At 44.5% G+C, this 1,153,433-nt stretch overlaps 43 protein-coding genes, 7 long non-coding RNA genes and 1 other non-coding gene across 140 annotated transcripts; 17 read left to right on the top strand and 34 right to left on the bottom strand.

Annotated features, from left to right (window-relative positions):
• Positions 1 to 41,072: 41,072 nt before the first annotated feature.
• On the bottom strand, positions 41,073 to 45,086 carry LOC125709598 (homeobox protein engrailed-1-B-like). Its single transcript, XM_048978209.1, has 2 exons — positions 44,263 to 45,086; positions 41,073 to 41,604 (listed from the first exon to the last, which is right to left on the bottom strand). Exons 1-2 carry the CDS (start codon positions 44,771 to 44,773, stop codon positions 41,285 to 41,287), a joined length of 831 nt encoding a protein of 276 aa, XP_048834166.1. The 5' UTR covers positions 44,774 to 45,086; the 3' UTR covers positions 41,073 to 41,284.
• Positions 45,087 to 67,573: 22,487 nt separating this feature from the next.
• Positions 67,574 to 110,858, top strand: LOC125709599 (uncharacterized). Of its 3 annotated transcripts, none has more exons than XR_007382758.1 (3): positions 67,574 to 67,772; positions 67,934 to 68,124; positions 110,593 to 110,858. It is a non-coding gene; the product is annotated as an uncharacterized LOC125709599 (long non-coding RNA). The 3 variants fall into 3 exon arrangements; XR_007382757.1 differs by lacking the exon at positions 110,593 to 110,858 and adding an exon at positions 72,072 to 72,179; XR_007382759.1 differs by lacking the exon at positions 110,593 to 110,858 and adding an exon at positions 69,533 to 69,597.
• A 40,391-nt stretch (positions 110,859 to 151,249) lies between these two features.
• LOC125710172 (inactive dipeptidyl peptidase 10-like) lies at positions 151,250 to 277,747 on the bottom strand. 2 transcript variants are annotated; one of them, XM_048979581.1, is made up of 27 exons: positions 277,283 to 277,747; positions 223,818 to 224,236; positions 208,725 to 208,839; positions 205,982 to 206,077; positions 182,774 to 182,868; positions 180,830 to 180,904; positions 173,319 to 173,371; positions 172,837 to 172,918; positions 167,041 to 167,161; positions 164,592 to 164,746; positions 161,913 to 162,010; positions 161,228 to 161,351; positions 160,830 to 160,868; positions 160,520 to 160,627; positions 160,245 to 160,336; positions 160,019 to 160,066; positions 159,530 to 159,651; positions 157,003 to 157,047; positions 156,266 to 156,364; positions 156,057 to 156,126; positions 155,302 to 155,496; positions 154,783 to 154,837; positions 154,534 to 154,633; positions 153,900 to 153,958; positions 152,666 to 152,738; positions 152,362 to 152,435; positions 151,250 to 152,209 (listed from the first exon to the last, which is right to left on the bottom strand). In XM_048979581.1, exons 2-27 carry the CDS (start codon positions 223,875 to 223,877, stop codon positions 152,075 to 152,077), a joined length of 2,388 nt encoding a protein of 795 aa, XP_048835538.1. In that variant the 5' UTR covers positions 223,878 to 224,236; positions 277,283 to 277,747; the 3' UTR covers positions 151,250 to 152,074. The 2 variants fall into 2 exon arrangements, with proteins under 2 accessions (XP_048835538.1, XP_048835537.1); XM_048979580.1 differs by lacking the exon at positions 223,818 to 224,236.
• A 21,185-nt stretch (positions 277,748 to 298,932) lies between these two features.
• On the bottom strand, positions 298,933 to 304,584 carry LOC125709862 (uncharacterized). Of its 2 annotated transcripts, XR_007382847.1 has the most exons (4): positions 304,271 to 304,584; positions 303,878 to 303,979; positions 301,793 to 301,924; positions 298,933 to 299,613 (listed from the first exon to the last, which is right to left on the bottom strand). It is a non-coding gene; the product is annotated as an uncharacterized LOC125709862 (long non-coding RNA). The 2 variants fall into 2 exon arrangements; XR_007382848.1 differs by lacking the exon at positions 303,878 to 303,979.
• Positions 304,585 to 316,571: 11,987 nt separating this feature from the next.
• On the top strand, positions 316,572 to 330,597 carry LOC125709863 (uncharacterized). The gene is made up of 4 exons (XR_007382849.1): positions 316,572 to 317,833; positions 318,561 to 318,641; positions 318,772 to 318,832; positions 326,573 to 330,597. It is a non-coding gene; the product is annotated as an uncharacterized LOC125709863 (long non-coding RNA).
• A 6,159-nt stretch (positions 330,598 to 336,756) lies between these two features.
• On the bottom strand, positions 336,757 to 348,469 carry LOC125709860 (actin-related protein 3). Its single transcript, XM_048978826.1, has 12 exons — positions 348,247 to 348,469; positions 343,881 to 343,936; positions 342,425 to 342,549; positions 342,120 to 342,230; positions 341,381 to 341,476; positions 340,955 to 341,062; positions 340,718 to 340,861; positions 338,066 to 338,239; positions 337,777 to 337,869; positions 337,539 to 337,664; positions 337,344 to 337,427; positions 336,757 to 336,968 (listed from the first exon to the last, which is right to left on the bottom strand). The coding sequence occupies exons 1-12, from the start codon at positions 348,288 to 348,290 to the stop codon at positions 336,873 to 336,875; spliced, it is 1,257 nt and encodes a 418-aa protein (XP_048834783.1). The 5' UTR covers positions 348,291 to 348,469; the 3' UTR covers positions 336,757 to 336,872.
• A 9,426-nt stretch (positions 348,470 to 357,895) lies between these two features.
• LOC125709859 (G-protein coupled receptor 39-like) lies at positions 357,896 to 389,075 on the top strand. Its single transcript, XM_048978825.1, has 2 exons — positions 357,896 to 358,997; positions 387,864 to 389,075. Exons 1-2 carry the CDS (start codon positions 358,163 to 358,165, stop codon positions 388,331 to 388,333), a joined length of 1,305 nt encoding a protein of 434 aa, XP_048834782.1. The 5' UTR covers positions 357,896 to 358,162; the 3' UTR covers positions 388,334 to 389,075.
• A 466-nt stretch (positions 389,076 to 389,541) lies between these two features.
• Positions 389,542 to 402,577, bottom strand: LOC125709861 (ly6/PLAUR domain-containing protein 1-like). Its single transcript, XM_048978827.1, has 3 exons — positions 401,844 to 402,577; positions 399,510 to 399,644; positions 389,542 to 389,780 (listed from the first exon to the last, which is right to left on the bottom strand). The coding sequence occupies exons 1-3, from the start codon at positions 401,890 to 401,892 to the stop codon at positions 389,548 to 389,550; spliced, it is 417 nt and encodes a 138-aa protein (XP_048834784.1). The 5' UTR covers positions 401,893 to 402,577; the 3' UTR covers positions 389,542 to 389,547.
• A 2,498-nt stretch (positions 402,578 to 405,075) lies between these two features.
• LOC125709858 (nck-associated protein 5-like) lies at positions 405,076 to 526,122 on the bottom strand. Of its 8 annotated transcripts, none has more exons than XM_048978818.1 (20): positions 525,858 to 526,122; positions 520,366 to 520,481; positions 493,793 to 493,870; positions 477,359 to 477,418; positions 466,563 to 466,696; positions 458,093 to 458,183; positions 454,144 to 454,293; positions 450,276 to 450,344; positions 449,437 to 449,475; positions 448,986 to 449,105; positions 437,075 to 437,179; positions 434,358 to 434,534; positions 430,249 to 433,802; positions 429,319 to 429,433; positions 426,513 to 426,582; positions 420,438 to 420,725; positions 418,450 to 418,559; positions 417,130 to 417,250; positions 416,477 to 416,655; positions 405,076 to 407,630 (listed from the first exon to the last, which is right to left on the bottom strand). In XM_048978818.1, exons 2-20 carry the CDS (start codon positions 520,432 to 520,434, stop codon positions 407,370 to 407,372), a joined length of 5,790 nt encoding a protein of 1,929 aa, XP_048834775.1. In that variant the 5' UTR covers positions 520,435 to 520,481; positions 525,858 to 526,122; the 3' UTR covers positions 405,076 to 407,369. The 8 variants fall into 8 exon arrangements, with proteins under 8 accessions (XP_048834775.1, XP_048834774.1, XP_048834772.1 ...); XM_048978817.1 differs by having other exon boundaries at positions 520,366 to 520,484; positions 525,858 to 526,121; XM_048978815.1 differs by lacking the exon at positions 525,858 to 526,122 and adding an exon at positions 520,628 to 521,275 and having other exon boundaries at positions 520,366 to 520,484.
• A 3,219-nt stretch (positions 526,123 to 529,341) lies between these two features.
• On the top strand, positions 529,342 to 533,203 carry LOC125709991 (uncharacterized). The gene is made up of 3 exons (XR_007382897.1): positions 529,342 to 529,552; positions 532,223 to 532,309; positions 533,071 to 533,203. It is a non-coding gene; the product is annotated as an uncharacterized LOC125709991 (long non-coding RNA).
• A 3,921-nt stretch (positions 533,204 to 537,124) lies between these two features.
• lmln (leishmanolysin-like (metallopeptidase M8 family)) lies at positions 537,125 to 547,217 on the top strand. 2 transcript variants are annotated; one of them, XM_048979158.1, is made up of 17 exons: positions 537,125 to 537,390; positions 537,554 to 537,651; positions 537,734 to 537,764; positions 537,964 to 538,046; positions 538,148 to 538,265; positions 539,641 to 539,819; positions 540,084 to 540,189; positions 540,293 to 540,387; positions 540,472 to 540,589; positions 541,049 to 541,156; positions 541,969 to 542,045; positions 542,651 to 542,761; positions 543,024 to 543,156; positions 543,512 to 543,671; positions 543,821 to 543,951; positions 544,684 to 544,894; positions 544,973 to 547,217. In XM_048979158.1, the coding sequence occupies exons 1-17, from the start codon at positions 537,226 to 537,228 to the stop codon at positions 545,071 to 545,073; spliced, it is 2,025 nt and encodes a 674-aa protein (XP_048835115.1). In that variant the 5' UTR covers positions 537,125 to 537,225; the 3' UTR covers positions 545,074 to 547,217. The 2 variants fall into 2 exon arrangements, with proteins under 2 accessions (XP_048835115.1, XP_048835117.1); XM_048979160.1 differs by lacking the exons at positions 544,684 to 544,894; positions 544,973 to 547,217 and adding an exon at positions 544,234 to 544,672.
• A 2,542-nt stretch (positions 547,218 to 549,759) lies between these two features.
• On the bottom strand, positions 549,760 to 551,097 carry LOC125710019 (histone H2B 1/2). Its single transcript, XM_048979170.1, has 2 exons — positions 550,957 to 551,097; positions 549,760 to 550,381 (listed from the first exon to the last, which is right to left on the bottom strand). Exon 2 carries the CDS (start codon positions 550,366 to 550,368, stop codon positions 549,994 to 549,996), a length of 375 nt encoding a protein of 124 aa, XP_048835127.1. The 5' UTR covers positions 550,369 to 550,381; positions 550,957 to 551,097; the 3' UTR covers positions 549,760 to 549,993.
• Positions 551,060 to 551,474, bottom strand: LOC125710023 (histone H4). The gene has a single exon (XM_048979174.1). The coding sequence runs from the start codon at positions 551,433 to 551,435 to the stop codon at positions 551,124 to 551,126; it is 312 nt and encodes a 103-aa protein (XP_048835131.1). The 5' UTR covers positions 551,436 to 551,474; the 3' UTR covers positions 551,060 to 551,123.
• A 510-nt stretch (positions 551,475 to 551,984) lies between these two features.
• LOC125710017 (histone H2A) lies at positions 551,985 to 552,521 on the bottom strand. Its single transcript, XM_048979168.1, has one exon. The coding sequence runs from the start codon at positions 552,473 to 552,475 to the stop codon at positions 552,089 to 552,091; it is 387 nt and encodes a 128-aa protein (XP_048835125.1). The 5' UTR covers positions 552,476 to 552,521; the 3' UTR covers positions 551,985 to 552,088.
• Positions 552,510 to 553,860, bottom strand: LOC125710020 (histone H2B). Its single transcript, XM_048979171.1, has one exon. It carries the CDS (start codon positions 553,836 to 553,838, stop codon positions 553,464 to 553,466), a length of 375 nt encoding a protein of 124 aa, XP_048835128.1. The 5' UTR covers positions 553,839 to 553,860; the 3' UTR covers positions 552,510 to 553,463.
• Positions 553,861 to 555,427: 1,567 nt separating this feature from the next.
• Positions 555,428 to 555,970, bottom strand: LOC125710024 (histone H4). The gene has a single exon (XM_048979175.1). The coding sequence runs from the start codon at positions 555,892 to 555,894 to the stop codon at positions 555,583 to 555,585; it is 312 nt and encodes a 103-aa protein (XP_048835132.1). The 5' UTR covers positions 555,895 to 555,970; the 3' UTR covers positions 555,428 to 555,582.
• Positions 555,971 to 557,487: 1,517 nt separating this feature from the next.
• On the bottom strand, positions 557,488 to 562,695 carry LOC125710361 (uncharacterized). The gene is made up of 5 exons (XM_048979985.1): positions 562,314 to 562,695; positions 560,194 to 560,551; positions 558,819 to 559,103; positions 558,597 to 558,601; positions 557,488 to 557,908 (listed from the first exon to the last, which is right to left on the bottom strand). The coding sequence occupies exons 1-5, from the start codon at positions 562,618 to 562,620 to the stop codon at positions 557,553 to 557,555; spliced, it is 1,311 nt and encodes a 436-aa protein (XP_048835942.1). The 5' UTR covers positions 562,621 to 562,695; the 3' UTR covers positions 557,488 to 557,552.
• On the bottom strand, positions 558,123 to 559,249 carry LOC125710015 (histone H2A). Its single transcript, XM_048979165.1, has 2 exons — positions 558,707 to 559,249; positions 558,123 to 558,601 (listed from the first exon to the last, which is right to left on the bottom strand). Exon 1 carries the CDS (start codon positions 559,199 to 559,201, stop codon positions 558,815 to 558,817), a length of 387 nt encoding a protein of 128 aa, XP_048835122.1. The 5' UTR covers positions 559,202 to 559,249; the 3' UTR covers positions 558,123 to 558,601; positions 558,707 to 558,814.
• On the bottom strand, positions 558,123 to 565,965 carry LOC125710016 (histone H2A). 2 transcript variants are annotated; one of them, XM_048979167.1, is made up of 2 exons: positions 565,433 to 565,965; positions 558,123 to 558,601 (listed from the first exon to the last, which is right to left on the bottom strand). In XM_048979167.1, exon 1 carries the CDS (start codon positions 565,925 to 565,927, stop codon positions 565,541 to 565,543), a length of 387 nt encoding a protein of 128 aa, XP_048835124.1. In that variant the 5' UTR covers positions 565,928 to 565,965; the 3' UTR covers positions 558,123 to 558,601; positions 565,433 to 565,540. The 2 variants fall into 2 exon arrangements, with proteins under 2 accessions (XP_048835124.1, XP_048835123.1); XM_048979166.1 differs by lacking the exon at positions 558,123 to 558,601 and adding an exon at positions 564,849 to 565,327.
• LOC125710018 (histone H2B) lies at positions 559,236 to 560,593 on the bottom strand. Its single transcript, XM_048979169.1, has one exon. The coding sequence runs from the start codon at positions 560,562 to 560,564 to the stop codon at positions 560,190 to 560,192; it is 375 nt and encodes a 124-aa protein (XP_048835126.1). The 5' UTR covers positions 560,565 to 560,593; the 3' UTR covers positions 559,236 to 560,189.
• Positions 564,214 to 564,631, bottom strand: LOC125710021 (histone H4). The gene has a single exon (XM_048979172.1). The coding sequence runs from the start codon at positions 564,588 to 564,590 to the stop codon at positions 564,279 to 564,281; it is 312 nt and encodes a 103-aa protein (XP_048835129.1). The 5' UTR covers positions 564,591 to 564,631; the 3' UTR covers positions 564,214 to 564,278.
• A 428-nt stretch (positions 565,966 to 566,393) lies between the features above and the next one.
• LOC125710014 (histone H2B) lies at positions 566,394 to 567,486 on the bottom strand. The gene has a single exon (XM_048979164.1). The coding sequence runs from the start codon at positions 567,445 to 567,447 to the stop codon at positions 567,073 to 567,075; it is 375 nt and encodes a 124-aa protein (XP_048835121.1). The 5' UTR covers positions 567,448 to 567,486; the 3' UTR covers positions 566,394 to 567,072.
• Positions 567,416 to 568,451, bottom strand: LOC125710022 (histone H4). Its single transcript, XM_048979173.1, has one exon. The coding sequence runs from the start codon at positions 568,426 to 568,428 to the stop codon at positions 568,117 to 568,119; it is 312 nt and encodes a 103-aa protein (XP_048835130.1). The 5' UTR covers positions 568,429 to 568,451; the 3' UTR covers positions 567,416 to 568,116.
• A 3,348-nt stretch (positions 568,452 to 571,799) lies between these two features.
• On the top strand, positions 571,800 to 583,378 carry osbpl11 (oxysterol binding protein-like 11). Of its 2 annotated transcripts, none has more exons than XM_048979157.1 (13): positions 571,800 to 572,199; positions 573,049 to 573,117; positions 573,798 to 573,973; positions 574,521 to 574,600; positions 575,476 to 575,619; positions 575,867 to 576,065; positions 577,409 to 577,551; positions 578,155 to 578,295; positions 578,430 to 578,895; positions 579,666 to 579,852; positions 580,293 to 580,475; positions 580,876 to 581,029; positions 581,692 to 583,378. In XM_048979157.1, exons 1-13 carry the CDS (start codon positions 572,084 to 572,086, stop codon positions 581,746 to 581,748), a joined length of 2,115 nt encoding a protein of 704 aa, XP_048835114.1. In that variant the 5' UTR covers positions 571,800 to 572,083; the 3' UTR covers positions 581,749 to 583,378. The 2 variants fall into 2 exon arrangements, with proteins under 2 accessions (XP_048835114.1, XP_048835113.1); XM_048979156.1 differs by having other exon boundaries at positions 575,431 to 575,619.
• On the bottom strand, positions 583,361 to 592,932 carry tgfbr2l (transforming growth factor beta receptor-like). The gene is made up of 7 exons (XM_048979161.1): positions 592,697 to 592,932; positions 588,762 to 588,912; positions 587,851 to 588,053; positions 586,676 to 587,493; positions 586,236 to 586,377; positions 585,835 to 585,962; positions 583,361 to 585,610 (listed from the first exon to the last, which is right to left on the bottom strand). Exons 1-7 carry the CDS (start codon positions 592,746 to 592,748, stop codon positions 585,374 to 585,376), a joined length of 1,731 nt encoding a protein of 576 aa, XP_048835118.1. The 5' UTR covers positions 592,749 to 592,932; the 3' UTR covers positions 583,361 to 585,373.
• snx4 (sorting nexin 4) lies at positions 590,381 to 607,895 on the top strand. Of its 2 annotated transcripts, none has more exons than XM_048979163.1 (14): positions 590,381 to 590,499; positions 595,021 to 595,145; positions 597,622 to 597,760; positions 598,035 to 598,184; positions 598,610 to 598,657; positions 599,513 to 599,568; positions 599,705 to 599,777; positions 600,971 to 601,032; positions 601,249 to 601,314; positions 601,740 to 601,829; positions 604,116 to 604,215; positions 604,562 to 604,707; positions 605,112 to 605,226; positions 606,053 to 607,895. In XM_048979163.1, exons 2-14 carry the CDS (start codon positions 595,054 to 595,056, stop codon positions 606,098 to 606,100), a joined length of 1,185 nt encoding a protein of 394 aa, XP_048835120.1. In that variant the 5' UTR covers positions 590,381 to 590,499; positions 595,021 to 595,053; the 3' UTR covers positions 606,101 to 607,895. The 2 variants fall into 2 exon arrangements, with proteins under 2 accessions (XP_048835120.1, XP_048835119.1); XM_048979162.1 differs by lacking the exon at positions 590,381 to 590,499 and adding an exon at positions 593,427 to 593,845.
• Positions 607,896 to 609,870: 1,975 nt separating this feature from the next.
• znf148 (zinc finger protein 148) lies at positions 609,871 to 620,034 on the top strand. Its single transcript, XM_048978236.1, has 7 exons — positions 609,871 to 610,328; positions 611,362 to 611,752; positions 612,023 to 612,148; positions 612,976 to 613,099; positions 613,688 to 613,771; positions 614,634 to 614,752; positions 615,182 to 620,034. Exons 2-7 carry the CDS (start codon positions 611,393 to 611,395, stop codon positions 616,736 to 616,738), a joined length of 2,370 nt encoding a protein of 789 aa, XP_048834193.1. The 5' UTR covers positions 609,871 to 610,328; positions 611,362 to 611,392; the 3' UTR covers positions 616,739 to 620,034.
• A 122-nt stretch (positions 620,035 to 620,156) lies between these two features.
• Positions 620,157 to 636,334, top strand: slc12a8 (solute carrier family 12 member 8). 5 transcript variants are annotated; one of them, XM_048978240.1, is made up of 15 exons: positions 620,490 to 621,271; positions 621,406 to 621,493; positions 622,287 to 622,444; positions 622,667 to 622,813; positions 623,454 to 623,645; positions 624,132 to 624,363; positions 630,381 to 630,494; positions 630,718 to 630,805; positions 631,436 to 631,523; positions 632,163 to 632,309; positions 633,372 to 634,029; positions 634,260 to 634,324; positions 634,425 to 634,542; positions 635,459 to 635,519; positions 635,956 to 636,334. In XM_048978240.1, the coding sequence occupies exons 3-15, from the start codon at positions 622,328 to 622,330 to the stop codon at positions 636,119 to 636,121; spliced, it is 2,193 nt and encodes a 730-aa protein (XP_048834197.1). In that variant the 5' UTR covers positions 620,490 to 621,271; positions 621,406 to 621,493; positions 622,287 to 622,327; the 3' UTR covers positions 636,122 to 636,334. The 5 variants fall into 5 exon arrangements, with proteins under 5 accessions (XP_048834196.1, XP_048834197.1, XP_048834194.1 ...); XM_048978237.1 differs by having other exon boundaries at positions 620,494 to 621,271; positions 634,227 to 634,324; XM_048978239.1 differs by lacking the exons at positions 620,490 to 621,271; positions 621,406 to 621,493 and adding an exon at positions 620,157 to 620,463 and having other exon boundaries at positions 634,227 to 634,324.
• Positions 636,335 to 636,699: 365 nt separating this feature from the next.
• On the top strand, positions 636,700 to 650,443 carry heg1 (heart development protein with EGF-like domains 1). Its single transcript, XM_048978235.1, has 13 exons — positions 636,700 to 637,238; positions 642,329 to 643,810; positions 643,899 to 644,012; positions 644,776 to 644,898; positions 645,142 to 645,245; positions 645,543 to 645,598; positions 645,834 to 645,994; positions 647,037 to 647,171; positions 647,623 to 647,665; positions 647,746 to 647,783; positions 648,250 to 648,337; positions 648,641 to 648,818; positions 649,663 to 650,443. The coding sequence occupies exons 1-13, from the start codon at positions 637,001 to 637,003 to the stop codon at positions 649,768 to 649,770; spliced, it is 2,868 nt and encodes a 955-aa protein (XP_048834192.1). The 5' UTR covers positions 636,700 to 637,000; the 3' UTR covers positions 649,771 to 650,443.
• Positions 650,444 to 653,602: 3,159 nt separating this feature from the next.
• LOC125710240 (protein unc-80 homolog) lies at positions 653,603 to 701,413 on the bottom strand. 5 transcript variants are annotated; one of them, XM_048979775.1, is made up of 67 exons: positions 701,343 to 701,413; positions 700,470 to 701,082; positions 699,865 to 699,913; positions 698,485 to 698,641; positions 697,671 to 697,966; positions 697,120 to 697,243; positions 696,754 to 696,818; positions 696,481 to 696,623; positions 693,778 to 694,039; positions 693,272 to 693,406; positions 692,793 to 693,009; positions 691,660 to 691,800; positions 690,703 to 690,971; positions 690,217 to 690,567; positions 688,995 to 689,126; positions 688,401 to 688,560; positions 686,402 to 686,550; positions 684,964 to 685,127; positions 683,771 to 683,860; positions 682,943 to 683,151; positions 682,568 to 682,612; positions 682,232 to 682,338; positions 681,418 to 681,565; positions 679,333 to 679,505; positions 678,588 to 678,800; positions 677,809 to 677,944; positions 677,597 to 677,730; positions 676,347 to 676,524; positions 674,212 to 674,415; positions 673,941 to 674,038; positions 673,504 to 673,689; positions 672,850 to 672,957; positions 672,629 to 672,767; positions 672,316 to 672,497; positions 672,005 to 672,136; positions 671,506 to 671,692; positions 670,771 to 670,902; positions 669,437 to 669,580; positions 668,963 to 669,063; positions 668,321 to 668,407; positions 667,847 to 668,030; positions 667,599 to 667,693; positions 667,326 to 667,415; positions 667,096 to 667,197; positions 666,707 to 666,887; positions 666,085 to 666,350; positions 665,298 to 665,432; positions 664,971 to 665,109; positions 664,367 to 664,463; positions 663,907 to 664,077; positions 663,735 to 663,827; positions 663,326 to 663,544; positions 663,026 to 663,226; positions 662,484 to 662,607; positions 662,267 to 662,392; positions 662,042 to 662,165; positions 661,288 to 661,494; positions 660,803 to 660,987; positions 660,338 to 660,503; positions 659,990 to 660,169; positions 659,506 to 659,653; positions 658,221 to 658,277; positions 657,130 to 657,211; positions 656,490 to 656,601; positions 655,798 to 655,818; positions 655,467 to 655,642; positions 653,603 to 654,202 (listed from the first exon to the last, which is right to left on the bottom strand). In XM_048979775.1, exons 2-67 carry the CDS (start codon positions 700,559 to 700,561, stop codon positions 653,864 to 653,866), a joined length of 10,059 nt encoding a protein of 3,352 aa, XP_048835732.1. In that variant the 5' UTR covers positions 700,562 to 701,082; positions 701,343 to 701,413; the 3' UTR covers positions 653,603 to 653,863. The 5 variants fall into 5 exon arrangements, with proteins under 5 accessions (XP_048835732.1, XP_048835733.1, XP_048835734.1 ...); XM_048979776.1 differs by lacking the exon at positions 682,568 to 682,612; XM_048979777.1 differs by lacking the exon at positions 682,568 to 682,612 and having other exon boundaries at positions 688,413 to 688,560.
• Positions 701,414 to 703,046: 1,633 nt separating this feature from the next.
• map2 (microtubule-associated protein 2) lies at positions 703,047 to 779,665 on the bottom strand. 9 transcript variants are annotated; one of them, XM_048978944.1, is made up of 18 exons: positions 779,612 to 779,665; positions 754,395 to 754,461; positions 745,351 to 745,496; positions 731,526 to 731,753; positions 725,095 to 725,199; positions 724,682 to 724,756; positions 723,255 to 723,470; positions 720,661 to 720,915; positions 716,319 to 719,447; positions 715,860 to 716,060; positions 715,222 to 715,359; positions 714,331 to 714,395; positions 712,749 to 712,893; positions 712,260 to 712,316; positions 710,779 to 711,116; positions 705,930 to 706,011; positions 705,635 to 705,747; positions 703,047 to 704,796 (listed from the first exon to the last, which is right to left on the bottom strand). In XM_048978944.1, the coding sequence occupies exons 4-18, from the start codon at positions 731,728 to 731,730 to the stop codon at positions 704,581 to 704,583; spliced, it is 5,340 nt and encodes a 1,779-aa protein (XP_048834901.1). In that variant the 5' UTR covers positions 731,731 to 731,753; positions 745,351 to 745,496; positions 754,395 to 754,461; positions 779,612 to 779,665; the 3' UTR covers positions 703,047 to 704,580. The 9 variants fall into 9 exon arrangements, with proteins under 9 accessions (XP_048834901.1, XP_048834903.1, XP_048834904.1 ...); XM_048978946.1 differs by having other exon boundaries at positions 714,331 to 714,392; XM_048978947.1 differs by having other exon boundaries at positions 720,661 to 720,912.
• A 5,229-nt stretch (positions 779,666 to 784,894) lies between these two features.
• On the bottom strand, positions 784,895 to 796,186 carry kansl1l (KAT8 regulatory NSL complex subunit 1-like). The gene is made up of 14 exons (XM_048977761.1): positions 795,877 to 796,186; positions 794,943 to 795,629; positions 791,972 to 792,113; positions 791,515 to 791,688; positions 791,256 to 791,362; positions 790,040 to 790,169; positions 789,227 to 789,410; positions 789,003 to 789,146; positions 788,043 to 788,168; positions 787,784 to 787,869; positions 787,038 to 787,162; positions 786,706 to 786,760; positions 786,375 to 786,487; positions 784,895 to 785,619 (listed from the first exon to the last, which is right to left on the bottom strand). The coding sequence occupies exons 2-14, from the start codon at positions 795,476 to 795,478 to the stop codon at positions 785,565 to 785,567; spliced, it is 1,977 nt and encodes a 658-aa protein (XP_048833718.1). The 5' UTR covers positions 795,479 to 795,629; positions 795,877 to 796,186; the 3' UTR covers positions 784,895 to 785,564.
• A 746-nt stretch (positions 796,187 to 796,932) lies between these two features.
• Positions 796,933 to 802,973, bottom strand: LOC125710258 (dnaJ homolog subfamily B member 11-like). The gene is made up of 10 exons (XM_048979809.1): positions 802,804 to 802,973; positions 802,034 to 802,190; positions 801,281 to 801,381; positions 800,697 to 800,826; positions 800,425 to 800,567; positions 800,228 to 800,310; positions 799,746 to 799,803; positions 799,399 to 799,510; positions 799,110 to 799,269; positions 796,933 to 797,976 (listed from the first exon to the last, which is right to left on the bottom strand). The coding sequence occupies exons 1-10, from the start codon at positions 802,875 to 802,877 to the stop codon at positions 797,912 to 797,914; spliced, it is 1,083 nt and encodes a 360-aa protein (XP_048835766.1). The 5' UTR covers positions 802,878 to 802,973; the 3' UTR covers positions 796,933 to 797,911.
• Positions 802,974 to 804,511: 1,538 nt separating this feature from the next.
• LOC125709440 (ras-related protein Rab-5B-like) lies at positions 804,512 to 812,641 on the top strand. 2 transcript variants are annotated; one of them, XM_048977887.1, is made up of 6 exons: positions 804,516 to 804,693; positions 805,986 to 806,236; positions 806,536 to 806,687; positions 806,944 to 807,066; positions 807,549 to 807,642; positions 807,871 to 812,641. In XM_048977887.1, exons 2-6 carry the CDS (start codon positions 806,077 to 806,079, stop codon positions 807,981 to 807,983), a joined length of 642 nt encoding a protein of 213 aa, XP_048833844.1. In that variant the 5' UTR covers positions 804,516 to 804,693; positions 805,986 to 806,076; the 3' UTR covers positions 807,984 to 812,641. The 2 variants fall into 2 exon arrangements, with proteins under 2 accessions (XP_048833845.1, XP_048833844.1); XM_048977888.1 differs by lacking the exons at positions 807,549 to 807,642; positions 807,871 to 812,641 and adding an exon at positions 807,387 to 807,471 and having other exon boundaries at positions 804,512 to 804,693; positions 806,944 to 807,119.
• On the bottom strand, positions 811,770 to 868,967 carry LOC125709420 (uncharacterized). 50 transcript variants are annotated; one of them, XM_048977806.1, is made up of 24 exons: positions 868,791 to 868,965; positions 866,905 to 867,201; positions 866,551 to 866,796; positions 863,647 to 863,943; positions 863,293 to 863,538; positions 856,498 to 856,669; positions 849,557 to 849,681; positions 849,187 to 849,432; positions 848,436 to 848,729; positions 825,412 to 825,657; positions 825,232 to 825,321; positions 823,510 to 823,548; positions 822,814 to 822,852; positions 822,120 to 822,158; positions 821,427 to 821,465; positions 820,735 to 820,773; positions 820,042 to 820,080; positions 819,348 to 819,383; positions 818,656 to 818,693; positions 817,961 to 818,000; positions 817,268 to 817,306; positions 816,574 to 816,609; positions 815,145 to 815,225; positions 811,770 to 814,273 (listed from the first exon to the last, which is right to left on the bottom strand). In XM_048977806.1, exons 1-23 carry the CDS (start codon positions 868,849 to 868,851, stop codon positions 815,167 to 815,169), a joined length of 2,802 nt encoding a protein of 933 aa, XP_048833763.1. In that variant the 5' UTR covers positions 868,852 to 868,965; the 3' UTR covers positions 811,770 to 814,273; positions 815,145 to 815,166. The 50 variants fall into 50 exon arrangements, with proteins under 50 accessions (XP_048833763.1, XP_048833776.1, XP_048833772.1 ...); XM_048977819.1 differs by lacking the exons at positions 849,187 to 849,432; positions 849,557 to 849,681 and adding an exon at positions 856,016 to 856,261 and having other exon boundaries at positions 817,961 to 817,996; positions 818,655 to 818,690; positions 856,373 to 856,669; XM_048977815.1 differs by lacking the exons at positions 849,187 to 849,432; positions 849,557 to 849,681 and adding an exon at positions 856,016 to 856,261 and having other exon boundaries at positions 818,656 to 818,690; positions 856,373 to 856,669.
• Positions 848,141 to 849,433, top strand: LOC125709448 (uncharacterized). Its single transcript, XR_007382699.1, has 2 exons — positions 848,141 to 848,277; positions 849,402 to 849,433. It is a non-coding gene; the product is annotated as an uncharacterized LOC125709448 (long non-coding RNA).
• Positions 868,968 to 870,959: 1,992 nt separating the features above from the next.
• On the top strand, positions 870,960 to 871,705 carry LOC125709446 (uncharacterized). Its single transcript, XR_007382698.1, has 3 exons — positions 870,960 to 871,150; positions 871,258 to 871,323; positions 871,657 to 871,705. It is a non-coding gene; the product is annotated as an uncharacterized LOC125709446 (long non-coding RNA).
• Positions 871,706 to 880,037: 8,332 nt separating this feature from the next.
• On the bottom strand, positions 880,038 to 925,496 carry LOC125709419 (potassium voltage-gated channel subfamily H member 8-like). The gene is made up of 15 exons (XM_048977802.1): positions 925,015 to 925,496; positions 902,410 to 902,643; positions 900,472 to 900,606; positions 900,119 to 900,258; positions 899,282 to 899,537; positions 897,516 to 897,673; positions 896,274 to 896,481; positions 894,662 to 894,994; positions 893,567 to 893,766; positions 892,908 to 893,157; positions 887,188 to 887,402; positions 883,930 to 884,192; positions 882,969 to 883,087; positions 882,573 to 882,625; positions 880,038 to 882,325 (listed from the first exon to the last, which is right to left on the bottom strand). The coding sequence occupies exons 1-15, from the start codon at positions 925,088 to 925,090 to the stop codon at positions 881,837 to 881,839; spliced, it is 3,129 nt and encodes a 1,042-aa protein (XP_048833759.1). The 5' UTR covers positions 925,091 to 925,496; the 3' UTR covers positions 880,038 to 881,836.
• A 6,898-nt stretch (positions 925,497 to 932,394) lies between these two features.
• On the bottom strand, positions 932,395 to 932,498 carry LOC125710370 (U6 spliceosomal RNA). Its single transcript, XR_007382975.1, has one exon. It is a non-coding gene; the product is annotated as a U6 spliceosomal RNA (small nuclear RNA).
• Positions 932,499 to 940,962: 8,464 nt separating this feature from the next.
• On the bottom strand, positions 940,963 to 950,632 carry LOC125709431 (cyclic AMP-responsive element-binding protein 1-like). The gene is made up of 8 exons (XM_048977876.1): positions 950,475 to 950,632; positions 946,861 to 946,973; positions 946,384 to 946,530; positions 945,923 to 946,023; positions 945,528 to 945,667; positions 945,205 to 945,387; positions 944,316 to 944,469; positions 940,963 to 943,662 (listed from the first exon to the last, which is right to left on the bottom strand). Exons 2-8 carry the CDS (start codon positions 946,963 to 946,965, stop codon positions 943,518 to 943,520), a joined length of 975 nt encoding a protein of 324 aa, XP_048833833.1. The 5' UTR covers positions 946,966 to 946,973; positions 950,475 to 950,632; the 3' UTR covers positions 940,963 to 943,517.
• Positions 950,633 to 950,740: 108 nt separating this feature from the next.
• On the top strand, positions 950,741 to 954,885 carry LOC125709445 (uncharacterized). The gene is made up of 2 exons (XR_007382697.1): positions 950,741 to 953,491; positions 953,731 to 954,885. It is a non-coding gene; the product is annotated as an uncharacterized LOC125709445 (long non-coding RNA).
• Positions 954,886 to 967,774: 12,889 nt separating this feature from the next.
• Positions 967,775 to 996,722, bottom strand: LOC125709433 (Krueppel-like factor 7). Its single transcript, XM_048977877.1, has 4 exons — positions 996,232 to 996,722; positions 977,026 to 977,605; positions 974,225 to 974,348; positions 967,775 to 972,280 (listed from the first exon to the last, which is right to left on the bottom strand). Exons 1-4 carry the CDS (start codon positions 996,331 to 996,333, stop codon positions 972,229 to 972,231), a joined length of 858 nt encoding a protein of 285 aa, XP_048833834.1. The 5' UTR covers positions 996,334 to 996,722; the 3' UTR covers positions 967,775 to 972,228.
• Positions 996,723 to 1,055,115: 58,393 nt separating this feature from the next.
• LOC125709424 (uncharacterized) lies at positions 1,055,116 to 1,061,788 on the bottom strand. 4 transcript variants are annotated; one of them, XM_048977864.1, is made up of 10 exons: positions 1,061,385 to 1,061,788; positions 1,060,023 to 1,060,340; positions 1,059,352 to 1,059,609; positions 1,058,959 to 1,059,255; positions 1,058,568 to 1,058,843; positions 1,057,081 to 1,057,203; positions 1,056,480 to 1,056,581; positions 1,056,284 to 1,056,364; positions 1,055,878 to 1,055,924; positions 1,055,116 to 1,055,599 (listed from the first exon to the last, which is right to left on the bottom strand). In XM_048977864.1, the coding sequence occupies exons 1-10, from the start codon at positions 1,061,449 to 1,061,451 to the stop codon at positions 1,055,552 to 1,055,554; spliced, it is 1,617 nt and encodes a 538-aa protein (XP_048833821.1). In that variant the 5' UTR covers positions 1,061,452 to 1,061,788; the 3' UTR covers positions 1,055,116 to 1,055,551. The 4 variants fall into 4 exon arrangements, with proteins under 4 accessions (XP_048833821.1, XP_048833822.1, XP_048833823.1 ...); XM_048977865.1 differs by having other exon boundaries at positions 1,055,878 to 1,055,921; XM_048977866.1 differs by having other exon boundaries at positions 1,057,081 to 1,057,116.
• Positions 1,061,789 to 1,063,237: 1,449 nt separating this feature from the next.
• Positions 1,063,238 to 1,073,376, bottom strand: LOC125709417 (inactive phospholipase C-like protein 1). The gene is made up of 8 exons (XM_048977798.1): positions 1,072,773 to 1,073,376; positions 1,070,493 to 1,071,095; positions 1,067,974 to 1,069,560; positions 1,067,558 to 1,067,899; positions 1,067,258 to 1,067,461; positions 1,066,878 to 1,066,953; positions 1,066,140 to 1,066,249; positions 1,063,238 to 1,064,758 (listed from the first exon to the last, which is right to left on the bottom strand). Exons 1-8 carry the CDS (start codon positions 1,072,941 to 1,072,943, stop codon positions 1,064,633 to 1,064,635), a joined length of 3,219 nt encoding a protein of 1,072 aa, XP_048833755.1. The 5' UTR covers positions 1,072,944 to 1,073,376; the 3' UTR covers positions 1,063,238 to 1,064,632.
• A 3,671-nt stretch (positions 1,073,377 to 1,077,047) lies between these two features.
• LOC125709427 (raftlin-2-like) lies at positions 1,077,048 to 1,088,529 on the top strand. Its single transcript, XM_048977871.1, has 9 exons — positions 1,077,048 to 1,077,725; positions 1,081,931 to 1,082,111; positions 1,082,944 to 1,083,052; positions 1,083,928 to 1,084,111; positions 1,084,248 to 1,084,466; positions 1,084,960 to 1,085,066; positions 1,085,974 to 1,086,077; positions 1,086,153 to 1,086,231; positions 1,087,022 to 1,088,529. Exons 1-9 carry the CDS (start codon positions 1,077,587 to 1,077,589, stop codon positions 1,087,199 to 1,087,201), a joined length of 1,302 nt encoding a protein of 433 aa, XP_048833828.1. The 5' UTR covers positions 1,077,048 to 1,077,586; the 3' UTR covers positions 1,087,202 to 1,088,529.
• A 1,782-nt stretch (positions 1,088,530 to 1,090,311) lies between these two features.
• LOC125709438 (coenzyme Q-binding protein COQ10 homolog B, mitochondrial-like) lies at positions 1,090,312 to 1,095,114 on the bottom strand. Its single transcript, XM_048977883.1, has 6 exons — positions 1,094,982 to 1,095,114; positions 1,094,436 to 1,094,728; positions 1,092,897 to 1,093,049; positions 1,091,929 to 1,092,121; positions 1,091,443 to 1,091,544; positions 1,090,312 to 1,090,995 (listed from the first exon to the last, which is right to left on the bottom strand). The coding sequence occupies exons 2-6, from the start codon at positions 1,094,534 to 1,094,536 to the stop codon at positions 1,090,828 to 1,090,830; spliced, it is 717 nt and encodes a 238-aa protein (XP_048833840.1). The 5' UTR covers positions 1,094,537 to 1,094,728; positions 1,094,982 to 1,095,114; the 3' UTR covers positions 1,090,312 to 1,090,827.
• A 2,057-nt stretch (positions 1,095,115 to 1,097,171) lies between these two features.
• Positions 1,097,172 to 1,105,257, top strand: LOC125709442 (uncharacterized protein C2orf80-like). Of its 4 annotated transcripts, XM_048977889.1 has the most exons (12): positions 1,097,172 to 1,097,311; positions 1,097,505 to 1,097,558; positions 1,099,291 to 1,099,348; positions 1,099,561 to 1,099,587; positions 1,099,921 to 1,100,028; positions 1,100,305 to 1,100,386; positions 1,100,691 to 1,100,773; positions 1,102,016 to 1,102,103; positions 1,102,576 to 1,102,653; positions 1,103,078 to 1,103,165; positions 1,103,603 to 1,103,712; positions 1,104,963 to 1,105,257. In XM_048977889.1, exons 5-12 carry the CDS (start codon positions 1,099,988 to 1,099,990, stop codon positions 1,105,008 to 1,105,010), a joined length of 618 nt encoding a protein of 205 aa, XP_048833846.1. In that variant the 5' UTR covers positions 1,097,172 to 1,097,311; positions 1,097,505 to 1,097,558; positions 1,099,291 to 1,099,348; positions 1,099,561 to 1,099,587; positions 1,099,921 to 1,099,987; the 3' UTR covers positions 1,105,011 to 1,105,257. The 4 variants fall into 4 exon arrangements, with proteins under 4 accessions (XP_048833846.1, XP_048833848.1, XP_048833849.1 ...); XM_048977891.1 differs by lacking the exon at positions 1,099,561 to 1,099,587; XM_048977892.1 differs by lacking the exons at positions 1,097,172 to 1,097,311; positions 1,097,505 to 1,097,558; positions 1,099,291 to 1,099,348 and having other exon boundaries at positions 1,099,421 to 1,099,587; positions 1,099,936 to 1,100,028.
• Positions 1,105,258 to 1,107,569: 2,312 nt separating this feature from the next.
• Positions 1,107,570 to 1,117,425, bottom strand: etnppl (ethanolamine-phosphate phospho-lyase). Its single transcript, XM_048977869.1, has 13 exons — positions 1,117,175 to 1,117,425; positions 1,115,423 to 1,115,541; positions 1,114,648 to 1,114,807; positions 1,113,477 to 1,113,551; positions 1,112,861 to 1,112,954; positions 1,112,530 to 1,112,646; positions 1,110,723 to 1,110,805; positions 1,110,216 to 1,110,441; positions 1,109,973 to 1,110,127; positions 1,109,401 to 1,109,490; positions 1,109,129 to 1,109,259; positions 1,108,837 to 1,108,907; positions 1,107,570 to 1,108,542 (listed from the first exon to the last, which is right to left on the bottom strand). The coding sequence occupies exons 1-13, from the start codon at positions 1,117,228 to 1,117,230 to the stop codon at positions 1,108,471 to 1,108,473; spliced, it is 1,449 nt and encodes a 482-aa protein (XP_048833826.1). The 5' UTR covers positions 1,117,231 to 1,117,425; the 3' UTR covers positions 1,107,570 to 1,108,470.
• Positions 1,117,426 to 1,117,514: 89 nt separating this feature from the next.
• LOC125709439 (charged multivesicular body protein 2b-like) lies at positions 1,117,515 to 1,126,311 on the bottom strand. 3 transcript variants are annotated; one of them, XM_048977885.1, is made up of 7 exons: positions 1,126,087 to 1,126,311; positions 1,123,997 to 1,124,088; positions 1,121,767 to 1,121,961; positions 1,119,772 to 1,119,874; positions 1,119,382 to 1,119,488; positions 1,118,327 to 1,118,466; positions 1,117,515 to 1,118,244 (listed from the first exon to the last, which is right to left on the bottom strand). In XM_048977885.1, exons 1-6 carry the CDS (start codon positions 1,126,118 to 1,126,120, stop codon positions 1,118,353 to 1,118,355), a joined length of 645 nt encoding a protein of 214 aa, XP_048833842.1. In that variant the 5' UTR covers positions 1,126,121 to 1,126,311; the 3' UTR covers positions 1,117,515 to 1,118,244; positions 1,118,327 to 1,118,352. The 3 variants fall into 3 exon arrangements, with proteins under 3 accessions (XP_048833842.1, XP_048833841.1, XP_048833843.1); XM_048977884.1 differs by having other exon boundaries at positions 1,117,515 to 1,118,466; XM_048977886.1 differs by lacking the exon at positions 1,118,327 to 1,118,466.
• A 16,402-nt stretch (positions 1,126,312 to 1,142,713) lies between these two features.
• Positions 1,142,714 to 1,152,769, bottom strand: gtf2f2b (general transcription factor IIF, polypeptide 2b). Its single transcript, XM_048977881.1, has 9 exons — positions 1,152,570 to 1,152,769; positions 1,152,157 to 1,152,230; positions 1,151,989 to 1,152,007; positions 1,151,740 to 1,151,884; positions 1,149,465 to 1,149,500; positions 1,144,446 to 1,144,527; positions 1,144,246 to 1,144,345; positions 1,144,002 to 1,144,145; positions 1,142,714 to 1,143,178 (listed from the first exon to the last, which is right to left on the bottom strand). Exons 1-9 carry the CDS (start codon positions 1,152,633 to 1,152,635, stop codon positions 1,143,059 to 1,143,061), a joined length of 786 nt encoding a protein of 261 aa, XP_048833838.1. The 5' UTR covers positions 1,152,636 to 1,152,769; the 3' UTR covers positions 1,142,714 to 1,143,058.
• On the top strand, positions 1,147,334 to 1,148,673 carry LOC125709444 (BTB/POZ domain-containing protein KCTD4-like; the record flags this gene model as incomplete). The annotated part of the gene is made up of 1 exon (XM_048977894.1): positions 1,147,334 to 1,148,673. A coding segment is annotated over one exon (903 nt), but the record flags the coding sequence as incomplete, so codon positions are not given.
• Positions 1,152,770 to 1,153,433: the final 664 nt, after the last annotated feature.

Genomic DNA, 1,153,433 nt, shown 5'->3' with positions numbered 1-1,153,433 from the left:
TTATTTTCTGACATTCTCAATAAGGACCATGCAGCATCTTAATTAAAGAATAACTATATAACTATACTATATTTAAAGACACTATTTTTTGCATTTGTATGAATTTGCGGTCTACTGGCAAGATTAAAACTCCTGCTTGTTTCTCTTCTGAGCTGCTACTAGTAAACATTCATCTCATCCCCCGTAAGCCCACACACAAGGGCTTGCATGGCCAGGACAGGCACAGCAATAGCGGGGGTTAACCTCTCAATAGTGAAGAGCAGATTTAAAAGATAATCCGACATGCAGATAAATGGAACTTTAACCTTCAGTGAAAGTGTGGGATTAGAGGGAGGCTCTGGTCGTAAAGCGAGCCACGATTCGGGAGAGAGCCGTGGGGTCAAAGGTCACCCCTGAGTGGCTGCTCCAGTGAATACTAAGGATGGAGGTTAAAAGGGACAGAGAGTGCAGGGATCCTCTCACTGGTGAAGTAGCTAGGAAAGGAAGCGCAGATTTATAAACTGGAAGGTCCAATAAACTGATATATGTTGTGCACTCTTGTCGAAGTTCAGACTCCCAGTGCTACTCACACTACACTATACTACTGTGTCACACTGCAGATATAAATCTCACCCATTATACTGAACCCTGCAGGAAAGGCAGAAACACGGCAGAGCCATTAGAGAGCAATTATTATGGCACAAAAGCCAAGGGTTACAGTGTCCATGGAAGGAAATCAGTTATACCGTTGGACTGTGTTATTTTCACGATTAAATATCTTCAATTAAAAACAACCGAAGGCTGAAAAAGGTATAAAAACACACAAAAACACGAGTAGCATTACAATAAAACCAAAATGTAGGTTGCAAGTAATGCGCTATTATAATTTTTTTTTATAATGTTTAGTGGCAAGGAGAAATCTGATTTAGGGATATCTCTAGATTTTAATTTTTTACATTTCATTAAGATATTTAAAAGAATGTAGTTATGATATTCTTAATTGTATTTTTTTTTCAGTGATATAATTAAATCTTCATGCAAATTAACAAATCTCTAATGAATTTCACTGAACATGCTGTTAATTTAAAGATCTTTGAAGATCATGTTTCCGGATATCTGGTAGCGATTTGCATAGCACTCTAAATCATTCACTGGTTACTGGAACTGGATTAGTGTTTGATTGACCCCCCCCCCCCCCCCCAACACACTGGACATTGATTAGAAAGTAATGAAGACAAATGTGACACAATCATCATTTATCGTCAGCAGTTATTCATTGACCCCCCCAGTCAGAATCCTGCATGCTGAGCATCTTGCCCTGCCCGTCCTAAATATAAGGAAATGGAGATTTAAGTGCAGTGGAACTTAAAGGTTTTCTGCTCTTTACTGAGTTACTACTTTGAATCGTCTTGGTATTAGGAAGCGGCTGGCAGAGTCCTACAAACACATGGATGCTGTAGGAGAGACATATCGATGTCCAGAATCTACACTTCCTTCAAATGGTAGATAATCATTTTCACATACCGGGGCATTTTCCCGGTGAGCTGATGGCTTTGTGAGCCAGCAGAATTAACCCCCCGACACACCCTATTCAGTAGAATTCCTTGTTTCATTGTGGGGGGCTTCCAAAATGAGCAAAATTTATGTTGGTAAGATATATGTGGTGATGAGTCTGTCTGGGCAGGAAAACTTCTGGCCTGCTTTTTTATCCCAGTCGATCCTGGCCTGTAACTCCTCTGGAGTTAGAAAACGTCAGTGGCGCTGAAATTCTGACTTGAGGCCCGGTTACTTTCGCATGCCGGCTGACACCTTTTAGCTGTTCATGGCACTTCAGGGATTCATCGATTGCTTGTGTTGGTTTATGGCAGATTTAAGTGTATTTTTATCTGCATACTTACACTGCGTAAAAACTGGCCAAATAATGGCTTCTTCACATACAACCTGAGCCTCTGCACGTGAAGACAGCCGGTGCAGGTGCCTTGCAGGTCAAAGGTCAGAGGTCGCATGCCCGGCAAGAGTTCATGTGGGTTTTAAAAGGGCCCTGTGGCCGAGCCAACTGTCCTGAGCGTGGGGGGTAGGAAATCCCAGAAAGAGCTGCGTGGGATCAGACGGACACCGGCAGCAGTGCAGCTGAAGATGGTGGGGGGGCGTGGGGGGTCTTGGGAATGCTGGGGCAGAAGGTCACTCTGCACAATGTCATTTGTTGATATATGTGAGGGAAGAGACAAGCACCTTGCACACTGCACCTGTACGGAGAGTTTAAATCACCCATGTGGATCTCAGGGTCCACGGAGGAATGTGTGTTTGCTCTTGGTCATGGGCCACGCCGGTGGCCCACACTGAGCGTGCTCAGTCCGAAGCTGAACCCTTTACACAAAGACTCGATCGCTATATCTACTGCCCCTGCTTCCTGCATGCTCTTCTCTTCTTGCTGATTTTTATTATGTTTGCCCAGACTCTGATCTTAATAATGTTTCTCTCTAAATATGCAGAAAAGACGTTAAACACTTTTAGGCATTTTTGTATGTTTACAAACCAATAATATTCAGCCTTCATTTGTCTTTTTTTTTTACATAATTGCTGCATGTAATTTATGCTGTGGATCTGGGGCACCATGGAAATGCCGTCTTGACTCTCATCAGGCCTGCAGTTACGCTTCTTTTCAGAAATTATGAGTGAGTCTCACCACCGCTGCATCGTCTCACTTTTGACCCCAGAGGGGTGAGATTAAATTTCCAGACACTTCGAGTTCCACTGGACACTGATTCACAAAAGATTTACAGAGCATGGACGCCAGCCCACTCCAGCCTCGCTTTGGTCGACCTGCATCGCATAGGCAGCCCTGGACACCTTAAACAGCTGATCCACAGTTTAATTCAGGAAGTGCAGAAGGAAAATTAACACATACACCTGGGTCCAGCGTCTGTACCACACATGTCTCTCAGTGTCATTTTATATGAAAAAAAGGAATATAAAGAAGGAACTGGAAAACCGGAGGAAGAAACTGAGGGATGTAAAACAACCCTTCATGAGGAACCCTCATATACAGAAATGGGAAAATAATAATTAACTGCAATTAAAATGGTAATCGATTGAGACAGCAAAGAGAACAATGTGACATGGGGATAAGACACCGAACAGATTCCAGGAACTGGGCTGGAAGTAACGTAGAGGGGAAGCACAGGAAAGTGTGGGGAGTGATATCAGCAAAAGAGAACGACGTATTCCACTGGGCCCTGGGTCTCATGGAAACTGGATGACAGTCGGTCCAGATCAGCTCCCCCTCCCCCCCCCGTCTGAGCAGATCCTTCAGGTACCAGTTGGGTTTCCTGTGAGAAGGCAGATCAGGCCTTGATTATTAATATGTGGTTGAGTCATAAATGAGGGACATGTGGAAGAGGTTAGAACTCAGTTCCGCGATCAGCTGCCTCTAGATGTTCCTGGGGGTCAGGGTTAGGGTTAGGGTTAGGGTTAGGGTTAGGGTTAGGCTTCGCTTACATCTCCCCCATAAAATTCCCAGGTGTCTTCCCCCTTGCTAGCAAGCGCATGAACATCCAACCACAAAACATCAGAAATCTTACAATGACGCAAAGTTATTCATAATTTGATCGGAGTGAGAAATCTAGATTGTTCACACGTCTGAATGAGGCGAAAGAGCCGGCAGAGGTTATGCACTTCGCAGGCCGACAGCCTTAATGAAGGCAGATGAAAACTCAACAGGCCCCAGAGACGACACAGCCAGAAGGTTACTGCTGATATCACGCGCGCTGAATGCAATTATCAGCTGCAACAAATAATCACGGAGACGATAACAATGAAATTAACATTTCTATTGTCTGAGTGTTATTGTTCTGGCAGTTATTGTGGCTGAGGCCTTAAGCTCCCGTGAATGAGTCACTGTACAAGGACCCGTTTGCCGTGCTGTAGAGATGTACTCATTAAGCGGAGATACAGAGGGCTTCGTTATAAGGGATAGGCACAAAGTGGAAGGGCGGGCTCCTTCCCTCCTTCCCGAAAGAGTGCGCTAATGTGATTTCTGCCAAGTGCAGTCCTAAACCACAGGGATGCAGCACAAGGCAGGCATATTGTCTAAAGGGTGCGAGAGGAAGACCGCGGGGTCTCCAGCGATAAATCTGCGGGTCACAGATATGAATATCACGGCAAATCTCTCAGGCGTGTAGAGTGAGGCTCATGTTGCTTGTTTGTTTGCTGAAATGTCGGTGGAAGTTTGTATTGTTATTGCGCAGTCAGGACCCCACCGGTGGCGACACATTTTCCCCTCTTTTTTTATCTCTGGTCGTTGACTGACACTGGCATGCTTATAGTTGCTGAAGCCCAGACAGAGGCCACTCTGAGGGGAGAGCGTTTGCTTCCAGTGGGGCTCTTCTTGATTACCATGACCGGGTGGGGACAGCCCCCCCGCCAGCCAGATTGTGCGGCCAAGCAATGCCCCTACAAGTTTAGGAAGCAGCAGCGGTGGGGTATTATCCCATAACAATGACCATCGGACAGGGCGAGAGGAGGATCTGGAAGAGCAAACAATGGTTTGGAGGGAGCATGTCGATTTCTGCCCTGTGTCTTTCATTCGGGATGGGCTGTCTAGACACAAACGATCCCCCAAATGTCTTAGGAGAGACCCAGATACCACTCCCACATCTCAAGTGCAAAAGAAACTCCCCTTGTTTGTTTTTATTTGTTGACTCACATCTTTGACTCATAACCTCAGACTTACATCAACGAGCAGAGACTATCAATGAATTCGACAAGTGCTTCTGGGTAACAGTGGTTTTTAGCTACCAAACCGAGGACAGAGCAGTGTTAAATGTAGAGCTATGCCTCCCCCTAAACACTCTGCAGTCGCATATCACACTAGACCACTAGACTCCCACCGCACCCCACTACAAGACATGGCTGGCTTGTGGGTGTCCTGCCTGCAGCCCACCTCAGGTCGGGGGTTTAGACCTTATTTTAGACTCGTTCGTTCCAATAAACCTTTGACCCTCCCTGGGGTGGTAAAACTCCAAATAACTGCAACAGTTGTGCCACCCACTCTGAGTCCATCTACAGAGAAGGTCATGTGAGCGGAGCGGTAACCCAATCACGCTGTCAGCATGAAATGTTGGCGATGTCCAGTAGGTACCGGTACCTAGTGCCAGCCGCCCCATGACTACTGCACTTACGGCTACGTTTTACCTGTGTGCTTACAGCACATATGTTCACAGTCAGCGCTTGTGTTTTTCTGCAGTCTATGGGAAATTAGAGGCTGGCAGTGGCTTCTGGAGAACCAAGAGTTTTAGGTAGTGCTCATGTCATCAGCGGAAGAGCACAACAGAAGACAAGTATGCTTTTAGTTTTTAATGAATAAGACATTGGCTTAAATAGAAGGGTGATGAATTTCTCGATGTTTCCTCCTATGCTGTCAGTAGCCAGGGGGTTGGGGGGGGTGTTGGGGCGACTTGGCTTAGGTGCAAATAATGCGGGATCGTCATAGCGACAACCACATGACTCTGGCATTTCTGCATAATGAGTATGACCGCACTCCAGCAGTCCGCTGGCTCAGACAGCTTCTCCCCTGGACGAAAGATCCCAGCCACCGTGTGCTCTTACGCCCGACGAGCGTCACGTTTTCACGGAATCCACGGGGATCGCGCACGACTCACTCAGCCGAGAAGTGCACACGTGTGCTCGTCTTCACGAGCGCCGCGCGGCGCAGAGTGCCAGGCGCTGGTTCTCGGGGAACCGAAGGTCGTGGCGCTCTGATTAATGATCTACTTGATCAGGGGTGGATATGGCGGCACAGTCCGGCTCATAAGCAGTGCTGGCACACGCCAATCTCCTCTGCTGGCCCAGCTCACCCTCTCATTTATATCGAGCCTCGTCCATGCTGTGCCTTTTCGTCTGAACTGAATAAATTATCCGCTCGTGTTCAACAAGCAGGACGTGGCAATAAATCCGTACCTTAAAGTCAGGGATGTTACGTACGACTATAGCCGGGTGACGGTTCTTTTTGGGCAGTGGGTGAGTTTACATCTTTCGATATGGCTGTCCCTGACATTCCATGTCAAAACATGAATTTGAGAGGATCAACCAAAAGACAACAGAAAGGACAACAGAAAGAAGACAACAGCTGTCCAAAAATAAGCAAGTTGTCTTAGCTCCAAACAAAAAGGATCCTTTGCTACATGCAGCATCAGGAACGTTCTGGAAGGAGTTGCTGCGGCACTAACAGCCATTCGGGGGTCCTTTTGTGTTACCTCCCTCCATCCCGATTTGGGTTTAATAGAACGTGGGGAGGGGCACAGAGCCACCTCATTTGCATAAGAATGTCCTCGGTGAAGCGTGAGGTCACCGAGTCACGACAGACAGCGAGCCCCCCATTCAACACTCATTTCCTCTCCGACAACTGCCTTTGAATCAATCATGTCTGCTCAGGACTCTCCGTGGCCACCTCAGAGTGGTGCCCGGTCACATTTGATTTGCAGTTCTACTCATGCCTCCTGCCCCCCACAGTCCCCCCAAACCCCTGCCTGCTGCCTATAACCGTCCCTCTGTTGCCCCCCCGCCTTATACTTTCACATCATGTGACCTCCGTCACCCATCCATCATGCAATATGAGGCACTTAGAGTGCTGATTGATCTAATTAGCATCCAATTAGCTTGTTACTACTGGATGTAATTACCTTTTATTGAAAGGAGCGGGTGTTGCCGGTCGCTGAAATAAACAGTGGTGACCGTCCCCTTCCCCAGGTCCCTGGCAGCATCTACATACACAACTGCAGGCAGGGGATCTGCAGCAAACCGACTAGCAGGCTGACTTTCCCATCCCTGCGCCGAAATCCCATTTTAATGAACAGCGCATCATTAAAGCACAGAGAGGCAGGAGGTTTAGCAAAAGCACGTGTTTGTTTTAATCCGAGAATTAGCCCGCTCAACGGACAGGGTAACTTCTTCTGGCATGGCGATTTATTAAGACGACAAAGGAAGTGGATTCTCCTTTTCAGCAAGTGAGCTTTGGACAAATTCTCAGATGCATGAAAGCTGGATTAGGGAGATTAGTAAGGGAGGTAACGGCATGGGGATTCGGGCTGGTATGAGAATACGAGAGGGCCTTCTTCTTCGTCCAACCCCCTGCCTGGCGGGCTGACGCTCTCACCTCCAGCATCAGCATCATAGCGCAGATTTAGAGAGCTTCAATCTGCTCTGATCTCCGGAGAGCCTCCTTCCCCACTCCTAGAAAGAGAGCCTCCCTACTTCCTCATCTCAGAAGCGAAGACGGATCACGGCTTTGTCCCGATTCAGACCATTTTTGTCAAAGCGCACGTTTATTGCCGGTGCCCCTGCGTTGAGGAAGCAAGCTGCTCCTTCTCATGTGTACTTATTCTCAGCGCAACCAGCTCCACCCGCCGAGACTCGTTAACGCTGACACAGGTGGACGTTCACTAAAGAACCTTGTTTCATGGACGAGTGGTATTTCCACTCCGAGGACCATCCCCTGCCTCATCGTGAATCCGGTTCCCTGTTCACCGCCTGTGAGCCACTACAAGCAGCACTGGCCTCTGGTTCATAACCAGCACCACAGGAACACTACATCCAGCGCATTTTATTTGTTGTAGTATTTTGCGGATCCCTTCGGACTCCAATGGAGTTCAGACATTAGCACCTGACACGTGGGGTTAACCTCACGGAGGGGGCCTTTGTCAGCCCCAGCCTCCACATCCTATACTTGGGGGGTCATTAATTTCCCACCTGCAAAATAGTCCCTGGGCGCACAATGACTCGCAACATTAGCTAAATAGGCAGAGCAAGAGTCAGTAATGAGATGAGTTAGTGGGACTGTACCTCATTCATCATCCTGTTTACTCCAATAGAAGCCTGCTTTTATCAGGCCCCTTGGTGCTGTTGTCCTCTCAGCGGGCATAAATCGCCTGTCAGGGGAGCTAGAGGGGTTGACGACGCTCTATTAGTGACCATGTTCCAAAATCATTATCGACAAATGAATGACCGCAGACCTGCTCCCCGCCCCGGTCTCTGTTCATCTCCTCCGATCAGGCTCTGCTAATGGATATTAGCTCTTTAGCACAATGGGTCTTCCTGTCCTATCTAGGTGCCGTTTGCTGTCTCTGCCCAATAAACACAATCAAATTATTTGTGCAGCCGATTTCTCTGCTTTCTCCGGGGAGTCAATGATCTGGCAAAAGCCGGGGCGTTATAATTATTTACACGGCTCATCAGTGGGCCTTTCACTGTTTTGGGGGAATTAGCCAGACAAGCAGCAGCTACAATAGGAACATGTATCTTTCTCCTCTAATATGGTTCAAAGAGGCGATCAGAGAATTGCAATAATGGTCCTAATTATTGAAGATACATCTCGGGCTGGATCCATTGGCCCAAAGGCGCACATCTGACACAGAAACCAGACCTGAGGTCCGTCCCCTCGGCGAAACTCTTTCCTTTGTGTTTGCTCGAGGTCAGGAGTGTCACTTCCTGTCCTGGATGCCACAGCCTGTGCAGATGGAGCTTAATGACAGGAATGCCAGTTTCCCATATTGAATAATTACACATGCTGAAGACACATCTTGTCACGCTGCTCCCAAGGGGTCTGGTGACTGCAGAGACGTGAAGAAGCTAAAACTGTGTTTCTGTGTCCCACTATAGTTTTTAGAAACATCGCTAAATGTCTCTGGAAGTTTTATTCACATGCCCGCTGCCCCGGGGGCCATGGGCTCAGGTTAGAACTGTCTGAACATTCACATTTCTGTGGCTCTCTGCGCATGGCTCGGGAGCCGCTACTGTTATTATTAGTCAGTTTTCGCCATTCCAGCTGAATGAGAAGTCCATCTGGTCATATACTTCAACAGGGAAAGAACAAGCCCCGCCCCCGTATCTGCGGGGCACCCAGCGGAGGCGGCTCTCCCAGACACTGGAGATGCCGCTTAAAATATTTAATCACTACGCATATTCTTCACATAAATTAATTAATAAAACATGTTTTTGTTTATTTATAAAACCTGGCAAGAGCAGACAGACCGATGAGGCGGTATAGTTAAAATATCCAGGCACCGTTAACCCAGACAGAGGTACAAATTGAATGCTGGTATATTTCCACTTAGCAGCACCGAAAGGCAAGATAACGCACTTAATACCACACACCAGAAGGAAGCCTGCATGACGCACTTCATACCACACACTGGTGGGACCCAGAAGAAGCCTGCATGGCACAATTAGTACCGCAGACCAGCAGAACCCCTTCAGCATTCCTCGGTGGAGTGCCGGGAAGCTGTGATTAGCTCAGCTCAGCTCCTAGCGGCAGAACAGCGGAACTATGACGAGACACGGAGCCACATGGGAGAGGCAGGACGCGCCGGTGGAAACCTCACCAGCTCATAACGCTGAAGCTCACTCCCCCTTGGTAGTCAGTCACTCGGGGTGCGGAGCTGTTTGGAAAACAGGTTTTCCATTCTCACGCTTTGGTGGAAAGCCAAGAGCACGTTGCCTTTTGACAGCAAACTCACCATGCACCTGTTCCATCCAGCTGGTGCACGTAACCCGTGTCACAGGGATGTGCCCCAGCATGCTGCTTGGTACTGTGTGCCGCCTGTGCGCAAGACAGTTGGAGGAGGCAGGACCGGGGAACGGGGGGGGGGCTGTCCGGCGCAGGCTCCCTGGGATACAGGTGTGTGGGGGTTGATAAAGGCAGGCCGCCTGCTGGCAAGCTCCACGCGCATGCAGACACATGTCATTTGCATCCTGTAATTACAGACGTGCTTTGTGAGCGAAGCCTCGCTGCTCACAGACACAAACCGGGAAGTAAAAAGGAGGGAAAGGTCACTCTGAAGGAACTCGCTAATTAATTATGATGACTCCTTTCCTAAATCGTTACTGGCAGTACAGGGGCTTTGTGTCCCCCTTTCAGCTTTAAGGCAGGCGCTCCGAAACAAAGGGGGTCCCTAGTGTCTTTGTGTCGCGGGATTACGGAGAAACATGGAGACTCCAGGAAAGATAATTTCCCCCCCTTTGTACATTAACAACGGATGCCTTATTGTCAGGCCCTTCAGAGAGGGCCAGCGGGTGAGAAACAGGGATAATTTGCAGTTTTTCTTGGAGCACAGAACTGTGGCCGTAGATACCAAAACAAATACAGAGAACAGTTAGCAGTTTGGCAGAAGAGTTCACAGTCAGATTCACCAAGCCATTGAAATGGGGCACAGTCAGGAATACTTATTTATTTATATAAAAAGGAACACATTCCATGTGGTAATGCCTGTTTAAACGCACAAAGACAACAGAGGTTTTGTCATCAGTTATTACAAGCAGAACTCAATCTCTGCTTTTGTTACTCCAGAGGTTCCCCTTTTAACTGTAAGATTTATAAGCCCCTGACGCCGTACTGTGACACACGCTGGATGTCGTCACAGCGGGCAACAGTACATGAGGCAGGGATGGTTACATTTACTGGGATTGTTTTTCTGGAATGCCGGTGTCGGGTGAAGAAAGGGGCCAACACGAAAGGCCTGAAACGAAAAATAAAGGACCCTTTTTTAGGGTATATAAATGAACAGTTTCCCCAGCTTGCAGAGCTGATGTGTGGTTTTGGGACCGGGGATCCTGATGGTGAAATGAGCACAGAAATATATACTATACACAGGTAACAGGGAACAGGTGGAACTAATCAGTAGCGCAAACTCCTGACACCTGACTCCCCCTTGAGACAAACACGATATAATCGTATCTGTAGCGAATGGTACAAGAAAGGAAATGGAACAAAGGAATTTCAGATGGTTAAGGATTAATCTTATTCTCTCTTCAGCAATACTAAAAAAATTAACAGACTGAAAAATGGATTACAATTTGTAGATATTTTAGAGATATTTATAAAGAAATATATATTTTTAAATCCACCACATTTTTCTTTCTCCCATCATATTTTGGGTGACAGTGAACTACATACCTTCCAGGACCTGAAGTTATTTATTATATAATCTCCCAGGACACTTTACCCTTGTCTTCTCCTCGCAAAGGATCCCAATGGGGATCCTTTAAGCCACAGTTCTTACACCTCACCCAATATATAATTTTTAGTGGTACTGGTGTTAGAAACTTGGCCTGCCTCTCTGCACTTTGAAGGCCTTATACACCATTGTCCGTTACTGTATTGGGGAGACACATTTTATTCATTCAAAAGGTAATAATTCTTGGAGGCAAATTTGAGTTATGCACCTGAAAACCCAGATCACCAGTTATGTCATGGCAGGATGCATGTGACTCTTTAACGAATTCTCCATGCTGTATGCTGTGCTCCCGGGGAACAATGGTGACCTTTCTTCACACGATTTGGGAATGTCTGAGGGTTGGGTCTCTCCCAGAAAGAACTCCTCCACCGTCCATGAAATGGGAGAATAATCAATGCTAGATTCAGTTTTACCTTAAATTGCCTTCTGATATTCGTTGCTATAAGGTCTCCTTCCTCTGCATTGTCATAAAAATATGCACAGATATCGCTGCATGCCAGTTAGTTTGGAAATATCGCCAGGAACACTGATTTTAGTTGATCCTCGTTACCATCAAGGTTGTTGAGTGTTTAGTGCAGGAACATTTTCATATTCTGTTTATCACAAACCACAGGTCTATCATGCTATAATACACAAGAAATAACAATGATAACTCTGAATGTACTGAATAAGTTGGTAAATATAATGCATGGATGGATATTAATATTTTGATTTATATTTAAATTTTTTCTTAATTTGTTTTCTTGAACGTCATTATTGTCATTGAATTAAGTCAAGATTAAGGTCTTGAGTGGTTGCTTACTGACTTCCTGATCTGACTCTCACAGTCGCAGTTGCTGCTTAGTCACTGCTGGCTAAAACCTCAGCATGCTTGCTGTAAGTGATGGGCATTTAAAAAACTAAATAATGCAATAAATCCTTACTCATCTGCTCATTCAGCTCTGGACAATGAACAGTGAGCAGCTTCCAGTTATTATAAAATCTTTGTTTGGGGGATCAGGGTAGATGCCCCTGCATGTACAGAGGCAGTGTAGTGGCGGGGGGCGTTGGGGGTGGGCACAATATAGGGAGGTTATTTTCACATCGACGCTGACACTTGATATCAGTTTTCCACCTTTTTTTTCTGCGTTTGGGAGCTGCTTCTAATTTGCCTGTCGAGCCCAAGTTATAATTTTCTGGGACCAGCTCAAAGCTGCGGTTCACTGCATTTGGTAGCAGCACTGAGGAGCTTGACTGACAGTGTTCAGGTGCGTCAGGATGTGAAATCCTGCAGATTGATGGCGCTGCTTCCCGGCACGGTAGAGAGCAGGAGTGTGTATCTCTGAGTGTATCTCTGTGTAACCCTGGGGGGGGGGGGGTAGCTGTAATGTAGGACGGCGCTCCTGCTGAATTCCAGCTGACCTCAAAGGCATCCACTGAACTCCTATGAACCTTCAATCCACACACGTTTTAGATCAGTATCTGTTCCTCTAGCTTGACCATCTATAGTGCTAATTTGTGTTGGTACTGATTTTCCAGGCTGATATTGGAAGGATTTTCGTGTCCGCAGAGGATTCCGTATTGCAGTATATATTGATTTGCTTTGGAGAGTGATGGTGATGTAACGCCAAAGAGACCCCGGTATTCCGTGCACAAGGTGCACATCATGATTTACTGTGCACTAATTTCCGCCGGCATGTCTGTGAGAATCGCCATGTGTAAATTTGCAATACAAATCCATTTGTTCAGCTGTTCTACGGTAGTTTTTTAAGTAGGTGGTTGTAAATTTCCAGGTTCCGAGTTATCGGGAGTCCATCAATAAATTGCGATGTGCGATACTACTAGTAATTAGTAATTCCAGTTCCAAGGTGTGTGTCAATTAAACAAGTTGTCTGTTGACATCAACAGAGCTGAATTTTGATTGTGACACCTGATTGTCACCCTAATATCACAGATATGACCAGGCATATCACATGTTGCGTATTTTGCCATTTTAACATAATTTTACTCCATAAAAAAGAGATACTCACTGGTTGGTGAATGAGTTTGTATTTTGTTGATTTGCTGGTAAATAGATTTTAAGTGTATTTCCATGTATATATTAAAAAGTAAACATTAAAAAGCTACCTTTGTGCATGTGGCCAGTGGTGGCATCACCTTGAATTCAAGAGGTGTCTCTGCCTGAAGACTGCAAGCTGGGCATCCTGTAGGCCCTTCTAGTGGGACCAGAGGCGAGCCGAGAGCCGTTTCCATGGCGACAGCCACTTCCTCACAGTGAACGGAGCCACGAGGCACAGATGCAGTGCATTACTGTTCCACTCATTTTCATGTTACTACTTTTGTCTTCTGTTTATAGATTCCACGCATGACTATGGACAACATGTCAGTATTGGCAGGAAGAATGACCGTCTAGGTACATAGACATGCGTCATCTGCTACACAAGCCAGTGAAAGATGGCCAGGTCTTGACGTTGCAGTAATGACTGGCCGCAACTGGCCATCTGGCAGACCAGGCATTTCCTTTGGGCCAATGGGATTGTGAGGCAGCAAAATTTGTCATCCCCCATCATCCCCCCCCCACCCACTGCTCAAAAATTGAATCACGGAGGACCCCATTCTGATCATTATTTATCGTGGGGACCCCCCCCCCCCTCAGTCTACAAAATCCAATGTGGGGATGCCCCTGATCAATTTATTGTAGGTAGGTATTTGTGGTGGGCCTGTACGGGCAAAAGTCCAGGTCCGGTTTTTAATCGCAGTGCAGCGCCAGCCGTTATACATGCCACTAGCAAAGGCTCAGATAGCATCTGTATCCCGACACTCAGCTGATTTATGGGCCACTGCACCTACAGGAAGGGTTATCATCTGCAGACGGACGGAAGCTGAAGTCACAGCCGCCCGTGCGGGGGAGAGGAGGGCGTGTGCATCGCCTCAGCCATCCGTCGCTATTTGCTCTAATTGCCACCTTTCTGACAGCTTCAGGGCTCCCCGCAGACCGTCTACGTCACGCCACGGTATAAGCGGACTCTGCCCACTGATGAAATATGTGACCCCACGGCTCAGCAGAGCAGGGCCATCATTACCGTAGCGCCCAGAAGACAGCCATCCTGATGTGACACCAAGGGCGATGCTCAGATAAGGAGTGAAGGATGAGGTTTGGAGTCCCTCCCCAGGCCCCGGTCTCATTCTGACCCCACTCAGGCAAGGCCCGCTAATACGCACTAATACCTGGGTACGTCCATAATGATAGGGGGGTGTGTCATCATTTCGGAAATGAGAGGACGTCCTGAGAGCTCGGCGCTCTTAGCAGGTTCCTGTTGGGTAAATCGGAGGTGAATCGCCGAACAAGTAATGTAGATAATAGCCTTCAAACCCATTTCAGGCTCTCCTCTGAATTCATACATCTGTAGAATAACGTTTGTACTTTAAGATCAATTTTAAACACGATTTGTATCGATTTGCTTTGACATTTGTCAGCAATAGTTGTAAACATTTTTGAGAGTCTTCTATCAATTAGGTGAAATAAAGGTGAATGAATTAATTTCTTCGTCCAACTGCAGATTCGCAGGCCTGTAGTTAAAGCATCCCAGGTGCTGATGGTTAGATAATGGGCAGTTTTAGGAAGACCAGCTGACTGCCACCCATCCAGCAAGTGGCTGACAGCTGTTTACTTGCACATGTTGCTACGCTGAGCACTGCCCAGGCCCTTGAAGTGCCAGCGATCTGTTCGCTGCACTCCCAAGCCTCAGCCAGAAACCCCGATAAAGCTGGAGTACTGCTTTATTTAATCTTTATTTAATCAAAACAGACTTGGCAGGTTTTCATTATGTCAGAAAAAAAATATACATTTCTCTAACGGATTCTGTGGTTTTCCTGGTGCAGGGTTTCAGAAACATTAGTGGGAAAATCTGAGTTGATGTTCTCAGTGGTACTCCAGTGCTGATGACACTGCGGCTTCAGACGCAGATGCCTGTGGAGAACTTAGTCTGAAAATCTGCCAGGTAACAGCTTCCTGTCAAGTGGCTGGGGAGGAAGCCTCGACGAGGCCCACCCCATGTCGACGGGGGCCAGCTGTGCCGTAATGCACACCACTAATCCCCCAAGCTGCACTGGGACACTGACTTATGGTCTGTCTGGACCTGGGCTGTCCCCGCATTGCCTCATCCAGGGAATCGCTCAAAGGGTAAGACCATCCACGAGTTCTAATGGATACAGAGAATAGAGGATTTTGGGAGCTGAATGTTGGAATTATACTGTGAAAACATCCAGTGATAAAACGATTCAGTGCTTCAATAAGATTTCTTTTCCTGTTGTAGTCTCCCCCGTCCAGGTTCACTTGGGAGAGTCCGTTATTTTAAAAAGGAGACTTGGGAATCATCTGAGAAATATGTATTTTTCAAGCGAATGAGGTTGATTTCATCAATTATGATCAACTCCATGGAGTTGAGTGTTTCATCATCTGCGACACGGAAACTGTACCGGATTAAATCCTAAGCTTGTAGCTTTTGATGAAAAGGATAGAGAGAAGTCGAGAGGAGCTGCGAAGAGAGTCGCCGGTGGAGCTTCAGGGGGCCGGGCGGTGATTGAGGTTTTCCGGAAGTGTCCGAGTCATCCTAAGATAAAATCCTAAATCCAGGTCATTCATTTCCCTCATTTCATGATGTGATTTTTCTTCATTTGATATTATATTTTTGGATTTTTAGGCTTATGTTTCATGAATTACAAGCCACTATGAAACAGGCGTAGATAATATAAATAATGTTATGTACATACAGGTAAATAACACGATAAACATAATGTCCACCTGTTCACCTCACAACATGTCTTATGACACAGAGGGAAATGTAGTTTCTTCCCCATTACTTTGTCCAAGGTCACTCTCAAGTACCAAGGTCAGCCATTCAAACGTCCCTTGACTGGTGATTCTGCAGTCGTAAATACATGTGGTTAATTCTATCAGAATAATTTAATTTGACTGCTAAATTTATCAGTATACGTCTGTCAGCCTTCCTTTAAAAACTTTTATTTTGAATTAGCATTTGATGGTCATGCATCGGTCAGATGATCTTGCACCGCTAATGGCCAATGGGAGATTGGCAGCAATGGTAGGTTTGCGGGGAACAGTGGTACAACCTCATACTCTCGGGCCTAACCTTCCTATACACATTCTTTGTGCATTATATCGCGCAACAGCGATTCTGCAGTTGGTATGAGGTGCTGAAATTGATTCTGACCTTTAGCTGCCTCCTAAGTTCAATAAATAGAAATGCCACTGTGATCAAAGGGTGGTAAACTGTTGCTTTTGGCTTCCTTTTCTGTCTTTTGATCTGCGATGGGTGCTAGACTAAATATACACAGTCCTTACACCTCATGCTCATTTTGTGTTACTGCAGTACCCGAGCCTAATGGGTATCTGGTGCCAGGGAAGGACTGATTGCACGCACCACCAATTGGAACCCTGCTATTCACAAAATTGATTGCACATAAACCAACAACGGCAGCCCAGTTTTATATTACACAAGAGGGAGATGTGATTTAATAATTCTCTCTGTGTTCGGCGGCATCAAAGAATGCTCGACAGTAAGGAATCGCATGGATTGTAAACCATATGTGCCAAAGTCGAAAAACAGTTTCATTCCAGCAATTTTTTTTTTTAATAAATGGCAGATGAATTAAAGAAATACATGTTGGAAATCCCTTTAAGAGCCTCATACTGGTTTCAGTGAGCTAGAATGTTACCATTTGCCCGGGCCAATTATTGCATGGAAAGCGTAGCTGAAAGGAGTTATCTGCAGATAGAAGAATCAGAGAACTGTATGTCTTGTTCATGCGATTGCTATGGTTGGCATTAATATTAAATACTGCTGTATCATTACAGAACCAAAATGAAAACTCTCCTAATTTCACTCGTGATGCAGAGTTGCCTGCTGGTAGCTTTAACTCTTATAGTTTGTGAACGTTTTTGACATTACCCACAATGCTCCTTTTCATACAGCATAGGATTTCTGAGAAACCACCCACTGGAAAGCAGAATGGTGTGGGGGGGGGGGGGGGACAGGGCTTGTATTTAATACACATCTCACAGTACAACAATTTGTTTTATTGGACTGATGAGAAGAGGCACAGCGGTATATGAACCAGGCATCAACATTTATATCAAATAGAAATATCTGTCTATAACTTCAGAGGGTCATAATTCTGGAAAGGAATAAGCCGCCCACAGCTCCAGATGTGATAACGGACTTCATGGCTTATTAAAAAGAGGCCCATCGCTGAATGTCCAGTATGAGGCTCTCGTCAGAGTGACTGACGCTAAAGTGAAGGTCAACCAGCAGTTTTACAGACGCTGAGAGCAGGAACGCTTTCTGTTCCTGTGCGATTTGTGTGTCAGACCACAGAAAGAAACGCGACGCTTTATATTTCTGATGGTAATTGATTACTCTGTATCAGATTAAATGTTAATCACTCAGCCAAGTCTTGTTCAATACAGTTGTTAATAACATTATTGGAAAATTGACAGTATTATTGGTGACATCATTAACACTATCACAGTTCAAGTCATGTGATGCTTTAACAGGGGTACAAAAATCAGATCATGATTTCTGGTAAACAGTGTCCCTGAAGAAAGACTTTCTTGACTGGGAGATTATGTCAACCTGTACCAGGACCGCAGCCAATAAGCAAAGGAATGAAGCATGGAACTCAGGGGGACCCGAAATGTCACGCGGACGCGGATAAACGAGATGAAGGCGCCCGCTTGCATCGCGGCCCGCTCACAGGCTCGCCGGAGCTTTAATCCCGGGTAAACCTGCCATGCAGGACACGGAGCGCCAGAGCGTGAATTTCGGAGCGTGGTCTCAGGGAAGGTGCCGCTGGGTGTCTGCAGAGGCCTTCTGTTCAGCGTCCCGTGGCTTCCAGCGTACACCAGATAGCTTGCCGGCCAGAATCTATCCCCGGGGGAGGCGTGCGTGACACAAGCACTAAATGAAGACAAGCGAAAACGTGGCTAAAGGGACAGAGCCATGAATACTGCTAAGCAGTCGCCAACTGCCAGGCATCTCGAGACGCTCTAGCTGGTGACGAGAGATCTCTTCATATTACTGCGAAAAGGATACACGTCACATGATCCTTCCTCATTCCAGCCTATGAGCTTTTCATGTGTGTCTTCAATCACGCTGAGACTCTAATTATATTTTTATTAGGGCTCTGGCTATGACAGTCCCTACACAGCATCTGCCAAAAGCGAGCATTTATATTTTGGGACGAGGAGCAATTCAGTGGAGGATTGAGGCGAGGTTTTGAGGGAATATCTATAGAGGGAATGGAAGTCTAATAACTGACCTGGTAATAACTGATCTTTCTTTTCTCCTTTTTTTTAAAAAAATAAAACACTAAAGATGCATTCTTGCTGTGCCGTTTTCGACTTGGGAATGTGTCACCAAATGGGTATGTGGTGAGGCTGAAAAATATTAACGCTAAAAAATGAGAAACATGTTGTAGGATTGGGCAATAAGATCACGCCAGCCTCCATTTCAGAGTCAGAAGGGGGGGGGGAGTGGCTTTGCACTGATATTACACCAGTAGTGACCCGCAAGATGCACTGCTCTCATTTAGAGCGCCGTTGTCATCTGATTTAAGTTCAGTGTTGCTGGAAATACCCCTTTGAACAGGATCCATATTTTGGAAATATGCATCTTTATTATACGCTGATTAGTTATTATGGTGTTCTGGTGTGCTTTTAAAAGGCGCACCAAGTAACCTTCTGCTCTGACGACAGCAGGGCTCAGGCTACGTGGAAAACGGCCCGCAGATGCAACATCTGAAACGGATGCGATTTGGAGAGAAAAATTCTGGCGAAAACGAAAAAGTACAAAAGTGCACTTTAAATTGGGGAGCATGATTCAAGTTGATCCGCCATCACCTGTTTCCAATCGAATTTCATTAAGTATGTAAACGGCCTAATTCTTGCTGTGCCTCGGATCCATCCGCACGACGATGGCACGCTAACTGCAGTGAGCTGGCCATCTCTTCCTGTCCCTGTCTCCCGCTCTGACACAGAGTCCCAGTGTCCCTGGCTCATGAATATTCATCAGCCGGCACGCCTGGAATATATTTTCGGCCTGTAATAATGGTGGTCAGAAATGCATGCGTTTCAGACTAAAGAAGTGAGTGTCTCACTGGTGAATGAATATTCATAAGAGACTCCCTATAGCACTGGCTATATTTAACAATAACAGCACGGTACATTTTAGACAGGCACCAAATAAGCTCGCACAATAGCTAACGCAGTATTTTGGTGATTTCCTACGCATAGCAGGAAGTGGCTGCTGTTATTAACTGTGGCAAGGTATTTATAATGCATCAAACAAATTATTATTGTATTAATATATTGTATTTCATTATATTATTATTATTGTATTATTGCTATTATTGTAATTATTATTATTAATTGTCCATAGCCACTGGGCCGTGGTGACACCCCATGTCATGGGACACCTTGAATGGGATGCCAGCTTATCACAGAGCACATACGCAAACACAGTCACACACTGTCACATACTGCAGGCATTTCAGAGTCTCCAGTTCACCTAACTGTATATTTTTGTGCTAAAGGAGAAAGCCAGAGGCTTCAGAGCAAAACAAAGAGAACATGTCAACTGGCTGATTGTTGGTAAGTATTTTATATGGGGAGGCATTTTTTGCAAGAATATTTTCTCTGTTAAAGAAAAACGCAGACCAAGCATGCCACGGCTGTTTTGCCAGCAGCTCTGGGCATGACAGCAAGTAAAACCTGTAACGTGGAGGCAGGAAGACAGTAAAAGGTTTATTGGGGAGTGGGGGGGGGCGGGGGGTGGGTCCCTCAATGGGATTCACACCCTGAGCAGAGAAAGGGTCAGGGAAGACAGCAGGGAGGCTGAGAAGGATAAACAGGGTAAGAGCTGACTGAGGCACTGGGACCAGGAGGCAGGAGAGGCAGAGGCGTGGGAGGGATAAGCGAATCACCACGAAGAGCCCTGGTCACCTGACCCTCTTTTCCAAGATGAGCACACACCCTCGCGTCTCACAGCTGGTTTGTGATTTGCATGAATAATTATGAAATTAAAAAATGAGTTGCATTAATCAAATAAAGCTAGCCCATTCGCGGGTGTGCTTGGAGAATGTAACCTCCTTTGTCCAATATTGTACACATGACTAATACGATAAGAATTTTAGAAGACAAGAAGACAAATTTGGTGTAATAGATCTAGTTAATGGGCCTAATGTTCACCGATACTATTTTGGAGAATAGAAATTGACCGCCTAGAAAAACAGTAAATATCAGACATGACACCCTTCCTCCTCCCCACCTTATTCATCTTACAAACATTTTGACATCGTGTGGCTGTGGGGGGAGGGTCTTGATAGCAGCTGGCACAATGCCCCTGGGGAAGCAAGGCTAGCCAGCACCAGGAGTGGCGTGGCCTTCTTACAAAACCAGGGTGAAACAGACGACATGGATGGTTAGAGGTGGAACAGATTAATGACCCTCAAGACAGTAGGAGTGCAGGTGGAATGGAAACGCCTGGGCAAGAACATGCGTCCTGCAACATGCAAAGAGACATGTGATGCAACCCACTCTGCAACAGGAATAGTTCATTTTTAAGCTGCTGCAGAGATTAGAGGGAGGAGCCATATTGGGGTCAAAAGGTCACCGGCAGAAAAGCCAGGACGTGCTCTGCTGGTCTACTACCGTTCCAGCATTTCAACCCAAATCTGTTCGGTGAATATTAGCATTCAGATGAATACTGTGAAAACTTCCAAGCTGCAAGGCGCAACGTGTGGCTGTCGGTTAAGCAAATGATCGAACAAAATAACCAAACAAACAATAAGCACGCTTGCTGACGCATGTCGCACATACAGCTGCAGCCGTTTTGCTACATGATAAGAAGCTGAATGGAGCCTTTTCAGATCCTGAAGCTCAGTAACTCTGGGCAGCTACCCTGAGCTTTAAGATGCCAAGACTTTTTCCACAGAGATTTTCAAGCACATTTTAAATAAGTTCGAGCCCCTTAAGTCACCAAATATCATCTCATATTATACCCCTTTGGTCTGCATCTTCCAAGAGAATAATTTAATGTCGCAGTTTCACCGCGTGTTCGGCATTTATGTGCGTGCATGTGTGTGCGTGTGCCTTTGTGTGTCTTTTGTGTGATACTTGATCACTCCTTTAGCAGACAGTATTGCATGGGACCACAGTTTTTTGCTCCCGCTGGGGAATGCAGGCGTCTGACCATGGAAAAGACACAAAGGGCTTACAGGACATCTGACTGAGTGTCTGTGCAAGGCAGGGAACCCATGAGAAACAGCCCATCCTCACCCAAATTAGCACTGCTGCCATGTTTCATGTGCTACATCAGAACTAGCGGTTTCTGCTACACTTCTCCTGACCTGGCCATCATCTGAGAGGAAACCATGAGTCCACGATGGCGAGACAGGTTGGTTGAATCCATCAAGCCTTCAGAATAATCGAGAGCAGACGCTGGAGTCCAGACGGCTCGCTTTAACAGCTCATTCCTTCAGTGCTCATCTTGAATCTTCATGTTTCCCCCAGACATAAACATCAGGAATCCAGATGCAATCAAACAGGCTCTAATCATTCAGGCGCATCAGGCATGTATCAATACACAAACAACACTAGCCAAACAAAAACTTCTTCTATTTTTGTGTGAAAGGTTGCGTGGTGAAGAAGGACAGTAATTTACCCCACAGTGTCCGCGGTGATGGTCTTCTGCAGGCTGGAAATGTTCATTTTGTTACCTAGAAGACTCAAAGAGATGTGAGCATTTAAAGGAGTATTCACGGCAAAAACTGAAATAAAAGTCAAGGACAGGGAAACTTATTTTGTAAAATGTAAATAGAGTATGAGACCTTCTGAAGGAGGGTGGTCATGTGACTAACCATGTTCTGTCATAACAGTTTACTTTGGTGGGAGCAGAGCGTCTGGAAGGTTCCGTCGAACACTAACACCTTCTTTTTTTTCTTCTTCTTCTTTTTCTCGCATGCTGTTTGGACCCATATGTGTGGGACGTGCCGCTATCTCATGGCTCTGATCCAGGAATCATCTGGTTGTGATCTACTGGGCTGTTCAGTAATTCTTCATAAATGTCACCCTGCAGCCTTGTGCTCATTTCTGTTTTAATCTATTCTGTAAAACATGCAAAACTCATAGGGACGACGTTGTGTCAACTATTTTACGTCCGACCTCACACGGCATTGTTTATCTACCCGGGAAAGCTACACGACAGTAGCTGCTCGTGTTTACGTCTGTGTCTTTGTACACGTAAGTGCGGATGGAGTACGTGTGGGTGAGTGTTTCTGCACGTATGTCAGAATGTACATGCTTGGTTATCAGAAAAGGTGCAGTTCAGAATTCTGCTTAACAGGCTTAAAGCTCCATCTGTACGGATTCTAATTCTTTTCTGACTGTAAGAGCTCAAGAGTTTTGGAGTAAATGCTCAGTCATCAAGAAAAACTATGTTTTTTTTTTTTTGTTTTTTTTTTTGCTGCTAATAAATGGATATTTCCAGTTGTCCTGTGTGATCAGATGGTATTATCCCAAAGCTATACCTAATGAAGAAACGTGATATCCATGTGAGCTGTGCTTGTGAATGCAGGCAAATAGCAGACTTTAGGACAGAAAGCTGACTTGGCGTCATGAGGCGTGGGTTAGCTGTCTGTTATTGCAGGATAGATAGAAAATACCAAAATAATCATGGATAAACATACTGTCAGTGTTAGCAGGTTGTGTTTGTAGACCGTCTTCTGCCACAGCCCTGGCTCATGTAAGCTATCACCACTGAGATCTTTTTCTGTTGCCTAGCAATCAGGCCCTATTTGTCCTGTGTGCAGAAAGATGATACCTAATAAATATACTCGTTTAATTCCTATAAATAATTTTATTAGCTTGCTGGATAATTGAAAAGTACTATATGTAGTTTATCATATACACATTATAGATACATTATTGTGTATTTAATAAAGTGAAGAAGTATATATATACTGTATATATACTGTATATATATATATATATATATATATATATATATATATACACTCAGACATATATATTATATATATATATATATATATATATATATATATATATATATATTTAATATATAATATAAAATATTTTAATATATTTACCGTTACTGACAGTAATATACTGACACTGAAATATATAGAATAACAGGAAAAGAAAACTCCCAGTTGAGCCTAAGCTAACTGAGAACAGAGACTCTACTGTTAGGTCATAAGGTTACTATGGTACATTAATTATGGTAATTATGGTGCATTTTAGACAAATTTCAGCTTTTCCACATCTGACCATATGAAGACATCAAAGAGTTAAGTGTAACGTGCCCCTTTATATCACACTGGCAATTGTTTCCCTGCCCTAGATTCAGGTCATTCCCTTATCGTCTTACCAGACGGCCTGCTGATGGGGTCCCCTGTGTCCCTCACGCTCTCGTTACTGAGGTCCGCCAAGTAGATCATAATTAAGGTCATGGTCAGAATTCTCATTATCCACTTGTAAACTTGTAAACAAACCACCCAAAGCACGTCTAATTCAAGACATACCAGTCTGTTCCAAACACCATAACTCAGATAGCTAGCTAATATTAGCTACTCTCTCTGCTTCTAATAGTTGTTGACTTACAAGTTGTATTGCAGCTCATTAATGGCAAGACCTCAGATGAACTTGGCTACTGATGTAGTCATTTAATGAAAATAACTATGCTACTGATGTGATTTCCTTAATGATACAACCGTGTGTTGGCTGAATTAGCATAATTTTATATTTAGTTTGGCAGAAGTAGTGGTCGAGACTCAATTCCTGGAGAAGGCTGGAGAAAGACACCTTCTCTGAATTCCTTTAATGGAAATATTTATTTGAGTAGAAGCTAGAAATGTAAAAATATAATTAAATATTCACACATTCAAGGATACAAGTGGATTCAAGTCAGTGCAAGAAATACTTATATGCAGAAACGTGTTCATTAATCATCCGTTAATGGTCTTACTTCCACACCACCTGAAGGCACAGTGCATTAGCAGCTTGCTAGAGATTCTGCTGCACTCTCCCTCCATAAAGCTGCCCGTCTCAGAAGGGGCAAACTGAAGCGACTCTGGATGAGCCTGGAGGCTGAGGCCTGGGCCACACCAAGCACCTGAAGAGCTTCCACCATGCTGCCACCATGCTGGCGTGTCAAAGCTGGAGCAGGAATGGAGGTAGGCCTGAAAAAATGAGCCTCCAGGGATGGTCATCTGTCCCAGGCTGGAGAGATTTCACGCTTCCAGCTGTCAGGATGATTAGCACCAACCCAGACAGATGCTACCTGCTGAGAAACTCTCCCATTGGGTTAAACTAATACAGATGCACACACAAGGAACACACACAGGCTGCTTCGAGCACCTCGCACTTTCATCTCCCAATTCACAGTTAACGCAAACACAAGCACACGCAACAAAGAAAGGCTTCCCAGAAAAGACATGTAAAGGACCAGGCAGAAACTGTTCAAATGACCATCACTTCCTTTCTGTCTTGCAAACCAAACAAGGCTGTTTAATAGACTTCACCACAAATTAGCATATAATAGAAACGCCGAATGAATAATCGTCGGGTTTACTATAGTCTCCACTTTATGATGTCACGATCTTATGAACCCAACTTTCTCTAAATTCCCTGCTAAATTCAGGATCTTTCATTCTTACACTGATTCACTTCAGATGCCCTTGACATTAGTATATTGAAAAATGTCCACCATTTCATTGTGTGTTTAATGTCCAAGACTCTCATATCCGACACCCAAACTCAGTAATAATAATAATAATAATTATTATTATTATAATGATGGTGATAATGATGATGATAATGATAAATGTTTCCTAAAGATGAACAAGGCAGCTTTCTGTCTGTGGGATGGTAGATCCAAATTTCACGTCAGAAACAAGGACAGTCTAATACAGAGTGATTTCCCTGCGATTGACTGGGAATACCTTCACAGCATTCCAAACATCTGTGACTCCAGATATGGGCAAGACTCTAACACCAACATGCTTTTATCCTTCTGTGGCTCTCCGGAGGGGGTTAACAAGGTGACGCACTGAGGTGCGGCCATTTCTGATAGGCTTCTTCTGCATCATGTCTGTCCATCGCTGTGCCCCCTCATAGTAATGACCACCATTAGATGTCGTGAAACTGAAGGGCTAAGTCAGTACTGTATTAACGTAGGGCATTAACGTATTGTCAGTACTGTATTAACGTAGGGCATTAACGTATTGTCAGTACTGTATTAACGTAGGGCATTAACGTATTGTCAGTACTGTATTAATGTAGGGCATTAACGTATTGTCAGTACTGTATTAACGTAGGACATTAACGTATTGTCAGTACTGTATTAATGTAGGGCATTAACGTATTGTCAGTACTGTATTAACGTAGGGCATTCATAGCTGCCCTCATCTCTAACTTACCGGAGAACATGCTGTATTCTCTGCCAGTATCAGGCATTGTGAAATTAAGCTGAGAATTACACATGATACAGGCAGTCCCCAGGTTATGAACGAGATCCATTTCCCAAGTCTTTAAGTCAAATTTGCAAGTAAGTCAGAAAAATAATAGTACATTACCTAATAATGACAATAATAATAATACACTAATAACAAAAGTAACTGCATGCAGTACCATACTGTACTTCGAGCCACTACAACCACACAGTGTTTTCAGAAAGTGCAACTACATTTGTTATTATGAACCATTTTATTTAGCCTGAATTTTTTATATAGGCGTAATAGGTTTTATGGCAGTCCGTTCGTAAGTACGCGTTGTCAGTATGTGAGACGTTCTTAACCCAGAAACTGCCTGTAAAAGACTTACATTCCAAATTAAAAGATAACATGCTTTACACAGACATTCCTGTGACCAGTGTGAGGAAAACATAGCCTGTTCGCCTTAGTTCCTCAAAGACTAAACTACACCTCCCTCCACAATATGGTCATAACAGCCTGTCAGGGGGTGTTCACCCCCCAGTGTGGTTTCATAATGTGTGTCCCAGCTTAACAAAGGTAAACATACGGAGTATGAGGTTTATCCATAACAATCATATCAGATTCATTCTTTATTTACATCACTTCTCATGCCATCATGTCCCTCCCAGGTCAAATAAAAATTAGACTCCGCACAACTCATCTGTTTAAGAATGTGACTGCGGAAGTCACAAATACAAAAATGAGAGAAAATGGTTTTAGACATGAAATCATAATTGATTTATGTAGGTGATATATAGGCCTGTTCTTCTTTAACAACTGCCATGTAGGACATGTCTGCCAGTAATGTCTGATTGAAGCTGTACTAAGTTGTGCCAAATGGGCATCTAGTTATGTGTTTTAGATTGTTCTACTTATACTTTATGTGTGCTACAGGAAATATGTATGTAGATAATTTATATATCCGTGTATACATTAATCTCATTCTGTAAAAACCTTCAAGGTCTTTTACAGCTCCTGGAAGAACACGTCTCCGACGGACAACATTAATTTAAACATACTATTTAGTAACTTCTAAAAACGAAAAATAAAGAGCCAGTGAGATGGGAAAACCATGTCAGAGGCTTAGAGTTCATTTAAATCAGGAACAAAACAAAAGGTTAGCTGTTATATAGCAAAAAATGAAATAAATAAATGAAGGAACAGCTATTGTTTCAAGGATTTTGCATCCTCAGGAGTTTGGAAAGCAAACAAATAAATAAATAGACAAACAAATAAATAACAGGAACATTTCTTACGAAGGTGTCATACAGACATTAGAAATTTATGACACGATGATGCATGTATAGCATGTATACATACATAAAAATAGAGATACTCAGAAAATTGCATTTCTACAAACAACAAACGCAAAAAACAATGGTAGGGGCTGGACTGACATTTTGAACAGCTGGACACATTCTGCGTGTGGTACTTTCTGGAAGCAGCAAGCTGGACATCTGCATGTTTTCGTCACACAGAAAAGCCACTTAAGCAGCGAGCGTCGGGGGGGTGGGGGGGTTGTCCTGGTGTTAGCTGGCTGCTCCATATTTGGCCTGATTTATCATGCTTGCAATTTTTTATTCTTTCCTGGAAATAAAAAAAAGGGGGAAATGAAAATGAAAGCTAATTTCTGTTCTCGTCATTGAATTCTGCTTGTGATGTGTGTTCATTTGCTTTTTAATGTATAATAAACATTATGTGCAGGAGTTTTTTAATTAATGCAAACTCTTTGTTGATACCTACTTTTTTGTCAGTACTCGTTATTAAAAAATTTTTTTTTTAATTATCCTTTCTGTATTTACAAAAAACTACTTAGGACTGATTCTTCAAGACCTCACATAGATCTGATTTTGTGTTCAGCTAGCTTCAAAACTTGTCAAGAACCACTTGGGTACGGGAAGAAAAAGTAGAGTCCAGTCTAAATATATTCAGATGAAGCAGGGAAGCCCTCTTCCTTTGACTATTATTACTACAATGTCTGGCATGTCTTCCAGAATGACTTAGCTAGGATGCTACAGCATGTAATGACTCTTACAGTGTCATTTGCTCACTGTGACCCAGTGTTCCACAACAATCTATCATAATTGGTATCAACTCACTGGGCCACCAACCAGTCTTTAAGGTACGTGGGAAGATCTGCGACTACTGCAATCATTCTTTTCCTACATGATTATGGCAAATTACCATTGGTAATATTTTACTTGAGAGGGTACAAATTATATAGTATTAAGCTCTTACATGTGTATTAATTAACCACAAATGAAGTGTTAGTTACATACTGATCTAATTGTCATTCATTATTAATGAATCCTGATGCATCCTTCATCACAAGTAATTATATTTACTATATCTTTTCATTCTGTAAACTTTTGTGAATTACTGAATGCACTATTAAAGGAACTACTGAAGTACCAAGTCATGACTAACATAAGTGAAATACGGATCTCGTGTTATTTCATCATTAGTGAATCATGATGCATCATTTATCTGAAGCATCTACTGTGTTTGCTCATGATGTGTACTTCAGTAGTAACTGAGTTACTACTTAGTATTCATGGCGCCTCAAGTAAAGTGTTATATTATCATTCGTGATATCAGGTGTCACGTTGTGTACTGTCATCAAGATCATGTTGACATTCAACTTTCCTTCTTAAAAAAAACAGAAATCTGAAGGGCTGCGTCCAACAGTTCAGTCTGGGTTTTGAAATGCGCAACCTTAGTGTGCGGGTTTTACGTTATGATTATAGTACGAAGGGACGAAAAACTGAAGTGTCCTTTTCACAGAAAACTGCTGGCTTTCTAGAGAAAGTCTGGCTTTGCTTGAGCTGACTGTACTTTCTTCAGTGTGAAGAGTCTGGCCTTACAAAACAATGTGTACCCTTTCAGTTGAGGTCCCTTGGGACCTGCACATGGAAATGTACGTGGGAATGCATTGTGGAAAGATTAATGGTCATAAAATGACCACAGGGGACATAACCCAGCACATGGACAAAAACACGCAAAACACAAATATTCCATCACGTCAAGCTTAGCAATATAATATAAGCAGAATATACAGAAACAGTGGAGAGTCCCAAGTTGTTGGTTTTAAGGTATTTAACGGGCAACTAGGTGTAGGACTTGTTGTGTTGTCTTCGTCTTATTCTCTTTCTTCTTGCTATGATATATATCTCTGAATTATAATGCTCATTCACTGATATGAATTTTACATGCTGGAGGTACAACACACAGGTCATATAGTCTACATTATTCAAGAGCATAAAAATATATGATATACTATCAATAAATCAACAGAAGTTTTCAGACGTTCTCATCTGTTAAATTTGTGCAACCATTTTAGTTGCTTTTGTTGCCGTTTTTGTATCCCAGAAGACATTGTTGCATCATGGATACGGACCATCACTTGCTCCAGAAAACCTATTGACCCCTCCCACAGCAAGCAGAATGGCTCACCCAGAGATGGACAGACTTTGTTCTTTCTCTTTTCCCAAGATATTTGTCTGACATTATAACAAATGACTTAGCTATCGGGCCATCATGTGCGAACGATTAACTCTCTCTGCTCCTTAGTGCTTACAGAAGTAACCCAGTTACTTCTGACAGTAAAAGGCGTTACAAAGAACGTAAATGCTTTGGTTTTCTTGTTCAGCCCAGACACACTCAAGGCAGCATATTATTATTATTATTATTATCCATCCATCCATTTTACAAACCGCTTATCCTACTGGGTTGCGGGGGGTCCAGAGCCTATCCCGGAAGCAATGGGCACGAGGAAGGGAACAACCCAGGATGGGGGGCCAGCCCATTGCAGTTATTATTATTATTATTATTATTATTATTATTATTATTATCTATACTGCTTAATCATTACACAGTAGTCGATTTAAAGCAGTCCAAAGCACAAGGCAGAGAACACCTAGGACATGATGCCATGGATTACTGTCATTATTATTAAACTGTCCATAGTTACTAACACCATTTTTGCACCTATAATTACAAACCTGAAATTTTGTAAAAGATGGATTAAAATATGCATACATGAACATGGAGAACTGCATAAACCACACTCATCTCTCTCGTTACCTTATTTTCCATCTCTGTGTTCTAGCATTTATGTTGCTGTAGTGGAATTCACAGTGAATACTGGCTGGGTAGCATTAATAACATAGTATATAATTGCACCTTTGCCAGCAATGCAGATACAAACTCTTTTTTTGAGTAGATCTCTTCTGCAAGCTTGGTGCAATTTTGACTTCTCCCTCTGGGTAGTTTGTTTATAATGTCTGTAAACTCTCAGAGCAAATGAACAGGCATTTGTGTTTTCAGAAGGAGACAACTCAAGTCAAGTCCACTCTAGCCATCTTCTTTTTTAAGCCACAGCTGTGTATCTTGCTTGTCCTACTCGGAGTTATATAATTAGATTGCAGCTTTTCAAGGCTGATTGAAAACAGGCCTGTCGAGCTGCATTTCAGAAGCTTTCCTCAAGGTGTCCCCGCTTGCGTGTCGTGCTAACGTCGACCTGTGAACATCGCTTGGCTTGTGACTCATTAAGCAATCCGTTGGTGTGTGGTGGTATATGTGCAAAGAGTCGGATTTGTCTCCTATGTCGGCAGAAAACACAGCGAGGGATTAAGATGGTGAGAAGTTCGAGGAAGTCTGCAATGGAGGAGATGCACCTCCCACACCTTTGCTCTCACAGCTGTCAACCACAGGCTACTTCACAGATTTATTGCAAAAGTCAGCAGAGATCACCTGTGTGTTAAAAATAGTCATTGATCATTTTTGATATCATATTTATAAAAAGGCGTAACATATTATAGCCATGTTTATTATGTGTTATGAATGCTCTGTGAAGCTCTCGCTATAATGCACTATAGATACCATTATAATGCCGATATGCTGAAGTTATCAATAATGTACCAGGATGACTGTTTTAAGTAAAATGTTACCCAATGTCCATATCAGATGTGTTAGATCATGTTTTAATTTCCAGTTTCTCTCTACAGGATTTTGGAGGCAGCCTGCAGTGTGTGTGTGTGTGTGTGTGTGTGTGTGTGTGGGCATTAAATTTATATTACATTTTGGAAGCCAAATGTTCCCCACAATGTAATAAAAACCTGTATTTTTGACTTTGTGGGGACCATTTTTCAGGTCCCCACAAAGATTTGTGAATGCAATCAAAAAAATAAAAATGCCTCATATTTTGTTTGGTTACTTATGGTTAAGGTTAGGGCTGCACAGGAGTTAAGGGTGTCATGTTGGGTTTAGGGTTTTCCCCATACAAATGAATAAAGAGTCCTCACAAAGATATAATTACAAACCTGTGTGTGTGTCTCTGTGTGTGTGTGTGTGTGTGTGTGCGTGTGTGTGTGTGTGTGTGTGTGTGTGTGTGTGTGTTTTCCCCCTTGTTAAAAAGTTTTGGAAACTTACAACATTTGTAGAAGGAACTGAAAATGGAACTAAGAAAAAAGCAGGAACTGTAATATGATCCAAAGGTAAAATGAGTGACTTGAATGGTCTCACTTTTTACTCCATGTACTCTTTTTACTCGGCACCTCCTCTGTTACTCAAAAACATCCCCGATGAGACAGAGAGCTTCCTCAGGGGGCAGCAGCTTATATGACCTTGTTTCATTCCAGAAGGTGGACTCATATTTTTATTCAGTGCTTCCCATTTGACGTGTCGCCCTCCGTGTTCATTCCCACGCTGATTGACCCCCGACAGTAATCACCATCAGGTGCTCTCCCAGATGACACAAAACCCCAGTTTTGTTTTTGCACTGCACTGTGACAGAAATCACAGCACTGAACACGCACTGGAGAGCTCTGCTGAGCGAGAATGTGACTTAAGCAAGCCACAGCTTCGGCAAATAAGCATTAGGGGATACTGTGCTGATTCTGTGAGTGAGATTGATTCATGTTATCAGTTATTTCCCAGATTGTACTATATTCATTTTATGCAGCGATCCTGTGCTTGTCCTACATATTAAGACTGTGGCCACTTCATACGCTGCCCCCACCAAGCCTTTGCCAAGCACTCTGGGGAAACCGGGTTGGGAGGTGGGGTGCAGGGGGCACACTGTTTTAAATAAAACAACTGGCTTGGGCTGAATGCAGTATTTCCACATCTGATTTGCACCCGTAAGTCACGGTGTTGAAAAGCAAGCCCCAGATATCTGTGCATTCATGCTACATAAACCAGGAACTACTCTGAAACATCTTAGACTGTATGATGCGAACTGAATCTCTTTTATAGTTCCGAAAAAGGTCATAGACATGTGGAAATTAATGCTATATATTTTTGTTTGCACAGGACAATGTTCGCTGATTTTCTGCTTTATTGGGTCACTGTCAGAAGAAAAAAAAAAAAAAAAAACGCGCATGTCTCTTGTTTTATTTCAAGCGGTTTTCCCATCCTTGTTATCTTCCGATTTGCTGTTCCACACTCTTCCATGGCAGCTGCAGACCCGGCTGGCTGCGGAATGGATTATGGGTCCTGTCAAAAGGTACGGGCCTGATGCATGTTCTGGCCGCTGAACCACGTCCGGTGGTTTGGGCCGTGCCTGTCGAGGTGTCATGTAAACACAAAGTATAAATCGATTGGCACCGGTGTTAGAAATGGCATGTTGTCAAAAGCATCATCCACAGGAATATCCTGACGCTGACATGAATAACCAGTGTCCCTTCACTGAATAATTTTCAACAGGCCACTATGCCAAAAGGCTTACCGAAGCTGGAATCTGATTGGACACGCTCACTCTGTTGTATTTCCCAGAAATATAAATAGCAGGATTTCAAAGAACGGCTCATCTATGCTTTCCATCCTGGAATAAGAGGTTTCTTAATTAGCAGGTAAATAATTAAACATTTCTAAGTATGGCTCAGGGAGTCTTGTTACTGTGTTTATGTTTATTTTGAATCTGAAAAACGACTTAAACGACATAATTACCGATCATTTACACTTAACGGCATTTTAAGGCTGGCATGCGAACGGGCAGCACTTTTGGAGTGCTGGGCAGCCAGCCTTGTGGCCCGCCTCCCAGAGCCTTCCCACCCGACTCTCTCTCTCTCTCCTGGCCCCTTCTTGCGCTCCTCTCTCCAGGGGTGAAAGGCTATGCCAAGCCCCGCCCCCTGTCCAGCACTCCATCTAGGCCCAGGAAATATTAATGCTATTTTCGGGTCATTTAGCTTCAGTGAGGCTAAAGGCTGATCCTGACTTGCAGCAGAAAAATTTATGAGGAAGGCAAAGCAATCTTTGCTGTAAGAGCCATTATGGAATCCCCATTACAAAGAGAAAGGGCTCCTATATCACTGTGATTACCCCCTGGATAAGCAGTTTGGAAAATAAACGGATGAATGAACTCCTGCATTCCCAAACATACACTTACGCAGGTGCGAACACACAATAACATGGATACATATTTACAAGGACATGTTCCCAGGTGAAAACACAGCACAGACCGCTAATCAACACATACCTGTGACTACAACAACTTCTACTTTCACTGTGGAGAAATGTTTCATTTATACCTATTTTAATGTTTCCCCTATCTTTTGTCCTATTTCATATTTATTTACATGTATGATCTAAAGTGGCTGCATTTAGTAAAATCCACAAAACGTGAACACTAATATACAAACACAGCCAGGTATACCATGGTGCAGAAGTTCTCCGGTCTACTTCAGCTTGTAGCATTTTACTCTGAAACAGCCTTAAGTAGACAAATTTTTTGTCATCTTCTTTTTTCAACTGTGTCCAAAATTAAAGTTAATTTGAAAAGCGATGATAGATAGATAGATAGATAGATAGATAGATAGATAGATAGATAGATAGATAGATAGATAGATAGATAGATAGATAGAAAAAAAACACTTAAAAAACAAATTTAATAAGCTATTTTTTCTTTTAGCTGTAATTTTCACATTTTGAACAAAGGAAATTCCTTTTGTCAACAGTGGTGAGGCAGAATGGAATTTAATTGCATCGCTATTAGTTAAAGATATGAGGAGCCTGAAGGGTTACATACTGGAATTTCCCATAACACATTTATGGTTCTGTGGCAAAGTATCCAGCAGGAAATCAAACTCTGGGCTTAGCTCAACTTCACACTGAGGTACTGTGCCTTCAGCCTTAGGCAAACAATACACTTTGTATACAGGCAGCAAAAATTTACTTCTAGTTTTTAAACAATATACAGCAGGGTATGAATATAAACAGTCACTACCTCTCTTTCCTAGTGTGTGTTGACATGTACATGTGCTAACACATTTTGTTGCCAATTGCTGCATATTTTTAATAGTTAGAATAAACTAAATTGGATAATTGTGAGAATCACAAATGCAGTGTGTACTCAAGTACTCAGTTATTAATGATAATGCCTTTTAGTTATAAGCATGCATATGTTTTCAGATATATTTTTGCTGAAAATTTGGGTTTGGGATAGCAATGAATTATTGCTAAGAAAAGAGAAGTATTGGCACCATTCCAAGTGTTGATCTGAATAATCCTATTGGATTATGTCGTTGTAATGGTATTAGTGCCTGCTTCTTGAGGGGGAGAGATGCTATCCATCATACAATCCTCTTGGTCAACTAATAGGCTCTTTTCTGGCAATTTTCTGTGAGAGGAGGAATTATCAGATGCCTCTGCATACATCCACTGTGTCATTTATACCATTTTCAGTGTTTGTGACTGTTTTCTGGATCCCCCCAACCTTTCCTATGTTGCAAGATGTTCCTCTTCAATAAGTCCTTTGTAGTGAAACCCCGCGGACACAGCGAGGAATTTTACTAACCATAGAGTGACATCAGTTGACTTCCTTATCCCCCACAATGAAGTCAGTGCAGATGTCGTAGTGACGCTCATTTAGTGAAGCTCACTCCACTGGCAGTGAGAGCAGTGACCCGCAGGTACAGCCTGATCCGTCACGCCATCATTTCCAAAACATCATGACGCATGCAAATTTGCAAAATGACCAAGAAACATCTTACCTTGCTTTTCCATCGCAGCTACTGGAAAAAGTCACTGCTGCCATCAACCGCCATGCGTGTTGTTGTGTCTTGCCATTTAACGTAAACATTAAAGTCATCCATTCTTTTCAATTGCAGAGAAACAGCTGCAAAGAATCCAATAACTGCCTGTAGTTTTTGAAAACACACACAGATATTCACAGATATATATATATATATATATATATATATATATATATATATACACACACACAATGAAGCATATGAAAAGATAAAAGCTCTGTGGGCGGTCATGGGACAGGAAGTGGAGGGCTGCTGTTTGTGCACCATACGTGTTAGCACGTGTTAGCACATACATGACCCAGTGTGCACACACATGTACATGTACTTATATGACTGCCTGCACACAGTTGCAGATATATAACAAACGTGTGTATGAGTGTGTTTGTGTGTATGATTGTGTTCGTGCCACCGAAACAAATCAAGCATAACCATAGCGGCTAATTTGCAGTGACTTTCTGAAACAACAAACCAGTGGGAATTTTAATTTGACGCTCAATCTGCAGGTTATTTCCCATTTTGTCTCCCATCAAGCTTAAGAATCCCTTGGCCACCAGATTAGCACACTTCAGCCCCATTTGGGTCATTTTGCTTCCTCCCCTTTGATCAGCGTAGCATGAGTGCAGCAGTCCGCATAAAGACATGCGAAAAGGCGTTTCTCTGCCACCACATCAGGCTGCTGCAGGACCCCCTGCCTATTTAAATTTCTCAAACACAATGAATATGGGGGGCGGGGGGCTTGCACTTCATTTGGAAAAAGCTGCGGATGGCTTCACACCTTCCTTCCAGCCTCACAATATTTACCTGAACGCACCGTTTTTATTATGCAGTAATTTCCTGAGTGGACATTATTGCTTTCATTTGCATGCAAATGAAGGCCGTGGCGTGGCTGGACAGCACGGAGCAGCTGTGCACGACTCAGATTAGTACAGTATACGAAAATTCAACATCAGCACTGGGACAAAATGTTAGGCTGCACGTGAAGCTTCCCGCGTGCGTCGCCGCTGCGTAATTCGCTCCCTTCGCTGACGCTCCATGTTAATTGTTAATGAAAGAATTAATTCATTGTTTACAGGATGCTTCGTGGTCTTTGGGAAAAAAAACAAGGGGTGCGACTAAATTATTATTATTATTATTGTTATTATTATTTGATGTTGTTGTTGTTGTGGAGGTGGTGCGTATTGCGTTTAGCCAAATGGACAAAGTGAAATATCCGAGTTCTCGCTCAGAGTGTATTTTGTACAATTTGCTGTGCACATTGATTGACTTTGTGCAGAAAAGAAGTCTTTTATATGGTCTTGTCGACTATAGGAAACACATAAAAGCCAATACTATGGAAATCGAAAGAGAGAGAATTTTTAAATATTAAAAATACAACATGCACCGTCCTAAGGAATATTTAAAAAGACAAGGCCGCCTTTCTCCTTGGCCTGTTTCTGTGTCCGCATTAGCAATAATTGTCGAGAGAGTGATGATAGATAGATAGATAGATAGATAGATAGATAGATAGATAGATAGATAGATAGATAGATAGATAGATAGATAGATAGATAGATAGATAGAACGTGTGTGTGTGGGGGGGGAATGTATATTTTAAATTCTTAAGAAACAAACGACAGTTTGAATGATAAATAGAGCTAGTTCTTGTATATATTTACGGAGTAAATATGGCTTAAGAGAAACGTTTACTTTGTTCCAGCATTGTTTTCATGATATCGTAATAGTGTAATTGAATTCTGCTTTTGCGCTGCCTGCCTATAACGCTGTTTATATTTCATGTCACATTAGCTTTGCGGTTTGCCATAGGGTGGTATGTAACATTTTATCGGTACTAATTTTGTACCAGTTTTTGTCTCAGCTTGTTTCTTTGTTGTGTTTGCATTCTACTGGCAGCTGGTGAAAGAAACAAAATGTCAGATGGATAAACAAAACCTTTCCGGAAACCAGTGAAATTGGGGACAGATGAATTCTGTACATCCAAACGTAGACAGTAGAGAAACATTGGAGGAAAATCTCCGTCATGGGCGCTGATTCTCTTTGCTCAGGTGCAGCTATCATTTTATTAGTCTATTCGACAGTTTGTGAAAAAGGTCTCGGGTGACAGTAGCTATGATAAGATTGTGCCTTAACCGGTTATACAAAGAGAGTAACAGTTACGCAGAGGCAACAGCGACGATACCGTCACCCTCGGCGTCCTCTCAGACATTTAATTCGGTCTTTTAGCTGGTCTTTCCTAAAATGACGCATTTCGGGCCTTTGCGCATCGTTTTATTTGTCTTTGTGTATTAATATTTCATGCGTGTAGTGTTTATTAAATAAATATATTTAATTGAACAAAATGACTCATGGCAAAATAATTAGAAACAACTAGTATCCCGCGGCAAAACGTGTGGCCCGTGGCTTCTCTGGGCGAACAATAGTTAGAGTTAATTAAAATAAATCTAATTTAAAAACGCATTAGTATTTGTAGAAATAATATACATCACACATAATTAAACTAATCACTGAACTCGAAATTCTGACAGACCACTTGTACCAATTAAAGATTCAAATACGGTGTCAGATTTATCCAGAACGAACAACTCCGTACTTAGGGAACAGAAAAAAAGGTGTTGGTTCAGATTTTTTAAGCAAATTAATTTCAACCAAACTCGAGAGGTAAGGAGAATAACGACTATAATTATAGGAGATAAACAGCATAAAGAATGTTTAACGTTTAATTATCTGACCACTTTTTTGTTGAATACGCTTGCCCCGTTCCTGGAAAACATGCACCTGAAAAGTCTTACGTGAAATATGACGCAACGATTTGAGTTTCTGTTTTCAGCTTTTGAAAACACGCAGTTCAAACGCCATCCGTCGTGGAATCGTGCTCAAAATAATGAGACATTGGCCTAGATGGTACGCTTCAGTAACAACAGTAAAATTCTTAAATGCTTATTCAGACAATAATATGTAGGACTATAATGTGTTCATCAATCAACTAAACTTTTCACAAGCTAATTAATTAGAACTTCATAGAAGATAAGTGAATGTCTTTTTCTCTTTATTGCATTAACACGTAGCTAGGGTAAGTGTAACTGCAGGCTAATTCACCGTATAGGCTTTATTTATCTCTAAAATAAATAATTCCGTACATAAGACATATTACTCTGTTTAAGATGAATATTCTTCAAATTGCAGAGCAAATAATATAATGTTGATTTATACTGGAGTCGCAACAGGTGCATCTTAACACGAAGGATTTCTTGCGTTACTGACAACGCGTTTTAAAAATGAAGACGATTTTACTCAGATTTCAGATTTTACAGTTATCGGCAACTTCTTGTTCTCCTTATTATTCTTGTCTGTCTCGTTCACCAAAACCGTTCACCAATAAACATGTTTACTGGTTTTATTAGATAAAACATCCAAATATATAAACTGCTTTTTAATATTATTTACAACATCTTTTGTCGGCCATATAGCCCACAATGTGAGTCAGACTGACGCCATTCAATGCAGTTTGCCGTTGTTTTTTTTAGTTTTAATGTATAAAACAAAGTGATAATGTATTAAAAATGAAAAAGCTGTTATTTTTGCTGATGTTGTCGATGTGGTAGCATTTGCGGTTTCTCCATGTACGCCTGTTATAGGACTGCATACAAAAGCTGTTTTGTGTCGTCTAACATTTATTTCTTTTTATTTTAATAGAACCACATATTTCCGTCATACGTTTCCCATTTATATTAAATATTTCAAAATACATTTTAAAATATTACTATTTGTTATTTTAAACACTACTAATATTACGAATGGTGCTGCTGCTGCCAATAATAATAATAGTAATAATAATAATTATTATTATTATCATAATTATAATAATTCACACGTGAATATTGATTCAAATCAATTGTTATACATCCAAACAAAAGTTTCCATCACGTGCCTCTGTACGGGCTGTGCGAGAATCGGTGTTTTACCAATAATTAGTTATAGTTTCAGATTAACAACGTACTGGAAGCACATTTTGCGTTTTGCAGAAACTCATATCTTAATTTTGAAAAACACAAATCCAGTCGTATCAATATAATGCGCGAATGCACATAAACGCGTTAAAGCTGTTAAATGCATTCATGAATAAAAGGGAACCCATAATAGGTTGAGTACATTTCCAAGTATACTGAGCTGTGACCAAAAGGTTGCAAGTTCGAATCGCATTAAAAGTTTTCAAGCAAGTAGGCTGGTGCGTCAGCGGGACTGTAAGCCCCACTTATCCCATTGGGGAAAAATGTATCAAATGTAACGCAAAAATATAAGTGTATAATACCCACCTCAGTAAATTAAAAATGCATTTATTTTCTTTTCATTGTAGAAATTATTGTGCTTACCGTATATTTACTATGGTGTACAAACCCCCTGAACATATTTTGCAGATCTATCTTAAAGATATATATTTTTATTATTTTCTATTACAACAAGAATTGATAGCGACGATCAATGAACAAGCGATTGATATGGAAGACATTCCATTATAAAATGAGACTAAAAATTATAGAAATTGTATTCTGATTTGTATTTGTAATTTTGAACAGTTTAGTCCATAAAATTACATATTTTCGTTGCACATAAAAGTATAGGCTAAAAACTGTCTGAGTTATTTTGGCTTGTCGAATTATATCAAATTTTGGAGGAAGGCATAGATAATTGGCTTTGGCGACTGCGTTTAACCTTTAACCCAGAATGTAGATCCCTTTAAAGGTCTGCTTTGATTTCGGGACAGTGACACAAAAGACCATGTTGTCTAACGGGCGATCTTCGGCACGATCACACCAACAAGGCCAATGCGTGTCAGGCCTGGAAGACAAGACTAGGTCAACGGGTTAGGTTTTGAGGGCAAAAACGTGTAATAGATGCTCTATTGCGAAGTTGTAAGCAAATAAACCGTCAAAAGCAGGTTGATGGTGAGACTGGGTGTCGAGAGAGCTTATTGTAATACATTATTTTGTACTCTGTTAATGCCAGGAGTTGTTTACCGACTGGGACAAATCCTTACAGGCTTACGTCAAATTACATTTTACAGTAGCCCAATCATTCATTCATTTTTTCCCTTGTGTGAATAACGTGTTCCATATAACCATGCATGGATTGCTATCCACACTATACATAGAAATGTACAGTTAAGTAATTGTACACTGGATACAGGTTTCAGGCTAGTCGTAATAGATGATCTGGGGAAGTCTGTGGTTTGTTAAAATATAGTTAAAATATTATCTTCATAGATGATATACTTTGTAAAACAACGTATGTTTTATATGTATTACGCGCACACAATGTGTCTTTTATTATTATTATTATTATTATTATTATTATTATGACGTTCAAATCGACTCAAGTTATTTTATTTGAAAACACCGACTCCGAATACTGAATTTGAAGCAATCCTCGAACAATATAAACGTCAACACTCTCTAATGTAAAATAATGTACCCATTTTTACCCATTTACATCTAGAATTGATCTATATCTTAGCTTTACGTTAAGTAATTTGACTCCACAGAACAGTAAATTGTAATATCTAATTTAAAAAAAATTATCTTCAGCATTGATAATACACATCGTGCTCATTGTCATTATCACCATTAGTCTAAGCCAGTTTGATCGCAGTTAACGCGTGATCTTACTGTCATACGCGCGTGAATCCATTTCGCCATATTCAGATGTGGACGCGATGGATTACACTGTTCGTCCGGCCTATAACACAGAAGGGGAGAGCCGGAGTGATGAACGCATGACAACATTTCTAGGCCAAATCTACCCATCCCTGCCACAAATTTTAACGATAACTTCATTTCCCCTTGGAAAGTAAATGCACGTGTATTTTATTAAATAAATAAACGAATATCATAAAATTCATATTAAGAAGCTTTTAAAATAATAATAATAATAAAACACGAGCTGTCGATCTCCAAAAGCACACCCGGAATCAAAACATAACATGGAATTCCTTCGAAGATACTGGAGAAAGAGAAAACTCAATACTATAAAGAGATTCATTTGCTTTTTAAAATGATATCTGAGGGACGCCATTTGATGACCTGGCTCTACAGTCACTCGATAAACTCAAACGAAATCGCAGACAATAAACCGAAATTCCTAACAGCATGACCGATCTCATCTTAAGGTTAATGAACGCGGAAGTGACCCGGCAGACATAGAGGAGAAGCGATTGCAGTACATTCTACAATTTTATTTCGGACTACACCTTCCGAAAATATTAAAACCTTTGGCTTGAAGCGGCGGCTCAGAAACGGAGTTTCGAATTATGACTTTAGTTCTAGCTGAGAAATTGATAATAATAATAATAATAATAATAATAATAATAATAATAATGACAGAAGAATGAGAAGGAGAAAACAGAATTAGGCAGTAGTTGATAACATAACTAAATTAAATGCTTAAAAAAATACCCAGCAAGTGGATACTGACACATACGTTTGGACCTGAAATTAAATATACAACGAAATATTTCTGGCTATATATAGATTTTTTTATTAATGTTCGCAATTTATATAGTTTTGTCCATATGCTATACGACAGACTGAAATTTCAGATTTTAAATAGCACCTGTCCATTTCCCTTCGTATCTTCTTTTTTCACAAAAGTGGAAAAAAGGAAAGAAAAAAAAATGCTCCCGTTAAGTGTCTATGGCACACCGATGGGGCGCTGGGAAGAGGCTCATTCGCTGTCATCCTTGTCTTCCTGGATGGTGGTGGTGGAATGATTGTACAGGCCTTGCGCCATCAGCTGCAGGGCTAGACCGTTCTTATAACCGCTGGCTTTTTTAATTTTTGCCCTCTTATTCTGGAACCAGATTTTGATTTGTGACTCGTTAAGGCTCAGTTCCTGGGCCAGTGACTGTCTTCTTTGCTCCGTGATGTAGCGATTGGCCTGAAACTCGGCTTTAAGTCTCTGCAGCTGTTCCGCTGTGAAAGCGGTTCTGGGTCGCTTGTCTTCCTTGGTGCTTTTCTTCTTTTTTAACTTGCGCGTCCTTGGGCCTACAGTACAAACAACAATAACACGAGGATATAAACACCAGCATCTCTGATAAACATACATATAGGTGAATCTTGTGTCGTTGCTTTCAAGTACACGCAAGCACACAATTTGTTATAGGCCAAATTTTCCATAAAAACGGCCGAATTTCAAGGTATGCGCGAGCGTGCAAGTGTGTTTAAGCTCGTTGGTGTATGATTTAATAATCATCTGGCATGATCAGCAAAAAATATCACTACTCTCCAACTCCCACATCAACAGGACATCTTATGTTTTATGTGCAGATTAACTGCGTTATTGTGACGCGCGCTGTTTTACAAATCATCCTTTGCTGTTCTTAATATTTAAAAAAAATCATGATTTGTATGATTTGAAGTTCAAGGAATAAAACGAAATGTTTACAACACAACAAAACACCGTACTTTGCTTCCCATGTCCAAGTAAGAGCCCAATTCGAATTCCAAAATGATATTAGATTCAATATATTTTACAATTGCACTACGAAAAACTTCTGCTCTATCCGAGATACCCCACAAACCCCTAAGCGTTTGTCCCCGCTTGCTACCCGAAGTCTGTTATTTGGACGCTGCTGTTTCTGTAAAGTGCTCATTATATGATCCACGATCATTTGCATAACCAGAATAATATTTTGTCTGTGATGTGTAACCGCATAGAATTAAACAAAGGATCTCTATTTCATATGCATGACAAAAGAAAAGTCTTCAGCGAATCTTTGATGACTTCAGCTACAATTGTTTGTAAGCGGGTTTTTTTCGGCACAATGAAGACTGGCACTTCTGCAGGTCCCTTTATCCAAATATATTCAGTCTTTTCTTCAATGATTTTGGTAAAATATTACATTTTGCCCACAGTTACACAATTAACGTGGCCTCAAACTTTCCTTTGACTACAAAATACTTTTCCTGTTATGCTTTGTACGAAAAGTTAGCTAGGATTTCACGCATCAAGAGTCCCCTTTTAATAGTATTAATTAAATGTGAAACACAATCATGCTATTTCCTAAAATTAACTATACAATGTATAATCCTCATCCAAGATCATACCGGCGGACATCGTTAGATTTGGAGGCATTGAAAAAAATCTTTCTATTTGAAAGGACGCCAAAATTACTGTTAACATTAATATTAGTATATTTTAAGCTCGCCTATCTATCTATCTATCTATCTATCTATCTATCTATCTATCTATCTATCTATCTATCTATCTATCTATCTATCTACACACAACGGAAAAATACAACTACATTGAAATCATTTACTACTAACAAACCTCCACCTGTATTAAATTAGGGATTATCAAAATATTCGCTAATTTTTATTTTAGTTCAGTATAATTCACAATGATTGCAATTTCTAAGTAATCGACAAAGGCCTTCCTGTTAATAGGCTGCTGCATTATAGAAAACGTAGTCAGAATGAATATAAATAAGCAAACATTTACGAAATAATAGGTAACAATGGGGAAGTTCCAAACTTGGCCTGTATGGTTATTTTTGTTATTTATTCAATTAAGCTGAAATCGAAACAGTGATGTATTAGTCACATTAGATTGATAGCTTCATCAGTAAAGTTTAGCCAATCGATGCTTATCTATCCTATTTGTTTATTTATTTATTGAGTGGGCATTGGGCTGTCAGGTCTTAGCCATCTGTGCAGCTGTCTGAATACCGTTCATTTCCAGAAACGCGAATGGAACAAACTCTTACACGGTGAACATCCCATCCTCATGTTCTCCAGACAGTGTAAAATGGCTACTTTCTGAATGCCATTACACACACGTCGAATGTACGTCATAAAACATTACAAATCGCTTTAACCTCCCATTTTTATTTCATAAATAAAAGCCGAGAGAGCGTCAGTTAATACTTTCAGAGATAGATACGTAGCCTGAAGCTGCCCACGGGTCTCAATATAAACACCCTATTCTGCCTTTAAAATGTAATAAGTTGTATAATAAGCTGTGTAATAAGCTGTATAATAAGATGTAATAAACCCTATCAAAGGGTGATTTTTTTAGATTCTCCTGTGGAAGAGGTTGCACGCTACTAATAGATTTTAATAGGCTACAATTTACTTTTTGTTAGAATATTAATGAATAAATGAGGATAAAATGGCTGATTTATTATTATTATTATTATTATTATTATTATCAATATAATAATAATAATAATAATAATAATAATAATAATAATAATATCAGTAATTATAATAAGGTGTTTAATGGGTCTCACTCATTTCCCCCAAAACCAATATTACCCACTGTGCTCTTAGTTAAATTGTTGCAAGGTAACTGGACTGCCGTAACTGGCAAAAAAAGCGAAATGTACACACAGTCTAAGGTCTCGAAACCTATAATAATGTACACTTCACATACACACACGCGCACACACAGATACATTCTGACTAAAAATCCCTAAAACGGGTAGTAAATTGCGATGTAATTTAGCCACATATTTATTCAAAATGTAATAATTACATGTCTTAAATAAATCATAAAATTATATACATTAAGAATATATATTATATACATGTAGCCATAAATTATTTAACCCATAACAACTCCTGTAGTTTTTTTTTCTTCTCCTTCACTTGGCAATTCGTAAGAAAAAAATAAGGATTTTTAAGAGACTTCTGCCTTACCAGATGACGGTCTGTCCGAATATCTCGTGCAGTAAACCCAGGCAGGCCATAGCAGCGGCTGGGGGTCTGTAACGGGGGCAGTTCTTCCATTATCCGCATTCACAACCATTATTGACGCGGTGTTCTCGCCACATTTTATAGAATTAGATCCATTTCCTTCCCCTCGTGTTGACGAGTTCTGCTTGGAGGGCGGCAAAGACGACAAGGAAGACGACGAAGTGCTGTCATTGCTGCAGTTTGAATCCTGGCACAAAGTGGCGGGGAGGGATGGCCTGATTATCAATGGATTGACGTTTTCTCTGTCCGATGTGTGAGCTCTCTCCCTGCCCGCGAACTCCTTTTTACAACCGAAATCTGGCCGAAGAATGTTATCGATGAAAAAGTTGGTGGTTCTGTGACTTTGCTGCGCCGCTTGGTGAGGTACGGCCGGCGGAGACGGGAGATTCGGGGAAAGAGAGACGCTTTCCCCTTCGCTCGCATCTCGCCCGTTCGGCTCTTTCGGGTCTTCCATGCCTGAGACCAGATCGGCCAAAGCGTCTGCCGCTCGCACCAAATTCCACTTGCTGCTCAGTATTTGTATCCAGTTACAACCAAAGTGTAACCACTTTAAATTAAATTGAAATAATTACAGTTACGCGTGATAAATTGGAGGGCTATGTTCTTAAAATGCCGGCATCTTGTAGGTAGTAGCAGGAGTCCGAAGTGCTATAATATGTCCGTCTGACATCGCATGGCCAGCTCATTTGGAGTGCCTGCCCCCCTTTTATCTATGACAGCTCGATCCCTGCAAACTCTCCTAAAATTGCTCAGCCTCACACACTTTTTTTTTTAAATAAGAACCGGAAACACGTGATCACCACACACGTGCAGTCAGCCAATAAACTGCTGAAACTATTTCCGACTGAAGTGATTGTCCAATCGCATTTCAGGACGCTCCGTAAATATATAAGATTGCTCTTTTATCAAGTACTACGTCTTGTAGTCTTCATCTCTGCATGATGTGTGCTGAGTCCATATAATAATCTTTAAAATTTTGAATTCCCTGCATATTTCAATAGAGATCCACCATCACACTGTGTACTTTCATAGGAAAAAAACCAAGCTGCGTGGTACGTACTTATGATTTATAAAAAAAACCCTAAGAGGTTTGAAGGAGTCAAAGTACGCCGGTTATTCAAGAGTTTTTTTTTGTAAGTTTTTAAGCACACGGTGTTTCACGCGTCGAGCAGATATGCTTGATAATTTTGTCTTTACATCTTTCCTGCTGTCGGATCAGGACAGGTGTTAAGTAGGCCTATGCAATTATAAACATGTTTACATTAACCATTTCGTTTAATAGCTGTAATAATTTTATACTCCTTTTCGGTGTTCGGAAAATCCTTATACAACATCTGCAGTTGTTTAAAAAATCCAGTGGGCCTAAATACTGCCTGCCCACAAGTATAGGAATATTAAAAGATTATTCCAATGAAATTCATCTTTGAAATATTTAATAGTCCATAAATAATTGTGTGCTAGAATTCTTACATTTGTATCACATGTCAAAATAGCTTTCACGTATTCTGTTAACTTGCTTTCACAGCCAGTTAAGTTAATCGACGATTGGTAGCTTATTACACCGCATAACGTATGCGTTTGAAATTCTTTGTTTTTATCAGTTTGTTCGTATACACACTCTTCTCAAAGTGCCGAACGGGACAAAAAAAAATAAAATTGTCAGCAACCGGGAACAAGAGTTGTTTTCATACATATAAATGTGTTTCTTATAAGTTATATGTTTGTAAGGCAAAATTATTACACAAAAAATCTCAAACGTCGAGTGTGTTCACTCATGAGCAGTGTAGGTTGCCTTTAAAGTGCAATAATTGAAATCTTTATCCTCGAACCTAGTTTGGGTACTTAATTAAATTCTAATTAGGACACTATCAATATTCTCTTTAGCCAAGTAGCCTTTGTGAGATGTATTCCTTTTAGGGCGGTAAATGGGGGCTTTCGGTCTTATCTCGTCTGCAAGAGACGCCAAGAGAAGGGCCGCAGAAGATAATTTATAGGTTTTAATTACTCTTCATTCCGCCTGACCAGCTTGGCGTTCATCACGGGAGAGTGAATAAAACCTGGTCAAAGGCACTGTCACTATGCCCTGGCAAGATGCTTAATCAAAGGATACACGGCCATATTAGACGCCGCGAGGACCGCCACGTAATTTCCAAGCTGCTGATAAAACGTGTTGAATAATGCCGCAGTCTTCAGAGACACCATTTACAGGAATGACTTTATTGACGGCTTAACGCTGGTAATTCATTTTACCTTTCATGTATTGGAGTCTGGATTTGTAACAGTAATAGGATGATAAATGCACTCGCGGCCTGTAGCTTTTATTATTGAACATAATAGCCTACACACCAGTTTCTGAATACACCTAAACCATGAAAATCAAGGGAACTATTTTAATTGTGTTATACTGCTAGTGGGATATATAATATTAATTGTCAATATGGGTATTCACTAACTAACTCACTAACGCACATATATATGTACGGTGTATGTATATAGGGGTGTGTGTGTGTATATATATATATATATATATATATATATATATATATATATATATATATATATATATATATATATAGCGAATGCTTTCGTAAGGAAATAAATAGTAGTTCTAGAACAAGATACAACATTCTGAGTAACTACCGAAATACTATTTATAATAATAATAATAATAATTATTATTATTTTTATTATTCTTGCTGTTGTTCCTGTTCTTGCTATTGTTGTTCCGTGAATCCATATATAAGTATAAGGATAAAACACATCATAGTAAGTTATCGTACATTGATTTCTGTAGGCTACTCTGTGTTCTGCAACACTTTCGGTGTGTGTAATAAAATGTATTTTGTTGTTAGCGTGTATAGTGATTAAATCGAATTTGTAAAGAATACAAAACAGTCTTTCGGAGTTCCCGTCTCCTCTGTTTTAATTAAATGGGAATGTTTTCCTTTGTAACCATCATGACGAGCGTGTAAACCTTTAATCGTTTTTGATGTGCAACACATCTAACGCTTTGCTCAAATAAGAGTACATTATTTTGAAATGCAGGAACATTTTGTACATTTTTGGCGGAAGTTATATATATTAGAATATCACAGCTGAATATTACATTGCACTCCTTCGACAATAGTGATGGGGAAATGCGTTTACTCATAATTAGGAGTTTATAATTGCAGTGCATCCCTCGCAAAATATTTATATTTAATTATCTGGGTGTGAACTGTTCCTCTTACATCACGTTGAGGAATTAACGGGCTAATAATTTTGAACAGTAGTAGAATTCTGCCTTCAATACTAAATTGCATTAAAATTCAATTTGTAATAGTGTCCTGGTTAGTTCTTTATTTGCATGTGATATTGCACAGCATTTTTTATCGAAATTCGAGTAGGCTAATTTTGGCTAGGGTGTCTATGCAATTACTTATATTTAAAAACTATTGTACTGATAAACAACAAGTTCTCTCTTTTTTTATCATACAATATATATAGTAATCGAGCAAAGCACACCAACTGCTGCATTAAAAAAATAAACATTTGATAATTTAGAAACTTATTCCTACACAAAGCACATTTTTCAAGGAACGCCGTATAATTTTATTTACATGATTTTGCTTTCGTGATTAATATAAACAATTAAAAAAGTGAGCGGTCACTGATATTTACTCCTCAGTTAGTTCATTTTTGTTGCGTCTGAGTGACGATTTTGGGAACTTGATTGGCTCGATGACACGAGCCACTCTATCAAAGTCAAGTTCGTACCACTTTGAGAGCACGGAAAATTATGATGATTTCCTCCATATATAGGATGAGGGATATACCAACAATAGTTGGGGATCATATTGTTTTGTTCATGCTAAACATTGGTTAATTAGTTTAATTAACACCGGGAAATTAATTATAAGCAGTGTGGCATGTGTTAAACGCGGGAGCAGGTAATCTTACAGTCGTGTGGCACATAAACGCAAGAACATTTGTTCCATACACAGAGGAGATGAAACCGAAACGTTTGTAAAAACAATCTGCGTAGATCAGTTATGGAACGTCGCGTTATATGTTCAGTGTTACGCCGAAGCGAATGTGCAAATTACCTCTTTGTTACGACAGTATATTATGCAAACACCATTATTATTATATAAAAAAATAGTACAATAGAAGCAGAAGAGTATTAGCAGTAATAATAACGGGTGTGCTAATTCATTGCCAAGAGGCCTAATCTCAGTGAATTTCAGTACACTTACTAGTGCACTTCAAAGCGTCGTAAGTACATAGGGGCATGAGAGTGAACGGGCAGTGTATTAAAATTCGGTAAATAAATTCTTTTTAATTTCAAACTGACCGTGGCGTGGAACATATCTTTTTTAGGTGATACGTTTCGATCCTACAACTACATATCAATATTTTACAGTCATTAATGTTACAACGACATTCGGGTGGTATAAATTCCTCTGTGCGCTTGGTCTCCATAGGAATGAGCCGTATCTGGAATGCGAGGTTCGGAGGACATCTTGTGGTCTTTCTCTTCAACATCTCGTATACTATCTTGTTCGCTTGTTTTACTTTTTGATTGCTATTATTATTATTATTATTATTATTATTGGTATTATTGTTGTTCTTGTTTATTTTACCATTGTAAGTAAAGACCATTCAGTTGCCTGACGTGTTGCGATTTTACCAGCAAAACAAATCGATACTTCCGATTTACGATAATCGATGTTGGGGGAAAAAAAGATGTGTTGGATTAAAATGTGCTTTAGCTAAAAATGTGAGAGATATGTATGTTTTATAAGGAGGTTAAGACCCGGACAGACCGGAAAAAACTACAACGACCTCTACGAAAGTTCTGTTTATTAGCGTTTATTAGTAAAGGAAGTTCTGTTATGTATAGATGTGTGCAAAGCGGGTAATAATAATAATAATAATAATAATAATAACTGTATAGTTATCAAGGAGGATTATGTGATTGATTAATTGGTATTTAATTTTTAATTTATGTTAATTTATTATATATTTTCATTTTAGTTCCAGGTGTAATTTAGAAATACTTAATTAGTCCTTTGCATTCAACTTGTTTTTTTTAATAGTTATGAGTTAGTTCTCTTAGCTCTTCTTTTTGATCCAAAGTTATAGAGCGACATTGTTTCCAATCAGACTCGTTTCTTGAGGTTGATAATGCGTATTCATTTTGCTAAACGCTGATAATATTACCCAAAGTGAATTTGTACCTATATGATTCGCAATACCACGAACGTATGCTAACCAATATGACTTTATAATAAAGCACAAAGTCGATAATTAATTATAAAACGAATGTAATAATTAAAAAAAGATACTTAGCTCAATTCGCTCAGTTTTTTCCATACTGACCATGTAAAAATGACTGTCTCAGGGTCTTAACATATGGAATGTTATTAAACATAGAATTCTGAGTTAGAAAACTCTGACGCAACACGAGCCTTATATAAACAAAACATAATGCGTGAGTTTCCCGAAACTTCCCGAGACTTCCCGAGACGAATGCTACGTAGTTCGTAAGTTAGGTCTACGTGTTAAAAGAACCTATACGAACGACGAAGTGCTAAGGAGGCTTCGGGAAACTCACCTAATATCATTATACCATATATTCTGACATCGTGAGATAAATCAAAGTTCTTTGACCCTCCATATTATCACACCGTGAAACGTTGTGTTAAATGTCATAACCCTTTGTTGCATACACGATTTTTGCTTTAAATATCACAGTCTGGGTCTTTCATGCTACTGTTAAAATACATATATTAAGTGAAATAGTAAAGGAATGCATTATTTCAACTTAAAATGTCCGTAAAAGTCCCCCCCCCCTTTAGCTACGCCCCCCTGGAGACCGAAGTCCACCTGCAACAGCACTCCCTCAAACTCCCAGTAGATGTCCTAGTCGTAACTAGACTCAGATAATATTAATCAAATAACAATAAATCAGTTAATTATACAATTAATATTATAATTATTTAATTAATACAATTTAGCTGGCTTTAATTATCCACAATACAAAGCTGTAACTACTTTCAAAACTCCTAGAAAACTGTTAAACGTACTGAGGTCTATCTTTGTCCGTAAAAGTACAGGCTATTTGGGGAATAACTGGGCCTGTATAATAAGTTGGTGAATTTCCTGCAAATTTAGGAGACTTAGAGAGATGCGTGGCATTTGAGTAGAACTTTAATCAGTGTTTTCTGAACGTCTACACGCATTTAAAAGCGATTTTACAAACAATGGCGTCACCATAAAATATCAAACAACCGGGAATTTCATCAGAACTAAGACTTGGGTTTCGATTTCGAGACGATGTTATTATTTCTTACAAAAAATATTTTTAAATAAAATAGCAAAATACTGAAATAATAAAAAGAAGAGCAACACCGCGCACAAACGGATTACATTTAAAATCTAAGTAAACATATTTAACAAATTAATATAAAATATTTCCAATTTGATAAAACTGAATTTCACCTCAATTTTTGATATTAATGTATCGCCGTATGAAAAGCAGTCATGTAATCACCGTAACCAGTGACCGCGAGTTACCTCTCGTTGAATAATAACAATAAAATGAGAAAATGTTTTGAGAAAATAAGCATTAAATATAGGCCACCAGACAACTACATATAGATGACGGAAGCGTAATATGATGTGCCGGGCTACCACTGTCTTCAACTCCGGTCTGGGGCAGATTAATCAACAACAGAGGTGCGAAGTTTAAATTACCCGAGCATCGTATGGTGACGTTTACTCCAGTGTACCCACACACGTCGTGATGCTTTGGGGAACTCAAGGGATCAACAATACAATTCATCAAAAAATCAAATTATAAACTTAATGGTGCATATTATTTAGTTGACTACTAACTGAATACACTGAACATATACAACGTTTTAAATAAAAGTATATATTATGTAGCAGTTTATACGAAATATATAACTAAACTTTGCACCTGAAATATTCTTCCTTAGATACAGTTACTGATTTTTTTTTAATAATGCCCATTATGAAAGCACATAGCAAGGTCAAACGATAATGTACTATTTCCAACTGATTTTTGAGTGTACTAAAAAAAATGAATGCAGATGTTGATGTTGAACGATTTTGCTTTTCAATTTCCCAGAGGGTAAAAAGGAATCACATGAACTTATATGGCTACGTGACCAATCCTGCTGCATCCATGTTAACAATAAATTAAAAGCTTTAGTTTTTCACAATATATAAAACTTTGGAATGCTCGATATTTGTCTATTCCATGAACTGCTTAATTTTTACTTGTCTCACTGGTGCACCAGCAGTTCGGATAGATGTGCACCAAATGGAGACTAAGTAACAAAGCTTTTAGGCTGTCCTTACTGCAATTAAAACAATGTAAATATTTGTCTAGAGCAGGCAGACCTTCCTATTCACTGTAGGAATCAGTGTTTGCCAAAGTATCAAATTGTGATTCAGTAGCTCCCAGGAAGAGGTGTATTCTTAATCTCCTTAGTGGTAGAGAGCACACATGGTATCACTCTGAGAGTGCATGAGTACCCCTTTGCTGTGAGAGTGAGGTGGATGTTCATGGGCTCAGGTTACACATCGCAGTACACAGCACCAATTCCACCGTCTTTTCCAGCTTTGTTCAGTGTGCAGGGCAAGCAGGACTCTAACTTTGTTCTGTTTAAACTGGATACTGACCCCCCAGAAGTGATCACTTTGAAAAATGAGGTGAACGAGTGAAATGCAGTCTGTCAGAGTTCACAAGACCAAATGTGTGCGTTTTTCTTCTTACCCAAATGCTGTTCCTCACATAAAACATCCAAAAAAAAGTAAAAGAAGACTGATGACCCAGACGAAGGGTGTCCTATTCATCACAACCCTCAAGGACTGAAGCGCTGCTGCAGCTTCAGAACAAAACCTTTTGAAGGAAGCAAAGCCTTTTTGAAAGTACAGAGGATATGTTCCTCTCACTGGAAACCTCATGGTTTTGGTAAAAAGTGAAAAAGTGTGATAGTGACAGGATATTACATCACTCCGGCCAACCTTCTAAAGCCAATAAGCCTTCTACACACTCAACGACACAGTGAAGCCAGTAAAAGTATGATGCTCAACAACCTGGAAAGTGGCACATGAAGTAGGATTTAGCTGATGAGAGTAATTCTGAAGGGTAGAAGGAATAGGTCACAAAGACGGACCTGAGTAATAATCATAAGAACATAAGAAATTTACAAATGAGAGGAGGCCATTCGGCCCATCAAGCTTGTTTGGGGAGAACTTAACTAATAGCTCAGAGTTGTTAAAATCTTATCTAGCTCTGACGTAAAGGAACCCAGGATTTTAGCTTGTGCTACACTAGTAGGAAGACTATTCCATGCTCTAACTACACGCTGAGTAAAGAAGTGCTTCCTCAAATTCGTTTTCAAATGTTTCCCCGCTAATTTCCACCTATGGCCACAATTCCTCTTATTTAAAGTTATATTGAAATAGCCATTTTGCTGAACAACATCCAGACCTGTTAGAATCTTATATACCTGGATCATGTCCCCCCTTAGTCTCCTTTGCTCAAGGCTAAACAGATTCAGCTCAGCTAACCTCTCCTCATAAGACATTCCTCTAAGACCAGGAATCATTCTCGTAGCCCTACGTTGCACCTTTTCCAAGGCAGCAATGTCCTTCTTAAGTTATGGTGACCAAACCCGCACATAATATTCTAGGTGGGGTCTTACCAAGGAATTATATAATCGTAGCATCACCTCCCTTGACTTAAATTCCACACACCTAGAGATGTAACCCAACATTAATTGCTTCCCCACACTGGCGAGAGTGGGACATGGAAGCATCAACATACACACCGAGATCTTTGTCGTAATCAGCTACCTTTATTTCAGTGGAACCCATAAAATATCTGTACTTTATATTTCTGCTCCCTGCATGGATTACCTTACATTTATCTATGTCAAATTTCATCTGCCAGGTATCAGCGCAGTCGCTAATTAAATTTAGATCCTGTTTTAGCCTCTGTGCTGCTAGTTTAGTATCTGCTAAACCACCCACCTTGGTGTCATCTGCAAATTTAACCAGTTTACTGTATGTATTGGTGTCAATATCATTAATATAAATCAGGAACAATAGTGGTTCTAAAATTGAACCCTTCGATTAGCAAAATCTCTGAGTAGTACAGCTTCCTGGTTACATCATTCTGTATAGGATACAGAAGTGCTAGATAGCAAGGAGGTGGCATGGAAACCAAATAAAGGGCTCGTGGTAGAGGTTCCAGATACAGGTTCAAGTTTTCCTGCCAGTGCATAGTAAGAGTAACCAGATTCTGCATGACAGCATGAACATCGCCTCGGTGAATGTTTCAACCGTTAGGGTCATTTGGAAACCACAGGACAACGCATTCCAGAGTACATCGCAAAAGACCAAACCCATATCGCTTAGCAGAGATATCTCCCCATGAGATCACCCACCGTGCAGAGACATGATCTAGCATGGTTTATGAGCAGAGATCATTTTCTTCGAGTAAAATAAGACACATTACAACTATTACAGGAGCATATATGAGTAACATTATACAATACATTCACTTCACTGTCAACAATGGGATTGATGGTTTTATCCAGAATGGCAGATTATGCAGTACTTGGTCACTGCATTAACGTTACTTAAAAAGGCACAAACGGGGTTGGATTGCACAGGAACCTAGAGTCTGTTTCTCAATTGTCTGTGTAATCTAAAATGTAATGCATCTTATGTTTATTTAGAAGAAACTATGCCACAACTATGCTAAATTAGCATGCTCTTCAAAGTGCTACCTACGAACATCTGAACTGTACTTTCTAAAAAAAGGACATACGTGAGCAGCCTGATTTCGTCATGCTGAATTATAACGCTCTTCTCAAATGAGGGTTCTGCTGTCATCTGTTTCTGCAGAAACCCACTCTTAGCAAAACAGTTGACAAAAGGCATGTTGTTTGTGAGACTCACAGGCAATTTGAATAACTATGTCTTTGTGGGTCTGTTTTTGGGATGAACCCAGTCCCAGCTGTAGGACTTCAGGGTTTTAAGCAAAGGGGGTTGATATATGTAGATGACAGCATGACTTAATGGAAAACAAAGCTAGTTTTCTTGGGAAAACCTACGCCACTCTGAACAAATCCAAGTGAAGTCTCCGAATTGGAGCTTCAGAGAAAATACGTAATGAAAACTTTCCTTTACAGACCTTGATCCATGAGTCAAACCGTCACACTCGACACGGACAACTTAACCAATCAGCTGTCCAGTAATAGCTGTCAATAGACGCATTCTCCTATGAATAATATCGTGAATAGCAAATTTTCCACAATAGGCAGTAATGAGCTCCATGAGCTACTCGCTTGTGCTTAAAGCACAAAACAATTTGTCATTTCTGCTATTTTTTTTTGTAATTCTTACGTTAACATCCTCTTACATTCTGACACACACTTCTCGCTACATTTTTAAATGTTGCTTATCTTGCATCCTTCCTTCCCGCTAATTCGCCAGCGCTGTCATTTTTACTGTAGACCGGTAGCATCAAATGGAGCTTGTCTTATACAAAGTGAAAATCAGCTATAGGAATGAAGTGTGAGATATTGGGGGGGGGGGGGGGGGGGGGGGGGGTTGACGAGAGGCTGAGGAGGAGCCTGTTCCTCCTGGACTCAGTCAATGTCTAGCTTTAAATTGCGTTGCAGGCAAACAAACTACACAGGAATAGATTATAAATTGGTTCCGGTCTCTTTTTATGGAAAAAGGCTGAGAATATATAATGCACTGTTCTCACTAGGGGCGCTGGAGTTTGTGTGCTTCAGCCTCCCCGAGGAATGCATGAATGCAGAATATCCCGTTACATGGTGCGGTCAGGTTGCATATATTCGTATGATAAGCAATGGAGCTTCCTATTGATTCCAGACCTGCGGAGTACAAAGTGAATTGGGAGGTCGAAGGGTTTTTTTTCCCCCCATTAACAGCATATTCTTAAAAAGATGCGGGTCATGCCGGAATATATTACATTTTTAAAGAGAGCAAAGATGCAGTGGTAAAGAAAGTAAGTGACTGACTGCCCGGGTATGTCTTTCAACTGCAGAAATAAAGGAGTTCCTGGAAATTTAGCATAATAAGAAAATGCAGAGTTTACTGTTAAGATTTACATGCACATATTTCCTCACGTTATTTTTAAATGCTAGCATCGTACAACCAGGGCGAGGAGCTTCAGGATCGTACCCCCTCCCAGTCCCGACTGCACACCGCGCCCTTCCTGTCTCTGTACTGGCAGACATTACGCGCATTCAGCGGCTTTGGCCCCCAGACAGTCACATAATCACTCGGCTTCTTATACTCCGAAGTCCGCAGCTCGTTAAATACATTTAGAAAGTAGCTATAGTGTCATGTTTAAAAGTGGTGATTACGTGTCCTCAAGACACCTGATAGGTCAACCCCATATTTATATAAAGCATTCTGTAAATGAAAATCATAAACACTATTCTATTTAGACCTACGATATCCATATCAAAGGGGTCGCAGAGGCCCATTAAATTCGCCCAGGCAATTCGAACAGCTCATTTATTAGCCACGTGTGTTGAATCATTCAGCTTTAACCACTGATAAAACGAGTTGCTAAATGCTTAGCCGGAGTTCATAAACCAGATCTACAAATGTAGGAGCCGTGTCTCGTGAACGTGAAACACACACTGTCAATAAACTTACATAAAAATGTGTAGATTTTTGGAAATATTCTTAGCAAAACATTATGAGAAACTGAATATAGATGCCGTGAATGGCTCGCCATAGGTACGTGGTTCTGTTGATTAGAGATGATTTAATAATAAAGATTAATATTTTTACTGTAAAATAGTTCCTGCGGTGGGTTGGTCCCTTCCTTGCGCCAGTGGCTCCAGACCTCCGCGACACTAAATAAGACAAGAAATAGAGATAGATACAAGAATTGGATGGATGGTTCTCCCAAAGAATTTAATTTACATAGGTAAAATGCATGTTGAAGTTTAGATATATAGTTTTAAGCATTACATACCCATACATATTCAAAGCCATGTATTAAATACAAAAAAACAAACACAGTGAGAATGAGCAAATGAGAGACTACTATGGAGTTTTAAGGGAAAAAACTCACGTCAATAACTTAAATCGGGCTGTTATTTTGGTGATATATTTACGTATTTATTCAGCTCATCAAGCAACGTTGTACCACCGCCATCTCTTGGCCATTTTAGGTACTGCATTTAATTTACGCATTGCATTCGTTCTACAACCGTTTTGGGAGCTTAATATCTGCTTTACGGGCTTTGCAATCAAAGCATAAAGAGCCCACAGTAAGTGTATCACAGCGCTGTTTCCCAGCAAATTTTACAATAAAACAGGACCACTTCAAGTACCTATTAGAGAAAAAGCGGTACATTGAGGCTGGTGCTCCGCAAGGAAAGGCAGACGCAGAAGCGACATCAACCTTTACGCCAGCTGGGGGAAGCTGCAGTCAACGCCTCTACAAATGCAGGAAATAAACTACGAGCGCCATCATGCGGCAATTCAAATAATTGCCTCAAAGTGTCTTTCTGAGCGGCTTTCTCGGCTCTCTCTGGCATCTCATCTCAACCGATTAACCGCTACTACACATTATATTGCAGATGTAGAAACACTGGCCAGCCTCCTTGTCCTTCCCATCACCCATTCTCTTTGAGAAAATATTGACTTAACATGCTGAACCAGACTATTCTGGCAAAGTGCCCGGTTTACATAAAGATGGTGACCCCGGAGCTGCGCTCATTTGACAATCATCCAGAAAATAACTGGGCTTGTACATCATATTCCCATGATGCCACATCACCCAAACTTGGAAATAAGGGAAATAGTTTGATCTGCTCACAAAGCCGATAGTTGTCCGAGCAAACCTGTCGAATCAAGTTGGTTCATGCACAGGATTCTGGTGTCAGTGTTCTGGAGAAACCTGCGGAATGTCATGGATACCCTGAGGCGATTTGCCATGTTGTGCTAAAGAAACTTGAAGTTTGTGTGAACTGACTTTTCATATTTTTTTCTTATGCATCATCTATTGTACAGTATCTTCTGATTTGTTTTCTGTTGCTATTTTTCATTATGTTCAAGCTGTTATAAAAAGGAAATTTCCCCAGTGTGGGATCAACAAAGTCTTATCTTATCTTATCTTATCTTATCTCATCTCATCTCATCTCATCTCATCTCATCTCATCTCATCTCATCTCATCTTATCGTATCTTATCTTATCTTATCTTATCTTATCTTATCTTATCTTATCTTATCTTATCTTATCTTATCTTATCTTTTCTCATCTCATCTCATCTCATCTCCATAACAATCTCAAACATCACCAAAGCTGAGAGAGTCAGGAAACATTCTATTAGAAATGAAACCACTTTATGTTGGAATAATACTTACATGTGCTAGAGAATTGTGGTACAGTTTGTGGAGTTATACCTATTGTGGAAATGCTTCCAAAGCAGTCTGCAAGAGATGTGGCTCGTACACAACTCCAGGTATAGAGAACTCCGCCGTTTCTCCATTTTGCCTTTTGGCCTATTTTCCAGATTCACATGCATCCAGAAGTCTGTTCTTCGCCAGGAGTCCATCCATCATCAATTGAATTGAAATGAATTGAATTGAATTGAATTGAATTCAATTGAATTGAATTGAATTCAATTGAATTGAATTGAATTCAATTGAATTGAATTGAATTCAATTGAATTGAATTCAATTGAATTGAATTGAATTCAATTGAATTCAATTCATATAGCACTTTTAACAACAGTCACTGTCACAAAGCACTTTACATATAACCGGCCCGCACCCCCAACAAGCAAGCCTGAGGCCACAGTGGCAGTAAGTCCAGCCATCGCCAAATTCACCATGAAGCATTCTGCACTAGGAAGAGGACTCTGTGAATGGAATGTGTAGCTTCCTGCAGAGCTGCACATGGGCTTGGTCTCTGAAAGACATTCAGCAGCTCCACATCAACAGGCCTTGTGTGCTGCTCTTGCTGTCCTCCACCCAGACATGCATGTTTAAGCTATTGTGTTTTCCCACCTACATGCCTAAAACAGTTTAAATAGCCTCGTTACTCCAACATTCTAATAGTGTGTGTTTGCATGTGCCCTTGGATGACATATCCTGTTCAGGGTGTCCCTTGCTTGTTTAACATGACTTTACTAGGATAGGCTCCAGGTTTACCGTGACTTTGCATTAGATAAGCATATATGGAATTAGAAGGGTGGATTGGTTCAAAAATGGCTGGACAACAATGTCCAGCCCACACAATTCCATGGATAGAACTATATGCTGCACCTTAGAAGCTGAACTGGCTGTTTACAGGTCAGAATTCTATAGGTGAAAATGTACAGGACTGTCCACATTCCCTGCATCGCTGAAGTGAGCAGAAGGGTGGCCACACCTTCGCTGTGGATGTACCTCACTATCCGTAACACTTTGCTACTATACATCAGATCCTCCCCATCACTCAATGCCTTCAAATCCAGAGTGAAAATGTTCCTTTTAAGACTAGCTTTTGATTGTGGCTAAACATTTTGCTTGACATTATTTTGATTTATGTTGTTATCTGTGTATTTTGTAGATTGTTCAGTTTGATTGTAATTGTATATAATTATTGGTATTTTATTTTAGCCCCTTTTACTGTTTGACTTTCCTTTAGGGGCGTACGGCACTTTGGGCAACAATTGTTGTTTTCAGGGTGCTTTATAAACCAATGAAATGAAAATAAAATGAGCCTGAAGAAAGCAGGTGGTCATACGGCATTTTCCGAAGGATGCGAGCAACTTTTCATTGTTGCAACTAGATCCGTCAAAGTCATTCTGCAACTTGGGCATTATTGGGATTAAATTCAGAGGTGGAAAGGGCAGGTTCAGGAAGTACAAATCCAGACTGAGATTTTGTTTCAACCATTATGCATAAAGAGTCACAGTCACAGAGGACTCAACTGGTTGGTTGAAACAAAATCGAGGTCTGGATCTGGACCTTTACTTTCTACTTCTGATCAAACGGTTTTCCAAACCCAATATTTGTGCCCTCAGCTGTCTGGGATTGACTCCGGGTTCCCTCTGGACTCTGACCATGATAAACAGTTGGAAGATGGATGGATAGAAATTGTACTCAAAGTGCTTCGTTCAGTGTGTTTTCTCTCAGCTACGCCTTGGGTCATTGGGACACTTTTTCCGTCGTTTTTCATAGGTTTCTTCCAACAGAACCCCTACCTACCATACAGCAATTTTGTCTAGATGCCTTCAGGCAAGGAAATATCACATGACACTACAGGTACCAGAAGGAACACTGAGAGCTCAAGGTGAGCTCTGGGTCTGGGTAATTCAGACAAGTGCCAAGCATTTTTAGCAAGGTGTACAACTTCTCTGTTCCACTTGTCCTCTACAGGATTGCAGGGGTCTTCTGGAGTCTATTCCGGAAACAATGGACACAAGGAGGGGAATAACCCAGGAAAAAAGCTTGACCTTACTCAAAATGAAGAAAAAAGTACTAATTGTCTTGGCCTAGTGTAAATCAACCTAATCAGTATTGTAATGGGGCTAAACCGTTCATGTAAATTAATAAATGAAGTGAAACATTGACGTTTACAGACAATTTGTGTTATATAGGAGTCTGGCCACATGAGGGCGCTAAAGACACCTGTATGAGAAAGTGTTTTTGGAGATGCATGGTTCCAATTTTGTCAGAAGCTCTAAAGCTGACGTTCATAATATACACATTTCATAACATTACTTTTTTATTGGTGAAAACCAGAATACCATTTTTTTTGCTAAAATTCTAAATGTGTAACAACCATAATAAAAAAAGGGAAATAGATGAGCTAATTTGTATAAGTAGACAAATGATTGTGAATTTGCAAAGTACACATGATAGTATTGGCTAAAATTCATAGCTGGTCTTGTTTTTATTTGCATATGCGTGAATTTCAGTGTAAAAGTTCCTCTTGGAGTGACGTCCATCCTCCACGACCACTGATATCATAGTGATCCATTTCAATGACATGCTACGTGGCTCCTCTTCCTTTTCCTCTAATTTAAATTATTTAATTATGTTCTTTCTCTCCAATGCAGAGGAATAAATCATGCTAGGTGAATAGACGTGAATAGAACGTTCCCAGAAATGGATGGAAAGTGCATAGTTTATAGGAGGAGAACATGGTTGCCGAGGTAACAGCGACAGTTATATATTTATTTTTGAAGGCCTTCATTAATTGTGAATGAGCCCATTCTGGGAGTATTTATTGAAGTCCATTGCAAATTATTCCGCTATGTTAATAAGAGGCAGCGTGATGTGTGTTTCTATAACAGGACTGATTTTGTAGCCTACAGCTTTATGTCCTCAGGCGTCATTCAGCCTCTGTAGCGGTGAGAGAAACGTTGCGAAGCTTCCAGAATCATCAGTAATCCGGCCGTACTTGGCCTGTAATGAGATCGTCATCTCTGATTAAAGAACCTTAATAAACAAACTGCATATAAAATTGCCCTTTTGTGTCTTTATTAAGCCATTATTCACCGCCTTTGTTGGGAATCGCATGTGCATCTTCTGAGTGAGTAACTGTTGATGTCTTTGTCAGCATTTAAACATCTCATACCCACCCCTCTCCCCACCCTACCCCACCCCCGTCACAAAAATAATCCCAGAGCTTTTTGGGGTCCAGTCCTTATCACATTTCTGCTTGCAGTTATTATTTCCATGCACAGGTTCCTTTTTTTGAGGTGATGTCACTATGCTTCAGTTGGTTAAAGGTCAAGACTATGATCTGGACGTTCGAGAGAGTTACATTTCTTCTGCTTCTACCATCCTACTGTAGACATTTGTGTTTGTTTAGGATCCTCACCTTGCTGTGTGATGTAGCCCATTGTCCGACAGAATTTCTGGAACAGTACAGAAATGATTGTGCTCTCAGTGTTTCTGAGCCGTCCCCTAACATCACGCTGCCATTCTCCTCAGCTGAGGAAACATCTCTCTTTTTCGGAATGCAGCATTTCAGTGAGAACAAACATGAACACATATGCAGAGAAGTGTGCTTGGTATGTCATGCACGTAAACTGGAGAGTTTGTTTTCTTTGGAAGCTTAATAACTGAATTGTAATTAAATTCTGCCCCATGGTCTTAAAAACATTTTGCTGCCATTGTCACACACAAAAGGAGCAAACACATGCACAGCCATTTTTTTTTTTTTTACAAATGAGCTACATCTATAAACTCACATTAAGTATTTAAGTGACAATAATTTATTTATTATTTGTGTGCTGCTCCCTCGATTGCTGCCTGTGGGGATATTTCGTTAATGAGGCAAATCTCTCACACGGAATCTGATTGTCCGCAGAAGCCTCAGTGATACCGCGAATGAAATGAGCTGTGACCTCTCTGTCAGGAGCGTAGGGAGCAAAGCGACGGTATAGTCACCCAGGCTGCAGTCTTCCATAAGATTCTCATTTTAAGTGGTGAATTTGCTTCGAGTCTGATAAACTGTTCCGGTACTGGAATGGTGAAATACACACGATGGATGGGGATGTAAGAGAATGTGTCAGAATCACAGGCCTCGGTAGACGGTGAATCCTGAACGATGCCTGTCATTGCTGTAAGCAACACATCTTGATCAATAGGCCTCCAGAGCTTGATTATGACATTGTTCTGTCTAAGCAGGCGAGGTGGAAAAATGTACTAGAGGGATGCTGTGAAAATGATATATCAGTAGCTGCCTGTCTGGTATTTATCTGTATGAAAGCTTTTTAAATCTGGCAGATCAAAGGGAGGACAGTGGGGAAGAACAGTCTCTGATGGATTCTGTGGTGTAAAGAACCTGCACATTCACCAATACTTGCAGGTACATGCGGCTCTACACCGGTTCATTTCATTCTACAAAAACACGGAAACAGAATTGCATTAGCTAGCTTAGCTTTACTGAGGTGCTGGACCGTTCCTTGGATAGATCTGTGTTTTGATGTGGTCATAAAGCGGACATAATAGACTTAACATGAGAAAGACCGTGGGCTTATAGTATGGGGAGCCATCCCAAATTGTTTTTCCTGCTCCAGGTCTCGTGCTTGTTTTCTCACTAAAGCTACTTAACCACAACTAGCAGAGCTTTTGAAGCCCTTAACCTTTGAGCCATGTAGTACGAAGAGTTACCTCACATCTTCTGGCAATTTCTGCTAATGGCATAAGCCAGGGGTGGAGCTTAAGCAACTGAGGTAGTTACAATGTGCAAACTCAACATGTCAATGTGATGGTGTTGATGTTGATACCGGGAATCATTTCCAAGGCAGAGACAAGAAACAAAAATTGAGATTCTATTTCCATTAGTCGACGCTGGCTGCACACGAAGTGCGTAGGTCATTGGCGATCGATGAGTCAAGCATTGTGTGAAATGTTTCTGTGAACACTGGGGCGGAACTTAGGAATTTTTTGGTTCTGGCCAGTGGGTCACCATCCAGTGGTTTAGTACTTGCCCTTCATGGAGGTGACTCATCTCAGCAGCTTCGTTTTCATCTCTAGATACTCGCATTAGTAGATGAGTGGCGGCTCAGTGCTGCATCCCTGGGATGTTTGCCAGTTTGGGGTCTTGGTTTGAACCTAACCAAACATCATCAATCTTTGACAGAATCTGATTGCTAAATACAAAATTCATATCTGTAAATACGGATGCATGTCTGAAGGAGATGTGGCCTTTGGCTGTAGTGTGATTCATCACAGCTTTAGAGAACATCCGAACTGTTCAAGCTCTTTTGAAAGTTTATATTAGACATATAACAATGGATCATGGTGGCACGCATCATGGTGTCTGTCTTTGTGTGGTCCTCCAGTCATCGACGTTATATGTTGTGTTTTTTGCACTATAAGTGCCCAGTTATCTAGTTCTTACTTATCTACTCCTTTGCAACACTCATAACATTTGCCTTGCACTGTGCTTATATATTTATCACCATAAATGATCTTATTGGTATACCATTTGAGGATGGCATGGTGGTGCAGTGGTTAGCACTGTTGTCTCACACCTCTGGGACCCGGGTTCGAGTCTCGGCCTGGGTCACATGTATGTGGAGTTTGCATGTTCTCCCCATGTGGTCGTGGGGTTTCCTCCGGTACTCCGGTTTCCCCCACAGTTCAATAACATGCGGCGGCTGATTGGACAAGCTAAAATTGCCCATAAGTGTGCATGTGTGAGTGACTGGTGTGTGAGTGTGCCCTGCGATGGGCTGGCCCCCCATCTTGGGTTGTTTCTTGCCTTTGGACCCCCACGACCCAGTAGGATAAGCAGTTGTCTCACACCTCTGGGACCAGTATTTGCACCCATGTCAGGGCTCCATACATGCAGTTTGCATATTCTCTGTGTGGAGTCATGGGTTCCCCCCCCCAGTACCAAAACATGCTGAGATTTGGCTGTAGTCTGATTCATGCCTATAGCCTTTTGAGATAGGCTCTCTCCCCCATGACCCTGGTTAGGTCAAGCAGTCATACCCAGTGGATGGGCTTAATGTTTAATTCAACTCTGTTTTTTGAACCTTAATTTATATTTGCGTTACCTCGCGGTTGTCAGAATACAAAGTGTAAGATTTTCATTATATACACTAACTGACTGATTACTGTGCATATGAAAATAAACTTGTGAATCTTCACCATGATTTCTTCTGTATAATAGGCGGTTCTTTTGGAGCCGGGGTGCTAACCCTCTGGTCGTGTGGGCTCCCTTCCACGGTTCCGAAACCTTCTGCGATGCCCCACCCAGGATATGGTGGATATACATTTTCTTTTTCTTGAAATATGCAAGCATAAGAAGGAGGATATTTCTTAAGGTAATCATGAGAGCTTTGCGAAGGACATGTAGGAGATTAATTTTTATTGTAGATAAATAACCACAAGGAAAATATTGCAATAAACTGACAATCAGAAAGAGTTTTGAATGTACATCAGAGACTGATTGTGTAGGTACGGGATGTACTAAAATACAATGAAATTCTTACGTGTCTCCTTGTAGCTTGACACTTAAATGATAATGTATTGCCTTTGATAAATTATTGAATAAGATCTGTTATTGATTTCAGTGGTCTGTCTTTTAGAGACACACTGCTCATATCATTTATTGACTCTAAATGGTTGAGATTATACCCTGACCTGTTTAGAGTGAGACATAGTTACCAACATTCCTGGCTGGCTAAACCGTGAAGGATTAGGTCACATTAATAATTCGGTAGGCTTTCAATGTGGCCACTAGATGGCCACGTGTTACCACCTGCGACAGAAGAATGTTTTCAAGACGAAAGTCCTTTATAAACAGGTGCTCTAGATAGACACTGAATCATCAGCACCCTTTCTCTGGCATGTAACAACACAAATATCTGCCACCCATGTTCATTTCGCAACTCTGTGTTACTGCTGGAAGACACCCCTGCCGAAGTAGTAAAATCAACATGTCATCAGTATAAAAATATTTGGAAGCACAGCTGAGGAGAAGCCTATGCCCTGCAACCATATATAAATAATTAAAACCAGGATTATTATTTTATTGCACAGTGGGTATATATGTTTCCCTCCTTTTTCTCCAATCGCTCCTGGTGTCATGACTATTTAATGGCTGTAAATGGCACAGCTACGCCATTCATCCATCGCGATGTTTTCCTGCTCTCCTTCGCTTGTGCTCAGGCTTTGGCTGAAATTTCACTCACGATTGCCGGCCTTTCAGTGGGTCTTTGAGTGTGACCTTTCCACAGCATGGTACTAATAGTGAGGAACGAGTCAGTCTCCACCCTTAGGAAACGAATGTCAGGTTCCATCAGTCCATCCATCCATTTTTTTTGTAACAGCTGGTCCAATTCAGGGTCACAGGGGGTCCTGAGCCTATCCAGGTTGCAGAAGGCAGGGAACAACCCAGGATGCGGCACCGACACATTGCAAGAATCACACATTCATTTGACTTATTTTTAGTTTAAACAGTATCGCCCAACTTATGCTTCATGAACTTCAGCTGGAGTTATTCCGTGTAGGTGCTTTACTGAAAGGTACAACAGCCGGTGCCTCTCAAGATTTAACAGCAACCATTCGGCCCTACTTCCTGGACTTAACCCATACATGACCTACTGCCCCCAGGCTGTATTCAGTCAGGAGATGCTAGATTTCTCACTTAGAATATTTGGGTGAAAGGGCACACTACAGTCTGACGGGTGATTCAATTTTCTATAATGTTAGCATTCCTGGGGGGGCTGGGCAGCCAGTTGACCTTGGACCCCCACAGGTTTTCTTTCTCCCTATTTGGGAGTTTTTTCTTCCTCTCCTCCACTGTCATCTGGCGTTCGTTCGTTCTTTCTTTCTTTCTTTCTTTCTTTCTTTCTTTCTTTCTTTCTTTCTTTCTTTCTTTCTTTCTTTCTTTCTTTCTTTCTTTCTTAGTCTTCACTTTCTCCTTGTTATTGTATTATTTTGTATAAATGATGTAATTATGCACCGCAACACACTCATGGAAAGAGTCCTGGGGTGACTCTGTCGCGAAAGGCGCTATATAAAAAGAAGCTGAGATGAATTGAAGCGGTCAGCTCCTGGTCTCTCATTTAATGAGATGCTGACAGGCCCTCTGCTGATGCCGCTGTTGTGTTTTGAATACCAAGGCAAACGTGCACTGGCCCAGTGGGTTTCTCATGATGTAAATCAGGTAATGGGAAAGTCAAACAGATGAATTAATTCCCACTGGGGGTCTGATCGCTTGATCTCCTTAATCAGTTGCCAGCATGTAACCTTCAGCTAAGCTAAAAGCTGAAGCTTCCAGAGCTCTCGTGATTGTGAACCTGTGATCTAATGTTAGTCACCCGCTGGCTTAAGTACAAATAACCCAATACGCGAGGTAGATTTCTGATGACAGTGATCAATTCCTGACGAGTTTGTTTTTAGTGATCAATGAGCGCCAATATTTAATTAATCGTTCCACTGCTTTTTAACATAAAATTGGCTTCTTAGAAGATGCCCACCTCATCATAATAGAAGAATATCATTAAGACTTGTTTACAGGGGCACTGTAAAGCTGAGGAAATTAAGATAATTCCAAGGGCCCCTGAGTGATCTGGGTGGGGGGCTCAATATGATATGTTTTCATGAGGTCCAAAAGCTGGCCCCCCGCACATTTACATCACTCGCTGTGAATAACAGATGTTGATTGAGAGCAGTTCCGGGAAATGAGCCATCGCTGGCAATTTTGTCTCGTAACCCTAAATATTACACGCACAATGCACAATTTATACATAGCAATTTGAGAGGAAACCAGCAGAGCCTGGAGGTAACCGACAGGACATGGGAAGAGCGTGCAAAGTCCACGCACAGAACAATGGCAGCATCAGTGCTGGCCGCCAAGACAGCAAATCCGTGACGCCCGAACCTCTTAGATACTCACCAGTCTCACCATTCACCACGTCTTTTCAAATCAGCACCACATGGGGGTCGTATCTCAGCGAAACCTTTTTTTTTTGGCGAGGAATCCCCGGCTGAGGCGCTTCTGAGGAACACGTTTGCAGGCCTGCCTCCCTCTGAGACAGATTCCCCAGGCTGCTAGACGGGGACGTGCGGCAGCAGAGTTAATTGAATGCCAATTTACGCTCCTTCTGAAAGGTAGCTGTCAGGCTCTCTGCCTGTAACTATGCACGTCCAATTACGTGGATTAATTAGAGCCTGTGGAGCGGAAGCGGCTGGTGCTACGCGGAATTCGCTCCTTCTGTTGTGCGAAGCCCTCCGCATGGACACGTTCTACCATCATTTTTGTCCTTTCTCATGAATCTGGTCGTATTCTTCTTCAAATCGCCATTGTTCATTTGGACTGTTATACCACCTGCTTCTTAAAATACATCCTTATAATCGTTGGAACCAAAAGTACATTTAAAAGTGTATTACGTTACAGTATGTAATAGGCCTGTAAGAAGACTTCAGCCTATCATCTGAAATCTAATTAAAGAACGTGAGCTTCTGCTTGGCACAGGAATTCCCTTTAAAGGCTGGACCTCTGCGACTGGGCAGTGCATGAATATAAGGTAACAGTGTGGAGACATGGAGAGAGAATTGCAGGAATCTGTGAGAGACACCGTGGAAGGACTTCCCTCCCTCGAAGCCACGAAGGCTTTTCTGAAAATGTGCTTAATGAGTCCAATTAGGCTCAGGTGTGGTAAACTGTGAGCTAATTAAGGTGATCGAGAGCAACTGTGGGGCAAACAAATATGTTTGAACAGTTTAAATGTGCTTATCATGCAAGAGATAAGGTGTTTCCCAGTTAGCTGGCTATAACTGAAAGGAACTACCTGCTGTGAAGATGATTAAAAGCAGAGTCTTGATCTTTTCGTAAGGACTCTCGCTTTCATTTAATTTGCTGGCCTGTGCTGGAGAGGGGGTAGTTCCCAGTCTGGAATATTTCCTGCCACTTGGAGGTAAGGTTTCAGATCCTGGCTGGATAACCAGTCACTGACAATGGACAGATTTATGGAATGCTGATGAAAAACAGACTGTGGAGTGTTTGACTCCATTGTGTCACATGAATTCCTTGTGCCTTGCGTGCTTTAAGCTCTGCTTGTGTGGTTCTGCTACCCAGGAGAAGAAGCTGTGAAGCTGTGAAATGAAGGTGGAAAAGCAGTGGGACTCTGTCTGCCGAACTGAGGGTCAAAGATCAGGGCAAGTTCACGTCAAGAAGGTTCTCCACAGTGGGCCCCAGGATATGTCAGCAAGCGTGTACAAATAAAACTGTTAGTCCATCCAGAAATCCCAGGAGTGCTGCTGAAAGAGGTGAGGGGAAAAAAAAAACGTACCTGTGACATTCTCTGCACCCCCTTGAAAATACCTACAATGCTTTGTGCTCCTTGTGGGTTATTTGCGTCATTCAGAAGTAAGATGGCCGTTTGATCCCTAAATTGACTGCAATTGCTGGTTTAAACAATCACAGCAATCCTTTTGATCATGAAAGTCTGTCCACTGGGTTCACCCCAGTTAATGTGCCTGAGTCGCTGGCCAGAGTGCAATGGAAATCGGATTGCTCCCACGTCCATTATCATGGATCTGCAACTTATACATTTGAACAAAATATCATTTTCTAAACCTGAATACTGACATGCAAAAAAAATTGATTTTTGCTGGTGGTTTTATAACACATGAGAATGTTAATTGCATTATGACAGTGGCACAGGCTGCTGTCTAATCTTACAGGAGAGATGCATCTCTTCGTAGTTTTTAGTGGATGCTGAAGGTGACACCAATATTGGGCTCAGGTGCCTGAACACTCATAGAATTAACACAACCGCATTAATACTCGATTTTATTACTGTGTGTCGAGTACAGTAAGCATAAAAGCCATAATATAAAATTGTGGAATACTGCTGAATTCTTTATTTTTTCTGAAAGCTATTGATTACTTTATGTGAGGGACGGCTTGCTGATTAAATCCCTGTATGGACACCAAGGTCCTGCCTGCTTAACGTTATTAGAATCAGCCTCACTTAAGTTTAAACCAGCTTTGAAGATTAACATCCATGAATCGTTTAATGCTGAGATGGAAGAAAAGCTTTTTGAGAAGGAGAGGGTTCAGAGATTTTTAGGGGTTTTATATTCCAGAAGGTACGGCTCACTGTTCTTTTAGGGCAGCATGACCAACGACACCTAAACCGTAAAAGTCATCAGCTGCGAAAGCACTGCTGGAACAAGCCATCATATTAACAAAAAGCTATAGGGAAGCCAGCTCAGTCACAGACATATAAAAACAACCATAAAACATAACTGTGCCTGTTAAATGATCCACTAGTGCCACATGGATTAAATTCTGTAACAAAATTAACTGGTTCATCTTTGTCCATAAGCTGGGCAGTATAAAATCATGTTCAGATCATTCTGATGCTACATATTTATCTCTGTCAATGAGTTATTGCCTCTATCTGTTATTACAGTTAATCAGAGTATTAAATCATTTGAATTGAATGAGTGAATAAAAAATTAGGAAAGTAGATCTGGAACCAGCCAAGCAGGAAGAATGGGTTTGAACGTGACCCTGACCCTGTCCGTGCAGAATCTGTCTTTCAGGAGAAAGCGACACGAATCAGATAAGCGGACAGTGAAAATGAAACGATAGATATATGGATATACATCCACTTTAACTTATACTGCATTTTATTCATTCCTGTTTACTTCTTGTTTCGTCTTCCAGGGGTGTGGCTACCTTGTTAACTGTCCAATAGGAGGAGAGGTATTCACATTTGGCTGAAGTTATCCAACTAACTGGCAAATTCTGCTACGTACAATATCCACCAAGTCTCTTTGGTTGTACCTTATCCATTTAGAAAAGTTTTCTCTCTTTGCCTCCTTTCTCTTTTTGTACGTTGTGAATCACTTTTTCTTTGATGTGGATGCGCACAGCAGACAGACGGCCCGTGTAGTTGCTAGGTAATAAGGTCAGTCTTCGTATTTCTGCTACCAATCAAATAAAAGCATGGACGTGCGTTTTAGCCATTTTTAAGCATTTATGGACAGAAGATTCGATATGTAAAGATGACCAAGAAGAAAAGAATAACAGTAGAAGGAAACCAAGTGAGGTTTTATTTGAAACTATGAAATTTTAAATTAGACGTACATTTTTACAAAAACACGGGACAATTCGGGTCCAGGGATAGAATATAAATTTTCCGGGACAGTTGCTCAAAAAGAGAACAATCCCAGGAAAACTGGGACAGGTGGCAACCCTAGCTGGGCCCCCTGAATCTGCCAGGGTGTCCATGCATCTCAAATGCCCATGCTGTCTTCTATATGCTACCTGACCATGGATTTTACTACACCGAAACTCTCACTGGTCATCTATCATTTCATTTTATGAATAAAAGTAGACACAGTCTCCATAACCTCTCTGATTTTATACCACCACTGTTTATTCTCTCTTCTGGCAGTATAAAATATGCGGTACAGTCTGTCTTCTGCCAAGTGCCCCACATTAAGTGCCTGTCTATATAAACAGATAAGCAATTCTGAGCAAAACAGAAGGTCTGCCAGACACTTTGTCTGGATTTGGGTGTTTGTCTTTCATGAGGCCTAATCATGGGTTTATTAGCATAATCTCTATAGTTAATTGTATCTGGGTGCTGTAAACAGTACCGTAGAGTGGGATGTGTTCATTGTGCCTTCAGGTTAAGCTAGCAGGTGGACAGAGCATCCCGTACCTATTGTAGATGAGCCAGATTTCCCAGTATCACATTTGGTCCTGCACTGTTACTTCCTGTCCTCACATCCGTTTTGCAAATTATGTTGTAAATAGAGGCGCATTAAATATGGTCAGAGGCCCCTGGGCTATTTCAGTGGTCAGAGGCCCCCCTCCTATTTTCAAGGATGGTGTAGCTGTCAACCGTGGTGGGGGGGTGGCAACAGTAAAAGCTTTCAACTAGGGGGCGTGTTCAGAAAGATATTGTCAGGGACCCCGGGCTGGGAGATAATAAGATTTTAAGATATGGTCAAAATGGGACACGTTCTTCGATATGAGACAATCCCATAAAACTCAGGACTGGCAACAACTCTAGGTTTCAAATTTTATTAAACTAAGTTAGCTGAGGCCTGGGTGGGGGTGGGGGGGGGGGACATGGTGGAGCAGTGGTTAGCACTGTCATCTCATAACTCAGGGGCCGGGGTCCAGTTTTCCACTATGGCTCCACGTGTGTGAATAGTTTGCATGTCCTCGTGTTGTTGTGGGCACCCCCACCACAGTCCAAAAGCATACTGAGGTTAATTGGGATTGCCAGATTGGCCGTGTGTGTGTGTGTGTGTGTGTGTGTGCCCTGTGATGGGCTGGCACTCCATCCTGGGTTGTTCCCCACCATTCACCCATAGCCACTGGGAAAGGCTTTGGTCCCCTTGTGACCCTGAATAGGAGAGGTGGTTTCTGATTGTTGAGGCCCCTTTTTAACAGAAGCCCCTGTGCTTTGGCCCAGGTAAGCCCATGCATGCCCATGCCCCTGGGCTACGGCCTGGTTAAACCTGTGCATTAAAATGCCCTTGGTTCACAGTACGTAACATATCATCTAGTGTAAGTGTAGTATGTGTAGTCAAGTACATTATCTAGTCAATGTGTACATGTTAGTATGTTGTAGGATATTTGTTAGTAAATGTGTAAATGTAGCACCATGGGGCTCAGGGAGATCATATTTCATTCTGGATGTATATATGTATATACTGAATAATATACTAAAACTATACTATAAAAATAGTATACTATATACTACAAAGAGTATAAAAATATACAAAATGATAATATGCTAAATAAAACATAAACAAAAAAAAATAAATATAAAACATTGGTACTTTGCTCTGCCAAATATCACTTTATTGATTCATGTTGAATTAATTTTATCTTGTTCCATGTTAGATGTTGTTAGATATCTCGTAGTAGGTAGGATTTTGTACTTAACGTATTGTAACTTTGCACTGTCCAGTTAATTGTCTGTAGTGTGTAGAGAAGGCATTCAAGAAAGCCTTCCATTGTTCTTTGTACACTGTGTTGTTCTCATGACAGTCAAACGTTGAATCTTGATGGGCTGACAATGAGGAATGTTGAATTTTAAATCATTTCCCGGGTTTCTGCGTTCCTTCTGTGTATGTTTTGTTTTGCTTCTATTTATCCTTTACATTTATGTATTGGAACAGTTTCACTAAAGTCGGCATCCTTCTGCACTATGTAATGGATTACTCTCAAACCCTGTTGCAAGGTTTTGTGCTTCTGACCCGAACTCCATTGATTGTGTAGGAAAAACCCCAAATGAGTTCAACCAAAACCCAAAAATAAAGACGAAAAAAATGGCAGAAGAAAACCAAAGGTGAAGACGATAGGATCAGCAGCTAACTTTAGGTTGATGGTGAACATATAAAGATTGTTTTTTGCTTCCTTGTAACATCATGAAAAACAACGAATCCAATGGTTAAGAAATGTGTAATGGACTGGCAGTAGGCAGAGCTGCCATGGTGGACCTAGAAAGCACCTTCAAAAGGATTCATGCATTTCACAGAGTGTAGTGTATCCTCTGACTCTTTATGGTGATGAAAGCCGGACAGTGAAGAAGTATTCATGCCTGTGAAGTTTGGAGCTGGCATGGACTTCTAACACTGTGGTTCACAAGAAAAGCAAACAAGTGGATTCGTGGTCAGAACAAGCCTGAACGTTCACTTGAATCATAAATGATCGACTTAAATGCACTTTACTTTGGACGTTATGAATAACTTGGACCCAATGCTTTGGAAAAGGACCAAAATGCAAAGAGAAGCTGGAGGGAAAAGAGAAAGAGGGAGACCAGCGATGAAGTACACGGACTCAATCATCACAACATAGGAAGTGGGGAGCCTGAAGATCCAGACAGAACATTCTGAATGAATGCCATCCGTACAGTTGCCAGGAGTCAACATCAATTTCACAGCCTTCTAATAACACGAACTTGCTTATCAGCACTAAACAAATCACTGCATTTCATGTTCCGCCGCAAAGCACAGCTCGTACGTTAACAGCCACAATAAATGTCACAAAATCTTTTCCCTCCATATTACTGCATCTATTGCCATACTCTCGCATTCCCTTTTTGCACTGATACCTTCTTTCCAAACAAGGGACTACAAAGTCGCTGCCTATTTACGTACTTTAAACATCCAGAAAACGGCCAAAGCAGGGACACGTATGAATCAGAGCAATTTACTGCGGTGGATACAAAAAATAATGAGCTGCTGCTTTTGTGTTCACCCAGTACCTCGCCACGTCGTTTGAGTCCGTTTCATTCCTCTGTGTTCAAATCAGTAAAGAACAGCATGGAATCACACGCTAAGAATTCTGGGATCTCGGCATCTAATTAGGCAATAGCCATGTTATCCCCTATATTTGCTTCCAGCTTTTTGGCTTCTAAAGAGAAAGGCTGAAGTATAAAGTGAGCCAGTTTAAACTGGCATCATCATCTGAATGCCTGTTAAGCCGCACAGCACACCTCTCACTTATTAATACTGAAAGTAACATTCATTTATTTTAAATGGTGTTACGTTTCTCCTGGTCTGTGTTTCTAAGAGGTTGAAAGCTTTTATTGTTCACATGGTTTTATGTGAAATTGATAGCTTTAATTAAGATGAATGCATTGGTGTGATTAACTGTCTTGGCAATCTAGCATATTGAACCTTTAACATTTTAGCTATGAATGAATAATTCTCTCTAAATAATGATGACAATTTTGCTGATCACTATGAAGAAGCTCTCTTCTTGCCTACCTCGTCTTGCGCTCCAGCTCTATGAGAGCAAGCTTGGAGGTAAAGGGCAGCCATCTGCAGTGGTGCCTCTGGAGTTGTGGGGGGTTAAGGGCCTCGGTCAGGGGCCTATGGATATGTGACTATTCTGCTATAGCCAGGCTTGAACTAGCAACCTTTGGAACGCTGGCACAGAGGCTTAGCCAACTAAGCCACATGCTGCCCCCAAATACTAAATCAAACGTGGCACAGAACTGAATTCTGTCTACATGCAGCAAACAGTCGTAACTCAACCAGAATCGAACCTCCCCCAGAGCAACTCTAACTTAGTGTATTGTATTTCCCTTAAAAAAATCGCAATATCTTTCTACTCTAAAAAGGCTTGTAGAAAGCATATAATTTTCATAAAAACATGTCAAATGTTAACAATACAAAACTTTTTAGTGTGTTTTATAAAACCACATGGTGGTTTTATTTCTTTTTTTGAGCTTATTTATTATGCGTCCAGGCCATGAGTGAGGAAAGACAGGCTAATCTGAGCCGGTGAAAAAGGATTATGTAAACAAGTGGTACCATTTCGTTACACTAACTGAAAACGCACAACGACACACACTAATTCTAACAAAATATTAAACAACAGCTGTGTCATTTTATTGATGTTTTATAATAAGGAAAACCAGACAATAATGTTACCAGATGTGTTTAAAGTTTTAAATACTGAGACAATGATCAAAATCCATTCTCATACCTATTTAACCTCTGTGAAGCATCACCTCAGAGAAGGTCTGGAAATATTTCTGAATTTGTATGCGTGATGTTTTTTTTTTATAGTTTTTTAATAGTTAGTCTATTTATGGCTGAATGGTTTTCCAGACTAAAGATTTCTCTTTCAGGTTAGCTTTAAATCATTTATTGTGGAATCCAAGGTTGGGAAGCTAATTAAGCCACAAGATTACAGTGTCCACAAGATTGGTATGAAAAGTCTTGGAGATTAGGGGGTTAAATCTAATCAGCTTAGCCTGAAATCAGCAAAAAAAATAATGCAAAACCTCATTGTTGCTGATGGTGAATAAATCCACAGGACAGGGAGACTGGAAGATGGAACAGGGCCATTTCATTAAGACCGACAAGTGGGCAAACCAGGCAAGAAATTGAACAACAATGTAACTCTCTTACTCTAACAATCCAAGCTGTAAAAAGCTAAAAGAGCCAGACCACTGCTTATCTAAGGACATTTTCAAATATAGTCCTTTTCAAACAAACCAAGTTCAATTCTCATAAAATGGACTAGAATGTGGGTCAACAGAAAAATGACTTGGTATTTTTGTGTTCACATTGTGAGTTCATTTAAAAGAGGACTGAACTTGGTTTGTTTGAAAAGGACTATATTTGAAAATGTCTTTCTGGTTCACTTCAGCTCTGATTGGGGGCTCAGTGCCCTTTCTGTTCACACTGCAGTTCCTCTGTAACTCTCAGCCATTTACTGCTTTGGATTATGGGTAGTGTCCCACTGTACAATCATGTGATTTGTCTACGGCAAGCCTGGAGGACTAAAATACAATGGTAAAAGGGAAAGGGAACTTGGAGTGCTTTGTGTTCACAATGCACAGCAACTGCAATGTGGAGTTGATGCAAGCCGAGATGATCTTAGTTATGTTCTGAGATGATCTTAGTTATGTTCATTTCAGAGGGGTCTGAGTTAATTTTGAGTGTTCCCATATGCGCACAAAATCCTGACTGATCGCTCTGAGTTCATTTTTAAGGCTGAAACGGACCATGTGTGAAGACACCCTAAGACTGACAGTGAATTTGCTTTGATACTTCTGAAACAGTACATTACAGGAAGTAGAGTGGCTACACAGCTAACCTCACCACTCCTCAGATACTCCCACAATCTGCCTGTGTTGCAGTAAACAGAGGCTCTCCTTTTAAAAAGATCCTTAGCTATAGAGACAGCATCTCATCCACTTGTGTAATGTGGTCTTTTGTACCGAAGTGATACCCGTGAAGTATTCTGCTGTAGAGCGAGCCAGCAGACACCCTTCGTCGGAGCCCCGCACTTGCCGGTTTACTTCCTGAAATCCTGGCCTGGCTTTACTGGGTTTGATCACCTCTGGCAGAGACCTTTATTGACCTATTATATATCCCTTCAGTGCAGTCAGATGTACAGTTACTGGGGTATTAAGGACGTTTGACAGTGATCATTTATCAACTGGTTATTGACGACATCTTCAGGAGGCCTGTAGAGTGCCAATTGCAGGAGACGGCTCAACGTTTTAGATTACTGCAGCCGGGGGGGTGCCGGCGAAGAGCTTTAGGATGCGGGAGTGATAGACCTGCTGATGAGGAGGCAGCTGGGCCCTGAGGCGAGCGCGTAGATTTAGCCAGAAGGAAGGGACAGCCAGGGAGGCCAGGAGATGAGATAGCTAGCAGCCCAGTGAGCCTCCACAGGGTTTATTTACAGGAGAGCAATCACTGCCACATCATTTATAGACAATAAACGGGAAATGGGGAGCTGTTTATAAAGCACACAAGATGAATGAAAATAATAACACCAACGTCACTGGGGTTTGGGGAATTGAAACACGGCTGACGCCCCTAATACAATCAGTCCTCTTTATTACATCATGAGTTTAAAGGGGCCCTATTATGTTCATTTTCACTATTCATAATTTTATTTGTAGGGTTTACTAGACTAGATTTACATGCTTCAATGTTCCAAAAACACAGTATTTTCCTCATATTGTATATTCACCCTCTGTTTGAAATGCTTTGTTAGAGCTTTAAGTCCCCCTCCCAATGAGCCCAGTGTGCCTTGATTGGTCAGCTTGCCTGATTGGGTAAGCTTGCTCTACACAGTCCTCCTGCCTCTTGCAGTCTGCGGATAGATCCTCACAGGTAAACGACCAATAAGGAAAATAAGGATTGTGTTATGAGGTGACCTCACCATGTAACTGAAGCAAGTGCTAGAATTCCAATGAGGCAGATTGGAGAAAAGTGGTTTCTGTGGTGAGAGTTACTCCCTTTGTCCTGCACCTTGGGCGTTAATGCTTTGCAAACTATTTACATTTACATGCACGTATAGCTACGTAACACGCTACAGGAAAGGGCAAAACTGCAAAAGCATGACAGGTCCCCTTTAAGAGTATGTGGAAAGACCAGAGACTTCAATACAAAATCTGTGACAGCAGAGCCCTTCTGGACCAGGCAGTAATTCATCGGGTGGGAGGCAAACCCACAATGCTGGTGGTTCACAATGTTATTCTCAAACACATATAATCCATCCATCCAGTTTCTACATTCACAGTCCTGTTGATAACCTATAATCAGCTCCTAAAATACAAAGTAGAAACCTCCTTGCTATGATTACTGCAGCTGGGAGGCTGTGTAAAAATGCCAAACCGCCACAAAATCTCATTAAGTTAGTGGTCTTACGGTTTGTGTGACATTCATCCAGTTGCTGGTAACACAGCTCCAGACGACGGCCCAGTCCTGACGGGTCAGCTCCAGACGACGGCCCAGGCCTGATAGTTCAGCTCCAGATGAGGCTGGTTCTTCTGCCCGCGTGGGTGATATGGTGTCCAATCTGGGATCTCTCAAGCCTAAATGAGATTTTCAGAAATACACGCAAATATGAAATGAAGAAAGAGGAGGAGGAAGTCACTATGGGGCAGAGCGGGTCAGAGGCTTCGGCAAAAGTAGCTTCTCCTGGCCCATATTGTGCTCTGTGGGGCAGAGAGGTGTTATGGCTCCCGGTGACAGTGGCTTAAGGAGGATCATCTTGGATGAGAGATTGGCAGCTCCTGCAGATGCCGAGCACAGAAGACAAAGCTTGGGGGCGGTCTCTGCAGGGTGGCTGGCCTTAAAATTAGATTGGTTAGAGTCAAGAAGCTCTGTGGGTGAAACAAACAGCATCATTCTGATGTTCCTGGAGAGAAAGGGGGACCACAGCTTGATCACAGAGTTTATTTTCTGACGGGTTATGGGGCTTGTTGTGCAACTTTTTGAATGTCAACAGAAAGTAGCAGGTGTTTGGGGAGCTGGTGTACAGGGGAGGGGCCTAGAACTGTGGTTTCAAGAGGCTCCCATCTGAAGGAAGCACTGGGGGATGCTCAGGAAACCAGTCCAAGTGCAGCATCAAGCGTCCTGGCACAGTAACACAAACCTGGATGGATTAATATGGATTGATGGATAGTTATAGTGTCATTACCAGTCGTGTCAGTCCATAGGTAGCTTTGTGATAAATGCCAGTAGGAAGGGCTTGCATTTCGTCATGAAGTTTGTCGTGTGAGAATCAAGGGAGTTCCACAGGTCTGGAACACATTTCCTCCGTGTTGGTGTTGTGAGACGATAAGGTGCAGTTCATCATGATTCTGTGTGACTGTCATTCTGTAGGGAACTAATTACTCAGTAGCTATGTCCATGGAAGTGAATGTGTTCATTGTGGAGTAAATGAAGAATAGCTTGTGGTATACTTTTTCTTATTAATTGTGAATCTTTACTTATCTATTTTTTTCTATTGATCTGTTGTTCCACCATCTCAAAAAAACATCTGTTCAGCTCTAGTTGTTAGAAAAAAAAACTATTCAAACAACAATACACCTCTAGGAAATAGAATACATTCAATACATTCATTTTTTAGGAGTAAATAGGAATGTTGTTGTATTGTATGTTTATACTGTTGTATAACTTTAACAATATATACACAGAAACAGAAAATGTGTATCTCTTGCCATCATCTAAACACGGGATTACAATTCAACCGTTTTTTCAGTCTCGGTTTGATTATAAGTCAGTTGATAAATCACTGTGCTATTTTCTCAAGGCCTTCAAAGGTTGAGTTTCCAGTGAAGCACTTTAAGTGTTTCTAATGTGTCTTGTTGCACTTCAACTGTAAATTATCCGCTGCGGCCCCAAGTTGAAATAGCATCCCAAACTACTTTGTAGTGGTCCAGACTTGAGCATCAGTATTCAAGTGAGATACTTACGGAGCCCCTGGGTGGAATTTGGGTTTCCAGAATTATACCATCTGAACGCCATAAAACTTGTAACCAGTCTTGTTGCAAATGAGTCCCCTACTCTAGCCCAAGGACTCAACATAATTACTTTATAAATTAAATTGAGTGAAATAAGGCCATCTAACAAGTGTAATGTCGTTCCTGAGATCTGGAGTGCGGATTCTGAGTAGCCTTGAAGAGCTGAGTGCATGGGGAAGACAGCTATACCATCTATTGATGGGGAGGGGGGAGCAAAAAGCTTGGACTGAACCATTCAGAATATTCTGGAAAAACATTGTAGCCTCTTTGCAGGTATCCTTTAAATTACAGTATATTTCACATGTTATTTCACAAAATGAGCTAAAATTGCAGTATGGTAAGCATATATGTAGGACCTGAAATTTAATTATTATAATAAACTTTATAGTGTCGGTTAAACATCCATAAGCTCACTTAGATCTGAGTATTGTAGAAAAAAGTCAACCACCAAGACTAAAATGTAGCTTCAATGGCTTCTCTGCCTTTCTGCGCTTTGTCTCCGGAGATTATGGCAATGGCTTGAAGATTAATTGGTTGTCCTGCTTTATTTGCCCTGTAGCTGCCCCGGTCCCTTTTACACAAACAGATTTCTGCCAGTAACCACAGGCTCATAAAGCAGTATCATTTAGCAGAAGTGCATTCAGCTTGAAAACCGCAATTTGACTCTGTGGTTTGGTTCCTTCCCATAAGGCTGTACTTCCACCATGATTAGCACGATTTCCCAAAATCCTTGCTTGAAGGATGTTATGAACTGGTCAGCCGTGTCAAAGTGCTTCCCAGTTCTCCTTGCAGAATGGGAAAATTGGTCCCTCGCATTGAACCTGCTCTGCGCAACTTGCAAGGCCGGCCAGCGTATGTTATCACAGACGTCGACCTTTCCAAAGTGAATGTAGCCATAGTCATGGCATATCAGAGTTTCCAACATTTCTGAATTCTGGCTTGGTAGAGCCTTGGGGTATTGTGCATGGAAATGAAAGGATTCTTTTTTGCTACTTTAAACAGAATAATCCACATGCATCCAACTTTACTTTACTTATTGATATGCAAATCATTTATCCATTACAAGTAATGTAAATTAGTGTAAAGCAGTTTTTCCCAATCTGGTCCATGGAGACCCCCAGACACTACATATTTTCGCTCCTTCCCAGCTCCCTAAAAACACGGACTGCTGGGGGGTCCCTGTCAACCAGGATGAGAAACACTGGAGTACAGTCAGTATGAGCAAATGAGAAACGCGTGTCTGATCCTGTACGCCTGTACAAATGGAGATTCCCAAACTCTTCAGTCGGCCATTGAGTGCTTTGCTCTGAACACACTGGTCAGCAGAAATGCTGTTTTTTTTTTTTTTTTGGATAACAGCATTTTCCAAGCAACCACATAAAAAGTTTATGTTGCTTAGAAACAGCACAGTTGCTGCTTAATTTCATGTAAAACAAATTAACGACCTTTCAATCAACTATATAAAGTTAATAGTGGAAAGGAGAAACCATACACATGGATCTAGAGCAGCTCTTTTTAAATATTCTGTTTAGAGGATTATTCGAGATGTATGTGGCCTTACGTGCGTTTTAGTTACTAATGCCTGAAAATAAGAAGCATTAATCATATTGACACATTTTCACGTATAGTATCCCGGTGATGGAGAGCCTCGCAAGGGCTTGGCTAAGAGCTTAAAATAGGCATAAAATTAAAATAAACAAACAAGCAAACAGGTACATACAAAACGTACTTTTTAACCCAAATGAAGCCTTCTATTCTTGACAATTAAGCATAACAAAATATGACTGTGCAGGGATGCTTAGTCTTAAAAGGCGTCGCTTCTGGCCTATAAATCTGTGTTAAGAAGCTGCTTCTGAGCGCTCTAAGGTAATGACACGCATGCCTAACTCATTATCTTCTCCACTATTCATTCTGTGTGTGCAAGCTTTCAACTGAAGCGCTTTCTGTCAAAATAACAAATCAGCCTTCTTGGGGCCATTTGGCACTGACGTTGATTTAGTTACAGCCGTGATTATTTATTGTCCATTTGGAGGTTATAGTCCCCTGTGTTTGTCGGTCGTCGAGGTCACTATAAGGTTTGTATTGATTTTGACTCAACACCACCAAAATAATAACACCATCCACCTCACGCTGCTCTGTACACTGTATTTTATGGTAAATATAAGTGTGAAACAGTTTCTTACATGTCAAGATTTCAAAAAAGCAGATGGCAGGCTGCTGCACATATTTTTAGGTGAAGTGTAAAAATGACAAGGGTTGTGTTGACTTTGGAAGAGAGAGAAGACTCGCTGAGAGAAAAAAAAAAAGTCTTGGCACGTTCTTCAGAGATTCAGCATCACAAAGGTCAAAACAAGGGAGAAAATCATTAAAGAATGCAGACAGATCAGCATTGTGGGAAAGCCGGCTTGTTTGTGACACAGGGATGCTGGGAAATCAGCCCCAGAGCTTAATTATGGGGGGAACCACACGGAAAAAAAAACCAGTGTGAGAATACAGCCTTTGTCATGGACAAACCGTAAGATGCTGTTAGAGGAGGAGAGGGATGGTTGGACCAAACAGCTCCCAGGGCTGGTACGGTGGGCGGACAAACTTCACTTCCAAACCCAGCCATATATAAATTTGAAAAAACAGGGACAAGACTAATGTGAGTGATGTCATCCCATTATGCCAGCTGACTCACTCATCAGGGAATCAGAACAGTCCCCCTGATCTATCGCTGAAGGGAAATATAACTGAAATGAATATCTGTGAAAATGTAATATAGCCAAATGGAAAAATGACCATGGGGCTAAAATTTTCCTTGACTGTGTTCAGTTCTTGCGCTCCAGACAGAAATGCAGTTTAAGTCAGTGATATCAATAGATAAAATTCTTAATTTAGTGTGTCTATTTAAAGCTGTCACCATGGGGGACTTAACCCAAACCACAAATCTTCAATTATGTACCATTACTAGAATAATCATTAAAAGGCAGAACAAATAAATTAAACAGGAATCTCAGCAATAAACAAATTAGCCATCTAAAACGTCTTCCAAGATGAAAACACGTAAGTGTGTTTGGCTGGGCATGAGAGAACAGGGCAGGACTGGTAATGAGGCGACGTTTCTCTGTGCACAGTTCAAACAAATAATTAACGATGGAAAAATATGCCTGAAGTCCCGATGCAGGCTTTGTTATTGTGTGACTTCTTTTCCTCAGAGACTTCGCTTCATGCCATAAAGTCACTGCTTTCGAAAGACGTTCCCACACCGCCGTTACCCTTCCACGGCATCGTTCACATCAATCTACTTGTGCTCCACACTCAGACAGACCTGCTTTACGACTTGGCACTTTAATTGCAGATTAGCCGCTTTTGTACGTTTTCGCACATGCATTCAGTGTTTGGAAGCAGTGTTACATGCTGTATCGCTCTGTGTTATGCCGCAGTAGGGCAGAATGAGGGGAAAACTCTGCTGTTGCGTTTGTGCCTCTCTTATGGATAAATGCAGCACTCAGGTTCTCAGGTGAACACTAACAGTAACAGTGTCTGATAAATGATATGCATCTCAAGCCCGTCCAATGTGCTTGATAACACAGATACCAGAGTGTAGCTCCTTCTCTATACCCCACGTTTCTCGGACCTCCGATGTCCATTTTTTCTCCTCCAGTTGAGGCCTTCTCAGGCAGTCATGTTGCCACTGTCCACCTTTGGTGATACGTCTTTTGCCTGAGATAATCCCAGGCTCGTTGGCCTCACTGTGGCACCGTACCACACGCTGAGTATGTTGGGAAGGACCCCTTTGTATCTGGCCCACTTACTTACTGTGAATGAAACACCAGCAGTAGGACACGCATGATTTTTACTCTGCTCACACGGCTAATGAAACTCGCACATTTACCCATAGTAACATACTTACTTTTTTTGCTTTATGTTGTTTATTTATTTACAGATGCTTTTATCCAAAACAACATGGATTATTTATTTATTTGTTTGTTTATTTGTTTGTTGAGATAGCAGGGTCAGACAATCCCCAGAGCAACTCAAGGGCCCAGCGGTAAAATCCGTTCTACCGATCCTGGGATTTTAACCACAAAACCCAACATTCTAACTCACTGAACCACTGCACCCCTCAGCGAAACCACTGCACCCTCCAGTGAACTCGAAGATAAACCTTTAACCGATGTCTCAGCGTCCCTACAGCAGGCGGCTACACTATATGTACACTCCTCCTTGGAGATGAGTTTCCCTGACAACCAGTTATCAGTATATTCTCTTGCAAATTTCAGCCCTGTACACTGCAGTGGAGGACGGATCAATACGGGATCCAAAAAGACACAAGTATCAATTTGCTATAATTTTTCATGAGATGCACATCAGCCTAATAACCCTACAAGTGCTTGGAAAAAAAAGGTTGAAATCTGAGAGGCTGATTGAATGCATTAGGGGGCTCAAATCATTTTAAACTAGAATCACTTTAAACCAATAGTGATGTAAGTAGATGTGGTTTCTGAATGGGTTCTCCTCTTTTGTTTAGCCCATTTTCATTATTAAAATGAATGATTAATTAATTGCTCTTTGCCTTTGAAAGACGAGGTGGAGGATTCATTAATCCTTATTGATTATTCTGAATAACCACCTCATTATTCCGTTTAGCGGCAGTTTCGCAAATCAGGAAATGAAGGGAAGGCCGTATCTGGTACAAACGTAATTGCTGCACTTTTATTTTGGCTTAATAGGACTGAAAAGTGAGGCATTCGGTTTCACTTCATTTCAATGGTACAGCACATTCAATCAACTTATCAGTCAAAGCTAATTAATGAAGAGCTCAGTCGAAATGAAAACCAACGTGTGCCATGTGACCCTCCTGGACCAAGAAGCCCGGCTTCGCATCTAATAAAAGATCCACACAGCTAATTCTGTGTTATATCACACAGAGTCCCACATGTCTGACAGAGGGGAAAGGAAGAACAAAATTGCTTTGCAGGTTTATAATGTATTACAGCTTTAAGAGTGACGTTATCAGGTGGCCTGTACAGGAGGGTACTGTCAAAGCTCAAGCACCTTTTATTTATGTTTTTAATGCATTTAAATAAAATGTTCATATAAAAATGATAACCTGAATGCTTTCAAAAAGCCATACAGTATGCAATGCTAGAAATAAGACATTTAAAGCAATGTCAGCCATGAGATGGTATCAATGAAAACACACAGAATCCAGAGGCCAGTATGTCGAGAGAGGACGCTAGTGACAGGTAATGTCAGTTTCACACTGAGGCCTCTCATTATGCCATAGAGATACTGTGCATTATTTGGATAAAAGTACTGGAAAACCTGGCCGTTATACCTCCAGGAACTTTTATGACCTCACATTCAACATCCATAGGCATCAACATGGAGTCGGTCTCCCCTTTGCAGCTATAACACCTTCCACTCTTCCGGGAAGGCTTTCTGCAAGAATTTGGAGCGTACGTGTCCGTGGGAATTTTTTGCCTATTCATCCAGAAAAGCATTTGTGAGGTCAGGCACTGATGTTGAATGTGAAGGTTGGGCTTGTAGTCTCTACTCTAGTTCATCCCAAAGGTGTTCAGTGGTTTTGAGGTCAGGGCTCTATGCAGGCCAGTCATGGCCTTCCACACCAAACTCACCCACCCAAGTCTTTATGTACCTTGTTTTGTGTACTGGGGCACAGTCATGCTAAAACGGAAAAGGGCCTTCCTTCCTCAAATTGTTATCACAAAGTTGGAAACACAGAATTGTCCAAAATGTCTTCGTATGCTGAAGCATTAATAGTTCCCTTCACTGGGAACTAAGAGGCCTAGCCCAGTCCCTGAAAAACCATTATTTCTCCTCCAGCAAACATTACAGCTGGCAAAATGTAGTCAGGCAGGTAACGTTCTCCTGGCATCTGCCAAAGCCAGACTCATCCATCAGACTGTCAGACAGAGAAGCATAATTCACCACTCCAGAGAACAGGTTTCCGCTGCTCCAGAGTCCAGTGGCAGTGTGCTTTACACCACTCCATCCCACGCTTGCCTTTGCATTTGGTGATATGAGGCTTGCATGCAGCTGCTCAACCATGGAAGCCCATTCCATGAAGGCCCTGGTGCACAGTTTTTGGGTTGGGGTTAATGCCGGATGATGTTTGGAACTCTGCAGTTACTGAGTCAATTTAGTTGGTGACTAAATGCCTCAGCACTCAGCAACCCAGTTGTGTTACTCTACACGGTCTGCCATTTTGTTTCTGTTGTTCCTAAACGGTTCCCCTTAATAATACTATATTTACTAATCTTGTAGAGAAGAAATTTCACAAACTTAAATGCATAAAATGTATGTTCAGTGCTTGTTTGGAGGGTGCCAAGCATGTTTACAGCAGTCTCTAATGTGATATCTTGCAGTGATTTGGATGTCATGTTTCTCATATGTTTCTTTTTCACTTTGCTCACCACGGGGACCAAAAACTGTTATGTGCCCCAAACCCCTGTGATGTGGAAGAGTCAACGATATTGTACATTATGCTCTATGGCTCTCAATGCTTCCAATCAATCATCTGTTTAGTAGACAGACATTTTTGATTAAAGGGGTCTAATGTCAGAGCCAAATTGCAACCTGTTTTCACTATGCCCACAACTAAAAGACATCTTTCAATCCTGTATGCAAAAATTATTCGCTTATTTTCAATATTTTAATTCAGTGTCATGCACGGCTGGTTTATTCCATTTCATTTTAAAATGTATAAATTTATGGTTTTTAGTTGCTGATGAAATATTTTAGATGCATAAATATTTAGTATTTATATGAATGTCAATATAAGAGACGGCATGACATAACCGATTATTGTTGAAGATGAAACTGATATCTTAATGACGCTGTTTATGAATAATTTGTGATTGCATAAAAATATATGGCTGCTGCTTTTAAAATTATGCTTAGCTAACTCTAATAAATGGGTATTTCATTTTGAAATCTGAATAAATTAAGCACACAAGAAAATCTAAGTGGAGATTAGTACTGGAATATTTTGACAAAGCAAACGTCTTGAAGCAGGTGGCAGTTTCAGGATGGATGTGGAGACAATGAATTTATGTTGATTTTTGGTGGAACACGACCAGCAGTGAGAGATGGAACTAGCCACAGGGGCAGGTAGGCGACGTCACAAGCTTGATGTAGGTGAACTTGTGTGTACAGAATATGGATTGGGATGCTACTATTACTATATAAAATTAAATAATAGGGTCAAAAGTAGAGACTATTGCATTTCAGTCAACAACAATTTCAGTGGTGAGCGAATGGGTAGGGAAGCACACTTGTGATCAAAAGGTTACTTATTCCAATCCCTGACCAGCCAGGTACCACCCCCAAGCACTGCTCCCCGGACGCTGAATTAGCTGTCCACTGCCATGTCACATATGGGTTAAATGCAGCACAGAGGACACAATTTGTCGTTGTGGTGTGTCAACAATGACAATTAGTCACTTTCATGTCTTGCTTGTGAAGCATGCTGAGATAACGGAGCATCATATTATCCAATCTCCCTCTGTGGTTAGGATCCTGGCAGGATGATTCGCCATCGCGATGCTCTTGAGATAAGCCAGCTGTGAGGTCCTCAAGCGACTGCATTAACAGAGCAAATCAGACGTGCAGATTTTCAGTCATACTCACTTATCAGTTGAGGTTCGGTTAAGCAGAGAACAGGCAGCCGTAGAAACGGGAGGTGAATGTAATGGGTGGAATTGCAATCATACAGTCCGGTCATGAAGCATGAGAAGCGACGTTTTTGTTTCTCTGCCTCAGAAAACAGAGGATTTCCGGATCACTCCTTCCATTTTTAAGACGCAGACGTTCCCCGAGGCATCACCGCAAATGCCCAGTATCACATACCTATAAATAGATCGGCGACAGCTTAGGCCTGAACCGCTCTGGAGTATTAAAACTGGCTCGTTTTCAAATGCAGGTTTAAATTAATGATAATTAATAATTAATGAGTAACCTGCTGTTTTCTGAGGCAGATTTTCATGGTTTATGACCAGACTTGTATGATTGCAACATATATTCTTATTTTTGTTATTTTCCTTCTTTAGTTTAAATTCGCTCGGCTTCATTTAAGGTTTGGCACGTAGGACGTTCGGATGCACCGGCTGAGGTTCACCCAAACTCGCAGCCCTGTATTGTCAGTAAGGCAATGACTGTTATGTTATGGAGACTCTGTGCTAGAACCGCAATCAGAGAAAGATGGCGGTGGGGTTAGGGGGAAGCGGAGAATGGGCGGGAAGCGAGTGGAAAAAAGGGGAGAAGGCGGCTAGGCAGTGGAGTAATCCCGGTTTTGGGCAGAGCACCGAAAAGTATTGTTTCGGTTTACCTGGTTGGGTACTAACCCAGTCTATACAGAGGATATTATACCGAGTGATGATATTGGGACCGAGTGTAGTATTTGTGCACTCCGTGTATTGATCGGCGGTTCACAAACGGGCCAGTTTGGCTGGCTGAGCAGTCTCGGACTAAGGAGATCCCCATACCGGATAGTGCTCTGTGTCACCAGTGACAGAAAGTTCCTCGGGCTTCGTGGGAGATCAAGGATGGAGAGAATGCTTGATGGATTACCTTGCCGGGGCCAGCATCAGGCCGAGGAAGAATGGAGGTAACTAGCGGATTTTCCCTTTTTGCTTCGCTCAGGCCTGCCCCATAAGAATGTTTTATCTTGGAATACTCCGGAGTATTTCAGGATGTTTATTGAATGCTGCTATTAAATGTCTGTTGTTTATTTTGCTTAAGCTGTCGTATGTAGGTTACGGTCCTTTGTTTTGTCTGTTGAAACCCATATTGGGAGGGACGTGGATTGAGTCTGTTAACACACTTTTAGCATGTAATGTTATCTATCATCGTTAGTTCGTGTGTGGGTTCATCTCAGATGTGGGTTGGTATAGATGGTGTGACATGTATTAGAGTCCACTGTATTTACGGGATTTGTTAACTGGAGTTATGTATCAGTGCAGCATTAAGGTATTGTGTGTGTTGAGAATATATATTATTACCAGTGATTCCTGTTGATCACTTCGTAACGTGTGGTGCGATTACAAGGCACACGCATTTAATCTTCCTCTGTGAGTCCTTTTTTGAATTATATAATCAAGGTTCAGGATTACTTTATTGTCATCAGCAGCATTATATATGTAAAGAGTGATGAAACAACGTTTCTCCAAGGCCCTGGTGCAACATATAGTACACTTAACATCACATTAACAGGGTCTGCAAGGTAGAAACAGACAGTGAAAAAATAGTGCAGAGATGTAAATTTAGTATGGTTTGTGCAGTTGCACAAGGGCCAAATCAACCAGGGGCTCCATGGGCATCTGTCACGCTCGATCGCGGGCAGAGCGGCGATCGTGCGGGCGAGCAGGCAGAAACGGGCAAACAAGCCGTAATCAGGGCAAACAGGGGTTTATTCAGGGGATTCGGGGCAGGGAACAGAAGACGCCAACTAACATCAATGACAGACACGGGTTAGTATAAATCAGGAACTTAAATACGTTAAACAAGGCAGCAGGAAACAAGACACGACTGGGCACGATCAGGAAATCACACGTGGGTAATTAGGGGGCGTGGCACACACGAGGAGCGGACGGAGTGGGCGTCACAGAACCCCCCCCCAAAGGCGCGCTACACCGGGCGCGCCCAGGAAGGGGGCGACGGACGGGACGAGGCAGAACAGGACCTGAAAGACAAGAGCAAAAAAAAATCAACGGGGAACAGGGAACAAGACGGACAGGCAAAACAGACAAAGAGGCAGGAGCCAGGACAGGACACCACACAAGACAGGAAAGGCCGACAGACAGACCAGGAAGGGAGAAACAGCGGGAACAGGAGGAACAAAAGGACCAGGAGTGAACGAAGGGAACAGAGGAGGACGAGGAGCAGAGACGGGAGGAACAAAGCGAGGGGGAGCAGAGACAGGCGGGACAAAGAAAGGGGAAGCAAACGAAGGAGGGAAGAGAGATATTACCTGGTACATTGGGCGGAGCTTAATTCTCCGCTTCTGAGTCATAAGAGGAAGTGGCTTATCCTTGATTCTGATTGGTCGGGGGTTTATGCCCATATATGGTATCAATACATGCTTATGCCACGTGCTGCCGATAGGGGGCGATATGGTTTTGGGAGACTGCCGTTATGTCCATATATGGTATCAATACATGCTTATGCCACGTGTTGCCGATAGGGTGGTTTGGGAGATTAAACTTTAATAGAATAAAAATACATTACATGTATTTTATTAATGTGATTTTTTGATTACGTTTTTAAGGTATAATAAAACATAGAGCAGGATAATGGCAAGATAGCGCATACACGTTCAGCGGGGGCGTCCGTCCGGCCCCGTGTTGTTAGTAAGCGCCGCGGCGTATTTTAAAAGAAAGCACCCAAATGTTTTAAAAGAAGAAAGCACCAAAATGTTTTAAAAGAAGAAAGACCCAAAAGAAGAAAACCCTTAGTGTTATTTTAAAAGAAAAAGCAGGGTGAATTTTAACAAACATGCCCCGAAAGAAGCAGCAGAAGAGCAAATTTAAACAAGCGAAAACAACAAACAAGCCCGTCGTTTTAAAAGAAGCTATCACTCATTACATTTAACCAACACGAAAGACTTTAGTTATATTTACCAGGTTGAAGAAAGCATGCAAGCGGCAAACTTTTAGAAGAAATAGGACGAAACGCTCCGGAGACCCGCCACATGCGACTATTCTGTTTGAACAACGCGGGGCGGAATGGACAATCGCTAGTCCGGCGTTTGGCGCATGCGCACCCACGCCGCCTCCCCTTTCAAAATGGCGACGCCGGCGGAGCGCCTGTTTTAGCAAATAAAACCCCTATAGCCGTAATGTTTTTAAGGAATGAAGCACTTTTCTGCCAATGTGAATAATAAAGTAAAGCGGTCTGTGCATTTTCGACAGCAATAATCAAAGAATAACGCGGTTAATTCTTGTTTAAGCGAATGCATGCTCTCACTCTTGTGTGGCGCACGCGCGTAGATCCACACAGCATTTCCTTTATTGAGCCAGCTCGTTGCGTGAAGCAGCTGTCAAATGGCGAGCAATTGTCAAATTGTCTCATACAGAAAATGCCAGCCATATGTTTGGGAGCCAACTCGTTGCGTCAAGCAACTGTCAAATGGCGAACAATTGTCGCTGGACCAAGAATTCATGCATCTACCTTTGCAATGCAACTACCTTTTTCTCGGGTCGACAGCACAACACCCCCGGATTGCTTAGCTACATTTAGCTAAATTTATCTACGTACGGTTAATCAAAAGGTGTAACCAGAACTTGAAAAGATGTATGACAACACATGCTGAGCTTTTATTTCAAATAAGCCCCTTTAACCTCATCGTTTTAAGCAATGAAACTCTTTTCGGCTAATGTGTTATTTAAAGTAAAACATCTTAAGCATTTCGACAACAAGAATCAAGGAATAACGCTGGCGATCCTTGTTAAAATAACTCTCTCCATGTCGCGCTTGTGCGTGCAGCCACGATACCCACACACCACTGTCTTTTATTGAAAACAGCTGAGGCAAGTCGTTTTCGGAACTTTAAAGTGTGTATACAATAAGTAAACGTGTGTAAAAGAAGTATAAAATGTGTTATAAAGCGCATAGCCAACGATAATTACTAAAGAATTTAAGCATAATAGCCCAGACTTACCATGGCCTATAGCCGGTAGAAATGGAGCTATCCTACGGCCTACAAGATAAAAGCATATGGCACCAAATTGGAATCGGTAGTCTTTAAAGTAATAAAATACATTATATGAATTTATTAATGCGATATTCTAAATACGTTTTAAGGGGTCATCGGACGCATCGAGCTTTTCTAGCTAGAGAGGAAAGAGAGTCGGGGCAGATTTGAATGGTAAAAGCAGTAGTTGTGTATTATTAACGGTTTATTTTTTAACAAAATGTCCTATTTTATAACGGTAAAAACACAGCAATACCGTTTTTAGGGGGGATTTATGCGTATTGCATGTCTAGACATGTCGATCAGCTAATGTCCGCGGCAGGGGGAAACGGGTCGTAGGCGCGAGAGCTTATGGAGCCGTGAGTGATACGCCTATGAGAAGGAAGCGTCAATTGACAAATTGTTGCAGAGTGCGTGTAACATCTCGTTTAACCGCTGGTCCTGAGTGTGACAAGCAGACAGACAGCATTCACGCCCCGGCAGAATGCACATTACGTCTATTTGTTAATCTGTTTTATTCGTAAATAGTATAAAATAATATATGTCTAATGGAAATAAAAGTCGATGTCTAACACCACAGCTCTGGGACTCTAGCATACCCCCGGGCGCCCCGCTGCGGGCCTGTGGGGCTGGATGAAGGATCTAACTTCAATTGCTTAATCAGCAGGGTAAAGTGCCGTAACTTAAACGGGGGTATGACAAATTAGTATAAAGTTTTAAGCCAATAAGATTTAATTAATAAAATAATTTAGTTGTATTTTGTTAGTTTTATTTTCAATAAAACACACCCAGCGCATTATTAATTTAATAGATGCAGGAACTAGTGCGCGGTATTTAGCTACGTACTTCAAAAACATTTTAAAAACTTTGTTAGACTAATACCTTAGTTATTTTAATAATTTAAGGGATAAAAACATTTGTCGTGTTTGTCAATGTGTTATTTTAAGTAAATGCGTTATTTTCCAACGCCAAAAGCCCTGTCATGTTTTAAGTGAGAAATGATATGGACTAGCAACTCTCTCTGGGGGAGCAACCCCGGTTAGATACTATTAAGCAGCATTTAGTGACATGCATCAAAACACATTTTTAAAAACTTTGAAAGAATAAAGCCTTAGTTATTTTAATAAATATGTTTTTCAGTAAATGTTTATTCACGCGCATGCACACAAACACACACATCCCGGAGGTCGGGGGGCTTTAGAGTTTAACTTTAGGTTGCTGATCGCAATGTGTGACCAAACCCCAAAGCACCCTAACTTAGTCGTTTACTAACTTATCGCGAAAAACAGACAGAAATAGACTTGTAAATTCTAAAGAAAAGACATTAACTGTTTTTTGTTAATGTTTAAAGGTATACAAACTACAGTTGTATCGGAAACGCACACAAAAACACTAAAAGAGTTTGCTCAGTCAAAAAAAAAAAAAAACACCAAACATATATTGTTCACGTTTTTTATTAAAATGTATAAGGATTGTTTTGTTATAGGGAAATTTTTAATTAATATGAGTGTGATATAAGTCATTTAGTCAACAAGATTTGAGGCAGAACCTAAATGGCGGCTTGAAATGACCGACCAGGCAGGTAGAAGTGTGCTTTCCTTATCTCACAAGTCATGGAAGGCTGGGATGGGGGACACATAAGTGGGGGGTAGGAACTGTGGAATCAGGCAAGGGGGCAAGAATTTAGGATATAGTCTTGTTATTTTAAAGAAGGTGTACATGATTATTTAATTACTTTTAATAGGTACCAGTAAGATGCATTTAGCACCATGTTGCAAATACACATTAAAAACTTTAAAGAATAAGGTCATAGTTATTTTAATAAAGACATCCTACAAGGTGCCCACGGCCCTAACTTATATAATCTACAAGCTTGATCCGAGATGCTTGCTGAAGTACAATGCTAAGTTGACATCGGTAACGGAGCTGCAGCCTGTTTGATAGTTAATGAAACATAGTTCAAATTCAACAGTGTCAGCAGTCATCCACGATGCAGGGAGACTACAGATTGACTATAACGACCCGTTTATCCGCTGGCATTATTTAAATTTTTTTGACAGAATAAAGCCTTAGTTATTTTAATAAATATGTTTTTTCAGTAAATGTGTATTCATGCTCATGTGCACAAACACACACACACACACCGATGGTCAGGGGCTTTAGAGTTTAACTTTAGGTCAGTGAAAGTATAGGACCGTGATGTATATTCAGACCCCAAAACATACTAACTTAGTCGTACATGAGTCTTATTGTGAAAAAACCGACAAAATAGACTTGTACACTTTAAAGAAAAGACATTAATGGCTTTTGTTAATGTTTAATTGTATCAAAATTTTAGATGTATTTGTTAAACAGTCAAACAAAAATGTGTTATTTTAAAGTAGTATAAAATATAACCTTAACTTTGGACGCAAGATGAACAATCTACACACACAGACACACACACACACACACACAGCAAAGCCCCAAGCATGCGCACAAGCGCACAACCAAAGGTGGGCTTTTAGAGTTTGCTCGATCAAAAAAAACATCAGACATATATAGTTTACGTTTTTTATTAAAATGTGTAAGGATTGTTTTGTTATAGCGAAATTTTAAATTAGTATGATTGTGATATAAGTCATTTAGTCAACAAGATTTGAGGAAGAACCTAAATAGTGGCTGGAAATGACCGACCAGGCAGACAGAAGTCTGCTTTTCTTATCTCACAAGTCATGGAAGTGTAGGGGGATGTAGGAACTGTGGAATCAGGCAAGGGTGTAAGAATTTAGGATACATTTTTGTTATTTTAAAGAAGATGGCCATGATTATTTAATTATATTTAATAGGAACTAGTAAGTATTTAGCATCATGCATCAAATACACATTTAAAACTTTGAAGAATAAGGTCTTAGTTATTTTAATAAAGACATCCTACAAGGTACCCCACGGCCCCAGCTTATATAGCGTCTACAAGAATGATTTGAGATGCTAGATGGAGTACCATGTTAAGTTGACAATGGTAACTGAGATGCAGCCTGCTTGATAGTTAATGAAACATAGTTCAAATTCAGCAGTGTCAGCAGTCATCCAATATGCCGGGAGACTAGAGAGTGACTATAGTGCCCCATTTAACCGTTGGTCCTTATTTTTAAGAATTTTGACAGAATAAAGCCGTAGTTATTTTAATAAATACGTTTTTTCCAGTACATGGTTGTTCATGCCCCATGTGCACAAACACACACACACACCGGTGGTAAGGGGCTTTAGAGTTTAACTTTAGGTCAGTGAAAGTATAGGACCGTGATGTGTATACAGACCCCAAAGCACCCTAACTTAGTCGTTTACTAACTTATCACGAAAAAACAGACAGAAATAGACTTGTAAATTTTAAAGAAAAGACATTAACTGTTTTTTGTTAATGTTTAAAGGTATACAAACTACAGTTGTATCGGAAACGCACACAAAAACACTAAAAGAGTTTGCTCAGTCAAAAAAAAAAAAAAACACCAAACATATATTGTTCACGTTTTTTATTAAAATGTATAAGGATTGTTTTGTTATAGGGAAATTTTTAATTAATATGAGTGTGATATAAGTCATTTAGTCAACAAGATTTGAGGCAGAACCTAAATGGCGGCTTGAAATGACCGACCAGGCAGGTAGAAGTGTCCTTTCCTTATCTCACAAGTCATGGAAGGGTGGGGGGATGTAGGAACTGTGGAATCAGGCAAGGGGGCAAGAATTTAGGATATAGTCTTGTTATTTTAAAGAATGTGTACATGATTATTTAATTACTTTTAATAGGTACCAGTAAGATGCATTTAGCACCATGTTGCAAATACACATTAAAAACTTTAAAGAATAAGGTCATAGTTTTTTAAATAAAGACATCCTACAAGGTGCCCAAGGCCCCAGCTTATATAATCTACAAGCTTGAGCTGAGATGCTTGCTGGAGTACAATGCTAAGTTGACAACGGTAACGGTGCTGCAGACTGTTTGATAGTTAATGAAACATAGTTCAAATTCAACAGTGTCAGCAGTCATCCACGATGCAGGGAGACTACAGATTGACTATAACGACCCGTTTATCCGCTGGCATTATTTAAATTTTTTTGACAGAATAAAGCCTTAGTTATTTTAATAAATATGTTTTTTCAGTAAATGTGTATTCATGCTCATGTGCACAAACACACACACACACACCGATGGTCAGGGGCTTTAGAGTTTAACTTTAGGTCAGTGAAAGTATAGGACCGTGATGTATATTCAGACCCCAAAACATACTAACTTAGTCGTACATGAGTCTTATTGTGAAAAAACCGACAAAATAGACTTGTACACTTTAAAGAAAAGACATTAATGGCTTTTGTTAATGTTTAATTGTATCAAAATTTTAGATGTATTTGTTAAACAGTCAAACAAAAATGTGTTATTTTAAAGTAGTATAAAATATAACCTTAACTTTGGACGCAAGATGAACAATCTACACACACAGACACACACACACACACACACAGCAAAGCCCCAAGCATGCGCACAAGCGCACAACCAAAGGTGGGCTTTTAGAGTTTGCTCGATCAAAAAAAACATCAGACATATATAGTTTACGTTTTTTATTAAAATGTGTAAGGATTGTTTTGTTATAGCGAAATTTTAAATTAGTATGATTGTGATATAAGTCATTTAGTCAACAAGATTTGAGGAAGAACCTAAATAGTGGCTGGAAATGACCGACCAGGCAGACAGAAGTCTGCTTTTCTTATCTCACAAGTCATGGAAGTGTAGGGGGATGTAGGAACTGTGGAATCAGGCAAGGGTGTAAGAATTTAGGATACATTTTTGTTATTTTAAAGAAGATGGCCATGATTATTTAATTATATTTAATAGGAACTAGTAAGTATTTAGCATCATGCATCAAATACACATTTAAAACTTTGAAGAATAAGGTCTTAGTTATTTTAATAAAGACATCCTACAAGGTACCCCACGGCCCCAGCTTATATAGCGTCTACAAGAATGATTTGAGATGCTAGATGGAGTACCATGTTAAGTTGACAATGGTAACTGAGATGCAGCCTGCTTGATAGTTAATGAAACATAGTTCAAATTCAGCAGTGTCAGCAGTCATCCAATATGCCGGGAGACTAGAGAGTGACTATAGTGCCCCATTTAACCGTTGGTCCTTATTTTTAAGAATTTTGACAGAATAAAGCCGTAGTTATTTTAATAAATACGTTTTTTCCAGTACATGGTTGTTCATGCCCCATGTGCACAAACACACACACACACCGGTGGTAAGGGGCTTTAGAGTTTAACTTTAGGTCAGTGAAAGTATAGGACCGTGATGTGTATTCAGACCCCAAAACATACTAACTTAGTCGTACATGAGTCTTATTGTGAAAAAACGACAAAATAGACTTGTAAATTTTAAAGAAAATACATTAACAGCTTTTGTTAATGATGAAATGTATAAAAGCTTTAGCTGCTTTTCTTAAATGGCCAGAAAAATTGGCTCAACACTATTAGTTTATATGAGGATGGGGTGTTTGCAACAGTCACAATCCTATCAGTCAAGCATAACATGCCAAAGAAACATCTCTTTCATTTATTTCAAAGCAGACACTTTGTGCAAAAGTTGTTTCCTCATTTCCCAAACGGCCACCAGAACTGGATGGTCCTTAAAGACCTTTCATAAGACTTGGAGGCCCTGTCCTGAGGTTTATCAAAGACCAGGTTCTTACACTATAGGAGACTGATGCTGTTTAAGTACTAGACGGGATGACCCCTGCAATGAAATTTGTAACATTTCAAGATGTAGGGGTGCATAGTATCGGATGGTGGAATGTCGAACAGGTTTGTTAGAGGGTTAGAGGAGGCAGAACTATGTTTTGGCTCTGCTCTCTCGATTATCTGAGTTCTGGACAGACATATTCAAGGCCATTGAGCAGGCCATCAGCATAGTTCTATCTCCTCTAACCCTCTAACAAACCTGCTCGACATTCCGCCATCCGATACTATGCACCCCTACATCTTGAAATGTTACAAATTTCATTGCAGGGGTCATCCCGTCTAGTACTTAAACAGCATCAGTCTCCTATAGTGTAAGAACCTGGTCTTTGATAAACCTCAGGACAGGGCCTCCAAGTCTTATGAAAGGTCTTTAAGGACCATCCAGTTCTGGTGGCCGTTTGGGAAATGAGGAAACAACTTTTGCACAAAGTGTCTGCTTTGAAATAAATGAAAGAGATGTTTCTTTGGCATGTTATGCTTGACTGATAGGATTGTGACTGTTGCAAACACCCCATCCTCATATAAACTAATAGTGTTGAGCCAATTTTTCTGGCCATTTAAGAAAAGCAGCTAAAGCTTTTATACATTTCATCATTAACAAAAGCTGTTAATGTATTTTCTTTAAAATTTACAAGTCTATTTTGTCGTTTTTTCACAATAAGACTCATGTACGACTAAGTTAGTATGTTTTGGGGTCTGAATACACATCACGGTCCTATACTTTCACTGACCTAAAGTTAAACTCTAAAGCCCCTTACCACCGGTGTGTGTGTGTGTTTGTGCACATGGGGCATGAACAACCATGTACTGGAAAAAACGTATTTATTAAAATAACTACGGCTTTATTCTGTCAAAATTCTTAAAAATAAGGACCAACGGTTAAATGGGGCACTATAGTCACTCTCTAGTCTCCCGGCATATTGGATGACTGCTGACACTGCTGAATTTGAACTATGTTTCATTAACTATCAAGCAGGCTGCATCTCAGTTACCATTGTCAACTTAACATGGTACTCCATCTAGCATCTCAAATCATTCTTGTAGACGCTATATAAGCTGGGGCCGTGGGGTACCTTGTAGGATGTCTTTATTAAAATAACTAAGACCTTATTCTTCAAAGTTTTAAATGTGTATTTGATGCATGATGCTAAATACTTACTAGTTCCTATTAAATATAATTAAATAATCATGGCCATCTTCTTTAAAATAACAAAAATGTATCCTAAATTCTTACACCCTTGCCTGATTCCACAGTTCCTACATCCCCCTACACTTCCATGACTTGTGAGATAAGAAAAGCAGACTTCTGTCTGCCTGGTCGGTCATTTCCAGCCACTATTTAGGTTCTTCCTCAAATCTTGTTGACTAAATGACTTATATCACAATCATACTAATTTAAAATTTCGCTATAACAAAACAATCCTTACACATTTTAATAAAAAACGTAAACTATATATGTCTGATGTTTTTTTTGATCGAGCAAACTCTAAAAGCCCACCTTTGGTTGTGCGCTTGTGCGCATGCTTGGGGCTTTGCTGTGTGTGTGTGTGTGTGTGTCTGTGTGTGTAGATTGTTCATCTTGCGTCCAAAGTTAAGGTTATATTTTATACTACTTTAAAATAACACATTTTTGTTTGACTGTTTAACAAATACATCTAAAATTTTGATACAATTAAACATTAACAAAAGCCATTAATGTCTTTTCTTTAAAGTGTACAAGTCTATTTTGTCGGTTTTTTCACAATAAGACTCATGTACGACTAAGTTAGTATGTTTTGGGGTCTGAATATACATCACGGTCCTATACTTTCACTGACCTAAAGTTAAACTCTAAAGCCCCTGACCATCGGTGTGTGTGTGTGTGTTTGTGCACATGAGCATGAATACACATTTACTGAAAAAACATATTTATTAAAATAACTAAGGCTTTATTCTGTCAAAAAAATTTAAATAATGCCAGCGGATAAACGGGTCGTTATAGTCAATCTGTAGTCTCCCTGCATCGTGGATGACTGCTGACACTGTTGAATTTGAACTATGTTTCATTAACTATCAAACAGTCTGCAGCACCGTTACCGTTGTCAACTTAGCATTGTACTCCAGCAAGCATCTCAGCTCAAGCTTGTAGATTATATAAGCTGGGGCCTTGGGCACCTTGTAGGATGTCTTTATTTAAAAAACTATGACCTTATTCTTTAAAGTTTTTAATGTGTATTTGCAACATGGTGCTAAATGCATCTTACTGGTACCTATTAAAAGTAATTAAATAATCATGTACACATTCTTTAAAATAACAAGACTATATCCTAAATTCTTGCCCCCTTGCCTGATTCCACAGTTCCTACATCCCCCCACCCTTCCATGACTTGTGAGATAAGGAAAGGACACTTCTACCTGCCTGGTCGGTCATTTCAAGCCGCCATTTAGGTTCTGCCTCAAATCTTGTTGACTAAATGACTTATATCACACTCATATTAATTAAAAATTTCCCTATAACAAAACAATCCTTATACATTTTAATAAAAAACGTGAACAATATATGTTTGGTGTTTTTTTTTTTTTTTGACTGAGCAAACTCTTTTAGTGTTTTTGTGTGCGTTTCCGATACAACTGTAGTTTGTATACCTTTAAACATTAACAAAAAACAGTTAATGTCTTTTCTTTAAAATTTACAAGTCTATTTCTGTCTGTTTTTTCGTGATAAGTTAGTAAACGACTAAGTTAGGGTGCTTTGGGGTCTGTATACACATCACGGTCCTATACTTTCACTGACCTAAAGTTAAACTCTAAAGCCCCTTACCACCGGTGTGTGTGTGTGTTTGTGCACATGGGGCATGAACAACCATGTACTGGAAAAAACGTATTTATTAAAATAACTACGGCTTTATTCTGTCAAAATTCTTAAAAATAAGGACCAACGGTTAAATGGGGCACTATAGTCACTCTCTAGTCTCCCGGCATATTGGATGACTGCTGACACTGCTGAATTTGAACTATGTTTCATTAACTATCAAGCAGGCTGCATCTCAGTTACCATTGTCAACTTAACATGGTACTCCATCTAGCATCTCAAATCATTCTTGTAGACGCTATATAAGCTGGGGCCGTGGGGTACCTTGTAGGATGTCTTTATTAAAATAACTAAGACCTTATTCTTCAAAGTTTTAAATGTGTATTTGATGCATGATGCTAAATACTTACTAGTTCCTATTAAATATAATTAAATAATCATGGCCATCTTCTTTAAAATAACAAAAATGTATCCTAAATTCTTACACCCTTGCCTGATTCCACAGTTCCTACATCCCCCTACACTTCCATGACTTGTGAGATAAGAAAAGCAGACTTCTGTCTGCCTGGTCGGTCATTTCCAGCCACTATTTAGGTTCTTCCTCAAATCTTGTTGACTAAATGACTTATATCACAATCATACTAATTTAAAATTTCGCTATAACAAAACAATCCTTACACATTTTAATAAAAAACGTAAACTATATATGTCTGATGTTTTTTTTGATCGAGCAAACTCTAAAAGCCCACCTTTGGTTGTGCGCTTGTGCGCATGCTTGGGGCTTTGCTGTGTGTGTGTGTGTGTGTGTCTGTGTGTGTAGATTGTTCATCTTGCGTCCAAAGTTAAGGTTATATTTTATACTACTTTAAAATAACACATTTTTGTTTGACTGTTTAACAAATACATCTAAAATTTTGATACAATTAAACATTAACAAAAGCCATTAATGTCTTTTCTTTAAAGTGTACAAGTCTATTTTGTCGGTTTTTTCACAATAAGACTCATGTACGACTAAGTTAGTATGTTTTGGGGTCTGAATATACATCACGGTCCTATACTTTCACTGACCTAAAGTTAAACTCTAAAGCCCCTGACCATCGGTGTGTGTGTGTGTGTTTGTGCACATGAGCATGAATACACATTTACTGAAAAAACATATTTATTAAAATAACTAAGGCTTTATTCTGTCAAAAAAATTTAAATAATGCCAGCGGATAAACGGGTCGTTATAGTCAATCTGTAGTCTCCCTGCATCGTGGATGACTGCTGACACTGTTGAATTTGAACTATGTTTCATTAACTATCAAACAGGCTGCAGCTCCGTTACCGATGTCAACTTAGCATTGTACTTCAGCAAGCATCTCGGATCAAGCTTGTAGATTATATAAGTTAGGGCCGTGGGCACCTTGTAGGATGTCTTTATTAAAATAACTATGACCTTATTCTTTAAAGTTTTTAATGTGTATTTGCAACATGGTGCTAAATGCATCTTACTGGTACCTATTAAAAGTAATTAAATAATCATGTACACCTTCTTTAAAATAACAAGACTATATCCTAAATTCTTGCCCCCTTGCCTGATTCCACAGTTCCTACCCCCCACTTATGTGTCCCCCATCCCAGCCTTCCATGACTTGTGAGATAAGGAAAGCACACTTCTACCTGCCTGGTCGGTCATTTCAAGCCGCCATTTAGGTTCTGCCTCAAATCTTGTTGACTAAATGACTTATATCACACTCATATTAATTAAAAATTTCCCTATAACAAAACAATCCTTATACATTTTAATAAAAAACGTGAACAATATATGTTTGGTGTTTTTTTTTTTTTTTGACTGAGCAAACTCTTTTAGTGTTTTTGTGTGCGTTTCCGATACAACTGTAGTTTGTATACCTTTAAACATTAACAAAAAACAGTTAATGTCTTTTCTTTAGAATTTACAAGTCTATTTCTGTCTGTTTTTCGCGATAAGTTAGTAAACGACTAAGTTAGGGTGCTTTGGGGTTTGGTCACACATTGCGATCAGCAACCTAAAGTTAAACTCTAAAGCCCCCCGACCTCCGGGATGTGTGTGTTTGTGTGCATGCGCGTGAATAAACATTTACTGAAAAACATATTTATTAAAATAACTAAGGCTTTATTCTTTCAAAGTTTTTAAAAATGTGTTTTGATGCATGTCACTAAATGCTGCTTAATAGTATCTAACCGGGGTTGCTCCCCCAGAGAGAGTTGCTAGTCCATATCATTTCTCACTTAAAACATGACAGGGCTTTTGGCGTTGGAAAATAACGCATTTACTTAAAATAACACATTGACAAACACGACAAATGTTTTTATCCCTTAAATTATTAAAATAACTAAGGTATTAGTCTAACAAAGTTTTTAAAATGTTTTTGAAGTACGTAGCTAAATACCGCGCACTAGTTCCTGCATCTATTAAATTAATAATGCGCTGGGTGTGTTTTATTGAAAATAAAACTAACAAAATACAACTAAATTATTTTATTAATTAAATCTTATTGGCTTAAAACTTTATACTAATTTGTCATACCCCCGTTTAAGTTACGGCACTTTACCCTGCTGATTAAGCAATTGAAGTTAGATCCTTCATCCAGCCCCACAGGCCCGCAGCGGGGCGCCCGGGGGTATGCTAGAGTCCCAGAGCTGTGGTGTTAGACATCGACTTTTATTTCCATTAGACATATATTATTTTATACTATTTACGAATAAAACAGATTAACAAATAGACGTAATGTGCATTCTGCCGGGGCGTGAATGCTGTCTGTCTGCTTGTCACACTCAGGACCAGCGGTTAAACGAGATGTTACACGCACTCTGCAACAATTTGTCAATTGACGCTTCCTTCTCATAGGCGTATCACTCACGGCTCCATAAGCTCTCGCGCCTACGACCCGTTTCCCCCTGCCGCGGACATTAGCTGATCGACATGTCTAGACATGCAATACGCATAAATCCCCCCTAAAAACGGTATTGCTGTGTTTTACCGTTATAAAATAGGACATTTTGTTAAAAAATAAACCGTTAATAATACACAACTACTGCTTTTACCATTCAAATCTGCCCCGACTCTCTTTCCTCTCTAGCTAGAAAAGCTCGATGCGTCCGATGACCCCTTAAAACGTATTTAGAATATCGCATTAATAAATTCATATAATGTATTTTATTACTTTAAAGACTACCGATTCCAATTTGGTGCCATATGCTTTTATCTTGTAGGCCGTAGGATAGCTCCATTTCTACCGGCTATAGGCCATGGTAAGTCTGGGCTATTATGCTTAAATTCTTTAGTAATTATCGTTGGCTATGCGCTTTATAACACATTTTATACTTCTTTTACACACGTTTACTTATTGTATACACACTTTAAAGTTCCGAAAACGACTTGCCTCAGCTGTTTTCAATAAAAGACAGTGGTGTGTGGGTATCGTGGCTGCACGCACAAGCGCGACATGGAGAGAGTTATTTTAACAAGGATCGCCAGCGTTATTCCTTGATTCTTGTTGTCGAAATGCTTAAGATGTTTTACTTTAAATAACACATTAGCCGAAAAGAGTTTCATTGCTTAAAACGATGAGGTTAAAGGGGCTTATTTGAAATAAAAGCTCAGCATGTGTTGTCATACATCTTTTCAAGTTCTGGTTACACCTTTTGATTAACCGTACGTAGATAAATTTAGCTAAATGTAGCTAAGCAATCCGGGGGTGTTGTGCTGTCGACCCGAGAAAAAGGTAGTTGCATTGCAAAGGTAGATGCATGAATTCTTGGTCCAGCGACAATTGTTCGCCATTTGACAGTTGCTTGACGCAACGAGTTGGCTCCCAAACATATGGCTGGCATTTTCTGTATGAGACAATTTGACAATTGCTCGCCATTTGACAGCTGCTTCACGCAACGAGCTGGCTCAATAAAGGAAATGCTGTGTGGATCTACGCGCGTGCGCCACACAAGAGTGAGAGCATGCATTCGCTTAAACAAGAATTAACCGCGTTATTCTTTGATTATTGCTGTCGAAAATGCACAGACCGCTTTACTTTATTATTCACATTGGCAGAAAAGTGCTTCATTCCTTAAAAACATTACGGCTATAGGGGTTTTATTTGCTAAAACAGGCGCTCCGCCGGCGTCGCCATTTTGAAAGGGGAGGCGGCGTGGGTGCGCATGCGCCAAACGCCGGACTAGCGATTGTCCATTCCGCCCCGCGTTGTTCAAACAGAATAGTCGCATGTGGCGGGTCTCCGGAGCGTTTCGTCCTATTTCTTCTAAAAGTTTGCCGCTTGCATGCTTTCTTCAACCTGGTAAATATAACTAAAGTCTTTCGTGTTGGTTAAATGTAATGAGTGATAGCTTCTTTTAAAACGACGGGCTTGTTTGTTGTTTTCGCTTGTTTAAATTTGCTCTTCTGCTGCTTCTTTCGGGGCATGTTTGTTAAAATTCACCCTGCTTTTTCTTTTAAAATAACACTAAGGGTTTTCTTCTTTTGGGTCTTTCTTCTTTTAAAACATTTTGGTGCTTTCTTCTTTTAAAACATTTGGGTGCTTTCTTTTAAAATACGCCGCGGCGCTTACTAACAACACGGGGCCGGACGGACGCCCCCGCTGAACGTGTATGCGCTATCTTGCCATTATCCTGCTCTATGTTTTATTATACCTTAAAAACGTAATCAAAAAATCACATTAATAAAATACATGTAATGTATTTTTATTCTATTAAAGTTTAATCTCCCAAACCACCCTATCGGCAACACGTGGCATAAGCATGTATTGATACCATATATGGACATAACGGCAGTCTCCCAAAACCATATCGCCCCTTTCTTCTAAAAGTTTGCCGCTTACATGCTTTCTCCAACCTGGTAAATATAACTAAAGTCTTTCGTGTTGGTTAAATGTAATGAGTGCTCGCTTCTTTTAAAACGACGGGGCTGTATGTTCATAGGTTTCGCTTGCACTTGTTTAAATGTGCTCTTCTGCTGCTTCTTTCGGGCATGTTTGTTTAAATTCACACTGCTTTTCTTTTAAAATAACACTAAGGGTTTTCTTCTTTTCGGGCTTTCTTCTTTAAAACATTTTGGTGCCTTCTTTTAAAATACGCCGCGGCGCTTACTAACAACACGCGGCTACGGGCCGGACGGACGCCCCCGCTGAACGTGTATGCGCTAGCTTGCCTTCATCCTGCTCTATGTTTTATTATTCCTTAAAAACGTAATTTAAAAAAGCACATTAATAAAATACATGTAATGTAATTTTATACATGTAATGTATTTTTATTCTATTAAAGTTTAATCTCCCAAACCACCCTATCGGCAACACGTGGCATAAGCATGTATTGATACCATATATGGACATAACGGCAATCTTCCAAAACCATATCGCCCCCTATCGGCAGCACGTGGCATAAGCATGTATTGATACCATATATGGGCATAAACCCCCGACCAATCAGAATCAAGGATAAGCCACTTCCTCTTATGACTCAGAAGCGGAGAATTAAGCTCCGCCCAATGTACCAGGTAATATCTCTGAGGGACCAGGGCAGGAGAGAAGGGAGAGAAGGCTGGGGAACACAGGGGAGCCCGAGGGAGACCCAGCGGGCGACGGGCGGCAGCCGGAGGGGCTGCAGGCGGCCGGGAGGCCGGAGCCGGAGGGGACCGAGAAGGGGCCGAGGAGACAGGGCGAGGGACCCGCGGAGGGGCCAGGGAGGGAGCAGGAGGGAGCACCGGGGAAGGGGACGAGGGAGCAGGAGGGGCCCACGGCGAAGGTCCGGAGGAGGGGGGAGCCGCAGCAGGCGGCGACGTCCGGTGGAGGGCCGGAGGTAGGGGCCCCGCAGGCAACCGAGGAGCCGCCGTCGGGGAGCCCGCAGGCGACCGACCAGGCACCAGAGGGGGGAGCGAGGCGGGGCGACGAGGCACCGGAGAGGGACCCGCAGGCGACAGCCGACCCGGAGGGCCAGGACCCGCAGGCGCCAACCGAGCCCCAGCGCAGGCGAGGCAGGGCGAGCCAGGGGGCAGGGCGGGCGGGACCCCAGCCCTGCGTCTGTGTCCCCTCCCCTTGCGGGACACAGACAGGCCGACCCTAGGTCGGGGTCGACGTGGCCGGGACGAGGGACAAGGGGTTACAGGAGCGGGGCCAGGGACAGGCAGTAAAGTCATTCGGGGCGCCTCGGGAGCTGCTGCAGGCGGAGGGGGCGCCGGGACAGGAACAGGAGCGCGGTCAGGAACAGGAGCTGGCTGCAGAGGGGGCGCCTGCCCGGGAGCTGCAGGTTGCTGCAGTGGGGGCGCCTGCCCAGGAGCTGCAGCAGGCGGCTGCAGAGGGGGCGCCGGCCCGGGAGCTGCAGCAGGCGGCTGCAGAGGGGGCGCCGGCCCGGGAGCTGCAGCAGGCGGCTGCAGAGGGGGCGCCGGAACAGGAACAGGAGCGCGGTCAGGAACAGGAGCTTGCTGCAGTGGGGGCGCCTGCCCGGGAGCTGCAGCAGGCGAAGGGGGCGCCGGGACAGGAACAGGAGCGCGGTCAGGAACAGGAGCTTGCTGCAGTGGGGGCGCCTGCCCGGGAGCTGCAGCAGGTTGCTGCAGTGGGGGCGCCTGCCCGGGAGCTGCAGCAGGCGAAGGCGGCTGCGCAGGCAGCGAAGGCCGCACGGGATAGGGATCCGCGGGCGAAGGCGGCTGCGCAGGCAGCGGCGACCGCACGGGAGCGGGGTCCGCCGGTAATGGCGGCTGCGCGGGAGCGGGGTCCGCCGGTAATGGCGGCTGCGCGGGAGCGGGGTCCGCCGGCAGCGGTGGCTGCGCGGGGTCCGCCGGCAGCGGCGGCTGCGCGGGAGCGGGGTCCGCCGGCAGCGCCGGCTGCGCGGGAGCGGGGTCCGCCGGCTGCGCGGGAGCGGGGTCCGCCGGCAGCGCCGGCCGTTCCGACGGCGTAGCCGGGACCGGTGCTCTCCGGACAGGAAAAGCTGCCTGGGGAGACAGCTTAGCAGAGCTAGGGACCATCCGGGCGATTGGGGAGACCTCCCGATCCTCCTCCGGGAGGGCCGCCGGGATGAGGGCACATGCCCTCAAGGCGATCGTCGGGGCGATCGCCGGTTCCTTCCGTCTCCTCCTCCGGCTTTTGGTAGCGGCGGGAGGTGGAGCTACGTCCGCCAATGCGGACGGCGGAAGGACTGGTCCCCGCTCGCTGGGAGCGACTGAGCGCTTGGTCCGGAGCTGAGCTATCCGCAGGAGACCCTTGCGCAGCACCTCGGCCAAGCGGGCTTCTAGGTCGAGGGCTAGCTCCCCGAGGGTCTTCTCACACCAGCGGACGAGGCTCCACGCTGGACGATCTTCAGTGATACCGGGTTGGGATCTCCAGTACGCTACCTGTTCTCCGAGGCGGAAGTACTCCTCCTTGGAGATGTATGCAGCCTTGTTGTGGTCTGTCATTCTGTCACGCTCGATCGCGGGCAGAGCGGCGATCGTGCGGGCGAGCAGGCAGAAACGGGCAAACAAGCCGTAATCAGGGCAAACAGGGGTTTATTCAGGGGATTCGGGGCAGGGAACAGAAGACGCCAACTAACATCAATGACAGACACGGGTTAGTATAAATCAGGAACTTAAATACGTTAAACAAGGCAGCAGGAAACAAGACACGACTGGGCACGATCAGGAAATCACACGTGGGTAATTAGGGGGCGTGGCACACACGAGGAGCGGACGGAGCGGGCGTCACAGGCATCATTCCTGATTTTGATGAAAACTTTGGCATTTTGATACTTATAGAGAACACTGCAAATTCCCCAAGTTTTATTGAAAAATTCTGATGCAGTCCAAAGTTATGGCCCTTTCAAATTTGGGTGCCACGCCCCTTTTTTGCACTCGCGAATGGCGCATATCATTTGTAAGGGTTTTCAGGAGACCACATCTTCATTTCAGCTAGAGAGCTGAAAATTGCTCTTCTGGCCTACCTTTCTCCTTCAGAATCTGGCATTAAAATTAAGCTCATGGGAAGCACTTCAAAGTTATGGACCTGCAAAAATCAGTTTTTGGTTCAACCCCAGATACTTTTTTCGGATTTTGACCCCAAGCTGTGGGGTCACCACCACACTTACATCCAATATTCTTCTATATTTTTATTTGAGGAAGATACTGTAAGCAGATGCAAATTCATTCTAAATAACCATTTATTTTTTAATATATTGCCATCTGAAAATGGTCACAGGTAAGAAACCCCCCCATCGGACCCCCTACTTCGGGGGCGTGGTTAACTGTATAGATAGTGATGGGAATGAAACTTATACAGTTGAAAGAAGCATATCTGAACTATAAGATTCTGAAAGAGCAGGGAAAAGTAGGCCAGGAGAGCAATTTTCAGCTCTCTAGCATGCTTAGAAATGAAGATGTGGTCTCCTGAAAACCCTTACAAAACATATGTGCAATTCGCGAGTGCAAAAAAGGGGCGTGGCACCCAAATTTGAAAGGGCCATCTTTGGACTGCATCAGAATTTTTCAGTTAAAGTTGGGGATCTTTCAGTGTTCTCTATAAGGATCAAAATACCTAGTTTTCATCAAAATCAGGTATGATGCCCATGGAACTTTTCTGGACATTGGTTGATTTTGCACAGGCTGACTTACAAGGCAGTTGGCAGGATTTACCCCAACATAAGACACTACAAAGTGCAGTATCAGAGTTAAAAAAGCAATAAAATACAAACAATAACAGACAGCACGATAAATAGACAGCACACAATTCCAATTTGTAACAGTAGAGGGACGTAAACCATAATGGCTGGTATTGTACATAATTATTATATTACACAGTAAGTTGGAATTTATAGTTGTAAAATTAAGTGCTGAAATGGATGCATGATGCGGCAGTAACAGTGGACATTAAGTAAAGTGCAGTTGCAATTTAGAGGTAGTTTGTGTATGCAGTTTAGAGGTATTTAAAGAGAGACAGTCCGGATATTAGTGTGTGGTCAGAGTTCTGATGGCTTGTGGTATGAAGCTGTTGCACAGCCTGGTAGAGGCCGAGCCGAAGCTTCAATACTGTTTTCCGGACGGTAGGAGAGAAAAGAGTCCGTGTAGAGGGTGGGAAGGGTCCTTTATAATGTTTATGGCTCTGTTGTAGTAGCAGGTCTGGAAAATGTCTTTTAGGGGGGATAGGGGCACACCAATAATGATCTCAGCTGCTCTCACTATCCACTGAAGCGTGTTACAGTGCAAGAAGTTACAGTTCCCGTACCACACAGTGATGCAGCTATGGAGCAGGCTTTCGATGGTGCTGGTGTAGAATGTGGTGAGGATCGGTCGGGGGAGGCTTTCTCTCTTTAGCCTCCGCAAGAAGTGCAAACGCTGTCAAGCCCTCTTGAATATGGAGGTGGAGTTGAGTGACACGGAAATGTCATCGGTGAAGTGGACACCTAGGAACTTGGTGTTCTTCACCCTCTGAACAACAGTGCCCTCAATGGTGAAAGGTGGGTGAGCAGTGCTGGATCTTCTGAAATTGATGATCATTTCTTTGGTTTTGTCTACATTTAGAGAGAGGTTGTTGTTCTTACACCGCTGAGCCACTCTTGCCACCTCCTCTGTGTATGCAGAAATGTTGTTGTTCTTGATGAGGTCCACCACAGTCATGTCATCCACAAACTTGATGATCTGGTTTAAGCTAATCTCTGCTGTGCAATCGTGGGTCAGGAGTGTGAAGAGCAGTGGACTGAGAACACAGCCCTGTGGCGCACCTGTGCTCAGGGTGATGTTGGAGTGTTGCTGCCGGTTCTGGCTGACTGTGGATCAAGGGTGGGATTTGGAATGAAAGCTAATTCATGACCTCCTGAGAATGTTGGGAATCCAGAAGTTCTGAACAACACCTTATCACCCCCAGGGGGATCCATAGCCAGAGAGATTAAACAGAACTCTCTTGTCCATGTTGGGAACATTGGATTCCAGGCAGAAGCAGAGATGGAGTCAGATCATCAGTTAACTTGTGCGTGCCTATAAATGCACGTGAAATGAGGCCACTGGCTACTCTCTGCATTTGCTAATGTTTGGCAGGGAAGCCTGATGTGCGCTTTGTAGTGTCCTCTGAGAAAGCAGAGGGGCTACAATACCAGAAATACATCACCAAACTGAGGGCAGATGTATATCAAGCGTATCAGTAAGCTAAGGAAGCTGCTGACAAGAACCATGCACGGAACAAGTGGATGCATGATAGTTTAATGAAGGACCAAGTCCTTGAAAAAGGAGATTGAGTACTTCTGAGGAATCACAGTGTCCCGGGTAAGCACAAGTTACAGAACAAGTGGAGATCCTTACCATATGCTGTGGTTGGGAAAATGAAGAATTTACCAGTGAACCTGGTCAAACCTGAGAGTGGTACTGGAGCAATTAAGACATTTCACTGGAAACAGGTTCCCATTGGATGTTTAGTTAGGATGCCAACAAATATTGAGGAAGCAAATCATTGGGACTAGGGTGTGATGCCTGTCAATGGCATAGCAGTCAGTCGGCAGGTGGAGTAGTCTGGTGATACAAGCTGACATGCCATCTTCATCTGACTCGGAGTTGGAGTCTAATGCCCGTAGGTGTCCAGTATTCTGAGTGGGACAAAATGGGGAAAATGCCTTGCCTTTAGCCGACTCACTTGAGGAAAGGCTTTCATCTTGGTGAGGGTCATGATGTTGCCCTTGTAGGGGGTCAGGGGAAGTCAAATTAGCTGATGATGGTATGAAAAATCCAGAGAGCACTGTGAAGAGGAATATACCCCCATCATCAGCTGCTGCCAAGGCAGTTGATCTAGAAGGTGGAGCCGGCCTACACAATGTGAGTGAAATGGTTCCAGAGGTTGGGTTACCCGACAGGTCTATAAGGTAAAGATGGCCAGTGATGCGATTCACATACAATGAACTTAGAAGACCCTCAGACTGGGAACTGGGCATTCTAAGTTGGATGTGGTGCCTGTGACAGTTACAGATGTTGTCTTGGCAATTCTGTGTGGTGTCATCCTATGGATTTGTGTCCTAGTTGTATATGTGAGGTTAGGATGACAGTCGAGCATCCAGTAGTTAGGATTATAAGTTTGAAGAAGACATCACACTGTTAGAAGGGGGAGAATGTAGCCCATGTTAATATATTTTTAATTTGTTATTTTCCCTGTTTAGTTTAAATTCGCTCGGCTTCATTTATTTTTTTAGCATGTAGATCGTTTGGATGCACCGGCTGAAGTTTACCTAAACTCGTAGCCTTATATTTTCAGTCTGGCAATGATTGTGATGTGATTGGGACTCTGTGCTAGAACCCCAGTCTGAGAGAGATGGGGGCGGGGTTATGAGGGACGCGGGGAACGAGCAGGAAGCGTGTGGGGGAAAAAAAGGGAGAAGAAGGCTGGAGAGGTTTTGGCGGAGCACCGAAAGGAAGTATTGTTTCGTTTTACTTGTTTGGGTAATAACCTAGTCTATACAGAGGATATTATTTTGGGACCGAGAGCGTGGGCTGTGTATCCTGTGTAAAGCACTCTATTGATCAGCAGGTTCGCAAATGGGCCAGTTTGGCTAGCTGCACAGTTCCGGACTTAGGGCATCCCGATAGCGCTTTGTGTTACCAGTGGCACACAAAGTGCCTCAGGCTTCATGGGAGTTCATGGACGAGCCAGAGAACGCTTGATGGATTACCCTGCCGACGCTGGCTTGAGGCCAAGACAGAGTGGAAGTAACCAGCATTTTTTTCCCCCCATTTTTACAGGAAAAACATAACAGTGATAGGCCACGGACACTATCCACGCACTTTGAGTGAAAGGCACTGACAAGAATGAGCTTGAGAAGACTGAAAAATTGACCGCAAGTGAGGGTGATCACAGACAGAAACCATCTGGAAGTGGGCATGTCTGGCCAAAGGTGGCTTTTGGGCATCTCTACAGCTAGCTTCAAAAGTCTGGATTGGATGCGGCACTACAGACTATCTCTGACAATCTGTCTGACTTACAATGACTTGCACATACGACCAAATAAAAAAAATATAAAATAATATATATAAAAATATATGTGTGTGTGTGTGTATTTAAAATTATGATAATATACATAATATATACAGAGCCAGATCGAAATGGTCTTTACACTAAATTAGGGCTGGGATGATTATTCGACGTAATCGACGATGTACGTTATAAAATTTTTTTTTGTGTCGACACGTTATGTAAAACTACGTAAATGTTTTGTGAAGGCAATGCACTAATTGATAAGCTAAACGTATGGTAAGGGGAAGTACCTCGTCCCCTCGGGAGCACGTTAACGCTGTCCTTTTAAGAATCACGCAATAAAACAGTCTGCTAATAACTGAACTTTACTTTCCACCTGATGATCTCTTCGCCACTCGAGAGCTACAGTATTTTATTTATTGGACCTGCGGCATGGTTTTCATTTACAATACAAAGTTATTCCGCTAATAAGCTGGCTAGTGGTTTCACTGCTGGGACCATTACAACTATATCAATTATAGACTGAATTTCGATATAGTTTTGTCTAATATCGCCAGTCCCAGCAGTGCCACACTATTTCCTAAGGCATGCACTGGCCAATCATGTAGCACTTCTCTTATAAATATTAATGAGACATCTCCTACCACCCTGCAAAAAGGAAATTTGTAGCCTCCCCCACCCCCCCGCACACGAGGCAACATGGCTACATCTACCAGCAGAGCTCAGGAGCCTCTGGAGAAACACGTGACAAAAAAAGCTCGCACGTGGTCTTCCAAAGTTTGGGAAAAGTTCAGTCATGACACTTTTTCTGCACCTCTACTGTAGCTGACGTTAATGACGCTGTTTCAGCTGTTTAGTATTTTCTGTTTACGTATTCTGTCATGTAAGAGTGAGACAAATTATTGTATACGATTACTCTTACACACTGTAGCTTAAATCGTTCCTTGCTCACTGAAGTAAACAACTACAAGCTACCTTTTCTAGTGTTTATTAAAAATATGTTTCTCTAGTTATGAAATCATTTCATGTTTTAGCACCTATTTCAACATTAAAGTCAAACTCTGTACTGAAATAATTAAGTAAAAACTACTGCAGTGATTATTAACTTCAGTATAACATAGAAATCCTACTGAATCTCTTAAGATTTGCCTTTTTTGTTAATAATGCTCTAATGTTTAGGAAATGTTTTAATACATTGAAATGTTAATGAGAATTTCACAGGGGGAAGGATGAATTGTATTAAACAACACTTAAATTTATTGATAAGCAATTATTTTCATCATCAGATCAATCAAAAATTATATTAGTCAATCAAAAAAAAAATTGCTAGAGTAATCATTTAAGGAATAATCGTTTGGGACAGCACTACACTAAATTTTTTTGTATTAAAAGATCTATAGTTGTTTCTGGAATCTGAACTGTATGTAAAAATATCAAGATTCAATACAATAGAATTGCATAGCAATGCTTTTTCTTTCGCAGTGAACTTTGTCAGGTGGAAAAGCATTTGGGTCTGATTAACTGTGGAAAAACAAGTTTAGGCTAGACGGTTAACATAAGAAAGAGTGGGATTTTCCCAAAATGCAAAGCTGCATGGTGAAGCTGCAAGATAAAACCTCACTGCGACTTAACCGGAACCCTGAGCTTTAGCCCTCAGCCATGTTGCTTTGAGCTGTGTGCTGTGCAATGAGACTGGTAACATTTTCCCTATAGCTGAGGTAGTGCTGCTGGCTAATCTGCCCAATTTACACGGGACACCATTGCAGGAAATTAGCAGCATGGAAGATAGCCAATCGTAGGCTAATTAGCCATACTTTAATGTAGATGGAGATCTAGAGGCTATACCCAATTATAAAGCAGCATACTATTGGTTAACAGCAGTAGGCAGATATGGACTAAATACCCCGTAAGGCATCTTTAAGCACAAAAAAAAGGCATTTAAAGTACAAGCCCTAATGTGACTCACTGAAATGTCAGAAGGCATTTCACACTCATGCATGAAATACCAGCTGAGACAGAAAGATGATCCAAATCACTCCAGTCTTCTGTGGACAACAAGATGTGAATTGTATTTTAAAGGCATGTATGATCAGTGGAATAACACAAGACTTTCTGTAATGGTCATTAAACTGTCATACTCAAATTAACATAAATTCAAAACTGATGGTGCAAAATGGCTGTGAGACAGACAGGACGTGTTGCTAAAATTGTTATAGAAAAGGCAAAAAAACTCTCCACTGTCTCAGGAAACTGAAATGTTTCTTAAACCGAAAAATAAGGAGTTTTTATATATTATATTTTAATATAAATTTAAATATATTTTATATATTTTAAATATTCTACCCTTTCCATTGAAGCACACATCAGCGTGTGGATTAGCATTGCGGCTCCTTAACAACGGATGCTTGGATACATTGGTGGTAGTAAACATTTCAAGTTATGCCTTTCAGAGTAGTAACAGGTCGTCATGTAGAAGGTCATGAATGTCTGCTGCCTTTCAGCCAGGCAGGGAGCAACACCATCATTGAGGCCGTGGACAATGGGCTGACACGCAAATAAACTGAGTGCGAAAGGTTTGTGGGGGCCACCCGTTAGGGCTAAACTGACATTGGTATTGATTCTATGAACTGGAGCTTGAAATCACACACTGGTTGGGGATTAAGTTTCAATGAGAATAAACTGATGCTTACCCAAAGGGTCTTGGGTTTTATCATGCATTTTCCAGTAGCACAGTCGAGGTAAGGTCCTAAGTCTACACTCGACAGGATTGGATCTAAACATAGGTAGAGATATTGCGTTGCCTGTTAAACAGGCAGACTGAGTGGTCTCGTGAGTTTGTCGAATAATGTGAAAACAATGTCACCATGGATACAGGGAAGGATATCAGATGGGAGCCTTGGGTCTTGTACCGGTGCCGATTGTGTAAAGGTGCTTTGTCATGATTATGGCCTCTGGTGTGGCTGTTACACAGGCCCAGCATTACAGATGACAGCAGGATCAATAAGCTGACAGGCTGTCGCTGGAACGGCTGTGCGCGACTCCCACCCCTGGTGGCTTTGTGACCGGGGGTCATGAGTGATGCCGTCCTCTTTCATTACTAGCGATCATAGAGTAGAAATGGCTCTGATGGGGCCCTAGATCAGAGCTGCAAGGCTCTTCATTAACAGAGCCAGGGAAAGGGTGAGATCCAGCCAGGAGGACGCTTTCCCCATTACAAAGAAGGTCAGATATTTATCACGTTCAGTGCCTGCCCAAGTCCTCCGAGCCTCTGAGGACCCCGGGAATCGAGGGAAAGTACTTAAATTAATGTGATGCAGCAAGATGCTGAAAGAACTGGGTGTTTTTAGAAACAAAAGCATGACTACTTTTTAAAATTAGGTTACATTTTTATTAAATTAGTTGGCATGGCGTATCATTCGGTTGACTACTCTGCCCAGTGTCGGGGGTTTGAATCCCACACCAAACTTTCTTCATATACACTTTGCATTTTCTCCACATGTTGTGCTCCAGTTTCCACCTGCAACCCAAAACATGCAGTTAGGCAAAATGCTGTTTCTAAGTTGCCCACTCTGATAATTAGAAAGCTGTATTTGCATTAATAAACACCACCTGTTAGTCGTCCCACCAACCATTTCCCTGCTGTTTTTTTGGGTAGTGCTTATAGAAGTGCAGATCTCGCATTGCATTTCTGTGTTGTCTTTGTTGTCTTCTGAAGACCTTTGGAATGGTGTGGCCACTGCATCCTTATTTCATGTGCTGAACACATCTGAGGGGTATGCAGGACCCTGACACCTGCATGTGTCTGTACCTGGAAGCTTGTCTGTGGTCTGGTGATTTCCACCGTGTTCAGAGTCCTGACTACGGTTCTATTTTTGACGGACAGAAGGACAGGCTTCCAGGCCGCCTGCTGTCTCTCAGTACATTCTGCTGTTTACAGGTCTTAGCACACTCTGCTTTTTCTATACTGAGATTTTCCATTAATGACATCTGAGCTACATTTGATATCATATTATTTAAAAATGAGGTTTTTAGCAACTTGCATGTTTAAATATAATCTGACAGTGGCATTTAATATGTTGACATGTAGCATTTTTTAGAGCATCCCATGACGTAGATCCTGAGTTTGGCTTCCAGGAAAATGTCAGACCTCCTCCTCTAACCTCCCAGATTTTGACTGCGTGTTGTGTGCTTGTTGATGGCATCTTGAAACCACTTTGGCCTGTTTCTTCCTACAAGACCGATTTTAACATAGTTAATTAAAAGCAAGGTCCCTACCCTCACCTAATTCCTGATCAACCCCCAGCTAGATGCCCGGCCTGACCCTTCTCTGTTGTCTGAAAGCCCTGGTGATTACTGCTCGTTGATATGATATCGCCCAGCCAAAGACATCATTAGATTATGTTTAGTCATGGTTTTGAGTTTGACAGTTGAGAAGGAGATGCATACAAGTATGTGTGGGCATTGATGTTGTGAAATTGAATAAAAAAATGAGCAGAGAAGAATGTGCAGAAACTGCCGAGTCTCATGAGTCACGAGGTGCTTAAATATTTCATGTCGTTTTGAATATTGTATATGCACATGGGCCTCAGCTTCAGTAAGGTCGCATGGAAACAGCTCCTCACAGCTATTGAAGGTTTAGTGCTGCTCAGAGCACAGCTGCCATTGAGCCTGTGATGACAACAGCACAGATGCCACCTCTTAACGAATGTTTGAGCCGTATCTTAAATGAATGAGGCGCCATGCTTCCTTCATGATTGCGTATGCTATACCCAAACCTCAAAGGCACTGTAGCTACTTAAATCCTGATTTTTGTAAAAGAAAATCCAAAATGTTTGGTAAGGGGACGCAAACGTCAATAATGTAAAGAAATTCCATTAATTAACATTGTTATATATTCAGGATTTCTTGCATTCGTGGTTTTGTTTCTTGTCTTATTTTCATTCAGGAGCAGAAACTTTCTGTTTTAAATTTGGGTTCACTGTAGCCCATAACCAGAGACCCAGGGTGAATCTCAATATACGTACTTGACCGTGCTTGTGTTCTCATGTACCCGTTTTACGTCGTCTTCCATTTCCGAAGACCAGTTCCAACACTAATAATAGAAGTACAGAGGACAGTAAAAATCCCCTGATTTTGCTCTGCCCCAAATATCAAGGATGCCTTGGTTGTTTCCTCACGAGACCAATCTCATGACTCATTGCACCCCAAGTTAGTTCTTGGCAGGCAAATTAGGAAAACCGGTCTTGCCAAGCCCACAAGTACGGCATTTGTATTCTTGGTATTGAGATTTGCTCCTTGTCAGATTAATTGTCTCTTAAAATTGTAGTTTTCAATGAGCAAAAGTTTATAGAGTAGGCAGATCTACAGACACATTATAACATAATCTGGTTTTTTCCTCCAGTTATGCTAGATCTGGATCCTCTATTTTCTGCAGTTTTTCTATGCTGTCTGTGTGACCTGAAAATAGGTGTGTGTTTACAGTCTCGTCTGAGCCTGTTGGGTATTCTAACTGCCACCTGTTTGGACAGTACATCTCTGGATCGTGGCCCATTAGGACCCTCTGGGTCCGCCACCTGTCTCCACCTGCGTTTGATCCCCACTCCATGGGAATAACTCAGCCGTAACTTTTATTACAGATTTATCATTTTTAGGGTACCACCTCCAGGAAGAGGAAGCCAGTGACGGTGACAGATTCAGCCATCCGAGTGGCAGCCAGGATAGTTTGTTCACATGATCGGGATGCTTACATGCAGACCTCAGGAGCCTAGCTGGTGTCACCCTGGGGCATGTGGAGATATTTCTGACCAGCTGAGGTGTATCATTATTCACCCGGGAAGCAGCAGCACTGAGTACCTTTGAAATGCAGTGATATTATATAGCAGTGTTTCCCAATCCAATCCTGGCAGGAGCTCAGAGGAAGCAAAAACGTGGACCGGCTGAGGGTCCGCAAGGACTGGATTGAGAAACACTGTGAAATGAAGATTATTTCTGCTTTTTTTGAATATCTGAAGTCCTAAGCATGAGCAACGAGAATCTGTCTAGTGATATTTGCAATGAAGTTGTAAAAAGATACCAGCCAGAAAATGTATATAAAAATATTTCATAAGTGTTAAACATTGAAATGCATTGCAGATGAAGGTGTGTGTGTGTGGTCCGGGTTTACATTGCACTGCGTGGGTCAAATGTCCCCACAATCTGATAACCTGTTATCTGGACATTGTGGGAACCATTTCTGCAGTGCAAAAACTAAAAATGCCAAAAGTCTTAGCATGTTCGTACGGAAATACAGAAATGGCAAACAAGACTCCGCTTTGATTCAAAATAAGCTTGAGAAATAAAGTAAAAGAGAAAAGTCGGTTTTATTGTAAACAGACAAATTCATTTTATGATGATAAAAGCTTCACTCAGAAGGAGTTTTATTGAAAGCTTCACCAGAGAGAATATTACAAAATATCCCCCTGATATGGAGACTGATACAGAGTAATGATGCAGAAATCATGGCGTGAAGGTGCTGGACGGAATGCAAAAACTCAGGAGCCATACATCTGAAGATCTCTGTCTAGAAGTTCTGTAGCAATAGGGGCATATAAATTATTTACCCTTAAGAATATTTACCCAGACCACAGAGATACAATTCTAGTCAAAAAAAAGAACCACAAAGGACATAGTCTAGTATTTGAAAGCTTTCAGATAAAATGCTGCAGTTGTTTGAAAGTGGACGGAAAATCATAATAGGTAATGGGTGAATGATTGGTGACTGACTGGCACCATTAAGATTTGCCCTCAACATGAAAGAGGTCTGTGTAGTATGCCTGCAATTCTAAGAGGATGCAGGAAATCAGCTAAGATCCATTATTATTTATTTGCTTTGATTCAAAGCGAAACAAAAAAAACACCTGGTTTTACAGCTAGATGACTACTGTCATGTACATAGTAACAGGATTTGTGTTTTGTACAACTAGCATTTACGTAGAACACATTTTAAGCAAAATATACTTTAATTCATTCTCACGTACACACACAGCAAAGAATGCCTCTTGCTGATATAACCCTCATCATTAAACAATTTGCTTGATACGTTTTATGCGTTTGTTTGGCTTTCATTCTAAACGTTAAGAACAGCTTCACAGGAACAGGACAGTCTTCTGAATGGCAAAGCTTCTTGTGTGTTTTACAACCATGTTTGTTTCGTTAGGCTAAAATGGTGGAGTCCATTTTCAGTCCACTTTATGTTCTATACAATTATGTGTGTTTGAGTGAAGAAGGAGCTTAAGAAAGGAGCCGTTTGCCACGACTGAGATGCAGAACTTCAGTTATTAAATCTCAAGCAGAAAATCACGAGATCAATATACAGCTAAGCGTCAGACAAAAGCATTCAGAATTCCAGACCTAAGCACCACTTTACCTTATTAAATATTAAACCTGAACCGATTAAGAAAAATGAAATTTAGGTCTCTGAAAGGTCCAGCATCACATTTAAGTCTAAAATTAATAAAGGTCCTTCTAACCCTTATCTTATAATATTATGTTAAAAATAGTTACCTCCATTATGTTTTGGGTCACCAACATAATTGTGTGCATCTATATATATTTTGGAGATCATCTGGAGGTTATCTAAGGTCCCTGAGCCTGAGGAACATCCCTGGATAGTGAAAGCAGTCGGAAAGATTGAGCCAGGGGTCTCAAGCTCTGGATCCTGGGATTGACAAGGAATCGGTGAATCTAACATTGATGCATTGTCTTTGTTCCTACTGATATTTCTTTCCATGGGGAGGGCAGATTGTTATACGGAGACTCATCGACACAGTTGTGAGAAATTATCAGAGGCCAACTTGCAGCCCTTGACTGGCGACTGAAACCTCATTAAGGTCGCTGACCCCTTCCCCGGGGAAGCTGTTGCTCAGGATTGTTTGTGGCTGCTTTGAATTCTGCTGAGCTCTATCTATCCTTACATGCTGTACTCATAGGAAGGATGTTTAGATTCTCTTTAGGGCAGAACCACACAACAGTGGTGCTTTCAGAGCAAGTGATTTTCAAAAAATGCCTAGATTTGTTCCATAACTTTACAAGCTCACCCTATAGCTTCCATTTTCCCCAACTACTCCCAGTACAGTTAACACCAAGTTGATATATTTTAACAGTTTTAATTTTTGTTCCTTAAGACCTTGCAGATCTTTATTCATGCTTAACATCAGTGTTGGACCAGCCGGTTAACGGAATGGGTTCGCAGCAAAAGGCATGATACGTTTGAGGCGTGGCACAATAAAAAGTGTTTATTTGTCCCTCAAAAACCTACTACACAAAGCTACATGGCCCAAAAAGTAGCAGTAACAATCTCCAGCATCATAAAATGGCTGCCAGTTTTATAGTTAGTTTTCCGCTAATAGACAATACCAAAACAAAAAAAAGAGAGAGGAATAAATAACCCAAACAGTGCTTAAAAATAGATAAATAGTCCAAAAAATCACCTACTAAGTTACCCAGTAAATTACACAGCACAATAAGTTAAACAACTCTTCCAAACACCCCTCTTAGTTTTCAATATTGGTCTTTGACAGAACATTTAAGAGAGTCTTCAAGTGTCCTGGGACACTTTTATTCCGAACACCCTACAGCAAGAGCAGGCCAAACAGGTGAATTTCACACTACCATGACTGCACTAATTAGTGCACTTTTAGATCTTTACTCCAACATTAATAAAGCTTCATATCTTGTTAATGTTTGTTAGTTGATGTTACTGTTTCTTTTGTAGAAGGGACCTAGTGACTGCTCCAGCTCCTGCAAGACAGAACCACTCCAGGAAATCCATTTAGCGATCCAGAGCATATGGGCATAAGGCAGGGAATAACTTAGGATGGGGCACAAACCCATCACAGGGCACAAGGCAGGGAACAACCCAGGATGGGGCACCAACCCATCACAGGGCACAAGGCAGGGAACAACCCAGGATGGGGCGCCAACCCATCACAGGGCACAAGGCAGGGAATAACCTAGGATGGGGCACCAACCCATCACAGGGCACAAGGCAGGGAATAACCTAGGATGGGGCACCAACCCATCACAGGGCACAAGGCAGGGAACAACCCAGGATGGGGCACCAACCCATCACAGGGCACAAGGCAGGGAACAACCCAGGATGGGGCACCAACCCAGCACAGGGCACAAGGCAGGGAATAACCTAGGATGGGGCACCAACCCATCACAGGGCACAAGGCAGGGAATAACCCAGGATGGGGCACCAACCCATCACAGGGCACAAGGCAGGGAACAACCCAGGATGGGACACCAACCCATCACAAGGCACAAGGCAGGGAACAACCCAGGATGGGGCACCAACCCATCACAGGGCACAAGGCAGGGAATAACCTAGGATGGGGCACCAACCCATCACAGGGCACAAGGCAGGGAATAACCTAGGATGGGGCACCACCACGTCACAGGGCACAAGGCAGGGAACAACCTAGGATGGGGCGCCAACCCATCACAGGGCACAAGGCAGGGAATAACCCAGGATGGGGCACCAACCCATCACAGGGCACAAGGCAGGGAACAACCTAGGATGGGGCGCCAACCCATCACAGGGCACAAGGCAGGGAACAACCCAGGATGGGGCACCAACCCATCACAGAGCACAAGGCAGGGAACAACCTAGGATGGGGCACCAACCCATCACAGAGCATAAGGCAGGGAACAACCCAGGATGGGGCACCAACCCATCACAGAGCACAAGGCAGGGAAAAACCCAGGATGGGGCACAAGGCAGGGAACAACCCAGGATGGGGCACCAACCCATCACAGAGCACAAGGCAGGGAACAACCCAGGATGGGGCACCAACCCATCACAGGGCACAAGGCAGGGAACAACCCAGGATGGGGCACCAACCCATCACAGAGCACAAGGCAGGGAACAACCTAGGATGGGGCACCAACCCATCACAGGGCACAAGGCAGGGAACAACCCAGGATGGGGCACCAACCCATCACAGGGCACAAGGCAGGGAACAACCCAGGATGGGGCACCAACCCATCACAGGGCACAAGCACACCTATGCGCAATGTAGCAACACGGAGCCATGGTGGAGACTTGAACGCTGGTCCCAGAAGTGTGAGGTAACAGTGCCAACCGCTGCGTCACCATATCACCCTAAAACGAAACATGCTCAATAAAATACATGCAGTCATTTGTGCCCTCCTTATTGCCTGTGTACACCTGCTGAATGTGCAACTAAGCTGTGAAAATTGTCCATGCCAAGGTGAGTAGCAGAGGACCTTCATTGCTATCATCTACATCCCAAGTTATTTGGTGCTTCTTTCTAAGCTTTTCTGGTATAGTCTTACATAGTTCACGAAATACTGGATTTCACTATACATTCCATCAAGATTACATTACCGGCTTCTCTGGTACATACTGCCTAGGAGTAGAACATCTTCTGAATGCACCAAAGCCTCCACACAGTAACATATGGGATGGAATTGTACAAGAAATGCTGGATCTCTCGCTATTCATCCCATACATCTGATTGCAGCCAGCTTGTCTGTTTTACATTCAGATGGCTTAGTATCACTGTTATAGAAACACACCACCCACAGAGATGATGATGCAAAATGATTCAAGTGACATGGTTTCAGGAACAATTTCCCTCCCACTCTCTACATTCATCAGACTGGCAGTTACATCTCCTTTTCAGTCTTCAGCCAACGAAGTCCGCGTGATCATCCAATGCGATTCTTGACTCCCCTCACAGCCGGCCACTATAATGTTCTCTGTAACACATTGTAAAGATGCTAATCATATGTCATGTCTCTGAATGGTGGCAGATGTAGTAGCTCCCAACAGTATCGTTATTACACTAGAAGCTGAGAATTGGCCTCACTAACCCTAGCTTCAGTTGGCTAACTCTAATTTGGGCACATTGGGTTACACAATAGGCTACTGGAAAATATAAAATGTGCTATTAAATTCAGTTAGCCTGTGGTTTCCCATTGTAGAGAGGCCCTGAACAATCATAGAAACGGGTTTAGATGGCTGAGAAAGCTATAGCCTTTGCAACCCTAACCCTAGCTACGGTTAACTAACCATAGTTTTGGAACTTCGCATGATAGAACTGGCCATTGAAAAGTATGAAATATGATATTAAATCAATTTGAACTGTGGTTTTCCATTACAAGAGGGCCCAGAATTATCAAGAAAACGGGTTTTCATGTCAGGAAACACCATAACCTTTCTAACGCTAACCAAGCTACAGTTAGATAACCCTATTTTCAGGACATAGGCTGACATAGACTGAAAAGTAAGAAATATGCTATTTAATTGATTTCAACTATGGTATCTCATTATATTGGGGCCCCTGAGCAATCATAAAAATACTTTTTGATGTCCGAAAAACCATTAATCTTTCTAAACCTAACATGGAAAATTACGATCACACAAGCAGCTGTTTCAAATATGAAGTGTGCTATTAAATTGAGTTAACCTATATTTTCCTATTATATGAGGTCCCAGCATAGGCTTGCTAACCCTAACCCTAATTTGGGGCCTTAAGGTGATACAACAGGCAGCTGGAAAGTATGCTACTAAAGCATGCTAAACTGTGGTTTCCCGTTAAATTGGGGCCCAGAACTATCAGAAAACGGGTTTTAATGGCTGAGAAAGCTAGATCTTTTCAACCCTAACCCTAGCTACAGTTACCTAATTTTGGGACTTAGGATGATAGACCAGGCAATTGCAATGCATGAAATACTACCATATTAAATCAAGCTAAACTGTGGTTTTCCATTAAAGTGGGGCACAGGAGTATAATAGAAACAGGCTTTGACCACTGAGAAAGCTTTAACCTTTCTAACCCTAACCTTTGCTACAGTTGGCCAACCCTAATTTGGGGACTTAGTGTGATACAACAGGCTGTTGGGAAGTATGAAATATGGTGTTGCATCAAGCTATACTGTGGTTTCCTGTTATATGGGGGCCCTGATAAATCATAAACATACATTTTGATGGTTTAGAAAGCTATAATATTTCTGACCCTAACCTTAGCTTCAATTGGCTAATCCTAATTTGGGGACATAGAGCTACACAATAGGCCATTAGTAAGTATGAAATATGCTATTAGAAACCAGCTCATCTATGTCACGATTCCTATCCGGATGCCAGGATCGCGCTTTATTAACCGTCAGTCTCCTGGAGCTCATTTCAGTGTGTCTGTCAATCAACCAGCAAAGCTCATTATTTACATTCAGAGAAATTAAATAAGTAAAAATGCAAATAACCTAACATTAATACACATCACAAGGCATTATTTTGGATTTACATGCATGAAAGTCAAAATTCCCCACAGAATCACCTCTATATTTAAAGCTTCACCAGACATTAAATAACACATCAGAGCATCCAAACATTCAGGTTCAATTCACAACCCTCCAACCACACCATGCTTCATAACATTTCATAGAAAATTAAAGAGGTGAATTTGTGATGCTGTCAAGTTTAATGCTAACAGAAATCAAACTGACCTGCAACATATCAGATTGATTATGTACCCTGACAAAACAATTTCTTCTCGTTTTGGGATTATGCTAAACAGAACATGGTATCATTCAAATAGAGTCCCATGCAAAGAATCACTCTGAATTGTATAAGTTATATTGATTTTGTACTAAGGGCTGTGACTTAGTTCATTTGTAAATGCCTAAGAAGTTCAGAATGATTGCAAATCAAACTACATGTGAAATACCTGACCCTGGCGGTGGGGAGGATTGGAGTCTGTTTGACAGGAGCTTGAGTGATGTAGACTAGGGGACTCCAAGTCCTGGTGGGCCACTAGCTTCACACCCCCTTGTGGAGTTGGAGTGCTGACGTTTCAGGGACCCCCCCATGCCTGCATTCCCACCTGCCTCTCCCTCCTATTTATGTTACTATAGCCATATCTGCCGGAGCTTACATATTGCACTCAGCTAGCTGTTTGCGCTGCCTCTAGTCTCCCCTACTTTGGCTGATGCATTTTTTCCTTCCCCAACCTTTCCTGGGGTGCGCTGCCTGGAGACCCAAAAATTCAAGATATTCTGCCTGCAACACCTGTACTACCTGTGACATCCATCTGGCCTGCCTGTCCTTTTGTTTGTGACATCTTTCCTGCCTGCCCTGCTGTTGTACCACTGTTCATCCTGCCATCAGAAGCAGCACCAGCACCTGCGTGCCATCACCTGCCTTCCCGCATTGAAACTGAAATCTTAACAATTGGACTTGGTAAATTAGGGTTTTACCATCTTGTTCATTTGACTTCCTCTGATGGCCTCTTGAGGATTCTGAATTGAATTGAATTATTGTGTGTCACTCACTGCTGAAAACCAGAAAATATTATGATGGTTTTCTTTCTGTTCTACTGCTGGGCTCAGAGCATGAAGAATACACTCCATACTGTCTGTCACGATGGGGCACGATTGCTGATGATCCACTGTGATGCACTGAACTCCAAAGAACTACAAACAAAAGGGACCATAATGGGTCCAAACCTTGTAGACAATACAAGACCTTAACAAAGGCTAAACTATATACAAGGCAACACGGCCTTGGAACAAAGTATGTAGTCAAGAAGATCCAACAGAAAGTACTTTCAGGTAAAACATGTAATAGCCAACAGAGGAACAGGGTATGGGCAGGCACATATATAAACAGATATCAACATGTAGAGATGTCGGCCATTACCAATTGCTCAAACACTAGGGACCAGGGGCTACAAGGAAAAAGTAGATACAAGGAACAGGCAGGGTAAACCAGGAACTAAGACACAAAGGCAAGGACTAAAACTGGAGAACATGAATACATGGAACATAATTAACATAAGGTACACAAAACTTGGACCAACCAATATCCAAATGTGTACAAACTCACAAGATATGCACAGTTCTCAGCCACACACTCAGCCCATTCAACCATCCAAGCAAGGGCAAACTGGAGCAAAACCGAAGAGAGCGCAAGGAGCTGAACCGAATTACCTGCTAGGCAAATGGACCCGCAGTCATAGACAATGGGAGAATACATAGACTGGAGTAACCACACGGGGAAAGACCAGCAAGACATGCTGGTCAACAGGGGAGAAAAGGACCTTAGAGAAACAAAGGACAAAACAGGACCAGACAGGGATTGATTTTGACACTCTCCTTTCATTGGAATGGTAACCATAGAACTGTATATTGGAATAGAGCCTCCATCGCTGATACACTTGTACCTGTCCTCTTAATTATGTGGATCTGAAGAAAACAGTGTTTTGCTGGGTTGTGCTCAAATCAAAGGAGAGCAACAATTTAGTGTATATTTCATTTTTTCAGGTTGTCACAAATTGTCACTTTGCGTATTCCCTTGATTAAAATGTCAGCTGTGAATAGGGATGGGTAGGTCAGCATCTTATCGTACGGTGGACTGTTTCCTGCAGAACGGACTGTGTAGTTTTCTGTTCCTGTAGGTCTCATAGACGTACTTCCTACAGAGAATATAATTCTTATTTAGTTCCCAGTAACAGCTGCGTGTGTGTTTTTTTCTGTGGCTCCAATTTGTGTTTCAGTCTCACAACCGGGAAACAAATTGGCTTCCTCTCAGATTTGTCACTTAAAAATAACAAAGACCTGAACGCTACCCAAAAATCTCACCTCCAATTTTCTGTTTGGCATCCTGTTATAGCAGCTTGTTAAAAGGCTTCACTGAACCTTCACTCTCCCATCTCATGCAAGCTCAGCAACGCTGGTAGCTTCCATGGAGATGCCACGTTCTGCAAGGCTGGTCTCTTTCACATCCCTGCTTCACAATTGTCCCCGACAGGCGTAACATGAATGTAACCTTTCGATATATATTTTTTGCTCGTATTTATTAATGCATATTTATGCACTGGAGTATTTTAAACCAAGCTATTTACATAGCCAGAGGACTTATCCTGGTTTTGTAGGACTCCTTGAGAAGTTCAACATTTCACCAAACATTAAGTGATGTTAAGTACAGAAAGCAGATAGTCTCAGACTCTATCCCATGAATCTCTGTAATTAATCGCCCCCTTAAGTTGCCCTATCATTTCTCCATGGTAACCCCTGCAAATGCTGCACTATGAGTACTGTGAGGTGGGGTGCGTAGTGGCAGCTGCAGAGACTCGCTGATCTCTCTTTGCCTGTGCCTGTAAATGGCGGATGTGAGGAGCAGAGCATGCTAATATGCTATATAAGAGGATGGAGGGCTTTGCTTGCTAACCCCATTCTATCTGTCTGCATTTATCGCATCGCACCGTGCACCTCTTAAATTCACCCACAAAGTCAAATGAATTAATGATGAGAGCTTGGATCTGAACGAGCCCAGCCCTGAATTATTCAGGGGGCGAAAAGCAGATATTGGCGTTGACACCCCAGCTTTTTTTGTTTCTACGGGGAGGGGGAGGTTGGAGTGGACGTGGAGGAGACGGCACTGTCCTGGGGGGTCCACTTCTCAGAGAGCGCGACCTTGAAGAATCAAAGTACTGCGGATAAACCCATTAAACAGAACCTCGAGGTGTCCAGCTCTGGATGTATTCCAGAGCTCTGCTGCTACCCCATATGTCACTTTCTGCATTGTAACACCCGTAGGTGATCCTGGTCAAAATAACAAGCCAACTAAACACAGGGAGCTGAGCATAACGACATCCACACGAATTACGTACCGCACGATGTATCTGTGCTTCGTTTAATGTGCTTTCCGGCAGCATTATTTAAAAAAAAACATATTTCATACCAAATGCTTCCACATCCCTGCACCCCAGATCCCTGGGGACAAAGGTATTTACCCTAACGATCTCTGAGCATACAAGGACCTTGAATAAATTTTATAACCTTACAGGTTACTGACAGACAAAATTCCTTCAGGCAGAAAATTATTTTCCACAGAGGCTATATTTACAATAGTTTTATTTCAGGAATTCTTAAGACCCTTGTGTAGCTAGATCGAAAGATGCATTACTACGGCTGATTTTTAATGAAACAAACACAGCTCATCAATGCGTTTATTTTTACTTTCTCGCCTTATCATTTTCTGCATGAAGGGCTTGAAGTCCAGGGCCTTACCTTCATATCCTTACACCAAGCCAGCTCTGAGCCAATGAAACCTGCTAGAAAACCTCTGTCAGCCAGGCCTCGAAGGAGGAAGATGAGATGTGAACTAAGAAGGGTTAGGAAGCTGATCTCGCACACCATGGAAAAAGGCTCAGGGCAACGAGAAGAGCTTGAAAACAAACAGGTTGCTTTTTTAAACCATGACACTTTTACCATCCTATTCCTACAAGCAGGTGGTGCCATTTTAGAAATTTCAGCCCTGGTTCCTCCTGACCCCATCAAAGTGTCCTTGAGCAAGACACTAAACCCGAAGTTGCTCCCGGTGTGCAGGTTGGCACATTGCATGGCAGCTTCCGCCATCGGTGCATGAATAGATGTGTGGATGGATGAATGTGAGGCATGAAATGTAAAGCCCATTGAGTACTCGTGAGAGTAGAAAAGAGCAATATAAATGCAGTCAATTTGCCATTTAAATATCTGTACATGGGAGAGTTTGAGTGCAGCATGACTTTGCTAAGTTCAAGTGATGAATGGGCCAGGTGACCAGGTCAATTAATCAATAAATTAGATCAATTTTATTTAATATTTTATTGCAATTCTGTGATGGACTGCCATCCCATCCCAGGGGTATCCCTGCTGTGAGCCCTGTGTGACCCTGACCAGGGTAAGTGATTGGAAGATAGATGGATGGATGGATGGTACTGAGAGTGACATCGGACAGGGAGTGACAATCATTCAGTTCACGCTCAAATAACACGGCCTGGCCCCAGTCCTGAGCCTCCAACTTCCGGAAACTATGACCGTAAACCCATTTGGTTTCTTATGTTTCCGGTCAAAATGCCTTTTGCTTTTGTCAGACCCATCTCCCTGTTCCTTCCCCACATCCCTGCGTCTCACCGTTCTGTTCACCAGCCTGTCCTAAGAAAAATCTTGATATCGCCTTTTCACAAATCTTCCACCAGTGCTGCATAGTGTTTTCACAGAGCCTGAGTGAGGGAGATTAACGACAGCTGAACTACATTGGGGGTGGGGGGTGTACGCCTTGGAAACCAGCACCCCAAGGAATTTTAACACAGCAAATGGTCAGCCTTTTGGAGAGTAACCTGCTTCTCCTCAGTGCCAGTTAGTCCACACCATCAGTATTACTGGTTTCGATACTGTAGGCATACTTTATTTGTCCTGAGCAGAAAACATTGCAGTTATTCAGATCATGTAAAAAGTAATAATATCTACTATGTAACTGTCTGACACACAGGCTTAACAGATGGAGACTGTGATAACCTAAATGAATTTTCACCACAGCCATGGATTTTTAAAGTAAAACACGGTCAAATTAAATTCAAATAAGAACGCAGACTGCATCAAATCTATTCCAGCTGTCACTCGATCAATATTAAGATCATGAAAAACTCATTTTAAATTAAAGTCATGACCTTTGTTACGGATCAATATGAAACTGGGATTAATTCTAATGTCAGTCATATCGGCGTTCTGAAAATAAATTCACGCCTTAAGAAAACACATGGGATGACTAGTTAAATTTCAAAAATTACCCACAAGCCACAACTGCATGTAGATAAAATGATGAATTAAAAAACTTAATTGTATAAAAAAACGTGTGTGCAGTGTTTGCTAACAAAGCTGCTTTTAGGCATCAAAAGCTTCAGTCAACACTAAGCTGAATGTTTAGTAAAATGCATTGATTAGACCTAAAAGCATATGATAACAGCATGTTTCAGGAATTTCAGCAGGTTCCTCTCCAGTGTTCTGGACTTCCTATTTCTTCATTCAGAGCAGTCACATGACTATCAGCCATGCTGCCAAACATAACACTGTCCACCCAATCAAACGTTCAGTTCCCTCTCATTTGGCCAGAGCTCCTTCTGGCAAATTCCAGGGCAGTCTTCTCAGGTCCATTCCGGCTTTCTCATGGCTCATTTTCAGTCATATGCCTGCTCCCTCTCGCTCAGCCACATACAGTAGCTGTGTTCTGAAACATTGCCAAGGACAGACATGCCAACTTGGGGTAGCTCTTTGAAATTTAGGACATTTGCAGTTAGCCAAGTGTATTCAGAGTTTTTAATGGAGGCTTCACCGATTCTGATTATGGCATAGGAATATGCTTACTTTTAACATGTCTTCTGTATTTTGTGGGTGTCTTTTCTGGGTTCTCCTTTTGTAGCCCAAAACATGTGGTTGGGAGAATTGGCATCGCTAGATTGCCCATGTTGTGTGTGTGTGTGTTTCCTGTGATAGACCAACAGTCTGCCCCGGGCACTCGCTTCTCCTGTGCCCTGAATTCTCTGGGATAGGCTCCAGGCCCTCTGTGAACCTCTACTGGATAAGACTCCACTGGCAAAAAAACAGCATTTTTATATCAATAAATAATTCATGTGAAATATACTTATATTCTGATTTCTGGTATCAAGCATGAAATCATTCTAACTGTTCAAACTGAGCACTGAATTTCAGCAGAATTCTGGAATCTTAGGTGAGGGGAAAAAGCCCTGTTTCTCCTGTGCAATCTTTTTCTCAATATGTAATTCCAGCTGAACCTTGAAATTAGCTCTAGGAAACATCAATAAGAGGTTAAGATTAAACCCAGAAACCATGTTTGCCTGGATGTTCAAAGCTAGTACAAGCCAATCACTCAGCATGTAACTCCTTGGAATTACTTTGAACTACTAATCACACTTTTTGCTTGAAAATATAATGAAATGTTACATTATTAATAATTCTGTTGAACTCACATCTAAATATCGATGGCTGCTCTGAGGTCAGAATGCATTTATTTGTTTTTTTATTTTAAACATATATGCTCACACATATCAGGATATGGAATGGCGAACAAAAACCTATAACCATAATTGAATTTATTGGCCATCTCACGACTGTGATCTCCAGGGGAAAAAAAACTTCATTTGGGAATAAAGTGCTAAAAAAGGTCAACAATAGACAAATTCGGCAAAACACTTTTTTTTTACTAAAATGTATATTTTCACACAGGAGCATAGCTAGGAATTCTGCTCCCCCACCCCCCAATATAATGGCATGTTGAGAGGGGGAGGGCTGATTCTGCCAGGGTATCCATAGCCCTCAGACACCCCTGGTTTCAGAAATATGGATGTACTGATAAAGTTAAACATTTTCAAAGAATGAATACAGTCCGGTGGTCAGGAGAATGTCTGGGAATCCAGTCCTCATAGAAGACATGGAATCATACTACACTCTGGGAAACGTTACTGCATTGTCAGCCTTAGTTGGATTGTACCACTAAAGTGTGTTTTTTATTAGTTTTCCAAGAAACACTTATCCAGTGTAGGGATTAGGCAGGACTGGTTCCCACCTCCCGATGCAGGCGGCACCTTGGACATTTAAATCAAAATCATAGGATATCTACATAGGTCCTTGATGTTCTAATCCAATGAAAGCAGACTACACTTCAACATAAGATGATACGCCCACATACATCATGCAGTAAGATGTCTTGTAATTACAAACTTAAAAACTCCAGATTGAAAGTCACTGAATCTTGAACAGCCAAGACCCGGCCAAAGCCCTGAATCTAGAGGGGATCATGCACTCCTAGTCTCCTTCAGTGTCAAATGATGACAGGATAGAGTCAGGAAGGTTTTCATTTCCCATGTAAAAACTCAATAGCTCGGGGGTAGCTGCCTTACATGTATAAGGGCATCAGCGCTGCTGAAGCCTTTACTGGAGCCCAGGATGAAGCAGAGAGGTATGATGTTAAGAGGTTAGCTTTGACCGAGCTTGTCTAACACCATCATTTTTGTTCACACCACAGTATGGCCGGTTATTAAAGACAAAACAGGGAGGTCGACATGGCCGACATTGGCAAGAAGCTAAATTAAGTACCCAAGTCTCTAACTTCCTGATGAAAAGGCCACACTTACAGCGGCGTTTGTGCAGTTCATGTTTCACAAGACGTGACAGGGCAGTGACCCCCCCCCCCCCCCCCCCAGCTGTGGATTCCTCTATCGAGAGCCCCGTCAGTGCGCAGTTCCCGTTAATAGTCAAGGATTCCGTGTGAAGAATGCTAAATGCATGTGCTGATCACCTCTGGGAAGCCTTCCAGGGAGAAAGAAGGCAGCATCACCCCCACAAACTGGGAGCACAACGAGCTGGGAAACGTTACTCCTCATCCTCTCTGTATTACAGATTCTCTGGAGGATGGTAGCTGCCAGTAAGTCCCAGGCCACCTAAGTTGGAAACAGCCTAAGCCCCACTGGGTGTTAGTGTAATTCACATGCTGGACCCTAGTTAATTTCAACAGGAGCTTCATTATAACCCCCCAGTGTTTTTACGCTTTTTGACTGGGATCAGGTCTCCACACTGCATATAACTCACACCTCCAAATAACTGCTAAGACTCTATTGCCAGTGCACTTGTGTTCCGATCTAGATCTGTTCCGTACAGATACAATTAGCGTCTGTGTCCATCTCAGGAAAGCCGAAGAGATTGTAAGTTTATTTAAAATGAATAAAAAGCTGTTTTTAGCAAACACTTCCATCAGAGATCTCTATCTTTTTATGCAAATCTCATTCTCCATGCATATGAAAAGCATCTGTGACCATGGTGTGAAATATATGAGAACGCTAACAGATACATGTTTCCCACGCGAAGGCTCTGTAAGTGCCATAGAGAATTCAGAGGCACGACGGTGATATACTGTCTGTGACACATAAATGGATATTAAAATAAAAAAACAGCTTCTCTACATGCATGATTTCAGTATTTGAATGCATGTGATGATTTGCAGTATGGCCAGGAAAACATCGCACAAGGACAAACCACATTTCACGCTAACGGATGTGCAGAATAGATCTTGCACAGAGAATTGGCGATAAATATGAATATTCTCAGGTACTTGAGGAAATTGCTTATGCAGAGCCCATTTGAAGTGCTGATTAACCTTTAACTAGCAGAAATCCACATGTGATCCTTGAATGAGGGAGATTATTAGCTTTAATTAACAGGCGGGCACATTTAAGATGTTGAGATTAAAATGTATCAGAAGAGCCTTCAGTCTAAAGGCTTATTCGCTGTGAAGGTCGTTCTCGGCACACAAATTGAAAGAAGTGTTGAACCACTTGGAAATATCCCTTTTTCATAATATGAAAAAAGAGCCACCGGGTTTCTGCTGCTGTCGAGTTCCTGCTTATTCTAGATGATAATGAACTGCATTAGCCAAAACACCATGAATTTAATTCTGGAATAATCACAACTAACAGAAAAACAGAAATAAGTTACAACTCAGGTACCCACATTCAGAGAGGCAAAATTGATTTTTTATACATATATAAACCAAGTGCTCCTGTCCAAAACACAGTAATAGACGTAGAGTGATGGTCTGTGTGAGACAACGGGAAATAAACATTTTAATTTATTTTGTATCTTGCATTTTGTTAACAGTGCATTTCAGCTGCACAGTCTGGATGCTCTTCTGATGAAGACCAGTTTTATCACTTTAGCTAAATGTCAATATGGAGACTCTGTCAGCAAATCAACAATTGGGAGTCTTGTTCTCTATTTAGGGTTCAGCAAACCACAACATCCCGAGGAAAATTGAATCTGGAGATAAACTCCAGAGGTTCTTTTTCTTGCAAATCTTGACCAACCATTGGCCAGATGTGCGCATGAAGCTGGGTGAATCACACAAACAGCCCTGTTCCTCAGAGATGCTAAAGCATCACTGGGCTCTGACAGGCAGGACATTCAGGTCTGCATCACCACGGGCACCTCGGGGAGAGGTCGGGCATGGCAATTTCAAAACAGCTGCAGAGAAAATCACCTTCACAGTAATAGCCTTGGCGACAAACCAAAGGTTTATGGCCTTTTAGTAAGACTCCGTGGATTTGAAGCATACAGAACAGCAAGAATGTGATAAAAATATCAATGCTATTGTATGCGTGTTAATGTGACTTCACAGTTATTATTGATGTGCACATTAAAAGATGTGAAACTGCTGAACAGCTTTATTAAACCTGTTTAAGGACGCAAAAACTTGTCAATGTCACAGAGAGTAGCACAGAACTCCTGCACCAAATGTGTTATTCTCCACCCCCCCCCCCCCCCCCCCCCCAGTTTGCCTCTCCTGTATCACTTAGATTGAGGTGGGATTTTGCTGATGTCTGCATTCAGTGAGTTATTTACCCACTTTGGCTAATATGTGACAAATTTGGTAAATGGACAACAAACTTTTGCAGTGAAAAATAATGCATGATAATGAAGGTAACCATTTTGCGTTGAGGTCTGACTTTTATTTAATAATTAATTCAACTCTAGAAAATCCATTTCATATCTCTTTGCTCATCAGTAGTGGAAATATTGCTTTTTTTTACAACTATTTAAATGTTACTTCCATTCATTTTGATGACAATGCCCTATGAATGACTGCTATATAAGATTATTACAATGGTCATGAAACAGGACAATGAAACAAAATGCACACACACACATATAGCACTGAAAAATATAACATATAACCATAAAACTTTGCAATATGCATTATTCTGTATTACATTTTCCTTCAGTGGGCCTTAAGATTTTTGTTCTGTATTTTCTGGAATGACATTAATAGTTTGTGATTATGTTTGATTTTACATGCTAGAGCATAAAAAGATAAAGGTAGAGATTGTATCCTATAGCAAGGTAATAAACATCTTCAAGTATCTTCAGTATCTTATGATATCTTACATCAATGAGTTAGATTCTGAAGGGAGGAGGGATTTCACAATCCTAGAAGAATATGGGAATCTGCAGTCACACAAACGGTATTCATAGCTCCAAAGATGAGAATCCATCAACAATCACACAATCTACACCCACAGCTCCAAAGATGAGAGTCCATCAACAATCACACAAGCTACACCCACAGCTCCAAAGATGAGAGTCCATCAACAATCACAAGCTACACCCACAGCTCCAAAGATGAGAGTCCATCAACACACAATCTACACCCACAGCTCCAAAGATGAGAGTCCATCAACAATCACACAAGCTACACCCACAGCTCCAAAAATGAGAGTCCATCAACAATCACACAAGCTACATCCACAGCTCCAAAGATGATAATACATCTACAATCACATAAACTATGTGCACAGTTCCAAAGATGAGTCAATCATCAAATCACCCAACCTATACCCACAGCTCCAAAGATGAGAATAAATCTACAATCATAAAAACTACATGCACAGTTCCAAAGGCGAGAGTCCATCCACAATCATACAAACTACAGATATAATTCCATTGAGCAAAAAATGCCTTATTTAGTGGAATTTTGAAGCAAGGATTCCATCTATCCATCCATCTACCAGCTGCTTACATGGGAGGGGGTTGTAGAGTATTATGCCAAATGTACTTATATTGGATAACCTTCAGTACATTGCCTAGTTCTGTGCATCAAAATGAGGTCTTCATTACTACTCTGACACGCTTAACTGTTAGTTCAGCAGTATGCTGAAGAATATTCTGGAACACTCACTGAATGAATGAATCAACTGAATAAAGTGTCAAATGTGATGTGTTTACATTGCCGTTGCTATAGCAACACCATATTTGCTTTATTTTCTCTCATGCAAGTAATGTAATGTACAGATGACACGTACACAAAAGCCAGGCATCTCATTTGTATTTCAACTTTTGTATTATCAACTTCAGGGGCGGCATGGTGGTGCAGTGGTTAGCACTGTTACCTCACACCTCTGGGACCCGGGTCCCAGTCTCCGCCTGGGTTGTGTGTGCAGTTTGCATGTTCTCCCCATGTCATTGTAGGGTTTCCTCCGGTTTCCCCTCACAGTCCAAAAAAATTGCTGAGGCTAATTGGCCTTGCTAAATTGCCCGTAGGTGTGCATGTGTGAGTGGATGGTGTGTGAGTGTGCCCTGAGGTGGGCTAGCCCCCCCATCCAGGGTTGTTCCCTGCCTCGTGCCCATTGCTTCCGAGACAGGCTCCTAACCCCCCCCCCCCCCCCCCCCCCAATCCAGTAGGATAAGTGGTTTGGAAAATGGATGGATGGATTATTAACTTCATTTTTTATTTAAAAAATATATTACGTCACACCACTTAATTACTACGTGGATAAACAAACCCAGATCTGTCAGGGTCCAGCAAATAAGGATAAAAGTAAAGCAGAGGTCCAAAGTTAGACTTTACATTCATGGTTTAGTGGGAACAGCTCCTGGCCAATAGTCTGAAGTGTAGTTCCCAACCAGGAAATATTGAAAAGTTACAAGCTGTGTTAAGTGCAGTATGGTTAAAGCTCATTAAAAGATCTCAGTACCATGGGAAACCATCTCCAATGTACAGTCAACCCAGAACACTGAAGGAACATCTAGAGAATGGGAAGAAAGCCCCGAAGTGAGCTCTTGGCACTACGAAGAACTCATACATGTGGAGCGAGTTGGTCTCTGGGTGGAGAGGAGCTCCATCTTTGTGTGAAAGGATTCAGAGCAAACGCTACAAGAGGAGGACACTCCCAGCTGATAACGCAGCCATCTTTCACTGGCCTCCAGTCATCATACACTTTTTAAATCCTGAAACATTCATGTCATTTACATCCAGGCGACCCTGAGTGTGATAAGCTATTACAAGATGGATGGATGAATGAAATTTAATTTGTATGTAATAAACCCCAAGGTGCTGCAAGGCTTTGCTCCTACTCCAAACTAACATGTTCTGCTGAAAAGTCAGCAGCATTTTTCTGATATTTCAGCCTCCCTGCACTCTGCAGCTGCATTTAATCCCAAACTCCTGCATTTACACCCTTCATTTTCCAGGTGATTGGCCCGCGGGAGTGATTTTCTGTGCTCGCCATGTTGTTAAATCGGCTTTTTTCTGTCTCTTTATTCCTGCTGAAAAAAAACTGCAGTAAATTGCTTTTCACCAGTTCACCTGTGAAAATGTAGTCTACTCCTTTTTTTCTTAAACTGACTAATATTTTATTTGCATATCACAGTTCATGTAATGATTTTGAATTTTCACAGTGTATGTAAACAGTGTAATTCGACAAGGTGTGTGACGTGGCATTTTAGAATGTTTACCATGTGTGATGAATATCATTGCACTTTGTCATGCACAGGAGTAGCAGATAATACCCCACAAAAAGGCTGGGAGTGCAGATGAGATCCTGCCGCATCCCAGTTATTGACACACTGCCACCACATCCCCGTGAGAGCATCCGTCATCGACTCGTTTCCAAGAAGGTTAGTGGCATGGAGATCAGGACTGGGAAAGCCATCAAATCACCAATCCTCACATGCTGTCACTTTTGGAAACCAGATTCACAATCTGTATTTATAGTAAAATGAAGTTTTGTACACATGTGTAAGTGCACCTATGAATGCAATGCATAGATAGTACGGGGTAAATGCTATATATGACCAAATATGATAACACTTTACTTGATGGGGCACAAATTGTGTTTACTTGTTCTTTCAGTAGTTCACAACGGTTTACAGAATTAACAGATATAGTAACAAATAAAGTAACTGCTTGAGATAAATGTATCACAGTAATGAAGAATTAACATGAAATCAGTATGTAACTAAGAGTTTGTGGTTAAGTACTACATAAGTAATAGTATAATGGGGCGGCATGATGGTGCAGTGGTTAGCACTATTGCCTCACACGTCTGGGACCCGGGTTCGAGTCTCCGCCTGGGTCACATGTGTGCGGAGTTTGCATGTTCTCCCCATGTCGTCGTGGGGTTTCCTCCGGGTACTCCAGTTTCCCCTCACAGTCCAAAAACATGCTGAGGCTAATTGGAATTGCTAAATTGCCCGTAGGTGTGCATGTGTGAGTGAATGCTGTGTGAGTGTGCCCAGCGATGTGCTGGCCCCCATCCAGGGTTGCTCCCTGCCTCGTGCCCATTGCTTCCGGGATAGGCTCCGGACCCCCCGTGATAAACAGTTTGGAAAATGGATGGATGGGTGGATGGTAATAGTATAATACTACATTATTTGTGTCCCGTTAAGTGTTACCCAACAAATAAGTATAATTTCTTTATAGTGTATTCATAATTTTGCCAATGTTTTTATTTCAAATAATACATTTTTCCACAGGTGCACATTTAGCTACTTCAGGACTGAGGGTTCAACAGCATAGCCCATTCCTACTCTTGGGCTAACAGCTTTTCAAACTAAATTAAGCTCACAGCTCATCAGAGTCATATGGTGAGTAAATGAGAGGGAGGATTATCCATCGGAGGGATGAGTCATGAGGGTGAGTGATGCTGGTTTATTCCACCTGGCCCCTTGTTTTCACATGTCATTTATATGTGTGTCCCCCTCCCACAATAATACCAGACCTGAGCAAGTGTAATTCTGTTTGTAGGCTTTGTTGCCCATGTCAGCAATCTATTCAGTATAATCCCTCCCAAAAAGGAATTCCAGAAACTGGATAGTGACCTGCCCATTTCACTGCTGGGTGAAATTTAGCAATGACCTCACATCTGCTGGTCAGAAGACGCACTGGGCAATCCGGGGGGAGGGGTAAATTCATCAAGACGTGCTCTGGCAGGTTCTGCTGCACTTATTCTACTGGGGGACTAAGTAAATTAGCAAAGCTAAATTGAGTAAATTGACTGTTTGTTTTGAGGGGGATTCTGGGCCGGTCAAATTGGAAGAAGACATCAGATCATCCCATATTAGCACTGGGCTGTGACTAGCATTTATCACTGGGGAACAATGACATAATGTGATTAAATAAATGCTTTTATGTGATAAGAAAAAAAAAACAATCTAGAGAAGATGAGGAAAAATTAAGGTAGAAAACTAAGGTAGAACTCATTTAGAGCTTATTTACCCAGCTAAATAAAGACAACCAGAGAACATGCAATAATATTTTTTTTGTAGGCTTTTGGAAAGAGAGAGAGAGAGAGAGAGAGAGAGAGAGAATCTTGCATATGGATGGAAAGCAGGATGATGTCATGGGGAGACCTGGCACCAAAGGTCAGGTTCAGTAGAAACTTCTTACTCTTCTTGCATAGACAGGGAGAATTAGAGGAGCTGGGCTGACCAGAATGGGGGGGGGAGTGCTTCAGGGCGGAACAGAGAATCAAACCAACAAGATTGCAAGTTTTGGGGCTGATGACAACCCTGAAGTGTAAACGAAGCAGAACATAACAGCGATGCATGCAAATTACTGAGAAAAGAAAACACAGATAAGCCCGGTCATGTGACCACTCTGGTAGAGATGGAAGAAGACCGGAGCCCCTTCCTCCACTCTCAGACAGGGATGTGAGAAGCACCATTCTGCAGCCTGGCAGTCTGAACAGCTTGGCAATACTCTTGAGATCAATTAGAGGCTTCAGTGTTCTGCCTCCTTTTGGATCTGAATTCCTATTTTAGTTTTTTTTTTCTACTTCGAGCTTAGTAGTTACTATATTTGGCAGAATCTGTAAAACATAAATAAATGCAACATAAAACCATGAGCAATATTTCACACAGTTGCCTGTCAAAAATAAACAAATCCACACTGCAAGTTGTATATTAAGCAATATACTTCACCAGAGCAAATCTATTGAGCAACATACACACAGCAGCCACGTTATTAGGTACGCCTAGTTAGTACTGGGTAAGACCCACTTTATTAGGTATAGCTACTGAGAACTGGGTAGAAATTTAATTAGTGGCACCTAGATAGCACCAGGTATGAATCAATTTATTAGGTGCATCTAGCAAGTACTGAAAACTAATTTTATTAGATATACCTGGCTAGTATCACATATGGAAAACTTTATAAGCTACACCTAGTTAATATTGGGTAGGACCCATGTAGGACCCACTTTATTAGGTACATTTAGGTAGTCCCATGTAGGACCTGCTTTATTAGGTACAGCTAGGTAGTCCCATGTAGGACCTGCTTTATTAGGTACATCTAGGTAGTCCCATGTAGGACCTGCTTTATTAGGTACAGCTAGGTAGTCCCATGTAGGACCTGCTTTATTAGGTACATCTAGGTAGTCCCATGTAGGACCCGATTTATTAGGTACAGCTAGGTAGTCCCATGTAGGACCCACTTTATTAGGTAGAGCTAGGTAGTCCCATGTAGGACCTGCTTTATTAGGTACATATTGGTATTCCCAAGTAGGAGCCACTTTATTAGGTACATCTAGGTAGTCCCATGTAGGAACCGTTTTATTAGGTACATCTAGGTAGTCCCATGTAGGAACCGTTTTATTAGGTACATCTAGGTAGTCCCATGTAGGACCCGATTTATTAGGTACATCTAGGTAGTCCCCTGTAGGACCCGATTTATTAGGTACATCTAGGTAGTCCCATGTAGGACCCGATTTATTAGGTACATCTAGGTAGTCCCATGTAGGACCTGCTTTATTAGGTACATCTAGGTAGTCCCATGTAGAACCTGCTTTATTAGGTACAGCTAGGTAGTCCCATGTAGGACCCGATTTATTAGGTACATCTAGGTAGTCCCATGTACTGTAGGACCCGCTTTATTAGGTACATCTAGGTAGTCCCATGTAGGACCCACTTTACACTATATAAACTGTACTGCATGGAATTCCCAGGAGGGTGGCTTTTTCTGAGATGCTGCAACAACATTGTCTAGCAGCAACAATCACACCATGTTCAAAATTGCTTAAACTAGGCATCTTAAGATGCTTAGCTGAATGGTAAGTGAACCTCTTGACCCTGCAGGTTGTATGTATTTACTTGCAGTCACATGATCAATGCTTTTGTAGAAGTGACATAAATTAAAGCTACTAAGTGAGTTCAACATTACAGCACATAGCAGAGAAATTAAGAAATGCAGAGAAGTCCATTTTAGAACAGATAGCTGTGGGAGAAAGAAAGGCAGGACCTACGTGGGCTTGACATTCTCCTCGCACAAGTGATTTCTCAGACCTTTTGGAAACCATAGATTACAATTAATTCTACAGGAGACAGTAGGGTCAGCCAGTTCCTGGAGCAAATGGGTCCAAAGCCTTTCTCAAAGGTCCAATGGTGGGATCATGCTACCGACCCTGGGATTTAAACTGGCAACCTTATGAGTCCCAAACTACAGAGGTACACCCCTCCCAACAAATCAACATTTTTTGTTTAATACTTCTTTGGTCAGTGCATTATTCCACATATGTTATTTTATAGTTTTGTTTTTTTTTATGTCTTCATAATTATGTAAAGAATAGTACAAATAAACATTTTTGCGGGTAGGTGTGTCCAAATTTTTGATTGCTACTGTAGATTGGGGGACTATCCTTATCCCTGAAAGCCCAGACCACATGGAAAGAGTACTGCATTAATGGCAAATACAGAGATATGTAAATAATCAAAGCAGTCCTTCAAACCTCTGGAAAATTCTATTCTATTCTATTCTATTCTATTCTATTCTATTCTATTCTATTCTAGGGTTACAGCCAAGGGCATCGTTCATCTATTTGGTCCATGCATTCAGAATTAGCTTTGCTCAGGAGAATCACAGAACTTTATCTGTGAAACAAAAATCTGTCATACCATCAGTTTACAGAAGAACATATTTCTAGATGGGTTCCAAAAGAATGTCAATTTCTCTGTTAAATGATTTGGACTGATTGCAAGAATTCACAAATGACATAACGCTATACAGGACATCCACTGACCTCTTCAAGACATACAACAGGATCCAGGACATTTCAGCTGGCATGATAAATCTCAGTGTGAGTGAATGAGTAGGGCATATTGTGAAATGGAAGGCTATGTCACTCATGTCAAAGCAATGGGTTGCTATGGGAACTGACACATTTTACTGATGGGGGTACAAGTGGGAGGAGGAGGTCAGTTGCCACTAACACAGGGCAAGTGACATGGAAAAAAAATCTGAAATATGTTTCATAGATAAACATATAGTGCTTGAATTCTTAGCTGGATCAATCATGACCAGGAAAACTCTAATATTGATCAGTTATTTGCACTACTTATTTTGTATGGCGGAGCAACTGATGTTCGGTAAGTGGTCAAGAAGGTTTATTAGGCAACACTCTCAGATTAAAAGGTAGGGTGATTTTTACTTTGCCGCTGATGCAGTTATCTAGGAAAGGAACTAAAATTTAGTGATGCTTTTTATGCTTGGAGAGATGAATCATCGCTGGGGTGGTAGATGGAATATTACAGAGTGACTGCTGAGGAATTTGAACTATTGTTGGTGGGGTCCAGAGCTAAGGGTCAGGGTCATCAATGCCATTCAGATGTTCCTCACTGTACCTTCTATATTCAACCCCATCATAGAATTTGCAGCACCTAGGGGTCAAAGATCTTCAGGTTATTTATATTTTCTTGTTTATGTGATAAATATTTTCTTTGAGCAAAAGTTCATCCTCTCAATAAAAGAATTCATAAGGTCATACATAAACACTGATAGATTCCATTCACTGTGTTCAGGCACAAGCAGGATGACAGACAGCCACAATTCATTGTGGAAACAATCGGCACAGGTGGAGTAACATCAGGACTTAGAGGCATTGCTGTCTTGTGGTAGATGACACAACCTTACACAACCATTGTCTCTCTGCCCTCCCTTCCCACCAGTTCAGGCATGTCCAAATAACTCCACTGCATATATGGGTGTTTTATTACATGTAACAACTGCAAAACAAACGACAGAATCTAGAAATATTATTTGATTAGTAAAAATAACCAGGGTTGTGTTCTTAAATGAGTCCGAGTTAAGACCATATCTCTAACAAATTGAGTCCAAGTCAAGACTGAGTCCAGCAATGGGGGGCAAGTCCTACAAGTGACTGAGTCTAATGGGGGGGGGCAAGTTTGAGATGTGCCCAAGTCCATTTTAAAATTGAGCATCATGCAGAAGTCTTACCCTCGGTCCGTCACCTTAGACCTCACTCAGAAATGAGGATGCAGCCAGTCAGCAAGTCCCTCTTCAACACAGCGGAGGGGCTCCTCACTGAGCTGAGGGATATTCCCTCAGTCAGCTCCACAGGCACACGCATTATCATCTGGAACCTGCAAAGGTGACCCATACATTTGTGGAGACCTCAGCCTTTACATGTGTCCATGCTCTATGGGTCTTAAGTATATTTTGGTCCAGCCAGAGTGGCAAATGGAGAGATGGAGTTCAATCTCAGCACTGAGAGGTATGACATCTTCACTGCCTCATTTAATAATTATTCCTTTCACTGAAGCATCACTATATCCTGCTGAACTCATTTAAAATTGGTTCTGGAACCAAAGAATATGCATACAACAATGCAAAGTAACTAAACATAAAATGTACACACACCTTATGTAACACTATGTATATCTATTATGACTGGGACTTTCCACACTATAACTATGATATTTAAGAATTTTATGCCTTAAATGTGCGTGATAGGGTCTCATTACGATGGGGTCACATGATTTTTACAACTAGCTAGCTAGTAGTTACCACCCGCCAGCACAGCATCATTCATGTTTATTATTATGCTGCAATAACTTAAGTTTCCTAATCTTTAATGTGTTTAGTCAGAAGGTAGTGTGTGACTCAGCGAGTTAGACACCGGTGTCTGAAAAACTGCTGGTTTGATTCCGCTCCCAGCAGATCAATCACAACACCCGTAGGTCCCTGAGGGGTTCCCCTCGGAGAATTGCTGAACATAGTCCGTTGCGTTTAATACAGCTAAGAAAACTCGGATCAAAGGTGTGAATTTCGCACATATGCAATAACTCCCTGTCACATTTAAATGCACTATGTTCTTTGCATTTAAGTATGTTAAAAGTTTTTCAGCTAATAGAGGCTTGGGTGGTCTTAAATGTACAGCGAAAGTAATTTTGGTAAATTATTTTTTGGAAATTTATCAGCGAAATTTATCGTGGAGGATCCACCAGTTAGCAAATTTAATTTCCAAGATTTCAATATAGCATTTCTTCCACAAATACAACAAAAACACAGCAAAGCACAATATAACGTCTGAACTGTACTACGGTATGAAAAATTACGTACCACCAAGCTTAAACTGACCAGTTTCTGCGATGTGTAAAAATAAGAATTTCAGACACATGGATTAATAAAGTACAAAAAATAATTATTATTACTATTATTAGAAGTTGGCTAGCAAGCTGGACAGCTCTCATTAAATTACAATGTAAAACTAATTTGACTTGGCAAGTCATTGACTCTTGACAAACGGAGTTTGCTAGCATTAGCATAGGTACCTGTCTTTACGTTTCCTTTCCAAATGTCGATAGAAATTGAAATTGGAGCCAGCAACCTCAGTTATCAATGCTTTGCAATATATGCATTCCATAGTATGCTTCTTTTTACTACATGTCTTGCACAGAAAATACTAATAGTTTATGTACACAAAAAGGATAATTGTTGACTTGGCAGACGTGATGATGGGTATGAGTGGCTGCGTGCACAATGTTTGAAAAACCTAATGTAAGAAATCTGCATCCAGCATCTAGATAGCAATGTATTGCTGAATAAGGTTCTACACATATACATTGGACTCAGGAAGATTGGTCGAGTCACAAGTGTCCGAGTTCGAGTCAAGACCGGTAAAAATTCAGCCAAGTTCATGACAAGACCGAGTTCATTCATCCAAGATCAAGAACCACCTATTCAGTACAGGGTCAGCCTGAAACCTATACCAGGAAGCACTGGGGTCTGTCACATGGCACAGTGATACACTACTGGCAAGAAAACCTGTGTGCACATGGGATAAACATGTAAACTCCAGAAATACACAGACACACACAGACACACACTCAAGTCGGTCTTCCTATCTAAATGGGGACCGTCCACTCATTTCTTTGGGGAAAAACCCTAATCCCAATCATGACACCCTTAACCTCTACCCAGCCCTAACCTTAACCATAGGTAACCAACCCAAATACAAGACTTTTTACATTTTTACTTTTTTGATTGCATTCACATTTCTTTTTTTCTTTTTTTTTTTATAAAACTGAGGTTATCCAAATGGGGACCTCAAAAGATGTTCCCAAAAGTACACTTTAGGGACAAAGTGTAGTAAATGTGATCCTCAAATGTGATCTATGCAAACCCCAAAAATAAAAAAAAAAATACTTCTTCCATTTAGGTTGCAACTATCTTGCTATAATTTGACTGCCGTCTCTCTCATGACCATTGGAGACTTCTGTAATTAATCAGCATGATTCCCACATTTTCACGCTGAAAGAAAACACTGCACCGCTGGATAAGCTGTCCACTGCGTGTCAGCGTGTGGCAACAGCAGCTGTTCATACGCCGTGATGTTGACACTTTGCGCATGTGGAACGAGTTTAAATGTTACTTCATTGTTTTGCTCACATGCTCAAAATCTCACCTCCTTAAAAAGTGTGTGTGTTTCCTTCAGGGATTCTCCTACAATTCCCCGCTATGATGTAAATGCAGCTTATTATCCCTCCCCCACTGTGTATACTATTCTCCATTCCCTGGGCACCCAGAATGCTGTTCTCACACCTTGGCCCTGTAGTAAACTCATTCTGTAGATAACAGCAATGCAGCTAATGTTGTTTCAGTCCTTTACATTGTTATCTGTTCTTATTTCTTACCACAGTGTACCACAGTGGCAGTGTAGCTCTAGATAAGAGCATTAGCTAAATTAATAAAATGAAAATCACAAGGCAGATGTGCCACAAAGCAAATAATTATTTCACTTGCATATGATCACGCTATATATGACGCATACCTCAATCTGTTTTCTTCTCTGCTGTGAGGCAGGAAGAGTTTAATCAAAAAGGGGGTTTTATTATTCGTTATATGATATATTTTTTTATATATATTTTTTATTAAGAACCGCAAATAATAATGTGCCAAATGTAAAGTGACTCTGAAGCTCAGTGGTTGTTGAATTGGTTCTTGTCTCAGCCATATGTCAGTGTGTAGTGTCCTTCCATGCAGCTTAAGGAGGTTCAGGGTCTTTAGACTCCCGTAGTGGGAGCCTTCATTAAGCTTGCACCCCTCTGTTTTCCCGGACAGGATCCAGGTTCATCAAGATCCTAAACTGGAAATCCAGTTAAGGCTAATGTGTAATTTATGACTATTTTCACTAAACTCTAAAACTCAGGTTTTAGAAATGAATAGAGGGATCTGTACAAGCAATAGCAATTATTTGCACTCCCTCTTCGATTCCATCTAAGTGTCGCTAAAACATAATTACTATATTTTTACAATGTGTCCATATGGAAATATATCCAGAGACAGTAGTTAGTCTTTGACTATTGTGTTTCCTGCAGAAGCGGATATCTACATGAAGCTGCTTAAGATCACTGCGTGAAGCAAGACTGGAAAAAAAAATGCTCTGGCTACAGGCAAATCCCTCATTTTCCATCTAAGGCAAAAGTGATTTTCGGTATATATTGTCTGTTATCAGAAATGAGTGGATTTGATGAATGGACATAGTACATTTCATACAGCATCAGATTTTATCCAGAGCCTCACTTTCAAAAGCGTAGCCTGTTTGCACAGATCTGCCTGCTCTAGATTCCCAAAGGTCTCTCCTGTTTCAGACACATGAAATAACTGGTTCTCCTTGCTTGAACTTCTTTGGCTACGCAGTTAAGCTCCCAGAGATCAGAAAGTGTCAGAAGACAGAGAGAGATGGTGCCGCACAGTGTGTGTCACCCAGTGACACGGCTTTCAATTAGACCAGCTTAGCAAAGACGGCACTGTCAAATGTGTTACATGAAAGATCACGGAAAGGGGACTTTCACAAAGAGTGACAATTCTGACATTAGGCCAGATGAGTTGTAATTCAAGCACTTATCTGAACAATGCTTTCCTAATGCATTCTTTATTAATACAAACGTACCACTTTTTTAAAAAAAAATCTTAATCTTAGTAAGGCAGTTCAACACTTAGTTATGCAATTACAAAAGACATAACACTGCTTAAGAGACTCTTACTAATCAAAAAGGAACATTAATAATCCAAGACCCACATCCTTAATTAAAAGTTATTGCATGTTTAAGTCCATTAAGTTAAATTCATTAAAAGATTGATTATGGTAATGATGTCGATGATGGTTTATAATTATCATTATTATCCAGTAACACTAGCTGATGTATGAACCAATTTGTCAACCAGGCTACCCTTATCACTGTTATCACTGACGTAGAAGTGGACTCAGTAATAAACTTAAACAAATAATCTCCTCTCCCGCTCAAAGGAAAAGAAAAACAAGTTAAATTGCATATTGTGATGTCGGAGTATGCATCCTTCACGCAGTGAACGTAACTGAAAAGCAGAGAAGCACCATTACACGCTGTCATGTGTGTCAAAACATGGATATTTTTGTCAGAGAACATGTGCTCTCCTCACTCTGCTAATTTAAAAGTCAGTTTTCAAACTATCAATACTACACAGTGAAGCTTGACAAGCCGATTTACCTCATTTACTAAACTGAATAGAAACAGCTTCTTGCAAATAATGTATGTTGAGAGTTCGTGGGGAATCAGGTGCTGCACATTTCCCCTCAACGACAAAGAGCACAGCAAGTTAGCTGGGTGTGCAGTGACCTAGCAGAAGAGCTGCTTCTCCCATGTGCATGTAGTGCTGAAGTTAACAGAAGGCAGATGAAATGCTGGCAGGGTGAGGCAGCAGCAACGCTGCCCGCTAAGTCTGCCCCGATTTACAGAGGAATGAGTGATTAAGGCACACGGCACAAAACGGAGGCTTTAACTCTAGTTGTACGGATCTTCTCCCACTTAATGAATTTAAATGAATAATCTTTTCTGCTTTTTCTGCTTCAAAATATTTTTGTGGCATTTCTCCAAGAAGTATTTTATACATAAATTATTTACTTTGATGACTAAATTGTCTGTGTAAGAAACATATTGAGAAATATAAGTGAAACTGCTAAGAGGTATACATTTTGTTCATATTGTTGTATGCTTAGATTAAATACATTGCTGATGTAGTAAAATATTTATTGTGCGACTTAAAGCTGTCAGATTAATGCATTATTCATGTGAATGTGGTAGTTGTTAGGCATATCCATCCATCCATCCATTTTCCAAACCGCTTATCCTACTGGGTCGCGGGGGGTCCGGAGCCTATCCTGGAAGCAATGGGCACGAGGCAGGGAACAACCCAGGATGGGGGGCCAACCCATCGCAGGACACAATCACACACCATTCACCCGCACATGCACTCCTACTGGCAATTTAGTAACTCCAATTAGCCTCAGTATGTTTTTGGACTGTGGGGGGGGAAACCGGAGTACCCGGAGGAAACCCCACGACGACATGGGGGGAACATGCAAACTCCACACACAGGCGAAGACTTGAACCTGGGACCCAGAGGTGAGAGGCAACCGTGCTAACCACTGCACCACCATGCAACCTTTAAAAGTAATATCCTGATATTCTGAAAGTTTGTTTTATAAAATGTAAAATGTTTTTTAACCTAACCACCCCTCCACACACACACACACACACACACACACATGCAGACATGCACACCAGGAGAGTCACTAGAGATTTATGAAAAGGGGGTGCTAAGCCTTGTTAGGGGGGGTTATATTTAAACTAGTTAGTGTACATTTATTTATTATTTTTTTTGGGGGGGGCTAAAAACATTCTAGGGGGGGCTAAAAGCCTAATGAAACTCCTGATGTACACTTTTAAAACTGGTGCACAGTTGCACATCTTGTTTGGTTTACAATCTTTGATTTTACTTGTGATTAATATACATTGTACACATTGCATACATACCTGCAGATTACGGTGAACAAAAAAAAAAAACTTCAAAAAACATCATTTATAATGCTACATTTAACCCAGGGCTATTTTACAATTATTACTGATTATGGAATAAATTGTAACATTTCACTCCATGTGTTTGAGGCTAACCTTTCACTGTCTGATTGTGATACAGAGAAATTCCGTGCTGTTTAACAGAAGACACATGCAGGTAGTTTGATTAGGATTCTATAAAAGAGCTCCGCGGTACAGTCAGAAATGTAAAAAAACGTTACAACCATGCCCGGTGTTCCCTATTTACACAAACCTAGATAGCATGGCATGCTACAGCCCAAATAACTATAAGAACTGTACAGTAAATGCAAAAATCAGCACTGCATACTGCAGTTATCATTATAGAATATTATGTACTGTACATAACTGTATCTGCCATACTTCTATAACAACTGGGGGGTATTTCACGAAGGTAGAATAAGCTACATTTAAGTAGATGAAGATATAGTCCATTTAGCCCAGACTACCTTAAATCCAACAAGTTATCCGGCTAAGCAAGAAATCCTGCTTTGTGAAATACTCCCCTGGCCCCTCAGTAGGTTTGTTTACACCAGCATCACCAGAAACATGTGAGTAATGTCTTGCGCTATGACGTTAGGATGGCTACGCCGTCTCTAGGTGACAGGAATTTTTTAGCTCCATTTTAACCTTATGGGACCACCGTCTGAAATATCCTTATGTGGCGCATGACTATATTTGCAAAATTGGTTATCTGATAAACAGATGCTAAATGCTAATTTCTGGGACTGAAGTAGGTCTTTCTTAAAACATAAAGTGGCGTAAAGCAAACACTCTTAAAGCGAGGGATACCTGTCTCTGCAAAAAGGGAGCCTGACAGAAAAAGTTTGGGAACTATCATGTTAGGTAACGCTTAAGGCACCTAACATTATATTCCCATTAATTCCCTTATAAAGAGAGTGTAAAAACAATCCTGTCCTCCCTTTAATCTCCTGTCTCTTACTACAACTTATATACTTCTGCAAAATAATACTCATTTAGCAAAAATAAAGCTTACTTCTTATGACTCAAACAAGCAAATAACCCCTGAATAACCTGTGTACTCCCACTGAGTGCATAAAAGCATCGTAATAAAGTCTCCTATTATGTTTTTGAACTCCGGGGTTTTTGATTTGGCTTGGCTCAGCCATTTCCACATTGATTTAGAAGTACAAAAATCCACATTTGATAAATGAAATGATTTCCCCCCCCCCGCCCCCCGAGTTAGATTCCCTCTTTTCAAATTACAGCCTTTGTTTCTAAATTACAACCCTTCTTTCTAACCTATACTCATTGTTTTCCAAAATGAATTTTAAAATTCATTTAAATGCTTGCTTCAAAGTGATAATCTTCAAGGGTTTCCTTTCAGATCAGAATTACATTCTTCCCCAAATTAAACTCAGTGTTTACATATTAACAGTTCCAAAAGTACACTACCTGGGTTTGTAATGCCCTGACATTGATGCTTTTTAAAGGGTGTTAAAAGTTACACTTTACCAATAAGCACATTATATCCATATTCAGACAATTTCCCAGTAGGCCAAATGTTGGTTGAAATGTATTGACTCCTAAGTGAATATATGACTGAATCACCAGCCACTAAGTTACTATTGGCGATTTTCCACTTGCGTACAAGATCCGAGAGTTAAAGTGCGGTTCCAGATCGCTCTTTGTTTTCCACTGCAGAACGTTCGGTTTGGTGGGTGGTGGGGGGGTGACGGTGAAATAAAACCGAAGAGACGCTTATTTGCTGTTCACACATTGTACATCAAAGTTTACTACGTGCAGTTATTATTATTAGTATTATTATTATCAATTACTGAATGGTAATTTCCGCTAGCACGTCTGTGAGAATGTCATGTAAGTATCAACCGCTAGCGGAATTAGCATTCGCTTGCGTAAATTTGGATTACGAATCTTCAAGGGTTCTTCAGCTGTTCTATAGTACCTTTTTAAGTAGGAGGTTGGAAATGCTCTTGTTCCGAGTTTCAGGAATGCGCCGGTAAGTCGCCATGTCCGATACTAGTAAAAGAGAATACGTAGAATACGACATACGCTTTTTCCTTCGGACAATCCAAGCGCAGGACTCTGGTATTTCCGTACATTTCAACCAATCAGATGATGGTGACGCAACCAGCTCGGTATGATGACGCTTTCGGCCCTGCTCCCTAGCACAGGTGCTGCTCGCATGCTTCCCCATAGAAACCCGTCAGTTCGCGGTAAGGATCTGGTACGGTTCGCTTCCTGGTGGAAGTGGAAAAGCGCCGTAAGAGGCATATACCATATATACCATCACCATCTTTGCGTTACAAAACATATTTATTGAGATCGAGATCATTCCTTATCTCTTGTGTTTGTAATAAAAATAAAAAATTAAAAGAAACGTTAATTTTTACTTTTAATTCAGAGTGACTCAAGCAAATCGGTCCTATATTAATTTAAAGGAAACGACTATAATCGGCAACATGTACAACAGAGACCGCAAACCCGGGAACAAGACACCAGCAAACAGAGCTGCTAATAAGCCGTACACCAAATAGTTAATCGGTTAATATCTATCCCAGAAAACTAGGCTGAACCGAGCGCTAACCTCGTATGCACAGAAATTAGACGCGACAGCATCCCGCTATGACAGCAGCGGATTCAAGTTAACTAAAGCTTTTGGAAATGCCACTATTGCTATGAGACACGCACTGTCTTCTAACAAGTCTAAATAAGTAAGGGAGATAAATTATTTCCGGTTTGAGGCTTGGTCACATGATCATGCGTAACGCGCTGCTCCTTTGAAAACTCCGAAGGTCTATTTTGGAGTATAAATATAGTAACCATGTCCCTGCACATTAATTGGTTTAAATGGGTCAGTGTTTGCGTGGCAGGAATAAGATGAACTCATTGGGTATACAATATGGTGGCTACTTAGGCAATGGAATGCACTGACAACTAGGTTTATCCCTGCAGTGCTTTTATCACAATATGTGATGACTGCAGACATTGAGAGTGACAGCAGTGAAGACAGCATCTTCTGAGATCTTGTAGAAATCTGTGATTGCTGAGAGTACCACAGCTGGGAGAATGTGATGTGCAGATCATAGCTGTGCACTGTTGTAAATTCATCCTCAGTTCATCTCGGAGATTCAACAAGCTGACGACAGATAAATTTTCGTCTACAGAAATCAGTAGGAATAGCCGGAACGCCAGCTACTACGATAGTTTAATGCCACCATTGCAAAGAGAAAGGCCCTGGGGATTTTTTTTAATGTCTTATAACTAGATTTAAAGTTGTTAGTTACACACAAGTATAAGCAAGTTAAAGAGAGACCTGAAAAACAAAGCATAGCCTCTTTCAGTTCAATAGCTTCATATGTTAGGATACACCAAAAACCACCAGGTCCGAGGTAAATATATCCTCAGGTGACAGGATAGGAGATTCCAGTATGTCATCATTTATTTGATGGCAAATAAGTAATCATGCAGAAGTCATGTGTGAAAAAAATAAGTACATCTGGTAGCAAGTAGAACCTTTCACAGGTTTCAGTGTGTAGTGTTACACTGTAACCAAAATGATTTAAATGTTTTGTCTTTTTGCCCATGTATCTCGGTGAAATGCCACATTTATTCACTCGAAACTTTTCACAGCTCTTTACTTTTATTTTTTTATTTATAACCATTACTAGAAGACAATAACAATGTGTCCCATTCCACACAAACCTCTCTAATAAAGAGCAAAATGAACAATACCAAGCATTACAAAATCGATCCTAAGGAAAAAAAAACAAAAAAAGATTACCGAAACTGAAGGACGTCAGTTTAAAATAGTTCAAATAAATTATTCTCCATAGACAACTATGAGACATATCCAAAAAATATATATGTACACACTCTGTTGTACTGTACAAAATACCGTCCATATTGAGGTGAACAGAACAGGGTTGAGGAGCAATTGCACTTTTTTAAGGGATGTCACAGTAATGCTGAATTTGCTTCGCTGATGTCAAAAAAAGAAGTCAATCTTTTCGCTGTGATTGGTACATGAGAGGGAGGCTGGGAACAGCAGGGACTTCTGGGAATTATACAACTTTTTAAATATATACCACAACAAATAATTACATGGAAAAGCAAGGATAGCTAAAATAAAATAACCATGCATTGTAATTGTGGATGTAGAAACCAGTCATCCCGTGTGTATCTGTATGTGTAGCGGGGGCTGAAGTTATCCTGTGCTTCCAGGTGAAACATCTCTATACTGAAGCTTGAGTCGTGTCTTATTATACGAGGATCCTACAGTGCGAGTTTGGCCATTTTGCTGGCTGCCCTTTCATCGTCCTCCTTTCTCAGACTCTTGCCTCCTCTGTGAGTCTGGCAGCAGCTGTACACATCGTCCAGCATCTTGCGGCTTCAGTAAGTCTCATGGAAATTGGTGATTAAGTCCCGCCCATAGTGCATCCTTGCCATCTATTCGTCTTCCTCTGGTTCTTCTGGTACTAGCAAGACCTCCTCTTTGAGGCACTCTCTGAAGAAGGACACGAGAGACACGTAGAGATGCTGTGTGCTCCTCTGGGACAGGGTGTGGCCCTCGTCTGGGTAGATCTGCCAGGCAGGAATGGGGACAGGGTTGCGTGTCACGGAGTATGATTGCTCGAGTTAAGAAGTCGGTCATGTGAAGGAAAAACTTTGTCACCTTCAAGGGGAAATGAGGTCAAACAGAAACAGCGCTACGGACAACGGATCAATCAACATACCTGGACAGTGTAGTTTGCTCCAACTTTAATCAGGTTTTTAATCAGCTCTGCTGTGTGCTGAAAATGGATGCTGGCTGAAAAAAAAAGTAGTTGTGGACGATAATGAAATAATTCAGCCATGTAATTAAATACTCCACCATGAATACCCCAAAATCTATTTGTCTTCTCACTGTCCCATAATCATTTTGAATTTAACACTTTTTTTCGGTAACTGCTATTTTCATGATTTAAAAGTAATTTAACATGGAATCATGCCCACGCACATTCGCCCGTGTACTTTGTCGCTCCTGACGTCTTTGCTTACCATCAGCGGTACCATGGACCAGCATTAAGTTCTTTTCTCGCAGTCCTTGGACGTTCTGCAGCACACTGGAGAACTGGAAGGTAGCATTTGTTAAACATCAGTGTGTTCAAGGCCGTCTTTCAAAGACTAGGTATCAGACAGGCTTTTTCATTCACGCAGCATTTCCTCAAAGTGACTTGAACAGAGGTCAGGGGGACCTCGCCTCAGATGCCGCTGGTCGGCTTTGATCTTACACCATGTCGAGCTCTCGTGCTGTCTGAGGGCTTCGGGGTCGGCTGGTTTTATGCTGGATTAATTAGAGTCACCAAAAGCTTTAAATAGCATCACCTGCTGTTTACACGTCATATTAATAACTTTGAAAACAAAGTAGATAGCAGTGTATGTTTTAAATTACAACTCAATCCTATAACAGCAATCTCTGGATATCCACTGTGAAAATGATGAAATTAGCGCTCCACATAATTACTGAAAGCTACAAGTAACCTTCAGAGCCATGACTAAGAGTGTTTATAGAGCTTTAAGAGATCACATCAAATGCTTACTTAAGCCAGTCTGCTCTTCTTTTGAGACACTTCCTCACTGACTAGATTAGTTCACATATGTGTGTGTTTTACTGCCCACTTTCATCATTTTAATAAATATTGTTCACTCACTCAGTCTCACACTACAGGCCCCCTATTCTCCTAACCACATGTATTTGGACTGTAGGATGCACCTTCCATTAGAGGATCATGGGTATCCATGAAATTTTATTTGTTTTTTTGTTTGTTTATTTGTTTCTGTTGCCTTCAATTGTATTGACTGCTGTCCGGTTCTGATATCTGTAGCACTTTTCTAAAGGAACTCATTATTCGAAAATAGAAGTGAAAAGGCTATTTTTAATCTCAGAAACACTTCTGTCTAAGTAAAATTGTAATACAAAATTATTTTGTATTAAGATATTTTGTGCTGCTAAAGCGAGTGTAAAAGGTCAGTAAGATTAGCGCTCTTAGTTAACATTATTCAGAGAAGCTTTTAAATGTCAAACGTGATTGCCTGGATCTTTCTTTTGTGTGTCACAGATACCGAGAGCACTGGCATTGCGGCATTAAAAGTCTCGGCACTTGAGGAAAAGCAGTTTCTATCCTTCACATTTACTTTGGTTTTTCTGCCTGGCCCCCGTTACCAAAAAGTGCTCAGCAATGAAAACGATTTAGCACCATTGTGAATGAACGTGAACGGGGTAACAGCCTACCTGGTACCTGTTGTCGTTCTTCGCTGGCATCCCGAGGTATCGTTCAGAAAAGGCTGATGCTGGCGGGGTGAGACACGCATGCGGCAACATGAGCAAGCAGGGCAGGAGGGTGCCCTACCGTGTAGATTTTCATATTATACATCAGTTCTCGTCCTTTTTGCCGTGCAACATTTCTTTCACTTAGAGTTTGGGTTGCTGCTTGTTAATAATTACTGTCGCAATTAATTCAGCGTTTTAGATTGTTTTGAAAATACATCATCGTGTTGCTTATATCTCTTCACCTAATCTATTAAATATTGTGATTCTGGAGACAGGTACACATTAAAAAGGAAATGTGATTATATAATTAGAGCCTAGGAATTGATTATAATGAACAAAAGAATGTACATGTTCCCCTGTGTACTCAGTTTGAGACGGCTGGCTTGGATCTTCAATTTAATGGTGGTTTAAATAGGTTCCATAATCAATTGATTTAATTCATGTCAATTAATTTACTTTGAAAAGCTCATTGGTATGAGACAGTATGTAGTTGCATTAGAGCAGAATATGAATGTCCTGCGCAGACTGGAAAATGTGCTGCATCCTTGTGATGTCATTGTCTTTCAGGCCACCAAAGCAAAGTTTCCAGCCTCACCGTAGAGTTTCCAGTCAGTAACCGGAGACATAGAGGCTGCACATTTGACCAGAGTGTCCGTTGATTTAAGCATCATTAAAGTGATGTATCCTCCATAGTCCTGTGAAGGAGCATAAACATGTCCACATGTTCACTCTCTGGATTTACATCCAGTGAAGGGCGTTCAAAAATATCCTCAAATAGTTTAGTGGGTCATTCAGAAATACAAGAAATAGTCAATGATTTCTAAAGGCAGTACAGCGTACCTACCTTCCCGAATATCCCTATCCGTGTGTGGTCAACGTAAGGGAACTGCAGCATGTACCTTAGATAAAGAGACAGCGAATAACACTGTCGTAAATCACTGATCCTCATGTAAGACTTATTATATAATTCACACATGCGTCCCTCTATCAATCCACAACTACTGATCCAGTAAAGGACTGTGGTGGAAAGACGTTTCCGAAAGCAATGTAACTTGATGACTTTATACATTTACAGAGGGCCATACTTCCCGTTTCTACTGCTTACATTTCCAAAAGTAACAGACATTTTATTCTTATTATATTCTACAGATTCTACACTTCGAAAGATGTTACATTTATGGAGAAATAGCAGTGAAATATTAATGATTTCTGTGTTTTGGCTCTTTAGTGACTCCAGTAGTTGGAAGGTTTACTGATCAATGTCTGAATGCTGAACCACACTGCTTACAGTATCTCCTAACATTTTCAATTACAAATTAATCGATGTGCTCCAGGCCAAAAGCTTGATTATCTGATTACTTACTCCAGAACAGCAATCTGGTCTTGGACCTCCACGGATCCCAGACGCTCGTACACCGCATGCAAAACTCTCTGGCCCTGGAAGCCAGTTCCCCTGCCATCCAGTCGGACCACGATGACATTGTCTGAACTAACCAGAACTGAGTCCCAGTCCAACAGAAACTGGTCACTCACTGATTGACTCCCAGGAGCTCCATCTCTGCAAAAGATGAACTAAAAATATCTTAGCATAGAAGCCCTATGTCTATAAATAATGGCATTATTATCTATTTTTAAGAAAATTAGATAAATTATATCTTATGTTTAGCAGATGCATCTCCTATACACATGAATGGTCGAAGTTGTCGACTTTGCCGGCATGAGATATTCAGTTCAAGGCAATTCTGCACATTTATTTACATGTAACAGCTTTATTACCTTGTAAATAGTCTGTAAGGTTTGCAAACTACCTCAGTGCTTCTGATGTAGTTAATTTTAGGTTTATAATGGAATAATATAGATTTGCCGTCAGATTTCTTGCGCGAGCATAAGGGCCTGAAAGCGTGAGTCACACCAGATGTGCGAGAGTTGGCAACCCTGAAAAGTCAGTGAACAGGGACTAGACTCTGTCTCTGCACACAAGGACTAAAAACTTTATCAACCAAGGGGTGCCTTTTACTGTTTACATCAAGCACTAAATCCACAGTAGCGCTAAATCCAGGAATTAGGGCATGTCCCAAATGCGACAGGGTCTTGTAGGAAAGCCCATCAGATACTCACACGACAAGGAGAAGCCCATACTGGTTCGATTCGGAGAAATCCGGTGGGAAGGAGATTCTTAGTGGCAGTTCTAAATATAACAGTAAATGTAAAGCTGTTAATAATTCTGCTCATAATTATTGGAAACAATAAACCTCACAGAAAGAGCTTTAAAAAATTAGCTGTCTGTTTATCCATCCATCCATCCATCTGTCGTCTCATCTGTTTACCAAAGTGTTCTACATGGAACAGCCTCAGTTGGGTCTGCTGAATCTTCTTGCTTCTCAGGGCTGCTTTGAGAACTGTGTTCTCCTCCAGTGCAAAATAGTCTGTGTGAAGTACAAATGAGGCAATCAGTAAAACAAATAGGCTGATAGTCAATGGCAAAATGACAGACTCCACAGCCAGAGCCTTTAAAAGCCAGTTGACTAAAATCAATCCTTATTGTTTCATTGAGATACTTTTATCAATAAAAGGAGGAAACATGTAACAGTAATTAAATTTGACAATGAGTTTAAAGTTTAAATCAGATATCCAGTTATCATGCAGTGTAAACATAAGATAATTTCCTAGGCCTGTCAATATGAAAGCAACATGACATAACTGCAGTGCTAACAGTGCATAACAACGGGTCGAACTCAACCAATTTGCAGCTCATGTTAATACAGACCAATATGGAGCAAGTTGGAAAGAAACTGAATTACTACAATATAATTCACACAATTTAAAAACGAAATACCTTAACAGATCACAGGCTTTTTCATGTTTAAGTCTTGCCTTCACCTGTTATTTGCATTTAAATGATTCCTAAGTTTTAACTACATGTTTAACATATTTTTTTACACCGATAAACAGAATTACACTTTATGAACTTCCAGAGACACTTGCAGGAAAATGGCAACAAATATTAAATTCTGTATTCTGGTATGAGGTTTGAATCAATGAAGTGCATGGAAAGAAATCTTACCGTTGGTATTTAAAGTGTGCAAGACCACTGATGGTGCCTCAGGACCTGCATGAAGTGAAAGAGAGAAAATGAACACAGATGAATTCACTACATCTACACAGGCCACAACTTTGACATGCTGACACTCTGCAGTAGTCTATGAAGATTAATTTTCTTCCTTTAATGTTGTGCAGTAAGAGATGTCAAGACCCTTTAATAGAGTACCAAGTGATTATGAGCATTAATTATTCACACATTTTCGATTAAAAAATGCTTGGGTTTTACTGCTGAGCCTGACTGCTGACCTGAACTATAAGTGGAATAAAAAGTTCTGCTAACGTTTACCTCACAATCATTACTAAAAATAACTTGTCATTTTTAAAACATGGATATGCTTTGGCTTTTTTTTGGCTGACAGTGGTAGTAGGAATGTGTTTTTGAAGGTCACGACGTTGTCATTAAACTGAAACTAGATATGGACTTTAGGGCAGCATTTTCCTGGATATGTAAAGTATCATCAGCCACCTGTTTTTTACACCCATTACAAAATCATTTTGGCAGTACTTCACATGAAACATAAGGACAACCACAGTGTTGTAGATGACTGATTGATTGACTGATTGATTTATTGATTGATTGGTTGGTTGACTGACTAATTGATTGATTGATTGATTATGCAGTGATTACTAACTTTGCATGAACCTTTCCCAGTATGCTTCCTCACAGTCATTCCCTGAACAATAAGTACGAGGTAAGCTCATAGAAACCAAAGCATGTAACTCAGAAGCTGCAGATATTTCATTTTATCAGGTATACCTGTCTAGTAGTACTGGACAGGGCCCCTTTTGCCTACAGAACAGCCTGAGTTCTTTGAGGCATGAATTCAACAGGAATGTCACTAACTGGGTAGTTAGTCACACCATTCTCTGTAAACTGTACAATCTGTATTAAGTGAAAATCTCTGGAGGGGGGCTGTTTCTGAGATGCTGGGCTAACGACGTCTGGGAACAATCGCCACACCACATTGAAAATCACTTAGACGAAGTGCCTTAGCTGTCCCAAAGCTTATTTGAATGTATGTGAAGCTCGTGACCCCGTCTGTTGTGTGTATTGAGTCACACGATCCTCTGAGTTTAAGGCTGTTGGTGCTAACGAGCTGGTATACCTGACGAACTGGCTGGTCTGCGCATTGAATATTGTATGACTGTGCCCACAGCGTCATGTACTGAAGAACCCTGTCAGCATTTTACATTTTGGTAACAACGGTTACAGCCTCACATTGAGAAAAGATGTCCTCAGAAAAATCCATCAGCGCTTCCCTGTAATCTAATTTCCTTTTCATATTAAAACATGTCAACATACTGTTCAAAAGGTATGTTTATGGTGATGCCAAAAGAAACACACTATTCAGCATGAAGCGCTACAAAGCCAAGATCAAAAAACCGAGTTCATTGGCAGACTTACAAAACCTCTTTACAATGCACTAAATAATGAATGGGGTGCTTAATAAGCACAGACGAATTATGCCGTATCGTCCAGAGAGAGCTTCACACTGCTTTAAACTGACACTCAAATAGAAGGTGATGAGATATTTCAGTCTTTACAAGACACAATTAGGTCTGTTCATCCAGATATTTTTGTGTACATTACTCAGTATGTTTTAAGACAGGAAATGATCAGTTTTCACACATTTTTAAAGCTGTTATCAATTAAATGTGCATTTTATTTATCTCTGTTTTAGAGGCTGAAATCTAGAAAATGGCAGAGTAACAGCTTGGTTACAAAAATGAACAGTATTATATGACACATGAAAAATGGACTTAGTCTGCTTTCCTGATGGATAAGTAAATGCCCTGAAGTATACATGAAATAATAAAAAATCATTTTGATAATATATGACATTTTAAAGTGTTTGAAAACGGCAATTTTATGGGATGGAAATCACTAATGTCTTCCTCTTCAATACACACCAAAGAAATGGATGCTTTTAATCTTGATTTTGTAGTTTATGATTTTGTCCCCCAGCAGTATACTTCACTATACTGTGAGAGTCTGATCAACAGCGTTTATCATGGCATTCAATGTAATGTGATCTAACCAATCAACTTTTGCCACAGGGTCACATGTTCCATGACAAATCAGTTAAGGATGCTTGCTTGAATGTACAGTATATTGTTCGTGATGTAACGCCACCCTTTTTAGCTGCATAACAATAATGGATGGTGAAGGCATGGCCCTGACATCTGTCAAGTCAACATGGCATTAAAGGCTAACTGTCGTCATAAAGAGCTCAATTATGTTTAAGCTAATTTGATTCTTCTGAAAGTGCTGTTGATTATTTATGAAACTCATTTTTGTATCTGCTTTCTTATACTTGATTTGACCATATTTGTCAGTACTGTGAATAGTTAAATAATTAAATATTTAACTTACTTGGAAAAGATATCAGTCATTGGAAACAATGATAAATGAATGATAGAAATACAATCAGTCCTGGAAATGTCACAGAACACAGCCCCGGAACTCCGAAGATCCACCTATACCTCACCTTCACAGTGAAGCAGGACATACTGAAAACCTGGACTGAGCTCAGCACTGAAGTAGGTGCAGCCGGCCTTGTTCAACTCGCACGTTAGGCATCGCCGTGGAAACAGGCCAACCGTCGAGACACTGGGGACAAGGGATAAAAGATGCAACTGAGTGTGAACACATTCATCTTGAAAAGGCAGACAACACTCCATACAAAATTAACAGTTTACATGGACCATCCACCCTTGGGAGAAATCTGTCACAGGCTTTTTATGAGATTCAAACTGAAATATAGAACTCAGTATATATGTATAGGATACAGTTCAGGCATGAACTGATGATAACATTCTGAAAGATTTATAATAAAAAGATGCTTGAATATGCAAAATAATTTAGATGTTCACTCAAATGTACTGGTTAATCTCAGTAATTACTGTTTGTGTATAATATCGACAAGCAAAACATTTTGACAATGGCGCATGTTTCAATGAGGTTTTTGCTAGATCACCTGAACAGCTGTCTGCTTTCTGGGGACTCCTCGGTGCTCAGGAAGTATCTAATTGGGTGAAAGGAGAGACCTTCTTACTTTAGCTTCCAGTATTCACACTCTAACAGAAACACTGCAGTGAAGATCTGCCCACAGAAAGTACACGAGCCCAAATGAAGGACACCCGCAAGGAAGCATACGTCCTTTTACTTTGCAGTCAAGAGAGTAACAGAGAGCGTGAACTCACACGTTCTGGCTGTTTTCATCGTACGCTAAGATTCTGGCCACCTCCCAGTTGCCAGATGTTAAATGTCGAACTTCATTTTGCTCAGCTCTGGACTGGGAGAGGGACAGACAGAAGGTGTAGAAAATATAAATATGATTCTTCCTAGGAACATTGGTGTTGCCAACTATGGAATTGGAGAAATCGACACAGACCCAGCTAGTTTTGCATAAAAGACAGGTAGCACTCTTAATAAGAGTTTATAGCAGGACCAGGACGCCCACCCCACCACATCCCACCTGCGTGGTGAACATGGCGACGTGATGGAACTCTCCTCGTCCACCCTGCTTCACTGGCACTGTCAGGAAAAACCTTCTGCCATCCTTAGAAAAGATGGCTTCCTGGTTCTGCAGGGATACAGTCGCCATAGCGACATAACACCGCATTGCCGTATGTGGATTTCAATCAGTTCAGCCCAGAAACTATGACACTAAGTGACAAGTACCAATTAAAAATTCTAGATTTTAATTAGCGACCTTTTGTGCCGAATTGCATATCCGCAGTATATTTATTAAAAAAAAAAAAACACTACAGAAAAACATGGACTACCTGTTTAGATAGCCAGACGTCTGAGGTCTCCTCGTGTCTCTGAAACAGGAAATCCATGCAGTGCTGTGATGGCCATTTAGTGTCATTGACATACAGTACACAGAGCCAGTACTTTACTACGTTTTTTGGGAATTTTATCACTTACTCCAAGAGCTGAAACCCAAACATGCACAACCATATACAGACACACACATCTTACTTCCAGCTCTTCATTTATAGGGTTGTTGGGCGTACAGGTTTTCTCTTCAACACCCTGATTACTAATTAGAGCACTGATTAGCTGAAGAGGCTTCACACCTGGGTTTGAGCAGCTGAATTAACGGTCATCCCAAAATCCTGCACTGGCCCTTTGCCGATAAGATTGCTCATCACTGACCTAAAGAATAAGGTGGGTTTACCTTGATACAGGCACCGATGGTGGTGTCACACACGGCAAGGACGGAGACATTCTGGGCCCGGTTCAGCCACCTCACAGCCGCTTTGGTGCTGCTGATCCACTTAAACATCACCACATAATGCTCTCTGTGAGGGAGACAGGGGCAGACTGAACTTACTGCTAAGTTTGCTGTTGCTATGCTAGCAAATCACAGAATTTTAGCATGTTCCTTACATGGAACTGAACTCATTGGTGATTCATAAAAAAACTAAGTGGCATGAAACTTAATAAGGCTATTTTCCTAGATGCATTTACTCACACTTTTATTCAAAGTGACTTAGAGTTACGGGAAAGGTTACATTTTATGTGTGTTCTGTGAACCCATGGCCTTTGCATTATTACATGTACTACATGTTGAGCTGCAGCAGCTACGTAATGCCACATGCCTTCCTTCTCCGGCTTTATCTGCATAGCATTAAGTTAATAATAACTTCCAGTCCAATACACACATAGTAAACCGGGTGTGCATGTCTGGTGAACCTGGCAAGCTGTTACATGCTCCCTGGTAAACGTTCACACTATGATGGGTAGGTAGGCGTAAAATTGCCAGTGTCCCAAATTGTGCCACACGGACATTCTCATATCACATTGACCATTTTTATCACCCACAGGGAGGTAATGGTGCTGAGATAAGCACACATTCCCACCTGACTTTCAAGTTCTCGGGGGGCAGGAGCTCTTGGGTGTGCGTGGGTCCATAGAGATTGACGACATACAGCTTCACGGTGGGGTTGGGCTGTCCTGCCTGTTGGCACACAGGTCACACTTTGTGAAACCATGTGGTTGCAGAATCACACATTTTTAACCTATAATCACACCTTGTGCTATTAACATACACAAATAATATCCTATATGCATCACCTCAAAAATGCACAGTATATAAGAAAAACAGTTATACAGTATACAGCTCTGGAAAAAAATAAGAAAACACTCTACAGGCAGAAGGCTAGACTGTGAGGCAGGCTGCTTCCAGGCTCAAAGGTTCTACATTAGCAGTACACAAGAACAAGGTGAAACAGGAGATATTGCAAATAACCAAAAGCCAGCCAGGTAGAGGGCAGAAGTGACTTTCTAATGCCAGAGATGATCATCAACTTATCCAGCAGTGCCTCATAAATCGGAGGTTGACCTCAAGTGACCTTCAAAAAGAGTGGGAGACATTAAGTGCCGGTGTGAAGTGCACTGCTAGGACAGTTAGGACCCGTAAAGCAAGGAAGAAACCCTTCATCAGTGAGAAGCAGGGAAGAGGCAGGCTGAAGTTTGCAAAAAACAAAAAAAAAAGTGTATTTTACACAGATACATTCCTATAAACTGAGAAATAAGTGAAACTAAAAATGTTGCTGTGGTCTCTTATTTTTTTCCAGAGCTGTATAAGAAAAATAGATACTTTCCAGTGAAGGCTACAGAGGGCCTCAGATAGAACACAGCTCCTCATTAAAGATGTGCCACAAAGATGCACTATTCCAGCAGACAGTGTGTGTTTATTTTAATTTAATCTATGTTATACCCCATGTATTCAATCCCTTCACAATCTCTCAAACACAAAAATAACTACTGTGAGATACCTATTAATGATCACCCCCCTAATTCTGAAATGTTGCTTGCACTACAAATATTTAATCAGTAATATCAAATTTGATGTCGATATTGGGTTTACAGAATCGTAATTTCCTCAGAGAAGGTTGCATGGCCTGAATGAATGATTGATCAGTTTATTTCCACCTATGCATTCTGGGCAGGTACATATGTATATATATATATTTATTTTATTTTCTCCAGCAATGAGGTGAAATGGGTTTAAGAATAGTCCAGCTGACTGAGGCACTGGCCAGGCACATATCGGACGCTCATAGCAGACTGAGACTGAGACTGAGACATAGCAGACTGAGACTGTCATTAGGAAGATGTCAGCAGGAACCCCAAAGTGGCACCTAATTTGGCACCGTTCCGTCAAGAGAGGCGGATATAAATGAGCCCAGGACTGTCAGCAGGAGTCGAGGTGGACAGGCGAGGAGGTGAAAGGGAGGAGTATGGAGGAGTGGGCAGGACATGTGAGGGGAAAATGAGAGGAGGCGTCAGAGGGAGAAAAGGTAAAATACCCATTTTACATGCTACACATCTCTTCTAGAATTGTCAGGAGATGGATGACACTGAACATTAAATGAACTAGAATTAGTGTTTTCTAAAGGTAGGGAAAAAATCTGCCTCTTTTAATTAGTGATTACAATGCAGGGCATTAAAAACAGCCAACTATAACAAGCCCAAAAACCTGGAGTACAACATATTTGGCCAAAGATAAGTGTCAAATTCGTTTTTTTTTTTTTTTAACAATTAAAAGCCTCAACAGTCAAACACCAACAGATTTATTTCATTAAATGTCCAATATAATTTTGTGCTGAAGATATCTTACACAAGCTGTTGGCTATAGTGTGACCACTTAAGCAGTTAAACGGTTTTTGCTGATATTAAAGCTTTCTGAGCTTTTGTAAGTGAATATTGTTTGTCTTTTAGCTTTTATCTTGAAGTAGGAGTGAAAAAAGACAATCTGAAATGACGTGATAATCTTATACTTAGGAATCAGTCAGAGCTTCCATCGATATACTGGGCTTTGTGCAGTGTGTATGAGCGGAATCAGAGAGGATGAAGCATAATTAAAACTGCAAACACACCAATGCTTTCAGATGGTTTGGCTAGTAAAAGCCCATAAGCATAAGCTCCCAATAACAGCTTAAAGGAGAGATTTAAAGGAGTCCTCCCCTGGCACCAACACAGGAACACTGTGAGCCAGTAAGAAAAGTAACAGGGTCCTACTGAGCCCTGCTTCAGAAACCAGACAAAATCTTATCCCTCCAAAAGGCAAATGTTTTCATATGTAACCGCAGAATATAAAGGCATACTTACAGGCAAATAGTTTAAGACTGTTTTTTGGTGAATTTTCATTAAGCAATACTTTTGCCGAGTTCCCTAAATTGATGAATGCTGTAGATAGCATGCACGCAATTTCCTTGCTGAAGTGATAAACCTGAATCTTCTGGAAAAAGCGTTAAAGAATTCAGTCAAAGGGTGCTATTTCGATTTCAAGAGGTTCCCAAACAATTTGAAGAGTTTTGTCCGGTGCAGAAATGTACATTTAAGATAATATTTCTTAAGAATGTCCTTCAGTTATCTCAGGATCATTTATATGAGACTGAGAGATTCATCCTTTACTGATACTGGATTCTGCAAGCGCCGCAGTCAATCTGATGCAGCATCTAAAATCCATTACTCTGTTATCTGCCCTCACTAATTCGCAGCAGGGAAAGAACATGGTGTTCACAGTTTCACACCTTGGGGTACGGATACTGTGTCCCTCTGGGATAGGAGCTGCCGGTGAGTCTGGGAAGGGCCATGTTGGGCACCAAGGTGTCATTGATCGTGAGGTACGCCAGCTTTTCTCCATCTGGGGACCACCAGTGAGCTTTGTGAGACTGAAGAATCTCCTCTGAAAACAAAGCAAATGACATCATTATTCCCTGGGGTGACAGGCCTGTAGAAAGACCCCTTTCAGAAATGCTGGTATTACTACACAGTATAACACAATTACTAAAGAAGATGTTCAGAAGGTGTTACTGGTGCAGCAAAAAAAAAAAAGGTACATTCTCCTCAGCACTCATCCTCTCAGGAATCCTGCAGAGCTTTGATGTATCAAAACCACCAGGGAGGACCAACCAGAACCTCAGAACTTATTCTCGCTTTACACTTTTCCAGGCAGAAAGTGTACAGGGATGAACGCGTGCTGTAAAAAAGCCACACTGAGAAAGAGCAAGCTGACACAGCAGCTTAGGATCTGGTGTTTTGGGCTAATGGCTTTAAGTACCAGGGTAACATGGACATGTCCTGCCCCCCCCCGATGCAACGCCTGCATGCAATAGCTTCAGTGGCACATTCAGTTGTATGAGGTGGTAAAATCGTTAGCCAGGTAGTCACTTTGGATGAATGCTTTTGCTAATGAACTGCATCAGCGCATTAGCTTTCGTGTCTAGTGTGCTCTCTGTATAGTGGATTATTAAAGACATTATTCGGTGATGTGGTGATGAGTGTTAGCGCTGCAGAATAGTATAGTGGAAGGATCCGGGGAATTACAGAGGGCCTTGTGTATCGGGACACACCGCACTACCCATAAATAGCAGTTAAACTCTTCTCGATATTCATACAATCAGCTCGTCACCGAGGCCTCATTCTGAGGCCTGAACGTATGTGATAGCCACCATCATAAAGTTAAGTGCAGGGATTCTTCCTCCCTGCAGACACGTTCTCGTTCTGATTTTACAGTCTGGACAGCTTAGGATGCGTGAGGTCCTGTGGTTAAGGGGAGTGTTGATTTCCAGTGCTGCTCGACGTCTCGCGCGGAGGTCACTCTGCTTCCCTGGACCCACTTAACTTCCATCAAAGCACTGGGCCTGAATGCAATGAGGTTCCTCAATGTCAGACAATAAAAAACATGCCTGAAATGAAGTCACACCTACTAAGGGGATAAAATCACAGAACGTCCCATAAATCAGCCACCAGAGCACTGCCAGTGGAAGGGAAGTGAAATTTCTACGAATATAATCGGCATGTGCTGTTCTGCCTTGACGTCACACTTTAAAATTGACGTGTTGTCCTCACTACTGCGCAAAATAACATATTATCCTCATCCAGAATTAATTAGCTAGACTCCCCAAGTTCATCACTCAGGGCGAGGTTCAGTTTTATCACAATGCTGAATAAATCAGATAATTTAACTATAATAATTAGCATTTTATTTTTTTCAGCTTGCTAGAGGGCAAGGTGACCCGCCGTAGAAACCGGAATATTCTTTTCCATATAGATTGATCTTTTTATCTTTAGTGTAGCCACTGTTATATTTGAGATCATATCAACGGCTGAGACCACATCTAAAGGAAAGATCTCATTTGATCTTGTGATCTTTATTCATCGGACATTTTGTACAGACTAAGAAAAAAGAACATGTTTATGGAATGAGCTGAATCTCAAATATACTTTAAATGTAAATCAAATGGCATAATAAGTCTGTTCTGGGAGATATGGGGATTTTAGAGGTTTATGAATTATGAGCATGTTTACATGTTAACAATGTACAACAGATGTGTTTTAATTAAAACTTTAATATTTACACTGTATTTGAATTGTGTTCAAATCTGTATTGTGTGCAACCTGCCACACATCTCTATGGCTTTGAAATTTGGAAGGCCGAACAGAAAATTTGGAAATCAAATAAACAAATATATTTAAAAGGGGTGACTCCATAAAACCATCACTCTGATATAATTATGCTTTTTCATAAAGGGGAATTATTGTGAAACACAATGTAATAAATGTTACAGTGTACAATAAAGTCATTTCTTGATACGTTCAAATTGCATTAGAATCCATTGGTGCAGATAATCATGCCTGGTAATTTAAACTCAGAAAATATTACAGACTTTAATCTCTGCTTCCAAATTACAAGCCAGCATTGGACTTAAAGTCTATGAAGTTCTTCAAAAGACATTCAAGTTCTTTGATTAATTATATAGCCTAAAGGTACAACGGAAGACCCTCCATGTGAAACAGCAGTGATATTTTTAGGTTAAAAACGTGTGTCCCAGTTGCTGGGCTAGTTTCTGCCCATTCACTTAAGAAATATACCTGTAACCTGCAGACACTAAGTAAAAAAGATCATGTTGCCCATGTAGCATGAATTGACGACAGAGAACATCAGCACCTAAGATGGCCTGCCAAAAGGACACCTACCTTCGTAGAGCCAGTCAGCGATCCCATTAAAGATGACCCCTTCTTTACCAGAGGAGGTCAGTCGGAGAGAATTGCTTGCGACGTCTGACTGGTAGTAGATGTTGTTTTCGAAGATGTACATCTGACAAAAGTAAAGGAGGGAAGACAATAATAAAGACAACAACGATGATAACTGTAAGAAAACAGACTGGCACCCTGTGCAGGATCAGGACAGCAACGGTCAGTAAGCCCTGGGAATGAGCCCATGACAGAATGACTGCTTCTGTCAGCTTGTTCGATTTAGACACAGAGAACCTTGAGTTTCCATTCTACCTTACTGAACAAACTAACTTGACCAGCTTCTGATAGTTGACCAGCTTAAGGCATGTTTTCACATGAAAACACATGGTTTAGCTGGTCATACCAGCTTATGGTGGTCATTCTAGCTAGTGTAGCTGCTTATACCAGCATGACCAGCTTGTTAGACAGGCCACACCAGTATGACCAACTGGTGACCCACTCAGCTAGACCATCAAAGAGCATCTTAGACCAGCTAAAGCCAGCTGCCAGAACAAGCTGGTTTTTAGCTGTTTTTGCAGCAGAATCTCTCAATCTGTAATGCATTCTGATGTCAGCATACATCCATCTGACGGTGGTGTCATTACCAGCAACCTTCTGTTTGACAAACATACACACATCACCCAAAGTCCCGATGCAGATTGAACTGTTGGTTCTGAGAATGACACAGGTTTAACATTAAGGGAATCTGGGGCTGTGATGTTATTATTTAAACATGATGATGATCACAAATGTGATATCCATGCATTTATTTGAATGTACAATACATTTCAATATGAGGCGTTAGTCTTATTTTAATTTAAAATTAGGTTTACACACAAAAATATTTGGCACTGTTTTGTTTGCATGTTTTGTTTGCATGTTTAGCTTGTGGAACATTGACTCGATAATTATTCGTTCTGAAAACAAAAGGACTCTCTGCGGCTTCACATGCCATCTGTCTGCCGCGTTGCTCGGTAAGACAGCATCTCCTGCCACGAGTCCATACAGACACATGATTCGGAACTTTTGAGACTGTGAGGAGCGTGATGAGTGGGAGAGAGACAGTGTCTGAGGCTCTCGCGTGCAATAATTCTAATATTACCATCAACCCTGGAACGCTGCGCCATCAGTCGCTGGAGTAACAAGTCCCACAACACAAGCTGTGACGGTATAACACAATTAGCCAGATTACAAACGCAGATTCACCCATTACATGAGACTCATGGAGGCAAACGCTATGGAGAGTTCCACATTAATTTCTCACATAATGCACAGACTTGTAATCACTGTAGATTGGGACACACATTTAAATTTAATGTTCCCATATAATTGAATAGTGCCACATTAAGGTGGTGAAGGTCAGTATCTGTGGAGAGCAGAGCACCGAAGGCTGCAGGAGCTGAGCTCAGTGGACCATGTCGGCTTTAATCCACTGGAGCTGGGCCAATAAATTGCATTTTTATATTTTAACATTGTACAGTAGGTGGCTGCAGGCCATCTTCAGAGTTTGTTCTTCAAAGAGCAGCACACTGTATTGCCCATAGGGTTTGAGTCTGCTGTCCACAATTATCTGATTTCTGCATAAATAACAAACACACCACTGATTTACACTGGTTTACAGTGTAAATATGCATTATGGCTGCTTTATGAAGCTCTTGTCTATAATGCACTTTGAATACCTTCATAATGCAAAACAAAGCATCCTTAATTCTAATACTGTCCATTACAATGCATTATGAGTGCTCTATGGAGCTCTCATCTACAGTATAATGCACTTTGAATACCTTCATAATGCAGTACAAAGCATCCTTAATTCTTATACTGACCATTATAGTGCATCATGAAGGTATCTATAGTGCATTATAGATGACAGCTTCATTGGAGCTCATGAATTATTATAATCAACACCATAATGCCTCATGACTGTCAATAGAAGATGCTGCAATGCAATATTAATTCTTATACCGAACGTTATAAAACGTTATCGATAACAGCTTTAAGTAAAGTGTTACCCGAAGTAATTTGTGCCTCTAACTAATGTAAATATCTGTAAAAAAAAAGATTTTGTGCTCCTTATCCTTCCCCTAAATCCTGCCTGGTATCTCTTACCTCGCTCAGGCTGAGCCATAATCACTGAGGACAGACATTATGGTTCAGCTCAGTTTGAATGGAAGCGGAATTTAATATCAGTGAAACTCTTCCTGAATTAGTTTTTTTCTTTTTACCTGGACAAGAATATTTGTGACATTCCTAATTCTGGGGTCATGAACACAAAACACAAGCACACAGGCATTCTGTTGTGATTTTGAAATCCTGTTCATGTTTTAGGCTCAGAATTGCTGCTCTAGGTCAATTTCACTTGGCATCCATGAGAAATAATGCCTGTTTTGGCACAAAATAGACCTTTACTGTTGTTCTCTTTCAATCTGTCTCTGCTGTTTACTACTCTTATTCACAACACAGTTCTTTCCTACAGAAAATGAACAGTCTCCATGACTCCCAGACCAAACACATATATAGACATAAACATATAGTCTTCAACTGAAATTTTCACGCACGTGTCCAAGCACACACACAAAAACAAGCACAGATTCCCACCAATCTGGCCAAGTAATTGGCTTTTACTTTTGGCAGAACAGTCCCAATTATAAGGTCCCGCACGACGCCCCAAAACCTTTCACTCTCAGAAATGGAAATATGAGGAAAGTCGCTGAGTAACTGATCCACCGGTTTTGCTTGTGAGGGGGAGCCTGAGGCAGAGGTTTCATAATTCAAGGCAGAAAGGAGGAAGCAGTGATAAGCGCATGGCCTATCGACCTCACACAAGGAGAAATACAGATGAGCATTTGATCAGTTTCTGTCATTAGGACAGCGGATCACTTCATATTTCAGGCCTGTTTGTGGGCATACCCGGCTTGTGGGAGTTTTACTCATGCAAAAATGTTCTGAGAACAGCACGAAAAATGACTGGTTTGGAGAGATAACCAATCAGATTGTAGAAGATGTTTGGTCCCACCTCCTCTAGTTGCTTGGACCCACCTCCTCTACATTCTGAGTGGTTATCGTTCCAAACCAGTCATTTATCATTCTGCTCTCAGAACACTTTTGTGTATGCAAAACACCCATGAGTGCATACCAGCCGTTCCACAGGGCTTACAAACATTCGCTCATCACAGCAATTTGTGCACAGGACAACCTGAGCACCTCTGCTATCCTTGTTTTTTGTTGGCACATTATATTTTTAGCTCTTTTCAAATTTGCTTTTGTTTCGCTTACTGATTCTGGCAAATTGTGAAAAGCAATTATCATAAAAAGCAACGGCGATGTGACCTTGAGTGGAGAGTCTGGTATCAGCAACCCTCCCGGATGAAGCAGCCTGAATTGTTCCAGCTCAGTGCTCTCTAAATAATCTCCACATCTGTCATGCCCGCTCGCATCCTAATGGTAATTGTTTTCTGATGGGTGATCATGATTTATCACAATATAAACCATAATAAACATGCTTAATTTTTACTGTGGTTTCCAAGATGCTATAACCTTTGGATTGTCAACAAAAAGCTTCCCTCCAAAATAAATAAGCTGAAACAGAGAAAGATTACAAAAGGGTGTCTAATTATGAATCCACAGATTAAATGGAAGCCATGCATTCAGCTGTCTCCATCAGTCTGCACAAAGATGCATCACCCTTGGCACTCAGAGGATCCCCTGCATTGTGTAATTGACTAGTCAGGCCAAAAGAAATCTCCTTATTAATCACTGGCACATTGATGAATTATTTTAACATTCACACAGGCCATTAACAGCACGTCTGCAGGAAGAGGCTCAATCATCTGGCAAAAACTGGACCGGGTTTATTCCTGTTTTTCTTCCCAGCTCTTACTCGTGAAATGACCAGGCGAGTCAGATATTCAAATGCAATGTCCTAAGGAGATATGCAATCACTTGTATCTGAAATCATGGAATCTCCTCCATCCTCCTCCAAAAATAACCTTCTCCACTGTATTTACTTGAATAAAATACGCTAAAAGGAGCAATAAAAGCTTGTCATCTTGCTCTGTTTTTGAAATGCTTTTTAAATTTCCGCCATCATTTGTGGAGCATGCAGCAGAATAATCATGCCACTTTACTGGCATACTGGTTTCATAATACTCCAGTCAGGCCCACAGTGGGTTTATTCTCCAATACCAGCATTTATGTTTTATTCATTTTATTGCATTTTAATTTATGAAAGTTCTCTGCACTTTAAACAAGGGTAACATGCCCTTTCAGCTAAAGTACCGGCACTACATGAATGCTCTCCAGCAGCTTTGGATGACCCAGACCTCGGGGGCACATATAAATTGCAACCCTTCCCTCTACTGTAACTTGCTTCAGATAAAAGCATCAGATAAATGAATCAATGTAAACGTAAATGTCCGTGGGGCAGCCATGATCCAGACTTAGCAATGTGCAGAAGCAGTATTAATTCTAGACATATAGCACAATGCAATATTCAAACTACAGCTGCATTGTTTGCATTCACCATCAAAACATTCTCCTTATACTCTCAAGATTTTGTACACTTGCACTTTCATCCTTGAAGATATACAGTATTATCTGTTTTACATAAAGTAATTTGCACGAATTATATCATTATATGTGCACGTATACCTATGTTTATGCCATTACATGTGCACCTATACCAATATTTATATCATTATATGTGTGCCCTGGTATACTATAATGAAAATAAAGTTGAATTTAATGGAATTGAATAGTATTTTTGGTGATATTTAAGATTGAAGCCTCCTTTATTCTTTCAGAGCATATCTTTCGGAACATAGCGAAATGATTTTGGTCACTGCTCTCATTCAGTTTGCTGCCTGAGTGATTCTTCATTCAGTTCATTGGCGAGTGAAGCGGTACAGCTTGCCGGGGGCTGCCTGTTACCCCAAGGGCACCTTGGAGGTGCCTCAGAGCAGCACCAACCCCACAGGTACGCCAACCTGTCCCGTGTTCTGGCTACACAGCCAAGTCAGGCAGGATTCAGGGGATGGACTACATGTTAGCATAAAATGGAAGCCAAGAATTAATTCAGAAACTGCCCTCTTTGCCAGTGGGAGAACACCTGAAAAATCCTCCACAGGGCATCTCTCAGGAACACGTTAACCCGTCAAAACTTGCTGGAAGCTACTGGACTCTCAGACACACACTCTGGAGGTTCCAAACTGCACAGAGACTTGGACAAAATATTAACATAATTCTAAAGGATAATTGGAAAGGTCATTAAACCTTAAAGAGCCATAAAGCTGAGGAACATCAGTAATAATCCAGCACAAGCATTTACAGAAATCCAGGACCTGTATTGTGTTCCAGCCATTTTGAGCAATTATATTTTCTTTATAATTTTGTTCATAATTACCCACCATAAAAAGGTTTTTTTGTAATAGACAAAAATATTCTGTGCAATAGCATAATGGGGTTTCCTTATTTAGGAATAATTACAAAAAAAAAAACTCCATTACCCAGCAGTCCTATCAGCACACAGCTCTATTTCCTGCAGTAAGTGCAGTTCTGCAGTGTTATTCTGTGTACCAATCACCAGAGCTGCTGCTGATTTCTCATCTAGCTTTACTGTGGTAAGGCCAGTCTTATTCTTTTATATTAGTCACGGTTACTGTATGTAATTTGGCTGCAGCTCAGTCTGCCCAATTCCACTGGGCGTGCGGCCTGCTCCGTCACGCCTCGATTAAGCAGACACACCGGGCCGCGTCTTACCAACTGCTGGCCTTGGGGTCCCCAGGCAGCGTAGTGCAGGACAGAGTTCTGCACCTCCGGGGGATTCAGCTCCAGCACCTCTCTGTAAAAGCAGAACAAAGATACACATGCTAAGTGCCTCAGACGAATGTACAGAGCGTCTATCAGCAGATCCATGGATCTTATCACACCAGTGGTATCACACAGCTACACAGTAGTACTGTCTCTGAACGGGCATGAGGAATATTGCACGTGCAAATAATAACGTGCAGATAATAACCACATGGAGTGGACGGTAAATATCTGATAGTCCATTTTTTATTACTGACAACTACTGCGAGATTCGAAAAGTGATTAAAAAGGAGAAGTGAAATCCGATTTAATGCCTTGAATAAATGCACATAATCCACCATGTCGTGTTGAAGGTGACTGTGTCACTTCAACAAAAGGCAACATTAAAAGACAATCATTAACTTCCATTTGCTTATGGAGGAGAAACTTACCTGGTGTTTATGTTGTAAATTATATAGGAGGCAGAGAATGAATGTCTGTAGACCTGGGAAGACAAAATAGAAAACACCAGGTTAGCAGCAGATCCGAGCACATCCACAGAGCGCCCGGCCTGCAGAGCAACATACATGATGTTTATCTATAACAACACGTCATGGCAGCTGGAATAAAGTGAAACGAGAGCAAATGCACTTGGACGTCACTAGGAGCCATATGTTTAATCCTACTTGAAAATGGATTAAAGGCCGTGCGAGGAAACCTGTAAGAACCCCCCCACCCCCACCCCCCCCCCCCCCACAGAGTGTGAGCTGCAAAGTCTGAAAGCACAGCTGGAGGTCTGTCCGTGATCTTGTGTGCATACGTGTCTGAATTGCACAGTGGGTTTCAACTGCAGTTTACCCTGGCAGGGGCCCTGCCTGGTGGACACGTCCCGCCACATCCGGGACTGAAATGGCAAGATTTTAATATGAAAAGATCATAGCTGAAAAAGATAACAGGTTCAAATGGGATAAATAGGTATATGTTATCTGAAAGAAAAAGCATTTCAGACAGTCCCTGGGGTAAGAACGTCTGACTTCTGCGCTACACATGGTTAAGAACAGACCACCATGTCGCCTGTTACATTAAAAATTCGGGTTACATACTGTACAATGGTTCATAATAACGAATGCACTCATTCAAGGCTCATGAAAACATTGTGCAGTTTCAGTGGTTCATCAGCTCAAGGTACAGTACTGCGTATGTAGTTACTTTACAAATAACTATTTCATTATTATTATTATTATTATTGTTATTATTATTACTATTACTATTATTATTATTATTATGTACTGCACTATTCTTTTACGACTTAATAAATTTGACCCAAAGACAGACTTATGGAATGGATCTCATTTGCAACCTGGGGGCTGCCTGTATGTTACTTAATGCTTTTGGTTCATATTTGTTTATTCACAAAATAATTAGCTATAATTCTTTAACATTTAAAGCAGGCGGGGGTGTTCAATGGACATACGACATTGACCTTGAGACAGAACACAGATGCCTGTGTTGGGAGGGACTTAGAAGCAGAACTTTGATGGAGCCATTAGCATGACAGATGATCTGTGGTTTCGGGTGTATTTCAAAGGCATTCTGAATCTCTGCAGGTGATTTATACTGCGAATAGGCTACACGGGATCCCATGACCTTGTCATTCCAAAGAGAAAATGTGGACACAATGCTACCAGAGAGAAGGAGTGACAAGAGGAATGTGTGATGTGTTTGGACTAACAAGGATGCAACGCAACATCAGGCCAACAGGGACTCCTTGATGGATAGATGGCCTGGATTAAAACCAGCATTTTTAGTCTAAAAGGCCTCAGTCCCATGCGGTGAATAATGTATAGTCCTGGGAAACTAGGAACCAAGCTGGGGAGAAGGCGGCTACCAACCATGATAGCATGAGATAGATGGCCTATCAATTCACCCGCCACGTCTGCTGAGACTGCCCGCTAGGCAGGTTAATGCAAACCACGAGATTGTCCCGTCTGCTCTCTTTCCTAATTTGTCCTCCATCCTCCTGGTGGATTCAATCAAAACCCAATAAACGCCAAAGTCTGAAAACATCTCTGCACTCAGGACTGTAGTTTGACTCCAGCTCTGGCCAAGATACACATGATGCTACAGTGACTCAGAGAGGACCGCCGTCGGAATTCTGCTAACGCTCGCCCCAAGTCAACGCAGTCCGCCTGATAATATGGAAATGGCGCACTAAAAGAAAGCAGGACGGGAAATCACTACAAGAAACTCTGGATTTTAAAACAAATTAACGGACGAGTGGCAGCTGAGGTCCAGCAGGTGCAGAATCTAGTTTGGGACCAGACGGATGCAGTCTAATTTCCTGCTGTGTAGCCCCGAGCAAAGGCCATTGCTGCTGTGAAGATACGACGGCATGAATGTAAAATGAGATGGTACGCTGTGGTTATGGCTTCTGTCAGCAAAACAACAGCATAACATAGCAAAGCACATCTGCTACCGGGATACTTTCCAAGCACGCGTTCAAACCCTTTCGCAGTGACGCGACAACGTGGAATGAACCCCTGTCCCCATGCAGCGCACGCATTAGTGTGACCACAGTTGAGGAATGTTCCGGTAACGGATCAGTACTTTTACTCATCAGGCACAGCGACCTTCACCCTCCCAGTACAAAAGTGCCAAAATACTCTCTGCATTAATGGCAAGCAGCAATTTACTAACACATAGCTGCACACACAGCAGGGGCCGTATTCTGGTCATAGAGGCTAATCGATGTAAACTACCAGAACACACACAGCTATATCTGAATGGCGATGTAGCTAGACCTTGGTGGCCCTGAAATGGCCCTGAGATGACCCTGAAATAGGGGCTGTAGTGGCTAGCGTAGCGGGTGGGTTTGTCTCCCCTAAGTCACCCTGCTTACAATGGAATTTGGGTTTTAATTCTATAGAATATAACATGACAGCCCTGGTGCCAAATACAGGCTCAAAGCACGTCCCGGAAAGTTCAGTGATTTCATTTCAGGACTTTTCATGGACTTTGTTTTAGAACTTTTCCTCTGCCCTGACCCGTCTGCCCTGCTTGATAAGGGTCTCTCTAGCCTGCCAAACAAGAGCACCTCGATAATTTAAACACTGCAGATTTGCCAGCAGAGTGAAACCAAAGAATGAAAGTTCAGAATTCTTTTTTTACGTAAAGTTCAGACAAAAAAAAAATGCTAAAATGACTTGAAACCGGCGAAGGAAAACTGAAGAGAAGTTTCAAGCAGCGTGTGACTTTTTGCACTTAGATCGATGCCCCCAAGGAGAGCAGTCTTGTCCCACCCCCCTCCCCGATGCTGTGTGGCTGCAGAAATAGTCGTTAGCTCTGGGGCTGGCCTCATTATCCTGGACTACAGACTGCTTTGCTGAGGGTGAGACTCAGTTCAGCCTTAATAGCTTTCAGGACAGAGCGCCACCTCCAAGGATCTCCTCACTTTCGAACATCCTTCTCCTCGAAGACTACAGGTGTGCCTTTACACCTGCTGCTCAGTCCTTATGTTCAAGGACGGACAACCACCACTCTACCCACCGGCGTTTCGGCCGTGACAGAAGTCTCCCAGGCCAGATTCACCCTACCATCTAGAAGGTTCTTTAGGTCTTTGTTATGGTCCCCTGAACTTGCAGCACCGTCATACTAAACTATCCTTAACCAGTCTAACATCTTTTTCCTTCTCACTTTCCACCCAGTGATATTTCACTTCATTTGATTAATTTGACTCCATTTCATTTCTTCCTGTATCCTAAGGAAAATAATCACAGGCTAATGAAAAGATCTGCGGCAGTAAACAGTGTGATTTTAGCCTCCTACTTTTAAAATTTAATTATTTATGTGTGTTTTTAGCATTGTGTTGAATTGCCCTTAGTTTTCCCTCTGCAATCCCTATTAATAGTTGTGTTTTTATTCTGAGAGTTCTTCAACCTGTTTTCTTTGCCCTGTCAACCACGAGCAAGCCGTGCAGAAATTAAATGCTGGTAAAAACAAAAGCCCACAAGAGCGATGCTAATTATTTGTCCCAAAGTATGTAACTCTTGCTTAAGATGGAGAATCATGCCCTTGTATTTTCTTCTAAACCTGCATTAATAAATTCCACTCAGCCAGATATATTTGCTCGGTCTTAAATGATATTTTCAAAGGAGATGTTCCTCCTTTACTTGACCTAGCTAATAATTAATCTCTTTCTCAGCCCATGAATGAATTGAACGTTATGTTTAATAAATCCATCAAGGGGACGGCCGTGGTTTCCCCTTTTAAAGCAACGGCTGTAGGGTCATGCTGTTTTATCACAGAGACGATTAATCTGACCTATTTTTCTTCTAAATGCAAAGTTTTCAGAGCGCTTGATGTCCAGCTGAAATTACATAAGGCAGTTCTCTCAGTCCTTTTGTGCTATTTTTTTAGCTACTAACTTTACATTCACTTGGATCTTTTTTCAACCTTCTCGAAGAGCAGAGAATTGATCCGGGAACTTTTATTCAACCTTCTTAGAGTAAGCATGCAGATCTGATTAGGGACAGGAATTGGTTTGATGGATGGGGGAGATACATAGGATAAAGCCTGGCCGATATTTCGCCAAAGTGGCTCGAGCTTGCTTGCCTTGTATCTCCAAGACAAGCTCCGAGATAGAGATGCATGATTAAGCATTGAGCTGTAGTACCAATATGCTGTCAGGCCTTTGCAGAGGGGCAGAGGACATCAGGACTCGCATCCATTCTGCCTCATCTTGCCTGCCTATCTGACCTGTCCCCAACGTCCCTCTTAGTCACAGTTTCCTCCTTTCTCCTTAATATGAAAATAAGGACACTTCAGACGATGACAATGGGGAGCCTGGAGACTCGTTCCTCTGCAATGCTCAATATAGATTCTTGGGCTACTTTCTTGTTAAAAAGTGCATTTTCTTTGACCCGGTCTGCTGGTTAGCTGTTGATTACTTCAACAGAAGTGGCAGCACAGAACATTTTGATCATGGATGACAGTGAAGTCATTATAGGTCCTGGCTTTCATGTTTCCCCCCCCCAATAACAAGATTAAAAAGAAATAAATAAAATCCATAACCAATTAAGCTAAAACAAGCACATGTCAGTTCACATGTGAGACTTGAACGGCTCATAATCCACGGGGAATTCAAATTCACCCGTCTGTAATTTTACCAGCCTGTTAATCAATAGGCTCAGAGAGCTCAGATCATTTTGAAGACCATCTAACTCAAGCGATGAGCAACTCACTGCAGTCAGCTGAACAAAGCATACATCAAAGTTCAGTATAGTGGCGAAAGGGAAGGGTTAGGCTTCAAAGGATTTCAGAGTATTTGCTGTAATGCTGTGTATCAAATGTAATTTGTTCATATAGAAATTAAGATAGACAGACAGACAGACAGGCAGATGATAGATAGATAGATAGATAGATAGATAGACAGACAGACAGACAGACAGACAGGCAGATGATAGCTAGACAGATAGACAGACAGACATATTTTCTAAGTGCTAAGTACTGCCACAATCACTTGGCCACCAAGCCAAAACCCTAACCATTGCATTTTCATGGCACACCTCCACGCGGCACTCAATATGGCACATTAGAGGAACTGCCTCTGAATTGGGTACTGATGCTGGATAAAAACCCAAACATGGTCATTCAAAAGTTTGGTCTTGAGTAGAATTCAGGAGGCACTGCCTCTCCTTCTTCTCTGCATTATTCAGCATAATTGCAGAGCCATTTTCAGACAAATGTCTCCCTGTCCTCTAAATAAATCTTGCCTTTCAGTCTTTATTTCCATCAATCCATGGCTCCAAACAGGTGAGTAGAAATCAATATTGATGTAGCAACAGCTACAACCCAACGCAGGGCTTCTGTGCTAAATGTGTATCCATCGCTAGCTGGCATCCGCGGTCACAAACGTCGTAAAAATGATAATACCTTCAAGAATCTCATTGAAAGGATGGCATTTCTCTCTGAAACACTCAGCGGAAACTGAGTACAAAAGGCAGGTGTTCTGCTCTATTCTTAGATTGACTGGGGGGTGAATCACTATTTGCTGGACAAACGATAGCAAAGGTCACAGAACACAGTGATGAATCCTGCCTCCCAACCGCGGTCTCGTTCCCCTTTTCTTATCTCGCATCTGAAGGTGCCATTCGTTTCATTTATCCCCAATGATTCAGCCTATCGGGCCTCTCTGTTCATTTGGGCTGCTGTGCCCAGCCACGTGCCTCTGTTTTATTAATGAGTCCAAGCCACAGGCCATGTCTACTGAACAAACTCATCCTGTAATTCATTTACCACCAAATTTTGGAGGCTGAATATAAATTCAGGACAGATGAGCAGTACCTCGACATTTTCCGCATGTTTTTTTTCCTCCCTCTAAGCAGATTGCCTAATAAATAATACAGCGTCTAATAAATGACGCAGCCGCATGCAGAAATCCAGCCCGCAGGGACGGTCATTAATCGCACATCCGGTGCTCTTCTTTTAACCCGCCGTTCATCAGCAGCATGAATGAACTCCTAGGGCGTGACCTTGCGAGTGACGGAGAGGGTTCCCTATTCATGGGCTAATTTCAGAGACGAGGATAATCATGGAGACATAGCAACAGGACAAACACTAAACCTTAGGCTTCATCTATTTCTGAGGGATGCCAGCATCCAAAAACTGAGCTCTTTATTTACGGGCTCATCGTAGCATAATCCTGCCTCCCTGTAACTGTTTAATGTGCTGCACAATTTCTGCCATTGTGTCAACAATGACAATTAATCACTAAATTCTTCGCACTTCGGTTTTATCTCAATGCAATATATAAAATACTACATAATGAATAGAAAATGTGCACATGAACTAGAATGAAAATGCACATACATTGTATTCTGAATTTTTATCTGAGTTTTTACAATTTATGTTATTTAAACTACCTGAAAATACCATCTGGATATAGGATAAAATAGCAACATCTGGATCCGGCTTATAATTTCCATATTTCCATCTGATGAGAAAAACAGAAAAGCAGTTTTCAAATGATCACAGCTTGAATTTACCAAGATCTGGAACATGCAATTTCTGCAGGAACAGAATACCTCATTTCTGCAGGAACAGATTACCTCATTTCTGCAGGAACAGACCTCATTTTCAGAACATGCGACTATTGCTGACAGCAGAATACCTCGTTTCAGAACATGCGATTATTGCAGACAGCATAATACCTCATTTCAGAGCATGCAGTTACTTCAGAGCAGAAAACCTTTTTTCAGAACAAGAATTTTCTGCAGTGAGTAGAATACCGCATTTCAGGATGCGCCGTTTCTGCAGATAATGCTCAAAGTCCACAAAACCTTCAGCAGTAAATCCTTTTATTCCAAGTCTACCCACTGCAACTCTATTCTTCCATTCATGATGCTGCATTGAAATGTATCAGATGTCTGTCTGTAGTAAACACCTGGCTGTTTCCCTCTCTTCCTGTAACAACCCCCCACTCAAACTGGCACGTCCACCCCTGGTCACAGCCCAGATGCCAGCTGCAAACCTGCCCATCGATGACCCACACAGTACCGTAGGGAGAGACCCAGCCCAAAACCCACCTTGTGACACATTTACGTTCCCAGACAGCCCCCCCTCTCCAGTATTACCTCAGCTGTGAAGTGTCAGTGAACTCACTGGCATGAACTGTGTTTCCTTGCAATGCAGTTACCGTCATCGATATTTATTTCTGCATTTATTGTTTTTTAACTTACATTCTAAGCGAAGCAATCTGGGCCAATCATTTTTGTAGGGGAACTGAATCAAAATAAAGTGAATTAAATAAGATGATTGTCATAGAAATATAATGCCCCTTGCTTAAATCGAGTTTGGAATATGAAATAATCTGGTTCAGAAATAAGGATTTCACCATATGAATAGCTATTATAAAATTCTAAAATTCATGTGTGACAGAGTAACCTCATTATAAAAAAGGACTCACCTGCTTAATGTCGTAGGCAAAAAGCACATATTTCATGTCTGGGGATATGGAGTATTTTGCGACTTTGAAAGCAACCTGAAAGATAAGGATACAAGATACTTGTGTGACTGCAAGCATTTATCTTTCAAATATGTTAAAAAGAGAGAAAATAAAACACTTCAGAAAGTTTTCAGTTTGTTACATTTACATGTAACATGAGGGTATTTAGCTAAGAATAAATCTAAATACATGAAGGAACATTATATCTGGTGCGAGAACATCCCTCACACTTGATTTCACTTTTCTGCAGATATCAGAACACTAAAAAATCCACAGTATAGTGATGGGAAAATCCTTCAGTAAACAGATAAGGACACCAGGGATTTTTACCGTAATGCATTTTCGGTTTCATATCATACTCATCATTAGTGTCTTATCCGCTAGCACCAAAAAGAACGATTCCTGGTGTCAGGTCCATAAAATTGTTAGTACATTAATGATCAGCTTATTATTATTAGCCTGTTAATGATCAGTCTGTTTATTATTATAATAATAATAATAATAATTATTATTATTATTATTATTATTAGCCTGAATTGACATGATTCTGTTGCTTTGTTGAATGGATTCCAACCTGTAAAAGGATTCTGAAGAACACTACACACTACACAATGCTTAAATTATTTTTAGCCAGTTTTTAAATGATTGTTCTTCATGGAAATCTTAACAATGCTCCCTGGTTCTGCAGCCTATGCAGCCAATCAGGACGTGGATTGACTAGAGGGAGACCTCAGGGTTACGCTTATTTAACCTGCTGAGAGAGATGAGAGCCTCTTAAGTGCAGCCCTAAGTGATTAATCCATCTGTGGCACCTTCAGCAGTCAGGGATCCTCGTCAACACCGCGCCCAGGTGGGACACCTCTCTTCCTCTCTCCTCTGCTTACTTCATTTTCAGTTCATTCTTTTCTGGGTCTCTCTCACTCTCTCTCCCTCTCTCTCTCCTGTCTTCACCTTCTTTCCCCCCTTGTTCTTTCCTTGACTCCATGTAAGAGAGCGGAATGTATCTCCTCGCCCTCCATCACAATAACCACATTATCGCACGACTAGACTTCTGAAATTCCATGGCTGTGTATATACTTAATATTACTAAGTGGTGTTTAATTTTCCAGGAAGCACTGAATTCTAACGTTTGGTGATTTATACACTGTGGTGTATTAAGGACCCCAGCAGAGCATAGTGTGACAGGCAGGGAACATCTTTAAAATTCACTCTGGGTTAATTAATAAGCTATTCCAGTAAAATCGTGTCCTGCTAACTGTCAGCTGCTCAGTCATTCATTCATCTGACATCTGTCATCATCTGTCTCAGGGTGATGTGTAGGACTTTTCGTCTGTCTGTGTTAGATAAAATTTATGCAGATTTACTCAAATATCCTTGAAATCGAAACATTGACCTATTGACTGTTGAGACATTTTCTGAGTAATTTAGATAAAAAATTCCTCCCCCCATTGTTTAAATCAACTTAATACTAATAAGATTTTTTTGGATGAGGAGTAAGCTTTTAGGTGACCTTTGCAACACTTTTTCCAGCCCTCAAACATCATGTCACACTGAATTAGGATGCATCTGTGCTGTCTGAGATAACTGAATAAAGAACTTAAGAAATTAATTTCAGAGAGTTTCACATGTGCTTATGCAACAAATGGTAGCGGAAATCCTTTCTGTCTAAGTGGCCAGGATTATCACAATGCGAAATCCCAAAGAGTTTGAGTGATTAGACCAAGTACATCCAAAAACATGTTGATTCACTTATCTGCCTGAAACACACCGGATTACCAACGATGAGTTAACGGCGGTCATGGCTGGGGCATCCTAACTGGAGGGTATGCGTGTGTGCGTGTGTGTGTGTGTGTGTGTGTGGGGGGGGGGGGGGCGGGGGGTGTTTATACACTGCAAGTAACTTACAAATGTGCTGTTTCTCAGAAGAACGTCAGTCTCATTTGTGGCCACGTTGAACTTCAGGACGTCACCATCCCGGTTCCTGTACACGACCTCTGATTCTGCAGGATAAACAGAAGCCAGTCGTATGGTCAAGAAATGGTTAACTGGTCTGAGTGCTGTACCATCAACCATCAGAGAAATACTTCAGAACATTCAGAAATTATCAGTGAGGCTATCGAAGAGGCATTGGAGCAATTTAAACTGCATGTGGATTGCAGCTGTGCATTCATTTCCATTTTGACATCTTTGAAAAGGAGATCTCTCCACAGATTATACCAGTTTAATTTTATTTACCTGGCCTCGTGAGGATTTTCATATGCACACAGAACAAAGCAAGCAATTTGTCCTGGCAGTCTAAAGGATGTCAGATTGCCTGGAAAACTTCCTGATTTTTCATCGTCACAGAGCCAAAGCCTCTAGCATATACTGGAGGTTGCATTAGTAGTGATGGATATGTATCTTGTATTATTCAGAAGGGAGCATGCTACTCCACTCCTCATCTCTAATTCTCCGTTTCTCGTAAAGGTAGATGGTGATGTAATCTAAAATGCTTTTAAAGAATGACAGATGTATATTTTGCTTGAGTAGGATGCACAATGTAAGAGAGCGGAAATCAGTTTTTGTTATGTGAGAGGCGGACATTCTGGATGTAAAAGCATGTTTTTATGTTTCGCTTGTATAATACTCGCTTCCCCCAGTGCATCCCTTTCCACTGTGAGTGTGAACGTTTTTCTTTGAAGTAATCGCCCCAAAAATGTGGCCACCCTCTAATATAAAGGTCAGGAGAAAAGGTCAGCGGCATTATTCTGTTTTATCAGCAGCTGGAAAAGGGGTGGCCAGCTTTGCCTGTGTCTATTTGAAGATAACGTGGGGGGAAGATGGCTTTTCATTACTCGCAGAAGGACATTCGGCTGCGAACGCGGACACCCGGCGCCCTGCCTCTGCGACACCTGATAGTCATTAATTAACGAGGCCCTCAGCCTAGCAATAGCCCAGCGGGCTGCGCCGCCATACTCAGGCTCTGCTTCGAGAAGACACCGCAGGCTGCTCGTCCTTCTAGAAGATTCTTCCTCATTATTAGAAGGCCATTTTGCCCATAGTGAGTTGAGCTCATTTGTAGAAATCTAGTGTGGTTTAAGCCCTTTATATTGTTGAATGAGCAGCATTAATTCATCCATCCGTTTATTAAATTAAGGTTTGTTGAGCACACTTAATGTCCTATTAAATAATTTTGGCCAAATTAAGTGCTAAATTCATCCATCCATCCACCCAATTTCAGATCACACATCCTAGTCAGGGTCTTCAGGGGCCAGCATGGGACACAGGACTGGGGATGCCCTGAGGCAAAGCTTTAATGAGAAATGCCTTAATATAACTGATATAAAGAAATGTAATAATATACAACAGTATCAAATATCCTTGACTTACCAAATATAATTCAAAAGTAAAAATTGCTTGTTAGACTTGTTTTTGGAGAATTTTGTCCAAGGTCACAATGCTGGTATTATTAAGTATTACTCTTGGAAACAGCACAGCTCTCATGAGAGACTAGACCAAGCTATCACACCACTGCTTCCTGCTTACTGCCCTCATCTTCCATAAATTACATTCGAAAACAAGACACTGTCCTTATAATGATCTGTATGCTTTTCCTCCAGAAAGTGAGAGAGCCAACTGTGGAGAAAAATCTAAATCTCTGCACTAGTCAGTCAATGAGTGACCACTGAGGTGTTCATTCTGCACCCGGGTGCAGGTCTGGGAACCTCGGTCCAGATAGCAAAGCTCAGAATAGTGGGATTGGCGGGATTTCAGGCCAGAAGCCTATCTGGCTGAACCATACGGCGACTGTGTGGGCAGATTCATGGGAGCATTCATCAATTCCCACCGGGAATTAGAGCCCCTCGCTCTCCTAGCGACCTCCCTTATCTCCAGTGAGCCCCGGTGAACCCATTGCACTTGCTGCCGCACACCAACGGCTCCCGCCATACCGCAGTGTGCAGAAATCCAGCAGCATTTTCAGACTGACAGTTGTGTTCTGAAATACGAACTAAATTTTACCAAGGAGGGATTCTGTATTAGAAGACAAAAATCTTTTTATGTGTTATAAAAAATAAGTACAATGAAAAAAACACATCCTTCTAATAATGACATTCAAATGAAGTCATATTATAATCAAGTTAATATCAAACAATAAAATATGTAATGTAGAATGTTTGATATCTGAACTCATTGTTAAGCTTATTATTTACAAAATAACAATAGCAGGAATACAGACTGGAACTTGGTAAACTTCCATAATCATTATCATCAAAACATCATTAAAATCCATCATCCATTTACTACTATTTTCATATCACATAAACCAAGCAGGCCTCCTTCATATCATATAAACCAAGCAGACATCCTTCATATCACATAAACCAAGCAGACATCCTTCATCTCACATATTAACCAAGCAGACATCCTTCATATCACATATTAACCAAGCAGACATCCTCCATCTCACATAAACCAAGCAGGCATCCTTCATCTCACATAAACCAAGCAGATATCCTTCATCTCACATATATACCAAGCAGACATCCTTCATCTCACATAAACCAAGCAAGCATCCTTCATCTCACATATATACCAAGCAGACATCCTTCATATCATATATACCAAGGAGACATCCTCCATCTCACATAAACCAAGCAGGCATCCTTAATATCATATATACCAAGCAGACATCCTTCATCTCACATAAACCAAGCAGGCATCCTTCATCTCACATATATACCAAGCAGACATCCTTCATCTCACATAAACCAAGCAGGAATCCTTCATCTCACATATTAACCATGCAGACATCCTCCATCTCACATAAACCAAGCAGGCATCCTTCATATCACATATAAACCAAGCAGGCATCCTTCATCTCACATATAATCCAAGCAGGCATCCTTCATCAAACACAGGGGTGGCCAATCTTATCCACAAAGGGCCGGTGTGTATACAGTTTTTCACTGCAACTCCCTAATTAGATTACTAATTAGAGGACTGATTGGCTGAAAAGTCCTCACGACTAGGTTTGAACGGCTAACTTAAAGCTTATCCCAAAAGCCTGCATACACACCGGCCCTTTGCGAATAAGACTGGCCACCCCTGATCTAACATAAACCAAGCAGACATCCTTCATCTCACATAAACCAAGCAGTCATGCTTCATCTCACATAAACCAAGCAGACATCCTTCATATCACATATTAACCATGCAGACATCCTTCATATCACATAAACCAAGCAGACATCCTTCATCTCACATAAACCAAGCAGGCATCCTTCATCTCACATAAACCAAGCAGTCATGCTTCATCTCACATAAACCAAGCAGTCATGCTTCATCTCACATAAACCAAGCAGACATCCTTCATCTCACATAAACCAAGCAGACATCCTTCATCTCACATAAACCAAGCAGTCATGCTTCATCTCACATAAACCAAGCAGACATCCTTCATCTTACATAAAACAAGCAGGCATCCTTCATATCACATATTTAACCATGCAGACATCCTTCATCTAATATAATCCTGAGTTTTTAGTTATCCTTTCCGCAGCATGTTTCTTTTCCTGATCCTTATGTTATGGGAAATATGTTGCTTTGTGAATTCCGACATGTTGCAAAGTAGCAAATAAATGTTAGCGATAAAATTTCCAGCTGGGAGTATTTAAAGGCAAAGCACACTAACTAACCATGTTCTCAAATTGATTTTATTAATGTTTAATAACAGTTTCAATGGGATGCAACAGGCATGGAAAGGTAAATCCCAACGGAAAGCGAGGAGTATTCACAGCAGACCCATGCCCTTTGCTGTGTGCAGGCCAGCCTTTTAGAATCCTGACAGTATTGGATTTCGATAAATCCTGCTGTGTTTGATAAGAGGAAGTCTTTCTCTAAGTTAGTGCTCTCACAGGCTGCAGCATTCATTTTAAAAACACGCCCATAGACATCGTTCAGCGCCCCCAGGCATCTCCACCCCCAGACAATCACCTGTCTGCCAATCATCCCAGAGGTCACAAGCAGCAATGTAACAACCCCCCAGTACAACACTCCACCCCCCCCCCCAAGTATTGACTATATATAGTCATCGTTGTGACAGCTCTTTCCTCTTATGGCCAGCATTACTGATTTTCATATGAATAATTGAAATGTAATCCTTTCACATTTTTAATGGACGGATGGATGGATCTTTAAGTAGACCCATTCTATAAAATCTAGTCACAGAGTCTCACACCTGGGGGAAGAGCTAGTTATACGTGACCCACACAGGTGCAAAGTGAAGGACAGTCCTAAGGGTGTAACATGTCAAATGAGTCAGAAAGGTGGGGTGTCATATTCTTAGCCTCTTGTCACAGTAACGGTCCAGGCTAGGATTCCCCGGTCGCGGTCCTTCCCGGATCTGAGCACGTGCAGGTCATTTTTCCACCTGAGTGATTAAGTGCTTGGTGAAATGTGGGTCACGGCACCCCCAAGAGAGGACAGCAGTTCCTGCGGAGGGATCTGTAAATGACTTACAGAGTCCTCCTTGTTAGACTGAACTTTGAACCACGTGACCAAGAAGTCCTCTCTGTCAATATACCTCATCGACGTGCTCAGAGCAGCTCTGACATGCTGCCACTACCCCTCTGCTGCCACTCTGACGGGCCCCTCTAGATGCCCAGCTGTCACTTGGCCTTCCCGGCTGCCCAGTGCCAGTGAGAACCTCACCCCAGACTCCCGCAGTCACATCTGACTGGTTTTTCACACACGCTTGGATAAAGTCAGGTACTTCCTACACGAAGAACCAAGTATATATTTCCTGCGGCCTCTCCTTTAGCTGCCACTCGATGTGTGTCGGGCATGCAAAATGCAACATATGGGTCATGTTCCAGGCAGAATTTTCCGGAACATTTTGCTCTTGCTGCATAAAAACATTAGTCGAAATTTCCCATCTTGTTCTTCTTTTACCATAACTGCTAAGCATTTGGGAACAATCCTGGACACTGAAACGTAACATTCCTGAAATCCAAAGAATACCACCATCTTTCCATCTAACTGCTTATCCAGTCCAGGGTTACAGTGATTCTAGAGCCTATCCCAAAATGCTCAGTGCACAGGTGAGGGAATGCCCTCCATATGGGTTCTTCTGTTTTTTATTTCTTTTAAAAACCTCTTGGGATTTTTTTTTAACAGAATATTACACAACTTAACCTTCAGATGGTTGGATATTGCAAAGGACACTTTCAGCTTTGGTGGGCAAAGATACAGCAGGTGACCCTTTGCTGTTACATGAGCACAGAGCTTTCAGGTCTGTGCCGCCCAGCCACTGCGACACCGGTCGGCTGCCGTTTATGCACTGAGCTCTTCATTTTACTTAGTGACCTCCCGCCTGCTGCATATCGGAATGGACTAATAGATCACTTATATAACCACAATCTTTCAGCCTCCAGGTTCTTCTAAGTGACGCTTCATTTTCGGATTGACATCACATAATGGCCGGTGGAGCAGAATAATGTGACAGGCGCTGTCAAGGTCTCCGCCGGTTGGTTTACCGCGTTTATTGTGATACATATTGATTCCCTTTGAATGCGCTGAGGATTTCATCAGAACAGGAAAAGGCAGAGTGCCGAACACTTGAAGGAGCGAGGAGGCCCCCGCCCCCCCCAGGAATTGCTGAGCTGTCGAACGCCACACTTCTGTGCCATCACACTTTTTAAGATTTACTTTTAGTGCAAAGCAATGAAGCGATGTTGCTTCAAGCAACAGAGAGTCGCAGCTAAGATGTGTCCCGGAAACAGGATTACACTGCATGCTGCAGCCTTTTTGGGGAGCTCAGGAATGCCGCTAATTTGGTCAATCGTACAGTAATGGCCTTTTCATGAGGTGTGACATCACGTGCTGGTCGTTTTTAAAGAGCTTTTCAATTTTCGTGACATACTGCGGGAAGGGAAGGCAGCACTCAGGAAAGACCATCCGTACTGTGAAATATGACCTTCGCTGGATCTTGTTTTGGAGATAATTTTATTTGGGCAGGAGGCAAAACCAGAGCAGAATAAAAAAAAATGGCCAGAGATACAGAGAGTCAAATCCTGTAGGAGTAGCTGATTTAGTCTGAAAAATACCTCAGGCTGAGACGGAAATGCAGCCCTCACCAGCATGATGACCTGAAGCGAACAACCAAGCACCCAGGGAAGCAGAGTCGGGATCTGAAGACATCTGGCCGTCGACAATCTGTATGCAGGCTGCCTAAGAGAACCTTAGGCTGCAAATGTACAAAGCAGGCAGACAGCCCACCTCGCGGCAGCTCCACCAAGCGAATTGATGCTTTATTTGCCATTTTCACAAGTATGAGCACAGGTACATCACAATCCTTTTTGCATATCCCATCCTGCATATATGTGTGTGTGTGTATATATATATATATATATCACATCTTGTGTATTTGTGTAGATATATGCACGCACACACACACACACACACACACACACACACAGGTTTGTATTCATATCTTTGTGAGGACTCTCCATACACCATTCTCATGCTTCTTAGACAGTCCTGTTTTATTTGTCTGGTCTGGGGGGCTGTGTGAGTAGAATGGGACAGAGGTTTCCTGGGAGTCTCCCCTTATGTTTCCATAGGGCTGTGTGGTAGCACACAGGCCTCTACTCATATCTTTTTGGGGACCATCCATTCATTTCTATGGGCAAATCCCAACAAGGACATCTTTAACCCCAACCCAGCCCTCACCTTAACCATAAGTAACCAAACAAAATACCAAAAAAAAGTCTTTTGGAATTTTTAATATTTTTATTACAGTGACGTATTTTTATCAAATTGAATTTCCCCTTGTGGATACTGAAAAAATGGTCCCCACAACGTCAAAATAGCAGGTTCTTATCACATTATGGGGATATTTGGTCCCCATAACGTAATGTATACATGAAGCCCCCCCCCCCCAAGCGCACACACACACACACACACACACACACACACACACACACAGTTCAAAGCAAAGTCTGGGATGTGAGGACAGGGTCAGGCAGTTTACTCAGCAACCCTAGGGTATTTCAGGACCGAAACATGACTATTCCTCTGTGACTTTAAACCAGCGACCTTCTCTTCTCAGGAATGGAGACCCAACCCCCGCAACCACACACCACGTGTTCATTTCTCATCATCTCTCTTAAATATGTCATGAAAGGAGGTTCAATATTTTTTTGTAAAAAAAATTGTAAAGTTGTATTGATGAGCCCCGCATTAGCGTGAAACACTGTGCTCGCACAGTCCTCTATGAAGTTGACTTTAACAGGTAAAATACACTGACAGACGCTAAAGAGTCCTGGCCGCAGAAAGCAGCTCTCTGCTTCTGCCTGTGGTGCAGGCCTCACTCACACTCACATTATCTGATCAGACAAGGCTGCTATTCAGCTGACAGGCAGACTGATTGCATCATGTGAAAAGGGAAGGAAACAGTGAAATAAAAAGGTATTTATCCCAGGATTTATAAGCACAGTGGGATAATGTAACAGAGGCATGCAACAGAAATTCCACAGGATAAAACCGCTTTATTGTTATTATGGAACAGAGGTTTGTCAAAATGTCTGATGGAAAAGACCCCTCAAATCTATGAAAGTGTCTGAGATCTCAGATGGTGATGATTACATCTCTGGCCGCTAAAAAATTATTGCTTCTGGAAGACTACCCTCATAATTTAATTATTTTTTTGTACAGAGGTAGATATTTCAGGTTGATAAAGTAAAAATTCAGACCAAGATTTTGTTCCAACCAACCAGTTGAGTATAAAGAGTCACAGTCAGTACTCAACTGGTCTGGATATTTACTTTATTGACCTGAACGATCCAACTCTGTTTTTGAGATGTTTCAAGATGCTATGCATTCATTTTAGGAACACAGAGACCACACACTGCAGCAATAACCTACTGCTTCATATAGCTTCTAAGAACTAAGAAGCATGACAGATAGATGTTTCAGATTATCACCTTCCTGGAGCATCCAGTTCTAGCCCAGCTGATGGTATGTGCAAGAACCCTCTGATATCTCTCAGGTCACATGAAGTCCACATGAAGAAAAGGTTCAGCCAAGTAATTATGACAGTATGCAGACAACATTGGCTTTTCCTAAACACCACAAGCTTTTTCTTGACCACCCTTCCATGCCATCTCCCTCTTTTTGCTGACAGACTGCAACACTTCGTCCATCAAGGAAGGGTTGTAGATTATTGTTTTTTCATTTCTTTTGTCTTTTAGCTTGTAGTGATATTTCAGAAAAACAAACTGACAGTGGGGTGAAGCTGCCAACCTCACAGGCCACAGATTCTGCTAGTCAGCATTCCAGCAGAGTGTCTAATTAATTAACCTTCTGTTTGTCTGTTTTGAATAAGTTACTGGAAGGATTGCAGTTGACCAGCGAACCGTGTTTACCTAAATATGTCATTCATGGATTCTGTAAAATCATTCCTTATTATTAAATAAACTTCATGTAAAAGCCTGGGTATGTATGTAAAGGTGAAAGTAAAATTCTAAAGTGCCCGCATGCACAAAATTGGGGGAGGGGGTTGAGTCACTGTGTCACTCCGACATTTGGCCCTTAATGCAGTCATGTGTAAATGATTTACATTAATCTGTTTTTACTTTGCCATTCTTAGCTCTTGGGTAATTAATTTGCCTATAAATAATTGATTAAGCTTAATTACTCTCAATACTAATTTATCCTGATAAGATTCAAAATGAATCAGCTAACGGGTGCATATTTCATTAAGAGAAAGACACCTGTGAAAGTTTTTAAATAAGAATGGCCACATTTATATTAACACGATTGAAAATGACAGTCATCATCCAGCATTTCATTTGCAATTAAAACCAAGTCATCATCAGTCAACAGCTCCATTAAGAAAAAAAAGTAATTAAAAAGGAGCTTTACTGGAACAAATGAAAATGTGCCCTAGGACTGGAGTTCAATGAAAGCATTGGAACAGACATGCATAGCAAACAATCAGTGTAATTTTAGTGGGTGCTGCAGGCGTGAGGTCCCACGTTCCCAAAGCTGATGCTCATCTTGGCCCTCCTACTCATGCCTCTTGCTCATGTGCATTGTAGCTGAACCCAGCTCTTCACCATGCAGGTAGTCTGCCCACAAGACTGATCCTGATCAACAAGATCACCACGTGTGTTTCGCAAGGTTCGGAGAGGACAGGATCGTCTGGTTCAGTGACAAAGATGCAGAGTGGGTGTGATAAAATGAGCCTTTGCTCATATAATAATGGTGAGAACATGCTCTCTAGTAAACAAATAAGTGGCCCAGTAGTACCCTGGGCTCAGACATCTGGTTTGAGGAACAAAGTAGAGCTACAGTATGCTTTGCGAAAGGCACATCTGTCTTCAGATTGTTAATGTTTTGTGACTTTGGTTGATGATTAAATACTCCACTAATCTCAACCTGTTGACATTTCAGTAATTAACATTTATTGTTCCAACAGACTTTTCCTTTGATTGATTTCTGCAAACTATTTTTACACAACATCAGACTTGTTGCATCCCAACAATACAGTAAAATATAAACTGACATTCATGTAAAATATAAAGTGACATGTTTGGTAATGGCCAGGTTCTGCTCAGCTGGCTGGAGTGAGATTTTCAATTCAAGACAAGTCTTCATGTTTGTAACAGTTTTATTACCTTGAAAATAGTCTGTAGGATTTACATTTAAACGCTTTCGATGTAGCTAATTTTAGGTTTATAATGGAATAATACAGGTTTGTTAGAAGTTTTCTTGCATGAGTGTGAGGGTCTGAAAGGATGAGTGTTACACCAGACGCGTGAAAGCTGGCAATCCTATAACTCTTTGAATTAACAGCACCTTCATAATGCATTTTTTAAGTATTCATACAATATTCAGTGCACCTTCATAATACATTCACAAGCAGCATGCAATTACACCTTAACATTGTAACATACTTTAAGAGCTTTATATGATTATAATGTTTGCTATTAATGTATTTAATGTATATATTATAATGTATATATTAATGTATTACAGCTGATAAGGCATGTTAGGATTTTCTTCTATGAATGCATTATAAAGGCATTACGAAGGTGCAGTTAAAGAAAAGTGTTACCTTATATTTGAAGGGCACCATAGCAAATACTGGTCTTTATAGTGTAAATAGGTGATCACTAATACACGTATCTATTGAGGCCCGACAGCCCAGTGGCAACATGGAAACTGCACCATTTAACGGGAAGCTGGATGTATGCTAGACCTGAACGACATTTTCCATTGTGCTGTTAGACACATAGAGATGAAGGGCGCTATCTGGGGGATAGATGCCTGGCGAAGTTACCCCCCAGCTTCACTCGTTTTATTCATTTGTTATTCATTTTTATTTTCTAAAAGACTGTCCATGCAACCCTGCATGACAAATTAGGCACAGAGCTGGTATTTCACCGTGGTGTCACGTGATTCACCTGTGCTCTCAATAGTCAAGTCAGGTCCACTGGTATACAGTGGATGCAGTGGCATTCACCCAGAACGACAGTGCAACATGCAACAGCAGTGACTACAGCATACAACCCAGCAGTGAATGTAGCTCTTTAAGAGCCTGAAATATGGTTATTGTCACAAAGCTAGACAATAATGGGACCAGGTGTCTCATGAAAGAGCCTTCCAGAAAAGAAAGGCAATTTGAAAAGGAAAATTATAAGCTCTTTGGTGAAGCCGGTTCTGGGATACGAAAATAAATTGTGGACAATGTTTTTAAAAAAGAAAGCGAGCTAATTATCTACAGAGCTTCTAGAGAACAAATTTGGAAGAAATGAAAAGGCTGATTGTTGACCCTGGTAGCAGACATTAAGTGCATCATATTGGGGCCCCAGCTCAGGCCAATCCAATTATCTTCCAATTATCTCATACTCAAAGAGGCTGGTTTTACTGAAATGTTGCAGGGCCCTAACCTACTGTACTTGCCTACTCAGGGCCAGCTCTAGCTGTTGGCAGAAGAGGTGGTTGCCTAGGGCCCCTGAATTACCTTTACTATTTTTTTAGTAAGGGGGCCTCCCAAGTAAAGCTTTGCCTAGCCCACCCCCCCCCCCCCCCCCCCCCACTTGCAAAGTATTTTATAAACTGCCATAAACGGTCTATTCCATTATCACCGTAAAAACGGTTAATGAACATTTCAAAACAGCTCTAAATGCGCGGAAAGGTACAAATCTCCCAGGGGGATTTAAAAGACTTAAAAGACAGTCAATCATTAAAGTGGTCAAAGTGCACAGCACCTCCCAGAATGTACAGCTGGATCAGCAGGACAGAACTCACAAAGGCTCTGTTACCAGCATGGACAGCTTCTAATCCATTCATCCATCAGTACACTTATCCAGTACGGAACGCATGAGCTTACAGCTGGTCTGCGGATATATATACCGCAGTTTTCCAGAAATCAACTCCTCTGTAGCTAATACTAGCTTTAAATACTTAACGTTCACATGCATTCTTGCTTGTTCGCCATCAAATGAACGCTGGGGTTAGTGGCACTCTAAGGAAAATCACATTTTAATCACTTCATCCATTGTATGAAACTGCAATCCACCGGTAGCCAAAAAATGAGGGGTGACATACATGCTGACTTTATGCAAGCGTCTGCGTGAAGAGGACTCAATAGCATGGATAATGAAAGTAGTGCAAACAAACACGGCAAATGCTTATTAAAGAGCCTGTGAGTAGCGTGGGTAGTAAAGCGTGCAGACCGTGCTGCTCACACAACGGTGTCAAAAGCCATGTTTTTGACGGCATGTCTGAAATCTGTATCTTGCCTCTCAGAACTTTTAATTGTCCCCCTGGGAAATGTACAGTGGGTGGGGGGTGGGAGACACACAGGAGCCACCTGCATGCTTCACAGACCCACTTTAATTGGGACCTTCGAAATACACAGACTAGCTTTGGGTGTGATGGAAATGAGCTGACGAAACTCCGCCCCTTTAAAGGGACAGGCCACAAATAAAAATGAAACATAAAGTCACTGTGGCTCCTACGGTGAAACACGGCCGTTCAGGGAGACACGTGTTTCAAAGATCTTCTTTTCCCTCGCAGTTCCAATTCTCACAGTTCTTCTGTGACATTAAAATCAATTATAGCTTAACTTTAATTGAATATCTTGAAATATTCCAAAGGCATGTCCTGATTCCTAAATATAGGCTTTTTAATTAGAGTTGAGTTTTGTGTGGATTAGGCAACCAATGTCACTTTCCGTTCTGCTGAAAGGTACCCATCTAATGTATTCCTCATAAAACATGAATGTGCACAAAATTGCAAAAGGTGTAACCATTTTGTACATTTGAAAAGGGCCAGTTAGGTTACCATGGTAACCAAGCCTTGTATGTAAATTATCACACTGTGCCTTATCGAGGCGATCTTTAAATATTCACAAGTACGTGTTTTTTTTTTTTTTTGTTCCACGTCTTGGAAAACCCACAAAGAAAATATTTTACTTATGCAAATAAAAAGACATCATCCATGCACACGACATGGAATTAAATGTTCTTCCGAAAATGTTTGTATAACCAAGAGCTCCAAATTAGAATAATATGCTGAACCTCCTATGAAATAATAAATCATGTTTTTTCTATATTATAAGAAATGAGAACATTTCAAGCCAGTATTTCAGCTCATGAAGCCAGGCGAATTCTGGGACAGTAGAGGTTTCCACAAAGTGAGGAGTGTTTGATGAGCAGAACATGGACTTCTGCACTACAGGTCACCTCCTAACGTGCTCACACACATCAGCTGTCCTGCAGACCCTGAATCTGCTGATGCTGGGCACCTCCCCATTTCAGTTACAGAGAGCTAATGCAGATTAGCAACCGACAAGCAGAAACCACTTGCTAATGTACTCATGCCTATTACCTCCTGCATTGGCAGTGACCCTCAGAAGGACCCCGCCCTTCCAGAAACTTCCCTTTCAGTTTCACATGAAGGCCTTGTACCCCAGAAACCGCTCCCACCCAGCTTTGCATTTTTCATGATCCTGCACTCCATGGCGCTCACTGTTTCGAGTTATGCCAGCTGGGTCCGTTTCTTCTATATTAAAAACATATTTCCATATAAAAATCTGTAATGAATTACATTTGAATTAATAATAAATGGAGTGCAATGAATTATATATGGAGGGGAAGTAAAATGAAACTTCTGGAGGTCCCTGAATAGATTTTATTTTTTTTTTTTACACCATGTAACTAAGCCTTCTGTTGCTAACTAAAGAACTAGAGAACACTTAACCTTCGAGGTTGGCTACTTGATTCTGTAGCCCATGATTATTTCACCAAAACAATGTGCAATATGTGAGGGACATTCAGTACAAAATCAAACCATGTTAAACATAAACACCTTTGTGCCTGTCTTGGTCTTCAAGAATCATGGTGAACTGTGGCTTTTGTTCCGTTATTGCATCATAATGAAAACATGCACTTGCATTAATAAAGAATGGCTATTCATTATCTCAAGTTCACTGTCAAATTTACATGACCACCAACCAATTGTCATTTTACATATTTAATGAACTTATGTATGACTGTATGGACACACCTATCATGCACTGATCACCGGGTAGGTAGTCTATACGGACACACCTACCATCTTGCTGACCACTGGGTAGGCAGTTTGTATGGAACTATCACATGTTGGTCACTGGTAGGAAGTCTGTACAGTATGGACACACCAACCACATTCTGGTCACTGGGTAGGAAGTCTGTACTAACACACCTACCATCTGCTGGTCACTGAGTAGGCAATCTGTACTGACACATCTACCATCTGCAGGTCACTGAGTAGGTAGTCTAATTGGACATACCAACCACATGCTGGTCACTGGTAGGAAATGTGTATGGACACACCTATCATATGCCAGTCACTGGGTAGGCAGTCTGCACACACACACCAATGTGGACTCCATACATTCTCAGGCATGTCCTGATATAATTGAAGGACACTGCCCAATGACGTCCAAAATGAACTTACATTATAGTACGCTAACATTTACAGTACCATTAATATTTGGACACACACGTCTTACCATTTTACTTGTTTACTGAAATATATTCCAATTAAAGTTATACAATGGGCATAGACATAAAGTGCAGACTCTCAGATGTCATTTTCGGGTATCCACGTTCAAACTGGATGAAGGGTTTAGGAGTTTCAGCTCGTTAACATGTGCCACCCTCTTTTTAAAGGGGACAAAAGTAATTGCGCAATTAACTTAAAAGCTATTTCATGGACAGGTGTGGGCAGTTCCTTCGTTCTTTCGTTATCAATTGAGCAGATAAAAAGCCTGGAGTTGATTTGAGGTGTGTTGTTTGCATTTGGAAGATTGGGGTGTGAACATACAACATGCGGTCAAAGGAGCTCAGTATGCAGGTGAAACAGGCCACCCTGAGGCTGCGAAAACAGGAAAAAACAATTTCAGAAATTGCCACAACGTTTGGAGTGACAAAATCCACAGTTTGGTACGTACTGAGAAAGAAAGAAAGCATTGGTGAACTCAGCAACGCAAAAAGGCCTGGACGTCCACGGAAGACAATGGTGGTGGATGGTCGCAAAATCATTTCCATGGTGAAGAGAAGCCCCTTCGTAACAGCCAACCAAGTGAACAACACTCTCCAGGAGGTAGGCGAGTCAATATCCAAGTCTACCATAAAGAGGAGACTGCATGAAAGCAAATACAGAGGGTTCACTGCAAGATGCAAGCCACTCATAAGCCTTAAGAATAGAAAGACTAGACTGGACTTTGCAAAAAAAACATCTAAAAAAAGCCAGCACAGTTCTGGAACAGCATTGTTTGGACAAATGAAACCAAGATCAACCTGTATCAGAATGATGGAAAGGAAAGAGTATGGAGAAGGGCTGGAACAGCTCATGATCCAAAGAACATTGTATCATCTGTAAAACATGGTGGAGGCAGTGTGATGGCCTGGGCGTTCATGGCTGCCAGTGGCACTGGGTCTTTAGTGTCTCTTGATGATGTGACACAGGATGGAAGCAGCCGAATGAATGCTGAGGTGTTCAGAGACATCATGTCTGCTCAAATCCAGCCAAATCCAGCCAAACTGATTGGGCGGCGTTTCATAATACAGATGGACAATGACTGAAAACACACAGCAAAGGCAATCCAGCAAAGAAGTGGATATTAAAGCAAAGAACTGGAATTTTCTTGAATGGTCAAGTCAGTCATCTGATCTCAGCCCCATTGAACATGCATTTCACTTGCTAAAGACTAAACTACAGACAGAAAGACCCTCAAACAAACAGCAACTGAAAGCTGCTGCAGTAACGGCCTGGCAGAGCATTAAAAAGGAGGAGACCCAGTGTCTGCTCATGTCCATGAGTTCATGACTTCAGGCAGTCTTTGCCTGCAAAGAGGTTTCAACTAAGTATTAGAATTCAACATTTTATTTGCAGTTATATTAATTTGTCCAATTACTTATGAGCCCCCAAAAGGAGAGGACTGTGTAGCAAAATTACTTCCCCACATTTCTATGCAATGTTTTTGTTCTACCCACTGAATTAAAGCTGACAGTCTGCACCTCAACTGCACCTGACTTGTTTCTTGTAAAATTTATTGTGGTGATGTACAGAACTTAAAAACTGAAAAAGTCTGTCTCTGTCCGAATATCTATGGTCCTGACTGTAGGTCTTTGTCCTCTTCAAAAGTCACAACATCACATTGTTTCGCAGGAAGACAATTTCATTAGCTTGCCAATGCCATGAAAAACGATGTGATGCTGACACAAAAGGAGGCGGACATAGCGCCGCTTTCTCGCTCCACACCGAGACCAGCCGCGGGCGGCTCTGCCATGAGGGCTGCAGCTCCCACGCAATGTGCATCGACCAGTCGCCATTACTGCCGCAGGGCCCCTAGGCCGAGTCCTGCCAAGCTTGAGCTCTGATCCGATGCATCACTGTCTCCCTGTGTTCTCCACCCCCCCGGCGCAGGCAGGGCACGCCAGTTGATAAATCTGTACCATTAGGGTCTCACTTAATGGGTCTGCGCCAAGAGCCGCCTCGTGCTAAATATAAATATGCTACCGCCGTAGTCAAGACCATTTAACGATGTCTGCCAAGGGCTGCCATCGCTGAACCAAAAAAACAAACAAAAACAATAAATAAAACAGACAGTAAAAGGCAATTAATTCAAATCTAGAACTGAAAATACCACAATAGAGCAAATCCTCCAGCAGCTGGGTGCTGCTGCGCAATCTGTTTGAGCTGGGATTGGAAAATCGATGAGCGATCCATTGTGGTTAAACCCCCCATCCGTGGCCCAGCCCATAGGTGTAATGGGAAGGAGCCCTGAAAGAGCCTTTATCATATGCACATTTGAATATAGCATCAAGCCTCACTGCAGGCTCGCTCTCTGTGTGTAGGAGACATAACACCTCACCATGTCTCCTTGCAATCATATCTCTCCCTGGGCGTAGTAGAGCGCCATCTGTCCCCACATGCCCTGTAATGTATGTACTGTAGACACACAAATCAACACAACATACTGTAATGTCTTTATCATGAAGCGAGATTTGCTGATTAGATAGATGGATTTAAGGTACTCCAGTTAAAATGGGCTTTATCATTGTCCACTCCATTTATCCCAGACTACCTTAAATCTGACACGTTATTTTGTCAACCCAAAAATCCAGCTTTGTAATACAGGCCCCTGGTCTCCTATGCAACCACATCTCTCCTTGGGCACAGGAGTGTCACCTGTCCCAAAACGCGCTTAATGCTTACACAAATCAACACAATGCAACGCCAGTTTTCTGGTGCAATAACATCTGTCTCTGTCACTCTCTATTGTCATATGTCACACCAGTATAGCCATTTTTTTTCCACAGATAATTTACTCCATGAGATATATTGTCGGACCATAAAGTGCATGTTGAGTCTCTTGGCCAGCGGTGGAGTGACAGAAGGAGATGCACGGAGTGAATCAGAGACCTGGGGGATCATTCGAAGTCCACCGTAGTATCGGTGAGCTATTAATTGTTGTGCAATGGATACATCAAATACAGCTTTGCCCCCTGCACTTTGTGTTGTATTAGCTACTGGTAAAAATCCACAAGAGTCAAGTGGAAACACACAGCAGCTAAAACAGTCGCAGGCTAACCTATGTGCCGGCTTTCCAAACTGGGTGATGTTTTTCCAGTACCTCCAAGTGTCTGTGCTGATTAGCCCACTGCCAAGCTCTCTCGGAGATTCCCAGCCCTCCGGTGCCTGTAGATTCTGTTCAGTGAACAGATTGGATTTTCTAGAGGACCTTAAAATAGCATGTTTTGGCACCGAGAAAATCGAGCGTGTAACTGTAATATATACACATAGCGAGTGGCCACTTCATTAGGCAGACCTAGTGGAAAGTGATGAGCAGGTATTTAATAAAGCTCCCCTTCGAGGTGGATTTTTGGCCAATCCAAGTCTTGTGGTATGGAAGAATGTTCTGCCGAAGGAACATATTGGCTTGCACACAGTCCAGAAGGGAATGCTTTTGACGGACACCTCTGCTCCGTGATGTTCAAATCCATCATCCCTCATCCATGGCGTCACGCAGGCTTCCACCAGATGTTGGACCTCACATCACAGTAGGATGAGGCACAGCAGGAGGTGCGAATCATCAAACCAAACGATGTTCCTGTAGTACTCCAGAGTCCAGTGCTAGTAATCCGTAGCCAGAGACGGGCACAAATACATCAAAAGTATCTTGTTACAAATTACAAATATGTGCTCATGGAATGTAACAAAATAAAATACAGAATATTGGAGTGAGAAAAATTAGTTAATTAAAATACAGTAAAAGCAATTTGTAATTTGAAAATACAAAAATATACGTAATTTTGTGACTTACATGTGTTAGTCTTAATTGTGAATTTAAATGACTTTTGTGGCATTAGTAATGTAATGAGAGCCCAACAGACTGCACCTGTGACAGTGGGCTGGGGATGGGGGGGGGCATCACTGCTTTGGTCTCTGTTTCAGACCCATTATGCCCTTAATTTATACCCAGTGTTTCCCACAGAATTAGCGGCAGTGGCTGACAGAGGCACTGGTGTGTGCATGTGCACCAGCAATGGGGCACAACCACCCTTTCTTAAATTAATTAACATGATGTGTGAATTTTCCGCCTTATCTTACAGTAGGGTGCCGAACATGCATATAATACAGGCATATAACATGCAACATCAAGTTTTCCCTTTTACACAGGCTCAGTGGCTATAAAAACGGCTACATTTAATTGATAGAAATTAATTTCGTCCTTAGGAACAGAAGTAGCTGAGTCGTCACTAATGAAGGCTTCCATGTATGAAAAACCACAAGATGACACAGCCTGAGCATGTCTGCTGACATTACCCAGAATGCCACTAGCAGGCTAGCAAGTTAATTCAGAAGTTCTAGAGCACAATACAGCTCTTTGCTAATTGCACTATTTTTAATGAGCAAAATCTGACAGTATATTTTACTACATACTTTACCTAAAGGCAATTTGCACCACGCCCAAAACTAGCTTCTTTTCTGGGATTACTGGTCATGGGAGAACGACGAGCAAGTTGGACACAACAGGAGGTCACAGGATTCATTTGCAACTAGCTAAAGATGGTGACGGGCTGTTTAATTCAGTAAGCCTGTTGATGAAGGTTCTTACAATGACAAAAAACAAACAAAATGACATTTTATGAAGTATTTTAAGTGCTTTAAATGCACGAAACACAATCTCTCAAAGTATTTTGTTACAAATTCCATATTGTTTTTTCTGTCCCACAAAATACAAAGAAAAAAAAAATATTCAAAAGTAAATACACATTTTAAATGCATTTAATTGGTAGACTGCCCATCTCTGTCCATAGCCCACTGTGGCCACACAGTCGAGAGAGGAGTGTCAAGCTCTCACTGTACGTTGGTCTCCCAGCCCGCTGACTGTACCCCTACTCCTTCGTCTGCCTCCCTGATCGACCAGTTGCTTCCAGCTGCAGGAATGGAGTTATCTGCATTTTGTTCTGGGTGGTAGGCCTCTCTCCATACAGTCCTGGCTCTGCTGCGCGTGAAGACCTCGGCGGGGCGGTGCTTTCCGAAACGCTCGCTGCCATTCTCCGTTCAAAGCTGCTTAAATCTGTCACTGTTCTCCCTCTGAACTGCACACGTACCGAATCCCGCGACGTTTCTGCACCTCTGAGTACCGACTTCTGAAATGAGCCAGTATTCCAGAGAAAGGGTAGCAGAATCACTATATTCAGCGCACTGAGAATGTACGTGTGCAGGTGTAACTCTCAATACATACACAGCTAAATCATAAAAGGCTCTAATAAAGTATCGTTTTCTAGCCATTTTATAAATACAATGCTTTTGGTTAACGAGCTCCCTGCGGTAAAATTATGGGATTTAAAAATAGCACGATTAGACGTATACGTGTGGTCCATTGACCTTATGGATGCTCTGAGTGTGATCCACACTGTAGCAATCTTACCCATGATACAAAATGATTATTCACACCTGGTAGCTCACTTCCAGGAAGAGAAATTCTGCAACTGAGTCTGGCTTCCTCCGTCACCTTGCGGTATTTTATAACATGGCGGCAGGATGCATAAAGCCACCAGGGAGCAAAAATAGGGGCAGGATAGGTAGTTATCCTTAGTGCCGCCTCTTGGCTGTCCACATTTCTCATCAATAACCACTGATGGCGCCAAACAGGGTGCTCGTTTCCACGCTAAGAACCCCAATTGTGTCCCAGATGCCAGCAGGACCCGAGAACCTGGGCCTAGAATGCTGCATTTCTGAAAGCTTGCCTGCTGCGCAAAGAATGCCTCGACCAAAATGGGTTTCTCCAGTGTGAAAGCCAATCACAAAGCATGACGTAATGCCCGGGGCCTATTTGTGGAAATGTGGGAAGGTACCATATTACTGTGAACACTATCCAAGCAGAGAATGACCGCCTGATTGCAGGTCAATAGAGAACAGAACTGTCACTGCTGAAATAAGCCCAGAAATAAGCCCAGAGATGGATAACAAACCTTTGTTAACAAGCATAAACATTTCAGAGTAAAGGCATATTACGAGACCAATGAAGTATTTGTAGCTCAGGTAGTCGACAGAATGAGGGGAGAAATGAAATCTGGATACATACTAGCGACCCACATACCCCTGTAAAAAATAGCTTGAAACAAAGTTGGTAGCTTATGTTAATTTATTCATGCTTGTTTGTTTTTCACTTTATTGCATTATTAAACTCTGTACTTTATTACTGTGACAAGGCACATTGAGACTGACAGGTAAAATATGTGAAATTAGTTTAATGAAAATTTTAATGAGAGAATTCCCATCAGAACCTCCAAACAGAGGGAGGAAAATAATGAATAAATATATATATATTTGCGGTGCATATGGAGTACAGCAACTCATTAAGGTCGAATCTCATGAGCGCAGCATTCTGTAGCACGTGGGGGTGAGAGGTGCTAAGCCGGTCACCTTAACTCGAGCGTGGGGCGAGAGGTGCATGGAAGAGGAGCAGGAGGAGGAGTAGGAGGAGCAGGAGGAGGAGTAGGAGGCCTCAGGCACGGGAATGCAAATGAGAGGCCCTGGAAACCGGCCACGCTCGGGCAATTATAACAGACAAGAGGAGAGGCGCTTTAATGGATCGACCCATATGTTAATGCTGCCATCGTGCCTGGAGTTGTTTGCATAATTACAGTCAGTAAATCAACAGCCCTGATCTGCATCGCTGCTGAGTGAGCTGCAGTTAGTGGGCAGTGACACCAGCCCTTAGCTCTTAGTGCATCTTAGTGCATCGATCCCACCATCATCAAAAACACAATAATAATAATATTCATCATATTTATTGTTATTATTGTTTAAGGGGAGCGGCATGGTGGTGCAGTGGTTAGCACTGTTGCCTCACACCTCTGGGACCCGGGTTCGAGTCTCCGCCTGGGTCACATGTGTGTGGAGTTTGCATGTTCTCCCCATGTCGTCGTGGGGTTTCCTCCGGGTACTCCGGTTTCCCCCCACAGTCCAAAAACATGCTGAGGCTAATTGGACTTGCTAAATTGCCCGTAGGTGTGCATGTGAGAGTGAATGGTGTGTGAGTGTGCCCTGCGATGGGCTGGCCCCCCATCCTGGGTTGTTCCCTGCCTCGTGCCCATTGCTTCCGGGATAGGCTCCGGACCCCCCGCAACCCAGCAGGATAAGTGGTTTGGAAAATGGATGGATGGATGGATGGATGTATGGCTCAGTGGGCTAAACCGGTGTGCCTATGATCAAATAGCTTCCGGTTGAAGCCCAGCCTTGGCACATGAAGCGAAAGTGATTAGTTGTCATTGTTGACACACCACAGTGCGCAACAACAAAAAGTTCCCTGCACATTTGACCCATATGTGATACTGTAACATAGCAGGGGCAGCTAATTCAGCGCCCAGGGAGCAGTGCTTGGGGGCGGTACCTTGCTCGGGGTACATCAGTGGTACTTTGATGGTTGGGGATTCGAACCTTTCCATTACAAGTGTGCTCCCCTAAACATTAGGCCTTGAGTAAGGCTCTTAAGCCCCCTGGGCACCACAACAGGCAGCTACCCTTCACAGCCAGCTTACTCTCACCTACAGAGAGCAAGTTGGGGGAGGTGTAAAGAGAATTTCCCCACGGGGATCAATAAAGTATCAATTATTAAATAATAATGCAAGAAGGATCCCAAATGTCCACGTGATCTAGGCTGAGAAGCACATACTGTAAGCCCAACTCCATGATATTATACAGCTGTGCTGCAGGATCAAGACTGGCCTAAGACTCCAACCAAACACAATTCTGCATTAAACTCCCATTTTCCGGTAATGCCTGTTTGTCTCTCTCCCGCCGCTTCCCTAATACTCCCTTTGGGTGTATTACCTCTGCCCCTTCTGGGATTCTAAATACTCCTATCAGTTCACAGATTGCTATCAATGTGAAAGTTCTGGCCCGCGGCCACTCGGTGAATGCCAACCCGATCAGATCCAGGATCGTTTTAGGTGGTCTACTTAGGAGCAGAGCAGCTCTAAAGGGCTAAGTGTCCTTCTTCAGCGGCGGTGATTCGAGCTGAGACAGCTCTCCGGATGAGCTTGTAGCGATGACCTTGGCTTGACTTGCTTGGAGTCCTTTGTGTGAGCCCGTACCAAAATCCATTCTATATAGTACATTAGTTCCTAACTGATAACCCCCATTATTTTTGGTATAACAAACACTGACAGTCCTATATTAGACTCAGCATTTGTATACAGATGAGTAATCACCCCCCCCCCCAAAATTCCTTTTTACTTCAGTTAATGACACTAGTAATGACAGGGTAACGTATTAACCATGTGGGTTACCGATATAGTACTCATCAGACAAAACAATCACCTGAATGTCATCCTCCAAGAAGGAGGAAAAGAGTTCTGGCTGATATCAAACCCACCCCCCCGCAGGAGGCCCTTGCAATCAATGTGTGATAATGAAGCTGCTTTCTCTGCGTCCATAAGTGCGCACACCCGAACACACCAAAATGAGCAATACGCCTAATCCTAACTGCCCACACCTATGTACAAGCAATTAAAAAAATCAGTTTACTGCTGAGTTAAACACATTTATGCTGCCTGCGAGCTGCGACTTTAGAATCTCTCCAAAGATCAATACGGTGATGTATTTATAAGGCGATAGAGAGACAGACTTCACTATGACTGCGTTCACGCTTTATGGCAGTAGCGGTTTTTTGTGGTTTCTTTCTTAGAGAATCTTCTCTTCTCATGATGATATACGAACCGTACAAAGAATGCACCTCCCCCCCCCCCCCGCCCCCAAGTGGGGCTAAAATATTTTATCATCTCTCCACAGAGGAAATAATTATCTTGCCAAATGTTTTGACTGTTTCTTTATATAAAAATAGAGCTGGAGTTGCATAGCTAATTAGATTCCAAATGAAGGCACAAGACCACAAACAAGGAGCATTCCGGCATAATCCATCCCGTTCTTCATCTTACTGAGGTCATTTCGGAGCTGAAGTGGAAACTTCACTCGCCGCTTAGAACTAACTAACCGGCCACCCTGAATGTTAAATGTTCTGTTTCCACACGGCACAAAGAAGCGGAGACTAAAGACACTCACCGCTCATCCATGTGGCCTCGGGGTCATGTGGCACAAAGTGGGGCTTGAAAAGGTCGTCCACGGTCAGCTTGGTGTCGCTGCCCCCAGACGAGTCGGCTGTGAGGAGAGGAACGTCACGCTAAGTCACCCTCCACGGCGAGATGACGACAGCAACTCTCAAACGCAATCATGCGCAAGTAGAAATACTTCACTGACAGGCCGCCTGATAATGGACACGCTGCTCCTGGCTCCCCACAGTACCCTAGAGACAAGCACTTAACGGGAATTGTTTGATAAAATTGTTTTGCTTTTGGTTCTCTTGGCGAGCGACGCTAATACTTATATACTTTATAGCAATTGTCAGGACTATGGGTTTGTAGTTTATTTTCTTTTTTATTTATTGCTGTTGTTTCCAAGCACAAATTCCCTACAACTCCTGATAATGCTGAAGGCTGCCGAGGTGGCGGCTAAATTTATTAGGACATGCTGTCTGGGCGCCTCCCGGCCTTATCCACAAAACCTTCAGTGTGTGGCGACACGGGGGGGGGGAACAGGACTCCCCTGAAAGCAGCCGTCCTGCCAAAGGGGCGCAGACCACCGCAGAATGGCCAGCGTAGTCCGTCTGACTCAGAGACGCATTCAGGCTGTTCTTCATTTACGATTAAATGGAGCCGGGGATGAAAGATACACAGGAAGAGCTGGATTCAGAGGAATGCAATGATCTCTGCAAACTGCCGTCGTCGTTAAAGGCGGAGGAGCAGGACGCTTGCCGATCGAAGTCGCAAAATCTTATATAATAAATCGGTGTGCCACAGCGTGAGATTAACTCCAGGGCTGAACTATGGATTTTCCACATTCATTCAATGGGGAAAGCAAATAAAAAAACAAAAACAGTCCATAATAATGCAAAGCAGATAAATCTGTGATTTCATATTTCGATTCATGCAGTTTGTCATATTTGGTTAGTTTTTATAGGGATGCCTAGCTTAGACACCAGGGACATTTTCTATTGGCCCGTAGGAGAGGACACACGTGCATCTGAGATATAATATATATTTAAAGTTTTACTCCACTGTCAAGGAAAAATACAAAATGCTAAGACGTGCAGTTGTTACAGTGTGCTGGTGTCAGCCCCTCTGACAGACTGTCACGATCTTACTTGCATTTCCGGTGGGACACTGCAGGCCGCTGGCTATCTGTCACTCCCTTTCCACCAGATCTAGTCCCCAGTTCTCCTGTAATGACCCCACTTCTTTATCTTCTTTCATGTACATCAGTGCCCCGTGTCTATGAGACCATGTGCCTGCCTTTGTTTACGTCACGCTTGTGCTCTCTGCCTAGGCTCGCCGTGTCACGTTTCTGCCGCCGGCTCGCCGAGGGACAGGCCTCCAGATGTCAGCCCTTTCAATCCGTGACGTCAAGCATCTTTGCGGAGGACGGCTGACGGTGCCACTCGGCGTGACCTGGAAACGGTCCTGATTTCACTCTCTGAACAGAAATAAAACAGCTTCCGAAGCAGACCAGCTCGTCTGGAATGAGACACCCAGCGGGAAGCTACAGTTCTGGAGGCCATAACAGACAAAACCCCCCCTGTGACACGATATATACAGCCATTGTTTTTGTTTGTATTTCATTATGCAAATGTATCTATTTATGTATTTATTTATTTAAAATTTTACCCTATTTTTTATTTTATTGGCTTATATCTTCTGTCAAAAGAGAGGACCATATGCCAGGCAAAATTTAAGGCTGCGTTCTTCCACATTTGACACAATGAATCGTCACCTTTCAGGGAATCTGAAGGGAGCCAGTGCATTTTTTGACATTTTTTGCTAAAAAGGCACTTTCCTTCATTCCTTTCTCCTTCCTTGCACAGCTGTTATAACCATGTATTACAGGTGTAAATCCCCTGAGGCAATTCAGGTCAAAATCCCCTCCCATGGGTACAACAGGAGATTCCCATATGAGAGCCCAGGGCCATGTTTGTAACACTTTAGTTAAAGCAGTCATGTATAATGCATTATGGAATTCTTCCTTATGCATAATAATGCATTCATAAATTATTATAGAGATGGCTATAACTATTTATAAAAATGCATGGTACATTATAGCCATTTTTATGCATTATGAATACTCTATGAGGGTCTCATCTATAATACACTATAAATACCTTAATGCAGTACAAAGTATCCTTAATTCTTATACCAGCCATTATAATGCATGAAAATGCATTATGAAGGTATTTATAATGCATTATGATGAGTGCTTAAAGGAAAGTGTCACCGCCATGTTTTCCCATATATATCCCACATTGTTAAGCACGGAGCACAGCAACCTGCATCTTAACGGTTTGTAATGTAGCGGGACTGAGCTGTAGCAGGACTGACCTCATAAGGATTGGGGTGAGGTCTCCTCAACATGAACCCTTACTTTTCATAAGTATTATGTTAGTTACCTCACCACTTTGTAATTAAAATGCTGAAATGCAGGAGTCTTTCCCTCAAATACCAGGATTGGTCCCTCCGACTTAGAATCACCAATCGGTTTTTGGGCTAAGGAAGGATTATGTGGAACTGGACTAAACTGGACTAGAGAAAACCACAGACTATAGAAGAATATCCAAACTTGGCATAAATGAATCTGGGACCCATTTTGGACCCATAAACCTCATGAAGGTATAAGAGAACAATCTTACAACCCAGAAAATGAATATTTCATAACTTGTAGGTTAACTGGTGGACGGGTGCAGTGACCTGAAGCGTACCTGGAGTGAGCAGGATGACGGACATGGTGATCAGGGAACAGACCACCAGGATGACCAACAGAGCAATGGCGATGCCCTTCCAGTTCCTCTGGGGGGGACTTCCGGTGCTCAGGTCCTGCGGGCACACGGATAACCATGAGTGAACATCGGGGTCTTCTCAACCTGCAAGCTCCACCTCATGTGTACCAACCCGAGAAAAGCCGGTTGAGTGGAGCACTTTTGGCAAAATGAGCAGCCAACCTTAGCAGGAAGCCTGGTACCCCCATTGCACAGTCGCTAGTTTGCAGAAACATCACAGTACTGCACATTTCTAATATATGCTCACTTTTTTTTTCTGCCAGCAGATTTGCATGAAGTTAAGCTTCCTTCTCGCTCAGTGCAGGGAATGGTTTGGGGATTTCACTGACTTGCCTGCAGATGCTGGATAGATGAATATGTTTCATGAGGGCCCGAAAGGATACGAACAGACGTGAGTAGATGGGATGCGGGCCAGACCCCCCATACCCTCATCCTGGGTGCGGCCTATCGATCACTTTCAGGCAGCCGAACGCGAGGGAGTTCATGGACATGGCTGCATAGCAAATGAGCTTTTGCGTTTCCTTCAGCAGACAAGAAGATTCCACAGCAACGCGGATATATTCACGGAAGCGGCGTATAAACTTCGAAGGCCTTCCCTGACATTACCCAGCATGAGCAGCCCAGCAAAACAGCCACACACTACTGCTCTACCTGATGAACTGACCGTTTATTCAAGCATTTCTGGGAAAAGCAGATCTGCAGCCATCTGCAGAAGTAGGAAGCCCAGGATTTCCTTAATGAGACGGTATCAAAGTTCTCACCGTCAGTCCTTCAACACCGCGGAATATTCCGGGCCTAATTTACTTGGGTGTTGTTTGGGAACATCTGAAATTCACAGAGAATTGCAGGGCGATAGAAGAGTTCATCAAGTGAAGGTGTGAAGATGAAATTAGGCTGTCCAAACACAGGGGCAGTCCTGATGACGCATGAAACATTGTTATACGACCAACACACCTCCTCTGGGTCCATACAGCATTGTCTTAGGCAGCCAAAGAAAATGATTAAGGCTCTACATTTGGGTAGTAAGTATATATTTGCATGAAAAACAAAAACAGAAGTTAGGGTTAGAACATACATAAATATAGTAATTACTGTTATAGGACAAGAATTTCATCCGTTCTCCAAAAAGTTATTGATATATTGCCGCACAAACACTCTAACAGTTCCCAAACCTTTTCTTAGGGGTACTTCAGCCATTCCAAGTATTTATTAAATTTCACCACCAGCTCAGCTAATTAATTAGTTTAATTATTCAGTGAGATATTGATTAGCTAAACAAGGTGAGGTAGTGGTCGAGTAAAAACAAACAAAAAAAAAAGATATGTTTGGAGTGCTGCAATCACTGGGGCGACTTTCGGAGAGACTTTGAAATGGCCGAGCTGAACATATTTTGACAGACAAAATTTCATAGTTTTACACAAACTTCAAGATAATCTAAAGTTTTCTTTCACTGCACAATACAGCAACTTCTTAGAAGTAACTGTTGTCCTGCGTTACCTGGGATAGGTTCTTACTAGAAAATGTGGTTAGAATATGGATGGATGGATGGACAGATCGATGCCAAGAACCATTAAGCACATGAGGTTATCCACACTGCACCATGGAATTCTGGGAAGAGAGGTCTTTCTGAAGTGTATACAAACTGGACCCAGTCTTCATAAGCATAACATGACCATAACATGTAGACTGGAAACATGAACGAACTTCATGTTGCTTGCAGCTAACATCCACCCTCCCACAGAGACCTCTCTCGCGACAGGTGTGAGAACCCAAGTTACCAGTCAGCACAGCTGAATAGTCTGTTGGACAGAGAAAGTCTTAAAGCTTTTTATCACCTGAGTTGGCCCCCGTACAGTCGTTCACTATCCTTCCTGTTTTGGATGTTGGAAACAGCAAAGGTTGCAAATACCTCAAGAGGAAAACAAGCTGTCATCATAATTTTGGCAAGACAACATAATAAGCCAGACCCCTCTTTGACTGTTCTGTGGTCAATAAACAAAATTATCTAATAAATTGATGGAGTATATTTAACATACCAGCAAATAACTTGTTTATTTTTTTTTCAGAGAAGATGATGTACAGCCTTGTGCCTTCATACATGACTGGGGGACAGTTTATTCATGAACAACAAGTCAAAAACAAGATCCAAAACGATACATTTAAAAAGCGATAACATCAATTCAACCTAGACCCGTCAGAAGAAGGGACAGGAAGAGAAATACAAAGATCAGACAGACTCCAGGCATCCGGCGGAGGGCTGAAACTGAGCACAGTTTGCGTGGAGCGGCTGCGATTTTCTTCCAGCAAAATGGGTAAATGAAACAACTGCCGAAATGCGCATTTCCACGCCAGCGCGTCTGAGGAGGAAAGCACCGGGGGGTTTTATCAGTCTCACGGGACTGCAGGAATGCAGGGATAAAGGCAGCGGCAGCTAGAGCCTAATGAAGACAAAGGGACACGGGGCCGCGCAGAGATACAGCTGATCGGCCTATGGGAGAGGGTGGGGTGGGGGGGGGAGAGGGGGGGTTACCTCCCATCATCACCAGCAATGGGTGACAGATCACTGGCCCCTGATTACATTCCCCTCCTCAGAGGGTGGGGCGGCCCCACTCAGTCGAGTATGCCTCCCCCCTTTCCGACCCCCCCTTGCGCCCCACCACCACGGGCATGGCTGTAATCCAGATGGCCTGGCAGCATACAGCTGTGGCCAGATGTGTCTGTACACAGCTCATAGGTGTCCTCCTCAGTAGGCCTGCAGTTGTTCTTGGCATCTTCATGCAATTATTCTCCTCGATCTACATGCATATTATCAACTACAATAGCAGCATGTGTCACGTACATGAGACACATTGTGCAATGTTTAGGAAATGCATTATAGCGGCGGGGCCGGCACAAATGTACAAGCTTACATCGTAAGAGAATACAGTCAGTCCCCAGGTTATGAACGGCATACAAGTCCACCTTAAAGTCAGAAAACTAACAATACAGCACATAACAATAATAATGACAATCAGTGTTGAACATTTTAAGGCCCAGAAGCTACAAATCCAGACCAAGATTTTGTTTCTACCAACCGGCTGAGCATAAAGAGTCACAGTCACAGAGGACTCAGCTGGTTGGTTGGAACAAAATCTTAGTCTGGATTTCTAGCTTCTGGAACTGAAATACCTAACACTGATGATGATAATAATAATATAGTAGTAATAAAACGTAACTACACGTGGTACTGTACTGTACCTCGAGCCGACAAAACGCTGAAGCTGGATGTTTTAACCTGGGGACTGCCTGCCTACATTACTCATCCCCACGGGGAAATTCTCTTGTCGTTTATCCCATAGGTAATAGATGAGCACAAGCTTGGGGTCACAGCTTAGGGTCAGCCAGCATCAGAGCAATTGGGGGTTAAGGGCCTTACTCTGGGGCCCAACGTCAACATCAGACTGCCAGCCCTGGGATTTGAACCGGCGACCTTCCGATCACAGAGTCCTGACCCACTGATCCACACACCACTTATAATCATGTATTAAAATACTGGACCGTACACTGATGGATTTTAGGCTGATATACGTCATTTCAGGTACCGACCCTAGTTAAAATTTTTGATAACTATGTAAAGCACGTATGACATGTTCTGTGTTTTTCACACCAAATTTTGCAGACGTCAGCATGACGGCTGCTCCCAGCTCTCCCATTATCTCCTCTCTGCCGACAGCCGACTGGGGAGAGGCAGGAACAGTGACAGGGTCTCCAATTGGAGCGCCGCTCCTCCCCGGATCATGAATCCGAGCCATTGTAAACAAGTGTAATGAGTGAATCTGGGGATGTCTCCCGACTCCTTAGCGATCGCACGCTCTTATTCTTTTCTCACAGACGGCTGGAATCGCAAGGCTGAGAAGCTAAATGCTCCCGAATGGCTGAAAGCTGCCGCCTGCTGTTAAATCGCCCAGAGTTGGGAAGTTTTTGGCACCGTTGCTGTGATTTATTTTCATTATGGATCGACGGATAGAACAATTGGTTTAAGACAGTGTTTCCCGATCCGGTCCTCGAGGACCCACAGTCGGTCCACGTTTTTGCTCCCTCTAAGCTCACTGTCAGACAGTCCACATTTTTGCTCCCGGGAGCTGGGAGGAAGCAAAAATGTGTCTGTGGGTCCCCGAGGAGTAGACTGCGGAATGCTGGCTTAAGAAATAAAACAAGAGAAGGCTCAGGAGCCCAGCCTCCACGACGTCGGTGTAAATTAACAGTAAAAGGTGCTTGAACCCAAAGGCTGACAAGATTAAAAATGCCTTAAGATGTATTATTTGTAAAGGTCCTGGTGAAGGCTCTGGTAGTCTAGCTGGTGCTGATGCTGTGCACTTTCCTTAGATTTGCAGCTGGATTCACCCAAAGCCGTGTGCCAGGGCGCTCAGCAGCTACACCTTCTGCTCTAACCATCAGGCCAGGCGATAACGCTAAGAAGCATTTAATCCTCAGCAAGGACCTTAAGCTGAATAATTCATGGCTGCTGTGACTCCTCGGGGGCCTGTATTCGGCTCCAGCGGCCACCTTGTTCATGTAGCGGAGGGCCATGTTCTCCCCCACGCCTCTGTACCTGCCGCGCTGGGTCGAGAAGCAGAGGACTCAACGGCCTGCCCTCAGCTGCGGAGCTGCAGCCTTTACGAGCTGCCTGCCCCCCTCCATGGGGGCTCTTAATGCAACAGATGTGAACACAGTCCACACCCCTGGAAGCCTGGGGGGTGGACGTGCCATTCCTGACTCAGGTGTCCCTGGGAGTAGGGTGCTCAAGTGGATTAGGGATCTGTGCCTATCTGTAAAAGGTCATGGGTTTAAATCCCACAGCTGGCAGAGTAGCCAGATCACCGCTGGGTCCTTGAGCAAGGTCCTCAACTCCAACTGTGCCGGGGACACTGCTGACCCCGATAACTGCCTCAAAGATGAATTATAAGCTTACAGTGCATGAACCACTGTGTCTAAGTACATTGCCCTGGTTAAGGGAGACTGATTAGTAATTATCACAATAAAGTGCTAATATGGGCCGCCCTTTACATTGAAAAAGAATGTAAAGTAGAAGCCATTCATTTCGCAAGCCAGTGATAGCTGCCATCACTCTCTCTGATTACATTTAACTGATTAATTACGGCTCAAATTTGCAAAGGGTGATTATGCTGCCTCATTTTAGGAGATAAGAGGGCGTCTGCTTCCATTTGGAGTCTTCCAGGCGTGTTCAGGGAATCAGACACGGAAAAGCTTGCAAACACTGCGATGTTTGTACGTTGTGTAAGACAGCTGTGTGTAATTTCCATTAACTGAGACATACAACTAGGAATCGTCAAGCAGGATGCATCTATTTCATGTCTCTAATTAATAGAGGTATGGATCGTTTACGTTTTATATATTTAGCAGACACGTCACAAAGTGACGTACAATTGAGGCAAATTGCACATTTCAAACATATGTGCAGTCAGGGAGTCAACTAGGCATAAGTGAACCTAGGCTGAGCTTCCAGGGAATGCCCAGGTACAAATGTAAGCAGGACTGGAGCAGGAGCTACACAGCTTCTAACAAAGCAAGGGCCTAATAAGACTATTCAAGTATCAGAAGTGCAACATAAGAACATTCATGGAACGTAGAGGCATCAGGCTCCGACGGATTTGTCACCCTCACCCCTATTCATCATCACCCGCTCTGATTCAACACGGTCACTGGCTGCCGACACAGTTCAGATCCTCTCTGGTTAATCATGTAACCTGCACATTCTTATTTGTCACAGAATGATAATTGTGAGTTTCCAGCAGGTGTATAGGAGGCCACCTGCTTGTCAGGGTTTTCACATCAAAAAACGGGCTTAGGCTTATCACAGGTCTATGCACAGGCCCAGACTCAGCACAGGTACTGGCCCAAACACAGGCATAGGCTCAGCACAGGTCCAGGCACAGGCCCAGACTCAGCAGAGGCATAGGCCCAGGTCCAGGCACAGGCCCAAACCCAGCAGAGGCATAGGCCCAGGTCCAGGCACAGGCACAAACCTAGACCCAGCAAGGCACTGGCCTAACCATAAGCATAGGCTCAGCACAGGTCCAGGCACAGGCACAAGCCCAGACCCAACATAGGCATAAGCTCAGGTCCAGGCACAGACACAGACCCAGCATAGTCCTACTCGCTTACAGCATTGAGGGGACATGCATCGTGCACAGCCTCAGTCCATAACTGACAACCTAAGGTGTGTCCTTGAACATTGACAGTAATAATAAATAACTAAATCCTTTCAGGTAAGCTTTTCCTTCTACTCAGGAACTGTCCTTACTCTGTCAGTGAATCACCAGAACAATGTGGCCATAAATGAGGCCTTCATCCACCGGATCGGTCTTTGAGTGTCACTGCATCAGAGTCTGCCTCCCTCTGAGCCAGACCGACTGAGGAGGTCTTGTGCTTCACCCAGGATTGTGGGGGGAAGATTGGCCTGAACGGCACCGACGATTCGTCAACAAGTGGTCATGCGAGGCACGATGAACAGGAGTAGGGCAAGCATCAGCCTATCCCTAGCCTTGGCCTCGCAATGTTGAAATTACATATCAGCTACTTATCAATAGGATATTACTGAATACATTACTATATTACATGATTTAATCAATGTGTGATTAATTATCACGTTTCGTAAAACAAGAAATCACTCTGCTAACATCAGCATCAACCCTACAGATGGACAAATAATATTCTACCAGGAGTTCATTGCCGAAAGGCCACAATAAGGAGAAAGGATGGTGTGAATCATGAACATACGGTTAGGTGTCATTCCTGACCTGATATAAAAACACAATAGTAGAAGTTTCAGTCTTCAGAGATTGTCACTGCTATGGCAGGATTCTGCTGGTTGAAGGACAGGCTACCCTGTCTCACCTTGGTCTAAGGACATGTGTCAATGTGTTACTCCAATAAATACGCCTAAGTGCTACTGTATGCATTTCAGATTGTTAACTTCATTTTAGAGCAATTTTATGAATTAAGAGCGATTTTATGACCTTCCTCACATCAGTGTTTATTCAGAACTGGCTTTGAGGGGGTTGGGAAATGAATAGGCGGACATAAATAGTTGAATATCATGATGGTGCCTCTTCATCCAGGAAAACACAGCCAGAAGTGCACTGAGTCTCACAACAAGGGACTATATTGCATGGCGATGCCGTAGCAGAATCCATCTCGCACAGTCGGCATTTATCGAACCTTGTCAATGAACAAGCAGAACCTCCAACCCCTGAAGAGGACAGAGGCAGACCGGTTTTATATATGAAAGCCAACATTAATGCACTTGATTGATCTAATTGAATTCTTCAGAATAATGGAGCATGTTGTTGATGCTTGAGTTAAACACTCAACTGCTTGATGTAAAACGAACACTGCCAGCAATAGTTGGAGATGTTCCGCTGTCACTTAAAATTATGACAAATGAAACTAGTCAGTTCCTGGGGGCTCCAGACCCCACTCAGCAGCAATACAATGACCGCACACAGTGAGTACAGTTCACGCCAGCATCATAAAACGGCGGTAAATGGGTCATTTGTGAAGACAGCGGAAATCGTATTAAGTTTTAAGTTCCATCTTTCTTAAAAATCCTAAGCCAAGTCCCTTAGGGCCTATGGAGCTGATATTCACAGCCTTGAAGGGCGCTCTGCTAATATAAGTGGATCACATGACCCAGGAAAACAGCCACCAAACAGGCCTCAAGCCAGGGGGGACTGCAAACGGACAACAGGGTGCTTGTGCTGCACGATCTCAAAGTACGTCAAAGACTCATCTGTCTAGTAAGACAGGAAAACACGAAAAATGTTAAGCAATGGAACACAGTCCAATCAGTCACATTTACCAGAAACTCTTCCTGCAGATGACAGCCATAATTAGAACTGAATTATCTTCACCCTAAGGTTAACCCTGCAAGTGCTGGCATTTCAACTGGAGTGAAAGCTTTTCTTACATTTTTTTTTAGATACTTTATTGATCCCCTGTAGGGAAATTATCTTTACGCCTCCCTCAACTTGCTCTTTGTGGAGTAAGTTGACCGCGAAGGGCTGCCACCCATAGTGGCGCCCAGGGAGCTGGGGGTTAAGGGTCTTGCTCAAGGACCCACAGACGTGCTGAGGCTGGGTTCGAACCTGCAACCTTCTGATTACAAGGACACAGGCTTAGCCCACTGAGCCACACGCTGCCCCCAAGTAAGAAAGTACATCATATCAGACCCCCCAATGCAGACCAATCCGGTTATTCTCCTAATTTTTTAGGGACCCTGTCACTCGTCTTCCTCCCCCCCCCCCCACCCCCACCCCCACCCCCCCCAGACTTGTTTAATGTGCCATTAAAACATGGGCCCACTATACAGTTAGTGTACAGCCACCCCCTCTGTCACCAGTGTAACTCAGGGCTCAGAGACAGCACCGGAATTGCAAGCGTAGCGTTCCGATAATCATCTTGTGCTTGGCGTTGATACAAAACAACTTTAACAGCTGATAAACCGTATTGACAATACCGGGTTTGTTAAAACAATATTAAATAACTGTAATAACATGCAAACGCAAAAGAAAATTTGGGATTAAAGGTTTAAAGCAGATTTAAGAGGAGTGCTTTGGAACAATCCACAGCATTGGGAGCTGAGCCGTCCCCGTAACCCTTAAACAATGCACATGCTTATCGTCGCTGCCGCGGAGTACAGCTGCGTCTGCGGCCGACCCCTTTCAGAGCTACTCTAGGAATAACCCCGTCAAGGCCGTTCTGATTTAAATTAACAGCGGCGGCAAAACCATTCTCTTCACTTTAAAATATACAGAGAGCAATCAAAGCCTTTCAGCGGCCGCTTTCGGGAATGAAAAGGCGTACAATCAGAAACCCAAACAAACAGCTCAGCTGCCGGGTGCTTGGTCTTCCCAGAATGCCGGACGGAAAGCTGGAAGTGTGGGAAGCAGAGATGAACGCCTCCCAGGACAGGTTTTCACAGCATCTCAATACTTACTTTAGATTTATTACCACAGCCGTCATAGTCAGCGCAAGTCATTAGACACAAGCAGAGTAGCAGAGAGCTTACCAACACTCCTAGGGGCTTGACAAACACAGCATCGCGCTACTGACCTGAAGGTCAGGGGTTCACATCCTCTATAAGTTATAGCCTCTACCATAACTTGCTTTGGATGAAAGTGTTAAACAAATGAGGTTATCAAAGAACTAACCCTAAATAAGTACTAGATTTTAGGCTCTAATTAGGCAGCCAACTTCTGCTGCATCTTTGAGCGCTTATCCACCACACAAGTACTGTACTTTCGGTACTTTCGCTTTTCCATTGACTTCTGCTCGAGTACCAGTACCGAAAGTGCCAAACCAGCTGGGATACTTCGTTTTATATGATCCCAGCTATGTTGGTTTATGTAATGATCACTAGTAATGATTTCCATACTGATAAAGGATTGACCTCAGTGAGGTGGGGGGAGCAAAGGGAACGGGGTACTCTTTAAGATTTTAATAAAAGGATGATGCATTTCATAATCTCTGTGACATAGAAAAAAAATTACAGCAGTGCCAGAGAGGGCGCTCCTCCGCCCCTATCAGCCCCGAAGTGCACTGCAAACTAGCAGATGAAACCCATCCATTTCTTCAGCTAAGAGTCTTGAGTGGAAGCTTGAGGAATATAAACATAAGAAGTCAGGAGTCTGTGATGATTCATGTCTCAGTGCATTTCTGGCATCTGAGTATCTCTGAGTGTGCGCTTTGACCGAAGACATTCCTAATACCCCATATCATGTTTTTTAAGTACACATTCCTGTTTAACCCTCACGCCCCTGTATACTGCACATCACCGGTGCTTCCTGTAGCTCCCGCATCCACATTCTCCTGTACTACCTGCTATCATCTCAATATTCTCATGAAAACCAAATCACCGAAGAGACCCAGTCGGTTAGAAATCCCCCCACTAAGGCAGGCCAGCCGGCCGGCTGTTGCTGGAGTCTCCGGGGATGGTGACGATATTACCGCACCCTACAAATCCTCCCTCCTACATCTATTCCCGCTGAACTCTTTCAGCCTAGTGCTGCTTTCCCCAGTCTCCCAAAATCAGGATGACTGGCTTTTTTCCGGATTCAGTGTTTTTATTGTCATCTTTTGATAAACTACCCAGAAAAAAAAGTGTTTACAATTACAGTATCGACTGACTGATTAGAAAACCATTTTGCAAAGCTGTGAACAACATAATTACATTAGTCCAATTTACATATTGAAATGACTTCTCCAGACAACACTAAAGACTGAATGCTTAGCTAATTTGTTGCAGACAGATGCGGTAGGGTCAAATGTATTCATTCACTAACATGTCAACATCCCGGACAACAAAATATTATATAATCCCCCATGATTTCACATCTTTTCAAAGAGTCTCGGCTTGTCAGAAATAACCCAATGAGGCGAGAACTCCCCCTGCAGACGTGTGTCTGTGTTACCTTCGAGTCACGCCACGATGCTCAGGGATAAATAAGCCGTTCCTTGCCGAGCGGAAAAGCGTGAAGTGCCTCTAAAGGTCTCTGGTGTCCTTGTTCCTTCCTTGTCACTTGCACTCGCTATGAGGGGACATGCGCCGGGACTCTCCATTCGTCCCCTGAGCCCTGCAGCTCGGAAAGCAATTAAACGTGACGGGCCTCCCCTCAGCAGCCATTTCTGAACTCCTTGTCCCGAGCGTGATTGCAATACGTTCGCTTTCACTTCTGATTAAAGCCGGACTTCGGCCGTGTTAAAGCCGGCCGACCGCAGATCGCGCCGGTCAGCGATGCCCACCAGCATCTCTGTCCCGTCAGGGAAGTCAGTAACGATTAGCGCGATGTTATGGAGCAGCAGCGGGACATGTGACTTAATTCCCACCTGTCGCCAGTGCAGAGAAGCAGGCCGGGGGTAAAATGGGCCATCAAAAGCATGCACTGTCTGGGTATAGTGTCCCAAAAGTGCAAGAAATAAAATTAGAATACTAAAAAAGGAAGGAAACCAGAAAAAAACAACCCAAAACAGGAAATAGCATTTCAGAGTATGAAGGACAATTTACAATGAACGGTCTGCTATTTCGTTTCTGGCCTTTCCATTTGTCCCTGGAATGATATTTTGCTTTTGAATCTGTCTGTTGTATTCTGTCCCTAAGCACCACCTTCGGCGGGCCATTAAGGAGCCAATCATACTCACCCGAGGCCCCCGTCACCTCGCTAACATGACATCACTGTCACAGTGTGAGACGGGATGGAAATGGGCACACAAACCCAATCGCCACACATTTGCTCATCTGCTTTAAGGTCCATTAGAAAGTTGTCTTCAATCCCGTAAATTTAGGTAATACTTTTGGCACAAAGAATAATATAAAATGTATTCCAAACACAGAAGAGGGGTCCATTCGTTTCACGTATGTCAGGATATGTTCTCTCGTCATCTTAATCTGTCCACCTTTATCAATCTGCTTTATCCAACCTACATACCCTGCTTTATTGCTATTTACAGTATTTACATTAACAGAAAAACATAAGTATTTCAGGAATGTTATAATACAATATCCAGTTTGTACAGTTGCCTTTGTTATTGTTTTTGCTGATGAATGATTTTTGGTTTTTGTGTTGGATTGTATTTATTGTAAAACATCCATTGCTACGAGAAATACACTTGTTGTTGTTGTTGTTGTTGTTAATTTATGAAGACTGTTACGTGCTTGATTATTACTTAGTGTGGTTTCTAATTCATATCATAGGACCACTTCTGAGACTTCAGCTGACAAGATTCATAGCCACTCCGGGTCAGCATCTGCCTGCTGCCCCAGTTTTTGCATGATGACAACAAGATTAGGTTAAAAACAGCAGTGGACCGGCATCTGTCTCCATATTAGAAGTCCGTACTGCGTCAAACATAACACAGAACTGACCAAACAGACTCTATACGTGGGAACATTCGGAGAGTGTCGGTGCCAAAACACAAACAAGTACGCTCTACATAGAAACCGTAAAAAATACAAACATTACCATTTTCTCTGATAAGGGATGAGCATATGTCACAAAATGATTAGCGCATTAGTCTTTCCATCTGAAGTGGAAATCGGCAGCTTCGAGTCCAAGATGCGCTGCGCTTTTATGTACAATCTAAATTATTTATGAAAATATCAGCGGATTCATCTGACGTGGCGTTGTAAACCGTCGAAAGATTAAAGGCGCCGTTTGTATATCTCCATCTTTATGTGCCCGAGCACTTCAAAGACTGTAAGCATGCAAGAAAACAATTAGAGCCTGATGTTTAAAAAGCCACCATCAAACACCATTAAAGAGCAGCAAAGGGACCTTCTCGAAGCTGGAGAAATGCCGCCTGTCAAACGGGGTCCTCACGGCCCACCCTGAGCTGCTGTTCGGATACTGCTAATCTCTTAATTAATAAGGCTTGTTCGAGATACTATTTAAATGCAAATCACATTACGGGAAACGTTAGTGAAGGACTTTCTGTAAGAGGGTTAAAAACATGTATTACTCGGATCACTAACTGAATATTCTCTGCTGCATAATCAATTTAGTAAAGATGCTGATTTACCCATAATGCCTTTGGGTAGCGCAACTGGGATACCTATGGTCAATAACAATTGGTGAATCTAAATACCAAGAACACAAAAACCGTACCTGTGGTTTTGGCAAGACCGGTTTTAGCTAATTTGCATTCCAAGAACAAACTTGAGGCGCAATCAATCATGGGATTGGTCCTGTTCAGTGAGGATGCAACTGATGTATCCTTAATATCAGGAGTGGTGCAAGAACGACAGCAGGGAGCTTTACTGCCCTCTGTACTTGTGTTCTTAGCATCGGAACTGGTCTTCGGCAATGCAAGATGATGTAAAATGGGTACACGAGACCACAAGTACTGTCAAGTACGCATATTGAGATTCACCCAATGACATGGATTCATTTACCCAAAGTCTTGCTTGGGTTGGTGTTCATCTGACATGAGCAGAAGATTCCGCAGTGTAAAGCCAGCCCGTGAATGTGTCATCTGCACCAGGACATCTCCTCTCACAGATTATTGACTCCTCTGCGTCACAGCAGGAATGGTTAGAGTAACATGGAGCATAGTGAAACTGAACCCTGACTTAAAGCCCCTGGAGATACCAGCAAGTTCTCCCTCTTCAACTTTGACTGCAGTGGTAATGATATCCAACCCTATCGATGCACATATAAGGACACAGAGCAGGGCGATATGCTTAGTGTTTACTAGGGAGCCAAATGCAGGCCCGTCCAGCTTCAGGTCGACGCAGAAGAGGAGGAGGCAGGCTATGCTTTTGTGTTGCCGATGCCATATGACCAATTCAGCACCGAGCAGCCAGTAGTTCCCTACCTTCATTATATACTCATAGGAGCAATTTTCTATATTATTTTTCATAACAATGACAGACACTACAGAGCTGTCAAATCCTCATGTGAGCTTCCACAGGAGCTAATGTCAGTTTGCCCAAGAACAGCATTACAGCCATTTCATGCTTAGTTATGCTCTCGATTTACACTCCCATGAAAGAGTTCTGCTTTCCGGGCTTCAACTTCCCCTTTGACCTCCAACCATTAATCAATCAAATCAGACCAGATGTGAATATGTTATGTCAAGAGGGAACTAACCTCAAAGACTCATGTTCTCTATATACACAAACGGCACATTCCCTCGCCAAGATGGGTTCAGTGATGTAAAACGGCTATGCTTCAGGGACCCAGATCTTGACATTTGAGGAGATGATGCTGTTTCTAAGCGGAATGTGCTCGGAGAAGTACGGCGCTGAGCTTTAAGCAGCAGCCCGGGTTTTCGGCGGCTTTCCAGCGGCAAACCCCTGGATCTGCAAACCGGTGCCCATTAGAAGCAAACGCACGCAGCCGGACCACTGCATTTGCAAAGCATGCGTGTTTACTTTAAGGTGTGCCTAAAACTGAATGAAAAATATTTCTGAAATAGACCTGCACAGCGAAATCAAGCCTAAATGTCGAGGCCATTCGGTTTCATTTAAACTCGTTAATCAAGAGTGTCCGATGTGACCACATCGCTGGTAAATATAGTGCGCCATGCATTACTAAAGCCCATATTTAAAAGGGAAGCCGTGGCGTCTCTGAACACTGCATTTCTTCATTTGCATCCGATTTAGTTTTTTTCCTTCAAGTTACCTGATATACAACATGTGCATAACATAAACAGAACATCACAGAGAAGTATGACCAATCCTGGCATCCATACAATTAAACCGGAATAGAAACAACTGGGGAAAAAACACTACATGACAAGCATTGAATTGCAATACTTTCCACTCAGTCTAAATGGTTTCTGTCCACCGAAAGCTCTAATTATGCAGCGATCCGACAGCTGAAAAGCTTTTTTTTTTAGACTAATTGATATCACACGAATGGCGTTAGCCGTCCTGTCATTTACCCCGCAATGTCCAGAAAACGCAGCTTAAACGAAGCGGCTCGCGAGCTCAAGAACCAACTAGCTAACACACACATAACACCTCACTAATATATGCATTTATTGTTATTATCGCTAATGCAAAGTGCGTGTGGGTGCTTGTGTGTGTATAAATATAATGATACAAAGAAGCCTTTGAAGTGCGCCCAGGCGCCGGCTCTCCGCTCCCCGATGACCGGGGGTTTGTGTTAAGAAATGCGGTTGCGGGTCACGTATCCGAGCGGCTCACGGTGATTTTACTCATTTGCTGTGATATAAAAGTCATGCATAACATGCATAAGTATACCGCTGTCCCTTTGGTCCTGGAAGACCAAAAATCCCCACAGTAGAATGTCTAAAATAAACGAATAAAAGATGCAGGCTAAACAAGATGATTTATACAAAATAAATAACATACTTAAAGAAACCGAAAGGAATCAGGTAATCGATGGAAGATGAGCGGATTTAACCGGGTGAAAGCAGGTAAAGTGTAAATGACTACAGTCATTATTCCCGAGCCCAAGTTGACAGGCAGCCGGCGTCCGCTCCAGCGGTTACCTCGTCCGGCTGAGGCTGCTGGGTCCCTCTCTGAACCGCTTTCTCGCTTGCCGCCGTCATGCTGAAGCCTGGGGGATGATTGCCACTTTCCGGGGATAGTCCGTCCTAAACCGTACGCTGATGCATCCGGGTGCCGCTCGGTACGGGATCTATCGGGATCGTCAAGGTGCTGGTGATGGACGTGCCGCGATCCGCTCCGTAAGCATCCGCAGAGGAACCTGAAGGTTGTGCTGGGTCACATCCCACGAAGACCGAGACGGGACAAGTCCTCAGATGACGCCCGAAACGTGCCGGTGTCTCCCGTGATGTGCGAGGCGGAGGAGAGGCAGGATTCCGAGCGGCGAGCTGCTCAGCGATGCGCACATCTGGGGCAGCGTCAAATGGTCAGATCCTGCTTTCCTGCCTGTAAGCTGGAGACCCTGAGTCCCAAAGACACGGGGGGAGGAGCGGCGGGGCTCTGGGGATCACACACAGGATGTAACGGGTTCTTATCATCCTTCATATTAAGTACTATAAGGCTGCCGTTATATATTCCTTTAAATTATATTAAGTCCTTTTAATCTGTACATTTCAACTGACCCATTAAAAAAGCATTGTAAAAGTGTTCGTGGAAAGACGCACTAACTGTAAAAATTATATAATACTTATTTCTGATGAGCAGAAATTATCTTTGACTCCACCAGCCAGTCCTTGTACCTCCTGCTCTTATTTTCATGTGAGATGCACCTTGAGAATGGCATAACAGTTAGTCTCAATGGTCAAATGTACTATGGATATCAAATTCTTGACAAAAGCCACAAATGAAATACAGATTGCCTGTTTTTCATTCCTCTCCAGCTATCACTGGCAGTCAACAGCAGGGTAATATGAGTTGGACAAATGGGACACAGACCATCCAGGCTCCTGTCCCTGAGAAGCCCAGTTTGAGGTCTGGACATCATTAGCTGAAACGGAAAGGCGAGCTCAGGCCCAGCCGGCAGGAAAGGAAGTCCAGTTACTATGAATTCTGGGATTGTTGTTATCAGCAACATCCCTGAGATGATCTCCCAGTAGCAGCCAAAGCCAGACCCAGCTCAGATATATTGTGCACTGTATCTCGATTCCAGTGGTCCATAAGGAGGCTGAAGGGTGATTTTAGAGAAGAATTTGTAAAGGGCTCGTGTAAGATCTTTCAATGGAATGTTGAAGTAAAATAGCCACCAAGAAACCACACTAAAACTCTGTAAGGTACAGCAGATACTTAAAAATTACCAGAATTTTTTAAGGAAAACATCACAAAAGAGGACGGTGAAAAGTACAGCATGGTCCTAGGATCCTTACAAAAATCTGGTTTGATAGGATCCTGTATTACAAATTCAGGTGTAACTAGGACAGTAGCAGCAAGAAGGTCTTTGTACAGTCACATTCAAGGAATAAGAAATATATACACAAATATACAGTGCTTCATCTCTCACTGTGAGTGTGTGTGTGTGTGTGTATGTCATTCATACAGTGGTAATTCAAAACTGCAAGGTTTTTATTTTCTAGATGCTATTTAAATATCAATACAAATTTTAAAAGCTGTCTTTTAAAACCATGAGACCTGAACAGTCGCTTGCTGGGTAACGTGAACAAGCACAAACATATTTTCACATGCAGGCTAAGATTGAATTGAACCGAGATACCTGCAGACTAGGTCATAACTCTGGCAAGGGGTGTACGCTGCAGGAATGGAAGCATGATCAGGACGGTGTGCGTGAATAGCATGTTCATGCATGCTTAATAAATCATAGAGAAATCTCCAACAAAGATTCGACACTTTCTGGGCCGGAAATTCCAGACAAAACTCTGCCAAATTCCCCTCATTTCCCCTCATGTTTTGCCTTCGATGATATGGCTGAACTTCTTATTAGCAAAATATGACGAGTGTGTTAGCTGGGGACTCGCCGTAAATATCTATGATTTAGATATATGTCCCGTGGAAGGCGAGCTGATGGGTTAGGACTGGAGGAAGGCATTGTGGGATTGCTGTCCATGATTTAGGTCTTAGGCATGAATAAAATGGTTTGTACGTGTTTTGCTGAGAATGCAGGATGGTTCGGTTCTCTGATGCCCTCTAGGTTTAGCCGCAGGGGGCTGGGTCACAGATACGGCAAGTGGGCCGGTGGCAGGGCTGCACGATATCAGATCTCGATATAATCACCATTGTACAGCGCATGGGTAATAATCAGACGGGTCAGGGTTAGGGTGAAACGTTTTTCTGGACACCAGCTTTTCAGTACTGTATGGCCGTTTACTTACGCCCAGAATTTGGTAATCAGATTAGTAGTTTACCTAAAATATTAGTAATCTGTATAAATTCGGCGTATCCTTATGTTTAATAAATGTGTCGGACTTTAAACTGCAAAAAGTACCGCCACACCACCGACGTCCTTTTCCCTTATTTATCCATAAGGTCTCCTCTTTTAAAAGAAGTCGTGGCTGCTGAGCTGCTCCTTTCTTCACCTCCACTTGTGCATATCGCTTCCATGGCTTACCAAAATAGTAGCATCCACTAACTGAATTTAATAAACATAAGGATGTGCCGAATTTATACAGATTAATAACTCGTGGGTGTCACAATTGCACAATTACTGAATTGCTTACCAGATTTTCGGAGGTCAACCAGGGCAGGGTGCACTGAGGGGGGTTAAGGTCACGTGATAGTCATGGGATGGGGTAACTAAGGGGGTAACCAAGGGAACTAAGTATAAGTGATGTGCCTCGAGGTAGCAACCAACTGTAATTAACATACCTCTCAAAGTATTAACCAATCATAGTTAATGAGGGGGCGGCATGGTGGTGCAGTGGTTAGCACTGTTGCCTGACACCTCTGGGACCCGGGTTCGAGTCTCCACCTAGGTTACGCGTGTGTGGAGTTTTTATGTTCTCCTCATGTCGTCGTGGGGTTTCCTCCGGGTACTCTGGTTTCCCCCCACAGTCCAAAGACATGCTGAGGCTAATTGGAGTTGCCAAATTGCCCGTAGGTGTGCATGTGTGAGTGAATGGTGTGTGAGTGTGCCCTGCGATGGGCTGGCCCACTGTTCCCTGCCTCGTGCCCATTGCTTCTCGGATAGGCTCCAGACCCCCCGCGACCCAGTAGGATTAGCGGTTTGAAAAATGGATGGATGGATAGTTAATGAGCTTTTTGAAGAAGCATCAAAATATCAATATGCTTTATAGGGGAACTTGAATTGGGTTTATACAGTATACTGCTGTTTCTTTGCTTACGCCACCATGACATACCACTTTGTCGCTTTTTGCTTCTTTTCTGGCAACCTAAAGTTGAAGTGTTTGAAAATAATTCAAGAAGTATTTCTATAAGGGACAAGGGTCAGTCAATTAGTAATGTCGATCCTAAATAGTTTGTCTTGCACAGTCCATGTCGTGCTGGAGCTGGAGTCCTGCTAGGGAGCCCTGAGAATGGTGGCAGATAGGTACCTGGACAGGGAACCTGCACCTGCACAGGGGGAAGGTGCAGAATCCACACACACAGAACCAGGGCTGCATTGGTTACCTGGCACACTGGGCATTTTCCTGGTAGCCCAGTGCAGGGTGGCATCATTCTTCGTGGGTGGACATCAAACTCCAGGGGCCTGTACTATGAAGCGGGGCTACTGGCTTATCATGGTAACTTGTCGGATTTAATGTAGTCTGCGCAAAATGTAAGTGAACGAGTATGAAGTCCATTTAAGCCGTGGTGCCTTAAATCCAACAAGTTACCCCGATAAGCCAGTAACCCCGCTTTGTAGTAAAGGCCACTGGGCTGACATTTAATCCCAGTCCAGACTTGCACAGGACCTTAGTAGGATTTGAACCCGCAACACCTCAGAGGGACATACAGTAAATACCCTGGCAATACCCTTGAAAACGTAGAAGTATAGATTAAATTGGATGGTGGTGGTGGTGGGGGGGGGGGGGGGGGGAGCCCAGAATTTCTGTCTACACCCCTGACAACACTACCCACTGAGCCACCCTTAAATATATAATTACTAGAGATAATCAATGATTCTCTTTCTGTTTTTAATTAATTTTCACTTACTCAGTGATTACCTGTTTAGAGCCACTAATTAGCTAAAGAACAATCCATAAAGACAAAATAAATAAGTGAATATATTTGCTCTTGTTAAATTTGCATGTGACCAAATTAAGGCAGTGCATTTTATTAGTGCCGACACGTGTTACAGGCCTGCCGGCGAGTACAGTCGCACCAAATGTCCTGAAGTGACACTTTTTTTCCCACCAGTGTGAATTGTGCAGCACATTCATTAATATCTCAATCAAGCCTAATTACTGTGCCGTGGTGACCCGGGGCAGGCGGTGTGCATGCGGCACTGCGTGCTGCCCCTAATGGCCTGTTTCTTGGGGAATTAGAGACCCCTATTGTTCACGGGTAGCCAGCCCAACCTCCCGTTTCCTGGAACCTGAGCCAGCAGGCTGGCGTAATGCAGTTCGGACGCAGGGAAGGTTTGATTGGATCGTGCTGCAGATTGAGCTTCTCCCTCACTGGTCTCAAATTACTTCCTAATGTCGCATTTGTTCTCAGCAAACGCTATCTTAATGAAGTGTCTCTAATCCTCCCATACCAGGGCATTATGGGTAGGATGTGAAACCAACAGCATAGAAGCTTTGCAGACAGGGTTAGAAACCAGTAACCGCTAGAATGGAAATTGTCACAGTCATTTAAAAGCAATTATAACAATTTCAGTAAGCTATAATTCAAATAATCTCTTTTAATGCCTATTGGATGGATTTATTTAAGTCATTTTTGGATAAAAGGATTTGCCAAATGAATAACTGCAAATATAAACGTAACAATTTCCCACTGTATCATGTTAAAAGAAGTAAAAAAAGTTTTCAAGCTGTAAAGATTTCATTTATGTATGTATCTAAACTGCTTTGAAATCAGCATAATCTTCATTAATATAATCTGACTTCTTGTTTAACAAAATAACCAATTTTGTCAGTCTGGAGTATCATCAGTAACTTAAAATTCGCATGGAGTCACTGTGATATCCTGTCGGGTTCAAATTTGGCAGGAAATGCACACTATCAATACTAAATCAGTCTTTTTTCATGATTACACCCTTACACCCTTTCATTAAAGACGATGCCAAGTTTCAAAGCTGTCCAATGGTAAATAACTGATGATGGAGAAACACTTTTTAGTCAAAATCAATACACGTCAAATCCAGAGAAAATCCCCCACAGTAATTTCTCACAGTGGTTCCAACCTGCTCCTACAGGGGATCCTCAGACAATCCACATTTATGCTCCCTCTCAGCTCCTGGTGCAAAAAGGTGTTACTGCCTGGGGGTCCACAATGAGTTGAGAAACACTGATTTCTCCCCCGTCCCCCGGTCTGCTGCATCCCAATTGGTTCACTGCTGTAGTATTTGCTTGATATGGGAGGACAGCTGTCTGAACTACATTAAGCACACAGAGAGGTTCAAGGTCCAGCCATGTTGTAGTGGGGTCGGCCACCTAAGGCCCAATTGGACACCTGCATGGCAAAGGACACGACTCCATGGTCACTCCGTCATGCGGTGACGAGGAGGACAGGTGACACTCGCTTAACCTCAGACCCTTTGGGGCTTTAGTAACTCCCCCGAAATGAGGGTTAGCGTAAATTATAATCCAACTGACACAACAACATCTGTGCCGATTGGCTGATGGGGACAGAATGCTGGACATACACACTTCAGGAAGACAGTTGCCAGTTGAGTTCAGCCTCTCAGGGGCTGTCATTACAAGACGGCTTCCTTCCCACTACAGGCAGCTCACTGGAGCGTGTCTCGCGGATTACCCTCGACGACGCCTGATGAATTGTGATTCCTCGTGAATCGGAAAAGATCACGATTACATGAGGTTGTACTATAAAACCTCCACCATCTCCCTTCAAAAGAAAGCAAGAGATGGGACAAAGCTTCGTGTTTCTGGAGAGCAGGCCGGCTTAGCCCATCCCTGCGCCGAATGCTTATTGCTCTACAGGAATTAAGCTGTATTTTAGCTATCATGAGCTTCACCGGTGATTTGCTGTGAGCATTCCTCTCCTCCTGTGGAAGCAGCCCAGCCTCCCATTACCCTGTTAAACCTCCTATCCTTTCTGGGCTATTTTATGGCAGACTTTTAAGAAGCCATAATTTCACCCCAAGATGCACTGATGTACACTTAAAATGTACACAGCATGCAGGTATTTCCCTTGGATGCCATAAACTGTTGAGCCAGAACTTATTATTAGTCTTATACTATAGAAAACCAATTTTGCTTTTTGTCTTTTATAGACCCCATTATAAGAAATCCATCCTAACAAGAAGCTAAACATGAATATTTGCAACTTCTTCTATAATGAGGCTGATTTCCCTACAAGTTATGAACAGGTAAGTACACACACGTTTTAGTTCATACATGCAGATACCCACATTGAGTAATGTGATTTATCTAAAAAGATTATCCATCCATCCATCCATCCATTTTGCTGTCAACACACTGGATAAGACCACTAGCAGTAACATCACAGGTCATTCATACACACCTAGATAAGGATGCAGGTGGGGGCTGCTGTTCAGAGTTGGCAGATTAACTGAGCTACAAGTAATGCTGTGGAAGGATCATCACAGTGACACTGGTAACGTTCCAGGTAAAAGCCTCAGGTTTCCATCATGGTGATGTGTGTGGACAGGCGATGTGTGTGGATAGGTGATGTGTGTGGACAGGCGAAGCGTGTGGACGGGCGATGTGTGTGGATAGGTGATGTGTGTGGATAGGTGATGTGTGTGGATAGGTGATATGTGTGGACCGGCGGGGCGAGTGGACAGGCGATGTGTGTGGATATGTGATGCGTGTGGACAGGCGATGCGTGTGGACAGGTCATGAGTGTGGACAGGCGATGTGTGGGGACAGGTGATGCGTGTGGACAGGTCATGAGTGTGGACAGGTGATGCGTGCGGACAGGTCATGAGTGTGGACAGGTGATGCGTGTGGACAGGTCATGAGTGTGGACAGGTGATGCGTGCGGACAGGTCATGAGTGTGGACAGGTGATACGTGTGGACAGGCGATGCGTGTGGACAAGTGATGTGTGTGGACAGGCGATGCGTGCGGACAGGTCATAAGTGTGGACAGGTGATGTGTGTGGACAGGTGATGTGTGTGGACAAGTGATGTGTGTGGACAGGCGATGCATGCGGACAGGTCATGAGTGTGGACAGGTGATGTGTGTGGACAGGTGATGTGTGTGGACAGGTGATGTGTGTGGACAGGCGATACATGTGAGCAGGTGATTTGTGTGTGTTTTCAACAAATTCTATTATTATTGTTGTTTTTATTAACAAGAACAACAACAACAATAATAACAACATGGGATCATGAAGTTCCTACATATGTTGATATATCAAGAGTATATAAGCAATAGCACACTGGTTTATAATAATAATTTATTATTAGGTCTGCCGTTACTTCTCATTGGTGAAAAAAGGCTACATGTGATTAGCTGGATAATCATTCCTGGCCAATGAGCCGTGTGAGGGACCTGTCGATGTGACCCAAAAAGCCAATAGTACAGCAATATTCAAATCTGCAGGGAAAGTCAAGGTACAGTACATTTAAGAAAGCATGCAGAATCCATTACAGTGAATTATAAAGGATGTAGCATGAGTAGTTATTCAATTTATTTGTGTTGTCCTACTTCCAATCCCATTTAAACGTAGCACTATTGTAATTATCCTCAGTGAGCCAGACTCCATCAGGTGAGAGCAGGTTTGGGTATAAAATTTAATTACTTTCATAAAATAAATAAAATGTAAAAGTTTATATCTAAAACAAAAATGGTGTTGCATAAATGGTCTTTCGTCACAAAGTAAAATTAGCACTCGTATTAATTTAATATTGAGTTAAATAATACGATTTTTTAATCTATGAAAAAGCAGCACAAAGGTTTGTCTGCATACATAGCGGGACGATTAGCATTTGGGGTCATTTCTGTGAATGAGGTATTGATTAGTCAAAGATGGTCTGCTTGTTAAAAAATACATGGGTGTATTGAATGGTTGGTGCGAATACTGAGCTGTTTCACTGAATTTGGATAACAGGTTTTGACTGACAAATTACTCCAGCACCATGGAAATTAAACCCCACAACACATTAAAGCACAGGATGCTCAAAGCATATTCTGTGAATAACCATCTTTATTGCCAGACTCATAGATTCAGCCCAAAAATACCACCTGGGGGCAGCGAAGGAGTTAAAGGGTCCTGCTGAAAGTCCCTCTTACACTCAAAGGCCAACTCACTATTTCAAGTCTCCACGGTCAGCTCGCACTGCATCTATCAGAGCACCAATCAGGATCCGGGCAGCATGTGACATCACGTAATTCTGTCCAATCACAGCACACCAGGAGTCAACAATGAATGGGGTATGTGGTAACGGCCCAAGCAGAGACATGGCGGTGGGTAGGCTGGGAGGGAGGGGCATTGGGCAGCCCCCGGCATGGACGTAGCGGAGGAGCCCGAGTGAGTGCACAGGGGGCGACGGATGGTATGTCCCTTTTCAGAAAGAAAGCCGTGGTAAATCTTTTAATAAAAAGCCTAGAGAAAAATCATGTGTCTTTTTAAAAAAAAAATCCACGAGAGTGCATAATTAAGAAGCGGTTCACGTTACGCGTTAAACAACCAAACTAATTTAACATTTGACCAAGTCCAATGAATAATAAAAAAAAACAAAACAGCCACAGCTCACTGATACCGGGGTGTGTAATTAAGAAATTACTTGACAGCTCACAAAGCTTTTATTTCAAAGCAACAACCAGTAATTTTATATTAGCAGCAGACATCCTAGACCAAAATGAGATGTATTTCCCTGTCAAAAAGTAAACCTGCAGAATGATTTAAATGCGTTCAGTCGGTACCCTGCATGTTAAAATGTGAGTGATATCAGGCCGTGAAAAGCTTTTACTGTATTTGACATGGGACAAAGCATGCTTACATTTACGTTTATGGCATTTGGCAGTGCGCTAATGCAATCTGTTTAATTCACCAGCTAGGCTACTTCCTAAAAATGTGGTTTGGCTATTTATCACAGTAATACATGAATTCCCCAGTGCCTGGAGCATAAATTTGGCAGAAGAGAAATCACTGGAAACAGGAGCCATGAGAGAGGACTGGGTGGAGTCCTGCCTACTGACACCCCACCCTGTCAAACTTTGAGGGTGGTCATCCTGGAAAGGGCAGACCTGTAGGCAGACAAGCATCACAGGAGACCTTCAGAGCTTACGGATATTATATCTGATCCAGTAACACTATTTGATGGGGCACAAATAATATAGTACTGAGCTCTTACTTATGTATTAGTTAACGACAAACTAAGACTTAGGTACACACTGCTCACATGTTCATTCATTAAGCTAAATCGTGATGCATAATTTATCTGTTAATTCTGTAAACCTTTGTGAACTACTGAAGGACATACGGAAGGAACAAATAATGAATAACAAGTGAAACGCTGATCTCATGTTTGTTCATCATTAATGAATCGTGGCACATCTTTTATTTGAAGTATCAGCAATATTGGTACATGATTTGTCCATGATTTATACTTCAATAGCAACTGAGTATGTACTAAGAATTTGTGTCCCCTCAAGTAAAGTTTTACCTGCTATCCTTCTTCAGGAGTTCAAAAAACAGCGTGTATACAAATAGTAAATATATTACACATGTGTGTCCAGATTAATCAGCCGAAGGCATAAAACCTGATGTGCACATTAACTCAAATCGATAAAGGAAATGCTTTCAATAATAACAAATAATAATCATGACCATATGTTGAATGTACATGCCATAGCATATTGATTATTGTCTGTTGTTCTTTCTCATTGATGAAACAGACGAACATCACAAGAGACATCCAGAGCCTCCCTCCTCCAGCACTGCCCGCAGCTCACTCAGCCTTCAGCTCCTGACCTCCCACAGGAGGTGGACAGACCGCGCCAAAAGGCCTCCCCAGGCTGTGACCGATCCAGGGTAACCAGCCTCCCAAACTGCGGCTACAGAGATTCTGTCTGAAAACTACTCTGCGGCCCTGTGTCACATGGACTCTCAGGCTCGAACCCCGTCTTACACTTCTTCCTGGTCTATTTCCCCAGAAGTAACAGAGTACCCTCCCTCTGCTCTACCCAAGTCCAAGTCACAAGGCATTCCAACCCTAAGGATCCTACAGAAGGCCTTTGTGTGTGTCCCTCATCAGAAGGGGGCGCCCTATCACAAACGCTTTCGTTTTCCCTGCGGATCTCCTTAGAGCCATGGGAACGACACCCTCTGTCCCATAGCCGATGCTGGACTGTTGGCTGACAGACCCCCTACTGTAGCAAATTAACAACCCACCTAAAATCCATCACTAAAGCTTTTTCCAAGAGGCTCACCGTAGCTTGACGACAGGATCCTGGCCCTGAAAGTTACTCCCACCTGTATCTCCCATGAGAGCAAGATGGAATTTGTGAAAAACTGCCCAATTTCCCCACAGGGGTGAACAAGTGCCGCTGTCTTATTCTTTCGCTTTAGGCCTTTACTTGACCAGGAGATTGTTTCATCGCTGGAGTCCAGCCCACCTACAGCGAACTCTAGCTCTACTTTTTACCACTTCAGCAGGCCGCCGGCCTACATGTGGGCCTGACTGCATTTCCGACATGGCACTGGGCAGAAGTTTAGTACATGGGGTTGCTCTTAGGCTGTGGGCAAGTATCTCCAAATCGATGATGCAACCGAAGGTGTCCCCCACCTGGACTCCAGCCCAGCAGGATTTCAGAACTTGTTACCCAAGATCCAAATGCATCTTTCCCCTGCAAAGGGGAGCCCCAGGTCTGGCTCTGTGCATCAGGGTCCTCTCCCGCTGTCCCAGACAGATCGATTCCTCATCCCAGGAGATGATTGTGTCGGCAGAGAACCGGAGCAAGTCAGAGAGATGTGAATCCCAAATAGTAAGATGACACGGCAGTGATCAGTTTCATCTCGTCTTTTCCTCTATCTTTTTGTCTCTCTACCTTCATTATATCCCCCATCTTTAGGGAGGCCTTGTCCCATGACTCAGTTTGGCAGTATAGGAATCTTTTACGCTTATGAAACAGCATTAATGGCACTGTGTAATGTGACAAGAATATAGGGCAGTTGACTGGCTGATTTCCCTAAAATGATAAATAAATGATAAATCCTTTATTTGCCATTTGCACATGCACGAGTACTTTGGAATTATTCTCTCCACCTGTCCCATCTTGCTGTCCATAGCTTGGGGTCACAGTGCAGGGTCAGCCAATGCACGGCAGCCTTGGAGCTGGGGGTTAAAAGCTCTGCTCAGGGGCCCATGGAGATGGTCTGCCAAGGGCAGGGCTCGAACCAGCAATCTTCTGAACATGCTGAACATGGGCACACAGCCAGTCACTGCCCCATTTACCATACTCATAACACCACTGGATAAGTCTAAAATTAATTTATTGGAGTTCTTCCTGCTAGACTCGGTTTTGCAGCTATCTAGTGCTGAGCATAGCTATAAACCACACCGATAAAGCTAAAAATAGCACCATCTCACAGCGTATAATCATTCACTGATGAGTAACCAAACAGGTGTGCTTCTTCGGACATATGGAAAGGGGCCTTCCATAAAACACCCCCATCAGAAGGGAGCGCCTTAAAATTTAATGCATCTGTCACAGGCCACCCCTCCCATCGTTAAAAACACGACACCATGAAGGTGTCAGACACTCTGCAGGAAACAATCTGGCATCGATTTATGTATTTAAAAAGCCGTTCTAAACACTTAAGTTGCCTTTTAAGACTCTCAGTATAAATGACTTTCAGTGCAGGCCATACTTACAATACTGTTTTACCACACAACATTTTAACACTTTTTTAATCACTTCAATTTTGTGATATAAAAATCTCAAGTAGAGATATAATATTAAATAAAGATAAAGATTTGATATACAGCATAACATAAAGTGTGTGTATGTGTGTGTGCGCGTGTGCATGTGTGTGTGTGTGTGTGCCTGTGTGTGAGTGTGTGTGTGTGTGCGCATGTGCGTGTTATGTCTATATTACGTTGTGGGAACTAAATGTCCCCACAATGTGATAACAACCTGTTACATTACATTATGTAAAAATCTGTGACAGCAATCAAAAAACTAGAAATTCCAAAAGGTATTTTGTTTGGTTACTTATGGTTGGGGCTGGGAAGGGATTGAGGCTTTTACCTATAACATGAAAGCATATGTGTAATAACCTATAACTGTAGCGACATTATCTAATTTTTAGATAAACAATTCTACCAATACGATTAGTATTATTGATGAAAATACAGTTCAACCTCCACGAATGTCACCTATAGCAGATGATCAAGAAAAATAAACTGTACATTAGGTTTGACCCAGTATTACAATACAATGGGCAAACCAAGCCTGGCAAAGTCACACTTAGCTGAAATTTTGGTTTGTCTTCATTATATATTATTTAATCTCCTAAATCATGATTTGCCCTCATGCCTTTTTTATTATCAAACGCGTTGCTCTCTCACATGGCTAATATCCTCTGTCTTGGTTTCTTACCTTACTTGCCCACATGTGGTCAGTTTTCACGCTGAAGCCAGCCACCCGTGAGAGAGACACTCATCTCCTTGCCCCCGTAACTCCCACCTGGTCACGTGGCTCCTCCATGCTTCTGTTGGGTGCCCTCACTGTGGGTTATTGCTCTTTTCGCACTGATTACCGACTGAAAAAAGCTTCAGAGCCTGGTACCCAGCTGGTAGACATTCAGTAATAATGCTCTCTCCGTCCTCTTCTGTTTGCCAGCAGCGATGCTCTCAGACTGCAGCTCCTCACATTTAAGTTTTAAAAACAACGTCTGCTCAAAATAAGTCAGCCATATTATGGACTAAGAACATTTTACATAGTCTGGATCATAAATTTGAAACTGATTGAAGAAATTCAGCTTATATCATTTTCGTTTTGGGGAGCGGAGGAAGACCTTTTAGGGGGGGTGGGCTCTGTCACCTGCACTGAAGGAGCTCCTGATGTTTTTAGTCCAGCAGGCAGCGTATAAGCAGTGAGGCGTAATCAGCGTCAGCCGACCCTCCTTAATAAAGATGGTCAAACCAGGTTCCTTACGGGTTACACGCTATGATGGTTTTCACAGAAACTAAGCTCTCGGTCCTCATAAATGTAGTAATTATTTGATGTATTATCAAGTGTAAATCAGGCATTAATTAAACCATATAGCAGGACCTACGGGGCTCCAGGCTAGGCTTGCAGTTCGTGTTGTGAATGTGAAAGGCCCCAATGAGGTCTGTCTGCCACTGACTCACACGCCCTAAGCTGGTGATAGTGGTGTTGGCTGAAACGTTTCCTGGGGTGAATTAATAATAAACGTTAATAATTGATGTCTACATATTTCACAGCCTATTCCAGTGCTGTAATAAACGTAACATCTGCCGGTTCTCAAATGGCTGCATTACCATTTGTTTCTTAATTTGCATAGAAATTCCGAATCCAGCCTAAAAGTCAGAACTTTCCGTCTTACACAGCAGGCGGGCAGCCATCTAACAAGTAGCGATTTACTAAATAGTGACCTCTATTTGACATCAAAAATACTGCACCCACTTAGAAAAATTAATGAAAAGGTAATCAAAATATTATCTCAATCATTTCCGGTATGCTGAGTATCGCGCCGGAGTATCGCGGCTGGAGCAGTGCCCCGAGCGCCTCCCTCGTGGTCAGGAGGCCCTCCCTGTTACCAGCCGGAACGGTGCCGTCTGACGGCTGCTCCGTGACATCGACGCCGCAGGGCCCCTTGCAGCGGAGACGTGCGCTCATCAGGAGTGTCTGCCCTCCCTAACGAGCCCTACAGAGAGCAGGGGGGGGGTACGACGGCTCAGACGAGCGTACACATTCCCGACAGGGACCGAGGAAACAGCCTCCTATTTCACAACAGATTTACAAATTGAAATGATGCTTTATTTGCCATTTGTACAAGAACATTGGAATGCTTCTTCTCGCATTTCCCACCTTGCTCTTCTTTGAGAGAACACACATATATAAATACACTTATTAAAAATATACGCACTGTTAAGAGAGAAGCTTAGGGTTTTTGCACAAGGTTGGGCCATTTGTCTAGCATCCCTAGAGCATTTCAGGGCATCAAGGGCCTTGCTTCAAGGGCCCAGCAGAGATGAGGGATTAGAACCGGCAATCTTCTGATCACAACCACAGAGATTTAACCCAATGAGCAGCACAGCAACCACCCCGCCCATTTCTCCCGGCTATCACCAGGGAGTCCTGAAAGCTGATTAGCCCTTGTTTTAAAATACGTTGCAGCTCAGCAGATATCAGACGCATTACTGAACACGTGACATAGATGACAATAGCATTAGCATGACCGATGTTCACCTGAGCACCTTCTTCTGTTTGCTGCCACTGTCTGTGAACACAACGGACACCGAAAAGCACAGCTAATGCATATATACAGTATTCACCACTTAGCACCAATTATCTTCTAGTGTTTCTAGTCAGGTTCTAATGAGTGGTGGAGTCACTTACCAGCATGAGAAATGGCTGTTCTATAGCTTTCACGAAGCAGCAACCCCGGAGACGCTCGTTTCGAACCCGGCATCATTAAAAGCAACATTAACCGAGGAAAAAATATTAATAACACTCTGAGGTCCACTGTCTCCTATGCTTCTTGCTGCTATGACTATTATCATGATGGTCTTTGCAAGGAGGTGTGTGTTTATCTAATTAAAATCTGCACTCGCTCATTGACACTACTCAGTGCCGCTCGGCTGAGTGAGACTCAGCCCCGTCCTTCCGCAAGATTAAGCTAAATTGAAGGACATGCTCTCCCTTCAGCAGTGACAGCCTTCACCGAGTTGTACGTGTAATGAGGCAGGCCGACAGTCCTGGGAGTTCAGTACAACATTCATGTTCACCCACGTGTCCGTGTCCCTCTTACACACGTGTGCTTCGCCGTCTGTACAATATATAGAGCAGGGGTCTCCAACTCCGGCCCTGGAGAGTTACTATCCAGTAGGTTTTCTATCCTACCTGGGTTCTGATGAGCCACACCTGTTCCTGGTATTTGCCTGAGAACAGGTGTGGCTCATCAGCAGCCAGGTAGGATAGAAAACCTACTGGATAGTAGCTCTCCAGGACCGGAGTTGGAGACCCCTGATAGAGAGAATGTCCCGTTGAGATCCTTGGGGTCATGTCTAGTTGTGATTAATTGATATATGAATAGGATGCACAAGGACGAGGAATTGTCCTCTCATGTATCTGGGGTGAATCTTAAATCGATTTCTGCTACAAAAATATCCAGTTGCGTAAAGTTTAATATCGGAAGCTGTTTTAGACCTACGTCTGCTAAGCGACTGAAACGAAGAAGTGCTATTCATGTAAGCAGATCTCTAGAAGTACCTGCCTATGTGTTATGGGTTTGCAGGAAGGGACGCAGTTACTCACTTCTGGGAAAGCTTTGCGATGCGTTATCTCACGTTGCCAGTGCTTTGTAGATATGGCACATCGGGACTATAAAAAGGGATATTATCAACTCGCATTGTTACTGATACCATATTCTTTATTAATAGATGTCTTTTGCATCATGGGGTTCTTTGATACTGTTCTGACCAGCCTGCAAGGCAACAAAAATCTGTCAGTTATGAAACATCTGAGAATTTCATACTTCTACATCATACTTGTAGTTCAAGTAGTTCAAACGAAATATGGCAGCTCCTACAATGTAAAAAATGGTGTGTGTCTCTTCACAGGGCTTTTTTAATGTATTATAGTAGAAGGTATTGGCACAGGGTTGGGTTTGAGTGATCCTCTGTACTTTTAAGGCTGTCCATAAGCAGTCATCTACCCAGCTGGCCCTGATTGGGCCCGTATTGGACTAACGGATTGGAGGGATTTAGATATGGCCAGCCAGATGTACTAGTTTTCAATTCTGCTGGTTTTTCTTAGTTGCAGTTTGTTAATTGCAGAGTTTTTATACTTGGCACTTAAGCACTTATATATAATTAGAGTGTTTGCTCCTGAAATCGATAAACTAAAAATGCATGCACGCTTCATTTTGTTTGGTTACTTATGATTAAGCTTAGGGCTGGGTGGGGGATAAAGTTCTTATATTAGGGTTAGAGATTTCCCCATAGAAATGAATGGAGAGTCCCCACAAATATATAATTACACCTCTCTCTCTCTCTCTCTCTCTCTCTCCCTCCCTCCCTCCCTGTAGTCCAGGTATATGTCCAAATGTCCCCAGAATGTGATAAAACTGTTATTTTTTATTTTTTTCGGTCCCCACAAACGAATTTTATAAGAATCTGTGACTGCAACAAAAAAACTAAAGATGCCAAAAGTCTTGTATTTAGTTTGGTTACTTATGGTTAAGGTTAGGGCTGGGTAGGGGTTAAATGAATGGATGGTCACCACAAGGACATGAATACAAAAATGTGTGCGTGTGTGTGTGTGTGTGTGTGTGTGTGTGGTACCTGCAGGCATGTCTTTGCATTACAAACCGTAAATGACAGCTAACAGGTATTAGCAGTGTGTAGACGGCCAGGTCACACCTGAAGGGGGAGCTTTTTCATGCGGCTAAAGCAGCAGAGCAGTGTTCAGCTCTGTTTCCCCAGTGACAGCTGTGACAAACGGTTGGGCAGAATGGCAGACGGCACTCTCTGTCCCCCTGACCGTCAGCATTAGCCTCGTTTATCAGCCATGTCATTATTTTCATTTATGATGTCCTTCTTTGGCTCTGCTGATAGTGCAGTGACGTTAAGTCACTCATGGGAGCTTTACTTACATAAAAATGTTCTGAGGGCAGGAGGAGAAATTATTGGTTCAGAGAGGTAACCACTCAGACTGGATGGGAGGTGGGTCCAAGCAACTAAAGGAGGTAGGACCAAGATATCTGATTGGTTGGTCTGGCTTCCTCTAGCTGTAGATTCACACTGACTGACAGCTCTGAAACATTTACCGGTCAAATCATAGCAAGCCAGTAGCTTTCTATGGAAATGATTTTCATTGACTAAGGAGGACGTGGCTATTTGTTGGCAGAGAGGGCGTGTTTCCGAGAGGGCAGACCACACTGACATCGCTGGCTCTAGTCTTTTTCAGTACACCAGTGCACTTTGTTAAACATACCCTTTCGCTACTAAATCAATACTCATTGTCTTAAACGTGAGCATCAGCTCACAAATTATGACACTTGTTGCCCAAAGACTGAATCAATGTTTTATTGAGTGTTCGTTAGCTATGTCCTCATAGAAGGGAAGAGAAATTTCACCTCAGAGCAGAAGTCTCCCGTTAGGAAAGGAGTTGATTGCCATAGGTATTATGGGGTCAGCCACTGAATGGAACAGGTCATCTTTTTTAATAGATGCAGGGAGTAAAAATGGCTTTTTGGTCTTTGCCCAGATGCACTGTAAACATGCAGTCTCTATTGCCCTCACACATGTTGCGTATTTGTCTTTATCAGTTATCTAGTCTGCATTAGGCTGCATTATGGCTCTTTTTACCTGACTGTCTTCAGATTTACAGAATCACATTTCAGACTGCGAACTCTTACAGAGTACACTATCCCGGCTCCTTGTACAGACGTGGTTTATTTGCAGAATTTAACGGCAGAAATGTTTTGCCATGTGAAAATGTGTGGAAGTAAAATAGCAATTTAGTTAAAGAAAAGGTATGGCTAAAGTTCAGCTGTGTAATTATAAGTGCGCGCGTAATGCACGCAACCGGTGCCAGTTTGCTCTGCAGATACACATGCTGTTTGGTGTGAGTAAGGAAAAACTATCTACATTTCAAACACACTTCCTGTGTCTGCAGACAAAGCGAGCCGATCTCAGAACCGCAGGCATTTTGCCTCCTTTCACTCTGCCCTGTATTCAGTCGGTTTAGTGCCCTGCGTCCCCTGAGCTCTCCTAGCCTTCCACAAAACAGTGACAAGTACTGACGTGTACTATACAATCGATCCACAGCTCTAAAAGAATTTTAGATATACCCACTGGAGGAATTCTTTTTTTTTTCAAATAATGGAAAGAGTTTTTTTAAACATGTCTTTGCGAAGTGCTTGTGCTCTGCCCTAACATAGTTTTTATAAACAAAATTTAAGATCACAATAAATAGCACGTCTTATATTCCGATTTTCGTAAAGTGTGCATCTGAACTGATTGGTATTGCAGATTCATAATAAGCGTTGTGCTTTTCTACAGAAATGATGACTGTAAAATGCAGTCGGCCACGTCTCACCGTGCGACGGGACTCACATCAATAAGGATGAACCTCCTGCGATGTCTGAGGCGTGAATATTAAAGTGTCTTGAGAACAGGTCTCTTCTCTGCATGCATTCAGACCTGGGTAATACCTTGAAATAGGACAGCCTATATTACCAGCCGAGCTTCAATCAGGGCTGCCTCGCTGTATAATAAAGGCCTAATGTAAACCCACTTTGTGAGCCCTGAGACACCAACCATTATCGTTTTGGATTGAATTAGAGTCTGTGAGATGTGAGACCTTCTTATTAATCTCCTATAAGGAGATCTAAATAAAGAACAGGGCTGTGGGTTCAGTTACACAGTGAGTTTCAGCTAATGAATCACACAGACTGTTTTCAATATTTAAAAAAAACTCCTTCACATGTGCATTATTTACAACGTGTAATTAAACACCCTTAAATAACTGCACAGATAATATTATCTTGACAGCTTCAGGATCTCTGAAGGAACATGCAGTTGAATAGAAGTGTAGAACATGTCAGATATACTGCAGAGGTGTGACCATAACCATCTAATTAGGGGTCATTCTGACAGAGGGATCCATTCGGGCGAATTTGGGTGTTACTCAGGGCTGCTTTGTTCAGAATATCAACCTTGGGTTTCCGGCATCATATTGAAGGAGAAAAAGTGAAAATAAAGCAGGTTGCGAAGAAATAATTGTGTCAGCCTTCGCACAGCAGATCTGTGATTATTCATAAATATCAGGCCCAAATCTGCGCTTTACACATTGTATCATTTTGTGTAACGTTTCTTTACACTGTTGGTCAATAACGTTGGGCTGTCAGCAATGAAAACATTTCAAGCCTGGATTGTCAAAGCAGTAGGTACAGGTCTATCCTCAAGAGAGACGGACCAAACTGTTCCTTAAAAAAGAAAATCAAAGTATGTCAATACACTGTACCCAGCTGTACCCACTGTACACTGGTATCTGGTTATTAGGTCGCACAGAGCTAGTGGTGGTAGGGCTCTCCTCTAAACAATGCGCCAGGTGGTGATGGGGTTAGAGCTCTGTCCATCACCAATGACGGAATCACACATCAAGCACTAAAATGTCCATCTGCTCATGAGGGCCAGACAGGAAGAATAAGACCATAAGAATGTTGTCCTGCTTCTGTGCACTGAAGGGCTTGTGGGAATGACGGCACCTTCCTACAAAAGCCCTGTGGTAAATCGGAGCTGTTCAGGTGAATCGGGCGCTTTAATAACACGGTAAGCCGAGACCTTGGCCCGGTGGCTGTTTAGAGTGATTAAACATTAAGCCGCACAGGTCTGATCTGTGTGTGAAACGCTGTGGCCGAGACCTGATCTTCAAAGCGGCAGCGAGGATGGGCTGTCCTGGAGCAGAAGGGAGCGTGCAGTCAGTTCAGCTCTGTATCAAGGATTTGATGACAAGGGGTCTGTCTGAGTGGCCAATCATATTACAGCATCCCTGCTCTCTACCTGCCCAACAAGCTGTGGCAGAGATTGCAAAAGAGGTGAATATGAGCATTTTGTTTCACAGAGAGTAGCTGTATAACCGTGATACTAAACTGAAGGGATGTGAAAGGTCGATATTTTGATATATGCTTGAATCCAGCATCACCAGCATAACCTCCAGCTGGGTTAGGGTTAGGTTTAGGCTTTGTCAGTCGAGTTAGGGTTAGGGTTTGCCAGTTGAGTTTTCACAAACCGCAAGCATAGATTTGACTCCTACATTCTGAACCTTCCCTGCAAAATTCCTTGGTGAGTTTTCCACAGACCTTCGTGAACTTCTTCTTTTATCTCCTAGTTTCAACTTTTTTAGGTGAATTTATCCAGATACTGATTTCCTTTATATACAGTATATATGTAGCCAATAACAGACATCTCCCAGACTTCATAACCCAAATCAAGGTCTGCTTTCTGATTTTTTGCAGTGAAACAGATTATTTTCATAGACAGATGTGTGCCCCTTGTTGGCGTGACAGACCCTGCAGAGACAAGTACCAATCACTCCAAGGCATTTGTACACGAATTCCAGGAAAATCTGCGCAGCCAAAGTGATTTCACACCTGAGGGACAGGCATCCGAGAGATCATCACTACTGACTTTTTTGGGGTTTTAAGCTGTTTATACACTTATGTACAAGGCACAAAGTCCAATGTAATTCACTTTCACTGTGATATTCTGTTTGCTTCACTCCAGCAGATTTCAAACATCTAAATCCGATTCTAGCGCCTGCTATTTCCTGTCACGCAATCTAAGGCATTATTCCACCACAATGAACTGCTGAGAAACACACTCACAATAACAAAGGCCTTATGGAAAATACTATTGACTGAACAGAATTGCTCTCATTGCCAAAAGTTGCTGCTTCAAAATACTTGTCATAAAACGGAAAGCAATAGAAGATTCCAGAATGTGCTACCTCAAGATCATGCACCAAACCACTTCACCGGATAAGACACTGCTGTCCAGTAGCTCTTATTGAACACTGTACTCTACTATGCTTGAGCTCTGTGATATTTAACAGGCCCACAATCTGTTTGATTCACACGACACACATGGAATTATGAGACCTTTAACTAACATCGTTTGCTTGCACAAAAGTTTCTTCTACTCATAAGAAGCTATAACATCAATAATGGTTCTTGCTGTTACAATACTATGCTCAGGGGTGTTGCTAAAGATTTTGGGCCCCATGAAAGCATATTATGTTGGGGCCCCCCAGTCCAGACCAATCTAGTTATTTTCCAGATTTTTGGCTAGTAACTTAATTTGTAAGAAAACACCCCCAAGACTGGTCTATTGTCTTAACTTACACTGGTGCAGCTTGTAGTCAAAATGGCTGGTTCACAGTTTAATCTGCTCACTGGCTACAGAGTTATAACTAGGTTAGTGTATTTTTCAATTGCAATCCCCTTTTCAAGCCATGACTTTTTTTTTGCATCTTCTGTTCCCAAAATTTTAGCGTGAAATTTGTTCTTCAGAAGTTCAGACATGCTCCCCCTCCCCTGCTCAAAATCCTCAAGGTTGAGGCGGCTGCTTATAAGCTGCCCATGCATTGTGTAGGAGGGAGACAGCCTCACGTGGTTCTCCTCCCGTGACACATGCTCAGCAGTGCTGTGATTCAGATTAAGTGGGGATGTCTGCTCATCCCACTGTTCCCCGTCCAGCTCAGTGACGCCCCCCAAATCTGTTTACCCTGCTGAATAAAACAGCGTGACCAGTTTATGATGGTTATTCTAGCTGATTTGGCTGGTCATACCAGCATGACCAGCTTGGTAGACAGGCCACACCAACCGGGCCAATAGGTGACACAAAGATAAACCATCAAAGAGCAACATGAACTGGAACATGACCATCTACGACTATCCTAGCCCAGCTAAAACCAGTTTTTGCTTGGTAAAAGGGTAGCATTTGATTAAATCTTTCTACAGTACTATTCTTTTTGGTGTGGTTAACCAAAGCTGTTATGGACGCAAAGTCTTTATGGACATTTCAGTGCTCATTCTCTCAATATATACTTTCCTGTGGAAAATCTTCTTCTGCATGTGCTCTCCAGTGCCAAGTGGTTCTCAGCTATTTGCAGCTCCGACTCTGTACCTTTTTCAGAAATCTGGGATCGTTCCACTTCATGTCCGTTTAGCTTAATGACATGTTTTAATTAGTTACGACTCATAAAGTAGGAATAGAGGGCAGCCAGGCTATAACAAGGCCCATGTGACATATTAGAGCCAATCACCTGGCAGATCTTTTGGCAAAGATTTCCATATGTGAATGCCGGTTGCTGCTGTCATCGGTGATCACACGTGTGTATTCTGTGGACACCCAAAGGGGATCCCACTACTGAGGGCCTGGGGCCCCGTCCAGCTGTCCACCAGACCATAAATATGCCCCCAGCTGACTGATCTCCACAAATTTTACAAATCAATCTTGCACCTGTATGATGAAGATTGAGTTGTAGTGTGAATGATTAATGAAATTCCACTCGACCAGATGAGTCACGTTCTCTGGCTGGGGAGACCATGACCAAGTGAGACACTGAAAGATCAGGATCATTAAAATATTTCTGTTAATCAAGAAATCAGTCAACAGGTACCCAAGGTAACGTCAGGCCACCCAATAAGCCTCAGGGCGAAACACATGACTGGCTCAGATTTCCAATTTACGCACCTGCCCTGTGACCTTGTTCCAGGTCACAGCTGAGGAACAGTTACTCTCCTTGACCATACCTGCCAGCATGCCCCAGGACAGTGTTTCTCAACCTGGTCCTCCGGAACCCCCAGGTAGACCACGTTGGACTGGGAGCTAGCTAGGAGGGAGCAAAAACGTGGACCGTCTCGGGGTCCACGGGGATTTGGCTGAGAAACACTGCCCTAGGATATGGCTTAGCAGAGAGCAAAAAGTAGGATGGACGCACCCTGCTGCCCTGTTCAATCAAATGAACAATCAATGTAAATAAACACAGGTTCAAGTGTCTGGACCAAACACTCACATGAAAGCATGACATGCAAGTGAGACAGATTTACCAGAATATATGTGGGTATAAAATACAATGCAAGTACAGTATCTTAACATAGCAATGTACTTCAAACGAACTCAACGGAATCGATGTGCAGGGCCCCCCTGGCAACTTTCTTCACTTGTTCTGATCCCACCCACTGTCCACGATCTGCTACACGAAATATGCAGCCTATCATGTCACGAGTACTATACAATGTTCCCAATGTAAAAGCGAAAGGCTTTTCAATGATGGGTGCCTTTGAAGGAAGACTTGCTCAACTTGCGTGAAGTTATCCGCTTTTATATGACAGGCCAGGTTAAGATTTAAAAGACAACCTGCAATCCATGGCTATAAACTGCCAATAAGCATGCATTGCTTTATAGTCTGTATGTGGGTCTTCTGCATGAGAAACATTCTGTGTCTTATACAGAATAAGAGAGTGTTGTTTTAAGTATGCGACAGATTGCACTGCGATTTTCTACGTTTGCATGCTACTTAACATTCACTTAAAATACACTCAATATTATTTGCTAACAAATACGTTTACAGTATGTTCACCATTTGAGTGCCTTTATTAACATGAAAATGTCATATATTTAATTCATCAAAGTAACGTCCTCTAGCAGTTATAACAGCAGTGAAAATCTGAGATATTCTTTCTACAAGGGACATTAAATGCTGCTCTATTTCGTGGGATGAAACAGTTACGTAACTAGTTCATTTAAAGTTAAAGGACAGCCGAGAATTTGACTATTCTATCACCACACAACCAGTTAATAGGATGTCAGACGTACTCTTCCATGTTATAAAAGAACCTTGTTATATTTTCAATATTTTCATTAACAGTTGTTCACTCAACTTTATTATTAAATTAACAAGAATTAAAAATCGGCAGTTTATGAAATAAATGGAAAAGGGATAAAACCTATGATGTGCAAAAACTTTTGACTGATAATGTACATTGTTGGACTGGCAGTGTACAGTATCTTTGCCCCTAAACCTAGGATTGACTGACGTGCTTCCTGCGCACTCAACCCAGTAATGAGCGTCTTCCTTCGATGTTGTGTGATGGAAGTTGGAAGGTCATGGACACGCAGAGAGAAGAACGCTGAAAAACAAACTAAACCACGGACCGCAGATCATGGTTTTTCACGAACATGCAGCTGTGCTCATTTCATCCTCTGCACCGGCTGTTATCTGCATAATTACCTTCGGCACGTCACCTGCATGCGCATACATCTGCCACGCGCCCAATCTGCGCATCTGCTGCCCTCCTGCTCCTCCACCTTCCTTTACGGCATCAAGAATTAAAGCCTCAACCCTGTTAATTTAGCTTTTCCAAATGAAGCGAGGGGAAGAGAGACACCTATACGCGCTTATCGGCTGGCCCCTGCTGGGAATGCAATGAAACACCTGGCATCCGAGTGTCCAGTGGTAATTATTATTTTACATTTCAGCAATACATCTGTAGGTAGGAGTTTCACAACAGGCCATTAGTCTGCAAAACAGAAGATAAATCTATTACCAAAAAGGTCCTATTGGGAATGCCGACATTTTTTTACGTACCAGAAAAACACACACACACACACACACACACACACACACACACACACACATATACAAATTGGAAGCTATGTAAACCTTTGTCTCTGAAACCCTGGCCTGGATGGATGGATGGATGGAACTTTGCCCATGAAAATACATTTGGCTGGAATGGTGAAAGATCTGAATCACACACATTAGAGTGGTCAGCATCACTTTGCTATGAGACGTCTCAGGGGCAGCGTAAACCCCACACTTTCCGGCATCGATGGATAAATGACACTAACCAGCAGGGCCCGCCGACTCTCTGCCCTGGGACTGCTGCCCCCACACCTCCATATGAATGGACCATCAGGGCAGTTTTCTTAAGGATGTTGCTACCCCCTGCTACAAATCGCCCCACCCTGCTACAAATCGCCCTGCCCTGCTACAAATCGCCCCACCCTGCTACAAATCGCCCCACCCTGCTACAAATCGCCCCACCCTGCTACAAATCGCCCCACCCTGCTACAAATCGCCCTGCCCTGCTACAAATCGCCCCACCCTGCTACAAATCGCCCCGCCCTGCTACAAATCGCCCCGCCCTGCTACAAATCGCCCCGCCCTGCTACAAATCGCCCTGCCCTGCTACAAATCGCCCTGCCCTGCTACAAATCGCCCTGCCCTGCTACAAATCGCCCTGCCCTGCTACAAATCGCCCTGCCCTGCTACAAATCGCCCTGCCCTGCTCAAACAGCAGGTGGCTCTTTCCTGAAAGGTGTCTTTTTTTGAAATATGGGTAGGAATCACAAGAAATACATGAGACAAGTCAGGAAAAGCTAAATACCAGCTGTGTTTTAAAAAGACATCTGGTTTTAAATGATTCCTGCCATCTGTTTATTGTTTTATAATATGTTGTGGGGGAGGGATTGTATACTGCAGTAGGTTGAAGTCTGATATGAGCATCTTTAATAACCTCCACAGATGGTCCCTCTTTGCCCTTATGTCTTTTGACCCACACTGTCTATAATGCCATATACAGGTCTGATAAACACCTGTAGCCTTCCGTTCTCCACACACCTCCACCCGATAAGTCCTGCTGAAGACCAGCTACAGGTATGAGCTTCTCGCTCAGCGTTCTGAGACGGGTCTTCTGAAACGGCAGGACTGGACACTTACACGTGAGGAGAGAGCTTCCCCAAGCAGTTAGATGCATCGCTTAAATGGGTCTGATACGCAGATATCAGCGGCTAAGTCTCTAATTTGAAGTGCCAGCGAGGGAGAGGTAATCAGCGTCAGCCTCTGCAACTTGGAAAGGTCTAAGCGATGAATCAGCCAGCACTCATCCTCTCCGGCAGCCATAAAAAAAGCGCTCTATGATATCTGAGGAATTTATGATCCTTCTGAGCTTTAGGGGTCAAACCGGTACTTAATCAATAAGATGATTATTGATCTGCGGTAAGTGAAAACCTTTATTAAAAAAAAAAAAAACCCTGGAGCTACTTACAGAATAACCAGCAGGAAGAGGCCTTCACTGCTAACGCTAAAGCAGACCATCGGAAGGTCAGCATCTGCAGTGTCGCTCACTGCTAACGCTAAAGCAGGCCTTTGTAGGGTCAGAATCTGCAGCGCTATTCACTGATAATGCTAAAGCAGGCCTTCGTAGGGTCAGAATCTACAGCGTTGTTCGCTGCTAATGCTAAAGCAGACCATCAGAGGGTCAGCATCCACAGTGCCATTCACTGCTAACACCAAAGCAGGCCTTTGGAGGGTCAGCATCCACAGTGCCATTCACTGCTAACGCCAAAGCAGGCCTTTGGAGGGTCAGCATCTGCAGCGCCGTTCACTTCTAACGCTAAAGCAGGCCTTTGGAGGGTCAGCATCCACAGAGCTGATCACTGCTAACGCTAATGCAGGCCTTCGGAGGGTCAGCATCTGCAGAGCCGATCACTCCTAACGCTAAAGCAGACCTACAGAGGGTCAGCATCTGCAGAGCCGATCACTCCTAAACCTAAAGCAGGCCTTCAGAGGGTCAGCATCTGCAGTGCCGTTCACTGCTAACGCTAAAGCAGTCATCTGCACTGATGTAAGCGCATCGCCACATGCCACAACAAAGGCTGAATTAGCAGGTGACAGCGTCTCAGGTGAGACACGGGACCCCCCCCCCCCCCCCCAGCATGCAGAGCTAGTGTTTAGCGGGGGAATTCAGAGAAGCCCCCCCTCCTCCCAGTGTGACTCCCGGAGTTTATCTAACGATCTGCTAAGCTACAAACAAAAGAGTCCCGGCGCCCACGCTGAGCGCGGTGGGGGACAGGGCCTCCATATCCACACGTCCGTGGAAGCATGCAGTGAATTCCCACTGAATTCCGTAGCGGCTCCGGGACATGGGCGGGAAGATAATGAGTGCCAGGCGGAGCGGCTGACCGGGAGCGGACGAGCGCGCCGCAAATCAATCTCGCACACCTGACACGAGACAAATTGCCATATATTATTCATGTCTCATTATCTCTCGCTTCCCCGATAACAATATCACCTTCACGCGGAGCAGGAATGGATGGCAGCCATCAAACGCCGCTGATAGCCATGTTTGTTTTGCCTGACAGACTTCCTGTCTCTCCCAGGCCTCCGCTCCTCGTGGGAGGGGAAGGGAGGACGGACGAGATAGCGAGAGGAGCAGGACACGTCCTCCCATAGAGTGGGCCTCGTGTGACGGAGGAAACACAGAAGGCTGCACTGTCCACGTTGATTCCTCACGTGAAAGTGCCTGATAGGACTCTGCTTTTGAGGAGAGGTTGCAAAGCAGGCAGTTGTACTGAACCCTAAAACGGATACAGCTTAGCGGATCGTTAGCTGAACGCAACAGCATAGTTTACAGAGAATTCATTCAAATGTTTATGCCCTGTCTCATTGTTACTTTGGGGAGGCCAACGGCTGAGGGGAGAAAAAGGAGTGAAAGGGATTAATTATCACTGCTGACACACCACAGCGCACAACAACTAAATATGTCCTCTGTATTTAACCCATACGTGACATAGCAGGGGGTGGCTAATTCAGTGGTCAGGGCACAGTGCTTGCGGGTGGTACTTCGCTGGTCGGAGATTCGACCCAGCAACCTTTCAATCATAAGAGCACTTCTGTAACCATCAGGCCATCATTTCTCACCATCAAGAGGGTCATCCAGGTGACCATCACTGATTGGACGTTCTTCTTCCCTAGCTTCCCTATCCTGGCACTCTATGTTTGCTTTTCCCATCACCCTGGAACTGGACCACCTTTGGCGTCTGCTCTCAATGTCCTGCCACTGGAGAATCTGCCTCCCCCTTCCCCAAAAAACAGTAAAGTTACATTTGTCAGTTCAATTGGCTATTTGCCCTGTTTCCGGTCTGTTCCTGGTGCAAAAAAAACCTACGGGCGCGATCGAGCGGTACTGCAGGTATTGGCCTGTGGACGGGGTGCTGCTCCACCCTTAGCCCTGCGTAGGACTGATACCCATGCACCTCCCGACAGGCTGTTCTCCTTTCAGGTGCTGGTGGGGGCTGCTCAGACCCCAGAGCAGCTCTCTGGTGTATCTGAACACACGACGGCATACTACTGCCCCCTACTCGTCATCAGGGCACATCGGCAAAATCTGTTCACGTGGCACTGTGTTTCCATGTCCCAGGAGCCGGGGCTGGTGCCCTCAAGCTGTTCCAGAAAGTTCTGCAGAACCCCGGCTTGCATACATAGATAAACAAAGATATGGAAAGACATAATCAGATTGACTTCCAACACAAATGCAGCATATGTGCTTTCCGTCCTTCCCCAAGCTGTCAGTGGTACAGGAGCGCACAGCTCAGATTTCGTGTTTTTCATAAGCAGTGAAGTTATTTCCCTTGGGGGTTACTCTGCATCTGTACGCAGGCCTGGTGTTCAGCCCCCCCCCCCCCCCCACCCCACCCCACTGAGAATAAAACAGAACCAATAAAATGCTCCTTTGCAGCATAAGGCCTAAATCTGCCACACCGAGTTTCATTTTGAGCTTTGAGGGCTGTGTAGGCAAATGAAATTTGAAATTCCTGGCTAGTATTTCACAGGAAGCAAAAACTTTGTCTAAGGGAACATTTACCTTTATTGCGATTTTAGAGACAGGGCTGTGCAGAGCAACAGGAGGCTGTCGCTAAGCATGCATTTATTCACAAACACACAGGTTTTACTACTAAAGTATATATACATTAATTCTCGTTTATAGAAACATGGATGTCTGACAATATCTCAAAGGAAATGTGTTGCACGCACAACTTACATAAAACATACACACAATTTTCAAGGTACAGTAAAATATATTCTGTGAGGTATAATTGTCTTTGGATAAATGCTGAAACGGCAGCACAGGGTTAACAGAATGCATCTGCCTTTACTGTGGCTTAAGTCACTGATCAGTCCCTCCCTGCATTAGATACGCATAAAGCAGATGTTCCAAAACAAGATTGAGAGCCTTTATTTGCATTTTATGTACATCAGTACATAAGAATTCTTATTTGAACTACACAGTCGGTAACATATAACATCCAACAGCATAAGGCAGCACAAAACAAGATAAAGGCACTCAGATACATCAAAGTACGTATATGGCTTAGGTACTGCAGAGGTATGTATTTATTAAATATATATAAAGGAAATTGCTGTGGCGGAAGATGAATAAATTATGAATATTTCATATGGAAAATATACAAGATAAATGAAAGCAAGTGCTGACAATGGATATATGGCAGAATAAAGCTCAGAGTTCAAAATGTCGCTTTGTCCGCTGATTGTCCAACGCCAAGCTGTGGAACTGCGGAAGGACGGATCCGCAGGACCTGCTCCGAAGCAAAATCCTGATGCCAAACGGCACAGAAAAGCAGAGACACCTTTAATCTCCTGTAATTTCACAGGCCTACGTGAGCAGAACAGGCTACGCTGGACACAGACACCTGAGATGCTGGGGGCTTCCGTCTCCACGACAGCGTGCGGCTGGAGTGAGGATGGGGGGGGGGGCGGGGGGGGTTAGCAACAGGAGCCGGAAACATGAGATGTCAGCATCTGACCAAATGTGCCACTGGATTAAAAACACGCTTCTGAGCGCTGAGCGTAATCTCCTGCCTGATACAGCGGAGGTTACGCTCCCAGACAACTTCCTGCTTAGTACTTGATTAGTTTTAAAAATTGCCTTCCATTTTCAGAGAACAGGTGATAATTGCTTTGGGTCACAAGTGATAATTGGAATCCTTCCCACACTGGAATAGCAACCTATTAAAAAGAATTATTCAGATCATGCTACAGCTGGGTGTTCCTGGCATGCCTGACCTTATATCCTGCTCTTTAATTATAATCCACATCCACAAACTCCTATATGACACCATAAATCTACATACAGAGATTCAGAATGTGGAGATATTCGGACTGCATTAATAATAGCTTGCAGCCAAAGCAGCCTAAAATTCGCAGTGATAGCAGCAAACTGCTATTTCCACTCGCACTTGGTAATAATCCTCTATAGCGATGCAGCTTTCACTTCCTCCGGCAGTCGTATATGTTTTTGCTTCCAGTCCAAAGCTTGAATGTGTCTGATGTTGTTGGGGCTAAAGTCTCTTATTCATGGGGCTCAGTTTAGGAGAGGCAGAGGCAGAAAGTTCAGGTCCAGAAAGCACAAATCCAGAACAAGGTTTTGTTTCAACCAACCAGTTGAGTATAAAGAGTCACAGACACAGGGTACTCAACTGATTGGTTGAAACCAATACTTGTTCTGGATTTGTACAAACTGTGTATTACATAAACATGTTCCATATTAAGGAAAAGCAGCACACTCTAGCTAGCAAGTTACGATCATCCAACTCCACTCGCTAGCCAGCATTAACATTATACTGTACATTACCTGAAAGCAATCACATCCCACTGGCACCACGAAAAGAAAGAAAGTCAAAGTCGGGAAAGTTAGCTAATGCTGAATGGTTTCTTCACCCGGTTTCTTCACCTGATGAGGATGCACCAAACTTAGAAAATACAGGTAGCGGGGACATAAATGGTGAGAAAATGCAAGAAAGTAACACAAAGTGATGGACAAAGTACACAAATCCATTACTTACTGGAGTGCCTGGTGGAAAGTGAAAGTATAGACACTCCTGGTCAAATATTACTCCAACACAAGTGGAAGCTGTTCTGTCAAATTTTTAATTGAGTTAAATTACTGGATTTTAAAAGTACTTAAGTATTCAAAATGATATTTTCTTTTTAATGTCAGCGCATTGTTGTATTGCTGCCACAATGCATTTACAGAACCTAATGACTCAAACAACTCGCTGAATGCACTGACCTGTTGAATAAAAAGCTTCTGGAATATGATACAATGACAATAGAAACACATTTGAATTAACAAAAAGAACAGCCATTGTCGTTTACATTTTTTTTTATTTAAGACCCTCCACCCCCGCAAAACAGCATGGAAATGTTCTGACTCAGCTCTGGCAGAGTGTGTGCGTGTGTGTGTGTACGTGTGTGCATGTGTGTGACCCTAGGATACCTTACATCAGGGGTAGGGAACCTGATCCATGGAGAGCCGATGCGGGTTTTTGGGATGACCTCTCAGTCAGCCAATAATAAAGCAGCGATTCTCAACTCCAGTCCTTGGAATCCACTGTTATTGGCTGATTGAGAAGCCACACTGGCTCTGCATGGATCAGGTTCCCTACCCCTGCCTTACATTGTGGGGACCAAATGTCTCCAAAGCACGATTAAAAACATAATTATTTTCACGTTGTGGGGACCAATTTTCCAGTCCCCATGAGGATAACCTCAGTTTTATAAAAAATAGTTACTTATGGTTAAGGTTGTGTAGGTGTTAAGCTCATCATTTTTGGATTTTGGTTTTTCCCATAGATATGAATGGAGAGTCCCCACAAAGTTATGAGTACAGGTCTGTGTGTGTGTGTGTGTGTGTGTGTGTGTGTGTGTGTGTGTGTGTCTATGTCTGTATGTGTGTTCATGCACACATCAGGCAAGCAGTGGAATTGCTGTAGATGCAACTTCCTCAGAAAATAAATAGATAAAACCACCACCCCAGGTGCACCTCTAGCTTTATAACTGCCCAGCAGCAACTTGACTGGCAGCATAGGAGTAGTTTACTATGATTGTTTTTTCTCCTGTGTAGGGATATAACGATACACTCAACTCGCGATGCGATACGATTCACGATTCTGAGTCACGGTACGACTTTCTTACAATTTTTTTTTAGCAGAATGAGCTGCAGACAAATTTGTTCAAAAATATTCCTTTATCTTTCTAACGTGTGCAAATTGTGTCCTCTTCTTAACAATGCAACTGAAATTGAATAAAAAACTATTTTTAAAAAATCCCAAATCAAAATAAGTAAATTAAAAAAACTCTTCAAATAAATAAACTAAGGCTTGCATGTGCAGTTTTTAGCGTGGTTTGCCCTTTTACTAATCTTCGCTCTGGCGGTGGTAAATTGAGCTCACTGTGGTGCCGATGGACATGCTGAAGCATGTTCGTTGTGCTATTTGTGTATGTTATCAGTCTTTTACAATGTTTGCACGCAGTTTTTGTCTTGCCTGTGGTTTTCTCGCCGTTTTCGTTTGTGATTACCGGAAAGCTAACATGCTGCCACACCGACGATATAACATCAGGTGATGCATCCATCCATCCATTTTCTGAAACCGCTTAATCCCAACTGGAGGGGGGGGGGTGGTAGCGGAGCCTATCACGGGAACAATGGGCGCAGACGGGACCCAACCGCAGGCAGTCGCCTACACACCGCAGGGAGCACACACTCACACTCACACACACTCACACTCACACAACTACAGGGCCAATTTAGACTCACCAATCAACCTATCCTGCACATTTTTGGACTGTGGGAGGAAACCGGAGCCCCCGGCGAAAACGGGGAAAGCGTACGAACTCCACACAGAACGGACCCGGGACCAAACCCAGAACCTTCTAGCTGTGAGGCAGCAGCACTAACCACTGCACCGCTTGCCGTCCTCAATCTAAAATTCACTCAGTGTGAATACGCAGTGACATCTGACGTCGAACTGACGTCTTGAAATCAAATGTAATATTACACCAGTTTTTTCTGTTAAAGTACCGTGCGATTCATTTTCCACATCAGTCAGCTTAAATCGTCATACATTTACATCGCTTTTTAACCAATTTGCGATTCATCCTGACATGCCTACTCCTGTGACAAACAACGTATGGCCTATCATATTTTAGAAAAGAAAATTTGTCCTCAAACTTCAAAGCTGTGCTTCAGAGTAATGAGTAATGTGAACCTTCACAGAAATGTAGAAGTCAAAAGTACAATATTTGTCTTTCAAATGTAGTAGAGTAAACGTTTCCAAAAAGATTATACTCAAATAAATACTTATGTACAGTACTCAAGTATGTGCAGTACTCAAGTACATGTAAGTAAATGTACTTTGTTGCTGTCTGCCCCTGGTAACACATAAAGCCATTTGCTGCTAAGCTCCATCAGGGAAACTGGCAAGTAGATAAGGCACCTGAGAACAGTGGAAAACAAAAGCAGACAGGCACCTGGAAAATGAGACCGCCCTTCTTTCTCTATGTGCAACTGTTCGTGATGCCAAACAAAACAGATTCCCCCAGCATTTCGAGCCGTGAACCTCTGACAGCTGTATCTCCAGGACATCCACGTGAGAGCAGCTGAAAGGTTCTCCCTACCCTTGCCATGTGATCAATAATAAAACATCTGGCCATTCTGAACCCAGATGGATAAATATTGGATGACAGTGTCTGAAGACTGTGCTTTGAACTCTGGCCTGTAAGGAGAGTGAAAGGCCCACTTTGTGAAATCCTGATTAAGTATCACGACAGGCTTTCTCCTTTGAAATGCTGTTAAAAGATCTCTAATTAATCTCAAATATTCAGTGCTTATGAATGCATTGCTTGCAATACATCAAATGCAATCATGGCTCAAGCACTGTCATGTCAATCAGAAATGACAAAAAGAAGACATCAATCTAGCATCATCCTGCGTCATGAACTATGGGCTGAATCATACACTGCTTGTGAAAAACAGCTAGTGTTCATATTCTCTGATTATGAACACTAGCTGTTTTTCACAAGCAGTGTATGATTGGTGTTTCAGGTTCATTGGCAGTCAGGAACCCAGAGAAGAATCTATGTTACAGGGATCGTGTCTTTCCTGGGGGGGCCTTAACAGGGGATGTTACTGAACAGGACATCAATGGGCTGCCTGCTGGTCAGGCAGGCTTTCTAGTCAGAATTAAGCTGCAAAATGGCCAATGTGTCACATTGCTTAGAGAACAAGGCCCCACCAAAGCGAAAATAGCAAATAATAAAATCCATGTCATTATTAAAACACTGACTTTCTGCCTTATTTCAGCTGCAAAAAAATGCAATTTGAATTTATTGTGATATTTTATTTAGCAGATATTTCCAGAGAAACTCAAAAGCGATGCAAATAGCTAAAAGGGAAGTAACCTTAAGCGACTTCGGCAAACACAGGGCCATAATTCTGCAGTCCAGCCCACAGTGTCATGCCCTTTATTTCAGCATCAAAGAAGCTGGTCGCCCCAGCACCAGCTCAAAGGCTATAAGACTATTATGGAATGTGTGTCATTTCTATAAAGAAATGTTATGCACTGTGAATGTTTCCTATATGCTATTACTGTCATCTTTATAAACACGTCTAGATTAATTATGCTGCCTGTAATCTTACCTATACCTCTTAAACCTCATTTGTGAAAAAGCAGTCTTTTTCCCCCCAGAAGAATATTTATGTGAAAAATTGGCCCTTTTGTCTTACATAACACCTCTTGCAGAAACCCAGTGTTTTGTGTTTTTAGTGCAACACTTACACCTAGTGGTCATTTAACAGAACACAACATAAGACCATGTCCCTCCCAGCAAACAATTGGCCACCGGGTCATGTTGGTGACTGGCGCTCAGTCATCAAAATAATGTGGTTCATGAATTTCAGCTCTGGGAGACAAAAGCCTTTTACAGACTGAATGCAAGCAAAACGACAAAACCGCCAGGACACAATGCCAATGTTATGCCAAAATTTGCCTCGATTTCAACAAAGGTCACCATTTCTTTGGGAAAGAGGGGAAGGGGTAAAGAATGGAAATGTGAATTATTCTTTTTACAGGAGGAAAAAAATGCATTTAATAGTGATGCATTTAAAATCTTTCATAAAAAGGAAAATAAGCTTTTTTGTACTGTTTGACAGTCTTAAGGAGCAATTTAAGTTGATGTACAGTAGCACACCCATCCTCCGTATGACTCACTTCCTGCAGACACCAAGGTCGATGTACCTGCAGTCTTTGTGTTAAAGCTAAGAGCAGGTAAAGGCAGATTCCCAGTAGGCGAGATAGCACAGTCACCACTAGCACCCTGGACCTGACCCAGACATAGATGAACTACGCAGCTGTGTGGCGACCTATCAGCACAAGGGGGTCCAGACACATGGGCAAAATGGATACATATTTAGAACAAATAGAGGATGCATGTATCAAATTTCTTACAAAGCTCGACCACTTGAAAGGTTATTGGCAAGTTCTTCAATACACCGTTATGCTGTTTGGGTTACGCAATGCACCGGCCACCTTCGAGCGTCTCATAAATGCTGTCCTTGGTGATGTGCCTAATTGTTCTATTATCTGGATGATGTAGTTGTGTATTCAGATTCTTGGAACCATCAAATGGAATTAATTGATTTAGCTTTCTCTTGATTGTGTGCCTCTATTTACAGTATAGGGCAGCATGGTGGCACAGTGGTTAGCGCTCTTTCCCCCTAGTACTCCAGTTTCCCTCCACAGTCCAAAAAACATGCTGAGGTTAACTGGAGTTACCAAATTGCCCATAGCTGTGCATGTGTGAGTGAATGGTGTGTGAGTGTACTTTCTAACCAACATGGTTCAGGGCAATTATATTGAGCCACCACCTTTCTCCAAGTCTGACCCCCACCACTTAACACCCTCTTAACATCAGAGCGGAGCAAATGGAAAGGGATTCCAGCTACAAGTTCCTGGGAAGCCACATCAGTGATGACCTCACATGGACAACCAACTCCCCCGCTTTGGTCAAGAAGGCTCAGCATCAGCTACACTTCTTATGGACACTTAGAAAGACTAACCTGGCTGGGGAGCTGCTTGTGTCCTTCTACCGCTGCTCTGTTGAGAGTATCTTGACATACAATATTACAGCTTGATATTTCAACTGCATAGCGGCAGACAAATGAGCAATACTGAGAGTCATCAACACAACCCAAAAGATCATTGGACTTCCTCTGCCCTCACCGGAGGACATCTTCAGGACACACTGCCTCCGCAGAGTGAGCAACATAAAGAGAGACCCAACTCACCCCAGCCATCACCTCTTCTCCCTGCTACTGCCAGGGAGGTGCTACAAGGCCTTAAAGACCTGCAAGAGCCTTCTCCCCCAAGAGCCATCACTGAACTGAACTCCAGTCAAACTAAAACTAACAATACTCTCTCAGTTCAATAACAATGCAATACTATGAAAACTGTGCAATACAAAGAAAAAACTGCGTAATGCGGAATAATTATGATTACTGTGCTACTTGACAAAACAATGCACATCTATTTTTATTTACACAGGATGTTCTTTTCTTTTAAATGTGTGTTTTTTTTTTTTCTGATGTTGACAAGATATATGCACATCCTAGGCACTGCTGTTTTGCAAATTTCGTTGTGCAAGAAATGTGGTTCTATTCTATTCTACCCATCCACCCATCCATTTTCCAAACCGCTTATCCTACTGGGTCGCGGGGGGTCTGGAGCCTATCCTGGAAGCAATGGGCACGAGGCAGAGAACAACCCAGGATGGGGGGCCAGCCCATCTCAGGGCACACTCACACACCATTCACTCTCACATGCACACCTATGGGCAATTTAGCAAGTCCAATTACCCTCAGCATGTTTTTGGACTGTGGGGGGAAACCGGAGTACCCGGAAGAAACCCCACGACCACCTGGGGAGAACATGCAAACTCCGCACACATGTGACCCAGGCGGAGACTCGAACCCGGCTCCCAGAGGTGTGAGGCAACAGTGCTAACCACCGCACCACCATGCCGCCCCCTATTCTATTCTATTCTAATTTAATTTAAAAAATAAAACCATATATATCTCATTAAGATGTTTATGCACAGGCAGAAACATGACTAGCTATAGCTACAGCCAAAATAGGCAGTTGACTGCCCCATGCATAAGTGAAATGATCATCAGTTTTCTTGGTATGGGCACCTCCCACGTAAAGCTTTGCTTAAGGCCCCCGAAATGGAATATTCAGTGCTGCTAGCACCATGCTAAACACCACACTGATATTTCACATTTATTGGCAAGTCAGTCACACTGCTTTTCATATGGTGGACCCAGGTACCCAGGTACTTCGATGGGGTTCAGAAGTAAGAATGGGAGCCGCCTCTGGCTTTGGGTAATTTGTGGCAAACACAAGATGGCCTGGGAGAGTGTCGGCTGCTCTTTTAAGCAGGTTTTTTTTTCCAGAGTCACCATTACTGTCAAAGAGATGCCTGCCGACAGACGGGGAATTAAATAGGAGCGACGAGGCTCCGCAGCCGTGAGGCTCGAGGCTCCGACTCCTGCTCCTCTATTAAGGCTGTTGTCACGTTGGGCCCAAAGCTGTTTTCCGGCAACGTTGGCTGTCAAAGCCCTTATGCTGAGCTTCTGAGAGCGAATCAGGAGGGGAGACGACGGGAGGTGCCTGGATTATAACATCACGGCTGGAGCTGTGTGCATCCCTCTCAGGAGAATCCTGGCTAAATCCCTGATCAAACTCAAGAGGATCTTTTACTAGGTAAAAGCTTCTTGTGCATCAGCAATGGGTTAAATTTGAGAAATGTTTGCCAAGCGTGTCTCAGGAAATCCCTCTGACCTCTTCCTGAGTAGCAGTGATGGGCAAATGAAGCTTCATGAACCATTTGCTATATTTTTTGACCCCACTAGATGGTGCTCTTAGTTTGCTTTAGGGCATGCTTTGAGCCCTTTTACAAACGAAGGACACCATCTACTGGGATCAGAGAGCACAGCAAATGGTTCCTGAAGCTTCATTTGCCCATCACTACGGAAAAGTTTCAATCTTTGTGGCCTGAATAGAGACACTTACCAAACATTCCTTATTTCACCACAGTTGGGGTGGAGGCCCCAGGACCAGCGTTATTAAAAAAAAAATCTTCACAAACGAAACTGCATTCTGCTCCACTCTGGCCGAATCCAGCTGTATTAATCGCTTCCATAAATGGCAGCACATTAACCGATAACCAGCAATGATAGCATCTAGTTCAATGCTAAGCTGTTTATTCAGCTTGCCTCGAGCGATGCCATGGCACGGATGCTCAGAGCAAAATCGTTTGAGTGGCGTCCTTGACGAGCGCACAAATCAACCTAACACATCAATATTTCAGTGTTCACAATGTTGTGTGTCTGCAATGGCGCTTCTAAAACACAGACTGCTGGTCGTTCGAGAGAATTAAACGGCCAAACCAAAGCTGTTTGCTTTGGGGAGGGTCCAGTCAAAGCGTGCGACATTTATCTTTAGCCACTGACTTCCACGTGGCTTAAAAACAGAGATGTGAGGCCTATATCTAAGCAGATGTGTACTGTATGAGTAAGGGCTGTGAGATGCATTCAAGGCCAAGCGGGGAGTCTGAACTGTGAAATCAGACACTTAAAAGGGTCAAAATGAAGTTGGAAATAAACCTTCTTCGAATTTCATATGTCATTCATCACAAAAGCAGCCCCTTTGTTCTGCAGAAACACCCCCATATGCTGGAGAGGCATCTCCACTCTAAGTGAAACGCCCAAGGTGGTTGAATGTTTGTACTTAATCAAGCTTTGTTGTCTTTTAAAAAAGGCCATCATTATCCTCACCTGGAAATGGAAGTGATGTGCACCTTAGTGGGTTACAGGGCGGGGTCCCTCTGCTCCTATGACAGGCAAAGTAATCACCGGCAGATTTAGGTATGGGCCAACTGGGCAGCCCATACAGAAAATTTTGGTTGGTTTTCAATCACTCATTTGCACGTCACGTCAATGACATCATGCCACCGTGTGAGGCTATTAACCTTGTTGGAATGGGCACCCTGATTCTAGCTTGTGAGCCAAGGCAGGCTACCACTAACAAGTACGAGAAGTGGAGGTGGGTGCCACTGGAATCCCGAGGTGGGCGGAGCGGGGGGGGAGCGGGGGGGAATCTATCAAATAGCGCAGCGCTGACTTTGAACAGCATTAATGGAAATGGTGAAATCAGTTTAGATTGTTATCATTTATTTATATCATTCCAAACATTTTACTAAAAATGAGAGGGTGTGCGAAATAGAGGTTTCCCCAGGCCAGCATATGCACTAGAACCACCACTGAGAGCAATCATATCACTGTTAGGCCCTTCGGCAAGGCCCTGAAGTCCTCCTGTCCAAAGGATGCTGACTGAGCCATTCCTCACTTTGGACAAAAATATCTGCTAAATATGCAAATGTCACGTTTTTCTGGTTTTCAGTGCTGCTCCTTATTAATTTTTTGGCGTCCTAATCATCAGTTGTAGGAAGCTGACGACTCACAAACACATAAATATGCATAGTACTCATGAAAACAGGATTCTGTAGGATTAGCAGTACAGTTAATGTGAAAGTGCCCTATCTTAGCGCGACTCCTTTTCAAGCTTTAATTGATCTAATCACGTCTTGTCACAGCATTAACGTCCAATGTGATCTAGGAGGCGAGTTGCTGAATGGTTAATTTGTTTCATATTCCTTATCGGCAGTGCCCTCTTCGGAATCGTGCCACGACACATCTTAACGAGCTCACCGGAACCTGCATCCCTGCTGGTTCGGGATTAGGTTAAGATCACCTGTCTGCTGAATGTCTAGAAAGGGATTTAGCAGCATGCTTTAGAGGAACTAGTACCGTTAGAGTACTGTGGAATTCTTCACAACGACCTTGAAAGGAAATTACGTTTGACACAGGAGGTGGCATGAAAACTAGGGAGCGTGTCCCATAACGAGCCTCGTTAGTCCTGGAAAACCAACACCAAGCATTACATGCATGGTGGATCTACATTAAACTGATCTGGACCGAGATGATTCACCCTGTATCCCATCTGGAGGTTGGTGTCAGTTGAGTGAGTGGGCTTGTATAGCGTGACGTCTGTATACTCTGCTTGTCCTGCAACCGCTATAATGTTGCAGGGCAGAGCTGTCTGCTTATCAATGGCTTCTTAATGTGACACAGTGGCTTAATGGTCAGCAGTCATTAGCATGACATTGTGCTTAATCTCATTAGCAATTGCAATTAGTCCTGTGTTGGTTGAGAAGAGATTCCACGCATGCCGGGATTGGGCTGAGGGGGTACCTTAATGAAGCCGTACATAAAAAGATATACATCATCACAGCTGTGATACTGATAAACAACACAGCTGTGGTACATTAATTTTTTATGCAAGCTTCCCACACAAACAAGGAGCCCATTGCTGTCGACCCCAGCGAATGACTGGATTTCAGTGTCAGACAGTAATAACACTTCGTCTGCAATAAATGGGTGCGAATACATTTGGGATGGAGAGACCATCCCCACCTTTTTCGCAGAGCAGCACGTTGTTTCTCCTCGATATGAAGAGGCCGATCAATATTAATGTCACAAGTGGAGGAGTTAAGCTAAGCTACTCCGTCAGTAGTTGATTACTCTGTGGGGATGAATGACACGCTGAGCACAAACTACACCAAGAGGCTCTTCTTTCACGCCAAACAATGCTGCTCGCCATAACGGCTGATTTTGCCCCCAACCGAGGGACGTTCACAGATTTCTGTAACGATTTAGCGAGTCTGCAGTTTAAAAGCATCACTTTTATGATCAACTTAGGCAACGTTCACCTCTGGTGAGCGCCATCCGTCACTGGTGCGGACGTTATTCGCTAATCCCGATCCTAGTGCTAGTTAAGAAACCATTAGCGTGTTTAATCCACGGCGATTTGGGCATCGGTGCCAAATCCCTCGTTTCAAGTGTGATTTTAACATTTCAACAAGACCATGGGTCAATGCATTATTAATCACTGAAGTGCGTTACTCTGCACTCAATAAAGCTTCTTTTTCAGGCTCTCTTGATAGAATTATTCACATCCATCCTTTCAAGCACAAGTACATGTTTATGCATAAGCCACTGGAAGGTATCAGTGTCATTCCATCCAGGATGTGCCCTGATTTTTTACATGTGCATCCTGGCTCAAGGCTCATCACACCCTGGGAAAACATATAGCCAAATATGTATATGTTCTCCATAGTTGCATTGTCTGATCACAGATTCTCGTCTGGTGTCCAGCGAACGACAGCAGAACGTGGCGCACAGGAGCCCTGAAAGTTCATATCAGAGGCACTCTTAGCGAAAAGCTAACAGACGTGACGCAGATTGGACTTCAGGACCCTGGACAGAGGGCTCTGCTCCGGATGGGCGCACAGCAAACGGCAAATGGCTACGCGAGATTAAGGGGGATTCTTATCGACACCCGGGCCCGCTTTGGGAAGCTATGCTCAGCAGAAGCAAACTCTGATGACAGGAAAGGAAAGCAGAAATGTTCCAGGCATTACTGCAGGTGTTCTGTCTCCCAGCACCTCACACGGCAAATCCATCTGTACAGGGTAGATAGATCGTTGTAAAGGACTGATCTGGGGAACCCTTAGGTCTGCACTAGGACAGAACCCATAAAATTATACAGCGGAAGTACAAACCTATTTCTAGATAAGGAAGCAGACATCATGCACCATCGATGAACTATTGTTAGACATTTGCTCTATTTTCATGTTGCACCGCATCAATGGGATCTCAGCGAACCTTCGCAATTATCTCTGCCATAATTTGCCCGTGGGTTTGCCATAACTCGTAGTAACTTTCATAGTGGGCATTTTTCACCATGAGTGTGTGCCCCCACTGATTTCATGACACAAAAAGGTACCTAATATGACAGCGAAGATAGAAATAGGTGCACAAACTCTCTGTCCCACACACACACTGGAGCCAGACAGAAACCAAGTGCGGTACTACAATGGAGCTGAAACATGTACAGGATAAAAATGTACTATGTGGACCTGATAGCAGAACCTCACTGGCACCTCTTGGTATCTGCAGCAGCCCCTCAAAAGAGCACAGACACGATTATTATGGGGTTAATCTGCACGGCTTTTAAAAGGCTTACTGTCCAACTGGACCGGTTTGACCCTTTGGGTTCTTACACAGCAGGGGCACTGAGGACGTTTAGGCCGCAGAAAAGCCTGGACAACTATTAACACCACAATTTAGATTAACCCATCATTTTCTTTTTAATCATCAGTTCTTTTTTTGGTCGGTAAAGAGTAAAGCAGACATGTAGTCTGTGTATAGCTGTGTACGACCTACATGGTGCCAGCCTCCTGTTATCCAGAGAGGGCAACAGTAAAAAGGCCCAATTCATCTTCACAATCATGGTAAAGAGAGCAATTCTGAGGGCAGAACAGTTGAATTGCCTAAGAAACAGACGTGCGAGTGTCTATCTTGGAAGGCGACTAAAAAATGGTTTCAGTCCTTATTTGTTCTGTTAATCAATGCCTGTTAAATATGATTGGCTACGTCTCAAGAGCCACTCAGCCTGTCTGCGCCAATGGAGGATACAGCAGTGGAGTGGTATTCGGCCTGGGTGACCATGACAACTATTCACCTGCCGCCCCCCCACAGATTTACGTGTTGCATGACACTTCTGTAGATTTCTGGTTTTCATTCTAAAGCTCTTTAATGTTGTAGAAATTATTTATTGGATGTGTTATGACTTATCATGCTATGACAGGATCATGGCGAACACGGTCTTTCACTTATGGTCCAGGAGGAGGAACACATTCACGTTCCAGTATGCAGTAAGTAACCCCGTTAAATGGATTAGACCACAATAGGAAAAGCAACTTCTCTACCTTCCGTGCAGGTAATTTCCACAGTGACTCTAACCATGATTGGAGCCTTTTGAAGTATTTCTATGAAAACACGCCAGAGTATTTGACATATCCCTCATTCTGGAGGGCAGCAGCTCTTCCGGAACAACATCTTGAGCACGATGAAAGATGAATCCGTGTGGTCCTGTTGTCCCGATCTGCTCCAGTTCCTACTTCTCACTCCAAAAGGCAGCGGGACTCCACCTGGGGACCACCCAAGTGTAGATGTGAAGACATCTTTCACTCCACTGTCAAATACAATGAACCCGCTCAAACAGGGTCGACTTGTGAGGACATGGCTAATTCCTGTGTGCGAATGATTCCGATGCAGTACACCAGTGTTTCCCAGCCCGGTCCTAGACCCGCAAACGGTCCACATTTTTGATCCCTCCAAAGCTCCCTAACCTGCTATAAGGTCAAAACGTCACCCAGAAGCTTTCAGTTTAGGAACCGATGACTGTAAATCTGTAAATCTGAAAACTGTAATCACAACATGGCAACCTTAACCCCTACCCAGCCCTAACCTTAACCATAAGTAAGCAAACAAAATATGATACTTCAGGCATTTTTAGTTTTTTGATTGCATTCAGAGATCTTTGCAGGGACCTGAAAAATGGTCCCCACAATGTCAAAATAACAGGTTTTTATCACATTGTGGGGCAACCCTAACCCACACACATTGCAGCGACATCAGCACTCTGGACACCACTAAGAACATGTTGCTCTAGCTCTGTGAGCTGGATGGATCAATCCGACATTTTTTTCATTCTTTCTCCATCAACAGAATTAACATTTCATTGAAAAGTACAAGTAATTCTCACAGTTTCTTTTTTATGTCTTAACTTATTTATTAGCTTGTCAATTCACTTTCTTTTAAGTGTATATAAACACCAGGCTGTTTTTTCTCTAAGTTTTATTTAGTAATGAATCCTTTCCTTTACTGTCTTGCCATCTTCTCTGATAAATTGGTCATAATACAAAGTTTAACAGACGTGCAGTGATATTATTAATGCACACTGTCATCCGGTACTGTCATCATTAAGTGACACTGTCATTGTTATATTAAAGGAATTGCAGTGAACCTGTAGTAAACTGAACATGGTCACAGAGCAACGATGAGCACATATGCTACAGAACCCCAGCAGAGCACCCCAGTACAGAACTCTGGTGCAGAACCCTGGCACAGCACCCAGGTACAGAACCCCAGTACAGAACCCTGGCACTGCGCCCCAGCACAGAACTCTGGTGCAGATCCCTGCTATAGCATACTGGCACAGAACCCCAGTATGGAACCCAGGCACAGCACCCTGGTACAGCAGCCTAGTACAGAACCCTGACACAGAACCCTGACACAACACCCTGGTACAAAACCCTACCACAGCACCCCAGCACAGAACCCTGACACATCATCCTGGTACAGCCCCTAGGCCCAGCCCTGTTGCACACCCCCTTCTTCTGTGTAAAACACTTAGGGTAATGTGTAAAAAATGGGTGACTGGCTTGTTTATGCAGAAATTAAATCTGAGTCAATTGTATGCATGTATTTAAAACTGGAACTTAAGCAAAAGCCTGTTGTGTGCAAATGAAAAATATCAGATTTGATTACAAGTGAAGTGTGAATGTGCTGGACAGTTCCCCGCAGTTATATATTACACTGCCCTTTTTTCAGTTTTGCTGGTGAGGAGAAGAACAAATTTACATAAAAGACGTCTAATGAAAAAAGGAGCACATAGAAATAGCCTTTCACACACACACAGTATTGGAGAAACCTGAAGGAAGCCATAACGGAGATAAGCATCCCTTCAGCACACAGCACATAACACTGGGCATCACGCTGAGGGTCCAGTTTGCTGAAGGTTACCATCACGCATGTACCATCATGGCCTCAGCACCACTGCCCACACCACTCAGCACAGCGTGATTGAAGTGGGTTCTCTCTACATCTTCAGCAGGAAGGGAAGGCGAAGGCAAGGCATGCTGGGATGCTTAAATATGTCCTCCGCATCAAAGTTGCCTCGGCAGCTAAAGACTCAGTCGACTCTTGTGATCCTCTGGCTCCCTCTCTGCTGTTTGTTTACTGCACGGTTTCCGCCTCCTTCGGGGCATTCGGTGCACAGAGCGATTCAAAGGGCTTTCACGATGACAGACAGCGCTAGCCTGGGGTTGGGGGGGGGGGGGGGGGCAGCAGTAGGAGGGAAAAAAGCCAATTGATTTGCAGAGAGAGTGCTTCTGGCAGCCAGAGCTGGCTTGCATATCAACAGCAGGCCATGCAGATAGAGTGTTACTTCAGCAGCGAGTACAATGTGTTTGGAAACCTAAGCATAGTCATCATCTTCGCAACCCCTGCGGGGTTAAGGGAAACGCCTACGGTCTTTCGGCATAAGCTGGGCTCTTAGACCAGGCGGCAAATTCAATCAGGCCGTGCGTCAGGAACAGGCATCTTGTGTTTTCTGCTGTTCAAGGACATTTTATATCTTCAGCGACCACAGCCAAGAGCGAGACCGGTGACGATGGTCGAAAGTGATCAAAACCGAAGTACGTGTCACTCGGCACAGAACAGCCGAAGATTAAATCGCAAACCTTTGAAACAAACGCACGATTGGTGCCTACAAGTGGGTCTAAACCAATCAACGGCAAGACATTTAACAGTCTGATTAACCTGTTTTTATCAGAAAAAAACACTAGCGCACAAATGCCTAAAGTAAGGATTATACCCTTTGTACCGCTCAAGCTTTAAATGACATTAATGACCGTCTCATTTTGAAGTAGAAAAACCGGGTCAATAATCCAAATGGCATCTCACCTGCCCATTCACCTGACATTCTCTTAAAGGCATAACCTTTCTATAAAGTATTGCATTTTACAGATTTCTGACAGCCTGCCAAGCTAACGGCAAACCCAGAGTAATGTTCACCCTCCTCCTCCTCTGTCAGGTGGAAGAAGTGAGCGGAGGCTGAATGCATGCGCATGGTGGATGTCAGACCACGGTTCTCCGGCAGTCCATCTATCCCCTGTATGCAAATGACGATTCAGATGAGGGAGAGAGAAGTAAATTTTACTTTAAAGGGAGAAAATCCATAAATGTTAAATGTGACTGGCAGTACCTCTGATGGCACTTCAGCGATAAGGACTGTCTTTATGCACTGCCGGGTTCCAGTAAGTACATAAATCAGCAGCACACAAACCTGACTCTTCTCCAAGGTCACCATGCATGAAAAGGTCATTACTGAATGATTGATGTATATGTGTTTAAAGAAGCACCTTCTCTAACTGGCTCAGCTTTGTCGGGTAACTGTGCTCAAAAGCGAGGAACGAATAGGGAAAGTACAGTTTTAGCCGCGGCTACTTCATACCTCCTTGTCAATCCGCCCTCGTGGGCCAGGTGAGGTTGTCTGAAGACCCGACCCCACGCATGACATAAAGGCCCCTCGCCCCGTTGTCAGGGGTGACAAAATGTACACGGTTTATTTACGTGTTCACCTACGATGGGATGGGAAAGTGAACGGTGTACATTTCAGCGTGGTTAATAATTTACATCTGAGCTGTGAGGTGTGGCGACTCTCACCGCTTTCAAGTATCAAAACCATCAGACGCCAATAGGAATCATAACGCAAAGATGCTGTGTGTCACTTTGCAGGAAGGTCACTGCTGGGATCAAGTAAACACACACACACACACACACACACACACACACACCTGAACCCTAACCAATATATCTCCAGACCCTAATGTCTAACCCTGCCTTCTCTCGATATCATCTCAGCTGTACTGTCCGAACCAACAAGCGCTGAAACCATATTCAGTAAGCAGGACATCTTGCTGCCCCCATGCTAATCACACTGGGGAAATGCTGAAATTCCCTGTATATTTACGCCCTGACTGATGAAGAATCCTCATTGCAGCTGGACCTCTATATTCCCTCTATAAGTCCGTTTTGCCTTCTGCTTTCCATCGGCAGTAGAAAACAGCAGCTGAAACGCCAGGAAACTCGCAGCACCTTCTCGCTCAGGCATTTACTATTATCAGCCATAGCAACGGCGACTTCAGGCTGGCCAAATAGGAGCCTTTTCTCATCATAATTACAGGCCTTGCTTGTCCTAGGGGTTGCTGGAGCAGAAATATTTCACAGCTAGTTGATCTGCACCATCATTATACTATGTCAAGTGTTCTCCTTCGCGACATTTTGTTTTCTTCTCTGCCCCCTTTCATTCCAGCCCTGCTGCAGCAAACGGCCCCTGGTGGTCGTCCTCCACCCGGACATGGGGCAGTGATCTGTGGTTTCATTTCCCCACCATATAACCGAGCGCGTGGGCATCACGCATGAACACCAAGCATCTCTCTCCTGCCCGATCAACTCCCACAGTGCGTCTCAATTTCTTAATATAATCATCTCTATTTAATCCCTATACAACATCCATCAAATATAACTGCTTACATTACAACATCTGTCACACGGACAGCCAGATAAAGGGCGATTAATTATTAATAAACCAGAGAAATATTTCTTGACTATGCACATCAATGTTCCGCGCTTTTTCCGGTGACATTCTTTAGTGTTTTGACAACAGCTGACTCAGTATTTTTCTATTTAGATTATTTGCAGAATGAGAACATGAGGATAGACTGCAACATTGTAACTAAATCTCAACTCCAATTACATATCATTGGGGGGGGGGATCATCCCAAGCTGAAGTGTGTGACAGATATTAAAGAGCTCAGACAATCAACACTTTGATAACATTAGGCAGCTTACAGGCTTCCAAGGAGACCAGCCTGAGCCGTAGGTGCATCACAGTCCCAAGAGCTGCAAACTGACTTTATGTGTGAAGGGGTGCAGGGGTACAAAATGATGCCAGTATGTGCCAAACCTGCTCACTGCTGACTGGATCAACGGAGGGAAGCCTTGGCCACAATTCAAAGCTCACTAACTGGGAGAGCTGGACACTTAATGGGACAGGGCTCTCAACAAATAACCAGAGAGCTGGATCAGCACCTTTGGGACCCAGTCCCACCCAACAGTGTACACTGTGAGCTACACGAAGCTGGGATTTCTGGCAGTGCCTCTACTGAAAAACAACTTGAACCCAAAGTCATTGTATAAATATGCACTATATGGCATAAGAAGTAAGAAATGCTTAACCTGGGCCTGGAGCAAAGGGAATAACAGAGATAAGGCCTGATGAGCAGGGGTGTAGCTAGAAGGTCTGACAAAAGTCACCCCCCCATAGTACATTTAACCTAATTTGAGGGCACAGTATTTTATAGAAATCCCACCCCCCCTTCCAGGGTATCCATGCCCATCCGACACGCTCTGCAGTGATGAGTCACTTTGCACATCAGGATGGGAGAAAGTCAAAAGGTGCCTTCAACCCACATTGTGAGGATCTCTTCTAGCATGAGCAGCCATCCCGTGGAAGGCGCCAGGTCTGATGTTTGCTCTGCATAACGACCAAGGAATATGCATGGATAAGTAAATATGTATCTTTAATGAATATTATAACTTGACTGGGGAAGTGGCGAGTCTACATGGCCACGCCCTGATGTGTGTGTTTGTGTACGTGTGTAAACGCTTCGTTTTCCTTCCTAGGATATTCTTCAGATCACTGACACTGTCTGCATGGACGTGTTCTGGATTATTCACTGTTGCAAATAATGCAGAATGACAAAGCAACGCGAATATGAGCAGCCAAGTGAAACCTTGGAAGTCTCCGGTGTTCAGCACACGTAGCTCATGGGAGTTTTCTTTACAGAAAAATGTTCTGAGGGCAGGATGAAATATGATTGGTTCAGGGAGATAACCAATCAGATTGTAGAGGAGGTGGTTCCAACCAACTAGAGGAGACGATACAAGAAATCTAATTGGTTTTCTCTGTTAATCAATCATTTTTCATTCAGTCCTAAGAACATTTTTGTGTAAATAAAACACCCCCGAGTGTATCTGCACTCAGGCTCATCTCCCTCCCCCCGACGTATGGCCGAACCCCCGAACCCCATCAAAGGCAACACAATCTACCCGGCGCCGGAATTGCATGAAGACTTGGGCGTCTATCACCACTGGATCAAGGCTAACAAACTGTTTAAAGCTCTCTAACACATTTTGTACATGAATCCATCTGCATGTCATTTGGGTAATGTGAGAAAAGGTATTTACCTAAACACGGTACAAAATTACCTAGAATCCCTTGCCTGCATCACTGACAGCTTCCTGTACTGTGGTTGGGTACCTGATATCTTTCCCCTGGCCACAAATTCGACACGCTGCATCATTTCATTACCGGTATCGTGCACTATCTGTGAATGCCCTCCATTTGGGCTTCATGATATATTCATACACGAGTCAACACTCCATCACCCAAAGCCAAGGAGCAACCAGCATTAATGCCAAGAGCATTTAGAAGCTGCAGCCAGGTCTGTAAAGCTTTTATTAAAATGCAGAATGAAAATTAATAACTGAGAAAATTATATGATTTGAGTAGGGCTCACCATTTACAGTTCATTACTGTCGTCTCGTGGACATTTAAATTAGCACTACATCTAGGGACATGCCTGCTTCTCTCAATAAATTTAATTTATTTGCATATTTCCTTGCTTATTTATCACTTTTGGAATTGTACATGCAAATCTCATCCAAAACGTAAATCTTGTGTAAGTTGTGCAGTTAGTTACTCTGCAGTGTAACTGAAATGCTAGAAAAGGTTTTTCCTGGAGGCGTCAGCAGTCAATCGCCTCTCCTGTGCTCACACTGCAATGTCTTTCGAAGGTTGAGTGATTAGTGTTTCAGAAATGGAACCCAAACAGCCTCTCCTGAAAGGGTCGTAATCATGCACCGTTAATTTCTCAACGGCCGGCTACCCCCCCCCCTCCCTCCCCCGCCGCTGATGCTCTGCATTTGAAATGCACTCTCCACTGCCCCCCTTCAGGCACCGAAACAAAATGAACAACAAAAGCACAAAAATCACATAACGATGTGTTTTATGTCCAGACGTTAATACCATCTGTAATGGTATATGAATGTGCGGGCATATCCCCATCTCACACCCTGTGCTGCCTGGAATAAGCTCCACCCCCTCCCCCGCTCCCCCCCCCTTGACTATGACCAAGATTAGAAGCTGGAACCACTAGAACTATTGTTCCCCAGCTAGTGGTTAACTTGTTGGTGAAACAGATTGATCCTACTCTCAGTCCATCACTCAGAATTCTGCTGATCTACATAATTATTTTTTTAAAGGTGTTTTGCCCTCCTGGTGCTGCATTAAGAAAAAAAAACCATCGCAGCGGAAATCAATAAAGTCTTATCAGCTGATCAGACATTAGCCAATCCTGAAACTGCTTTATCTGAGCTGCCTTCCAATACCACTTCTTTAAATGGTTAAAGGGACTGTGAAAATCCTACATGCGTGGCGCCGGCAATGACCTGGTCGCTCTGCTCCTTTTCGCACTGCTCAGCTGCAGCCAGTGGGAGCCTCAGATAAGAGATTCTCCTGCACCAACGCTAAGTGATTCCCAGCCCCCCCCCACCCCCCCCCCCACCCTCCGCTGAGCCGTCGCGGCTTTGCGGGGACTGCAAGACACGCCGCTCTTATCAGAAGACATCAGGCGCACGGAAGAGTCTAGCATTCGGAAGGGTCTCCTGTTATCGGTTACGTTCATCACCAGAGGCGCGTGGACGGATCCCTTACATCCGGAGGGCTGATGGGCCAGCTGAAGACAAAGTCATAACCCAGCCCAGATGAATTGGATTTTCTTTTGGCGAGACTGTCTTGATTACTGTCAGAAGTCAGTTCAATTTAAGGGGATACAGCACATGATTAAGACTCCAAGAAGACAGAAGGGCAGACATGGAAGATAATCTACTGTAAGACGTGGAAGTGGTGCAGAAGTAATCCCGATAAGAACTATCAGCATTTCCTGCTGCCAGCTGTCTGAAACAGATATTACAGAAACACACAGGGCTACCATTTCATTCCGACCAGGGACCCTGAATCACTGAGATGAGCCTGGCTGAGCTATTCTGAAATATCAGGTCAATGCCAGGGGGTGATAAATGCCTGTATTGCACAGATGCATGTGCACATGTGATTACAAGCAGGGTTAAAAAGTCGGGAAAGTCTGAATAAAGGCGGAGCAGGGGGTCCCATCCACGAGTTCAGCACCAGCACTCACATGAAAAAAGAAACATTGTTTACATTTATTTATTTATCAGACTCTTTTATCCAAAGCGATGCGCAATTTAGGAAGCAGGGTCTGTCAGTCCCCGGAGAACCTGGAGGTTCAGGACATTGCTCATCGCTCTGCTGATCACGGAACCTGAACCGACTGCCTTCCGATCACAGACACAAGTCCTGACCCAAGAAGCCAGACACCCTCCCACCATCATGTCATCATTGTAAACAATCTGTGATTAAAAGCCCAGCAGCTCTGCCATGGGGGTCTTCTAAAGAAATTATATATGGACTTTTCACTAGTTTAGGGTCATGGCAGATACATAGAAGCCTAAGGGCTAAAACCGCTCATAGGTTTGGTCAATTCAAAATATGCACAAGGTTTAATGGATCCTGCTTCCTGTCTACAAATAATTTACACCAAGGACCTCGCTGGAATGTGGCAAAGCTGTGTAATAGGGTCATTAGATTAAGTAGCAAGATGCATTTCAGTATTGCAGCTATAAATCCCAGCCGAATCTTAAATCTTGTATAATGAAGTGAAGTTAGTTATACTGCAGAGATTACAATTAATAATGGCATGTAAGCTATAGTCAACAAAAGTGTGGATTGTTACTACCAGGCTTTTGCTGGGGACTGCCCTCTAGTGGACAGGTGAATTCCTCAAATCTGGAAACTTATGGACAGCACTCATTGTTGACATACACCTATAAAAAAATGCACACAGTTCAATTTACTTTCGTCCATCTATAATTAGTTTAATATGGAGTAAATGCTGCACTTATATCTGGTTATGAGGCATTTTTTTGGAATTTGGTGTCTAAACTGAATCCAGGTATTGTGGGATTTATCTATCTGGGTAAACTGATTATTCAGAAGGTGTCCAAAGGCTTTCAAAGCCCATTGGCAACAGTGAAGGGTAATGAAAATGCTGATAACAAAATGTCAATAAAAATATGTCTTACGTTTTAAGGTTGAATGTCTCAGCAATGCAAAGTACTGTGAAGCAGAAACACTGGCCTCTGCCTTGCCACCATCTCCAGGAGAAGAAGCAACACAGCGCGACGGTCTCTTATTCATGGCTGGAATGATCCCTCCCCAGAATAGGCTGAGATGCTGGAGCATCTGTTTAGAAAATGCACGGCACCCCCACACAGTATGAACACATAATAAATATTGGCTCCCTTCAACTTTACCTAAGGCAGAAAAATTAACAATCTGATTAATCAGCGGTGTTCGGGATTAATTTTCTGCACCACAGATATTCCGTGAATGATGTTGCCGTTATCCAGATTATTGCCGAAGAACCGTATTTTAAAAAGGACTCGGCTCTAGAAACCAAAACCGTATACATGTGTATGGGGAAGTGAATCATATGCAAATGATGTGAATGTTTGCAGAAACAAGCACATGTAGAAAACTACCCGGATACACAAATATATCAAATATGATTTCAAAATGGGTCAGGTGCGACCCTTCTGTAATACAAGAGCGACAAAAGCCACCAATCGAAAAGTAACCAAACTGATGAAGATCGTGTGATTTCTTTAGATTTCAAAAATGCATTTAAAACAAAATAATACATCAAATAGACAAAGCAAAACAAGGAAATCCAAGGCTTTGCGTACGTATATAAAACTAGCTGAGTGTAAATAAGATTATGAGCTCCATGTAAGCAGAATACTGGCACCACACACTGGACATTTATTATGCAACGCAGCAGCAAACAAGCAGGGAATTTTTCAGAAACACCTGCAAAAGTCTACAAGGGTGCATGCAGATAAATTTCCAAGGTGGGAAACTGATCCTTCAGATCACAAGCATGTGCAAATCTGCATCACAATGCTCACAATGGTAGGAAAGATGGATCCAAACTCCGGTGAAATTCAGGTGCCTCGGATCGAGGCAGTCTCATCCAGCAGCGACTTTCCCACATAGAACAGGGCGTACGGATCTGATCAAATCACATCAAAAACGTTTCATTGCATGCCAGGCAGGCTTGCGACAGTAATGATGCCCAGTCGTCAACGGTTACTAAAGGAAGACAGGTTTGCAGGTATAAATGTCTTCAGTCTCAAGCAAAGGTGACTTATCAAAGTGCAAAAAGTCCTCAGCGAGACAGGAAAGGTCAACCCAGCAGACTGTATTGATATTAGCGCTTATTCAAAATGACAAGAGCACAAATGGACACCAGCTTAGGTCCAAATTAGATCAAGGGAGAAGCTGCCTACAAGTGAAGAGGAAGCACCAATGGAAGATTCATTCAGTTCAAGAAAAAAAAAAAGTCAGCACTAGATAAAATCAGTCCAAAATTCAATTATTCAACTTGGAAAGGAAGAGAATGTCCCAGTTTGTAAATGGCGTTCATTGCTCTGTTCTCTTCTAAAACCGACGATCAACACAGAGGAAATGACACGTAGCTCCATACAGTCAACCACAACACCTATATCAGCAACATCTCTCAACATCAGAAAGAAACAAACAAATAAATGTAGGACATAGTGAAAAGTAACTGTCATTTTTTGCGATTTGCTTTTAAACAGGTGTCATACATCCACGGCATTAATAATACAGAAAATAACGCTGCTTGAGGACTCAGAGATTTCTAAGCTTGCAGTTCTCACTAAAATGCAGGCAAGTTTTAAAAGGCATCTCATATATATATATATATAGGACCCTGTCTTTATTTCTTAAAAGCAAACGAAACGGACTGTGGTATTTCATGACATTGTATACAATTGGAATGAAATGGCTTTTGCGAAATAACCCTACGTGTTAAAATAGTTAAATGATAATGATAATAATTAGTGTTGTTATTTTTTCCGCAGCAAAGCACATTTCCCGTTCGTAAAAAATGAAATAATCGGATAAAGCTGTGAAGTTGGGCAGCGTTTCAGTGATAGACGGAGACAGATACGGGTAAGTTAATGCGGCGAACTTAAGGAGAAACGCCGCAATAAGCAGATTTTCAAAAGCCAGAGCAATCTCCTACCTTGATGGCCTTGGAGGACTGGCATTTCACCTGATGCGAAACGCTGGCTGTTTGATTCATCTTCTGCGCGGTGTGGTAGCCTCGGTCGCTTAAGCGCTGGAGATGATCTCAGCGACTACCCGGAGCGGCGTCCCGGCTCCCCTTCAGGTCCCGAATCACTCCGATCGCTTTCAGTCGGATGTGGAGCAAAGTGAGGCAAGTTCAGGGCTCTGCTGAGATGGCAGTAGATCCTCAGCCGGGGAGGGAGGTGAGCGGTGTCTTTGTGCTGAAGGAGCCCCGTCCGGTGCCACCCCCGCGCAACATGCGCTGCTGCAGTGTCTGCACGCAATTAGGAGACATGCAGAGATGCGCTTTAGCGCGTCTCCGCTTATTACGGCGAGAAACTATGCAGGATGGACAGGGAGAGCTGTAATGCAACGCCGACAACCCATAAAATGTAATACACATATAACACGGCTGTTCATGTACAGTTTAAATTCTAGACTGAGGAGATGATACAGCGGGTGTGTGCTGGGTATCGCATGGCGCCGTGGGAGGTGTTTATTACACATATATAGTTTGCATTTTCCGTCCGTGCCCATGCATGCCTGCGTGATGTCTTTGGGGCGTTGTGATTCCCTGGTGTGTGTCCATGTGTGGTGTGAAGTTGCACCCTGCCTTGTGCCCTCTGTTTGCTAGGACAGACTCCAGGCTCACCCCAACTGTATTGGAAAAACCGGCATGGAAGATGGATGGATGGATGGAAATCAGAGATTCTCTTACTGATCAATAGAATGCCCCCCACAGGACTCACTGTAATAATCTGTCTGAAGAGTCTATGTAGTAGTTTCTGTCAGCTACCAATGATTTTTAAGTGACTGGAGGGACAGTAACCAAATGAGTCACCTCTCTGCTATGCGGACAGCCCATCCGGGGTGACACAAAAGGACTCCTCTCTATGGCCATCTTTTCATATGTGATAAAGTGCCCCACCCACAGCAGGGGGCTGGTTGAAAATAGGCCTCATTTACACCTCCCAAGATGCTGCGATTTTCAGCCTCCGTGAACGCTTTGGCGGGTCCCTGATGGCCACAGCTCTGCCACGCCAGCTTCCGGCTGCTCGTTACTTTACTCCCACGGCTGAAGGCTGTGGAACTACCACCGCTTCTGAAAATCACCGACTGCCGTCCTCTCGGCTGGGATCAAATGAGCTAGCCTTCCGATTCAGAGCAATGAAATAAACATTAGCGGGTACTGTCTTCCATGCTACTTTGGTGGACAGCAAACTGGTAAATCAATACGAAAATGACTGAAAAATAGGCTGGAGAACATCGGTGGAAACGTACTTAAAAATCTGGCATACTGAGTATGGTCTGGATAAGAGGGCTATATGATGAAGGAGCCCGATGAATGATAGTAATGCACTGGCCCCACTTTCCTTATCCTGCTTTTCTGCTCTCATTAAATGCTTAATTTCACTGTAAGTGATTCTTGGCAAATACATGAGGCCAGCAGCTTCTCAGTCCATCTCTCATCTCTGAAAGAATCATTCAGCCCCCCTCCCCCCTCCCCCCCCCCCAGACGTGTGGAAGGCCAGCAGGGCCTGACGGAGTAGGACTGGCCTGGTTCTCCTTCATGACGGTTACTCTGGATGTCATGTGTTCCATAGGTAAGTCATTTCACTGCCACGGCTCCTGCTGCCTCTGCATGTTGATCACAGCTGCGGACGTAAATCAAAGGTGTTCGGGCTGAATCCTTGTTGAAGCTCCGCTGTTGTACTCTCAAGTAACCAGAGCTGCAGTAACGAGCCCGACAAATGGCTGAAACTGTAAGTACCTTCATATGGAAGCTTCTTATGATTAATGACGATAATTGAATCCTGTACAATATGATCAGTATTGGGGAAGTTACTCACAAAACAAATCCATTCTCCATGGAAAGTCCAGGTCCAGAAAGTACAAATCCAGACCAAGATTTTGTTTCAAGCAACCAGTGGAGCATAAAGAACCACAGAGTACGCAGCTGGTTGGTTGAAACAAAACCTTGGTCTGGATTTTTACTTTCTGGACCGGGACTTTCCATCTCTGTCTATAATGGATTTGTTTTGTGAGTAACACTTACAATACAGAGTCAATTCTCAGTGTCAGTCTTCAGAGATTTTTATATTGGACTGCTTTTTGAGAGATATTAAATCTAAACATAATTTAACTATGCCTTTTGAAATAAGAAGTAAGTCCACAATGAAGTGATTCTCATAAGGGGATCTGCAACACCTTGAAGCCTTAAGGAGGTTGTTAAGACCCAGAAGATCACGCCATATGAATCTGACAGATTGCTGACTTGTTACCTTTCACAAGGATGTAAATATAGTAACAGAGGTTTGGAACGCAAACACCTTTCCGTCCTGCATAAATTCTCTGTTCATTATTCTACTCAAAGGACCAGCATGAGGAATCGGGCTGTGCATAAGGCTCCTTGCCCCTATAGCCCCTGTGAAATTACCCGTATCTGGAATTAGATACATTAAAATCCAATTTAAAATAATTCTGCATTGTGATACGCAGTGTATCCATATGCAATGCACTGAACTCTCCAAAATCCTGGTGCGGGATGCGGACTGCCATATTCAGAAATAAGGCCTCTTAAAACATAAGTGTCGTTTGTGAGAATATGTGTGAAATTGTGCAACGTGGCCCATGATGAAGTCGACAGGGCTGAGGGAAGGTGCTGAAAGCAGGACCAGGGAATGTAAGGGAGGGCTCCCCCACAATCTGCCCCAGGGGCTTTTCCAGGCCGAAAACGCTTAAGACTTCAGAGGATTAGATCATCCACACAGCCCAGGAAAGTCTATCTCAGGTCTGTTAGGCTGGCGCTAATAGATTGCACTCAATCAATTGTTTTCAATTGCCTTTGAAAGTAAATATATTGCTCTCGGACTCCTGGCAGCTCATCAGCTTCCGTTCCAGTTTGATGGTGATGTCTGTGATGCTTAGGTTTCAATTAAAACTTTGTGTATCCCTTGCGTGCTCCTACTTCCATAAGCAAGTCCCTGTTAACCCCATGCGGCGTCCATTATATGGTGATATAACATTTTATTTAAATAATCTTGTGACCTAAAGTTTTAAAGTTCAAGTGCCCAGAAGGCATTCTGCTGTTGCTGAGAAGCATCCCTGCCTGTATGATTTAGAGTTGCCTCCTGTTTCAGCAGGGTGACTCAGTGGGTCTGCTCGTACTCCCAGGCACTGTGGACTCCTCCTACAGTCGTGGATCATGCAGTTAGATGCTCTGGAGTCTCCAAATTGCCTGTAGTGTGTTATTGTCTATCCTCTCTAGATTGCACTCCTGCCTTGTGTCCCGCATTCCCAGGTATAGAATCCAGGCTTCCTGTACTGGATAAGTGTTCATTAAGGATGGACCACGTCATAAACACTCCCCAGAAGCTGACCACGACTTAATTGCTTTTATTTGTTAACCTGGAATTTCATGACCTGTGTTGAAATGCATCTTTTCTTATAGGTATAATGTCCCTCTCCGTGGCTCGAGAGCCCTGCAAAGTTTATTTTTTTATATAGTGCCTTTCACGATGGAGTCACCCCATGGCACTTACAGTAACATGGGTGTGTTGGGATACATTCTTGCATCATTTCTAAGTAATAATTCAAAGACATGGAATAAGGAAGACAGAGAAAAGAAAGAATGAATGAAAGTCAGATCACAACTGAGGAGAGAAACCAAAAACTCCCAAGTATGGAGAAAGAAAAATCTTTGGCGGGTCCAAGGTCAACTGGCTACATGGTCACATTATTGAAAAATAAGACATATCTTGACAAATAATGTTTTATGACCTTACTTTTCTTGATTAAGAGAAGCAGTACATCCGCAAAACACTAAATACAAAGAGACCTTCAGTAGTAAAATAGCAGATTGAGGTAGAAATTCAACAAGCCCATCTTAAATGAAGATGACCTCGAGACCTACAGTATGGTGCTTTTCCACTAGCATACAGGAACCAGGCGGTACCCAAGCCGTACTGTGAAGATACACTGGTTACAAAGCGGTTCCAGCTTGTTTCAGTGTTTCACGGCAGAAGGGTCGGCTCAGTAAAGACCTTGCTGGGTTTGGAGAGCGACTGTGACATAAAAATGAAGAGATGCTTGTTTACTCTTCATACAGTGCACGTCATGGTTTACTATGTGCTAATTTCCACTAGTACATCTGTGAGAATCGCCATGTTATGTTAGCATCAAACACTAGCGGAATTAGCATTAGCTTATGTAAATTTTCATTATGAATGCAATCCATGCAGCTGTTCACTAGGGTATTTTTGAGGAGGAGGTTAGAAATTTTCAAGTTCCACGTTATCGGGAATGTATCGATACATCGCGATACACGATACTACTAATAATGAATAATTCTGGTTCTTTCTTGTCTCCATGCATTTTGACTAATGGAAATTGCGCCACCAGACTGTGGTCTCACACCTCCGTGCGAGTGAGTTATCACACCCTGCCAGAACGAATGCGACGCAGCCAGGTCGGGCTAGTCACGCTTTGGTAAACGGGGCCATATCGACGTGGTTGCGGGTTGGGTACGGCTTACATAATTTGCAATGGAAAACAATCTCTTCGCGTTCCAGCTCAGGTGCGGCTCAGTTCTTGATGGCAGTGGAAAAGCAGTGCTAGCCTGATTAGGTGGGAAAATGCAGATGAGAGTTTCCTCAGTGGGCACTCTGGGTTTATTTAGACAGGTGTGATAACTCTCTCGCACGGATGTGTGAAACCACAGCCTGGTGGCATGTGGGCCACCACAGCACCCCACCACGCATCGACCATCGATCAATCTGAAGCGATCATTACAGTCACCTGTGCAGCAGGGACCCTCTCTGCCAGCGTGAGAGTGCAGCTGTCCCACATGCCTAATGACAAAATCGCGAACTCTGCCATATTATGCTCAAAAGGTTTGCACTGCGGGATTAAAAGTGTTTCATAATTTGCAAACAGCCGTGGTCCCACAAGGTGACAGGGAACTGTACAATGAAATACAGGGACTGTTGTACCTGGACGTATCAAAATAAGCAACAGCACCTCTGCTTATGACAGTCTCAGCTTCCTGTGAAAGCATGTGACATGTGACATGTGACTTCAGGGCTCTGCAGTCAGAAGCTGACCTAAGACAGGCACACTGACAAGGTCCAGCAAGGTCTGCCTCTTTTTTCTGCTAGTTTCTGTTTATATTTTTTTTACAGATGTGACTTATATTGTTCAGTGACGTATTTTCTAAGATATTTATTGCCCTACAGCAATTAATATTACTGGGCTTTTAATGATACTCTTATTTGACACATCCGGAGAACCGTCACACTGTTCTACAGAAAGAAAAAGAAAATAATTGAAGGTTTACAAATAACAGAGAGCTACTTAACTGGTCGAAACTGATTGCTCTATAACATGCTGTCTGCAAAAGAAGACTACATATTTTCAGAAATGTGTGGGTTTTAATTGAGTGAAATCTGCATCTCTAATGCTGGCCCTGTACCAAGCACAGCTGTGAGAGATTTACTTCTTTAAATAAATGAATCAGTCAGTACAGCAGGTCAGAATGACAGATTACTTCTTATGACTGAGACCAGTGCATGCATTTCATACAGCTACATTCAAAATTATTTATTTTGTAAATTATCAACATTGCCTGCTTAAGGTAAACAACAACAAAATATTGCGGTCACTGAAAATATCCAACTTCAAAGTTAAAGAATGAAATCTTATTATATGCCAACATAGGCAGAGTGCCGGCTCTGAAGCCAGGGATCTGTGCCAGCCGCCAGAAGGTTGTCGGTTTCAATCCCATGAATGCCAGGAGTGATTCTATTCCGTTGGGCCCTTGAGCAAGGGCCTTAACCTGCAATTGCTCTGTTCTGGGTATGATGCTATTCTGCAAAAGGGTCCTCCAAGTTTCAAAAGGAAATTTGTGGGTTGGTGGCAGGATTGGCACTTCAGCCAAAGGGAAAAAAGAACTCACACCGTTCCATTCAAGCTAGTGTGGTGCTGAGGTCTCATTATAGTGGTTACGGTAATGTACCATTATAGTGGTTACGGTAATGTACCAGTATCAGTTTGTGCTCCTTACCTCGTACGTCCATAATTTTGCCTATTTGTTTTTAAAATTTTTGTTTTGGGTGTTATTTTAGATAAGTGGTTATGGAAAATGGATGGATATTATTACAGAAATTTTGCATATTCTTTCAATAAATAATATACAATATTCAAAAGATTAACATGGATATATGGATTTTCTTTCTTAAAATTTTAACATGGGTATTTCAATTTCTTTTTTATAGGAATGCGGTTTTGTAAATAATTTACAGGAATGAAGTCCATTAATGCGCGAAAAAGGCTCTGGCACAAACTCCCAAATTTCTGTAATCAGACACCTTGAGCGTGCAGGAAGGAGGAGAGAGTGGGTGTTGGTACTAAAATAGCAAGGCCCTCTCTAACTGGCATGAGGTAGACAAACAACAGAAGAAATAACAGACTCGCAGCCCACTGGGTGATGTTTGCTAAATACAAATGCAGTCAGGCAATGCACTTCTCATTAGCCTGATACATGCTAGTACCCGTTTGCTCTACAGAATGTTCCAGAAAGACCACCGGCTGCAAGCACTCTGTTTTAGTAAGGGGCCGTGCATTAAATACACCATTGTTCATGGACATTTGAATAAATGGCTTTAAACCCCTGGTGTGCCGGAGCATTCGGTTGAAATATGAGACAGCAGATCAGTGTGAGTGCAGTAACCTTGAGGAATCCACTGTTCCAGCTGCATTCTGTTAATCCCCCCAGGGTAGAAGGGCACCCGATCCACAGAGTATCCCTGCTTTGTAAACCATTTTGATGTTTTCTCACAGCCTATGCGGAACGTACCTCTGTAGCAAGGTCTGAATATTTTCACATCAGTGTATTTTTACATAAGCTCACCATTTCCTCACCAAGAAAGACAGGGATAAAATTATATACAAAAGGGGAACAACATGCGCAGGACTGAGCTGACATATTTATGATTAACTTTTTGTGTCACTTTGTGTCACTCCGGGTGCCTAAAAAGTTTTGCAAAGAGAACCTGGGATTTTATTTAGGTCCTGGCTGGCATATCAAAATGACAAGAATGCTGTAGTAATTAATAAGATGTGCCATAACCGATATTCATTCATTATGGCTATTTATGGGGATATTAGTGAAAGCAGTGAAAAAAAAGTATTTAATGTTTTTGTGTATTAAATACATTGAAGGCAGTTGTCTGAGTAAGAACATCTGAACAGAATTTTACAGTAAAACAGGCAACGTGTACAGCGCTGAGCTACGTCAATGGCTTGGCAGAGAAGCCAAATGAACAGCAATGAAATTACCTTGGTGGTTTGTTCACCAGGACCACGCTGATTGGCCAAGAGCAGGAACTGCACCCGGGGATGGTGTGCAAACCGTTTGATCTTATTTACTGTTATTTACTATCTAAGATTTAGAAAAGTGGATTGAAGGGAATTGATTCTTTCGCAGATTGCTTTTATGGTTTATAACACAAACAGATAAAGGGTGAGATCAATGACAGACTGACAAATTGGAGAGAGACCCTCCGGTTCCACACCGGTTAAAATCTGTGTTCTGAAAGTATCAAAGGTTGGCAAGTTAAGGTGGCGTTGGATGGGCTGTGGAAAGCCATCTTGAGCCCAGAAATGATCTAGTGGCAAACCATCCGATGGAGCTCCTGCCTGGATCTGTGAAGTTGAACATTTCTTTTTTACACCCTAAAACAGAAACAGCTTGTTCCGAAGAAATGCTGAAAGACAGTCCGTTTTATCTATATTTCTAGGAGTAATACATTGAGAGGGATGCATGCCGGTATAGAAACTAGACATGTTAAGCTTATATTTTCATTAATATTAAGGGAATATCAGTAGAGGTACAGCATAAAATCACAGGGCCGCATTAAAAAACAGAAAGGAGGGTGTACGGTCCGGGGTAGCAGCCTGTAACAGGGAACTGTCACAGACAGGCGGCTCAGAGACTAAACAGGTGGTTGGTGTTTTTTTTTTTTACCGAGGAAAGGGATTCTGAGGTTGTAAGCAGGGGAAGGTGTGATCCAGGGACGACAGAAGGCCTGATTGTGATTTTCAGCCCTTCAGCCTTTTCATTGTGTATAGATTGGAAAGGATGGAGGAGAGGATTCTGGGTAAGCAATACTAGGGTTTGAACGTGATCTAGACCTCAAATGAAGGCAGGTAGCATTCTGCGTAAGCTGCAGCCGTCTCATGGCGCAGGCAGGCCACTTACTCAAGTCCGCTGATGTGCTTAATTGGTCTAATGACTTTATTCCTTGAGGTGTTTTGATCTGAATGGCTCTTCTGTTAGGTTTTTGCAGTGTTTTGTAGCGTGATGCACTCTTGCTTTCATGTTAATTTGCACTTGTCACTGGCACCACATTAGAAGCTCAGCCTAGCAGTACCTAAGTGGACTCCTTGACAGCTGTATGCTGGTGATATAGTATCTGTCTCATTTGTACATCACACTGGACAAAATCATCCGGCAAATAAACAAACGTAAATGCAAACTTTTTTTTTTCCAGTATACTTACAGTGCCAAATAATATTTCAACAGTTTTTCAAATGTTCTTGCTTCCTGTTTAAGATGCATTAAATTTCTACCTTTATCTGGAAAGTGATAAGAAGCAGGAAATCATAAAAATAGCATTTGCCTTGAAGACAATACAGCACTACGAAAACAATCCTGTATTCTGACCTGAAAACCATAAAATGTTGTCTGTGGCTGGGCGTTCATCAATCAGCCTTTTGGATAATGCCGACAGTCACGGTGGACTGAGTAACATAAGTAGGGGTTCTCCTAGAGATTTTGGACCTCATAAAAGCATACCAGATTGGGCCCCCAACCCAGTCTAACGTAATTACATTTCAAATTTTTCGGGGCTCCTGTCACTCAGGGGCCCTTGGAATCATAAGAGGTCTCCAGCAAGAGTATCACAAATACACACACAGACACACACACACACACACACTTTAGCATACATAGAACTGCAGACTGCTTAAGACGGCCCTCTGAGAAACAGTGTTGAAGTAGTCGGTATTACAGAGTGCTCTCAAAAGTTGCATCAGTCTGAGGCCCTGTTTTGAGGAACACAAGCTGCTACAGAGTCAATCTAATCAACTTTACACTGTCCTGTGCTGCTTATTGTGGTATGACTCTCCAGAGAAAACAGTGTAAGAGAATTCAGATAAGGCAGGAGGGCCCTATGTCGCTCCGAAGGATGCAGAAAACGCCAGTTACCTAGATGAGAAAAACACCTTGATCAATAATACGGCACTCTGGCCCATTTACAGTACACCTTCACTGTGAATCCATGATTTATTTTTTAAAAATGGAAATGATTTCATTTGAAATAACTGCACATAGAAGTGGTGCAGGGGCTCCGTGGGTAGTACCCATGTCTCCCAGTCTGTTAAGTGGATTCAGCCCCCTGGCTGAGTGTGTGCAGTTTGCATGTTTATGCGGTTCTCCTCCAAGTACACTGGGTCTTCTGCCCAGCCCAAAACGGCATAAGCACGGCAACCTCTAAACAAATACATTCTGATAACTAGAAGCACTTGGTGGATTAATCCACTTACAGTGAACCATGTGTGTATGGAGAAGAGCAGGATTTGCCACTAGAATTCAAATGAATTATTCTGAACATGCTATTGACATAAGTGATCTCTTTTGCTGTTCAAGTTAACAATGTCCAAGAGACTGCTATTGACCTAATGTGACTCCCTTTTAAGCGTGATTTGTAGGTTACCTGGACATTCATGTGTGATTATGTGAAGTGTGTCCCACTGTCTATGCAGAGAAATCGAGGTAAACCTGGAGAGGACAGGGAAAGTGTGCCTGAAAGAGGTTGTGAGAGACAGGCAGTTATGGAAACAGACAGCAGGCTTGCATGGCATGTGAAACTCAGCAGCCTTCCACAGCACAACCCTGACATCATGACTGTCCCATCAAATTAGGCTCTGGGCTGCACAGGGTGGGCTCAGGGCTGTGGATTTGATTCTCAGCATCAGCTACATGGTTGTGTGGAGTTTGCATGCTCTCCCCATGTTTGTGTGGAGTTTGCGTGCTCTCCCCGTGTTTGTGTGGAGTTTGTATGTTCTCCCCATGTTTGTGTGGAGTTTGCATGCTCTCCCCGTGTTTGTGTGGAGTTTGCGTGCTCTCCCCATGTTTGTGTGGAGTTTGCGTGCTCTCCTCGTGTTTGTGTGGAGTGTGCGTGCTCTCCCCGTGTTTGTGTGGAGTGTGCGTGCTCTCCCCGTGTTTGTGTGGAGTTTGTGTGCTCTCCCCATGTTTGTGTGGAGTTTGTGTGCTCTCCCCATGTTTGTGTGGAGTTTGCGTGCTCTCCTCGTGTTTGTGTGGAGTGTGCGTGCTCTCCCCGTGTTTGTGTGGAGTTTGCGTGCTCTCCCCGTGTTTTTGTGGAGTTTGCGTGCTCTCCCCGTGTTTTTGTGGAGTTTGCGTGCTCTCCCCGTGTTTGTGTGGAGTTTGTGTGCTCTCCCCATGTTTGTGTGGAGTTTGCGTGCTCTCCTCGTGTTTGTGTGGAGTGTGCGTGCTCTCCCCGTGTTTGTGTGGAGTTTGTGTGCTCTCCCCATGTTTGTGTGGAGTTTGTGTGCTCTCCCCATGTTTGTGTGGAGTTTGCGTGCTCTCCTCGTGTTTGTGTGGAGTGTGCGTGCTCTCCCCGTGTTTGTGTGGAGTTTACGTGCTCTCCCCGTGTTTTTGTGGAGTTTGCGTGCTCTCCCCGTGTTTTTGTGGAGTTTGCGTGCTCTCCCCGTGTTTGTGTGGAGTTTGTGTGCTCTCCCCATGTTTGTGTGGAGTTTGCGTGCTCTCCCCATGTTTGTGTGGAGTTTGCGTGCTCTCCCCATGTTTGTGTGGAGTTTGCATGCTCTCCCTGTGTTTGTGTGGAGTTTGCATGCTCTCCCCGTGTTTGTGTGGAGTTTACATGCTCTCCCCATGTTTGTGTGGAGTTTGTGTGCTCTCCCCATGTTTGTGTGGAGTTTGCGTGCTCTCCTCGTGTTTGTGTGGAGTGTGCGTGCTCTCCCCGTGTTTGTGTGGAGTTTGCGTGCTCTCCCCGTGTTTTTGTGGAGTTTGCGTGCTCTCCCCGTGTTTTTGTGGAGTTTGCGTGCTCTCCCTGTGTTTGTGTGGAGTTTGTGTGCTCTCCCCATGTTTGTGTGGAGTTTGCGTGCTCTCCCCATGTTTGTGTGGAGTTTGCGTGCTCTCCCCATGTTTGTGTGGAGTTTGCGTGCTCTCCCTGTGTTTGTGTGGAGTTTGCATGCTCTCCCCGTGTTTGTGTGGAGTTTACATGCTCTCCCCATGTTTGTGTGGAGTTTACGTGCTCTCCCTGTGTTTGTGTGGAGTTTGCGTGCTCTCCCCGTGTTTGTGTGGAGTTTGCGGGCTCTCCCTGTGTTTGTGTGGAGTTTGCGTGCTCTCCCCGTGTTTGTGTGGAGTTTGCGTGCTCTCCCCATGTTTGTGTGGAGTTTGCGTGCTCTCCCCATGTTTGTGTGGAGTTTGCGTGCTCTCCCTGTGTTTGTGTGGAGTTTGCATGCTCTCCCCGTGTTTGTGTGGAGTTTACATGCTCTCCCCATGTTTGTGTGGAGTTTACGTGCTCTCCCTGTGTTTGTGTGGAGTTTGCGTGCTCTCCCCGTGTTTGTGTGGAGTTTGCGGGCTCTCCCTGTGTTTGTGTGGAGTTTGCGTGCTCTCCCCGTGTTTGTGTGGAGTTTGCGTGCTCTCCCCGTGTTTGTGTGGAGTTTGCGTGCTCTCCCCGTGTTTGTGTGGAGTTTGCATGCTCTCCTCGTGTTTGTGTGGGATTCAACCATGTAATTCAGTTTCCTCTTGAAGCCCAAAAACAAACTGTCAGCTATCTGTCTTGATTTAGATGAAGGGTAAGTACAAAAATCTTCACATTGGCCTGCTGTCTATTAAGAAAAAAATGCATTTCACCTGGCTAGTAGCAAAAATTCTTAGGTACCACCGCTGTGTGTGATGCTTTGTCACTGAGTGTGTGCCGTACCATGGAGTGGCATCCTGTCCAGAGTGTCCCCTGTGTTTCCTGGGATAAGCTCCAACCTCAATGTGACCCTGTACTGGGTAAGTGGCTATGGAAGATGGATGGATGGATAAATCAATAGACCCTGAGTATTTTAAGACAAGCCTGAAAAACCAGTGCACATAAATTTAAATGATAAGCCTCAAAAGACGCATAAAGGCCTGCCATCACCACAGAATGCGAATGAATGTGTCAGGGCACATGTTACTTTGAATAATGCTCTTTTAATGTCATATAAATTGGGGAAATTATAAGAAATTATGCCTGCTATGTTATTTCCAAAAGCTGTTTATTGTGCATGCAAAGCAGAGTGTGAACAGTTTAGGGCTGTATGAAATGAACAGCAGGCCGGCACCGCAAACATGGCTTGTGAGGGAGAACAGGCCTCCGTCAGACTGTTAAAAGGCCTCGACACCAACACAATCTTTTTTTGTGTGTGGTATGTTGCCTTGGTTACTATCTGTGGATGGAATGGTTATCGAATCTGGATAAGAACTGCGTCAGGGTCAGACTCCACATCTTTATGCTTTGCTTATAAACTGTATGAAGAATGCAAAATATTCAGCAATTTCTGTCCCTTTTACACAATTCTGTTCACATACATCAGCTTCTGTACACAAATTTATGTGCAGTACTACACATTCTATTTATTGCCTTCAGACAACAGTCTGTGCTCATGATTATTAATTTGCTTAGCAGATGTGTGGAAACTACAGTATTTGCAGTCCATTGGGCATGCTTGTGTTTTGTCCCTTCAAAGATCGTAATTAATGAACTGTTTTGCAGTGATTGAGCTGCTGATTAAATGAATTCCATGATTTAACCACCTTAAATGGAACATATTACTCCGGAGCTATAATTACTCTATTGCATTAAACTTAATTTGTTAATTGTTATTAGAAAATTGTTAACGTGCAAAGTTCCCTTTAATGGAAGGAAAAAAAAACTTTAATAAATTATTACAAATCAATTACTTATGAATGAGTTCTTCAAGAGCTAAAAATGACTGTTATTCCATCTTCTCCTTTAAGGAATGCAGTGATTATTCTTTTAAATGGCTTATTTATACATGAGAAATCATGAAGGTTTCATCCCTTCTCTGCATCAGGTGGTTGCTGAGAGACTGCATTCAGTGACAAGCTAACTGCTGTCTTGTCACACGGCTAACAATGGTTGCAAAAGGAAAAATACTTTGCTACTGTGCTTTCCTCCCACGGGCCAGAAATATGCAGTTAGGCCAACTGGTGTCTTTTAACGTGCGACTGTGCGTGAGCGTGCGCCCTGCAATGCGCTGGCATCCTGTCCAGGGAGTCTCCCTGCGCTTTCTGGGACAGGATCCAGGCTGGCCGTGACCCTGCGTCAAATAAGTGGTTGTAGGAAATGTTTGGATGGACAGATGGATTAGGCCAGAACAAACTTCACCGTCTGTTTGGACAGAGACTGGTAAAGTGGCTTAAAATTTAGACTGTGTGGTCTACAGTCCTTAGTATTACTGTATATACCTAAGTAACTGTACAGCCTTAAAAAATTGAGACCACAGCACATTTTTTTCCATTCAATGTATGGCTGTGCATCTGTGAATAATATATTCTTTTTTTTTTTTGCAAACTGCAGCCTGGTTCTTCCCTGTTTCTCATTATTGAAGGGCTTCTTCCTTGCTTTATGGGCCTTCAGTCTTGCTTCTAGGAGGCTGATACACACTGTCCTAACATTGGGCTTCACACCTGCACTTAATGTTTCCTGTTCTTTTTGAAGGTCACTTGATGTCATTCTACGATTCATGAGAAACTGCTGGATAAGTTAACGGTCATCCCTAACGTTAAAAAGCATTAAAAAAAAAAAAATCGCCAATTACATGGCTGGTTTCTTCTGTACTGCTGTCTTAGAAATTTTGAACCTGGAGACAACCTGCTGCTCTGCGTAGCCTTCTGCAAACAGAACCAGGATAAAACCCATATTTAAAAATGCAGATTTGCTAAAGAATATAGAGGGGTCTCAGTTTTTTCCATGGCTGTGTATATCCTTTACGAAGTGAATTTGCAGCACCTTTCACATGAATAAAAGTCTTGGAACCAGATCGCAAAAAAAAATATTTTAATTTAAGCAGTACCTCCCAATCTCAGTGCCGTTTGTGATTTTGCCTCTGTGGAGTCTTGTGTTTTTGCTGTTTGTTCTTTAACAGAATTAGCAGGCCCTGCTGTGAGATTTCCTACCTCTACGGTAAAAGAATCATTTTAATTAGACTGCCCATTGACCTTGTGTTTTATTTAATGTGTCCGGCGCAGTCTCTGCCCTAGTCTGGGGTCTTTATTGTAACGGAAAAAACAAGTCTTGACCTGGTGCTTGTTCCTCTGGCCTTATTTAACCTTGTCTGCAGCACCGTGGAAAAATAACTGCATCGCTTGTAGGCTCAGGGGCTGGTTCACATGATGCCGCTGCTGACCTGCTGAGGCACGGAGACAAACAGGAGCATTCTGAAACACATTCATTACAGAGACACCTAGACTCATTAAGCTTCCAAGATGAATTGCTTCAATAAGCGAAGCTTCCCACCACGTGGGCTTCATTTAGGCTGGGACAGGCGTATTAAGATATAGCAGCAAATATGTCGTCGTAAGTTAATTAATGCCTTTGCATTGCTGACAGGGAATTAGACGGAGCACCTAGTGAACTTCAGAAGGTGGAGCTTTGCAAAGAACCCGCGATACTTATTAAGAAGGAATAATGCAATGCATCCTTTTGCAGAGATGAATGAATGATTGATTCTGCTGGAAAAGGAGCTTTTGTGACCGCAACAGAAGTGCTTCAGTTAAATGGACTGAGGCAATTTATGCAACAAAGAGACTTGCGTGTGTTTGATTCGCAGAGTTAAGTTTTCCGTCCTGGAGAGCGACCGGTGTGCCTCCGTATGATGAATAATCGATGCGATAATCACTTTCAGTACGGCGCCGAGGTTAAACGTGATTTCTCTAGAGGATCCCTAAATGACGTTAGTCCAGACGACATGCAGGCTGCTTCTCCTTATTCTGTCATCACTTCTCCTCCAAGCTTACTCTGTAATCTTTTCCACTGGCATGAACACGGAGTTGCCCTGGAGGGGAAACCTGTTAGCAAAAGTGAAACACGTCTCATAATTGGGAGACCAGCGTCTGCTGCGGACGGTTGGTAACCCCGGCTCTTTATGCCTCACTTCTTACACTCGGTGGCTTTAGATTTTGTTGCTGGCTCACGCAAAAAGACACTCCTTCAGTAGTGTCTAGGAGAACAGTTACTGAAGCCTGAGGATAGATTGCATCACTCTTACTGTCTGCAGCAGCCTGGTGTTTAAGACGACAGACGCCTACCGAGTATCACACGCTCACAGATAATCCTTAATCTGAGCAATGTGTGTTTGCCGGATGATTACGCACATATATCAAACAAGCATCACTATCTTGATAAAACACCAGACATCACTGCTCATAAGCCTTGGAAACACATTGTTTAATATGAAATCTAAGATGTGTGTCATTTTACTATTCCTCCTCATGTTTGCGGCTGGGCTGCCGAAAATACGCTCTGCTCTTCAAACATTTCAAGCATTCTTAATTAGTAGGGAATTTGATATTGCAAAAGAGAAGAAAGAATGGTTAGCCTGAGAAGGGGGACGCCTTTAGAGCAGAATTTCAGCCTCGGTATATGAGAGGAGGCAGTGAAATGGTGCAAGGCGTGACCAGGTCCCATCAGGTCCCCGTCGCTGCTTATCTGGATGTGTCGGAATGTAAGAACGGACAGAACCGGCGGGTGTATGTTGAAAGAGAAGCTTTGCTGCATTCTGTCTATCTGTGGGAAAAACAGAATTATGTCCACTACAGGTGCGTCTCAATCCCATGGTCCGTTGTGGGGTCAAACGGATAATCCGGCATCATTCTGGGCAACTGCTTTAGAGGCCCGGCTAACAAGCAGAACGGCGCCATCTGTATCCTCTGCTTTGCAATTTGCCAATTAGCTTCAGAAAATATGCTAACAAATCTGCCACATTCTCTTTTTAATATGTAATTATGTTCACAGCTTCCATTGACAGCGAAACAAAACTTTGGTATGCGACTATGTTTAAAGATAACAGTTGTATAATAGAAATATAATAGAATATAAGGTAATATAATAGAATTGTTAGGCCGATGTACAGAATAAAACAGATATCTGAATGTGTATATAAATATATAAGCAGAATGTTCCTGAGATTCTTGCGTACTGCTCTCCACTTGAATAAGAATGCCAGATTGTATGAACCGAGGTGTTTGTGTTGAGGAAAGTCCTGTTTGTTAGAGATGTATAAAGATGATTGAGAGACTTTGCATTTGAGTCTTTGCCTATTTGTGGTGACATACTGTGATAGTGTTCATTTTAGACAAATTAAACGTAGCAATTCTTAAAATATGCTATATATCTGGAGTGTAGGTTAAACCAACTTTTCCTTTAAAGATCCATCCACATCCATCCATCCATCCATATTCCAATGGCTTGTTCAGCACAGTGTTATGGTTTCTCCTGTATTATATAAAATAATTCTTGAAGTCGACATGTGTTTCTGTAGAGGTTTTTATTATTTTGTAAGATAAAACATTAATTGTAACATTTTGCTGGATATTTTTTTAATGAAACACATGTTATTTGGTTTGATTCTCTCCATATTTTGTAGTAGTATGATCACTCGTATAATCTTTTGTGAAGCCTGTATAATTTGCATACCTGTAGGTCCTGTTGTTGATTTTGAAAGAAGGTTCTCAAATTGACTAATTCAAATGTCATACTAAGTTTTGGTTTTGCACAACTGTTGTAATGGTAACTTTTCCGCATAGCTTTGTGTGTGTGTGGGTGTGTGTGTATATTATATATATATATATGCAAATGTGAATGATACTGTAATTTTTCTCTTGGAATCTTTTTAGCCAATTATTATATGATTATTCTAATAATGCCTTTTCCATTTTTACTAAATTTAATATCATATTTTGTTATTTTAACATAGCAAAATAACATTAGAATTATTAGAGGTTAATGCCATTAATTTATATAAGGCAAAACACAGCTAATTAAATGGACCTGCAGCAAGGTTTGACATATCATCAGCATAATTGCTCTTCAGAAGTGTGTTGGTAGAATATACCCGTCTTTATATTGTGTTTGATGGGTTTGTGTAACAAATTGTTTTTTTTCAGTTTCAGACAGGAAACAATGAACAATATGTCTCACAGTTTCTACTGGATTGACATTTAACAAACATGATTCAGTTTCTATTTTATTCCATGTCGGACTGTAAGGTTAACTGTTGAATAACAGTAATACTCCACACAAAAGTGTAACACCGACAGCACACCTCCATCACAACTGTGTTATTGACAGTAATACTCCATTCAGAATGTAGTATTAACAGCACAACCCCATCCAAACTACGGTATTGAAAGTCATACTCCATCCAGACTATAGCATTAACAGTAATACCCTATTCAAAGTGTTATTGACAGTAATTCTCCATCCAGATTGTAGCACTAACAGTAATACCCTGTTCAAACTGTGATATTGATAGCAATACTCCTTCCAGACTGTAGTATTAACAGTAAAACCTTATCTATACTGTGGTATTAATAGTAATACTCTACAGTACCTAGACTGTAGTATTAACAGTGCTACCCTAACCAAACTGTGGTATTGATAGTAATACTCCTAATAATCTTTGCTTCACCATCAGTCCTGTTCATATGTTTCGCTAGAGCTTCAGGAATTACAAGAAGAATTAAACGATTAATCATACAAGGGGTTGTGTGGACCTGTGTTTTCTCCAATCATCTCTAGGCCTGCTCATTCCGCTGTCAGGATCCTGCAGGATGCCACCATGAATTATTTAAGCATCGCACGGGCATCGCACGAGAGGCAGCCTTTTCCCTTCGTGGTGCTAAAAAATGCATTAAAACCACAACAGTTTTATCTGTCAGGCCATCCTGGGCTTGGACAACCACATAATCAAAGAGGAGGCCTCCTGTCGGCTGATGCGCTACGCTGAAGTACAGAGGCGGCGTCTCGCTGTAAACTGTCAAACGGGAGGAACACTCACATGCCTTTATACGGCTTATTGCATCTGGGGCAGAACCAGGTAAAACAGATAAAACTGTTGTGGTTTGTTAGTGCTACAATCTGGGCTAAATATCCCCACAATGCGATACGAACCTGCAAGTTTCGACGTTGCGGAGACCATTATTTAAGTCCCCACAATAAAACTCTGTGACTGCAATCAAATAACTAAAAATACCAAAAGTCTTGTATTTTGCTTGGATACTCATGGTTCAGGTTACAGCTGGCTTATGGTTTTCAGAGTTGGGATTAAGGTTTTGTCCATAGAAAAGATAGGAGTACAAACATGTGTGCGTGACTTCATAAAACCAAAGTTTATGGAGAACTTTGTGTTTAAAAAAATGAATGGATAAAATTTAATAGTGGTGAAATATTTCAGTGTCAATAATCTATGACACCAGGGCAGAGCCTGGACACGCTGGAGAGATTATATCCCTGAGCTGGCCTGGGAACACCTTGGGATTCCCCCGAAGGAGCTGGAGGAGGTGGCTGGGGAGAGGGAGGTCTGGGCATCTCTGCTCAGACTGCTGCTCGTGACCCAGAACGGGATGGATGGATGGATGGATGGATGCTTCCTTCACTGCAAATGTTTTTTGTATACCTTTGTTTTTGGGTCAGTGGGCTGGATAATGTCAAAGAGAGAGCCAGCAAGAGGTGTGCTAGTGCATCTTCAGGTGGGGGGATGCGTTAGGCTCTAATCACTGTACAGCTGCCCTGTGACACTGACGGGCCGGATGGCCGCCCATGGGGAATGGCTGCATTATTGGGTTTCTGCTATTTTGGATGGAGGATGATTATGAAGACAATTCAGTGGGATATCATTAGCATTCACGGCTCAGTAAGTGTTCAGATGGCTATGCTAGTGCACAATATATGAATCCTTCAGCACTTTATATGGTTTTGCATGCTACTAAATTCCTTGTTTTATATATGTGTCTCATACTTTCTTTTCCTGGCCTCTTGATCACTGCTTCTTTACCGCAGCGTCTAGCATAACTCAGGGCTTCGGCTAATTTAAATAACATGCATTAAATATGTTCTCATGAACAGATCAAAGGCAGACTTCATATGGCCGCGAGAACAGCCCGATTTAAGTCTCACAGCATCCGCACTACAGTCATGAGAATTGCCTTCCTGAACATACATGCTCTTCATCTCAGTCTGTGGGTCATTCTGCCTGCTGGCACATTTTATAGCTCTTTCTGCTTCTGGGGGCCTGTTTAATGTAACAAAGTTCCTCCTACTTATCTTGCCTTAACAGTGATAAACACTTCAGAAAATTGCCTGCATTATTTCTGCCAAAAGATGTAACATATGAGAATAATACATCAACTCACTCCTAAAGAAAGACATCGCCAAAAAAAGAATGGCCATTTTATTTGGAGAGAAATATCCGGCGGTGTTTTTTTTATCTGTTGATAAGGGCTTATTCATTTGTGTACATCCATCTTCTCTACCCACTTGTCCTACTCAGGGTCATGGAGGGTCCAGAGCCTATGAGTGCAAAGTAGGGAACAACCCAGGATGGGGCACCAATCCATCACAGGACACACTCACACAGGCAATTTGGAAACTCCAATTAACCTCAGCATGTTTTTGGATGGGGGGAGCGGGGGGGACCAGATTACCTGAAGGAAACGCCCCAACAACTAAGGGAGAACATGCAAACTGCAGACACAGGCAGCCATGGTGGAGACTTAAACGCTGGTCCCAGAGGGGTGAGGCAGCACTGCTAACCACTGCGCCACCAAGCTGCCTCTCATTTATTTGCATGTTTTTCTTAAATTTTTTTTTTAGATAAATCTACAGTGCAGCGCCATTAGGGTGTGGGTACGTCCTCCTCATGGAGCTGGTTTCATAGACACCCTTTGTTTCGAAGAAGGTGTGGATTCCCAGAGTCTCCACAGTTAAGGACAGTGTGGTGTGGTCCACGTCAGCACCCTCTGCGGCAGCTTCCGCTCTCGCCTCTCATCCTCTGCATGTGGGGAAACGGCACAGAAGCAGCAGATGATGGTTCACACCTGCGGTCCCTCAGGGGTCTCAGGGGCCGCCGAGGGAGACCGAGCTCCGTTTGCTCGACCAAGACAATCGGCTTACGTTTACCGCCGCCAAGACGGCTGCCAGTGCCAACCGGGCCAGCTTTCGGCGTCCAGGCCTCACCCGTCCAAGCTGCTAATCAGCCCCAAATCAGCCACACTTCAGGTATGGAATAAAAGGCTACCTGAGAACATAGCCACTTCCACAGCACTCTGATTTCCCCGGGGCCACAACAGGCAAAGTCAAAAATGTGATCTGCGTGCGTTTATTAAAAAAAAAAAAAAAAAAAAAAAGTCTTTTAGGCAATTAAAATGAGCCAGTAAGGTTTAGATTTAAATGATGCAATGCTCTTTGGGAATATCCCTTGTCTGTATAATGAGAAGAGAGAAAGAGGATTAAAAACACCTTTCATTTGAAGTATGACTACGAAAAATGACTGAATTCGAGATCCACCAGCGTAATGTCCTGGATACATTTCACAAGTTTGGTAACAAATTTAAGGCCAGTTTCTTTGTTTTCAAGAGCCTGTTACACAAGTTAGATATTTCGCATGTGCTATACGGCGGGAGAGTCTCTCTGTGCGGGCTCCGCGCTCGGAACACTTATGTAACGTACTGGTCCTTCACACATTCTTCAGATCTCTGGCCCTGAACAGAGTAACTCTCCAGGGGCTGGATTAGTTTAATGACTGTATTTCTCAGAACCGGCACACGTAAGTTTACTTGGCTCTGAACATGCCATCTGTCCACATTCTTCTCAAAAAGATTCTACAAGCAGCATGTGTGACGAGGACCCTAGAGAAACACGAGCGAAACTCCAGACCAAAGTGCCGTGTGCTCTGGCTGAAGGCCACACGCTCCTGGCTTGGGGCATTGTGTGTTCGTAGGTGTTGTGTACGGGCAGTTGGACTGTGGACCGCTATGCATTGTTTGTCACTTGGGACAAAAGAGGCTGCTAAATAAATAAATGCGAAGCACTATAGCGAAGGCTGCACTGAAGCTGAGCTGTGAAGTGCTGTGTGTTACATTTAGTCAAGCAGAGGACCTGTGGGTGTTGTGCTGGAAGGCGACTTGAAATGGGAGCGATCTTCCACCAGGTATGTAACTTACCGTAGGTGACAGACGAAAGCCGGCTGCATTTATCAGCAATCTGTGGGAGTTCAATGCTGGCAAACTGAATATGGAAAATGTCGTGTTTTAGCCTTGAGTGAAGGCAACTCTCTGCTCTCCTTAGTGATTTCATACAATTATGGGATGTCAAGTGGCTATACCAAAAGATGAGCAACAAAATTGGCTTGCATGTTGTGTCACTGCAAGAAGGTTTCAAGAAATCTGAAATGCAATTTTAATGCTCATTTTTATTCTACACTAAACTAGAAACAAAGTCACTCTATAGGTTATTGCCACAAAACAATATATAAACACAGCAATGTTATTTTATATTAAACAAGAAGAGCTTTTATGTTTTTTTTATTATTATTAATACCCATCTATCTTACAACCACTTCGGGGGGGATCCTAGTTGAATCCTAGGCAGAATAGGCAACAAGACAGGGTGACACCCTGGACAGGATACCTGACATTACTGTTAATATGTTAAATGACATTGTCTTATGCTAATGTGATAGCAAAAAGTGAAAAATCTTTTGCTTTCCAATGCAAAGCGTTTAAGGCGGCAACCCTATCTGACAGGGTGCCCGATATCATGCTGGTGTTACTTTTCATTATCTGACAGGTAAAAGGTTAACTGGTGATTGAATCCTTTCTTGGGTCCCGGCAGACGGCATTAATGACAAACAGCGGAGAGATGCAGATTGCATTAGCGGACTTGTTCGGTTTCAGCTGGTGACATTTCGTCCGCGGAGATTGAGCAAGAGCGGGAGCAGGCTGCTGAGTGGGCGTGAGCGTGGGGAGATGGTACAGGAAGTACAGCAGATTGGCTTGGGAGGAGGCCCAACGAGGCCGCGACCAGCAGATATTTACGAAAAGGGTTGGCTGCCGACTCGCTTCAGTGATGCTCCGGAATGTGCATTGGTGTCTGTCTTCCAAAAACCGACCATGCAGCAAAGGGTCACGCCCTGGAAGCAGAGACCAAAAGGCTGTGGAGCCATTGGCCTGGGATGCCAGTCTATGGCACACGCACACATATTGACACACTACAGGCGGCTCAGAGACACCAATTCCCCAAACCATATGGTGGAGATGCGGGGAGAACACGCACACACACAGATTCGGGGGCGGGATTCCACCGGCCCTCCTGGGGCTGTGAGGCAGCAGCTCTACCCAGGGAGCCACACGTGTAATATTTATCTTCAGCGGGTCTCGGAAAATGTCCTCTTAATAATGAAATGCAGCTCATGGGAGTTTTATTTACACAAAAATGTTCTGAGGGTAGAAGGAAAAATGACTGGTTGAGAGAGATAACCAATCAGATTGTAGAGGAAATGAGTCCAAGCAGCTAGAGGAGGCAGAACCAACCAAGATGTCTTGGTCCCACCTCCCCTAGTTCATTGGATCCACCTCCACTAAAATACCATTAGTTCTCTCTCATTTTTCCTTCTGCCCTCAGAACATTTTTGTGCAAGTAAAACCCCCACGAGCTGAAATGCACGGCACTCAGTAAATAATATGAGCATAACTAGAAAAGAAAGACTTACTGAGATATTCTTGTGTCTCTCTTACCCAATTGCAACTGCTTTCATTTTCTGCATTTGGTGAAACACTAGAAATGAAATGCAGATAAATCCAAGCTTAAATGATAACATAAATTTGTTCTATCTGTGTTTCAGAATACTTGTTTTGGGTTGTTTGGTAATAGATAGTTAAATTTGCAGTCCTGTTTGTCACACATACATACAATACAGGGGTTCCCTGTATTGTGGAAGGTCCACAGCATTTTTTTTGGGTGGGGGGAGTGTGTATGGGGTGTGGGGGATACTGTATATATCACATTTGTATTTTTTGAGGCTGCTAGTTGGTGACCTCTAACATACAGTTTCTAGTTGATGGACAGGGAATCACCAGTGTGATAAGTGGTGTCATGTTTGCCAGGCGTTTACTGTCATCATCATATATTCATGTGACAAAGGAAGGCATGACCTCCAGCTAACATATGACTAATCAATGGAAATCAGCCTACTTCTCTATATTCTGTGACAATACTCTGTGATTGTATTATTCATGTTACAGTTTAGATCATGGACGATTTACGAAACGCCCCAGAGCTCTGTTGAAATGAGGCTTTGTGGGTGTTTCTTAGCTCAATGGGCTCTTTCCTACTCGCCTGTGGTTGTTTTGACATATTGATAAAACTCTGTTATTACTGCTGAGCATGATGACTAAAGTGTTAATTTAAGGTGCTGGAGTTCAAAGCGCGGAGTAATTGATCTGAGATCGGTGTGTGGCATTTCATTGTCAAATCGTTATGATTTGCGATTAGATAAGTACAAAAATGAGGTTTTATTGAGAAGCAGTAAAAAGCAGATAGCAAATATTAATCTTATCTGTATAACCCTGCAAAGTGGGATATTCTGCTTGCCAACAATATCCAAGCAGAGTAGCAGGCCTGAAGAAGAACAGCACGTATATAAACATATAATATATAAAACATAAACACATCTATATTTTACAATCATTCATTCTGTATTTCCTGGCTTCACCTTATATTCTGGATTACCTCATGTATAATTTTGCACACAAGCATAATTTAAATTCATATCTATAATTTATTTATAGTCTATTTATAATTTATTGCATTTACTGTGTTTGTAAAGTCGGATTTAATGTGATATATAAAGGGGGAATTGCTATTAATACAAGTACAGAGACAGAATTTCCTCAGTGAATATCTAGCTTGATTATGGTGTGACTGTGGGGAAGGGGGGGGGGGGGGGGTGTGGGAGGCATATTCATTCCCTCTTGAGAGAGTGTCGATTGTACCAAACCGCCCACAATCCTCAGGCCTGCCATCCAGACATCCACAAAGTAATTATCCCCCGGTCACTGAATTGAATAACGCCGTGCATCTCCTTAAAAATGTACACTTGTTTAAACTTCCGGAAAAGTCCGCCTTGATGTGATTTTCCTCGTCTCCTTCAGTCTGTTTCTAAGACAAACCCTGCCTTCATGTTCATCATGCATTCACAATCAAGGCCATATCTCTCTACAGCTCCCGTGTCCAATGCACTAGCGCCATCGGCACACTATCCTTCTCCAGGCCCCTTCCTGGAAAGCCCTGCCGTTTCCCCACCTCCTTACCTGGTCTCCCTGCCAGCTGTTCTCTCCGCTCTGGCATCCATCACAGCGGGCGAAGGCTCACGCCGCCAAGCTAGGAGGACAGGAGCAGGAAAGCGGGTGGTTTTGCTCCATCTCCTTCTCACCGTGACCATCCTGGAGGGGAGGAACAAATGGTTTTTGCCAGATGCGTCACAGATGAAGACCCAAATGGATGCAAACGAGCCCCGGGCGATTTATTGTGCTTCGATCTTTTAACAACCGCACTCTCAGTTTGAGAATTCCAACAGTCCGGAGCCAGAGTGTTTCCCAAAACCTTCGTAGTGTTATGATAATTATAACTTAATGGAAAACTGAAGTTACATGAAAACACCGGAAAAGGTATAAATGATAATATAAAATAAACATAAATATAAAATAAACATAATATGTACGCGTGCGATGGACAAAATAAAGCATCATTAGCTGTAAGGAGAGCATCCTTGGCTAAGAAGCCAAGAAGCAAAACAAACACCCCCAGAATTATCAGGGCGTCAAAAATTAAACCTCCAGCAAACGTTGTTTCCCCAAAACCGCCCTTGTTTACCTGCAACACAGATGCCTGTTTACATCTACAATTAGACAAACACGGAGAGCAAATTAATTTCAAATTGATACGCCGATTACAATGTTTTACAGGCACAATATCAGGATAACAGAGGAAATTACTGCGCAATGTTTACGGGGCTCTGAAACAGCTGAGAGCACGAGAGAGGCGGACGACCACAGCGTGAGGAACGTCACAATAGCAGAACCCCCACGCATGCTGCGGTATCCAATCTGCGGCACCATCACGCTTCCACGGTTCTGGCCCGGAACCAGAAAGCCTGGTACTGCTACAGAGGGCTTCAGTGCTTCTCTAGAGGAGGTTCCATGCTGACTGAAGTGCTGCCTGCATTCCTCCTTATAGGACGTCACAGATCACAGGCCTAAATGAACCTTTTTTCCAGTCAGTATCTCCTTTATGGCTCATTTATTGCTAGAAAAATTTCTTCCCACACAAATGATGACTTAAACTGGACAATTTAAAATATAAGGTACTAAATTTTTTATGTTATGTATAAAACTGTGGTCGTTTTTTTACTGTAGGCTTACCTTCAGTAATGAACCAACTAGGCACAATAATAGTATTTTAACTGTATGAAAATGTATGTGATATATTATGAGCTAAAAATCAGCGAGTATTCAACTCAGATATCAATCAGGGAGAATTATGGCCAAAACATATGTTGTTGTGCTTAAAATGTGTATAAAAATACATGTTTCAGGGCTTTTCTTATCTTCATTTACTCTTAACATTAAAGTGATTCATTACTGATTAGTAATAGAAGCAGAAACACATGAATATACTGATCCCCAGTATATTTTTCCCATCTGCCCATAACTATGGGAGAAGGTCGGGCTGAGCAAAGCAAATATTCATTCTCCCTAAATTGAGGCAGAGAAGCACCTATGACACTATGGGACACATTAAGTTTAATTCATTATTGCTTTCCCCAACTTTCAGGCTTAAGCTGAATATATTGAAAGTAAAACTTTGAACAAACCGCAAGCTGGGAGGTTCCTACCAATATGGCGGGTTTACATAAGCTACAGAGTTTACATTTACATCTGTTCATTTGGCTAAAGCTGTTGTCCGAAGTGAGCACAAGTTAAGGCAGATGTACCACGAGGAGTCAACTGTCGACGAGCCAACTTATGAACGCATGGTGCATTCGGAGCTGCCAGTGATTGACCAGTAACAAGTGCGACTGACCACTGGAGCAAGAGATGCACATTGTTAGAGCCCAACACGAGAGAGGCGAGTCACATAAAACAGCATGCGGACTAGTTTCCTGTACAAGACAAGTGAAAAATTCAAGAAAATAGCATGCAGCACTGTCAAGCGAGACTGCAACCGAGAAATAGTCAGCAAGAACACAAACAGAAGGACGGGGGGAGGGGGTGCAGACAGGAGATGAGTTTTGGGAGGTTTTTTGAAGGACGATTCCCTGGGATGTTTTGAGGGAGGGTGCCCACTTAAAGCCTCCTTCATTATGTAAAACAATTATCTTTATAGTATGTTCGTACATTTACTGGCTGTTGAGATTCCGATCACTTTGCAGTTATCTTCAAACTTGCTAGGCGAAGACAGTCATTTCAGCGGCAGTACTTTGGACAGTGAAGGCTGTTCTGGGGAAAAAAAAAAAAACCCACAAACGGAGCCCTGTCTTCCACCAACATCCTCAGACATACTGCAAACTCCAGCAAACTCCTAACTGGCTATTCTTGCAAAGGTAGAGAGAGGAGCACAGCATTACTCATCAGCTCTGACAGCCAAATGATCCGAATCCACGCTCGCTTAACTCCGCCTGTCTGATCCGCCATGGCCCCCACCCGTCTGGGGACGCTACACCGCCGGGCGCGGCTGAACCTTGAAATTTACTTTAGAAGACTATAAGAGTTACTTTCTGCTGTACTTACTTTTTGCTGCACTTCAGGACGGTGATGCTACAGGAACGCTGACGGTGTAAATTGTCTGTTAAAAGCACCGTCGTGTAACAGAGAAAGTCTCATATTTAATAACATAATACTTTATGGCCATAAGGAGAGAACGCCTGGTCGTTTAATGTCCATTTCAGTCAGCCTGCCACTTCACAGTAGAGGCCAAAATGCAGCCGTTTAATTACGCTCCAATGTACTTGTCATCATTCTTGTGCCTATGCAGGAAAATACACATAATAATGATACATAATGTTCTGGGAGCAGGTTGCATTTGTCATACCCACGCTCTTGCTCTGCTGTTACGGAGTATGAGCTGGGGCCTCGTGTTTACCTTTCCTGTGTCCCTCATTAAAGTCTCCATGGTTACCTTACCCCTTTTTAGTTAATTGGTTAATTACCCTGCTTGTCGCATTCCACATTCCTGTGCACCTTATCTATGTTTTAGCTCCTCATGTCATTATCCTCATGTTATTCACCGGTGTTGCTGCCCATTCAGCACGTAGCTTCCCACACACTCGTTACTCAGCATTTTCACCGTCTCCCTGGTGTCTGTAGTCCCCGCCTCCAGGTGCGGCACGCTCAGCCAATCCCGTTCAGCGGTTCCATCCTCCACACTGGCCCAGCAGCTGGGTCAGTGTGTATGGCGGCCAATGGATTTTAGTTGTATGGTGAAAAAAATGTAATGGGGAAACGACCCATTTTTTGTTTCTGATTGTGATAAGATTGAAAAATGAAAAAAAAAAAAAAAATGGCCAGATATCTGATTTTCTTTAGTTTGATTATAAACGAAAATAAAATATCTGTATAGGTCCGTGTAAATTATGGCGAATGGATTTTTGTTGCATAGTGGAAAAACCAAAATCGGGAAACGACCCATTTTTTGTTTTTGATGATAAGATCGGAAAATGAATAGATGGCCAGTTATCTGATTTTCTTCAGTATAATTATAAACAAAAATCGGACAATAAAATATCTGTATAGATGTGGGGTCCGTTGACAGATTTGATGTGACCGGGAAATTCTTCCCGCATACCTGTAGTTTGCTGTCTAATGGGGAGCTGGACAATATTCCTTAGCACGAGTACAGAGATTTTATTGTTGATAAACAGAAACGGAGGACCTTGTGCTGATATCACATTGGCGTTACAGTATGCACTCACTTTGAGACGAGACGTGCGCTTCCAGGGAGGAATGAGCAGAGGTCATGTGCTGAGCCTTGGAAGGACCAGCTAAACCGAAAACTAACTTTTAGTTTTCCGATTTTTGTTTTTCCACTGTACAATGAAAATTCATTGGCCGTCACACACGGACCCACCTGCCTGTTGGCCTTGGCCACCCTGTCCAGCGTGCCACTCCCCGGTCCCCCGATCCCGGTAACCGCCGCTGCTCCATCCTCAGGCCGGCTAATCGACGTTCCGCCACCCGCATGCTGCCGTTTCCTCTCCTCTTTGGACTGTCGGTTTCTGGCTGTTCACAGCAAGGCCCAGTGGGTTGTTTTTCCTCTCTCTATGTTTTCGTTATTTTTGTTATTAATAAACCCTCATGACGTTGTGATCCCACACCTGCATGCTCCTTGCCTTTTATGTCACCATGTTACGGCACTGACTGAAATTACTAAAGAGGTACTAAAGAATTTTGAACTGATTTCCATTCAGGTTACCTTCTGTATAACAATACAGGCATTAACACCTACATCCCAGGGATGTAAGATCGATTTTGGTCATTGAAGGGGACCAATAATAAAAATGCAATTTGCACCACAGACATAGACATAGTCCTGAATTTGCTGAGTTCGACGTGTCCCTGGGTCAACAAGGGAGGGGCCTGTGTGTCACTTCTTTGACCAATATCAGTCTTCATTGCATGACATCACCACATTAATTAAGACCAGTGTTTTCTGTTAAGCGGCAAAGTGCTCAGATATGTAAAGTACAATGCTTGTTTTATGGTGTATGGCTTTTGTTAAGGGCCATATCATAGATACAAAGCATAGGTACGTGCTTAAATCCTTGAATGTAAACATGAGATAAAATGGACCAATGTGGTGATGTCATACAACGAAGACACTGATTGGTTAAAGAAGTGAAACACAAACCCCACCCTTGTTGACCGAGGGACACATAGACATGGTTTCATGGTATTTAAAAACGTAATCTACAGGTTTTTTTTCCCCCACCATGGATGCAGATGCGTCTTGCGGTGGACATGTTGTCCGTGTGCAGACAGCTCGGTTATCCTACGGAGGTGGGGAGCACAACTTAATATGCAAAGGTCTATCGTTGATTCCAATTACTAATATTCAATAGCTAGTGAGCATCCAGTGAGGGAACCAGCATTAAAAGCACAGATAACATCGTGATAGATGGTTGTAATTAAACCCACGACTAATTCATTCCGTATTGGACTAAGGATTCCATCATTAAAAATGGCCTTTCAGCATGATGCTGAGGACCATGGAACAACTGCTGGACAGTCGTGATGTATGTAGTCCGTGTTAAATTTTAACCATTTTTATTCTGCTACAAAAAACTACATATATGCACATATTTCCGTAGTAGTAAAAGCTATTGTGGTCATAAGGTATGGTGAGTAGGTATGGTGAGTAGGTATGGTGAGTAGGTTGCATAGCCTCTGCTTTCACAGTCACCTCACCTTCTTTCCGATTTTTAAGTATTTGCTTGGAGAGTCAGACGTCTCGTCTGGTGCTGGAGGCATTAATCAGGCGCTAATTAAAACGTATCATCTGAAACCAGCAGGACGCTCGCCTTAGATCCCCAAGCTCACAGGCCTGCAGTCGATTCCTGTCTGCTGAGTTTGCGCCGATTTCCGGCGTCTCCCATTTACCGCTCACTCATCTACAACGTGTGCAGCAAATTGTCAGGCGCCGAGCAGCGACCCCATGACGTTTGGGTTGACGTGGGTTTTTAGCGCTGTGAAGACACCCCTCTGCCTTGCCTTCACGTTGGTCTGGTGCGTCTCCAACATGCAAAGCCTAGAGACCGTATCCACGACGCAAAACAGCTGTTCCGGAAATCAAAAGTGTCGCCGATCAATGAGGCTCACAGTCCTTCTGTTCTGCTTTTCTGCTTCACATGTGCTGCCTTCAGGAACATCCATAGCCGATTTAGGCTGCCCTTAACCGATTAGTCAGGAAACAGCTAGCCAGCCATTCAGTTTTGTGTGTGGCGTGAAGTTGGTTGTCGTGGTAACATTGGAGGCGACGTGATATTCGCAAGCTGTGGGGATACTTTGTGCGAATGACTAAAAATGGCAGTGATACAATGCCTGATGCTATATGTGAACGTCTGAGCCTAACTGGTGTTTCCTGCGCCTTTAAATACCTGCCTGCAATCATGACTGGGATGTTATTTCACAGGTATGGATGTTCCAGAAGGTGTCTGCAATATAAAAGGCGGTCCTTGCAGTCTCCTGCCTAAAATGAGAAACTGTAAGATTTGGTACAGTACGAGTTAACTCCTTTTTGAAACTCGGTATGAGTCATTTGCTTGCTCAAATCTAGATCTATTGGGGATAATTTTTCTGTAATATTTACAGAGGAAGAGAGATATTTGCCCAAACATCATGTAGGATACTGAAAGGAGAGACTCATGTGGGTTTATATATATCTATATACTGTATCTATGTCAACACTCTTCCAGTTACTGGTGTCTCCATTGCCGGTGGCTTCCCAGTTCGTATCATATTAAAAATTCCAGCTTTTAGAACCACAAAACCAAACACTGATAGGATATGAATGAAAAGGCACAGAATGGCAAAAGTATAATACTACAATTCAGCTGAAAACACGCAGCTCCGAAAAAGATTTGTCACATGGTGGATGTTAATTAAATGGCTATTGAACACCAGGGTCCACCTGCAGTCGCTAAAGCAGAGAATAGACAGACAGACAGACAGACATATTAAATAATCCCAGAGGAAATTCAAATTTTTATAGTAGCTCCATACCACAGTGCTCTAAACATAAACGGTAGACAAAAACACACAGAAAATACTATAAGGACATATATTAAAATTAAAACGGAGCTACTGCCTATTCTAAAAGTGCTCTATAAATGGGTAAAAGTAAAAGTAAATAAATAAAGGAAGACCAACCCAGCACTGCCCGCCTCCCTGCCGTACCTTTTATGGCAATGTACGCTGCCCCACCCTGCCTTTCTCACCCCTGTATGTCACCCCACCCTGCCTCTCCCAGCCCTGTATGCTGTCCTGCTGCCTCTTCTGGCCCCACACGCCGCCACACCCTGCCTCTGCCAGCCCCGCATGCCTCCCCACAGCCTCTGCCAGCCTCACACGCCTCCCCTCTGCCTCTGCCAGCCTCACACGCCTCCCCTCTGCCTCTGCCAGCCTCACACGCCACCCCACCTGCCTCTGCCGGCTCCGTACGCCTCCTCGCCCGTCTCTCCCGGCCTCACATAGCGCCCTGCCACTCTTCCCCACCCTGTGTGCCGCCCCACCCTGCTTTTCCCGGCCCAAGCTGGCCTATGTGTGCTGTCTGCCGTAGGACACAGAGCTTATGAATCCTGATGTGTGGGTCTCATATGAAGCGATTATGGAAAGGCTCAGTGTGAAATTATCCCCTCTATAAATTCACAAAGCGAGTGCTTCAGGCATCCTGGCACAATGAGAGGCTTCCTCATCTATGCCTGAAATATATTACAATCAAGAAGTGGTTGACTATATGTGACTGTGTGTGAGTTTATATAGTGTTCCTGCAGAGTTTGGACTGGAAGGGATTTTTAATTGTATTCAAATATCTAGATTTTTTTTCTCAGATTTTGTTTAACCCACAGCACTGAGGCTCCAATCACAGCTTTTATAAGGGAGGGGTGAGGATAGATCTGCATCACTCAGAGTTTTCATGCAGATGTGGGATGGAGGCGTACGTGGCTCAATCATAGCTGGTAGCAATATGTGAGAGATAAAGGGCTTTTTAAGCCTTAGCGAACCCTGCGAGACTCTCATCTGCGCCCCCTACAGGTACGAATATCAGCCATACATGCTGAGCCGCCAAGGAAACAGGGCACTAAATCAAACAAGTTAAAATGAATTTCAGTATGAAGCAAAAAACAGCAAACCTGGCATATAACACAACACAACGCGTAACAACATTGTGATGATTATCACAATCAACTATAACATCATTCATTTAATATCATGGACAGATCAATGGCTGCATTTCATTGAAGAAAGTCCAGGAAAACAGAAAACAGGTATAAACGATATCATACGTAGGAAAATAATCCTGATGTGTGGTTGCAGGTTCATAATTCCCAGGTGTAGGAGAAAACGTTACAGAAGCAGTTTTATTCGGGCAGCAATTCCACTTAGGAATAAGTTATAAGTTATTGTTATTTATATTGTGAGGATTTTATCATTTTATTTTTCAATTTATTTATTCATTTATTTTTTTACTGAGTACTGTTTTTACCGTTTATTGTTAGGGACTGTGGTACAATGAGTGATGTGTGATATGTGACTTTTGTGTTCCTCCTGTTTCGGTTTGTGTGTGGACTCTGGACTGCAAACAAAATTTAACGTCGGGCACCAATAAAGTAACTTTATTGGAGACTCATTACCGTAACAAGTTTCAATGCTTAGTACAGACATATTTGCTTAAAAATTAATTGTTCTACACTTATTCTGAATATTAATGATGAAAATCAACATATAAAACGGCAGTATTACTATTGCCAGTATTTTTCTTTTTCTTGAGACTTGGGAATAAAAAAATGTATGCAAATGTATGTGCTAAAATGTGCTTGAGACGGAATGAACATGCATGAAGATTTATTGCTATGGAGCTGGACTTGTGGTTAAGATTGATGCATATTATTGGGCTGGTAAATAATCATGTCTACAGGGGAAACGCAACGGAAGTTTGATGAAATTATAATCAGCCATTTCCATAAAAAATTCTATTATGTAGTAATCTCCAAAAAACCATATCCATGCGTCTCAGATGGTACAGTAGGCGCAAACTCCATCAAGAAGGACAAAACCAATCTAAGATGAATTATCAGACTTCAGCAATAGCCAGTTTCAGACACCGTAATTGGTTCCAGCTTGATCTAAGTCAAGAGAAATTAAATCATTAGTGTTTTGACTTGCTTATTAAATGTGGGTGGTTCGTCAAAGAGGAATATAACACATTACAGAGTTGGAAGTAATTAGAAAAAATATTTAAAAAAACACAACAAAATTATGTATATTTGCATTTTCTTCGTAACAGAGAGTAAATGTCACAGGGATAAATAAATGACAGAAAGTCTGAGCTATCAGCTCCAATCGCAGGCACTGAACTAATGTCATAAGGATAGATCACTGCGAGGGTATCTTTACCATCAATACCAGTCACTGACACAGAGTAACAGTGTCGTGAGGATAGAGTCACTGACAGGAAGCCTGAGCCATCAACACAAATCACAGACGTGGAATTAACGTCATAAGGGTAGATCACTGACAGGCAGTCTGTGCTGTCAGCACCAATCACAGGCAGGGCGTCGATGCCATCGGCAGTTTGTTATGAAGTAAACTGTCTCGCATGAATAACCAGGTGTAGATGTGCAGAAACGTATGGGTTGGGGCATAGGTGCTGCCATTTAAGTCTTAGATCAGAAAACATCCACCCAGCTGTATACTCACAGTCTTCATTAGCATTCTTTGCCATTTCACTGGGATTCAGGACATGCGTCACAGTGAGAACAGCAAGTATGAAGCAGCAGAAGGTAAGTTGGGCCTTACTCACTGTAAGTGAGCTGTGTGAGAAGGGATGTCACTCAGACATAAAAGTCCTACACTGGAAATGCACGAAGGAGGAATGTGGCTTTAAAGTGCACATTTCGGTGGAAGAAAATTGACATCGTGCCTGCATGTGGATGCGTGCTGATCTGCTTGCTTTTCCATGTCAACACTGGTGCTGCTGTCTGGAGTTCAGGCCATTAAGGGAGCACTTCTGCTTCCACAGACCGCCCCGTTGATGTGCTGCAGAAATGAGCTGACTAAATAATTATGGTGGGGGCCGAGATGATTTAAAGCTCATTAATCTACCCGTGATGTGTGGTTTGAAGCACCAAGACAATTTCAGCTCAAAGCCTTCCTGTAACAGAGCAGACATTTACTCTCTGGTTAGGTCATGCCCCCCCCCCCGACATCAACGACCCCTTGCTAAAGAGGTGCTTCGTCATAATAACAGCAGCTCAATTTTTTACGCCGTTTTCACCCTTTAGCTGATGCTTCGTATCGGCCGCTCCTCCTCCGCTGATTTTATATGTAAACAATATCCGTTCTCTCTGGGTATTTACTCAGATGGTGCAAATGAATTGAGATGAACTGAGTTGCAGAATGCAATCTCGCCCCTAATGGACTGGAGTAGGCTTTGGAGGACAGGAAGGTGTAGCGCCGAGATAAAAAGCAGGATGATGCCAGCCACTGATGAAGCTCATTCTTCACACTTCATTTTAAATGCAGAAAAAAAAGAACCAATTTCGGCGCTTGCTAACAACAGCCTGCTCAGAAAAGACCCACATATTTACCTGTTTGCACAGAAGCCTTATTAGACATACTAAACTGCAGTCAAGTCTTTTCCTCGGATTTCTTGTTTTCGTTTTTATTACAGTGATGTTATCCAAGCTGACATTCAGAGTACAATTACCCCAGTGCTCCCCATTACTGGCATGTAGATGAATGCCGCTGGTCAACACCCCTCCACGCCTAATGAAGAACTTCCTGCGCGATACTGAAACGTATGCTGAATATCGCGAAGACAGACGGACGTCAATAATTCAACTCCGAGCATTTCCAGAGTCTCAGCTGATGAAATGAATCATCTCGGAGGGCGGGGCCTCGTGATACCCGCACCTGTGACATCGAGCCCCAGATGCTGACTGGGTGCAGAGGTATCCTGCGCAAAAAAAGCACTGCATCTCTGCATTTAATTACCGGAGGAGGGATGCAAACCCATGCTGATTTGACTACAGTGATGGTTTAGCACAGCCTTGCCGGGCGATGATGAGATGGTTCCTGATGTTTTCAGAACAGGAGTCTCCCCTTACATGGTGACTATGGGAGCGTTTCGGTCCACAGCGGTGATTAGAGCCGTGTGACTTGACAGCTGGGGGGGGGGGGGGGGTTATTTATGATACTGTCCAATTTTAGGGCCAGAGAGGACTGGGGTTATGTCTGATGTGACACAAAAGATCACATATAATAACAACATCGAAACTACAGCGTCTTAGATCAGCCAAAACAAAACAGAACAGACACGAACACAGACCCTGTTGGCAGCCAGTGGTAGGTGAAGATGATAAATATGACTAGCCCTGGTCAGACTCTCCTTCCGGAGGCATCCACTGTGACATGATGTGGGAGGCCTGGTCCGCATGTGCGTCACATTGTGGAGTCTTATGTTACGGGGCTGAAATGGGAGTGGTTAGAGACCAAAGCAGGTTTACAGCTTAGAGATAATGAAGGGGTATTCTTCTCTTTGCTTGTTGATTTCTAACCACGCTAAGATATTGCTAACAAAACAGAAAACGCTCTGCATGGAGGTCCCTCTTTACAGAATTCCTGTAACACTCCTCATAACATCGCTTTTCATCGTCGCTTTCGCTTGGAATGCATCCCCCACCCATGAGGTCTCACATCGTTGTTTTTTTAATCGCTGTTATTTCGTGAGCCTGTGATGCCCGTGGCTGCCAGCACACACCGCCGTCCCGTTATTGCCCTAAGGACTCATAAAAGTGGTCTAAAGGCTCAGTATCCTTTAAAGAGCACTCGCTATACGCCGAAAGGCCATCGCCTTGGGATTTGTTGTTGATGAGATCAGAAGGCAAAGCGAAGCCTTCTCATGAGCAGGGGATGGTGAGAGAGGATCCGCTTAATGAGCTGCGAGGACTTTCAATCTTTCATTAGCCCTACTAACTAGCAAAGCCATGGCAGCAAATATTAGGTTATATTTTTTAAAGCGATGAATGAGAGTCAGAAGTAATATGCTACGTATTGATGTACTGTGTTTATAGCGTGCCTTTTCACATTAAATAGCTCACTGCCTCATTGGGAAGGGAGATTCACTGAAGTGGTCATTTGGTCTTGGGCTAGATGTTCATGATGGTATTTAATCTCTCTTTCTGCTACTATCTGCTCCGTCCGCACACACCCTAGATGAAAGCATGACACCTCCTGTAGCCGCAGCCCGCCGGTGCCAAACAGGGGCCGCGAGCAAACAAAAATCCAGAATCTACACAAATGCGCTGCGGTTACATTCTCGTGCTTGAGTGCTGTGGATGGTTCTCAGATGTTAATCATTGATAAATGTATCACAGGTTCCCTACTGTGTCAATGTTTGTCACTGATAAGATGCTCGTACCCATAGATCCTACCCGATTCCACATGAAGGGACAGCATCCATGTGTGAGGCTGATTCAAACCCGTGATGCAGCCATCTGCATTAAAATCCCACTCCAGTCCCCTCTAAATCGATCACTCCACCACAATGGCTAACCCCAACGACATTATTTATAAATTTAAAGAAGGAATGTCAAGGCCTTTGAACATGGAATATTTTGCAGTTTCATTTTTAAAAATGTGTTTTCTTCACCTCCCTCTGGAAAATCATTGTTTTGAAAAGTTATTTCGATAAATGAGTATTTGTCCTGTACGCAGTACCTGTGTAGTGCAGAAGTTTCTAATAAACTTAAAGAGTCAGTACAGAATCACTGCTGGTTATATTGATTATACCAATGAAACACTAGTGTATGCAACTTATTGGCACACCAATCCAATAAACCAATTGGGCCCTATACAGCATTATTTTACTGCTGACAGAATCATATTATAAATAGGGCAGATAGACCAACAGGAAATACTGAAATGAGAAAACCACACAGATAGTGCCATTACACTGATAATCTGGCACATGACAGGACGAGCTCTCGGGCACTGCAAATTTTTTCCAAAAAATCTTCCAAAAAACTCCAAGATATCTTGTGATGATAATTAAATCCAGTGCACATTACCAGCCAAAATACATAAACTACTATTAATTAAAAATGACTCTGTAACTTAGCTTTTGGCTTCAGGAAATAACAAAATAATGAGGGTAGTATGTTTGTGCCAAAACGACCAGAATCAATCTTTAATCAAGAGGCACAAATTACTACAATTTTGCATTTTGATGTTCCAGCTGTTGTCGCAACATAAATTCCACGAACCTGTGCTCCAGTGCTACTCCAATGCAGTTTAGCAGGCTTGAGCAGTCCTGAGAGAAATATATATTTGTTACTGTAGCAGCAGCAGGAACAATTATCAAGCTTCCCCTGATTGCACAGACCGCTTTCAATATGCATGAGATAACTTTCCTCTAATAGACAGCATATTTAACTTTTCCATTTCCTTTACAAAAAGCTTGCCAGAGACCTCTAACCATTGCACAACATTGAAGAACTGAACATAGGACAAATAGAGTAAAAAATCCTATTTAAAAACAATTAGAGGATATCATTAGCTGCAAGCTGTAAATTCATATGCAGAGAAACCATCTCGAAGGACTGAGTGCTTCTGCAGAGTCTGTAATGGGAACATTTCAATAATCCTATTACATTTTGCACTTTATTCGTGCATCTGAAACATCCCAGAGTCAATTTCCAGAGCACAAAAAATACACACTTTAGGTAAGCTGCTGGCTGTGCATGTGTGTGTGTGTGCGTGCGTGTGTGTGTGTGTGTGTGCGTGTGTGTGTGTGTGTGTGTGTGCGTGTGTGTGTGTGTGCGTGTGTGTGTGCGTGTGTGTGTGCACCCTCATCTACACGACCCTGAATTGACAGAGAAGTTAATGAAAATGCGGAGATAGAGTGATGGAGTGCTGAATAGGGATCATGATGAATCAGATCACAGGTCATCATAGAGATGTTAAGCATAAGCAAACCTCCAAACAGACCTGGAGAAGTGACCCTGACCACTGCTGAGTGCTTATGGGATATACCTGCGTGCAGGTGTTTATTATAATACCTACGTGCGAAGCCGTCGACTGCTATGGCCCCATCTTCCAATATTTGCTTGTATGAAAGTTTAATTTAAGCAGAGATTTAGGGATGTGTGGCTCTTCCATTGCTGGGTTCTGTTCACACTGAATCTGGCACCAGATATTTTTAGGGGTGCTGCGTATTTTAGTCCTCCCGGAAGGTGTCAGTCTCAGAGCTTTTCTCCGTAGTACCAGACGGAAGGAGGAGGCCAACCAGGGAGGGAACGGATTTGACAGGACAGTCAGCATGCTGGAAAAAAGAATCCGGGAAACGAGGAGCGACAGCACGCAGTGAGGATGAATGATGAGTATTACTGGCTGTAAACCACAGGAGTCTGGATGCTGCCCACAGCTAAAGATAGGCTGGGATGAGATGAGGCCCCGGCTGAAGGCGCAGTCTGGGTGCCCATTCCTTGGGGGAATCCTCCTGCCTTACCGATTATTAACCTGAGCAGGTTGGCCGTTTACCTGTCACCAAGCTACTGTCACCAGTCAGACTCTGTTCAGCTAAATTTGGACCAGATAGTATTTTTTCCAATCTATTCCAGTCATTTTTGCCATTATTTCATGAGTCCATAAGTGAAAACGAAATGAATGTTAAACGTAACCACTTTGAGAATATGAATGTATTACATGAATCTATTGTGATGCACACCAATACACTGTGAAATTACGCCATAGTGACTATTATAGACGACATAAAAAACTACTGGGATAATATTTTATAGTTGCTTTCATCTGTGCATATTGCAGAAAAGGCTTTCTGAGACTTTCTGGATATTCCTGTATTTGTTGTTTGCCCCTAACTGGGAATTTGTTTACTATAAACCGACCACAGAACCCTCAAAAATAATAAGTGATGCTTGGCAGGATCTATCTAGCACGGCAGAGTAACCCTCCATCTCTTATTCCTCAAATACCATGTTTTAGCGGTACGCCAACTCCATTTAGCGGACAATCCCCTTAAACCCTCCTGGGTTTAAAGCAGGATTTCTCCTGTTAACTGGGTTAACTTAAGCTAGAAGTCATCATTGTCCAATATGAGTTTCAATAAGGAGCATTCCTCTTTTACAATGATGGCCTCTAGCTTAAGTTAACCCAGTTAATTGGAGTAATCCTACATTGGGGAACACCCCCCCCCCCCTTCCGGTTGCCTTTTGCTGTGCCCGAGCACAATCGCCCCCGCCTCTCCACTCCCCCCACTGGTCTGCGCTCACATTGCACTTAACAATCCTGGCAACAGTTTTTGTGTTGAAAACATCGTCAAACTAGCATCTGTACCTACAGATTATTATGCTACGCTGTGTTTACACTGGGTCAAATGGGCACAGTACGGATCAGCTAGTGTGAGAACATCCTGAGGTCTCCTTAAAATGACACAGCCCTACTGAAATGTGAACGAGAAGCACGTCAGCAACAGGTGTGCCCCCTGATTGGGTAATCATTTCTACATAAGTATCCAAGCTTTTGCCTTTAAGATGTGAACAAATTTCACACTGCTGTGGAATCCATGTTGGACATAAGTTAGTCAGTTAGGAGGTTAGTCAGTTATGGTCATCAGCCATGGATTAGAGGCAGAACAGGCCTCAGGATGGCTGCCAGTTTGCAATATGAAAGCATATCATATTAGGCCCCCAACCCAGAACAATCAAAATATGCTCCAGGTTTTTTTAGAGCCACAATCGTACAAATTTCTCCTCCTTTTTGGTGCTGCTGTCCCAGGCATTTGTAGAAGCTTTGAAACTCTGAATGGAGGAGATGATACCTGTGATGCAAAATCCCCCAGTTCAAATCCCTGGGTCAGCAGACTGATTTTGCCATTGGGCCCCTGAGCGAGGCCCTTAACCCACAATTACTCTAGCTGCCATTCCCTTCTCTGATTCCCACATATTAGCCCACATATTTTCTCACTTTGACAAACCCCCTTTCCTCAGTTGTCACATTCCTCCTCTTCCCCTTTTCACATTGGGACAAATGAGTGACATTCACAAGCTTGTCCATCCCAATAGGGGATGTTGCCCATCCGCAAATGAATCAAAAAACTCAAATATAACCATCAATAAAGTCAGAGGGCTGGTCTTGGGCACCAAATGAATCAGCATGCTAAAATGTACTCCTAAATAAATTCAGACCTGAATCAGAGAGCTAAACCCCTTCACCTCTGCAAAAAAATGCCTTAAAAGACTGACTCATATAATCTTTGAAATTTCACGGAACACAAACACAAGTACACAATGCAAGCATGGCTGCTAATTAACTACTCTGAGTGTTGCTTGATATTGTAATGAGTGGGTAAAAGGGCAGAGACGGTGGAGGAAAATGTCATCTCCTAGGCAAAGTCATTAGGAGCATTCGGAGCTGCGGTTAGCATTCCACTAGAAGATGTGTAATTGAACCAGTCATGTGAGCAATGTCTCTGACTCATGTTTACTTGTTTGCAAACTGGCCACTGAAACACACCCATGGGTTTGGAAGCATGAGTACTGAAGAAGAGAAGTTATGCAGGTAGGAAACACAAATCTACTAAAAAACCATACTAAGTGCATTCAATCTTTTGAATAAATATCTTGGCAAATTACTTCTGGAAGCAGCTGCAGAGAAGGTCATCCTGGGCTGGAGTCTGTCAACACTGCGGTGCGCGCTGGTTCTGCTTGGGAAACAGGTCCAGCTCCGTTTTGGCTGGTTTGGGGATTGATAAAAGGCAGCAGTATTTGGTAACACTTTCTTTAAGGCCGTGTTTGTAGTAATTTATGAACACATTCATAATGCATTATAATGCATTCATAAAACAATATAAACATGGCTATAAATATGAATAAAAAGGCATAACACATTATAGCTATGTTTATTATGCATTACAACTGCCTTATCAAGCTCTCATCTATAATGAGAATATTAATATTTATAGTCATATTTAGAACGCTTTATGAATGCATTATTATTTGTTATGAATGTATTTATAAATTACTAAAAATATGACCTTAAGTAAAATGTTGCCCAATTTTTAAGTCTGCTACAGATTTTTCTTTCAAATTCTAGGCAGAAAATAGCCGTCTGAGACTATAAATAACACTCACTGCTAACAAACAACTGAAATCTGTAAAATTATTTTAAAGTGCCCCTTACACTGAGTTTCACTGCAGACAGTGACATGATCCTGCCTCCCTGGATTGGCAGATGACTGTCACCGTGGCGATTGCTGTAAATAGGCTGAGTGTTTCTTTATTGTCAGATCTGGTTAATATCAGACGAGAGCCACATCAGAAGGCTGCATGAGGCCCATCCGAACCTCACCGTAGCAACGTCACAAACGGTAGGCTGAGTTCTCTGTACCCCATATCCAAGAAAACAAACTAGGCTTCACAGTCATGGCAAACATTCGTGTTATTTACCGGGAGAAGAGCAGCACCATTTTTGATCGACGCCCGGGGTATGATTCACAGGAAGGAAGAGGCCCCTGTTCGTGTTTCTAGTTCCCGAGCGATGTCACTAACAGGCTAACAGGTACGATGACACATCCTGCCTTGAAGTTTAGCCTGATCCAGCAGGAGTGAGATTATGATTACCGTTAAAAATGCTTTTTACAATGCTTCCAATCTTCATTGCCTCGCACAGGAGCTGCTTAGCAGAAGAGATTACTTTAAGCGACTTTTAAATTTTAATATTTCTTAATACTTTTATCTATTTATACAGCTAAGTGTTTTACTGCAACAATTTAAACATTTTTTTTTAAATGACTATGTGAAGAATGACTGTTTGACATTAGGGCTTTGGTAAGCAAGGCCTTGTATTGCTGTTTTTTAGTCTGAATAAATGATTTTCTCGTTTAATTAATATTTGTTTGCTTTTCAGTTTAGCTGATGTATCTGCTGCACATGTGCCAGTGACCTTTTAATGTCATTTCCTAATGACTATCGTAAATAACGCATTTACTTCAAACAGGGAATCTGAGAAAGGGGAATGCAGCCGTCCTTGGGGAATGTTTATGTGCTTCCATTGGAATCACCGGCATTTTTACTGGAAACTGAGATCAGCACTTTCCATCACAATAAATTCAGGGCTGCTGCCATATTATTGGCAATATAATCGCGGGTGATAAACTTATCCTCAAGAAGGATCTTTCGCTACGGAAAACCCACAAACGGGAGGATGTTCAGCTTAACGCGGGCGTTTCTGCCCTGCGTATCTCCCGCAGCCGCCACAATCGCAAGCCGCCCCCGGATCTCGCCGTCATAACACCCTCTGTGTCATAACACGCTTTTCACTTTCACTTGAACGTCTTGCCGCTCTCAGCTCACTCACATGCATATTAAAAAAATAATAATAAACTACTCCTTCCAACTCTGGGGAGGGTGGCATAACCCGTGGATAAACATGTGCTTTATTAAAGCCCAGCATGGAGAGATGAAGAGGTGCACAGCGTCACCAGATGCAGAATTGACAAATATTTGTTGTTTACCTGCACCAGCTGCCGGTTTATGAAATATTTTGTGGGTCCCGGGGATGATGAAAGCCATACAATGGAGACCTTGTAAATGAGAGAGAGAGAAGGGCGTAGGCTTGTAATCCTCAGAACAGCATGAAAAATTTTTGGAATAAAAAGCACCTCCTTCATTTGCCTGGCTAAGTACCAAAAAAACCTTTAGACCCCTACTATTTTAGGCACCTTTTTTATATTTAGGGGGTAGAAAAGCCCAAATTTGATTAAACAATGACATTTGACAAAGTCATATATGAACAAAGATCTACAGATCCAGAGGACAGATAATTTACCTTCATCATTATCGGGCTGCAGTTGTAGGGACCAAACAGCCGCGAATCAAAGAGCATGGCACTGCCCTGGAGACTAGTTATGCAGATATGAAGACTTGAAACGGAGAAGTTGTAAGGAATTAATTCTGCACCGGGGGGGGGGGGGAACGCCGTCGCCTTGGCTGGCCTCAAGCAAGAGCTGTGATGTCAAGGGCCTGGTTGATTCATCTTCAAAACACCACCTCGTGGTCGGGCTTCTGCAGTGATGGGCTTCCCCGGTGATGGGCGTCCCCGGTGATGGGCGTCCCCGGTGATGGGTTTCCCCAGAGAGGCAGGTGCTGAGCCTTTTTCACGCGGGCAGCCCTCCTTTCCACAGCCCTGAGTGGTGTTTTGTTGACTGTATCCTGGTGAAGGACAATCCCAATGGATCACCCTTCTGCTAGACAAATCCAGCGATAATCGTTGTTTCCTAATACGTAATCATGATTTCATGGCTTTTTACATAGTCGTTGAACCTTGAACCTGTTCCTGTAAAGGGAAAGTCAGTTACAGCAGTCATGCCCCCTGAATCGCTGCCTTTCACATATTTACGTTTACATCTATTTTCTTAGCGGACATTTTTTTCCCGAAATGACACACAAGTAAGGCAATGAGCATGTCTCAAACATGCAGCTATTGGGGAGCTGACTAGGCGCAAGTGCAGCTATGTTGAGCTTCTGATGAAGATCCAGGTGTAAGTAGCACAGTGTATAGCAATACACATGGTACTTTTGCAACTAACATCTGCCTCCTGTATTTCACTGATGGTCACAGCTGACAATGACCAACTTTGTTGGCTTGTCGTCTTCAGTTACCTTATTATTATCTGCATAATGCCTCATTAGGTTTTGTGTACGAAATATAAAAAATGAAGTAGCATTCTGTCCTCAAATGGGTCATAAATTGTGTTAGTACCTGGTGGGTGTAATACAATTTTAGCAGGGGCAGCTAAGAGTTTCTTGCTAATGAAGAGAATATGCAAATTGGGAAACTGCCTCATATTTATTTTGGACCACAGGTTTGTCTACTAGCCTGTCTGGCCAAGAAAATTTACAAACTTCATAAAGTTGAGTCTCTGCAGCCAGATGGCATCAAACGCAAAGTGAATTCAGTGTTGGAAGACTCTGGAACTGCCTGATTATTGTGAAGTGACATTTAATTAGGAGGCTTCAATCGTAGTCGTCAGCGGACAGGGTCAAGGGAAGCGGTGAAGCGACCAAAACCGAAGGAGGAATCCAAAGACATAAGTCAAAATGGGGAATCCAGATAATCATGAGGACAAGTGATACTGTATACAGGGATCGTAAATCCATGGAAAATGCTCTGTAAGGCTCAGAGAATCAAAACGTTGTACTGAGCTCAGTGCGACGCAGCTGTAATGCGACGCAGCTGTAATGCGACGCAGCTGTCCAGCATTCCAGTGATGTTGATTGTTGGAGGTGTAGGGATTCGGGTGGGCGTGGACAGGGTCCATCTGATGCAGACTTGACATTTATACAATATACTACAGTATATAGTCATACTTAACTTTTGTAAAAACGTTTAGATTCTGAGCTTAATTAATGATTCCCTTTAAAAATGGTAAATCCTTTCTTTGATATTTGCACATTGGAATTCTTTTCTCTGCCTACCTAGCTTGGTTGAGGGGGGGGGGGGGTGATTCACAGCATTGGGTTATCCAACATATGGTACCCCTGAAGGTGGGGGGGGGGGGGGTTTACAGCCTTGGCCAAGGGCCCATGGATTTGTGACTGTTCCATCAAGGTTGGGGCTCAAATTAGTGACCTTCTGCTCATGGGTAGATGGGATGGCTTAACCTGCTGAGCCACTACCATCCCTTATAGGCTCTCTGATATTTCTGTAGCACAAAACATCCATCCATCCATTGACTGATTACTTATTCTGTTAGTACAGTAGCTTGCATGAATTATTGCCTTTATATTTACCCAGTATCCCCAGGGACTCTGACATGGATCTGCTTAGCTCTGTTAGCTTCCTGCTGTCCAGCCTAACAGCCGCGTTTCATATCTCCCATTTATATTGCCATTGAACGGGTAAAATGAACCTTATAATCTGATAATGTCGCAAATATATGCTGGTAGTAATTCCAGGTAGGGAATGTACAGCACCAATCGTGCTTATTAGACCATCAACTGCGTGGGGGACGTGGAGACCCCAAACTCCCCAGAGGTGACCTAAAACACCGACACGGTTCTTAATGGTCACAGCCGGTGGTTCTAATGCAATAATGGAAAGCAGGGGCACTGGGGTCGACGTCTTGACGGGGTTGCTGGTGCCGAGAAACGCCTTTTGCCCCATAATGAAGCCGTTTGGTCTGAATCTGCAATTCTGGTCATTATTTTCTCTGTCCACTTAACGCCTTCATATCAACATAAATTAACTGGCCTTTATGGGTCACAAAGTTCAGGATCCTTTCCATTCTTATGAATAACTACTATTTTAGCCAAGATACTCATAGATGACGGAATTGAAAATTCCTTCAAAATGTAGGTAATTGCTTTGAAGATATGGTCCCCTATTACTGTATGTCCTGGTGCCTTCCCAGGTCGTAAAGAAGGACCATGCCTCTCAATTTCATTCTGGGAGAACGGTTCCCATTTGGACTGCTTTATTTTCACAGCAACCAATAAGAAAGGGATGTCAGCCGACCCATTTGAAGGTGATGTTTGGAGCTTCTGTTTTTAGTGGCCATTCTTATCCTTCATTATACAGACATAGTCCCCTGTAGGAACTATTTTGCCCAGTGTATCACTCTGTAGACAAAATTACTTTTTCCTATCAAACAGTAACATAGACGTCTATGACTCAGTCTGTGTTTTCTCAGCATTACACTCATAATGTTTTTCAGGTCTTCCAGTTTTTCTCTGGAAATGTAGCAGCATTTTTCCTACCCAACTATACACACACACACACACACACACACACACACACATATAGCAGATGAATAGCTCAGGAAAGCTTGTGTTCCCTGCGTCCAGTGTTGCTGTCCCAGTCATTCCCTTCCCGGTAGCCTCACTGTACAGTGTACTCAGTGTGGGTCACTCAGGCAAGTACTTAATGAATCTTCCATCTAACAGATCGGATCGATTGAGCCTCCGTGTGCAAGCGTACTCTGCATGCCGGCAATGGCTGGATACAGGAACTGCCTCTTACTAGCTGCCATTACCACGTGACTAAACCCAAACACCAGTTGGCTTTGTGATGTGACAAGAAGTGAGATCTAAGGCCACATTGTATAATTTCAAGAAATGTCAATTATGTCAAATTCAATAAATGCACGGGTCACTGTCTTGGCTAGTGGGGTGAACTTTGATGAAGGGTAACTTCCACATCATGCATGACATTAATTCAACTTTATGCATGACCTTAGTCTGCAGTATGACCACTTCTCACTGAAGAGGCAACTTCTTACCATAATTAGCTGTTGTTAGTATTGGGGTAGGGGGACGGGGGCTGGAGTTAGTCACAAAAGTAATCTGTTACAGACAGAGGTGGAAAGTTCAGGTCCAGTAAGTACAAATCCAGACCATGGTTTCATTTTAACCGACCAGTTGATTATATAAAGTCACAGTCACAGAGCACTCAGCTGGTTGGTTGAAATGAAACCTTGGTCTGGATTTGTACTTTCTGCATCCTCTGTATTGGATTACTTTTGACTAACTTCCCCAACACTGCCCATGGTGTCACCTCAGGTTCTGCTGCTCTCTTCTGTCTCTGTGCCCTGTACCATGTCTCACTTCCCAGTCGGGGATGTTGGAGGGGCATGAATAACCTGTCAGATTCAGGGGGGCCAACACTTTACAGGGGCCCTTCAATACATAAAATTATGTAATGCAAGGGGTTGGGGGGGGGGGATGTAAGATACTTATTCTGTCTTAATGGTGTTGTAATGTACCACAACACACCCATGTAGAGCACATTGGGGTGACTGTCATGAAAGGAAATATATATAAATAACTTAAAAATAAATTGAATTTTGTCAGGGGTCCAGAATGTCTCCCCTGCCCCCCATGACTCTCTTCCCCTTTTTTCAGCACATCGTTAACCATGTTTACATCTCAATCACCAGCAGTCATGCAGGTTTTGTCATTTTCTAAGACTGATGGCGAATCATGGGCACAAACAGCTGGCGTCAGCTGGCGAATCCCCTCCTACTCAGGTGAAGAGAGAGCGCACAGAAACTCCTCTGCTTGCTCTACCATAGAAGCCTCATAGGAACTCTGGAGTACTGCTTTTTTTATATAGAATAAAAGGAATGTGAAATTGAGCCACCAGCTCCCTGCTCCCTCCTCACCTCCGCGGTCCTTGAAGGAGACATTTTGAAATGCAGAGACATTTTGTATCCTTGCTCCTGGATCGTTCGCTTGATCTTTGCAGGATCCATCTCCGCAGTCATGCAGATGCATCCACGTTCACAAGCGTCCCCCCCCCCCCCATCTCAAAGATGCTCCCACGTTCTGACACTGTTTAATCTCTTCATCCTCCACGTTCTATCTGAAAGCAGCTAGTATTTCTTTCAGTTCCTAGTCAGTCTTATGCCACATGTAGCTCAAGATGCAAACACCCAGGTGTTTTCGCCGCTCCCGTTGCCTCCTCCCGAACTCCGTCATTGTTTACCATGGTGTCAGCAGTTTGACATGTCAGAGGCCTTCTAATCGCTGCAAGTTTGATGTCTTTTCATTTTGAATTTTTCCCTCTGTCCTGTCGGCGATGACTGGAATCCATCTCCGTCGTGCATTTTCCTCCTTTTCTAATCGAGTACTTCTGTCCTCCTCTTGGTTCTGGGTCTGTGAGTTCTGCCTAATGCAATCATCTACCAACCTTCACTTCATCATTAAAAGTGACATTCACTTTTACAGGAGTTCATCGTTTAATATCACCAGAGCAGTAACTGTAAATTAGCATGGCGGATGAAGAGGTTGAAGGAAATTCATCACAGAAAGAGAGCTGCCACACCCTTATTTCGTGGTTTGCCTGACAAATGCACCAGTCGTTTCTTAAGACCTGAAAATGTTACTCTAAGACAGAGGTAGGCCATGGACTTTCTGGGGAGGGGAGAAGTCAGGTGACAAGCCCCTTTTAACCTGCACTCAACACCATGGGTTATGTAAAAATCTTCGTTCCTTGGTAGAGAGCTGGGAGAGAGCAAAAACGTGGACTGCCTGGGAGTCCCTGAGGACCGTGTGGAGAAACATTGGCCTAGCTGGTCTCCCTCTGGTTCCATCTGCCTTCTGACTTCCATGTTGTGTTCCTACCTCCATCCCCTCATATCACGTTGAGCTGTTTGCCGTCTCTGCTGAGGAAAATCCTACATTCACACTTGAGCACGTTTTGAGCTTCTTAGCACACCGAATTAAATTTATGCATGCCTTTTTGCTAGCATTTAACCAAATGTTTGGCTTATTGCCCAGCTCACAAACCGCCCATTCCTCCATGGGAAATGAGTCAAATCTGAGACTGGTAAGGGCACAGATGCCTGTACAATGCAGTATCCTTGCACCCCACATGGAGTGACATAAATTTCACTGATGGGTTTCCCGCTTCTTAGAGCCACATGCTTGCTGCAGTTGCTAAGCAAAATCACAAGATGCTCCAGGGTGGGCCAAACAAACAGTGTCATCCCCACCATGAAGGCAGCCCAGATCCAATGTACAGCAGAAGCAACAGAATTAGCGTGAAAGCAAATTGCATCAAATCCAGGACACCACACTCCAGACTGCAAATTGATGCGGAAAGGAGATAAACATGGTCTGAAGTGAAAAATAATTGGCAGTGCTTAATGGGAGGATATGTCTGGACAACAGAAAGAGTTAGGAAGGTTACGGCAGCTGGGGTGGAGTGAGGGTGCTAAAGGACCTTATGCTAATAAAACAATTGAAACACAACAGCTGTAGAAGTCCGAGTGCATGGTTGAGAGTGACCCTTAGCTGGCAAAGCTTGTTTATGCCAAACTTACTTTAGGATCATCAAGCTGAATTTCATTGTACCTCATTGTGTCCATTGTGTATGTTCTCCTATGTATCCAGCCTGTCATATCTTACATAAAGGTAAGTAGAAAAAAAAATTAGCATGAAAAAAGACAAATATCTGTATGCAGATGTCGCATGGTGTATTTTACGAACAAACCCACTGACCTATGGTGGCTGTGGAGTCGCGTGCAAGATGACCCGTGTTAATTTTACACTCAAAGCAGAATTGTAACAAAGACCCCTTTTGTTGGGTGCCTGGCTTATATCCATGCAGAAGTCATTCTGATTTATTATTTCAGCTAAGAGGGAAATTCTGCCCAAAAAGAATTCATCTTTGTGTTCATCGCTGTATGCCACCTGAGGACCAGTTATCACCTTTTTCGGCGGAGGGTCATGCGTTTCCTGAAATATGAATATCATGATGCTTATGTGAAAAGTAACGGACATCCCTGTTCCACTCCAGAGTCCTCTGTGCAGAATCCCCCCAGATCTGCTGGAGTTCGAGGTGATGATGGTCAGAAGCTGACTGGAACTGTGAAATTGCCAACAACACAGGCTCCACAAATCACACCGCCGGGTTCCTACCATAGCAGCGGAAACTGACAAATTCTAACAGATAAGACTTGAGATATGAGAGAACAAATGGTTACTGCACAATACCAAACATCTGCAGACGGTCTCACAGGCATGAGAGCTCTTACATAAGCGATAGTGAAAGACAGACAAATGTGACCTATGATTTAATGCCTGATTATTAATCAGGCAAAACTCTTGTGTATAGTAGGTGAGTCTGAAACACTTATATTTCCCTTTCCTATTGTAACAAAAACTGTCAATTGAAATAAAAAAAAATGCATAAAATCGGACATTTAGGCATTTGGGGGAGCGGGTGTTTTAATAAATGGCATTGTCAGGATAGCTGACTGGCCTCGTCAGTCTTTTTCTGTTAAAACGGGATTCGTGGTCAGCATTATCAAAGCTGTTCAGGTATGTTTTACTATGAAATTTATACTGGACATTCCAATCAACGATGTGTATCTTTGTTACTGAAGAATGCAGAAATAAATAGGAATAAGAGTGTGATCCTGTTACCTGCAGACAAAGTGTTTCTCTAAGAGAGGGGGGTATGGAATTTCCCCTTTAGGGGATTATAAAGGTTCTATGCTATGCTATGCTATGCTATGCTATGCTATGCTGTCCTGTCCTGTCCTGTCCTGTCCTCCCTACATGTGTAAAAGCTGGTAATGCAGGAATGTGGAGACTTGTACTGAGGCTTTCCTGCAATAAAAAAAGCTAGCTGATGTTTTTTTTATTATTATTTTTAATTAGGTGTTTTCGAGAAGGAAGAAAATATATATTATTTTGTTATTCTATGACCAGAGCCTGTGGCTAAATTATGCTCTCTCCCTCCAGAGGCTAACAGACAACTTTAAAATCAGGCATTCTCAGTTGAAACAAATTGGCGGAGTTTTATTTATTTGTGCGGTTTTAACCATATTATACCATGTTCTTGGGTAAAGGGCTAATTTGCGATTTAGTGGAGTCACAGATGTTCTTAGACACTCTTGTATCTCTGTTTCTTGGGCTCCCTTGGCAAACTGATGTGTTTTTTAAGACACATGGCATTAATATATTATCGAAGATGGCAAACTCCTCAACAAAGAACCTTCTCACCTCCAGTTCTTCTGTGTCTTATTTCCAGTCATTACGCAACACTGGCATCACAAGCCCAGCTGTCAGGCACAATGCCCGTCTGGTATTTTTTAACATTTATTCTTATGACTTCAGTGCCCATTTCCATGTACATTGTTGATATCTCCCTGAAAGACTGTAATCTTTTTGCCAACCTTGGCCTAATTACAGTCACTCGTCTGAACTGTGCTTTTTCGAATCACACCTGCAGCCGATATTCGGAAAGACGGCCTGCTGGAAAGCATGCCAACGAAACTACACTCACTGCTCAATATGCTTAAAATGAAAACAGCTGAATTATATAATCAAATGATACTTCAGATGCTAGCGGTTAAAAAAAATTAAGCAAGAGCTCATCTGGAGGTCTACCGAAGCTTCTCACAGCCTCGGCCCAGGTCCTACAGCCCCAGCTGTAGGCCATCAAAGCCCAGTGGCTAAACAGGGAGCACCAATCGTTGGACATACAGTGCAGCCATCTGGGTTGTGCACCCACAGAGAGGACAGAGACTGAATGATCAGTTCCCAGCCAAAAGCACAATTAAAAATGCTAAATATTACATTGTATTTCTTTAGAGATAATCATCAAAGAATAATGTTATTCTTGCAAATAGCTTAGTATTACCCAGACACAAACAACTAAATGAGTTCTCTCATTGTGTTTGTATAATATGTGACCATCTTCGACTTGCAATTAGTGTACATGCCATTGCAAATGAATTTGTTTGTTTGTCTGCTAGATGCAGGTCACCTAGAGAGCTGAAAACTTCACCCCTGCTGTAGGGACTAGTCTGCACCGGGCGGCTTCATCTCACCCTGAATTAATTATGAACCTGACAGTCCATAATGATTTATGATGCTAAGAATAAATGTACACGTTTAATCGAAATGAAAGAAAAACAGTAATGCTGAAGGACAAGGAATGATTAAGAGAGAAAAATTAGGATTTTTACACAGAAGAAGTCCTCCGGAGCAGTGGTTCTTAACTGGGGGGAGGGGGGCACATCTCACTAGGGGCTTCAGTAAGGACCAAGAGAGGCCACGCGAGATTCACGTGAAAAGTGCAGAGAAACGACGACATTGCTAAAGCTAGGGGTGGCCAGTAGCCTAAATTGAATTTTTACTGCATATCGATATTTTTTCAAAATGAGATATAGGATCACACATACCGTTTATGTTGAGATACTTTAACTGTGTGAAATTAAGGCCTTATTAATGATTTTTAGTAGAAACCAATAGCATTCCTTCCTGGTTGTAAAGAGCATGATGTTGCACGGAATCCCAGAATTCACAGCTAGATTCAGCTGGCGGCTTCCCATGAGGAAGCTGACGGAGGGGAAAGGCGAGGAATCATTGTCACTCGGTTCATTTTGTTTAAAAATGCCAAAAATATTGTCATTTGCAATATTTGATTTATTTAGTTGAAGGCTAATACCTTAAAATGAGGGTGTTTTTAGTTTTCAAACATGTTTAATGGTTGTCAAGTTTCAGATTTTGCAGCTATTTTCCAAAAGGGTTATGGATTTAGTTTTTTTATTCATAACACTCACCTTCCTTTTTGAGAGCAATGCCACAAACCGAGGAGGGAGAAAAAAGCCTCAGTGGATATAATGGTGTGAAACCTTGTTTGTCATGTTCAGAAGAACAAAGAATTATACTGTTTGGCAGTGTAACCAAATTAAATTATCCATCCATCCATCTTCTGTAACCGCTTATCCTATTTAGGGTCGGAGGGGGTCCAGAGCCTATGGGCGCGAAGCAGGGAACAATACAGGATGGGGCACCAATCCATCGCAGCCAAATTAAATTGGCAATTTTTGTCAACATTGCAGAACGCATACAAGAGAAACAATATGTGTAGGGGGGACCCCAATGTTTTTCTGGACACAGGGGGTCATCGGATAAAAAAGGGTGGGGAACCATTACTCGTTAAGTTAAGCAATGAGACTGAATACGCAACATAACTTAATGCCACACTGAGATGAGGCCTGCCTAGGGAGAACATCGCCACCCTTTTCTGACAGTAAGCCCTGGTTACTATTATGAAAAGGTATCATAGTATCATTCTTCCATTGGAAGTGGAAAACATAACAATCACACATAACCTTAATGAATGAATGGTGTAATGAAAAGTTGATCCATACAGAGCACCTTTAGGGCAAGGTTGCTCAATTATTTTCCCCTGAGATCCAAATTTCATCAGAGGCACAAATTTCCCGACCCAGTGGCGAGGCAGAGTGTTAATTGCACGGTTGGGATGACTTTGTGTTTCGGTCCTGATATGAACAGGGAGTCTGCAGTGTAAGAACTCCTGCTGTTGGACCTTGTTTACCATACGCATTTCCAGGTAAAACTCAGCCAGCGACAAGGGCCGTGAAGACGCAGATCACAAAAGAGCGAAGCAGACGGAGAGAAAGAGGAACCGTCGTCACACAAGGTCAGCAGATGAACAGGCAGTAATTAAAAGACACGAAGACAGCTGATGCACGGAGACTCAGACAGAAACAAGGATAATACGACTGGCAACTGAGGAAAGCAGCCAGAAGATTACGCAGGAAGCTGCCCTCGCACTCCTCTTTCTATAGCCAAGTGGAGATGCACACAGGCCTAAGGTGAAGAGGCCTGCCAGAGAGTGAATACAGCAGCGTGAGCTAAGTGGGCACCATTCTCTAACAGCTATGAAGTTACATACCTATTTTGAAGGGAGTTTCCAGATAGTCTCAGGGAAGTTTCCAGATAACCTCAGGGAAGTTTCCATAACTTTGAAACCAGATGATTTTGTGCTCTGCTCAGCTGGCTGCCTTTCCTTTATTCATCTTCTGCAATGTCTATTTTATCCGTACACTTTTTATTTCAATCAGAGAACAAAGACAATAGTGGAAACTACGTATACTGCGATTATAGCGATCAACCCCTTACATTGGATCAAAAAACTTTGGACTCATTTGGACTCAAGAATCATTCGTGTGTCACGCCCCGCATCCTTTCCCCTCTTGTTCGCTCCCTTGTGTGGCTCTAATGAGCCACAGCAGTTGCTTGTTTAATGTTTCCTCTCGTTACAGCCCCAGTGTGGATCACCACAGGTGCCTCACGTCTGTTCCCTTGTCAGTGATGAATATAGTGCCTCCCTGTCTCAAGCTCCCCAGTCCAGTCATTGATGTTGCTGCCTGAATGTGCTTCCCAGCATGTCCCAGGCCCATGATCCTCCCTGCCCTGTTTGTTGTTTCATTTGGTAAAGCCCCTTTTGATTTTCCTCACGCCTGCCTCCGCTTTCATCCTCACCTGCAACGTGACATCTTGTACAAATACTGTTTAAATAATTTGCTTATGGTAATCAAATCGTCCGCTTACAGTGTTCATTTTGGGTATTTTTAAACGTGAGAACATACGGAAATAATTAAAACTGCAATTTTTTCTTTTACTTTTCTTTGATTGTCCTACATTGCCTTGCAGGAATCCGTCTGCTCCTGGCTAGCTACCTGAGGCTAATTCTGTGTGCACAGAAAAGTCATTTTCTCTCAAAGACAAATATAGACTCATCAAAGCATATGAAAAACTGTCAAAAACAAGTCAATGAGATATAGTAGTGAAACTACAATAAGTAGTTTGAATTATACACAGTTCGGTAATTTAATTTGTACAATACTGTGATTTGAAAAGCATTTTAATTAGCTGTACTGTATTTTTAAATCGATAAAATCAAGTGAATAGTGATGCTGTCCGTTTTATTACCTTATATTTGTGTAATAACTATACACATGTGAATTAGATGGTAATCTGCCTGAAAAAGGAAGAAAAATGAAAAACAAATTGAAAAAAAAAGATCATTTGCTTACAGTGATCAGTTTCACCCAGACAGATCTGATCATTATAAGCAGATTCTATTGTAAATAGAAGAGGTGCTTTATTCATGATGGTTGGGAAAGTGGGCAGTGTTCACACATCCCCACGTGCTCTCCATGAGAGACGAAGACACACATGTATACGGAGGTCAGTAGAGCCTCAAGCTACCATCATTCTTCACACAATGTGCTGCAGGGCTGCAGAGCCACTACTACAGCTATCATAGGAACGTCCGCATGCTCAAGCTGTCTATTGTGACTAATGGAGATGCGCATGAATGTTGAAGACGCTACAAAGGTCTCCCCTGTCGCCTCTGCTGACGAGCACTGATACACTTCTGTGAGTGCTGGCCTACGAAGACCTTCATCTCTCCCAAAGCCGTGGATCTCTCGCTACCACTGTCTTCATGGCATCTGAAAGGGCTCATGAAGCATTGCGGGATTTATTGAGTCTCCATGTACTTGTGTAAATTTACACTGCTGCAAACCAATATCTCACAGCATTTACAGTCTCTGTAGCCCACGGCCCCTTCGAGTTCCTGTTTACTCTGACACACTTTGCCTTGCCTACTGATGAGATGTGCGGCATTTGATCTAAACGCTGAGGGCTGACTCTAAAGCTTCGGACGGATCCCAGCGTGGCACGAACCCTGGAAAGCGGAGTGCCAAACCTCCACCTTTGCATAAATGAGATTCAGTGCCTTGACAGGCATTTCAGGACACAGCTCACGCTCCATTCGGCCTTCCTAAAATGACGCCACTCAGTAGTTTCCAAGAACGCAGCCAGTTTCGGTAGCTGAAATGGCAGCTGGGAGGTCAGTCCATGAGCTGTAGAATGCAGTGCAGCTCATCCACAGACCTTGAAATGTAATTGGCTTTGGGAAGAAATCATTGATAGATTAAACATGTAGATTATGCTCATATTTAGAGTGGGATTCAGTCAAGAAAGCTGCTTTTCACTGGTAAAGCCTTCTGCTCATTTCTTTAACTGATACACCTGAGAGTAAATCAAGTATTCAAGTACTTAAGCATTCAGCATTAGAGGTTACCAAGGTCGCTGAAATGTAATTTCCAACATACTGAGATTCTGAAGCTGTAACGACTGAAATTGTTCAAGGTTCTGAATTAGCAATGGATCTTCTCAAACAGAAGTAAGAGGTGCGCCAGCCGCAAGCAGCAGAATCTGTGATGTGGACTTCACTTGTCCTCTTAAAGCATCGCTCATTTGATTGACGATCGTGACAAGCGCCCACATTGCACAGCTCCTCCTGTAATCGTGGCCGACGCGTTCATGGCTTCCTTGGTTACTGTGGATCACAGATATTTATCTGAGGAAAGTCTCACTCTCCCAGTGAAGGCAGCTTCTCTCAGTCGACCTTCAGCATTTCATTGGAGTGTTTGTGATGATGCGGATGGTCAACTTTATTTCCCATAAAAAGGCCGGCTTTTCTTTGGTGCCACAATAAGCAAATACAATCAGCTGAACTAGTTTTACACACGATGCTGTATTTTTAACAGAATAACAGATAAAATGTAGTTGTATTTTAATATTTCAGCATGAATAAATATTAAAAAAAACACATTAGCAAAGCTGATATAATTGATTCAGCTAATAAATGTCACAAGACATTTAATTAGATAAGATAGCTAATAGGAACAGGAAAAGGCAAAGTCGATAATGGGAAAATTAAACAAATTTAGTCATTTCTTGGTTGACCAGCTCAATGATCAGTGACTGGTCTCCAAACAGAGCCCTAGTGGCTTATGTCAGACAAATCCCTCTCATCCATCTCTCGTCCAATCAATCAATAACTCTGATTAGTTTTTTTTTTTTCTCCCTCTCTCTCTATCCCCCGTCTTCTCCTTTTTTTCCCTCTCTCTCTCACTCTCCTTCTCTTGAGGAAATAAATAAAAATAAATTAATAAATATAAATAAAGCAGTTCTCCGCAGAGAGGGGTGGTGGAGGAGGGAATATAAAAATCCTGTTCAGGAGGCTCGACCGTGCTGCAATAAATGCTCCACTTGATGGAAGGCAATGCTAATGTGATTCAGGGGCGTAACCAGGTCTTTTACACGTCATTTTCCTGGGGTGGCAATTGCGTACATACTAATGAAAAAAAAACGACACTTATTGACATGTAACAATAAGAATACACAGGTGGCCAAGCTTGATGTTGGGGCGGCACTGCCCACCCCAGCCTCCTTTAGCCCCGCCCCTAAAGGGTTTGCCAATGTGAGCCCCGGAACCCTGACTTTCACCCCAGGAGTGTGTGCCGTTTCTATGCTGGTACACTGGGTTTCATCGGGCCCCAAACAAGGCTCATCAGGTCTGTGAGGCAGGGCAGTGAGTCTCCGAAACCTTCCCACCGCCATGTCGGCAAATCCCGTTTATGTTTACGGTGCACGGATAATTATGTTTGTCACGTGAAGAATTATTAATTATTCAGTGTAAATAAAGGGGGCAACAGATGACAGCGCTAGCTGGTGCTCCTGCAGGCAACCCGTCTCCTGAAGAGAGGGTGTCATCGTGTCTGCGACCGTGGAACACAGCAGAAGCTTGTCTGCATGCGCCTGAGGCTGTAAGAGGGAATATCTGAGGCTTCCTTCAGGACACACATGAGAAGAGCCTTCAGAAGTGTGGTTTCTGCAAACTCTTATTCGGTTTTATTTAGCAGAGAATATCAAATGGTAACATGAAGAGACGTCTACTTAATATTCAATGTTGGGATAAAAAGGGTTACTCAAATATAGGGCAACAGTCCAACTCAATGTACAACGTGGAGCAAATCATGTTTGACTCGAGGTGTACGAGTGCTGAAAGGCATTCTGAATTCATGAAGGAGCAACGCAATGAAGCTTCCAAAAAGCTGGTGCCACAGCAGATTTTCGAGAAGGTGCGACCGCATTCGTGCCACGTCCTGATCCGGCCCAAACAGTGATGTTTGCACCAGCAAAACCACTAAAGTGCACACTTTGGTGTGGAAGAGTCATCCCGGATTCTGGGAATCCAGAGATCCCACCTCATCCTTCACACACTAATAGGTGATTTTCAGCAGAACTCATTGCCGTGGTACTTTCTAAGGCAATGAAAAGTAAAGTTGTAAATTAGCCCTTTATACTGCTTATGGGCTTGTCAGACAGGCGGCTTTAAGCCAGTCTGATCAGCTAACACGCAGAGAAAGCAAAAGATCATTCAGGAACATTCACAGGCTGAAGTGAGGCCATTAAACTCCCTGCAAGATGCAGAAAGGATCACATTGCAGTTCCTGTCTGGAAACAAGAGGGAAGATTAATTTCCTTGTCAAATCCTCCTGCCTAAATTAAATTAGTCATCATACTGTTTCAAATTCTTCACAGGTTGAACCTTGTTTTTTTTATTCGCGTTTAATTTTGCTTTGCTTCAGGACAAACCGACGTATAGACAACGCGAGATTGATAATTTGCAGAAGTACTTAGCATGTGACATGTTCAATTGGAGTACATAAGCAGCCTATAAGACCATTTTCTGCTCCCTGACTGATGAATCCGAGTGAACGAATCTTCGAGAAAAAACACCAGGTGGAATCACACTATTAAAATATTAACACATTTCCTGTACGCTCATCTCAGATGTGCTTCCTGACAGTTTACAGTTCCACACATAATTTGCAATTACGCCGACAAGAGCACAAGGCTATTGTCCTGTGAAGAGGACAATATTATAGTTATAACTAGTTATAAATACTAGTTTCACATATTGCGGTTAATGTCTGCTTTTAAATCAACCAAGTCTATCCTTCTGAACTGAACACCCCTCGTTAGAACTCCAAGACCCTTGATGCCCAGCTCCAGGGACACAGCTGGTCCTGTGCTGTGACCCCAAACCAGCTCTCACCTCTGTGTCTGTATGTCTCCTGGAGAGCAGGCGCAAGCAAAACGACGACCCTCAAGGAGATGAATAAAGTTTCACTAACTAATTACAAGGTTTAGAAAAATTAGGATGAGTTCAGAGTTTTGTCTGTCTGCATAAAAGCTTTTCAATGCTCTGACACTCGCACGCTTGAAATGACAAAACGCAACAGGGTCCAGGGGCAGGTTTAGTGTGCGACGCGCTTAAAGTCGAGGATAAAAGCAGACGCACAGGCTGGGGAGCAAAGTTGAACAAATTTAATCTCTTCTCGGAATGGCAGCATACAGGTGGATGTTTTCAAGATGTTCCTCACTCTGCATTTAGATGGCCGGAGCTGTTCTTTTTCACACAAGAGGGACAAAAAGCATTTCTGGCCTGGCGAGGATTTAATCGCTGACACACGGTCCAATCGGAATGACAACGGGGCTCTTCAAACGACTGATATTTAATGCCAACCTGAAGAGGAAGATGAAGCATCAAGAAGCGAAGTAACCGAATGCCTTCGTTAGAACATTCTGCGGAATTAATTACAGAACTCAGTTCTCTTAAACATTTGCCTCTTAATGTTTAAATTTTATCATTATCATCGGTATCTTTTTTTTTTGCTTAGTATCAAGTCTGCAGCAAAACAAGAGAGGACTACTAGCAGATTTAAAAAATAAAGAAAAGAGGCCAAGTCGAAGCAGTCAGCCCCATGAGTATGTTAACGATGCAGAACACGTACTGGAGCCCTTAACGAGTGGTCTTAATGGGGGGGGGGGGGGGGGGGGATGAAATTCAAATACAGGAAGAAAAAGCACATCTATTCAGGAATTACAACCATATTACTGTTGGTCACATCTTAGGTCTCCAGACATCCCCAGGTTTATGTATAAAAACGTCGTATGAAATATAAAATTCTCATCCTGCAGACAGAACAGTGCACTTGGGGGAGTGGCGGGGGGGGGGGGGGGGGAGGCAGAGCAGATGCGCAAATATATTTGAACCCTGTACGGATCTGGATGTACAAAATTATAAAAAGAAAAGAGAACAGCACATTTTTTCCATTTACCAAACACTGTACTTTAGAAATTGACCATTATCACTTTTTTTTTTCCACCCAAATGTATCTCTGCAGAAGTGAAGAATAAACATCTAGTTTTGGCTTAGAAACCATTTTCCGCACCGGAGAGAACTTCTGCTACAATTTCCCAGCCTGATTCGCATTAGGTTCTGTTCTGATTTAGAAACCTTACGGTCCTTGATGTGTATTTTGGGGCTTGAGGCTCGTCCCTAGCAACAGAGAACCTGAAGCATGAGAGGACCCTCCAGCAGCCGTCTCCAGGCGAGCCCCGCAAGCCGTTTAGGACATCACTCCGAACACAGGGTTGTGACGGCAGATGCTAGGCCCCACCTCCTCGTAGTCCTTCTTGGTGTGGCACACCTGGTAAAACTCCGGCTGGCCAGGAAAGCAAGAGTCACCACCTGTATGTCGCGCTTATCTTTCCACAGATTTCTTCAGTTAAGTCATTAATTGCGACTCACAACCCTCAAGGGCCGAGTACCGCTGATTTTCCAGCTCTCCTTTACCTATGAGCCCGGAATGAAGCCTCTAGCCAATCAGAATCAGAAACTATTAAACTACCTAGGAGAACTAAAAACACAGCCTGTATTTCAGAGCTGAATAGCCCTGCATTAAAGTAGAATCAAACTACAAGCTTAATTAAAAACGTGCAGGTCATCAGTAGACTTTCACAAAACCAAAAGTCTTAAAGTGAGTTATTTATACTGTCGAAATCACACTGTGGGGCCACAAACTCAGGCTGAAACTTACAGTAGAAGCCAACATGGATCCTCCAAACCACACAGCGTATCTCTGCATGTGGTGAGTGATGACTTGGACATCAATAGGCTTGGGCTGCAAACAAAAGCACAGAAAGACACGGGCTTGAGCGAGAGACAGCACAGCTCCAACTGGATGCCAGCTGCAGAGTCTCTACCGCCATCATCAGGCTGGACAGCACCCTACCTTCAGCTTTCCGCCACTGAGCTCCTCGCTCATCTTCAGTCGGGCGTCCACCGTCCTCTTCAGATCCCTCTGCAGACGGCGGCCGAAGTCCCTGAACATAGTGGAGCCTCCAGAAAGGACGACGTTCTGCGAGACACGGCGACAGCAAGCTGAGCTACGTGCACGACGCTTCATACGAAGACCTTCCAAATCGGCACCCGCGTTCCCGCCAGCTATCTCGGGATGAGGGGCGATTTACCTTGTACAGAGGGCGCCTGACGTCAATGGGGCAGTTCTGGATCACCTCATCAACGACCTCCGATATGGGCTGAGTGAAGTCAGGGTTGGCAAACTGCAAGAAATTCATGGAGAGGCTGGATGAAACCCAAGGATTCACCCATCTGGGTTCCCTTTTATCATCTATAGGCATGCTGGGCCCAGCTACAGGATCTAGACTTCCAAGTACTGTGCCTCTATCACCGAAAACAACACAGACATCTTTCCGCATAAGCATGACTGTCCAAAGCCCATCCGCCACAGCTGGGTACCTCTGGATGGAAGAAGATCTCCGGCCCCAGGAAACGCTCATAGCCCACGTCGATGGTGAATTCCTTCTTGCTGATGGCGTTGAGCCCTGTGTACTGCTTGATCCACTTGGACCCATCCGTGTCATACTTGTTGAATTCTTTCACTAAATCTGGGCAGACGTAGCTGAAGCGCTCCTGCGATTAAAAGCAAAACCAGGAGACTTACCATCAGCAATAGTTTACAATTCCTTGTGCTACGTCCTGCTATGTGTATGCCATGGGACCGACACGATAGGCGTAACATGAAATCTAAACGGCGTCTTAAAGTGACTAGAGAGTTTGACATGACAAATTAGTTTAAGAGAATCGACATTAAATTGTTTGTTGTCATGCATTTCTCTTCAACTTTGTTGCTATGCAAAATAATTTGCCTGTCATACGTATGACTGCTAAACAGAATGCAAAACCTGGAACTCAACAGTAACTGACGCCGCAACGCTGACCTCTGCTGGTCAGTCGAAGAAATACAAAAAACAAAAAAACAAAAAAAAAAAAAAAAAACAAATTGTACTTTTTCTCCCCAGACGCTTCATGACTTTCCCTTTACAAAAGGGTCATTGCCATCAGTTGAAAATTACACCACGTGGATTTCCAAATTTGCGTCAATCCCAACACCCAGTCCCATATGAGATTTATTTAAACTGACGATGCGAATTACAACAGCTGCATACTCAGGGGGATTAGACCTCATAAACCCCCTAAACCGTGCCGTTGGCAGGATTCGATCCTATAAACCCCCTGACCGTGTCAAACCTAAATTTCAACCAAGCCCGGGGCTTCCCTGTTAGAACACAGCCCCATCAAAGGCCATACATTCTGGCTTAACAGCTTTTTCTCTGAGGCACCAAGGCAAAACAGGGCCAATCCAGCATGTAACCATGGTAATTCAGCCTTAATACACCACCTCCTACCAGCCTCGCGAAGTTCAACAACCAAGGGAAGCATCGTATAAGACAGGCAGCTGAATGTATCGCACAACAAAGCCTAACACCAGCAAAGGCTTCAGTGTTGCGGATTCAAAAAGCCTGAGAAATGAGTCTCGTTTGACAACACGCTTCCAGAAACCTGCTTCCCCATCAGCAGCGGTTCCTCGACGCCCCGATGCATCCCTTCAGATATCTTGCCTGCGGCTCAAGCGAAGCGAGTCATGACCTCGTTCCCACCGTCCACCCTAACACAAGGCAGGCCTGCGAACTCAGGACAGGCCTCGTCTCAGCAAAGCCGGGCACGTTCCTCACTCCGGAGCCTTTCCGTTGATCTGCACTGGCCAAACCAATGCCCCCCCCCCCCAGCCTCTTCATTCTCTAGCCGTATCAAGGCCTGGCCAGCAGCATTACATTTCCTTATTAATAGTATATTACGAGAGCCAGAGCTGACCTTGTGGTACTAAGAGAATAAAAATATTTAAGTGCTATACGTCTACAATCACCATCTGAGATTTTACAAGCATAATTTGCTGCCCCCTTACTAAAAAACACATTAACGACCCAATTAAGACATAACACAATGTTAATGGAAACAAAAGCGGCTGAGTAGCGTGTTTCTGAAAGCCAAGGGTGGCTCGGCCTTTAGTCCCCCGTGAAGAGCGTAAATGACGTCGCTCCAGGAGACGCCACTGCGTCGACGTTGGGGGTCAAACATTAAATGGGCGTGAAGTCGGGTGCGTCTGAAACATCTCGCTAGATGAATGTGGATGGCAGGAAAAGGAGAGAGGCAATACACACTCCACTGTGCAAAAGTCTTAGCAAGTCAGAAGAAACGTAAAGCTTTTTATCTGGGTCGTAAGTGCACGTTCACTCAGAACAAAAAACATAATTTAATATTAGAACATGTGCAGATTAAGAATAACAATAAAAACTTGTAAGAATCTCTCTTGCTGGACGGCGAGATGAACATGGCTTCAGTTCCCAAACCTCTCCTCAGGGGCACCCCAGCCATTCCGAGTATTTGTTAAATTTAACCACCAGCTCTCTTAACTTAGATTAAAAAAAAGTCAATGACACATTGATTAGCTATAGGTGGTGCGCTAGTGGTCGAGTCTAATAATACAAGGGTGTACTACATAGTTCCTGAAAAAAATGGGGTGATTTTAGCAGAAGTTTTGAAGTTTTATATGTTAATAATTAATAACCGCCTTCAGGTACAGCTGCCTTCGTGGTCACATGGTGGCGAACGACTCACCAAAACTGGCACTATGGTAGAGATTCAACCCCACTGATACACAACTCATGATTCCACCACACACAGTCTTTTCTGAGGAGGATGCAAGTCAAGTCTAACTCGGGGAGCGATTAGCCAGCCTGATTGGGGAATCTGGTCACGGCACTGGGATTAACACCGGTGCCATTCAGGTAGAAAACAGAATTCGGATCACCTGTTTGACATCTGATCCACAGCATGTAACCCTGAACTGTACTAGGTCCCAATTACTGTACCAGAGGAACTGGAGCAATAGCACCCCCTTGTGGTGCATGGATAATACACCCGCAAAAGATTACACACATGAAGAATATGATTAAGCACTAAGCCCAACTCTGAGCAGGCATTATGGCTGCAGACAGGTATAGATACCACAGGCAGATAGGATTCCACATTCCAGAGAGGCTGGTGTACCTTTACGGCTTTTGCAGTCTCCAGCGACTGCTCCGGGGGAATCCCCACCTCCCTCTCCCTCAGGAGCTGCTGGGTAAAGTAGGTGATGTCACGGCCCGCGATGGGAATGTGCTTTATACAGCTGCCAATCACATAGCCCTCCGCCTGGATGGATGGAAAAAACACACACAAGGACAGGTTAGCGACTGCTGTCGGGGGAGGGGCATGGTGTTTTGGGTGGGGGACATTGCTACTCACCACAGGTATGACGTGGGTGACACCATCACCGCTATCTATGACCGTCCCAGTCAGCGTGCGCTCCCCCACCTGCCTGGAGGTCCAGGAGGCTGCCAGGGCGAGGACCGCCTGAAAAGGAAACAGCATTGTCTCTGACCATGATTGGCTGTTTAAGCTGTCAGTCAAGTAGCCAGAGTGCCTGACCACGAAGCAGGCCAGAGAGTCTGACCGTGATTGGCTGTTTAAGCTGTCAGTTAAAGAGGCCAGAGCATCTGAATGGGAAAAATCGCACTCACCTCACTCACACTGCCCCACATTTACAGCCTCACACTGAGGGCCGGGCAGTACAGAGTGCCACACAAATGTCTGACACACGCATTTCTAATTACGGCTTTAAACATGGCTGCCAGATCACCCAGCGGGGCCCACTGACAGGCAGACACGTACCTGCACTGCGATGTACAGACCCGGCACGTTGAAAGACTCGAACATGATCTCGGCCGTGTACTCCCGGTTTTCTGGGGTGTTCAGGGGAGGCTCGGTCTGCAGGGGAGGGCAGGAACAGAGGATTATCACGGGTCAGGCTGGGGAGCACAGCACAAGCTTCAGGCTGAGTTAGAGGGCCCGTTCTGCTAAGGGAGGAGATCTCGGTATTCAGACCTGCTCACATGGCACACAGTGGCTCACAGCAGGAACTGAAGCAGGCTGGGTGGGGCAATGCAGACTGGCTCACTAGGGGGGAGCCCATGACACTAAGCAGACTAAGCAGAAGTAGGTACTACAAATATATAAGTTAAGTGCATGAATAAGCATAAATGGAATATGTGGCCTCATTAGTAATATTTCATAATAATTAACTGAGCAGAGAAATTATGCCTTCTCCAGTGTCTGCTTCAGTTTTCGATACTATTGTTTTAAGCTGCACTAAATCTCATTAACATGTAAAACCCAATCGCAATGAAAGAGCCTAATTTAAATGAGCAAGCAGCTTTTATTATGGATACAGAACAACCAAATACGTCTGCCGAACTCCCACCGGAGTCATCTGAAGTATTAAATATGATGCGAGTTCGATTCGCATGAGAAAGAATCCCTTACACTTCAGGTTAAATGTAAACGCTGTGTCCTCTGATTGCAATCTAAAACAAAGACCTATCTCCACCCCCATAGGCCTGCCCCTCCATACCAACAGGAAGTAATGGTCCTCCGGTTCAGCGCGCAGGTACTTGAAGATGACCTGCTCCATGAACCTTTCCATGAGGTCCCAGTCCTCCACGATGCCATGGCGAATGGGCCACTGTGGACACAAGGCACAGCGACAGACACCGTTGTGCTTAGTTTGTAGGAACGGCTTCCTAGAAGCTCCTTTTAAAAAGCACTAATAAGCTCTGCACAGGAAGCCTGTTCGGTTTCCCAGTCACTCTCAGACCCCACTCTCATACGGGGCCCTGGACCGTACCAGCATCCTCTAGGGGCGGGGGGGGGCAGTACCTTCGTTGCATAAGTGGGCTTGTCAATGGCCTCATCCCCGATGAAGAAGTCCAGGTCGTCCACTCCCTTCATCATCCTCCTCTGGGCCTGGTCCCCCACCTTGGCCGTCTCTTTGATGGCGATGCCTGAAAATCGCGAACAGGAGTGTCACACGGCTGCGGGGACAGCGACTCCTCTGTCTCCCTCTTACAACGGGCTGGGATGCCTGCATTTTATCCATCATCAGCAGGTCTGCACTCAGCCCATCCTCTGACGTGGCTACTTGCAGACCAGCGCGCTAATATCTAACTGTCGAGACACGACAGCGCTGCAATAGCCCAAAGAGTGCAAACCGCTTAATTTATTTATATTCAAAGGCTCGATGCCTTTGTTCATCTGCATAGTCATTATTCATACAGAGCAGAAACACTGCCCAGTCATGTTCGTTTAGCCTCCTTCACTAAAGCAGCCTTTGCTGTAACAGGAGATTAAACATTAACACAGACTCCTCTCTGTCTCTCGATATTCCATCCCTGGGTGAACCAAGACTGAAGCACACAAAAATATTAATTTATCCATGTTTGTTCTGGGTTCCAAAACAATGGTTTTATTATGGGAGGCAGGCAGGAAGTGACAGCAGGACAGAGGGAGAAATGGGGGGGGGGGGGGGGGGGGGGGGTACTGGCATGGCCAGGAGACAAGGTCCCCTCACGCTGAGCAGGGCTGATTTATTCCTGATTTAAAAAGCTCTCAGTCAGCGTTAAGGACTTCCTGTATTTCCATAAGGACATCTGTGTGTTTGAGATCACCGTGGAAACTGGCCATCAGTGAGCACGACAAGGACACACAGAGTACATAAATGAGCATGAAAATACAGAGAAATTAGTCAGAGGGTTCTGCCGCAAAAGGAGCCTTTTATCGCAACGTTTTCGAAGCATGGTCTTTACTTAGCTTAACGGCAAGTTCTTTTAAACAGGCTCACTGAACATGAATTATTTTCTATCATCTAAAAAATGTTTGTGACACACTACTGCCAAATGGGATGAGGGTAGCACATTCGAAAACTTGTTCACAGACGAACGAATGTTCACAGATGTTTGTCAGCTGAATTTATTTTGCCGATAAACCGATGACCAGCAAACGGACTCGTGTTTGGTCAACTGGACTGACAGGTTGTCGGCAGGCTATGGGAATATGAAGCACACCACACGCACAGACCAACTGGACTCTGCTACTGATGTTGTCAAGAATTTACACAGAAATGAAAGGGCCAGCCGAACTTCCGCACTTTCCCCCGGGGGGGGGGGGGGGGGGCACCCCTGCACATACTCATCTGGATAACAAAACCGGTTTAGATCTTACAGTCCAGGCTTATCCTTCTTCTTCCGGTGTACAGGAAACAAAACAAAACCCTCAGCAAAGCCCCACTTATAAATTATTAACAAACTTGTAAAAACCCTAAGAGAGAAATACTCACATGATGGAACAATGAACTGAGGCTCTGTGTTACCAGCATATCCGAGTTTCGTGTATCTGAAAAAGAACAAGAGAGCATTCAGATATTGATGCAGGCGCAGCATCACCATGACGACCACCACCATGACCACCACCACAATGACCACCACCATGACGACCTGGGACAGCTGACCTTCATCAGCATTCAGCGAGGTGGCAAAACAGGCAAGGAACTCGAGACGATGGCACACCATGAACATCACACCAGTTCACCATTACATAGGCCCCGCCCTCACACAGTATGGGGGGGGGGGAACACTCTTCGCCCTCCACACGCCCGCCACGCTGTCCGACTGTACATCTGAAGAGAAATCGGTAGATTATCATACCAGGATCATATACCGGGTCTCTGCAAAATTTCCACGGCTTCCCAGCAGTTATGCAAGTATCTTTTCAATCATTGCTGCAAATTTTTATAAAACCCGCGGCTTGGTGGTCTGAACTCCAGCGAGACGGCCAGGCGCAGAGGAAGCAGGAATCACCACAGAACGTAAGATGACCCCGCGGAAATGGGCTGATTCAGCAAAAAAAAAAAAAAAAAAGTACTCAAAACAGCCTGATCTGCAGTGAGACAGAACGGGGAGGCCTAGGATTTATACAGAAGCACAAAGGGAATCATCGAAAAATCTGCCGCCTTACCGACACGATTCTGTACAAGGGGAAAACTGCATTTACATCCATCCAGACGTGTCTGTCTACCACATGTTACCCAGCTGTGACCTCAAACTCACGATCATGAATATGAATCACCGCAGAGAGTTCGGGAAAACGTGAACCTCTCAGTTGCTAAGATTTCCATTCGACCAGAATATAACGCAAAGTGCACCTGTATGCTCAGGTCAGGCGTAGGTTGGGGGGGCGGGAACAAGGGGGTGGTGAAGCCACAGAGGGGAAGACAGTGGGAGCGGCGATAGGAAGGGGAGAGCCAGGCTGTAACGTGGAGTTAAGCGTCTGCGAGCCCTTAGGACAGCCCAGCTCAAGCAGGAGTAAGGCCGCATTCCAGAGTAAATACCAGCCAGTCGCTCGGCTGACCTGCTCCGACAAGCCTGTAGCTGCACAGCACCGCGATCCGGCACCACGGGGAGGCGAGCGTCCGATCCACAGCCTTCCTGCTAGACCCAAGGAGAAACCTTCACGAACACTGTTACCATCCCATGACAGACGTGACCCCTCCTCCTTCAACCCCGGTTTGACTGACAGGTAAACAGCCAATCAGATTTCATAAAACCCAGGTACAATGCAAACAAACTGGGCGGGGCAGGTGTGTTAAGAGTCCTGTCAGATAAGCATTTATTCACGGAAATGACGGTGCTACGTGGGTGTGAACCATAACAACATGAGTTCAACTATTACAGGAACAAAGTAACCGTCAAGAAATACTTTTGGAACAAGTTGATATAGTCTAACATCACTTAAGTTTTTTGTAAATTATAAACCCATTTTTAGAGATTCCGTTTATATCTTTCATTTTTGAACATTTGAACTGTAAGACACACATGCACCGGCCACATAGCTAAATCAAACTGCAGGGAGACATAGCAGAGCCATTAGTCACTTTCCGTAACATCCACAATTCTGCCCGACAACTAGATGACCATGGTCTTACGGTCGGACATGTCCAGTCACAGTGGCAGCCAGTAAACTGAGATGTATTTGTTTGTACAAAACTGCTCCGCAGAGTAAAAGGAACTTGGCCATTGGGAAAGGCCACGTTAAATACGTTCCTCTTTTCCACGAGCCGAATGAGGCTTTGTGAGCAAACCCCTCCTATGTGCTAAGAGACATACATTTCAGCCTACCCGTAGTGAACACAGCGAGATGGGCAACCTGAAGACCTGCAAAATTTAGTGAGTCATGGTGAGATGGCAAATGGATCTAAAAACCATGAGATTTGGCACCAAAACTGTAACACAGGAGGGCCCGGTGGAAAACGGTGGTTATGGAATGGCTGACAAGGTGACAAGCTTCGAGCTCTGAAGACCTAACCTCCAGAAATGCAGAAGAAATCCACTTCAACGCATAAAATTAGATTCTGCTGACAAAATAGGGGAACTAGACTCAAGGGCCAATTACAACAGAGTTAGCTTGTTAACTTTAATAGGCATTCTTCATTTATATATAAAAAGTCACACTTGAACTGTAAAGACGACTCCATACACTGGCCCCATAGCTAAACAGCAGGAAAAGTTAGCCAGGGGAGGAGTCCACCTTGAAATACAGTCAGGCTGCTGGAAGATTTATAATTATTCAAAGGTGACTGTAGCCCAGAAACACAAGACAACATAAGTATTTGTTAATGTTTCATGTTACACCGCACTGCTATAACAGCTGTTATAATCAGAGATTTTCGGCATCTACCTCGCTCCCCCCCGAAAAAAATGGTAGATGCTTCTCCCCACCCTGCTTGCAGTTTTTCTGCAGGTTGCCACTGGCACAGTTGCAGCCACACTGCATCACCTTCAGCATCCTGCCAAAGCAGCCATTTGGACATATGAGACACAATTTCTTCTGTTATTTTCAGTCCTTCGCTGGCAAGTGCCACGTCCATTCCGTCCTAAAACGTTCTTGCTTTTAAAAGCAGGATTTCCATTTGGGTCACATTTCAGACGTTTTCTCATGCCTTATGACTCACGCCTGTGGTCAGCGGCGGAGCAGTGAAGGGCTCAGGTCTGCTGCCGACCTGCTCCGGCGATGCACACAGTTCAAAACAGCAAGCACACCATGGGCCTCCTGCAAGAGGGCCACTAGAGATTTTGGGCCCCATGAAAGTATCACAGACCTATCCAATTACGTCCCAACATTTTTAGGGCCCTATTCACTCAGGGGCCCTTGGAATTAACACCCCCCTCCCCCCCTTTCAGGGACCCCCAGACTGTTGAATGCCCATTCATCATCTTGGTTGCTGTTCCAATACTTCATACCAGCACAAGACCCAACAAGTAGCTTACCCATATACATGCAAATACACTGTTCTTACGCTTTCATGCACATCGACCCATTTGGCAAAGAGAACTGACCTTTGGATAAGATTTCAGGGCAGCAGGCAGTATCTGCACATGTGAGATGTTTCGATGAGATGTCAAGGGGCTACCATGAGAGACACTGATCAGTGCAGCGCCTCCTCTGAGGAGCGCACACCCCCCGCTGTGTCTGGCACAGAGAAGTACGCTCCAGAATTTGCTACATGTGGATAAGCATAGCCCCATACAGGCAAATCAAACATAACCAGATTTCCACCTGTATGATGGAAACGTGCTTTAACTATCCTAAAAACACATCTAAATATGTCAAAGAAATATGTCACTCTTTAAACAGTCATGATGAAGCGGTAAGAGAGGCAAGCTTCTGTTATCCGAGATGATCTCACCTGACCAGGGTTGCTGACTTTGGTCAGTTGGCTGGCGTGAGATTTTCAATCTGAGACAAATCTGCACACACATTTAAGCATATTTATATGTAACAGTTGTATTACCTTGCATTTAGTCTGCAGGGTTTGCAAATTACCCCAGCGCTTCCCAATGTAGCTAATTTTAGGTTCATAATGGAATAATATAGATTTGCTGGAAGACCTTTTGCTTGAATGTGTGTTATGCCAGATGCGTGAGAGCTGGCAGTCTTGCAAAGTGCACATTAAAAAACCTAACGGCAACGTAATAACAGGGTACATTCAACCCTAAGATAATTTAGTATCTCATCAATTCACTTTTTCCAATAACCAGCAGAAACGCAAATTAGAGCAAATGAAAGGAGCTGGGCATCTTTCCGGGACTCACTCCGGACACCCCGTCCGGGTTTCCGCGATGGACGGACGCGATCGGTGCACTGATGGTGCCGATGATGATGCCGGAGATGGTGGTCATGATGGTGACGGATGGTGAGACACCGAGGGCCTCCGACCAGAGACGGTAAATATGAGGCCGAGGCCGAAGCTGGAGCTCCCCACCCCCGCTCGCTCTGGAGGCCGGCCGCCTTGTAAGCGTCTATCAGCCGCAAAGATGGCCTGCTTCCTCCATCATGCACACCGGAGAAAGGGAAAGAAATGAAGCGGCCGACAGGAAGGAGCCCCGGCCGTGCAGTGGGGCCGCCGGCCGCTTAGACACGCTCCCTTTCAGCAAATAACCCGGTCCGGAGATGGTGCCTTGCCCGTTTCATCGGCCAGGCCGGGACCGGTATTTCAAGGCGAATGAACGAGAGAAAGAAGGAAAGAAAGAAAGAGAAGCGGACAGGCTGCAGTTCTGCACGTCCGCTCGGAATCCACACCCTGCCTTTCGCGGCGGAACCGGCTCCGGATCCCACACGCAGCGGTGCGCAGCTTCGGGGCGCCTTACCCGGTGCCGCAGTCCACCACGCAAGCCGGCAATCGTCCTGCCATCTCCGGGGATCAGACGGCAACGCGAACGGCGAAAAGGACGGCAAGAACGACGGTGCGAGCCGAGCAGCCAGAGGCGGAACCGCCGATGCGCCGTCAAGCCGAGCTTCCTCCTTCCGCAATGCGAGCCTCTGAGCGCAGGGAGTGGCAAGATGGCTGACGCCGGAGGACGCGCAGGCGGCGGCGGGACCGAGGACGCGTCAGCCGCGACGGGGCGGGGGCGGATCAGCTCGGCATGGAGGGCGGGATCGGGGGAGGGGACAGAGAGGGAGGGCCGGGGACGAGTCAGCTACGGCGTGGCGGAGGCAGCGCTGCCCAGGACGAAGGAAGGGAAGAAGGTTCATCCCACCCGGGGTCCCTCATGCAGCATCGCCAGGAGCCAGCTTTAGTTTGGGTTCCGCCGATTTACACACATCAAATGCCGAAATAAATGTATAAAATTGCAATGGAAAATGAGCCACATGACCATATATAGACGACAGTGTGCGGAGGTGCTGAGACAGAGCGGGCAGGAGGAGGCCCTCGAGCTGGGAGGGGCCCCCGAGGGAAGCCAATTAAATACTACATTGCAACGGAAAGTTTGTCTTATTTGTGTAATCTGTTTTCGCAAAAAGTGAAAATGAATGTCTTGTGTTTATTAAATTATCTTTGTTTATATTATTATTTTAAACTTAACAGTAATTTTTTTTACCATTACTCACGGAGGGGGAGGTGGAGGGCCCCATGGAGTTTGTTTACTTAGGGCCCCCAGAGTCCCTAAAATCGCATCTGCCAGTGTGCAAAACCAAGAATAGACACCAGTCTACAAAAGCCTGACTTCTTTTGGACTCCATATATAGGGTGTGATCAGTGCATTCCTCATATATGTAAATCTGTGTGTATTTGCAGGAAACTGAGATCACTAGCATGATGTACGGCCCACTTCCTGTTCCTGTTCCTTCTTGGTCACAGGCCGCTTGTTCTTAAAGCCGCGCAGCAGAGCTGTTCTCTCCACTTCCTGTTTAACCTGCATCTCTGTAGTTTCAGGGTTATTCACAGTGAATAGAACAGAGCAGTGTCTTTATTGTCATGCAGTTGCACCTCTGGAAATTCCTGGTGCACCTTGGTGTCTGTAGTGAGCAAAGAAAAATAAGATAAAAACTACACTATACAGAATAAATACGGTACACAGCCGAGGATGTGTGTTATTTAAATATAATACAGAATTGGACTACAGGACACAATGCAGTAGGAATCATCTAACCACTTTAATAAAACCGTAACGCGGAATACACAACATAAATCAAGTGTTCAGTAAATAACAGATCAAGAATGGAAAACTGCACTGTAAATGTAGATGTAATGAACGTCAAAGTTCTTCCACTGAGCCTTGATAATGAATATGTCACAGTCGATAAGATTTGTTTGAGCCACATTCATACTTTTGATGAGTTGGGGAACAAATCTATATGCGAGAGCTCACTCCAGGAAATAATGCGCCTTTGATTTGCTACTAATTTTGGTGCAAACCAACCACTTAATTACACAGTCAGATGATTAGTATTTAACTTAATATAATCAGGTTGTGGTAATCGTAAAGCTGCTAATTAAGAACTTAGATGTCAAATTCAGGCCATTTAATTTGTGTATTAATGTGTTATTGTGAATCCATCTTATCCATAGCAGGATCGGGGGGTGGAGCCTGTCCCAGGCAGTACAAGACATAACAACGACAACATTATTATTATTTTTGTTGTTGGTGTTATGTTGTTGTTGTTGCTGTCCAGGGTTGGGGGCTCAAATCTCATCTCTGCTCCAGACCTATAGTGTGAAAACGCAGCTCAAATTTGCTGTTAAATATTTATCATTCCACGTAAAGTCAAAAAACAATCTTGCTATAATATTGATATAAATGGAGACGGTGTGTGACTCAGCAGGTTAGGACACTGTGCCTGTGGAAGAAAGGTCATTTGTTCAAATCCCCCGATCAGCAGAGTAATTTCACTGGGTCCCTAAGTAAGGCCCTTGAGCCTAATCGCTCCAGTTACTGTGTGACCCAGCTTTCTCAATTGTGTTTTTGTTGACTCGTGTTTGTGAATAATTAGACTGATTAACATATTAAGTTGACACCAGTCATCATGTTTCCGTCTTTGCATTAGTGGCTTATCTCTCATTTCTAATTGATAGCTCCAGTGTTAACAGTGATGGAAATTGTGACATTGTACAAAATTCTGAGGAGGACGACTTTTGTACGAAATGAGTAATAATGAAGTATCACTTCCTCCTCACTTACTGTACTTAGAGGAACATCTTGACTGGGTTTAATGTTATCTGTCACCATGAGCTGAAAGGGCAGTGTGTCGTTAAGGTAACTGTATAAACACTGCAAACATAGAGGTCACTGCAGTTCCCTTAGAAGTTGTTGTTCTGACGAGGTGTGATGAACACGGTAGCTAGGTTAATTGGGCACGTGAGTAGACCACAATTACTGTGAACTCTGAGCCTGAATTATTTTAACATGTTTAAGATAGAAAAACACTTCCAGTTAAGAGTTTCTTAGTTAAATTTTTTTTTTGGTGGGGGGGGTGCTGAGGATTTAATGGAATAAAGTCCTGTGATGCAATGGTGTAAACTGGGGATTTGGCAACTGTACTATAACTGATATTACGTGTGTATTGTACGGTATGTGCAGAATTGACTTATTTGGTCAATTCCCCTGTTTTCCATTAGAGGGTGCTATTGACCTTTTATTGGCTCTCTCAGTTACCAGAATAGGTTACTTTCGGTTTCTTTTCTTCCAGGGAGTATATAAATCGAACCTCACGTCTGTTTGTCTCTGTGTGTGTATCAAATGGGAATTATAAAGGGTCTTTGCCATAAAGGTGCCTGAAAATCCATAGTCTCACAACAAGGGATGTTTAGCTGTTTTCATGTGCCCAGCGTGAGGTGAAAAAAAGGGAAAAGACACAGAATATTGGCCGCAACTCGCACAGAAAAGCTTTCCGATCATGTCAGGTGAGGCCAAGGTAAAGTGAATAACATTCAAACAGGATCAATACTGGGGAAGGAAAGGCCAGACTTCCCTTTGTGTGTGTTTCGCTTATAAACGGTAGCCGTAACTACTCACCCTGTTGCTTATTTAGTGTTGTCATTTTTACACATTTTAGCTGCTCACACAGCTGGATGTGATTTAACAGTATGAGAGCAGGACTGGCACACTTCAGCCTGAGAGTCAGCAAGTTTGGAAAACCCTGCTGATTTTTAAATTATTATTATTATTATTATTATTATTATTATTATTATTATTATTATTATTATTATTATTATTATTATTATTATTTGACCCTTGTTGTGTCTTGTGGCCTCTTAAAATATCAGTTTTATTTTCTTCCTGAATTAAGCCTTCAGCTTCCCCTTAAGAGTTGAGGGGATGAACTCGGCAGTGGTCTCATGGCAACACAGAGGCTGATAAGGCCCCTTGATGGGTTTACTTACTGTATATAAATACCTTGGGCGTCCGGCACGCCAAGAAGAAGACCGCTTTTAGACCCTCGTTTTTTCCGGTGAAAGGTTTTGGTCGGGGGTGCGTAGCCGGTGCATCCGTCTCTCAGGAACGCACCATAAAAGCCCTGCCGATTAGCAAAGATATGATCATAGAACCATGCAATCACTACACATGTTCCAACATACCAAAGTTGAAGCAACTTTTGGAGAATTTATTGCACTTGGATATGTTAGGAGTGCAGAAAATCATAGGTCTGGCTCTACATGAAGCAGCTGGTTTTATCAGTGATGATATGGACATGCATGGAAGGGGACATCAACTCACTGAAGTCGCTTGATTGCTCTCATTGCAGAACATGGGTGTGGTGGTGAAGGACATAAATATTTTGGTTTGAGTTTTCCATCCGCTATGGATAAATTGGGCTGTTTGCAGGTGGTGCTAAAGGAGTGACTCACTGCAGATTTCAAACACTAATCTCTGTTTATGCTGCATACTTCGGGACGGCATTTAAGACATTCATCCATCCATCAATTCATGTATCTAATCTATCTTGTCTAATTGTTGTGTGTTTCTTACGGTATCTGCCATACCCAGACCTCAAACTCCACCTGGAACCTTAAGCAGTGACTGTCTTGTGTGCATTTCTTTCCCATTCTTCACCAATATGCCAAAAGGTCTCTCTCTCTCTCTCTCTCTCTGTCTCTCTCTCTCTCTCTCTCTCTCTCTCTCTCTCTCTCTCTCTCTCTCTCTCTCTCTCTCCCCTCTCTATTATTCTCGACTGTCTGGACCCGTCTTTGTTCCCGGACCTGAAAAATAAATAAAAGGCCATTCACTGCAGATTCCCTGTAGCATGTGGTTCCTTTTTCTGGACACAGAAAATGAATCTTCTCTGCCTGTCTCATGGGCCCCTGTGCTCCTGCGCCTTATTGTTTCCTCTGCCTTTCTAAGAAGCTTCCCGGGAGCAGGAGAGGAGCCGGAGGTGATGGGGAATTTCCACCATCGCGGCAGCCGCGGTGTGCAGCACGTCGCCCCCTTATGGCGAGTGCCCTCAAACTTTCTTTGAACTGCAGACAGTTTTTTTTTCTGTAATTCGCACTAAATGGCTCTTTGGTTTTCATCTCTTCCTTTTCTGTTTTAATTCATTTTTTTTTATTAAATAAAAAAAAATGAATATTTGGTTTTGCGCCTGTTTCTAACATGCTGGAGTTTCTTTTTCGATTAAAACAGCTCAACTGCCCTTTTTCATCCAACACACACCAGCCCCAGGCTTCCTCGTGCTGTGGATCGCAGGCCGTGGACCCCAGCTACTGCTACGAAGGGGTCACTTTGGCTAGCTTCTCGGCATATTGCTCTATCGGGGGTGGGGGCTGATTTATGTACATTTTTAATAATCTTCAAATGGATTTTGTTTCTAAATAGCTTAAGCAGGCATTCAGCTGCTTTCTCTTCGGGACACTGGTAGTGACTTTCCAACTACAGGATTCCTACTGGCTGTGAATCATGCCCCCCCACCCCAAACCCCTTCTGGGGCCACTGATGCTATCATTGATTTACCTCCCACAGGGAGCCACCGGCAGCCACATGGAATGCTGCTGATACTGAAGATGCATGAGTTATGGCGGCCGAGCACCGCGTTTTCCCAGCAGGCAGGGTCATCTCTCAAACCCAGAGTCGCATTCCACACCGAGCGCCCGGACCGCAGCCTCCAGACGTTTACTTGAGGTCACTTCTACCCAGGAGCATCCTTTACGCAGACTGGATGAGGAACTTCCTAATGGAAACGCAGCCTCCCAGCTCCTCTCTTGATGGAGGACAGAGGACTTTAACTACGGCGTTCAGTATCTTTATCGTCTTCATTACTAAGTACTGATAGAATCTCCATACATCAATCCGTCCAGTTTCTATGCCTGCTTATCCTGTGCAGGGCTCCGGAGCCTGTCCCAGAAGCACCAACCCATCGCTAATTACACAATTTGACATTTTAATTAATTACTCAGGCTTGGTAGCAGTGTTACTCTTCACCCTGCACGTGTGCAGTTTGCATGTCCTCCCCGTGCCACACAGCTTTCCTTCCACGGTGCAGAAACACGCATTTAAACCAATCAGAGTCTCTAAACTGCCTGTCGTGTTCATATGTATCCCGCGCTGGGAGGGTGCCCACCTACTCCATGTCAGGGGGGACACTAAGAGCCACTTCAGGTTTGACAAATTAAAACGGAGAGGCTTCTGTGCTCGGCTAATTAGTTCAGTTCGTCTCGTGATTTTACTGGCTTTTTTCCTTGGTTGAGAGACTCATCCAGCCGTTTCACATTAACATTAGTGACACATGCATGATTATAGAATACTGACCAATCAACATACAGCAAGAACTCAGTATTAAGGTGAAATTCTGGTCTTCGTGATTGAAATGGTAGTTTACAAACCCTGTCTTGCCCCATCCTGGTGCCCTATGCTTCTCCCCAAATTCCTGCTCAGGATAAGCATTTGTGATTGGAAAAGATAATCCTGGAAGAAAGATAAAATGAGATTTATTAATCCTACGAAGGGAAATTAAAAAAAAATCCTGCTCGCCCAGTGCTCAATTCTAGCTCTGCACCCTCACGACTCTGCCTCTCTGGTCTCACGGCTGTGATCTGCAGCGTGAGCAGCTGTTCTGCAGTGTACACAATGCAGCCGCGCTCACCGTAATTTTCTACCGTAGCCCCGAATAGTCCGAACGTGAATAAAAGTGTGGAAAAACAGCTTTAAAAGCCCAGCAGCCGTTACAGTTGATTTAGTAGGGGATAGTGAACCGTTTATACCATGGAACCCCCCCCCCCCAGTTTATATCCTTCCATGATCGTCTGTGATCTAAAACGGGTTTTTAGTCAAGTTTGCTGACTTGGTTCCCCTCAGAACATTTGAAAAGGGGCACTCAGGATTCAGAAGGGAGTCACTTTCAATTGTTCATGTAAAAGGGGCAGGTGCTCATACCCCCCCCCCCCCCCCCACGTCCCTGTTCAGTGATGTAATGCACACCCAGGTGATAAGGAATCCGATGCTAAATGGAATCTCTCGGTCTCGACGTGCTGTAGGTGGTTTCAGCTCCCATTTGAGCTTCTGCATCAGGATGGAGGCTCTGTCTGAGTCAAAATAATGCTGAAATAAAAGTGCATGTTTGTTGAATGTCTGTAAGAAGTTCATTTACATTTCCACCGCTCTTTGATTTGCAGGAAAGCAAAACATTAAATTTTTTTAAAAATTACAATTTATAGCTAAACATCTGTTGAACATCTTTAACTGTAAATATTTAAGAAATGATAATGTGGATGAATTTAATTGTTAGATAAGACTCATCGTTTGAACATTTTGGATTGTTATTCGCAGTCTCACAGGATTTGTTGTTGAGATTCTGTTTTACTTTCGTATTTGCACTATTTTTCATTCAGTATATTACAAATAAAATCATCTGCTTTTCCTAAAATTACTGCCACTTCCAGTGGTGCTAGAATCCTAATCCTTCCAGCTGATATAATTACTAATCTTTTTTTCTTATTATTCTTTATTTTCTGTTCCTCTCCATCATGCCATGTTAAATTATATTTTTTCCTGACCATAAATCAGAACTTTACCGCAATTTTTTCACGTATTATTTTCATAACCAGACAGAGCAGCCCTGTGACCCTGACCAGCACAGGCAGTAATAAGATGGCTGGTGATTGGTTGGTTAGATAAAACAGTGGACAATGTATTTCAAAGCTACTGTATATTATCTGTCCTGAGAGAGATGCCAAGTTTGATTGTGTTGAATACCAAAGCACTACAGCTATATAATATATAACTGCACGTAATGCTATATGTAACAGCAAGTCCTCATCTTTGGAGACTTATTTTTATATGAGGTTGAAGCCATTTAAACGCTTCAGTTTTGGATATAAAGGGGATGTTGGACAGACTTACATGGCTAGTTTCCAGACTGTTTTGATATTGTGGAATAAGGTACTTTGGGTGGGGATGATCCAGAACAGAGTGGCCGGACAGCTGAGTGTTTGCAGATTTAGCAGCTAAACAGCGTGGACGTCTCTGGCGAGATCTGTCGCTGACGGATATGGGGGTGTAAGTCATCCAGGAAGTCCAGACCAAATATGGGACTGTGGCATTGGCAGGGTTATGGCGAAGCGGCCGAAGAAGTGAGAAAAGAGGGAATGAGGTGAGGAGCAGAATAAAACATGGGGAGCGAAAATGGGACAGGGTAGTGTTTCCCCAGACAGTCCACATTTTTGCAGTCTTCCAGCTCATAAAACACCCACAACCAGGCATTCGGCGTTCTTGATTGGATGAGAGGGAGCAAAAATGCCAGACAGTCAATATTTTTGCTCTTTCCCAGCTGCCCCTAAATGTGGAGGTCTGGGGGGGGGGGGGCCGAGGACCAGGCAGGGAATCACTGGCTTAGGCGACACTACAGAGTAGAAACGATAATGCAAGGAAAGGCAAAACTAACATGAAAAGAACAGCATATGTAATGCTAGTCTATGTTCACCTCAAAAGATCAGGTCCGTAACCCCCGATATATGCATTAAAATATTGCTACAGCTAAAGTGTTGAAGTTGCCCACATACCTGGTGTCCCACCACCCAACGTTAATGGAGCAGCTTGGCTGACTTTCCATGGCACTCCTAGAAGGTTTGTAACAGGGTGTGCCTCGTACAGACTCTTTTTGGGCAATTTGGTTGTATGTTTTTTCAGTCTCCACAGTGACAAATTCCAGACTCATATCATGTTGTTTTGTTTGCTACGTTTTGCTAATCTTTACTCTTACTCAACATAATAATCCCTTCACTGACTTTCTGCAACACATGAACTTAACATCCCGACTTGCAGACCGTGCTGTTTGTTATTACTGTATTATCATTTACCTTTTGATAAGACCACAGATGTAGCACATAAATCTGATTGAATTAAATGGCCGCAGGCAGAAATTACGCAGCCGTTCGGCCTGTTGGAAAGATACATGACGTTTCTGTTTAAACATACCTTTCCTGTTTGTTTTAGGAGTACTTGGCTACCTCCAAATGTTATGAGGTCATTATTAGTGGCAGACTTATTTCAGAATTCACTGGTCACCATGGAAATGCATAGACTTGCTCCTCATATCAGTATCCAGTCAGCTTAAAAGCAGCATCCTCTCTGGAAGATTTGCCACATGCTCATTTCCTGTGATATTGTCCCCATAGAAAAGCTATTTTTCAGTGAATAAAACATGTCAGACGTCGTTGGCATGACGATATGAACAGGATAAACACATAAGACATTTCAACCCCTGACATGTACGAACAGTGATTTGGCATTCAACAAAACTCCTACGCCGATTCAATTATTACTTACCTATTGTAATATAAGTAATGTAAATAAACAATTAATTGATACTTTATTGATCCCTTGTATGGAAATTATCTTTACGTCTCCCTCAACTTGCTCTTTGTGGAGTAAGTTGACCGCGAAGGGCTGCCACCCGTAGCAGCGCCCAGGGAGCTGGGGGTTAAGGGTCTTGCTCAAGGACCCACAGATGTGCTGAGGCTGGGTTCAAACCACTGCCACTGAGCCACACGCTGCCCCCAATTACACAATGGCTTCACATTCTTCTTGCTGTTATTATTAGAAAACTACAAATACTTGCCATTGCCGTTTTGTATTGCACATACAATTATAGATGTTGAATACCTGTTATCCATGAAGCTTATGAAATATGTTATTATATATACATTTTATGTACCCTATAGACACATATGTTTGGGTCACCATCGAGTGGCATTATACATAGCTAATATGCCTGGAGGCTCAAAGTAACCATTATTAACTTTACAGGAAATCTGTGAAATCAAAGTGACCTATGATACATCTCAGCCCCAGGTTTAACCACTGCTTTGTATAAATTTATATTTTTTATGAGACTCATGAATGTTTCATCTTGGGAAATTCCTCCAAAACGAAAAGTCCAGATACCACTGATAACAACTGGAATGATGAGTTCCCTTCTTTTTACGAGCGTGGGCTTAATTTTTAACTTCCTCTCCCCTTGCAGCTGTCATAAAGTACATCTGCTCCTTGCCGCGTGTTTGAAATAGCCCAGACACTCAGGGAATCTCGTCTAGCTTGTCGTGACAAGTACTAAAAAGCACGGCGTTGACGGCAAATCACATGACCGGCTCGCCCACTGAGGCTGAGCGTTCCCACAGCCTGTGCTGGCGAGAGGAGGAGGAGGAGGAGGAAGCTTTGGCTGTCTCCTTACCACTTCAGGAACCTCTACAGCCAGGAAGTCCTCCAGCAGCCCATGCGCAAGACCAATCACAGGGTTCACCGTAGAAACTTCTAAGAAGGTAAACAAACAGCAGGGGTAGGTCTGGAGTAACTCATGGCGTCAGAACACAATGCTGCAATGGAGCTGAAGCTGAAGCACTGGCAAGAACTGGAGTATGAAACACCCATAAAGATCTTCCTGACCATTCTGTATACCACCATTTTGGTACTGGGCATCGTGGGAAACAGCATCACCATCAAAGTGACACAGGTGCTGCTGAGGAAGGGCTACTTGCAGAAGAATGTCACCGACCACATGGTGAGCCTGGCCTGCTCGGACCTCCTCGTGTTACTCATTGGCATGCCTGTGGAGCTGTACAGCGCCACCTGGTTTCCCTTGTCGTCCACCTCTGGGAAGATCTCCTGCAAGGTTTACAAGTTCCTCTTTGAGGCATGCAGCTACTCCACCATCCTGAATGTAGCCACTCTCAGCTTCGAGAGGTACGTGGCCATCTGCCACCCTCTGAAGTACCAGTCGCTCTCCAGCGCCAGAACTGTGAAGCTCATCATTTTCGTCTGGGTCACCTCAGTGCTGGTGGCCCTTCCCTTGCTGTATGCCATGGGAACGGAAAGAGTCGAGAACATTCTGGATCTGAACAAACAGCTTTACCAATGGGGATCCGCAGTAAACAATAGTGCAACGCGGAACATGACCTTTTGCACAAACCTCAACTCCATGTGGACGATGTATAGGAGCAGCGTTTTTATAGCATTCATTGTGTATATTGTTGTCCTGGTCAGTGTAGGCTTCATGTGCAGAAGTATGATCACTGTGCTGTCAGGTGCAAAGAGGATTTCAAGCAAAGCAGACGACAAACGGGTGGAAGCCCTGCCTAAGCACGAGAGCTCCCAGGCCAGAGAAGCCCGAAAGCAAAGCATAATATTTCTAGGTAAGCTTGCCAACTGTTGTTACTTCGTGTGTTTTTGTGGGTTTCGTGAATACAGCAGGTCTAAGAAAATGTTTAATGCTATTATTCCTGGTAGCAAGTAGATATTTAAACATTATACAATACTATCTAATTTAACTTTAGATCCTATTCAAATTTCTTCAGTTTTCCAAAAAGTTACTGATATCTTGTTGGATAGTTAGATGAACGTGGCTTCAGTTCTCAAACTTCTCCTCAGGGGCACCTCAGCCATTCCATGCGTTGGTTAAATTTCACCACAGGCTCAATTAATTAATTAGCTTAATTAGTTAAATAACTCAATCAGGTATCGATTAGCCATACAAGGTGCCATTAGTGGTCGGGTTATGAAATACATTGGTGCATTGGCTGGTAAGTGCAGATTCTGGAGTGACTTTAGGAGAGGTTTTGAAATGGCGACACACTTTTACAGACATAATATCATGGTCGTACACCAACACGAAGATCATTTAGACATCATTTTCTTTGACTGCCTAAGACTTTTGCACAGTACTGTACATGCTACTGCAACCGATAACTTTGGGTTGTTTGATTAAGAGAGGATTTGTTTTGTATGAATATTTTTGTGCTATCGGACTGTGGCTCGATGGGTCTCCAGGGGTGGTGTTTTTAATCCTGCCCCCCCCCCCCCCCCAGTGTTTGTGGATTTTGCATATCCTGCCCGTGCTGGGCAGCTTTCCCCCGATATTGCGGTCTTAGGTGGAATGGTATCTCTAAAGCTCAGGTGTGTCGTGTAGACATTGACGAGTTGCAGGTAATTTGTATGTATAGTGTATAGCTTGCCAGTGTCTTAAGAGGTTTGAAACTGCGTAACAAATTCCGTTATTATTCAAAGGCTTTTCTGAGGAGCTAAATCCTCACTAAGTTTTGTTGCTAATTTTCCCAGAGGAGGAGATCAAAATTAACCGAGATTCTGCAGAAAACTTTGAGCAAAACAGATTGAAAACATTTTGACAGCAGTTTATATAGCAGCGGTGAGGAGCTCGAGCTGTTCCTGGCATGACACCGTCTCAGACGACTTGCTTCTCTAAGAAAGACGGAGCGGGACCCTGGGGAGTATCTGCTGTTATGGGTGATCCTTACGAAGAGCTTTTAGAGTGCTGTTTTTAAAAGTGTTCCTCCCCTCTTTGCTGTTTTGACAGCTTCTCCATAACTACCACAGGGTACGGCTGTCATTTTTGACACTGCGATTTTCACTTTATCCCTGGATTTGGCCCTAGTCTAACATTTCTGTATATCGAACTATAGCATCCTTCTTAGAGCCCTTTAATGCTGCATATGTCAGCTGCTTCCACCTGCTGTCAGCAGAAATACCTGCAAGGTAATGTTACCAGCCCTCGCAGGTAAACACATATGCGACATGTTGTTACTGGCCACATGCAACAAGTGCATTGGAAGGCTTACTTGTTGAGAGATACCCGACGCTAACAGAGCCGCTAACAGCATGCTAAGAAAGATACAGACAAACGATACACTCACAGTAGTGCATGAAGAATTGCTCAATAACAATACTGTGTTGTGGAGGGAGAACCAGAGGTCCCTGCAAAGAATAACAGGCTTCAGATGCTTGTCGATGCAAAGCATGGTCTACTCAGGAGAAGTTCAACTCTTAAACATGCAGGAATTCCATACAAATAGACAAATGCAAATAATGCAAGACTTATGAATTTTCTTTTTGGTTTTTATGAATCTTTTCCATAAGCATGGTTTACTTGATTTAGAATGTTTAGAGGGAATTTTTAAAAAGTCTTATTGCGTATTTACAGAAAAAAAATATACACTTTGTTCCAATAACATAGATCTCAGTCTATTTATAACAAAACCTCTTGTTTTGGCTGTCAATGAGCTCCCTAGACTATGTGAGACAGTACATCTAACATCTCTGTCTAAAGGCGTGTGTGTTGGTAGGTTTTTTAATGAACTTGGAGACGTGTACGGCTTGCTGGATTAGCAGAGCTATTCAGCGTCGCACATCTGCAGAATTCATCCCTCATTTAGAGAACAGGAGTTTGGTCAACAGCTTATGACAGATGCCTTAAACGACAGCAAGCCCAGCATCCAGAACTGCACAAAGCAGGTGGCTCTCCCAGATTTACAATACATCGTTTACTCCAAATGACTGCATTTAAGATCGTCTTGATGTGTAAAAGGATTCGGCTTTACTTGTGCCCTTATGCATGTATTTTTAATTGTATCTGTAAATGTCTCCTTCTTTGGTAATACTCGGAAACCTTTACTCAAAGCTGCTTACAGTTTCACCTCCGTCCTGGAACTACTCGTGGTGAGAATTGTACTTACAAGTACATAAGGACCCACACAGGAATTAGACCTCCAAATTCTAATACTATTTACCACCACACTGGCTGCAAACTGCGATGCGACGTACAAACACAAAAGGCCTGCCGTCCATACATCGCGACGGCCCAGGCCTGCGTTTATCGTCCCAGCCGGCACTCGTCGCCCGCGCGGTCCTGCCGCGCACCTTGCAAGAACTACCCCGAATGTTCCATTTTCCTTGTCTTCAAGCATTCAACTTTTATGCTTGTGATGGCTGAATCCATCCACCACATGGTTGGTCATCCTCTTCCTCTCCATTCTGACAGTACCACTTTTTACATTACATTTATTATATGCTTACTGTATGTTACCCTCTGTTAATTCGGTAAGCGTAAATGCGTCGTGCGTTTTATTCATTTTTACACTGTTTTTTTATTTTCTAAATTACTGCAGCATTCACATTTTTGCAATCATATGTGAGGCCATGAATATTCACATTACATACTGTAGGACCGCATTTTAGTAAACTAGTAATTAAGTATTTAAAGAGGAGCAGTAAAACGATGGATCTTCTATCCTGTGTTGGAACATGACACCTAATAGCTGCTTGGATCTTGGATCCACCATTGGAGGGCAGACTGGTATTTTTACATCAGTGGCCATTTCAGAAATCATTTTATCACTCTCGTTGTGCCGTAGGTATCATTTTGGTCTCTTAAAATAGATTTTAGAGGATTGCAAGGAACTCATTTCATTTTTATAGAAAATACTGCAGTTGGTGGGTTACACTTAAAAACAAAAAAAAATCTAGGTGCTATAAAAATGCCAATCAAGAATGAATTTATTCATACAGCTGAACATAGCAAGCATTATGCCATCTGATATATACATTCATTTTATTTTGAGTATATCATGAAGAGCTAATGAGTTTCTGGCCAGTAATTTGCTTGCGTGATTCACCTTCCATTATTGGTTCCGGCTAATTAAACGGAAAGACACTCCTGCCCCTTCAGTAGTTGCTTTTTAGGTACTTTTTAGGTAGGACTCACACTCGCTTCCAGTAATACTTCAAGGGTAGACAACTGCATTCAGAAAAGCCTTTCTGCACACCACTGCTGTATCGAGCTTGTTATTTTTCCCCTTGTGGTCTAGCTTTAATAAGTCTGACCATTCTCCTCTGACCTCTCATTAACGGGGTGTTTTCACCCACAGAACTACCGCTGACTGTAAGGCTTTTTTTTCTCCTCATTGCAGCATTCTCTGTAAACCCTAGACGCTGTTCTGTGTGAACCTCCTAAGACGTCTCCGAGACTCTGGAAGTAGGGTAACTGGCACCTCGTTCACAATCACTTAGAACAGGAATCTCAGCCACTCAAATGCCAAACAACATGCATAACAAACCTGCTCGGCCCATCTGCATGCATGGATTCCGTTTACATTAGCAGGCCATTTTCATTAACAAGAAAATATACCAGGCACCTGGCCATGGAGCAAAATACGAAACGTTTCGCTCCAGATCATCCAGGTAGTAAAATTACAAGTCTGCACCCCCCCTTCGAAATTTCCTTCAGCCCCCAGCTGGAAAAATCAACTGAGGGGTTGCGTTGCCAGACCCCCTCATAATTTTTATTCAGTCTATAGGCCCAAGTTATAAGCAGTGAACCGGTCACTGAGTGTATAATCCATCTATATAAACAGTATAGAGTCATGGGGAGGGAAGTTCGGGGGGCCCTGGATGCAGGGGAACAACATGGACAGAATGTCATACACTCAAATACACACTACATACAATTTAAAGACGCCAGTTCACCTAACTACGTGTTTGGACTGCAAGAGGAAACGGCTTTAATAATAGTTTGATAAAAGGCAATATGCAGTTCCTTAAGGTTGTGTGGCTTCAGACCTTTGCAGAGGGTCAGTGGGTCAGTCAGCAGGTGTAGGTAGGTGTGGATGGGGGGGTGAAGGAGTCCCCCCCCCCCCCCCCCAAGTCAAGGCCACGGCGGATGCAGACTGAAACGCCAATCGCAACTAGTGGAGCTGCAATCATTGGCCAAAAGAATCAGCTGAGTCATGCTGCTGACGTTTACATCAAGGTTTTGTGTAGACTGATAGGAGCCATCTGTGAAGAACTGCTTCATTGTGTTAACCAGGACTTAGTCACAGATGACATCATGCACAAGTGTCGACTCATTCATCCATTTTTACACATTTGTATCTGTCATTCACCAGCATGTTTAACCTGACGCAACAAATGGCACATCAGCCGTGTAGAGCTGAAGTCATGCGGGGTGAATCTCCCCTGTATTTATATGAAATAACAGAAAGAGGTTTTTCAGTGATATGGTGACTAATATGAGATTTTTATAAGCTAAGCAACTACTTACAGGAAGGCTTCAAAGATCTGTTATATGAACGTCAACTAAGCAAAGTTGTAGTTCACATGAATTCACTTTGACTCCCAGTGTGATAAATCATGCTTAAAATTAATTGATCTACTTTAGAGGTCTATTTTGTTCACTCTAAGTAATTTACAACGTTCAGCAAATACTCAGAAGGACAAGGCTTCGCTGATCAACCTTTAGGTGAATTATGCTGAATTCGCTTTTAGGGAATACTGCTGAAAAGTTTCTTCAGAACGTGTCTTAAGTTTTAAGTTGAGTCTGTATTTCCCATTTGCTTTCAATGCAAACGAGTTATGATGCACAATGACCTAAAGGAAAAGAAGTAGAAGATGTTTTTCTCATCCATGATATTGAACTACAATTGATAGCTATTGATAGCTACACTAGCCAGACACAAGGACAAACATAGTATTCCATCAAAAAATATAGGAATATTAGGCATGAAGGTGATTCCTTTTGCATTATCGTAACTCCAAGCTCCCAGAGACGGAACTACCCAGATTCCTCACCAACTGGAGTCGATTTTACCATCAGTCTATCGTACGTAAAAAATAGTGAATGTTGCATGGAAGTTAATTTAGGTTTGAGGTGGTTTTGTGACTTGCTAAGCTTTGTTTGGATTACAGCATCCGCAAAGGCCCGGGCTAATTTACTGAAAACACCTTACCCAGTGCCATGTGTGATTTGTGACCTTTTCTTATAATTCAAGACACGGCAGCTTGTGAGATAAACCTTTCCAGCACCATTCCTTGCAATAGTTCTTATTACTTATCACATTTTAACCCATGATGAGAATGTGTGGTTATTATAATTGTACTTGGTTATCAGTCCTGTGTCTAACATTATGTGGTGAATTTGTCTGTGGAGCAGGACTTAATCTCTGGACAGAGATTCTCTTGTCTGACAGAAGAAATTGACGTTTGGATCATGGAGATGTTCCACAAGTGCTCTGTACAACCAGGTCCTTTCCATGGATTTGTCTTCACCTCTGGTGTAGCTTTTCATGCTGTCCATGACTGATGATCATCTTCAAGTAGTTTGAAAGTCATGAGGAGGGAATTTATCTTCCATCTGTAGGAGTCAGAAGTTTATAGCTGCCTGTGCACTGAAATATCGTTTAAATTCTGACACTTCCTGTTGACTTATGACACATCGTTGGAATGCGTAGGCTGGTCTGGAATCAGCTGTAGGCAGGGGCGTAAAAGGTTGTTTTTTTCTAGCGGAACTTAGCCTGGTGAGTGAATCCCTGTGAATTATAATGAAGCTGGATTGTTGGACTGCACAACTCTGTCAGAGAATGAGACAAGTGTGTATGGTACAGTACATATGGCTGGCACTGACTTGTTTAAAAAACAATGTAAAAATATAAACGGTCATGTTATGTCTCTGCCTGGCTGAAAGAAAATCAAAAAGAATGCAGTAAAGTTTGTGTAACGTTCTGTAGATGGAGAGGATATACAGATCACAGATGTGAGAAGCTCTTCATGTCAGAGGTCACCAGTCAGATGGCTCTTGACCTGCTAATGTTGGCATGAGCATCACGCTAACTTACAATCTCTGTTTAGTGGTTGAGTCCGTGGATTTAACAAGAACTGGTCATCCGTCAATGTTGTTCTCCAAACATCCAATCGTACCTCACACTAGCCAAGTCTAGCACTTTTAAGTCCCTACTATATCTGCAACCTGCCAGCAGAGATGGGTAGTTCAGGTACAGAAAGTAAAAATCCAGACCAAGATTCTGTCTGCACCAAACGGTTGAGTCTGTGACTGTGACTCTTCATACTCCACTGGTAGGTTGAAACAAAATCTTGGTCTGTGATGTTTACTTTCCGCAAATGGACTATATATCTCTGCTCGTCAGGCTGTTTGTCATTTCCTGTAAATCAATCTGTTATCATCATCTGTTCATCAATCACCAATCGACTTCAAATATGACACGTTGTCGCAGTTAAAATGTCACAAAACGCTTGGCAGTAAATTCATCATTAAACTGAATACACGAATTGCTAATGCAGGAGCCCAATAGTGATTCTGTGAGCCCCTGTGAGGAAGGTGGATGAGTAAGAGTGAGATTATAAATGCCTGTTTCTGTTATATTGCAGGAATCCACTTCTGCTATTCAGCCCAGCCCTCACGCTATCCCTGGGTCAACTGCTCCGTACTTCTGCTTCTGAATATTCAGGCATTATTCCTTATTGGTCAAGCTCGCCCGGTATCCCCATGAGTCCCTGTGTCTTCGTCGTCACGACTGAGTCTGCTCAGATCTGGTTGACTGCCTGTTCTTTGACCCTTTTCTGTTCACTGGTTCTCAGCTCGGATTTTGCTCAGTAGCCTGTCTTTTGCCGTCTGGTTTCCGGGTTGCTTTTCCGGCCAGGTTCCGACCCCAGCTCTCAGGACCTTGACGTTCTCGCTCTGAGCTCACAGGTCCAGAGCATGACATTTTCAGCTCGGTGAGCAAACTCGGGGGAGTACGGCGGCAGTGGGGTTCAGCCTCAGCGGTCGGCGCTGCTCTGGTGAGAGCTCTGAGTCCCGTCTCTGAACGGTGAGCTGGTGGCAAAATGCCCCCAGAGTGGGCGTTAGGAGAAAAGGAGACTTCGAATGATTAGATAACTGTGGACGTGAACATTCGCCTGATTCCTTGACTTATATAATATTCTAGTAACCAAAATAAACATCAGAGAAATCAAAGGAAATCCACAAAACCTTTCTGTTTTGAATCTCTACTTCTCCAGTGGGTTTCTCTGCAGCCATTGAAGCCCAGAAGGACAAATTCATTTCTCCAACACAAATGTCATTTTTATTTCACCCTCACCGTACTGTATATTCTCATGAAAATACCTAGAGATGAAGAGCATGCTAGTTGTTCACGCTGCAGGATTTACTAGCCCGCTAACCGTGCGCAGTGTTAGATGCTCTTCCATCAGGGACTTCAGGTTTACGTCGGGACTTTATTGTGATTCCGCCTCAGCAGATCTCAGCGCCCTGAGTAGAAGTTCACATATCACAGCGTGGCTGTCAAACCAGCGTGATTCTCCCAGGCTTGTCGAATTTGTCTCTTCACACTGATGACACTGGCATTTCAAAGGTGAGCTTTACCCAGTTCAAACTAGGGTAATCGATTCCGAAATAAACTCCGCTCCAACAACAAACCCACAACAAAAAAATGTAATAGACACTACTTTACAAAGACCGTATCATAAAGGACTGTCTTCACTGATTGTTCATTAAAGTGCTTTTATCCCTATTCATTATTATTGCTGCTGAAGCTTCTGTTTGGAATGGAGATGTTGCTGTAAACCCTTGGACAGAAAATTAATTTAACTCATTTGAAAGCATTGGATCCTCTGAGACAAAATGACTGCTATTTTCTCTTTGAGCCGAAACTCACAAAGAGCATCTTTGGAAAAAGAGCAGGACTGCAGACATTGTTAATAGGAAGCAGCATTTTGATACTGATGTCCTTTATGGAAATTAGAGACAAAAATTGAATAAATATAAAACTTTATATGTTCTAAATTTTTCCTATTTGGTTAATGTGTAACATAATTATATAGGATAAATTGTGGGTGGGATGGTGACCCAGTGGTGCAGTGGTTAGCATTGTTGTCTCATACCACTGGGACATAAGGGCGGCCCGGTGTGCAGTGGTTAGCATTGTTGTCTCATACCTCTGGGACATAAGGGCGGCCCGGTGTGCAGTGGTTAGCATTGTTGTCTCATACCTCTGGGACATAAGGGCGGCCCGGTGTGCAGTGGTTAGCATTGTTGTCTCATACCTCTGGGACATAAGGGCGGCCCGGTGTGCAGTGGTTAGCATTGTTGCCTCATACCTCTGGGACATAAGGGCGGCCCGGTGTGCAGTGGTTAGCATTGTTGTCTCATACCTCTGGGACATAAGGGTGGCCCGGTGTGCAGTGGCTAACACTGCTACGTTATACGTGTGGGACTGGGGTTTGAGTCCCCGCCATTGCCCTCTGTGTGCGTGTAATTTGCATGTTCTCCCCGTGTCATCGTGGAATTTCATCTAGCTACTCTGGTTTCCCTCCGTCCAAAACATGCCAAGGCAAATTGGAGTTAAACTGCCCATATGTGTGAATGGTGTGTGTATGTCTGTCCATCCTGGGGTGGGTCTGTACCCCATACTGGGTCGTTCCCTGCCTTGGGCCCATAGCTTCAGGGATAGGCTACAGACCCGCACAAGCCTAAATAGGACAAGTGGGCACAGACAACAGATGGACAGATAGTATAGCTTGGTTATGTCCATTATGAATGCAAGGCAAGACAAATAGGTTTATACAGCACCATGGGTAATTCAAAGTGCTTTACAGAAGGTTAAAACATATATATGTTAAGAAAATTTAACTGGACATAAAATTAAGCCTCAGTAGGACAAAACACAAATCACGTTAAGGTCAGCTGCAAGCTTTTAGAAATGTATAGAAATTAAGTAAACAGAACAACCGACCAAACACATTTTTAAAAGTTATGATTGCAACACAATTAGCCATAAGCTCAGTTACATAAAAAGGTCCCAAGCCTGGTTTTAAAAATGGCTACAGTCGGAGCATGTTTAAGATCATGGATAAGATCCTCCACACTCAGTGTGTACTCAGATGTACTCAGTTATTTAAACAAATGGTTATTTGACAGTTTCATATGATTTGCAATAGAAAGCCCACATTATTCTTCTCATAGATGTGCTGTAAGGTACTGCGCTCAGCAGGAGGACTGACACATAACAGTAGCGGAACCTTCTGGTAACTGTGCGGAGATGCATTCCACCGAGAGGCTGATTATTCTGAATTTGTGTACACTTCTGCTCTTTGTGTTTGCCTGCGGGCTCTCAGCAGCCAGCCGAACCTGCTGTCCCCCCCATCTCAGGCTGACACTCTTCATAAATAGCAGATACAGATGCCAGGGGATTAAAATAACCCGCTTCTGCCAGCCAGCATTTCAGCAGGAGGACGCAGGAAGCGTGCGCACTGTATTCCAGCCTGACGATCCTGAATGATGCACTTTGACCTTCAGCCTTTGGGCAAAACTGTTCACTTTATGTTTCTTTCATATTTTTAAGGCTCGTGCACAAGCTCGTATGCTTCTAAGTACTCTTTGTAATAATTCACATTCAGAAAATTACAAATCTACTTTATATATGCTCAACATATACACTGCAGCCAGCAGATGGCGATATACAGTCAGGTGCAGCTCAGCCGTGTTCAATTGGGGACCAAAGACCACAGAGTGATTCGTATATTTACGCCAAACACATCTTGCATTTAAATATGTATCAAAGACACATATGAAGATACATGTTAACAGTAAAAATGATGTTCTCTTGTTTGCGCCATGCTTAAAATACCAAGACAACACAACAACAACAACAGTTGGCGTCAACTTGGTCAAGGAAGCAGAGGGTGGAGGGAATCCCGCCACGTCCTCCGGTGCTGCTGGCTCTCGTGAGACATGTCCAGATCTAGTTGATGGCCTAAAAGCTTGGTGCCAGATGCCCCACAGTGAGCCAGATGGAGGAGGAGAAGGACGACTCTTTGGTTCTAAACTTCTTTCTGATGATTTGAATAATACAAGAGATCAGTTGTATGGGGGAACTTTCATTTATGCACAATCTCCTCAGAAATACTTTTGAAAAGTGTGCCATTTTGTTCCGTTTATGGTTCCAGAAGGTTGCACCCGTAGGTGGTGCTGTTATCTCAGACCTTAGGGGCCTCGGTTGAATTATGGATGGATGCATTTCAGAATTCATTAATCCAGGAATGCATTTCATGCAAATCACCTTCTAAATTACAGCTTTAATTGCCGATATATTTGTAAAATCTGTTACACTAATAAATTCACTTTGCACTGCAACCTCTTTTATGAGTTCAAATTTATTCAAAACACATCGGAAAAGTATGAAGTTAATTGGGTTGGAATTGTGTATTTTTCCCCCATTCTGATAAGAGCATTGTCTTCATTGAAATTTGGCATTTTTGCATAGGATGTTTATTCTGCTGTGGAAAACAGAGCCATATAGAGCTTGATATCCACATGTGAATCTGAAAGTAAAAGAACGTCAACTGCAAAAATAATAATAGTATTAATATGTAGATGCAAAGCTGTCCTGCAGTGGACTGGTGTACCCCAGCTGGTTACCCCGTGCTGTCTGGGACTGGTTCCAGTTCTCCTTGATCTTGACCAGGATGGAGATGCATGAAAGAGTGCATAGATAGATGGATGGAAGGAACTAGTTCCTAATAAAACACACCCACAATTCTGGAATCCGTCCCTCTCTCCTGCACACAGGAGGAGGGTGAACTGGCTTTATGCATCACCAAAAGGCTGCACAATGACATTTACAGACCAACTGGGAGTCAATTAGTTGTGCTCATTGAGATCACCAATGTCAAGTTAAATAACACAGAACAGGTTCTTTTAAAGCTTAAAGTGAATTATCAAAAAAGCTAATTAAACTCGTCAAAATGGAGGACTTCACTGGGGAACACTGAATTTAAATTAATCCTGCATTGTACCAATTGATCCGTCAATCAATTTGTTATCCATAAACAAACATCCAAGTTTTAATTCAATGTTGGAAATGAGTTTTTTTCTATGCATTTAATAATTTAAAACCAGAGGGAAATATTTAAGAATGAAGAAGAACCATATCATGTTATTTAATTCATTGTCCATTTACACAGTACTGAAAAAGTACAGCTTGGAACTTGTCATGTCTCCCAAAGATCATTGAGAATTACCATGGGAGATGACATATAAGGTGAATTTAAATAGACCTTTACTTATCCAGAGTCATGAATAATAGATTTGAATAGATAATAATCCGTTGTTTATGGTGGTCTGTGCTGTGGAAGGCAGCGTCCGCTTTGACGTGATTCGAGAGGTTCTTATGGGAGTGAGAAGGCTACAGCTGTCAGTCTAATTACGCACGGCTGGCTCAGTAGGTCACAAACAACATTCATTATCTGATGCTTAAGGGCTGGAGTACTGGGTAGGGAAAAGAAGTGCCATTCTGCAAGATAACAATCAGCACATCAGTCTGCAGGGTGCAAGCCAGCCTGACATTAGTCTGCATGGTGCAGTCCAGCCTGACGTTAGTCTGTGTAGTAGAGTAACCCTGACACTATACAGCATGGTGCAATCTAAGCCTGAAATTAGTCTTTGCAGGATAATAAGCCTGACATTAGCCTGCATGGTGCAGTCTAAGCCTGACATTAATCTGTGTAGTATAGTAACCCTGACACTATACTGCACGGTGCAGTCCAGCCTGATGTTAGTCTGTGTAGGTTAGTAACCTTTACATTAGTCTGCATGGTGCAGTCCAGCCTGACGTTAGTCTGTGTAGTAGAGTAACCCTGACACTATACTGCACGGTGCAGTCCAGCCTGATGTTAGTCTGTGTAGGTTAGTAACCTTTACATTAGTCTGCATGGTGCAATCTAAGCCTGAAATTAGTCTTTGCAGGATAATAAGCCTGACATTAGCCTGCATGGTGCAGTCTAAGCCTGACATTAGTCTTTGCAGGATAATAAGCCTGACATTAGCCTGCATGGTGCAGTCTAAGCCTGACATTAATCTGTGTAGTATAGTAACCCTGACACTATACTGCACGGTGCAGTCCAGCCTGATGTTAGTCTGTGTAGGTTAGTAACCTTTACATTAGTCTGCATGGTGCAGTCCAGCCTGATGTTAGTCTGTGTAGTATAGTAACCTTTACATTAGTCAGCATGGTGCAGTCTAAGCCTGACGTTAGTCTGTGTAGGTTAGTAACCTTTACATTAGTCTGCATGGTGCAGTCCAGCCTGATGTTAGTCTGTGTAGTATAGTAACCGTTACATTAGTCATCATGGTGCAGTCTAAGCCTGACATTAGTCTGTTTAGTATAGTAACCTTTACATTAGTCAGCATGGTGCAGTCTAAGCCTGACGTTAGTCTGTGTAGTATAGTAACCCTGACATTAGTCTTCATGGTGCAGTCTAAGCCTGACGTTAGTCTGTGTAGTATAGTAACCCTGACATTAGTCTTCATGGTGCAGTCCAGTCTGACTTTGGTTTGATATTAGACTGCTTATTATGAAGCATACATGTCAGGCATTAAAAGTACAAGTGCAAGAATTAAAGAAAACAAACAGCTAATGTTAAATGATTCTGGAATATGATTTAATACGTTATGTGTTTCTTGTGTTCTGTGTTTCCTAGATTAAACGATCACTGCAGCAGAGAGATGAGGCTGACTGCTTTCATTTGCATTAACATTTCTCTCATGAGAGATGATCTCTGAAACTATCACAGAAGGCTTCAGTGGATCTAAAAGACAGATCTCTGCAGGGTATTCGGCAAGTCATTCATTTCATCCCAGACTCTCGGTATCTCAGAATCTTAAAATTAGGTTACACTAAGGTCTCTTCTTTTCATTGTTCTTCTCCCCATTTAATATACATATCAGCCCAAAATCTCGTTTATTATGTGACCAACTCATGTTTAATTTAATCTTTACAATAGCAGTTTAAGGAATAATAATAAAATTCATACCGTAAATGCACTTTACTCAGGCGATACCTAAAATATCTGCTGTTTCTATGGGAACTTCGGAGTAACTTCTTAGACGTGGTAATGTTACTTGTATCTGTCACACACATCCCAGCAAAAACCATATTATCAGAGTGACAGGTCCATTTATGTTCCTAAGCTCATACATTTTCTAGTGCCATACGGACCACAGGAAATAAACCCTGACGAAGGTATCTGTGGTTCCCAAATGATTGCTGTCCTTTGAGTCCGAATGAACCACTAACTTTGGGAGTAGCTGAAGTGCGCTGAAGTGAATTCAGGGACAGCTTGATTAATGGCCCCCTTGTTTAAAATGAAGCAGTCAAGTAATGATATATTACGCAAGTTCAACACTGATTTTTTTAAGGACTGTTTACTTTTTGAAGGGGTGGATTTCAGATCCATTCTGATTATCCAGTACACAGAATATGGAACCATATCAAATATAATAATGGACATCTTTTGCACTGTGATCTTCTATTGAAGATTAAGGCACGCTGAGGCACACTTTCACCCGAGTTCTTCCACAGACGCAGTTAGGGTGGGACTTCGCTAAACACTTTCTACTGGATATCCCACAATCCACTGGAGGTAACTGTCAAGCATTCAGTAGCCTTACATGCCTTTCTGTAATCAACTGACTGCATGTTTTGCTACATCTGCCTCTCTAATTAAACAGTTAAAGTCATCTCCTATACATATACCGCGCTATATTTATCGTTTTCTAAGAGGTGACACTGTTCTAGGTCAGTATCAGGGGTCTGTAAAGTGCTTGTTTCAAGGTCTGGCCTGAGTGTGTGTTTGTGTGGCCGTTGATATATGACCTTGAGGGCACATGTGATAAAAATATATTTTCTGATCGGGATTGGCAATTTTTTCGGTGCCCACAAAGGGAAACTCAAATTTATAAAAATCCATGAATGCAAATAAAAAAAACAAACATGCGAAAAGTCTTGCACTCTCTCTCTCTCTCATTTCTCTCTCTTTCTATTACTTTCTGGTGACCAAATGGCAACGTGATAAAAATCTTATTTTGTGTCCATTTTCCAGGTCCCCACAAAAATCTGTGACCGCAATCAAAAAACAAAAAAATGCCAAAAGTCTCGTATTTTGTTTGGTTACTCACGGTTAAGGTTACGGCTGGGTAGCGGTTAAGGTTGTCATTGTTGGGATTAGAGTTTTCCCCATAGAAATGAATGGACAGTGCCCACAAAGATGTGAATACAAACATGTATGTGTGCGCAGACCTCAATGCTGACTGAATGAAGCAGCCATTGGTCCTCCAGTCACTGTCGCCCTACGGGATCATTATTAGGCTCTGAGCTATCGTCTCCATTTAATCAGTGTAACATTGCTTCTCATTGCACGTGTCCTGTCTGGGAAACATTACTGTGATGAATACAGACCCCTTATCATCTCCATTCCTGTGTGTGATCTATTCACTGTCAGCTCGCTTCTTATTAATGTGATTTTTGGCTCAGAGATATAGATTCATCTGTCCCCGTCCCCTAGAACTCAGCCAAATCTATCAAAAATCTAATTTTGCAAGTTTTTTTTTTCTTTTTGTTTTATTGCCTGTATGACCCTTGTCTGATAAGGAGAGACAATTTGTCAACAAAATGTTTTAAGGAGTTAAAATGGGACATTTTAATTAACACAGTATTTTAGATCACTTTGACAGCTTAGTTTAGGGATGTTCAATTGTAAAGTTTCCTCCTCACGATAAACAAAATGCAATTAATGTCAGTACAAGCTGCAGACACCTTGATAAAACACTGTATATAAGCTGTGGGGGAGCCAATTGCACAGGGACACACCTGTTTATTTTTACTTTCTTGCTTATTTTGTTGTGGGTACAGGTTTCGGAGGCAATCGCTGATTGTCATGAAAGACCTTTAATGTTATGACTATGATTTATTAGCAATGAAACTTAAATAACCCCTGTCCTGTTTAAACCAATTGGGCATGAATACAACATTAAATTTTCTTGTTATAACACAAACTGAAAACGGAAACCTCTCTCTAAATAGGAGAATGGGGGGGGGGGTTCTTTTTTTTATCCAACCTCTTTGTGTTTTATATAACATTTATCATTGTTGAACCGTTTGAACATCTCCGTTGATTCCTTGATTTATGTTTAATTGTTAACTGCTAGATGATGATGAATTTGTTCATTTACTCCTCAGGTCTGTTAATGTAACATTCCCCCCTATTTGGCTGTTTCTGAACCTTACACTGTAAAATTAGTGAATCTGTGAATTTGTGTAGCACAATAATGAATTATCCATGACCTGCTTAATGTTTAAGGGCTAAGGGCTCGTGCATTATAAAAATCAATCAAAATGGACAGAAAGAATGAAAATGCCAATAGATGGAATCTAACACACACACACACACACACACACCGGGCTGTGTAGAGGTACTGAACAGAGCGCTTTGAGGCACTGGAAATTGGAGGACTCACTGAAAATTCACATGAACTTGCACAGATGGTACCAAAATCAAACCTCCCTGGGGATGTGGTGCAATAGTATCTCCTGCTGGGTCATTCTTCTAAGTAATGTAGTAAATAATGATAATATGCAGTGCAAATGTGTGTGATTTTCCATCGTGGCAAAAACTGAGTAGGACATTTACTCAGGCGATTCAAGTGCAATAATCAAGACCATTAGTGACACAAGGCCCGGATTTCTTCATGGGGCAGGGGAAGGGGATAACACTGCTTGGGGTTTAAGGTTAGCTGCACCGCTGAGGGTAATCAGTCTAAATAAATCCACACTTGTTTGTTACGAAATTGTTCGGAAAATGAAATTACTTGTGACGACTAAGGCCTTCCTCCAGCTGAAGGCAGCTGCTCCACGCGCTTTCTGTCTGCCGATTTCTCTTAAGCAACGGATTCATTATGCTCACTCACTGGATTAATTGCATTTCTCCAGACATAAATAATGTCTTCTGAATCACATTCCAAGAAAAGAGAAACCGCACATTTACGGCCCATTACGCTGAGGAACAAAATGACAGGCTAGTTCCAAGATTCATAAAGAAAGCAAGGATTTATCCGGCAAAATCCATAGCCTATATCACGCTTTCGTAGGTCACTTTTTTTTCATTAAAAGGAAAAAAAGAAGAAAAAAAAAAAACATCAATTAGCAGCATGGCTGAACAGGTCTGAAGGAGGAGAGATGAAAACGTCAGAAGAACATGAAGACTTTATTCCCTAAAGCTCTATAAGCAATCCTGACAGCAGACGAACTGTGATGTTTCCTCACGCAGGCAGATATATAATGGCTGGCTGTGAATATTTCTGTGCCACAAGTGCCGTAAGCAACAACAGAAACACATCTGTGAAACACAGGCTTATGGGACCGTTGTACTTCATGCAGACATGTTGATTTTACCCAACAGATCCCATCATCAGTCTGCTAGTTTTTGTTTACCAGTTAGTCGGTCAGGGCCATGGTAGCACACTATCAGCTAAGGCAGTATTTTTTTGAGATGCGTATATAGCCAGACAGGAGATGTTGTTTATGCGTGATGAATCTGGATTCTGGAAGCTAGGATTTTGGGTGATACCTGTTTGATTTGGAGTTGCAACCCATGGACAGAGTTAGGGGGTGAGATTTAGTCGGATGCTAATATCTCATAGGTTTGTGGCTTATTATTTTCATTATTGACTGGATAGTTTAGGGGACCCCTCCCCCCCATCACAAAAATCTTTGCTGGAATCTTTGCAAAGAACATTAGCTGAAAGAATGAAAGCATAATGATGCCTGTTTTAAGGGATATACCCACTGAGTTTCCCCTAGTACCCTCCGACTGTCAAAAACAAGCCCCAACACACGACAGCCTTTCAGAGTTTATGGCTAAATCTTCTGTTCTGTGGGAGGACATGACTGCACATGTCTCTCTGCTTACATGTTTATATTTTCATAAACGATTTTATCAACTCGTTGGACAAGCGGACGGAACTGAAACGTGTAAGCAAGAAGAACGTGTAAACATCTACTCAAAATGCTCCTCTAATTATGTGAAGTAGAATGAGCATGGTAATGACAATCTTCTGATAGTCTTAATTAGTTCAGCTGATGCATCTTTAATCAGATCCTTGTGGACCTTGTCTCATCTGCTAATCTGTTAAAAACAAGGCATCTACCCTGCATGCTTTCTTCACACAAAATTAATAATTCTGTCATCACAGCTAGCACACTCATACAGTAAACAACTTTAGCACCAAGTAAATCAACTGAAATGTGCCGGAACACAAAATGGCTGGAATTGGCACAGATCATTAGGCATTTTTAATGACTCCTGCGAGTTTGTCTTATTATTTTGAATATTTTTTCTGTGTATCTGAAACCCAGGAGATCTGTGGTTTCACAAATCGTCTTTGATCTGGAATATCTGCAATCAACCCTAAGTATTTGCCCATTTTAACTTGACAGTTCTTCTGCCTCTTGCTTTGGAGGGTAGATGACTGGTCACAAGAGGGACACTGTATCTTTTAGAACAGAGGTGGGCAATCTTATCCAGAAAGGGCCGTTGGGAATGAGGGTTTTCACTTCAACTCCCTAATTAGATTACTAATTAGAGGACTGATTGGGTGAAGAGTCCTCACACCTGGGTTTGAACAGCTGACCCAAAGGTTAGCCCAAAAACCCGCATACACACTGGTGCTTTGCAGATAAGATTGCAAACCCATGTTTTAGAAGGTCCTTATTGGTCCTGAAGTATTCTGGTATAGAGAAATGCCTAAGGCAGCCCAGGACATGAGAAGCCACGATGGTGACCAAAAGTCTGCTGCGTGACCTGCTGCCTCACGTGTGTCACAGTGTCAGCCGTGTGTCACCATCCTCTGCACGATGATTTCATTTAGCCACGATCCCTTTCCTAATATGGTTGTTGTTCTGGTTTCACACCAGGTATCAAAACACAGTAAAAGCTTTTAACATCGTAATAGAAAATACTCCTACACAAAGAACCCCATATAAAGGAGTTACAAGAAACAGTGAATGCTGTAAAGAAGATTTTATTGACCTTACAGTTCCAGTAATCCCATTCAGAAAGCTCATCAAACATCTGTTACTCCAGTTTTTCCAACCACCATACTGCTGTGATTGTTTTTCTTGTCACTTGTATGTCTGAAAGACAAGCAATCAGCTTGTTGTGGAGTTCTGACCTTTGCTAGCAGGGGTTTGACTAATCTGCTGTGAGTCACGCGTTGTCCACGATATCCCATAAAACTGAAACCTGCCCGCTCTCGTACCACCCACCCAATCACCCTGCTCATCTCGACACAGCCAGCTGCATCAGGGTGTGCGGAAAGACGGCCTCGCTCCCGGATACGCGGCGAAAGGATTCATTACGCCACAGGATTCCGATTCAGATGAGAAACACGAGTCCCATAAGTCAGCGTGACACGCAAGGGTGATGGATTCACCGCATCTGGCTGCCACAATCTGAAAACCGGCCTCATCGCATTTGGCATCAAAAAGCCGCATCCCCATAAATTTGCAGATGAAAGTGTCCTTATTGGAATTGTCCATGGTCCCTCCCACCCCCAGCCTTTCGCACACACTCATGGGGACTATGGGAAAAAATACACTGAAATTTTCTTTGTGCCGAATCAATTGAGCTTTGAACAGTAGCTGCTGTTGGCAGGGTATAAATAAGGGAGAGATCAGCGGGCCTTCATTCCCCACATACAGGAGATCACTTATAACATTAGACAGACGGACAATAGACCTTTCCTTTCATTATTTTATCTCTGTCATATGTATTAATATGAAGGGCTCTAAATGTGTCACTGCACTATTTTCCTGCATAAGGGTGGTCTGATTAATGGGCCTTCAAGGGGAGCGAAAAGATTTATGACCACCTACACTGCAGAGAACAGGCCCGTTGGCTGGTGGATTAGCCATCGTTAAATATTTTTGCTTAACAGGAAATACGGCTTGCACAGCCTGCCAGGTAGGGCCGCGACCTCACACAGCTGGGGCAAGGGGCTTGGCTTCTGCCACAGCCTATGAATGTACAGAGTTTGCATGGGTTTCCTTCAGGTCCCCCAATTTTGCCCCTTAGTCTTGGACAGTGGGTGACTCCGGACTGGCATCACATTTATTGGAAAAGCATTTATTAGATTAGATTAGATTAGATTAGATTAGATTACAGTAGGTTAGATTAGATTCAACTTTATTGTCATTACACATGTATAAATACAGGGCAACTAAATACAGTTTAGCATCTAATCAGAAGTGCAGTGAGTAGCGAGTGCAATATATGCAGTGTGTGTAATTCGTACAGTTAGGAGAGTATGTACACAGGTGGGAATAGTTATGTACAGATTATGTACAAATAAGTTAAGTGAGCAGATAAGGGCAGTGTAATTGATGGGGATACATTAGCATTAGTAATATACAGATATTCTATATTGCTATACAGAAGATTATTGTCATATGTACAGTAGAAAAATGCATTTCTCTGTGCAATGAAATTCTTACTTTGGCATCAACACAAAACGCTGAGGTAGAATATAATAGAAGAAATAGAAAATAAATACTTTGAAGTATAAGGTCTGACTATGCCCTCTGACGCACTGGCATCCCTGAGCCTTGTGCCCCATACTAACCTGCTATGGGTTCCAGGCTCCCAGCACCACATTGGCGATTCTATGAATAACATGATTCGAGATGCTGATGATATTGTCCTCATGTTCTCACTCCTCCATTTGCAGGGTGTTAGCATCTAAATATATACAGTGTGATAAACACCTCTGAGCCAAACCAGCACTGAGTCAGAATGGTCTCACTCTGACATTAAACTGTATTGCTGGGTTTTAACTCCATTGTCTATTTTAACGCAGTTGTACCTTAGTGCATTATGAAATAACTAATTAACGGATTTGATTAATCTACCAAAGAATATTAAGGACCGTTTTATTCAACAATCCAACAGCCACAGTTTGGTCTGCCCGCTAAGATGTTATTTATGCTGTCCCTGTGTACACGATTTATTCGTGATGGCCTACATAGTTTTGTATTTAATAAAATGTGCTTGCTAGCCTCACGGATGCTCTCCCTCTGTGATATGATGACATCTGAACTCTCTGGACAAGGATTTGAGATACACTTCTGTGCTCATTGCAAATAAAGGCCAGGATTATTTTATGATAAACTTCCAATTTCCTTGCTTTACCATGTTGGCTGCAAACCATCACTGAGAAGTAACACAGATATGGTTAATGTTAAAACGAGCGCCCAGCTCTCCACGAGATTCGCATTCCCCATAAACCTCCATTCCTCTCATATGTGACCCACCAGCACAAAACTGTACACTTGGGTCAAAAATTAGAAATTAGGATTATGGTATTAAATAAAAGAGCACAAAAAATCCTCAAAAAATATCTAAAAATACGGCTATGCGACTTCCGTACGGTTTCGTGCTGGAGGGTCACATATCTTCACTCACTAAGATCGCAGATGATCCAGAGGTTAACACCCAAGTCCAGATCTTCCTGATCTACACAAACTCTACATGGAATATACAGAATGGATTATCCTTCAGTACGAATCACATTATCTCATGTAGGTTCTTATTGAATTGCCTATGCCGTGCCTTCAAAATTTAAATACATAAATCATCAAAATTATGGCCATTTCACACACCACATAGATAAGTAAATCATTTTGAAAAGGAAGGGGATTCTGGGAAATGTCAGCCCTCTAGTGTCAGGAAAACGTTTTAGGTCACATTGTGGGCAAGGTAGGAAAAAAATAATAAAATCTACAGCCGTTTCACACAGAACCATCCTGGTTTTACAATACAGACATAATATATGTGTATTTTATTCTATTTAAAAATACGGTTTTAAATTACTTTTCCATTTCATTGGAGCACGTAAAAAGTACCAATATTGCATTGTAAAGATTTTTACCAGGTGCCAAACATGAAAAGCGCATCTTCATAAGTGCTTCTGAATATATGGGGAAAATAAGAGATACATTATATGAAAAGTTCAGTAACATATCTTTGATAATTTCTTTATGTAAATTATGTGTCAGCAGGATAGACAGATTTTTTTTTCCCAGTCAAAGGTCCAACATGTATTACCACTGGATCTCACACAGCTGTGGGAATTAGTAGTATTTATTTTGATTCTTTTTTTAAAAGGTAAGTCTGCGGGATTAACCGGCACAATGACAGATTGCTGGTCTCCGGCTTCTCTTTGGAGAGATATTTCAACTGAAGCTGCTCAGTTTGATATAGAGGGTCAGGCTGTCCTTTAGCTGAAATTCCTTTGTCTTTGTCCCTTTTGTCAGGTGCTTAAAATTCCAGCACATCCCCACAGAAAAACACTTGAGGGAGAGACTAGGACTGATTACAAGAAAGAATAAAACAGCGTTTGGCGAGGGAGTTCAATCACTCCCCACTCAGTATTCCCCCTTTCCCACGATGTTTTTATTCATAGGCTGCCGGCCTCTCTCGCCTGTCTGCACTGGGTCACGGGAAACCAGTAGCTGCAATCTCCCAATTTGCGATCGGAGGCTATGAATGCATGCACATTATACCTGCGGTGAATGGCAGCCTCGGTGCACCTTCAGGATAAGAGCAGCCCGAACGGTGCTCCTCATCGGCTCATAGCGCACGTGTGTGCGTGATTAATGACGCCTCCTCTGGGGTGCGCATTGAGCTGAGCCGCGTACCTTAAGCGCTGGGTGTTGCTGCGGCCAGGTGCGCCGCGATCGGCCGGGGGTGGGAGATCGGATGCACGTCCCAAGCAGCGTCGGTGTATTCTAATGAGCAGCGCTAACGATGGCTTATTCAGATGGCTCCGGAGCTCGATTCCTGAGCTGACTTTGCAATGCGTGGCCGACGGCGGCTCCTCGGCTCTCCAGGCGGGTCGCGCCATATGCTCTCCATCGCTCCCTTATGGGTAAAACATGCTTCGACTGCGGGAGAACTCGGCCACCTTTCGGTGAACCACTAGCCTCCAATAACACTTAGCTTGCGTGTTAATTAAGATGGAGCAGTAATTCGCTTAGTCACTGTTGCATCATTATTCAGCAGCTTGGATTAACTTAAAGACGTCAAAGTAATTATGAGTTAGTCAAATAATTAATTTACCACAGCCATGTTCAATTCGTTTATTTATGAAAGGACATTTAATTACTAATGTATTCTAACAGCTGTTGCCATGTCCGGTGGTATTCATACAGATAATTCAGCACTTGACACATAAGCCATCCAAGTTGCGTTAAAATTGCGTGCGCGTGTGTTTCTTTTGCAGGACCAATGCAGACTTTTGTCTGCAGGTTTTAACATCAAGTGGTTCAACTAATTCTTTCAATGCATCTTTTACATAATATCTTTCTATCCCGACTGCTCATCTGCCAGAATTATTAAATAAATGCCAGCAAAAAAAATAAAAAATTCACAAAGGAGCCTTTATGACCAATTGTGCATCCCACAGTCTAGGTCCGGTCCTGTTCCATGTGCTACTGTGCCATTGCAGCTTTGAGGTTTATCTCAACTTGTTTGGGAAAAAAAAATAGAAGTTTCCCTTATATGGAGGTGATGTAGGAGGTGATGTCAGGTACAACAGTTGGCAAATTCCCCGGTGTTACAGCTCTTAGGGATGCATTACAGCTCATCTCATTACATTAATGTCTCATTGAGGAATGTTCGCCTTACACAGTATTTAACTTGTGGTAACGTCGAGGAGAGCTGATTAGCACTGGTGAGAGGTTAGGGGATGGGGCAGAACCCTCAGATCTTCTCTGATTTAGCCTGATGCTAAATGCAGCGCCGTTTCAGAGGAGGAAGGAGGTTGTTATTGAACATCTTATGCTGGCTTTTAGCAGGGGAGCCTTTTCTGTTTATTTTTACTCATCCGGGGGAGAAGCAGCTCGGTGTATAACTGAGTGCTCTACCAGGACTGGGCATAAATCATATATCATCTCTGTTTCTCGCTATATTCTTTTTTATGGGAGGTGGATTGCAGTCCACCGTAAGCCCATTCACACATGGATTATCTGGGGTTGTATGATACATTTGCCATAGTATTTACGGCACAATGGATTTTTTGTTAATCTCGACACACCAATCAATAGCAATGTGAACAGGACGTCAATAAGAGCTGCACAGCCGAACAGATTTTAAAATGAGAACAAGGCCCGCAATTCTACTCCAAATCCCTTGGAGTGACCATTAAGCCTCCTAAATACAAAGTTACTTTAAAGTGTTAGGTAATTCAGTGTTACTTGTGGTTTATGAGTACCTGGCTGTCTTTCTGGGGACGTTTCAAGGACACATGCAAGAACTGCACACACAGACACACAAAAAAAAAACTTTTAACAACTATTGAGTCTTGCTGCTCATATTCAGTCACATTCCCAAAAAAGCCACTTTTCCGGAGCTGATTGTCAGTAGATTAATAAATTATTGTGACAACCACTGGAGTAGATTATGGGCTGTCAAACGGAAACGTTTCCTTTTGTGAAGTCATTAGCCAGAGCATGACAGTCGCCTTTGTTCCAGCCGTCAGATATCCCAAAGAATGTTCCGGGTTTTTATGTTATTTTTTTTTTTTCTGCTTCAGTACTTGTCACGGTGATTCTTTGATTATCATCTCAGGAGTAATTAATTTCTTCAAAGCGGCGCGATGTCTTATATCAGGTACACTCCTTTTTGTTTGCCTCCTGACACGAGATGTCTGTGCGCTACTTTCTTGGGCCGTAGCTCGCGGACCTTCATGCACTCCGAGAGACTCCCGTCCCTCAAAAGATGCCCTTTAATCAGTCCTCTCTTGTACGGGGTCACCTGACGCGCTGGAAGTGCTGTTTGGGCTCCAGCATTTCCACTGCAGCCTTTCACAGTGTTTCAGTCAATGTTCTAAACCATCCATGTAATATTTAAGCCCTTCATTCAGACTGTATCCTCACCCATCTGGGAGAACAGTGGACGGTATGTGTAACATTTTGGGAGACTTTTGACCCGGCGTCTCACACAGTGTCATCGTACTGAATGTGTGATGTGGTGTCACCTGAACATGTCGATAGAGGCTTGCTTGTGCTCAGTAGCAGTAATAGAGGGATTCAGGGTAGCACTCCATGTTTGGCACAGCACTGAGGGCCCACACATGAAAAAGCACCCCCCCCACTCCCGCCGGCCCTGTGCGCTTCTAGCCTGCTCTATCTGTTCCTCCCCCTCCTTGTCAATGTCTTTTTTCGCTTCTGTCTGGGCAGACGGGAAATCTGTGCATCCCCACACACAACAGCCACCCTGTCGGGATGATTAAAGGCTGCTGAGTCCCTCGTGTTTCCATAGCCATGGAGTGGTCAGTCAGGCTCTTCTGCAGTCAGGCATAGATTCTTCAGTTCACTGATATATATATATATATATATATATATATATATTCTTTTTTTTTGAACAGCGATTTTGCAGGCAACTGAGTGCTATGCAAGAGCAGAAAACAATAACAAACAAAAAAAGCACAGAGCACAAGCCCCCTGAACACAGTAACGGGAAGAACAGCAGTAAATAAGCCTGGAGGAAGGTTATTTGGGTCTCATATCATGTTCAATACCATGCAAAGAACATGCTGAGGTCCAAGCAGGTCTTGCGATTGCTCTCACACTGCTTCCTATATATCAAAAGAGGTCACCTTCCATCTGAGGGGAGCCTGTTATCCAGCATCCCTTAAGAATGCGAAATACTGTCAAGTCCTGCAGCACCAGAAGGTCTAATACTGACAAGGAGAAAAAGCTTCTTCAGAATTACATGGATAGGGAATCTTACCCATTACAGTATGAGTAGTATATCATTCCACTGTGTGGCTCTGCAACCCTTTTAAGTAATCTGCAATCCCTGGCAGTTTGCCTGCCAAGCACAGCCAACATGGGACTGCACTACATCCTACAGCTCAGGTATAGGCGTCCATAATTTAGCTCTTCCTTCAACACCATCATCCCAGGTGTGCTACTACCCAAACTAGACCAACTTAAACAATCAGCTTTATCGCTCAGTAGCTGACTAAAAGGAAACCATATATTCTGCTGGGTCATCACTCCTCAAACCCCCTCTTCATCAGTACTCACTAAAACCCAGGGCTCCAACCCAAGGTAGCTGAGGGTTGAGTGTGGTTAGAGAGTCATGCAAAACACTGAATTAATATGGCAACTATAACATTATTGAATAAAACATGAACCAAAACATACCTTTGAATTTCTAAAATAATATATGAAATCAACCCCCAGCTCCATCTTAAAGCTAAATCAAGACTAACCAGACCAACGGACTAGTCCTGGTTATTTGGTGTGTTGATGGGTGGTAGTCCTTCTACAGGACATAGGGTGTTCTCTCTGCTGCCCTCTGGTGGCCATCCTGATTATTCCCTGGTATGGCAATATCAACGTCAGAGCTCACCTCTCCACATACAATAACGTCTGCATCTCAATGATCCACCAGTGAAGCTTCTGAAAAGAACATATGACACCACCCTGGCAGGTCTCATCTTCACTGACATCCAGTCAGTCTACAGGAAAGGAGATAAACCATCCTGTTTCCTGGCTTAGCCAGAATATAACTTAATGCAACTTAACCTGCCCAACCCTAGTCAATGTGTTTAGCCAATAAAAGTAATTCTGATCCACTATTTGCTGTCAAAGCCCAGGTATAATCTTGTAGGTCCTTTATAAGTCATCTGGCTCTTTTTAAAGTTGGCTCTGCGCTTAACTGACAGTCAGTAATGATGTGTTAAACAAATAGCAGCTGTTGTTGCCCTGTACACAGACTGAAAGTATCATAGAACTGTTCTATATAATAATAACTAAATGATTAATAAGCACCACAGGCCAGTATCAAAGCCAAAGAGCCATAAAAATGGAGTTTTGTTAAGCATCACTACATTCTGAGGCTAGTTTCTCTGCAGGGTGAAACCAGATTGATTTTTAAGAAGTTTTGAAATTGGTTATAGCTGCAGAGTATTTGAATGAAGATTAGGTCAGTTGTAATGCCATCCATGTTGCTATTGTTATGGAGTCAGCCACATAGGGACATGGGAGGACGTCCTCTGGATGCTACTGCTAGCTGGCTGGGTGTTACTGACTCGTTGTCAGTGTTAGCGTAACAGGTCGCTTTGATGCACTACACTTAGAGCATCAGCTTGCATCAAATTCATACTATTTGAAGTTTTAGCTGTGATTCCGCAACATGACGGCATTCGGATTCCAGAGGCGAACTGAATTCGAATGTGACTTATTAATATACAGCTCTGTGCAAAAGTATTAGGAAGTCAAAGAATATTATGTTCTTCATGTTGGTGTAAAACTATGATATTATGTCTGTCAAAGGGTGTCAGCTGAACCATTTTAGAGTCTTTCCTAAAAGTATTTGCAGTAATCATCCAATACACCCATGTATTTTTTATTCAACCACAAACACACCCTGTATGGCTAATCAAAACCTCATCAAGTTATTTAACTAATTAATTAATTGAGCTGGTAGTGAAATTTAATGAATACACAGCTTGGCTGAGGTCACCCTGAGGAGAGGTTTGGGAACTGAAGCCACGTTCATCTCGCCATCCAACAAGATATCAGTAACTTTTTGGAAAACTGAAGAAATTCTCTCTAGTTTTTATTGTGTCACTATTCATTTGCATATATTCTAACATTATATTGTATTTCTTTGAGCAAATATACAGTTACTGCCCAGATAAATAGCCTTAAACATTTTTTTGACTGCCTAAGACTTTTGCATAGTACTGTAGTCTTGGCATTTTTATGAAGTTTTGGCTAACTTTTCTGGGAAGCAGGATAACAGCATGCGTCCTTATGGAAGGTTAGCCGTCAATGGCAGGAAACATTGCAGCTCTCAGCTAACATGGACTGTGCCTCTGGACTGCTCCCTTGAATCAATGCCTTGTGTCTTTATACACACACACACGACGTACTAAACAGGTCGGCCTGCCCTTGACTTTCTCCCTATAATCACCTCTGAAGGCCGTGTTTAAGGAGCTATAATGTAAAATCGACACTCTGCTGCAGCTGCTCGCAAAAAGTTCGATAAAAGAGCAACACTGAAGTCCAATAAAAGCAAGGCCACGCATCAGCAGAAGGTCTCACCGGCGCGGAGAGTGTCACTCGCCGTGTCACGTGATCTTGCGGCTTATGGAGAACACAAGAACGCTGTCATTCCAGAACCAGAAAGTGGGAGGCATGACCTCCTACAAAGTCACTGCGTCAGATGTTTCATATCATTGGGGTGTTTTTGAATCAAAGGAAATAGCCAAGAAATAGTCACAACAACCTGGGGAAAAGAGTGAAACAACCTGGGCTAACAGAAGCTAAAAGAGAAAGTCTAGAATTCATTGATAAGTTGATACATTCACTTGATAAATATTCCCATTCATCCCATCTGAAATATGGCATTTTGGAGCTTATACAAAGCCCAAATATACATGTCCTTAGCCATAACCCATCATGTTATATTTCTTACATATTTATGATGGAGAAAACACAACATTCAGTCCGTTTTGAGCAGTTATGCAATGCTTACCTCAAGTAGCACAAGATGATTCAAGCTGTATGGGAAAACAGAAGCTTGCTCGGTATTTTTTACCGATCAGGTACTAGAGGACCAGTGGATACTTGCACCGCTACAGGGATGTATGTTATTCCAGAAAGTAGACCACAATAGGATGTAATGCATTACAGGAAGTAGACCACAATAGGATGTAAAGCATTACAGAAAGTAGACTACAATGGGATGTAAGTCAGTTATGGAAGTAGACCCCAATGGGATACAAGTCATTACAAGAAGTAGACCACAATGTGATGTAAGCCAGTCGAGGAATTGGACCACTGTGGGATTTAAGTCGTTACAAGAAGTAGACCACTATGGGATGTAAGTCATTACAGGAATATTTCACCCTCAGTTTAAAAAATAAAACAAAATAAATTAAGTTACATAATTTTCTTGAAGGAAATGCCAAACACCAAGCAACAGTATGATAATTACATGTTTTTATTTATTCTCTTAAATAGATTCTGTGAGATTGTTTCAGTTATGCATATAATGAATCACAATCAAATGGATTGAAATAAATTTCAATCATTCAAAGACATTTGAAAAATAAACCAGAAGGCCCCAGTTATTCCTTGATGGCATCCTTTTATGTAACACGTATTGGCATGTTCACTTAGATAATAACTTATCAGAAGAGACATCACGCTGCATGTCTGTTTCTCAGAACATATTTAACACTTAAAACCGCTAAATGTTTAACTTGAGTTTCAACACAAAAGCCACGGCACACCACGCAGGATAATCGAAATACGAACAAAGGACAGCCTGCAGAATTGAACCATACCAGTTCTTTCTGTACCAAAATTAAGTTGTACAATCTGAGAAATGATAGCAAGCCATTTGCAGAAGCTCTAAAAATAGGACACACTCAGACTGAAGGAGTCCTCATTTGAAGACCATCGTTTAAACGTTAATCCCACCCACTCCACCTCCCATTTTCATTTTCTAGGCTAATTCACGAATCCCAGCCCCTTTCCTTTCTCCTTCTCCCCCTTTCTGTCACTCAGGCTTAATCGTGGGAAGTCTGGCCTGCTGTTGGATGCCCAATCAGATCCGTCGGCTGATGTTAGCAGCCAAGCCCAAAGCGGACTGGACGGCGACCTACCTGAGGGCCTACGTCGTCCTGCACCCCATCGCCGATACGTTTTTCTACTTCAGCTCAGTTATCAACCCCTTCCTGTACAACTTCTCGTCGCGGCAGTTTCGGCAGGTGTTTATGCAGGTGCTACGGTGCAATCTGACCATCGAGCACATCAACAGGAGGAACCTGACGAGACCGAATATGCACTCGGCACGCCGCTTACTGAGATCGCTCCGGCACTCACTACCGGCCCGCGGGAGGGACAAGGCCAGCGGGACCTCTGCCACACTAAACCCAGCCCATTCTCTGGAGAGGTCTCAGGAACCTAGTCCAGAGGAGTCTGTGGAGCTCAGTGCCACCCAACACAGCAACGCAACCTCCAAGACTGACATCTGAGTGTGGAATCTTTATGGTGGCCCGGATTAGATATCTTTGTATATGTATTGTATATATCACACATGGTATAGAAGTAATGATGAAAATGTTTGATCTGCTCTGAAGGCAGAGCAGTGTGCGAGAACCTTCTCTATCATTGTCTAAAATTACCAAACGTCTTAGGAAGTGCAGATGGTGGCTGTAAGCACATTAGTCTGCTGACCCCTGAAAAGAGCAGTCATCCTGAAGCTTCTCAGCTCTTTCTATCAGGTAAAGCCAGATCTGTAATGACAGATCTGGCCATAAACCAGCCAGCCTCCTGGAAGCCATTCTAGATCTTGCTCTTTAAGATTTTTTGAAGTGGAAAGGAATGCATTGCAGAAATGTTACAATACCGCATGGACATTATAGCTGCATTATAAAATTATTCAAACTTCTTGTCTTTATGTAAAAATTAATGCATTTTCTGTGTTTTGTATTAATTGGTGAAAAACTAATAGTTACAATAGTAAGGTTTACAAAAAGTCAGTGTGATATGAGAGATTAAGCATCAAATCTCCTTTCCAAAGGTGATCCCCTGCCACAATCCTCCTCTCCCATCCCATCAGCATAAATACGGGAGTCTCATGTCAGCATTATCTGCAACAGAGTGTTATTCGCCTGAAAGCTCATGGAACTGAGTGCAACTGGATGTAATTTATGTATTTCATCAAATGTGCCTGGATGTTTTGTTTTTTGCAATAAAAATAATCTTTTTTATTAATATGTGCACTTTTAACTGGGTATTCCCTGGCAAATCTCACTACTATGGACAGCAAATCCTTCACTGGATTTTTTTTCCCCCAAATAAATCTATTGTGGAGAGGAGTCTGATGCTCGTCTTGAAAACAAAATGAGCAAGGCGGCAGCACTGCATGTCAGGACAGCGAGTCCTCAAGAGCAGAGCGCCGCCTCAGTCAGGCGACCGTAACGCTTACAGACAGGTCCTTTTATAGAAAGCGCCGTCTCTCGCATGCTCACAAGTGACCCGCCGTGTAATCATCTCAGGAAGCTTTATGAACGGATGGTGTTTCTGCACACAGGAGAACATCGACACTCCTTTAGGTTAAAGAAATGAAGGCGAAAACAAGCGAACACAGCCGACATCCAATTCTCCAAACGCAGCGTCTAGAAAAAGCAGTTGTGCACCGAGTCCTGCTTTAGGGCGGGGTGGGGGGGGGGGGGGGGGAGGGGGCTTACGTCAACAGAAAGGGCAGTAAAAATAAGGCTGCATGGAGGGCAATGCTCCCCCCAGCAGGGGGCGCTGCTGCTGGGATGGGCCGCTTCTTCTGCCGGGGTCCATTGCACAGCGGTGTGTTGCAGCAGCTGATGCAGACCGAGTGCAGCTTCCCTGTGCAGAACTGCTGGTAGCCCGAGGAGGCGATGAGGCAGGCCCCGGATGAAGCGCAGGACTTGCGGTAATGAATACCTGCAGGGACACAGGAAGCCTGTCAGTGGCAGTTAGGTCACGGCTGGCTGGCTCCAGCACTCCGTCCACCAGCCTGATTCACAGACTTCAATTAGCATCTCATTTAAAGCCAATGTGTCCCGGTCACGCGGGCTGGAGAGCGGCTGCAAGCCGGCTGCGCACCCTGCAGTGTTGGATAGCTGCTGCACACCCCCCCCCACCCCACCTCTGTGAGGCCTTTAATTAACAGTCTAATTAAGTCGACTTTTTACCCAGAAAACCACTGACTGTTACGCTCATAGGACCTGTCCAGGACCCTAGGCAATCGCCCGCTGCCCCGTCCTGCGCCCGGCCACACACTGCACTGGGCCCAGTTAGTGAATTCCTATATGATGCTTCGCAACGCCAAGTTATTACTGTCCAAAGAATTGGGCAATTAAAATGACCCACCAGCCTCTGGGCAGTGGAGAATTGCTTCTTATACAGCATAACACCAAGCGTCATCATCAGCATTGCAATTAATCTGCAGGAGACTTAGTTCTGAAAAGAAAGTCAATAACCTTTTTTTAAAAAAAAAAATATATATATTTTAATCAGTTGTTTTTCTTGATAGTTGGTATTATTTTACTAATAAACAAATCGGTCAATCTTTCGGTAAAATATCCTTAGACAACGATATTAATTTAAACAAATAAGCATACATGTACCACCAGATAAAAATAAGGGGTCTGAGGACAGATATGCAACATTTAACAGAATATGTTTCATTATTATACTTTAGACCATTGTGTTAAAATTGGTCTGAACCATCTTTTGCAGTCATTTTTATTTGGTAAAAGTTCTGAGCTACCCAGGCTTCAACAAATTTTGCAGACCTCTGTGAAGTCGTGATAAAATCTCGTCATTTAAGCACTAAACTTATATGGAGGTTTTATGTTATTTTATAAAAAAAAAAAAAGAAATGATGAGGAATTTTAATTGTGCGACTCCTGCTATTCCCACCATAGACACCACTGCAGATGCATTTGCTAAAATTGAATCCGCTGCTTTATACTTTCACAGGCAGAGATTTAATCAGTGGTATTATCAAGTATCAAGTGATGCAAGTTCGGTGCCGTCTGCACTGAACGAGCTAGAAGTCCTTATGGGAAATAGTTCTTGATGGGAAGGCAGCTTCACACAACTTTTTAACAGCAGAGCTGTAATGCACAAATTCGTCAATTTAATTGAATATGAAAGACAAACAGAAAATCTAAAAAGAAAGAAATAGGGCTTTTTAGGCACAGATTTGAAATCGTGGTGCAGGAAGGTCATTCTCAGCTGTCATGCATCGTGAAGTGTGCTAATACAAGACAATGGCTGTGTGTGCCTTGCAGAGTCGAGCAGGAACATCCGGAGCAAGCCGGCAATTATTGCTTCAGATGACTGCAATTTGGCCTGACAGTGGTAACAATCCCTCTGTCTGCTAATTCTCCGGGTGATACAACCTCTTTTTTTGCAATGTGCTTTAAGATTTTAACTGAAAGCGTCATCCTCATGCTTCTTCAGCCGAACTGGGACGTCTCTCCTTTTCATATTTTTGAGGTCTTAATATATATGCTAATATATGTAAAAATGACAACAATGACTAAAAACTGATGAATCTCCGTAAATGGGCATAACAGAAAGAAAATTAAGATAATTAAACTATTTTTAAAGTTTCCTGGAGGAAAATGTAAAGAATGTACTAATGCCATTGTAAAAATGTTTATTTTAAAAATTAACCGTCAGTCAACAGTGATGGAAAAATGATTGTCGGATGACATGGTTTTATCAACTTTGTCGGGCAATTAAGTTGAGGGTGTCAGTTTCCTGAAGAATATGCAACTAAACCAATGTTAGCACATGCATTAAAAATGCATGTCGGCAGTTTCTAGATCCCCTCGGGGAGTTTCGGGCTCCCCTTTTCCTTTTTTTGCAGTTTAGAAATATATGAGGCATCACCATACAAAGCTTCCAGTATTTAAAGTGTGAGCCAACTTTTACACGCCTCAAACCTATAAAATGGGCACCAGGTCTTTAGCTGATGTCCTTGGTATGCAAGAAGTTAGAGCAGCGATATGACAGTGTCAGGCTTCAGGGCCAGACATACCATCCATCATTGTTACCTGAGACAACTGCATCTGATTCTTAATACCAAAATGCATTCATCATGTGCAAATAAACATAAACAACCAAATAGCACCATCCTTCTCTCTACACATCAGGCTGAGAAGCTCTGGACTTTACATCTTTACATTTTCATCTTTGAAAGCAACATTTTAATATAGAAAATACTAACATATTAAACTGACAAAAGGCTTTTTCATTGTGTACATTAGCAAAGTCACTTTAATTTCAATATGCTTTATTTTGTTTTGCTTTATGTAACATTACATAAGCACCTTTTTTTTTAATTACTGGTGTAAATTTACATGAAAAATACTTAGCACAAATCCTGCACAGGCCTTGTGACCACCGGCCCGTGAACGAAACGAACCAAGCAAACAAACCGGGAGATCTCCAAAGATCCTGTTAACGGGAGCGAAGTGCCCATTACCGTTCCAGGCAGGATGGTGAAGAATAAGAAACCCAGAAAAGCAGAAGGGATTCACCAGTGGCTGGTTTCTCTAATGAATTTGAAAGCAGTGCATTTGTTTTCTTACTCTGCCTGCTCTTATCCTTTCTAAACATTGTTCTGTCACAGGCTATAACGCTGAAGAACACGCAGTCACCTCCAACTCCTGCACGGTCCTCATGCGTCTTTGTAAAATGTTACTTAACAAAGCCTTATTAATTGACAAAGGTCATGCTTGCAGTCAGACTATAGGTTGGTCTCTGATGCAGCTGAAGTCACTCCTTATTTTAATTTTATAATTAGTTGTGTGGGTAGTATGGTGGTGCAGGCTTCAGCATTGTTGGCTCCAATACCATTGGGGAGAATTTGATATTGGAAGGGATACAATTTAATAATTTAAAGGCAAAGGTCCATTTATAGAGGGGATGAATTAAGGCAAATTAATTATTGGGGATTGTTACCATCCTGCATCGTCCCAATACAGAGGGATTGTTACCATCCTGCATCGTCCCACGGATCCTATGCCTCCTGGTTGCCTCCCACCACTGGGAACAGGGTTTGAGTCTCCACCCCAGCTCTACATGTGTGAAGTTAGCATGTTCTCCCCATATCATGGTGGGGTTTCCTCTACAGCCCAAAAACCTGCTACGGTGAACTGGAGTTGCCAACTTGTCTATGTGTGTAAATTATGTGCGTGCCCTACCATTGGTCTGTGTCCTGTCCTGGGTAGGGTGACCACTTAATCCATGTTAGGGGGAACAGTTTGAGCAGAATTTGCAAACTCCCATTTCAATCATTTCAATTAAAATTGACCTGTATTGAGTTCTTACTGTGTGCTGATTGGTCAGCATCCTATAATCATGCATGTGTCACTAATGTTAAGGGGAAACAGCTGAATCAGTCTTTCAATCAAGGAAATGAATCAGTAAAAGTACAAGACGAACTGGACAATTTAGCCGAGCACAGGAGCCTTTCAGTTTTAAAGTAGAATGTAAAACGTGAAGCAGCTCACAGTGTCCTCCCTGACGTGGATTGGGTGGTCACCCTACTCCTGGGTTATTCCCTGCCTTGTGCCTGTAGCTTCCAGCATAGGCTCTGGATCCCTACGACCTACCATAGGACAAGTGAGTACAATGGTTCGATTTCCATGTGCAATCTCTCTTAGGGGAGAGGGATTTCCATCTCTATCCCTCCGACTGCAGGAGAAATATCTATCCATAATTAAATAAGTGTTATGAAGTCTGTATGACAGGGGGGGCTTGGCCTTTTAAAGCTAGCTTTCTTACATTACCACAGTTTTACATTAAGTAGGCTTTTCATCTATTTAAAAATAATAACAAAAAAAAAATCTACCACTATATCGTTCAAGCAGCCACTGTATTCATTACAGTCACATGTGAGTCTTAGCGGATCGGTCTATGGATTCGGGGAAGACATTAAAACACAATCCAGCAGTTTTCATTTTCATCTGTATGGGGGCAAAATGCACAGCATTCAGCTAATTGCATCGCTATCATTTACATACGTATTATCCAATGATTTTATTACTTACTCTGCAACAAGCACAACCAGCCTTTAAATTAGTATATAGGGTACCATAATTAATTACTTACTAGAATTGCTTTACTGGCCAATTTTTACATGAATATTTCAGCTGTTCTATGTGCAAATACACAATACAAACATACGTTCTTAAACACGATTAACAGAAAAAGAAAACTTCCCTGTAAATAAAAACTGCGGATCATCTAAGAGTGATGCACATAACATTAGCTTTGGTCACATTCCAAAGAATGAGACAAATTAAATCCTCGCAACAAGAAGAGAAAATAGATAAAACTAGCAAAGCCTTCTTCTTAGTATCCTTAACTAATTTCCATAACTAAACCATAATTTCGCTTTGCCAGGCTATTTCAGGGACACCAATTATTTGAGGGTACTCTAAATTGAATACACTGCAAAAAATAAAAATAAATTCTAATGCATTTACAGGATGTCCATATTAACATTGGAATAACACTCCAATTCAAATTATTATTCTGAGGGAAAAACCGAAGATTTTGCAGCACATTAAAAAGCAATTAAAGTTAAATTCAGTTATTTAAGCATAATTACGGCCCATAATTAAGTAGAACTCCACTTGAGTTTGATTTCTGAGTGTGATTTACTTATGGTAATTGCAAACTTAGCAAAATGCTCAAATTCAAATGACAGGAAATGCAATTATACACAACTCTTCCATCTGAAGACTCAACCTGGGAATAAACCGTAAATATGATATTCTAGTGGGTGGAGTTTCGCAGTCCTAAGCAGCCAATAATACAGTCACGTGTGCAAACATCTGCATCGGGAACAGTGTCTGTTCAGACGTAATGTGCAAACACTGGGCTGCTTGCACACAGCTCAACGTATCGTTTGTACACTCTCATTTTCTGCCTGAATACATTGTAGAGATGAAAACCCCGATAAATATCAGGAGGACGCAAAGTGTGGGGCTACGCCAGGCTTTAGAGGGTTATGGTTCTAATCTGATATGCCTAGTTAGCTCAGGCATTAAGAAGGGACAGGAAGGCGATTAGTGAAAGGCACACTGATTTATTTTACTGTCTGCTGTTCTTTAATTTAGCTCTCCAGATCTGTGGTAAAGAGATGCCTGTAGGATTTAGCACCATGATTAATCAAGGTCCATTCACGTTCCCGCTTTATTTCTGTGAGACATGAAGATTTAAGCGTCATAGCTCAAGTCCTGTGAAATCCAATCAGGAAGATGAGCTTCTGCTTTGCCAAATAACATAAAGTCATGAGAAATAAAATCTTAGTTACCTGTCATACGTTATATGCAGTTTAGAAGAGTGCAGTTAGAACTGGGAACCAGAGTAAAACAGTAATGAGTGATATATAAATACCTATATGACTGAGTCTAAGTAGTATTTAAAAAGTATGGTAGTAAATATGGTGATGTTTCCTATGAAATGTCGGCATGATTAGCTACATTTTCAGTAAGGTGCACACATGCGCAGACCTGCTATCTCCTGAAACCAAAGGCAATACCCTGGAAGTCTAAGACTGACCTCCAGTTGTAATGCCCTGTCCAGTTAGAATCACAGCGGTCTGGAGCTTATTTAGTGTACGCCCTCGATTTCTCTCTCTCTCTCTCTCTCTCTCTCTCTGACACACACACACACACACACACACAAACACACACACTAGGGGTAATCCAGAGTCTGGCTTACAGCAGATACGGCATAACAACAATAAAGACCGAGAGGGCACCCTAATTTTCATACATGGGACAGTCCAGTATTCATCAGTGTGCATTTCTGAATGTGTCAGTCCTCTTAACCCTGAGGATGTGCCCACAGTAAACCTCCTGTCTGGAAACACTGAAGCTCAGCTGACTCTCATCCCCGTGGCAACCTGTCCTCCGCCTCCCTCGGTACTCAGGCTGGCATAACACCTTTCTTAGCTTGAGCCGATCTGTACCGACCCACTCCAGACTCTCACTTGTGTCCACAGTGAAATCCAGCCAAGTTCTGTGTGGTTCTGCTGAAAGACCATATGGCAATGCAACAAATAATAAGTTGATGCAGTGAATATTTACATAACTGCATGCTGAAAAGAGAAATAACATATCCGAGCTGAGCTGAATGGCCGAGATCATCCTCATGAAGCTTCTTCATCAGTATCACCAGTAAAGGGGTCGACTCCACAACGGCCGGATGTATCACATCAGAGCAGGACACGCGTGTCGCAAATGGAATATGTGTCTGCTGGCCTTGATTAATTATATTTGTGACATTTTGGAGCACGACGTCCTCGGGGGGGGTTTAAATGAGCCCTCCCCCCATCCCATTCACAAATGCCTTTTAGCGAGTTACAGCGATTTAATATCTAATATACTTTAAAATGTTTGCATATTGTTCTTTTAATACGGGACTCACTGAAAAGCTTAGGTAATGTTCTCCTTGTTCCATTTCTGAATTTCGTGAGCCACCAATCAGCTCTGTCTCTTCCTGATGTCATGTGTGTTGTCATTTGGGCACTTAATAGTCTAAACCTGGTTCTGGGTGTCCCAGGAGCTCATGAGCAATGGTTAATTCTGTCACTGGGATCACTGGGATAACCTGGAGTCCCAAAGACTCTTGCAGATCCACCCCCACGGATTGAGTACAAGAGTAGTAGTCATGGTAGGTGAAGTCTGCAGCCTCAAATTGTTCTTGACCTATACTGTACGGAAATTTGTGTTTGTGGCACAACATCAAGTACTCAGACACATCATCATCCTCTGTGATAAGCAGATCTGAGAGAAGAAATCAAATAGAAGTGGTTCATAAAACAAAAGTCCACTGGCTCTGACAGCATAATACATAAAAGGTGTGTGTGCAGCAGAGGAAATGTGTAATAACGGACGAGGAGAGCAAAGCTGCTTATTAAACACTTGTGAAACACTCAATCTGAGCTGCTCCAGTAAACATGAAATCCATGTGAATGAGTAAATATAGGAAACGCTTTGATATGCACTGCCACAGTGAAAAAAGGGCCTGCACAAAAGAGAGAAAATCTATTTAAAGTTCAAATGCTATGTTATGAAATATTTATCTGTTCATTACATCCTGGATCCTGCGTAAGCTGCTGCTGAAATGGATGGATGGATTGATAGATTCACTCATTAATAATTAATACACAGATTTAAATAAACTAGAGAAATATGTTTTCTGCAATATGAATAAGAAATCAAAATAACCTTGACCAGGACAGATGGATGGATGGATGGATAAAAATGGCTCATATTTACATATGCCAAAATATTCTGAGAGTATAATGAATAATGATTGTTTCAAAGAGATAACCAATCAGATTATAAAGGAGGTGGGTCCAAGCAACTAGAGGAGGCAGGACCCGGACATACTTGGTTATCTCTCTGAACCAATCATTTTTCATTCTGCCCTCAGAACATTTTTTGTGGCCCGTGAGCATAAAAATGAGTCTGTGTAATCCTTACTATGACTGAAGTCTCCCCCAATGAAGCATCTCATCTTAATAACATAATGGAGGTTCAGAAAACTCGGGAATCAGTTTACACTAAACAGTAAACGGCAAAAGATGAATGTGATGGACCTGCAGCTGGACTGAGAGCACAATCCCCTGGGTGAGAGGTTGTGCTGAAGCAGGACCATCCTAATGCATTTATGCTGTAATCTTCCAGTTTAAGCACACAGTCCACAAGGACTCTCCTGCGGTGTCTCTGGGAAACTGCCCCCACTCAAGCGCCGAAAGTCATTTTCCTGTACGGTGATTTCTATCTTCCGTGACAGAAGTGTTAACACTAGCGGTGATTTGTGGGTGGGGGACATTTGTCAACATTACATAACAGGGGCATATTTAATGGAGTCGGGGGCCCCAGCCTCATCTAACACTACAATCTGGCTGATTGATACACAGTCCCTGGAACTGTGTCCGTGGTTGATTTCCACAGATAGGTAATCACATCAGAGCCATTGTCCTTGCTCAAGTGAGACAACAGTTTGTCCAGAAAAGAACAGCACATACATATCCAGAGCGCAGAGAATCACTCATGACCACTGGAGTTCTTCACTGACACCCTATCCTTGAACCGCTATTATTTAATACATTCCTTATATCTGCAATAAGTCAGAAGATGCTTACAACCAATAAAATGCCTGCACACTGACAGGCAAATTCATGCTGCAAGGACTGCCTGATTAACTCTGCCACACAAAAACTGCATCCTATAGTTACCAGGATGAAATGCGCTGCCACGGGTCACGGGAAGCGGGAAGCGAAGTGTTTAGCATTTCGCCGGGCTGAGGAAACTTCTCACGTAGGCTTGGGTGGTATTACGGTAATACTGGTTATTTTGCGGTACGGTACTAAACAATTAGCCCCAACAAAAATAGACTGGGGGGGGGGGGGGTAAATTATCATGGGGGAGCCCCCGCCGCAAATTTTATCGCCGACATTTCAAAATACCGGCTTAGTGTTACATTTGACAATGGCAACAAAATACCGTATACTGTGGAATTACGTCAGAAAATTTAAACCAACCAAGTCTCGTGCCAGGTTGAGTCTAGGGCGCAGATGGTAACCATGCAGTCGCTCTCCGCTTTGATTAGGACACCGACGTGCAGAGCTGAGCTCATTAAAAATGCAAGAAAACAACCTGAGGCAAAACCGCGGGTCTTTTGTATTTCGCGTCAAGAAGTGTGTTAGCGATGTCACGAGGGAAGACGACGCATAATCGCTTATAACGCAAGACGCCTTTTGAAACTGGTGTCACCCTGGCTTCTGACGGATAACTTCGCTGTCACTGAGCAGCGCCGTATGTGGCAGGAAATCTACTTCAGCGAAAGTATCTGTGCTGGGATCAGGACACAAACCTAGAGAGACATGCCTTCAAAAAAGGCGGTATCTCGGTGCTTAAAAATGAAGTGGTTGGACAGAGCTGCCTGCTATGAGATTGTTATCAAAAACAAAGTGGCTATTACCTGAGTCAAGAGGGCTGATTTCAGGTCTGCGCTTTCTCTTTCTGTGGAACGAAGTAGATTACTTTCCTGTCTTTTCTGGCCAGTGATTTTCAGGCCATTTACAAAACCAGCTGAAGCCAGTTAAATTTCACAGTGAGAAACACTGAGCTTCTTGCTTGCACTGACTGCACTGAATGAACACCTTTTGATTAAACATAACTAACCTGGTCAGACTGACTGTTTAATCTGCCTCACTTTCTTTATGTCTAGCTGTCTATCTATTTTAAACTCGCTGTTTACTGAAGCTAATTAGTCACTGAATTAAAATTAAACTCCCATTTCCCAGTGTTTTTTTTAAATAAATAGTAAGTGCAAAGCCTTTCACATAAGAGCGTAATTTCAGAACAGAATTTTTCATTTCACCGGTTTTCCTTCATGATAAGCCATGACATTTAAAAGTTTAGTATTTTTAGATAAATGAAGAACAGAAATGGCAGTTTTTTTTATAACAGGGTAAGGGCCAGGAACAGTCCTAAGAAACCAGAGACCCAGCTTAGCTTATATGTTAATATATAGCAAATAATATAAAATGCACTGAGCTTAAGCTCAGACCCTACTTCGTATCAGATGGGAGCCCCCTGGTGGCTCCCACCAGCATAGCTGACCTACCATCCTCCTTCACCAGCACCTCCTTCTGGCACATGTCTTGCACGTTGACTGTGCAGTTGACGATGAACTCGGGCGTGGAGCAGTCGTTGTGCTTCACTTCCTCACACTGGTAGCACTGGATTTGCAAAGCGATGCCTGGGGGAGGGCGAGAAAGGTCAGTCTCACATGCAGCCCTGCAGGGCTGTGCCGCAGAAGTCCCCCTCCCCAGCAGACTGCAGGCCAAAAGCTTAGCCGGGTTACAGATGTAAAAATGGGCTGCTTCAGGGTTTTCTGGTTACACTGTTACCTTATCTAACTTAACCTGAATTGTTTGGCAAAGTCTCTACACATAGTGTACCACTTGGAATGGAATAGTGAGATTTGATTCAGGCCTGCAGGGAAAATCCCTTTTTGCCTACCCCATCTTGCTCTCCCTGACACACTGAAGAATAAGCTGGGGGGGGGTCACAGCACAGGGTCAGCTAGCATCCAGTGCCCCTGGAGCTGGGGGTTAAGGGCCATACTCTGGGGCCCAACAGCAACATCAGTCTGCAGGCCCTGGGATTCAATTCAACAACCTTCTGACCACATGCACCTAACTCCTAACTCCCTGAGCCAAACACAGTGAGCTGGTTATAACACCACTGCTCTTAATAGTCCTACAGTACTTAGCAGTACACCTGAACGGCATTGCAGCTGTGTTCAGCTGTTTGGGAAACAAAGACGTTAACTAAAGCTCATCCGTTTTCCCTGCTAGCACATGGTCGTTTAATCAAGGCATGCTGGGCCCGCAAGCAAGATGCGGCCGGTGAAATTTCCAAAAAAAAGAGACAAAGAGCAGTGATGCTCCGTTGTGAGGCTGGCAGGACAGGGATGCTCTAATGCGATTTTAAAAATCACTAAATAATTACGCCTTACAGGACTGTAAAAGCATATCCTAGTAACACGGCCCACACGCATACACAGCCCCCCTCCCTGGAGGAGTTGTGTGGCGCACACAACTCTCCCACACACACAAATACTCTTACTTTACCGTTTCACTAAAAGAAGACCCATCCAAGCCATATTGTGTGTACCTCCATGTATGTTTGTGTGAGTGTGGACCCACACATGCACACGTGTGTGAGCACATCTCCTCTGCTTGTCACATTCCCCACATCCCCTGTGACCCTTTGGAGTGTCACACCACCAGCTGGGAATGACCAGGAAGGGGCATTGCCCAGAGGCAGCCAACAGCCACACGAGTGACTGCCTCTGCTCGTGACAAAAATTAATTTGCCTTCGACATGTAAAGTCCAGGCATTCTTCCATCGTCACGTGCTTTTGACAGAATTCATGAGGATTACACCTGGAGAGAACGGCCATTTCACCTGAGTAACTGGTTGTTACTGTTTGTTAATGAAAGAAACATACGATTCTTTTTCACAGAAGCAAATCTTCTTACGCAAGTAATTATTCTTTCTTGTTAAAAAAAAAAAGAAGAGGAAGCCAGCAGGTGGCATAGTGGTTAAGGATTCATAATAACCCCCTCAGGGTACAATGAATCTTCAGGAAACATTATGGATGAGTAGTTAACACGGATTCCACTGATGGGATGTTCGGCCGTATATATGACTTACACTGTAAAGCAATTTAGCTAAGAGCAAAACAGTAGTCTTTCGTTTATCACCCTGATTTGAACATATTTATTGGAATGTCATTTACATTAAAAATAAACCAACATTAAATGAAAGTATCAGTTCCAATGAATGAATTTGACTTACTGAAAGATAAATTACAGGAGACGGTTACGGAAAAGCAAAATATGATTAATTAACATTCAGTTCACTCAGAAAATATTGGCAGAAACTTAACTGGTCATAAAATAATAATTCACTTTTAAGACTGGATGTACATTCTGTGCACTTGGCGTGAATGAATAACGACAGATAACTGAGTTATGGTGAAAATATGAGCCGTTGCATGCCGTTTTGCCTGTCTTTGTCCTGGGGGATGTGAGCTGAGCTTCGGGACCGCGGGTTACGTGTTGCATCGCATCACAAATAACTTTATCCAGCCATATCGCTGCTTCAAAGACACTTATTTCGTTCATGCTTTATATAAATAATTTACTGCGGAATGTAAGATTACTCTGCGAAGCTTTATTTTCGTTGCACATTCTTCTGTCAAGACAATCATCAATAACACCAGCAAATAGTAATTAGGAAAGTTCGCCTGTTTAGAGATAAACGTCGCGGTGAGCATTAAACATCTTCGTTTTAAAAGGAGCACAACATGAAAAACAAGAAAGTCACCGGCCGAAATTGTAAAGGTGGGTAAAAAGCAAAGCGAATACGGAAGGATTGCGAGACCTACCTGTTTTCAGCAGAAATCCTAAAAAAGTTGTACAGATAAAAAGCCGCATCCTTTTCCAGGGGCCGCTCGTGGAGGAAACATCCGAGCCGGATACGTGCGGGAGCGGACCGAGGCGGCGATGTGAGCGCAGCGCGCCGGACTGCGCTCCGTTATAAGTCCCGCAGCCGCCCAGTTCGTCACCATCGGAGGCAAAGCGGAGAGGCAGGGGCTTAAAAGCCGGCCCATGTGACCGCGGCGATCAGCCCCTAAAAGACACACCGCCTCCTAAATGAACGCCACCTTAGATCAGACACCTGGGATGCGCTCCGCCGGGGCGGGTGCGGGCTTTTCCTGCAGGATACTGATGATGAGCACAGCGTGCGGGTGGTGGCGCATTTCGTGCAGCTTTTACCGCCTCACCACCTGTATTACAGGATGAGCTGATTTAGGATGGAGAACAACGCTGAGCTCAGAATGATCCGGTGGAACGCCGTGGAACTTACAGACCCGAAGCTGGTCTTCATACACCTGAGCAGCAGTCCTTTATATGTCATTTATATATTCGTGTTTAATACAGTCCTGCTTTCTTCCGAATCCCACCCCGGTACCGCATTATCCGCGCCGAATGACGCTTGACAGGTTCCTCATTCCTCTCATTTTGTGCCCTAATGGGTGACCGCTCTTGACATTTATTAAAATATTCATAAAACTCATTTTTTTTCTCAAAATGTTACAAATTCGAAGGACATTTTGACGACGCGTGTGAATTATGCTTACGGTCTCTAGTACAACCGCACTATTAGGCAAGAACAATAATGGAGAATATTTTAAATGATCAGCATCTGTAAAGCATCCGGCTTAAATGTAAGGCTGCGCCTAAAGTATGCCGTAATTGATACATAGGTAATATACATTATTTTACTTTATTTTACGGGAGGTTATAAATCATTTGGCGCTGTCGCTCAAGCTGCATTTAGGTAATGATGAGACCTTTGGAGACCTCCTGTGTGCAAACTGGGGGAGCAGAAGCCAAATCGGAGACCTTTAAACACAACATGCTTTGATTACTGATAACTCGGTCTGACCTGGCACACCCTCGAGTCGGGCAGGAACGCGGGATGGAGCACATATAGCCTAATCAAGTAAATAAATACATTCCATAGTTTCTGGGCGAAGATTCCAGCAAGATGTGTACTTGCTGCCTGAGTTAAATTTTATTCACGGCTGCGTTAGGAAAACAGTAGCACACAGCCAGCATATTATGCAGGCTAATACTCAGCTCATAAACTTGATCAGCTCTGAGGCACAGTTTGTATAACAGAAAAACAATTAGGAGACATCCCAAAATGAAAAGAAACGTGTAGGGCCAGATTTGATTATGCAAATAAAATATTGAATATGTTGCAAGGGGATAGACATTGCATACATGTATAGGCCTTCAGGTCCGTGTGAAAAACAAAGAATGAATTCACTTATCTATTTTAGTTTTTTTTTGGCAACACGATGAATGAGTAAATTGCCACTTTGGGAGAATATTTTGAGCATTTGAACAGAAATTGTTGCCCTTTGATGCAGTCATAGTGCCCGTGCATTTTGTGCTTGTCTTGTACAGCGTTCAGTGTGTCATCCTGACTTCGAGTCACGCCGGTTGTAGGACTCGTTACTGAAACAACATGAGAAACGGGTGCAAATGAAATATTTAACGCAGGGCGTATCTGCCACGCTTTAGCTTGATAATCTTACTGTTTCCTTGGTGAATTATCTGCATGGAAAGGGCACGGAGGGTCCAAGCAGCACTCTGAGAGTCAGTCACCAATGAACTGTTTGACTTCCGATTACCCTGTACCATGTTATCATTTTGTGGAAAATTCACCAGCTACAGATGATTTTAATGCGCTAGAGAAACTTGCAGCTACAGAAGCCTCTGATCTTTTAGGCTCACGGGCTCAGCTTGTGCCGAGGAAATTAGCCTCTTGTATGGATGTCTGTGTGTTAAACAAAAATGTTAAATAACAAAGTACGTTGCCTTCTTAATTTAATGTAGCTGCGTGTGTAGGTTAAGCAGACTGCAGGGAAATCAGTGTTGTTTTTGTGTAATAAAAGGTAGGTCGTGCTTCTTGCAGTCACTTATTTTCCATTATTTGTGCAAACAGAACACAGAATCAATGTATGACAGCTTATTGAAAAGAATCGTCAAGGTCTAATTGATTTTCCAGGTTAACAACAATTAACGCCTGCAAACACCCCCCCTACACCCCCACCCCAACCACCCATGGAATTCCAGGGAATATAGTGACATGTACAGTTTGTTAGTGACCAGTTAGTACTAATGATTACATTTAAGTGTGTTTGTTGCTACCAAGAACAGCAGCTGTAAGTGTGCAGAATGGAATAAGAGGTGACACATGTCTGATGGGGACCAAGTTAATGTGACAGCCGCGGTGACAGACTGCCCTGGGCCTTGTGCTAAAAAGCACTGGGTCTCTGACAGGAACGGGCATCACACCCCATGCACATGAGCTGCTGCGGTCAGAAAATGTGGAGATCGATGCAAGTCGTCCAAGTCTTGCCTGAGCAGAATTAAGGAACAAAGCTGCTCGGTGAGTCTCTGAGCTTCCAGACCACATGTGGGACATGCGGCCAGTCCGTGAGTCACACACGAAACACACTAACAATAACGAACAAGTACGGAGATTCAGCAGGGGGAGAAAAAAAAAAAAAGTGATTTCAGTCTGTCACCATTAATCAGGCTGTGTTTGGGAGGCTTGCTCTGTCACCTATGTGAACAGCTGGATGGGGCCTATGTTTCAGCCAAGTGAGGACCCGTCTTTGACCCCTCCCAAATAACACGCTGATGTCACTGCCCTTCAGTCGTTTCCAATTTTCCACTGGTATCCGTACATGACAATAGCATATTCCGAAAATGTACAGGGCTACATAATAGAAATATGTTAATGAATGTAAACCCATTAAATGAAAAGGCCCACCACGCAGCACGGATGAGATCCGACTCCATAACTCATTAACAGCGAGGACCGGCGATGTTAGAGCAGACAGGGAAAGAGCAGGAGGAGGAGGAGGAGGAGGAGGAGGAGAGGAGCAGAGGTGCCAGAGGAGTCAGTGGCCAAGACTGGGGGAGCGCATGCAATTATCGCCCGGAGAACATCTCAGAAGGAGAAGAGCCTGGAAAGTCACACCTCTTACATAGGAATCAGTGATGAACATTTGTACGTTCCTCAAACATAGATGGCGGAACATTTCATTTATATTTTAATGAACATCATTCCTGTATGATACAACTAAAAGAAACTTATAAAATATATTATATATACACACATTTACATATATCTTGCTTGAACTGTGCAATTAATAGTCTGGCCAGAAGATTTATACTAAATATGAATATTTATGATGTCTACTCCAGTGGGTGCAAACACCCAAAGGGAATGGGAAGTCAAAAGGGAATATTTTAAAATAAATTATTATAGAAATAAGACAGATGTTCAGCAAACATTCACATAGTAAAGACCCACAAATATACCTGCGATACGTTCTAGCCAGGAACAATCATACCATGGTACACACACACACACACACAGACCAGTACTCGTATATTTATGGGGACCCTCTATTCAAATCTATGGGCAAAACCCTAATCGCAACTGACACCCTGACCCCTACCCAGCCCTGCCAACATAAGTAACCAAACATTTTTAGTTTTCTTTGCATTTTTGATTACAGTTAAATCTTTTCTATAAAATTGAATTTCTTCTTGTGGGGACCGAACAAAAAATATTTAAAAAAAAATTTTCTTGATTGTAGTCACTGATTTTCATAAAAATTTAGTTGAATGGACCAGAAAAATATCCCACAATGTCAAAATAACAGGTTTTTGTCACAATTTGGGGGCATTTGGTCCCCACAATGTTAATTTATGCATACCCACACGTGTACCCACACAAACACACACACACACACACACATGCATGCACACGCACAGACAGACAGATACCCACACAGCAAGCATATGAACCCAGCCAGAAAGCAGAGCTAAGTTGGGTGTTTTGAAACTTAAAAACAGAAATAATTTTATTTGTATTATTACAGAAAATATAGAGCGAGTCTAATGTAACAGCCAGAATTGCACAAATCATTGGTGAAATAACACTGCCCATATGGGATCCTCTGAAGAAGTAAACATTAAGGGAGAATAAGAAATAATACAATTACACTTCTATACAGCCTCATATACAAAAGTGGTTATAAATACATGACATCTAGAAAAATATGCTTAGCCTAAGAAATAGACTCTCTCCATACGTACGAACAATCTGACAGACGCGGGCTGCACCTTTGAGTAGCACCAGGCTCGATTGGCCAGATGTTCCATTTTTGGCATGACATTCTTCAAGGCCAAATACACCAGATATAGGCAGGGAGACAGCAGATTTTACAGGAGGACAGCAAAGCATTTTTGTCTTAAAATATCTACACCCTCACATAGAAAACAATCATTAAAAAAAACAACATTAAATAAGAAGCAGGTAACGTTAGCCTGCTTCTCTACCCAGAGCCCCCCGTGCACAGGAAGAAGAACATGGTAACTGCACCATCGCTGCCAAGAAGCACGTCGGCTGCTTAATCCCTGAGCTACAGCCTTGGGCTCGATCTCTCCAGAGAATGCTGTGTCCAAACTTCCCGCAGTGTGACCTAACTGACATGTAATTATGCTGTAATGACGCAGTAAGCAACTCGTGTGCAAGAACAATAAGGAACGGAAAACCAAGAGCTAACAACTGAAGGACGCGGAAGCTTTTGGTTGGCACAGTTTGACATAATTCACAGGTCGTAACTGCTCAGTAGTTATTGGACGCTGTCTTATGAATTTATGGTCCTACGGGTCACTTAGCATAAAGTGTTAGCATTAGCGCCGTTTTTGCTGGTCGTGAAAGTCTGCTCATATCGGCAGGTCATTCCATACTGAGACTGCATTGCAAAAAAAAAAGCAATTTATGTGTAAACAGATGCTCGGAGGGGTCTATAGACAGGTGTGAGAGCTCACAGACCGACGCTCTTTTTCCCAGCGTCACTCAGATAACCGCTGTGGCATCGCTACAAATTCCGGAAGTGGCACCCGAACACACCAATTACTGTGATTTATTCCTGTAATTATCATGATATTGAAAGAGAAGAGATATGTCCCGCCTTATTACAGGCTCATTTGTAAACGCGAATGACAGCACCAGCTGATAATGTCTATTGCTTTGTGTTTTCTTGTTATTGTTGTTACGAATATGTTTCCACTTTGAATTCCTAAGAAACTATGTACAGTGTTCGTCACAGTGCAATGACAGGCAGTCACTCTGTATTTACTCTGATGAGGCCAGGTCCGTGACGGTTCCACGTTGAACCATCCCGGTTCTCTGTCTGTGAGCCATGCTCATCATTTGTCCTCAAACATCTTCAGATCTCCTGTGGTTACCAGTGGTCCCGTCTACCCTGATTTTGTAAGTGGTGCGCATCACGGCGCCAGCTCCCGGACCAGCCCTACACATCAGCGGAGGACTGACTGGCACAGGACGAGAAGCTATCATACAGCGAGTCGCTCAGCGAGCCTAAGATTCCCCCAACAGCCTTGTCAGAGCGGCCATCCATTCTGCCGGGCCTGGGTCCGTCTCCACCGGCACCGTGCTCTCTGTGCCGGAATGCCTTGCCGCTGCTGTTCCTCTCGTTGAGGGATTCCAAGCGGGAAGCGATGACGCCAGGCCTTGGGTCCCCATCCACCACCTCACTCGGCTGGCTCGTCCTCTGGATTGGAAGGAGCACAAAGTACAATGGAGCTCAGACCATATTTTAACTATTCTTCTCAACTCAACTCAACTCAAGAGAGCCTTGGGACCTCATCCGTCACCTCACTTGGTTGGTTCGTCCTCTGGATTGGAAGGAGCACAAAGTACAATGGAACTCAGACCATATTTTAACCATTCTTCTCAACTCAACTCAACTCAACTCAAGAGAGCCTTGGGTCCTCGTCCGTCACCTCACTTGGTTGGCTCGCCTTCTTTATTGGAAGGAGCACTAAGTACAACGCAAATCAGACCACATTCTAACCATTCATCTCCACTGAACTCAAGTGGGCTTTATTGTCAGAACATCCATACACAGGTTTAAAGTGGCACAAGAGAATGTTCCCCCAGGACCATGGTGTGACTTCTGTATGCCTGACAGCAAACCTTTATGTGAAAATGAGTTCAAAGAGAAATATAATTGTTATTCAGTGTCATTCTCCATAGTTTAATAATATTTTTGTCATGTTTGCAGCCCGGTATTCCCCAAAGGGAAGTCAAACAGACCTGGTGCATGCGGCCATGTTGACATTACATTTGAAATGAAAAGCAGGACGAGCTAATTAGAGGTAGGCAACTGCTGTTATTCATCTAAAACATCAAGCAATTTACCACATGCTCTAATCACTGAGCCTTAATTAACGAGAATTACTAACAATTAAAAAGCAGACTGGAAAACAGAAATTCTGTGGACAAAAGGGTGTTGGGAATTTTCAGAACTAACAACTGGTCTTTTTCTGTCCACGATTATGTGTGAAAGCGGACAACAACAAATCAGTTTCCATCTTACATCTCAGACACGACTTAATTCAGGTTTGCCTGCAGGCTCTCCAAAGCTTCTCCTATGGATCAGTTTCATGCTGTTCTTCGAAGGCTCTGACCTATACGTAGATATACCGAAGGAGGGATCACTCAAGAAGCAGCCCACTGGCTGACTCCTCTGATCGGCTTGTGGAAGTGGCGTAACCTCAGTGCACAGACCGCACACACAGAGGTAAAGGAAGCCCTGCAGTTCACGAGCAGCTACATGGAGCCCTATTATGGCACCAGAAATGGAGCAGAGTGACCCCTGAAGCCCAACGAAGGCCGAGGCTGTGACAGAAGCCGTGCCGAGATAAGTTTTTAATCGCAGTTGGTCCGTCATCTTAAGAAAAACAGAGCAGAAAAGAGCCAAAGACACACGCTACTCAGAAAGCTGGTGACCCCTTTGAATGGCGACACGCACGAAACGGCAAACAATCTCATCAGGAGAAGCTAAATTGTCCTCAATTATCCTCTCCACTCGGAACACCGGACTGTATGGCGGTAGCCGCATGGATCCCAATATGCTGGCTGCAATTAAGTACTGGGTCTATTGCATGACTTTCACAAGTCACTGCCATCGTTAGAAAACAATTAATCTCCTATAATCAGGCTTGGAATGGATCTAAGTATCCTGGAATCAGCTGGTTAGAAAGGCCATTACAATCCAGAACATAGGGCCCCAGTGGTGGGGTCCAGAGCAGACTATATCTCAGTGTGTGCCATGAGTGATGACCCGCTCCTGGTGAGCCATGACATTGAAGAAGAGAAGGGGTTGCATTAGCCCAGTATGGACTGGGCATCACTGAGCATCTCTGGTGAGGCATGGTGAGGTGACTGACACTACTGCTAAATCTTATTGTTGATCCTGATGAGTCTCAGTAATCCTCTAGTGCCGTTACGTATATCTTCGTACATTGTGTCGATTTCGGTCCCAGTATCGATGCCCTTTCACATGCAGGAAAATGACACAATGATAGGAGAGCTCATAACTTTAAATCCCTGGAATGATTGCTATTCAAAGAGAAATCACATCTTTGGGATTCCACAATATCCCTTTTAACCATGGCTAATTGGCTAAGTTAAAAGACCAAGACCGAGCTAAAAATAAAACCCAATTCTGACATTGTTGAGACTCCCTAATGGTTTGGTTCAGAACACCGTAAAGAGGACAGGCTTTCTGCACTGTGCTCCTTTCTTCACGAGGACACATTCCCGTCAAGGGGGCTGCTGTGTGTGTGCATGGCCATACACGAGCTGGGAAAGGGGGGGCTTTTTCATCCACGTTCATCATGATGCCGCTTCGGAAAGAGCCAACAGCAGCAACAACCCCACAGTCAGGCCAACTCCCAGCAATCTCTATTATAGATCAAAAACCGAGGGGGGGGGGGGCACAGACATCTCAGGTCTGAGGATGATAGGAATGATGAATGGTGGGGCCAGCTCGGGCCGAGCGACTGATGGGAGCCACTAAAGCTTTGGAGAAGTGCCCCCCCCTTCCGCTCTGGGAGTGTTTGTGAGACGTTATTAAGAGCATCTCCACTGCGTCACCGTGTGTCCCAGTCTGCCTGGCAGGACAAGATATTGGGATGGGGGCCTGTTATGTGCTGGATACCCATGGATGAAAGACCAGGTCCTACTTCCTCTGTAACCCCTCGAAACATTAGGCTTGATTTGACCACTGAAAGTGAGCTATCAAATATATCTGAGCAATGGTAGGCTCTGATTGCATTTACTATTTTCCATAGTAACAACATTTTGTTCATTATTTGCCCACTTCAGATAATGATTTCTTTTCATATTTTTCGAGTGTCTATGTGCCTAAGCCTAGGTGGGTCCAACACCCCTGATTGGTTAGACCTGCCTCCTCTAGTTGCTTGGATCCACCTCCTCTACAGTCTGATTGGTTCTCTGTCTGAACCAATCATTTCTCATTCTTCCCTCAAAATTTTTTGTGTGCAACTCCCATGAGCTAACCCTAACCACCCTCTTTATGTCCTGGGGAACACCTGCAAGCCACGCAGCCAGGACACCCTGTTCTGATGGAGAACATGGGAAATGTTGCAGTGAAGAAGTGGGGGCTGGGTAGGTAGCTGGATGCTGCATCAGCATCTGCTGGTACCTGACAGAGGGCTGAGAGATCAGCCCCCTCTTCAGCCAGCCCATGTCAGGCGTCCCGTGCAGCAGGATCCCGGCAGGAGGCCCGTAGGCACGAGTGCTGGAGTCTGGGGAATGTGTGCGGCTGGGGGGGGATGTGTGTGGCTGGGGGGGGGGGGGGTAGGCTGAGGGGGGTGTCAGACGCTGGACAGAACTGACTGATATGGGAGTGGTGACAAAAAAAAAATGACTTTAATACATACAGAATTAAGAGCATTAACTTAAATGGTATGTTTGTATTTCAAAGCCTAAACATTATTGCAGACATTGCTTATACTCGAAGGTCGTTCGTTTTTGTTTTGCAGAGCTGGCATACATAAGGCGCCATTAGAGAGGGTTAAGCGACGTCCTCTACTTGGTGAATGTCGGCCGGCCCATTGGCTTGTTGTGATGTGTTCTGCTGATCAGCAGAGGAGGTGGAAATGGCAGACAGGCAGTAATAACTGACAGAGCACTAGGCTCGGGATAAACTTCAGGACTTCGGCTCTCAGTGTAAAATCCTCCCCCCCCCCGCCTGGAAAGGTGACTCTCCGTCAGGAACGCTTGGGGCTGGAAGCCGGTTTGTCGGGGCTCTGTGTGCCCAGGACGGCTGTGGCCCCAGAGCCCTGTGGGGAGCCTAATCAGAAGGCAGGCACTGGTCCTCTCATTACTGAGCCCACTGCACCTCTTTGCACCCCACGCCATCCACGGCTCAGTCCCTCGCATTAAGGTGGATGCACAGCCTGCACCTCGCTGCCCGCCGCCCATCGCACAATTACCCCGTGTTCGACAGGCTTAGCGAGGACCTGGAAATAACTAAAGCTGCAGTCAAAGCGAACCTTTGATCCACAGCCTGCAAGGACTCTCACTGCTCTCAGGCCCTTAATGTTGTCTAACGGTCAAATATGATGAATTCTTCATCCTACGCAGCTTGTTTGGCTTTTCGGTTGCTCTTTTTGGATGGAGCGCTCCAACTGTAGTGTGCTGGGTGAAGTGAAGCTGGCACTAAGCCATTTTATGGTGCCCAAACCTGGCCTGTTTGTTCAGAAAACTTAACTACTAGTAGGCATTTCCCCACATATATAAAAGGGCAAAGTAATTCAACACAATTAGAATTCTCTCCTGCAGAAACTGGCTGGCACTCACTGCAAGTTGTGCTTAAAAAAAGGGAATATTTGGCAAGAACAACAAGTTTCTCTTTACTTTGGGCTGAAATACATGGCTATAATATACGAAGCTGCCAAGACAACTAGTCTGAATTGTTTTCATAAGGCTTTGGCCCTTCGAGGCTGCAGAACAGCTCCTGTGTACCTCGGTGTAGATAGTTGCTGGGACTCTACCGCAGCGATATGACACCACTCTTCAATGCAAATGTCCATCATTTGGTGTTCTGATGATGGTGCAAAATACTACCTAAGGTGCAGCTTCAGATTGCCTTAAAGTACATCTCTGGGTTGAGGTCTGCTGCCAGGAACAGTCCAGGCACACATTTTGCACGTTTTCACACTCATCAAATTAGTGCGTGACCACTAATGCCCAGTGAACAGAGGAATCCGAGGACAGCAGGACAGAAACGTGATCACTAAAAACAATTTTGTATATACTGACATTTATCTTTCCCTCTAGTGGGTTGAGAGGACATGAAGCATTCTGGGAAAATGCAACCCACTCCATACGGCTCTGCTAGCACCCTTCACAAACACTCCAGTCTGTGGGTTCCTGTGGAGTCTGTCATACATGCACTCTTTCGATAAAAGATTACCCATGTGACCTTTATCCCCCAATGCTCTGAGGACCACTGTCCACTTTGCACCACTTGACTCACAAAAAAGTGCATTTTTGGGTGATTATGCATCTGGGGTATATTGTCTCTCTCTGTAAGGCTCCCAATGGACAATACCAGTTCTGAGATGCTTGGTCGTCATTCCTAGTATCTAGATCTGCCACACAAAAAAAAGTCCTCCACAACTGACTTAAGCCAATGATGTCTGCCCCTCAGACTTCCATCCCAACGATGACTCCACCAGCTTCGCAAAACAGCCACCAGTTTAACAGATTCAATCAACAAAGGCCCTTCCCGGCATGTGGCAACCAACAATCGCTTCTCAAAATCACTGATATCAACTCACAGCCATGCAAGGCAAGAACTGTGCAATTTCTATGCATCAGCTTAAACACAGGAAAAGCACCTGGTTGGAAACACCTGCTTTCAATTTACTTCAATATACTTTTCATCAACTCTGTTTCATTTATATTGCTAATTATTGTAGCGCGATCAGAGGAAAAGCCAGGTATTACGCAGCAAGTGTGTACATGGCGCCAGCTGCGGGCTGAGCTGGTCTATCACAAAATGTGACCCGTGCTGGCAAAATGAGTCGGAATGAGGAAATTTATTTTTAGATTCTCCTTTTTAAAACCTTCAAAATGATGTATGGTTTGTTGGAATCGGACAAAAAATGGCCCAGTTACATCCGTTAGAAGTTGTTTACATAAACAGGGCTTTATAAAATCGAGTTCTATTGGTTCAGAGTGATGTCATTGGAAATTCTATGCAAATGTTTAGAAAGTAGGCGAGCCTCGCTTCACAGTGATACCAAACAATCGGTGGGGGGATTCCCCGTCATGCCGCGAGTGAGTGGAGAAAAACACGGATTTTCTAAGAAAATTTAAGATAAAGGACTAATGTCTGAAGACAAAGCCCGTACAAAAATTATGATGGTTCAAGGTATTTATTTGCTATTTTGATTATTGGGATCGATAGACGATGACTTAATGGACTCATTTTTGGGAAAATCTCAATTTCGACAAAAATGAACTCTCTGACATTTTTGACTCTAGCTCATAATTAGCCTGTGTGCATTCCGACTCATTGTGCCAGCACGGGTCACAAATGTAGATAAACTTGGAGAGTATATCTTTCGACATAATGGAGGCCTGCTCTGTGCTTTATATCGGCTGCATGGTGACACACTGGCGATACGCATTTTATAAAGACGCCTGCCAATAATCCGGGGGCAATGAAAACACATGGTCTTATGTCGTATTAACATGCCTGTAAGGTGTCGACCATTGACTGCCAGTGACCTCCTAGCAAATCCTTCTGCCGGCTTATAAAACACCTGCCAATGCCAAGCTAATGCGCTCGATGCTGTAGAAGGCCTAACCCCTGACTTGTAGTTAGCAATGCTAACAACGATTTCTACTGTTGAAAGTCTTGTCACTAATCATTGGGTGTTTGGGGGGGGGGGGGGTGTTGGTCATGCACCTTGTTTCTGCCTCTGCAGCTGAAAGGAAGGGAGGGGGGGGGGGTGGAAGAGGAAATCTATTATAATTCCAGCTCCAGTAAAGGTCAAGCGATGCATTCAGAATCTGGGTCTACGAGCTGCAGGAATTCCTACCACGGGAACGTCACCTTTCCTTGGAGACTCAAGTGCTCCAGCTTAGAACCTGACAGAAATCTTCTCCAATAAATGAGCTTTTAGGATGGTGTTACTTAGAGAGCTGCGGAAACCAACATCATCAGTCCCTCCGAATCATACTGAAGATCCTGGGATCTAAGGCCAGCCTTCCTTATAGGTGACCGATGATTCTCAGTGACCAAAACATTTCAATAAAACTGGTTGCGCTCCATGACGTTACACTTATTTACATTAATATTTCACTTCTTTTCTTGTGAAACCGACGCGAGCTGGCTGGTGCGCAGCCAGACACGCTGTGCTACTGAAAGGTTTTAAATATAAATTAATTCACTAAATTTGTTTTTGCCCTGGGGGGTGGGGGTGCACAGCAGCATCTCGCCTAGTATGCCAGAACACTCAGGGCCGGCCCGGATTGTGTCCCAAGATGGGTGGAAACCTCCTCAGATAAGTTAAATCGAGCTATACTTCATTTCAAAAGTACCTGGACGGAGACTGAACATTTGGAGAACTTTCTCTCCCTACCTGAACGTTAATGTACTGTTCTCACTCAATCCTCGATGTACATCAACAAATATAATTGCATTAGTGTTACTACCTTTTAATTAACAAAATTTTACATTATGTAAAATCCATCACACGGGTAAATCAGTCATGATGATTCATTTTACACTGTTTCACTGCACCAGATGTTTGTGGGTTTTATGTCTTGAAGGGGAAATTTAGCAAAGAAGCAAAGTTTATGTTGCTCGTTATCAGACAATATGGGACACTGCAATGTTATTTTATGGAGAGGGAATTAGTCAGACACAAAGTGAGACATTTATCATTTGTTTAAAGAGAGCGTAAAGATATTATAAATCCCCAGCTGGTAGTGTGCTGCTTGCTGTCTTCTGTTTAACTGTGCTTGGATGTAGGCACAGTGCCAGGCGTGTATGTTGGTGGCTGGATTGGGAAGGGGGGGGGGGGGGGCGGCTAGGTGTGCCTGAGCATCTGCCCCTTTTTGGCCAAACTATTAAAAGTGGCTTCATTTAAAGGTAGTGAGTGCCCCTTTAATGTATGTGTCAAAGACTCGGAGCTGCAGTATCTGCACAGCCCAGCACAGCGTGTTCCTCTGTGAGCGAGGTCATGCCAATACCGCGGTGACGCACTGCTGTACCGGGTCTGCTCATGTTTACTTTGGGCAGAACGCATTTCTGCCTTTTAGCGCAATTAAAATAAGAGAATGGAGAAGGATAATGAGACCTTTAAGATGTCGACGTTCACGGTAAAATGCAGCTCTTCGCCTCTCGCAAATCACCTCAGTACGGCTGGAAAGGTCAGTCCGTCCTTATTTATAATGGTGTGTTCTCCTTTTATAATTATTATCATTGTTTTATTTTCTAAATTTGTCATTGGGGTATTAAGAAAAGTCCGGAACTCCACTGATGGCTTGAGACAGCTGAATTAAGGAGTGTGGGAGTAGCCACAGTACTGCCCGTCCTTATTTTGCAGCATGGTGAAATACTGCAGCCCGCAGACGAAATGTGTGTGTCCTGATGGGGGCTGCGATTTGTGCAGGTCTCTGTGTCCCCAAGGCGCTTAAAAACCTTGGTGGGAGGGTGTCGAACAGAGCTCAGAGAAAGGTGTGTATCAGCTTAGTGAAAGGGTGTAGGACAGAGCTCAGAAAAAGGGTATAGAACAGAACTCATAGAAAGGGTGTGTATCAGCTTAGTGAAAGGGTGTAGGACAGAGCTCAGAAAAAGGGTATAGAACAGAGCTCAGAGAAAGGGTGTGTATCAGCTTAGTGAATGGGTGTAGGACTGAGCTCAGAGAAAAGGTATAGAACAGAGCTTAGAGATAGGGTGTGTATCAGCTTAGTCAAAGGGTGTAGGACGGAGCGCAGAGAAAGGGTGTGTATCAGCTTAGTGAAAGGGTGTAGGACAGAGCTCAGAAAAAGGGTATAGAACAGAGCTCAGAGAAAGGGTGTGTATCAGCTTAGTGAATGGGTGTAGGACTGAGCTCAGAGAAAAGGTATAGAACAGAGCTTAGAGATAGGGTGTGTATCAGCTTAGTGAAAGGATGTAGGACAGAGAAAGGGCATGGAACAGAGTTCAGAGGGACACTGAAGCGTATGGATGTAGGGAAGTACACAATCTGACCACTCCACTACTTACCTTCCTGAAACAGGCTCCTGGTGTATGATTAAATGTATTATTATTTACTGAACTGCAACCTTTTAAACGCACTCAACGTAATTTTAGCTAAAACCTACAAAAACAACAGTGATGGACTTCAGGGTAACGCAGGTTAACACCGGAGAAAACGCATCATTCGCTGCACTTTCATTATTTTCCAAGAATGAACGAGTTGCACAGCAGAAGACAAGAGTTACTCAGAAGCCCCTGAGCTATTAAAGCTTCTGTAGTGGGAGAGCTTCCCGTGCAAAGCTGGAGGCAGGGATGCAGGCACTTACAGCAGCACAGTGACCGGTGTCCATCTCTGGTCTGTCGTCTTTGCTCAGGAAGCCGTATGGAGAGACCCCCGCGTGCCTGTCGTCGCCGTACCGGACGAGCAACTCCTGTCGGTAGTAGTCCATGATGGACCAGTGAACACCCACTTTCTCTTGGGCTCTCACTTCCTGGTCCCCATCGGCTGTGGAGAGTGACGCACATCGGTGTGTCTCTCGTTTTCTGGCCAGGCTGCCGGAGCCGGCGGCAGATTGCCGGGCCTCTGTGCCCATCTCCGATACATACCGCCATAACAGAGGCCCATACACATTATCGCTGCGAGAAGGGGCTGGTGTCTCCACACAGCCAATCACATTCCAGTGTAATTTATCATCATCTAACAGGCGATCGTGAGAGAACAGGAATGTTCTGATAATAATAACGCGCCGTCGGATAATTAGAGGCGGCCAAGCCTTCCCGTGAGGGATGTTGGGATGCACAGAGGGATCAGCCAGTCCCTTGGTGCTCCCGTCATACTGGAAGCATTCAGCACCACACGCCCAGGAGTCCGGATGCTATGAAGAAGCCTGTTTATCTGGCACTGAATCAGAAAGAACTAACAAGGGCTGGAAATGGAGGGAAACGAAGGAACAAACAGAAATAAATGAGGTGAACCAACCTTGGGTGAGATTCTTGGTTTTACTGTGTGGAAGTCGGCACCTCAAATCCATGTCAATTTCTGGGTCGTCCTCGGGCTCGCTGCTGCTGCCGGAGTACAGGCAGACCCGCAGCGCCTTGTCCTGGAGAGGCGGCAAGGCCGCGGTTACCGCCATGCATTAACGCGAGGCTCCTCGCTCGCCGACGACGGGACCACCTTCACCCTCGGATGCGCGTCAGTCGAATGCGCGCTCGCGGCTGCCTGTCCGACGGCGGCAAGATGTACGATCCCCTGTCAGCGCGACTCGCTCCTCGGCACGGCTCTGCTCCGATAAGCCCAACGCAATCTCACCATTATCTAAATAATATTCAGAGGAAGCCCAAACAATTTTAAGGCCATCCATTTCAATGAGTAATCCGCAAAATAAACAGCACGGGGAAAAACTGCGCCTCCTTATAGTTGCCATGTTTTCATTCTCTTCACAAATTCTACTTAGCAGATATTCATCTGGGAAGAGTTCAGTGAAGTACAGCCTTCCCCCCAGCTAATAAATACCCATGACTGCCACCAGGAAAACAACGCCGCCCAATGCTTAAACCAAACTTTTTATTTGTATATTAGTGAGTATTTCATTGTCTGTCTGTTATTGAGTTTTCAAAAACACTACCAATGGAACACAGTGAATTTTAAGCAAATATGAACTGAACAGCTATATGTAGAATAAGGAGTTGCCTTGGGCCCCCGGATTACCTGTGTTGTGGAGGACATGAAATAATCATCAGTTTTCTTAGTAGGGGGGCCTCCCCCTAAAGCTTTGCCTAGGTAAAATGTACACTGTATGGACAAAAGCATTAGGACACACTTCTCAGTCACTGAATCCGGATGTTTCATTCACACCCATTGCCGCAGGTGTATAAAATCAAGCACCCAGCCATGCAGTCAGGTTTGCAAACATTTGTAAACGAATGGGTTGTAGTGAGGAGCTCAGTGAATTGAAATGTGGTCCATCGTAAAATGGAGACTGTGAGCCAGGCCTTCATGTCCAACATCAGTGCCTTACTTCATAAATACTCTTCTGGATGAATGGACAAAAATTCCCACAGACACACTCTAAGATCCTGTGGAGAGCCTTCCCAGAAGAGTGGCAGCTGTTATAGCTGCAAAAGGGGGACCGGCTCCATATTGATGCCTATGGATTTAGAATGGGATGTCATAGAAGTTCCTGCGGGTGTAATGGCCAGGTGTCCCAATACTTTTGCCCATATACTGTGGATCCGGCTCTGCCTCCAGCCCTATGCTGAGGTGAAGGAAGCGGTGGTGCTGGGAGTGAGCAGTCCTTACCGTGGAGACATTGTGGTCCAGCCTGGTGCCCCTCGCATCGGTGCACTTGCTATGGTCTTCCGGGCCTGGGTTGTACACAGTCTGGTTCAGCCGCTTAGGAAGCACAGCGCCTGGGTGCATCACAGTCACGCAGATTGAGTCCGAACACTCAGTGAAAAGTGCATCGCAGTGAAACCCAAGCAAAATTACATGCTCGGCTGGCCGGGCGCTCATTACAGGACACAAAGCATCAGTATATGAACGAATAAATGTGCTGTTCCTGCCTGAGCTCACTGAGAGACCTCTGAGATGTAGCTCTCCGAGAGACCTCAGTAGGAGACTGTGTTAATTAATGATCATTTCCTATTACTAATATGTGTCTTTGTGGCTAATCCCGTTTAAAGAATAACTGATAAAAAGTGTGTTTTAATTTATAGTTGTGAATATCAATAATATCTAATTTGTTGTATTTTGTTTTGTCTTATACTCTTCATAGTCTTTTTTCCTTGTTTGTTTATTACTTTGTGACAACCTTTGTCAGCCATACTTGAATACATGTTGCAGTGAAATTTGCAGTGAGATCAGTGGATTGGTCTTAAACATGAACTCGATCGTAATCCGGCAATGTTATACATGAAGCTCAGATCTGGGTTTGTGATTAGAGATTAAACAGAGGTCTTGCTGCTAAGAATCGCTTTGTCGAACTGCAATGCTTCCAGTATGAGTCCTTCATCGAGTTATCGTTCTCCAACCTCTGTCTTTAATTGCAGTGAGGAGAGGACGACCTCCCTAACTCACTCTCTGTTTTATGCCCAATATTATACGTGTTGTGTCCGCGTGAACACATAATACGTTTATCTAAATGAATAAACCCCTTCAGCATAATGTTCTACAGATGGGCAGCTACTATCCAATTAATTAAGTAAACCGCTCCTAATTAAAACCGAAGACCACGTCTTGGTGGGGTGGGGGTCTTCGGTAGACGGGGATGATGTGCTGACTCTGTGTCTATGAATCTACAGTTCGGTCTGAAACAAACCCATCACTCAACACTTCACTGTTCAACGGCTTCTTTCAGGTGCCATCTTTCATAGAGATAGGTACGATGCAGAGAGCGTAAAATCGCAGATCGCTAACTGGCTCCCATTTTGTCAAGTCAAGTAGGTCTTTAATGTTCATTCTTAACCACTCACAGTTGAATACAGTGCACAGGTAAAAATAAAACGGTGTTTCTGACGGTCCGAGGTGCTGCATAAATTAACACAAGACTAATGTAAGACTTACACGTAACAACCTAGCGACACAGAGTGCGTAGTGGGCAAACATTGTTGGAGAGTTCAAAAATACAGGACAATTGACACCGACAAGTACAAACAGCACAGTAAACGTCGTGCGTGTTGTGAATGCAGCAAGTCAAATTCTACTTGGGGGACTGAGTAGGTTCCTCTTTGAGGTACTTTCTGTCAGCTATCCTCACGTCTCACACAAGACTGCACAGACCAATGGAAGCTAGTGAGATAAAGCCTGATGTTTTCCCTTTGACATCCCTCACGCTTGACTCAGCATTATTTTGCTGATGGTAATTCACTCAAGCCCAATCAATTCAAGACACAGAATCACAAGCATGTGCATTTCACACAGCAAAATCTCATTACGATCTCCAGAAACAGTTACAATTGTGTGTGACACGCTTCTTTCGAACTAGGAAAACTGCATTCCAGATACTTCACTGATCGGACAGAACCTGATTAAAGTTCCACACGAAGTACGTGGCTGGAAACTTTCAATGAAAATGTACGTCAGCCTCTTCTGTACCAGAAGGTAGGATCAGGACTTGTGAGCTCACAGGCTGAATAATTCACCCCTCGAAGGAGCTGGTTATTTTTACACTGTTTAAAATGTAGCAGATAGGGGCCATGGTGCCTGAGTCAGGCTCCGGGCCGACCAAGGTGCGAACAGGAAGACTGCGCTGGAAGCCGCAGCAGAGCAGCAGAATAATACCAGCTTACCTGGGGATTCAGTGCTGGGGGTCCAGCTCACAGGGTCCGTCATACTGCTGCCAGATACGCTGGGGGACGACACAGAGTGATTGAGGCAGGTCCCAGGGCAGGAAGGCACTTTGGATTTAGGCAGCGCGGGAAGAGGAAGGTCCTGGGTGGGCTCAGTGGGATCGGCTGATGCCCTCCTGGGGCAGAATTCTGTTTTTGGAAGATGCCGCCCCGGCACCCGAGCGACGGATTCAGGAAGGGGGAAGGTTCCAATTCCGCTGTCCAAAGTTCGCATCTGACAGCTGGAGCCTGTGGTGCAGGAGAAGCGTGTGATGGAGGAGGTGGAGGAGGAGGAGGAGGGATCCGTGGGAGTCACAGGCAGGGAGAGGGGTTGTGGGAATACGTGATATCGTATAAAGGTTCGAATAACGGAGCAGAACCAAGGAAGAACAAGAGAGTTACTTCTCCTGTAACCTCATTTGTGTTATAGTGACTTTAAATAAGACTGTGTCCTTGTGAAGTCATTTAATGGCATTGAGGTATTTATGTGACTGTACGAAAACCAAAGACTCAATAAACTGGCCTGATTTGTATCTCGTGGTCGTTCCTGGCGAGTCCCTCTCTGCATAATGTCTGCACAAATACATCCCGAATCTAATTCACACAAACTCTGTCCGCTGCATTACAGTGAATGTCAATTTATTCCGGATTTTCTATTGCCTCCTACATTAATATTATGCCATGCAACAGAGAATTTACACTCACAAAATGACAGTGTGTAGTAATGCAGGGACGTTTATGCAACAGATGGTTATTTTATTTTTTGTAATTTGACTCTTTCACAGGGTCCTCCCCCGAACGTGACAGATGGATTGTTGTTCACTGTGATCCAATTACAAGTATCTGTGAAGGATTCTGGCTTCCAGTTCCACACTAATTGCCATGAAGAGCACAGAATTTAATACGGAAAAAGTTCTGCGTGCAGTGACACTTTTCACCATGAAACAATAACAGACTGAACAGGGGTCATTAGACAAATAACACAATAGACAAATGTGCTAGTGTGCAAAAAATCAGAAGGAACCTAAGTCCAAAACTTACATGTATTTTCAACTTAGTGAAATATTTTATTTATGGATTTGTGAATATTAGACTGCGGTAGGAACTTTCCATCCATCCATCCATCCATCCATCCATCCATCCATCCATCCACCTTTTCCTTATCAGGATGCCAAAGTAGTAGGTGCTTTATGCAGATATATTTTTATCAGTACATTTCATACAGCTATGATAATGTGTTTCAGGACCTCTCCAGGTACTGCAGGTTTCTTGGAAGATTTTTATGTAGGTATGTATTGCAAACAAAGTCTTCTCTACCCATTCCTACCTCACCCAGGCTTGGGAAACCTAGGCGCATGTTCATATTTGTACCAAGAAGAATGGTGTCTGACCAGAACGCGCATGGTCACAAACGGCAGTGTGCCACAAACATATTAACAGGAAAGTTATGGACAAGGAGGTGTGGCATAAGCACAGCAGATATCTGTAGTTAATACTTTAGTATGAGTGGATGTGATTACTAGAACCAATTAGGTTTACCCAGTGAGGGCGGGTTTTACCTCGTCTCCCCCCATCCACACTCCTACGCTGGAGATACGTTACTAGAGGAACCTGGAGGTGCACAAGCGACAGATGGTGAATTTAGCTCATATCAAAATGCCTCATGGCTCCTATGTTCTCCAGATAAATATAGATTGATTAGTCTTACGCCGGGTAAATTAGGATGATACGTCTTTGGCCATAAATCACGCATTAAGGCATATTGCCGGCTGGATGTGGGCTAGGGCTACGTAGCGTTTCCATGTGACCTTTCCGCTTCCTCCCCCCGATGCGCACGCTGTCCCACAGCACTTTTTCCTTACCGACGGCTTCCATAAAGACCCGCTTCGGTGGGCTGTGGCCTTACGGGGACGGAGCCACACCGAGGAGAGAAAAAGGCGATTTGACAGGAAGAAGAATGTCTCAACTTAGACTGGCATCAAAGTATTTATTTTTTTACATGACATCCTTAAGTTGGATCCCCGTCAGGATCACATACTAATTCCAAAAAGAGCATAAAACACCACAGGGACAACCTACGGTGCCTGGAAAATTAGGGATAAGTGGGGGGAGGTACCTGAGCACCTGCCCCTTTAACTCGAATGGTAGAACGTGCCCCCTTTCCGGTATCTGCGCGCTCCTTCTCAATCACGAATGCAGCAAAAACCACAAATTTAACCGAGGGGGAACCCTTCGCCTCAGCACGGCCCTGACAAAAACCCACATTTGGACGAACCTTTAGAAGAGATGGGAGCCCACGACCAACCGAGCTAGTTGGTTCGCCACACCCTGTCTCTGAACAGCCTGCATGACAGGGGCTGACACACCCCCACCCCCCCTGGGGGTGCTGGCGAGAGGCTACATCAGAGTCCGATTGGAAATTGATTTCCACACAAAGCTGCCACGTTCACCATAGATTTGTATCCCCGCGTCTTTGGAATGAGGACCCTGAAGCTAGCCAGACGGGTGCCCGACTAGCTCTAGCAGGTGGGGGGCTGGACGCCGTGTGGATGGGGGCTTGGTTATGGCTGCAGGACGCCCCCATTATTCAGGGGGAAAATATAGCGGCAATTTAATGGGGAGAGATTTGGGGAGCAGGTTAAAAACACTGTGACCAGACAGGTCATGAGATTCATAGCTGACATCTTGCTCAATGTGTGTGTTAAATTAAATTGAACACGAATTAAATTAAATTGCACAAATATGCTTGTTTCATGCAACCCTGTTGTGACCCTCTATCCACAAACGTATCGATGACCATAACTCCAACCCTGACCATTAGCTTGAATTATGAACAATAAAATGAGAAGGACTTAGAATAGGGCAAGCGCCTCGCATGCCGTAGGGCAGCTTGGATGGGCGTGATATCAGCAGTCACAGCGGGGACCACAGCCACATAAAACTGGGCACGAGGCTAGCGATCGGAAGCTAAATCAAGGCACCGCTAAAATCTTTATGAGATACTTAATTCATACTCAAAAGCGCTGGGAAATGGCATCAAGGTAATTAAAATACGGCTCTAATCAGGAATTTTATTTCTGGCTCCGGTTCAGCCTATGTGGCGACATGTTAAATTGAGGTAATTTTACACATTTCAGAAACACGGCCTAAAATACACGTGCGAGACCTAACAGCGAGGGTGCGGTGAGAAAGAGCTTCATTTCGGGAAGCCGAGGACTCTGGATAATAGGAAAGGACAGCCCGCCTTCACTGCTTGAAGGTAGGTCTTTCTGGAAGGGCTTAAGAATCAAACCTTCTGCTACTATCTGCCAGTGTTAAGGGCCCCTCAACTCAACAGCGTCTCTCCTGAAGGTGCTTTAATTACTGGAGCTTCAGTCTGTCTTCTTGGAGATGGTGAGTGAAGGTGAAAGCACATGTCCACAATGTCCCTTAACCTTTGGCCATGGCCTGGTAGGCCTCCCTGAGGTACAGATGACCTAGAACCCCAATCCTGACCTTGAATCCATATAATGCAGAAGAAAGAACTGAAAGCCCTGTTAAGGATCTGTTTTGTGGCCTTACAGGAAGGTCTGAATCAGGGTTCCGCAATTACGTTCCTGTAGGGCCATTTTGCTGATTTCCCTGCTCAGTCACACCTTATGCAGTACATAAGCTCATTGCTGGGAACTGTATTGTAGACTGGCCCTCCTAGGACCGAAATTGGGAAACCCTGGTCTATATTTTTCACACAAAAGTACAAATCTTAGTAGCCTAGTCTGGAAAGCAGGATAATGTGCAGTTAGGATAGATGGTCATCCATCAATAAGCGGTACTTCTCCATGCACCTGAATTTAGGGAAGTTCCTACACCAGAAGGCAGCCTGGACGCTGATACTGGGTGCATGGGGGCAACTGGTTTTCCTGGGTTTGTTTCATCTAAGTGTAACTTTATCATGTCACGTCTGAAGAGGAACAACACACCCATACTGTTTCATGTCCACTGAAAATGGAGAATTCATTATATATAATATACACACACATATACACACACACACTCAAATTTCTTGATACACTAGAGTATTTAGATCTTGTGTGTTTATTATCCTGATGAACTTTGGATGATGCTACATCATAAATCATACAAGACATTTTCATTATTATTTATTTAGTAGATGGTTTTATCTATTTTGAGAAAGCACAAGATTAAGGGCCTTCCTCAATGACCCAACGTGGAAATCATTCTGCCAACCCCGGGATTTGAACCAGTAACCTACCCCTTTCAGGTACACCATATTAACCTGCTGAGCCACAGCGAAAATTGCCAGGACTCGGCACCTCTGACAGCTCACCCCCACACTGTGTAAGGTGGGTGTGCGATGTGCTGCGAATTTCTTGTCGCTTTCTGTGGCCCGCCGGAGACGGCATAGAGCGCCACACTAGGAAGCAACAGAGCCCACATTTGCTCGCGAGTTCGCAGACGGTTCGCTGGTGAGTAGCTGCGGAGGAGTCGCTGTGTGCCTGGCATTGGCAGGTCTCCGCTCAGATGGACGGCCTTCACTCCCCAAGCGGCACATCACCGGTCGCGTCTCGCCGAACGGTGGACCATGTTTACAGTGATCTTCAGAAACATCAATACTTTTGCTACCCTTTTCGCTGGCATTTTCCGTGGCCTGCTTTGTACGCTCATTATAAGTTCTATTATCTCATGCAGGCCACTCCATGAACTGTGTGCATTTGTGCATCAATTTGTGTGCATATGCAAATATGCATTTTATTCCCGAGAGCTCGACGATCATTCCCACCTGCACCATCTGCTTTTGATATGTTTCTGATTATGTGTGGGAACCATTAAGCCAATTTTCTATATCAGAAAGACCTCTGCATTAACACATTAACATTTAGTTATTTAGATTTTCTTTATCCTAAGAGATAACTATCCAAACCATATGGTACTTGTTGAAACGACAAGAGCTTCAGATCCTCTCTACCACACAGTTTGTTGTTTATTTTTTTTTCTGAAAATATAACTTGATACCGGAGAATCCCAGCCCTCTGTGGTAAAAGCCTCACCAAAGAACCAACTCAACCAAGACATGCCAGAGTCCCACTTTCCCCACTAGTGGGCAAAAATATCCTGGACCACATATGTGCAGAAACAGCTACAACCGTGAGTCAGAAGGTCCGGATTCCCAGCATTACTGAGTCTGGATGAGTGCTGTCTTCTAAATTATGAGGGAAATCTGATCAATTTAATCGAAAGAGGCATGCAAACTCCTCTTGGATGATGATCGTGTTTAAATGAAAGAACTTCTTGGCTGAGGCCCCTAATTGGCCAGCTCTCCATATAAGCAGAGATAATTCCTTAATAACTGTTTAATGACAGAATGTGTGGGTGCACTCGTGTCGCCAAACTAGCTCTTCAGCTAAGCGCTATTGGAGGAGGGGGGGGGCGTGTCCTCGGCAGGCAAAGACGGGCCGTTCTGCCTCTCCTTGCTTCGGGTTGAACCCGCGCACTTTCCTCCTTCATCTGGCACCATGGCTGACATCCTAGAAACCCATCTGCCAGCGTAGTAATGCTGCCACTAGACCTCTTGCTCTTTGGACCTGCCTGACACCTTATTTTTTCCCTTCGTTTTCTACTGACAAATCTTCTTATTGATTCGGACAACAAGCCTGACAGTGGGATATTCTGGCAGGTCCTGCCGCTGCACGTTAATTAGGCACTAATTGCAATTGTTGATGCAGGAAAAAAAAAAGGATTCTAGATCATTAGCATTTATATTCCAGAGAATGTTTGCAGGGTACGTGTGTATGTGTCCGTCCACATACGCAATAAACTGAGCCGCTTAAAGTATTTTGACTTTGAACATGCTTACCCAGTGGCTATAATGCTTCTATCTAAGTCCATAGCATTTCCAGGAAAACCAGGGCAAAGGCAAAGGAACAACCGATCAGGATGCCAGTGCTTGCCAGGAAATAACGGGCTGTAAATAATGAGTAGGTGCCCATCTTAGACAGTGTAGGGCGGCGGGAAGCCTATCGACAGGGGAGTCCTTACCGGGAAGGTGGTCCTGGCACGGTGACTCAGAAGCAGGGTCCTCATCACGGCCAGCCTTGAGCATGATCTTCTGTGGGAGAAGCGGCCAGATCCAGGTTAATGTTTCACCCTGGGATTCTGCTTTCATATCAAGCTAACTAGCACTATACCATCATAGTTTCATATGTGGGTAGCAAAGAGGTTTAGGGACCAATCTGTGACCAATATGTTTAATATTAAAGGCCCAGGCAGAGACTTTTAAAGGGATATCTCACATTTAACTGTGGACACCCACACAGCAATAAAAAGGAATCCCTAAGCTGGGTGTGAAACAAGGGGAAAGGTAAGGAGGAGAAACATATTTCATAGTTACGAAAATGGGTTGTGTTTAAATAGTCTGTAAACTAATAAGAAAACTCCAGTCGTAAGAGAATCAATGCGAAGGATTATCATAGGTGAGCAGCCTCATGTTTCACACTCAGGTCCCTCTCTAAAAAGCGAGCACAGAGTAATAATGGCTGAAATTGCAGGCAGAGCGCTGGCCTTTACCTTGATGGATTTTATTTAATTCTTTTAAAACCGACCAGGAGCAGAAGCCCAAACAGAGAGAGAGAACGAAAGAGAGAGAAAGAAAGAGAGAGAAAGAAGGCCACTCGACTCGCCATGACTCCCGCCCCGGGGAATTACGATGGAGAGCCACGCAGTCGATGCTCTCCACCGCTTATTATAATCTGAGACAAACATTTAGGACATTTCGATAATTACCCAGGCATTAGAAATGGCTGTTTCAAGGTAGAGCAAACAGGCAGTGATCCAGCTGACCTTTACAGCCTTCAGAATCACTGCAACTCCAGTAAGCGTGTGGCCAGGGTTCTGGGCTTGGGGGTGGGGGTGGGGGGGCGTTCATTCTGCTTTAACAACCACAGGTTTATTTCAACAAGCTGGTCATTCAGCAACGTCCTCAAAATCTAATTTACCGACCCTAATATTTAGCACTTTTTATCTTTTCAGAAAAACCAGGAGCAGCAGGAACAGGAAGCACAAGAGCATCACCGCTGGACCTTCTGCGAATCATCTGTTTGACACAGGAAATGTGTCCAGTTCTTTCTATTTCTCTGTTTTTCTTGTCTCTTTTAAGGGGGTTTCCGCCAAATATAGTTTTTAGCCAAGGTGAAGCCATAACATGCACACACATTATTAAATCATTATGAAATATGGGACACTAAACAAAGTATTGATAAACTGAGTGTAATATAAATGCAAAAAAAAAAAGCTATATTTTATGTCAGATTTTGATGAACTCTACTTATATGGTAATGTACACAATAATAATAATAATCATCATCATCCATTTTTCTGATGCTGAACTCAAAGTTAGCACCTCCCATTTTTCCAATTTGTCCAATCACGCTTGATTTCACCTGAGAAATGTGTGGGCAGACTGAAGCGCTGCTTTGCTGACTGTCCCCTTAGCATTATGATAAATTATACAGGCACATTGGTATGGTGGGCCTTGGAATAAATGCCTTTTTATCAAGCAGGAAATTGCACTGAATTGAAGGTACGCCTTTAAAACATTTAGCTGCGAGCGGGTACAGTACAGACAGCTAGGATGGTATTAAACGGCACTTTTGTTAAATTGAGTATCTCTGATAAGACCCGTCGCTTCCGTATCAAAACTCGCCATCAGCCGGGCTAGATTTCCCACGTACGGCAGTCACGGCCATTCAAAAAAGAAAACTCACTTTTTCTCTCGGCTTTTCCATCTTTCCTGCCTCCATTATCTGTCTTCATCATTCTGCTCGGCCCACATTTATCCCTGCCTCGCTGCCCTTGCATGGCTGTTCTCAAATTATATGCGTGCCTGCATCAGTTATCCAAGAATCCAGACCATGAATTGGAGATGTGTGTGTGTGTGTGTGTGTGTGTGTGTCTGGGGGGGGGCTATTACTGATGGATTTGTTTATTTTCCCACAATATGCACGCTTAAGTAATTGTAAACACAGCATACAGTAAGCTGCAGACACTCCCTGGCTTCACATGCGAGGCATCCACATGTAAAATGGTCATGAGGATGGATGGACAGGAACACATCCGCAGCCATCATGTCAAGCAGCTTCACCTCATCCCTGACATTACACACTCCAGCAGCTCCTACGCTTCATACAGTACATTACCATCCATCTATCCATCTATCCACTTTCTATACCCGCTTATCCTAAGCTACAGGAAACTACTGGCACAAGGGAAGTATTGAAAAGAACTACAGTACTGTGCAAAAGTCTTAGGCAGTCAAAGAAAATGTTTAAATAATCTTCCTGTTGGTGCTACACTATGAAATTGTGATGTCAAAATGTGCCAGTTTGACCATTTCAAAATCTTGCCTAAAGTCACCCCAGTATTTGCAGAAACCTTGCAACACGCCCATTTATTTTCTGACTTGAACACTACCCCACATTGTTTGGCTAATCAATACCCCATTGAGTAATTTAACTAATTTATTTATTTAATTCATTCATTCATTCATTGAGCAAGCTGATGGTCAAAATGAACGAATACATAGAATAGCTGAGGTGCCCCTGAGGAGAGGTTTGAGCATTGAAGCGGTGTTCATCTAGACACCGAGCAAGATATCAGTAACTTTTTGGAGAACATTTTCTTTGAATGTCTAAGACTTTTGCAAAGCACTGTATGTTCCAGAAAAGTTCAAACATGTTTCTACAGAAGTTAAACTAAGTTCACAGCATAAACACAAAAACAAATAGTGATTTAGAAAGTCCTTCACAAGGAATTGTGGGGGTTCACTGAAGGCCACCGTCTCCCTTACCGTGCCGTCGGCGGCCATCTCCAGATCCTTCTTCATTTCGCTGTTCTTCACGGCAGCGCCCTGGGTGATGATGACAGGGAGGCCGGCACCATGGGAACCACTCGTGGCAACATTCCTGCAGGAAATACAATTTGATTGGTCCAGCAGAGCCACATTCATATAAAATACGCGGGTAGAACGAGATTGTGCTGATAAATGACGTCGTAAGCCCTCCGTCCTGAGTCTGCTCCCTTAGCAATGACGCCTGAAAAAATCCACTTTGTAAGTCTGTCTCTGCACTTCGCCGATGATGAATGTCTCTAACTAGTAGCTCCTAACTCAATAAGATCTGTTGGTTACAATTTAAGGTAGTGTATCTATTTATTGAAGAACAGGTAATGATAGATTTTCTTCTCTGAGACAGCCCAGGGCTGTCTACATAGGGCATGCATCAAGCCTCCCAGCTGCACAGCTGAGCGCTGGAGCGCTCCAGCTGAAGGTGTCTCTATTATAGTGTTTCCCAACCCAGTCCTTGGGGAACCCTGAACAGTCCATATTTTTGCTCCCACCTAGCTCCCAGCCAATCAAGAACATTGAATACCTGGTGCAGGTGCGCTGGGAGCTGAGAGGAAGCAAAAATATGGACTGTCCGGAGACCCCCGAGGACTGGGTTAGGAAACACTGCTCTATTGCAAACCGCAGGATCCATCAGCATTTAGCGGCTGGACGACGTGCAAAAATGCAGTCGATACTTTAAGAGGGTGGTAAAATTCTTTTATATACTGCACTGAATAACAATATCCACCAGACATCAGAAATCCTTAATGCACAAAGATTATTGTGTGTCAGGGGTACAGCGAGATGCTTTTATGAACCTGCATATGATGCATGTGAACCCAATACCTTATTTGTGTGATGCGTAGAGCCCAAAAAATCACATGGAATACTTACCCATTCAGCAGCTCCATCCTGAAGTGATCTGCTGCAGTGTGGGCAGGAGGACGCTGGATCTGACTGATCAGCTGTCCTATCGGAACATGATGGTCCATTACAGGGCCTATTTCATCGTCGTTCTCAGCATTATATTCCTGACTATCTCTGCACCAGGTCTCGTTTTTTCTCTTATCCTTCTTTTTCTCCGATTTAGCCTGCCTGCTTCCCAGCACCGAGCCCAGCTTCAGCTCTTTTTTCTCCGCCTTTTCTTTGGGAACCTCGGCCTTTTTGCCACCCAGAGCTGGCAATTTACTGCGGCGGAAGCCAAACCAGTTAGCCAGAGACGAGCTGCTCTTCTGCTTGCTCTCAGGAGCCTGGGCCTTGTCTTGCCCCTGACCTTTCTGCACGTTCTCCACGATACCCATCATGACCTTCTCCTCTATGGTGCTGGCCAACGGACTTGTGCATTTCTCGGGCTCTTCCTGCCCTGTGCTGATAGGAGACGGCCTCTTCCCACTCTTCACCATGTGAGGTTTGCTGGGACTCAGCAACTTGCTGCTGCACCCTTCTGCCTTCGAGTCCGGGCCGTGGCCCGAAGAGGAAGCTGACTCAAACTGAGGCTGGGAAGACACTTTTCCGGATTGCTTGGAGGATTTATGGCCAAACTTGTTTGTGGGAGATAATCCACAGACTTCTTTCTGGGGAAGTGACACATTACCCTCGGCTTTGGAAACGTCCTCCTTTGGGTTAGACAGAGAGGTCTTTCTTCCTGAGACACCAGGGGGAGTGCAGGAGCTGCTCATGGCCCGATGGGAGTCCGGCCGGGTGTTAAGATGCTGGTGAGAGCCCTCCACTGCTCCGCTGGAAGCTTTCAGTTGGACACCAAGTGTCGATGGGCCCTGCCTGGTCAAGGAGTTGCCCCTCTCACCAGTATTTGTTATGATGTGGGTCCTCACCTTCTCAGCCCCCTCAGGGATGGTCATGCAGGGCTTTTCCATGTAATTAGTGCTGAAGCTCTGGCTTCGTGCTTTTGCCCCGTTCATTCCTAATGCGGGCTTTAAATGCGGCTTGGTCGTAACTGAAACGGAGCGCTTGAAGAGGCGACCCTCACTGGGGAAGGCCAGGCTGCTATCGGCTGATGCTCGGGCGAACATGCCCCTGTCCGCAGAGCCACCATGCCCCCCATCGCTCATCTCCACCTGCGGCTTTCCGGCTACGGTACTCTGCGGTGATCCACATGGCTTTGAGGCACCCCCATTGCTGTCGGCCACTTGCTCCTTCTCTTGCTTTCCTGGCACTGTGGAGCTTTTGCTCAGCAGAGAGGGCGACTTCACCAAAGCTTTTAAGCCGATAGGTAAGCGGGTTTTTGATGCTTTCTCCGCAGAGCCCTGGGTTTTGTTTTCTGATCCCGAGTAGCTCAATGGCGTCTTAGGAGCCTCTGCCGAAAGTCCACCCTGCTCCGTCAGGCATGGCTGGTGGCCTTCTAAAGATAAAGGCAAGCTGCTGGACGCCTTATATAACAAGGGATGGCCATTTTCGAGAGGCAGACTCTTCTTTACATTAAACAGACCCTGCAGCGAATCTTTTGGGGAGGTAAGCAAGGAGGTCGGAAAATTCTTTAAACCTTTAGGTACAGGTTCACTATGGTCTGGTGTGTAACCTGATGCTATAGAGTGGGATGGTTTTGGGGGGACCCACTTTGGGGACACTTTTGTGGGGGTCTGACATAAAGTAGAGGTCTTTGCTAAGGATTGGTTATCCACCAGCTTCTGAGGTGTCACCTCCATGAGGCTCAAGTCATGGTCTGTAGCGCCTTGACCTCTGTGAGATCCCGGATGTTGTATATTAGGTGCAGATGGTGGAGGCTGCGGGTGTTTCTGGAGACCTGTAGGAGGTCCCCTCACAGTGCTTGGTGCAGGAGGTTGAGCCGCCAGCTTAAGTGCTTGATGAGAGTTGTCATAGTTTGGTCGGATCAGTAACGATGTGGAGCGACCAGGAGGGGTTGGAGGGGAAGGGGACCTGAGCTCAGTTTGTGCACTATCACAGTGCTGATCTCGGGTAGGCAGTTCCCCAATGTCATCGTTCTCCAGTTGCTTCCTGGGTGGAGGTGGAGAGCTTGGGACTGGCAAGAACATACCTTTACCAGAATCATTCCTGGATGGGAGCTTAGAGCTCATCTGAGTTCCCTTTGCGCTCTGAACCTGACTGCCCCCAGTCGACTTAACAAATCTCGACAGCTTTACCGGGGGTGATACAGGTGACCTGTCTTTTGCAGCAGGACCAGGGTTGCTGCCGTTGTTGCTTATCTCAGTATTGGCTCCCTTTCCAAACTTCTGTGGTGAACCCTTCCCTCGCCCGGGGATTTTAGTGAGGTTAGTCTTGGGGGTGGAGGCGCCTTGCATAGCTGAAGCAGGGTGGACTTTGTTGCTCTGGTTGTATGGAGGCTTTATCAGCTTCTGTTGCTGAGCAGCAAACTTCTGCTGGTGCTCAGAAGGGCTGCCAGTGCTCTGGCCCTGAAAAGTGGCAGCTGTACCTGCTGTACTGGGAGCCTGTTGCACCGGCACATCTGAAGACTCTAAGACAGTGTAATTCTTTGCAGGGCCTCCTGAGAGACCGTCAGGGCTGGCATGAGACATCAGCCTGGGACTCTCGGTAGTCGGCACATTTTGTAGGCCATCTTCAGGAAGATCACTGCAAGTCATGGCCACAGTGGGCTGTACACTCAGCTGGATGGGCTCTCCATCCTCGGCATCAAATATCACCGCAACGCGCTCCTCTGCCTGTAAGTCATTAGTTCTATTTGGAAGCATAATCTGGCTGAGAGGGCGGCGCTGGACCTGGTCTGTAGGCAGTTTGTTCAACTCTGCGGAAAGCCTCTTGGGGTACCTTTCAAGCCGTTCTGCTGGACAGCTAACAGCGAGATGATTGTCAGTGCTCTCCACCATGGAGTCGAATTCATTCGTGTCTGAGAGGTGGTGGCAGCAGCTGACCTCCGTGGAACCAGGTTTGTTGTCCGACAGAGATGGATCGTGGATAGTCTTACCAGAGAGGATTCCACTGGTGAAGGTTGTGAGTTTCTCGGCAGGCTGCTTAGATTTCTGACCAGGGGGGGTCTTATCATCCCCTAGTTCATGATCCTGCCCTCCATCCCAGCTGCACAGGCTGTCGGACACACTGTGCGTCAGCTTCTTAGAGAAGACCCATGAGTCTTTGCTCAGGTGGGCAGGTGCGCGAGGAGACTCATCATCGGCGTCATCGGAATCATAAGCGAATGTCTTGCTCCTCACTGCAAGCATACCAATCCGTCCAGTGACAGAAGGCTTAGGCATGCTTTGGGCACCGTACTTGACTCCCAGAGAGTAGATACCCTCGTTGGAGTTCATGCAGTCTTTGTATCCCGGCTTAGAGAACAAGGAGCCTGGTTCCTTAGGCAGTCGCTTCTGGAGCCTCTTTAGCCCTGCAAGGATATGGCACTCCTTTCTCTGAGTAGGGGGCTGCTCCTCAGGAGAGTTGCAGATGTTCCCAGGTGCCGAGGAGCCCAGGTTCATCCTCTTCTCCCATGTCAGAGATGACTGTAAGGGTGACAGAACCAGACGCAAGACAATCACTCATTGCCCAGTGAAGGGGAACTGCAAGGCTGTGCTGACCATGCTGAAGTACCTGCAAGCTTCACATAGCTGTTAGTGCTCTCAAGGGAGCTGAGGTGCCAAACTATTCAGCACTGGTTCCAACACGTAATATTTACTGCAGAACAGGCTGATGATTGAGATAATTACTTTGCCAGCCTCAATCTGCAATTAAATATTTTAGGCCTTTTCATACTTAGCAGAAGAGAACATTTGAGCTGATGTAAAGGGAGCTAAAGCTAAAAAATGTCTTACTGAAATTAAACGGCTTCTGTAATTAAAGGAAACCGAATTTTCTGCATTATGTACGGCTGCAGTTCGAGCTATCAGGGATCCCAGAGACGCGTATCCTGTCTAAACTGCTCCCACACAAGCCCAACGGCACAAAAGCAAATTCAGCTTTTACTCCAGCAGGAGGACTTTGGTGAAGAACCACCTGAGGAGTGACAGAGTAGCGGGGGCAAGAAGTCAAGGGTGCCGGAATGGAGCGCGGCCTCCTACCAGCTTGCCGTCGTTCCAGGTGTAGGAGCCGCTGGAGTACTCGCTGCAGACGCTGGACAGGGAAATCTCACTGCTGCTGCAGCTGCTGCGCGGGTAGGCCGCAGCCAACGGCGCCGTCAGGCTTAGCTGACTACGCCACCTCACGGGAAGTCCCGCCCTCCCGCTCGGCTGGGCCTCCTGGGGAGGTTCACGGAGAGAAAGACCTGCTGGAGCCACTCAGGTCAAATGGGAGACATTTGCTACTGCAGTGTAGTCATGCTAGTTTGTAAGACCTTCTCTTATGAGGAGAACATGGCTCTGTGGAGATTTAAAACTGAATAGCTGCTACAAGCAATCCTCCAGCATAGTGAAGAGAGGTCTAGCAGAGTACTGACTTTAAACATTTATCCCAGCGGGAGTAGAGCATTACAGAGATTTTTAAAACACTGAGTAGAAGTACTCTAGGGTGGGTTACAGATCTACAGATCCACACACAATAATCACTCAGGTGTTGCAGATCTATACACACATAGTAATCTCTCAGGTGTTCCATATCTACACACACTCAGTCAGAGTAATCAGTCCTGCGTGGGAGGAATAAGCAAACAGACTCTCAGCAGCACTCGCTACAGCTCATCCTGAGGCCACCTGGGCCCAGTCCCACACAGCACTGGCTCCGGCTCCGTAATGAGGGCCTGTTTTTGTGCAGGCGGGTGACGCGACTCGTGGGTACCAGCCATGGAGGCCCTTTGAAGAGATAAACGTCTGCTGTTGGGCCTTCTCCCGGGTTAACTGCTACATGCATAAGCTGCTTTTGTCCTCTGTATTGTCATGATTATTACTGCTACTGCTGCTATCACGTCTAAGTCTTAGTGCATCAAAATGGCCATGGTCCGTGTCTGAGAAACAGACGAGTAAAATGTGTCTGGGGTGTTATAATCGGAAAATGATTAATGCGCAGACTAATCTTTTTGTTAATAATTCAAGAGCTTTGCTATGGTAACCGGGAAACGGAAGAGGAATCTAATCACTATGCGGCCCTTTCGTGGTTATCAAAAATATTTCACAAAAAACAAGGGAGGGGGATGGGAGAAAGGAAAGGAGAGAGGGACGGGGCAGCGACGGGGATAGGGAAGGAGAGAGGGAAGGGGACAGGGAAGGTGACAGGGAAGAGGATAGGGAAGGAGAGAGGGAAGGGGACAGAGGAAGGTGACAGGGAAGAGGATAGGGAAGGAGAGAGGGAAGGGGACAGAGGAAGGTGACAGGGAAGGAGAGAGGGAAGGTGACAGGGAAAGTGACAGGGATAGGGAACTAGAAAGGAAAGGATACAGGTAACAGGCACTTGAATAATACCTTTATAATGCAACCATAGAACACAAAGGGCACCTTCATAATGCATTCATAGAACATTCATAAGCAGCATAAGTAAACCATAACATTCTAACATGTAACAACATCTAACCTATCAGTTATAATATGCATTAATAACAAGCATAATATGATAATAACAAATATTAGAATTGTAAAGTCATATAATGTTTAGTATTAATGTATATTAAAACTGCTAATGTATGTTGGGATATTATGGTATATTTACAAGCTGCTTATGAATGTTCTGTGAATGCATTATGAAGGTGCAGTTAATGAAAAGAATTGCCAAATAATTTGTATTTTTTCTGGATAAATTTGGAGGAGGGGGGGATATGGGGTGTCGGATGACAGTGTTCACGATAACAACCCATGAGCTCTGTGGGTAATGCAGACGCAGGCATTTACCGCCCCCGCTCTGCAAGAGGCCCTCACGAATGTGCTCAATTTTAACCTCATTTACGCACTGAAGTGTGCAAAAAAATCACCCGAATGGAGTACCATTCATTCGGCGGCTAATTAAATTCTTCAGACCCCGTAGTTAGATGGTGGCACTACCTAAAGGAGGCAAAATAACCTGAGCTTAGCGCTAAACAGCACTGTACATCGACGCCGTGACCCCACGGCCCTGCACCTCCCCCCCAGGTAACGCGGACGGACCGAGGTGGGGCAGAGTGAGGTAGGGGCCCTTACGTTGTGCCCCCAGCCCTTTATTACGTAAATTACCCCCGAACGCAGTACGCTCAGCGACTGTGGCCTGGAGAAGCAGCCCGGGTGACTTTCAAAAAGCAGGAACACTCTAATAGAGACCCGTCTGTGAGCTCAGAGAGAGATTACGCTGAATGCAAGCGCTGGCCTTTTTCTGCTCACTGGTCACTTGATCGCACAAATGAAATGTGCATTTTCTAAGCGACCAGAAGACTCGTCTGGAAGGACTGCATACAAGAGAAGAATATCAAGTGATCTGCAGGCCTGTGTCCCCGCTTAGGCCCGCAAAGTATATTTCCCTGGCCATGGACATATGTGCAGCCTGATGCATCCTCACAAAATGCTGTACATATTTGTTACTACCCTGAAATGCTTAGTGAATGTTCTCGATCGCCTCACATTTGCATGACGTTTATCGGGGTAATGCAGGGGACTTTCAGTTCCTTTCAGGTCCTTGCGATCAAGGTCATATTCATACAATCCCTTTATGATATGTTACAAAGATGTCAGGCTAAGTAATATTGCCTTTGTCCGTCCCGCCTCTGGAGGACAAGCCGTATTGAAGGAGAAGTCTGACGTCGACCCATTTTGGTGATCAGCGAAACCACGTGGCGCCTGTCCCCGTGCGGCACTCAGACGAGGACCCCATGATTTGTGCTCACGTGTGGAGGAGACTCAGCGTGGCGGGATAGTGGAACACCCCGGTTCCTATCGCTGTCCAGTAGCAGGTCCCCGGAAGACAGACCCAAGATCTTGGAGTGCAGCTTCTGAAAGAGATAAACATATGCCTACTTGAACAGAATACACATTCTGCATGCTGTCAGGGGAGAGAGCAGGGGACTCTCAAAACAAAGTATTACCACAGTATCAACTCCTAAGTGCGTCATACACTAATAGACAGACTTGTTTGTTTCTCTATTTTCTAAGTAGCAAATGAAGCTGAAAATGATCCAATTATCCCATCATCTTGGCTATTTCATTTCACTGCTGCCACCGACATGTTTTCATATCTTGCAAATGGTTCAAGGTGCAGTTTTGCGGTCACCCCCCTCAGATGTAAGTGTCGCTGGCTCCTAAACGGGAGGACCACGCTAAGCAGGCCTGATTCCAGCCACTAGCTCCCCGTACAGCCGCAACTCAAAGTCACTAATGTCATCTGTTAGGAATAATTAATGTGAATGGGAAATAATTGCGGCGGGGAGCTGGGGATTTCTCAGATTCCTTTTTTCATTAAAATTCAGCCGCTATTTGAAGATCCGCCCCGTCTCCCATTCTCCCCGCGCTCGGGAACGTCGCTACACTGAATATATTTCCACGTATTAATCTGCAGGCTAATTACCCTGCCTTTCCGCGAGTCGTCCTCTCAGCCCTTCTTAACAAATAGCAGGAGATAAAACATTTGATTTATCACACAATTCGCCACCAAGGGCATCGTTACTGTAGGTTTGGGAAATGCATTTTCCTGCTTTCACATCCCGTACACTCCAACAGATCTTTAAAATATACTTGTTCAAGCTTTGTCTGTTTAAATGCATTTTCCCGCTGCATGCAGGGTAAAGATTATCTCCCCTCGATAACAGACTTTTTCATGTGACCAAAAAAAGCAAATATAAAGTAGCCATCGACGGGGACATGAAATTCACATAAACCTTCCCAATGAAACATTCAATGCTTTGCGTGTTTACATGCAAATGCTGCAGCCTACGACGACCTTTAACCCCCCAGTCACATGACTCTGCAAATATCTCCCTGGAAAATACCCATAAACCCCAGGAGCCGGAAGATTTCTGCAGAGTGCTGCAGATTTACCTACGTGCCGTTCAAGGTATCATTAGCGTACCAAAAGCCATCAAACCGTTGTGAGCGTGTTTAATGGAGTGAGCGGCAATTACTTTTGACAAAAAGGCAGAGTTATGTTATTGTCCTTATTATCAGCAGATTTTGAGGATTTACTAAGAATATAAAACGCCTCCTGAATGAGTTACATCAGGCTTTTCCAATGATCATCACATCTGTCCACCTGCTGGGACGAAACAAAGCATGGTAATACCTATACGGCTTTCTGTCGGAAACACGCAGCTGATCATATTTAGAGGGCTAAACATCCACAAAACTACAGTAGCTGTTCTGCCATGAGACCTCTAGATGTGTAATGTGTGTGATCTTGACCTTGTGACCTTGAGGAGAACAAGCCAAGTGAACAGGCTGAAGCCACAAGCTGAAGATGAGGTGACGAGGAGGACGATGAAGGTTTCTCTGAAAGCATTATCAGCATCCGTAATCCACTTGGACCGCTGAAACTCGACACACGCATATGCATGCATACACACCTGGGTAATGTTCATGAACACAGAGGCAAACTCCTGCCCACACAAATACAGCCGGTCTGGCAGTTAAACACAACATGAGGCAGGCGATTTCAAGAGCGACCACGATCTTTCTGGAAGTTGTCATTCCACAATAAAAGCAAACAACAGGCATGAGTCACGGGTACCCCACTGCCCGCTGCTCGCTGCCCGCCCCGGCACAGAGCAGGCAAACATCCTCTCCACACATTCCCACGAAAGCGCCAAACGGATAATGGCACCTACACAAACAAGGCCCTTCACATGCTCTCGAATATTAATATCAAACTGTCTGTGAAAGCTTATTCAAGACTCATTATATCACGAACTGCAATGCATTCACTGAGAAATGCAGAGTAACTGTGTATCTTCTCCGGCTTACAAATAATTGTTAATTTAGTAAAAGCCAAGGATCCTATTAATCCAACCACCGCTGGGCTCTGTGTCGAGCTGAATTTCGAATGCCTGAAGCTGAAGAACATCAACCACTCGGCCTGCGGACGTGCTCTCCGACGCGTGCCAGCTGAGAAATGCACAAGCCCACACCTCCACTGTAGAACTGTGGATGCTTTAAATCAAGATTCGCTGTTGGGTCTCTCTCATAGTCGCAGCACTTTGATACTGGCGCTGATGTTCTCATGTAGGAATTAGCGAAACATACTTCTGTGCGTCTTCGAAAGGCAAGTTCACACGTTCTTGTCGAATCACAGAAGACCAGACGGATCATAAGTGAGTGTCAGCATGAAATACGGAAAGTTCAAATGAAGGTGAATCCCGCAGGCATGACAAAGAACAAAACCGGAAATAAAACTTATTTATTTAGGATGGGAACCCGGTCTTAAGAAAATAAGCAGAGCAGTCTCAAAGTCCCACTTAATCGCTGGGTAACTCTGAAAACATCACGGGTGACTCGGAGAGTGGCACCAAAGCAACAACCATTATTATGATTATTAACGGGGGCTTCTATCCGAATCGCAATTTGATGGGGTTCGGTGCCTTTCTGATGCAGCTCAGTTTACACACAAATGGAGGCGAGCGGCAGCTCAGTAGGGCGGCCTGAAGCCTCTCAGCTGTGACTCAAAGCTCAGGGGGCGGAAGAGAGTGAGGGAGGGGGCAGCGGTGTCCAAGGCGGCCCCTAGAGACGCACAATGCACCAGTTGGGCTTCTGCGGGGGGAGGAAGGCAACTGCAAGGGAGAAAAGAAGGGGAACTCGACAGACGGACAAGTGACACAGGAAAGAATGATCATGAGACTGCAGAGAGAGAGGGTGTGTTGGGTGAGCGCCCCCCTGTGGTCTGCACCTGCTAATACAGGCTGGACAGTCAGATGACGTCTTCCATAAATACTCCAAATGATGATTACCTCTCTGAAAAATGTGCTAATTTTTAATGAAGTACATTATTAGGGCTAAATGTATAAATCTGTTTATTTCTCAATAGGAATGTTCTCAGTATATCTTACTCTACATACCAGCATTGCCTCTTCCCCAACCCGGCTTGTTGGTTTGCCTTTCTCCTCAATACCATTAATGTCACTGCAGATTAAGTAAGGCCAGCAGTGGTCTCGCCCCCGGAACATGCACACGGGCAACTCAGCCAGGCGAAGCTCGTACTGCTCCAAGCTAAAGAGTAAATTTAGGTTTCAGCTGGCTGTAAACGAAGATCGCTTTCTAATTACTGCGTTATCGCAGCCTCCCTCAGAAGCTTCCAGGACTCAAAAAAACTGAACAACAGCGGACCAGGATTTTACCGTCGGGGAGGGGGGTGCATGCAGTGCTGGATTAAGTCCGACTTCACATGATAAGTTGTACTCTATAGGACTGACCAGCTCTGGCCGCATCCCAAGAAGTAATGAGAAAGAGTCACTGGGTATGAGGTGCAGGTCACCTAACTGTCTCATCCTATATGGACAATGCCCCCCCCCCCTCGCACCCCACATCCTTAGTAACAGATAGAACAGCTACCACCGCCCTCAGAGAGGTGAAGGTAAGGATGGGCTCTCTGATCCACAAAGGGCCAGTTTGTATGCGGGTTTTTGGGATAAGCTTTAGGTCAGCTGTTCAAACCCAGGTGGGAGGCCTCTTCAGCCAATCAGTCCTCTATTTAACAATCTAATTAAGGAGTTGCGGTGAAAACCCGCACAACCAACAGCACTTTCTGGATAAGACTGGCCGCCCCTGGGTTAGGTTCAATACTGCCCTTAGAGAGGTTACGTCATTGACAGAAACGCTGACCGATGCTCTCGTCACACGTGGAGGCCACGTATGAATTCATTTGTTAGACAGGTCCTAGCTGCTGTGGACTCGTGCCGTGAGAGACCCACTTTCCCAGATTCAGATAGAAAGGACCAAGAAACCGGTGGTCCAACGGTTCAACAGGCAGCACTATTACTATTATTATTATTATTATTATTATTATTATTATTAAAATGTTGAGGACAGAAGGAACTTGTTCAGATAGACAACCAATCAGATTGTAGAGGTGGTGGGTCCAAGAAACTAGAGGAGGCGGGACCAACCAATCAAATGGCTGGGTCCCACCTCCGCTAGTTGTTTGGATCGATCATTGTTCCAGAACATTTTTATGTAAGTAAGACTCCCACAAGCATTTGGATAACTGTAAATGGGGATTATGTACTGTGTCATCTGGCTATTAAAGAATCCCTGACTCTGCAATCATAAACCTTAATGAAGTTTTCAGGCCATTTATGTACCATTAATTTACCGAAGCCAAGCTGGACTTCTGTAAATAATGAAAATGCTATGCGATTTTTTTTTCTGAGAGAAAAAGAAATAATTACACCCCAGACAGATTCCCATAAAGGATTCACATATGAGTCTGGCACTTAAAATACATCCTGACACCGTTAACATAAACTGCTGTTTTCTTCCCTAAGTGAGGCCAGATGATGCTCCACCTGTATGACCTTTCAGTCTGATAGTACAGGAGCAATGAAATCCCATGATATTCTAGGTTTGAGAGATGGCATGTAGGTTGGACAGACTCTTTCATTAAAATCTTTGCCATTAACGAGTTTAACAGTGGACTTGGCTCCTGTGCTCTCTTTCAGCTACCTTACAAACGTAAGTTCTCTGTGCAATGTATGTCCATTAAAAACAAAAAGGAAGTGTCAATCTCTGAGGAAAAGCTCCTGGAAATAAGGACGAGTCTCTCCACTGTCACTTGTAGGGTTCACACAGGACGGATGGTGTCTCATCTGAAAGGAGAATACGCAGGGAAACTCATGAAGAACATACTCCTCAATGCTGCTAATCCAATTTTCTCCTTGTCTTACCTGAGAATACTTTGGATTGAACTCTGATTTATAACAAAAAAGAGTTTCCAGAACCGGGGTTGTGATTTTGATGCCGGAGTAGATGGGAGGTTTAAAATTGTAGTGTAAAATGCTTGGCACCCTATGACACCCAGGACAGAGAGAGTCACACAGAATGGTTTTGGGATGCTGCCATAATTGCTGAAAAAGATCCACCAAGGTGTGGAGCACTGCAACGTCCCCCACGCTCCCTCATGTGCAAACCGACAACCAGCGACACTGAAGGCATCTAAACTGCACTCAGCTGCATTTCATTGGGCAAGGCGGCTTTCTAAGAAATTCCAGAAGGTTCCCATGAGGTTTTTCCCGCAGTAGGGATGGTATGAAAGTGCTAAAGTCTATAATGACCTGGAAGCTTCAGCCAGCTGGCACTGACCCAGTTCGTGGCCTTACAGTTATGGCAGAAAATCCCAAATTGTTCCTTCAGCACCCTGTCTCAAGTGCATTCTGGCAAAACTTTCTGAAGGTGAGGATGCATGGTAGAAACATTTAATCCCATTGGGGAGCATCAACGTAGCTAAATGGCTAACATGTGCAATGTGGAATCGTCAGGCAACAATAATACTCTAATGCTTGAGACTCCTAATTAACAATTAATGCTGAAACACATTTTTAAAACAGTGAAACGGTTATGTTGCTCACATAACTTGGGTTTATGGGTGTCACATGGCTTTTTAAAAATATCATTCCAAGTTAATTGCTTCCATCCTAAAGCACATCTCTACTCAAAATGTGGTTCTCCAGCATCTCGCCCGGACATCCCGACTCTCCCGGACGTTCCGGGGGGGTCACCCATAAACTGACAATCCCTGACACCCACGAAAAATGCTCAATGTGCCAGAAATCTGTTGCTCCTCTATTTAGCAGTGGTACATTTAGCCGGCAAGGAGTTCTGTCGCCACAACCCCACCCCCGAAGTCCACAAATTTTACCACCACCCTCTAGTCCCGGTCGGTAAATTTAAGTGCCAGCACCCCCAGTTGACAGATCTTGCTGTCAGCGCTCCGCCCCTGGCCAGCACTCAGCTTCGGTGGTTTACAATTTTTAATACCACCATTATACCATGGTATACGGTATTTTGACATTTTTTTAAATAAGCAATGCTATTCGGGCACTTCCTGCTTTCCCTGGGGGAAGGTTGGGGCAGCGAAATTACCATTAATACCACGGTATACAGTATTACTGTAATTCCACCCTAGCCTCGCCAACCCCCCAACCTAGTTCTCCCTCATGTGCCTCTCCAAAATCAATATACCTTAGGTGGGATGCGCCTATATATAAATATTAGGTGGGGGGGAGGGGGGGGGGGGGGGGCACAGAACAGAACAGCGCAGCTGGCAGGAGAAGGAATGCAGAAATGCGGAGCTGCATGTATTGCTGGGCAGCATCCCTCTCCAGTCGCAGCGTTGCAATCGCCCGTCGCAGATTGCGAACGTCCTTGATGACAATTAGCTTGATTAGCGAGGCGGCCGCGATGTGAAAGTCCTGACAGAACGTGGGGCCTATTTAGAGATCTGAAGACACTCAGTAAGGTAATTAATGCTTTTACAGTAACACGGTATGGCCATACTGTCAAAATCAGACATTGAAGTAATTATACTAGGATGGCATGTTATATTCAGCTTCTATATAATCAAACTGCTTTTTCGATAATGAACATATACCGGTTCTGATGATGGTTATAGCGGCGGGGGTGTAATACACACCTAAGCTACAGTCTCACACTGATTATCTGCTCCAGTTAATACTTCTCTGCCATTCCCAGGGCCCTGGATCTCTCCCGATCTCTACAGAGGCCCAATCCTTGAAATTGGAATATTGTCAGAATCATTAATCTTGAAAGCACAGTTATGGGCTCTCAGTAAAATTAATGACAGTGTGAGAAACACACTTCTGCAACCACTGTTTCTGTCGTGGCTTCAGGGAATAAAGGGGGCAGAAAGGGGCTTCTGGCCAATCGTTTGCTCCGACGCCTCGCTGGTATCGATCATTTTCTAATTGTTTAATGGTGGGGCGGATGAAGTTATAGCATGAAACGACACATTAAATCTCTGGCGTGTCGATATTAAATTAAAGCTCACTTTCTCTCGTCGTGATCTGCTCACTCTTCTTCACGTAGGGCAGGATGGCAGAGACACATTTTCACGAGATCTCACACCGGAAAAGCGGCACTGTGTGGGGGGGTTCCTACGCACGTCCAGGAGAGCGGCGATCCGAGATCGTAACTCGAGAGTGTAATGACAGCTCTTACACGCATTGTTACCCTGGGTAATAGTTTAAAATGTGATAAAATCCCATGAGGAGACTTCTTGTTGCCTTCATTATACAGGCTATATTTTATTTGGACAGATAAAAAGTAAACACGCATTAATAATCAATTTCTCTTGTGTGGCCGTTACTTCTGACTTGTCAGCGTGACACAACAATCTGTCGCTGAAATCCATACATGGTCATTCCTCAGAGGAGTCACGACGGATGGCTTCCAGGACCTGCGTCCACCATGCCCCACCATGTCTGTAACACCGCTAATCTGGCAACCCAGGAGAGACTCCACCCACTCCAGGAAACTAAGGGGGGGGAGGTGATTATATGGAGGGCTGTCCCCTACTTTGGTCAAACCTAGCCTACCATAAATCAAAGCAGACACTGTATATTGTAGAAGACACCAGGTAGAGACCACACATCATGCAGTATACTGTGCATCACAACAGATCCTATACATCACAGAGCACACCACGCATCACGACAGATCCTATACATCACAGAGCACACCACGCATCACGACAGATCCTATACATCACAGAGCACACCACACATCACGACAGATCCTATACATCACAGAGCACACCACGCATCACGACAGATCCCACACATCGCGGAGCACACCACGCATCACGACAGATCCTATACATCACAGAGCACACCACGCATCACGACAGATCCCATACATCACAGAGCACACCACGCATCACGACAGATCCCACACATCGCGGAGCACACCACGCATCACGACAGATCCTATACATCACAGAGCACACCACGCATCACGACAGATCCCACACATCGCGGAGCACACCACGCATCACGACAGATCCTATACATCACAGAGCACACCACGCATCACGACAGATCCTATACATCACAGAGCACACCACGCATCACGACAGATCCCACACATCGCGGAGCACACCACGCATCACGACAGATCCTATACATCACAGAGCACACCACGCATCACGACAGATCCCATACATCACAGAGCACACCACGCATCACGACAGATCCCACACATCGCGGAGCACACCACGCATCACGACAGATCCTATACATCACAGAGCACACCACGCATCACGACAGATCCCACACATCGCGGAGCACACCACGCATCACGACAGATCCTATACATCACAGAGCACACCACGCATCACGACAGATCCTATACATCACAGAGCACACCACGCATCACGACAGATCCTATACATCACAGAGCACACCACACATCACGACAGATCCTATACATCACAGAGCACACCACGCATCACGACAGATCCCACACATCGCGGAGCACACCACGCATCACGACAGATCCTATACATCACAGAGCACACCACGCATCACGACAGATCCCATACATCACAGAGCACACCACGCATCACGACAGATCCCACACATCGCGGAGCACACCACGCATCACGACAGATCCTATACATCACAGAGCACACCACGCATCACGACAGATCCCACACATCGCGGAGCACACCACGCATCACGACAGATCCTATACATCACAGAGCACACCACGCATCACGACAGATCCTATACATCACAGAGCACACCACGCATCACGACAGATCCCACACATCGCGGAGCACACCACGCATCACGACAGATCCTATACATCACAGAGCACACCACGCATCACGACAGATCCCATACATCACAGAGCACACCACGCATCACGACAGATCCCACACATCGCGGAGCACACCACGCATCACGACAGATCCTATACATCACAGAGCACACCACGCATCACGACAGATCCCACACATCGCGGAGCACACCACGCATCACGACAGATCCTATACATCACAGAGCACACCACGCATCACGACAGATCCCATACATCACAGAGCACACCACGCATCACGACAGATCCCACACATCGCGGAGCACACCACGCATCACGACAGATCCTATACATCACAGAGCACACCACGCATCACGACAGATCCCACACATCGCGGAGCACACCACGCATCACGACAGATCCTATACATCACAGAGCACACCACGCATCACGACAGATCCCATACATCACAGAGCACACCACGCATCACGACAGATCCCACACATCGCGGAGCACACCACGCATCACGACAGATCCTATACATCACAGAGCACACCACGCATCACGACAGATCCCACACATCGCGGAGCACACCACGCATCACGACAGATCCTATACATCACAGAGCACACCACGCATCACGACAGATCCTATACATCACAGAGCACACCACGCATCACGACAGATCCCACACATCGCGGAGCACACCACGCATCACGACAGATCCTATACATCACAGAGCACACCACGCATCACGACAGATCCCATACATCACAGAGCACACCACGCATCACGACAGATCCCACACATCGCGGAGCACACCACGCATCACGACAGATCCTATACATCACAGAGCACACCACGCATCACGACAGATCCCACACATCGCGGAGCACACCACGCATCACGACAGATCCTATACATCACAGAGCACACCACGCATCACGACAGATCCCATACATCACAGAGCACACCACGCATCACGACAGATCCCACACATCGCGGAGCACACCACGCATCACGACAGATCCTATACATCACAGAGCACACCACGCATCACGACAGATCCCACACATCGCGGAGCACACCACGCATCACGACAGATCCTATACATCACAGAGCACACCACGCATCACGACAGATCCCATACATCACAGAGCACACCACGCATCACGACAGATCCCATACATCACAGAGCACACCACGCATCACGACAGATCCCATACATCACAGAGCACACCACGCATCACGAGAGATCCCACACATCGCGGAACACACCACGCATCACGACAGATCCCACAAATCACGGAGGATTACCACGCATCATGACAGATCCCGGGCATCACGGAGGATGCCAAGAATCAGAGCAGACATCAAGCACCGTGGCAGACACCACGCATTGCCACAAAAGCATGCATCACGTTTCCCATGCATCTTCCCGTTTTGTGGCAGTGACGCCGAGCCACCCTCACATCGTGTTATAACAGTCGTGCTAAAGCCGGCTGATTTCTGTGCTTAGGAAAGTTCTCCGTTCCTGGCACCACAGGGCCGCTGCTTGTAACCGTAGTAACCGAGCCACTCTGTGTCTTCGGGGGAGATCAGAAACGGCGGCGAATGTAAGCCGTGGCTTTCTGGTGTCATGGTGCCAAGGCCTGGACCACCGTCAAAGGGAAGGGGGCCATCGTAGGCAGAGTGCCAAGAGATGGGGGGGGGGCTGTCACATCCCTGCCCCTCTGGTACCTCATCAACCACATACCACATGTCACAGCGAGAACCAGGGTACACAGATTCTAAAAATCACATGGCCTTAAACAGAGGTGACGTACACTATATTGGCAAAAGTATTGGGATACACCTCTTAATCATTGAATTCATGAGTTTCATTCAGACCCATTGCCACAGGTGTATGAAATCAAGCACTTAGCCATGCAGTCAGGGTTATAAAGATTTCTGAAAGAAAGGGTCGTTCTGAAGAGCTCAGTGAATTCAAGCACTGTAGTGTCGTAGAATGTCGCCTTTTCAATAAGTGAATTTGTGAAATTTCTTCCCTGCTGGATTTCCCACAGTCAACTGCAAGTGGTATTATTGCAAAGTGAAAGCATCTAGAAACAACAGAAGCTCAGCCACAAAGTGGCAGAACATGTACAGGAACAGAGTGGGGTAGTGAAAAAGGCCTAAAAGTCGTCAACGCTCAGACTCAATAGAGTTGCAAACATCCTCTGGCACTAACCCCAGCACAGGAACTGGGCGGCATCGTTGGACTCTGGAGCGGTGACAACGTGTTTTGAGGAGTGACAAAATCATACAGTCCGATGGACGATTCTGGGTCTGGCAGGTGCCGGGAGAACGCTACCTCCCTGACTGCATTGTGCCAGCTGTAAAGTTTGGAGGAGGGATGATGGTGTGGGGTAGTTTTTCCCGATGTTGGGCTAAATCGCTTAGTGCCACTGAAGGGATCTCTTAATGCTTCATACCATGACATTTTGGACAATTCTATGTTTCCAACTTTGTGGGGACAGTTTGGGGAAGGTCCTTTTTTGTTCCAGCATGACTGTGCCCCAGTAAACAAAGCTAGGTCCACGAAGTCATGGCTGGATGAGTTTGATGTGGAAGAACTTGACTGGCCTGCACAGAGCCCTGACCTCAACCCCATCAAATGTGTGCAGACACACTCCATAAACTTTCGGAAGGTCTTCCCAGAAGAATGGCAGCTGTTATAGCATCAACTCCACACTGATGCCTCTGGATTTAGAATGTGATGTCGTAAAATTTCCTGTAGGTGTAATGGTCAGGTGTCCCAATGCTTTTGTCCCTGTAGTGTACACAGGAGCTAACAGCTAATTACTCAACCCTTAACTGGTGTGGGGCTTAATAACTGGACAGAATCTATGGGTTTTTAGAGCAGCACTCTCTGAATCAGGCACCCGGAATCGTTACAGAAACTCAGGGTCCCATTTAGGAGATTAAAACATCCTGAGAGACAGTGGGAACGGTGCCTGTACCTGAGTCAGGGCATTGGTGGTGGTGGGGGTGGAGGGCAGGTACCTGGAGGAGCAGATCGGAGGCAGGGCGCAGCCGCTGCTGGAAGAGGGTGTTGAGGGTGCGGTTCTGCTGCTCCAGGTCAAACACCCGTGTTCGCAGCTGCAGGCACTCTTCCCTGAGGTCCTGGAAGCCGAGAGGAACGGGGTCAGAAATATGGGGTTCTTAAAGGCATGGTCGTCAATAATAAAAAGTATGGTGTCATAAAATAAAAGTCTGGTGAGAGATATTAAAGGCATTGCTTGAGATTTTAAAGGCATGGTCATCGACGATAAAGTATAGTGTCATATAATAAAAGTATGGTGTGAGATATTAATGGCATGGTCACAAGCCAATGGCACATTTAATAAATGTGTGTAATCATAATGAAACCACACAGAGGCTTTGCTTTGCAAACCACATGGTTTAAACAAATCTCATGCTAAGAGGAGGAAATGAGTTGATTCCAGAAACAGACCTTCTGAGTGAGGAGGGCTTGCACAACCTGATTGGCTACCTACAAAAATAAAAATAATAGTATTTATAATTTGCGCCACATAGAGTTCCACTGTACAAGATGAAGCAAAGACACAAGAACACCCATCCATCCATCCATCCATCCATCCATTTTCCAAACCGTTTATCCTACTGGGTCGCAGGGGGTCCGGAGCCTATCCCGGAAGCAATGGGCACGAGGAAGGGAACAACCCAGGATGGGGGGCCAGCCCATCGCAGGGCACACTCACACACCATTCACTCTCACATGCACACCTACAGGCAATGTAGCAAGTCCTTTGGACTGTGGGGGGAAAGAACATGCAACATGTGGGGGGAGAACATGCAAACTCCACACACGTGGACACTGTGACCCAGGCGGAGACTCGAACCCGGGTCCCAGAGGTGTGAGGCAGCAGTGATAACCACTGCACCACCATGCCGCCCCCACACAAGAACACAAAACAGTAAAATGGTAGGAAATAGTGCTTGATCTAATCTATGTCCCATGGCCTATAAATGTTATCTGGGCCGATCTATGGAGAATGTGGCCCCCGGACAGTCCCACAGGGGGATTCCCGAGGCCACCCCACATATCTTTGCAACATATCATTGTTTTTGATCTATTATCGAAAACGTGTGATGGGTGGGGCAAATCGCCTTTAAAAGCACCATTCAGAGCTGTGGACCCATGATGCCTTCTGCAGGTATATGCCTGGACGGCTGACACAGTGGCCCCCGTTTGGTTAAATCCCTCACCAGGGACCCCAAAGTCCACGGCCGATTTTGAGTTCCAGTGTAACCCCACCTGCGGGGTCTCACCTCATCCAAGCAGCGCTCGTACTGCTTCCGCTGGTTCTCATTCTCCAGGGACAGGGCGGAGTTCTCTGCCTGCAGGGGAATAAAATGTGCATTTTCTCATTTTTTAAGTGCACATATAGAGTGACTGCTCAGAATAAAAAGGAGTGTCACACTAAAAATCTGCCTCAGCTTAATAAGAAGGTGGGGGTGGGGGGGTAAGAGATTGCTGCAGATCCTTCAGTGCCGTAGATATGGTCTGCTTCCTCAGGGAACGGCCCGCGTCTCACCGACACGCTGTTATACAAGAGACACGCAGGTCTGTCATGGACGGACAGGAACACAGTATGTATGCTGGCAGCAGTCGATGGCATTTCTCTCCTGTGCCTATCAACAGGCATTTTTCTTTATGGCTTTGTTGTGTTTAAACTGCTCTGCTCATGTCAATACTTTGGTCTTTGGTTTTTGTGACTGATGCTTACATGCCATGCTCTACTCTTTAACCTAATAGCCAGCCTGTTCTCTTAAAGCTCTGCCCAGCTCCTTACCCTAGTGCACCGCCCAGCCTCTTCCCTTTGTGCTCCGCCTAGCCTGGTCCCCTGGAGCTCCGTCCAGCCCCTTCCCCTAGTGCTCCGTCCAGCCCCTTCCCCTAGTGCTCCGTCCAGCCCCTTCCCCTAGTGCTCCGCCCAGCCTCATCCCCTAATGGTCCACGCAGCCCCTTCCTCAAGTGCTCCACCCAGCCTGCTGCCCTAGATCTCTGCCCAGCCTGCTCCCCTAGGGCTCTGCCCAGGCTGCTCCCCTAGAGCTCCGCCGAGCCCCTTCCCCTAGTGCTCTGCCCAGCCTCTTCCCCTAGTGCTCCGCCCAGCCCTTTCCCCTAATGGTCCACGCAGCCCCTTCCTCAAGTGCTCCACCCAGCCTGCTCCCCTAGGGCTCTGCCCAGCCCCTTCCCCTAGGGCTCTGCCCAGGCTGCTCCCCTAGAGCTCCGCCGAGCCCCTTCCCCTAGTGCTCCGCCCAGCCCTTTCCCCTAATGGTCCACGCAGCCCCTTCCTCAAGTGCTCCACCCAGCCTGCTGCCCTAGATCTCTGCCCAGCCCGCTCCCCTAGAGCTCCGCCCAGCCCCTTCCCCTAGTGCTCTGCTCAGCTTGCTCCCCCAGTGTTCCGCCGAAGCCCCTTCCTCTAGTGCTCCACCAAGCCAGGCCCTCTAGTGCTCCACCCAGCCTGCTCCCCTAGTGCTCTGCCCAGCTTGGTCCCTCTGCAGCAGGAACCCCTTTTTCTGGCCTCATTATTTTTACGCTGGGCTGGTCTCGGTGATGGGCAGACGCCAGAGTCGATACTCAGTGCTTCTGCTAGATGTGCGAGGCAGAATTCCTGAACTGTGGCGGATAGAGGTGTCTGGGGAAAGCAGACGAGCGACGAAAAGGAAAGGAAGGACCGTCCTTTATCGCCGCTCAATGAGGCACTCATGTACGAGGGGCCAAGATGATTCAGCTCCTACACAAGCCATTGGAATGTAGGATGAATCCAGGTCTCAGTCCAGAACCGCCTTTCTTAAAACATCATTAAAAAGTCAAAGCCACTCCTGTACTGTATAGGCAGTGTAAACTTTCTTGAGCAGGTATCTGTTTTGGTAAGTATATCAGCAGTCGTTCTGAAGATGAGACCTATTAAGTGACCTGTAATTATGTGTGACAGCGTGCCTGGCCAGTTCCTGGCTGGTTCCTTCACAAACTCTCCTGAATAATTTCACCGTTCACTTCATCATCTACGTCCGACTAACAAATCAATTACCGACGGAGATCCAGGCTGAAGCCGGTGAGGATAAAAGCCGATCCTGTCAATGTGGGCTGGCTGATTTCACCTGACCTGCACAGGGGCTCAAATGCTATGGGCACATAACAGGTTTGCAAAAGATGCATGTGGACCGAGATGGAGTATGCTTTGATTTTGCAGAAAGCCACCTGCGACAGGACATTAATGACTACAGCACCGGATTATGATGCATGGAGCCATGAGTCATACAGAACCTGCAGTGAACCATCCCGCCTTTGAATGACATGCCTGCCTTGGCTGGTAGCCACAGACATCAGGACTGATGCATCCAAATCTCACACATGCTCTTTCTTGTTCTCCAAAAATATCCACTCCATTATGTACCATTGTCCACGGCTTTCTTTTAGGGATAATTAACATGCTTTTTCATAAAGCAGAAGGCTTTCTTCAACATTCTACAATAAACTATCCATGAAGAATCAGCCAGAAAAGAATCCACTGAGATTTTAGACTTTTTATGGTAATGGAAATCATGTACTAGATTTAATAAAGTTAATCAAGTGTACCTAGAGGTGAAGATCATTCTCCACGGTGAAGCAGGCAGCTGATTCCATATTAACCAAGTGAACTGTGGAGGGAAACACTGAGATGAGGAGCCAAAATGAGGGTTTGAATCAGCCAAAAAGCTGTTCCTTGGCTTTGTAGTTTGAATCAGGCAATGAGCCTTTCCTTGGGCTTGTGGTTGGAATCAGTCAGTCAATCCACTTTTCCTTGGGTATGTGGTTTGAATCAGCCAGTAAATCCACTTTTCCTTGGGTATGTGGTTTGAATCAGCCAATCAGCCATTCCTTGCATTTGCATTGCCCTTTTTTGGGTTCAGATCTGCTGGCCGGCAGGTTTAGACTGCAGAGGTTTGCAAACGCATAGCCCTACTCCGGTCTGCAGCATCATCCAGAGGGATCGGGGCGGCCATAAGTTTGAGCTAAGCGTTCATCACTTGGCTAAGACGCATCTCCGCATGACCACTGAATCACGCTCTCCACAAGAAGCCTGCCTGATGTGCCTTAGGAGCCTCTATGAAGACAGTGCTTCATTGATGAGAAAAGACGGACTTGGGCTGCAGATAACCTGTGGCGTTCACTTTGATGCACTCTAGCATGAAGGCTTAGAAGAATATGTCTGTGTAATGAGTTATGGGATGCCGCACCATCAGATAACATTGACTACAGAGAAAAGTCATAACCTATAACTAGCAGCGTCGCGCTGTAATTACTTCTGGCTGGAGTTTAGGTTAATGTCTTGTCATGTGTCTTGGGACTCTGCTATGGATCAATGGCAAACCAGCAGACAGCCTGATGAGGTGTGACCCCCTCCCCCCCCCCCGAGCAGTTTGCTTTCATCCACTTGAACGTGACGATTTCTCACCAAAAATTCACCGGAAGATTCTCTTCTCGTTAATTGTTTGGCTTTCATTGCATTTTCAGTTTGGGTGAGAAAACTGCAAGCACCTTATCATTTTCACCCATTAACAGTGTAGTATTATACACTTTATGCTGTTTGTTTATGGTTCCTGGAGCATCCTGAGGATGTCACGGCAAAGAGATCAGGACAGGAGCGCACAGCTCGAGCCACAAGGCCACCTGGGGTCGCTCGGTATCATCGCGGCCCATTGAAAGACGCATGCTCTTCCAGTTGTCCTGTTTTAAAGTGTTGCAGTTGCATTAGCTCGCGCTAAGTAATTGATATTTGACTAGCCAGAAACCTTTCCGTAATTGGTTTTGAACCTCTAATTGATTTAAGCTGGAGTTAATGTTGTCCAAGACCTGAGCAAATGGTGTCTACATCAAGACTGAATCAGCAATAATAACTTTTGCTGTGTTACTGACATGGAGATAATTTATTTGCCTGTGTGGCTGAGATTTGAGTCATGGGGGAATGGCATGGTCCCCCGAAGTGCAGGACTGTGTCTCTAGATGATGACATCGCGGGTCTTTAAGACCGTGCTCTTCTGTGACACTGGAGGAAAGCGGGGGGATTGGATATGCTGTCCAGACAACATGCAGGGAGACAGACAGACAGGCAGGCAGAAAGAGAGCAAGGAGAAGAGATGGTTGCTTGGTTACCTCCAGGACCTGTAGGCGCTCCAGGAGAAGCCTGGTCTGCTCGCAGCTCTCATCTGCGGCATTAGTATCTCCATGCATGTTAGGCACCTCTGTTGGTCGGGCCTCTTCCAAGCTCTCCTTCTGCTTCTGAGTTTCCTCCGACAGTTTCTCCTGGGAACGTGGGGAGGGCAACAGATTCAATACTACGCAAAATGTGGAATGCTCACTGTCGCCCCCTAGCGGAAGGCACTGTCGGATGATGTGACCTTGACAATCCATCCACACCACAGGAGGTTCTCAGAGAACGAAAGAGGTTTAAGAGTTTCTGGGATAGTTTAAAAAATGCGGTTTATAAACTGATTTGCGGTTTCATTGAACCAAAAGCGCAGACCCACTGAGGCTAATCAAGATCTCAAAACACCACAGCCGATGGCAAGCGATCTGCGAGGCTACGTGGCGATCAGCAGACAGCGGCTCCCTGCTGCTGGCGGTTACGGGCTGCAGGCAAGCAGCAGGCCTGTCGTTCATCGTCGCCACATTCGCCAGCCGGTACCGACAACACGCTCAAAAGGCAGAACGCGTTCATGCCTACTTGTCACAGAATGAGCAGACGGACACGGACGCTGCTCAAAAGGTAGCAAATTGCCAGAAGCTCACCGCGGTTGCCATGCAGATGCTAAGTATAGCCGGTACATGGGTGGGGATTAAAGCCATTTAAAGCAAGCGGCAAGACAAAGCCACAGAAGCCAGAAGGTGCAGATTCAATGTGCAATTTGGAAAGGTGCTCTATCTGACATATGCCCGACATGATCATTTGTACAGGTGATACCACAGTTGAGATGAAAACTACAATTAAGGACAATTTGGAAAATACAGCAATTACAGCCAATCAGATTGTCTTCTGAGGGGTCAAAGGTTACGGTACATCGTGCAGGTCCATATGGCCACCATATCAGGACAGCTGGCAGATAGGACACTTAGGAGATGAACAGGACAAGGACAGGCTGGGACACTGGCAGAGCTGGACCACAGACAGGAGCTGGGGGATCTCCCGGCCCAGTTTGGAGGCTCCATCACCACGAGGTTTCCCCTGTATGCAGGCAGATGGCTGGCCGTCAACTCTGATGATGGCCTTCATAGTAACGCGTCTCCCCCAACCAGCAACGATGATGGATGAGCTGAACCTCATAGAACCGCATCAGGCACAATGAAGGAAGCCTCTCTTGATACTAGACGTCATATGATTCGCCTTAAAGTGGAAAGGCAATGCCTTCCTCCACAACTTAGACGCCACGGGTCATTTACAGCATCCTGTGCTAAGGGCCGACCATCTCGGGAGGGACGGTCCAGAGCTATTCGTACTAATTAGCTCCAACTGCCACTCGCTCTCCACAAAGTGTTCAAACTGCAGTGCTTTTGTTTGTCCCCTGTAACACGGATACGAGTTTGGTGCCAAATCCAAGAGCGCTAATCTCCTTCTGTGCAGTTATTTCCCCTGTTCAGCCAAAGCATCTCTGCCTGAGAAGGGGGGGGGGGACTCTGTATGTCACCCCGGCCCTGTCTCACAGCTCCGAGGGACTAAGGTGGAGGAAGAGAGACCGAGAGACAGAGGGGGAGGGACAAAGGAGAGACAGAGAGAGAAAGACAAAGATGCGGAAACTGGGAAACACAGAGAGAGGCAGAATAAACAGAGAGAGGGGAAGAAAGAGAAAGACTGAAGGAAGAGACTGAGAGCAAGGCGGGGAAAGAAAGACGAGGGAAAGACAGAGAGACAGAAGGAGGGAGAGAGAAGAGGGGGAGAGAGACAGAGAAAGAGAGAAAAAAGAAGGCAGAGAAAGATAGACACAGGGAGAGAGAAAAAGAGAGGCAGAGACAGAGAGAGAGAGAGAGAGAGATGCACTGCACCACAGTGGTCTCTAGGGCAAAGAAACAGAAAAGATTGCCGACATACTTCAGTCACCAGGAGACACAGCAGCCATGTACGGAGACATGCGGCCTCGTGTGTATGCGGTGTGTGGCTTCTGCCTGAGCCCCGCATGTCAAACACACCTCATGCATGGCGCCTGCGTGTGTGTGGGATTGCTGACGTGCCAGTGCCCCCGTGTGCGTGGATCGGTGCCGTCATAGAACACCGTCCCCCCCCCCCCCCCCCCGCCCGCCCCCAGCTGAACTCAGCTCACCAAAATCCACTCAAGCTGATTAATGCCCAGGCATTTTCTTGCCTGAAAGCCGTCATTTCAGTAATTATGGCTATCAGCCGGTGCACCACCCACGTGCGTGTGTGCCCACGGTGACACTCGTGGACTGCAGTTATATCCAGGGGCTGTTTTAAAAGGCTCTGTGATATTTCTGCTAATCAAATATGCATTAGGAATTCGCTGCATTAATTTCTATGTACAGAAATATAGCCCATTATAGATGTGAACAAGCAACATTTCTCCCAGTACCTGCGCTGGCGAGTATAACGGTAAACTCAGGATTAATTCACTGCCCGATAGAGGTATTCCTCAGTACAGCCTGGAAATGCATTATGCAGTTATGCACGGCTGAGGGGTTTATAAAGGGCCTGTCAGCAGGCCACACAGAAACAGTGACACCTTATCCATCTGAGTGACCTCAGTGGGGACGCCTGGCGTAACTCAGAACATGCAAAAGCTGCAAAGTGCAGCTCGTCGCGAGGCTCAGGCACACGGCGGCAGCGAATGAGCCTGCCCTTCATCATTAGCTTAATTAACCTATATTCTGCTTCTTCATCAGACTCGGTAGGTGACTAACAGCAGACTTTTGTTTATTTTACTTAATAACGGTGCCTCTGTTGGCCCGTGTGTCAAGGCAAGCACTACATGCACACTCACACCCACCGTCTCTAGCAAAAATAAAACAAAAACACTCTTTGGGGGGATGTGGCAGACAGTGTTACCATAGAAACCAGTGCCGCTGTTTGCATTTGGGTTGAGAGTAAAATAGCGGCTTCAATTAGTTTGATGGTAGACTAGATAACAGACTCTCAGGTCATATTTTAAGTCTGTATCATTAACCGCGTAGTGAACAGCGGGTCACGGGGTCTTAAACAGATCCACACCTCTGGCTGCCTCTGTGCTCGTTGCTATTCTTACATTGAATCAACTGGTTGATTCATCCATCCATCCATCCATTTTCTGAACCTGCTTGTCCTATTCAGGGTTGTGGGGGGGGTCCAAAGCCTAGAGGTACATGGCAGAGAACAACCCAAGATGGGGTACCAGCCCATCAGAGAACACTCACACGTGCACACCTATGGGCAATTTGGGGGGGCTGGAGAACCGGGATAAAACCCCACAACGACATGGGGAGAACATGCAAACTCCGCACACAGAGCCATGCTGGAGACTCGAACCCCTGTTCCAGAGGTGTGAGGCAGCAGTGTTAACCACTGCACCACCGCGTTCTCTGGTGTATGCTGGCCTTCATTTTAAGGTTCCAGTCCTGGGTGCTGAAAACCAGTTAGACTTAAGCCGTTCTCTACTCCTTGCGACTGTTCGTATTGAAAATCATCTCATCTGGAGTTTTGGGCAGAAATCAGGCTAATATACATCCTCCAGTCCTCAGGGGTGATAATTCTGCATTTCTCCTGGACACATACGCAGTACTAAAAGTGAGATTCCGCTCCAGAGGAGCAGGGCGGATTGGGGGCTGGACTCATCAATAGGAGGTGAGAGTTATGGACCCCAGGAGAGAATAACGGTGAAGAAAACCATAAACCTCAACTGATCACGGACATCAGTGCGACCAACTAATTGGCTCAAAATCACGGTTCACAGCAGATTCTGCAGAGAGAATGAACAACACAGAAAACCCTGTCTGATCCCTTAAAGAAAATAGGTACTTTATATTCCTGAGGGTATTGCTGGAAAATAGCACCTATAAACTTAGGTGGCAGTCATGAGTAATGCAGCAGGAAAGGCCCTTCGTAACAGAGAGGCCCTCTTACCTTGTAGGCCTTGATGATGTCCACAGTGTCCACCGCCCTGTGATCCAGCACTCCCTGGCTCTGCAGCAGTGTCCTCACTGTTTCTTCCATCCTACAGACACATGGGAAAACAGCCAGGGGAGACAAAGCGAACATTAATTCAACCCCCCAGACCGGGCTTTTACTCATAACCCCAAAAGACCTAATTTTGCATCAATTTCACAGAGACTTTATTCAAAGCTCACGTAGATTTTTTTTTTTGTGGGGGGGGGGGAGGAGGAGGCCCAGAATCGAATAAGCGAGACACCGCATTTCTGATGCCTTTATTTGGACTGACTTCACCGCGGCAACTCGGCACAGTCAGGATGAAAAAATACCTTTTTTTAATTAGCGTCGGCTTTAAACGGGGGCAAAATTTCAATTAATTTTGACCGTGTTTCTTCTGTGATTTATGTAGTGGAACCTTGCAAATAGGATTGTCAGGGACAATTACTCCCAAATAATCTCATTTTGATGGTGCGCTGAGCCTCAATTCTAAAACATTTCTGAGGCTGTTTACCACTGAAATTGCCTGAAATGAAAAATGGGAGACTATTTACAGTAAGCAGAAATGGCATGCTTTTCACTTTCTGGAACAATGCTTTTTTTTTTTTTTTAAGACATACTTCCTTCCATTACTGTAAGATATGCACATAAAAATAATGATGATTGATTTGAAGAGCACTTTAAAAACGCAAAGAACTGAAACTGGCTTGCAGGAATGACAAAACCCCTCTAACACTTACCATTTAAATCTCTAATGCACGTGTGTCCTGCATATTAACATTTTACACACAGAATCTCTACAGTACAGATAAACACTGATGTGTTCGTAGAGTCAGCACAGAAAATAACATTTGTTATGAGTGTGACGGTAAACAAACTGTAGTTAAGCACCTTTAAGCTCCGCCTTCGACTAGCTGTCATCCTGGTTTTCAAATCCCTGCTGCACACCTACGCTGGGCGTTCCTCAAACTCCAACCCCCCCCAAAAGTCATTAAAGCCCCACCCACAGAAACACCCACATTCAGTTACCTGCGTGAGATAATTCGCATGCACACCACTGCCCCGAAAGCACAGCAGCCTGCTCTTGTGTCGTAATTAAGGCCCCACCACACAGGCCACCCCAATACAACCTCCCACTGCCACAAGATGCATTCCCCACACTGCCCTCTCCCATCTCTGTCTCTGAGTACCTGAGGACAAGGGGGTCTTCAATGTTACGAGCGACCCCAGCGTTCCAATGGTCATAACCGGGATGGTACCACCGAGCTATCCTGGGTCAGACATGGAGGTCCATGTCTACCCCCGGACTGTGCTGGGTCAGACATGGAGGTCCCCCCGGACTGTGCTGGGTCAGACATGGAGGTCCCCCCGGACTGTGCTGGGTCAGACATGGCGATCCCCCCGGACTGTGCTGGGTCAGGCATGGCGATCCCCCCGGACTGTGCTGGGTCAGACATGGCGATCCCCCCGGACTGTGCTGGGTCAGACATGGCGATCCCCCCGGACTGTGCTGGGTCAGACATGAACCCTGGTGGGGTCACTGAGCCTCACCCCAAACTCTGCTGGGCTCACAGGACCTTGTCCCAAATCCTCATGACATCACTGGGCCTCTCCCCAAACCCTGCCAGGGTCACCGGGCCTCGCCCCAAACCCTGCTTCTTGTGCAGTAGGCGGCTGGACTTCTCTCTGTAACATGCTCCTTTTGAGAAGCGCTTCCATTATGCGATGAGCATAATCGTTAATCCAACAGGAAGCTGTGACTAAGGGGAAGGCAGCGCGTCCCAAACATCTGTACTTTTCCCTTTTCTCTTGGGAACGATTCGTTCCCTGCCTGACAAAGCTATATTTTTTTCCATTTCTTTTTTTTTTTAAGTGAAAGACTAAAAGAAGAAACTCAACCCACAGGCTGCTTGCAGGAAGCGTCTGTCAGCTCATCCGTAACAAACGCTTTCTCGGAGGTGACCTTACCCGTACCAAGAAGCCACTGTAAAGTGTATGAATCGGAAGTGACACGCATACAGTAGTACGCAACGCTAATCGCATTAGTAAGACGTCGCCTATGCGGGACTTGAGGCGCAACAGAGCACGTTTAAACCTTAACGGGGGCCCAACCTTCATACGGCGCCAAACTGGCTGAAGACGAGGGAAGAGCCCTGACTGACATGTGCCAGACCGCAGCTGGCAGGCACAGCGGGTACCTTGTGGTCCCCCTCGGCAGAGAGCGTGCCCCCTGCCTGGCTCAGCCCCCCACATAATGGCCCCGGCCGCCATCTCGCTCAGTCAGGGGCCACATTACCATTAAGTTACCCTCCCAACAGGGCCATACAAATCAATTTTAGCGGTATGGCTGTTAAAAATCAGAAGACCCCAGGAACAGAGAGCAGGACAATCGGCCGCGTGAGGTAGGTCCATGGGTTAGTCGTGCCAAAGGAATTACCGCCACCCGACGGAGCCGCTCCATCCGGCTTATCTGCGACCCGCTCACAAATACACTACAGTGATTCAGCACGTTCAGAGGTCCATTATACCGGAATTTTCCTTAAAAACTAACCCACTTGCTCTAAAAGCACACAATTACCCTGCCCACTAATAGCTAAAGCATGGAGTAAGCCCTTCATCCTCTTAAGGGGTTTAGTCTGGGTCTCTGCAGCCCAGGATACGCACGGTATGGCTGGGCCAGTGGGTTCCAGGAGGTCTGGATGCATGTGTCCCATACGCTATTAGGTGGGGGGGGGCATTATAAAAGCTGCACAGTCTCTGAATTACAGCCTCCCAAACCAAACGCCTCCCCCACCTCCAAAGCATCCGCAGCTCGACTTTAAACAGAGCAACCTCACAGAAGCCGCTCTGTTTTTCTCCGAGGCGTGCCTGCGATTTCCACCTGCGGCTCGCCAGACCGGCCAAGGCTGAATGTAATTAAGTGATGCTAAGCCAATTCCGCTTCGGCTCGCCGAAATCCACGGGGATCTGAAGCTGGAGCAAACGCTACAGGAACAATGCGTGCCCGCCTCGTGGAGATCCTACGCCGCATCATGCTGTTCCGACACATTGCACAATAACTACACCCCCGTGTCCCACCTCCCAGGCTGGGCCCAGCTTGCACGCCTCCGGGGACGGGCTACGCTCCCCATGAGACACTGCCGTGGGGGCTGCGTGTTAATGTCACGCAGTTATGTGGGCAAAAGGCCCCTTTGCTCATCGGCTCTGAAGATAAACTCAGCAGGTCAGGCCTCTATACCTGCATTCAGAAGCTTACTGGTTCAAATCCCATCCCTGGCAGAATAGTCCCATGTCCACTGGGCCTCAACCTCCAAAAATGAGATAGGGGCACCCAATAAATGGTCTGACCCTCTGTGTGTGTGTGTGTGTGTGTGTGTGGGGTTGCATAGATCATATTTGGGGACATAAGTGTGGTAAATCCCAAAACGTCCTTACCTTTGGTGACATATTTCAGATCCCCATTTGGATAACCTCAATTTTATAAAAATCTGTGAATCCAAAAGTCTTATATTTTGTTTGGTTAGTTATGGTTAAGGTTACGGCTGGGTGGGGGTTAAGGGTGTTGTGATTGGGATTAGGGTTTTTCCCATAGAAATGACCGGAAGGTCCCCATTTAGACGAGTGTGTTTCAAAAGGAGGGTAAGATGGGATATGAGAAGAGAAGCAAAATTACAAAATAAAGTAGCATTATTATCATTAAGTTGAGCCCACGCTCTTGAAGAGCTTTTTCCCAGAATTCCTGCAGTAACTTCCCAAGCACATTATTCAGCCCCTGTCCCCAAACAGCAGACACAGCAGATCCATACTTCACCCCCCAGTGTCACCGTGGCGGATGCCACAGCCGTCAATGGCTCACGGCTCACTCCGTGGACGGCCTCCTTCGGAAAGGTCGTTTAATTTAGACCCCGTTAGGACTCCCAAAGGTGGCAGCAAACAAGTCTGCTTAATCTGCTCAGCAGTCTGCACTCAAAACGGGCCCCGGGGGGAGGGGCTCTTAATTACCATCAGAGTCACTTAGTACCCCGACAACAGGAGTTACAATGATGACTATTTAGGATTAATGAACAAATGACAGACGATGCCCTCTTTACAAGAAAAACAGACTCATTTCCTCTGTAAATGTATTTTTTAAATGACGTCTTGCGTCAGAAACTTTTTTGAATTTGCGGCAATCGAAAAAGACATTACAACTAGACATTTCAGCTCCAACATTACAGCACAGGACCTCTGAGGTTTAGGCTGTGACTTCGCAGTTGCCAAATCCAACAGGGATCCCCGCATCATTTCCGGGTCGGCTTAATCAGAGACGCCCTCAACGATCGGCACCTTTGGGCCAAACCCAACCATGCGGACCCCAAATGAAACATAAACACGCATCGTCAAGGTGTCCAACTTCAACGGGACTTTTCCTGATCTAATGGATGTTTATGGCTACTGGCAAGCGTGGCGGTGCTAATTACTGACCTTCAGCTACCTGACAGTTAAATATTCAGAGATGCAAAGGGCACCGGGCTGCCGCCTTCTGACTAATAATAAGGCTGGGAAATGTGAGCAGAGCAGGAGGTTCACGGGAACGAGGTGGAGAGCACAGGCAACAGCCCCCGGCCGCCCGGAAGCCAGGCGGTACCCGAGCACGAGGGACTGGCCCACTCCACAGGACACGGAGGGAGATTTGAGGGCCCCGGTAGCTGATAAACAGACTCCGCAGCTGACAGTGAGGCACTGGCCCAATTATAGCGCTTTGGCTGGGGGGGGTGTGAAGTGCTGGCACAGAGGGAGGGAGCCAAGGGGTGTGTTTCACTCAGCTGGGACAGGAGCATGTCGGCCAAGACGGACGGACGGGAGTTGTCTCCGGTGGGGGGGGGGGGGGGGGGATGGCATTGCTACAAGGTTTGTGAAAATCAGGAATTTGAAAATGCTGCACAGTTCGACCGACATATACACGAGTTTCCATTTCTGTGCAGGTATCTCCTGCATTAAATGCGATGCACCAAAAAAAAAAAAATAATAAAATACCTCATCTTCATCGCCAGCACAGGCCAGTTCATATTCCTCATAAGCTATTTCACAAACAGTGTGTCTTTTAGCAAGGAGTCTGCAAATCTGTCAGTAACACAATCCACTTCTCCGTCAGATGGAGAAGGATAGCCAGTAATAACCCCCTTTAAGTGTAAAATTGGAGAAAAAAATCCAAAATAAATTTCCCCTGGATCCAGTTGTCAGTGCCACATGGATCCCAGCAGGGGGCAGAATTAGGGTAAAATGCTGCTTGGCTCTGCACAGGCTGACAGCTTCCCGCCCATCTTCAGCGTGACATGGCTGCCCTGCAGACGAATCCTGAAGCAGCAGCAAGTCACACAGCCCTCGGCCCATTTGGTGGGAATGAGCGAGGTTCACACTGGGACGCGTCTGGCGCGAAGGCGAAGGCAGGCATGCCCGGCCTCTGCGGGCAGCTGGGGTGCAGTGAGGCTGCACTGCTGCTCCTCATGCAGCCCCACCCTCAGGGAATCTTGGGGGGCTTTCCACGGACTCGATTCCAGAAGCATCCGACGAGCTCGGCTTACGTCACCTCCGACAGGATTGCTCAAGACCACTTAGATCGTGCTTAATTAGACACTCGTTATCTCTCTGGAGGAAGCCATTCTCATTACTCGCCCAGAAGCTTGACACCGTACACAGCACATAGCCAGCACTAGACTGGATTTAAAGCTGAAATGAAACAATTAATGAATACAATTCAATTAATAGAATTCCCCATCCCCCGTCCAGGAAACCTGGCATGGAAGATGGATGGATTTAGTATACTAAACCTTTAGGAATTATAAGGCTGCTGTGTCCCCCCCCCACCCCCCCACGGAGCATCCATGTTAAGAAGACGAAGTCTACCGCACGCAGAATGGCAGGTATTCTAGATCCGCACAGTCACACTGGACCCCCCCTGGAGGAGGAGAGCATCATCCTGGCCCATCTGCAGGAACGTGCACGCGGCATCCGTCATGCAGACCAGCGGGCCTCTCACCCTCACGTCACCCGCGAAGTCGAGTGAGCTTTCACAGACACCGTCTCCCTGGGAACCAAATGCCTAAACACTTTTCTTCCTTTTTACAAAGCCTGTACTGCATGCAAGTTGGACACAGAAAGGCAGTAGTGCTATCTGACTGCTCGGAGAGCTTATTAATTAGACAGCAATGGTGGGTAAGCATGCCGTTCAGGTCCTGTTGACGGAAAAGAACTACGTGTTTGGATCTACTAGCAGAATGACTGAGTGCATATGGGCCAAGCTTCAGTAAGGCGATGTCCTGATCATTTTTAATTGACACACATACTTCAGGCAGTTTAGTCTCCCGTCCACTAAATGCCATTTGGACTGTGAGAGGAAATCTGAGTACTCAAACAAAACCAGTACAAAGAGTACTCATAAAGTACTCGTTTTATGGGCATTATACTGCACAAAATAAGATACGCTCAAGTTAGCCAAAAGCCGAAAACATTCAAAAGTTCAGGACAGATGATTGATCAATAAAGGGAAACACCTCTTCTTGCAATCTAATATATTCAAGTATATATGTGATTTCAAATACGTATTTCAAAGTGAACTTCTCACTTTAACATCAGATGAGTGAATCCAAGGCATTAACAGAGCAGAATATTACAAATGTGTCAACTTAAGCAAACCTATTAACAGGGACAGTCAGCAAACATGCTGGGAGTAGGTGACTTACACTCAGGAATCTAATAAAAGTACAAAAGGCTAATGATACAGTTAGAGCAGAAAGAATTATCACAGCTCCCTATATTTCCTATATCACTGAGATTTCATGTAAACAGAGGTGGAGATTTCAGGTCCAGAGAGTACAAATCCAGACCAAGATTTTGTTTCAACCAACTAGTTGAGTATAAAGAGTCACAGCCACAGAGTACTCAACTGGTTGGTTGAAATAAAATCCTGGTTTGGATTTATACTCTCTGGCCTGAAATCTCCAGCTCTGCATATAGACACACACATTGGCCAGCGGCAGATGGATTCGGCACTAAAAACACCTCTGACAATAAGCCATGAAAAAAAAAAAATGATGACCAACAGACAAAATAGTATCGAGACTAATAGTTTAGCTCTATTACTGCTACAGGGAAAGTTATTGTGCTGTATTTGACCACCTGAGTCAGCGATGCCTTTATACAGCAATGCAGCCAGATAGTCGTTAGTATTAATGAAGCACTGAACTTTCAACGCCTTCTAAGGGTGGACTAGACCCTTAGAGTGGAGATGTGAAAACAGATTCTCGACCTGTGAATGTGTAACAAGCTGTTATAGTGAGTGCAGCTCCTGAGGTAAATGGTGCAGAAGAATCTGAGATAAGGAGACACCAACAAGCAAACAACACGTGTGTATCCATCTGAGGCGCCGCATATGTAAGCCACAGGCGACAGGTGTCGCTCGGTACCGCTAATTACTCTACCCCATCTTGAGAAATCACATGGACGTGAAGAGTTCTCAAAAACACCGGGAGAAAATTAAAACTTTTTAAGGCGTCCGTAATTACTAATCTTTCAGGAAGAATGAAAGTGCTCTGTGGATGATTGTCACAGTCAGCGTCCGGAATTGCTATCTTTTAATTACACGTCAGCCACAAAGCGGCCGTGACTTTTCAGCTGACTTGGATATTGTCCTACTTAATGTCACACCTCGCTGAGCAGAACGGAAATTAAGGAGGAATCTTAATTTCAGAGTTGGACGGCTGCTTGGCGCGCCGAAGACACCTTTACGGGGGACGTACAGTCTCGCATGCGGCGCGAGCGGGATGGTGCTAAAAAGTGACAGGGAGACATTCCGCATTGTACACTGGACTGACATATTGAGAGACTAGAATGGTATTTAACACAGAGACTCACACGTAGGGCCTTTAGGGCGCCTGGCTACATGCTATTAACGAGGCATCATAGACCACCAAGCAAGAAAACACTGGCTAACGTTAAGCACGGTTCTTACAGTGAAAGGCACGTTCATGTTAACTGGCATGTCAGTCTGCATGGATGAGCTGGTAACACAGGTCAGATCCTGCAGGAGTCCATCACCCATGGTCAAAGTGTCAGAGGTTCCCAGAGTGACCTCAGTGAGCCGCAGAAGGTCGAGAAAATAATGGAGCTCTGGAGATATAATGTTGTGTTTGTTTGTTTGCCCCTTCCCATGACAGTACAGACCGAAAAACCTGTGGACTTAGACTGAACCCCCTACGTGTTCAGTCACATTGACGGCAAACTACATACACTCATTCCAAACCAATGAGTCAGTAATGTGCAAATAATAGATGGTGGGGGGCTTCTTGGGCATGTGACCCCCTCGTGGTGGCCAGTACCCTGTGCATGTGACCCCCCCACCCTCTTGCGGAGGCCGGTGCCCTATGCGTGCTACAGACCCGCCCCCAAAGTGGGTGTGGCCTCCTACCTGGAGAAGTGCTGCTGTAGCGCCTCCATCTGTGCTCGGCCCAGCTCTGACTCTTGCGTCGCCTCACGCAGACGCTTCTCAGTCTCCCGTCGCTGCCGTCTCTCTTCCTCCAGCTCATGGATCAGCTTCTCTCGCTGTGGGGGGAGGGCGTGGGGGTAGGTGAGTCAGCCGAGAAACCACGCACAACCAGGCTCTTTGACCCCAAGGCAACAGAACCCAACAATAGCACAATTCCACAGTCCTTGGGTACCTCACTGATGGACAGATAGATGGATGAACGTCACCTACCCGGTGCTATAGTGTGCAAGTGCTCAGTGTCAAAACCGGACTGGGCCTCACCATCACGTCTCAACTTTACTACTTATAACAGGATCAAGAGGGCTGAAGACAGTCACCTGATATCCATGACATCACTTCCTTTCACTACAGAAATAAGGGGGTGTTTTTCTATGCCGATGTTTTTTCCCCAGCTCATTTAGCCACACCCCCCCTCTCAGATATTGCATATAAACATTTAAGGTAAGGGGTCGTCACATCAGGGTCTGATGAAATGCACAATAATACTGAAAAAAAAAAAAACTAAATAAATTAACAAACCAGGCTAAACACCAGCTAAAATTTCACAGTGATCGAGACCTCTGCTTTCTTCAGATCCGCTAACCTGAACAGAAAACTCAGCTACGTGTGTCAAAAATGATTTAGCTAAGATCCTTACGGACAGATTAAGCATATTTAGGGTTAAGCCTATTGAGAGCTTCCAGAAATGAGGTGAAGAATTCTACACAAACAACCAGTTCGCAACAAGGCTTGCAGAGACATCAGGCTCACATTCAAGATCTAATTGGCACCTATTAGCACATTAGTGCTGTGCTTTGTGCTGTCGCAACAGAGCTAATGGTTGTGACCCAATGAAGCTCACGTGTGGAGGTTAAACGGCTGTGTGTCTGTGTGGGACCCCCCCCCCACACGTGTTGGATTTACATGACTGTCCGTCTCTGTGCGTCACCCTGCTCCAGCCTCTTTCACTGAGACCCTCAATAACTCAGCCGTGGAGTCTAATCCTTCTCATTTGCCGAGATCCTTCACATTATTTTTCCAGCAACTCTACGGGTGAGTGCTGGAATTGTCCCGGGAGGCCGCGGATCCGAGCCCATTTACATATGGCGGACCTTGAAGCGTGATTCATCACAGAAATCGCGGCGACGTGAGAACCACCGGCCTGAGAGAGAAGATTAAGCGATCCCAGACACGTGGAACCGCGCACAGTAAACAGACAATGAGGAAGTGCAGCGCGATAACGTTCCGCGCATCTTTAATTCGTCCCGAGGAATCCCAGAACTGCCGGTGTCAGGAGACCAGGAAGAAGGCACATAGTTTTGGGCACAGACTCTCAGGGAGGAACACGCCATCATCCAGGTGGACTAATGAAGCAATATTTCATCAGCTATCGTCGCGGGCCGTGCGGCTCCCGGCCACGTTCGCTGTCGCTCCGCAGATAAGGGCGGAGACAGTGATGGATGGAGGTGGGGGGAACGAGGCTGTGGAACAGCAGCACCCCTGAAATGCAGAGTCACTGGACTGTGGCCACTCTCCTCAGGTCAGACAGAATCCACCTCTACTGGGAGAAAGCCTGTCACCTTAAACGTAGGCGTGCCAATAATCCTGGAACCTGTTCCCCGGTGTCACTCAAAAAGACAAAAACACACACAGACCTCTACTCATATCTTTGTGGGGTCCGTCCATTCATTTCTATGGGCAAATCTAATCTAAGTATGACAACCTTAATCCCTACTCAGCCCTAGCCTTAACCATAAGTGACCAAACAAAATACAGGACTTTTGATATTTTTAGTTTTTTGATTGCAGTCATAGATTTTTATAAAATTGAATTTCCCCTTGTGGGGACCAAAAAAAATGGTCCCAACAGTGTTAAAATAAAAGGACCAAATGTCCCCACAATGTAATGTATATCTGACACACACACACACACACACACACACACACACACACACACACACACACACACAACATTTTTGCTCATCCTTACAAAAGGTATCGACAGCTGTCTGGAAATCTATCAAAATACTAAGGCATTCTGTAGCAAATAAACTCTGATTAGCATTACAGGATGACCCTGACCTTGAACAGAGCCCCCATCATGGGTGTTTCACAACCACAGAAAGACCCCCACTCGCGCTCCTGTTAGCAGCCTCAGCTCGAGGGTGTCCACGTGAACTACTGGGGGGGGGGGGGGCACCACAGTTGCCAAACCCCTCTTAACTATTTCATTAGTAGCTGTCAACAGATTCCCCATTCTGGCATTTGGATTCCCAGATATTTCCAGGTCTCGGGTAGGAATTAACGAGCTACGGCGGCAGAGCATGCTAGCTAATTAGGCCTTCGGGGATTACGCCATGACGGCAGGTCCATTCTGATGCTCGTTCTGTAATGGGCGAGTCGTAAATTGCGATTAGTATGTAGGCCCCAAATCACATCCAACTCGATGCTCCGGACCCTGAACTTCAAATAAATAAATAAATACATTTGTTTTCCTCCAAGCAAGGGGCCCCCGTCAGGCCGTACGGCACAGGGATGGTGAACCCGGGGCCGCCTTCCTCTCAGACTCATGCGGGATCGCTGCATGAGCGCTCATTGCATGATGCAGAGAGCGCCACCTCATGGCCATTAGCGATGACACATTTTGGTAGGCTATTGCAGGGTAGGCTGATGTGACCAGTGTCATTTCAACTACATGAATCACAGGGGGCTATTTTTCCCCAAAAAGACATTCAGGCTGGTTATAGCCAGAGGTAGGTAGTTCAAGTCCAGAGAATAAAAGTCCAGACCAAAATTTTATTTCAACCAACCAGTTGGTGTCACTGTCACAGAGTTGCACAAAACAAAAGATTTAAAACAAAATCTTGGTCTGGATTTTTACTTTCTGGGCATAAATTACCCACCTCTGCTTAAAACTGTCCTGACACCTCATTTTGATGGATGGATTCAGAGAGTTTTCCGGAATCCTCCGTGGTTATCAGGTGATACTAGATATCTAAGCCAGGTAACCAAGCAGCCAGCCCACTAGTTAAAGCGGCGTTTAATCCAGGCCGGGCCACTCTGAGTAAGAGCAGGCAAGAGCTCCCTCACATCAACGGGGAAGTTTCCCATGTAATACTGAGCAGGTTGTAATAACGTGTCAGTATAACAGCCATAGTCTGTTTATCTGCGTGTCAATCATTCCCTAACTGCTCGGTAAATAATTATATTTCAGCACCTTATCCAGCTAATCCTTATTCCGGCTGTTTAATCATAATTAAAAATAATCCATTAAGTCCCCTGACAATCGAGCAGTAAAAGAAATAATCCCTCACATGTACGCCCGCGAGTACAGTACATTAATGTGGCAGACAGAACACGGATTCCTGGTTTAAAGGAAAAGGAGAAACAGGAGTAAAGCTTTGCAGAGACGTCGCAAAGTCATTCCACTGCGTCCCTGGATACTTGCATTTCGGTTTGGGGGGAAAAAATAAATAATCTACTTCGGGATAGAAAGAGCTTCTGATAAATCAGCTTAAAAATATTGCAGCAGGTTGTGATCTAAACGTGGTCATCTGCCAAGCCTTTTCTTCACGCGTAGATGTGTGGTCACCCGAAAACGCACCAGCAGGGTGCGCTAAAGGGAACACGAGTAGAGGGCTGGCGATTTACACAATCTCTGACCTCGACCTGCTCAGGGAAAGCTAAGGAAATCACCCGCCATGACCAAACACAAGCGAAACATCAAAATCCGCAGGCCGAAGGGGGTAAATACAAAGTACACTGGAGAACAAATCATCTTATTTGATAAATTAAATCAGGTCCTCCATCACATACAGAATAACAGCAATCATTAACTTCATCATCATTACCACTAATGGTGCATTAGCAGATATTTTCTGTTCTGTATGACACTGAGAGCACAGTGTAAATTTCCATGTGTTTAATATATTTATGAATGACTAGAATTGCAGTCACCTGCAATGTACAATTCCTCAATGCATCGCGACATAAAGAGTTGTACTTGTAATACGGGAAGCATTTAGTCACAGAGCCAATACTGCCCCCTAGTGGAACACAGAGGGGTCACGGTGGATTCGAAAGGCACGTCCGATGAGGCTGGAGCAGAAACGCCGCGTGTCTATGCGTGAAGCGAATGCTGACCGGCCGCACCTGTAAACGAGCTCAGAAACAGCTGGGCCGGAGAGCGAGAGCATCACATGCGTGTGCACACACCAGCGCATGGTCATGGAAATCGCGATGGGGAGGCAGCTGTTTAATGGGATCCGCAGAACACAGGCTGGGTACTGGTACAGTGTGCTGGGAGATGAACCCGGGCTTTACTGACCCAGCTGAGGTACGAACCAGCAGAAGGGATGTAAACCACCCAGCGAAGGCAGAAAACCGGCCGCCTCCCTCCCGGAGGTCGGTGCAGGCTGCCAGCGACCGTGCGTCCTGGCTCAGGCCCTTACCGCCTTCCACGGAGACAGACCGCGACCGCCGGGGGGAGCAACAACCCCCCACCCCACCCCGCCCCCGCCAGCAAGCCCAAGGCAAGGAAAACATCTGGGTTTACGGAGCCCAGCAGCCTGGGACAGGAGGGGCTAGTCAGCGGGGAGTGTTTATGCGGGCGGATAAGCACGGGAAGGGCACCTAAACACACAGAGGCATGTTTACACACACGCAAAGACAAACACTGTCACACACAGCACGGGTCTGTACACTGTTTAACTATGTAGTCATCTATTTCTAATTTCTGAGCAATGGAGAAATAAGAAATAAATACAACAGAAATGCAATAAATTAAAGCAAAAAAAATATAAATTTGCATTGGAATAAGTGGGTATGGAAAATGATGGATGGATGGATGGATGGATGGATGGATTAAACACAAGGATATAATTGCGTTCGTAAATTCGATCCATCTTCTCATCCCTTATGTTGGTCGGGGGTTATAGGAGAGGCCGGGATTCTATCCTGGGCATTTTATATCAAAAGTACACCCTGAATGGAACACCAGTCCATCGCAGCGACACCGATTACCCACACTGCAAGCCTGTGGCGGGAAATCGGGGCACCTGGATCGAACGAGCAAACCGTATGCACCAAGTGGAGGTGCCGGCCGGCGGCTCACCGCTGAGCCGCCGCACTGCTCAGCACACCTACAGCACCGGCATAGTCCCCACTCACCAGCCACACGCACTTCCCCCTTACCGCCTGCAGATGGCAACCTGCTCCCAAATACAGCAGACTCGCAAATGCACAGCTGACATAGAAACGCACTCGAGTGTGAAATGCAGATATTCCAGCACTCGGGCCAAAATGGAATAATACTGATAGGGGAAAGCGGATACGGCGCTTAGGAGAGCATGAAAGGAGCAGAGCGGGGTGTAGGGTTACAGAGCAGAGGTAGGGGAGAGCGTGGTTTCCTGGGACTCCTCATCGTGCCCCGTGTGACTACGGGCCATGCGGACATGGTGACTGATGCGTCCTTCAAGCTGCCATTGTCTCACGCCATCATTGTTAGGGGACCGTGGTGTCAGGCGTACTCCTCCTTAATGACCCAGTACAGCAGCGTCGTTTAGGGACCATCATCATCATCATCATCATCATTCCCATCGTTCTCTGTCACGCGTGCTGAGTGACATTCGGATCCTGAGCTCAGGCCCCCGGAGGACGGCGCCAGCCCGCAGGGGGCGCTAAATTGATTAGCGGCTGCATCCCCCCCGACCGGCCTGCTCGTTCACACTGTTATGCATCGCTGAGGATGGAGTGCAGGTGTGTGTGTGTGTGTGTCGGGGGGAGGGAGGGGGTCAGTAGGAGAATCATCTCCCATGGGGGGCAATGGAAACCCAGCCATCCGGTACAGCTGTGAAGCCGGAGATCATGGCAAGACATTCCCCCCCCCCCCCCAGCGATCTGGGGAACGCAGAGTAGAGAATAACCTTCTAGTGGGCACTGGGATTCAGTGACCGGGGAGACACTGGCTTCTTATCTAGCCCCGACTGTGCTGGGGGGGGGGGGGGGGGGGGGGTCACAGTACCATCGGCCAAGGGCCAAGGCGAGTGCTGGGAGACAGGCTTCCTGATTATGTACACCCCCCGATGCTGCGAGATGATCAAATAAGAATGTGGTGGGTCCCCCTTCCAGGGACAAGACTACTTTTCCCAAATCATTCTCCCTGTTACCATGATCCCCCACCCGCGAGTATATTCTTATAGAGAAGGGAGAGGCGAGCTGCAGCCATGTCAATGAGGCACAGGAAGTACAGCCTGGCTGCGATGTGCATGGGCCTGCATCCTCCACCCTTAACACAGCAGTCATGTGACGAGGGCTGAAACACGCCTGTACGGGCGCATCCATGGCTCAGTGACACACACGATGGTTGTGACACTGCAGTCTCCCTGCCTTTAGGTGGCGCTCCAGGGGTCCCTGTGTCTTGCTTCTCAAGCCGACGACCTGAGGTTAAGAGAGCCTGATTAACAGAGCTTGCTGCGATGCCCCCTAGCTGAACAGCAGGGCTCCAGCATCAGGGCTGACAGCCGTAAATCTGCGTAATGCCAATGTGTCAGCGGCCCGTCCGCGGCCACTGAGGTTGAGTGGCCCATTTGTCAATGTCTGGAATTGGCTAACCCTCCCAATCCCAAATCCCCCCCACCCCCCGTCGATCACACAGAGGGCAGGCCCTGTCCGCCATTCACGCCGAGCTGTCAGTAAACGTCAGCCTCTCAGGGCTCTGGTTGGGCCCGATAAGGCCGGGGCCTGAGGACACCCCCCTCCCCATCCCGTCGCAGCTGTCAGAGCGTGCTCACAGCAGGCAGGTCTGGGCATGCTCAGATGCAGCAGCCCGTTCTGCCTGCAGTGGGCTAGTTCATCCGGTCGTCCTTTCACATCAGTCACACTTTCAGTTTTTCTCTCCTGAACGTGATCGCAGATGAACTTCCTTCTGTAAAACACGGAGCAGCTTATCCACATGGCTTAAGCATGTACCTCTGTGATTATTAGATAGAAATATTCCCCCTGGCCCGCTGAAAGGGACATGTTGAGAAATCATTGTCTTCTTCTTCTTCATGTTCCAGCTGAATAAGCGATGATGTTACACAATGTGATGGACAAGTTTACATGCCCATGGGCTCTCACTAGGATAAGGAAGCTGCAGATGCATGGATGGCTGGATGGATAGACGGATGATTTATTCAGCATACTACGTCACACATCTTCCAGGGACTACTTTTTTCATGGAGGTGACCACCTCCCGATCGGTGCTGTCATCCTGCGCAAGATCCGTGCGCCTGACACCCTGCTCCCCGCTCCGAACGCCTCTTTACTGACAAACCTGCGTACGGCAACCATATGCAAACAGGAAGCACAGTATCCTGCCAGACGGCCGCTTCCAAGCGTGTTTATGAATATGCGGCTGCACAGGGGCTCACATTCAGCCACTCTGGGCTGCAGGCTCCTGCGGCTTTCAGGCTGGGTAGTCCGGCCCTAGCTGGGGGGGGGGGGGGGTGTGGGGCTGGGCTGATCTCTATCCCCGGCCCCCAGTTCCAGGCTGTATGGAGACACTGCTCACTTGTTTAAGATGTAAAAAATGCGCTCCAGACCTCCCAGGAAAACAGTGAACGGTGTGGAAAACCATAGCAGAGAGGACCAGGCCGTTAATGGATAGCTGAGGCTGCACTGTACATTTTTATTAGAGATATTTATTTTTGCAAACTAAAATGTGGCTTTTCTGCCATCCAGACCACAGAAGCATCCCTGTGAGATTCATCTGGACAAGGTCACATGACACACAGATGCACAGCACTGCCCATCGAGCAGTCACACCATGGACACCATGTACAAAGGGATAGCGATGACTGGATTCATGGTTACTCACTGACAGAGGGTCAAGCAGACATTGTTTTAGGACAACGGCGATTCCGACAATTAGTGCGAAAAAGCTTTATAACTGCAGACACAGATCTCTGGTTGTCTGTGCAGACGACACTTTGGCCGTGCGAACCTCTGTGTCCATCTTCAGAGGATGTCACATCAGTGAAAATGCCATGAGGTAGGATTATGGAACAGGACAGCAGGCAAAAGAGGATGTGAGAAATAACAGGCAGGATATACACCCACTCCTCGTTTAGCGACCACTCAAAAAGAAAAAACATCTTGTAACACTATTTCCCACATTTATCACCAATTTTTGTATGCATGATAATGACGTACGCTGGATTGAGGGGGGTCTTTGTCAGAAAGGATAAAAGGATTCGAGCGTGGAAGGCTGGAGAGAAGTCGTAAGCACAAGCATGGTCACAGCGAGGGTACCGGGATTTTCACTTAGTGAGCATTTCACTTAATGACCTGGTCATTGGAACGGAGCTCGGTCGTTAAACAGGGAGTGGTTGAACACAACTGTGATTGGTCAGAAACAAATGTGGCCCAATCACAGGAAGATGGGGGACAAAGTGTGACACGAGCCCTTCAAAGGGAACGGCACGTACCCCCGGTTTAAAAGACCATCTGCCGGTGGGGTCTGGGCAGCGCCGTGTCCCCTGGGGACGCACGGCCCTCACCGGGATGGGGGGCCCATCATCCGCCCGTGAGGAGCCAGGCAGGATGGCGGAAACAGCAGACTCTGGCTGGCTGGTTCCAGGGCGGCTGGCTGAGCCGCTCACAACAGGAGCCCGCTTTCGAAGTCCCCGGCTACAAGGCCGGCACTCATATATCTTGGCTGTAGAATCTCCGCTCTGTGGAGTAGCCCCCCCACCCCTCGGGAAAGGAGGGGGGCAGCTTTGTCACTTTGCAGCGTGTACTGATGCTAGGATAGAGTCTGCCTACTGCACCTCAAAAGGACCGCCGGCGTGACAGTGACCCACTAGCTTTAAGTGGGCATATATATCAATTTTTTTTATAAATTTTTGTTAATTCTGTTTCTTAATTCTTTTGCTGTTATTTCCTGCTTTATTTCTAATACATGTCACATTCATCGCATACAGTGTTTTCCAAGCAGTTACGTCTAAAAAGTGCCACTGAACACCAACAGGGTGCATATTTAAGTATTATGAGGATAAATTCCGTTATGGTTGAACGGGGCTTTTAGAGAGAAACAAAGGGATATGAATATGAATGAATATGAATATGAAAGAGGGCACTGAGCTGTGTGCTGGGGAGCAGACGATCCACATCCTGACTGAAGCTCCGGCACGAGAGAGCAGCGCCGGCAGCAGGGCCGCCGCTCAAAGAGCGCCTCCTGGAGGCAGCACAAGGCGCTGCTCTAGATTCCGGAACCCGCTCAACTAAAATGGCGCTCATCTCTTCCCTCTGGCCGTATCACTCCCCCACTGAGCTCCGCCTTCTCCCCCTCTGAGAGAGAAGCCCTCCCTGCATGAACACGCCTTAGGATAAGCGCGACCCCCCCCCCCCACCCCCATCCAGCAGGTGCCTCGATGAAAGTGCTTCACCTCTTACAGTCGATCGTGAACGCAGCCCGGCTGGGGAGAGCAATAGAAGCCGCTTCTCCGGGCAAACACAAACCCCGTTCCCTGGGAGTCTCCATTTGGGGCACGACTGATACCCGGAAGCCCAGAATGAGGCTGATAATTACCATTTTTATATGTCCTACTGTCGACATTTGGAATTCAGAGTGATGTTGAGGGCTTACAGCTTGATTTCACAGCTGTACGGTTTTCCAGCAGCTGCTCGCAAACCTGCAAAGACTCTCTTTCTCGATTTACGTTCTCCTGAAGGCATCCTCATCCATGCGGCACATTCCCACAGCTCATGCGACATCCGTCCCCCGGTCCTCCTCATACATCCTGCAACCCCATTTATTCCACAATAAACCGGACACATTAATCACATCTGCAGCTCAGAGTTGACCTCTGCTACCATGCATCGCCTGCAGCCAAAAAGCTTGTTGTCAACTCCTTTGTCCAGCAGGAGGCCCTGCGGTCTCCCCCAGCAGAGGACGAGCAGGTATGAGGCCTTCCTCCTCTGTAGTCTTCTCAAGTCATGTATAACCTCTCTGTAACGTTCCTGTAACATCCCTATAACCTCTCTGTAACGTTCCTGTAACATCCCTATAACCTCTCAGTAAGGTTCCTGTAACATCCCTATAACCTCTCAGTAAGGTTCCTGTAACATCCCTTTAACCTCTCAGTAAGGTTCCTTTAATGTCTCCGTAACATTGCTGTAACCTCTTCATAAGGTCTCTAATGTTCCTGTACAATCTCCATAAATGGCCATGTAACCTCTCGGTAATGTCCCTATAACATCTCTGTAACATCTCCATATAACATCCATGTACCCTCTGAAACATCTCTGTAATGTTCCTGTAATATCTCAGTAACATGTATCCTGTAACATCTCCATAAACGAACTTGTAACCTCTCTGCAACGTCTTTGTAATGTTCGTATAACATAACGTCCTAGTAACATCCCTGAAACATCTCCTTAACATCTCCAAATAATGCCTTTGGTACCCTCTGAAACGTCTCTAACATCCCTGCACTGTGGCTGAAGCTGAATCCAGGTCACACAGAAGAAAAGGAGGATTCCCCAAAGATGCAGCTTCATGAAGAGGAAGCGTCGCTCGCAGATGAATCCCCCTTTGTCATTTAGCGTGAATGAACAGACGCTGACTCTGCTCTCTGTTAATTAGGCTGACAGGGGAGCACAGAGCAGTACTCGGCTGTCGTCTTAGTGATGCACGGTGGGAATGAAGTGCAGAGCTCTCTCTCCCCCCAGTCCCCAGGTCAGAAAGCACAAACATACCATTGTGGCCCGGCTCCGACTCCGCGCAACTTCCCTCTGGAGGCGTGCCACGGCCAGCTTCTCCCTGCGTGGGGGAAAGACGGACGGGAGACGATCAGAGGGATGGGAGGCGGGGGGGGGGGGGGGGGGGGGGGCGGCAGAGCGGGTCGCTCTTCATGGACTGGGGAGATAAAGAGCAGCAGACAGCTTCACCCTGAGTACAGGAGCGCTGTGGAGAACATCCAGAAGGACCGAGCCTGGAGGGCGGACCGTATCAGAGCAAACACGCACACACACACACACACACACACACACACACACACACACAGCACAGAGACGCACATGTTAATGCAATGAAAACACCGTAAAAAAAATATAATAATAAAATAACGGAAGGCTTGTTATATCAGAGCAGAAGTGTCCATCAGAAAAGTCCATCAGAAAGAAAATTCAATCTCATGTATCAGGATGGAACTTCATTCATTCAATATCCATCTCAATATATTCACTACCTGCCAGCCGAGAAGGCCTTCGAGTAATATGAAAAAGCCTATTTGCCAGCACTCTGAGGTTCGGGAAATATCAGTCAGCATTTATTAAACGTGTCATATCACTTGATAGATAACGCTCGCACTCCCAGGAAATCAAAGAGATTCTGGACACGGAGGCAGATGGGTGCCAAGGCTTTTGCGCCCAAATTATATACCCTTAAGACATCAGGCATTAGTGTGAAGTGCACAGTATTGCACATCTATCATTTGCAAAGCCACCTGATATCAAACTAGCCTCTACGTCGCCTCCTAAGTCCCCCTCATAAATGCCCCATTTATTGCTCTGAATCAAAAACAGCCCTTCCAGTCCCCCATAACTGCCTCAAGGCTACAACACTCCTTGTCCAAACTCCAGCAACTGCCCCAAATCTATCATAGCCCCCTCATGCCCCCATAACTGCCTCAAGACCAGAATAATCCTCGTCCATGCCCCAGTAACTGCCCCAAATCTATCACAGCTCCCTCCATGCCCCTGTCACTGCCTGAAGGCTACAATACCCCTAATCATGCCCCGAGAACTGCCCCAGATCCATATCAACCCGCCCCATGCCCCTGAAACAGCCCCCAAGCTACTATAGCCCATTCCACCACCACCCCACCCCCCCTCCAGTGGGCCTGCAATCAAGCCTAGTGCACAAATACACGCCTCTGTCACTATGAACGGGTTTTCGCTGCTGGTTATTCCTGTTGGATCGGAGCACTTCCATTTCTTACGAGCCTCGTTCCCTCCGGATTCCACGGGCTGGACCCGCATCTCAAAGAACCTATAGAAGGAGACGTGGCGGAGGATGAAAAATGAGAGGGGAGCCGTAATTTAATGCGAGGACGAATACTGCTGCCAAGAATGACATGCTGTATAAAGCGCGATTACTGTAATTGGGATGGATTTTAGCGGCAGTCAAAACAGCCCCAGCACAGCTTGCTTAATGCGGGTACTAGAGTCCCCCTCTGGCCCGGAGCGGATGGGGGCGACAGCTGAGCACAGCGTTCAGGTCTGTGCACTGAGCACCACTAAACATCTGCAAGCTGATTTACTGACTGCGCCATCCATTCTGTACTCCACTCTGACTGGCAAATTCATATATAAACATATTTTAAGGCTCGTCCATCATGTTTCCTAAAGTCACATTCAATCAGCAGCAGAGGCCTATCCGAGTAACACCCGGCACTTCATTACACACACCCGAAACTCTGGAAAAAGCAATAAAATTATGACACAAATGCACCAGACAGAAAACGCTGTCACATTCAATAAATGACCTCATCCGACACCTCTTTACACATAACCCAGATTTCTTATCTAGCTAAAAATAGAAAAAAAATATGAATAATGACTCTCACCTAAAGCAATCTTTAGTCTATGCTTGGATGTCTCACTTACATACATGCAAAATCCAGTTAAAACGTACCTGGTTATAACCGGTTTGAACAACTCGTAGTTTCGAGCTGCTCAGTGACATAAGAGCGGGACACCTCCTGCGGTGACGGTGGCATCTCTAACAGGGATACTGCCCCCACCCCCGCCTACCTGGTCGTAAAAGCTCTCCAGTGCTGCAGCCGTCAAACCGCTGCATGATTAGAGATGCAAACGTCATGCATTTCAAAAGCATCCATACGGCAACGTCCCGCAAAACCACAAGACAGGACTCGGTCTGCTCAAATGTCTTCTGAGCCACGAGCGCTTTGCCCATTTTCTCCGTGGGCTGTGATCAGCAGATCTCCCACTGAGAGCTGTGATGAAATCTACTGCTGTGATGATGGTGGCAGCTGGCGGTCAGGGCCGAAGGTCGCGGCTGATGGTCAGAGCCAATGGAAAAATCTGTCGGTCCAAGCAGATCATTATAGCTGATGGTCAGGGCAAACGGCTCCAGCTGCTAGTTAGTGCTGATGAGAGGTGATGGCCAGTGTTGAATGTCAGTGTTGATAATCGGCGCTTATTTGGGATTGACCAAGACGGGGGGGGGATTCCTAGGAGCATAACTCACACAGCTGGAGCTTGACAAGGTCATTTGTCAGCTTTATTATTATGAAACCTCACCTGGTTTATGCACCTCTGGAACCTGGAGCTTTAATAACATTACCCTGTCGATCTACATCACGAAGAGGAAGTTTCCGGGTAAAAACAGAGGGAGAGAAGCATGCAGAGGTGTTAATCCTGGAGCAGGGTCCCTGCCAAGAGGAGCTGGGGGCACGGGCCTCATCAGATGTCACAGCGTCCCCTTCACAAAACAATCCCAGTTGTTATTATGCCGTCTTGGGGGTCTGGGTCCATTTCAGTTTCACCATATCCCACTTGTCTGCCCCCTTCTGGTGGCCCGCGGGATCACCAGGACCAGCCTGACAGACTGAATTTAGTGTGTGAAACCTTCACCTCCGATGAACTGTGTTTACACTCGATTACTCTGGAGCCCCTATGAGTGACGGGCGGTCTCCTGCATATTTACTGCTTGAATGGACTAAATTTACAGTTCAAAACTGGGATGTCGCTAATCAACTAATTGGTGTGGGAAACCAACAGCATACAAGAAAAATAGTGCGGTGGAGGCAAGTCTGTTTTTCTTTTTTTGGCCAGCAGGCAGTTCTCCACACGTAAAATATGACACCCAGCTGGACGATGGGTGATGTCACACTGGGAAACAGTGGGTGACAGCACACGTGTGACTCCGCCCACCTATGAGCACTGTCCGCTCAGCTCACATGACACCACCCACCAGTAAGCACTGTCCGCTCAGCACATGTGACTCCACCCACCTATGAGCACTGTCCGCTCAGCTCACATGACACCACCCACCAGTAAGCACTGTCCGCTCAGCACATGTGACTCCACCCACCTATGAGCACTGTCCACTCAGAACAAGTGACTCCACCCACCTATGAACACTGTCCGCTCAGCTCACATGACACCACCCACCAGTAAGCACTGTACACTCAGAACAAGTGACTCCACCCACCTATGAACACTGTCCGCTCAGCTCACATGACACCACCCACCAGTAAGCACTGTCCGCTCAGCACATGTGACTCCACCCACCTATGAGCACTGTCCGCTCAGCTCACATGACACCACCCACCAGTAAGCACTGTCCGCTCAGCACATGTGACTCCACCCACCTATGAGCACTGTCCGCTCAGCACATGTGACTCCACCCACCTATGAACACTGTCCGCTCAGCTCACATGACACCACCCACCAGTAAGCACTGTACACTCAGAACAAGTGACTCCACCCACCGAGAAATACGGTACAGTCGTGCTGCATTCGATTTTCTCAGTGAAATCATATACTCCAAGGTGCGTGACGTCACATCTGACCAGTCTCCCGTTCAAGCTACACATCTCCGAACAAACATGGCTGCCTCCATGAACACACTTGTTGTTGTTGTTGTGGTCTGAGCATGAAAAGCTCATGGAGAGATTTATTAGTTCACAGATTTATAAATAGAGAAGGAGTGAAACTGCTGTTGACTGCGCCATGTTGAAATGACAACATAAGGGAATCTCGAATCTCGTATAGCAAACATCAGCACAGGTGACTCTCCACCAATGAGCACTGTCCACTCGGCACATGTGACTCCACCCACCAGTGAGCACTGTCCACTTGGCACATGTGACTCCGCTCCCTAGAAAGCATCGTAAAATCTTTGTTGATTCAGAGCCTAGCTCTGATCACCAAACTCATCACATATGACAAACAGATACTCTATAGCAAAAGGCAGACACCGCAGATCACCCATATTGCACTAAAAGGCAGGGATTCTGCATGAAGGACAAACAGTCCTCATCGACCAGAGGGCAGCTGGACATGCCCGGTGTCTCGCATGTGGGCCACGTCGTGTTCTTCATTCACTCAGCCATGCCACAAACCACATCCGAAATCACTCCAATTCCCTGTTGTGCAAGTCCTCTCATGGATCCAAGATTTCCTTCCATGGCTCGGGCAAGGAACTGAGCAGGGAGCAGCGCGAGTTTGGCTCCTGCCCGTCTCCCAGGTCGAGCTACACAAGCCCCACTGCAGAAAGGGGTACCGAGGCAAGCAGCGTGCCACGCTGGGCTCACGGGGCGTGCAGCTGGACGTCCCGTCCGGACCAGCGGGAACCTCCCACCAGCTGGCGGCAGCACGTGTGCAGTACAGACCCAGAAGGACACTCGTGCAAATCCACAGATGCACCAGCTGCAAATGTCGGCCACATTCCGAGCGCATGCACTCATATTGACATTAGTGCGGCATGACACACTTTCTTGAACTGTCTGAAATTAACAGGCTTTGCCAAATCTTATCCGTCAAATCCATTTTTATTCCTGGAGACGCACAGGAAGGGCTCGACGCTAAGATTCCATTTAGGATATGAACCATCCGGGATCAGCCCAGAATGCTCTAATTATGAGGAGGACAGCACCGGGACGGCGCTATTGGGTAGGAAGATTCCCTTATCGCATGTAGCAGCTCCTCCCTTCCAGCATCTGAGAGTGAAATTAAGATGCATATCAAGCAGAATTGTTTCAGTACTCCTGCAGCTGCCTTCAGTTTCTCAGTTTTGTTTTTTTAAGTTCTCCTAACGGCTCGTTTGAGGAGGAGGCCGGCAGCTGGACGGCCTCCCTGCTTCGCCGCGTCGCTCCTGAGCGCGGTGTTGGTGGCGAGTAAACACTCGGTCTCCGGCATTTTGGACGCCGTCCCAGTCAGAGGCAGGCAATGACTCACCAGTCAGACATGGAAATTGGACATGCTCCTTGCCGTGTCTCCCCCCACATAATTGTTGCAGATGTAATTTATGATTTCAATCTCAAAAACACATAAAATAAACACATACCGCTAGATGAAGACACTTTCTGGTTGGTTGGAGGACACTTGGAAATGAACGTGGCCAGTCTTTATTAAACGAGGTGCGGTTTTCAGCAAAAATCTCCGCAAAATGTATCCGCATGCTTAGCTTATACACTAATCTATAACCCCACACCCCACCCCGCCCCACTGCAGATGCCCCACAGCAAAGCGCCACTAGGCGCCCCACACGAGACTCTTGACATTTCATTCGTTTCATTCCACTGCTGTAATAAATCACTCATATTTCACAGAGCTGCACGTACAAAACAACAGGACCCTGCTGCTCCCTCCTCGCGCTTCGCCTGGAGTGTTTTCAGCAGATATGCAGAGTGTGAACTGGCATACATTCAATCGAGCGATGCGGGCTCTGTCAAACCAACACACACACAGAAACACACACACACAAAATCACACAGTATGTGCGTCTAAGAGCACCATGCAGCTTGTAGGTGCACGATACACGTCAGGTTTCCAGTGACCGCACGACAAATACCATCATAGCACAGATACCGGCGGTCGGACTTTCTGGGGCAGGAAGCTGCACCTTCCCAGTACAGAGAGCAGGCTGGGGCTCCATCAGCGCACAGCTGGAGGGCGACGTGTTTACATGACGGAACCATCAGCTTGGGTTTTGGGAAACTCAAGCAGGTTTGCTCGCAGCAGGCCGATCGTGTTTAACTGCCGCGGGTTTCATAAATATCCCCATTTATAGGGATCTGAAACATGTCTCCTAAAAAGTGCACTATCGAGTCCATAATTTAACAAGCATCCAGTCCACTCCATTAGTAGATTTCATAAACCTACCGCATCTGATGCTTCAATAGGAACTCAGGCCGCTAGACTTGCAAAACGCTTTTCAGATGCTCTAATGTCACGAAGCCTGCAGAGCCGCCAGGAATGCATGTAGGTTCCAGCCCAAAGCGACGCGACATGCCCCATGTTCTGGCTCGCCGGGTCACCCCATGAATGTCACCGCAAAGACGAAACGCTTCCTCGGTGACTGTCCACGCCGCCAAGAGGACAGGGATCTCTGGAGGACAGATCTCTGATCTCAGATTTGGAATTTGGTCAGTCGAAAGCCCCGAGTCGTCCTCAGCATGCCTGAGCACAAATCCTATGTCCAATCGGCGCACGACGCCACTGACACACCATGGGCTAAAGGGTAGCCCCCGTGACATCACACAACGGCCAACCGTGTCTACACATCGCACGTCTGTACGAAAGCGGAAACCCGAGAGCGGAGCAGGCATAACCGGGCAGGATCTCCCTTTTGGACCCCATCAGCAGGCAAAGTAATGAGCCAGAGTGTCCATGTACGTGAAAGTGATTCATTACAGGCCTCATTTATACCCCGCGCTGCAGTGCACTAAGTGCTCTATAAACTGTGTTTTACACTTTGAGAGGCTTGGCCCAGAAACCGCTTTCAGGCCTAATCCCCAAATAAATAGCAGCCAAGTTCTGATTTTCTCCTTCTGGGCTCCTGACCGGCACTGGGCTGCAAAGCCAGGGCCTTCCGGGGGGGTTGGGGTCTCCTATATTTTGGGGTGAGTCCAAACATCAGTGTGAAGGCGTTTGACCCAAAAGGGTGAGCAAACAGGGCTGGTAAACAGGGAACAATTTATCGGTATGTCTGACAGTCCATCAGCAGGCTGGAGCGGCAAAGTGAGCAGGACTGGGGAGCACCTCTGGGGGCGGGAGGCTCCCTCGCCATGCTGTGTCATGTGCATCCACACCGCTTCTGTCACTCCAGGACCAAACAATACGGCGCACCCCCCTCCAGGAGGCAGGGACTTTGGACTGCGGTCACACATTACAGCTCAGTCTGGGTGAAAAGGACAGGCCTGCAGTGCAAACCAGTCCTGTGGACTGGGCGATCTGGGACCAGCTGGCTCCCAAACAAAACATGACAGGGGTGTGGGGGCTGTGTGGGGATGGATGGAACGGGCTACAGAAAGCAGAGGGGCCCCTGGTCAGCACAAAGGGGAAGACGCCACAAGACAGCCGCAGCATCCGACAGCCAGGGAGGAAGGCAGGAGGACAGAGAGACAGAAAAAAAAAGACAGGCAGAGACAGCCAGACAGGGAAGCATACAGGCAGACAGACAGGCAGGAGTGAAGGCAGGCAGGAAGGCAGGAGGGCAGAGAGGCAGGAAGGAGCACAGGCAGACAGGAAGGACAACAGACAGACAGACAGACAGGTAGGAAGGCAGAAAGATAGACAGACAAGAAGGCAGGTGGGCAGGCAGGCAGGAAGACAGACAGACCAGCAGAAATCTAGGTGGACAGGCAGACAGCAAGGCAGGCAGACAGACCGTCCAAAGGACTGACAAGCAGACAGGCAAGGAGATTGGCTACCTATCAGATAGAGAGGAAGGTAGGCCAACTAGCAGGCAGACAGACAGCCAATAGGCAGGCAGGGAGGAAAAAAAGGCAGGCAGATAGGAAGGCAAACAGGCAGACAGGCAGGTGGGCAGATAGGAAGGCAGGCAGGGAGGAAAAGAAGGCAGACAGATAGGAAGGCAAACAGGCAGACAGGCAGGCAGGCGGGCAGATAGGAAGGCAGGCAGGGAGGAAAAGAAGGCAGACAGATAGGAAGGCAAACAGGCAGACAGGCAGGCAGGTGGGCAGATAGGAAGGCAGGCAGGGAGGAAAAGGAGGCAGACAGACAGATCGGAAGGCAGGCAGACAAGCGGTTTCTTCTGGTCCCCATCAAACCAGGGCTTATCAACCTGTTATCAATCAGCATTAGGCTGATTACTGCCACAGGGACTCAGCCCTTCTCAGTTGCTAATAGCAACAGGGACCAGATCGTTTCTTGCTCCGTTTTTACTGGGAACATATCGAGGTTTGGGCAGGATTATCCTAGGAGCCGCATGGACAGTTGCTTGCGTGTCATGCGTTTTAAGTCTAGAACGCTTAAACACCAGGCTGCATGCTGCCCCTGACCCCCGCCCCCAACCACCCAGAGGGCTACAGCAAGTTAAAACAAGCAGAGGTCACTCCTTTAACTTTGCAGAAAGTCCTGGGAGGAACCCTGAGGGAGCAGCCGTTCTGCTGTTAAAGCAGGGACACACGCGCGCCGCGGCGCGCGCACACACACACACACACACACACACACACACACACACACACACACACACACACACACACACACACACACACACACACAGGCACCCCTGCAGCACATGTGGCAGGCAAGCACCGCTGTGCAGCCCTCCCCCGGAGATGCGTACTCACCCGGAGCGCGCTGGCACATCCTGACTCCGGGCTGCGGATGACACACAGGTGATCCTGTGGCCGCGGTCTCAATGGCGGCCCACTCCCCTGACCCGGGAAGAAGTTTACATCCAGAGCGTGCCCCCCCCCACCCTGCCTGCCTGCTGCACGGACACCTTCACACCGCGCCGTCCCTCAGCCGGTCTGTCACTGACAGCCTCTCGCTCCCTCTCCTCCTCTTCCCTCTCACTCTCTCTCTCTCTCTCTCTCTCACACACACACACACACACACTCACACTCTCGCTCTCCTCTGCCCAAGCCTCTGGGACATGTAACATGTGTTCTGGGAGAGAGAGCGCTCAGCTTTGAAGGTGGAACTACCCTTCAGGGAGGGGAGGATAGGGGGGCGGGGAGAGAACAAGGCGCTACGGATAGGATGCTCCTGTGGGGGCCTATTCAGATAGAGAGAGAGAGAGAGGGAGAGAGGGAGGGAGAGACAGTAGAGCAGGAAGGGCCGGGCAGCCATCGAGCCCATCTGCCACAATCGCCATCAGTCTCAGCTGAATAGCCCTGACAAACCGGAGCTGGCAGAGGGTGGGGGACGTATTGTGTCCCCATAAAGAGAGCCCCTGTGAAAGAGGGTGGCAACCGGAGGGGTGAGGGGGGAATTAAAAGGCTCCAGGAAACAGCAGCCCCAGTTAAAGCGTGAGGGGGGGGGGGGCACTTCCCCAGGCTTGCGCAGCCTCAGCCTCTTCCTTGAACATCGACGCCGCTAGTAATGAACTAAATGAACAATTAGGTGATCAGAGGGACCATGTGCAGTGTCGCATGGGGAGGGGGGTAGGACTGGGGCTGCCCCGCCTGCCTAATTTGGGGACAAAAGAGGCTTGCAGTCACACGTGCAAACCGAGGGGGGGGTAATTGGGAGACGGTCTACCTGCACTGTGAACTTTAGCGTGAATGTCGTGACTCGCTCAGTAACGGAGCAGGTAGTCCAGTCACACTGGAGGATGGACAGTGGCCTGGAGAGAAGGGTCACTATGTCACATCTCACGCCAGGGTCCCGCGCACCCCACGCCCCGATCTGGATTGGGGGGGGGGGGGTGATCACATTCCACAGAGGTCGGGGGCGGGGGGAGCACTGCCGGTGAGGGGCTGTAGATATGGGGGCATCGGGAGCAGCTGACGGTGGTAATCTCTGAGAATAATTAGCCAGACGCCCCAGGGCCAGTCGGGCCTGCACTCTGTCACCGTCACTGCCGATGACTCAACGTAAAGGCGGTATTTATAGCGGCGGGTGGGGATGTGTTACCGGGGACAGCGCAGATCAGAATCGCTCATTTCAGATGAAGACATCATAGTTTTTTTAATTCTTACTAGTCATCCAAATCAACTTAACGTTGAAACATTTCCAAATCTGCCCATCTGTATCCACTGCTCCAGTACAGGGGGAGGTTTATCCATATGAGCCACACAGGTTGGTCAGAGTGAGCGTGACATGCCCCCCCACACCCCCCAATACCCATCACCGTCTAAGCTGCCACCACTCGCACTGGGAACAGTCGTGAGGCACGTGTCACACAGCGCGGCACCCAAATACACTCGTGAACGAAACTCTAATGGCATAAACGGAGCCCAAAACGTCCAGAGGGCCCGGCACTCTGGCGCTGAAATGGGCCATTTTCCCTGCACCTCTCTGCGCTTCGGCAAACAGCAGAAAGCCAGTCGGCGTGACTTTGGCGGCATGTTAAACACCAGCATGGCCTTACAGGCGGCCTTCAGATCTCTATCTTTAAAAGCGCTCGTGGTTTTCCACTCGTCGTTACCGACTTCTCAGAATAACCACAGAAGGTTCGACATCCGGCACCCCAGAGGATGCCTACACTATGGCACTATGATGCCAGACTGGTCACGACGGAGTTAAATCGCTCCCAGTCCATCGGCGAAACAAACGCTGCTCAATTCTCGGCAATCCAGAGGTTCTAGCTCGGGTTTTGCGGAGGAGGCGTGTGGGGGACAAAAGTCCCATGTGTGAGGGAAGGAGACAGGCTCGTCCTAAGCCTCTGAATGCTCACCTATCCCATGGAGAACCCAAGCACCAATGGGGCACTCTGGACAAGACCGATAAGCTCCATGTTCCACTCCTGCTCTGAGTCCCCTCAGTTGCTCTTGACCTTGTGCACGTTACTGGTGAAAGGATATTGGTGTGATGCACAGCGGCACTAGGACCAGGCGCCTCTCGGTGGCGACCTTCGCGAGGTGTCTATAAAAAGCTTCATTACCTCTTTTGATTAACCTCCGTTTCTGGAGGCCCTGTCAGCCACTAACCCACATCCCGGGGGGGGGACGACCCCCGTGAATCAGGGCCGGCTGAAGAGCGCTCCATTACCGCGCTGATAGCGGCAACAACGGGCCTCGATTAATGCTCTGCTTATCGCGCTGAAGTGCCCCTGACGCATGGGGAAGGCCAAGCCGCCAACTGCACACTCGGGGGGGGGGGGGGGGGGGCTAAACTTCATTCAGGATCCAGTGAGGCTGGTCTCTCTGGTTAAACATGTCACACTCGTTGGGAAAATACCTGGGTCTTTGGTGAAGCACCCTACTGTCTCATCAAAAGCCATCAACCCTGTTTAGCTGCTGAAGCTCAACAAATAGAGTATTGTGCTAACAACAAAGGTTGTGGGTTCAAATCCCAGGGAGTAGATCTACATTGTGACCCTTCCCACTAGCGCAAGTCGTCGTGGATAAAAGCCTCAAGTAAATGTAAAACCCTGCCAGCCTGAAGCAAACACAGAACACCCCAAGGTTTTTAGTCAATCATGCTGGTTAAAGGACCCCAAAACTGCTAAAGACGTACAGGGGAAATTTGATTAAGCAGTGGGGGGGGGTTTCTGATTAACATCTGTAAGCACTCTCGGGTGCAACCGAAGGAAAGCATGGGCTCCCCAAAGACATTCTGAACTTCCCACTTACAGAGAAATAAAATGGGAATGAGAGCACAGTTGCCCCAAACTCACTGGGACGCCTGTAACATTTACGAGGAATCTGTTCACGTTGTAAAAGCGGAATCCCGCTGAGGAAGCCCACGGCGGGCGTGGAATAGCGCGCACACTGTCCAGCTCGAACAGTGACCGTTTATTATAGAGCCCCTCCCTGCACCACCCGCATCCCGGCCCTAATTCAATCTGCCTGATCTGCTGACTGCGGTCCTATTCTATCCATTTACCAATCTATCCATTCATCCGTTTTACCATGAAAATACATTCCTCTCCAAGGACAAGACGCCAATTTCTGGTAAAGTGCAGGAGATCCGCTAACTCTATGCCATTCCCGTAGATGGTCATTAGTTCTGGCAGTTGAGAGGACACCAGGAGACCAAAAATCAGGAATATTGCGGGATAAATGCTGCATGCGGACAAACCCACAGTCATCCGCGCCACAGGATTACAATAATAACGTGAAGAAAAATGCAGCCGCAATCCTACAAACCGCAGGCTCTTATTCTTAATGAAATATTTACAGTAACCAAGGCTTAACTGCAATTCACGTGACGGCCATTACAAGTCATTCGACCGCTTGAGGAATCCGGAGGAATTCCAGTGATCCCCGCATCTGCCGGCCATGGGGAGGTGCCCTTCCAGGAAAAAAAAATACCTTAAATATTTATACGTGTCCCCGAGGTCTGAAGCACGGCTTAAGCAAACGAATGTGAGAAGCACCGTCAATTTACGGATGCAGCCCGGACTAAGCAGATTACACGCTATTCAGGCATGGCAGATGAGAGCAGATCTGTGTAACCAGCGCACAGTGAGCTGAGAGTCTTCAGCTACGTCTTCAGCTGGATGGGTCTGCCTCATTATTAGACACATAAAGCAGCATTTCAGGTGTATAGGTGCGACCTGCGAACCCTGTGACCAGAAAGATGCTCGTAGAAAATTTTGATTTGAGGAGGCCAGTTATATTCACGGGGGTTGGACACGGCTGTCCTGCCACTCCTGACATCGGCCCCTGGTGATTGGCTGCATGGTCAGCAAGGTGACAGGGCGGAGTGTGGCCATTCAGGAGGATTCACGGAGGGTGTCACTAGCACACACACCTCCATACCCAAAAATGCACACGGGCTCAACTCCTAAACACCTCAAATCACAGCACCTACAGGGTCCCTCCCTTTATTTATATAAGTAATGTTCGGAAAGGCACTGCTTGTACAAAGAACAGCCCAATACCTTAAAATAAAAAACCTTTCTAAAGAGCCTTTAATAGCAACATAATTCATTTAGGATTTCTGTGGCATAAATATTTATTCAAAGGCACATGGGGAACTGATTTTTAATCAATGGATCATGCCCAGCCTCGCTCTCTCTCTCTCTCTCTCTCTCTCTCCAGTGCACACAAACACACCATTGAAGCGTATCAGGCCTCTGTGGAGCTTAGCATTATCAAATTATAGAATTAGGCCGGTCAACTTATCCTATTAAAGCTGTAAAAAGCATGGCCCCCTCCCTAGCAAAGGGCCAGGCCCTCAGGCCAGCAGCACAGCCCCTCGGCCCAGGTGTCTACTGAGAGAGCCTTTTCTGTGGTAGGATCGAGCCCCCCAGCCCAGCAGCACACAGGCATCTTTGAGGCCACAAGGACCCCGCCGCTGCATCCAGGAGCCGCAGCCTGACTGCATTCTCCACCCTCTGGAGCTGCCGGCGGGCGACAGGGCTGCCCTTAATCAAAGAGCCGCTTTGTTCTCTGAGATACAGGGGATTTCTGACACTGAACGTGACATCCACTGAACAGCAGGGACGGACGGATGCTCACCCACGCGAGAGAAGAGCAAGTCAGGCTCACGATCAGCTGGGCGAGGAATCTAACCCCACCTGTCACCCAGGGAGGGGCACCCAGACAGCTCCCACACACACTCATGACGCCTGTCAGTGGGTCCTCTTCGTCTTCTAAGCTGCCACCACCTCAGACGGCCTTCGGGTGTGCCTCAGACACAGCACTTTGTCAGAGTAATGAAGCACTCTACACTAATGGCTGTGCCGCACCATCAAAGCAGCATCGAGATCGCCGTCTCCCATGAGCCTTTGTTCCCATGTCCCTCAAAGGATCCTGAGGGCACGCCAGAGGCGGGGCCGAACGGCAGGAGGACGCCAACGCACCAACGCTGCCTTTGATTGGCCCTGTTGCCCGCAGATCCTCCCGCGGGCATGACATACCAGCTCTGAATCTCTCTGCTTCGGTATAAATATAAGCTGAGACTTTTTCAGGATTCCCTTACAGCCCCCAGTCGAGGCCATCTTACCCGCACTCAACAGATCATCAGCCGGACCCAAACATCCGGTCTGCAATCGCGTCTCGAGACCAGATCCCCCCCAGTGATCATCACCGTTGATCCTCCATCTTCAAGATGCTTTATTGAATCACCGTGCTACTCACCGGCACCCTTAAGACTCCCAAGCGTACCAGCTGATTTCTGGTTTTTACCAATGCATGGTGAATGTCCACAGGTAACAGTAAATGATTGTAGAGCCCCCCCCCCCCCCCCCACGAGCTGAAGGGCTTTGCAGTTACGTGGCAAATCACAGTACACTTTAAAAAGCACTGATTTATCGATTGACTTTGACAGGATTCGGGAAGGTTCACGCTTAAGCACTTCAAAGATTCTGCAATCAAAGGAGGTAAATCTAAAATCAGCGCGAACCCCTGTCCATATGCCCCCCCCCACCCACCCACCACCGCCAGCTGCTACTCACACAGAGCACAGCAGCCTACTGCGTAAATCACCCCCGATAATCATCACACTGTGCCGTCTCACAAACGTCAGCCCTGTCTTCCGTCTCCTGGACAGGTTACAACTGTGCTCTTAAATACTTAGCGTTGATCGAGCTGTTGATTACCCAAAGCATCCTGTTCAAAACATTTTAATCTAAACACAACGGCTGAGATCGTTTTTTTTTTTTTGTAGTTTTTTTTAGCCATGGCAGCCGACATTTGTGTACTCGAGGAATATCGCTAGCAGGAGAAAGTCTCTTTGGTGTAGGAAACACACCAGGCAAACTTCCTCTGAAATACTGCTCAGGCAGTTACCTCAGAGGTGGATGCGGAGCTCGAAGGTAGAGAAACGTCAGGGGGATTTTTTTACGTGTGCAGTTCAGAGGGCGAACAGTGACAGATTTAAGCAGCTTTGAATGGAGAAAGGCAGCTTCAGAGAGCATCGCCCCGCCAACATTTTCACATGTGGCAGAGCTGTGGCTGCATGAAGAGGGGTGTTCCACCCAAAAGAGAATAATCAGTGTAGGCATCTACCCCGCTAGCCTGAGAGAATAATCCCTAAGAGTGTAGGCATCTACCCCGCTAGCCTGAGAGAATAATCCCTAAGAGTGTAGGCATCTACCCCGCTAGCCTGAGAGAATAATCCCTAAGAGTGTAGGCATCTACCCCGCTAGCCTGAGAGAATAATCCCTAACAGTGTAGGCATCAACCCCGCTTGCCTGAGAGAATAATCCCTAACAGTGTAGGCATCCACCCCGCTAGCCTAAGAGAATAATCCCTAACAGTGTAGGCATCTACCCCGCTAGCCTAAGAGAATAATCCCTAACAGTGTAGGCATCCACCCCGCTAGCCTGAGAGAATAATCCCTAAGAGTGTAGGCATCCACCCCGCTAGCCTGAGAGAATAATCCCTAAGAGTGTAGGCATCCACCCCGCTAGCCTGAGAGAATAATCCCTAACAGTGTAGGCATCCACCCCGCTAGCCTAAGAGAATAATCCCTAACAGTGTAGGCATCTACCCCGCTAGCCTAAGAGAATAATCCCTAACAGTGTAGGCATCAACCCCGCTAGCCTGAGAGAATAATCCCTAACAGTGTAGGCATCCACCCCGCTAGCCTGAGAGAATAATCCCTAAGAGTGTAGGCATCCACCCCGCTAGCCTGAGAGAATAATCCCTAACAGTGTAGGCATCCACCCCGCTAGCCTAAGAGAATAATCCCTAACAGTGTAGGCATCTACCCCGCTAGCCTAAGAGAATAATCCCTAACAGTGTAGGCATCTACCCCGCTAGCCTGAGAGAATAATCCCTAAGAGTTTAGGCATCTACCCCGCTAGCCTGAGAGAATAATCCCTAAGAGTGTAGGCATCTACCTCGCTAGCCTGAGAGAATAATCCCTAACAGTGTAGGCATCTACCCCGCTTGCCTGAGAGAATAATCCCTAAGAGTGTAGGCATCTACCTCGCTAGCCTGAGAGAATAATCCCTAACAGTGTAGGCATCTACCCCGCTTGCCTGAGAGAATAATCCCTAAGAGTGTAGGCATCTACCCCGCTAGCCTGAGAGAATAATCCCTAACAGTGTAGGCATCTACCTCGCTAGCCTGAGAGAATAATCCCTAAGAGTGTAGGCATCTACCCCGCTAGCCTGAGAGAATAATCCCTGTGTACTAAGTATCTATCACCCTGGTTGGACAAAATAATCAATAATCCCTTATAGTTAAATATCCACCCCCCATTGCACGAGAGAATAATCCCCAACTGTTAAGTAGCCATCATTTAAGCATCTATCCCTCCATCCCAGAGAGAATAACGGCTACCTATCACGCAGAGCCTTCTATAACAAAGGCCGTCCAGTCAATAAAAATTACAAACCAGAACAAACGAATTAGTCAGGCGCCTGGTGAGTGTAAATCCAGCACAGGAGTTCTGCTCAAGCCTACAGCTGCAGGCCACCTTACAGAAGGCCTCGTCTGCATGACCGTGCAACCAGCCACATGATAAGAAGCAGCTCCATGACCTCATCGTGACACGTCTGCTTCTGTAAAACTGCGCATGGATCGGCGCGGACCGGAGACGCACAGAGAACGTGCCGAGAGAGATCACCACTTGCCTTCTGACATTCCTGCGTTCTTCTTCCAACTGTTTGACGAGCCCCTCGATACATTTATGGAAGTCCATATATTCCTGCGGAGAAGAAGAAGCAGAGGACGGTCACTGGGTGCGTCTCTCGAGGAAAGCACAGCTCCGAACTTCATCCTTCTGACATCAATCACAGCATGGAGTAGATCCAACAAACAAGGCTTCACATTTCGGAACAAAAGTACATTAGAGATGAAATACCATACAGCATGACGTATGGTAACTCACTGCCGCTTGGCAGGATTCTGATCTTCTGCTAAAGAAATGTACAATAGACAGCAGGCTGTTTGTACTTAACACACATAAAATGCATGAACAGGCAGCTTAACATCTTTCCTTGTTCTTCAAGAAGAAACTTCTTTCTTAGACCTGCAGAGGTAACCTGTGTCTCATAAGTCATGTTTCAGGACTGCTTGTTAATATTTGCAGCTATGGAAATCTGATGTAGATATAACCCCCACCCCCTGCTGCATACTAACAGCCAAACGTGTGAACAGACTGTGACGATGGCCAGCCTTTCCATGCCTTTCAGTGTCCAAGGCTGCCGCCTAATATTTTGTACTTTTAGAAACCGTGCAGAATTCCCGTGTTCTGAAATATACACAGGAAACAATGTTAAATCATTATGCATGTCAGGTGCTCTTCCCCACTGGCCTTACAGAGTCCACAGAGCATTTTCCCAGGTGTGAGGAATGTCTAAAGTATGGAAAGGATGTGATTAATTGCTCAGAAGTAGCTTCATCTGGAAACAGGCAGAGTAACCACAAGGGAATTCTGGGTAGTGTCATGACCCACCGCGAGTGGCCAGCTGTTCTCAGCATAGGGGACCCCCAGCTTCTCACAGCATTACAGCATGGTTTTCCCACACCCAGGCTGGAAGCAATTCACAGCATCGGATGCGACATTTACTCTGTCAAATTAATAATTTGCTCCTTAATTACACGCCTCCACAAATAATTTAAAAATGCATTATTTATTTATTAAAGTGTGGCTGGGGAAAAGACCTAACATCCTGAAACAGCTGTTTCAGACAGTCTGAAAGCTCTAAGGAGACACACTCCGCAAGTCACATATTAAGGTTTTATTCTTCTTTAAGTAAGCTTGAAAGATTTCAATTAACTTCACGCTCAGTTTACTGGAGACAATGTTAATCTGCTTGCTTCCCCCCCCCCCCGTTTGTTTATTGCAGTCTGGCAACACTACCTTTAAAGAGACCGGACCTTAAATACCATTTTAGGGGGACGGTGGAACTGCGGACCATGCATGTAGCCATTAAATGCAGTAAAATCACAGGTCAAAATCTGTTTGCTCTCCACCAGGCACGAAGCCATGTAGTAAAACTGAAGAAATTATTGCCGCCCCCCCACCCCCCCCCCAAAAAAAAAGAAAATGAAAAATATTCGGCAACATCTACTGAGGATATCGTCAAAATTTACTGCATGGAAAAATCAGCCGAGATGGACATATCTGAGGGGACATGTGGAACCCCCAACTAAATTTATTTTTGTCTACAGGGCTGCTGGGGACACTACACCAGCGGAAGGCGTTTTCTGGCCCCAATAGGGTAGCGAGTCTCTCTCAAAGCGGTGGCACCAAAAGCACCTACAACATGAATATAATGACTTCTGGCTACATCATGCAGGAGAAACAAACAGTAATAAAACAGGACCGAAACTCCGCCCAGAACCTGCTGTTTGAAGCCCTTGCTGTTGTCTGGGTTATAATTACCTGTCACACATCAGTGCAGGCTCAAACTCATCTGGAAAGCCCTGTCATTCATTCATCTTTCATGGTACCTTAACCATTAACATAGACCTTGTAAAAAAAAAACCAAGGTGGGTAAGAGAAACAAAGGTTCCCTCTGTTTAGGTCTGTAGGCTTTGGCACCACGATCAGGAGCCCCTGAGGGTTCTTGGTGTCTGGGGAACTGCAGCACTGACACACGGCAATCAGGGTGGGGAGGGGGGGGGGGCGGCGGGGTAGCAGAAGTGATGGACGCAAGAGACAAAAGATTAGTCTGTTATCCTTGCAATGCAGAGCCTGTCCTTCAGATGCATTTGACACAAAGCTTTCCATCACAAGTGTCTACATCTCAAGCTGATTTTCAGTGCTTCACTGCTGTACTTTTGAAAGCCATCTTCAGTAATTTAAATGACACAATAATAAACATTCAAAATAAACTTGTTATACAAACCCAAAAAATACCCAAAAACAGACTTTCCTCTCATTCTCGTGCTCCTTTGGCAGTGAGGATTACGAGGCGGGATGATGTAGCAATGCGACACTCACTCTACCAACAGAAAAACTGCATTACACTGCGATTTTACACAAAGCATGAAACAGCCGTGTCTCTATGGGCACCAGTGCGCACGTGGTGGCCGAATAGATCAAGGCTTTACATCGTTAGCGGGAATTAGACAGACTCTCTGCTTATGGCTTTCTCCTCTCCACTTTGCTGCCAAATGCCATCTGACCATGGGGGGATGGAGGGGGGGGTTCCTGACTTCCAACCGAGATGCCAATCAGAGCCACCCGCTAGGTGCCTATTAAGGTCAGGGCATGAAGCCAAATCTCAGTTCCCTGTACGCGGAGCCAACTGTAATCTACACGTCAAGCCAGCGCAACCAAAAAACAAACTGCAAGGATTTGTGCCTTTGTCTCGCTGAGCTCCGCTCTCCAGGACGTCCTCAGAGAACTCTTCAGACAAAGGAGCACTAAAGCCCTGTGAGGGATCTCTTCAGATCCCCGAGGACCGTCTGTGCCGCGTGAAATCCGCTAAACAAGCGGCGTCAGGAAGCCTTCGCCGAAGGCGGAACTAAAATGACTGACAGTCAGGAAGCCTTCGCCGAATTACTGTCCCCGCGACTGCAACGTTTAGGGAGAACCTACAATCCGAAAGGGGACGTTTCTTAGGAGAAATGCAGCTTGTCTGCAGAGCAGTGCTGGACAGAGTCAGTGGAGGCTCCTTCAAAGGAGAGCCCCGTCCTCACGGCCAAGGGGGGATGGCGTAAGCGCTGGGGAATGCGAGGAGGCGGGCCGCCGGCAATAAAGCGTAATGAAGGGTACTTACAGGGCAGATTTAGGGACTAACTCTGCGGTGTTATGCAAAGCACGCCACTAAGCGCTATATCACACTCCTGCGGGAGAACCACTTCTGACATTTTTACAGTGTGTGCAGAAGACGTGATCCATCCGCAGAGACCCTCAACACTCCGGGGACGACGCCCTCCACTGCCCCGCCATGCCGCGACCCCCGAAGTCCGAGAGGGGCAGTTGGGGCTTTGGGTTTGCGGGCTGACGGGCGAGTGCATGTCTGGGCTACGTGATTCATTAATTTACATAGCAGCCAGTTCATCTCGTGGTTTGGAGGCAAGTCGGGTCATTTGTCACGAAGCTAAGTGAAGGAAGGGTGTTTACGACATTCGTAGGAGGAGATCACGTGTATCTAGGAATCCCCATTTCTGTTTATCTGTCCACTCGGACACCAGCGCCTACGAATGGCTACAAGCCGGCGTGTGGGTTACAGAGTTTACATACTAGATGCTGAGTGCTTTCAGACGCGTCTAGCCAGCACTATGGGGAGCCAGATAGGGCGGAGGCTGCACCAACTCCCTGAACAGAGCAAGTAGGGCCTCCTACCTATTCATTACATCAACTAACCCGCCCACTCGCCAATCACCGCTGCGCCCTCTGGAGATCTACACATGACTACTCAGGCACACAGCAGCTGCATGACTGTGTACCACCATGCATTACACAAACACACAGACACACAAGCATGTAAGCCATGCAGACACACAGGCAGCACAAACAAGGCAGATACAGACAGCTCTGAGAAAACACACACACACACACCGAAACACAGACGACATTCCACAAGGACTGCACAGGCACAGAGACAGCACAGATACACATCAAACAGACAAACACAGGCGGCATAAACAATGCACACACTGACAGCTCAGAAACATAAATAAAACAAACGCACAGGAAGCACCAACACATATAGATACATATCACACACCCACAGACACACACAGAGGTTTGTGGGGACTCTCCATTCACTCTAATCCCAACATGACAAACTTACCCCCTACCCAGCCCTAATCTTAACCATAAGTAACCAAACAAAATATGAAACTTTTGGCATTTTTTGTTTATTGATTGCATTCACAGATCTTTGTGGGGACCTGAAAATGGTCCCCACAATGTCAAAATAATAGGTTTTTATTACATTGTGGGGGACATTTGGTCCCCACAATGTTATATAGATATAATCCACACACACACAGAACACAGATGCACACACATTATCCACACATCGTCTTAAAATGACCCCATTTTCTGTGTTCCTGAAGCTGCCCCCCTACCCTTCCAGCAAGCACATGCCTGCCGGTCCCTAGAGCACGTGTTCCTCTCTCACAGGGGGGGCTCAGCAGAGTCGGATTTGGCCAGCTTGCCGGTTTCCACGCGCACTGCCTCCCGTATATTATCAGGTCCGGGGGGGGCGGGGGGGGGGGGGGGGGGGCGGGGGCAACACCTCGCCTGCCTGCCAGCGCAACGACGCAGAGCCCGTAACTCAGAACGTCGCTGTAACGACACACCAGCAAATTCATTTTAACAGGCGAGCTGCACATATATCCACGCAGGCCGGCGTCTGGGCTCCGTGTGACACGAGGCACTGGAACCTCCACCAAATCCAGCACTTGGGGGGGGGGGGGGGGGGGGAATGGCGGAGGTCAGTCGGAGGTCACCCTGAAACTCGGCCTCCGCAGGACGGCAGAGAGCTCCAGCCTGTTTCATTACGCTGGCGGCCTCCCTCCTGGCTTTGGCACAGAGTTAGCTGCCGAAGTGCTGTATTATTTACATACTTCTGCCCACACACACCCGACATCCGTCTCTCCGTCTCTCCATAATCTGTGATGCCTGATTTTATATTATTTTTAATTGCACAGACTTGTGCACGATTCACATTTTCTGCCTCTGGGAGAAATTAAACCATGTTTCTTTACATGTTGTATTCCCTGTCATGTAGACTAGCATCTGCAGAATCACAAGGCTTGGGATGCCTTGCATGGGAGGTCAGAGCATCACAGATGTCAGTGTGACAGACTGCAGTAAAAGAAAAAAAATAAACTGAACTAAAATGACTGACAGACACAAACTTAGGGACAGAAACTGTAGGCTGTAACGCTTACGGTTGGAAAACGGCACTTCTGTTTGTGATCTGTAAATTGTTCTCCATAGGCATTGTATTTATTAATTTTATTAGCTGAACAAAGAGGTGGTTATCACAGGGACAGAGCCCCCCCGGCAGGCCGGGGAAAACGCCCCGTAAGGGAGAAAATGGCGTGTCGCTGGGAACCGCCAGCACGTCCTCGCAGTGATTAATTCGGCTGTTTTATCGGGACGCCTCTCCCGCATAGGACTGATGACCTTCCGCTCGGCCCCATTTGTCAAAGCGGACGAGGGTCTGGGACCCCCCGCACGGCTCACACGTCACCCGCGTTCACCCCCCCTTTTCAGCACAAATGAGGCGCGGTTGCTGTAGCGACCCCCCCCCCTTCATTGTTCTGCGTATGATCCAGCACTTGAAGGAGCTCAAAGCATGACCCAGCACAACGGCGTGAAAGTACATCATGGCGGGCGGGACCTTCTCATCACGGTCTCACCCCTGAGCGAAGCACGTGGACACCAGGGCTGACCATCAACCTACAAACCCCCTGAGCAAATAGCATTACCAAGGGACCCAGACAACTTGGAGATTTCTACCCTTATATCCATTGGGGTGGCTGGGGAGTGAATAAGCCCCAATTTCTGGGTAGACATAGTTTAGAGAGACAGCGCCCCCCCCCCCCGCCCCCCCAGGGCCTCTGATCCTCACAGTTAGGGTCCCTCAAAATGCTAGCCCACTCCTGTCTGACCACAGTATTGCCCGGACCACAGAGGGGGCGCCAGAATCTCTCCGCCTCTGCTTTACAAGCTGCTCCGTTTTCTGTGTCACGCATATAAAATATCAGAGTTTTCCCCCATTAAAAAGTAATGAGAGTGAGCTGATGCCGCCCCCCCCCCCCCCCCCCCCGCAGCAGCCCATCGACGATGTGGGGCTGCTTTCCAAAGCAAATCTGCTGTTTAATGGGAAAAATATTCAGCACAATCTGAAACGTGAAGGAGAAATGACACCGGCAATATTTCAAAAGGCGAAGCAGCAGGCGAGAGTGTAGCTCTTAAAAAGCCACGCTGCTCTTTAAAAGTTCTGGAGGGGGGGGGGGCAGACAGTCCACATTTTTGCCCCCTCCCAGCACACCTGAACCAAACAATCAAGCAATAAAGAACACTGTACAGGTGTGCTGGGAGGGGGTAAAAAATGTGGACTGTCTGGGGGTGCCCCAGGACTGGGTTGACAAATGCCCACCACACCCTGGGACGAAGGCCCCTGGGCTTTCACACATTCCTCTGGGGGTGTCACTGCAGAAACAAACGGACACAGGTGTCCCCCATTTCCCCAGCGTACTTGATCAGGGCATGCAGAGAGTGAGTAAAAATGCGGATCCCTCCTGACACTAAGCCGAATCTTCCCGCTGCCCTCCTGGGCGTCCCAGCAGCCTGATCCACGCCGTCTGCACTGGGGGCCAGGCCCCAACTCGTCTTCTCCCGGGAGTCTCACTCAGATGGGCTCCAGCAGCCAGGGGAAAAACAGCTTGAGAGAAGGAGAGGCGGCACCAAACGGCACTCATATGCCACGATCAGCCCATTTTCATTCTTCATCTCACTGCTGTCTAGTAAAAAGCAAGGCGTCTTAGGAAAATAAAGCATATGAGAGCTGCACGTTCATGGGGCACTGAAACAGAGGCCCCCCTCCCCCGTCCTTTATTTATTTCCACTAATATTCGGGCATTTCAGGCCCAAAACAAGCAAGTCAGATGAAACGGTCCGACTCCGGTTTCGCTAGGCCGGGGGGCGGGAGGGGCAGGTGGATTATGGGCCGCGGGGGACTAATCGCAGATCAGGTGTGTTTGGCTTGCTGGGGCGACAGAAATAAAACCAGCCTGGGGAGACGAAGACGGATTTCACTGAGCAGAGGGGAACTCTGTTCGAACGCAAGGGCGCGGGAAGGGGGGTGTTTGAGAGAGCGCCGCCCTTCTGGGCTACATGGATGGGGTGTGATGGTGGCGGCAGAGCCCTGCCTGATCTCCCGAACCCCCCCACATCCCCCAGAAAGGAGCTCTGTTTCACGGTGCTGCCTCGAACCCAGGATAGTGCTCAGGGGGGCCTGCAGAGCTACAGATGGGAGCCGCTACACATCCAGCAAGTCACACTGTTACAAAACACCCCAGTAGCTGATGGCGTCTCCAGGGTTACCACAAGAACCCCCCAGTACACCCCGCCCACCCCCCATTGTGAAGGTTTTTCTTTGTTCCAATCTATACTTCATCGCGACTAGTCCCTATTTGAGGGCCGGCGCTTTAAAGATAATCCTGACCTTAAGACAGACCTCTTGGGTTACGTTATCTGGGCTTCTTTGTCCACTAGGAATGGTCATCTTTGCTCGGGCGTAAAGAGATCTGGCGCGCTAATGTAGCGTAATCCTCCATCCATCCAAACAACCATCCATCTTCTGAGCAATAATCCTGGTCAGGTTCATGGGAGGCTCACACCAGCACACAGAGATGGAGAGTTCAGGTCCAGAAAGTAAAAATCCAGATCAGGATTTTTTTCAGCCAACCGGCACTCTATGAACGTGACTCTTTATAGACAACTGGTTGGTTGAAACAAAATCTTGATCTGGATTTGTACTTTCTGAACCAGAACTGAACATTCCACCTCTGCCAGCACATTGTGTTATGTTATGGATAAATACGACTGCTTACAACCCAGACTGACGTCCCCAAGGTCATACTAATGTAGAGTGCTCTGCTGAAGTTTCCACCTGCCCAGCAGGAGTGAAACGACTCCCAGGTTTCAGCTTGGAGGTATCACTACCTCGTTGTCCTCCTGACAAGTTTATGGCTCCTGCCAACGTGGTTTATTATTTGTCTCGCAGCAGTCAGTCCAGCTTCAGTTTTTTTCAGGTTTAGTTCGCTTCTCAAGGGTTCACTACTTCAACGGTTTAGGCGCCGGTCAATTTGAGACGGAGATGGTAAGTTTGGGGTCACCTCCCCTCATTTCATTTCCGGAATGTTCATGACTTCCGCTGGGGGTCAGTGGTGGAGATTTTCGACGTCTGTCTTTCAGGGAGCATCTGGAGACGGCACTTTCATAAACACATCTGTGTGACTCCACAATACTCCACAATACTCCACAATAATTAAAGTCAAGCCGTTAGCTCCACAATAATTAAAGTCAAGCCGTTAGCTGGATCACAGATCAATTCTGTGACGTTCACATCTATTTCAAAAGATTTACACATCTCCAAAGTTTCTCCTGTCCTACATAAGGATCAAACAGCCGAATGGCCCATGCAGACACAGTCCACGGGTGCGCTCGCCTTCCTGGACTGTCCTGAATCCTGCGGGTAAATTCCTCAGGACAGTTTCGGGGGTCAACATAGAATGTTTAGGGGGAACTTTACAAAGTGCTTTACTGACAACACACTGGTCAGTACTGGGATTTTAGAGAGAATGAGTAAGACCAGGTGTCGGCAACCTGACACTCTTTTACCACAAGGCTGCGGTTCTTCTCGTAGATAGAAGAATTCACATTTTCATGTCATAACATAGTATGATAATACTTTCGTAAAGATAAATCACTTATTTATAGATTAATATAATTTTTCGTTTCAGTATTTCTTATATATATGGGAAAGTATATGTGTGTTAAGTATATGTCTGTCGCACGCATCTGTTACGTCTTAACTGCATAATTTACATCTTCCTCAAAGTCATTTGCTAAAACGAGATCACCTCACTGGTTAAATGGTACGTGTTCCGGAGCTTTCTTAAGAACCTGAGATTGGATGTACGCTTCAACGTTTATTGGGATTCCTAATTCTTTCATATAGTTTTTGTAGTAAATCGTCACCATACCTTCCCAGGTCTTCGTAAAAATTATTATATTTCCTCTGATTTACATATCATAGGCAGCTGAGTGGTGAGCACAGTTTGCACTGCTCAGTCAGCAGAGTTACAGTACTGAAGTGGAGAGGGAAGAGCAGACGACTACAGAGCCAAACGAAAGGAGGGATGAGAGTGAAGACGATCGCTACAGAACTAAATCAATGTTGTATTGTTAGTCACCTAAGCGCTGTTACGCGTTCGAGTGATTTAAACCTGAGAGTAGAGTTACAGTTTTTTTATAATAGTTTTTGTAAGTACTTGCAGTATTATTTTTGTGCTAAATGCATATATACACATATCACATTAAAAAACTGTATCTCAAACCCCCTTCTTTACCCACTGTGGTTCTTTGTAAATCTTGGATCAGAAATTTGGGAGAAAATGGCTCGTTGCTTTAAAAAGGTCGCTGACCTCGGAGTTAGACTTATCACTGCATATCCTCTGCAGAGACAGCAAGACGTAAACAAATGCATGCCTCCTATTGGTCACCCCACCCACCATGAAAAAGAAAAAGAAAGAAAAATCGCTAAAAACGGAATGCTGAGTCTGTGGTCGAGCTGGTAGCGAGATGTTTTCGCCTTCAGAGATGGAAGGATGGGATAGAAAACACACCAGCAAAACAAATGATCACGCTAGAGAGAGAGAGAGAGAGATCACGGTGCGGCTGAGTGCCCGAGTCGGGGGCGGGGGGATGGAATTCCGGGCTGTAGGCAGGATACGTTAATCCTGACCTTAATAGCACGTTTAAGCACACAGCCAGCCGTGGGCGTTTAAACAGAGGCCGTTTCCCCCAGCAAAATTACGAGCTTTTAGTGCCCAGACAGTTTTCCATCTGCCATTCAGTTACGGAAAAACCATACAGAAGAACACGGCATCAAGAGCCAAAAAGCCCCGCCGGGGTGCTGAGGCCCCCGGAGAAGCCAGTCACGCGGGGGAGTGGAACCGTGTCCACACGCATGGATCGCCCCCCCTCCAGTATTACCCTCCTACTAGACCCAGTGGACCACAAGCCCCAGGCAGGACCCACTTTGGGGTCCTACACCAAATGGTCCCTTTACCTCACAATAAAGGTGTGTGAGCATAAAAACGCTCAACCCAACCCCACTGTGGTCATTCCACTCATGGCCTATAGGGGGCGTGACCAGCCAGTAACGGTCCACCAGGAAAGGTTCACTCTATAACGCCCATTTGAAAGACAGCTCGGAAAGGATCTCACGTATAAGCCCCCCGTCTCTCATTTAACTAAGCAGATGAAATCGGAAACCCTCTGGGAAAGAATTAATTAGGCTTGAGGTCAACCGTATTTTGTCTAAAAAACAAACTATTAACTATAATTTGGCCGTTTTGGCAACACATGTGAAACAAGACATTTTAAAATGCCTGTTTAGTCTGTATACTTAGACACTCAGCGTTGAGTTACTCATAAAGCATGTGTCACCATTAAAGTGATGCCGTCCCACTGCCCCCCCACCGCAGCGGGATCCAGTTACAACGTTTGAAACAGGTTTGCATGTGGGGGAGGCCACTTTAATCACAGTCCTGGCCAGACGGCTATTTTTAGCCAGCACATCTTCTGGGGCTCCCAGATGTTTCACGTTGCAGGAATTTGACGTAACTTCTGGATGTGATTAGAAGCCAGACGGGCTGACATCATGAAGCAGGGCTTCTGCTCTCGGCCTGGAAACTGGGGGCGGAGCCTCACTGATCCCAGTCCAGACAGTTGGCTCACAGCTGGAGCTCAGTCACGGTGATTGATGACCGAACGCAAGCATCTTAGGAGCAAGATGAACTTCATTCCCGTGGAAATGTTCTGTCCTTCTGGCTTGTTCCCATCTCCGTCACCATAACTTCAACTCTGCCTGCACCAACAACCACCTCCGCTGAGAAGAAAAGACCAAGACCGGCCATCACAGACCGCCATCCCCGCTCTCCGGGCTGCTTTCTGGGGCTATAAACCCTTTTAATTGCTGCCATTTTTCCTGTGTCACATGACGTGCAAAACGGTCTGTCAAACATATTCTGTGAAACGGCACTTATTTCTTCGATTAATGGCTCTGTTCATCTCCAGGTGTGACACCAATAAAGTTCGTTCAAAATTTATTACCGTGCGCTGCAGTAAAACCCAGGTACGACGTACATGCGACAGGTTCCTTTGTAACCCCCAGCTTCAATTCCAGAAGCGCAAACTCAGCGGCAACGTGGGAAATTTATAACCTCCGGGCATAGAGCTTCCTGTGCCCCAGTTGGCTGTTTACTCTGAAAATAGCAATAATGCATTATCATCATTATTGTTTGTTGACACAACGAGTCCATATTATCAGCTGACGGGCAGTGTGCGACTGGTTCATATCTGAAAGGTCCCTAGAAGCTTGCCGGCTGGCCTGGGGGGGGGGGGGGGGGGGGGCGGACTGGGCGAATCTGGAATGCAGAGACTCCTTGTGGCCGCCGCTTTGCAAGCACGAGGGTCACTGTGCCGGGGGACGGGCCCAGCTGCAGGGAGGGGTGTCGAACTTTGGACCAGAGGCCGTGTCACCGGGCGAGCATGCGAGTAATGCGAGGCATCTGCTCACCATGGCGATCAGCCAAGGACCCAGCTGCGCTCAGCCAGGCAGCAACCTGCACTGCCCATGCATGAAATGCAGCGAACATATAAGCCAGAGTGTAATTTAATGCGACGAAGTGTATTTACAATTGATTATAAAACACATAATTAAAATAATTCATTGGCAGTCTAGCGATCGCTTATTTTTATTGCAAAGAGAAAGGAAACATATTCGGTTACAGGAACACTGTACAGTACAGAGTCAAGCTGAGGGGAGAAAAGGACAGAAATGCTATAAATACATAGAGACGGGGAGGATGGAGCTTAGCCAGGAGGAAGCCCTACACTCCAATAAACAGATCAGTAATAAACCCAGAAAGGCGGCACCATCTATCAGACATAAAAGCTACAGCAGGCTGGGCTCTATGTAAAACACTGCTATTCTAGAAGATTCCTCCACAGCACTGCAGTGGCTCACATCTGGAAACCAGGTCACTGGGACATACTGGGTTAAGAGGGAATTCTGGTCAAAAGGATTCATTTGATAGGAGTAGAGATACATCAGCGTGCCTGGGACGCTCCGGGGCCGGATGGAGAGGCCGGCGCGGCGGAGAACGGCCGGGCACAGCTTTGCCAGACCCCCCCCCGCACCCCCGTAAGCCCCCACTGAAAGGAGGGGAGGCCTGAGAGGAGTGTCTGAAGAGCTGCCAGTGCACTGTGGATTAGTCTGGGATCAGTGACTGGGGAGAGACGGGGAGGAGGGGGGGCAGAGATCTGATTAACTGGCCTTAAACAGCTCATGCCGGTGAATATTTATACGTCACGTGCCAAATCGGCGAGGGTGCGGGTGCAGATGAGGGTTTCCTTTCGGATCAGCCGAGTCGGTCTGCAAGTCGGTCGAGAGGGATCAGGGAGATTTGGAGTTCTGAGTAAATGCTGCAGCACGAGTTTCGTGAAAGTGATTACTACAACGTCACGGATGCAGGATCTCAAACGTGATGCCGGCCTCAGCGGGCGTCGCCCTGCCATCCCCACTGGCCACTACAAATTCGGTGTCTGGACTTCCCCCGCTCCCCAACCCATGCAGCTCTCTCTCTCTCTCTCTCCCCATCCTCGCACATTCATTAAATCTTACTTCAGCTCCTCCTTCCATGGGCTGATCTCGAAGTTCACACCATCCATCTCCGGATTTTAAGGCCAAAACAAAAAGGATCGTAAAAATCAAACCCAGCCCACAGCGACTCCTGCGACTGAGGGACAGCGGAGAGGGACATTTAACGGGCCGCAGGGACGTCTCGGAGGAGCACTTTCCTTGCAGAGGTTAGTTTGGCACCTTCAGCATAAAGGACGTTAGAGACCTTCCCCAGCTATCGAATGGATCCTTTACAAGTCCATCAAGTGATGCCCCCCCCTAGCCAAAGCACCACATAAACCAGCCCCTTCCTGTATCTTGCATTCGTCTCTGCATCGGTTCTACAGGATGACTCACTGCTATCTCACACGACCTGTTCAGTGACTGAACGTTGCGCGTTGTTTTTCCAGCTGGTGTCACCCTCCGCCAAACCCAACTCCCCAGCCTTGCTCAGTCGCAGCCGGTGTGGGCGTGTGACCGCGCCCAAACCCCCCCCCCCCCCCTTTTCCCCCACATATTCCTCTAAAACCTGGACTGCGAGGCCCTTTAAAGGCACTTCTGCAAGTGCAGCTCAGGCCGCGATATCACTGCCAAAGAATACAGGCAGCAGATGAAAAGCGGGCGGGAGAGAGAGGGCAGCTGGATATAGGGACTGTGACCTGAGTCACGGAGTCACTCCGAGTCGTCCTTCGCCGGACGGCATGGTGAGCGTTAAGAGTGCAGGTATCACAGGCCCTGGCAGTACTTCAAAAGGGCCCTTAGATATAGAAAATGATTCATTTTATTGGGTGGAGGGGCCAGGAATTTCCTTACAACCTTGCAGGTAACACAGCGGACATGAAGAGGGCACCGTCCATCACAGCAGAAGGATGTGGTGTCACTCCCGGGGTATGGAGTGAACTAGTGAAGCCCCTATCGAGACTCCCTTTACATCAAGTGTCCTTCCTAATAAGGACTGAGGATGCCCCTACCCTGTTTGAGGGGGGGGACTCAGTAGCTAGATCATGTGTCAGCGCTGAGGGACTGCGTTTCCCCAGAGGGCTGTGGGACTTGTCGATGGCTTCTGACATCACTTCAGTCCCCTTAAGTAATAATCTCCTCTCCAGCTAATCAGCTGCCTTCACAGCTGCTCCGGTGTCAGTTCAGAGCGACGTACTCAACAGTAATCCCAGTTCACTCCCACAGACCCACACCCCACCAGTGTCTCCCAGTCCGGTCCTCGGGAACCTGCAGACAGTCCATGTTTTTTACTCTCTCTCTCAGCTCCCGGTTGGGAGCTAAAACACGTACCGACTGTGGGGCATTCCGACAGGCTGACCTCTGCGGTGACTCTGGGCTGCCACAAGGTTGGATGTCCCCATAGCAGGCGTTTGTGACGTTAGGGCCACTCAGTGCAGCAGTGCAGGTTCAAAGCCAAGCCCCCCACCTCCGCTGTGAGCTTCATTACGAATCAGATCAAGGCACGAGCCAAACACACTCTCCTCACGCCCCCCCCCTCCCCCCATCAGGCTGCTGCTGTTCTGGCAGACAGAGCCAACAACGGTAAAGAGCAAAACAAGAAGCAGAATTAGACAGGACCCACGATGTGCATGCCACCCAGCGAAGCGTGCTCACGAGTGGAGGATGCACCAGCCCCGGTGAGCAGAGCCCTGCACTAGGCCTGGATGCCATGCAGGATGTGAAGCCAATACTGAGCATTCATCTCTGTCAGCTTACTAAACCATTCTATGTTTACTGTTTAACTGAGAGCCAGGGGTTACTTCCTCAAAGATGAAAGACCACACATTGTAAGTCTGACCCCGATTCCCCACAATATGAAGCCATGCAAAACGAACTGGCACGTCTCCATTCGCTATAAAACGCAAATGAAACGTATTACAATGCAAGCAGAAGTAGCGACGGTGCCACATCCAGGCCACGAACGCGTGAACATTCCAAAGTCCGTCAGCCAGGAAGGGCAGAAATTCGGCCAGGGCTACCTGCCGTGTCTCGTGAGCAGGTTAGCGAGGGCAACTCTGCTCATTCGCCGCTAAAAGCTTTGTGTCATTTTTCCCCCTCAAGGAAACACTTCAGAAACACCGCGGAGAACCTGTTTCATTAGCCTGATGTAACGACTTTAAGCATTAACACAGACGGCGTAATAATATTTATAACAGGCCGAGAAAGGCTGATATGGCGTGATATAGCACCGCATCGCGACATTCCATCTTATTTCCCATCAATTATCCTAGGCTATGGCACACACTCCGGTGGGAATTGATCTCCAATATCCCCCCCATTGTCCTCAGCCACATATTGGAACGGGGGGGGGGGGGGGGGTTTGGGAAAGGGGGAGGATGTGTAGAGAGAAAGAGAGAGAGAGAGAGAGAACAAGGCAGACTGTGGGGTTAGCATTAGCATTCGCTAAAAGGTTTTCCCCACTCAGGGTCGAGACTCTCTCAGAGGCCACCCTTAGCCAGACACCATAGCCTCATATTTTTAGCAGGGAGCAACAGCCGATAAGCAGGTTCAAGAACAAGGTCTGGGTTGGAATGAGCCCCCCCCCCCCCCCCCCCAAACAGGACGGCAGCCCTGGGAAAACGTAGTCGTATCTCTGCATCAGGCACGGAGGTCAAAGCCCACTGCTCCAGCATGACTGCCAGCGAGGAATGTCTCCGCAAGTCTCATTCCCAGGAAAGGGAGCACTGAGATTCACGGGAATCCGGATATTTCAGGCCAGCGTGAGGCATCCCAAAGATCCGCTAGGTGACCGTGAAGCTGCGCAGATCTCACTTTGCTGGGCTTACAGCTTCACTCCCAACCTCTGGGTCACCAACCTCTCTCTCAGGGCTGGCTGGTACGCTACCTCCGCCCCGTTCCACAAAGCACCTCCTGCGACCTCTTGCCACCCCCTGCCCCAACTCCCCCCTCCCCTCCGGTGCTGACCAGCTGCTGGCCCAGACGCAGCCCAGGGCTGGGACCATCGACTGCTGACCACCGCCACCCACACAATGGTCATCAGAGCCCCTTCTGCACAGAAGCCATCGACGAACGTTACCCAGCATCGACAGCCTAGACAATAGGCAGGGTCAAAGGCTCTCATGCCCCCCATGCTCTGCTGAAAGGTGCCTGGTGCTGTTTAAAGCACACTTCTGTCCAGCTGTAAGGGCCTCGAGGAGATCATGGAGCGGCAGGAGACCAACATCACATGTGACAGACTAATGAACGGTGTCCAGGTCATGCACCGCACAGCAGGTCCTGAAGAGGACGCTCATCAACTGATAACAGCCCCTATGGGCTCTCTGAGCCCCACCCACTGGACGGTGTTCCAATATGTATGTTGGAAGAGAATAATCGCGCGGGCCTTTAGGTGTGAAAATGAAACAGAGGTACGTGTGAAACTGGGATGGTTGCAGTGGCTTACAATACAGTACTTTTAAAAACGGCAGCTGTGGTGCAGGACCCAGGGGACCGATCCGGGGAGGGAAACGGCATCGGTATCATCCGCAAAACCACATCCGACAACAAGGAGGGTGCTGCATCCGGCCCGAGAAAAGATACCCAGGTGGTACTGTGCTATTCCGACCATGGCAGGGTTAGGAAGATGGGGAACATGACAGTCCACTTCCTGTCACATCACTGGCTGCGAAGAGATCGTCTGCAGGATGAATGACCAAACAGGCTGCCCTAGGGGACACGAGACGTCCGATGGCCAGATGAAGACCAGAGGATGAATCTCTCTCTTTTCCGTTGCTGTTTGATCGTAAACTCCCAAAAACAACAGCCCCCGGGTACTGGTGACCCCACAGGCTGAGGGGAAAACCAGCACATGTTTCTGGGTGACGGGGGGTTACATCTGTTACATTGAGCACATGATCAACAAGAAAAACACACACACACACAGCCAGGCACTATTGAGGAGTAGCAGTAATTTAGGCACTGAAGTGACCCCCCCCACAATGGTAGGAGCCACTGGGGCCGGCAAGGCAGCTGCAGGACCAGTCAGGCCTCAGACGGGGCTCCAAGCACGGAGCCGCGGGCTGCAGGCGCCCCACTGGTTTGGGGACAAAGCCGGAGCACCAGCAGCCCGTCAGAGCCAGCGGCCGCTATTCAGCACCACGTGGAAGGCAGAAAATCACCGGCCCGCACCACGGGGGCCCCGGTGGCCTGCAGGGCCCGGGGCCATTTAAGGGGATCCCACGCAGGTGATCTTTTGTCCGTCGGAAAGCGTACGCCCCAGGCTGAGGGGCGTCCTCTGCGGCAGGTTGAGGAGGACCAAGTGACCCCCCCCCCCCCATGTCCGAACGGCCTAAAAGCTCCAAGAACGTTAATGAGGCCGCTGGGACCAGCAGACAGTGAAGGCGAGCCGGGAAGGAGGCAGATTCCCCGATTTATCTTTCAAAACAGCTCACGCATAATAACCTTCCTATTTAATATGTAATCATTAAAGGTCCTGCCAAAGCCATTTGTCACTGTACAGAGTCTTCGGAGCATTTAAAGGGATGATTTTAAGGGACGGCCTTTTCATCTGCAGACTATGAAATTCAGGGATTTGTCTTGTGTTAAGAGTTCAATATTGCAGAAAAAGGGTGGAGGGGGACGCAGAAGTCTCTCTGTTCTGATCAGAAAAGCAGGATGAAGGTGCAGGGCCCCATCAAGGGGGTTCCCAGCCCATCAGGGGACACGGCCCCAATATGCCAGACATGGGGAGCGGAAACTGGCCTGGGCATCATGGGAAAGACCAGTGCGTGGGTGAGGAGTCTGGATGCGCCCTGGCATGCCAGCGTCTGCCACCAGCCAGGCTGCCTAGAGGAGCAGGTTTGTGTGACTGCGCAGAGTTACGTCTAACTCCCCGTAACCACAGTAACCAGCTGGAAACACCAGGGCCTGACAGGAAATGACCCTCATACAGGCAACAATCAGCATGTGTAAGAAAACAGCAGTGCCGTCACTGAAGGTGCAGGACAGCCGGCTGGATTCGTCTATGCAGAACCAACTCGTTCTCCCAGTCTGACGTACCAGTCTGGTCAAACAAACACAGACTAAGGCTGCATGATAAAAATTTAAATCATAATTTTTTTTTTTTTTTACTCAATCGAAATTGCAATTGTCTCATGATTCTTGATATCTTTCATTACTTATTACTGCCACTATTAGCATTACATATAGTCTTTATGAAGACGAAACAATCAATCAATCTCATTTCAGTAATGAAATTCAATCAGTTACCCCAACTGTGCAGAACAGAAGGGGCACACAGCTGGCTGTTAACCAACCTACTTCCAACTGCAGAAAAATACTAAACAAACATAAACCTCATCTGCTCTTTATTAGAACTCCCGCTTTCCTGCCCGTCTTCCTGTCACATGGCCTAACGCAGTCCTGTCATCTGTTGACACTGAGCTTAAGTCAGGAAATGGGAGTGTCTGGTTTGATGCAATGGATCTCCCCGCTAATGCAAACACTGCAGAATTGGTGTTGTGTAAGAATGAGATGTGATTTAAAAATGATTATTCCTGCAGCCTTAATACACACACACACACACACACACACACACACACACCCAGTTCAATTCTGGCTTTTCTCCCTCCAGTCACCCAGAATGATTGTATGATTGTTCCCACCACCCCCATCACTGTCCCCTGACAGATGTACAGGCACCGTCTCCTTAGTCAGTCCCTAATCTGCACATCCAATCCTGTTACCCCCCACCCCCAACCAGGCTTCGCGATCTGCTTTAACAGTTCCACCACGCTTCCAATCAATCCCCACCCCTGCGTAAATACCCGGAGGAGAGCAGAATCAGGATCAGCCTTCATCTCGCACACCGTAATGGCGCCCCACAGAGGACAGGCCAGGCATGGGCTGGGCGATGTTACACCCTGTATGTAGCTGCTGGCTAATAGTCCACTAGATGCACCTGTAGATGTATCTAGTGGACTATCAGGCCACGTCTGCATCGCACACAGACTGTCACTTGCAGGAGCGATAAAGCCGCCAGCCGCGGCCGACAGTATGGTCCCGCAAACCGGAAACGCTAAAGAGGCCTCTCATTAGCGATTAGCATGCTGCTGGTAGCTGTGTGACTGCATGGCCAAGACCCCAAGGCTCCTGTCTGTTATACAACATAAAATGCCCCCGACTACCTTGGCTACAGCGCCATAGCATCACTGCAAGCCTGGGGAGGGGTGTGCACTCATGAATACACGTGACCGTCGTCGCTGCCCGTGACCCAGAAGCTCGTGACTCTGAGCAGACCGGACTGCGGTCGTCCGCATCTGTTTCTGAGCCTCCCTGAGGCTGAAGCAAGCACCTGACACACAGACTCATGTCTGACAGCAGATCAAACAACAGCAAACAGCATGGCGGATGTCTCAGAACAACTCCTTCCTTCGCTGCTGCAAAACACATATGATCAAGGGGAGAGGGACGAGAAGGCAAAGAGAGGAGAGCCATTTCCCCCAGAATCAGGAAGGCTCAAATGGTTTGTTTATTATCTGGGGGGGGGGGTGCATCCTGAGTGCATTTGGGAATCTCACAATTTTTTCTCCCCTCAGTTTCTTGGAGCAGCCTGTGTTAGGTCAAACGGACGTGGTCTTGGGGGCCTGGGTGCAACGGGCACCGTTACAGACGCCCCAGCTGTAGACTCACCAAAGCAGCCCCCCCCCTTCCGCCGTGTTAAACATCTACCCCCAGAAGGAATCAGAAGACGTTCAGGGCTGCCTTATGGATGAAATGCTGTAACAAGATTTAAAAATTTAAAATGGACCAGTAGCAAGGCGGCATGCTTATATACAATTGAGCTGGTATTAAAGTCAAGTTAAATCTAAGTCTTATTATATTATATACCAGACCATGTATATATTTATCATTTATTTATTTTTATTTTTAAATCAATGGCCGGAATTTTTTCAGATGAAAGGCAAAAAAAAAAAAAAAAAAAAAAAAAAAAAAAAACAAGCATTCTGAATGCTGCTGGTTTCCTCTGTGTACAGGGCCATCAAAATTAAACGGCAGTTTAAGCTTCTTCCGCTTCCCAATTCAATCCGAGCTAAGAAAGCAGAGGCTCGTAAACATGGAGCGACAATTTTACAGTCTCTGCGGTGGAACATATAAACTGCTCAGCCTCAGAAAAAGGACAAACCTTTGCATTTCTCTCAGAATTCTGCATGACTGACTACATTTCAGTTTAGACTGTAAGTTTCCCCAGCAAAGCCAAATATTCTGGTTCATTTCGTTAGCAGTAGTAAATCAAATTTAATCGTGTCAAATTTAAACATCTGAACTCCAAGGTTAACTGTGGATTAGCAGGGAAAATGGCAAACCGTCTCCGCCCTACTATTTATTTCTGTGGCAGCCCACTCATCTTCATCGATCTGTAGTACAAACCTCCCACACTGACCCCCCCTGGCAGCCCGTCCCTACCTGACACTAAATACCAATCACAAGAAATATTTTTCTTCACAAATCATTGACTTGTGGTTTCTCTGGCTGCTAGGAAGCTGGAACTCTGTTACGGGGCTCATTTCCGTACCTTGGTACGCATGTGTATATAATGGATATAATCTGGAATCCGTTTCAAACTTGCTGGATGGTTTTTAAGATTCGAAGTTTCGTTATATTACAAAGCACAATACAATTCTTAATTGAATGCCTTCACTGCTACAGTTTATAGGACAATTAACAGGACAGTGCATTGTCACAGCAGAATGAATTATAAGTACAAAACACTAACTACAAGCAACATATAATACAACACGAGATGGTAAATGCGGCAAAACAAAGTAGCACGGCGGGTAGAATATGGAGTGCCACAGCAGTATTACAGAATTAGCAATTACAAAAAATATTAAATAAGAATAATAATTATTTGTATTATATTATTTTAAGAATAATAAAAGTATTATTAAATGGTGCTGTAAAGAAAGCTAGTGAAAAACATTTCAGGCCACAGCTCCTGCTACGTTCCATTTACCTCGGAGGTCGGAACTGGGAATGACATCACACAGACGATTATCGACATTCCAGTACAGCAAGTCCTATTTCAAAAACCAAGATTTCTTGCTTAGCCGGATAACTTGCCAGATTTAATTTACTCCAGATGAAATGGTCTTTATCTTCGTTCACTTGTATTTAGGCTAGACTACCTTCAATCCGATGAGTTATCCAGCTAAACAAGAAATCTTGGTTTTTGAAACAGGCCCCAGTTCTAGACAGGTTCACTGTTAGCCAATATCAGCGGATAACAATACATTATGCGGTATTTTTGTGCACAAAAACTCCATAGCAACATGTCCACAGACAGCGGCTGGACAGTACTGTGCGTACGACCATTTTACTGAGCTACAACTAACAGTGCTAACAAACCGAACATAACTACAGCTTCCACTTCTGTTGATAAATGGTGCGAGCATCTTGAATTCGGAGGCTGGGGTTTGTGTAGATTCTTCCGATTTTCCGAGTCAGTACTCCGACTTCAAGGGCCGTTCCAATACAAATTTCCGACGAGGGGAACTCGGAATTTCCGAGTTACAACTTCAAATGGAACGCAGCATTCACACAAACAAGTAAGACCAGAAATGAGGGAGCCATATTTCGCCAAACCCAGAAACATTTGTGAAAGGAGTCCAATCCTTTGTTACCCTGCAATAGGAGTACTTGGTATACACAGGAGGAAAATGTGGCATGCTTGTTTACACACCTACATTTCACACGCGGGAGACCGAGGGACAATGAGCAGCAGAGTTACAGTCGTATCACATTCAGGCTCCTTCTAATGAGCCCCTCCAACGCTGACGCAAACGTAACTTTAGATATTAAGGAACGGAGCCAGACGTTTTCAAGTTTATATCCCTGAAGCGAAACTGCTGTTATGAATGATTTCAAGGCAAAGAAGTGAACCGACAGAAGTTTGCACAAGTTATTGTACTTTCAAAACACCAGCATGCAAAAGACGTCATATCCCATGATGCACTGCCCGCGACTCTCCCCGCACTGGGACTTTGACACACCTTGAGCCGTCACAGAAGGGGTGTGACGATGGTGTGACATGGCACCCAGGAGACCATGGCTCCGCCCCCCCCCGCCGGTGCTACCATTCGTCTGGACATCTGGCTTTTTTACTAGGAGACTCAGGTATGGCCACTCCCCAGCAACAGGGGGGGGGGGGGGGGGGGGGTTTAAGATGCAGTCGCACGGGGCATCTCACGCCCGACGCCAAGACATCTCCGCTTCATTACCCCTCAAACTCAGCGCGGTGAGCTTTCGGGTGCAAGTCATACCACACCACGTTTCATTGGTCCTCCAGCACAGTCAGATTGCACGGTGAAGCCAATGAAAACACGGGGGGCCACAGAGGCCAATAACAGCACAGGGGAGGGGAAAGAAAATACACGCGCTGAATGCTTCCTAAGCTCGGCGCACAGATGCCCTTGTGACAGGAGCTCGGTGCCAGACCATGTTTATTCAGCACCGCCGACAACAGGATGGGGGCGCTGAACTCCTGCTCTCGAGCACTTGAACCCGAACCACCCCGTAGAAGGTTTTCCACACTCCGCTTTTCATTGCTCACACCCCCCATGGGAGCGCGCGTCTGAACAAACAGGATTGCCGCCGGGGGGTGTCAGAGTGGGGGTGTGAGACTCTTCATTCCGCAGATAAAGAATCACAAGTGTGATTATGCGCCGTTCGAAGATGATGGATTTGACAGGGCTCTCCGCCACGCTTCCAGTGAGGCTGCCTGGGAAGAGCGGCTCTCATTCTCACGCCGACGTCACACCCTGAACAAGCATCTGCCTGTCTGGGAGAGAGTCACCCGAACCACAGAACAGGGAACAGCCACAACACGGCAGGGGTTTCCACAGCAGAACTTTCCGTGGGAACCGTCTCGGTCACAGCATCCGAGACCACGTCCCTATGACCACATCCCTGTGACCACATCCCTGTAACTGCTTCCCTGTGACTGTCTTCGTAACAACTTCTGTATGACCATGTCCCTGTAACAGTGCCTCTGTGACCGCATTTCTGTGACCGCGTCCCTGTAACCCCATTTCTGTGACCGCGTCCCTGTAACCACATCCCTGTAACCCCATTTCTGTGACCGTGTCCCTGTAACAGCATCCCTGTTACTATGTCCCTGTACCCGCATTTCTGTGACTGTGTCCCTGTAACCATGTCCCTGTAACCCCATTTCTGTGACCACTTCCCTGTAACAGCATCCCTGTTACTATGTCCCTGTAACCCCATTTCTGTGACCACTTCCCTGTAACTACGTCCCAGAACCCCATTTCTGTGACCGCTTCCCTGTAACCACGTCCCTGTAATCCCATTTCTGTGACCGAGTCCTTGTAACAGCGTCTCCTTGACCGTGCCCCTATAACCGTGTCCTGTCTGACGGTGTACATCTAAACGTCTTTTGACAAATTCCCAGCCGCTGCACACCCAGCCAGTCCAAAACAAGGCCAAACTATTCCAAAAATGCTGATTTATGTTTTTCAGAAAACGCCAGTGGCCCTGGGCCTCCCCAGCCCTGTGTGAGCAAAGCCGAGAAAAACAGCGTCCTTCCCCGGGCGGACCACATCCTGCACGCCACGGCCGGCCCCGGGCACGGGCGCTGGCCCTAAAAAACCTCCCAGGGCGCCTGCCAGGCACGACGTCCCACAGCGCACCCAAGGATACATACAGGCCAGCGGATTGCGGATGCAGGAGGCACAGGGAGGGGCCTGCCGGCGGCACCTGTACCATAAAAACATCATCGTGGATTAACTCTAACACGAGTCAGGTGAGAAACCTCAGGCAACACAGTAAGCAATGGAGAACTGTGAGTGTTTCTCAATCCAGTCCTGGGGGACCCACAGACAGCCAATCAAGGACATTGTATTCCTGGTACAGGTGTGCTGGAACACAGGTGAACACAAATGCGCCGGACACAGGGCGCCGGACACAGGGCGGAGCTGTGTTTACGCCCGTAACGCACATTACCCTGTAGGTGCCTGACCAACTCTAAACTTGTCATAAAATGCCGAACATCCACTCCTCCTCTAATTACTTCATGGTAATGTGGAGCCAGGAGCCTGGAATCTATCCCAGAAAGCACAGGGCACAAGGTTAGAGTTCACCCTGGATGGGATGTCAGTGCACTGCACTACGCAATCATACACCACGAGCTTTTTCAGAAACACCAATTCAGCAAACTGGAAAGAAATCGGAGCACAGTACAGTGAAGGGGAGAACGCACAAAACGGACACAAACCTCCCAGCCATGCACTACCCACTGAGCCACCCCTAAAATTAACCGCTGGGTACATGGCGAGCGAGGTCAAAGTGAGTTCATGCGGCGGAGGGGGGGGGGCTGTGATGTCACATGGCTGGCCGGGCCGCTCGCAACATCACGTCGAAGACCCTCCCCCTTTGCTGCATCAATGGACCTAGCATTCGATTCTCTGTCGCATAAAGGAGCATCGCCGATACTCAAGTTACAGTTAAACCCAGTCACATCCACATCTCTAATCATAAAAATATCCATCATCGTATTTAAAACAGACTCCACCAAAATGTGATGTTTTCAATCTGACTCGTTTAATTTTCCAGCACTAGAGGCAGGCAGGTATATTCCAACAAAGCCAGTGAGACGTTGTCCCAGCGTAAATCTAATCTAAGCTTCAGGAGGGAGAGAGAGAGAGAGATCAGGGCGTGTTTTAACCCAAATGAAAATCGTAAAAATGCCTAGTGGGTTCTGGTACTGATATGAACAAACCAAAGTGTGACAGTTTAACGCTCCGTAAAATTAAAAAACAAATAAGCAAAGTATGCATGCCAGAATAATAAGGGGCTTTGGTCGGGCCACAGTGTGTGTTATTATAAAAAATGATAAACAGCACTCTGTTAAAGATGAAGATTAATTTGTCGTCTAAATCAAAGGCACGGGGAGCCTCAAGCAGCGGATCGATACGGGATAATGTGAGATGCAGACGCAGCCAGTGAGATGTAGAAATGACTGGATGCCGCCTGTTTCTGTCCCTCCGCTGGCAGCGGGAGTCTCCGTGTGACATGGTTACAGCTGCTGGGCCCGAGCGTCCCGGAGACAGGGACCGCCACATCGAACCGGAACCAGGCGGTTCATGTTGGATCCTCGCTGGATCTTACGGAGGTGTCTCCATGCATTGGACGGCAAGATGGCATTTTCTCTGCGGAGCCTTGTTCTGCTGTCCTGGTGGCTCCTGCGGATTTATTTCCTCATTATGAATCCAAAGTAAGCCCCCACCCCCCGCCCCATACTGTAAAGAGGTTTAGCAGAGAGCCCATGAATACAATGGGATAACTGTCAGTCAAGCTTCCCGTGGTCATATGACTAATCAGAGTCTAAGAGAGAGAAGCAGCCTGTCCTAGGAGCTGAGTGCGTTTCATGCCGGGGGGGGGTATCAGAAGGGGGCTGATGCAAGAACAGCGGGGGGGATTGGATTCCATCCCGCGGGGCCTCTGTTCCCTGTGTCCTTCGCGGTGCTGCCCCCTCTAGGTGAAAATCTCACAGCGATGTCATGGTGTCTTTATTACTTCATTAGAGCAGCTGTAGCTGTAGACGGATGGGATAAGCAGGGTGATGCCACGCGGGGATCACTTCACCCCAAAGGCGAGCAACTCGGGCCGAAAACAAACATCGGAGCCGCGTTTAAAGATACGCACGAAGATTCCTCCTTTCTGCTGATGTTTTTTGGGGGGAAATGCTGTATATTTGCCCAGAACGTAAATAATATTAGAAATCATCACGTGCCTCTGGAAACCGCACAGGACGGCGATGTCGCGTCAGGGTGCCGCGCGCTCCCAACAGCCCCAGCTACGTCTCCGTGGGCGACCACGATTCCGAGCGGACAAGCGTCAAAACCACAGGTTCGTTTCTCATCTCCCGTGCTGCAAGTCAGACATTAGTTCCTTCCAGTTCAGAGCACTGCACGAGTGCCAGTGATTAACCAAGGGTCAGAAGACTTGTTGTTGTACTGGCCTATTAATTAGTGATTAGTTAGGGCAAAGTTTAAAAAACATATGTAAACTGGATGAGACGTCAATAAAATCTTCTGAAAACTAGACAAGCCGGACAGGGCAGTCGTGATTCACGCCTTTCTTGTGGGTCAGATGCGTATGCATGTATAACGCACGCTACATACACACACACAATAACTACCGGTAAACATGACTCAGTATACAAGGATGGCATTAATATAGGGTTTACGATTGTACCCTGGGGTGGTGCAGTGCTTGGTACGGTCGCCTCACACCTCTCGGACCTTGGTTTGCATCTCCTCCCGTGTTCCATATATATGGAGTTTGCAAGTTTCCCTGTAAGGTCCAGGGTCCCCCCCCGCAGCGCTAAAACATGTGGCGCTTAATCGGAGTTGCCAAATTGCCCGTCGTTGCGCGTGTGCGAGTGAATGGTGCGCGAGTGTGCCCTGCCATGGGTTGGTGCCGCATCCTGGGTTGTTCCCTGCCTTGTACCCATAGTCTACAGAAGATGGGTCGACGGACGGGTTATACTCTGACCTGATAGACTAACACCCAACCATCACCTTACCGATAATCAGCACTAATGTGGGGAAAAAAATCTAAGATGAAACAGCATATTTATACCTTTATACCTCTTACACACGTATCCTAATAAGACCAGCATCCACAGGGCTTGTAGTGAACGGCGCTGTTGCACATACAGGGATCAGATGAGCGACCTGCAGGATGGAAACTGCCCCCTGAATCAACACTGAATGGTAATTATGGACGCAAACCCAGCCTTGTAAGCAAACAGCAGCGATAAGCCCGGCGGGTTACACATCCGCTCTCTTACCGCCAGGCAGCTGTCCAGGGAGAGCCTCTTCAGTAGCTCCGGCTTCTCCAGGTACCGGCTCGGGGTCATGTCTGGCGGCGGCCGACCTCTCCACGGACCTCCGGTGCTTCCAGCCACTACTGAACCAAACAGGGGAGGTGAGAGATCACAGCGTCAGTCCTGCTGGCTTTACGCTCTGCCCGCACGTGAGGGTGCCGCGAGTCAGCGTGCGGTAAAGCCTCCCAGAGGCCGCAAGCTACACCCCTCCTGTCCTCCTACTCACTCCTGATGACCTTTGAGTTTGGAGCTGGAGTCTGATCCGCCTCCTCCACCTGCCTGAGGGCCGCTAAGATCCTGGACTCGAGGATCTTAAGGGAAGCGATGTTTTCAATCATTTCACTCTCTCTCCCCCTAACCTCTCACCCCAGTAACCTCACTCTGTGTTTTTCTGATCTCTGCCCAAGTGGTCAGGAAGCCACAGAGAGCCAGCCAATGGGAATCCCGCAGGAAGACACACACTATTCGTCTCCTGTGCTCCTCCTTTACGAGCCGCGGCTACCGCCCTGCCCGTTCGCCTCCCTGAAAGGAAGAGCGCAGAGGTCAGAGGGCAGAGGTCAGGCGAAAGTTAGGCGTGCCCTGGGGTATTCCAGTATACGAGGGCCAGACGTGTGTGTGGGGTCATCAGAAGCGGCCAGAAAGCCTACATCTGTTTCTCCTCCGCCGTGACCCGAGGAGCTCAAGCATGAACGAGGAGACACATGCCTTTCTCACCGCTTCAAAGCCACCCGCCTGATGTCTGATAATCCCGCATTGTTTGCCTTCTCACCAATCGCCATACGAACACCTTCTGTTTCAAATCACAGTAACAGTCTTTCCTCTTGAATTCATCCTGCTTCACAGAGGAAGTCGGGCATCTAAATGTCATGGTAACCCCACACAACCCTCCCCCCCCCCCCCCCGACATCCACACACTCCAGCCAAACCCAAAAGCTTTAGAAAAATGCCCAGTTCAACCCTCTGTTGAGCCCCGCATCCTGGAAACACAATGCCAACAAAGTGCCCATCGCTGCTGAGCATCTGTGGGGGCACCAAGCGTGGCCCCTCCTTTATTATGAGCTCTTGGGAGGCCCCCCGATCGTAACGCCCCCTGTCATAACAGGTTTATGCAGATTACGCGGCTCCTGTACGCCTGCTGACTCTGACGCGGCCCCCCCAGCACCACCATCTGGACCGGCCTCATGCTGAGCCGCGGTGCAACGGCGTGCATCATCACGCGGAACAGTGCACGTGTCTCAAGGAACCCGCTTAGGTGCCTGCCGGTCCAACTGCAGCGTGGTCGCAGGAGAATCTTCGGACCTTCCCGTGACTCCCTATGTGTACGAGGAAGCACACGACCAGATCAGAACGGGTTCAAATCCCAGCCAAGGCTCAGGATCTGTACACTATTCACCCACCAGAACAGAAACGGGATTTTAATAAGACATGCTAGCCTTATACATCACCCTGTCCTTCATTCTGACCTGCCAGAGCCCCCATCATACACACCCAAAGGCCACCTCTCTAAAGGGGAACCAGGCAGGGTCATGTGAGACAGGGGGCAGGAAGATGGCCACTCCCTGGCTCCTGCCGCTACAGGATAATAACCGTGTGTGACAAGGTCTCAGCACGCATGCAGAGAATTAGCATGCGACCACGAGACACACACTGCATGTCTGCATGCGTCCGAGCAGCGCTAATCACAGGCTTGACATTTGCCGATGATGTCATTTCCCCCGAAGGAATTTCGAGAGGCAGAAGGCCCGTTGCGTAAGGCGGTGAGCGCGTGTCCGGGAGGGGCGGCTCGGCCCAGCTCTGCGGTCAGGACACCGCCGCAACTGCTCCTTCCCGTAGATCGGTTACAACCGGCACGGCTGCTTTCCCAGCAGACGTCTTCCCGATCAGTCGCACCCACCCCGAGCGTGAGAGATCACCATCTCCACGGAGTAATGTTCACAGGACTCTAACCCAAAGTTCAGAGCCAAGCTTACTCAACACCTCATAACACCCTCCCTCGGTGGTGTTTAGACTCAGTTTAACTTTCTTTTTTATCTCCTCCAAAGCCACTAAAACAGCAGCAAACTGATGCTTAAAAAAAGCCAGACTTTTACGCAATAGACATGCGTACCCTAAATACACCGGAACATTCCACCACACATAATGCCTGCCCATGTACAGACCCCTAATGAACACGCCATCGCACCACATGGCCAAACTACGGATTATACCTGAATTTTAAAACTAAAACAGAAGACTTTGCTGCATGCTGGAATAACATGGAACCTTTATACCTTAATCTCAGATTTGCTTAATGTACTTACATTTATTCATTTAGCAGATGTTTTTACCCAAAGTGATGAAGTATTGAGACAGCAGGGTCAGTCGGTCCCTGGGGCAATTGGGGTTAAGGGCCTTGAACAAAAGCCCAACTGTGAAATCACTCTGTCGACATTGGGATTTGAACCGGCGACCTTCAGATCCAGAGCACAGCATCCTAACACGTGTGTGTGAGATTATCACACAGGCCGTGACCTCGACCATCGCCACTGAGGAATGTCCGTAACAATAATGCAAACTGGGCCCCCAGGATTGGAGGGAACTGTGAGGCTCAGTCTATGTACTATCCACACTCCAGGAGAGACACAGACAGTGCACAGCGAAGCTTAACAAACCCGGCTGCACGTCGATTAGCCAAACAAAAAGCGGAAGGAGCCCGCAGAGGTACAGAGGACATCACTCGCGATTCCGTCTTTGATCGACACGCTACCTCGTCGGCATCATGAGAGCCACTGTGCACTTTGGTCTAATGCAGCTTCAGTCTGCATGAGAGAAGATGAATGAGGCCACTCTTGGCCCACGCGTAATGAATCAGCGGGGGGGGGGGGGGGGGGGGGGAATACAGGCCAATGCTATTCGGGGTCCATTCAGAAACGGGTGTAGCAGTGTGAAGCTGCTATTGGGGGAAACACCTCAACATACAGTACGGTGAGGAGTCCACAGAGGGCGCCATTGAAGGAGGGGATTCTGAGCTACACAGCAAGTATGAACCAGTGTAGAAGCGGAGGATGATCCTGGAAACCCACTGGGGGGGTGGGGGGGTGCGCTGCACATACGGCATGTATTATAACACGATGCCAGGCCCAAATTCAGCAGCAGCAAACGCAGGCCCACTTTCTCAAAGCTTTACGTGACCTTGAGTGCTGAAGCTGGACTCCCATCTGTCAGCTACACAAGTCCCCAAAAACTCAAGACGAGGGGACAGAGCTGGACAGGCCCCCGCCAGACCCCCAGAGGCCAGCCGGCCGCCGCCGGACCCCCGGGGGACCTGCAGCGGCTTGCTGGCACTCGAGCAGGAGACCAGGTGCAGGAAAACGGCGGCGTTTCTGCCGAGAGAGGTTTGTAATAACAAACGGCTTCCCTGATGAGCCTAAAGCCTCTCAACGAGGGGAGACACCCATGTGAAAACAGAGACCCATGCCAAGTCACACTCAGATTCCTGCCTTTATATCTGGGTCCAGAGAGGAAAGTCCTTATTTTGGCAAATGCTTTGTTTCCACATTATCATTCCTTTCAGGGTGAATCTGGCATAAATCTGCTCATTTGTATCACTCATGCAGACCAAGAAGCCTCAGTTTCCGTACTCACCCCACCCTCCCCTAATGAAATATCAACCAATAACTTTTGAGTAGCCCTCCGCCAGAACACAATGTCTCGGCAGGGAGTCGATAACCCATCGCTTTTATTACGGAGAAGGACGCCCTCATCTCACAGCCTGGAAACGCGGACAGGCACCTCCCCGTAACTCCGAAAGCATCAGCCCAAAGCAGCCAAGAGAAGCACCTCGGAAAGGTCAGCTTCTAAAGGCAAACTGGGGAACAAAAAAATGGCAAGGAAATGAGCAAAAGGCCTTCGGGCCTTTGAAGCTGGCTGTGTACAAACAGGAGGCACGGCCGGTCGGGTGTGGAGGAACAAACAAGGGCCTCTTTGTGGGGTGGGGGGGGGGGGGGGGGGCGCTCGCTCACGCCAGACAGTCGTGATAGGAGAGCAGTAACAAAATTAGTGTCCAGTTAAAGATCCCCCGTTGATGAAATTAATAATATTTTATTCCCACGACATCAGAGTGTCACCAACTTTGTTCAGCTGTCCAGCGTGAGATTTTCAATTGGAGAAAAGTTTGCACGCACACAAGCACACACACGCGCGCGCATTTACATGTAGGCAGCAGTTGTATCACCTTGTATCACAGTCCGTAGGGTTCGCAAACTACCTCGATGCTTTTCATGCAGCTAATTTTAGGCTCATAATGGAATAATATACATTTGCCGTAAGATTTCTCGCGTGACAGTCTGAATGCGTGAGAGCTGGCAGGCCCGATCACGGGGGACAGAGGGAGCGTCGGGAATAAGCGGCGCCTTCAGACGGACCCCCGCCGATCACGGTACCGTGACAGGCACGTTTCCATTATATCTGAATGCCGCGATTGTTCGCACTGTCACCAAAGCTTCAAATCAGCACCAGACTAATCAAAAGCTTTACATGCAACTGCAGAGTCAGCCCCTTAAAACGCCTCTTCATTTACTCATTACTTTTCAAGAGAGAAGTTGCACTTTTCTTTGTTTTCTGGATGCTTAAATTACGCTCGTCACTTTCTCCCCCCAAACTATTTACTTAATATTAAGTGACACAAACAAACAGAAAGGCAGACAAATGAACAGCAGCCGAGACGCTTGGAAACTCCCACGGTTTAACCCTGAAGTCATGCAGAAGTCCGCACCCCGGATATACAGCCGACTCATCCCGATATACAGCCTAAAAGCCCGAGGGAAGAGACTCTCCCGACCCGCTGTATCCGCGACAGGTACCGGACCTGTAGACAGCCAGGCAGCCCGATACCGTCCCATAGGAAAGGCTGGTTTCCTGCAGCGATCCCACCCCAAACACTGCAGCCTGAGAAACCACGCCGCATCCTGACCCACACGCAGTTGGTTTCCTGCCCTGGGAGACTCAGAGCCCAGCCGGTCCTGCTCAACACAATGCCCCGTGCGAAAAAAGCCGGAGACCGGGCGGCTTAGAGGAGAAAGTCCGTCTCCGATTGTCTGCGTGTTATAAAGTCTCAATGTGATGCCCATCGAAACTAAGTGCAGAAATCAGAGGCTTTTCTTTGCGAAGTGACCGACAGCAAGGGCTTCGCTTAAATCGCACGAAAACTTGAGCTGAAGCCGTAGAAAACGCGCAAAGAGAGTTTAACTTTACAACACTGCAGCTCGGTCTGCGGCCGGCGGCGCAGCTGCCCCTGCCCCTTTCCCGGGAATGCGGCTCTTTAAAAGCCCGCAAAAGCGAGATCGGCTCCACTGGCCGCGTCCGGACAGCGCGACTAGCCGCTTACTGCGGGACGGAGAGTCCCACGCCGCTGTCAGAGCCCCGCTACACACCGCGTACATCTCCCGGAGTGCCACCGAAGCGACATGGCGGATTACCTCTCCTCTCTGTCGCTGCGGCTCCTCAATGCTAGAAAGCGGCGCAGCCCCTTTTCCTGGGTCCGCCTGCAGCCGTGGCAGAAGCTGCGCGGAGCGGCATATCGGAGAGGAGCCCGACCCAGCAGCTTTTAAAGGAGGCGGGTGACTGCCAGCTTCCTCTGGAGATGACAGAATGCCATCAGGCAGCCTTTTCCCAAAGCTCCCAGAGCCAAACCCTGTCAGCGTTACTCGGATTTATCACAGTCACAGCAACAATTAGATTCAAACTGGTTTTGCCCCGAAGTAATTTTTCCTCTTTCCTTCTTAGAAATATACCCAGACGTTGCCAATTTGTTGACAAACTTGAAGAAGTCACAGTTTCCCAGAAATGTTGTGAAATTAAAGCCAAATATCAGTCGCATGTCGAACCAGCTTATTTAATAAATTACTATAATTAATTGAGAACTCGGGGGAAAGACACTTTCAAGCATAAGGTGAGGTTAGGAGTTGGAGAACTTCGCAGAATCGCTCATTTGTGATGACAGAAATGGCAAGAAACGTATCAAAAAGTGATTATGCAAGAGTGTGCTTCTGGACGGCGCTGTAGGAGAACAGGCACGTAAAGATAACAGGGACCACTGCACGCAATCTTCCGAGATAATCGGAGGTCTGCGTCCAGCATCCACGTGTGTTTCCTCCCACACCAGCAATGATTACACTGAATCGGCAGAATGCTGGGCAGATCAGTTTCTGCATTTCAAAATAATCATAAAAAAACAATAAGAAAACGAACATAAGTATTAGTCATGAAATATCAGCACACTAGAGAATGACCGCTTAGAGCAGTAAGGGTGAGTGTCACGCCAAAGGGAGTGAAATAAACGAGTGAATGAAATAAAGGGAGTGTTTGTGTGAGACTGAACGGCGTGGCTCGCGCTGCATTCCTCGGCTGCCTGCTTGTTTGTTTGTTCGCTGTTTTTTCCCCCCCATAACAACAGCCAAAGCTGACAAGGCAATAATCCATCTAATACACAAGCTGAGGCAGAATTCTAGAGGACTCCTTTTCCAGAACAGAGCGCTGACCGCTCAGAGCCAAAGGTCACGCCCCCGGGGAGACGTAAGGAAACGAGAGCGGCGTAGACGGGAGCAATTAATTTCAGATCTGGCCGGGAGACTGCAGCCCCCCCCCCCCCCCCCCAATGCCAGTTTGACCAGAATACAGCAACAGGCACCAGCCGGCAGCGTAGGGTGACGTCGACCTTCCGTTCTGTGTCCAAACAGTCACCGTGGGTTCAGGCTAATGCGCCAAGCCTAGACATGTGTTATGTCACTTATGTGCTTCTTATGTGCTTGAGCGCAGTCCATCAATGCACTGACACACACTGCACCCACACACAGTGCAGTGCAAAAGTCTGGCACAGTCAAAGAAAATGATGTTTAAATGATCTCCGTGCTGGTGTCAAACTATGATATTTTGTGTGCCAGCTCAGCCATTTCAAAACTTCTCCTAAAGTCACCCCAATATTTGCAGCAGTTGTGCAATATTCCAGTGTATTTTATGACTCATTCACTACCATTCCTTGTTTGGCTAATCAATACCTCACTGAGTTATTTAAACTAATTAATTTAACTGGTGGTGAAATTTAAGTTATTCCATGTTTTTGTACTGGCTGAGGTTTGGGAACCAAAGTGGTGTTCATCTAGCCATCCAACAAGATATCAGTAACATTTTGCAGATATCCTTCTTTGTTTTTATTTTGTTACTGTTAATTTTCATATGATCAAACGTTGTGTTTTTGTTTTTCCTGAGCACATATACTTACCATCCAGATAAATAGCTTTATAACTTTTTAAGACTGTTACACAGTACTGCACAAAACACATGGAGACAGATCGCTTTCTACGAGCAGGACACCAAGGTGTGCAGTACCACATCCTCTTTAGGTGCCATGTAAAGTTTAGGTGCTATGTAGTTAATTCAAAGTAAATTATCTTTACGTTGCACGTTAAATTACCCTGACACAGAGTGTTAAGACGGGTGTGAACAAACAAGAATTAGAGATGTTTTAATTAAGGAGCTGCATTTGAAAAGCCAAACCCGTCGCAGGTCCTCCTAGCAAATACCCTGCCAGCCCCTGGCAGGGAAACGGGAGTCACACTGGCTGCAGGAATGTAATTAACAAAAAAAACCACCTTAAAATGGATTCTGTCGTCCTCGTGAGCACATGCTTCAAGGGTTATGGAATGAGTAAGAAGCATCACGGTCAGTTTTATTCCCGAAAGATGAAGGTTTAACCTATATAGTGTCAGGTTTGAATCAACTCAAGTGTGTCTGATCCCTGCACCATAACATTAGAATGTTTTATGTCCCTCGCTGTCATAGGTGGAATTCCTGCTGACTGAATGTAAACGTGACGATGAGCCTGTGTAAAACCACACTGTTAGCGTGTGTCGAGTGCAGAGCGGCATGTAACCCACTGAGTCAAATATATATATATATATATCAGGTCAATAAAGTAAATAAAAGGGCAGTTTTGCTTGGACGATGAGCGTGGAGTCAGGCTTCTTTCATCGGGAGGAGAAAACTCAGTCTCGTCCGGGACTGGTAGGAAAAGCACAGCGTCGAAATGCACCAAAAACAACAGCAGCGTACAATCCTGCCGTCTCAATGCTGCTATTACGGTCAGCAGGAGCGCCTCAGAGGCGGACGGCGGCCCAGAGCTCCCAGGGAAAAACGCAGGAAAAAGAAAAGCGACTTGGTTTCCCGGACAGAGAATTGGCCCGGCAGCAAGAGGACGTCGCGGGGCCTGATGGAGTGACCGTCTCGCTTACCGTAGTTTCCCATAAGCCATAAACATGAAGTTCTTCAAGCGATAAATAGCTCCTGAATGCTCTGTGAAGCCCACGTCTCCTCCAAGCCTCTCCTTTCCTTACAGATCTATAGAAGCCAGCTGTATATCGAAGCCAGACAGCGGTCACATGACTGCCAGCAAGGGGACCCTGCAACAGTTTAAATATAACCTGCGTGCAGCTTTATTACTCATAAAACCACGCTTTGGGCCAGATGCCACTCGATATTTAAATCTTCTCCATAAAACACCGTTTAAAAGGCTGCAGAGGAGCCCTCGAGGGTGTAATGCCGGGTGAGGGAAGGCAGAGAGGCAGCGGCAGGGTGATTAACGCGCTTAACGGCACACAGCGCTCACGCCCGGCCTCTTGGCGACGCTCTCGCCGCCTCGGGAATCAGGGCGCTTCTTGTGCGCAGAGACCCCGTGAATGAGAGGTCTGTTTGGCCAGGCCGCGGTAGGGCAGAGGAGCCCCCGCAGCATCAGCCCTTTCATGGCGTCGCTGAGATATGGAAACGGCATCAACAATGGGGGGTGGGGGGGGGGGGGCGGGTGCGCAGGGGTCTTGCTGACAGCGTGCTTCTGCGACCGCCATGGAAACAAACAAACTTCCGTCGCAAGAGAACAAAAACAGGCCTGTGCTGTGGGACTGCCGATGACCGCAGACACACGCTGCATAATCGCGGGCCGATTTCGCCAGGCAAGGGCGTTTAAATCCCTCATAACAAATCATCAACATTATTAAATAAACTGAAAAGAAAGTAATACAACCGCCTTGTGTGCGCCTTGGCAAACACTGCGCGGCTTTAGGAAGAGGGGAGGGGTGTGCTTTCTGCGGGAACAGGGCTGGAACAGAAAAGGCATTTCAAGGTATGTAAGAAACCCACCCCTCCCTAACCGAACCCTAACCCTAACCCTCATGTGACCAAGCCTCATACCTCAAGTAACAGAAATCCCATAAAAAAAATCTAAGTAATGCACTTAAAAAACTGTGAGGAGATCAACCAACAACTAATACAAGCTAAATGTTGGAATTTCTGGACAGAAACGAACAATAATGACATTCCAATGTGGTCTAAGCTTTAAATCTATGACTGTGTATCTTTGTTTATTTAATAAATAGTTTTTGTATGACTGATGAAGGCAGAGAAGCTAAATTGTTTTAACAAACTCTTTTATAAGTTCTCCTTCAGAATTACTGCCCCAATACCAGGTGTGATGTAAGATCTTGTGCTTCCAGTTAGCTCCATGAAAACGTCATGGCAAATTGTGTGGATGTTGGGCTCCGCTTGTTTCGTCCCAGAGATCGCTCTTTCCACTTGAGATTCCCAGGAGATAGCGGAGCATTTGTGCATTTCTGACCCCTTGCCTCATTTACTTTGTGGAACAGAAAACGTTTGAAAGCTTCGCCCATGTTTCAAAGACAGCGTGGAATGCGGAGTAATTACGAGTGTCATCGACGATCCCAGCAGGCATCGAGGAATGTCCCTATTAACAGCAGAAACCCAGGCAGGCCGGAACTGGGATCAGTGCCCTGAGACCAGCGGTCCGAGAACAAGGCAGGAAAATTAGGGAAACACTAAAATGAGGGAAATATTCATCAGGCCAGTCAGAGTAATTAGATTAACCGGCTAGCATTTTTGGTGGAAACATTACTGTACATCTAGATAAGAGGAGAATTAAACAATTTCATCCAGTAAAATGTTAGTGATTCCATAACAACGTAATTATACAGAGACAGGAGATAAACATACAGCTGTCTGGAGCCTGCAGCAATCAGACAGTTACGCCCAAAACTGCCTTTGTGCCGTTTATCAAGGACAATAAGAAATCAGAAAATCCATGGCTCAGATACACCTCTCATATTCTCTGTCTAAACGTCTGTCATCACAAGAAATTTTAACTGTTCTAAATTAATGGTAAATAGATTGACTACTCAGTGCTGCCCAGGGGGGAAAAACAGCTGAGAAACTAACATGTCACTCAAATCCAGCAAATCTGCAGGGCTGAACTGGATCCGCTTTGTCAGTCTGAAATGTGAGAGGCACGCTCTCAGACCAGGAGAGGTCAGCACCACGAATTCGAACGTTCCCGAGAACGGGAAAATAAGAAAACGTTTCATAACATTCCTGAGCCTGAAGAGACTTTGGCTCGTAGATTTGGTTTCCAAATAACGACTTTAATAGTGACTCAGGTTGGGTGTGAAGCGGAACAGGGAGCGATTCGATGCTCTGGAGATACCTGCTCTCTGCAACTGTCACACTGCACATTTCACCTCAGCAAAGACAGCCTGTTTCAGAAGTGACTGAAACATCATTAAATAACATAAAGCAGCACGTTTTCCGTGGAGACCGAGTTAATCTCTCACGTGAAGCTGAGCCAGACAGGATCTGTCATGTCACAGTCATGACAGGCTCATGGTCGGTCTTAATCTCTAAACCACCCTGAGCTGTATTTATTAGTCTGGATAATCCGATGGTGGTCACCTCCTCCCTAGCTATAGATCGGTAACCAAGACAAAATGTCTTTTTTAAAGCTTTAGGCAGAATCCTGGCAAGAAAAAATTAAATGCTTAGGATGCATACATATCCTTGCAGCAGCTTAAACTCATCGTAGCTGCTAGCTGCGTGGCCCCAGAAACCGCGGGGGCCACGTTTTAAAATGAGGCCGGGGGCCACCTCTCATCGATCAGCATGTTGTGGATGATGAGTCTCTCTTTCCGCTCATGAAAATTCGCTTCTTTAAGGGAAGCCTTTGTCACCGGCTGACGCCGACTCAGAAAATGGTTTGGTTGGGTTGGGTTGGGATGGGAGAGTGGGCTCAGGAACCAACGCACAGGTGTCCAACTCCATCCTCCCTAGCCCCCCCGGGCCCCCAGCCCCTGTGCAGATTCTCAGCTTGAGCCCAGGATAAAAGCAGGTCGAGTACGCGTCGAAGTGTCCTGTCAACGTTTCTATACGGTGCCATGGCTAGGCACCCTGCCAGCCGCCTCCCCGTGACAAACCAGAATTCTGCACCCCCCCCCCCCCAAGAGGGGGTACGGGGAGTGCCCCTCCTCACCTCTTCACCCCTGCCTTTAGAGAGGCAGTACAAAAGGAACTGGGCCATAATACGAGAGCAGCCCCTAAGAGGGGGCCATGAATGGTCCGGGGTTATTGTGCCGAAGCTGGGGGGGTCGGTCCCAGTCTGCGGCTTGTGCCACTGGCAGCTAAGCTGAAGAGGATGCATTTTAATAAGATTAGTGTTGGGGGTGGGGAAGGAGGACTGTTTGGCTATCGTTTACATGAGGGGGACAAGGACTGAGGCGGCCAAGGGGACAGAGAAACACAGAGTGGCCCGTGGTGGGGGTTCCGCTTCCGGGATGTCTTTTTCCGTGTCAGATTAGCGGACAGGTCCTACTTCTCTCTGAGGCTACCCTGTCAAGCTCCAATTAGCGCATATAGGAGGCTAGAAACTGCCAGTAACATAAGCAAAAGTAAATAAGTTCCGATTCGGCACGCGTTTTTCATTAAACCATTTCTGCTATTGTCTCACATTCAGGCACGACATGCTCCAGCGGCACATCTCTCAGCAATGTGGCCCCGATTCCACAGGGCAGGTCACTGAAAGCAGGATGGACACTCCCTGGTAGGGGGGGGGGGTGCCACTACACACTACATCAGTGCTTAATGATCTAGGAGTGACTGAAAAAGGTACAAATAAAGCATGCCAGAACCTGGAAGGTCATGCTCATGGGTAGGAATGTGGTTTAGCCTCTAGGGGAAATGGAGGAAAATCAGGAGAAACAGATGAAGCAAATTACCTAGTTGAATAAAAAATACAGCAAAATTGCATGTGGTATGCAATTATTTTTAAAGGAACTTTGTAATTCCTTGTATATAATTAATAATGTTCGTTAATACTGAAACAAGGACTGTGCAAATGTATGTAGGTCATGCACATATTAGGTAAAAATGTAAGTAATCCTGTTTCGGTCATGATTGACTTGCAAATGCTTCGAGTCAAAAAATGATTCCAGGCCATTAAAACCACCAAAAGCAAATCCTGAGACAGAGATTTTTTCCTCGCAAATTTTATTATACTGAGGGCAAACACTATACTTTATTGTTCTGGCAAGCAAGCAACATGTAAGCAGCACTTTGAAGACTCGTGATATTTATGTTCTGTTGTACTATTAGATATAGCGGGATGCAATGGTGACACCTATGGGCTATTATAGGCACTACAACGACAGTAGGCCTTACGTAATGCAACAGTTACAAGGAAAATGAAACAAGCAAAGGCATGTAAACTACATGTTTTCTGAATGCAGCTTTACTATTATTTGTTGCCACATGTCCACGGTTCTTCCTGTTGTGTCATGGACCTTGGCCCTGACACCCACGCAGCTTTCATGAGACTTCCAGCGTTGATGACTGTTAACCAGAAGATGGAGAAGGATGACAGACGGAGACTCACCTGTCTTTGTCTCGACTTGCACGCTCCCATGGGAAAGCGGCCAGACCCCCTCCTCAGCGCCACCAGACACAGTGTCCCCACCCTTTGAAGTCCCGCTTTCTTGGATCCCTGGTCCTCTTTCAGTCATCTGAGAGGAGCTCTTGTTTTGCACCAGCAGGCTGAGAAGTGATGCGACTGAGCCGACACTGTGGTGACTGAGCTCCCCTCTACTGGGATCATGAAAGGCGCCCATCCAGTGGAGCTCCACGGAATCTCTGTTCTTCCTGCATAACCGGGGAGACAATCGGGGATAGTCTGTGTTTGATCTTTAATCCCATGACAAGACGCGGAAATCCTCATCGCTACGGGCCGAATAACTCAAAAGGCAAAGTAATTTCAAAGTTTTAATTGTTCTAACTGGATATGGAAAAGTAGGGATGAGGTTTCTGTATTTATTACATTTGATTTGCTTTTGATCTAACATGGCGTTGGAAAGTTTTTTGACCCGAAATATCTAAATAAATAAGTAAAGCTTTTATAGTTTGGGCCAAGCAAATACACAAATCAACATTCATATGAAGAAGATACAGCACCCATTGGCTAGGGTGAGCCACCTGCTTTATACAGCTCGGGGGAAAAATTATACCACGGCTAAATTTCAAGATTTACTAATTTCCTGATGTATGGGTGTGCGCCTGCGTTATATATACATTTTTTTTTTTGCAAACCCCAACCTGGCTCATCCCTGCTTCTCACAGATGAAGAGCTTCTTCTTCCTGGCTTTATGGGTCACTAAGGGCTTCCATGACCCCTAACTGTCCTAACTGTACATTTCACACCACTTAACATTTCCCATTCTTTTTGACGGTCACTTGAAGTCACCCTCTAATTTATGATCCTTGAAGGTCATCTAAAGTCACTTCTGCCCCCTACCTGACTGATTTTTGGTTGTTCCCAGTGTCTCCTGCTTCACTTTGTTCTTTGTGTACGTGTTTGTGTTCTTTGTGCTGTCTTAGAAACTTTGAGCCTGGAAGCAGCCTGCCTCGCAGTGCAGCCTACCTGAGCTACCTGGTAAATCCCTGTTTTTTGCCTCATGGCTTTCACAGGGAAATCAGGAACAACGTGTCTAACAGCTTGCTCTAAATCACCATTTTTCAATCTGACAGTTATCCCATACATATCACTACGTCCTACCAAACACAGATAGGCACCAGTATGAACACACTAAAGCAAATTAACATGAAACGCAGTTCAGCGAATGCAGTTAACCACATATCCAATACAGAGTCATTAACCATTTCAAGAACCAGAAGGCAGGGAACACCCTGAACAAGGTGCCAGTCATTCACAGGTCACGCTCACTCTGCAGGCAAGTCAGAGGCACCGATTCAGCGAAAACATAACAAACTCCACACAGAGAGAGCTCAGGCAGGAATGCACCAACCTGGAAGTGTGAGGCTTCAACGCTACCCATACCTAACCTGTTGACCTCCGACACACAGACAGATAGACAGACACATAGATACTTTATAAATCCCTTTTGCAGAGTTAAAAATAAATTATTTTCAATAAGAAAGTAGGGTGGATGGCTCCCTGTCCTGGGTTATTCCCTGCCTCCAGATTCCCACGACAATGCAAGCAAAAGCAGCTATGGATGGATTGATGGATGGATGGATGTATGGATGTAACAGGAATCATTTCTCCTACAGAAAGCAAGGGAAAGGGAGAGAAGCAAATTGTCTCAAGCCTTTACTTTCATCTGGAATAATTTTGTGACCTGTATTTGATGACCATAATGGCTATGCATACACAGAATATTATTCAATATATGCACAGTATTAATAAATAGTATTATTACACACAGTAGTATTTAATACACTTAAGAGACAGGAATCAGGACAGGAAACAAACCCACAGTCCTGAAGGTTTACTATGTTCCAAGTATTTTAATCATCATATGTACACAGTGTCATGTTGGTGTGAGGCCACCAGACCACCTTACCGCCAGCAGAATTAAATTTCTGACATTATATACTTAGCAATAATTTTGCCAACGTCACCAAGACCACAAGAAGAAAAGTATCTTCGAAAAGTATCTTCATAACCGCTGGAGCGCAGATCTTATTTCTCATATCAGAACCCAGAGCGCCCCCTTCAGCCACCAATGCAATATTACAAATACAACTACAATAACTAGGTTGTAACCATGCATGGACGGCTGTCAATGCGTTCTTTTTTTTTTAAATCCATAACCTGTTACTCTACCACGTGTTAATTCTGATACTCCAATGGGGGAACAGTAACAGCAAATATTTTAATACAGAGCTCTATTATTGGCAAACTAGATGGAAAAAAAGAAATAGGAAACCACTTCATCAAATTCATTGCCAAAGTATCCTAATGTATACTTTAAAAATGAAGATTTGGATAGCTGGATGACTGGTAGGGACTGGGTATGCACTGACTGGGTACATTTTTATGGAAATTAATAAGTGATGACTTCTTACAATTTATTATTGTACGGTGTGATGGTTTTGGTTTATCTCGATATGCTAGAAAATTACATTGTAAACTGTGGGCTAGTAATTTTTTTTTTTAACTGAACTAGCCCAGTTGGCTAATAGTAATACATAATAATAATAATAGATAATAATAATAAATTAAGTTCCAGCCCTGGAGACATCCAAGTCTAACATAATGCCAGAAACAGGTAGAACAGACAGTATCCTAGAGCCGCCAGATTTCCCGAGTTGAGAAGGAACCTGAAACAACAGAGCTAGCCATGCTTAACATACTTAAACATACGCTCATATAAAATAGTGCATATTTAACATATGAAATAAAGGAATATAATGACACTACTGGTTTGATATTAAAACTCATATAAAAATTCATTTTTAAATTTATTCTCAAAAAAGTCCATGTCAGCAATCATTCCAATTAAATCAACATTCTGCCATTTGAACAAGATTATCAAATGCATTAACCAAAAGAAAAATGCAAAATATATGAAAAGTCATCTACATAAATCATTTAGTTTGTCATTTTCTTCAGAAGCCTTTTGCATGCAAATGATGAACCTCATGGAAACTCACGTCACAGAAAGGTACAAAAAAAGACGGAAAGTAGCCAATGATGTTTCAGACCGGGTCGCTCATTAATGAGACAGTTGTTAAGGAAGTTACGTCAGGTCCAAACAATGTTCGGGAGCACTTCATTTCCTGTTAGCTACTTCCGGCATTTTTGTACTAAAATAAAAGTCAATAAAGACCCGTGAGAATGTTTTTTCTTCGTTTCAAAAAACGGAACTTTTATTATTACAAAATCCTTTGTCCCGAACCTTAGTAAGTGTTTGTCCACGATGATCCCCTTCTATGCTCTCCATGTTTCCTAAGAATGGCTACAGGCTCAATATGGCTCTGTACTGTAGTGCTGGATGGATTTTTAAAATAAAGATGACCTTCCTGAGTTCCTCATGACATAGTTGCCCGGGAATCAACTTTCTATCGCCATTTATCTTAATTTACGTCAAATTTAACTAACCGTATAGCCCAAGCTCTGCAAGAGTCATTATTATCTTACCGCTTACTGATGAGGAAAAGTGTTTTATTTATATAGCACCTTTGTAGAACAAAGGTCCTCAAGTGCTTCACAAGAAATAAAACAAGAATATTCCAAGGTCTGTCTGTACATAAAAGTTTTTAAATGCCGTTTAAAAGAGTCCACACTGTTAACTGCTCTAATGTCCATGGGCAGACTGTTCCAAAGTACAACAAACACCAGCTGAGTATGCCTGCAGAGTAACTCAAATCAGATATTTACAGCCGTTTTCATTCCCCACTCAGCATCAGTATTTATATTCCGCACAATAAGCATTTTAAACCGATGCTACCCCGAAAATGAGTGTATCTGTCAGCTTGTGTGCGGTGTGGCAGTCTTTAGCCAGTATGACTCTTAATTTGAAAACCGAAGCGGCAATTACTCCCTGTTTCCGGTTACGGCGACGGGTGTCACTCTTGGGAATAATCATGAATGGCGCTGGTCTGCGACTGTGAAGGCGAGCCTAGTCCTCCGCAGCGGGGTGGAAGGACAGCTATGCACTGTGTATGTGGTGCCCGGGCCCCGGCTGCGCGCACTCCAGCACGATGGCACCTTGGCTGAGTCTTTGCCGGGGGTTGCTTGTCTCTTTACGGCCGCTGTGCGCGCTGTCCCTGCTGGTACTACTTGTACACTGCCACATATGCAAGCACGCCGTCCCTCGTCCGTCGGAGGTTAGGACTCAAGATCGCAGGGTCCGAGGGTGGCTTTCTTTTTATAGGTTTTCCCGGGGGATCTGTCTTATTGCAATACCTCTTTGTCTGTAGCAAAGTAATATGGCGATTTCATAGAAGTTCGCAGAAGTGATTTAATGCCTATTTAATGTCATTTTCACAGGTTGTTCACCAAGTGTACTTGAAGCCTGGGAGGATAACCAAGAGAAGTATTGACCGGCAGTTAGTAATTAAGATCGTCTATGATGACAGCGTGGAAGAGTAAGTGCATGTTGTCGTACTTCTTTGGTCCCCAGATCTCTTTGCCAGAAGTCACACTTATCATTTATTTTTATTTTTTTAGGCTGGGTCTAGAGAAGAGGAGGCTCGTTAAGGTATGAGAACATGTGTGAGGGGAAAATCTCACTTTCATGGTTCCGGAATACAGGCTCCAAGACCTATGGAAATCTAATTTTTGGTTGGACTCAGTCTTGGATCAGAACTTACATCTCTTATCCCTGGATGTAACTGTGAACGCGAGCCTGAGTGAATGTCACATCCCTTGCTCATGGTTTTTACTCTGTATTTTGACAGGATAAACTGTTTCCCCAAGCCATTGACTATCTACAGAAGGTGTTTCAAGTGCGCAGGAGAGCTGGACCAGTGCTCCTGAGCAGGTCCTCCTACTTTCCTTGATTTGCTGACAGTTACAGCTCTGTGTTTCCATTGGCCGTTGAGAAACATCCCTCTAAAGCTCTCCCTGTGGTCTTCTGTGAAGACAATGCTCAACCAGTCAGTACCTGCGGAAGAAGGATGACCCTCACCGCTACTGCCAGGGGTCGTGTGCCGAGAGAACGAGGTGTGGACCCGTCATTGTTCCTGAACATCATTTACAGGTCAGCTTCCATCCCGGCTCCTCCCTTTCACTGTGAATTTCTGGAAGGTACATGCACTACATGTCTACATTTTTAAGCGAGATCTCAAAAGCTAACTAAGTGCTGGGCCGCTACAGCCGTCCAGGAAGCTGATACTTCTGGATGATTCAGATTCTGATGTATGTACTCGGTCGTATAATTCCAGATTGTTTGATGACATTGGAAAATGTTTTTGTTGGTATTATTAGACATTAGCCAACCAATAAGTGTTTCATGCTAATTGACACCTGATTGATATAGATGCAAACCTATAAGATTACATAAATGAATTATCCAAATGTATTATTATGACAATGTCCATCCATCCATCCGTCCTCTAGCCACTTGTCCTGGGCAGGGACAGGTGAGTGCTGTCCTGTAAACTTAGACAGTCTCATTAAGTATTTTTTTAGGGTCTCTTGCAGATTACATCAGTGTGCAAGTCGTTACAACATGCCGATTGTTCTCTGCAATGTACCTGATACTTTAATATATTGATGGACAGAGAATTACTAAATTTACATTATGTACGTATTTTAGAAAATCTGCTGTAGCATTCGTAGATGTGCATGGACACGTATTATGTCTGAATATCTCTGTGTATTTGACCTGAGAATGAAACGTTTGGTAATGATGCTAATGACCTTCGCCTAAAGCAGCACTGTGCAGCTCACGGTCCTCCAGGTCCAAGCAACGCTGGTTTTCCAGTCTTCTTTCACCCGTGAGCCAGGTGTGAAGTCTCTGGCCAATCAGAATCAGTAATTATTAAACTAGCTACCTGGGAGAACTGAAAACACGGCCTGGATTTGGAATCGAGGGTCAGATTTGAAGAGCCCTGACCTAAAGAGTGAAGTTGTGTGCACTGCTTAGCTTTTTACACATATCCACGGTCTTCTCCCTGTCTTGTCTGTTAGAAAGATAAATGGTCTTATGATTTGTTACTCAGAGAGCAATCTTTCAATTTCATTCATTCTGAGTAATGTTTTAAATGTTTTGTAATTCTAAAATAATTAAAACTTACTTTTATTATTAAACTAAATAGTTCAGTTAATGATTATTAACGATGAGCAGTTGAACAAGTGAGTGTGACTAATGTGAAATTAAATTAATTGATATTAATTTCTATTTAGGACAGATATCAAGATAATGAGATGTATGTCACTGTAGCACGTTCCCCGTGACAGGCCTTAGCTACTCTTTACATAAGCATTCAGAAACACTGCTTTGAAGCATATTTAACCGTGCACTGTCACACCATATGTGCTGCATCTGGATGGGACTCGTGGACTCTTATTGTTCCTGTGCCGTAAAGGTCCTTCTTTGCTACAGACATGCTGATAGTGCGTGCGCTCCACAGCAATGCAAGGTGTGCAGCGAGAGTGGCAAGCAGTGCGGCTCAGTGGGGCCCCCCGATGGCGAGGGGGTAGAAGGGACTGACTTTGTGCTCTACGTCAGCGGGCTCACCACAGAGCGCTGCGGGCAAGAGAACATCGTCGCCTATGCCGCCTACTGCCAACTGGAATCCGAGCTCGACAGGTAGGGGGTGGAGGGCGTCGGGTGAGGGGGGTGTCACTCTATGACAAGGCAGGGATGCGGTGAGCATTGCCAGGATTACAGCAGTGTGGGTGCTTCTGAAAAGTCTATCGTTGGTTTCTTGCTATAGATGATGTTGATGTCGCGTCATGTTTCACAGAGGAAATGGAGGTTCCTTCAATCTCATAATTATTTATTACCGTGAAGTCGGCGTTTGGAATCTGCCGCTCCTTGACTCACTTGTGGCTCCACCCCTTGTGCCCGCAGGCCAATCGCTGGGTATGCCAACCTGTGCCCGGCCATGATTCCCGTGCATCCTCAGGAGTTCGCTGCCATGCTCTCCACCGTGAAGCATGAGATCATCCACGCCCTGGTACTCGCTGTCTTTAATTCCTACTGTTCTACTTGGCTGCATCAGAATTCAGAAGTTCTCCGCCGCGAGGCACTCTAACCGGTCAATGTGACGCCCTACGTAGGGATTCTCTGCGGGACTCTTTGCGTTTTACCACGACGATAATGGGAAACCCCTGACCCAGCGATACGCGAGTGGCTTGCCACCCTTCAGCGAGAGGTGAGGGCACCGTTGCTCAGGGCTTCCTGGACCCCTTGTGTCACAGCTTGTTCAGGATCTCTGCCTGCCCCCCACCCTTTGTAGCTTGGGCCTGTACCAGTGGAGCGACAAGGTCGTGCAGAAAGCCAGGCGGTTGTGGGACATTCGTGGGAACAACACTGTGTCACGCGAGGTCCATCTTCTGGTCACCCCGAGAGTGGTGGTAAGAGTTAGAGGTGTCTAGAGAGGCTTCCTGGGATACTGGTTTATTTTCCTGTGTCTCTTTGTCTGTGAATGTATGTCACGATGTAACTGCGATTATATGACTTATGCGCAATAATCACCAGACCTTTTAGGTGATGGATGAAACATTTGTTCGGACACCAGCTTTTCAGTACTATATGGGCTTTTAATTACACCCACAATTTGGTAAGCAGATTAGGGCGCCTAATATATTAATGAGATGTGTATTGGACCGCCCAAAAGTTCTAATAAAATTCCTTATGTTTAATAATTGCGTCAGACTTTAAACTGCAAAAAGTTTCACCACACCGCTAATGTCTTTTTACTTTGTTTAGCTCCTCTTTTAAAAAGATGTCGTGCCTGTTGAGCTGTCCCTTTCTCCACTGTGCTCATCGCTTCCATGATTTAGCGCCTGCTCACGGAACGCTTGTGCTTTCAGAGGGAGGCCAGGAGGCATTTTGACTGTCCCTTTCTGGAGGGCATGGAGCTGGAGAATCAAGGGGGGCTGGGCACCGAGCTCAATCACTGGGAGAAGAGACTGCTGGAGGTATGTGCTGAGCCCCCCACCCCCAGGCCGTGGGGCCTAAAAAGGCCTCATGTCTTCATTATCCAACTTTCTGTCATGGAATGAATATGCTACAGTCTTCACATGTGCCTCTTAAAGTAGGAGCACATTGTTAACCAACAATGAAGGGTGGTGTTCTATTTAGTAAGGCTGTAACAATGAATCGATTGTTAACGTCACGATAAGACATTATCAGCTCAATTAACAAATACCAGTTCATGTACCCGAACCATGACAATACACAAAAAAAACTCTCACACAAAGTCTAAAGACTCACCTTAATAGAGAGTAAAGACCAATATACTACATTTAATCTAGTTTATAACACTTTAGTTCCTATGTTTCCAGCGAATAAGCTGTACATGTCCAGAAATAGTTTTTTTGTTGTTAAAACACAAATACAAGATGGGATGTTTCTTGTCCTGATATTTTTTTGTGCTTTTGAGACCAATATAGTTAAAAAAAAATTCTATCATTAAAATGAAAAATTAAACATTTATTGTTAAATCTTTTTGAATTCAAATAAATTCCATTAAAATCAGTGTTGTGTTGCTGAATCAAATCATATCTCATTTCAAGTATTTCCAGATATGGAATTTCTGCTTTGCAGAATGGAATTTGAATCGAATTGTGGCAAAGCTTGACATTTACACCCTTACTAATCATGTGCCATCAAGTCACCGTTGACCTGAGTATAGGAGACTGTCTGGCCAGAAACTGGTTTCAGATGTTCTGCAGGCGGCGTGTTTAGATTCGGTGTAAGACTCAGCACCTTCTGTCCTACTTTCTTGCAGAACGAGGCAATGACAGGATCCCACGCACAGAATCGCGTGTTTTCCAGAATGACTCTGGCGATAATGGAGGACACCGGGTGAGCGAGGGAAAGGAGAATGTGCCTTGAGCTGGTGCCATCACACATACAGCACTGTGCTAAAGTCTTAGGCAGCCAAAGGAAATTCTGTTTAAAGTTATTTATCTGGGTAATAAGTGTATATCTGCTCAGAAATAAAGAAAACATTTTTAATATGGATATTTTGGATGGTAACTGTTGGGCCTGGGGTGACTTGAGAGGTTTTGCAATGGCTATTCTGACACACATCTACAGGCATAGTCGTAATTTTACGCCAACATAACCGTAACTTAAACATGATTTCCACTGCCTGCCTATGACTTTTCTTTTTTGGGGGTTAGTTCCAGTCATAATAATTCTCTAAGTAGTCCTTTATATGCTTGGAATGTGAGGGATCCCATCATTTAAAAATTATATAAATGTTGCCAACTGCCTTGCATCAGTAGCCTCCAGGTTACGCTCCAGACCCTTCATGACCCTGAATAAGATAATTGATGTTGGTTGATGGATGGATGGATGGATGGATGATTGGAAGTTGCCAATCAAAATCAGGCCTCTGCGGGGCTGAGGTCACTGTTGTGACCCATGTGAAAGCCTTCCAACAGGCCATGCCTTTCTCCTCCCAGGTGGTACCGAGCCAATTACAGCCTGGCAGAGAGGCTGGACTGGGGGCGAGGCATGGGCTGTGACTTTGTAACAAAGAGCTGCAAGTTCTGGATCGACCAGCAGAGGCAGAAGTGAGTCATACAGTGAGAGCCGGTGCTCTCCTCTGAATTTTGGTTGAGTTTATACCTGGGATCTAGCATAGAAATGAGTCACTCACATAGTGCTTGAGGTGGAGGTTTCCATGGAATCAAAGTGGTTCAAAGTGGTTACTGGATGGTAATTGGAGTGTTTGTCTGCGGTGTTTTCACTGGCTACAGATGCACAACGTTCGTTACTCTAACTAAGTGGTGTTGAGACTGACAGAGCCGCATTCCCCCCCTTCTCCCCGGACAGGAGGCAGGCCCCCACCCCGTACTGCGACAGGGTGAGAAGCACGCCCCTACAGCTCACCTGCCGACAGGACCAGCGGGCCGTCGCCGTTTGCAACCTGCAGAAGTACGAGCACCAGCTCCCCCCGGAGTACCAGGTGTGCATCTGCGGTACAGGGGCCAGTGCAGTGACGCGTGACGGTGTCTTCTGGGGGTGGGGGGGGGGTGTCTAAGGGGCAGAGCTCATATGGCTGGGTTCCCAAGCTCAGTAAGCAAGAATTGGCCTTGCCTGCTCAGTACACTGAAATAATGGCCCTCACCAGGAAATGCAGTTTGGGGATGGATGGATGGATGGATGGATGGATGGATGGATGGATGGATGGATGGATGGACAAAATACAGAGGCATCAGGGGGGCCGTCTGCTGCCCCTCCCCCCATCTTGCCCTGCCCCTCCTGGCCGTCCTCTCTGTCTGGCTCCCAGTAACCGGCGTTTATCCGCCGTGTCTTTGCAGTACTTCGACGACATCCCCGGCGTGCCCTCAGAGGACCTGCCCCGCTACGGTGGCGCGGTGGAGATCGCCGATTACTGCCCCTTCAGGCAGGAGTTCAGCTGGCACCTCAGCGGGCAGTACCAGCGCAGCTCAGACTGCCGGGTCCTGGAGAACCAGCCTGGTGAGATTTCCCAGTCGAACCGTGTGACCAACATTTAACACTTGGGGCTACTTGTGCGTCTCTCCCCCAGCTTAGCGCAGATCCCCCATCCCCCGCTCCCCCCATCTGTTTTTTACCCTGACTTTCCCACCCCCCCCCCCCCCCCACAGTGTCTTGGGCGAACTACGCCGCTGAGGAATACGGCCCCGATTCCGTGTGCCTGTCCCAGAGGTCGGCATTCGTCATGGAGCAATGCAGCCGCCGCCTGACCTACCCTGACTGGGGCAGCGGCTGCTACAAGGTGAGGCGGCGGGGAGGGCGGAGCCCGTGCTGAGGCAGCCCGCATGGCCTCCGTGTCATCACACTGTCAGTCTGTAGGTTCTAAGCGGCGCTGTGTGGCTCTCCTGGGCTAGGACCCATGATCGGAAGGTCGCTGGTTCAAATCCCATAGTCAGTATACTGATTTCCCCATTGGACCTTTGACCCTTAACCTCAATGGCCTCAGGAACAAGCTGACATCAGCTTGCTCTGTTATACGTCACTGGGGATATAAGCCCCTGATAAATACATGTAACTGATGTAGGTGGGGCTAGAGGAGGTCCGGCCAGTCGTACAAATCGATTGCATGAGGTGACAGTCCGTGAGGCGAGTCCCTCCGTCTGCATGGCGTCCGCCAGAAGGACAGGGAAGATGGCACCTCCGCCGACAGACGTACAGCAGTTACGGGTCAGGATAATTCCAGGACGGCGTTTCCTGGTAGCGGGCGAGGCTAGAGCGTCCACGCCGCATTATGGCTGAATGACAGCTGAGTCTGACTCCCGTCTTTTACGTGTGTCTTTTGGTTCACCGCATTTGATTAGTCTTTTATGTCCCCCTATTGGGCTAGTTTGCGAGATCCCTTTTCTTCCTTTCTGTCCGGACTCCCTGTATCATGAAGGGTAATTCCCATCCTCGTGCCGAGTCTCCCTCTGGAGGATGCCTTTAACCAGACTTTTCTCCTTGTGCCGCCCCCCCCCCCCCCCCCCCCCCCCAGACCTCCTGCTCTCTCCAGGGACTTGCCGTGTGGGTCCAGGGTACCCCATTCCACTGTGTCCAAACAGGTCAGCTGCTGAATGTCAGTGTACGCGGTGCTGAATGGGTTTACACCGGGGTGCTGGTCTGCCCCTCCTGCTCCGACTTCTGCAGCTCCTGCCCGCTCCCACACGAGCTCCCGCCTCTCAACACCTCCCGCAGCATCCCCATCGGTAAGCTCTGCCCCCCTCACACGCCGCCCCCTCACATTTTTGGGCTGTCCCTACACTGAAGTATCCTTCCGACCCTAGATCCCTGTTCGAGTTCTCCCAGCTTGGTCGTCACCCTGTGGCTGCTTCTGGTCAAGCTCATCCCCCTGTTCTCTGGATTCCTCCTGTGCATGTGGATCTGAGTCCGTGGGTGGCGGGGGTTGCGGTCGGGGAGGGGGTTTAATAGCCAGCCCACCGTGAGAGGAAACGCAAAGCCATGACGCAACCTTTTTTACACAGAGGATAAGTGCCAGTACCTGTGCAGACAAAACAAGAAGCCATACCTCAGGAGGGCAGCAGGGGGCGCTAAAGAGTTCGGTGCTGTACGTCGCCCTTTTTTTTTTTTAATCGTTAGATGAGCATTTTGCATGCTTTCGGGGTCCTTTATAAGGAGGAGGCCTGCTGAAGAACAAATGTGATATTTATACATATGAGCTGTAGTCATGTGATGTGGTTCCGTTAGTGTGAAATTAAAATGCTTGATGTATGTGGAAATATTTAATTTATTGAAGGATTATATGCTTTAGAAATATATTTTATAGCAGAAGGCATTGCTTTTTAAGCTTAGGAAAATTAAGCCTGTAGTATAAAATGTATAATTTAACTTATTTCTCTTATTTAACAAATCAGGAAAAAAAATATTAAGTAGCATTAAGCCTTGTTTTGTTTTGGCAAAACCTTGTATGCCATGTCTGGTTTTTATAGGAGAAGTAAATATTAATTTACTAGCAGTGTAATATAACTTTGAAACCCTTAACACTGGCTTTAAAAAATGTTCAGGTAGCTCTACAGGGGACACGGCTTGCTTTGAGGACCAGACGGCTGTCCTGTCAGCTTTAATTCATGTCTCAGTAGAGGCTGTGCGTGTTCGCATTTGTTATGAACTGATGCTGGCTAAGGCAGAGCACCCCAGTCTTGGTCCTGCTGACAGACGTTGTTCTCCACAGTTGAAGTCTCAGTCGTGCTTGATTGAAGGATGGTGTAAATTGAAGGATGGATAACATTTGTAAGATGTATTTGTTTTGCATCACTTTGCAGCTAAAGGTATTTCACAGCTAATGTCTGTTTAGTTTAATGACAGAAAAATCTCTAAAGGGTAAAGTGGAGATATTTGTTTCTCTTTCGCTCTGTAGCTTCTGGAAGAAACTGTTCCCTGCCCGAAACTTACATTTTGAATGTGTATCTAGTAATTTGGAAAACTGTTATGTGTTTCATTATCGAAACTGGGAACATATTCTGAGTACAGTCATAGTTGTCACTGAGGAGGAAAACATCTACTTGTTTTTCATTTTTACAGTTTCCAGCACAGTTGCGTTGAACGTGTGTATTCTGCTCCTTTTGAAAGGCAGAGTGCGTGCTCCCGTTCAGTAAACCGGAGCACGTTTTTGAGACTCGCGCCTCCTCCTGGAATTACTGGTCTGTAGCGCCAACGCGGTTTACATAATAAAACATTATGCACAGCGTGTACACAGACGGGTGTGCCAGTAGCAACATCAGATGGCATTCTGTGTATTTGACAATGCAGAAGAAATGTGACTAATATCACCATTGTACTGTATTTACTGTCATTTTAGAATTTCTAATGTATTTCTCAAAGTCTGTGTTGAAAAATATAAATCCTTTTCCATGAGGGGTGGGGGGTCATTAACACTGTTACTACACACCAATACCAAGCTTTGATTTACAGGGTTGACCCTGCAGTTTATTTTCTCTCAATTGCAGACTAAGGCAGACCAGGTGATCAGTGATGTTGGGTCTACTGGCTGATTTTTCTGTGATCCACGGTGATCAGTAATCTAACTGTTTGAGTTTAGGTGACGCCATCTAATGGAAATACCTGCCCACAAGTAAACTAACGACAATAGGTCACCAGTAACTTAAAACCAGTAGTCTATGTTGTGAGGGATTACTATGTGCCTTACTCTTCAGTTTCCTGACACACGTCTGATATATTTTGAAATATTTACATGAATAATGACTTTTGCCCACAGAAGAATTTAACTCAGGCCAGAGGACAGCAGAAGTGCCAAGGAACTGTCCAAATTTACAAAATGTGTAATTTGTCAGGGTATGAACTAGGGGGAAAAAAATGAAAGCGCTTCATTTCTCAAGTGTTATGTGCTCAGTGTGTTAACAAGCTCGCTAATCCAAGGGTCCATTTTTGCGGCAGAAGCAGTAGTCAATTATTGGCACGTAGACTCTTCCCAGCTGTACGAAAAGGTGTCAGAAATGCCTTACAATCTGACTGACCCTTTGACATGCATTAAATATGAACCTCATTTGCAAAGGTCTTATTGTCGCTCATTTCAGAATTTTAATTATTTGACGTTAAATTATTATTATATCTGCTGTTATGCCCTCTCTCTTTCAATCAGTTACAGACTGTTGACTGCAGTGGTTTAACCCTGAAAGAGGTAGTTTAATGAATAACCTGTATATCACCACTGATGTAGCCAGACGTTAAATCTTTCAGCCTTTCTTAGACCTCCTGGTAGCAAGCTTGACCTCAATATAAAAACCATGAGACAACACACTTAAATCATCATAGTTTGTTTATTTTTATTATGTTAGGTACCAGTGAATGTCTTCAACCCTGATTTACTTAAATTTTCCCAGAAATCCATAACAAAAGAATTCTGTGAAACTAATCGGTAGTAAAATGGATATCAAGTGTGACCATGTATGTGCAGTTTAGTTTTAGGTGTGTTGGGTGGTGTTCTTGACTGACTGTATATCTCTGGAAAGAAAAATTGAGACCACTCTATATTTTTATACAAATCTGCAATTTTAAATCCTGGCTTTGCTTGCTTCCAGACTCAGTGTTTCTAAGACAGCAGTACACAAGAACAAAGTAAATCAGGAGACACTGGCAATGACCAGAAGCTAGTCTGGTAGAGAGACTGTCAACTGCGGCAGTGCCGCATAAATGGGAGGATGAACTCAGGTGACCTTCAAAAAGAGTAGGAAACGTTAAGTGGTATGAGGTGCGCTGCTAGGACAGTTAGGTCTCCTAGAAGCAAGGAATAAGCTCTTCATCAATGATAAGCAGGGAAGAGCCAGGCTGGAGTTTATAAATAAATGTGTATTTTACACAGACACATACTCCTTAAATTGAGAAATGAGTGAAACTGATCATTTCCCGTGGTCTCAATTTTTTCCAGAGCTGTACACAAATGACCTGTGACACTGTTTTCTGTTCAGCATGGTTGACAAAATATTTCAAAGCAACAGCTGTTGCGTTCTGTTGCTAAAATTACACTCACGACGGCGGTGGTTTGCAGCAGGGACTGTTCAGTGGGATTCGAAATCATAAATGTGGCTGAATGGGACATAGGAAGGAGAGATCTTCAACCACAGTGCCTCTATGTACCATTCCTATGGCGGTAAAGGACACCACGCAAGCATGTTTTGACTGTGACTGTCAGCAATGAATAACCCTCACGCTGTACTTTTACTCCAAGAAACAGCAGCCCTGTCTCCTCTAACTTAAAAGGCATCAGTAAATGGTACGATAATCTACTATAGCACTGAACAAACCAGCACCTTTTATATGTGCTAATTCAACATTAAGACTGTGCTGCTGAATCGCAAAATTGTTCTTGCTCAGTTTCCTAAGCGTTCATAATGTAGCAGAATTCCCTTCAACAAAATACATGTGAAAGATAGAAGCTGAGTATTTTATTTGTGGCTACTGCATAATTTTAAAGCTTTTAGCCAGCCATATGAATAATGTACCTTCTCATCATTTAAACTGAGCCTTCTATCCTTTTCAAGACATCTGAAGGGCTTCTGCAGAGGAAGAGTGTTTCATAGCAATTTTCCTGCACAGAAATGACACACCATCTGCTATTTTTTTAACCTAATGCAAAAGACCAAAGCACGAAAAAGACTGTAAGGTTTTTATGCTTTCTTCCCCAAAGCATCAGAATTAACCTCCATCAGTCAGTATTTTTTGTGCTTATTATTCTTGGATACACAATACGAATGTGATGTTATGCTTTCTCTGTCATTGTTTAAGGACACGTGTGATTAGATGTTTGGTTACTTTGTAGACAATTTGTCTATTTAGAAAGGCAGTTAATTGCAAAATGGTTTATAATTATCATTTCGTTTAAATGGATATTTCAATTGCTGTTGTCACAGATTCGGAATGTTTGTTAGTATTGATCTTATTCGATTCAAGGGATCCGTCTTATTTCGTTAATGTGAAATGTCATTAAATGTATTTATGCAGTACATTTTATGCCGCTTAAAAAACGGAGCAGCCCGTCCCAGTTACGAAAACCATTTAACTGAGGCATTAGCTGTGTGGTGCACAGCTATTCTTGCTTCTTAATCGTGATCTTATTTTCAGCTTTCGAAGGCCAGTTTACGTTCTCAAATACACTAGGAAGCAGTCCTTTTCAAAAGCAGCCAAAACACATTGGCGTTTTTCAGCTTGACAATTTAGTTTCATGTCTCGAGTAATGAATGTATTAAACCGATTTCGGAATTTGATTTAGTTAGGTACTTTATTCGCTTTTATTAAAAGCAAACTATTGTAACCTGTATATTTGCTTTTTTCCTCACCCATTTCATGTGTCGTTCATTTTCATACCTGTCCATAACGTCGACGAAGTTGCGTACAACTGCATAGATTCTGGTCTATTGGGAATATGCTAATCAAATTCCAGTGGATTCCTAAATTACTAATGATGCCCGCCAGTAAATAACGCCGTAGTTTCTAAAGCAGGTTTAAAGCTCGCGCCAAAACTCATCTTACCTGATTGGGCCAGAGGTCACCAACCCGAACTGTGTCTTACAATGCGTGCATGGATCTTAGCAACTCATTCTCTTTCACGGGTTTATTACAAAACACACATTGAAGAGAAAACACAACCTATAATCATTCCTTATCACATTTTAGACTTAAGATTCCTAACCAAAACGGGATTTGGAAGGATAACAATATTTAGTTACCATTGACTAGAAACCAAAAGGAAAACAAATTGCCCATTTTCCATCAGAATAAGTGGGTGGCTCTTAAAAGAGCCGTTGGTTGTTGAGCTCTCCAGCAGAGCACTTTACTTGGAGCTGGTGTACTTGGTCACAGCCTTGGTGCCCTCAGAAACGGCGTGCTTGGCCAGCTCACCAGGGAGCAGAAGGCGCACGGCAGTCTGGATCTCCCTGGAGGTGATGGTTGACCTCTTGTTGTAGTGGGCAAGACGGGAAGCCTCTCCGGCGATGCGCTCGAAGATGTCGTTCACGAAAGAGTTCATGATGCCCATAGCCTTGGACGAAATACCGGTGTCGGGATGGACCTGCTTCAGCACCTTGTACACGTAGATGGCATAGCTCTCCTTCCTGGTCCTCTTACGCTTCTTGCCTCCCTTTCCAGCGGTCTTAGTGACCGCTTTCTTGGAGCCCTTCTTCGGCGCGGATTTCGCTGGTTCAGGCATATTCCGTCAAATACTACAAAGACGAATAACAGGCTTTGTTTCCACACCTTCCTTATATATGGACGGCATGCAAACATGGTGTCAGACTGATGCATGATTTCATTGGATCCTTAAAGCCCGCCTAGTGAATATTGAAATTCTATTGGTCAAACCAAATTTCACAGGAACCAAAGACGTTAATTCTTCTTTCTTCAATAAAACAACCATTAATCAAATTTGTTTAAGGAGCACAATGTTTAGTTTAGTGAATATTCACATTATGCTTGCATATTACATTCAGTGTGATAGAATCACTTTCAATGTTAAAGAAAACTTCATCCGAATCGACATGCTAAATCACGATACCTTTTAATTTCTGAACTGGTGGATATTAAATGTGGAATTATAAAAACTATAAAACAATTTACCTTTAATGTTTCTTGAAATAGAACTTCAAATTACAACTAGGCCAGCTTTTTTTCCCCCCAAGTCCCGGACGGAAATTCATGGTGAATACTAATTCATTGTACGGAATATCGTTTACACTTCCGGGTTATTAGTAATGCTTCTGAAACTGAATATTACTTGGCAGTATACAAAGAAAAATACCTTGAGGCATATACAGCTGCCAGACTATTAAAAGTTCGACCCCCTATATGGCGCACAAAGACAGACATGAAATGAAGCTAGAAAAGAAAATGGCCGTCGGCTCTTTGTATGCAAAATTGGTGGCTCTTATAAGAGCCTTTGAATTTAATTTGAGGAAGCAGGAACGTTTAGCCGCCGAACCCGTACAGGGTGCGACCCTGACGCTTCAGAGCATACACCACGTCCATGGCGGTCACAGTCTTCCTCTTGGCGTGCTCGGTGTAGGTCACAGCATCACGGATGACGTTCTCCAGGAACACCTTCAGCACGCCACGAGTCTCCTCGTAAATCAGACCAGAGATACGCTTGACACCACCACGGCGAGCCAAACGGCGGATAGCGGGCTTGGTAATACCCTGGATGTTGTCGCGAAGAACTTTACGGTGGCGCTTAGCACCTCCTTTCCCAAGTCCCTTCCCTCCCTTTCCTCGTCCAGACATTCTATCACAATTGTTTTCTTTACAGAAAATAATAAACACTTCCTTCTCAGAGCTTAGTTATGCGCGCCAAACCGACCTGATTGAGACCTAGGTTTCGGAAAAAGGCGGGGTCTCCTGTATTGAGTGAGACAACGTTGCGATTTCAGGCGCTATAATACGTATTCCGCTTTGGAAAATAAAAACTATTTTTTGTTAACTTTAACATCACCTCAAGCCATAAATATAACAACTAAATTTTAAGTAACGACATATGAAACGGGGCTGCTTACTAAAAATGATTTAACAATTTAGCATATACAACTTATAAATACTGCGTAAATTTCTGCCAAATTAGAGGTGATAACATCATCAGCCTCAATCTATTTTCTCGAATCTGAATTAATGGACAGATGGGCACAATTTAACCTATCTGGAAAATTGTTGTTTTAAATGATTTCAACAAGGATGTATTTCTGGGGGGGAATATTCTTGGGGCTTGAACTCAACTTCCAACGATTTATGCTAATTATTATATATATTTCCGTCCAACATTTAATACAACCTACTGCTTCTTCCACTCAGTACACAGAAATTCAGGAGTTAGGTGCTCTTTTGCAGTAAAGTGGGTGGCTCTTAAAAGAGCCTTTGTTTTATCAGCAACCGTAACCACTACTTTACTTTCCCTTGACGGCCTTCTCGGTCTTCTTCGGCAGCAGCACGGCCTGGATGTTAGGCAACACGCCGCCCTGAGCGATAGTGACACCGCCCAAAAGCTTGTTCAGCTCTTCGTCGTTACGTACAGCCAGCTGCAAGTGACGAGGAATTATGCGAGTCTTCTTGTTGTCCCGAGCAGCGTTGCCAGCCAGCTCGAGAATTTCGGCCGTCAGATACTCGAGCACGGCAGCCAGATACACTGGAGCTCCGGCGCCAACACGCTCAGCATAATTGCCTTTCCGCAGAAGCCTGTGTACACGGCCAACAGGGAACTGCAGTCCAGCTCTCGATGAACGAGTCTTGGCCTTAGCCCTAGTCTTGCCACCGGTTTTTCCTCTGCCGCTCATGATTCGTTGTGTATCACAAAATGTCGTATACGTGTTCCTTGTGTAGGTCTATGACTTTATTGAGATAGTGCCTTACGCTCATTGGATATCATGCCACAGAGCTCTTAGCCAATCAACGTGAAGAACTGCATGACCCTATCAATAACAAAGTCTAATTATTCATTAGTGGACTGTTTCGTTTATTGTGTATATACATATATATATATATATAATTACTTATATAGTGAATACATTTTCGTTCATTTTAAAACACGCATAACCAAATACCGCTATTACATGAACACATTCGACTTCTCATGGTATAATATTCCTAAAAATTGTATCGACACCACATAAAAGGTTTGTCTCATATAATGAATAGCTTCAAATGTACACATCTACCAGACGCTTTGTCCAATGCGACGCACAGAAGTGAGGCAAATGTCACACTGCAAACATTCATGCCGTCAAGGAGTCAGCTAAGCATAACTAGGGTGAGCTTAAAGTTAATGTCCAGGTACAGGCATTAACTGTCTTGGGGCAGGAGCTACCCAACAGCTACACAAGACTTAACACTATTCAAGGACCAGTAAGTGCAACATTGGATCATTAACATTTTGCTAGACCATGTTAAAATACACCGCTTTGGGGGTCCCTGAATCTAGAACGGTATACATTTGTACGCGTTGCAACAGACTGCGAAAATCGTTTAGTATGCAGTACAAGCGAAGCATACTGCATATTAAATATTAAGAACCCGTGGCATTCATACAACTACTTCGTAATTAAAATATTCCAGAACCCAAAAACTGCCGTCTGGAACGGACTCCATTGGAACTTAGCTTTTATAACTTGAGTAATTTAATTGAAAAGATGAGCCCTATAATCCCTTAGTGAGCTTGTGAACAAGCGCATATGTTCATATTCGAGTAGTCGGGATTTGCCTTTTTCGAGAGAGTGGGTGGCTCTTAAAAGAGCCGTTGGTTGTTGAGCTCTCCAGCAGAGCACTTTACTTGGAGCTGGTGTACTTGGTCACAGCCTTGGTGCCCTCAGAAACGGCGTGCTTGGCCAGCTCACCAGGGAGCAGAAGGCGCACGGCAGTCTGGATCTCCCTGGAGGTGATGGTTGACCTCTTGTTGTAGTGGGCAAGACGGGAAGCCTCTCCGGCGATGCGCTCGAAGATGTCGTTCACGAAGGAGTTCATGATGCCCATAGCCTTGGAAGAAATACCGGTGTCGGGATGGACCTGCTTCAGCACCTTGTACACGTAGATAGCATAGCTCTCCTTCCTTGACCTCTTACGCTTCTTGCCTCCCTTTCCAGCGGTCTTAGTGACCGCTTTCTTGGAGCCCTTCTTGGGTGCGGACTTCGCTGGTTCAGGCATTTTCCTAAAATATCACAAACACGAGTAGAAGTGTGCTTGTCCCGCGTACTCCTTATATAGGAACGATTTGCAAATATGGTGTTAGGGGTAGTATAATTTCATTGGGTGATCATAGCCCGCCAAATTGGCATTGAAATTCTATTGGTCCAAATTGCTCCAACCTGGCAAGACATTCTCTGAACAAAAGATCAGCCACTGCGGACCTTTTGTGACGGGTATAGACGTTTTCAATTCAAAAGGAATATACAAAAATAGAAGAGGTAATAGAGAATCCGGTGTATGCCATGTTTCTAGATTTGCATTTAGTTCCAAATTATGTCAAATGCTATTTCACGCTATAATTTGTTACCGATATATTAGTTGATTTAAATTAGTTAATTTCCCTCGCGTTGCATAACCATGTTCCAGTGTAACCCTACTTAATCACAATTAAAAGTTACCTATCGTCTCTCCCTCATACACAGTGTTGCTATATTAGGCGGATTCCCGCCCAATTTGGCTTCTTTTGATTTCCTTTGGCGGGTAAGTCGCTCTGGCTAAGGGCGTCTGCCAAATCCTGTAAATGTAAATGGGTAAAATTTGACTTGAGCAGGTAGTTAAATTTTGGGCTGCTTATAGCGTATATCGGGTGGGTTTTATTTTTTATATAAAAAAAAACAATTGGGGAGAAATGTTTCACTATAAATCTGTGGATATTCTCATTAGTCTCCTGGATCTCGTAGAATGAAGTTAGGACAGTGATAAATTGACAATTATACACTATGCCAAAGTGGGGAAAGTACAAGAAGCAGTACCGAAAGGAATGGGGAAAATGTGAATCGCCCCTGTCACCAATGATGGGTGTAAGGCACGTTGTAGATATTTTAATATTGAAATCAAAGCTCTACTCAATGACTTAAAAGCGCATGCAGTCACAAAGAAATATGTGTCTCCCTACATCAGTGTTGCCAACTCTCACGGAAGAGATCTTACGGCAAATCTATATCGTTGCATTATAAACCTAAAATTAGCTACATCAAAAGCGTTGGGGCAGTTTGCAAATATAGTATACAAAATCCTTGTAAATCTGTGTCGCAGAATAGACTCGAATTTTAAATCTCACGCCAGCCAGTGGACTAAACCTGGCAACCCTGCTACATACATAGTGTAAAGATGTCACAATTAAAGACAACCAAAAACGGAAAGAACAAAGCCGCAATCTACGTTGTCAATCATATATTATTTAATGTAGTAGACGATATGTCTAATTAGAAAACGAGGTAGGTGCATTTAAAATGCTTACTTAATGCTTAGTTGTTTTGGCAGTTTTTTGTAGAAGTGGCCGGGGTCTTAGACGTGATTGGTCTTAAAATACTCAGTTCGGCACAACAACACACCACATACTATCACAACTTCCCGTTACATGCACATTCCAGGAAGACAGCAAGGAAATGTACACCAGATGTTGGTTTGAAATCCAGCAAAAAGTCCGTAGTGAATTTAGTAGTATCAAGTCACATATCTATGGAACTGCACCATTGGTTCATTACATTTCATTCTGGAACCATGTAAACCAGTACAGCGGGATAAAAAGCTCCTTCACACGCAAAAGCGATTCATCTAAAAAGTTATCGGGTTTATTTGTAAAATATCAGTCAATCGTTGCATTTCATTTATGACAGACAACGGGACAAAAGGCTCTTTAGAGATGAATTGGGCGGCTCTTAAAAGAGCCTTTGGATTTAATTTGAGAAAGCAGGCACGTTTAGCCGCCGAATCCGTACAGGGTGCGACCCTGACGCTTCAGCGCATACACCACGTCCATTGCGGTCACAGTCTTCCTCTTGGCGTGCTCGGTGTAGGTCACAGCATCGCGGATGACGTTCTCCAGGAACACCTTCAGCACGCCACGAGTCTCCTCGTAAATTAGACCCGAAATACGCTTGACGCCGCCACGGCGAGCCAAACGGCGGATAGCGGGCTTGGTAATACCCTGGATGTTGTCGCGAAGGACTTTACGGTGGCGCTTAGCGCCTCCTTTGCCAAGTCCTTTGCCACCCTTTCCTCGTCCAGACATCGCACAGTTTTTACTTCGTTTTCAGTATCTCACACAGAAAAACCAATTTCAAGGCACTGAGAAAGTGGTATTATATATAATATATATACACATATATATATCTGTTTGCAAACGACCTGATTGAAACCCACCGTTTCCGAGAATGGTGGACCGCCTCCTTTTAGTTGTGAGTAAGTTGTATCCATTCACTTTCTGAGCACTTTTTAAACAGGAAATGTAATTTTAGCCACTTGTTTGTGAATTGAAACATGTATAAGTGTATCTGACGAATACAAACATACTGATTTAAATACATATAATCTATTGTATTAAGTCAATGTTACATTTAAGGGATATTCCATTACGTGGATTATTCTTCTCGATTCAGATATATCGCCGACAGCATATTAGTCTACATTTTCCAGTCTGTCACCTACAGTAACTGGCATCTGTGTATTAAAGAATAGTGATTTAAACCATTGTCGTATTTTATTTGGTTGTAATGTATGAATAAACCATGTCTTTTGGAGCAATGCGTTTACACTAAACATTTATTGTATTTCTCTTTCATAATCTTGATTTCTAAAAACATCACAGCATAGTAAATTAATTAACGTTGATTGGATCGGTAGATCATCCCAGTAGCTTGCCACACACATTCAACCTGCTGTAAACTTTTCGATATGACGGCTGTGTCGTCCATCTAATCCAACCTGGTATTTACGTGGATCCATAGATATTTCTATGACTTCACCACCTCCATGTCCTCTACACAGGCGTCATATTTGTTGGATTCATTAATTGTACTGGCCTTGTCTGTTTCCCACCTCTAACTGATTACTGTGCTGCACACAAGCAGTAATTTTCTTCATTCAGCTAAAGGGTCACTTTGACTTGTCAATGAACCCTTACTGTTGCACTTAGTTCATTTTAATAGTTGCCTTATGTACAAAGTCAAACACGTTGGACGAACAAAATAAAATTCTACCTAAGAAAGGTTCAATTTTATTCCATGTCCATGGTCCCCCCAAAAATGGAGAAACAACAACCCCGAGGCACAAAATCTCAGACAACTTACATCATATTCCCCCACAATCGAGTGAACTACTATAAACAAAAATATAAAACAAGTTCCCAATATAACACAGAAAGACTACGTAACAGTGAATGTCTGACATCCTCTTAACTGGTTGCGTGTTCATGGCAGTCAAATTTAAGGCTCTCCTTTAAATGCACCCATTAACCATTTAATCGCGTCCTAGTGTTCCTTGTAAAAAGGATAGAAATAGAAATTGAGGTGAGTAACAAGCAAAACTAGTCAGTGTGCAGAAACTTTTGACTGGTACTGCGAATAATGCTTATTCAACTGGTCCCCGTGCTGATTATTATTGCGAAAGATTTCAGTATTAGTTTTACACCTGATTTATCTACTCCAGAAAGATTGACCTCTAAACACTTAGTTTTCGCCCATTAAATGCTTCTAGAAACAAAATAAAGAAAAATACAGATAATAAACGTCGCCTGTGAAAATAGTTCGCAACAATAAGACATTTTGCTTGAGGCTGCGCGTTCTAAACAAGCACCATAGACATCAGCATAATGGGGCAAAAGCTCTTTAGAGATGAATTGGGCGGCTCTTAAAAGAGCCTTTGGATTTAATTTGATTAAGCAAAAAATGTTTAGCCGCCGAACCCGTACAGGGTGCGACCCTGACGCTTCAGAGCATACACCACGTCCATGGCGGTCACAGTCTTCCTCTTGGCGTGCTCGGTGTAGGTCACAGCATCGCGGATGACGTTCTCCAGGAACACCTTCAGCACGCCACGAGTCTCCTCGTAAATAAGGCCAGAGATACGCTTGACACCACCACGGCGAGCCAAACGGCGGATAGCGGGCTTGGTAATACCCTGGATGTTGTCGCGAAGAACTTTACGGTGACGCTTAGCGCCCCCTTTGCCAAGTCCTTTACCACCTTTTCCTCGTCCAGACATTTTACTACACTTGCTCTCGTCACAAAAAAAGAATATGGCATATCCTTCTCAAAACCGGGTTATGTGCACCAAAACGACCTGATTGAGACCTCAGCTTCGGGAAAAAGGCGGGGTTCCCTGTATCGAGCCACTCGATACTGCAATTTCTAACTCTTATACATACTCGAGTTTGTAAATGAAAACAGCCTTTTTTCGGCATTTTTTCCCTCACCCCACGTAACGAATGTAATAAACATGAATTTGAAGCAACCACCGGTGTAATTGGAAAATACAAAAAAGAAATTCATGAGTTTATTGTATACGATTTATACATTTTACTGCATAAACTAGGTTTTCCTCTGTAAGTAAAAAACACCAAGATTCTTCATTTATCATATGGTACAACATGTAGTGAAATATACCCTGATTCGGTCCAGAGACACTAATAAGGTCTAGCAGGTTAAGTAAGAAAAGGCTAAGACTAAAGTACTGAAAATATAATTGTAATGTTATTGGGATATAAGAAATATCTGTACAATTTGCAATATACTATACCTTTGCCGTAACGTGCAGTATACTAGTTGCTATTGACGCAAATGTACATTATTAAGTGTTAAAAAGCTATGGCGATATGTCCTGATCAACCACTCTTTTTGCCATAATACTCCTGAAGTTTGCCTGATGTAAGCAAATCGAACACGCAGTTACTAGGGTGACATGGGTCTCTGACAATCCTCATTACTCTTCCTTTACTCCATCTGTAAAGCAGCGGATCGAAATGAGGTTCAGCAACACAGGAACTTACACAACTTTCAACGATTTATGCCAATATAATCTATTCCCGTCCAATATTTAATACAAACCATTTCTTCCACTCAGTACACAGAAATTCAGGAGTTAGGTGCTCTTTTGCAGTAAAGTGGGTGGCTCTTAAAAGAGCCTTTGTTTTATCAGCAACCGTAACCACTACTTTACTTTCCCTTGACGGCCTTCTCGGTCTTCTTCGGCAGCAGCACGGCCTGGATGTTAGGCAACACGCCGCCCTGAGCGATAGTGACACCGCCCAAAAGCTTGTTCAGCTCTTCGTCGTTACGTACAGCCAGCTGCAAGTGACGAGGAATTATGCGAGTCTTCTTGTTGTCCCGAGCAGCGTTGCCAGCCAGCTCGAGAATTTCGGCCGTCAGATACTCGAGCACGGCAGCCAGATACACTGGAGCTCCGGCGCCAACACGCTCAGCATAATTGCCTTTCCGCAGAAGCCTGTGTACACGGCCAACAGGGAACTGCAGTCCAGCTCTCGATGAACGAGTCTTGGCCTTAGCCCTAGTCTTGCCACCGGTTTTTCCTCTGCCGCTCATGATTCGTTGTGTATCACAAAATGTCGTATACGTGTTCCTTGTGTAGGTCTATGACTTTATTGAGATAGTGCCTTACGCTCATTGGATATCATGCCACAGAGCTCTTAGCCAATCAACGTGAAGAACTGCATGACCCTATCAATAACAAAGTCTAATTATTCATTAGTGGACTGTTTCGTTTATTGTGTATATACATATATATATATATATAATTACTTATATAGTGAATACATTTTCGTTCATTTTAAAACACGCATAACCAAATACCGCTATTACATGAACACATTCGACTTCTCATGGTATAATATTCCTAAAAATTGTATCGACACCACATAAAAGGTTTGTCTCATATAATGAATAGCTTCAAATGTACACATCTACCAGACGCTTTGTCCAATGCGACGCACAGAAGTGAGGCAAATGTCACACTGCAAACATTCATGCCGTCAAGGAGTCAGCTAAGCATAACTAGGGTGAGCTTAAAGTTAATGTCCAGGTACAGGCATTAACTGTCTTGGGGCAGGAGCTACCCAACAGCTACACAAGACTTAACACTATTCAAGGACCAGTAAGTGCAACATTGGATCATTAACATTTTGCTAGACCATGTTAAAATACACCGCTTTGGGGGTCCCTGAATCTAGAACGGTATACATTTGTACGCGTTGCAACAGACTGCGAAAATCGTTTAGTATGCAGTACAAGCGAAGCATACTGCATATTAAATATTAAGAACCCGTGGCATTCATACAACTACTTCGTAATTAAAATATTCCAGAACCCAAAAACTGCCGTCTGGAACGGACTCCATTGGAACTTAGCTTTTATAACTTGAGTAATTTAATTGAAAAGATGAGCCCTATAATCCCTTAGTGAGCTTGTGAACAAGCGCATATGTTCATATTCGAGTAGTCGGGATTTGCCTTTTTCGAGAGAGTGGGTGGCTCTTAAAAGAGCCGTTGGTTGTTGAGCTCTCCAGCAGAGCACTTTACTTGGAGCTGGTGTACTTGGTCACAGCCTTGGTGCCCTCAGAAACGGCGTGCTTGGCCAGCTCACCAGGGAGCAGAAGGCGCACGGCAGTCTGGATCTCCCTGGAGGTGATGGTTGACCTCTTGTTGTAGTGGGCAAGACGGGAAGCCTCTCCGGCGATGCGCTCGAAGATGTCGTTCACGAAGGAGTTCATGATGCCCATAGCCTTGGAAGAAATACCGGTGTCGGGATGGACCTGCTTCAGCACCTTGTACACGTAGATAGCATAGCTCTCCTTCCTTGACCTCTTACGCTTCTTGCCTCCCTTTCCAGCGGTCTTAGTGACCGCTTTCTTGGAGCCCTTCTTGGGTGCGGACTTCGCTGGTTCAGGCATTTTCCTAAAATATCACAAACACGAGTAGAAGTGTGCTTGTCCCGCGTACTCCTTATATAGGAACGATTTGCAAATATGGTGTTAGGGGTAGTATAATTTCATTGGGTGATCATAGCCCGCCAAATTGGCATTGAAATTCTATTGGTCCAAATTGCTCCAACCTGGCAAGACATTCTCTGAACAAAAGATCAGCCACTGCGGACCTTTTGTGACGGGTATAGACGTTTTCAATTCAAAAGGAATATACAAAAATAGAAGAGGTAATAGAGAATCCGGTGTATGCCATGTTTCTAGATTTGCATTTAGTTCCAAATTATGTCAAATGCTATTTCACGCTATAATTTGTTACCGATATATTAGTTGATTTAAATTAGTTAATTTCCCTCGCGTTGCATAACCATGTTCCAGTGTAACCCTACTTAATCACAATTAAAAGTTACCTATCGTCTCTCCCTCATACACAGTGTTGCTATATTAGGCGGATTCCCGCCCAATTTGGCTTCTTTTGATTTCCTTTGGCGGGTAAGTCGCTCTGGCTAAGGGCGTCTGCCAAATCCTGTAAATGTAAATGGGTAAAATTTGACTTGAGCAGGTAGTTAAATTTTGGGCTGCTTATAGCGTATATCGGGTGGGTTTTATTTTTTATATAAAAAAAAACAATTGGGGAGAAATGTTTCACTATAAATCTGTGGATATTCTCATTAGTCTCCTGGATCTCGTAGAATGAAGTTAGGACAGTGATAAATTGACAATTATACACTATGCCAAAGTGGGGAAAGTACAAGAAGCAGTACCGAAAGGAATGGGGAAAATGTGAATCGCCCCTGTCACCAATGATGGGTGTAAGGCACGTTGTAGATATTTTAATATTGAAATCAAAGCTCTACTCAATGACTTAAAAGCGCATGCAGTCACAAAGAAATATGTGTCTCCCTACATCAGTGTTGCCAACTCTCACGGAAGAGATCTTACGGCAAATCTATATCGTTGCATTATAAACCTAAAATTAGCTACATCAAAAGCGTTGGGGCAGTTTGCAAATATAGTATACAAAATCCTTGTAAATCTGTGTCGCAGAATAGACTCGAATTTTAAATCTCACGCCAGCCAGTGGACTAAACCTGGCAACCCTGCTACATACATAGTGTAAAGATGTCACAATTAAAGACAACCAAAAACGGAAAGAACAAAGCCGCAATCTACGTTGTCAATCATATATTATTTAATGTAGTAGACGATATGTCTAATTAGAAAACGAGGTAGGTGCATTTAAAATGCTTACTTAATGCTTAGTTGTTTTGGCAGTTTTTTGTAGAAGTGGCCGGGGTCTTAGACGTGATTGGTCTTAAAATACTCAGTTCGGCACAACAACACACCACATACTATCACAACTTCCCGTTACATGCACATTCCAGGAAGACAGCAAGGAAATGTACACCAGATGTTGGTTTGAAATCCAGCAAAAAGTCCGTAGTGAATTTAGTAGTATCAAGTCACATATCTATGGAACTGCACCATTGGTTCATTACATTTCATTCTGGAACCATGTAAACCAGTACAGCGGGATAAAAAGCTCCTTCACACGCAAAAGCGATTCATCTAAAAAGTTATCGGGTTTATTTGTAAAATATCAGTCAATCGTTGCATTTCATTTATGACAGACAACGGGACAAAAGGCTCTTTAGAGATGAATTGGGCGGCTCTTAAAAGAGCCTTTGGATTTAATTTGAGAAAGCAGGCACGTTTAGCCGCCGAATCCGTACAGGGTGCGACCCTGACGCTTCAGCGCATACACCACGTCCATTGCGGTCACAGTCTTCCTCTTGGCGTGCTCGGTGTAGGTCACAGCATCGCGGATGACGTTCTCCAGGAACACCTTCAGCACGCCACGAGTCTCCTCGTAAATTAGACCCGAAATACGCTTGACGCCGCCACGGCGAGCCAAACGGCGGATAGCGGGCTTGGTAATACCCTGGATGTTGTCGCGAAGGACTTTACGGTGGCGCTTAGCGCCTCCTTTGCCAAGTCCTTTGCCACCCTTTCCTCGTCCAGACATCGCACAGTTTTTACTTCGTTTTCAGTATCTCACACAGAAAAACCAATTTCAAGGCACTGAGAAAGTGGTATTATATATAATATATATACACATATATATATCTGTTTGCAAACGACCTGATTGAAACCCACCGTTTCCGAGAATGGTGGACCGCCTCCTTTTAGTTGTGAGTAAGTTGTATCCATTCACTTTCTGAGCACTTTTTAAACAGGAAATGTAATTTTAGCCACTTGTTTGTGAATTGAAACATGTATAAGTGTATCTGACGAATACAAACATACTGATTTAAATACATATAATCTATTGTATTAAGTCAATGTTACATTTAAGGGATATTCCATTACGTGGATTATTCTTCTCGATTCAGATATATCGCCGACAGCATATTAGTCTACATTTTCCAGTCTGTCACCTACAGTAACTGGCATCTGTGTATTAAAGAATAGTGATTTAAACCATTGTCGTATTTTATTTGGTTGTAATGTATGAATAAACCATGTCTTTTGGAGCAATGCGTTTACACTAAACATTTATTGTATTTCTCTTTCATAATCTTGATTTCTAAAAACATCACAGCATAGTAAATTAATTAACGTTGATTGGATCGGTAGATCATCCCAGTAGCTTGCCACACACATTCAACCTGCTGTAAACTTTTCGATATGACGGCTGTGTCGTCCATCTAATCCAACCTGGTATTTACGTGGATCCATAGATATTTCTATGACTTCACCACCTCCATGTCCTCTACACAGGCGTCATATTTGTTGGATTCATTAATTGTACTGGCCTTGTCTGTTTCCCACCTCTAACTGATTACTGTGCTGCACACAAGCAGTAATTTTCTTCATTCAGCTAAAGGGTCACTTTGACTTGTCAATGAACCCTTACTGTTGCACTTAGTTCATTTTAATAGTTGCCTTATGTACAAAGTCAAACACGTTGGACGAACAAAATAAAATTCTACCTAAGAAAGGTTCAATTTTATTCCATGTCCATGGTCCCCCCAAAAATGGAGAAACAACAACCCCGAGGCACAAAATCTCAGACAACTTACATCATATTCCCCCACAATCGAGTGAACTACTATAAACAAAAATATAAAACAAGTTCCCAATATAACACAGAAAGACTACGTAACAGTGAATGTCTGACATCCTCTTAACTGGTTGCGTGTTCATGGCAGTCAAATTTAAGGCTCTCCTTTAAATGCACCCATTAACCATTTAATCGCGTCCTAGTGTTCCTTGTAAAAAGGATAGAAATAGAAATTGAGGTGAGTAACAAGCAAAACTAGTCAGTGTGCAGAAACTTTTGACTGGTACTGCGAATAATGCTTATTCAACTGGTCCCCGTGCTGATTATTATTGCGAAAGATTTCAGTATTAGTTTTACACCTGATTTATCTACTCCAGAAAGATTGACCTCTAAACACTTAGTTTTCGCCCATTAAATGCTTCTAGAAACAAAATAAAGAAAAATACAGATAATAAACGTCGCCTGTGAAAATAGTTCGCAACAATAAGACATTTTGCTTGAGGCTGCGCGTTCTAAACAAGCACCATAGACATCAGCATAATGGGGCAAAAGCTCTTTAGAGATGAATTGGGCGGCTCTTAAAAGAGCCTTTGGATTTAATTTGATTAAGCAAAAAATGTTTAGCCGCCGAACCCGTACAGGGTGCGACCCTGACGCTTCAGAGCATACACCACGTCCATGGCGGTCACAGTCTTCCTCTTGGCGTGCTCGGTGTAGGTCACAGCATCGCGGATGACGTTCTCCAGGAACACCTTCAGCACGCCACGAGTCTCCTCGTAAATAAGGCCAGAGATACGCTTGACACCACCACGGCGAGCCAAACGGCGGATAGCGGGCTTGGTAATACCCTGGATGTTGTCGCGAAGAACTTTACGGTGACGCTTAGCGCCCCCTTTGCCAAGTCCTTTACCACCTTTTCCTCGTCCAGACATTTTACTACACTTGCTCTCGTCACAAAAAAAGAATATGGCATATCCTTCTCAAAACCGGGTTATGTGCACCAAAACGACCTGATTGAGACCTCAGCTTCGGGAAAAAGGCGGGGTTCCCTGTATCGAGCCACTCGATACTGCAATTTCTAACTCTTATACATACTCGAGTTTGTAAATGAAAACAGCCTTTTTTCGGCATTTTTTCCCTCACCCCACGTAACGAATGTAATAAACATGAATTTGAAGCAACCACCGGTGTAATTGGAAAATACAAAAAAGAAATTCATGAGTTTATTGTATACGATTTATACATTTTACTGCATAAACTAGGTTTTCCTCTGTAAGTAAAAAACACCAAGATTCTTCATTTATCATATGGTACAACATGTAGTGAAATATACCCTGATTCGGTCCAGAGACACTAATAAGGTCTAGCAGGTTAAGTAAGAAAAGGCTAAGACTAAAGTACTGAAAATATAATTGTAATGTTATTGGGATATAAGAAATATCTGTACAATTTGCAATATACTATACCTTTGCCGTAACGTGCAGTATACTAGTTGCTATTGACGCAAATGTACATTATTAAGTGTTAAAAAGCTATGGCGATATGTCCTGATCAACCACTCTTTTTGCCATAATACTCCTGAAGTTTGCCTGATGTAAGCAAATCGAACACGCAGTTACTAGGGTGACATGGGTCTCTGACAATCCTCATTACTCTTCCTTTACTCCATCTGTAAAGCAGCGGATCGAAATGAGGTTCAGCAACACAGGAACTTACACAACTTTCAACGATTTATGCCAATATAATCTATTCCCGTCCAATATTTAATACAAACCATTTCTTCCACTCAGTACACAGAAATTCAGGAGTTAGGTGCTCTTTTGCAGTAAAGTGGGTGGCTCTTAAAAGAGCCTTTGTTTTATCAGCAACCGTAACCACTACTTTACTTTCCCTTGACGGCCTTCTCGGTCTTCTTCGGCAGCAGCACGGCCTGGATGTTAGGCAACACGCCGCCCTGAGCGATAGTGACACCGCCCAAAAGCTTGTTCAGCTCTTCGTCGTTACGTACAGCCAGCTGCAAGTGACGAGGAATTATGCGAGTCTTCTTGTTGTCCCGAGCAGCGTTGCCAGCCAGCTCGAGAATTTCGGCCGTCAGATACTCGAGCACGGCAGCCAGATACACTGGAGCTCCGGCGCCAACACGCTCAGCATAATTGCCTTTCCGCAGAAGCCTGTGTACACGGCCAACAGGGAACTGCAGTCCAGCTCTCGATGAACGAGTCTTGGCCTTAGCCCTAGTCTTGCCACCGGTTTTTCCTCTGCCGCTCATGATTCGTTGTGTATCACAAAATGTCGTATACGTGTTCCTTGTGCAAGTCTACGACTTTATTGAGATAGTGCCTTACGCTCATTGGATATCATGCCACAGAGCTCTTAGCCAATCAACGCGAAGAACTGCGCGATCCTACCAATGATAGCTAATTGTTCATTAATGAACTGTTTCGTTTATTTTAAAATAACCAAAATACTGCTACTACAAGATACAGAAAACATCCGATTTTGTTCCGAATTAAGAGTTACATTTAATAGATTTTACATTGTATATAACCTTACTGAAATACATCAAAGGTTGATTTCCGGGAAAAGAAAACGAGTATCTACTTTATGGGCCTTACAGGATGATTTTAAAATCAAAGATAAAGATGCTTTACTGACATTGTAAACATGAGATTTAGTTCATAACGTGCCAGCAGATGCATAGTAAAACTTACAATTAAATAGAATCCGAGAATAAAATGTATATACACACATACACGTATATTTATTTAAATAAAATACATAAAAATAAAAGGCGCTGGTAAATTGGCGCGTGACCATTTCAGAGAGGTAGTTTGACAAGTGGTTTAAATACATATAAATACGTATTTTGCACATCTTAAGGTATTGCATCAGAATGGTCGAGATCAGTGCCGAGAGTTCAGAAGTGATGGGTGGGGGGTAAAAACCGTTCCTCTGCCGGGTTGTGCGAGTATACAGGGTTCTATTGCGTCTACCAGATTGCAGAAGTGTAAGAAAGTAATTTCATTTATGTTAAATTTATCTTTGCATAGGAATAGCTTCTTATGGAAGCTTTGCGTTTTCGTGATAAATTTCAAGCCGCATTTCAGCATGATGTTGAAGTAGAAGACTTCATTTCGGTTTCGTTTGTGCTGCTCTGTGGAGAGGTACACACAAACCACAATATACTGCAGCAGTTTTTCGGAAGACTACAATTCCGTAAGCACAAACGAATGTTTCAATTAAAAAATGACAAAGACGTGGCATCCCTACATTAAGAGAATTAGCTCGTACATTTAGTTGCAGCAGAGAGACTAAGATATGCATTAAAAGCACAATGTGGAGAATCTGTCTATTTCGAGAGAGTGGGTGGCTCTTAAAAGAGCCGTTGATTGTGGAGGTCTCCAGCAGAGCGCTTTACTTGGAGCTGGTGTACTTGGTCACAGCCTTGGTGCCTTCAGACACGGCGTGCTTGGCCAGCTCACCAGGGAGCAGGAGGCGCACGGCAGTCTGGATCTCCCTGGAGGTGATGGTTGACCTCTTGTTGTAGTGGGCAAGACGGGAAGCCTCTCCGGCGATGCGCTCGAAGATGTCGTTCACGAAAGAGTTCATGATGCCCATAGCCTTGGAAGAAATACCGGTGTCTGGGTGGACCTGCTTCAATACCTTGTACACATAGATAGCGTAGCTCTCCTTCCTTGACCTCTTACGCTTCTTGCCTCCCTTGCCTGCCGTCTTAGTAACGGCCTTCTTTGAGCCCTTCTTTGGGGCTGACTTCGCTGGCTCAGGCATGTTCAGAATACTATCGCAAAAACAAGTAATCTGTAGTTTGTCCCAAGTCCCCCTCATATACGGACGGTTTGCAAATTGAGTGTTAGAGGTAGGAATATTTTCATTGGATGTTCATAGCCCGCCTAATTGCCATTCAAATCCCATTGGTCCAATCCTGCTACGGCTTTAAAACATTATCTGAACAAAAGATCTGTGAATGCGGAAATTTTCTGACTGATGCATACGTTTTCATTCAAGATGAATACATAGGATTCTTTGTAATACACATTCCCATACAAATAAAATGTCTACGTGTATTACTTTTATTATAAAATACGTTTGGTTTTTCGCTATTGGTTCTTCGTATAATTAATAGTTAACAGATAGTGCACCAAGGGCATACAATTGGATAATGAAATATGTTATCTTCCGAACTTAAACACATGGACGATTTTTGTGAAGCATTGCCAGTATCCCTCAACTCCAAATAAAGGAAAAATACATATGTCACTGCCACTGTATAATACACCAATACCAAGTTGTAATTACACTACATATCCTTTCACAAACGAAAGGAATGAGAATCATTTTTGAACGGTTTATGACAGACACGAGACAAAAGCTCTTTAGAGATGAATTGGGCGGCTCTTAAAAGAGCCTTTGGATTTAATTTGATTAAGCAAAAAATGTTTAGCCGCCGAACCCGTACAGGGTGCGACCCTGACGCTTCAGAGCATACACCACGTCCATGGCGGTCACAGTCTTCCTCTTGGCGTGCTCGGTGTAGGTCACAGCATCGCGGATGACGTTCTCCAGGAACACCTTCAGCACGCCACGAGTCTCCTCGTAAATCAGACCAGAGATACGCTTGACACCACCACGGCGAGCCAAACGGCGAATAGCGGGCTTAGTAATACCCTGGATGTTGTCGCGAAGAACTTTACGGTGACGCTTAGCGCCCCCTTTGCCAAGTCCTTTACCGCCTTTTCCTCGTCCAGACATCGTAAGCTATCACTTCTGCAGAAAGCTCTAGCATCTAGCTGCTATGATTAACAGTTATACAATTGCAGACGACCTAACTGAAACCCGTTACTGTCAAAAATGGCGGGCCATTTCCCTCAATTCAAGTGTCTACACTTACGCTTACGCTACCTATTTTACGCACTGTACGTATTTTCATTTGAAAATAAAAGCTGGCATTCTGGCTAGTAGTTTTACTGTGTATTAATTCAATGTACGGATATTCCACTGTTTTTGTTATTTCTGTCCAGGGGACGTGTATCTCCCAGTTTTTTATTTGTCTTCTTTCACCCAACCTTCCCCCCTTAATATACCTTTGTATATCGATGTACTGTAATATACCTTATTACAGTGCCAGCTAATAGGTTCACCACACATTACACGCACAACATAGTTACTAAGTGATTCTTTAATATTGTCTTTACTAATTATTAATTACAATTTGAATTCATAAAAAAAAATTATATATCTGGATTATATATATATCACATTATTAGTGGCATATCTTGTATTTGTCTCAGTGAATGTGCTTTCTTGACATGAGTTTGCCTTAGTACAAGTCAAGTCAGTCAGGTTTGTTGTCACTCCAGCCAAATACACAGTACATAGTGTAACATAACATGCATGTTCCTCCAGGACCATAGCGCAACACGAACAAAAACAGCAACAACACAAGACTGCACAAGTGCTGGCAAGACAGACCTATACAGAGTCAAGGAGAGGAAAGTGAGAGAGAGAGAGAGAGAGCAATATAAACACAAATAATATAATATGCATAACATACAGTGCAGATGACAAAAGCAGTAACCGTACTAGTTTGAAAACAGTATTGTGACAGATGCTGTATTTAAGTAGCAGAAGTGTGCAAAAATGCAAGATTGAGGTACATAACAATACATAATTGTGTAAACAATAGCAGCAGGACAGAGAATGTGTGGTATATAATAGATAAAGGGGACGTGCAGTGTGTGTGTGTGCAGTTTATGATTCAGGTCTGATCCAGCAGTCTGGTGGTCTAAGGGAAGAATCTGTTTCCCACCCTGGCAGTGCACATATTGGGACACCACATACATGGACCACAATGCAGAACTTAAAAGGTTTAATTCATTTTCATTGTCGTGTGAATAGAGAGCAATAAAATTCTCATGTGCATTTCTCAAACAAGCACTATTAAATCAAAGACAATCTTGAATTACATTTTCAGTTAAATTTGCATGTCCGTGGTGTGTAGGGAAGAACGTGCGTGTTCATGTAGATCGGTGTAAGCGCACCCTTCTACTTCCTGAAATGAAGTCCGTAATGTTGGAAGAGTGACATGGGGAGAAACAAAGCCAGCTCTACCCCCACCAAGAAAAAGGATGGTCATTTCCCTTCCTCTGCAACCAAGGGTGGAATTTGGGGGGGGGGGGGTGGGGCTTTTAGTAAAAACAACAACAAAACAGACAGAGCAAATGCCCACCGCAAACCATTTATATGACAATTTTTGATAAAATGCGGTAATTTATAAAAATATATCTTAAATTTAGCCAATCAATCCACCAGAACGATCCCCTCTTCCAGATCAGCAAGTTCTACCAACAGCACTCCCAGCCCACAATGATTGGTCAGTTTACCTCTGGCACCCCATGCTTTGATTGGTATATTATTAACGTTCTATCATTTTTAATTCCCTCTGGTGTATCTTTCGACTCCAAAAACTTGTTCAAATTTTTACTTATAGAGCACTTTTAAACAACAGGAGTTGAACCCAAAGTGCTGTACAGACAATATACCAATATGAAACAACACAAAAAACAAAAAAACAAGACAACATAAGAGGAATTTAAAAGACAATAAAAGAAACAACCGAATGAACAAAAACAATGATTTAAAAACAGTGACAATTGGTAATCAAACAACACTCAACCTGAATTCTAATAAATTTCCCTGTTCTGTCCAGCTGTGATGCAAGTAATGAAAATGGTCTTTGTGGTGCATCTGTAGAAGCTGGTGAGAACTGGTTTTTGTTTTGATTCATGAGGAAGTGAAGGCGGTGGGAGCCCAAGTGAAATGGTCAGCAAATATAGGTGATGGTGATTTCCAATAATATAAGGCTGCTGACCGGGGCGGCATGGTGGTGCAGTGGTTAGCACTGTTGCCTCACACCTCTGGAACCCGGGTTCGAGTCTCCACCCGGGTCACTTGCGTGCGGAGCTTGCATGTTCTCCCCATGTCGTCGTGCGGTTTCCTCCGGGTACTCCGGTTTCCCCCCGCAGTCCAAAAACATGCTGAGGCTAATTGGACTTGCTAAATTGCCCGTAGGAATGCATGTGAGAGTGAATGGTGTGTGAGTGTGCCTTGCAATGGGCTGGCCCCGCATCCTGGGTTGTTCCCTGCCTCATGCCCATTGCTTCAGGGATGGGCTCTGGACCCCCCGCAACCCAGTAGGATAAGCGGTTTGAAAAATTGATAGATGGATAAGGCTGCTGACCATCTCTACAGAATCCTCTCGCATGTAGATCGGTGTAAGCGCACCCTTCTACTTCCTGAAATGAATGGTGATCTATACCTATATTGATGATTAGGGAGTCAGTGCTTCCATTGTCTCTACCCTCCCTTCTGTAACTAAGTGTTTCCCAACCTAATCCTCGGAAACTGTCAGACAGTGCACATTTTTGCTCGCTCCCAGTTCCCAAAATCAGGTATTCAATGATTATCTTTGGATGGGAACTGGGATGGAGCAAAAATATGGACTATCTGCAGATCCCTGAGGACTGGGTAACACTGCAGTAGACTGCAATTACTGATCAGGCCTCTGATGGTGGTGTCATCACTGATGCTGATGATGGAGTTGGAGCTCTGTTTAGCTATACAGTCACTGAAAAACAAGATGCAGCACATTACCCTGTCCTGCTCCAGGCATGAGGATTATAGTGTAAGAGATATCCTGCACATGCTGCTATCATGTCAGTGAAAAAGTCCAGAATCCAGCTGTGGACAGAGGTGCTTTATGAGTTCAGTGATTAGAACAGATGGGACACCAGTGTTAACACTTAAAGCAGTGTTTCTCAAACCAGTCATCGGGGACCCAGAGATGGTCCACATTTTTTCTCCGTCCCTGGGACTTGGGAGGGAGCAAAAACGTGGACCGTCTGGGAGTCCCCCAACTAACACTGAACTACATGTAACTTCGCGGTGTCCACTTCTCAAATAATTGGTACCTGCGAAAAAGACCAAAACCGCGAGGCAACATTCAAATGACTCAGCAAACACTTCCGCTTCCGGTCTCTTACGACAGAATGGCGGATACGCCCACGGATGACGTGTGCGCTAACCAAGCCGTTTCAAACGAGCAGAGTGTGTCACATGACTTAGTTTAGCGCTTCCGCTTCCGGTCACGTCCATGGGAGCGACGGTAGACAGCCATAAACATCGTGAATTCATCTGGTAGTTATATGGGCTTGTCTTCTGGAACATGGAGCTGTACGCCGCAGGCGCTTTAGGTTTAGAACGGCATGATTCGCTATAGTTAAGGTTATTCAGAGTAAAGCCGTCGCTGGGTACGGACTGCGGGTCCGCTAGCGAAGCTTTGAAGTGTCCGTCATTTGCTGTATATCTGCACATAAATCAGTGGAGAAGCCAAGTCCTTCGCGTAGCGATGCAGGGAGAAAGCACCACTGTCCGAGTGTCGGAGGCTGAGGGGAAGGTGGAGGCGCACACGCAGAGCCGGACGTCAGGCTCCGGGAGAGCAACTTCCCGAACCTGGCAGTACAGGTACGGTGCACATGCATCTTAACTTCTGCTGCTCCATGTTAGTCCTCCTCGGCTCGGCGCTGGCTTCTCTAGGGCAGGACTTATAAATGACTGACAACTTTACAGACTGACTCTTTATCAATATGATGGATCTGTTATTTATTGCTATGTTCTGCAAACACCTGGATCCGCATTACTGGTTCATAAAGGCCCTTCCCTGGTATATTCAAGCGTTGAGTTTGATGAAGCTTTCTCTGTTCGTTGAAGATTTGATCCTTCTGATTTTCCTTGCGTCTAAATTAGAAAGTGCATATGGTCTGCTCCATAACACGGTTTTTTGGGGTGAAATTTAGATTTTTTTTCCTCGAATAAAAACGAGACAGTCAGATTTTCATTACCGGTTGCTTTCTCTAAGCGGACTCCATTGACATTATTTTGTCTTCAGTACTCCGTAATCATCATATTAAAGTGAAATCACTTTAATTTAACGAGCGCGACTGTATTAGCAAACGGTGAGCTTATGCTAAATTTTCATTCATTCATTGATTTGATTCATTTCATACCTTAACATTTTAGACCATTTCAACCACTTTTAGACCAGTCAGTTATGCGTTGCTTTTAAGTCTGGGACTTGTGATGTAAAAGGAGATTAACTAATAACATCACCAGCACACTCCACTGATTACACGCTTTGCTTTTAATCACTATTCAGTCATCACGCGTAGTTTAGCTGGAGCAGAAACCAACTGTGATTGTTATTCAAAGACTTAAAATGAGAACATAGCCAGTGTTTATTTTATGTGCCCATAAGGAAGATATTTGTGTGAATTTGTCCCTGTACGGATTTCTTGGTTTCACTCTCCAATGCAGTGATCACATGGAAAACATCGATGGTTACCTGATGAAGTACACCAACCTGGTGACTGGATGGCAGTATCGGTGAGTTTCTCCCCATGTCTGTGCCCAGTGTGTGTCTGCAGTGAGGGGAGCCTCCTATCGTTATCAGCTGACAATCTCTGCACTTGTTGACAGACCCATGGCTTAGTGTAAATGTCTGGTGAGTGCTGTGAAGTTCTTATGACCAGTATAACTGAAATATAGTGAAATTGCTGCAATTTTCCTGCCCTGGGGACCTGTGGTATTGTGGTGATGTAGGTGATTAAGCAAGCTGGTCCATGCAGTTTGAGTCAGGTGTCTTTTGCATCATTTGTACTAAAGAACATGAGCTGAACAGCACAGAGTGTGTGTGTGGGGTAAGGGGATTTGCATAGTTCACATTTGGGGACTATAATGTCCTCAAAGTTCGGTAAAACCTGAAACTTCCTTATGTTTGGGGACATTTTTCAGGTGGACAACCGCAATTTTATAAAAAATATCTGTCTACAAACAAAAAATTAAGTCGTATTTTGGTTGGTTACTTATGGTTAAGGTTAGGGCTGGGTAGGGTTTAAGGGTGTCGTGATTGAGCTTAGTGTTTTTCCCATGTTAATGAATGGAATGTTCCCATTTAGATAAGTACACCAAGGTGTGTGTGTGTGTGTGAGTGAGAGAGAGAGAGAGAGAGAGAGACAGACAGACATCTGATGCAGCTGTGTATGCGATTCCATTCAAACATGCAGGTTCTTCGTGCTGAACAATGAGGCGGGGGTGCTGGAGTACTTTGTGAATGAGCAGTCCCGGCCCCAGAAGCCCCGTGGGACGCTCGCCCTGGCGGGGGCCGTCATCTCCCCCAGCGACGAGGATTCGCACACCTTCACTGTCAACGCTATCAGTGGAGAGCAGTACAAGCTGAGAGGTGCTGGTGCCCCCCCCCCCCCCTTGGCTGCTAAGAGACCTGTCAGCTTGCCCGTTATGTTAACTATAAAGAAGCACTGAGAGCTTCTTAGCCGTCGGTGAGGTGGTGGTGGTGGTGGGGTGGAATTTTTTGAGCGATTACAGCAAAAAGTACTGGCTAATTTGGCTGCAGAGCATCTGGCATGTGCAGGTGCAGCACAGAAATAGAAATGACAAAACAAATAAGGAGAAAAAGCAGAAAAAACAGTGATGGGGGGAGGTTATGCTTTGACGCGTCGCCTGAATACACATTTTCTGGAAACTGCAGATTCGGTAAAACACAAAGCCCTTGGCTTTTATTTTAAGGGCAAACTAGCATGCCTTTAATTTGACCTGTTAAGTAACTTCAGTCCTGACTTTTTTATAATTATTTGGTTCTATGCTTTATTGTACGGTGTCCTTGGGTTGGGTTTTTTTTTTTTTTGGAAGAGTGGTGTCTGAGTGCCTTGTGTAAAGTGGCCCTCTAGGGCACAGGTAGGGTACTGCTGACCGGCTGCCCTCCCCCACAGCCACCGACGCTAAGGAGCGGCAGCATTGGGTGAGCCGGCTGCAGATCTGTACGCAACACCACACGGAGGCCATGGGGAAGGTGAGCACACCGCACGCTGTGCCTCTGACACCCACTGCGAGCTCGGAGCCGCTGTCAGCTGATCTGTGACGCCAGTTCCTCCGTATCGCGGAGGAACGGCCCATGAATCCGCTTTTAGTGCGGGTGAGGCATGCTAGTGGCTCTTGGGATCGGTGCTCTTTAACAAATGGTGACTCGGAGCGGGAGAGTTTTATGCTTCTCTTGGACAGGGTGGTGCATTCAGATGCACCTTCACACAGTAATGTGACCTGCGATGGCCCGAGTCCAGGCGCCTCTTAAGTGGCCCTGCTTAATAACACGCAGCGTAATGGCTGCACACCTCAGCAGGGCACAGATATTCCTGATCAGGCCTGCGCTCTCCCGCGTATCTTCGCACTCCCTAAGCGCAGGCCTGTCCCCTTTACAGTCCGTGGCCATATGGGCCTCTGTGCAGCGTAGCCATGCTGCTGTAACCTGGCAGCTCGCACTGCTTTCTGAAGGAGGCCCTTCTCCTCCAGCTCCGCTGCTGCTTCCCATCTCTTCTGTAATGTTTTTTTTGACGTGTGTGTTAATGGGTATTTTGTCACTGTGTGTGTGTTCGGCACCTCCTGGCCTGTGTATGTTCCTATCCATGTTACACTCCTGCGTGTGTGTGTGTGTGTGTGTGTGTGTGTGTGTGTGTGTGTGTGTGTGTGTGTGTGTGTGTGTGTGTGTGTGTGTGTGTGTGTGTGTGTGTGTGTGTGTGTGTGTGTGTGTGTGCGTGCATGGTCCCCCCCCACTTTGTGCGTTAATGTCTGTGTGTGCATGCCCCCCACCCCCCCCCCCCCCCATGTTTGTGCATGCCGATGTAGAACAATGCTTCTCTAAAGGCACGTAGCTTCTCCATGGCCTCCCAGGGCAGCGCCAACTCGCCCCTGTCCCAGCGCAGGTCGACGCAAAACGCTGCCGCCTTTCTGAACATCTCCCAGCTCAGCAGGGCCTCCTCCCTGTGCTCCAGCAGGAGGTCCCTGCTGCCCGACCACCTGGTGGACGCCCGTGAGGTAGGCTCTGTTTTGTGATTTATGATGGTGGGATATGATTAATACTCCCCAATTCAGAAAGAACAAGCAGCAGTCTTTAAAAATAACTCTGTGAAGAAGGGCCCCTTTAACTTTGCTCGTACACCCCGGCCTCCCCCAAGTCTAACTCCAACTCCCCTGGAGTTGGAAGCCTGGTAGAGAGCCAGGGGGCACCATCCTTTTCATCCATGCACCGCTGGGCCCCGGTGGCTTGTCTTCCCCTGCGCAGATGATGACCCAGGCACAGGGCCAGCACAAGGACCTAATCCAGACCATCGAGGGCCTGCCTGCAGCACCCGGCCTGTCCCCGCTGGACCAGGACCTGCTCATGCTGAAGGCCACGTCCATGGCCACCATGAACTGCCTCAACGACTGTTTCCACATCCTGCAGCTGCAGCAGGTCGCCCGACAGAGGCGACCCCCGGGCGGTGAGCGCACCCCCCCCCCCCCACACACACACACACACACACACACACACACACACACACACTCTCCATTCAAACTCCCCGGTCGCCTGTTTCCGCTGAGCTAACCCTGTTTACCATGTGTGCCTTCCCTTAAATTAAAGTTTAAGCAGCCCGTCGTTCCTGAAATTCAAGCTCGGGCGTCAGCTACTGCAAATCCGTAACGGCACTTTTCTTATCCGGCGCCGCTTTGATCTGGTACCAGACGCAGCTTATGATCGATGACCCCCACACCCCTCGTAAAATGACTTAAACCCCCTTACGGAGGCCCAGAGTCCCCACCTCCTCTCCAGATACCTTGACTAGATGCCAGCGTCAGGCCACTGTGAAGGCCATATGTACCAGGGAGGCTGTTTTGTTTTTTTTTTTTCTTTGGGGAATCTAACTGGTCACTAAAGTGACGACTGAAACCTTACGCCGAGTGAGGGTCCTGAATGGGGTCGGTCTACTTTGATTGTGGCTTTCATGGGTTAAAGGCCAGGCCATGCCAGGAACAAAACCTCTAACATCATCAGAGTCTGGTCCATTTTTGGAATTTCATACTATATTTACTCTTGATAGTAAATAATTATCAGCATTTTCCAGGGTGTATGGCTCCTCATTACGCCGCTTGGAGCAAAGCAATGGAACAATGGTGCATAATTGATGAGGAAACGTATCCACGTTCATAGGCTGGACACTGTAACCGGAGTTGATGTTGGGGGGCACTGGGCACAGTGGCAGACGCCTCTGAACTGTGCACCCGTCTGAGCTCCTCGGATTCTGCTCTTACCCTTGTCTGGTGTCGTTTCCATGGTTATTTGCTTTGCCATTCACACCCGGAGTATGACTATGTGCTAGTTCCTGCTTTATAATGCCCTAGCCTATAGTTAGGGTTTGTTACATAAAACAAGGTTTTGTTTAATTTGGTGTCTCGCAGAATCCTGTTACACATCATTCATGTTTCATCAGCACAGAGTGTGACGGAACATGTGGACCATCCACCAATCAGAGTACTGCGTTGTGCCGTGGGTGGAGACTCTGTGCTGCTGTGTTTGTATATGTGTTTGTATTGTTTTTTTTTCTTTTTTTTTTTGTTCTTTGCGGCTGCAGACTAAGGCAGACGAAGTCGATATGCTCGGTGGGCGGGGCCTGTCTAATCCAGGCCCCTCCCCTCAGTGGCTCAGGTTTTGGCCGTGTGCTTTCCGTCTGTCACTGACACCGCGCTCATCTCCTCCTCCTCCTCTTCCTTGCATCGTTACCTCTCTGAGGAGCACCGGGGCCCCAGAGCATGAGCGATTCTGAGCCCGACACCCTGTGTGTGGCAGGTCCCACCATTGAGTGGCTGGAGCCCAAGCTGCCGGATCTCCTGAAGAATGGTACCAGTCTGCCCAGTTTGGCGGCCGCCGACGGCAAGACAGATGGCGGGCCGCTGGAGCGCGTCACCGCAGAGTCCCAGGACTGCGTCGGGGTAGGACTATACATCGTACAGCTGTCGCTCAGAACTTTTTAAGGGGTTTATGGGTTCTGTAAAGGCGATAATGATTGATGACCTCCATGCAGTAGGAGCAATAGTAAATGGCGCTCTGATTAATATGATTGCATTAGTGGTGCAGCTTAAACCCATGGTATTGGTCTAGTTGTGATCTAAAGGTCAAGGTTTAATCGCAAAATAATCCGGAATCCCCTCTTGAATGTTTTAGTCGAGACTCTTGTGCAAGCTGTGTCATCTTTACTGAAGTATGACACCTCCTTAAATGGCCATTGGAAACGAGCCGTCTCCACATCGTAATTAATTTATATGCAGTCTTTTCCTGTTCCGATTTCTTTTCGAATGAACGAGGTTATACTTCAAGTTGTAGAGCTCAGTGTCTTGGACAATCAAGGGTATAAGAACATGTGATGCTGTTTTACCTGAGGTTCCGCCAAGGTAGGACAGGGTGCTTCCTTAATATGCTGTGTAACCACACAGGTGGGCTTGTTCTAGAAGAGCATATTACCTGAAGTCCAGGAGTGGCTTTCATCATGCAGCGAGGTGACGGGGGATAGTAACGAGCACCTCTTCTCCTGGCAGGCTTTGGAGGACATAAACCCTGAGGATGAGGTGGAGGACACCTTCACAGATCAGGAGGATGACCTGGGGGCAGTCGAGGAGGAGCGCAGTGTCATTCTGCACCTGCTATCTCAGCTCAAGCTGGGCATGGACCTCACCCGGGTAGGCCCTGTTCCATTGCCGTTTCAAATTCCTATTGGCGATGCTGTTGGTTGCCACCGTTCAGCCGGTAGTAATGGTCGGTTTAGCATGTAGATCTTCCTGCACCGTTGCTGATGCGCCTTGTTTTCATACAGGTGGTCCTGCCCACCTTCATTCTGGAGAAGCGTTCCCTCCTGGAGATGTATGCTGACTTCTTGTCCCACCCGGAGCTGTTCTTGGCCATCACGGACGGCAGCACCCCCGAGGACCGCATGTTGCGCTTCATCAAGTATTACCTCACCTCCTTCCATGAGGCCAGGAAGGGTGCCATCGCCAAGAAACCTTACAACCCCATCATCGGCGAGACCTTCCACTGCTCCTGGCGGCTGCCCTGCTCCCAGTCCAGCAGCACCAGCACCTCCCGTGTCGGCCTTCAGGGCGGAGTTCCCGAGTCTTCAGACTTCTACCAAGTGCAATTTGTGGCGGAGCAAGTGTCCCACCATCCACCCATCTCTGGCTTTTATGCAGAGTGCCCCGAGAAGAGGATGGCTGTCAACGCCCATGTCTGGACCAAGAGCAAGTTCATGGGCATGTCCATCGGGGTCTCCATGGTGGGGGAAGGTAGGCAGACTCTTCTATTTCCTTAGTAGTTTGTACTGCTGTGCTTTTGAGATGATAGTGTTTTGGGTCATAGACCCCGGGTGTCAGTGCTGCATCTGAAGAGAGTCAACAATTTGGCTTAGACCATGTTCTGCAAAATCTAAAGGGAGCGCTAAATCTGTGAGAGAGAGTTCAACTGTTTAACTCAACCACCCTTTGCGCGTAACTCCGGTTATCAATTGACCTTTGAGTTCCTGGTTCTATGCAAATAGAGACAGCAAGGTAGAGTGAGCAGCCTTTGAGCTGAATCGTGTGAATGAGTTTCTTTGGGGTCTCGGGACTCTGCAGACATCAGTGCGAGTTATTCTGGGTTTCATGCAGGCCTAGAATGTATGGGGATGCACTTATTTCTGTAACGTGTAGATGATAGAGGGAGGCAATGGCAACAGTCCGTGGTCTGAGGCCAGACGCCATGTCACCCTTAAATGCCTTTGTTCAGTGAGTGACTTCAGTGCAGATACTGGGCCATAGTGTTGGGCGAAACCTCAGGAGTCCTGATAGTCTGTGGTAATGGTGATCTTAGACCTGCATAACGGGTAAAGCCAGGCTTTTGCCATGTTCTGCTTTTCAGCAGTTTTAAAAGGTCCCAACAACTAATATCACCCTCAATCGATTTATAAGAAAAGAAAATGTGGAGTTGCATCAGACATAATCCTGCAGATTTTCGGATTCCCTGTGAGCGCATGGCATGTCGTGTCCCCTGAGACACCCTGATCTGTGCGCACACACAGGCTGCCTGTACCTCCTTGATTACGACGAGGAGTACACCTTCACGCTTCCCTCGGCCTACGCCCGCTCCATCCTCACCGTGCCCTGGGTGGAGCTGGGCGGGAAGGTGAACGTCAGCTGCGTCAAGACGGGCTACTCGGCGGCCATCACCTTCCAGACCAAACCCTTTTACGGAGGGAAGCTTCACAGGTAACCGCAAAGACGGAGCGGATTCCTCAGTGGCTCCGGTTTTCCTCCTCCTCCCCGCCACGTTTGCGGTCCTTACACCATAGTCTGCGGAGCACATAACGGTGCCGAATGTGAGAGGAGTGCGTTTAGTTCTGCATTTGCCTGTTTATCTTTCTGTGGTTACCGGTACCCAGAATTCCCTCTCCTTGCAGTGGCCTGATATTAGGTCTGGGAAAAAAAGGCTGGGCTCTAGCCAGCAGGGGAGGGGCGAATGCTCTAATCAGCCTTTCACCAAGATTGTCGACCTGAAAGGACGATCATCTGTGATCGGAACCGTGCAGGCTTCAGAATGTACTGGCCCGCAGCCGAGACCCAGTGAACCCAGTAAACGGAGATGGGAGCAAGTGAGCCACCTCCGACCCTCCCATGACGTCTTATCTGCCTTGCCGCTCCGCCTTCAGGGTCACCGCCGAGGTGAAACACGGCCCCAGCAATGCGGTGGTGTGCCGCGTGCAGGGCGAGTGGAACGGCACGCTGGAGTTCAGCCACGTTAACGGCGACACGCACACAGTGGATGTCACCAAGCTGCCCGTGACCCGGAAGTGGGTTCGACCCATCGAGCAGCAGGGACCCTTTGAGTCCAGGTAAGGGGGCAGCCTGTAGCTGGGGGGTTCCCAGGTAGATGAGTTGTTTAATTCAGGAGCAGTGGGTTTCTCCTGTATCCTAGGGCACTCTGAGCCAAAAACTTACTGACCTTCATATGCATGTATGTCTCTCTTGTGTGAAATCCTCATATTCCCACAAGGATGAGTAAAGTCATATTCTATCCTATTCTATTGTATTCTATTCTATTCTATTCTTCTTTGAACACTAGATGTGTTGCTTCTCGCACGCCCCAGTGAAATTCATGCATCAGTTCAGTGTTTCGAGGAAGCGATCATTCCCGGCCACTGATCTACTGTACAGCTGTGAACCATACAGGCGGTCTCCCTGGCAACAGGCACGGTCGGACAGTCTGAAACGGACGCATGTGGCTCCTTGCAGGCGCCTGTGGCAGCACGTGACGGAGGCGCTGCGTCTCAAAGACATCGAAAAGGCAACGGAGCACAAGCGCCTCCTAGAGGAAAGGCAGAGGAGCGAGGAGAGATGTCGGGTGGAGACGCAGACTGCATGGAGGACGAGGTATTTTCACAGTGAGGTAAGCTCCTGTTTCTAAGTGTGTCTAAATGGCCGCATGTATTAAAATATCCGCCTTATGGTATTTTTGTGCTATGATGCTAATGTACAGTACCAGTCAGATGTCGGAACCCACTTGCTTTTAATGCATCTCTCTCTATTTTAGCTATGTTTGCCTCTGGCTTTGAGGCTATGAAGTAATGCATGTCTAACATTGGCACGATGAAGGGCTGTGCTCAGCATCTTAACATTTTCTCACATTTTAGATTATTCAAAATAGCCCCCTTTTAGCTTCGTTGACAGCGCTGCAGCCTCTTTGCATTCTTTCAAACAGCTTCCAGATGTAGCTGCCTGGAAAGCTTCTCCTACAGTCCTGAAGGAGTCTCCACAGGTTCTGTGTACATATTGACTGCCTTGCTCTTACTCTTTGATCCAACACATCCCAAATCGGGTGTACAAAGGTTTAGATCGGGGGATTGTGGGGACCAGGTCATCTGTCACAGCACTCCATCTCTTTCCTTGTTCACAAGATAACACAGTACTTGTGTAACGTCAGTGTTTGCTTAGGGCCATTACCTTGTTGAAGAACAAATGATTTTCATTAGGTGTGGACGTACCTTTGACTGGCACTGTATTGTACATGCACAGTACCAACACCGCCTCATCCCGTTCTGCTCCCTGCAGGGCGAAGGCTGGGTGTATCACAATCCGCTATGGAGATCCGTCGGCACAGACCTCTGAGGAACAGCGGGTCCGCCACTCCCTCCGTGCCCCGAGATTCAGCCGATAGCCGCAAGTGGTTCTTTCTGTTTTTTCGATGGTTATGGCAAACCTCCTCTGTTCGCGAAATATGCTAGCAGCTCGCGCCTTGAGCGGAGAGAGACGGGCACGTGTGCGTCACCTCTCGGAGCATTTAGGCGGCCTGGAAAGATGCATATTTTGTAACGTTTGATTGATACTTTTTGTAAAAATAGCGTTTTAATGGTCTACGGATCGTATGTGTACTCTTGTAAATATAGATTCTCCACTGATGCTGCCTTACCACAGACGGATGCTGGCAGCAGAGCATTTGATCAGGTCTGGCTTGGATCGGGGATCTGGACAAGGTGTTATGTTATCAGGGAGCCTGAGCACATGATGCCGTACCTTTAGAAGTCCAGGCCTGCAGTGCAATTGTACCTCGCCTCCACCCCAGTTCCTAGAACCTTTTAACTATACAACACAGGAGCTTAATTACCTTCATGGAAACACTGCCTGAGCGTTTCTGTAGGAGTCCAGGCGCAGGCTGGATGTGGCCAATATCTGTTACATCCACAAAATTCGTTGGTTTTCTCATGGTAGCAATAATATCCATGTCAACCCGACAGGCTCTCCTCAGAGAGTGGCCCATTCTTCTGAACATTAAATGGTGATTGTAGGCTGTGGCATCGTCACTGGTTTCTGATGTAGAGAGCTATGACGAATCATTTGATTCTCATGTTTATCTGATGGTGGGGTGGGGTGGGAAAGGGTGGGGTGGGGAGGTGTCTTCTGTATCTTGTTTGATTTACCGTTTGTGACCATTCCAAGGACAAATTAGTTTTGAGGGATTGTTAGGAACACGTCAAGTCTTCTGAGAAACTCTGTAGCTTGAGAAACCTGCCAGCTGATTCGTATTTGAGTGACTTAACTGGGATTTGACTCAATTGCGTCGTTTTTTTTTTTTTTTTTGTCCATCAGTCAGACATGTAGGAATCGGAAAGGTTGACAGGCTGAACTGTAGGACATGCAGCTCAATGGGAGGTTATGGCCATAGTTCTTTCCTCTGTTCAAGCCCCATCTCTTCACTAAATTCCCGCTTCTCCTGTACAGTAAGAATATCCACCGGTGTGGACAGGAGAGAATCAGTGCTCAGCCTCTCAACCCAGCAGTCAAATTCTTATTCCCCAACCGATAGTCAATTCTGCACATGTGTGTTTGCTCTAAATCCATAAGCTTTTTCCTCTTCAGTGTGGTGCCTTAAGCTACGTTGTTCTTTTGGATGCGTCTTCCATTTCACCCACATCTTCAAGCCGTCTCAAGTACCAGTCATCGCTGTGAATGGCTTATATGCACATATTGTATCCTGATGGTTTACTTGATCCCTGAAAAGACGGCCCGGTTGTCTGCTCTGCGATCCGTTGAATCCAGTGGGGCCGAGGGAACCCTCTCAGGGTGATGAAGATGGCTGTCCACAGGAGGCCCCCGGGGGCCACATGAGCTACATTGTGGATGGATTCTGTACACATTGCTGACCTGTGAAATGCACTGACATGCAATTTAATGGCAACTCCTTGTAGACGTAGATAAGTGTGTTAATGAATGAATAAATAACTACTAATCAATTTGTTTATTTCAGAGTTGTGTCTCAGTATTTTAACACACATTTAACACCATGATAAATGCATTGAGGTGCAGAACATCTTTTAACTGTGATATTCACTGAAAAAGGTTGATTCAGAATCATAACCACTGAACATGCATGACTCCGGGCAACTCGGTAAAATTTTTCATCTGGCATTATTAACATAAATTAAAACCCCGACAGGTTTCACATCTTTGTTTTTCTGAGTAATCCTTCTATAGGATCTCTTACGTGCTTGTGAGCAGATGCTCATATAGGACAATTATATGCCTTTAAATATGCAAAGATGGTGCAGGTCACATCTATAGTGTGATTCGCCACGACCTGAATTTGAATGTGTTAACTTAGATTTCATTACCTGAATAACAGAACCTGATGAAATACCTTTACCTGAACTTAAATTCAGATTTCAGATTCTTTAATTCATTTACTGAACTTGGAATTTTGTTGCATGTGTGGTTATAAAAATTCTAGTTTGGGTTGGGCATTGCTGGCTTAATGGTTAGAAAAGTGCACTTGTGATGGAAAGGTTGCTGGTTTGAATCCCAGCGAGGTACCCTGAGCAAGGTACCGCCCCCAAGCACTGCTCCCCGGGCGCTGAATTAGCTGCCCCCTGCTATGTCACATTGTCACATATGGGTTAAATGCAGAGGACACTTTTCGTCGTTGTGCGCTGTTGTGCGTCAACAATGACAATTGATCACTAAATTAAAATTAATTCAAATTCAGCTCTTTAAAGATCGGATTGTAAGACTCAGGTTGTCAATTTCAGGTTCAGAAAACATCTAAACTTAAAGAGCAAAAGAACCAATTAAGTACAATCATGGTCAATCACAAAATAGGTCACCAGATGAATTTTACAACCTGAACTTGAATTTTTATGCTCGGGTAATAAATTCATTTTCAGTATTTTTAATTCAGATTCGGGTTCTGGTATTCAGGTAGTGATATGCAAGTTAAGTTTAACACATTCAAATTTGGCTAAATAAATTCTTTTTATTTTGTGACCATATGGTCTTTTTACTTTGGTATAACGAACAAATTACACCAACTGATAAATTTAGCTTGACTGTTTAAAACAGTGTTTGGTGGGTAAGTGCTAATTACAGCATTTTGTAATAAACTTACTTTCATGCTTATTATGGATTTCATACATTTACTTTCATATGGAAGAAATAAGGTAAATATAGCTTTAAAATCTTTCATATCATTGTGGAGATTCTTGTACTAAGTACTTGCACTCTCTTAATGATGGGTTTAATCGCATGAAAATGTATACAGTGTCACACCACACACAGCCAGGGATCTCTGGGAAGCGTTTGCATCTTTTTGCAATTATTTCCGGCAGTTATGGCTTCCTAAATGAAGACACATGTGTTTTAAACACATGCTGGGATTTCAGTTTAACCAGATAATCTTTAAACTTCTAAGCAGTGCAGAAATGAAATGACTGCCTGCAAATTCTCAAAACCAAAAGGCTTCACTAGAATATAAAGTGATCATATATACATTTTTTTTTTTAAATAAAGTCACCACCCCAGGTATTTCAGCTGCCTTGCCATCAGTGGGTGGGATTTTTTTCCTCTTTAAATCTGGTACGATCACACTGAATCAGTTCCTTGTTTCTAGGAGACCAGCACTGGTTGGGTGCACAAAACCACCCAGATCTAGACCACGTGCTCAGAGGAAGACCATAACAATTCACAGTGCTGGCAGTGTTTCTAGAAAATATTTGCTAACTGTTGAGACGGTACAGTGAAAATGAATATATGACAGACTTTTGAGAAGCATCATCAATTTCCTGTTTACTTCTCGTTGATCTTCTCAGCATATAACCCTCCTTTGTAGAAGAAAGATCTTAGGTGCCTTCAGGAGGATCGATTGCAGGGTAATGTGGATCTTGGATGGAGACCAGCTCCTTAAACAGTCCTTAGCCTGAATTTCAGTCTGTCAGACAGCTCCCTCAGCTGCCTGGATAATGCCTCACACCTCTGTGACCGCTGTGGGGGGGTCCGTGATGGAGGAAGTGGATGGTGTGACACGGCCCAGGCTTTCAAAGCAAGAGGCAGGTGGAGGCTGTTGGTTGTTGTTGAGCAGGTCCTGGCCACCATCCTCTTCGCCCATAGTGTTAAAGCGCTCCACCACACACTGGGCAGTAAGCCGGGCCTCGGGATCGTGGTCCCAGCATTCAACGATGGTAGAACATAAAAGCTTCATCCCCTACAGAGAAGGTCAGGAGATGGTCAGGTCTACAGTGGTGGCAGTCATGGAACTTTTAAATACAGTACAATTACAGAATATTTGGTCTTGCTTTGAATTTTATACATCTGTGGTACAAAAGTTGAAAAGACGGTAATTATTTGGTCATGTTTATTTATAAATCCATTCTATGAAACATTTACAACTTTGCCGCGGGACAGAGACCAGCTTCACAGGGTATGTACCTGGTGTGTGGTCCAGTTGGCAGGGATATCTGGCCGACCTCTGTCACGTAATACAAGGTCCCTCATGCTCTCCACGCATGGCTGCTCACATACTTTGGACCTGAATGGCGGCTCATAGCTCTTCACCTCTGCAAAACACAACAGCAGGTGACTCGTGACTGAGAAGGCTGCCGTGGAAATCGGGGACGCTGGCATAACGCTGAAGGCAGCCCCGCAATGTTCTCTTGATGAACTCCTGCAAACGCTGCTGCGGACAGAGGTGGCTAGTTCAGGATCCAGAAAGTAAAAATCCACACCAAGGTTTTGTTACTTATTACTTTCTGGACCAGAACTGTCCACTTCAGCGGATGGACCCCTCAGTTAATTACAAAATAAGAAAATTGACCAAAAAAACACCTTACCTCCAATTGCATCACAGCGAGAGACCATTTCCCAGAGTACCAAGGCCAAGGAGTAGACATCTATCTGTTTGAAGGCCTCCAGATCCTCGAGGTTCACCCTGGACTCCAAAACTTCTGGAGCCATGTAGCGTGCTGTCCCCACCTGGTGGTCAAGGAGAGAACAACAACAGGCTGATATAGGGTAGCATATGGCAGGGTTATTCAAACCAAGGTCCTCAAGGGCTGAGAGCACTGCACTACTTTTCTAGCCTTCCTTTATCTGTGAGCCAGGTGTGAAGCCTCTGGCCAGTCAAAATCAGGAATTATTAAACTCTCCGGGGGAACTGAAATAATGAGTGAACAGCATCAAACATCTATTAAGTCTTTGGATGATTAGCCACAAACTCGTATTGATGCATGCGATGTAACAGTGTGTGGGGGGGGAAGCCTACACCGAATACCTGGCCACTGTTGGCGACGTCGTCCACAGTGAGCAGGAGATCAAGCCTGAGCGCCAGCCCAAAGTCGCACAGCGCACACTCCTGCTGATTTTTCACCACGATGTTGCTGGTCTTCAGGTCCCGGTGAGCCACTGGCACTTTGGGGGAGCCGCAGGGCGTGGTGTCACTGTGCAGATGAGCCAGGCCCCGAGCCACAGATCCAGCCATGGCGTGCAGCTCCGCCCAGCTTAGCACGTGGCCCACCAAGAAGTCCTGCAGGTTGCCCAAGTCGTGGTAGGCTGTGATGAGCCAGTACTCTCTGTGAGGAGAGCATGGGCCACCCCTCCTCTCCTCTGCTGTCAGGAACTGCACCACGTTCTCGTGCTTCAGGTCGGGGTCAGAGAAAATGGCCCGCTCATTCTGCCAGGAGTTGTACTCCTCTGCCGGGAAGATTTTGACAGCCACCATCTCATACTGGCTCCTCGCGCTGTGGGTGAGTCGAGCCCGCCACACCTCCGCGAATCGCCCCTTGCCTACCATCTCCTCAAGTGTGATCGGCAGAAGCTCCACACTCACATCCGGACCATCAGCGTCACCTGGTGAGGAATCCCCAATCACAGCCGACAGCTTGCCCGGGGGTCTTCCCCTGCTCCGACCCTCAGGGGGGTCCAGAGACTGGTAGCGGGTCTGTTTGGGGGCCCAATCTTTGGGCTGCTTGGCTGACTGCCGTGTGCGGTAGAAGTAGAAGGTCATGGTGGCGATTATGGCCACCAGGAGTGGTGGAAGCAGGCTGATCACCACCACTGGTATGACATCCTTACTCTGGAGCTTCAAGAGGCCTAAGGAGCCAAAGACGTACATGTGAGAGCACGAAGCAGAACTCCACAAAACCAGCTGTTCAGAACCTAAACAAATGTGGGTCAGCGTTCACTGCCTGCAGGCACTTCTAGAGCTTGATAGGTATAGTATCAGATTTGCTTTTGATGGACCTCAAACATCTTGGTAATTTCACATCTTTCACAGACAAGAGAAAAGTAATGCAGGGTCTGTCCTTCATCTGACTTTCATATCTGAATAAGTGGCACCACATATCAGTAACGTATATCTAGGTTGGAGACACAGTTGGATCAAGGCTAATGGAATTCCGCCTGTGTCTCCGATGCACTGTGGTGACTGTGTTCAGGAGGGGCGATTACCGTTGGATCCCTTATCAAATATCAGCTTGTCGTTACACTCCTGCTCACTGGTGCAGCCACAGATGTATGTGCTGCCCTCTTCTGATGGCTGGGGCACCATCACACACTGGGTGGTGGAGTAGTTGGAGATCAGGACGCGCTCGATGGGCGTCTGGGGGTGGTGGCACAATGTCCGCACGCTGACGCTGACATTGTCCTGTTTCCTGGTAGACCCATCGCCCCCCCCCACCCCCCAAAGACAGAGGCACACTTTTAACCTTAGTCACGAGTAAATGACACACGTTTGAAAAGGGTCACCACAAACTGAACGAAAGGTGTTCACCATGCCAAGGAAGCTGTCTATTGCACCATCAAGGTTAAGACTAAACACTGGGAGGAGGAATATGTGTCTGTATCATTTGTCATTCAGGCAAATCTTATCATTTTAAGGGGGGCTCAATAAAGGAGGTGTAGACCTGCAGTCACATCCGTGCTGTGAGCAGTAGGAGGGGCGTAACAACACTATAATACCATGCTCCCTAGGGCATAACTTTGGGGGTTAGGGTTAGGAACATTGGGGGCCTGAAGTCTCCAGAGACTTTGTGATTATTTCGGTGGGGAGGTTGTATTGGCCCATTTTCATTATTGGGGGCGTTGCAACCCATCCCCCCCCCCCCCCCCGTAATTCATGCCTATGAGGGAACCTGTAAATAAAATCACCTTCATCTCTCAGATATTCCACTGTCGATAGCATAATATTTTTTCATACATAGAGTATTACACCCGATGAAATATTACAGGATAAGCCTTGTTCAGTCATTCACCCCTATCTTCCATCTATTAGCATTGCTATGTTCTTATTGGCATTTAAATGGTGTGGAATGGAAATGGTGCTTTTAAGGGTCTGGTGAAGGGTAAGTCTTCAGACGTACCACACAGCCACACAGATTTCCTCAGACAGCTCACAGAAGGAGCTGAAGGAGCAGTTGCTAGAGCACACGGTGCCCTCGCACTCCGGGCTGGAGTAGTCGCACCATTTGCATAAGTTGGTCTTTATGTTGCTGAACGCCAGCACGCGAAAACCTGAGGGACAAGGACACAGATTGTGGTTCTCAAACAGGGCAGATGGGTGTTTGCTCACCAGCGTGCAGCTGAATAAATGATAAAACAAATACAAATAATCAAACCTGCGTGCTTGACTTGACTGTCTGGCACTCTTGCCTTGAATCATCATCGCAAACAACTCATGCTGTGATTAATATGCAGAGGCGTAGGGACAGGACATGCAGGGACTGGGGCTCCGGAGGGCGCACGATTACACAGTACATTGCAACAACTTTATTTGTATATTCTGTTTTTCACAGTAAAATAAAAAGGAATTTTGTTTATTAAATATGATGATATTATTAAATTACACTTCAAAGTAAAATAAAGGTAATACATTTTACCATGCTGGGGGAGGTGGAGATAGACGGCCCCATGGAGTTTTTTTGCATAGGGCCCCCAGTCTCAAGTGTAGGTATGGATGTATGTTACATGTTGACATTGCAACAATGTTGTTAGGGTGTGTGTGTGTGTGTGTGTGTGTGTGTATGTGTGTGTGTATGTGTGTGTGTATGTGTGTGTAGTCCAGGTATGCAATACATTGTGAGGACCAAATGTGTGTGACAGAGAGGGAGAGAGCAAGATCTAGAGTGATAGAGAGAGAGACAGAGAGAGACAGACAGACAGACAGAGCAATTTTCTCCAGCCTTTTAATATCCAGTTTCCTTAAAAAATAAAAATGTAACATAACTTTGTTCATGAGAAATACAACGATTCAAAGCTGCATAAACAATAAACGGAATACTGTGCACATATTTCTGAAAAGCTTCCAACTGCTAACCAATGCCAGCCATGAAAACGCACCCATGGGAATAACAGTGAAAGCGGAGGGGTAAATTAAAGGCAGGATAAGCGGAAAAGATCCCCCTCCACTTTGAAGTAATGAAGATCAGCAGTGACTGACCGCTCCAAGATTAAATGAGAGCCAGAAGGGCTGAGCAGAGCCAAGTCTTGAGCTGCGCCCCTCCCCTCCTCTCTGGGGTAGTACTGCGAGTGGAGGCATGCGGGCGACCATAGCGTGTGAAAGATATCTGTTTGTCAGCCCGGATGAATATAAACGTACATACATACAATTTTATGGAAATTCAGTGTAGTCAGTGAGCCTTTTTTAGTTTCTTCTGGGAATGGACTGTTATATATAGAGCAACAATGTGTATTATGCATATCAGCGGCGTTGCAGGGTCTTAAGACATCAGACCGAATCTGTCCGAGGGTCGTCATATTAAGTTCTCTCTCTCTCTCTCTCTCTCTCTCTCTCTCTCTCTCTCTCTCTCTCCCTCCCTCCGCAGTTATGATAAGCGTTACACGGGTTTTGGGAAACACAGCCCTGGAATAGGACAGTTGTGACTTGTGAAATTTTGAAAGATGAGAGCGCGGTTGTTACAACATCTAAGCTAAATAAATCGGTCGAGGGTCGTGATCTCGTTAGAGCTTTTATTGCTACAGCGCGTTCAGGGCGGGTCAGAGTCACACTGGATGCCCATTAAAAGCTGAATAAATAGACATAAACGAGATGGCCATGCTTTGAAGAGGCGTCCCTCATCTCCACTGTCACTGATATTGCAGGTAGTTAATTGACGTTTTATAGTCTTGCTTGATGCAGATTTGCTCGGTCGGGAAAGTGCAAACTGCCAGAAAGATAGAATAGGCCATTTAATGTAGACAGCATACTGTAGAAAATTGTTGCGCATTCGATTACTCATTCAGAAAAAAACCGAGAGGGGTGAACAATACTTTTGTTGTTACATTTGTTACAGACTATTCTATCTCCCATGGCAAAAAATAACCTATTATGTAGTCTACTTGAATCATTCTTTGTTACAATCTAGGCGGTCACCCTCCAGCATCGTAGCCATGCAGCAGATAAAACCCTTTGGAATCCGAAAAATGCAAAAGGTCGCTGTTTCAGTCGCTTATTTTCATATTGTGCTAAATTATTAATAGCTGACATTGTATAGGTTAGCATTTAACCATTATATTACAGGCTGTGGGAAACGCGGTTACCACAAAGAAAGTAAATACTAGGCCTATATATTATTACAAATGTGTTTGGGTAATATTTATTATTAAAAAAACAAATACATTTGACTCTGTCTAGCTGTTTAGTTTTAGAATGTCAACCATGTCCTTCTAAATGTTATTTCAGAAAACCACAGCTCATTTGAGAGGAAAAGATTTATTAACTCGAAAAGAAACCGATTAAAATGCATCGCAATGGTAATCTTCAATTTCCATTGCTCCTATCGTATTTTACAACAATCGCGATCAGATTCACTATTCATTGGGGCCTTGGCTGACACGGGTAGGGAGCCCCTAAGTGTGTCACTGGAGACATTTTTGGAGCCGAAAGAGAAACGAGAGGTAATTATTCACAACAGACCATCAATAATATTCTAATCAAAGCGCGGGATGCCAGCGGTGAAACTGATCAGAGAGGGGACGGAAATGCTGTCTGTGGGGGCGGGTATCGCGCCGGAGGATCGATCAGTCAAATTTATCTATTCCCACTTTAGCTAAAGTTACTCTTGAAGTTTTGCGTACGTTCGTTTAATTGTGTTAAGCCGACATCTGTTCACAAGTTGTCTACAACTGTAGCGGGATAGTATCAAAGGCACGGGAGATTTAATGTTTATATTGTATATTTGAGCCAATTTCTTCTTGTTGCTGTGCGTCAGTGAGCAATCGGTAGATTCCAGTGGTTAAAGAAAGCTGGGTAGCGCTAAGTCTCAAAGTAGAATAGTCCATTAGAGCTGAGACAGGGGCAACTTTGTATATCTTGAACACCGTTGCTAAAAATGTAAATAACATACATGTTGCTATAATTTAAGTGATCATATTATGGAATATCCTTAAATGTAACTCTGGAAATTCTGTCTTCATGGGGCCCCTAGTTTTCAGGGGGACCAGCAACTGCCTACCCTTGCCTTATGGAGTCCGCTCCTGGCCGCAACTACTACGCGAGAAATAATTAGCCTATATGGCAAACAAACAAGTTGCCGTCGGGTACATGCATTTTAATATTTTTAATCTTATTGCTGTTTACAAAACACTAATTTAGGCTATAAACAATAATTTCAAGAGTGAAAGCTTTGAGGTTTTTTGTCTATAATAATGCTGTTTATTCTAGTGTTCTCTACGTCTCTCTTAAATTAAATATCTCGAACTTTTGTATGCATAGCCAATTCATACATAAATGCAAACATACATATATACATGGGGTGATACTGAAGTGTTATTTTGTCAAAAACATAATATATTCATCTTTTCAAAAACTGCAAAAGAGGTCATTGCTTGATAATTTAATTTCTTCATTAAACGAATTAATTTTATAAATTCTGTTACATGGAAAAAAAATAAATGATAAACAGACGTGTTATGCTATACAAATAATAATTCAGAGTAACTCGTAAGGCTACAACATCGCGTGTGAATGTTTCCGTCAGTGGCATATCTCTAACGTACAGTAAGTGCTGCACAGCGAAACATCCCAAGAAAACAAGAGATAACAGAAATAAATTCTTCGCATTTTGTCTAGGTTATCGTGTAACTGGGGCAGAAATCATTTATAGTGAAACGTTTGGATTTGCCACAAAATAAATGGAAAACAGCGGATCGCGTATTTTCGAGATACATATCTATGACAACGTTTTTAAAGTTTTGCGTAAATTCAAGTGCAATGCTTATGGCTCTTCAGCAAGCAGCTAGTGGAAACAATGGCCCCTTAAAAAGTGGAGACGGGATTAGGAAGCGATGAAATACTCACAGAAAAATACTAGCAGAACGGATGTTACCGAGGAGAAAGTCCGGCACCCCATATTCAGGTTATAAAAAGCGGCACACCGATGCGTCCAAAGTTAGTCTGCTGTTAATAATTTTATCTGCTTCCGAATGTGTGTTCAGGAGGCAAGTAGGCTACACACGACTTAAAGTTATATTTGATGGAAAAGGGGCTGTTTGGACTTCGGGGTTTTTGGTTTCGTGTAGGCGGATCCAGATGTTTTCAATCCTGCTGTGAAACAGGGGCCGCCCAGGAAACTTGCGCTACTTTCGTACTCACTGCCGAGTACAACTTTTATTTTTATTTACAGAACACTTTCTGTAAATTTTTAAACATTTTCCACGATGAAACATTTCAAAATTTGCTTCCTTGTGCATTTCTTCATTGATATCCCACAGGATGAAATTATATTTTCTTCTCAATTACAAAAACCAAACACCAGAACAGTTTTTAAAGCAATGGATTGTCATTACACTCTTCAAACGTTCTTCAAATACACTGTGAAACTAATATCAACCTAATCAAATTATCAATAAGTGCATTCAGTTGCGGCTGGTTAAAATTATTAAAGGTGGGGCAGGATACCGGTGCCCAGAGAAATAGTAATTCTTTCATTAGAATAAAAAAATCAACATATTAATAAGTAATGAAAATTATCATTAGAGGACTCGCAAAATAAGTGATCTCATACTCTCGTGTGGTGTACATTGTATTTGCAATTCTATGTGGGGCACGCAACTAAATAAAATAAGAATCATGGGTAGTCAGGAATGACGTCCCGTGTTAAACATTTTGGCCTCTGCAGCCTCCTACGCTATTGGCATCGCCAGGAAAGGCAGTAGTCTAATTGAACTGAGAGCAAAAAGGGAAAACTGAGCTAAAGCTGCATGCGAAGGGAGTCCGATCTGGAAGAGGAGAGAGAAGTCGAGCTGAAGCTGGAGTGAATCTAGAGGCTGCACTGAAACTGACGAGACGGACTCCGCCGACGTTGCGCTGCAGACGAGCGGACGGACTCCGCTGACGTTCCGCGGAATCACGTGACTCGTCGGACGCTAGGCTACGATGGCGGACTCCGGCGGCCCAGAGACAGCTCAGCTTTCCAGCAATGACTCAAAAGGCGAAGTGGGCGACGTGGTAATGTGTCCGCACGCGTACATATTCGGAAAGCTCCGGACTTTGGGCAGAAAATCGTGTTGCTGCACGTTAGATGAGCCGCAGGTCGGGACAGGCCGCCCCTGTCCACGGCGTTGCGTGAATGGGTTATGCCGCGCCCGCACTACTCTTTTCGGTTTCTGGTGTCATTTTCACAGCTGAAGGGTAGTTTATCTCCCGACAATTTCCATAATCATTCGTCTAATCGTTTGTGGTACAGGTGTGAATCACCTTAACGCCAAACCAACTTTTCCGGCGTCGTCTCCGTCGCATTATTATCGTCATTTTCACCATTAGTTCCCACATCACTATCATATTCGCACACAGGTCCTATCGGTTTATGTACACCTCAGTAATTATATAATGAAGTACAATAATTTATATAGTGAATAATTAGGAAAACTCATTTGACCATCTATTTGCATGTCTTGCAATTCATTTATTCGGCAGTGAATTGTGAACAACCAGATCTTCTGGACTGATAAGCTGCCTATCTGATCCCCAGTGCAGTGTTTTACTAGATACTTTCAGTTTAAAATCAGTGCATCCGTTTTGTTAGATATATTTTAAGCGTAGGTTGTTCGTAAAATTATGTGCCGTTTAGGTTGTTTTCATAGTGTAGTGTTTAGTTTTATCCTATTGTGCTTTGCATTGCGGTGGATGAATTGTGTTTATATTGCAGGGTTGCCAACTCTCACGCATCTGCGTGACAGTCAAGCTTTCCGACTCACGCTCACAAATCCTACAGCAAATCTATGTTATTCCATTGTAAACCTAAAATCAGCTACATCAAGCGTTGGGGTAGTTTTGCAAACCCTTCAGACTAGTTACAAACATGTAAATGAGTGTGCATGTGTGTGCAGAGTTGTCTTGAATCGAAAATTTCATGGCAGCCTTGGTATTATGTTTCTTAAGCATATAGACACAATTAATATTCCAAGCACAACCCACAGATAAATTAAACCATATTACTGAACACTTACGTCTACTTTCCAAGGACAATTGTAAACAAATGTAGTCAGTGAATACGGTCCTGTAATACAACTCATAAATATTATGTGAATGTCCAGGTCTGTTGTGCATGTTGAAATTGCTTTGGTGGTTTCGGGTCACTCTGGCCAATTGAGAGCTTTCCGATTGAACTATCAACCTCCCAGATCCCTGAAGAAGCCAGAAGCCTGTTGAGGAAGATGGAGATAAGTGTGGCCGAAGTGGAGAAAAGAACAGGGAAGAATGCAGTGAACATGCTGGAGACTTATACGGTGTACCTGATTGAAACAAGGTAAAGCTCCCCCTGGTGGTGTGGAGTCCTTCAAAATGCCATGGGAGCCTGTGCAGTGTTTTACTGATCTCTTGCGTTACCAAATCTTTTAGCCAGTAAGGGTGGGACTTTACTCAGGGTTCCAAACACACTGAAGTGCTATAGCTACCTCATCTGTTCACCCAGGTGTTTTTTTTAATAATCAAGTGTTACCATTGGAATTCCTTTCATTTTTGGGGGTGCCGTTTGGGGCCCTAAATCCTGCCTCCACGTTGTGGGTGCATGTGAGTATGTCACAGAAGTACGAGGTGTTTCATGCTCCTTTCAAGGTTTTTCATTAAGATTTTATGTTATGATTTGTAAGCCCTGCCACAGAACTGCTTTCAGATACCTGTCTTGGTATGCAGATATATGTACGGTGCACTTCTTGTGTAGTTCTCAGTTCAGCTAAGCTCTGTCACACTCACTCCTCCAATTGTGTGTCATGCCTTCCCAAATCCAGCAGTAATCTGGCAAGGTGAACGTGACCTGCAGCTGACATGCTGTGATTGTGGTGCCTGATGCTGGACACTCATCAGGAAGTTCCTTATACATCAGAAGATGCACTTAGTTTCATAATCAGAAGATCCCATCATGTTTGCACAACAGTTTAGCCCTGCCCTGTTAACTTGTGGAGAGTGATTGCTTTGATGTTCTAGCCGTGCTTAATATCCAGGTTCCTTTTGGTTTAAGCCAGTTTCTCAACCCAGTCCTCTGGAAGTTCCAGACAAGCCACATTTTTTTCTTTCCTAGCTCTCAATACACCTGTTCCAGGTATTCGGTGTTTTTGATTGACTGGGAGCTGGGAGGGAGAACTGTCTAGAGGTCCCTGAGGGAATAGGTTGGCAAAAATTGGTTTAAGCTGCGTATCTTGATGGGTATTTCAGTCAGAATTTCTGTAAGTTGTTTTTAGCGTCCATCGGTATGTTATCAGCCAGGGCAAATGATGATCTGCTATTCTCAGTATCCATCTTGGGGGGGTAATGGACAGTGTCCCTGTGTTCTTTTCTCTACTCCTCCAGTTTTATTCTACAGCTCCAGTCTTTTGTTAGCTGCGTAGGCCCCATATTGCTGGACTCAAAAGAAAACACATGTTTTCTATTTTTTTATTTCCTTTCTTTCTCGGAGTTGGGAACAGTTATTACATGCACACATGCAAGTCTGGTCTTCGTTTACAGTGGGCCTGCAGGAGGGGAGAGCCGTCCGCACGGTTCGAGTCCAGAAAGCCCCCCCCAGCAGGATCGCAGTGCCGACGATTAGCACAGGGATTCCGTGGAGGACTTGTGACTCGCCAGGTGCTGAATGCATACTTCGGCAAATCAAGCGCAGCAGCCGTTCAAGTCTTTTGTTTGAGGCGATAGTGGAATGGAGAGCAGTGGAAAAAATGCGACACTGGTCATGCTCAGAATGGCTACATTCTCAGAATTGGAAGCATTTACGTTTTTTTTGGCATCTCTATCCCGCGATTTTCAGAGTCCCTGCTTAAGTTTTATCGTGTTTTGTTAAATAAAATGTTTACTTTGATATTTTTGGCCTGCATAACCTGTGGCTTTAGGATATATTTTTTTAATTCGTATTATGGCATCAGTTGCAGTACACCTCACTCATTCACCTGTACAGAATGAGCGTGTGACTTAGGCGTGGTCCTCTTTGGATTGTGTTACTGTAACAGACTTCAATGCAGTCATGCTTTGTTTTGTAAGTAAAGACGTCTTTAAATAGAAATTCACTTGCGCAAATGGGTGCAGAGGCATTTGTGTGGTTGCTTAAGCAATGTGATTGTGGTTAATCAAACTACACTCGTTTCCTAAATATGCTGTTGATAGTTTCAGTGTGTTTTGAAATGGATTAATGAAGACAGTGGTAGGCATTGGTTAATTAATACAAGATGGGAACCGGAAATTTCAGTGCCTATCCAAATCAAATGGATTCATAGACTTCCAAGGAATGCCCTAGGTTTGTGAATGGGTGTGTTATTAACTGTAAATAATATGGCTGTTATTTTATTAAGGGAAAATTTTCAGTCCTTTTTATTTTGTTCAGTTTGAATTCATTTTGGAATCCTTGGTTACAACAGATGGTTAGTTATTTAGGTGATGAAATATTGCCTTGGGATATCTGTAGCATACGAGCTGAACTTGTCATGCATTGTTCTCCGTCGTCTTCTGGCTTTCTTGCGTTCGTTCTTTCTGTCTTCCCCTTTTCCCAATTTCATGCTTTTTTCAGTATAAATGATGAACTAATGAACTCTCGTACACCTGTGTCACGTGCCTTTGGTGGGGGGACTAGTGAAAGGTGCTCTATAAAGATAAACTGAATTGAATCATGACTCTTACGCAATATACCGGCCTGGTCTGCTTTGCCATTTCTGCTTCTTCCGCTGTTGATTTTTCTTACGTCAACTTTTACACGGCGATGAAAGAAAACATGTGTCTCCCTAATCCTCTGCTTGTGACAGGCGGGTCGATTCTTCGGCCGAAAACCAGAACTTCTCCCCAGACTCCTTGTGGAGGCGCTACAGTGAATTTGAGCTTCTGAGGAACTATTTATTGGTCACCTATCCATTTGTGATCGTGCCGCCGCTGCCGGAGAAGAGGGTAGGTACAAAGTTCAGCCTAAATTGGGCTGCATGACTTGCATCCTTATCAGCCTTTATTAAAATTAATCTTCTAAGTAAAGTATGTGTGCTGGCTTGTTTTTATGGGCAGTGTCTATGGAGAGAACAATTATTATTCTCATGTGTGAACTGAGACATTGTGGTAACTTTGTGATTAAGTGAGATGCTCAAAGGTTAGTTTGTTTCTCTGACTTGACCCTGATGTGTAATTGGCGTCAGTATTTCGGCTTCTTTTCTCTCTTATTTCCCTGCAGGCAGAGTTTGTTTGGCATAAGTTATCTGCTGATAACATGGATCCAGACTTTGTGGAAAGGAGGAGAATTGGCCTGGAGAACTTCCTTCTCCGTGTGGCCTCCCACCCGATCCTGTCCAACGACAAAATCTTCTACGATTTCCTCACAGAGGTATTGGCCTGTGATCAAGTGATCAAGCTGCCATTTGCTTTGCATCTGAATATATACGTCAGAAGATCGATCCCAGCTTGCGCTGCAGTTTGTTACTGTGACCGTTGCCGCCTGTGGTTTCCAGGATAGGGCTGTCGCTGCCAGAATCATTCCGATGGCGCAGGCCGGCTAAATTAACATCATCTGTATTCTTTAACAGTGCTGTTTTGCATCTTTTTCTCTTGTGTATGTATATAAAAAGTGTTTTTTTTCTCATCCATTTGAATTGGAAAAAGGAGGCCAGCCATTGTTGGTTATATGCTAATAAAAGACTGCCATTTGAAATGTTTTGTGTTAGCTGCATTGTTGCATGTTGCTTATGATTGATATTTTACCTAGAATGCCCTTTTTGAATAAAAATAAAACTCTTTTTGTCTTCCGCACAGGAAAATGGATGGAAGGAAGCAGTAATGGAGACTGGCTTCCAGCCAAAGGTACAACAGCCTTGTGGTTCCATCCCATAATTTTCCCTCACTGGCAGCGCACTGGGGAAGCCCTTCCTTTTCCTGCTAACACTAACTGAGGTGCAGAATGTCACCGTGCCCTTGCTTGCACCTCTGGGAAGTCTCATGTCCTCCCTTCTCCTGTCTTTTGGATTTTTTTCCCATCCATCTTCCAGTTATTTATTCTGGTGAGCAGGGACCTGGAGCCTGTCCCCTGCAGCACAGGGCTGGAGTACACACAGACGCACACACACATAGTTTATATACTCCTGTCATTGTGGGGACTATGATAACCCTAACCCTGACGCAGCTCTAACCTTAACCGTAAGCAAGCAAACAAAATACAAGACTTTTGGCTATTTTAGTTTTTTGACTGCATTTACAGTTTATGTAGTTTTTTATATATATATATATTTATATAAAAATATAATATATATATATATTGTAAAAAAATATAAAATTTAGGTTAATATTGAGGGGACTTATGAAATGTCCCCACAAGCTACAAAGTTTTACTACATTGTGAGGACATTTGGTCCTTAATTGCTTTGATGGGTGGGGTCTATACAATTTAACTGAACTGAAGCCCACGTCTTGTGGTGAGCTCGCTCCATGTACGTAAGAGCGAGATCCATTTCTTCTGGTTATTACATTGACTTCAGTGTGTGTAAACAGTTGTGAGTTTGTATCTAGTCCCAAGAAAACTTCCATTTTCTTGTGTAAATAATTCATTGTTAAGTCTAAATGTTTACTCTTCCTCCTTACAAAATGCACAAGGGCACTTTGAAACCACATTTTGGTTTTGAATATTGTTGATATATGGAATTTTTATTTCTTGCTCTACAGGCTGATTCAAGACTGAAGGCCCTAAACGCTACATTCAGAGTAAAGAACCCTGACAAGTAAGTCACAGTTATAATTCCCCTCGGGGCCCATATCCTCTGCCAACTCTTACGGCCTCACTCAGAGTTGTGCTCGCCATTGGACTGGCACGCTTAAGCACACTTTTCTGTGAACACACTCCTCTGTGACTTACAGGCGGTTCACCGAGCTGAAACACTACAGCGATGAGCTGCAGTCGGTCACATCTCAGCTGCTGCGGGTTCGAGCCGTGAGTAAATCGACTGGTGTGTCCAGTCAGTGCACTTGCGTTCATTCTGCTTTGTCGTGACGTAGTGTGAGTTAAGGCTCCCAAACCGCCTTTCTTACTGTAGCATTAGGGTTTTCTCTGAGTGAGTAACCATCAGGACCAGAAACATAGATGGTTTGGCATCCTGCATGCCTGTAAAAGAATTCTGTGCACAGTACAGTTTATAAAATTTACACAAATGTGGTTTTAGGTAAATCTTGTAAAAGTGAAATTGAGGAGTATTAAATGCACTCAGTGACGAATCTCTGTCTTGGCAGATATATGAAATGTGATTGAAAAATGTTTTTTTTTTTTTTTTTTTTTTTTTTTTTTTTTTTTTGTTTTGAGCCCTGGAAAAAAACAATCTATCGAGGCCTTAAATGCAGCTAAGCACAGCGTCTGTGTTTTACGTTAACACCTCTTGTAGCTGTATGATAGTGGTTAGATGCTATAGCATATTATCAGTTAGTGCTAAAGTGGTTAGTTATACTTACTAGGGTAACACTATGAACTTTGCTTTTGAAGTATCACATTAGAAAATATTATGAGATCATCACTTTACAGTTAGCGCCCCCTTCAGGTTATATTCGGCACGTGCACAATCAAATAAATGCATCCTCGAAGGTGTTACACAAAGCAAGATTTCTCACTTACCTTGGTTAACTTAAGCTAGAAGTCATGATTGTCCGATTAGGAATGTTCCTTACTGAAATTCTTATTGAACAACCATGACTTCTAGTGTAAGTTAACCCATCTAACAGAGATCTTGCTTTGTGGAACGCCCCCCCCCCTGCATCGCAGAACACCCCCCTTTTTTATGCATTTATCTTTGTTCTTGTATGAAATTGGGCTGCAAAAAAAGTTAAAAACCATTATTGAATTTAATTCTCTAAGCCTGCTATAAGCACTAACTAGGGGGCGCCAAACAGTAAAGGTTTCTTGTACCTAGAAGATTACAATTGATTTGTACTTAAAAAGAAAATGACAAAAATATAATTTTTATGCGTGAAAATGCAATGTAAAGACAGCTAAATATTTCTTACACTCCTATTTTTATTACAAATGATTCATCCAGTCTGTAATTAAGACACAAGCATCTGTTATATATAGTTTTGTGCCCAAGTGTAATGAATGTTTTTCATATTAAGGTGGTAATATGTATGTATGTTCTGCAGAGAGTAGCAGACCGTTTGTATGGAGTCTACAAGGTCCATGGGAACTACGGTAGGGTGTTCAGGTGAGCTGGGGGCTCCTGTGCAGTGATACACTGCATATCATTGTTAGACTGGCTGCAGTCATGTCACTGCGATATGACTAGCATGTGATCTGCTGACCGTAGCTACAGTGAGGTTTCCCCAATAGCAAAGGCAGCATCACCTGCTTACTTTACCAGCCTGCCTCCATGTGGATGTCAGGCTTTATCGCGCTGCTTTATGCTCCCTGTGCTGTGCAGTGAGTGGAGCGCCATAGAAAGGGAGATGGGCGACGGACTGCAGAGCGCCGGTCATCACATGGACGCGTGAGTGAACCCTCTCGGCAATGTGACCCTTTACCAGCCATTAGGCGAGAGGAGTCGTCGAATGCTGTCCAATATTTACAGCAGCTGCTGCTGCCAAACTCCGCTCTGGAGATGACAGTCTGTAAACTTATTTTTCTTATTTCATTCATTTCTCTGCCCCACACCAAGGCGTGAGAGCGCCACGCCTTTAGGCACTTTGACGCCATATTTACTGTTAAGACACCATGTTGGCTTTTGACACGACTATCCATTTATTCTCGTGTCACTAGTGTGAACCGTGCAGATTCTGTCAGGGGACTTTAATTGCCAGACTTGTTGAACAGTTTCTCAGCGAAACATTAGCGTTGTTGATGACTCACTGTTCCGGAGGGACAGGAATTAGCAGGATGTGTGACCGGATCCTGCCACCTGTCTCTTGTGTGCAGTTACGCTGCCTCGATTGACGATATCCTGGAGGAGGAGGAGAACTATGCAGACCAACTGAAGGAGTATCTGTTCTACGCAGAAGCTCTGAAGTGAGTCTGAAGGCAGCCGGTGAACTCTAGAAGACTGGCGCAGAGCCAAATGCTCTTAAATTAACATGCCTTGCCATACCGCATATACATATTTTATACAGTCGAAAGTCTGGACACACCTGTTTTTAAGGCATTTATCTCCTTCAGCTATGCTGTTCGCCTTAGGTAACCATAATGTAGTGACACATATCTCAACATCTCAAAATTTTCTTAAATTTTTAAACTCTTCAGAATAGCCCCCTTTTGCTTTGACAATCCTGAAGAAGTTTCCACAAGTCCTGTGCACTAGCTGACTGCGTTGCTCTTACTCTTTGGTCTAATTCGCCCAAAACCAGCTAGGTAGGGTTTAGGTCAGGGGATTGTGTTGGGGCAGGTCATCTGTCTCAGCTTTCATCTCTTTCCATGTTAATAAGACAATACAGTACTTGTATAACCTCAATGTTTACTTAGGTTTGTTATCTTGTTAAAAACAACTTTTTTTTTCCAGTAGGTGTGTCCAGATTTTTTCTTGGTGTTGTATATCATCATCATCTTCATCATCAATAAATAGTCAGACTCGGTAAACATGACACGAAATGTGACACATTTTAAAATTAATAGAGAGCAATTTTCTATCTGCTCTGTAATTGCTATGTTAAAAGATTCACTTGCTAAATGTTGTCTACTCCTACTGCCAGAAGTCCATGTCCAGCCTTTTAAAAAGAACTTGCCCTGTTTGTCAGAGATTCATGATCCCTGGGGACTTTCACAGCAAGTTTCATGCTCAGCTGTCTCTGCAAGATGTATTACCTTTAAGTCTGTGCATTGATGTTTACATGTTAGAATTCATGTGTGTCACATGCAGTGCTCACAGAAAGTCTTGGGACGCTTGCTTAATCCTGTAAAAGTGTTGCAAATTTATTGATATCATAACAGACGTCAATTGACAAGCAATGTTTGACATATCTGCACATATCTTCAGCACAGACATTTTCTTTTATTCATCCATCCATCCATCCATCCATCATCTGCGGCTTATCTGGGGTCGGGTTGCAGGGGCAGCAGTCTAAGCCAGGATGTCCAGATCTCTCTCTCACCAGCTGCCAAGGGAACACTATGGTGTTTCCGGGCCAACCGAGAAAGATAATCTCTCCAGTGTGTCCTGAGGCTGCTCCGGGGTCTCCTCCCAGTTGGGCATGCCCGAAACGCCTCCCCAGGGAGGAATCCAGAAGGCATCCTACATAGATGCCACCTCAACTGCCTCCTTTCGATGCAGAGGAACAGTGGCTCTGCTTGTCTGACCTCCTCACTGAGCCTCTCTGAGGCTGAATCCAGACATCCTATGGAGGAAACTCATTTCTGCTGCTTGTAACAGTCATCTCGATCTTTCGGTCACTGCCCAAAACTCGGGAGGTCAGGGTAGGAATGTCGATTGACTGGTAAATTGAAAGCTTTGCCTTCTGGCTCGGCTCTCTTCACCACAACAGAATTTCCAACGTTGCAGCAGTCCACCTGTCGACTTCCTTCTTCCCTCGCTCATGAACCAGACCCTGAGATACTTAAATTCCTCCACTTGAGGCAGCAATGTATGACCCAACAGGAGAGGGCAATCCACCTTTTTCCACTCAAGAACCATGTCCTCAGACTTTGAGATGCTGATCCTCATCCCCACTGCTTCTCACGCAGCTGCAAACTGCCCCAGGGCCTGCTTCCGATCACAGCCCAATGGCACCAACAGGACCACACCATCTGCAAAAATTAAGACGAGATCCTGAGCCCACCAAACCGGATCCCCTCCACTCCTTAGCTAAGCCTAGTAATTCTGTCCATAAGAGTTATGAACAGAATCGGTGACAAGGGGCAGCCCTGGCGGAGTTCAACACCAATAATGATTTTTGCTACAAACCCAATAAATTTGCAATATTTTACTGAATTAAGCAACAAGCATCCCAGGACTTTCTGTGAGCACTGTATGTCAATAGAATAAATTGCAGCATGGTTAGTTTAACTGCAGACTGATTGGATAATGATGTTTCCCTGTGTAAAATAAAATTGTCAGCATCTACAGTCATTTTAAAACAGATTTAAATGTTTCTTAAAAACCCAATCTGAGGGAAAAGCCAGGGTGACTAGACTGTACATTAACGTCGAATTATTTTCATAAAATGATTTATGTTCTTAGAGCTTCGTAACGTATATACTACAGTAGTTAATTCAGTAGTTATCTTAATTAAGGCTGTTTTGTTTGGGATTCTTGGTACTTGAGTGGTCATTGACACACACTTTCTCTCGCCCTCCCTCTCTCAGGGCTGTGTGCAGGAAACATGAGCTGTTGCAGTACGAGCTTGAGACGGCCGCCCAGGACCTGATGTCCAAGAAGCAGCAGCGTGAGGAGCTGGTCAGCGGGGTGAGATGTCATCTTCACTCCAGCTGCTGACTGCAGAGGGCTTCCAGATTCACAGAAACAGGGGGAGCTGGTTATATACCTGGGGTTGTGACTAGAGGGCGTTCCTCGGACATTGTGAGAGATGCTCCCAGGGGACACAGCAGGTTTAATTTCGAGGTTGATGTGGGGAAGCTCAACGCATCAGGTCTCGCACTGCGGAGGACATTAATTACATAATCAGTCTCTGGGAAAGAGAATATAAAGGACACCTATCTTCACCAACTTGGACAAATGTTAGGGTCAGTTATTTAACCAAGGTTAAAGCAAGAATGTGGGATAACCTCAGCGTGATGTTTCTGGCTGGCAGACCGTACGGACCTTCTCCTTAAAAGGGATGACCAGCAAGCTGTTCGGTCAGGAGACGCCCGAGCAGCGGGAAGCCAAGATGAGGGTGCTGGAGGAGCAGATCCAAGAGGGCGAGGAGCTGGTTCAAGAGAAGAAGACGGAATGCGAGTAAGATGGCGCTTCCCTTTCACACCGGCATGTCTGCCTGTCCACTCAAGTTGCCTACGCTGTAAGCACGATACATTCAGGCTGCGCCCCTAGGTGGCCAGTTAGTGTATTGCAGAGCACTTTCATGCCTGAAAAAAATTCTGCTGCTCTATAGCTCCTTCAACCTACTGCAAAGCCATAATGTAGTATTGCTAACTCGCATCACCTCTAAGCGTGTTGACACAAGCCAGCACAACACATGAAAAATGAAATGATCCTTTATTTGCCTTTTGCTCGAGTGACAAAGGAGACACACAGGCACATGTGCGGGTGAGACCAAGCTTGGGGGTCTCAGTCAGGTTTCTTTTATGCTTTCCTGTGTATTCAGGGCACGTGCTGCCTATCCGTATTCTGTCCCTATACAGTGAGTACGTGAGGAATGCCTGGTCAGACATGGAACGGTTCAAAGTACAGAAAGACCGGGATTTGAGGGAAGCAATGATCAGCTATGCGGTCATGCAGATCAGCTTGTGTAAAAAGGTGGGTTACGATGGTGTAGCAGGTGTGATGTGTCATGTTTTAGGCTGATTAGAAAGTGTGATTGCCAATGTGTCACCTTAAAAGGAACCTATTATGCTCTTAATTTCATTTTTGGGGTCTACTAGAATAGACTTGTATGCTTCAGTGTTCAAAAACCTAATTTTTCTCATACCGTACATCCTCTATTCATCCTCTGTCTAAAACGTTCTGTTAGAGCTCTAAGCCCCACCTTCGATGAGCCCAGTGTGCTCTGATAGGTCAGCTTGCCTGATTGGTAGGCTTTCCCTACACGGTCTGCCCCAGTCTTGCAGTCTGCAGACAGATCCTTGCAGGGAGGCGACCAATAAGGAATATGTTACAAGGTGACCTCACCATGTCACTGAAGTCAGGGCTTGTATTCCAACAACGCGTTTCAGGCATATTGGAGAAAAGTGATTTCTGTGGTCAGGGATACTCCCATCGGCATGTACCTTGGGCCTTAACACTTTGCAGACCATTCACATGCACATATAGCTATGTAACAAACTAAAAGAAGGGGAAAATCCGGAACAGCATAATGGGGACTCTTTAAAGCTGAATCTGTCTTTTAGTCATAGTAGTCAATAAATAGTATGTTTTAGGCAAAAATGAGAATTTAGACAGTGGGTTTTAATATTTAATATTTAGTGATTTTGTTTTTTTTTTTTTCTTTGAATTTGCGGTTTTTGTCTTATTTTCCCAAATAAACAAACATGATGATGCACTTTTTGAAGACCATTCTGATTGTATGTAAATGGTCAGGGCCTCTCTGCTGGTGTGAATGGTGCTTATGCTCCCTCTCTTACAGGGAATTCAGGTGTGGACTAACGCTAAGGAATGCTTTAGCAAAATGTGAAGTTCTGAGCCAAGCCAGGCCGGCAGCTCGCGGAGAGGTGTGGGAGCCACCCACCCCCTCCTGACAGCTTTAGAAGCATGTCTGCCTGAAAAGTTGCGGCACAAGATGATTCTTTTTTTACTGACTTATAGCACATGTTTAGGCAATGGCAGAATTTTTTAAATCACTAATAATCTCTTCACATAATACGTAAAGATTTTTCAATTTTTGTTGCTGATTGTTTATTCATGCTTTACTTTTTATGTTCATGAACTTGAAATGAAAATGTGTCTGTCCTTTTTGAAAAATATATATATTCTTTTCATTTTCAGTAAAATAGGTTGTTACCCTGCTCATCTGGTGCATATGCAGATCTTCAGCTCGGTGTATCAATAACAAGGACAGGATTGTTAAACGATCACTTTGAGTGCTACTTATGTAGAATCTGAAAATCTGCATCCCAGAAACAAATACATAAGGTGGTGAACTAGAACTGTCAATTTTTTTTCTGGAATATTCCAAGAAAAAACCTGACTTGCCTAAGATGAATGATGACTGCTTTGTTGTTAACATTCAGAAATATATCTCTGGAATTGTGGATTTATATTCTCCAGGTGGCTGACCAAAGACTAATTATTGCATCAACAATTTATTGTATATCTTGCATTCTTTGAATTTTTTGTTATTGACAACCGACTATGAAGGACATAGATTTTTTTTATTTGTATTTTTCTTGCTGTGTGGATCACATATGTCACCTGACCCAAAAACCTTGGCACCTGATACTATTTTTCATACCTATGTAAGCATGTTTTCTCTGATCACATTTTGAATGAGGTGACCCACATCGGAAAGGATTCTGTATTTCTGGGGAAATCGTTTGTAGTCACACAAATGCTGAAATTAAAAGGGATTCCACTGAAATGTGAAAAAAGTACACGGTCTTCTGTTTCTATGGTTCTACATGTCAGGACATGCCAAAAGAAAGAAATCACTCGGTTCTAGAGTTAAGCAAATCTAACCTCAGGATAGCAGGTTCCAGTACATCATTTATTTAATGAAAAATTAGCCACCGTGCTGAAGCCAAGTGTGGAAAGAGTAAGTGCATCCCATGATCCAGTAGCCAAGAGTAGATATAGTTCAGGATCCACTAGATGACAGAGAACCCTGGTCCTCTGCCTGCAATACAAGCCAAATCATTACTCCTCCAGCACCACGCTTGGTAGTTGGTATGAGGTGCTGGAGTGGAGGCTCTTTGATTTTTGCCAAACATGGCATTGTGCATTATGACCAAACATCACTTTCTCCAAAGGACACTTCCAGAAATATTCTGGTGTATCTAGAAGAACTGCCAAGACACTGTGTTGTGATGCCATATTCTTTTTGGAGAGAGAGGCGGTTCACTGACTGACTTCGCATGGAACCCGTATTATTCAGTCATCTCATGATTTTTCTGACTGTAGATTCAAGGCCTTTAACATTTAACACGTTTACTGAGGTCTGTAGAAGCCTTCATTTAGGTCTGCCTGCTATTTAATTTAATTCCCCAGGAGACAGTATGCCTGTACTTAGTTTTATTGTGAGATAGTTTCTGCATTCTGGATTTTTGTTGAGTAAATATTCCTTGAAATCTGCTACTCATTGAAGGCTACATTTGTGTAACTTTAGAAGTTCTTGCGGACCAGATTTATGCCCTGATATGTGAAACCATGAAGTTGAACGAGGGTGTACCCTCATTTTTTTTTATCACAATATGAACATACATCAAATATTGTACTTTGTTTATTCAAGTAATAAAATGGGTGGTTTGTGTTTATTCCTGGCTGGAAATGGATTACAGCACTTGGAACTGACCATTCCTCACAATAACAACCTGGATTATTCCTGACCTTCTTTCCACCTTGGTCCCAGGCACTCAGTACAACCTCAGCATTAGGACCCAAAAAACGGAGAGGGGTGTAATATTTACATTTCGTTTTAGGTTTGAAGCCCCAAATGATGTACGCTCCATAAAACAATCCCAATTTGATACTCACCTTGGGTGGAAAATGAACTACATTTTTTTTTTGTGACTTTCCTTTTTCATGGTGTTTCCATTCTAGAAATGATGGTTTATCCCAAATCCACTTGAAGGCTTCCTGTTTCATGTTTACATTTTTGATTCGGGAAGAGGTATGCCAGAGACTAACAGCAGCTTTCAGCTGCCTTCTTGTCAAATACGACCATCGTGACAATTGAAGTTATGACTTAAGGGAAACCATGTAGTAAGAATGACAGTCATTCTTTCCTTACCCCAGTTTATTATGCAATATTATAATAACTGATTTCAAACCCTTTTTTTGTTTCATAACTATTGCCAAAGCATAAATAAACGCGCAATTAAGCAAACTTTGGGAAAAAATGTGGTGGCTAACTACAGGTCATCTGGTGGTCAGTAAAGTAAAACATTAATAAAAATAACCAAACAGATTAAACGAGTGATTTAACCTCATAGATTTTCTATGCTCAACCCTTAACATAGTCACTCAGTGTCAGTAGATGATTACAGGCTTTGGGGTGGGGGGTAGGAGGTGGGGTGAACCCCTTGCTTTTTTATATTGGATATGTATCATTTTATATTTTTTTATTTATATTTTTATTAATTCATTTTTAACCCAAAATATGTGGTGGTGGGGTGTCACACTAGCTGTATGTGTGTAAGGGGGCTATGTCAATAATTACTGATGGCAAATAAACTGATTACAAGTGCTCCTGTGTCTTTTCCAAATCTTACCTACATCAGCAGCACAATCACAAACATTATTTGATTCATCACCTGTTTTTAATGGTCGTATCTTAGAGCAGGGTTATGAGATGCTATAGCTATTGTGAGCTTGTCCAGGAAATCTGGAGAACAAGGAAAGGTTCATCAGCAGAGGTGAGTAATTCAGGTCCAGAGAGCAAAAGACCAGACCACGATTGCATTTCAATCAACCAGTTGAGTCAGTCACAGAGTATTCTACTGGTTGGTTGAGAAGAATTCTTGGGCTGATCTTTTACTCTTTGGACATGAACTACCCACCTCTGCTCTGCAGTCCGGTCCAAATGAACTTTTCACGTTAAGACACTAAAAGCAAGTTCAGCTGCCATAACGAACAGCTCACAGGGTTACCACAGCTTATCTTGAAATACTTTAAATATATTGTCACCGCAGCAGTTCAACAGCAGCTTATGGCTTCGGATGCATTTTCTTCAGGTTCATTTATCACCCTTATATTACAGCAGCAGATTCCCATCCAAGTACTGGCCAGATTCAGCCTGACGTGCCCTCAGAGATGAGCCTTAATTAATCACTTTCAGGAGGTTATGATCATATGGATATTTCTTTTTTTTCCTGCAGAGCAAAAAGTCCAAATACGGTAAAGCGATGTGACTAGGAAACAGCTCCCTCGTCTGACTTTCGGAGTGCAGTGCAACTGCAACAACAGTGTTTACTTCGGAAAATAGCATTTTTTTTCACTCGTCTTTTCTACTCATTGACACCGTGAATCTCTTTTCTGAGTATTACATCATGCAACGAACCCTGTGATGAAAACGTGTGTAATTCCATTTGATAAACTTTCCAACAGTTCTCCATTTGATTTAAACTTTTCCCACGCTGGCTTTAAAATTTCTTCATGAGTCAGAGAGCGGTATAGTTGGCTTTAACCACCGGGTTAATCGTGTATATATTATTAACTATTAATTAAACACAGGGGTTGTCTGTTAACTAAGTGCATGTTATGTTCGAAGTACTTTGGTCAGTTTTGGGTGCGATCGAGAATGTTTTCATTCTAAACGGCAAAGTTTTGGTATTTTCTTGGCGATGGACGCGCACTATGGAAACTATAGTTTAGTCGTCCGTCTTCCCCGCACGATCTCAGCCTTGCAGACGCGCCGCCCCCGATGTAAACAACAGCAGGCGCCAAAGGCGACGGACAACCGGATCTGGCAGTGACTCTAGCCGCATTTGACACCGGACAGAGCAGGGTTAACCAAACAGGCGTCAGGCTGGGCACAGAGCGCCGCGAACGACCGCGCCGCGCCGGGGGCAGAGGGGCAGGGCGACGCGCCTGGCGCACGCCGCCCCCGGAGCGCTACCGTCCCACAATGCACCGCACAGGGGGCTCCGGAGCTGGAAGGCTGCCTCTGTCAGTGGGGCTGTTCGGCGCACAAACGTTCACCCCTCGGATCATGTCTGCCAGCCGGCGCCACTAACGCAGCACAGCGGGTATGTAGCGACACAGCGAGGCCTCCGCCCGCGCAAAGACAGTCCGTGTCCCCGACCGCACTTCGACCCGCTCTGCGTCGCATCTCCTCGGCCGGGCCTCTTCCGTATCAGCGAGTCCGATTGCTACTAGGGGGGCGTTATGTCACCGTGGAAATAGCGAGCGCTTGGATGCCCACGGCCGGCCGCCCGGAGTCGATCTCACCGCGGAACCGATTGTTTTAAACAGCGAGCCAGCACTCGGCTATTCGTAGGTAGCGGATCGGAAGTTTAATGAGAATCGGGCCCTGCCGAAGGATGCGGCCTCTCGGGTACCAGTGGCCGGCCTGCTCGCTATATCTTCGCGGAATACACGGGGCTCCCAGTTTGGCCGGTTATTCCGAAGACGGCGCTTCATTTTCCAAGTTACTACACATTTGGCCAAAACAAGTAACGCTGTATATGCCGATTTGTGCTTCCAAAAAGCCCCGGTACCCAGCAGGCTGCGCCGGGACCGTCAGCGGCTTTTGTGCTCCTCGATCCCAGCCGGGGTCTTCAGGAGCACAAGCATTAAAAAACATGCTAAATTAAATTAGTCGAGTGTAGGTGCGTTAACAAAATGTAATCTGAAGTCATAATGATCAGTTTCGTTGGTTATTTATCTAAGTAAAGGAGTGTAGTAATTACACGCAGCTCCTTTGGTTTTCAGTGCAGGACTGTTTAGGAATCCTACTCCGCGTGCTACGGGTGCAGGGTTTCATGTGGCATGGATGGGGATGCTTGCAGGAATGACAGAATTTCAGCTGCATGAGCCAGACGCATTCGACTAAGTTTTGTACATTTAAGTCGTAAACTGGCTTGATGTGGGGGGCGCTGTGCAAGTGTCAGGGCTGAGTAGGTTCATCCGAGTGGTAGTTGTCAGTACGGAAAGGTGGAAAGTGTAGTTTTTGAGGTCCTACAGGCTTCAGGACTCTTAGTGGGAATCTACTGTGCCCAATATGGGTGTCTGTGGTGTGCGACAGGTGTCAAACTTATTAATATTTGATTTCTTCCCAAGGTCCTGACGTTCTTGTGTCCCAGCACTGAGCATGAATCTCGAGAAGCTGCAGGGGGTGCTGCTGAAGGGCAGTGGGGCAGTGAACCTGCACCCACCCTCCAGAGTCCTGGGGTCACCGGGGGTCAATGGGAGGCAAGCGGTTCGAGAGGGAAGACCCGGGGGGGCGATGGTGGAGGTGCCACTAGGTGAGCGGGCCTTGACTCACCACACCTTACTGCCTGAGGAAGACGATGAGGAGGATGAGCTGGGGGGTGCTCCACTTCCCACCCATGACCTTATCCCACATGATGAGTTGATGGTGCATGAGGAGACGGTGAAAAATGATGCAGAGGAGGATCCAGAACTTTCCCAACGGCTTTCCCACAGGCTTCCGTACACCCTCCACCTGCCTGTGAGTCAAGAGCAGCGTGAATCGTCATATCACTGTGTAGATGTATAGCACTGCTGCTCCTAGCAACTATAAAAAGGATATAGACAAACAAAGCTGCTTTGTCCAGTCAGCTAGTTTTCCTTTCGTAGACATTTACTTGCTGTAGAAGTCATTTTCTTGTCATTTTAAAAGTGAATTGAGGGCTCACGTTTACTTGGATACAAGTATAGCATCTTGAGCTGTGGACTCTGCCGTTTGCCTTCCGGCTCACCATGTCCTGCTGTGCCACAGGTGAACATCAAACAGGAAGTGAACGTGCCCGATGCAGCTGCACACCCAAAGAAAGAGAAGAGGCAGATGAGAGACCTCGGCGATGCTCCTAAGAAGAAGAAAAGGAAACACAGATCTCCCACTAAGGTAATCTAGAAGGCCTTGTGCCTCTACTGTGCCACAGTGTTGAGTGTTTGCTGGCAGATTCAGTCTAGTTTTGCTATTTCACACTGACACAAAAGACTTTTTTTTGTGGGGTCATAGTGCTACATTTAGCAAAGTGTTAGTGCATAAAGATTTCCTGTATAAGACGGGGCAGAACGTCGGACAGAGTACTGCGATGGGCAACGCATGGTCTGGTTTAATGTGTTTACAGTATGCAACAGTATTTTAAGCAAAAGGTCGTAGGGTGAGTCAGCGACTGGAAAGACAGTGATACTGGGGTGACCACTCTCTGTCATACATGGTCAGCTGGCTGGTGTGTCATTTTCAATTCGAGACAAGTCTGCGCATTCCTTTACATGTATGTTGCAGTTTTATTACCTTGTTAAATAGTCTCTAGTGTTTGAAAACTGCCCCAGTAGCTGATTTTAGGTTTATGATGGAATAATATAGATTTGCCGTAAGATTTCTTGCGCGAGAGTCAGAAAGCACGAGTGGCACGCCAGATGCGTGGGAGATGACAAACCGGTGGGTCGGTGGTGACCTGGAGGACAGCTCGGCCTTTTTCACGTCCCTCTGGTTGAGAAGGTGCTGTTTTGCCTTCATGAGCTGAGAAGATGTTTCTGCTCTGAGTGATAGGAAGCAGCTTACCCTCTTAGCTACAGTCCCACCAGTGCTTTCCCGAAGACGGTACTCAGATCATTTATCTCTGTGGATCAGATGTAAATATAAATTAGTTGTGTAATTTTTGCAGCAATCAGTCTAATACACATGGCATTGTTTGTCTTGCTTGCATGTGTGTCACCTGCTAGATCCTTACCATTAACGAGGATGGCTCACTGGGTCTTCAGAGCCCCAAGTCTCACGTGTGCGAACACTGCAACGCTGCCTTCAGGACCAACTACCATTTACAGCGTCATTTCTTCATCCATACGGGTGAGGCTGAGCCTGGAGGTGGGCTCCAGCAGGAGGCAGTGTGACGCACCTGCACCTCAGAGCTGGTGTGGAGGCTGATTTTTCTTTTTTTCGCTAGGAATTCCTTACTGCTAACAGGCACATATTCACCAGATCCACTCAAATGTGTTGTAACTGCAGTCGAGTGGGTTTCTATTGTCATTCCATCCACATACAAGTGGCACAAAACAACATAACCCCAGACAGCAAGTGACAAGGGGAGGGTTTCCAAATAGTTTAAAAAGCACAAAAAAAAAAAACACTGGACAATGCAAGAGAAAGGGCAGCTGTACTCAATACTGTATATAATTATGACCAGTTATGTAATCAACGGGAATGGTGTAGCAGCATAGAGCAGCATAATGAATATAACGGTGTCCGCGAACTGACAATATAAATAGCAAAGAGGGAGGTGTGAGTAATTTTTTAAAAATTGTTTTTAGTGTAATATTGTTTTTGCACCTCCACGTAGTTGTTTGGGCTTTGTGTTTCTCGTACTGTCTGCTGTGCTGCTTCAGTAGGTTTTCGGCAGAGTCTGTGACGCCACCTCCATCTCTCTCTGCACTTTAGGCGAGAAGCCATTTCAGTGCAGCCAGTGTGACATGCGTTTCATCCAGAAGTACCTGCTGCAGAGACATGAGAAGATCCATACAGGTGCATACCTATTGGATGGCCACGGGAGTTGTAACTGTTTCACTGAGAACATTTTTCTGTCAGTACGGTCTCTTATCACGCCTCGTCTTCATAAAGATGTATATTTTTGGGTAGTTCTGCTGTTGAAATTAGTCTTCAGTGTTTCTTTGTATAAACGGAATAAATGAGAATGCATTTCATGCATGTTTTGTGTGCTTTTAAAAATGCAGTAATTGTGGCTAATCGTTTTGTTTATATGTGTTGTCAGTTATGGCTTATGAATTTACTGGCATTTTAGAGCAAAGCTGGCAAAGTAGTGAAATCGTAATGCAGTTGCATGGAGTGTTTAGTAAGACATACTTTCATTTTGTGTTCAAATTCCTGGTCCATCGTGTACAGTAGTGATGGCCAAAGGAGGCTCCATGAACCATTTGCTGTATTTTCTGACCCCACTAGATGGCGCTCTCTGTTCAAAAAAGGACTCAAAGCATGCACCAAAGCAAACCAAGGACACCATCTAGTGGGGTTAAGAAATACAGCACATGGTTCAACAAGCTTTATTTGGCCATCACTAGTGTACAGAGGACACCATTATGCCACCACCAGAGGGGGTGATTTCGGACAATGGGGGAATTTCTGATGTATCAGGTTGTTGTAGCAACTCTGGGAGAAGGTGGAGTGGAGAAATTGGGTTAGCCTTCTGAGGCCATGCAGAAATTGTCTTAAAGTAAGCTAGTGTTGGCTGCTGGGCTAGCGGTCCATGGTGTTTTCTTTCTGGAGATGGCCAAATGACATTATTCATAAGAGGTGACAGAACGTTCTACACCCAAAGTAAACGATGAAGGCAGAATTTCTGGTTCACCTGAGACATTTACTTTTGCAGGTGAGAAGCCCTTTCGCTGTGATGAGTGTGGGATGAGATTCATCCAGAAGTACCACATGGAAAGGCACAAGAGAACCCACAGTGGGGAGAAGCCCTATCAGTGCAACTACTGCCACCAGGTAAGGAGCAATACCCTTAGTCCTGCGGGAAGACAGGAGAACTCGTATCTTATGATGCCATTATTGTTAACACCATTTCTTCATAACTCCAGATATGACTAGAGTGAAAGAATAGGGCTGGTAATGTTAGGGAGGATTTCTCTCTCACCCTCGGTAAAGCATTTACCTTGGCTGCATCCAAACATGCAATGCTATTAATGTAGCTGCTTCTAATTCGTCATGCAATAATCAGCTGGTTTTGTGCATTTGAGTTCCTAATATTACTATGAAGCATCTGTAGCAACAAGGCTCATTCACCCATCTACTCATTAGTGCTGAAAACTAGTTTCTTGTATCCTATGTAAATATTAAATGAATATCAGTGTTGAGGACAAGTGGCATCTGATACTATGAGAAGCCACATATGCATTAGACCATGTTTCTATATAGTTCTTCTCCAGGACTGACCGGGTTCTGAAGCACAAGCGAATGTGTCATGAGAACAGAGAGAGAAAGGCCAGCAAGGCTGCCAAGGATGGCCTGGCAGGTAATCAGGAAGACCTGGGCTTCACCTTCCCTTCGAAGGAGAGTTCCCTGCCAAAAAGGAAGCGGCAGAAGTCCAGCGAGAAACCCCGAGTTCAGACGCCAGCAGCCGAGGACAAGAATGAATCCAGGCAAGGCAGGGCCGAATGCCTGCCGCTGTACGCCATGACTTCCAAGGTGAAGGATGAGTACATGGTGGCAGAGTATTCTGTGGAGCTCCCCCACCAGCCGCTAGATAGCCGGCAGTCAGGGGAGTCCTCAGAAGAGATTAACCCCCCAAAACTTGTTTTGAAGAAAGTCACCGGCAAAAGGAACCAGAAGCAGCCAGAGATGCAGCCGCAGGATCTTTCTCCCTTGTCGTCTTTTGAGGACGGCAAAGTCACCAGATACACCTTTGAGCTTGTGGACAAACAAGGACTTCTGGACACTGAGTGTAACACGGACCTCGACCCTGTCGACACGCTTCCAGGGGAGCCGAGCAAGCCTGCTGCAAGCAGTACCAACTATGACGATGCCATGCAGTTCTTGAAAAAGAAAAGGTACTTACAAGCGGCCACGGCCAACAATAGCCGAGATTATGCATTAAACGTTGGGAGCATCGCGTCACAGCCATCGGTCACCCAGGCAGCTGTTGCCAGTGTCATGGATAGCAACGTTCCCGCCACTATTCTGGACACCCAGACCTTGAATGTGGAAATGAAGCCTAGCAACGATAAGAATGTCCTCCCAGATGAGGTCCTTCAAACACTTCTGGATCACTACTCAAATAAGACCAATGGCCAGCAGGAAATATCATTCAGCACAGCAGACACAGAAGTGACCTCCAGCATATCTATCAACTCCTCGGATGTATCTCAGGGGAGTCAGGCAGAAGCTATAAGCACGACCCCCCAGGCACCCCCTGTGGAGAAGGCCAGCATGCTCCAGGAGTACTCAAAGTTTCTCCAGCAAGCACTGGAAAGAACCAGCCAGAATGACACATATTTGAACAATCCAAGTCTCCCTTTTGTGACTGAAGGTCAGAGTCTGTCAAGTCAACCTTTGTTTTCCACTCTTGATAAATTCAGCTCCACCAGCCGGTTTCGCTTAGGGATGAACTCTCCCCTGAGATCCTCGGAGAAATCTCATTTTGGCCTTCTGGTTGGAGATTCCCAACACTCTTTTTCATTTTCAGGAGACGAAACCAACCCTTCCACTGTCTCCCCAACGGAGGACTTTCTTGAGCAAGTGACCTCGAAAAAGGCAGACGCGTTCCCAATGGGCACCTATGAGCAGAACTTCAGATCGCAATTCCCAAGCTCGCGAGCTACAGTCTCTGCCCAGTTCAGCTCTGCCAACGGTCAAGTGAATGTGCGTGGACATGGGAGTACGGACTTCCCGGAATTTCCTCTGGTTAGCGTAACCGAAACTAGGACTGCGCTGACTTCATCTCCTGATGACACGAGCAGTCAAACGTTTGGCTGAAGAGAAACAACGTTCCCCTCTTTTGAAAGGCACTTTATATCCTTTGTATTCTGCCAATCTGTACTGCACTGTAAAGGCTGTTCTCCTTATGATGAATCCATTGCAGTTTATGGAGATGGATTTGTACATTAGTGTGTGCAGAAACACACACAGAATATACATACAACTATATGTGTGTGAGTACAATACAAAACCTATATATACTTCCATGTTACAGTCTTTAAAATGATAAACTGATAATGTTTAGACTTTTATAGTTCAGCACCTTATGAAATTCAAAGAAAATAACATTTTCCTAGAGAATGTGATGTATAATAATTACATTAGGTCGTAAAGCGGTGTTGCAAACAGGTCAGAGTTGGCTATAGAATACAATATGGTCTTACCTCATGATCGGGGGCGATATGAGGGCATATTGAGACACTCTGTCCTGTGAAAATCTTACCACCATCAATTTTTCATTTATTTTTAAATATTGGGGAATAGGTCTTTTTCTTACCACTTTAATCCACACTTAAGTTTTCATGTTTTTGTTTTTGAGAGCGCTTAATATTCATCTTGAGTCTAATGAAAGGACCTCATTGTACAATAATGAGTTAAGATAGGTTCACACACAGTGCTTCACTCCTGTAAAGAAGGCAACGCAGGGATGAATGCAATTATTTTACTTGCAATGGGAGCGGCATCTACAATGCTCACTTTCTGTCATTAAACAGGTTGCCTTTTGTCAAGGTTATGGATTTGTTATCAGTTCATTTTAAAGAAACTTAATTTTTGTTTTTGCAGATTAGGTTTTTAAACCTACATTTACTGTTTATTTTTAATCATTTGCCAATTGAAGGGGTTGCATTGATTCGGTTTTTATCGAGAGAACCCCTTTGCAAGTAACAGAATGGAGTAATTAGGAACTGAAATCCAAATCATAACCTGAAAATGATTTTGCTGTATTTGCACATTGAACTGAGCACTCGGATTCTAAAAGTTTGGTGTTTGAGGATGGGAGCGTTTGTGAATATTTACTATAAGCGATCATATTTTAGAAGCGATGCCAAACGCCTTTTTGAGTTTGGTAGTTTGGAAAAAGGGACTGGAATCTTGTAAATCTTGTGGTGTGATATAGTGAGATATACGAGTGTAGTAGGAAGTCAAAATCTCCAGCATACCTATAAAATAACAGGTTCCCTCCAGTATCTCTCAATCCTACTTATTGTACTTAAATCCATTTCCTTTTTCAGATAGTGTACATAGGATGATAATACCTATATAGTGACAGTAAAATGAAATATCGACTGGATAAGAACCTGCATAAATAAGTTTAAACATTGGTATTTGACTTGCCAGATGAAAGTGCATTCAAGTATTTATATTAATTCTTTTAAAAATATATTTTGTTGTATTAATCTCCCATTGGTGCCTTTGCCTACATACATAATATATATAGTCATGCATCTCTTGCGTGTTGTGAAGGAGACTCTACAGAGTGAGGGAAGATGAACCCAAAAGCTCCGACACACTTTCAGATTAATTTGGCAAGTAGCATCAGGCAAATGTCTCTATTGTAGTTTCTGTCGTAATTAGAATTCAGCTTATGAGTGTTTCACGTGGCAGATTGATAATCGGAAAAGCACTTTGTGAGTTGTTCAGTATGTTGGAATATGATTAAAATGGAGTGAAATTTTCTTTGCTTAAAGCTGAGATTAAAGCATCATTTAAATTAAATTGTGGCAAAAACAAATGCCACATTTTGGCTATAATTTTTTTTTGATTTAATCCTAAAATGATTTTTCCTGATCCAGTGTCTGTATAGGTTATACATATTATGTGTATAATTTAATGATTTTTATTGCTTTTTGGTATTGTTTCAGTTATATAAAGAATATAAAGAGTATATATATTGCAAATTTAGAGAAACTGTAACCCCAATATCAGTCCCAGTAAAATTATTATTATGAAAATGCAGTTATTGGGTATTTGAACTACTTTGTCATTTGTTGCTTAAATGCACATTTATCCTGTCCTGTTTTGCTCTGAATTATAAATGCTGCTGTCTTCCGCGGCTTTTTATTATTAATTTGTCAAAGACTGTGGCAGTTTAAATTCCAAAAGTCTTATGTCAGCATTTGAACAACTACTGGAATAAGCTCTGATGCGTCTGTTTGTAGTTTTACTTATGTAAATCTGTATTTTTAGTTAAGGCGTAAATCTCTCCAGACAATCAAGGATGAGCACTTGTCTCGTTTCACCTGTTCTTCCTTATCCTTCCAATACATTCCTCTTATTTTATAGACTGATGAGTATTTTGGTGTAAAGCTGTGCCAGTTGTAAATAAGGTATATTTTGAATTGTGTAACTTTCGTTTCTGTAAAGCAGACATACAGCTTGGCATTTTCAGCATATTTTCAGTTTCTGGGCAGGAATGTTTGATAAGTTCAGTAGATGCTTTGCAAGAAGACACTTCAAATTAAATTTCACTGATTTTTTTTTTTCTCTATAGGCCAAAAATCACAATAAAACGTTTGCAATATTTTGGGGACTATTTGAGGGTTTTTTTTTCCTTGGTAAAGGTTCCCAAAGTATTCTATATGCGGCGTACTACATGATTTTAGTATGTCATCATCAAATGATGTGTATTCAGGACACCAGTAATTGAACAATGACAAAATCTGAGAGAAAATAATGTTTTGAATGAGGACACATTTGCATATACAGTTGGAGATGGTGCATTTAGCGTTGTTGATCAAATTGCTTTGGGCAAGCGATGCATGTACTCCATAATCAGTTTCAGTACATATATTTTCATGTAACAATTTTCTGTATTTGATGCATTTCAGTAGAAACAGATATGGAAAGATGCTGTGTAAAGCTTTGTGAAAATCAGACTGCATATTGTTTTGATTGTGTGTGTTCACTTCTCCTTAAATACCTGTGATTTATAATTTGCTAATTTCTACATGTGAGTTTCATGTATGACTAAAGTTAGAGCTAATGGTACAGAAATCGTTTTTATGAGAGTTTTAAGCAATCTTAACATCTGAGTGTTATTTAAATTCTTTAAGAAAGAAAATGCATTTCTAAGGGCTATGGAGAAATCTGAGTAGATTTAAGACGAATCTTTTTTTTCCTGCTTTTTTTTGTGTTCTCTGCATCTTTGAGGCACACCTAATGTGGGAATCACAGCTCTATACATTTTGTTGGTGATGTCTTTTAATATGAACAGGATGACTGCAGGTGTCCATTTAAGTTTGAAGCTGTAGCCAAATTAGATGTACTTCAATAAAATACTATCAATATGAAAACTGCGGGGTATTTTCACTGCAGAGATGTTTTGTGTCAGATAGATGACAAGAAGCATGATAATCCGGTACGTGCACAGAAACTGAGACAACTGTCCTCTATGGCTGGCGTCTCCATATCACTTAAACCAGGGGTGTAAAATCTTATCCGCAAAGGGCCAGTTTGTATGCAGGTTTTTGGGGTAACCTTTAGGTCAGCTGTTCAAACCCAGGTGTGAGGACTCTTCAGCCAATCAGTCCTCTAATTAGTATTCTAATTAGGGAGTTGCAGCGAAAACCCGCATACACAGGGGCCCTATATGGATAAGATTGGACACCCCTAACTTAAACCTTATAGATAGACACAAATGAATTACTAATTAAAAGACCAGCCTGAGTCTTCAACAACCAAGAAAGGAGGTCACAAGCCTGAGGAGCCTAAGAGACTGGAAGGTAGCCAGATGGACCTCAGATTGAATGAAAGAGCGAAAATGTAAAATTATACAAGGACAAATTAAATCGGTGTAGGGTTTAACTAGAATGCTTATCTCAATACGCATTTCTATACGTAGTTAATAACCCCTCCGATGCGGGATACTAACCTTACAAAATACAGTGATACTAGCTCTCAGTATAGTACCAATTCACACGAACAAGTTGCTTTTAAATTGTGAGAGATTCATTAAGATATAGAGATTACTTCCTGTAAAGCGGATACGCGTGACAAAAAGCTACAGGCTTGCGCTGTAGTTCTGTACGCACCTGGCGGATCCTGGTTTATAGGTGGGTCCTGGTGACGCCCTCACACGCCAAAGCGCATGCGCACTAACAGGCTGCCGCGGGGAATCCTCGCTAGGCGTGCGAATGAATGATCGCGTAAATGACATTAAACTTAAGATGAGCGCTGGCGCCTCATTGTCAGTCTTAGTTTTTAAAGATGCACATCGCCAACATTTCGATATTATGGTAATCGCAGTAGCGCACTAAACTGAGCTTACTTCCCGTAAACAAGAGTACGGCTTCTACTTTGGAAATGCGCCAATATAAACCCGTCCAGTTTGACGGCTGCTCGGAGCAAATATTTACATACTGACGTACTTAATGTAACACGTAGCAGAGGCTTTCAGACGCCTTGTAAAAACTTCAGGTCTGGAACTACAGTTTTACATTAAGCAGAAATGCACGGTGTCCCATAACTTATTTGTGATAAATGAGAAGGACACAGATGTCTTACCGTTATGGTGCATTTTGAACGAACAAGGTACGTGTCGGATAAGTTTTAGGTCATTCGATTGTTAGTCTTTTTAGTTGAAAGTCTTTCCCGGATGTTACTTCTTATTGCTTTTATAAATAAAGGTTTTATGTATTATTATTTACATAACACGCATATTGCAGTATGTTATAGGATTTAAACACCAAGATGCACCTGCTCCCCGAGGCGCCTCATCTCTGGATATATAATTGACACACGTTCCTTGAATAGGTATGAAGGACGGGATTTGTAATGGTAGACTGTATTAAAAAAATCTTTTGTGGAGGAAATACTCATGATTTCGCTTCCTAATACTGATTAGTTCGGAATATTGTGTTCCCTTTATAATCCCCATGGGGGAAGTTTAAATTTCGCTATTTTTTCCGGGGCACCTGAGCGTCGACGGGAGACTCTACTGACGACAAACTTCACCGGCTGTAAACGGAGCTTTTAAATAGGCCTACATGGTTTAATTAAATTCTTAAAATGTGCTTCAGTTTTTTAGGGCGATTTTGGGAGTTAAATAAATGGGGATGATGAATAAAGCTTTTAATAAATGGTGTTCGTAATGTTTTGTACTGAAATACCAATATTGTAAAGAGCTGCAAGATTTTTGACCTCGTAGATATTTCAGCAGCTTACTTCGGTTGTAAAACATGACAGCCTGGGACCAAATATATTTATTTTGGAAGTGTTTTTTCGTGCTTCGGCATTCAAAGGTAGTCTAACTGTACGATCGTCACATTTAGTTTCAGTTCAGAAATAACCCTTTGATGTTCATTCTCATCTTATAATAATGAACGTGTGTGTGTGTGTGTGTATATATATATATATATATATATATATATATATATATATATATATTTTTTTTTTTTTTTTACTAATGCTGACCTTGCTTGGTGTTGTCGGAATAAAAATTCCAATAAGCATCTCTACTGCGGAAAAGCAAATTTGAAATAATAAGGAAGTCACTGCTACAGTGTATGAACAATGACTGGAGAGAAGCACTGTTGTTTTCTTTCAGGGGTTTGATTTCAGGAAAACTGTGACTGCACTTGTGTGGTCATGGAGCCACCACCCTGTAGCAGATCGAGCATGGAGGATGGGCCGGTCCCACTGAGGCCTCCACTCACTGGCCGGGACAGTGGACATGTCCAGGACCTCTTCCATGAGGACGCTCAGGTCAGGTTTCCCATGTGACCAAAGGTCATGCAGCATCTTCACTGCTTCCTGCTATTTTCTGTGAGATCTAGTCTTTCTGTGTGTCGTTGTTAGTGTTGCTTTGTATGGTTCTGAGAACCAAGCCTGTCTAGTGTGCTGGAGACACCTTGAATTGAAACAGGGGCAGTATGGTGCTTTGCAGGTTCCTCTCCAGTAAAGAGGGCATGTTTTATGCCTTCCCAGGGATCTCAGAGCCAAACCCAGCCCTGGTGGAAAGTGAAGCTCTTTGTCTGGGAGCCCGTGCTTTTCGGAACCTGGGATGGGGTCTTCACCACCTGCATGATCAACATTTTCGGCGTGGTGCTGTTTCTCCGCACCGGTTGGCTGGTGGCAAGTGTCATAGCAGTGTACCTTCTGAGCAGGGTCCCGCGCTGTCCCATCAGCACAGTACTGTAGTCTGTCCTGATCCTGATAGCTCCTTCCATTTTGTGTCTTTATTTCGTCTGGTGGTTGGGAGTAGCAATGATGATGGAATTTGTCAGAGATAGACATTCTGTTAGAAGAAGCATAAATGTGTAGACTGACCTGGGTTTTCATGGTTCTGGACAAGGTTCTGTGCTGGTTTCTGCTCATTTTTTTGTGGTTCCTAATCTTTAAGAACTTCACCTGGACTTCAAACCATTGTGTATCCTTGTAATCTTCTTTGACGTCATTAATAGCAGGGTAGCATTGTCCCAGTTGGGGTTAGACAGGTGTCTAGGGCTCAGTCATCATGACACATCCCTTGTGCAGCCTGATTTCTGCCTTCCAGACTTCGGGCCATGTTATGCCGTTAGCTACTGCTAAGGGGATGTGGAGCATGCATGCTTTTGCATCTGCTGGTGGACAGTGCACACACTAGGCAGCAATCACGCCTCCGTTTAACAGGCTGCCTGAGTTTGTCTGTCTATTTTAGTTTATAAACCGTACAAACCAGAAGTTACCAAACACACATTTGCGCTTTTAAAATGCATTCTTTTGGTGTTGTCAGGGAAACACAGGAGTGTGTCTGGGCATGCTGCTGGTGTCGCTGGTGGTACTGGTGGCCCTGGTGACAGTCATGTCGGGCATCGGGGTGTGCGAGAGGTGCAGCGTGGGGGAAGGAGGGGTGTACTCCATGATCTCCACTGTCCTGGGGGGCCGAATAGGGGGCTCGGTGGGGCTCCTCTACATCTTTGGCCAGGTAATAATGAATATGAAACCAGATTAATCATTGTATATACCAAAAGTAGGGGGTGCCATCCTCAGTATTTATCCAGGTCAGGGAACCCAGGGATTTTGTTAAATCCCCCTCCCCAATCCAAAAAGTTGGCAACCTCTACCCTAAACCATGTGTGTTTATTCAAAAATTTGGTGCCACTTTACAATAAGGATACCCATATAAAGGGTTTATGAATGGCTTATAATCTGGTTATTAATTAGGTTGTAAAACTTTGTAAATTATTAATAGACAATTTTAAACAAATTATAACACAGTTTTCTTTTTATCAATGCATTACTACATTTACAAGGGGCAAAAGGGAGCCTCATTATAAAGTGGTACTAAAGACTTTACAAAACAGGTGGTAAACAGATAACTTCTTTGTTTCCTGTTAATGATGAATGTATGACTTGATTCTTTTTTATATATATAATTACCTTCTTTATGTGTGTGGTTCCCATCTCGCAGTGTGTGGCAGGGGCTATGTACATCACAGGGTTCTCTGAGTCCATTGCCCAGATCCTGGGCCTCACCAGCACGTGGGTGGTCCGCGGGATGTCTGTGGTGGTGCTGCTCGGCCTGCTGGGAATCAACCTGGCCGGTGTCAAGTGGATTGTCCGGCTCCAGCTGCTGCTGCTGGCCATCCTGGCTGTGTCCACCCTGGACTTTGTCATTGGATCCTTCTCTCATCTCGACCCAGGTGCGCAGTGCCGGCCACATGTCAGCAGGAAACGGGTCTGGACCGAAGGCAGTGAATACTGGGGAAAACTGTAAAGGAGGACCATAGGGTGTCCCTCTTTTTGCCTGATCCATTTGCCGTGGGGCGTCCCTCACTTTGCCTGATCCATTTGCCCTGGGGCGTCCCTCACTTTGCCTGATCCATTTGCCCTGGGGCGTCCCTCACTTTGCCTGATCCATTTGCCCTGGGGCGTCCCTCACTTTGCCTGATCCATTTGCCCTGGGGCGTCCCTCACTTTGCCTGATCCATTTGCCCTGGGGCGTCCCTCACTTTGCCTGATCCATTTGCCCTGGGGCGTCCCTCACTTTGCCTGATCCATTTGCCCTGGGGCGTCCCTCACTTTGCCTGATCCATTTGCCCTGGGGCGTCCCTCACTTTGCCTGATCCATTTGCCCTGGAGCGTCCCTCACTTTGCATGATCCATTTGCCTTGCACTTGGTTCCTATACCTATAAATAGTAACCCTTCTGGGTCCTTATCTGCACCCTATACCCTTTGTTTTTGGCCTAGATGTCTTGGTTGCATTTGCAAGAATCTCATTTCTCTTGTGTATTAATTTAGTAAATAAGCATTATTTGTTGTGTTTAATGAATATGTGTTTTTCCCTTTATTAACCATTAATGGTAGTAAGAGTGTATGAGGCAAAGCTGGAATGATGTCACCTTTAGGGCCGTCCCTTACAAAGCTTGGTGTGATTCGTTCAGGGACTACTCAGGGCCTGATTTCCTCCCAGCTTATCAAAGACCCCAATTTCTTAGTGGGTCTGCTGTAATGAGCTATGGAGGCTATGATGCCCCAGTTCTTAAGGAGTCTAGTCGTGACTGTAGTCATTCAGTGTTGTCCTCTTTCATCAGACCTCATGTACATTTACCGCAGGCCCTTGGCACAACATTTTGGCATTTTTCTGAATTATCTTACGGAGCAGGAGTGAGACTGATGGTAACTAGGAGCTTTGGTTCCTCTTCAGCTGTCTGTGAACTTGATAGTAACTGAACTGAGATTAAGAGGTGACCAGAGTATAGTAAGCAGGACCAAGTTATAAGGTCGAAGACCGTGTGTGTGTGTGTGTGTGTGTGTGTGTGTGTGTGTGTCTGGCCTTGTAGCCAGCAGAGGTCACTGTAGGACCTCTATGCTCTCATGACATCCAATACTGATTTTAAAGTAAAGGGGAACATGTTTACACAGCAAAGAGGTGTTTGCATCCTTTGTTTATTTTGGGTTTGTAAGCTGACAGAATAGGCGTTTTGTGACTCCCACCCATTTCTATTACTGTCATCGCAGGGAAGCTCTTTTATAGAGTTCTTAGAGCCTTGTCGTGTTTTGTGACCGGAAAGCTGGGATTGCTTTAAGTTGTAACACGCTGTACATTAATGTTTTTTGAAATATGTGTTTTAAGGGTTTATGACCTTATATATATATATATATATATTATATATATATATATATATATATATTATATATATATATATATATATATATATATATATATATATATATATATATATATATATATATATATATATATATATATATATACACACACAAACACATTTTATGGTGATAGAATTCTGAGAAATGCTGGTACTGTTTTCATAACACCCAGATAAGTGAAACTATGTTTGCATTAGTAGTGTAGAAACGAAGATGTCAGTGGGGTGAAGTGTGGAGGCTTGAAGGTCTGTTTGTAGGGCAGGGCTGTCATTCTCTGCCTGCTGATCAGTGGGAAGTCGATCCCACTACTTCCTGTGTTTCCTGATGATCAACTTCCTGCCGGGAGTCAAAGCAAAGAATTCTGTAAGCATCGTTTCCTCTAAAAGAAAGGTTGGGCGGGGGGGGGGTGAGGGTTTCAAAGTATCACAGGATCGTTAGGTACTGAATTCTATTTTAAATGTGATGTATTATTTTTGATCTAAAACTGCAGCAACTATCAATCTTTTTCTCTTTTCCATTATGGCCTTGCAGATCCAAGCTGAGAATTAAAAAAAATAAAAAATTCAGACTTCCAAGACTTTTCCAGTGATGCGTTGCCGAGATGGGGGTGACATCACTCTTGGAGCGCTGCCAACCAGTCTCGGCATCTAGCCCTGGCCTGTCGCACGCGGATTGGTAATTAGACTACACCGGGAGCAGGAGTCACAATGCAGATGGCTTCTCGGCCTGATAACACGGTTATTCTATGGACCTAAAGCCGGCACCTCACCTCCTTGAGCTGCCGCATGTCCTGCTCAGTCACCACACTGCACTGGTGTCTTTCTCTAACAGCAAAGAAGCTGAGCTGAATCCTGGGAAAGCGGGTGGGATCTTAATCCCATCTCCGGTCGTCGCCATTATTATGATCTTTTAGCTCATTTCTCCTGAAAAGCCTGTTCTGGTTCGATTCTGCCTGTCTTCCAAAACACTTAGTACAGCTGATTCAAGCAATTTTATCAGAAAGAATATACATCTGAGGGTAAATGGCCAGTTCTCACTGTTACTACTTTATAGGTGATTTATAACTCAAAATACTTTGAACTGTAGCACAGAGCTTGCAGGCACCGGTAATAATCTATATGCTGCTACTTGGGAGATTGCGAATGTGGTATTTCTGTTCTTATGTGGTGGACTTTTGGTCTAAGTGGGTTGATTCTCATTTTCCTTTGTTCTGTGCTGTTCTGGCTGCTGCTGCAGCGAATTGTCACTTCAGTGTTACAGTAATATGTGTAGAAGTCCTCATACTTGGGCTACATTTTCTGGAACTGTGGAAAGTGCAGTTCTTCGGGAATGCCCCCCCACCCACCCCCGCCTCGGCTAGTCTCACCACCTCCTCAGCAGCGCTGCTACTTTCCTTCCTGTGACACTCAGTTTTCAAAGTGCATTTCAAAGGCCTTTTAAAATGTGGCTGTTTGCCGCCCCACTGTTGTCATAAATCGCCTCACCCTGACTGGATGTCCAATCAGAACGGCTTGCGGTCTGGGCCCTGGATGTCAGCTGCCTCATCAAGCTAAGTGTGAAACTCAAAAAGCTCCAAAATGCTGCTCAGTTGTCCTACAAATAGCCCATTCTTTGATTGCTTGCACATGGGCCTTGACGATTTGTTCGCCGTGCAGATAGTTTGATAGGCTACATCCAAAGAGAAAGGCAGTAAGAGGCCTGTTTGACATTATACTTTGGTTAAATAAGTCTAATTGCAGTCATGGATGTGATGTTTGCATTGGAAAAATGTGACCAGTCCAACTCCAGACCAAGATTTCATTTCTACCAACCAGGTAAGCATAAAGGGTCACAGTCACAGAGTACTCAGCTGCTTGGTAGAAACAAAATCTTGGTCTGAATTTGTAGCTTCTGGACCTGAAATGCCTAACACTGAAAGTTAGGTTATCAAACAGCACACTGGCCACATTTTTCCAATGCGAACATCACATCCTCTCTCACACGGTCTGAACCTTTCCACATCAAATTACGGGAAAGTACCTTGTATTCGATGTCACACAACCACTAGTCTGCTCGTCATAGTGAAACGCTGTCCTTAATACCACAAAATGGTCGAAATAGTTAATCGTATAAAGGAGAAAGCAAAACAGTAAGGGACAGTTTGTGAAGGAAGCTATTGGAAGATACCACAGTGTTGCAGAAGGGCTGAACGGTGAGAGGTTCACTAGCTGATCTCGGTCTGTCAGTGGAGTATCGGTGGAGTATCAGCGGAGTATCGGTTGAGTATCAGCGGTGGAAGGTGCTTGAGCCGCAGGCTGGCTGCATGGGTTCTGTTTGTGGCTCACGTGAAGTTTTTCATATGAGCTCATTCCTGGTGACTGTGCTGAAGGCGGAGAGAGAACCCAGGGCCTCGCCCAGCAGCATGCAGTCAGGAAGCTGTTGGTGGGGGAGGTTTTTGGGAAGCTGGGGGGGGGGCTATGACAACAGCGCCTTGGAACAGAGCAGCAGGCTGGGCTTCAGATGGGTGGTGACTTCCTTTTGGATAAACATGCTGTTAATCTGGAGGAATGCATTCTCTCCCATCGCAAGATAAGCCAGGAGAGACGCTTTGTGAGCATACTCCCTGAAACCTTCAGACGTGAGCCTCCAAATGCTCCCCAGCGGGAGCTGTTTGGTCTCTTACTGGTTGCACCCCCCCATCACATGTGGGTTCTGGAATGGGCCGGCCCTCTCTGGCCATCGGTGCCTGCTTGTATGTACCATGTTTACAATGCTGAGGGGCGCCTGGTGGTGGTGGTGTTGCTTTATCTGTCTGATTATTATGATTTATTTTTAGGTTTTTTTTTCTTTCTTTCTTAAATATATGCCATCCTTGGTGGTGCAGTGGTTAGCATTGTTGCCTCATACTTCTGGGACCTGGGTTCGAGACTCTGCCAGGGTTCCATCTTTGTGGAGTTTGAATGATACCCCCATGTCGTTGTGGGGTTTTCTCTGGCCACTCCAGTTTCCTCCTGCAGTCCAAAAACATGTCGAGGCTAATTGGGGTTGCCAGATTCTGTGTGTGTTAATGGTGTGTGCCTTGCAATGGGTTGGCGCCCCATCCTGGGTTGTTCCCTGCCTTGCGCCGGTAGCCTTTGGGACAGGGTCCGGTCCCCCTGTGATCCTGGTTTCAGAAGATGCATGGACAAGCTGTCCCATTTTTTACCCACTTACAATGCGTGAAGCCTTCCTGGAACTGATGTGTGTCTTATGGGAATCTTCTCCTCTCTATTCTCTGAAGTACCTTTCTTGCAATATCCACAGTAACTAATTTGTCTGGATGTGTCACTGGGGAAAAACCAAATGGAAAATGCTGAGGTTCATTTTTCAAAGCACGTCTTTACCTCTATCCAGTCAAATCTACACTGCAAAATTTAATCCTTTCAATGTGGAAAAAGTTATATTCTCTTTTTTGTACAAGCACCTGTTCCCAGTTGATCTCGCTCAGTCCATCCCACTGAAGTAGTCTTGCATGTGTACATGCCTTGGACAGAGAGGTCATGACGCTAGTGTTTGCATAGGGACCTTAAATCGAAACTGACCAGAAGCAGATGCTGCGCATAGTGTTGGTTGACCATGTGGCCCCAGAATGCACCAGGCGTGCAGCACAGAGGGCAGAAGTGGGCATTTCAGGTCCAGAAAGTAAAACTCCAGACCGAGATTTTGTTGCAACCAAACAGTTGAGTGCTCTCTGACTGTGACACTTTGTACTCCACTGGTCGGCTGAAACGAAAGAGATGAGGGAGGTCTCCAGGAAATGTTAAAACATATGAAAATAATTCAGGCCTGGCTTTCACTGAGAAGGGCCAAGGGTGTGTTCATGTCCTTTCTCTGTATTAATGCTTGTAGAGCTGTGGTCTGGCGTTTATGATGTTATTTTAAATCTCATATTCGAGAGCTGCAGAAACCTAACGTCAGGCATTAAATGCCTGCTGGGTGGCTGGGTGGTGTGCCTCTTCTCCCAGAGCACCGTTTGGACATTTCTCAGAAAAGGTAGGGTAAGCTCTGCCACTTTGTTTTAACGGTGTCTGCTGAATCATGACGGCAGATCTTTCATTCACTGAAAAAATATTTGCTGGCCGTAATTTATATGTCACAGAAAAATACTTTAATTTTCTTTACCATCTTTGAAGCTGACAGAAATATGCCTCTTAAATAATTGTTCTGTTCTTTTTTTGTCAAGTTAAGGTTTGTGATTAACAGTGTTGAGGAAGTTGCAAAAGAAATCAATTAAAGACAGAGGTGGAAAGTTCAGGTCCAGAAAGCACAAAACTAGACCAAGGTTTTGTTCCAGTCAACATATTGAGTATGAGTCAGTCACAGAGTACTCAACTGGTTAGTTGGACCTGAACTTTACACCTTTGTCTGGATTACTTTGGTGAGTAACTTCCTCAGCACTGGTTGTTAATAATAGTTTCTGAATGATTGTCTTGGTTATAAATATGAATGGGTAGTATGATATATTTAGTTTTTTCCTGGAATGTCAGACTAGCTTTTGCTTTGGGTCAGCGTGTCCTCCTGCATTCCCAGATCATGGCTTTGTCGGATACTCAGAGGCTTTGCTCCAGGGGAACGCGCTGCCCGACTACACGCCCGGGGAGACTTTCTTCACAGTCTTTGGTGTCTTCTTTCCTGCTGCCACCGGTGAGCACTCCTCCTCTCAGCATTTCAGATCGATTTTGAAACCAACACCGTGGTTTCAGAGGGACTCCACAGTGGCCTGAGGTGAGGTAACTCACTCCAGGTTACCGGTGTTTGCACATATCGTGCTGATTTTGTGGTAATGTCAAACAAGTTCCTAAAGAAACTTTACATCGAGGTCTCATGCAATCTCGTGGTCTCCTTCTTACCTCTCTGTGTGCTATAGGTGTGATGGCCGGTTTCAATATGAGCTCGGACCTCCAGAGACCTGAGCAGAACATCCCACTGGGAACGCTGGCAGCAGTCTGCACCTCGTGGGTCTAACTGACTGGATCAAGGCTTTTGGATGCTTAACCATAATAACCATGACCTTCAGAGAAATGAAGTACAGATGGTCCTCACTTTACAGTGGTTCAGTTCACGATATTTCAAATTTACAATGGTGCGATTAGTGATGCACATTCAGTAGTCATCAAACTTTGAAGTTCAATCTATTCCCTGGCTAGCAATATGCCGTACGATACTTACGATACGTACGATACGATACTGCCGGGAATTTTCAGCATCCATCCAGGCGAGCTTCCAGTCTCTGCAGCGATCGCGAGCGTAAATCTTATACAGTGTTTGACAACGTCATCTTTTTTTTTCCTGTTTAACCAAAAACTTCTACTCACTCATTTAATTCAATTACTTGTATTTAGTCACAGTAATTATTTACTCAGTGACGGTAATTCATCTACTTATCATTCATATTTGACTTGACATATTTTCCACTTGTGATTGGTTCATCGAAACATAACCCCATTGTATGCTGAGGGCCACCTGTATTCCTGCATTTCGTGAACAAATTAAGTTGAAGAGATGCCTTCACTTCTTCCGCCCTGTCACGAATGCAGCACGGCCATTTCATGTTTCTCCCATCTTCTTTTCATGGTGCCCTGCAGGTGGTTCTTTTACCTCGTCTTTGTGTTTCTTCTGGGAGCAATTTGTACCAGAGATGCTCTGCGATATGATTTCTTAATCGCCGAGAAGGTAAAATCAGTGTTTCCCTCCCCCCCCCCCCCCCCCCCAGTGAGCTTGTTTGCAAAACCTTGACCTACAAAAATTAAGTGAAGCCTAGATCTGGTACTATCTGCATGGTCAATCAGACGAGTTACTCAAAGACTGTAATGGTCTAAAGGGGTTTCGCCGGTTACTTGAGCTTGTTCCATTGAAACTGCCAGTAATCTGGTTGCACTCTCAAAGCCAGCCCTAGAGCAGTATTCAGTAGGAAGAAGCAACCATCATGATGTGTATATAACCCCATTCATTTAACTTGGATTTGGGTGCATCTGACCAGTCAGATTCGAAACCTGCCAATTGGCGAACTGGCTTCCAGGTGCTTGTTAATCTGTCTCGACACAATTTCTTTTTTCTACAAAAATGATGCAGCCAGTTCTGACTTTTTAAAGTGAATTACTGTTGTGATGTGCAGTGAAATCCCTATTATGTGGGTCCTTGGGCAAAGAAAACAGACTCTATACAGCTTTTGTGTGGAGGTCTTGGCCGTAAGGGTGGACCTATATAGCAGTACTTGTCCTGTAATGTGTGTCTATTTCAGCTGGAGGGTTATGGGTAGAGGGACTGCAGGCTTGTCTAAATGCAATGTTCTCCTTCCTTCATCTTTGCCAGGTCTCCTTGGTTGGCTTCCTTTTTCTCCTGGGCCTTTACATCTCCTCGCTGGCTTCCTGCATGGGTGGCCTGTACGGGGCTCCCAGGATTCTTCAGTGCATCGCCCAAGAGAGAGTCATCCCCTCCCTCAGCTTCCTAGGAAAAGGGGTGGGCAGATTTGGTCTTCTGCTGATCTGCAGAGAAGCATGCTTGTAAAAATCAGTCTGGTCTTTTCTCTCATGGGAGTTTTATTTAAGATTTCAGAGGAGGTGGGTCCAAGCAACTTGAGGAGGTGGGACCAACCAATCAAATTTCTTTGGCCCACCTCCTTCATAATCTGATTGGTTATCTCTCTGAACCAATTATTTTTCATTCTGCCCTCAGAACACTTTTGTGTAAGTAAAACTCCCACAAGCAGTCTTGAGTTTATCACCTTAGGTACTAGTTTAGTGTATGTGCTCACTGTGAGGGTCTGTTGCCAATCAGGACAGTGTAATGTGTCCTGTGAAAGCTGCACTTTCCTGGGCATACATGCATCCATCCCTTTATCTGCCAGCCTGCGACACTAATACTCTACACTACTGAAAGAGTGCAAACATTTCTATTTTATACTGCAGATCATATAATTCGTGTGCTTAAGTGAAAGCAGTGAAATCGTGAAGGGGACAGTGTGCCATTCTAATGGTGACATAACTGGCAGGATGGTCCAGTGCAGCCAGTGACAATGGGGCCCTTCAGTCTGTACATATCCCTGCTGCCTGCCCCCTTACACACAAGGGTACTGGACAGAGACGTCTCCGGCTGATCCGAGGCCTTGAACAAAAGCAGGAAGGTCTGTTCGGTCAGAATCAGGTTGGGAGGAGCTGATGTGGGATGTCCGTAGAGCTTCCCAGCATCGAGTCAAGCATCCTGTTGAAAAACAACAAAAGGCTTGTTTCTTAGTTGAAGCCTCATGACGGAAGCGATTATCGCAGAGAGGATATCTGACTTAAATCATACCTGGTAGTATATCTGTCATGGAAGACTCCGATGATCTGGTATATTACATTCATCCCTCTTTCCTGATCGTTTATCGATCGCTTGGTCATGATGAGCCCATAGCCTGTCCGAGGAAGCACAGTGCAAGAGTCACCCAGGATAGGATGTCATTTCATCGTAAGATGCTCACCCACAATGGGGAATTTAGAGATAGCAGTTCACCTACCCTTAAGTATGCCTCTGTCTTAACAGAAAGGACCCAACAAGACTCCAGTGGCGGCCATTTGTCTAACCAGTCTACTCACCATGGCTTTCATCTTCGTTGGCCAAGTGAACATTTTGGCCCCTATTGTCACTATCAACTTCATGCTGACGTACAGCATCATTGACTACTCCTACTTCTGTGTTGCCATGAGCTTTGACCTCCAGGCTAAGGAAATTAAGTATCTTCCCAAGCAGCTGTCCACTCATGGTCCCAGAAGAGCCCTCCTGGGTGCCAGCCCCTCTGGATATGGAACTGCCCTACCAAACCAGAGCAATGGGACGTTGTTGGAGTTCACAAAAGACATGGACCAGATATTACAACCCCAGAAATCAGAAGTGGAGAAAATGTGCACCACAGGTGGAAGGCCTAGCACCCCTGGTAGACAAGCCCTGATGGAAAGTTTTGGGTTAGAATTGGGGAGGAACGTGCCCTCAGATATGGGAGAACTTGGATCCTCAGGGATGGAATATAGCCAGGAGTTAGGAGAGCCAGATAAGCTTGAAGAGAGCTTACAGAAGGAAGCAACTGGCACACAAGAATCCCAGTTGGGAGTCGAGGAACCCCATGATGATAGACAGGCCGAAACTTGTCCTTGGGGAACCACAGATATCAGCTGTAATCCAAAAGCACTTCTGGACAGCACAGGTATCCGCCAAAGCTAGTTTTTCAGATTTAACTCTTGCTTCATAGATTTCAACCATTTTGAGATTAATTCTTTGATATTAGAATATATATATATATATAATGAAAATATTTAATTATTTCTGGTTTGATGGTTTTTTTAAATGATTCTATGGTATACCTGCATAGAGATATAATACCTTCTACATAATGTCTAACAGATTCAGCTTCTAAACAAACGTGTCTTGGACCAGGAATTCAACGAATGCCAAAGTCATTTTACTCAAGATTTTTTAACCGCTGGATTGCATTAGCTGGTGTAAGTTGAACCTTTTTTTTTCATGTAAATATCCATTCTCCGTTTTGGTGATATTTCATTGTGGAAGCTACAGTAACAAACAAAGCTCTTCTCTTTCCAGGCGTGCTGCTCTGTCCTGATCATGTTTGTCATACAGTGGGTCTACGCCCTGATGAATATACTCGTTGCTCTTCTCCTCTTCTTTTATATTGGAAAATCAAGCCCTGGTCTCCCGTTAGGTAAACACAAACCAAACATTGTTCTCCAAATTAAAATGCAATGTGAGATTTTCACTCCAATGTAACATATTAGAAATGGTGGGTCTACTCCCTCGTTCTTCTGGCATGAACCAGAACTTTCGTGATGCTGTCGGAATTCAGCCCTTGACTAGAATCACAACAATGGCAAAGATATGATCAGGGTTTTTTGTTATGCTGATGATTAAGGGGAAATGCAGCCTTCAATTCATACTTGATATCTGTAATCGCTTGTTTTGTCATTAATGCTACGTACAGCAACACATCTTCCAGTTTTAGGTCGATGTAAGCACGCTGTATGTTACTTGTAGATTTGTGTTTTGGCTGAGTTTGTTCCCTTGGGATTTGCTCGATCTGCGTGAAATCTTAGTCAGTGTTTGTGCGAAGCTGAACTTCCCTTAACAGGGTGATAGAATGCTGTGTCACTGCAGTCTGCAGTTCAGGTTCAGGACAAGTGTTTGGGAGCAAGCTGATGGATTGGGATTTTTGACTGGTGATATTTTAGCATCTCACTATAAGCTGTACAGCTGCAAGTGGTTTACTTCATTAGCTGCAGTCTGCTGGTCAGCCATAGTGCTCATAGTCATATGCTTTACAGTGCAGTTTCTCAACTGGGTCAAAAGTGGGTCGCGGGATCCTTTGCAGTGGGTCACGGAGAGTGTGGTTAAAAAAAAATAAATAAATAAAAAATACCACCAGCACCCAAGCCTTGGTCGACAAATTCTACTGCCAGCACCCCCTGGGTTGGCCAATTACCTCTCTCATTCATTTTGTGGGCTGGGACTTCGTGACCAAAGAGGAATGTTGGTCCTGAGGCTAAACTAGCTGAGAATCACTGCATTAGGGTGCTTGTTGTTTTTTGCCTGTGCAGGCTGATTGCTTCTGGTTTTGCTTACAGGAACGTCTGCACGGTTCAGCTTGGTCAAATGGATTCGGGCGACTCTGAAGAACGTCGGCAGGTGTGTCTGCAGCAGTCTGAAGCCGTGAATTCTCCCCTCCATCTGTAATATCGAGCGATACGCTTCTCTAAGCACGCCAGTGTGAGGGAAAGCTGTAACTGATGTAACCAGCATAAAACTGCAACTGAGTTTTTTTTTTTTTTATTAAAAAAACATTTTTTATACACCGACAAAGATCTGGACTTAGTGACACATTGAACTGTAGGCATGTATGGATGGTTCAGTGTTGAGTTTTGGGAGGAAATTCTGCTGTTGTAAAATGTGATCATCCAACCAGTAGCTGTCCAGCATTCTGCTGCGTGATCCATAGTGTGTATTTATAATAATAATAAAAACTGACAGCATGTAGCTGAGGCACAGCCCAAAGTCTAAGGTGTATGAATGGACGGGTCATTTCTACCTTGGTCCTAACCATACGTATATGCGCTGTTTTCAGGGGAGAGTGCACCCCCGAGGACCGCATCGTATTGACTCCCTCTTTCTCGATGGTTGGCATGGAGACCCAGCAGCTGACCGAGGACAACGCTGACTTCGCGTCGCGCGGCAGATACCACCACTCCTCCTACGTTAGTGCAGATGGGCTCACGCGCCATCTGCAGTGAGCCCCTCAAGGACCGTCTGCTATTCTGTCTGTGCGAATGCTATGATTTTGACTTAAAATTGTGCACATACTGGCTGTTTGGCATCTGAATTATGAATCAAATAATGATTTGTGTAAAAAATAGAGTCAAAGAACTAGAATTTAAGGGTATATAAGCCAACACCAATTATGGATTTATAACACCCGCTGCTAATAAATCTTTCTTTGCCCCCTTGCTGACCCGTTTATTGGACAAGGACATTTCCTTAAAATGAAATACCCTACTTTGCGATTTTCATGCAGCCTAGGCATGCGTATTTTGCATTCGTCATAATCCTTATTCAACTGGCCCGTTTTGAAACTTGCATATTTCAACAAAGGTCTTTCGGTTTGTCCTGTTACAGAAACGACGCGGCATATTTAGCCTACTACAAAAATTGTTAGCTTGCACTTTTACGTTAAACGCAGGCATCGGTAAAGTTTTGAAGCTGGGCGAAATTAATTAACGAGACCCATTTGTTTCACAGGCGCCTTCTCGGGGCGTCGGTCCTGCCCTGAGATGATATTTCTGAGTCTGCCTCCGCATCTACGGGGAACAATAGCCGTGTGGCTCGGGCAGCGGGGGGATACGCCGCGCCGAGGCGGAATAGGGTGGTGTCCACAGTCTCGGAGGCCGTGGGAGGAGTCCCGCATTTCGGATGTGCTGCTATGTGCTCCTGTTTGTGTCGGATAGCGCTTCTTCCCCAGATCAGAGCCTCGTCGCCTCCGATGGAGCTGGGCATGCCTGCGATGCTTTTTTACATGAACGGCTGTTAAAGCAAACGCTTTCAGATGGTGGCCCTGAGCGGTCTGCGGTTTTATTTATTTGGGTTGAAATCGCCGCCGCCTATTCCTGCCCAGCATGATGGAAACCTGCTTTCTCGGAGGCATCAGCCGTCTAGTGGTGCTTCTGGCTCTTTTGGAAACTCCGTGTGCTGGATCGTATACCGCAAGCACCGGCTCCGGCCACGCTGAGTGGACGGCCGCCTCGTCGCTGGCGGAGTTTGTGAGTTTCGGGACGGGTGGTACTGAGGGGCGACGTTCGGACCCCGTCCCCGTCCTGCCGAAGGAGCGGGAACCGCGCACAGACACCAACACGGGTAAGGGATCTCTACGGGCAGGGTATGTGGTCCTGCTGCGACTGGCGGACTGTGTGATGTAAACCATAACGGGGCTTGTTACTTAGTTTCAGAGATAGTAAACTGCTTTTAACAAATAATCCGTCGTGTAAGAGGTACACCTCCCTCTGTAGCAATGATGGAAGTATCTATTTTTTAAATGCCTTTTGACCTGCCCTGACCTATCGTAACACATGCGACACGAGCTTCATCTAATGTTACAAAAATGTTACAAAATTAAAAATGAATACATAATTAATTAATAATAATAAAATAAATGCCATGCTGCCTGCAATAATGAAACAAAAAGTGAAGTTGATCTATCCAGCGTTAACTTTAACCTGGTAAACTGACGTTCTCCAGTTGTGTGTGTGTGTGTGTGTGTGTGCGCGCGCGCATGTGTGTGCATATATATATTGTAACTTCTACATCTTAAATTTAAAACCTGATAACTGCTGATTGCCCCCAAAAATAGATCTCATATCTTCATATAGGTCTAATTTTGATGACATTTACAATATGAATTAATACATGGTGGTGTTGTCCATAAGCCATTATTGAGTCTTAAAACCCTACTATAGTTAAAGCACATATTCAGACTGTACTCATGGTGAGTAAACAGTATCAGCTTTAAGTCTGTAACTACAGCCTGGCATTTTTGTAATGAGTCTCTTGTGCTAACTGCCATTGTTTTTGGAAATCAAGTCTGCCTCAGATTGTCTGGGAACTTAAATATCCCGGAGGAGCTGGATAACAGGTAGTTAGTGGTTCTGCTCGGCAGTTAGTGTTAGCAGTTAGTGGCAGGTTTATCTCAGGCCTCTTCGGGAGCCTGAGGGTTTCCTGCTCCCTCTAGCCAGATCACAGGGAGGAGTCCTGCATGCAGCCCAGTGTCAGACAGTTAGCACTCCTCATGTACAATAACCTGCAATGTGTTTCAGAAAAGTTCTTTTCTTGCCCGCTGCTGGTTTCAATCTTCAGAACATGAGGTGGCATTAAATATTATTATTATTATTATTATTGACAACAACAACAACAATAATACAAATAAAGAAGAAATATTTTTTGTGTCCTAGTTTAACTCTGGGAAGTGAATTTAATTCTTATTTTTACTTACTTTCTCATGGGGATTTCATGTTCATTTTGTTTGTATTTATTAGTTTATTTATTTATTTATTTATTTTAAAATGCTTTAATACTTATCATTTCTTCCATTATCAGTATACAGCATTAAGTGGGTCAGGTATTTCTTGGGTTGATGTTTCATGTTTATCGGTATCAGTCTGAACATCTCATACACTCCTCCATGACAGCATTTCAGCTGTGTCTGTTTTACCTCCACAGTTGGTAGAAGACTCTTTGGAGTTTCCCTCCCTTTGCGTTCCAAACGTACCGTAGGGCTTCAGTGCCCGATATGACAAGCAGACAGACAGGCTGCAGGACTGGCTGTGAAAACATGAAGGCAAAATGAAAACGGTTTATAGCAAGTGCTAACAGAAGTAAAAAAGTATTTATATCGGAAGAGAGGTGGAGGGGAGTAAGTTTAAAAACACACACACAGTGTCGCTTTGGCCGGGGGGGCGGCGTCTTGGCGTGGGGGAGCACCTTACTCTGTGTCTGATTACAGAGCCCGAGTGCAGTGAGAGGCCAGTACCAGGAGCCAGTGGCCTGTGCTTCCTCTGCGCTGCAGCTGCCCCGCCCAGCAGCCGGGATGTCATGTGGGGTCTCGTAACGGTTAGCGAGAAGGGGATGCCAGTTCGCTGTGGATCCCTAATGACGGTCCTGCAGAAAGAGTGAAGGAGTGGTGCCTGTATATAACGCAAATTAGTCACAGTACTTTTGGGGCAGTAAAAGGAGCAGACAGTCAGAAAGATGACTAGCTTGGTTTCTATAATATCATATAGACCCATTCTTCTCCGGAAGGATGCGCAGGCTTAAAGGGGAACAGATCCCGGCTCTCTTTAAGCCTGTATTTATTGTTACCTAACTGGCCCCAAAGTTACATCTTCCCTCCAAAACGGGAATGGGGTGAAGCATAAAAAATGCTACATTTCCTGGATTGAAGTATGCTTGTGCATTTCACCGAGACAGCAGGCCATGGTCACAGCCTTGAGGAACAAGCTGCTTCACGGTCTTCTTGTCACCTTGTGGTTCGCGTCGGTCCAACGGTGTGGGAAGCTGCAGTCAGCTGGCCCGGCGCAGTGCTGGAGTGCCGCCCAGTCGTGGGAAGGGCCATGTAAGGGGATGGAAACCTATCAGACCAAAACACATTCCCTGAGTCCCGGAGCACTATTGTCTCACACAATGGGTGTGCCACCGCGGGGTTTTTAGACAGGGGAGGAAAGTGCTCGGTTAAGATTGTTGTCACCAGTTCGTGACCCGTGTGTTTGAAAGGGCGGTTCTGCAGGAAAACAGTCGTGAAGGAAACAACCCCAGCCGGGAGTAACAGCGCCTTGAGATCCAGACCCAGATGGCGGACCGGACCAGACTGGGGACAGGGACGGCATGAAGGATCTGGCTGGAACATTCTGGAACAGTTGAGCTGTGCAGACTGCCAGCACATGTGACCATAAAAACCTGACATTCCAAACATGTCAGCAACATTCACTGTCAGAACAAAGCTTACGGCCCGGCTACAGATTTCTTACCCCAATGGTACAAAAAGTTTCCTCAAGGTCCATTTCTGTACCTTAAAAAGTAAAGGTAGTAAAGAGTAAAAGGTATATTTAGCCAGAGCTTGGGTACGATTGGCAGCCCCAGTGACAAGTAACTACATCCTCAAAGGAGCAAATTGCTGCTTCTTTCTGACAGGATAGTCCTCCATCCCTCACTGCACCCCAGGACCCCCGGTGTAGGGGGTGGGAGGGGGTTGGTTTATGTTAGTGATGCACCGATAAGGAAATTTCTCACCGATACTGATACCTGATTGTTTGGTTTGAGAGGTTCTACTTTAATAAGTTTAAAGAGAAACTCCAGCCAAATAAATAAAAGAATAAATTAAATTTCAAAAATATAAAAAAAGTATTTATTTTTTGGTAAGAGAATTTCATCTCTGGCTTGCAACAACAGTCCCAGAGCACTGTATTTTATAACTGTATACATCTTATATATTTATAACATATATGTTTGTAACATTTATAGCAAAAAAGGGCCAATCAGGAACTGTGATAAACCCCATAATTTCCTTATAGACAGTCTTTCGATTCTGCTATGAAACACTTGTGTTACTGGCAGACTAGTGTTATTTGGCTGTACTGCAGCCTTCTTTACTGGAACGGATATGTTCATCTTCGCCTTAAGGTAAGCAATCAAATTTGTTGTGGCGAAACGTATATCAGTAGGTCCTCCTCGTGAAATTTAAGCAGAGCAATGTTTGCCAAAAGCATTGCTAACATCCTTTTCACTAACATTAAAATAACTCCACACAGCATACATCTTTCTAACAGTTTAGTACGTGGGCGTGCAAAGCATTATGGGTCACCATTTTAAAAGAAATTATCGGCAATAAATATACACTTGCATGGGCACGTCACCTGTTTATATAGTGTGTGTCCAGCCATGAATCTCACCTGTGAACATCTGGCTGTTTTGGGGGGTTCAGGACAACCATGTCCAGCCTTGACATTCAGTCTGAATTTAGCCTTTTTCCTGCCTTATCTTCTGGACCAAACTTTGACCCTCATAGCTCTCAACACTGCGCTCCTAAAATAAGAGTGTAGCTCCGCCCACAGTGGTACAGTCACAGTACCAACAAGGCTGCATTTGTTGTTTGTGTAGCATGAGATAGACATAGTGTCAGCCCCCCCCCACCCACACACAGAATTTCATTATGAGCATTGTAGCTTTTTGCCCACTGTTAAAAAAAAAATAAAAATGACCAAATGTATATTTGGTTGAAATTAGTTTTTGTGTACAGTCTCAGCACTTGATAAGATTTGGCTCAAAGGTCTCATTTTTGGAAAGTATCAGTTAACGCAAATGTACAGCCATAGAAAACATTAGCGACCCCAGCACATATATATTTTTGAAACTGTACCCTGGGTCTTCTCTGTTTCTCATTGATGAAGGGCTTCTTCCTTGCTGTATGGGACTTCAGTCGTGCTTCTAGGAGCCCGATACCAACTGCTCTAGCAGTGAACTTCACACCACTTAATGTTTCCCATTCTTTTGGAAGGTCATTTGACGTCATCCTACGATTCTTAAGAAACCGCCGGATAAGTTGACGGTCATCTATGGCGTTAGAATGTCGCTCTTCCTGGCTGGTTTCTGGTCATTCCCAGTGTCTCCTGCTTCACCCTGTTCTTAAGTACTGTTTGAACCTGGAAGCAACCTGCTGCTCAGCGTAGCCATCTGTCATCTGAACCAGTATTACACCAGGATTTAAAAATGCAGATTTGTTTACAGAAATAGACTGGTCTCTTAATTATTACTGCGGCTGTATATTTGACCATTCTTGACAAAATCCATGGAATCGGTCTAGTGCCCTGTATTGTGTTGTTGCCTCTGAATGAACTGGCATTTGTTCTGTGGCGATTTTTTGAACGTGGCCTTTTGCGAGGTCAGCCTTAGGAAGGAAACCCTAATTCCCTCAGCTCTGGGTCGCCTCCATATTTAGGGTTCAGGCTTTTGTTAGCTTAGACAAACTTGACTGCCAGTTGCTCCCCACCCATGATCTGCACTTCCGCAGTTGGTTATGGTCTGGGGCGGGGATTTGGGGGGGGGGGTTGTCAGGTGCCAGCTGCCCTCTAGTGACAGATATTGGGTACTGTAAACTATTGAAACTGAGTAAATAGATACTGTGATACTGTGAAATAGATACATTTACTGTGCCAGTGCTGAAACAGAGAATGGCAAAGTGTGTATGTATGTATGTATGTGTATATATATATATATATATGTATTTTTGTATTGTATGAGTTTAAACACAGGCTGTAAAAGCCTAAATATTTTCCTTTGCACAGGATACTCAGTATAATCATGTTTTTCATTGTGCCCAAAGTGATGACGCTTCCCACACGACTCCTGATCTCTCCTGATTCCTACAAACTGACCAGTACTGTCCTCTTTGTTTTCAGTCCCCAAACACAACATGCCCGGCAGTGTTACCATGGATACAGAAGGCTGGGAGTCTCACTCGCAGACCGCCAGTACCTACATATTCTCTGCAATTAGCCGAGCCGGAGAGAGGACTCTCCTGTCCGTGATCACCGACAGCACGTCTGCTTACACCCAGGAATCCAACTCCTCAGAGGCCTCCTCTCAGACCTTTTCCCAGACATATCAAACATCCACCAGGACCATCTCCCAGACATCTGTCCGAGGGTCACACACCACCTCCCAGCAATCCTCCCAAACTTCTCAGAGGACTCAGCAATCCTCCCAAACTTCTCAGAGGACTCAGCAATCCTCCCAAACTTCTCAGAGGACTCAGCAATCCCCTCACCAGACTTCCTCTGACACCTCCTCCCCAACTTTTTTCCAGCCCTCTTCCCAGAATTCCTCCCAGTCCTTCCCTGGGGAATTGAGCACTGCTAGCCAAGACTTGACAGATGTGATTCCCTCTTCTGAGTCTGGCCAGTTGGACACTGCAGTATACAGCCATCACACCATGGCAGGTACACCTCTGAATGGGACAGGGCAGATGGATCCCTCGCAGGTATCTTTGGACACCATCGGTCCCCTAAATTCTACGCTGCCTATGTCTGATGATGGCACAGAGAACGCAAATGTGACCCAGTTTAACCAGCCGTCCAAAAGTGGGATAACTCGCACCGAATCCAGTCTTGCCGTCTCCTCTATGCCTCCGGATCTGTCCACAGAGGACAGCATAACCAACACGTCTCATCTAGAGAACCAGAGGTCGGGCACTTTACCCGCAGAGACGGACATCACTACGGAGCCGTTCACCGGAGATCTCAACACGGACGGCAACAAAGAAACGGCAACCATTCATAATACTACAGGTAATGTGGCTTCAACAGAAGCGCCCCCTGTGGTTAAAGGCATGAATACGACTGCGGATCGTTCACTGACAAAAGTTATGTCCAGTCAGCGCCCCCATACCACAGAGCCAGTGCAGTCGGAAAAGACCACAGGGGCACCACCTGGCACTGAGTCAATGGTGACGCACACGTCACAGTTAGGTGAAGGAACCACCTACAGGTCAACCCCGCCTGGTCCTGTCTCCCTCCCCCCAACACAGAGTGCGCCAAGCACCACAGCACAGGCCCGGACTCTGCCCACCACTCATGCCACCGTACCAACAACCGAGGTGTCTCAGACCAGGGGCTCCACCCTTCAAGACCACCCTCCTTCCAGGACGGGAGGAACATCATCTCAGACCTCTGAGGGTCCTGCCGCCACCTCCAGACTGGACGGCAGCACTGTCCCGTCTAGAGGAATGACCCAGCCTAGCCAAGCCACTACACTGATGTACAGGCACACAGACCCCGTGAGGCCGACCACGGCTCACGCCTCAAGGGGCTTTGAAGAGAGGACAACGACCGAAGGCCAGATAACTACTGCAAAAACGCCCAAGAAATTGAGTGAGCCACCAGGTACGACTTTAGCGCTTGGTTATGAGTGTTAATTCATCCACACAGGATAAATATCGACACTTGTTTGTATTCTTGCCATCTGTTCTAGGCTCCCCCTGTTACGGGAATGTGTGTTTGAACGGAGGGACATGTGTTCTAGACCTAGGGGGCAGACCCCAGTGTGAGTGTCTCTCAGCATGGACGGGCCAGGACTGCAGTCAGGGTGAGCCCCCTCCAAACACACAGACACACACACGTAGGGTATACCTGTCCTTATGGGGCCCGCTCATTCACTTCTATGGGAAAAATGCTAACGCTAACTATGACAACCTTAACCCCCACCCTGCCCTAACCATAACCATAAGTAACCAAACAAAATACAACAGTTTTTGCATTTTTAACTTTTTCATAGCAGTCACCAATTTTAATAAAATAGAGTTTTTGCCTTATGGGGACCATGAAACCGGTCCCCATAAGGGAAAAAACTGATATTTATCACGTTATGGGGACATAAGGATAGGTATACCCGCTCTCTCTCACACACACACACACACACACACTTCATTCCTGTGACATACCAATCACTCCTGATTCCAGTGTGTTGCTGTTTTACCAGGTTGTGTTATAGATATTGTTGGTAGTACTACTCAAAGAGTCACAAGACATTCCCTTTATACATGTAACTCTCTATACTGTCATGGCAGTTGAATTGAATCAAATTGAATTGAATTGAATTGAATTGAACTGAACTGTTCTGATCTTAATTAAATTCTATTTCATTTCATTGACCCTGTGGAGTAACTACCCAGTGCCTCCTGATGGTGAAAATGAGGAAATATTGTGCACTGTCAGCCCTAACCTGTTCCTCTCACTGGTTCCATGCTTAGGATCTTGATTTTTATGCAGATATTTGATCTATAAAAAGCTTCTCTCCCCTTCTGCGTGTTCTCTCTCCTGACCTCCCCCTGCCGCGTGTTCCGGCCCAGACGTGGACGAGTGTGTGACTGGGCGCTGTCCCTCGGGCTCCGAGTGCGTAAACACGCGAGGGTCCTTCAGCTGCGAGTGCCCCCTGGGTTTCGACCTTGAGAACAGCCGGACCTGTACCCGGGGTGAGACAGCGCACCCTGCTGGACAGGAGGGATCATTACATTAGTATTTGAGTGGATGCAGTGCACTGTGGAGATAAACTTCTGAAAGTCTGGAATTACTCTGCAGCGTGATCTTCTGTATTGTCTGTATTGTCAATTGATGTCACGGATGCAGTGATGCAGTGTGCTTGAACTGTGTGGAATCGCAGTGTGTACAGGCTGCCCCCTACTGTCAGACTCAGGGTTTTTTACTCTTCTCTACAGCCAAGACCTTCCTGGGTACTTTCAGTTTCTCAAACGTGAACTTCAACAGCAGCCACCCCAGCAGTGCTGGACTTCATGAAATCCAGAGAGAGATCCTGCTGCTGGTGAGATTTTTGATGTGCTCTGTGCTCCTGCGGGGATTTGTGTGTGTGCGTGTTTGTGTGTGTGTGTGTGTGTGTGTGTGTGTGTGTGTGTGTGAGCATGTGTCTATTAAAAATAATCAGGTAAAGTAGTTTGGAGATGAAAACACCCTTTACTGGCTGGTCCTGAATTATACAGAGTTTATGGGTGTCATCACGATTGGCTGTTTTTAAACCTTTCATTTTGAATTGTGTTATTGTGTGGCTTCCGGATGGTTCTTTGTTGATGAACGTTCATTTGAAAAGTATGTGCCTTTTCAGCTCAATTCTTCACTGGCCACTCTGAAGGGCTACGGCCGATCCGCACTCAGGAAAAAGTAAGAGCGCCTATCCCGTCAGTTCCACCCTTTTTCATGAGCTGCTGTTAGGCAGTCGGCTCTGTCTGTTTAACCTCCTGCAGCCTCTTGTGTCGTCATTATAGCTACATGAATGTGTGAACGTCATGTGTGGGCAAAAGACTGTGGCAGAAAATCTTCTGGGAGACTCTTCTGAGAGCTTAGGCCTGCTCAGGTCCTTTGTGGCGCTAAGTGAGAGTGTCCCTGCATCCTCCAGCGGCACGCAGCAAATGCACATCGCTGTCGTCAGCATGTTCTCCATGGCGGCAACGGCGACGCGCCCGGATGTGCTCACCGCCATCCGGACTTTCCTGGGCAACTGCAGCCGGGGGACGGCCCACTGCGGCCGGCTGCTGGGCGCCAGAGTCTCCTACAGAGGTACAGTGTGTCTGTCAGATATACATTAAAAGCGTGTTATTTTGATATTGTGGGGACCATTTTTTGGGGAAATTCAATTTAATAAAAATCTGTAACTGCAATCAAAAAACTAAAAATGGCAGAACACTAATGATTATGCTACTTATGGTTAAGGTTAGGGCTGGGTAGGGGGGTAGGGGTCATTGTTGGGATTAGGGTTTTACCCATACAAATTAATAGACGGTCCCCACAAACACATGAGTACAGGACTGTGTATGTATGTATGTGTGTGTGTGTGTGTGTGTGTGTGTGTGACTGTGTCTGTTTCTGTGTCCCAGGGCTGTTATCATTAACGAAAACTAACATTATGAAAAAATATTTTCGTAAACTGAATTAATGTGACAGAAATAACAAAAATCTACAGTTGAACAAGAACTGTAAATACGCCTTCCTTAACTACCTTAAACAAAATAAAAGTGTTAAATGTGTCCCATCACAGTTTTTAAGTACTATTTGGCTAAAGTAATGATTTGTTTATCTTTTATTGCCACTAATAACACCTGGAATATGTTTTCTCCATTTGAGGATATTGCTAATGTGTATGTGCAGTGTACACTGTATATTCATGAAGGATTCTCTAAAGATTAACCTCATAAAAATGTCTACAGAAACAAAATTACTAAAACTTAAGGTGAAATTGTAAAACTCAGAAAACTAAATAGAAATATATCTTTAACATAAAAACTAACAAAAACATATCAAACCATACCAACTAAAACTAATCTGGATTTCAAATGAAAATTAAAAATTATATATAAAATAAATACTTAATCGAACAGCTCAAAGTTAATGACATTGGTGTGTTTCATGATGATAGTGTCGCCTCCCCCCCCCCCCCCCCGTGACTCTGCACCCACTTCTGACCTACCTGATCACCTGATCAGTCACCTGATCACTATCACTTGACCTGCCAGTAGAATGTGATTCCCGCAGAGTCGTGCCTTCATTGTGGGTTCGAGGGTAGGTGGTGCTCCAGCTCACCACTCTCTGTCGCCCTCTGCAGACCAGTCTCTGTGCCAGGCGCAGGCGGTGCAGTGTGACATGGATCGGACCGAATGTGAGGACACCAGTGGCGTCGCTGTCTGCCAGTGCCGCGATGGATACTTCAAGCACAGCAGAGATGACCTGTCCTGCCGAGGTGGGCTGGCTGTAGGGGGCGTAGTGCTTAAGAGCTGCCTGTCTGCTGCTTTGAACAGCATTTCTGTGCCTCTCAGGGTCATGAGGCCTGTTTTAGTATCCTAAAACTGATATTAGGCTGATAAACATGAGCCAAGTAACTGTAACTATTTGTCTGTTTATTTCCAAAAAGGTTTCAGTAAAAAAAGCATTCCTCAGAACCAGCAGATTTAGTTTTTTTTTATTATTTTGAAATTCTTTTTCTTTTTAAGATTTAAGATGCTGCTATATTTAAACAAAATATGAAATGTATCATTTTGTAGATTTTATAGTTTAACAGCAGTCTGACGTGCTACACTGCTTGTAGAACAAGACGTTTCTTATTTACTTAAATCCATCATCATCTTCATTATGGATTTCTTGGATGAAGAATGGAAATTTAATTCTTCCCCCCAACTCTTTCATATTTGCAGAATGTGGTGACGGTTTTAAACTGGAAAATGGCACCTGTGTTCCGTAAGTTTTCTCTAAACGCTTCAGAGTCACAACAGAAACTTCATTTCCATGTCTCACCTGCTGTTCTGCTGATGTTCCAGGTGCATGTTTGGATTTGGGGGATTCAACTGCGAAAACTGTGAGTAGGGGCCCAAACGCACAGCTGGGGCTGGGGGCTGTGCTGATTGTCGATAACGTTTAAGCATGGCATTGATACTTTTGATATATGTAAAATAATGAGTAACACTTTCCATCAACTGCACCTTCATAATGCCTTTATAATGCATGCATAATCATGGTGAGTATACCCTTATATCCTAACATTTTAATATACATTAATAACAAACGTTATATGATTATGTTTGTTATTATAATGTTTGTTATTAATGTCTATTAAAGCTGTTAAGGTACAGTAGGATGTTAAGATATACTTACATGCTGCTTATGAATGTTCTATGAATGCATTATGTAGGTGCAGTTAACGTAAAGCATTACAAGATATCCTCCTGGCGGGTAACACAGCAGCATTGGGACTAACACCTGGAGCTCTGAACGATGCTCGCTGCTGGGTTAGCATGACGCTAAAGTGGTCCCTCCTTTTTCAGTTTACAAGCTGATTGCGGTGGTGGTGTCCCCAGCTGGTGGGGGCGTGCTGCTCATCTTGGTCATCGCTCTCATCGTGACCTGCTGCAGGTAAATGCCCACACTGAGTAATATAATAATTTAGCACAGGGAGCTCAGTACAGCTGCGCTTTACACTGGTACCAGCTGACATTGTCCGGTCAGGCTGGTATCTCAACTCATAATTTACCCCCTTTTACTGTATTAGACATTATTAAACACGAAGGCCAAGTGAATTCCTGAATCCATCTCATCCATCCATCCATCAAACCATACAGACATTTTTTTCCATTCATCTGTCTTTAATGCACTTGTTATTCATGGAACCTGGTGAAACGGACAGTAAGCAGTCTGTGTGGTTTTTGTGGTCTTCAGGAAGGACAAAAACGACATCAATAAGATCATTTTCAAGAGTGGGGACCTGCAGATGTGCTCCTACCCCGAGTACCCGAAAGGCAACCGGGTGTCCGTGGAGTGGGGCAGGGAAGCCATCGAGATGCAGGAGAACGGGAGCACGAAGAACCTCCTGCAGATGACTGACATTTACTACACCGTATGTACCCTGGCCTCCCTTGTCACCACCGCCATCTGTTTGTCTGGCTGGGGGGGACTGGGGCTGCATTTCTGTTCTGCATCAGTAAACATGCAGCCATGATGACCCCCCCCACCCCCAGCACATCTCTGTGGGTTTATATGGCTCCTCTTCCTTTACGCATTTGAGCCAGATATGTTACCCTGACAAAATGCAACTTAAATTCATTCATTGTGCATTTCACTCTGTATGTTGCCTGTGTGTAACCCGTATGTTACATGTGTTATGTTGTGTTATTCTGTGCGTTATGCACTATCTACGCTGCGTGCTATAGTATGTCACTCATGTTACACGGTCATTTTTGTGTTACCTGTTACATTGTGTCACTCTGCATGTTATACTGTCATTTTTGTGTTACCTGTTACATTGTGTCACTCTGCATGTTATACTGTCATTTTTGTGTTACCTGTTACATTGTGTCACTCTGCATGTTGCACTGTCATTTTTGTGTTACCTGTTGTTCACTCTGCATGTTACACTGCATCACCGTGTGTTGTTCCTAATGTTATGTTTGTTAAGCAGGGACACTTTTGCCACCATTACCTATGGGAGAATCTTTACAGCTCAGGGACAGTAGCTATGGGACAGCTGGTATAGTGGTCGAAGCCTCACACTTGCAACCAAGTCCAAGTTATTGGTTCACGTCCCTGGATGGGATCTGCTCTTGTAGCCTAAAGACAGTAACTTAGCAACAGTAGATTTTATGAGTAAATCAGTTTACGGGTAAGAGTGGCCATCGCTAAAGACGCCTGTTGATGGCTGTTTTGGAGTGTAACATGCGTCTGGATGTGTGTGTCTCTCACAGGCTCCCCTGAGGCACCCAGAGTGGCCTTCCCGCCAGTCCTGCATTTACCCGGCGCAGTGGAACCCCTCCTTCATCAGCGACGACACACGCAGGCGGGACTACTTCTGAAAGGGCCGGGGCAACGATCAGACCACTACGAACGTCGTGAACCTGAGGGCCAGGCATAAACGTTCCCATGGTGCGGCAGCCTGCGTTTGTGAAGAAGTGGATTTTTGAAAGGAGGAGTCATTTTGCGTAGCAGAGCGTAGCTGGACCTAGCAGGGCGGTCGTGAACGGCCACTGTGAGTTGCCGTGGTAACACAAGCCATGTGATCAAGCCCTTTGAAAGGTGTACTGCCCTTTAATGTCCCTCTAGTGCGTAGCAGCCGGAATGGACCATGTATCTGGAGTAAATATTTTATCCAATATACTTCCTAAGCTACATGGTGAGTGGTTGTCCACGGCCGCCCACGCCCGGGGGGGCTCCTAATTGCTGCTTCCGGTGAACGTCACTCACTCCTCTCTGTGTCTCTTGCTCATTCTGATCCTGAAGGAGCAGGCCCTCCCCTCCTTCTCGGGTTACGCCTGTTGTAACCGCATGGCAGTCTCTGTGCCTGCATATCGCACTATAAGGAACATATTTCTAAGGTGTATTATATTTGTACCTGGTCATATATTTTAGTTGGAGAGACTTTTTATAATTATTTTGCTCTTTGAAATATGAATTGTCTTATTTCTGGCGTTGTAGTCAGACCTGCATATTTAGACAATTAAAATGAAAACGCTGTTTGTTGCCGCTGAATGATTCAAGTTGCTCTTTCTGAAAAGAAGCATATACGCTGTTATATTCACTGAAGGGGTGCTTCGTGGAGGTTGAAGCCCAGAATTATTGGTTTGAGACTCGAAGACGTGTCTCAGATGTCCTAAGAACAGCGCTCCCGGTGGTAAGAAATGTAATTTTCACTCACAACCCTCTTTTCCATCAATTTATATGTTTTGTAGGTCAGTGAAGTGGGGTTGCCCAGTGGTTAGCACTTTTTTGCTTCTGGGACCAGGGTTTGAACTTCCCACATGGCTCCGTGGGTGTGGAGTTCGCATGTTCTCCCCATGTCATGGAGTTTCCACAGGGGTACTGTGGTCCCCCCTAAAGCCCCCACAGTCCACACCCATAGGTGTGCATGTGTGACTGAATGGCGTGTGACGGGTTGGCGCCCCATCTTGGGTTCTTCCCTGCCTTGGGGGGGCTCAACCTTCAGTAGGACAAGTGGTTTCAGAAAATGGTTATAGGTCAATAAAGTTCTGCCTCAGTGCTGTTAACCAGGAGCAGGGAAACCAGAGAATTCACAGCTGTTAAATCAGCCATTAGGTTTTTAATAAAGTCACTACCTTTCAAAAAAACAAGATTAAAAAACATTTATTTCAATATATCTTTAGATATAATTTGTTTTATATATTTTAACATGTATATGACATAGATATATAGGATATATAGATCTTTATTAAATACTCAGCACATAGAAATGGGGACAGAGTATAGCCATAAACTTTATCTAAATGATTTACAGATGGGCACCAAGACCGAACCAGATTACAAAGGAGCATGATTTATGTATGTTTACATACACACACACTGCTCTTTTGTATTAAATGTCATTTAGAAAATGGACCCAAATCAAGCTATTTTAGGTCTGTAGTCTCCTGGGTCCACTCTGGGTTCATGGTCTGGCCAACCCTGCGAGAAAAATGTAATACATTCACAGATGAACTAGATAACACCATAACAGACGAAACATCTCACAAGAATATGGTATAATCAGCACTTCTGAGGTAAAAATCAGTTCTGATTGCCTGGCAGAGAGATGGCTGTTTCCTTTTCAATTTCCCATTTTTCAAAACAATTCACGCTTGGAGCAAAATAGCACATATTTCTCCTTCCATGGAAATGCTAAGAAGAGAAGCACACCAAAACGCTGACACGTTCCACAGTACCTTGACAACGGAGCTTCACGTCGCATTAAAATTCTACGATGCGTCGGGGCCGCGATTTCAGCAGCAAACACTGACACAGACACCCCTAGAAAATGGTAACACTCAAAGCGAAAAGGCTGCTGAAGATGAGAGAGCAGAAGTGATCACAAAAACTGGTCACAGTGCAGTGGTATAGCATTAAGGCCTGCTTTACAGAGACCATTCTGCAATGACGACATCCAAGAAAAGCATCGCTTGAGTTCAATCTAAATATGTTACCTTTTTAATATGGATACAAATATACCAATAAGAGCACAACATCAAACTAAGGCAGGAATATACAATTAAAACCATCTGCTATCGGCCAAAATGCCACAAACTCAGCACAGAAGCAGCAGGTATGTATGCCTTTAAAAATCAACCTGCTCTCTCAGTGGGACCAAGGACAAGTATGATTTTGGCGTGACATGGACTACACGGAAGGTGACAGTGACCCCAGGGTAGATTGTTAAGTTGGTATTTTCCCACTGTTGCAGTTTAAGGCTTTGTGGGGTAGAGAGGTAAGACGGTGACTGAGGAGGATGAGGTGCAGTACAAAATACCCCCAGTAAACGGACGGGGCTTTGAATTGGGAATACGTGGTCAGCAGCATCAACTGACACGTTCATCCAGCTTTAGAAATAAGCAGATTCTTGGTGTATGTCCCTGACACCGAAAGAGGAAATCGCAGTTAACCAGGACAATATCACACATGGAGGATGAAGAGAGAAAAATCATTTTTCATATGATGATTTTTCATAGAGGAGAGAGGACTGCATTCAAGTTGTTAATTATACTTAATGACAAGAAGGGTGGGAGTTTCTCAGGGATACTGAGGCCAGCTACCCTGGCAGCTCAAACACCCAACCTCACAGTTCCTGGGATACGACTCCTGTAACTACGAAGTCTCCCATAGCAATGATGGTTAGCATAGCTACAAGATCTCTCACAGCTATGAAGTCTCTATTAGGTACAACAGATCCCATACCTACAATGTCTCCCATAGCTACGAAGTCTCCCGTAGCTATGTCGCTGTCATAACTACAGAGTTTTCGATAGCTATGACACTTCCCATACCTGCAACGTCTCCCATAGCTACGACAGTTCCCATAGCTACAACAGTTCCCATAGCTACAATGTCTCCCATAGTTATGAGGTCTCCCATAGCTACGAAGTCTCCCATATAGCTTTGTCGGCTCTCATAGTTATGTCAGTTCCCATTCCTACAAAGTCTCCTATAGCTAAGACAGGTCCCATAGCTACAACTGCTGGGTTTCAGCACCCAGTCACAGTGGTCAGCCATCTTTCTGCGCTGCTCCCCTGATGTCCTTCAAGTTTAAACATGGGAAAAAAACCCGATTCCCACCATTTCATTCTCATTGCACATAGACATTATCTCAGTATAATATTATTACCGACAAATTATTAATTACTTTTATAAATTAGCTATGATTTATCTTTATGCATATGGGTGTGTTCATTCATTATATGGTAAAGAAAATATCACGATTATATAGATATTCCATCTATTACAATATATAAACATTCATCTTTCTGAAGACCTGAAAATAACTAATATACTATATTCCTCTGAAATATCATTTCAAAACAACAGAGCGGTAAAGCTCATCAACTAGATTATTATAGCGTAGTTCGGTATTTGGTCAATACAAACTAGAGAGAGTTAACCCAGTAACCACCTTACTCAAAAGCAAAGCGCTTGTGCGTTCAAACATTCCATCCTGCAGTACTGCGGGTCCTCCAGCAGGGCCGAGGTACTGAGCTGCCCTTCAAAACTGAACACTTACAGCTATCAGTTTATTGCAGTTATTCAACATTGTGCTGTGCTGCGCCCTCACCGATAACTGTCAGCATTGCACAAGAAAGTTTTTAAGCTGCAACCAAACTACATCAGTTAAATGGCCAGCACCCCCCCCCCCCCCCACCCCCGGGTGCTTGCAGGAACGATTAATCTAGCCGGTCATACTTGGTAAAAATGGATCGTCATGGAGAACTACAAACATTTACCCTGGCATATGTTTTAAACATAAACCCGAGGACAAGTGATCATCACCATGAGGCTGGAGGGTGCAGCCCTGCCGGGAGACACCATACACCCGAGTTCTGAAAGGCGGCTTTGGCAGTTGGGGTGCATGACCGAGGGAGGGACAGGACGAAGGTGAAGGTCACAGCGAGGGGCAGCGCTAAGGGGGACTCAGACATGCGACTCATCCAGATCCAAGTCCACGGGGGACAGTGGCTGGGGAGACCTCCGAGGGGACAGTAAGGGGGCCAGGAGCGGGTTCTCGGTACCGTTGTCCTCGCTGATGTGCAGGACCGTGTCCGAGTGCTGTAGTAGCACCGAGGTCTCTTCGTCCTCAGGACTCTCGGGGACCAGGTCGGTGGGCAGTGGGCGGGCTGGCGTCTCCAGGAAAGGGAGCGGAGGAAGGAAGGGGGAGGAGGAGGGTGGCGTGGGGGTGGACCGAGGGGAGGGGGACAGGGTGCCCCAGAGTGCTCTCGGCTCCTTCTCCCTGTTGTCAGGCGTGGCAGAGAGCTGGAACGAAGAAAGAGAGAAATCATATTTGAACTGAATCAGACATGCCATTCGCTTTGCACCTTGTATGTTGTTTGCACTTTATGTACATTGTCTGTCTGTTAATAAGATGTCTTTTACATTGTATTTAATCTGTACTGTTTTGTTCTATTGTATTGTAATGTACCGGAGAGACACCTTCAAACTGCCAGAAACAAATTCCTTAAGTGATCCCCACACACACTTGGCCTATAAACATAACACAACTCTAATATTGATACTCGGGGAGCTCTTCAGCATGCTGACACTCCACCTGGATGACCAGGTAAATAGCAAAACCCCATCCATCCTCTCGCCACTCCTCCTGGTCAGGGTGGCCGGGACCTTGTCCCATGCAGCACCAAACATAACAACAACAACAAATGTATTTTTGTATAGCGCATTATAAAAGCATTACATCGTCTCAAAGCGCTTTACAGCATCCGCACCCAAAGCCCCCAGTGAATAAGCCAAAGGCGACAGTGGCAAGGAAAAACTCCCAAGAAGGAAGAAACCCTGGGAGGGACCAAACTCAAAGGGGGAGCCCATCCTCCAGGGGCCGGCAGGGAGAATCAAATTGGAGAGATGGCTAAGTGCTGAGTCATACTGTCCATATCATAAAATTTGTCCTACAGCTGAGACATACACTGGAGGCGGGAATCGAACCCCTGTGCCCCAGGGGTGTGAGCCAGAGAAAGTTACAAAGTTATACATATTCTACAGATGCACCCATTGTCCTCTATCTACTGATAGCGTTTTACATCTAACTGACCAATCAAAGATGTTTTATGAAGTTATCTATTTAACTAGCATTTATGTTTGCATTTATGTTTGACATTAGTATTCATGATTGAGAATTTTAACAATTTAACATTGATAGATAGCTATCCAACGTCACTGTTAATTGGGAATATAAAGTGAGATTAATTTTTTTTGTTGACACTGACATATTTGCCTGGCTGAGAATAATCCACATTAGTCCATTTCTAAAATTAACCCATTCACTGAAGGCTTTGTAAAGACAAGTACTAAGGGTGCCACATTATGTTATGTCAGGTTGTTTTTGTAAAAGAGTTTCTGAGAAAATTAGATTTTTCACACCCGTGAAATAATGGATTCTTGGAAATGCACGTTTCTCATTGGACAACAACGACTGCATTGGACAGCAATGATCTCATTGGACAGCAATGGTACATTGTGAAAGAGGCAGCAATGTGGGTGTTTCTCTAAGGCTACCCGCACCTACCGGGCCTCGGGCAGGGCTGTGTGAGTCTGCAGTGATGGGTGCCAAGGAGGATCCCGCAGGGGAGGGCACATTCAGCTTCTTGCCCTCACCCGGACCCTCGTCACCTGCTGCTGACGTCACAGTGACGTTGGGCTGGGTCTCCGTGAAGGTCACTGACCTCTTCTGTTCAGTTTGTGCTGAGGGGAGATGGAGCAGCAGCCGCATTTAAAATAGCGCCCCCTAGTGCGACGTATGCCTGACCACAAACCACACTGCCACTGAGACTAGGGTTATGCAAGACAGACATGCAGAGCGCCAACTCAGGAGGCAAGAGGAAGGACAGGGGTCTCACCTTCACAGTCCAATAAAGTTTCTTTTTGAAAACGAGACACAAACAGAACAGAGTGACACAGTCAGTGATTGAGGCCTGTGGTGACCGGGCTCTTCTCAGAGCAGACGCACATATATAGTACATATATACTGCACATGTATGGCACACATAGGATACAGACATACACAGCTGCTTGTGGGCGAGGGGCTGTTTTCAGTACAGGCCTGTTCATGTTAGCATAGCATAACGGCATTTCACACAGCACAGGAACAGGAAGTTAACCAGAGAGATACATTGTAAATGAATCATTATTCACATGGCTCAGCAGTCCCCATGCTTCCCAGAGATCAGATTACATTATAATGAAATAATATTTTAAATATTAGGAAATCCCTGATACATGGATTCAGGGCCAGTAACGGGGAAAACTGCTCATAACTGGGAACCCATGACGCGACAATATTAAATACTAAACATTTAGTTTATGTTTCAATAATAATTAATGTGATTAGTCATATCACTGAATTGCTATATAATTCAAGGAATCATGTATCGACACCAAGCCAATTGCAGTTCACGTACAACAATTACAGGGTTTATTTTTTTTTCATTAAATTGGCCATAGAAAAAATATGTTCTTTTTTTTTTAATTTGATACCTTCTGACCACCCCCCCCCCCCACACACACACACACACACACACACACACGCTACCCAGAGGCTTGTTTTTGGGCTGGATGCTTCTCCGCGTGGTGGACAGTCGAGCTCCTGGCCGACCCCGTGGCTCATTCTGGATCTTCTGCATGGACAGCAGGGGGCGCCGCAGCTGAAGGGAATAAGCAAGGAAACTTGTGTCATTCGCTCTTTTGCCTGACCTCTGACTGTCAGGTCCGCCATGCAGCTTGAACCGTGGCTCTGCAATGCATATTAAATGGCTCGTACTAAATCTCAGTTCAGTGCACATACAATACTTAGTCCTTTTGTTAGCCTGTCTTGCAGTTAGAAAAATTAAATGACCATATTAGCTGCTAATGACCAGTTCTATGTGGACGGGTTGTTACAAACCAAATCACTTGACACATGACTGCAGGTGAAACACTAGTGTGCAAATCTCACAATAGCAGCAACGAACAGTACAACTGGAAGTATAGAAGACAGCAAATATACAACATAGTAATAATAAATAATGTGCAACTTTAGAGAAAAGAAAATACAATAAATGTAATGGGCAGCGATACAGCATTTCTCTGTGCCTAGGCTAACATTATAAGATGGTTCTGCCTGTCCAGGTTATTACTGTAATATTACTGTAATATGTGTCTTGGAGTCTGCTTGGCACCAGTCCCCAATTCACCTGTCTCAGGCCTCTTTTACGGCCTAGTGGCGGCTGAATGAGCAGGTTCTGCTGGCCTGGCTCGCTCTGCACACTGGCCACCCTTCAGACCCAGCCCAGCCGCCAAGGTCACATGGAGAGACACACAGAGAGACATACAGGCTGCCATCAGAACAGAGTACGCTGCAAGAGCGCCGAGAGCTGCACAAGAACCCCTCCCAGCAATATCAAACTGGTGCAGGGAGAACAACAGCCAATTCACTATGCCCTTCATGGACACAGAAACTACAGCGAGACATGGACCAGCCATAGAGCCATGGTCTACCATGTTGGACATCAAAATCAGCAGGGGATTGTGGGAAATGGAGGGGCAACTTGGAGCGGTATCACAGGCTTGTGCAGAGGGGGAGTGCTAGGGGGGTCTGAGCCACCTACTTGATTTGCCCAAGCTATTAAAAGAGTGTGTCATTAAAGGTACTCAGTGCCCCATTAATGAATGTGTCAAAAGCTTTGAGCACCTGCCCCTCAAAAAGACACTGTACAGTGCTGACTGAGCACTGGTTGGACCATGAGGGTTGGGGTCACTGACATAAGTCAGAAATAGCATAAGGTACAGTGTAAGGCTCTCAATTGCCACATTGAGGGTTTCCTCCTCATAAAGACCAGCCACAACCACTCAAGAAGACACCTGGAAATGTTGCCCATCCACGACCCACTTCCCCAGACTGCCTCCTGTAATTTTTTTTAGTAGCAAAAGCCTGGACACATGTATGAACACTATGGCGGCATGAGGTTGACCGTGATGACACATGAGGCACACAGGGAGAGGCGCCACGTGGACGGGCCTCCCCAGGAGAGCTGCCGCTCGCAAAGATTTAGAGACAGTGGATGGTTTGAGATGGGGTCAGTCTGGTGCTCAGGGGAGAGAGAGAGAGAGAGAGAGAGAGAGAGAGAGAGACGTCACACTCGACCCACAACAAAGAAGAGGGAGCAGAAGGACCACGGCAAGCAGCTTGGCTGAATGCGATGAGCGAGAAAGAGTAGTAAAAGGTGGCCGCCCAGGCCGAGCTACGGCACACACATAAAAGAGACACAGGGCTGAGACACTGTACCTAGACAGGTTACCCTCTTCCAGCATCCCTTGGGACTCATCTAGCACATTGGGTTCGCTGCAGAGGGGGCACGGAAAAGGGTTTAGCAAGACAGGAAGCGCCCCTGGTGAAGCGCGAGCCATTCAGCCCTGGTGGAGCCCCTTGGTCAACCGACAGCACGCGAACACAAAGGGCGCCCTCTGCTGTTCACCTACGGAATTAACTGCTACTCAACCACTCTCAACCAATAGCCTGCAACAAATCCCAGAGCTCTCAGATGCTCAGACTTCATTCTCTGACAGGCCTGAGGCTCGAAAGAGCTGGGAAGAACAAGCAGCAGTGACGTGACTCCAAACTGAAATCGAGTTGAATGGGCATGCTGAAAGGTACAGGAATATTCCAACCAGGAGGACACAGTCCACCTACTCAGGAGAAAATCACATGCGGTGCTCAAGTCAGGAGATGAAAGCAGAAATTACTGACAGCAGGACCAGGCATCCTCGATGTTGTCTGAATGTTAAATGGCTGTATCGATCAGAGGTGGAACGCATGGCAATGGGGGCCAAACTGATGGATGGAGATCAAAGGTAAGTGAGTAATTACATCAGGTTCTATGATGCGTGAGATGGTACTGTCCTTGACCGGACTGTTAGTGACGTCATTTCATTTATTGCCACCCGGCTCACTATGACATCTGCAAAGGAACACCATTAAACAGCTGCTGAAAACCGAAACACATGAAAATGGAACAGGTTCCTGCTCGGAGGAACTGGACTCTGTGTTTTGAGGGTTTGGCTTGGTTTACATGAATAATTTCCTCATATGTGGAGTACAGGAAATGTAGGACACATACAGTAAACCTCGATTTACAAGTGGTGGTATTAAAACATATTCACATTCATTTAAAATGTACATATAGAACAATAATATATACGTACTGTAACACTTACGCAGGATACCAAATAGAAAGGTTATTCAAGTTAGTACTGCATGGTTTCAGGCAGTGAGGACCAAACGAAGCTTCATGAACCATTTTCGGTATTCATCGACCCAACTAGATGGTGTTTTTAATTTGCTTTGGGGCATGCATTGAGTCATTTTCTGAATAGAGAGCACCATCTAGTGGTGTCAGAACATACAGCAAATGGTTCATGAAGCTTCATTTGGCCATCACTAGTTTCAGGCTTGGCAGATACTGTACAGTGTTGTGAATTTCCTCCGGTAGCACAGAGACTGTAACGCTGTTGCTGTGACGCGGTTTTTGGAGACCCATGTGGGGCCTGGCAAAATGACAGAACGCGCGTACCTGTGACTGGGGAGCATGGCGCTCATGCCAGGTTCTGGCTGGGGGGTGGAAACGCCGGGGGCGTGGCTGGAGAAGCGACGCTGCGTGATGACGTGGGGCAAGAAGGCCTCGTGGTCACTCACCACGCTGGGAATGCTCACCGAGTCGTCTGGGGCACATGGAGCACAGGCGGGAACAGACAAGGGGCAGAGGAGATGGTGGTGGTGGTGGTGGGGGGGAGGGATGGAGGGAGTAATCGCAGCATGAGCAAGAGCAGGGAGATCACAGAAGGGGGACAGAGCCAGGAACATGTGGGTGGATAATAGGGATCATGTGGCGGAGAAAGAGGAGACAAAACAAGGTCTATGAGTCAGTACTTGTGTGCTGTAAGAACCTTCATCTTATGTGGCATATTGCATGATTATTCCATTGGTAACAGGCATGCCAGAGAAAGGGGATCTGTAAGTCAGTGCACGGTGGCAGAACGTGCAGACGGGGCCCTGACTTTCTTCCTCGTCCTCGTCCGTGCGGCTCAGCGTGTCCTGCGATGGCTGCCGCGATGGCTGGCTGTCCTGCTCCCACACCGTCCCCGTGCCCGTGTTGGAGCGCGACATGGTGGCCAGGCTCAGCCGGTAGGCAGACGTCGAAGTCCCCACTGTGCTTATGGAGGTCTTCCCCTGATAAGCTGTGAGGAGAGAGGGGCGGGGAGATGATGGTGGGTCACATGACAAAAGAACAGCCAATCAAGATGCGCCAAGGTGTTCCCAGAAGTACTTAGACTTAGTCTATACGCTTCATGGGTCTTAATGAATTGCTGCACTCAAAGGAGCACGTGGCTGTGCAGCCTTCTCACCAGAGCCACTGTGCACCGCCTCCTTCAGGATTTTCAGCTCGTTGTTGAACTCGGCAAACAACGAGCTCTTGCAGAGCGGCCGGGGGATGAAGCGGCGCTCTAGCTGGTCGGCAATGTGATGCCGGGCCGTGATCTCTTCCTGGGACTCGGCCGGCTGGGTTAGCAGCTGGAGGCATGGGGGGAAAGCACATTTACCCACAATGCATGGGTTTGAGTGAGGGGGACATCACTCACTATGTGCTGGTCCTTTTTTTTCTATCAGTCTAAGGATTCATTTTTCATATAAGTTCTTTAGCTATTCCTGCTATAGCAAATTTTTTCATTTGTTTGTTTATTTGTGATTCAGGTGAAATGGGACATTCTGAAGACTAAAACTGTTTAAAAAGGCATAAACAGAACAAACACTTGTTAACTGGCCAGTCAGGTCATTAATGGGTGGGTATGGGAACCAGCATGGGTCCAAACCTTGCACTGGATAAAGGGGCGGAGCAGCACGAAGATGGGGATGCGCGTGCGCACGATGAAGTCGATGAAGTCCCAGAAGGCCAGGCCGCCGACCTTGCGCAGGGCCATCTCCTTCACCTGCAGGCTGAGCCGGTACCACTGGTTTCCCAGCTGGCGCTCGAAGCACACCAGCACCACCTTCAGGGCTGGCAGAGAAGAGGCGGTTACAGTGGCCGTCAGTGCTGCCGGTTCGAGACCCAAAGGCTTGATCCTACCCTCAAGAAAGTTACTTAAGCTAATGATTTATGATGTCGTAAAGACCCAATGTGTAGCATTAACACCAGATGAAGTGCGAGGCACTTTCTGTGTTTACGTTCAGTACCTGCTTAAGCCCTTGGCTATAATGAAATGAAATTCCATGACCTCACGGCCATTGAAGTTGAACCCCAGTTAGTGATGTTGGTGATTAATACTGCACAGCACCCCCCGCCCCCCCCCAGCAGTACCCAGGTACGCAGCCTGGCTGGTGGACTCGGCCAGCCCCTCCCGGCGCATGTCCTTCCCCGTGTCGCCCGGTGTGGAGCAGTGGGCAGGTGAGCTGTCCAGCATGAAGTTCTTGCTGCGTGATGTGCTGTTGATACGGGGGGGCAGCAGGATGTTGATGACCGTTTGCAGGAGCAGGAAAACCTCTGGCTGCTCCAGGTGGGGGCTGTCTGCAGGTATGATATGGGGGTCACACATGACCATAATCGCAGTAATATGCACACAAAGGCTAACACTTGCTAATAAGCCCATATGCTAACACTCGCTAATTTGTTCATAAAGGCTGATACTAGCTAATATTCACTAACACATGCAGAAAGTCTAACGCCTGCTAACATGTACATACATTAATACTCACTAACATGCGCACAAAGACTAATACTCACTAATACTCACTAATATATAGACAAAGGCTAACATTCACTAATACCTATCAATATATGGACAAACGTTAGCATTCAGTAATACTTACCAACTGCGTACAAAGGCACGCTAGCTAATACTTACTAACATACAAAGGCTAATACTCGCTAATACTAACATGTGCACAAAGGTTAACACTCGGTAATACTTACTAACATGTGCATAAAGGCTCACAGACATGCTAATACTTGCTAACACACATGCACATTAACAGACACACACACTAACAGAGAAACACTTTGCTTCCTCATTGTCACATATCAGGAATGCTGGAGACCTGGATTCATGCCTGACCTTTGCTTCCTGACCCCACGGTCAGCACAAATGGAATTAATAGGTTAAGTAGCATCCCTTCTCGCCTCTCCTGATTGGTGAAGGGCGAAATCACGTGACTGAGGGGATAGTCATCTTTCAGAGCCTGTGATAAAAAAAGTCACAATATTTTGCTATCCTGCTGTTCTTCCTTTAGCTCACAGAGGTTGTGGCGGGATATCATTTCACTGCCTCCTGCCAGCCTACCTGAATCTGCAGGGCCACCAGGCGCACCACGGCAGTGCTGAAGGGGAGCGGTGGTGACAAATAGGGGCTCAGGTGAAGCAGCGGCAGCCCGTCGGCCACACTGGAAGGACCCACGACCCCCATCACCTAAAGCACACGCAAAGAGAGGGGCAGCGTAAGCCCAGATTCCTGCAGGAAGCCGGGCAGACGAGGCCAGGGCGAGCTGAGGGATCCTCACGAGATTGACGCAGACGTTGATGAGGGAGCGCAGGTGGGGCAGGAAGGAGATGATGGGCTGCCGTTGCAGGGTGAGGCAGATACCCTCGATGAGGCTGCTGGCTGCCTCCCACTCCACCTGTCTCCTGGGGAAAGGAGCCACGCACACGCTAATTTTCGCTACTGTGCTAACACATGCTAACGTCCTTAGCCAGGCATAGGGTGTCACACACCTAACACACACATGCTAACATTCACTAACTTGCTAACACGTGCTAATATCCGTAGCCACACACATAATAATCCACAGCCACACATGGGAGAACACACACAAGCTAACACGTGCTAACACGCTAACACGTAATATCCATAGCCACACATGGGAGGGTACACATACACACTCACTAAAATTTGCTAATATGCTAACACATGTAATATCCACGGCCACACACAGGAAGGCAAACACACACATTCACACAGTAAAATTTGCTAACATGCTAACATCCATAGCTATGCGTGAAACGGCACATATCCACGCACACACACGCGGCCCAGCACGCTCACCGGAGTGTGGGCATCTTGTGGATCTTGTTGAACATGCGGTCCAGCCTCTTGAGAATGAGGATGAGGGCTGGCCTCACTGCCTCGGCGGCCCAGTCGGTGATGGGCAGCATCTCTGTCATGTAGCGCTTCAGACCGCGGCTCTCCATGGTCAGCGTGTCATACGGGGCCAGCTTCAGCAGTGAGTGCGCGATCTCAGCAAGCCTGGTGCCAGCGGGGACACGTCCCGAGAGGACTGAACATCCCTGCGAACTTTCGGCCCTCGCTGAGCGCCCCCCTTGTGATGTCAGCGCGACGTCTCACCTCATGTGGGACTTGATGTCCAGCAGCTCCAGCGCCGTGACGCGCGGCTCGCCGGCCACGTTCTGCAGGATCTTCAGCCGAGGGCCGCAGTGCTTGTAGAACTCGGTGCAGATGTTGAGGAGCGACTCGCGTGGACGGCGGAACTCCTCGCGGGCCATGCGCTCGTCCAGCTCCTCACGGGGCATGCCCTGGCCCTCCTCCAGGAGGTGCAGATTATCTCTAAGGCCACCATGAGCGTCACTGAACGTCATTTCGCACACACGAAACTAGCTTGTGAATTTTCAGAGTGCAGTACAGCACATACGATTATAATGACATCATCCCTGTATCAGACAGACACGATCTCCAACCACCCCCCCCCCACCCCATACTTAGCCACTCATAACATCACGCCTTAATCTGTCCTCACCGGGTGTTGGCGCCCCCAGACATGGTGTGGTTGGCTGTGGTCGCTCCCTTGTGGCCCTGGTCACAGCGACTCATCTGGGGGGCTGTCATGGGCCTGATGGGGGCCACAGTGAAACAGGTGAGCGTGTGTGTGTCTAGAGCGTGTGTGCATGTGCGGGGGCAGGCCTTCTGACCGCGTGAGGGCCTCCACGCTGTACAGCAGGGCCTGCAGCGAGGTTGCCAGGGCCGCGATGGCTGCTATCTCATCGCGGGCCGCCGAAGCTGACTCCAGGGCTATGGTGCTGCTCTTCAGCTTCTGTAGGAAGCAGGGCACCAGAGCTTCCAGAACCATCAGCATCTGCAGACTGGCAGGGGTTTGGCGTGAGCTCAGGGTTTGTTAATGTCATGAACACTCACACACGGTGGAAAACGCTCACCATTCCGCCCACACCCACACGCAAACGTACTTAGACGTCCTGCAGAGCAGCGCCTCACAGGCTCAGTTCCACCTCCATAATGTTCCTTAGTTGCCGAGGTGAGAATATAATCCAAAAAAGACTTAGGCTTTCGGCCATCTCAACAGCCGGATGTTTCAGAAACGCCCTGTTTTGCTTTTGGTCGTCCTACGGCCATCTGTCGCATCACGTGACTTACCTGCGGAAGGACTCGGGGGCGTACGCCACGACAGTCACGCACAGCTTGATGGACTCGCTGATGGAGAAAGCCAGGTCTTCATTACCATAGCAGAAGTCTGAAGAGATGAGAGAGAACATAGCAAGCAACACAATAATTAGCAATTATTCCTTCTATGTAGAGTTTATGCTTAATAAATAGCGTTAATACTTCATATATAGACTTTAGACTTTATTTTATGCCCTGAGTCACTCTTGCCCCAGGGGACTGAAAGTATTGTGGCCTCATTTGGATTTTTGCTTTCATGCTGTTACATGCTGTCCCCTTTAGATTTCAGAAGTGATGTCTAGAGATTGAACCTTTTCCATCATAGTTATGTTACACACAGTCTAAGAGTCCTGGGGCCTGTATCAGAAAGTTGGATTTCTTGCTTACTCAGACTTCATCTTCATTTACTTACATTTAGCCCTTGTTCCCTATGGCTAACAAGTTATCTACCTAACCAACAAATCTGGCTTCGTGATACAGGCCCCAGGTCTTGTTCAGTTTGTGGTAGTCTTGTCTGTGTGACATGAGCGTTAGGGTGAAAGGTCATATGGTGTCCGACGGTGTGCCGTAAATGTACCCAGAGATCGGAGGGGCTTCTCAGCCTTGACGAGCTCTAAGGCATCCAGTGTGTCCGGGGTCTCTCCCTCTAGGGACACCAGCAGGTCGAAGAGGCACTGTGCAGAGACACCTTTGGACAGGCCTGTGCTGGTGCTGGTCTGGAGGAGGGGCATGCAGTTATCAGGGTGAGGATAAGCAAGAAGACAAGGCCCAGAGGAGTGCACAGTCCCGAGGCAGCCTGCCTGTGCTCACACCCACCCGAGGCAGCCTGCCTGTGCTCACACCCACCCGAGGCAGCCTGCCTGTGCTCACACCCACCCGAGGCATGAGGTGACAGGCCTCTCACCGTAAACTCCAGCAAGGGGGCCACACTGGCAAACAGCTGCAGGATGAAGGGCTTGCGGTGCAACACGTAGAACTGACGGAAACAGAACTCCATACCCTGCCGCAGCAGTGGGTTGCTCTCGTAGTCGGCATAAGCCTGAAACGGCAGGTAGAGGGGTCGACTGGTCATAAGAGACAAGAGCCACAGCGCCCCCTAGCCCAAGTAGCCTGTCACTTATGCTGCTCTGTGACTGTGTTCATGGTTAGGGCGGCCGATTGAAAGATATTTTGAAGATAAAAAAGAATATAAGTATAATTTACTGAACTGTAAGTTTAACCAGGAGCATCACTAGAGATTTACAAGAAGGGAGACTAAACCATTATTAGTGGCATCTGATTTTAATGGAAATTAATTAATGGGGTACTATTTAAAATAATTAATGTATAATTATTTGGTTTATGAACATTTTAGGTAGTCTAAAACCCTGAGTTTAACCCTCCGAAAAGCACTTTGAATATGTGTCCACTTTGCATCTCTGTTAAGCCAGACATTGTGTCCCCCGTGTCCAGTGAGGCACGATTAAGGGACACCCGTTTTGATCCTCTGTTTCCCTTCGGCTAATACACCACATGGGATACACAGCTGTGCTGGGGTCAGATCCCTTTAGCTGAAGGTGCACTGGGGGCACCACTGGGAACAGACACCAGTTTAATACTGAATCTGTTGTGTGATCTGGTTTGCGTATTCAGTTGGATCGTATAATACAGCACAGAGAGGTTTATCAGAACACCTGCCAGACGACACTCACCTGTAGCATGGTGGGCAGGATCCACTGGTAGCCACTGAGTGAGAAGAGGTGGTTGAAGTGCACAGCTGTGTTGATGGCAGTGGCAGTGTACTGCCTGAGGAGGGCGCTGTCCTCTGGGTGAAGCAGAAGGGCCCCATTGAGTACATTGAGGAAGAGCATGATCTCGTCTCCCCAGGGGTACTCACTGGGCATTCCCAGGAACATCTCCTCCAGCAGTTTAATCCACAAGACCTTGTGAAGGGTGTCCAGGCCAAACAACTCCTTACCTGGAGACACACAGGTACAACGGGCGTGTTATTTTGTGGAAATTCAAAGTGAAATGTATTTATGAAGGACATTTAAAAACAACTGTTGATGAAAGTACTGTGCAAGATCAGCAGAAAAGAAAGAAAGAAAGAAAGAAAGAAAGAAAGAAAGAAAAAGAAAGAAAGGGAATTGAAAAGGGGATACAAGGAAAGATAGATTCATCACATAAACACCAATATAGAAACATAAGTGGTTAGGAGTTTTGAAATATCCCTCATTCTCTAATTTAGAAATTAGAAACTAGAAGTTAGAATGAGAGACACGTCAATTCTGGCCTCATGTGTCCTGTTAAATGCAGATAGTCTGGGGGGCACACCCTGAGACTCGCTGAAGAGGGAGAACTCGGCGTCGATGGCGGTGCGAGGGAAGGAGGGCAGCCGGAGGAGGTCCTCCTGCAGCAGGGAGACGTGGGACTGCTTGTGCGCGGCCGGCATGCGCTGTGTGAGGGCGATGAGGAAGAGCACGCGGCCAACCTCCTCCAGCTTCCGGGAGAACACCTGGGGAGACGCCAAGTGGGCTCAGAGGTCACGTGGCATGGCAGCCAAAAGGGGGAAATGGGGGACTGCTGTGGTTATAAGACAACATCTGACAGCTAGTACCTAACAACCTGATCGTCTCTGAATTTGCTTCAACATGTCACGACCATGACTGAGTAAGCTGTTGTATAGACAGATGGATGGATGGAGAACTCCATCTCTTCCCCACCTGCTTCTGAATGAGTTCTTGGCCCTTCTCTGGCAGCATATGGACCAGGTTCAGCTGGGGAGACACGGACCTGCGGAACGGGTAGATGTCTCTCACGTAGGTCTGCAGAGGGAACAGTGAACCTGTTAGTAAAGGGGCAGCCTCCATCAGGTTGGGGTTCAAGTACACTTCATGCTTTTGCTCCAAGGGAAATCCATCCCATTACAGCATCGTGAAGAGCAGCAGCCAACCTTGGAGTAGTGTATGAGGTTCCAGCGTTTGTCCATGAGGAAATAGTGTGCAGAACGGGCCTCAGGAATATTGAAGAACTCCAGGCACTCCTGTGGGATGTACGCTCCCGTTAGTCCATTAAGATTAACTGACTGGAGTCCAATTCTGACCAAAGGATAACTCTGTCTTATTATATTTTAGATATATTAGTCTCTATTCAGCTCTTTATAACCGTCTCACTAGCGTCACCTACTCCTCCCGGCCACAAGGGGCGCCATGTCACACATGCTCACCTTCAGTACTGCCTCAAACTGCGTGTCCTCATGCACAGGCAGCTGGGTAGGGATGTCGCATTCATTCTGCCCATGCACCACCAAGGTCTTCGTTCCTGTGCACACAGCATGCAAGACAGCATCAGTACCCGGCCTACACGGTATCAATGACCCACTGAAGGTGATGACACTTGCCGTCACCACCCCCCCCACCTGCTACGGCTTACGGTTTATGATGTCACTGCTTTCACGGGCTACCTAGAGAGTACCTGGCATGGAGGCAGTGACCAGCAGCTTGACCTCACATTGCTCCTTCTTCATGGTCTGCTTCAGGTCTTTAAAGAAGAGGCCCTCCACATATCCCACCACCTCCCATAGGAAGGTCAGCGTGGCAGAGATGGCATCCATTCCCCACTCACACGGCGTCCGTACGAAATACATGATCAGGCCCACCTGAGGTCCAGAAATGAGGGAAGGTGGAGAACCAGGCTCACTCTCAATATCACTGCAGGACAAATGTGGCTATAGGCACTCTCCATGTCTGTGTTTCACAATCCGGTCCTCGGGAAAACCCAGACAGTCCACGTTTTTGGTCCATCCCTACCATGAGCTGGGAGGAAGTATAAACATGGACTGTCTGGAGGTCCCCGAGGACCGGGTTGAGAAACACAGCTCTACAGCACTCCCAGACAAACATAGCTGTAGAAAAAGGAGCTCGGAGTCTACAAGGGGCACCATCTTACCAAGTAGTTGAAGAGGATGTGTGAGGTCTGAGCAGGTAGGTCGCCAATGTTCAGCAGCAACTTCCTCAGCATATACATCAGCTCATCCTGAAGTGACAGAAGGACAGGATGAGCCTTAAGGGGTATCTCATGACCGCCTGTCAAAGCTGGTTACTTTCACAGTGTCGTGTTAACATGTACTGCCATTATTCCATGACAGCCTCACAAATTAAGTGTTTGTACATCCTCTAGAAAAGTAGTTCTGAAGTCAGCAGGAAATGCTAAAACGCAGACTGCTGAATGTACTAGGTCTACGTTCATCCTGCATAAATCTTTCTATAGAAACAGCAAGGCTCAGAAGAATTACTAGTGATGGCTAAATGAAGTTTTATGAACCATGTTCTGTATTTTTTGACCGCACCGAATTGGTTTGCTTTGGGGCATGAACTGAGCCTTTTTTGAACGGAGAGCACCATCTAGTGGTGTGAGAAAATACAGCAATTGGTTCATGTAGCTTACTTCATGACTTACTTAAGTGCTTAAGAAAAAGTTATTAAAGTGCCAGGCCCATCTGGTTAGCATCTGCTAACAAGTGAATGGTGCTCAGAAGTGAAAGTGCTGCAGAGGCTGGTAATATATCAGGCATCATGTGCCAGGTCCCACCTGTCTGTTGCTGACCGTCAGTTTCTCCAGGAAATGCCTGAGCACCAAGGCCGGGTCCTCAATCAGGCAGTTCCACAGAACCTGCTGGGCCACCGCACTCACTTGGTCACACAGGGGGAGCCCGAGGAGGGGGCGGGGTCAATCAGAGGATAACCATAGCCATCCCTAAAACAACTGAGCTCTAGGGGCGATACCTCAACAATGACCCATGATGTGGCTGGAAATTCTGACCAAAATGCACCTCTTCCCACCCAATTTTATATGTAAATATATACAATCAAGGGCCCCTGTAAAGTGCTGCGCCCCCCGAATCTGCCAGGGTATCCATATTTCTACTGAGCCCTTGGCCATTACTACAGAGCCAGACATTTTACTCAGGGCGTGTATTTGGGATATTGGCCAACATACTCCTGGTGATGTGACTTTTCACTATGACAGGAAGCAGTTCCCTGTCCTGCGGGCACCGCGCCCTACCTGCCACGCCATCCTCCCGCACTTCGCCGTCTTCCATCAGGTGCACGATGGGCAGCACGGCGGCACAAATGCACGCTGGGAACACGGCCTGCGGGGGCTGGAGCACGTGGTGTGTGGGCGTGTGTTCCGTGGTATTCTCCTCATCTGCCGGGGGCAGAAGCAGGAGCCGGCTATTTAGTCACTGGTTCCAGAACTTTCTAACACAAACACAACTACCAAAGGGAAGGCAGCATCTAAACATGCACATCAACTTTCTATGCCACAGATGCAGGGTGGCAAAGTGGCTTAGTGAGTAGGGTATCACTATAGACTCACACCTCCATGGCAGGGTATTTACATACTGACCCTGATCTATGGGTATATGAGTTTGCACATTCCTCCAATGTTCTCCCTCACTTAACAGATGCCAGCTGGCATCATTAAATTGGCTATAGACTGGTACCCCATCCAGAATGTCTTATGCCCTTTATACTGTGTCCCTGTACTGGAGAAATGATTAGAAGATGGATGGCTAGCTTAGGCAGATGTTTGGAGAAGGGCCTGACTGCAGAACATTGGACGACCACTAGCAGGACCTCCACTGTGGGGTTGGAAATCACATGACCTCCACATCTGACCCGGAGATGACACTGCTGAAAAGAGCTAAGTAGGCTGAACACATAGATAGATAGCACCTACCTAATTTCCTTTAAAATTATGAAGATGGATATTTATCAAAATACGTTCTGCATAAAGCTGAGAGTTTCACACCGAAATAGCAAATGTAAAATAGACTATTAATGTCCGTTCCCAGAGTTGCACTAATATCACTGAAATTGCACTTGTGTCAAATATCCAGCTCTGTTGTGGTGGTCATGTGATTTGAGGCCTCCTAGTGGAGGTACTGGCTCTCTATCAAAAGTTTGCATGACATCATGACCAGGCCAGGAGTGGAGGTCATGTGATTTCTGGCCCCAGCAGTGGAGGTCTCCCAAGTGGAGGTCGCCTAGTGTTTTGCAGCCAAATCCTCCTGGATGCATGTAGTATGCTACAGCCTATTGTGCTTTCATATAAGCTATACATAAACATCAACTATACATAATAATAAAACTATACGTATTTGTGAAAGATCGCTGTTGTGTGTTGGCAGGGGTTATTCTAGGATTTTTTAAGGTGGGGGACAACCTTTTCATTAGCCAGTGATGTGTTTTTAGTTGAGTGACAGGGTAGGGGGCACTCGAGGAGCCAATCAGCTTTAAACTGAGGCTTGTGCCCCTGTGCCCCCGCCCCTGTATACTCCCCAGTGTGTCTGAGAGCCGGCTTGCACACTCTAAGCCCAGTGGCCCCTTGCTGACCTTCGGCACTGACGATGGAGCGCACCGACCAGGTGGAGCCCCTGCGGAAGGAGTAGTTGCGGTGGGAGTTGCTGGAGGCGCAGGAGGGGCTCACTGACAGGCGGCGGGACGCCAGGTTCACCACTTCTTCTGCTGACGAGGAAGAAGGGGCACCTGGTCAGGTGCTGATGGGGCCGCGGGCCCCCACTTTGCTGGCCTGTCACATGTTCTCTGCTGCTTGACGTCACACACTGTGAACATCTCATTGCATGCTGATTATTTTCGCCCTGTCCATATGTTTAGAGTTTGATAAAGCCATCACTGTACCCTGGATCCTATACCCATTGAGGATCCCGTGAGCTACGACCCCCTTGACACAGATTAAGATAAACTTTCTTCTTGAAGCCACACCATCTCTGTATCATTTGATAAAACTTCCATAAGCGTATCTTCAACACTCAATTATATAATTTTCTGAGAATATTTTGACTAAACTTACCTGGTTTTCTGTGCCAGTGAAGTGTCGGAGTCCTAACCCTAACGCTGTCTTAATCTTATTTATTATCCTTTTACGTGATTTTGTTTTGCTTTGTTTAATGCATTTCCTTTTGAGCAGAGTCGCGGAAGCAGTTGGGACAGCATTTCAATGCGCAGATGCATAGTGTGTGTTTGTGCACGTCGCAAATAAAACTCGAGCTTGAAGATGAATGCTTCTGCGCAAGAGAGGCAGAGCCTGTGGGACGGCAAAACCTTCACCTTCCTCCTCCTGCTCTGGAGGCGGACTGCAGGTGGGCTCGTAGCAAGCCTCCTGCGTGATGGCGATGGCAGTGATGATGCTGGCCTCCCGGCCCAGACGTCGCTTCTCCTCCTCCTGTTGCAGGTTCTTCAGAATGTGTTCCGCCCGCTGGTGGGACCGGGACACTGCACGCGCTGAAAAGGACTTCTGCACGGCCGGGGGGAGGGATGGTGCATTAACAGATGATCTGGGATACGATAAGCTGGACCAAGTCAACAACACGTCTGAACAGTGGAGACACAGCAGATTGTTGTAGCCAGATAGGAGGACATTGTGTTTCATGCATGATTAAGCTGGGCTGTGAATTTTATAGACTGTTGTATCCTTAGTGTGGATTTTGAGGCACTGAACTCCTCATACCCTCTGCAACATCCGCTCCCAGTTCATCCCCTCAAAGGTCCTCCCAAACCCACAGATCCTATTCGTACAGTCAGACTGTTGACATTAGTAGGCACTTACAGACTGGTCCTCATTGATTGGGTCCTGGACACTGCCTGCATTCTGAGGGACCCAGGGGGGGTCAAATATGGGCACACAGGGCATGCCCAGGATTGGGGAGGGTAGGGTGAAGTTGATGCTTGGAGGTGGTATCTGCAGATACATGCAAACATAGATATCAACGTGGAGATCCACGTCCTTCACACAGTGAAAGGTCCATTTACTCATGAGATCATGGGTTTCGGGTTAGGATTCCACCGCTGACTTAACCATGAGTAGCAGCACTGTCTTACTTAAGCACAGCTGAGGAGGCACACTGCTTTGAAGATCACCTTGAAGATCTGTTGGGCTCCCTCCTCCATGCGGGGCCACACCTGGTACCGGAACCGCCACAGGGTGTAGAACTTCAGCACCGAGTTTATGCGCTGCCCTGCCTCCTGGTGGTTGAACTCCGCCATCATCATGTCGGTGACTGTGTCGGGCACCTTCACCGCACACAGCAGGAACATGGCGGCTGGGAGAGAAAAAGACAGAGAGACAGGCGCACTGACTTTTAATGAATCTTGTGAGTGGAATCAGCACAAACCCGAAGAGCATGAAGCTTTACGATGCAGTGACAAAGACCGTCCTGTAGGAGGTGCTCACCGGCTGCTGCAGCCATGTGCTCATCCACACTGAGCAGCAGCTCCCAGGCCGCTGGCTGCACGTCCCCATACATCTCCTCCGTCAGAATGGGGGCCGCCTTGATTAGCAGGGACAAGGGTGCAGGCGACAGGCTCATCACCTGTGTCGGGGGAAGGGTGTTGGGTTAGGGCTATGTTTAGGGTTAGACTGTCAGAGAGGGCTGGATAGGTGAGTGAGGAAACCTGGTTGCGGATGTACTTGAGCATGCCCGTGTCCTTCTTCCCCTCCGCGTTGCTGTCAGTGGGCTGTTTCTTCATGGAAGGTGTCCGGAGGCAGGATTTGTCTGAGCACTGGAGTCACACAGGGGGTCTTTGTGAGAGTCACAATCCCGGTCCACCCACCTCGTTTCCCTCAGAGCCAGTCCCAGCACAAATAACACATAAAAAAGCATGTATCTTTTCACAGTGTGAAAAAAGCTGATACAGAAATACAGACTAAATGCAATGCAGGGCATTTAATCAGAAGATCAGTTTGATGTCACATCCATAACACATATAGAATGCTAAGCATTTGTAGCATGTTAGTGAATATATGCATTTGAAAATATATGCAAATTTACTCATTCATACTAAATTGTGGAGGCACTTTGCAAATATGAGCTTAAATGTCACATCCATAATGCTGGAACTGCCTACAAGAAAAGGAGCCATTTTTGGGCACAGGGTCATGCGATGCTTGATCGCCCGATACATTTTTCTGTATGAACTTATACACACTGTCTACGGTAGAGGGATAGTTGCTATGGTAACAGCACCGTGCACGTGCACACGTATGCATCCTAAGAACCTGGCGCCTGGGTGAGTGCTCGGTGCCCAGGACATCCCCGGTGCCCCCACCTCCTTGGCCTTCTTGGCACGGGGGCCAGTGCTAGCAGCAGGGCCGTCCACCGCCTCTCCATAGAGCAGCTTGATGGCGCGCACCAGACGGGCGCACGAGCGGCTGTGGTACTGATAGCAGCGGGGGTGGCAGAAGTCCACGTGGGTACAGATGAAGCTCTGCTGGTTGCACAACAGGATCATGATCTGCGGAATGGGCACAGGAGGCTGTGTGGTAGGGCATTATGGATAGACGGTAGGCTATGAGCCTAATGCCAGAATGTATGTCATTTATTATAGGTGTCACGGGCTAATGGTATCTGAATGCATTTGAGCCCGAAGAGCCGACATCCCAGAACAGAACCTTCAGTACCTTCGAGAGTGCAAAGCTGGGCCCTTCGCTGATAACATTTGCCTATGCTCAGAAATAAGCCCCTCCCTGAAGAAGTGTCACCTACGTGGAGCCAGGACATGTTGCGGTGGTAGTTCTCCTCAGTCCCACCAGTGCTGAGTCCCTCTGGTTCTATGCTGGGTTCACTGGTGCTCCAGGGACTTCCTGTGGAAGCACACACGTGTCTGTTCAGCCACATGCCTCCTAACGTCAGGGAAAACTCAGCTACCAACATTAGCAATGATGTCACTGGGTCTGCTGGTACTAGCCCATTACTCACTGCTGGGTAACAGGAATCAATTGGAGTATCTCAAGGACAGCAAGTTACTGCTACTTACCAATGTCTGTGACCGTGTCCCTGCTCTGGGACAGCAGGCCCTCCTCGTTTTCCGACTCCGAATCCTGCCGGGACAGCTTGGTGCTCTTCAGGCTGCCGGCCCGGCGGATGGAGGACAGGGAGCCGCCCTTCTTCACCCGAAAGCTACGGGCACCCTTGATCTGCAGCAGGCGGGAGCCCCCGATGCGGATCTTCCTGATTGGAGCTGTGGTGTGCAGGGACCAGAGCAGCCACAAGCGAGCATATTAACGCATCTCAGAGGTCAAGGTGCATCAGAGCTCGGTAGAAATATGGCAACCGTCTTCGCTAATGCACCCAACCTACTCTGGCTATGAGAAGTGTACATGGGGAACACAATCCTGCAGCGGGTCCCACATCAGGAAGTTGACCATGACTGTATTCAGAAAGTTCATTATATAGTGAATCAGCAAATTCGTAGTATTGTTCAAATTGCCAACTGTATATTTCATTCACTATATATGCACTATAAAATTTCCACGAGTCACATCAAAATATAGCGAACAGAAGCTGTACCCTACATCGGGAGCTGTACCTACATCGGGAGCTGTACCTGCATCGGGAGCTGTACCCTACATTGGGAGCTGTACCTACACCGGGAGCTGTATCCTACACCGGGAGCTATACCCTACATCGGGAGCTGTACCCCACATCGGGAGCTGTACCTACATCGGGAGCTGTACCTACATCGGGAGCTGTACCCTGCATCGGGAGCTGTACCCTACATCGGGAGCTATACCCTACATCGGGAGCTATACCCTACATTGGGAGCTGTACCTACATCGGGACCTGTACCTACATCGGGAGCTATACCCTACATCGGGACCTGTACCTACATCGGGAGCTGTATCCTACATCGGGAGCTATACCCTACATCGGGAGCTATACCCTACATTGGGAGCTGTACCTACATCGGGACCTGTACCTACATCGGGAGCTATACCCTACATCGGGACCTGTACCTACATCCGGAGCTATACCCTACATCGGGAGCTATATCCTACATTGGGAGCTGTACCCTACATTGGGACCTGTACCTACATCGGGAGCTATACCCTACATCGGGAGCTATACCCTACATTGGGAGCTGTACCTACATCGGGACCTGTACCTACATCGGGAGCTATACCCTACATCGGGACCTGTACCTACATCCGGAGCTATACCCTACATCGGGAGCTATATCCTACATTGGGAGCTGTACCCTACATTGGGAGCTGTACCTACATCGGGACCTGTACCTACATCGGGAGCTGTACCCTACATCGGGAGCTATACCCTACATTGGGAGCTGTACCTACATCGGGACCTGTACCTACATCGGGAGCTGTACCCTACATCGGGAGCTATACCCTACATCGGGAGCTATACCCTACATTGGGAGCTGTACCCTACATCGGGAGCTATACCCTACATCGGGAGCTATACCCTACATTGGGAGCTGTACCTACATCGAGACCTGTACCTACATTGGGAGCTGTACCCTACATCGGGAGCTGTACCTACATCGGGATCTGTACCCTACATCGGGATTTGTACCCTACATTGGGAGCTGTACCCTACATCGGGATCTGTACCCTACATTGGGAGCTGTACCCTACATCGGGAGCTGTACCCTACCTAGACCATTGTGCACTGCAGGCTGTCACGTAAATGTTGGAACCATATTTGAGAAACTTTGCTCGGTCTGAACAGTAACTGCTAGCCATTGTTAAGTAGCGTGCTTATGAAATACTTGGACATGAGTTATAACCACAGTGGCGAGACTACCGCTGTTTAAAAATAAAATGCCATTTTAATGTATTTGAATAGTATGTTGAAGATTAGTACATAATACAGTCTGCATCATGCTTGCATAGGTGAGTACATTACAATAAACATTACAGATAATTATGCAGCAGCATAACATTCCCCTAGTGACTGAAACGGATCAAACCCTGACCGCCCTTGTACCCTAGTCAGTGTTTTATACAGTGAACACTATAAAGTGAGTGAGTGGATAAGCTGACATTCCAAACTCAGCCCATAGTCATCTAGGTCTAATGTGACAGTGCATCATGCAGTGAGTTAGTGTCAGTACACTGAACGTGACCATACGGGTTCGACCTGTAACCTAACCTAGGGGCTCCTGGTTCTTCTTGTCATCACAGGCTGTGTCAGACTTGAGCGTGTGGCTGCTGCTGTTCAGCGAGTCATGGCTGTCCTCGTCATCCAGGATCCCCGCAAAACTGATCTTCCTCTCGTAGCGGTGCCGGCCCAGCTCCGGGTCCAGGCGCAGGCGACAGCTCTCCAGGTCCTGCAGGACGAGTCAGAATAATGGCAGGTGAGAGACGTCACAGCCGTCAGTGTGCGGAGCAAAAAGACACAGGCAGAGAATGAGAAGGTCAACGGACTGAAATGGCAAAAGCGGCCTGTGAGGACAGGAGCCCGGAGGGACACTGAGAAGTGGGAAGGCAGCGCCATGATGGGCATTCAACCTGAACGCTTACAGTGTTCAGTCCTACTGACCAATGGTTCTCAAACTAAGATGCCCTCTAGTGGTAGGATAATTTTAATGTCACCCCCCAAACCACTAGTCAAGAACTTGTACTGTTGTCAGGAGTGCTTTAATTCACAGGCGTACCTGGGCTGATGCTCAGGGGCCTGTGCTAACCGGGGCCTGTGCTAACCGGGGCCTGTGCTAACCGGGGTCTGTGCTAACCGGGGCCTGTGCTAACCGGGGTCTGTGCTAACCGGGGCCTGTGCTAACCAGGGCCTGTGCTAACCGGGGCCTGTGCTAACCAGGGCCTCAGCTGTCCTGTGATGGCTGCTCTACCAGCCACACAACGTTAAAGCTTAGGCCCTCATCTATAAAGGGGCTGCTTATAAAGTCGCTAATATTTTTATATGTAAATATTAAACGTAAAAGTTAAACATAAATGCTAAATGTAAATATAAATATAAATGTTAACCCTAAATGTTAAATGCTGCACTATGGAGCGGAATTCCTGCCACTTTCGTGCCGTTTGTTGTGCACTTTTTGTAAATGTTTGTAATAAAAACATCTTTTCCTTTAAAAACTTCGCTGCACCTTCGAGCCTGGCCTTATTGGTCCCTCACACACAAACATTTGAATCCCCCCCCCATCAAGGTCGACAACTTTGTTTCAGAACTATTGATATAGATTAGGGGTGGCCAATCTTATTCAGATAGGGCCAATTTCACTGGGTTTCTCACACCTGTTCTCACACCAGGGTTTGAACAGCTGACCTAAAGGTTATCCCAAAAACCTGCATACAAACTGGCCCTTTGTGGATAAGATAGCCCATCCCTGCTATAGACTTTTTATAACTATTGAAGAATGTTTTCAGTCCAGACAAGTCACTGACCACTAGGGGCTCAGCGCGGGGCCGTGGGAGACAGGGGAAAGTCTCCCTCAGAAAGGTTGTGACCTCCAGTAGCAGCTGACAGGCGGCCATCTTCAGGGCAAACGGGCAGCAGCATTTAGTCGGGTTGACCGTGTCTGCAGGACAAGACCATTAGTGTCGCGGTGCTGTAGACCACCAGAGCCGATGTAAGAGGTCAGAGACACCGGGCTCACTGTCATCTAAGAAGTCCTCCTCCTCATCCTCCTTTCGCATGCGCCGTTTACTCTCCTCGTCGTAGATGAAGCCCAGGATGTTGGCGGGACTCTCACTGTCTGAGTGGCAGAGCTCGCTCAGGCGGGTACCGATTGCCTAGGAGAGGGGCACCAAAATACATACACACATACGCATCAAGGGGGTTTCTAAGATCCATCCCATCCATCCATTTTCCAAACCGCTTATCCTATTGGGTCGCGGGGGGTCCAGAGCCTATCCGGGAAGCAATGGGCACGAGGCAGGGAACAACCCAGGATGGGGGGCCAGCCCATCGCAGGGCACACTCACACACCATTAATTCTCACATGCACACCTACGGGCAATTTAACTCCAATTAGCCTCAGCATGTCTTTGGACTGTACCCTGAGTACCTGGAGGAAACCCCACGACGACATGAGGAGAACATGCAAACTCCGCACACATGTGACCCAGACGGAGACTCGAACCCGGGTCCCAGAGGTGTGAGGCAACAATGCTAACCACTGCACCACCATGCCACCCCGGTTTCTAAGATAAAGCACAAAAAATAACTCAGGACATAAGAGTGTAGCACCCCAGACCCTGTACTGTATAATGGTTGGGGGATATTTACTGAGGAAAGCCGGTTCTGTCTTGAACAAAAAACCTTAGCACTCACAACTAGTGAGATTCTGGTCACATGACCAGGCCTGGCACCCCTGGGAGCTGCGTGCAGACCACCATAGGGCAGCAGTGAGAGCGTAAGCACTGGCTGACTCACATCGGCCCACTGGCAGAAGTACTTGGCCGCATTCCACTGAAGCTTCTGGTTTCTCTTGTTGCCCACCACCGGGGAGCGGCCCCGAGAGAGGCCTCGCTTGGTGATGTTCACATGATGGCCTTTCATCCACTCCGGCCAGTTGCCGCGGTTGCAGCGATGGACGAAACGGGCACATTCAAGGAAGAGGGAGGCCCGTGCCACCACAGGAGCTTCCTGTACAACACAGGAGAACTTCCTGTCAAGGCAGAAAGACGCTCACATCCCCACCCAGGGCCACATGAGCGTTCATGGGAGTTCTACTTATATAAAAATGTTCTGAGGGGAAAAGGAAACATGACTGGTTCAGAGGGATAACCAATCAGATTGTTGAGGAGGCGGGTCCGTGGAACTATAGGAGGCGGAACTAAGCAATCAGATGTCTTGGAAATCAATCAGATGTCTTGGAAATCAATCAGATGTCATGGAAGCTGCATCAACCAAAATCTTCCACTTTAATTCAGACGTTTACCAGGTTCACATGAGGTACAAAGTACAAAGAAATACTTGGAAAGCCTTAGAAATGGATAATATTGTAACACATTCTTTTGGATTTTATAATCAATTAAAAACCCTTCACACAAATAGGCAATAACGTGCTTCATCATGGGAATTTTAATCCTGCATGTGATCTCTGACTAAATCTGCCAAGTCACAGACACGGCCGCAGGACTGATGGGGGAGCTGCAGAGTCATGTAGGCCCCTCACCAGGTCCAGGGCAGCTGCCAGGATGGAGGCGTCTGGGATGGTGCCTGGCTCACAGCAGTTCAGCAGGAACTGGAAGCGCTTCATGCCCTGCCGGATGGCGCCCAGGTTCACCACGTTCTTGTTCTTCATAACATCCTGACTGGCAGCCAGCCGCTCCTGGAAGCCATGACACCCTGGCAGAAAGTCACGGAAAAGAGTATCTCCTCACTGCCCGGCTGTGGCCACTGCAAGCCTGCGAGAGGAGAGCATCTCCAGAGCCCCTGCTTCTGACGCCATGGGTGTGGAGCTCTGCAAAGTCAGTGTCATTGGGGCTAATGATGAAACATGCACTCTTGTGGGAGTTTTACTTACACAAAAATGTTCTGAGGGCAGAAGAAAGAATGATTTGTTCAGAGAGATAACCAATCAGATTGTAGAGGAGGTGGGTCCAAGCAGCTAGAAGAGGCGGGACCAAGATATCTGATTGGTTTGTCCTGCTTCCTCTAGTTCCTTGGACCCACCTTCTCTACAATCTGATTGGCTGTCTCTCTGAACCATTCAGCGTGTGGCTCAGTGGTCGAAGCCTGTGTGCTTGTACTGAGAAGGTCGCTTAGCACATCTGCAGGTCCTTGAGCAAGGCCGTTAACCCCCAGCTCCCTGGGTGCCCCAACAGGTGGCTGCCCTTTGCAAAAAGCTTACACTACAAAGATTTGAGTGAAGTGTAAAGACAATTTTCCCACAGGGGTCGATAAAGCATCTATTATTATTTTTCCTTTTGCAGATTTTTGTATAAGTAAAACTCACATAAGCAACAAGTGCTGTGTGCTGGTGCCCGTTATAGACTGGTGTACATCCATCCACCCATCCATCCCATAACCGATTAACCCGGGGGGAGGTGAGCTGGAGCTTATACCAGGGAACACAGGGCACAAGGCTACAGTTGACCCTAGAATGGATGCCAGTCAAAAGTGCCTATGGCTAGTTATCAAAAATGCAATAAACTATTTAAAATTGAAGATTAAAGAGGTATAGAGCAACTCTGCACTCTTTGGTTTAGGGTTATTAAGACAAATTTACAACCAGCAGAAGACCAGGACCCTTCACACTGACAAAATGCCTTCACACAACTGGGACGTCGACAGAGACAACAGGATTCGACAGCTGAGTCTCAGATTAAGACATTCAGTTACTACAGCAGGGGGCCTGATCTCCTACTGGTCCACCTTCAGCACCTACTGTACGGACGTAGCGGGGCTCATCTTCATCTTTCCACAAAGAAGCAAATCTCAAGAACTCGAGGCAAAACAGCCAAGAAAGACACAGATGTGGAGCAGAAACAGATACGAAAACGGCCAAGAAAAAAGCACGAGTGAACACAAAGACAATCACACGCCGAAATAAATGGGAGCATCCAGACACGAGACGCATGAAATCTCAGGAGGGGTGAGGGACAAGTAAAAAGACAGACAGCAATACCACTAATAGCCACAGATGCGACCAGATGCGTTCCATAAACTTCTGCATTCTAACCCCCCACCCCAAGATGGAAATGCGGTAAAATGCCCCAGACCCATTAATCCGTCTGGTGCAGAATCCGTGTCTTTATGTAATTGCGCACTCTAACTACTTAATGTCAAAGATCATATATGAGACGGGATATTCAAGAGCAGTGTCTTTAATTTCCTTTAATGATTCTAATGGTTGTCTATAGCACCAGGACCTGCCTTGTAAGATAAACACTGGCAAAACTGAAAGGCTGAATGCAATACATCTAGCTTTGAGAGACTTATTATAATAAAAATAATCTATTTTGGTCGGGGTCACAGGCAGCCGGCCCAGATCAGGACGGGAGCCAGTGAGCAGCTGAGCCAGAAGCAGGCTGGGGAGAGTCTCTGACAAGGATGAATTTGTGCAGACAGACCTCAAATCATGAGTGAACTTCTCATAAGGCGCTGGCACGCCCCCTGCTGGATGCAGCGAGCAGCGACGGTCACAGACACAGAGCTTTGCATGGACGATGGCTGGAGAGTCACGACGGGACTGAGCATGGACACGCACAGACAGAGCGGGCGGACGGGGTGGGGGGCGTGCCCCCAGGGGGTCTACCATCTTTTTCTTCGGGGTGGTGGAGCTTGGACGGGTTCCGCCGGCCAGACCGCCATTTACCGAGCCGCTTGAAGAAGTTCTCCTCCTCGTCCCGGCTGTACTCCACCGCACTGCCTTCTGACAGCTTCACCGCACTGGTGAACTTCACCTGTAGGGGGCGACAGAGGTCACTCACACCATGGGTTCCACTGAGGTATTGAAACTGTGAGACGTGTCCCCTGGTGAAGCATGCAGGAATTGCCGGGGGGGGGGGGGGGGGGGCACAGGTGAGTGGAAAAAAAAACAAACAGAATTTTGTGGGCGGGGTTTGAAATTTCAAGAATTGTGCTACCTTCAGAAATATTAAAAATAACACATTATATGCCTCTGCACATTATCTGATGCTAACAAATTAAAATAATTTAAATAAAGGCGCCATGTATTGAATGCATCAACTACTAATAATGTGACGAAAAGTAACGGTGGGAAAGTTGCTCCGTTAATGCTTACATACTTGGAGGAACCGGCGAGAAACTTCTAGCCGGTAGAAGCATTAAAAGAAAATGTGATGGCAAAGCAAAACCTAAAACAAGCAGAAGCAGAAAATATGACGATGCATATTACTTTGTGTGTCTGCGTATGGGTGGGGGGACAGGACAAATATATGGGTCCTAGGGGGGCCCCATCGAAGAAAAGTTTGAATACCGCTGCACTAAAGAAATGTGTCTATAGCACAAGCCACCATGTTCTTCTGCTTGTAGTTAATAACTCATAAGTCTGACTTCCACATCTGCAGTTCCTGCTTTGAATCGATGCCACACTGAGGCCGCCTGACCTTGGAGCTCTGCCGGATGAAGGAGAGCCTGTCCACAGAGCTGATGTCCAGCAAGTCCTCCACGCCGTCCGTCAGGCCCGACAGAGACGAGCGCTTGAGCCAGTTTCCTGCACAGAGACGGCGGTGAGAGGAGAGGGGATGGAGCGCATGGATGTCTGGCAGGGCGGACACCGAGCTGGACGCACGCACATAAGCTTTGGCACGCGGAACTGCACGTGACCACGAGCACGCACGGACACGCAGAGGCGCCATCGAAACACTCCGACGTACACGCACACACGCGCCGAGGCAGAGCGTACGCACACAGACGAACAGTCAGGCCACAAACGCACATACGTAACACAGAGAGGGTGAGTGGGAGGCGGACAGTCCTGTGGCATGCTGGGTACAGAAGGAAAACAAGACAGAAAGATACACAAGAGATAAATTTCACGCTTCCTCCTGATAAAGGGCTGGCTGCTCCAACACTATAAGATCAAAACATGGATGTGTCTCTGAAAGAAGACTCCAGAAGAGGGTGACATTACCGTCCACAGGCCCGGCTCCGCAATCATAACTTCCTTCATTTCAACAGATTTATTAGCGTGTTTGAGTTCTGAGCTGGACAATCTGCACATACTACAGCTACTGGACAACATGCGAAATCCTGAGATGGGTGTAATCAGTAACTGCATTACACCCCTCCGCCCACAAGGGGGCGCCCCTACGCACCGATGGGCAGCTTGAGCTTCTTGCGCAGCGAGATGCGGCGAGAGCGTGAGCGTGAGCGCCGGTCTGTGGTGGTGCCCGAGTGGGCTGTCGTGCACTCCGAGGTGTCCTGCTCCGACTGGCTGCTGGTGTCGCTAGCCGCGCTCTGCGACTTGAACATCTTCCTCCAGAAGTCCTTTCGACCCAGCAATGCTCCGGGAATCTGTTCCTCGCTGACACACACGGGATCGGGGTAAAGATTGGGCCAAGATGGGTAGAGCAGTGTTTCTCAAACCAGACCTTGGGGATCCCCAGACAATCCGTGTGTTTGCTCCCTCTCAGGTCTCAGGGGATTGAGAGAGAGCAAAAGGATGGTCCATCAGGAGGGTCTCAGCGACTGGTTTGGGAAACACTGGGCTAGAGCAGATCACCAGGTCTAAGGCACGTGATGAAAGGAACTACGAGCCTGTGGACAGCAGCCTCTGCAGAAAAGCACAGGGAATTCACATACAGCACTGTGTCCCAATGCGGTCCTTGGGGACCCATAGCCGGTCCACATTTTTGCTCCCTCTGTGCTCCCTGCTAGACAGTTCACGTTTTTGCTCCCTTCCAGCTCCCTACCAAAAATGTGAACTGTCTGTGGGTCCCCGAGGACCAGGTTGAGAAACACTGGTGTACAGGATGCAGAGCGTTCAGGTGAGTGCACTTATCTCCACAGCGTGATTTCTGCTGATGATCTAAATCAGCACAGCTCTTAAAAGAACACTGGCACCCAGACTCGACAGCAGGACGCGTGAGCCTCTTAGGGGGTGCTCAGCTCAGTGACCACGGTGCAGGGCGGGGTACACTCACTGCTCGGGGGTCTGGGGGGGTCTGCTAGAGATCAGACTGCGGCACTCGTCGGCTGTAGTGGAGGGCTGTCCCTTCTCCCCTGGTTCGGACCTAGGCATGCACACGCAGAAGCACACGCACACACGCAGAAGCATACACACACACATACACACGCACACAGAAGCACACACACACACACACACACAGTCAACAAGGCTAACAGATCATAATTCCTGCAGAAGCTGCCACTCCATCACCAGCCTTATCTAACTAACCCATATAGCGCTACCTAATAAAACTGACCTGTCTCATTTGCCTTAGTCGTTCCTCTGCAGAACAATACCCTGCTTCTCATAAGACTGACCCAGAGCGACAGACACCCGACTCCCCAACCGAAAGCGTCACTGGGCTCGAAGCCAGAAGACTTTCGGTAGTACTGTGTCACCGCTGACCCAATTAACCGAGCCACAGGATGCCACTTATGCTCTCTTGTAGAGCCACACGGCTCGGGGCAGACTCCTGACGGGGACACGGACTGCGGCTGCATGGGCAGGTGGTCTCTACGGTTTCACCTCCAGACGTCACAGACACAAGGGTCCAGCTGTGTTACTTTTAAGGTGTGTGAATCACTTACATAGAGAGTTCTGTGCAAAGATGGACGATGAGGTGTAATAAGGAAATGATGAGGATGTTATGGGAGTGTAATAAAGGTATAATGACTGCGTGAAGTAGGAGTAATAAGGGAGTAATGAGGGTGCAATGCGGGAGTAATGTTGGTATGATGCCGGTGTAATGACGAAGTGATGGGATGTAATTAGGTTGTGATGGGAGTGTAAAGTAGGTGCAATGAGAGAGTATCGAAGGAGTAATGAGGGTGCAAGGTGGGAGATGGTGTAATCTAGGTGTAAAGAGGGAGTAATGAGGGTGAGAGGAGATGAATGTAGGTGTAATGAAGGTGTGATGAGGGTGTGATGGAACTGTAATGTAAGTGTAATGTCAATGTAATGAGGGTGTGATGAGGGTGTGATGGGAGTGTAATGTCAATGTAACGAGGGTGTAATGAGAGTATGATGGCAGTGTAATGTAGGTGTAATGTCAGCGTAATGAGGGTGCGATTGCAATGTAATTAGGGTTGTAATGAGAGTGTGATGGGAGTGTGATGTAGTTGTAATGTCAATGGTATGTAGGTGTAATGAAAGTGTAATGAAGTACACCTTCTGGTCCCAGTCTGCTTGGGCTCCTCCTTTTCCTCCGGCTTCTTTGTTGTGGTGAGCTTCTCCGCGCTGTCCAGGAGCGCGCTCAGTGCTACTCGCCGGAACACATTCCCATGGGACTCCTTGATGAACTGGACCAGCTGACGAATGTCACAGTACAGGCCCTGTGTGTGACGGGTGTGTGTAGAGACATAAACATGGAGAGAAGACAAAGAAAAATGATTTTCTCTGCTTTTCACCAAATATAAAAGCATCTGAAGTGCAATAAGTGGAAGAACGTGTCCACAGGCATCACAGCTACGACCCGCTACACAGTGAGAACCAAAGTAGAGGTATGGAGTGGCAGGTGACGACGGACAGCTTGCTGATATGACAGTAATGGCATTCCAGGGATGCTGGAAATCTCCCAACTCCCACCAACTTACAAAAGAAAAGTCCCCCCCCTCCCCATTGGTCAAAAAACGCTGAAGACCATGGGGCTTGAATCACTCAACATATTTCCGCATGCCAAGAGTATATATAGTACATATACATTCACCCATTCATCCATCATGCAACAGCATATTCAGTATAGACACCATGGTGGTATTGCAAAAGGTATATTTCTATAATAATACTGGTGAACTGGATTAACATCTGAACAGTGAAGAAGCAGAAAGACCCAGACAGAAGACAGGATATTCTGGTGAACCAATGTCTATATGGGGAGCAGGAGTCAACATGGACTTGACAGCGCCTGATAATAGTAACTAGGCTAAACGTACTGGACGTAAGTGACACTATCGTCACTGTGGACACTGGGTCAGTGCTGAAGGCACAAGCTTGTACTTAGCCATGAAACTGCAGCAGAACTCGTGATTTCAGCTGTATCGTTTCTCTTCTGTAATAAAAGAATAGTATCTTTCAAAATGTCTTGGCTCATAAACAGATTATTAGAGTATTATAGAGGACACAATCATGGATTAATCAACATTACGCAGCCTTAGATCCACACACTTAACCCAAGGGCCTCTGCATCACCCTTTATACACCCTCGGGCCATTGCTGTACTCTACCACACCCTTTATACACCCTCAGTCCCCTTGCTGTACTCTACCACACCCTTTATACACCCTCAGTCCCCTTGCTGTACTCTACCACACCCTTTATATGCCCTTGGGCCCTTTGCTGTACTCTACCACACCCTTTAAATGCCTCGGGCTCCTTGTTGTACTTTGACTGGAGTTCAGCTGCTCATTTATTGCCTCTGTTCCTGTGTGAGTGAACACGTGTATTGAAGAGTATCCTGGTCTTGAGTGGTGTTTCACAATTGATCAGGTCAGGGTCTCTCTAATCTCAAAAAAACACATCTAAGGGTTATCTTGAGAAGATGCAAGATCTGGGTGAGCCGGATTGTGCCGGGATGGGTGTCCATTTGCTGATGGCTGTGAAATCTCACCAGATTCTCTGGGCTGTGCAGCTCGTGGGTGGTGGAAGCACAGCGTGTTATCAGGGACTTGAACATGCAGCCCACGACCACCGTCTCCATGCTCTGTGCTACAGACTTGCTGTCCCCTGTAGTAAAATTGTTTCCAAAGCCGGCTTTGTCTGGGGGCAAAGAGAGAGGACAAACCACTAAATACATTGACAGGGGTGTTTTCAGGTCAGACCCACACATTACATGATGCAGGGGAACCCAAATCCCACGACTCAAGCGCAGGTGAGAAGCAAATGAAGAGAGTCTGCGGTCTAAATTATGTATATATATCCTACTAAAGTACATAACCTGCTCCAAAGATTAAAGTTCTCAAAATGGGGTAAGACCTTTAAATATAGTTGTTAGGTATTTCATTTCAGATGGATGGCGATGTTTTTTTCTGGGTCAAATCTAGAGTGTGCAAACGAGGACATTCCCTAGACTGTGGGCACCAGAAGGGACATGATGCCTGTGGAAGCCTTTTTAGCTTTGGACAGTAATGTATCTACCCAGGATTATTTTTCCACCTTCCAGGACCTCTCACCTGCACTGATGGACTCTGCAGTAGAGTAGATTTGGGCACAGTTGGTGTCAGACCAGCACAGACAAACCCACTGAGAGAGAACATGGAGCCACAAACCAAACAGACTCTCGTCTCTGCCTCTGTTTCACAGGCACACAGACAGACTCCTCTACGGGCCTCTGTGGTTCTTTATCATCCGCAGATCTCATCCGCAGTAGAACTATCCCATCACTGGAAGAGAAGGTACTAAAGCCAGTTGCTCCCTGTCTATTTAACCTTATTGTCAAGGTCACTGTTGCCAGTGGCAATTGCATAGCTGTAAGAATGAAGTGGCCATAGCGATTTTGCCTGGAAACATCTTTAATCCTTCTGGTGCAGAGGGGTATGGCTGGAAGGGCGATGGATGACAGGCTCGATCGATGAAGGATCCAACTGGAAGTCCAACACAGAGCTGAGGTGTGCACGATAGCTGGAATCTCACATGGGAGTGGTGGAACATTTGTGCACTAGCTGCAGAATATACAGAACTTGCCTACGCACGACAATGCATCTTGTTCCACTAGGGGATGCAAATGTAGACCGGTTCCCTGTTGCACTGTCAGTTTGGTTCCCCTTGGGGTAAAAATCCACCATACTGCTCTTCAGGATCAATTCTATGTTCTGACTCTTAGTGGGGCTCAGCCCTCAGTAAGGTTGCAACTTTCAATCTAAAGAAATGCAGGATGCCAACTTTTCAGGGGCACTAAGACAAAAAAAATACGGTGGGTGGTGGCTGATGCCCTCATAAATAGGATCTAGAACCACTTAAGCTTAGTTTTATCCTCCGCAGTCTGCCCAGTATTACACTACTCACTGTCTGTGTTTATTATGTGACCAAAGCATGGACATGTAAATTGCCATTTTATATCAGAATGTAAATCACAGACCAGAGTGCATCATGGAGGACGCCAGTTCTCCAGCCAGTGGGGCTGAAGACCAGTTACAGATGTAACTGGGTCTGCTGGGCTCTGCCACTAACATCCCAAATGACTTTTGGAAACTCATGATAAGCAGCCACATATTACAAAAAACTACGTTCAGTGCCAGCTCAGCCTCTACACCCAGCAACGTTTTTGATGTCAACTACTGGCTATATCCATCCATCCATCCATCCATCCATCCATCCATCCATCCATCCATCCATCCATCCATCCATCCATCCATCCATCCATCTTGTATATTTGCATATCCAGCACAGAATCAACAATTAAATTCTTTCATTATAAATTCTTTGGAATATAAAGTGCCTTGTTTCAGTATGTTTTTAAGACATTTCTTTTTCAGAATTTTTTTTCTGCTAAACTAAAACACCGAGTCTCGCATTGCTTAAAATATTCCATTATGGAGTTACTCATGTGAAGTATTGTCTCTAAAACAGCAGTCGCATGTTCAGCAGCGCTACACGTCGGTATGACGTACACGTCCCCTTACTGTCTGTGATGGGCTCCATGCAGAAGCCCAGCAGAGCATGTAGGAAGTCCACCACATTGTTGAGAGAGTCCTTGGTGACGTATTCCCTCATGGTCTGCCGGAACTGCATCTTGTCCAACTTGTAGAGCCGGGTTAGACAGCTCTGGGCCTGAAACGGTTGCAAGAGTTGTTACTAGTGAAAGGAGAGAGTTTTCAAAGCGGCTAACCATGAATGAATGTAGTATAAAGATTACATCTCTACCACATCCATAGTATATCATCTATACTCCACACTCAGAACACATCATATATACTCCATTTTGCATATTCCACAGCCACAACACATCATGTATACTCTGTCATCTATAACCTACAGCCACTAATATTCCACAGCCACACTCATACTATGTAACTCCACCAACTATACTGTGTACCCAAAGTAGATCATGTATCATCTATACTCCAAACCAGCACATCATGCATACTCCATACCTACTGTACAGTGGATTACTTAAACCACATCATCTATACTCCACAGTCATACCACATCATCAATACCCTACAGCTACACTCCACTGCCATCCTCCACACTCAGCATCTCGCCTGCATCCTCAGCCGGTCTCCTGAGAGCCCCCGATGGCCTTCGCCGCAGCCGTATGCGCAGCCCAGAGACTTCACAATCTTGATGAGCATGGTGAGGGCCAGCCGGTGCGTGCTCAGTGGGGGGGCACCCTCCTGAAAGTACGGGGGGAGGTGAAAACTCTTACTCTGGTAGAAATTTGAGCCCAGAGGTACAATATGCTCTGTCAATCTGATGATGCTGGTGTACAGGCAGTTGTCAGGTTATCAATGAGATCCGTTCCCCAAGTCTGTCTTTAAGTCGAATTTGGAGGTTAGCTGGAAAAATAACAATACAGTACATAATAATAATGATAATAATTATACAGTAATATTAATTATACAGTAACAATAAAAGTAACTACATATGGTGCTGTATCGTACCGTGAGCTGATAAACCGCTGAAGCCGTGCAATGTTTTCACGAGCATTACAAAGTTATGCGTGTGTTCCTTAATATGATCCATTGTATTTAACCCAAATGTTTAATTTAATAGCCTTTATGGCAGTCTGTTCCTAAGTATGAGTTGTCCATAAATCAGACTTTCTTAACTCAGGACCTGCCTATGTTCAATTCAACTTGAAACCTCGCAGAGAAGATCCTGATGGTAAAGTGGCCTGATCGACAGAAATAATAAAAAAAAAAACAAACATATTTTTTAGTCTTTAAAGCTTGTATAAAACATCCATCTTCCAGCTGCCTGTCCAATACAGGGTCATGTGACGGGGGCTGGGTGGAGAGGTGAAGCCATTTCAGACAGCAAAGGGTGGAAGGCAGGAGAACACCCTGGATGGATAGCCAGTTCATACCAAGCAGTTGCTAGACATTGAAATCAATACTAAAATCGTTTGTATTAAAAGGTGCTTTGATTTTCAGATCAGATTACATCGCCCAGGGAGAGAACATACACCACATAAATAAAACGTGGCAAGACAATAGATGTTGAACAGAAACATTAAGGCTGTCATCTTTACTGATAGGGGCTCTTTGTTTTTAATGCACACACGCTAGGATCCTTATCAGTCCCTCGTCATTCTCGCAGCTGTTTCAGCACACTTTGCCAGGAGAGATCGTCCATTGCGTGTGCAGCTGTGTTTGACACAGCCTGATCATGCGCATGATAGCTGTGGCTATTTTTGGGGCCACTGACATCTGATTAACGGGGCTCCATACTGCAGATTTAATGAGGGCTGAAGGAACCACCCACCTTGCTCTCTTTCTCTTTGTTGTTCTTAGCCTCATCTTCACTGCCTCCCCCACCTCCCCCACCTCCTCCACCACCTCCTCCGCTTCCGCCGCCGTCTCCGCCCCCGCCACCCCCCGCAGGTGCACCCGCGGCGGCCCCGGGCACGCCCCACGGGGAGGTGGTGGCGGTTTGGCCGACGGTCTCCTTGGTGCGCGTCTCATGATTCTCCTTGTCTTCCATGTGGCTGGACCTGCTCCTGGCGTTGGGGACCACACCCAGCTGGAGCAGGCATTCGATGATGTTGAGGGCCACGTCGCAGATGCGTGAGCTGATATCGTGGGCCAGCACCGCATAGAGCGCGTGCATCACGGCCTGCAAGAAGGACCAAACCAAGGAGACAGGCTAGTTTTGAGATAAGGTGCTAACATGTTAGGTTTGTACCCAATACCACACAGATCACAGATGACCACTAAGATTTGAGACTGTCCTTGCTGGGGTCTCACTCACGGTCAGGTCCAGCATGCCGTTCTTCAGGATGAAGTTGTTTGTGCCGTCGATGTTGTCGCCCTCCTCCAGGCAGGAATAGTTGATGCAGGAGTCAGTCAGACTGCGGGGAAGGTTGGCACACGCCAGAGGTTCACTGACCAGCTCGGCCGCTGGTACCGGGTTGCACAACTTCTTCACATGCTCCGTGAAGAAGTCGGCATAGCCCACGTTGAAGGAGGCCACCGTGGTGTTGAACGTTGCCATGGTGATGGTGGAGATCTGGGAACGCACTGGAGGATGGAGGAGATGTGGATTGAGGGGCTGTCAACCAATAGGCCTGTAAGGTCCTGATATGTCAGCCTGAGCTCGGCCTAAGCCCATGGCATTCAGGCTTGACCTGATCCGAGCCCGAATATTATCCGGAGCCTGAGACCGACTTAAATCCGACGCCAACCTTTACAATGTGATGTTGTGTAGGTTCATGCACATGCAATAAACACATGGGCGCCTTGTCATACATTCAAATGCAATGTTTCAAAAGCCTGAATGCGCGAAAAATTCTGAAAAAAGTCTGGCTTGAATTAGTTGTTGAGCTTGGGTGCCCTTGGGCTCCGTCGGGCCCGTTTGGGCCCCATTGGGCCCCATTGGGCTTGAAGGCGTATAATAGTCTGCAGCGTCCTGCTGAGCTGCCTTTAGCCTGACTTATCAATCCATCAACTGCTTTAAAGGTTTCAGTGGATGGAAAAGTCCCAGAGCTGTACTCCAGCCTTGATCTCACAGCCTGAACTTCCACATCCAGCTCAGCCTTGATAGGTCTGTTTAAATGGTTGGTATATATTGGGGCCATAGAAACCCAACAAAATCAGGCAGCTTCAGATGCTAACAGAAAATATTCAGAGGTTATAAGAACTGCCATCTTGCTCAACAGTGCTCCAGTTTATGCAGAGAGCTGCCTCTCTCGTCAGGGTGCCCCCTTACCTTCCTTGACGGTGTTGTCGCTGTGGCTGTTGGAATGGTCAGGCAAGTCCCTCAGCAGAGTGTGGTGAGAGTGCGAGTGCTTGGCGCCCAAGCTGTCCATGTCTCCAGCCGTATCCGTGCTGCCCCGCCTTGTGAATTTCCCTGGAGTGCACGAGTAGATACAGGGACCATTCAGGACACCGTTCCAGGCCCAGAGGCTGTAATCATAACTGGTAGGCAAAGGATCCAAAAGTAAACCAGTTCATAATACATTGACCCATCCATCCTATAACCTCTTATACTATTTAAGGGTGCCGGGGGGGGGATGTGGGGGTGGAGCCTATCACAGACTGCATAAGACTGAGGAAGTACTTCTCAACTCAGTCCTCTGGGATCCCCAGACAGTCTGCATTTTTGCTCCTTCTCAGCTCCCAACTAATGAAGAACACCTAATATCTGTTCTCGATTGCCATGGAGCTGGGAAGAAGGCTTCCGAGGACTGGTTTGTGAAACACTGGATGGAGGTACACCTTGGATAGGTTGCTAGTCCACCACAGGAAACACATGCATGCACACACAATCATACATTATGGGTAATTTATAGGTGCTTTGAACAACGGGAGAAAACCAGAATGAAATCCCAGCAACAAGGGAAGTACACGTAAACTCCACACGCACACAGAAAGTGCGGGATTCAAACGCCCCAAACATGAGGAAACAGAGCTACCCACTGAACCACTGGGGTCTGAATCCCTTCTCTCGAAGCGAACGCACGTAAACCTACCAACCTTGAGAAAGTTTATTTGAATTTGGCATGTCTCTATATGCCCATCAGGCCGAAGCGGAGCTGCAATGGTCCCACGGTGCCACTTGCACAAAGGACTGACCTACTTTTCACGCTGACTCACCGAGTTATCTAACAGGTACCAAGGCAACCGGAGACAAACAAGGCAAAGCCAGCTGGCTGATTAGAAAAACCCACCCCTCCCCTTTTAATAAGTTCCTAAGCCTCAGAGCCACAGTGAGAGGTAAGCATAGGTCTTTTATTTTGATTTGACTTTTAAGTGAATGAGCTTTCAGGCACACAGGCTTCCTTACCCCCAAGAGCCAATGGGGCTTAACCATTACACCTTATTGCTGGTACTTGACCATACCCATTATGGTAGCCTGCCAGCCGCTCCGGTCCAGGCCCCTACGATCATCCCCCAGGCCTGAGAAGCTGCCGAAGGAGAACGTGCTGCGTGTGGGTGAGACATCCAGGTGGTCCTCGTGCAAGAGGAAGGGCACGCCCATACGGCGCTGCCGCTTCTTGCCCGTGTGGTGGAAAGGGATGGAGCCCTTGCGTTCCCGGTCCTCACGCCGATTCTTAAACTGGGGGAGGGAAGGAGATTGAGCTGACCTTTGGTAGGCACCTCAGGAGACAGGCCTGGCTTTAAACTGAGGATGAAGATCAGCTACTCAATGCAACGAGCACCAAGCACAACAGAGTAGGGAGAGCCGGCATGGATCAGTGAAACAGTGCTTCTTCTCCAGGCAAGAAAGCAAGAAGGTCTGCTCAATGATCTTTCCAGGTTCCATGAGCTCCAGGACTAATCTCCAGGTGGAACTGTGTGAGAAGGTGCCACGTCCATACCTTCTTGAAGATGTTCATGCCCAGGTCAGAGGCGAGGTCAGGGATGGCCTGTCTCCGGAGGTTGGTCATGGACACTTTGGAGAAGGTTTCAGAGCTCAAAGATTTCTCCTCTTCATTGCACTTCTGGGTCATGTCCTGGGTGGGGGGGTGGGGGTGGGGGGGGGGGGGAGGGGGGGCAGAGGAGGAGTCGGTATCCCACACCCAAAATTTACCATTTTTTCTCAGATTCTTATTCCTTCTTCGGGCACTTTCTTTGACCTCTGACATATTTTATACATCTTCATGGTCTTTGTTTCTTATTGTAATACCAAATACGAAGGAGTTTCAGCTGCAGTTTCATGTATGAAAAGTTTTTTATTATTGTCGTTGTTACTGTTCTTTAAAACTGCCTACAATAACCACTGGAAACGTTTAACGACTGACCAGTGACTGGGTGGATTCAGAAAGAATGGGGGGGGGGGCTGTAGAAGCCCCATGTCACCCTGCCCTCCCATTGCTCTCGTTACCTGTGTCTTGTGGGTGTTGACCAGGGAGGGGGCAGCGGCCACCATGGAGCTGCTACGTGGGCGGGGCAGGGGCGTGGCATGCAGTTCGGCCGGCCTCTCCGGCTTCTCCTCCAGGATCTGCCGGAGACGCTGCAGGTAGAAGGTAAGGGCCCAGTGCACGCCCTCCTCTGTCCAGTGAGGCTGAAGCAGACAGCGAAGCACGGCCACGTCGAAGTAGGTGGCGTAACGGGACCGCTGCATCATGGGAAGGCCACCGTGGGACCTGTGGGCCGATGCATGAAGCTGCTTTGAGCCGGTCTCCTATCCTGAACTTGATTATTGCCATGATGTTGTTCCTTATCCAACAGTCTCAGAACTAGATACATATGGGGGGACTTGCACAACAAGTTTATTGTCAATGTGAAAACACGGAAAATTGTGCCATATGGACACTGATTAAGCTGAATCGCACAAAACAAAGCAGATTTTGAAATCCACTCTCTGTCATTGATGCTTGTCATCAACGACAAAAAGTCCAATTCACATACCAGTACTTCTGAAGTAACTTAGCGATCCCCGTCCGTTTCAAGTATGCTTACAATATTATGAAATATGATGGCAACATTATTTCTGGCAATTTATCGAGCTGAAATATGTGCATCACTGTGAAGGTCCTCACAGTTAATAATATAATAACGTTTCTGGAAGAGAAACATGAAGGCAGCTCAGACGGAATGGGAATTAGAGCTGTACTGTGCACAGACCAGACCGGCCAGAACATGCTTGGAGATTCTGTTGCAGGATCTGCGGCATTGCCAGAGACTGCAAGACAGTGCCGTGGTGCAGGAATGAAGGTCACGCTGTCAGACCGCGGCCGTGTTCAGCATATCTGAGCCGAGTGCCTGATGCCTCTGCACTTCAGATGGAGAGGAGGCTGCATGCTGTGAAACACGCGCTCCGCCCCCACTCCAGTGTACGTGTCTGCGCATTTTGAATGATGTCAGGTGTCCCGCTGTAGCCAGGTTGCCGTGGCGACCACATCAGCGTCATCGGCTTGCCAGTGATGACGGCTTCAGATCTGCAGTGCTGTGCTGTCAGTGTGTGCTGCATTAATCAGGGACGCAAGTAAAGCCAGTCTGTCTTACACAGCATCACCTTACCCTGCCTGTCTGTCTGCCACGCATAGCCCCTTCTTATCCTGTCTGTCTGCCTCAAACAGCCCCACCTTACCCTGCCTGTCTGTCTGCCTCACAGTTTCACTTGACCCTGCCTGTCTGTCTGCCTCACACAGCCTCACTTTACCCCGCTAATCTGTATACCTCACACAGTTTCACCTTACCTTGTCTATCTGCTTCACACAGCCTCACCTTACCCTGCCCGTCTGTCTTCCTCCCTAATCAGCTCTACAGAACTGTTGTTCTGCACCAACAATAAGAAAAATCTAGGCCTTAATAATAAAGGAAAAAGAAGGGCATCATATTAAAAGACAGATGAGGGCCATAATTCTAGTCCATGTAGTCATTCCGCTCCTTGGAGCTGCATTAATATTTCAGCTCCTTTCCAACCCTCTCCCACATCTTCGGTGTGATTACATTTGACTCCTGCTCCTCCAAAGTCATTAACAAATTCAGCCTGTCTGAAGAGACCTGCTGTCCCCTGGGTCCCGGGACTTCCATGGAAGAAGCCCTTTAGCAGAAAGAAGCAGTCGGCCTCCCCTGTCACGCCACTAATGAGCAGTTTTTCTGTGCTCGTCTCCTTCCTCTGATTGGTGGTAAACCGAGGTGCAGATATGGGATTGGAAGTGAAGGAGGGGCTTAGTCATGATGACGTTACGGTATTGGTTCCCACTCTGAGCTTATTAGGATTCGTTTTTCTGTGGACCCCAGAGACGCCCCGATTTACTGCAAGCAGGCCAGAATGAATGGCTCGGTGACTTTGAACTGGTTCCGTTTCTGTTCTAGTCTCATCCCTACTTCCGAACACGGCGGCGACGCAGCAAGCTGCAGACGTGACCTTCAACTTTACCGTGACACAGCAGAGGCAAGGAACGCAAGACTTTACAAGACGAGACTGGGCGTCAGACATCTCGAACTGCCGCCTGACAGGATTAGGAAGTGGAATCAGCGCAGTTCATCTGCCATCACAAATAAATGGATTTGAGAAAAGGCTTATTGAAGGCCCTCGAGGCAGAACTGCCACAAGCTCCCGTCGTACCATGTGCTTTTTATACTTAATCTGCGACAAAAACGCATGTGGTACTTTACCATACTTGCAAGTCCGGTCATAAATGATGCAATAACTGCAGAGAGCAGGAGCCAAACGTTAAGCTCTGTTATATTCCTGCTCCGCTAAGCTCTCGATGCCGAAAGTGAGCATAAAAACAAACCCGATTACTTCCGTGCGATTATCTCGCCGGTAAAACCGGTGTGGGTCCCGTTATCAGCGCCTGGGGTGTGCCGGGTCGCACCCGGGAGTACGGAGGCCAATGTCACCAGCAAGCTGAACATGCACAGGCTCCTCCACCCTCACCTGTGCGGCACACACAGCCAAACACCAAGAAACCAGGGGCTTGGAGGTAGCCTGGGTCCTCGTCTTACTAAGGAATCAATTTGAAATGAAAGACCTGCCACACATACGATCTAATGAACAAGCAGCTTAGATGGAGACCAGTCTTCTACTCGGCACGCCCGGTTAGTGCGCTTATTTCAGTGCTCATCGACATACTTCTTCTGCGCCAGCCCCCTGTCTCGAGGAAGCTGCTGCGAAGGCCCGCCTCCTTCCACAGAATTTCCACGTCGACAGCTCTGCCTGCCCGTCAGCACAGGGGAGAAATCCGATTGGGTGGTTTCACACACCACCTGGAAACCCTGAGAAAAACAAAAGAGTTAATCAGTGATAACTAAAAATGCCTTTCGAAAACCCTCCCTGAGCCCGTCCCCTTGAGAAAGCATCCCAGAGGAGATGGGTGATGGACACATAAGGCAGGGAGGCACGTACCATTGGACCAGGGTTGCTGGGACCACCGGGGCTGCACTGGTTATTGGGTGGCGAGTTCCTTTTGGCTGCAGGGGGTGAACACAACAGGCTGAAAGACGGCTGGTGTCCACGATGGCAGGGCGCTTAAGCACTGACACACGGGCGGGTTTTAAGAGGGTTTCACACGCCTGTGTTCACTCGCCTCAACACCTTTCAGCTCCCCAGTGCACATTTCACCCAACCGTGAGCCCCACATGTACCGGTCTCTAATTAAAATCACACACAGGTTCCTGCATACACAGTCACGGCCCAACAGAACAATCTACAGCTCAGGGACAGAACGGCGGGGGACGTCCCCAGCCATGTTTGAATCCCGGGGCGGCCCACCTGTCACTATGTTCCTCACGGGCTTGATGAGGGCGGAGAAGGCCGGCACGTCAGGCTGCCGGTGTTCCCACATGGCCTGCCAGATCACCAGCCCGCTGGTCAGCCGGAAGGTCAGGTCCGACTCCTGCGGGACACACCGTGGGGCCGTAAGGCACCCGAATGAGTTCATGGCACAAACAGGCTGGCACTGCAACTCCACCTCCCTGAATGTGACGAGGCCATATCTGCATCCTCTGGCATACGGCAGAGAATTTCACGCCCAGACCCCATATTTTGGGAGCCCTCCTGTGGACACCGTGTGGGCAACTGATCTAAAGGAATTCCTGTCACTCTTTGATGATTTATTTGGGTAATGTTTAAGGTGGCTGGAGGTAGCTAGTACCATGCATAAAATAATTCTCCCAGGCATCACCATTTTATATGGGAATCTGACACTGCCAGTTAGTGGGAGAAGTGGGAGCCAGATCGATTTCTCCACCACGAGACCATTCAGCCCCATCCACACAGATCAATACCAGGCGGTCCCCAGGGATGGGACGGGGGGCGGGGACCTTGATGCGGTTGACGAGCGGCGCGAAGAGGAAGACGAAGAGCTCCACGGTGGCCATGCTCTTATGGAAGAGCTTGGCGCGGGCATGCTCGTCCTCGTCCAGCGAGCCGCTGCAGTGGGGACCTCCTCCCGGGGAGCCCTGGTTCCCCAGCGGCTGCAGGAACGCACTGCTTCCACTGCCCGACCAGCCATGACCCAAGCCTGCCTCCTGGTGGCACTCCTGGGCAGCCTCCAGCAGCATCCAGTGCAGGGTGTGCAGCAGCTTGGTCTCCGCCACACCCAGCTTGTCCTGGTGACCTGGGGGTGGGCGGGTGGGTCAAGGGGCAGAGGTTAAGGGTCAGAGGTCACGACACGGGCTTAAAATTAATCAGTTTTGGGGCAGGTCTGCTAGGCTAACCTAATAATATCTTTAATCTACTGCTGCCCTCTGGAAGAAAAAGCCATTTCACAAGCGTGAGGCCATAAGCCATCCTGACAACCCAAAAGAATAACAAGAGGCACAGCTCACTGGGAGCGGAATCAGTGCCTTCCTGGTGAGCTCCTTACCACAAAGGAGAGGCAGTTCTCGGGCAGAGCAATCATGATCATACAACAATGAGCACTTTTTACATCTAACGTAGAATTACCTTCAAGATGAAGAGAAAATAGATCTATAGGGAAGACAAATCTATAAACCGACTGAGAAAAAAAATATATACACGCCTTCAAATGCAGTGTTATTTAAAGGATGACAGTAGGAAGCGGTCAGTGTGACATATTTTGCTGCAGCAGCACTAGATAAGGTCCGCCATGGGGGGGGGGGGTCGGCTCCGTACCCAGCTTATTCCTGTTGGAGAGCAGGATGGCAGTGCAGTGGAGAACGTGAGGCAGCGCGGCCTGGACCAGTTCCCAGCGGGAGATGCTCTGGATGGCCTCGGACAAGGCCGGCGAAAGTCCGTGCAGTTTGTTTTCCACCAGGACACGTTCAAAGGACTGGGGGCGGGGGGGGGGGGGGGGGGGATTTGGAGTCAACGAGAGGTCAGGGGGACGGGGTGATCTGAAAACGGCCTGGCAGAAGATCTACTGCAATGGGCAGTTTCCGTGATGAAATACGGCAGGTATGTGTCAAGCCACATCGCTAGTAACATGAATAGGAGGAAGTACTCTGACATGTACACTCAGTGGCCATTTAGGGCCGGACCCAAGGCTGTTGCTATGGAGTCAACATTGGGGGGGACCAAGGCTATAATTATAATATATATTGGGGGGGGGCATTGTAAGCACATCTGAATATTGGGGGGGGAACGTGTCCCCTTCAATATATATTATAATAGCAGCCTTGGCTGGGTTGGACCAAGATGCGACTCGAGAATGTTGATGGCGGAACATGTGAAGAATCCCAGGAGGCTGTTTCTAAGATAATGGAACAGCCGCGTCTGTCACCGAGAATCACAGTGTTTAAAATCGCTTTGGTGCACTAAAGCTTAGGCGCACAGGAACTGAGCCTCTTGACCCAGTCTGATAGCTTTATAGATGGAGTCTCCGCCCCGTGATTCATTCTTTGGAGGATCAGGCTGTTTGCATTAACAGGCAGGTGTGCTTAATAAAATGGCCTCTGAGGGTACATTTGCGTCCTCAATGACATAATCTTAGCGTCTGTCATTTTAATCAATGTACTGACACTGTAGCAGTTATTATGAGGGAGCTGCTCATTATTCAGATCTCACTGCATCACTGTCACTAAAACTGGCTCCTGTTACTGGTCCTGTTGGCAAATGTCCATTTCCAGTTTTCTTTAATACATCTCATTCTTGTGATTTATAGTACAAACACTGGCATAAATTATAATCCAAACCAGGCAATACAACCCCCCCCCCCAAAATAAATAAATAAATAAATAAAATAAACCCAACCCAAAGTTATGCCCTTAAACCCACCTATGCTAACTAGAACCATGTCAGGACCACTGGCTGGGAAGATTAACTTCGCTGTGCATTTCAGATCAGTGTTCAATAGCACTAAAAACATTAAATAATAATTCAAAATGAGAATACACCCAGGAAAATAAGTTAAATCTTCTCGAAATCAGCTTCGAAACACGCACGTACATCGTAAGAGATAACTCCGTTATTCCCCGTTCCTGGTTCAGGTATTCAGGTAGAACGTTGGGACGGGGGGTTTTAGTGATACGGACGAGCTTTAAAGCATTCACTTACCACACAGGAGGCTTCATACTGCTTGCCTAATTTCGGCCGCAGAAACGCGCTGCAAACAGGAGAACAAACACTGTCATTTCGTGCAAAACCGATGTGACTGACATTTTTCTAAATGCCCACCGACTCTTGCCTGGATATTTCGTGCAGAACGCCTAGGAAATCCTCTGTCCTACGCCTGACGGAAGTTCATTTTTCTCAAGGACAAAAAAACACCAGTAAAAGTGTGTTTAATCCCGCCGGATCCCGGCGTTCTTTTTTTGGGATTCTTGTTTGCATTTTAATGCATTAATCCACTGACAGCACATGTCTTCCAACGCCAAATAACATATCTGTTAAATCAGACCATTTAAATCAATCGTAATATTTATTTCCATTTTCAATATGTATGAATATATCACCGAGGCACAAGATGACATCTCCGTCATGATGTGCGAAACCCACGGAGCTGATATTCGGCCAATACTGGCACCGGCCGAGCGCTTTTTACTCCGCTTTACCGGAATAAAATCTTCTCTCGGAGGTGAGCGCAGGTCCGGCTGGCCGATGCCGAACACGCAGCAGCCACTTCTCTCCAGACACCTGTTATCAGCCGCGTCCATACCAACCTCGTCTGCCTCCACAGGAAGGTCTGGATCGGCAAAGGGATGCCTCTACTGCTCTCCTGCTCCTGGTCGTCCAAGCTCTTCCTCTTAACCATCGTGGCCCGGTTCGGCTCCCCTCGGCTCAGGACCGCCGGTCCAGGTGATGCCCGGGCTGCGGAAAATGGCTGCAGACACGGAGCGGCTTCGGCGGCGGCGGATCCCCAGCTTCAGCACCTCCCTCCGCGAACAGCGCCAGAGCCACCGGCTTAAAGACGCAGTACGGCAGCTGCCCTCTCCCGTCACTCAGCCTCGCAGGGAATGGGGGGAAACGTCGGGCTGCAGGCCCTTCATTAAGCCGTAAATACCCTTCAACAGGTGCCTTTTTGCCCGTTTTTCCTATTTGGAAAAGCTGTCGGCAAAACCTATTATAAACGCTTCGCGATTTGACGTTAAAGTCAGCTTTACCGACTTCTTAAGGTACTATATCATCCACATTAAAAAAAACTTGCCTTTTCGCTGCCTATCCATCTTCTATGAGTGCCATAGTTATGTGTCAACAGCCTCCAATCATCAATGTGTGACGGTCTCCCATAGTCTCATGTGAAATTGTGTTCTCCACAGATTCTTTTGACTATTCCTATAAATTGTTATTAAACGGGAAAAGACGAGAAAGATCACATCAATTATATTTTCCCTTTGTTTTGGTTTGATTACTTAATGTGAATTTATGTATAGATACAAAATGGATTGATTTTTAAAAGTGTTTAGAACAGCTTGACTGAACATCCACACAAACAGCAAATTAGCTGCACAGACTGTGAGCAGTGCATGAGAACTACTCTCATCAACTGAGTGTGCCCTGCAGCACCACACAAAACTCCCCCCCCCCACCAAGACCTGCAGCAGCTTCAGGTTCTTCTGAAATCCACAGGAAAGCAGAATGCTTGAGAAGAAGCTGAACAGCACGACAAGATACTGCTGAGGCAGGCTGGCTCCTGGCTTCTGCGAGGAGGAGCAGGGGCCGGGGGACAAACGGCAGCGGGGTGGATTCGGTTGCTCGTCACGTTCTCACGAAGCAAAGGAGAGGTGTGAAGTATCTTGGCGAGCACCAGGGTGGGGGCAGGGCCAGCTCAACTCCACTCAGTCACGCCCTGCGTGCTCAGTGGAAGGCGGAGCTCCTGAGGCGAGGGTGGAGGCTTATCAAGACCCTACTCAGACATCTCATTACGCATATCACAGCCACTTCCATTGTCGGTCATCGTTATTCTCAGTCTAAGCACTGCATTACTGCAGGCCGTTAATCCATAATCAAGGAACGACCTGCAAGGAATGTGCCTTCAGAAATAGTGTTATTTAAAGGACCTGAATTAATAAGAATCATCTCTTTTCCTCGTTAAGCTTTTGCGGTATTCGCCTTCAGATCAAAAGCCGCTTCTATAATGAACGATCGTGGCCTGCCCCGAGTGCTCCAGCGTGTCACAAGCGAGAAATACATTGGGCCTGCTCCTACTAGCGTATGAAACGTTAGTGATTTTAGTGCTTAAGTCAACTGCTAACCAAGCAATAAGTGAGACGAACACAGGACTACAGTAACAATGGGACTATTTTTGTCTTTATTTTCTTCTATGTAGGTTGATGGAAAACGACAACGGAGAAGAAATTGTGAATGCGGGGGTATTTCGGCCTGATCACTCATACCTTCAAGATCTTCAAAACACAGCTAACTGCTCTCTCTCTTCTTATGTGCAGAATCTGTAAATGCAGAAGGCTGCTTCTGTGTAACATTTACTGCTGTCACGCACATGTCCAGGCGCTATAGGCTTCGCCATCCTGTATGGATGTAGGACAGCAGTGCTGGCCAAAGCGTATCCGTCTGAACAGACTCCCTGTGGGCGGGGCTGATCTGCATGGCTGCAGGGACACCTAATGAGCATGTGGTGGCGTACGAGGCTGATAATTGCGTGTTTTGCTGCAGAATGAAGGAAAGCTGAAGGAAAACCACAGACTCCTTCTTCATTCAGCAATCTCTGGAAACCACGCACAGATTTACCGCACTGCATTGTGGGATGGTGAGCTTCGCAATCTCACACAATGCATGTCTTTCCTGGTGAACTTATGGGTATGCACACGTGTGTGTGTGTGTGTGTATGTGTGTGGACATGTGTGTGTGCAAGTGCATGCGTGTGCTTTTGTTTCTGGATGTGTTTGTTAAACCAGGTTTCATGTGTGGTATAAAAATCACATCACATGGTAACACACACACACACGCACACATATACAGACCTGTACTCATGTCTTTGTGGGGACCATCCATTCATTTCTATGGGCAAAACCCTAATCCCAACAATTACAACCTTAACCCTACCCAGCCCTAACCTTAACAAAAATAACCGAACAAAATTCAAGGCATTTTTAGTTGTTCGATTGCAGTCACACATTTTTTTATAACAAAAATATTGTCCCCACAATGTCCACATAACAGGATTCTATGACATTTGGTCCCTACAATGTAATAAAAATCCATGCCCACACACACACAACTCAGGCCATCATTCTGCATCACAAAAACATCTGGCACTAAAAAGAAAAGTGGGTCAGTGCTTTGGATTGTTCCAGAAAGTATATCATGCTGATGTTTTGTCTTTATTGTGGTTATTTTTAAAAGCACATGTTATCAGAGTGGTCTCAACAGGGGAAAGAGCGCACATCTACATGAACGCTTAAATACATTTACAGGGGGTAGGCAGGAGAACACTGTAGCAGACCGTACATTGGGAATTCCCAAATACCACAGATGGTGACAGGAAAATATACCGTAACACTTTATCAAACAGATGCAAGGTGAGCGTGACTTATTTTTTTGTTTGCTTTTTTAATGTTCCTTTTTTATTTTTAACCCTAAATATATACACAAAACAAATCTAGCAATCTAATGTCACTGGAATAGACACAAGTATGGAGCAGGTTTGTTGTCCAGAACAGCTGCTCCCTAAACTGAACAGTAATAGAATATAAATAATAACTTTAACTTCAACACACCTTCTGAGATGACTGCAAACTCTGCCATCTCAGCTGTACTTTCAGTCCACTTTGACTGCTCTCGTGACACTTTGCGTTCGGCCGCGAAGGTCTGAACGCTCCGTGGTTGACTAATTACTCAGAACCCTTCAGTGTCCAGCCACCTGACCCGTGAGCAGCGAGGCTCTGCCAGTAATCGCAGGAAATCTGTAACTTACACCAGGTTAACTCACAGTGGACAAGGCCAGCAACTCCCAGCGGGCTCACGGAATCTGTCGGCAGATCCGTTGGGACCGTTCGGACACGCACCGGTGGTTATTTACAGAACGCTGCCGCCTCGGGAGGCAGACTGAAGATCCCAGGTGCTCTCGAAATCATCAGAAGTCATCAACAAGTCTAACATAATCACTAATGTCTACAAAACACAAAGTCTTCATCGCGCCCGATGATTTAGGAAATAACTTAGTAAAATCCTTCGTTCTGTTTAGAAAATAACCTCTTTTGCACTATAATTGACACATGCGCATCATAACATAATCTAAGTCCTGCAATAATGCAATTGAACAGGAATTTGAGGTGTTCTCCCATATTTTTAACTGCGGCAATGTTGCTGACAAGAAGCCTGGTATATTTATACATATATCTGTATATATAGGATAGATAGACGATGTCAGATGAGTGTGACTTCATAGGAAAGGCGGCTGGCGATGCGTGTTTGTAGCTGTTGTCCATGCACAGACAGAGCAGAGCAACGAGTGCTGCACGGGACCGCAGCATCGCGTCGGGACAGTCATGACGCAAGGGTTGGGGGGGGGGGGGGGGGGGGGTGGGGACCGAGGCCAGCCACCCAGCTCCTAATTCTGACCCAAACTTTTCCGGGCCGACAGCCAAAAACTGACCGTGGATCAGTGTTTGGGGATGCAGTACCTACCTATACCACAAAAAGTCAAACTAAGGAGAGAAAATAAGAAAAAAACGACGCACAATGCATCTCCCGATGTAACCGAAACCCAAAGGATCGCCCTCCCTCTCCCACACAACAAGGCCAGCCGGCTACTGCGGGAAAGGGTGTCACTGGGTGGGCGGGGTTTTTGTAGCAAGGGGCGGAGCCTGGTGCTCACAAGCCCTGTTTGGCCAGTGCGGCGGTGACGTCCTCTGCCAGCGTGGCCAGCTGCGGTGACTCCATCAGGTTGATGCTGCCGGAGGAGGACATGTGGCTATGGCGGTGGGGGGAGATGCCCCCGGAGTGGCCCGGCGACTGCGTCACGATCTCGGCACCATGGTCCACACGGGCCTTCGCCGAGTCGCGGAACGTCAGCTTGTGGCTCTCGATCTGAGGGCAGACAGGAGACGCGTTAGCGTTTTCCCATGTGCCGCTGAGATGCAGCCCTGTCCCACCATGACCTCTGCACCGCCCCACGCCAGATCCACTTCCCTTAATCCACTTCACATCCCCATTTACTTTTTATGAATGGTACGATCCTGTCAATACAGCTCCATTCCCAGACCCCATAAACCCTGAAAGGTACAATCCCTCCCCAGCAAAGAGTCCCCTGATCCCATGTACTTCTACTGAAGCTCATGGAATCATTCGTCTTACATGCTGCCTCTTTTATTGCAAAGAAATACATCACATTTAGGGTAAAATGGGGTTTTGAGCCAAAACAGCTTAGATGTCCTTCATTTATATTTTTTTAACATTTTTATTTATTTAGGAAATGCTTTTATCCAATGTGACGTACATTTTTAGGACTGCAGGGTCAGACGATTTAGGGATTAAGAGCCTTGCTCAAGGGTCCAACAGTGACATCATTCTGGCGACCTTGGGATTTTAACCGTGCACCATTCAGCGAAAGCGAAATCAGCTTCATAAAACAGTAAGATCTTTCTGCATTATTTAAATTCTTGCGTCACACGTCCAGGGTTGGGAGTTTGAATCCTGCACCAGTCAGGCAGAAATATCTGACTGGTATTTAAAAATTACCCAGAAAGTATGACTGAGGGTGCATGCATATGTACCTTCCAATAGACTGACATGCCAATTAGTTTGTACCCCAGCGTTGTACCCTAGGCTCCCTGGTATAGGATCCTGGCAACCCTAAGCAATGTAAGCCAGTTTAACTAATATCACAGCAGTTTGTCATCTGAACTGCCTCCACGATTTCACTCACCATCACATTCCCTCCGCCGGGGATGTGGTGAGCGTTTTCCAAAGAACCAACCTTGGCCTGGGCCTTGTCTTTGAAGTCGAGCTTCACGCTCTCGATGCGCACATTACCCCCACCTGAGACACAGTCAGGGAGACGGGGTGAGAGGAAACACTTCTTCACAGGAAGAACACACTGTACCTCCTCTGCCGGTCTGTTAATCAGATACTAGATTTAAATATCACTATAGATAAAATCTTCCAGGCCAGCAGGTGCAGCTGCAGGCCATAATCACAGCTAAGGCAGTTGCGGTGGTTACCTGGGCGATGGCGGATGTTGTCCAGGGAGCCACACTTGGAGGTCACATGACTCAGGTCGATCTTCTTGGTTTGAATCTGGATCTGTGAACAGCAAATTGTGCTTTATGATGCTATCGTGGGGTGCACTGCTGCTGGAGTGATCAGGGATGGAGAACCTCCATCAGGTGGCCCTTCCTCAACTATCTTCAAAGAATGTAGGTCAGGTGCAGAGATTTTTGGGGCAATTAGGCATGTTCATAAATCCAGACGTTGGGGCCCCGGGCAGAGAGCCACGCTTAACATGGATGAGGCTAAAGCTTCCTGGTAGAACTAGACTGTGGAAACAGATAATGCAGCAAAACCTAACACCAGCTAACCTATCTGACCTGAAAGCAACAAAGCACGAGTAAGAAAAGGTAGCGAGCCAATGTGAGGCCTGATTCTCAATCATGGAAGAAAGCTGAGCTATGATTGGTTTGCGGATGCTTGTGGACCTGGTACAGAACATCAAGTGGGTCTGGGATCAGGCCAAAGAGCAGAAAATGACAAACTCCCTGCAGAACCCCTTAAAATCCAATGCTTTTGGCCAGTTGCGCCACCTATCATCAGATTTGAAGGACTTCACAGCACAGCGGGTAAGCTGAGGCAGATTCATCAACACAGCACCTGACATGTGACACCCCCATCCCCCGTCTGTCCTGACCGCCAAGGCCCGGATCCTACTAGACGTCAGGTTAGCTATGGAGAAGCAGCCCTCTCACAGTGGAGTCACTTTTCAGCCACACGTTCTGAGTTATGTACAGCGGTGAGTAAGCGGTGCGATTTACCAAGAGACGTGCAAATTAACCACAGTCAAATCGTAATGCACAGGGACCGGGGTAATTGCATAAAATGATTATGCAACCGAGAGAGATGCAGCTCGTTAATTTGAACGTCGCCAAGGCCCAGGTTACTGAGGCGGCAGGCATGGCAGAGGGACAAGGTGCTTTCAGGATGAGATGAGGAGAGCAGCAAGGTCACTGCCAAGTGAGCTGCATTACAGAGTGCATGTGGGGTTAATGTTCAAAGACAAGAGAAAGGGCCTCCACACCCAGGATTAACCATATGGGCATTTGGGCAGGTGCCCAGGGGCACCTTGTCCTCAGGGTGCACCAAGCTGAGCTACATCCCAGTCACAAATGTCTCTTAACAAGTTAATTCAATTTAATATTTTATATATTTAATATGATTGCATATTGTTCTTCTGCAATGGGCTGGCCCCCCATCCTGGGTTGTTCCCAGCCTCGTGCCCATTGCTTCCGAGATAGGCTCCGGACCCCCCGCGACCCAGTAGGATAAGCGGTTTGGAAAATGGATTTATCCTGGCGTGACAGTGTGCACATTCCTGGCCGGGCGCCCTTGACACTCTCGATCCGGCCCTGTCTATCCAGAGCAGATACTTTCGCATACAAGTTATGTTAGATATGCTGAACGTTCGGGACTGTTTCATCAGTTGAGAAAATCAATGAAAACCAGTCAATGTATGTTAATGTTACCATATTACACATATAACGCGGTGCATATGAAACGTTTGGTTCGTTAACAGCAGATCTGCTGCGTGCTATGTTTGAAAAAACTGATTAGCAGATAAGACAGTACATGCAGTTAAAAAAAGTACATAAAAACAACATTACGAGAATACAAAATACCAGAGTTGTCACAGATGTAACATTTGCCACTTTGTTGATCCCCATTAGGAAACGCTTCTCACGCCTCCCCCAACTTGCTATGCAGTACTCTGGGAGCTGAGGGGGGCTAAAGGACCTTGCTCAAGGACCCACAGATGTACCAAGGCAGGGCTTGAACCAGCAACCATCTGATTACAGGTAGAGAGGCTCAGCCCACTGAGCCACACAAGGAAAAGGTGCACCTGTGTGATGTCAGTGATGTACTTGGGAATGGTGGGGGGGGGGCACAGGCTGACCTCCCCTGGGGGCAGAAAACCTACAACATTACATATTTGAAATTCTACATTTAAAATCCTGCACAGCTCTTTGCTTGACGAAACACACGACATGGTGACTCATATATCTTGCACGGTGACGCCCCCGTAGAAATGAACACATAGCATATTCCTGATCAAATCAAAACGATGTGTCAAAAGCCGGTGCAGCAGAACCAGCAGGATCCCTTAAGATCAGTCGGCCTGTTTATTTACAGCCGTCTGGATGATGCTCCCTGCGGGCAAACATGCAAAACAGCTGTCCTGCCTGTTCCCCTTTTAACTTAAAGTGGATCAACGAGCAGTTAGATAGACGGGCGAATCAACATCCCTCACAGTCACAGGTGGAAGCAATGGGAGGTGTGTTCTCACAGCATAATTTCACATCACAGACAGTGAACATGCTTAAACAGTTAGGACAGTTAGGACTTTGTAGTCTTAGGAGACAGTTAAACTGCTGGCAGTGGGACGACAGTTAACCAGCAGCGAGGAGAGAGCTGATCTTCTAAAGAGCTACTGATGGTAAAAAAAAAGTGGGAAGTCTGAAGATAGATTTCCGTCTTCAGCCGGGCTCGGCTTTGCTCCAGATTGTTTTGTGGGGGCTGAAAACTGTAGGACTGAGCAATTAAAATAGCTTTTCCAACCCTGCTGGATTCATATCACTTGCAGAAGCAGACCGAGGAGAACCGGTGGAGCTCTAGTCCCTGGGGATGGAGTTCGCTTCTCTCTTGCTTATGCCAAGTCACTGACAGGCACTAACTGTTTAGATGCTACCAAATAAAGACCACGGATGCCACATGGACAGAATTCATCATCTGATGGGGAAACCATTTATATGATACCTAGAAAAACGATCTCTTTAACCACCTGCGCTGTGGATTCAAAGCAGGAGATATATATGTAGTATATGTAGGTATGTCTGTGTGTGTGTGTGTTTTTGTGGTCCAGGTATACATTACATTTTGGGAACCAAATGTCCCCACAATGTGATTAAAAACCTGTTATTTTTACGTTGTGGGGACTAATTTTTTCGATCCCCCCAAGGGGAAATTAAATTTTATAAAAATGTGTCATGGCAATCCAAAAACTAAACATGCCAAAAATCTTACATTTTGTTTGGTTACTTATGGTTAAGGTTAGGGCTGGGTAGCGGTTAAGGTTGTCATGTTGGGATTAGGGTTTTGCCCAAAGTAATGAATGGACGGTCCCCACAAAGATATGAGTATAGGTCTGTGTGTGTGTGTGTGTGTTTTTCCTTTTGTGTTTATTTCTGTCTTCAAATTAACTGGGTGATTAGTGCCCTATTTTAAAAATGATTAAACCGACATGAATTTAGTAAAACTTTGTTTGTTAATAGAGCAAGACGCAGCATTGGACCTCATGGAATAGTATTTTACTGAAATTGAGATCTACTATTTTTTCTGCGTGCCACTTTTTATTTTTTGGGTGCTACAAACTTATTTGAAAACCACATGTGCTACTTGGAGAAACAGCTTAGTACTGAGTCCAGGGCGTGAAGAAAAAATCGTTGCTGCCTCCAGATGCATGTGTTTGTCACTGATCGACAGATTTGTGGAAAGGTCACCCTTCACAGCGAACTGAGCCTGCAGGACCCAGCGGTATAAATCATCCAGGTGTTTTTTAATTGGTGGGCACTGGCTACTACAGCCTGATCCAAAGCCAGATCTACTTAATGTCCCACGTCCACCCGAGTTACCTCAGCTGCACAGATCGTGAAGCTCTGTCACACACCGCAGTGGCTTGATACCACAAACTCAGCCGCTCGAAGTAGCCCAACAGCTACATGCTAAGTAAATAACTAATTATTTATTGAAAAATCAGATCAGTACTAGGAACTAGTAGAAATATATACTGAATGGACTGTATTGGATCTAGGTACCAAAATAATGCGGATCAGGACGCCCTTACAGATTATGTGTGTGTAGGCTTGGTAAGGGTCAGAGCACACAGCTCTTTTCACCTCCAACCTGCACCACTGGCAGAGACAGACAATGTCCTGTTTTGGACAAGCGAAGCACAAGAGGAACAGTTACAGAAAACTTTATCTCTGGCTCTGTGTTCTGACTATATGGGAGTGAAGCACAGGTAAAATACGATACTGCTACGGTTGCATGTTCCCATTTAAAATATTGCCAGGAGCAAATAAAGTATTTAAAAGGCACTCTGGGGAATTGGGTGGGTAGTATTGTGAGAAAGGCACAGTTGTTGTGAGCCCGGCTGCAGAGAGTAAATCAGTCTGCTGACCCGTTAGCCTCATTTAACGCGGATCCCTGTCCCAGCATGCATCAGTGCAGCCAAGCCATCATGTGAGTCATAGTGGGTAGAGCTGGGATCACGGCTCGTCTCCAGCTGACCCGAGAGATAAAATGAGAAGCTTTGGGTAAGGGGCACGGGGGGGACATGGGATGGCACAAAGGGGACAAGGGGGGAGGGGGGCAGGGGGCACTTTGGGCTGGAGGATGAGGTGAAACGAAGGCTGGGAAGGGCAGGGCTGAGGTGCAGTGGGAGTAAGTTACAGGAAGAGAAGCATTCAGGACAGACGTCATACCAGACATCCTGCTCTTATGTAAAAATGTAGGACAGAGGAATAGAAACAGGAGTCACCACTAAAAGATATGATATACAAGGGGAACAGGGGGGTAACCTTGTCCAGGTAAGGTCCCTGAGCCCCCCAGAGACTAAAGGCCATGATGTGGGGGGTCAGACTGATCAACCAGGCTATATGTCAGCTCACATCCATTTGATTCCTGTCAATGATAGTGGCAGACCAGCTAACTAGCTTATGTGTCATACTGTATAGTCGAGAAAGGTTCAATGAAGGTAAGTGTGAGAGGCCCGCCCGGCCTGCTGGTGGCGCTGGTCCTCACCTGGCCTCCCTTGGGCTGGTATTTGATGTTGTCGATGGAGCCGATCTTGGACTTGACATTCCGGAGGTCCGGCATGGGCTGGTTGAGAACGCGCAGCTGCTTTGGCGTCGTGGCAGGTGACTTGGGAGGCGTACGCACAATAGCCACCTTCTTCTCCTGGGAGAGCAGGCTTAGGGACTTGGGCGTTCCCGGTGTGCGCGGGTAGCTTGGCGTCCCGGGGGTGCCAGGGGTGCGGCAGGAGTAGCTGGGGGGCGTACCGGGGGTGACGGCGGTGGAGCCGGGGGTGTGAGGCGTGGAGGTGCCGCTACGTGCCGAGCGAGAGCGTGCTGATTCTATGCCTGAGGAGCATCACAGAGGAACCACGCGTTAATGTCAACTCTGGCCCAACAGCGCCACCAAACAGGGTGAATTAAACCCCTATATGGTGACCTTTCTGAACATGACCCAAGCAATTTCATCTTTCTATAATCCAAGCCTATATTAATACAGAACAGCTGAGAAGATACAAGATCCAGAACCTCTTCTGACAGGCCCACCGAGCACAACAAACCTCTAACAAATGGCAGACTGCAAAGACAAGTGCACCTCTACAGCAGACCTCCATATATCCAGGAACTGGCTTACACTGTCATGCTCACTGGCGCCCCCTAAGGAACTACCAGCCACATGTGCCAGGCTGGCCATCTAGTACAGCAACTGTAAAGTCCCAGACCGCAAGTCCCTCCAGTGAATAAAAAGAACCGTAAAGGAGATCGCAGGAACCTCACTATCGACCCTCATGGAGCTACAGTGGAAATAAACTGCCTCTTTCAGGGTCACCTACAGAGTTCAGAGACTTTATTAATTCAGCAAAAATAATATAAATTCATTGGTTTTATGACACAAATCATTACTTTATTAATTTCTTTATAGAAAAATATATATCACATTAGAAACAACCGGCAGTTTTAGGTCATTTCAAGTAGTAATAAACTGAAACCTAAGTTACAGGTCAAGAAGAGCTGATCTGAGGTAAAAGGTTAATTGACAAACAGTCTCACTGGGGGCTTTTTAACTAGTAACACCTTTGCAGTAACATAAAACACCAAAGATATGTGTTTAGTGCCCCTTTGGGAGCCAGCAGGTACAATTGTAATTACAGTAAAACCTCGGATTGCGGGCATAATTCGTTCCGGAAACATGCTTGTAATCCAAATCGCTCGTATATCAAAGGGAATTTTCCCATTAGAAATAATGGAAATTCAGATGATTCGTTCCACATGCCAAAAATATTCATAAAAAAATAATTAATACAAAATATAAAGTAAAAATACATAAAACAAATGAACCTGTACTTTATCTTTGAAAAGAATCGCGGATGGTGTGAGGGAGACAAGAGAGGAGAAGAGGAGCGAAAAAAATTACCCCAAAAGCGATTTTGTTTCACGTCTGTAAAATGAAAAAACTTGATGCAGTGACTGAGTGGAACAGAGGCCTCCTACCTGTCATACTGGGCACACGCCCAGTCCTCTGCTCTGCTCGGCCTTCCGGGCGGAACGCTAGGGGAGAGGGAGAAGACCGGGATGACAGGGAGAGAAGAGTTTACTTCTGATTTCTCTTTCAGATCATTTCTGAACCTGAATAAAGACACAGAGGTCATATATAAGCTGGACTAGCATGATGCTGTGGAATGAATGAAATGTAAAAGATATTCTGAGCAATGTAAACAGCACACAGTAAGTAAGCAATAAATTCTCATACTATTCCTGGGCACACAGCCCTCTTCTGGATTAATTTCTGGGACACACGGGTGTAGCAGGCAGCTCCCTGCCCCAGGACAATGCTAACAACCCCCTGGCACCAACGCACAGGCCTCCTGGGAGCTCCTGAGCCCCTCGGGGTTCAATCAACCCAATGAATCTCCAGGCTGTGGAACTTTCCAGAAAGTAATATTGACTTGTGCTGGAGGTCGGGCAGTGGGCGGGGCTCACAGGTGGGCCGGCGCGGCGCCGTGGAGCCGGAGCTGGTGATGGAGGTGGAACTCTCGTCGTGCTCGGCCGGGAGGGGGCGGCGGGTCAGGATGGAGGCGGGTCTGGGCAGGGAGGAGCGCTTCTCGGGGCTTCGCGAGCTGCCGTCCTGTGGCACACACACATTAGCGGCGCATGTTAGCATCTGAGCCGCACGGAATTACAGAAAGCACGCCAGGATCATGTTAAAAACACGCTAAAAATGCAGACAGGAAGGGAACAAAATAAAACAGACCAAAATGGGAATGTAGCAGTTTGGGGAGTAAAATCGCAGCTAGGAGCATAAGGCAGCAGCGATCATGGTAGATAGAGGCACAGGAGATTAAAGGGTTAAAGAACGAGAGTGCGTTAAAAACATCTTCTGACACGCCCACGGGTACGGGCCCAGCATTTACACCCTGGGGGTCTCTGCGCGGGCTACATCTGCAAGCCGCCTCTCTCTCTGAAACGGCTGTGGGCCGAGTGGGTGGGCGGCTCGGCCAGGAAGGACTATCAGGCTCTATTCTACTCCCGGGGGCTCCAAGTAATTATAAAGCAGGGACGCTGTGGAGGACAGGAAGGGTCTTTAATTGAGAGCCACGGGTACAGTTAGGCAGTTCTCTGTGACCGACCGTGTCTCTGCTCGCCCTGGATCGAAGGCTTGAAACTCCGTGGAGAAAATGAGGAGAGACAAAGGGCAGTGACTGGAGGGAAGATGAAAGCGCAGAGAACATGATGCCGATGTCAGCAACGGTGAAGCCAGAGTGAGACACAGACCGGCACAGATTGTATGGGTCTGTCTGACGCTGCTTCTTTTCTAATGGCATATGCAGCCGTCTAAGACGCAGGCAGCATTGTCCCTTGATTTAAGCATCATCAAAGACTATTTTGGGACTGGAGAGAGTCGGAATGGGAATTCCTCTGAGGCATTACAGATGGCAGCTGCTGGAAGACAGTGTCACTCAAGGCAGCAAAATGGCAGCATGTTTGTGAGGCAGGGGACAGGACCGTGTCTCTCTGAACCCACAGCAAATCCACTCCTCTCCTCTTTCAGGGTCACCTACAGAGTCCATAGCTATGCCTGCTGCCTCTTTAAGGGTCACCTATAGAGTCCATAGCTATGCCTACTGCCTCTTTCAGTGTCACCTGCAGAGTCCATAGCTATGCCTGCTACCTCTTTCAGGGTCACCTACAGAGTCCATAGCTATGCCTGCTGCCTCTTTCAGTGTCACCTACAGAGTCCATAGCTATGCCTGCTACCTCTTTCTCCCTCAGCTCATTTTCCTGGGAAACTGACCGGATGTTCTCTTGTGCTCAATCCCCCATCAACCCAGTGGGATTTAATGGATTTAACTCTTTTAAAAAGCAATCACACTTGAAAACCTTTTTAAAATCCCTCTTTTCATGTTTAGTGCAAATGTCCCCATAAACTGACCCCGAGGTCATAACAAATGCCTGGAAGGGGGAGGAGTTTGTGGCTGGGATTGGGGCGGGGTTATGGGTGGGATGGGATGTATAGTGGGCAGGGTTATGGGTGGGGCCATGGGAGGGAGCAGAGGGTACTCACAGAGGTACGGTCCCGGGATAGCCGCGTCATGCTGTGTGACTGCCTGGTCTCAGTGAAGGGTGCTGCTGGGAAGTGAAAGAGATAGAAAGAGGCACTGTGATGGTTAGAGAGCGGCCAGACTAGGACGGGTTAAACCAGCTGTGAGACACACACTCACAGCGCCAGATATTCGGAGACACCCACACTCGCCCTGAAAAGGCTTCGCTACCATCTCATGCCAGCCGCACTGCCCAGACTCAGACACACTTTCAGAAACCCTGCGGTCGTCCACAGTTTGGCTTATCACCAAAAGCAAGGGTGAGACGGGATTTGTTTTTGCAGCTCCTTGGCTGGGACGACACATAGACTCACGTGGTACCTTCACAGTCCATTTGTCTTTAGCTGGTACTGTCTGTGGCAGCATGGCCTGAGGCAAAAGGGGACAGGAGTCCGCCAGCGAGCCCCGAGAGGCCCACACGGCTCAGCGGCCAGAGCCGTCGGCTCACAGAACCTCCGTCGGGCATTTCGACGATGGCCAAAATGGGACGCACAGCTTCATTCTCACGGACACAGCACTCGAGCGCCCCCAACAGAGGCATGAGAGTCACGCAAACATGATGCTTCCCAGTAACCAAACCACGACGGAAGCGAGAAGCGGAGATGAGCGTAGCCATGAAGTGACGGTGAAACGACAGGCCACAGACGCGGATCCACAGGTTGCGTCGCAGCACGTTAACGGAGGAAAATAAGGATGCTGAATGGGAAGGACAACTCAGCTGTGCCAAAACAAAAACAATACAAAGTCAAGGACGATGGCAATGACAAATTAAATCGAAGGCAGGTGCCGTTCTAGTGATGAGGCGGATGTCCACGTCTGCCAGCCATATTGCGGTAGGACCCCGGAGTGGTCACCTGGAGCTCTCCGGCCAGCACAGGCATGGTGCTGGGCAGGCCTAGGTTGCCTCACCGCCGGCTTTAACACAGTCCTCCGGGAGGGAGAGTAGCTCTGTGTGTCTGGTTTTTTAGTAAAATCAGGCTTCTTAATCACAGCTAAAACAAGGAGAGACATAGTCACAGACAGCAGGGAAGAGATGGGTTATAGTCAGAGGAAACCCAATCTAACCCTCAACAAAACCTCAAGTGTGTTCGAAGCTGAACATCATTATGACCACATCAGCATTACACTTGAGTATAACAACATGCCTGTGTTGTGAGGGCATTTCTGACAATTCATCTCACACACCTTACAATGTAGTACATGATTTCTCTTCCAGTATTCAAAAAGTAGGTTCCATTATTACCAACTGAGTAAATAAAGTAGGGTTACAAGATTTTTTTTTCCGGTATTAGAATACATTAAAACAAGCTCAGGATGACTTGACGCAATTTTTTCCAAGAATCAAAATGTGTTAAAACAAGTTTAAAATTATTTAACATGAACTTAGCAAGCTTGGGGCGAATAGAAAGTTTAGGAAGAATAAAAAGAAAGAACAATAAAAAATGAAAGAGAGTCAAAACATGTGAGAAGTGCCATAAAAGACCGCAGGAACCTTTCTTCTTCTTCAGGTCATCCCTGGGGAAGAAGACGGGCTCTTTCCGGCCTGGTTTGCGCTCCGGGGTGGAGACGCGCCCCTTCATTCTGCCCGCGACTCTCTCCTTTGGCCGCTTCTCCACAGCCGCTTTCTTGATAGGACTCTTCGGCGTCTTGGGGAGGGGCTCCACCTTTTCTGTGGCCATGCTTTGGTCGTAATCTACGGTGCAGGGAGCAGAGAGAGCAGGCTGAGGCACCGGGCCACTCAGGCCAAAGGGGCAGAACAGCACAACTCCACAAAGAGCTCATTTCTACATTCCCTAAGCACTCCTGCACACACACTTTCTGTCTGGATAATGCTCAATCATTACTTAATCCTAAACACTCAATTACTGAATAATTATTTTACTGTACTGAAAGTGATTACAATGCAATAATGTAGCAGTAAAATACAGTGAAAAGTACAGTTGCATCTCACCTTGAGAATCCACCCAGGCACTGTCTGTGTCTAAAATAGAGTCATCAATGGTTGTCTCATCCTTATAGTCATCATAAGACTCAGTTACGCCTTCGCTGTCTGGGACCACCTCCTTCACAGGTGCAGCTGGAACCTCCGGGGCCTCAGGTATATCAGAAACCTCCTCCAAGCTGGCTGCCTCCATTTCCACTTCCAGTGCCATTTCAACTGACTCCTCCTCCTCCTCCTCTTCCTCATCTTGGTTGATACGTGGTTGGTCATCCTCAACTGGGGCAGAGAAGCGGACACTGTGGCCTGGCTCCTCCCCTTTATCAATAGTCTGCACCACAGTGATAAAGTCATCCTCAACAGTGACCACAGACTCAATGATGGCTTGAGGTTCAACTAGCTCCTTAGCCTTAGCTTTAGCATCCTCTGGGACCACTTCTTTCTCCACTGCTTTCTCCTCTTCAGGCTGTTGTTCCTCCTTCTCTTTTGCTTCCTTAATGACTTCATCCGGCTCTTCAGCTAGCTCTACATCCACATCCTCCAGTTCTTTCAGTTCTCCTTTATCAGTTGCAATAACTGGAGTAGGCTCTTCTGGTTCTTCAGAAACCTCAGAGGGTTCTGTCACTGAAACCTCTGCTTTGGCTGGGAGGGAAGCAGCTATATCTTCTGCCTGCTTTGGTTTCTCTGGTGCAATAACATCTTTCATTTCTGCAGTGCTCTCCAAAGAATCCACAGGTAATGGTACCCAGCTATCTACCTTTGCAGTAGTTTCTGATTCTGGTCGCGTGGGCTTTTCTTTTTCACACACCTCTACCTTCTCATCTTCTGTGGCACTCTCCATGGAAGACGTAGGTGATGGTTTTATGGGTCTTGCAAGTCTAGCCTTTCCAACACCTGTAAGCTGGTAGACATCCTCTGCATCCACCTCCTCATATGCCTCTTGGTGTACTAAGTCTGGCTTCTCCTTGACTTTCTCCCGAAGTTCCTGAAGCTCCCGCTCCTCCTCTACACTCAAAGGCCTATTCTCCGTTTCCAGTTTATGAATTTTCCTTTCATAGTCTGCGATTTGAGCCTCTGTATCTAAGGCAAATTTTGTCGCCATGTCAGGATCAGGCTCTGATTCATCAAGAGTCACTTTCACTGTTGGTGTTGCCAAAGGTTTAGGTGCCTCACCAGGCTGAAGAACCTGGAAGAACCCCTCTGGTGGTACAGGCGATGCTTCTCTTGAGAGTTCCAACTCTTCTACCTCAGGAATGATTTGGTCTTTGATGTCACCTGTAAGCCCAGTAGTTACGTTTAAATCCTTGGCTTTTTCATCAAATAATTCAGCAGGTTTGATTGCTGGTTCTGCCTTGGCATCTTTTGCTGAAACTCCTTCAGCTGTGACAACTTTCTCTCCATCCAAGTCTTCCTTTTTAAACTCTTTAACATCTCCATCTTCTGAACTGTCCACAGCCTGCTTTAGAGTGTCATTAATTCCACTTACTTCTGATTCAGCTTTCGGTACATGAGCATCTTCACTGACACCTGCATGCCCCGTATCCCTCTCTTCTGATGCCATAGTGGTAAAGATTTGAGGAGGCGAATCCATGGGACTGTGAACATCTGCAGGTGAGGGCATTGGTCCAGAATACTCATTAAAAACACAATAGCCCAGCTCCTCTAACTGGCTTTCGCTTCTTGCTGTCTTCTGACTCTGGTCTACTAAACCTAATTGGGCCAGAGAGTCTCCCATCAGCCCTGGAACATCAGCAGGGACAGACTTTCTTCTCATCATCTCTGGGTCAACACTCTCAGACGTTAGTCTTGACCTGGCTCCTGCCAAATCTAGCATTTCTGGCAGGTCAGGGGCCATCACAGTCCCATTTTTGTAGTAAAACTTCATAGGTACAGGAGATTCGGGAGACTCCGCCTGCGGGCTCGCCTTTGTGATGGGTGTGGCTGCAGGTGGGGATGAGATGGGACTGGTGACAGAGGCAGCGGTTTCCAGAATTAGAGGTGGGAAAACCGGTTGCTTCTCAACAGAAGGAGTTGTAACTGGAAGGTAGTCTGCAGACTCATCAAGACTTCCACTTGTGTAGGACATGATGTCTGTGGCTAAGGGGGAGAAGTTCCTTGGCCGTCCTTGACCCCCACTTGGATCCACGGATGCAATAGGGATGTTCAAAGAGTAACTCCTCTGCTCCAGTGACAATTTACCTGGTGAAAGCCTGCACTCATCCTTCTTCTCCACAGCAGGAAGAGCTTGTGGCTCCTCTACATGGCTCCTGTAAGCATCCTCTGACGGCTTAACAAGTGTACTGTAGCTTACTTCATCTACAGAAGGAGCCACTGGTATCTTCTCAGAAATCTTCTCACTAGCATCAATTAGTTCATAGTAGCCTTCTCCATTGCCTCTGACATCATCTTCTTTAAGAGCAGAAGTCTCAAAATAAGCTGACATGCCAGACTTGTCAGTGTCAAAGCTCTCTAGATGCAGACCCAAAGCTTCCGAGGGTGCACCAAAATCTGGGTGCTGTATCGGTTCCTCTTTTGCAGGGGTTGCTTTTGCGTAAGTAGATGTATCCTCTCTACTTTCACTAAATGGTGTAATAAGCTGGTCTTTTTCAAATATACTCTCCGGCTTAACACCTAAATGAGGGTCTGATAGCCAAGCTTCATTAACATCCTTACTCTTACTAAAGGTTTCCATTGCCTGGTCTGACTTCTCCTCTAATTTAATCTTCTTTTCGCCAATCATATCCTCAGGCTTATCACTCATTGCCATTTTCCGTATATCCTGATCAGCCGACCTGTCCAAGAGGCTATTAGATTCAAGCACTTCGACCGAAGGCTGCTTCTCCGCAGTGGTCCTGGGTAAAGTTATTTCTTCAGCTCCTTTCTTGGGGATCTCTCCAAACAGTTGGTCAGCAGGCTTCTGTGATACCTGGTCCAACTGCAGGAAGGATGGTTCAGTTGTATCTTTAGGGTAACCCTGACCATTTGACGGGACAAGACCTTCTTCATGGGTGTCCGACGGGGTGAACATCAGGTCATGTTGTAGACCTCGAACTTCTGAGTGTTCCACCAATTCTGGGAAGCCAAGGTCCAAAGGGCTGGTCTCCTCACTTCCCATTGGTCTCCCAAATTCCATCTTCAGGGCTGTAAGCAAATCTAAAGTAGTCTTGCTGCTCTGCATCATGGTGTATTTGCTGTGAATGCAATTCCCACAGCAATCGCCCCAGAACACACACAAACAGAGCACCGCACTACTGGACTTCCCATAGACAGAAATGCTTGCAGTCGCTGGAGAGGTACAGCCAGGGCAGAGAGAGCATAGAGCAGCCCAGTGCTTCCAGGGACAGTGCCACAGCTAACGGCATGCAGAGCCATGGCGGTGGATGGAGGAGAGAAGCATTATTGACATGGAATAATCAACCATGCGCAGGTGAGCGAACAATCACCGTGGATGAAGATCATGCTGTTACCATGTATTTATTTTTTTTGGAAAATGCAGACACACAGACCAATGAAATGATGCTTGTTATGGCCTTCCTGTGTGGCGAATGTATCCTTGTGTTCAGCATCGAACACCGATGTGCTCAAATTATGGCCTAGATCTTTCTAAAAATGGCCACAAACAGTGTACTGACGGAATTCCAAACGAAATGTGGAGGAAATAAAAAAAAATCTAACAGCAATGAGAAGCTTTGGCAAAAATCACTAGGAAGTAAATCATAAATCGGTACATTTTCTGAATATTAAAAATACACTTTAATTGCAGCAATATACATTAGAGGTGGCAGAACTCAACGGATGCTAGTTACAAAAAAAGAAACACATGAGATGGCAGCAAGATGAAAGACGCGAAAGCAAATGGTTTGGTCACTGAGAAGCACAGTTTCAGAGACTTTCCACCAGAATACCATCACGCTGGAGGTTTGGCATCACATCCATGCACACAGGAAGATGTGTGATTTACAGCATGTATAAATCAGTAGCTTTCATTGCAAATGTACGAAGCGCAAAGCAATGGGTTATAACCAAAGGCGGGTCTGGAGACGACGATCAAACAGTCACGACACAGCGCAGCATCGACAGCACGTCGCACTGCCAGGGCCACCAACGCAGCAGCCGTGAGACATGGACACGACACGTGAGCAAACCTCACAAATTGCGGAGACAACTGAACTGTGGCTCTCAGCATATTCATAAGGAGCACTCTGGAGTTGCCATGGAAGCATGTTCACCTTCAAGCCTGTGTTGCCTTGCAGCTTTAGCAAAATGCACCGTTATTCCCCATCGCCCAAACACTGGCTACGCTGGCTATGGAGAGCTAAGCAGCAAACATGCAGTCTGGGGTGGGGGAACACACCTTCCTGGGGGTACTGTTCCAACCCTCCCTCAACAGCTCTCCCGGTGAAGGTTCCTGTAGGCACACTAGCTGCCTCGGCCTGCGGACAGGGCAGAGCCGGGGGCTCGCTTATGACCTCTGCCTGCTCTAAGCCCTGAGCCGCAGGCCCCTGCTCAGGCTCTTCCCCACTGCTTAGCTGCTCTTGCTCCTCAAGAGCTGCCGCTGCAAACTCCTCTTCCTCGTCAGCTGCGGTAAGAGCCTCTAGTGTCTCGTCTTCTTCAACATGGGGAAGAAGTGTAAACATCAAGACTACAGACAACACAGACTTGGATCACGTGGACAGGAAATAAACAGAAGCTTTAAACTCTTAGCAGTTAGAGGTCTAGCGTTCTCAATGTGTACGTTTATCCTTAACAATGGAACTTATGTTGAGAAATATACAAAACAACATTAGCAGCCCTGATACATGGCAATGACTTGTGTGCCACTTCTTCAGAGATCTTAAGAGATTTTGCACTAAAGATGTCATTACTTGAGTATAGGCACTATAGCATTAAAATCGATAAAATCAAGCACACAAGAGCTAAAAATATCACAGCGTCACTAACAACACCGTGAACCAGGGCAAAGCTTCTGCCATTGGAGAGTGGGGTCTGAAGGGCTCCGTCTTCACCCCCGTTCATCTAAAAAGGAGAGGGGCAGACGCCAGGCGAGTGCGTGTTAAGGTATCTTTTACCAATCAGTAGTGATGGTAATGGTTACTGTTATACCACTGTTACCAGTATGCAGAGTTCATACAAGGCATAGTTCAGTTTGCCAGAGCTAACACCGAAAGACAGAGGAGGGAATAACTGAGTAGGTAAAATGGAAATGTAAATGAATGGCAAGATGAAAGATAAAGAACTGCTGGAACCCACACCTTCGCCGGAGTCTTGTGACTCTGCATCTAAAGAGGGTAGGCTGCTGCTTCCTCGCGTCTAACAGCACCTGACTGACGCCCTTCCAGGCGGACGTGTGCCTTTCTGCCAGGTCAGGGGACGACGTTGTGGCTCTCTCTCTCTCTGAACTCGGTCACTGTTGTCTCCAAACTCAGGTTTTCAGTGTCCAAATGCAGCATAGAGTAAGTCACCGCTCTATAAACCTATTCTGCCTCAAAATGCTGCGTAATTCTGAGTGGAAAAGCATAATTTGAGTTGATTAGCAGTGTTTGTTTTACACAGCTGCTCCGCTCTGCTTACAATCAAAGGGTCCAGATACAATTTAGAGGTTACAGCTGAGTCTACAACTCACAAATCACTCCGCAGACTGCAAGCGAGTCTACAAGTCACAGTTGACTCTGTAGGTTTGCAGGTCATTCCACACGCTACAGGTGACTCCTCAGGTCACACCCGAACGAACAAGTCACGGATTTGTGATAATGTTAGTGCCAGGGTAAATTTGCTAGACTTTCCCACAGGACTCTTGTGCTGTGGAGCCGCGGGTGAAACAGTGGAGAAGGCTGGTGTACATTCGCAGAGGGGATGGCTTGAGTTTGGTCACCGCGCTGCCCGAGGCTTTTGCTAGGTCATATCATGAAGGATCGGGCTGCTTGTTAGCGGAATGTCTGACACGGACAGTCATTCCCTCATTGCAGGGTGTAGCAAACAAAGCTGACATTCACCCAGATTTAGGGAGCTTTATACAGGTATAGGGCGGATGGTGAGGAGAGGTGGGCAGGTCTACAGGGGTGGGAGTGGCTATGGGGGGGCGGGTATACTGAGTGGCTGTTGAGTGGGCGGGCCTACAGGGATGGAAGTGGCCATTGGATGGGCGGGTCTACAGGGGTGGGAGGGGGTACTGGATAGGCGGGTCTACAGGGTCAACACCACAAAGGAAAATCTGAAACCAGACATCACAGAGGCAGACTACAGGAACGCAGGAGCCAGACGCCACAAAGCTCATAAAATTCATCGCAAGGTCAACGCAATCGGCCAGCGTGAGGCAGACGCGTGTGTGTAAGCACGCCGCCCCGGGTTTCACCCCTGTCAGCGGGAGATCGCTGTCAGTAAGCACTCCTTAGCAGGATGCACAAGTGCCCATGCAGCAACACGTGGAAGGGTATGCGTATTCATGTGTGCATGGGCTCTCCATGCAGGGACAAGAATCTGCAAGCAGAACACGGGCAGCTGAATCTGTGTGAAAACTCCTTGTGCATCTACCACTAGAGGGAAAGGCTTATAAATTCAGCATAGTGTTATTGAGGAGCGGGGGGCTACAACTGTGCGGGCACCTATGAGGAATGAGCTCTAAGTGCAGAGCAGAAATGAACACAAGTAAAAAGCAGTTAGGTGATGAGGGTGTGCATCTGTGCAGTGGGGGGGGGGGGGTGCGGGCAGCGCCATCCGCAGACAGCGCCGTCTTCATCGACACGATGACATCATCACACGGGACTGGATGCGCGGACAGTCAAACAAAGCGGTGCGCATGACACAGAGATCGAGGACAGGGAGGACAGGAGCAAGCGGCAGGGGGGCGGGAGAGAGAGTAGAGGGAGGCAGAGGAGACGGACGAGTGGAACAGAAAAGAGCAGGGGGGGCAGGAGGAGGGACAGAGGAGAGGAACCATGCGTGGTTCACCTTCGATCTGCCTAAACGCGGCCACTTGCCCCGAAGGGCGAGAGCCATAGCGTGTCCACTCAGGGCTGAACAAGGGGTGCTCATAGTATTCCTCATCAGAGTGGTAGGGGTCATCGTCGGGCACAGACACCGAGATGGAGGGGGCGAGGAACTTGCACCGCTCCCGAGAATTTTGGAAGCGTTGGAGAGGGCCTGCCTTCTCCTCATCCCCTACATCTACAAACAGACACAAGGGAGAAAACTGCAGGGAAAACCGGACAGAGAGAGACAGGAAAGAAAGACGAGCAGGCGCTCAGGCGGCCGGGTGACCAGACGACCAGAAGACCAGATGACCAGGCACACGGACACCCAAACACGGGGACACATGATCACCAGAGAGCCGGCGATTGAAAGGGCCACGCCCAGACTGCTTTGCGTCTCCTTATGTCATGTGATCAGAAAACATGCGCGTGAAACAGCTCTGAGGGAGCATCAGAAACATCTCAGGTATCATTAAATTTCTAGATCCAGAACATCGACGGATCTGCGCATGACCTTCTTTCTGCCACCTGGTTCTGGTGATTATGTTATTACTGGACACAGACAGAGGTCAGAACGGTCAAGAGAACTTGAGGGAACAACGAAATCAATGTATAAAATAAGGCAAAGTAGGCACTGGGCTACCACAAGAATAACATGGAGAGAAATACCAGGAGACATGCAAAACAAGGAATGGAAAATAAAAACGGCATCGTGTGAAAGACAAGAGGGACTACGGAAGTTGACGTGCTGCGGGGGGTTTGCGAGGATAAGGGGCGGGGGGGGGGGGGGGGTATGGGGAGAGAGGGGGACAATGACGTCATGCAGGCGCCATAGCCAACACTGAGAGACCTGAGACCTGAATTTGGTCCCTGGACCTGAAGGGCTTTTTTTTTTTTTATTTTATTTTGAGGGAGGAGGTGAATTGGGGGGTGGGGGAAGGGCGAGGAGCCCAGCACTGCGGAATGAGGAAGGAGAGCACGACTTTTTCACAGTCGTGCTGGGTTGAGGAAGAGGAGGAAGTTGATACAATCACAGAGACAGAATATTAACCCGAGGACAGCTAATGGACCTCATGACCCAGGGCCACCCGAAACATCCCAGGATGCACTTGTTTCCATCTCCTCTCCAGAGATCCTCTTTCCCTCTCGAGTGGGATGGGTGTTTTTTTAGAAAGCGAGGGTAGCCAGGAGAGGTGGGTGTGGCCCTGTCGTCATGCTCTGGGCTGAATTAAAGCCCGGATCATGTAAGTCTGTCACTTCGCCTGATTCTGACCTTCCCGTTGCTACAGCGCATCGCGACAGCTTCACATGGTTTCTGTTGTTACCGTCACGCTTACATACACTCTCGCTCTTTCTCCCACTTTTGTTACTGGCTGGATAAACCTTGGCACGCCCTCACACTCCTACCTTGCTCCAGAGGTCCGAACTGCTCTGCGGCCGGCGAGGGCGGAGGAGACGGTGGCAGGTTCGCTGAATCTTCGACTGAGGGACAGGAAAGTTTAATCTGTTTAATCCTCTGGGCCTCTCTGACAGATAAACATTAAGGACATAGTTTTGTAGAACTGAGTCATTCCGGCATGGAAACATCACATAACACATAGAGGAAATAAATTAGGACTGTAGATAAGCATTTTCTACGCTTTGTGAATGCTTTGAATAACATAAAATCTGTCACTCGCCGCCGAAGTACAATCCCAAATAGGCACAATGGAGTGGCTTGCATCTGGCTGGCCCATCGAGGAGAGGCGCAGAGAGGGGAAGGCCCCCGCTCAGCACCGTAACCACGGTGACTCCCCCTCCCTGGGGCCACGGGGCCCTACCTGAGGGCAGCCTCCTGGCAGGATCCTGGTGAGGCTCCTGTTCGCCTTTCAGTACGGCCACAGCCTCGGCCGTCACCTCCTGTACGATGCGCGCCGACACTTGCTCTGCGTGACACAGAAACACACAGAAAACCAGCTCAACCTTGGGGGGGGGGGGGGGGGCACGAGCTCCACAGTGACCTGGATCGCATAGCATAAGGGTAGCATAGTGTATAAGTCTTCAAAGTAATTAAAAAGTAATTAAAATTCCAAAGAGAACATCCTGCTATAGTACGATGAATATTATAGCGCCAGCAGGTTACCTTCGCTGTGTAAGGAACAGAAATACTTTTATTAATAATACTTGTATTAATAATCCATCCATTTTCCAAACTGCTTATCGTACTGGGTCGCGGGGGGTCCGGAGCCTATCCTGGAAGCAATGGGCACAAAGCAGGGAACAACTCAGGACGGGGGGCCAGCCCATCGCAGGGCACACTCACACACCATTCACTCACACATGCACACCTATGGGCAATTTAGTAACTCCAGTTAGCCTCAGTATGTTTTTGGACTGTGGGGGGAAACCGGAGGAAACCCCACGACGACATGGGGAGAACAAGCAAACATGCACACACATGTGACCCAGGCGGAGACTCGAACCCGGGTCCCAGAGGTGTGAGGCGACAGTGCTAACCACTGCACCACCATGCCGCCCCTGTATTAATAATATTAACAATTAATAATACTTTTATTAATATTAATCATTAATGATACTTTTATGAATAATATTAATCATTAATAATACTTCTATTATTTTAATCATAACAATCCCAGGCACACACACAGTCACACAGCAGAATGCCCAAAGCAGACTGACATAAATGCTACTAGTATCAGCTTATAACCGCACTATGCCTCAGTTCATGGCCTCCGTTCTGTTTATTAAAGAGGAAATTTCAGCAAACAGGCCCCAGACACCGAGGCAGGCACTTAAATGTAATTTAAGAGAGAATAGCGCATGTATTATAAATTTAGCGATGTCAGGTCTGAATTCGATTTTGTAATATTCCCTCCCCCGCCCGCGCGGAGAAGGACGTTCATTCCGGAGGAGGTGAAGCGGAGGTTAGAAGCCTTTCACTGTCTGAGTTGCGCTGTAATTAACTCAGCCATTATGCCCATCTACATAAACCGTAACGGCACCTTGCATTCATCTGGAACTTCGATGAGTAAAACATCACGATTAACAGCCTGCGCGCCCTGCTGCTCGGCCGCTGATTATCTGGAAGCGGGCAGAGGCAGCGCGGCCCCCGGAGCCGGGATCCAAACGCTGCTAACGTACGCTCCCGCCTCCAGCGAAACGATAAATGCTTCCTGGGCCTTTTTAGAAGAAGCTTCCCAGGATCATTTTAAATGATAAATAAACAAAACCCAGGATTTAAAAAAAGAAAATAAAGCCAGTTCTCTTCTCCTGTCTCCCTGCTGCCCAGCTCCCGCGGGGAGGAAACAGGTTGGAACAAAATACATCGGCGATGGCTGGAACATTGGCAGCATCGTGTCTGAGGGGATCTCCATGGCAACGGCAGCTCCAGGAGGCTAGGCTAGGGGAAACGTACCCGACACACCCGGTTACCGAGGAGACGGCAGAAAGGCATGCGGGAACCATTCCGATTAACACTGAAATCCACTGACCCTGCAGCCCACAGAGGCAGAGGATGCACTTAAGAAACGGCACTGAGATTCTTTAACATCATACTCAACATAACTGTCTTGCAGCCTTTATAGCTTCACTACTTCAGTGATTTTCCATATCCGCAGGTGTTTGTCACTGAAAGCCTTCATGCCCCCACAAACCACAGAGGTCAGGTGCTCCATAAAGACATTTTAACCATCTCTTAAACCATAAAAGCCATTTATGCCACCCCTTATGTTAAAGGACGGTTAGGAAAATTCATCTTTCCCGTTTTCCACAACTCTCCAGCAGATGTCCTCAAACGCTCCCTCAAATCCCCACATAACCTTCCACGACCCCGGCGCCCACTGGAGCCTCCCGAATCGCCCGGAGCCCCGCTCACCCTCCCGGGCCGCCGCTGGACACCGCCTTTCCCTCCGCCTTTCCCTCCACGTCTGGATCTACTCAGCCAGCCATGACTGGCCGTCACGTCACCTGGAGCTTGGGGCCAGGCGCGGCTCTGAGCACTGGCCTTTGTCATCCACGGGGAGGCGGACCGTTAGGCCCCTCCCAACCGCCCCCCACCCACCCCACCACTCAGTCTACTGCGAATGTGCCTCGCCTGCAAATGAGCCCCCGCCAGACTCCGTCGGCAGCCAGGGCGCATAATCGAGCCTATCAGGAGGGCCGGCTGGCCGCCCAATGAGACAGCACTTTCCCTCAGATACCCCCCAGCATTGTTCTAACAGGGGACAGACATGGGGACAGACATTACTCTCACAGGGGACAGACATGGGGATGGGCCAGAGACTCATGCACACATGCACATTTAATTACATATGTGTCCACACACACGCACCTGACATACAGGCAATAATGCAATGCAAACACACAAACACAGGCTGACGCTACACAAGACAGAGACTCCTAAGGGCCAAGGACCCCCACAAGAAATACCAAAATAACCCCACCGCTGTGACTGGTCAGTGCCCCTGTCCCATCGCTCATGCAGACTGTGTGAACCCCCCCCCTACCTCCACCGCTTCCTTTGTTCCTCGATTTCCCTCCGCGTGAGACGTCGATTCTCGCAGATCCAGACTGGAATGCCGCGCCCACACGGTGCCACGCTCAGCTAGAGCCCGGCTCCTCGGCACGGGACTGCCACGCCCACGCCGCACACACTCAGACACGCGCGCAAGCAAGCGAGCGCCGGGCAGAGCCAGCCCACCGTCACCCCATGCCAGGACCCCTCTGCGTGCAAGCAAATCTGTTGCCCCGGCAACAAGGACTCGTCCTCCTCAGCTCGCCGAGATCGCAGTGCGCCCCCAGCTGGCCCACGCTGCCCGGTCCCGCTGTGGCACACGGGCACAGTCAACATCCCACGGCAGCAGCTTTGCATCACTACCAGCTTCCCAGACATCCATCCATTTTCTATATTCAGGCTGACAGCCATCAGCCAATCATGCGTCTTTGATCTGATGAAGGGAACCAGAGCACCTAGAGAAAGACGCTCATGAACACGGGCAGAGTATGAGGACACGACCTCGTCAGCGTCACCTGGATCCACGCCGGCAGCAAACCCACAGGTACCACCTTGGGATGACATTCTGTCCTTGACGGCTAAAGCCTATAGCCAAGCGTGGGGGGCGGGTGGGCAGCAGGTGAATATGAAAAACCTCTAAGCCCCCATCTCCATTGGCTGGGCTCAGGATCCTTACAGAGGGCAGGCATCGTTTAAATTACCAGGTTGAGGGGGTGGAAATTGTCTTCAAAGCCAGTGTCTGCCAGCAGTGAACACAAATACGGCAGGAGACATCTGGAGCAGGCTGCAAATTTAAGACAATGGGGAGATCTTTAAATAAAGGGGAAGCGGAGCACAGCCACGCAGTGCCCAAGCCTGGGGGGCGCTCAGACACGCCCTCCATTTAAGCGGGGGTGGCTGTGATTTAGCTGCAACACGAACCCCTTAGTCAGCCTGTGTCTTCCAGCATCTGCATGTGACCTGCGGGGCTATTTAACATGACGGGATTCTCCATGAAGTCGTGGTGATCTCTGTGTCCGATCCCTGCCGCGGCCTGGGGCCGAGTGATGTTGCCATGGATACAAGAAAGCAGCATACATGGCATTGGTGGTTCTGGGAAGCTACTGATGCAACGAGCCGGTGAACTGCGTGTGCGCAACACCAACATCGCCGGTAGTTACAGACTGGACGACACACGCGGCATGCAGTCCATAGCCTCATTCTTTGGTGGCAATCATTACCAGCATTTTCTGGCAGTTACAGGCAACAAAAGACGATAGATGTTTCTTAATATGTGCACTGGACTGTACTTGTGTTCTCATTTACCCGTTTCACGTCGTCTTCCATTTCCGAAGACCGGTTCCGATACAAAGAAGAGAAGTACAGAGGACAGCAAAAATCCCCGGATGTTGGTCTTGTTCCACCCTAAATATCAGGGATGCATCAGTTGCATCCTCACTGAACGAGACCAATCCCACGAGTCACTGCACCCCAAGGTCTTTAGCTAGAAAGACCGCTCTGACAAAGGCCACAAATACGGTCTTTGCGCTCTTGGTATTAAGAAACACCCCTACAATAACCCAGCCATAGTGCCGGCACTGTGAGGGCCTTTATCTTGTTTTGTGCTGTGCAATCCTGTTGGATGTCATATGTTACAGTCTCTATATTTTGCATAAAAATTCCTGCGTACTGATGTACAAAAGGCAAATAAAGAATCTTAATCATATAAAATCAGACCTACAAGAACACATGTTGGCACTGTAATTCAGGATAACATATGTGCAGCGTGACATGTGGCACAGCAGGCCAGTGGGGACCAAGGAGACAACCTCCCGGGAAGAGCCGGCAGCCAGGCAAGCCAAGAATCAGGAATAGGAAAAGGGATTCAGCACACAGGGCTGTGTAGGAGCTGCTGCCATGGCAACACACTGACGGGAAGCTGCTGCTGTATGGCCGGGGGAGGGGGAGCACTGGGCCTTAATTACCACCGCAATCACGAAGCCAAGATGGGGTCAAACCCCACCCCTCCCCCACACAAGCCATCTCAGGACTTGCAAGGCGGCACACACTCACATATGTAAACAAAGGGGTCGGGGGAAGGGGGCTGAGGCTGGGCGCAGAGCCTTCTGATGATCCACAGCTCCTCAGCACGCCACTCTCCTGCAGGGTCATCGTCGCATGCCAGCCATGAACAAGGGCTGTCATCTTGGGGCTCGCAGTGTGTGGGTGTTACGCTAATGAGCATTTTTGCCAGTGCTGCCAATTATTAATTAACTCTCATCTAAACCAATCCCGTCAAATCCCGTTAAAAAATCTCACAACACCAGCTTCGATCCTTCGAAAGATCTCATGATCTACATTTATGAAACTCTGATTGTGTTACATTAATACCTGTAATTACTGGTTTCTGGTTGAATCGCTGCCAAAACAAACAGCCAAATGAATAGTAAGTCAGATATATTTAGAGTCAAATTAAATTTCGGCTGTCTACGGTACATCAGAAAACACTTTGTTACTGGACTTTATTTTATATTATCTTGGGAAAGGAACTGCTTTTTGACGAGGGATGATAATCGGGAGAATTCCTCCCACATCTGCCTCATTTACGACTCAATTCCGTCCCATTCCCAGTAACCAGGTATGTTTACTACGCCCAGGGTGCACATGCTGAATTCCTTTTTATTTCCGTTCCTCTCCATCCCTTCTCAGTCCCCGTAAACTCCAAAAATAGAGCAAGCTTGCCGCCAAAGCAAGTTAAAAATTTACTACACGAAGGTCGCATGGTCATCAGAATGTTCTTTTTGCTTCTTCGTCATACGCTGATATGTCAGAAAAGTGTCTTCACAGATGCAGCTCTGCAGTGCCTCCTATTAACATGCACACTGCCTTAATGAACACTGGAGGGCAGCAGTGTGCCAAGTGCAGCTGGGACAATCTCCAGCAAAGGGGAATCCAGTGCTGCCAGTGAATTGTTCTCCTGGACGACATAGAGGGACGCAGACACACAGCCATCAGGAGACCTGTAAGACTAACAGGGTTATACTGTAAAACCCAGGTACTACAGATGAAAACTATCCTTTTGGCTAACTCTGGCATATTTGCAGTAATGTTGTTAATAGATATCTTTATCGCCATTGTAATTAAAATTGAATTTCTTTGGCACTTCCTACACGGCAGCATAATAAATGCACTGTGGCTGTCAAATGAACCAAGAAACAACGAAATGCTATGTCAACAGACGGTGTCACCTTTAAGAAAGTTCCCGGGTCGGAGTCAAACTGCGAATAACCGAAAAGGGCAACTAAATCTAAGCTGATTAGCACAGCTGGATAAAACCACGGGAATCTGAGTTTTTGAGGGCCGCTTAGGATAGAAAGGCGTATCTTCGACAGACAGATCATGCATCAATGTAGAGATTTATGTATCACACGGGAAGCAGCTAAGTTACGTGAAAAGCGTGCATCCTGCTGTCAGACATAAAGAGCGTGCATCCTGCTGTCAGACATAAAGAGCGTGCATCCTGCTGTCAGACATAAAGAGCGTGCATCCTGTTGTGGTTGCCCCTCCTACTGGCACACGGGCTGTGCGACATGGCCAATATGAAACTGACTGCACTACCGGAGTCTACCAGAGAGGGCGGGCTACATTTCTCGGGCTCCTCCTCAGATACAACACAACTATTATGCGTGGTCACCAATGAGAGCACGAGTCCGCAGAGCACACAGGGTGGCCTTGGCCTTCTGTGCATGTTGTCCTTACCCGCGGTCACCATATGTCCGCCTGACAGGTCTCCGTTGAAGCCATTCTCCCGGGCGCTGGAGTAGGGGGCGGCAGCTGCACCAGGCTGGAATGACCTGTAGGAAGAGTAATCGTTGTCGTCGTGGCCGGCAGCTAATCCCTGCTCCGCGGTCCCCGGGGGCCCCCACTGTGGGCTGCTGTCTTTGGGCTGCCGACTGTCTGCCATGGAGACAAGAAGGGCTGTCCTTCCTGTAGAGACAGACAGTAGAAAAAGAGCGGGTCACAATATAGATGAAGCTCAAAGCATTCCAATCATCGGTAGACACTGACAGAAGCTCAACACTTCTCAGTCACTGGTACACATTGTGAGGAGCTCAACACTTCCCAGTCACTAGTACACATTGTGAGGAGCTCAACACTTCCCAGTCATTGGTGGACATTGAGAGGAGCTCAACACTTCCCAGTCATTGGTGGACATTGAGAGGAGCTCAACACTTCCCAGTCATTGGTGGACATTGGGAGGAGCTCAACACTTCCCAGTCATTGGTGGACATTGGGAGGAGCTCAACACTTCCCAGTCATGGTGACATGGTGACTGGAGGATGGAATGGGGTTATTTCATCAGGACCCTTGAGATACTTCAGGCAGGAAGACTGAGCAGTGTCCAAAGTTACTGCTTTGTTCTCTAAACCTAACAACCAATCACGCAGCTGCCTGCTCTGACGTAGCTCTCCTTATACGCGATACAATCGCTAAGAGGGAGTAGAGGGCCTTATTCCCTGACCTCATGCCTCCCCTAAAATATCCACCCCCCCCCATGTTTCACAACAATGTACTCATTAGATGTGCAAAGCAGTGAAGCAAAAAACATTTTAATGAAGAGCATGTTTATGCCGAAGGCCAGTCAGTATAAAGAAAATTGGCCACGTGTCCTGCGTTAAATCACTCAGACAGCACTGGGTGACACACCCAAAGAGACACACATAGCCCATACCCACCCCAGACCACCTCAGGGTATCAAAACCTCGTCTGCCCAGGTGAGGCCACTTTAGGCATTACCACCCCACATGTCCAGATCTCCCCATCAGGTTCTCCACTTTCCTTGGGTGTCCTACAGTGGTCTGATTTCCACTCCAGAGTATCTGCTACCTCATTTCCTGTTTCACGAGAGGTACTGGTCATCAAATCCACAACCGCATAAACTGAACTACCGAACATGGGTGGTTATATGTGTTAATGTCCACTGCAGAACACGAGAACCTACCTGACAGCCCACAGCCAGGAGGTGATGGGCTACTTCATCTGTGAAGCATAAGCACATCTTCACAGAGGCTTACAAACTGAAAGCTCCCCACCCGGACGTCCCTGCTGGAGGCCTGGACATCCATCATCAGCCAGACCCCTGAGCTGATCTCAGACAGGCCTGACTGAGTATCATAAACACCCCCACACTGGAAGTCCTGCTCCCCTGTCATATCACATCACTGTTATAGTCATCTTCCATAACTGCTGATTCAGTACTGGGTCTGTGCCAGTATGTACTGTAACAAGGCAGAGGAACCTGGACAGCATACATATTCTATACATAGAACCGGGGGGGGGGGGGGGGGGTAGAAGCTACATACATTCAGCTGCCCTGTACTCACATCTACACACAGATAAACTCAACACACACACCTCTTGTGAAGTATGACAGGCTTGATCTGTAAAAATCTGCTATGCTGTGTGTTTTTCATGCTTAAAGGAGAACACTGCTGAGAAACACATGTCTCCAAGCACCACACTGGGTTTTTCCAGCATAAATTACAACTAAGGAAGTTCTTCAGTGTCTACCCGTATTATCAGATCGTGCCTGTCGGATTGGGTGAAAAAGAAGGGACTGGGCGGGGCCTGCTTCTGATTGACAGCGACATGCAAAGAGGGCAGGGTGACTATTGTTGTTATTTATTCATTTTGGTGGGAGGGGAGGGGTTTTTTTCATGCCTCTCTGCTTAGGGCAGTGACTGCAATGCGTAATGGAGTGTGTGGAGAGACAATCTGTTCCCTTTATCGGGATGATCTGCCCTGGACGTAAAATCCAATCTCGAGGCAGCAGACAATTTTCGCCATGGGGCGGCGAGCGGCGGCCTGTCTGCTCTGAACTGACCTCATGTCCACATCATTGGCACGTGGCAGCAGAAAGATTGGCGCTTAAACCAGAGGTTCGGAGACTTTTTCTTAAATGTAGTACACTGTCTATGTGCCACAGTGGCAGAGCACACAGGCTAGACCAGCGGCATTTATACTGTGGAATACGCCCCCCCCCCCCTCCGGTGGGGCTTAAAGGAATTGCAGGGGGGGGGGGGACAGAGAACTATGGGTTGGGGGGGGGGGGGCAGACCTATTTCAAAATTGCAACCTTTATATGCATTATATGCCTGTACACATTATATGATGCTGATAAAATAAACAACAATTAGTGTGTGTATGGTGGGGATCAGGACAAATATATCAGCCCTGGGGGGCCCTGTCAGAAAAAGTTTTTATACTGCTGGGCTAAGCTGATATTCTCCTCAGTGAAGCCTGCTTTTCCCTGAACTCCTTAAAATACACAGCCCCCCCACAACAATACAGCTGTAAGCAGGTTGAATTCAGACAAGGTCCCAGTAAGCACCATCTCCAGCTTCCTCAAACAGGACGAGCACATGATTCCCTCACTGTAAGAAAGCCCAGCAGGAGGCGTACTTCCTGGGGCAATGGGAGAAGGTTTCCAAACATATTCTGGTGGAGCTCTGAAGAGGCACTATGGAAAGCGGGCGATGGTCTCCACGACGGTCCAGTGCGGCACTGCATCCGCTCACTGCACGTGCTCCCCGCACACCGCGAACCCTTCTGCCAAGAAGGTAATTAGCTGCAAGCTGTCCTTCACTGAACATCTATACAACTGCAGGACAAGCGGACGAGCGGTAACAGTCGCGGGCCGCCCCTCCCAGCCAGGTCACCAATTGTTCTGGAAACACTACCTCTGAGGAACAGAACAGCTGAAACCTGAACAGCTCCTTCCCCAGGGCCTCCTGACTTCTCAACAAACCCTCCATGCAACCACACACTTTACTACATCACCACCACTATCAGGCTTGATAATGTAATAATCATTATTATAAAATCTGAACTGTAACATAAATTGCCTGACTCATTACTTCACTGAAATTCCATCACCCGCTGCCTATTTACGTGTCTTATTTACAGTATACAGAGGAACATGCATGATATATGAGGTGGACACACTGACCTCTGCTGGGGAAAATGTGCACTGGCATAAATGTCCCTTCTCACCTTGTAACAGTTCTTTCATCAGCGGGTTGTGGAGGGGCAGGAGACAGTAGGAGGGCCGGGAGCATGGTGCTGTCAGTTCGGGATACTGGAATCATGTTCTCACAACCCTGCCCTGACGTCACACATTAGATGACTCCAGACCGAATGACTCCAATACCAAATTTCTTTCCCATTTCTAATTTCGAAGCCAAACTCATAGAATCAAAACTACTGAAACAAATTACCATGACCTTCTAGATAACATTTTTAATAAGAATTAAGATAAAATAGAGTCAAATACACAAATAGGCTCTAAAGTGGGTATTTAAGTGTGAACACCTGAATTCCCTGCAGGCACCAATTTCATGTTGAGCTGTAATTCAGTGCTGTAACACGCATAGGAGGATCAGCCCAAGGCATGAGTCAAGCAGCGTAAACTGCACTGTTTCACTAAATGTGTTACTCCCTGGGTCGTGAAGACCAGAACCAATCTACCTGAAAGCAGTGAACGTAACTCTGACCTTTATGAGATTAACAAGCAGAACTATGCTCCGGATTCCGAATGGCGAAATCCAGTAAGGTGTTAGCAAACAGAGAAGAACATCTAGCAGCTTCATATAGAGAGTCTGCCGGCCTAGATATTCGACTTTTTCTCCACCAGGGTGTTTGGTATTTTACGGCTGACCTGACCTCAACACAAAGAGCCACTGGTCTATGCTCCAAGTCCAAGATTCATCTCAGTGGATCTCCGGGTAAATGACAGCAGGCTGATTTGAATATGATTCACAGAGGCAGATTTCCACAGGGGATGGAGTCACATGTTTAATGGCTCTCCTGGTTCATAAGCACTCCTCTCCGCTCAACTACTTCTAAGGCCTAGTTGACATGGCAACGGATCCATACCGCTGGTTGCTGCTGCGTAGGGACACATGCATGAGACAGGCTAGGTTTTCAACGCTTCTGCTTGCGTGAATCTGCTTCCAAACGCTATGTGCTAACTGTGACAGGGATTCAGTTTAGCTTGTGAGGCACGCATGGCTCAGATTCAAGATCGATGGTGGCTCATTTAGGAGATTACATCGCACTCGATTCATCGTTGGGTAATCTGATTCGGGAAATTCAGCCTCAGATGCAAGTTCTGTAAAGAGCAGCATATCGACAAGACATCCTTGAGCAATGCGCATCAATAAAAATCATACGGAGCTTTAAACGAGCTTTCAAGAGGGCCTGAGTGTAAGGCTTGAACAGGGCTTTGCACTGGACCCGGATTTGCCGCGACTCATGTTGAACTCATGTTGCCATAAACGTAAGCCTGGACTCACTAACTGGTGAGCTTTGCTGCTAGTCACATTTCTGCAAACACTGAGCCGGGCTGACATCCACACATCCCACTATGCTTAGCCAGCAGTCTCGGGAATGGCAAGCATGAGGAGCAGATCCGGCAGGCAGGCAGCCACGTGTCCTGACACAGTCCATGTCCTCCAAAAGAGACCACCCCATCCCCAGAAGGGACAGCTGGCCCCTATTCATTCCGCTTCTGCCTTCCAGACACGACACAAAGGCTGTGCCTCATCTCACTTGACATGAAAGGCAGACAAACCAACCTTAAGGAACGTAAATCAGGGTGGCAAACTCTTCTAGTGGAAAAAAAACTGCACGTTTAAAGTTATGCCTTTGGTGAACCCAGCCGTCTACAGTCACCACTTATAACCATTAGCTGCAAGTAGAGTTACTCCTCTGAAAGTCACCAGTCTGTTACTTGCTATCTCACTAGAGGGGCCATGCAGAGCTTGAGCAGCCAAAGCTCTGCTGTCATTCACAAGAACCTGCAGCTCCAGGGCCTACAAGCCTGGACAACGTTCCATTACAGAACCTTCCATACGGAGCACCATCCTCCAGGCTTGGGCTGTCCAGGGGTGCAGGTTCTCCTTTAACAGCTCCCCAAGCTAGCCTTTCTGTGGGCTCCTCTCCATTTGGGTTAATTATCACGCTTCCCTGAGTCCATGGAGGAGGTGGTGTGGGATTGTGCACTGGAGCCCGCCAGCACCCAGTGACTCGTACCAGTGAGGGACTCATTAAGCCTATGTGTGTACTTGTATATTTAATAACTGAGTGTTGGTGGAATTAAATGAAGTGCCGATTGCACCATGAATAAAGACCTGGTGCAAATACTCCACTTGTAGGAGGAGTTCCCCAAAATGCTGAAGGCCCACTGTGCCCCAGTCCTCCTGTAAACTATTATATAAGGTCCACTGATGCGGAGGCTAGCGTCCTTGCCCTAATTCTGTGTTCCAGTTCATCCCAAAGACACACTTTACTTAGGTCTAGGTTTGGGCTCTGTACAGGCCCCTGTAATGGTTCAGTTGCTGCGTTTCTGTAAAGCCATGTGGCTAATATACATCCATCCATCCATTTTCCAAACCGCTTATCCTACTGGGTCGCGGGGGGTCCGGAGCCTATCCCGGAAGCAATGGGCATGAGGCAGGGAACAATCCAGGATGGGGGGCCAGCCCATCGCAGGGCACACTCACACACCATTCACTCTCACATGCACACCTACGGGCAATTTAGCAACTCCAATTAGCCTCAGCATGTTTTGGGACTGTGGGGGGAAACCGGAGTACCCGGAGGAATCATGCAAACATGCGGAGAACATGCAAACTCCGCACACATGTGACCCAGGCGGAGACTCGAACCCGGGTCCCTGAGGTGTGAGGCAACAGTGTTAACCACTGCACCACCATGCCGCCCCGGCTAATATACAGTACCAGTCAACCCACATGTGGACATACCCACTTTTAACACATTTGTCTCCATGTTATTCACCAAATAGTAAAAGGCCTCAAGGGAATTAAATAATTCATATCCAATATTGCAACAACCAACAGAAGTATTCAACTTCAGAATAGCCCTTTTCGCTTCGTTGACAGCACTGCAGACTCTTTGCATTCTTTCAACCAGCTTACAGATGTAGCCGCCTGGAAAGCTTCTCCTACAGTCCTGAAGGAGTCTCCACAAGGTCTGTGCACAAGTTGACTGCCTTGCTCTTACTCTTTGATCCAACTCATCCCAAACCAGCTCAATAGGGTATTAGTGGGCTGTGGGATTGCGGGAGCCAGGTCATCTGTCACAGCACTCCATCTGTTTCCTTGTTAAAATAAGCGATTTTCAGTAGGTGTGCCCAGACCTTTACTGGTACTATACATCTGAGTGGTTTAATACAGTCAGATCCCTTCTTCCCACTCAGATGGCTTCCTAATGACCTCCATGTCTTCTACTTGCTATCAGACACTTGAAGCATCCACTGCATGCTCAGATGCTCTACACACTACAAAGTGCTTATAAAACTGAAGCTACCATCTGTTGGTTGCTCAACACAGATGCATGGGATTGGCTGTTTGGCCTAAATGTGTGGTGGCATTTACCATGCTGAGGGTGCAACCGGCCATCAGCTTGCTCTCCAAGCTCACAGCCAAGGAGGATCAGCTTCCTGAACACTGCTAAGGTTCAGCAGATTGCCCTCCGTGTCACCATTCACCTCACTGTCATGTCAGGGGCCCTCAGGTGAATAACACCTGACCAGGTTAGAGGTCTTTTTATGTCACAAGGTGAATGGATGAATCTTCTGTGGAGATATCAGTTGGCATCCTTTCGCCAACGTTATTCCACCGAGACATCAAACTGCCATTCTGCTGAATCCCTGAGTAGGAACGCACACGATCCAGGATAATACCTTTTCTGTGACGTGCTCTACCTTCTGTCTCTACTGCCCTCTAATAAAGTGTTACGTAAAAGTATTATTCAGTCATTTACATGATAGGCTTAAAAAGTCTTTATATTAGCAATAGAACAATCTGGTGCTTGATCCTTCCAAATGGCAAAAATCCTGGTCAGCATGGCGTCGGGTATTCTGTAAGCCTGGTTTCATGTGTAATATGACACAGGGCAAAATGTGGGGGCGGGGGGGGGGGGGGTCCACTGTATGTTGCTCCATCTCTCCTTCAGTCCCGCTAGAACTGGGTCAGGCAGAACGCCACACTCCTGTGAAGAGCCAAGTCGCATTTTTTCCGCTGAGTCAGCCAAAACAACCAGTCGCGCTTCCTATTTACCACGGTGATTGGATTTTCTTTGCCTGCTGTTACTATCAAACCCTTCAGGAAACCCCCAATTGTCCGAGTGCTCCACATGTTGGCTAACCCATGCAGAAAGCCTGATGCAGTCATTGCTGCACAAAAAATGGCAGGAAATGCAAAAACTGCACCGCACCAGAAAGCCTGTCTAGTAATCGATGCCAAAGATCCCTTTTCTGGTTGATTTTAAGTGGCCAGTGGATGTCAGAATGCCAGCATTCATTTATCTACGTTTGCAATGACTTAAATGTTAAATACAGTATGGATGCACATCCTTTTACTTGGTATATTGGCTATCTATCCAGACAAAAGCGATGTGGGAGGGGCCATTACAAGTGCTTCTCCATCACTGTCCTCCAGAAGTCACATCAACATCGGCAGAGAAGCCCTACAGCACCCAGGGAAGCAGTAAGGGTTCAGGTGGACAGTCTTTGGAAGTTCATGCAATGCTCAACCTTGCTTACACTTGAGAAAAGTAAAGTTGCCATCTCCAAATGTCCCAGAGTGAAGAGCAGATGTCAATAATAGGGGTTGAGACCCTTCTGTTGTCTGAAGTTGACTTCATGTAAACATTTCACTGACCAGTAAAATGGGGGGGGGGTTGATATCAGAATGAACAGTGGGAGCGATTTTCTAAGTTTAACTGTTTCTGTTTCTTCAGATGTGATCTGTGAGGGCTCATCAAAAAATAAACACACAGGTTTTTAGGTTGAAAACACATAGTTAACACACAGCATTCGGGGGCTCGGTGGGGTATGGGGTGGGGTTCTGTGACGGGGGTGAGAACTCTGGAAATGACAGGAATAATAAAGCACATCTCTAATACACCGGAGGAAAAGGGGATGGAGCATTTACGTCTGACATCCCTGTGACATTCAGGCCACAGTGGTGCACCATGGGAGGTCAGCCTGGGAAAGGTACATTTCATTCCGTACACATTCATTCCCACATCCCAAAGCTCAAAATTCACTTCAGCCAGGCTTTCAAACAATCCCAACGCTAAGACTAGCCTTAATGGGGGCAGACGCTAAGTTAGAGCACGCCGACGATAGATTTGGGCTTCGTACAAAGACTGAGACGGAAACAAAGGTAGGGCATGCTAATGTTAGCCTTCCTCTTCAGACAAAGACTGGAGTAGATACAGAGGAAAGCCGCGCTAATGGAAGTCTTTGTCTGTACATACAGACTGGGCCAGAAACGAAGGTAAGTCGTGCCAACACTACCTTTGCTCTTCTAACAAAGACTGATTTAGAAACAAAGGTAAACACTAACCTTAACCCAAAGCCTGATACATGGATAATGAATATTAAGACATAAATCTTAAAGACAGCGTTACAACAAGTATGTGAGAAGTGCAAGATAATGGTACCCTGTGCTTTTATGGCAGGTACGACGACAGCACTTAACAATGCAAAATTATTCTTTCCATTAGACTGGCACAGCAGTGCTAACTGGCTAACTGGTGCACACCTTGCGTCCTGTGCTGGCCATCACATGCTCCAGGCTGCCCCGCCATCCCCGGGAATGAAGAAATAACAACGTGAGCTGCCGCTTTGCCTTACCGATACCTCTGGCAGGAGACTGGACAGCACTGCGTGGCATAAGGTACAGCCAGATACTTCGACCAAACGCATAGAGGAGCTACTGAGGACTATGACCGTGGAACAAAAATTTAAATATCTTCAGTCAGGGCTGTAGGAACCAAAAGGGATGAGGGGGATGTAATCCATCGACATTTCATTTGGATTCATCATCCCCCACAATAAATAAAGCTTTGCAGTTAAATTATTAATTTATCACCCCATATTAAAGTCTCTCCTACGCTGTTGCCTTCGATCCACTCTGGACAACATCACAGGGAAAAAGCAGTTATCCCATGAAGCAATACAGCCTGGACAGGATGCTAGTCCGTAACAGAGAACGAACCATGGATCTGAGCCCCTAACTTACAGTGATACAGTAAAATTGAAAATAAGTGTAGCCAAATTCTCGGTAGGTGTGAATGTGTGACTGAACAGCATCGTGTGCCCTGCGTTGGGTTGGAGCCCCATCCTGGGATATTCCCCTTCCTTGCGGCCATAGTTTTCAGACTGGGCTCCGGACCCCCGTGATCCTGCATGGGACTAGTGGAAACAGAAAAAGAATGGATGGGTGTAATTCTGTAATGCGACACTGCAATGCAACACTGCTTATCCAAAAAGTTTCGATTTTTCGCAGTTGTGTAGAATACCTGCAGCAACAGGAAAGATAGTTCAGGTCCCCGTGACCCCAATCTGCCGCCTTAATAATTCAGTCAACATGTCCTGGGGCTTCCAGTTGGCTGACACCTGACCCCCCCGCCCCCACCCCCCCCTCACTGTAATTGTTTATTCCAGTGTCAGAGGAGCCCCAACACCCTGCATCTCCTAACAATAAAACAGAGACAGCAGGCCTGATATCCGAGGCTGTCACCGGTAACCTTCAGGTCACTGCGCAGGAGCGGGGGCCAAAAGCACAGCTCCTCTTCTAGATTTCTGATGCCCAGCAGGGCCAGAGGTCAACTTTCCCTGGGGAGACCACAACCACGGCGTTTTACAACTTTAATGAGAGGTGGGACAGACATAAAAAACATCGACTGTCTGACATTAGTAAAAGATCTTTCGTTCCTGATTTGTACAGGAAGTCAGAAGAGAACAGAATTTAAGCATCTACATTAACATAAACTCATTCATCAGAAATGACCTGCAGGTTAAGAGAGGAACATCTAGAGCTGATTTAAATGACAATGTTCGTAAGAATCAATCAGGAAGGAGACTGACCTTAAGTTAAAAAGTGACGAAAACAGCAGTACTACTAAAAGTTTGGTAAAACTGAGCTGTGGAAGCATCATCTATCAGCTTATAATCTTAGCTACATGTTATTGATTCATTGATTGAGTCCATCCATTTTCCAAACTGCTTATCCTACTGGGTCACGGGGGGGTCCGGATCCTATCCCAGAAGCAATGGGCACAAGGCAGGGAACAACCCAGGATGGGGGGCCAGCCCATTGCAGGGGACACTCACACACCATTCACTCACACATGCACACCTACGGGCAATTTAGCAAGTCCAATTAGCCTCAGCATGTCTTTGGACTGTGGGGGGAAACCAGAGTACCCAGAGGAAACCCCACGACGACATGGGGAGAACATGCAAACTCCACACGCATGTGACCCAGGCAGAGACTCGAACCCGGGTCCCAGAGGCGTGAGGCAACAGTGCTAACCACTGCACCACCATGCCGCCCCCATTGATTAATTCATTCAACTTAAAAGGAAAAGCATGCCTGTATTGTATAATAAAATATTTTTAGAAGCGGTGGACGTCACAGGATGGAATCATGGACTGTTGGGATATACCCTTTATCTCCAATAATTCCTTACTGCTCAGTATACACTGTGATGTAATAATTAATCCAGCTAATGGAGAGTCTATCACTGGGATGGGTGGAAAATTAGCACAAGCTAGAACAGTGTTTCCCAATCCGGTCCTGGGGGACCCACAGACAGAGCAAAAATGTGGACTGTCTGACAGGGAGCTGGGTGGAAGCAAAAACGTGGACCGGCTGAGGGTCCCCAAGGACCGGGCTGGGAAACACTGAGCTAGAAGATGAGAAAATGCTCACTGTGACGAGTTTGGGAGGATTTCCCATCATTGCCATCCTGACCCAAGCACAGCAGCTTACCAACAACCACAAAGCTCCAGCTGAAGCCCTTTCCCCAGGGGTTCACCTGCCCTGGAGGAGAACCCACCAGCAGCAGCACCTCGGTGCTGACCCACATTGTAGAGCTTCTACCCACTTCCTACATGCAGACCAAGGTCATTCCTCCCAGAATGATCAGTATGTAAGGAACACATTGCATATTCTGTAACAGCTATAGTATATCTTACAGTGGCATATAAAGTGAAATGATACACACACACACACGCACACACACACACACACGCACACACACGTCTATATTCCTACCTTTATGATGACCCTAATCCCAATAACCTTAATCCCTACCCAGCCCTAACCTTAACTATAAGTAACCAATCAAAATACAAGACTTTTGGTATTTTTAGATTTTTTATAAAATTGAGTTTCCCTTCACCGTAAGAGTGGTCCCCACGATGTGAAAATAGCAGGTTTTGACCACATTGTGGGTCCCCACATTTGGTTCCCACAATGTATTTCTGACCCACACACACACACACACACACACACACACACACACACACACACACACCCACACACACACACACACACACACACACACACACACCCACACACACACACACACACACACACACCCACACACACACACACACCCACACACACCCACACACACACACACACACACACACACACACACCCACACACACACACACACCCACACACACACACACACACACACACACACACACCCACACACACACACCCACACACACACACCCACACACACACACACACACACTGGTCTAACCCTAACTGCTCCCACCCACAGAAAACTCAGGACCCAAGACTTTCGCTCACTAGTTCACTCGTTCTAGTAATGTGACAATAAAAGTGATTTGACATTATTTGATTTGATTATGGTTGCCGTGGCTCTGAAATAGCGACTTGCAGAAGGGCACTGCTGTGAAATGTAAGCTGTGAGACGCAGCTCAAGTACTGCGACACGAAGCTGCACCCTACAAGCCAGTGAGTGCAGCCTTTCTGACAGGGAGCAAGGACTTTCCCAAAAGGGGACAATGGGAACAGCCATTGACGCTGCCTGGTTAGTCTCCCTGACCAGGAATGGGGCACGACTCTGGTCGCATGTAAGAGTTTGGAGGTGAAGTCAAAGGTCTGCATCATAATCAAGTGCAATGCAACCATACATAACTTCCGAAAAATCTGAAACAGAGCAGCTGGAGAAATCGCTCTGCCACATACTGTATATATGTGGGGACGTATGGAAGCTGCATTTCAGAGAGATTTACTTCATGAGTAATAATAGCAGAGGGCCGAGGCCGACGCCAAGCTGCTCGCTTTAATTCATACGGAACTCTGGCTTTCATGTTTGACTCAACTTCTGCTCCAGCAGTAGCTCCATCCCCCCCCCCACCCCCACACCCACATAACCAGTGATTCTCACTCGTTCCAGTCGAAAGGCTCCGCCCTGCTACCGCACGGGGTACACCCCCCCGGAGGAGGCCACACCAGCCCCCCCCCCCTCCCCTGCCGTGCGCATCAGCGTACCTGCTGGCCATTTGATTCCACTGAACCGTCTGTTTTTAGCTTTATGATTAGCAGCCAACGCTTTGAGGCTTGGATCTCTGCACAGTCTGCTGCCCCCCCCCCCCCCCCCCAACACACTCTCCTGCTTCCAAAAAGCCACCATCAGCAGGCCAGTCCGTCTGAGGAAAGGGGGGACTCAGCCTGTCCTGGGGCTCTCTGACTCATGGTACTGTGACATGGGGGTGCCCTGCTGTCCTTACTCCTGCCCAGAGCTGAAATGAACTGATGGGGGTGGGGGGGTTGCTGTGAATAGAGATGGGGTGGGTCCCGCGTTTGCCAAAGACCCAAGTATGAACTGCAGGCCACGGTGACTCAGCTCCTTGGGCATTTCACCATCACTGTCTCCCTGTATGTGCCACTGTACAGTGCAAAGGTCACACGGGCCAATTAGTAGCCTGCTGCAGTGGATGAACCTCATGTCACTCTTAAGGAAAGCTGGATGGCCGTCGCATACCTGGCCCAGTCCTACACGGACGCTGAGCCAGTCAGCATCTAACAAGTACAGCTTTCAGCCACTACGGCCGTCAGCAAACCGGTTATCTTTCAAGAATTGTAGTCAGGTTCGCTGATCTGCCCTGGAGTGGTGACATCACAACCAAGAGGACTCGTGTTACCTTGTAAAGTGTGAAGTTTGTTGAGATGAGGAATATATTGCTGGCTTGTACAGTTATAAAATGACCAGTTTTGAGCAGTCAAAACCGAATGGTAGCACAGTTGAGTGGTGTTAGCTGGCCACCATGTTTTTATAGGAATAAAGGGCTTTTGTCTATCTGCCATGTAAAATGGCTAAACACTAAATCAGCAGTTTATTACTGAACCGCCATTGGACCGGACTGCTTTGGAAAAGATGTATCAGTGAAGTGGGAACATGCAAATGCTTTTACAAAGTTTTCGACTATATAGCAAAATAATTGGTTAAAAAAATGCCTCATTACCAAATCTTGAAATCCCAAGAGACTTCCGGTGTCAAGCTGGCCCACGTTACCGAGCGAGACAAACATTTTAGGTCTACAAAGCTGCATTTAAAAGCATCGTTTTTAAACAAAATAAATTAAACAAACCAGATCTATAAAAGAATCGATACGCTATTCACCCACATGTGCAATTAATCTTAAGGCTGACTCCCCAGCACGTACACTATTCAGATCTGCAGACAGGGTCACTGGGCGCGTAGCGTCACCTGACGTGGGCGGGGCTCCTGGTGCTTAGCAGTGAGTCCTGATACTTCTGGAGGATTCCGGGCACAGAGGTGAACGAGCTGAAGATAGCCTCCAATTCACACCTGTAAGAGAGCAAGCAAGAGAGGCAACTGTGACGATCATGCTCTCACATCCACCATAGGCAGGTTTCAGCCTTAGTCAGTAAAGCAGAAATCATTCTGGACCTGTGGTTCTATGTATTTTACAGTAGGAATGCTGCTGCATCATGCTAGCCCACTGCTTGTGGGAGTTTTGCTTACACAAAAATGTTCCAGATGATGGCTGACCAAAAAATGATTGGTTCAAAGAGATAACCAATCAGACTGCAGACATCAGATTGGTCGGTTCCACCTCCTCTAGTTGCTGGGGCCCACCTCTGATTGGTGAACCCTCTGAACCAGTCATTTGTCGTTCTGCCCTTTGAACATTTTTGTGTAAGTAAAACTTCCATGAGCCGCTCTATCTGCAAGTCTGAATTATACAAATCATTCAAATCCACATCATGCACAGAGCATGCTGACACAGACCATGCCAACTCCTCCACGAGTCGTTAAGGAAACATTTATCTGCATGGGCTGCACTTCAGATCATGACTTGAGCGAACGTGGCAGACAGAACTTGTTGTGCGACCCTAAAATGCCACCATCAATAGGTCAGCCAACATCTCACTCTGCAGGAGGCTGGACATGGGATCACACAGCAACTGCAGGTCAGTCCTTACACACCCAGAGGTTTGCTCCACAATCAGTGTAGTTACAGCAGTACCATCTACTAACGCGGAGATCTACAGCCATACCAATGCACGTATGGCTAAAGCTCCGTCAGAACAGAGGCTCTGGTAATATCTGGCTACCACAGGAATTAGGATCAGCGTTGAAGTGTCACTGTGACCGCAGGCAGAAGGCAAACATCCACTCAGAGGTGGTGATACACGGACCCAACTGGAAACATACACAGCCACTACAGATAAAACAACAACATAAAACATGCAGTTAGCTCATGATTTCCTTTGTATTTTCAATGCAAAATTTAGTATGAAATTTTCATCGTCAAATTTTGTATGAAACCATTTGTTTCTGGAAACAAAATCCTTTCCTGGTCTTGACAGATCCCCCTGCCATGATGATGGGACTAAAAAAGATCTGTGGTCCTTCTTTCCAGCAGTTAGAGGCCACAGCGGGAACAGTAAGCAGAGATGCACGGTACAATTATCAAATCGCTATTAGCCGATGTTCAATAAAAATCATGGCATCGCCATTGGTCCAATGCGATAGCGGACCCAGATATCATAGCGTGGATGGGCCGGCAGAAAATCAGATAGTCCAGTTCAGCAATTCTCTTGGCGACAAAACACACTACAGACTCAAGCACGAATTTTTAACAGCTTTTTAATGACCCATGGCATTATTAAGACCAAATGAAAAGAGAGGAAGAAAAATCAATTTTCTTCTCAATAGCACACAAGCAGTTTTCCTCTGATTGATCTAACCATGCACACACATACCTGTAAGACACAATCGTTTTATTGTACTGTATCAATTGCTTCGAATACTGAATGGGCCTGAGTTTCATTTGGTTGGGCCCAGGTCCGCCTGTGCTGCCGCAGAAGGTCTGATGTGTCAGTCATGGTTGTTATTACTGCCCGGGAAAATTAGCTATTTTTCATAATAAAGCTGGTCAACCCATTAAGTGAAATAGGCAGCCGCCTGGGACACCAACTTCTGAGGGGGCACCGACTTAGGAACATCACTAACAATCAGCCCAAGCATCCCAGCTGGCCTAGGACACCACATGGCTGTCAACGGGCCCTGATTGGAGGACGAGGGATTTTATTGACTTACTCACCACTTAGAAACCTGGCTACAGTTTCCCAAATCAATGCTGCTTCACTGATTGTTTCACGGCTCATGTTACATGATGTGGCTGCTACACACATCGATAATGTCTTAAAAAAGTAATCAGCAACAGGTTCACTGCAAGTTTGTGCAGCTCAGAGGTTAGTTGGTTATCGGTTTCGGCAATATTAGGCAAAATTTTGTCAGTTATCGGTATCAGTCAAAACATTTGGCAGGAGAGAAAACAAAAAGCTAATTTGTACATTTATACACTGTGAGAATGAGGCACAAAGGAATCTGGCCAACCCTGATCATCTGAACCCTGCTAGATAATGGTGGCCACGCCCCCCCTTCTCAGTGTTAACATCCTGTAATGAAGCACATAGGTCTCCTGTGTCCTGTTTAGTGGCAGGTGCAATTTGTTGAGTGAAATCTGATGAAATGCAGTCAGTTAAAATGCCTTCTGACACAAACTAAGAGCCCAGTGACACACAGCTACTGCTGAGAGTCATGTAACACACAGCTCCTACCGACAGCCCCGTAACACACAGCTCTTACTGAGAGCCCCATAACACACAGCTCCTACTGAGAGCCCCGTAACACACAGCTCCTACTGAGAGCCCCGTAACACACAGCTCCTACTGACAGCCCCGTAACACACAGCTCCTACTGACAGCCTCGTAACACACAGCTCCTACTGAGAGCCCCGTAATACGCAGCTCCTACTGAGAGCCCCGTAACACGCAGCTCCTACTGACAGCCCCGTAACACACAGCTCCTACTGAGAGCCCCGTAACACACAGCTCCTACTGAGAGCCCCATAACACACAGCTCCTACTGAGAGCCCCGTAATACGCAGCTCCTACTGAGAGCCCCATAACACACAGTTAATGCTGAGAGCCCTGTAACACACAGCTCCTACCCAAAGCCCTGTAACACACAGCTCCTACTGACAACCCCGTAACACACAGCTCCTACCCAAAGCCCTGTAACACACAGCTCCTACTGAGAACCCTGTAACACACATCTACTGCTGAGAGCCCTGTAACACACATCTACTGCTGAGAGCCCCGTAACACACATCTACTGCTGAGAGCTCCGTAACACAAAGCTCCTACTGAGAGCGCTGTAACACACAGCTCATTAAGAGAGTGGCATGACTGCTCTCTAACACAGTTTGGAAATGTAGCAGAACCAGGTGAAAAGTGGAAGCATGCTAACATGCTAAATTCACGTAGGAATTTTCATAGGAAAAACTGTTCAGAAACAATAATTGGTTATAAAACATATTTCAACTGGTGCAAATACATATTCTGTGTGATAGCATTTTCTACATGGAAAACATGGCTTAGTGCGAAGCAGACTCAGGGTGATGGTGCTTGTGCACTCAAACCGCAGCCGGATTCTTCCAGACATTAATGGCGAGACAAGACAGGCAGCCAGAGGCAGACCCCCTCGCCCCCACTTCTGTAAGACAAAAGGTCACCCCAGCGAGGGGGCAGCCATCACTTTTCAGAACAGAGCAGACGCACAAATCTGGCAGGCCTGCAGGCGCCCGCTCGCCAAGAGAGCTCAGCCAAGATTATCTGAGAGAGTCAGCAATGCATTTGGCTACTGACTTACATACATTACCTGTGCAAAAGTCTTAGGCAGTCATAGGACATGTTTGAAGCTATTTATCTGGGTACTAAGTGTATATTTTCTGAGACCAAAAAAACACCATTTAGTAACACAACATATGCAAATTATGAGTAAAACAACAAAATCTAACAGGAATGTCTTACGTTCCCCAACGTCTCAGGGGCACCCCAGCCATTCCATGTCTTTGTTAAATTTCACCACCAGCTCACCTAATTCATTAATGAAACTAGTTTTAAAAATTCCCTCAGACATTGATTACCCATATGAGCTAGTAGTCGAGTCAAAAATTACATGGCTGTGCTGGATGGTGCAAATACTGGCGTGACCTTAGGAGAGATTTTGAAATGATTAAGGGCCAACATAGTTTGACAGACATAATATCATAGTTCTATACCAACAAGAAGATTTAAACAATTTTCTGTGACCGTCTAAGACTTCTACACAGTACTGTACATAAATATCAGCTTTATTCTTAATAGAGGGTACATCTCCTGTAGCTTCCAAAGACCTCCCCACCTTGGACGTTGAGATGGTGAAGGACAGTTATGGATCCCTAACACCACTTCATTCGCACCAAACGTCCCTTCACTCCCACTTTCAGTGGGACCAGTATTCCGGCCCCTCCCAGGCCATTCCAACATAGTGCTACACGCCACCTGAGATGGGGGCAGCTGCCAATGCTGTCCATACAAGAACCCCAGGGGCCGGTAATTTATAAATTTTTTTATAGAGGAAGTTCGCTTGAAGGTACTGGACAGGAGCACATCCATAATTCAGCCCCCTACCCCTGTGGAGTCGCCCTAATCTCCCAGCAGGCCTGTAAGCTCATGTTTAATGCACCAGAGAGGTAGGTATGGTCTCACATACATTCAGCTTCCAAAACTCAATGACTGGACATGTTTGGCAGCAGGGACAAGCCATATTGATGACATTGCTGAGCCCCCAATTGCCCCCCCCTCCCCCCCCCCACACACACACACACACATACATTATGCCAGAACCTCACACCGACAAACCTTCTGTAGGGGTGGGGCGTGCAAATATGGACTGTTTTACTGGCTTGTGGTCATTACACAGTCGGAATGGATTTTGCTTAAAACCTTGAGTAAAGATCCAAAACTTAGAAGAGACCACAAGCCTCTCTCCAGAACACTCTGCTACATTTATATATAGACCTTCCTAATGTAGGTCCTACAGATTAAATGACTCTGCTGTAGAGCTTCTATTTCCCTACACATGATCACTGAGCCATTGATTTAGTCGTCAAGGTTCGGAGAAGAATGCATTTAAAACTGAAGTTCCCCAGAGAGGATAATTCAATCTTCAGCTTACATTGGAATTTCTGAGGAACCCTGGTCTACAGCTCTGCCAAACAGGTCAGACTCTGGACCGGAAATGCTTTTAATGATCTTTGCTCAAGACAGCATTCAGACAGACCAATTCAGTCATTCATGTCAGCAATTACTCTAAGGATAAAATTCCATATCCTGGCATGTAAGTTGATATTGGCAGGTAAAAAACAGAACATTCAGGTTAGGATTAATAACCCAGAATTTATTTTGATACCAAAGAAAGACATAAAAATATAAAATCATTATTTTAAATATTTTTTTAGATATGGCTACTGGGGTACCCCATGACCTAATGAGTGGGGGGCCAGGCGTATATTTCCACACCGTGGTTATAAATCTCCAGCTATTTTGGCACCTAGTTTAATGGGGGTTATGTAGGATTCCATGAAAATAGAACTCCAGACAACTCTAGAAAACAGAAATTGACCAATGAGGGTGAAATTGACTGATATTTTTGGTCAACCTATTGAAACATTTCTTTGAAAGAAATAATGACAAGCAGGACTTTATAAAACGGGCAAACCAACGTATTTACATCCAGAAAAATCTGTCTGGCTCCTGGCATTTCAGTACTATATGGCCATTTATGTAAGCCACAAATCGATAAGTAGATTAGCAATATGCCTAAAATATTACAGAGAGGGGTATTGCGATGCCCAAAAGTTAGAAATCTTGCCAGCAGATCGATCTTCTGTTTTCCACAGAATAAAAAACGATGTGACGTTACTCTGCCAATAAGCCCTGGCAGGTTTCACCACCGGCACTGGCAATATTAGACAGAGTCAATCAAAAATTCTAATGTTGAAATAATGAGACGCAAAAAAGGTATTTATTAATGTAACTGAGGTACAAAGAAAATAATAATTTTTGCTCATTTTTAAGTTTAAGCTCATTCACTGGGGCATGGAAATAAGTCCTTCAAGGGATCAGAAAGCCCTGATGCAGGCGCAGAACTCGAGCTAGAAGGTTGCTGTCCAAATATTTCATTGAGTTCCTCAAGGCCAGACGCTTATCTGAGTGAAAGCGAGGAAAACAGAAGTGATTAAACAGAGAGCTGAATAGCGCCCCCTGGAGGCTGTAGAGGCATTGCGGGGAAACACCAGCAGGGTAGAAGGACCCAGTCTGACAACAGAAGGTCCCTGTAACTGGCTGAGGGGAAAGTCAGTGAAGAGGGAAGTAGGGACCAAAGACCATATAGCCCCCCCAGCCCCCCCCTAGACACACACTGCCCAAACTATGAAGATGCTTTGGGGCACAATAGACTCAAATCCAGGGGACATGTACCCTGCTCCCACGTCTGAAGGGCATGCACACCTCCACCCATTATCTCTCCTCCTACACTTTTTTCTAAATGTAAGACGTAAGAGCACTAGTGACTCTCTGTAGAGTCCTATTAGTTACACAAAAGCAGCTAAACAGCGAACCGGTCGGACAGAACACTAATTGCGCCAGGAGATGGGAGGCACATGGGAGAAGGAGAGAGAGCGAATACTGGGAAGTAACTCATGGTGTCACGAGTGACCGGCTGTCCTACCACTGTAGACATGCCAAACGAGATCCCCAACCCAAACCAAACCCTAATTCCAGCACTAACCATGAACTGGATTTTAATCCCGATTAGTTGGTTTAATTGGTAACACTTTACTTAAAGCTGTCATCTATTATGCATTATAAATACTGTCATAATGCATTTTAATTGTTGGTCTATGAATTAATAAAGCATTATAGCATCTTCTACAGTATTTACAGTTATAAGGCATTATAGCATTGATTATAATACTTCATAATACGAATTAAGGATGCTTTGTACTGCATTATGAAGGTATCTATAGTGCATTATAGATGAGAGCTTCTAAGGCAGTCATAATGCATAATAAACATGGCTATAATGTGTTGCGCCTTTTTATAAATATTTATAGCCATGTTTATAATGTGTTATGAATGTGCTCCTAGATTCTTATAGATATGGCATTCATAGAAAGTGTTACCATGTAATCCCTACCAGGAGAGTTCAAATTCCCAGCACCAACGAAATGTTTTTACTTGAATTAAACTCACTGTTTAAATCAAACACTTTGATGTGTTCAACAGCCAATTTGTTGAATAATTATAATTATTCCAGTTCACACATTATTTTGTAGTAATATACCGCAATGGCATTAATAACACCATTGCAGGCCAGCAACTGTAAAACGCCTTGACTGATAATGATACGTGTGCCGGTAATCCAGCATTTTTAAAATGTAAGGCAGCATACAGAAAAGACATGAACCTCCAAAGGAGGCAATCCTGTGGTCACAGCGTCAGACTGCATTGTTTCACACTCATGATGCACCTGCCTTGGTGTTGGTGTTGAATCACCTCCCCTCATTCTCTGCATGGTTTTGTACTCGAGATCCCATTAGCTTGGGTAACGCCGTCCAAACCCGTTACCTTCTGCATCACAAAACAAACCTAGTTCTTCGATGTCAGCAGGGAACCAGGAGGAAGCATCGCTGAAGGGCCATCAGCCTGTGATGCGATGCTTATAGCCTTGGGTTGGCACGTCGATAGTTACCATGGAGTCCCCAGCTGTCTATGAACAGCATGGTGGTGGTCTGCCTCCACACAGCCCTGCCCCCTTTGGCCCCTCCGTGACCGGGGTATACGATGGTTCCCACCGACCGCTGTCCATTCCAGCTGGCCACGCAAGCGAGAAATACCGAGATGTTTATCAGGTCACGAAATCCCTACAGCACTGCATCAGTCACAATACTACACTTTATATTTTTCACATCAGGGTGACTCACACACTGTCTTTTTTATATGAGGAGACATTTACAGGAAGTTCAGCCCCACAGTTCATGTAAGGGTACAACAATTGCCCCTTTGTGGGATGGTGGCTTGGTAGCTGTTTGGTAACCAGACAAGTGCCCTGCCTTTTTCCTGCCTTAACCACTGTTCCCATTTTGAGCTGAGCATCATTCACCCCCTTCAACGCCAGGCACAGGGACACAAGCCGTGAGAATGGGCGGCGTCCTTAGGGAATCTGAAATAACAAGCCCGGTTCCCTTTGTCCCAGTCTCCCGATTTGCTGTACCTGTACCATGGGCTTTCCTGCATACCACTGGTCCTTTTCCACCGCCTAACACGGGAAACACAGAACCGACATTTTAAGCTTCTGCCCAGAGGGGTGGTGTGGAAGCGGTGTGAGGCACAGTGCCAGACAGCTGCCAGAGCGAAGGTCTAATCATGTCAACAGGGAGATGGGCTGGTCTGGTATTGAACGCAACCATTTCCTCCCCTAATAAAAGGCCTACTTGTAAATTAAAAGGCTTTCAGCCGAGATCTGACTGGCATTTAGCACAATACCGTGACCCATATGCACGGCTGTCTCGAGGTTCGGGGAGGGCAAGCAGCCCGGGTGGAGAGGAGCTCGCTGAAGGATCTGCATGGAGACACATCCCAGGACAGCCCACCCCCCCACCCCTTTCTAACACCTCCACCACAGCTCAGCACAGGGATGGTGTCAGACTCGACAGAATCACAGTTATGCAGCCCGGCAAAATCACAGCTGAAGCTGGGCAACTGACTCTTCCAGAAAATTGGGGGGAAGCAGACAGAGAGACACGCCCACAGACACAAGCCGTCTCTGAGGTTCCTGTGCAGCTGTGATGGCTGGCGAACAGTTATGCCAGCTGAATAATCAATGCTGTCTAGACACTCCCTGAAAACCCCCTAGTACGGATGCCGGAGGGCTGCGGAAGCCCCATCAGGCACGTCAAAGACGCCCCCAGGAGACCTCAGGACCCCAAGTGAGAGGCATCAATCAACCGATTACCTGCCAAAGCCTGGCAGGGCACAGCCAGCTAAGCTTTCTGCTTCGTGTCTCTCGGTGACAGCCCTTCATGAACAAAGACGCGCACATTCACACACACAGGACAGGACCGCCAGTGGCAGGAGAGGGGTGGCATGTGCCACAGCTGATCCAGTAAGCCAGTAGCCAAAGCTCCACCACAATGGCAACAGAGATAAATAGGCAAGAGGGAGAAAGGCTGGGGGGATGGTGTGAAAAGAAAAAAAAAAAAACAGAAATAAGCTAGCGAGGCAGGAAAGAGGCAGCAGATCCACAGCCAGAGCAGACGGAAGGCAGAGAGGCCGGCGGGAGCCCTACCTGGAGATGGGGGGCACGGGAGCTGAGAGAGAATCCGCTTAGAAACAGGGAGAATTGGTCCAGACACCTGCAACGAGAGAGAGAGAGAGAGAGAGAGAGAGGGCGGGTGAGGACAAGGAAACGAACGGCTGTCATCTGCAGAGGTCTGGTGGGAGTGGCAAGGGGGGGGGGGGGGGAGGGGGGCTGCTTCAGTGAAGGCGCTCAGTCATGGCAGACAGTGGCACTGCCATCGAGCGAGGCGGCACCTTCAGACCCCAGCGTCTGGTGCAGCCCAGGGAGGGGGAGGGGCTCTGTGTGCCTGTGCGCGCGCACACACACACACACACACACACACACACACACACACACACACACACACACACCCACACACCCACACACACACACACACACACACACACACACACACACACACACGAGGGGGCAATATAATAATGAGGGAGGCAACAGAAGAAACCCTCTAGGACAGAATTCAATGAAAGAGAGAGAGAGACGGTGCAGGTCGAGCGAGGAGGAATCGGCGTAGGGAAATTTCTAGAAGCCGGAGGCCCAACTGCTGTACAGTTTTCTAGGAAAAATCGGGGGTAGATGACATGCTCTCTTTTTCTTTGTCCTTCTGACTCCCTCGGCCCTTTCAGGAGCAGTGAGGGGCGGCAGGATTACCGGGTTTGGGCCACGTGACACCAGCTGACGGGGACAAGCCAGGACTTCCCACTGCCCCCCAGACCTGCACCACGCCTCCAGTAACACCTTCCACTAAACCTTGTATGTTGTATGGGTGAGACTCCGACCCAATATGCGAGTTTGCAACAACAGCTGTCAGTGGGGGGGGGGGCTTTCTCACGCCGCCTTTCTCAGCATATTAGCATGCAGGAGCACCACTGAGCAGCACTGCGGAGAACTGCTGACACTGACCTTCTTCACTCCCTGTGCGGTGGGAGGCGCCGCTCCACCTCGTACAACATGGCAGTGAGACAACCAGAAATCCACCACAGAACCGGGGTTTCACTAAGAACGGAACGTAATACTAACAAAGAGCCTGAGGCTCGCGAAGAAGATTGAGGCCCAGGAAGGAGCTTGAGGCTCACAAAGGGGTTCGAGATCAGCAAGGAGCTTCAAGATCAGCAAGGAACTGCATGCTTATGAATGAACTTCATGCTTATGAATGAGCTTCAGGGTTATGAATGAGCTTCATGCTTATAAAAGAGCTTCAAGATCAGAAAGGAACTTCAGGCTTATGAAGGAGCTTCATGCTCATGAAGGAACCTGGGGCTCACAAATCCCTGGAAAACTACTCTGAATGTACCTTTAATCTCCCTGCAGTCCTTCTGCTACCATCAACTTCACATGCCTCAAGTATATGGTCAACTAACAGCAAGATTTCAGTCAGATTTTGCTTAGAAGAAACCCGATGACAGCTGTGACCCTGTCAGGCCTCTGGTGCATCATTTTGCCAAATAATTACTGGAAGTAGAGGTTCAACCAAATGAACAAATACCTTACAGTAGGAGCTTCAGAAAGGGTAATAGTTGACTATACAGCTCGTCGTCTACATGGTGATTCTTTATGGATTACCATTGAACCTAAATCAAACAATGCTGCTCACTTTTGAAGGAATCGCTGTCACATTAAAATTCTAACAGCCGCTTCTACAATCTGAACATTCTGCAGACTGCGCATTTCTTCCAGTCTTCCATCTTTAATAGCTGCTCACCCAATGCAGCTTCAGTAAACTTGATGTTTTCCACGGGATGTCACACATTAGTGTCCTGTTTCGGCTTTATCGTAGTGAGGCAAGGAAGCCTGGGTTGACGTTCTGGGGTCATTCTTGCACAACGAGCACCACCGCTCCACATTTTTACTGATTTGTCATTTATTTCTCAGGTGTAGAGGAGCACTGCTGTGATTATTAATCAAATCATGACATGGCTGTGCACCATGGCGAAGAGCAGGCTAGCCTGTGTCTCCATGGACACCGCTTCCCGGTTTTCCGAGCGTAGGTGTGCGCGTGCGTAGGCTGCCGTGAGTGACTGTAAATGTATGAGAGCGTGGGTGAACGCATGTGGGAGAACTGACTCACGCGGTCAGAACAGGTCGGAGCGGAAGTGAACCCGAGTGGAGATGTCACAGCCGAAGGGGCTTCGGTCCGGTGGCCGTGCCGCTAAATAAGACGCGGAAGAATCCAGAACGAAAGCATGAAAACTGAGGAATTATCATTCCAGCAAGTCGCCGATCGGGGCTTCACGGAAAGGTCATGATACACAACGGATCACGTAGACCCACAGCAGGTCGCACACTGAACCTGGCCCTCTCTGGACGGGAAATGCTGATTAGTGCAGGTCAGTAGTAGTCCAAGGGGGTGGGAGGGGCCTGTGTGACACAGGGGAAGGAGTCATCTCTGATTCGCTGGGCGGTCCCTTCAGCTCCGCCTGCGTTAAAGAAACTAGCCTGCTAATCTTTCTGCTCCCGCCTCACAGCAGGTCCACGCCCTGCAAACGCAGCCCACATCCTTACAGCAAACGCACGGACGTAGCCTGTAATTTACCACCACCTACTGCCATTTCACCATGTTTTAAATCCAGAAGCCCCTAGAAAATTAGCAGCGGCTGAATGCATTAGGTGACGCATTACATCAGCCGTAGAAGGAAAATCGTTTCATAATTATTATGTGCCGCAAAATGTCAGCATAGATAGAGACAAAAAAAGCTTGTGTTCTCAGAATGCACCGTCCCCTATAATTCAGAACGTGTGTTCAACTGCAAGCACACTGCATGTGTAGTACACTGCTAGGCAATCAAAGATTAAGACATGAAATGTGCATTTACACCTTGGTAATTCATTGTACCACTTCACTCCATATGGACTGTTCTATTTTTAAGTTTCGAAACCCCCAGAACTGATGTATTAAGATGAATGGATGGAAACACTAAGACATTCACAGAATGTTGCAGATCTTCAAGCCTAAACTGCAGATTACATTAACTGCCTTAAAAGCTGCTAAAACGAATTTATCTTTTAGTTTTTCATTTTTGTTAGACTGTTGTTGGCAGTATGTGAACCCAGGTGTGGGTGTGTCTTTGTGCCCCTGGTCCCGCCCACTATTGCAACCCATCGCTCTCCATTCTGATAGGCCGGTTTATATTTCATCATTTTCTTTATAAGACCTGCCTAGAAAATGAGGAGGGGGGCATTACTTTACAGTGCTACAGAAATATCTTAGACAGTCAAAGAAAATGTATAATGATGCATAAATGCTGTTCATCTTGGTGAGATTAGGCCTCTCAAAGTATCAGCTGAGCCATTCTAACACCTCTCCTGAAGTGACCTCAGCATTTGCGGCAATCATCCAACACACCCATGTATTTTTTATCTTACCCGTCAGCACACCTTGTTTGGCTAACCAATACCTCAATTTAACTAATTAAGTTCACTGATTAAGAGAGCTGGTGGTGAAATTTAATGAATACACAGATTGGCTGAGGTGCCCCTGAGGAGAGGTTTGGGAACTGAAGCCACGTTCATCTAGCCATTAAACAAGATATTAGTAACTTTTTAACTTGTTACTTTTTATTGTGTTAATGGTAATTAGGGACCAGGCACTGTAGGTGCAAGGCACCCACTATAATTTGCATATGTTCTTATGTTAAATTGTGTTTTTTCTCCTAAGCAAATATACACTTACTGCCAAGATAAATAGCTTTAAACATTTCCTTTGACTTTTGCACAGTGCTGTATGTTATAATAAAAAATCTCATTATATAATCTCACCTACATTTAAACCGTTCCATCGCCCAATGACATTTCGTGAGAGGGGAGTGGCACGGCCTATCATTTTCAAGGGTGTGAAACTGCCTGAGGACAGCAATTAGAGGATGACACATGGGACAGTGTGCACACTGCTCTGTCCTGTACACTAAGCAAAGGACAGACCTTCAGACCCTGTCAGGAGGTGTCCTGCTTCTCCAGGTCTTTCCTGTAGGGCACAGAACACCCTGTTAAAAAGGGCCCATGCCCATCTAGAAATCAAGCTGAAAACATCAGACGCTGACAGTCAAGAATCCATTCACTGGAGGGGGTGATCCAGGAAAATGGGGATTGCATATATACTATTAATCACTTTAGATTCGTGATTTCTAGCCCCCAGTGATGCCTAGCTTTCCCCAGGGAAACAGCACAGTAAACAAAATAAAGAAAACCTGTGCACAGATTCTTCACATTGTAACATAGGCCCCAGACAATCTCCTCTGGGTGCAATTAGGTCTTGCCTAAACTGTCTATCCAAGTACACCAAAACTGCCGGGGAGAAATTGGATAAGATTTATTGGTTAAGACATCGATAATCAAGGAGCCTCACAGCACCTAGCTGGGTTAATGACTAGAGAGAATATAGCTATTAATCAAAATTGAAGGTTTGTTGCCTTGCTGGATGTCAGTGATTTTGGAATGGCTTGATTGTATTTGAACCTGCTTTGAATAAGAGACTCAGTTCATATTGGTGTAGACCATACTCTTCGCCATGTTGTTGTTTACACTTTGGCCTATCTAGATGACATCATTTTGTAGTGCAGGGATTAGCTGTGATATTTCTGGTACTTGAGGGATCTCCTCACAGACAGCCCTGCAGACAGCAGAGTATGTTTTGAGGTTCTTCCTGGATCGCTGACAGATTTGAGCTCAATAAAATAGCAGTGATCACCTCCAAGCTACAAAACAACTGGTTCTTCCCAATATTGATTTTTTTTTATTTTACATGTTTGCCATTCCAGCAGTGTTTCTCCTTATTAGTTGCCATTACTCCTGAAAAAACAATTCCTTACCCAACCCACTTTGCTCCGGTTCCTGCCCCCATCCAAACCAGGGTCAGGTTCACTAAAACTGCTAAATCACACCATTTGTTCTTTCTTGTCCTTACAACATACATATAGATGGTGGGATTCCACAAAATTTTGTCCTAATCATAATTTCAAAGAGAGGGGAAAAAAATGCAAGTTACATTACTAAAATGTTACTTTACTAAATTTCATGTAAATTTACATTTGATAACTTCATATTTTTAATTCAAAAATCATAAAACTGGGGAGCAGAATTTGTGACGTAAGACAAATCGAGAGCTTCACTGCAAAACGACACGTGGCACAATAATTGTTTTATCTTGATGATTTTGTTTTGATAAGCGCTGGAAGCTAAAATCATAACTGAAAATTTGATTAATCCGCAGTCCTATAGTCTGAGAGAAATGCGACTTGACCAGTGACCAGTCTGAGAATTTGAGGTGTGAAGTTCTCTCCAGAGCGTCTGTCTGTGGCATCCTCTGACTTAGTACCAGTTACTGTTACTTAGGCTACTTTCACACTGCAGGACGAATGCGGCCCAAATCCGATTTTTTTTCGCTCACATGTGACTCAGATCGCATTTTTTCATGACGATGTGAACAGCACAAAGTCACATGGGATCCGATTTTTTTCAATTCCGACTTGGGCCACTTCAGTATGTGGCCATAAATGGGATGCAGGTCTGATTTTTTGCAATGCGACCTCAGTCTGAACAGCGGACTCGGAATTCATGCGGCTTTGTCACTCTCGATCGACGTTCGTCACAATTCTGCGCAGGCGGAGGTCACCATATGTCTCGGTCAGAGTGCCAAACATGGAGGAGAGTGCAGAAGCTGGCCAGTGGTGGGACAGTGAGGTGCTGGATTTAATAAGTATTTTAGGAGATAAATCTGTTCAGGCAAAACTGGAAGGCTCATATCGTAACCGGGCAGTTTTCGAATCAATAAAGTGTCGTCTTAGCGCATGCGCTTCATTATGTCTTTGTTGTTTTGTGCGGATGTGGGCCAGTTCAGTACGGTGAACCGGTCACACTGAAATCTGATATTACCCACATTAAAAATAGTAATGTGAACAGGCAGACAAAAAATCTGATCTGAGCAGAAAATCAGAATTGAGCATTAAGGCCTGCAGTGTGAACGTAGGCCTTTGTTTTCTGTGACTAATCAAGCTGCAGCGAGCATCGAGGTTCCTCGCATGAGAACCTTCTCCCTTCTGCATTAAGCAGAAAGATTTCCTTCTCAAAATCGCATTCCTCCGTTAGATCGCATGGTCTCCGTGCTATCTAACAGGACCAGCTCGATATGAGGATTTCGCTCACATCTTCATCAGTCACAAAACATATCAAGACCAATGTGAACCTCTACAGCGCAGTTAATTATAATATATAGCTATTCAGCAAAAGCAAACTAGAGGAAATTTTGAGTCATGTGGAACTGTCAAACAGGCCTGACCTGGGAACAGTAAATATTTTATGACCTGGGAATCCATGGGTATTACTCCAGCCCCCCCACACAGAACAGCGGTAAAAGTACGGTAATGAAGTCCCAGTCTGACAAGCATCGATCCACCCCAATGCAGTCCTCCGCTCAGATCTATGGCCTCAAGATTGAGCCCGGTGGGCATTTCATCTTTGTGGGGGAGGAAGACTTGAGTTGCTGCATTTAACAGGTGCGAATGGATATGCAGGCTCATGTATTGCAGTGTAAACAAACGACGTAATCCTCATTAAATCATGCTCACTGGCAGAATGTGACCAGGAGTCACTGCGCACAGGGAGCCCAAACAGCATTACAGCCGATTTTGACAAATCCTTCAGTGTTGCCCTACTCAGCAACTGCAGGAGGCGCTGCTCCGACTGCACCTGACTAAAACCTAAAACGCCAAGAAAAGAAGTTCAGATGCCGAATCTTACAATCTTACAACCTACAAAAAAACTACAAACTACAAAAAAAAACCTCATTCCTTATTCCGTCTTTGCCTCAGTCAGATGTAAGGTATTACATAATTCATGGTTCAGCATAAACCTCGGTTTTGGGTTCATAGCTCTGTGCAATTTCGGTACAGTGGGGAAAACAGTACATGTTTTGAAATTATTTATTATTAAACAGAAACACAACAAAAACAATAATGTCCATATCACTACGTGCTTCAGGTGTCTAATTAATTACAGCTGTAAACCAAAGGCAATGCGTCTGAATAACAAAAGCTAAGAGGAACTTATTTGCACATCGTAAAAATAAATATGTAAATAAAGTTTTAAAAAAATACATAGCATCATAACAATGATAATGAACTACATTCCATTTAAATGTCCTGTTCTCTACTACAGAACACGATTGCATATCTGTACCGATAAACACCCCTGCAGCCATAATTATTTTACTGCCGAGTTTGAATTCCCTGGCAACAGCGCCTTACATGCCACAGGGAGACGAACTTGCAGAAGCGGTTTTTGCCTCGCTGCGGTCGTACAAACACTCCGATGATGTCGTCTCAAATGAGTATGAGAACATATCCGAGTTTGATATAACAGAGCCGACAGACGGCCTTGGTCTCATCACTCTCTCCAAGTGCTGCTTCAGGTCCATTTTACTGGGAAACTGAAATGTTTACAAACAACCAATAATGACTGATCAACATTATCCATAACCAACTCACTGCCACACTCACCATAACGTTTTCCATGTTGAACATATACTTGTGAATTTACGTTATGTCAATAAATGTGTACTGAACCAAAAATGTTGTAGCAAACAGCATATAATGGATACAAATACCGTTACAGCTCTAATATCTACCAATAAGCGAATATACTGACAATCACATATACATATCTAGAGAGGCGTGCTAATATAATGATCGTGTTGCCCACAATGCGTTCATTGAATTAAAGCAGGAGGCTGGCATTGTGAGGTTTAGTGATGGAGGCGGTTCGGCGTTGAGACTTCAGTCCTGCGGAGACTCGGCTTGTGTATTAGAAGGACAATGGTAGCGACCTGTTCATTAACTGACATGCTTAATCATTATCTGTGTTCAGTCATCAGTGCAGAGAGGTGAGGTGACTAATAACTGAGAGACGCATTAAGGTTCGGGATAATTCAGATAGATTAGGACTTAATTAAAAAAGGAGACATGCCCGAATCAGCAGTGGGTACAATAAGGGGACAAGCAGAGGAGAGGGGGGGGTGTTGTGGTGAGCAGCAGACATTAATGGGTATGAGAAGAGGGACAGGGACCTACACGTAGCGGCCCAAAATCCAGGAAGAGGAGGATGTTTGCCCAGTATAAGGAGAAAATGCACCTCGTCACATTCGAAAACTTGCCACATTGCACACTAATACAAAGGAACCAGCAACCAGTTCAAAACAGGCTGATACACTTTCCATTTAATGTTGCACATTAACTGCAGGGAGGGTCATACCCAATAGAATGAAGCGTTCACCAAACAGAAAATACTCTTTCTGCAACAGTGGGACACAGTGGGAAGTGTCTGGTTCATTGGATATCTACACCGTGGGGGTGTGGACAGGGGGCTTGATCATTTAACTATTTCATGAACCTTCTTGGTGGATGTCAAACTTCTCGGAAACCCTCATCCCGGATCTACTGCATGGCTCTGATCAGACTCTGTCCTTCACTGTCGAGCTGCTCTACAACATCAGGCCAACCAGGCTTTGGCTTCCCCTCACGGAAATACCAACTATTTGGCTGGTTTGACTTTTTCGTTATAAACATTAACATCGCAGTTCATCCACCCACCTATCAATGCATCCATTATTTTACGGCTGATGCAGTTACCGGTGCAGCGGCGGCTGCGAAGCTAGGAATCTCTGCCGGCACATGCAAGGTTGCCGGTTCAAATCCTGTGAATGCCAGGAGTGATTCCATTTTACTGGGCCCTTGAGCAAGGTCCTTAACCTGAAATTGCTCCATCCTGGGTAAGCAGGTCCTCCAGCTTACAGGGAAAATTTGGGGTTGCTGGCAGCATTGGCACTCCAGCCACTGGGAAAAAAACCTCACGCTGTCCCGTTCCATTCCATTCAAACTAGTGTAGTGCTAAGGCATCACCTACCCACATGGCTGCCCTTAGGTTTTCATTCCTGAGATGGTTCATTGTGTGGTGGGTGTGGCAGTGTGTTATATCAGTGTGTGCTCCTTACCTCTCTCCCTCCAGCATAGGGGCCTGGGTTACCACTGCAGTGTGATCAGGCAGTCTGTATTTCCTGATAAAGAGTACGGACCCAGAGCCATAGGAACGAATGAGTGCTAAGGAGGGCCTATATACCTCAACTGTGACCCTGTAAGGTCCTCTAAGTTTCAGAAGGGAGTGCCCTCTTCATTCCCACAGCAGACTTAATAACAGTACACTGACTCCACCAATCTGCTACCATATGGGGGAGAGGCAGCTGAACTTTCCAGGAACTTCCTGCCGGGGGGTATATGTACAAATCCATCTGGGAGGCTCAGAGCGCTGGGGGATTCTGGAGTTTACAAGGAGTCGACGTCTGTCCATCTCACCAAACCTAGAGTCACTATCATTCCTGTATCCATCGGGGCAGGCTAAGGCCGTCCACGACGCATTCGCCCCCCCCCCCCCCCGGGGGGGGGCTTTCCTGGGACACAGCTGGAGAATCCCTCCAGCCTCTCCCCCACACCCCTGCCTCATCCTCGCTCCCATCATGAAAAGCACAGGAAATTCCTGACATGGAAAATATGTTTCCCACGGGTCAGTTTCGAAGTGGAGAGCCTGTGTGTGAGAGAGAGGAGGCCAGACGGAGGTCTGTGAGAACAAGAAGCGACTATCTGTCAGCAGCTACTAAACCGCCACTTTGCACCCAGGAGGCTGACTGTGTGTGTGGAGGGTCCCCACAAAGATACCTAATCTGTGTGTCTATGTGGATTAGGTTTATATTACATTATGAGAAACAGAAGTGCCCCACAATGTAGTAAAAACCTGTGGGGACCATTTTTCAGGTCCCCACAAAGATCTGTGAATGTAATAAAAAAACTAAAAATGCCAAAAGTCGTGTATTTTGTATGGTTACATGTGGTTAAGGTTAGGGTTGGGTAGGGGTTAGGGTCGTCATGTTGGAATTAGAGTTTTCCCTATAGAAATGAATGGAGAGTCCCCAGAAAGATATAATTACAAACCAGTGTGTGTGTGTGTGTGTGTGTGTGTGTGTGTGTGTGTGTGTGGGACATTTGTTCGATCCCCACAAGGGGAAACTTGATTTCCAAAAATCTGTGAACGCAATAAAAAACGAAAACAGCCTAAAGTCTTGTATTTTATTTGGTTTCTCTGGTTAGGGTTAGGGCTGAGTAGGGTTAGGGTTAGGGCTGAGTAGGGTTAGGGTTAGGCTGAGTAGGGGTTACAGTTGTCAGGGTTGGGTTATGCCCATAGAAATGTATGCAAAGTCCCAACAAAGATATAGATACGTAACCTGTGTGTGTGCGTGCGTGTGTGTGAGCGTGGGCGTGTGTCTGTGAGCCCATCATGCCAGGGAGCCATGCCGCCATGCCCGAACACGCTACCCACGTCTCCTACCACATCACAGGGCCGTAAAGCCCCAGACCTGATATCATACCCATAACAACGAAAGGAGCACGGATCCAGTGCTGCCGGCGTCCCTGTTTACCCAAAGCATGAAAAAGTGCCCAGATCAAACAAGGAGTTACGGCTGAAAGATTTTTAACTGAAAGCGAGGACGTCCAGTGCCTGGGGAACAAAGGACCATCTGGTCTGGGAGGAAGAGATAAGCTCCCCAGGTGGGAGCAGTACCTGTATGCAGGGACTTGCCAGAAAGTTGCCCCCTCCTGTGCAGCCTCCCCCAACTGCACCACCTTCAGAAGGTCCTGAGACTGGCTCACACAACCCATTTGTTTCTGCCATAACTCTTCACATCACCCGTGCATCTACAAGGCTGAGCTTCCGTAAGTGAAGACGACTTGTTAGTTTCTGTGACTGAAATTTAATAAAAGCTAACCTCTGTCTCCAACAGTAACATTGGAAGAATGTTAGAACATGAAACAGGCGATTAGTACAACCAAAGGGCCACAGTCAACACAGTGGAGTCCTAACATGAGAGAACGTGAGAAGGTCTTGATTCTTCATGCTCTATCACTGATGGCCTCATGCCCTTCATAAAAGCACCATGTGGAGAAAGTGAAACAATCTGAACAGTTACATCATGTGACCGATTGACTTGGGGTCAGTAAGACACATCCTACACTATTGTGTGGATTTCTCGTCCCACAACTTAAGCGGGAATCTCCAGAACTCTCTCAGTCCATGGTATATGTTTTCAAGACGATTTCTGTGAACTTAGTGAGTTTTGGAAATTTAACAAAAGTTCTTCCTTGGATTACTTGAGGACTGAGTGAGCTTTGGTTGCCAATACTGTAGCACATGAGGAGGAAACCTGACTGTTGGTCATCTCAAAAAAAAATGGACTGAGTTATGGAAATTTTCTCTTCAGTTGTGAGAGTGAACTGTGAACCTCCAGATTGTAACCCCCGCCTCCCCCCCCCCCCCCCCCCCCCCCCACCCACCCACCACCAACAACAAAAGTGTTATACTATCTATTTGCAGCCACACAGAGAAAAACAACCCCCCACACGAGGGGCAGGCTTCTCCGCGGACACTGACGCTCCTCACTACTTAATGACTGGCTTTGGGTCACCTCCACTGCCCCCCAGCCCCCACAGTAGCGGGAGGGAGCTAGTATGTTGGGCTTGGGGGGCGGGACAAATATTAAAGACGGGCAAATATTAAACGTCACATCCATTCAAAGCTCTAAAGTTGGAACCCTGGCTGGTCCGTCCCTAATCCCAGTTCCCGGACAGCCATTAACATACGACAGAGGACCTATACAAGGTCCCTGGCTCTGGTACCCAGCACAGCAGTGGTGCAGAGGGTCTGTAGAGACGGGATGGTGTAGCTGGGGGCCAGCGGATTACATAACGGCGAGCTCTACATAAGTGAGGAGCGCTGTGCGTTGCCACCCACGTCTGTGCTGTTCCTCGGCGTTAGCGTAGCCGATGAACCACTTCCCTGAATTATCACAGTATCTCCCTGATACTGTTATTCTGACCGCTTGCCATTGCCAGCCGCTTTTAGCCTGGCCTTAACGGTTTATATTCTCTACCTGAACTCTGACCTCCTTACAGCGCGAGACGCGCATCCGCCAGGAATTATAGATGCGTCGGCTTCCGATGGCAGCGCAGTAAGATTGATGGAGCAGACACTGGTCCATGTGCGCACATTTAAAGAGCCCACTGGTTAGTGGCTTTGCAAACAACAAGCATTAAGAGAAGCAGAGTGAATAAATACTAATTATGCTGTAAATTCACCATCATCAGTTTTTGCAGTGAGTCATCTGTGATTCAGTAAGACAACAGAGATCAAATTACGAATGTTAAAAACAAGGTCAGATGGTTTAGGGGGGCAGAGACAAAACCAGCCCAACCCCCCCCCCCCCCCAAAAAAAGGCAGAAATCAAAATTGTCCAACTGTTAATGCTCCATCACAGACAACTGTCAATTAATCCAACAACAAATCAAAAGCAGTTTGTTTGTTGCAACAGAACCTGGATATATTTTTAATAGAATGAGACCCGAAAACAGAAAGATTCCGGAATGCCAGTCACATGCAGGGGGCGGCCAACTCTGATTGGCCCTCTTCACCATTTCTGCAACACTCTTTCTTCGCCCTCTGCGTACCAGTCTTCAGAAGTCCTTCCCTGTTGCTCTGTTTGCTGTATGGCAGCCAAGTGTGGACGCTGTGGGAAGATTCAGAAGCTCCTCGCTCCAGACATTCACGCAGTGCAGAAGCGGGGATTTTCTCTCACGTCTGCATGTGACATTCTGCAGGTGTGTTCCAGGGCTGGTCCAACGTGTCACCGAGCCACACTGCCGCGGCACACGTCACAGCTATGTGCACTGCTACTATGCTCTACACATCAGACCACGAAGCCTATAACTTTGTATCAACAAACAGTGATTAGACAAAAAGGCCCACGGAAATACAGAGGTCAAAACCTCTGAAGATTCCGTAGAAACTGGAGAAGTTACTAATTAAGAGTAAAGATGGCTGCCGTAAGGCTCGCTGCAGAAGCCGCGCAGGCTGGAGAACATTTCTGAATAAAGGAGTTCTTGGAAAGCTTGGGAGATGCCAGTGAAGTCCCTTGGTGTTAAGCAGCTTCAGTAAAGCAGAATCCCTCCCGCGCTGCTCTAAAGGCTCAGCACTGCTGAAACGAAGCAGAGTATCATCGGAAAGAGGACCTCCCGCTCCACTCACAACGCACAGAAGAACAGCTTCCGCCCATCCTCTGCAGAACCCTCCGTGTCACTCAGGATGTTCGAATCACAACACCACGGCATTCCAGCTTCAGCCGAGCCTTCAGAAAACGTTCCCCTTGAGCCAGGAGGACACCCCCGGTCGAATGAAAAGCATGAATAAACAACGTATTTTGGCTTCACATTCAAGCATTGTCTCTCTCAGGCGCGCTCCCCGTGAACTCCTGTTACAGAGAGCGGCTGTTCCCTTATGCCATAAAGCAAACGGCCGTTGAAGTCGTACACGTCCCAGAAGAGAGCCGACGGCAGCTTCCCCGACAAAATCTCAAACACCAAAGAGGAAGCATTCATGACAACACAAACCCCCAGCTGGACCGTAACGTACACTGGAGCATCCACAGCTGACTGAGAGGAGTAACACTTTTAATCACATGCAATTTACAACTTCAGTTACTGAATCGGTTTTGCTCAACACCTATGCTCTAATTTACATCCATTAATATAACAAAATCATAATCAAAATCAGCCACGAAAGACTTACAGGTAAAAGGAGACTGGCCAGGCTAATTAAAGTTGATAGGAAGACGTCAAGTGCAAAAATGACAGCTCAGTACAGTAGCTGTTCTCTTCTTTGAAAGCGCAATTGAAGTGGCTGTGGATGCAAATCGAGGTGCTGCCTGGTGCTAGCTGAGAGTACTTAATAAAGCGGACACTTTGTGTATAATAATGAAACAACAACAGCAGAAACAACAACAGCAAACATGTTGCTAGGGGGAGAATTCTGCTTTTGGGCAGGTAGATGATTACTGACCTAAAACAGCAGAAGCCTTGCCTCTAGACAGCCATTTTACTCCTGTCTCCAAAAGGATGTGTCCTTCTGAAATTACCGTATTTTATCTAAGCATGCTACAGAGAGGAGACCAGACACAAGATCTACTACCTCACACACCTCTGCGCTAATTAAACACCACCCTAAGGACCGACGCGCAGGTGCCGTTAGCTTCAAAAGTGTTTATGTGTAACTAGGCATGGATGAAGCACATCTCAGCACCGTGACCGACCCATATGGCACGACAAACTCCCGCCTCACCGGTAAGGGCTGCGGCTGGGCGACCGAGAAGCGGAGATGCTCATCTGGAGAGCTGTGGGAAGCCTGTCATGAAGGTGCACAGACTCTGTTTCCATGGCCACATCCACAGAGCTTGTCTCCATGGTGATAAGAAGCATTTATCGGCAAGGCATGCTAGCAAAAACTGATAAATAATGACAAAAGATGGCATCATAAGGGAAAAGGGTGGAGGTTTTCAATGGCCAAGAATGAGTGGCAGGCGGAGGACATTGGGGACAAGCCTGCTGTCATGTGCATTTTATCCTCATACACCCATCAAGGCACCACCAACCACCTGGTACCATTACGTTGTTTTCCAGTACCCCTCACAGTCCATAACCCTTCGCATTAGCAACCAGACAACAAGTCTGGACACACCTAAGTATTGTATTACCTTGTGAACAAGGACAGATACAGACTGCTGTGACTGATGACCCGCCCCCCACGATAACCCAACTAAACCCTATAGAGCAGGTTTACGATGAGTTGGATCGAAGCGTAAGAGCAGGACAGCCAACTTGTGCCCAGACCTTGTAGAAACTCCTTCAGGACTAGGAGAAGTAGGAGAAGGATTCCAGGTGGGTACATCTGGAAGCTGTTTGAAAGAATACAAAGAGTCTGCAGTGCTGTTATTGACTATTTGATGAGTCTAAAATGTGAGAAAATTTTGAGATGTTGAGCACTTCACTTGGTCGTTGCAGTACTTGGCATGTATTACTTCATTTCCTTGAAGCCTTTTACTATAAGGTGAATAAGATAGTTAAAACAGAGAAAAATGCATTAAAAGCAGGCGTGTCCAAACTTTTGACTGGTACCGTACGTCATGAGAGTGCATTCCGAGGTTCTGGCTAGACATTCCTGGTGTCACTGAAGACCTGTGAGTTTCTCCTAAGCAACTGCTGCAACCGTGACAGAGAGATCATCAGGCTGAAGGATTCATTCACCATTTTCTTTTGAAGTCCACATCCTGTCTTGCTGCCGCAGCAAAAAGGGAATATTCGAGTTAATATGGTCCCAGGCTATGCTGCAGTGTGACCCCTTAACTGCGTCTGTTACACCTGCTAAATAGTTTAGAAAAGGCCAAATTAGATTCAGACTTTGAGTCAGCAGAACACATTTACGGTTCACTTCCTTAAAAGAAAATGGTTTATTTTAAAGATGAACTTGTGCTACACCCTTACTAAATTAGCATTTGTAGAAGAATGGAATGTCTTAATTATTGTCAGGAACATTTCTGCCTCGACCCAATTCTGCTCTGCCAAGCCGGACAATTTCCTTGGCTCTGCAGAGTGTCATTGTAATCCACGGAGACACTGTTTGTCCATGATTGGTGGATTGCAAGTTGCTATGGAGACCATACAATTACACACTGGAGAAAATGAACTCGGGGGGGGGGGGGGGGGGGACTGTCGTGGGCCCTGATGTGTTTCAATCAGAAAGCAATAGATGAAAAAGATATATGACGACACACACACCCACAATTAATGTACCCCCCCCCCCCCTCCCCATCAGCAATCCGTCCGAGCCAACCTGAGAGTTTTGAAGTAAATGTGTGTTTCCTAGGCAACCTCCAGCATGCATGGCAACATGTGCCCTAATGGGAATCTGAAAATGCACAGGGACAAAAATGAATCAAAAATTCATCTATCTTAGCTTGCTTCCACACAATCCAACTGAAGATGGCCCAACAATTAAAAAAAGGAGCCTGAAAACACAGTTAAAAAGAAAACACCTACAGATAAAGTAAGAAAAAGCCATTTTAGGCTTGTGCATGGTCACAGTCATAACCAGGAGGGACCAGGAGAGGCCAACCAGCAGGAAAGACTGACGCATCCCCCACAAAGCCTCCCACCCCAGGTGCAACAGAGGGAGAACAAGAAAGAGGTCAGCCCCCCCCCCCCCCCCCCCCCCGGGTGTAGAACGGGTGAGAGGGGCCCTCAAGAAGCCAACCTCGTGTGCAGATGGCTTACGATTAGCATGTGAATGGCAAACACTGATGAGAGAGAACTTGATCGGGGGCCTCTATGGGAGCAGTTAGGAGCTGCCTGGTCCGTCCTCCCAGAGCCTTCTCACAAAGGCGGGGGGCCGCATGGCCCAGAGGGGGCAGGAGAACATATCTGCAGGGCTCGCGGTAGCGATACCAGCTCGAAGGGGTCTATGCTTATACAACACTAGTGGCTGCTCACTACGATCAGCAAAAAGCTCTACAAACAGCCCGCTATTAAAAGTGACGGGAAGCAAAATAAGGTTTTACCCCGTGTGAGTACATGCTCCATAATCAGGTTGAGCGAACGCGCTTATGATATTCACTGCGGACAAACTTGCCAGCCGAGAGCAATGATCCACCGTCGACAGAATTTCATTCTGGGAGAAAAGCGAATGACAATAATGCTCAGGAAGTACGGTATGAAACAAACATCTCCAGGGCTGTGATGGAACAGAAATCCCTAGACAAGAGTCTCTAGGACAAAGATCTGTCACCTTTGTCTGAGCATCCAGCTATTAAAAACATGCATTCAGGTGAAGCATTAAGACCATGATAAATGCTCACATAAATATGAATACACAGAAACCGCACATCGTTAGCTGGAAGTAGGCAGAGTAATTACACAGGTCTAGATAAGGGTGAACCCGATGTTACCATAGCAATTGGTCACTGGTCCCCTGCTTACAGATGCCTCAGGTAATGAAACCCAGGTCACTCTGCCTGGATGGATCGCCTTCTTAAGCAGAGAGAATGGATGGCATGTGCAGGGAGAGTCACTCCAGTGGAGAGCTCCATGGAGCTGTGCGGTGGGGCTCGCTGAGGCTTTTCTGATTAGTTTCTGGCCCCTTCCCTGTCAGTTCCTATAGCAGATCTCCAGCCTCACCCTGCTTCTGCTCCATACACATTCAGATATTAGCCAGATGCGCTGTAGGTTTGTTTCATAACCTGCCAGGGGGCTTTGGTTATATGGAAGCTGTGGATTCTTTTTGATGGAGATTTCAGTGCCATGGAAACCAGAGAGAGAGAGAGAGAGAGAGAGAGAGAGAGAGAGAGAGAGAGAGAGAGAGAAGTCTATGCTAGTTTACCTGCATTAAGTCTTCATGATGGGTCTCTGAAAAGCGAGTTTATATTCCAAGAAGAGCAACCGAATATACTGGAAACAGACGTGTAGCTCAGCCACTGACTGATCCTGCCTAACTGAAGAGAAGGAACACTTGGAATTTGGACACTCAAAATTATTGTAGATGAGGTAATTTGGAGAAAACACAAATGGGAGACAAATGGGAGACGTCCAGAACGATGCAAAGGACTACTGGTTTTAGGTGATAATGGGCCAACAATATTATCTTTGTTTAACTTTATTTATTTAACAGGTGATGAGGAGGCTTATCTACTTATTGATGGGTTATTGACTGTCGCGCGGAGTATCTAACATAGCAAAAAAAAGTCTGTCATCGTCTAACACAGGGTTTCCCAACCCAGTCCTCGGGAGCCCCAGACAGTCCACGTTTTCGTGGGAGCTGAGAGGGAGCATAGATCTGGACTGTCTGGGGCTCCCCAAGGACTGGGCTGGGAAACCCTGGTTTAACACGTTTACCTTCTGAGGTAGAGTAAAAACAGCAGGCAAAAAAGTGCTTCCCCAATCAAATCAAAGCACATCGAGACTCTTGAATGCTTTCTGGCTGACCAGCTCCATGCATGTCTGGCTACCAAATTCAGCCACGGAACTGTGTCAGCATCTACATCCAACCCGAGCAAGAGCCAGATGTGAAATTTTTACTGGGCTGTGCAATTAAAATGGAAGAAAACAGATGAAGCTTTATGTTCAAATCTATGAAAATTCTTGCTCACAAATCTTTCCTTTAATTAATAATACATACGAGCTAAACATGAAAAATGCACTAGTTCTATTGATTTCTATGTGTATTTCCAAATAAAGGGAAAAGTCAATCAATGTTGTAACTTTCCTGTGACACGAAAAGGATCATTAAAAATAGCCCCTGCTGACATGGTGAAGCATGGTGAAAATAATTGCCCAGACCTGATCTAGATGATGCTCAAGGTTCAAAGTATGTTTTTTTCTCATGTGTACTCTGTACAATGACATTCTTACTTACAATGCCAGAAAAGTACAGAAAAGTACAGGACAAATAAAAAAAGAAAATGTAACACAAAATAAGTACAGCTGGCAAAAACAAGCAACAGAAATGGACACAACCACAGAGGAAATAAGCACGTATGCAGGGAACAAAGTGACTGGCGGGATCTGCGGTGACATTAGCATTTGTTGTTGAGCCTGACTACATGTTCGACAAGGCTTGGCCCTCGTACATAGCACATCATCTCCGGGAATTCTGTGCCTGTTACTTTATCAGATGTAGCTGTTTCAAATCCTTTCCAACAGTTTGGCATGACAATGCCCTCAAACGGACGTGTGCAACAGAACCCTTGTTTGGGAACATTCTCCCATTTGTACGCCACTTCAGACAAAAGTGTTTGCCCAATAAAGCAAACGTAAGTATAAACGAGGGCGAGCACCTGTATCTCGAGGTCCGATTGCATATCATCATGGACCCTCCTCCGGAAGGGAGGAGGGGGCAAAGAGGCCCATGTGATGTTCAGCTCCTGAGTCGAACGGGAGCCGTGTAGCGCTAATGATCGGGATGCTCTTTACCACCCTCTGCGGCGCTGTATTGTCTCTTTGTCGAGCAGCTGCTGTAGCAAGAGATTACGCAAGGGATGAGAATAGACTCCGCGGTGCACCTGTAAAAATCAGTTAGCGCCACTGCCGGCGTTCAGACCCAACGTCGCGCGAAGCTGCTGACACGGTAACTGAAGCGTTAGCCACAGTTTGCTAGGATTTTATCTTTTATCTGTTGTCCAGTCTATTGTGTATATAAAGCTTCCCTTATAGATCACACACAGAAGCTGGCAGCAGTCAACGTTTGGCCCTCGCACACAGACCGTCTTCTGATGGAAACCGAAAATCTTTTTGAATCCCTTCCAACAGTTCGACACGACACTGAAAGTCCTGAAACTGAGACGTGTGACAGATCATCCCATCATCCTCCGAAGTCACAGAGACAGCTGTTTGCATAACGAGCCGATGCAGTTCAATTGAGAATCGGACCTTTTACCGACATTGTGCAACGAAATGAAAGTGAGGTCCTTTGGGCTGGGGTCCATGCGCTGGAGATGTACAGATAAGTGACCTGGAGGCTGCTGTACTGATCAGGTTAGTCTGCTTAGGGTGAGCAGCGTCTCAGAGCAGCCCCAACGAAAAAAGAAAAAAAAACCGTGTCCACAAAGTGCTGATTTCCTGTGAGGTCCCGCTGACTGTCCGCGCCAGATGTTAGCGGCATCTCAAAATGCCCCCGGGGGCAAATAAAACACTAAACTTCCTGCCTGCGCAGTTTAACTGTAACAGCCGCGGTCATTCGTCACTCTTCTACCGGAGCACGACTTCAGGGGTGGTACCGCCTGAGAGGAGAGCGAGGCCCACTTGGTGTCAGAGCAGAGCCCAGTGCAGAAGCACCGTTGTCCAGTGACTCCTGTGAAAAAGGACCAAGCGCCTATTAATGTTCGGTGCTCACATCTGGAAACTGTGAGCACACACACTCTGCTTCCCTGGGGATGCCTCTCTGCTTCCTATGCATGGCTAATAGGGGCTACAGGCTCCAAGCAAAGGCCTGGCTAATGGATTAAAGGTCTGGCTGAAAATCAAGCTTGGGCTGGAAGCCATTATCACAGCCGGCGCTTACAATGGCCTGGGTGCCAAGCCAAATGACCTATCACCTCCAGTCCTGGGAGCCTTCACACTGCCATGCTTTCACCACAACGGACATCAGAACCTCACTCCGTGGGCGGGGGGGGGGGGGCGGCACTGGTGAGCCTCGTTGTCATGCCTCACACTTGCAATGCACTGGCGGACCGGCATCAGTCATCCTTACCTGGCAGATTCACTCATCCCTGCTCATACGACCCGCAGAAGAACCATAATGCAAAGCAAAGCTAAGAACTTTGATGCCTATTTCAGAACGTCATTGAAGCACATCTGACAGGCCCGAGACCACACCCACCACCTAGTTATGCCCTGTGGTTAACCGGGTAAAGTGTCATCATCGCACACCTGCCCTGGAGGGTCGGCTGGACATCGGCCTTCTCCCGTACTGCTGCTTCACGCTGAACTTCTGCAAGCCCAGCAAGCTTACGGTCTTGGTCACAAAGCCCTTGGCAGTGGACCTGCAACCTGACTCATGGTAGGATTACTCTCACAAAAGCACCAGGCGTTTTACATCGCTCACTTAAAGTAAGTGATACCAAGAGGGGAATGTAATTAATCATCTGCCGCTGCAGCCATAAACCTACACGGCGAATTTGTCTTTAATCAGTAAAACACAGATATTGCTGAGCTTCACTTATTTGTATCGACTTCACTCCGCCTGCATTGTCCAAATCCTCAACACCCTCATGTACTAGGCTGCCATGTGCCGCCCAATTTCATGCAGAGATTCGGCTCGGAAGGAGCAGGTCACCTTGAGAATGGAGACAGCTAATGGACAGCCACGATACTGGCAGTCCCTGGGTTAAAAACATCCGACTTACAAACAGCTTGTACTTACGAACAGTCATAAAGCCTGTTATAGTACAAAATCAGCTTAGATACAACGGTTCGTAATAATGAAGGTACGCACCACTTTGTGACACCTCAAAACACTGCACAGCTTCAGCAGTTCATCCGCTCAAGGTACAGTACAGTATGTACTTATCTTTATTATTACTGTATAATTATAGCTATGTACTCCATTACTATTTTTCTGACTTACCTACAAATTCGACTTAACGACACACTTAGGGATCAGATTTCTTTCGTAACCTGGGGACGGCCTGTCATTTACGAAGTGCACCCACATTTACATGGCTCCAAAGAGTTGCTCCGATACTGGGCTAACCCTATAACAGGCTATATTCCCAGTCACCTTTCCCCACAGTCAGCACTCCCCCCAGTTCATCCCTCCTGCAGGAATCTGACCACTACACCATACTGGTGCACGTGCAAAATGAAAGGGGGGCTTATTTGACTCCGGAGATACTGTAAGATAACACTGTTACTCATCATCACGTCATATTTCTGACAAGCCTCTCAGCAGAGCGTCTTTCCAACGGTTTAGCGAGTCTGACATCTCAGGGAAAGTCTCAACATGAACATTCACTAAGGGCCTGAAATGCCTGGATGCATTTTCATGACAAGAAAAGCAGGTGACCCTGAAGCTCAGACAAGTGCTGTCGCTTTGAAATTCACCGCCTCGCATTCACATCCACACACCTGCGCACCACACCTATAAAATTCTCAAAACAGTGTCAGGCAATTAGAGAGCATTTAGTTTCACTTACTATGGCAGCTAGGATCCACTGTTATCAGTCACCATTATTCACTACTCATTCATGTGACTGGCTTGTGCTTTTACCCAATAAAATGTACTCAAACCTCAGAATAAGGTAAAGTAATACAGGCAGATTTCTTAGGTAAATTCAGGCGAACCAAAATGTCTCCAAGAAGAGAAACACCCACAGTGGGACTCAAACCTGTCCTTTTTTGTTCATGAGTCAATCGTGAATGAATAAGAGACTCAACTGGCTAGGATATGGAGAGACCTCATCCATTAAGTTACAATGCATTAAGGGAATGACACATGAGATGTGAATGGCTGCATGCTAATCAGGCCGAGGTTAAGTGGGACGCGGAGAAGACTTTGATGCAACCTTGGAGAGGTGGTTCTGACGCCCCGCTCTGCTTCCTCCGAGCGCATTTCAATGTGGGGGAAATCTGCAGCTCACTGTACCCTATAACACGCTTGTGATAACAGCCCCGCAGCAGCACCGCATGCCCTGACTCTCCTCTATACTGATCCGGCTCAAAGGCCCGCGGAAAGCTACAAGTCCAGGAAAACGGACCCATTTCCACGCAAAGGCACATATGAGTTTTTCTCAGGGCCCATCAGAGGACACGTCACCAGAGAATGAGGTAGGATGATTCAGACTGTGCTGATGTATGAAAGGTGGATTATATAGAAATGTGTGGGAGGCAGCCTAGCGTTCGATAAACTGGACCTTAGTCAGAAAGTATGGCCGCGGTGTTGAACCCGTAAGCGACGTATATTTTGTAAAATCAAAGGCCATAAAATGCTTTGTTGTAAGAATGTATAAAAGTCTAGATCTGTGAGACAAACTGCTCACTCTAGAAAGTTCTAGAAAGTCTCAGAAATAGGAGTACCACCTCCTGAATCCCTTAATGGAATTCAATGCTGCCACCTGCTCAGACAGGAAAACAAGCACCGAAGAAGCAGCCCCAGGTGAGAACCTGCCTGTTTAAAGGACGGGGGGGGGATAGCTGTTCTAAAAATTTTGACCGAAGAACACTTAGAAGGTCTGACTCAGCAGGAGCACATTCTATACCACCCCAGAATGGATCACACATCTACATAGGCATGTGTGAATCTATAAGATAAGACAGACTTTATTGATCCCATGGGAAAATTCATGCTGCTTTTACGCACAAGAATTTCCCCCAGCGTTCAATAAAATTTATCTTATCTTAGGGACTGAGAGCTCAACTCACACAGATGGACGGCAGCGGTCACGTAGACAGAGGCACATACACACAAACACGCCCTCACACACGGCTGGCTATTACCATTCACGTTTATTCACCATCTCGCCCCCCAGCACAAAGAAATGCTTGCACACCAGCCCTCCAGAAATCAAGGGAGTTTTGGTGGCGTGAGCTTGCTGGCTGTGGGTGACAGAGGTGAGCGAAGAAACCTTCATGTCAGGGGGGGGGGGGCAACCCGCCCCCTTACCCCAACAGCCAAAGTCTCCTGTGATCTTGTGACTGTGATCGATTCCAGATTCTTGCCCCGATAATTACAACGACCTGAGGCCATGCTGACGTAAGGATACCCACCCCACCGCCAACAGGCTCCAGGGGTGCGATACAAGCTTCTGCATTTCGCCTAATGCACTTTGCCGACCCCTGTTTGGCTGCTCTGCCTGACCATGGGAGCTGCTCCTTCTCACAAGCTGCGGCGAACGCACTGGCTTACATGTCAGCTTATTCCAGGAGGGGGAACGTTTGCTGGCAGTGTTTGTCGCTGCTGCGGCGCCTGGGCTACGTCTGCCAGATGTTCGCAGATCGTTCCGTAGCTTCGAATGCCCTGAAAAAAGTAGGGCTGCAGATGGGCAGGAACGAAAAGGCGAATGCAGGCCGAAATGATTTCTGGGATGTTCTTGTTCTCCGACAAGGCGTGAGCGGAACCCAAAGGAGGTTCTTAACCACAAATCCAGTCTGTTTACAGTTGCCACTCATCCTATCTCTTCTGCTTATTGTTCATTTTTCACCTTAGATCCAGACCTGTTTGCTGTTTTCACCCTTACCTGTTCATTGTGACTATAAATCAATGTTATCTGTGTATCAGTGACAGGTTGATAACACAAGAAAAAAATCAGGTATCTAGTACTATTCTGCTACGATCATTAATTACAAGTAATACTGCAGTACTTCTAATATTATTAATCAGAAGTAGCAATACTGTTATTTATGCAATATTCTACAAATGTTCTCAGAATCAGCACATTGGAGTGTTCTCAGAAGAGACATTTTTAGGAAAATGAAGGTTCGAATTACTATTTTTTTTTTCAGATGGAGTTTTCAGAGAAAAGCAAACTAGTTGTACCTAGATTTTATACCAAGATACACAGAGGCATCATAACGTAAACCCATTACTAAGCGGTAGTAAGAAGTTCAAGATTTTGCATAGTGAGACACCGTCAACAAAATGGGTCAGACTTTTAAAGATTTCCGCAAAACTGAAAAATTCTGCCACGGCGAATGGCTGGTTTTTATTATTATAATAATTTTTCGTAAGATTTCTCTTTTACCAAATGAGATCTAAACGCCCAGCTTATGCTCAAAAAGCAGCTCTTACGGCTACAGCCTGGTGCCAGACACTGCCTGTATCTTTAAAGGTTCTGTCACGGCCTCGGTACCGGATCATATGCTTTAAGGCGAAAGCTTCAACATCAGTATGAACGTGATCGACCAGCAGAAATCCCTGCCTTACCGGGGGATCTCACCGGGTTCCGGTACGCAGGTAGCTCATGAATAAGCTGCATTGTGCTTCATACGACGCCGATCTGGATGAGCCGGGACGCGCAAAGCCGCAGCCCGAGGCTTAAAGACAGAACGCAATGCAGGGTTCGGTGCCGGTCTTAAAGTGCCGGCACCCGGAGGTCCATTTCAGTAACGCTTTAACACACACTGGCTGAAAGACCGACGTGGGCTTTCTGGGCGATCGATTGCCGGGGTGCCCCGGGATTTCACTCACCAACCATCTTTAATCTCCTTTTTCTATTTAAAGATTAAGCAGGACTACATTGGTGAGATAAACACATTAGGGAGCGCTTCTCCGCAGGACAGCGCTGGTGTCGTGGGGGGAGGGGGGCTGCAGGGACGCGGCCAGCCTGCGTTTCAGCACCACGTCTGCTGGACCTGCGCTCCGAGCCTCCGACTGCACCGCGCCGGTGAGAGATAGACAAAGCTGGACTGCACCTTTCCACATCACACACACATACAAGCACAATGCACAATAAATACACACACACACACCAGACACATCACACAATCCAGACCGGTCTATATGCAATCCTATTAACGCAATAAAGCACATTCTGGCACATGTTGCTCTAAGCCATGTTAAGGGCTGTTTTCAGCAGTAATGCAGGCAGCCCATGCCTAGTACAGAGGATGGATCACTAAACCTATTTCTTCCGTGTGATGAAGCTGCCAACAGCACACAATGCGAGAGCATCTTTTCATTCTCGCTGCGCTTATCTACACGTTACAAATGAACAAGCGTGACATTTCAATGATCCGCTGCACAGTCAGTCACTGTGGATTAAATGCGTATTTTCCTTTTAGCGGAATAACTTCATCTCCTACCTGGTCGACGCCGCCGGTCCGTCTGAGAGCCCAGTCCCGGAGTGAAGCGCCAAGCTGGAGCATAAGGAACGCCTTGGCCCCTCCCTCCACCGTTAGCTGCCGTAAATATACTAATACAGGGACATAGGTCCTAGGCTTCACCTGTAGAAAAACAGTAGAAAAAGCTTCTCCGGTCTTTAACCAGAAAACAGAAAAACAAATATCCGCTAATACTTACTGGTTAATATAACGGCTACAACATTCATATAAAGGTTACAATAGTTAGTGTTGTGTGATATTTCTCTTTATAATCTAACCTTTGGCGACAACATGGAAATTTCCAGAACAGATTTAGGCTACACACCACATTCACGAGTGAACTGCTATTCAGGGTGATACTGCAGAGACTATTTACCAATGCAAAGGTCGGTAAAATAAATTGAACATTGATTCAGTGACTCCTCAACAGAATTAAGGATATTTTGTAGCACAAATAAGCCAAATTAATTATACCATTTGACCGAAAAACCTACTCAACTCAGATTCCGTCCCTGGGCCCAGGAATGAACCCTTATTCCCTGGCCCCACACAGCATGAAATGATGAATCTTTGAGTCTTCATCCCGAATTCGCCCCCGCCACGTGCCTTGCTCTGCGTGTGAACAGCTCTAGTGCATCTGAAGTTACATATTTTTACCCCCAGCTCTGTGTGTGCGTGTAGGTTCTCGCTGAGTTCCCACCCGCAGTCCCAAAACACGTGTACATACTGCATGTATCGATTCCTGTAATGTGTACAGGAAAAACACCAGAGTTACTGTGGTGCTGCTCCGGTATCTAGAAAACGCAACTTCAAAGCCCACCATCATATAAGCATGGTGAAGAAACAATAATAGCAATTTGCAGGGCGTGGTGCCATTACTCGGGGGATCCTGTTAAGAAACATTCTTGTAAAGAGTTACACTGAGGTTACCACTCAACTGAAGGACGTCACTCAGGAAAACAGCAAATACTGATCTCAGACATCAATACTGACTTTCACTAGAAGCTGAAAGAAGTACCTACATTGGTGCATGATGATGTGGGAGGTCAGTTAGCCATTTGCAGCATAGCTGCTTGTGTCAGCATCACACCATATTGTCTGATGTCTTAATTTTTCTACAGCGCCCCCTTGACGCTAACTGCAAATGAACATTGAAGTATGAGTGCTCCTAGGCAGGCTCCCTTCTCGGGCACTCCTGAATAAGACAACAGAGAGGCAGTCTGACAAGTGGTGCATGTGTGGCTTTCAAGTTGGTTGGAACTTAACTTCCAGTATGTCGCCTGCAAATCCCAAGTTTTGACCGGAAAACTTCAAGATGTCAAGAAGAATGGGGGAGGTGCTGCTCCACTTCACACGTGAAGAGGCACTAGTGTTGCCATGGCTGCAACGCCTGCATAGGCATTTGGGATGGTGTAATGGCGGTTGCATAGCCACTGGTCCAGATCATATTGGCAATTGCTCATACCTTCATCACTCCCCAGGCACTGGGCTACCAGTGACAGCTTAATGTTGATGTTTACAGTCACCTGCTCCAACTCACATGGGAAGCAGTCGGCACAGCAGCCGACTCTCTGCTGAAACAGAGAGACACCCGATGTGCATTTTCAGTATAGTATGGTACTGCTTTCTAATCATGAGCCTGTTTTAGAATACGTATCTGTATCTATGTAGACCACATTAGTCAGTCTGTTGAGTCTACAGCAAAGGGCAGACTTGTTTACAAAAGGGCTGTAAAAAGGCCAGGCAGCCTGACAGAGTCTGTGGGGAATGAGACGTATGCGGGGTGGATTCGGAAAGTCACGTGACCAAACGAGGGAATGACGGCAGGCAACACCAAGGTGCCGTCTACAAGGGAGTTTACACATTTTAGGATGCTCAAATTTCACCCAGGGGGAGTTTAAATGCGACACCGCTCTTCCCCTGCCACCATTTAAGCATTAATCTGCTGCAAATCCCCAAGGAGCCCCTCCTGCAGGTCTTGCAGCATGACGAGCAAGCCTGCCAGTTGGAGACATACTCTCATATTTTGGCCTTACTGTGCATTTTGTCACTTGCGTTCAGTCTCAGCACAGGGAAACACCACAGCCTCAATGGGACGTCAAAGGCCTCTAGTGTCCATCCAAGCTCTGCTGGGCCGTGCCACACTCTAGGATTGGGCCCAAGCCTTTCCAGCTGCTAGATCAGCACTAACTGGCAGCCAGTGGTATCCGGCTTTCTCCAGGGGTCAGAGCTGACCTAGAGCATGACCACCAGAGCCCAGGAACAAACACTGATACTGTGTAAAACATCAACAGCATGAAAAAATACTCCCTGACACATGCCTCTATCTTCAATGCACGTTCATGCTGACATAAGCATATGCAAGATTGCCTGTTTCTAAGCAGGCACGTTTCTGGATATACTTTTCCTCCATCATTCTTAATAAAAATAAACACCGCTGTTCCACAATCCATCAATAAGAAAAAGGTCTCTGTTCTCTATGATGCATGCATCTCGATCATTATTTCGCAAAAGGTTGAGATTATTCACGGACCTAATTAAATGTCATTGTGGCTCATCAAACAGTCCACCTAAATGATGGTGAGCAGCAGGCTCTTGTCTTGCTCAGTCCAAGGACAAGCATGACAAACAGGGAGCCGTTGACAAAGAGCCTAAGAGAGCGGCGGCCATCTTGTAGGGGAGACTGTGATTTGAATTGTGGAACAGGCCGAGTCCTGAGGAGAACCGTACTATGCAAACATAAACAAAACAAAAATAGATACTCTGAAAAGGGAAGTTTATGGGGCCGACTGTACAAGGCTTCAGTGTTTTTAAAGGTTGCTGTAGGTGCCTTAATGGTTAAAGCACTGGCCTAGTCTCCATGTAGTAGCTGCACATGTTGCCCTCAAACAGGAAACCTTCTCAGAATCCATCCATCCATTTTCCAAACTGCTTATCCTACTGGGTCGCGGGGGGTCCGGAGCCTATCCCAGAAACAATGGGCACGAGGCAGGGAACAACCCAGGATGGGGTTGCAGGGCAGGGCACACTCACACACCATTCACTCACACATGCATATGTGTATATGGGCAATTTAGCAACTCCAATTAGCCTTAGCATGTTTTTGGACTGTGGGGGGAAACCGGAGGAAATCCCCTGATGACATGGGGAGAACATGCAAACTCCACACACATCTGACCCAGGCGGAGACTCGAACGCGGGTCCCAGAGGTGTGAGGCAACAGTGTAACCACTGCACCACCATGCCGCCCCCCTTCTCAGAATTTCCCAGTAAATGTGGAGCGACATGAAGTGCATTTTAAGCAAGTGGCAATAAAAAAAAAAAACAAGTGATGACCACAAACGGGGACCCTCTGATTGTGTTTAACGTGAAACAAATGTAACACAAATGTCAAGATACAGGTTAACAGCTGAATAAAAGCTGAACACGGTGATTGACCCAACATCATTAAAGGAACATGAGGTGCATGTGGACATCAAGGGTGATTTTTTTCATTTTCTTTTGGATGAATATATGAGGTATAAAATTGACTTAATATTAGAAACTCTATTGACATGCAGCTATTACACAACAGTGTCACCCTCTGATTACATCTGGTACTACAACAGGGTAGTGCATCTAACCTCCAGTACACTTATATCCACAAATACAGCCATCATGTTACTGCTGTTTGAGAGTAAAATGTAGCCATTAAGAATGACATAAGCCATGTATCTATGACACATTTCTATGATTATTTTAAATATGAAACACCATGTACGCTTCATGGCCTGAAATGATTCATACAGAGGGAACTGCTGTAAATTATAAAAGTAGTGCAAATAATGTAACACATAAAATATGATATAATGTATATGTACCTTATGGTGTGGCCTCAAACCTGCAGGACCACGAGTTTGACAGGCATCTCCTGCTCTGTTCCTCTCATGCTTGTGCAGGCTTGTCGCAAAATGGCCTGACATCTCTTGCTGGCTACCTCCCTGCCTTGTGCCCCTCGTATTGTTGTCCCTGAGCTAATTTTTAAAGACATGTAATAAAGTTGCAGAACACATCCATACACATATTGCAGAGACAGACAGACAGAGACGAATTAAACTTGGTTTTATTTGTGCATTTCACATGCGCATGTTGATTTTGAGTTATATATCCGGTCCTCGCGTTGCTGGAAAATCTTGGTTTCACAAAGGCAAGCAAATTAGTGGTTATAAAGTTCTTTGTGGGATTCGTGTCACGGAGCCCCAGTACAACTGGCAGCCAAACAGCCCAGAAGCCGCAGAGACCCACCTCTATATTGTGTTTTATATTTATACCACAGCCGTCTGACTTCGTGGGCTGCTCTCCGTAATGCTGTCCTTGTGCTGCTTGCTAGTGTGGAGGTGGCACTTGTAATCTTTCTGCCTATCGCGCTAACAGTGCTTAGTCGCTGATTTAACCGTTTATGGATTTTTGTACCCAGCACCTGCTTTAAGTAGGTCAACCACCCTCTGCCTCTTTCTGATACATTGATCACTTTCCCCTTATTGATGGATCACAAAATGATTTTCCATGTGTGTTACTTCATGTATCCCAGGGAAGCAATATGTAAAACCTGGACTTATTTTGACATATTCCTGTTAAGGTAAATGCACAGCCACTCGGTATCATGTTAGTATCCAACCAGAGTCAGTCACTAAAGAATCTGTCTGTCAAAGGAGTGTAGAGGTACTCAGTAAGAACCGAGAATGCAGGGCGAGCTGGTACATCACGGCTGTGAAACACCAGGCTGCTTGCTGGTCTTCAGCTCTTACTGTGCTGCATGCTGGGAAAACGTCCAAAACAGGGCACGCTGTCACTGCACCCAGAGCGGCCAGCCTCCATTCGGGCTCAGGACCTCCTCTTCCTCTTGCATCTCCCAGAAGTACCACCTGACAGCAAAGTCACTGTGCACGGCACATATTGTGCATGCTGGGTAACAGGTTAGATAATAGGTTACATAACAACGTATTAATCTGCATTGAATAAGCTAACAAGCCCCAGGCAAAAAGACACAAGGGCAAAGGAAGACACAAACAAAACAAATAGCAGATTCGCGGAAATCTCACACATAAACACGTAATGAAGCATGCTTACACATGCTATGTCCACTCCTGAAGAATTATTTATTGCATGGTTGTAAATTAGGAGGGATGGGATGGGATGGGATGGGATGGGATGGAATGGGATGGAATGGGATGGAATGGGATGGAATGGGATGGGACACAACAGGATAGGATAGGATAGGATAGGACAGGATAGGATACGATAGGATAGGATAATATATCCATATGAAGGACCTCAACCAAAGACCTGAATTAAAGGAAGCACACTTCACTAAGACATGTGATTTTGTTCTGATTGTCAGGCTCCACAAGGCTCAAAACGCTTAACAAACATACTTAAAAGCATTTGTAGCTCACACACATACAGCCATGATAGCAACGTGCTGCAGATGCTGCTGACCCATAACCCAAAACAGCATGTATCCCTTCACACCGCCCCGGCCATGAGTTCTCTGTAATCAGGGTCAACTTGCTGAAAATACACGCCAACTGAACCACCTACGTTAGACACAACACAGTTGAAGGAACACCACAGGTGTTTTTATAAAAGTGTTTAATGTTCAGATTGTGGATCAAAGCTTTAAAAGCTAGAAACTGTCCAAAATATAAAACAATTGTATAAAGTCTCGTCCGGCCATTAAAATTCATGCATCCAGTTTTGGCCGTGTGGTATCTCAGCATTACTCTCTGCAAATTGTGATGTCTACTTAGGCATCCTACAGGGGGAAGTCATGGCTGCTCACCCTGAATTAGCAACCATTCTGCCAGGAGGGAACTCGCCTGCCCCCCCCCCCCCCCCCCCCCCCCAATACCATCATGGGCGGCGGTGAAGCTGAAGCCGTCTGCTGTCCTCCTCATCATCTGTCTGACTGCGCAGACGGCTCACTCTGGGCCTTTCCGCTCCAGGCAGGACTGTCCCCACACGTCGGCCGTCATGCAGAAGGAACAGCAGGTAAACAAAAACAAAGGCAGGGGCTTCAGGACTCCACTGCGCCCCCTAGAGGGGCCACCAGGTCAGCAGCTCCACAGAGGACCAAAGGGCCAGATCTATGACTCACTCATATGGATTTACTGCCTGCAGTCACCTAAACTCCAAAATGTCCGGAGCAACAAAATATTACAATAACACCAATATGTGCGAAAGAGTATTTTTTCATCGAGTTTTAGGAAAACATTTTCAAAATAATGGTGGACTTTCTGATTGCAAACAATGGTGCAGAATGACTGTCAGTCATCAGTCCCCAGCCGCCACTGAGAATACAGGACAAGCAGACAGATAATAACTTTGTTTTATAGACAATGACAGCAGGGACTGAGAATAAGTAAACAAAGTGTGTATAACTATGAGCAGGAAGTGCTGGTTCCTGCCAGAGACAATGAAAATCCTCTTTAATTCGCACTCCTCTTAGGGACAAATAAAACAGCTTGCGAATGAAGCGATGCTGAAATTCTTCACACGGAGCCCAGAGCGGGGGCGTGACGGAGGGTTTGGAAAACTCTCCTACTGCCATTATGTACAAATAACATAAAGGTTTTATTTTTGTACTGAGCATATTGAGAACCCGATTTGGGGACTTGGGCAGGACCAGACTCATTTTCACTAAGTGGCCCGTAGCAGTGAGAACAGCTCCGCATCTCGTACCGATCGCAGCCGCCGCTCTGCCCACCTGTCAGTCCGCCTCCGGCCCCGGCCGCACTTCCAGCCGTACCAGCGGAGCCTCTCTGCGGCCTCGTAAGGCAGATGTCTGCAGGCGAAGACCTTGTCTGAGACCGCCTCCAGCTGGGAAAGGCAGCAAGAGACACCAGAACTGAAACGTGTCATAAACACATTTGTCATGACAGACTGACTGTATTAAAAGCATTAGATACAGCAGACCTGTGTTCTGTCACTATTGTCTTCTTAATCATCCACCTGCTTAAAAACTCTGGATGGCTGCCCCTTTACAGAGACAGGTCATCATAACATCTGCCCAGCAGAGAAAACAGCTACAGCCTTACCTCTACAGGGGCTTCTTCTCCAGCATCTAGAGGCCCGATCTCAATGACACGCCAGCTGTTCGAGGCAGAGGTGCGGAAATTACTGAACGGACCAGGATTATGGGTTAGACATTAGGCCCCATTTAAGTAATAATAAACCAACCTGCTGACACGTAGATCATTGACAAGTATGCAAAAAAATGATCTGCAGATCCTTAGAAACTGTGACAACATATAATCGGTATGTGTCCAAACAAGGCTTCTGTGTTGAAGTGCCGCAATAACACTAATATCTGGGATTGTGACCTTTACAAATGGGTGTCTATCCCTATGGTGGCCACAGGTGTGAGTACCTGGGTGTGATGATATGCTTCTGCTGCAATTCCTTCCTCTTGGTTGCGGTTGCCAGGGAAATGGGAATGATGACATCATCGATGTCAATAGAGAGCCCTCCACGTTGGCCCAAGCCTCCCCACCTCTGCGTCACAAAGTTAAATGGTAAATATAAAGTAACAGTGAAAAGTCTGGACTTGCCAAGCCGCCTGCAAAGGAGAGTGATAGTGTCACATCATGTGACCTGGCCGCCTGACCAGAGCGTGAAGGAAAAGCGGCCAGCGAGTGCTCAGCATTTGGGAGACCTGATTCAGGCCAGCTGGAAAAGCATCCCAGGAGGCCACTACATGTACCCGGCACAGAGGAGACAGTAGGGTCAGTCAGTCCCTGGAGCGATCGGGGTTACGGGCCTTGCTCAAGGGCCCAATGATGGCATCACTCTACTGACCATGGGATTTGCACCAGCAACCTTCTGAGTTCCAACCCATGGAGCTGTCCCCCAACAGATTATAATTTTTTTTGGTCAGTCCATAATTCCATATGTTATTTTATGATCTTGTTGTCTTTATAATTATTGTAAAATGTATTGAATATTTCAAATAGTAGGGTACCAAACTTCTGACTGTTACTGTACCTGCGCTTTCATGCAGTTAATGACCCCTAACCTCAGAGCACTGAATCACAGAAACAGAGTAAGAGCTGTAATTAGCCCTGGTAATCAAAGCAGATGTTTTCAGGCTCTGTGCCAAAAGGCTAAGCAACCCACCTGCTGTGTCAGGGTGCCCTGGGGGACCATGACCCCCTCAGGGCTGTCCTCCGTGCCCGTGGAAGGGTTACTGAAGTGGTCTGCATCTGTGGGCATGCACCACACGGAAAGCACACGCAGGTCAGACCCTGTGCCCTATTAGCATCAATGTCTTCGGGTTCCTTTGGTTGGATTCTAACCTCTGTGAATAACTTAAGAACTAAGAGTATTGATAAACACCACATGCAAGGATATCCATCATCTTACTCCACCCTCTTACATGATTGGCAGCCTCTTTCCCTGCCCTCTGAGCTCCTGTTTGAGTGAATCCGCTTCCTCCGCCCTCGTCGGGTGAAAGGAGACCCCTCTCTGTGGAACGTCTGACGCTTCGGATTGGAGCTGAACACTAGGGAATGCAAGACACAGGGGATTCCACTATGCAAAGCCAAGGCCGCACCTTATCATAAATGCAGTCATTTAAGCACTTCTCCTACAGGCTAGGCAGGTTCTACCTTTCTGAGACACATATTCCAGAGTGAAGGAGACGCGACTGGACGCTAAGAACAGCCCTCGGCACCAGCTGGAGATCAGACCACACCACACAGAGACAATGCGGCCTGCTCTCACAGCTAGAACAGAGTGTCCGGCCCAGATAAGCCAGGACAATACTAGAGTCATCAAACATCTTCATATCTCTGGCTGCAAAGCAGTAATCAGATCCAGATACAAGAACATGCTGGCAGAATTTGCGTCAGTCTCGGTTCCTCCATTGCCTCTGTCTTAAAGGGGAACTGGGGCAACTGGAGGCAATGATATGGATATATACAGTATAATAATAATAATAATAATAATAATAATAATAAGCTTTGTGCATGGAGAAGCAAAGCATAAGGCAGCTCTTTTTAATGAAGCCTACTGTATACAGCAGGTTTACAGTATACAGCAGTCAGGATGGAGATCACAGTCTCAATGCTGTAGGCTGCAGGTTTCTGGTTCCATCTGGTTCCAGTCCCAGAGACGCCGCTGCTGAAGAAACCTTGACCAGAACCGAAGGTTTGAGCAGCATTGAAAGAACCCGGCCATGACCACATAATCTCACTGTTAGCTAAGCTGGGCCTTCGAGCTGGAAGTGTGGCAAGGTACTATTCATGAATGTTTTTCGCGAAGCAATCTGGGTGACAGCAATGCGAAGACAGCTGAACTTCACCAACCCACAGGTCAACCTGTTGAAGATCCTTACCAAGCATAGGTGGGGTCCTAAATACAGCATCCCTAGATGGAGGCAGAAAACATGGGCTTGACCTCTCTATCCGAACCAGTGCTGGCTGTTGGACCCTAGCATCTCTACAGAAAGCACTTTGGAGGTAGAGGGAAAGTGGAGTCTCTGTAGATGAGACAGAATATTTCAGGATATAAAAATGAAACAGGACACCGGAACACCTGAACCTGAGAAAGTATGTTTACCTGATGAGAGGGACAGCACTGGGTGAGGCCTCATTAGCTCCGCCCACTTTATCTCATCCACTCCCACGGGGGCCTCTCTGGAGCAATGGGGCTCTGTGCTCACAGCTATTGGACAGCAGAATTCACAGAGCGGGCAAGCGAGGCTGGGCTCCTGTGCAGGCAGTAAGGACATCGACAGTCTGGGCTGCATTTTCCCCACCAGCAGAGGGCACCAATGAATACCAGAGATGAGAGTGACTGTAACAATTTAAATTAAATTAGCATTTCCACTACTGTTAGTCTGCAGTAAATCTGTGTATATAATTATTTTAAATGAAATCAGCGTCTCTAACCATTTCACAGCAGAAAAAGATACCATCTCCAGGGATTACTTATCTAATAGTGAGAATTCACACAAATACACACCTAAGATTGAAATTCTGCCCTTTCATCCAGATAGAGTTGTATGTTTCAGACAGGACTCATGATACTGCAGGTTACCACCCTCAAACAATCGCCCCACAACAGCCTGACAGTTTTAAATATCACAAAACACTAAATGCAGCTCCTTAGACTTAGCACAGACAAGGAAGCATCTATCTGTGAAGGACTCGTTGTTTTAAGCTAAAGGTTTGCCTGCTTTCCCCACTTCTGGTGCTGGGCAATGAATCAAGAGAAGCATTTTGCAAGGCTAAGCCAAACAAAGCCATAAAAATGTGAGGCTTCGTTTGCCATGTGGGGACGACCTGCGATGATTCCCCTTTTCCAGCTCGGGCCACAGCTAACCACAGACAGCAGATTTGGATGCTCCTCTTACTCCGGTCCAGTTCTTACCTGCTGCATGCCTGGACATCGGGAGTCAAAAGTGAAGAGGCGGCGCTTATGGTAGGTGAGGAGGGGGCGTGTACGAGCTGATTGGCTGGACTTCCTGCAACGACTCTGGCGCGTCGTAAGATGAACTTGTCTGAAAAAGGGAGAGACAGTCCAGTAGGACACATCAGGAAAACAGCAGCCACAGGCAAGCTCATGCAGGATAAATACAGGCTCCTCCCACAACCTCTTCCTGGAAGACAGACAAGAAAAATATCCAATGATCATTTTTGTATTAAAAGGCCCTAAATTTAATATAAAACAAATATAACTAAAACACAAATCTTACTACTGCCTTTACTTTTGTCTGGACGGTAAAGACTGGGTCATCATTTATCTTAGCAGCCCCAAACCAGGTAACATCAATGATCAAAGTGCAAGGAGTTTCTAGATTATAACTAACTGGTGGCTTAGTGTTCAATTCATTAGCTGCTAACTGGGTTAATTTACTTTTCACATTACCTAAACATTAACTAAATTTCAACAAAAGGAGTCATGTTTGCATGGAGAGTCATATGGTGTAGAGTCCATCAGCAACCTATTGTGTCACTGTCACGCACATGACGTCACCTGAAATACCATCTACAGCAGACGTGAGGAAGCCCTACTCAGTTAAAACTAAATTTATGTCCTACTTTAATTAGCAGTTTTGATGTTCATCTTTTGTACATTACACTCAAGGCTGCCCAAGTCTTTTCAGGGCCCTAAGCCACACTTGATTAACTTAGTCGTCATCTGTCATCTTCCTTCCCATTCTGACAGGCTGGTCAGATGGACAGAGGCCCCTGGAGGCTATGTTCTCTGCTCAGGGAAACACTGACGTCGCAATACACACCTAACATCAGCAGGAGAACACTGTAAACAACACATACACCACCTCACCCTCATCCTTCATTGCTGCTAATCCAGTAAATTTGGCCTAAAAATGTTTCTGGACAATGGGAGGAACACAGAAAAGCCGGATGAAGCTTATACAGACATGGGGAGAACAGGGGAACTCCACACACATGCAGAGTGGAGGCAGGATTTCAGCGTGAACATTGTGTTGTTTTAAGATAAACGACGCATTATATTAATGATTATGTACTGAGCTAACTTGCGCTGCTGAATAGCTCTGTGGTAATTGGGCTATAGGTTTTCAGTAATGAAGGACAGTAAGATCAGAGGACGTTGCTCCTACTTGCTCCTGTCGGTCCCCTTGCTGGGGAGGGTGGGCTCCGGCACGGTCAGGGGGGCTGAGCACAGGGGCTCCCTCAGTCTGCTCACAATCTGTGCCAACTGGGCGCTCTGAAAGGTACACCAGTATCACGTTACGGCCCGTTGGCTGCCCAGGTTACTACTGCAGTTTACAGACCGGCCCTCTGATGACCTCTGACCCCTGAACAGCCATTCATCATGCTTTACATAAAACGTCCAGCTGTGTGTCTGTGAAGCCTCACCTGCCTCTCGATGTTCCTCAGGAGGCGCGTGGGGCTGCTGGGCTCTGCCTCCGGATCGGAGGCGGAGTCATTAGAGCAGCAGGGATGAGCAGAGGAGGGTCCCGTCTGCAAGGAGCATGCCTGTTGGCCCATGTTGCCTGCTGAGGACCATGGCCCTGCCAGGACCACCCGCCCCTGGGAGACACACACACCAGGAAACTTCCTCAGCAGCTACAACGAGGAAGTGCCATGGGAGGAAAGCCCCTTTCAATCATTACACACTGCACAGCGTCCAAGTCTGACGACATCATACATAGAAAGGTGATACTTTAACTCTAGGAAGCAGATTAAGAACCATGTTTATGGAAGTTATTTTTCACTAGAAATGGAGAGAAAGTATCCATGCGAGTAGACTAATGGCTATAGCAGCAGAACCGTGATGAATCTGCCTAAAGTTGGCATTGTTCTGGGCTCCCACCTTGTTGGAGACGATCCTCCTGTGAAAGTTATCGAGCATCTGGATCTGGGCTCCCAGTTCTGCCAGTCGCACCTGCAACCAGGCCCAACGGCTGCCGATCTCAGCGCGCTTGTTCTGCCAGCGCCACTCCCGCCCGCCGCGGCTGTCAGCATGGAGGGACTCCATCAGAGCGCCCCCTATAGCCAGTACCCATCCCTACACTCACATCATGAACACACTGTAGCAGGTCATTCCTAGCCCAAACCCCACCCGACATGACAACTAAAATACCGCTGGTTAACTAACCATATACAGGTCATAATTCGGTCTGATGAAATCATGACATAATGCAAAGTGGAAAACGAGCATCCAAATCACTGCTATTCCATTTCCAACAATCTGTTACAGCTACAGAGAGGATGCTGGGATTAGCTTACTGTCCTGCTTAGCAGCTAAAATACCCACTTTTACATCAAAGAAGAAGTCACACATTTTTCTGTGGAACAGTGAGGTTCTGCTTTCAGCCCCATTGCTGTGGATCGCTGTGTCAGCTGCTGTTTCCGGTCAGGTTGTCCTCCCAGCTCCACACTGCGTACAGTAAGGTGCCCAAGGAAGCTGTTTCTGGTTGGCCCCCCATCCTTTGGCTTGTTCCCTGCCGTGCAGCTGTAGCGTCCAGGATTGACTCCGAACCCCCCGTGATCTTGAATAGGACGAGCAGTTTCAGAACGTGGATGGACGGATGGATGGATGGATGGGTGGGTGGGAGCGGTTTCCTTTCCCAGACAAAAGGCTGGTGAGCTCGCAGAGTGATTAAGCCCCAGTCCCTGAAGGAGGAGGGCTGTGGGGTGTGTGACTCTGTAGTTTCCTCCCGCCCACTGGGCCAGCCGTTACGTCCAGGGAAATCCCTTAATCCCGGAGCCGGGGAAAGCCCCTGGACCCCTTCGGCCCTCCACAGCCATCTGAACTGGGACCAGACCCAGATTATCCCTGCCAGCTAAGGACCGCAATGAGCATAAACCTCTCCGTGCCAGATACGCGGTGCGACCAGAAGAACGAGGACCCAGACAGACCGCAGAGAGAAAGAACCGGTATCCCCAAGATGAATGGAGCCCCTCTAGCTTCCTCTAAGCATATTGTACAGGAAAGTGTCTCTGTGCAGCTACCACTCAGACACATGTAAAGGGACAAAGTTTATTTATTAATAAATAGTGGACAGTATCGGTTACCATCTGCTCCCAGTTTCATGCACCAGTTAGCATAGCATTGGGTTACAACCTCAGCAAAGCGAGACTGTCCCCATGCCAGAGCCTACTGAGCGCGTTAGAGACTAAGGGAGAGGACCATGGGAAGGGGGCTGAAGGATCGGCCCAAAGCCTTGTGAGCAACCAGGACAACAGGGCTAATGTCTTAGGAGCCAGGGAGCCTCACAGCACAATCTTAATGGCGGAAAAGCCCAACATGAAACCAAGAAAAAGAGCAGAAGAAACAGCCATCAAACCAGCAGTCGGACAGGCTTACAGCACATCACTGTGGTCCGCAAATTCCCCTCACATTCCTGACTTACACCGGGGCCCCGTTTTACTGTAAATACTAAACGTCAACCATATCGACAGAAAGTGAAGAAAGAAAACCCAGAGACAAATGAGGAAACATATCCGCCACCACTAAATGCGGAGCCTGCAAATGCTGACCCAACAAAGACGTCAGGCTTCAGTGAACAACCCGACTGCAACGCTCTCTGTGTGATGATTATCACACCAAGAAGTGTAAGATGCTTGTGAAGGCGTGACACACAATACCTAAGCTTTTAGAGAACAGAGGAGGGGGCTTTTCTTGCATTTTTGCTCTCTGCTGTCTCGCAGGAGCGCGTGGACGTGCTCTTGGAGGCATCCAGAATTATTTGCCGTTTGCCAGCATTTGAAACTCTCTCATCACCAGAACGGTAACCATGTCAAATTTATCGTTCCTATTTCTAAATTACTGGAAGTTTGATTCTGAAAGGGGAGGGGAATAATGTCCTCCAGGGTATATCAAGCTGTTTCTTCTAACCCTGCCCTGTTTCTCTCAAGGACGAGACCTTGTGGGGGTGAGGAGACTTTAGCCATATTGTCCTTGATTTGGTGCTTATCTGCTGGTGCGATTGGAGAGACTCCAAAGATACCCACCCACTCCAAATCAAACATGACTGCTGCTCTTGATGAAAGCTCTGCGCTCGCATTGTCTCTTTCAGCTGTGCAGGTCACTTCGGATTCAGGCTTCTATCAGCCGTGGCTCTATGCCTCCTACTTGAGTGGTCCTTCAGATCAAGAAAAGCTCTGAGTGCTAGGAAGTTGGGGCCGCCAAGCGAGATGGGACGTGCACGTAGCGCTCTCGATGGCAATCAGAAGACAAGAATGTTAAGCAGCTGTGAAGAGGTGACAAGGCTCGAGACAAACCGATGCTGCCACGCAATTGGACAAAGCCAAACCCGGCAGAGTATAACCAAATGACTCTGTGTGTTTCTAAACATCTCTGCAGTGCTTCACGTTCCCAGTGCAGCACTGCATGCTCTGATGTTTGAACCCTGCGCTTTCAGTTTAAATAAGGGATGCGTTTCATTGGCTCACACAATGCCCGCCTACAACAGGAATGTAAACTTCTGCTGTCTGAGTGTAACTGTAGAAAATCTAAGGCACTATGTCATATAAACAGTGGCATGTTAGAGCAAGGTGTCTGCCAAGCCAGTGAATATGAATGTATGAGTGCCGTGTTTGCGTGACGATGCTTTTAGAGTCAGTGTATTAAACCATTACACCCATATGGACACAGAGCCAGTGTCCATATGGTGCATCGAAAGTGAGAAATAACAGATTACACAGAGCTCGACCAAACCAACGTGTTCTTCAGAAAAACAACACTGGGGTTTCTACCATTTATGCACTTCACAGGATGCTGTGATCGACAAGTGGACCACACCTACAGGAAGAAGCTCCTCTATCGGTCCGCTACTCACACTTGCGCCCCCTGTGGTCCTGGTGTGACATCGCGGTCAGGCTCCTCATCTGAGCTGCTCTCTGTGGCATCAGAGTCAAGCTGAGCCTCTTTCATGACCACCTGAATACGGCTGGCAAGGCGCTGGATGTCCCTCGAGGCATCCTGGCCCTGACGAGCATGTGTGAGACCAGCTTCTGCAATCCCAGGGAAGCTCGACTCCTGTGGTAGAGGACCAGGGGATGCTGGGAGTGCGTCCTTCTCAAGACACCGCTCCCTCAGGGTGTCCAGCTGGCGGACGAAGTGCTGGATGGTGTGCTCCCCCAGGAGAGTCCTGACGCGGCGCTGCATGAGCGTGGCCCGCCTGACCAGGCTCCAGTGCTGGGAAACACAGTGAACTCTTCGATCCCACACCTGCTGCTCTGTACGCAGGCCGCTGGGCTGAAGCTGGGACAGCTTCTCTTTCGCAGCTGGGGCTGTAGCTCCAGACCTATGCAGCCAGCTCCTCTTCTCCCCAGAGGGCTTAAGCGTGAAGGACTCTGGCAAAGCTGGCGACATTACTAAAGGCCCTCGCGGTCAGAGTCATGTAAGGTAGAAAGGATCCCCCGGCTGCAATTTAGAAATAGCTCTAAAAGTCGGCACAAGATCTTCTGTGCAAGGAGGACTTGCTGAGATCTTCGGTGAACTCGGAAGCAAGGAGAAAAAGTCTCTACGGGTGAAAGAACATTCAAATACAAGCAGCTTGTCAGAAGTGGTAAGCTATTCAGTTAAATGGGTTAAAAAAAGGTTAAGAAAATTGCTTATAACATTCAGAAACTAGTGGGCTAATTCATAAAAATCAGGCACAGAAGCAACACTGCCATTTAACAGTAAGTAGCACGCTTTTGTAATACACTGTCTAATTAATGTCTATTAAAAAAAGGCTTGTCTGTTGCAGGAGACCTTCCCTCACTTACATTCATCACAGCTCCATTTGCGTCCTGGTACCCAGACTGTCCGACAGACCCGCTTGCGCGTCTTTTCTCCCAGACGTAACCTGCCTGGGCGGGTCTATGCAAATCACCGCGATGGCGTCAGCCAATAGGAAGGGCGCCAGGAGCCCTAGTATGAAATTTCACCTACGTTGCCTTTCCGAACAGCGTTTTCATTTTAACTTTTATACAGTCTACTAATATACACGTGTTTAAATATACCGCTCGAACAGATCCCCATGAAACTCCTGGTTTAGTTGATTTTTTCTATATCCAATTATTGAGGTAGTTTTGCTCCCTCTGCCGGAGACCCCCGTGCTCTTCAAGAATATACGTGTACGACTTGAATGCAGCTCGTGAAGACAATCAACCTGTAGTGTTTTGCGAAAGGAAATTCCGTCTGTTTCAGGATCCCCCGTAAACGCTAAAATGGGACCATGTCTGATGGACCATGTCCATAGTTGTGGTCATCAAGCGACTACAGGAACCAGGAAACTGTAAAAGCACATCATATTTTCACCTAATCATACTTTGTAATTTTTCAGTTTTCTTTCTTTGGATTTACAAACTGATACAGGAGAAATAGATCCCCAAGTTACAGACTTGCTAGTTCGGTAGGGTTTATTAAGTGTGGGGAATTGGGGATCTATTTCTAAAATGTCTTCAGGCGGATTAAGTCACGTGTGCCGTTTACACCGATTCTTAAAGCTAAACTCAAGACAACCGTTATGCGCTGCTGCCATCTACTGGTCTTGTTTTGGTAACTGCAGATTTTCATCTTCTGTTTAATAACGGTTGTTTTATTAAGATGTAGTATTGCATGCCATTAAAATGGTAGCAATAAAAACACCCCCACCTAAAGGACAAACATGGCTTGTCTGGAAAACGCTTAGCTTTTATAGATTAAAGGTTGGTTAAACACTAAAACGGAAAAGTATGAAGTGAGGTTAGCAGACAGTCAATTTGATCTAAAATGTAATTGAATCTGATCCTGCTGATCATTGCGATTCAAAAACACATCAATGGAGCGAGTTAATAACAATTTACTGTTACCGGCCAGTAAATAAATACAAATTGGTTAAATTATTTAGCATCCAATAAAACCATCTTAAGCAATAAATGGCTCGGCAAGACAAAACACCAATATGTATGCAAAAAAACGCGCCAGGGACAACATTGTCCGTCAACAAGCACCACATTTAAATACTTAGAATTCAGCAGAAATCTATTGTGCTTTTGCATGAATGTGTGTGTTGATGTGTTGCCACTTTGCCAAAGTCATCCTGTAAGGGGAGTGTAGGCCAGTGGACGGCTTACATTGCATGCGTGTGGAAGGGATCACAGATACCATAACAAACTAAAATCCCACTGAGCACTGGGCAGTACAGCTAAGGGTGGGCACTGTTACGCAAAGCCCAGCACTGCAAAGACAGGCAGGGAAACGTGCTCAGAGACCCAGGCAGTAAGAAATACCTTTTAATCCGCTTATGATCTTTAATATTTCCTGTCTGCTGGTACGTTTTACACAGGTGGTCAGAGATGGCACGTACAAACGGCGTACTTCCCTGGTGGCGATCATCAGGCACAAGCATACTTTGTTGTTGGAATAAACTAAAAAATTTAAATGGGAGACATTTCAAGTGACCCACACAGGTCACAGGGCGCTAGTGCAGGACACCCATGCTCATTTAAAATGCAACCTTGTCTGTTTGTACCAGTGGAATCGGCATAACTGACAGCTCATAGGTCCAATCTCTTCCGACTGAAGCCAAGGGGTATGTGTCAAAGAAAAACAATTAAAAACATGAAATAAAAATCTAACGGTGATCCTTACCAAAAACAATCATGACAGAGGCACTGGTACTATTAAAAAAACTGAACAAGAGGCGCACATTATTAAAAATGAAGAGAGAACATACAAATCCAGCCATCCTGAGTACAGTCTTAAAAATAAATAGATCCACGCATGGAGACTGGCTCCCGCATTTGCGTGAGGGAACAGTTCGGGGGAGATGGGTCTTCAGTACCCCTGCAATCCGTTATACACCCTCTGTACTGAAGCTTGCCTCAGCAGCTGCCGTATACCTGAAAGGTCACAAAAGGTCACAAGGTTACAACATTAACTCTGCACGCTTCACTCTGGGGGGGAGTTTAATCCTATTTTAATGCATGCTGCTCGATTACACCGTCAACTTAGGCTGAGCAAAAACCAGCACATCCCACTATCTTAGGACAGCCCAGGAGTCTGAACTCACGCCCCTAGCACGGTTTCCAAATGCAGTTTCAGTCAGGGCAATTGTAAATTTGTTCTCCTAACAATTTTGTGACGGGCTGGTCAGGATAGGCTCTGGACTCCCGGCGACCCAGAAGGATAAGCGGTTGGAAAATGGAGGGATGGATGTTTGATATTGTTATAGCGCTAAAATATCCATTAATAATAAAACAAACCATAAAGTAACATATTAGGAATTTTCTACAAATGTTCCTCGACTAAACACAAATTCATTCTACTTTTTAAATATGTTCTACTTTATTGCTTAACTTCTTCAAATTAAGAGATCGATCCCTCTGACTAAACAGCTGCATCTTATTTTCACAACATAACAGAATTTCAAGCAGATGGGTAAACAGAAAGGGCAGAAAATTAACTCAAGATGATTGCACATACCGTCTGATATTCAGGGTCATTTTCATTACAAATGGTATCTGCTTTTTCAAAACCCAGTTGTAACCATTATATGAACAATACTGTCCATGATATACCACTGGGAAGGCAGACAAACAATCTAAATCTAGCGAGTTCAGTCCTTAGGGACCCACAGATAGTCCTCATTTTTTGCAACAACGTGGACTGTTTGACAGGGAGCTAGGAGGGAGCAAAAACATGGACCGGCTGTGGGTCCCCAAGGACTGGATTGGGAAACACTGATTATTAAGTGGGGTACTAGATTTCACCAAACGTCAATATGCCTTGTGCATATGATATTAACAGCACAAGTCATTAGATGACACACCCATCTTGTTCAGAGGAGTGGAGTTTGCTGATAACAGTCAGAATAAGGCACTGTCTGTTAAATGGATTTAATATAATATATATTAATATAAGGCTCAATAGACATGCATAAATGAGAATGTTTGTTTGAATGGGCGGCATGGTGGCATTCGGGAGGGCATCCAACTGCCCCCCTCCCACCTGTACCCCCGCCCACTTCCCTCACCTGCTTTCTGCTGCTCGTCAAACTGCTCCCGGGGGAACTCCACGTCAAAGGTGACAATCAGGGAACCACGGATGTTGTTGTTGTCGAAGTTGGGCAGACCTTCGCCTTTCTTCCATAGCTTGGCACCAGGTTTGGTGATCCTGTCCCTCGCAATGTGAACCTGTCACAAAAGCATTAACACCGTCCATGTCACAGGCGAGGGGGGCCGGGAGGCGGGGGCAGGTAAACATGTACACATACGCTTCTCAGCCTGGTAGGAGTGTATATGAGAGTCCGTATGAATACGTACCTTATGTCCGTCTAAGTGAGCGATATCCATCTCAAAGCCCATCAGTGCCTCCACCAGGGAGATTGTGACGTTAGTGTAAAGGTCATCTCCTCGCCTTTCAAACACCGGGTGCCTGTTGGTACATCCGGTCAGACATTACTCTCAGCATACCTTCGCTGGTACCACTGACGCCCCCCATTCCAGCACTACGGAGAACCAAACTACGGTCCTGTGTAGGGGAACGCGTGTCCACTTTCATAAAGCTAGAGAGGACTTGAGCGTTATCTAGTTCAATGCCTCGTAGTTGTTAAAGTTTAGATGCCCGTTTCAGTAGGGCCAGAACATCTCAGAGAACAGTGCACTCTTACTTCATCACTTTAATGCGAAAGCGGAGGTCTCCTGGTTCGCCATCGATGTGCGGTTCACCTGATGGAGGAGAGGAAAGAAGATAGAGAAACTCAGTCTGATATGTGTGTCAAGCCAGGGCTGAGTGATCATCACTGTATTAATAAACCTGGGACACTGACTGAGCTCAAAGTGTAAATACATGAATATCTCTGACATTCAGACTAAGTGCGTCCCACAGATGCGTGTTTTGATTATACAAGGCAAGTTAATAATTTGTTTACAGATCTAAGGTCTACTGATGTGCTTTGGATTCCGGGCAGCACTTTTCTCACTCATTACATCCCTCCATCCATCTGTCCGTCACCAGTACAGGATCTCAGTGCCGCCATTACATTGTCACGAAGGCAAAAGTCTATTCTGCGTAATAAACACACTGAAGCCGGATATCCCGAAAGCTCCAGGCCCACCTGCCGCATTCCCACGCGAATCCTTCGCTCCTTACCTTCTCCAATAAAGGGGTATTCCATATCATCCCGCACACCTTGCTCAATCTCCACCTCCAATGTTCTTTCCTCATTTACCATCCTGTGTTGAGAGAGAGAGACTCTCAAAAGTCATATTCTCATATTTATAGAACTGACATTCCACTGACATAGAACTGGCACGACAGAGCGAGACAAGGACACTGTGGAAGCTCACTTCACATTGGGACACTCATCGCAGACGACTTCCTGGGTCATCTGGAAGCGTCCAGGTCCCAGCTGAGTGGTTCTCGTCTCCTGTCTACAGTTGCATTTCCTCTTCCCTGGTGCCTCTTTGGCTACAGGCTTGTTACGCACAACCTGAGCAGGAAAAATGGAGGAAGAGGAGGAAACGAATCAGTGCTGAAGGCTCTTATAATGGTGAAATACGTAAGGGGATGACGACTCCAGCGGAATCATCTTCCATGCAGGCACACACGTGAGACTCACTTCCACAAAGTTGCCTGAGTAGACTTCTTCAAGCGTCACCTCAAGGTCCAGCACAATGTCATTTCCTCGGGGGACGTTCCGGTCCTGCTGCCGCTGATTTTCACCAAAAAACCCAAAGTCACCAAAGAAGCTGCGACATGCAAAGAGGAAATACAATTTAAGTACGAGTTTCACACTGCTAGCGAAGTAAGGATCACAGATCTCACACTCATCAAATCAGACGTGTGTTCAGAAATGCTGCTATAAAACTGAGACCAACACAAAAATAAAATCAGCAAAAGACATAAATATACATACATTTGTTATATTGAATGTTTTATTCTGAATAGTTTCATAATAAAAGGAAATTATAAAGAAAATTTTGACTAAAACACAGAGTTCAGTATCTATCCTATCCACAGCTCTGCAGCAGGCTTTCCAAACCCGGTCATCAGGGATCCCCAGCTGGTCCACGTTTTTGCTACCTCCCAGCTCCCCATGGACTGCCGAATGGTCCTCAAGGACCGGGTTGGAAAACCAAAACCATCTGTGTATGTACAATTTTATCATCTCCTTCCCCATCTAGCTTCCATACGACTGCTCACCTGGAGAAGATATCTCCGTGCGAGCTGTGATGATGACCCTCCTTCAAACCTTCTTCTCCATAGGCATCGTACTGCTTCCTTTTCTCTTCGTCCGTGAGAACCTGATATCACAAACCATTTTAATGCCGATGTTCACTGATCAGTAAATTTTGGTTGAGTAGAAACATTTGTAACACACTCCCACGTAAGTTTTCGCCAAATAAATTTCTAGGGTGGGTTAAATGTGTTATTTCCTGGACTTAAATTCTTGAAGTTGCAGCTATTCCACCACTCAAAGAGGAGAGCGTGCAATTAAATCCCGCCCCACTTATTCCCGATCCACTTCGCATTTTCACACAGCCACGTTCTGGGTTCAACTATCACCCTGAATGCAAGACCCAATAGAAAGCGGCCACACATTTCTCCCCACCAATCGAAACGCCGAAACGTTGTGCGGCGCCATTAAGTCACGCCTCTTGGTAGTGTAGACCGAGTCATGCTGAACCACAGTGTTTTAGCCTAGAGGTTCATTCATAAATACAACTAACTGTAACGGTTAAGTATTAAATAACATTACGTCTTTAAAATACGAAAAAGTTCATATTTGTATAAACACCACGATTACTTGAGTGGTTAGTCGGCTACGTAGATTAAAACCCCTGTACGCATGATTAGACATTCTATGATGTTAAGCTGATTTCAAATGGAAAACTAGCATTTGTGAGCTAGTATTCACACGCGCACGCAAAGCGATTGCATTTCGGACATAAGCACCTCATAAGCCGCCCCTAGGTCCGCAAACTTGTCCTGAGCCGAAGGGTCATCCCTGTTTCTGTCCGGGTGAAGCTGCAAAGCTAGTTTCCTGTAGGCCTTCTTGATATCCTTAACTGATGCTGACTTCTTCACACCCAGGATTTTGTAGAAATCACGCCTAGGAACAATTATGAACTTCATTAATTGTGACAGCGACCATGAGCTAATAAAATATCCACTCTGAGTGCCTATAAGCGCTAAAGCGACGTATTGAGCGTAGTCTAATTTTAAATAAATCCAAGGTGACAGGCTCAGCCTATGGGTATGTACCATTGAAAAATACAAACTGGAGTAGCTGCTCCCTGTTACTATTTTTAAGGAAGGAGTCCCCGTCTCTGCTCCATCTAAAAGGAAAGGATTATTACACACAGAGGAGAAACCGGTGTAAGCGCTAGGTGATGGGGTCATCTAATGTAACGGCGTATTATTAACCGCAAACAAGCATATTTAAATTAGAAAATCACGCAGGGGAATAGATGCGGGCTGCAGGTGCTGTCATTGTTACTGTGTGAAAATAACAACGAAGTCTGCTTATGAGAAGCGGAAAACATCAGCACTGAAAGCATTTTACCACGTACACTCTGAGGATATCTAGCATGCAGAATATAAAATGTTATATTCAGAAATATTTCCCACCGGCCCCAGCAGCCCGTGCAGCGTGCAGACCAATCAGAGTACAACATGTGTACCGGCAAGAGACGCGGATCACCACCGGCTATGCGGTTACTCACCCCGCGAAGGCTGTCGCCGTGAAATAAAGCAGTAAGCAGCATAAGCAACGCAGATTCACAGCCCCGACAGCCATAGCAGTGGGTATTGTTTCGTTAAGCCCAACCGAGATACCCGGCTCCTGTGTCAGAACGGTGTTTCCTGCTTTCACACGCAGTCTTACCGCTTCCGCCGGCGGACCCGCCTCCGATGGCTCTCCCCCCACCCCAGTCAGAACAATTGTTATATTTTTATTTCATGTAGTGTGTGTGGTGTAGGGTCTGTTTTACGACAAGGTTGATTATAATTTTCAATATTTAAACCTACGGAAAAAAGTCTTTTTTATTTTTATGATTCCATAACTTTATGGGTTTCAGATATCTATGGTTTAGGCTGGCATATAATTACGTGAAAAGCTAGTAAAAGCCAAATTTTGCTCTGTAACAAAAAGTAGCATTTTCATTTTATCAGCATATCGCAATAAAGAATACAAAGTGGCCCTCGTCCTGCTTGGCCGAGCCAGCAGGGAATTTGGCTGGATCAGAGACCCATGGGCTATTTGAGCTGTCAGATGGAAGGTGATGCGGCGACAGTACAATGTGTCACCTGGGGAAGGTGATGGCAGTATTCGAGCTTCACGACAGCGCGCAGCGATTGTGACGTAATTTTCGTCATAGGGGCTGGCCTTGGACACCAGACAGCAGCCACGCGCGAGGCCACAGCCCAGGTAAGTCTGTGCATTAAAGTGCCCCAGAGGATAGGAAAATGTTGTAAAAAAGAAAAAACAAAAACAATTAATCTGGTAGCAGAATTAATAAATCAAGAAAAACTGAAGAGTCGGTTCTTGACCTCATTCTGCTTGATACTATAGAAAAAAGAAATAAAAACACAGCACCACAAACTCCACACGCAGCACGAGAAGGAGGAAACAGAACAACTCCCTGAGCAACCATATTTGCACATTCAAAATGTCATTGCTACATCAATGCAATAATTACAATGCAGAAATTACACAAATGTCTAATGCACACTGTTCATTCATTCCCCCAAACTATAGCGAAATAGACATCAGCTGTCAGCTGATTTCGGTAACTCTGTTACGCTCCACCTTGTACTTACACTCTTTATCTTTATCTATCTCTCTCTCTCTCTCTCTCTCTCTCAATCTTACCCACATCGCCATGCCGGCAGCTTCATGATCCAGCTATATGATAAGATATCTGACTAAAGGCATATTTTTGGACAGTGAGAGGAAAACTAAAGAATCCAGAAGACACCAATGCAAACATGGAATGGGAACAAAATAAATAACTTTGGAGGGGAATAGCCCGATTGTGGCAACTCCATATTTTATATGCTATGACAAGTGGTTCTTCGACATGTAAATAGCATTACAAAATCAGTGTAACAGCAGGGAGACGCTGAGTGCAGTTTACATATTCTTCCACATTTAGTTAAACTGGAATTCTCTATTACAGAGCATATTGTATAAGTAATAAAATAAATGTTTTCTGTTGTTTCCTAGCATGTGAATCACAGTCGGTACTTTTAACCTTTCGTAGACAGTGCATCATTGTCATCTAGAGTAAAACAGGAATATGAAAATATGGAATAAGTCACTTCAGTCTGCTGTCATACTGCCAGCTTTATTCATTCATTGGTTAAACAAATGCAGAATCGCACGTCACACGTGTGAATGCATTTCAAAGCCCTGCGGCCAGCGGTTCAAACCCATGGTGCGCTTAGTGCGCATGTGCGGAAGAGCAGACAGCGCTCGGGAGTCCAGTGCCGAGAGCTGCCGGCTGCTGGGAGGCAGTGATCGTGTGTGCGACCGTCCGACCGTTCGTCTGTCCTTCGGCAAAGGTCTTCGCTCATCTCCTCGTCCTGGCGTTAAAGAAGCTGTTTTAGTTCAGGTACGTTGATGCGCCAGTTCGGACGCGTCGGATTTGTGACTTCACCATTGCATTCCTACAATCAGTAAAGCTGCACTAAGGCGTTCGTCTGCTTTGAATGTGAAATTCATATTGTTCGTTATTTTTATAGTTTTCATTCTCTTAATAGTCAGATACTGACACATACTGAGACGGACACACGCGGACTCCCTGAAATACCCTCACTCTGCTGCTGTCATTGCAGACTTTTGCATGGTATATTTCCGCGCTGCAGGATACCCACGGGTGTGTTGCGCTTTATCTGTAAGGTTTCAAAGTCCCGTCCTTCTGCAGCCGCGTTGTCCTTTCGTGATTCTGGAGGTTGTGAATTTCTAACTGATTTTGTTCTGCTTTAACTTTCCTGCTAATATAAACACAGCAAAGACTCAGAGAACCTTGAAAAACATGTTTTGGCTGTGAGATTTCAGTGTGAAAACAGACCATAATTCCTAATTAGGACCCATACTGAAATGTTGTGAAGATAGCAGAATATGTTCCTCCTGCATGGTGTTCATCATAATGTTGTCTTGGTGTCCCCGTGTACCCTTGCATGTTGTGTAATAAACGGAAGTGTCAGAGTTGGGCAGAGTGTGTCCATATATTGCAGAAAAGACCTGGGACATTGACTTCCTCTACAAAGAGAAGTGTACTAATCAGGAAGTGCATGCTGCTTACTGAATATGCTTTTCTTTCAGTGCCTTGAAGGACAGGCCACAGGTTATTCCAGTTTTAGGACAATGGTTGTCATTTGAAAATAATCATCCATCCATCCATTTTCCAAACCGCTTATGCTACTGGGTTGCGGGGAGTCCAGAGCCTATCTGGGAAGCAATGGGCACGAGGCAGAGAACAACCCAGGATGTGGGGCCAGCCCATCGCAGGGCACACTCACACACCATTCACTCACACATGCACACCTATGGGCAATTTAGTAACTCCAATTAACCTCAGCATGCTTTTGGACTGTGGGGGGAAACCGGAGTACCTGGAGGAAACCCCACGACGACATGGGAAGAACATGCAAACTCCACACACATGTGATCCAGGTGGAGACTCAAACCCGGGTCTGAAAATAATCAATGATGGTAATAATAATAATGATGCAGTAATGACATGTGATGTCTGAGCTACATCCTGGAATGTTTTGTGAAACATCACTTGTTATTTTGTCCCTTTGCAGTAAGCTGTGTGTTTCAGGAGCCCTTCTTGGACCTGCTGCCTGGAGCTCTACTCCTTTTGGCAAGATCAGTAACATGCTAACATTGTCGTTTCAGACGCAGAGAGTGACAGCAGGACAGAGGTGGAGTCACACAGTCAAAAGAGCAGGCTGGCCACAGACCCCCCTCTTCTGAGGAACCCCTCCTAATGGCCAGCGGAGGAAGTACTGAAGATGACCCCCCACAGCAGACGAAGATCTGCCAGTTCAAGTTGGTGCTGCTGGGAGACATGGCAGTGGGCAAGTCCAGCCTGGTTTTGCGCTTCGTGAAGGGCCATTTTGACGAGTTCCAAGAGACCACCATCGGAGGTGAGCACACAGGAGAACACTCTGGATAACCATCGAAATCTGAGGTTTAAGTAGGCAGGAGGAGGTTAGCATTAAAACCTGATTTCTCAGCAAAACTTCAGAATGTTGAGTTTAACCGTGAAAGACCATGAAGTATCATGTTCCCGCAACAGTGCCAAATGCAAGCTTGAGAAAAGCATACATTCACAGGATCAGGATTCCATATTTCTTGATGACTAATGTGTGCTGGGAACTTCAAAAGCAAATCAGCCCTCACCTGCTGTGATGATATTTCCCAACCTCCCTTTTCTTGGTCCTAGCTGCATTTCTGGCACAGTCAGTGTGTCTAGATGACACAACCATCAAGTTCGAGATCTGGGACACTGCAGGGCAGGAGCGCTATCACAGTCTGGCTCCCATGTATTACCGAGGTGCTCAGGCCGCCATCGTGGTGTTCGACATCACCAAGCCGGTAGGCTGACTGTGTCACAGGCAGAAGTTAATAGTTCAGGTGTAGAGAGTAAAAGTCCAGACCAAGTTTTTGCTTCAACCAACCATTTGAATATGAAGAGTGACAGAGTATTGAACTGGCTGGTTGAAACAAAATTTTGGACTGGACTTTTACTCTCTGGACCTGAACTACCCATTTCTGGTCACAGGACCTTCAGAAATACTCCAACCCCCCCCCCCTCAAGTGAGTGTGTTCAGAGAGATTCCTCTCCGTTTAGGAGACATTTGAGCGTGCCAAGGCTTGGGTGAAGGAGCTCCAAAGGCAGGCCAACCCCAGCATCGTTATCGCCCTGGCAGGGAACAAAGCTGACCTGGCTGATCGGCGCATGGTGGAGTACGAGGTGCTCAGACAGCCTGGGCCTTCGCGGGGTCCGACACTCGGTGCCCAGAAAGAGTACGGTTCGGGGTGGGGGTAGACTCTTCTACTGGAAGCTCATTCCTATTCTGTCCCATTCCCCAGACCCAGAAATTCCAAATGATGGGGATAAATTTACATTTTCCTTAAAAATACTGAAATTCAGTATGTGTCCTAAAACATACTTACATGTATATAGTAACATATAAAGTAAAGCTTTGGATTTTAACAATATGCAAAATGTGTACAAAATCCATTTATGGTGATCGTAATAATGGCATTACAGCATGTGTTTTTGATTTTCAGTTTTGCGGTACGTGCTCAGAAGCATGTGTTTCAGTATCAGGATTTGTCCCGGATCATGAGTATTAGATGATCAAACTTGACAGCAGCGCTGACATGGAGCCTGAGATGGTGTGTGATGTAAGATGGCCTTACCCCCATCTCTTCACCTTTCCGCTGTGACAGGAGGGTCAGGCCTACTCGGAAGATGCTGGCCTTCTGTTCTTGGAGACTTCCGCAAAGACCGCCATGAATGTCAATGAGCTGTTCCTGGCTATTGGTAAGCCCCGCCCCCATATGGGTGCTCAGTGGTACAGCCCATGTCATTAATTCCAGGAATGTTTTACCAAAAGCCTTATGGGCCCCATATCATTTAAGTAAAGTTTGCTGATTCCGCACCTGATCATTCTTCATTCAACCTTTGCGCCTGTGTTCGGCTTGTTTATAATGTTCTGTATGTGTGGTCGCAACACAGCAGGCTTATTTAAAACCAGTAATCTGTCTCCAGCCAAGAAGATGCCAAAGATGGACACCCAGAACCCCACGCATGCTGCTTGGCACAGGGGGGTGAACCTTCAGGAGCCGAATGGCCAGCCTTTTTGGGGCTGCTGTGCTAGCTAATGGGGCTGTACTGCAGGGCACTGCTCCAGGCCCCAAGCCTGCTGCAGCCTGAGGGAACGATCCCGAGCGGCTGGGAATGCCGTCTTTGGGAAGCATCTCTAGGAAGTGGTGGAAATTCCAAAGGACAATAAGAAAATAAAATGTCCTGCTATTTTGTGTATTATCTAGCACCATTGAGAGGTGAGGGACAAAATGACGCTTTGTGAACCATTTGCTGTATGTTTTGACCCCACTAGATGGTGCTCTTGGTTTGCTTGGGAGCATGCTTTGGGAGCATGCTTTGCGTTTAGCGCCATCTAGTAGTGGGGACAAAAAATACAGCAAGTGTTTCATAAAGCATCATTTTCTTCCTTCACTAGTTTTTAGTATGTACATTTAAGTAACAGCCTTTTTTTAAAATACGAAGCACTGCTGATGAGTGACAGAGGTGGAGGGAATGTTGTTTAGTTTTAGTCCAGGCGATGGAGTACAAGGAGAAGGCATCAAGGTGGCTCAAACTCTGGTTAGTTTAAAGTCTAAATGGTTGCTCCCACTATATGAAGGACCCGACAGGACTACCCCATTTCTTGCATCAGACACAGAGTCAAGCTAGAAACACTTAAAATACCTGTTTGTGAGTTTCCTGATCTCTTCCACCTCTTCTACTAGTTGATGAGGTGGAAGCCTGACCCCCCATGCAGAACATAGCTACAGCATTCCTGGAGGACCGCACACTTTTTTTTTGTCGGCCTCCAGTGCTGGTTCTGACCCTGTCTTTTCCAAGTCATGGTTATGTGTGTCCAGGCGGACCTACATGCTTCTGTGGATCAGCTTCTACGCATCTTCTCCTTTTGGAATGTTAATTTACAGTGACATTATATATGATACTGTGTGAATATTATAACATTATTATGATAATACTAATATAATAAGCAATATTGAATAAAGCAGGGAATTGTATTGTTCTATATTTAAGGTGAAAGGGTTGAGTAACATGCATTTTATCCACCGATCCAGTCAACCTAATCAATAGCCGACAGATACGTTCCCACAGGGAGCTGAGCTGTGGGTTTCGAAGGCTGGCTGGGGAGTACAGTCTGGTGACACCTATAAACAGCAGCTGAGATCACCTTCAATCTCACCTAGAAATCTGTTGTGCTTCAGCACTTTTCGGCATGTTTGTCATACAACCTTGAGCAGGATGAGAGGATGGTTGAGAAGGGCAATAGGTGCAGAGAGTATAGTGGTGCGAATTGTGAGGTTCTCTCTTTGTATGAGGAAGCTCAAAGCATGTAAGCAGTTGAGTTTTTTTTTGGGGGGGGCTGCTTTGGTAATGTCCATTTTGGCACAATCCACAAAGGACAATGCAGGGATATTTGATGCACTAAATCCAAACTTTACCCCTCAACAGAAGGTGCCGCTTCATAGATAAATATTTCATTGTATATCTGGGTGGTAGGAGGGTTCGGAGGGGCATGACACTCCCGCATGTTGGACGGACCTTTGTGAATACATGAAGGAAAGTAAAAATATGGGGACAGAAAGAACTTGTTTTGGTCACTCTGAACCTTAAGCCAGGAATTTGACACCATCTCACACCAAGGCACCATGATGCAGCTAAAACTTAGACCTGAAAAAGGTTTACCATACGATGGCTATTTGACGGACTTTTTATCAGGCTGCTTTCTTCATTGTTCTATGAGCTACTGGGCAACAGCTAGAAAAATACCTTAATATATTATTAACTGTATTTTTGACAATGTATGGCCAGTGATTAATTGTGCATCTCTGTAGTGAGTATAGGGTGACCACGAGCATGACTAAAAAGGAACACACTTGTGTTCAAAAAGGAGGACACCTGCGTCCAAAAAGGAGGACTATGGATGAAAAAGGAGGACACCTGCGTCCAAAAAGGAGGACTATGGATGAAAAAGGAGGACACCTGCGTCCAAAAAGGAGGACTATGGATGAAAAAGGAGGACACCTGTGTCCAAAAGAGAGGAATAAGGCTCACGAAGAGTGTATCACAACAATTATCTTGCTATCTCTAAAGAATGGCATTAACAATATTTGAAAGCATGGCTGTTCTCGGCTTGTATAGTATGTGTTTTTCGTGCGATTAGGGGTTGGAGAGAGCAGCACTAGTTGTTGACGAGGAGGTAGGTAGGGGGAGGGAAAAAGGGGCTAAAAGGAGACACCCAACAGCAGTCTGGGTAGAGGGTGAGAAAACCGGATTGTCCAGAAATCCGGGCAAGTGGTCATGCTAAGTGAGCATCATCTTGCTTCTGCTAAACCCCTGATTTATAACACACAATACCAGCATTGAGCCATGTAGTACATGGCATGGCCAGAAGGTGGCACCAATGACCAGCCTAGTCCTCAAATAGTGTGCATCCATTCTCCCAATCATGTATCTAGGTTTGCTTTTGCTACTTTCATAATCCTGAGGCTGGTAAAACTGAATATGGTGGGGGCACCGCACAGCACTATGAAACAACTCTGGCAGCCGCTCACCCACACAGATGGCCACCATGAAGATCTCCAGGTTCGCGATTCTTAAGGAAAAAGGGGTGCAATAAGCAGGGTTCCTACACACTTTCCATTTTAAAATTCGATACACAGTTACTCAAAGTCGACATGTGAAAATCAAAATAAGATTCCAGTTTTTAAGAACACTGTGTGCTGAAGAAGTTGCTGATCCCAAGAGATGATTTGTGAATGATCCTTCACTTGATATGAACATGGCATTCTGGATAGGGGCATTTTCTGCACACCCACTGCATTCAACACTATCAGCTCAGTAGTCAACAAGACTACAGAAAGGGCTCTTCACACACCAGATAGAAACCTCCACCATATTTCCTGGCCTGTAACGATGCAGCAAGATGACCAGAGGGAGCATCCACATCAAGACCTAAACTGGAAAGCCCATGTACTGCCGGTGCAGTGCGGACAGCGAGATGTGCTTCCAAACCAGAAAATGCAGCCTGAGCCCCGCGAGAGACAAACAGAGAAGGCGGGAAGGGGACCGTGCCGGGGACCATTTAAAGATATATTTAACGGTCTGCCTTCATTATACTTCTTTCACCTTATATTTGCATTTATGTCAGTATCAGTTCCTGTCCTTCCCTGGTCCATGTGAACAGCAGTTGAACATGGGTGAGTTGGTCATTGTGGCTGTTTGCCCTGTGTTAACGGTGTTCAGTGGTTACCCCATAGTTACTGTGTATTAGTTCCTGTGTCATTAGCGTTTGACCCCTTGCTTGGTACCCACGAGTTCCTAGTTTTAGTTTTAGTTGTCCTTGTGGTTAGTTTGTTACTTCATGTTTGTCCTGTTTAGTTTTGAGCCCTTGCAGGAAACCTTTCCTTTCCTGTACTCTATGTTCTATTTGTTAATACACCCCTTTTTCTGAGAGTCGTTACTTGGATCGTCCCTCCTTCGTGATGCCCTGCCATGACACATTTAACTGCTTACCTTCTTATCCAATCAAATTATATGAGCTAATGTATCAACAAATAAACACTACCCATTTGAACAGCTTCAGAAATGTGTACCACATGTGTACAAGACAGGACTGAACAAGGCAATTTTATTGTTTTAAGGATAAGAAATGTGATTTCACGCCCCTGGTGGAATGTTATGGATATACAGTGGAATAGCATTAAACTTGAAAAACCCAGTGTCAAGGCTTTTCTTCATACTCCAAATAGCACTATCTGCAACCTTCTATCATACCCTGTCCCTGTTCAAAGACTCAAAGACTCAGTATCAAAGGCCCATTCTCATTTACACACACAAGGCATGTGTCAACCTGAAACAAACTTTATTTATTTGTTTATTTGTTAGTGCCATACATGGCATAGAGACGGTCAGAGGCCCCTGGGCTATTTGAGTTGCCCCCTATTTTCTTTGATGATGTAGCTCGTTAGTGATGGTGACAGTGCTACAGGTTGCATCAAATCCAGAAAAAAAAACAAAAATAACAAAAAATAGGAAATAACAAAAAATTAGGTAACATTTTACTTGAGGACAAATAATATCGTATGAACTATTAATCTTTTAGTTATGTATTAATTAACCACAAAGTCTTAGTTGCATAAAGATCTCATGTTTGTTCATCATTAATGAATTGTGATGCATCTATTATCTCAAGCACTATATTTGGCATAATATCTGTTAAATTGTGAGCTACTGAAGGGGCTAATGATGGAACAAATAATGATTAAGAAAGGTGAAATACTGATCTCATGTTCGATCCTCAGTAATGAATCATGATGTATCTTTTATCTGAAGTACAGTCAAACCTCGGATTGCGAGTAACTTAGTTTGCAAGTGTTTTGCAAGACGAGCAAAATTTTAAAATTAATTTTACCTTGATAAATGAGCGAGGGCTTGCAATACGAGTATTACGTATACGCTTTACCTGCCTAGCATCACGTGATCACAACTGAGCCGATGGTTCTTCTCTTTCTCGCTGTGGGATTGTGGGTAATCGTCTCCCATGTTCGGTCTCAATCAGCGTGCTTCACTCGTGTAGTCAAAATTTAGTAGAAAAGCACCACCCGAATAAGGGTGTAGCAGTGCGAGCGATGAATCTGTTTAACGAAAATGCAATGTCCACATTTCCGCGAAATGGAAAAGGAGGCAAAAGCGGCTGTCAGTAGATGAGTTTTTTTTTGTGACGTTAACAAGGAACCTAAGTGAGCCAACAGATCGCAGTGATTCCGTTAGTTATACTGAATATTATCCTACAAATTAACCCTCCTCTTCTCCTCTCCCTCACACCATCCACTATTCTTTTCAAAGGTATATTGCAGGTTAATTTGTGTTATGTATTTTTACTTTATATTTTGTATTAATCGTTAGTTTTTTATTAATATTTTTGGGTTGTGGAACGAATCATGAGTCTCCATTATTTCTAATGGGAAAATTTGCTGTGATATACTAGTGCTTTAGATTACGAGCACGTTTCTGGAACGAAATATGCTCGCAATGCGAGGTTTTACAGTAGTTACTTTATTTGTTGCTAACTGTTAATGAGCTGTTAATGCTGTAAACCTTTGTGAACTACTAATGAGCTACGAAGGAACAAGTGCCCCCTCAAGTAAAATGCTACCAAAAATAAACAAAGGATAATATTAGCTAGGAAAACTGTTAAGACTGTTAAAGTGCAGTTTTTTTTTAACTGACTAAAAAAGCGCATAAAACGAGTGTATAAAAATAACATTTTGGTATTTATTTAACTCGTATCAGAATGTAACTTCCTCTTACAGATAAGTCCAATATAATACCCAAAAGAAACCCATGATTTATAATTTATACAGCTAAAATCCAGACCAAGATTTGTTTCAACCAACCAATTCAGCATAAAGAATCACAGTAAGAGAGAACTCAGCTGGTAGGTTGAAACAAAATCTGGGACTGGATTATTACATTCTGGACCTGAATTATCCACCTCTGCTAAGCACCATGGTAACATTGCAGTTTAGTTCCAGTGAAATCAGGGTGAGGAAATTAATAATTGGCACCTCTCAGGAACCACATACTGAGTAACATCAACATTCATGTAAACTTTGGAAGTTAAAAGGAACTCAACCTCAATTTGATTCTGTAATACATTTTTCTTGAATTTTCGCAAAGTACAAAAAACAAATTCCCCTAATAATAAATATTTAAAATGAATGAACAATATTTAAAAATGTACGGCTGTGGAAAATGTTTTTGTTTCACTCATTTCTCGGTTTATGTGTGTACTTCTGTGAATAATATTATATTATTATATTAATATATATTTTTCTGCAAACTGCAGCCTGGTTCTTCCCTGTTTCTCATTATTGAAGGGCTTCTTCCTTGCTTTATGGGCCTTCAGTCTTGCTTCTAGGAGCCTGATACACACTGTCCTAACAGTGCGCTTCACACCTGCACTAAATGTTTCCTGTTCCTTTTGAAAGTCACTTGCTGTCATTCTACGATTCATGAGGAACTGCTGGATAAGTTAACGGTCATCTCTGGCATTAGAATGTCACTTCCGTCCTTGACCTGGCTGGTTTCTGGTCGTTCCCAGTTACTCCTGCTTCACCTTATTCTTGTGCACTGCTGTCTTACAAATTTTGAACCTCAACGCATCCTGCAGCTCAGCTTAGTCTTCTGCCAGCAAAAACCACGATTAAACCATGATTTAAAAATGCAGATTTGTTTAAAAATATAGAGTGGTCTCAGTTATTTCAACAGCTGTAAATTGTCTCACAATTTACATTTTGACCAGTTTTTGGTTATCCCTTATGTGTCCTCATCTGCGGCTTGGTCACACCTGCAGAGAAACAATGAGAGATCACTGTTTGCTATTTTTCACCATTATGGATTCATGTTTGTCCTTCTCTGCCTTTTTCATGGTGTCTCCTCACCATAACTACTCCCCTTTGTGGTCCATGTTTAGTTTTCATGTCAAACCTTTGCATGACTGGTTCAGTTGTTCCTTGAGTGTCTGTATTAGTCACTGTAGATTCTTTCATATAGGTACTATCTGACACCCTGTTACATGCCGCAGAACTTTAATAACCTGCATGGACCCACAGTGATGTGCATTGCTAAAAGGATATTGGCAAGAACCTGGTCTCATCTGTGTTACGAGATGTTCCTGGTGTTTGGAATAAGCGTTTCCCAAGTTTTTTAATCTTGTGATTTATTTATTTATTTATTTATTTTTTTTTAACTTTTTCATGTCTAATATGTTCTGCTACAAGGGGGAAGCAACAATTCCACTTCCACTCAACAATAGTCATTAAAGTATAACAAAATGATCTGAAAATGTTGCTAATAAACTGAACAATTACAGAATATTTATGAAGTTATTTCAGTTATGACAATGTAGAATAGTACATATAAAACAGTCTATATGAAACAGTCAATACTGCCCCCTATATGTTTGGTGGTATTACATCTCATGTGTAATGTTGTTTCCTCAGGAGCTGCACAAAGGACGTGCAGAATGACTGCAGGATACGCCTGGCAGCCATGATGCGTAAGCGAATGCACTGTGAGCGTCGAGTATAAATGGACCTTTAGGCTCTTAAACTGCTGGAAGGACACTGTCAGGACTCCCCTCTGATCCTCACTCGTATGTGGCTTTGGACAAAAGTGTCTGTTAAATAAAAGTGCAGTGGGTCTGCGGTGATGCTTACCTGTATGTCAGAGTGACTCACACTAAGGTCCCATCTGCATCTCAACATGCTCTCCATTATTGTCTTCAAATTTAACAGTATCTGAAACATTAAAATATTCTGATAAACTTCGGTTTTGCTTGACAAACATTCCTTGTCTGCTACAATGAAAAAATGGCTCTAGCTATATTTTCTGAACACAAAACCCCACAAAGAAACAGGACAGTTGCAAAGCAGTAGAAAATCTCTATAAGTTCAAAATTAAAACAAGTTTGTAAAAATTTGGTAACTCTGATTCCAAAGACTGCAGACACAATAGCCAGCCATTATAACAGACAGACTTAAGAGCACAGAACTCCAAACCAGCCTTATTAATAGCCATCAAAAACTTAAAAACTAATAAGTTACTCTCCGAATTCTATAAACTTATTTCAGTCCAATGCAACAATACACCATACAACTGAAAAAAGGAATGGATCTGGCATCTTAAAATAATGATATCAGGATACAACTCTGTACAATCACCTTTTCAGTTGGTAAAAGTACAAATTTACAAGTAATTCCGTATGAGGTAAATTACGGAGTACACCAAAGCAAGCAGAAAATGTACCAGATTTAAAACCTAAAGCTCACACATTCAATGTACAGAAAACACCAAAACTGACCTTCATGCCTGCATGGCCTTATTCCACTCAGCTTTTCCGGAAAGCAGCCACTGACCACTTATTATTTTACATGAACTGCAGCCGTCTACCATTCCATCACTCTGCAAAACTGGTGACCTCACAGCCATGAATCTTCCTTCCCCAAATACTCGGTGCACATAACCAAAGCACCGACAACATTTAACAATATCCTTCAGTCCAACAGTACACTATTGTAATACTAATAACAAGGGTCCGGTCAACAGCTGTGGTCAACCATTATAAACAGTGGTGTGAATAACCATGGAAACTAAATCATACCAGCTAGGACCCTTTATTTATGTACTTTTATATATTAAAATGTTCAACTAAAACATGTTGAAGTCATGTTATATTTCCCAGACAAATACTAACAGTAGTTGTACAGGAATGAAAAAACAGGTCATATACCCTGATAACGGAAACTTGTTTGAAAGCTCATCATCATCATCATCATCATCATCATCATCATCATCATCATCATCATCTAAACAGTTTAATCAGAATCCATAAAACGGGTAGAACTGATAAGAATATATAAAAACAACAGGTATTCAGCACCGGTCGTGCTTGGGCCCGTAACAAGCATGAAAAACAAACAGCTAAACTATATAAATGAAATGTAAAAAACAAACGATAAAAGAAAAACTTAGATAAAATGAGGGAGTGCAAATCAGGACAAGCAAAGCCAGGAACATACAGCTTCTGCACATTTCCCAGAAACATTTACTATTCTTCACTATTCCGGCGTAAAGAGATTGTGTTACCTTCTGTGTTTTCTGGTCTCTCATTCATCAGACGGTCTGCAGAGAGAAGTAAACAGCATGACCCAAAAGCTTTTGGTTTCAGCCATCAGTCACCATGATGTACAATTGATTAAATAAAATTACTTTTCCAGTTTCATGTGTCCATATACTTATATATTTAACCTGTTAGTAAATCACAATTGTTATTGTGTATCTCCCTATTTGCAAAAGTCATTGGTGCCGATTTACAGGTCCCACAGTGAACAGGTACCCCACCCCACCCACAGGCTCCGCATGACCTATGTCCCATGTATGCCCCCTTCAGTCAGCGAACCAATACTGCATGGAGTTCCCTCTACCACACGAGAAGGGTCACTCCAGACTGATCATGGTGCAGCATGATGGCGGAAGGACGATTCATGTAGAAGCTCCAATAAATCAGGGTTTATTTAACAAACACAAATTGTGAATCAGAAAGTAAAGCAATGATGATACTAAAGGCAGGGAGAAACACAGGACAACTTCAGTAATTTAACAGGGAATGACTATCAGGAATGGAACTAGCCTCTACTAGCCAGAAGCTAGTACATACTACACACTAGCTTTATGTTCTGTTAACGTTCTTTTGTTGCAAAGCCAGGAACATACAGCTTGTGCACATTTCCCAGAAACATTTACTATTCTTCACTATTCCGGCGTAAAGAGATTGTGTTACCTTCTGTGTTGTCTGGTCTCTCATTCATCAGACGGACTGCTGAGAGAAGTAAACAGCATGACCCAAAAGCTTTTGGTTTCAGCCTCAGTCACCATGATGTACAATTGTTTAAATAAAATTACTTTTCCAGTTTCATGTGTCTATATACTTATATATTTAACCTGTTAGTAAATCACAATTGTTATTGTGTATCTCAGTATTTGCAAAAGTCATTGGTGCCGATTTACAGGTCCCACAGTGAACAGGTACCCCACCCCACCCACAGGCTCCGCATGACCTATGTCCCATGTATGCCCCCTTCAGTCAGCGAACCAATACTGCATGGAGTTCCCTCTACCACACGAGAAGGGTCACTCCAGACTGATCATGGTGCGGCATGATGGCGGAAGGACGATTCATGTAGAAGCTCCAATAAATCAGGGTTTATTTAACAAACACAAATTGTGAATCAGAAAGTAAAGCAATGATGATACTAAAGGCAGGGAGAAACACAGGAAGACTTCAGTAATTTAACAGGGAATGACTATCAGGAATGGAACTAGCCTCTACTAGCCAGAAGCTAGTACATACTACACACTAGCTTTATGTTCTGTTAACGTTCTTTTGTTGCAAAGCCAGGAACATACAGCTTGTGCACATTTCCCAGAAACATTTACTATTCTTCACTATTCCGGCGTAAAGAGATTGTGTTACCTTCTGTGTTTTCTGGTCTCTCACTCATCAGACGGTCTGCAGAGAGAAGTAAACAGCATGACCCAAAAGCTTTTGGTTTCAGCCATCAGTCACCATGATGTACAATTGATTAAATAAAATTACTTTTCCAGTTTCATGTGTCCATATACTTATATATTTAACCTGTTAGTAAATCACAATTGTTATTGTGTATCTCCCTATTTGCAAAAGTCATTGGTGCCGATTTACAGGTCCCACAGTGAACAGGTACCCCACCCCACCCACAGGCCCCTCATGACCTATGTCCCATCTATGCCCCCTTCAGTCAGCGAACCAATACTGCATGGAGTTCCCTCTACCACACGAGAAGGGTCACTCCAGACTGATCATGGTGCGGCATGATGGCGGAAGGACGATTCATGTAGAAGCTCCAATAAATCAGGGTTTATTTAACAAACACAAATTGTGAATCAGAAAGTAAAGCAATGATGATACTAAAGGCAGGGAGAAACACAGGACAACTTCAGTAATTTAACAGGGAATGACTATCAGGAATAGAACTAGCCTCTACTAGCCAGAAGCTAGTACATACTACACACTAGCTTTATGTTCTGTTAACGTTCTTTTGTTGCAAAGCCAGGAACATACAGCTTGTGCACATTTCCCAGAAACATTTACTATTCTTCACTATTCCGGCGTAAAGAGATTGTGTTACCTTCTGTGTTTTCTGGTCTCTCACTCATCAGACGGTCTGCTGAGAGAAGTAAACAGCAAGACCCAAAAGCTTTTGGTTTCAGCCTCAGTCACCATGATGTACAATTGTTTAAATAAAATTACTTTTCCAGTTTCATGTGTCTATATACTTATATATTTAACCTGTTAGTAAATCACAATTGTTATTGTGTATCTCAGTATTTGCAAAAGTCATTGGTGCCGATTTACAGGTCCCACAGTGAACAGGTACCCCACCCCACCCACAGGCTCCGCATGACCTATGTCCCATGTATGCCCCCTTCAGTCAGCGAACCAATACTGCATGGAGTTCCCTCTACCACACGAGAAGGGTCACTCCAGACTGATCATGGTGCGGCATGATGGCGGAAGGACGATTCATGTAGAAGCTCCAATAAATCAGGGTTTATTTAACAAACACAAATTGTGAATCAGAAAGTAAAGCAATGATGATACTAAAGGCAGGGAGAAACACAGGAAGACTTCAGTAATTTAACAGGGAATGACTATCAGGAATGGAACTAGCCTCTACTAGCCAGAAGCTAGTACATACTACACACTAGCTTTATGTTCTGTTAACGTTCTTTTGTTGCAAAGCCAGGAACATACAGCTTGTGCACATTTCCCAGAAACATTTACTATTCTTCACTATTCCGGCGTAAAGAGATTGTGTTACCTTCTGTGTTTTCTGGTCTCTCACTCATCAGACGGTCTGCAGAGAGAAGTAAACAGCATGACCCAAAAGCTTTTGGTTTCAGCCATCAGTCACCATGATGTACAATTGATTAAATAAAATTACTTTTCCAGTTTCATGTGTCCATATACTTATATATTTAACCTGTTAGTAAATCACAATTGTTATTGTGTATCTCCCTATTTGCAAAAGTCATTGGTGCCGATTTACAGGTCCCACAGTGAACAGGTACCCCACCCCACCCACAGGCCCCTCATGACCTATGTCCCATCTATGCCCCCTTCAGTCAGCGAACCAATACTGCATGGAGTTCCCTCTACCACACGAGAAGGGTCACTCCAGACTGATCATGGTGCGGCATGATGGCGGAAGGACGATTCATGTAGAAGCTCCAATAAATCAGGGTTTATTTAACAAACACAAATTGTGAATCAGAAAGTAAAGCAATGATGATACTAAAGGCAGGGAGAAACACAGGACAACTTCAGTAATTTAACAGGGAATGACTATCAGGAATAGAACTAGCCTCTACTAGCCAGAAGCTAGTACATACTACACACTAGCTTTATGTTCTGTTAACGTTCTTTTGTTGCAAAGCCAGGAACATACAGCTTGTGCACATTTCCCAGAAACATTTACTATTCTTCACTATTCCGGCGTAAAGAGATTGTGTTACCTTCTGTGTTTTCTGGTCTCTCACTCATCAGACGGTCTGCTGAGAGAAGTAAACAGCAAGACCCAAAAGCTTTTGGTTTCAGCCTCAGTCACCATGATGTACAATTGTTTAAATAAAATTACTTTTCCAGTTTCATGTGTCTATATACTTATATATTTAACCTGTTAGTAAATCACAATTGTTATTGTGTATCTCAGTATTTGCAAAAGTCATTGGTGCCGATTTACAGGTCCCACAGTGAACAGGTACCCCACCCCACCCACAGGCTCCGCATGACCTATGTCCCATGTATGCCCCCTTCAGTCAGCGAACCAATACTGCATGGAGTTCCCTCTACCACACGAGAAGGGTCACTCCAGACTGATCATGGTGCGGCATGATGGCGGAAGGACGATTCATGTAGAAGCTCCAATAAATCAGGGTTTATTTAACAAACACAAATTGTGAATCAGAAAGTAAAGCAATGATGATACTAAAGGCAGGGAGAAACACAGGACAACTTCAGTAATTTAACAGGGAATGACTATCAGGAATGGAACTAGCCTCTACTAGCCAGAAGCTAGTACATACTACATACTAGCTTCATGTTCTGTTAACGTTCTTTTGTTGCAAAGCCAGGAACATACAGCTTGTGCACATTTCCCAGAAACATTTACTATTCTTCACTATTCCGGCGTAAAGAGATTGTGTTACCTTCTGTGTTGTCTGGTCTCTCACTCATCAGACGGTCTGCTGAGAGAAGTAAACAGCAAGACCCAAAAGCTTTTGGTTTCAGCCTCAGTCACCATGATGTACAATTGTTTAAATAAAATTACTTTTCCAGTTTCATGTGTCTATATACTTATATATTTAACCTGTTAGTAAATCACAATTGTTATTGTGTATCTCAGTATTTGCAAAAGTCATTGGTGCCGATTTACAGGTCCCACAGTGAACAGGTACCCCACCCCACCCACAGGCTCCGCATGACCTATGTCCCATCTATGCCCCCTTCAGTCAGCGAACCAATACTGCATGGAGTTCCCTCTACCACACGAGAAGGGTCACTCCAGACTGATCATGGTGCGGCATGATGGCGGAAGGCGATTCATGTAGAAGCTCCAATAAATCAGGGTTTATTTAACAAACACAAATTGTGAATCAGAAAGTAAAGCAATGATGATACTAAAGGCAGGGAGACACACAGGACGACTTCAGTAATTTAACAGGGAATGACTATCAGGAATGGAACTAGCCTCTACTAGCCAGAAGCTAGTACATAATACATACTAGCTTTATGTTCTGTTAACGTTCTTTTGTTGCAAAGCCAGGAACATAGTGCTTGTGCACATTTCCCAGAAACATTTACTATTCTTCACTATTCTGGCGTAAAGAGATTGTGTTACCTTCTGTGTTGTCTGGTCTCTCACTCATCAGACGGTCTGCTGAGAGAAGTAAACAGCAAGACCCAAAAGCTTTTGGTTTCAGCCTCAGTCACCATGATGTACAATTGTTTAAATAAAATTACTTTTCCAGTTTCATGTGTCTATATACTTATATATTTAACCTGTTAGTAAATCGCAATTATTATTGTGTATCTCCGTATTTGCAAAAGTCATTGGTGCCGATTTACAGGTCCCACAGTGAACAGGTACCCCACCCCACCCACAGGCTCCGCATGACCTATGTCCCATCTATGCCCCCTTCAGTCTGCAAACCAATACTGCATGGAGTTCCCTCTACCACACGAGAAGGGTCACTCCAGACTGATCATGGTGCGGCATGATGGCGGAAGGACGATTCATGTAGAAGCTCCAATAAATCAGGGTTTATTTAACAAACACAAATTGTGAATCAGAAAGTAAAGCAATGATGATACTAAAGGCAGGGAGAAACACAGGACAACTTCAGTAATTTAACAGGGAATGACTATCAGGAATGGAACTAGCCTCTACTAGCCAGAAGCTAGTACATACTACACACTAGCTTTATGTTCTGTTAACGTTCTTTTGTTGCAAAGCCAGGAACATACAGCTTGTGCACATTTCCCAGAAACATTTACTATTCTTCACTATTCCGGCGTAAAGAGATTGTGTTACCTTCTGTGTTGTCTGGTCTCTCATTCATCAGACGGACTGCTGAGAGAAGTAAACAGCATGACCCAAAAGCTTTTGGTTTCAGCCATCAGTCAGCATGATGTTCAATGGTTTAAATAAAATTACTTTTCCAGTTTCATGTGTCCATATACTTATATATTTAACCTGTTAGTAAATCACAATTGTTATTGTGTATCTCCCTATTTGCAAAAGTCATTGGTGCTGATTTACAGGTCCCACAGTGAACAGGTACCCCACCCCACCCACAGGCTCCTCATGACCTATGTCCCATCTATGCCCCCTTCAGTCAGCGAACCAATACTGCATGGAGTTCCCTCTACCACACGAGAAGTGTCACTCCAGACTGATCATGGTGCGGCATGATGGCAGAAGGACGATTCATGTAGAAGCTCCAATAAATCAGGGTTTATTTAACAAACACAAATTGCGAATCAGAAAGTAAAGCAATGATGATACTAAAGGCAGGGAGAAACACAGGAAGACTTCAGTAATTTAACAGGGAATGACTATCAGGAATGGAACTAGCCTCTACTAGCCAGAAGCTAGTACATACTACATACTAGCTTTATGTTCTGTTAATGTCCTTTTGTTGCAAAGCCAGGAACATACAGCTTGTGCACATTTCACAGAAACATTTACTATTCTTCACTATTCCGGCGTAAAGAGATTGTGTTACCTTCTGTGTTGTCTGGTCTCTCATTCATCAGACGGACTGCTGAGAGAAGTAAACAGCATGACCCAAAAGCTTTTGGTTTCAGCCATCAGTCAGCATGATGTTCAATTGTTTAAATAAAATTACTTTTCCAGTTTCATGTGTCCATATACTTATATATTTAACCTGTTAGTAAATCACAATTGTTATTGTGTATCTCCCTATTTGCAAAAGTCATTGGTGCTGATTTACAGGTCCCACAGTGAACAGGTACCCCACCCCACCCACAGGCTCCTCATGACCTATGTCCCATCTATGCCCCCTTCAGTCTGCGAACCAATACTGCATGGAGTTCCCTCTACCACACGAGAAGGGTCACTCCAGACTGATCATGGTGCGGCATGATGGCGGAAGGACGATTCATGTAGAAGCTCCAATAAATCAGGGTTTATTTAACAAACACAAATTGTGAATCAGAAAGTAAAGCAATGATGATACTAAAGGCAGGGAGAAACACAGGAAGACTTCAGTAATTTAACAGGGAATGACTATCAGGAATGGAACTAGCCTCTACTAGCCAGAAGCTAGTACATACTACATACTAGCTTTATGTTCTGTTAATGTTCTTTTGTTGCAAAGCCAGGAACATACAGCTTGTGCACATTTCCCAGAAACATTTACTATTCTTCACTATTCCGGCGTAAAAAGAGATTGTGTTACCTTCTGTGTTGTCTGGTCTCTCATTCATCAGATGGACTGCTGAGAGAAGTAAACAGCATGACCCAAAAGCTTTTGGTTTCAGCCTTCAGTCACCATGATGTACAGTTGTTTAAATAAAATTACTTTTCCAGTTTCATGTGTCTATATACTTATACATTTAACCTGTTAGTAAATCACAATTGTTATTGTGTATTATGTTTATTACAACTCAATTAAAGAGAAAATGATGATAAAATGTTTTTGCATTCTGTGTGGTGATTAGTTGGTGGAAGAATTCAGGAGTTTGAGATTCAGGAGCATCTTTAAGTGAATTTGCGTTTGGTTTCTGGTGCTCCTAGGCCCTGCTGTCAGCTTTTGTTTCGTCAATTGAAAGTGCTGCCCTCAGCTGTGAGCACTTAGCGAGGTACATCATCAATACGTCAGCTGTGCTCAAGAATCACTGTCGGCATCAGGCCTGTGAGAAGCACTTGTTGCGTGAAGATCCTTCTTGTATATAGACCAGCAAGTCTACCTACACAAGCCCACCGAGTGAGGATACAAGATGATGTTTTCACATACATTGGTAGCACGTCTTCCTCTCCCATTGCTTGTCTGATACGCGTTTTGAGTATATCCCTTTGGTTAACTCTCGGCGCTTCTCTTGCCATTGACACAGGGGGACACGCAACCCTCATAACCTCTGTTCCTGCTACTTCTGCCCTCATCTCCCTTAACGTCGGAGAGTGGAACTATCAGTCTGCTGTGAACAAGGCTGACGTAATTCCTGCCCTTGCTACAAATTTAGCACTTCACATCCTACCTGGAGAACTCCACCACTCCAGCTGCACTATCTGCACACTTCTTTCTCTCTCGGGGCTAGGTTGGGTCAGGCTGGGCTCGCTCTCTTCTCCTTGTAGCTACTTTTCATTTGAATACTACGCTCTTACCACCATCAACCCTGCCAAACTGCATACTGTTATTTATTGCCTACTAGGAAACTTCACTGAAGAAATGGATATGCTTCTGTCAACCCTCCCTGGTGACAGCTTGCCACTTGTCTTCCTCGGGCCCTTGATAGACCACAAGTTACTACCTTCCTCACCCTCCTGTCCTCATTTGGCCTGATTTGCTTCTGCATTCCTGGACACAAATTGGACTTCACCCTGACCCAGAAGTGTGACCCCTTTACACATTTCTGACCACTTTGTTCAGTTCACCTTGTCCCTTCCTACCCAGTCTTCAGTTCTCCAGTTAGGTTTCCCTAGGGGTTAACCATAGATAACCAGCTGTACTTTGCTGAGCACACTGCATAACAGTATGCAGACACTGCAAACTAGTTCCTACACAACATGCATTATTCTTCTTGCGAATACAAATATAACAGAAAGTTTGCACTAATGAGAAAAAAATACAATTTGTGTCATTGAAGCTGTTCTATAAACAAATTAAAAATAAAAATCCATTTACACCTACAAAAAGTTACCAATGGGGAAAAAAAATCATAAATGTATTTTAATAAACTGTAAAAAGTATATAAATTTTGCAAAGGATCACATTCCTTCCAAAGTTAAAAAAAAAAAAAAACATGACTTTTCTGAAAGTCATGGTTATTGTTGTAAGACACTCTATCGATAATAACCATTACGTACGTACATTTCGCCTACTGCTATGGACCAGGACATGAATTCAGTTAGTTTAAAACCATATCCACCAGTATGTTTGAATACAAATTAATGATCTTACCTTTTTTCTTGTAGCATAAAACAATTACACAACATACAGCTGCTACAAAAATTGCTGAAACAACACATAGGATGATTCGACCACGGCCACCTATGGAACAAATACAATTTTACTTTAGTACACACACACACCATATAGTACAATAAAACGAAAATATAAGAGTATTTCTGAGTGACTGACCTGGAAATAAATCCGATTCCTTGACAGGGTCACTCTCCGCCGAACTCACAGGGTTACTGATCACACACGTGTAGATTTTATCCAGCTTATCACTCTTCTGAACATGGAGTGTTGTGTTATCATCTGCTACCATCTTATTGTTCTCCTTCCAGGAGTACTTGGTATATGTGGTGTTCTCTCCCTCACAGACCAAAGTACACTGGTTATTGTCACAGGTTTTCCGGACACTGGGTTTGGACACTGGTTCTGTAGATCGGTGTAAAGACACCATTAAATGAAAAAAAAGCAAAACTCATTACTGAAACATGGATAAGTATACAGAATAAAACTGACCTAAAATAAATATCTTACTTACCAAGTACAATAACTAAAAAAAATGACTGAGCTGCAATTCCATTTATTTCAGGAGATAAATCCAGTTTTTCATTCAGCGTTAACTGCATAATTGTAAGCTCCCCAGTTGCAGAATTCAGTCGACACCTTAGTTCAGCAGAATTACATGTGGCATAATAATCAATCCCTGAAACTTTATCCCACTCTGCTGCCTTGTTCAGGCCGTTTTTCCATGTGATGCTGGTGATGGGCTGGACCACAGTGGGCTTCAGTGTAACTTCTCCTCCTACTCTTCCAAAGACTTCTTTGTCCTCCCTCCCTGTTTGAGTAGCAAACACATCATACAAGACGTTTACGCAAATGAAACAAGTATTCATATAAGGATCAAGTCAAAGCGTATCAAGCAGTACTCCGAGTGCCACAAAAAAATCTAATTTTAAAGTGAATATGTGAGGTAATGCTGGTCTGTCTCTCCACAACATTGGCAGGATTGGTCCTCTCCCCTCGGCTCCACCATACGCGCACATGACGGTCATCCATGGTAATGCAGAATGAGATTCATCACTGAGCATGGTAAGATGTCACTCGTCATCAGTCCATGCCTCCGGGTTACGGCGCCATTCAAAACGAAACCGTCTCTGTGCTGGTGTTAACGGCAGCCTACACATGGGACAGTGAACCTGTAGTCTGTCTGATGCCAGTCATTGAGACGCGTTGCGGAGTGACATAGGGTGTTGTAGAGTCCAATACCTGTGTCTGGATGGCAGGCGCAGAAATCATGGGGTTCTGTAATGCTTGTGGCACAATATCATGAGTCTGGTGACTAAACGTGCCAGCAAATCTAATCATTTACATACCCATCGCTGGTCTGCACGTTTACCAAATTATATTCAAATCGGAACATTACTTCTGGGTGCTTAATTTTTTTTTTACTGAGTGTAAGACTTATGCCCCCCGGTTTTCTTCCATCCATCCATCCATTTTCCAAACCGCTTATCCTATTGGGTCGCGGGGGGTCCGGAGCCTATCCCGGAATCAATGGGCACGAGGCAGGGAACAACCCAGGATGGGGGGCCAGCCCATCGCAGGGCACACTCACACACCATTCACTCACACATGCACACCTATGGGCAATTCAGCAACTCCAATTAGCCTCAGCATGTTTTTGGACTGTGGGGGGAAACCGGAGTACCCGGAGGAAACCCCACGACGACACGGGGAGAACATGCAAACTCCGCACACATGTGACCCAGGCGGAGACTCGAACCCGGGTCCCAGAGGTGTGAGGCAACAGTGCTAACCACTGCACCACCATGCCGCCCCCCGGTTTTCTTCATTGTTCCTTATTTTCTGACTACGAATTGTCGGGGGGGGGTCTGTATGAAGCGGAACAAACGTAACGCTACAGCCGAATACAGCAACTGGCGTTTCAAGGCGTGGCTGGAAATAGCATCTAGATAAATAAAAACGGCACTTTGGATATTCAGCGGACACATTGTAGTGTTAATCTACACACATTGTAGTGTTCATCGGTAATTTAAGTTATTACATCCATTCTTGATTAATTAGTCACAATATACGGAAATATACTTCCGGAAGTAACAGGCAAGGTCACTTGGTTCGAGTTTTTTAAGTACAGATTATACACATTATGGTATGAATCAGTAAATTAATATTTAATATGAATCGAAATTCAGTTAACAAAAATGAACAGAATCGGTAAACCGGATTTATTCCACTGTAAAACAGAAATATGGCACATAGCAACAGCATATTTCCCGTCTTATACTGTAGGTAATAACGAACTTACCCTCACAAAGATCTCCGATACAGCATACAAGAGCAGTTAAAGCGAGAGCCCGGAAATCCATTGTTTTTTTACTGTTCATAAATATATCTATCACTATGATATGATAATATATTTATCGCTATGAATACCTGATAATACCCAGGCTACATTTCATTCCGAACAGAAACTGAAAATGAATGACCTACAATTCTATGACGTAATTCCGGTGGCGGGTGCATTGGGGGACAATATATAGTGTTGCCAATTTAGCGATCTAGCACTAGAGACTTTTCAGACCCCTTCAGAGACATTTCTTTTTTTCTCAAAAAGCGCCTAGCGTCATTTTTCACAAACCTTAGCTGAACTGCCCTGTTACTACGCCCGGCCCCGCCCCGCTGATTATTCTGACAGTCAGCCGTGAAAAATGTATGATCTGCGCATGTGCAAACCAACTGACCATTCAGAAACCTCTCTTATTTGTTCTCACCCAATCACAAAGCAAGTGACCTTTCAGACAACGGATTTCCTATGTTGAAGCGGAATATTAACACAGATCTTTCTAGAAGCCATACAAGCAGATCTGCGCTTTGGTACACAAGCTGGCTCTTTCACCTTAAATCTGCATTATTTTGATAGCTCCGGGTGGGTTTTATTTCTTTCTTAAGAAAAACACTTCTACCATTTATTGTCTAGGTTTAAGGGTTGGAGTATTTCTTATTTCTTTTTAATCTTCTGTTTTTCATCCTTTTGATACTTATTCCTCCTTCCTCTGCCTAAGGACTATTTTCTTAAGGGTTCGGATTTTTTTTCTCTCGTTCTCCAAGTGCTAACCTCAGCCAGGGCAGTTCTCTCCTTCCTTGATCAGTGTGGCCTCAAGAAGGAGAACCTGCTGGGCGTTGGCACAGACAATGCATCAGTGATGACAGGACCATACCATGGTGTTTGCAGAATTCTTAAAGAAGAAATAAAACATTTTGTTCTTATCTGTTGTGTATGTCACTCTTTACAAATAGCAGTCAGCTGTGCCTCAAAAACCACACTGCATACTGTAGTAGTGTAGAGTTTCTGGTCAGGAAAACATACAATTGGTGCTCCATTTTGCCTAAAAGAAAGGAAGTGTACAGGGCACTACATGAAACCATTAAAATGTAGGGAGAGGATATTAGAAAGAACCAGAGTCTATGCCACACGCTGGCTTTCAGGAGAGCTGCTGTATCAATCACTATCAATCAGTGGGAGGAATTGAAATTACATTTCAGCCTGACCATGACAAGCCAACACTGTTACATGGCAGATGTTTTACACTCAATGTACGCTGACCCACAGAACCCCCTGTACCTTACTTACCTGAAGTCAATCCTTGGTCAGGTACAGAGCAGGGTCAAGGCCTCTGAGTGGGAACAAACAGACCTGCTCAAGCTCCTGGACTGTCTGATTAGACTCATAAGAGCTGTCTACAGCAGGGTCCTTCATCCTATGGCCACAATCGACATGGCGAAAGACCCAATAGATAAGCACATCTCACCTAAGCCATATCTTGGCTATGCCTTTGAGGCCAAGGGAGCCCAGCTTAACATCCCCCCTGAGGATGAGGACTGTGTGCAATGGAGATGCATTAGTTACCCCATTGCCATTGCCAATGAACTTGGGCCAAGGCTCCCAGACAGCATGGAAGTTCTCCAAAACACGTCCCCGTTATAATGCTTACAGTGTTTATACTGTCGTGCCGGAGTTGCACAAAGCAGTTTGAATTTGCAACTTGCATACTGCACATCTGTAATATCTGTCTAGATCTGTTTCATACTTTAAACGTTACATTTTTTTAGAAATCCTATTATTCTCTATATCTTGACTATACTTGTATTCTTGGGTTTTTCTTAAAATTATTTAAAGAGTTAAGCTCTGTACCTGTACTGTATAACTATGCACGAGACAATTAAAGAATCTTGAATCTGTTCAGTGTAGGTGAGACTTTAAAATAAAATAAGAGCCTGGATGACATGGCTAAGCTAATTATCCTTTTAGGATGCTGTCTAACAACTGACCTCATCATCAGTCAGTGGAGGTCTGTTCTCATTCAGTGATGGGAGAAGCCAACACCATTGGATACTGGGCTGGGGTAAAAAGGTATAGGGATGCAGCAGGCATAATCCCATTTGAAGAGTTGGCGTCCACAGCAGTTGCAGTTCCTTCTCTCCCTCACTCAAATGCAGCAGTAGAAAGACTGTTCAGCAAACTAAGAAATCGCATGTCTCTTCAAACACTGAGCTCCATTCTATACAGCAGGTATTTGTTTAAGGCTGGCTAGAGAAGCATGATGTGAGCATAGATTCCCAGATAAGGTGCTCCATCTCTTTGGCACTTCTGTTGCCTTTTCCTTCAGATCAAATACTTGCCCAGGTCCCAGTAATTTGTCACCCAGCCCTGCTCCAGAGGGGGAAAGTACTGAGAGTGTTGATCTGGAGGGTGTGGAGCTCTGTCTAAGGGCACTCAATGATCGAGATTAGAAACCAGAGCAAATAACCAATTGTAGTTTTGTTCTTTTTTTGTAAATATGGCCATAGTTCATGTGTATGACCATTAAAATAAGACCTAAAATAAAGTGGCAGCAAAAACCTGACATAGAGCATGCAATTTCCTATTGATTTATTAACAGTTAATAATATTTTTAAATATATAATATAAATATATATATATAAATATGTAAAAGCTAAATATATTTAGCTTTTTTTATCCATTTTATTTTTGTTTTTTTTTTATTTTTTATAAATTTGCTGGTCAGTGGTTATTGTTGACACATCACAGCACAATGACGAAATGTATCTTCTGCATTTAACCCATCTATGACACAGCAGGGGGCAGCTAATTCAGCACCCGGGGAGCAGTGCTTGGGGGTGGTACCTTGCTCAGGGTACCTCAGTGGTGCCTTGCTGCTTGGGAATTTGAACCAGCAATCTTTCAAGTACAAGTGGAATTACATGGTATATACATGAGTTCGCCACATATGCTGTATGGTTCTTTTTTCAGGACATTCTGGGCTACTCAGATATGTCATAATTTGATGTGTGAATGTTGACCCAGTCTTAAGATCATCCATCTTATGAGGAAAAAAACTACTAGCGCCTGTTGAAATTTCTCAATATTTAGTCTCATGCACTATAAAAGTTTACAGGCACTACAAACATAATCTTATAAATGTTGAGATTAGACTCTCTGTGACGTGGGAATGCAGGGGTTCCATTGGGGACCATTCTATGGCTCAGCATTATGAAGGAATATGTGGTTAGTGCCAGGAAATTTTATTATTGTTTTCAGGATAAGGAAGATGATGATATGATTGCACGCCCCTCTGGTGGAATGTTACGGATATACAGTGGAATAGCATTAAACCTAAAAAACCCAGTGCTAAGGCGTTTCTTCATACTCCAAATAGCACATCTGCCAACTTCTATCATACCCTGTTTAAAGACACAATATGTTCTCCTATTGTCATTTACATACACCAGCCATGTGTCAACCTCAAACATTAAACTTCATATGTTAGTGCCATACATGGTCAGAGACGGTCAGTTACTGAGTAACTCAGGAACCACATACTGAGTAACTATAACATCAACCATCATGTAAACTTTGGAAGTTAAAAGGCCCTCGAACTCAATTTGATTCTGTGAAAATTTAAGAAAACTGAACTACAAAGAACAAAAAACAAGGATTCCCCTAATAATAAACATAAGAAATAAATGAACAATATTTACAAATTTACATTGTCTTGCAATTTACATTTTGACCACTGTTTGGTAAATTCATTTGCTTTCGTTTTTGGTTATCCCTTATGTGTCCTCATCTGCGGCTTGGTCACACCTGCAGAGAAACAATGAGAGATCACTGTTTGCTATTTTTCACCATTATGGATTCATGTTTGTCCTTCTCTGCCTTTTTCATGGTGTCTCCTCACCATAACTACTCCCCTTTGTGGTCCATGTTTAGTTTTCATGTCAAACCTTTGCATGACTGGTTCAGTTGTTCCTTGAGTGTCTGTATTACTCACTGTAGATTCTTTCATATACTGTAGGTACTATCTGACACCCTGTTACATGCCGCAGAACTTTAATAACCTGCATGGACCCACAGAGATGTGCATTGCTAAAAGGATATTGGCAGGAGCCTGGTCTCATCTGTGTTACGAGATGTTCCTGGTGTTTGGAATAAGCGTTTTGATCTGTTTTATGTTTTTTAATCTTGTGACTTTTTCATGACTAATATGTTCTGCTACAAGGGGGTAGTGTGGCTCAGCAGGTCAGAACTCTGTGCTTGTGATCAGACGGTTACTGGTTCAAATCCCATGATCAGAATGTCCATGTTGGGCCCATAACCCCAAATACTGAGAATAGTTTACGGTAAATTTTCCAACTGTACATCACTTTGGATAAAAAAATTCTGTTAAATAAATAAATTTAAATTAAGTTCCATTTCAACTTCATAAATATGGAATTTCAGGTGAATACAAAAGAATAAACAGAGAGGTGTGACTCTGTGATCGGTAGGTCACTGTTTCAAATCCCATAGCTGGCAGAGTGATTAAAAGTTATGTCCAGCAGGGGGCAGTAAGAGAAAATATCATGGTCAGGAAAGAGACAATTCCTCTTCCGCTCGACATTCACCCTTAAAGCATAAAAATATGATGTGAAAATGGTAAACTGAAGAACTACAGTATAGTTATGAAGAAGTTCTTTATCTCAATTGTGACAATGTAGAATAGTACATATTAAACAGTCTATATGAAACAGCCAATACTGCCCCCTATATGTTTGGTGGTATTACATCTCATGTGTAATGTTGTTTCCTCAGGAGCTGCACAAAGGACGTGCAGAATGACTGCAGGATACGCCTGGCAGCCATGATGCGTAAGCGAATGCACTGCGAGCGTCGAGTATAAATGGACCTTTAGGCTCTTAAACTGCTCGAGGGACACTGTCAGGACTCCCCTCTGATCCTCACTCGTATGTGGCTTTGGACAAAAGTGTCTGTTAAATAAAAGTGCAGTGGGTCTGCGGTGATGCTTACCTGTATGTCAGAGTGACTCACACTAAGGTCCAAACTCCATCTCAACATGCTCTCCATTATTGTCTTCAAATTTACCAGTATCTGAAACATTAAATACTCTGATAAACTTCGGTTTTGCTTGACAAACATCCCTTGTCTGCTACAATGAAAAAATGGCTCTAGCTATATTTTCTGAACACAAAAACCCCCAAAGAAACAGGACAGTTGCAAAGCAGTAGAAAATCTCTATAAGATCAAAATTAAAACAAGTTTGTAAAAACTTTGTAACTCTGATTCCAAAGACTGCAGACACAATAGCCAGCCATTATAACAGACAGACTTAAGAGCACAGAACTCCAAACCAGCCTTATTAATAGCCATCAAAAACTTAAAAACTAATAAGTTACTCTCCGAATTCTATAAACTTATTTCAGTCCAATGCAACAATACACCATACAACTGAAAAAGGGAACGGATCTGGCATCTTAAAATAATGATATTAGGATACAACTCTGTAGAATCACCTTTTCAGTTAGTAAAAGTACAAATTTACAAGTAATTCCGTATGAGGTAAATTACGGAGTACACCAAAGCAAGCAGAAAATGTACCAGATTTAAAACCTAAAGCTCACACATTCAATGTACAGAAAACACCAAAACTGACCTTCATGCCTGCATGGCCTTATTCCACTCAGCTTTTCCGGAAAGCAGCCACTGACCCCTTATCATTTCACATAAACTGCAGCCGTCTACCATTCCATCACTCTGCAAAACTGGTGACCTCACAGCCATGAATCTTCCTTCCCCAAATACTCGGTGCACATAATCAAAGCACCGACAACATTTAACAATATCCTTCAGTCCAACAGTACACTATTGTAATACTAATAACAAGGGTCCGGTCAACAGCTGTGATCAACCATTATAAACAGTGGTGTGAATAACCATGGAAACTAAATCATACCAGCTAGGACCCTTTATTTATGTACTTTTATATATTAAAATGTTCAACTAAAACATGTTGAAGTCATGTTATATTTCCCAGACAAATACTAACAGTAGTTGTACAGGAATGAAAAAACAGGTCATATACCCTGATAACGGAAACTTGTTTGAAAGCTCATCATCATCATCATCATCATCATCTAAACAGTTTAATCAGAATCCATAAAAAGGGTAGAACTGATAAGAATATATAAAAACAATAGGGATTCAGCACCGGTCGTGCTTGGGCCCGTAACAAGCATGAAAAACAAGCAGCTAAACTATATAAATGAAATTTAAAAAACAAACGATAAAAGAAAAACTTAGATAAAATGAGGGAGTGCAAATCAGGACAAGCAAAGCCAGGAACATACAGCTTTGCACATTTCCCAGAAACATTTACTATTCTTCACTATTCCGGCGTAATAAAATTCTGTTAAATAAATAAATTTAAATTAAGTTCCATTTCAACTTCATAAATATGGAATTTCAGGTGAATACAAAAGAATAAACAGAGAGGTGTGACTCTGTGATCGGTAGGTCACTGTTTCAAATCCCATAGCTGGCAGAGTGATTAAAAGTTATGTCCAGCAGGGGGCAGTAAGAAAATATCATGGTCAGGAAAGAGACAATCCCTCTTCCGCTCGACATTCACCCTTAAAGCATAAAAATATAATGTGAAAATGGTAAACTGAAGAACTACAGGATAGTTATGAAGAAGTTCTTTATCTCAATTGTGACAATGTAGAATAGTACATATTAAACAGTCTATATGAAACAGCCAATACTGCCCCCTATATGTTTGGTGGTATTACATCTCATGTGTAATGTTGTTTCCTCAGGAGCTGCACAAAGGACGTGCAGAATGACTGCAGGATACGCCTGGCAGCCATGATGCGTAAGCGAATGCACTGCGAGCGTCGAGTATAAATGGACCTTTAGGCTCTTAAACTGCTCGAGGGACACTGTCAGGAATCCCCTCTGATCCTCACTCGTATGTGGCTTTGGACAAAAGTGTCTGTTAAATAAAAGTGCAGTGGGTCTGCGGTGATGCTTACCTGTATGTCAGAGTGACTCACACTAAGGTCCAAACTCCATCTCAACATGCTCTCCATTATTGTCTTCAAATTTACCAGTATCTGAAACATTAAAATACTCTGATAAACTTCGGTTTTGCTTGACAAACATCCCTTGTCTGCTACAATGAAAAAATGGCTCTAGCTATATTTTCTGAACACAAAAACCCCCAAAGAAACAGGACAGTTGCAAAGCAGTAGAAAATCTCTATAAGATCAAAATTAAAACAAGTTTGTAAAAACTTTGTAACTCTGATTCCAAAGACTGCAGACACAATAGCCAGCCATTATAACAGACAGACTTAAGAGCACAGAACTCCAAACCAGCCTTATTAATAGCCATCAAAAACTTAAAAACTAATAAGTTACTCTCCGAATTCTATAAACTTATTTCAGTCCAATGCAACAATACACCATACAACTGAAAAAGGGAACGGATCTGGCATCTTAAAATAATGATATTAGGATACAACTCTGTACAATCACCTTTTCAGTTAGTAAAAATACAAATTTACAAGTAATTCCGTATGAGGTAAATTACGGAGTACACCAAAGCAAGCAGAAAATGTACCAGATTTAAAACCTAAAGCTCACACATTCAATGTACAGAAAACACCAAAACTGACCTTCATGCCTGCATGGCCTTATTCCACTCAGCTTTTCCGGAAAGCAGCCACTGACCACTTATTATTTTACATGAACTGCAGCCGTCTACCACTCCATCACTCTGCAAAACTGGTGACCCCACAGCCATGAATCTTCCTTCCCCAAATACTCGGTGCACATAACCAAAGCACCAACAGCATTTAACAATATCCTTCAGTCCAACAGTACACTATTATAATACTAATAACAAGGGTCCAGTCGACAGCTGTGATCAACCATTATAAACAGTGGTGTGAATAACCATGGAAACTAAATCATACCAGCTAGGACCCTTTATTTATGTACTTTTATATATTAAAATGTTCAACTAAAACATGTTGAAGTCATGTTATATTTCCCAGACAAATACTAACAGTAGTTGTACAGGAATGAAAAAACAGGTCATATACCCTGATAACGGAAACTTGTTTGAAAGCTCATCATCATCATCATCATCATCATCTAAACAGTTTAATCAGAATCCATAAAAAGGGTAGAACTGATAAGAATATATAAAAACAATAGGGAACAAGTAACAAGCATGAAAAACAAACAGCTAAACTATATAAATGAAATTTAAAAAACAAACGATAAAAGAAAAACTTAGATAAAATGAGGGAGTGCAAATCAGGACAAGCAAAGCCAGGAACATACAGCTTGTGCACATTTCCCAGAAACATTTACTATTCTTCACTATTCCGGCGTAAAGAGATTGTGTTACCTTCTGTGTTTTCTGGTCTCTCATTCATCGGATGGTCTGCAGAGAGAAGTAAACAGCATGACCCAAAAGCTTTTGGTTTCAGCCATCAGTCACCATGATGTACAATTGTTTAAATAAAATGACTTTTCCAATCTCATGTGTCCATATACTTATATATTTAACCTGTTAATGAGGTACATCATCAATACGTCAGCTGTGCTCAAGCATCACTGTCGGCATCAGGCCTGTGAGAAGCACTTGTTGCGTGAAGATCCTTCTTGTATATAGACCAGCAAGTCTACCTGCACAAGCCCACCGAGTGAGGATACAAGATGATGTTTTCACATACATTGGTAGCACGTCTTCCTCTCCCATTGCTTGTCTGATACGCGTTTTGAGTATATCCCTTTGGTTAACTCTTGGCGCTTCTCTTGCCATTGACACAGGGGGACACGCAACCCTCATAACCTCTGTTCCTGCCACTTCTGCCCTCATCTCCCTTAACGTCGGAGAGTGGAACTATCAGTCTGCTGTGAACAAGGCTGACGTAATTCCTGCCCTTGCTACACATTTAGCACTTCACATCCTACCTGGAGAACTCCACCACTCCAGATGCACCATCTGCACACTACTTTCTCTCTCGGGGCTAGGTTGGGTCAGGCTGGGCTCGCTCTCTCCTCCTTGTAGCTACTTTTCATTTGAATACTACGCTCTTACCACCATCAACCCTGCCAAACTGCATACTGTTATTTATTGCCTACTAGGAAACTTCACTGAAGAAATGGATATGCTTCAGTCAACCCTCCCTGGTGACAGCTTGCCACTTGTCTTCCTCGGGCCCTTGATAGACCACAAGTTACTACCTTCCTCACCCTCCTGTCCTCATTTGGCCTGATTTGCTTCTGCATTCCTGGACACAAATTGGACCTCACCCTGACCCAGAAGTGTGACCCCTTTACACATTTCTGACCACTTTGTTCAGTTCACCTTGTCCCTTCCTACCCAGTCTTCAGTTCTCCAGTTAGGTTTCCCTAGGGGTTAACCATAGATAACCAGCTGTACTTTGCTGAGCACACTGCATAACAGTATGCAGACACTGCAAACTAGTTCCTACACAACATGCATTATTCTTCTTGCGAATACAAATATAACAGAAAGTTTGCACTAATGAGAAAAAAATACAATTTGTGTCATTGAAGCTTTTCTATAAACAAATTAAAAATAAAAATCCATTTACTGTACACCTGCAAAAAGTTACCGATAGGGGAAAAAAATCATAAATGTATTTTAATAAACTGTAAAAAGTATATGAATTTTGCAAATGATCACATTCCTTCCAAAGTTAAAAAAAAAAAAAAAAAACATGACTTTTCTGAAAGTCATGGTTATTGTTGTAAGACACTCTATCGATAATAACCATTACGTACGTACATTTCGCCTACTGCTATGGACCAGGACATGAATTCAGTTTAGTTTAAAACCATATCCACCAGTATGTTTTAATTCAAATGAATTATCTTACCTTTTTTCTTGCAGTATAAAACAATTACACCACATACAGCTGCTACACAAATTCCTGAAACAACAGCTAGGATCAATCGACCACGGCCACCTATGGAACAAATACAATTTTACTTTAGTACACACACACACACACCATATAGTACATCCATCCATCCATCCATCCATTTTCCAAACCGCTTATCCTATTGGGTCGCGGGGGGTCCGGAGCCTATCCCGGAAGCAATGGGCACGAGGCTGGGCCATATAGTACAATAAAACGAAAATATAAGAATATTTCTGTGTGACTGACCTGGAAATAAATCCGATTCCTTGACAGGGTCACTCTCCGCCGAACTCACAGGGTTACTGATCACACACGTGTAGATTTTATCCAGCTTATCACTCTTCTGAACAGGGAGTGTTATGGTATCATCTGCTGTGGTCTCATTGTTCTCCTTCCAGGAGTACTTGGTATATGTGGTGCTCTCTCCCTCACAGACCAAAGTACACTGGTTATTCTCACAGGTTTGCCTGACACTGGGTTTGGACACTGGTTCTGTAGATCGGTGTAAAGACACCATTAAATGAAAAAAAAAAAGCAAAACTCATTACTGAAACATGGATAAGTATACAGAATAAAACTGACCTAAAATAAATATCTTACTTACCAAGTACAATAACTGAAAAAAATGACTGAGCTGCAATTCCATTTATTTCAGGAGATAAATCCAGTTTTTCATTCAGCGTTAACTGCATAATTGTAAGCTCCCCAGTTGCAGTATTCAGTCGACACCTTAGTTCAGAAGAATTGCATCTGGTATAATAATCAGTGTTTGAATTTCTGTCCCACTCTGCTGCCTTGTTCAGGCCGTTTTTCCATGTGATGTTGGTGATGGGCTGGACCACAGTGGGTTTCAGTGTAACTTCTCCTCCTACTCTTCCAAAGACTTCTTTGTCCTCCCTCCCTGTTTGAGTAGCAAACACATCATACAAGATGTTTACGCAAATGAAACAAGTCTTCATATAAGGATCAAGTCAAAGCGTATCAAGCAGCACTCCGAGTGCCAGAGAAAATCTAATTTTATAGTGAATATGTGAGGTAATGCTGGTCTGTCTCTCCACAACATTGGCAGGATTGGTCCTCTCCCCTTGGCTCTACCATACGCGCACATGACGGTCATCCATGGTAATGCAGAATGAGATTCATCACTGAGCATGGTAAGATGTCACTCGTCATCAGTCCATGCCTCTGGGTTACGGCACCATTCCAAACGAAACCGTCTCTGTGCTGGTGTTAACGGCAGCCTACACACGGGACAGTGAACCTGTAATCTGTCTGATGCCAGTCATTGAGACGCGTTGCGGAGTGACATAGGGTGTTGTAGAGTCCAATACCTGTGTCTGGATGGCAGGCGCAGAAATCATGGGGTTCTGTAATGCTTGTGGCACAATATCATGAGTCTGGTGACTAAACGTGCCAGCAAATCTAATCATTTACATACCCATCGCTGGTCTGCACGTTTACCGAATTATATTCAAATCGGAACATTACTTCTGGGTGCTTCATTTTTTTTTACTGAGTGCAAGACTTATGCCCCCCGATTTTCTTCATTGTTCCTTATTTTCTGACTACGAATTGTCGGGGGGGGGGGGGGGTCTGTATGAAGCGGAACAAACGTAACGCTACCCTTATCCTGTTTATTCTGAATATCCAGCCACCGCGTATCCTACGCATGGGATCACATAGGCGTTTCACATACAGGCAGGCCTATTTCATTCTCTAACAGCGTTTATCTACTGTCTTAATTACAAAAAGGTTTTCCTTGGTAATTCACGCATAATTAGATACTAACATAACGTCTTCAGACTGACGAATACAGCAACTGGCGTTTCAAGGCGTGGCTGGAAATAGCATCTAGATAAATAAAAACGGCACTTTGGATATTCAGCGGACACATTGTAGTGTTAATTCATCGGTAATTTAAGTTATTACATCCATTCCTGATTAATTAGTCACAATATACGGAAATATACTTCCGGAAGTAACAGGCAAGGTCACTTGGTTCGAGTTTTTTAAGTACAGATTATACACATTATGGTATGAATCATCCATCCATCCATCCATTTTCCAAACCGCTTATCCTATTGGGTCGCGGGGGGTCCGGAGCCTATCCCGGAAGCAATGGGCACGAGGCTGGGAACAACCCAGGATGGGGGGCCAGCCCATCGCAGGGCACACTCACACACCATGCACTCACACATCCACACATACGGGCAATTCAGCAAGTCCAATTAGCCCCAGCATGTAAGCTGTGGGGGGAAACCGGAGTACCCCCGGAGGAAACCCCATGACCACATGGGGAGAACATGCAAACTCCACACACGGTTTGCGGAGATTCGAACCTGGGTCTCAGAGGTGTGAGGCAACAGTGCTAACCACTGCACCACCATGCCGCCCTGGTATGAATCAGTAAATCAATATTTAATATGAATCGAAATTCAGTTAACAAAAATGAACAGAATCGGTAAACCGGATTTATTCCACTGTAAAATAGAAATATGGCACATAGCAACAGCATATTTGCCGTCTTATACTGTAGGTAATAACGAACTTACCATCGCAAAGATATCCGATACAGCATACAAGAGCAGTTAAAACGAGAGCCCGGAAATCCATTGTTTTTTTACTGTTCATAAATATATCTATCACTATGATATGATAATATATTTATCGCTATGAATACCTGATAATACCCAGGCTACATTTCATTCCGAACAGAAACTGAAAATGAATGACCTACAATTCTATGACGTAATTCCGGGGGCGGGTGCATTGGGGGACAATATATAGTGTTGCCAATTTAGCGATCTAGAACTAGAGACTTTTCAGACCCCTTCAGAGACGTTTCTTTTTTTCTCAAAAAGCGCATAGCGTCATTTTTCACAAACCTTAGCTGAACTGCCCTGTTACTACGCCCGGCCACGCTTATTATTCTGACAGTCAGCCGTGAAAAATGCATGATCTGCGCATGTGCAAAACAACTGACCATTCAGAAACCTCTCTTGTTCGTTCTCACCCAATCACAAAGCACGTGACCTTTCAGACAACGGATTTCCTATGTTGAAGCGGAATATTAACACATAACTTTCTAGAAGCCATACAAGCAGGTCTGCGCTTTGGTACACAAGCTGGCTCTTTCACCTTAAATCTGCATTATTTTGATAGCTCCGGGTGGGTTTTATTTCTTTCTTAAGAAAAACACTTCTACCATTTATTGTCTAGGTTTAAGGGTTGGAGTATTTATTATTTCTTTTTAATCTTGTTTTTCATCCTTTTGATACTTATTCCTCCTTCCTCTGCCTAAGGACTGTTTTCTTAAGGGTTAGGATTTTTTTCTCTCGTTCTCCAAGTGCTAACACCGGCCAGGGCAGTTCTCTCCTTCCTTTATCAGTGTGGCCTCAAGAAGGAGAACCTGCTGGGCGTTGGCACAGACAATGCATCAGTGATGACAGGACCATACCATGGTGTTTGCAGAATTCTTAAAGAAGAAATAAAACATTTTGTTCTTATCTGTTGTGTATGTCACTCCTTACAAATAGCAGTCAGCTGTGTCTCAAAAACCACACTGCATAGTAGTGTAGAGTTTCTGGTCAGGAAAACATACAATTGGTGCTCCATTTTGCCTAAAAGAAAGGAAGTGTACAGGGCACTACATGAAACCATTAAAATGTGGGGAGAGGATATTAGAAAGAACCAGAGTCTATGCCACACGCTGGCTTTCAGGAGAGCTGCTGTATCAATCACTATCAATCAGTGGGAGGAGTTGAAATTACATTTCAGCCTGACCATGACATGCCAACACTGTTACATGGCAGATGTATTACACTCAATGTACGCTGACCCACAGAACCCCCTGTACCTTACTTACCTGAAGTCAATCCTTGGTCAGGTACAGAGCAGGGTCAAGGCCTCTGAGTGGGAACAAACAGACCTGCTCAAGCTCCTGGACTGTCTGATTAGACTCATAAGAGCTGTGTCTACAGCAGGGTCCTTCATCCTATGGCCACAATCGACATGGCGAAAGACCCAATAGATAAGCACATCCCACCTAAGCCATATCTTGGCTATGCATGTGAGGCCAAGGGAGCCCAGCTTAACATCTCCCCTGAGGATGAGGACTGTGTGCAATGGAGATGCATTAGTTACCCCATTGCCATTGCCAATGAACTTGGGCCAAGACTCCCAGACAGCATGGAAGTTCTCCAAAACACGTCCCCGTTATAATGCTTACAGTGTTTATACTGTTGTGCCGGAGTTGCACAAAGCAGTTTGAATTTGCAACTTGCATACTGCACATCTGTAATATCTGTCTAGATCTGTTTCATACTTTAAACGTTAAATTTTTTTAGAAATTCTATTATTCTCTATATCTTAACTCTATTTGTATTCTTGGGTTTTTCTTTAAATTATTTAAAGAGTTAAGCTCTGTACCTGTACTGTATAACTATGCATGAGACAATTAAAGAATCTTGAATCTGTTCAGTGTAGGTGAGACTTTCAAATAAAATAAGAGCCTGGATGACATGGCTAAGCTAATTATCCTTTTAGGATGCTGTCTAACAACTGACCTCATCATCAGTCAGTGGAGGTCTGTTCACATTCAGAGATGGGAGGAAACAGCCAACACCATTGGATACTGGGCTGGGGTAAAAAGGTATAGGGATGCAGCAGGCATAATCCCATTTGAAGAGTTGGCGTCCGCAGCAGTTGCAGTTCCTTCTCTCCCTCACTCAAATGCAGCAGTAGAAAGACTGTTCAGCAAACTAATAAATCGCATGTCTCTTCAAACACTGAGCTCCATTCTATACAGCAGGTATTTGTTTAAGGCTGGCTAGAGAAGCATGATGTGAGCATAGATTCCCAGATAAGGTGCTCCATCTCTTTGGCACTTCTGCTGCCTATTCCTTCAGATCAAATACTTGCCCAGGTCCCAGTACTTCGTCACCCAGCCCTGCTCCAGAGGGGGAAAGTACTGAGAGTGTTGATCTGGAGGGTGTGGAGCTCTGTCTAAGGACACTCAATGATCGAGATTAGAAACCAGAGCAAATAACCAATTGTAGTTTTGTTCTTTTTTGTAAATATGGCCATAGTTCATGTGTATGACCATTAAAATAAGACCTAAAATAAAGTGGCAGCAAAAACCTGACCTAGAGCATGCAATTTCCTATTGATTTATTATTAACAGTTAAAAAAAATTTTAGCTTCTTTTTATTCATTTTATTTTCGGTTTCTTAAATTTTTTTTTTGTTTGCTGGTCAGTGGTTATTGTTGACACACCACAGCACAACGACGAAATGTATCTTCTGCATTTAACCCATCTGTGACATAGCAGGGGGCAGCTAATTCAGCGCCCGGGGAGCAGTGCTTGGGGGTGGTACCTTGCTCAGGGTACCTCAGTGGTGCCTTGCTGCTTGGGGATTTGAACCAGCAATCTTTCAAGTACAAGTGGAATTACATGGTATATACATGAGTTCGCCACATATGCTGCATGGTTCTGTTTTCAGGACATTCTGGGCTACTCAGATATGTCATAATTTGATGTGTGAATGCTGACCCAGTCTTAAGATCATCCATCTTATGAGGAAAAAAACTACTAGCGCCTGTTGAAATTTCTCAATATTTAGTCTCATGCACTATAAAAGTTTACAGGCACTACAAACATAATCTTATAAATGTTGAGATTAGACTCTCTGTGATGTGGGAATGCAGGGGTTCCATTGGGGACCATTCTATGGCTCAGCATCACATCCAGAAAAAAACAAAAAATAATAAAAAATAGGTAATAAGAAAAAATTGGGTAACATTTTACTTGAGGACAAATAATATCGTATGAACTATTAACGTCTCAGTTATGTATTAATTAACCACAAAGTCTTAGTTGCATAAAGATCTCATGTTTGTTCATCATTAATGAATTGTGATGCATCTATTATCTCAAGCAGTTACTATATTTGTTACTAACTGTTAATGACCTGTTAATTCTGTAAACCTTTGTGAACTACTGATGAATTATGAAGGAACAAGTATCTCCTCAAGTAAAATGTTACCAAAAATGAACAAATAAGGATAAAATTAGCAGGCAAAACTGTTAAAACTGTTAAAAAGAGTAAAGTGCAGTTTTTTAAATTGACAAAAAAACAAAAAAAGCATAAAACAAGTAAATAAACATCAGAGTTGAAGAAATACAAAAATGTTATTAAAATGTAACTTCATCTTACAGATAAGTCCAATGTAATACCCAGAAGAAAATTGCATCCATCCATTTTCCGAACTGCTTATCCTACTGGGTCGCAGGGGGTCCGGAGCCTATCCCAGAAATAATGGGCACGAGGCAGGGAACAACCCAGGATGGGGGGCCAGCCCATTGCAGGGCACACTCACACACCATTCACTGACACATACACACCTATGGGAAATTTAGTAACTGCAATTAGCCTCAGCATGTTTTTGGACTGTGAGGAGGAAACCGGAGTACCGGGAGGAAACCCCACGATGACATGGGGAGAACATGCAAACTCCACACATATGGAACCCTGGTGGACACTCGAACCCGGGTCCCAGAGGTGTGAGGCAACACTGCTAACCACTGCACCACCATGCCGCCCCATGAAGAAACCCATGATTTATAATTTATACAGCTAAAATCCAGACCAAGATTTGTTTCAACCAACCAATTCAACATAAAGAATCACAGTAAGAGAGAACTCAGATGGTAGGTTGAAACAAAATCTGGGACAGGATTATTACATTCTGGACCTGAATTATCCATCAGTGCTAAGAACTGTGGTAAAATTGCAGTTTATTTCCAGTGAAATCTGGGTGGGGAATTTAATGACGCCTCGTAGCCGCCACATACTGAGTAACTCAGAAACCACATACTGAGTAACTATAACATCAACCATCATGTAAACTTTGGAAGTTAAAAGGCCCTCAAACTCAATTTGATTCTGCGAAAATTTAAGAAAAATGCATTACAAAGTACAAAAAACAAGGATTCCCCTAATAATAAACATAAGAAATAAATGAATAATATGAATGATAAATATTTACAACTTTATACTGTCTCACAATTTACATTCTGACCACTGTTTGGTAAATTCATTTGCTTTCGTTTTTGGTTATCCGTTATATGTCCTCATCTGCCGCTTGGTCACACCTGCAGAGAAACAATGAGAGATCACTGTTTGCTATTTTTCACCATTATGGATTCATGTTTGTCCTTCTCTGCCTTTTTCATGGTGTCTCCTCACCATAACTACTCCCCTTTGTGGTCCATGTTTAGTTTTCATGTCAAACCTTTGCATGACTGGTTCAGTTTCTCCTTGAGTGTCTGTATTACTCACTGTAGATTCTTTCATATACTGTAGGTACTATCTGACACCCTGTTACATGCCGCAGAACTTTAATAACCTGCATGGACCCACAGTGATGTGCATTGCTAAAAGGATACTGGCAGGAGCCTGGTCTCATCTGTGTTACGAGATGTTCCTGGTGTTTGGAATAAGCATTTTGCATTGTTTTATGTTTTTTAATCTTATGATTTTTTTTTTTTACTTTTTCATGACTAATATGTTCTGCTACAAGGGGGTAGTGTGGCTCAGCAGGTCAGTGCTTGTGACCAGAAGGTTACTGGTTCAAATCCCATGGTCAGAATGTCCATGTTGGGCCCTTGAGAAAGTCCCATAACCCCAAATACTGAGAATAGTTGACCCTAAATTTTCCAACTGTACATATCTTTGGATAAAAAAAATTATGTTAAATAAATAAATTTAAATGGAGAACCATTTCAACTTCATAAATATGGAATTTCAGGTGAGTACAAAAGAATAAACAGAGAGGTGTGGCTCTGTGATAGGTAGGTCACTGTTTCAAATCCCATAGTTGGCAGAGTGATGTGACATTAGGGTCAGTTTATACTCGGCGTTTACAGCATGTACACTTATGTGTTGCTTCACATACTTACGTTAGTAGTTTACGTCAATCTGGATGATTAAACGTTATGTCCACCAGGGGGCAGTGTGAGAAATTATGTTCAGCAAAGCAACAATTCCACTTCCACTCAACAATAGTCATTAAAGTATAACAATATGATCTGAAAATGTTGCTAATAAACTGAACAATTACAGAATATTTATGAAGTTATTTCAGTTATGACAATGTAGAATAGTACATATTAAACAGTCTATATGAAACAGTCAATACTGCCCCCTATATGTTTGGTGGTATTACATCTCATGTGTAATGTTGTTTCCTCAGGAGCTGCACAAAGGACGTGCAGAATGACTGCAGGATACGCCTGGCAGCCATGATGCGTAAGCGAATGCACTGTGAGCGTCGAGTATAAATGGACCTTTAGGCTCTTAAACTGCTCGAGGGACACTGTCAGGACTCCCCTCTGATCCTCACTCGTATGTGGCTTTGGACAAAAGTGTCTGTTAAATAAAACTGCAGTGGGTCTGCGGTGATGTTTACCTGTATGTCAGAGATCCCACCTACATCTTAGAATGCTCTCTATTGGTCTTCCATAAAACACAGGAAGACTTCAATAACTTAACAGGGAATAACTATCAGGAAGCTAGTACATACTACATACTCGCTTTATGTGTTCTGTTAATATTCTTTTGTTGCACATATGGTCACTGAATAGTCTTATTTGATTCTTGCTTTGATAGAAGTTGTTGTGTAGCTCCTGTTCCAATACTGCTTACACTTGTACTTCGGAATTAATTTCCTCCAGAAAATCAACTTCACTGTTTCATTTAAGTTGACAGCAACACATGGTATGTCATTGCAGGGCTTTAGATAATTTAGATAGGGCTTTTTGTCCCTACATGCACATTATTTCCAGCCACAATTTCATGAACAGATTAGTAGTAGCCTAAACATTTTTACAAACACATATTCAGTGAAGACTCTAATGTAACATGCAGACAACTTTATGAGTATGAGTATCTAGCAGCTACAAGGACAAAAGATATTAAAAAGCTCTCCATTCTACTGTTAATTTAATGAACATGAATTGACTGCACTTAGGGTGGTTTTTCCTGCTCTAGCTGTCCGGCCATCATCCAGAATAGCGCCTGTGCGTTTCCTCCTCCTCATGCACAGCGTTAATGCCGGTGTGGTATGCCACCACACTTTGCCCAACGTAAAACCACCTTTTTGTTTTGTGACAATGTGAAATACTCCCATACTTACGCAGTGATATTAAAGGAAAATATTTGTTTTAATGAATTGAAACATGATAGAAACCCTAAAGGTAATTTTATTAAAATAATTTTTAAAAGCAATGCATTGATTTAAAATATTGATGCATTTTCTAAATTATAGAGAAAAGTACAAGTACACCTTTTTAAGGGTTAGTGTGTCCAAAGTTTTGACTGGTACTCTAAGCAGAGTCACTGTGCTCATGTGACCATGTGTTTTCTGTAACTGTCCTTTCCTTCTGTTCCTGCCACATAGTACTGCTGCTGAAAATTTTGGGAAATATGCCTCAAAATGAAATCCCTTGTAGAACTTCATACAGTATTTAATTTATTTATGACGCAATAACAAGATCCATCCAATACTTATCACATGCATACGGTCAAATTTCATCTGCTTTCACCTTTCCTATTCCTGCCACTAAGGGGTGCCGTTTCAGTTTTACTGCGATTTGTCTCAAAGTTCGATCATTCCCCGTTCATGACCGGCAGAATGTGTCTGCAAAGTTTGCAAAAGTATGGCAAATAAGTTTTTGCGTTAATGGGATTAAGTTTCCGAAACTGCCCTTTTAAGATATCACTATGAGGCGCTGCTTCGATTTTGGGGCGATCCGTCTCAAAATTTGATCAGTTCCAGTTCGTGTGCCAGTAAAATTTTTAAAATATCTGTGAAAGACTTTCAGTTATCGTGTTAATAGGAAGACGTCTGCAGACACAGCAAACTAGTCCCTACTCAACATGCATTTCTCTTCCTGCGATTGCAAATATAACAGGACGTTTGCACTAATGAGAGCAAAGTGCGATTCGTGTCATTGTGAAAGCTTTTCTATAAACAAATTAAAAATAAAAATCCATTTTCACCTACAAAAAGTTACCAATGGGGGAAAAAAATCATAAATGTATTTTAATGAACTGTAAAAAGTATATTAATTTTGTAAAGGATGACATTCCTTAAAAAGTAAAAAAAAAAAAACTTTTCTGAAAGTCATGGTTACTGTTGTAAGACACCTCTATCGATAATAGCCATTACGTACGTACATTTCGCCTACTGCTATGGACCAGGACATGAATTCAGTTAGTTTAAAACCATATCCACTAGTATGTTTGAATACAAATTAATGATCTTACCTTTTTTCTTGTAGCATAAAACAATTACATAACATACAGCTGCTACATAAATTGCTGAAACAACACCTAGGATCATTCGACCACGGCCACCTATGGAACAAATACAATTTTACTTTAGTACACACACACACACACACTATATAGTACAATAAAACGAAAATATAAGAGTATTTCTGAGTGAATGACCTGAAAATAAATCCACTTCCATGACAGGGTCACTCTCCGCCGAACTCACAGGGTTACTGATCACACACGTGTAGATTTTATCCAGCTTATCACTCTTCTGAACAGGGAGTGTTGTGTTATCATCTGCTGTGGTCTTATTGTTCTCCTTCCAGGAGTACTTGGTATATGTGGTGCTCTCTCCCTCACAGACCAAAGTACACTGGTTATTGTCACAGGTTTTCCGGACACTGGGTTTGGACACTGGTTCTGTAGATCGGTGTAAAGAAACAATTAAATGAAAATTCTAAAAACACCAAGATAAGCAAAACTCATTAGTGAAACATAGACAAGTATACAGAATAAAACTGACCTCTAGAATAATAGTCTTACCTACCCAGTATTATCACTGAAAAACAGGATATAGGTGCATTTCCATTTATTGCAGCAGTGAAATTCAGTGTTTCAGCCAACTTTAAAATGTTAATGTGAAACCCCCCAGTTGTAGAATTTAGTTGACACCTCTGTCCAACTTTACATATGGTATAAAAAACAGTTCCATTCACTGAGTTCCACTCTGCTGCCTTGTCCAGGCCGTTTTTCCATGTGATGCTGGTGATGAGCTTCTCCACCTTAGGAATCAGTGTAACTTCTCCTCGTACTATTCCAAAGACCTCTTTCACCTCCATCACTGCATGGGTAGCAAAAACATCATACAAGATTTTTGTTCAAATGAAATAAGTCTTCAGGAAAGGATCAAGTCAAAGTGTTTCTTTAGAGGAACTGCAGTCTGCAGATTTCATGCCATGGTGCATTGTTGCAATGCATATATTTGAAACTCAAAATATCGTTCCATTGTGCATTGTTACATTTCTATGGAAAAGCCTCTGATTTCATGAACTCTGGCATCATCACATACCAGGCATTGCATTTTGGGTAGAGGGAATCTTCTTTGAGATAAATCTTTAATAATAAAAATATTATAAATGCTATTGTTATTATTCCAAGTACTATTTCCCCCCGCTTACTTTCATTTCTCTCCATTTTTGGTCTGAAAATAAAACATCATTGCACTATATTGCTCTCCTTCCCTGACATATTTTTCTGATCACTCACATACCATGACAGAATATTTCTGTGTGACTGACCTGGAAATAAATCCGATTCCTTAACAGGGTCACTCTCCTCCGAACTCACAGGGTTACTGATCACACACGTGTAGATTTTATCCAGCTTATCACTCTTCTGAATATGGAGTGTTGTATTATCATCTGCTGTGGTCTTATTGTTCTCCTTCCAGGAGTACTTGGTATATGTGGTGCTCTCTCCCTCACAGACCAAAGTACACTGGTTATTCTCACAGGTTTGCCTGACACTGGGTTTGGACACTGGTTCTGTAGATCAATGTAAAGACACAATTAAATAAAAATGCTAAAACACCAAGATAAGCAATACTCATTACTGAAACATGGATAAGTATACAGAATAAAACTGACCTAAAATAATAATCTTACTTACCAATTGCAATCACTGTAAAAATTGACTGAGCTGCCATTCCATTTATCTCAGCAGAGAAATCCAGTGTTTCATTCAGCTTTAAATGCATAATTGTAAGCTCCCCAGTTGTAGTATTCAGTCGACACCTTGGTCCAGCAGACTTACATATGGTATAATAATCAGTGTTTGAATTTCTGTCCCACTCTGCTGCCTTGTTCAGGCCGTTTTTCCATGTGATGCTGGTGATGAGCTTCTCCAACTTAGGAATCAGTGTAACTTCTCCTCCTACTCTTCCAAAGAACTCTTTCACCTCCCTCCCTGCAGCAGTAACAAAGACATCAGAGAGCCACAGAAAAACAGATTTTTTTTTATTGAATTTTTCCGCGTATCCTACGCAGGGGATCACATAGGCGTTTCACATATAGGCAGGCCTATTTCATTCTCTAACAGCGTTTATCTACTGTCTTAGTTACAAAAAGGTTTTCCTTGGTAATTCGCGCATAATTACATATTAACATAACGTCTTTAGACTGACGAATACAGCAACTGGCGTTTCAAGGCGTGGCTGGAAATAGCATCTAGATAAATAAAAACGGCACTTTGGATATTCAGCGGACACATTGTAGTGTTAATTCATCGGTAATTTAAGTTATTACATCCATTCCTGATTAATTAGTCACAATATTATACTTCCGGAAATAACGGGCGAGGCCACTTAGTTCGAGTTTTTTTAAGTACAGATTATACACATTATGGTATGAATCAGTAAATCAATATTTAAGATGAATCAATATTCAGTTAACAAAACAGAACAGAATCAGTAAGCTAAACCGGATGTATTCCACTGTAACATAGAAATATGACACATAGCAACAGGATATTTGCCGTCTTATACTGTAGGTAATAACGAACTTACCATCACAAAGATCTCCGACACAGCATACAAGGGCAGTTAAAATGAGAGTCCGGAAATCCATGATCTTTTTATTTACTATATATACCACCGTGAATACCTGATAATATCAGGACTTCACGCGTTTCCTTCGGAACGGAAACTGAAACGAAACAGAAAATAGAGATCGCACAATAAATTCAGTTAGAAGTGGAGGGGAGCAATATATGACATACGGTCGTGCGATATAAAAAGAGACCATGCAAGACAAGACACGGCGTGAAAATGAGGAATGCGCTGGTATAAAACTAGGAAACCAGTAAAGACACTTTGCGTTGCGCTTCCTGTCGGTGCAAAATAGGACCCAAAACTACAAAATTATTTGGACACGCCCATAAATATTAGTTGCGCTTTCCGCTTTGGGTTAGATCGTTAAAACAGATCCCGTGCATAGTCTGTATAGTACAATACAAGATTAAGTTAACACAATAAATATGTACTAAATAGGAAATTTGTTGAGAGTTTAAATTGGTAAATGGTAAAAAGAGGCAATGTACAAAATGTTTTAACCCCCTGAACGTTCTTCTATCCCTTTTTGGTTTATTACATGGTATGTACATGCACAACGACGAAATGTGTCCTCTGCATTTAACCCATCTGTGACATAGCAGGGGGCAGCTAATTCAGCGCCAGGGGAGCAGTGCTTGGTCAGTGCTGGGTCTGTTTTCAGGACATTCTGGGCTACTCAGATATGTCATAATTTGATGTGTGAATGCTGACCCAGTCTTAAGATCATCTATCTTATGAGGAAAAAAACTACTAGCGCCTGTTGAAATTTTTCAATATTTAGTCTCATGCACTATAAAAGTTTACATGCACTACAAACATAATCTTATAAATGTTGAGATTAGACTCTGTGACGTGGGAATGCAGGGGTTCCATTGGGGACCATTCTATGGCTCAGCATTATGAAGGAATACGTGGTTAGTGCCAGGAAATTTTATTATTGTTTTCAGGATGAGAAAGAGGGGCGGCACGGTGGTGCAGTGGTTAGCACTGTAAGGGGCGGCACGGTGGTGCAGTGGTTAGCACTGTTGCCTCACACCTCTGGGTCCCAGGTTCCAGTCTCCGCCTGGGTCACATGTGTGTGGAGTTTGCATGTTCTCCCCATATCGTCATGGGGTTTTCTCTGTGAACTCTAGTTTCCCCCCACAGTCCAAAAATATGCTGAGGCTAATTGGACTTGTTAAATTGGAGTGCGTGTGTGAGTGTGCCCTGCAGGAGGAGGGCAAGGTGTAGGTGGCAGCGGTGGAAGAGGGGACACTTCAAGCAGAACCAGATACAGGAGATCTGCATTAGGCTTTTTCCTCCTCTCAGCATCAGCCACAGGTGGAGAAACAGCAGCAGTCGGATCGGCCCCCCTTTCCTCTCTGCTAACCATTACACGACTTTCCTTATCAGTCAGCTGCTCTCTAGGTTTCCTGGCTCTCATCAGGGCCACAGACTTCCACCGAAAATAATATTCTGGCCTGTACATCCCCCTACTACAACAACCATTCCCTCTCCTTTCCAATAATGTTTCACAACATTCTAGTTCCAGTATGTTTAGAGTGCCCTCCTTTGGCCATCTACCCCTAGTCTGACGATTCCAATTTCTACAAGCCTTCTTTAGTCTCAGGCCAGTCACCCGTTCCATAATCTGCCATGGGGATGGTTTCCCCTTATCCCCATTTTTTTTACATTTCTTCATTATCTCCCCCTCGAGCTCTGAGTCCCTTTCAGGGGGGTGCGAATATTTGCAAGTTAGCTGCTGTCTGTACAAAGCAGACAGCTGCTGGGTGACCACTAAAATAAACAAGACACCTTGTTACTGGGTGACGAAAGAATCATAAAGGAACCAAGTGTAATTCCAAACATTTGGTGTTATTAAAGCACAATTACCAAGCTTATCCCAGCACATCTCAGATCCAACACATGATTCCCCAGACACATTTGTGCTATATCAGTCCACAGGGCTATTCCATTATTCCATTTACTGTTAGCACCTGCATGCAACAGTGTGGAGCAAAATCAACCCCATGAATCGTTTTATCTCACTGAGGATACTGCACGTGGGAGACCCCACACCCTTTACCGCATTCTCCAAAAACCACAAAGCCTTTACACTCCCGTGGGACCAAGAGTGGACCAAACCCCGAACAGTCCTTCAGCCTGGTGTCAGGTGTCTACGACAGCGCCTGTCTCAGGCTGTCCCTGTCCACACAGGACACGCCACACAGTGCACACACCACTCTGCCCTCTGCCCCTGATGCATCAAGCCTTCACCATCATGTCTGGCCCCCGTGGGTGACGGCTTCCCTGCTGTCTGACGGCTTCCCTGCTGTCTGACGGCTTCCCTGCTGTCAGACGGCTTCCCTGCTGTCAGACGGCTTCCCTGCTGTCTGACGGCTTCCCTGCTGTCTGACGGCTTCCCTGCTGTCAGACGGCTTCCCTGCTGTCTGACGGCTTCCCTACTGTCTTGTGCCCCGTCGCACAATATAGAGTGGCGCCACCAAAACCACGGACTTTCCCAAGGTCTGGTGCATCCACCTAACCCACGTAATAGGTCACTCAGGTCTCCACTCGGACCGCACCCTTTCCCTGTCACAGGTGGGTGAGCGCTCTCCCATTAAACCTGAAAAACCCAGTGCCAAGGCTTTTCTTGATTCTCCAAATAGCACATCTGCCAACTTCTATCATACCCTGTTTAAAGACACAATATGTTCCCCCATTCTCATTTACATACACCAGCCATGCGTCAACCTCAAACGTTAAACTTCATATGTTGGTGCCATACATGGTCAGAGACGGTCAGAGGCCCCTGGGCTATTTGAGTTTCCCCCAATTTTCTTTGATGATGCATCTCCATAGTGACGGTGACAGTGCTACAGGTTGCATCACATCTGCGGAAAAAACAGCAAATAAAAAATTGAAAATGATAAGATAAAGACTGTTAAGGTCTTAGTTTGTGAACCCTGCTACGAAGCGGAGTGATACTGTCACACCACAGTAGAAATTGTTTTGGAGGAGTTTGACCAGCGACTGAAGGAAAAGCGTCCAATGAGAGCTCAGCTTATATGTGGGACCTTCTTCAGGACAATTGGAAAAGCATCCCAGGAGGCCACTTCCTGAAACTAGTGTAGAGGAGAAAGTAAGTCAGTCCCTGGAGCAACTGGGGTAAAGGGTCTTGCTGAAGGGCCCAATGATGGCATCACTCCACCGGCCACGGGATTTGAACCAGCAGTATTCTGAGTCCAAACCCACAGAGCTGTCACTTTATAAAATAATTTATTGGTCAGTGCATAATTACCTAAATGTTATTTTTTAGTTTTGATGTCTTATTATTTAGGGCTGTCACTAACGACTATTTTTCTATATTTTTATCTATTGAGTTTTTTATCCATTGGTTGATTAACCTAAACGATTCATTTTTTCCAGAAAATCTACTTGACTGTTTAATTTAAATTGACATCAACAAACTGAATGTCATTGCAGAGCTTCTCATAGTTTAGATATGGCTTGTTGCCACTATACACATATTATTTCTGCCCACAATTCAATAAACAGATAAGTAGTAGCCTAAACATATTAGTGAGGTATGTACTGTGATGGCCAAAAGTTAATAATCTGTATAAATCCGGCGTTGTCTTGAAAAAACACTGACAAAACAAAGGACCACGGGGGGGTCAAAAGTAAATGGGGATAAACAAAGACTAATTACAAACGGGGCTTGTAAGCAGAACATGCATCAAACACCAAACATTAACAATCACAATCAGCAGAACATTCAACAAACCACTAGTGAACGAAACAGAGGCAGGGACTTAAATACAGAGGGGTACAAAGGGGCAGGTGCGATTAATGAGGTTTGGGAAAACTAATTAACTCAAAAGGAACTGAACGGGGAACCCAAGAACTAACCAAGAAAACAGGAAATACAGAATCTAACACTGGGGAATAACAGACAGGACACAAAGAATTCAAGCAAAACCAAATACAAATCAGAAGACACAGGAAAACACATACAATGAAACACTAGGGAACAAAATACAAAAATGGAGACAGTGGGATTCAAACACACGACAGAAGGGATCTGTAAGGAGCTGCATGCTCGACACGTTTAGCCATGCGGCTGACAGGAAACAGTGAAAACACAAAGACTGACAGGAGGGACAGGATGGCCAGCGCTGCCTGCTGGCCAAACAGGGAAGGGACACACAAGACTGACAACAGGAGCTGACCCTGACAGGCGCATCCTCATGCTTAATAAATTCGGGTAGCGGAGCGCACCACATGTGGCACATGCAATAAGCACCGGATCAATGACAGATCAGCAGCCACAACGTCTTTGAAATGAGGAGACACTCTGGTTAAACAAGGTAAAAGATGTTGGTGGTACTTTTTGCAGATTAAAGTTCGACACGTTTTTTTTGTAAGTATGGATTTTATTTTGAGTTCACTTCACGAATTATTTTCAAATGTTTAGTGTCCGATTTCATTTCAGTTTTATTTTACAATAAGAACACTGGTTCCAATAAGTTCAACATGCACATACTTGTACACTGGCACCATCAGTCAACGAAGAATAAACCCAGATTTTACTTCAAACATTTTTACAAAGACTTATTCGATGAAGATTCTAACATAGCAGACAGGCAACTTTATGGCTTTAATAATGAGTATCTAGCAGCTACAAGGACAAAAGATATTAAAAAGCTCTCTGTTCTAATGATAATTTAATGAACATGAATTGACTGCACCTTTTTGTTTTGTGATAATGTGAAGTGCTCCCATTATTACGCAGTGATATTAAAGGAAAATATTTGTTATAATGAACTGAAACATGATAGAAACCCTAAAGGTAATTTTATTAAAAGAATTTACAAAAAGCAATGCGTTCATTTCAAATATTGATGCTGACGCATTCTCTAAAATGTAGAAAAAAGCACAAGTAAATCTTTCTATGGGTAAGTCAAAGGCTTTTTCAGTAATAAGAAGACGTCTACAAAGACACGAAACTAGTCCCCACAACCATATGTATTTTGCTTCCTGGGAATAGAAATTTAACAGGACGTTCACACTAACGGGTGAAAAGTGCGATTCGTGTCATTGTGAAAGCTTTGCAAAACAAATCATAAATGTATTTCAATATACTGCAATAAACAGATTAATTATGCAAATGATCACATTCTTTCCATAGTAAAAAAAAAAAAAACTTTTCTGAAAGTCATGGTTACTGTTGTAAGACACCAGTAAGAACAACAATGTCTATCATTATACACATACATTTGGCCTACTGCTACATCCCAGGATATGAATTTAGTTTAGTTTAAAATAAATTATGTTTTAAAACAAATTAATGATCTTACCTTTTTTCTTGTAGCATAAAACAATTACAAAACATACAGCTGCTACACAAATTGCTGAAACAACACCTATGATGATTCGACCATGGCCACCTATGGAACAAATACAATTTTGCTTTAGTACATACACACACCATATAGTACAATAAAACGAAAATATAAGAGTATTTCTGAGTGAATGACCTGAAAATAAATCCGATTCCTTGACAGGGTCACTCTCCGCCGAACTCACAGGGTTACTGATCACACACGTGTAGATTTTATCCAGCTTATCACTCTTCTGAACATGGAGTGTTGTGGTATTATCTGCTACCATCTTATTGTTCTCCTTCCAGGAGTACTTGGTATATGTGGTGCTCTCTCCCTCACAGACCAAAGTACACTGGTTATTCTCACAGGTTTTCCGGACACTGGGTTTGGACACTGGTTCTGTAGATCGGTGTAAAGACACCATTAAATGAAAAAAAAAAGCAAAACTCATTACTGAAACATGGATAAGTATACAGAATAAAACTGACCTAAAATAAATATCTTACTTACCAAGTACAATAACTGAAAAAAATGACTGAGCTGCAATTCCATTTATTTCAGGAGATAAATCCAGTTCTTCATTCAGCGTTAACTGCATAATTGTAAGCTCCCCAGTTGCAGTATTCAGTCGACACCTTGGTCCAGCAGACTTACATCTGGTATAATAATCAGTGTTTGAATTTCTGTCCCACTCTGCTGCCTTGTTCAGGCCGTTTTTCCATGTGATGCTGGTGATGAGCTTCTCCACCTTAGGAATCAGTGTAACTTCTCCTCCTACTCTTCCGAAGACCTCTTTCACTTCCCTCCCTGCAGCAGTAGCAAAGACATCAGAGAGCCACAGAAAATCAGATTTGTAATTGAATATGTCAAAGCTCTTAAGTTTAAGGTAATAAATAACACCGCTACAGACATACACATTTAGGGATATTGACTTCAGGTAGGTGGAAATTCAAAAAGGTTCTGACATTATCCCCATAATATGCTACCGTATAGAAACAATTTTCAGTTATATCTGGTGATATTTTGTTCTTTTGCCAAAAAATCCTACCCATACTTTTGAATGGACATTAGTCTAAGGATTTATGCTATCAAAATGACTGTCCTATACTTTAAATGGAGGTAGCAGTTTTTTAAACATAGTTTAATGCCGTCAGGAGCTGCTACCTTTACTGTTCAGTGGGGTACCAGTAAATATATATATGTACAGGAATTGCACCATACGACCACCCACCCTCAACGTGACCCCTAACAAACTCCGTCAAGGTCTGGTAATGCTGTCTAATGCGCCTATGAGGCATCCTTTGTGTTTGGTGACTAGACGTGCCAGCTCCATGCAAATCGAATCATTTACACACCCATCGCTGGTCTGCACGCGTACCAATTACATCCAAATCGGAACATTACTTTTGGGTGCTTAATTTTTTTGTCACTGAGTATAATTAATTGCCTTTGTGACTTAAAGACCTAAATTGTTCTACATTGTTCATTATTTTCTGACTTTTTTGACTACGACAGTCTAACTTTGTGTGCTGATTCACTATAGCCTACGTACTGTATCACAGGCTTTAACTATTAATAAAGTATAAAACATGATGGTGTGTGTGTGTGTGTGTGTGTGTGTGTGTGTGTGTGTGTGTGTGTGTGGCTGGCTGGGTGGGGTTCTGTATGAAGCGGAACAAAAATAACGCTACCGTTATCCTGTTTATTCTAAATATCCAGCCACGGCGTATCCTACGCAGGGGATCACATAGGCGTTTCACATATAGGCAGGCCTATTTCATTCTGTCTTAATTTCAAAAAGGTTTTCCTTGGTAATTTACGCATAATTAGATACTAACATAACGTCTTCAGACTGACGAAAACAGCAACTGGCGTTTCAAGGCGTGGCTGGAAATAGCATCTAGATAAATAAAAACGGCACTTTGGATATTCAGCGGACACATTGTAGTGTTAATTCATCGGTAATTTAAGTTATTACATCCATTCCTGCTTCCTGAAATAACGAACGAGGTAACTTAGTTCGAGTGATTTTAAGTACATATTATACACATTACGGTACGAATCAATAAATCAATAGTTAATAAAAATGAGCAGAACTGGCAAGCTAAATGACACATACCAACAGGATATTTTATATATTTAAATAGTTTTAGGCGGCAATAAACTTACCATCACAAAGATCTCCGACACAGCATACAAAGGCAGTTAAAACGAGAGCCCATGAATCCATGATCTGTTTATTTACTACATATACCACCGTGAATACCTGATAATATCAGGACTTCACGCGTTTCCTTCGAAACAGAAACTAAACAGAAAACAGAGAACGTACTATAAATTCCGTCAGAATTGCGGAGGAGCAATATATAACATACAGTCGTGCGATATAAAAAGAGACACTGCAAGACAAGCCACGGCGTGAAAATGAAGAATACGCTGGTATAAAACTAGGAAACCAGTAAAGACTTTGCGTTGCGCTTCCTGCCGGTGCAAAATAGGACCCAAAACTACAAAATTATTTGGACACGCCCATAAATATTAGTTGCGCTTTACGCTTTGGGTTAGATCGTCAAAACAGATCCCGTGCATAGTCCGTATAGTGCAATACAAGATTAAGTTAACATAATAAATACATAATGAATAGGAAATTTGTTGAGGGTTTAAATTGGTAAATGGTAAAAAGAGGCAAGTAATTTCAAGGTGTCTACAAAAAGTTTTAAGCCTCTGAACTCTATCCATTTTTGAGCTTTTTTCTATCCCTTTTAGGCTTATTACACGGTATATACATGAGTTAGTCACATATGCTGCATGGTTCTGTTTTCAGGACATTCTGGGCTACTCAGATATGTCATGATCTGATGTGTGAATGCTGACCCAGTTTCAAGATCATCCTTCTTATGAGGAATAAAATTACCAGCGCCTGTTGAAATTTCTCAATATTTAGTCTCATGCACTATAAACATTTACAAGCACTACAAATATAATCTTATAAATGTTGAGATTAGACTCTCTGTGATGTGGGAATGCAGGGGTTCCATTGGGGACCATTCTATGGCTCAGCATTATGAAGGAATACGTGGTTAGTGCCAGGAAATTTTATTATTGTTTTCAGGATAAGGAAGATGATGATGTGATTGCACGCCCCCTGGTGGAATGTTATGGATATACAGTGGAATAGCATTAAACCTGAAAAACCCAGTGGAGTTTCTTCATACTTCAAATAGCACATCTGCCAACTTCTATCATATCCTGTTCAAAGGCTCAATATGTTCTCCCATTCTCATTTACATACACCAGCCATGTGTCAACCTCAAACATTAAACTTCATATGTTAGTGCCATACATGGTCAGAGACGGTCAGAGGCCCTTGGGCTATTAGAGTTGCCCCCTATTTTCTTTGATGATGCAGCTCCATAGTGACGATGACAGTGCAACAGGTTGCATCACATCCAGAAAAAACAAAAAATAATAAAAAATAGGAAATGGTAAGAAGAAAATGAGGTAACATTTTACTTGAGGGGTACAAATAATATCATATGAACTATTAACGTCTCAGTTATGTATTAATTAACAACAAAGTCTTAGTTACATAAAGATGTCATGTTTGTTCATCATTAATGAATTGTGATGCATCTATTATCTCAAGCAGTTACTATATTTGTTACTAACTGTTAATTAGCCGTTAATTCTGTAAACCTTTGTGAACTACTGACGAACTATAAAGGAACAAGTATCTCCTCAAGTAAAATGTTACCAAAAATGAACAAATAAGGATAATATCACAGTAGCAGGCAAAACTGTTAATACTGTTAAAAAGAGTAACGTGCAGTTTCTTAAATTGACTAAAAATTAAAAAAAGCATAAAATAAGTACAAAAACCTAACATTTTTGTATTTCTTCAACTCTTATCGAAAAGTAACTTCATCTTACAGATAAGTCCAATATGATACCCAGAAGAAACCCATCCATCCATCCATTTTCCAAACCGCTTATCCTATTAGGTCGCGGGGGGTCTGGAGCCTATCCCGGAAGCAATAGGCATGAGGCATGGAACAACCCAGAATGGGGGGCCAGCCCATCGCACGGCACACTCACACATGCACACCTATGGGCAATTTAGTAACTCCAATCAGCCTCAGCATGTTTTTGGACTGTGGGGGGTACTCCGGGGGGGAAACCGGAGTACCCGGAGAAAACCCCATGACGACATGGGGAGAACATGCAAACTCCACAGACTTGTGACCCAGGTGGAGACTCGAACCGGGGTCCCATAGGTGTGAGGCAACAGTGCTAACCACTGCACCACCATGTCACCCCATGAAGAAACCCATGATTTATAATTTATACAGCTAAAATCCAGACCAAGATTTGTTTCAACCAACCAATTCAGCATAAAGAATCACAGTAAGAGAGAACTCAGCTGGTAGGTTGAAACAAAATCTGGGACTGGATTATTACATTCTGGACCTGAATTATCCACCTCTGCTAAGCACCATGGTAACATTGCAGTTTAGTTCCAGTGAAATCAGGGTAGGGAATTTTATAACTGACGCCTCGTAGGCGCAACATACTGAGTAACTATAACATCAACCATCATGTAAACTTTGGAAGTTAAAAGGCCCTCAAACTCAATTTGATTCTGCGAAAATTTAAGAAAAATGCATTACAAAGTACAAAAAACAAGGATTCCCCTAATAATAAACATAAGAAATAAATGAACAATATTTACAAATTTACATTGTCTTGCAATTTACATTCTGACCACTGTTTGGTAAATTCATTTGCTTTCGTTTTTGGTTATCCCTTATGTGTCCTCATCTGCCGCTTGGTCACACCTGCAGAGAAACAATGAGAGATCACTGTTTGCTATTTTTCACCATTATGGATTCATGTTTGTCCTTCTCTGCCTTTTTCATGGTGTCTCCTCACCATAACTACTCCCCTTTGTGGTCCATGTTTAGTTTTCATGTCAAACCTTTGCATGACTGGTTCAGTTGTTCCTTGAGTGTCTGTATTACTCACTGTAGATTCTTTCATATAGGTACTATCTGACACCCTGCTACATGCCGCAGAGCTTTAATAACCTGCATGGACCCACAGAGATGTGCATTGCTAAAAGGATATTGGCAGGAACCTGGTCTCATCTGTGTTATGAGATGTTCCTGGTGTTTGGAATAAGTGTTTCACATGTTTTTTAATCTTGTGATTTTTTTTTTACTTTTTCATGACTAATATGTTCTGCTACAAGGGGGTAGTGTGGCTCAGCAGGTCAGAACTCTGTGCTTGTGATCAGAAGGTTACTGGTTCAAATCCCATGGTCAGAATGTCCATGTTGGGCCCATAACCCCAAATACTGAGAATAGTTGACACTAAATTTTCCAACTGTACATCACTTTGGATAAAAAAATTATGTTAAATAAATAAATTTAAATTAAGTTCCATTTCAACTTCGTAAATATGGAATTTCAGATGAATACAAAAGAATAAACAGAGAGGTGTGGCTGTGTGATCGGTAGGTCACTGTTTCAAATCCCATAGCTGGCAGAGTGATTAAAAGTTATGTCCAGCAGGGGGCAGTAAGAGAAATCATCATGGTCAGGAAAGAGACAATTCCTCTTCCGCTCGACATTCACCCTTATAGCATAAAAATATGATGTGAAAATGGTAAACTGAAGAACTACAGTATAGTTATGAAGAAGTTCTTTATCTCAATTGTGACAATGTAGAATAGTACATATTAAACAGTCTATATGAAACAGTCAATACTGCCCCCTATATGTTTGGTGGTATTACATCTCATGTGTAATGTTGTTTCACATATTCAGTGAAGACTCTAATGTAACAGGCAGACAACTTTATGGCTTTAATAATGAGTGTATTTAGCAGTTACAAGGACAAAAGATATTAAAAAGCTCTCTGTTCTAATGATAATTTAATGAACATGAATTGACTGCACTTAGGGTGGTTTTTCCTGCTCTAGCTGTCCGGCCGTCATCCAGAATAGCGCCTGTGCGTTTCCTCCTCCTCATGCACAGCGTTAATGCCGCTGTGGTATGCCATCACACTTTGCCCAACGTAAAACCACCTTTTTGTTTTGTGACAATGTGAAATACTCCCATACTTACGCAGTGATATTAAAGGAAAATATTTGTTTTAATGAATTGAAACATGATAGAAACCCTAAAGGTAATTTTATTAAAATAATTTTTAAAAGCAATGCATTGATTTAAAATATTGATGCATTTTCTAAATTATAGAGAAAAGTACAAGTACACCTTTTTAAGGGTTAGTGTGTCCAAAGTTTTGACTGGTACTCTAAGCAGAGTCACTGTGCTCATGTGACCATGTGATTTCTGTAACTATCCTTTCCTTCTGTTCCTGCCACATAGTACTGCTGCTTAATATTTTGGGAAATATGCCTCAAAATGAAATCCCTTGTAGAACTTCATACAGTATATAATTTATTTATGACGCAATAACAAGATCCATCCAATACTTATCACATGCATACGGTCAAATTTCATCTGCTTTCACCTTTCCTATTCCTGCCACTAAGGGGTGCCGTTTCAGTTTTACTGCGATTTGTCTCAAAGTTCGATCATTCCCCGTTCATGACCGGCAGAATGTGTCTGCAAAGTTTGCAAAAGTATGGCAAATAAGTTTTTGCGTTAATGGGATCAAGTTTCCGAAACTGCCCCTTTAAGATATCACTATGAGGCGCTGCTTCGATTTTTGGGCGATCCGTCTCAAAATTTGATCAGTTCCAGTTCATGTGCCAGTAAAATTTTAAAAAGATCTGTCAAAGACTTTCAGTTATCGTGTTAATAGGAAGACGTCTGCAGACACAGCAAACTAGTCCCTACACAACATGCATTTTTCTTCCTGCGATTGCAAATATAACAGGAAGTTTGCACTAATTAGAGAAAAGTGCGATTCGTGCCATTGTGAAAGCTTTTCTATAAACAAATTAAAAATAAAAATCCATTTACACCAGAAAAAGTTACCAATGGGGGAAAAAAGTCATAAATGTATTTTAATGAACTGTAAAAAGTATATTAATTTTGCAAATGATGACATTCCTTAAAAAGTTAAAAAAAACAACTTTTCTGAAAGTCATGGTTATTGTAGTAAGACACCTCTATCGATAATAACCATTACGTACGTACATTTCGCCTACTGCTATGGACCAGGACATGAATTCAGTTTAGTTTAAAACCATATCCACCAGTATGTTTTAATTCAAATTAATGATCTTATCTTTTTTCTTGCAGCATAAAATTGCTACACAGCTGCTACACAAATTTCTGAAAAAACACCTTGGATCATTCGACCACGGCCACCTATGGAACAAATACAATTTTACTTTAGTACATACACACACCATATAGTACAATAAAACTAAAATATAAGAGTATTTCTGAGTGACTGACCTGGAAATAAATCCGATTCCTTGACAGGGTCACTCTCCTCCGAACTCACAGGGTTACTGATCACACACGTGTAGATTTTATCCAGCTTATCACTCTTCTGAACATGGAGTGTTGTGGTATCATCTGCTACCATCTCATTGTTCTCCTTCCAGGAGTACTTGGTATATGTGGTGCTCTCTCCCTCACAGACCAAAGTACACTGGTTATTGTCACAGGTTTGCCTGACACTGGGTTTGGACACTGGTTCTGTAGATCGGTGTAAAGACACCATTAAATGAAAAAAAGCAAAACTCATTACTGAAACATGGATAAGTATACAGAATAAAACTGACCTAAAATAAATATCTTACTTACCAAGTACAATAACTGAAAAAAATGACTGAGCTGCAATTTCATTTATTTCAGGAGATAAATCCAGTTCTTCATTCAGCGTTAACTGCATAATTGTAAGCTCCCCAGTTGTAGTATTCAGTCGACACCTTGGTCCAGCAGACTTACATCTGGTATAATAATCAATGTTTGAATTTCTGTCCCACTCTGCTGCCTTGTTCAGGCCGTTTTTCCATGTGATGCTGGTGATGAGCTTCTCCACCTTAGGAATCAGTGTAACTTCTCCTCCTACTCTTCCAAAGACCTCTTTCACTTCCCTCCCTGCAGCAGTAGCAAAGACATCAGAGAGCCACAGAAAATCAGATTTGTAATTGAATATGTCAAAGCTCTTAAGTTTAAGGTAATAAATAACACCGCTACAGACATACACATTTAGGGATATTGACTTCAGGTAGGTGGAAATTCAAAAAAGTTCTGACATTATCCCCATAATATGCTACCTTATAGAAACAATTTTCAGTTATATCTGGTGATATTTTGTTCTTTTGCCAAAAAATCCTACCCATACTTTTGAATGGACATTAGTCTAAGGATTTATGCTATCAAAATGACTGTCCTATACTTTAAAAGGAGGTAGCAGTTTTTTAAACATAGTTTAATGCCGTCAGGAGCTGCTACCTTTACTGTTCAGTGGGGTACCAGTAAATATATATATGTACAGGAATTGCACCATACGACCACCCACCCTCAACGTGACCCCTAACAAACTCCGTCAAGGTCTGGTAATGCTGTCTAATGCGCCTATGAGGCATCCTTTGTGTTTGGTGAGTAGACGTGCCAGCTCCATGCAAATCGAATCATTTACACACCCATCGCTGGTCTGTACGCGTACCAATTACATCCAAATCGGAACATTACTTTTGGGTGCTTCATTTTTTTTGTCACTGAGTATAATTAATTGCCTTTGTGACTTAAAGACCTAAATTGTTCTACATTGTTCTACATTGCACTACATTTGTCTAATTCAAATCCCATAGCTGGCAGAGTGATTAAAAGTTATGTCCAGCAGGGGGCAGTAAGAGAAATCATCATGGTCAGGAAAGAGACAATTCCTCTTCCGCTCGACATTCACCCTTATAGCATAAAAATATGATGTGAAAATGGTAAACTGAAGAACTACAGTATAGTTATGAAGAAGTTCTTTATCTCAATTGTGACAATGTAGAATAGTACATATTAAACAGTCTATATGAAACAGTCAATACTGCCCCCTATATGTTTGGTGGTATTACATCTCATGTGTAATGTTGTTTCACATATTCAGTGAAGACTCTAATGTAACAGGCAGACAACTTTATGGCTTTAATAATGAGTGTATTTAGCAGTTACAAGGACAAAAGATATTAAAAAGCTCTCTGTTCTAATGATAATTTAATGAACATGAATTGACTGCACTTAGGGTGGTTTTTCCTGCTCTAGCTGTCCGGCCATCATCCAGAATAGCGCCTGTGCGTTTCCTCCTCCTCATGCACAGCGTTAATGCCGCTGTGGTATGCCATCACACTTTGCCCAACGTAAAACCACCTTTTTGTTTTGTGACAATGTGAAATACTCCCATACTTACGCAGTGATATTAAAGGAAAATATTTGTTTTAATGAATTGAAACATGATAGAAACCCTAAAGGTAATTTTATTAAAATAATTTTTAAAAGCAATGCATTCATTTAAAATATTGATGCATTTTCTAAATTATAGAGAAAAGTACAAGTACACCTTTTTAAGGGTTAGTGTGTCCAAAGTTTTGACTGGTACTCTAAGCAGAGTCACTGTGCTCATGTGACCATGTGATTTCTGTAACTGTCCTTTCCTTCTGTTCCTGCCACATAGTACTGCTGCTTAATATTTTGGGAAATATGCCTCAAAATGAAATCCCTTGTAGAACTTCATACAGTATATAATTTATTTATGACGCAATAACAAGATCCATCCAATACTTATCACATGCATACGGTCAAATTTCATCTGCTTTCACCTTTCCTATTCCTGCCACTAAGGGGTGCCGTTTCAGTTTTACTGCGATTTGTCTCAAAGTTCGATCATTCCCCGTTAATGACCGGCAGAATGTGTCTGCAAAGTTTGCAAAAGTATGGCAAATAAGTTTTTGCGTTAATGGGATCAAGTTTCCGAAACTGCCCTTTTAAGATATCACTATGAGGCGCTGCTTCGATTTTGGGGCGATCCGTCTCAAAATTTGATCAGTTCCAGTTCGTGTGCCAGTAAAATTTTAAAAAGATCTGTCAAAGACTTTCAATTATCGTGTTAATAGGAAGACGTCTGCAGACACAGCAAACTAGTCCCTACACAACATGCATTTTTCTTCCTGCGATTGCAAATATAACAGGAAGTTTGCACTAATTAGAGAAAAGTGCGATTCGTGCCATTGTGAAAGCTTTTCTATAAACAAATTAAAAATAAAAATCCATTTACACCAGAAAAAGTTACCAATGGGGGAAAAAAATCATAAATGTATTTTAATGAACTGTAAAAAGTATATTAATTTTGCAAATGATGACATTCCTTAAAAAGTTAAAAAAACAACTTTTCTGAAAGTCATGGTTATTGTAGTAAGACACCTCTATCGATAATAACCATTACGTACGTACATTTCGCCTACTGCTATGGACCAGGACATGAATTCAGTTTAGTTTAAAACCATATCCACCAGTATGTTTTAATTCAAATTAATGATCTTATCTTTTTTCTTGCAGCATAAAATTGCTACACAGCTGCTACACAAATTTCTGAAAAAACACCTTGGATCATTCGACCACGGCCACCTATGGAACAAATACAATTTTACTTTAGTACATACACACACCATATAGTACAATAAAACTAAAATATAAGAGTATTTCTGAGTGACTGACCTGGAAATAAATCCGATTCCTTGACAGAGTCACTCTCCTCCGAACTCACAGGGTTACTGATCACACACGTGTAGATTTTATCCAGCTTATCACTCTTCTGAACATGGAGTGTTGTGGTATCATCTGCTACCATCTCATTGTTCTCCTTCCAGGAGTACTTGGTATATGTGGTGCTCTCTCCCTCACAGACCAAAGTACACTGGTTATTGTCACAGGTTTGCCTGACACTGGGTTTGGACACTGGTTCTGTAGATCGGTGTAAAGACACCATTAAATGAAAAAAAGCAAAACTCATTACTGAAACATGGATAAGTATACAGAATAAAACTGACCTAAAATAAATATCTTACTTACCAAGTACAATAACTGAAAAAAATGACTGAGCTGCAATTTCATTTATTTCAGGAGATAAATCCAGTTCTTCATTCAGCGTTAACTGCATAATTGTAAGCTCCCCAGTTGTAGTATTCAGTCGACACCTTGGTCCAGCAGACTTACATCTGGTATAATAATCAATGTTTGAATTTCTGTCCCACTCTGCTGCCTTGTTCAGGCCGTTTTTCCATGTGATGCTGGTGATGGGCTGGACCACAGTGGGCTTCAGTGTAACTTCTCCTCCTACTCTTCCAAAGACTTCTTTGTCCTCCCTCCCTGTTTGAGTAGCAAACACATCATACAAGATGTTTACGCAAATGAAACAAGTCTTCAGGAAAGGATCAAGTCAAAGCGTATCAAGCAGTACTCCGAGTACCACAAAAAATCTAATTTTAAAGTGAATATGTGAAAGCTCTTAAGTTTAAGCTAATAAATAACACCGCTACAGACATCTCTACTCTGCCTTGCTTTATAGGACTTCAGTCCTGCTTCTAGGACCCTGACATGAGAGGTCTTAGCAGTGCACTTCACACTCCCTAATGTTTCCCATTCCTTTCAAAAGTCATTTGAGGTCATCCTACGATTCATGAAAAACTGTTGAATAAGTTAACAATTATCTCTGGCATAAGAAAGTAACTTCTGTCCTTTACCTGGCTGGTTTCTGGTCATTCCCAGTATCTCCTGCTTCACCTTATTCTTCTGTCCTGGAACTGCAGGCAAGCTACCCACACATAGTATAAGTGTATGAATGCTAGCTATAGATAAATTTTGATCCTGCAAGCAACCTGCTGCTCAGCATAGCCTTCTGCCGTCAGAACCAGTATTAAGGTAGTGGTGGCTTAATGGTAAGGGAAGTGCACTCATAATTACAAGTTTGAATCCCCGACCAGCAAAGCACCACTGAGGTACCCTAAGCAAGGAACTGCCCCTAAGCACTGCTCCCTGGGCACTGAATTAGCTGCCCCTCTACAGTATGTCTCACATGGGGGAGGACACATTTTGTTGAGGTGTGTCAACAATGATGACTAATCACTAAATTAAACCAGGACTTAAAATACAGGTTTGTTTAAAAACAGAGCGGTCTCTTAATTTTTCCCAGAGTCGTATATGTGAAAACTTCTCTCTTTTATTTAAAGATGTGTTGTATGTATTTCATAGTGCCTGTAGCTCTAAATATTAGCAATAATATCTTATAAATTTCCTTATCACTCTGGCAAAATTTCATATACATTAAAATATTGCAATAGAAAACCTACAGGGGTTTGAACAATTTGTAAGACAGCAGTACACAAGAATAAGGTGAAGCAGGAGACAATGGAAACAACCGGAAACCAGCCAGGTAAAAGGCAGGAGTGACTTTCTAATGTCAGAGATGAACGTTAACTTATCCAGCAGTTTCTCATGAATTGTAGGGTGACATCAAGTGACCTTCCAAAGGAACAGGAAACATTACAGTAAGTGCACTGCTAGGACAGTTAGTATTAGGCTCCTAGAAGCAAGACTGAGGTCCTATTAAGCAAGGTCAAAACACACACACACACACACACACACAAATATATATATAAAGTATATAAAGTAAGTGAAAGAAAAACATTTGCTGTGGTCTCAATTTTTTTCCAGAGCCGTACACTTCCAGAAGTAATGGGCGAGGTCACTTAGCTCTAGTTTTTTTTAAATACAGATTATACACATTACAGTGTGGATCAATAAATCAATATTTACTGGTGAATCAATATTCAATAATGAATAATGAACAGAACCAGTAAGCTAAACCGGATTTACTCCCAAGACATATGACACATACCAACATGTTACCTGAATGAACGAACAGAATATTCTGTCGTTTTAGGTAATGATGAACTTACCGTCACAAAAATTTCCGATACAACACATAATGGCAGTTAAAATGAGAGCCCGGAAAACCATTATTCTTTTACTGCTCGTCCCCTGAATTGTAACGCTGAGGCGTCTCAGAACTGGCGGCGGATGACAAGAAAACGGCAGAGAGAGAACAACTTTTAGACACTGAATAAGCACCGGTGTTATGCCGAAAAAGGCATCCCTGCCGTAGAATGCATGCCTGTCTCGGGAGCGCGCACCGCTGAAAACAGCGAAACGAAAGCTCTTTTTTGTAATGCGTAAAAATGATCGTTCCTGTTTTACTTAAACTCATAAAACGCACGTAACACATTACATGACGTTGTATTTTGTTAAAATACAGATATATAACACAAAACAAATAAAATAGATCGCTGATCTGAAAACGCTTTGTTACTTAATGGGCTGTCACTGTTAATATCGATTCAAAAGTTCAAAACAGCAGACATTAACGTGGCAATATAAATCTTGTTACATTATAAGTGTGTATCAGATGCACAGCAACACTGTTTTTTCACGAAAAAAAAATTGTTACTCAATCTTTTTAAAATGTCTGGGTCTTGTTTTAATTAATGGCTAAAATAGTGTTGCACCATGTAGCTCAGATGACACTGACCTGTCTCTAAATTGTATTAGTTAGACGTGCATGGGGTTAGTGCAAATATAATGATGAAGTTGGTGAGGGGATATACTTTTTTCTGTGGGGGGGCAGCGTGTGGCTTGATTGGCTAAGCCTGTATCCATGTAATCAGAAGGTCACTAGTTCAAACGCAGCCTCAGCATGTCTGCAGGTTCTTCAGCAAGGCTCTTAGCCCTCAGCTTTCTGGGTGTCCCACCAGATGGCTGCCCTTTGCAAACAACTTACTCTATAAATAGGGAGGTGTAAAGACAATTTCTCCATGAGTGTCAATGAATTACCTATTATTATTATTATTATTGTTGTTGTTGTTGTTGTTATATACTTGATGATGGGAGCTAACCAAATCCAAAATCCAGGTGCTTGCCGAAAAAGGCATCCCCCCCGTTAAAACTGGCTGTACTGTAGCTATGCAGCTGAAATTTGCACAGGTAACTTAAAACTCTCTCAAATACAAAGTCCCAAAGGCACTTGATGATGGGAGCTGCACAAGTGCAAAATCCAAGGGGATGCCTTTTTCGGCAAGCACCTGCCGGAAAAGGCACCCCCCTGTTAAAACTGGCTGTACTGCAGCTATGCAGCTGAAATTTGCACAGGTAACTTAAAACTCTCTCAAATACAAAGTCCCAAAGGCACTTGATGATGGGAGCTGCACAAGTGCAAAATCCAAGGGGATGCCTTTTTCGGCAAGCACCTGCCGGAAAAGGCACCCCCCTGTTAAAAATGGATCTACTGCACCTACGCTGCTGAAACTTGCACAGGTAACTTAACACTCTCTCAAATACAAAGTCCCAAAGGCACTTGATGATGGGAGCTGCACAAGTGCAAAATCCAAGGGGATGCCTTTTTCGGCAAGCACCTGCCGGAAAAGGCACCCCCCTGTTAAAACTGGCTGTACTGCAGCTATGCAGCTGAAATTTGCACAGGTAACTTAAAACTCTCTCAAATACAAAGTCCCAAAGGCACTTGATGATGGGAGCTGCACAAGTGCAAAATCCAAGGGGATGCCTTTTTCGGCAAGCACCTGCCGGAAAAGGCACCCCCCTGTTAAAAATGGATCTACTGCACCTACGCTGCTGAAACTTGCACAGGTAACTTAACACTCTCTCAAATACAAAGTCCCAAAGGCACTTGATGATGGGAGCTGCAGAAATGCAAAATCCAAGGGGATGCTTTTTTCGGCCTGCACCTGCCGGAAAAGGCATCCCCCTGTTAAAACTGTTACGTAACAGCTCAGATCTCCACGATGCTTGGGCAGGCAAAGATGTGCATGTACTGTTGTCCAAAATTGGACCATACAAGATATTCTACTGGGACATAAAGAAGACTGGTCCTCACCAGCAGCTTGAGAGCGAGGTATGTCTTTACATTTTTTCTATGTATAAAATTATTCACATTTTGGGTATAAATTGTTCTTATCTACATCGGTCAATGAATGATTATTATTATTATTATTATTATTATTGTTATTAATAATAATAATAATAATAATAATAATAGTGATAGTAATAATAAACAAAATAAATTACAGAATCTGGTAATGATCAATTCTTTATGCATTCATAATAATATTCTATGTTATTTTAGGTAATTAATGCTTTCTTAAGGTTGCTGGTCATTGAGAACAATAAGGTCAACATGAGTAAGGCAGTCATGATTGACTCTTATGAAATGACAGCAATCTGGATGGGGAGGACATCCAAAGTTAAAGTAAGTATAATATTGTTAAATGTAATCCCTGTTTTATACTCAATTCTATTCAGATGTTACAATGTAAAATATTTCAAATATTTTAAATGTAATCAATATCTTTTCAGATGAGTCCAATGGATTTCCAAACAGTTTTGGGCATTGTTAATGTGCATTACCACTGGATGCTGATGGTAAGGCTTGAAGTATAATGTCAAGCATGTGAATGTAATTGGAATTGAAATAAGCCTTTTACCCTAGATAACTTTAAGTATGACAAGTACATGTGAAAGAAGGTCTTAGGAAGAGTAAAACACTATCAAATATTGCTATACATACTGCATGTGTCACATAAAACATTTAGAGTCTCTGACAAACATCAGGGTTTTTGACCCTTTTGTAAAATAAAACAATCACCCAGGTTTCTCTATAGATCATTTTGATCCTGCATATTCTGAGTGGAATGTTAGCATTTCAAACTGCTCAACCCCAAACATACAATGCACATCTTATGGCTGACATTGCAGGTGATCTCTCCGCATGAGAAAAAGTGTGTTTTTCTGGACCCAATGGGAGAGACTTCAGGAAATATAAAGAGATGCTCAGAAGCAACAAGGTAAATTCAGCCGTGACTATAACAATAACACCAGATAGGTGTTATTTTGTAAACAAAGGTTTTTTGTAACAATCTTTTAATTCTGAAGGGCATTCATGCGGAAAAAGGGTGTAATGTGTCCAGATGGCCCTGCAGTGCTCTGCCACATGAACGTCAGCGAGACGGTTCATCATGTGGCATTCTTACTTTAAAAGTAAGTGTACAAGGGACTTCTGTTGTGTTATCAGCATTAACATCAGTGAAATTAAATAGAAATAGTAAATGACCGTTAACTCTTTTAAAAGTTTGAAGGTAGTTTTTAAAGTATCATATGATATATAAAACAAGATTTACATTTTGTTTATCGTGAGGGTAACATTTATAGTGTATTTTTAATGCTCCATTATCCTGATGAAATGCTCACAATGCCCTTAAGTTTGCTGAGTGCATCTTGAAGGGAGTGCCAATCAATATCCTGACCACAGAGGAGGCTGTGAACCAGATGAGGTGGGATGTTGCAATGAAACTTCTTGAAGAATTAGGTATGCTAGACTTAGTGATGTTCTGAAATGTGTGTATTCGGTGGTGATGTTGATATTACCATGCACAAATTTTCTTCTGAAATGCATATTGTTAATGTTTATGTATGTATTATCTTCACAGACAATCTCAGCAACCTGTGTCATTATTGTGGGTTGGATGAAAATGAAGACCCAAATTGGGTAATTTCTACAGTATAATGACAATCAGATGTTGATTGACATTGTAACAGCTGCTCATTGTCAAGTCGTCAATATAATAATACAAAATTTAATAATATATTATATTTTGTATAATAATAATACAAAATTTAGTTATGTTTTTAGGTACTCGGTAAGGATGAATAATGCGAAATATGTAATCTGAACATCTTGATAATGTCCATAGACTTAAGGTTTAGTTTTTTTTGAGGATGGAAAGGGGCAGGTTGAGGTGTATGATGCATGCACCCCCTGTATTGTAGTGCCTACTGAGAACCTACATCATTACTTTCATATAGTGGGCCTAATATGTGAACTAAAGCTTCCTATACGTAAATTCTAATTACCCAGATGGATAAAGATGATTTATTTGTGCCAGACTAGCAATGTAATGTTTAGTGTATTACATTAGTTATAAAGGAGATAGCTGCTGTAAAACAAAATATGGCACTCAGCAGTAGAAGTGGTGATTTAAGGGCATTGGTGACCTTTTAGTTAGGGACGTGTGCTTGTGACTGGAAGGTTTCAGGTTCAAATCCCAAGTCAGAAAAGTACCACCAATATATCCTGAGCATGCTACTATACCCACACACTGCTCCCCAGGCACTAAATAATAGCTGCAAGCTACTATGTTATGATGTCACATATGGGCTGAACATGTAGGGCACATTGTTGTGTGCTGTGCCGTGTCATCAATGATAATCACTTCACTTTATTTTTTCAGATCTGCTGTGATAATTGTGGGAGATGGTACCACCATGAGTGCGTACAGAGGCCGCCACTGCACAAGAACTACCTGTGCCCTGCATGTAAATAAATGTTCAGTTCTTGCTTTTTTTTGTTAATTGTTGTTTGCATTTATTTTTTTATGTTCTTGTTCATTTAATTTGGAAAAATTCGTTATTTATTGATTAATTATTCATTCTTGTTCTTTTAATTTGGAGCAATTTCTTATTTATTAGTCTATTTGTTCATGTTCTTGCAATTTTATTTTGTACAAATAATAATAATTTATTATTATTCATTATTATTATTGTTATTCAAATTATTGTATTAATATTTTGTTTGGAACTATTTATCAATGTTATTTATTTAATTAATTTTTTTATTGTTTGCGAAATTTGAATAATTTGAGTATTGTTTTTGTCTTGTAATTTTTAAACAAAATTAAACTTTTCTACTTCTTCACCATATACTGCCCTCAAAACCACATAACTTCTTTTAAACATAAAATACGATGTTATTAGCATGATTACTAAGCCAACAATGTTATGGCAAACTGTAATACAGAGAAAGGTGTCCTATCATCATTTTAATCCTACTGTAAAATTACTCCATTTAGATTTCATTGTGATTGTGAACAAAATGTAATACAATGTAAGACTAAAATGGACTGTAGTTACGAGTACATATACAATTACAGTATGCTTTATTTTGATCCGTTTATTTTACCTGTGCATGTATCACATGTGTAGTTACAGTACAGCCAGATTAACCAGAAGATGCCTTTTCTGGAAGCCAGGGTCCAAAAAAGTTTTACATTTCTGTTACTCCCTTTATCAAGTGCTTTGTATAAGATGTAGTTACAGCATGGCATGATATAGGGCAGTGCACAGCACACCTTAGAAACAACAAGGGGACTTAATTATAATAGAAACTCAAAAGGAAAAAGTAACAAGGACAATGATGGGTCAAAACAAAGGCAGGCAGGTGAAACAAGAGCCAAACTAAACGCAAAGAAAGACTATGGAAACAAAGCCAAGAAATGCAAGTCGAAAAAGGCATCCCCTTGGATTTTGCATTTCTGCAGCTCCCATCATCAAGTGCCTTTGGGACTTTGTATTTGAGAGAGTGTTAAGTTACCTGTGCAAGGTTCAGCAGCGTAGCTGCAGTATAGCCAGTTTAAAGGGGGGATGCCTTTTCCGGCAGGTGCTTGCCGAAAAAGGCATCCCCTTGGATTTTGGACTTCTGCAGCTCCCATCACCAAGTGCCTTTGTATTTTAGAGAGTGTTAAGTTACCTGTGCAAGGTTTAGCAGTGTAGGTGCAGTACAGCCAGTTTTAACAGGGGGATGCCTTTTCCGGCAGGTGCTTGCCGAAAAAAGCATCCCCTTGGATTTTGGACTTCTGCAGCTCCCATCACCAAGTGCCTTTGGGACTTTGTATTTTAGAGAGTTTTAAGTTACCTGTGCAAGTTTCAGCAGTGTAGGTGCAATACAGCCAGTTTTAACAGGGGGATGCCTTTTCCAGCAGGTGGTTGCCGAAAAAGGCATCCCCTTGGATTTTGGATTTGTGTAGCTCCCATCATCAAGTACATGACAACAACAACAACAACAACAATAATAATAATAATAATAATAATAATAATAGATAATTCATTGACACTCATGGAGAAATTGTCTTTACACCTCCCTATTTATAGAGTAAGTTGTTTACAAAAAGCAGCCATCTGGTGGGACAAACAGAAAGCTGAGGGTTAAGAGCCTTGCTGAAGAACCTGCAGCCAATCAAGCCACCCCTGCAGAAAAAGTTCATCAAGAACCAACTTCATCATTATATTTGCACTAACCCCATGCACGTCTAACTAATACAATTTAGAGACAGGTCAGTGTCATCTGAGCTACATGGTGCAACACTATTTTAGCCATTAATTAAAACAAGACCCAGACATTTTAAAAAGATTGAGTAACAATTTTTTTTTCGTGAAAAAACAGTGTTGCTGTGCATCTGATACACACTTATAATGTAACAAGCTTTATATTGCCACGTTAATGTCTGCTGTTTTGAACTTTTGAATCGATATCAACAGTGACAGCCCATTAAGTAACAAAGCGTTTTCAGATCAGCGATCTATTTTATTTGTTTTGTGTTATATATCTGTATTTTAACAAAATACAACGTCATGTGATGTGTTACGTGCGTTTTATGAGTTTAAGTAAACAGGAACGATCATTTTTACGCATTACAAAAACGAGCTTTCGTTTCGCTGTTTTCAGCGGTGCGCGCTCCCGAGACAGGCATGCATTCTACGACAGGGATGCCTTTTTCGGCATAACACCGGAAGCAACTACAACGTAAAAACACAGACGTGTCAGACGCCGGACAGGAAGGCACACATACGGAGGGTAATTTATACACGGCTAAAGATACGCGAGGATCAGGGAGGTTTCACGTAAGAGACCCTTCCATATACAAACATGCACTCCACAATTGGAAGTGCATCAAATATTTATAATTATACACGCAAGGGGCTATTTATAATGTATCAGCATGCTCAACGCATCTCACCGGCGCTGCTATAAGTATATATACTTTATGTCTTTGGTTCGAAACGGAAACTGAAAATGAGGGAACATAGTAAATCTCAAAACCAGATTGGAAAAACAAAATACATCGGCGTTTTTCGGTTTTGAAATCAGAATGGAAAAGCTGTAAAATCACGTTTTTTGTGATATTTACGGTAAATCCAGGGGATGCCGGTGTTATGCCATAAACTGTATAAACTAAGCATTATTTTAATTTACCATTTAGAGTGCAAGTCATAAGTTTGGAAACACGTACTTGTAGAAAGGTACTATTCTATACATCCATCCATCCATCCATCCATTTTCCAAACCGCTTATCCTATTGGGTCGCGGGGGGTCCGGAGCCTATCCCGGAAGCAATGGGCACGAGGCAGGGAACAACCCAGGATGGGGGGCCAGCCCATCGCAGGGCACACTCACACACCATTCACTCACACATGCACACCTACGGGCAATTCAGCAACTCCAATTAGCCTCAGCATGTTTTTGGACTGTGGGGGGAAACCGGAGTACCCGTCGACCCACGACGACACAGGGAGAACATGCAAACTCCACACACATGTGACCCAGGCGGAGACTCGAACCCGGGTCCCAGAGGTGTGAGGCGACAGTGCTAACCACTGCACCACCATGCCGCCCCTATTCTATACATTTTAGGATAATTATAAAAACATCGAAACTATAAAATATCATATTCCTGCAGTAAACAGCGCATCTACCACATGACAAAACACCTCGGGATCCCGGTGTTCTGACCAGTTGAACTACCTATCAAGACGTGCTATCGAGCCTTTCTGCGCATGTGCAGTTCCACCGTTTTGGTATTAGGGTTAGGTTTTAGGGATTAGGGTAAGGGTTTAGGTTTTTTGGGGGGGTTAGGGCTTAGGGCTATTGATTAGCACTACGGTAGCCTAACTCGACAAAGTAGCTCAACTCGACAGAACATTGGCCATGATGTCCAGCAACTTCGGGGGAAGGGGGGGAATCCCGCAAAGTTTCAGGATGTCCCACAGGGCAACTCGATCAACTGGGTCAAAGATTTTATGAAGATCTTCAAAGGCTGCAAAAACGATACTTTCACTTCATGAGAACATTCAGTAGCTGGATGCGGCTAGTGGTGGGTTCTTAGGTGTAAAAGCAGACTGCTAAGTTTCTCTGTTTTGCCCACTCGCTCGCGTTTGGCGTAACACGCTTTCTGACACTCATGTAATAAATCTTACGGCATATCTATAGTATTCCATTATAAAAGTAAAACTAGCTGCATCAAAAGCGAAAACATGCAGCCTATATTTACTAGTTAATAATACAGTACATACATGTAAATGTTGTGCAGACATGTCTCGAACTGAAAATATCAGGTCAGCCAGATGACCGAAGTTGGTGACATTGATTATCGTTATAGTATCCCATGATGTCTGTGTGTATCATCGCCACCATGCTTTGCGATACTGCATGTGGATGTACGGTTTCCCCAGGGACATGGAGAGGAGCAAAAACGGTCAGCAGGAAAAATCTCACTCTAACTAAAGATTACAACAACAAAAAATGTGAGGTAATCATATTCTGGATTTATCCATTATACATTGAATTTATACATTTTCACAAAGACCACACCATTGGGAAGCGCACGTGATGTTTGGTTTATTAGAAATAAGGAACAGACGAAAGCTTGCAAAATCTAAAGGAGTTGAGACGTTTTTTGTTAACTGTTTATTACTGTTGAGATGTTTCAGATGTGTCGTCTAAATAGATATCAATAGCGATATAATCACAAAAATAGCTCTTCTTTATGTAACTTCAGCTCGTCCTCATTTCACCACCTCCGCCCACCACTCCACGATCACAATGCTCCAGCATTATATTTGGCTGATATTTAACTCCCGCCACCCTGCAAAAAAAAATACGCGTTTAGAATCTAAACCTTTTCTCTAATTCTATAATGCTGAATGAAACGGTTTTAAGAGCATGGAATTTTCAATTAATAGGCTGTTTGTTTTTAATGTCATGTGTTGCTAACTTTATCCAGAATCCTAGTCTAATTTTTTATCTGTCAGTGTTCCCTAAATCCCCCCCCCCCAATAAACCAAAACCAGGTAATACAATCCCCCCTCCCCCAATAATCATTTTTCTCCTGCAATGGGTGGAGACCTCACATCCCCTCCCCACAATGTTCCAGCCAGCCAAAGTCACGTCGTTGATTACAGTGAACGTAGTTGCCGTGACTCTCTCTACATGGCTCTGTGTATACATATTTTTGATAACTTATTGGAAATAATTATTGTGGGGGCAAATTTTACCGCCAAGATTTTAAAATACCTTAAAAACACCGAATTGTATAACAGTATGAAAAAACGGTAGGCCTACCACCCAAAGCTGAACTGAACCTGTTCATCAGTTGCCCCAGTCTCCCCTAAAACCTTTAAAAGCGCTGTTCAGCATTTGTATTACTGGGATGCTGAACACTGACTAGCTGTCCCTCTCTGGAGACCAAGGTCTTTTATGTGTAAGAAAGAGATTTTCTGATGCGGGATTAATATACAACAAAGTACAGCACTGATAATTATAAGACATTAGATTGCTAGCTGGATAGCTGTCAGATTACGATGTAAAGCAAATTTTGGTTGGACATTCGACATTACTAGCATTAGCCTACGTACCTGTCTGTTTCCTTTCCGAATGTCGATACGAATCAGAAACTGTACCCGCCATTTTTGTTTGTTTTTTTTGCATTATTTGTGTTTCTCTTTACTGGATGTCTTGCACAGAAATTCTTTACGGTTTGTGTATGCAAAATGGATAATTGCTGACTTGGCAGACATGATGAGGGGCATGACTGGGTGCGTGCACAATGTTCGAAAAACACTGAAGCTAGTATAAGAAATCTGGGGGTGGGGGGTTAGGGTTGGGGTGCGAACACTGCATAGAGACTGCAGGCATGCTGCGGACCCAGGAAGTCACCCAGGAAGTCATGAGTGTTCAATTCTGAGAAAGCAGTCCCAACCTGACTTATGACGGTTTATGACAGTGTAGTTGCAGGCACACATGCTTTTGCGCTACGTCGGTCTCATTTGCTACGTGCTAATTGTGTCTCAACATAGTAGGTAAGGCAAGGCTTAAGCACTGGTACTGTCTACAGCCTATTTCTAAGAACAGAGACAGTACTTGGATAATTATTGCACTCTGCTGCTTAAGTTAAAGAAAATAAAAAAATCAAACCACATACTGGAGTAGTGTAATGAGTCAGGGTTGTGAGTTTGACCCAGCCCCCAGTTCTAAATGTGAATTTGCCTGTTCTCTCCATATTTGGAAAGGATTTCTGCGACAATCTAAAAACAGACAGTTGAACTAGTATCCCTGAATCGCTGTTGGGAAGATGTTTGATCTGCAATAAACTGGCATCCCAAGCAGGGCGTCTCCTGCCTTGTGTCCTCTTCTTCCTGAAAATGGTTCTAGACTCACCATGACCCTGTGGATTTCATCCTTCCCTCTCTTGCTGGGACACCTGAGCGTGAACCTTCAGTTGGCTTCCATGCTCCACAGCTCCAACATCTGCACTGAGGCTGGTGGCTGTGACAGGTAATCTGAAGGAGAAAGACATTGTGGGGGGGTACAGGGAGAGATGGAAAACAAGAAGCACGTATCTTGGGAGTAAATATTAAGAAGTTTGTTAAAAAGAAGAAGTTGAAACACTAAAATTAACCTAGAAAAACAAACCCAGAGTTGAGGTAAACAAGCTCTTGTCCTGGTTCTGCCTGGTTCCGTTCCTGCAACCACTCCAGTCTCTTTACCCCCACGGAGGCAGCTGGAGTCTTGCCTTCTTGTGCATAAAGCAGCTATGAAGTGCAGTGATGCTAACTAGCTAATAGCTAGCAGTTCCACACAAGGTGCTGGCATGTCTGTGCTCACCGAGGCTGAACGAGGTCACACCGTCTCAGACGGCACATTCACTCTGCCCAAGCCTGTGTGTATGCTGAGAACGGCTTCCTCTGGTGCTTGACATACCTGTTGTTCTACCAGGGCTGTAGCATGACCAAGGCAGGGATGCCGCTACAGATTTTGGGTCCCATGTCATGTTGGCCCCCCAACCCAGACCATTCCAATTATGTTCCAAAATTTTAAAGGCCCCTGCTAAGTTAAACTTTCAAATAAAGATGTAAACGTCGGAGGACTTATTAGCTGATTAGGATCCGGATGCTTCACCACATTTGTTGAGTGGATGCCAGACCCAGGTAGACTGTGCTTTCCGCATAACAGAACACAGAAAGCTGTATTCATATAAAACGCATTTTATTTCTTGTAACCATTGCTGATAAAATGTCATAAATCCCCCCCCTATCCCAGGCATTAATGCCACATTCATCATGCAGTTGACTGTATCATGCAGATGATCACCTCCTACCCCACACACAGAAGATACCAAACCCCAAAGTCCACGTTAAGACTCCAAGATAATATCATTAGTTCTTCAGTTGTTCAGCTGAGGTAAAGCACTGGTCTTTGGACACCAGCACTGGGGAAATCGGTTAACTAACGCGTAGGAAGTGTGACGACATCTACGATGATGTGACAGGTACCTCTGACCATGCAATACTTCACTGCAATAAACCTGAATTTCAGGCACGAAACAGGCGAATGGACGGTCTTAAAGAGTGAAAAAGCACCAAAGGCTATTGGTCTGAGCCTCAGCCCCCACAGGGCTGATAGGAGTCATATCAAAACTTGAGTGATAGGGTAGATTATGATGTAAAACGAATTTTGGTTGGACATTCGACTTTACTAGCATTAGCCTATGTACCTGTCTCTGTTTCCTTTCCAAACGTCGAGCTGTACCGGCCATTTTTAATTACGTTTTGCACTTGTTGTGCAGTGTGTCCGCAGTGTGCGTCTTCTCACTGGATGTCTTGCCCCATTCCAGTGTAGTAACAAGAGCGTCTGCCAGCTTTGAAAGCCTCCCCACAAACATCAGTCAGCTTTATCGTTAAATAAGTTGTTACTCTTAACCATGTTTTGTAATAAATGCTGATGGAACCCAAATGATGGAGGTATCTATATATTTGTTGAGACTCTCCATTCATTTTTATCGGCATAATCCTAATCCCAACTATGAAAGCCATAACCCCTCCCCAGTCCTAACCTTAACCATAAGTAACCAAACAAAATACCAGACTTTCAGCATTTTTAGTTTTTTGATGGCAGTCATAGATTTTTATAAAATTGAGTTTCCCCTTGTTGGGACCAAAGCATGCCCCCATAGCATCAAAATAAAAGACTTTTATGACATTGTGGGGACATATTTGGATGGCCGGAGGAAAACCATGAGACCAAAGGGAGAATTTCACATACATGCTTTGCACATTCAAATCCACAAGCCTCTGGGTGTAAGGTGCACCATACCCTGAAATGTTTCCTCTCCTCCTGACCAAAAATGCATCATTTTGCTTCAAGGCTTGGCAAACTGCTCTGCTCTTCCACACTTATCATCATGCTGTGATTTTCAGCTGCCTCCCTCATCTGAACACAACTCGGAAGGACATATGACTATTGTTGGTGGCTGTGTCACATTTCTCTGAGAGATGTCATCGGTGGAAAGGCAGGTTAGTCCAGGTGCAGCTGACCAATGAGAAAAGGAGAATCACTCTCCAGAGCACCTGGAGACATAATCGAGGACAATGCCGTGCTACCCCAGGCCCCCACTGACGTGACTACTTGTGTAACTCTCCTGTCTCTCACACCTGTGGGCCCTCACTGTCGATCAGTAAAATATGTTCGCTTAATGGTCCTTGCAGCCTAGTCTCTGCGGACTGGAGGCCGGGGCTTAGCTGAGGCCAGGAGATGAGCGAGTCCAAGGGAGATTCTGGGATGTGAGTGGAGGGGCAGGAGCAAGGAGGTGGCATGCGAGGTGGGCGCAGGATCAGGGATGTGGGAGAGGAGCAGGAGGAGCTGGTCCCGAGCCTTTGGTTTCCCGGGGAGGTGCTGAGAGATGGGGGTGCAGAGCAGTGAGTGGCAGGGGGGGAAGGCACTTGCTGGGTGGAAGATAGAGACAGCAGGACCCTGCAGTGAGCGCCTCTCTCAGGGGTAAGGGAAGCACACATGGAGGGAGAGGAACAGAGTGGTGGGGGGAGGGGGGGGGGAGGAGCAGGTGCTTTGGGAGGTGGGTAACCACTGATCTTCTGGTGGATGGGGGAGCCTGGTTGTTGGGGTGGAGGGAGCTGAGGAGAGCTTGGTGGATGCTGCCCCTGGTGAGGAGGTGGCGTGAGGTAGACATCCAGAGTAGCCCGAGGGAGGTGTCTCTGGTGGAGGAGTGGCCTTGGGTTGAGACGGTGAGAGTACGAGGCAGCCCGACGGCCCTCCTGCCCCAGAGTCACTATGGTCCAGCGGGGATCGAGGGGGAGGGGCCCAGGGCGGGGCCTGCTTGGGACTGCAGGAGGCTGGAGGCTGTGTGGCCGTGAGGGCTGAGAGAAGCGGATGGGAGCCCAGGAGGATCAGGGGCTGAAGCAGACGTGTCATTTCCTGCAGTTCCTGGCTGAGCTGGGACACCTGCTGGGACAGGCTTCCGATCTGTAAAGGGGCAGGACAGAGATGCGGCAGGTCACATGACAAACCTCCCATTGACTGCAGCAGTCATCATAACAGTAATTATTTGCTTATAACAACCATGCATTGTTTACAGCGTTAAAGCTCCTTCATGCTGTCTGCCTGTCAGCCTGTACTACTCGGACTGAACAGGGTCCTGATTTTTACTCCCTCACGGCTTCTGTTGTTCTGCGTTCGGCGGGGCAGCCGCATAACCGGCCCGATCACCCACCTCCTGGCTCAGTCTGGTCAGACTCTGCCTGGTTTCCACATGCTCCCGGTTCCCTGAACACACAAACACACAGGGGAGGTTGGAAAGTGGCGGACCGGCTTTTTGTAGATAGATGCTTATCGTCCCGCGGAGCCCGAGAGACCCAGCCTGAGTGCGTGTGGAAGTGAAAACACGAGACAAAGAGGCTGACAGGAGGAGGCGGCGCAGAACAGTTGGAGCGAGGTGGGCGTGATCTCTATTATAGTCTGCAGCCATTATGTCATCCGTTCCGCAATCTCTCCAAGTCTTCTGGCATGTCGACACAGAACATGTACTGCTTTCAAAAAAGTAAATTAAAAATGGAGTGAATGATCAAGGGACATGACTTTGTGCTCCTAGTGCAATCGCTGTAGTTACCAGGGCAGGTGGGGTTGCCCAGGTCCGCAGACAGAGGGCTGCTGATAGTCATACTGGGGCTGAACTCAAACTTATGTGCCGAACTGGCGCTGCTCTCTGTCTCGATGCCGTCCACAAACCTGCAAGAGGGACGGAGAGTCGGACCACTTCAGGACTTATGTCACATTTTCATTTGCATCATGTTCAGGAATGAAGCATGGTCACATCAACATGAATGCATTTGTTATTAATGCCGTCACGTACGTATAGTGGAGACCAACACTATGTCTGTGCTTAAGGAATCTGCTGGTTGCTTTGTAGTTATTTTAGTGTTGCGCTGCTTTTCCGCATCTCACCAGCGGCAAGTAAAATACTGCCCATGTAACTCTCAGTAAACATCGTGGAGACCAGCGTGGGGGTATATTGTGTATATTTTCCGCGAAGCTGAAGGCTGGAGTCAGAACTTTACCACTAGATGGCAGTGTAGCATGAACAATAACATTCCATCTACCAGAACAATTTTCACAGTTATCGTTACAGCTCTGGGTTCGTGTCGGTCAATCAAATACACATTAACCTTTCGGTTCTGTTCACCCTACAGACAGAATAACCAAAATTTTTACTTCTGTAGCAAATAACTGCTCAGCCTCGCTTCATCCTTTCACTATGCAGAATGACCAAAAATAAATATTTCTCATTATCTTCATAATTCTTTATTGACCCCTGTGGATCCTGCTCACCTATAAACTGCTCATTCTTTCTAATCTCCTGATACAATCACAGCAGAGCAGAATGCCCCCTATGTATCCTGGGGGGGGGGGGGGTCAGGTGAGTTCTCCTTAGTCAACTGTCCAAGATAACAGGAATGTTTCTGTCGATATATCTGGTGCATCTCCTGGGGCAAACGTCCTGGGCTTTGCTGAGAGTCTGCCTTCTGAAGCGCCCCCTGATGGAATGCTTGGTGTGGAGTGAGGTGTCCTACCTGGGGCTGAGCTCAGAGGGAGCGCCGCTATAGTTCAGCAGGGGGATCTGCAGGCTGGCAGGCCGGGTGCGGTCAGCTAGCTGCTGGAAGGGCCGCGTGGGCGCCAGCGGCGAGCGGAAGGTCGAGCACGTCGACCGGCTGGGCCGTGCGGAGGAACGGGACGCCCGGGGCGTTGGTGAGGGGTACTGCTCTTCATCACCCTCCTCATCCTCCATGATGGAAGGCAGCTTCTTTATCAGGCCGCCGTTACTCTCCCTCTCCATCTAAAAGAGACGGACAGCAAAGACAGGTGAAGGACACCAGCTCAAGCTGAGCCAAAGGCCTCTTTTCATAGTCCGTTTCTGAAGGGTCAGAGCGTTGAAAAATATCATCCATCCTTCCATCCATCCTGCTGCAGCTCACCAAGTACAGGGTCACCATATAAAAAGTTCAGCATTTCCCAAATTTCTAAATCCATGTTTTAGGAAATGATCACAACAGGATGCGAGCTCGCTTAAGCAGAGCCAGTGCTCAGCATACTGGGCTAAACTGCTTGGGGTCGCCCAAGGTGAATGGGCCCCGCCTTCCTTTCTTCTGCTGCCAGGATCTGCACTATCCACTGCACCACCCACTGCACCATCCACTGCACCACCCACTGAGCCACCTCTCTTCTCATGCCATGCTCTTCTCCTACATCTATAGCTCCCTCTGTAAAACCCATTATGGCTTTTGCTTGGTGAAATATTTAGCAAAAGGGTCTGAAACAGGATTCCCCTGTACGAAGTCTGTACAATGTCCTCCTTTGCAGGGCTGTGCATTTACGTTTTGAAGGACAGGTGCTCAGTGGTTAAAAAGGTGCACTCAGTACCTTTAAAGCTCACGCTAAACTTCACATTGTATAGTTTGGGCCAAACCCACTCCCTCCCCTTATGTCATCCCCTCACCCCCCTGTCCTGCCTCCCTCCTTCTTCTCTGCTCCCATAGTCTGGGGTCACTCAGCATAGGGATACAGACAGATGCATGCATATGTGTGTGTGTGTGTGTGTGTGTGTGTGTGTGTTAGTTAAATAAACCTTGGTTTTATACAAATCTGTGAATGCAATCAGAAGACTAAAGCAGCTAATAGTCTGGTATTTTATTTGGTTACTTATAGTTAATGCTCTCATGGGTCAGATTATGTCCATAGAAACAAATGGAGAGCCCTGAAAAAGATAAAGGTACCTAATCTGTGTGTGTGTGTGTGTGTGTGTGTGTGTATTATGTTTATATTATACTGCGGGAACAAAACCGGAAAAACAACAGAACAAACATCAGTGTTTTTTGGTTTTTCTTTTTTAAAATCCGAACGGGATAAAGGAAAAACAGGAAAAGAAAAAGACAAGCCTCAAAATGGGAGAACTTTAAAATTGTGTTTTTTTGTCTCATGTTTGGGATATTCACCTGTTATTTTGACTTTGTGGGGACCATATTTCAAGTCCCCATGAAGATCTGTGAATGCAATCAACTAAAAATGCTGAAAGTCTCGTATTTTGTTTGATTCCTTATGGTTAAGTTTAGGGCTGGGTAGGGTTAGGGTCGTCATGTTGGGTTTAGGGTTTTCCCCATAGAAATGAATGGAGAGTCCCCACAAAGATATAATTACAAACCGGAGTGTGTGTGTGTGTGTGTGTGTGTGTGTGTTTGTGTGCAATGTTTTCCTTCCTGCAGACTCGTGCAGCCCTGTTGGCTCAGGGCTGCACAAACTCTCCCCCTCTGCCCACTGACTTTATTTGCTTCCTCTCTTCCTGCACTACAGACTGAAATCAATAAGGAACCAGCAGACCAATCGATAGAGACGCTCGATGGCGTTTAAATGAATCAGCCATGTGAGTACAGTAGGGCTGCACCTTCTGGGTCAGCCCTTTGGTATGCGAAGCACATCATATCTGGGAACGATCTCTCGTCTGTTCACGTCCCCAGGTTTGCCTGAATGCCTCGTTTAAATTCGCAGTTAAGTGTTTTCAGCCACTTGTTGTCCAGACGTCTGTGCCCATGGCAGAGGCGCACACACGCTGCACACAAAAAGGCATGCACACACGCAGCACACAAAACAGCATGCACACACGCTGCACACAAAAAGGCATGCACACACGCAGCACACAAAACAGCATGCACACACGCTGCACACAAAAAGGCATGCACACACACAGCACACAAAACAGCATGCACACACGCTGCACACAAAAAGGCATGCACACACGCAGCACACAAAACAGCATGCACACACGCTGCACACAAAACGGCATGCACACACGCAGCACACAAAAAGGCATGCACGCACAGCACACAAAACGGCATGCATGCACGCTGCACACAAAACGGCATGCACACACGCAGCACACAAAAAGGCATGCACGCATGCTGCACACAAAACGGCATGCACACACGCTGCACACAAAAAGGCATGCACACACGCAGCACACAAAACAGCATGCACACACGCTGCACACAAAAAGGCATGCACACACACAGCACACAAAACAGCATGCACACACGCTGCACACAAAAAGGCATGCACACACGCAGCACACAAAACAGCATGCACACACGCTGCACACAAAACGGCATGCACACACGCAGCACACAAAAAGGCATGCACGCACAGCACACAAAACGGCATGCATGCACGCTGCACACAAAACGGCATGCACACACGCAGCACACAAAAAGGCATGCACGCATGCTGCACACAAAACGGCATGCACGCACGCTGCACACAAAACGGTATGCACACATGCAGTAATATATACATACTCCCCCCAAGCACACATACACACAGGTACATTCTCCTGTCAAACAGGGCGGCTGCAAATACTGACTGGAATAAGCAAACACACACACACACACACGCACACACACACACACGCACACACACACACCACCTGGCATGAGAGGACAGGAATAGAAGCAGCAGGTGCTGCGCTGCTAAAAATAGCAGCAGGGAACACCAGAGCAGAGCCTGTTGCTGAACAGTGATCTGAGAGCATTGTGTGCGCGACTCTGTGCATGTATGTGTGCACGTGTGCGTGCGTATGCTCATGGTTAGGAGTGTATATGGATTTATAATGCAGGAAAAGTCACGTTTTAATCTCCTCTTAACTAAAGCAGATAGAGCTGGACCCGGTGAGAGTCACATGTGATCTATTCAGGAACACAGCATACCACAGTGAGGACAGTGCGCACTCACACACACACACTCACAAACACACGCGGGCAGGCGGGCGGGTGGGCTTGACTTACATCAGCCATGTGGCCCTCGCGCAGGTTGTAGGTGAGGTCGTGCTGGATCTCCCTGACAAACTTCTGAGCGTATTCAGGATACAGGCGCAGCACCTCTCGCAGGCCTCTCAGGCTGATGTACTGCAGGTCACAGTAGGTGAGCGCCTTCACGTTGGCGTTGGTCTTTATCACCTGCTCCTTGGTCAGGAAGTCCGATCCGATCAGGTCACCCTTCCCTGCAGAGACAGGCCGTCCGGCCAGGATACAGAGTCACACACGGAACGACTTTGGAGTAGGCACTAGGACGAGAAGCAGCCATACGGTTGTGTGTGTACATCCAGTGCGAGTTACAGTAGTAATGCCTGAACCACACCAAGACAGGGAATTATGGGAAATTGAGTGGCATGGAAAATTGCCAGTTTCATTCCCATTTATCAGTCCTGTGCTTCCTAACAGAGCTTACATCCCTCTCCCTGCTTTACCCATAACCCCCCTCACTCTCCCTGTTTTACTCATGACCCCTTCGCTCTCTCTGCTTTGCCCATAACCCTCTCAGTTATACTTATCCAGCAATATACTTTTTCTGCACTTAAACTGCTGTTACTTAGCCTTAAATTGGCACATTTGCTCTAATTAGCATAATACATAAAACAGCTACACTGTAGTGACTATCTCAAATGAATGTGTCTAGCAAATGGCAATTTAGGCCATCTAAATCAGTTATTAAAGTTTTTTAACATGACTATGATATTTCCACCGCCATGTATAATAATCTAATGTAAATAACCATCAGACTTGATGCCTCTCCGTGAGGGAGACTGACCAAGGTTATGTAAATAACCATCAGAGTCGATGCCTCTCTGTGAGGGAAGCTGACCTCGGTCATGTAAATAACCATCAGAGTCGATGCCTCTCTGTGAGGGAGGCTGACTGTGGTCATGTAAATAACCATCAGAGTCGATGCCTCTCTGTGAGGGAGGCTGACCGTGGTCATGTAAATAACCATCAGAGTCGATGCCTCTCTGTGAGGGAGGCTGACCGTGGTCATGTAAATAACCATCAGAGTCGATGCCTCTCTGTGAGGGAGGCTGACCTCGGTCATGTAAATAACCATCAGAGTCGATGCCTCTCTGTGAGGGAGGCTGACCGTGGTCATGTAAATAACCATCAGAGTCGATGCCTCTCTGTGAGGGAGGCTGACCTCGGTCATGTAAATAACCATCAGAGTCGATGCCTCTCTGTGAGGGAGGCTGACCTCGGTCATGTAAATAACCATCAGAGTTGAAGCCTCTCTGTGAGGGAGGTTGCCCATAGTCATGTAAATAACCATCAGAGTCGATGCCTCTCTGTGAGGGAGGCTGACCTCGGTCATGTAAATAACCATCAGAGTCGATGCCTCTCTGTGAGGGAGGCTGACCTCGGTCATGTAAATAACTATCAGAGTCAATGCCTCTCTCTGAGGGACGATGACTGCGGTAATGTAAATGACCATCAGAGTCAATGCCTCTCTGTGAGGGAGGTTGACCATAGTCATGTAAATAACCATCAGAGTCGATGCCTCTCTGTGAGGGAGGCTGACCTCGGTCATGTAAATAACCATCAGAGTCAATGCCTCTCTGTGAGGGAGGCTGACCTCGGTCATGTAAATAACCATCAGAGTCAATGCCTCTCTCTGAGGGACGATGACTGCGGTAATGTAAATGACCATCAGAGTCGATGCCTCTCTATCTTTGAGGATAGGGGGTCTTGCCACATTCAAAGCTTTCAGAAGATGAGGGATATAAACAACTCATTTAAATTCCCCACCAAAAACAGTGTCATTGCCACCCGCCATGGTCAAGCTAGCTGCCGGAGGAGCAGACTGGGGCCTCTAATTTCAACTTCGAGCTCTGTTATCTAACCAGGCATCTAATTAAGCAAAAGGGATCTGTGAGTGACACACGAAAGGGCTTTTCTCTCCATACCCAGCAGAACGTACAATCTCACCCCCTTATGACTCATTTACATATCAGATTTCTCTATACTTAACCAGCACATCTGGACTATGGAGCTCACACACAGTGTGACAGGTATCTTTTCATTCTAGCCTGTAGTCAGTACCAAACCCCCCCTGTGTTTTTTTCTCCCAGGTGTCCCACTCTGAGACTGATGGTTCTGCACAATCTTTCCCCCCCCCCCCCCCCCCCACCCAAAATGTGAAGCTGCCATCCACAGTTAAGGTCTGTGAGTGTGTGTGTTTGACAGATGGGGCTTGTCTGAGCCCTGAATGGTTGTGTTTTCATGTCTTCCTAAATGCACCTTGCGATTGTCTCTCCCTGACAGCCGCAGAGTGGACGAGGTGAGGCTGCCCTCTCTATCTGTCTCTCAGTGTGATCTGCGGGCCACGGGGATTTAAAAATGCTGATGAACTGCTGTCAGCCAAGGAGCAGATGCAGACCTTCGTGGGGAGTACTCAGCTTAGCGTACCATACATGCTACGCAGTGAGGAGTTGGCAATCAAACCCCGTCTACTGCAGCAGTGGGGGGTGGGTTGGTGTCTTCCTCCACTTGTGAGCCACAGGATTTTCCCAGACACAAACTTCATAAAATGAATCGGAGGCAGATGATGACCAGCACTGAGATGTGTAAAATAAGGAGACACTCTCAGATCTGCCATCACCTTGAGGTTTCGGCCCAGCCTGTCGGAGTCTGAGTAGAGGTGATGTGGGTCTCCTCAGGGTTCCTCACACATCAGGTAAGTCAGTGGCCCTGATTGCCCCTTAGACAGTTAACTGTGTGAGGATGGGCTTGCTGTCCAGGGCGTTAACCATGTCCTGAAGAATAACTGTGACTCTGACTGGATGAGTGGGTTACGAAAATGGATGGAAATGGTTCAGTCACTTAAACTGAGTAGTTGATGATAAGCAAACGTTAGATCACAATTCCAGTCTCCAATAGCACATTACCCTCACGAGACTGGCGTATATTCTGGAGGCTTCATTACTGTATATCTATGTTATCTTTTGTCATTCTATGGTTCTTGCGCTGTGTTATTCTGTGGTGCTGTAGCAGTGGGCTTCTGTGGTTTTGTGCCCATGTGTCACTCTGTGATTCTGTAGCTGTGCCATTCCATGGTCCTGTAACTGGGTCACTCTGCGGTTCTGCAGCTGTGCCACTCCATGGTTCTGTAACTGGGTCACTCTGTGGTTCTGTAGCTGTGTCATTCCATGTTTCTGTAACTGGGTCACTCTGCGGTTCTGCAGCTGTGCCATTCCATGGTTCTGTAACTGGGTCACTCTGCAGTTCTGCAGCTGTGCCATTCCATGGTTCTGTAACTGGGTCACTCTGCGGTTCTGCAGCTGTGCCATTCCATGGTTCTGTAACTGGGTCACTCTGCGATTCTGCAGCTGTGTCATTCCATGGTTCTGTAGCTGGGTCACTCTGCGGTTCTGTAGCTGTGTCATTCCATGGTTCTGTAGCTGGGTCACTCTGCGGTTCTGTAGCTGTGTCATTCCATGGTTCTGTAGCTGGGTCACTCTGTGGTTCTGCAGCTGTGTCATTCCATGGTTCTGTAGCTGGGTCACTCTGTGGTTCTGTAGCTGTGTCATTCCATGGTTCTGCAGCTGGGTCACTCTGTGGTTCTGTAGCTGTGTCATTCCATGGTTCTGCAGCTGTGTCATTCCATGGTTCTATAGCTGGGTCAATCTGCGATTCTGTGGCTGTGTCACTCTGTAGTTCTGTAGTTTTTGTGCCCATCTGTCATTATGTGGTTTTGTACCCCGTGTTACTCTGTGGTTCTATAGCTCTGTCATTCTATAGTTGTATAGCTGTGTGGTTCAATGGTGTGGTGCCATTATGTTATTCTTCGCAGTCGGAATCCATTATCTGCTCTGTTGTAGGGACCCTTCACCCTCCTGGCCAGGCCTGACTAAATCCCAGCTGTGGGGTCTTATGGAGCTCAGAACAGGTGTCGACATGGGTCACACTCACTCAGCTCGTGTTCTAATGGCACATGACAGCGCCCACTAATCGTGACTGAGTGCTGCTGCACTCATACATGCGACAGGTAAGTGTCAGTGAGTAGACATCGAGTATTCTCATAGGATGGAAGCATCTGATGTTGACTCAATCATTGCATTTTTGGCTGCCTCTCTCCACCAGACAGACGGCAGCAAGGCCTTGTATTTTGAGCAGAATTTTTCCACCAGATGGAGTATGGAAACAAACTTAACATTTCTACATAGAAAATATCAGCATATTTACAGAATTTAAAGGGCACTCGCTTATCACCAAGAAACAGCTCTAGTTTGTATTTGTATTGAAAGCCTGTGGATAGGGAAACTAGTCCATCCATCCATCCATCCATCCACTTTTCATTACTGCTAATCCAGGACAAGGTTTCAGTGAGCCTATCCCCGGAAACTTAGGGTACAAGACATGGGACACACTGGAGGAGATGCCAGTCTATCACAGGGGAAGGTGGAGATGCAGACAGTGGCCAAAATCTTACAGGAAGTTTGATGAAGCTGCCAGCTAACAAACATGATCAATAGGGAAAGCAATGAAACCTCCCAGTTTTAATACTGAACCCTAAGGTTCAACGTGTCCCAGTTCTGGGGTCTTTGAAAAGTGTTTTTTTTGGATAACGAGAGAAGAATATGTTGCCTAATGATACCAAATGAGAGAATCATAAGCCTGAACAATGGCAGTTAAAGCAGTTCATGCTGAAAGTCGTTCTTGATTAAAACCTAATGGAGAGTCTAAACTGAATTAAAATCATACTTTAGACACCTCTACTCTAACATCGCCCGATTCCTTCAGCTGCACAAAGATAAACCAGTCAGCACCACAGAGAGTTAAGCGGTAATGCAGTTCTCATCATCTTATAAGGTACACAGCCCAACTTTTTCTGTAACAAACTGCACTTGTAAAACGGGTAAAAAATATACAGTTACAGAGTATCCATAAAAAAAGAAGATCCCATCTGGTTTTCCTGTTACACTGACTCAGAATTAAATTTACTAGTTTCAATCCAATTTTGTGATATTGTTGCCATGGTAAAATGACCACAAAGCCCACCGATATCCCTCCCCTCAGCAAAACTGGCTGCTTGAAACGCAAAGACCTAGATAAATAACACTAATGATGTTGGACGCCGCTCAGCAGCCCAAAGTTGTGGGTTGATGCTCTGAACTTAAGGCTTACAGACAGATTTGGAGTTGAACGCTCACTCTTGAAAAAAGTCAATCTCATTTGCAGCGGTATAAAGAGGTTAAGGGGTATCTTGCTTAAATCCTGAGCTCTGCATTCAGATCGGTGCTGACCAGTGTCATAATGAGGATCGACAATCCTTCTTGGAGCACGTCAGAGTCGATAGCTTCCGTTCAAGCTGAATATAACACTGCAGTATCACTGTGACATCGCGTGACCTTAAGCCAATGGCGTAAAAAAAACAAAAAAAACAAATCGATACGCGGGATTCACTGAGAGCTTCTGTGTTTGAACTGAGCTACCACTGAAAGGCAAGGGTCATGTCAGTCAGTGGTGCTGTGCATGAGTGTGCCGCTGTGTGGGTGGAAGAGTGAGAGAGAAGCATCCCCTGCTGAGATGAGATAAGGGAGAGCATGTGTCGGTGCTTCTCTACAATAGGTGGTTCTGAGGATGACAGAGGCCTGTTGGCTGCTTGCTAGGTCTGGGTTGTCGGCTGGTGTGTGTATACATGCTCGAGGTCGAGTATGCATGCGTGAACAGCAGCACCCTACCCAGAATTGCTAGCACAGTGTTGTCCTTCAGCACCTCCATAGAGCCGGAGCAGACGAAGTAGATTGCCTGCAGGGCGTCGCCCTGGCGGATGAGGAACTCCCCGGGGGCGCAGAAGGATGTCTTGATGATGAGGGACAAGGAACGCAGGCACCCCCTGCTGGCCGACTCAAACAGCGGCAGCTGCAGGAGCTCCTTGTTGAGGTGCATGGCGATGTCGGCGCGCAGCTCATCTGGAAAGTCCTTCAGCAGCTGGGCGATGGAACGAGGCCATTTTTTTTGTCAATATTTATTTATAAAATCATCTGTAAATGCATGCACTGTGTGCAGCCCGTGCTGATTTGACACAGTAAAACAGGCAGAATGAGGTTGAGAAGGTGAGGAGGAGGAGGAGGACTGATAGGGAGAATCAAAACAGAAGATCAGAGATGAAGAGAGTAAAGGGAGAGTAAGATGAGGTGAGGACAGGGCTCAAGGAGAAAATTTTGGCAGTGAGGCTGATAGCGGAGACGCTGGATACACAGAAACACAGGTAGTGGGGAAGAAGGAGCAGCCTAAGAGTCCGACAGCGCTAATGAAACTGCGTTCAGTTGGTGCATTGTGGGTACAGATGCACAGGCATCGTGGGTGGGATTCACTGATGTACGGTGGGCACACGCACCTCGTTGACATCGATGCCGTTGTTGACGGACCAGGTGGTCTGGAAGCACTCCAGCATGCGCTGCTCCAGGGCCTTGGGCAGCCGGTGCACGCGGATGAAGTCCTTCAGGTCCTTGGTGCGCGTGTGGTAGAGCGAGCGGCGTGAGTACATGCGCTGGATGATGGCCGTCACGTTGCCAAAGACCACAGCGTGCATCAGCGCTGCGCAGACAGTACGAGGGACCATGAACCAACAGCACAGCACGTTCCACTATGAGTAAGTAAAGAACATACATTTTACCGAGTGCTTTTACCTGGTGTGAAAAAAAACCAAAATCTGTGAGGTCCCTGGAAGTAGCACCAGGTGAGCCCGTTCCCTGACCTCATTGCCCCAGGAATGCACAACCATAAGCAGCTGCGCTGTGAGAATTGAGCGATACACACAAATGCGCACGCGGTCACAGAATGAGCAGCGGCGAAGGGCTGTGACAGCCAGCTCGAAAGGATTAAAGGAGAAGAGAGCATGAGCCAGAAAGCAAGGTGAATGGGGGGGGCTCTGTTTTCCCTAATAATTAATGTCTGATTATGTAACATGAGTACATGGATCACTGTTACCATGACTCCCCCAAAGCAGAACTTCCTGCCTCACTCTCTGCCAACTTCTGGCGCTCAGAGGAAGCTCCTGATTAGCTGCTAGGTTCCACCACCGGACCTGACTGGACATGTGACTCCCCATCACCAGCTGCCCATTGGTGCAGCCACCTCTGTCTTTATGTTGCCATACGACACTGTCCCTTGTGTACGAGTTTTGTCAACAAGGCGCTGCTCTAGTAACCATGAGCAAGGTACATGGATCGCTGCATGGCTTCTGTAAATATGCCGCTGTACTGTTTGCCAGATAAATAATGCATAATAGTTCTGAGCTATCAAAGCAGGTAGATCTTTCTGCATATTGGCAAGGACACAGAGTTTCAGGAGTGTGTAGCACTGTGCCTGGCTGCCAAGGGACAGTGTCTGCCACAGCTCGGCCCCACAGACTCACTGCTGAATGCTGAAGCGGATGGACAGCAGCCAGGAGTCATTTCTTAAAGGGACGGCGAGCCCTAGGCGCACTCACCCCCAATGAGCATGGTACAGATGGAGAAGATCTTTTCGGAGTCGGTGTTGGCCGAGACGTTCCCGAAACCCACGCTGGTCAGACTGCTGAGCGCGAAGTAGAGCGACGTGACGTAGGAGCTGCGAACAGAGGGACCACCTTCTAGCTCCGCCCCCGATTCATTCCATTGGCTTGCACCGGGAACCGCCCTCCTCTCCGACTCAGTCCCTGACGAATTCCACTGACTGCTGTTAGGTGGGAGTCCGTCTGTGTGGTGGGTGACTCCCAAAAGTGAGGTCAGAGGGGATATGAAGTAAGGCGTGCCCAGGCGCTTGGCGAGCTCGTGCAGCCAACCTAGAAGGAGGCCAAAATGATCCCACTGACAGCCCGGACTTCAACATGTACCAGTATCCAAGAAGCATGTTTACATTTCGTAACTTTTCTAAATTTTAGGCAGGGTGTTCAATATTTTTAGGGAATAAGAAACTTCTATCAATATTTGCTGGATGAATAGGAGGAGCTTCTACGTGTCAGCTGGGAGTGTATACCCCCCCCCCCCCCCTCTACAGGCTCCCATGACAGAGTTTGGACGTCATGGTGTCTGCTGTCTGCTGTGCTGGACGCCCCCATCCTCTTCCCGAAGCTGGTTCAAACTCTGTACCGCAGCACGGAGGTGAACAGCTCCCTCAGGCTGTCTTTGAAGTGCACTTCACATACACACCACAAAGTCACCGGGAGCGATGGGGCTAGCGAGCCCCAGGAGGTGAGCCAGACAGTGCTAGGGAAAGAGTAAGAGGAGTGAGTGTGTGTGTGTGTGTGCGTGTGTGTGCGTGTGTGTGTGTGTGTGTGGGGGGGGGGGGGGGGTTAGCTAGCAGCCACAGGTAGGCATGACAGAACCCTCACAGTCCACTTAACACCATTATCACCTACAAAACAGCCCCACAGATGAAGAGTTCCGCTCACAGAGCCTCATAATGTGCAGATTTATTCATTATTAAAGGATCATTTCCTGGTCATGGTTCAACAGCTTTAATGTCAGCTGAGCCGCTGCCTTGACATTTTCCCTCAAACTTATTAAGCCCTCTCTTCCAGCGTTGGGGGGCCGGCCATCGATATCGTAATGAGTCACACCCGTGTTGCTGACGGGTCCCGTGGCTGTAAGCTAGTGACAGGACAAGGAGAGAGTGCCATTGGTGTAGCGGAGGTCACATGGCCTGAGTGAGCCTATCAAATCAGAGGCTGCCTCAAAGTTTGATAACGTAATAGGGCACCAGGAGCAACGTGGCTGTGAGGATACAGTTTGGCTACCAAGAGTCATGGGCAAGGAGGTATAAAACTATGAATGTTGCCATGATGGCTGCTGAATGATTTGACTTTCAGATGTGACAGTAAGCAGAATGATTTTTCTTGGCAATGTTCCGCCGGCCTCTCACTGCTGCGTATGGCAGGTGCATTAGCATAATGTGCCAGACTGGGTCTCGCATTTGTGATGTTGATGCAACATTGCATTGCTGTGTATTGCAGACACCATTTATGCTGATATGAATGAAGATGAGCCCCTACGTGATCCTCAAGCCCCTGTGAGCAGATCTAAGGGTATGGTACTTCAGGTCAAAGCATGGAGAGCCCTCACCGATGTCCCAGGTCCCCGGGCTGCTGCTCTCGATCTCTCGGCGGCCAATGAAGTACCAGACGCAGGCCATCCAGTGGGCGAGCAGGGCGAACATGGACATGAGCAATGTCAGCACTACCGCGCTATACTGGGAGTATCGCTCCAGCTTCTGCAGCAAGCGCAGCAGCCGCAACAGCCGCACTGTCTTCAGGAGGTGGACGCCAAAGTACTGCGTGGAAGAGAAGTCGGAAGGTGAAACACCAGAGTGTGGAATATGGATTCATTTGAACTTCAGAATAAGTCCTTTCCATTGCAGACCACATTTACACCAGATCATGTGCTAACAGGCTCTTGTTTTCTCCGGCTCTGCCAGATGCTGGTAGTAACCAGTCCACTGTCTTGGTCCTTCAGTGTCTTTCACTGTATTTCGTTAACATGTCTCTGACTTGCTTCTGTGGTTAATTTCAACACATTACCAGAGAGTGAAGCTAATGGACTTTAAAACCTGCAGCAGTTATCTGGAAAAAGTCAATAAGATTCTGAGAATGAGACCCAATGTTGAGCAGTAGCCACAAAGGATTCGATATGACGTATTTTCATTTACATTGACTATTCAATTCATGCTAGAGAAATGTCGCATGTTCTAGGGCCTCGATATGAGAAATTTGGGGTTTATTTCCAGACATCCCTCCGTATTTCATTCTGCAGTGTTGTTCCTTTTGTCATTTCTATATGCCGTCAATCCACCTAATTAATCAGCACCTAAACAGGATTAGCTAATGCTTCATGCATTCGGGGACCCAAGCTGGTGTATAACTTGATGTTAGTGTATACCCCGATGTTAGTGTATACCCCAATGTTAGTGTATAATCCGATATTAGTGTATAATCCGATGTTAGTGTATACCCTGATGTTAGTGTATACCTCGATGTTAGTGTATACCCCGATGTTAGTGTATACCCCGATGTTAGTGTATAATCCGATGTTAATGTATACCCTGATGTTAGTGTATACCTCGATGTTAGTGTATACCCCGATGTTAGTGTATACCCCGATGTTAGTGTATAATCCGATGTTAGTGTATACCCCGATGTTAGTGTATAATCCGATGTTAGTGTATACCCTGATGTTAGTGTATACCTCGATGTTAGTGTATACCCCGATGTTAGTGTATACCCCGATGTTAGTGTATACCCCAATGTTACTGTATACCCCATGTTTCACCCCAATAGCCATGCCCACACACCGGAAGGAGAGTCTCACCACACTGACGTTGAAGGCATATAGCAGGTCAAAGGGCAGCGCAGCAATCATGTCCACAAACAGCCAGGTGGTGGCATAGTGCCCACAGATGGAACGTGCATCATATACCACCTGGCCCGTTGAGCTGACGTAGGTGGTACGGAAGTTCAGGACAATGTCTGTGAAAAACACACTGGCTGTGTAACACTACATTGTCGATGACCATCCATCCATCCATCCATCCATCCATCCATCCATCCATCCATCCATCCATCTTCCTATGTAGTGACAAGGGAACATGTTAATGAGCTTAATCAGCCTGTGCACCTCATAGACTTCCAGCGTGGTATGGTGTGCAATTAAAAAAGCAAATCATGTACTTAAGCATTAAGCATGTGCTTTTTTTGTAACCCCTGCAAGTAAGAGCACTTGGGAGATGAATAGATGGATGTGTGGATTACATTTTACAGTCTTACTCAACAAAATTTCTGCTGGTTCAATCCGCTCCACTTTTAAACAGAAATACAAAGAAATAAATCATTTAAAACACTGTGTACTGTTCAATACAGAATGATATGTAAATACAGAAACCATTAAGTTAATGATTTCATTTATCATTAACTTAAATCATTGATAAACATCTTATCAGAAATCTAATTATCAGAAATTTCCTGTTTGTTTAGCCTGATGGGCAGCACAGTGACTATAGCAATTAGATGTAGCTGTAAATTAAAGTAACAGGTACATGAAAAATAGAGTAAGAATAAATTTGAAGTCTGAAAAATTAGACTGAATCAGGTCCTGTTAAACACCTAAGTACCAGAAAGTGCACAGACCCTAGTACTACACCTGACCCTGTGCAGAACCCAGGGACGGATTATGGGTTGTGTGGGCCCCTGGGCAAAACATTCGTGAGCCCCCACCACCACCACCAGCACCACCACCACAACCACCACAATTCAAGGGCCCTTGGCAGCCAAACGCCCTCCCTATAGGGTCAGGGGCCCTTGTAGGCAGAGGATCAAAGAATGTAGGCCCTCTAAAATAGACAAACGAAAATACATTGTTGATAAGCGTTGCAAATTGTTTTGGGCTAGGGGCCCCATGGGCCCCCTGCACCCCAAGGGCCCCTGGGCAGTGGGCCCGCTGGCCCGGTCCGTAATCTGTCCCTGGCAGAACCTAGAACTAGACTTGACCCTGTGCAGAACGTAGAACTAGACCTGAGCCTGTGCAGAACCTAGAACTAGACCTGACCCTATGCAGAACCTGGAACTAAACCTGACCCTTTGCAGAACCTAGAACTAGACCTGACCCTGTGCAGAACCTAGAACTAGACCTGAGCCTGTGCAGAACCTAGAACTAGACCTGACCCTGTGCAGAACCTGGAACTAAACCGGACCCTTTGCAGACCCTAGAACTAGACCTGACCCTCTGCAGAACCTAGAACTATTCATTCTTTGATGATGTGCGTAATGGATTTAAGTGCATGTCGCTATTTAAACTGAGCAGTGAGGTGTTTAAGACAATAAGCTGCCTGGCTGATTTAAACTGACCTCTCAAATTAGGTGGCTGGTACAGGTCACTGTACAGCTGTGACAAGGAACTAAAAGGTTATCCCTACTAGTCAAGGGGTGAGATACATACATGGCAGTCGAGGTTATATCCTTAGTTAAATGGGGCAATTTATACAATGCCCCCAGTCAACATTCAGTGACTTACAGACCTCTGTCTACACCCAGGTACACTTGGGTTTAATTGGCTCGTGTGCCCGCTTATAGTACCCTTACCCAGCATGAAAAGGATTTCCACCAGGATGTCACTGACGCTGGGTGGGCTGCGGGAGGCAGGGATTCCCTCGTTCCGCCCTCCAACAGCTGTGAAACAGACGTTGTAGGGAACAGTGACGGCCACATAGAACGTGGCCAGCAGGATCAGCCAATCCCAGCCCGCCTTGAAGGTGCCGTAGTGTAGCAGGATGAAACGAGATTTCTGGATGTCGGCTACTTTGTACTCTGGGAGGGCCGGTTTCTCACCAAACATGTTCTGGGCGGACAGATGCAACCAAAAGGTCAACCAAATATACCCCTGTACATATACCAAATGTCTGTCGACTAAAGCAAGCCATTTTCTGTTTCATGTAAAACAAGAAAACATCTTAGATAGGACTTGACCTGGGTTAACTCCATGCAAACCTATCAGAGCCTTTTTTGCAGTCTTAATGACATAAAAGTATTGCCAGGTTATTCGTCAGTAAATCATACCAGATAGCCCTGATCCCAGGGATTTACACTTGGCAGCACGGCGATTGGTTCCACAATCTTAAATATGGGGGCTGCCTGCACATTTGAATATCAGTGTTCAAGGCAGTCATCAGCTGTGGTATCTAGAGTCACAGCTAATAACTCTCAATTTATGAGCTGAAATGTATCAGTACTGTCTCGGAGCTGCCATTTATAATTCATTACAGTGATCTATGAGTCCACAAAGATTATAGTCTTTACAGTGAGTATAAAAAAGCACTCAGTAACAGAGGTGAGAAAGCTGGGGCTGTGTCATCACACAGAGGGTAACAAAGCTCAGGGCCTGCAACAGCCTCGGATGCCTCCCATAGACGGGAACCTCACATTGTTGATCTTTAGCTTGCCCTTGTCCTGCTTCTGCAGGTGGCCCGACAGGTGGTACAGCACGGCCCGGCTGCGGCGGCGATTGGCGTTGAAGCCCGAGGGACGAGTGACGCGGTGGACGTTCAGTCCTGTCTCCTCATCTAGGGACACACAGGTTGTCATGAGCGGTGAGGCTGGAATCGATGCATGAAGTGTTGCTGCAGTTCCCCCCCCCCCTCCCCAAAACAGAGTCTTGCCAGTTTCTGTCACCATGCATTACAAGGTCTCAGTTACCCTCCCCACTTACTTCAACCCCCCTTCTTCCCACGTTCCCATCACCTTGGCCTTTGATTGGTCGTCATCCCTTCACTCACCTATGTCTGGGCCTGGTTCTGATTCCTGGTCCTTCTTGTTATCAGTGATGTCCTTGTGGGACACCAGAAATAGCACTACTTCCCCCTTCTCGTTCTTGATAGGGACAATGTCCAGGAGACACCAGAACTGTGTACCTGCCACACCAACGGAAAGGCAAGGCAGAAGCTTCTAGGACACACCAATCTTACGGCTACTATCACATGAAGCCTTCAGGGTGGAGCAGAGTGGCTCATCATACTGTTCCAGGACACAGGAAACCCATTAAGCATGAGGAATAAACACTGAGATGCTTCTGAGTGTCTCTGGGCCACGGTAGCACTTTATCGTCATGAATGTGCAGGAACGTGTGACTGTGTGCTTCTGTGCATTTGTGGAGCATAAGTATGAGTATATACTGTACATGTGGTAATACTGTATCAGTATGCTTGTTTTAGCCAGTGTGACTCACCAGTGTGTTTAACAAATCTCTTGCTTTTTCTAAATCCCCATTTGTGGGGGATCTATCCTTAACCTATTAATCAAACACAATAAAAGCAGATTTTCCCACCCAACTACACAGTAGCTTGCAAATTGGTGCACTCGGTAGTGCTGTAGTACTCTGCAGCTACTGAAAACCTGGACGCAGAAGAGTCTGTAGATTGTCAGGCGTTTTGCGGAAGACTCAGTAGTGTATAAATGCTATTTCCTCTTTACAAAAAATTTGTTGTGCCTTTATTGACACGACCTTATTACCAAGATCACAGTTTGGACTGGCCTACTATTATCGAAAGGGGCCCGTGTTCACTGAAATACCAAAGGTAATTTGCTCCTGAATTTTTACTCTGGGGGCTTGGCAGGTGTGGACTAGATTAAAATTACGGACTGCTGCTTCAATTACGTTATGTCCGCAGGTAAAACGAGTCCCATACAAACAGAGCTTAAATCTCCTATGAGACACATAGACACTGGTTGAGAGCAAAGTTTTTGGTCATAACGCAAGACCAGTCATTTATCCAGCACTTCTGGAGCAGTTTTCAGGGTTAAGGGTCTTGCTCACGAGCCCAACAGAGATAAGATCAGTCTCTCTGCCTCTTTCAGTCTCTCTGCCTCTTTCAGTCTCTCTGCCTCTATCAGTCTCTCTGCCTCTTTCAGTCTCTCTGCCTCTATCAGTCTCTCTTCCTCTATCAGTCTCTATGTTCACGGGACAATAAAGCCTGGAACTTGAAAAGAGGCAAAAGCCCCTTGTGCCTTGGTGCCGTTATCTGTCCTTCATTGAGAGTGTCACAAGCTCACAGGAACGTGAGCAACCTGCAGGTTTCAGAGTCCAGTGCAAAAGTTGGACCGTCTCTCTCCCCGGGGTACCTCCTCCAAACTGATTATTCTCTTCGAAACCACAGGGATCACTGCTTGTTCTGCAGGCCATTGTATCCCAGCACAATGGGATACAATGGAGACTTCACTGAGAATGGAGTCACCCAGCAGCCGGCTGGTTCACTCTCATGCATCCTCACATGCATTCTAATGTATGTTAATTAGTGTCAGTCACATGACCTGGACCATCTTCCCTGTTCAACAGGTAAGGCATCTTTCCCTGAGCTTTACTCCGAGTCACAGGACCACGGTACGGTCATATTTAAGCATGACATCAGCAATCCAATTACAAGGCCATTTGAGTTTGCCCAGATTGTTACTGCTGCCGGCAACAGAATATATGAATTTAATTTACTGTGTAATAACGTGTGTTCTGCTGGTCTCTCTATTTAATGTGCCTTCACAGCGATGGAGTTGAATTGATAATATACATCCACGACTTTGACTCATTCCTTGGAATTGCCTCAGGTTCCCATAGTCATACAAATAGCAAATAAAAATAATCTTATTTTTTCCTTCCATGTCTTTCTCTCCTTCCATTAACCGCACACAAGTGCCCCAGTGGCGTCCTGCTCGGACTGTCTCACCTCCCTTCTTGTACAGCACCAATTCCGTCTTGAACTCTCGCCGCTCATCCAGCGCCCCCTTGATCTGCGTCGTCAGCCGCTCGCTGGTCTCAGGCCCGTACAGGAAGTGGCAGGCGCAGGTCTTCTGCATGAGCTCGGCGCGGGCATAGCCGGTGAGGTCGCAGAACCCGTCGGAGCAGTACACAATGGGATAGAGAGACTGGACCTGGGCATTCCCCAGCACAAAGTTACTGTCTGTTACAGGAAGAGAGAGAGGCCGAGATCAGGACATACACCATTAACAGTATAAAACAGACATCACAACGACAAGCATGGAAACCATGTCAGTGGCTAAGATAACCCAAAATATACATTTCTAAATCAGTTTTGACCATTTCTTTCCTCAGGTACTGATTCTGCAGTGACATTTGTCCATTTTCTGAAACTGCTAGCCCTGTTCAGGGACAGAAGCAGGCCAGAGCCTATCCCAGAAGCTATGGGTGCAAGGCTGGATGGGGGGCCAACCCATTGCAAGACATACTCATACCCCACTCAGTCACGCATATGGGCCATCTGGTAACTCCAATTAGCCTCAGCATGACTTTGGATTGGGGGGGTGAGGAAGCAGAGCACTCGGAGGAAACCCCACGTTGAGATGAGGAGAACATTTAAACTGTAAACCCTGGGGGAGACTTGCTCCCCTAGTCTTAGAGGTGCTACCTACTCAACCACCCGCCAAAGACACTCATCCATCATATTTCACATGGTTATTTTCCACACCAGCTACCAGCTTATTTGATGATCAGCTTACATGCATTTACTCGCAGAGTAGAATACCAGCTGAGAATGAAGGCATTTCAGTGGTACTCAGCCAGGGGGAGATAGGCGATGGCTTTTTAATGGAGCGACTGCATGGCCAGCAGTCAACACAGAAACTGAATAGTGATTATAATGTGTGATGGGAATTCCCAGGTCGGCTCTGTGTTTTTCATATCGTGATGAAAAGTTGTGGGATGCCAGTGTGTAGATAAACATGATCTGCTACAATGTAAATGCAGGTTAACCTCTCCAGCTCATTTTGCTGCTCTTTCCATGGCACCGTGGGGGACGTGTCCTGTGGGGAAAGTGGCCATGAATGAAACACCTTAAAATGAGCCAATGGAAAGGCTGCTACTAAAGAACCGTCGACTTGCTTGTCAATTTCTTACATAGTCAGCCAGTGTGACAGCGATAAAAAGCAGCAAAGCTCCCACTAAAACCCTAACTGCGTGTATCGTATGCACAATAAATATAATTCCTATATTGACTAAAATTCCTGACCTCCGGCTAACCTTTCACATCCGTTTCAGATTTTCCGTAAATATGTCTGTGAGATTATGGAAACAAAAAACAAAGGGATTCCATTGTGCTGGAACGAATTATGCAAGACGTATAGTTGTAGTCGGCTGTGTTTAGACTTTTACAGACAAATAAAAAAAAGAACTACAGTGATATAAACTTCATAATAACCATCCAATGTGCAGCCCTTGATGTACCTGATATCTCAGGAACTGCAGAGCATGAGGCAGGAGACACCCGGCACAGGGCGCAAACCGATGACAGAATCTTATTAATGAATAACTGCATCGTTATTAATCCATGTGTGATTCTTCCCGAAGCTATTTGGGTAAAATGTCTCACTCACTGGTACCAGTGCACTTTCCCAGCTGGAATTTACAGCAACACTCAGAGAGTCACACATTCAGGACCGTCAGCCCAGGCCATTCTTCTCTGCAGTTATTTTAGAGATGCGAGATGTGATTTTCAGTGCACGGCCATTGTGAAATAAATCTCTCCGAGCCGGGCCCAGCTCGCATGCATTTTACTGCATATCCGACCTGAGACGCTGTTTCCTCTGATCATGCATATCAATATTAATAACAACACTCTTTGCAAATGTATTCTTTTGAAAATTCTTCCGTTTTGCGCCCCCCCCCCCCCCCCCCCCCCCTCAATGAGACCACAAACACCCTGGGGCGCGGAGATCATAAACAACAGCTATTATGCGATCTATCGTCACAATACAGGGACTGAGCTCTAGAACGTATAAACTCATTAATAACAGTATGAAAGGTCATACTGTGCACTTTCATCCTTACAGTATGAAAGGTCACAGACCACGCCCACCCACCCACCCACATCGCCAGGTCTTCTGCCTGTCAGCTCCTTCCTCTTTAGCTGCTGAACCTCCGAGCGCTGAGAGCTGACAGAGCCGGGGAGGCTGACCGTGAGTAACGGAGCCGAGGTGATGGCGATTCTCCTAACGCGAGGTCATAGAACTAAACAGTGTTGGCTAATCAAGAAACAGGAACCAAGACATAGCATGCTTCCGAAATTCACATACTTCCTTGCTATGTAGTAGGCAAAATATAGTATGTAGAGTAAGCAGTATGTCTGAATCCTTAGTACTGATGAGACTGTAGAGAAACGGTACCTGGATGACATTCTGCAAAATTCCAAAGTGTGCGTCCCGTGAACGCTATACTATCCCACAAGGCCGCTGAAGCTGCAACCTGCAATGAAAAATGCTGCTCGCTCGGGTATTTTTTGTTAAGATGGCGTAGGAAATGCTGTCTCTTTTAGTTGATTCAAATATGTTTTTTTTTTTATTGATAGTTTTTAGCGGTTGTGATGTTGCGTGGGGTCAAGCTGTAGGTCAGGTGATATGCAAAATGACGACTGCAATACATCCGACTGCATACATACAGTACTGGTTACGTGAAAGGTCAATACATACCATGTAAGTGTACTGGTTTGGATGGACTTGTGTGTGACATACTGTACCATAGCATCACGCTGAAGCCCCATACCAAAATGGAAATGTGAGATAACGTCATTATTGGAACAACACACTGTAAAAGAAACACACTTGCATGACTGAATTTTCAGTGCTTAATAGTAGCTAAAAGAGATGTTCCTCAATGCCACGTCAAAAAAGGTGTAAATTATACTGTACAACTACATATCCAGATAAACTTTGCACCTTCAGTTAGCTACTTTTGGTCAGCTGACCTGAGTGTCTTCATGTTACTCGATTTGCAGATTAGGTTTGGACACAGGAGCAGAAAATACTCTGCCATGGAGAGCAATGCCAGAACATGTGCGGTTTTGCAGTTTAATTCACACGCCATCGTTCACATGTACTCTTGACTGACTTGCCGTGTGCCTCTGGTACAGACCTGAACTGTGAGACTTGGGATTGTGTGTATGATCCTTTCACAGTGCATAATGCATACCAAGCCATGCATTCATATACAGCATAATATATACACTGTCAATTAGAGAAAATATATATAGCCAAATATATATAAGACACATATTCCTTTGGCAACGTGTTATATATAAGTGCATCTGTGTGTCTGGCTCTACTCAATATATTTCTTGGTGTTTAACCATGAAATGTGGATACTTCTGTCGTATTTGGAAGAAAACCAAGCTGACTCACATAGAAGGTTATATTTAGTTAATGTGAAACTCAAACTAATGTTTAAAATGTGACACATCCCAGCCCCCTGAATGTGGTCCATAAAATTCCTAGCTTTCCATTAATTTGAATCATTTAAACCAGGGTGGGCAATCTTATCCGGAAAAAGGGTTGGTGTGCGTGCATGTTTTCTGGGGTAACCTTTATGTCAGCTCTTCAAACCCAGGTGTGAGGACTCTTCAGCCAAATCGGTGCTCTAATTAGTAATATAATTAGGGAGTCGCAGCAAAAACCTGCACACACAGTGGCCCTTTCTGGGTCAGACTGGCCACCCCAATTTAAACACATCCTTGTGCACTTTATCACTTTTTCATCTTCTCACCCAAAACACTGAGGTACTTATCCCAGTCTTTAGCTACACATGTGAGCTCATGCATGTTAGCGACGGCAGAGCTGCTTAAGGCAGGCGTCCGGATGAAAGCGGCGTGCACATGAAGCCTACATTTATTTACTTCTCCTGCCCTTTTCGCTTTTCATCTTCACAGGGAACGAGATCTCTCTGTTCTCTGCTATGGGCAAGTTGCTATGGTAATGTTTAAAGATGGCTGCCCCCTTTCATGTTTCTCCTTACTGAGCTTTATTTCATAGCTCATCAAATTTTCATCAACCAAATATGTCATCATAGACCCCTGAAAATGTTCACTCTTGCATCTTGGTTTCCGTTATTAATTATTTATTCATTATCTTTTAGTACATCCTGTACGTAATACATGTGACAGTCTTAATCTAATATATGCTTTATTTTCTTTTTGTTGTATACATTCCCCTTGGTTATGTACTATTTGCTATTTTCACACGTGAGCCAAAGTGCAGCGTATCGCACATGGAGGAGCTGAAGCCATGAGATGGACAGCAGGCCTTAAAAGCAGCCTCCAAATGCACTTCATTCACGAAGAGAGCTCGCAGAAGCTGAAGATATCTCAAGGTAAGTCTCTTTCTCAAAGGGGCCGCTTAGCTTTCAGGACCCAACAATGGCTGCCATCTCAGGCCTGGAAAGCTACAGGGAAGTGCATGGGCTTTACTCCGTCGCAGTCACAGAGTACACAACTGGTTGGTTGAAACAAAATCCCGGTCTGGACTTTTACACTCTAGACCTGAATTTCCCAACTCTACCATGTACTGCTTTTCACAGCAGCCTTCAGAATATGCCACAGGGTCCCGACCAACAGCGTCTGTGATTTACCCCCTGCAATCTGCATTCCTCTGCATCCTGTGCATCACATACATTTAGGGTGACCACCCAATCCACGTCAGGGAGGACACTGTGTGCTGCTTCATGTTTTACAAACTTCATTTAAACTGAAAGGCTCCTGTGCTCGGCTAAATAGTTATTAATGTGCTTTGACTGGTTTGTTTCCTTGATTGAAAGACTCATCAAGCTGTTTCACATTAACATTAGGGGCACATGCATGATTATAGGAGATTGACCAATCAGCGCGCAGCAAGAACTTGGCCCTTAAGTAAAATTACAGTGCTTTTAATGGTAATTTACAAATCCTGTCCTAACTCAAAGTGTCCTTCCTGGCATGGATTAGGTTATAACCTGCATACATTAGCTCACAGGCATTCTTGCAGAATGTATTTGGCATGTTTCAAGTTGCTGGAAAACCTGCAGAGCAGACAGTGCAACCCAGACTGAAGTCTCTCCCCCAGGCCAGTGCAGGTACTAGCAGGAGTGCTGCTGCAACACAGTGTTTCTCAGCCAAGTCCTCTGGGACACTCAGACTGTCCACATTTTGCTCCATTCCAGCTCCCAGCCAACCAGGAACACTGAATTACCTGGTACAGGTGTGTTGGGAGCTGGGATGGAGCAAAAAAAGTGGATTATCTGGGGGTCCTTGAGCACTGGGTTAAGACACACTGCTCTGGAGAACTATTATCAACCAACCTTCTGCTGAGGCCCTTGATACCCAGGTCAAGAAGGTTAATATGACCAAGGTAACTGAAGCTATGTTCATCCTCAAATCCCTTCATATTGGACAGTCGGGTGCGTGACACTGCAGGACACCTTAATGGGGCCTGACTGAAGACTGATGAAGTGGCCAAGTATCCCAGTCAGCATTCCATGAAGCAGTCTCAGTGTTACTCACCGACCAACAAGGCTTGGTAGCTCTCTATGGGGCTGGCAACCAGGTCTTACCACAACAATTACCATGCTGAGATTGACCAGAAGCCTCCACAACAGGAAATTTGACGACCAGAATTCAGAGAAGCCACTTATTCCTCCACAGAGCACCAGATGAAATTGTTGGCTGTTTTGAATTTCAGCCTCATTTGCTCTAGCTGAGCGCAGCTGAGCAAGTCTAAGGTCGGCTAAAAAATAAAACACACAGACTATTAATTACTTGCTCGTCAAATGGCAAATGATACCTGCTGAAGCATGAATTGCAGGCCTATATTCTACATATGTCACAAAGGGCCAGTAATGAATGTGTGGTGCCCAGTGTCCCATATGCTAATACGCTGACCTTCACATGGGTCCATAAAGGCAGAAAGGTGTGACTTAACCTATCAGTGAAAGACCAGTTTAGCTACCATTCTCGTCAAGTAAAGACTCTGGAGGTAAAGAGCATTGTGGGACTGGGAATGTGAAGCATTATCCTTCTCTCTCTCTCTCTCTCTCTCTCTCTCTCTCTCACACACACACACACACACACACACAGAGGTTTGTATTCATATCTTTATGGGGACTCTCATGGCCTTTACCCCTACCCAGCCCTAACCCTAACCATAAGTTACCAAACAAAATACGAGACATTTTTCCTTTTTTGATTGCATTCACAGACCTTTGTGGGGACCTGAAAGATGGGCCCCAGAACGTCAAAAAAAAAACAAGGTGTTCATCACATTGTGTGGTACATAATATATAAATAAAACGTGACATAAATTGAGAAGCCTGTGGGTCCCTAATTAGTAGCCATTAAGAAAAAAACATGCGGCAATTACTCATTTGAAAGAAGCCATAGAGCAATTAGATACTGTACAAAACAAAAAAAAAGCTGAGCGGGACACAAATAGATTCCAAGGACTGTGCTGTTGACAGGATTGTGGTGATACTAATCACAGCGGAGTTTAAGGGGGGGCGGGGGGGGGGGCTGCTACATCCCTCAGAGCTCCCCCACCCTCTCTATGCTGGTGCCTTCTCCAGCCCCTGGAGATGGATCGTGTCACACTTCCCCCACAATGGGCAACTGTAGTGTAGGAATCTGTTTTTGTCATGTTAACTGTTAAGCTGATGGGCGGAGTCACAGATCAGTCTCCCGCCGTTAGAGGAGGACGATACGCAGGACAATGTGGCCCTGATTCTACAGGAGATGCAACCAGGTCATTTACAACAGTGGAGAATGAAAGTCAGGACTTGGGACTGCAACTCCAACACCAAAGCCATAATAATAATGGTAATAATAGCAAAGATGATTAGGAGAGTGAACTTTGTGCCGGCTAAACACACAGCAAGCCCACGGCACTCATTTCCATACAAATACCCACAAATCCAGCTGCTGTCTTGCTCCCCATGGATTTCAGTACGAGAGGGTGTCTCTGTCCCTCTTATTTACTGTCAGCAGTTTCTGCCTGGGATATATCAGGTTACGTTGCTTGGCAACAGGAGCATACGGTGTGTTCCTGTGTTGCTATGGAGACAAAGGCTTTGGAGGAGTTTCGGGTTGTTGTTGGTACGTTCAGCGCAAGAGCTGTGAGAAGACAGATCAATATATTATGCCATGAAATTGTGTGAAATCTCTAATTTGAGGTACTGAAGATGCTGCCAGCTGACAGAGAACAGCGCTTCTTCAACCTCATCGGGCAGCTGAGGAGTGGTGATGTGTAGCAGATGTCTCTTTACCTTCAATGACTTCCTAACTAGTGGAGCACTTTTAGTAATAAGGACGTAATCAGGATGAATAAAGTGCAGATTTCACCAGAAACCTACGGACCTTAATAAATAAATGACCTATATATATATATATATATATATATATATATATATATATTATCTAAACACTGAGCAAGGTGTCCAAACCAAATTACTTGAACTTTACGTGTAACACATATAAAGAATGGCAGGCTCTAAAAGACTGCCCCGGATGAGAGTCTCAACTAATCTAAGGAAGATCATCTCTGTGTTGATGTCTGAACCTCTGGCCTCACACAGGAAGCTTGCATAAGCTGTATAGCCCAGACCCACAGCTCTGGGGAGACTGGTTGGGGTTGGGTGCAGTATGTTGCAGCTGCTTATCTGAGTCATTTATAGTCCTCTCCCAGTTAAACCATTATTTTAGCTGGGATCCATAAAAGCTCCGCCAAAGAGTCTGAGAGCCTGATAACACTCTGCCTGCAACAGAGCTGCCCTCTCTACTGTTACTGGGGTCTCACGTCCGAGGCCTCACCTGCAGGACATCCTTAGTCTTCCTGTGTTTAGGGATTCCTTTCTATTTCAGTTCTTTCTTCATAGTGATCTGCCCTGACGGTTAAAAGATGGCAGCTGTCTATGTTGGTCACACACTGTGAGCCGATGCTCCCCCGATAGTTTCGTGCGACTGATATAGATGTTGGTAACATCGCAAATTCCCAGAGCAGAACAAGATTTTTTTCCCCACGTACCTCCAGTACAAAAGGTTGCATGATGACCTCTCGGTCTGCTGATACACGAATCTCCTTTCGCAGCTATTTTTTACTTCACTTTTCATGGCAATAGAGCCTAAAAGTTTGGTTAAGAATAAACGGCCAAATTGTCATTTCATTCACATTTCTTCAACTCGGTGCCAAAGAAACGTCATTAATGAGAGACGTCGCTGGCATCTTATAGCAGCCGGTGACGCGGGAGTGATGACTTGTGTGCACCGTTTGTCATATCGCTTATTCAAGATAGAGTATTGCAGATGTCACCCCTTTGAGCAGTGATCCTGATGATGCATGAGCCTCTGGGTCTAACTAGGTGGCGGCGCAATTTCAGATGGTTACACTTTAAAGCCCTTAGTCTTTTATCCGGCGCTTTATCAGCTGAACTGCAGCTGGCCTGAAAAAGAGTCACACCGTTATACTGAACTTCTCGGAAAATTGCTCTCATCCGTCAGGGACAGAGGGAAGGCAAACAAATGTGTTTGTAATAAAACGTGAACTTTGCTGGCAGCAATAAAGGAGCAGCAATGAGAAACTCACGCGAACGGGCCTTCCGGAAATCGATGTGACGTTTTGCAGTTGTGTCATTTGTAGGAAACAAAACTGTTAGCAGCCTTAAAACTCACTTGCGGTCTGTGCTATAGGCGAAAGGGGCCAAATAAACAGCGGCTACACATTTTATATTGCATGATGAACGTACTGCATGCGCATGTTATTCTTTCAACACTGAAACCAAAATATTTATACTATATGCAACACCAGTAAGATGAAGTTTCTCAGGAGTACAGCTATGAATGAGAACAGAATGTTTTAAATCCAAAGAACTGTTGCTATTCCATTCATAACAGCGGGAAGGGCTTTCCATTGCACCTAAAATCATTAGAGACGATGGCCTGCACCTTGCCCTGATACACTGACAGACTATCGGATCACTTCAGATCTGCCTGTATTCAGGACGGATACTCAGTTTCCCTCAGGCTGTTTTCAGTGCTTCAAGCGATGCGTAGCTTCAGCTCAGATGGAGATCTACACAGCATGGCCATAGCGGCAAGGCTAAGCAGGTACAAAGGGACATTAAAATCAAATAAACCATGCAAGAATCACACAGCACCGAAGCAACTCGCACCAAGTGTGTCTGTTTGTGTTTCAATTCATTGTCTGTCTCTGCCTATCCCAGACGATTGGTGACAATGTTATGTTTACAGTTGGAATAAATGGATTGGAATCTCAAAACAAGTAATTGCTTAGTTTCTGAAACTAGAAGGAACTAGACTAGACTGAGCTGAAGTCTTAGAAGCCACAAGGTACTAAAGAAAAACTGATATACTTAAAATATTCAGCTAAATAAATATTTGATCAGTGACTCACTGATGATTTGAATATTATATGTGATCATTTATTGATAATATTTAAGAAACAAGTCGGTAGACTTAAAGGCCCTCTGAGCCTTTTTTGTGGTGAGATGTTTGAAGGTTGAATGTTACATGTTAAAGGGACCCACTGTGGATACAGGGCCATATGGAAACTGTCTGTCGGATGTGTCCGAGGTACATCTATATAGAGAACGTTAAAGTTTCAGCGCCAAGGACTTTTCATGGACACAATGGGGAATTCAAATACCAACGGGAGGGAACGTCAGCCTGAAACTGACAGCATCTACCTGAAAGAGACAACCCTCCGATTCTGCACACTTATTATCGAGAAGGAAGACCTGAGGGGACCGTGTGGGCGGTACCAGGGGTGAGAGAGACGGAGGGAAGGGAACGGGAGTAATGGAACAGGAACCGACACAGAAGATGGGGGAGTGTGGCCTCCAGGAAAAGGAGTGTAAAACCTCCAAGATTTTTGTTTTGCGGAGTCTTAAAAAAGGAATTGACTGAGTTCTGCCTGTAGCCTCTGGGATATGTGCCGGAAACCTCCGTGACCCTGAATAGGTCAAACAGTCACAGACAATGGATGGATGGATGGATGGGTGAGATTCAGGAAGTGGGCAACAAACACAAAGGCAAAGTCACGGTCTACTCATCATCTGGCCTCTTCCTGACCCCAGGGCCCAGTGCTGTACTAGAACCAGCAGGTCTGAAATGCATCCAAAACAAAGGCTGCAACTCACTGACTCATTTGCCGTTCTTATCTCTAAACCGTCTACCTGTCTACTGGATCCCATGGCTACAAAGCAGATGAAGCAGCTACTGCTTAATAGGAAAACTCATGACAGACAACATGCTTAAATCATTATTTATGGAGATTCTATGTTTTCCTCACATTGCATACGTTTTTTTTTTCCCATTGCAAAACATGAGGTGAAGCCAGGGCTGCTTAAGTCTGCTCCTATGTTGAAGCTAAGCTGGTTCTAATACTGAGATGCTACTGAGGGGCATGGTTTTCTGCATCAGGTGTATCAAACTAGGGCTGCGACTAAGCTCTCTAGGATGGCGGATCTCTAGGAGCAGCGTTAGGCAGCCCTGACTTACACAAACTGGCCGTCATAAACTGCCCATAGCGGGTGACTTCCTTAAGATGGACTGGCAACACATCTAGGATCTCCCATCTTGTGCACTATGCTGTCTACAACAGGCTCTTGGCCTCTCATGACCTTGCAATGGATTAGTGGTCAGGAGATAGATTAACCGGACATGTTACCATTTCTATTCAGGCACCAATAATAGAGAATCCTAAACTGGGCCTATGTCTAGCTATAGGCCTCTGGAATATCTCAATGCAGAATAATGTCAGAAGCTGTGTGTCGTCTCATAATGAAAGCATGATACCTGCTGAAGCACGAATTGCAGGTGCCAGTCAGGATTCAGGTGCCATAGTCCTCAAACTACACTTGGCAATAAATGACTTCTCTCCGCAGACTTCCTCTGCCCGTTCCTGTGTTTCGGCCCACTTTTCACATCGTAAATCCACACATCCTCCTCGACAGACTAGAAAATCTCGTTGGTCTCAGCGAGCAGGTGCTTTTTTAATTTGGTTCCTTCCTATCCAACATACTGTGACCATCGTCAACATACTGTACCTAGCAGTCAGCTATGAAGCATCACACGGATCACTGCTGGCTGACTGCTCCTCTCCCTGTGCTTCCCCTTGGCGATCTGATTCACAAACATGATGTAATTAACTTAAGATAAACATCAGTAGAACCGAAAGGACGTTAAGTGACCCCACGTTACTCAGACATGCTTTCAGAAACCTGGACAGCCTCTGGGTCCACTCAGACACCTGAGATGAATCCAACTGTTGAGGGGCCAACAGTTGACATTAATAATATATCTAAAGCATATAAAATGAATTAGCCTCGTGCCCATTGCTTCCGGGATAGGCTGCGGACCCCCCGCGAGCCAGTAGGATAAGCGGTTAGGAAAATGGATGGATGGATGGACAAAATGAATTACATATAAATCAATCATGAGAAGGTCAATATCAGAGATGGTACCAATATGATACAATACACCAGGAGAGCAGTTTGACTACAGTCAGCTGACTTAGATCGCGACATTCGACCATTTTAAACAGAAGAATTTGCCACACATTTAAACAAAGTATCCGAGGCGTAAGAAATCATTTTCCCACTTCCTGTGTGGGCTTTAATTTTGCGGAAAAAAAAAACAAAACAAAACAAAGGAGAGCAGCATGTTGTTCATGCAACTAGGAAAAACGATTTATCATTTTAAATGGGAAACTGGGTACAACACGAAATCATCTCTCCATTTCTATAACTGCAACCCCTCCAAACCGGAATGGAGCCTGCTGCAGTCGGCCGGGGGGGGGGAGGGGGGTGGGCTGGAAAAGTAGAGTCACCTGTCTGGTGTCAGAACATGGCTGTAGCCCCGGTAATGATACAGAAACCCACTCATTGCCAAGTTCTGTGCCAGAATGAGTGCATCCCTCTGAGTGCTGTCTGCTGAACGCACCACATTACCGTGCTATTTCGGGGCTTTTCAAACAAAAATCGCATCATGAGATTTTAAGCTGAGGGCTCAGTACACACTCATAATGTGACTCACAGTGCCCCTCTGTGTGTTAGCACTGTGCGGGGTGGTGTCCTGCCTGATGTACATGCGCGTGCATTTCAGTGTGTGTCCGTGCGTAAATCCTCGGCCGTCGGCAGTATGCATTTCCATAGCTGTATGTTAAATTCATGTTTGGGAGTGTTTGCATGACTGAGCGTCTGAGAGAATGCCGAAATACACTCAGCGGCCACTTCATAAAGCACACCTGCTTGTTAATGCAAACAGTCTGCTTCTCCAAACAGGAAATCACAGAGCCAAAATGCAATATATGCAGCTATCAGACTGGGTCAAGAGGCTCAGTTACTGTGCGGTTAAGCTTTAGCGACACCAAAGCGATTTTAAACGCGGTGTGATTATTGGTGCCAGACGCGGCTGTTCCTGCGTCTCAGAAAGAGCCTCCTGGGATTTTTCACACGCTACTGTGTCTCGAGTTTACAGAGAATGGTGTGATAAATATTCAGTCAATGGCTTTTCTGTCGCCAAAAACACCTTGTTAATGAGAGCGGGCAGAGGAGAATGGCCAGCCATTAAATTTAACAGGAAGGGCAGAAGGGCAAAAAAATACCAGCTCAGTACATTCGCGGTGTGCAGAATGGATTCTGACCTCGAAGCAGTTCTGGAGGTAAAAGTAGGACCTACCCGGGACTAGCTAGGTGTAGCTAATCAAGTGGACAGAGTGCATATGTTCAAGAAATTTAACAAGACCCATTTACCGGGTCAGCTTCACAGCCTGACTTATTTGGAAAAGGTAACTGACTGACCGCACCCAGCTATAACAACTACACACAGGTGGTTATATAGTGTTATCTTCTAGTAGACCTGTTTAAATGATTTTTTATTTTCCATTTGCATGAGTTTCAGTTCAGATGCAGAGTGCTTCTTTTCACATACCCCATCTTTCTCTCCTACACATATATACACACAGTTGAGAGCAAAGCTAGGGGTCCGAGCACAGGGTCAGGCTGTTTATTAAGCGCCGCTTGAGCATTTCAGAGAGTTAAGGGCCTTGCTGAAAGAGGTGACTATTCTGCTGAGGTTTGAACCAACAACCTTCCTGTTATAGGCACAGAAGCTTAACCTTGCTGAGCCACACACTGCCCCCAACCCAGGGACCTGAGGAGAAAGCATCACCCCCCCCTCCCTGCCCCCCGTTTCCCCATGTTCCATTAGTCCTTACACTCCATCCATGCCCTGAGGCTCTGCAGATGTGTCCCTCAAGTTGACACTGCCTGGCAGTCAGGCTTCACCTGAGCTTTTGAGAGCTGAATGGAATTCCGAAAGCCAGGGTGATCCACACTGCTCCAGCCATAGAGCCAAGGTCCAGGGTTGGGCCCCCCGAGCAGGAGCAGTGCCTGGTCCCTGGAGGGTGGGGTGTGGCAGTGGACAAAAATACGCATCGTTGCCGTTCTCCTGGAACACGCTGCACCCACAGAGATCACCCACCCACAGGAATCGGCAAGCTCCATTTACAGACAGGATTAGACACCTATTATAGAGACAGACACAAGAGCAAGGTGGATTGCAATCTGCAGTGTGACACATCTCCTCCTCTCTTCCTCTTCTCTGTTAATCAAACGCAGTGTGTTTTTTTTAAGGCTTACTCTTAGACTTCATTTTTAAAATTAAATCCATTAGCTTTTCATGTACTTATCATTGAGAGGACGTTTTGACAAATGACGGGACAAGTGAGTATGGAAAATGGATGAATGGAGTTCAAACCATGCAAAAATGTGATCTGCCCCTGAGCCGTCAGTGAGGAAACACTCTGCCAGGCTTAGACTGACTTACTTGTAGCATGTGAAGCCTCCTCATATTATTATCAGCTTTGGAAAAAGTATTTCCTGCACGCAGATTTGCAGACGTACGGCTCACCTATATATTCAGCTGATTTTGTAGGTTCTTTGCTGTGCCCTGGTTATATTATTAAAAACAGGCTTGTTCAGTGAGAGGAAGCATAAGCGTGAGGAAAAGCAGGTGGCAATAAATGGCGTAAAACAAGCAGGATAGCGATGTGCACAGGGCTGTCTGTCGTTCCCCTTGCTGATCATGTTCTCCAGCAAACTCCTCCCCCCCTCCAAGCAACCAACCCATGTGCACCTACAGGTCCGACGGATTCACTCATCAGTCACCCTGGGAATGAGATGCCCAGGACCTTGTCCATTAGCTATCTCCCCCAACCCCCAGCCCCCCATAATCAAAGCATACTCTTCTACCTCTTCTGAAGCTGCCTACGGTGGAGGCTGCCATGAACCATTTCCTCGGGAGAGGGCTGTGATGTCATCGCGACGGCGCTGAGGTGCAGTGCATGGAAACGGCCGAACCATCGTCCCAGATGCATCTCCTGAGGGGCATGTGATTCATCTGCAGCGGGCGGCTGAGACTCAGCGCAGAGCCGACTGTAACGCGATGTGTGAGGAGGCCGCGATGCTCAGACGGAAAAGGCCGTGTCCAATGAAACGTCAACGCTCTTCTCTTTCCTCCGTGGGATGGTGCCCGTCGGTGTCAGGGACATGCTCCCAGATCCCAGATCTTACTTTTACATTTAGACATCAATCCAAAAGCATCACGAGTGCCTCTTTTCAAAAATCAGCTGCCAGCTGTGTGATGCACCAGTGAAAAGATGTGCCTTCTGACCCAGAAGAGAAGAATGCGTCCTGTCAGATGTGACATCCGGTGTTGGATGCTTTCCATTGTCCTCAAGATGGGTGAAGGGGGCCGACACATGACTGCTACCTTTGCAGTGGTGCTGAGCTGCAGCCTAGATCGGTGTTTCCCAACCTAGGGAACCAAAGAGGCTCCATGTTTTTGCTCCCTCCCAATTCCCTGCCAGAATGTCCACATTTTTGCTTCCTCCAAGCTTCCGGGAGCAAAAACATGGACTCTCCGTGGGTGTCCGAGAAGCGGATTGGGAAACACTGACCTAGACCACCGAGCGGTCTCTGTCAACTATGGGGCCTGACTGGATTTACTTGGTGCTTCACTTACAACCAGTGACCAGGAATCAGTCATTTTCTGTAGCAGAACATTTACGAACGAATAGAATATTCATGTAAAATATCTATAAAAAAGGCAAAGTATAAAATGTGTTAATGGAACAACTGCAGTGCAGAACCACGTCATTTTATATTCACTTTCTAATAGAGAGTGTTACTAAGCTCTGATGTGCAACACCCAAAAATTTATATTTTCATTCTTAATTTTAATAGTTGCTGTGAAATTCAAAATCACTGAACAAGCACTGTGATAAGCGATTTTACTACCGGTTTGTATCACAGAGGTTTAAAGCTGTGCGTGCTGGAAAATGATGCTGAGCGGGATTATACTGCTCACATTCAACACAGTTGCCCTCCCCATCAGACCAGAGACACACAATCCTAGCGCATGCTGTCCATTGCCATGGCGATTCGCAAAGAACTTCTATTGTAGGTTTAAGCGATGTCAGCGAGAAGTAAGTATAGGAGCCTTACAAATGTCGCACGTATAAATCTGTTTGCTTTGTCGCCACATTTTAAATAAACTGCATGATTGACTGTAATGTAAGATTCTGTTTGAAGAAAGTACATGACCAATCTAAGTTATGCTTCATCCCTGTTGTGAGCATAGCTTCATAAGCATGGATCCAATGATGTGGGTATTAAAGTTGTCTAATTTACCGTGCATGTCATCCAAAGTGACATTAAAAAAAATGTATATCTGCACCCATTTGTAGTGAAGAAGCGAGACTGCAGAGGCCAAACAGGTTCTGTTAATGGCCTGTAGAGTGAAATATCGAAATATTAAATGTGCTGTTGCAGAGATCAGTAAGCCAGTTGTTTGCACATTTTAGCTATTTGCTTTCATGCTCCACTCCACTGTGCAGTTCCTCTTTAATGATCTGCCAAAGGCCTCTGGGGTAGCGGGGCTTAGGCTACCTACAGGTTTAATGTCATGTGGAGTCCGGATCAATTTTCATGAGCCGTATGATACAGCTGGCTGTTATATAACAGTATTTCATAAACCAATAAAATCATTGGACCTGTTGGTCAAGCAGCTGACTCAAATTTTCTCAGAAAAACAGACACATAGACTACAATTATCATCAGAATGCCCCCAAATTATTATTATTATTATTATTATTATTATTATTATTATTTTCTTTTTAATAATTGATCAATGTTGCTGTGTTGAGATTTAATCTGTGAAAGTTCCGCTTCTGCTTGTATAAGCCTACTTACACTTTAGTGTCAATCCTCTTCACAAGGAGACAGTCAGCCGGCAGCACGGCCAGTCAGAGTCACAAGCCAGTGTCATCACACACACACACACACACACATATGGTGCCAGTCTGCAAATCTAGTTTGCGGGCCTTTGCAACAGTAATTGAAAGTGAAGTTCGGTTAAATGTCACGCTGCCATTTAAACACGTGCCACGCGGCCATGGAGAAATGTCTACACACGGGCAAAGAAGCCTAAACCCAGATGTCATCACCTTCCTGAGTAGCCTCTCAGGAGATAAACCTGCATTAGTAAACAAGATTCAGGGCTCAGGCAGGACTGACACATGAGTAACACCATTCTGACCCCCTCCTGTGGGGGGGAGAGTACCGTCTCAGACTTTTATTGGATTTCATGGTTATCTACAAGGCCTACATTGGGCTGGGGTATACATACTGCCACCTAGTGGCACAAATACACACTTCCAAGCCAGAAGCAGAACATGCACACAGTCTTCTTATAGTAAGCAGAATTGCTCGAAGCATCCTTGATGCACACAAGCCTCCTCTCCCCTCCATCAAGCACCACACCATAAAGACAACTTAAGGATAAATTGCTCAACAGCCTATAGGATTGAGAGAAACATTCACGTCAGGGGGCTGGGGAATCCCAGAGCCCCCCAATCTGAACGTCTAAGTGCCCCTTTTCGAATGACCAATGATCACACAAACTCAAATGAGAAAATGTAGCGGTCAGCCATACGCATGCCGCTCTGTTTGAAAAAAAAATCTCTGCACGTCACTAGTTCCCGTCATTAATTTCTGAGTGACAATTTGCTGTCATGTTGGCCTGGCAGTTACAGCCAGCCTTGGCCTCAGATCCCTGCACAAACAGGGCGGCTGGGGCGTGCGAAACCGCACTCCTCGTCACTCAAAGGTACCGGGCGTCTCATGTGGACTGACGGAGAGATGGGAAGGTCAGCCCCTGGGATTAGTATTTGAACAATATTATAGTAAATATTAGTTAAATGAAGACTGGGTGTAATATTTACTTACAATCTGTGGGAAATTACGCCCCAGTCTTGCTGCCATGGACAAATACGCATATAGAGTTATAATTCATACATGTTATAACTCTTGTACTTCATCCGGCATTAGTAAGTGAACTTTTTCTGTCTCATACTTCCCTGGCACCTCGACAGCAGCACAGCAGAATCACTGGGAACTGGCAGCAGTGGCAGAACAAAAAAAGAAAACCCTTAAGTGTGAGAAAACAGCGTAGCTCTGAGCTCTTTGAGGTCTCCCCGCTTTTGGGTTCCGTAACATAAAAACGCGGCACCGACGATCTGCCGTCTGTGTGTTCGTTCTGCCGGCGACTTGATGTTCTGTTGGACTGCCGTGTGCAATTACCGTGAGCGACGGCAGCGGTGCCTGAGGTTTATAGACAGCTCGGCACTAAAACCCGGAACAGGGGGACCATCCTACCCAGAGAGAGTAACAGAGACAGCAGAGCGAAACCTGGGGGACAGAGACACAGGACTGTTTGTTCACCGAGCCTCTGGAGCCCCGAGCCGATTAAGTGTGCGATTCCCCCATGTCCACTTCTAAACCGGAGCTGTTTACACACTCGAACTTTCCGTCTTCCTCAGGATGAACCCATTCCATCCCCCGTGTTCCTGCACTCCAGACTGGCCCCACTCTCTGCTCGTTACCGTCATATTAACCTCTGCTTGCTCAGCTCCACAATGAGCCTGGATACCGGTGGCTCCCGTGTCAGCAGACAGCTCTGCTCATCCGACTTGTTGCATCTACTCCATCTACCGCTTTCATTTTTCCTCTAATGAGGTTTTGCTCTCTTTGCCCGGCACACTTGAGGCTCCGGGTGAATTTTACATGCATCGACCCCCCAGTCCCAACCCTGCCTTAGCTGCCTCAGCAGGTGGCTAGGACAGGATCTGGAATAAGCCTGTCACACAGAAGGAAAATGACGGCCTTTAAAAGCCACGTCACAGATACCGGCCAAGAGAAGCCTCTGTGATTTGACACCTGCCTTTTCATACCCGAAATGCTGCTGTGTATTTAATCTTCTTCAAAGTGTCTGTAAACTGCTGTAATGTATCTCTAAGCGCACAATGTCCCATTTCGTTTCTAAGACATTCCGGTTAAATGGGACCCATAAGAGCACAGAGACTCACCGTTAATCGAGCAGCAGGGAAAGGCAGACCCTGTTTTGTATTTATTTCAGGCTCCCCCACCTCCCTGAGATCCACCATCCTCTCCTTGAAACTGAGCTTGTGATTCAAAAACCATAAAAATACTTATTACATCATACACACTACAGAATGGAACATCCTCCTTTTAAACACACATTGGCAATCGGTATTGTATTTGATGATATTTTTGGCTTATTCTGGTTTACTTGATATACTGTGGCCTTGAGATTGATAGGTGGTTCAAATCCCTGACCAGACAAGTACCACTGAGGTACCCTGAGCAAGGTACCACCCCCAAGCACTGCTCCCCGGGGGCTGAATTAGCTGCCCCCTGCTATGTCACAGATGGGTTAAATGCAGAGGACACATTTCGTCGTTGTGCTGTGATGTGTCAACAATGACAATTAATCATTTTCACTTTACTAAACAGGCTGTTACTCGATGTACTAAACAGGTTGCTGTACTGCAGAGGTTGCGATACTGTACAGGTAACACAGCCGCTGGGTCAAGGGACTCGGGGGGGAGGCCAGGCATGGTGGAGTAACAAAGATAGAAATAAATGGGAGCACAGGGGATCAAAACGGGAGGACAGGCACAAGGAGCAAGACTGTGAGGATGCGACAAAAGAGAACTTATAAACATAGACTAATGCAGGGCAACAAGTACCAGGTGTGGCCCATCAGGGGCCACGTGAAGGAGGAGACCGGAGGGTCGGGCAGACATAGCAGACGTAGCAGACGTAGCAGACAGGACGTGAGAACAGGTTGCTGGACACAAAACGGCAAGCAGAGCATGCTGTTTGAACATTGATTATATCACCGTTAGCCATTACAAAAAGAAAGGTCCGTTTCCGGCAGCTGAGAAATGACTGACTTGTCTGCTGGGTCCGATTTCTACCACCAGAGACGCGCAGATACAGCTTTAAGGAAAGCAGCTGACACCGGAAAACTCCATTCAACACTGTGAACCTGCAAGTTTGTGTCTAGCTTTAAGGAGAAAGTGAATCGCATCAAGGATCCTGTAAAGCAGGTTAGTAAAGCTGAGCAGCGTGACACTGAATCGAGGGGCAGCCGGGTCCAGCTCCACATTCCACATATAACACAGAACGCTTGCCAGTGCTTTAAAAGTGACCATATTCATTTGCATCGAAAACTTGAGTTTATATAATTATCACCTAGTATAAAAACAGCACATTTAGAAGCAGCCTGCAGGGACCCCTGCCTCCACCCCCCCACCTGTGGACAGAAGGTCACACTGCTCCAAAGCTCTCATTTTAAGATCAACTGGACCACCACCCTTATAGCAAGGGGCTCCACATGCTGTGGAGAGCATCAAACGAACTCCAGAAACACTAAATTCATGACTGATGGGGCAACCAGTCCTGTGTCAGCTTCAGCTAAAAGCGGCTGCCAGGCAACTAATAAAAATAAACCAGCTTCCGAAAACCTCCGCAAGCACCGAGGTAATTCTGTTGTGTTCGTTCCGCCAAGCGAAGAGGACAGAGTGGCTTCGGCGTGATAACATTGAACAGAGGTGGAGATGATCCTTACACCCCGAGCCGCCATAGGACCCGGCTGCTCCCCCGTTCTCCGTCCCCCATATCTGGGGACTGATTCAGCAGAGGTGACGAACATCCAGCCTCGTGGCTGGAAAATGCAACGAACAATAAACAGGCAGGGAAGCGGGGAAACAGAAATGGATCACATCAGATCAAAGCACTTCAAATGGGACGACAGCACCGGCTGACAGCCTCCGCCGAAGCAGAACAAAGACGAGTGGCTGGGAAAAGAGGAGTCCCACAAGGCAGGAGTCCATTGGGTTGAAATTCTGGTCCAAAACGCATTCATCCTGTGCATTTATGATGTCAGCTTCTGCACTGCATGTTACACCAAAAATGGACAAGATTTCTAACAGCATAATTCCAACTTGACGCCTGAAACTGGACTTATGTGCTTGGAATGGGGGTAAATTGTTCCCGATACAACCACCTACCTGTGAATAGACAGATAAACGAATTAATAAAAATCTACACGATAAGTTTCTTTACTGAGCGCCAGTTACTTTTTCTGCACTGAATAAGCGAACGTGCGGGAGGCGGGGCTAAAGCTTGTTCACATCAAAGGAAGTTAATTATAATGATTGAGCATAATTTTAGTCATGGTATGTAATTATTGCAGTTTTTGCTTCAGATGGCATGTTAATGTGACAAAGGGATAAAGATGATGGTGCTGAAATCGGATCAAGCAGGTGTCTCGGCCGAAGTCACGTCTGTGGGGGGCCACTGCGCTGATTCACTCCCCTCGGCGATGCACTGAGCTCCGCTGCTCCGCTCCTGTGCACTGCGGCTGGGTCACAGCATGGGGTTTACACTCTGGCTAATGTGCAGCGGTGGGATTGCAGAGGGATTGAATCAGGAGCCATTCGTGTGAGCTGCCGTGCCGGTGCGAGGATGCAGACAGCTGACGCGGCATTAAACACTTTTCTAAATTGCTGTGTTTCTGCAACAGCAGGGCAAGACTTCAGTGTTGCGTTTCGGTGAAAATGTTCGATGCATTCCCGCATAATAAAAGAATAAATAAGTAACTAAAGGTAATTTTGCCATGTTCTTTAGAACACAATTTTCTCCGTTATTAGAAAAGGACCAGATAGCGGACAGGGGACGCTTAGCATGAAAATGCAGAAATATTTGAGCCTATTAATTGTAACCATTTATTTTGCTTTTCACAATGGCGGACGCCCACCTTCAGTCTTGGACTGACATAGGTAGTATTGTATATATGGCATGGAAATATACAAAGGTTCAAGTATATATTCATAAGCCCCGTCAATTAAGGAGATTAAGGACACTTGAAACGATCGCTCTTTAGTATATCAATGATTTCTCAGGCGGATCTTAAGCGTAATAAGCACATTATATGGCCCTGTTCTAATAACCAGAATGTTTACGCTTAAGTAAAGCATTTCAGTCTTTAAGGTTAACACCCAGACGTTAAAGGGTTAAAACTCCTGCCGCGAGTGGGACGCTTGACAGCATGCGTATTGCCAGGAAAAGGACATTTTAAAAAGAAAAAAGACAAGCACAGCTGATATATTACAGTGTTTGTGAGTCAGAGACACAACTTAACATTAAGATGCAAACACTGCCCCGTGATGCCTTTTTTCCAGCTGTCATTGACTGCAGTGAAACTGGCTGTAATCCGTAGGACCGAGTCGATTTCAGTGCGCTTTAACTGCCAGAGAAATTGCTTAAAACTCATCTGACTCCAGACACGGTCCATCTACGTCTTTAGTAACACGGCAATCTGTGCACTCGCATTTACCAGACTATGTACAGATCTGTATCTGAAAACATTAAAATCTATAGAAAAACTTCTATGCATGATACCTAAACAGGCCTGTAACATTTTGCAAAGAGTAAAGGAAATGTGTCAGAAGTCTCAACCGCATCAGTTAGCTAGAATGTCTTTGCGGTTTAATTCAATTTATTATTACATTTTTATATAGCGCCTTTCACAACTTAGTCACCTCAACGCACACGGTCGTGTTGTGGTACATTACAATTTGATTTACGGGGCAATCTGTTATCAGGAAACCAGCTGCAGGTCCTTATCCATGTATATTTACAGCTGGCCATAGCTATTCGTTGGGGGGGGCACTCTGCTGACAGAGGAGCCCTGAAGCGGTACCGCCCAGAGTAGCAACAATGCCTTCTTAAAAAGTCGTTTGAAATTACTTTTATCGTCTGTCCATTAATAAAAAATACTGTATAAGAATTGTCGATACTTAAAACTATAAAATATATTTTTTTAAAAATCACGTTATGTATGATAATAATGAAGCAATTTACGTTTGCACATAGGTATTTCAAGAATACTGCTGTCTTCCTAACCTAAGCGGCATCACCAAATATAAACCGGATTAACTGTCACTGCGCCAGGAGAATGTTACCGAAACTCGGCAGACAAGAGCTGCAGGTTTACCTGCTCCATCACATGCAAATTCATCTACCTGAGCGAAGGCTACAAAAGGGGTTTAATATGCTTGTATCGCTGGTTACTTACGGGTGCCATCGAAGCGGGTGGCTATGGTGTCGAGGAAGGTATTCTGTGGGGCTAGCAGACCTCTCATGACCGGCATCCTGGTCCGAGTGGAGGGCGTTCTCCTGGCTCGGCGCCCCGAACCTGTCGCCTCAGACTCGGACCCGAATCCGGGCAAGAACCGAGAGGTGCCAGGCGCGCCTCCGAGCCCCTGGAGGAGCGCGCTGATCCGAGACACTCGGGGCTCCACTTTGAGGCCGGAGTTATCACCACATCCTTCAAAGGGAACCTTGAAAGTCGGGTCTAAGACCCACAACTTAGCCTCGACTTCAGTCGAGGGATCGTTAGCGTAACCTGAGTGTGTTTTTAATGTCAACCGTGCACTTTATTTCCTTGCATATGAAAGTTATTCTGGAAGCGCTGGTGCTCGCGTCTCTGGTGCTGATGCTGCTGTCTCCAGTAGCGATGTTCTCCTGGAGGGCAGTTCAGCGCGCTCCCCTTCTCGCTCTCCTCCTCACTGCCTCGCTCTCCCTTTCTCTCTCTCCTCCTCCTCCTCCTCCTCCTCACTCCCCCCTTCCCTCTCGTTGTCTGTGACTCGTGTCGCCTAGTTTCTTCTGCTACCCCCAGCCGACGTCGTGTCACATTCCCGCGGGCGTGGATAGATGGCTTACACTGCATGCATCAGTATTGTTACCCTGTGCCAGTGTGCATTAGACATAAAGTTCACTGTCACCGCTATGGCGCATTCCTGAGCTGCGCATGAAGCGGTCTTAACAGCTTTATGGGATTTAATATGAACACCATTTTAGTTTGAGGCATATCATGAATGTAAAATTATACACTCATTTTTAACGAGCATACCACGGAAGTGCACAGTAATATTTAATAGAAGAATAATATCGTATCCTTTCACTAATAGACCAGTCCATTGAGCTCTGCTCTCGGCCACAGCCACGCCTTACAAACATCTACAACCGTAACTCTAACCAAACCAAACCACAGTTAAAACCAGCAAAAATACCCCCCTTCAGTGACCCCAAATTTTCGGTTCCTTGCTTTTACTACCCACAATCATTCCATCCCTTATGGAGACCCCCCAAGGCCAGCAACTACTATGAACCGTTTACAATAAGACTATAACGTATTCCCAATATAATATTTAGTAACTAATATTCCTGTACTGGGTAATCGGAAGACGGACGAATGGGTAAAAGACAGAATTTTGAACTTTCACATGTTTAAGTGATAAACAAATTATTTAGATTGCTTCATTGCACAATTCTGTTGCATAATAGATTTTATTAGATAATCGAGTCACTCACTGCTATAGTTTCTAGTTTGATTATAAATACAATCACGGTTATATGGTTCTATCCACTTGATGTGCATTGATGCACATGCTATAATTAAATCGATAAATTTATGGGACTCAAGAGGTCTTTTTGCAAATTGTCTGCTTCATATGTGATGCATTAAATTAGGCTATATCAAATTGCATTTGTGTGAATCACTTTAGTGATTCGGGAGGCTTTAATTGCTTCAAGATTTTCGTACGTCAAGGCGAACTTATGTATTTGCTAATGAAATAAAAGCGAGATGCAGCCGTAAACGTACGAAACGGACCACAAGTTGCGATCTCCCTTCAGCACCGCCAGTTCGTATAGTTTAAAATGGGAGTCAGTCCATTTAATGAAAAAATGGCCTATCTTATACTATTACGTACCTCGTCGTGGGTAGTACGCGAAATACGTAATATGTACGGATCAGCCCTAGTTGGGATAGCTGTGAAGAGCTGAGACATCAGTGCTAACTTTAGGCTTGGCGCTCGTGACATAGTATCAGGACTTTTTCTGTTATTCTTGTTTACATCTCATTAAGTACAGCAAACATTTAATTTAAAATATAAACTACAAATTAACCTGAACCATTGTTTTGAATATGTCATTAATAATACAAAACTTTAATTAGTTTTTCATTTCTTGTGTTGAACCATTAAACTCCAAACATAAATCAATTTAAAACTGTTTGGTCGAGATAATTCTGAAGATACCCCTGGCGTGAAAGGCAACAAAATCTGTGTTTTCCTTTCAGACATCCAGTCCATCGCAGGGCACGCGCTCTCACGGGAACAAACTACACATAATGTAGAGACAACAGTTACTCTGATGAATGTCTTGATGATACCCAGGGGAAATCCGCGGTGAGAACGTGCAAACTCCACGCGCACGCTGTAGATACAGGCTGCAGTGCCACCCACTGGGCCGCGCTGCCACCCTTTTCTTCACGCCTGCGAGATAAAGGAGGGGTGTTGGCAACTCCTTCTCCTTGACTGGTTAATTAACCATCTTCAACTAGCAGACTGGCCCTCCACGCCTACTTGAAATGGTTTTGGTCCTTAGAGAAGAGCGACAAGCTTGAGAAGATTCAGCTGGAGTAAAACTGCTTACCTTACAAGTCCCAAATCATGAACTCCCAGAAGCATAATTTCTTTAATTACATGGTCTACGGTGGTATGACAGGATCTCAAATCCAAACACATCGTGTGTACGAGAGTTAATTAATGGAAAATATGGTAATGAGAAGTAGAGTTACATAATTTGACCAGCTTCATTCACTGTGGTAGGTTGTTATTTTGCTTTTTGAACTAAACAGTGCAATTACTTGAATCTAGGTTAATATATGCCGTCTATCTCGATTTAAAGTGATGCAAGTATTACACTTTAATATTCCATCCATCCATTTATCCTACTGGGTCGCGGGGGGGTCCGGAGCCTATCACTTTAATATTGTTTACTATTAAATATTAGTAGCTGTGTTGGTGCCGAAATAAACATGCATTTTAATGGAATAACCCCATTTGAAAGGAATTTATGTTGTAAAATTAATTCGAATCCTTGAAATCTGGTTTTAGAACTGACCCATTCAATCTATACTAACTAAATACTAACAGGCATATCAGATTTTCAAATGTTATTCTTGATAAAAAAATTCAAAGATATCTAAGAAGACTCGGTGGTGAAAATGCAAGGTGGCCAAATGACAATGGTGATTTGGGAGCGACTTAAGGAGAAGCTTATCTGTTCATTTCTGGAGATCTACCTGCACAGGGGAGAGCTGATCACAAAAGCGCTTATAACTTGCGGATTTGCCGCAGTTGCACGTGCACCGGGTCACTGCTGCAATAAAAAAAAAATCTGTTTTGAACCTCTAGACTGTGATCACTCGTCAGAACGCAAAAGGCAGGTCCTTCAAAGATAATGTGGTTCGTAACCAGCTGCGAACTGGTACCTTGAGTGCAGATCTTTCTTCCTCAACGCCGACATTATATAGCCTGAAGGATCCCAATTGAAAAGAAATACAAAAGGAGTAAAATATCAAATTGGAGCCACTTGAAAGGCAAATTCCCAGTTTGCTTTTTATTTCCAGTCCGCCCCTATTCATAACTCTAAAGATATGAAAGAAAACAACAAATTGCAGACTAAGGACATAACATGCAGGTACCTTTGAAGTTATACCAGGCAATGAGGGACCCCAGCGGTAAACACTCATTCACATTCGATCTGAAGTAGTCTTAGCTCAAGGACCCCGATGAAAACAGTTGAGTTCCCATACACTACCCTCATAGCCTCCATCTTTGCCTGGACACAGGGTCATCCCAATTGGACAGAGTTGGACAAGCATTCAGAGCTGCATATATAGACATAGTACAAAGCTGCATCAAAGGCCTACCCAGGTGAACGAGGCAATCTGCAGTTCCCATGGTTTTTTTCTGAAAGGCGGTTTTTTTTTCCGCTTGTGTAGTAATCTTTAGCAATTATGTAGTTTTGCCGCTAGGGGCCACCAGAGGACAAATTTCGTTTAGCCAAATAAGTGAACTAAATATATTACATGTTGTCGATGTGCACGAAGTCAGAAACCTACTTATAGGACACATATATAATAATTATTTATAATATGTAATATTTGAGCTAATACCATTCATGAGTTTATACTTCTAAAAATCATGTAGATAGATTCACACCTGTTATCACATATCTGTGTAAATATTTAGATGAACTTTGCTGAGATTGCAAAATTGCCAGCCCCTGGAGGATGGGCTCTCCCTTTGAGTCTGGTTCCTCCCAAGGTTTCTTCCTACTAGGGAGTTTTTCCTTGCCACTGTCGCCTCTGGCTTGCTCACTGGGGCCTTTGGGTGGAGGGACTGTAAAGCGCTTTGAGGCAACGTAATGTTGTGAAAATGAGCTATATAAATAAAACTTAGAAGTGAATAAAATAACTGAAAATGATTTGTAACAGATTACAATATCATTTTAATCATGTTTAGCTACCAGCTCCACTCAATCCAACCTTCATCTCTATCTCTCTGTCTTTATTTGTATCCAGTGTTTGATGGTTATTATCTGAAAAGCATCGAGTTCCTTGACAGGCAGCCCAGTCAGAGCAAGCTGTGATCTTGCCCACGCACATGCACACATGCACACATGCAGATCACGAATGCAGGCGTGACAGTGAAAAAATAACCACTGGTATCATTATCCATCCATCCATCTATCCAAACTTAAACTTTTTTGAGTGTGTTTACAGTGTGCAAGTATGCTCCCTGTAGACCCAACTGTACTCAGCCAACCCCACTCAGAGTGCGTTTTCAGTGTATGTGTATGTGTGTGTATGTGTGTGTGTGTATACTCCCCATAGACTCATCAGCAGCCCCCTCTCTGCACTCACTTTCCAGAATAAGTTGTGATCCAACCAGCAGAGTATTAGTGATGTGTATCACGAGGTGTGGGCTGCTAAGGTTCCTGGGTTTGGAAGTGAGGGCCCTCACTATGGATCAAGCCTTTTAGCACTGTGGTTATTGTCTCTCAGTAATTGGATTTCTCCATGGAGAAGAGGATCTCACTTGGTGCTATGAGGCCGGGACAGACAGCTGAAAGGTTGAATCATTAGTGCTGGATGGACTCGGCATCGACTGTGTCGGACTGTCATATTTGTCTGGACTGCCATGTTTGTTTGGAAACCTGTTTGTTTGGAAACCTGTTTGTTTGCACCATGTTTTTCCCCTCTGCAATACTCTGCTGTTTGAACCATGTTTATATGATCAGAGTTATATGAATTATAAGACAGTCTGCACAATGACATTCGGCAAACAGACATCAGAACTTGCTTTCCTCATTTCTTATTTATCTGAGCAGAAAGCTACTCCTGCCTTAATGACTACAGACATTTGAGGATCCTACCTCTAACTGTCTTTCTTTTTGTCTTCAATCATTTTAGATGTCACTTTACTTTGGCTTTAAAATCTATGCATCTTCCATAGCCACTTCTCTCAACTTCACTTTGTAGCCTTTGTATTTGTACAAAGGCTACATATTTCTGAATTCATATTCATATTCTTTTTAAGAAAGAATTTTAAAAAGTTTTTCAGTTCCTGATTAATACCTTCGCAAACCATGGCTTCTGCTCTTTGCTCAAGACTAAAATGTGCTTCTTACCATTTCCGCGACTTCCTGTTGATAAAAACATGCACCTATCAAACACCGTGAATGGCAGAAGCTTTCTTTCTAAGTAAGTCCTTCTGCAAACACCTCATATCAGTAGCTTCTGAGAGAGTTCCCATGGTAACCTGAGCATCGTAAAAACAGAACGGCAGAGGTAGTGGCCCTTTATACTGGGAGAAACTGAGGACAGATAAAAGCATCTCGGGCCTTAACTACAAAGTAGTGCATGTGTGGGATGGCTTCATGGGAGTGTGTGAGAACACTTACACAGCATTTTATCAGTTATGCAGTTCAGACATGGCTGGTAAGACATTTCTTTGGGTGGCATTAACAGTCACGTTCTCAGTCAGATTGCTGGTTTCCCGTGAGTCCTAGAACATTGATGAAGACATTTTTTTAGAGAGGTCTCTGTTAAACCTGAACTAAAAATGACTCCTTAATCATCCATTTTGCAAATCACTTATCCTACTGGGTAGCAGGGGGTCCGGAGCCTATCCCAGCAGCAATGGGCACGAGGCAGGGAACAACCCAGGAGGGGGGGGGCAGCCCATCGCAGGGCACACTCACACACCTTTCACACACACATACACTCCTACGGGCAATTTAGCAACTCCAATTAGCTTCAGCAGGTTTTGGGACTGTGAGAGGAAACCGGAGGAAACCCCACAACGACATGGGGAGAACATGCAAACCCCGCACACATGTGTCCCAGGCGGAGACTCGAACCCGGGTCCCAGAGGTGTGAGGCAACAGTGCTAACCACTGCACCACCATGCCGCTCCTTAATCAACAAAACATTATTGTATTTTCCATTAATATATTCAGTACTGTGCACAAGTCCAAGTCAAAGAAAATGGTTAAAGCTATATATCTGGATAGCAAGTGTATATTTGCTCAGACAAAACCCAATTAAACACTGGTGCATTTGCAAATTAACAGGAACACAATAAAAAATAAGAATTTCTTCTGTTCTTCAAAAAGTCACTGATATCTGGTTGGATGGCTAGATGAACGTGGCTTCAGATCCCAAACCTCTCCTCAGGGGCACCACAGCCAAGCTGTGTATTCGCTACATTTCACCACCAGCTGAATGAATGAATTAATTAGTTAAATAATTCAATGAGGTTTGATTAGCCAAACAAGATGGGGGCAATGGCCAAGTCAAAAAACACATGGGTGTATTGGAGGGTTGCTGCAGATACTGGGGTAATTCTTGGAAAGGTATTTTAATGAATAAGCTGACATAGACAGAATAATAGTTTACACCAACATGAAGGTCATTGAAATATCACTTCTTTTGACTGTCTAAGGCTTCTGCACAGTCCGTATTTTTTTTAGAAACTTCGTGATAAGTGTCTGTTATTGGGCCAATTGGCAGTACGGTATCTTGCTTTTGATTTATTTAATTGAGTTTTAATTATGGTCATGATATGTTCTTGTAATCATAGTATATAATCTATCAGCTAGTGATTTTGAGCCTAAATTACCTTACATATAAAATTTGATCTATATCACAGGGTGCAATGCGACTATATATATTTACTTTTCTATGAGAATGTGTTCTGCAAACCTAAGTTATGGGTAATTATCTGCAATGGACATGTTTATCAGTCCGGCATATTTCTTTGTTAATGCCAACACAAACAGGGTTAGGCACATGCTGTTTTTGTAAATAGAAAAAGCTTCAGGACGCTAACAGAGACTAACAAAGAGTTTATCTGCAGAAGAACAGTCTCCAGCCAATAACAAGAGGTAAGCCATGCCCCCCCCCCCCCCCCCCCCCCCCCCAAGAAAGTGCGGTGAGATGGCCGGCGGACCACTGGAGTTAGGGGCCTTCTTCAAGACACAATGAAATCACCCAAGCGAGGTTGGAACTAAACCTGCTATCTTCTGCTCACAAAACCTTAAAAATTCGGAACGGTTCATGATTTTGTATATCATCCTCACATAGGGGCCATGCTAATATTGTCTGTATCACTTCAATGTTTAGTATATGTGATGCGCTACTACAGTGTTTTCCAATCCGGTCCTCAGGGACCCACAGCCGGTCCATGTTTTTGCTCCCTCCCAGCTCCCTACCAGACAGTCCATATTTTTGCTCCCAGGAGCTGGGAGGGAGCACTAACATGGACTGTCTGTGGGTCCCCGAGGACCGGATTGGGAAACTCTGCTCTAGTAGGTAACAAGGCTCAGCTGTGATGCCACACCTCCTCAGCGCCAGACAGCAGGTTTCCTTTCCCAGGGTGGCTATCGCATCCGAGAAGAGCCAAGGCTTGTGTAGGATCTACTACATCCTCGAAGGGCCTGGGAGTAGAAGAATCCAAAAACAACGGAAAGAGTAGAAAACAACAGTTTGCTTCTAAAGGAACAAAGACTTTTTCATTTCCCCAGTAAGAACTATTTTCGTTTTTGCTCTCACCTTTTCACCTTTTCGAGGCACAGAACCTGCAAAACTCACCGGTTCAAAGGCCTGAACACTAACTTTCTAAACAATGAGCAAGCATTTCTGGTGCAGATTAGCATTCTGTGACGTTCACATCTCGTCCACTATAGGCCACATACAAGATAGCACCCAATGGTCTGCAGCTCCAACCCATACAGAAGTAGAAAGTTCAGGTCCAGAAAGTACAAATCCAGACCAAGGTTTTGTATCAACTAACCAGTTGAATATAAAGCATCACAGTCACAGAGGACTCAGCTGGTTGGCTGAAACAAAACCTTGGTCTGGATTTGTACTTTCTGGATCTAACTTTTCCACCTCTGAACTCATTTCACCAACATCCAACAATAGCAGCCCAGAACGAAGCTGCTTTCAGTCCATTAGCTTCCTACTTCATTAGAAAGTGATGAAATGCTGGAATATCCTGGGTCACAAAGCCACAGAGACTCTGTTAAATGATCTGTGTCTCTTTCTGTGGAAACCTTTACAGTAAGTGAAAAAATGTAATAAAACTCTGTGGCCCTCTGAGGCTGCGGTGGGATGGCGGGTCTTTCCCAGTGTACCCTGCTTGCTGTAGTGAGCCTGTGTTTATCTGTGGTGGGAGATGCAGAGGCAGTTTGTAAGAATAGTCATTATTCAGCTAATTGCACTGAAAGAAGCAGAAAACCAAGCCAGTGACCTAAGATTCGACAGGATTAGCATGCAGCATGCACTCATAATCCACTGCAATGATATTAGTCTGTTTGCTTAAATGAAAAGGCACTTCAACAAAGCATTAATTCAAGGGTGTGTACACTTTTTATATCAGTGGATCTCAACCTGTTTTGCACCGTGACCCAGTCTTTACCATGCCAGCTCAGTCGCAACCCTATATCTAGTATAGGTTTAAATGAACTCTATGATGAAGCATGCAGTGCACTTTACGCCAAGCAATGCCTATAGCATAAATTCCTTGAGAGGAAAAACGTAAAGGAGCATGTTGTGATTTGGACAGGACCCGCCTGGGCTCAGGCGAGAAATACATTTCTAATCCTTGCGCATGGTTTCACAATCCGTACCGACCCGGTTAACATTTTCTTCCCAGGCTGTTGGACAAACCTCGTGTCCCTTGAAACTTCCATTTACTGCGCGACTGATTGTCCAGTTGTAACCCGTCAAATAGAGTAAAGACAATTTTGAGCTTACAGTTACAGTTTGGCAGGTGTGCGGATTTGTTAAACTAAAAACTAAAATAAGCACAAATAGTGAACGGATTGCAAACCCATGCGCACGAATTGCTAATCCGTGGGAACGGACTACAAAACCGTGATCTCGGTTTGCGAAACGATGGGAACGGATTACGAATTTATTTCTCGCCTGAACCCAGACGGGCTCCATAGATTTGTATGTATTTGCTGATTTATTGTGTTTGGGCGAGAACACGTTTTGTGGCTGTGGTCTGCTGACACGCTCGTGTGTGTGTGTACAGTGTACAATGGGCGACCTCACTCCCAACCATCTGTTGATGATGACTGTCACGTAATCAGTGGGAGAAGAACAATCCAAATGCGACCTGGTTGTAAATAACCCCCTCGCAGGATTGTTTATTGCAAGAAATGGGTATGGTAGCATACATAGACTAAACAGAGCTTGCGGGCTTGAAGCTAAGGAAGCACATAATGATGTATCTCTCTTCTCTACTGTAAGTTGCCTCTGAAAAAAGATGAATAAATAAATGTTTTGCAAAATGGAGGGTGAGAAAATATTTTTTTTTGTTTTATAGTAGGCCTGGTGTTTTAGGTGTATCGAGGGCTTCTGCTCGGGTTAGATCTGTATTTTTGGTGCAAAATGAGCGTATTGTTTGAAACATGAGAGATGGGAAAAGTGGGAGCTTGCAATTCCTGATCGATTACAACGCGGAGGGTTTTGAACGTTTCAGCTTGATAGGTTGACAGCACTATAGTTTGGTAAAATATCATGCTTTTTGTAGGTATGCAGTGTTTGTTACTCAAACGCAAACGGAGTGACCCAGCTCTGTAATGGAATATCCAGAGGTCTCACCTTCTACTTGGTTATTAATTGCGAAACAAACATTAGAATTCATACAAAACGAATTGGTCAGAATTCTCCAGCCGAAAGTTAATTGGGTTGAATAGGATCTGTTTACCAAAGGGTTTCCAAAGTCCTGTGATTTAAGTGAGGCCATGTTGGCCTTCCCTGGGTCAGGTTCTGCATGATTAACCACTGAGACATCGTGCTACATATGCGTATGTTACATGGTGATGCTATTTACTCTTTCCAGCACATGCTTCACAACAGTATGCTGATTATTTTCTCAGGCCTGCTCATGCATTTGTGAAAATTACTGCCCCCTCCCCCACTGTGATTCTGACCACCCCCCCCCCCACCCTGCCTGTTCTTACTCTGGAAAACAAGAAAAATATAAGCATATGGCAGCCAGCTTAATTTATCAAGAAGGGGAATTTTAACTTTAAGAGGATCTAATAATTCTCTTGTTTAATTAAAACAATTCTCCTGTGACCTTGACCAGGATACACAGATTGATGATGGATGGATGGATGGATGGATGGATGGATGGATGGTGTGACCATGCCAGAAGTCACTATCAGAGTTGCCTAGCTACAACACCAGGTCACTCGAGCACACTTGCAAACAGGCAACATAGGAAAGTGTGTTAAAACTGAATAATTCCACGATGTCCAAGCAGAACCCTCCATGACAACACAAACAGGAGCTGATCAGACACACTTTGAACCTTTTGGAAATCAAAGTGCTCTGACTGGCACCACTGGCAAAACACAACAAAACTGAACTGATTTAATTAAACAAAATGTTCAAGACTCATGTACTCCGGCTGAAATTTTTTAGAATTAGAATTATATGTTCCTTTACATAGGTACCATCTGTAGTGGATATTGGGTCTAAAGCAGTTGCCACCCAAATTGGGTCTAAAACCAGTTGCCTGCTGGGAATTGATTAAAATGTTTTCATTTTGATTTCATTCCACACATGTCCTGTGATTATCATCTACTGACGGGAGATCCCGTGGCAGGGCTCCACCTTACAGTCAAAGCACATTTAACAGTTTTCATGATGATTCCCTGGTGTACGTCTGGCCTGCTTGAAGTGTTGGTGGGGGGTGGGGGGGGGGGGGTGGTAGCTATGGGGGCTGGAGTGTGCCACGGCCTCTTTGCGGCTGAATCAGTAATGAGCCCCCATAGCATGTGGTGTTTCCATGTCTCTGAAAAAGATTATGTGGACTCGATGACCCACTGAGCCACCCCTGACTAAGCCAGCACCTGGCGTGAATCATTTTGGTTTTAGTGGCCATTGCTTTCGGTGTCAGGCTTTGAAAGGTGACCCCTCCTTTGCAGGCAGAGTGCACATGATAAAAATGTCGCCTGCTCACTAGCTCCCGATTCCGCAAGCATGGCTGAGATTTGGGCAGCCAGGCCAGAGAAGCACCGAAGGTAAGGTGCTCCCCATGTTCTTTGTTGCATGGACATTTTGAATTTGAACTGAAAATACATCCTGATGCCTAATCCAGTTAGTGATGTGAATTTAAAATGAAAACACATCCTGGTGCCTAATCCAGTTAGTGATGTGAATTTAAAATGAAAACACATCCTGGTGCCTAATCCAGTTAGTGATGTGAATTTAAAATGAAAACACATCCTGCTGCCTAATCCAGTTAGTGATGTGAATTTAAAATGAAAACACATCCTGCTGCCTAATCCAGTTAGTGATGTGAATTTAAAATGAAAACACATCCTGGTGCCTAATCCAGTTAGTGATGTGAATTTAAAATGAAAACACATCCTGGTGCCTAATCCAGTTAGTGATGTGAATTTAAAATGAAAACACATCCTGGTGCCTAATCCAGTTAGTGATGTGAATTTAAAGCGAAAACACATCCTGGTGCCTAATCCAGTTAGTGATGTGAATTTAAAATGAAAACACATCCTGGTGCCTAATCCAGTTAGTGATGTGAAATGCACTTTTAGCCACAGTTTGAAATTAAACCACGGCGTTCATGTCTCAGCCATGATTTTACCATAATAATGTTTAATTACTGCTAATTCATTTATGCTATGCCAGTTTGTTAAATAGCCTGTTACTCAGTATAAGGATGGAGAGGCAGTGCTGCTTCCAGGATTTCAAAGCCGTGAGCCGTTAGGTGTCCCAGGCCTCTCTCTCACTGCTGTGTCACCTACTGCGTCCTTTGCTGCCCTGGTGTGGTTGACAGGGATGGTCATTTGAACAGCGGCGACCGCGGGATGCCAGTCAGCTCTGTGGCCGGTGATTTTATTGCCGTCCTGCATAACATTTACACTTACGCATTTAGCAGACGTGACATACAAGTGAGACAAATGGCACATTACAGGCATACAGCAATGTGCAAAAGTCTTAGGCAGTCAAAGGAAATGTTTACAGTTATTTATCTGGGTAATAAGTACGTATTTGCTCAGAAATAAAAACGATTTGACATCAGAACATATGCAAAGTCGAGATGAAGACAATAAAAACAACCAATTTTCTTGTTCTCCAAAAAGTTACTGATATCATGTTGGATGGCTAGATGAACAGCGCTTCAGTTCCCAAACCTCTCATCAAGGGGCACCTCAGCCATTCCATGTATTAATTAAATTTCACCACCAGTTCATTTAATTAAGTTAATTAGCTAACAACTCAATGAGGTATTGATTAGCCATATGAGGTGTGTCAAAAAATACATGTATGTGCTGGACGGGGTGACTGCGTGACTTTAGGAAAGGTTTTGAAATGGCTACGGTGACACACTTTAACAGACATATCATAGTTTCACACAAATATAAAGATCATTTAAACATTGTCTTTGACTGCCTAAGACTCCTCTTGGCCTGTTTCCAGCCTTATTTTTGAGGCCTGTGTCACAGGGCGGTTGCCAGTCCTTCAAAGCTGGGCTCCGGTGTGTTTAAGAGAGATTCAAAAGGCAGCCAACATAAAAAATACGTCTAAATCAGTAGCGAAGAAGCAACATACAGAGAATCTGAAATCTAATGCTGATTGTGTCATATTTCGGCCAATCAAAAATGGAGCTTCTGTGTAGAAGGCAGTGACCACATTGTCTCCGGAATATCACGCTGTGTGACAAACGTACCATTCTTTCACCTGCAGAACTCACTGCGTCGCCGGGCCGCACACAAAGTCAGACAGACACAGATACGCACAGGCGAGTGCTCTAGTATTACTGCGTTGGTTTGCACACATATGGGAACCTGCTGACTCTCTGCCCGATCGGCAAAAGCTGTAACCTGTGACCAGCTGCAGGGTCTTTGGCTAGAGTACTGTAGCATCTGTGTTTAAGGGCTAGGGGCTCTTTAAGACAGGGCAGCGTCAGTGCTACTGAGGACCAGTGAAGGCCTGCTAGAAGATCCTTTAGTCCATAAGGACAGGAGGAGCTCCATCAAGGCCATGAACATATGTATGTATAAGTTAATATGTAATAATATGCATGGGCCATTTCATACAGGATTTTTTGCAAGCCGGCTGAAAACATCCCTTTTCTGGACTTTTCAGATTCAGAGTTAATCATTTAGCTCTCAAAGTGACATTGACGTCATCTGATCTACGATTTGAGAGGTCAAATCTGCCTGGGTCTTCAACTCTGCTTGTTTGGTGGTTTCTTGAGAAATCATTGGTCAGAAAGGTTAAGGAGATGGATTCCGAAGATGTTCAATTCCGTAGTCGGGTTGTATACCTCCTCACAAACCTTTCTCACACTATGATCTATTTTGGTAGACTGATCGCTGCAGTTTTAACCTGAAATGCCATCCCTTATTTCCTAAAGATGACCTTTTTTTGAATGTGGATAAATATTTGAATATAATGTTTGGATGTTAATTTTTATACCTAGTGTTTGGACCTTATTTATGTAAGTTGCAGATTTTAAGGTTCCCTCCCATGCTACAGGAGGCCTGAGGCATATGGCTGGACACTACAAATTATTGAGAAGCGGTTTGGAAATTTACATCCGCTGGTTGGGCTCAAGTTCTAAAAAGACCTGAATTTTGACGACCAGCTGAGAAGTTTTGTTGCTTCGGTGAGCAATAATCCGTAACAGTGATCGTTTTCCTGGATACATTCTGCCCTCTTGTGGCTCATTGTCATACCTTCAACATCCACAAAGCTAGTACCATTTTGCAGTTTTTGGCAAACGGCATTGCGCTCGTGACCATTTGAGCTGACAGTGTTCATTTCACTGACCCCGTTGCTGCACTCAGCAGATCTTGTCATTCTGACAATGGATCATAATTAGCACAGCAGGAGGACACGTATACCCAGGTCTCAGCCTGTGAGCAGAGACGCGAAAGCGGCTACACCTTCAGCAGGTCTTGTTTGACTGGGGCGACCATATATTGCTTAGGATGCAAAGAGAGGCGCCAAAGCAACACAAATACGCACACAGAAAGTATCCTGACCGTAAAAAGCAAATGTCAACATGAAACAAGGCGAAATCCTGGACGTTTCAGGCATTTTTTAGTCCCAAGAAAAGAGGACGAGTCCAGGAAAAAGATGCAGTCAGCCTATGTTAAACCTGTGGAAATCATACTATGAGAAATAAGCTTAAAGTGAGTCTGAATTAATCCAAAGTACAGAATGACCAATCTATACAGTATGTCAAGCTGTCTAAGATGGATATGCTTGGACAGCAGCTCCAACTGGACAAACCAGACCGCTGCAGTCTTTTGACTTTCCCCACCAGCTTGAGGTTGGGTGTTTTCTTGGCCCGGCCAGTCCCTAATAGCCTTTTCAATCATATACTTCTATTATGTTGTGTGTATGGTCTCAGTTGGATCTCATAATATTTATGGATCAGGCGTCACTGGGAAGTTTGTTTGTGCTCCTTTAAGTAATACGCTTGGAGTTCGTCAGTACATTACAAACTCCAGAGGTGGAAAGTTCAGGTTCAGCCAGTACAAATCAAAGACCAAAATTTTGTTTCAACCATCCAGCCGAGTACTGAGACTGACTCTTTATACTCAACTGGTTTCTGAACCTGAACTTTCCACCTCTGAAACTGTTCTCTTTTTTTTTAAAAAAAAAAAACAAATCAATAAAAATATATCAAAATGTTAAGAGCTCAGATTTAAGATTTTACTGATGGCGATTTCTGGTGGAATGGTGGTTTAGATAAACAGGGCTTCTCCACCACTCATAGGTTCTCTGGTTTCCAAGGAAACCGCGTTGAGGCAGCAGCAGGGGGACGGTGGATCCTGCAATGAATCCCACCTCCCCCCAAAATCGTTGTTAAATTTAATATCAGGATGTTTTTTTTTTTTTTTTTTTATGGTGGTAACAGGCAAAAAAAAGGGTGACTTTGAAAGCGACTTTACTGTGGCTTTACATAAATGTTTATAAAAGGTCGGTAAGATTGGCATCAAATAGGCTCTTAATTACAGTGCTGTTGCATTACACAGGACCAATAATATATACAGGGTCTCTGTCAACATTTAGAGCAGAAGGGAGCCGCCGTGGGTCTTCAGGGGTCTCAGATGCTCACTCAGATGCCTGGAATCCAGGTCCCCCTAGAGGTTTACTGTCCCACACTTATCAGCTAACTACACCATTACGGATGTATCACATTTGTCTTAGGGTGTCCTTGCTTCCACCCATCCGTCTCACTAACTGGCAACTTGGTTGGAATATTGGATATTAAAATGTAAAAAGCACTGCAGCGATTTTGCGAAATGCATAAGTATTCAGAAGTGCATAGGTACACCAATTACTGCATGGAGCTTAGGCAGAAATAGTCTGTGAATGTAGCAGAGAGTGAGACTCCCGAATACCAGTGCATACAAGGTGTGGAAGAGGTACACTGAGACAAAAACAGCATTACAGAGAAGGTTAAGGGGTCTTTTCCCTACAGGTTTGGGGGTTTAACACACTGCAATGCTGGTTTCCTCACGATATAGTGCACACTACATTCCGGAGGGGAAGACTGGTAGAGTGTAATAAACATCAGTGTTAAAAGAAAACAATCGTAACAGGATATCTCATTTCAGTTGTGTTTTCAAAGTTTTCCAACAGGGGAAGTAAAATATCTTTTAGAATATTACAAATTTCTTTGTAAAACAAGTATGCATCAGAAACATCCGTTCAATCTTGAGGAAAACAATAAAACGGATTTTTGGGCAGATACAGATAGAAGCTGTGCATTAAAACAGGCCAAACTGACGGAAGGAAAACACATCACATGCCTCTTTCTGAAACCGGAGTAAGAAAGCCGTCCCGTCACAGGAGGGCTGAGAAAATTCCGACGTTTCAGATTTTGTAAGGAGGTATGCATGTCGGAGCAGGCCGAGCAAAGTAGGAATATTGAGCCTCGCCGTCGTTCTGCGATTTGGAACGGCGATGCCAAACAGCCTGTTCTGACTGCAAGCTGCCCCATTCCCCTCACAAAGACAGACACATGGACAGCTGCACACCGTAACAATCATTTACATATAAAAATAAAGACGGCTAAATAATACAGCATAAACTCTTCATAGCCTACATTACAAATAGTGACCTTTCCACTTTACACTCATCATCCCATTTGGCCGGCAGGTCATCCTCATACCACCATACAGGGCGAATGTGGGACATCGGAGCTACTATTTAAAAGCTGATTACACCCCCCTCCAGAAAAGTGAGATGGATCTGAACTTTGACATTCTGCAGACACAGAGGAATCAACTGTAATCAGGGTCCTACCCAGTGCAAAAAAACACACCCTTATTATTACATGCAGCGGCTCTCTGTCTGGGAATCTTAAATGCGAACAGAATCAAATGGCAAATAAAAGTGGCCAAATTACTAGTAAATGCATGACTTGCTAAGCAAAATGAAAACACAATATTACAATTCAATATGTGGAATATCTCAACACACAGTAACATGTACATAACTAAACACACTACGTCCGATATGCTGGCTATGAAGTAGGAGCCCAAGATTAGCACAGATAGAGCAGTATCTCAGTCTGTTCCTCTGGGACTGTCTGGACTCTCTGGCAGGGAGCTGGAAAGGAGCAAACATGTGGACTGTCTGGAGGCCCCCAAAGACCGGGCTGGGAAACAAGTCAGAAAGATGTTGAATTCTCATTTCTGCTCTAAATGACCAATTAAAATGACCCAAAATTTGCAAGGCATGCTGCCACAGTGACCCTCATCAGGAGTAGCTGGATGCATGGACATTTTAATCATGTAACATACATAAATCTGAACCCGCATTCTCAGAAGTGTGCTGTGACAGTGCTACCCACCATGCTGCCCAACTCAGAACACATTTTAGTTATATCAAGTAAATTAAAATATGTACGGTTATGACCTAAAGACATACAATATAAACAAAAATAAAAAAAAAATACAAAAATACACTACTGTGGAAAAATATGAACTGGGAACCTCAGCCCTATGTAATCATATCACAATAAAAATTAATGATAAAATACAGCACTCATGAATGAACACAATGTATCTTGCCCCCCCCCCCCTCCCCAAAAGCCCCCACACTGCACATTGGGGATGCACAGAAATGCTTCAGGCCAGAAAACAAAAGCAATTTATACTTTAACATTACTAAATGAAGAAACCATGAAGATCAAAAGGCTCGATATTGTTCTCCTATGAGGGCACGTTTTCTATGACAATTATCTGAGATGAGCGATGGTTTGTAGACATTGCTGGTTCTGGTACAGGAAACCAGTTTACAGACCTCACCTCGGCACCGCCTTGTGGGTGTCTGCTGTGACTCTATGGATTCACAAAGCCGGGGGGGGGAGGCACTGAGTCTAACAGCTGATATCGATCCCATGTGAGGTTCCCTTCTGGCTTGTAATGCTAAAGTTTGATTGAAAACTTCTGCGATGAACGTGCCACACGGAAGGAGGAGCAGCCATAGAAATAGACTATAAGCAGATTCCTCATGCTCTTCCTAATGGTCCTTGTCAGTCTTTACCGGGCCCTACGACTAGGGTTAACCTGATTGGGACAAAATGCCAGTATTCAGATACCTACACACCTCAACTGCTGACATCATCGTACTTTGTTTTTGATCTCCATGGTTACCAGCTATTTAAAAAATACTTAAAAGGTAAAATGGGAAACAGGCCGAAATTTTAGTACAAATATCTGTAGCAATCTGCCGAACACCTTCCGAACAACAGCGTCCGAACGGCCGGCTGACACACAGCCAGCAGACAGAAGTACAGCTGTCCTTCCCCGGATGCCACTGCGGTGTCCAGCTCTGACAGTCTGCCTGAGTACACACACCAGCCAACTGTAAATGGGTGAGCACAGGGGTACAGACTTCTCCCCAGGGAAAAGCTCTGCACATCTGCCAGCCACTATCCCGCTCGGCGACGACTACGGGTGCTCACTCGGGATTCAAGGTGCCCCTTTTAAGGTTGTGATCCACAAAAGCAGAAAGGGACAAGGTAGCTTAGAGTTACAGTTACCTCCTATGGTTGGCCTCTTGCATCGGGGGCTCATAGCTTTAAAAACATAGAAAATAAACAAATGTTCATGCCCAGGGGGGGCTAAGTCTCTGTAACGGTGGGACGAGGACTACTCTGACTTATGGCAGTACAGGTCTTTAAGCGCTTTCAGCTCCTCGATGAGGGTCTTGTTCTGGTTCTCCAACACCGCCACGCGATTCTCCAAGCATTTGACATACTCCTTCTTCTTCCTGCGGCACTCCCGGGCAGCCTCCCTGCGACACGGTCGGAAAGGAGCGTTAACGTCGGCCTTTTCCAACAGGGCAGGTCAGACTGGCCTCACAGGCAAAACATTCCTATGGGTGAGCGATGGGGTGTACGCACTGCCGAACCTTCCCCAGGACACTGGGATCAGTATGTCGGTCAATCTACACCAGGTCCTCTAAACTTTTTACACTTCATCTGCAAAGCACCAGTACGCATCATTCCTTAAACTCTCACTGTACAGTGGCAAATCCTGGGGATGTCAGAGAGCCGGGATTATTTTCCACTTTTATACTCCCATGATTGAATAATACAGATGGTGGCATGGTAGAAAGGGAAAAGGCCCTTTATTAGACATTTTTAGAAATATACCGCAGGAAATTGATCTTCTTTGGATGTCAGACAAATAGCCAAGGCTTATTTTCAAACAGGAAGCACTGAGATGGTTATTAAAATGCTTAGTGTAAATATATGTGTAAATGTGTGAAAGAGTCATAGATGGAGAAAGGCGTAAAGGAACATGAAGACGTACCAGCAGAGAATCGCGGAGGGGAAAATCTGACTGGCCAACTGTAAACAAGCATCGGTCTGTAGGTCTTAATGGAGCGCAGGGGATGTTTCAGTATTTACATCACAGAGTGGCCGAGGCGTGTCACTGCCTTACCTGTTCTTCATGAGACGCACTTCCCTCTTGCGAGTTGCCTCTTCAGCGCCACCCTGGGCGGGGATGGCAGGTGACGTGGCCATGACCACCCCGGGAGCGATGGTGTTGGTGGGGGCCGTGCGGATCTGATACGCCTGGACGTCCCCGGAGGCAGCTGCCATTGCAGATGCAGGAGGTACATTTAGAGGCGAAAGACAAGCTCATCCAATCCATTTCAGTTTAACACATGGATGCAGAGGGACCCCGTATCGGCGGTTTCTGTCATCCGCGGTTTACCGCGCTCTGAAAATAAAACTGAGTAATTTCCACAAATAAACGATTTGCGAGTCTCAAGCCAAATGAGGAAAGGCTGTAACACGGTGAGATGCACCAGGATGAGTTTATCACGACCCTTTGTCACCATTCCCACGCTTCCCTGCAAAACTCTCATGCAAGGCTGCCTCTCCTGTCTTCACTGCTCGCATTTGCTGCTGCGTAATCGCAGTGCATGTTACAAAAACGTATAAGAAGCTCTGTTGTCCCTCGACACAACATTTTTTCATTGCTCCATCGTCCTTTGAGGATTAAGCTAAATTATCAGTCCCTTTCATTCGAGAGAGAGTGAAGTACTGTACAACGTACTTTATTATTACTGTATTTAATGTTGGTAATATCTTACTGGGCGCAATTTATCAATTGACCTTTGAACTTATGTATGACCATTATCTGCAGTTTCGGCCACCAGTGGTATGTCTTGGATCGTTATCTGTGGCTATGGGGAACTGCTGTATATGAATGCGGCCACATTAATATAAATTAACAAAGGTGCAAAACCAGCATCTAAGAACAAGGCCCCCGGTTCTGCAGTTTAATCTGTAGATTAAAGAGGACCCTTTCCACCCACACTCACCCTGAACCACCACCTGGTTGCTGGGCACCAGGATCTGCTGGCCATCTGTGGTCTGTGCGTACTGCAGGATGGTGGTTCCCGGCTGGGCGGCGGCCGCATTGGTCATGGTGAGAGTCTGCAGGCCCTGCACGCCGTCTGTGCCATTGTTAGCCAGCTGGATGGCCCCGCCCTGCGTGATGGCGACTGCGACAAAATAGACACCATGTGAGCCAGCAGCGGGAAGATGGTCTGGAGAGTAAGTACAGCACTGAAACCACCGCAGTTAGACACAGCAGGTCCACGCTGCCCTAAGCATGCGAACGGGGGGGGAGCAGGGCACGTACTGTACTGGCCGCTGCTGGTCTGGTAGATGGGCGTCGGCACGGTGACCGTGGTGATGGCAGGTGCCGAGTCTTCCTCCAACTTCTCCTCCTCTATCCGCGGGACCCCCGGTGCGTCGGATGACAGGTCGTTGAGGATCTTTCTGTGGGAGGGCAAGTGCACCAGAACTGGTTACCATGGCAACAGAGCAGTGCCAGGAATTTCCAATTGCAGATATCTCATACAGAGGACACCAAGCTCAACGCTGCCCCCTACTGGTCCATCAATGCAACTGCCAACATGGTTTTTCCACGCAACCGCCCATCCAAGGAGAAACCAAGCTCAAACAAGATGTTACCGCCCTAGATAGCAGCTTGTCGTACACTCAGAGATGACCTTGAGAGCGCTGGGGTCGTACCTATAAGAGGGGCGTCTGGACAGGATCTCCCTGCGCTTCTGTGAGTCTGTCACGCTATCCACCGACTCTTGGGAGTCCTCGCTCTCCGCAATGGTGGAGATCTGAAAGTCAGGCAAGATACCACCGCTGCTGAATTTGCAAGGACATCACCGTCATGAACACAGGACGACTGCAGCGTACAAAGAAACACACATCAGAGCCACACCCATCCATCATAAGCATGCATGTAGTACAGCATCACAGTGAGCACGGGCAGTACTGTTTGTCTCAGTCCGCTTGAAATATTTCTCTAAAATCATTTAGTCCTGTATTTTCACACACATTCTGTACCCCAGGCTGGGCAAACTTTACAGGAATGGGTGCCAGGTCCAAATTTTATATTTAAGTATAAAATAGAAAATAAAGCGCAAAGAATTATACAACACAATTCCATACAGCGGGACTAGTCAGGACGCACTCACCTGCACAGCCTGGACCTGGGGCGACTGGATGACGGACGGCTGGGCAGCCTGAATGACCCCGTGCACCTGGACCGTCTGCCCATTTGGCAGCTGCACCAGGGTGACCGTGGGGCCACTGGCCGTTCCATGACCAGCTGCCATGGACACCTGTCCAGACAGAGGGACAGTCACATGCACAGCTGAAGGCCAGCAGGGGCGAATCCAGCCGTCTCCTGGCCAGAAACAGCAGCTCTGGGCCCATTTCCCAAGTGCATTACAAGACCCGCTCAACATTTGCTCACTTATTTATTATGAACTGGAGGACATAAGAAGTTAAAGGTTTCAAACTGCTCATCTGTGGTGGCGACCCGTGCTGCCCTGCTTTTGGACTTCAGACAATTTCCATGGCTGTCCTGCTGCAAGCCCCCCCCCCCCCTTTCATTAGATCCAGTACAGCCAGTAGGACAGCGAGGGTGGTGTCTGCCTGCCAGGGCTTACCTGTGCCAGTGTGGCGATCTGGGCCTGGGCTATCTGCTGGTTCTCTGTCTCAGACAGTGGAGCTTCGCCACCCTGCTGAGTGTCTGTGGCCGATTCCATGGTCATTTAGTTAGCTGAGGATATAGAGGGGAGAAGCTGTGGAAGATGCTCAGCACAGAGCAAACTGGTGCCGAAGAAGCAAACGCAGCAACGAGGGGCCCAACTACGTCAAAAAAACGGTACCAGTCCTTCATGGCGGCAGCATTCAAACACCAACAAGCAGATACTAAACTTATTAACTGCACTTCAGTTATTTTGCACTGGGCTGAAATAATGAGCCTTTGAATCACGGGCAAGAGAAAAAAAATGTATGAAATCGGGAAAAGCAAACAAAAATAAAACACGAACATACATGAATAGCAGTGACGTCCCGACCCAATATCAAAGATCGGAATCAGGACCGATCCAGGTATCATTCAGTCGATGGGTATCGGCTACCAAAGCCCAATCTTTGTAATCTCCCCCACCCGTCCAATTTACGTCAGCCGCGCAGATTGTAAGGCTCCATCACGTGCTGCGTTAAGCTTGAGGAACGCGGCTCGAAACTACAAACTATCGAGACGACGCAAGCCGTGTGAAAATTCGTGAAACTGGAAACTCTAAGTAACCCAACAGCTACCTGCAACGCCATCGTTTCGAACAGAGGTCGCAGAAGGACGTCGTTTAATACAACGAATCTAATTAGAACTTGCTGCAATATCGTAAGGAAGAATACTGGGAAATCAGGAGGCTTACTCAGAATTTACCAATTTACTCAGAATTTACCAGAGCCTACTGTATGTGTTCACTGTGAGCGGCTCCTGAACCTGTTCCCTCTGCTAATAAAATCACAAGCACAAAGCAGTGGCCTCACTCCACTTTTTCTTGTGCCTGATTTCAGACCAGGACGTAACAGTGCATATATTTAAATATAAATTAAAAGACTGGATCGGGACTTAGAATCAACATATACAAATACTGAATATGCCGGGGGAAACAGAACAGTGGATCAGGACAACCATATTGAATCCTATTTTAAATTTTATTATAAAAAAAAAAAAAAACACACAAATGTAAGTCCATTAAGATTGAGGAGCCAATAATAAGCCTTTCTGTCATCGATAAATGTTCCACAGCTGTGAGAGGATTCCACGGTCTATGGCACACCTCAAAGATTCTTCTTCACAGAGCCACTTCTAGACGCTAGATGTTCACCAGGGCCAGGTCCACCACCTGAGCACCATCTGTCACCAGAAGGCTCATGTCGCAGAGGTCTGGCCTGTTATAAACATGTTCAGTCCTGTGATGGGGACCCAACAGTGCTCATAATGTAACAGAGCTGAGCCAGCTCACTTATCTAATCATAGCCAGAAGATTCAGAAATATCTCAAAGCACTTCCCGTCATTGCTTACTTTAGCAGGGGCTGGTGTGCCAGTACAATCACGGGACCAATAATCACCTGAAAATGACCCCTCAATTACTGGAATCAGACCCTCCTTTAACGTTGACGACAACAATTTGTAGGAAAACTCATTTTTGGCTTGTGTTTCTTGGAACCACCTAAGGAGAAAGACAAACTTCAGAGCTGAAATTTGCCTGCAATGCGCTGTGACATGGTTGGACATCAAATTACTTTTCATGAACAGACTCTGCATGGACCAGCTGTTGCTTGCCCTTGGAAGATTACTAACAGTATGCACCAGAAAGTTTGTACAGCGTGATGTCACATGTCTACATAAATCACAGCTTGGTGACATTTATTGAGGCTTCACGATATTAAACGGGAAGAATTACAGACTGTATTCAAGTTCTACAGTAGGTGGCATGTCAGTGGATTTAAAGACGACTTGCCCTCACTGTCACTGCTTCAAACAAGGGGCAAGTTGCCATTTATGCATGTTAGTGATCCTCTAACCCTATTCTCTTCATTTCAGAAAAAAGTTCTTGCTTAGTGAGTTGTCAACTACAGAATGTATGGCTATTATCTGTGCTTGAGCCAAATTTACATTAGGGACCAGGAAGTACTTAAAAGGAAAAGATCTGACTGCAGTTTTTCCAGGGTGAAGGTGACTCCAACAAAGGTACAGGGCATCCACTCCCGTGCTGTATGTACACTGAACGCATACAAACATGTTGACTGTGCGTGTGAATATGAACACGCTGTTCTGGTTTTGTAAGAAGTGACCCATTTCCACAGCAGAACTGCAAACCTGCATAGGTGCGCGCACGGACACACACACACACTGGACTGATTTGCGGGAATGAACAGGGATTCACTCACACATAACATTGCACGGACTCAGAAAACAGGCTTTAAACACATCTTTACTTTATGCTGTTGAGTTTAATAATAATAAAAAAAAACTCCATCTATTGCCATGGAGACCAGCTGCTTCCAACTTTGGAAGGGAGGTGTGCCGATTTGGCACCAATCCTCTACAGCAATGCTGAACCTGAGTCAATCCCCACAGGCCTCATCCTGCCCTCTGCGTTGCTCACTTGCAAAGCCAGACCTCAAGCTGCTCTGTGTCATTACACCTGATCTCCAGGCCAAGGTGGCAGCCCAGAAGACACTTTTATTTCAGTATCTGCACTTGTAGGGAACACACTGATGGCCAGAGGTGCACTGCAGTAGCACAGGCCCACAGATCAGGGACATCAAGTTTGCTTCCATGGAAAATAATGGCAGAGAGTGGCATCCAGGAGGCTGTGCCAGGCAGATTCGTGGTGGAGGGGGCAGGTTCTGCGTCCTGCAGATTGTCGCAATACAGCGACACCACCAGTCTATTTCTGTTTGAGAAACAATGCTTCGTCCTCAAATGTGCAAGATTCCTTATGAATAATAGTACTAAATATACCAATACATCGGTTATATGTCCTGCATTAAAGTCACCGTTACCTGGAATTTAAAATACATAAAGTGGTGATTATACATCTATCTCCAGGAACTTCAGAAGAAGAGAACGTACCTAAATCAGTCCAGCCGAAGTACTTTAAATTTTTAACTATACTCAGTGCTTCGTGCTGCTTTCACCTCACGCCATAAACCATGTGCCCATTTGTTAAAACGTGTGGGACACCTACAGATATCCCAGAAACCGCCGTTTACCGCTGCCAATAACGGTGAAGAGAACAGAGGAATGGGCCGTGCGGAGCACCGCGGACGAGCCACGCCGGAATGGGCGCGCTTGAGAGCGGACCAAGCAGCCATGCAGCCGCGTCGGACAGAGTAAGTCACGGTATGTGACCAAGCTGCGGGAGAAACGCTCACCCCTGGAGACCTGCCCACGGGAGCGCTCTCCGAGGCTGCGAGCCCGCTCGCTGCCCGTCTGCCCTTCCATTCCGTTCCCTTTCCCGCTGCCCGGGCGCCGGCCGCTCGTCCGCCCTTCCATTTTCTTTCCTTCCCTCGCTTTCCCTACCCACGCTGCCTGGCTCCTCCGGACCCCCGGGCGCCCTTCCCACTCCCGCGAACCCGGCCGTACGCAGCCCAACGCCGCCATGATCTCTTTGTTTCGTCCAAACCGATAGCAGCATTGCGCCTTTTTCGGGACAAACCCATCGCCTATTACCCCCCCGACCGCCTCTCCTCTCTTACCGATACAGTCTCCCTCCGTCACTCTCGGGCCCTCGGAGCTCCACTTTTATTCAGGCCGACACGTAAGAGGCCGCGTCAGGCAACACCTCCGTCGCGTCACCGAGAACAACAACGCGGAGAGCTAGGGAAGGGAACATCAGCTCAGGCGGCTCAGCCGGGAATCGCCGAGGCGGGAACGGAGAGTTACGAAATCCTGACGGAGAAGGACGAACTGTAACGAAAAGCGGCGGAAATTGACGGTACTGAACTGCTGGTGGTGTTCTCCACGACAGTAGGAGGCAGCATTATCTCTCGAATGGTCATTTCCATTTATTCGTCTGTATGTTGGAAGAAGAAGAAGGAGGCACATAAAGACGATGACGATGGTGATGGGTGTCGTACACTTACACGAATTCAACCCTTATAGGAACCATCAAAATACATGTTAAATATGAAATGCATGATGTATTAAATATTTGTATTTATCTACGTCAATTTAGTAGCGTTTTTAAGTGTGAGGTAGGTAGTAGGTATTCTGTTGGAAGCTGTACGAGGATTTGATTGGTATGGTGATAATGGAATGGCAGTTCTGCTTCGTCTGTATACGACCGGGTACAGCTTTATCTTTGCTAATGAACATTGGAGAGGCTGCAGAATGCATCTTACGCTTTCACTTTACGCGATGCATTGGGTTGACTGAGATTTTTTTGCGGATGACAAATGAGTGCGAGTGACAAAGTATTTATATAGTGAAATATAAAAAATATTTACACAACGTACAAGGATTCTTTGGCTTGCTTCCTTCAGCCTATAGAGCTCACAAGACAAAAATTACATCAATAAATAACACTGATGAGCTAAAACTTGTTGCAGTTGAATTAGTTCTGGTTATGTATAACATTGCTAAAAGGTACTAAATATACTAATGTGCATATTGTCACCTTTAGCTATTAATACACATATTAACACATTCAGCTAACGATCAAAATGAAGGTGAGGATCTGTGTTTTAGACCAGACTGCATCGCACCCGTCTTTGCGTTGGTTTCAGTTGCGAGTGACTCGCAGCCCTAAGCCAGTCAGTTGTAATGTCATTACAGATCAAGAGATAGATTTGCGAAGATCAGCTCACTGAAAACGGGACTCGGTGGTTAGGTCACGGTGCACTTACCTATGCAGGCAGGGTCTACTGAGTGGTAGTATTTAAGTATTGACATGTTGGCTTTAATGACCCCGTTTTATGGGTATTAGTGGTCGCTCTGTAGTTAGATGAGCGTAAAAACAATGTAAAGTTATTTCGTTGGCTGTTCCTGTCTCCAGAGCTCAGCCCAGTCAAACATCCCGGAGCTACACACAGGAGAAGTTCGCACTGAAGAAGGGTATTGCATCTCCTCGGTATAGTTCTAGGCACTTCTGTAATCCTTACTGGGGTACACTGGTGCTGCTGTAACCGCAACTGTCTGTCACTGGTGTTCCATCAAAAAGTAGTAGCTATTAATATGTAGGAAACTCAGTGGGGAAAAAAATCAACCCTTTAACACTACTGGGGACAGAGTGAAGGATTTACTGCCAAGAAATGTGAGAAATACCACTTGCTGATGTTTTACCCTGTTTACCGTACCCGATGTAGACAAAATCCCCTATGTGCCTGCAATGTTATTTGCATTCTGTCCAGAAGGGGGCAGCATCTCATTGCTATTAAGTGTATATGGTGATTGAAGAAGAATCAGTCATGCGGTGTATTTGTAGGATTTGGGAAGCTATCGTTGTGTGTGTGTGTGTATATATATATATATATCTCTAGATGCCACTCATATATTTTATTTATTTTGCCATGTTTTACAGTCACAGGCCATAAAACTGCCTTTTATTGTGACATGAACCCCAGAGTCTCACCAACTGTCCCTGTAAAGTTTATGGGGAGCTAAGGTTGTGTAACTGCAAACAACTGAGACCAATATCCAAGATTAACTATACTGGGGAATGTGTGCACACACACCCTTGAAAGGCTTAATCTCACCACGTTACTCAAGGCTTGTGTTAGACCTCATCTTAGATTATCATCCTTACGCTGGTTACTCGCGGTGTTGAGTTTATTTCCATTATTAGCTGACTCATGAGCCCAGACATGGCTTTTCAGCGTGCAAGTGCATGTTTTCTTAAAGCAGTCTGGCTTTGTGTGAGTGTTTTTGTAGTTATTGCATTGTGGGGACCAGATTGGGTGGGGGTTAGGGTTGTAATAGTTGGGATTAGGGTTATGCCCATAGAAATCAATGGAGAGTCCCCATAAAGATATGAATATGTGAATTCTCTCTTTCTGTGTGGGTGTGTGTGTGTGGTGTGTGTCTGTGTGTTTGCATGGTGTGTGTCTATTTTCATGGTGTGTGTGTGGTGTGTGTCTCTATGTTTGCATGGTCTGTGTGTGTGCGTGGTGTCTGTGTGTTTGCGTGGTGTCTGTGTGTGTGCGTGTGTGTGTTTGCGTGGTGTCTGTGTGTGTGCGTGGTGTGTGTGTTTGCGTGGTGTCTGTGTGTGTGTGTGGTGTGTGTGTTTGCATGGTGTCTGTGTGTGTGCGTGGTGTGTGTGTGCGTGGTGTGTGTGCGCGTGGTGTGTGTGTTTGCGTGGTGTCTGTGTGTGTGTGTGGTGTGTGTGTGCGTGGTGTGTGTGTTTGCGTGGTGTCTGTGTGTGTGCGTGGTGTGTGTGTGTGCGTGGTGTGTGTGTTTGCGTGGTGTGTGTGTGCGTGGTGTCTGTGTGTGTGTGTGGTGTGTGTGTTTGCGTGGTGTCTGTGTGTGTGCGTGGTGTGTGTGTGCGTGGTGTCTGTGTGTGTGCGTGTGTGTGTGTTGCTGACCTTGCAGAGGAGGGCACAGTCTCAGAGAGTGACCTGCACCCCACGTCCTCTAGCTCTCACACGCCCAAAGCCAGCCAGCATTCCTCCCTCCCCGCTGCAGCTCCTCACCTGGCTGCCCTTATCCCGCAGTACCGAAGCACACAGGAGGGATTTCCATGAGCTCCAGCTCTCAACAAGCCCAGAGAAATGACAAGGTACCTTTCTGACGCTTGGTGCCTTATCGCGACATAATGAGGATCGGAGCATCAGCAGCAAGCTACTACTGTTCCCCATAAGTCAAATAAATACTCTTTTTACAGTAGCACTACTTTCATTTTTTAAACAAGCAGTGTTTTCACTGTTTTACTATTTATCGTATAACTTTTATTTGCTCATTGATTTATGATGACCCTCCCTTACTATCTCTGTTTATAGATGTTTTTCCTTGTTATAGATTTCATGGAATTCTTCTTCTCAGCAGCTCTAAGAACATACCGCAAGAGCTTGAGCTAGCTAGACTGCATGGTGGACCTGTCGTTTTCGAACTCAGAGATGCTGCAAGAATACAGCGTTTAAGTTGTAGTAGGGGACTGGGGGAGAGGTGCTTCACAGTTCTGGTTACCACATAGCTGGCGCGGGTACACAGGTTGCCATTGCAAAGCGCTGTGTGCCATGTTGCCACGAACCGCTTCGTGGGGTAAGCAGAAGGCAGGTCTGCTCGCTGCCACACATCCTCCGCCCTGGCATATTTACTCGCTTGATGACCTGCTCACTGTTTGACTTGGCACGAGTCCCTCTCCTTTTCTAGCCTGAATTGTTTGTCTGGGTCATGCGACGACACCAAAAGACACACGCGCCTTAATCAAATCCCACGCACACGGTAAAAATAGAACGAGTAAAATCAGCTGGACAGGATACAGGCTTACCAGTAAGCGAAGTTGCACTATAAGTAATATGACCCTAACACTACTCTGCAATTTTTACAGTTTTCTGCAGTTTCATTTCTGTGACACTGTTACCATGGGGTAACACGCAAAATACACATAGCCTCAGACATGCAGAAATAGAATGGAATCAAAAGAAAAAGGAGTCATGCTTAGTCTGAACCAAACCTCAGAATGAATAAAAATCCACCAGGGATTCTTCAGATGGGATCTGAACCTGAGTAGCTTCTATAAAATATAAAAATTGGCAACTAAAGGTACCTCAAAGTATTGACTTATGTGTGATTTTGAAGGCATTTGTTAATATTCTTTATTGAACATCTACTGTAATATTCATGTTGAAAACAAACATAAATGTGTTTATCAAAAGTATGTTTAGCAATGAAATTTATGGACGATACTGTCTAACCCAGGAATGGCAGAAAATATTTCTGGGATGGGGCATTTTAGGGCAGACGGCTCTGCTACATCTGTACGTTTGCGCTTTATAGTGGAGTGCTGCTCTCTGTCAAACTCGGCAGCTGAGACTGCAGTGAGCTTTGAATCTGTACGGATGCCCAGTAGGATGTACGAAAACACTAGTTTAAGGCCAGTGACGAGAGGTCCCACTTGTATGTTGCTTTGGACAGAAGCATCTGTCTGATAAATAAATGTAAACATAAAGATTCTGCTGTTAATAATGGTCTGTTTTGTACGTTCATGTTAGAACTTGTAAATAGGAGCAGAAGTGACAGGATTAATGCAGAGACACTAAGGTGTGGGCAGCATGTTGATATGACTGTAATGAAACCTTGGTGAAGAGCAGATGTAGAATTTGCCACAACAATTAGGCTTTAATGAGCGTTGGTCAGCCTGACATATTCACAGTAATTGGATATTTAAAATCCCATTTCTGCTCCGTGCGGAACGTAAAGGAATACCTCATAGTCAACAATAAGCACAGAAGATAATTGACCTTCAAGGCCGATCGCAGGAGTTTCCTGGAAGATTGTATTTAGTATGAAATATAGTGAAAAGAAAAATATGTCATGGAAATGAAATAATTAGTTGAGCTTTTTCCATATTGCAATGAACATTATGTATAATCACATTTCTGATAATCCTTCAAGGCCAGAAGGACTATTTACAATTCACAATCTAGTCGACTATGGATTAAACAATGAAAGGGCCACTCTACTGAAAAATCACCATTTTCTTCAGAAGGAAACTCTTAATTATGGATTAAGCACCGAAAGGAGCACTTCACTGAAAAATCACGCGAACCTTTTGAATCACAGCATACTCCTTGTTCCTTTTTAATTTCAGTTTAAAAAATGTTGCACATGCAAAATGCTATGGGTGTTTGATCTGCAGAAGATTAGCTGGAGAGTTCTAGAATTTGTTTCACATTTCCATGTGTCTGGACACCAGCTGCTGGGACAATAGTGCCTCCTATCTGTTGCACATAGCCAAGGAACCCGGGAGCCAAGAATGATTTTTTTTGTACGTAAAAACCAGTTTGTCTATGCTTCCCTATTAAGTCCTGAGGTTTGTCTTCTTTCGCCAAATGTCACTTCCTCAAACAATAACAGTGGTGGAGTAAAATGACATAAGCTTGGATTTGAATGTTATTCCATAAAGTTGCGACGAGGCAACCAAACACATCGTGGTGGGTATGAACAGTGTGACGCTGTCACTGAAACAGAATATGTGGCAGGTCCCTTTAGTGAGGCCATGTGTCAAACTGCACGGCATGTGTCCTGACCTGCAAAGACACAAGGAACATGAGGAAGGATACGAGAGAATCAGAGGTGGAAATTTCAGGTTCAGAATAGAAAAATCTAAACCAAGATTTTGTTTGAACCAACCAGTTGATTTTAAAAGTCATAATCACAGAGTATTCAACTGTTTGGTTGAAATTTGTCTGGATTTTTACTTTCTGTACCTGAACTACCTCTGGGCAGAATATTAAACACGAAAAGCCGCATCAGAACCTGGATTCAGAATGACTCAGGCATCAAGCATAAAAGGACAGCCAGCTCCTTTTTTCAGCTCCCAGTTAGATTCCTCTTCAGGTACAATAAGTCTCATCTGCTCGGTTTCAAAGTAGGTTTGGTTTTGGGGGCATCTTTTTACATGGAGAACATCCTGCAAGTACATCACATTGGTACCTTTGTGGACAGGTGGGTCAGTTGTTCAGTCGCTGCCAGGCGTGTTTTGGCAGGTTGTTACATCAACAAAGGGATCCAACTGGGTTCCTTGGCAATAGGCAATGGAAGGATCTTGAAGAAAGATCCGCTTGTGCTTGGACTATTTAATTTTTCCACTACTCCACCTGTTATTGTTTTTTTCTATTGCACACAGCTTGTGGGAGTTTTACACAAAATGTTCTTAGGGCAGAAGAAAAAACCAATCAGATTGTAGGGGAGGTGGGTCTAAGCACCTAGAGGAGGTGGGACCGAGACATCTGATTGGTTGGTCCTGCCTTCTCTAGTTGCTTGAGCCTACCTTCTCTGCAATCTGATTCATCACCTTTGTAATCCAATCATTGTTCCGTCTGTCCTCAGAACATTTTTGTGTAAGTAAAACTCCCATGAGCTTTCACACCAGCATACAATGTCACTGGTTTTCCATGACAGTAGTCTTGACTAAAATGGAGAGTCAATAATTACATTCTGATTCTATGGAGGAAGGTACCAAAACTTATACAAGTGCGAACTGGACATCGGAATGTGCGGGAATTTTCTGGTGGGCTGGTCTTTTTTTTCCAACTCTGGCATTATATAGCCTATATACCCGGGGTGCCAAACCTGTTGGTCAATCTCAGTGGGTGAATCTCAATACCAAGAATGTAAAGACCGAACTTGTGGTCTTGAGAAGAACTTGCTAACTTGACTTCCAAAATAAACTTGGGGTGCAATTAATTATGGGATTGGTCTCGTTCGGCAAGGATGCAAGCAATGAATCCTTGATATTTGTAGTGGGGTAGGAATGTCATCCGGGCATTTTTACTGCCCTCTGTACTTGTGTTCTTAGTATTGGAACTGGTCTTCGGCAATTGAAGATGACGTAAAAGAGGTACGCGAGAACACAAGTACGGTCAAGTACGCATATTGAGATTCACCCAATGTGTTTCCAGGTCGATTGCAGGAAATTATTGGTTATTATTGGTGACCAACCAGTAATCCCAGTCAGTGGGATACGAAAGGGGACCCCCTCCCTAGTCGGCAGGAAACTCCCGGGCTGCTTTTTGTTGCCAGCTCGCCCCTGAGTGGGTGAGGAGAGGAGATTCATTAGATGATCAAGACACGCCTGGCTTTAATTCACACAGACAGGAGCTGTTCATCTTGCACAAGTTTCCTTCTTACAGCAGCAGGCTGTGGGTTAAGTCTGGGATGCCGCAGTGAAGCTGTGTTCATCTGTTAATCTCCATTCAGATGTCATCTGTGGATTCACCCTGGATCAGCGGAGGTCATGGTAATTAGCAGATTTTACACTCCTCTGCCAACAAAGAACCAGCTCTGCGCTTCTTATGTTGTGTCAGCAGGGCACTGGATGTGTTAATCACTGCCTCTCACCCAGCAAAGCGACCAATCACTGGGCCTTGTGAGCTTCCAGCAGAGAAGGTCACAGACAGGAATATTATGAATGACAGAGGTGTCTGTTGTCATTTAGGTTAGTCCTTGGGGAGTACCATCATCTGATGGCTGAGGGGACTCAAATGATTACTTCAATTCCCTAATCCTGAACAATCAACAGCTACTACATCCACCCCTATCAAGGGTTGCAAGCACAAAAATGGATTTGATGGGGCTGCTTCTGAAGGAAAGTTCAGAGATTTGATGAGAATGCGATGAGATGCAATCTCTTGTCTAGTTGGGGTATACAACACCCTAGCTTACTACACACATTTGAGAAACTTCGCAGTTATCAAATGCAATTATGTCTTAAGGACGCAGGCAGTTAAAAGACACTAAGAACAACAGGTGGCATGTCAACTTCCTACTGAAATGGAGTAACCTGCCCCAAGGAGGACAGGCGCACTAATGTGCTGCGCCCAACACACTCCGCCATCCCAATGCCGCAGAATCCACCAGCGGGCTAAACGGGGTTTGGGTGCTACCCTCACGCCCCACTCAGTGTATCAGCAGAAGGGCATCTTGGGGCTGAACCTCCTGAAAAGCCGAGGCCAGTTCTTCCTGAAGATCCATGCCAAGACCTGCCCACAACACCCATCCTCTTAGGCTACGTTCACACTGCCAGCCACGTTGTTCAATTCAGATTTTTTTGCTCAGATCGGATTTGTCTATCTTGACGGTTCACATTCATAACTACAAGTGACCTGTATCTGACTGCAATGTGAACGCAACAGTCCTCCGAAACGTCACGCATGCGCACAACGATACGTTTTTACACGGGTCATCTGCGTCACCAAGAACAAAAAACGTACGTATCGCACTTTGCTCTGGAGGACAACAAACAGTGAATCTGCTGTACATGAGCAGGTCGAAAAAGAGAATAAAAGTCAGGCGGCTAGCTTTTTCTGTTTCCGCAGTGATTGCTGGAACTGCTGCACCAAGAGATGTGTGGGTACGAGCCTGCCGGCGCAGGCTGATGATGTCAGCGCATGTGCATAAGCAAAAAGCCACATGAATTTCAATCCGAGTTCACATTCAGGTCGCATGGCCACGAATCGGATACGTATCCGATTTAGTATCACATATGAAAGTGACACAAATCTGATTTAAAAAGACCAGATTTGCGTGTCCACACAGCCCTGAAAAGATCAGATCTGTGTCACATTAAGGCAAAAAATCCGATCTGAGTCACTTTAGCATGGCAGTGTGAACGTAGCCTTAGAGCGTCATGGCGTTGTGAAATATGGATTAATTTTCTGGCTAAATGCATGGCAGTAGTGACACTGAAAGGCAGCTTTGTATATAAAATTAAATGAGGTTTTTTTTTTTCTTTCGCATTCATTCCATCCATTTTGTTCAAGGACTGAGGCATGGATGGTCTGTCTTGATTCACAGGATCCTCTCTAGGAGTAGCATCTGTAAGTAAAGCCTCGTTACAGGTCCCCGTGAAATCATGATGCGTTAGGTTGTCTTCTGTTCAGAAGCAACAAAAGAATACAGCAATCACTGTTACAATGGGAACAACAAGCTCCCATAAACCTTAAAGCAGAAGCTCCTGTTCTTCTTGGATTACCACCCACGGCCGCTACTGCTGTTAATTAGCCCTTCTTCAGCATGCTGTGTCCTTGGCATTGTGCTGCAGCTCTGAGCCCGTCAATGAAACTCCAGGTGCTCCAACAAGGCAATTAAGAGACAATTAAGCCTCCATACATCTCCTGACTCCCAGAACAAGATTGCTGGTCACTGTCTAATTGCTTCCTTGTCTCCACTGTCCTCAAGGGAGAGGCAATCTGACTTTCAAGGCTGAAATTGTTCAAAAACCTTGTAACCATGACCACTGTTCTTACTCTGATGGATATTATTCAACAAATATAGTCCTATGGCAGCAGGAAACATGACAGTTAAAAACCCTCGGCGAACGTGGTTTTACGTCTTATCCAGCTGAGTTCCACCTCCAGTATGACCACCTCGAAGTGCTTAACAAAGGTTTGGCAACTTTACAATTCAATTTTAAAGTCAATTAAACAAAGTAAGAATAACACCACAGAAAAAGCAGATAACTTTATTTTGACAGTAGGGTTAAGAGGAAGAGAGTGAGGGACCTAGAGCAACATTTCCAAATCCAGTCTTGGGTACCCCCCCCACCCCAAGCAGTCAAAATTTTTGTTCCCTCCTGGGGACCCCCCCAAACATGGACTGCTGGGGGGTCCCCGAGGATCCGTGTGAGAAACACTGACCTAGAGGGTTAAGAAAGAGATGAGACACTTTGTCGTTGTAAAACAGATAGCAATGAAACAAGGAGAGACAGTAGTGTATATAACGGGCGATACTCTTTTACGCTCATCTCTGCTATGCAAAGGGAATTGAGTATAAAAGAACTTAATAGAATAAATAAAATACGACAGTTACAAAAAATTGGTATATAAAACATATATACGCAGGCAATTGTATCTTGCGTGCAAAAAAAGCGTTCACTGTCAAGAAAAGAGCTCTATGGACCTAAGCCCGGCTGGATTTTCTTGTCACCCCAAGCGCGTTCATTAATAATCATATCAGCCAGACATGCAGCTTTTTCAAGGATTGAATATGGAGGTGAGGTGTGGAGATGTGCCAGGTAACAGTCTTTGCTGACTCTATGCTGACTCACGGGGTTACAGACCCCTCACCTTCCAGTCAGGAGCGATGCTGTGCTTTGCCCATATCACTGAGCTTTCTGGGCCAATCTTGGGACTTTCCTGCAACGGGTGTGAAGCACCGGACGCCACGTCTCGCTTCCCAGCAGTGCGTTCTCTGGTGAAGGGATGAAGTTAGTCAGACGATGAGTCATTTTGGGACGCGACAGCTTCCCCCAAAGACATCTGGAAAGGGTTGAGGGAGAAAAGAAAGATCAGGCCAACTGTCATAGCAGCATGGGTGGGTGATGATGACATTCAGTCAGTGCGACTTGCTGCCAGTTTGTCAGACATGAGCAGTTTCATAGGACAATTGAATGAAGTCCTTCCATTTCTATTGGTTGCATCATGTGCAATGCCTCGGCCCTCATGCTGCTGCACCAATCAGTAACCAGCTTTCTTCACATGGTCTGCCGATTCTTCTTAACTCCTTGAACAATGACTCGGACCACACCTGAGATAATGAACTTGGACGGGAGCAGAAGCAGGTCTGCTTGTCGTTTGTCTTTTCATTGTAATAGTCTGCAATGTAGTTTTAATGTGAAAGCAAATGGTATGTTATCAGTGATAAGCAAGTCATGTGTGTTCTTCCTCAAATGCACCTTTGAAGAAACTTAGCATTTCTGCCAAGCACGCTGTATCTTTCCATTCATCTGGAAAATATGAAGTCATGCCGGAGAACATCTGTGAAACAGGAAAGCAGGAACATAAGGAAATGGTATGTGGAGCGTGAGCTGGAAATTCTGTGACTCTGCTGTTCCGTCTCGGTTTTGAATAAGAGAAAAATCGATATTAAAATGATCAATGTGACGTTTCAAGAGACTATCCTAGTTTTGAACAAGGGGTTATTATATGAAGTTCCTTTCAAAGCGTTTTCGTATCCAATTCAGGCTCAGTTGCAGGTGATTGTGAGAGGACGGGCTCTAGTCAAGCTGGTTCGTGTTGCTCCACTTGCCTTTCGTTGGATTTGCAAAGCAGAGACGTGCGAGTGTCCTGCAGCAGCAAACTCACAAGACAGTCCTGCAACACGGATATTACAGGGGTCACGATCCAGAGTCGGGATACAGGTCTAAAACATTAGCCTTCATAAACATGAAATCTGTGGTAGAACATCTACCTGGGCCAGTCCATCAGGCCGGGTATTCTGCCCCACTGGCCGCTGAGACCAGCTGTCCAACATTGTTGGAAACAGGGAACTGGGGGACTTTGGCTACTGACTGGATGGACACCCAGGATGAGGTAGAACAGAAGGCCGACTCATTAGCAGAGGCCTGGAAAGCCCCAAACCGGGAACTTTAATGGGCAAGAACAAAAACTTTTTTTTAGCCTGCTGGCTACTGACAGTCACAACAGAGAAAACAGACCTACAAAGGCAGCGGAAAAAAAAAATACACCCCTTTGGCGAGGTTACTACTGAGCCCTGTGCTCACAGAGCAATGCCAGCAACGAACAGTGACCACTGGGCTCTCCTTAAATAAGGCTGGACTCTAACTGAATCCAGACCAGGTGCAATTAACCAATTAGTAAAGCAGGGTTAGGTGTGACACCAGCATGCAGGTTATTAACCATAAAGAGTGTTATTTTCGACCTAATCAAAAAATCAAGCCAAAAGCTAAAAATCAATTTTTTTTCTGTGCAAAAGGTAATAAAACAAAGGAGTAAAACAATATCAATGTACCCAAACAAAGTTTTAAAAAAGCAAATGCCTTTTTGTTTAGCTAGAGCAAAACAGCATTGTTTACTATTTCTCAACAGTGGTGCAATTAATTAATGTCTCGTCGTTATTTTCTTTTTAATCACAGTGCTGCTAATTAGCCGGATAAGGGTTCCATTCTTGCACAACAAAGTACAGACTGATTATGTTCCATCCACATATTACCAGGCCCTGTGCGTGAGGTCAGCTCACAGAGGTTGGCAGCCTGTCCTGAGAATTCTGGCTCCCCTGCAGGACACCCCCCACTGTGCAGGACCAGTTCCCAAACACTTATGCTCTCACACACATAAACGTAACTCAACAACATAGAGCTGTTTGCTGGAACCCAGTATGCCTCCCTCTCGTGGATTATTTGGAATTTTAGTGACTCGTTTTTCCATCTGAATAATTTCTAAGTATAGGTAAAATAAAGTCCCAATGCACCGGGTGTGTTTCCGTGTTGAGAGATGGGCTAAGAAGACGTATGATGTGGTGAGTGTGAGGGTCACTGCTGACACACTGGAGGCTTCTCAAGACACTCAGCCAACCCGCCCGCTCAAGTCTGGCCCCATCTCTGCCTCACACCTGCTGGAAATGGGCCGTCATGAAAGCCAAGGCAAAAGAGGAACGAGCCAGGAGTGTCTTTCTCTCTATACCCGCTTCCCTGGCTCCAGCTGCCGAGAGTTTCCTCCACCTCCCCGACAGACAAAGCAATCTCGGCATGAGACTGGCTTTGTGAATGGTGCATTTTGAACGGCCGCGTGTGCGATTTACATCAATTTCATGGCGGCAGTACATCAGAGGCGACTGTGTAAGGCAGACATGACCAGCCTACTAGTCTTCAGTGAATGCTTTGATCTGGCCACAGGGTCCATGTTTCGAATGGGGGGGGGGGAGGGGGGAGGGACGGGGGGTGCAGACAAGTGGCAGTGACCCCTGGGGATTAAACAGCCCGAGACACAGCTGGTGATATAACATTGGCAGCTGCTGGGTGGGTGTAAAAAAAAATTTTTAAATAAAGAGTGTAATTAGCAGAGTAGGCTGACTGAGACACCAGGGGCACCAGGAGCAGCTCTGGGTCCAGAATCCGTCCGCTGATCTCTGGCTCTGTCTGATGGGGGAAAATAGATAAGGAGCATTTGGAGGAGAGGGGCCGGGATGTATGAAAGCATGAGGGAGCGGGAGACAGATGGCCTTCGACTATGATAGATCCGCCAATTTTACCGCCAAAACTAAAGTCATGTGGGTGAGAATTAGTTGAATAGAAGCCTGGCTTGACCTGTGAAAACAGCCCTGGTTCCATAGATAGACACTTCTAAGAAAGGGATGCGCTGGACCCCTTTAAAACCACTTCCTGTTGCGATCTCTGCCTTCCGAACTACCAATAAATCTGTGAGTTAATGCCGCGCAGAAACAAATAGTAACATCTCCAGACCAAAATCTGTGCTGAATGACCCTGCTGCTGATGATGATGTAGCTCGAAGTGCTTTGCATATACAATTAAAATAAATAAAGATGGAAATGCTGTATAAAATACACACCTAAGGCACAGGTCAAAGAAAGTGCGTAAAGAAGGAACGAGAATCTAAGACAAATAAGCAATTAAACAAATAAGCAAATAAACAAGCAGATTTAGTAAAATGCGAAATAATGAGCAACGTGAAATTAATAAATAGGAATACAAGACACAAAGTAAAAATAAAATGGAACTGTCACAAATTTATCTGATTGGGAATCACCAGATGAGGCATCATCTGAGCTCAAGCAGCCCGATGTGAATCAAGAGGTCATATTCAAGCCATGTTAAAATTCAGGTGGGCAGCCAGGTCAATGAGGTCAGGGCTGAGCACTTTCCACCCAGTGCCACCCAGCTGCATTATTACATTATGCTATACTGCAGTACTGATTGTCAGCAAACATAAAGACATTAAGACAGAGAGCCACTTAGACCACTTATAGTTTTATATTTTGTTACCAGTGAGGTACTTCAGGTTAAGTAGCTAGTAACAGCAGGCAACTGCTAGCTTTTCAGCCGATGAACTGTACTGTAGGTCTCTCTTCATGGTGATGCGAGAACAGACAGACAGAAGATGCATGCGATCCAGTAATTATGTATGTGTATGGAGAAGGATCTGCGAGTGGCCAGATGGTGAAGCGTTCACCGAGAAACCGGCTTTCGGGCAGTAGAGGGTCAGGCCCCCTCCCTTCCTCTTATTCTCTAGGACTCCTGGGGCAGGAAGTCACCCCTGGGTGTCGGGGAGGGGATATATATACCAGTGACAGGCTGTCGGAGTGAATCATCAGCCGGTAGAGCAGGTCCGATTCTCTTTGTATCAGTCATGTATGAAACATAGATGAGAAACCGCATGGGGGTCAAAGTGCGGGAATGGTGGGGGCAAAGACTAATAGAAGATGCACATCTCCCTTTCTCTTGGTGTACAGCGAAGGGGGGGTGCATTTCCTGTGTCATTTACTGCATGGAGATCCCATGCTCAGCTCCTTACTGGACCCACAAAGCACAGTGGGTCCACAGTGTCCCCTTGTTGTTCACTTCAAAGTGGTCCTACCTTCAGCTTTATTATTATCCATCTGTTTGCTGTACAGGCTTGATGTAAAAATATTTACACACCGAGTCTAAAATAGGATGTGCGGAATCAGCAGAACTGGCTCTGTCTTCACTTGTTTTATATCTAAGTGTTTAATGGCGGAATAATGTCATCTTGGTAAACGCATCCGCATCAGCCGTGATTTAACATCGTCTCAGGGCCTTTTTGGGACCCCTACTTGAAGGGCTTTTGTGTGCTAACAAGCTCTTTTTGGAGCCCTGGCTGCTGATGATGGGGTCACATGGAACGCCGGCTGACTCAGGGGGGTCATAAACTCCCAAGAAATGCAAGTCCTCTGTTTTTTTTGTTTAAATCCCAGATTGGCATTTGCTACATTTAGCAGATGCAAAGCAACATGCAAGTTTTTTTTCTTGTTTAGTTTTGTTTTGAGAATGCTGAGTCTCGCAGTCCTTAGTGCGGTCAAGGTTCAAGGCCCTGCTTGGGGGGCACGATGCCGAAATCATTCTGCTGACCATGGGATTTGAACCGACAACTTCCTGTCATAAGAACAGAATCCTAACCCACCGAGGCACACACTGCCCCGCTCTGTTTCAGTGTTTACGAAATTAAAAACAGGAGATCTACACATGCCTTTTGGTGCTTTTATTAACTTTCTGGTCTAAATGTTAATGGAAAAAGTTATGGAAAATGGTGCAGCAGTTTTCAATTACAGTTATGGGGCTGAATAGCACTACAGTAAAATTACCTGTTCATCTGATCCAGTGAAGGAGTGATAATTGAATCTTTCTAGTGATTTATTTTAATCAGCACAATGAGTTTATTAAAATTATCCGACCCAACGAGGACAAGGCAGAAGATTACAGTGATGAGTTTTGTGAATATATGTTGTAGTATTATACTGTGTCTTAAGTTCAAGGGAAGGAGGTTCATAATTGATCATGTGATGAAATGGGAGTATCTAACAGCGTGCTGAGCTCTCCAGAGAGGCAGCTGGAAAGTAGCAGACAGTGAATAGCGCACTAATGGAAGGCAGAGCTGGTGAGCCAGCGGCTGCGTTAAATATTCACTGACATGTGGCTCCCACCGGCTGAGGCACAGATTAATTACTGCCTGCCATTCCCATCTAGAGCCGCACCCGCGGGGGGGGGGCACCTGACTGTTCGAATGTGCCTGGTGGCTGCACTGAGCTGTCGGTTCCTCAGGTTTAACAGCCTAGGGCCAGCTCAGTATAAAATATCCAATGGATTCTAAGCACATTTTCACTGCACTGGATTCTGAAATTACATTAAGCACGTTTTTTGCTCTAGCATTCAGCTACATACCATTACCTGACTAAAGTTCAGTGAATAGATCAGTAGACGGAACAGCACGCCCAACAGCGCATGGATCAGCACACGGAGCAGCACGTCCAACAACACATGGACCAGCACACCCAAAAGCAGATCGATCAGCACACCCAACAGCAGATCGATCAGCACACCCAACAGCAGATGGGCCAGCATACGGAGCAGCACGCCCAACCGCACATGGATCAGCACACGGAGCAGCACGCCCAACCGCACATGGATCAGCACGCCCAACCGCACATGGATCAGCACACGGAGCAGCACACCCAATAGCAGATGGGTCAGCACATGGAGCAGCACACCCAACAGCACATGGATCAGCACATGGATGAGCACACGGAGCAGCACGCCCAACCTCACATGGATCAGCACACGGAGCAGCACGTCCAACAGCACATGAATCAGCACACGGAGCAGCACACCCAACAGCATATGGATCAGCACAAGGAGCAGCACGTCCAACAACACATGGATCAGCACACCCAACAGCAGATCGCTCAGCACATCCAACAGCAGGTGGGTCAGCACACGGAGCAGCACACCCAACAGCACATGGATCAGCACATGGAGCAGCACGTCCAACAACACATGGATCAGCACACCCAACAGCAGATTGCTCAGCACATCCAACAGCAGGTGGGTCAGCACACGGAGCAGCACACCCAACAGCACATGGATCAGCACACGAAGCAGCAAATCCAACCGCACATGGATCAGCACACGGAGCAGCACGCCTAACAGCATATGGATCAGCACATGGAGCAGCACGTCCAACAGCACATGGATCAGCACACGGAGCAGCACACACTGGGAAGCACATGGATCAGTTCACAGATCAGCACATCCATCAGCACATGGATCAATACATGGATCAGCATACAGAGCAGCACGTCCAATGACACACAGGATCAGTATACCCAATAGAACATGAATCAGTACATGAATCAGTATGTGGAATAACACACTCAACAACACATGGATCGGTTCAGGGATCAGCCCATGGAACAGCACACCAAACCTCACACCGATCGGCACATGGATGGACCGCTTGGCTAGCACCAGGACCAGCATGCATCTCATAAAATGGGAAATGTTTTCCTTGTAGTTTATGCTGACAGACAGCTCCCTGAAGACATGGCATCAAAACCAGCACAGTTACCCAGCTCACACCTAGAGCTGTCACCTGGCTGATAACAATGTCCCTTTCAATTAGCTGTGAATGTGGAGCCTTCCAGCAAGACATTCCGAGAGCTACATTTATGAACGAGCCCATTTTCTACTGTGTAATTGCTCCCTAATTACCCATTAGTTATCGGATTACCTCTTTAATCTGTTAGTCATGGGCGGAGGTTTCTGAAATGGCAGAGGGGCCATTGACATGTTAATAGCGAGCCCTAATTAAGCAATGTGTTATACATTTTGCCCTGAGAGGGGATTTGATGAAGGTCATAGATATTCATGAGCTCTGATTTGTAATAACACTCTTATTTACTGCCAGGAGATGGAGCCGCAACTTGGCTGGTTGTTCTACAATATATCCAACTTACAGGTGTCTGCTTTCTGGAGGCGTCACATGTTATATAGCATAACACAGGCTACTGAATGACATGTCGTCTATGAAAAGACTATGTTTCCAATCACAAAAGAATCCACAACAAATAGATTCTACCATTTATTACACATATTACATTCTTAAATAAAAATGCTCCACAGAACGGTTCTTGCATAGATATCTTACAATACCAATTTAAAAAAGAATTATGAAACAGACCAGTAACAAAAATAAATTCTTCTTTTTCCTTAATAAAGAACATTACCATACTAACATCATATAATACAAATAATATTTTAAACACTTTGTACAGCAAATAAAAAAGGAGGGAAAGTGAGAAGGGGGTAGGTGAGGATCTGACAGCGGATGATGTGAGCTCAGAGGGCCCTGACCAGTAAGAGACCGTGAATGGTGTTGGGAAGTCCAGCCTGGAAGCGGAATAGCTGGGAAAGAGCCTGGAGTCGGAATGTGAGGAAAGTGCTCTGGGAGACGCTGCTGTTGGCCGTGTTCTCCCTGAAACAAGAGCCACAAAGAAGCCGAGGAGATCAGCGTATCTTCGGAGGTGCTCTACCTGCGACGCTCGGCTGGGGTCAGGGGGATTGGGGTCAGCAAAAGATGGAGAAATGCCCGTAGGGAGCCCCCAGGTATAATGCAGCCAATGCAGGATGAGCAGAGCAAGTGGACGGGGGGAACCCGCTGCGGTGCTACCAAGCGCTGGGAAACCGGCCTAACAGACTGGCGACCGGATCCAAACAGCCCACAGCACTTTCAATTAAACTGAGCCAATGGGTGTGCTGTTTGAATCTGGTCCTCAGAGCATGTGGGACAACAGAGTCTCCATCGGGATGTGAAGGTGGTCCCTGCCTTTCACACATTGTGCTAGGATACGCTTGGCGCGTGTTGTATAATCGTGTTGCAATTTGCTGTCTCAAAAAGACATCCAGACGCTTAAGATGGATCTAACCAGCTTTCATCATTGGCCTCTGCTCGGCACTTGAGTGGGAATGTTAGGTGTAAAGCTGCCAAATTCCAGATAACATCAGGACCCTGAAACAAGAAGTGTTGGGCCTCGGGTCCTACTTCGTAAGGTGCATCCGGCATGTAGACTGTGTCTGTGCTATTTTGCTCATTCTCTCAGTAAAATACGCAACACAAAATCACCCCCCTCCTTCCACCCCGTGCACTGTCTGGTACCATCAGGTCAAGGTGACCATTTTATCTGTATGGTATGCTGAATGTTGCTGTCACTGTATCTTTCAAGAGCCAGATACAATTCCAGCATGAACTTTGCAGCAAGTGGATTTACTGAAGAGGTCGCACAGAACGGTCAAATGTCACCTGTTCCTTCACTCTCCAATTACTGTATGTTATGGCTCATGTTTTTGTAATGCATGAGGGGGCATTTTTCCCGGAGAGGTGATTCCAACCTTCATACCTCATCCCCAGACATGATGGGATAGGACGCATAACAAACCTCCAAAAATGGGAGGGACATTTCGTTTGTCTTAATATCTCTTTTGTAACTTGCCTTGGAAATGGGCAAATCTATTTTCTCAGCAGGCTAACAGACTGTTCTGTGTGTGCTTGCTACTGCCTTGTTTTGCACAATTCCTGTTGTTTTAAAGCCCTCCCTTCTATCCATAACCACATTCACTTGAATCATTCCTGTCCCTTTGGAGGAAATTGTGCAGGAATGTGGTTACCAGTCACAGATGTTCCTAGATGGATGGAGACCACAATTATGTGGCCACGCTCGCAAAATGATTGTGGTGTCGCAAGTTGCACAAGGACAAGAATTGCTTTGACAAACAGGCGAACTGGATGGGATTTCCCAATCAGCACTTAACTGCTCTGCAAAAAGATTACCCCCAAGGTAAGAGCTACAATCCCCTTTCAGCAAACCTCATTCTACTCATGATCACTCAGACTGGCAACGTCGGGCAGTAGAGACTGGGAACAGATACTGACAGACATGTACTGTTTGGAGGGTAAGGATGACAGTGTCGGTGCAAGATACCAAGCTACATAAATAAGCAGAGGGAAGGTGATCTGAAAGAAGAGACTCTTTCTCTGTTTGGCAGTCAAATGTAAAGTCCAAGTACAAAGAACGACAAGGCCAACAGTATTCAGGAGCTCACTGTTCTGACCAGGTGGCCAGGACATGTGTTACTACAGTCTCACTGCAATGCCACCAAAGGACCATAGCGATGCAGAAGCATTACCACAGCGACCATCACCACATCTGGGCACAGACACACAGACACAGGCTTGCACGCCACCCCTCACTAGCAGTGCCACAATGGCAACTCCATTGTATGTAAACATAGAAAATATACCCCACTTTCCAATAAAAATTTGGCATAACTTCTTAGTGTTGAAGAAAACAATCATATTAGTAGAAAAACAGACAGTTGAAATATGTATGTAAGTGGCAAGTTGTGGAGATAGGATGTCGGTCTGCTTGTGGTGGGTACACAGGGGGCAGTGGTGCCATGTGAAAGACCCCTGACCCTGGTACCACGTGCTGGCAGGTACGTGCTACAGGTTTTTGGTATGGGCCAGGTTGGATGGCACTGCTCCCTGAAGGCTGTACAGGATTGTCCAGGAAGATCAGTTATATCCAGCATGGGTTGCCCTCTCTGCAATGGTCCAGTACTGATGCAGTCAGAAGGACAGCAGAGAGTGAAATGACCATGAGGATACCACAGCATGATCACAACCACAAGAAGGATACCAGAGCATCGTGAAGATCACGAGAAGGACAGCAGAGCATGGTGAAGACCACATGACAGACAGCAGAGCATGGTAATGACCATCAGCAGGATACCAGGGCATGGTAATGACCACGAGAAGGATAAAAGAACATGGTGACGACTATGAGGAGGATGGCACGGCATGTTGTTGACCGTGAGAAGGATAGCAAAGCACAGTGATGACCACCAGGAGGATGGCAGAACATGGTAAAGATGGCAAGAAGGATAGCAGAGCATGGTGAAGACCATGAGATAACAGAGCATGGTGATGACCATGACAATCATGGAAAAAGCATGGCGATGACCACAAGATAGCAGAGTATGGTGATGACAATGGACTCATAATAATGCCATCAGAATTAACTGGAAACATGCTTTGTGTTACAGTGAAAAAGGAGAAAAGGCGGCAATGTGCTCATTTCTAATTCCAAAGTCACAGTCCCAAGTAATATAACAAAAACCCTAAAATTCTACTGTGAAAGTTCTGGGACAGGAAACGTATGTAGCAATCTGTACGTGAGTTCACCATGCAGTGTTTCGCTTTGAATTGTGTGTGTGTACTTAACCCCTAACACCTCCATGCCCGTCCAGCATGGAAATTGTCCTGTCTGTATATGTGACCAGTTTCCTTTTTTTTTTGTATTTTTGGGTTTTTCACGAGTCTTCATCTTCCTGTTTGAAAAATGCACAGGCAACACTGAAACTGTTAACAGTTTTGCAACTTGCATTGCCCTCCTGGCCAAGCGGTTGGGGGGCGGGCAGGGGGGGGGTGTAGTTCTCGAAGGCATGGATAAGCACCTTGATCAAAGACAAACGTTCGACTCACTGGTGCCAGCCTGCATCACACCTTCGTTTAACTCTCCAGTGGGGATTTTGGCCGTGGTGCCTGTCCAAAGTTTGCTTTGTGGACGACTGTTCTGACAAAAATTCAAGAACAGAAAATTAAAAACAGAATTTGCTTTCATTTTGTGCCAGAAACCATGAGTTTCCTTTCATCTCCTCTGTTTTTCTTGCAGAGTTTATTTTTTCCTCCATATGTAGGCATTCTGCCTTCCGCAAAGAGAGCAAACAATTAAAAGTGTATTAAGACATAATTACCTAAAATTAAGAATAAAAGACAAGAGAGCCGCTTTGTTAAAAGGTGAGAATGTGCTTCTGCGCCAATCTTGGGTCTGCCGGGTGGGCGACACGTCTGACGGCGAGAGAACAGGGTCCTGCCCTTAAACACTCCCCCTCAGCGGCTTCAGCGCTCCAAGGCTTCTGCTGCCACACGTCTCCATGTAGACTTTAGGTCTAGTGGCCTTTTTCTGTGGTTGAGATAACTGCAGTTTTTAGACTGTGAAAATGACCCATGAGAGACCTTAACCAAAACCTCCAGAGTCCCGCCACTTCCGTGCGCTGACATTCAACGTCTGCAAATGTTTTTTTCTCTGCTTTTCTTTTTCCACAGTCTCTCTGGGTTTTATGCAATGGAAAAAAACAGTAAATGGGGAATAACTTGGATCAGCAAAATTGCTTGGCAGTGTCTGACTCCCAGCTCCAGCCAGGTAAGGCATGGCTAATCTGCTGACGAAAAAGAGATGGTTGGGCTGTGTGCATATGTTAAAGGCAAGCCTGGTAGCTGTCACTCTTTCACGCTGCCCTCTGCTGCCTCGGCGTATTCTGGACGGCCCTCGGACCCCCCCCCCCCCCCCCGATGATCTTCGTCGGGTGTCCTCCCTGAACGGGGCGCCGACGCTTCCCACTCGGCTCGTCGTCTCTCTCTCGCTCTCTCACGCTCACGCACACAAACATCCGCGCACGCCGATTCAGACGTGCCGCTTCATGTGCAGGGCCAGGTGGTCCGACCTGGAAAAACACCTGCAAATAAAAGGACAGACAGAGTCAGAGGCATGTTGGGGGCGGGGTTTGCATCTCCATAACCACTGTGGGGTATTCTGGGTAGGAGTGTCCGCCATGCCAATAATCCATTACGCACCGTATTAAGGAGCGTTAACCACAAGGGAAATGCTATGAAATAAACAGTCAATTCTGCCACAGGCAGCACTGTCTGCTTTGGAAGCGCAGGGTACAAAGGTTTTCTCATATTAAGAGAGTGCTGCCTCATAAATGAATAATGAATTAGATGCACCGAGCACTTCCTTAGCACCTGAAACTCTGCAGCCTGTTCAGCCAGAGCTCTCGCATGCAAGTAAACATTTATGGAGAAAGAAAAGCGAATAGAGCTTCAGCGCAGTAACCAGCATCAAAATTCCCAAGGGTGTCTGAAGAGACTCTGGATCCAAAATCAGGAGTCAGTGTCGAACTATTTCAGATCTTCTGCTGACACTAGAAATGAAGCTCCACAGTGCACCTCGCACGTAGGTGTCCACGAGGGCTGTGGTATTACGTCTGCATGCGTAATAATATTAATTTGAATTTTAATGAACAAGACCAAAGGAAAACAAAATGTGGGGGGAAAAAATGATAAATGGTTTTTGAAAATTAAATTTGCCCCCAGCTACATCTATTATTAACTGGTGTGAACCGAAATGGAAACGCTCTGAAGTCTGAATCATGCCGAGACACAATAGACATTTTTCTGGGGGAGTGCGGGAGGCCGCAGCTTGGGGGCGAGAAGAGCAGCCTGCAGGCCTCCCTGTCTCACACTCCACATCGAGGTCTCCGCTCGTGACCCTTGTAGATGAAAGCAGGCTGAGCAGGTCTCGGTAAATTAGCATCACCCCGCCCCCCCCCACACCCCCCCAAGATGGGTAGCTGGCGTGTGGGTATGCGAGGTGCCCTTCCCTTCCTGAGTTGGCCAGGAAGTGCAGTAGGGGAGAGCGGCGAGGTCAGACGCGGTGGGGTGCCTGCTCGCCGGAAATCTGGCACCTGCAGGCAGCCCTGGTTCTGGGATGGGGGGGGTTGAGGCCTGATCTGACTGTAATAATTCCAGCTCTTTTACACGGGTGGTGGCATGTGCGTATGCTGGTCATTTCGACACCTTATGTGTCCTCGACGCCTCCCCAAAGGACCCCCACCACATTGGCTCTCAATGTCATGTTAATAGTATTTGCTAGATGGACCAAGCGGCAGACGTCCGTTTGTTTGAGGGTGTTACACTAATGAGAACAGAAGGCACCGTTAGCGAAGGGGGTCCTGACAAGGGCAAGACGGGCATCCTGCCCACATCCATCCCTGCTGAAAGCAGCACCATCGATCCCCACAGACGCAGCGCAGTGCGGCGGGGTGTTTACTGAGAGTGTGTGCTCCAGGTTGTGATGCAGTGTCTCACTTCTTCATGCTGTGCTAAAATCATCCCCATTCAGAAGCCAAAGGGCGAAGTGTGTGGCTCAGCAGGTTAGGAATTTTGCCAGCGGTCCAGAAGGTTGTGGGTTCGAATCTCGGATCAGGCAGACTGATGCCGCCGTTGGGTCCTTGCATAAGGCCCTTAACCCCCCAGCTCCGGGGATGATGCATGCTGTGACCCCCAAACTTACTCTCACCCTCGCACCTGTCTATGTGTCAAGGAGAGCAAGACGGGGCAGGCGAGAAGATGATTTCCCCATGGGTCACTATTCTCTTCTATAATATCCTGGTGGATGACATGAATGAGGAAGGACTGGGGAGTGAAATGATGTTGACTGGGAGGCTGAAGAGCAGTAACTGTATGTGTGATACGGTGCGTCAGCAATGACAGAACCCGCAAAGCATGCTACCTGTTTATATGTGCATTCGTGTTTCTTGAGTACAGGAGTGTAGGTAAACAGAAGCAGGTGATCGCATAGAGGAGCGTATGCACAGGAGACTGCTGGTACGTCTCACCTGTCACAGTGGTTGCACTTAAAGGGCTTGGCGCCGGTGTGTTTGCGGTAGTGCCGCGTCAGCTCGTCGCTGCGGGCGAAGCGCCACTCGCAGCCTTCCCACGAGCATTTGTACGGCTTCTCACCTGCAAGAGTAACACAGCAACATCAGCTTACCTGGGCCCCGTCGAACACACCCACAAAAGCACCGCCCAATCAGCACTCAGCTCTAGGGAGACTGAATCCCATTCCCCAATCAACGGTCAGCCCCAAGGTGACCGGCTTTGTCTAGAGACTGGAGCCAATCGACACTCAGTTCTAACAGCCCCCGCTATCTAGTGGTTGTATTCACGGTTGGAGCCTGGTAGGGGTGTCTGTGCACTGAAGTAGCTCTTCCTGGTTAACAGCCTGTGTGGCACTGGGAGGGGGCTGATCTGAGATGGGAGGAGGGGGTCGGGAATAATAATTAAGCTTTCAAATGATGCTTATTGGGTGTATTAGTACATGAATTGTCAGCCAGCTGCTCCTGTCTCTGCTCATTGCTGTAGCCACTCATCTTTGTAACAGGCCCAAAACTCCATAGAGTGAAACACAGGCCAGTGGGCCGAATTCAGGCAGCAGTAAGTGACACCCCCCCCCCCCCCCCATGAATGGAACATGGAAAAATGCTCTAAGTAGGTGGTGGTAATCAGGGCCAGGTCATTTTTATGGGGCTGTAAACAGGAAAATCAAAGAGCTTTTACTTCACATTCTTCTGTCTGCTCCTCAAATAGGTGCCTAAAAGGCCAATAAGCTTTCTTGTTGTGTTGTGTATTAATAAAAATAACCTCAAGCTTGTAAAAGGTCACCCAGCAGATTGAAACCCGCCTCCCCATTTCCTTATCATCAGAGGCTTCTCGCCATTGGGGCATGGGTGATGGATGCAGGTGTGAGACAGGACTGACACCCCCCCCCCCTCCCACCACCCCCCAACAAACATAACACGCCTCCTCCCCCAACCCGATGGCCAAACGGCAACTAGGCAGGCTTGGACCTGCTGCCATGGCAACAGCAAAGCCAACCAGTTAAATCCTGGTGAGGCCGGAATGCATAATGCAGTTGCCTAGCGACTAGGGCAATAGAGGGAATGGGGAGCCTGAGAAAGCAGTGAGCTCGGCTGAATCCAGCACCCACGGACAGTCTGGACCACCAGCCAATTACGGCTTTTCAGTTCCTGAGTGTGATACGGTTGCCTGGCAACCCAAATCGACAGAGTCTGAGTCTGGCGGATGGTGGATTTCACACTAAAGCAGTGGTGCAGACTTAGACTGGTACAAAAGTAACAAATCATCAGCCAATTACTGACTCTCTCCTGGTGCTGATGTTGTCTCCTAGCAACACCCCCCCCCCACATCACAGGTGCTTTGGAACCAATTAATTACATTTCCTCAGTCAGCTGGAGATAGTGAAGCTAATATGGTCTCTGAGGTTGTTAAATCCGCAGGCTAAAAGTCAGTCATGGACCATTATTTTTCCTGAAGCATCACATTTCTTGAGTCAAAGTACATCTTTTACTAGTTAAAAGTCTCTTTATACTATTTCTTATCTGCTTAAAAGGCACCTTTCAGAAATTCAGCTGAAGCTGCATCACTTCAGCTTGGGCCATTTAATTCTCTGCTAATCTTACAGTGTCAATAATTTATGAAAATATCCAAAAAGAGGATTAAGCTAATTACATCTCTGAGCCAGTCTTTTAATGAACAAAGGGACGCTCACAACATTGTTTTGGGTTTTAATGAACAAGCGAGAGCTTACTACACTGTGCCTTTTAACGAGCAAACAGGAGCTCGCTGCACTGCACTGCGTCTTTGAACGAACCAACGGGAGCTCGCTGCACTGCACTGCGTCTTTGAACGAACCAACGGGAGCTCGCTGCACTGCACTGCGTCTTTGAACGAACCAACGGGAGTTCGCTGCACTGCACTGCGTCTTTGAACGAACCAATGGGAGCTCGCTGCACTGTACTGCGTCTTTGAATGGACCAACGGGAGCTCGCTTCACTGTACTGCGTCTTTGAACGAACCAACGGGAACTCGCTGCACTGTACTGCGTCTTTGAACGGACCAACGGGAGCTCGCTGCACTGCACTGCGTCTTTGAACGAACCAACGGGAGCTCGCTGCACTGCACTGCGTCTTTGAACGAACCAATGGGAGCTCGCTGCACTGCACTGCGTCTTTGAATGAACCAACGGGAGCTCGATGCACATCTTTTTTTCACTCCTCTCTAATCAGGCAATCGATGACCTTCCATGACTACGCCCACCCTGGAATTAGATTTGCTCTCCTGACCACTTGTTTCCACTCTACCGAGGTTTAGCTTTAGCATGTTGCACGCCGGTGAGCAACAGAACTGTAAGATAGAATCTTAGAACGGCCAGGCAATGGATTTTTCTCAATATCAAGAATTCAGAGATTGTACTTGTGGCCTTGGCAAGAGCAGTTATTCTAATCTGCCTCCCAAGAATGAACTTTAGGGCGCAATTAATCGTGGGATTGGCCTTGCTTGGCGAGGAGGCGACCAATACATCCTTGATATTAGGGGCGGGGCAAGAGCAACATGAGGGCATTTGTACCGTCCCCCATGTCTGTTCCTAGTACTGGATCTGGACTTCGGCAATGGAAGGTGACGCAAAACAGATACACAAGAACACAAATACGGTCAAGAATGCATCCTGGAAAGCACCCAGTATTAACCATCTCGGACACAACAGGTAAGGCCACGTTTTGAGAGGTAAGCACTGTGCTGCACAGGTAGCGCAGCACTGCATTCTGGGATCTCTCACCTGTGTGGGTCCTCTGGTGGGCCTTCAGGTGGGAGCTCTTGGTATACACCTTCCTGCAGCCATTAAACTGGCAGCGATGGACTCTCTTCTTGCTCTCCGGAAGGTCGCCTCCCCCTGGCAGGACCCCTGGTCCATCCTGTTCGCCCTCATCGCTCAGCACACTGTGGCTTGTGATAGAAGGCAGCGCCCGGGCCGCTACCAGCCTGGCCCCCGCCAGCCCCACCCGTTTGGCCACGAGCTTAAGCGTCAGTGTGCCCTCCGAGGCTGATAGAGGGGGTGTCACCGTGGACAGTGGTGGTGGCTTAATCAGGTGGTGGCCCAGTTCCGGTGACGAAGGGGGCGTGAGAGATGTTACCGCACTCAGCTGGGCGGCGTTGACCCCGGTGGCCGGGGGGCGTGGCACGGGCTGTGTCTGCGTGCCGGACCGCTCGGCCGGGCCTGGCACCAGCGGATCCGACAGCTCATCTTCACTGTCCCCCTTCAGGAAGGCTGGCGTGAGAAGGCCCTCCAGACCCTCATCGAAGAGCTCAGACAGACGCTTGGGCTCCGTCTGCAGATACCGCTCCAGTTCCAGGCACGTCTGCAGCAAAATGACAGACCTGAGTTCAGCCCAAAATATCCATTTCCAACAAGCTCAGTATAACCCAACACACAGTATTCTAACACACCCCTAAGCGTAAACCAGCATGTCTTCCAATCTACAGTCAGCAACAAGCCTTGGCAGAAAACAGGTCCGATTTACTAGTCTTCAATCACAAGTCCCTGTCACATCTAAGAGAACCAACCTGTCTGGTTTGAACCCACCTGTCAAGAACCTGGCTAGTTGTAGCATGCTATCTGTAACCCTAATCCTAATCCTCAAACTCATAATCCAGTTTAGCATAATGTTTCCGCACCAGCCATTTCCCAGGGATTTCAGTTTGAAGACCAAATTACTTAAGACCCAGTGCACGGGTCTAAAAGACCTGCTATAGCAGTGGTTTATGGCAGTTGCCTTAATGCATGAATCGTCCTGGACAGAGATAGACATTTCAGGTCAGTCACTGAGAACTCAGCTGGTTGGTCGAAACAAAATCTTGGTCTGGACTTTTACTTTCTGGATCTGAAACATCCACCTCTGGTGCTGGAACTTCTTACCATGGCACCCAGAGAAGCAGGACAAAAAACAGCCTCGTCGTTTGTTTCATTCCAAAAGAAAGACGGCAGTTTATTTACAAAACCTTCCTTGTAAGACTTTTCCATGCCACTCCTGGGCAATAAACGGGATTTAAAGCAAATGTCTCAAGGGGCTGAAAATACAAGTAAGAAAACAAATACAAAATGTAATAAAGTAACAGGGTTTTCCAGGTGGGATCCATTTAAAAGGATGAGTTTAGATTTTTTATCTGCTTTCATCAGCTCTAACCAGCCTTATATCGACAAACAGGTATTAAAAACAGAAAATGCACATTGCACTTTAGGTTCTGCCAATCTGACAAATAAACATAACAATTTGTAAAACATATAAAATAAATGCTCTCCTTTTAAACAGGACAGTGCTTTCCCAATCTGAAAGCCCATCTGCATATAGACATAAATCAATGATTTTCTGGGGCAGCTATTAAAAATGAACTTGAGTGATAAGCACATCTTTATTAAACTGCACAGTCTATTATAAAATTAGCATCTGCATTCAGGCACAGCTTTGCATGCCGCTCCTGCCTCCTTTTTGTATAAAGTGTCAACACTTGCTTTCATTTAATCTTGCTGTATATGTGTGTGTCCAGCGAAGCACACAGATATTTTCCCCTAAATTATATCAGTTGGTGAAGCAAATCGTGTTCCCACCAAACAGCAATTAATTACACTGCAATGCTATTTCCCAGTCAAACTGCACATAATTTACGGTCTGTGTTTAACTGTAGTTTCTGATTATAGTTGACCATTGCATTAACTGATTATAAAAAAATATATGCCCATGTATTGTTAAGAAACAAGCAACCAGGATAACATGCTGAAGAGCCTGAGCTATCTCTGTGAGCACAGAATGGCACTGTCTGAAAGGCTAGTATAAACCCACATAGATTCCAGTGCAGGCCCACATGAAGTCCAGTGCAGGCCCACATGAAGTCCAGTGCAGGCCCACATGAAGTCCAGTGCAGGCCCACATGGAATCCAATGTAGATCAACATGAAGTTCAGTGCAGGCCCACATGGAGTCCAGTGCAGTCTCACATGGAGTCCAGTGTAGGGCCATATGGTCCAATGTAGACCCATATGGAATCCAGTGCAGACCAACATGGAGTCCAGTATAGCCTGTGATACTGCTCCATTGGGAGCGTTCAGGGCCCAGAACATGCAGGTCTTTGCTCAACACCTCTGGGGAGTGGAGTGGCGCTCCGTGGGCTAGAACTCCAAGATCCACGATCTGAATTTTGCACGGTTCAAATCCCAAGGCCGGTAGACTAATGCTGCCATTGGGCCCCTGAGCAAGGCCCCTAACCCCCCCCCCCCCCCACCCAGCTACTGAGGAGCTGGCTGACCCCACACTGGAACCCCAGGCTTCACTCTAACCTGTATATGCATCTCTGTGTCTGAAGGAGTGCGAGATGGGACAGGCGAAAAGACAATTTCCCCCAAAGATAAATAAAGCACCAATATTCTGTTTTATTCTGCTATCAAAGCACTTCAGCCCAGCACTGCAGCGGTCTGCTTCCTCCCCTCAGCCAGTTAGTGCCTGGCTGAGAAAGGTAAGCAATAAGTCAAACCAATAAGGTGAACAAGAGCAAAGTAGCTATTTGCTAAGCCTGCAAGGATAACGAGCGCTGTGCTGATGAGCTGAACCATCTGTGCTAGACAGTAAAGTCAGCACCTTATGTAAACTGGTCCACTCAAATCCCCACCAGCATCTTACCAAAGAATCGCTCATTCTTTCTAAACAAACAAGTTCTGATGAAAGTGCTCCAGCTTTAATCAGAGGCCATTTGAATCGGCACCTCTTGACGCAAAAGTGATGTCTCTCTCATTGCACTATTTCCCCGCACACCATGCATCGATGAGTAATTAGCCACTCAAATGACCCGATGAAGAGAGACTCTTTATTCGGCTAATTTGCTGATGTTGGAGAGAGAGACACTCCTCTACTTATGAATGAAATACGCTCCGAACGGCCGTTCTTAACTTGAAATGCTCGTAAGTCATTATTCAACATCATTGTAAGGGTATACGCAAATACAAAGAACTAGGATGCTGGGAGTACGCACCCTACGCTGCTGTGCGGCGGGAGTATCGGCCAGAAGTCATACTAGGTGGAATTGGCACGCAGAAAAAAATTGATATTGTGGACAGGAAACGGGAGCCCAATGAACACAATTTGGACTTACAGTCCTCTTCGTTCGTATGTCTGAAAGTTCGTAAGTTAAAAGTTCATAAGTAGAGGGGCGTCTGTATTACGTTATGGGGACTGAATGTTTCCACATAGTGATACAAACCGGGTGTTTTGACATTATGGGGAACACAAGAGGAAACTCAATTTTATGAAAATCTAAAAAACTAAAAAGGCAAAAATCTATTTTATTTGGTTACTTATGGTTAAGGGCTGCGTAGGGGTTAAGATTGTCATTGGTGGGATTAGGGATTTTCCCATAGAAATAAATGGACGGTACCCATAAAGATATGAATAGAAGCTTGTGTGTGTGTGTGTATGTGTGTGTATGTGTGTGTGTGTGCTAAACACACTGTGTACACAGTAACCCTTGCCCTGGCTGTGGAGAGCTGCACAGAAAGGGCCAGTCAGAGAATGCTGCAGGAAACAACAGCTCTCATTCATTTCCAGAGTGGCTCCCCAGTAGCATTTGAACATGCAGCCTGAGGGACATTAGCATGTCTGCTGAGATGACAGTGGCTGGCAGCAGTTACAAACCACGTGCTGTTCAGCAGGAGCCCGAGATGAACAAATGGGATTTGTGCATTTGTGTCTAGTGGCTTGAACAAGCTTTTGTTTAAGTCGAGAGGGTCTGTGGGATGTGATAATATGTGCGGACCTTACTCCAACCCCCAGGATTTCCAAAATTAACAGAAGAGCGTGACTCAGCCCACTTACATGTAGAAACGTGCAGCCTTAAATAAAGTCATGGGCCTATTAAAAGACATTTCACCTTTAAAATACTTTTTATATACCTAATTTATCACTTTATTTTTAGGGATGGCCTCAGGATCCTGGCTGAAATGGACCTGTGCTTGCCAGTGCTTTTCTGTTGGTAGCAGTTGTACTATCACATGACCGCTGTTCACTGTAGCTACCAAAGCAGAGTCACCTCAGTCCATAGCCCTATTGGCCCAGTTTTATCCATGTGACACATAAGTTTGCTTTCGGGATTGAAAGGAGCCTGTCCTGGGCCTATCGTCACAAGGCAAACTTTGTGGTTGACACACACACACGCACACATGCACGCACGCGCACACAAAGTCATTACCAAACACGGTACATCTTTAGTTCCAGATCTAATCAGAATCTCAGAACCCTTCCGGAACTCCTGATACTTCCATCCCCGCGGCTCAGTAATACATCTGTCACAAGCGGTAATTTACAGTTTTTCTCAATTGCTTTCGGAGCATTTCTCAAATGACAATTAACATTTGCAGAACACCACATGCGATCCCCGCAGCCTAATGCCGTTGCTGCACAGCAGAACATCGTTTCTTATTGCTTCACACCAATTTCCAAATGTTGTAGTACATGTATGCAAATGGTTTTGTACAAGTGTCATCTTTTGCCACAGTTTTCAGTTGCTTCAGTCTTGTTGGTCAAAATGGATTAAGTAGTTTCCTATTCTAATAATTTTACACCCAAAACTACGTAAGTGAGCAATCATTATGTAAGGCACCAACAGCAAAACTGTTCACCAGTTTATCAAAAAAAATATTCCTAAAATTGCAGTGATGCACCATTGTGTTTTCGGTTTCCACCGTACATGATTTTGCACCATTTAGTTGTTCTTGTATTGATATTTTGCTATTTTTGTGTCATACAGTGCTGCCTGACTTGCTGTTGCTTGCTATTATATTGTCTGGAGATCTGAAAATTGCATGCGAGCGCTTTTCCTTCAACAGTAAACTTTACATGCTGCAATATGGAGCTTAGCAAAGATGAAACTGGTGTCTTTGACATGAATAAGTATGAGTTTGCTAAAGAAGAACAATCGGTCAGTGACAATGAGACAAAGTGGGAATGGACTATTATTCAGTATTTGGCAGCTCAGGAGCAGAATTACATTTACATTTTGACAATACAGCAGATCTAAGCATTTTGACTCATGGTTAAAACAATGCCGATTGTACTTTGGTGGCACTGTCTAATTCATTGGAGGAATTATTTGCTTTTGAGACATGAGTTGGTAACCTTTGCTGTATGCATGTATTGTTGTGATAAGTGCCCTTATAGTCTTGAGAATATTAAGTATGTTTCATAAAATATTCCAAAGCTAACAAGAAAAACTGTAACACATGTCAGGTTGTACTCCTCCGTGGCAGACCTCCCTGATCATTATATCAGGTGCCCTCCCCCCATCAAAATCTCCAGCATTGAAGCCCCTGCCACCTTGCTGTTGAGAGGACACACTGTAACGATGCATGGTGGGATCTCCTCCTGGGAACGAGCAGTAAAGACCCCCCAAAACCAGTTGCCTGGCGCTCACTGCCACCTAAGCTGTCAGAGCAGCTGGACTGCAGAAAAATCCCCAAGGACAGTGTTATGCTAAACGAGAAGGATCGCCTATGGATGTCACTGCGCAGTTAGTGGAACACTGGCAGATCAATGGGAGACCCCAGTGACCCCGCCAATAGCACCCTGGTCCCACAGCTACAAAACAAGAGCCAATGCATACCTGTTCCTGCCAGTGGCTGTGTGACCTGCATCCTAGCAATGAAACTGACATGTAAAACGTCACAGCCAACACCAGAAGCTAAAGCTAAGAGCTAATGACTTAATATTCCCATAAGAAATTTACAAAGGAGAACAGGCCATTGGCCCATCAAGCTTGTTTATGTAAAGACACAGGGAACTCAACTAATAGCTCAGTTGTTGAAATCTTATCGAACTGTTCTTCCAGTGCAGAATTCCTTTTCAGTCTGATGTAGTATTTTCAGATATGGTCCATTTCGACTACGGCCAAAACCTGTAAATCGGGTTTTTTTTCCCTGCAGGGTTTCTGTGATGTATCACAGGATGATACTGTGATGTATCGAGCACCTGCCCCTCAAAAAGCATGTAATGCGTCTGTGGATCACACTTGAGTTTCTGTTACGTATCTGTGGATCAGGCCAATTCCGCAGCATTTCTGCAATGAATCAGTACATCAGACCGGTTCCACAGAGTTTCTGTTATGTATCTGTAGATTGGATCTGTTCTATATGGTTGTATGAAGATCAGATTTGTCACACAGTTCTGACAGAAAGTGTGCAGCTTGCACCGTGAACAGAATTCCCCGTTTAATCCCACACATGCACAGCTTTAATAGGCCGATAATGATCTTAACTTAGTATCAGCTTCCATGAATAGATCATTCAATACATATTAACTGTACATGTTTAACAAATATTCACTCAGCAGTTCATTTTGGGGTTTGGGGGTTTGGTTAAGCAGGTGTAAACAGGCCTTCTGTGGCTGTCGGTGTGAGATAATACCTTTTGTTCACATTCAGTGAAACGATATGGGGATATTTAAATAAAGTAAGTCAATCCAAATAGCTTAAAGCAGTGTTTCCCAGTCCGGTCCTCGGGGACACAGTCGGTCCATGTTTTTGCTACCTCCGAGCTCCTTGCCAGACAGTCCACATTTTTCGAGTGAAAACGTGGACTGTCTGTGCCTCCCGGAGGACTGGACTGGGAAACCCTGGCTTAGAGTGATACACAGTGATGTGATTCCCAGAGCTGAAAGGAAAGAATAATCAGGCAGATAAAGTACTGATGTCACAGCGAAAGGAACGAGCATCTCAGTGATGTACAGCCTTGTCATTCCAGGAGAGCAACAGACCATTTCAGAGATAATGGCATAGCAATAGCCAAAGTGCCTTCCCATTTGCCACGTGTCACCTTTGCGGCATTCCCATAGTGCCGGAAGAACACCCAGGAAAAGCAGCACGGAGGATTCATGAAACAAAATCTGGTTGCTGTTGAAGTGTTTCTGCAGTTCAGTTTTAAAATTAACTGGAATTATACACAAAGATACAAAGTATCAGAAACACGTTTTGCTAACTGAAAGCTCCATATCTACTTAGATCACCTGTCTAATGACTTTGACCAGAAAAATAGCAATTAATTTGCAACTGTGGCCCCCGAAACTGGAGGGAGTGTACAGATGCGTGTGTGGGATTCCAGCTCACGTGAGGACGTTCCTGCCAGCTGAGGCTAAACTGACCGGGGGGAGGGAAGGAGGAGGGGGCACTGGCTGTGCCCCGTTTCTAAGGCTGTGGAAATTCGACTTTGTAAAATAAAGGACCAGCAAAGAAAGCCCATACTGCACATGCATGAGCGTCCCTGGATGTGAAAGCCCAGAGGAACACTTACATCAGGAATTTGTACAGTTTAAGAAACATGACTCAGCTTTCGTTATTACATCGTTGGACTTCCCGCACTTTCAGCTAGGCAGTTACAAATAAGCCCTTTCCGGCAGATTCTCATTTCTCATTACCTCATAAGTTGGTCTGATTATGACCATCACCAACACTCAACAGTGGTTATAGCTCAAGCGCTTCTTGCACTGATCTTATCTCTTAGCCTGCCCGTCCCAGCAGCTCCCTGATCACATGACCCCCCTCTCAACACGTACTTTCACACCATTGGTCACATGCAGAACATTTGGTTGTTATACTTCCACGGCACAGCAATCCAGCTAAACACGGAACTGTGGTCAGATACAGCAGTTTAGTAGACGCTTTCATTTAAACTGACATTCATATTCTAGTTTTAAGCAACTGATTGGTGCTTTTGGTGCTTGAGTTCCTGGATCAATCGGCAACAGTTACCATGACCAAAGGCACCACAGCGAGCAGATGTACGACACCTGGGTCCTCCTCTTTTCTTACTGTTTCATGGAGCATTGCGGGGAATGCCTTGTCAGAAATGCTGATAACTCTGGAGAGGACTAAATCATGAGGGGGGTTGTCTCTGGGGGGCATGTCAAGCCCTCCCAGGGGGGCAGGAGGAATATGGGGCTGCAACATTTCTCCTGAGCTATTCTCTCACCAGGTGGCCATCTCTGCAATCATGATGACTGCTCCTGAACCTACTGGAGAGCTTTGTAGAGTGAGAGTATCAGCGGAATGGGACATATCTGGGGCAGAAATTGAGTGGGGTATTAGCAGCAAAGGGGTATTAGTCGATTGGGGTAGAATCAAAGCAGTATCAGCAGGCTTGGCTATTAGCTGCATAGCTTACAAAACACACTGCACAGGAGGCCCTTCTCCTGTATCACATCAAACCCTGGTAAACATATAGAGGTCAAGGGTCAAAAGAGGGTCAAGGTGCAGAAAAAGCCACATGGTGCCCCTTTCACCTTCCTCAACAAGTGGAGCGCACAAGGGGGCCAATTTCAGCGGAACCCCCGCCCATGCATTCAGTTATACCTGCCTGCCCCACATTATTCAAAGCCTGACATCTGTACCCTCGACCAGCGCATACTGATAACTGATTACTGAAGCAAGTTTGCGTCAGTGTGCTCCTCTCCATTGCAGCACATCCCAAACTGGAATCTTAACCAGCTGCCATTTTAGTTACTGGTCTGGATCCTTGCCCACTTCAAGGGAGGAGTGAAGGTGTTGCGATTTAGTGCAAGGTGACGCGAGTTCAGGCCGTAGCCCCTGCCTTCCTTTAACGCCATTTAGGTTGGGTGTCAGTTTATCGGCATGCAAAGCTGCCCGGCAGACATCAACTGCCAGGCGGGATAATCCAATCAGGACCTGGTGACTCTCACTCACCCGCACTCGGGCGGGAGAACGGTCGTTTTGTCGATAAGGTAAAAAAAGCTTTTAATGAGATTTGAAGCAGGCCATAGCCTATGCTATACCAGTCCCTTTGGACCACACAGTGGGTTAATGTTCATTATAAAGCACCCCAGGCCAACTTGAGCAGACAATGGGAAGCAAGTGAGGGAGGTGGACAGAGCTGGGGATTCCTACAAACAAGTAGGGCAGAGGGGAGAAGAGCACAGATCAGCAGGTAAAGAAAACAGAAGGCAGCATTTTGCAGCAGGAGGTCTCAAGCTGGCCATCTCTGTAATGAGACGTCTGGCATTCTGCAGACCGTGGCTAAAGCCAGGCTCAGGGTCTGTCTGACATGGCCACGGTGGTCCTCAGCCAGTACCACACAGTAGAGCGCAAGGCTGTCGCCATGATCACTGCTATCGCACACCACTCCATTCCATGTCCAGGATTTTAGCCAGACAGGAAGCGCCCCAGTGCCGATCATGTGACCTTCACGACATCTGACATAAAGGAACTTTTGGTTATTACACCAGAGATAATGCGGGTGAAAATACATCAAAGCAATATCACCCTGGAGGTATAATTGAGGGGAAAAGCAAACAGGAGAGAAGCTGCCTGCTGTTCCATGTCATACCTATAGAGGGCATATATGTCTTGCCCTGTGCCTCTAGAAACTATCACTAGTGAATAAACTTGCTGAATTTAATCGGTGGGACCATTAATGGTGATCTTTTTAATAAGATATTCTCTACGTGAAAAGTAGGCATCGTTTCCTGATTCACTCTTTAGTAACAAATTAACTCTAAAATAGTGCAAAGCATCCATCTTTCCTTCAGACTGACAGCAGTTACATGTCAAGGAGACGGATTCCTTATGTCGGCTCCCTTTCTCTTCACCTGATGCAGTGCTGCTGCCCAGCTCACTTGTCGGAATGTAACAGGAACCTTCTGAAGTGACCTGGCCAGTAAACGCCTCCAGCACTGTGTTCAGCAAGGTCTTGTTGGGGCAAAACCATGAGCTACAGTCCCACCGTCTGAACAGCATCTTACCCCAGAGCCTCTATATTTTTTGTCCTGTAGCTACATAAAATGCACTAGCTACGCATGTCAGCAAATTGCCATTGCAATTAAATCCAAACAAATCTCCTACTCCTTACTCTGTCCTTTTCGATTATGTGAGCGGCTGACACGCTCGGTCGGCCCGGCTGTAATTCTGTAGATGCCGTCGCTGCTTTCGAGTCACTGTCTCTTCAGTGTTTCCCGCAAGCTCCCCATGTCATTTTCCAGTGAGAGCAGCAGGCCGGGAACAATGGTGAACATCAACCACAGCCTGCCACAATGCTACTGCAGTGAGGCACCTCCTGGCAGGTGGGTCTGGTTTCTGTCCCTGAAGCCCAGGAGGGAACAAAGAGAAACGTGTGTCGCGGCAGAAACGAAGAAAAACTTCGCTTATGCTTTCAGACAAGCTTCCTAATTTTCTCCATTTGAGGGGAACAGTCATGCTATTCGTTATTTTTTTCCTCCTCACTGTCACAAGCTTGGAGACAGGATACTTTTCCATATACAACTAAAGCACGAATAATGAAATGGTCATATCAATAGCAAGGAGCTAAAACACCATCAACATAATCTTGGAACAGTACAATATCTCATTTGGACTGTTTTTTAATCAATTTCTAACTCCATGAGGGAAAAACCAAAATAAGATGTTCTGCACAGAAGACATGTCTAGTTAAATGTCACTGCAGCATTTACACTCACACATGCTGTGCCCATCTCTCTGAGAGCACATTAACTAAGTCATCTTTCAAACAATAAGGAGTGGCATTGCAGATGACTGGACTGGCAAAGATCTTACCAGACAGCCTTTAAAACACAAATGGGCCGCACATGAGGTAATGTGCCATATCGTAACCAGAGATAAATGCAGGTCATGAATCACCACCTCTGTGTGGTCCGCAAACACAATGAACAAACAATGACCTCATCGCTCTTTCCCCCAAATCAGCTGGCTCAGGCAATGAGGTCACCTGACAATGTGGAGACCAGGAACCGGTTTGACCTCTATCTCACTCTCACATCTGCGAACTACTCTGACCATTCACTGATGGCAGACGACACTCCCCCCCTTCCCCCCCGAACTGAGCTTATGCAGTACAAGGAAGAAGTCAAAGAAGACTTTGACAAGGAGTTCCTGAATGCTAAACCAAGACGTTACTCCCCAACTAGATGTGATATTCAGTGACGTACCATGTGTTGCAGGCAGCTGCCTCTTCATATCGGCCTATTCCTCATTAGAGAAACACTACTAGAGAACGATCTGGGTTGTACACTTATAAATGGGATTTTGGTGGAGCATGAGGTTGCCTGCTGTGAAGCTGGGCTGCTGGGGCTGCTCACCCCTTCTGCTGTCACACATGCTGAACCCCACGCTGCCCTCAGCCTCTCCCTGACACCTGTCTTTTGGAAAACGGAGCGCGGCTGGAACGGCTGCAGTCATCATTTCGGCATTTCTCCCCATACCCACAGATTCCTCCCCAACTTCTGCTCCCACCCCAAGCCAACACCAGAAGGTAGAGTAGAATCCTCCATATCCCAAACTGTATCTTTAGCCTTCGATTCCAGGATCTCTCCTGGCTGTGAATTATACTGGCATTAAAACAGTCGCAGGTGCTGGGAGAAGTTGGCGCTTTGGCAAACCGATAGGAACGACGAGTGCTGCCTGGTTGGTGCCGGAAAACCCCTTTGGAAAACCACCCAGCCTAAAGTTCCTGGTTTCGTGGCTCAGAGGTTTGCTTTAGCTAAGAGTTCATAGGCAGGTATCACACATGAAGCTTGATCCATTAAAGATCTGTAGCAAGAGGTGAAGAAAGACACTGTGCTCTACACTGACAAACAGCCCCCATCTACAGCATGTGCTCCCCCAGTCCCACAGGTATTCCCAGCTAAATCCCAGACTGAAATAGCTTTCGACCCATATAGCTCTGTCTCACTGTAGCTTCCTTCTGCTGGCAGTGTCCATGTTCAAACAAGACCATCCCGATCAATGGTCATAAATAGACCAGCGACTCCACAAGATTTTGCCGTCTTTCAGGAGACAGTACGAGAATCAGCATGAAACTCCAGAATTAAGTGAATAAGTGCTTATTACTGTTTTCTGATGGCTAACAGAGAAGGTGGATATTCTGAGCACCAGGCAAAGTGGTCTGCATTTTTAGGTTGGTTTTGGGTATGCTGTTACGCGGCTACCAACGACATTAATTCTACATAGAAGTATAAATCAGCCTTAACACCATTAGTCCAGCGATTTCAAGGTCAAAGTCTGAGTAATCAAGGGCAGGGAAACGACCTGCACATACTGTAAGATCAAAAGGCCCTATTCTCCAGCCCAGAAGAAGAGTCGTCCTCCGTTTCCTATACGAAAAGTGGAAACGAGATCATGTGAGGTGGGCTTCAGACATGCCACTGGGCTGGGCCCCCAGCCAGCTGAGCAGTAGCCAGCACATGTAAATGTGGCACAGTTTGCATATGCGCCACCAGTGGGGGGGGGGACGTGGATGAATGCAACCTTGTGGAGAAAGCTCAACAGGAGGGGACTGTCAGGTGTGGTCAGATTCCACAAAAAACAAGTTATGTATTCATCTTGTCACAGGTCCAGCCACTTCATTACTGTGTCTCATCCTGATAATCTATAGGCAACTCCGGGTGACGTTGAGGGTAAATAATCGTCCCCTGCCCAAAACCCAGCATCCTAACAACAGATTTTGCTTTGCCCATTGGTTATAAAATAACCCTCTTAGAGCTAAAGTTCTGCGAGTTATAGAATGCGAGATGTGGGGTGCTAATCAAATCCACTCTAATTTAATTCTCACACAATCCCATTTTCGCCCGTGCCGCTTAGGCCATGTGAGACAATAGTCCTTGTGATGTCATTTACAAGTCTAAAATTCCACTGGCATACAAGAACCAGACCGTAGCCGACCCGAACCGCAAAGAAAGGCTACTTATAGTGCAGTTCTAGCTCATTTTGATTTTCCACTGCAGGGGGTCGGCTCAGTAAAGGCGTCACCAGATTTGGAGAGCGAGAGTGACGTAAAACTGAAGAGGCGAGTGTTTACTGTTCACACGGTGTACATTATGATTTATTATGTGCCAATTTCCACTTGCACATCTGTGAGCATCACTGTGTTATGTCATCATCAAACGCTAATGGAATTAGCATTTGCTTGCGCAAATTTGCATTATGAATCCAATCCATTCCATAGTACTTTTTCAAGTAGGAGGTTGGAAATTTTCCAAGTTGAATTATCGGGAATGCATCAATACATTGCAATGTGAGATACTACTGATAACGAAAATTGTATAAAATACAGTATGTCCCTTTTTCCTTCAGATAATCCATGCATATAGACACTGACCACTGGTTATTTCTTGTCTCTGTCCAATCAACCAATCGTATGATGGTGATGTAAGCAGGTTGGTTTAGTCACACTTTTGCCGCTGCTATGCAGGGCCATGTCAGTGTGGGTACGACTTGGATACAGCTCGCGTAATTTACAATAGAAAACCATCTCTCGGGCATGGCTTGGTTCTCAGTGGCAGTGGAAAATCGCCGTGTAAGATTTACTTGGAAAGCCAGGAAGAAAGTAAAGAAAAGATGTGTAAGAGGATCAGGCAGCTCCCAAAACTTATACAAAAACACAGTTTTAACTGACGGAGATCTGTAATTGAGGGATAAACACTGCAAACTTTAGTGAAAAGCATGTCTCGTTCATTCTGCCCCGCTCTGCGCAGCCAGAGGCTCTTGAAAAACTCAAGGGGCTCGAAGATAAATGAATTCACTCACAAAGCCTTCCTAGCACAAGAGTGGACCCACTTCGTCGCTCGTCCACTGAAAAACCACAGCGCAGATCGGCCGCCAACATCCTCAGAGCTTCCTCTCCTGCCTTTCCTGTCCAGAGTTGCCAGTTCTGCACTGTGCGGGGAAGTGGGCCGAATGGCAGCAGTGACTACTTGAGGCAGAACCGTTAAATGATCATCCAGTCTGAGCGCCGCGCTACTAGACCGTGTCTTCCCTGGCTCTCACAATCCTTTAGCTGGATTTTCAATGCCTGTGCAGCATTCCGGACTGGTGCTACACAGATGTACCTGGCGGTGAAGTTCAGACTGCAGAAAAGCCTGTTTGCAGCCAGCCCATGAAGGAACACGACTTCCGATGCGCTGTCACCATAAAAATCTGCTTAGCCAGGCATCTGAGGACCCTGTCCAGCCTGCGTTATTTCTTGGTCCAGTTTTCTAGATCCACTCATGCAGCTGCGGGTCTCACAGTCACCCAGACGCAGCATCTGCTCTTGTCTATGGTTTTGCCTGTCTAAGCACACCCACTCAGGCAGAAAGTCCCTTTTAAAGGGCACTCACAAACAGTTAAAAATGGTTAATTTCCTCTGAAAATGTAAGAAAGCCTAAGACACGGATACAGCCAACTCCTTGGGTAACACTTTACTTGAGGTAACACTAATTATGTAGTCATGCTATTACTCATGTATTAATTAACCACAAACTAAGTCTAAGTTACATACTTATCTCATGTTTATTCGTCATTAATAAATTGCGATCCATCTTTTTTTCTCAAGCAGTTACCATATTTGTTACTATATCTGGAAATTATGTAAACCTTTGTGAACTTCAGAAGGAACTACTGAAGGAACAAGTAATGAATAACACAAGTGAAACAATGATCTCATGTTTGTTCCTGCTTAATGAATCGTTATGCATGTTTTCTCTTAAGTAGCTGTTGTATTTCTTCATGATGTCTACTTCAGTAAGGACCGAGTTTCTGCTAAGTATCTGTGGCCGTTCAAGTAAAATGCTAACAATTCTTCTTACTTATGGAGAAGATTATGGTCATACGAGGAGAACTTACTGGCAAAATAGAAATGACTGACCCACATAGCATCAGGCCAGATTTCACTTTCACTTGAACAAAGATTCCCGGGACCACAGAGAAATGCTGTTTCTAGTGTATTAGCATGCGGGTCAATCTGATGTCATTCCATCAGAGCACCGTATCGGTTTCACAACACTGCTGAGTCCATGGCAAGAGAGCAGATGGAAGCTACATGTGATCTGCTCGCAGATGACTCAAAGACAGCGGGTCAGCTGACTTCCTTGACACCACTACTGTCTCACTGGCCTGTTGCTCAACTCACTGCCAGAACAGCTAACTGACGAGTCAATCAACATTCTCCATCTCATCCTGCCCAATTCTCACTCGAACCAGACAAGAGGTACCTAGTGTTGACATACATGACCAAGGTTTGAGAGGGCCACTGCTAACCCCGCACCTGAGATGAGTTACAGCCAAAACCTGAGGGATTCCTTCCGGATCTCTTACTCCTACTTCCAGCCATGTTCAGCTTATGGGGCCCATTGAACTGGTTTTGTGTGGAAGGTGTCCCCCCCCCATATATATTATAATTATGGACTTGTGCAGCCCAATAAAACATCAACAGCAGAGAATAATGTCAGACAGTTAATAATCTAGCAGTCGGACACTTTCTCAACTAGTCTTCCTCAAATGGTTGATTTTGAATGCTTTCAGACCCTTGGGGGCAGCTCAGCATCCTCAGGCCCCACAAGGTAATTCACCAAGCCATACTACACCGTGGAACACATGACTGATATCTCCGCAGCTGTCATGCACAGGAACGAGAGTGTTTGCCTGACGGGGTCAGGAAGACCCCCAGAAGGAGTAGACTCAGCTGAGGTGTGTCAAGAACGCATCTCATGGTGTCAGATATCACAGGCAATGTTCCGAGGAGCACGATTAAGTCAGGTGTCTATCTTCTTACTGCATCCATACCTGCTATCCCTTCACACCAAGGACCACTGCAAACAAGGGCGTAGGAGATTGATATTGGGGGAGAATAACTCAATAATTTAAAGGTAAACATCTATTTATAGGGGGGACGAATCAAGGTAAATTAAATATTGAGACATATATGTCCCTTCTACTCCCCCATGTCTGCAGAAGCCTCTGTTCTGTGAAACTTGACATACAATCGCAAGAGGTATGTGTATAACAGTTCATTATCCTGTCAGACCGGACTTCACAGGGATCCCCTGGTCCTGAACACATAGCACGTCTGCAGCAGGCAAAATCAGTGGTTTCATATTATGTGTCCTTAGGAAGACCAGTGGAAGAGTGCTACTGCAAAGAGGCCCAGGCTAACTAGGCCATACCTTACACTCCACTGAGCCCCTTCCACTCAAAGCCATGACATAAACCTTTGCCCCAATCACCAAAGTGTTATGATGTGCTCTACAGAGCTGGTCCTATGCATTCTCTAGAACAGCACCGTCCAGGTTATTTTTACAGTGAAAGCTACTTTTATTCTTGATTATTTTTTTTTAAGACAGACAGACAGACAGATAGATAGATAGATAGATAGACAGACAGACAGACAGACAGACAGACAGACAGACAGACAGACAGATAGATAGATAGATAGATAGATAGATAGATAGATAGATAGATAGATAGATAGATAGATAGATAGATAGCAAAAATCTGGGGATTGATGGGGGTGCCTGTATAAATTGTTGATTGGGGGTTGGAATAAATCATTCATTAGATTTCAAAATTACTAGTATGTGTCATGTGGGCTACTCATTGGCTCCCTGTCAGCTGCCGGTAACTCGCAGTTGACACAATGGCAATCCATCGCACTAAAATGTGTTCGTTTTGAGCAGTTAGCGGCCCATCTTTATGGTAGACCGTGTCAAACTGCCTGGCCCTGGCCTGCTGCTCACTCCCTGACCCGTCTTTAGCCCCCAGTGATCTAAAAACAGGTGGCGATACTTTAAACAGGGTATGCTTTCAATTCCAGAAGGTCCCAGAATAGATACTTGAAGGATGTAATTTAAAAGTGCAGGGGAATGAAGACAATGCAGCTCAGAATTTAAGAAAATGCATCTGGAAGCTCTAAAGGAGAAAAGCATGCAGAGAATGACCCATTTTTACTGCCGCCCACTTAACCAGGACAGCAGAGTCTGGAGACCCATAAGAGCACAGAGACAGCCCGGTTCCACTAAAATGGAGACACAATTCCCCACCTCCTCTGTCAGCAGTAGGTCAAGTTACACTCTGGGTCTAGGTGTAGATCCCTGATTAGGCCAGTTGATTGTCCATCACCATATTCTACACTTCCATCTATGGTGTTCCAGCTTCCCTTCGCGTTCCCCCAACAGTGAGGTCACTCTTTAGCGAGGGTCCAGGGGAAACCGAAGGCAGCTGCCTGCTCGGTCAATGCAGACACCCCCTTTAGCTACATTTTCACCCACTAGCAACAGGAAGAACTTGTCAAAAAAATAAATAAATAGGTAACAAGGGAGACAGGAAGCCCAAGATAGCTCAGTATAGTAATAAAGCAACCTCCCACTGAATGTACTCTCACTTCTCCTTCTAAACCTGATCCATACCCCATAAGCTGGGGTCATATCAATACAATCGTCTTTACTTTCTTCACATATCCAGGGCTGCTCTCCAGCTATTAGACTCGGCAAAAAAAATCCGGTGTAAGTCTGTTTTTGCTTATTCTCCATCTGTCATAATTATTTCCGCATCTTTTCACACCTGACTCTCATCGCTTTCCACGCTAATTGATATGTCCCCTTTATTGCTGTTATACTGCGCTAAAAGGCAGACACTATGCACACTGCAGTTCATGTGGGCACCATCCTCCATCTGGCCAGCACGTTTCTCTCCACCTCCCATGCTCCTTCAGCCTTGCGATGCAAGGTAAGGGAAAATAAGACGTCTGGCATGCAGTTTTACCTGAGCAAGACACACAGTGCAAGGTAGTTTAGAGGACAGGATAAATGATTGAAGCCCGACATAGGCACTGGCTGAAGAAGCCGCACCTGGCACAAATGCAGCAGACTGTTTTGCGGGTTGGAAGTGTACAGCTTCTACTTGCGCAGGCCGTCTGCTAAACTGACGGCCATTACATATCCACGTGCCTGAGCTGTGGATAAGCAGGGCGGCAGGTAACAGAGACCGCCTCCCTCATATACCAGCGTCTGCTACCAATCCAATCCCCTACCTTTGGCCAGGAATCTGCATTTGGTTATTCAAATAATCCCAAATCTTAAAAACATGCTTTAAAAAAATAAATCTGTGCCCGAAAAATTCATAATAAAATTTCCCCGTGAATCACCTTACTCTCAGCAGCATGTGCGCAGACTAGAATAAGGAGACCGGACTATAGTCAGAACAGCGGTGTGTGTTCGTACGACCTCTTAATCCTAATGAACAAGAGCACAGCGAAACCAATGAGTTACCACAGGGCATCCACGCGATTCAAATTTCCAAATCATGCCCAAAGGTTAAATAATGCCATTTAAACACTGTAAATGCAGCCTGCGGGGGGAATTACAACAACCTAATCCTCACAAATATTAGTATTTTATATAATACAATCATGATGTATTTCTAGAACCGATGAAGAGAAAACTCGCATGTATTTAAGCATATGTTGTTTGCCAAGTATTTGACGTTGTTTGCTTTCACTGCTAAAATTGCATCATTAATCATCAATAACAGAATTTCAATTACTGCTCATATTGCAAGTTTGTGGGAAAAGCACGCAGCCTACAGCTGAGAAATATACAGAGAAAGCACGCATCATTTCAGCATCTAAACCACATCAAGGCATGTTTTGGACAGAGCTTTGCATTTAAATTTGAAAAAAAAACAAGCCGCCACTCCCAATTCCCATGATTTCCCCATTATGCATCACACAAAACAAGATTCAATTAGTTGTTTTTGAAAAGTTTGAATGCACGCTCGTTTACTGCAGTGATAAAGCGTTAAGTCTTTCCCGCTGTCGGCTGACTCGTTGATCTTAAAGTAACTATTAGAGTAAAGCAGCTGCACTGCAAGCTCCTATAATAACTATTAGAGTAAAGCAGCCGCACTGCGAGCTCCTATAAAAACTATTACAGTAACGCGGCTGCGCTGCGATCTCCTGTAGTAACTGTTAGTGATCCTATAACAATTATGAGAATAACGCAGTGACACTGCGAGCTGCGCTGCGCGCTCCAATAAAAGCTATGACAGCAACGTGGCTGCACCTAGAGCTCCTATAATAACTATTAGAGTAAAGCGGCGGCACTGTGCGCTTCTATAAAAACTACGAGAGCAAGGCAGGTAAATGCAGGGCTTTGCAATGTAGCGCAGCCATTCACCTGCTGCCAGCTGTCTTCCAGGGAAGGCATCGCGGAGAAGTAGCCCGTGTCATGCACGAGCTGGAGTTCCTGAAAAATACTATAATTCGCCAGCACGTCCATGCTGCTTTTCGATGTGAAAATTCACTTTGATCCAACTGAAGACACTTTTGCTTCTCTGCGAGAAAAAACAAAGAAACCCTTCAGGTCCACCTTGCTCCCTGACACAAATATGCACGCATATGTACGAAAATAACTGGTATAAATAATGTGGAAAAAAAGAAAAGTATCTTTTTTTGAGTCCTTAAAATTAAATCCTAATTTCCGAAGTAAACACTCTGGTCCCCAGTCCACCAGTCGGACGCAATTTGGGTGACATGAAATCTCCGTCTATTTCCGCATGGGCAGATTGCGATCTTTTCTCTTTAAATTCCAGACTTTTTTGGATGCTCTGGTTCAGCAGAGAAGTAGCAGCGCTTGCTTTCTACCGAGGAACGCGAGCCAAGGCACCCGGGGGGTGTTGGGGGAGGATTCTGTCAATCAAATCTGTGCGTGGCCATATAAGGTAAATAGGGTTGATGATCTCACTAAGCAACCAATTAGGGCGGGCCAAATGTATTTTATGGGTGGGATTATAGATGGAAGAGCAACATGATTGGACATGGTTGCCTGTCACTCTGGCCATATTTGGCTGCGTAAGATGAGCTATTTTTAGTGGCCTATATAAATACAGCAGCAACGGCCGTGGAGCGTTAGAATATGAGCAGGTTTGGCAGGGGACGGGAGCGGGTGCTGTGCGCTGTGGACGTAGAAATAGCCTCTCAAGCCCGATCATTTTGCACATGGTTTTCTGGCTTGATAAATTTGTAAGAAACCTGTTTTAAACATTTACTATCCTGGCACTGCTGCATCTAGATATTCGCGTAGAAAATAAACACATGCTTTCCGTTTATAATGAAATCTAGAATAAATGAAACTATAAATCGTTCCTCGTATTTCTGCTTGTTTAAAAAGGTTCGCTGCGAATCACTTTGAATTTGCGGCTTACAATCTTCCCGTGCATGATGGCACCTGCCTCGTGCCCTGTTGCGTCCTGGGACTGGCGGTTATGGAACACACCATGTGAATATATGGATAACACACAAATAATAATAATAATGCTTTGTGATGGACTGACCTGCACGTGCATGTGTGCACAATCTCCCCACAAACACCACCATCAAAACACTTTGTTACTGCATTAAATCTTTGTGAATAAGTCTGTCAACTTTTCTACACCTTGACTTCAAATCAGTAGGTGATCTTGGTAACCATAACCCTCCAAAGTTATATCCCTGTCCTGTCATTGTCTATTGAGGATCATTTTGATCTTAGCAATGCCCCCATAATGCCACATTTTGGCCACTCATTGATGATAGTCTTGATGGTGCTCTACGGTACAGTACTTCTGATGTCCTTGATATTCTTTTATAGCCCTCTCTGAACAGCACCTTTCAACAATAATATCCTGTAGTCATGTTGTTATTAGATCCTAGCTGGCCACAGCTATACCCCTATGCTGCAACCATGAAAGTTTTAAGGAAATTGTACAGGAGCAGCTGGTTTTCATTGGGGCTTAATCAGAATCGCTTTCATTGACTTGCAGGTGCACGCTGCTTACCTTTCGGCATGATTGTAAATGCAAGTGGTATCCTCTGCTGCATCCCCCCTTATTACAGACTGTGCACACTTATACAACAAAGGCGTCGCATATTAATTATGCTTCTAATGATCTATTTGTTTTTTTTTTCTCATGAAACTTGTTGGTTGCAAGGTCACATTATGGAAAATGCCTGACAGCATTTACGGCTTCATTTCACAAAACACTTGCAATCGCAATACGTGTGTGTAGATTTTTGTATATTCACGTAGACTTCTCTATACACCAAGGAATCCCATGTATTTGTTTAAAATTTTTTATTAGCTTCTATATGTATCTTTTTATTGTGTGTTTGTATTTATTTGTTAATGCTACAGGATTGTAGCTTTGTAATGGAAGTATCTTGGGCTTAAAGTAGTGGTTATCTTATTATAAGATATCATAAGATTATGTGGGCTCATCTGTCCGTTTTTTCATACAAGTTAATCATTTCCATAATTCACACAAAAGAAAATTCATGCAGTATGTGTTACTGTGGTAACTTTATGGGGGCGTCACTGCACTGGAATGACCACATTATTTGTAGCGACATACAACTGCGAAACATTTTTCACTGTAAAAAAAATGCCAATTAATTGTGTGAAAACAGGCAGATTTAAGGAAGGTCCCACTGTCTCAGCCAAAGAATAGACATTTTGAATAGACCACATTGGCACAGGGGTCCATTCTATTGTGAAAGCAGCATCGTGAATTTATAGCAGCTTGCAGTATTTCATGGAAATAGATGTACATAAGCACATGCCATTATGTCACAAAGTATCATTGTCACACTCATCTGGTCACCAACAGTCAGCAACATGGAGGCAGGAACGTTTAACACACAAATTCAGAGTATGTGGTACAGAAGCTTGTGAGGAAACTGAACAATGTTACATTCCATTCGCTATTGAGAAGACCACTGAACAACGCCACTTCCCATTTGCTGCTGAGAGCACCACTGAACAATGCCGTTTCCCATTTGCTGCTGAGAGCACCACTGAACAATGCCACTTCCCATTTGCTGCTGAGAATGCCACTGTATAATGTCCTCATCATTTAAACCCAACTGTATGAACAGACAGTCAAACTAATTGGCATGGCAACTAGGTGAACTCACTATAATTTCAATGGCCCTTGATGCCTGTATAGCAGGATGCTAATGCAGTAGGATGTGAGCCAGCAGTGTATGTATATTTGTGTGGGTTTGCATGTATGTTTCAATGCTTGCGTATGTGGTAGGAAAGTATCCCATCTGCGCATTATAGCCATGGCATTCAAATGATAAATCGATGCAGGGGTGAAACTCTACTCTACAATCTCCACAGAAGCAATGCATCACATTCCTCCATATATTTTCAGTCCTGGTTCTACGAAAGTGCTAGTGTTAGTTCAGGCAAGTCATGTGACAGCAGGTCGAGGACTCGCTCTAATTATGCAGCTGAATTAGTGCCTATTAAACACTACTAGCTGTAATATCTGTAGAAAATGTTCTGTTTATTTAATCATTTGGAATAGTAACAAAACGGCGTCAAGTAATTTGTTAGTTGCTGCGCAATGGCTTAAATAATAATTGAACCGCAAAAATTATCAGCGCATGCATATATTATTATTTAGGGAAGAAAAGGGAAAGGTTTTCCTGAATGAACAGAAATGTAAGTTTAAATAAAAAGGGGAAGCAAACCTGCTAGTTTTGACATTTGAACATTTGAATTGTGTCATTCAGGAGGTTCACTGGCAGGCAGCAAAGCAGGAAGTAGAGTGACAATCTGCTGAGGATGGAGAAGCACCATCGCAACTGTGCTTGTGAAACGGTTGCTGTGATACTCATGGATGTGGCAAATGTAGTTTGGGGGAGCTCTGTCCTTTGAAGTACGTGAGGAAAATGTAAAATGAAAATGCTTGCCCCCCCCCCCGAGACTGACCCTGACCTTTTGATGGGGTGCCCTTAAAGTAGACAGATATCATATCACATACAGTATGTCTTCTTCTGGAGATTTATATATATAAAAAAATCACAATTGGAAGATTAAATAATGACTGCTCATATTAATAATCCATAATGAACAAAATGGCTAATGAAGTGCCAGGCATGATAGTTTCGATGATAAAGGGAATACATTAATCTCTTCCTCCAGCCTCTTTCAGGGAAAAGCTTGTGAAAAAAATTATAGACTGACTTCTGCGAGTATGTTAGTGATGAAAAAGGGGATGTTGCACCACCACCCCCCTCCCCCCCCCCCACCACCACAGTTCCCTCTTGCAGCTTCCATGGAAATGAAGCAGAGAATTTGCAGGTTTAGAGAGGGAGAATCAGCTGTAGTTTAAAGACACCCAGGACTCCCGTTAAATAAGTAAACAGGATGAGGGAGCGAACACAGGCTTTCTGAACCTGAATGCATGTAAAAGCCTCCTCCGATTTGCTGTGGCTATCTTAGTTCGCTCACACCACTCTGTGCCTAAGCCTTTTCTAATTCATTTTTACCCGCCCCCATGCCTTAGGGAAATATGGAGGTGTAATCTCATTTACCCTTTGGTCGGATGACAAGCCAGACTGAGCACTTTAACCAGTAGTTTGTGGGGAAGAAAAGGAGGTTTTGCTTTTGACATGATACCCGGCATCTCACCTACTTCAAAGGGGGGGGGGGGGTTTGATGGCTTCAGACACGCACCGTGCTTTTCAAAAAGGGAGGGGCATAGACAGTGCATATAATCAGTGACCTCTGAGGTGCTGGAGCTCGTAAAGACCCCGATGACGTCATACACACGTCAAGTATTTAACAACGATACCGTGCTATTGATTACTTAAACACGCAACAATGCATGTGTGAGCATCTGTTACTTACATCTAACTTTTCGTCTTTGTTGCCCTTCGCTTGCCTCTTTGTGCCATCCTTCCCGTTAGGGTTAGCATCCACAAACGCAGCTTCTCTCCTCCCTCCATCTGCTTGTTCTTCCTCAGCTTCTCTGGTTAATTCCTGCTTTTCTGGGTTTCCGATGGCTTTGTTGCTTTGCCAACGCACACAAAAAAAGACTCTTTTCAACATTTTCTTTTAATTATTTTGCTGTACAAACCTGGTGTGTAACCTCACCTATTTTACTGGCTGAAAAGTGGATGTTTATCTGATTTTATAAATCCACAATTCTTTAGTGCAATTTGCATTTATTCCAAAGTTTAATTCAACTTCTGCTCTGAGCCAGAGACCCCTGGCACAAATTAACTACAGGTCATACAATCGGTCGAGTCCCTTTCTCCGTTTTGTGTTGGAAAAACTCATATAACATAAAAATGGATATAATTCAGGCTTTTTTAAAGTTTAATTTGTCTTGCATTAAAACATTTGCAGGTGATATTTTCTTTGTTCGTCTCTGCATTCTTCCCGCTTCTGTGGTCTATGACCTCCGAGTTTGATTATTTCATGCTGCAGTACCATGTTTGATGGGCAGCCACTTCTATGCAAATCTGCTGACACAGCTCTCAGCTCGAATGCTTCATCCTCATCTGTCCAGCCGGGGGACAGGCAGGCCGAATGCACTCTTCCTCACTCAGGGAGGTTCTCAGTCAGCCTGGTCCATGCTGTGGACCATTCTGTACATATCGCGGGAGGGTAAGTGGGGACGTAGCCCCTCTCAAGCAGGATGACAGCTTCTATTTTGCATGTCCTCCCGGTTTTGAATTCTGGCTCAGATTCTCTGCATAATGGTATAAATAATGGAAGAGAAGCAATATACCCAACCACTATAGGAGATCTGAAGGGTTAATTATGCATCACAGTTAATGTACACTCACATTTCAATAAGAAATATTTCACATTGGAACCAATGCGGAATGGAAATGCCCACTGGCTATAATATTATACTAAGGCTATCCATTAAAATGAATGGCAAACATTCCGGAATTCCTGTGAAAGGGATTTGTGTCAGTGTGTCAAAGCAAAGGCACTGTTTTAAGGTTGGTGAGCTTGAGGCGACACATGACAGCGGTGTTTGTGTGTGGAATACTTGAGTGTTCTTTTGTACAAAATGGGGCAGTAGGTACTTTGTTATATATATGGGAATGTTACATGGCTTGTTTTTTTTAATGTGTTTTTATGTTTCCATCATTGAGGAATTATGGGGGGCAGTGTGTGGCCCCGCAGGTGACAAGCAGAGCCAGACTGGGAGGCTCGGGAGTTCGGGGGGGGAGCACGATGAAATTTGCCAGGCAGCGAGGGGGGGGATGTACCAAAATCAATAACAGTAGTAATAATGTCACAGAACTGAGATGGATTTAACGTGAAAATTGTTTATAACCCGCTCATTAATTAGCAATTTAGCTAAACTGTACACGGTGCTTTGCATATTATAGAGGCACCATGTGCACATTTTGCAGTAAAACGTCGTATATTGGGGTTTGCTGCTCTGTACGGCCAGGCCGCTGAGAAATCTCCCAGTGCTTCCCTTTGCTGGTCCGTGCCTGGTTACGAGTCTGAGCTGGTGTCTAGAAAATCACCAGTTCAACTTCCACAATGAAGCGATCATATCTCCACTGGTCGCGTGTGTGTGTGTGTGTGTGTGTGTGTGTGCGTGTGTGTGTGCGTGCGCGCGCGTGTGTGTGCGTGTGTGTGTGGGTGCGCGCGCGTGTGTGTATTTTCTGATTGGCATTTGCACCTGAGGCCAGTGTTAAGTAGCATAGTTGCTACTGTTGATTAAAACTGCCCTACAGTGGAAGGCCTCTGCACTGCCCCCTTTGGGACTCCTGGTGCTCCTGCAAGGCCTGGACCTGTGCCCCAGACAGCCTGGCATTGAAACGAGCCGCGGAGGGGGACAGAGTGCAGCATGTAGGGACTGAGAGCCAGGGATGACATGTGCCTCCCAGAGCCGAGGGGGAGTCAGCATGGAATCAGGGGACTGATGGCCAATGACAGACAATTGACAGCTCTACTGGCGCAGTCAAGTTGTGGCGTAAAAAGTAAATAATGGCATGAGGACCCATCCACTTGACCATCGATCATCTGCCCTCTACAGGCCTGTGTTTTCATTGCAGTTTGCAGTTATGCAGTCAGCATGACATAAAATGTGTACATATAGTACATTCTGCTTTAAAATTGTGACTTGTGCCTATTAGCAATAAAATAGGTTGTTGAGTCTTCTTTCACTGCGCCCATTGTTTCACTGCGGCCCATTTTTCTACATCAGCAGCTCCCCAAACCCTTCCTGATCGCCCCAGCCATTTCATATATTTAGTATTTGGTGGGGGAATGGTGTGTGGCTGAGCACATGAGGATGCTGCACCAGAATGTCACCAGTTCAAGTCCCATGGTTGAAAGAGTGTTGTCCCTGTTGGGCTCTTTAGCAAGGCCCTTAACCCCCAGCTGCTTAACCCCCGGATGTCCGATCCGGCTTTCTCAAACATATGTCACTTTGGATAAAGGTGTCTGCTAAATATGTAAATGCATATTTCACACTCGGCATACCTGATTCGGGTCATTTTGTGGATAACAATTAAGCTGATTGGTGCAACCAGTCTGTCAGGTGGTGAAGCAGGACAAATATGTAGAGCAGCTGGGAGTGAGTGGGAGGTTTGGAAACAGTGGTCTGGAAATCAGAGCCTACACAAGGCAGGAATGTGTGTTTACTTTGTGGGCCACAGTGTAAAAGGCTGCTCAGAAATAAATCTGAGCTGATTTTGCATTGTGTTCCCGCCCACGGCTGGGCTGCTCATGGTGGATTTACTGCGGTGTCCATCCTGCTCACCACATGCTGACACTTCTGTGCACGGTCACGTGTGAGACAGTCCACGAACCAGGGCTCACGGAACGTCACCACAGTGATGGAAAAGATATGAAAACATAATCAGACGTGTGACTCCTAGTGGGAGACGAGCAGCACGCCAGTGATTGGCAGAGGCCTGGAAAAGAACTTGGAATTTGGCAAAGCGACCTGGCGTGTGGCGTTAACAGGTCTGCCACGAGCTTCCTTCAAATCACCCTGAGCTTTCCAGCCACGATTAAGTCATCTCAGGTCCAGCAGGGACAATATTTGGTATCTGCTACTGTTGCCCAGCACCCACACATCAGTCACATTGCAGCACTCTCTGATTGGTTGAAATTTAGGAGGGTTGGACTAAGTTTAAGCTACAATGTCTGGCTTCCCTGGCCACGCCCTTTCTCGGCCCAGAGTAATCCTGCGTTCGATTATCTCTCTCCAAGTCAGAACTCAGATGAAAACGTCACGAAAAAAGTCACTTCCTGTCAGAAACATGGCTCTTTTATGACGTTGATGTTGGACAGAATATCGTTGTCCGAGTTTCCCCTGTGACGTCATTTCAACATGGCGGCTTACACACTCAACAGTAATTCTATTTTATAAATATCTAAAAATGTTTATTTTGTTAAATATATTAATAGTTATAAATGTAATTGCACGTGTTCGATTTAGAGAATACCATATCATGACCGTAAACAGTATCCCAGCATGTGATATTAGATTTTTAGCAGACTTGTTAGTGTCTTTTGTTTGTTTGTAGTTTGTTTGCCTCTCGAAAAAAGAATTTCGTTATGAATGTACTAAAATATTTTTAAAAGTTTTTAATGTTGTTTGACTAGTCTGTGTTTCTTGCTTGTATGTCTCTTGGGAAAAAGAATCTCACTCCAAAACTGCTAAAATATAAAGCAACAACACATAACAGCGTGTTCATGGAGGCAGCCATGTTTGTTCCGAGATGTGGAGATGTCACTCACCTCAGAATTTCCGAGTTCCGAGAGATAATTGAACACACCATAAATGTGAATACAGCGGCTCTGAATTATGCATGAATAGACCATGAGTACTCCCTGCATCTACAACAGGGGTGGCCAGTCTTATCCGCAAAGGGCCAGTGCGTATGCAGGTCTTTGGGATAACCTTTAGGTCAGCTGTTCAAACCCAGGTGGGAGGACTCTTCAGCCAATCAGTCCTCTAATTCCCTAATTAGTAATCTAATTAGGGAGTTGCAGCGAAAACCCATATACATAGCAGCCCTTTGCGGACAAGATTGCCCACCGTTGATCTACATAGCAGAGAAAGCGATCATTCTACTGGTCGAGGAGGATGCCAGGGTTTTAACCTTGGAGTCAATTTCTTCATGAAGTACTTACAGTATGGTTACGGGTCAGGGTTAAGGAGGAGGAGGTACACTCTTCTGAGGCGGAGGGGCAGCGGGAGGTGGAAGTTTATGATCAGCTGGGTCTCAGGAGGGTAAAAGGCGTGCAGTGACAACCAGGGGACAGGGAGGGTCAGGAAAGGTGGTGGAATTAGAAGGGATTGACTGAAAGAGCAAAAAATGGAGCCAACTGCAATATGACCCATCCCCCAACACCTGTGTGTTTCCGAAAGGTTAACTCAATGCTAATGTAGCCCTGTCATGAATAGTAATTAGGGGTTTCCCGCAATGCCTGCTCAAGCTGACCTGGGGGGGCTTCTAGTGAGACATTATGAAAAGCAATTTCACCACAATTCATAGAAGGGGAACTTCTCTTAATGGAGCTGACAACCCTCCTGCACTTGGCACGACAGGGTTTAGAACTTGTCATTACAGCTTGGCTGTTTTTGCACTCACAGGCAGATAAACCTACATACAAGGTGAGTTATTAAAGCTTCGGCAGGAACCATAGAAAACGGCCGGTATCGGGAATCACAAGGCTATGCACTTGGAGACCAAGCCTTTGATGTGGCTGTCATGGCAACGCTGCCTGGCCCAACAGGTGTCTTGTATTGACCCTGGTTAGCACAACAGCCCATTCACAGAGAAAGAAGTGCTCTTTGACAAACTATTTATCTACAGTATACTGCAGGTACAAGGGTGGTGCTGATGTAAATTAGTCTGGGCTTGGGATTCACTCATGAGGGCATTCTCATATGATGAAGACTCACTTGATGATTTTCTTGCAATGTTACGACTCAAAATATGAAAATGTTGTAGAGGAAATTCAAATTTATTTAGATTGCTGGATTCTTGTTTTAGGGGGCGGCATGGTGGTGCAGTGTTTAGCACTGTTGCCTCACATCTCTGGGACCCGGGTTCGAGTCTCCGCCTGGGTCACATGTGTGTGGAGTTTGCATGTTCTCCCCATGTCGTCGTGGGGTTTCCTCCAGGTACTCTGGTTTCCCCCCACAGTCCCAAAACATGCTGAGGCTAATTGGAGTTGCTAAATTGCCCATAGGAGTGCATGCGTGAGTGAATGGTGTGTGAGTGTGCCCTGCGATGGGCTGGCCCCCCATCCTGGGTTGTTCCCTGCCTCGTGCCCGTTGCTTCTGGGATAGGCTCCGGATCCCCCGTCACCCAGTAGTATGAGCGGCTTGGAAGACGGATGGATGGATGGATGGATGGATGGATGGATGGATGGATGGATGGATGGATGGATGGATGGATGGATGGACGGACGGACGGATTGTTGTTTTGTTTACACTACACTGTTTGAGTTTACACCATACTAAAATAAAAATAGCTGCTATTTATTTTTTTTGTCTTTTATAAATACAACATACATAATTACCAGCTAGTCGAGATTATTCTTTGAGGTCTATTAAATCACTGTAGTATTACAAAAACGCGGTATGGAATGCTGCAGTATGGAAATTAAAAGAATGTTACAAACTCCTTCTCCCTCTATATGTTTCCTTTTGATTATTACTTTAAAATGCATCAGTTAAACTTGGGTTCAATGGCATGCTGAATAATCCCTGTTATTTTGTATATCTTGCCATGAAAAATGTGCAATATCTAGGGTATATTTTTATTGTGGAATATTAGCCCAACTTCATTGATTAAAACTGCCAGTATTCAGCCAGTATTCATGCTTTTAAGCAGCCTTCTATGTTTAGGGTTAAACACTCTGGTTGGTCTGTTCATCCAAAAGAAAATGTGTTGGTTGACTGCCCTCCACCTGAAAGCGTTGACACTTTCCATTTCAGCAGATGTTTGCTCAGCCACACTCAAAAGTTAATTGGCAGTAAACTATTTTGGTCAATAACTTGCTGTGGCGCGGCTGAAAAGCTGTAGTGTGACACATTTCCATTGTATCAGCTAAACAGACAGAGGAACAGTCTTCCATTGGCTGAGTGGTATTTCATTCCTTTCATTTTTCACCACAGCTTTCACAGCAAATTATTAATGATCTACACTAAGCTATTAGACAAAGCTGGAGGAACACTTAGTATCCGAATGATCACAAAGTCCAGACTGAAAGTAGAATGCATTTATCTTATATTTAAACACACAATACAAGACGGAGTCTCACTACGGACTATTTTATTCACTGTTCTGCATGCTTTAGATTTTCCTGTTATTTAATTGTCTGGGTGTGTTTTTTACGAGATAATGACAGTCTTGCACCACCTTTGGTGCTGATCCTGGGTTTGTTTATTGTTGCACCTGAACACTGTGTCAGTGCTCAGTAGATACACAGGAAACTAAAAGTACACGTGTGTAGAAAATGCAAACTACGTGTCTTAAAATTAGGGTCACGTTCATCTTGGCTGGTTGCAAAGTGCATAGAGCACAAGAGCCTTTTAGGTAGAACCATAAAGGAGAAGCGATGTTCTGCTCATGTGCTCCATGGATCTGCTTTGGCCTGGAAAATATCTATATGCTTATGGAGCAGAAATATATGAAATCAATAAAGCACTAAACACAGGGAAATATGAAGGGATTTTTAGTTTGTTCCGTTCTTACTTCCAGGTTTGCGCCGAAAGGGGCCCCATCTCCATCTGCAGAGGTTCGCTGGAGCAGCTTGTTCAGATCCACAGAATCCACACCTGAGGCTCTCTGCATGCTCCACTTACACTTTACTTTCCTAGTTTTGGTTTTCCGTGAATCCATGTCACAAATCCATTCATAGATAGGAGTAAATAACCTGGAAGTGACAGTCCTGGATTTCCTTCACGGCTCTTCCTGAACCCAGCGTTGACAGCTACGCACGGCGCACACCTTCACCATTAACATTAGCAACCTTCAGCTCCGTGTCTCAAAGCGCTACAAAGGCGCGACAGTTCACAGCTGTCCTACCCGGATAAACAGATCCAGGGGAGAAGATGAAGCGTAAAAAAAAATCCCCATCCGTCAGTAGAAAGGTCTGCTACGCATGGTGATCATGTGATCCATCATGAAATTGCCACAGATGTCTCCATAGAGTCATCCCAGCAAACATTCAGGCATTCAGATAAAGCCCTGTAGTGTATTTGTTGAGGGAATAGACCATAAAATTCTATAAAAAATTTCCACATGAGGGACCCTGCTTCTTAGCATAGGAGAAAATCCCCTCAATTCAACACTTGGGCCAACACTTGGGAAGATGAAAGGCCCATATCTACATGGTTTCTTAAGCAGCTGGTTTGGAGAACAGGGGAGAGCTGAGTAGCATTGATTTCCAGAGTGGAATTCCCAGTGTGTGACGGTGATGATTAAAGGACAATCAGGACTAACTGTGAGTTAGCTGGAGGTGGGTGAGCTGTTAGGATTACAGCGCTCACTCATACTGTCCTCACTATTAATCTGGGCTCTCTAATGTACCTGGGCTATATGCATGTGATGTATTGTTCAGGAAACATTTCACACTGACTGGATACTTTTGAGCTTAATAATATCCATAAATTTGATTTGTAGTGTGTTACTGCCACCGTGCACCATGTATTTTGCCTATAATTCAAAGCCCTTGATCACAGTGTTCCTCACCTATGATTGATGGTGTTTCAAAGCACTGGGACAGCAGTTTAGTGAGCCTGAGATGTCTGGGGTGGAGCCCGTTGAAGGCAGATGTGAAGCCTGGATGAGGGAGCATTTGAGAACATTAGAGGTGTGTCAGGTGCTTTTTTTATTGTTGCCATGGTGATTTGCATTAAATAGGCCTATTTCTCAGCATTTGTCACAATAGTCGGTATTGCAAATGTAATGTACTTGATTTTTAGAGGCAACCACAAGAGGAATGTTCTGGGTAAGACTTTCACCACCTGAGGGTCTCAGTTGCAGTCAGGAAAGCTGATACCCAGCGTAAGGTAGCTAATGTCCTCCGCAGCTGTGGCCCCTCAGAGAAAGTGCTCACTTGATAGGCTCCCTGAGTTAAAGGCATGACCGTCACTCAAGTCCTGGACCCCCTGTGGGCCCAATACCAGGTTATTACCGTAGTATATAATGTGAGGCCAGTGTAACAAGGTGGGCAAAACTGGCTGGAGTGGTGTAAACTGTTTATCTTCTGGTGAGTCGCTGAGTCAGCCTGTTTAGCAGAAGGATTCCATGTCGGCTTTTGGCCTATTATTGGGGTGCGTGACTGCCTGGCTATTCTCAAACCAACAGAAGCACTTTATCCACTATTTTATTCCTGTCCAAGACAGGGGCTCTCCAAAGCAGCGCAGCTTTAATGAGCTGTTTTGATCACGGCCTTTATTTTTTGACTAGAGATTCCCAGATCAACTCTGAGCATTGATCCCGAAATTTTAACATGCACTGCACATAAAACATCAGCATGCACTGCAGATAAAATTCCACCATGCACTGCACATAAAACATCACCATGCACTGCACATAAAACGTCACCATGCACTGCACATAAAACATCAGCATGCACTGCACATAAAATGTCACCATGCACTGCACATAAAACATCACCATGCACTGCACATAAAACACCAACATGCACTGCACATAAAATGTCACCATGCACTGCACATAAAACGTCATCATGAACTGCATGTAGCACATAGCCCTTCAGGTGCTGCTGCTTCAGTGGTAGTTTTCAGGTGACCCTAAAGAATTCAAGCTGAATTTGTCATTGTTGACAAGTCCTGAGCTGAAATCTCTTAGGGCTTTATCTGTGTCACTCACGAACGACCTACTCAAGGCTAAATCGCAGACTGGATGCAAGGCATCCTCATTACAAAGAAGCAGACCAAAGCTGGGAAGCAGAATAGGCTACGTGAAACACTTTGAGCTGGGTTAGGAAACTTAAATTTCCATCAAATGGACCTGGGGCCGGATTTCACTTAAGCACCGGGTTCTCGTTCTGTAGTGAATGATCAGTCTTACATAATCATAATAGCTCAATGTGTCCTTCCTGACATGGATTTAGCGGTCATGCTAGGTGTTAGATGCTGAGGTGTGTGCTGCCAGTTAGCTCGCTGTTCATGTTCCTTTGTCATGAGATTTGTTTTTTTTTTCTCAGTCAGAACCATTTGGGGATATTCTGATTACCGGCTCAGACTTTCACAGTGCTTGTGTAATCACCAGCCAGATGCAGACAGCTTTCCCAACGAAGGTCCTCTGGCTTGGAGAGCCGACGCCCACCGCGTAATTCTGTTAGCCGCTGACACGCTGCTGTCGGCGGCGGCCAGCTGAGGGCCCCTGCGGAAACAGTAATGGAGGGCACTGAACATGAAAATTTCAGCTGGGGCTAATGTAGCACTTATCCAGCTGCTCGGGGTGCGAGGGAGAAGGTATGGTGAACATCAATGGGAGCATGAGCCAGATTAACGCAACTGGGACCCCCCCAGCTGCATGGTCTACATCTGCTCCCTTTCAAGCATGCATTAGATTGGTGTTTTCACAATCTCCAGTATTCAATCTATGAAGCCCAGCACACTTGACAATAATGGACATAAAAGACAATGTGCCTTCGAACCAGTGCAAGTTTTTATGCAACCATAGGCTGAGACAAAGGGTGTCTCCTCAAATGGAAGGACCAGCTTCCCACCCTGCTAATCTGCTGTCTCACGTCTTGGGAAGGCAGATTCATGAACTACACCCCCGCCAGCTGAGAGAGACACTGCATCCCCCTGTTTTTGGCCACTGCCCAATTGCTGCCACTCCCATGTTCTCAGAGGGTTGAGAAATGGTGTTACTGAAATCTCTGACTCATCTGCGGGCTATGAAATGCTGAACATGGTGTGGTCTCCGTCTGCCTGGAGTCATTTAGAAACCAGCGTGAGACATAATATGGTGCATGAAGATGCGTTTGCTATGGAGATAGAGGGTAGGGAGGAAGAGAAGGCTTTCAGGAGTCCAGCCACTAAAGGCCCGCCCCCCCCCTTCGGGGAATATGGACTGTTGGAGCCTCCTGGAAGCCATCCCCTCCCCCGGAAAATTTTATTGTCCGCACACCCCAACCCTGGCGAATTCCTGGCTGCAATTCAAATTTTGCTTAGGGCTCTGAAAAAGGCCAAACCATCCCTGGGAGTGGGAAGTGGTTGGTGGGGTGGTGGCGTTTGGTAGAATTTTTCTGACCCCAGCCATATCTTATTGCTGTGAGTATTGCTGTGAGTATTTCTGTGAGTATTGCTGTGAGTATTGCTGTGAGTATTGCTGTGAGTATTGCTGTGAGTATTGCTGCTCGGGAACCTGATGAGGGTAAGCTGAGTATATTATATGATGGCTGGCTGTCTGTTGTTAGGCCTTTGCATGGGCGTCGTCAGGTCCAATCACTCGGGGCTGTAGTTCTGAGTATTCTAAGATGAGCCCCGAGTACTTTGGCTCCGGTGGATATTATTTTCCTTCAAAAAACAAGTCAAGCCCCTGGTAAACTTGACTTAGCCCCCGATATTTTCAGTGACTATAAACTCCCTTGGGCTTCAATGCGGCCTCTCTGGACCAGTGAACCAGGCCTCATCCACGTCACTGGCAACAAAGTGCAGATGTGCTCCTTAAATATTCTTTATTGCGTTCTTGGTTGCAGCTCTGCATCAGGAGATCAGGAGTCAACGCCGCAGCAGGCCAGTGTCGTGTGAATCCTTCCCGTGCAGCAGATCGCGCAGCAGATCGCGCAGCAGCATCCTGCAGGTGTTTGGCAGGGCTGTGGGTGGTGTTTAAGAGCCAGCTGGGACTCTCTGCCATACGTGGATTTCCCACTGCGGACCCCAGTCAGCATCCAGCCACATCTCATCTGCAATCATCAAAGAAGCAACTTAAAACATGAACCAAAAGATAGATAAAAATGTGCACGCTGCTCTTCTTAAAGAAACATAATTATTGAAGACGTTTTTATTTAAGAGATTTCCGTATAATCCTTAGATTTGGCAAACATTTTTTTCAATTTATGACTTGTCTGGTATAACGAAAACACATCACATACTGCTGATAATGTTTCAGTTCATTTTTTTATAGAACTTTTAATTTTTTCTTAATTTGTACAAAATTCTTTAACAACGCACTGGCTTTAACAGTCACACATCTATGTTTTTCTGCTGTAGGATTTCATCAGGAATGCCTGCATGGAAGCAGGAAGGCTTAGAAACTCTGCATTGGGCTTCTTGCTAATTCAGCATCTGAGCCACAGGGAAAAGCCCCAGGAAATGATGAACTCTCTTCAAAATTTATTTTCAGGGTTTTTTTTTTAATTTTTTTTTTACTCATGGCGGATTCAGGCTGCAGTGTCTGCATGTAAAATTGTGAGGTGATACTCCAGGGTTCGCTGTTTCTGTTGGACATGTATTGAATTCGTTTGGGTCCTTTGTGTGTGAAATGGACAGTTGGCTAAATTATCGACATTGAGGGGGGATGGGGGGGGGGGGGTTAAATAGGCTGGCAGAGGCCATGTATTCTGGACATTACTGGCTAATCCATGCTTTATACTGCCACTGTCACTCACTGTGTTGCTGTTTGATTTGAGCGCTTCTCAGTCAGACCCACTAGTCTTCCCCTTAACCTCTGTGTTTCCACTCATCCCCACACACCCGTGTCATTTAAGAGCCTCGAAGTGGTGGTTCGATTTCACAGATCTCCCGGGGAAAGCAATGCATCATTTAAAACATAAACTGCTTTTTCTCCCAAGTAAATGGCAGGCTTGGCCTGATACCTGCGCTGCTGTTGAACCCATCTGGCCTTAACACCTTTCCTGGAGACTCACCAAAATCGCTGTGACCGAGCATAAATGTTCCACATGCACCGTATAGGATTAGCTTCACTGTATGAGCCCTGCTGGGTTTGCAGAAGACTGTCCTTCCTCTGGCTGGCGAGATATGAACTTCTGAGCGATTTTCCTTGAAGGTGACTGCGATCGGGGACATTATGGGAAACCTGGGAAACTAGCGCCTCTACTCTGGTGTCAATTGATACGTTGGCTGTAGGTTGTAAGGGATACGTTGGAGCATTTATTTAATGCATTTGAGTGGTCAGCTCATGATGCAGCCCCCTTTTGTCACTACAGATCATTTCCTGGTGGCGACATTGTTCCAGGACTTACTGCGGTAAAACCTTAAGCTATGCCTCCTCTCTTCTCACAGTCGGGGCTGTTGCCGCTGTTGGTTTTCCATTGAACTCCCTTTAAAAATGTACTTTGATAGCATTCACCACAGCTGTTTCTCTCCGCTGTCATTCAGATAAATAAAATTCAATAGCTTAATTCACTGAGAAGTTCCCCATTAAACTTTTTATAGATTCCCCCCCCCCCCCCCCCCCCCCGAGCATTTGTGTTGTGCTTTGATTTACTGCAGTCACATAATATTTTGATTTGCCTTCCATGGGGGCAGCAAAACTCTGATGGGCTGTTGAGTCGCTTATATAGACACAGAATAGGGACATAAAAGGAATACAATAAAAAAGCATTTACCTGCGTTTGTAGGGCTGTATTTTACAGAATGTCAGGAAAGTCGTGCCCTCAGTAGGAGCCCACAAAAATATAATCTCATTGTTCTTAAGGAATGGGTTTGGACCTGCCTGATGTGAGCACCAAGTTACATGGGAAGTAAGACCACACAGATGTGCTGTAAAGAAGTTTATTGTCTTCTGATGTGTTCTGGAAAATTCTATTCCTGTCCTTTGTATATTGCTTTGATGCCTGTACCGGTGATGCACTTCTATACCGATGGTTGAATACTGGTGACTTTGGAGAATTAAACATTTTTTGCCACAAACAGCGACTGAACAATCTATTCAGATCACATCACACTCCAGAGGTTACATGTGGTCCAAAAACACCATTGGTTAAAGTTTAATTCATCAGTATGTCTTTGCAATTCATAGGGACCTTCTGCCAAACTTGCAATGAGTGGCCTGATCGAAACACCCACCTGAAAATGTGGTAAGACTGAGAGTGAATTACCCCGGAATAATCTGGAATCTGTCTGGAACTCCAGTGTGTGTCTGCACCTGATTATAGACCCCTGCTTTTCACACACTCACACACACATCCATATGGGCATATGCAGTGACACACAGACACACACTGAATCATATATTCACAAATAAAACACACGCATGTATATATGTAGTGAAACACAGATACACATATACTCACAGGCGTAAAAATGAAATATATTCATCCACAAGTAAAAACAGAACCAGATGTAATTAAAAATACACACAAACCTGCAAACACACACCCTGCTCACCTGTCCCATTACACCCCCCACAAACGCTAATAATCTTTATCTGAATTATCCAGAATAAAACCTTCAAATTGTCTTCCACCTCCTCATCCCCTGCAGTTCTCAGATCCTCGGTACCCACTCACTCCTGGGAGTTGAAAGTTGTAAAAAATCTCCCCACCGGCCCAGGCAAGAAAGAGAGACAAGCAGACGGTATGAGGGGGTGGGTGGAAGTGAGAGGCAGAGGCCCAGCTGGCTCCCGGGGGGGGCTGCTGAGGCAGGCTGCCATAATTGGCGACTCTGTGTTTCTGTCATGCATGCCGTCCTGCGCCTCTGAGACTCACAGAAGACGTGGACGCTGAGGAACCTCAGACACGTGACCCACATGCGTCTTCCGCTGGAGTACAGCGGACTGTGGCTAGGCGGCCAATTTTAAAGCTGTCCTTGAAGCCTACAGAGATGGTTCTAGAGTATTCCAGTCCTCGTTGTGTAGGAAAAGTTCAGCAGGTTGTCCATGTTTACCTGTCTATGTAGGGCATGAGGGCTGTCCTTAATGAGATGTCACCTCACTCGGTGTTTCGTCTGGAGTTCTCGTGGTGTTAAGTAGTGGTAGGTTTTACAAAGCAGCAAGGCGATTCATTTGTAAATGTTTCAAAGTTATTGTCAATACTTCTAAGAAATACCTAAATATTGAAAGGTGTGTCATTGTATTCAAAATTCTATTCGAAGCATAAACTGAAATGTGTTTGTCTGAATAAAATATACATGAATAAATTCAACGTTCTAAATGTTTTTGTTGAGGAAATTGGATGAGCTGGTTCTGTCTGCTTCACAGCTAATTATTATTTTTCTTCATCATGTTGTTGTCAAGGCAGAAAACAAGCGTCCACACACTAGTTACACGAATCCTGAAATCGGTACTCGGGGGCAATCGGGAGTCCTGTCTCTCGGGCGTTATCGAGCAGATAAACAAGGCCACGTGGTGCCAGGGGTGATATGGATATCTCCAGAGGAAAGGAAACAGAGGAGAGAAACAAAGAGCGGGAGTCGTGCTTGATGTAAAGGCGGGGGTGGGATGCAGAAGAGGAGCAGTTTCAGTTTATGCTGCAGACCTGGCGAGATAAGAAAACAGTGGTGGAAACTGGAACAGCTGACTGGAGCGCACCGTGCCTCTGCTTTCTTGGAGGAAGGGACAGCCAAGGTCCCCCTCCCCAGCCCATTCTCCCCCTGCCCATGTGAATCCCCCCAGCAGGCTCTGAGATGGAGGGGCACTCTTTCTGAATAATTTACACAGCACGAGTGCCCCGTGCACAAGGTGAAGCCGAGCGAAAATGGGAGGATGGGGTGTCGCAGCCCCAGCAGACAGAATGGCTGTTTTAGCACCACCGCCCCCCCCAGTCACCGAGGCTTTACTCAGTACCACAGCAAGGAGGAACCAAGGTCAACCAAGATCCACCATCTGCGGACTAAGGCAGTAATAGCAGTTCCTGGCGTTCGTCTGAGAGGGTTTACTGTGCTTGGGGCTGGAGAATTCGCTGTTTTTTCCTGCCTCAAAGCGTTGGTGATATTGCCATTATTTGGTGCTTCAAGTGGATTATAAATACTAGTGATCATATGGATGTTCCTCCAGAACATTCCGCCTTCTGACCAGGTCTGGTCCAAATGGCATGTCCATTGTGATGACTGAATCCACCCACATTGTTGCTGGTCTTTTACTAACTGCTAATTGAGGTGTTTATCAGTGCACTGGGATTTATTATAATATGGACAAATTGAGAAAAAAAATGACAGTTCAAATGGAAGTTCTGACCAGATTTGATTAAGAATCGACTTCTTTGTTTTCTTTACAGTCCACAGTATTTTTAAAAGAATTCCACAGCACCAAAATTCAAAGGCATCGATGCTCCTCCTGTGCTACTTCTTCAGTTTACAGCTGTCAAAAGGACTGTATGCTGAATGGTTCTTATATTTATTCTTAAACTTATGGCTGTACTTCACAGAAAGATGTGTAAGGTACATTGTGGAGGTTTTGGATGGTACTATCTCTCTTACTGCTTCCCATATAATCAGCTGTCTGGTACATCCTGCTCTCCACTTCCCCTGTACAACATACCCAAGGCTTCCTCCCCTACTCCTCAAGTTCATATTGTAGGCTAACCAGACACAGAAAGGACATTTTAAACTGGGACAAACTACCATTTCAAACAGAAGGACCCGGATTTCCCTTATTTACTGAGTTCTTGCTGGATTCTGATTGGTCAGTTTCCTATAATCATGCATTAATGTTAATATGAAACGGCTGGACGAGTATTTCAGTCAAGGAAACAAACCAGAAAAGCAGAAGAAGAACTGGACTATTTAGCCAATCACAGGAGCCTTTCAGTTTTAAACTAGTTTGTAAAACCTGAAGTAGCCCAAAGTCTCCTCCCTGACACAGATTATCTGGTGACTATCATATTGGCCAAACTTTGCACTCCCGAAACAGCTGAACTTCATGGCATGCATGAAATCACCAAGACCATGGGCTCCATTACTGCCACAGCCCCAAATACCCTCCCAGAATGTTGCAAGAACGCCAAGCCGCGGCAGTAACCGTGCGGTAGGCATAGCCATACTTGCAGGCATTGATAGTGTTGGAGGAGTTTGCATATTAAACTTTGATTTGTCTCCTTTGACTTATTATTACATTAAGTGGAGGCTAACAGCCACAGGGTCTCTGTTTGGAGAACAAATGATCCCTCCAGCTTAACTTCCTGGTAGAATTGCTAATGCCATCATCACTGATGAGTGGTGTAAAAGTGATGAGTGGGTTAAAGTTATTTAAATGACACAAGTTATTACCTTATTGGGAAATACAAATGGGATCCAGCTGAGGAAAATCTTCATAAAAAGGCTAAAAAAAATCCTGGCAGAAATCTGTATCTGATTTCTGCCAGCAATGGTGGCAGCAATGAGAGACGGGTGGAAGGATGCATACAAATGGCAGTCTTCTGCCTGTGGCCGTTCTAAACTTATAAACTTCAGACAGGTATCATGGTCTAGAGTAGGGTTTCCCAGTTTGGTCCTCAGGGACCCAGAGATAGTTCACATATTTATTCCCCAGGGCTAGGAGGAAGCAAAAATGTGGACTGTCTTGTAGGGAGCTAAGAGGGAGCAAAAATGTGGACTGTCTTGTAGGGAGCTAAGAGGGAGCAAAAATGTAGACTATCGTTTAGGGAGCTGGGAGGGAGAAAAAACATGGACCGACTGTGGGTCTCTGAGGACTGGGTTGGGAAAGACTGGTCAAGACAGGGAAAGTAGGAGGTTTAGTGGACAAAATAAATAAATAAATCAGCATTTTCAAACTTCAACAATGTCCAGAAAAGAGCAAGAGCATCCTTTCCTTTTCTCTGGAAATCCCAGATTCCTTCTGTGATTCCAGGCAGCTTATTCCTGACACTGATGCCTCTCAGTTAGCCTATAGCGTATGTTAGACGTGCGTGACGGGCTGCTGAGGACCTCAGCTGCCTGAAGCGTTATAGCTGAGCTGACATCCTCAGCTGTCATCGCAGGTGTCATTAAACAGCACTCCTCACTCGCTTTGTCATGTGACAAGCCACACCACGAAGAGCCTCCATTTCTGACGCGCCTGAACGGGTAATGGAGTTCAAATGATGGCTTGCGGAAGAGGTCTGGCTCTCTCATTGAGAAGAGCTGGAGTTCATGCTGTCAGAAAATTGTCAATCAAGCGTTCAAAGAATACTCATCTTCACACCTAAACCACTAACATCCCCCAAAATGTGCCACCTGAGGAAGGCTTTGCATAAACACAAGTAGATCGCATCCATCCCCTAGATGCTGTCCAGACGGCTGTGCAGATGATGCATCTCCGACATCGTTTTGTCTAATCGGTGTGTTTCACAGCACGTAGAGGAGATCTTGATCCAGTTTCCTACCTGACAGTCTCTCAAAATCAGACGCCACATGGGCTTGAAGGGGCAAAACATGGAGTGATGGATGTTCATGTTAGGCAGGAACCAGGCTGGGGAGGCGCTGTTTGTGGGAGACGAGGGAAGACAGACTCCCCTTCCTTTATTTACTTTCGGTGTCACGAAAAAATGTCATTCGTTCTCTTGACATACTCACATACAAATGTATCCAAAAAGGAGCATAATTATACAGTAATGAGGCATACAATGAAGTATTGTTTTCCTTTTGTTTCAAGAAATGTGCTGTACAAGAACCACAGAACATAGTTTATGCCCCATTTGCTAAACAGTGGTAAACTTATTCATATGCAATTATATATGTCTTTGTAGGAGTACATCCTTCGGATGTGGCAATCATTCCGCCACTCAGAATGCTCTGAATTGACCTACACTGATTGAGACGTTTACCTGGCTCAAACACATTTATAGCTTGCAATCATTTCATAATTTTGTGGGACAATGATGCTATTCATGTTTCAGATTTTAAACTGATTTGAAAGGTTTTTTTTTCTGCTACACGCACTTGTTCTTTACTGAAATGGAACACAGTACAGTGATACCACAGAAAGGCTACAGGAAAAATGACAAATGAAGGAGGTAGAAATCAGTTTGCAATAAACTCTGGGCACAGTGACTTCAAAGAATATCATCTGTAGTATGATTTGTCGTGTTAATTCATAAATTGCAGAGATAAAAACATTTTTGAAATGATTGCAGTATTTAATGGGAGTTTCCTTTGTTGACGTTGAAGCTATGGCCTGGATCTATTTTAGAAAAGCCATATACTCATCCAGGCTGTTGATGACATTCTTCATCTAACATTGGCACCTGGAGGAGAGATGGCCGTTTCCGTTATTCCTGTTACATTCTCAACCAGAGCTTTGGCTATCAAGGAGTACAGTTCTAGTCGTGTCATGAGTACAGTACTCAGTTTTCCTTCTGTACTTGGGTGATCAGAGACCCCAGGTCTGGCGGCAAGCAGGTGTTTCGTCTCCTGGAGCCAACAGGCAACCCATCCCCAGTAGTGAACTCAAGCAACCTGGAACATAGAAGAGCTCAGAATAATGACCATTTTCAGGCAAGCTTTCTTTGAAATAGGACTCAGGATTACTTCCACAGTCCCTGGGGGGACACTGTCATTCAGCAAGTGGAATATGTGGCTCAGATGCAATTATTGTGTTAATCATGACGGAGGTGCAGCCACCACTAGCTCATTGAAGTATCTGAGATGCCCCTTACAGCATCTTGAGCTGTCCTCCATGTCTCCATTTCCTGGCATGAGACCAGTAGATCTCCTGTTGAATCCTTGCAGGGGAAGGATTATTCCAGTTCTCTTCCTCTCTCCACCTCCCACCATGCTTAGTTCTTGTTGAAGGGATGGCTGCCGAATCTTCTACACTGCAGGAAGCTGGAGCGCTTACAAACCTGTTCATCTTCTGGCTTGAATTCTGCCGGAGCAATTCAAGTTTTCATGGATGCAGACCTAATGGACTGGCTGATGATTATGTCATGAACCTCCACAACCTTCCTGCAAAGTGAAGTCAGAAGTTAATGATGCTTTTCTATAAAAATTCATTTTAAAGTGCGCTTCACTGGAATCATCGCTACTAAGCACCGTGGCGTATTGGAGATGCACAAAAGACCTTGAAGACTTTGACATTAAGCAAGACACTTCCCAGACAGTTTCTTGCGAATGCATTACATGTTGCCTGTGTTTTCTCTCGCAAGTTATATTCCTGAGGCATCAGGAGCCATGCACAGAATATTTCATTAGCTGTGATGCTCCCCCCAGGGGACCTTGGAGTGATGCCTGTTTGATTTCATCAGCAGACATCTGGCAGACTACCCCCCCCCCCTCCAAAATGGCTGAATGAGCAAGCAAAGGATCACCACGGCCTCCCACTCTCTAACCTGAAACTATCATGGAATTGTTATATAATTAATTAAATAATCATTTAAAAAAAAATCTTTAACCACACTGCCGGTTTCACCTACAGCAATTTCATTTCTTGTGAGACGTTTTAACAAAGGTACCTTTAACAAAGGTAATTCTCTCCAGCGTCGTAATATTTTCCACGTGCCAGAATCATCATCTTTGTAGTGACATTACTTCATTTAAGGTCTGTTACACCTTCCCAAATGCTCTGTAAATCATTATGATCAATTTCTATTTTGCGGCTATCGGTGGCAGAGAGTGATTTTTAAAATGAGGGGAGCACGCTGGACAGTTGGCAGTATGACCAAAAAAAGGTCTCTTTTCCTTATTTGAGTTATTTAGCTACTTATGTGTAAATTCTGCTGTACTTCATCAAATGACTTCTTTAGAATTAATTCGGCATCATTAGCTGCAGTGTCAGCCATGTTGCTTCAAAGCCTCTGTCTCAGCCTGTACACACACACACACACACACACAGCATAGTTAGCAAGCTAACTACAAAGCTAGTCTACTAAAAAGAAATCACCAAATTAAACTATCAAACTCAAAACTCAGTGATAATGACTTTATGTTTGCATTGTTTACAAATGCCAGTGGCTAAAGATGACACACAGAACAATAAACTGTCACTCCGGGTTTTAGCGAAATGCTTCTGCTCCCTGGCATGTGACAGAATGAACGCGCACTGCGATCCAGCACTGCGATCCAGCACTGCGATCCAGCACCGCCGACACCGCATGAACGTCATGAGCATTACTGTTTTTGGTAGTTTATCCTGTCTTGTGTGGAGGAGCCTGGATTCCACACAGGTTTGAAATACCTGACTGCAAGTCCCAATCAACGTTACCTAAGCAAACACTATGTATGAAGCTCTCATAGAAGCACAGCGTGCGGACGGGCTCTGAAATCATGTAATCGGAGCGTATTCACCAATAGGTTTTCGTCTATTTAGACAAAGCATACAAGAATCTTATGATGAAGCACTGCATCGCTGGGTTGCTATGGGCCATGTTTATTCATTTCAAAGGAGACATTAACGCATGTTAACTTCCTTGAAAGGCTCAGTGTTGTGGTCCAATTAGTAAGATAGATTATACTTTTAATCACAAATAAAATTAATTTATATTGATAGATTCAATTGAAATTCAATTCTTTTGGCAGTTTTATGGGAGAAACAAGACTTCCTGCGTATTCTCACAGCACTTGCTGGTGGAGGCTGTGTGGTCCACCATGTTTTCCCACTCTAACAAGCAAAGTTGCTATTTTTGTTCAAGCAGTAATAAGATAGTGAAGTCAGTGTGTCTTAAGGTAAGGAACTGCTACTATCTGTTAATCATGTGTTTCAGTCTGTTACACCCACTCACGATCCCAGCTGTGCAAGTCTATCTTGGAGGAAATAGAGTGTGGGGTCGGAGTTCAGGCCTCTGAGGAGGTTCTGAGGGAGGAATGGAGAAGAGAAACGGAGAGACTGAGAGGCTCGAAGCCCCCATAGTCCTGTTCCCCCAGACGCGCTGATCTCTGCTTTTAATGAAATGAAGGGTGACAAGTTCACTTCCTCTTCCAAGGAGACCACTCTCCTGACCTACTTTCCTCACAGTGAGATAGGAGCGTGCACGTACACACTCATACATATTTATGTAATGACACGAATACACTCATGCTCACAGAGACACAGACACTCCCACATGAACACGCTACATGTGCCCACAGTGTGGCATGTCTCTCACAGTCCCTCTGAACACCTCTCTGCTCACACTGGATGAGGTCCACCGTGCTGGCAGGGTAGGCGAGATGTAAAGAACTGAAATCAGAACTGAAATACAGGAAGGGGGCTGTGATCAAAATACAATTTTTAAACATATCAGGGAGGCCTGGAGGAAGCATGGGCCCCATCAGCAGACATACTTTGATGTCACCCCATTGTTCTGGGGTAAAACTCATGGTGTACACCACTCAGCCATGCACATTAAAATCACTGACAGGTGAATTGATTGACAATGATTTTCTTATTAGAGTGACACCTGTTAATGGTGCCATTATATAATATGCAAGTGAACAGTTGATGCGTTGGAAGCAGGGAAAAGCATGTCAACGATTTTGACAGGGATGAAATTGTGATGGTTAGATGACTGGGTCAGAGCATCTGCAAAATATTAGGTCTTCTGGGGTGTTCCCAGGATGCAGGGGTCAGTACCTACCAAAAGTGGTCCACGGAAGGTCAGCTGGTGAACCGGTGATGGCAAAGCTCATTGATGTGCTCGGGGAGTGAAGGCTAATCTGTTTGGTCGAATCCCACATGAGATCTCACACTTACCCCCTACTTAAACATTGTTGACACGTACCACCTACCTAAACATTGTTTAACCAAGTACACACCTTCATAGGAATGATATTCCTCAATGCATGCCAGCAGCGTCTTTCAGCAGGATAATGCCCCCTGCCACACTGCAAAACTTGTCCAGGAATGATTTGAGGAACATAAAAAAGAGTTTTGACTTGACCGCAAAATTCCCCGGATCTCAGTCCGATTGAGCTTCTGCACTGGACAAACAAGTCCAATGCATGGAGGCCCTACATTGCAAATTACAGGAGTTAAAGGATCTGCTGCTAATGTCTTGGTGCCAGATGCCACTGGAAACCTTCAGAGGGCTTCTGGAGATCATCCCTCAATGGGTCAGAGCTGAAGGAGACCTTCACAATATATTAAGCAGGTGGTTTCAATGTTACGGCTGATCATTGTACATACACAGGATGTGTTTATGTGTGACTGTGAGATCGGCTCTGTTTATATGTGGTTCTCTTATGTGGGACAAGCCTCCGACATCTTGATTTGTCCTGCTGGCGATGGCCTGCTGGTTGCATTGGTGGGTTGGGGAGGTGGACAAGCTGTGAGTTAGTAGTCTTGCAGTATCCAGTGAGAAATTACTTTCTGTTCAGTGCAGTTATATTCCTGCCTACAAGGACAAAGCGAATGTATGGAAACAAATTGCGCCAACAGACAACAGAAGTTGCTAAATCTAAGCTTCTCATCTTGATATTATTATTTATGCAAAACCCAATACCTGTTAAGACTGTGAAAGTGCCAAAAGTCCTTTGTGTGAAAAACATGATAATATGAGAAAAGACATTAGCGTCAGAGTGGCATGGCAGGCAGGGAGGTTTGCCGTCCTCGCTGGGGGGTAAACTTGAGATATTAGTCACTTCTGTCTTTGGTCATTTTCCTGGAAAACTTTTTAGCAAAGTGAGTCTCTCACTCTCAATTATTGCTGCATTTCAGGGACACTTTATAAATATTTCCTGGAAAATAAAGATCACAAATTACTCTTTTTTCATCAGTGTTTTTTTACACCTGTTTAACTAATAGTAAATATTAAAACTCATGTAGATCACACTAGCAGTCTGTAAGGAATATGAGGTTTAGAAGACGGATTAATGGATGGATGGATTGAAGGATGGATGATGGATGAATGGCTGATGGATGGATGAATGGATCAGAGGTTCTCATTCATTCAGCATCTTTGAGTTAATTGGAGTGTGTAGGAATGTTCAAGCTGTAATCCATGACTTCCTGATTAACTGGGGTATAAAAATGAGGTGACATAGAGCCCAGATTCCCTTAGTCATCCATCAATATGGGAAAGATAAGAGAACATACAAACCAAATGAGGGAGAAGTGTGTTGACCGTCATAAATCAGGGAATGGGTACTTTAAAGTGCCAATTTCTACTGTTAGGGCAATAATAAAAAGTAGACATCAACTGGAACTGTTATAAACCCGCCTGGAAGAGGACCCAAGTTTATTTTGCCCCCATGTACAGTGAGGAAGATCGTAACAGAGGCAAAAAATCCCCAAGGATCACTGTTGGTGAATTACGAAACAAAAAAAAGCTTTTTCTGTCAGTTAACAACAAACATAATTGCCTGGAGTTTTCAAAACGCTACTACAACATTGACTGGAACTATGTTTTATGGTCAGATGAAACAAAAATGGAGTTTTTTTTGTCAATAAACATTCAAAGTGGTTTTAGTGTAAAAAGAAGGATGGCTATAATGAAAACAACCTTATCGCAACTGTAAAATATGGTGGAGGTTCTGTGATGTTGTGGGGCTGTTTTTCCTCCAAAGGCCCTGGAAACCTCATTAGGGTACATGGCATTATGGGCTCCATGAAATACCAGGACATTTTAAATCTGCTTTCCTCTGCCAGGAAACTAAAACTGGTCCTCACTGGATCTTCCAGCAGGACGGTGATCCTAAGCACATGTCCAAATCAACACAAAAACGGTTAGCTGACCACAGAATCAAGCTTCTACCACGGTCATCTCTGGCTCCCGACCTGAACCCCACTGCAAACCTGTGGGCTGAGCTGTAAGAGAGAGAACACAGGAGAGGGCCGAGGACCCTGGTTAATCTGGAGAGATTCTGTAAAGAGCAATGGTCTCAGATGCCCTGCTCTGTATTCTCCAACCTTATGGAAAGGTTACAAGAGAAGACTATGTGCTGTTATACTGGCAGAGGGAGGTTTTACAAAGTATTAAATGCAGGTGAACCAACAATTGTGGAACATGTTTTTGTTAATAATATTTATTTCTTGATGAAAGAATTGTTTTTCTTTGAATAGATTTATTTCAATGAAAGGTTGGACTCTTCTCATTTTTTTCAGTGTAGGAGCTACTTCACCAAAGATGGATTTTTTTCGAATCCGTTTTACAAATCTTTACATGGGGTGCCAGTAGTTGTAGAGGGCACTGTATATAACTGGATATTTCACTAAATTCCTTAACATTATAAGCTTTGTAATGAAGAATAAAACAAATGCAGCTTTAAGTCCCAGTACGTAATGTCAATTCCTCGAGTTACCAAAATGCTCTTTCCCTGTTACTGTCACAGCATGAGGTCTGATATGTTCGCGGTGCCTGGAAAATCAATGTCACTACTGGTTTCTCTCTACTTCCTGGCAACAGAAATGCGACATACATCGTATCTTCCACAACTTCCATTTAATAGCGGCCACTCTAATGGCCCAGTGTGCATTCACTGTATTATGTGTAGATAAAAAAGGCAATTAAGATGCATCCCCAGCATCCCCATCTCCACGTACACCATCGTGCAAAATGTCAGCTCCAGTTAATTGAAGTGGGTGGGGTAGGCTAACACGTCATTTTATTTTATGGCAGTACCTGGCCTGGATGGAATCACACAGGTAGTTAGCGACCCTTAGTATGTAAACTTTGTTTGAGTGACAGCTGGAGAAAATTAGGCACACCAGCAGGCCCAGCAGGGGGTTGTGAAGGGGGGGGGGGGATTTCCTTAGCCGTCAAATGATCTCCGGCCTCATGCTGCTGACCACACATGTCATAACAATGGCTGAAAAGCCGAAAATTGCAATCGCTCCTGTTGACATCTCTGAGGTGTCGAGACCAGCATCGCAGACAGCATGTGTGACTGGGCCATTCACCAGGGTGCTTGCCGTTGGATTTCGTGGGGGGGGGGCTTTAAAGCTGTGGTGTGTCCTGGCCTGCTTTTTACACCCCCAGTGAAATGGGGCTGCGGGGGGTATGGAGGTGTCACCATCTCCTTGATTTAGGAAGAGCCTGTAGCACCGTCCCTCGGACCTTTCGCCTGTTTTAATGCTTCTTGAGTTTCCTCAGGCAGATGGGATGATTTCCTGTGTCATCTGGGCACTCGTTTCACCATCAACCCATCTGCTGTATTTGTGTGAGCAGTGTGTGCTGATATCGAGTGTCTGCATATATATGTGTGAGCAGTGTATGCTGATATCGAGTGTGTGCATATATATATATATATATATATATATATATATATATATATATGTGTGAGCAGTGTATGCTGATATCGAGTGTGTGCATATATATGTGTGAGCAGTGTATGCTGATATCGAGTGTGTGCATATATATATATATATATATATGTGTGTGTGAACAGTGTATGCTGATATCGAGTGTGTGCATATATATGTGTGAGCAGTGTATGCTGATATCGAGTGTGTGCATATATATATATATATATATATATGTGTGTGTGAACAGTGTATGCTGATATCGAGTGTCTGCATATATATGTGTGAGCAGTGCATGCTGATATCGAGTGTGTGAATATATATATATATATATATATGTGTGAGCAGTGTTTACTGATATTGAGTGTCTGCATATATATGTGTGAGCAGTGTTTACTGATATCGAGTGTCTGCATATATATATGTGTGAGCAGTGTTTGCTGATATTGAGTGTTTGCATATATATGTGTGAGCAGTGTATGCTGATATTCGAGTGTGTGCATATATATGTGTGAGCAGTGTTTGCTGATATCGAGTGTTTGCATATATATGTGTGAGCAGTGTATGCTGATATCGAGTGTCTGCATATATATGTGTGAGCACTGAGTCTATATTTTTAATGAGTGTGTGTCGAGTGCATGTGTGTGCTTGAATGAGTACTAGGTGCATGTGTGTGCTTGAATGAGTACTAGGTGCATGTGTGTGCTTGAATGAGTACTAGGTGCATGTGTGTATGAAATGTATCAAAGAAGGTATCAAAGGTGGGGATGCCTGATGTCCTCTTGGAATTGGTGCCACAAAGTATCTGCCACCTGTCAGTGCTCCTTTGGTGAGAAGAAGAAGGATGTCGTCCAAGGTGACACATGGGCCAATATGTCTGGATTCAGATCGTTTGTTGTGTGCGATCAGGATTATCACTGGGTGCCCTGCTACCTGCCTCCAGGATTATATGATGTCATTGAAAAGTGTAGCTCCTCCATGTGCCATGTGACAATGGAAATTACACAGTTACAATGTAATGGGCGGAGGCTGGAGTTTACGTGGGCGGTACAGGGAAAGCGAATCGTTCATCATCTTACTGAGGGCGTCCCTAATCCGGTAGCAGTAAACATAAACAAATACATGGTTGACAACGTCAGAAACCTGAACCTTACGCAGAGCCACAAGAGAAGAGAAATCCTTGAGTGTCCACTGTAAGCAAGGCTCAGTGCTGTGGAGACAGACCTGCGTATTGGTAACTTAAGTCATTTTCTGTACATTTCCATTTGGTAAGACAAGACAAAGACATGGAATTGAGAGATTTACTGGTGTGTAAACAAAGAAAGATAGGGCATCTCAGGGATTAACCATCAGAGGGCTGAAAAAAAGACAGATTAAGTGAAAGTAGCAAGATGTGTGTTGGGAGTCTTGCCATCTGCCGCTTTGGCTTTGAATCCACAAAGGAAAGGCAGTAAACAAAAGACTGTCATAGTGTAGATTTGAGCAACTGAAGGCAGTAAACTTTATCTTACATGGACTAACAGGCAGATGAATCCTATTGTAGGAACAATGGCTGACTGCGTCGAACCCAGTTCGAATCTGCACTCGTTCTTCTGCCTTCTAACAGGCCAGCAGATCCATAGTAAAAAGGAGGAAGGTCAAAGCAGCTCCAGCAAAGCTCTCCTCAAATGTGCATGCAGATCCACTTTTTGGTCCTTTTCTTGAACCTCTCCTAACCATTGTCTCCTTATAAACCACGCATTACACTATAATCTGCAAACACGTCTCTTCATATAAACTTCTCCACAAAGTCGTTTTCTAACAGGTCTCTTGAGATCTTACGGAATAAAATGCACCTTAATAAAAATCTACTGTTATCTGCTGGATTCCAGGTTGGGGTGCAGTTCTATTAACGATCTGGACGCGGCATAAATTGCACGCACTATGTTAAGAGGAAAAACTCGTAAATAATGTAGTCGCATTACCACAGCATCACGAGACTTTCTCTGAGTCATCTCCATGGTCATATTGTTCTCCCAGTGCACAAATATGCTCAGATTGAAGTGGTGGATCTGTTTCACTCTGCATGTGCAGCAGTCTCTGTTGACTTCACTTTGATCGGTCAGGTGTATGCAAATGTGGAGCTCCTTTGCATGCCAAATCTGAGCGAGAGGAGACTGTTGGGGTAAAAGCTACCACTCCCACCTGCCCGCCTGGCTCCCCTCCTTGCTCAGGGAGAACACGCACCTCCTGTTACTGCATTCATCCAGGTCTCTTTATTGGAGCAGCTTTTGGATGGGAGTGTGCCAGATGACAGTTGCTACGGGAACCATAAATACCAGCGAATAAGGGGGCAGTGCAGATAAATCGGCTATAATCAGGCCGGTGAAATCGCAGAATTGGGAGAGAAGGTCTCCTTTACGAGACACAAACACAGTTCTCCAAATTACGGATGCTCGGTGACAGCTTTGCGCTCGCTCCCCGCCATACCCCATATGCTGCCCTTTCACGTGCTTCAAGGTTGAAAGGAAGAGACATTAGTTAAGAAAGCAGACAGGCGAGCAAAAGACTGAAAGGTCACATCCAAACGGCAGCCCGTCTTGAAACTCCTGAACAAGGTGCTTAGAATGTCAAATTGTATGTTTGCTTGGAATGAAAGCTTCTGTTCTGTTCTGACCATCTCATGACCCAGAATAAAGTCTCTGAATGCTCCTGGGGTGAGCCAGCTATGTGTGAGAGCCTGAAGAGGATGACTGCAGGGAGATGAAAACAGCTCTTTTTGATGAGAAAATCCTCATGGTTGTGAAGCTTTTCATTCTTTTACCACTTTCTGTTTTTTATTTTTTTATTTTTGAGGTTTCTTGGTCTAAATTGTGTCTTCATTTTTTGAATTGGGTTATATTCGGCTCACTGAGCATTCCTGGCAGGGGCAGCGTGATGGAAATCTCCTGTAGTGAGTGGCAGACCTCGGAGCTCCGTGAACAGCAGGCTCTGGGGGCCTCAAAGGACGCATTCTTCTGTAATTTGGCCCGTAGCTGTTAATTTGGTCACACGGTCAGATGACTTTATCCTTTTTTGCCAGAAGTGTATGGCTTGGTGGCTGCAGAACTTAGAGCTCTGCCCACCGCCCCCCCCCCCCCCCCCCCAGCATGGCTGGCATCCATTCCCCCTATGCTCATATCTGGGGGGTCAGGGGTCTCCAGGGGGTGAACCGTACCAGTAAGTGATCACTGTTTGTGGTAGCACAGTGTAAGGAGTGAGAGAAACACTGTCAGTATGGCTGCAGTGGGGGGCGAGGGGGGGGATACATGAGGGATTTGAAAGGATATCAGAATGGTGCTGCGGCACAGATGGGGAAGGAGTATGAGGTGCTAATGTGAAGCTAAAGTTAGGCTGGCAACAGAACATGGGGCTCCATGCTGCGGGGGTGTGCTCTGCCGGTGACACGTGTCGGGACCCCCACCGTGAAGTAAGAATGCTCACTGGGGGCCCCAGGGGGCTGGCCTCGGACCTACATTTCATTTCCCCCCACTCTCGCTGTCTAGTACTGCTCCACTGCCTCAGCCGGCACCTCTCTGGTTTAACCCACATCTGTGATTCGTCTGCGAACCATGCGAAATGGGTCACTGGTCTCGCTCTGTTTTTTTTTTCCAGAAATTTCTTTGCGACTGTTATCGTATCAGCCTACGCTTGTTGCCGTTTTGCTTTTAATATATTTAATGAATTGTTTCAATAGATTTTTCACACCCCGGCAATTAAAAAAACAAAACACTGTCTCCTGTCTTGAAAATCATGATATGACATGAGATGATATGATATTAGGAAGTTAACAACTAGCGCTTTTTAGGAAGGAATAATGGCAGACAAGCAGCACAGTGGTGTGTGTGTTTGTGACAGGAGTGGGGGCTGCAGCCATGGCAGGTCATGGTCTGCTGTCTTCTCGCTGAACGCTTCATCGACATGGCCCTTCCCAGCTCCCCGGCACCAGGAGCAGCCTGATAGGATGCTGTCACAGCGACTCTCAGCCAGCACCTGGGCTCACGGCCCTGGCCGTCCATCCTCCGGCATCTGGGGCTGCGCGCTGCACCTTTAAGGAACTTCATCACCATAATTCACCATCTGTTATGAGGATCTTTTTGGACAAAAGGACCTGTGACTTTCCTAGCAAGGTCACTAAGAGGCCCTGGAATATTGTGCATGTGGTAGCGCGAGGTGATGCAGTGTGATTTTCATCATAGCTGACCCTTGGAGAGGCGCAGTGCTGATTTCAGCTTGTAAAATGGACCAGAGCTTGGTGACCATACAGTCGAGACCCACGTTTTCCACCTGGCAGCCACACATGAAGTGAAATTACTCTAGCAGTTGAATTACTAGGTTGTTCTGATGATTACCAGGTGAATTGTAGTGTACCCCTATTTTATAATTATACTGAAATACTGTTTTAATGGTGTTTTAAGTATGAAAAGAACACTGAAAGCATTATTTAGACATTTACATGTCTCTGAAAAAAGCACTTGATTCGACCCTGTGATTATCTTTAGGCTCTGGGATTTGAGAGATTTTTGTTCTAATAACAAAGCTTTATATCCTGATTCATCGGCTGCCTTGGAAATTGTTAACAAGGCAACTGAGTAGAAGGGGAGACGTCTTAACTGACATTTTCTCACTTTTCTCATTAACAACACTGGGTGTGTGAAAAATCTCCTTCCCTTTCTTCTTGAGTTCATGCAAAACAACTTTACAACATAGATCTCTGTCTCCCTCTCTCTCTCACACACACACACACACACACACAAACAGCCTTAAGAATTTTATAGACATTGATGACCGTACATGAATTTTCACTCGAGCACAGCGCAGACGGCACTGTTTTTAGAACATCTCAGCTCTCACTCACATCTGGTAGTTTGACTCCACGAATCCTAAAAAAAGCTGGATTTTTAATGTTGACAGCTATAAGTAAAACAAGGAAGGTATGCTGAAAGGGACAGGCTAAGTTTGCATCCTAATGATATGAAGACAGCAGACAGGCCAGGTTTTTGCTCCTTCCCAGTTCCTGGTGGACCGTCTAGCAAGGAGCTGGGAAGGAGCAAAAATGTGGATCATCTGTAGGTCCCTGAGGACCGGATTGGGAAACACTGAACCACAGGCCCTGGCTGTATCCGATGTCATGAAAGTCACCAAGATTAATTTTTTCTTTGCTCCGCCCTTTTAAAATATATGAAGGAACTTGACTCCCTAAGACTTGGGACCTTTTCAGTAATACAAAGGATGAGGAGATACATCCTCGTTGGCTGCATATGCTCCATGCCCGACTCCTTTTTGCCGCAAGCATTTATGACCTGTGGGAGCTCATTAAGAAGACATACAGGTGGCACCGCTGTGAGTTCACCTGCTAAAGTTTTCTCTTCTGCCTCCCCTGTCGAAAAGCTAGGACTCTGGGTAATCCGTTCCATGTACCGCTACGGACCTGCAAGGTGGTTCTTCACACTTTCAGAAATCTGTCTCGCTTTGCTGTGTGGGTGTCCTATCTCAGGCAATATTCTGGCATCTGCTCTGAATTCTTCCCAAAAAAAAAAAGTATAGCTGTAAAAATGACTAAAAGCTGGTAAATCTCTCAGTAATGTACCAGTGTAACACCAACTAAGCAGCACTGAAGTGAAAAAAAATTCCTCGGTCTCTCGGAGTATCTAACAAGCTCTCCAGCTGGTAGGTGATTCATGTGAGATGTTTCCTGCATGCATTATAGAGGGTTCAAGCTCCTTGTTACCTGCCGTCAGGTTCTCAACCATGGGAAACCATAACCATGCATATATGTGGTCTGCTGAAGCATTTACTGTTAGCAATATGTGCAGCCTAAAATTCAACAGCTCTGATCTTTTAGTACTTATCTGGACCATGGTGTACAGCATCACCTAATATTACCTAAAACCAAAACCACCAGAATTTGGCCAATGTGGATTCTCTGATTATCATTCCCAAGTGTATTTATGATTCTCAAGTATAACCATATGGGTATTTCGATGTATGAATCTGAAACTGGACAGGTTGTCTAAGTTAATGACATAGTACCTGACAAGACCTGGAAGAATTTAACCCTGGAAATTCGAGCCGGTGATTACAACCACTCCTTGTTTAGCAACTACCTCGGTTAGTGATCATACGCAAATACAACAGTAATAAAAGCATCGTTTTCCGACCGACGTGTGCATCAGTGACCATAATTTCGTACGTCTGACAGCAGTGCACGGTGGAGCGAGAGGCGTCTTTGAAGTAGAATGAGCAAAATGTCCACGTCTTGCAGTATAAAAGACATTCAGTATGGAAGGCTAAAGTAAAATGTGAAGCAGTCATAGTCATGCTTTGGCTAAAGCGATTTTAACTTAACGTTCATTTTGTTTGAGGACCCGTTCATTGAAATGGAACTAGGTTGCTACACAAGGATTGGTTGTATTTGTGCCCCCACCCCTGCTCCAAATAAAGTCCCCGCTCAGTCCTTTCATCATGTGATTCTTATAGGACACGTATGGTAGAACCAGCCTAATTTGGCGCGTTCTTCATACATGCACATTGAGAATACATATGCATTGCTTTCTGTATTATTTTCCAGATGGTTTTGCTTTTAACATTCAAAGGGTGAATGCTTCATGAAAAGCTCACCAGGGTGCTAGGCAACTGTGTAGGTCACCAGGTACTGTACGACGTTGCAGAGTATCCAATGAGAAAAGTCCCTCTGCACCTCAGTGTCAGGAATATAGTCTGTGGTGGGGTTTCTGATCCACACACAGGGGCAGAAGAGAAGATTCCACTTCTGAGTGTTACTGAGCAGCCAAAGTCTACATACTGCATATATAAAAAAGGATGTTTACGTGTTTCGGTATAGAATGTGGCAAGGTCACTCCTTCTCGAAACTGAAAGTATAAAGTATCTCTGTCATGTCTCAAAACATTACCTCATAAATCATTTAGAGCGGGATATTTCCGCGTGTTTTCTTCCTTAAAGAGGAACGTGTCACAGATGTTTTCGGGAGGCTTTTTTCTGTGAGTCCTCTGAATGCTCCCTGGGTTTCTGTGAAAATTCAGTGTGACTCCCTTGTCTGTCCACACTGATGACACCCTTGCTTGCTTGACCTAACCCTAACCCTAACCCTAACCCTCGACTGTTGGCATTAGCTAGGCTTGGTCACATGATCACCAGTCACCATGGCAGCTCTCTGAAGGCCTTTCCCACTGTTATGAACCTCTAGGTGCATCCGAAACCACGCACAGAAATGCGTCACTTAACGTGATGGTATACAGATTACATTCTTTCCAATAGGATGTTAAAATTTGGATGCTATGCGAACATCATACTTAATGCAAATCTATACAGTATACTGCACCTACACTGTACAGTACCTATACTGCCTAAATAGCCCATTTTACATAAAAGAGAGAGTACATATTACAATAACTACATAAAGTACAGTAAAGTCAATGCATATATCCATGATATAGATGTTCATTGTTGCTATCACGTATTATGAGAAGTATAAGTTAGATACATATATAATGTACAATTATACAACTGGCAAAGCAGTTGCTTTATTTAAACCAGCTACACATGATGCGCCACGGCCACTTACATCTGCTGTGTCCCGTTAGCCGACAAGGAATTTTTAACTGTTTTAATCTTATGGGACCTTGGATGTACCTGCTGTTGAAAGTGTTGAAGGACGTTAAGCAATGCATTGCTGTATTTGCTTGCTATATAATAGGCAAAAAATAGTATGTAAAAGAGAGTAGTATGTCCGAATATGCAGTATAGATGAGATGTTTGGAGAACAGTACCTGGATGACCTACATCATTCTGTGAAATTCCAAAGTGTGCAACCAATGGACTCTATGCTATCTCGCAAGGTCACTGGAGTTACAGTCTGAGACAAAGAACTTTGCTTTTTCAGAAGCTTGTGTCAAGATGGACGTGCACCTTTGGACTGCAACAGTTCTGCAGGTATTGTGAAGAAGGAAGTGGAGGACAACAGCGAAAATGGTAGGCTGCATGTGTAAGTGCGCTGTTCGAGGATGTAATGGGGATGTTGGCACTTTTCATATCCATCTCAAGCAACCAAACTGTCACCAGGCATGGCTGAAGTCCATCTTTAACAGGTAAGTCAGGGAAACCTTTCCAAAAACCTCCCGTACTTACATAGTTGCAACCATTTAGCTAGCAACTATGCTTTTGGGAAAATGTACTCCCAATTTAGCAGCGGAGTAGTGAACAACATTAGGAGGTCTGTGATACTGACATTGACAAGAGGCTTCTGTACTTCCCATAGCCTACTTTTGGTTAGCTAAACAAATATGCAATCAATACTGCAGTAAGAAAAAAGAATTGAAATGCAGAACTCCAAACATTCATCAAAAACAACACATTTACAAGCTGTTCAGCTTGCTGTTTTCGTAAAATGTTTGCGTGAGATGAAAAATAACTTCAATGTTCTCGTTACAATACTGAAAACAACCTTATGATTATGCTAACATTGTGCCTTGGCTGAAGAGGGATTATTATAGTTATGTGCAGCAAATTGTTCCAGGAAACATTCAATGACAAAACATACTGTTCATCTGCAATCTCTGAGCAACAGGCTGTTCCTAAACATCTGATTCCTCCTCTGATACAGGCTCAAATATATATGGATGGACACCTAAATGCTCTAAGTTTCACCTCGCCTGTAGTGATCTATGTTGATTCTGTGTGAGCCATCGCGGTGCCTCACCGTGAAGCGGGCAATCAGAGAAGAGCTCGTGAACTTATTAATGAACCCACCAAATAAGGGAAAACAGCCTGTTTCATTCTAGGAGCAAACAATCATGTAAACACCAGAGAACAATTTGGAGAAAAACAAAAATCAGTTTACGGCTCCTTTAAGTAGAACATAATTCCCATTTACACAATTTGACTAAAATTACATAAGTTGACTCAAGTTTTTCATTGATAGTTTTAAAGTTTTAAAGTGGCCAAGCGATGTCACTGATAAACATCTGGGTCAGGTAAAGTACAACAATGTCTCATTGCATTTGTACTGTTCTCGTGCATACATACAGTATGTACTACATTAATGGTCAAGTAGTAGGCGTCTAACAAAATTCAGTACATACTGTGTAAGTATTCAATTTTGGACACACCTCTTATATTTACTAACTCGTTCTTGGATTGGTTAGATTGGTTATGTGTTACCCTTTTCTTCCTTCTCCCTTCTGCATTCTGAGACCTACAGTATTGAAAGGAATCTTTAGGAGCTCAATACATCCCTGCAAATATATCAAACCAATTAAATATAGACCTCACCCGTCTTTCCGTCGCTTAACTCCAGGGCTGTGTCCCTGCAACCCTAGTGCAGGTAAGGCACACTGATCTCTGTAGAATGAATTGCTGAGGGAGGTGAGTCTGAGATCTTGTGGACTGGCCGGTTAGTTTGATGGCCACACCTTTGCCACCCCTGAGTAGGTCCATGGTGTGGAGGTGGAGTTAAGTCGTGACCCATAATCATGAGCTGTGGATAATGGCCGAGAGAACGAGGCTGCAAAAATAAGTGGACGGAATTAGGCCTTTCCGTAGGGTTGCTGGGAACTCTCTGTGACAGGGCGAAGAGTTTGGAGATCTGGAGGGACCTCAAAATAGTACCCTGTGTAGCTCTAGAAGAAATAGCTGAATAGGTTCAGACATCTTACAAGGATGTCACTCGGTTGGCTCCCGAGTGAGCTGTATCGGGGATGTCCGACTGGCCAGTGTACCGCAGATGAGCACAGGAGGGATCATTTCTCCCAGAAGACATGTTTGTGCCCTTGGAACGATAGGTCTCATCTTACCTGTTTAGCATTTTGCCACCTTCACCGGGAAATGTGGCCTGATGATGGATGTATGGAGAGTTAGGCGGCCATGTGTCAGCCTCCAGGTGTGGAACACTGTCTAAAAAATGCTGTGCATTAGCTGCGGCCTAGGTGCCATATTCCGACTGATGAACGGTCTCTTCCTTTCCCGGCAGAGGTGAACCTTCAGTACCCGAGGCAGTTACTTAATCTTGGAAGGCAAGGCAAGAGTGTAAGTGGAGTAGCCGTCGGCATCATCAGCTACAACGATAATCTCCATCTTGGCTGCAGACACCTTCCCAGGCCATGCTGGGTTCTTTCCTCCTGTCAGTATTTACAAGACCAGGTTGCGTCTCTGCCTTCCCCACCCAAACTCTTAAAACTAAGGGGAGCAGCTGAGATTAGGGCTGGAGGGGCAAATGGAACGCAGAATGTCCAAGAGTCCTTGGGGGATTGTGGCACATCAAGTCGTCGTGGTTATGCATGCCTTCCGAAACGAATTAGCCCATTTACTTAAGGGTCTGCAAAAACCCATGAATATTTGATGCCCCCCCAGCCATTGATGAGTATATACGATGATTTCCTTATCTTATGCAGTCAGCCTGCAAGCTCAGTAGTTCAGAACTTCTCCCTTGACACGCAATTTGGATGGGGGCACAGGATTCAGTGAGACAGCTCAAACACTGTCCATGGTTAGAGTTTTTAGAGGATGACGATAAAACATAAAAATCAGCGATTCCTTCCTCCTGCCCCTAAGGTAGACTGGGCTTTAAAGTTGTGCACCTTTTACAACATGCTAAATCTGCACCTCTCTCGCACTGATCAATGGTGTTTTGGTCGTATTCAGTCTCTGAGCTGCGCTCTCTGAGATGCTGTCTAGGTTCTTCACTCTGTGCGCGTTAAATAGTGATGCAGGATGTGATTTGTGTTTCTCCTTTGAGTGGATGCTCAAGGTGCACTGACTTTCAGAATCAGAATCAGCTTCATCCGCCAAGTGTGCCGGGGCACACAAGGAATTTGGCTCCGGCTGCTAGAGACTCGCTAGTATGCAGACAATGTTCGGTTCATAGTATCAAATGCTTCTGTAGACTGTGGGCTGAGGGTTGAATCTTGGAAGACAAGCAGGAGTCTGAGGCCTAGGGGACTCAGGGAAGGGATAGTTGGTCAGGAATGAAATCATTACATACCCACCCAAGGGACATTTCCACCCTGATCGTTCTAGAGTGGCATCAAAACCCAGCTTCTCCCCCTTCGAGGAAACATAGAATCTCTTCACTTCATTCCTTACAAAAGTGGAGTGTCTTCCGCAGGATCCCTCAGCTTTACTGCTGCTTCACACCTGCTGAGGAGGAAGGAAAATGTTTCTGCAATAGGTGCCGAGCTCATGAAACGAACTGCCATGCTACCCCCAGCCTGCGCAGAGAGAATCTGCTGAGAAGATACACAGCGGTCATGCACATCTAAAAGCAGTCCTTTGACTGCAAGGCAAACTGTGCAAAACTCTGATGCCTTTTGCCTGTGCGTCACCCCCGAGATAAATATTTAGCCTACGGACACTGTTGACATATAACAGAAAAGCCCATCAGCTCAAGTACCCTTGACATACAGCCATTTCTCATTCATTCATTCCCAACTCTTTATTTATCTACATAGCCGAAGGGATATTTGTGAATCTGCAATAACACTGAACTGGTTAAGTGGTTATAGAAAATAGCTGGACCAGCTGACCTGTACATTTGATTTTTTCTCTTTACAACTGTGTGCAAAAATAAACGCGCCATTGCATTTCTAATGAATCTATACTACGTCTGGGTCATGATGGCACTGGGGGGTATAATGTCTCAGCCTGGCATATATTTCATTTGATCAAGTCTTAAAGGTCCAGGTTCAGACTCGGGGCTCAGGGACGTGACCTCAAAGCCAGATTGTGCACGTCCACCTTCTACGATGTTAGGCCTTGTTGCCTGGGATCGTGTATTTATGTGGGTATTGCCTTAGCTGACCCAATAAGCATCCCATTAAACAGTCCAACCTTCAGCACCATCCACCCAGAGAAAGACACACAGCACAGACCTCAGCGGCCCTCGTCAAGCCTCTAATGAAATCACCGCAATTCATTTCGTGTAACACGGACCTAATCGCATTACAGACGGGGTCAGGAAGTGTAGTTCGCGGAGCGAGGGAGGCAGAATCTGGGCTGCCATGGTGATAACCGCATTAGACTGCATCTGGACGGCATTGTGGAGGCACAGTGACACAGAAGAATGAGGATCTTCAGTTACGTGAAGGCGTTCCTTGGGGACAGGCGGTGTACGGGAGCCCCTGCCGAGCCCCGTCCCGCTGGGACTCAGTACTGTCATTGTACGGATGCTTCTTTTCAGCTTCCCTTTTCCCAGTGCGGGAGAACATCTTCCACTCTGGATCATAAAAAGGCCCAGTTGATGCTCCTGCATACTAAGCACAGCATTTACATACTGGTGGGTCTTCCAGCTGCCATTGCTTAAAAACCACCAGGTTCTGAGGGAGGTGCATTGGGATTATTTTTAAATAAATAATCACATGGACCTCAGTGGAACTTCCAAATGCATGTATTTCTCAGGATCATCACCCTGACACTTTAACCTAATCGCTCAGGAATAGCAGCTATCTAAACAGGGTCTCTGGTACTGCATCTTATGACACACTGATAGTGATGCTTTAGTAAACGCTGCAGGGAAATTCTCTTTGTGCAGCATCCCTGGAGCTGGGGGCTAAGGGCCTCATTCAGAGGCCCCCACACGTGTGACTGTTTTGCTGAGGCTTAAAGAAGTGCCAATCACAGGCAGAGAGGCTCCGCCCACTGAGCCAAACACCACCCCTCAAAAACAGCAGTAGCTCCTCAGCTTTGGTCCCCAGAGAGCCAGCAGGTTAGTGCCTCCACCCAATTTCAGAGCAGAGCTCTATACTTCCTGATACACTTTACGCCACATTACTATGGAGTTCAGATGAAGCCTCATCCTAGTGTCTGAGTGTGCAGCCACCTGCTAAGTAGCTTCATTCCATAAGGGTTCTGCTCAACATCAGTGTGTATGTCACTCCCATGCCGAGATCCCAAAGAGGGTTATTCAAATCACAGTCCTTAAGGGCCGAGCCCTGTTGATTTTCCAGCTCTCCTTCACCTATGAGCCAGTGTGAAGCCCCTGTAGCCAATCAGGATCAGTGATTATTAAACTAACTAGCTGGGAGACCAGAAAACAAGGCCTGGATTTGGACTCGAGACCCAGATTTGAAGAACCCTGCAGTCAGGCGGCCCCGTAAGGTGGGTGGGGGTGTGTTATGATGATTCCAAGGGCCCCGGAGTGACAGGGGCCCTGAAATGTTTGGAAAATAACTGAATTGGTGGATTGGTCTGGACTGGGGGGTGGGGGGGGGGGCAATATGATATGCTTTCATGAGGCCCAAAATCTTCAGCGACACCCCTATTTGAAGTAGTTCAATTCCGTTGCAGCCACCACTCGTGTGAGGTGAGAAATTCAGGGACAAAGACCAAGATTCTATAAGACACGTCCTCCCATTACATCAGCCTCCTGCAAAGGCAAAGGAAATACATTCAAGCAAAGTCAGTTACATAGCAGGCAGCAAACAAATATGGAAAATGTATAAATGAGTTTCTTATTGACTCAGGAACACAGGGTGTTTATCTGAAATCCATTTTTCCTGAGTTATTATGTGAACACAAGGATTATGGAACGCAACGTTGGTGTTGCGTTAGGATTGCTGGCATAATGCCTAGCTCACCTGAAGTAAAGGACATAATCAGTCAGTTCTGTCAAAAGGATGACGCAACATACAGTATGTGTCTCTCCAACCTGGATATTTTACTTTTAGATGTCTATAACATACATCATATAATTAAGTCTCGAATTAAGCCTCGATGTGCTCATGCAATTTTAATCCAGCTGTAACTGAATTGTTTGTTCTTTTCCAATTATTTGTTATTAAGTGTCTGATGGGGAGAAAATTAAAAGAAATGGAGCGAATGTTGAAAAGAGAGATTGCATGACCTGATATGAAGGGGCTGCCTGCTTCAGTCATTTCCCTGGTCAGGCCCTTCCACAGGACCTCTGCTCCTATAGGTCTCTCATTTGTGGCACACCCCCCCCCCCATTTTTACTTGCTGTTTCCTGCATTGCTCCGATTACGGTTGACACCCCCTTGATAATAAAATTTGTGTGTCCGTGTGGGGGGGTCGGGGGATCGATTACGTGGTCCCAAAATACGGGACACAGCATTTTATTTTGCAGTACTTCAGGATGTTCCGTAACATACAGGACCATCCTGTGATTATCCCGGACGAGTGATGACTTTCTGTTCCGAGCAGAAGCATCATTAGGTCCGATCAATCGGCCTGTAGCCCCGAATATTTCAGCCCCGGTGCCAATTATCTTCCTTCAAAAAGAAACAAGTCAAGCCCCAGGTAAGCTTGACTTAGCCCCTGATCTTTTTGAAAGCTAGAAACCCCCCCAGGTTTAGACGATACCTTCATGTTGAGCTTTTGCACAACAAGGCAGCATTTTAATTAACAGCCTCCTGTGAAGCTAATTCCTGAGTCAGCCTGTCCCCTTGTTGGGGTAAAAACCATATCATCCATTCAGGGGTGCCACCCACCTTCGTCTGCCCCCAATTCCTCACTGTTCCAGGAACAGCTTCGCTCCCTCGCCCTGCCACCCTTCCCTGCTGTGGCACGATCACGTACAGAAAATGTGCTTTGCAGCAGGAAGTGAAAGAGGACCAATGCATTAGCGCTTTCCACCAGGGAACGGAAAATATGAAGCCATAAAGCAGAAACCACATTGAGCCATTATATTCCCAGGCCTAATTGATCCTGTTTCCCCCGACAAATTAATTGACTGGAAAATATCTAATTGGCCCGGCAAACGTCATAAAAAAGCAGGCCACTTAGTGCCAGCCGGCCTTGGGGCCATATTCTTCCGTGGGATTTTCTTTATGGCTCATGCCGGAGCTATCGGATTCGTACGGTGCCCGGCCAAATCTCGGGCAAAACCTACAAGAGAAAGAGAAAACACACCTGCGGCATCCCTCTCTGTTAGGGTTGCGTTTTATTTTCTATGCCATAGAGGCAGTTTTTGCTCCCACTGTTGAAGTAGAATAAATAATTTCCTGGTCAAGGCTGGGGCTGGGAGTGGGGGGGGGGGGGCAGTCAGTGCTGCGGGTGCTGGAGCACAGCCTGGCACTATGATCCTGGAACACATGCTAATTTAATCAATGTGCTATAAATCTGCCAGGATGCTGACTCATGTGTGTCTGCTGCCCTGTGGGACCAGAACCAAGCCCAGTGTCCTCTAGTTTAAAAGGCTGCAGTAGCTGTATGAGCCCCACCGTCCCCAGGGCTCCACAGAGAGGAGACAAAGCTGCCAAAGTGGCCCAGTTTTAGGACCCGGGAGAGATGGGAGATGGGATGGTTAGCTCTCCCTGCCTGGGTCTCTGGGCCCCCCGGCCATCCATCCATCAGAAGAGGCCTCTGCTGTCCGGCGGGGAGGGATGCCATGCCAGCCTGGCCTTGTGGAGGAGGAGACCCAGCCGAGCAGGACCTGGGGGCTTGATTCGCTGGCTGCAGGGAGCAGATCCAAGGTGCACAGTGCCAGCAGCAGCGACGGTAGAGACTTAATTAACGAGTGGCAGCTTGTGTCGGATTTTAAATCAATGATGCAAATTAAGCGACTGTGAGCGTGTGCGCCTCTCAGGCTCTGCACATTTCGAGGGCAGCGTTGGAGCAGGGGAGAATTCTCTCTCTGAGCATAACTCAGGCTATAAGAGAGGGCTGACGGAGGGTAACGCTGTGTGCCACAGCACCTGTGTAGAGCTATGTAGGATCTATATGGTATCTACTGCTAGCGTTTGAGTCATGGGAAATGTTACTGCCAATACCAGCCACCTTCTCTGGATGGGCTTGAATGAGACGGCATTCGACCAATACAGAGTCAACCGCTCCCTCTGATTTCTCTCTCCTGTATATTTATATTGTTCATGTTATACAGCAGTGTGCCCCAACCCGGTCCTTGAGGACTCCCAGACATTTCACATTTTTGCTTCCTCCTGGGAGGGAGCAAAAAGGTGCACCATGTGGGGTTCCCCAAGGACCGGGCTGGGAAACACTGTCATATAGTACTGTACAAAAGTCTTAGCAATGGGCACGAGGCAGTACTACATATATATTACTAATAAAAAACATACATTAGCATTACAATATATGCAAATTAATAACGAAACAATAAAAAATAAATAGGAATTTCTTCCATTCTCCAGAAAGTGACTCATATCTTGGGTACTGAACACGGCTTCAGTACCCAAATCTCTCCTCATCCGCACATCAGCCATTCCATGTATTCCTTATATTTTTCCACCAGCTAACTTAATTTACATAATTAGTAAGATAATTTGAGGTATTAATTAGCCAAACACAATGTGTTAACAAATACACTTGATCCTTTGATGGTCCCGGAAAAATACTGGAGTAACTTTCAGAACTTCAGGTTATACACATATTGAAAAGACATAAAGTAATAGTTTTACACCAACATAATTTAAATATAATTTTAATGTAAACATTCTCTTTGACTGCCTAAGACGTTTGCAGAGTACAGTACTTATTTTCCATGGTGACATACATACTCTAGTCTAGCAGATGGAAGCACCTTCTTTGCTAATCGGCCCAAATTTTATAGGACATCCAGCGAACAAGTGGCATCTGGGCTCAGCGCCATCTGATCGGCACCCAACGGTCCATTTTCTTTGTCTCGTCGCCATTTGTTAGAACCAGCAGCACTATTGATTAAGGGAGAAGTATCAGCTTAAAATCGATGCGAGGAGGTAAAAAAAAAAAGAAGAAAAAAAATCCTGACAAGGGAAGAGACGATAAGAGCAGCAGTGGATAAATCTAGGCTAGGAAAACACAGCTGTGACCTGGCAGCCTGGCAGCAGCAAGAGTGATTACCAGTTAGATGTCACTGGGAATGGGATAAGCCCAGGAGAGAATACAGTGGTGTACTAAATAAATCCGTAACAGCAGACAAAGGCACTGGGACTGATTTGGATAATGCGGCTTGTGCATAATTTGGCCCTGAAAAGTGTATCATTAAAGAGCTGTTCAGGTTGCATTCTCTCAGCCCCTTGTCTCTGTGACACAGATAACAGTGATGTTGGTGTCAGTTCAAATAATGGCATACTATTCCTCTCAGTAAATATAGGTCTATTTTCTGTGACCTATTGCGGGAAGCACTGGACACGATGACGGGGGTCACCCAGGATTCTTGCCTGTCTGACAGTCTGGGCCACATGCAGTCGCTCAAGGGGTCAGTGAGGACAGTATCAACGCACCAGCTCACCTAAACTGCACGACACTGGACTGCAGTGCAAAACCCATGTAAACCAATGGAGAACATGCGAACTCCACGCACATCCCACATGCTCAGAATGAGAAACCGCAGTACTCCCCACAGTGCCATGGCTAAAATACCATATAACCAGTTAGATCCTTTCAGCTGATTAATGCAGAGATTAGTGCAGTTTCATTGGGTGATTAAGAAAACAAGTCATGCACAAAGAAAATCATATCTGCACCCTGTGAGAGTCTACAGTGTGGCTCGCAAACAAACAGAATCGCATGAAAATTGGACGTCACACAGAATTAAATGCATTTCTCGGGGGAATGCAGTGATGGGAAGCGGCGTACCCATTACCAGCAATAATGTGACAAAGGGAGGAGTATTGATGGTTTCTGCAGCATTTCGGGAGGCAGCTGCTGAATGACAGGGCGACGCTGTCAGAGGGGGTAGCAGAACGTGTCACTGTGTGTGCACTGCCGTCGATCCTCAAGTTACGTAACTAGTTCACAGCTTGAGAAGTGGAAAACGGCCGTTTTGTTACTCTTCAGTATTGCACTACCGTCATAGAAACTGTAATAGTGACTTATTATGGGCTTTCAGCATCCTGGCTCAACGTTCAACCTGATGACCTCACTGGTGACCCGGACGGAAAGGGCCAGGTTAAAACCATGGTACTGTTAGTATGGTCTTGCTTAGGGGTCTGCACCAGTGGGTGGTCAGGGCCATTGTCTGATGGCAATACTTATTTTTGAGTACAGTAAAATCCCGTTATAATGGACTTCAAGGGACCTGGCAAAACAGTCCGTTATATCTAAAGTCTGTTATATCCACAGATGCTGTATGCCCAAAACACAACTACAGGACACCATTTACTCATGCCACCCCACAGCAGACACACTTGTGGTATAGATTATTATATTGTACATGTAGTAATCCAGGGGCGGCATGGTGGTGCAGTGGTTAGCACTGTTGCCTCACACCTCTGGGACCCGGGTTTGAGTCTCCGTCTGGGTCACATGTGTGTGGAGTTTGCATGTTCTCCCCATGTCGTCGTGGGGTTTCCTCCGGGTACTCCGGTTTCCCCCCACAGTCCAAAAACATGCCGAGGCTAATTGGAGTTGCTAAATTGCCCGTAGGTGTGCGTGTGAGTGTGAATGGTGTGTGAGTGTGCCCTGCGATGGGCTGGCCCCCCATCCTGGGTTGTTCCCTGCCTCATGCCCATTTCTTCCGGGATAGGCTCCGGACCCCCCGCGACCCAGTAGGATAAGCGGTTTGGAAAATGAATGGATGGATGGATGTAGTAATCCAACTTTACCTGAGCAGATGCGTGACTATTAATAACCCCGGCTACGTGTCTGCGTTGGATATAACCGGCACGCCACGTGCCTTGTAGGCGGAGCCTGCATATCCGTAATAGCGAACAAAACTACAGCTAAAAACGGCCCCGGGGACCAATTTGTTTGTCCGTTATAAGTGAAATTCCGTTATATGCCAGTCCGCTATATCTGATGATTTTTCTGCATGTTCTTAAAGGCGCACGGCCGGGACCAGCGGGCCTTGTCCGTTTTGGACGATATTCTGTAATAAGTGAGTCCACTATAATGGGATTTTACTGTATATGAGAGTTTTCAAATTTTGGCTTACATTGTGTTGGTAACACTTTACTTGAGGGGGCACAATTAATGTAGTATTACACTGTTAGTTAATGTATTACTCACAAACTAAGTATTAGTACCGTACTTATCTCATGTTTGTTCATTATTAACCAGTCATAACAGTTTGTGTATTTCATGCAATTACTACATTTGTTCATGATTTGTACTTGAGTAGTAACTGAGTTACTTGTGCCTCCCTCAAGTAAAGTGTTACCAGTATGTCTTAAGTCACCTTATACAATCCTCTATATTGAAGATACAGATTGTACCCATGGGGCAGCATAGAGTTTGATTTAAATGGGAAAACTGGCTGTGGAGTAACTGTGCAAACATTTGTTCCCAGGGACTGACAAAGGGATTTGAACAAAGGTCCATTTAAGCGTGCGGTAAATGTATGACTACTGGGCGAATGTTCAATTACATGACTGGGGGCCACTAACCAGCTCAGAACATTCAGAAAACTTCCTCTTCCCATGTTTTATAGGCCAGATTATCTACCCCATGGGTGGCTGGGTGGGGGGGTTCATTCACCAGCGTATTGATTGGACTCCTTTGTTTCATCCAGAAACAAGTCCCAGAAACAGATAGTCCCCTGTGAATCACGCGAACGACAGAACCTGAAATGCACTCCGTACCACAGCAAACAAATGAAATGAGTCCAGTCAGGCTTGCTTGTTCTACAAAAACAAACTAAAGAGGGCCTGAAAAATCGGATATCACAAACACCTACGGTCCTATGGCACTATACCCAGGAGCCTGAAATGCTGCAACACCATGAATCATTTTTGTAAAAGATACGTTGTACCTCCCTCTGCAACAGAATCATTTAGCTGTGCAGGTAAGTAAGCCACGCCCCATTCAGGGACTACCTCAGTTAGCGACGATTTGCAAATTCAACAGTAATAAAATAATAACTTTCTGACCATCGTATGCATACGCGACACAGTTCTGTACACCTGACAGCAACGCACACCGGAGTGAGAGAGATCTTTGAAGCCGAATGCACCAAATGTTGCAATAAATGTCCACTTTATGAAGGATAAAAGAAACGGAGTATGGAAGGCTGAAATAAAGTCAGTGAAGTCGTGGTCATGCCTCAGCTACTGTAATGTTCACTTAGCGACTATTTTGCTTAATGACCTGGTTGGTGCAACGGAATTTGGTCTCTGAACGAGGAGCGGTTGTGTCATTTTGTTCGGAGGTATGCTGTCTGAGCCTGGAGGCTTGATGAACAGTCTGATTAGATGCAGAACAGGCTAAAGGCTCCAAGTCTAATATTTTTGCCACGTTATATACAGTTTTTGTTGATTCTTTGGTTGCTTTCCTACACTGTAATACCCACCACAAATATATTTAGGGAAGAGGTTGGGAAATGTCTCTGGTTCATTTACAGTGTCTTTTTGCCAGCAGCTGACATATTTACCCAGGTGGGTCGGGAGGTCCACACACTGCTGCTTTAGCGATTCCCAGCGCCAGTGGCGTGTCCTGGAGACAAGCTGATGGCCAAGTGCTGCCAGATTCCCGCAGGGAAGTAAAGCCAAGGATGCGCCAGTGTGGCACCCAGCTCCACATTCGCACGCCATTCGGTCAGGAGCCATGTGGGTGGTTAGCTGCTTCCACTCACTAGGGGACTGAGGAGTGTGATTCATTGCCTGTCATTTTGGGGGATACTTCTGGGGAGGGATTGGCTGCGATTAGATTACCTAAAGGCATCACATGGTGAGGACACAGCACTGTCCCACAAGGTGGGCTTGGGTTGCCACTGCGCAGCCTGTTCCCTGAGAGCTTTCTCAGTAACAGCATCCTTTCAATATCCCCCCCACCCTTCCACGGACACCCTGCAAGTATACATCACCATCGCTTCCCATGTTCCTGTGTTGGGGGTGGAGTGCTCTATCCTCAGCTCATAGGGAGGCTGGTCTCTGGTCAGGGGAGGGTTTGAGAGTCTCCCATAGAAAAAACGATGCCCTTATGCCTCCTCGACGAGGCTCAGGAGACACGCTGCACATAACTCATCAGTCTCCTTGCTGTGTCTCATTTTTTTGTTTTTTTTTTTCCAGTCAGGAAACTGTGTTCTGAGTTATTACAGCTTTTACACGTCCCCGTTCCCCCGTTCTGCCTCACCTTCTCTCTCTCACCCGCCATGAGCGCGTGGCAGTACCTCCGCGGTCTCAAAGAGTCCTATCGCTTTACACCGACCCGTCAGCTCACACTGTTGCCGTGGCGACAGACCACTGTCATGGCAACCTTGGTGAATGCCGGGAGGAGGGAAAGTGAAACCAAAGAGGGGAGAAAAAAAATAGTCAGAAAGTCTGCATTTTCTCATTAAACGATACTGAATATGCAGGCCTTGTCGTTTTGGCTGTTCTTACCTTCTCAGAATAGAAATCAGCTCGCTGACTGGACAGGCAGCACAGTGCTGTTTGCAGGATAATAACGGCTCTTCATCACTTCATGTCAGCTTGCAGTGGCCTTCAGAAGCATCCTTATTACCTTCTTTTCACTACGGGACACTTATTTTCTGATGCTGAATATTGAAGCTGGGAATTCAATAGAGCCTTAACAAGGGAGAAAGGATTCAGGTCAGTGGGTCTGAGCAAACACGTTTAACCTTATTACTTGCAGCGTGGCTGTGAATACCGCTGGCTGCTTTAACGGGTGCGCGACACTCCCGTAGGGTCCCCCTTCAGAATACATTTACAAAAGCCGAGGGAAATCAATGCCGAATCAATGTCCCTCATTTCACGCATCTGGCTACTGGAATCTCCCCCATGATCCCAGTGCTTTTGATACAGCCGACGTCTGACAAAATTGGGCATCATAAAAATGTATTAAAAATGCTTCCAAGGGGAGCTGCAGCAATATAAACACACACGCCATTACATACAGTGGACTAACAGGCTAACAGAGTGGCATGGAGTGAGGGAGGATTCCGCTGCGTCTGTCCTCTAACATCCGAATAACAAAATGAATCTGTCACACTTTCTTTCACTCATGCTTGCAGACCTTTGCTTTTAATGGGCCTTGGCTGCGAATATTTTGGTCCCATGTACTTTTTTGCTCATTTCCAAACAGCTTTTATCTGAGGCAATCTGGGAATTGACTTAATTTTTCATTGCGATTGCGTGACACGGAAAGATAATTAAAGCTGTGTGGCTCACAAGGTCAGGCACTGTCAGACCCTCATCTGCTAAGGAGAAGAGCCACCTGCTTCATTTTATTACCGCAGAGGTGTGAAGTGCCGAGGTGACCGAAGGGGCTGACGGCTGGGACTGCATTTTATGGCGCTCCTCCAAGCAGCCCGGGGGAGGCTACATGCAACTCTTGCCCTCGTAAGTGGCATTATCAGTATAAATGAGACCTGTTAATCTGGCCTTTGGTCTAATTAGCTGAATTCCATTCCTCCATCTTTGCTGCCAATAGCTATTCAGTTTATGAGATGCCACACATGTTCAGTATAACGTTTAACAAGAAAACCAGGATGATCAAACTTGTCTAGTGTTAAATACGGCAACAATAAACCACCAAAGCTATGCGTGTTCTTGAAGAGTTTTTTTTTCCCTTGTCATTTCTCATCTGTTTTACTGTCATTTCGCTGTTTTGGGGGGGGGGGGGGGGGCTCAATTAAACACAGCCCCTATTTCGGGAGACGGGGTCAGGGAGTAACATAATATTGCTGCCGTGTCTAAAGGCTCCTGCCTCTAGAGGCAGACTGGAGGCAGTATCCCCTCACGGTCTGTCCCCATTCCTCCACAGCTCCCTTGTCAAATCCTCCCTCATCTAGCCACACTGCCCTCCCCCACATCAATTTGCCCCCGACTCTGTGCCGAAGCCTGCAGCCTATAGTCCAAGTCAATTTGTTAATTAGCATAAATTATAAAGTGATTACATTAACCTTTTTAGGACCTGTTTCCCCACTGTGTATCCAGTTTAACATCATGTAGACAAGTGCACCAAACAAAGTGGCATTAATCAGTTTGTTTCTAGGATTGGGGGTGGGGGGCTTCATGGGGAAAGGTAGGCATTGGGTACCCCCCCCCCCCCCCCGCTTCCTGTATTCTCTTTCATCTGCATGTAAATAAACATGTATTTGGAGAATGTGTCACCATCTTACACTTCTACAGTCTTGAAGCAGCCTTTCCAAAGGTTCCTCCAGATTCATTTGTTCAGGAGAAACTGAAGAAATCCTGACACCATCTCCCGGAGCTGAAGTAATGCTGCGGGTCTGGTCCACTTTAATTGCCCGTGTTAATATTTGAACAAGGATATTAAGTCCAACCTTGCAGCAGCACCAATTGATTAATGATCACCTTTCCTTTCAATGGGGTGAAACTGCTATTTCTAAAGGCCTCTTTTTCCTTCAGCTTACACTCAATTAACGGTAATTAATGGTAATTTTGCTTTATGACACCGGAGCAGGGCTATTCAAATCACGGCCCTTAAAGTCGAGCCCTGACGATTTTCCAGCCTTCCTTCACCTGTGAGCAAGGTGTGAAGCCTTTAGCCAATCAGAATTAGTGATTATTAAACTAGCTACCTGGGAGAACTGAAAACACGGCCTGGATTTGGAATCGAGGGCCAGATGCGAAGAGCCCTGCACCAGAGCTAGTTTTCTGGTCTTTCAAGTCATTTTGGAGATAATTGAACAGTTCATTTTCGCACTGCACCGAGTGCTGAAACTGTCACTGCAAAAACCTGTGGTGTCCCCTGCTGTAAACTGCACGTTTGTGTTCTCTGGAATGTTGGATTAAGGTGATTCATCATATCAGCTGTACAAAGATCTTGTGTGTGATGTATTGCCTCCCTTTAGCCAATCCATTACATTTAATCATGCAATGAGGTCCAATCAGCCTTGCCCCCCCCTGCTCCCAGCCAGCAAAAGAAAGGCAAGGTCTGGGAGATTGATTGGATCAGCGTGGCTGGGGTGCTGCAGTTTCTGCCAGCCTGGTCCAGGCCTTTACCGCCCCACCCATTATTATGGGAGAAGCGTCATCCACCAATGACAGAAGGCTGCTAATAATCCTTATTGATCAGCAGCTGGTGATAGATAGCTAAGTAAGAACTCTGTAACCCCTCCCTGATCAAGCTGCTTGCTGGGGACTCTTGCTGATGCTACGGGCACTGGGCCCAATCATGCCACAGTGTGGCTAACTGCGCGTGCAAGAAAAGGCATGTGGGTGTTTGCTTTTTGCGAAGGTCCATTAGAGGTGTAGACTCTACGAGGTCCCGCAGGGTGAGCACAGAAGGAAATAACCTGAATTTAAATTCCTATTTAAATTAAATTCCTATGTAATACCCTAACAGTGTCATTGTGCGGCATCCATATTTTCATTTTCACAACAGCATGTTTATCAGCTTTCCCAAATGCAATCCTATCCAGAAAGTGATCGTATCGTGTTACAGAATTACTGGGAGAAATAATCAATGGTAATTGAGACAAGAGAAAGGATAACAGTGGTCTGGAGCACTGACGGTTGATGTCACATTTGGGCGAATGTTTCCCAGTGGATTCCCTGCTCCTCCTGCAGTTGACTGAACCACTCTCTCCTTTCCCCAGTGCTCTTCCCCAGCTCTTGTAGGTTTTTATAGTGAATTATGAGCCGGAGTCAGAAGCCAGGATGCGAAGCAACAAAGGAGCATAGAAGAGCAGCGCGTGTGCTGGCAGGGTCCTGCTAACGTCATCACTGCACACGGGGAGCAGCACAAAAGACACCTGAAACAATGTGAGCGTCCAATCAGACAGCCAGACACCTGGCGCACATATAACAAGCTGTTTTTAAATGAAAGGTCCCTTTTAATGACTGCATGAGCTGAACCGAACATCAAAGAGGCGTCATGTCCAGTGGTGGCAGAGTGGCAGTCATCTAGGGTCCATTTTGATTGCGAGGAGAACCTCGTAGGATGGAGAAGGGTTTGGCCGAAAAACTGAGAGATGGGATTGTGTTTGAGTACAGAAGAAAAGAGAAGGACCGGTAAGAATGAAATGAGCTGGAGAATAGTGTGTTTGAAAGAAGACGCTGAGCGAGGGGAGGCCATTGGTGCACACCATATACAGTAACAAAGTCTTGCAACAGATTGCTTTTAACCAATCAAGGCCTAGACTATAAATAATTCACTTTCAAACATTCCTCAAATAATTAAGTCATATATGTCCGCTATTCTAGCAAGTAGTTATCATTTTATATAGTATTCCTGCGCTCAGATGAACCAAGCAAGCGACAATCAAGGCTCCGTGTGGGTACAGGAAGCAGCAGAGCCAACCCACAGCATGGGACATGCTTTGGCCGGACCTAACAGGAGCGATCAAGGAAGCTCTCCAACAGGAACATTCGGAGCCGGCTATTCATGGGATTTTGGCGACATCGTTCTCTAATGACATGGGGGCCGGACCAAGCCACAGCACCGTGAAAACCAGAGATACATCACACATTCGAGCTCAGCCAATGGGGTGAGAGGATCCTCAGAAAGAAGCTGCACTCAGGCAGCATATCAAGCTTGTAGAAAATTACCCAGATAACTTATTGTTATAATCACTATTAACAATGCTTTCAATCAAAATGTTCAGATCGCATGTGAATTCTAGAGAAATCAAAATGTTTCATTTTTCTTTTTGTTTTAGGCAGAGGTGGAGATTTCAGGTCCAGAGAGTACAAATCTGACCAAGACTTTGTTTCAACCAACCAGTTGAGTATCAAGAGTCACAGTCACAGAGTAGTCAACTGGTTGGTTGACACAAAATCTTGGTGTGGATTTGTAAAAAACTGTGGACTGTCTGGCAGGGAGCTTGGAGGAAGCAAAAACATAGACCGACTGTGGGTTCCGAGGACCAGGAAAACACAGGGTTAAAGTAAAATTCCAGTCACTTTTTGTCATTGGAAATCTACAACTTAAGCACTCATTTATTAAACCAAACACAAAAAAATATGTGTCCCTTAATTTGGAACTTCACAAAATGTGACAAATTCTAGCAAATTGGCCCTGCTGTGAAATGGGTTAGAAAAGGGGTTCCTGTGCAGTGGGCTTCGGGTACAATGACCCCAGTTGGAGATCAGATATATGGACAACTGGGTGGGTTTCCAGCATATGTATCTGTGGATGGGGTGGGTATATGTAAAGCGTGGGAGGGCACAAATGTTTTGGGGGAAGTCAAATAAATGCATTCTCTAACAAAAATCCCTGTGTTGTCGTCTTAAAGGGGGCGTCCAAACCCTGTTGGTGACAAAATTGAAATGGGTTTTTAGATATACTGTACAGATAGATATCTGTGTTGATATCTCATGAGGCACATGGGGGAACGAGGGTGCCTTTTAAAGGCAGTAGTCTGTAATTCAGGCGGCGATGGGCATTGTCTGCTTTTCAGCATTAACTAGGCTCTCAGCCTGGAGTTACTGCAGGAGTCACATAACTACTGTATGAGAGGGAGGACAGGACTAAGATCTGAAGAACTGTGATGATATGGATTTAGAGGTGTTATAAACTGTAGATACAGGAGGCTCTCTTCAGCAGATAAAGGCAAGATTTGACCAATGGTCTGTCCTCAGGGTTTAGCAAACAGACCACTATGACTCTGTAAAACTACAATGACAAGGCACTCATTACAGTTATACATTTTCTATGCAATCATGTGCACAGTTGATGAGAATCATAAATACAAAGCTTCTAGGTGAACAGGTGTATCTCTGTAATCACGGAAGACATAAGGTAAAGGTCTGGGAGGAGACTGGGACGGGGCCAACTGGAGCTGTGAGCAGAGCCTTCATCGGCATAGTACGCCAACCGGCACAGGGTTCTTGGCCGGGCCCCGAGCCAGACCCTCGCTTTCAGGCTTTCAAGGCGGGCGGGGAGGCTCCGCGGTGAGCGTTTCTTGGGTTCGCCCAGCTCAGGCCCAGCGTCTGGCTGAGGGATTATTCATCAGCTCTTGGGGTCCAGCTTCCTTCAGCCACAAGCGGGCCCACGGATTGGTCACCCTCTGGTACGCAAGCTGAGATGCATGCCTTCTTTGCATTTGCATTGTTCTCTGCAAGCACGTATCTGCCCTGCAAAGGGGCTCGGGTCATAAGCAACTGTGGTGTCACCTCATTTTTTCATAAAACTACCAGGCTATTATGAAAAGTATGAAGTGCACTGGAAATGTGAGTTTTTACTCCTTCTGCTGACTAATATCAGTGTTTCTTGCTTGTATTCGAAACCTTGGTAGCAGACAAAAAAAATCTATATATAGATGTCTAATTGTACTGGACTAACCTCTCAAGGTCAACTATCCCCACAGACAAAATGGATCACGTGAGACAGTGATTCCCAACCCGGTCCTCGGGGATCTCCAGACAGTCCAAGTTTTTGCTTCCTCCCAGCTCCCTGCCAGACAGTCCACATTTTCGCTACCAGGAGCTGGGACCAATCTGAAGAACACTACTCTAAATGAGTGTTATGCTAACGCTAAGCCACCTCTTCTGCACTCACTTCAGTGAAGGCCAGGATGGGACACGCTGAAACCAGCCTTATCGTTATTTAGACTATGCCATATAGCCTAGGTGCGAAGTAGGCTACACCTCCTAGGTTTGTGTAAGCACACTCTGTAATGTTGGCGCCACGATGGAAATTGCCTAACGACACATTTCTCAGAAAGTTTCCCCATCGTAAAGCGACGCGTGACTGTTTTATAAGATTTATCACTCAAACCAGAATCCTTCTGTATGACTCTTTCCTACATACCCTGCTAACAGGCCTAACTCTGTGAAATTAAGCAGATCTTTGTTCTCTCATCCAAACACAGGACAGCACTTGAATCTACAAGTGGCACAGTCTTCTTCATTCCGCATGAATAAAGACGTCCATCACAGTCATAAAAGACAAATGCATTGTGCCTTCAGCATTGGAGCAACATACCGCCTTGTCATTTGGTGCTGCAATATAATGGCCAATAATTCCTGGCTGCACTATAACCACCTGTGAAACGGAGAGGGCAGCCAGAGGACAAGCCCCTCCACTCGTCAGTAGTTGAACCTCTACTGAAAATATAAATCAGAAACTTTATTTGCTATTTGTACAAGCATAGATATATAGCATTTCTTTTCTTGTTACCCCCTATCTATTTTACATTTGTTTAGCAGATACTTCAATCCAAAGCAAGGTCAGGATAAGAGAGCAGAGTCAGATATCATCCCTGGGGCAATTATGGACATTAAGGATCTTGCTTACGAACCCAGTGTTGAACTCATTCTACCAGCCATGGGATTGGAACAAGCAACCTTCCAATCATGGGCACAGAGCTCGAACCTACACATCTATCCTATGAGACATTTACACAAACAAGGGTCCGAGTACAGGGTTATCCATTAATCATTTGCACCTAGAGCAATTTTTGAGGTTATACAGTTAAACTGTTGTTTTGTATATTCCTTGCATCTCATTCCTATATATATTCCTATATTATATCTTGAGGATGCTGCACTATAACAAGCCTGTAATCCAGTGCTGCGCTACATATTCTTTATAATGCTGCCATCTGTAGGTCTTACATATAAATACACCTGACAGGAAAGAGTATTTAATAAAATTGGACAACTTTTTTTTATGAGTCACAAAAGTAGACAAATGGCAGTATGAAGCCCCATAAACCTCCTGCCACACTTCTGGTAAAGACCCTTATAAAGTCCATGACTTTTGATGCGGGTCATTGTTGATGGAAACTCTTGCAGAGACTGTGGGAACTGTGCTTGACTATTGTGCATGCAGAAGCAACCCATGAATTTTCACATAACAATTATATGCAGGGTCATCCATCCATCCATCCATCCATCCATCCATCCTTTTTCTGAAACCACTTATCCTATTATGGGTCGGGGGGGACCAATGCAGAACCAATCCTGGAAGCTAGGAGCACAAGGCAGGGAACAACCAACCTATCACAAGGCACACTCACACACCTGTCATTCACACATGCACACCTACAGGCAATACAAGGTCATTCTTCTTTAAAAATATATATATATTTTAAAATGTTTACTTTTTCCTAGAAACTAGGAGACTGTGTGATGGTTATTGACCGTTGAACAGTCAATGGTCAGAGTCCAAAGAGTGACATACTGTCACTGAGCTGTACATAAACATTAAAACCAGGTGACTGGGAGGGACCCATATCCGTTATACAACGCCTGAACCACCTATAAGTATCTTCATGGAGCATTTTTGGAGATACTTGGCACCCATTGTATCCTGTGTGCTGATGATCACGTAGTGGATGCAGCCCTGGTTGAAGCCCACGTAGAGCTCAAGGCAAACGTCAACACCAGCGCCATTCCATGGTTGCATAGCTGTTTTTTGTCGGCACCACAGAGGGCGCTGGCACTTCTAGTGGTATGGTGGTGTGCGTAACGCGCTTTTATGTAACTTTCAACTTCTATCTGGGTTTCATCCTGGAAGCGAGGACGTAACTCAATCTGGACGCAATCACGGTCATTATTGGGGAGAGGTCAAATGTACTCTACATAACATAAGACACAATATTACATACATCTAACTAAATCCTCTGTAAGGTCAGTGCAGTGAGTTCATTTTGGTTCTTGCTGCTAAAATCCACTACGTCTACTTCAGACGTCTCTATAAATGTTAAGGGTCTGACGTGACTTAAGTACAATCGGTTACTCAATAGCATGTAAGTCAACGGATGACAATGTATGTGTGCGTGTCTGTGTGTGTGTGAGTTGTTTGATTCTCCATTATGTTTCGGAAGGTGTCGGAGTTTAAAACAGAAAATGCAGACAGAATCCCGCACAGCCATTTCACACTGTCCTTGGATCTGAATAGATCACCACGTCATTCGTTTGCTCCTGTGCAGACAGGAAAAAAAATGTGTTGTAGCCAATGGAAACAGATTTGCATTTAAACAGTCTATTTGCATATTTGAATTAGTTAAATATTACATCCATATTTATGAAAGTTTGTTTCTTCACATACTGCCACTAAATCAAAATCAGTCATATTGTTTAACATTTCGTAATCCTTTGTTTCTTATTTTTAATCCGAGTAGTAGCAAAAATGCAAAGAGTTTGTTATAGTGCACAGGACAGACCTTTGACTGTAATAGTTATGTGTTACTGAAACTTACGGCATATGACTGTTCAACCATCGTAGAGGCAGGAGATGCTGAATCTTCTCGGAAGACGCAGAATGAAATTGCATTAAGAACCAGAATTTTAGAAACATTTACCAAACTGCACCTGAATGTAAATTTTAGGGACAGAAGGTCAGTTTTATTATATATGTATGTTCTGTATATGATTCATTAGAATGTCCAGTATAGATTGAAAACATGTCATACAACCCTGAAGAAATTTTAATACGGCCGTTATTTTTTTTTTTCCTAATTAGAAAATGCACAAACTGATTTAGCACGCAAAAGTATTTTTCTCTTTGACCTTAAGTTTTATCTTTCACAAACTTTTACCACTTTCAACTATTACAAACTTTTTCAAAAAGTATAAGTTATGAATGACGAATGATGTTAAACTTACTAGAACTAAGACTTCTTAGGACCAAAGCTGCATAGTGTAGTTCTTGGCTCTCGTCCGCAACTGATGTTCTTATAGGGTTACCTAGGAGGGAATTATGTAAGAATGGCAATAGAAAATGAATGCTTTGAGACACACATGAAGAATCTAATCTTTGTTTAACCTTCAAGCACTTGGCTGTGTCCTCATGACAGTCTACCTGTGTCCTCGTGGAGATAAATAACGTTGCTGTACATATTTTCAGTCTGGGCAGGTACAAGCTCTAAGTCATTCTGTACTTCTCTTGGTGACAGAGGAATGGCTAGGAGAAGGAGACACGTGTCAGTAATATAATTTGCAAAGTGGCTAAGAGTACTGTATACAGATCAGTCCACAGGACCTGCAGTGGTGTGAAGTAAAGCACAGATCTCACGCTACATCTGCACTCCTGCAAACTGAGGACCCTGCTGTACTTTGCTTTTGACTCGGACACATATTCCACTCGTCCGAAGAAACATCTGCACAGGATGTTTACAGTCAATGAAATGTTAGACATGTTTAGTAATAATACGACTCACTGAAGGCTCCTAGGGTAAAATTAAGATGCAGTGTATTGATCCCAATGGAAAATTCCAGACATTCCTTCTAGAAATAGCTCGGCATAACAAGAATGCTTCATAAATGCCACCCATGACCATGATAAGTCATGTCCATCGTGACATCCCCCCCAGAAATGCCACTTGGCCTGTCCCAATTCACAGCTCTGCCAAATTGAGTCCCCTCCCCCATGGCTGTGGAAAGGACCTGGTTGGGGGCCTCACCTGCTGCGTGTCTCCTCTTGCAAAACAGCACCAGAGCTGCCAAAAAGAACACAGCGCTGAGTGGTCCAACAGCAGCTACTATTGGGATAATGTTGCCTTGTGAAGCGGATGGAGCGGGTAAATCTGGAGGAACAGCAGAACTGTTACGGACAGGCATGGTGAAGGACGGACTATTCATGGTATGGGTTCACAAACAAAGGGGTTTATTTAAAGTAAAACAAAACAAGATACGAAAAGGGACCATGAGGGGTGAAACCAAGGAAGGAGGGTAAAACAAGAGTTAAAACAGGAAACCACACAAGGCACACAAGGCAACACAACAGAATACAATGACCACCTGAGGAACAAGGGCAAGGGCAGGCACATATATGCACAGATGACAAGGCGAAAGTGAGGGACAGGTGTGGACCAATACAATTACTAGGAACAGCACAGATGAGGGCAATCAACAGATAAGGGAAGACTAGAAAACAAAAGTAAGTGAACAACCCCACAACAGAAAGGAAAGCCTGGATGACAGCTGCCCACTCAGCTCATTAAGCCATGCAGCAGCCCCGGGGCACAGGACAAACATAAGGAGCTAACACCAAACGGGATGGCCAGCGACACCTGTTGGCCAAACAGGGAACTGGCATACAGAAGTGAGTGGGCAGGACAAGGACTGATCCTGATACAGAACGTCATTGGTCATTTGTATATAAAAACATTTTGTACAGCAGGAACATAACCAGGAAATGTTGCTTCAGTTTCACAGGCTCAGTTCTTTGAAGGGTGTGTGATTTTATTGTATGAATTTTAATACAGATACTCCCCCTGTTACGATGCTCCGTTTTGCGATATTGCGATATTCTGTAAATTACGTGTGATATTCAATACTTTTTCTTTTATAAATTAAGCTTTGTGTTAATGATTTTGTCCAACTGCAGGCTAATGTAAATATTCTAAGCATGTTTAAGGCTGGCTAGGCTAGGATGTTTGTTGGGTTAGGTGTACTGTATTAAAATGCATTTTCGCTTTACAATATTTTTGCCTTACAGTAGGCTTATCGGGATGTAATCCCATATATATATATATATATATATATATCAGAATGTATCCCATTAGGTTTGAGAGTTGAAGAGTTTGACTGAGGTCGGTTATTTGTTCCAATAAAGTGGATTCAGTTCTAAATGGAACTTGCTAATTGTGCTGTACATTTTCCATTACTAAGGAAGGTGGGGGTGGGGGGGGGGGGGGAAGTAATATAGTAATGTAATGGGTAACTTAACTTATTGCTTCTGATTTCAAGTAATATGTAATCTAGTACTATTACTTTTTAAAGAATTAATAAGTAAAAAGTAACTTATTGCAATTCCTGAGTAACTTCACTGTTTAATACTCGGGGTGAAACTTTTAGTGTGGCCTTATAATTTACTGTATTAACTTCTGCACTGATTCTCAGAAAGGCAGGTCTGAAGGAGTGAAGGAGCGATGCAGGAAGAAGATACCAGGTAAGCTGATCTGCAGGGACGCCGTTGCTCTCAGTGCCCTCCCTGTGAAAACAGCACAAGCCCAGTGCATTCGGTCTCTGCTGGGGTTGGACAGGCTCAGCTGGAGCTTCCTGTTGAGGTGTTTGTCATTCAGAGCTTCCCGCTTCTCCAGCACCCCCCTGTTCCCCTCCATCCTCAACCAGGCCAGGGTCAACGGGTTTGTGGTCTCTGACACCTCACAGGTCAGGACAAGGGTCTTGTTCCCAAAGAGCCATCCGGGGAGATCGAGAGTCACTGAACACGGGAACAATGGATAAACACAGACAAGCATTCAATTGTCACAAATGTAATAATACAAATAGTCTGATGCAAAATAGCTGTAGAGCTAGTAGCAGCAAAAAAGAATTACCTTTAAGTGTTACCAGTGTTATAGTGTTGAACAAGACTTCATTAATATATAAGTCATACATTCCGCTTTCCTCATACGTAACTGGTGAGATGTGCAGAGGTATGTAATAACCATCAAAGCCCTGAGATGGGAATATCATTCTGGCACCGACAGGCTGTTTATTCTTCGCAGTTTCACGTGAAGTGGGTCTCCAGTACCACTGAAGATTGCTGGTCCAATCGTATCGTTGGTTTATAAGCGTAACTTCACTGCTGTTGGACGCCTCTCTGTACAGAGTGTACGGCTTTCTGATGGAGTCTGAATAACATCAGAATGGAGATTGTATCTGTGAACAGTACTGGCCGAACTTAGATTCGACCGCTAATCTCAAAACAGCCATATTAAACCACTTACATTGTTTGACTTCTAACGTTTTAATAGCATAATAGAGTAGATGTCCATTCTTTCTGAATGTACAGTTGTATTCTCCACTGCTCCGCATGTCAACGCTGTGGATAATGATGTGGGCTGTGTTGACGTGGAGCAGAGTGGTATTAGGGATGTGATTTTCTTTTTTCTCCCACTGGAGTGTGACTGAATCCGGCAGACGAGACGCCTCACAGCTGAAGCTCACATCAGAACCAATGATGGAATCAGACTGCGGGCCAACAACTGGAAAAAGGAACAGGAAAAATATTTAAATTTAGTTCAATTCATTTTGATAAGGTGCTATTACAAAGAGAAAAAGGATGACAGTCCTATGTGACACAGTAAACACATGGTAGAAAGAAACAATAGTGAATAATGTTATATAATTTAATAGATTGGAGAAAAGCCAGAGAATAGCATTGAAGAGGATAAAACTGCTGTAATGGGGTGTTGTGGCCTGTGGGAGGGTGGTGGTTTGCAGAAATAGCCAATTTTGTTCTCTAAATCTATGCTTCCTTGGGGACCCCCAGACAGGCCACGTTTTTGCTCCTTTCCAGCTTCCTGACAGACATTTTTGCTACCGGGAGCTAGGAGCTGTTTGAGAAACACTACTGTACTCTAAATGAGTGTTAAATCTCAGTGCAGTGTTAACCTACCTCTTACTGCGATCACTTCAGTCTGTGCCAGGATGGACCGTGTTGGTTTCGTTTGTGAAAAAATAAATAATCCTCCATTTGCAAATTTAGGTGCCATTTGAATGCCATAGTTCTTATGTCGATTAAAAGATGCCCCTTTTCCCCATATCCAGGAGTAGCCGTCATCTGACAATGTTATTTTTGCTATTTCAGTTTGTTGGGTCTTCCCATTATGAGAAGTCCATTCCCAACTGAATTCTGTTCCGTTAGTAAGATCTGGATTTTGCAGAATGACCCAATCACGCTCCCCAGACAGAAAGTACTTCGTCATGATTAAGGCTGCAGTGAAAAAACAGACAGAAGTCAGTGTCCCTAAGTGCTGTGACATAATGAATCTACATCATGTTTCATTAGGATTCATGATTGATTCAGTAAGTTCTTTTCTGGGAATCAATATTCATTGATAAATACTTCTTAAATATTCTTAAATAAAGCTTGCTTTGCATAAATTTGATAAACAAATAATGGCTAAAAATGGTCTCCAAATCTAGATTAAAGTGTAATGACAGTCCTACACCCTAGTTTCCTGTAATGTACCCTTTATTCACAAATTGTATCATCAGAATGAAAACATGTTAGTATACAGCTAATCTTGTGGCTGTCACGATCGTGGATTGCGGGTAAGGCACACGGACAGGCGGGCAGGCAGACAGGCAAGGATCAGGCAAGCAGACAGGATACAGGGCAGAACTAGGGGTTTAATCAAAGGACGAAGCACGAACATCGACTAACATCAATGACGGACAGGGAACTGAGGTAAGACACGGACTGAAATAGACAGGAGTGATCAAAATAACTAGACACAGCTGGGTACGATCAGGGAAGCACATGTGGATAATCAGGAGGGCGTGGCACACACGAGGATCGTACGAGCCGGGCGTGACAGTGGCCTCATTAATTCTTGTTTTTATTTAGACCAGACACACAAATACAAAACATCTGGAGATAAACAGACGCAATATGAGCTTGATACAATGTGCATTAGGAAGTTTGTATTACAGTATTCTGAACATTGTACTGCTAATGACTCAAGTGAATAAAAGAATCACACATAAAATCAATGAATAAATATCTGGTCCGAGAGTTAAATATCGAGAGTTTGCAAAATGTTTCATGTGATATTGTTTTATGACACTTTTCATAAATTTTATGCTGACGACAGAAGTCAACCTTAATGAGGCTTTCATAAGGGTTTAATGAAGTTCACAGATAGAATTTAATTTTGAAATATTTTGAAATTTATTGAATCCATTTAGATTATTGGTCAAGATCATTCCAATTATGGTTGTGTTAAAAATTTCAGTGAAAGTAAAAATTACTCACGGTCAGCTGCAAGTTTCAGACAACATCCTGCCATTGACACCAGGATCCACAATGGAGCTGCTTTCATGGTGATGCCACAGAGTTAATGCGGTAAATAGCCAGTAAAAAATAGATGAAAAGCTAAGTGTTTGAATCCACTTTCCAAAATACAAAACAGGGCGTCTTTAAACAACCAGCTCAATGCTACAAAGAACCTAAACCAAGCTAAAGGAATATTTCCCAACATCTGATTTTTGAGAAATCACATTAAAGAGGAAGTGGAAAGAAATTATAAATATCCAACTAACAGCATAGTAACATACAACTAATATAATAATGAAACAATAAGAAATATGACAAAAAAAAGGCAAATGATGTTACTCAGTACGTTCTTTGGTGCAGTTTTCGAGTTCTGAACTTTGAAAGTGCTGGATTCTTCCCCAAATTGTGAAATTCACTTGTGATTCTACTTCTTGTTTGCATCTTCCTCCTCTAAAGCAGAGACCACAAATTTGGTGAATTTCAGAAGCGAGAAGGTTTCTCTGCGGCTAACAGAAACTGGTATGTTGGTTGTTTTAACATGGGAACACAAAAAGAGACATATCTCTGGGCAGACCTGTGTACTGGCGAGGAAGAAGAAACCACTACAGAGTTTATCAGAAGGTGCATTCAGGGCTCATTTCCTGTGAGCAGTGTAGTTAAGAAACTGAATTAACCACGTATTTTCATAGTTTAGTTTAACTAGTGGAGGGAGGTTTGAAGTAACTTGGAATCCAAATGCATCAGTACATTATGCATTTGTTATTTCTCCTTAGAAAGCAACACATTTTTGTTATTGATGTGAAAGAGAAAAATTGAGTTTCACATCTGATAAATATTTTCAGATTTAAAAAAAAGGAAAAAAGAAGTTAATAGAAGGTGTGTCAATCAAAATCAGACCCGTGTCCAGAGTCATACTGTAGGGAAAATGCCATACATGCTATGTTGTTCAATTATGGGACAGGCAACAACGGCTTTGAATGGGAGATGCCGATCATTCGCCACGTGCCATTCACACACCAACCCCCTCGCACTGCCCACTGTGCTGGTCACGCCGGCGACAATGACACAGCTACTTACATTATTTACCGTTTGGATGCTGTCCAGCCTGCCCCCCCTGTCTAATCAGCGCCCAAAACTCTATATTATATCGTACTTTGCAACTGCAACATTGATTCACAATGGTTTCGCAGTCATCCAACAAACAGCTCACCTGCCACACACTGGGCTCTAATTCTGCTATTCAGTGCATAATAAATTCTGTATTGAGTTCATATTCAATAATGTGGGGTTCATTTTAAACTGGTTACGCGGGGGAAATTTACCCAGAATTCCACTTTTTTGCAGGATGTTTTATGTCATGTCCCAAGCTCCTAATTAGTGTTTTTCCGTCTGTTCCTGTCTAATTGGCTTTGCCTGCTTAGATGCTCAGCGTGAGGTATTGCCAAGCGTTCTACTGCATACTAACGTCTCTCTGTCTCACAACCCATATCTACTTACCGTTCCTGCTTAGTTCCTTCTCTTTCTCTCACCCTCTTTGGAGCTTCACAGTGTTCTTACCAGCTGTCCTCAATGAGCTCGTAGGACTGACTCTGCCGATTACCAACGGCTTCTCTTCTGCGACCCCGACAAAGAGCCCCATGTGCCGATTCACTGTTGGCTGGTTCCCTTCAATAAATCCCCGATGACTGCATTTGGGTCTCCAAGTCCCTCTCATGACATTTTAACATGAATTACAAACTGACAAGCATTTGTTTGCAGGAACCTAATTTTATGGCTGACAAAAGGAAAGTTCACAGAAGGAGGTTGAGACTCAAGAAAATCACAAGAGACTCTTGAAGGGAGAACATGTTTTATTGTGTGAGAAGCTGGAGGAACAAGCAAAGAAGAAATATGAAACAAGAGGGACAAAAGCAGAGGCGTTACTCTGAGAACAGAAAGACGTCTAATAAACACAGAAGAGCAACCGCTGTCAGAATAAAATGTATCTACCAAGTCTACTGAGAATTCTAGGCTGTCAAACACACCGATAAAAGTCATACGCAGAAGAGGGTGGTGAGCAGTGAGGGAGGTAGAAGACGTTTAGCGAAATGTATGGGCTGTGTTATGGTTGCCTGGTCAAAAGTTAACCTCCCTGCGGTGACAAAGCTGGCAAAATTGATAAGAAAGAAACAGCTGAGTTTCATCAGAGACTGGAAGGAAAACCACATGGACACTGTGTGAACAGGAAGGTTTCTACAAGCAGGGTCGTAATACATCTCCCACTCATTACTGGTAAATATTTGGAGGCTTATGTGCTGATAGGCTATGCGGACTCCTTCACATCTACAGTGCAGCCAAACATTTGTACACTGTGAAAAAAAAATCATCAAAAATTGAAATTATATTGAGGATATCGAAGAACAAACTTTAAAAACAGTCTAATATGTTACAATTATGTGTGTTATGTAAGGAAACGAGAAAAACATATATTCAAAACATATTCTGAAATTGCTTTTAAATGATGTAACCATTTTCTCACGGTATGCAAATGTGTTTTGGCTACACTGTAGAGGCTTGTTACGTTTTAGCTTCACATATTGCTTTGAACAAAAAACTTGCCAAACAAATGTAAATGTAAACATACACACTTGCTTTGAGGAAGAAAAAAACAGTTTATGTACGCTGTATGACTGAGGGTGGGAACGACAGATGCAACTAATCAACACACCAGCCGCCAGAGAATTCCCAGAGAATGCCACCCCCCTCCCCCACAAAATAACACCTCCTTTACCTTATATGGGTGACTGCTCTCGCTTGGCATTGCTGAGCGCTGACTTGGCCACTACATCCTGACATCACTCCACCTTTAGGGTCACTACAACTCCCATGGTCTCTGAGTGTGAAAAATCATGGCTGGATCTAAAAGAAAGTGTAAGGGCTCAAATTTTCTTAATTTACAAACAGATTCATGGGACATGGGATTTGGAGGATATGGTCTAATGAGCCAATCAAGAATTTTACTGTCTAAAGTTGCTAATGACCGGCTCACTGTCACCAAAGATCCAACTGATAGCAAGTCTGTAACCTTCCCATTCAGCTGATCTGGACCCTGTTCTGCACTGAGCTGAGTGCTGCAATGCCAATGAAAAGCACACCCCCATATTTCTGTCCTGTACACTTAGGGAGCTCAAATTCATACTTGGTCTTGGGCACCATCCCTCCCGGACAGGTCATCCTGAGCTTAAGGGTTAGGAGGAAGCGTGTCGGGCATCTTCAGCGTTAGCCATCAGCCCACATGCCTCGAAAGCCAGAACCAGCTCTCTCAGGGCATCCAGTGCATCTGCCTTGGCACTGCAAATTAGGTCGCACTGTCCCTGAAGAAACGATACAGAGCAAAGAGTTACGCTACACAGGTAAACCAGAGCTGAAACTGAAAAAACAAAGATCACAGGAGAACTGCATCGTAACAATGAAGGCCGAGTCACATCGAGGTGTTTCGCCGTCCCATGGCTCCTGCTCCAATTGGAACGAAGTATTTGGAGGGACTGGTTATGCAACGCATTAAAGCCTGCCTCCCATCGAACCTAAACCCCCTACAGTTTGTGCACAGAACCAACTGGTCCAGTCGATGCTATATCCACCTCACCCTGTCTTATCTGGAGAACCAGTGTACCTACACCAGACTGCTCTTCATTGACTTCAGCTCAGCCTTAAACACCATCATACTAGAGCGACTGGTGGAGATGCTGAAGTCACTGGAGGTACTGGCACCTGAAACTGGATCTTAGACTCGGCAGCCGCACATCAATCTCAGCGAGTACATGCTCGCCCCAGGGCTGCATTCTGACCCCCCTGCCGTCCAGCCCTGCTTACCCGCGACTATCTACTGCTAGATTCAGCAACAACCACATCATGAAGTTTACGGATGTTACTACAGTGGTGGGTTTCATCAGCAAAGGTGGTGAGGTCAGCATACAGGATGGAGGCGGAGCAGCTAACATCGTAGTGCAAGCACCAGAACCTCCTCCTGAACGTTGACAAGGCTCACGCAGAACAGCACCCCCTGCTGACCACATATGGCACGGCCGTGGGGAGGGACAGTGGTATCAGGGTCCTGGGCGTGTACCTGGCAGAAGACCTGACTTTGACCACTAACACTATGGCACTTATCAAGAAAGCCCAACAGCGTCTCCATTCCCTCCTGAGGCTGAAGTAGGCGAGCTACCCAGTCCGGCCCTCGCCACCTCATACAGGAGCACCACTGAAAGTATTCCGACCCACTGTTATCGGGCACCAGGTCTGGTTTGGAACCAGCACAACCTCTGAACAAAAACAGATCATCGGTGCTCGTCTCCCGCGAACCTGCCTGCCACACCTTTCCGTTCTGTAGTCAGGGAAGGGGTACCGGAGCATCCAAAGCAGGACCACCAGGTTTGGAAATAGCTTCATTCCCCAGGATGTGAGGGCAATGAACACTACTGCCCCCCCCCCCCACTGAATCACTGACCTCCCCCACTGCACCCAGCACTTCTGTTCACTAGTGCAATCTTCCATTTGCACTTTTCTTTTGCCTTTGTACCTTTGTGCTGGTAAAAGACAATCTATTATTTATTTACTTATTTGTTTAACAATACATGCTGCTACACCCTTAAAACACACTAGAAAAGAGATACATTGTTAATCTATCTATCTATCTATCCATTCATCCATCCACACATCCATCCATCCATCCATCTCTTGTCAGCTTGCCGTCACCTTCAGTGCTGTGATGTTCCATGCCGAGCTCTCCAGAGCCTTACTCTGCTTCCTCCCCTTCAGTTCCTCCTTCTCCCCAAGCCTGGACAGGTTCTCATGGAGCTCCATTCCTATTGGGTAAGATGGTATCAGGTTAACACTTTATGGAAGGTTATCCATTCAGCCAAACAGTCCAACTTGTGTCTGAGGTCTAGATCTGTGTTGGACGTCGAAGTAGGTGAAGGAGTGTGAGGTTAACAAGGTTCAGACGCACAAGACTATAGACAGGCTCATCCTTTCATGAAAAGAAGTTATTCTTACAATAGTCAGTAAACAGAAACAACAACTTATTGAAGAACCACGAAGAGCCACATTATTTTACATCGAAAGATATTTAGATGTATTATTTACTTTAATTAACTGTGAACTTTGAACAATAATACCTGCTTTATTCTATGCCGTGAAAGAGTTTTCAAAAATGAGTTTGGGAGATTTTAAACATAGTAGCAGCAAAATATTTTCAAAAGGTTATATGCTGCTGTGCAACGTTACATAAAGCCATGTTTGTAAAAAACAGTAATATTATTAAGAATATAACAGGCCTGTGATCATAACCTTATCATATTTGGCTAATATGACATCAGGGGTCTTTGGCCAGGTTGTGCTCTTTCACCAAAATGCTTATAAAAACACATAAATACACACACACACACACACACATACACACACACACACACACACACACACACAAACACTTACCTTCCTTGGACACCTGTTTTATCTCTTCTTGTACCCTGTCCGCATTCTCAATCAGCCGTCTTTGCGCTGAGATCATCTAAAGTCCAGGTTAGTGAAGCAGAAAGAACTAAAAATTGCACTGGCTGGGTAACTCGAACACAAAGATGTAGGTGGCTACAGCCCTCAGGTGCCTTCAGAACGTGTATGTCAGTATGGTATGATTCTGTGTGTCGGTGCGGTTTGATACGACTATGCGTGTCGGTGTGGTTTGATACGACTGTGTGTCACTGTGTGCGCATGACTCAGGTCAGTGTTGCATAAATCTTTTGTTTTGGATTAAAATGGTGGATCTTCCAAGCAGGGAAAGAACATCAGATATTACGTCCATCCAGATAACTCACAGTGCTGTAGGAGCCCTCAAGCTTCTGTACGCTTTCAGACGAGTTCCCCAGCACCTCTAGGCAGGGGTAGCCATCTTTCAGCACCAGACTGGCCCCTAAGGACCCATCAGGGGCCTGTAGAAGGGGCACCAGGCTCTGAATGCACTGCTTGAAGGTGACCTCCAGGGGGAGCCCAAAGTGCTCTTTGAAAGCGACCACGGCACTCTGTCAAACACAGACGAAAATGACATCTGCTTGCTTTCCTGTCCTAGGAAGGCTGTGATATGAAACCTGGAGCAGTATGTCAGGCAGTACACCTACCTGTGCAGAAACCCGCAGGTCTGTGGCCTCACCCAGGGGAGCACTCGCAGAGCGGAAGGTGTCGTCCAGAGCCCTGACGCCCACGCTGTGCAGGGCCACCGACCCGTGCCCCCGCCGCGCCTGCTTGTGGGGCTTGCCGCTAACTTTCAGCTCGGCGATGACCACGTGGATGAAGAGGCTGGCATGAGGCACCAGCTGGCCTGTCAGGCCCAGCAGCGGCACGGTGCGAAAACCGGGCTGCAGACACTCGAAGCTCACGCTGTACTGGCCAATGAAGTCATCGGTGATGTAATCGTCATCCAGTACCACGAAACGCAGGACTGCCAACTCGGGCACGCTTACCTGGGGATGGGAGGGGGGCTGTCAGAACACACATGACCTGCCTGTAGGTAGGGTGCAGTTGGCACGGACCTCACCTGAAATTCAAAGGTTTCGTCGAACAGTGGGTCATCCTGGTTCTGCGCCCCGGTGCCGGTGCGCTCCTCAGCGCAGTCATCAGACACGCCATGCAGCTCTAGCACCACGTACGGGTCGATGATGTCCCCCTTGGCGCCTGAGCCCTGTGGTTTCGGAAGACCGTGGGCACTGATCACCCTGACACGCAGCGTCCGGCCCAGTGAAGCCGGAGTGCGGTCCGGCCCTCGCACTGCGGCCGGCTGCAGCACGTACCCACAGCCGCCGTTCTTGGCGAAATGAGCTCTGTGGACGTCCAGCACGGTCCCAGGCATCTGCAGATTGAGGGCCACCAGCTGACAGCCGGCCTTCCAGAAGTCCTGGGGATCGGCGTTGCTGGAGTCAGAGGGCTCTGCACTTGGGCACACCCACACCAGCACACGCTCTGTGAAATCCACCAGCTCCTCTGTGCTCTCGCCAACCAGCTGGGCCGCCTCATCCTCCCCCATGGAGCACACTGTCCAGCATGGGGGGGCCTGGGGCATGAGGGTGTTGGGGGGTGCCAAAGGGCTCTCGTTCTGGCAGGCTCGGCGTCTATAAAAGCAGCGGCTACTGGAGCGACTCATAACCAACAGCTCGGAAAGCTCTTCGCAAATACGCGACCGCAGTGGATGTGGGGCTTTGGGCGCCATCTGCTGGTCTGTGAGCTCACCACCGTCCTCCAGCTCCTCTTCCTCCTCTGACGCATCCCCATCTGAGCTCTCCCCTTCTGATGGCCGCTTCTTACCCACCAGTAAAACCCGGCCCTTCAACTCCTCTGGGGAGGGCAGCTGAGGCCTGTCTTCTGGACCTGGAGGTGCCTCTTGGGCCCCAAGGGTGTAGAGCCTAGAGCTGAAGACCTTGCGGAGGTGATCAGCCAGGACTCTCTGCTGGTTTGGGGAGCAGCGTTGGCAGAGGCAGAGCAGCAGAGGGTAGGGCGAGGACGCAAACCCGTACTTGTCGATGATTTCAAGGGCAGCACGGGCGGTAATAGGCACTGTAGGGGCTTGACTGGGGTCATTCAAGCTCAGACTCGTCTCCACAGCCAAGACTGCCTCTCCACTAGGGCCATCTGTTACTGTGAGCTCCAAACAGCGGCACCCAGCCTGCAGAGCACTCTGCATTGCCCCCAGATCAGCACACCCCAGCTCCTCAGACAGGTAGGAGCAGGAGGACGACTTGATGAAGTAGTGTGTGAGCGGCTGGCTCATATCCTGGCACACGTGCTGGTGTTTAGGGTCAAACAGCTGGCACTCGGGTGACTGCAGGTAGCGGGCAAAGCCATCCAGGCTGAGCAGGCCCTGCTCGCGGCCCCAGGCCGATGGCTCGAAGTGCTGTACGATGTCCAGGCAGCCCTCGGCCGTGGCGGAGCGGAGCCCCTGCTCCGTCTCCAGGAAGCCCCGCAGCGCCTGAGCATCTAGGCACTCCCGGTCCTGGGCCAGCTGCACCAGCAGGAAGTAGACGTCAGGGCGGGTGCACAGCTCGCAGTAGACCTCCTGGAATTCCTCCAGGGTCACGTGAGAGGTCAGCTTCTCCTTGATGCGCTGAATTTCCTTAAACCTGAGTCGTACCTGGAGGTGACAGGGAGTGACAGGAGAGAGGAGATTCATGGTGGGAGATGAAATGAGCAGGACTGGGAAGTTAAAATCATCCCCATTTTATTTGTCTGGTGTACAGTGACCTCCCAAAAGACTGAGAATGCCAACACAGGGTATTATTAGATTCAATATTCTTCCATTCTTGTTGTACAAGTACAGCATGTAGCGAAATGTACCCTGATTCGGTCCTGAGACTATGCAATAAGGTTTAGAAAATTAAATTAAAGATAACTCCGGTTTCCCCCCACAGTCCAAAAACATGCTGAGGCTAATTGGAGTTGCTAAATTGCCCATAGGTGTGTATGTGTCAGTGAATGGTGTGTGAATGGGCCCTGTAATGGGCTGGCCCCCCATCCTGGGTTGTTCCCTGCCTCGTGCCCATTGCTTCCGGGATAGGCTCTGGACCCCCTGCGACCCAGTAGGATAAGCAGTTTGGAAAATGGATGGATGGATGAAAAAGCTAAGACTAAAGTAATGAAAATATACAAAAAAAATATATCCCAAAAACATTTCAATTATCGGCAATATCTGTACAGTGTGCAATAGAACAGACTATTATTTGCTCTAGCTGCTGTTGATGTAAATGTACCTTTACTGTGAAGCGTTTAAAAGCTATGGCGGTCTGTCCTGATTTAGCCTCATGGCCTGAGGATAGAAGCTCTTCCTGAGCCTCTCAGTTTTTGTCATAACACTCCTGAAGCGTTTGCCAGATTTCAGCAGGACGAACAGGCAGTTACTGGGGGTAAGATGGGGTTTCGATGATCCCGGTTACTCTGGTCCTGCATCTCTTGTTGTAAAATAGGCAAACAGCTAATTACTGTATATCCTGGCCTTTTGTTTAACTGAGCTTGTCTGCTTAAAAATACTCGATTGGGATTGATGAATGATTTGCAGTGTCCTCCCACCTTGGTCTCCCTGATGCTGGGACACAGCCTGCAGATGGCGGCCACAGCCGCGTCCTCAGACGCCACCCCGCAGCCGTTCTCGTCGTCCTTGCCGAACTCGGCGGCCAGCCAGCTGCGCCGCAGTCGGTTTCCGAGGCTCCCCTCGTCGACGCTGCCGCGGACGGAGCCCGGGTGCGATATCAGGTAGCGCAGGCCCGTCACCCAGATGTTGGCGACTTCAGGAGAAAGTGCCACCAGATCCAGGGACTGGTAGCCATCACCGTGGATGATGGAGAAGGAGGCCTCCTCTGCCAGGCACTCGGCCGTGCCGCTGTGGCAGAACGTCTCCGTGCACTTGCCGGCGCGCACCTCGCATATGGCGCTGATGTCCAGGCGGGCGCGGTCACTGTCCTTCTTTGAGGGCTCCCAGCGCAGACAGGTGAGTGAGGGGTCCAGGGTATAGAAGCGGTAGTAGATGCGCGAATTGGGTCGCACCTTTCTGAGCTCACAGCCGCACTGCATGAAGGCCAGGCAGTCCGCTGCGCTGCTCACCTTCCTCTCTGACGGCGTGCTGCTGAAAGACACCGTCTTCTTCCTCCCGCCCATTTTGTGCACTGATAGGTCCTAGAGAAGCCAGCAACAGTGGCGATTCTAGATCATTTCAACTAGAGGGGGGCAGACTGGGGCCAATCGTCCCGTTAAGGGGGCCAGACGCATTTGACCTTAATGTCCTCCAAGTATTACTTACAATATATTGTCAGCATTGAGAAGCAAAAGACCATTTTGAAAAGCGATGTTATTTATGCATTTATATATAATACATTTTACAGGTAACTCCCTCTCATTTGTTGTTTAATCTGACTTTCAAAGTTTGATTATTTTTTTCTGTCATTAACTTCACTTTTCACCAGCCGAAATGACTCGACCCCCCTGGCACACCTGTGTTAAGAGTCCATCATGAAAACACACTTATATTTCGCCTCTTCCCAGTGCACAAAATTTTATCCCACGTATATAAGTGTAAATAATAAGAGTATCATTATTATTATTAATAATAATTATTATGGTTATTATTATTATACATTTATTTCGGATCCAAATAGCATACATATTTTGGGGGGGCCACGGGGGGGGGGGGGGGGGGCATTCATGTTTTCACACACAGTCTAACTCCCTCTGCACTCTCTCTTCCACATCCCCCCCACATTTATCTTCCCACTAAATCCATCTTTCAGCACTAAGGTCCCTCTCCAGAAGCTATCGAACATCTCGCACACCAGGTGGATCATTCTCTCCGTCCTCGCGACGTGAAGCATGATGCTCTCCTGTTTTAACGGAAAGTCACAGTAATTTCTGTAGCCTGCCCCTAGCCGTCCCGCAGCCCCCATGACGCACTGTGTGGTGGCTCCCTGTGCTCTGCGGTACCACTGAGTGACGGACCCTGGGACATGGTGGCAATACTCGGCTCTCAGTGACACTCTAGTACAGTGGGCACATTGTCAGTACTCTTGGCCAGAGGCCTGAGCACAGACAGACAGCAAGAGTGGACTGACATAAGAGAAAAGGAGAGATGAGGATACAGAGCACAACAGTTAGAGAGCTCAATATCTACAGTTAAATGCGGATTTACCGTTAGAACCAGGTGGCCAGCTAAAATAACCAAGTGATTTTGTCAGAGTTTGACTTTAAAGCAGAATTGCACAAATAATATGTCCCAAAGTCAGCTGACACCAGTCCGACGTTAACGGGATTCAGAGAAAGTGATCCGTTCCGACCCCGACTGGAATTTTATACCACTTACAGTGAAGCAAAGTTAACGTCATTAAAACCACTGTTGTCCTGCCATCGCGCCGGTTAGAGCTGATCTCAGAACAGGCCGAGCACTCATCAGCTGTCTTGGGAGAATCCATCAGACGCGGACACCAAGAAGTGGGGAAAGACGTGTGCCCTATGGGACTTAGGATAGATATGAGATATGGCGTATTTTACGCGCATTCAAAGCAAACACGAGAGCCGTACAGTTAATGTACCGCTAACTTGTTTCAGGAAACCATACGCATCCTGAAATATTTATTTAGATCATGTAAACTTGCCAGAAGGTATATGGGAACGTCCACAGCAGTGTAAACACGTTTAAAGCATCTGATCTGAATGAATTGCAGTAACAGTAACAGGCTAAATAATTACTATATATTAGTGCGAAGTACAATTATAAACACTTGGTCTGGTCGATCTAGAGAAATAATCGGTATTACCTGCGGGATTCCTTTTGTCGTTATTTACGTGATTTCTGACTCCTACCTTTATTATGCTGCTCCTGCGAGGAGTCCCTCTGATCCCCTCCGGAAAACCGGACTCCGGGTCCAGCGAGGCGACTCCGCTTCGCCTCCCTGCCCTCGACATCCCTCCCGGCGCAAAGTCCGCTGCTTCGGTCCCCCTGGACGCATCCCTACAGGAGTCCCGCTCAGTCATAGTCGTTGGCGAAAGTGCTAACTAGTTACTAATTCGATTTGTTTACTAGTGTTAAATATCAGCACCAATTGGTCATTTTTTAATTTCTCGTCGAAAAAGCACTAGTTAGGAAGACTTTAATAAAGCTGGACTGGTAGTGACTACGCGAATTGTCTCCGTGCGTCTTCGGTTTCATTCATGGGGACAGTGACAGACATTCACAAGTAGGTGATTATGTTTTATTGCATGGAGCTAGGAGCGCTACAAACTCATCTCAACCCGTGCTGACTATTTTATTAGAAATAATAAAAACAGAACGACAACAATTAACAAATTCTCTAATTAAACGCAGGCTACTATATAAGTAAAAGCAGCACCCGCTGAATGGTTGTAACAGCTGTATCTATCCTTAGGCAGAAGTAATCCGATTGATGCTGATGTGAGACCTGCAGCCGCAGATCGTCCGCTGGAAGCGCCTCTGCCCGGCCCCCCAGCCCCCCCGACCATGAGTGACAAAACATAAAAAAAACAGCGTGGCTGGACGGACAGCCTGCAGCGAAAACCCTTTAAACATCCCCAAACCCAGGGGCATCACGGCGCTATGAACACTATAAATGTCACAAAGGAAAAAATGTTGTAATAATAATCCATATTCTAATCACTTATCATGAACAGGACACTATAGAATTGACACTGCTAAAATATTATTATCCCATATAAAAACCATTAAATTCAAACTTGTGTGTATTGTTAACGGGGAACATTCATTGGAAACATGATCGTGTCTGGTTTATTGTTTTATTATTACATTATCTGTCGGATGGCACCAGGTGACTGGAGGAATTTTGCGGTGAGGGTTTAGGACTGAGAAAACCGTAATTCATTGTCAAGAATAACTAGCTTGGCACCAGCCTGCACAGCCACTTCAGGCTGCTTGTTCGCATACTGAACACCAGAGGGCACTAAACAATCGTGAATTTGTTTTTAAACCTCAAACCATGAGAAGCCTGTTTTTTTTTTTTTTTCAAAGTCAAAATAAATTTATTGTCATCTCATAAGGACGCGCATATGAGACAGAAAATATACTAAAACACTTGCTAGGTGGGAAAGATTCAGATTAAACAGAATTGCATATGCAAAAGACGGATAATTTTAGTTACGAGTGTTATGAATCCAAATGAAAAAATGAGTACATTTGGTAGGCCCAGTCTATAGACTGGGAGGGGACAGAGTGTTCAGTGGTTAAATTCCCTGGGGAATAAAGCTGTTTACAAGTCATACCTTTCTGGCTTTGAAGCTGCAGAGCCTCATACCAAGTGGCAGTGGGTCAAAGAGATAGTGAAGGGGGGGCTGTACACTGGGAGTGTTTCTGTGGTTCACACATAGCTGCTTGGTGGTAAAAATTGTCCAGACAAGCCTGTGCTGCGACTACTGCTCTCAAGTTACGGAGGGTCACAACAAAGCAGCCAAATACTCCTACCAGTTCAGGTTTACATTTTGGGTTAAGCCACTAATGTCAAAAGGTGGAAACATGAAGTTTCATTTTTAAAGTGATCAGAAACATTTCTTCAGCTCCATGTCATAGCAACAATTAAGTTTAAAAAGTGGATATTTATTAACAAGATGTAGACCAAGGTACACTAATGCAAGCGAAATGTCAGCCCAAACGACGCAGACCCACATGGTCCAAGTACTCGGCAACAGGACTCTGGTGCTGACTGTGATATACATGACTATCAACAGCCGAGTAGGACCCAAGCCCTGAGTTGAGAGGGGTGAAGATAAGGTTGGATAACTAAACAAGATTAAGCAATCAGTAAGATTGCTCAATCTTCAGGTTCGCCCATGTCTTTTGTGACATAAATTCATCAAACCACAAGTTTTTGGGGTGAAGATGGGATTAGCTGGAGGAAAAAAAAACCCTGAAACATAAAGAGGGGGACGTACACAGAGCAAGGATAAGATAGAAGACCCATATCATCACAGCCTATTCTCTGGACGTGGGGTATCATCCAAGTGCTCAGTCTCATGGTTCTAAACAAACCTTGGATGAGAATGAGCAAATGTAAACATTCAGACACACAGCCTGTAAGATTATCCCTTTACTTTTCTTCAGCAGCCTTCAGGAACAACCCAATTTTCAAGAGAAGAAAAGATCTTGTTCAAATCAACACAAGAATAGTTCCGAATGGTTTCACAGGGAACCAGTTTCACAGGGAATGGTGCCAGGGCTGCATTAAGGGAAATGGGGCATTAAAATCCCCCTCTCATGCCCCTGATTTGAGACAAGTGGCTGCAGCTGGTGCTGAGACATTAGCTGCTCCATTTGCCCTGGACACTATCCCCCCCCCCCCCCCCCCCCCATCAGTGTCATAGACTATCACTCCCTCATGTTGGACAGCTGTTGTGTCATATGTGAATATTCAGTTATCTTCTGTGGATATATTTGGCTAATAGGCTTATCATGCACTGCCACACCCTCTCCCCTTTAAAGACCTCTTATGCTCTATTCTGGGGGCAAATCATAGTGGCCGAATGTAAGACAAAATCTAGAATGCAAGATAAGCAGTTTGGGAAATGGATGGATGGATGGATAATCATAATATTCGATAAACATTCCTAGAATGAAAAATTGTTAGTGGAGTAGGAAGTAAGTACAGAACCCGACACAATGTCTGATCTTCAAAGCATTTCTTTCATTGTCCTTTGTATCAGTCTATGTATGTTGAGGTAATGGCTTCCAGATATTTAACTGTTGCACTTGTTTGACCTGTAATACTTTCTTTAAATATATGGATGGTTTTTAGTGAGAGCCAGGCTGTCTGTGTGAATGTAAGGATTCTCTCTGTCCGGAGTGTTTCTTGAGCTCCTCAGTTTCTTGATCCCCCAAATGTTCATTCACTGAAATACAGTCAAACTGCAATCTCTGCTCATGACAAACGGCCTGATTTCTTGTGCCGGCGTTTCCACCCACTGAAATGTGGCTAAACATCTCCAACGCGGCTTTCCAGCGGAGCTGCTTGGGCTTCGTGTGACCGTGACACACACCTCAACAACACATCAAAAGGTAGTGGCCTGTACTTCTCTATAGCCACAAATTCTCTCCCAACATTATTTCTTCAGCCGGGAGCCATTGTTTTTAAACTGAACCATTCTGTTTTATGAGTTGTAAGCAGTTTTACTCTTCAATAGAATGTTCTTCAATTCTTCTCTCATTGACCTTGGGATAAATTTTCCATCTCACTGCATAACAGCTGCTTGTTGATCAGATCACATGACTGGAAAATCATTGATGATTCGAATCACGCCATTCCAAAAAAACGAGTTTCTTAGACATAAGCATCAGCTGAACTTTCCACGAAACTCACAGTTACAGTTTCAGTTGATGCCACTTTCTTTACTGAGTGTGAACATTAACATGAAGCATCATGGGAACTTCTCTGCTCTTTCTGTTCGCAGATGATGCGAAGCTCTATGAATGTAATGGGGCAGAGATGAAATATACGTAACCATGGAGAAACCCACACTTTCGTCAGAATATGGTGAATTTCCGGAATTTCTGAGACACCACGGAATAAAGTTTGATTACAATATCCCAGTATATGTATAATAAAACAGAGTCCAAACTGTAGGTCCAGGTTTACTTTATTATTTTTATGACAGAGCTCGTTTTCGTGCTGAATCCAGATACAGTTTTCACTGTGGCCATCCTGACGCTGCAGACGGCGGATTTTGTGAATGGAAGGGAAATGCGCTTCCGTTATGGCTGTCTGAGCCTATACTAGTGTGCATGGCTGTATTGTTAACGCTGAGTAAAGAATACCCACACGGAGTTAAACCTCTGCAACCGGTAAGTGGCAGGAAAAAAAGATCTTTTTCCGTCTCTTCAAATAAAAAATGAAAATCAATCACAACATAACACTGGGATTCCTACAACCAGATATTAGCACTGAAACAAATTGTACACGTCTAAAAAGATTTGATAAAGTATTTACCTTAGCAGAAAGACACCCCGACATACCTATTAACTCCAACGTAACTCTCCCTCCCTCCACCTGCGAGCTTCTCACACAAACCCCATCCGCTTCCTCCCAAGGATCATTTCCTCCATGGAAAAAAAACTGCACGGCGCTCAGTCGTTGACTCAACACCCTTTCTGGGTGGTAGACTGTCTTCCCCCCACTCCCCTTTCTTTTTACAGTCCAGTCACGGCCCCCAGTTCCACCGGCCTCCTCCCCTTTCCCTTCTCCTCCGAAGCGTAGGCTCCCTGGTTCCTACTTCTCTAGGATCTCCGCCGGCTTCGCCTCCAACTTTCATCAACGACTCTAGCATTTCATGCTATGATCACCCACCCAACAAAAATCTTTCTTCTGCATTTTCTTAATTCTTTTGATTAGATCTTATTCCTGGTGAAGTCAGCAGTTAACACCAACGAGAAGTTTTTATAGCGAAGTTTTTAACCTTTCGAACATCCAACAGAAAAAGTTCTACTTTTCCTATCTCAAGAAAACAGAAGTCTTTACTTGAACAAGAAGGAATTTTATTATATTGTGTTGGCGCTAAAGATTACACAGCCTGCTTCCAGGATGGAGCGCTTGTCCCACTAACGGAGCGGCTTCTTTCTGGTTTCGGCCCGAGTCAGCTGTTCCTGCCGTGAGTTAAGCATGGGGTGCGGGCTGAGGAAGCTGGAGGACCCGGAGGACAGCAGCCCCGGGAAGATCTACTCGAGCCTGAAGAGAGCGCAGGTGGAGACCAAGACCGACACGGCGTACGAGTTCGTGCTGCTGGATTTCAGCCTGGAAGGTGAGAAGAGAAAGCCGGGTATGACCGGGGCATGAAATGTGAACGGAGGCGCACCTATCTTCACAATCAAGCTGTTTCATTCAAAGAATGTAAACTACATCTTAACAGGGTTGCCAGCTCTCACGCATCGGGCGTGACACTCACGCTTTCAGAGTGAAACGCTCACGCAAGAAACCTTACAGCAAATCCATATTGTTCCATAATAAAACTAAAATTAGCTACATCAGAAGCGCTGGGGTATTTTGCAAACCTTACGGAATACTTACAAGGTAATAATTGTTATATACATGTAGTTGCGTGTGCAGAATTGTCTCGAATTGAAAATCTCATGCCAGCCAGCTGACTAAAGTTGGCAACCTCAGCCTTAGTATCTGAGTTTATTCTAGTTGTATGAATACTGAAGCACAAATGCTTATTATTAAAGTATACGATCTTATTTACATATACTATTTCTGCTGCTGCCCAAACACAATAGTATTAATTAAGCAGAGAGAGGGAGAGGTAATGATGTGGACTTGGGAAGCACATCACAATAGACACTCGCTGATTCTTCTTTCCAGTACTTGGTTGAAAAGTTCTACTGCCTTCTGTGTGTTTGTGGTGATGGCAGTGGCGGTGTATTTGCTCACATTAGGAGATGTGTAGAGGGTGTTTGCAAGAAATAAAGCACATGCACATACCTGTGATTACGTAGGCTTGTGCAGTTTGACGATATTCGGTAACGGACGATAACAGAGAAGTAACCTATAGTGCCGGTGACTGACGGTGATTGAGCGGCGATAATGCCGTTGTCGGGTACGCAGCCGTAGGTTCCGCGCATAGCGAGGTAACAGAAAGATTCATCGTGCGGCTTTCCAGGTTTAGCCTTACAGCCCATGTTTCCATCGCAGTTTTTTAAAACATTGCTGTATTTAACTCCTCCTACACATCTAACAAAATCTTTAATGCTTGTGCTAAATTTATTTATTTATCTTGGACGGTTTTATACGGTTGACAAGTTATAACGTTGGCTATTCAGTAGCTTATCAGTACATCGTACCCCCCCCCCCCCCCCCCCCCCGGCTGTCATGTTTTTTATTTAGGCAAAAAAAATGTAAGTGGCTCATTTGGTGCCGTCTGTCTCTCTCCCTCTCTCTGTCTGTCTCTCTCTCTATCTTTATCTATCACTCTGTCTGACTGTCTGTCTCTCTCTCTCTCTATGTCCGTCTCCCTCTCTGTCTGGATATCATTTACCTTCTACAGAGTATTCATAAGTATCCAAATGCCCTTCTTGAGGGATTCAGACGCCTGTACCTATTATTAGCACAGTGGGCAGAAGGCATTTCTACATTGCTGACATTAAACGTTCCCCTAATAATCATGTTAAACCGGATGTATAATTTAAGAAGGCGCACAGAACCAGCTTCCTCCACACACAGCGATTCAAGTGAATTCTTTCACCAGCAAAATCATTATTGGGTAAAAAAAAAATCACCTCGTTACTTGTCACTTGTTCATTTAGTTGATCTATTTTTTATATAACATTTTGAACTTAACTATTGCAAAGATAAGCTGTGACAAAGCAATGCATCTGCCAATATGTGAGTTTTCCAATAGGAAACGTCCATGTTGTTATATCCTGGATACATTTTCTCTGTGGATGGAAAAACAACTTTAATGCTGCAGATGTAATCCAGTTAAATTTTATTCAGGTGGATATGAGCTGAGATCAGCTTGGCTGGTTTGATGTCTTTAGACAACTACTGTCAAATCTCATCAAGATGGGTGTTCATCTCCTTTATAACCTTTCCACATTCGGTTGTCTTTCCCGTCTGTTTTGGAATTCAGCATCTCACTCCTGCGTTTTTCTCGCCCCTGCCTTCCCTGTCCTTCATTTCCTCTCCTCTCTCCTCCTTTATCCCGCCTTCATCTTCTTTCTTTTTTTATTTTCTCTCGGGGAACAGAGAGTTCAGTGTGCAGTTTGCTAGAAGTGTGGGATTGTGGGGTTTACTGATTGGTGAATGTCGGTGGGTGTTTGCCAGCTGAAAGTGGGGAGAAGCACGGGGACAAAAGCACCGGCTTCTCACGATTTGTGTCACATAGGAGGCTGACGGGGGGGACGGGGGGGGGGGGACGGGGGGGGCGGGAAACTCTCCAGGGGCTCATGAGCTTCCCGTCAGACCAGGTGCGACGCTGCATTCAGGGTTACGGGTTAATCGCACGCAGGCAGGACGTGGTGTGTCTGTCTGTGTCTGTGACTGTCATCGTCATCATCATCATGTTTCGGCCTTTCATTTTTCTTCAGCAGTGCTGTTTAATACAGTATTCAAATCAGCCTTTGTGCATTCTGGTATGTGTTTAAATAAACTTCACCACTAGAATCAGTAACCCTTATAAAATCATATATGAGTGTCTGCATGGAGTGTTAGGTAGTCTGGACAGGTTTCCTGAATTGTTCCTGCTGTCATTCAGTGACTGATAATAAGAAAAATAAATGGAGCAACTGCAAATTTTGGTTCACAGACTATCTATTTTTCTTCTCTCGTTGCCGCTAATGCAGAATATATTGCTTTCAGAAGTTTGCAGTGCACTGAAGCGATTTAAGGATATTTATATGCAGGAATGTGTGAGTACATATGGTTATCTGAGCTGACTGGCTGCCGGCCAGAACTTCAGTGTGAACCCCAGTCCATTAAAACAGTTGCGTATTGTAGGGTAAGAAAGTGTGTATGTGTGTTGGGGGGGAGTGTTTGGGATTTGTGAGGTGAAGAAGTCCCTGACAGAATCGACCGCTCGCCAAATCTAGATTCTGCCAAAGCTGCTACTTATCTCTTTGTATTGCTGGTCCAAGACTGACACTTTGGATCTTTCATCTGTAGCATATAATATACAGTATATGTGAAATAACACCCATATTCCGTACATATAAAATACAGTATATGTGAAATAACACCCATATTCCATACAGCCGCACAACCCTCTGGACGTGTATGTTCAGCAGATTGTTTTAACTAGGCTCTGGGTGAGAGACCATGCTGATTTACTGTTTGAATAATTGCTTTGGTAAAGACGTCAAGAGCAGCTTGTAAACAATAACCAGCATACCAGGCTTCTAACAAGCGAGGCCAGGCCCAACACAGCTCAGATAAACAATAAGGGCAGCAGATGTGAGAGTCTTTGTTGATTTGTGTTAATTGTGTTGCTGGATAATGAAACTTTTTTTCTGTTGTATGACATGAGATATTAATCCCCATTATATGCTTCTAGCTATGTGGCATTTGGCAAATGATTATGTAGGTATAGTGCAGAGTAGAAGCTCTGCACCGTGCCTCCGGAGGTAGAGTGACAATTAGTCTTTGAAACTAGACTTAAATCTGTCTTAACCCAAATGAGAAAGTGATTCGTATTTAATCCCCGTGGGGAAATTTCTTTGGCCTGTCCTATCCTAGTCTCCATGAGACACACAGACCCATGCGTATTTGAGAGCAAGTTTTGGAGTCAGAGCACAGGGTCAACCCGTGCCCCACACCCCTGGGGCAATTAGGGATGAGGGCATCAGTTTTCTGACCATGGGAGTCCTAACTTGCTGAGATCCATCCATCCATCCATACATCTTTTAACTAACCAGGGGTGTCCCAGTGATTAATTATAAAATTACATTACATACATTATTTAGTTAATCTAAGAAACTGGTGTTAAAATGATCTTGGTGTTGGTGTATAACTACGATGTTATGCCTGTGAAAGTGCGTCAGCTCAGCCATTTCAAAAACGTTCCCAAGTCACCCCAGTATTTGCAGCAACCACCCAACACACTCATGCATCTTTTCACTCGACCACTAGCCCACCTCAGATCATATCAATCAATTCCCCACTGACTTTTTTTTTTTTTTTTAAAGAAATTAAATTAATTAATTATAAAATACCTGGACTGGCTGAGGTCCCCCTGAGGAGAGGGTTAGGTGTTCATGTAACTCTTCGTTTTCCTCTGTTCTAATGTTAAATTGTGTTTTTTCTTCTCCGCACACATACCCTCCCTACTCACTACTCGGGTAAATAGCTTTAAACGTTTCCTTCGACTGCCTAAGGCTTTTGCGCCGTACTGCATATAAAACCTTAATAATGAATTGATACAGTGCAGTCTGAGTGTCTGTGTGAATGCGCTGTGTCTGTCATGAAGGAGAATAAAGGCAGTTTGTAACGTTTCTTGTTTATCCCGCCGCCCAGGCAGCCGACCCACAGTACAGGGCCTGACCTCCCTCTTTGAGCTGCCCCAGGCCCTGTTGCCCTACTACACCCAGGGCTACATGCTGGCCGCCCTGCACCCCATCATCCTGTCTGTGGGCCGGAGTCGCACCCTGCCCTGCAGCCTGCTGTATCGGGCCGTGATGGCCCGTCCGCGGTCCAGGTACCGGTCTGTCTTCGTTAACCTCTTTACTGGCCTGGCACTGGATATTGTAAAACCACACCCGTTCAATATAATTTGATACGAAACAATCACATTCTTATGCATGCATGTAGCCTTTCTTAGCCGTGATGGTCTCTGAAGTTAAGGGATGTCAGCACATTGATGAAAAGTCAGTGTTTCAGATATAAGCCATTAACAGACTCGGCATGTATGTATTGGGTTTAATACAAGACATTGCATTTAAGGTTTCCCCAACTTGAACATGCTTGCTTAAAACCTGCGGTAATAATTTCTAAAAATGATCAGACTGTTGCATTTAAGTCCATGTTTCTCCTGTGTTTTTTTTATATGCATTGTTCAGTCGTGAATCTTTTACTACTACCTGCTCACCATACCGTAAGCTGGTGCCCATGTGGCTTCCCTGCACCCTCCTGTATGTCTTCCTGTGTCTATTGGTGATTGATATTGGGACGACTTTGGTTTGACTGGGCCCCAGTCTGTCCGGAGGAGGAGAAATAGATCCTGGCCAGTGAGAAGCAGGAGAAACCATGTAGCGATATTGACCAATGTGCTGCACTGTGTTTGAGTGTCTCCTTTTACATACGAGGACTCCAAAATGTTTCTAATCTAAATCAGTGGTCCTCAAACTGTGGCTCGGTAAATAAATGGGGACGATTTTCTCCATATGCTTAAAGAATGCACCCCCCCGCTCGCTCGGTAAAGGTTATTGTTAGCAGTTCATTACCGAATTTAGCCATGACGGGCCGCCTGGTTCACAGTGTAAGAGGTAGATCCGGAGGTACAGTAATAGAGCAGGATCTGTCTACCTCAGCAGGCAGACGGTGGCCCTGGATCGGAGTGTCCCTGTGCTGAAAGTGGAGATGTGGCCCCTCCCTGGAGACTCCCTGACTGAGGACACGGTGCGAGCGCTCATTGACAGGGTAGGTAGCTGTCAGCTGACAGGTCTGTCCCATCCACTGGCGCGTTCGCACCCCATGGAGTCTCTCCTTTAATCCCGTGCCGTCCGGTGCCCCGGGAGTGTCGGCAAATAATTGGGAGGGGTCACGAGATGATTTTCTGAATACACTAAAAATATATATATATATATGTCCTTTTGTCGTTTTTATCATCACGCACCATTCACTCACACATGCACTCCTACGGGCAGTTTCACTAGTCCAGTTAGCCTCAGCATGTTTTTGGACTGTGGGGGGAAACCGGAGAACCCGGAGGAAACCCCCCGACGACATGGGGAGAACATGCAAAATCCACACACATGTGACCCAGGCGGAGACTCGAACCCGGGTCCCAGAGGTGTGAGGCAACAGTGCTAACCACTGCACCACCATGCCGCCACCCCCCCCCTATCTAAACCAGACTTGCGCAATTACTTTAAGTAATCGAATTATTAAGCAATCAATTAACTGTCCATTTATCAAATTATTTAATTCGTCATTCATTACTTAATTGAATCTGAGCGTCACCATGTCAGCAAGCACCGTTTTCTCATGATTATTTTCACGGTCGGTGAAAGTAGCAACAGGAGACTTGCTGTAAATGTGTGTGTGTGTGTGTGTGTGTGTGTGTGTGTGTTTTTTTTTGTTTTGAGGCTCATCGTGTTTGTATGGACATAGCTGTTATATTCATGATTTTTCAGGGGACTTGAACATAAGTTTTTTATATTAATTATTGTGCAAAAAATTGCTCCCTGTGCCATATTCATCCTGCGAACTGGGCTTTGGCCCAGCGCTGCTCTGGACCGTCATACAGTATTTTACTTGCTTACTGAACGACTGACAAGCCACCCCTTTTGCAGGTGAATAGCAGAGCCCAGGGGGGCGTGAGGTTTGTGGGCTCCGTGCTCCAACACGTCAGATCCGACATCCTCAGGAGCAATGGTAGGATGCCCAGCCCAAGGCGGAGCTGCCGGTCCCCCCCGAGGACCCCGCCCTGCACTCCACCTCAAGTCAGGGACCAGGAGGAGTCAGTGTACAGTCCTGGTGAGACCCCGAAGTGGGACAAATGAATGAGGATTTATGTAAATCTCACAGATACTAGTTGCCTCTATTGATCAACCAGAACCAGAATGGTGTGTCATTCCAGTCCAAGGCTGACATGAAAGGCTTCTTCACACAGACCTCCAGCTGCTGGTGTTTTTTCACTCCTGGGCGCCAGGCTGCGCCCCTCTGGATGCCCTGGCCTGCAACTACCACCAGGGTGCGCTGTCCATGCGAGTGTCACGGAAGGGCCAAGTCATCAGTGCCTTAGAGGCTGATTGGCTGGAGCTGACTGCTGCGTACTACCGCAAGGGCTGGTCATTGGTGGATTCTTTTGTTTACTGGGATATTCCCAAAGGTACTGCTCTGATTGTCAATACATGTTCTTGGTTACCAGTCACAGATTCTTTATCTTCCAGGTGTTTTGGTTACATTTTGTATAATCTTTGGTAAAATCTGTGGCGGGAGAGTATGAATATATATAAATATATATATATATATATATATAAACAATGAATATTGTTTTGGATATACAGTTCTTTTCCATTTACTCTAAACCTGCTTTGTAGTAGTGTAGGTTTCCTCTAGGGTATTTATTTCTGCAGTCCAAAGACATGATTTCAGGGATGTTCATGCCACAGATTTTCTTTTTTTGTGATTAACACTTTTTTCCCAAAATTTTCCTGCCATATGTAAGACCGGGTATTTAAGGCCAGTCCTTAATATCAGGGTTGAAACGGCAGTTCTCTGTTGCATTCAAATCTGCAAATATTTTGACACAGCTCTACATTTAACCAGTGAATATATCTCTGAGGGCGTTACTCCTGCCTGATAATCTTCTTCTACTATAGGAGAGCCTGTCCCCAGGTCTCTGGAGGGCCTGTTTGTGTACGAGGAACGGAGTTGCAGCCCACCAGCCAACGACACCATTGTTGTGGAGCAGTGGACTGTCATTGAGGTAAATGATGCACAGAAAAAGGTACAAGATGTGCATTGTACACGCTTGTGCCTTTTGTCCTGCATCCTTCAAGAGGTCTGGTGTCTATCTAGATTTTGCAAATTAGTGATTATTTACGTAGCACTTTCAAGACTTTTTTTCAGTGCAGTCATGCAAAAACGACACGCACCCAAGAAGCCTTTCTGGACATTAAATACAGCTCTGGAAAAATTGGAGACTTCTCTGTATATTTCTTTTTTTTTCTGCTGGCAGAAGGCTACACTGTGAGGCAGGCTGCTTCCAGACTCAGTGTTTCTAAGACGGCAGTACACAAAGAATAAGGTGAAGCAGGAGTCACTGGCAATGACCAGAAACCAGCCAGGAAGAGGGCAGAAGCGACATCCTAATGCCAGAGACGACCGTTAACTTATCCAGCAGTTTCTCATGAATTGTAGGATGACATCAAGTCACCTTCCAAAGGAATGGGAAACATTAAGTGCACTGCTAGGACAGTTCATAGCAGACCCCTAGAAGCAGGACTGAAGGCCCATAAAATAAGGAAGAAGCCCTTCATTAACGAGAAGCAGGGAAGAGCCAGACTGCAGTTTGCAGAAAAATATATATTATTCACAGAAGTACACTCATAAACCGAGAAACGAGTGAAACAAAAAAATGCACTGTGGTCTCAATCTTTTCCAGAGCTGTTTATACATATTATTTAATCTGCACTACATATACCGCTGTGTAGATGTACATTCACTAATTGTTTGCTGCACCATGTACAGCTGGTTCTAGCCTTTATTTAGCAGTATTCCGACAGCGCCAAAATGAATTTTGCTGTCTGTGTGCTTTTGCAGTGACAGTAACGTTTAACGTAACGTGACGCATTCACACGTCCCCTTGCTTATGTTGTGCTTGTCTTGCTCAGGGTGCCAACGTGAAGACCGACTACGGGCCCCTCCTGCACACACTGGCTGAATTCGGCTGGCTGCTCACTTGTGTGTTACCCACTCCAATCATTCGCCATGACAGGTGACACCCCTCGCCCTCCGCAGACACCCCAGACTGTGAGGGACTCTCCTTGACTGCATTTGTTTTTTCTTTCAGTGATGGGAATCTGGCCACCAAACAGGTAGTGTTTCTCCAGAGGCCGGTCAAAGCCAGATCCATGCAGCATCAGACCCAGGTGAGACTAGAGACTCCTGCCTCACTGTCAAATCTATAACTGTCAGACAAATATGCGGCTCACCGTTTTTTGACCTCAGAGATTGCAAGGTCCTCATATTGTCTCTGGCACTGTTACCTTCTAGAGTCAGCACTACACATAATGGGTATGCAAGTACGCATTCGTCATATAAAGTGGCAATATTTTTTCGTGATGGTGCAAATGCACATAAAATAAGTGCATTTCTACTGTTATGACAAGAAATATGCGTTTTAACATTTATAGGCATATAGCATACTTCATTTGTGGTATAAAAGTTAAAATGCACAGTATTTTCTTGGTTTAAAAGTACAAATGCATGTACTTTGGCACATTGGCAGTGATATAAGAAGATATTGCCACACACAATGCTTTATATGCCGAATGTGTACTTGCATACCAGTTTTCTGTATCCATCATCCTGCCCTCATGGAATGGGAATCTAAAAATCTAATCTAATCTAAGGTTTGGTTGTGAATGGTAGGCTTGGAACGTAATCAACTGAATGAACCCACAAATTCAAAAATATTTCTCTCAGTATATGACTTTGCCTATGGAACTTTCATATCGCATCAAACGTGTATCTATGAAAATTGAATTTAATTGTTCCTTTAGACCTGGATGTGAACTAGAGATTTTTATAACCGCGAAGAGGTTTGACTAAGACATTGCAACTGCTGGAGTCATCATCCTGACTTTCCATTGAGTGACGATGACTTAAGACGGAGTTGATATCATCTGAGCAGAACAGTCAGTCTCTCTCTTTACACAGGCTGGATCTCCCCAGACGGAGGCCTCGAGCCTCTCTGTGGACCCGAACGAGCAGTCCTTTTGCCCGGCCGGCACTGGGGTGTTCCCAGTCTTTGGCGGAGGTTACCCAAGCGTCCTCTCCCAGCTGGATGAGGGGGGGTTTGAACCGGACGAAGGGGTAGCGGAGGTCACCTGCATGTGACTCTCCTGTCCTAACACTCATTTCTGGCTGCAGATTAGGCAAGTTAGACACAAGTGGACACGTTGACATTTCATAAAGCCATATTACTGTCTTTAGAGATTTTCCTCCTTGATAACGCTGCTGGAGAACCCTTGGTGATAGCTGCCGATACATTCCTGTTGCTAAATGTGACTTTCTTGGAATGCTCACATAGCAGTGGAATAACTGTGATACAAGATGCTGACAGACGTGCAAGGCGTACTGGTGTCAGCGGTGTGCCCAGCCGTACTGTGCACACAGCACCCCCACCGTGACTCTGCGTGAAGCATAGATTACTAAAGAAACACATCCGCGCAAAGCCAATGCAAGTCAAACATCCAGCCCAGAAAGATCATGTGGTACATGGGGTTACGATGGAGTCAGTTACCCTGAAACGTCTGCGCGTCAAACTCTGCTACTTTTCAGTCTCTTCTCATTGTTTTCGTAATCCTAATCACACTGGTTTTGAATGGACTAGTCCCCCACAACCAGAGGCAGGCATTTCAGGTGTAGAAAGTAAAAATCCAGACCAGGATTTAATTTCAACCAACCAGTTGAGTACTCAGTGACTGTGACTCTTTATGCTCAACTGGTTGGTTGAAACAAAATCCTGGTCTGGATTTTTACTTTCTGCACCTGAAATGTCCGCCTCTGCCCACAACTTTGTGCATTCTGTTGCAAATTGCTCCGCCTCCCTTCCAGGAGTGATAACTTCTTTAAGGCATAAGGCACACAGTCCACAGCCCCTCTACACGTATGGAGACTGAGCAGCCATACATTTTATTGCAAATGCTGAAACATCTGCTAAGAAACGTGCAGTCAGACATTACAAGGGCTGCTGTAACAGCAGAGCCAGTGGTACCAGCGGCAGAACTATCGCACAGTAACCTACAAGCTGCTAAAAAAAACAGCTTCTAATTTAGTAGTCTGTGAATCACAAATGTTTATGCATTATAAACACTGACACTGATATAGGATAAGTTGTTGAGCATAATGTGCAATTATTGTTTTTGTTTTTCTTGGCTGGGAAGAGAAAATTCACACTTTGCAAGTAAAATTGTTTTTTTTTTCCATAGTTTACACCAACTATCACTGGAAGGTGATGTTCAACTTCAAAATATTTCTGTACATTTTATGTGTTGCCCTTTAAAATAATTCAGGCGTTTTGATAGCCTTTGATGTACATATATATTTTTTGTGATTGAAATAACATCAGTATTACTGACTTCAAGCAGTACTGCACCGTAATAATGTTTTATTCCTTTTGTGGAAGATAATTCCTTTTTAAATAAAGTTTCTTTACCTTTTAATTTTTTCTGTGCTTCATAGAAGTACTATTGATATCAAGATGTTCCAAACATCCCATAAATTCTACCCAGAAACTGACAAAAAAAAAAAATCACAAAAGCCAGTATAGAAACACTGCTTATTTCTATAAAATAACGCTCTCATGGGGTTCACCAGATCACTAAAACATATAATTTTGTGTGAGAATCACACAAAGCTTTAAGAGTGAGGAAAAAAACAACTTCTGACATTTTGTAATACCCAATATCCCAACTTACAATCAGATGAGTCCGAATAATATTAAGTTTTTCAGAATATGAAATGAGCCGGATCTTAATCACAACACACGTTATACAGTTAAGCAGACAAAATGTGGATTTTCATTGTTTTGAGAAATGTGCCACCTACAGTCAGGTTCTGTAACGACGTCCTACATCCGACATCAACTGTCACAATCGCTTTATTCATAAGACCACAATTTTTGGTTTACAGAATCTGTGGGAGAAAAGTCGTTTGCTTCATGTGGTCTGTATGGTTGAGGATCCCATCAGTGGCAGCTCAGGCGTAGTTGGCACCCTGGGCGAAATCGGATCCTCCCATGCTTCATATATACAAATACCATGTACACAGAATACTTTCACTCATAAAAATACACGTTTGCTACAAATCTATCAACATTATAAATATAAAATTGTGCGCGTTTGCCTCTTGCTTGTAGTTCGTTTATACACAAAGCCAATAAGCTAAATAAATAGCATGAGCGTATGGTGCGTACATAGACTAAGTGATGATAATGTTCAAGATAAATATGGGGGCACAGTGCACTGAGTATACTGGAGTGTCTGGGAAGGGAATTGCCAGGTAGGCATCTACAACTCCTGCTAAGGTCATGGCTGGCACTCTTCCAAAGCCTCCCCCTTCTGGGTGCTTCTCAGCACTAGCCATGGTTACATATCTGGTAAAAAACCATACTGCACACATCATTAACACAGATTTAAGCTGACAACCTCAGGATTTGGCATCCTAGTGAAAAGCATGGTTGACTCGGTAAAGATGAAATAAATTGTGCATTTTCAGTCCTCTCAGTAACCCTGGGATTTCCACTGTACCCACCAGATGACTTCTCCTGCCACCTTCACTTGATGTATTTTTGCTGAACACTGCTGTCCTGTTCTTAACACCCGGCTACCAACACATACTTCGCACTATATCATTAGTGCTTAGCTATACCTTTATACCAGAGCCAAATGCTCGTATCACATTCAGAAGATCATGTTCTGAGCTTGACGTGGTATAGTGGGCCAGTGGTTGGCGCTGTGAGTTCACACCTCCAGGGCTGGGGATTTTGAATCGTACCTCAGCTGTGCGTGTGAAGTTTTCAGGTTATCCCTGTGTTATGCGGGCTTCCTATATGTACTACGGTTTCCTCTCAATCCAAGACATGCATGCAAGGTAAATGGCATCTTTAAATTGCTTGTGGTGTATGATATGGCGTGTGTCTGGGCGGGCGGGCGGGCGGGCGGGCGTTCGTTCGTTCGTTCGTTCGTTCGTTCGTTCGTTCGTTCGTTCGTTCGTTCGTTCGTTCGTTCGTTCGTTCGTTCGTTCGTTCGTTCGTTCGTTCGTTCGTTCGTTCGTTCGTTCGTTCGTTCGTTCGTTCGTTCGTTCGTTCGTTCGTTCGTTCGTTCGTTCGTTCGTTCGTTCGTTCGTTCGTTCGTTCGTTCGTTCGTTCGTTCGTTCGTTCGTTCGTTCGTTCGTTCGTTCGTTCGTCACCCTGACAGTCAAAATTTCCCATAGTCCCACCCATCTGATGAAAAATTATTTTACTTGTTTAATCCTTGGCAAATATCTCCCCACAAGGTTCTGAGCGGGTTCGTTGGTTAAGGTAACCTCCCCAACCACTGTTCCAGTGTACACTGTCACATTCTGTGGTTATGTCCAGAAAGTTTTTAGTGAAGGAGCAAATTAGTTTTAGTCTCTTGGAGGAGGGCGGGGGGTCAGCTGAGCCTAGTTTATCAGCATAGCTCGACACATAACCTTACTCCACCATTAACAAGGGTCCCCAGTGTCGATTCCCAGAGGGCAGACAGGATAGTGATGGGAGTCAGAGGAAGGTACGTCTGCTCTCCTTTGCCTCATGACAAAGAAACTAAGCCAGAGACAATTAAAATTGGGAATAAAATCTAAAAAAAAGAGCAATAATCAGCGATGGGCTGCTAAAGAGAATACAAAATATGTTTTAGTGACACTAAGGCACAGAGGTACGCAGAAACCTCAGCACTCCTTTGCCATCTCTGAGCAGGTGGAGCATCACAGGCGATGCCTTATGTCTGGTGTATCTCGTGGAACATGAGTTCGCGTGGTATCCGTGTTTCAGCCCCATACAGCTTGTGGGCCCGCCGCTCGAAGGCTGACACCATCTGCTTCACCACCTCATCGAAGAAGACCGTGGCCAGCTGGGAGTGCAAGAGCGAGCGGAACTCGAAGGAGATCTGCAGACCAGACGAGAATCAGATATGCAAGTCTGAAACGCGAGTGCTATTTAAAAAAAAAAAAAACTAATGAAAATAACATTGAAATCCCTCCCAGCTAGGGAGCAAAAATGTGGACTGGCTGGGGGTCTACGAGGACTGGAATGGGAATCTGGGAAAGTTCAAGGTTTATTGTGCTTGGAGGAACACAGTGAAATTCTTATACCACAGTTACAGAAGACGGAACACGGGGGATACGATAGCACAGCACAGAACAAATAAAAGTGCAATATAACACAAGTGAAATATTATAAGAAACTAAGAATAAACAATAAAAGATTCCATTATTCAATATAAAATTTCCTGCCAAACCTGCCCAGTGAGTATTGATAGTGGTGTGCCTTAGTGTCCATGTGGATGATAAGAGAAATCAAAATAAAGGAGGGCCTTAGAGAAAGAGACACTCACAGCGAAGTCCAGCGTGCAGGTGCGGGGATAGCCAGGCAGTCCCGGACTGAAGCGCCACACGGTTTCCAGGTGGTTGAAAAGTTTTCCGTCAGAGCAGGAAGCCTGGAACAGGGCACAGGCAGGTCACGAGTAATCTGAAGCAGGCAGTGTGGTGAAGACCTGCTTCAGTTAAAAGGGATTAAAGGGTCACCGTGTACCATAATTTAATATGTACTTTTTGCACTTGGTACAACAGTATAGTTTTATTTTCTTAAGTAATAAAAAGTCTTCTTGTGTTTCATTTCTTGGCTTGCAGATCACAGTTTACACTTCCATACTACTTCCCTAAGATCAGCATGCTCCATCCTTGATACATGGAGTACACACTACACACTCATGTTTGACCCAACACTTCACTTGTTAACAATTACACACTGTATACCCCAAAGCCAGTTGCGCAAAAGGCTTTATTATGCTTTTCTCAGTAGGATAAATATAGTTCCTCACCTTAACCAGATGGGGGCGAACTGTGGTGACCAGTGACGTATATCTCTCCAGCACTGGAGGGAAGCCCACCTCTAGCTTGGCTTTGCAGAAGCCTGAGCGGCGGAAGATCACGTCTGAGCGCTTGCACCATGGCACAAAGTGGAGATAGTCTTCAACCCCTGCCACGACATCATACATCTCCTGCATGGAGTACCTGTGGGAGAGCAACACAGGAATGTTGTATTCACATGCACACGTAGGCAAAGGGACCTTGTTGTTTAACAATGTAGTTAATGCCGCAGAATAAAACCAACATACATAGCTACACTTCGCACTTTCTTCCAGCTTTTACCTGCTTCAACAAGCCAGTTCCATATTCACAATTAAATTGACCTCAGGTGAAAATCTGATAAGGAACAGAAAGCTGGCTCAATAGCAATCAATCATTCCAGGGTCTATGAACTCAACTAATCCTCTGCAAACTTTTGTTCTACTTTTGAAAAAAATGTCTCTCCCCTCCAGCAAGGTCTCAATATAAACTGTAAAGATTGCACATCTCTGACAAGATCTGGAGCAGTGATCCACCTTGGGCCTCAGCTGTGCAAAATGCAGTTACCTAAGGTACAAGCAAAAAATCAGAACACAGTCTCTGTCATAGAGGATTTTGATGTGCATGCAGCAGTAATGAAACTGGAAATATAATCTGTTTAAGATTTTTAAGTTATGGTAACGATAAACACTGCATAAACATTACAAGATTGGATTAAATTCTGAATTGAAACTGAGTGACTTGAACAAACAGAATTCATTGCTGTTTTGACTTTGGGCTGTTTGGGAATTTGCCGGCCTCGTCGGATCAGAACGGGTGACGATCTTTCGCACCTGCATTACGTGACACCTCTGTCCCGAGACTCGGCGAACCCTGAACGTTCTATAATTAGGTGCAGATATAAAGCTGGCGGTCTGCCCCAGACTGCTGAGCCTCTGACCCGATAATGCGTCTCTCAGAGTACTCCTTCCTCTTGTTGAATGAGTCCGCCAAATTGAAGAAACTCCGGACAGGCAGGATGCTGGGCTGCCTGGGCAGGACCGCCAGCAGGGGGGGGTAGCGAGACATCAGGATCCCACATGAGGAGAGATATCTGTAACAGAAATAGAAATTACTATGGTCATTCACAACCTAACCCTTAAGACTGACAGCTAAAAGAAGCCAAAAAGAATGAAAGTATACACTGTAAAATATTACTGCTCCATTTTTATTTCAAAATGCCATCATAACAATTTAAGGCTGAACTGTATGCAGTTTGATGCAGCTATGAAATATATGCATGGAGACCTTATAAGTTGGAATGGAACATGTGACCTTTGCTCTCCATTGGACTCCTAACCTTGCAATGACATTATGTCACTTATTTCTCACTGCCTGCGTAAACAGTCAGTGGAGATTGTTTGAATACAGGAGCCCGACCATTATGCAGTGTACAGACACAGGTAAGATTACATATACCTCACATTGACCAAACAACTGCATTCCTTTGAAACAATTGCTGAAACAATATTAAATTAATGTGTAAAAGTTTAGAACATTCAATAAAAGCCTGCTGGTGATTTCTTATAATTTTGTTTTTGTCTGGTTGTTACAGCTGTGGTTTATGCTATAAGTTGGGCCCCGACAATGATTTGAGTCCCACCTCCTAAAGTCGGCCTTGGTAAAACCGTGTTCCATAGGTAATATGTAGTGCTGGAAAGAAGAGGCATTTCCAGCTGTGGCAGGGGCGAACATGGACATTTCTGTGATAATTTACCAAAGCCTCTGACTCCACAGGCTAAGCAACACTCTAAGAAAAAAAAACAATTAAATATGCAGCCTCCATAGATCCTAAGCTAATAAGAATAGGCTAGCAGAGACAGACAGACAGACAGACAGACAGAGACAGACTGATAGATAGACAGACAGAGAGGCAGACAGAGTATAGGATAAGATTTTTGCATCATCTGTAGTATACTGTATCTGTTGGACAGTGGGGGAGGAGGGTCACTGGGACACACTGTCCTGGTGCTGATGGACAGCTGGCACCCAGCTGGCCAATTCTGGGACCACCTCTTTTATGTCAGAGACAAGCCATGACATCACAGCTGGTGGCTCTTGTTAACTTTAGGAGAAGAGCACTGTGGAGAGTGTCCTTCTTGTAATTCAGTGATACAGCAGCTATGTGGGAACGTAGCTATAAGTCAGTCTACAATCGCTGCCACATGTTTATATGCCAGATATTTTCTAGCAATGCTGCCTAAAGGAGAGACGACAGTGCATCGCGGTCCACACCCGCAAAATTTTACTCGCTCCAGGACCGTTATCAGTGTCAAAGATATGGCTTTACGAATTGTACAATTGTCTGTCAATAACTATACGAACCCGAACCCAAACCCAAAAGTTAAAATGCAGCACCGCAAATGAACACACCCACAGCAGTTTTCGGCACAGAACGAGCCGGATCACACTCGAACCCAGCAAAGCTTTTCACCCGTACCTCAGACCATTCTTCCGAGAGCTGCCTCTCATCGCAGGTGCCCGGAACTGGCTGACACACCGGGCCACCGCTCCGCGTAAACACCGGCAGCCTCTCGCCATCGTTTGATCCGCTTCGGTATCGGCTGCTAATCATTCCGGCGAGAGGTGGCTGGCTTTCTCTGAGACGCGCCCCCCTTATCTTCGTGCGGATTGGCTGGTCGGGGCCATAGGCGACCTCCTATTGGTCACTCGATCTGCTCGTCAACGGAGGGTACGTGACGCAAATCTGTCACAAGATGCAGTGTTGTGTTGCTGGAGTGTAGAAAGGTTAATGTTAAATTTAGAGTGAAGACGGAATTAAACGAACATTTACGGACAAAACATTCATTTCTGGCTCCGATTCATTGTCTATATAAATTAGGCCACAATTTTATCGACAATAATCTAATGTACATAGTACATGATTTTTTTTGCTTGTTTTTTTATATTTATGTATACAATTTGTATACCGCAACAACCCTACGTTGATTTAATCTCGTTCTATTTCAATAATATCTTTACTTACTATTACACCGCCTTAATGCTGCGTGCCTTTGCTGCTCCATTGGTTTTGTTTAACTAGATTAACGACACCTCCCAGCTTTAACCAGGGCAAACAGTATCATCTTTTCCTTCTGCTTCCCTCTAAGTGTGTCAGCATTTCTCGCACATTGTTGTAATGCTCGTTTTGAAGCTGGTCATTGGGGATTATCCTGCATCACGTTGACGTGCTGCATTCATTAGGTTTATGGTAATTTAAGTATGTTTCTTCGTTTTATTTTCACGTATCAATTATAGCCTGTAAGTAGCCTGGTGTTGCCGAGTTACAGGACAATGGAAAATGCAATACATGGGTTGCAGGCAGGCATGTGTCCTCTAGGGTTTATCTCATGTCAATTTATGATTTGTGTATGGGAAGTCAAAAATAGTGTAAGTATTTGAAAAGGTATTCAAGAAAGGAAGGCGGGGCAACCAAAACTCGTTTGTGACGTTGTACAGGATTCCTCCCCGTTTGTCTGTTCATGTGACAACTCTGGGTGAATAGGCGAGTACAACACTTTAGCGACCCAAATTTACAGACCAGTCAGTAACAAAGAAAAAGTAGTTTTACTTTTATTATGGGACATTAGGTTGCATCATCTGATCTCTCGAAGATATTAGATAAGGTAGAGCTTTATTTACACGCAGGGAAGATTTTTTGTTGTCCAGCAACATTATCACATATGCAATATAGTTCCCCTCTAAAAACATAAATAAAGAACATCCAAACAAGTAAATAAGAATAAGGTCTTTGATACAGTGTTGGTGATAAAAATTACATTTAAAAAAATAAACCATACTCATCAAACATGAAATGTTCTAATTTCCTGCAGATGGAACAGTACAGTATTGAGTAAAAGAGTGTTCAGTCTGGACTTAAGGACAAGGAAACCAAAAGCACGGAACAAGTGAATAGCATTTTTTGTGAACCACTCAGTCAGTGCTCCTCAACTGTACCAGTTGGATGTTGGAAAATGGGTCTTCATTTTTTAGACTGGAATTTGGGCACGTTCTTCCTTTTACCATAATTTCTAAGGATTCCAGACTGTGTTCTAGATATAAAGAACCACAGCCTAGTCTGCATTCACTTCTACTACCGTGTTGTTCTGCCAGTCCAGTTACTTATGTAAACACCAAGGTGCATACAGCATTGCACCAATTCTATACTCTCTCCTTAGTCGATATCATCAGTCATCAGCTCTCTGCTTCTCCTCAATTCCACCACAGGCTCCCTTATTTTTCCAACATTGAACTGACTTCTGGACTAGTACAGTACATCCCACAATCACAGAATCAGCAGAGAGCTTCCAAAGATGGCAAGAGATAAAATAGCACCTGATATCTGTGGCACACAGAATAAATGTTACTCTGCACTACATCAGATATACAGCTACTGACGTGAATGAACTATGGCCTTTTGGTGAGTTTATCTGTGGTCCAGACAACTTGCAACACCTCGAGCTTGGACAGGGATGGACGGCTGTGTGGTTGTTAAAGTCAAAAAGGACAGAATCGTCATGATGTTGCCTGAACTCATCAGGTGTGAGTAGGCTCTGCGAAGCAAATTATTACTTATTTTTAATTTTGAAAGCCAACTCCTACAACTTTAGTTTGATCTAGCAAGTGAGACGAAGGAAGATGCCATTCCAAATTCTGTTATAACTTTCCCTAGTTGTGTTGTAACACTACTGACCGTGCAGGCTTATCCAGTAGCTACACCTGGGCCATCTTGCTCTGTAAGATCTGTTATTGAAAGGGCTTTGTTTTCATGTATCTATTAATGTAAAGGAGAGACATCAAATGTGTTTTTAAAGTTTACAGTTTCATACATTTTACTGTTTAAATGGTTGATTTTGGCACCCTCATATTTCCAATAAAAATAACTAAAAAAGCTTCTTGTAAGTTTATTTTTCGCAGTTACTGTAAACCCTCGGCTATAATCTTTCTTTTGTTGTCATATTTGCACTTGATGTTACTTGCAAAAATGCTGAATGTGCATAAATTACAGGGCTACATATAAGTCTCATTGTGAACAATCTGGAGAGTTTGTCTGAGCGTAGGTTCGGTTTAGCGCCCAGTCGTGTATCTTGCATGACCCAAAGCCCATTGTTGAAGTGATTGACAGGACTCCATAGCTCAGTATGAATTATTCAGCAGGGGCTGTTCACTGGAGAGCATTGCTAGGTTAGCACTGTGGCAGTCTGCTCAAGGTCCAGCGATCAGTCGGGGTGCCCTGGATCTTTTGCCTTCTAATATTCACCACGATTCTGCCCTAGACCTACATAAAACTTGTACCTTGGACAGAGCCGCACAGCAGTGAGTATCTGTATTCCTGACATATTGGTATTTAACTAGAATAATGATTAAGGATCAAGTTTTATCATCAAAAGCTTTCTAGTTTGTCTCAGGAAGGACCCTGCTACTGTACTCTTCAGAATGGCATTGAAATCAAAGTGCTTCTGTTACAATACGCTGCTATAATGACCCGTTAATGTCTTTGTTTTCCCAGGTATTGTTGCTCCTGCTTTTCAGAGCACAGCATTCCCATCTCCTCTGCTTCCTGGTGAGCATCTCTAAACTAGCTGATACCTATAAAACTAGTATGGCGATTTTTAATCTCCACTCGGTTTTTCTGTGAAATGTTACATACCATCACTTAATGATTTCATACTACAGTTTATATGGGGGCAGTGTGTGGCTCTGTGGGCTAAGCCTGTGTGCCTGTAATCAGAAGGTTGCAGGTTCAAACCCCGCCTCTGCCTGTGGGTCCCTCAGTGAGGCCCATAACCCCCAGTTCCCTGGGCGCTGCTACAGGTGGCAGCCCTTCGCAGACAACTTACTCTATGAAAAAGTTGTGGGAGGCGTAAAGACAATTTCCCTATAGGGATCAATAAAGTATCGATTATTATAATATGTAAGCTATCCGTTTTTTTCTTGGAATCTTCAGTTTCAGTTCAGTTTATAATTGGCTGCCTCCTGGTTTAGGTACTGTTTACACAGTAGGATGTAAACAGCTTTTTGTACGTAGTTTGTCTACATATACAGGCATGAACGAGATCCGTTTCCTAAGTTTGTCTCTAATTCAAATTTGGAGGTAAGTTGGAAAAACAATAATGTAGATCATAATGGTGAAAAATATCATACAGGAATAGTAAAAGTAACTACATACTGTACTGTACTGTACCTCGAGCCAATGAACTGCTGAAGCTGCACAATGTTTTTATGAGCGTCATAGAGTAATGTCTGCATTCGTTACTACTAACCATTGTATTTATTCTAAATTTTGAATAGGCAAAGCAAGGCAAGGCAATTTTATTCATATAGCCCAATTTAGGCAAAAGGCAATTCGAAGTGTATTGCAAAGGCAGAATACATGTAAATAAAAGACATTAAAATCACATTAAAAACAAAACAGCCAAACAAACAAATAAATCGTTAACTGAAAAGAAATTACACTGTAGTGACAGCAAATGTCTAAACTGGTGTGATTAATAATAGGCTTTTTGTTAGTCCGTTCACGAGTACGAGTTGTCCGTAGGTCAGATGTTCTTGACCCGGGGGCTGCCTGTACATAAATGCTTGAAAGTATCGCCCTACGTCAACACTAACCTACTGTAAAACCTGATCTCTACATGACAGAGGACAGAGGCATGTGAGTTGGAAATGTGAGGGAATGAAACTTAAGCTTGGAGCACACCAAGCCAATTTTCAGCTGTCAAAAACAGTCAGGCTGTCGTTGAGAGTCGACCACTGCTTGCTGCATCATTGTCTGCGGCACAGTCTGATATGGTTGGTCACTGTTGATGCTGTTTTGGCCGATGAGCATGTTGAATCGGCGTGAAAACTAGTCGGTGGAACTGATTTCTCTGATTGGGTTGTATGTCAACCAATACTTCTGGTAGTACCAGTGCAAATTTTTCAGAATCGATAGGAGGGGACTTGTTCGTCTGCTAGCTTTTTGCCATCAGACATTGAACCAAAACAAAAGACGTTCATTTAGGTGCCAGCAAGGGAAAAACATGCATAGAAGATAACAAGACAAGAGTTAGATCAGCAGAGAGAATTTTAAAAAAATCGATAAAATCTTAAAAAAAATATTTCTTTGTTATATGTTGCAATTAGTGTGTGAATGGTGTGTGTGTCCTGCAATGGGTTGGGGTCCCATCCTGGGTTATTTCCATGGACCCCCATGACTGTGCACAGGACAAATGTATATAGAAAATGGATAGATGGATGATGTTGCAATTAGCCATGTCCTCAGTGTAAAAACTAAACGCAGAACTTTCCACACCCAGGTAACTCTAGTGCCAACCAGCATCTAGGAGCTGTTCTAAGTGGAAGTCGTAACCCCAGGTAACTCTAACGCTGTTTGCAGGCACCTCTATGTCAACTGTATATATCACCTTACCTGCCATTAGTACGGGAGGCAGGCGGTGTCGGGTTCAGAACTGCCCTGTAGTCAGGGTAAATTCAGTAAAGAGTCAACCTTCGGGTCGGACCGGCGCAGTTGAGAGGATTATTTACCGTGACAGACCCAAAAGTCATTTCAGTTTCTTTCTACACAGGTATCTTCTCCTTATCTCATGTAAAAAGTGAGTCCTTTATGTCTCTAATGAATGCGAGACTTTTTGTTATTTTGGACAAAAAATAAACTTGTAGGTTCTTGGTAAACTGGCCGCGGACCTTTAAAAGGATGCCGCAATAATATTAACGTGACAATGACAATGTCTACTCAATTAAAATCTGTGTGGTATGGGTTACTTCAGAATATTTTTACTTATGTGCGCCAAATTATTTACTGTCTGTTCTGTGCGTATTACACTCATAACATCTCCTAAAGAATTCAACAGCGAAACCTATGACTCACAATGTACCACACAGATTCCTGAGTGCCTTTTCTCTACATGCCCGGCTCTTTCTTTCAGGCTATTTCCTAGCAGGACTGAAGATCTTCTCACTAGACATCATAGTGAGGAAGACTGAACTTCTGCAATGGAAGCACGGCGTCTGAAACAAGATGTGCAGGCTTTGCTGTGAGTTTGTTTTAGGAAATTGTGATGTCTTTTTGACCCAGAAAGCATTCTGCATTGGGAGTGCCGGTGATTCTTTCATTGTAACCTACAGCATGAATTCTCCGAGTTAATAAATAATCTTGCAATAAATAATCAATTATGTTGGATAAATTAGCTCAATTTTATTGAGTTCTTTGGTGGTAAAATCAACTTCAATCTAAGATCAAAGAAAGCTGTCGGATGACGAAACAGCTGTCGGATGATGAGTTAGAAGCATAAAAAGACCTTTGATTACAGTGGAGATTACATTGGACAGAGACTCAGAGAAAATGGATTTGACCCCAAGGGAAAGACATCCTCAACTTTGCTGGATGACTTGGTAAGACTGAAAGATCCTTATGATGCTGTCATTGGAAATAGAAATGTAATGTTCTACAGAGAACTCCACACAGTACAGTGTACAGTAATCTTGGCATGGAAACTGGCGTCTTTCTGACAGTGGCTCAACTGTTTGTAAAACTGAAAGTCAGTTTAGTCAAAAAGTTTCAAACCCTAAAGTGTTACCCGGGATTTTGCCTTGTGTGGTTCCAGACTAACTCTGTGATAAGCAGTTGGAAGATGAATAATAATAGTTGTTGAAATGTCATTTTTTTCCCCCTGGACCTGCATGGCTATGCTTCAAGGTACATCATGATCTAGCTATCAGTGTGGCTTTTTGGTGGTTGGAGAAACATGAAGGACAAGATCTGATCCAGAGTAAATTCCTGTGAGTATAATCATTAAATCCTGCTGGTAAATCATACAATTTTTAAAGGAATATATTTTATATATTACTTATATATAATTATATATATATATATATATATATATATATATATATATATATATATATATATATATATATATATATATATATAATATATTAATAGTACATTAATAGTACTAGGTTATATACTGTAATAATATAAGTACAACACGGTGGTTTTTGTAGTTCACATTTTGACAAAATTAGGTAAGTGCTGTATGAATGTAGCATCCAGGCCAGTAGCCAGCGAGTTTCCAAGCTACACGGCATTGGCACGCGGTGCATGTGGAAAATGGCTGACGGACCGGTGGACACGTCACAGATGAGCTGTTTGTGAACTACTGCTTGAGCCAGCACTTGAAGGCAATATGACAAACATCTGGTTTGATAAGAACTTACTGGATCTGGATTCCACCAGACTGGAGAATAGTATGGATGGGGAGTCTAACCCATTATATCCATGTTTATCATGCATTAAGAATGCTCTATGAAGCTCATTTATGATGCACTATAGATACAGTACCTTCATAATGCAGTGCAAAGCATCCTTAATTCTTGTACCAACCATTATAGTGCATTAATAAGGTATCTATAGTGCATTATACATAAGAGCTTCATTGGAGCATATGGACTATTATAATCAGCACTATAATGCCTTATTACTGTCAATTAAAGATGCTGTAATGCTTTATTAATTTTCATACCAAACATTACAATGCATTATGACAGTATCTATAATGCATTATAGATGACATCTTTAAGTCTTACTGACATTGTCTATAACAATTTTCATTACCGATGGACAAAATGATGCTTCACAGCCCATTTTTTGCTCCCACTAGATGGTCCTCTCTGTTTAAAAAAGGGCACAAGGCATGTCCAAAAGCAAACTAACAGCACCATCTAGTGGGGTCAAGGAATACAGCAAATGGTTCATGAGGCATCATTTTCTCCATCATTAATTTTCAAGAACCAGTGGCCTGTACTACGAAGCAGCAGTACTGGCTTATCGTGGTAACTTGTCAGATTTAAGGTGCCACAGTTTAAATGGACTTCATGTTTTTTCACTTACATTTTGCCCAGACTACCTTAAATCCGACAAGTTATCCAATAAGCCAGTAACCCCGCTCCGTAGTACAGGCCCCAGGCTTCCCCATCCTGTGTTCACTTTCATTATTTCATATCTGGAATCTCATCACCCAGGGGAACAAGCAGGCCTGGGCGTGGCCAGGACCCCACCCATTTGGAGCAAGAAGCCATGATACTGTCCTCCTTTGCAGGGATGCTCCTGGTAAGTGGTGTCGGACTGTGCTCTAAGGGATCTTGTGGTGTCTGTAACCAAGAGAGAACTCCCCTAGCTGGCTGTGATTGATTCATTAATCATTCTTTTACATAAAGAACAGAACTAGCGATAATCAAAAGGACACCTCATGAGCCATTTGCAGCATTTTTTGAACCCACTACAGCAAATGGTTCATGAAGTTCTGGCCATCAGTAAGCAGAACATAATCCTCTTACCTGGAGTTTCTGACAGGCTCAAAACAAGTGGAAATGTATTGTTCAGGCACCAACAATTTTCAACCTGTAGTTCAGCAGGTTAGGATGCTGTGCCTCTGACTGGAAGTTTTAACACAGCTTGTTGGTATTTATGCTCAAGAAGCAGGTGAAGACAAAGTCCATATGTCCATTTGATGAGACAGTCACTAGACAGTAAACTCATCCCTCAACTTAAATTCTTTGAACCATCTTATGTTGCATTCCAGAGGAATCTGCCTGTGGAGGAGCTGCTGTCCTTATACAACTGCAAACCGTCCACGGCTTATCAGCAACTTCACACCAAGGTAGGCCCTGACCGGAGGAGCTCACCTCTATATTATGTCTCTTTTCACCAAATTGCCCTCCCTAATCACTAAAGATGTCAAGTGAGCGTAACGACACACTCAAATAACATGCACAGACACTCATCTGGATAACGGGGTGAAACGGGATAGCAGTGGAAACAATGGAATTTGATCTTGGTGTTGAGTATCCTGCATTTCTCTCTGGAAGGCTGTTCATAAGACTGGCTGTAATGGCTGAAGTGCATAAGCTGAAACTACAGATGCATCATGGGAATTTTCATCTCTTTTCACTAGAATGTTTGTGGGGAGTCTCCATTACTGACGTAGTCATTGGTCTGAAGTATGTGGTGCGCAACCTGCCCTCAGATAGTGACATCAGTAAAGGTGACAAAAATGACAGTTTGTTCCGATATTACCTGTACAGAGCACAATCGTGCACCCGTTCACGCTGTCCCACCACCCATTTGCCATGCTCGGGGGCTACAAGGCTGTGGACCATTCAAGGAAGCACAGTAAGCTGCCTCTTTCCTGGCATGACTTGATGCAATTCTCATCTATTCTGAAGCAGAACTGAAGAAATTAGTTAATTTCTATGGGAAGTGATAATGCCCTCTGAATGATTGTCAGAGAAATGCCCAAAAACCAAAACAAGGATTCCCGATCGCGATCCTGGAGACTAATGAACAAGTAATTAAGGATACTTGAGCTGAATGCTGAGTGTTTCGATCAGATCACATTTTCTGAATATATTCACAACTTACGCGTATAGCCCTATAACCTTACCATGAAGCAAAAAAGATACATTTAAAACAAATCTTTGAGTTTAGGGTAAAACTGAATATGGAAGTGCAGAAATGTGAAGAAACGTCCCAGCTGTAGTCTGTCTGCTTGTTTCTGCTTGTAAATGGCCGCCACTGTCAGCCCCCGCACTCCGTATGATGTTCTTTAGCCCAGCGGCTGCAGCTAAGGAGGTCCGGCTGCAGCAAAGCCGGAGCGGCTGGGGAGCCCAGTGTGGCAGTGAGGTCTCTCGCCTCCTCCTCCCCGCAGACCTCCATCAGCGTAAGTTACTCCGCACTGCGGAGACATCTCTTATTGGGTCATCAATACGGAGTTAGTCCTCCCTTTTCATGTATAACAGTTATCACTCTTCTGGGAAGACTTCCCAAAAAGTTCATGGATTGTGTCTGTGGGATTTTTTGCCCATTCACCCAGAAGAAAGTTTGTGAGGTCAGGCACTGATGTTGGACGTTAAGACCTGGCTCGCGACCTCCGTTCTAGTTCATCACAAAGGTGTTTGACGGGTTGAGGTCAGGGCTCTGTGTGAGCCAGTCATGTTTTTCCACACCAAACTCATCCAACCATATCTTTACGGGCCTTGCCTTGTGCACTGGGGCACAGTCATGGTGGAACAGTCAAGGGCCTTCCCCAAACTGTTACCACAAAGTTGGAAGCATAGAGTTGCACAAAATATCTTGGCGTGCTGAAGCATTAAGAGTTCCCTTCACTGAAAAAGGGGTCTATCCCAACCCCTGAAAAACAAGCCCATACCATTATTCATCCCCTATCAATCTACTTTTGGCACAATGCAGTGAGGCAGGTAACGCTCTCCTGGCATCTGTCAAACTCAGGCTTGTCCATCAAGCTGCCAGCCAGAGAAGTGTGACTAGTCACTCCTCAGAACACATTTTCCTTGCACCAGAGTCCAGTGCCAGTGTGCCGTATACCTCACCATCATTGCTTGGCATTGCACTTGGTGATATCAGGCTTGCATGCAGTTACTCAGCCATGGAAGCCCATTTCTTGAAGTTCCCGGAGCACAGTTTTTGTGCTGGGGTTAAGGCCAGAGGAAGTTTGGAACTCAGTTATTGAGTCAACGGAAAATTGGCGACTTTTACGCACTACACGGCTTAGCACTTGGCCACCCCGCTCTGTTACTTTCTGCGGTCTGCCACTTCATGCCTGAGTTTCTGCTGTTCCTAAACACTTCCACTTTGCTATAATATCACTTACAGTTGACCGTGGAATATCTAACAGGGAAGAAATTTCACAAATTGAATTATTGCACAAGTGGCATCCCTAGGACAGGACCCTGCTTGAATTCACTGAGCTCTTCAGAATGACCTGTTCTTTGACAGATGTTTGTAAACCTGACTGCATGGCTAGATGCTTTATTTTACAATCCTTGTGGCAATGCATCTCAATAAAAACACCTGAGAGGTGTGTCGCAATACTTATACATATAGTGTATATAGAAATGAAATTTACCATGAGAAAGCTGGGTTGGGTACAAGCCAGCCTGCTGTTCACAGGCCAGTGAGGACATGGCAAGAGAGGAAGATGAAGATCATGAAGGCTGAGGCTGAATGGTCGAGGCACTACGGGGACCACACCTGCCTGGCCCACTGAACTGCAGGCCTGAGAATAAACGCTGCCAGAGATCCCAGAATGCAGTATCACCTCTCCACATAAGTGATGAGCGACAATGTACAAAGTGTCAACACAGGCATGTTCTTCTTACTGTCTCTGTGGGTTTTGACTACAATCAGTAGCCATATTCTGTAGATTCTGTAATGTTTGTCTTTAATAAAGTTTTCACGAAAATCACAGGACAGGGAGATGGATTGTCTGTGTTTTGGCTCAGAGTTGGACCAACAAGTTTAAAATGAGCGTCCGGCAAATGAGACCAAACTGCTTGCATGCTTGAGAAGGTGCTGGGAGGGTTTGGACACAAGTAATTTCCAGACATATCTGGAAAGGATGCTGTGAATCGGTGCTGCTGTGATAAAGGCAAGGGCGGTTATCTTGATGAAACCCATACTTAGGCACTTCAAAACACATCACATTTGTTTTAAGTAATACTAATATTTTCTTGTAAAATTTTTTTTTGAAAAAGCAGTGTATCGTTTTTTTTTTTTTTTTAAAGTCAAAGGGTGGGCCCAGTCTTCTGACCTGTAGTGTAGGTAGTCTTGGCCTTGGCCTGGACATTGTTACAGTATATGACAGGCGCTTCTCTGCTTCCCATCTGTCACACTGAGTTGTTGGCTGTGTGGCTGAATGGATTAGGATCGTCTGCCTGTGATCGGAAGCTCACTGGTTCAAATTGTGCGGTTGGTAGGCTGATGTCACCATTGAGTGCCTGAACGAGGCCCTTAGCACCCATTTGCTCCAAAGACCAGCTGACCCTAATTCCTCAAAACTGTGCAATGCTTTGGACAGAGGTGGAAATTTCAGGTCCAGAAAGTAAAAAACCAAACCAAAATTTTGTTTCAGATAACTAGCTGAATACTCTGCGAGTGACTTTCTGGACCTGAAATGACCATCTCTGGCTTTGGATAAAAAGGCATCTGCTAAATAACCCATAACTATCAAAGAAAGTATCATCTGTATGCTTTCTTCTCCAAATATCAGTTTGCAAATTGGTACTGTACTCTAGTGCATGACAAGATTTTTACATCAGCGGAATCCATCTTAGACTGGAGAATGAGTCCATACTGTCTCTTTGCTGCCCCCATTTGGCTGTTAGAGAGTAGGGCAATGAAGAGTTGTGACTGTCCTTTGCTGTTATTTGTTCATGGTTATGAATCAGGTCACAAGTTAACTGAAAGGGTGATTTTTCATAGCCATGTCCCTGTACCATGTGCTATAAAAACATCTAGAATAAGTGCTGTATGTATTTTAATACATATTCTTTTAATACTATACTATACTTCAGGGGTCTCCAACTCCGGTCCTGGAGAGTTACTATCCAGTAAGTTTTCTATCCTACCTGGGTTCTGATGAGCCACACCTGCTCCTGGTATTTACCTGAGAACAGGTGAGGTTCATCAGCAGCCAGGTAGGATAGAAAACCTACTGGATAGTAGCTCCCCAGGACCGGAGTTGAGACCCCTGCTATACTTTTACACTCACATTCGCTAAATATTGAGCCTTCGTGTATTTTTCTGTAAATAAACTTGTTTGATTGACTCAACTTCAACCTACCACAGTAATAGTGTATGCAGTTCCAGCATGTACGCAAAATGTACCCCAGGGGGCAGGTATTGCGTTTGCTAATAATGACCTTTCAACGTTATTCATTCACCCCAGAATAAAGCACAGAAAGGCACTGAACCAAAAAAAGACTGGGGTGGGGCTGTCATGCAACATCTATATTTTCTGCTGCAGGGGGAGGCCAGTGAATAGAGCTTTCAGAGCGAAGACGTCGTGCTGAGGCTTCAGGCCTTGTGAGAGAGACAAACTGGCAATCATAGCACAGGCCTACAATTCTTAAGGAGCTTTCGGTTTTCTAGACCCTGTTTTACTCCATTTATATTTTCCTTCCCATTCAAAGCATTGCAGAGGGTTTTTAAAACCTATTTTTGTTTTTCTGATACATTCAGCTAGTTGGTCACACTGTAAGGAGCAACGCTGTTGTGCATGGACTGCGAGTCCATCTCATGTAGAATCAAAGAGGAATTCCATAATTTTCTGTGTCTTGTTTTCCGGATATGTGGACACTGCATTTTGTGTTAGTGGGCACTGCCCCCCTCCCTCCCTCTCTGGTACCCTGTCTGTCATCCAGCTATGTCCAGTGAATTAGGGAGCAGCCGTACAAGGCACCAAAATGGAAGTGCTGAAGACGTACTTCCTGGAAGGATGCACAGCAGACACTGCCCAGCTCTGTGCTCTTCGAGGTCCCCCTTGCTGTTCCGGGCTCCTCTAAGGTCATGCCCGCCACAGCTCCTGGTGAGCTTTAAATACAGTATAAGAACTCCACTGTTCTTCTATTCAGACTTATATACTCAGATATTTCCCATTCGTGTTTGTCAGAGCCCTCAGATGCAGAGCTCCTGGCCTAGAGGCTGAGACGTCAGGTCTGTCTAAATATATTTTTCAATAAATGAAATCAAGTTATGTGCACACAAATCTGCCAAATGTATATTATACAAACTGCATATTTATTGTTGTTGTTATTACTATTCATCTTTGTTAGCCCTAAAAAATCATGCTGAAGTAGGATAAGGTGAGCAGCCCAAGCTGAACCAAAAAAGTCTTAGTCTTATTGTCCGTGGTGCTGGCAGTCTAGGTTGCTTTGGCCTGCATGTCCTGCCTGCTTGTCTGCAATAGTAGGATAATTACATAAAGAACTTACTGCTCCCACCGACTTTTCTTTACATGCCTGTGGCCCTGTGCTTCAGCTTGCCTTTCATTCATTCATTCATTCATTCATTCATTCATTCATTCGCTTGATCATCCTGTTAACATCTCTTAAATCTCTATTCACTTTTAACATCATGCGGCCTGTACAAGACAGTCGGGAGGGTGCTGGACATAGACGGATGGTAATTCATGGCCACAGACTATCTTGAATACCGTCTGTGGAAGGTGAAGGTGGTAGGCTGGACATCTTGGAGCAGATGGACCCTGCGCACTGTGCAGAATTTCAGGCCATTTCAGGACAGAACAGACAAAACGTGGTTATGAATTAGATCTCACCTAGTAAACTAAATTCTATCTGTTGTGACTTATTGCGCAATGTAACAAATCAGATGTTAGGTTTAGTTTTAAGCGTAACCACTGACTTTGATGGGTAACTTTGCGATAGTTTTAATGGTTACTGGTATCATTTAAATGGCATATTTTTAAAAAGTCTTTTAAATGACAATTTTTATTATAATTTAAATAATTATTTAAATGACATTTATATAGAATATTGCCACAAGCCACCCTTTATAATTAATGTCCACATTCCTGGGTATTTAAAAACAGAGAAAAATTTGGTCTGGGTTTAGAGTTATAGTCTTTTTATCGGGAAAAATCCTGTGACTTCGTTTCCATCTAGCTGTCGACACCATTCAAATGGCTGTTTCTGTTTCCATGTTGTTTTTGCACAGTTTTGTCACATGATACCTGGGGGGGAAACAATTAAGGTATTTTAAAAAGTAGCTTGTTTCACTTTAAAGTTGTTACAGTAAGTGAATTTTCTGTTATTTTCACGTATAGTCTTTAGAATGTATATTTTATTGGCATCAAAATAATCCTACCAAGATGGAATGTGAAAGAGCTCCACTTACATTGTATTCAGTTCATTCTGGAGCACGTGCTTTACAGTTCGTGTTTCGATGTTTCGTTAATGTTAAAAATGTAGAACTAAAGCAAAGACATCCGAAAGTTACACATTTATATGCACATTTCTTGGCTTACCCCGTGACATGAATGGTGATTTGCACATCCCACATCGCTGGGTGCCGGCAGTCCCAAGGTTTTTTCAATGGCTAAAAAACAAAAAGTGAAAAAAGGCTAGTATTTTATTCTTTACCTTATATTAAATAGTTTGCCTGATTGACACAGTTTAAATCCTGGAAGAAATAAACAATCTTGCACTCTTGGGCGTGAGGAAACACTGTTACTCATGAAGGGACCATTCTTCCCCGACGTAGAAGCAAAAACGGTTAAATTTTATATCTGCTTAATATTATATGCCAAACAAATATACCAGTAAGGATCTCATCGATCATGTCCACAGCAAACTTGGCATTTTCTTCAGAGAAGCACATGGGTGGTTTGAACTTCAGAACATTCCTGTCTGGACCATCAGCACTAAGAAGGATTCGATGTTCCTTCAACCTGCCAAGATGAATAGCTTACTTTCAAAACCAGGTAGCATCTGTTTACCTTTAAATATATAAGTCGGTGCACAGAAAGGTATTGTGTAAAATACTGAATAATCGTTTTCAACTTATTATTTAAATACGTTACGGGGCTCACTTGTGAATGACATCTTGGGCCTCTGCAGTAGCTGCAGTCCGCTTGGATCTGTCCTTCACAAGCTCAACCCCAACAAACAAACCCACCCCCCTGCAAGCAAATGCAAAGCAAGACTGTTTGTATAATACCAAACCTTGGACTACAAACCCTCCATACAGTTCTTCATCAACAACGACCTTCCAAGGTTGTTGTTCTTATTTTTGGACAAATTTAAGATTTTTCAACATCTTCCAGCAAGGCAGGATTTAAAAATATAACGTAGTAATTGAAAAGTATGACAAGTATATGGTATAAGTAGCATGATCAGAAAATGCATCCCGAGTTACAATTAGACATTAGAGATTAATCAACTGATTATCAATTAATCAATTAATAAATTACTGGGTATTAATGTCTTTTTTAGAGGCACACACTACTCTGGTAAAGACTTAGCTACTTCATAATATGGATATGTGACAAACTAGCTTTCACTTACATTTTGCCCAGACTACATTAAATCCGACAAGTTACCCCGATAAGCAAAGATAATGCAAAGTAAACCACTTTGCAGTACAGGTCACAGCCCTGTTTACCTGATGTCTCCAATCAGTGGGTGCTTCTCTTTCTGTTGACGCAAGAGCTCTGTCAGGTACCTCCCGACTCGCAAAGCATTGCCTTGCAGAGCCTCTTTCTCAATAACGTCAAGGACAGCCAGCCCAATAGCACAGGAAACGGGATTGCCTCCAAACTGCAGCATGTTCGAAATTTAGTCAATTTATGATTTTCAGAGCTTGCAATTTAAGTCAAATAAGCTACTGGTTTAAGCACAGGCCCACCGTGTTGAAATACTCCATCCCGGAGGACATAAAGGCTTCGGCGATTTTCCTGCTGGTGATGACACACGCCATTGGGTGGCCATTGCCGATAGGCTTTCCCATGGTTACAATATCAGGTACAAAATCCTTGCCCTGTAGCTGGAATGCCCAGAAGTGAGTTCCTGCACGGCCGAAGCCCACCTGTATTTCGTCTGCAATGAAGACACCCCCTGCCGTCCGCACATGTCTAAGGAAGGAAAGAGGGTACGGTGGCAGACTATGTAATAGAGGGATTTCCATGTGGGACCCTTACCTAGTGCTACACAAGCTATGGAGTATGCGTTAACTGCAATAGATTGCACAGATATGACATAGATGAGCACGTCAAATGTTTCATAAAGAAATATATATTATTTTTTGCATTTGATACAAAAACACAATCAGGTTTTACGCCTGCATTGAATAATCACCTAAAAGCTGTAAGGGGCAAACAAATTATATGTAAAAGGAATTAAAAAACACTCATACTGTGCCACTTTTTGGAAGTACCCTTCAGGTGGGATGACCTGCCCTCCGCAGCTCTGCAGGGACTCGGCGATGAAAGCTGCGATCTACAAAATAGCATAGTGTGTGAGTGGGACATGCCCAAGGCAAGGAGCACGTTTAGAAGGACTGTAGACAATGAAAACAGTTAAATCCCCTTTTCTAAGGTAAAGGGAAATCTGGAGGTTCGTAGTCATTTGAGATTAAAGTTGGAAGGAGGGATTGGTCCTGCCACCCTCGCCGATCACTTAAGCTGTGGACGGTAGGTTGACTTGACACCAAAACCCCTGGACACCCTCATGCCTGTGCTTCCTTCCAGGTCTCTCTTTTAGCCAGGCTGTCATAGTTACTTTAGTCCTGCCGGAGGTTAGGTTAGGTGTAGGGCAATAACTCTACTCCATCTTCTCTTTTCCGAGCTGATACCGAGCCGACTCTACGCCGTGTGAACCCTCACCTGGACTCCTGGAGATAACTACATGAAACCAACTGGGACTTCATAACTATATGAACTCTAATGAATCTCAGTATAAATGCAGTTTCACGCTCCCCGGTCGCCCAGAGGAGGATGGGGTCCCTTTCCGAGTCTAGGTTCCTCTCAAGGTTTCTTCCTGCTAGAGGGAGTTTCTCCTTGCCACTGTCGCCTCAGGCTTGCTTGGTGGGGTTCTGGCCGGTTAAATATAAAGTGCTTTGTGACAATGACTGTTGTTAAAAGCGCTATATAAATAAAATTGAATTGAGTTGAACTGAATATGCGATATTTTCTTGTGATAATAAATGCACAATTTCACGCACAATCGCACAATTTGCAGCTTTCATATTGAACGTAATAATGTGAAAATTACAGAAGATGGCTGTGACTCAGCAATTTATGGTACTTATTGCAGAGCTGCTTTTTAAGTTCAGGTTATTGTGACTAAAACATGATAACTCATTTAATTAAACTGGGATCCTAGGAACTTTTTCCAATGATAAATCACACAAATCAAGTACAAACGTCACGTGATAGTTGAAGAGAACTTAAAAGTCGGGGGAAGATACTGCGATTCCTCACGGGACACCTGATAATCATCTGACATAACAAAAGTCTTGTTACGTTAGGGGACTGTTATTCTTTCTTGGTTTTGCAAAGTTCCTTATGATCCTTTAATACAAAACACTTTATAATAATGATAATGTCCATCCATCCATCCACTTTCCAAACCGCTTTTCCTTATAATATAATATAATAATTTATAATTATAATAGGGGCGGCATGGTGGTGCAGTGGTTAGCACTGTTGCCTCACACCTCTGGGACCCGGGTTCAAATCTCCGCCTGGGTCACATGTGTGTGGAGTTTGCATGTTCTCCCCATGTCGTCGTGGGGTTTCCTCCGGGTACTCCGGTTTCCCCCCACAGTCCAAAAAAAAAACATGCTGAGGCTAATTGGACTTGCTAAATTGCCCATAGGTGTGCATGTGTGAGTGAATGGTGTGTGAGTGTGCCCTGCGATGGGCTGGCCCCCCATCCTGGGTTGTTCCCTGCCTCGTGCCCATTGCTTCCGGGATAGGCTCCGGACCCCCCGCGACCCAATAGGATAAGCGGTTTGGAAAATGGATGGATGGATGGATGGATAATTATAATAAAGGCCTGCACAGAATAAGTAAGAAGCCCTTACATGACTGATGTTGAGAAACTATGTTCCTGGCTTGTGTTTGTGGGGAAAGTGGACTTTGAGTTACACCTAATGACACTCGTTACCACAAGAAGCAGAGGGGGGTTCCTTCATTCCTCAGGCTCAGCGGGGGACGTACCTTCTGCCCTTTCTTACGGGCATTCTCAATGATGTTCCCGACCTCGTCTGAGTAAGCGGTAGCGGGGTCAGGGTGGTCCTCGCGGTAAATCCCTCGATAGATGTCAGGGCTGGGCGCCTTGAGGACATTATTTCAGTTTTTATAAACAGTATTTTATTACTACTATACTATATACTGTACTGTAAATGTATGCGTTCTCTCTAATTGCTCATATAAATGACTCATATATTATTGTCTGTTTAATAGCTATAATAATGACATGAACTTGAACCATTTTTGCCGTACAGTGTGAAACTATCCGCACACTCAACAGCAACATTTGCCTCCTTACCACATAAACTAATTGGTTGCGCTGTGACCCTGTCATCTGGTGAAACTTATATGGGCTGATATCAATGAGGGATGACACATGACCGTGGTAGGCACTGGAAGAAAAACAACCCTTGCGGCATCACAAATTATACATTATACTGGGCAGACAAGGGGCTCTCTAATGGAACCATTGATAAAGAACTTAATTAGTAAGCCATCCTGGTGTATGAAGTAAAAAAGGGGTTAAAAGTCACTTTGAAGGAATACATCAGTAACTAAATGTTACAGGATCGCAGTTAACTTATTCCCCGAATTGTATGTTCAACAAAAACCTCTAAATGTTCATGACTCACAACTCAACCTTTGATTAAAGTCTAGCGTTGCGTCTAATATTTCACATAGTGATATTTCACATTTTCTATCAAAAGTGTTGGACTTTTAACGTACTGTCAACATCGAATTGCAAATTAGGCAAGAAACATATATAGCAAGATAAAAATGTAGTGTAAACATTTCACAAAAAAAAAATGACAGAGGGGGGACCTTGAATATTTACCCCCCCCCCCCCCCCACAAATGGTCATTGGCTTTTTTGTTGATTGTGTACTGTGTGAAATAAAAGCACTGTTGACTTACTGGTCCAAAGTGATGATGCCTTTGTGGCCAGTGTACTGCCAAGCCAGTCTCAAGGCCAGGTCATTGGCTTCAGAGCTGCAGGTGAAATGCATACCAGTTATACATTTCCTAGCAAGTAGGTCAGTGGTACAAAGTATGCTTCTGAACAGGAGACTACAGCTGCAATCTTTCAGCATTAACAATATTAATCATATCCACTATTTCATCATTAGAGGTAACAATACTATGGAGGAAAACGGTGGAGGAGATAGTGCTGGTCATGTTGACAGAGATGTTTTTATGATATTGATAAATGATCAGTATCATTTATGAAGTTACCGCTCTGTCTTGAACTCTATGCCTGTTGACTGTCCTTATTGATGACCTTTGCCTTGTTTTTATAGTGATATTGTTAGTTACTTAGACATCTTAAGAGTAACATGAATATCAGCATTCATTGTATATTTTTATCACGAGTTTAAGCCTTCATACTTTAGCCCTGGAGAGCAATCTAATGTATTAATGATCCAATGTAATGTTAGCACATTTTAAGTGGGATGAATCCTGGAATATGTTCGTACGTTGCCCTTTAAAAGTAAGTTAATAATATAGTTTTCTATTTCTTTTATAACTCCAGACAGGACACAGGATATTGCCTAAGTGCTAAGGATATGTGATATAACTTTAACTGGACTCTGGATTGGCTCTTGCACTGGTCACATGGTAGATACAGTCTCTTTGCAAAACTGGATTGGCTCCTGCACTGGTCACATGGTAGATACAGTCTCTCTGCAAAACTAATTTAGTAATGACTTAATGACTTAATAATGACTGGGATAACGGATATCTATACAAAATATTTATGTTTATATGCATTCTTTGTCAATTTTAAACTCTATTATATTTTCAGTTGAGGAATTTTTGCCATAAATCATTTTTCAAACTGATAAATACCTTTGGTCTCTTATGGGAAATGGGAATATATATTTTTTATTTACATGCTTAATTCCCAATCTGTGCTGCCTTCAAGGAGTTGTAGAGGTTAACATCTGAAATTAGCGCTAATGTTCCATCTTGACCATGCATGGCTGGGCTATATGGAGGATTGGAAAATGTATTGGAAAATGTACTGAAAAAAACTGAAGTGTAAATATTTGAAATCAAGTTAGCACATCTGAAGACAGATCTGTACCCTGAGTTGACAAAATAGCAAACGGAGAGGCTGTCTGGCAGGGTGGCCTGCAGGCGCTGGGCGTATTCTACCAAGTTATCATGCAGGAAACGTGAGTTGGTGTTCAGGATCTCCATCTGCGTGGCCCCAGCCTTTACCACGTCTGGGTGACTGTGACCAACTAGAGGGACAACGCAACACAAGTTTTTATAATCCATAGGACAATGCTTTACTGGCAAAATCACCACAAGCAGTGAAAACTGTTAAACTCACATTTAGAAAATGCTATATACAGTATCACAGGTGCGGCCTAAGTACAGGTGTTCTTCTACCTGTCCTGTATTTTTTGTGTCTTTCTACTGAAGTTTCTGTTTTCGAGAAGAGGGTAACTTGTAGCATATGTGGTGAGAACCCGGTTTTGCAATTTTTTTTATATAAAATATGTAGCAGTTGTGAAAATGTATACAAAATGCCAATCACCTCCCTTTGGTGAACGTGATCTTTCTTATAAATGCATCACAGATGCTATTCATTGATACAATAATACAAAACTACATTGAAACTATTTAGTCAAGACACATGCAAATTATTCCAAAATACCTTGACTGAGCTAAATGACTCAAAAGGGTAATTTATTTTTTGTAAATCTATGGATAAAATAATTCCATAAGAAGTTCTGCAAAACACAAAAACTGGGCTCAGTTCAGTTTCAGTCAGTGTTCATCACTGAACATTAATATTATGTGATGTCCAGCCCTCCACTAAGAGAATACAATTTGTGCCGGGTTTTGCTCACCATGGGCGACGTTGTTGATACAGTCCAAATACTTGTCTCCTTTTTCATCATACATGTACTGGCCTTTGGCACGTACAATCTTGATGGGGTCATGGCCGAAGAAAACCTTACAGGATGGGCTAGAAAATTGGGTGGAAGTTAGCATCTGTTTAATATTCAAATAATATTCTAGCAGAATTGCTTTTTATATTTAAGCGAATTTGTACACTTAATAATGTTCTATTATTTTAATGGGGAATTTTAGTCATACTTGTGGTTATTGATAAAACGCTGACTTAAAATGTACTGAAGTAACCTTGAAGTCTTCAAATAGCCAAGTCAAATGCTACAATTTGTTCCTGTGATGTAACAGCAGGTTGTTTCACACAGAAAGTACTGTAGCAAGCTGATAAACTAATTAATGAAAGGTAAATGATAAGACCGCACAGCTAAGGTGAATTGTGTAATATGCTAACTGCCATATCAACCATTTGAAAAAGTTTGGTCAAACTGTTTAATCACAATCAAGCTGTGATTAAATACCAGTTGTATGTCATGTGCTCAACCAGGGGGGTGTTCCATGAAACAGGATTTCCGAAAAGGTAGCCGGATAACTTCTTGGATTTAAGGTAGTCTGGGCTAAATTATCTTTCACTTACATTCAGCCCAGACTACCTTAATTCTCACAAGTTGTCTGGCTAAGCAAGAAATCCTGCTTCGTGGAACACCCCCCTGCATAAAAACAAACATGTAAATAAAAATGTTGAACAACTCCCATGGAAATGCATATCCAATACAGCCCAACTTGATTTGTACTTTCTTACTTACCATCACTTACTTACCATCATAAGATGGTAAGTAATATTTCCATGGTGGGAATATTAAAATACATGCAATAATAAAGACACTTCAGTGTTTGTCTCAACAAAACATCACAGAAATGGTTCATTTTTTACCCTCTAGGTTTTTATCCTTCAGCTTGCACATTTTTTCAGAGCAAATTTCTTTGGGGGCAGTTTCTCTTAAAAGTTTTATTTCTGAAGAAATTTGATTAAATGATTTCTTTTACAGCAATTGTTTTTGTAACAATTGTATTGTATAAGCATTGATTCTAGTTTACAAACACAAACCATGTTCCTGCGCGACTATAATATACAATGTATGGAATAGTGGGGATTTCACATAAGAATGAGTAACTGTGAATGTTCTGTGTGAAATCAAGTTAGCAGAATCAAATTAATATATATTTTTTGTTTTATGTCTGCAGTATACAGTCAACCAATATTAACAGGTCAATTTTCTCTTTAATAAATATTATTTTCTATTAATTTTTACCTGCTGTGGATTACATAAATCTGAGTCCTCAGTATGCTACTTTGTGCAATTTCTATATGTGTATTTGTATAAACAATTGCAATTATATAGTTTTCTCCAAATGACAATATCTTTTAGTTTTTGTAATATTTTGCATGAGTACCTGTATCTGATATTTTTTTATATAGTAAAAACAAAAGCCATGAAACTGCTTAAGACAGCACAGATAAACACGTGAACCTAAGGTATACACAAATTTCATAGAAATGTTTCACCATGTAGGAATATATATCTTCCGGCAAAAAATAAAAAATAAAAAAACAGTATGTTAATTTAACTGGTTTTTATTTAACCTATCAAAGACACAGTAAGTACGCTTTTACATTTACTACATTTACTAGACAACCAGTCAAGTGAAATAATATAAGGAGATTTTATATATCATGTAAACAAACTCACCCAATATACTTATGCCTTAGATCAATTGTCTTCTTTTTATCAAATGTTTCTGCCATTTTTTGTGATAACAGACTAACGGCAATGAGTTAACCTTCTCTTATTAAATGCAATAAATAGTCTCAGTCTTTTCGATCTGCTGTACTTAACCTTGTCTTCGCAATATTATCGCTGGTATTGTTGACACAGGCAGACTGGTCAAGGGTCAGGTCTTCCCATAAGACTTTTTTTTCCCTCTGAAAACTGCATTATTTTTTGGTAAGATATTCCACCTGTCATGCCTGTTTTAGGTTGCTGGTGGATTTATATGTGGCGATATCCAGCAATATGAAAACAGGGTAGCTGTTCATAAAAATTGCACTTTTTATTTGTCCTAATTTAGTTTAATAATTAACAATGAAATTAAAGAGGGTGCGTCTGCATTTCCATACTGAAACAGAAAAAGCTGTTTAAATTCTTCTTGTTTCTTCCACTTCCAGTGTCAGTCACAGTCCCAGTCACAGTTAAAAATACACACGTGTTTCATTTACTATACAGTGCTTTAATGAGTAATCACTGGGAACTGCATAGTAAAGGTAAAGATTTTTCAGTGGTGCTGATAGAAAAGTATACAGCATAAATAATCAAACAAAAATAATATCCAAAAAACTTCACCAGCCTTCATAGTATGGATCCCAGACATTTTATTAAATAAAATTCCCCAGTCCCCATGGACCAAATTTACAGTATAATCTACAGTATAATCCTAACCTATTTTATATTCATGCAGTCTAGTACAAGACTATTAAAATTTGAAAATGCATAACTGGAATTCCGGATCTCCAATGAAAAACTCCAATCAAACATGATTCATGTTTCTCTCTATAATAACCTACCACTTGGAGGAAGAACCACTTGGACACCGTTAATCTGTACTTTTTACAAAGTACAATGAACTCCATTCCAAATGTCTGTAATTCCAGTTCCCTTTTTCTGAGTATCAACCATCTTTGCCTGAGCCAACAGAAAAGTAGTTTTCCATGTAGTTAGGAAAGTCTTTCAATAACTATCTTGAGTCAATATGTTGAGGAAACCTAAAAAAAGAAAAAAATTATAAAAAATTAGGTCCCTGAAGCAAAAACAATCAATTAGATTTTACACTCCACGCTTAGTCACCAAGAAGTGACTTGGGCAGGTGGCGTTTAGTCCATTCCAAGGGTCTTGAGCTGCCTCTCGATGTCCTCATCTGAAATAGGAAGTACATTGGAGGTGGAAGGGAGTGGAACGTTGTGTCCAGCAGAGGGAGCCCTTGCCAGCTGTAGAAAATAAACGGTAAGCTTTTTGACTGGTGCACATTGTAGTTTTTGTCATGTTTAGCCACAATTTCACCTGCAAAAGTCCATTACTTATTCAAAATGTTTAAAAATCACATCAATTCAACACTATGTCATGAATTTAAATATCCAGTTATTCCTGTTTAAACCAGGTACGACCATAAATATGCTAAAGAATAGTGCCAGTATGACAGGTGATCCTGAAAATGTGTTTCTTTAGCTCATTTCTTATTGATACCAATAAAATCAACCCCAAAAGATAAGGCCAACGGCTGCACAACTGGGTCAGTCAGAGACAACTGTACTTTTGCAATCTCATAATTTGCTTCCTTTTGTTTTGATCGCAATAGGAAATGCTTACAATGCTGTGAATAAATGTAATGTTGATGTGGAGGGTTACGCATAATGCATAAAAATTACACAAATACAGATAATAATTACGCAAATACTGACATTCAAGGATTGTGCTTAAGCAATTAAGAAAAACTTTTAGAAGAGGTATTTCCCTTATTTTTTTGTATTTTGTTTCTAAAAAACATTCCAACGGGAGCTAGAACCAAAGAATCTACTGTGAAGAACTACTGTTCACTACATCCTCACTGGGCTTCATTGCTAAGGTAAGAATAGCAGTTTGTGCTGATCGAGAAACAGTGCAGCTGAAATGCGACTCAATGCGACGACTATCCTTTTGTCACTTTGTGTCAGACTGCAGATACTCGCCAGGTCTCATAACTAAATATGTCATTTCTATCAAATACCAAGAATCAGCTGGGTCCACAAGTCAAGATTTGACTATGGCTCTGAACAACAACCTAAAAGCGAGAGAGCAAAATGCCAACAGGAGGTGATAAATTAGCGTCTAAGAAAATGGTGGAACTTAGGAACAGGTTCTCTCACCTTTCCTGAGATCTCGATTCCAATTTCATCCAGCACTTGGTTCACGATCTCCTGAGATTCCTCTTCATCACTGGACTCATCAAAAATCTCATCCAGGGTATTATTGACTAAAAAAAATATTAAACAATGACAAAATCATTATCAAAATTCATAATTTCATTAGCTACGGAGACTATTTTCTTATCGAAATATCAACAGAATCACAATAGATACTGTGGCCTGTAGTTACTAGACGTTTGTAGTTAATCCTTCACTATGATCTCAAAGAATATATATCAAACATATTGGCAAAGTAAGAGGAAACAAGTGGACAAGGAGATATTAGTCCACAGGTCCTTGAAGCTCGCCACCCCTCCTGGCAGTGCTGATGCAGTACTCTGACATTCTTACTCATTTCTTCTGTCATCTCCATCTTCTGGTTTTCCTTCTGGAATTCCTGCATTGTCTGCAAGGTCTTACTTGGGTCCATTTTCTTATTGACTGTCTGCATAGTCTGAAGGAGAGTATAATTAGTCAAATGCTCCATACAGCAAGCTAGTTCGCAACAGCACCTCAGACATGTCGCTCTGTCTGCTACTGTGTTCATTGCAGGCATTTCATCTTCATTTCTCGTGAACATTCAGTATTTATAACACGGAAGGAGCTGGAAACAGCCCAGGTCTGTCGTACTTCGAAATGGTTCAGGAAAAGAAAGTCACGATTAATATTTGTTTAATATTTGATTATTTCTTGTTTCCTGACAGAAAGGCAAAAGGAGATAGATCAGGCTCTTGTGGGACTCATTGTAAAGGACTCATAACCATTTTCTATTGTGCAAGATGAGGTTTTCTGATTTTTTTTTTCCAAAAACATCACCCCAATTATACCCTTCCATCCAGAAATGCCCCCAAGATGACAGACCGTTCTCAATACCAAAAGAGCAAGTACACAGTAATGATAGAGGTGATGAAAGCAAAAGCTGTAAATGTGACTTCATATATGTCGGCCTCAGTTAACATGGATGCGTACTTAGCAGAACTGGCCATTAAATGGACAACCAAAATAAATCATGTACCACTTTCCTGGGGGAATCAAAATTCCGTGAGACACGCGCAGCTTATCATATAATAGAGTCTTACAAACGTGTCTAGTGTTTGATCACCTAGAATGGTGTGTCCAGATATTTATCTTGTTATCTCGAGATTATACCATAGAAAAATCGTTTCAAGCACACCATTGGCCAGTGTAGCACTTGTTGTTGGCAAGGAGCTGGGTAGGAGGGGGGGAAAAGGAGAACAAGGGGGGCTAAAAGAAGGACACCACACCCAACAGAAGTCCAGACAGGGTGGACAAGCGGTCGCCCTAATACTGTGCTGCCATCTGTGTAAGTTTACAAACACAAGAAAGTCATTTTCAGCCATCAACATCTGCAGTCCCAGCGAGATACTGAAGAAAACCTCTGAGATTATTCTTATGGCAGAGTGAGCGAAAGCAATTCAGTGTCTCCGCTGATGCTGAGGTTCAGTTGTATCCTGCTCTATGGAGATGTGACCCCCCTAGATTTCAGAACAAGACACTGCAATGTTTCAGCCAGTCTGTCAGTTAACGGAAACATCTCTGTCCCCTCCAGCAACCTCAGTGCCTTGTGAGTGACTGTTCTCTAAAGCAGGAGAAATTCTGAGTAAGAGGAGAATTAGACTCACAGCCCAGAGTGGGACACCAATCCATCGCAGGGCACACTCACACACACCAGTCACTCACACATGCACACCTACGGGTAATTTGCTGACAACGATTAGCCTCAGCATGTTTTTGGACTGTGGGGGGAAACCGGAGTACCCGGAGGAAACCCCACGACGACATGGGGAGAACATGCAAACTCCACACACATGGAACCCTGGTGGAGACTCGAACCCATGTCCTAGAGGTGCCGCCCCATAAAGTCACCTGTGTACTGTTTTTGAAGGTTTCTATGCTGCCATAGTGCTTTGGTTTCTATGAAGTGTTACTTGGCCACTAGATGTCACTATGGAACCATTTTTCAGCAAGGCTCAGTTGTTCATTGGTTCAATCGTTTCAATCTCCCAAAGGTCTATTCTTGCCATTACTACAAAGCAGTAACTGAAGAACAAGAATGTGGCATCTGCTATAAACAGAAATATGTACGGGTCATCTCAAGTTTCTTTTTATTGTGTAAATTACGATTCTCTCCCCATAAGGGAAAATCACCAAGCATGCTTATAGAAAGATCTCCCATTCAATCAAACATCCCACTACATTAACTCTTTTAAATTCTTTAGAAGCAGATCGCTGCAGGGGCAGTCCTCTTTTCCCTGAGAAACCAGAATCAGACATTGCACGTCAATAAACATCAATGAAGAGGAAGTAAGGAAAGGGGTCTCTTACTTTGGCTGTCGTAGACATAACTCCTGCCATCTTCATCTGAGAATTTAGGACCTTGGTCTGCGTAGACATGGACGTGACCTTAGAACTGACAGCATAGGTTCGGTTCTTCTGCTTCCTCAACTGGACCAGCTGCTTGGCGAGGATTTTGCAGGCCTCCTTGTTACCGGTCTTGGCCATTTTCTTGATTTCTAGCTCCTGTGAGAAAAGTGTGAGTGGTAGTCGGTCAGACCTGGAAAAACATTAGCACAGACCTGTGCTTTCTTACCAACAAGATATCGTACAGTTTCATCACAGAAGAAAGAAACGACAGTCGATTAACTGTAAAGCTAATAAGTTAGTAGCATATGTGGGCGGGGTACATATCTGGCTTGTGAGTCAGACGACTGCATAGGTTCACATAATTTCTCTCACACCTCCTCCGTGTTTCCATTGGTTATTTATATTTGTGTGTTTTTCTTTTGTTTCCCATGCGCTTGGATTCAAGTCAAGCTAACGGACATATTGATGTTCGTTTGTTCCGACCCTGTTGAAACCGCATCTTTATTATGTCCAGGAAAATTGTTTGGATGTGCGCATGTTGCTAATTTGGTTCAGCCCCAAAAAAAGAGAAAAGCCATAAACAATGTTTGTCTTTTTCTTTCCAAATTCCTCACAGAGTCACATATCTGTTACTATATATATGTGTGTGTGTGTGTGTGTGTGTGTGTGTGTGTGTGTGTGTGTGTGTGTGTGTGTGTGTGTGGATTAGGTTTATATTACATTGTGAGGACCAAGTCTCCCCCACAATGTAATAAAAACATGATTTTCTGACATTTTTCAGGTTCCCACAATGATCTGTGACTGCAATCAAAAAAATAAAAATGCCAAAATTCTCATATTTAGTTTGGTTACTTAAGGATTTTCCGCATAGAAATGAATGGAGAGTCCCCACAAAATATAATTACAAACCTCTGTGTGTGTGTGTGTGTGGTTATGTTGGTGGAAAACTATGACTTTATCTGTGTATTGTGTCAAATTAGCTATTTCAAAACCTTACAGTCACTGACTTGTACACCTTGCTTGAGTAATCAATACCTCATGTAGTTAATTCACTAATTTGGTTGATTAATTAAATGAGCTAGTGGTGAAATTTAACAAACAAATAGAACGGGTGGGGTTCAACCCAGGAAAGGTCTGGGAAGATTATTTACATTGTTTCTCTCTTCCTGGGTTATAATGAATATTATCTTTTAAGAAAAAGCTAATTATGCAATAAAAAGCTGGGGCAGAAGCTTCTTTTGCCTTCTTGCTAAATAAACAAATAAATGCGTAAATCAGAATGTAACACTTCCTCTCCGGACACCAATAAATGCATTTCTTAGCACCACACTATTTCTTCTGAGGATTCAAATTAAGTTGACATACACCCTGCAGCTCCGTAAGTCATAAACATACAGATTCACATTATTCTGTGGTAAGGCTGAAATATTAGGCAATAAATGGCCGTGTTTGATTATGATTTACAGTCCTGTCAGCTGCACACGCTGGGCTGAAGAGGGGAGTGGGAGTGACAGATTGGCTGCTGGCATCATGAAGCCCTTGATGAATGTGGACAGGGACATACGGATTTTCACATGCTTAGGAGAACAGTGTCAAAATGGATGAGACTTTATGTGCGAACTGTACTTCTGCATTGTACATCATCTATTTTTACATTTACATCAGACGCGCGGGAGAAGCCTTTTCATCATGAGGAACGATGCTCACATCACAACTTAAATCGGCACAGAGAATGTTCCAGGACTGAGTAAAGAGGACATGTATGCAACTATAGGCCAAAAAAGTTTCTAAACCAAAAACAAGAACATATGCATGCACAAATACGCACACACACACACATACACGCAATCAAACAGCATATGAAGACATAACAGTTGTGTTATAGACTGTACCAACAGAAATTGTCAGAAGCAACTAAAAAAATTATAAAATGCAAACAGCTGAGCCATGAGTCATGCTGTTTATGCAAAACTGTTCTGATGTCCATTAATTCTGAAACTTCCAGTAGAAATATTTGTATTATGCAATTAATCTGATAGAAAAACAAATGAATAAAGAAATCACTCATCATCAGTGATTTTCATTGTACAATAACTATGATAGATAGATAGATAGATAGATAGATAGATAGATAGATTGTAAAAAGCACTTACATTCACAGTTCAATCTTTCTCCGTGACACTACACTCACCATTTGCTTCTCCTGTCTTTCCAGTGCCCCTCGATCTCTGCTGATCTGTCTCTGCGTGCGCAGCAGCTCCTTATGCTGATCTTTCATGATGTCTGTATCAGGAACAATGTTTTCAAGACCTCACACCATGTTATTGATCATCACAGAAACAATGAATCATCACATGGGTTGATTTTTGTTTTAATGTGACTGACAAATATACTGAGTGTGTTGCATGTTTAAAAATACACCATAAATAAATAGTAGGGAACCTGGGGGTCTACTATGTTTCTAAGCAGTGCTTAAAGTACCAGTTTGTACCTTTATGGATGCAATTACTTGTCAGAGGCTCTACCCTTAATGGTCTACCAGCTATGCCCTAGCTGTAGGTAAATGCACCTTTTAAGGTAAAGAAATAGACTCTGAGGCACATTTTGTACCATTGGGGGCACATTATTGTTGTTTGTATTTTGGGGAACAGAACTGTATGAGGATCATACCCCTTTTTTCTGACATTGTATCAAGTGTCTTTCAGTTTGAATGGTTTTGATTGCTTGGGAGTTTACAAAGTAGTTTGGTTCATTTAAAAAGGTCTGAAATTGCAAAACGAAAATGGTGAGGATGACAAAGGCCACTCTCCAGGTGTTTAAGTGTTCATGAACTGAAAGCTTGTTCATTGTATGCTCTTCGCAGGCTTGCATTTGGTATTGTGTGTCTTGTAGCCTAGAATATTTTAGGTCACCTTGTCTGTGTGATAGCATGCCCAAGGCACTTAACAAGAGTGTGTGGCAATACATTATTGCAGCATAGATATTAAATGGCTCGTGGTGCACGGGAAAAAGGGAAGAAGGAATAATGTCAGGAAGAGAGGAGCCAAAAACCCCAAGGAGAAAAAAATACCTCTGAGAGTCCAAGATCAACTGAGCAGCCAATTCCCCCAGGCATGCGAGTGCGGCAGAATGCAGAAGAAATGACCACGCTTTTATAAATCTATCTAGCAGATGCTTTTTCCTGGGCAGTGGTGTGTGACTCTGTGGGTTCTGCCCATGATTGGAAGATTGCTGGTCGAAATCCCTTCACTAATAGTGTTATACCGCCACCGGGCCCTGAAACAAGACCCTTAAGCACGACTGCTCCAGGGACGACTAACCCCCCTCAAAATACCTAATACAAACGTAATCCAAATTACACGTTTTGTCCAAAACCACACAGATATAAGGAAGCATGAGGTATGAGGACAGGATCAGGACAGGGTGTCCGTGGAGCAGTTAGGGTCAGGGACCTTGCTCAAGGGCCCAACAGTGATATGATTTCACCACCAGACACGGAATTTGAACCCATAACATTTCAAATACTGGCACCCCTAACCCACTGACCTATACCCTCCCATTACAGAAATCATCTGCCAATGAAACTGCCAGTACACATATAGAGCCCGAAAACATGTAAGGTAATACTGAATCTTTATTACATAGTATTTCGTCAATTTTGAACAAATCAGTTATGTTAAGTGTGTGAGAGTTTTCAGTATTTAAAATGTAGTGACAGTGATAATTATTATGATCGTTATTATGGTTATTATTATTATTATTATTATTATTATTATAAGTAATAGTAGAAGTAGTATATAAGCTACAAGAAAAAATATTGTCACTATGGCATGTTTGTAACTTCCCTACGCGTCTTAAAATGATTGGATGCGTGATTTTTTTTTCTTGTATTTCAACCGTTTTTTAATAAATAACGCTTATGAAACGTGCCAGACTCCAATGAAAACCATTACACGAACAGCAAAACATTCTTCGTGACGTAAATAACAAGCCGCTATAAGACGAGACCCGATTTTCAGCAATGCGATTTCATAGCTCATACTTAAAACAAAAACTACCAAACAAACTTGTAGGCTATAAAGAGCCAGTATTCAACGAACATGAAAGCTGTTTAATTTACAGACCCTCATATTAGTTAAATGTAAATAATGTCAAATCGCTATCTGGCAAGAAATGTACTACAAATTGCATCTGAACGAAGCACGTCATTATAATAGGAGGTAAAAAGCATAATTAAAAAGATAATTAATATGCAGTGTTTCATGCTGAAAAGACACTCACCATCTACCGTCTTCTTCTTAAATAAGGAAGCCATTTTAGACCACTGAGGCAAATCAAACTATGAGTCCTTTTACACCTTTTCGTTGCTCCTTAAAAACAGATAGCAGCACTAACGACATTTGCGTGACATGATTCCCTAGTTGTTAGACAATCGGATTCTTTGCCCAAGACAGCCACGAACTCACGTTCTGTGACGTCATCAATGGGCACAACCGCAATTCGAAAAGAGACCTCAAGGGGTCGCTGATAATCCAATTTCTCTGGATGCTTAGCGCATCGGGCGCCTCTCTCAGTATACCCCATACAGTACAGTAAATGTGGACAAGCAGGACTGCTAAAATAAAAAGGTAATTATAGGGTTGCCAACTTTATCAGCTAGCTGGAGTAAGATATCCAAATCGAGACAAGTCTGCACACACATGCAGACTTACAGGCAAGTAACAGTTTTATTACCATGTAAATAGTCTGTAGGGTTTCCAAACTACCCCAACGCTTTTGAAGTGGTCAATTTTAGGTTTATAATGGAAAAATATACATTTGCCGTAAGATTGTTTTGCGTAAGCGTGAGAGTTGGCAAACCTGTACTTATAAAAACTAACAAAAGTAACCGTGGGTTGTATCTTTAAGTTATTTTCAAATAAAAAAAAAGAAGTTATTAATGCGGTGTCCATCCGTTTATATCGTTAACATATTACTATATAAATTAAAAAGTAGCGTGTATAAGCAGTCTGATGTATGGTATTACCAGTACTACAACCGTTAGAGGTGGGTCACTTATGGTGCAATGACTAAATGCCGTTACCACGCTGGCAGCCATACCATATTCATACAATTTTCTGATATTGCAGTGAAAATTGTCTAGCGACGAATGCATAATACCGAAAACGACCTACGTCCAGCGTCATCATAATGTAATCTCATAGAATTAATAGAAAACATTTCACTCGATCTTTCGTTTTGTTACTGCAGCGACGCAAAAAAAAAAAAATCACTATCGCTGTAATAGCAATTTATCACCGAGGGGGTCGCAGAGCTGGAGGGAGACTCGCATCTTCTGGACTGCAGGGCATCTACCTTCCTTTTCCCCCACTCTTCAGAGTTGTTTGGGCTTTACATACTGTTGGTTTTTATGTATATCAGCTGCCCATTGTATTTGCACAAAATTCATCTATTGAAGCAATCGTCTCAGATTGGTCCTGTAGTGTTCAGTAAATTCCTGTAATCACAATGGATTACATTGTTACTCTGACAAATTTCATTATTTTCACATGCATTTTTGCACATTATTGTTAGTCTTACCTGTTTTTAATACCACCTATTGTTTTTCCAGAGTATTTCCTTTATTTGTGTGCTATCCATCCACATTCTGTAACCTCTTATCCTGTTCAGGTTCAGAGGGAGCAAGAGCCTGTCCCAGAGGCTACGGGCACAAGTCAGGGAACAACCCAGGATGGGGTGCCAACTCATCACAGGGCACACTCATACCTAAGGGCAATTTGGTAACTCCAATTAACCCCACCATGTTTTTGGACTGCGGGGGGGGGGGGGGGGGGGAATGGAGTACCCAGAGGAAAATCCCCATGACAACATGGGGAGAAGACGCAAATGCCACACACAAGGAGCCATGGAGGACACTCGAAGGGATGGGAGCTATCAGTGCTAACCCCTACGCTACCATGCCATCCCAGGTGTGCTGCGTATTTCTGAAATCTGTGGGTCGTCTGTGGGTCCTTCAGTAAGGCCCTTGACCCCCAGCTCCCTGGGTGCCACTATGGGCTGTCCTTAGCAAACAGATTGCTCTACAAAGAACAAGTTGAGGGAGGCATAAAGACAATTTCCCCACAGGGATCAATAAAGTATCTATTATTATTATTAAAAGTGTGAAACTAAAAAATTTCTGAATATGGAATGTCCTGGTATCAGACAGGAACTGTAGCCTGATCTTCGAAGAGGGCATGGAGTTAGAACATGGGATGTTTTATGGGTCACAGCGCAAGGAAGAAGGGGGCAAAGAGGGAATCATTTTAAATGAAAAGAGGCCTCAACCTCATACCCTACAATCTGCCATGGCCAGTGGCTGAGTGCAGCCTAATTTGAGTTGGTCCAAAGTGTCTTCAATAATCAGGTGTGTATACACTGCTTCCTCATGCTACTCTAGTAAACTCATTTCAAAAGTCATTTCATGTTTTAGAATTCAATGTATTGACCTACTGTATTCAGTTTTTTTCTAATAGTTCCAAATATATTTCAATGTAAAGGTAAAAGTATAAATCATAAAGGGAAACAATATACATTTATATATTTCTTGAGATTAGAGTTTGGTTTTGATACTATTCAAACGGGCACAGATCAGTGTGGACCTTGTATTATAGGAGTGATCAGTCTCGGTGTGAAATGAGGTACGGAAACATACCTTAGGGATTTCCTGTAATACTGACACTATTTAGCATTTGGATAGATGTTGCTGAAGCAGTAATAATAGGATATTTCATTTTACTGATACCGAGTGTGTTCATTGATGGGTTTCTCCACTTGCCCCCCTGAGCATTTCATGTGACATGACTGCTTTTTAGAGACTTTGCCAAATATACCTTTTGCACTCATGCTCAACATTTGGATGATTTGGGTCATTATTTGTGTGTCCATCCAGACCGAATACTCAGCCTCCACCCCTTCTGAGCCCCCCTGGGCGTAGCCCTCTGAAGTGATTTCCAAGGCTGGATTGGTTTCTCCATTTCGGAGGCTCCCGTTCGGGATGCTACCCCTTACCGCCTTAGCCTGAGCTGCCCATCTTTTCAACTGTCATCACTGTAAACAAGCCAGCACCCAAACATCACTGCTTATTCAAATTATAAAAACAAATTAGGGTTTTACAAAGGCGGTGTAATGAAGAATTACGTAGACATTACATGAAGCCAGTTTTCGTCTAGTCAAAAATGTCACCCATCCATCTTAATTCTGCTTGTCTTGGATCGAAGAGGGATTGCAGCTAGGAGGTTAGTTCAGATCTCCAAAGCCACAGACTTCAGCTCCTTCTAAGGATTCCCAAGCACTCTCAAGTATTCTGGGAGATCGCATCCTGGGTCTGCCTTGGATCTTCTGCCCAGTGAGACCTGCTCAGAACGGTTCTGTTGGGATCTAACCAGGTGGCATGCTGGTCAGATGCCTTAACACCTCATGAAGCATGAACTAGGAATCCCTGCAGAGAAACTTTATTCATGGCCTTTTCCCGCCAGTTATTTCCCACGTCTTGAGGCCCCAGTTGAAGATAGAGATTCAGACTGATCATTAACCATTAGCATCATATGCCGACTTGGCTCCCAGTTCCCGTCTGTGCAAAGCAATGCCAGCTGGGTAGCAAGCATAAGCGTATCACACCTATTTGAAAAATTACACAGTTATTTAATGGTAAAAAATCTGTTGCTTCATGCCCTGCTAGCATAACCTTTCTTATTGTTGGCTCAGTGGGTAGCACTTTCTATCACACCTGCAGTGTTGAGGGTTGAAATACCACCTCTGCTTTGTGTGTTTGTGTGTGTGTGCATGTCTTTTCCATGTCACACCGTCGCCCTACTGCAACCCAAAGACATACAGTTATGCTAAATGGTTATTGGGTGCGGTGGTCTATAACTTCCCCTCAGACGGAACAGTCAATGTGTAACAAGGCTATTTTACGGTTCACGGATGGAGAGAAATCATGTTGCTTACATAAAGGAGATGTACAGGACAGAGTCTTCGGCACGATGGGTCTGTTCTCCAGGGCCACTCCGGTCTGTAAGGTAATATATTGACTGAGTGCCTCCACTTCATCCACCCTTGGGAAGAATCATTCTGCAAGCTACACAGCACAGGGGCAACCAGGGGTTGTGTGTAGTGACAGATCATTGCCCCATTGTGGTGTCTTAGGATGGATGTCTCCCCCCTTCTCAAACAGCTGTTGTGTGAAATCATACCATCCAGACTGTGAACAGTAACAAATACATTCACTGTCAAATATGATGAATATCCTATTACATATAGCTAGTAGGATAATAAATGTAGTTTGTTTTTACACAATTAATATACAATTGTATTCAAGTAGTATTCAGTTGCTTCATATTTTTTATATATTACTTGTGATTTGTTCAGGTATTTTTTTAGGGTTTAACTAAATTAATGCAATCAATAGAAATGAATTGGATCGTTAATAGAATGATTATAGTCACACATTTAGTGTTTCTCAAAACAGGTGTCCTACGCCTGAAAACATTGGTGAACTACAGCCCCAGGGTTCAACAGAAGCTGAAAGATCTTTATTCAGTGGTGACAAATGAGCCACATTTGCATGGGGAATTATAATTGTTAAATATGAAGGGCATTGGTAGGACATGCCCTTGCTTGGGATGTGGCGATTCTCTAGACAGATTTAACTTCAGCCGCTATATCAAATATTCTCTCTTTTTATGCCATGGAATCATTTTCAAGTTTAGCGTGACTTTGGTGTCCTCCAGTTCCTCCAGTTTATGCCCTCGGTTATTTAAATGTAAGCCCCAGAGATCAAGACAGCTATTTTCAGCAATTCTTCACATTAACTGCACCTAATTCATAATGCCTTTGTAATGCATTCATAGAACATTCAGTGCACCTTCATAATGCATTCATAGAACATACCTTACCATAATGTTTGTTATTAATGTATATTAAAGTTGTTAAGATATGTTAGGATGTTAAGGTATACTTACATGCTGCTTATGAATGTTCTGTGAATGCATTATATATACATATATATATATACATATATATGTATATGTATATATATGTGTGTAAATGTGTGTGTGTGTGTGTGTGTGTTGAATCTTCAAGATAAGTAATTATAGTTGAAAACAATTTAAGATAAAATTAATATATATATATATATATATAGATGTCAGATGAGCACAGAAATGTTTTTAAAACGTAAAATTCAGTTCAGGAAGATTTGTTTGGGCAGAATGACCAAGAACTCTTTGTTTATCACAGTTTTATTTTAACAAATAGATACAGTATTGCAGATAGAAAATAGCAGCTGTTTACTTAATATCAAAAGAGGAACCCTGCAGAGTTGTCAGTGTAGCTGACCTGAAATACAGAGCAATCCTGGTGATCAAGTGAAATACTGCCCGTCATTCAGCTATTCATTTATATGGGAAGACGTTCTTTGTTGCATTTACTGCATATGGCCTGCAGTTACCTCTTGGTTTATGACCTTGTTCAATCTGCATATTCAGTGTCGTCGTTTGTCTTACAAAACTAAACAAAACATTGATATTCAGAGTGAGCTGCAGCATCTGCATGAGCTGTGGTCAGAAGACAAAAAATGTGGAGACCCTGGGGCAGACTCTGGATGTTCTGTGGGAGTTTTATCTCCCAGATGGCGTGCAGAGGTTTCGGGGTCTCCTAGAATATACTACAGTGTTCCAGTGTTTGACACTGGAAAAGTGATTTGGTTTTACCTGATTGGAATGTCGTTATCCTAACCTATACCAGCGGAAGTTGTTTCGGGGTAATAATGACAATGAAAACAAACATCTCTGATCTGGAAATATCATCTGGCTTATATGAAGGCATTTTTCTCATGTAGGAAGCCAAGTTTCTTAAACTGTAGTATAATTTAAAGAATGTTTATGTAGGTCACTGAATCTGACATAGCTGTGTGTGCCATGTCTCCTGTTCTGATTCTCTCTCTCTTGTCTTTTATCGGTTTAGCCTGGTGCATTTTGTAAGATCCTTTGCGGAATATAATCACACATGTTGCTCTCAGCAGACATCACTTCCTGCAGTGACTCAGTATGTCCACTGTTTGCATCCCAGTCCAACTCCAGTCACCTCTTTCCAAAATGTATTTGCATTGTTCACATCTCACTGTACAGTGCTCAATGGGAAATCACTATGTGACCAAGAGGACAACTTTCTAAAACTCAAATAAAATCTATCTGCACTGCCCCGCAACGTTGACCAGCCAGGAAAATGGGTAGGGTTCATGGATTCATAATACAATCATGTAAACCAGTGATAATCATATAACCTCAGTGTCTATCACTTTACTGTATGTGAAATTAAGTAATTTTCTGTGAAAATTTATTCAGTGAGGTTGGAACATCTTAGAACTCAAGCTTAGTATAATAATTCAATCCGAACCAGTGGCATATTATTGGGAACCCATGAATAATTAAGAAGGGGCAAAATGCAAATGACAGATTAAGTCATTGTATATTCTCTTGCTTCCAGGAAATGTGGCTTAATCTGCCAATGGATTAATGTTAAAATATTCTTTGCTTCCGGTAGCTGTATCATTTATGTTACATTGTTCCAGTACTTAAAAACATACATGCACGCTGCATTGTGCATCCTTGTTCATAGTCCTGATTTTGCGATTTGCTCAGTTTTTTGTTGTTTACTTCTGGTTCCACCAACATTACTGTATTCCTTCTACATGCTGTCATGACGTGTGGAATGAAGGACTTGAAGGCAGGCATAGTGGGCTTTATTGAGCTAAATGAACAAAGACTGGAAACAAACAGGACTGTGAGGGATCACAAACAGGAGGACTGGCAACCAGGAAGGACACAGGCAATGGGAAGGTTTGGCGCCAATGACCAGGCTGGGGATAATGAGACAAACCGGGCCTTAAGTACAAAGACTAATAAAGGGATAAGGACAGGCAGCTAAAAGTGATCTCCACACAGGGGTTAGGAACGAAATACAAGACAAGAGAGATACACAAGTAACAGGCGTGGCGTGTTAGGACCATGGCAAGGAGGAGACGGGCAGGGACATGACGCAGGCCTGATTCTGGGGCCGCCCATCCAGTGGGCAGCTGCAAGTTCCGGAGATGACCTGCTTCCTGTACTGCCCTGTCTGCGGACAGTTACCTGTGACCTTTATGTTGTCCTGGCACAGATTCCTCCTGCATTTTAAAAACAGAACATAAAACTCTAAAGTGCCCTTAGTGTGTGTCCTGTGATAAACTGGAATCCCATCCAGGCTCTACTGGGATAATATTATTGTGGAATATTAATTTTAGTGATTTATTGCCAGTTTTTCTGGAGTTTTGTTTTCCATGCCACTTTTTGTATAAAAGCTGTAGGATTTTACAATGCTGAAAAGGAGTAGGGGTTTATTTAAAAAGATTAACAGTAAATGAAATATTTAATGAAAATATTAAATTACTTCTTGGGGTGACTCAGTGGGTAGAATCTTCTGCAGTTGGGAGCTGAAATTGCACCTGCACTCTGTGTGTGTGGACTTTTGCATGCTATTTTTGTTACTGAGTCACACAGGATTCCTCTGGGTATTCTGGTTTATTCCCACTGCCTAAATACCGCAGTTAGACTAATTGGTGTTTCTGACTTGTGTGTATGTATCCCACAATGCAATGCAATCCCAGCCTTGTAACATCTGCTGCCTGCGAAAAATTCCAGACACCCAACACCATGATCTGGGCTAGCAGGTAGAAGATGGAAGGAAATTCTATTTACAATTTTATATTTATTATTAAATGGAGACAGTTGAGGTGGTCGGATGCCTCCTTGCTGCCTCCCTGGGGAGAGGGGGGAGGGGCACCCCAGGGTATAATCAGGTCATTCTGGAGAGATTATATTTCCCGGCTGACCTGGGAACACCTTGGGATTCCCCCAGAGGAGCTGGAGGCAGTGATTGGGGAGAAGGAGGTCTGGTCATCCCTGCTGAGACTGCTGCCCCGCGACCCTACCCCAGATAAGTGGCAGATGGATGAATGAATGGATGGATGGATGGATGGATGGATGGATGGATATATAGTACTCACTGAGACATACACTGAGACACAGTCCTGGGACACATGCGTAATTCTGTAAAGATGTTGCAAAATTGACAAGCAAAGTTCATATATGTACAGATAAACATATCTGTACCTATCGTCTGCACAGACATTTTCTTTTATTGTTATAATAATTTATTGTTTCGTTTTGCCATTTTCCAATGAATTGCAACTGAAATCACTGGCTCCCAAAGGGATACTATACTCAAATGTTTGATATTTTATATTACTAAAGTGTTACTAATTGAAAAGCACCCAAAGAGACTGCTTATCAGTATATTTGTATATATGTAGACAAATGAATAAAGTAATGATATATATAATGATTTTTTTGACACAGGTCCAACATTTGTACTGAATTCAGCAGGTAAAGAGGTAAGAACCTACCTGTTCAATGAAGAACTGCATAGAAAAATGTCATTATATGGGGACTAATTTTTAAAGGTCTGGGATTCCAATTCTTGCTCTTGTCTCGTCTAGTTATACAAGGGTTCAAACTGTCAGCCCCCAATCCAAAGAGGCTTCCGAGGGCCAGTCCCACTCTCAGGAAGTAACCAACTCGCCTGCAGCAAGGACAGGGCTTGCATTTAATACATAATTATAATGTATAATACAGGGACGTGCTATTTCTCCAGAGGGTCCTGCTCCCCTTTAAACTCAACGCTGCTTCATCCCTCATTGACTCAAATATAAATCCTGCAGGCTTGATCTCCAGCTCTGTACTTCAGTCATTCAGTTACTTATTGATGCAATTAACCTTGGCGTTTAAATAATCAGTTTCCATTTCAGATAGAGCCATTCAGTGGCACTAAAGGTAAACCGAGAATATTTATTCCCTATTCAAAATACAAAGCATAGACGTGCAGTTTTTCTGTTATCAAAACACAAGCTGTACTCTGACCACAAAACAATGATGAGGACATGCTGATCATGAATAAAAGGCCAGATCAAGTTGATCTACAGTAAGGAGCTGCATGATCATATATCTAACTGAAAAAATCTGATTTACCTCCTTTATTTTTATATTAGATAACTACATGCTATATTATATATGGGGGCGGTAAGTGGCTCAGTGGGCTAGTGCTCAGAATCAAAAGGTCACCAGAGCAATTTCACCACTGGGTCTATGAGTAAGCACCGTAATCTCAGTTGCTCCAGGGGACTTACCGCGTTCTCACTTGTTCGTCACTTTCGATCGTCACGTTCGGAGAGACGAACGTCGCAGGTGCAGCTACGGAGTAGTAATAAAGGGGTTTTATTACGACACACAGAACAAAGCCAGGGACAAAACAGGACGCTGTGGGTTCAAAAGGGGAACTGGAGATTACTAAAGGCAGGGGAAGACTCGGACCAAACAGGAGGAGGTTCAGGGCCAGACAAGCACGGACCACGCAGGCATTGACACAAGCGACTGCAAGGGTAATGACAATGACCGGATTGGGGCTGAGGAGATAGACAGGCACCCTTAGACATGACCAACAAGGGTACAACAAGCAAGAGGCGTGACTCATTAGGGTCACGGCAGGGAGGAGACGGGGGGGGGGGCAAGCAAATACATGACAGGCAGGACATGACATGGATAAAGGTATATACAAAATAAAGAAATGTAAATATACAAATAAAATATATAACATATTGTCCCAATATATTACAAGACTAGAATGATCTGATGCATGGCGTCTGTGTAACAGTGTACGGAAGGTCATGGTGCGTGATTTTTATGGTGATGTGCGATTTCTGATGGTACATGTAGTGTATGTCTATGTGATCGCACATGATGATGCATTCCTTTTATGTAGCGGTGTGATGATGCATGGCGTCTGTGCGATAATGTGTGATTCCTGTGTGATGACACTGTGTGATTCCTGGAGGAAAAATGTCCACAGTGTAGGAATTAAATCAGTTTTCACCTTCCAAGAATGAAATTCTCAGTCCGTGGCTCCAAAAAGGTTATACATAGGTTACACTTATAGAATGTTTCGATGGATTATGGATTTGTGTTAAATGTTGCATATATACATACATGTAGTTTATATTTTTACATTGCCAGTCAGCTGGAATTGCAAGTGTACAGCGGCTGCTTCAGTGTCAAGTTAAAGAAAAATGTAGTATGGGAAGGATAAATCTAGAATAATTGTAACTTGATATCAAATGTTTGATGAAAGACCTTGAAAAATCATGGGAATTACATTCCATTGTCTGTTTTAACACATAGTATTGTCATCTTAGGCAGCCAAAGAAAATTGTGTTTAAATGATCTTTAAGTTGGTATAAAACTATGCTATAATATAGTGTTAGCTTAGCCATTTCAAAACCTCTGCAAAAATCACCGCAGTATATCCAGCAACTATACAACACACCCATGTACTTTCTGACTGGGGCACCAGCGCACCTCGTATAGCTAATCAATATATCTTAACTAATTTAAATGAATTAAGTTACTTAATGAAGTGAGCTGGTGGTTAAATGTAACAAATACATGGAATGGCTGAGGTGCCCCTGGGGAGAGGTTTGGGATCTGAAGCCACATTCATCTAGCCATCCAACTAGATATCAGTAACTTTCGGCAGAGCAGAAATTTTTGCTAGTTTTTATTGTGTTATTCTAAATTTGCACATGTTCTAATCTTAAATTGTGTTTTCGTTAAATTGAGCCAATGTGCATTTACTTCCCAGATGAATTGCTTTATATATTTCTTTTGACTGCCTAAGACTTTTGCACAGTACCGTACATCAGACATATTGTTGCTGTATAGTGGGTCAGTGGTTATTACAGTGAATCCCATTCTCAGGTTTCCCACCTCAGGACAAAGCCGGTGAGGAGCTCACAGTATGCAGGATGATGTAAAGCACCAAAAACACTAAAGGCACATGCAGCGCATTCAGCCATACGAATAATTGTTTATTTATCTTCAAGTACTTTTACATACAAGGAACTTCCTTTATGTTGTGCAAAACAATCAAGAGAATATAAGTTGTGTCCAAAAATAAAATTATGTGCCTACTTCATACATAGTGCAATGCAATGTAGCATCAGGTCAGTTAGGTGTTTGGTTGAGGGGGGGGGGGGTAAAGTGCTTAATGTATAGTATCAGCAGATGGTTAGATAGGTGGGGGGAGGGGCAGACAAAATCAGTGATTGTTGGTGAGGTATACTGATGTAGGAAGAAAAAAAACAGTTATTTAAGCATTTGATGTAGGTCTTGATTGGTCTCAACCTCCTGCCAGAGGGGAGTGTTTGTCAGCCCAGAGTGGGAGGTGGTCACCAGCAATATGTGATGCTGGGTTCGTGGTCCTGGAGGTGTGCAGGTCCTGAAGCAACGGTAGCATGTAGTCCATTACCTACTCCACACTGTGAATTATATGCTGCAGTTTGGATGTATCTCTGGAAGCTGCAGCAGTGAAGCAGACAGAGATGGGGGAGGTGAGGATGGACTGTGCTGGTTGGATATAAGTGCACCATCATACAAACAGAACACAAGAACTTCAAACAGAACACAAGAACTACAAACAGAACACAAGAACTACAAAAAGACTGATTCTACAGAGATGACTGGCACTTCTATATTTTAAAACGCAACCTGACTTACGTTATTTATTTTAGTATTCTGTCACAGGAGCTAGAAAATGTCGTCCACTGAACTTAAGTAATTTGGTTACAAACTCGAACACATACTGCAAGTTTGGGACTGAAAGAGCTTTTACATCACCTTGGAGGATTCAGTTCTTAGTAATGAGAGAACATGTCCAGGCTGTAGATTTCCAAGTGCCTCTGTGCATCTCCTAAGCTTTGCCTTTCTAATGGACTTTTAATGGGAAACATTTAATACCAGGCTATGGTAATTACCCACAAGATTCCTCCACAACTTGACTGAGACAGCATGTCCTAAAGGCAAACTTGATGGCAAATTTAGCAAGTTACAGTTAATTAACTTTGCCATATATCCTGACCACAAGACTGTTACTTTTTTCTTCACATTTATATACCATTCATTCCGAAGTTATTAAAATGTAAACCTCTGGAGCTATTGAATACATTACACTAAACTTATCTTTAACTGAAACTGCAGTGTGGATCTGGATCATACTGCAATTTTACTCTTTTATTGGAGCTGTGCACCAATTTACAGGTACAAACAGAACTGTGACTACCTACTGTTTCTGTTATTCCTGCAACTGCGTTGGGTTTTGCTACTGTTCAAGCATTTATGTTATCATTTTTATTACAAAAAAAGCTAATACAGAAATGTATAAAATACATGTAAAAAGTCACTTTGCTATTCCAGAAAATTGTGATCGATAGCATTTAATTCTTTTTATTGCTATGTTCCGCGGCACAGCTTAATTTGCAATTTGTCACCATTCAAAGACGAAAGTTTTAAATTTACATGTAGACAGAATAGATGGAATGCCATTATTGTCACTGTACGTGTCCAGTTTCCCATCGTACCAAGGCAGTTCCAGAAGGACTGTGGTTTAACACCATCTCATCACATTTAGCAACAATCGCGGCGAGAAAAAGACTAACAAAAGGGAAAAAAGCTCCACTCACTGGCGCCCTTGGGAGAACATTTATCACGCATCTTCTCACTGAATGCATGGGTGCATTTTCATTTGCTAACATACTGATGAGGACAAGTGGCTGTACGCAAATCCCTATGATTCTATTAGTGAGCCAGTACTGCCGCAGCAATCTCTGACCACAGCAAAGGTCCTCTGTACACACTGCTATGAGGACCAGCACACAGCAGGATGTCACTTACTTGCCGACAGTGGGCTTTGACAATGCTGAAGATGTGCTGGTATTCTAATATGAGATTTTTTTCTTATAAGTTAACTATGTAACTGAAATCTACATGAATTATGTGTTTAGATTTATATGTTTTCAGAAGAAAGACATCATCTTTATCAAGTAAATAAATGCAACGTATAATGCGAGATGCAACGTATATAATGCGATGACTTTGGTCACTGTGTGAATTCTAAGGCCTTTGACTTTATTCATACTGTCATAGCCATTACTGCTATTTTAAGCCTTCAGGAATCTACAGACAAATAGTTATTCTACTGCCTACATTTGTATTGTTCTTCGTAGGAAGTCGAATGTCATATATGTGGATGCTACTGTCCATCACAGCTGATTGGTGTTGATGTGATCGCCACGTTGCTCACTGTGCAGTTGATACAAAGGTTATGTCATAATTAATGGCAGCTGTCATGCAGACTGTAGATACCTAGATGGTGTTCCGTTCAATTGCCCAAGCAGTAGTATTTCTAGGAAGACCTGCTGCCCCCTGTGGTGAGAAAGTGCAACGCTGGTCAGGATGACCCTGGGGTGTTAATGCATCTGTCTTCAGATGATGAATGTTTGAATATTAAATTTCCAAATAAAATATTTAAATTTTAAATTTGGACTGACGACAGCCAAGTCCCAGTGACAAATCCTTGGGTTTGTGTATGATGTTCCATACAGCTACTGTGAGGTATAATCACCCCAGTGTGAATCACAACAGCTCCTCCTGCAGAGTTTCAGTAGGGTCCTACCAGTGGACATCTACACTAAAACTGTCTTGTTTTGAAGATGCAGTGACTCTGTCAGAGACTCTCCCTGACTGCCAGACTCCTTCACCTTGTCACAGAAATGTAGCCCATTCATGATTCATAGGTGAGGCTAGGGGCACAAAATGAAAGACCTTTAAAACATAGGGGTTACTCGGGGCTGGTGCGATATTCAAAACAGTGCTGTTTGTCCCGCCCAATATTTTCGAGGGGAAAATAAATTTGTCGGTAGAATTCCGTTCTCATTGAGGGGGAAAAAGCTTTTAACCGACGGCTAAAAGTGCATAAACGAATTTGTACACTAAATATTGAAACGGACGGTAGCTTATACATGCGAAGATATGCAGGATTAACTGTGAGAGGAGGGGTTCGACTCACAGTCACTCAAAGGATCAGATCCCTCCCTGTCCAAGATCTCAGCTCATAGCTCACCAACGCAAACCAACACAGCATCGCTAGTGTCGTTTGCTCCTCAGTCTTACAGCGTCGCGATGCTACTCATTAAGATCGTTACACTAAAAACAAATGATCACGCTGCACCTGAAGACAAAAATGAAAGAACCTGCAGGATGGAAATGGCGTAGCAATAATTAAAAATAAAACTAATGTGTAAACCGCCCATATCTTAATCTCAATCGAAATAAAACAAAACGTTGTTCGTTTATGTCAGCAAAGTTTGTTTAGTTCTGTTGTTTGCATTTTCAACCAACAGGGGGTGTGTGCGTCCCAAGAATGAGCGGTGCCCGCCGATGACGTCGTGGGACTGGTGGAATTTGATCGCAACGAGAGAAGGTCCCTTGGAAAATTACCATAATCTAAAGCACGGGTATCCAGAAAATCGTATCCAGAAAGGGTCGTTAGGTATACAGGTTTTCTGCTGCAATTCCGTAATTAGATTACTAAATACAGGACTGACTGACTGACGAGTCCTCACACCTTGGTTTGAACAGCTGACAGGTTACCAGCATACACACACTTGCCCTTTGCGGATAACATTGCCCATCCCTGATCTAAAATAAAAGTAAGGAAATGCCGTCACCAGCAAAGACGAGAATTTCTCTATAGTTAATGCCAATTTTGATCGATTGGCTTGCTTTTTAGTGTTCACTGTGAGCTTTGGATGAAAGTGATCCAGTCAGGATCATATGACATTTTATTTGACATCAGTTTCTTTTTTAAATATAAGGAATCGAAAACTGCCGTCGAAAAATGATCTGCACGGTTTACTTTTCCCTAACAGATGATAGAGGAAGCATATGAATATTCCGCTGTTTAACTGACGACACACGTTGAATCCCTGCCTTCTGCCCCTCTGCTTTCTGGGACAGACTCCAGGCTCCCCCCGCAACTCCACTGCATAAGTGGCTGAAGGATAGATTCGGCGTATATAGTGTTAGTGTCCTGTGACCATTTTGTCCATTTTGGCACTGCCTAGCCTGTTCGTAGTAGTATGTAGTTTGTGGATATCTGAAAAGTTTTATTCGGTGCTGTTTGTCTGCAGTGCTGACTAACATGTTACAGGGTTGACAACTGTCACCCATCTGGCGTGACACAAGAAAAAAAAAATTATATATATATATATATATATACACACGCACACACACACAACAATTAGGTACATCAAAAAATTGCGGCAGTTTGCAAACCCTGCAGACTACCTACCAGGTGTTACATACCTGTAAATGTGCATGCAAACTTGTCTTGAATTGAAAATATCACGCCACCCGGCTGACAAAATCTGGCAATGCGCATTGTCCTGTGTTTATGATTTCTATATTTAACTATATGAGAGTTATAAAATAAAATGTGAATGAACATGAAAACTAAACACTGAATGGAAGATCGCCTCTATTTTCATCTTTAAGAAAACCCGTAGAAAATGTCTATGACAAAGCCCTTATAAATGCAAGTGAGTGGTGTGGATACAGACGGACTTTCACAGAAGACTGTAAAAATTCATATCAAAGACAAAATGATGGAATACGTGTCATGGCTACTAGAAAACACCTGTCTCTATCTCGGTATACGTATGATAATTGAAAATGTAAAAAAAAAAAATAATAATCATTTTTAAAATAATGTACATAAAAGCAAATGGACAATACTCATTTCTATGCATCTTCCATTAGATCTATATGGGGCGCATATTTCAGATTTCCAGCACTGTTGCTTGAAGAAGGCTTGAAAACGTTAATATTTATTATCGTCGATCAAAGCTGTAACATTTTTATGAATATTTAATTAATATTTTTTAACAGAATGTGAAGTTGGATAACTGCCTAGATAATCTAACCCTTTGTCTTGCTGGTTTTTTAAAAAAACATTCTTCCCAAGTGCCAGACTGCATTTAATACTGGAAGCTCTTCGCCATTTTATGTGTGGCTGGCATTTAGCAGCACACTCCCCTTTGTCCCTCATTGGCAAGTTCATACACCAAGAGGCCAACTAGGTGAATTTCGATGAGAAGAGTGTTATACCTTTTACGGTCTTCTTCAGAGATGTCCTGGAGATCAACAGATGTAAGCACTACCTATACAACCACAGGTCCTCAGTGGCACAGATATTTTGTCTTCGGCATCCACTGATAGACCTGAAGTCAGTTGTCTTAGCTTCTAGTTTTGCATTTGGATGCAGGAACGTTATCAGCTTCTGACTTGCAGATTGGATTAGATTATAGAACACGCCCTTGTAGAACAGGCAACCAGAAGACTACAACCCTCTACTATAAATATTGTGCCTCAATCCAGACCCGTTGCATTGTATATTCTTCTGTATAGGCAAGACTGGTAAAAACTAAAAATCTCTTCGTCGCAGGAGATGCATGATGCTGATCATCAGGCACATGGAGTGAATGTGTCACTGTATGGAAAGGGACAGATTAACAGATGCCCAATGGAGAGAACAGGTCTGAGGCCTACAGAAGGTCCTGAATGCCATAAGCTGCCATTCTCTATGCAAGTCACAATTCGCATGATTCTCTAGCATCCCTGACTGCAATTTTAAGTGAATATAAATTAGTGCCTTGTCTTGGATAAGGGTTTCCATGCTGTGCATTTTCACTTGACTTTCGAAATAAATTTGTTGTGGCTGTTTGATGCTACTTGGACATCCAAGCTAACTAAGCTTAAAGCTAGATGATGGAGTATTTGGTGCCTACACTTCAGCAGGACAACAGATGTTTGAACCATACATTGAGCATGTAGCTTCAAGCAGTAGTGCATGAGAAGGAGCGCAAAAAGACCGACTACAATACTCCAGAACCAAGGATTCATTGTTATAAATATTAATGGCTGGGAACCAATTGTCATACCTTACAGACTGCCATTGGATGTGGAACTGTATAAGTCACCTCACATTGCTAATCAGTTTACATTTTATACAAGCGTTTCACTTGATTGAAAATATATACAAACTGTAAAATGGCACGCACAGTACATTGCAGTACACCCCCCCAGTTACAAATACAAACGGTAAACAAAAACCACACAATGTAAGGGTTAGGAAGAAAATAAGTGAATGTCTCAGTGCCGACTGAAAAACATTCTCGGCGCACAGAAGCGATTGGTTCTGCCATTAAAACGCTGCAGTAGGACTGTCCCTAGTCACTTTTCTCTTCGCCTTGGTAATGTCGGTACTCTGGTCTCAGTTCCCATGTGTTTTTGTGCGTTCCCTTCACATTGTAGATTCCAATGTCGTGCAGAATCTCCTTCAGGAATGTCTATAGTAACAGAAAGGTAACAGGAATGGAAGCACGCATGAAACCTTTAAATACATGAACTGTTGTAGCCTAGACACTTATCCTAGAAGTGAACACAGGACTCGGATCTTAAGCCTGGGACACACCAAGCCGATTATCGGAGCGGGTGAATGCCCGTCGCGCCAGTGCGTGCAGCAACGAACGCCGTCGGCCCTCGTTTGTGGTGTTTTGCCCCACATGACGAATGGGAGTTGTGGCGAGTGTGTGAAACAAACAGTTCTCTGAATGAACTACGTCAGTCGTCACCTCTCGCCGTGCTCTCGTGTTTTCCAGCACAGATTTTCACATCCGAAGGGAGCTGACCATTCATCAGCCTTGGTTGGAACTAATTTTGTTTTTGCGACTGGCTTTGTTGTGTACCCAACTTCAGACTTTTTCTTTCCCCTTCATGTTAAGATTTACCCATATAATTCAACAGGATAAAGTTGTTATAAGGCAGGGGTAGGGAACCTGATCCATGGAGAGCCGGTGTGGGTTTTTGGGATGACCTCTCAATCAGCCAATAACAGTGGATTCCAAGGACTGGAGTTGAGAATCGCTGCTTTATTATTGGCTGACTGAGAGGTCATCCCAAAAACCCACACCGGCTCTCCATGGATCAGGTTCCCTACCCCTGTTATAAGGGAATAACATTTTCAACATTTCAGACTGTGTTCCAAGTAAAGGTATTTTCAGTGGCCTAGAAAGTAAAACTATCATGTACATATGAGCAAACAACAAGTCAACCCAAAACGAACATCTGAGCATCAGATTTCACACTTTTCACTCAGGAGGGCACGCTCACCACAGGCTGCTTGGTGATATCCACTAGGTCTTTTATGTTGTAGTACTGGTGCTTCTCGAAAGCGGAGAAGAGCATATCCAAGACCTGCTGCCTGTCACCACGTGCCCGCTTGCCCTCTTCCTTCTTCTTCTTCTCATACTCCACCTACACGGGGGGGGGGTTTGCAGACAAAGACAGCCCCCATAAAGCTAGAATGCCCTCTGACATGCATGGCGTGTTACACGCGCACGTCGAAGAGACTTACGTTGTAAGTATGGTTAGAGACAGGCTTGTAGTTTGTCGTGACGGGCTTTTCCAGCTGCTGTGAAAGACGGACTGGTTTGGACGACTCCTCGATCTGCAACCTGGGTTGGACGAGCACAAATTCAGAAAAGCATGAGCCCAGCTGAGTAACTTTCAGTCAGTAACCAAGCTGTGTCATATTTGGGAGGGAGGGGTACCGACCTCTTCAACTGCATGTAGTTCTCACTGACCGCAGGTCTGCACTCGGCACGCTGGACCACTACTCCTTCCAGGACAAGCTTGTCTTCAGAACAGAGAGGTTACAAAGTATTCACTGACAGTCAATGCATGATGACAGACACTTTTTAAGAGCTCCATCATTCTACGATGATTAAAAAAAAAAAAATGCATGCTAGAAAACACCAGAATTTGCTATAAGAATAAAAAAAACCCTGCATTTCAAGAACTTGGCAATCTGCCTAAACAGTACAATGTGCGAGTCATTCACACCCACCCCCCCGCTGCTACTTACACAAGACAGGCACATCCTTTATTCCTTCGCTTAAAATATGCATGATTTATTGCCTCTTACACCATATACTTTTGCAGCAGCTGAACACACTGAATACCTCATTAGAAAAATTCAGCAATGTTATGGTCAACAGCAAAACCACCTTCATCATATCACACCGCAGTGCTGGGAGTAAATTACTCAGTAACACTTCACTTGACGGGGTACAAAAAATATAGTGTTACACTATTATTTATGTATTAATTAACCACAAACTAAGTCTTAGTTACAAACTGATCTCATGTTAATTCATCATTAATGAACTGTGACATGTTTTATCTCAAGCAGTGATTATATTTGTTACTATATCTGGTAATTCTGCAAAACTTTGGGAACTGCTGAAGGAATTACTGTAGGAACAAGTCATGAAAAATGTAGTTAAAACACTGATCTCATGTTTGTTCATTATTGAATCAGGACACACCTTATCAAGCAGCAACCATATCTGTTTATGATTTATGATTTGTACTTCAGTTGTACCTGAGATATTACTAAGTATCTGTGCCCCATTAAGTAAAGTGTTAACAACTAATCCTGGAAAAAAAAAGATTGCATTACTTAAATACAGATGAGCACATTAACTCCTCGATTTACAAGCCTAATTCGGTTAAAAAAAAAAAATCAGTTTGGAAGGTGAAAAAAATAATAAATAAATAATTTTCCATCATCTTATGGGAGAATTACCACTTGTTCCAGAACAGCAAAATTCCCTCAGAAATAAACCTAAAACATATGAAACTATTAATATTATTCTGTGCTTTGAGTCCTTCTCACAAAAGTAGATGATTACCGATTCATGATTGCAAGAAGCGTGAATAGCTGCTCTCTCTTACCACTATGTTAGAATTACACAGAATGAGGATGGTTGCACGACTGAACAATTGCCATAGCATTTCAGGAAGAATCGTATGGAGGTGAAGAGGAGGGAGGAGAGTGCTGAGCAGCCAGCTGGTAACGGAGGAGTGGGGACAAGGAGCACACAGGAGCTCTGGAAGGTTTTGCTCGCTTATGGTAGCAATTCTCCAGGCTCAAACAAGTGACAATCCCAATACCAATCAATTTTAAATCAAGGGGCAGATGCATTAGCAAATACACAAAGGCAATATCAATTAAAACTATGAGTTTAACGTTAAGATAACTATTGAAAAAAGGTGTTAACGAAGGCATGGGCAACACGTTGGCAGAGTGGTTAGCGCTGTCGCCTCACATGTCTAGGTTTCCACCACAACTCCGCGTGTGCGGAGTTTGCATGTCCTCCCTGTGTCATTGTGGGGTTTCCTCTGGGTAATCTGCTCTTCTCAATAGTCTAAAAACATGCTGAGGTGAATTGGGGTTGCTAAATTGCCCTTAGGCGTCTGTGTGCCCTGCGATGGGTTGGCACCCCATCCTGGGCTGTTCCCTGCTTTGGGGCTGGGACAGGCTCTGGACCCCCCGCAACCCAGAACAAAACAAGTGGTTACAGAAAATGGATGGATGGGTTAATGCAGCCTGAGTCAAATTCCATTTCATTCCATTCCAATCTTACCCACCCAGAATTTCACCCACAACAGAAAGTCTGGATCCAACAGCCAGCAGAGGTGAATGGTACTCGAATGCTTCAGAGCTGCTCAATCATTTTCCCATTAATTATAGGATCCACACATTTTGCATGCGGCGGAACCTCCCTATATTCCATACAATTTAAAATCACCATGGTTTGTGTTGAACCACCACGGTTAGCACTAATTAGATACTGGCCGTTTCATAATCAACACATGGAATGGAAAAATCTCTGATGAGCTGGAAAACAACCAATCCCTCACTTCATGCTGTCTATGCCGATGGTTCTACAGAGAAGATAGCAACAAAGATGTTTAATTGTCGGAATAAAAAAAGAAAATTAATTTCCTTTTACACAATTGAAAACTTGGATAAAAAATAAAATGGAGCAAGGTGACCATTTACTAGGGTATCAAGCATTTTGCTAGCATCTTATATCCTGTGCAAATATAATATAGGCATGCAATTTTCTGCAAGCAGTTTTTAGAATTTAGGCCTAATTCTCAATAGGTGCTATTCATGAGGACTCGTTAAAATCAGGGCTCTCTACAATGCATTCAGTTGAATGCAATACTATTCAACACTATAGCTAAAAAGTGTCTTGAAGGATTTTTTTTTCAGTTGAATAACAACTGTATATACTAAATTAAGTCGGAGGAAACAGTTTGTATTCGGTTTGCAAGTACTTTTTAAACAGTAATTTTCAACATTCTGAAGCATATGAATGATCCTAATGACTAATTTTGTCGGCCGTTGTCTGTTGTGTCATGAAAAGAACTTCTAACCTACATGAAGATAAAAATGAAGTCTGAGGATGTACATACCAGCATTTTTTTTTTGTTCCCTCAATTAGAATCAAGCACCCTCGTTATCCGTTCTTAAGGGCAAACAGATGGAGTAAAACTAAATGCAGTCTTTCAAACAGGGGGCGAGCGAGCATCCTTCTCTGGCAGCCGTCCCCCCCCCAGGAAGCCCGCCCTCCTCAGCGGCACGCCTTTAAACAGCTCCCACGCTACTGGCAGTTTACATCGTTCCCTATCAAGGCCAGCAGTGCTCAGACGCTACCCAGCTCGCTCACTCCCTCTCATTCACATGGCTGTGTGGGAGGCTGGGAGCCAGGCACGGCACAGAGCAGCACCTCGCAAGGATGGAAAACCAAGGGAAGCACCTCAATCCCGACCTGTTGCAATCCAGCAAGAGCATCAAAAGATCCTCCTCTAGTACCATCACTCTGAATGTAGGGGGTCACCTATACGCTGCCCTAAGGCAGACACTGGCCAGGCACCAGGGATCCCTGCTGGAAGAGATTGCCAACGGGAAAAAACCAGTGCAGCATGTGGACTCCATGGGGAACACCTTCATTGACCGGGATGGGCTCGTCTTCCGTCACGTTCTAAACTTCCTGCGACTTGGCGAACTCATGCTGCCCAACGACTTCAAGGAAGCGGGGTTACTGCGCCGAGAAGCTGAATTCTACCACCTGGGAGTGATGGTCCAGGCTATAGAGGACTGGGAGCAGCGTCAGAGTGCTAAACAGGACCCTGCTTTTCTGGAGGTTACCGACAGCCACGAGCGATCGCAGGGCCTGAAGGTCTACTGCAGCGACCCTGGGATGATCGACGCGGTGAAGGGACGTCTGCTACAGGTGTCCAAAAGCCGGCTGGATGTTTTTCCTAAGGAGTTTGAGGTCTCGTCCACCATCATTCAGTTCCGCCACTTCATTAAGTCAGAGGCAGGCTCTCGGCTGATTATAATGAAGGACAGCACCTTTGTGTGTACTGCCGAGAGCCTAAAACTAGAAATAATGATGCTGGCACTAAGAGGTGGCTATCGTCTCCTCACCAGTCTGGATAGCACCCACGGCTCAGCGGTTCAATGTGAGGCTCTACACTTTGTCAAGTGAGCGTAGGAACATTCTTCAAAAGCATTTGCAATTAAAAGGGCCATCAAAAAAATATATCTTTTTACTCCGTATATATCTTTCCCCAAGTAAAGCCACTTAAGCTTCTCTTGCATCGTATGACAGGGCTTAGATGTAATTATGGCAATTATTCTGCTTTATGTGAGATGAGCTGATTCTGAAATTGAGCGGCAGACATAAGCTTTCCGTAATTAACTCAGCTTTTTAACGAATTTTGACTAGTGATAATCTCTCAAATATTATAAATGAATTTTAATGTGTGAGTGGTATATGATGTGTCTCATTAATGGTGGAAAAAAAAAAACTGTCTTGATGTTTAAGAATGTGAAGTTTAGAAGAATAATTTAATGAGTATTACATATTTAAAATGTTCGGTCCATCTCCTTACTTGTAGCTGTGAAGTGAATAACAAAGTTATAAACGTGTACATTAGTCTTAAAATAAAAGTGGAAAATGGCTTGGTTGTAGTGGTTGTGTTTGTCTACGGAAATACGTGAAACTACTGTAAACTCAAACATCTGTACGCCTCCCACGAAACAGTGAGAATTAACTCACTGATGACATTGGCTTATCAATATATATGTATCCTCTATGAATTGAAAGGTTCATTTTTATAAGACCCGTACTTCTCGTGCTGATAGAGTAGCTATAGAAACTGCACACTGATAATTGAAAGGGTTAGTAGCTATAGAAACCACAGCACCATGCTTGCTAAAAGGCTTGGCAGTTATATTAATTAATTAAGCAGTTTCAATCAAGATATTTAAAAATTTACAACTGAAACAAGTGATATTGTAAAATACTGACACAAACATGATAAAGGCTAACAGACAGTACTATTTGCAATATTAATTTTCGTATAAGACACTCCATAAACCCAAGTCTCGTGCCAATTCGCATAGGGTGATACTCTTCAAACCTAGATAAGGCAAGACACTTGCTTATTGTGGATTAGGAAGCATATATATCAAAACATTTATTCTGAACATTACATTCTAGTGTTGTTTTTAAGGAATATCACGAAAAAGAGTTATTGTGAGCCATATACAGAGATTAGGTACTAATGGAAGTCAAGTTGCAGAACTAATCATCATTAGTAAGACTGCAGAGGAACTTTTTTTTTTTAATCCCAAAAGGACTGTGATGACAGACACCCCTGAGAAGCATTCAGAAGTCTCCAGTCCAAGCCAGAGGTCTCAGTTAGACTCACCTGGAGCACTGCCTTCAGATCTGTCTTCTGACTGCCCTAGAGAGGGAGAATGTGCTACTGTCAACAGGCATTCACAACAAGGACATGGCTGATGCAGACCTCGCCATTAGTAAGGTGCACGCGGCAACCCGAGGGACGCAGAGCAGCCAGTTGCAAACAGCTGACATCTTGTTCATAATTGCATGCAATGCACCCACAATCTAGAGCCCCGCAATTTTACTCTTCACAACACTTGCAAACAACTTACAATGTATGCATACACATAATACAATACAAACAGTTCTGTAACTATCACACTATATTTTGATTTAATCAAACACACAAGCAAAAGTTGTCAATCCTTTAACGGGATAAAAAAACTGGAACAAACTGCAAAATATATGCTGGATACAGATCAGCAGAGAGAGAAACTGTGTGTTTCTTCAGGATATTACAACTGAGTGCACAACTTTGTTGTGAAATTCATTAAACTCAAATATCTGATATTAAACAAGAAAATCCATAGAGCAGGATAATTCACAATGCATACATCCATCCACACATCCATTTTCCAAACCGCTTACCCTACTGGGTCGTGGGGGGTCCGGAACCTATCCCGGAAGCAATAGGCACGAGGCAGGAAACAACCCAGGATGGGGGGCCAGCCCATCTCAGGGCACACTCACACACCAGTCATTCACACATGCACACCTTTAATTTAGCAACTCCAATTAGCCTCAGCATGTTTTTGGACTGTGGGGGGAAACCGGAGTACCCGGAGGAAACCCCACGACAACATGGGGAGAACATGCCAACTCCACACACATGTGACCCGAACCCGGGCCGCAGAGGTGTGAGGCAACAGTGCTAACCACTGCACCACCATGCCGCCCCACAATGCATACATTTTGACAATAATATAGATCATGTTTCTGAACACCTGAAACTACTGTGAAATGACCACAGTAATGACAAAGAAATCAGGTTGATACTTTCTGACTTCCTACTTCCCTTTTCTATGAACTGTGTAAAAGAAATTCCAAACTTCTAAGTTCAACACATGTCACCCACGTGAAAAACAAATTAGTGCAATGGAAAGGAAATCTCTAAAGCCATCAGACACCTTAAAATCCAACAAAATTTTCATCTGTCTAGGTATTTATAGCAAAATATTAAAAAATAACCCATCAACTTATCTAGAGCACTCAACATACTCAAGCAGGTAATTTCCCAATTTGCACATCTTTATCAGAACTCAAAGCTACTCTAATCTGTGATATATCCAATTAACCTGCATGGAAAGGTGACACCTCAGTAGCCAAGGACAATACAACTCGGCATCAAAGTATGACAAACATAAAATCCCTGAAAGCCAATAGAAAGCAGACATAGGAACAAGCAGAGATCAGCGTCAAGCAAACGACAGCACGTGTCGCCGCCCCCCCACTCCACCCACCTACATTCAAAAGGTCAATTACACCATTACACTGGCCACACTGGCAGACGACACTCCAATGGCTGACTTTCCATTTCTATTGCTGGGCTACTTTTTATAAAAAAAAAAAAAAGGAACATTTGTCCACAAGGATATCCTGCCTAAAACGTCTGAAGCATGAACAATCACAATCAGAAGCAAAGTGCCCTAACTTAATTCATAATAATTCATAAGTTTCAATTCAGAGAATGCACAGAGGAGCTTTAAATAGCACTGCGCCTTTTAGCGCAGCCTGTTATTCATTCGCATACTCTGTGAAAAACCTGTTGCTTAGCAACTACTTATTCAGTATTTGCTGCTTACAAGAGCTAGATATAAAACTCAAGAGCCACAAGGACAAAAAGCCTAGTGGAAAGAGTGGAATTTATTAATAACTTAAGTCATTCATGGACATAAACATCCTATAAACTGTTACTTGTATTCTTTCAAATCAGTAATAATTAAGACAACAGCTTGGACGACATTAATTAAACCTGTGATACACAGATGAAGCTGACACAAAAACAAATGTTTAGTCTCATACTGATACGTGTTTTTCTGGCAAATGTCCAATCTAGTGGATCGGGTCAGCAGATGATCGTAGAATGTACAAACCTACTAGTGAATGCTATAATGACCTGCATTGTGTTGTCTCTTACTGGGTTTTAATAATAACCATGCTATACTAGCACACACCGAAAGCCAGAAATACTTCCCCATTCTCAGCTATAAAAATATGTTTCAATCACTTTCTGGAATCTTATCTGTGCAAATGGGAGTACCCCCTAGATTCAGCAATGACAACTCGGTCCCAGGCTTTACCTGAAGAATTCTCAGTGAAGACAGCCAGTGTCTGACCACCGACTGTCTGCATGGTGAAAGGGTGGTCCCGGGGGGCGCGTACCGAAGACGCTTTCTCCCCAACACAATCAATCGTTGTAAGCTCCTCATTCAGAGTGAAAGACACCTGGGGAGGGACACATCACGATGAGCAATGCCTCATCACGTCATCTGATGGAGTCGTGTGGCATTTATAGAAGATCAATCAGTATGATATCAGGTGACACTTACCTCAGCTTTTCCTTGGTTCCTTTGGTTTATGCGACATGGCAAGTAAATAAGTAAACGTGTTAGAAATACGTACATTACACGATTGTAAAAAGTAGTTTATTTAACATCAGACAGCTTAAAACGTAAAAGAAAACGTTGCACGGACGTGTGAGTTGAACACATCCTTACTTTACGATTCTGAGTTTGCCGACTTCCCCTCTTCCCGATGCTTTTGCCCACTGTTGAGAGAGGTACTTTGGCACCTATAATAGGACAGGAGTTTGATGCAGTGACAAACCGTCCCGACCCATGAAATCCCATAAACATGCACAATTAAAAATATATTAAACCAGATGTTGATTCCAATATACTGGCTAAAGTTTTGATAGCGTTTGTTAGCATCATTTGGGCGTTTTAAATGGAATACACACGTATTCCAAAGTACATATTTCCGTGCTTAATTAGACTCAAAGCTGTAGCCTTCATAGGTTACTAGGGAAACCATTTTCGAGCCCTAATTGTTCCATAATATGTAGAAAAACACCGATTAGCTGACGAGCATTAGCTTGCAAACACTACAGTAGTTAATGAGAACTACGTACCTTTACCAGCCACACACCAGTATTCTGTTTGGCCCCTGTTAAATCAACTTCGCCCTTTTCAGACATAATTATATAAGTTTGTTTATGAAATTGTTAATATGAAGCCGTTATTTTAGCTAACCGGGGAACTGGCTAACATAAGGTAGCAACAATGCGAATCGGACTTATATTTATAACGGTGGCTCTGAAGGGTCAAACAGTACGACGAGACCGAAACGGCTTTTAGGGTTGAAACGCAGACACCCTTGTAACAGCAAATAAAAAGGTGAACTTCTAATCAAAATTATACATTACCAAACAACCAGTATATGAAGGATTAATTCATTCATATTCCAAATAATTACAGTGCTGTCGTAATCAAAGTAATGCATCTTCTTCTGAGCTTGTTATGTATTATTCCTGATTACAGTACTATACTTACGGTTTTGTATTTCGCTGTGCCGCTGTTACAGACTCGTGACTATCGCCATATTCTTCTAAAAGTGCGGAGTTCCTACAGTCAGTTTTCAAAAACATGCAAAAGTAAAAGTGGTGATTCCTGCCCTTCGACCTCATGGTGGATTGCTTGGATTGAATCGTAATAATTGGAAGATAGATTAAGATAAATTAAGATTAAGATGTACTTTATTGATCCCAGGGGGAAGTCGGATGCGTACATTAGCAAGAACATCGTGTCCAGAATGCCAAACAGACAAGATGCAAAGAGAGTACACAAAGTGCAAACAAGTAAAGGTAGTGAAAGCAAATTTAAAGGTTATGCAGCACACAAATGAAATATCCTGTATAGACCATGAAAATACATCTTGAATAGAATGTAGTGATAATGCAGAAAGATGTTAAGAATTACAAAATGTTATGAGATAA

This window comes from Brienomyrus brachyistius, chromosome 16 (assembly GCF_023856365.1).
Source record: "Brienomyrus brachyistius isolate T26 chromosome 16, BBRACH_0.4, whole genome shotgun sequence".
Taxonomy (NCBI): domain Eukaryota; kingdom Metazoa; phylum Chordata; class Actinopteri; order Osteoglossiformes; family Mormyridae; genus Brienomyrus; species Brienomyrus brachyistius.
This window is presented reverse-complemented; position numbering and strand designations above follow the sequence as displayed.

Coding starts and splice junctions, on each gene's coding strand:
- LOC125709419 (XM_048977802.1), bottom strand. CDS start 925,090: ATGCCGGTCATGAGAGGTCTGCTAGCCCCACAGAATACCTTCCTCGAC. Junction 900,259..900,471: donor AGAACCAGGCCCAGACATAG/GTGAGTGAAGGG, acceptor GTGTGTCCCTAG/ATGAGGAGACAGGACTGAAC. Junction 899,538..900,118: donor GCAAGCTAAAGATCAACAAT/GTGAGGTTCCCG, acceptor CTGTCCGCCCAG/AACATGTTTGGTGAGAAACC.
- LOC125710024 (XM_048979175.1), bottom strand. CDS start 555,894: ATGTCTGGACGAGGAAAGGGTGGCAAAGGACTTGGCAAAGGAGGCGCT.
- znf148 (XM_048978236.1), top strand. CDS start 611,393: ATGAATCTCGAGAAGCTGCAGGGGGTGCTGCTGAAGGGCAGTGGGGCA. Junction 612,149..612,975: donor AACACAGATCTCCCACTAAG/GTAATCTAGAAG, acceptor GTCACCTGCTAG/ATCCTTACCATTAACGAGGA. Junction 614,753..615,181: donor AGTGCAACTACTGCCACCAG/GTAAGGAGCAAT, acceptor GTTTCTATATAG/TTCTTCTCCAGGACTGACCG.
- LOC125710361 (XM_048979985.1), bottom strand. CDS start 562,620: ATGTCTGGACGAGGAAAGGGTGGCAAAGGACTTGGCAAAGGAGGCGCT. Junction 560,552..562,313: donor CACCCTGTACGGATTCGGCG/GCTAAACGTGCC, acceptor TGCCTGAACCAG/CGAAGTCCGCACCCAAGAAG. Junction 559,104..560,193: donor ACCAAGTACACCAGCTCCAA/GTAAAGTGCTCT, acceptor CCGTGTACACAG/GCTTCTGCGGAAAGGCAATT.
- LOC125709859 (XM_048978825.1), top strand. CDS start 358,163: ATGGCGTCAGAACACAATGCTGCAATGGAGCTGAAGCTGAAGCACTGG. Junction 358,998..387,863: donor GCAAAGCATAATATTTCTAG/GTAAGCTTGCCA, acceptor TCTGTCACTCAG/GCTTAATCGTGGGAAGTCTG.
- etnppl (XM_048977869.1), bottom strand. CDS start 1,117,230: ATGGCAGAAACATTTGATAAAAAGAAGACAATTGATCTAAGGCATAAG. Junction 1,112,647..1,112,860: donor GCAACCAATTAGTTTATGTG/GTAAGGAGGCAA, acceptor AATGTCCTCAAG/GCGCCCAGCCCTGACATCTA. Junction 1,109,260..1,109,400: donor GCCCAAGATGTCATTCACAA/GTGAGCCCCGTA, acceptor TCATCTTGGCAG/GTTGAAGGAACATCGAATCC.
- LOC125709420 (XM_048977806.1), bottom strand. CDS start 868,851: ATGGTTTTCCGGGCTCTCATTTTAACTGCCATTATGTGTTGTATCGGA. Junction 863,539..863,646: donor TTTTTCAGTTATTGTACTTG/GTAAGTAAGATA, acceptor ACCGATCTACAG/AACCAGTGTCCAAACCCAGT. Junction 825,322..825,411: donor GGAATCGGATTTATTTCCAG/GTCAGTCACTCA, acceptor TTTGTTCCATAG/GTGGCCGTGGTCGAATCATC.
- tgfbr2l (XM_048979161.1), bottom strand. CDS start 592,748: ATGGGGTGCCGGACTTTCTCCTCGGTAACATCCGTTCTGCTAGTATTT. Junction 588,054..588,761: donor GAAATCTGTGTGGCTGTGTG/GTACGTCTGAAG, acceptor TGGGTCTACCAG/GAAACAGGACAATGTCAGCG. Junction 587,494..587,850: donor ATTTGATAAGGGATCCAACG/GTAATCGCCCCT, acceptor TTGGCTCCTTAG/GCCTCTTGAAGCTCCAGAGT.
- LOC125710021 (XM_048979172.1), bottom strand. CDS start 564,590: ATGTCTGGACGAGGAAAAGGTGGTAAAGGACTTGGCAAAGGGGGCGCT.
- LOC125710172 (XM_048979581.1), bottom strand. CDS start 223,877: ATGACGGCGGCAAGCGAGAAAGCGGTTCAGAGAGGGACCCAGCAGCCT. Junction 160,869..161,227: donor CCATCGGTGCCTGTATCAAG/GTAAACCCACCT, acceptor TTCCTGTTTCAG/AGACACGAGGAGACCTCAGA. Junction 155,497..156,056: donor TATGGGCTTCTCCTTGTCGT/GTGAGTATCTGA, acceptor CATCTTTTGCAG/AGATGGAGCTCCTGGGAGTC.
- LOC125710258 (XM_048979809.1), bottom strand. CDS start 802,877: ATGGCTGTCGGGGCTGTGAATCTGCGTTGCTTATGCTGCTTACTGCTT. Junction 801,382..802,033: donor ACCTAGGGGCGGCTTATGAG/GTGCTTATGTCC, acceptor TTGTGATATCAG/GTTCTCACGGACGAAGAGAA. Junction 799,804..800,227: donor ATACCCCTTTATTGGAGAAG/GTAAGGAGCGAA, acceptor CTCCTCCATCAG/GTGAACCGCACATCGATGGC.
- LOC125710020 (XM_048979171.1), bottom strand. CDS start 553,838: ATGCCTGAACCAGCGAAGTCCGCACCCAAGAAGGGCTCCAAGAAAGCG.
- LOC125710018 (XM_048979169.1), bottom strand. CDS start 560,564: ATGCCTGAACCAGCGAAGTCCGCACCCAAGAAGGGCTCCAAGAAAGCG.
- snx4 (XM_048979162.1), top strand. CDS start 593,774: ATGGCGGACTCCGGCGGCCCAGAGACAGCTCAGCTTTCCAGCAATGAC. Junction 599,569..599,704: donor AGAGTAAAGAACCCTGACAA/GTAAGTCACAGT, acceptor TGTGACTTACAG/GCGGTTCACCGAGCTGAAAC. Junction 599,778..600,970: donor AGCTGCTGCGGGTTCGAGCC/GTGAGTAAATCG, acceptor TATGTTCTGCAG/AGAGTAGCAGACCGTTTGTA.
- kansl1l (XM_048977761.1), bottom strand. CDS start 795,478: ATGTCGCCAGCTTTGCCAGAGTCCTTCACGCTTAAGCCCTCTGGGGAG. Junction 789,147..789,226: donor AGTGCTGTCCCTCTCATCAG/GTAAACATACTT, acceptor TCTCATCTACAG/AGACTCCACTTTCCCTCTAC. Junction 787,870..788,042: donor GGAAAGAGGCTGCCAATCAT/GTAAGAGGGTGG, acceptor GCATGCCCACAG/ATGCAGACCACTTCAGTAAC.
- LOC125709431 (XM_048977876.1), bottom strand. CDS start 946,965: ATGACCATGGAATCGGCCACAGACACTCAGCAGGGTGGCGAAGCTCCA. Junction 946,024..946,383: donor CCCAGGTCCAGGCTGTGCAG/GTGAGTGCGTCC, acceptor CCTGACTTTCAG/ATCTCCACCATTGCGGAGAG. Junction 945,668..945,922: donor TCCAGACGCCCCTCTTATAG/GTACGACCCCAG, acceptor GCCCTCCCACAG/AAAGATCCTCAACGACCTGT.
- LOC125710240 (XM_048979775.1), bottom strand. CDS start 700,561: ATGGTTAAGAGGAAGAGCTTGGACGACCAGGAGCAGGAGAGCAGTAGA. Junction 658,278..659,505: donor GCCATGCTCCCCAGTCACAG/GTACGCGCGTTC, acceptor CCCCCTCTGCAG/CGAACCCAATGTGCTAGATG. Junction 655,819..656,489: donor GCCCAAAAACAAGCCTCTGG/GTAGCGTGTGTG, acceptor GTTTTCAAAAAG/AAACTTTATTGGACTGTGAA.
- LOC125709440 (XM_048977887.1), top strand. CDS start 806,077: ATGGCCAGCGGAGGAAGTACTGAAGATGACCCCCCACAGCAGACGAAG. Junction 806,237..806,535: donor CCAAGAGACCACCATCGGAG/GTGAGCACACAG, acceptor TCTTGGTCCTAG/CTGCATTTCTGGCACAGTCA. Junction 807,067..807,548: donor GGCGCATGGTGGAGTACGAG/GTGCTCAGACAG, acceptor CCGCTGTGACAG/GAGGGTCAGGCCTACTCGGA.
- LOC125710022 (XM_048979173.1), bottom strand. CDS start 568,428: ATGTCTGGACGAGGAAAAGGCGGTAAAGGACTTGGCAAAGGGGGCGCT.
- LOC125709442 (XM_048977891.1), top strand. CDS start 1,099,988: ATGGAAGCACGGCGTCTGAAACAAGATGTGCAGGCTTTGCT. Junction 1,100,774..1,102,015: donor CTGATCCAGAGTAAATTCCT/GTGAGTATAATC, acceptor CTCATCACCCAG/GGGAACAAGCAGGCCTGGGC. Junction 1,103,166..1,103,602: donor GGACCATTCAAGGAAGCACA/GTAAGCTGCCTC, acceptor GATGTTCTTTAG/CCCAGCGGCTGCAGCTAAGG.
- lmln (XM_048979158.1), top strand. CDS start 537,226: ATGTGGTGCCCGGGCCCCGGCTGCGCGCACTCCAGCACGATGGCACCT. Junction 537,391..537,553: donor CCGTCCCTCGTCCGTCGGAG/GTTAGGACTCAA, acceptor TCATTTTCACAG/GTTGTTCACCAAGTGTACTT. Junction 538,047..538,147: donor GGACCAGTGCTCCTGAGCAG/GTCCTCCTACTT, acceptor TCTTCTGTGAAG/ACAATGCTCAACCAGTCAGT.
- heg1 (XM_048978235.1), top strand. CDS start 637,001: ATGATGGAAACCTGCTTTCTCGGAGGCATCAGCCGTCTAGTGGTGCTT. Junction 644,899..645,141: donor CAGCCGGACCTGTACCCGGG/GTGAGACAGCGC, acceptor TCTTCTCTACAG/CCAAGACCTTCCTGGGTACT. Junction 648,338..648,640: donor CTCATCGTGACCTGCTGCAG/GTAAATGCCCAC, acceptor TGTGGTCTTCAG/GAAGGACAAAAACGACATCA.
- LOC125710014 (XM_048979164.1), bottom strand. CDS start 567,447: ATGCCTGAGCCAGCGAAGTCAGCCCCAAAGAAGGGCTCAAAGAAGGCC.
- LOC125709439 (XM_048977884.1), bottom strand. CDS start 1,126,120: ATGGCTTCCTTATTTAAGAAGAAGACGGTAGATG. Junction 1,121,962..1,123,996: donor AAAGACAGGAGAAGCAAATG/GTGAGTGTAGTG, acceptor CTTTTCTCACAG/GAGCTAGAAATCAAGAAAAT. Junction 1,118,467..1,119,381: donor GAATCGAGATCTCAGGAAAG/GTGAGAGAACCT, acceptor TATTTTCTACAG/CTGGCAAGGGCTCCCTCTGC.
- LOC125709427 (XM_048977871.1), top strand. CDS start 1,077,587: ATGGGGTGCGGGCTGAGGAAGCTGGAGGACCCGGAGGACAGCAGCCCC. Junction 1,077,726..1,081,930: donor GCTGGATTTCAGCCTGGAAG/GTGAGAAGAGAA, acceptor CCCGCCGCCCAG/GCAGCCGACCCACAGTACAG. Junction 1,084,112..1,084,247: donor GGAGTCAGTGTACAGTCCTG/GTGAGACCCCGA, acceptor TTCTTCACACAG/ACCTCCAGCTGCTGGTGTTT.
- LOC125710015 (XM_048979165.1), bottom strand. CDS start 559,201: ATGAGCGGCAGAGGAAAAACCGGTGGCAAGACTAGGGCTAAGGCCAAG.
- LOC125710019 (XM_048979170.1), bottom strand. CDS start 550,368: ATGCCTGAACCAGCGAAATCCGCGCCGAAGAAGGGCTCCAAGAAAGCG.
- LOC125709417 (XM_048977798.1), bottom strand. CDS start 1,072,943: ATGACTGAGCGGGACTCCTGTAGGGATGCGTCCAGGGGGACCGAAGCA. Junction 1,069,561..1,070,492: donor CCAGCATCAGGGAGACCAAG/GTGGGAGGACAC, acceptor TGTCACCTCCAG/GTACGACTCAGGTTTAAGGA. Junction 1,064,759..1,066,139: donor GGAACATCACAGCACTGAAG/GTGACGGCAAGC, acceptor TCGTTTCTTCAG/GGACAGTGCGACCTAATTTG.
- LOC125709438 (XM_048977883.1), bottom strand. CDS start 1,094,536: ATGGCGAGAGGCTGCCGGTGTTTACGCGGAGCGGTGGCCCGGTGTGTC. Junction 1,092,122..1,092,896: donor TCTGAGAGACGCATTATCGG/GTCAGAGGCTCA, acceptor GCTCTCCCACAG/GTACTCCATGCAGGAGATGT. Junction 1,090,996..1,091,442: donor CCTGCACGCTGGACTTCGCT/GTGAGTGTCTCT, acceptor TCTGGTCTGCAG/ATCTCCTTCGAGTTCCGCTC.
- gtf2f2b (XM_048977881.1), bottom strand. CDS start 1,152,635: ATGTCTGAAAAGGGCGAAGTTGATTTAACAGGGGCCAAACAGAATACT. Junction 1,144,528..1,149,464: donor ATCTGAAGGCAGTGCTCCAG/GTGAGTCTAACT, acceptor TCTGTTCTGAAG/ACAAGCTTGTCCTGGAAGGA. Junction 1,143,179..1,144,001: donor ATATCACCAAGCAGCCTGTG/GTGAGCGTGCCC, acceptor CTGTTACTATAG/ACATTCCTGAAGGAGATTCT.
- osbpl11 (XM_048979156.1), top strand. CDS start 572,084: ATGCAGGGAGAAAGCACCACTGTCCGAGTGTCGGAGGCTGAGGGGAAG. Junction 573,974..574,520: donor AGAGCAGTACAAGCTGAGAG/GTGCTGGTGCCC, acceptor CCTCCCCCACAG/CCACCGACGCTAAGGAGCGG. Junction 575,620..575,866: donor ACCTGGTGGACGCCCGTGAG/GTAGGCTCTGTT, acceptor TCCCCTGCGCAG/ATGATGACCCAGGCACAGGG.
- LOC125710023 (XM_048979174.1), bottom strand. CDS start 551,435: ATGTCTGGACGAGGAAAGGGAGGGAAGGGACTTGGGAAAGGAGGTGCT.
- LOC125710016 (XM_048979167.1), bottom strand. CDS start 565,927: ATGAGCGGCAGAGGAAAAACCGGTGGCAAGACTAGGGCTAAGGCCAAG.
- LOC125709424 (XM_048977864.1), bottom strand. CDS start 1,061,451: ATGAAAGCAGCTCCATTGTGGATCCTGGTGTCAATGGCAGGATGTTGT. Junction 1,059,256..1,059,351: donor AACGTTAGAAGTCAAACAAT/GTAAGTGGTTTA, acceptor GATGTTATTCAG/ACTCCATCAGAAAGCCGTAC. Junction 1,058,844..1,058,958: donor AACACTGGTAACACTTAAAG/GTAATTCTTTTT, acceptor TCCCGTGTTCAG/TGACTCTCGATCTCCCCGGA.
- LOC125709598 (XM_048978209.1), bottom strand. CDS start 44,773: ATGGAAGACCCGAAAGAGCCGAACGGGCGAGATGCGAGCGAAGGGGAA. Junction 41,605..44,262: donor TTCGGACAGACCGTCATCTG/GTAAGGCAGAAG, acceptor TTTGTACTGTAG/GCCCAAGGACGCGCAAGTTA.
- LOC125709433 (XM_048977877.1), bottom strand. CDS start 996,333: ATGGACGTGCTGGCGAATTATAGTATTTTTCAGGAACTCCAGCTCGTG. Junction 974,349..977,025: donor CCACCAGAGGACCCACACAG/GTGAGAGATCCC, acceptor TTACTCTTGCAG/GTGAGAAGCCGTACAAATGC. Junction 972,281..974,224: donor AAGTGCAACCACTGTGACAG/GTGAGACGTACC, acceptor TTTTATTTGCAG/GTGTTTTTCCAGGTCGGACC.
- LOC125709861 (XM_048978827.1), bottom strand. CDS start 401,892: ATGCGGCTTTTTATCTGTACAACTTTTTTAGGATTTCTGCTGAAAACA. Junction 399,645..401,843: donor AGGATTTCTGCTGAAAACAG/GTAGGTCTCGCA, acceptor GCCCTCCCCCAG/GCATCGCTTTGCAAATCCAG. Junction 389,781..399,509: donor GGTGCTGGTGAAGGAGGATG/GTAGGTCAGCTA, acceptor GTGTCCCTGCAG/GTATTCATTACCGCAAGTCC.
- LOC125709858 (XM_048978815.1), bottom strand. CDS start 520,739: ATGATTGAAAACATCGCTTCCCTTAAGATCCTCGAGTCCAGGATCTTA. Junction 417,251..418,449: donor TGGACCACAATGTCTCCACG/GTAAGGACTGCT, acceptor CCGCCTCTCCAG/GACAAGGCGCTGCGGGTCTG. Junction 416,656..417,129: donor AACCAAGAATCTCACCCAAG/GTTGGTTCACCT, acceptor CACTCTCCACAG/CCGATGGGGACCAGGAAGTG.
- LOC125710017 (XM_048979168.1), bottom strand. CDS start 552,475: ATGAGCGGCAGAGGAAAAACCGGTGGCAAGACTAGGGCTAAGGCCAAG.
- map2 (XM_048978944.1), bottom strand. CDS start 731,730: ATGGCAGACAGTCGGCAGCCCAAAGACAGCAGCCCACAGTGGGGGCCC. Junction 706,012..710,778: donor ACCAGCCCAAGGGAGGCCAG/GTGAGGACCAGC, acceptor TGCTGTTCACAG/ATCCAGATTCAAACCAAGAA. Junction 704,797..705,634: donor CCGGCGGAGGGAATGTGATG/GTGAGTGAAATC, acceptor GTCTGCCCTCAG/ATCGAGAGCCACAAGCTGAC.
- LOC125709860 (XM_048978826.1), bottom strand. CDS start 348,290: ATGGCAGGACGATTGCCGGCTTGCGTGGTGGACTGCGGCACCGG. Junction 343,937..348,246: donor GTGGTGGACTGCGGCACCGG/GTAAGGCGCCCC, acceptor GTTCTTTTTCAG/ATACACGAAACTCGGATATG. Junction 341,477..342,119: donor AGGACCATTACTTCCTGTTG/GTATGGAGGGGC, acceptor CCTCCCCTGCAG/ACCGAGCCTCCCCTGAACAC.
- slc12a8 (XM_048978239.1), top strand. CDS start 622,328: ATGGAGCCACCACCCTGTAGCAGATCGAGCATGGAGGATGGGCCGGTC. Junction 632,310..633,371: donor TCAGCTTCCTAGGAAAAGGG/GTGGGCAGATTT, acceptor CTGTCTTAACAG/AAAGGACCCAACAAGACTCC. Junction 634,543..635,458: donor AAGCCCTGGTCTCCCGTTAG/GTAAACACAAAC, acceptor TTTTGCTTACAG/GAACGTCTGCACGGTTCAGC.